The sequence below is a fragment of the Schistocerca gregaria genome, chromosome X (genome assembly GCF_023897955.1).
Source record: "Schistocerca gregaria isolate iqSchGreg1 chromosome X, iqSchGreg1.2, whole genome shotgun sequence".
Classification (NCBI taxonomy): Eukaryota; Metazoa; Arthropoda; class Insecta; order Orthoptera; family Acrididae; genus Schistocerca; species Schistocerca gregaria.
The window spans coordinates 857,415,827-858,569,259 of record NC_064931.1 but is presented as its reverse complement, the minus strand read 5'-3'; the positions used below and the strand labels follow the sequence as shown (position 1 = coordinate 858,569,259).

Below are 1,153,433 nucleotides of genomic sequence, written 5' to 3'. Positions count from 1 at the left end.
ATAGCACATATGGCGAGATTCGATCCCGCAACCGCTCGGTATCCAAACCCTACTCATCCTCCTTTCAGATCTTTTCCCCCTTGCCTCCTGTTGGCCAATATATACAGTTAGGTTATATGGCAGGAGGTCCATTAGGTTGGAGGTAGCTGAATTTCAGCTCAATTACATGCTATACCCTTAAGCAATTGCCGAAAGGGTTTGACTCGTGTGTGCTTACAGTACCACTATCACAAGCAATAAACTGATCAATTGGGAATTTGATGTTTTGATTGGATTTTCAAAGCACTATAAGAATCCTAAATTCTTCTGTCAGGGACACCAGGACGAGGAATGAGGAGGTAAAGGTGTACCACGTAGTAGGATAGTAACAACAACAAATACCACTACAAGAAACAGTTCAGTGCAATGTATCGAGAAGCAGTATACCACAATCTTAGTAGTTGTCACGACTGGATGTTGGAAATCGTTGAAAACATTCGTACATAGGATCCACTCAACTCCTGATGTCCTCATGCAGCGCCCCATGCCAGAGGTCTTGTTTCACTTGTTGATTCCTTCCGATCACACATACTCTGGTGATCGTGAAGCACCTGCCGCCCGTGGACTGCAGGGTAGCCGCATCCGCACGGGCCGGGAGAGACCGTCACCCCCGTTCGAATCCTGCCTCGGGCATGGATGTGTGTGATGTCCTTAGGTTAGTTAGGTTTTAGTAGTTCTACGTTCTAGGGGACTGATGACCGCAGATGTTAAGTCCCATAGTGCTCAGAGCCATTTGAACCGTCACCCACACCTGCTATGCTGGCAGCTGCACGCCCATCCCCCAGCATCCACACACTTGCCATACCAAACGCTCAGAGACTGTCACCAAGTAATAAACCGGTCAATTTACATGGGGGGAACAATCGCCCTGTGCAAACACTTGTTACTTTGAAAAAAATGGTTCAAATGGCTCTGAGCACTATGGACTCAACAGCTGAGGTCATCAGTCCTCTAGAACTACTTTAACCTAACTAACCTAGGGACATCACATACATCCATGCCCGAGGTAGGATTCGAACCTGCGACCGTAGCGGTCACGCGGTTCCAGACTGAAGCGCCTAGAACTGCTCGGCCACACTGGCCGGCTGCTACTTTGAATCTTCTCACGCAACATACATGTCCATTTCTGCCGCTGCTCACTTAGAATACTGGTTACTTCACTAGTCCCTGAGGCCGTGGGCAAGGGCAGACAGGTCGGTGCATTATTTGTACAAGAACTAGTCCATGACTTCCGGTCGTAGTCAGCCACGGCACACTGCCAGTTAAGCAGCAGCAGCTTGAATTTATACAGTAGCTCCAACCAATATCATTCCGCGATAGACACCCCCCCCCCCCACCACAGTTTAAAAAAATCCACTTTACCCAACCCAAGACAGGAATGTTTTTTGACCATACACCTCGAATTTCTCACAATGCAGAAGCAAAATCCTCTTCCTTCTTCCAGTTCCCATATGATATGAAGTCTTTCTAATTTTGCCAATAAGAGACATCACTGTAACTACTTATATAGTCTTTTCTACTACCATGTGTTGCAGAAGTAATCTTCGTTTGATGCTGGCCTTATACATTGTACATAGAAGACGGACTAGCGTAGTGTAGGCACTCTCTTTAGTAGCTTTATTACATCTTCATGCAGTCATTAGTTCGCCTTCTTCACAAACTTTTATATGTGTTCTTTTCAATTTGAGTTTTTCGTAGCTGTAATTCCTAAGTATTTCGTTGAATTTACGACCTTTAGTTTTGATTGATTTATCGTTTAACAGAAGTTTAACGGATTCCTTTTAGCAGTGATGTGGATGACCTCACACTTTTCATTATTTAGGGTTAATGGTTCAAATGGCTCTGAGCACTATTTGACTTAACTTCTGAGGTCATCAGTCCCCTAGAACTTAGAACTACTTAAACCTAACGAACCTAAGGACATCACACACATCCTTGCCCGAGGCAGGATTCGAACTTGCGACCGTAGCGGTCTCGCAGTTCCAGACTGTAGCGCCTAGAATTACACGGCCACTCCGGCCGGCATTTAGGGTTAATTACCAATTTTGGCACCATACAAATATCTTTTATAAATCGTTTTGAAATTAGTTTTTATCTTCTGATTACTTTACTAGACGATAAAGAACCTAAGACGGCTGCTCAGATTATCTCCTACACCGTTTATATAGAAAAGGAACAACCCAGCTCCTATAACACTACCTTGGGGAAAGCAGAAATCACTTCCGTTTTGCTCGATGACTTTCCGTCAATTGCTACGAACTGTAATCTGTCAGAAAGGAAATGAGGAATCCAGTCGCTAAGCACGCAATCTGGTTACAAGCCGCTTCTGAGGTATGATGTCAAAAGCCTGTCTAAAAATGCTCTGCGCTTGTAGGTAGCACACCGCACCTTATACACGGCTACCGCGGCGCTCGGGGGTCACAGCACCAAGTCAAGACACCTGAAGATGGGCGTATGAGAGCCAGAAGCCGGTCACATGATAAGATAAGAACTTTATAACTGAAGTGGTACTTTCAACCTCTGGTATAATGCTCCGTTGCGGATGTTCCTCCAACAGAATTGTTTGTAGAAATACGGAATCAATTCGAAATTCTTTGTCAATAGCACTCAACACTTAGTCTGAGTAAAGGGTTAGTTGTGTTGTACAACAACGATGTTTTCTAAATCTGTGTTTACTGTGTCAATAGACCATTCTGTTACAGGTAATTCATAACGTTCGTACACAACAAATGTTCCAAAATCCTGCTGCATATCGGCTTTAACGATATGGGTCTGTAATTTTGTGGCTTACTCCTATTGCCTTTCTTGTATATTGGTGTGACCTTGAAAGATCTCTGTTGGATTCCTTTCATGTTAATTTCTTAAATCTGTTGTCATTTACGGCATAAATTCCTCTTCTAAATTTACTGTGGTGTTTCTGACTATCTGGGAGGAGACTGGGCAGTGAAACGTGTTACTTTTACAAATCAACAAGAACGATCTGTCACACTACTACACTTTAAAACACAGTTTATATGTAATTCATGTCACACAGTCTCATACGGAACCTACATCCGCTTTCTTTTATATATTGTATATGATAAGATACTGTCATCCCCCTTCCCTTCTGTGTGAGAGGATGAATGAGCAAATGTATTTCAAGTTGCATGCTTGAGGGTAGCAGACCAGCCTGTCTGCTAGAGAACAGTAGGACCAACGCCGGAACAGGTAGCTAAGCTTTCTAGAAGCAAAGAGATTTCTATTCTTAGTATGGTCCTGCCCGTCCCTTGTCATGTTGGTATAGGGAGCTGCCTCACTGGTCACTTCCGTTTTGTATTTGGAAAGCACGCTCGGTAGGAGCCCCGCAGGTCAGTCTGTCCGCGGCGAGCGTCTGAAGTGGTAAGATCTCCGGCTAAGCGCGTGTGTGCTAAGTCCGCAGGACAATGGATTTCATAAGTTCAGCCTAACTGAAAATTTAATCACCTTTATTTCAGGTTTTAGCTCTAAAATATCTAATGTCATCTTAAATTGCAACCCAGTGTATTTCGACTGTCAACTTCAGAATATCTTCCAGTAATTGCTTTGTCACTACTTTGTGAGTAAAGTGGAACCACGTGTTGATCAGTAAATCTAACTAAGATCATGAATCTTAAATGCGAATGTGCGTGACATTATGACGTCTCGTCTTGACAATATTTTTCAATATAGCAACTTTTCTTTATCTTCAACCCACGTGGGGTGTACTTTGTGAGGCCAGTACCACGTGTTTATACAATTGTTTGACCCATCAGGTTAATAGTAAGACGATAGTAACCAGTTCGAGGTTTTTGTTTTGTAAATTGCTTTTCGATCTAATTTACTTTAATTATAAAAATTATTTTGGAGTTACACTCTTTGTGTAAACCAAGTTGACCACGTGAAGCATGTGGTGTAATCATCAGCCCTCAGCTATTCTTTTCGGGAAGGTTTCTCAGAGAGTTAGTATGGATTTAGTATACCAGTGTGTGGTAATTACATGACGGACAGGATTGCGCTACAAACGTAACTTCTTTGGGTGAAAATTGAATCGGTTGGGTGTGGTTATTTTTCTCTTGCATATGTTTCAACGTTCTTCGTGTGTTATTCTATGAATGCAGTGTTGTATGCAGTCTCCCAATCTTGGCCCCGTATTTGATGTGTTCTGTAAGATGACAAACTCACATTTTCACAATCCTAAATAAGGCACCAGTTTAGTTATGACTCAAGTTTAATATGCTGAAATTTCAATGATCAATGTTAAAATAAATTTTCAAATATAAACTGATTTATTTCTTTTTATTTAAATTCTCTTATATATATATATATATATATATATATATATATATATATATATATATATATATATAATCTATCGCCGGTTTTCGTATGACTATTAAAATATTATAATTAATGTTAGTCTGGCTGGGAATTTGGTAAGCTAGATTGGATACCTGGTGAAACAGTTGCGCAGTAATGCAAGGTTAACTTCCTCAGATAGCTCACAGCTTTCAAACCACTCTTATGGTGAAGAATAGCAGCACCGCTTACACCTCAAATTAAAGCAGCAATGTTACACATGGCGACCCTGTTCTGTGATTCCGCTAGACTCTGGAATCTCTGAAACGTTAGACTGCGAGCGTTGTATAATCTTAATTTTTTTTCCCTGCAGCGCTCAAACAACTTCTGCGTTGTTTTTGAGAACTTTCAATAGATGCACAGCGTTGTTGAGCGGCGTTGTGTTGTTTGTCTTGTTTTGTTTTCTATATTTGTGTGGTTTTTTTCTCGCTTGTAAATTTCTTTGTTTCGATCAAAGATATAAATTTGTTTTGCGTGTGAAAAAGTGCGAACTAGGTTGGGTACCTTTTGTGTGACTGTCGTGCTTTTTGGGGGATACATTTATTCTGGTTAGTGTGTTGCGTACCGGGTATAATAAATTGCACTAATGCTGACACGTAACGAAACTAAAAGTAGGCTGTCCAAACAACTTAAGCAACATGGACCAAGGGGATAATCTGATTTCGAATATTAACGCGTCGGACGGTTCCGAAAATGTAATGGGGAATACTTCAGAGGAAATGCAAAACAGGACGAACGGGCTCACATCAGAGCCAGAAATTAATTTGCCTCCAACTAACCAAATTGATTTGACAGAACTCATGAAAGCCTTATTGCAACAAACCAAAGAAAACGCAGAGAAATCTGAAAAATCGATCCGAGAGCTAGGCGGACAAATGACGCAACAATCTGAAAAATCGTTCCGAGAACAAAAAGAATCATCTGAAAAATCGATCCGCGAGCTAGGCGAACAAATAGACGAAAAACTAATCAAGCAGGCAAATAAAGTCGATAAGTCGATGCAGAGAGTGTCCGATGATATCTCACAAAGAATAAACAATATGGCAAGTGAAATAAAAAGTGATATTATGAAAGAATTAGGCCGTACATTTGAACAAATCGATGACCGTCTGCAAGCCCTAGAACAGGGCAAGCGGAGTCGCGATGCAGAATCGAAAGAGAGCGAACAGCTACTTAGGAATTTCCAAGCGCTGAGAGAACAATGCCAAAGAGAACACTAGCAGGTACTCTCGATGGTCCAGGAGGCGGAAACGCATTGTCCCGCGTCCGTTGGCAACATAGTAGCGGACAACAGTCAAGCGATTCACGCACTCGAACAGCAAGTAGAACAATTGAAGCAGACTGGGGCGTCGGACAACAGACAAATACATGATAAGATTGCGGCATTAGCGGACATTGTAGGCATGATGAAGGTGACGGAAAGCGATAACAATACTACACCGGTAGCGGTCGCAGAGACTGAAGAAGTGCGTTCGCTTCTTAGATTTCAAAGGAACAGTTCGAAGTGAACAGGCGGCACAAAGCTGTAACAGGCGAATTACAAGAACGCGTGGCGCATCTGGAAAACCGCATTGGGTGTGATTCCTAACTCGCCAATAGCACCAAAAATAGCCGTACGAACAGTGCTGAGAGAGAATCCGGCCACGAGGGAGATTTTGACGACAGGGAAGAATGTATTTTGAGGGACAGACATGAGAAAAATAGAAACATTCAAGGGCCTCGCCGGAAGGAAATGCGGGGATTTGATTTCAAACGTTTCCTTACGGTGAGAAAGTTTGAGATATTTCGAAATTCGCAAAAAGGAATACATCCACGAGCATGGCTCGAGCAATTTGAGTTCTGTCTCCCCACTGACTGGGCAAGTTCACATAAGATAACATATATGTGTGGTTATTTGGAAGGCGAACCGGCGATTCGCATGAGGTCGGCAGCGCGTCACTGCAACTCCACTCGGGAGTTTCGACAAACCTTTCTGTCCACCTATTGGTCGGAAGGGGCACAAGATAGGGTCAAGCATGGCATAATTATGCTGCCAAATTTGAACCAGTCTGGTTTCGGCAGACCAGCACGCCTATTCGACCACATGTTGCAGGCAAATCAATTTCTATACGACCCATACGGGCCTGCGGAACTAATTAGAATATGCATCACCAAATTGCCGATGCACTTGCGCCACGTCATTCTTGCGGGACGATGCAAAGAGGACGTGGAAACGTTTAAGACACTTCTCCAAGAGTTGGAATATAATGCAGGAGAATGCCCGCCTAATCAGACACATAGTTATTACGGGGCACAGCAGCGCGATCGCAGTCGCGGCCGTAGTACTAATCAACGGCGTGACTGGTCGCCGCGACGCGAACGGAGCAATAATCGGAAACGACCGTATAAAAACTGGGGTAGCAGTCGCGAACACAGGTGGAACAACGGAAATGATCGACGACGTGGACAAGATCGTGAACGCTACAGGTACGGCAACCAGAATCGATACTACGATGAATACGGCGGGAATAGGACTGAAGGCGGAGCACCTCATGATGCTGAAATTCGGCCGCCTAACCGTAGACATAATCCAGCAAATGGAAATGAACAAAACCGGCAATGACAAACGATCAGCGCACAAGGCGCCCAATCGGAACAAATGAGCGACCTGGCAAATGAGTAGAAAGGACAGTGAGAAGTAGAGAGGACGGTGAGGAGAAAGAATTGATTACTTTAAATTTGTGACGTATGCATTTTGAATAATATGTTGGTAAAAATAATGATAAAGATGTTTCTATGTGATTGATTGAAGTGATGTTTTTAGTTTTTTTTCTTTTCTTGTGCAATTAGGATTTAGGTTGGTTCAAATGTGAAGATAAAAGGTTTCTTTGTGAACGCGTGAAATTGTCGCGTCCCAAGCGTGGGTTTTGCGAGGGATTGAGCGACACGGTTCGTAAACGGGAATTAGCCGGTTGACCTAATTGAGAGGGAGACTTTTGATCTGGCTAAGATGTTAAATTCCCTGGTGTGAAGGTACAAGGCTAGGATGTTGGTAGAAGTAAACTCGTATGGACGTTATAAAAGTTCTAATTTATTCATAAAGAATACAGATCACCCTAACTGCGTACTGATTGTACCTACAGAATAGCCAAGCCCATTACAGAGACGGTGACTGACTTCCACCGTTCTGGCTGCCTGATAGAACTTTCCAGCACTTTGCTGCCCACACTAGCACCCTACGTCAGAGTCCCGCGGTCGCTGCCTAAACGCTCATCGGCGACTATCTCCAACTGTCTGCCTGCAGCCCGCCCTCAGCCCAAGTCGGCTGCTACTCACGCTGACTACCGTCGCTGCCTAAACCCGAGAGAGAGAGATCTCCGGAGCGGCGTGCCTCCGAGTTTTGTTAGCTCTTCCCCTTCGACCCCGCCAGCGCTTGGCATGACGTAGCGTCGAGTGCAACTTTTCCTTATTAGGGATTGTTTTAGTATTAACTTCAGTACTTTTCTTCAGAAGGTGGGTGGAGGGGTAGAGGGGCCTCTCCCTATATGGTCACGCACTGCGTCCTGAGCCCTTCATTGGCTCCTCATGACGTAGTGCGGTCCCCACCTAGGGCCCTCTTTCTTTCTCTCTCCGCTCCCAGACTTCTCCCTCTAGCCAAGAGTGTTGATACTGCAAGTTATTGTTTATTAAGGGACCTGCCCAGAGCGCCCTGTTTATCTTAATAGCTGAGTCTGCTTCCTTGCTTATCACGGGCAGCTGCCTGGCCGCTTGGACCGCCGCCTCGGCTATCTGGCTGCGTCGTTATCTTTTGTGACCCCTCTGACACGCCTGGCGTCCCCTGTTAACTCTATCTCCCCGTATGATTTCTGGTGTATCGTCTGAGAACAACTGCATTTAGACTTGGCTTTTCTGCGGTTACAACACCTCCCCCGCCAGGGAAATTGGCGTTACTCCTCAGAGTAGCGTCAATTGTGACTCTTTTATTATTTTTTTTTCCATCACATGCTTTACAGATTTGTTTATTACATTAGCATCTGATATGTTATATTTTTCATTTTCATTTAGTAAAGTCAAATTCATTGAACACACAATAATACAATTACATTATACATGCCTAACATTCAGTTATGTCAAAAGCATTTGCATTAAAATCAAAAGACACTTTCATTGATACATACATTCACATTTCAATTAGAATTACATTTCAAATACAGTTACATTTCAATTACATATTTCAAATACAGTTACATTTCAATTACACATTTCAAATACAGTTATTTAACGTCTGTTTCTGAAAGCGACCGTATCACCTTGGTCTTTTCCACATCTTTCATAAATTACTATCTCTTCAGTTTCTTTATTACTGTGTCTTCTAGCTGAACTAGTCTCTGGGTATTGGTTCACTATGGTATTTCTTATACATACTTTTCCACAACAATCACTGTCTTCAAAATATTTCCATATACTTTTAAAACAGTCTTTACAACATTTACAGTTTTTACGACAGCATGTTATTATGATTAGAATAACTATTGATATGGCTACATACGTAGTTATGGAGTAATGTGTGAAGTACCTGGAGTACTTCATTTCCTCCTCTTGTCTCTCTACCATCTTCTGGACATCATCCAGTCTTTTTCCTGCGACTTTCAAGTCGTCTAACTGTGTTATTACCTGGTCCAATGGCAAATCTAATGCTAACGTTGAGACATTCCTTTTTTCCTTGTTTACCACGCAACAATCGAATTCTAGATTGATCTGCGGAACTATGTCTTTTTTCGTCACATTACTCTGGATCACTCTATCTGTTTGTATGAACACTCTAGTGCCATACCCCTTACATTTACTGTAAAAACTAATTTTTCCTACCCCTTTTATTACTAGGTCCTTTGGTGGTTCCCTTCCACACAATACTGTTAAGCCTTCTTCCTTCGGTGCTACATATAGCCATTCGTTACTGTTTAGATGAGTCCAAAGGCTCTGATTCAGTGCGACTATTTTTCGCACACAATCTTCCGGAATTTCTCTTACCGGTTGCAACAATTTGGCTTCGCACTCTTCGTGGTCGAATGTTGACAGCAAGGCGAATGCTTGTTTGCACAGTCTCCTATTTTTACTTAGCTCCTTGCATTTTAGTTCCTCCGCAGAAAGTTTCGCGTACTGCCTTCTGGATTCATCTATTAGTAAGAATTCTTTCTCTGGCTGTATGTACACATATTTACCTTTCATGTTTGGAATTTCTTTTGGTAGTGGGAGTACTCTATACAAATTGAAATTGTTATTATTTATTAATGGAATATTAATTACATATCCTAGTATGCTACCCGAGATGAAAACATCTAAATCAATTATTCTTAACAATAGATAACCTGAGGACTCCGTAAGAGGAACAGGAAACTTTACATCTTTTAGTTCTTCCCGTATTAAACTTAGGTATTTTACAATTTGGACTGGATTAATTATATGAGGCTGTAGTATTCCCTTCTGAGCATTTACAATGGCATTTATCATTTGTTCGTATTCCTCTTCGATCTGACCAAACACTGCCGATAGTTGTAATACTTGCTCTGTTACTGTGGCGAAGGACGCTACACGTTTAAACCCTATATCGGTTTCCTTCACGTATTCCTTCATGAATCGTTCTAGTCTTTGCATACCTGTCTTCAGAACGTGCTCATTTGACTCTAGTGTATATACCGTCCTGTTTACTCCCGCCAATGTGGCTCTTACCACTGCCACCTGTTCCTTTGTTAGCCTCAACAACCCTTCTGAGTTTTTCTCCATAGCGTCTATTCTTTCCTTATAGTATGCTGCATCTGCTTCGTCCAACGTCCCGAACAGTATTTTACTTACCTGCCCGACGAAGTTGAATACTCCTCTCTTCCTTCTGGTCTCGTGTTTCGTTAGCTGCTGTACTAAAAGTTGCAATCCTGTGATTTTTTCCACATGATGGGTTACTTGTTGGTCTAGTACCCTGCATTCTATTAATCCTACATTTAATTGTGTTAGTGTTTCTCGGCACCTTTGTACCGCTGCCCTACCATACCTCTCTGCATTCTGAAACCTTTCTGTTATTATATCTAGATTTACGTATGTGACTATTCTCCATGTGGTACTGTATATTTCTACCTGTCCTCTATTATCGTAATATAGTCCTGATGAACTCGGAAATGGCGTCACTTGGTACTCATTTGTTGCATGCTCTGATGCAGTGATGTAGTATGCTGTTATCACTATGACGAATTTCACGACCTGCCACTTGAGTGCCATACCTGAAATTTAAAAGAATTGTTTCAGCCTGTTGGCATGTACTTTTGTTTCCTTATTTCTTTTAACTTTTATTACTACGTTAGGACCTTCCACTTTTACTACTTCAAATGGACCTCTCCATTGTGAATCTAATTTCCGAGATCTACCCCGTCTCACCGACTCATCGTGCAGTAATACTTTATCTCCTACCTTGAAGTTTTTTGGATTTTGTTTCATGTCATACTGTTCCTTACTGATTTTCTTACTTCTTATAATCGAGTCTCTGGCCACTCTGTGGGCTTCCTGCATTCTCGCTCTTAGTTTATTTACATACATTTCATAATTGTAACTTACCTGCTGTGTTTCTTGCTGCAGTACTCCTGGTATGTTAACCTTTCTTCCGTATAGTCATTCAAATGGTGTGTATCCTGTGCTGCTGTGTGGTGTAGTGTTGAACACAAAAATTGCATACGGTACCCATTTGTCCCAAGAACTTTGATCTCCTGTTACAAAGTGTCTGAGATACTCTACAATAGTTCTATGACTTCTTTCTAGTGCACCATTTGCTTCAGGGTGGTACGCTGTAGTATTTATACGCTTTACCTTCAACAATTTACATACACTTTTAAATACATCACTCAGAAAGTTAGACCCTTGATCTGTTAATAATACTGATGGAATTCCATACCTTAATACTACGTTTTCCACAAATGCCTCAGCTACTGTTTCGGCATCTTGTTTGTCAATTGGGATTGCTAAGGTAAATTTACTCAGATCGTCTTGGAATGTTAACATGTACCTTTTTCCTGTATTAGATACATCTAGTGGACCCACTATATCCATCGCACACTTTCCGAATACTGTTTCTGCTGTGTCTGTAATTTCTAAGGGCATCCTAGTTTTCATTTGCGTGTTTTTATTCTTTCGACACGATGGGCATTTCCTAATGTAATTTTCAATGTCACGCTTCATTCCGCGCCACTGCTTGTATGCTTTAATTCTTTCGAGTGTCCTGTGCATTCCTTGGTGACCTCCCAAGGGATTGTCATGCATTTCCTTTAGTATATTTTCTTTTTCTTCGGGACTAATTTCCTCACCACTATCCGTTTCCTGTTCTATTTCACTCGACACTTGTGCTTGCCGCACGTTTACGGAACTTTCTTCCCCATTTGCTTTTGCTGCCGAGATCTCTGTCTCCACTTTCTGCTTCGCATCTATCTCTTTCTTCCCTTCATGCCTTATTCTACTCAGCGCATCCGCATTACTATTTAACTTTCCTGGCTTGTATATTACTTCATAATCATACTCCTCGAGTTTCAGTCTCCACTTCAGGAGTCTCGAACTCGGATCTTTGACACTAAATATCCACGTTAGTGGCTTATGGTCTGTCACTACAGTGAACTTTCTGCCATATACATATGGTCTGAACTGTTTTACTGCGTAAACTATAGCCAACAACACTTTTTCCGTTGTGCTATAATTTAGTTCGGCTTTGTTCAATGCTCTGGATGCATATGCGATGGGCAAGTCTTCGCCAATCTTCTTACCTTGCGATAACACTGCACCCAAGGCTGCGTTACTCGCATCCGTTGTAATGATGAACGGTTTCGTAAAGTCAGGGTACTGAAGTAACGGAGGGTTTATTAATTTCTCTTTTAGTTCTTCGAACGCATTGTTCTGACGTTCGCTCCATCGGTACTCCACTCCCTTTTTTAAGAGCTCATGGAGAGGTTTCGCAATCTTGCTGAAGTTAGCAATGAAACGGCGGTAGTAACCTATCAATCCGAGAAACCCTTTTAGTTCCTTAGTTGTCTTTGGCTGTGGGAAGAACTTCACCTTCTCCACCTTCGCCATATCTGGTGATATTCCTTTGTCAGTGATGCAATGACCTAGGAAGATTACTTCCTTCCTCAGGAATTCACACTTGTCTGGTTGCAGCTTCAAATTGTGCTCTCGCAACCTGTCAAATATTTCCCGGAGCTTTTCGTTATGCTCCTGCAGGTTTTTCCCATAGCATACTATGTCGTCTAGATATACAAAGCATTTCACTCCTTGTAAACCTGCCAAGACTGTATTCATCAGTCTCTGAAAACATCCTGGGGCTCCCTTCAGTCCCATCGGCATTCGTTTGTATTCGTAATGCTGATAGTTTGAGCTAAATGCCGTTTTCTCTCTGTCCTTCTCGTCCGTCAATATTTGATGGTACCCGCTTGCGAGGTCAAGCGTCGAGAAGTACTTATCTTGCCCTAACTGATCCAGTATCTCGGAGATATTCGGTAGTGGAAATGCATCGCCTACAGTGATATCATTTAATCGTCTGTAGTCCACTACGATTCTCCATTTCTGTTTGCCACTAGCGTCTAGCTTCTTTGGAACTAACAGTAACGGTGCGTTCCAAGCGCTCTTACTCTCGACAATTATGTCATCTCTTAGCATCTGCTCTATTTGCTCCCTTAGCACTTCCTTTTGCGCTTCCGGGATCCTGTACGGTCTAGCGTTTACTACCTTTCCCGCGTGTTCCGGTGCAATCGGTATTCTGTGCTTCACTGCGGAAGTATAGGACAGGTTGTCCCCTGGTAGATGAAATACATCTCCGTATTCCGCGCAAACCTCTGCTAGAGCGCTTTTCTCTTCAGCGTTCAAATGATCCATTCTTAATTGCCTTCGCAACACACTAGTACGACTTTCTGTCTTTCCTATGACATTAGTACAACATTTTACTTCGCGTATTTTCCCTACTTTTTCTAATTCTTCCGTCATTAACCTGACGTTTCCTAACTGCACTCTGTCTTCTGACAAGTTTAATGCACTTACTATGCATTTCCCATTTCGCACTTTTACTAACGCTTCAGGTACATGTACCCCTTGTGCAATCTCCTGCCTAGGAATAATCATTTCCTTTTCGATTCCCCTTTTTACATTTCCTTCCACCTTTAATAACATTATTTTTTCCTCTCGGGGCCCTATTTCCCCGCCTACTTCTGAATCTTGTTCGTTCTCATGTCCCTTTGGCTCTTCCTCTACTACTAAGGGTATATCTCGCCCTTTTAGTCTCACTATTTTACCTGCATAGTCTAACTTAACTCTATGCTCTGTCAAGAAATTTCTGCCTATCAGTCCGTCGTACGGAATATCTAATCCTCTCCCGTACACGTGAAATTTTTGCCCTACTTGCTCAGAACCGTCCACACTTAAGTGTACCTGTACCGTACCTATTGTGCTGACGGCCTCACTGGTTACACCTTTTAGCCGAAGCCTTTCCGCTTCATTAATTGCAAGTGTACTATTTATCGGAATACTCGTTCTCTTGAGCAGACACAACTGTGCTCCAGTGTCTATTAGCAACTTCAAATATCTTTTTAATTCTATGCAGTATAAAACCAAAACGTCATTTTCTGTTGCACAGTCGATTACCCTAACTGAAGGTTTACCTATCGCAACAAGGCCCGACTGTGCGGCCTTGCCGCCTCTTAGTTTCCCTGCACCACTTTACCGGTTTTGCTCGATACAGGCACCCTGCCTTTTCTCCATGCGTGCCAGGGCCCTGCGTGACAATCTTTCGCGTAATGTCCCGGCCGCTTACACTTGAAACAAGCAACGTCTTTTACCCTCGTACACGGAACTCCACAGTTCCCTGGTAGATTACATTGTGGGCACCTCCACTCTCGTAACCCTCCATCAGCTTCCCTATGATTTCCTCTAAAGTCTCTTGTATCTATCGGCTGAATTTTTCTTAATCTTACCCGTCATTCCGCGTCTGTATGTCCTGGCTTGTCGCACCCGTAACAAAAATTCGTAAACTCTTTGCCCGTCATTATCCGTACTCTTCCCTCTGGCCTATTCTTTCTACACTTGATTGCCATGTGCCCTCTCAATCCACAATTGAAACATTTCAAATCTCTAATATCTCTGGCATTCTTCACCGTTTCCTTTCCCCGGTTGAAAGTTACTCTTGGGGCTAGTCCCCGCTCTTTCATTGACAGTATTGCACTTTCTTCTTGCAATGCTAGTTCCACGGCCGCTGCTAGCGTGATTTCATCGCCTCTACTTCTTACTATCGTCTGTATTCTATCATTGCTTAACCCTTGTATAAAGCATGCTCTTCCTAGTGAATCAACCGGTTCTATTGCGCCCTTTAAGTTCTCCCTAGCCGTAACTCTGCTTACTGCTTCCCTGAAATCCCTTTGCATTTCATCTATTCGGCTTGCCCATGTCGCAATTGGCTCTCCTTGTCCCTGTCTCGATTGAAATATCTTGCACGCGTAGTAGTCAATGGTACGCTTACTCGCATAATTTTCCTCTAGAACATGTTTTACTTCCTGCCATGTCCCCGTGCGTTCCCTTTCTTGCAGCCTCGATCTGGCCTCTCCGGTTATTTTGGCTTTAACAAACTTCAGTAACGTTTCGTGTTCCTCCGGTTTCACAAGTTCAAATGCAGCGTCTACATTTTCAATAAACTCCCTAGGATCTCTCTTATTTCCTTCGAACACTTTTGGAACTATACACAAGGCTTCTTTCACTGATATCTTACCGCTACTGGAGGATGACGGAACTTCGTTAGTTTGGGCCATCTTACCAACTTAGCTATGTTAGCACTTTACAATACAAGATACAAAATTCTTAATATAATTTTATATGTACCGCTTCTCTTGTGGTGCGCCGTCTGTTCCGCTGATCCGCGTTGTCCCGCGTTGTGCCGCGCTGCTCCGCGCTGTCTCTGTGCTCTCTATGCCCGCGCTGTTCCGCGCTGCCGCGATGCGTCGGCCGCCGCTCTGCTGGGCTGTGCCGACCCCGTCGCTCGCCTCGGCTGCCGCTGCTACGGCTGCTGCCGCTGCTCGGCCCGGACCCCCGGTCTCGAACGCTGGCTGCTTAGGCACCTCTGTGCCTCGTCGCTCCGCGTCGTGCTGCCGCTATCCTGCGTTGCCCTGCACCCGCGAGGACTACTTCTCTGGACTCTGTCGTAGTGGGGCTACTAATGCTGAAAGTTGCGAGTCGCCACAACTTCCTGCTAATTGCCACAGTCGCTGTAGCAAAATCTACTGGCTCCTATCTCCTTTTTGCCTATATGCCTTTGTGGTACCCCACACCTGGCACCAAAACTTTTATTTATGTCGAGTCCCAAGCGTGGGTTTTGCGAGGGATTGAGCGACACGGTTCGTAAACGGGAATTAGCCGGTTGACCTAATTGAGAGGGAGACTTTTGATCTGGCTAAGATGTTAAATTCCCTGGTGTGAAGGTACAAGGCTAGGATGTTGGTAGAAGTAAACTCGTATGGACGTTATAAAAGTTCTAATTTATTCATAAAGAATACAGATAACCCTAACTGCGTACTGATTGTACCTACAGAATAGCCAAGCCCATTACAGAGACGGTGACTGACTTCCACCGTTCTGGCTGCCTGATAGAACTTTCCAGCACTTTGCTGCCCACACTAGCACCCTACGTCAGAGTCCCGCGGTCGCTGCCTAAACGCTCATCGGCGACTATCTCCAACTGTCTGCCTGCAGCCCGCCCTCAGCCCAAGTCGGCTGCTACTCACGCTGACTACCGTCGCTGCCTAAACCCGAGAGAGAGAGATCTCCGGAGCGGCGTGCCTCCGAGTTTTGTTAGCTCTTCCCCTTCGACCCCGCCAGCGCTTGGCATGACGTAGCGTCGAGTGCAACTTTTCCTTATTAGGGATTGTTTTAGTATTAACTTCAGTACTTTTCTTCAGAAGGTGGGTGGAGGGGTAGAGGGGCCTCTCCCTATATGGTCACGCACTGCGTCCTGAGCCCTTCATTGGCTCCTCATGACGTAGTGCGGTCCCCACCTAGGGCCCTCTTTCTTTCTCTCTCCGCTCCCAGACTTCTCCCTCTAGCCAAGAGTGTTGATACTGCAAGTTATTGTTTATTAAGGGACCTGCCCAGAGCGCCCTGTTTATCTTAATAGCTGAGTCTGCTTCCTTGCTTATCACGCGCAGCTGCCTGGCCGCTTGGACCGCCGCCTCGGCTATCTGGCTGCGTCGTTATCTTTTGTGACCCCTCTGACACGCCTGGCGTCCCCTGTTAACTCTATCTCCCCGTATGATTTCTGGTGTATCGTCTGAGAACAACTGCATTTAGACTTGGCTTTTCTGCGGTTACAACAAAATGCTGTTTCTGTTTTTTTGGTGTAAATTGAAAAGAGGCGCTCCTGAGAGAAGCAAGATCTATGTTGAATTAGTGCAAAACTCAGGGGAATATCCGATCTGTGGGTATTATGGGTCTGGCAAACCCAGGGCCCCAGCTGTTAGTAGCCTTGTTTCCGATTTTCTGCTTTCAGTGCTACTATCTATCTATTACTATTCTATATCTGTCAGTATAAATGAGGATCTCTTACTATAGTATGCGTGCTGTATGAATATTTTAAGACAGGAGAACTCTGAGAAAGGAATGAGTAAGTTTGGAATCTTGAAAACACGATGCGATAATACGATTGTTTAACCATTGGCTTCCCAATATGCGATGATATGTTAATATTGATGATAAATGTCTTTTTTGTTCTTTATAGCTAAGTATGTAAAGCGCTGTCTGTGGATTTCGTCAGTATATTGATTCCCTTCAAGGTGAAAGAAGAATTGTGGTTTGTGTAATTTACGTGGCCCTGAAATAGTATTATGGCAGTCAAATGACGAGCAGTTTTCCAGCAAATGGAGAATGGAACGGAAATATGGATCCTTTCTGTAGTCTTGATTGATGTTGAGCCAGAGCCTGAAAAATTATTCTGCGTTAATACTTGTCCTAGAAAAGCGACGTTTATGTGTCTTGCTGATGCTGTGAGCATTACAGCTTACTGTAATAAGGATGAAGCAAAACATTTTTCATTTAAACTACAGGAGGATTCGGATCTTTTGTGTCTGTTGTAAGTTCGATATGTTAAGATGAAACTGTTTTACAGAATAGAGGAGACCACAATTTTGCCATTCATGAGAAATGAATCCAGAATAACCACCACAGGCGAAATAACTAATTTGGAAGCGAAAGGTAACTTAAAGAATGAACGAAATGGGAGCAAAATGGGTAAGAAAATGTAGTATAACCTGTATAATGAAAATATCTTTACCCTTTTCAGAGTCATCTGTGTGATTAATTCTTGTGATAACGTAATTTTAGATGAAATTGTCTTACTGCTTTAGGTATGAACATATGAGTATGAAAATGTATAATTGCGAGTCTCTTATCCGGTGTGTCAACTGGTATAAATGTTTTGGCGTGCAAATAACCACTGTTCTTTTTACTATGTATGTTTAAGGAAAGTTTCTCCATATTTTTCATGTGACAAGACATATGCCGCGAGCGTCAAGAAGAGGACGAATTATAAAAATGTTGTAGTGGTATAAACACGGTGTTGAAGTAGCATTGAAGTAGCTTGTTGGATTAACTAGTAGTGGATTGAAGTAAAATTTTGAGTAATGCATGTTTGTGGGTAGTTAGTTTGTAGAATAGACAACAGGTGTGCGTGTGTGTGTGTGTAAATAACATGTGAACCCTATGCTGTCCTGACCTGTACTTGCACAAGGCATAATCCTATTCATTTTAGTGAATTAATAAGTAGCATTTGATTTATTAAAACGTAAGTGAACCACATTAGTGATGTGGATTTAGATTTTATATTGTCAGTTCATTTAATTTTTATACTGTCAAGTCTTTAACTTTTATTTTTTATATTGTCAAGTCATTTAACTTATCTTTTTATATCGTCGATTCATCTAAATTTTTTTATTTAAAAAAATTAAGTCTCACTTTTGTTCTAAAAAAAATACAATACTAAGTGGTATTATTTACGACATTTTGTAGTCACATAACTATGATGAACAATTTCTGTGAATGCAGTTGAGAATCTGAAAGCGAACCGGCTAAACTCTTACTGGACAGCAGGAACAGCGAGGAGGAGGACTAGTTGCAAACCGGTGGGTTTCCCAGCAGGACACACTGTCAGCCGGGCCACTTCGGGAGCGCGGTCGACAACAAAAGAAGGGTACGCGGCAAACACTTTCCCTTGCACCCGGAGCTAATGGCCGGTCGCACCAGTGCGACCCTCCGTGGAGGCGATGGCCTGAGATGGGCGAGCGCTCCACCGTGCGGAAATCCATCTGCTGGCAACGCACCACACGCACGCGACCGTGGCTAGACGGGCGCGGTGAAACGACAGAAGACAGGGGATAAAGGGGCGTCGAGCCTTTTGACACATACCGTCCACAGAAACTGGCAGACTTCAACAACGCCTATCAACACTTCCTGACGGATGCCCACTGTCAAGCGACAGTAAATCATGGTTCGATGTTCTCTGGCAGCTAAGGGTGGCACAAAGAAGAGCCATTAAGTGTCATCCTTGCCCAGGAATATCAACCTTGCGTGTCAAACGAGGATACCGCTCGAATTTGACAACACACACATGGAAACAAATCGAGATGTAGGTGACACGGGCCACCAAGAGAAACTTCATGAGAGGGCAGAGAAGGCGGGATTGCACGCAACAGATGAACAAAAATCCCTACTGACAGCTGCGGCGACGAACCCCCCCCCCCCCCCCCCTTATTTTGTGCCTCGGAACAGTGGAACTACTAAGTGTGCCAGTGAAAGTGATTATACGGTTTTTAGTCCAATGCATATACGTGAGTTCTGTCAGAGAAAAAAGACTCGTGTGCTTTGCTGGGGTTCGATTTATTGGTGTTTATTAGACTGACTCTTGTATTTTGCAGGTGTTCTATTTATTGTTTTTTTTGTAGACTTTGACTCTTGTATTTTCCAGGTGCTGTATTTATTGGTGATTTTTTTTTTTTAGTCGTTGACTATTGTACTTTCAGAGCTGTTTTATTGATCAGTGTTTGTTCTTGTGTGATGTATTATATTTGTGATATCTTGTTTCGTAAATTCATTCCTGTGGCATTGCTTCGTTTATCAGTCAGATAGCTATTCATTCTCATTGGACTGTGATCGATTAGCCTTTGCATGGGGCATATATATAGTGAGGAATCCCATAAGGGTAACAATCACATAATTAATTGTAGTTTCAGTATAATGACACAGTGATCACTGTTTGATAACTAACTGAAATATAGTAGAGTGATTAAATTAGTGCCACAAAGTTATTTTAATTCTACAAATTATTAGTTTTATAAGATATAGACGGCCTTCCTGTGCTGGTACTGCGAACGGCTGAAAGCAAGGGGAAACTACGGCCGTAATTTTTCCCGAGGGCATGCAGCTTCACTGTATGATTAAATGATGATGGCGTCCTCTTAAGTAAAATATTCCGTAGGTAAAATAGTCCCCCATTCGCATCTCCGGGCGGGGACTACTCAAGAGGATGTCGTTATCAGCAAAAAGAAAACTGGCGTTCTACGGATCGGAGCGTGGAATGTCAGATCCCTTAATCGGGCAGGTAGGTTAGAAAATTTAAAAAGGGAAATGGATAGGTTGAAGTTAGATATAGTGGGAATTAGTGAAGTTCGGTGGCAGGAGGAACAAAACTTCTGGTTAGGTGACTACAGGGTTATAAACACAAAATCAAATAGGGGTAATGCAGGAGTAGGTTTAATAATGAATAGGAAAATAGGAATGCGGGTAAGCTACTACAAACAGCATAGTGAACGCATTATTGTGGCCAAGATAGATACAAAGCCCACACCTACTACAGTAGTACAAGTTTATATGCCAACTACCTCTGCAGATGACGAAGAAATTGAAGAAATGTATGATGAAATAAAAGAAATTATTCAGATAGTGAAGGGAGACGAAAATTTAATAGTCATGGGTGACTGGAATTCGTCGGTAGGACAAGGGAGAGAAGGGAACATAGTAGGTGATTATGGATTGGGGCTAAGAAATGAAAGAGGAAGCCGTCTGGTAGAATTTTGCACAGAGCATAACTTAATCATAGCTAACACTTGGTTCAAGAATCATAAAAGAAGGTTGTATACATGGAAGAATCCTGGAGATACTAAAAGGTATCAGATAGATTATACACTCCTGGAAATTGAAATAAGAACACCGTGAATTCATTGTCCCAGGAAGGGGAAACTTTATTGACACATTCCTGGGGTCAGATACATCACATGATCACACTGACAGAACCACAGGCACATAGACACAGGCAACAGAGCATGCACAATGTCGGCCCTAGTACAGTGTATATCCACCTTTCGCAGCAATGCACGCTGCTATTCTCCCATGGAGACGATCGTAGAGATGCTGGATGTAGTCCTGTGGAACGGCTTGCCATGCCATTTCCACCTGGCGCCTCAGTTGGACCAGCGTTCGTGCTGGACGTGCAGACCGCGTGAGACGACGCTTCATCCAGTCCCAAACATGCTCAATGGGGGACAGATCCGGAGATCTTGCTGGCCAGGGTAGTTGACTCACACCTTCTAGAGCACGTTGGGTGGCACGGGATACATGCGGACGTGCATTGTCCTGTTGGAACAGCAAGTTCCCTTGCCGGTCTAGGAATGGTAGAACGATGGGTTCGATGACGGTTTGGATGTACCGTGCACTATTCAGTGTACCCTCGACGATCACCAGAGGTGTACGTCCAGTGTAGGAGATCGCTCCCCACACCATGATGCCGGGTATTGGCCCTGTGTGCCTCGGTCGTATGCAATCCTGATTGTGGCGCTCACCTGCACGGCGCCAAACACGCATACGACCATCATTGGCACCAAGGCAGAAGCGACTCTCATCGCTGAAGACGACACGTCTCCATTCGTCCCTCCATTCACGCCTGTCGCGACACCACTGGAGGCGGGCTGCACGATTTTGGGGCGTGAGCGGAACACGGCCTAACGGTGTGCGGGACCGTAGGCCAGCTTCATGGAGACGGTTGCGAATGGTCCTCGCCGATACCCCAGGAGCAACAGTGTCCCTAATTTGCTGGGAAGTGGCGGTGCGGTCCCCTACGGCACTGCGTAGGATCCTACGGTCTTGGCGTGCATCCGTGCGTCGCTGCGGTCCGGTCCCAGGTCGACGGGCACGTGCACCTTCCGCCGACCACTGGCGACAACATCGATGTACTGTGGAGACCTCACGCCCCACGTGTTGAGCAATTCGGCGATACGTCCACCCGGCCTCCCGCATGCCCACTATACGCCCTCGCTCAAAGTCCGCCAACTGCACATACGGTTCACGTCCACGCTGTCGCGGCATGCTACCAGTGTTAAAGACTTCGATGGAGCTCCGTATGCCACGGCAAACTGGCTGACACTGACGGCAGCGGTGCACAAATGCTGCGCAGCTAGCGCCATTCGACGGCCAACACCGCGGTTCCTGGTGTGTCCGCTGTGCCGTGCGTGTGATCATTGCTGGTACAGCCCTCTGGCAGTGTCCGGAGCAAGTATGGTGGGTCTGACACACCGGTGTCAATGTGTTCTTTTTTCCATTTCCAGGAGTGTATAATGGTAAGACAGAGATTTAGGAACCAGGTTTTAAATTGTAAGACATTTACAGGTGCAGATGTGGACACTGACCACAATCTATTGGTTATGACCTGTAGATTAAAGCTGAAGAAACTGCAAAAAGGAGGGAACTTAAGGAGATATGACCTGGATAAACTAAAAGAACCAGAGGTTGTACAGAGTTTCAGGGAGAGCGTAAGGGAACAATTGACAGGAATGGGGGAAACAAATACAGTAGAAGAAGAATGGGTAGCTTTGAGGGATGAAGTAGTGAAGGCAGCAGATAATCAAGTAGGTAAAAAGACGAGGGCTAGTAGAAATCCTTGGGTAACAGAAGAAATATTGAATTTAATTGATGAAAGGAGAAAATATAAAAATGCAGTAAATGAAGCAGGCAAAAGGGAATACAAACGTCTCAAAAATAAGATCGACAATAAGTGCAAAATGGCTACTCAGGGATGGATAGAGGACAAATGTAACGATGTAGAGGCTTATCTCACTAGGGGTAAGATAGATACTGCCTACAGGAAAATTAAAGAGACCTTTGGAGAAAAGAGAACCACTTGTATGAACATCAAGAGTTCAGATGGAAACCCAGTTCTAAGCAAAGAAGGGAAAGCAGAAAGGTGGAAGGAGTATATAGAGGTTCTATACAAGGGCGATATAGTTGAGGACAATATTATGGAAATGGAAGAGGATGTGGATGAAGATGAAATGGGAGATACGATACTGTGTGAAGAGTTTGACAGAGCACTGAAAGACCTGAGCCGAAACAGGGCCCCTGGAGTAGACAACATTCCATTGGAACTACTGACGGCCTTGGGAGAGCCAGTCCTGACAAAACTCTACCATCTGGTGAACAAGATGTATGAAACAGGCGAAATACCCTCAGACTTCAAGAAGAATATAATAATTCCAATCCCAAAGAAAGCAGGTGTTGACAGATGTGAAAATTACCGAACAATCAGTTTCATAAGTCACAGCTTCAAAATACTAACACGAATTCTTTACAGAGGAATGGAAAAACTAGTAGAAGCCGACCTTGGGGAAGATCAGTTTGGATTCCGTAGAAATGTTGGAAGACGTGAGGCAATACTGACCTTACGACTTATCTTCGAAGAAAGATTAAGGAAAGGCAAACCTACGTTTCTAGCATTCGTAGACTTAGAGAAAGCTTTTGACAATGTTGACTGGAATACTCTCTTTCAAATTCTAAAGGTGGCAGGGGTAAAATACAGGAAGCGAAAGGCTATTTACAATTTGTACAGAAACCAGATGGCAGTTGTAAGAGTCGAGGGACATGAAAGGGGAGCAGTTGTTGGGAAGGGAGTAAGACAGGGTTGTAGCCTCTCCCCGATGTTATTGAATCTCCATATAGAGCAAGCAGTAATGGAAACAAAAGAAAAATTGGGAGTAGGCATTAAAATCCATGGACAAGAAGTAAAAACTTTGAGGTTCGCCGATGACATTGTAATTCTATGAGAGACAGCAAAGGACTTGAAGAGCAGTTGAATGGAGTGGATAGTGTCTTGAAAGGAGGATATAAGATGAATATCAACAAAAGCAAAACGAGGATAATGGAATGTAGTCGAATTAAGTCGGGTGCTTCTGAGGCAATTAGATTAGGACATGAGACACTTAAAGTAGTAAAGGCGTTTTGCTATTTGGGGAGCAAAATAACTGTTGATGGTCGAAGTAGAGAGGATATAAAATGTAGACTGCAATGGGAAGGAAAGCGTTTCTGAAGAAGAGAAATTTGTTAACATCGAGTATAGATTTAAGTGTCAGAAAGTCATTTCTGAAAGTATTTGTATGGAGTGTAGCCATGTATGGAAGTGAAACATGGACGATAAATAGTTTTGACAAGAAGAAAATAGAAGCTTTCGAAATGTGGTGCTACAGAAGAATGCTGAAGATTAGATGGGTAGATCACATAACTAATGAGGAAGTATTGAATAGGATTGGGGAGAAGAGAAGTTTGTGGCACAATTTGACTAGAAGAAGGGATCGGTTGGTAGGACATATTCTGAGTCATCAAGGGATCACCAATTTAGTATTGGAGGGCAGCGTGGAGGGTAAAAATCGTAGAGGGAGACCAAGAGATGAATACACTAAGCAGATTCAGAAGGATGTAGGCTGCTGTAGGTACTGGGAGATGAAGAAGCTTGCACAGGATAGAGTAGCATGTAGAGCTGCATCAAACCAGTCTCAGGACTGAAGACCACAACAACAACATAAGATATAGAATTATTTTGCGATAACCACTTTGTAAAACATGTTTTTTTCTCTTATCATTTTTTTGCTTTTGCGGATTGTGCATTGTAATGTTCTGCTTTATAATACTGATGTTATTTTCTTGTTTTTTTTTAATTGCTGTGGCACCTTTGCTATTTTCATAAATTTTCCTGTGATCAATTGGCTCTTGCAAGGAGCAAATACTGGTGAACTCCATAAGGGTAACAACCAGAAATTGTTTTCATGTTAATGACACAGGGAGCATTGTTTTTACTTGCTGACCGAATTAGGTCTACACTATCTTTTAAATAGGTGGCACAGATTGTTTTATTCGCTTTGAAATTGGAGATTCAAAAGATGTGTTGAAATTATTGTGTTTTAGCAAGTAGCTGGTGACCTTTTGCCTTTTCTTTATATTTTTGGTTTAAGTTCGGTGTGAGAAACCTGTTTGGGAATGCCCTAGCATGGCCAAAAAATTCCCTGCACAGTCTTTTCCCGTAGCGTTGGGGTTATGAAAGATCTCTGTTGGATCCCTTTCAAGTTAATTTCTTAAATCTGTTGTCATTTACGGCATAAATTCCTCTTCTAAATTTACCGTGGTGTTTCTGACTATCTGGGAGGAGACTGAGCAGTGAAACGTGTTACTTTTACAAATCAACAAGAACGATCTGTCACACTACTACACTTTAAAACACAGTTTATATGTAATTCATGTCACACAGTCTCATACGGAACCTACATCCGCTTTCTTTTATATATTGTATATTTTAAGATACTGTCATCTCCCTTCCCTTCTGTGTGAGAGGATGAATGAGCATGAGGATGAATGACGGAACAGGTAGCTAAGCTTTCTAGAAGCAAAGAGATTTCTATTCTTAGTATGGTCCTGCCCATCCCTTGTCATGTTGGTATAGGGGACTGCCTCTCTGGTCACTTCCGTTTTGTACACTCCTGGAAATTGAAATTAGAACACCGTGAATTCATTGTCCCAGGAATGGGAAACTTCATTGACACATTCCTGGGGTCAGATACATCACATGATCACACTGACAGAACCACAGGCACATAGACACAGGCAACAGAGCATGCACAATGTCGGCCCTAGTACAGTGTATATCCACCTTTCGCAGCAATGCAGGATGCTATTCTCCCATGAAGACGATCGTAGAGATGCTGGATGTAGTCCTGTGGAATGGCTTGCCATGCCATTTCCACCTGGCGCCTCAGTTGGACCAGCGTTCGTGCTGGACGTGCAGACCGCGTGAGACGACGCTTCATCCAGTCCCAAACATGCTCAATGGGGGACAGATCTAGAGATCTAGCTGGCCAGGGTAGTTGACTTACACCTTCTAGAGCACGTTGGGTGGCACGGGATACATGCGGACGTGCATTGTCCTGTTGGAACAGCAAGTTCCCTTGCCGGTATAGGAATGGTAGAACTATGGGTTCGATGACGGTTTGGATGTACCGTGCACTATTCAGTGTCCCCTCGACAATCACCAGAGGTGTACGTCCAGTGTAGGAGATCGCTCCCCACACCATGATGCCGGGTGTTGGCCGTGTGTGCCTCGGTCGTATGCAGTCCTGATTGTGGCGCTCACCTGCACGGCGCCAAACACGCATACGACCATCATTGGCACCAAGGCAGAAGCGACTCTCATCGCTGAAGACGACACGTCTCCATTCGTCCCTCAATTCACGCCTGTCGCGACACCACTGGAGACGGGCTGCACGATGTTGGGGCGTGAGCGGAAGACGGCCTAACGGTGTGCGGGACCGTAGGCCAGCTTCATGGAGGCGGTTGCGAAGGTTCCTCGCCGATACCCCAGGAGCAACAGTGTCCCTAATTTGCTGGGAAGTGGCGGTGCGGTCCCCTACGGCACTGCGTAGGATCCTACGGTCTTGGCGTGCATCCGTGCGTCGCTGCGGTCCGGTCCCAGGTCGACGGGCACGTGCACCTTGCGCCGACCACTGGCGACAACATCGATGTACTGTGGAGACCTCACGCCCCACGTGTTGAGCAATTCGGCGGTACGTCCACCAGGCCTCCCGCATGCCCACTATACGCCCTCGCTCAAAGTCCGTCAACTGCACATATGGTTCACGTCCACGCTGTCGCGGCATGCTACCAGTGTTAAAGACTGCGATGGAGCTCCGTATGCCACGGCAAACTGGCTGACACTGACGGCAGCGGTGCACAAATGCTGCGCAGCTAGCGCCATTTGGCGGCCAACACCGCGGTTCCTGGTGTGTCCGCTGTGCCGTGCGTGTGATCATTGCTTGTACAGCCCCCTCGCAGTGTCCGGAGCAAGTATGGTGGGTCTGACACACCGGTGTCAATGTGTTCTTTTTTCCATTTCCAGGAGTGTATTTGGAAAGCACGCTCGGTAGGACCCCCGCAGGTCAGTCTGTCTGCTGCGAGCGTCTGAAGTGGTAAGATTTCCGGCTAAGCGCATGTGTGCTAAGTCCGCAGGACAATGGATTTCAGGTTTTAGCTCTAAAATATCTAATGTTATCTTAAATTGCAACGCAGTGTGTTTCGACTGTCAGCTTCAGAATATCTTCCAGTAATTGCTTTGTCACTACTTTGTGAGTAAAGTGGAACCACGTGTTGATCAGTAAATCTAACTAAGATCATCAATCTTAAATGCGAATGTGCGTGAGATTATAACGTCTCGTCGTAACAATATTTTTCAATATAACAACTTTTCTTTATGTTCAACCCACGTGGGGTGTACTTTGTGAGGCCAGTACCACGTGATTATACAATTGTTTGACCCATCAGGTTAGTAGTAAGACGATAGTAACCAGTTCGAGGTTTATCTTTTGGAAATTGCTTTTCGATCTAATTTATTTTAATTATAAAAATTATTTTGGAGTTACACTCTTTGTGTAAACCAAGTTGACCACGTGAAGCATGTGGTGTAATCATCAGCCCTCAGCTATTCTTTTCGGGAAGGTTTCTCAGAGAGTTAGTATGGATTTAGTATACCAGTGTGTGGTAATTACATGACGGACAGGATTGCGCTACAAACGTAACTTCTTTGGGTGAAAATTGAATCGGTTGGTTGTGGTTATTTTCCTCTTGCATATGTTTCAACGTTCTTCGTGTGTTATTTTATGAATGCAGTGTTGTATGCAGTCTCCCAATCTTGGCCCCGTATTTGATGTGTTCTGTAAGATGACAAACTCACATTTTCACAATCCTAAATAAGGCACCAGTTTAGTTATGACTCAAGTTTAATATGCTGAAATTTCAATGATCAATGTTAAAATAAATTTTCAAATATAAACTGATTTATTTCTTTTTATTTAAATTCTCCTCCCCCCATGAACCATGGACCTTGCCGTTGGTGGGGAGGCTTGCGTGCCTCAGCGATACAGATGGCCGTATCGTAGGTACAACCACAACGGAGGGGTATCTGTTGAGAGGCCAGACAAACGTGTGGTTCCTGAAGAGGGGCAGCAGCCTTTTCAGTAGTTGCAGGGGCAACAGTCTGGATGATTGACTGATCTGGCCTTGCAACATTAACCAAAACGGCCTTGCTGTGCTGGTACTGCGAACGGCTGAAAGCAAGGGGAAACTACAGCCGTAATTTTTCCCGAGGACATGCAGCTTTACTGTATGATTAAATGATGATGGCATCCTCTTGGGTAAAATATTCCGGAGGTAAAATAGTCCCCCATTCGGATCTCCGGGCGGGGACTACTCAGGAGGATGTCGTTATCAGGAGAAAGAAAACTGGCGTTCTACGGATCTGAGCGTGGAATGTCAGATCCCTTAATCGGGCAGGTAGATTAGAAAATTTAAAAAGGGAAATGGATAGGTTAAAGTTAGATATAGTGGGAATTAGTGAAGTTCGGTGGCAGGAGGAACAAGACTTCTGGTCAGGTGACTACAGGGTTATAAACACAAAATCAAATAGGGGTAATGCAGGAGTAGGTGTAATTATGAATAGGAAAATAGGAATGCGGGTAAGCTACTACAAACAGCATAGTGAACGCATTATTGTGGCCAAGATAGATACGAAGCCCACACCTACTACAGTAGTACAAGTTTATATGTCAACTAGCTCTGCAGATGATGAAGAAATTGAAGAAATGTACGATGAAATAAAAGAAATTATTCAGATAGTGAAGGGAGACGAAAATTTAATAGTAATGGGTGACTGGAATTCGAGTGTAGGAAAAGGGAGAGAAGGAAACATAGTAGGTGAATATGGATTGGGGCTAAGAAATGAAAGAGGAAGCCGCCTAATAGAATTTTGCACAGAGCACAACTTAATCATAGCTAACACTTGGTTTAAGAATCATGAAAGAAGGTTGTATACGTGGAAGAACCCTGGAGATACTAAAAGGTATCAGATAGATTATATAATGGTAAGACAGAGATTTAGGAACCAGGTTTTAAGTTGTAAGACATTTCCAGGGGCAGATGTGGACTCTGACCACAATCTATTGGTTATGACCTGTAGATTAAATTTGAAGAAACTGCAAAAAGGTGGGAAATTAAGGAGATGGGACCTGGATAAACTGAAAGAACCAGAGGTTGTACAGAGTTTCAGAGAGAGCATAAGGGAACAATTGACAGGAATAGGGGAAAGAAATACAGTAGAAGAAGAATGGGTAGCTTTGAGGGATGAAGTAGTGAAGGCAGCAGATAATCAAGTAGGTACAAAGACGAGGGCTGCTAGAAATCCTTGGGTAACAGAAGAAATATTGAATTTAATTGATGAAAGGAGAAAATATAAAAATGCAGTAAATGAAGCAGGCAAAAAGGAATACAAACGTCTCAAAAATGAGATCGACAGGAAGTGCAAAATGGCTAAACAGGGATGGCTAGAGGACAAATGTAAGGATGTAGAAGCTTATCTCACTAGGGGTAAGATAGATACTGCCTACAGGAAAATTAAAGAGACCTTTGGAGAGAAGAGAACCACGTGTATGAATATCAAGAGCTCAGATGGCAGCCCAGTTCTAAGCAAAGAAGGGAAGGCAGAAAGGTGGAAGGAGTATATAGAAGGTTTATATAAGGGCGATGTTCTTGAGGACAATATTATGGAAATAGAAGAGGATGTAGATGAAGACGAAATGGGAGATACGATACTGCGTGAAGAGTTTGACAGAGCACTGAAAGACCTGAGTCGAAACAAGGCCCCCGGAGTAGACAACATTCCATTAGAACTACTGACGGCCTTGGGAGAGCCAGTCATGACAAAACTCTACCAGCTGGTGAGCAAGATGTATGAGACAGGCGAAATACCCTCAGACTTCAAGAAGAATATAATAATTCCAATCCCAAAGAAAGCAGGTGCTGACAGATGTGAAAATTACCGAACTATCAGTTTAATAAGCCACGGCTGCAAAATACTAACGCGAATTCTTTACAGACGAATGGAAAAGCTGGTAGATGCAGACCTCGGGGAGGATCAGTTTGGATTTCGTAGAAATGTTGGAACACGTGAGGCAATACTGACCTTACGACTTATCTTAGAAGAAAGATTAAGAAAAGGCAAACCTACGTTTCTAGCATTTGTAGACTTAGAGAAAGCTTTTGACAATGTTGACTGGAATACTCTCTTTCAAATACTAAAGGTGGCAGGGGTAAAATACAGGGAGCGAAAGGCTATTTATAATTTGTACAGAAACCAGATGGCAGTAATAAGAGTCGAGGGGCATGAAAGGGAAGCAGTGGTTGGGAAAGGAGTGAGACAGGGTTGTAGCCTCTCCCCGATGTTATTCAATCTGTATATTGAGCAAGCAGTAAAGGAAACAAAAGAAAAATTTGGAGTAGGTATTAAAATTCATGGAGACGAAGTAAAAACCTTGAGGTTCGCCGATGACATTGTAATTCTGTCAGAGACGGCAAAGGACTTGGAAGAGCAGTTGAACGGAATGGACAGTGTCTTGAAAGGAGGATATAAGATGAACATTAACAAAAGCAAAACGAGGATAATGGAATGTAGTGAAATTAAATCGGGTGATGCTGAGGGAATTAGATTAGGAAATGAGACACTTAAAGTAGTAAAGGAGTTTTGCTATTTAGGAAGTAAAATAACTGATGATGGTCGAAGTAGAGAGGATATAAAATGTAGACTGGCAATGGCAAGGAAAGCGTTTCTGAAGAAGAGAAATTTGTTAACATCGAATATAGATTTATGTATCAGGAAGTCGTTTCTGAAAGTATTTGTATGGAGTGTAGCCATGTATGGAAGTGAAACATGGACGATAACTAGTTTGGACAAGAAGAGAATAGAAGCTTTCGAAATGTGGTGCTACAGAAGAATACTGAAGATAAGGTGGATAGATCACGTAACTAATGAGGAGGTATTGAATAGGATTGGGGAGAAGAGAAGTTTGTGGCACAACTTGACTAGAAGAAGGGATCGGTTGGTAGGACATCTTTTGAGGCATCAAGGGATCACAAATTTAGCATTGGAGGGCAGCGTGGAGGGTAAAAATCGTAGAGGGAGACCGAGAGATGAGTACACTAAGCAGATTCAGAAGGATGTAGGTTGCAGTAGGTACTGGGGGATGAAGCAGCTTGCACAGGATAGAGTAGCATGGAGAGCTGCATCAAACCAGTCTCAGGACTGAAGACAACAACAACATTTAAATTCTCTTATATATATATATATATATATATATATATATATATATTCTATCGCCGGTTTTCGTATGACTATTAAAATATTATAATTAATGTTAGTCTGGCTGGGAATTTGGTAAACTAGATTGGATACCTGGTGAAACAGTTGCGCAATAATGCAAGGTTAACTTCCTCAGAGAGCTCACAGCTTTTAAACCGCTCTTATGGTGAAGAATAGCAGCACCGCTTAAACCTCAAATTTAAGCAGCAAATTTTACAACCTGTGCAACTATCCAGTCTTTGGGTACGGATCTTTCATCGAGGGAGCGGTTGTGTATGATTGTTAAGTCTGGAGATATTCCATCAGCATATTCTGAAAGGAACCTAATTGGTATACCATCTGGACCAGAAGACGTGCTCTTATTAAGTGACTGAAGTTGCTTCACTAGTCCGAGGATATTTATGGATTTTTACTTCTAAATTACTCATGTTGACAGCTGTTCTTGATTCGAATTCTGGAATATTTACTTCGTCTTCTTTGGTGAAGTAATTTCGGAAGGCTGGGTATAGTGACCCTGCCTTAGCAGCATTGTCATCCATAGCATTTCCATTGCTATCGCGCAGAGAACGCATTGACTGTGTTGCCAGGTTTCGAGCCAAAATTTCGTTGTGGAAACTTTTATAAGCATTTCGCACCGAAGTCCGCGCTTAATATCGACCTTCTGTAAAAGATCGCCAATCTTTGGGGTTTTGCGTTAGTTTATTAATTCATTTGGTAAAAATCTCTCAACTGCTCTCGGCACTATTTCCCTGAGTTCAAGCCACATGTGCTCTACATTCAAATTTTTAATTTGGAAGGAGTGGAGATAGTCTCTCAGAAAGGCGTTTGTTTTTGGTGGATTTGGGAATTACGGTATTCACTCTCGCAACAACCACCTCGTGTTCACTAATCCCTTATGTGTTTTGGTGCTCTTTGTTAGCTCGTGATTATTTGTTACTAAGAGGTCTAGCTTCTTTTCACAACCGTTTACCATCCTAGTGGGCTCATAAACTAGAAATAAATTTCAGCGAATGTGTTTAGCACAGTTTTGGAAGACGTTTTATGCGTACCTCCGAATTTAAACACGTATTTTCGCCAATATATGGAGGGTAAACGGAAGTCACCGCAAGCTGTAATTGTATGAGTCGGGTATGTGTCTGAAATTAGGTTTGCAATGAGCCTTTCAGCAATTGTATCATCTTAGTTTGGGGGAGGGGGGGGGGGGGGTGAAAGGATCGAATTGTTATTTTAGTCCGGATGCCAAGAGTGACCTCTGGCCATAATAACTCACACGAACTATCTACTTCAATTTCGATACAAGATTAACTACTTCTAACAGCAGCAAAAACGCCACCGCCAACTGTTTTTAACCTATTTTTTCTAAACACCGTTAGGTCCTTCTCAAAAATTTCGGCTGAACTAATCACCGATTTAAGTCAGTTTTCATGCCTATAACGTTTCGAGAATCAGTGCTTGCTATTAGAGCTTGGATCTCAGATACTTTCGCAACACAGCTATGACAATTTAAAACTATTATACCGATGATTCCTAGATCTACGTTCTTCCTGTGTTCGACTTGTGTGTTTCCCCGAGACCCCCTAACCCAAAAAAAAGTCTAGTCCCTGCTACGTGAGCAGCCGGCTCCTGAACACCTGGACTGTATAGCGGAACCCGAAACACCACCACCCAATGGAGCTATTGAAGTAATCTGCAGACTACACAGTTGAAGGACCATCTGAGCCTCTGATTCGGACCCTCCAGTCGGCTTTGCACCAGAAGTTCGCAACAGATCTTGTCGACAGGGTGCAAATTGTTTGCTCTGCTTTCATCCCACAAGAGAGACTGCCAGCCTTTAACACTTCTGATACCCGCTCGAAACCAGAGAGAATCTCTTCTGAACCAAAGGGACACACATCTCTGGTACTGACATGAACCACCACCTGCAAGTAGCTGCACCCTGTGCCCTTCATGTCATTCACAAGGACCCATTCCTCGTCTGAATGACTCCACCTGGTATGCACACAGAGTGCACATTGGCTTTCTTCCTCTCCTTGGTAGCCGGGTCCCTGAAGGGCCCCAGAACGCGCCTAACATTGGAGCTCCCAGCTACCAATAATCGCACCCTCTATGAGTGCCCAGATCCTGCAGGCTGAGAGGTTTCCTCTGAAACAGGACAAGTGACTGCATCTGGCTGAGGGACATTGTCATCCACAGACAACACATGGAACCTTTTCGTCAGACTAACCTTGTAGGCCTTTGTTTGGCCCCCTGGGAAGACCTTCGCCGCCTGCCACGCCTTGAGGCGGCGTCCCACTCGATCACAGGTGAAGGGTAAACCTCGATGCGAGCAGCAGCTGTGCTGGCCTCTGGTACGGACCGATCGGCGGACTCGGGTGTCGTGCTGGACGTCCGTTGGATCCCCACAGCCGGTCCACAACAGTGACGCCCATCCACTGCAGTGTCAAGCTGTGTAGCCGAAGCAACACAGCCTGGAGCTGAGAGTGAAGTGTCACCAACTCACCAACTCAGCTCGCATCCTCATATAGCGATCAGAGTCCCTATCCATAGTAAAGAGGTGGAAAACTACACTGCACAGAACACAGACGAACAAACGACGATCGAGACAAACAACAGAACTCTGTAGACACTGACGAAAACGCAAGAACTGTGTCTAGTGAATTAGATTAACACACAGACAAGTACCAAAGCACACAAGTGAGAGCAGATAATTCGCTCCTGGTGAGAAACTTTTAAGGTTAACAAAATCTGTTTACTTTCCGACTCAAACGAAAACGTGAGAACCGTGTATTAAATATTAAATTAACTATCTGAAGTCCAAAAATTAAACTGCCAAAGCACAAAGATGAAACGACATAATTCTCTCCTGGTTAGGAATTCGTAAAATGTCACAAAAACAGTTACTTCCCTGTTGCTGCTTTGTCTTGGCAAGTGGTTGCTGGCTGACAGATTGATTTTATTTGCGTTTTTGCATGTAAATAGTACTTGCATTAAAAGTAACTGTTTTGGTGACATAAAAGCACGGAAGGAATACCAGCAGCTAATTTTTGTTACTTATAAAATGCAATTAATATTCTGTAAGGATATAAAGTACACAATGGACTGATTCTGAAAGACGTGAGAAACATACAAAGAAAAAAACAAAGACAAGTCGTCGGCTCTCAGTTCCTCTTCCACACATTCTTTTATGTTTTTTTTCCGTACCAATGCTACTAATACTACCGGTAATGCTACCATTCAGTATGTTGTACCAAAACTACGGAACCATAGTTTTGGTAGAGTGCAGCTCTGGTTACATGTAAACGTCAACGCACTAATCGTGTTTCTTACAAGGGAAAGTCCCCATCGCACCTCCCTCAGATTTAGTGGTTAGGGAGCTATGTGGACAGCCCATCAAAAACAGGAAAGTGGTGTATCGAATTATGCAAAAAAGCAAAACGGTCCAGTATAACAACCCAAAACAGGAAGGGCAGCGTGGTTAAGCGGTTACGATGTTTGTGTACAAAACGAGCGAGCCGTTTGGAAATCTCCCACGTGCCAACTTTTTTTTTTTCTTCGCTGTATTCAAATTTGTGTCAGTGTCGTGGTATTTCGTCCGATAGCAACAACGAGGTTTAAGAAAGGGCCCTACAATGACAGTTGATTCTGCACAACTACTCTATTAGCAGTTGAAAGTAAGTGGCTCTCAAATGGGAACCGCAAAAGTTTGACGACAACGCGACAAGTCAGTCGAATCCTCCACTGGAAAACACGTCTAGTGTGTCATACACGGCATTAGTGACAGTAAGTGTGTCATATGACGGGAATCTCTAACCGACGTACGTAATTTGTACGACTGGTAAGTGAGATATGCCTCCTTGCCCGATTGAGGTATTCGTATTAATGTGAATGTGATCACTCCAAAGGTAATGATGAAAACATAATAGTGTGTCACGTAAGCTGCAATAAATAAACGCAACTGTTTCTCTGTGCTCTGTCAAAATATGTTTTTAACGAGTTTGAAGTTGCGTTCCGATTAAGAAGTTTTGACTTTTGAAATTCTATGTTGTAACATAGTTCACACCCGTTTTTTTTCTCATTCCTGTGAGACGTCTATGTGGTATATCTCCATCTCTCATTGTTCATCACGTTTACTTGCGACGGTAACGTATTCTTACCATATGACTCACATTCTATACCGTAACTAATGTGTAGTATGACAACTGGCAAGACTACAGAAAGAGAACATACACATCAAAGACCAGACGAAAGGTTCATAATGTTCTGAAAATAACTGCCACGAAGGAGTTTTGAACATGACTTGAAAGTCCAACACCGTAACTACTTTTTTCTTTTATTATCAGAATGACTTGGTACTATCATGACACTTCAGTAGACCATAGTCAAATCATATGAAATATAAACTGCAAATGTGAGAAAAACTAATTATGCTATCAGAATAATAAATAAGTGGAGAAAGGAAAAAAAATCCGAGAACGTAGTAGACAAACCACAACCAAACTCACATGATATGTATCAACAATTATTTTCATATGGTTTTTCGTAATTTTTTATTTTTTGTTTTGTGTTTTTAATAGTTTGTAATAGAATCTAAAAGTAGAAGGAAAAGTAAACAAGATTATATTCGAAATAGCAAACTTAGAAAAATCCCAATTTGAGTGCAAGCATTGTAGACGCTCATGTGAATCTGTATTTCATATGTAGAAATTTTACCATTGAAGTGGAGCGATGCTGACTCAAAACACAAAATAAAGCGAGCAGGGAAACCAGGAGAGACAAGCCGAAGCAAATCAGATGGCAACTTACATAACGAAGAAAAACACTTATAATCAGAAAAATTAAATTAACCAACACCTTGTCGACCGAAAACAAGATTCATCGTGTTGGCGAAGAGGTCTCCATCTCGAGGCATTCGCAGGCATGACCAATAGGCAGTAATCATGTAGTGCATGAAGTTCACGTGAACTTTCCCCTCGCCTCCTACAACATAATGAATGAAGTGTCCCAGCAACCACATAACGGTATGGTTTTCCGATCGTGGAAAGAAAGAAGAATGTGGGCGCAATATGATGTCAGTAGTGTACGCAGTCTCAGAAGATCGAGTAAGGAAGGCCAACTGTGTCCTGATTCAAGACCAGTTTGCCATTTGACCTCCACAGGTAAAGCGATGTCGTATCGTATCTGGTGACGTCCAACGACTACATAAATCCGTGTCACTAAGCCCAATACGGAAAAGTCGCTCTTTCGTTGGAATCAAGTTACTTCAGCCATGAGTACGCTACGCGCATCGGCGAATTCGGAAGACTGATATTGAACCGAACTGTCGTGCAGGTTGTTTGCGGCGAATCTCTTTCAATGAGGTTCGGGCAAGGGACTGCTTCCCTACGATACTTTAGGAATTTCATTGTGAGAATAGGTCTCCATAAGATGTCAGCTAATAATGTATATGATCCCACATATGACTCCAATGTTAATGTATAGGAGCAGGGGAAGGGGGGAGGGGGGAGGGGGGAGAAGGTTGTTACATATGCCTCGCGACGACAGTGTGCAGAAGGTCGAGCGGTCAGGATTTGAGAGTGGCATCCAGGGCTGCCGTTAAACAGGAAGTTAGGTACAATAAAGACGATATATTTTAATGTACTGTGTACAGGGGGCGCGCCTAGGGTCGGAAGTTACCCGGTTTAGGCCAGTCTAGGAGGTCGGACAATTAATTCAAATGGGCAACGGAAGGGAAAGCTGTTCGTGTTAGCTTAAGTTGGTGGCCGGTCGTGAAAAGCGGAGCCAGAGGCTCTGCCTTCCGAAAATACGTCTGTTCTGCTCGAGGTCTGGAATACAAGAGAGAGAGGCAACTGTGTTCCGCACCGCAGAACATTCCAGCGTCCACACACGTGACCTGTATCCCACGTACGCTGTTGGCTAAAACCAGTGGCGTGAATTCACTAGTAGTTTCATCAGAGGGCTCAGGGCGTCTCTTGTCAGCAGCTTTAACTGGACAAAACTGCCTCGCTATTGCAAGACAGGCGACTTGTGTCACGTAGGTACAGCATAAGATACTCTGGGAGAAAACTTGTAAAGATTTCACTGGACCTTTGAAACACAATTTTTGAAACCAATTCCCTAAAATATTCCTTCGCTGGCTGCCACCATGTACACAGCCTCTAAATAGCTCACCGCAAGATAGAAGGCACGAGTGTGTTTTCACTAATATTTTATGCGACCAACATCGATAGACTAGTAGGACGGACACAAATAAATAAATGAGACGAGAATGTGTGAGTTCCTTGAGTCATCGTCATAACAGTAGGACGCACATATAGCATCTGCGTCTTCCTTCGTGTATCAGTCAGGTCCAGCCCTCCAAACGGAGGAGGCTTTGTGATCACCTCATACCATAAGCGAAATATGTATCTTTTTCCATAAGAAACGGCTAACAATTGTTGTAGTTTCTTCGCCGTCATAGAGGGAAGCGGATAAACTTGGGCCACGTAACAAGCTTTGCACAAGACACATGTATCCAGTATTCGGACTTTCTGGAGCAGAGCAAGAGAACGCCTTTCATGCTCTGGTATTGTTCCCTGATTTTTTTTCCGTAACGGACTTCAAGTTGAGCGCCGCCATTTTGAGTGGACAACGATCAATGATGATACCGAGAGACGTATTCCGATGCATCGCAGCAGTCATGGAACAACCGCGTCATCAAAACCTTCCAAGGGAAGAAGCTTTACCTTCATTAAGTTTTGCACCTGAACTCCGACGAAAATCATCGATTCATCCTTCAGTCGAGATATATGAGCATGATTGCGATGTAGAACTATCACGTCATCCGCGTATGCACGAACAGCTATAGTCTCGCCGGAAAGCGTCCAACCTGTCAGCTGGGCTCCAGAGACAACACAAACAAAGCCACAGACAGTGGGCTTCCTTGAGGCTCTCCCCGATGGATATTCGTTGGGGGCGACAGTTGACCATTAACAACCACCGAAGCCGAAATACCCGTAAACAGATTTGATAGCACTCACCCTGTGTCAACAGTGAAACCAACTACCTCCAGAATCCTAAACAGAAAGTCGTGATTAACACGATCAAATGCCTTATCGAAGTCTAGAAAAGCAAGTGCGCAAGGAACGGACATTACAGCACCAACCGAAAGCACGCCACGATACTCGACTATAGGGGTAAGAGTGGTACAACCAGGAATGAAGCTCTGATGTTTTGTACCAATCAGAGCCGACATCCTACTATTAACTGCCCTCGCCACAGTCTCATAAGCAAAGTTTAACAAAGTAAGTGGGCGAAAGCTATCAGGGGCAGCCGGTCCAGCGCGTTTCTGGAGTAAAACAATTTCCCCACTTTGAACGAGGCCGATACTACTCTACCTTGTAACACTTCATTCAAATGGGAAATAAAGATATCACCCAACAGCCGGCTGGAATGGCCGAGCGGTTCTAGGCGCTACAGTCTGGAACCGCGTAACCGCTACGGTCGCAGGTTCGAATCCTGCCTCGAGCATGGATGTTTGTGATGTCCTTAGGTTAGTTAGGTTTAAGTAGTTACAAGTTATAGGGGACTGATGACCTCAGAAGTTAAGTCCCATAGTGCTCAGAGCCATTTAGCATCCAACAATGGCCAAAATCGCACGTAAAATTCCTTGGGTAGTCCACCTAGATACGAGGACTTTCGAGAAGGCGATCCCACAATAAGTCTGTAAACTTCCGTAGGCTCAAAGGCAGCCAAGAGCGTGAATTATGTTTAGGTGTAATTGTCGTATACAAGATACTGACAACTGGGTCGTAAAAGGTTCCACTGGATTCATCGATGTCGTAGATGTCTACATAGTACTGGTTTAAGATACACATTATATCAGCTTGCACCATTACGACACGTCCATCATTTGTCGTAAGAGAATGAATACAAGCGCGTCGGCGACGGGTCTGATGTCGAAACAAATGATACAAGGAAGGACTCGTTCCATGACCAGTTAGCTTAGGTTCCCACGGTCCAATGATATCAGATAAATAATTAATGTATCAGTGCTTTATTTAATTTCGAATGCCATGAGTTTAAATACCTGCAGCGCGTTCTCTAAACATGCGCCAGTCGTCTCCCCATACATGGATACAACACCGAAAAGAGAGGTGCAGACCTCAGTCAGCTCAAATACTACAGCAAACGTCCTGAATCCGTTGGAGAGTCCTCTACGGTTAGTCACCTTCATTTTAATATACGGCGAGGTGCCAAAAGCACATATACAGACGGAGGTTGTATACGTACAAAACGGACGAGTACAAATTGGGAGTACATAGGCGGAGAGCTGTCATTGTACTCAGGTGATTCATGTGGACTTTGTTTATGGGATGTGGACTGAGTCCTCTGGTCCAACTGAACCGATCATTAACTGGAGTAGATTATTTGCAGCTCTTCATGGACTTAATGGACTTCATGTTCCCAAACAACGACGAAATCTTTGTGGATGACAATGAGCCATGTCACGGCGATTGGTTTGAAGGACATTATGGACAATTCGAGCGAATGACTAGATAACCGAGATGCCAGACATGAATCCCATAGAACATATGAAACAGAATGGAAAGGTCAGTTCGTGCACAAAACCCTGCTCCGGCAACACTTTCGCAATTATGGACAGCTAGTTAGCATAGCTCAGTATTTCCTCAGGGGGCTTCTAACGTCTTGTGTAGTCCATGCCACATAGAATTGCTGCACTAAGGCGGGCAAAAGATCTGACACGATATTGCGAGGTATCCCATAGCTTTTGTCACCTCAGTGTACATATGCCTTGCAATCGTCGCGTAAGTTTGAGTTTGGTGATCTTTGTGGCTCACCCCATCAACCCAAACCATGATTACTATTATTTCTTTTACTGTCTTTGAAGTGGATCATAATTCATGTAAAAGTTATAGCCTATGAAGAGGCCTGGGATATGGTGACCTCTCTGGTGAGTGTTAGAGGGGCTATTCGGTTTGTCACGGTGGTGTTCGGTTCTCAACGTGAGCGTTGTGGGTTTAAGGGTCTGGTGGGGACTATAGGTGTCTGTCGGAGGTGACAGAGGTTGCACGAAGACAGACATTGTTCACGAAAACTCTTTATTGTTCCAAATAGCTGTAGCATAAATAGTGTGTACTCTCGTCAGGGGACGCAGCCTGGAGTCGACCTACTTATCTCCGTATTGGTGTAGCAGCGGTGGACATCCCTGAAGATTACGTACGCTGATTGGAGCCAGCGTGCTGACACGGCACTTAGTGGCACCGACAGCGAGCTTTCAAGTCGACTACTGTTTTAGGAGATTGGACTACCAGTGCGAGTAATATATCTAAACCATGATTTTGTCAAATTTTGTTTTGTTATAAATAAATTTATGACTCAATAAACAATTTCATAACACAGCCTGACTTGGAAATTATAGCTCAACCCAAAAAATTAGAAAAAGTCGCGCAACTAATAAGCTAATAACTGATCATCAACCACTATGAAAATCACTCATAAAATTTTAGGGGAAATACAAGAGTGTAATAGCGACCAAGTTATACTTCAACACTGAACACTTGATTACTGCAGTCAGAGAGGGATATTTATTAGGTTAGTCAGGTTACAGACAGAGAGTATTGAAAGAGATTAAAATAGAACAATGTCTGCAGCAGTATCCAAAGAAATAAAATTTGTGTGTTTCATCAGAACATTAGAGGACTGAAAAATAAAATAGACGAGCTTCTTGTATGCCTAGAAAATGGGGTAAATTCTGAAATTATAGATCTTTTGTGTCTCTCTGAACACGATGTAACCGCAGGGATGGAGAAGTTAAATTTAAGGGATTAAAGACTAGTATCATATTCATGTAGAGTCAACATGGAAAAAGGAGGAGTTGCTACTTATATAAAAACTGGATAAAAAGTCAAAAATATTGAAACAAATGGTTTTTGTGTAGATCAGATCCTTGAAGCATATGCTTGTGAGTTGCTACTGCAATATGCTTCTATAGTAATTGTAACAATGTACAGATCCCCTCAAGGTAACATTCAGCTATTCATGAAAAATCTGGAGACATTATTGAGTTACTTGTCAGACAAAAAGAAGCAGTTAGTGGTTTGTCGTCATTTTAATGTAGATTTCTTAAAATATACGGATAGAAAAAATGAGCTGGAATCTTTGTTTAGTTGTTTCAGTCCACTATCTGTTGTAAATTTTCCAACTCGTGTGCAAACAGTACTCAGGCAGAAACAATTAATGTGTTCCCAGTTTTTAATGGGCTATCTGATCATGATGCACAGTTAATGGAAATAACACATATTTCACCTTAAGGATTCAGGCAGGTTCATACAAGGCAGGGAGGCTTACTAATGCGAACACGATACAGAGCTTTAAGTCCAGCCTAGAAGAGGTAGAATGGGATGAAGTATACACGCAAAATCATGCTGATGACAAATTCAATTTATTCCTCCGTACACCTGTCTCAATATTTGAGAATTGCTTTCCTGAAACGTTATCCAAAAAAGCCATTAAAAAGTCAAGTATGCCATGAATTACTAAGGGAATTAAGATATCGTGTAAGAGGAAGAGGGAAATATATGAACAGGCCAGAATAAGTCAGGATCCGACGTTACCTACTTACTACAAAAGATACTGTAATATTTTAAGGAAAGTCGTTAAGAAGTCGAGAGGCTTACGTGTTCTGACAGAAATTAATAATGCGGTTAATAAGATTAAAACGATAAGGAGTATTGTCAAACGGGAGATGGGGCAGCCTGACAGTGCACAGCATACTGTAGCAATAAACCTAAATGATGGTGTTGAGAGTGATAATTCGCAAGTTGCAAGTATTTTTAACAATCACTTTCTGAATGTATCAGCAAAAATAGGGTTAAAGGGTTCACTGAAGAAGCAAAAAAATATGTTATAAATGTCATTCCCCATGACTTTAGGCCTTTAGAAATAGCTCCAACAATTAATTATTAATTATTAATAAACTGAAAAACAAGAGCTCATGTGGAGTTGGTGGAGTCTCTAACAGAATTTTGAATAGTTGTTCTAATTTAATAAGTGGAGTCCTTAGCGATAAATGTAATGCTTCGCTGGCACAGGGAATTTTTCCTGACAGATTGAAATACGCAACTGTCAAACCTCTTCATAAGAAAGGGGACAAGAGTGACTTAAATAATTATAGACCAATCTCATTGCTGACTTCATGTTATAAAATATTCGAAAAAGTTATGTATTCAAGAGTAGTCCCACATTTAAGTGAAAATAATTTACTCAGCATGTCACAATTCGGATTCCGGAAGGGTTACTCGACTGAGTATGCTATCTACCCGTTTACCCATCAAATAGTACAAGCCCTAAATAACAAATTATCGCCAGTTGGCATTTTTTGTGACCTCTCCAAGGCATTTGACTGTGTGGATGATATCACACTCTCAGAAAAACTCAGGTTTTATGGAATTGAAGGCTATACACACAGCTGGTATGAAGTATACTTAATGAGCAGAAAGCAAAAAGTTGTGCTGAATAGCACAAATAATGATGGGAGGATGGTAAATTCTAGTGAATGGGGAGTTATCACAAAGGGAGTCCCACAGGGTTCAGTTTTAGGTCCTCTGCGGTTCCTTATTCATGTGAATGACCACCCACTTAACGTTCAGCAAGTGGAACTAGTACTTTTTGCCGATGACACGAGTGTTATAATAAATCCCATTCCAGAAAAAGCAGCTGAAGATACTGTTAAGGATGTCTTTCAGTTATTAAGTGGTTCTCAGAAAATGGACTCTCCCTTAACTTTGAAAGAACTGTATCCAGTTCTGTACACCGAATAGTCATACCGACAATTGATGTAGCATATGAACGGGACTCAGTTAACAGGGTATGTTTCCCCAAATTTTTGGGTGCTCACACTGATGAAACTTGAACTGGAAGAAGCATATTACTGAGCTTCTCAAACAACTAAGTTCAGCTTCATACAGTTTTCGTATAATTGCTATTCTTGGTAATAAACACATCGGGCTCTTAACGTACTTTGCATATTTCCACTCAATAATGTCTTATAGAATAGTTTTCTGGGGTAACTCCCCACTTAGACATATAGTATTGATTGCACAAAAGAGAGCAGTGAGAATAATAATTAGTGGTGTTCACCGAAGGACGTCATGTAGACACCTTTTCAAGGAGTTAGGTATTTTAACTGCACCATCAGAGTACATATATTCAGTAATGAAATTCGTTACAAATAATTCATCTCAATTCGTGAAGAACAGTGATGTTCATACGTACAACACTAGTGGAAAAATGAAGCTGTCAGTTGCTCTAAGAGCAGTACATTATTCAGCTACTAAAAATCTTTGAACATTTTTCCCAACAACAAAAAGTGTCTCGCAGGTAGCAGATCAAGTTTTAAATCTAGCTTAAAATCATTTCTTTTGGACAACTGCTACTCCATAGACGAGTTTCGGTTTCAGAAATGGTAAAAAGAACCTCTAAATGTAGTTGCATGTGTAGAACTAAAAATTTCAGTAATATTAATATTAGAACTATTCTTGTGTGTTTGTGTGTGTTTGTGTGTGTGTGTGTGTATATCTTGTGATGAGACTTGTTCCACATCATATCGATAAAATAATCAGGAAAACGATCTACGGAACATGACATAACTAAAAATAAAACTAAACTAAAACTGTGCAATGGAAATCTTGGCCTCTGTTTGTAGTCACTAAACTTGGACGTAGAAATGACTATTTGCTGATAATACTTCTATACGTTATTTGCATAATGACGTGGTTCGAAGGTACTGAATCCAAAAGAAGTATTGCGGAGTACTGAAAACATGAATGAAATGGCTGTGCAATGGGAACAACCGAGGAAAATTTGCCACAACAATTGTGCATTCAACAATCGCCGACAAAACTTACTTCCACACTTTAAAACTTTCGTGCAGAGAAGGGGGTATTTATAACTATCATTCAGGGAAAAATTTTGTGAAATCCCAGTTGCTTCATCATCGGCAGTATTTGCAGTCATTACTAAACAAACGGTGGTGCAACTATGTCACATAAATATTTATGCATTTAACGCAATCTGCTTTCTGATATTGCGAGGGGCGTTCAACAGGTAATTTTTCTGAAAGCGGGTTGGTTTTATACTGAACTCCAAGACAAAATACCATTCCCCACTCTTTTGGCTACTGAACCCTATTTTTCAACATAATCTCCGTTCAATGCGACGGTCTGTGTGTCCGTATGGTACCACTCTACTGTCCGCTCCCGGTAGCTGAGTCATCAGCGCGACATAATTTCAATCTTAAGAGCCCGGTTCGATTTCCGGCTATGTCGGAGATATTCTCCGCTCAGGGACTGGGTGTTGTGTTGCCCCAATCATCATCGTTTCATCCCCACAGACGAGCAAGTCACCGAAGTGGCGTCAAATCGAAAGGCTTTCAGCCGACGAACGGTCTACCTGGCGGGAGGCCCTAATCACACGACCACTCTACTGGACGACGTCGGACCCAACAACTTGCTGCATCAGGAACCTAACCATCATCCACGTACAGATTCCCGCGGAGTGTCCAGACAGATGGAAGTTTGAAGATGCGAGGTCCTTGCTGGAGGGTGGATAAGAGAAAACGGTCAAATGAAGTTCTACGAGCTCCTGTGTGGTGGGCAGACACTTGTGCTGCCTTGCGTTGACATGAAGAAAGAGAAGTTGGTTTGCATTTGTGTGACGACAAATCGCTGAAATCGTTTCCTCAGTTTCCTGCAGCACACTGCAGGTTGATCGTTGCACCATGAGGAAGGACATAAAAGAGAATAGCTCCTCCTGAGTCCCTGAACAACGTCATCGTGACTTTTGCGGCTAAGGCTACAGCTCTGAACGATCTCTGTGGAGGAGAGGTGGTGTGGCGCCACTATATGGATTGCCGTTTTATTTCCGGTTCGAAGTGATGATCCAATGTTTCATAACGTTTGACAAAAAAATGTTACGATCAGCCTCCTAACGCGGAAGCCAATCCTCACAGATGGACCTTCGTTGCACTTTATGGTCTTCTGTTAGGCGACGAGGAACCCAGCAGGCTCATGTCTTTAAGTACCCTAACTGTTGGACGAATGTGTTAGCACCACCAACAGAGACGTCACATTGTGAGGCGAGGTGTTTGATTGTGACCTCGATCACCTCGAATGTGAATACCCTCAAGTTCCAACATTCCAGGAGTCACACCTGTATGCAGGTGCATGGTACACATGAGATCGGATATGTCTGCGCAACCTTGTTGCGATGATGACACGCGCCTCACACAGCGACTCACTGTGCTTTTGTTCCCTGTCAGATCTCCGTAGACATTCTGCAAGCTCCAATAAATATCTGTGATACCGTGCTTTTTGCCAAAAGAAACTGAATGATTGCTCTCTGCTTGGAACAGACGTCATTTTGAAGGCTACGTGTAGTGCCATCAAAGATGGGAAGTTCATGAAACTATGTGAGCTGAAGCGAAAATATTCCACGACGTCCCACAACACATTCTGCATTTTTCAACTGACGTTGGCTGTGAAAAAAGGTGTTGCATTTCATGCTGAATGCCACTAGTCGTTTAGTTTACGGGACCAGTTTCGGGTGTTCGCCCATCATCGGCGCCCCCTGTATTGCAAAAGTCAAGTATTTCTTATAGTACACTTGTCCCAACGACGAATTAGTATTTTTTTCTTTGTCTTGTCGTTCGCCACTGCCCTACAAATTCTTTTACCTCCTCGTTGTTGCTGGAAATTTTTCCATGTGATGCCCCATTAAGTTGATCAAACATCAGAAAATCCTTGGGAGCCAAATCTGTACTGCAGGGAGGATGAGGTAGCATCTCGTAACCCTTTTTTTCAATCGTTTCTTGGGCCAGGTGGAAGGTATGCGGGCGAGCATTGTCCTGTAGCAATTTCCGCCTTTCTTTGAGATCTGCTACGATTTTTCTCTCATGGGTGTCTTTACATTGTTCGTCGTACTTCTGACACCGAATATAACAGCAACGCCGGCCGTGGTGGACGAGCGGTTCTAGGCGCTACAGTCTGGAACCGCGCGACCGCTACGATCGCAGGTTCGAATTCTGCCTCGGGCATGGAAGTGTGTGATGTTCTTAGGTTGGTTAGGTTTAAGTAGTTCTAAGTTCTAGGGGACTGATAACCTCTGAATTTAAGTCCCATCGTGCTCAGAGCCATTTGAACCATTTGTAACATCAACACCAAATGTAGCGGGAAAAAGTAGAAGCCACTGTATTAAAACTCGGCCGTGTTTCCAAAGTGATTTATTATTTCCAGCTACAGTTCCCCGTTCCTCTCAGTCTGCATCACCGGGTCCCGCAATGCTGAGGACATCACTTTGCTGTCTGCAAAACGGTTGGCGCGGAATAGCTGCCTCAGCAACCCGTGCAATGCTCCACTGTGTGTCGGCCCTGTACGACCGCGGAGTTGCGTCGATGTCAGGATGTGCTGGTAGCCGACTCCAGGGGGCCTCCCCAGTTTGTCTGACAAATAGGTTCCAGGCGCTGTTTGTGGCTGACACTGTCGCTGAGCCAGATGCTGTCGCCTGTCCTGTTCCAGAGGAAACCACTGGTTTCTGAATCAGAGACTCAGACGGTTCTGCGACCGTGCTTGCGCCAAAGGGAGGTTGGGTTTTGGGTTACGCTGAATAGGTCAGGTGTCCACTATACACAGGAGGCGGATACACGGGTAGCAGGGGCTGTGTGGCGTGGACTGGACGGTTTTTTAGGTTAGAGGGTCTCGGGAAAACACAAGAAGGGCTTCAGTCACAAAGGGCGCAGGCCGAACACAGGAAGAACGTAGATACAGGAACCATTGGTATAACAATTGTAAATTGTCGTAGCTGTGTTCGGAAAGTACCAGAGCTCCAAGCGCTAATAGAAAGCACTGATGCTAGAATCGTTATGGGCAATGAAAGCTCCCTAAAGCCGGATATAAGTAACGGTGTTCCGAAAGGCGGTTGGCGGTGGCGTGTTCGTTGCTGTCAGGAGTAGTCTATCTTGTCGCAAATTGAAGTAGATACTTCCTGTGAGTTAGTATGTGCAAAGGTCATTGTTGGCAACCGGAATAAAATAATAATTGGATCCTCTTGCCGACCTCACAAATCAGGTGATACAGTTGCTGAAATGTTCAAAGAAAACTTGAGTTTGATTTCAAACACTTACCCGACTCATACGATAATAATTGAGGGTGACTTTAAATTACCCGCGATATGTTTGTGAAAATACATGTTTAATTACAAAGGCGCACATGAAATATCATCCGAAATTGTGCTAAATGCTTTCTCTGAAAATTATTTCGAGCAGTTAGTTCATGAGCCCACGCGAATAGTAAAAGGTTGTGAAAACACACTTGACCTCTTAGAGACAAAAAATTCTGAGTTCATAACGAGCATCAAAAAGATTCAGGGAATAATGAACACAGGGTTGTCGTAACGAGATTGAATATTGTAATCCACAAATCCTCGAAAAATATACCCATTCAAAAAAGCAGATAAAAATTCACTTAACGCCTTCCTAAGAGACCATCTCCACTCATTAAAATTAATAATATAAATGTAGACCAGATGTCCGCCCCATGAACCATGGACCTTGCCGTTGGTAGGGAGACTTGCGTGCCTCAGCGATACAGATGGCCGTACTGTAGGTGCAACCACAATGGAGGGGTATCTGTTGAGAGGCCAGACAAATGTGTGGTTCCTCAAGAGGGGCAGCAGCCTTTACAGTAGTTGCAGGGGCAACGGTCTGGATGATTGACTGATTTGGCCTTGTAACATTAACCAAAACGGCGTTGCTGTGCTGGTACTGCGAACGGCTGAAAGCAAGGGGAAACTACAGCCGTAATTTTTCCCGAGGGTATGCAGCTTTACTGTATGATTAAATGATGATGGCGTCCTCTTGGGTAAAATATTCCGGACGTAAAATAGTCCACCATTCGGAACTCCGGGCGGGGACTACTCAAGAGGACGTCGTTATCAGGAGAAAGAAAACTGGCGTTCTACGGATTGGAGCGTGGAATGTCAGATCCCTTAATCGGGCAGGTAGGTTAGAGAATTTAAAAAGGGAAATGGATGGGTTAAAGTTAGATATAGTGGGAATTAGTGAAGTTCGGTGGCAGGAGGAACAAGACTTTTGGTCAGGTGAATACAGGGTTATAGATACAAAATCAAATAGGAGTAATGCAGGAGTAGGTTTAATAATGAATAAAAAAATAGAAGTGCGGGTAAGCTACTACAAACAGCATAGTGAACGCATTATTGTGGCCAAGATAGACACGAAACCCAGGTCTACCACAGCAGAACAACTAACTCCGCAGTTGATGAAGCGATTGAAGAAATGTATGATGTGATAAAAGAAATTATTCAGATAGTTAAGGGAGACGATAATTAAATAATCATGGGGGACTGGAATTCGATAGTAGGGAAAGGGGGAGATGGGAAAAGTAGTAGGTGAATGTGGACTGGGGTAAGGGATGAAAGAGGAAGCCGTCTGGTAGAATTTTGCACAGAGCATAACTTAATCATAGCTAACACTTGGTTCAAGAATCATAAAAGAAGGTTGTATGCATGGGAGAATCCTGGAGATGCTAAAAGGTATCAGATAAATTAGACCTGAGTCGAAACAAGCCCCCCCGGAGTAGACAACATTCCATTAGAACTACTGACGGCCTTAGGAGAGCCAGTCATGACAAAACTCTACCAGCTGGTGAGCAAGATGTATGAGGCAGGTGAAATACCCTCAGACTTCAAGAAGAATATAATAATTCCAATCCCAAAGAAAGCAGGTGCTGACAGATGTGAAAATTACCGAACTATCAGTTTAATAAGTCACAGCAGCAAAATACTAACGCGAATTCTTTACAGACGAATAGAAAAACTGGTAGACGCGGACCTCGGGGAGGATCAGTTTGGATTCCGTATAAATGTTGGAACACGTGAGGCAATACTGACCTTACGACTTATCTTAGAAGAAAGAGTAAGAAAAGGCAAACCTACGTTTCTAGCATTTGTAGACTTGAAGAAAGCTTTTGACAATGTTGACTGGAATACTCTCTTTCAAATTCTAAAGATGGCAGGGGTAAAATACAGGGAGCGAAAGGCTATTTACAATTTGTACAGAAACCAGATGGCAGTCATAAGAGTCGAGGGGCATGAAAGGGAAGCAGTGGTTGGGAAAGGAGTGAGACAGGGTTGTAGCCTCTCCCCGATGTTATTCAATCTGTATATTGAGCAACCAGTAAAGGAAACAAAAGAAAAATTGGGAGTAGGTATTAAAATTCCTGGAGAAGAAGTAAAAACTTTGAGGTTCACCGAAGACATTGTAACTCTGTCAGAGACGGCAAAGGACTTGGAAGAGCAGTTGAACGGAATGGACAGTGTCTTGAAAGGAGGATATAAGATGAACATCAACAAAAGCAAAAAAATTGACAAAAAGAAGGGACCGGTTGGTAGGACATGTTTAGAGGCATCAAGGGATCACCAATTTAGCATTGGAGGGCAGCGTGGAGGGTAAAAATCGTAGAGGGAGACCAAGAGATGAATACACTAAGCAGATTCAGAAGGATGTAGGTTGCAGTAAGTACTGGGAGATGAAGAAGTTTGCACAGGATAGAGTAGCATGGAGAGCTGCATCAAGCCATTCTCAGGACTGAAGACCACAACAACAACAGACCAGATGTGGCTTAAATTCAAAGAAATAGTATCGGCAGAAATTGAGAGTTTTATACCCAATAAACTGACAAACGACGGAACTGATTCTCCTTGGTACACAAAACTGGTTAGAGCACTGTTCCAGAAACAACGAAACAAACATGCCAAATTCAAACAGACGCAAAATCTCCAAGGTTGGCGATCTTTTACAGAACCTCGAAATGTAGCGCAGACTTCAATTCGAGATGCCTATAACAGTTTCTACAACGAAAGTTTGTCTCGAGACCTGGCAGAAAATCCAAAGAGATTCTGCTCGTATGTGAAGTATGTTAGCGGCAAGAAACAATCAATGCCTTTTCTGCGCGATAACAATGGAGATACCATCGAAGACAGTGCTGCCAAAGCCGATTTACTAAACACAGCCTTCCGAAATGCCTTCACAAAAGAAGACGAAGTAAGTACTCCAGAATTCGAATCAAGAACAGCTGCCATCATAAGTAACGTAGAATTAAATATCCTCGGAGTAGTGAAGGAACTTAAATCACTTAATAAAACAAGTCTCTGGTCCAGTCTGTATACCAGTTAGGTTCCTTTCGGAGTATGCAGATGCATTAGCTCCATACTTAACAATCACATAAACCGTTCGCTCGACGAAAGGTCCGTATCCAAAGACTGAAAGTTGCACAGGTCACACCAATATTCAAGAAAGGTAGTAGGAGTAATCCACTAAATTACAGGCTCATATGGTTAACGTCGATATGCAGCAAGATTTTGGAACATATAATCTGTTCGCATATTATGAATTACCTCGAAGAAAACGGTCTATTGACACCCAGTCAACATGGGTTTAGAAAACATCGTTCTTGTGAAACACACATGAAGTGTTGACTGCTATTGACAAGGGATTTCAGATCGATTCCGTGTTTCTGCATTTCCGGAAGGCTTTTGACACTGTACCACACAAGCGGCTTGTAGTGAAATTGCGTGCGTATAGAATATCGTCTCAGTTATTTGACTGGATTTGTGATTTCCTGTCAGAGGTCACAGTTCGCAGTAACTGAGGGAAAGTTATGGAGTAAAACAGAAGGTATTTCTGGCGTTCCCCAAGGTAGTGTTATAGGCCTGTTGCTGTTCCTTACCTATGTAAACGATTTTGGAGACAATCTGAGCAGCCGTCTTTGGTTGTTTGAGATGACGCTGTCGTTTATCGACTAATAAACTCATCAGAAGATCAACACAAACTGAAAAACGATTTAGAAGAGATATCTGAATGGTGCGAATGTGGCAGTTGACCCTAAATAACGAAAAGTGTGAGGTCATTCACATGAGTGCTAAAAGGACTCGTTAAACTTCTGTTACACGATAAATCAGTCTAATCTAAGAGCTGTAAATTCAACCCAAATTCCTAGGTATTACAATTACAAACAACTTAAATTGGAAGAAAATATTGTGGGGAAAGCCGGCCGCGGTGGCCATGCGGTTGTAGGCGCTTCAGTCGGGAACCGCGCTGCTGCTACGGTCGCAGGTTCGAATCCTGCCTCGGACATGGATGTGTGTGATGTCCTTGCGTTAGTTAGGGTTAAGTAGTTCTAAGTTCTAGGGGACTGATGACCTCAGATGTCAAGTCCTATAGTGCTCAGAGCCATTTGCACCATTTTTTTGTTGTGGGGAAGGCTAATCAAAGACTGCGTTTTATTGGCAGGATACCTAGAAAATGTAACAGACCTACTAAGGAGGCTGCCTGCACAACACATGTCTTTCCTCTTTTAGATTACTGCTATGTGGGATGGGATACTTACCAGGTAGGACTGATAGAGTACATCGAAAAAGTTCAAAGAAAGGCAGCATGTTTCGTATTAATGCGAAATACGGGAGAGAGTGTCACCGAAATGATACAGGATTGCGGCTGGAAATCATTAAAATAAAGGCGTTTTTCGTGGCGACGGAATCATCGCACGAAGTTCCAATCACCAACTTTCTCCTCCGAATGCGAAAATATTTTGTTGACACCGACCTACATAGAGAGGAACGATCACCACGATAAAACAAGGGAAATTAGAGCTTGTATGGAAAGATATAGGTGTTCATTCTTTGCACGCGCTATACGAGATTGGAATAATAGAGAAGTGTGAAGGTGGTTCGATGAACCCTCTGCCAATCACTTGAATGTGATTTACAGAGTATCCATGTAGATGTAGATGTAGACTAATCATCCTTCACCTTTGTCACCTCAGTGCCGCCCGCTGCAAGGTAACCGATGCTGAGCGTCCAAGCCGGCAAGGCTCGGGTTGCGGCGACATCAAGCGCCCACGATCTGGCAGGTGAATCTTCGGCCCTCGCCCGGAATGTCTCTGGCGTGTGTTTGGAGCCAACAAGACTACCCGAAGTAGCGAGCCGTGTCGTGGCCCGCCACTGACTGGCTGTTGACCCCGCATTGACCTCAGAGGGTCGAAGCAGCGACCCGCCGTGGACTGGAATGCTGGCACCCCATATGCTGCTGTGTGTAGCCAGTGGTGTGACACTCCCCACCGTCTAGCAAAGCAGTCGCACTTGAATGCCTTGTTAGTGAACAGGCACCTATTTATATGCGGCTCTGTGCCTCTGTTTTGCTAAACGCGCTGCTCTGCATCAGGTACTCGTAACACTTAGGTTGGCCAATGGGCCCCTTTTGCCTGTGACTTGCGCCATTAAAACCGCTGTGTGTACTTTGTCCGGTTCTATGCCTCTGTGGCCTTTATTTTACTTCACAATTGCTGGTGAGCATAACTCACTGTTAACAGGCCCGCTCCTGGATGAATCTTGCACACTCAGAAATATTGTACCAAAACTTACTTTTCCTATCCCAAACTGTAGTGCCGCTACACCTTCAAGAGTTTAAAACCACAGAAGCACCTTAAGCAGGAATTCGCATCCGTTCTCAGGAAGGGGATTTGCCGCCTGTCATGTGGCAGTTCGGCGTCTCTCTTCCATGTGGTACCAAAAGAGAACAATGGGTGGCGTCGCAGTGGACACTATTGACAGTTAAATGTAACAAACAATTGCAGACCCATATCCCATACCACACTTTAAGGATTTCACGTCCAACGTCTACGGTAAGAGCATATTCACTACGATGAACTTCGTTAGAGCTTTTTACCAGATACACAGGACATCAGGCGACATTTCCAAGACAGCTGTAAGCAAGTCTATCGGGTCGCTTGAGGTTACTCGCATGCCTTTCGGGCTACATAAAGTTGTTCAGATCTTCTGGAGACTTATGGACGGGATTACACTCGACTTGGATAATTGCTGTGCGTATATAGACAATATTGTGTTCAGGTCACGCTCAGAAGCTGACCATCTGTCACATCTATGATAACTTTTTAGCCGTCTGCGTGAGCATAGCTTCATTATTAATCCATCCAAACGCGTCTTGGGGTAGCACGTGTTCAATTTCTTGGTTATACCATTAATGCTCAAGAAATTCGGCCATCAAAAGAGTAGCTAGATGCAACACTTGGTTATCCAAGACCTACAACAGTGAAGGAACTACGACGCTTCCCCAATGTCAGGAACTTTTAACCGTTGAACAAATTCGTACAAGGCAAACCAAGTGCAAAGGATAAACTTGCGTGGAATCTTTGAAGACTGCCTCTGATGAAGCAGCTCTCCTGGCACACCCAGTACTGCAGGCGCCACTTGCACTAACGGCTGATGCGTTTGCTTCCACAATCGATGCTGCACTACAACAACGCGTAGATGGACACTGGGAACAACGAGGCTTCTTCAGAAAATTTTTCCACCTTCACAGCAAAATTGGTCGACATACGCCAATAAGCTGTATTCTGCCTATGCACTCATCAAGATGTTCCGACACTTGGAAGAGGGACAGTAGTTTGTTTTGGTAACGGATGACAAGCCACTAACATACATTTTCCGACAGCGCCTAGAGAAAGATTTTTAACGGCAGCTTCGACATCTTGATATCATCGGTAAATTTACTGTTGAAGGCGAACTGAACGTGACAGCTAACGTGCTCTCGCGCATAGACTCTATTTCTGAAGTAATTGACTTTGAATCTCTCACAATCGGCCTATGAATTATGATTTGTTAACGCAAACGTGAGGCATCCAACTGCCCGTATCGCGCTACCATCGTCAGCTTTCGAGCCATATTGTGACGTTTCCAATGCCAGGTCACCGCTGGGAAGCTTCATCCCTTCAAATCTACGATTTAAACATGTCCATATAGATGTCATAGGATCTGTCCGGCTGTCGGAACGATACACTTACTGTCTCACAGCTGCAGACCGCTATACACTCTGGCCTGAAGTGTTCCTGATAACTGAAACTGTCGCCACCTCAATCTTTTTTGGGTGGATTGCCTGTATCGGAGTACCCCTGAGGACCACAACTGAACAGGGGAGACTACAGCGTACTATCCAACGGCTAATAGTTTATTTAAGCGTATGAACCTTAGCTCAAAGCGTCGCTGCGATGCCACGATTCGCAACGGTGGGCAGACACGCTCCCTATCGTTCTGTTAGGTCTACGCGCGTCCCTGAAAGAAGACCTCCAAGCAACTGCAGCGGAGCTCGTGTATGGTCAACTTATACACCTCCCTGGTGAGCTGGTGAGTTCTTCGCCATTGTACAACATGAATCCCTTGACCCGTCAGAGTTAGTGAATACCTTGAACACACAGATACGACAACTACCTCCGTTCGTGTTCGACGAGCTACATGACTGTCACTTCATTTTTATCCGACACGATGCGGTGGCCAACGAGTTTTAGCCACCCTGTGATTGACCATACCGTGTAATTAGTAGGCACGACAAAACATTTACCGTCGACGGTATGGACACACCGATGGCTATCAACGTCGACATACTTAAGGCAGCCTTCCGTGTAACCAGCACAGATGATAACCCACCTGCACTTACCACGGACACGACAAACACCTCTGCCGCTCCACTATCACGTGCCGCGGAGCAGCTGCAACGGTCGTCAGATCCCAAAACCATGAAACGAGAAGTATCGGTGACTCTAATGTGGAAGGGGGGGGGGGACGGAGTAGTGAAATGTACGCAAGCTAGTGTACAGTGTGTTTGAATGGTGTAGTGGTGTAGTGTTACGCGCAACTGAAGGCTCCGTGGAATATCATCTTTGGGTCAGACTATGATTTATGTTTACTCTTTGTTTTCCCTGATATATTATTCTGTTGTTTTGTTCGCTGTATCACTTGAATGTCATTTTGTATTACGCGTTATTTTAAAGCTAATAAAGTAAGTTTTGCTAACCCGCAACATATGCTTTTGACAGGTCATCACACTAATGTGACTGAACAGTGTATAGCAACCTGTAAGTACGCAAGTGTCTCCACACGATTAATTTGGTCTCTAGGGGTTCTTTAAGAACAACATTATAAACACCTGGCACCGCATTGCTCGAAGATGGCGGGCAAGAGGCAACTGGAATTAAATGTGTATTAATGGCCTTGGGTTCTATTCATCCACGAGAGAAGGATTTATGATCGTCATAGAAAACTGAAGAGATGGTCAGACGCCAACACACGTCTTGGCCATGTAGTCACATAGGTGCAGCAGGAAGGTAGCCAGTCAGGCTTTGAGCCAATATACCTACCAGTTACGTTTGTCAAATGCTTCTCATCATTGTCGAGAATAATCGGAGAAGTGTGTGTATCGGGACATTGTCATTCGTACGAATGCGTGGTGTGTCTGTTCTTTCGGGATATGTCCGAAAGACCAGACACCACGCGGAATCCGCAGCTGTGACACTTGTTATGCAATTGAAGGTAGGAGGGGAAGAAAGAAAAGAAAAGGGAAAGAACTAATATCAGCTGCTTCGGGACTGTATGTGGAATAAGAGCGACGAGTGAAAATGTGTGCCTAGCCGGGACTCAAACCCGGTATCTCCTGATTACATCTACATCTACATGACTACTCTGCAATTCACATTTAAGCGCTTGGCAGAGGGTTCATCGAACCATAATCAATCTATCTCCCTACCATTCCACTCCCTAACAGCGCGCGGGAAAAACGAACACCTAAACCTTTCTGTTCGAGCTCTGATTTCTCTTATTTTATTTTGATGATCATTCCTACCTATATAGGTTGGGCTCAGCAAAATATTTTCACATTCGGAAGAGAAAGTTGGCGACTGAAATTTCGTAAAAAGATCTTGCCGCGACGAAAAACGTCTTTGCTGTAATGACTTCCATCCCCACTCTCTCCCCTATTACGTGATAATACAAAACGAGCTGCCATTTTTGCACCCTTTCGATGTCCTCCGTCAATCCCACCTGGTAAGGATCCCACACCGCGCAGCAATTTTCTAACAGAGGACGAACGAGTGTAGTGTAAGCTGTCTCTTTAGTGGACTTGTTGCATCTTCTAAGTGTCCTGCCAATGAAACGCAACCTTTGGCTCGCCTTCCCCACAATATTATCTATGTGGTTTTTCCAACTGAAGTTGTTCGTAATTTTAACACCCAGGTACTTAGTTGAATTGACAGCCTTGAGAATTGTACTATTTATCGAGTAATCGAATTCCAACGGATTTCTTTTGGAACTCATGTGGATCATCTCACACTTTTCGTTATTTAGCGTCAACTGCCACCTGCCACACCATACAGCAATCTTTTCTAAATCGCTTTGCAACTGATACTGGTCTTCGGATGACCTTACTAGACGGTAAATTACAGCATCATCTGCGAACAACCTAAGAGAACTGCTCAGATTGTCACCCAGGTCATTTATATAGATCAGGAACAGCAGAGGTCCCAGGACGCTTCCCTGGGGAACACCTGATATCACTTCAGTTTTACTCGATGATTTGCCGCCTATTACTACTAAGTAGTTGAGTTTACCACTGCGCCACGGGGACTCAGTGTCTATCGCAAATGCGCGGACTATCTCGGTACACTCCCTGGCTGACCCACGCTCCCACACAGCGCCACCTACCCGCAGTCCTGGTCCATGTTTTTCCATGCTCGCTAATTTTAGATTCCCGCTGGAAGTCGAACATGTTCGAAAGAACAGACACCACATATATAACTAGAGCGACTATGGTCAATGATCACTTAAGTGCAGACGCACATCACGCTCGAACTCTTACGAGAACCGGCGAAATGCCACGAGTAATGAGGACAGTGGGCAAGTGGCGCTACATCATTAGTATGTAGATAAGTTGAGCATTTAGGTCTGACTGGAGATAGTCCGTGCACTTCCGATGACCACTGTGACCAGATGGCGCAGCGTTCGGCGCACCTACCTAGTAAGCAGGAGACCCAGGTTCGAATCCAGGTCTGGCACAAATTTTCAATCTTTCCCATTGATTTAAATCCAATTGACAGATCAGCTGTTGCGGAACATGCTTTACAGCCAAGAAGCCACCAAATTCATTTTGATAGGACTCAAGTACTGGCAGCCACAAGCGGATACCACGGAAGGATATACAGAGAGGCCATAGAGATTGTGAAACATCACAGGAATTTCAATAGGGAGGAAGAGGACGTGAAATTGAATGAAATTTGGTTTCCGGTGCTGAAGAAGATGTATACCAGTCTTCCCCCAAGGGATTATAGTAACATCGGACGAGGGCAGTTGACAACGGGCAACTGCGCTAGCGTATTCAAAACAGGTGACGTCACACCACTGCACTGGAGCTCGCGAAATCGGAATATTGCTGTAGTCCGTAGCGAATCAGGGTGTGAATGGGACATTCAACAAAGCTACGATCCCCCTTGAAAATGTCTTCCGCAGATGGGGACGAAATGACGGGTTTTAACGTGAAATCCCTTCGACCACGGCATAATAGCTCGGAATATTTTATTAATTCTGACAAGTGTAATGTGCTGCGAATATATAGAAAGATAGATCCCTTGTCATTTAGCTGGAAAGTAGCAGGTCAGCAACTGGAAGCAGTCAATTCCATAAATTATCTGGGAGTACGCATTAGGAGTGATTTAAAATGGAATGATCATACAAAGTTTATCGTTGGTAAAGCAGATGCCAGATTGATATTCATTGGAAGAATCCTAAGGAAATGCAATCCGAAAACAAAGGAAGTAGGTTACAGTACGCTTGTTCGCCCACTGGTTGAATACTGCTCAGCAGTGTGGGATCCGTACCAGATAGGGTTGACAGAAGAGATAGAGAAGATCCAACGGAGAGCAGCGCGCTTCGTTACAGAATTATTTAGTAATCGCGAAAGCGTTACGGAGATGATAGATAAACTCCAGTGGAAGACTCTGCAGGAGAGACGCTCAGTAGCTCGGTACGGGCTTTTGTTAAAGTTCCGAGAACATACCTTCACCGAAGAGTCAAGCAGTATATTGCTCCCTCTTACGTATATGTCGCGAAGAGACCATGAGGATAAAACCAGAGAGTTTAGAGCCCACACAGAAGCATACCGACAATCCTTCTTTCCACGAACAATACGAGACTGGAATAGAAATCCTGCCTCGGGCATGGATGTGTGTGATGTACTTAGGTTATTTAGATTTAAGTAGTTCTACGTTCTAGAGGACTGATGACCTCAGGTGATAAGTCCCATACTGCTCAGAGCCAGGTTTTGTGCTCAAAGCCATTTTTTTCCAGCCGTAAAGTTTTACATTTTAAAAGTAACTATTATATCCACTCGTTACTTGAAGTTCCTGGTATATATCTTTTTATGATTTTAATGTTTTTAATTGTATGTCTATGTTGGTTTTTCAATCCGATTTTATTTCATATCTAGATTTTTTTCTTTTTTTTACGGATATCTGATGATGCCAGACATCGAAACGAATAATACTGGATTAATTATCTCGTTTTGCATTCATTCAGTGACGTATTCAGCATTTTGCAAACTGCACAAAGATATCCTGCACCTGTAAACCACAGCCTAGTTTTTGTAAATCCATTAGAGGCCACGATAACTGTTACTGCTCTTCCATAAGTTACTGTGCAAAATAACGGCATATATATAAAGTATTACCACTCGTCCTCGTTGTGCCTTTAAGCACTTCATAATCTCAAGATGATTTTTTCGTAGATCCACAGCCCGGAGCGATTCAGGGAAATCACGGAAAACCTACACTCCTGGAAATTGAAATAAGAACACCGTGAATTCATTGTCCCAGGAAGGGGAAACTTTATTGACACATTCCTGGGGTCAGATATATCACATGATCACACTGACAGAACCACAGGCACATAGACACAGGCAACAGAGCATGCACAATGTCGGCACTAGTACAGTGTATATCCACCTTTCGCAGCAATGCAGGCTGCTATTCTCCCATGGAGACGATCGTAGAGATGCTGGATGTAGTCCTGTGGAACGGCTTGCCATGCCATTTCCACCTGGCGCCTCAGTTGGACTAGCGTTCGTGCTGGACGTGCAGACCGCGTGAGACGACGCTTCATCCAGTCCCAAACATGCTCAATGGGGGACACATCCGGAGATCTTGCTGGCCAGGGTAGTTGACTTACACCTTCTAGAGCACGTTGGGTGGCACGGGATACATGCGGACGTGCATTGTCCTGTTGGAACAGCAAGTTCCCTTGCCGGTCTAGGAATGGTAGAACGATGGGTTCGATGACGGTTTGGATGCACCGTGCACTATTCAGTGTACCCTCGACGATCACCAGAGGTGTACGGCCAGTGTAGGAGATCGCTCCCCACACCATGATGCCGGGTGTTGGCCCTGTGTGCCTCGGTCGTATGCAGTCCTGATTGTGGCGCTCACCTGCACGGCGCCAAACACGCATACGACCATCATTGGCACCAAGGCAGAAGCGACTCTCATCGCTGAAGACGACACGTCTCCATTCGTCCCTCCATTCACGCCTGTCGCGACACCACTGGAGGCGGACTGCACGATGTTGGGGCGTGAGCGGAAGACGGCCTAACGGTGTGCGGGACCGTAGCCCAGCTTCATGGAGACGGTTGCGAATGGTCCTCGCCCATACCCCAGGAGCAACAGTGTCCCTAATTTGCTGGGAAGTGGCGGTGCGGTCCCCTACGGCACTGCGTAGGATCCTACGGTCTTGGCGTGCATCCGTGCGTCGCTGCGGTCCGGTCCAGGTCGACGGGCACGTGCACCTTCCGCCGACCACTGGCGACAACATCGATGTACTGTGGAGACGTCGCACCCCACGTGTTGAGCAATTCGGCGGTACGTCCACCCGGCCTCCCGCATGCCCACTATACGCCCTCGCTCAAAGTCCGTCAACTGCACATACGGTTCACGTCCACGCTGTCGCGGCATGCTACCAGTGTTAAAGACTGCGATGGAGCTCCGTATGCCACAGCAAACTGGCTGACACTGACGGCGGCGGTGCACAAATGCTGCGCAGCTAGCGCCATTAGACGGCCAACACCGCGGTTCCTGGCGTGTCCGCTGTGCCGTGCGTGTGGTCATTGCTTGTACAGCCCTCTCGCAGTGTCCGGAGCAAGTATGGTGGGTCTGACACACCGGTGTCAATGTGTTCTTTTTTGCATTTCCAGGAGTGTATATCAGGATGGCCGGACGCGGGATTGAACCATCGTCCACCCGAATGCGGGTCCAGTGTGCTAGCCACTAGGCCACCTCGCTCTCTCAGCATGTGAACTCAAGAAGTCCCATCTGAGTGCTGCACGGAGGCAGACATATTGTATTAACGTCACTATCTTTTCAAATTTCAGTACATCAGGACTTTAATGGCTTGGGCGACCATCAACTATGGGTAAGGTCAGGCTCTCACTGGTGGGACTGCAAACTGTTGCAAAATGTTTGAGCCATTTCAAAAAGACGTCTCTGGCGATCCAGTATCCAACGTCTACTGGAGTTCCAACAGGCAGCTCATATTTCTAATCATTAGGAGAAAAAACGAAAACTGATGGAAGAAACTTACCTGTGATGCCCATACAATACAATTCATTTTTTTCCTTGTCAAAAGGTGCTTTCAACTTATCAAGATCCTTGGAAATGTCGTTTACTGTCTTCTTAGCACACAGAGCTTTTTCCCGTTGAACAGCACTTGAAGCAACATGTAGTTTTGCCTCTCAGAGCCAACCCCTTTTCACTCTTTTGTACAGTCTCAGTCGCACGTCGTACTGACGTCTCCTCCTAGGACTTACGAAGTGTTTTGCGTTTCATTTTCCCTACAATCTGAAAGTAAGTGCTCCATTACTTTTGTTTTCACTACTTCTAATCCAAAATACCACTGGAAAAGAAATTTAAGTAATTTTTAGCTCTGTTCTTCGATGATAATTTTATGGTGCAAAACAGCATCTGTTATACGACGAAATCATAGTAAGACTAAGTGTAAAAATTCTGTAATGAAAGTCTGTAAAATATCTTCCCCCATCAGGAACAACGCAGCTAACTGCATATGGGAAGAGAGAAACCAAATCTTAATCGTCGAGTCGAAAAATTCCCCAGCCTTTGGCAGAGCATGCAGTGTTCGCTAGAATCCAAATCGTATTTTTACCTTTCTAGAAATGGAAGTTGTGAATTAGGATTTATAAAGGAGCTAAAATTGACATGAATCACTGGAGAGAATAGTTTCGGTCGGAATTATAGCATGCACCTGATGCAAGACTTTAAAGCAACACTTGCTTACTCCGACCGAGATTACAAACCGATCAATAGATGCCTGCTAACGTGGGGAACAAGGCTATAAGGCATCTGATTATAGCAGCAGACTTCCCACAGAAGCTTTCACGTATCCACTTTCATCGCACTTCTTGCAAATCAATATACTGTGTCACTTTAGGACAACTTCCTCAAACCTCTTGTTCACGGATGTGGTAACCTGCAGACTATTGTGATCCTGTTCGTCTCTGGTATTCGCATCTTTCGCATGCTAAATTCGGTTGAAAACCAGCTTCATGTCAGTTACTGATATTCGTCACATTACCGTCTGGTGGTGAAAGAATTTGAACGCTTGAATTCAGTGATCGATCTACACCTCTGGTCTCTTCCAGCAGTTGTAACTTCAAGAAGAAACTTGTTCCTCTTTACCTAGCGTTACTTATCTTTTATGCTATTCTGTAACTTGGAGAAGAGATGTCGCTGTTTAGTGGCGAAGTAGCGACGTATTCTCTTCAATATTTCTTTTTAAGCAATAAGTTCTACAGCTTTGTTATGAGAGTATTTTACTTGATTTATAATTTGAGGATTCATCTTAACGCTGGGCTCAAAACTCGTTATATTATCTACAGAAATCTGTAAGTAGCAAAACATACTTCATACATTAATTGAAAAGATTATGGTCTGTTCCAGAAATAAGAACTGTACAAATAAGGAAAATTTAATTAAAAATTCAAATTTACCAATAGCCGCCGATAACCCCATTGATGCAGCCAGTAAATAATTGGTTACATACAACAAAATATGCCTAAGTTATTCAGATGAATAGGTATGCTGTACATATATTCAGAAAACATCACATTTTCTATCTTTTTTGTCGTATTGCAGACAGGAACAGATACTGAGAGAAGCAAAGCAAAAGCAGAAATGTTTAGCTCCAACTTCAAATGTTAGATTAGAAAGGAAAAACCAGGAGTACTGCCCCATTTTAATTCTCTGAAAAATGTATGAAATAGATATTACTGTCAGCTGTGTCGAGGAACAGCTGCAGTCATTAAAACTGAACAAAGCTCCAGGATCCGACCAAATTCCTATCAGATTACATACTGAATCCGCAGTTGAATTAGTCCGTCTTTTAGCTACAACCTACCGCAGATCCCTCGAACAACAGTCGCACCCAGTAGCTGACAGAAAGCACGAGCCACACCCGTGTCCGAGAAGGGTGGCAGAAACGATCCACAAGGTTATCGTCCAATATCCATTTGTTGTAGAATCATAATTTTCGTCATCAGCATTTTCTGTGGGCTTTTGTTCCTCTTCAACGCGGGGTCGGCCTTTTAAATCGAATTTGGCGGTGTTAGTGTCAGAGGGTGGCCGGGTGCTCTTCCCGCCGCCACCCTGAATCCCCGGGACGTAATTAGCGTGCCCCAGCTCTCTGCGTCTAGTGTGAGACACGAAATATTGCGAAAGGCTTCAAATGTCTGCGAGTCGTGTAACTGAAGTGGAACGTGGGGACCACATCACCTAGTGGGATGTGGAAAACCGCCTAGAAACCACATCCAGGCTGGCCAGCATACCGGCCCTCGTCGTTAATCCGCCGCGGGGCCGGCATGCCTACCCGAGTCCAGCAAGCACAGCATCAGCGCTCTCGACTGCCCTGGAGGGCCTGTTGTAAAATCTTAGAACATAGTTAAGCTCAAATGTACTAAGGTATCTGGATCAAACTGACCTCCATGCCAACCAGCATGTATTCCGGAAACATAGATCATATGAGGCGTCCACAAGCAAAATACAGTGAGTGCACTAGAAGATTTTTTTTAGGAAATGCAAAAAACTTCTTACTTACTTCATATGGCAGATATTCGAAATTCCGTTTCATCATACATTTATGCTTACCTAAGGAGTATATTTCTGACAATCTCTGAAATATTTGGCTTTTATTTTGCTAGTTATTACCTAAAATAATTTCGATTCACCGAGTTTTGCTTCTGTTCCCAGGGATCTACAGAGTTATGCTTCTGTAGAGATCGATGTGCATATCTTATCAGTACACAGTCCGCCCCCCGTAGCTGAGTGGTCAGCGCGACAGAATGTCAATCCGAAGCGCCCGGGTTCGACTCCCGGCTGGGTCGGAGGTTTTCTCCGCTCAGGGACTGGGTGTTGTGTTGTCCTAATCATCAACATCATTTCATCCCCATCGACGCACAAGTCACCGAAGTGGCGTCACATCGAAAGACTTGCACCAGGCGAACGGTCTACCCGACGGGATGCCCTCGTCACACGACATTTATTATCATTGCACAAAAATAAAAAAAAAAAACATCTTTATACTTTTACAAAAGATTTAATGACTAAAACTGAATGTGATTAGAAAGTATGTAACATTAAACAATAGTTTGAAAGTAGTTAATACGTCACAAGCTTTCAAGTCCTGTCCCGTCCCCTCTAAATTACACTGGTAACTCATTGTCCTCTAGATGAATTTCAAAGTCTGAATCTTCATCTGCATTGTTCCCAACTGTCTGACAATGGATTACCTTCTTGTAGAAAGCAAGATTTTCGTTTTCTTCCCAAGTGTGCCTGAAACGCTTTTTGAGCAGGAAATCAGTATCCCTCAGTTCAGCTTCCTTTAAGGCTCTTTCGATTGTGATAACGTTTGGATCCATGGACGAGTAAGCTTTGCCTCATCTGCATATCCCTCTTCCTTTACTAGCGTCCATTCTATAAGCCACTTCACCTTTTACTAGTGCGTTTCTTTGTTTACTTTTGGTGATCACAACTCATTTTACGGGGCAAATCTGAAGTGTCATTGACGAGGTGGCTTAATGACATCACAACTGCATCCTCCCATCACAGATTGTTGACATCTATTCCTAAATGAAAAAATATTCCGTGATCCTCAAACACCTCATTGTTCAAATGGTTCAGATGGCTCTGAGCACTATGGGACTTTACATCGGAGGTCATCAGTCCCCTAGTACTTAGTACTACTTAAACCTAACTAACTTAAGGACATCACACACATCCATGTCCGAGGCAGGATTAGAACCTGCGACCGTAGCGGTCTCGCGGTTCCAAACTGAAGCGCCTAGAACCGCACGGCCACACCGGCCGGCCACCTCATTGTACTCACTCGGTGAGGTAACTGCGACTTTAGCCCTGAGAACCTTTTCTATTCGGCCAAAAATTCTGTCAGGTGGTAGAAACGAATGTCCAACCATTGGATAGAATATCTTCACTCGTTTCACGTTGACAGGAGCTTCTTGTGTTAGCCAATAGCACAGTAAACCCAACATCGTCTGGGTTTTGTTTTGCCCTCCACAACTGTCTGACATCAGTTGGATGGTATGGATGTCAGTTAGCTCTGTAGATGTTAACCTGTGATGTACACAAGACACAATTTCATAATTTCATTGGATCCCTTTGCGAAGTCTGTTTCTTTCCATGTGTATATAAATGTGTTCTCCTTGTTTTGCAGTCAACCAGATGGCCCTTGACAGATTGTAAAATTATGCACGTACATTTGAAGTGTACAATAAGCACTTTTACCTTGCAGTTTAGGCAGTGGAAGGTTTTTCTGGCAGTCAAATGTCAGGGTTATTTCACCATTGTCCTCAACTTTCAGTGTATTATAAAAAAGCATTTGCCTTAGCTTTGTGTAAAGCAAGTTGTGTTGTCAATTCTTGTTTCTTCACCTCATCTGCAGTTGTTCGGGTTAATTGCTTTATTTATTGTTCTAAAGTGATGCACACTGGGCAACAGTCGGTTGCTGGGGAAGCGAAACTGATATTGTAATCAGATACAAAAATAGATTTCAAAAACTCGTACGTATGTTATTTATAATTTTCTCTGGATCCACATTAAACATTTTCCAAAGCTTTGCAATTGATAATTCACTGGACATAAAGAGTCTGCTGTTGTTTTTTCCACGGCAGTACTGTGACTGCACTGGTTTCAGTTCCTCAATAAACTCCTCAACCGCACCTCATTTTCCTTGATAAATATTCGCCATTCGCTCTCCACCTCGTCTTTCAATTGTAGCTTCTTCTGTCTGTACGTACCGTCTACAGACTCTTTGTATTCTCGCTGTTGATATGCCAAGAACACTAGTAAACATCTTTTGACACACATACAATTGCTGAATTTGGTTTACCGCTTTTAGATGGGGCAAATAGTATCTGACTGAAGTATTTATGTTTTTCCTGGAATCTGCTGCTTCAGTCCGACGCCTCCTCGGATATCCGGCTGGTGTGTGTATAATTATAAACTGGTCCTGTTTAATTTTGTCTGCAACTTTACAAAAGGATTGATGTGCTCTCGTTATATCCTGCATTGATACTCTTGCGCACTGGTATACTGATGAAGCTGCATGCTTGCAATGGGGACGAACTGGAAACCAAATTGCGCAATATCTACCAAAGGACAGTACTAATAAGGAGAAAGCTACAATAATACACAAAAAAGACATATACTGTCCTACGTTTTCCTAAACAAATGATTATAAAATGAATCATGCACTGTTCATTGAAGGAAATCGTTTTGACTGCATCCATATGAAATGACCATAATTTATATTAACATAAGCCTAAAACATCACAGTGTAACTTACTGTTTACAGAAATGTTGGTAATGAAGTTCTTATTATTTCCATGCAGTGGAATAGCACAAAATACTGGGGCTGAGGACTAAATCTTACCTCATGCGTTTTACTTTGTTCCTCTTCCAGTCAGAAGGATTGGCCGATTTTTAAGGCCTTTTCCTTTTGGAACTGATTGTACAGGTCTTCCATCAGTAACATCCATGATTATGGAAGAAATGATAAAGCACTCTTCGTATTTTATCCAACAACAAAACCGCAAACGCTCCCCATGCACTCACAAACAAGCAAAGCCAAGAAAAACGCGCCAATATGGCTACGTAACAGTTGACGTGCTACTGTTTTTGTTTGCCGGCCGTGTTGGCTGAGCGGTTCTAGGCGCTTCAGTTCGGAACTGTGCAACTGCTACGGTCGCAGGTTCGAATCCTGCCTCGTGCACGGATGTGGGTGATGTCCTTAGGTTAGTTCGGTTTGAGTAGTTCTATGTTCTAGGGGACTGATGACCTCAGATGTTAAGTCCCATAGTGCTCAGAGCCATTTGAACCATTTGTTTTTGTTTCACATTAGTTTGCAGTAGGGACAACTTGACAGATTGCCACCCATAGGCTGAAAAGTAAAGTTTATGAAGTAATAAGCTGGGAAGGCTGTATTATTCGGACAAAATACATAATGTGCACAAAGCACTAGTTTTGCATCTTCAAACCTTTTTAATAATGGCGCATGCTAAGAATACACCAAGTTCTGCCTCTTCATCATACAATGGATTCACTCAGTTTTGCTTTGCAACCAGAAGTGGAAAGACAGAGTTTTGCATCTGTAAACAGTTTTCGAGGTACATTTTAGGGCAGAAAAAAGCTGTTTTGTTCGTGTTTTAAGAACGTAGTCGATAGATGGCAGCACAGAGAACAAAATGGTGGCACCAACTCATTTTCGATAAAAAGTGGATTTATAGCAGTTTGCATCTGGACGCCTCATATAAAATCCTACTCGCACTATTGTTGCATGACGTACCGAAAGCCATTGATCGAGGCTGGCAGGTATCTGCAGTATTTCTCGGTTTACGAAAACCATTTAATTAAATACCACGTCTACGCATATAACAAAAAGTGCGATCGTATGGAGTCAAATGAAATTTGTGACTAGATTGGAGGTTTCTAGGTAGGGAGAAGGCAGCAATTTACCACTGATGGAGACTCACCGACGGATGTAGAAGTATCTTCGGATGAGCCCCAGGGAAGTGAGCTGGGACCCTCGCTGTTCAGACCTGGAATGTATTCGCATTTGCGAATGTGGACAACCATCAGCTGTATAAGGGAATGACGACAACGAAAATTAGTGCCGGACTGGGTCTCGAACCTGGATTTCCCACTTATCGCGAGCTGTCGCCTTCCCATTAGACTACCCAAGCACGCTACACGGCCACACCCAAACTTCCTTTTGTCGTCAACTATATGTCTACCACCTGAACTCGTACATTATGTATATTCTCGACCAGGGGAAACGTTTTAATTGAAAGCCACTTTCTGGTGTCGGCGAATAAATATAATATTGCAGTGCCTTCGGACACACATGCATGTCAACTAAAATGTGTCACCTGTACGGAAATATCGTATGAGTGCAGGTTGTAGACACATGGTTGATGACATATGGAAGTTTGGGTCTAACTGTGGAGCGTGGTCAGATGGTTTAATGGCAGTGGCTCTCAATTAAAACGTCATCCGGCACGGTAGCTCAGCGTGTTAGCCGGCGGACGACGTGGAGGTAGGACGTAGTTTGGTGTGCGCTGCACCGTCTGTACTTTCGCGTGGTAAGTGTTGCGCTTACTGCAGCTTAAAGCGCTGTATATAGAACACTTCGAGAAGTAATGAGTAGTTTGCAGTGATGGCCCAACTAAGCGGATCCTCGGTATGCTCGACCCAAGTCATTTGAAGTAGAGAATTGGTTAGAAAAAAGATGTGAAGCTCTCCCTTAATGATATAATAGGGATCCACCTGTCTATTGTAGCATGTGTTGTGTTTGTAAAATTGCGTAGTGCCGAGTTGTGCGAGAAAACAGTTGAATCTTCCGGAGGTAGTTTCTGATGGAAACATTGCTAAGTCACCGTTGCACATGCTGGTTTCGGCATTAGCACAGTTCGAATATTCGAGTTGCCTTTTGAGATTACAACAGAACAAGTTAATGCCGTAATTTCACCCTTCGGCAAAGTGTTCAGCAACTTTGCCGAGAAATGGTCAAGCGCGCATAAATTTCCAGCACTAAACAGCGTACGGCAGCTTCGAGTAGAGTTACAAAAGCACATCCCGTCGCACATCAATGTCTGCGGATATAGAGGGATTGTAATTTATGACGACCAACCGCGAACCTGTGCCGCCTGTAACAAGCCTGGGCACGTTCGCGCAGAATGTATACAGCGGCGCGTTGCACAGCTGCCGGCCGGCGAGGCCGACAGCCCACCTATGATGACAACACTGCCTGCAACTTACGCCGCCGTGGCACGCACACAGCCGACTGCTTCCTCAGCCCCTGAATCGTGTGAAAACACAAGTATGCCAGACACCGAAACGCCGATGTACGTCAGTGCCATCATAGCTGACGACCTGCAAGAGTCCCGCCAATCTAAACAAAAAAAAAGTTAAGTTCCACCGAAACAGGCACCTGCAACTGCAATGGAAGCAGATCCGCCGGAAGACCGACACACCTTGCAGGAAAGGGAAACTAACTGGGTTACTGAAGAAAGTGCGTCGAGAGGCGATTCTCCAAAGAAAATTAAGAACGCCGTCTGGCTTGCAAAGGTGCAGAGGAGACAGCTCCCATACTGCGACAAAAAGCGAAGAAAATAGGTAGTAACTTAAGCCAACAGATCTATAACAACACGAAAGCAACACCAGTTTCAGAGGAGCGTTCCCCTTCAGCGCAGAAAAAACGAGACGTCTAAGGAAAGCTAACAAAGAAAGTATCCACGCACCTCCAAGAAACGAGCCACTCTCCTGAAGATGCACTCGTCCCACCCACGCACCTTCAAGAAACGAGCCACTCTCCTGAAGATGCACTCGTCCCACCCACGACCTCCAAGAAACGAGCCACTCTCCTGAAGATGCACTCGTCCCACCCACGCACCTCCAAGAAACGAGCCACTCTCCTGAAGATGCACTCGTCCCACCCACGCACCTACAAGAAACGAGCCACTCTCCTGAAGATGCACTCGTCCCACCCACGCACCTCCAAGAAACAAGCCACTCTCATGAAGATGCACTCGTCCCACCCACGCACCTCCAAGAAACGAGCCACTCTCCTGAACATGCACTCGTCCCACCCACGCACCTCCAAGAAACGAGCCACTCTCCTAAAGCTGCACTCGTCACACCCACGCACCTCCAAGAAACGAGCCAAGCTCCTGAAGATGCACTCGTCCCACCCACGCACCTCCAAGAAACGAGCCACTCTCCTGAAGATTCACTCGTCCCACCCACGACGACAACGTCAACCAGCAGGGCAGACGAAAGCGACCATAACAATGCGGATCAAGAAATGGCAGAAGTTTCAGAAACTAAAACAGACTGTCCGCCAGCCCCAACGGTGGACGATTCCTTCAACGAAGACGTCTCCGTGAACAAACTTTCTAAAGAACAAGGACACACCACTGAAAGGTTTGCTACCGGTGAATATTATTAAAATGCGTTTTAAAGCTGACGCTTGCGAGCCAAAACGGAAGAATGTTTCTTAAAGTTCGATCAAGCAGAACGAACAATGTCCGACATACAAGCGTACAAGATCGCTACAGTAGACCTTAATAAGATTCATAGTTCCTTTAAATTAGAGAACTTAAAAGATTTTGTATATGGTTCTGACAGTGACATTATCCTTTTACAAGAAGTGACAGACATTGAGCTTGGTAACGTACCTGACTTCAACGCCATTACAAACCCATGGTATGGAGGGCATAGTAGTCCAAGATGTGGTAAAACTACCAAACAGTAAAGGCATAGTGGCCACAATAAACAAAATACGACTCATTAACGTGCATGCCCCTTCACGATCCAGCAACAGGCACCGCAGAGTGGAGTTCTGTAAAGAAGAAGTTGACCCTCTATTTGGAACTCGATATGAAGACCTTATACTTTGCCGGCCGGGGTGGCCGAGCGGTTCTAGGCGCTACAGTCTGGAACAGCGCGACCGCTATGGTCGCAGGTCCGAATCCTGCCTCGGGCATTAATGTGTGTGATGTCCTTAGGTTAGTTAGGTTTAAGTAGTTCTAAGTTCTAGAGGACTGATGATCTCAGAAGTTAAGTCCAATAGTTCTCAGAGCCATTTGAACCATTTGAACCTTATCCTGGGAGGAGATTTTAACTGTGGTTTACATGCCAAAGACCAAACTCCCAATTTCAACAAGTGTGCTGAACTGGAACATATAGTTAATGACCTAAGACTAATAGACTCATGGGAACATACGGACGGTGCAGCCCCTGGCTTCACCCACACCACAAGTCACTCGGCGAGCCGTCTAGGCAGGATATACGTAACGCACAATTTGAAACACATCATTTTGCAGTCCGAAGTATGGCCTACCGTTTTTTCGGATCATGCTGCGTACATATGCACAATCAATCTGATGAAACAAGGGACCTACCGAGGTAGAGGCACGTGAAAGCTCAACTTGACACATCTGGAAGACCATGCTTGTCACGAGGCATTTTGCAAGGTATGGAGAGAGTGTGAAAGCAAATTTAGCTCGTACAACTCTGGCATTGACTGGTGGCTGAAACATACCAAACCTAAAATACGGATGTTTTTCATAAATTACTGAAAAGACAAAAACGTTTGGTACAAATCAACTATAGAATTCTACTTTCAGTGTCTAAGGGATTTGTATAAGTCTGATGCAACAGTTGTGGACAACTACGGAAGAATTAACAAACTTAAAGGAAAAATTTTGGCATTTCGGCGTAAACAACTGGAAGGCTACCAAATAAGGTCGCGTGCCCAGAATGTAGCACAGCACGAGATACGCTTCCATTTATCATGTAATTCGTGAAAGCAAAAAGGCGTCTCGCAAGATATTATCTGAAATAACAACTTATGATGGAAGGACACTGACGAAGCAGAGAGAGATTAAAGAGACAATCGTACAGCATTTTGAATCCTTAATGTCTAGTCAACCAGTTGACGAACAGCTTCAAGACGAGTTAATGATCAACCTCCAAGGCAAAGTATGCCACGCAGAAGCACAAACTCTCATCTCGGAAGTGACAAGAAGATGTCGAAGAAGCTATATATGGAAGCATTCAGTGGCCTCGTAAAAGCCAAGTTTACTCTCATTTGCAACGAACTATTAAACCCTGAAAATGACATCCCGAAAGAATTTTGTGAGGAACTATTAGTGTTAGTTCCAAAAACTACCAACACGAAAACTGTAAGCGCTCTGAGGCCAATTACGCTTTTAAACAGCGATTACAAAATCTTTGGTCGCATCCTCGCTCGAAGGCTGAAAACCACAATGACCAGCGTCATTGGCCCTTATCAAACAAGTGTGGGCAAAGCCAGGAAAATTCGCCAGACCCTCTGTGATTACAGGGACCTAATATCAACGGCCGACGTGTGCGAAATAAAATGTGCACTCATCACACTCGACTTTGAAAAAGCATTCGATAGGGTTAATCATCGTTTTCTCCTTGGGTCCATGGGCGTTATGGGCTTCATTGCAGTAGTAAGAAATACATTAACAAACAACACAGCCAGATTTGTGATCAATGGACACGTTAGCCACCCGACTGACTTCATCAGTTTCCATTAGGCAATGTCAATGACACTCTTCGAAACATCTACAAGGACTACAAATACATGGAGAAAGATCGTGTGCAAGGCGTACGCTGGTGATGTTGGCTTCCTAGTCGTGAATGGCACTGAAGTAGAGAGCGCACTACAAACAGTAACAAAATATGAACAGGCATCTGGTGCAAAACTTAATAGATCAAAGTTGGGGATTTTCAACATCGACCGTGATTTGGGACGCAAACGCAGGGTCTGTTAGGCGAGATTGTAACCATGAAATATCTCTGCACAGATTTTAAAAGAAATATCAAGCACACTATTGATGTAAACTATCGAAAGTTACTTAACAGCGTGCGTGCCTCTGTTCAAGTACAGGGTGATCAAAAAGACAGTATAAATTTCATAACTGAATAAATCACGGAATCATGTAGATAGAGAGGTACAAATTGACACACATGCTTCAAATGACATAGGGTTTTATTAGAACCAAAAAAATACAAAAGTTCTAAAATATGTCCGACAGATGGCGCTTCATCTACTCAGAATAGCAATAATTAGCATAACAGAGCAAAGATGATATTCTTTACAGGAAATGCTCAATATGTCCACCATCATTCCTCAACAATAGCTGTAGTCGACGAATAATTTTGTGAACAGCACGGACTGAGGTCTGGGGACCTGGGAGGCCAAGCATGACGAAAGTGGCGGCTGAGCACACGATCATCACCAAACGACGCGCGCAAGAGACCTTTCACGCGTCTAGCAATACTTTGCTTTTTTTGGTTCTAATAAAACCCCATGTCATTACAAGCATGTGTGCCAATTCTTACCTCTCTATCTACATCATTCCGTGGTTTTTTAAGTTCTCAAATTTTTACTGATTTTTTGATCACCCGGTACATAGTATTAGGAAATTCGATGAACTTCAGAAAGTAACAATGGCAAATGTATACATCACTTCCAAAGTTAATTACGTAGCACAAGTTCTGCCACCACCTGCGACTTTGTCTAAAAGCATCGCATCTGCACTATGACATTTTGTGAGTCACGGACGTATTTTCAAAGTCAAATATGACATTCTGATGCTCCCTACGAAATGTGGTGGGTTAAATCTCACGGATGTGAGTAAAAAAGCGCAAGCCTTATACCTTTCTACCACATATTAGCAATGGAAAGAACCAAGTGGTACCCTTGCTGCACATCTGTTAAACGAAATAGCTCCTGCTGACTACAGTGCACCTATAAATGTCCGACACATATCCAACGGACTATACCACTTGAAATAGTGTTTAGTGGAATATAGCTACGTACAGGCAAGGGCCCCTGAAAAAGACACCATGAAAGTGAAAGAACTTTACAATAACTTGATGAAAGACAAACCCAGAAACAATGTAGAACAAAAGTATCCTTGTTATAAGTGGGAAACAATATGGGAAAATATTCACTGCCGCAACCTGCCAACGTGTGTCAGATCGACCTGGTACTTTGCTGTCAACAGGAAAATTACGACGAACTCGAAACTTCACTTTATTCGATTGGCCAAGTCACCGCTGTGTGCATTATGTAATATACTAGATACCGAAGAGCATAGATTGTTGTGTGACAAGGTAAGACATATGGCTCTACCTAAGACAAAAGATAGCGAGCGTCAGCAGAACCACGCCCAACGCCGTTACGAGTGCTGAATTTTTAAACCCTGACAGTATACCTTACCCTAAGACAAAACGAAACGCAATCAACTGGTTGAAAGCCAAACGGTGCATTACACCCTAACAAAAGAATCAAGCAATAGGGAGGACTTCTGGATATACCTTACAACTGAGCACCACGAGTTGGTATGTACTAAAAAATACAAAGAAAATTACGCAATTTTTTTAACTAAAACAATACCCTAAACAATAGAAGTAATTTACATTATACAACCAAACATTTCGTATATTAGACGAATGATTTTTGGTTAAAGTTCCTACTTCACGTAGCAGGAGAAGGTTTTCCGATAGCAAGTAAAAAGAGGTCATCAGTATAGACCAGTTAACCCTATGTGTATATATGACTTTGTTTTGAGGTAAGCAACAACACAGTGATGAAACTGGCAAATACCCTTTATTTAGTTTTTTTCCTTCTTTCCTTTTCTTCTCACAAGAAGACATATTTGTATTAATTTTGTGTAAAATCAAGCAGCAGAAGCCTTTCTGAAGAAGAAAATTTTACATGTCAGCAATGAGTTTGCCTCTTTCCGTTTTTCCACGCACTGAGAAAGAAACTTACAGATGCAGTTACGTTTCCATACCATTTACGTGAATGCCTTCTCAATGGAATTTACTTTTATTTTTATTGAAGCCATGTTGTAAATAAAACGCAACAGAAGGGGCAGGTGGGAGGGATAGCTGCCCTCTGAAACAAAAAAACGGAGTGAATGGATGAACGACAAACACGAACAAGTTTCATGCCACGTCCGCCCCGAACAAATGTAACGACCAAAAACGAACAAAATAAGATTAAAAATAATGGTAAGGCGACCGTTCGCGATAACCAGCAAATCGGGGTCGAGTCCTGGTCCGGCACAAATTTTGATTGTTGTTATTCTATTATACAGCTGATGGTTGTCCGTATTCGTAACTGCGAATACATTTTATGTATCTCATAACGGCTGTAGTCGTCGCTTTGTCTGTTCCTTCGCACATACATGCGTGGCCAAAGACACAGTGCATCGTAATTCTGAAGAACACAAGCAATGCTGTTCATGTTGTACATTAATGACGTCGAGGTCAGTATTAATAGTAACTTCAGACTTTTCGCAGATGACATAATGAAATATTCCCTGAAAATGTCTGTACAAATCTTCCGTCAAATCTTCATAAAATTTCAAAGTGATGCAAAATTCGGCAACTTTTTTCATATGTACAGAAATGTAGAGTTCTGCACAAAACGAAAAAATACAGTACTCTATAATGTCAATGATTCACAGTTGGAATCGGTAAACTCATGTGATTACCAGGCTGTAACAGTTTGTAGGGGTGTGAAATGGAAGGTTCAATAGACTCAGTCGTATATAAAACAGATGGTAAACAGCGGTTCATTGGTAGAATTCAAGTAAAGAGCAATAATTTGTTTACAAAACAGATTGCGAACTAAACACTCGTGCGATCCATCCTAGAATGCTGATCAAGTGCGTGGGATCCTCACCATGGAGGACTGACAGCAGATATTGAACGGATTCAAAGGACAGCGTGAATGACACAGGTTTCTTCGACCAAAGGGGAAGTGTCACGAAGAGGCTGAAAGAATTTAACTGACAGATACTTCAGGATAGATACAAATTATTACGTGAAAATCAACGGTATTTTCTAGAACCAGTTTTAAGTTATGAATCTAGCATTATATTAGAATCCCCTACGTATCGATCCCACAAGAATTGAGAAAGCAAGACTAGAGTAATTACAGCCCGCACAGAGGCATTTAAGCAACCACTCTTCTCGCACTCCGTACGTGAATGCAACGGCCAAATGCCCGGAAAATCCCCTACACCCTGCCATACACTTCACTGATTTGACGAGTATAGCTGTAGGTGTATATATAGACGCAGATGTAAATGTAGATATTCGCCGTGCGGGATTAGCCGAGCGCTTTTGGACGCTGCAGTCATGGACTGTGCTGCTGGTCCCGGCGGAGGTTCGAGTCCTCCCTCGGGCATGGGTGTGTGTGTTTGTCCTTAGGATAATTTAGGTTAAGTAGTGAGTAAGCTTAGGAACTGATGCCCTTACTAGTTAAGTCCCATAAGATTTCACACAAATTTTTTGTAGATGCTCGTACACAGATTTCTTGAAAATGTAAGAGGTCGAGATGGGGCGTTCATGGCTGACTACTCTGTAGCCATTCAGCTTCTGGGCACGATGAAAAACTTGCTGTAGAATATTATTCCTCTAGACCCACATTATACTGTTGTAGCTGGTATACTTCCGAGGAGATATGGCTATGTAACACGCATCCAGTCTACGATTTGCAGAGGCGACGGAATGCCTTACGTCTATATTGTGTTTGGGATGAGCCTGGTGAATGGTGTTAACACTTCCAGCCCAATTGGTTATTAATTACTTTCGTTATTTTTATATTTTTTTATTATTTTATTGTTGTAATAATTGAAATTTAAAAGAACAGGACTCCTTTTTAAAAAAGAAACCGCAAATCTTTTCTTAAGTTAAAGAAACGGAGGTAATTGCCTGCGCCAGAGGAAGCCACAAACTCACCCTTCTCAAAGGAATTTAGCAGGCGCATGGCAAAATAACTCATTAGGAAAACAGAGAAGAAACACGGAGAGATAATGAGGCAAAAAGAGAAAGTTTTGAGGGCAGTATGAATCACTGTGAGACGGGAATTTATTGTTTGTAGCACAGAAGGATACCTCCAGAGTTCCGCTTTCAGCAAATAACAGGGAGGTGGCACTGGATTTTCCTTATCTGTGGGACGAATGCGCGGGCACGAACGACGAGGATTAAATGAAACTACCAGAAGGATTTGTCGCTGCGGGCTTTCAGATGTGAAGATTTGAGCATAAAATTCTCACTGCATTTGACGACGGTGGGAAAACGTCGGTCTCATGTGCAGTGAACAAGGAGCAAGGGAAGAGTAACGTCTAACGTCCCGAACACGTGGAAGTCAATAAATATGGAACAAAAGCTCAGGTAGGACAAGGATAAGGTCTAGGACAAGGACAAGGACAAGGACTAGGACTAGAAGTAGGACAAGGACAAGGACAAGGACAAGGACAAGGACAAGGACAAGGACAAGGACAAGGACAAGGACAAGGACAAGGACTAGGACTAGGACTAGGACAAGGACAAGGACAAGGACAAGGACAAGGACAAGGACAAGGACAAGGACTAGGACTAGGACAAGGACTAGGACAAGGACTAGGACTAGGACTAGGACAAGGGCAAGGACAAGGACAAGGACTAGGACTAGGACTAGGACAAGGGCAAGGACAAGGACAAGGACAAGGACAAGGACTAGGACTAGGACTAGGACAAGGGCAAGGACAAGGACAAGGACTAGGACTAGGACTAGAATGAGGACAAGAACAAGGACCAGTACTAGAACAAGAACAAGGATAAGGACAGGGACAAGGACTAGGACAAGGTTAAGGACAAGGACTAGGACTAGGACAAAGACAAGGACAAAGACAAGGACAAGGACTCAGACAAGGACAAGGACTGGGACTAGGACTAGAACAAGGACAAGGACTAGGACAAGGACAAGGACAACGACTACCACAAGGACAAGGACAACGACTACCACAAGGACAAGGACAAGGACAAGGACTAGGACAAGGACAATAAATAGGACTTGGAATAGGACAAGGACACGGAGAAGGACAATGAAGAGGACTAGGACTAGGACAAGAACAAGGACAAGGACAAGGACAAGGACTAGGACAAGGACTAGGACAAGACAATGACTAGGACAAGGACTAGGACTAGGACTAGGACTAGGACTAGGACTAGGACTAGGACTAGGACTAGGACAAGGACAAGGACAAGGACAAGGACTAGGACTAGGACAAGGACTAGGACTAGGACAAGGACAAGGACAAAGACAAGGACAAGGACTCAGACAAGGACAACAACAAGGAAAAGGACAAGGACAAGGACAAGGACAACGACTATGACAAAGACAAGGACAAGGACAAGGACTAGGACAAGGACAAGGAATAGGACTAGGACTAGGACAAGGACAAGGACACGGAGAAGGACAATGAAGAGGACTAGGACTAGGACAAGGACAAGGACAAGGACTAGGAGAAGGACAAGACAATGACTAGGACAAGGACAAGGACTAGGACAAGGACAAGGACCAGGACAAGGTCAAGGACAAGGACAAGGACTAGGACTAGGACTAGGACTAGGACAAGGACAAGGACCAGGACCAGGGAAAAAGACAAGGACAAGGACAAGGTTAAGGACTAGGACTTGGACTAGGACAAGGACTAGGATTAGGACGCCAAAGAGCAGCGGCGGTTTTAAAGGAACCATCCTGGTATTATTACAACTTGAATTGGGGCAATCCATGGATGAAATCCAACATTAGATGTTTGCTGGAGATTTAAAATCCGTATCTCCTAAATGGGATCCAATTGTTCTAATCGCCGCAAACAATCTACACACCGCGTTTCACGTTTAACGTATTTGTCTCTTGTACGATAGCAGCCCAGTCGACAGAAATGACATAAAATAGGTCATCCGCTTTACTCGCAGTGATAATTTTCATTTGGAAAGGATGCGTGCCGGAAAATCGCATCAAATTTAAGGCAAAAATTTGTCCGTCCTTTATCCAGCCTAAAGCTTAGTATCGTAAAGTAGTTGAACACGGTACAAATTATAAAAACTCCAGACGGATCGAGCTAGCCATCAAAGCTTGAGTGAGATGTGTGTGTAACATCATTATTTTTATATTATTGGTCGCTTCTGTGTTGAGTTTTGCAGGATCTGATCCGATTTCCACACGCTGGTTTCTTCGACGGTATCTTAGTCACTCGTGTCCATAATATCTCTCTGCGCATCTAAAGTACCTATCATTCCACATCGTTTTGGCTCCAACGATGCACAACACTAAATGTTTTTCCACTCCCTTCTCCCATTCAGCCATAATACGGATTGCTTTGGAACAAAGTGCTTAGGAGCATATGACTTGCCCTTAACAAAGCTGCGTTCATGAAAAGATTAAAGCTTACCTGATGTTGTCGGCGTAACTCCCTTCTCCGCAAATTCCAGTTCTCTTCCTTCTATCCAATAACGACCCAGTACTTATGTCACATGGTCAACATTATGCATGATTTTCTCGTCTTTGGATTTTTCTGTTTTCTTTTTACCATCTCAGCTGCTAAGTTTACTTCTCGTTCCTCCTCATACCAGCCAACTTCTCCAAATTTGATTCCTTTTGTTGTCTGTCATACGGCTCTGTTATTATGTCATTACTCACATGCGACAGGAACGTAAAGAGGAAATTACTGGACACAGTGTCAATAAAACTGACATTTCCAAAATGCCATGTGTGTATTAATATAACTATTATTATAGTTAATTCTAACATAATCATATACAGTTAATGTATTGCGCATACTGTAATGTTAACTTACTACAGGTACCTGATTAGAACTAAATGCACAATCGTAATAAAATACGTTGTGTGCATGTTTACGTGAAGGTCTGCTGGACTCAAGCCAAAAATCTGAAGCAATATACGGGGCAAGACAGAAAATGCTAACAATCAAGCAGCATCCAAGAAACAAGGACAAGGCAAAGTATTATAAAAAATTGTGACTAAAGTACACAAACGTCTGTCAATCTTCGTCTCTAAGAGTAAAATTTTAATGTTATGTTTAATCTCTGCGATTGCGGATTAATTTATTCACCACTGTAAGGTAACGGCATTGCAGGATCAGCTTGGGGCATACACAGCCAGTTACAGGGTGTTTCAAAAATGACCGGTATATTTGAAACGGCAATAAAAACTAAACGAGCAGCGATAGAAATACTCCGTTTGTTGCAATATGCTTGGGACAACAGTACATTTTCAGGCGGACAAACTTTCGAAATTACAGTAGTTACAATTTTCAACAATAGATGGCGCTGCAAGTGATGTTAAAGATATAGAAGACAACGCAGTCTGTGGGTGCGCCATTCTGTACGTCGTCTTTCTGCTGAAAGCATGTGCTGTTCACAACGTGCAAGTGTGCTGTGGACAACATGGTTTATTCCTTAGAACAGAGGATTTTTCTGGTGTTGGAATTCCACGGCATAGAACACAGTGTTGTTGCAACAAGATGAAGTTTTCAACGGAGTTTTAATGTAACCAAAGGACCGAAAAGCGATACAATAAATGATCTGTTTGAAAAATTTCAACGGACTGGGAACGTGACGGATGAACGTGCTGGAAAGGTAGGGCGACCGCGTACGGCAACCACAGAGGGCAACGCGCAGCTAGTGCAGCAGGTAATCCAACAGAGGCCTCGAGTTTCCGTTCGCCGTGTTGCAGCTGCGGTCCAAATGACGCCAACGTCCACGTATAGTATCATGCGCCAGAGTTTACACCTCTATCCATACAAAATTCAAAGCGGCAACCCCTCAGCGCCGCTACCATTGCTGCACGAGAGACATTCGCTAACGATATAGTGCACAGGATTGATGACGGCGATATGCATGTGGGCAGCATTTGGTTTACTGACGAAGCATATTTTTACGTGGACGGCTTCGTCAATAAACAGAACTGGCTCATATGGGGAACCGAACAGCCCCATGTTGCACTCCCATCGTCCCTGCATCCTCAAAAAGTACTGGTCTGGGCCGCCATTTCTTCCAAAGGAATCATTGGCCCATTTTTCAGATCCGAAACGATTACTGCATCACGCTATCTGGACATTCTTCGTGAATTTGTGGCGTTACAAACTGCCTTAGACGACACTGCGAACACCTCGTGGTTTATGCAAGATGGTGCCCGGCCACATCGCACGGCCGACGTCTTTAATTTCCTGAATGAATATTTCGATGATCGTGTGATTGCTTTGGGCTATCCGAAACGTACAGGAGGCGGCGTGGGTTGGCCTCCCTATTCGCCAGACATGAACCCCTGTGACTTCTTTCTGTGGGGACACTTGAAAGACCAGGTGTACCGCCAGAATCCAGAAACAATTGAACAGCTGAAGCAGTACATCTCATCTGCATGTGAAGCCATTCCGCCAGACACGTTGTCAAAGGTTTCGGGTAATTTCATTCAGAGACTACGCCATATTATTGCTACGCATGGTGGATATGTGGAAAACGTCGTACTATAGAGTTTCCCAGAGCGCAGCGCCATTTGTTGTTGACAATTGTAACTACTGTAATTTCGAAAGTTTGTCCGCCTGAAAATGTACTGTTGTCTCAAGCATATTGCAACAAACGGTGTATTTCTATCGCTGCTCGTTTAGTTTGTATTGCCGTTTCAAATATACCGGTCATTTTTGAAACACCCTGTATGACGACAATGTGACGGGAACAAACTCAGGGGCCGACACAAGAGCAACGCATTCCAGAGGCCCTTCTTAAAAAGCGGTTGCGAAAGACTGACAATTTCTCCTACTTTCACCATTCGAGAGGCAGAGGTTTTCAAACGGACATTGTAACCGTGGGACTGGAAAGTGACATGAAATCGCGACTCAAAAAGCTATAAGTAATTAGCACGGTGATAGATTTAGTTTAATAAATAAAAAAGACAAAGAAGGACTCCTACTGAAGGGAGATGTATATTTAGAGTTTAAAATAATAAAATATTAATGTATTGCAACAAAGGAAAAATGCCTGCCTTATGGTGGAGGATATGCTCTAGGGCTGCACAGCTAAGTAATATGTTCCATGGAAGTGTGGTAGCACATATGGATGAGTAACTACGCTTAGCTGTATATACACTGCCACACTGACTGCCTGTCAGAAACCTGAATAAGTAGTACCTTTTGCTGCGCGGACCGCTGTGAGACGTTCAGAACACACTCATTGAGATTCTGGCAGGTATCGACAGGGATGTGGAGCCTTGCCGACTGCGGTGCATATTCACACATGAATAGTGCTAATATTAATATTACTGAAATTTTTAGTTCTACACATGCAACTACATTTAGAGGTACTTTTTTGGCATTTCTGAAACAGAAACTAAGAAGCGAACAGCCCGACCGAAGCGGTCCCACAGATTCTTGATTAGATTTAAATCCTGGGAGTCTGGTAGGCACGGGAATACGATAAACTCATCCTGATGCTCTTCGAACCATGCACGTACTCTGTGACGTGGCATTTTCCTGCTGGGAAAAGCCATCGTGCCGAGGACAAAGGAACTGCATGTAGGGATGGACGTGGTCGCCGAGGGTGGATGCATACGTGTGCTGATTTATTATGCCTTCAGAATGACGACATCACTCAGGGAACTTCACGAAAACATTCCATAAATCATAACGCTCCTTCCTTATTTGCTTTCGGACGGTTCGCGCCGTACACACCAACGGCCATCTGTCCGACGGAGCATAAAACGTGATTCATCCGTAAAGGCCACCCGTGGCCACTCATTGGACGTCAAGTTGCGGTATTGGTGTGTAAATTCCAGTCTTCGTCGCTGATGAGTAGTAGTCAGCATAAGTGAATGGAGCCGACGCCTGCTGCATAGGTTCATACGTAGCAACAATCGCTGAATGGTCGTTGAGGAGACACTGTTGGTACCCCCTGGTCAGGGGCATAGATAATTTTTTTCTTCTGGGGGGGGAGGGGGCTACAGTTCCGTTCAAGTATAAATGTTCATTCAGATTAGCGTCGCAAAATCTCAGCACCTGAACTGTCTCAAACTGTTTCAGCGTTGTCAAGTGGACCACAGGTTGCGTCTACTGAAAATTTTGTTACTGTGATGGTGAGTGGTTGTACCGGGTTGAGAGGTGTGCAACAACATCATACAGTAACCTATTAAACTGAATACTCACAGTGGCCAGTTGCCAATGCCACAATTAAAATACCCTAAAAATCTTATGTGTGGCACCATTTGCATTTTCCTTTTAGAACAGTTATATAACGTGAATTTTAATTTCAAATCCAGTTAGATTCTTACCCAACAAAGACCTCACACACTTATCTCCAGAGCTTTTAAGAAATATTATACCCAAAATAGGGCCACCCAACATTCTTAAGACTCAGAAATCTAGAAATTATGATGGCTACCAATTATCACAGACTGGCTTGGAAAAAAACCGGCTACTGCCGTTCGAATGGCAACGTAAGTTCACATGGAACAGTTTGGAAGTTTTCGTTAAGTTCCTGTGGGACCAAACTGCAGAGGTCATCGGTCCCTAGGCTTACACACTACTTAATCTAACTTACGCTAAGGACAACACACACATACATGCTCGAGGGAGGACTCGAACCTCCGACGTGGGGATAACATGGAACACTCATTATGTCAATAATGAATATGAAACATTGGTACATATAAAGAACACAAGCTCCTTTAGACTTGTCAAAAGCAGGTTTATAGGATGTCCTTAACCGAGTGCCCCTGACACCCAACAAGCTTCTAGCGAGTTGAAAGAAACAGCGGAGAAATTCTCCTGTTGGAGCACAAGAAAAGGGAACGTGTTCCTCTTTAAAAGACTGACAGGAAAGGGAGGATCCAATCTTCTCAATCCTCATTTCGCTTCCTCGGCAAAAATTTTGGCCTGCAAACATATTGGAGCTCTATAAAGTACATTCTAAATCCTTTTACCCAGTCTCTCTTTGTGATTAAGTAATCATATTCAGCATCTCATTGATTTACAATGTATCCCATTGCCTACTTATTTTCCCCCTATAAAACCAAGGTAAAAATTTCCGTTCAAAATGAGTCCTCTCCTACACCTACGTGTTACAGTTCGCCAGTCTGGGAGGGTCGAGACCCGGTAAGCCAATGTGTGGTATCCACTCATCTGCATTTTTCATTTCCACTGTCTGCTCTCTCTTTTGCTCCCACTGCTTTTATCTCCATCCATCTCTCTCTTATACCGCTACTGTGTCTCAATGACCATCAATATATCCTCGGTCTTTGGCACCCACTGCTATTGTCTTCATTCACCTCTGTTTCTCTTCCATTACCACTTTCTGTCATTCACCATCAGTAGCTCCTCTCTCTTCCTTTCCGAGTGGCACTGTCTCCTCTCTCTCCCACCGTCACTGTCTCTCTGCTACTCTCTTTCAGTAGAAGAAAGCGCAAATACATTCGCACGCCAAAATTTTTGGTGAGAAAATCGGATTGTGCATTCAGGCAGCTGGTTCCCCACTTTTCTCTCAGTTCTTTAAAGAGGAACATACTCGCATTTTTTGCGCTCCAACAGGAGCGTTTTTCCGCTGGTTCCCTTCTTACAAAGTCTGCTGTTTATATAAAACGAGTTCTACAGGTCACTAAAATTTTGACAATTTATGTATTTCGTCACATTTATATACTTTGATACATACAAACAATAAACAAGCATGTATAATATAAGGTCAACACAAAATCATTTGGTTCACTTTTTTTCTGGATGCTTTGCTCATCGATAGCAATTAATCGAAATACCCGACTTATGATTTGTGTATTACATCTACATCTACGTGGTTACTCTGCTACTAACGGCATGCGGGAAAAACGAACACTAAAATTTTTCTGTGCGAGCCCTGATTTCTCTCATTTTATCGTGATGATTATTTCTCCCTATGTAGGTGGGTGCCAACAGAACGTTTTCGCAATCGGAGGAGAAAACTGGTGATTGAAATTTCATGAGAAGATCCCGTCGCAACGAAAAACGCCTTTGTTTTAATGATTGCCACTCCAATTCACGTATCATGCCTGTGACAGTATCTTCCCTATTTCGCGGTAATACAAAGCAAACTGCCCTTCATTGTACTTTTTCGATGTCATCCGTCCGTCCCACCTGACGTGGATTCCACACCGCACAGCAATACTCCAGAATAGAGCGGACAAGCGTGGTGTAAGCAGTCTGTTTAGTAGACCTGCTGCACCTTCTAAGTGTTCTGCCAACGAATCGCAGTCTTTCTTTTGCTCTACCCACAATATTATCTATGTGATCGTTCGAGTTTAGGTTATTTGTAATTGTAATCCCTAAGTATTTAGCTGAATCTACAGCCTTCAGATTTGTGTGACCTATCGTGTAATCGAAATTTAGCTGATTTCTTTTAGTACTCATGTGAATAACTTCACACTTTTTTTATTTAGGGTCACTTGCCACTTTTCGCACTTCAAAGGAGAAAAAAGTTATTAGAAATATTGAACTGAATTTACTGTCTTTCCAGGCTTACATAATTTTCGGCAGTCACTTTAAGTTTCTTTTAGGTACGTTAAGACTTTTTCAACAATTTTTTGTTACTGAATATCAACTTGGACATATCTGCACAGGCGTGAAGTGCCCATTATCGTGACAGTGCGTCATAAAGTTTTTGGTGACCTCAGAACCGTTGCGATGACCCTGGAACACTTGTTATGTGTTCAACGCGTCAGTTAAACTACATTTACCACCCAGGCCGGATATTGTGCAAAATTTACTTGCAGACGTACGCTGTCTTTGAACCTCTGGATCCCCGTAACAGATGATTTGGAAAAAAGTTTAAGGTTTCCTCGAGAACGACAAAAATTTCGACCATTTGCCGTGAATAGAAATTGTAGAAGTGGTACCCAAAAATGATAGTTTTTCTGATACACCATGATAGCGGATACAGGTTTTCGAAAACGGGAAAATGGCGCTTCTAGATGATGTCTAAATTCTGGACAGTTAAAGCCTGAACCATTTCCTATTGTTATTTATTTAGGTAATTGCGGCCCACTGCGCAAAAACGGCTTAAACCGGTTTTTGCTGTTCTCTACATGAGAATGGTAACTTTGAAACTCTGGATCTCGGTAACGGATAGTAATACCGAAAACAGATTTTAAGGTCTCTGTGATTTTAATCATAAGAACTTGTAGTAAATATTTCGATATCTGACATGAACGGCAATCATAGAAGTGACCATTTCCATAATTGATCCTTTTCGTAAACAAACATCATGATTTTTCGGTATTTTTTCAGGAACCGCGTATGAACAAATGGTGCTTTCATTAGCTGCCTAAAGTCCACCCTAGACGACACCTAATGCAAAAGGCAAAAGAACCACCCGATCTGCTCAATTTGCGTGGTCTCTGCCCATTCTTATTTACTAGCCCAACTGCTATTCAAAACACTTGATCCCTTATCTCTGTAATCAATGGAACCCGAAATATGACACCCCGAAAAATCGCATTTTGCGTGCCGCCTTTCGGAAGATATTGGTACCGTGCACGACGCACGTGACACATTCTGTTAGGCGTGAACTCAAGCGCCATCACGCCAGTCGGGAACGATTGAGAAGAGATGGCTGTGAGAAGATGTCAGCCAATCGCAGGCTGACCGACCCCTCTCCAGGACGACAACGCGACAGTAGTGGAAGAGGTCATAAGCGCTGTGATCGACTGGCGACGCCTAGTCGAAGAGTAGCTTTAAGATTAGCGAGTTTTATAGCAGCTTCGAGCTTGGGCCCTTGTATAGAAGGGACTTACGGTTGTTTATACACTCCTGGAAATTGAAATAAGAACACCGTGAATTCATTGTCCAAGGAAGGGGAAACTTTATTGACACATTCCTGGGGTCAGATACATCACATGATCACACTGACAGAACCACAGGCACATAGACACAGGCAACAGAGCATGCACAATGTCGGCACTAGTACAGTGTATATCCACTTTTCGCAGCAATGCTGGCTGCTATTCTCCCATGGAGACGATCGTAGAGATGCTGGATGTAGTCCTGTGGAACGGCTTGCCATACCATTTCCACCTGGCGCCTCAGTTGGACCAGCGTTCGTGCTGGACGTGCAGACCGCGTGAGACGACGCTTCATCCATTCCCAAACATGCTCAATAGGGGACAGATCCGGAGATCTTGCTGGCCAGTGTAGTTGACTTACACCTTCTAGAGCACGTTGGGTGGCACGGGATACATGCGGACGTGCATTGTCCTGTTGGAACAGCAAGTTCCCTTGCCGGTCTAGGAATGGTAGAACGATGGGTTCGATGACGGTTTGGATGTACCGTGCACTATTCAGTGTCCCCTCGACGATCACCAGAGGTGTACGGCCAGTGTAGGAGATCGCTCCCCACACCATGATGCCGGGTGTTGGCCCTGTGTGCCTCGGTCGTATGCAGTCCTGATTGTGGCGCTCACCTGCACGGCGCCAAACACGCATACGACCATCATTGGCACCAAGGCAGAAGCGACTCTCATCGCTGAAGACGACACGTCTCCATTCGTCCCTCCATTCACGCCTGTCGCGACACCACTGGAGGCGGGCTGCACGATGTTGGGGCGTGAGCGGAAGACGGCCTAACGGTGTGCGGGACCGTAGCCCAGCTTCATGGAGACGGTTGCGAATGGTCCTCGCCGATACCCCAGGAGCAACAGTGTCCCTAATTTGCTGGGAAGTGGCGGTGCGGTCCCCTACGGCACTGCGTAGGATCCTACGGTCTTGGCGTGCATCCGTGCGTCGCTGCGGTCCGGTCCCAGGTCGACGGGCACGTGCACCTTCCACCGACCACTGGCGACAACATCGATGTACTGTGGAGACCTCACGCCCCACGTGTTGAGCAATTCGGCGGTACGTCCACCCGGCCTCCCGCATGCCCACTATACGCCCTCGCTCAAAGTCCGTCAAGTGCACATACGGTTCACGTCCACGCTGTCGTGGCATGCTACCAGTGTTAAAGAGTGCGATGGAGCTCCGTATGCCACGGCAAACTGGCTGACACTGACGGCGGCGGTGCACAAATGCTGCGCAGCTAGCGCCATTCGACGGCCAACACCGCGGTTCCTGGTGTGTCCACTGTGCCGTGCGTATGATCATTGCTTGTACAGCCCTCTCGCAGTGTCCGGAGCAAGTATGGTGGGTCTGACACACCGGTGTCAATGTGTTCTTTTTTCCATTTCCAGGAGTGTACTAAAGAACATTGATTATGTTGAATGTCACCCTTCGCTTGTGACACTTCTGTGTAATAGTCAGAGTTAAGTATTATAATCTTTTCCTTTTGTAATAAAACTCATTAATACGATTTGGCTGAATTGTTTGTCTAGAGAATCGATAAGGCAGGCTTCCTAGACCCCAAATATTTGACGATCAGGTTGGATTGAACACATTCCATTCCTGGTCCTCCGATCTAATGCCTGACGATTTTAAAGCTCGATAGGGGAGACCAGGCTCGGAAAGCCGCGTCCCGAAGCACCCCTACAATAGTTGCGGTGGGCGTGTGTTCTTTGCGGCAGCTCGCGTCTGAGCCGTTCGGCAGGAAGTGTAGGGAGTCGGCGACGTGACGGAATTGAACCGTCACACGTAAAATTGAATGAAGATGCTAGCACTGGACTAGAAAAATTCCGACACGTGTTGACTATTTAACCTCTATGAATTACATGTTATGCGACTATCAGCTTCAAATGATATCTTTCTCAGCGTAGTTGATCTGGTAAAAAGGCGCGTTAAAAAACATGGCGTGAATCTTAAAACAGAGGCAAATAATTAATCATCCAGAGGATTAGTGCTTCTCAAAAATGTTTTAGTACTGAATAAAACAAGCATTATACTAAGTACTGACGACATCCATACCAAGTATATTGTTCTAAAGATGATAAGTAAATAAATTCAGGCTTAAAAAATTAAAAGTAAAACAAAGGTACCAGGAAATAAGAAGCATCTTCCTCAAAATGACATATCCAGTTTCTTTTTTACCTTGGCGACGCTGTCTGCCATCTCTAATAGTGTAGTAGACACTGAACGATGAATGGATAGCCGGCCGCGGTGGTCTAGCGGTTCTAGGCGCGCAGTCCGGAACCACGCGACTGCTACGGTCGCAGGTTCGAATCCTGCCTCGGGCATGGATGTGCGTGATGTCCTTAGGTTAGTTAGGTTTAAGTATTTCTAAGTTCTAGGGGACTGTTGACCACAGTAGTTAAGTCCGATAGTACTCAGAGCCATTTGAACCATTTCGATGAATGGATAAAAGGGTTACTCCATTTATTCTTCTTCGAAAACGTAAAACACAATTCACAATTGAATTAAACCGAATCAGTAGCACACATTTTTATAGAACTTGTAAATTAATAGATGATACTGAATTCAATCGATTAGTAGCATACAGTATTTATTTTTAGAACATGTAAATATTAATAAATGATAATGTAATGAGCGTTATATAACTTAATGTTGTAAACACCCCTCACTTATCGACCTTAATGACAGTGAAAAATTAAACCGCTTGTATCTAATGGAAATTTGGGAAAATCAATCGTCACCGAAGTTAATCTGTCGGTAAAGAGGGAGGAAAGGGTTACATCTAAATGAAAGGAAAAATGCAAATGAAACTGGTGGAAATTAATTTTGAAAAGGGGTAAAGTTAATAAAGAAAGTAAATGTGCGGCCGTTACATTAACAATTAGCTAGCGGTAATTATATATTTGAGATTTGGGGGAAATTACGTTCGCCAGTCCTATGGACAACTACTACAGTAACTGAAAAAGAAAGGTTATTACACATATAATTAGCACTAGAAGCGTGGCAACTGAAGGTTGACACGTGTAGTGTGAAAACTGAAAGTATGTTAGAATTAATAAATTTCGCTACACTCTGACTTAATTTAGCAAAAGAATTAATAAAACCGGAAAATTGAAAGTTAATTTAGTGACTGAAAGTAATAGTGAGCTTTCTTTCTGAAGCACATCGAAATTCAGTCAAATACAGTTAGTCTTGGGCTACCTCAACAATCATTTCAAAAGCTACTTGAATCTACGCAATTTAGAAATAAGAGATTTAACTTTGAACTTGAATTAAATGATTCTGAAAATTGACAATAGTAAAATTTAGCACGTACCAAGCTGAGCTGTAGTCACAGGTAAGCTAAAATATGGTAACATAACTCGCACTCACAATTTGTGCTTGCATAATCTAAATATTGTAGCCAGCTATGAATACTTTAACTGAACTTTGAAATTAAAGAAGTGAAATAGAATAATATTACTTTAATGCTGGTGTTTGGATTTCAACGACACTCGGGTTCACTCCGGAAAAGGAAGGGACCCTGCTTGGTAATGCAATTGGGACAATGAGCAACAAATGTTCATGCTAACTTGCTGTAATTATAGTTACGAAAATGGAACAGTTTGAAAAGCTGAGGTCTGCCATACAGTTCTAAATCTTTACGTGCTTCCAGTTTTCCTTGTTGGTTGATTGAAGGTTTGAAGCCGTCGATCGAGGAGGTGGCGACAGTCACTCATTGTCGGCCGTCCCTGTTGCAGAAGCTGGATGTTGGCGCGCTTTCTTCTCGACACGGTCACCAGGCGTAACGGGCTCTTGATGTGCACCAGCTAATGCTTCCTGTCCGCGACACCGTGTCAGAAACTATCATAGCAAGTCGAGCGCAATTACATGCTGCCAAACCCCGAACGTGCGGCAACTCGCGGGAGCGTCACACAACACCCCTGCTCCACTGCCCTCCTCCAGCCACACTCCCTCTGCCCGCGCTCCATGCGGCAGTGTTAACACTACCAAAGATCCTAGAAACTTTGGTTCTGTACACGACCTATCGATGTGTTCGTTCGATAGCGTAGTTTTCCCTAGCCAAGACCCAGCGTAAAATACAAATAATTTTTACAAAACATATATATATATATATATATATATATATATATATATATATATATATATATATATATAGTAACCCCCCATGAACCATGGACCTTGCCGTTGGTGGGGAGGCTTGCGTGCCTCAGCGATACAGATGGCCGTACCGTAGGTGCAACCACAACGGACGGGTATCTGTTGAGAGGCCAGACAAACGTGTGGTTCCTGAAGAGGGGCAGCAGCCTTTTCAGTAGTTGCAGGGGCAACAGTCTGGATGATTGACTGATCTGGCCTTGCAACATTAACCAAAACGGCCTTGCTGTGCTGGTACTGCGAGCGGCTGAAAGCAAGGGGAAACTACAGCCGTAATTTTTCCCGAGGACATGCAGCTTTACTGTATGATTAAATGATGATGGCATCCTCTTGGGTAAAATATTCCGGAGGTAAAATAGTCCCCCATTCGGATCTCCGGGCGGGGACTACTCAGGAGGATGTCGTTATCAGGAGAAAGAAAACTGGCATTCTACGGATCGGAGCATGGAATGTCAGATCCCTTAATCGGGCAGGTAGGTTAGAAAATTTAAAAAGGGAAATGGATAGGTTAAAGTTAGATATAGTGGGAATTAGTGAAGTTCGGTGGCAGGAGGAACAAGACTTTTGGTCAGGTGACTACAGGGTTATAAACACAAAATCAAATAGGGGTAATGCAGGAGTAGGTTTAATAATGAATAGGAAAATAGGAATGCGGGTAAGCTACTACAAACAGCATAGTGAACGCATTATTGTGGCCAAGATAGATACGAAGCCCACACCTACTACAGTAGTACAAGTTTATATGCCAACTAGCTCTGCAGATGATGAAGAAATTGAAGAAATGTACGATGAAATAAAAGAAATTATTCAGATAGTAAAGGGAGACGAAAATTTAATAGTAATGGGTGACTGGAATTCGAGTGTAGGAAAAGGGAGAGAAGGAAACATAGTAGGTGAATATGGATTGGGGCTAAGAAATGAAAGAGGAAGCCGCCTAGTAGAATTTTGCACAGAGCACAACTTAATCATAGCTAACACTTGGTTTAAGAATCATGAAAGAAGGTTGTATACGTGGAAGAACCCTGGAGATACTAAAAGGTATCAGATACATTATATAACGGTAAGACAGAGATTTAGGAGCCAGGTTTTAAGTTGTAAGACATTTCCAGGGGCAGATGTGGTCTCTGACCACAATCTATTGGTTATGACCTGTAGATTAAAACTGAAGAAACTGCAAAAATGTGGGAAATTAAGGAGATGGGACCTGGATAAACTGAAAGAACCAGAGGTTGTACAGAGTTTCAGAGAGAGCATAAGGGAACAATTGACAGGAATAGGGGAAAGAAATACAGTAGAAGAAGAATGGGTAGCTCTGAGGGATGTAGTAGTGAAGGCAGCAGAGGATAAAGTAGGTACAAAGACGAGGGCTGCTAGAAATCCTTGGGTAACAGAAGAAATATTGAATTTAATTGATGAAAGGGGAAAATATAAAAATGCAGTAAATGAAGCAGGCAAAAATGAATACAAACGTCTCAAAAATGAGATCGACAGGAAGTGCAAAATGGCTAAACAGGGATGGCTAGAGGACAAATGTAACGATGTAGAAGCTTATCTCACTAGGGGTAAGATAGATACTGCCTACAGGAAAATTAAAGAGACCTTTGGAGAGAAGAGAACCACGTGTATGAATATCAAGAGCTCAGATGGCAGCCCAGTTCTAAGCAAAGAAGGGAAGGCAGAAAGGTGGAAGGAGTATATAGAAGGTTTATACAAGGGCGATGTACTTGAGGACAATATTATGGAAATGGAAGAGGATGTAGATGAAGACGAAATGGGAGATACGATACTGCGTGAAGAGATTGACAGAGCACTGAAAGACCTGAGTCGAAACAAGGCCCCCGGAGTAGACAACATTCCATTAGAACTACTGACGGCCTTGGGACAACCAGTCCTGACAAAACTCTACCAGCTGGTGAGCAAGATGTATGAGACAGGCGAAATACCCTCAGACTTCAAGAAGAATATAATAATTCCAATCCCAAAGAAAGCAGGTGCTGACAGATGTGAAAATTACCGAACTATCAGTTTAATAAGCCACGGCTGCAAAATACTAACGCGAATTCTTTACAGACGAATGGAAAAACTGGTAGATGCAGACCTCGGGGAGGATCAGTTTGGATTCCGTAGAAATGTTGGAACACGTGAGGCAATACTGACCTTACGACTTATCTTAGAAGAAAGATTAAGAAAAGGCAAACCTACGTTTCTAACATTTGTAGACTTAGAGAAAGCTTTTGACAATGTTGACTGGAATACTCTTTTTCAAATTCTAAAGGTGGCAGGGGTAAAATACAGGGAGCGAAAGGCTATTTATAATTTGTACAGAAACCAGATGGCAGTCATAAGAGTCGAGGGGCATGAAAGGGAAGCAGTGGTTGGGAAAGGAGTGAGACAGGGTTGTAGCCTCTCCCCGATGTTATTCAATCTGTATATTGAGCAAGCAGTAAAGGAAACAAAAGAAAAATTTGGAGTAGGTATTAAAATTCATGGAGACGAAGTAAAAACTTTGAGGTTCGCCGATGACATTGTAATTCTGTCAGAGACAGCAAAGGACTTGGAAGAGAAGTTGAACGGAATGGACAGTGTCTTGAAAGGAGGATATAAGATGAACATTAACAAAAGCAAAACGAGGATAATGGAATGTAGTCAAATTAAATCGGGTGATGCTGAGGGAATTAGATTAGGAAATGAGACACTTAAAGTAGTAAAGGAGTTTTGCTATTTAAGAAGTAAAATAACTGATGATTGTCGAAGTAGAGAGGATATAAAATGTAGACTGGCAATGGCAAGGAAAGCGTTTCTGAAGAAGAGAAATTTGTTAACATCGAATATAGATTTATGTATCAGGAAGTCGTTTCTGAAAGTATTTGTTTGGAGTGTAGCCATGTATGGAAGTGAAACATGGACGATAACTAGTTTGGACAAGAAGAGAATAGAAGCTTTCGAAATGTGGTGCTACAGAAGAATACTGAAGATAAGGTGGATAGATCACGTAACTAATGAGGAGGTATTGAATAGGATTGGGGAGAAGAGAAGTTTGTGGCACAACTTGACTAGAAGAAGGGATCGGTTGGTAGGACATGTTTTGAGGCATCAAGGGATCACAAATTTAGCATTGGAGGGCAGCGTGGAGGGTAAAAATCGTAGAGGGAGACCTAGAGATGAGTACACTAAGCAGATTCAGAAGGATGTAGGTTGCAGTAGGTACTGGGAGATGAAGCAGCTTGCACCGGATAGAGTAGCATGGAGAGCTGCATCAAACCAGTCTCAGGACTGAAGACAACAACAACAACAACATATATAGTAAAACAATTACAATATATAAAGACACAGAAATGTCATATCTTGAGGTAACAAAACAAGGAAAAAATATTACAATAGATGGAAATAGGAGGGTATGCATTTCCGGCGTTACACGTGCCCCACATTGTCTGAAGATGTTCGTGTAACCTAAACAGACTCAGAAAATGCCCCAAAAAGGTAAAAAAGCAACGGAAATGCATATGCTCAAAAATGAAGAAAATTTAGCATTAGGCGACTTAACCATAAACCAATTTTTAGACCATAATAATTGAGTGGAGACACTCATAACCTTATTCCACTATGTCATCTGACACAAAAGAAAACAGGTTGACAACATATTAACATTCATAGAAAACATAGAAAATGGTTTAGCTATTCAAAAAATCAAAATTCCTAAAAGTATCAAGAAATGGAATACTATTTACAAAATTAATCAGAGTACATGGTCATAAAAACAGGTAGGTGAAAATACACAAATTAATAGTTAATTACATAGAATACACATTTTATATAACCTTTTCATAATTAATATTCTCGTCATGAGAGTCCACTTAACGCTAAACAAGAAAATAATATACATTAATAAACATTAATATTGACAGCAGAATTCTTTCACATCAGCTGTACGGGAAGAAAAACAACGCCTTCCGTACCCGCAAGTACAAAGAATGCCGACAGCGGCACAAGAGTCGACAGCAGCACAAGAGCCGACAGCGGCTCAGCCTCGCCAGTATTGCTGCGCCCGCCTGTGCGGCACGCTTGATCTCACTCGCCTGTGTAACGGCGTTTCCAGAACGTCCGTTCCACTGAATTCTTTTGGAAAAACTCACTCCCGAGTAATCTCAAGTACTCCATTAATACTATCACAGTGGATAACTCAACGCTGTCCATCATCACACGCATGTACTAGCCTGAAACTTAAAACAGCGTCTAAGTTCATTGGCAGTTACTAGTGAATCACATATTTATGAAATCTTACAGCTAGTTACAAAATCATATTTACATTCCTTAATCTACTGTGACTCAGCTGAAAACTTCAACTAGCAGCTTGGACTTTTCAATTGATTATTAATCAATTCCTCTTAAATCATTTAGCCAAAATTAATTACTTATTAATTACAACTTCTTTAATGTCCTCTTGGTCAGGCAAAAGCATGGCAATCTAACAAATCGTTAAATCTTACACTCTATATTTACATACTGTACAAATTACCCATTGTGTGGTATTAATCGATCCTAGGTTGGTACAATTTCAAGTCTACAATGTTCCGTATAGCTAATAGTTTTCCAGAGCTTGGATACTCTAAGCAATAAGCATTTGTGTGAGGTATACCAATGACTTTATATGGTCCATTATAAACAAACTTAAATTTAGAGATTTCATTGTCTATCTCGCTCGATTTCTCATGAGCTTTTACAAGTACTAAGTCTCCGATTGCAAACTTAGCAAAACGAGCTTTAGCTCATGACGACGTATGCGAGCATCGACTTTTAGCTTCATTATTTCTCGCAAACGATCTTCTTTCACACCAGTACTAATGTCAATCCATGGAGGGAATATGATTATCTCTTCCACAAGTCCCGGTTTGTCTGAAAACACACTCTTATACCTCATTACCACTTCATACAGGCCTCGTCTTTGATCGTGTGTTACGTTTGACACACCGTCTACAATACTTTCCAATTCAATTTCTACACTATTGTCATTGCCGAGATTCCTCACATTACAGTAGTTCAAATTCATACCTACATCAATACCATCGGGCCAGTTAACAATGTGTATAGGCTGGTATTGCCTATGCACACCGTCTCCTGCCTCGTCAAAACTAACTACTATTGTTTTATCTTGTGACGTACATGTCAAAGTTTTGATTTCGCAATTAATCACTGCACGGTACTTTAATAGCCAATCTAAGCCGATAATTACTTCCGTAGTTAAGTCTGGCACGACGACAAACTCTTGTTCAAATCGTGCCCCACATATCTCGAAGTTGACAAAAATCTGTATTGTGGCCGGTTTACTGGCCTTCCCAGTAGCACCGATAATTTTCGCTCCTGTTAGTGGCATAACTACAATGCCAGGTGTGCCTTTCAGTAACTCAACCATTTTCCCAGATACAGCACTCAATTCTGCACCGGTGTCAATCAACACGTTTAGTTGTAGGTAGTGCATATTAACAGACACTACTATCTGTCTACACTTGTTCTCGACTGTTTCTTTATTTTCCCACAGTAAATCCTCGTCTATATCCAGGTCATTTCAGAAAAAAATCATCCGGCTTTGATCCTAAATCCGGCTTATCTGGCGGCTTTTTCAGCGTCTGTTCACATACAGTTTTAATTTCAACACGTTTGTCCTGAGGCTTAGTCTGTAGTTTCGCCTCCAATACCGAAACCTTTCCCTGTAACTCGTCAACTAGTGAGTGTTGCTTTGCTATCAATTCACTAATTGTTACCTTCGTTGATTCCTCTTTGGTCAGACTGATCTGATCTGCCAATCTACCTGGAGGAATGTGCCCAGTAGTATCTGCAATTACTTCCTCTGGATCTGCGCAACCCACACTGCTGCCGTCTGACAGTATAACGTCAGCTCTAACCTCATACACGCTATAATCTACGTGCTTTTCTACCAATCGTGTCCGGTTATCACTAAAATCCTCGTAATCTTTCTTCTTAGTACTTTCGCAATGTTTAAACTGGAGTTTTGAGTCGGATGGGGCGGCTACTTCTACCACTATGTCTTTCGGTAAGGTCTGGCGGTTAGGGCCAGAACTTTCTATCACTTCACAAACACTACCTTCCTGCGGGACGAGACGCGGCAAATCCTGCTCGCGCTCTCCATAAACACTTCTCCCGTACAGGCCCCTATAATCTCTTAGTTCGTCGTATAAGCGACCGAACTGCCTTAACCAGACCTCATCCCTCTCTGCATCCCCTCGCTCGATGACGGACGTGTTATCCGACATATGATCTTCTCTCAATAATTGCGAATCATTCTTAAACTAAATCTCCAGTTCCGCTGTGGGTATTACAGCTGCCACTTTACAATCGATTTCCGGAACACTACTTAAATTGTTCTCACTGACAGTGAATGTATTTTCTGCTGCCGTGTCTACAGCTGATCTACTACTTGTGGGCGCTCTCCTTTCTCCTAACACTGGCACACTTTCCCGCCGTTGATTATTCCATACGGAATTTTCATAACGACGACACTGAAGCAAAGCAAGCGCTGTATCATGTATAAGATACAGAGGCGAGCGAGTGCACGGGACTTACCCTAGTTCACTGCTAGTAGCGTCACGTCATCGTAACGCGCCTGCATATAGTATTGCACCACATTTAACATAAAAGTAAAAATTAAGATTTGTGTGTAAAACTTTGTTAAAGTATAGTTCTATGTAATAATGTTTCAGGTAACAAATCTTAATGTTATAAAATTAGTAGTTTACGTAAAATTCACGTTTTGAAAGAAAAATAGGAGGCGCTAAATAATGACGCTAGGAAGCCAAAATTTGGTGAGAAGGTGCAGTAAGAAGTCATTAATGAGTGGTGCTGGTTTCCAAAACCATAAAACTAAAATTGACTCCAGAATCCGCGTTTTTCGGAAAAATCAGAGGCGCGAAATAATAGAGCTACAATATTGAAAATTGGTAGGATGCTTCAGTTCACCCTAATAATAATAATGGAAATACCACAATCAGTTACCTCTTCTAGTTTTTTTAGTAATTTAGTAAAAACTACTTTTGTGAGTAAAATGTACATAAGCATTATAGATTAAGTACTTTAAATTTTAATGATAAAACAAATTCTTTAAGACCAATGATCAGATAGGACAATTAACAAAGCTAAACCAAGTTTTAGTCTTGTAGCATAATTAACAGCTGATACAAGTCTTGATAAAGCTATGGTTCAGAGGTAACAATCTACCGTTAGTTCCATTGTAAAAATTCTAGAGAGTAAAGTTTTAATTTTAGCGGGCTGAGATTTTCTACGTGCTTCTGTACTGCTCAGATGTATGTATACAAAAATTGAGAAGTTTGTAAAGCTATTATTAAATGTGATATTTAAGATTATGTGCCTGAGATAGCGATCATTTGGAGGCTGCAGGCATCTGCATAGGAACGGAAAGAACAGATGCTCTCTTGGCGGTACGCGCCGGAGCTATATAAAAAGAGCGGCAGAGGCAGTAGTAAGCTCACTCCGCATTAGACCAACGCCTATTCCACGCGAGCTTAACGTCCGATCGCGCCTCGCCTCGGGTGACGTCATAGCGGGCTGTGACATGCGCGTACTTAGCAATGTAAACGGACATTGAAAATCGCGAGGACTGTACACCGTCCTGGATCGTTTAGACTTCGGTAACAAACTGTTATTGTGCCGTCCGTGTGAAGTATAATTCCGCGTGGCAAGTGGTGACTAACTCCACTTTTAAGGCGAGCATTAATCTTTTTTTTAACATTATTGCGAACTATTAATAGAGCACCGTTAGTTAGAGTAATGAACTATTCGGGAGGAACTTGCTGTAGAAGTCGCCTCTGAACTATTAAACGATTGGCTGAATTAACAATATTTAATGTCTTTAGCATTTTCAGAAGTTTCGAGTAATTTGTGTGAGCCTTTAAGATAATAAAATCTTGTTTGGAACTTTAAATTTTATTGAAGCAGCCCTAATCCCTGAAGAACTATGGATATTTTTCGTTTAGCTGGGCTGTACAGGAATGTGGCCGTGCAGACTGGGAACTAAGGTCAGTAAGTTTCCCTTCGCTTTCTGACTGGCCACCAAATTAGTTGCCAGGCTCGCGTGATTTAAGGTGGCAATGTTCAACTTTCATTCAACATTAAACAACGACTTCTTCGCCGTCCCACATATGTTGCATCGGCAATAGTCTGTTACGTGAAATGAACATTCAAACAACTCATTCGACAACTTCTTCGCCGCCCCACATATGGTGCTTATCGGCCGGGAAAACTGAATTAAAAGCAAATAAAAGTGCTCGATGTGTGAAAGCGATTGGTATAAATTAACGAACTCGGTAGGCAATAACAGGACACTGAATTGAACTAGTGTGGGAACAGTGTTACCAGTAAAGGCGGGTGTAGTGTATAAACAATAAGTGTCTACCGCTGTACGTTGGTTAGTGACGATGGTGAGGAAGGCGACGATGCTGGATCGCGGCTGCCGACGGCGCTGAGACTAAAGGAAGACGGTGCGTCATCGCGGAGCTGCGCTGATCTGCGAGACAGCTGCCGGCTGCGCCGAGCGGTCAACGGTGCCTTGCTGCCCCCCCCTCCCCCTGGAGCTATTGCAGTAGGCTCGCTCGCTCGCTCGCTGTAAAACGCTGGCTTCATATGCCAGGTGTAGGGGCAGGTTAAGCAGCGGTGCTGCTGTTCCTGCAGTGACATCTTCAGGGAGCTTTTATTCCTAACAGAGTGAGCTGTCCTCACTAGGCGTCAGTCATTGCGACGCCATATTTGTTACCAACATCGTGCTGCGAGAGAAATTACTCTCGCAGTAGATCTGGCCATCGAGTCGTTGGCCTGTGGTGGACCTGGCGGCCCAGACCACGAATCAGGCGACTGCCAGAGTGTTCTGCATCGCTGTAGAACACCCTGGCGATTTGCCGGAAGCGATCCCGTAGGAAAGGGATGCCCGCTTCCTCATGGAGCAGCCTTGCTGGGTAGCGAGGCGGCTTGTGGAGCGCAAGTCGCAGCGCCCTATTTTGCACGCGTTGGAGCGTCGCAATGTGCGTCGCTGCCGCGTTACCCCACACCACGGCCGCATATTCCGGTACCGGTCGGACGAGGGACAGATACATGGTGAGGCCGTGGCGTGGAGGAAGCGTCGATGAGGGATTGAGGAATGGGTAAAGCGCACGAAGGCGCCCCACTGCCCGCCCTCTGATGTCGCGGATGTGTGGCAGCCACGTCAGGTGTCTGTCCAATGTTACCCCGAGATATTTGCCGGTCCGCAACCATGGAATGGGGCCCCCCATGATCGTGACCGGCGGTAGGTCCGGTGGCATCATCCTTCTGCTAAAGATGACAGCCTGGCTCTTCGCAGCGTTAAACTTAAGGCGCCATTTCGTGGACCAGGCACCCAGGACGTCACATCCGAGCTGGAGGCGGCGGCGCATCTCGGCCGCGTTCATGCTGCGGGTGAACAGCGCCGTGTCGTCAGCATAAAGCGCCAACTCCACGCGTGCCACCCGCGGGGCGTCGGCGGTGTACAGGGAGTACAGCAGGGGACCGAGGACCGACCCCTGCGGCACTCCCGCCCGAATCTGCCGGTCGGTGGATGTGCCCTCATCAGCTCGGACGTGGAAAGTGCGCCCCGAGAGATACGAGCGCAGCAGGACCACGTGCGACGTCGGTACCCCCGTGCACAAAAAGTTTGTACACGAGGCCGTCGTGCCACACGCAGTCGAAGGCTATTGCAGTAGGCGATTCCTGTGGCGGTACTCGACGCTACAGCTGCTGCTGCTGCCTTCAATACGTCGCGACGCGTCGCATCACGATTGCTGGTACACCGCGACGACATCATTCGTCGAAATCAAGCATTTAAGTTAAGTCAAAGACTTTTAAAATATTTATTAACTGCTGCTAACAAACTAAAAGATATGGAAAGTAGTGTACATTTCAGAAGGGAACCGGTCTCTGACCAAGAATCCTCAGGATCAGGAATTGAGTTTAATGAGGATGGTTCCATTAATCCCTCAAATATTGAACTAGAACGTAATTTGTCACCAGTAAATTATGACTTTAATTTAAATGAGAGTGCAGGGATGCAATCAATAAGTGAAATAGAAGTCAAAAGGGAGCCAGTAGAGTTGCTAACTTTGTCAGGTAGTGAAACTGAGCTCAATATATCTCCAGCTCAGTCAAGTCAAGAGATACAAAGTATCAAGGTAGAAGCTCCGGATTGGATGCAAATACTGTTTGCCAAACTCGAATCAAACCAAAATAAAATTGAGGCTAAAATTGAGGATAGTAATAAAGAACTAAAAGAAGAACTGCAATCAAAATGGAATAGTTTGAATTATAAGATAGATGCTATTCATCATGACATTCAAGTAAAAGTAGGGCAACAGTTAACTAAAATGCATAGTACTTTCAAATGTGAAATAGATCAAATTCAAAAAAATTATCAAGAGGCAGATGAACTTTTGGAAGTGAGGTTGTCCGAAAGATTGAGCAACGAGTCCAAACTTTGCTCTGACAAAGTTAAAGAGGTACAAATTAAAGTAGATACTTGTCAGAAAAACATTGAGAAAGTAAAAGAAACCTGTACCGAAATTCGTGGTGCAGTGGAACAAAGATGTTCTGCCAGGATAGAAGCAGTAGAGTCACAAGTAGAGGAATTAAATACTAACATTGCTAACCTAGAAAATAGAGTAACCTCTGTTAATTCTAGTCATTCTACTGTACAGCATGTGACTTCAGTTGACGCCGCTTTTATAGGGTGTCGACAGTTTTTGCGCTTTGATCCTGATAAGTACATTCACCCTCTTGAATTTTGGAATGACTTTGAGGATGTTCTCCCCAACACTTGGTCAGAAAGAGAAAAAATTTCATTTATAAGAAGTCATTTGTCAGGTGATGCTTTGCGATGGTCAGCGGATGTAATGATCAAATGTAAAACTTTATCTGAATTTAAGTCTGCATTTCTCAACGAATACTGGTCACATAACAAACAAAATGATGTGTTAAGGGAATTCTGGAGTGGTAAGAAGTTTTTCCCAGGGCGTGAATCAGTAAAGGATTTCGCTAGGAAGTGGGTTTCAAGACTGTCACATTTGACAGAAAAGATGAAGCCAGATATGATCATTATGGGTTTAGAAGGTAAGCTGCCGTGGTACTGGCAGAAGAGGATCATTTCCGCCCCTAGAGATAATATAGACAAATTTATTGAATATCTGGAAAGAGTGGAAAGAGTAGCTGCTGCTGAGGAGCAGGTGCAGCAGAATAACAAATCTTCTAACAATCACATACAAAATAATGGAAACGTGAACGTTAGAAATATGGAAGTTAGGCACACCAAAACAAACTATCGAAACCAAAGCCGTGGCAGAGGAAGAGGGGGTAGATACTCACCACGCTTTCGTAACAACTACTATGACGAAAGTGGAGAAGTAAATACTATGCCATTAAGACAAGAAGGGAGTCATGATGCTACTATATCTAGTGGTGTCACAGATGAACACAACAGGCCGCGTGTGGGAAACTAAATCCCGTCTATGAGGAAACTGGCGCTCACCAGGCGGTAACAGTAACACAGCCAGTAACGGAAACACAGACAATCAGCCAACATACACAGACAGACAACATGGATGACGAAATAAATACAGATAATACCAGTGATGTGTTAAGCCACTCTCACAAAATAGTGGATAGTATTTTGGATACACTAGAAAAATGGGTCAAGGAAGAACAGGAACTCAAGGTAGATAATGGGGAAGAAATAGATAATGGGTTTGAGTCTGATGGGAATAATGATGAAGTAAAAGCTTACATCTTCGATGAAAATGGCAATCTAAAAGCTGAAGTAGAAGTAGCAGAAGTAGAATCAGTACTGCAAAACTTTAGAGAGGAGGAAATGATGAATGAAGGGGGTAGAAATAGTAACGAGGTGAAAGAATCTAGTAGCTGTGTAAACGTGCCACAAATGGTTGAAGGTGACGACATTCTTATGAACAGCAATATTGCGCAGGGACGCAGTTGCTCAGAGGTAGAGGATAGTTTGGCTGATGTGCAGCAAACAAAAATAGAAAAAGTCGTCAGATGCTTCGATTTAAAGTTAGTGGACAGATTAGAGAAAGCAGCTAAGATTATAGAGCATGATGAGCCCCAGGATGTAAATGTAAATGTAATTGCAACTGATCAGAATTACTTTAGCTGGAAGAACATAGAACGAGATTTATTAGACGAGGTGTGTGAGCAACCTGTTCAATGTAAAATAACTCACCCTGTTATCAAAGTAAACATATCAGGAGTCACTGTGCGTTGTCTGCTTGACAGTGGCAGTGAAGCAAGTGCTTTATCACAAACATTTTTTGACACCATACCCAATAAAGAGAAGTTAACAGTTATGAAAGTAAGTGGCTTAAAGATTATAGGTGCTACTGAAAAAGTCTCTAGACCAGTTCAACACGAAGCTTTGATACCCATTGGTATAAATGACGTAGTAATAGATCATCCTTGTTTGATTGTGCTAGGCTTAAGTGTTGATATGTTGATTGGTACTGATTTCTTATCAAAGTACCAGGGAAAGATCAATTTTGATCAGAACAACTTAATTTTAACTTTACCTGACTCTAAAGTGATAAGAGAGTCTTTTATAGGAAGTCATATAGGCGGTAGTAATGAAACTTGGGAACTGCCTATTAGAGTAATAAAGAATAAAGGATACTTGCAGGAAAATTTGGTTTTCAGTGAGAATGAGGAAAGTGCTAAGGTTGAAGAGAGACACATCCTAAAGGAAATAGAGGAAAAGGTACAATCAACAAAGCAAATTGCTGACGAACAAAGATACAGAGGTGAGCTAGTGCTGGTCAAAACAAAAGAAAAATCAAAGAAAATTTCTGCAGAAACTAAAAAGTTTGTGCATGTATATCATGGACCATTTAGAATAGTAAGTAAACCTCATGCAAATGCCTATCGTTTGGAATATCCAAAGAGTAAGAGAGAACTAGGTCTAAGAAATATTGTGGATCTAAAGGAATTTAAAATTAACAGTAATTAATTACTGTAGGGAGTCTGCCACTCTTTGGCGGATACACGGTTTGGCGTACCGTGCAGTCCCAGCTGGGTGAAACTTTATTTCCTTTTCAAGTTTCATTCCCTTCTTCTGGTCTATCATAACAGGTAAGAATCACATATGTCTTCATGTTGTATATATGCTATTAGGTTTTAAGTATTCTTAGTAAGGATCTACCTAGTGAATGGCAAAACAAAAGTCTGAGTACCAATAAGAGGCAAACATGGCTAAAATAAATAAATTAAAATATTTCATGTAATTGTAAAGGGTTAGAAACTACAACTAAGAGAGACACTTTGCAGTATACGAAGTACGGTATGAATATGAATAATCCATGAGATTATGCAGAAGGTAGTATGTTGCTAGAAATAAGGTTGTCTGAAGGAAAACAGCGTAAGAAGGTAGTGCTCATAGAGGCAAGCAATGGCGTTTTAGAATTAAATAAATGGAGATGTGTGGAAGTGGTGTGAGGATCGCACCAAATATATAGAAACAGGACGTCAATAGGCTGACAAAAGGAAAAGGGAGAAAGAAGTGGAGAAATGAAGTATTTTGAATCTGGAAGAAAAGGGAGAAAATGAATAAGGTGAAGAAGTGAAGTAAGTAAATTGAAGTAAATGATGTAGGATTAAAGAATAATTCCCTCACGTCTCGTGAAATGGTGAAAAACGCTAAATCTTGCTTGAGGCAAATAAATAGTTAAACAGACAACAGAAACACACAAATATTGGAAAATGCAGAAATTTGGAATCGGTATACTGAAAATAACTAATTTCTTTAGTAATTCATACAATAAAGCAAAGTGCTGGTCAGCAAATGACTTCTTTGATGAACTAATCCATACGATAATTAAGCCAGAGTACATTAAAACTAAAAGGTTACTCAATTTTCTAAGTTGAAGCAAGATCTTAATATATTAATTTGCTAAAAGAATTTTCACTATTTAGGAACCTAAAAGATTATTTATGAAAGAAGAAAGTAGGAGCTATTGTATCAGATACGACTTAGTGCTAAATGTCTTTCTGACAACTTCACAATTAGTAAAATAGTGCCAGAATATAAACTATAAAATGTACTTTGTCCTACCTTAGATATAAGTTGAAAACAGAAACTTAGACTGTATTGTCTGTTTCTCAGGGACATGCAGGCTGCATGAATGACTGACAACAAGCGGTAGGGAGATTGGAAGTAGAGACGCAAACCACAGTGAATACAATTTCCTCCCACAATTTTGTCAATCAGTGAAATTAAATGAGTGTTACAATAGGACACCCACCACAGTGCCGAGTATTATAGTAAAAGAAAAATGTGAGTGCGTTGCAGTGATAAAAGTCGTGTGTATTTTCTTTTTCAGGAAGAGACTGATTTAAAAAAAAAAAATAACTATTTTGTAACCATTGAAAAATTTATATTTCCATGTAAATGTATGTAAATAATTTGTGAATGTCTTCTGTACTAGGTTTTCTATGTGTATATGAGTATGGTTATTTTGTGTATGTAGTAATAAGGAATTTCCTAAGAAGAAGCAACTTAAGTTGAAAGAGGTATACTAAAGTAATCCATCACTTGTTTGTTCTTTTAGAAATTTAATTTTGTTCAAAAATAGATTTTCACGAAAATTAAAAAGGGGGTGATGAAGCAAAGCAAGCGCTGTATCATGTATAAGATACAGAGGCGAGCGAGTGCACGGGACTTACCCTAGTTCACTGCTAGTAGCGTCACGTCATCGTAACGCGCCTGCATATAGTATTGCACCACATTTAACATAAAAGTAAAAATTAAGATTTGTGTGTAAAACTTTGTTAAAGTATAGTTCTATGTAATAATGTTTCAGGTAACAAATCTTAATGTTATAAAATTAGTAGTTTACGTAAAATTCACGTTTTGAAAGAAAAATAGGAGGCGCTAAATAATGACGCTAGGAAGCCAAAATTTGGTGAGAAGGTGCAGTAAGAAGTCATTAATGAGTGGTGCTGGTTTCCAAAACCATAAAACTAAAATTGACTCCAGAATCCGCGTTTTTCGGAAAAATCAGAGGCGCGAAATAATAGAGCTACAATATCGAAAATTGGTAGGATGCTTCAGTTCACCCTAATAATAATAATGGAAATACCACAATCAGTTACCTCTTCTAGTTTTTTTAGTAATTTAGTAAAAACTACTTTTGTGAGTAAAATGTACATAAGCATTATAGATTAAGTACTTTAAATTTTAATGATAAAACAAATTCTTTAAGACCAATGATCAGATAGGACAATTAACAAAGCTAAACCAAGTTTTAGTCTTGTAGCATAATTAACAGCTGATACAAGTCTTGATAAAGCTATGGTTCAGAGGTAACAATCTACCGTTAGTTCCATTGTAAAAATTCTAGAGAGTAAAGTTTTAATTTTAGCGGGCTGAGATTTTCTACGTGCTTCTGTACTGCTCAGATGTATGTATACAAAAATTGAGAAGTTTGTAAAGCTATTATTAAATGTGATATTTAAGATTATGTGCCTGAGATAGCGATCATTTGGAGGCTGCAGGCATCTGCATAGGAACGGAAAGAACAGATGCTCTCTTGGCGGTACGCGCCGGAGCTATATAAAAAGAGCGGCAGAGGCAGTAGTAAGCTCACTCCGCATTAGACCAACGCCTATTCCACGCGAGCTTAACGTCCGATCGCGCCTCGCCTCGGGTGACGTCATAGCGGGCTGTGACATGCGCGTACTTAGCAATGTAAACGGACATTGAAAATCGCGAGGACTGTACACCGTCCTGGATCGTTTAGACTTCGGTAACAAACTGTTATTGTGCCGTCCGTGTGAAGTATAATTCCGCGTGGCAAGTGGTGACTAACTCCACTTTTAAGGCGAGCATTAATCTTTTTTTTAACATTATTGCGAACTATTAATAGAGCACCGTTAGTTAGAGTAATGAACTATTCGGGAGGAACTTGCTGTAGAAGTCGCCTCTGAACTATTAAACGGTTGGCTGAATTAACAATATTTAATGTCTTTAGCATTTTCAGAAGTTTCGAGTAATTTGTGTGAGCCTTTAAGATAATAAAATCTTGTTTGGAACTTTAAATTTTATTGAAGCAGCCCTAATCCCGTGAAGAACTATGGATATTTTTCGTTTAGCTGGGCTGTACAGGAATGTGGCCGTGCAGACTGGGAACTAAGGTCAGTAAGTTTCCCTTCGCTTTCTGACTGGCCACCAAATTAGTTGCCAGGCTCGCGTGATTTAAGGTGGCAATGTTCTTCGCCGCCCCACAACACCTCGGTTTTCTACTGTTATTGGGCCGCCAAAATTTCTCCACGCCCGGTCGGCCCCTCACCGGCGCGGCTAATGGTTTCCCTGTCTCGTCCCAGCAGATACGCTCCCCGGATGCTGCTGAGGCGGCTGATCACACCCTCTGGCGTTATTACTATTCTGCGAAGCCCATATCACGCTAGTATGATACTGGTTTCCGTCATTCCTGTTATTATTTGCATTGTACCGATTGTCATTACGGCCCGAACCACTATTGTTATTGCTGCCAAGATTGCGGTATGCATTATTCCCATAGTTATCATTGTTGTGGTTGCTGTGGTACCCGTTGTTGTTACCACGGCCTCTACCACTGTCGCGATTATTGCGCCAATTGTCCTCGTCCTCAACTCTTTCCAGGAAATCATTGATTGTCCTGTAATTGCTTCCTACGTAGCGTTTTGTATCATCTGGAAGCTTCTTGTAGAGTTCCCAGACTATTTCGGAATCCGTGCGGCGATCACGCAAATATTCCAACTTTCGGATCCAGCCCTCACAAAACTCCTTCATCGAGCCGCGCGAATTCGCATCGAAAGGCCTCGATACGACAAATTCGCGCCAGACACTTTGCTGTTTTTGCTCTGACCAGTATTCAGCCAGAAACAAATTTTTAAACTCGTCAAAAGTCAGGTTCGTGATGTTGAGGTTTAAGCCCCAACGCTTGGCATCACCAGCCAACACGTCAATAACCTCATTAATTTTTCTCTCATTAGTCCATGATCTGGGTAGGACTCTTTCACAACTTTCAATGAAATTCGTCGCGTGCATACCGCCTTTTTTCAAGGGGTCGAACCGCTCCTCTTTCATCAAAAGTTCCGAACTGTGTGCTCAGATTGGCACATAGCTCTATTTTTCGTCAGGTTTCTTTTCTAATTCCAAAACTTTCGTAATTATTTGGCAAGTGGTTGTTTCAAGCGTTTCCACTTCCCTCTTTTTCTCTTCGCAGGTATTAGCCTGCTACCTCACTTTAGTATCTACTTCGGACACTAAAGCCTTTAAAGTTTCCACCTTCTTTTGATCCTCTTTTTTCACTAATTGAATTTGTTCCTTCACCTTATTCTCGATGATCGGAGCAACTGCTTCTCCCACACTTTTCTCGATTCTGCTAATTTCGGAGTAGAAACGGGTATTTATACTCGCAATTTCCGCCTGAACGCCTATCATTTCCTGTTTAAATTACCGATTTCGGTATTAATCACAACAATATCTTCTTTGATTTTATCAACTTTTGTGTTAACAACTTCAACATTGTTGTTAACAACATTAATAGCTTTGTTCTGATTGTCTAGCTTCCTGTAAATTTTTTCAGACTGAGCTTCTTGCTTGGCAGACAGAGCTTTAATTTCTGCCGACTGACTCTTGATTTCATTAATCAAAACATTCAATAATTCAGTTAAATTCCCGGAAACTACCGGTTTTACTTCCATAGCTGGTTCCTCTTTAATTGTCCCCCCGTATTCGTCATCAAGGGATTCAGATTTGATTTTCACTTCCGATTCCGAAACATTTCCTAATGTTTGGAATTCCATTTCTGCTCTTTGTTGCGTTTCGGCGGTCGCGTCTTTCATGCTAGCCGCCTGCCCCTGAACAATGGGTACTGCGGTGCGCGCTTCCCACTGTTCGACCGATTGTTCCCTATCCAAGTCTACTCAATTTTGGTAATTGTTGCCTTCACTCATTTTAATAATCATCAATATAAATGAAAAATCTCAAATCTAATTACGATTCCTCACACAAATTTTCTCACTGAAGTATCGAACATTTCGTAACCAGTACTTTGTTACGAGATTTGCACAAAGCAAAATTCGTGTCCAGAACAACCTCAAATCCGAAGATTGTCCTGTCACCAGGTCGCCACGTGTAACCTCCCCCTCACTTATCGACCTTAATGACAGTGAAAAATTAAACCGCTTGTACGTAATGGAAATTTGGGAAAAGCAATCGTCACCGAAGTTAATCTGTCGGTAAAGAGGGAGGAAAGGGTTACATCTAAATGAAAGGAAAAATGCAAATGAAACTGGTGGAAATTAATAAAGAAAGTAAATGTGCGGCCGTTACGTTAACAATTAGCTAGCCGTAATTAGATATTTGAGATTTGGGGGAAATTACGGTCGCCAGTCCTATGGACAACTACTACAGTAACTGAAAAAGAAAGGTTATTACACATATAATTAGCACTAGAAGCGTGGCAACTGAAGGTTGACACGTGTAGTGTGAAAACTGAAAGTATGTTAGAAGTAATAAATTTCGCTACACTCTGACTTAAATTAGCAAAAGATTTAATAAAACCGGAAAATTGAAAGTTAATTTAGTGACTGAAATTAATAGTGAGCTTTGTTTCTGAAGCACATCGAAATTCAGTCAAATACGGTTAGTCTTGGGCTACCTCAACAATCATTTCAAAAGCTACTTGAATCTACGCAATTTAGAAATAAGAGATTTAACTTTGAACTTGAATTAAATGATGCTGAACAATTGACAATAGTAAAATTTAGCACGTACCAAGCTGAGCTGTAGTCACAGGTAAGCTAAAATATGGTAACAAAACTCGCACTCATAATTTGTGCTTGCGTAATCTAAATATTGTAGCCAGCTATGAATACTTTAACTGAACTTTGAAATTAAAGCAGTGAAATGGAATAATATTACTTTAATGCTGGCGTTTGAATTTCAACGACACTCGGGTTCACTCCGGAAAAGGAAGGGACCCTGCTTGGTAATGCAATTGGGACAATGAGCAACAAATGTTCATGCTAAGTTGCTGTAATTATAGTTACGAAAATGGAACAGTTTGAAGAGCTGAGGCCTGCCATACAGTTCTAAAACTTTACGTGCTTCCAGTTTTCCTTGTTGGTTGATTGAAGGTTTGAAGCCGTCGATCGAGGAGGTGGCGACAGTCACTCATTGTCGGCCGTCGCTGTTGCAGAAGCTGGATGTTGGCGCGCTTTCTTCTCGTCATGGTCACCAGGCGTAACGGGCTCTCGATGTGCGCCAGCTAATGCTTCCCGTCCGCGACACCGTGTCAGAAACTATCATAGCAAGTCGAGCGCAATTACATGCTGCCCAACCCCGAACGTGCGGTAACTCGCGGGAGCGTCACACAACTCACCTGCTTCACCGCCCTACTCCCACCAGACTCCCCCTGCCCGCGCTCCACGCGACAGAGTTTCCACTACCGAAGATCCTAAACACTTTGGTTCTCCACACGACCTATCGATGTATTCGGTCGATAGCGTAGTTTTCCCTAGGCAAGACCCAGCGTAAAATACAAATAATATATATATATATATATATATATATATATATATATATATATATATATATATATACAAAGAGAACCAAAACATATCTGCGGAAAACAACATGCCAGGCAAATTTTGAAGTTTATTGTATCACATTCTAACGCCGGAAATGCATATCCTCCTATTTCCATCTATTGTACTATTTTTTCCTTGTTTTGTTACCTCAAGATATGACATTTCTGTGTCTTTATATATTGTAATTGTTTTACTATATATATATATATATATATATATATATATATAGACTGAAGCGCCTATAACCGTTCGGCCACTCCGGCCGGCCCGTGTCGAGTTGACACAGAACAGTGCAGCCGTTATCGTAATGCAGAAACGGAGTGATTCATCTGACGTCCAAAAAGGTATGATAACTGGCTTTTGGGTCAAGGACGGAAACATTTCCGAAATGGTCAAGTTTATAAACTGTTCACTTACCGCTGTGGTTAAAGTACACCGACGCGCAGGCAACTGTGGTGCACCACTGGCCATAGGTGAACGACGGCTGCGGAGGTGTGTGCGGTCGAACAGACTTTCATCTGCTGAGCAACTGACCGCCCACCTGACCCAAGGGCAGTGGTGTAGATACTGGGGACCGACAGGGAGGGTTTCCAGCATCCCTCTACCACCACAGGCCATGATCGTTTTTTGTTTTTAGCAGTGGGCTTAAGATCGCTCACGTTAAATGATGGCACTTATTAGTTGTAATGAATATGTGGTTAAATTTTTATTGGTGAACAATTACAGCGACTGATAAATTGCGAAGTTTTGCAACAGCGAGAAGTGAGACAATGTTTATGAGTTGTCAATGCTAAGTTGAGTTCTGGTTTCATACTTGTTATCGGTACACGTCGGCACACTTCGTGTCGACTTCTTATGTTAACGACTGCTGCCAACTTCTATATCTACATCTGCGTGATTACTCTGCTATTCACAATCAAGTGCCTGGCAGAGGGTTCAATGAACCACCTTCGTGCTGTCTCTACCTTTCCACTCTCGAACGGCACGCGGGAAAAACGAACACTAAAATTTTTTCGTGCGAGCCCTGATTTCTCTTATTTTATCGTGATGATCATTTCTCCCTATGTACGTGAGTGCTAACAGAATGTTTTCTCAATCGGAGGAGAAAACTGGTGATTGAAATTTCATGAGAAGATTCCGTCGCAACGAGAAACGCCTTTGTTTTAGTGTTTTCAGTGATCTAACAGCTGTAGCACTATAGTAGCGCAGAGAACTCGTATGGTATGTCAGCTGGAAAATAAATAGCGTAACGAGTGTGTTTGAACATGAACAACTCTGCGGCATGCTTTCACATCACCTTATTACTTCCGTGTGTAATTTATACCATAGCTGCTTATTTCCTGCGCGCACGCATAGCTGAAGTTGAATCATTTTATAGAAGACAGACAACGTTCCCCCTCCTACGTCTCTCCTCAACGCGTCGACAAGGTTCTCCTTCCTGCTTTCTCTGCCCCTCATACTCCACTGAGGTCAAAACTTAACTTAGCACCGATAACTTACAAGTATACATCTATAGAGTGGAACTATTGTGTCTGAGATCACTAAAACTTGAAATTAGAGAAACATAGCTTAAACAACATAATGATTTACATAAACTTGAAGACTTCTAATGCTTTAGACTTAAGAGCGTCTCGAGAGTTTTATTCGTTGCCATGTAACAATGAGATACCTAATTCCAAAGTGAGACATATTTCCAGTGCCGTAACAACACCCGGTAGCTATGTCCTAAGGTCGTTGACCAATCACTGAGCATGTGTTTGTTTACATGAGGGTCAAAGGATGAATAGAGTGTGTGAACGTTTTAAAACATTTCGTCCCACTAACAGCAAGAAGCGAGTTACCAGTATTTACCGTGTGTGTGTATGTGTATTGAACGACAGAGAGGCTTCGCCTCGCCGTAGCGGCCAGTCATTCACAAACCCAAAACAGGCCACAGCAGTCCACCCACCCCACACCAAACCCAGGGTTATTGTGCAGTGTGTAACCCCAAACGTTTGCGTGGTAGAGTAACTATAGTGTACTCGTACGTGGAGACGGTGTTTGCGCAGCAATCGCCGACATAGTGTAACCGAGGTGGAATAAGGGGAACCGGCCCGCATTCGCCGAGGCAGATGGAAAACCGCGTTAAAACCATCCACAGGCTGGCCCGGGGACCGGCACGGCTTCCCGCTCGTGAAGCAGCGCGTTACACCGCACGGTAGCCCGGCGGGCTTGCCTACCGTGACTGAGATTCTGTCGAGATCATGCTATTTTGTATCTGAAGTGATATTTCAGAGTAAGTTTTTTTATTTATATTTTGGAATAATGAAGTGTTATTAAGTAATTGTGTTAAATTAATCACGCTAAACTTGCATGACAATAAATGTAACTTTTTTATGATCCATTCAATAATTTGGCTATTGGGCTATCATTTAAAATAAACTTTAAATAGTTTGTTTCTAGTGGCCTTTTAAACACATTAAAAATCAGGGTAATGCTCAATAAGACAGACCCGTTAGGGAAAAAGACTTTAAGAGTGAAAATGTCACTTGAGAAACCAACGCTGTGTTTGAGAGAAACCATGGAAATAGCTTAAGACACTACAGAAAAAATGGAAATTCTGAGGTGTGATGCTGTAAAATTTTTCCGAAATGTTTCTGAGACTGGAATATTTCAACAGCCTGGCATATGGTTCAAATGGCTCTAAGCACTATGGGAATTTACATCTGAGGTCATCAGTCCGCTAGACTTAGAACTAATTAAACCTAAATAACCGAAGGGCATCACACACTTCCATGCCCGAGGCAGGATTAGAACCAGCGACATTAGCGCACGCGCAGTTCCAGACTGAAGCGCCTAGAACCGCTCGGCCACAGCGGCCGGCAACAGCCTGACATCTCAGTCTTAGAATGAGAATTTCACTCTGCAGAGGAGTGTGCGCTGGTATGAAATGTCCTGGCAGATTAAAACTGTATGCCGAACCGAGACTCAAACTCGGGACCTTTGCCTTTCGCGGGCAAGTGCTCTACCAACTGTGCTACCCAAGAACGACTCACGCCCCGTCCTCACAGCTTCACTTCTGCCAGTAGGCAAAGGTCCCGAGTTCGAGTCTCGGTCTGGCAAACAGTTTTAATCTGCCAGGAAGTTTCATCTCAGGCTTAGTTTCCAGGGTGGTTAAGACCTACTACTTGATGTGTGACCCTGAACAGTACTAACGAGGGACGGTTTTTATTTCTCTTTCAAGTTGTTTTATAACAGAGTTAAAGTATCAGAACATGAGAAAGTGCTGTTTGGATTTGCACTCACTGAAGTACTCTTAAATAGACAAGAACGAGAGAAGTTCAAAGCCTTAATTGAATTCTGCATTGAGGATATGGAATGTGGAATTGAAGATCTTCTTCATGAATCACATTTATGGCGAAAGAACTCTGTGAAAGGAGATTCCAGACCTTCATCTGCCATGGAAGCACTGAAATTTTACAACAAAGACATGGAGCCCGATATCAACAAAATTCTGAATATATCGGTCACACTTCCTGTAACTACAGCCACAGCAGAGAGTTCATCACCAGCCACAGCCTTACCACAGCTTCAGTCTGAAACCGGGCGACCGCTACGCTGGCAGGTTCGAATCCTGCCTCGGGCATGGATGTGTGTGATGTCCTTAGACTAGTTAGGTTTGAGTAGTTCTAAGTTCTAGGGGACTGATGACCTCAGTCTGCATGAGGATATTGCTCGTTGACGTCGAATACAGGCAGTGGTCACATTAGTGTGACTGGATCGTGTATGTTACAGAGTAGTGTGGCATCACGCATGGATGGAGAACTCGGTTTAGCGATGTATGTATCCATCAGAACGTTTTTGCCAGGTCAAATATATAGTTGCAAGAGTAGCAGATGAGTTAATGTGCACATATTAGGATAATCGTAGCACGAAACATTTTTGATGTATTGTGCTCTCAATAAAAATGCAATTTTGGTGGCAGGAAACGAATGCTGTACTGTGGCTCACAATACAACGTTCACCATAACACGTTTGTAGATGTAGAGTTTTGCTCTTCTGACATTAATACGAAGGTCGATCGAACTTTCTTTCAGTCTTCTCTCCCCGGTAAAGCCTAGTGGCCGCCTTCTTATTCAACAGTTCATTTGTTTATATTATATTCAAGAATCATCAGTTGCCTTGCAACAGGGCATTAGTTAAACATCAATATGCACAAGCTGTGGAACAATGTGAAAATGAAAGGGAGGTACTAAGGTAATAAAGGAGCTGTGCAGGAGAATATCTGCCACGACCGCTCAGGAAACCCTGTAACCACACACCGTGCAACATGGTTGAGAACGCTAGTTTCCGTCAGCTGGACTCCGAATGGTAATAATCAAACTATTCCTATAAATTCTTAGATAAGCTAAGTCACAGTTGAAACCTCAGAACGAAACGGAAGGAGAAATTCATAATCCATGTACGAGCAAACCGGGTTATTGTATGCCATGTTATAACACAAAACATGACATTATGCGAAACAGACACACGCAGCTTGCTCGTGACAATGTAGCGGGAAAAGACAATCTACATTAACTGAGGCAGCTCGTAATGTTAATAGAAAATGTTTACACGAAAAAAGATCGTCATTTTGGTTGTATCGTGTTTTTATGATACTTTTCCTTGGGCACATGGAGTGCATAAAATTTGACCGGATCGTGCATCGATAATGTTTGCTTCAATTCGAGGTTCCAAAAAATTTCTCTGTTGAGCTCCCTTGGCTATTTATTTATGGGAATAGTTTAATTATACATCTTACCATACCTGAAGGTGGAACATAAGCTCTTGAAAGATATAGCTTGGCGGATAAATTAATTTAAGCTGGTAGAAATTGAACATTACATTTATCATTGCTTACATGTTAATAGGGTTACAGAAACGATCACAATCGATTTCGAGAATGCAGGACAGTAAGACGTCCTCACTTGCTGTAATAAGAGCATACGAACTTCGTCACAAGAAATACATACGGTTTGGAAGTGTTTGTGGGAGACCTGAATCCTCGCCGCTCGCATTCATGTGTACTAAAAAAAATTAGAGACAACAGTTGTTGCTCTAAGACTGGTCGCTGGTGAGCATCGATGTACAACCTTTTAGGAGACTCTACAGACGAGAGAACCATCAATACCTACTGTCCTTGGAAGAAGGCTTGCAAACTGCTTTCCCTATTTGGCAGGGATTATTGTGTTGCAATAGTGAATGTGGAATTTCTGAAGCGCAATATCTATTGCTCTACAGCTTAATTAATTGACTAGAACTGATGCTAGTAAAAGATGGAGTTCTAAAACATTAAAACAGTTTTTGCAATAAGAACATCTTTAGGTTAAGGACGAGAAGAAACCGTGTGTTTCTTAGACTGTCCATTTTTATTGCCAGCACAGAAGATGACACTTGGCCACCACATTGCCAACAGGATACGTCTAGCTCATGGCCGCTCGTAAACTATTTGATTGATCAGCTTGCCCTGGTGTTAAATATTGACCAAATGTTTACTTATAACCACGCTGCCTCGTAGTCAACACTATGGGAGCGCATCAAACTCCCCATACTGGTTCTATGTTGCAACAACTAGTTTCAGTTTCAGGCCGTGGCAACGTGTTATGTCTCCTATTACTAGTAAGAGGATCACACGCCTGTTTGAGGGGCCTCCCACATAGAAAAAATAATTGAGATTTGATAAACCCACGCTGAGGCTTGAATTTATATAATTAATTAATTCTTTTGAATTAGTTCTCATGTAAGAAGTTAAATTAATTTAGTGATTTGGCCGCGAGGCTAGTTAGTACACGACCGGATGGCATATCTAATGGTAAGCCTTTCGAGATGTGAGGTCGTGGTCCCAGAAACTCTTCTGTCCTTGACGTTCCGTCCAGGTCTGCGCTGGAGATCCTCAGGGACGCTCCTATTCTTGGCAAGCTACTAAACAAAATGTCCATGTGACGATTCATATGATACATAAGCAATAACTCCCGTACCAACTGACTTTTAACAAAGACGACATTCTTTACAACAAATGCTCAGCATGTCGGCCGTTATTCATCTAGAATACCTGTAGTCGTGGGAGAATATGGTGAACAGCACTTAACAGCGTATCAATAGGTATTGTGAGAAATTTCCTTCAGATGTTATCTTTTAGCATTCCTAATGAAGTGAGACGATCGCAGTAAGTTGCGACTTCAGATAATCACACAGACTGAGGTGTGGGGACCTCAAGCATGACGGAAGTGGCGGCCGCGCACGTGATCCTCACCAAATGATTTGTGCAAGAGATTTTTCACACATATAGCAATATGAGCTGGAGCACCATTCTCCATAAGTCATATTTTCCAGCAGGTGTTTATCAGCCAGGCTAGAGATGATGCGATTCTCTATCACATCGGCATACCTCGCAATCTCATGGGGCGTCATTGAAGTATTGCTGTCCAGAAACGCTTCATGGGAGGTTTATGGACTCGTTTCTGGTTTCAAAAAACCCCATATCATCTAAGACAAGTATATCAAGTTTTATCTTTCTGCTTCAATTATTTTATAATTAATGCAGTGTCAAATGTTAACTAACTTTTGGGTCACTTGTGTATTTAAGTATAGGAACTAAGAGTAAACAGCATCATGATATCTTTCGACTTACAACTGACCGAGATGAAAGAAAGATTGTCTGACAACTCCATCACACTGCACGTTGCTGCCATTGCCCCACATCGTCCCAGTGACACTCCATTGCCAGTAATTCCTCCTGTTCCCAGCTTCGTTTGACCCACAATGTACACTCCAGCCACCAACATATTTCCAGCCCCCCCCCCCACCCCCTCTGCTCCCAACATCACTACATGGAGCGATTCCTCTGGCCCACTACCACATGTACACCCCCAATCTCCCTGCAGTTTCTTCCACATACGCAGTCACATCTGCCACCTACCCTCTCCAACACCTTCCCTGCCCTCCACCTTTACATTTACCTATCCTCCACTCTCTTTCCCACACCCACCTCTGCACCACCTGCACGAGTTACATCCTGCCATGCCACTGTCGCTACACCAGATGCTATAACACTATCCATCAGCAGCCACACTGACTACAGCCCATTTGAGGGACTTGCCCAGTGCCATATCCCACCCTCCCCAACTCCTCAATCGTCACCCCATCCCATCATCACCAAAAAAACCCAGAAGCGACCAATGCAGACACCACAGTTAGGCCGGCCGCGGTGGTCTCGCGGTTCTAGGCGCGCAGTCCGGAACCGTGCGACTGCTACGGTCGCAGGTTCGAATCCTGCCTCGGGCATGGATGTGTGTGATGTCCTTAGGTTAGTTAGGTTTACGTAGTTCTAAGTTCTAGGGGACTAATGACCACAGCAGTTGAGTCCCATAGTGCTCAGAGCCATTTGAACCATTTTTGAACCACAGTCAGCACTACCACCAAAAAACCTCAGACCAACCCAGAACACACTAAAAAGATAGATACTGCTCCCTCCCCTGCACTCTCTCCCCTAGTTGTCCACTCCTTCCTCACCCTCAATTCTTCTCACATTTCTATCACCCAGATTATCCCCCACAAAAACTCTGTCCTCAACAAAGGCATCAATCCCAACATGCACATAGACCTGCTCCTCAAACTTCCCCATGTTACCTATGGTCCTCATGCCATAGTCATTCCCTCCAACACCCCAACTCCCGCCATCCAAACAACCTCAGTCTCCTAGCTGTGTCCCCACCCTCACTACCATGATCACAAAGCTTGGCTCCCAATATCACAGCAGAGGAGGTAATTGGAAAAACTAAGTTCCCATCCTTCAATAGAGATCAGCATTGCTTGCCTTAATGACAGTGACTATGGTGCCACATTCCTCATGCGAATATTCACAGAGCATGCTGCCACCATCAATCGTCGCCTTACAGAGGGAGTTCTCATCTACAACTGCTGTCGCAATGTTCAAACCTCCAAATCCACCCTCCTCAATTCCACAATGTCAAAAATGCCTCATATAAAATGACCACCTTATTGCCAATAGCAAGAATCCTCCCACCTGCCCACACTGTAGACAATTCCACTTCTTCAAGCAATGTCCCTACCTAGATTCCCCCCCCCCTCCCCCCAACTGCTACACATGCGATGATGTTCACCCTACTTACTCTGCCAAGTGCAAGGCCAGAGCCCCACCCATCAAACGCCCACCAGTCAAATCCTCACCTGTCAAACCTGAATTAACTATGCCTGCCCACCCTATTCACCATCCTATCTATGATACCAACCCCCTCCCCCACCCTCCACTGTTGAGAAAATCATGCATTACCTTACCATAGTCCTCCAAAGTATCCACCCCTTCCAATGACCCCACACCCTTCAGCAAATCTCCATTGCATACAACTTTGCACTCCCAAACCCCTGCCGCCTGATTACTAGCCTCTCACCATGTTGTGCAGCACTACTGCACCCTGCATAGCAACATCTGCTCCCTACCCACCAAAAATGCCCTTTTTATGCATATCCTGTCCCACCAAAACATCGATACCACCATCCTTAATGAAACATTCCTACAACCACACTACACAATCTGTACCTCTCCCTGTATCCGCTACTGAACTGATAACCTTCTCCCATTCCCCATGATTTTGTCGCCCACTTTGACCATACCTTTTTCACCTATATTATTGCTGATGACATCAACATCTATTGTAGATTCCCTACCAAACTCCAACAGTGTCATCAGTTAACCAAATTGCTCCATGGTAACATTATCCCCACCCCACAGCACATCTGTTCTGAAAGCAACAACATCCCCAATCTCATACCAGCATCTCCAACCCCCTAGGACCTCACTGCAGAAGTACTTGATCCCATTGGAAGTAACCAACTTCCTGTCCTCACCATATCATACAAACTACCCAACCCCCATGCATCCTATCCCATTCTCCATCCATGGATATTCCCACACCAACTGGAATGCCTATTGGGAATCCATAAATACTCAGATTGGAAGCCACACCTAACCGTCCAGCAACCCAATGGTATCCCCCATGCCAGAGCCTTCCTGCAACAGACCGTGTTAGATGCTATGTCCACGCATATGCCTGCTACTGCCATATATCCTCTTTGCCCCAGTCTCCCACCACAAACCGCACTCCTTCCCCATTGAATCCTGTCATTTACATCGCGCCTTCGTGCCTGGGATACACTCACACGCCACTGTCAAATACAGCGACACATTATAAATTCACTTAATGCCAAAAAATCTAGGACCGGCGTCAGACATGCACCAGACTCAGTGCTATACTCCCAGTTAACACTTGCATGTATTGGAACGCATTGCACAGAATTACTGGCATAGATCCTATCCCTCACTACCCAATCCTTCGCAATAACCTTTCCTTACCTGCTATTACTTTGCATCCTATGATTACAACATCTTTTCCATACCTGACAACCCTCACTTTGACTACTCCCAATTCACTACTGTCCATAAACACACAGATACTATAATCCCACCCCTAGCTCCTAGCTTCTGGTACTTGAAAAATATATCAGAAACAGAATTAAACACCCCAATCACGGCACAGGAACTAAAACAAATACTTCACAGAATACGCAACACCAGTACTGGTCACGACCATACTACCTATCGCCACCTCAAATCTCCTTTTTCGTAACCCTTGATACTCTGCACCACTAAGCTCTCCACAGGTTACTATCCTCACCTGTGGAAAACTTCCAGAATCCTACTTGTCTTCAAACCAAACAAATCCCCCACTGATACTTCCTCATACCACTCCATCTGCCTCATCTCAGTGTTTAACAAGTTTTTGAATTCATTCTCTCTCAATGCATTCATTGCCATGTGTACCAACAACACTGTTCCATATTACCCATTGCACCTACTGTCCCTCCTCTTCTGGTGATCAACTGCTGAACCTCACTGATATCCCATCCCAACAATTCAACAACCATAAATCCATCACCTTTGCCTCCCATGACCTAGAGAAAGTACACAACTACATATGGAGTTCCAGTCTCCTTTCCAAAGTTCAGATTTATGAACTTACAATCAACAATGTCTGCTTGCTGCATTCTTCTTCTCCAGTCGCCCATCCTATGTTATTGTTAACACCACCAATTCCAATACCTCCACCCCACTGCAAGAGTGCCCCAAGGTTCCATTCTTCCCTTCCCCTTTACCTTTTATACACTGCCAATATCCAAACCACATCCTCTCATCTACCTCCTCTAGTATGCTAATGACACCATCTTCTTCGCCCTCTATCCCACTCTCCAGAAGTCCCAATGATCCCTCAATCGGTTTACCTCCCAGTGTAACCAATGGGTTCTTAAGATTAACCCGTCCAAAACCAAGACAATAATTATGGGATGCACTACCTGCACGTTACATGACTTCTACCTTGCCATTTACGAGCGTCCCATACAGCTAACTAACACACTAAATTATCTTGGACTAACCTTCAACCAACAACTAACATGGAAATCTCACCTACTAATCATCTAATAAAAAGCTGAAAATAGAGTAAAGCTACTAACTGGCCAAACATGGGAACTACACCCCTCCACTATGCTTCAAATGTAAAAGTCTCTGATCCACCCCATCCTTTGCTATATAAACATTGCATGATCTCTGCTGCTCCTGAGAACTTTAAGCCCCTCTATATCCTCAAACGCCATGCTCTCCACATTGCCTTCATCATCTGCTTACTTTTCCCCACAGGAATCCTTTACCAGCACATCAAATTCCCACCTCTCCTCACTCACCTGGAACACCTACAAATAAACTACACTATCTGTAAAATCAGCTCCAACAATCTTATTGTGTCCCCTCTCCTTTCCAATCCTAGTAAAATGCCGCGCCTCTACCACCGCACCTGCGCACCCTCCACATCCTCTCCCAGAGAAATTTCTAATATCTTCTTCTCCCAGATCATGAACTCTGCCCTGACATATATCCGTCCTACCAACTCTAAATGCATCCTACCCTAACCACCTCTTCCTGAGCTCCCTCCTCCACCTCTTCCACTATCACACCTCGTCCTCAGGGGCTGCTCTAACCTCACTGGCTGAGAGGGGTTTTATGCCACATGACGACTACAGAGTTACGCCATGATCTTGAATATAAGTAGCACAATTGCCTGGGTGATCTTGATCAATTCCCGGAGATTTCTCACAGGAGAGGGAGTGGGGGAAGCAAGGGGGCATCAGATGTCCTTATCAGCTAATTGGATACTGAATGTCAAGGTCAGTTCGTACTCTCCTTGACATACTACTTACGTAGAAATCACGAATATAATCACCTAGCAAAACGTACTTCCTTTGATTCAGAACATCATGGCATTCCATTGAAATATCAAATTACAACAATAACCCCTCGTATTCCGTTAATATTAACACAGTTCAGTTATGAAAAAATCATCAGCATCAAATTAAATAGAGCAATAATAGATCAGTAGGGTACATCATTAGTTGTGTTAACGCAGCAGAAAACAAAATAAAAGAAGGAGAATATGAAAACTGTACACTGCAGCAAAATTATAAATTAACTAATTACAAAACGCACTATAAAAAAGGGAAGTTAGACAGTCACAACGGAAGAGATATCTACAGTAGATGGTAGTGCATCACAGCCGGTCTCTAACTTCATCATCGCCCGCTGTCAGCTGCATTTGTTTAAAGATTACTGGTACTCGATCCTTCCATCGCTTCCTTGGGCATCCCCTTGGGCGTTCTGCAGCAGGCTGAGAATAGGGGGTTCGACCATGGAGGGATCTACCAGCTCGGAAGATGTGACAAAACCACTGGAGCCAGCCGGCCGAAGTGGCCGAGCGGTTCTGGGCGCTGCAGTCTGGAGCCGAGCGACCGCTGCGGTCGTAGGTTCGAATCCTGCCTCGGGCATGGATGTGTGTGATGTCCTTAGTTTAGTTAGATTTAATTAGTTCTAAGTTCTAGGCGACTGATGACCTCAGAAGTTAAGTCGCATAGTGCTCAGAGCCATTTGAACCATTTGAACCACGGAAGCCACTTGAGCCCTAATATTAGGCTAGTCCATGGCCTTCCAAATCGCTGACCCGTGTCTTCTTTCGTTCCCTGTTCCCATTTACCTTCCGTGTCATTGCAGACGGGTCCATAGATGTATCGAAGTACTTTCCTCTCGAAAGCACACGTTGCTTCTCCCTGGTTACACAAACATAGAAAAGTACCGGCCCTACTAGTGTGAAATAAGGAAACACCAAGAAGACAACAAATTTCCATGCCTAATTCGGTGTAGGAAAACCGTTGCCAGTCAAAATAGTTTCCAGTCGTCTCCAAACGGATAAATGCAATCCTGTATGGTTTCCAGGGGAAACTTCCATCATTCTTCCACCAAGATAGTGGCTAGTTCGGGTAACAATTGTGGACTTGGATAGAGATCACGTACCATTCTCTTCACAGAAGGCAATAAAGGCTCAATAGCATTGGGACCTGGTGACTGTGATGGCCATGTCAGATCCGAAAATTCGCCCTCACATAATCAGTCCTGGACGACGCGAACTGTACGAACAGGCATCCTGTCGTCTTTGAAACCAGCACCACCATTGGGAAACAAATATTGTACTGTGGGATGAAACCGATCAGCCAAAACGGCCAGGTAATCCTTGGCAGTAATGTGAGCACGTGATGTTACCATGGGCCCCATGGATTACCGAGAGATGGCTCCCCAAATCATCACAGAACCCACGCAATGTTCTATTCCCGAGATGCCAACTTTCCCAGGAGTTGGAAACAGTGTGCAACAAGACTCAGCTGACCAAATGGCTTCCTTCCATCGCTATGTAGTCCAGAATTTATGGCTTCGGCACCATGACTCCCTGTTACGGTATTTGCAACATTGATTAGATGTTTTGGATTCCAATTCGCCCTGAAATTCGCTGCTTATGGAGCTGCATCCGTGTTGTTTGGATGTTAACAGGAATCGCGAGGACGACACTGAGTTCTGCAGCTGTCGTCCCCTTATTTTTTGTCACAAAGATGAGCGTCTGTCACGATAATTCAACTCACACTCTCGTCCACGTTGTGACTTAAAGGATGATGGTCTTCCTCTTTACCTTTATGCGTTATAGATCTTCGGTGATATGCCTATTGAAACACCGAACATTTCGACTATCTTCGTTACGGAAGCGCCTGCCATACGAGCACAAACAATTCGCCCACGTTCGAATTAGATCCGACGTAATGCCTTCACAAATACACTGGACACTGTTTTGGCGACGACTGACACTTGCAATGTATTGAGGACATTGCGTAGGTGCCGTACGTGATCAAATACAACAACGACACCTGCAGGCTTGGCCAGCATCTGCCTTCACGTTCAAGTATGGATTTCTCGCGATGCTACCCTATCTTTGTCAAAACCCTGTTTACAATTGGGTAAGTAAATCCATATGACGAAATAACTACTGAAATTTAAATAAATTCTATGCTTCCGTGGCAGAAAAGTTTATATGAATCATTCGAAGCAGGAGTTAAGTGATTTAATATGCAGGTGATCCTATTTGCTTATGATATGATTCCACTCTGTGCGGTTCATTCTACAACAGCAGTTCTTCCGAAAGGAAGGAATGCCGCTAACGAAATAAGCTGTCTTTCAGGAAGCAACCCAGTAGCTGTTTGTCGACAGATGTCTTACCATAGCGTGTCACAGCCGACACCGGATACATCGCTCTATGGGAAACGAGGGCGGCAGGGAGAAAAAATGCACTAGAAGTGTCTTAAAAATCGCTGCCTGTCTTATTAGGAACTTGCCCAGAGCGTATGTCAGGTAAATATTTACATTTCCTATGACATCGTATTTCCTGAGGAATTTGTTTGATGGATAACTAAAGTTTGCACCATTATCTGGAACTGCTAATTAATAAAACACACAAAAATATAAAATGAAAATAAATGAGTAATTTAATAATTAGGCTTCTATTCTAACGTCTGTAGTTGATGTAGACGACAGAGAATTATGTTGAATAATGTCTATTCATGAAAGGACATCTCAAACAAACGGAAAGTGGTCCTACGATAGTCATGTTTAGTACAGACAGAAACATTCTTCTAAAATTCAGTAAAGTTACGAAGAGAGCTTAACGAGAAAGGTAGCAAGATCCCCAAACTAAATAGTCATCATAGATACGCGGAAACTAAGTCCATTTTGTAAACACAAGACACGAAATATTCACCAGCTCAAAACAGTTCAGAGTTCAGTTTGGTGATTCACAAATTAACACACGCGATACAAACAATAATAACTCTTACTCTGTCTATCCTTAGTTCTGTAATACAAGTTGAAAAAGTTACCCTACTCTAGTGAACATTCACATCTCTCGAAGTATAAAGTTCCTTGAGACATTAAAGTATGGTAGCGGCCGTTCACCATCTAGAATCTGTTACCTACTCTACCAGAAACCACACGATCCACGGAAAAGTCTGTCTTCTTCCAGCATAAACATCCAAGTGCCCCCTTCAAGATCTTACCGAAAAGTGTCCCCAAAAGTTAAAGTCTCATAGAGGCTTGGAAGGAAGCAGCCTACTCACGCCATATAAAATTCATATGCTTTCCATTGTGTACCAGCCTAGTCCGCTGTAACTAGCTATGACGTCAAGAATGTTGCGCAATACCTTAAAAGTAAAGTAAATAATGTAAAAAGTTTATAGCATGTCAGGAATGATGCTAAAATAATAATGTGTTAAGTTTCAGTTTAGTAACTTTAGCAGTTTTCGAAATTTGGACGTCTTACGTAAAAATCATCGGTGCAACAGGAAGGAACTAGAAACTTCAAAATTTATATTCGGATGCCTTTTTCATTGTAATTTAATGAAAACAGCATGCTGGATCTCACAATGTAATATTTTGGTTTAAATTCATGATTTTCTGTTTTTACGGAAGCAAGATAGATTAAGTAGGTGATTGGATAAAGCTAGGATGTTTAGATTTAGGTAGAATGGAGATACGCTATAATAACGAAGATGTGAGAAGTTTAAAAAGGTAGGTATAAAACTATAGCTGTAGCGTCTCCCAAAGGGACAAGTTCAGTGATCATCTGTTGCGTGCAGTACAACTAAAATATTTCTCTCGCCAAAAGTGTTTAAGCTAGCCACATTAGAATTTTATTATAGATACTTACCTGTGCGATGATTGCACAATTAAATTGAGAGCTTCATTGCTCTTGAACGAATGAAGGAGTTAATTATTTAATAACTTGAAGTGGTGTTCTGCTAGCCCAGGGGGTAGTCAGTAAGGCAAATGTTGTCGGCTGCGCCATCGCGGGTCCGCACCACGGCTATATACAGGTGTTCCAAGAATGACCGGTATATTTGAAACGGCAATAAAAACTAAACGAGCAGCGATAGAAATACACCGTTTGTTGCAATATGCTTGGGACAACAGTACATTTTCAGGCGGACAATCTTTCGAAATTACAGTAGTTACAATTTTCAACAACAGATGGCGCTGCAAGTGTTGTGAAAGATATAGAAGACAACGCAGTCTGTGGGTGCGCCATTCTGTACGTCGTCTTTCTGCTGTAAGCGTGTGCTGTTCACAACGCGCAAGTGTGCTGTAAACAACAGGGTTTATTCCTTAGAACAGAGGATTTTTCTGGTGTTGGAATTCCACCGCCTAGAACACAGTGTTGTTGCAACAAGACGAAGTTTTCAACGGAGCTTTAATGTAACCAAAGGACCGAAAAACGATACAATAAATGATCTGTTTGAAAAATTTCAACGGACTGGGAACGTGACGGATGAACGTGCTGGAAAGGAAGGGCGACCGCGTACGGCAACCACAGAGGGCAACGCGCAGCTAGTGCAGCAGGTGATCCAACAGCGGCCTCGGGTTTCCGTTCGCCGTGTTGCAGCTGCGGTCCAAATGACGCCAACGTCCACGTATCGTCTCATGCTCCAGAGTTTACACCTCTATCCATACAAAATTCAAACGCGCCAACCCCTCAGCGCTGCTACCATTGCTGCACGAGAGACATTCGCTAACGATATAGTGCACAGGATTGATGACGGCGATATGCATGTGGGCAGCATTTGGTTTACTGACGAAGCATATTTTTACCTGGACGGCTTCGTCAATAAACAGAACTGGCGCATATGGGGAACCGAACAGCCCCATGTTGCACTCCCATCGTCCCTGCATCCTCAAAAAGTACTGGTCTGGGCCGCCATTTCTTCCAAAGGAATCATTGGCCCATTTTTCAGATCCGAAACGATTACTGCATCACGCTATCTGGACATTCTTCGTGAATTTGTGGCGTTACAAACTGCCTTAGACGACACTGCGAACACCTCGTGGTTTATGCAAGATGGTGCCCGGCCACATCGCACGGCCGACGTCTTTAATTTCCTGGATGAATATTTCGATGATCGTGTGATTGCTTTGGGCTATCCGAAACATACAGGAGGCGCCGTGGATTGGCCTCCCTATTCGCCAGACATGAACCCCTGTGACTTCTTTCTGTGGGGACACTTGAAAGACCAGGTGTACCGCCAGAATCCAGAAACAATTGAACAGCTGAAGCAGTACATCTCATCTGCATGTGAAGCCATTCCGCCAGACACGTTGTCGAAGGTTTCGGGTAATTAAATTCAGAGACTACGCCATATTAGTGCTACGCATGGTGGATATGTGGAAAATATCTTACTATAGTTTCCCAGAGGCAGCGCCATCTGTTGTTGACAATTGTAACTACTGTAATTTCGAAAGTTTGTCGCCTGAAAATGTACTGTTGTCCCAAGCATATTGCAACAAACGGTGTATTTCTATCGCTGCTCGTTTAGTTTGTATTGCCGTTTCAAATATACTGGTCATTTTTGAAACGCCCTGTAAATAAGAGCGTGCGAGCTAGAGTAAGGCCCCAGTTCTCTTCTAGATTCGTATCAGCGCACATTCTGTGTTGAAAGCCGCGTCGCGTTTGTCCAGTGCAAGGAACAGCTTTGGATGCCGTATTACGTAACTCGATATGCACGTAACTAGGAGTTCGCGTTGTGGTAAAAGGTTAATTACGGAACGACTCCATTGATTTATTCTCAGTTTGTGTATGTCGTATTATCATGTGTCGCTGCAGGACAGACTTTCTACCATTAATAGCGTGGCGTTTGATGAGTATTAACGTCAAATTTTGGTGAGCATTCACTTTGAACATTTTCGTTATCTAGGGATAATAGGAGCCACGCAATAGACTCCGAACAGCTCTGATAGTACAATAGCTGATATGGGCAATTACTTGTCTGGAATTTTACGCTCTATCGTTTTCAGAATATAGTGAAAATCGTTGTAGTAAACTGCATTTTCTATGAATCCCAGACACCATCCTAAATCCTCAGAGTAATGAGCTTCAATACTCACTAACTCTAATTCTCCATCAGAGTGGGCACAGTGAACTCTAACTACAAGCATCACGGTTTTGCTAATCACTTTCAGGTTACCAACACGGTAGTTAGAGAGCCTGTGTGGAGAACGGCAATACAAAAGAAATAATATAATTCCAAATTTTCCACCTGACACCCAACATATGGTTGTAATCGGCCGGGAAAAACATTGTTAAACTGAGTAAAAGTGATTTTAATTATTCGGATTCGGGAGTGAAATGCGACACGCAACTGAACAATAGAACAGTGATAAACAGTGTTAGGTGTGCACATTGACGACGCAACTGGATTAATGACGCCTTGGATTCCAACGCATTTGGACTAACGAAGCTGGCTCTGAATCTAGCTGCGCCGCCGGTATCGCAAAAAGCCAGTCTCGCCCCACTGCAGTCGGCCGGAGCCGCGCCCGCTGTTGCGGGCCACATACTCACAGTGATGGGATGGCGAGGCGCGGCGACTCGAGCTCACCGAGAATTCCTCGAGCCTCTAGTTCTCAAGCAATTCTCGAGAAGCTCACCAGAAACGGCTCGGCGGCGTGTGCCGTTGCGCGACAGTTGCCTGCGACAACGTACGCCGCGCCACTGTTCTTTTATGAATTGAATGCCGCCGCTAGACAAACACGCTCGCTGCTCGCTGTGCTCGTAACTGGTATGTCTCTGGTTTCATTCGAGTAAAGTTGTTATTCAAATCAATATGGACACTCGAAAGCGAACATCGTGGTGCTGGCAATATTTTACGGAGGATGGAGATAACGTTACTCGCAACATTTGTCGTAAAAATCTCTGTAATGTATCAAAAAATACAACGGGCATGATTAGACATCTTAAACTGCACAATTTATCGAGCAATAAAACAGCGACGTCCGTGTATACAGAGGCTCATTCTTCCAATAGTGCGAGGCAGACAAAATATCCAGGTACGTGTGGTACAAAAGGTGACTTACGTGCAAAAGTTCGGATAGTGTCCGAAGCGGTCTGACACGCTTAAAAAACGTTGATTTTTTAATCGTACTCCTATAACATTCAACATACCCCAAAATCAAACCTATACTATCCTAGCTTTTGCACGGTTCGATACGTAATTTTATTGGACTAGTTGTCGAGCATAACGTATTCCCTTGCGGGAGCACTGATCTAAATCTTACGTTTCTCTTCATAGAGGGAAGTAAACGGCAACAACAGCTAGATGCAGCACTAGTGGCCATAATAACAGACGATTTTCAACCGCTTTCAATCGTCGACCGAGCGAGGTGGCGCAGTGGCCAGCACTCTGGACTCGCATTCGGGAGGACGACGGTTCAATCCCGCGTCCGGCGATCCTGATTTGGGTTTTCCGTGATTTCCCTGAATCGCTCCAGGCAAATGCCGGGATGGTTCCTGTGAAAGGGCACGGCCGACTTCCTTCCTCGTCCTTCCTTAATCCGATGAGGCCGATGACCTCACTGTCTGGTCTCCTTCCCCAAACAAACAACCAACCAACCAATCAGTCGTCGAGGACACTGGTTTTCGACGTTTTGTTTCACTGTTGGACCCACAATACTCGATACCAAATCGAAAAAAATTGCGCCTCGTGACTGAGAACGATTACCATAATCATTGCTGTAACTGGTCATTTCATTTACACTAATTGGTGCCTGAAAGCTTTAGCTCTCGAGACATTCCGTTTCCCGGAAAAGCATACAGCGCTAAATATTACTGAGGCGTTATATGACGTGATTTCAAAATGGAACATTGAAAACAAAGTTGTAAGCATCACAACTGACAACGCCAGTAACATGACGGCAGCCGTACAACTTATTCACAGTGGCAACATGGATATGCAACATGTGCCTATTTAGCACACACCATCAATTTAGTTGTGAAAAAGTTCTTTGAACAGCAACAGTGAGCTCTGCATAATGCGGAAATAGGCCAGAAAAATTGTTAGCTATTTTAAAACGAGTTGCAACGCTAATAAAAAACTCCATGAGATCCAGGATCCAATGAAAAAACTCGTTCATAAATTGATTCATGGAACAGAGACCCGATGGAACAGTACCCTTTATATGCTACAACGTCTAGTGGAGCAAAAGGAATGCATTGCAGCCTGTTTATCATCTTTGAATTCAGGCGTAGAGAACCCCACAGCTGACGAGTGGCGAATTTTGAGCGAATGTTTATGTGTACTGGAGCCATTTGAAGTGGTAACAACTGAAATCTCAACTGAAAACTATATCTCTCTTTCGAAAGCTATTCCAATAATCAGACAGCTAATCCTAACCGTATGCAATGGGAAGTGGGCTACCACGACAGCGCAAGAGCTACAGCAACATTTGCACAACTCACTAATAGCCTGGCTAGGATTAATAGATACAAACAAAGTACATGCCGTTGCCACAGTTCTCGACCCAAGATTCAAAACGTTACCATTTACGAATCCCATTCATTCAAAATATGCCGTTGCAAGCCTAATTACAGAGTGCACAAACGTGGTAGAGACCGTACGATCTACTCATTCCGCTGCTAACGACACTAGCCACCAGTACCATTTCGTATAAAACGCCATTAGTTCCTTATGGGCTTCTTTCGATGAAGAGGTTTCCAATAAAAATCCAATGAAAAGCGGTTGTGATAGCATAGACCTGGAGGTACAACGATTTTTGGAAGAACTGTACCTACAACGCACGGGTAAACCTTTACACTACTGGGAAAAAATGAAAACAATTACCCAGGTCTAGCAAAAAAATATCTTGCAATACCTGCAACTTCTGTTCCCAGTGAAAGAATATTTTCGAAAACAGTACTACTTATAAACAAACAAAAAAGCAGACTAAAAGGCCAATTGATTAATAAAATCATACTTCTAAACAAAAATCGACGACAGTGCAGCAATGGGATGTAAAAATGCCTTCTGCTGAACAACTTTTGTTTCCTTTCTTTCTTCAGTAAGTAAACGCATGTACGCAGTTTCTGTATATAAAAAGGCTATATATAGCACTTCTCTTTTACGTTTAAGCATGCATGCATGCATACAGAATGTACAAGGTAATTTATTTTGTAAGAATAAAGCTTCTGTTTCATGCGAATTCTGTGCTTTGTTTTAAACAACAATTCTATGATTTTTGTCTTATGAGATATGTACTAATACTTCAGTACACATGAATAACGGCATTACAGTTGATATCAATCACAGAATTTCAAAGTTTTCCGTGCAAGCACGTACGACGAGTACGACCGCTGCGGCTCAGTGCTTCGTGTACTGAAGGTTTGCGCAGTTTCTCAGAGAGCGCAGCACTGTCAACTTCTCGAGCGTACACGAGATATTCTCGAGAAATTGTCTTCGAGTCGCGCGTTTCTCGAGTGCGATCATAGCCCATCCCTACACACAAACACCCACCCACACACAAACACACACACACAGCAGCTGTCGAGGTGTCGTCTGCAGTTCACCGCGTCGCGACGCATCATTAATCCTGGTACGCCGCGCCGGTATTGCCATACGTCGTGCAGAAGGAACTAAGTTAAGTCAAAAGCTGTCGGCGATGGAGCCGCGAAAAGAATATGAGGTTAAAATTAAATCAGAACCTATGTCTGATGAAGAAAGTGCAAATCCAGACAACGGTTCAAATGTAAATCTGCTTGAAAATATTGATGTTAAAGCGAAGTACGAAGCATTGCCTCCCGCCAATAATGTCAAAAGAGGCAATGATTCAATAACAGAAACCTCTGCAGTAAAGCAGAAATCAGAGATTGTTAATTTACTGGATGATAGTTTCTCTGATTTAAAAATGAAACAATCATCAGAGGTGGTAATGTTTAAAAAGGAGAAGTTGAATATAACAGGTCAATCAGATGTTTCATTTAGTTTTGATGATTCTGGTATTGGGTTTAGTTTTTCGTCGCCTGAGTGTGATAAGAAAGCAGCTAATGAGCAACCCAAAGATACTGGGGCAATTGATTTAAATGTAATATTGCAGGCAATATCAGCCAGTAACACTAAAATGACAACCAGTAATGCTAAAATGATGGCTGGATTAAAATCTGATATAACTGAGTTAAATAACAAAATTTTGGCCAGCCAAACTAATTTTAATAAAAGGTTTGAAGTAATGGACAATACGTTCAAGGCTGGCTGCAATAAGTTGAAAGAGGATTTAAAAGCTGAACTAAAAGCGGATCTGGACAGTTTAAATTATAAGATTGATTCCAACCATGCTGACATTAAGGGAAAGATTGCTCAACAATTATCTGAGATGCATAAAATGGTAAAGTGCGAAGTGGCCGAGGTTCACAAAGACTTCCAAAAGGAAGATGCGAAACTAGAGCAAAAGTTAACAGAAAAGATAGAGGAGGAATCTGAATTGTGCTCAGATAGATTTAAAGACGTTAATGTAAAAGTGAAAATATGTCAATCAGAGATAGAAGCAATTAAGACTCATACTACTTATGTTGTGCAAAGAGTAGGTATTGTTGAAATGAAAGTAGAAACTACTAGCACTAACATTGCTAAAATTGAGAGTAAAGTAGCTTCTGTAGCTTCTGGTAACGGTAGTGTACAACAAGTTGTAGCTGCAAACGCCGCTTTTATCGGGTGTCGGCAGTTCTTACGGTTCGATCCAGACAAAAATATCCATCCGCTAGATTTCTGGAACGATTTTGAAGATGTGTTTCCATCAGTTTCATCTGAACGCGAGAAAAATTTCATTTATTAGAAGTCATATGGGAGAGCTATTAGTGTAAATCTAAATTGGTATGAATTACAGGCATGTAAGTTGAATAGTACATGAGTTATTGGAGGTCAAAGTGGCCGATCACTATCTATCGCATCAGGCCATAAGTACTCCACAGTTACACGAAAAAACGGCCCCTAGAGACAATCTTGGCCGTTTCAATGAGTATTTGTGACGTGTAGCTGCCAATGAGGAGCAGGCATGTAATAATAGAAATAGTAATAGCATTATTAGTAATTTTAAGAATGAGCAGAATGGCAATGTAAACATCGGAACAGTAGGTGTTTGCCATCCTAAGAAAGGTGGGAAATCGAGGAATAATAACCGTAACCTACAATGGCATCCTGATGATAGTAATTTTGTTCGTAACGAAAATGTGTAGGTAAACAACAATGTTGGAAGCAATGCTGTTCCAGTTAACCATAATGGCAATAAGGGAAACTATAGTTGGCAGAGGCAGGAAAACTAGTTCCCGTCTATGAAGACACTGGCGCTCACCAGGCGGTTACTTTCCTAAGCCAGTAATTACAGTGATTGGTAAGACAGATCAAAATACTCAAACCGAGCATTCGGATGATGACTCGGTAGCCTCCAATGATACAGAAGAAATATTAAACCACTCACAGTATTTAGTTGATACCGTGTTAGAGACGCTTTCTAAGTGGGAGAACTACAAAATATTGAATCAGAAGAAATTCATGCTTATATTTGCGATGAGAATGATGTGGTCTTATCTAAAGTGCCTGAGCAGGATGTTGATACTGTGCTGATACATTTAGGGCAGGAGGTAAGTGAAAATGTAGAGGGTAGCCTGTTGTGGTTCGATGAACCCAGTGGCTGTGACCAGTTGTTACTTGAGAAGGAACCCGACGATAATAATGAAAGTGGTTTAGCTGTAACCAGTGTTATGCCCCTCTTGGAGGCGCAGAGTCGCTCCGACCAGAATAATTTGGGTCACCTTCAGCATACTAAATGTAATGAAGTCATGCGGTGTTCTGATTTGAAATTAGTAGACCGACTGGAAAAGGCAGCTGAAAATGTGGTTCAGGAAACCCCTACACACCTTGACCTAAATGTAATGAAGACATATGTCGATCACTTCAGCTGGAGACAAATCCAAATAGAACTGTTGGATGAATTTGAGAAACCACCTGTACAACCTAGAAAAAGCTACCCTATAATACTAGTAAATATATTAGGTATCAATGTACGTTATCTCTTAGACAGTGGAAGTGAGATGACTGCGTTGTCTCAGTCCATCTTTGATGCATTACCTGGTAAAGACAAGCTTACAGCAATGAGGGTGTCAGGACTGAGAATAATTGGTGCTACTGGCAAGGAGTCAGAAACGGTAAAGCCAGAAGCTTTGCTGTCCTTTAATATTAATGGTAATATAATTGATCATCCATGCTTAATAGTAACCAGTCTCAGTATCGAGGTTATAATTGGCATAGATTTCTTGTCAAAGTATCAGAGTATTGCTGACTTTGAAAGAAGCCAGTTAAAAATGGTCTTGCCAATAATCGGAGGAACTGCGGTACCATTTATTGACAAACACATTGTAACTCATGATGAGACTTGGGAGCTGCCTACACGAGTTCTGAAAATTAGAAGGTATTGGGACGAAGATGTTGATCATAGTGAAGGTAGGTTGAACACAGCAGAAGCAGAAACAAAGAAATTCATGTTCATATGCCAAGGACCTTTCAGGATTATAGGAAAACCACATGCAAATGCGTATAGACTGGGGTACCCAAAGAGTAAAAAAGTGTTAGGTCTCAGAAACGTGATCGACCTAAAGAAATTCAGAGGTAGTAAATGAATTCTGTAGCGAGGAGGTTGTTCTGTAACCTCTACAGTGTGGCAGTTGTGCAGTTCCAGTTGTGTGAGATCTTCTTTCCCCATTTCAGGTCTCACTCATTCTTCATTTTTCCTATCCCCAAGATTTCGATTTTTGCTTCCCATAACAAACTCTGCAAATATTTCCAGTAACAAACCATTAATTCTGTAACCATTGCATCCACCGATTAGTGAAGAAACTACTGGATGTGACAAACCTAACAGTGACAAGTAAACAATAGAGAGGTATGAAGTAAAGAAGACGTAAATGTATCTGAGTAACAAGTATGTACATAGGTTTTAGGAAGAACCTTGCTAATATTATAAGTACAAAGGGTTTTATTGGAAATGGTTCCACAGTAATATTAATAAGATATACAAATTCGGTTGTAAGCAGAAGCTGAAGTGGCAGTAAGACCTATTGTCTGCATTAGGGCTAACTAGTAAATAGTATAAGAGATTTCTTAGTGTTATGGAATATATGCAGATAAGTTGTAATGACTAACTCACCTTGTATAGCAAGGAATGGCAATAATAATGAAATTGCAGAGTGTTTGTGGTTGAACGTGAAGGACACGTCCTTGAAGTATTTGAGATTGCAGCTGGCCATTATTTTGGTGTAGTGTGTGCGAGGACGTGCCTACACGTATTAATGTTATGAGTTGGAAGCGTGAATGCGACCGTAGGTACTCTAACGTTAGATGAGACAAAGCAGCTCATGGTGTCCTATAGGTTTAAGGAATTTAGCATAACGCATATCCATGATTACTTAATGCACTTTACTGGTAGTCGAGAGAGACTACCTGTGGGTTCAGCATCCGATCGAGTGGAAATGTAGTGCCACGTGAGCAAACTGATCAGCTGCAATACACCATAGAAATGAAATCAATGTGCTATACTGCGCTTTAAATTGTTAACATAGTGAGTATTGCACACGTACATACACTAGCAACGTAACTGAATAACGTAACTGCAGACGTGAAACGTTATTAATAACTCAGCATAATTAAACTTCAATGAAATGTGGAACTGACACAGCAGCGAAAGACCAATAAGTTGATTTAGTAATCGACTAACCATAGTGTGTTTTGAACACTCAAAGATTCTACTCCTATTACCACAAGTTACTCAAATGTACAGAGAAGCTAAGTATGACAACTAATAATTAAGTATACTCATACCTTCTCTAAGAACGAGATAGTGGACGATGGGTCAGCCTGTAAATAAATACAGACGTGTCAGGAATGTACCGAGCATTGGTTCAGTGTTGCGGCCCAGAAATAATAATTTGAGATTTAAAAGTTTCATGATTGTATGCCTGGGTCATTTGATTACCTTCAATTACGGTAAAGTAACCATAAAATTGAAATAGAAAACCGTTCTGTTAACTTGTTTCAGTAACTAGTTCAGAGATAAAATGTATATATCCCCGTTTCATTGTGACCATCCCTTAGTTATTAAGTGAACGGAGTCTGAGGCACTCTTTTTGTTTGTTCTACAGGACAAACTAGTTAATGACAGCCTGGAAGCTACGTGAAAGTGTGGAGTGACTTGGACACAACTCAGTGACCCCTCCCCTTTCCCTGTTGTAGTATCGAGTGGACGTGAAGGACGCACACCCTAGTAACTCCCCCCTCTACCCTTGTGAATCAAAATATAGAACGCCAGCCAATGCGTCTACAACAACGCATGTAAAAGTAGAGGTGTTATGTTTTGTGAAATTCTCTTTCAGGTGTAGAAAAGACTGCTAAGATTTCGTTATTTATTTATATAACAAGAATAAGTATGTCATTTTCTTTGTACTGATGTATGTAAAAATATCTACAGACAATTTAATAGGTGTAAGATTTTCACCTAATTAAGTGGAACTTGAGCCAGATATGTTTATATGTTTATGTTTTTTTAGGCAGTATCATGACGTCCGTTTAATGTATGTTCAATGAATAATTTAATATGTAAGCCGTTAGTGCCATGAATTTTGCGGACATGCAGTTTACGTATTTTATAAATGTTCTTATCGGTTTTGCAGTTTTACTTAAGAGGCAGTGAATATGCCAGCAATCTAGATAATTGAAGTAGATTTTATTATCTTGTGTGCTGATTGCACAATTAAATCGAGAGCTTCATTGGCCTTCAGCGAATGAAGCAATTAATTATTTAGTAGCTGCAAGTGGTGTTTTGCTAGCCCAGCGGCTAGTTCAAAAAAAATGTTCAAATGTGTGTGAAATCTTATGGGACTTAACTGCTAAGGTCATCAGACCCTAAGCTTACACACTACTTATCCTAAGGACAAATACACACACCCATGCGCGAGGGAGGACTCGAACCTCCGCCGGGACCAGGCGCACAGTCCATGACTACTGCGCCCAAGAACGCTCGGCTAATCCCGTGCGGCAAGCGGCTAGTCAGTAAGGCAAATGTTGTCAGCTGCACCCTCGGCGGTCCGCACCGCGGCTATATAAATAAGAGCGTGCGAGCTAGAGTAAGGCCCCAGTTCTCTTCTGGATTCGTATCAGCGCGCACTCCGTGTCGGAAGCCGCATCGCGTTTGTGCAGTTGCCAGGAACAGCCTTGGATGCCGTATTACGTAACTCAATATGCGCTTAACAATGAGTCCGCGTTGTGGTAAAGAGTTAATAGCGGAACGACTCTAGTGATTAATTCTCAGTTTGCGTATGTCGTATTTTCACGTTTCGCCGCAGGACAGACTTTCTACCATTACTATCGTGGCGTTTGATGAGTATTAACATCAAATTTTGGTGAGCATTCACGTTGAACATTTACATCGAGAACGATTATTGAACAATTTCGTTATCTATGGATAATAGGATCCACGCAATAGACTCTGAACAGCTATGATAGTACAATAGCTGATATGGGTAATCATTTGTCTGGAATTTAACGCTTTATCGTTTTCAGAATAGAGTGAAAATTGTTATAGTAAACTGCATTTTCTATGAATCTCAGACATCATCCTAAGTCCTCAGAGTAATGAACTTCAGTAATGAATAACTCTAATTCTCCAGCAGAGTGGGCACAGTGAACTCTGATTACAGGCATCACGTTTTTGCTAATCATTTTCTGGTTGCCAACACAGTAGTTAGAGAACCTGTGTTGAGAACGTCAATAGAAATATATATATTACAAAAATTTTCCACCCGCCGCCCCACAGGCTGCTCGCCGCCCAGAATCTACCACGTGTATGTTTGAGTCACGTACAGTACCACAGACAGGTCTCTCTTCTTCCAGCACAAAAGTAAAAGTCTCCAGAATCGCTCTCTATCGCTCTCTTCAGCTCTTCACTCGAAAAGTCCCAGTCTCGACTTGACTCTTGTAGTATTCCCCTACTGTCCACTTTTCTCTTGGCTGAATGCCGTCCACACCAAAAATGCATTGTCCTTAAGCTCTACAGACATGATTTAACTCAACATGACCACTTTACCATATTAAACTAATATACACACATAAAAAGAAGTTTTGCATCACCTTGGTTCCGAGAGTTCCGGAACCTGTACAGAAAATTGGAACAGAGATCAACAGAAACATCATTTCCGCCCTTTCTATTGTTCATGAAAACCTCACATTGCATGTTGTACCACCATACAGCGAGACCTTCAGAGGTGGTGGTCCAGATTGTTGTACCCACCGGTAGCTCTAATACCCAGTAGCACGTCGTATTGCATTGATACGTGCCTGTATTCGTTGTGACATACTATCTGCAAGTTCATCAAGGCACTGTTGGTCCAGATTGTCCCACTCCGTAACGACGATTCGGCGTATTCCACAGAGTAGTTGGTGGGTCACGTCGTCCATAAACAGTCCTTTTCAATCTATCCCAGGCATGTGCGATAGGGTTCATGTATGGAGGACATGCTGGCCACTCTAGTTGAGGGATGTCGTTATCCTGAAGGAAGCCACTCACAAGATATGCACGAAGGGGACGCGAATTGTCGTCGATGAAGACGAATGCCTCGCCAGTATGCTGACGACATGGTTGCACTTTCGGTCGAAGGATGGCATTCACGTATCGTTACGGCATCTTCAATGACCACCAGCTGGGTACGTTGGCCCCACATAATGCCACCGCAAAACAGCAGGGAACTCCAGCCTTCGTGCACTCTCTGGACAGTGTGTCTAAGGCGTTCAGCCTGACCGGATGGCCTCTGATTGGAGGCATATGCGGCCCTCATCGGTGAAAAGAACGTGACGCCAATCCTGAGCGGTCTATTCGGCATGTTGTTGGGCCCGTTTGTACCGCGGTGCATGGTGTCGTGGTTGCAAGGATGGACCCCGCCATGGACGTCGGGAGTGACGTTGCACCTCATGCAGCCTATTGCGCACAATTTGAGTCGTAACACGAAGTCCTGTGGCTGCACGTAAAGCATTATTCAACATGGTGGAGTTGCTGTCATGGTTCCTCCGAGCCACAATCCGTAGGTAGCGATTATCCGCTGCAGTAGTAGCCCTCGGGCTGCCTGAGCGTGGCATGTCGTCGACAGTTCCTGTCTTTCTGTGTCTCACCCATGTCCGAACAACGTCGCTTTGGTTCACTTCGAAACGCCTGGACTCTTCCCTTGCCGAGAGCCCTTTCTGGCACAAAGATACAATGCAGACGCGATCGAACCGCGTATTGACCGTCTAGGCGTGGTTGAACTACAGGCAACACGAGCCGTGTACCTCCTTCCTGGTGGAATAACTGGAACTGATCGGCTGTCGGGCCCTCTCGCTCTAATAGGCGCTGCTCATACATGGTTGTTTAGATCCTAGGGCGGGTTTACTGATATTTCTGAACACTAAAATGATACAATATCCACTCTGTGATACAATATCCACAGTCAACGTCTATCTTCAGGAGTCCTGGGAACCGGGGTGATGCAATACTTTTTTAAGTGTGTATTACAGCAAAATTCAAATGAAACAAATGTTATGAACATTCAATCACATTCAGAAAATGTACAGTTACTACAAATAAAGGTATTTTTATAAATAAATAAGCGTTTTTTGTGCAAGTGCTGTGGGGCGGCGAAGAAGTTGTCGAATGAGTTGTTTGAATGTTCATTTCACGTAACAGACTATTGCCGATGCAACATATGTGGGACGGCGAAGAAGTCGTTGTTTAATGTTGAATGAAAGTTGAACATTGCCACCTTAAATCACGCGAGCCTGGCAACTAATTTGGTGGCCAGTCAGAAAGCGAAGGGAAACTTACTGACCTTAGTTCCCAGTCTGCACGGCCACATTCCTGTACAGCCCAGCTAAACGAAAAATATCCATAGTTCTTCACGGGATTAGGGCTGCTTCAATAAAATTTAAAGTTCCAAACAAGATTTTATTATCTTAAAGGCTCACACAAATTACTCGAAACTTCTGAAAATGCTAAAGACATTAAATATTGTTAATTCAGCCAATCGTTTAATAGTTCAGAGGCGACTTCTACAGCAAGTTCCTCCCGAATAGTTCATTACTCTAACTAACGGTGCTCTATTAATAGTTCGCAATAATGTTAAAAAAAAAGATTAATGCTCGCCTTAAAAGTGGAGTTAGTCACCACTTGCCACGCGGAATTATACTTCACACGGACGGCACAATAACAGTTTGTTACCGAAGTCTAAACGATCCAGGACGGTGTACAGTCCTCGCGATTTTCAATGTCCGTTTACATTGCTAAGTACGCGCATGTCACAGCCCGCTATGACGTCACCCGAGGCGAGGCGCGATCGGACGTTAAGCTCGCGTGGACTAGGCGTTGGTCTAATGCGGAGTAAGCTTACTACTGCCTCTGCCGCTCTTTTTATATAGCTCCGGCGCGTACCGCCAAGAGAGCATCTGTTCTTTCCGTTCCTATGCAGATGCCTGCAGCCTCCAAATGATCGCTATCTCAGGCACATAATCTTAAATATCACATTTAATAATAGCTTTACAAACTTCTCAATTTTTGTATACATACATCTGAGCAGTACAGAAGCACGTAGAAAATCTCAGCCCGCTAAAATTAAAACTTTACTCTCTAGAATTTTTACAATGGAACTAACGGTAGATTGTTACCTCTGAACCATAGCTTTATCAAGACTTGTATCAGCTGTTAATTATGCTACAAGACTAAAACTTGGTGTAGCTTTGTTAATTGTCCTATCTGATCATTGGTCTTAAAGAATTTGTTTTATCATTAAAATTTAAAGTACTTAATCTATAATGCTTATGTACATTTTACTCACAAAAGTAGTTTTTACTAAATTACTAAAAAAACTAGAAGAGGTAACTGATTGTGGTATTTCCATTATTATTATTAGGGTGAACTGAAGCATCCTACCAATTTTCAATATTGTAGCTCTATTATTTCGCGCCTCTGATTTTTCCGAAAAACGCGGATTCTGGAGTCAATTTTAGTTTTATGGTTTTGGAAACCAGCACCACTCATTAATGACTTCTTACTGCACCTTCTCACCAAATTTTGGCTTCCTAGCGTCATTATTTAGCGCCTCCTATTTTTCTTTCAAAACGTGAATTTTACGTAAACTACTAATTTTATAACATTAAGATTTGTTACCTGAAACATTATTACATAGAACTATACTTTAACAAAGTTTTACACACAAATCTTAATTTTTACTTTTATGTTAAATGTGGTGCAATACTATATGCAGGCGCGTTACGATGACGTGACGCTACTAGCAGTGAACTAGGGTAAGTCCCGTGCACTCGCTCGCCTCTGTATCTTATACATGATACAGCGCTTGCTTTGCTTCAGTGCGCTCACGGTAAATGACAACGAATTGTTGTCAAATTTTGTTTTAACAGTTGCTTACGCCGTCTTTACATAAGCGTCCTTTGGTTCTCTTTTCAGTTGTGGTGTCCGCTAACATATGCGTCTGATCACTTTTAAATTAGCACAGTTTTTTAATAGCACATGCAATCGACATTTGAATAAAGTTACTAACAGAACAGTAAACTTTTCCTTAAATAAAAACAGAAGTCTGACAAAGTATGAGGTATTTATGCTGTGTCCATTTGCTGAATAAATGTGGAGAATACGATTTTGTGACAAACATTAGTGTAGTAAAAATATATAAAAGACGTAACAAATCAAGAAATATAACAGATACAGATACATAGCTTTCAGAGATGATAGTTATAGTGCATTGCTATCATCTGAAATTTCGCATTTTGATATCGCATGAAGCGTTTAGAAGTTTTCAATTCGAAGATTCCTTGTGTATATGTTTATTCGCTGTGAAGTATTAACTTCTGTAATTTTAAAAATATCTAAATGCTCTTGTGTTATTGGATGCACCTCATTTTAATGAGATTGCAGGTGTATTCAGATTTAGCAAAAGCAGGCATTGCTTGCAATGAGAGTGACTGTTGAAATTAATTTTTTGAAAAATAAAAAGTCCGAATTGTCTACGTTTTAAAAACCTTAGTATTCAGATTTGCTTTTATACTTGACTGTGACTCATTATAGATGCTTAAAGAGCTGAAAAAAGCCATCTTTCAGCTTGTCTGACACTCCGGCATTTCTTGGAGCATTGTCCGCCCTCTTAAGCAACCGCACAGCGGCAAAATTCACTGTACTGGGATTTCCGCCACTTCACGCGTTTGTACCTGGACTCGACCTGCCGCGCCACACCTTGAGACTCGGCTCCACTAGGATTCAGCTGTAAAATCCTGCCTCGTACCAGTACCGCGCGGACGATTAGCTCCCCTAATTACGTGTCTCGCTACGGAGTTTAAGGGCCAAACACTCCCCTCCCCACTCGCCTTCCTCTCTGGACCAATCAGAAATATTCTCCCGCTTTTCCCACTAACCATTATTTTTTTTTAAAACAGCGTGGGTGGGTTCTTTTTCAGCCAGGCATCCTCATAGGTCGAATGAACACATATAACAAAGTAAGCCCTACAAGTATATGCTACATTGCTATAAGACTCGTTAATACACTGGTGTCCAAAATTAAAGCAAAAAACGGAAATTTTGCAAGGTTGTTTTTATTTTGCCACAGAATAGTACACACAGGTAATAGTAAAGTAGAAACAATGTAAAGACTACAGAACGTTAACAACTGCAACATGCGTATCGGTAGGCAGAAATGTTCTTCGTTTTTTGCAACTTAACGGATTTGGACACACATTCTGACAACTAGTAAATGTGCTCAGTAAGGGTTGTGATGACCTCTGGCACCAATACAGGCAAGACAACGGCGGGGCACGCTGTGAATGATGTCACCGACCTCATGTTGAGCCAATAACGCCCGTTCCTCCTGTAGCGCTGTTAGCAAGTCTTGGAGAGTGGTCGGTGAAGCTGACGTAATGCAACCGGTCTCTCCGTGCATCCCAGACATATTCTATGGGATTCTAATCGGGAGAGCGAGCACGCCACGCCATGGGCGCAATATCTTCCGTTTCGTAGAAAACATCAGTCACCTGTACTCTACGACGTGGTGCATTATCGTCCGTCAATACGAAGTCTTGACCCACAGCATCTCGCAACAACCGCACATGAGGTCTCAAGATCTTATCACGATACATGACAGTAGTTAAAACTTGCCGATTCACCGTACAGTTTCGTGAAGAGGTGTTCGTGTGGTTAACACAATCCCTGCCTACACCATTAGGGATCCTCCTCGATGCAGGTCTCGTTCCATAGGATTTGGGTCCGGAAATCGAGTTCTACGTTCCCTCCAGATGCGAGTCCGTCGAGAATCACTCTCCAGACCAAATCGGGACTCCTCTGTGAAAAGAACATTAGCCCACTGTTGTACCGTCCAGGTGATGTACTGACCACTGAATTCTGGGTGTTCCCTTCTGTGAAGACGCGTCAGAGGTACACATACAGCAGGTCTCTGACAGTAAAGGCTACTCTACCGAAGCCTTCCGTACACCGTTTGCCTCCATTCAGCACATCTAGTGGATGTTGCGGGGTCAGATACTGTGCAGTACTAAGGCAGCACCACCGTGCTCTTACAAACAAATAACGGTCCCCAGCTTCCGATGTCACAAATGGTCGGCCCTGCCCTGGTCCCAGTTCGGTCTCTATGAACTGTCGGAACATCCGAGAAAGAACAACACGATTCACATTAAGCCACCGGGCCACATCAATCTGCGACTGTCCTGCTTCCATTCGTCCTGTGGCCCTCCACCGCAGAGAGTCTGGTACATGTCTTCTCTGTGCCATACTGCACTGTCTGTGACTGAGTACATAGCAACTGTGGATGAGGGACTACCCGCCGAACACTACCCCGTTTGATAGATGACCCGGCGTCACCGTTGGCGTGCTTGTGCATTAACAGAAGTGCCTATTTACTTGCAGAACACGATCGTTCGGACATCTGTTGACAGTTTGTACGATTGTATCGTGAATTAGACACAGAACGGGGAAACAGCGGTATGTTGCTCTAATGTTGGACAAGAGTGTACAATCTTTCAAGAACACTGACTGTTGACGGGATCAGTCAGGACCCACAAGCAGAATAAAAAGACGTGGAACTCACGGAATATTAATGGGCGACGTCGCTATATGAAGCGTAAATAGATGCGGAGAAAATTCGAAGTATAAACGTCATCACCACACACAAACGAGAATGAGCAATGGCTGTTGTTGTTGTTGTTGTTGTCTTCAGTCCTGAGACTGGTATGATGCAGCTCTCCATGCTACTCTATCCTGTGCAAGCTGCTTCATCTCCCAGTACCTACTGCAACCTACATCCTCCTGAATCTGCTTAGTGTATTCATCTCTTGGTCTCCCTCTACGATTTTTACCCTCCACGCTGCCCTCCAATGCTAAATTTGTGATCCCTTGATGCCTCAAAACATGTCCTACCAACCGATTCCTTCTTCTAGTCAAGTTGTGCCACAAACTTCTCTTCTCCCCAATCTTATTCAATACCTCCTCATTAGTTACGTGATCTACCCATCTAATCTTCAGCATTCTTCTATAGCACCACATTTCGAAAGCTTCGATTCTCTTCTTGTCCAAACTAGTTATCGTCCATGTTTCACTTCCATACATGGCTACACTCCAAACAAATACTTTCATAAACGACTTCCTGATACATAAATCTATATTCGATGTTAACAAATTTCTCTCCTTGAGAAACGCTTTCCTTGCCATTGCCAGTCTACATTTTATATCCTCTCTACTTCGACAATCATCAGTTATTTTACTTTCTAAATAGCAAAACTCCTTTAGTACTTTAAGTGTCTCATTTCCTAATCTAATTCCCTCTGCAGCACCCGATTTAATTTGACTACATTCCATTATCCTCGTTTTGCTTTTGTTGATGTCCATCTTATATCCTCTTTTCAAGACACTGTCCATTCCGTTCAACTGCTCTTCCAAGTCCTTTGCCGTCTCTGACAGAATTACAATGTCATCGGCGAACATCAAAGTTTTTATTTCTTCTCCATGAATTTTAATACCTACTCCAAATTTTTCTTTTGTTTCCTTTACTGCTTGCTCAATATACAGATTGAATAACATCGGGGAGAGGCTACAACCCTGTCTCACTCCTTTCCCAACCACTGCTCCCCTTTCATGCCCCTCGACTCTTATGACTGCCATCTGGTTTCTGTACCAATTGTAAATAGGCTTTCGCTCCCTGTATTTTACCCCCGCCACCTTCAGAATTTGAAAGAGAGTATTCCAGTCAACGTCGTCAGAAGCTTTCTCTAAGTCTACAAATGCTAGGAACGTAGGTTTGCCTTTTCTTAATCTTTCTTCTAAGATAAGTCGTAAGGTCAGTATTGCCTCACGTGTTCCAACATTCCTACGGAATCCAAACTGATCCTCCCCGAGGTCCGCATCTACCAGTTTTTCCATTCGTCTGTAAAGAATTCGGGTTAGTATTTTGCAGCTGTGACTTATTAAACTGATAGTTCGGTAATTTTCACATCTGTCAGCACCTGCTTTCTTTGGGATTGGAATTATTATATTCTTCTTGAATTCTGAGGGTATTTCACCTGTCTCATACATCTTGCTGACCAGCTGGTAGAGTTTTGTCATAACTGGCTCTCCCAAGGCCGTCAGTAGTTCTAATGGAATGTTGTCTACTCCGGGGGCCTTGTTTCGACTCAGGTCTTTCAGTGCTCTGTCCAACTCTTCACGCAGTATCTTATCTCCCATTTCGTCTTCATCTACATCCTCTTCCATTTCCGTAATATTGTCCACAAGTCCATCGCCCTTGTATAAACCTTCTATATACTCCTTCCACCTTTCTGCCTTCCCTTCTTTGCTTAGAACTGGATTGCCATCTGAGCTCTTGATATTCATACACGTGGTTCTCTTCTCTCCAAAGGCCTCTTTAATTTTCCTGTAGGCAGTATCTATCTTACCCTTAGTGAGATAAGCTTCTACATCCTTACATTTGTCCTCTAGCCATCCCTGCTTAGCCATTTTGCACTTCCTGTCGATCTCATTTTTGCCTGCTTCATTTACTGCATTTTTATATTTTCTCCTTTCATCAATTAAATTCAGTATTTCTTCTGTTACCCAAGGATTTCTAGCAGCCCTCGTCTTTTTACCTACTTTATCCTCTGCTGCCTTCACTACTTCATCCCTCAGAGCTACCCATTCTTCTTCAACTGTGTTTCTTTCCCCCATTGCTGCCAATTGTTCCCTTATGCTCTCCTTGAAACTCTGTACAACCTCTGGTTCTTTCAACTTATCCAGATCCTATGTCCTTAAATTCCCACCTTTTTGCAGTTTCCTCAGTTTTAACCTACAGGTCATAACCAATAGATTGGGGTCAGAGTCCACATCTGCCCCTGGAAATGTCCTACAATTTAAAACCTGATTCCTAAATCTCTGTCTTACCATTATATAATCTATCTGATACCTTTTAGTATCTCCAGGATTCTTCCAAGTATACAACCTCTTTTTATGATTCTTGAACCAAGTGTTAGCTATGATTAAGTTATGCTCTGTGCAAAATTCTACCAGCGGCTTCCTCTTTCATTTCTTTGCCCCGGTCCATATTCACCTACTACGTTTCCTTCTCTCCCTTGTCCTACTGACGAATTCCAGTCACCCATGACTATTAAATTTTTGTCTCCCTTCACTACCTGAATAATTTCTTTTATCTCATCATACATTTCATCAATTTCTTCATCATCTGCAGAACTAGTTGGCATTTAAACTTGTACCCTTTTTAAATTTTCTAACCTACCTGCCCGATTAAGGGATCTGACATTCCATGCTCCGATCCGTAGAATGCCAGTTTTCTTTCTACTGATAACGACGTCCTCCTGAGTAGTCCCCGCCCGGAGATCCGAATGGGGGACTATTTTACCTCTGGAATATTGTACCCAAGAGGACGTCATCATCATTTAATCATACAGTAAAGCTGCATGTCCTCGGGATAAATTACGGCTGTAGTTTCCCCTTGCTTTCAGCCGTTCGCAGTACCAGAACAGCAAGGCCGTTTTGGTTAATGTTGCACGGCCAGATCAGTCAATCATCCAGACTGTTGCCCCTGCAACTACTGAAAAGGCTGCTGCCCCTCTTCAGGAACCACATGTTTGTCTGGCCTCTCAACAGATACCCCTCCGTTGTGGTTGCACCTACGGTACGGCCATCTGTATCGCTGAGGCACGCAAGCCTCCCCACCAACGGCAAGGTCCATGGTTCATGGAGGGGGGGTGGGTGGGGAGGGGGGGGGGGTGGGGGGAGCAATGGCTATAGCGCAACAAAAGTAAACTCTTCTTATATACAGAGTCAACGAATCACAGAGGTCATGATATCGATCCCGCTATGCGATAAAAAATAATACCTTAGAGATCGATCACCGTCTGTCAATAAGTATATTCTCTAAAGAGCAATTACCAACGTGATCCAAAATTCTGCCAATCCACGCAAAATGACGTGTGTAGAAAACGGGAAGTACTTACCTGGTAACAGTACACGACCAAATTTATGAAGAGAGGATGAGCGTCTCTGTCGGAGCTGCCGCAGCAGCGTCCCGGTGGGCGTCGACGCACCAGCAGCCCCGCCTGCGCTGCCGCCGCCTACACCGACGACACCGACGTCCGCTTCCGCCTCTGACTCCGACGCCTTACGCCTCCGCCACGACTATCATCGGCCACTCCCTGGAACTCATCGCTTCCGGTCAGATCTGGGAGACGCCCAACACATTTATCCACGGAAACGTCCTACGCAAACTGAGAGTTGGGAGTAATCACCAATTTGTGTGTGTCTCCAGCAGCAACGGTTAGAAACACGTGCGAATATCTTCATCTGATAACTTGTGCAGCCTCTTAAGACGGATGCTCCAGCAACCTTTGAAAAGAAATTGTAGCCAAGGAGACACCCCGTGCTCCCGCTATCAAAGGAAGCTGGCCATTGGTAACGCCGACTGTGTGACACCTTGCGGAGACCAGTGACAGCCGGAGGAACAAAAAGTTATATTATTTTTATCATAAATCTACGAACTACTGCAAACGGTCTTATTAGCAAAAACATTATTTAGTAGCAAAAATACACACTACCTGTGCTCGTAATAACAACGATATCAGATGTTGAATATTACGATTTAACCACGAATCCACTCCTCATATATCATCACATCTCCGAAAACGTCCCTTTAAGACAATGTCGTCAATGACGGATCGCAAATTAGGTAATATCTGAGACAAGTTCAGGTCTGGTACTTCTGGGGAGGGGGAACAGTAGTAGAGTCTATCTGCACAGCGGGATTTTTATTGATCCGACTGTACTAGGAAAAATACATTTTGCGACAATATTCACTAACTTGTCACATATTTACCGTCGTGATGATTTATTAAAAAAAAAACATACTGGCAATTACTTAGTGCTGAACTACGATCAGTGTTTCACAAGACATACTCAGAAACTGCTTCCTTTGACGAAGACGATCAACCCATGTGTTTTGTAAGCTTGTTGGCCACACTTCCCAGCAGTGAATTTTGGGATGCTTGCGAAGATGCTATGATACAACCCTTACCAAACAAGCGAATATCCAAAAAGCGATAATGTAAAGGACTTGTTATTTGTAGGATCAATCAACACGCTAGTATTACGTGAACTCATATTTGGCCAACGCTATTTTTTCTCATGAAAACAATGTTGCGAACTGACATTCACAGTCAACGTAGCATAAGAGAAAAGAGATTGTGTACACACAGGCCCTTTCTTCTCTCTAGCATTAGTTTTGTGAGTGGCACATGACACAGTAGGGAATGAGTGTGTGTGTGTGTGTGTGTGTGTGTGTGTGTGTGTGTGTGTGTGTGTATACACTCCTGGAAATTGAAATAAGAACACCGTGAATTCATTGTCCCAGGAAGGGGAAACTTTATTGACACACTCCTGGGGTCAGATACATCACATGATCACACTGACAGAACCACAGGCACATAGACACAGGCAACAGAGCATGCACAATGTCGGCACTAGTACAGTGTATATCCACATTTCGCAGCAATGCTCGCTGCTATTCTCCCATGAAGACGATCGTAGAGATGCTGGATGTAGTCCTGTGGAATGGCTTGCCATGACATTTCCATCTGGCGCCTCAGTTGGACCAGCGTTCGTGCTGGACGTACAGACCGCGTCAGAAGACGCTTCATCCAGTCCCAAACATGCTCAATGGGGGACAGATCCGGAGATCTTGCTGGCCAGGATAGTTGACTTACACCTTCTAGAGCACGTTGGGTGGCACGGGATACATGCGGACGTGCATTGTCCTGTTGGAACAGCAAGTTCCCTTGCCGGTCTAGGAATGGTAGAACGATGGGTTCGATGACGGTTTGGATGTACCGTGCACTATTCAGTGTCCCCTCGACGATCACCAGAGGCGTACGGCCAGTGTAGGAGATCGCTCCCCACACCATGATGCCGGGTGTTGCCCCTGTGTGCCTCGGTCGTATGCAGTCCTGACTGTGGCGCTCACCTGCACGGCGCCAAACACGCATATGACCATCATTGGCACCAAGGCAGAAGCGACTCTCATCGCTGAAGACGACACGTCTCCATTCGTCCCTCCATTCACGCCTGTCGCGACACCACTGGAGGCGGGCTGCACGATGTTGGGGCATGAGCGGAAGACGGCCTAACCGTAGCCCAGCTTCATGGAGACGATTGCGAATGGTCCTCGCCGATACCCCAGGAGCAACAGTGTCCCTAATTTGCTGGGAAGTTGCGGTGCGGTCCCCTACAGCACTGCGTAGGATCCTACGGTCTTGGCGTGCATCCGTGCGTCGCTGCGGTCTGGTCCCAGGTCGACGGGCACGTGCACCTTCCGCCAAGCACTGGCGACAACATCGATGTACTGTGGAGACCTCACATCCCAGGTGTTGAGCAATTCGGCGGTACGTCCACCCGGCCTCCCGCATGCCCACTATACGCCCTCGCTCAAAGTCCGTCAACTGCACATACGGTTCACGTCCATGCTGTCGCGGTATGCTACCAGTGTTAAAGACTGCGATGGAGCTCCGTATGCCGCGGCAAACTGGCTGACACTGACGGCGGCGGTGCACAAATGCTGTGCAGCTAGTGCCATTCGATGGCCAACACCGCGTTTCCTGGTGTGTCCGCTGTGCCGTGCGTGTGATCATTGCTTGTACAGCCCTCTCGCAGTGTCCGGAGCAAGTATGGTGGGTCTGACACACCGGTGTCAATGTGTTCTTTTTTCTATTTCCAGGAGTGTATAAACGCTTTAGAGTTCCATCAGCCATTAAAAAAACACGATCCGAACACATCAGGGAAAAGTATCTTTCTGTCATCCATAGCTGCGAAGACATAATGGACCATGCCTGCCAGTCCTGGGTATATAGGAAGTAAAGGAGCAGACTAAATCATCTGGCAGAGTAACTTTGAATTCCGCCATGAGATCGGCTGCCAGTATTGCTGCTTTGCGTAATCGATTTCCACGTTCACACGATAGGCACACAGCACATTGTTTTATTAAACATTATAAGCCCCCACTGTCTTTCCTTTAAGTACAGTATCGAGATATTGCAGCCTGTCGCTACCGAATAATCCATTGAAACTACAGTCTTCCACACCATGTACACATCTATCTGAAATGTTACAGCTCCATATGTACTATAATTTTAGGGGTCATGACAGTGAAAAGACGTCATAATCAACACTGTCTAATGCAGTATTACTCCACCTAGTAGACTAACTGCCGAACGATCTTTGGGATACAAATACGAAAGCTTTAGTAGGTAATGGGTACTTGTCCTTTACGTACCAGGAGGATATATTTTGCTCTATATCGTTGCCAGGATGACAGCCAGGCCCTCTACAGATGCGTAGTTGCTCTTTACATTCTCATTCACACTGTCACTAGAATTTTCCGCACTGATTTGCTCGCGATGGATAGACAATCAACCGGAATTGAAATATAGAAGACTACCAAGGTGTTGATCATAATACTGCTACCGTCAGAACCCCAGTGTTTGTATTTTGTGTGCCTCTTTATCGATCAGTATTGGTTGCGTTGGACGTTCTTCCACCCAGGTCAGTCATATCTATTTTAATTTTCAGGATAATTGTGGACTGGGCCCACGTAAGTCTATCTTGGTAATTTTGTTTCTCTGCTACTTCGCTATTAGTGAGTAGGCCAATCAATGGATGTATAATTCCACGTTAAAAAATTAAAACTCTTGTGATACAGTACTATAACTCATTACTGTACCTGATAGCAAGGAATAGTTGTGACTATTCACAAGTCATCCATATCTACTTTAATTTCCAGGAATATTGTTTTAGATCTCACACTGTCTTAGAATTTGTCACTTTTCTTTCTCATGTATTCTTCTTTCTATGCGTATGGTAAACACAGGATGACGATTATTCGTACCGGTGGCAGAAAAAAACATTTGAGTAAAGATGAAGGGCAATTGCAATCATATGTTCGAAAAGGAGTTCGCTATGCTTTTAACCACCTTATATATGTCTTCTCGACACATTACCTCAGTTAGACGTCTAAATGGCCACTAGGATGACTGACCACTACTTTGCATTATCAGAAATACTCTCACTAGATTGTTTTCAACATTCTTAACACACTAGCAAAAACCTCTGAAAAAGTTGACGCTTTTTGATGGACTCAGTAACCATAAATAACAGCCTTGTCTCACAGTCTTGATTGTATAGCATGTACCAAAGCCCCAACTCTAACGTGCCTAACGGACAGTCACTCCATCCCTTCCGCACTGAGAGAGAGAAATTCGTATGCTGTTTCAAATGCATACTAATTTACTTACTAGGAATAGCCTGCAAGGTAAATTAATCAGATATGTATGTCTGTAACGTGGTTGACAATACCTTTATATAGTTCTGTATTGCGTCTCACAATTAGCAAAATACGTGACTTGAAATAATCATGTAACTTAGCCCTGGTCGAATCAGCAATAAAATGTTGTCTTTGTTGTTGAAGTATGTGTCGACAAAGATCGACATCAGCACACCTATCAGTCCTGTTGTGTACATGCATGAGCTCGTACACCTCGCACCGAATTGTGAAAATGTGATTTTCTTATGCGGAATACATAGCACTGCTTGGAAAAAACAAATCTCGTTTGTCAGCAATAATTTTACAGCATTAGGGCTGTAAGGGGAGAAGCTCACAGCATGGCAGATACAGCTGTCGTCAACCCTGATCGATTCAGCAGTGACGGACCTGACCTACCACACACAGTAGCAAATGAAGTGAGGACTGGTGGGTAGTCCCTGCTGAGCCAGCTATAGCAGCATCCGTCACCTACTGGGCAGATCTACTATTACGGACGTTGTGATGTAACCATCAGCGATCAGTTACGAAATTGTATCTACAATGCAAGGCAGAATAAGTAAAAATGCAACGATCCGTATTCTATAACCACAATGTTTGAAAATCCATGTGAAAACTAATGTGCATGTAGAAAATGGTTGAAAATAAGGATGCCCGAGTTATCATTAGGTAAACGCTGCGCGGTTTTAAGTCACTGAAACGAATGTATTCAGAATTCGTGTAATCATTACAACTTAAATCTTTGAGCATTCGAAGCTACTACCTCAAAACATCATTTTATTTAGAAGTATCATTACCTTTCACACGAAGCCGCAGGTGCTGATGCAAGACGAAAACATCTAGTGGTACAGTGAGGTACTTCGCAAAACTGAGTGATTTCGAAGTGTAGTAGAGAGTATATTTGCAGTGCCCACTGTTTTACCTTATCTCAGGTTGAGTAGATATCTGAAAGGGGTATGCTTATTGACATAATCTCTCATTAACGCGAGTTCGTAGCCATTCCAATAAGGGAAAGCACCTCCTTTCTTAACATGGAAGTAGGTATCTTCTATCGTATCTCAGGTGGTGTTGCATCATTTCATTCTTAGGTGCTAAATAAAAAGCTACGTTCAAATCATACACACTGAAGTTCTAAAGAAAATGCCACACCTGCCTAATATCGTGTTACGCCCTAGCGAACACGCAGAAGTGCCGCAACACGACGTGGCATGGGCTACACTTATATCTAAAGGAGCGCTGTCACATCGCCTCTTACGTGGACTATGTTTCAATAGTAGGAGCCTCTTGCAAACAACATAATCTTATCCTCAACAGTGTGTTACGTATTTTTGCAGAATCTGGAATCACAGTTAACTTGAAAAAGTCTGAATTTGGTAGGACAAAGGTGAAGTTTTTGGGACACATTATTTCTTTTGAAGGCATTCAGCCGGATCCTGAAAAGTTAGAAGCAATCGGAGCCATTCCCGTTCCATTTACAAAAAGAAAACAAGTCCGCAGTTTTCTAGGTCTTGTGAATTTTTACCGTATTTTTCTGAATATGCAAATTCTAGTAGCACCAAAACTTTGTTCTCTCACTGGGAAAAATACTATTTGCAACTGGGACGAACGGGAACAGCTGGAATTCAATTCTTTGAAAGAAGCGCTACTTAACGCACCAATCTTAGCTCACCCATATCTGTCACAAGATTTATGCCTTAGCATGGATTCCTCTAAAGTTGGTCTTGGTGACTATTTATTTCAAGAAGCCTCAGAAAACGACACTTTTGTTCAGAAAACCATCGCTTTTGCTAGCCGCGTGCTAACAAAATCTGAAAAAAATTCTTTCGTCACTGAATTAGAAGCTTTAGCTATCGTTTGGACATTTAAGGAATTTCGTTTCTTTCTTTCCGGGAAACACGTAAAAGCTTATAGTGATCATCGTGCATTACTATTTCTTATGTTGTCACAATTAAATCATGATAGGCTGAAACGTCGGGCATTATTTCTGCAAGAATTCCGCTTCACAATAGTCTACATTCCTGGCAAGGAAAACATTGTTGCGGACGCACTGTCACGTACACCGACTGGCCTTGAGAAAAGCAACGGAGGAGCTAACATTGAGAAAAGTTTCAGCATTCTTTACATTCAAAAAGTAGCCTTCAAACTTCAGCACTGCATCTTTAAAGAACATTGCTTATGAACAAGATAAAGATCCGTTGGAATGGAAAGACGCACACGCAGATTCGTCATTATTATCTGGTTAGAAACAACATACTCTTCAAACGTTGCACTGTTGATGACAAGCTATGAGTACTTTGTATTCCTGATGATTTTGTTAATAAGCTCATCTGGTACATTCATTTCAGCTACGCCTGCTTTGGTCCACGAAAATGTTATCATATTCTCCGAACTACTTGTTATTTTAACAATATGGAAAACAGAATTCGGAGACTCTTGTCTGTTTGTAGACTTTGTCAAAAAGCTAAGGCATGTACCTTCTCGCATCGTACTCCATTGTATCCTATCATTCCTACCAGATTAAAAGAATTTGCTGCTGCTGATTTTCTGGGACCCTTGTCAAAGCATCGAATGGATTTTCGTACGTACTAGTCGCTGTTGAAATTACTTAAAATTTGTTTCTTTCACACTGTTACGCAAAACCACTCGACGGTCTGTATCCAACACATTTGTTAAAAATTTCTTACATGAAGTTGGACACGTTGCTTCCGTTATTTCAGATAACGGACCACAATTCAGATCATCTGGTTTGTCATGCATACTTCGGAATACTAAAATCAAACCTGTTTTTATTTCATTGTACTCACCATATTGTAACCCGTATGAACGGATTATGAAAGAAACCAATAAGCTTTGCAGACTTTATTGTCACAGGAAGCATCAGTATTGGGACAGATATTTACATTTATTTCAAAACCTGCTGAATGAAATGTCTCATGACTCCATTGCTTTAACACCTATTCTTGTACTGAAGAATGAGGAACCACCGAACAGAATCAGAGGGCTTGTACCTTTTCCGAATACACGTAAACTTCGACATCAAGACATAATTGATTTGGCTATTAAAAATATAAATTTTGCTGCAGACTAAAGGAGAAAACTACACAGTAAGACAAATGCAAAGAAACTGCATATTGGTCAGAAAGTTCTCATTAAAGCCCATTCATTGTCACATAAGAAGAAACACTTGAGTCACAAATTCTTCCTGATTTACAATGGACCCTATAGGATCCGACGTATACCGCATGATAATTGTGTTGAAGTTGAAACTCTGCGTACTAAGGAAAGTAAAGGACTAAACCACATTTCTCATGTAAAACCGTTTATTGAGAGATAATTTGCTTCCTAACTTTGCTATAAAATTGTTTACTTCACATTACTATTATGCTTTGTCACACTTAGAAACTGTTAACATGCAACAATGTTTTGAAGTCAGATATCCAGTCAAGAACCTATGGAACTTATTAAGACAGTAATTTTACGAGCGCATTTTTATAGGGAACAGACGACACAGTCTCAGTGTGTGTACACTCTGCTTGTCAGTTGCACGATTACGTCACGATTATAGTGTCCACATTCTTGGATCATACACTGATACTGAGGTTTTACTGCAACATTATGGCTTACTTGAAAAGACATTTTGTATTTAAAGTACTTTCGGAGAGGTTACAGTCGACACAGTATTTGGTTTGTTTGATGGCTACACGATCATACTACGACGCTACTAATGAGCGATACAGTTTTCATTATTATTTTTGAGCTGTATTTGTTTTATGTTGGCACAGTTTTTCTGCGTTCTTCTGAAAAGTAAAACATATTTTGGTAATGACTCTTGTGACATAGCTACAATGAGCTAGGTATTTTTCGTAAGGCAACAATATGTTGCAGTACAGTACTTTCTTGGTCATGGTAATGTACGTAATAGCTATGACATCTATACGAATAGCATTTTTACTTTTGTATATGACAAGGTAAGTACATTGACTTCTGGAGAACTTTGCTTATGAACGACGATAACTACGACACTTGGCACATTTTCACCGTTAACCAATGACAGAAATTATCTTACAGCAAGACGCACAGTTTAGCGCTACATGACATGCATTTTATAAATATTTTAGAACTACTATGATACAGAGAAGATTTTTGGAGATAAATTTCATTCTATTATTGTTATCTGTAACATCTAAGGGTATAATGACATTAACCCTCAGGGGGGTACATTCTTACTTTGTGTACCATGCGTGTGGCAAGGGCAAGGAGCCCTAGCTAATGTGGTATTTGCCTATACAGCTTTAGACATTGGTACCATACTTCTCAACACAGAATTACACAGCTATCTGGTCATTTAACTAAGAGAGGCAAACTTTTTTTTTACTATGTCAGTGACACATATTTACGTAATTACACAGGTGGATTACTTCACACTTATAAAATTGTACTTCGTGTGCATTTTGGGAACTTTTCACATTGAGTCTAGGAACCACTGTGATACTATAAAAGATTTGAGTGATGTATTTTGTATGGGATCATGATTTTTGAAGTACTTTTGAGGTAGATGACTGTACTGAAGTGAGCAGAGAGAATTTGTTTAGAGGTATTGAGATTACTGAAGGATGCTATGATGATTCTGAGATGTGATTGATCTGTTATGAGATGTTGTTATAGAATCGTACGTGAAGAGTTATGAGATGTGAATATACATGTGAATGTGAGTACCACAACGCTGACGGAAATTTTTCGACACTTTTATTCGTAAGATTTCGTTTCTATACCCTTCTAACGTAAATTTCCAACCTGTGAAATTTTTTATTGGTATCAACCTGTCATTGTAACGGAGACTGCTGTCATAAATATTTCGGTAAAGTGTGTATGTGACCTTGACGTAATGCTGTGCTGGGCTGCACGCTACTTGCATTGAAATATACTTATTGTTGTGTGGACTTTTAACTTTACTTGTGCTGCCTAAGCCGCTTTGAAGCTAGCCACACTTTCGCAAGCGCTCGTATGGTTGTAGAAAAGACAGGCTGTTGACCTCGTTATTGACATTTCTTTGCAGAATGCATCACAAACACGACACGCTATTACTTGGAAACATATGATTACACTGTAGAGCTCTTACTTTGTGCTACTTACTGAAATGTTTATGAAGTGATGATAAATATTTCGACATCTACTACACATATGATTATGGCAAGTATCTTTCTACGAGAGTTGAGAGAATTTTTACTGTCTTATGAAACGCCATATGCCTAGTGGACGATTTTTTTTGCTTTACTTTGTACATATTTGTTAATTTTATTTGATATCTAGTTTCTAGTTGCGCTGTAGCATTGGTTTAAAAAATATAATTTAATACATATACTAATGCACGCAGTGTTTTGGGAAGGAATTTGGATGAAGAGGCCAACTAGACAGATTTACAAAGACGTAGGAACAATAACAGACACCATTAGAAAGAGAAGGATGAAATTTTATGTATATATCAGCAGGGTGAATAAAAGCAGGCTCACAAGACAAATCTTTGAGATAGTAAAAAAGAGCAAAAAAAAAGACAAAGTGGATCACTGAAGCAGAAGAAGACATTAAAGAACTGATGATCACACAAGACAACATAAACAATAGAGAACAGTTTAGAAACATCATACAGAAACATACACTTAAACAAGAACATACAGAGAACAGAACAGGAAAAATATGGTCAGAAGAACGCAAGAGAGAACACAGTGAAGGTATGAAGAGAATTTGGGAAAAATGAAGAATAATTCATGACTACTCCAGTTCAATCGCTCTCTCAAAAGAGAGTAATCGAAAATAATAATAATGTACACACTTTCTGTCTGCAGATCTATTAAATAATAATTTTAAGATATACCTTCTTAAAAAAAGAAGCTGTAGGAAACGAAAGAAGCATAAGAATGAGAATTGATTGATAACAGGAACTGTATACATGATTTCCTTTTCAAGGACTTGGTAATTTTTTGGCGGAATAGGTTGTTGTGGTGGATCACTTTAGTGTTAAGATGTAACATAGGCATTAAGATGTAAATAGACATTCCCTTATGTGCCTTGCTATCTTTACTGTAATATTTTTTCTGCTTGCGCTTTGTCATGTTTAGGTATAAGTTATTGCAGTTGCTGCTGCTATTTGCCAGACATTGTCTCCTGCTGAATTTTATTTTGTATTACTCCTATATGCCAGTTTTACCACTGATGTTTTTTCTTGTTTGCTGCATATTGCCTTATATTAGTTGTAATGTTGCATTTGCTTTGCTAATTTAGATATACTACTGCTTGCTTTGCGAATTTCCATTTTTTGTCATTGCTGTTTCTGTTAACTGTTTTGTGCTGCTGCATTGCCTCATTCTCTAGTTTATGTATCTGAGCTGAGTAGATTTAAGTTAGCTTCATGAGGGGTAGGCTATATAAGAGAATGGGTTGTGATGAATTGGGAAGAAATGTATTCTGAAGCTAAAAAAAAGTTTGGCCAAAGAGTATTGTATATTGAGGAATAGTTATTTTGGAAGAGGAAATGAAATGATAAGTAAGATTTAGGGACAACAGGTTTAGGTGGGATTTTCTTGGAGACAAATGATGAGGTAAGATAATGGAAAATAAATGATGAGTTAAGAAATACGTGAAAGTAAATACAGAAAGCATGCTTAGATAGGATTCTTCTTTGTGGGAACAAATATTGAAAAAAGAAGAAAAGCTCTGTGGGAAAACGAAGTTTTGACTGGAAATGAAGTATCACAAGTATTGCAATACCAAACGTCACACGGAAATCAAACCCTGTCCACGCCTTTTGTGCTATTCCGCTATGTGTACCGTTGTGTATCTGTGTTCTTCCTGTCTCTGTGTATTTACCTGATAAGATTAATTGAATTTTTTTCTCTTCTAGTACTAAGCTGCATTTACTATGATGAAGAGTACTGTTATCCTCAAATCTAAAATATTCTTTACTTTGGAAAGATGTTTAGACATTATTAATTCTGTTCTCTTTTCTTTTAGTGCTCATGTGTCAAGTTAATATTTCAATCGATATTCACATTTTTCATTTGTTTACTTATGTCACAATTCCTGAAATACTCATGTACATGCTTATTATATGAAGATAGTAACTACTCCTGAAAGAACAGATACCACCAATGACTTTGCAGTTTCTCTAGAATAAATGATAATTAATTGAAACCTCAGCTGCCGACAGGTGCTTATTTCTAGTCCTTTGTAAAGCCTGTGTTACTATAAATGTTATCTGTATTATCATGTTCTTTAATGATGTTTCTGTACCTTTGTAATTGTATTCTTATGCTGTAAAGTTGTAAATTGTATAGACACGCGTTCTTCAAATTTAGTAAATAGTAGGGTTTCATTTTACTGCACACTTTTCTGTTGGTCATAGTGTATGTGTAAACTCTCAGAGGCTAAATGATTGTGTTAGTGTTTGGAGGTGTGTTGATAATTCAGTAAGGGACTGGTTAACTGCATTGCTGGTTCTAAGGACATTACAAAGGAAATTAGTGAGTGCACAAGTGGTGGCTTATGGACTTGCTTTATTATCGGCAAGACTCTTCAATTGTGATTGTGCACCCACACAATCGCAATGGGTGGCTGCTGGCCATCTTTACAAGGACTACAGTGGATCTGCACCCTTGGTGGCCCGCTACTACCATAATTCCTACAAGAAATACTGTGGGTCTTCTCTGTGGTGACTTATTAATTCTACCAATATTCTTCAAGACTTCGACTGACTCAGATGTATGTTTGCTCTGTTGTGGCCCGTTACCTATCTCCACGTCAAGATTCAGCACTAAGTTTCCGTTGGAAGGATAACCCTTCTTCAAGATTGCATGGTGACCCGCTACTTGCGTGTGCATTTTGTTTTACTGCTCATACTTTGTGCATAAAACTGTCATAGACGACTACGGAGATGTATGATTAGGATTGTCTTCAGGGACTCTGAGGACAATATTTACTTTTTACCAACAGTGCATTAATAATTTTGAATATTTGATCTATTTGATATTGTCAATATAAAAAATTAACAAATTGACCCTGTCCACAGCACAAAATAATTAGTATTTTTTTTTGGGGGGGGGGGGGGGGAGGGGGGGCAGGAGACCTGTGTAAATGGGCTGCTTCTATGTTGGCAGCACTGTGTAGCGCTTTGGATTGGATCTCTTAAGAGACTCTGTGACTGGTTGGACTCATTGTTGGAAGTTAATCGCCAGTACTGTTGGGCAGTTGGAAGTTAGTCGCTGGCAGTGATGGAAGAACTGTTGGGCAGTTGGAGGTGAACAGCCATCAGTGACGGATGTTAAATGTGAGAAGTTAGCATTGATGGAGGGTAGAGGTCTGAAGTTTTAGCGTAGGATAACGATCTGTATTTGTTCGACTTGAAGATTGAATATTATTCATGATTATATACCTTTGTGCTAGATCTCATTGACGATGTATATTCGTGTTTGAACTGGGTGTCACACTATTAAGGTAAAAAGTACATTATTTGTTTTGCAACAAAATCTTTCCTCTGCTAACCACATGCCTATTAGTAGTTAGTGGGTTCAGTAGTTAGCATCTTTTATTTAGCTGGCAGCATTGATGCTCGCTGTATTGCAGTAGTTCGCATAATGAAGATTTTTGTGAGCTAAGGGCTTAAAGAAATGCATAGCTTATTGTTAAGATTTCTTTTTCGTCAGGGCCATTCTTTTGAATTAATTATTTGAAGTCAGGTTGTAATTTTTTTGAGCTGTCAGATTGTGTTGCACTAGAATATTGTGGGTCAGTGTTGACATGATAAGAAAAAGTAAAGAGAAAGTAGGCTCAGAACGTTCAGTTTCACTAAGCTGTTTCAGAATCAAATAACGTCGAAATATATATATTACTTCCAACGTGTTTCTTTCTTCCCTCTCTCCCACTTTCTGTCTCTTTGTTTGTCTCTCTCCCACTTTCTCTCTGTCTCTGTCTCTGTATCTGTCTCTCATTCAGCAACTATTATAACGTCAATTAATAAGAACAATTCAGTACAGTAGCAGCATCCACATGATGTGTGTGTGTGAATCATATTCCTCAAATATCTGCAACAGCAGCATTGACAGTGTGTGTAATTATAATCATAACTATTATAAAGAAGTTTCAGTAATGTGTTATAGCAGCAGCATCAACAGACTGCGGTGCCAACTATCAAAGCTAAAATTCTTTGGCAGCAGCAGCAATTTCTGTACGCTCTAACGCCGCGACCATCCTCCCATATGTGTGGAGTGTGAGTTGTAATGTGAGAACACGTATTAATAAACCACGTAATACTTTTTTACGATTAATTCCGACTATCCATCTGTTCTCAGAAAGGGGTGTAAGTGTCAAGTTTAAGTTCATGACAAAAAATAGTCTTCTAAGTCAAAGTGAGCATTAAAGACATTGTCATTTATGACTCAATTTTTATTTAAAATTTGCAAACACACTCATTACACCCTACATATGAACTATCTATATACATAATTGATTAATGTGAATCTTCAGGTTTTGGCGGCGCAAAGGCTGTTCCATTAAGTTTGTACAGAACCCTTAGAGCTAAATTAGTTTTGTGAAGTCTAAGACATAGTCATTATCATGTACTTACAGCTTAGCATGCTCCCTCTTGAATCATCATCAACATCGTAATTTAAGGAATCATCCATATCCTGGTCTTGCAACAGATAAACAACGTTAAATCATATTCAATAAACATTTGAGCTACGAATTGAGTATGGTGAGAGTTATACATTCTATTGGTTTTAATTTACTTAATCCGTGTATACTCCACAGTATCAGTACTATAAATGGAGTGCGTTTCAACCACGTCCGCGATCATGATCGTTAAATATCAATTGAATTTCACTATATCGTCATTATCCTCAACGATGATGGTTCGCCATTCTGTAATAATGAAGGTAGTTATATTACTTCGAGAGTGACGTTGTAGTTGATTTTTTGATTCAGGTATAAACGTGTTCAAATACACTCACAGCCTACATAAAACATGATAGGAAACATGATGGCAAAATATAATTTATGACGCTAAGAACTGACAGTATTCATTCCTGTATAGTTTCTGTGAGCACTAGAATGAATGAGCATTTTGGAGCAGCAAGTAAATAAAAAATGAACCACAAAATACATAAAAAACATGTTAGCAAATTGTAATCCTTGAATCTAAGAATTGACACACTTTGTCCTAATACGATTACTGTGAGCACCACAGTAGGAGGTCACTAATCAACGACAAATAAATAATGAACTGCAATACGTGTGGCCGTGGCCTCTTTCGCCAACTCTCCGCGAGCGGCTGAGGAAGAGGAGGGCCGGACACCCTGGGGCGAGCCCCCGAAGACAGGACACTGCAGGCATTCTACAAACACTCAGCGGGAAGCCGAGCAGACATCCTCGCCTCGCTCAATGAAGGACATGCTGCGAAGGGCCTGCCTAGCAGTCATAAGAGTGCCAAGAACTGATGCACAACTGCAGCTATTAGGACGGAATGGCAAGAAAGTAAGTGCGAAAGCATCTGAGTTCTTCTGGCGCGGTGGCAGTCATTTTACCTGCCTTAGACAGTAGGGATGTGCCGACAATTCTAGCACCCCACGGGAACAGGGAGGAGCGTACAAAAAGCGAGGGGAATTGGCACAGGGAGGCGTGTGAAAGAAGCCAGCATTTTTAAGAACATGTCTTTCTCGACAGAGAGGACATTCCTTATAAATCAGTGGCACCAGCAGATTTTGAGACGGAGCCCAAACATGAGTCTGTCCAGGGTTCACGCAGAGGGGGCGGTTATAAGGAAATGTTGTGTAGCTGCTCTCCGAACAGTCTCGGAATGCAGGAAAACATCTTAAGAATGTGAAATCATGAGAAAGATGCCTATTCACGAGCCACACGGCAGTCCGCGGCAGATAGGAAATTTTCACCCTGCACGCAGAGGCACGGCCATGAAACGGCGATCTGACATTGGCATGCATTGAAAATTTCGTCTGCCAATGACAAATCCGAAATGAAGAATATTTCTAAGAAGAGTAGAGCTGAGAGATGGAGGAGAAGCGAGAGGTGATTCGTGTAGACACTGCGGAAGCGAGAGGACATATAACGAAGAATGGTGAGACAATTCGTTCCCTCCTCCTTCCCCTTGATAACTGAGTCGTATCCACGCCCAGTTAAATCGGCCCTGAGACTTATAATTTTCTTTTGGTTTCTGCAAACAGTACGAAGATACATTTGTTTCATGTTTTGACCATATAAGCAATCTTTTACATTCATACATGAACACCTTAATTAAGAACCATTTCTGTTTTATTTCATTTACTTATTGATATCAATTAACTGTTGGCTCCTAACATGGGGCAATCTCGTCATTCATCTGCTCGTCGTTTCACGTCCGAAGCAGAGAGAAAAAATTCACAGTTCGCTAGATATTGGGCACCCCGCGTGGGGCGACCTGATCGGTAATTTTGATTTCACAAAATAATTTCTAGAGATCACTACATTTTGGCGCCCAACGTGGGCCTTCGATTTGACTTTATTCTCACGTTGTTGTTAGCGTGAGAACTCCGAGACACGACTCAAGAAGGATCCCAATTCCATTATTAGCATCTGTTAACCTCATTTTAAGAGATGTCAGGCGGACAGATGGCGTGTTTGTGTGTGCTAAGTGCGTTGTAAATGAGCATATAAAGTAGATGTAGCAGTAGCCAATGCAGTCAGTCTTAGTTCCCACAAACTCTTCGTACATTTTTGATGAAGTTTTACAATCTGTAGTTCGTTGATGTGTACTTTCTGTTCCACCATTTACGTTGTTCTGTTCGCTGTTACCATCGTTCCCATCAGCGTTGTACTGTCTCTGTTCGTTCTGTGGAATGGTTTCAGTTTTATCACTCTATGCGAGTGATGTATGGCAGACTGAAAAACACGGAAACTGTCAAGCCAGTTGAGAGAAGTTTGGGGGCGAACGAAGAAACACAAGCACGTTTATGGGGGATACGCAAAGTCAGAGTCCACTAGATCGAATCCTCGCGATATTAGAAAATCACACATCACAGTTAACAGCCATAAGGAAGGAGAATAAAACACGGTTTGAAAGAGAGGGGGGGGGGGGGGCGTTGTGTGCGGGAGGACACCAGACAGCGAGGTCATCGGGTTGGGGAAGGAAGTCGGCCGTGCCCTTTCAAAGGAACCATCCCGGCATTTACCTGGAGTGATTTAGGGAAATCACGGAAAACTTAAATCAGGATGGCCGGACGCGGGATTGAACCGTCGTCCTCCCGAATGCGAGTCCAGTGTGCTAGCGGTTTGAAAGACTCGAATCTGTGCTAAAACTTTGCAATCAAAAGCTTGATCGGCATATCGCTGAAGTCAGGCATGAATTGGAGACTGAAACCGAAAAGATACTGACGGAGGTCACCAAAAACCTAAAAGAGGTGAGTAAAGAATGCGGAACGAAGGTTGGCAGCTTAGAAACACGGGTAAATGCGGAGATGACTGATGTCCTTGTGCGCATTGATGAGGAAAGTAAATCATCCAAGGAAACACAAACGCAAGTGACAGTCCTCGAGCAAGAAGTGTCTGCAATGCTACAAGAGAATGTCCATGTAACACAGGTCACACCAACGAATTTGCAGACCGCATTCCCGATATACGGGGTGGCCATACCACTGCCTAAGTTCGGCCGAACGCGCAGTACTCACCCGAAGGCATACCGAAAGAATTTATACGCGTATCTGCGTTCGAAAGGAGTGTCGGAATGTAATGCTTTACTCGTTGCACTGCAGACGCTCTATCAGGTGGATGCTGTCTGATTTGACGTTACAATTTGCGAGAACAGTAGTTACAATGATTTCTGCACTAAGTTTCTGGCAACGTACGGGAACCTGGCAGCACAGACGAGTGCAAAGACGAGTATATATTGAGGACAGAATGCGCCACAGTCACGCCAATCCATGGCAACCTTCGCTGCTCACTGTGTCCTCCTGGGGGGATATATGGATGACAAAACGTCTGACGAGGAACGGTGGAGCGCGATGCGCTCATATTTTCCAGCTCATGCACAACTGCACTTGTCGGGGCATTGTCCATGGAACAGTTCCTCGAGATTTTAAGGTCCTTGGACGAAATCGAATAAATGGAAATGGACACGCTGTTATTACAGATAACGGGGCGCTGCAAGGGTTTGTGCACTACAATGACAGACAGAATTGGCGCAATAACGGACGAAGGAGAGAAGAGGGGAATAGGCGTGAGCGAGATAGACATCATGGTCCACACCGTGGAGAACAAGGCAGGAACGAAGTGCCAAACCAAAGACGCCACATGAACTGCGTGCAAGCGTCGCATTAGGGAAGAGACCGTGACAACGATGGAGGTTCACCATCTCTGACCCCACCTCAGGCAGAGAAGCGTGAGATCACACGAATGAATGATCAGAGAAAATGAGATATTGCAGGGGACGCCGCGGTAGAGAAGGGCCATCATATACCCAGTGTGCGGAACTGGCAATCAAAAGCGCAAGAGACATTGACGAATACTGTGATGGCCCGGAAAAAACGGACAATCGGTGTCTCCTCATTGAAATAACTTTGGAAGGAATTAAGATGAGAGCATGTGTGGATTCTGGGTCGGCAGTGACGGCACTTTCAACGCCTTTTTACTCAAAGCTGGTAGAAAGTGGTAGTAAATTAGCTGAGATACCCGTAAAAGGAATCTCACTAATTCCCGCTTTTGGGGCGAAAAGAAAGAAGGTAGAGAAACAGGCCTTGGTGTCGCTAAGCGACGGAAGAAGTACCTCCCAGATGAATGCAATTGCCATCTGTTGGTTGTCGCTCGATTTTAAAGTCGGGAATGGCTCTGAGCACTATGGGACACAACTGCTGTGGTCATTAGTCCACTAGAACTTAGAACTACTTAAACCTAACTAACCTAAGGACATCACACACATCCATGCCCGAGGCAGGATTCGAACCTGCGACCGTAGCAGTCGCACGGTTCCGGACTGCGCGCCTAGAACCGCGAGACCACCGCGGCCGGCCAAAGTCGGGAATGACATACTCTAGGGTAGAGCGGTGGTCATGGATTGGACCACTAAAAGCATGGTCAGTTTGTCCGAAGATCCAATCACATGGGCTGCAGAGGGCACAAAGGACACAGTTAATTTAGTAAAATGTAGGGAGAACGACGAAATTTTCATAGTGGGCAACGGGAGCTAAAAGATGATTTCTTAGGGGGAACAGGTGTTCCAGATAAAGTCAGTTTGCCGTCCGCAAGTCGTTATGAGAATTCCAGGCACACAGCCGACGAAAGTGAATCTGACGGACATGATGCGACTGGTCGTGGGTTAGAGGCCCTCTCACATGTACTATTCCCGTTTAGAGAGTCAGAGGCATTAAATGAGTACGCTCCCGTAATATAAATTCTAAGACCGGTGAATTTGAGATCTAAAACAAAACATTCCTGGAAATTAAAGTAGATATGGATGACTTGTTAAAAGTCTCACCTATTCCTTGCTATCAGGTACAATAATAAATTATAGTACTGTATCATAAGAGTTTTAATTTTCAACGTGGAAATATACATTCGAGTGGTTTTTCCGACACAATAATAGCAAAGTGGCAGAGATACAAGATAGACTAATGTGGGATCAACGCACCGTATTCCGGATAGTTTATGTAGAAATGAATGACCTGGGTGGAAGTACGTCCATCTCAGCCAGTTCGGACTGCTAAGAGTTACACAAAATACACTCCTGGAAATGGAAAAAAGAACACATTGACACCAGTGTGTCAGACCCACCATACTTGCTCCGGACATTGCGAGAGGGCTGTACAAGCAATGATCACACGCACGGCACAGCGGACACACCAGGAACCGCGGTGTTGGCCGTCGAATGGCGCTAGCTGCGCAGCATTTGTGCACCGCCGCCGTCAGTGTCAGCCAGTTTGCCGTGGCATACGGAGCTCCATCGCAGTCTTTAACACTGGTAGCATGCCGCGACAGCGTGGACGTGAACCGTATGTGCAGTTGACGGACTTTGAGCGAGGGCGTATAGTGGGCATGCGGGAGGCCGGGTGGACGTACCGCCGAATTGCTCAACACGTGAGGAGTGAGGTCTCCACAGTACATCGATGTTGTCGCCAGTGGTCGGCAGAAGGTGCACGTGCCCGTCGACCTGGGACCGGACCGCAGTGACGCACGGTTGCACGCCAAGACCGTAGGAACCTACGCAGTGCCGTAGGGGACCGCACCGCCATTTCCCAGCAAATTAGGGACACTGTTGCTCCTGGGGTATCGGCGAGGACCATTCGCAACCGTCTCCATGGGCTACGGTCCCGCATACCGTTAGGCCGTCTTCCGCTCACGCCCCAACATCGTGCAGCCCGCCTCCAGTGGTGTCGCGACAGGCGTGAATTGAGGGACGAATGGAGACGTGTCGTCTTCAGCGATGAGAGTCGCTTCTGCCTTGGTGCCAATGATGGTCGTATGCGTGTTTGGCGCCGTGCAGGTGAGCGCCACAATCAGGACTGCATACGACCGAGGCACACAGGGCCAACAGCCGGCATCATGGTGTGGGGAGCGATCTCCTACACTGGCCGTACACCTCTGGTGATCGTCGAGGGGACACTGAATAGTGCACGGTACATCCAAACCGTCATCGAACCCATCGTTCTACCATTCCTAGACCGGCAAGGGAACTTGCTGTTCCAACAGGACAATGCACGTTCGCATGTATCCCGTGCCACCCAACGTGCTCTAGAAGGTGTAAGTCAACTACCCTGGCCAGCAAGATCTCCGGATCTGTCCCCCATTGAGCATGTTTGGAACTGGATGAAGCGTCGTCTCACGCGGTCTGCACGTCCAGCACGAACGCTGGTCCAACTGAGGCGCCACGTGGAAATGGCATGGCAAGCCGTTCCACAGGACTACATCCAGCATCTCTACGATCGTCTCCATGGGAGAATAGCAGCGTGCATTGCTGCGAAAGGTGGATATACACTGTACTAGTGCCGACATTGTGCATGCTCTGTTGCCTGTGTCTATGTGCCTGTGGTTCTGTCAGTGTGATCATGTGATGTATCTGACCCCAGGAATGTGTCAATAAAGTTTCCCCTTCCTGGGACAATGAATTCACGGTGTTCTTATTTCAGTTTCCAGGAGTGTACAAACACGGGGATACTGGCGGTAGTAGTGTTATGGTCTACACCTTGGTAGTCTTCTATATTTCAAATCTGGATGGCTGTGTATCCATCGTGTGCAAACCAGTAGTGAAAATTATAGTGAGAGTATAAATGAGAATGTAAAGAACAATTACGCATCTCTATTGGATTTGGCTATCTTGCAGGCAACGATATAGAGAAAATGATACCTTCCTCATCTTTTTGCTCTTATGACCCCTAAAATTATAGTACGTAAGTGTTACATTTTAACTGGATGTGTACATCGTGTGGAAGACTGTAATTTCAATGGATTATTCGGTAATGGCAAGCTGCAATACCTCGATACTATACTCAAAAGAAAGGCAGTCGCGACCTCAATGGTTAATAAAACTATGTGCTGTATGCCTACCGTAAGAACGTGGAAATCGCTTACACAAAACAGCTATACAGGCAGTCGAGCTAAAGGTGGAATTCAAAGTTACTCTGCCAGACGATTGAAAATGATTTCGTCTGCTCCTTTACTTCCTATATACCCACGACTGGAAGACACGCTTCATTATGCCGTCGCAGCGCTTAGTGGCGGCGCGATTTGAGGCGCTATGTCAAGGATTGCGCGGACCCTCCTATTGAAGGTTCGATTCCTCTCTCGGGCACGGGTGTGTGTGTTGTTCTTAGCATAAGTTCGTTTAGGTAGTGTGTAAGTCTAGGGACGGATGGCCTTAGCAGTTTGGTCCCTTAGAAATTCACACACATTTGAACATTATGCAGTCGCAGCTATGGATAACAGAAAGCCGGCCGGTTCTAGGCGCTACAGTCTGGAACCGCGCGACCGTTACGGTCGCAGATTCGAATCCTGCCTCAGGCATGAATTTGTGTGATGTCCTTAGGTTAGTTAGGTTTAATTAGTTCTACGTTCTAGGCGACTGATGACCACAGATGTTAAGTCGCATAGTGCTCAGAGCCATTTGAACCACACACACACACACACACACACACACAAACACACAGGCGCTCGAGAGCGCGTGCACACGCACACTCACTTACTCATTCCGCATCGTTTCATGACCCACTCAAAAAAACAGAGCTAAAGAGAAGACAGGGTCGGTCTGTATAAAATCTCTTTTCTCTTATTTTCCGTTGCCTGTGAATGTCGGTACTCGATCCTAGTTGATCGAAAAAAAAGAAAAGGACAACGTTAGCCAATCTGAGTTTACGTAATACTATCGTGTTGACTGATCCCAAAAATAACAAGTCCAGTATTACGTTATTGGTTTTTTGAGAATTCGCCACATATAATTTTCTGAGAAGTGTTGTTTGGTCACCGGTCGGCTCAATTTCTCCCTGGGCTGGCCAGAGGCGGTGGGTGGCGGGGGTGGCCGGTGGAAGGAGCTACAGAGGAGGAGGAGGCGGAAAGCGGCAGGGCAGGACCAGTAGGGAGGTGGACATCCGAGTCGTCGGTGGCATCGCTGGCGGGGTGGTCAGCTTCGACGCCCACGGCCCCTCCCGTGGGTCCCTCATCTCGTCATAAACATGGTTGTACACCGTTACCACGTAAGTACTTCCCACTTTCTACACCAGTCATTGCGCGTGGGTTGGCTGCAATTTGAAACACTATAGTAATTGTTACTTGGAGATTATACTTATCGACAGACGGTCCTAGATCTCTCGGATCACATTTTTAATCCCACGGCAGGGCTGACGTTGTGTCCTCTGTGATGCCCTGACTTTGTATGAAGGAATCGTTTGCTTTTGCTGCACTGTGGCCATTGCTCAGTCCCATTAGTGTGTGGTGATGACGCAAATACTTCGAATTATTTCCAGAGCTATTTACGAGTCTCATAGTGACGTCGCACACTGATATTCCATGAGTTATATGTATTTTTATTCTGCCTGGGAATCCTGATGGATCTCGTCAACAGTCACTATTCTTGCACTAGTGTATTTACAAGTTTTGTAACAATGTCACGTCTACTTTCCGGCGTTTATTTTGTTACGTGTCTTCATTCCTCCTGGAATGCTGACTGGTCGAAAAACAGGACTCACCCACGCTAGTTTAAAAAGAATGACTATTGGGGGGGGGGGGGGGGAGGCGAGAGGTAGGAGAATGTTTCTGATTGGTCCAGAGAGAAAGAGTGGCCGCGGTAGGGGGGAGGGGGCGAGGGGGGGGGGGGGGAGCGCTTGGCGCTTAAATTGTTAGCAAAGGCGAGTTACAACAGGTTTTGCTTGTTGGGATGCCCTCTTCCTGAATGATTGAGCATCATTTGTGCCAACTGTCATAACGGAGGTGATTACATGTACATAGCATTTCTTTTCCAGTGTGTTAGGAAGACATGTGGACCACCCCTGGTCGTGACCTGGTGGCCACGATCGTACTATGCCTTGAATATCTTATAGAAATTATCTGGCGAAGAGAGGGGAGGAGATACTCATAATCTAAGTGCGTATTGGTACCAGTCTTTGATATTTCCACCTACTTCGCGAGATCTGCTTGACATTACCACGGATGGGAGATACCTCGTCCGTGTAATAGCAATGTCATCAATAGGTTGGAGAGGATTATACCGCAACTTTCTGGGTAACTGCTGGTAGGTTTGTTCTCAAGCATTGGCGATTACAGCTACACACCCACACGTGGGAGTCTGAGGGGTGATCTACCATCCAGACGACATGATTTTGCGCTTTGGTTGTTCCAGATAGTGTTAGCCTCTTTACATTAATATTTTGTAGTGCTGTGCTACACATACAGTATACTTAGTTGGAAACATGAGAATTTTACTACGACGTTACACAGTCAACTAATATAGTGTGGTACTTCTTATACAATATCTTTGGTTAGAGATCGGTATTGATTATAGAATTCTTTATGACGTCATCGACATGACGTACTATTGTAACGAATGTGTTCGTTTCTAACACGATCTGTTACGTCACACACACACTAGTAATGGAGTTTGGCTTAGCAATGATGCATGAATCGGGACAGTCCTGCGAGCGGCATAAAATTTGGGATGAGTGAGACTACTTACTTCTCTCTCTCGGTGTGATCTCTGCTGGTGCCCCGACTGATGTAGCGTTAAATTGATATTAACAAACAGAACTCAAGTGCCGTAAAATTTGTTATAAACAAATAGACATAACCTACAACCTCTCCCCATGCTGCCAGACTCCTGACTGAACTGCACCGACGCACAGTTGAGGTAGTTGTAAAAGATACGGTGGCTGAGGAGGTGCTGCTTCAACCTCATTGGCTAGAGTGGTCCCCGCCAGTTTTATGTCACATGACGACTATAGAGTTACGTCGTGACCTTGAGTATAAGTAGCACAACTGCTTGGTGATTCCCCTGGGTGACTTTGATCAATTACCGGTCGTTTTTCAAGGAAGAGGGCGTGGGGGAAACAAGGAACCCAAGCGTGTGACCTGACACCGGATGTCGTTGTCAGTGCAATCTGATGCTCAGGGTCACTGTCGGCTCATAATCTCCTTGATATCCTACTTACGTACACTGCAGACTGAAAGTGTGTCTGGACGAAATACAACAGAGAACATACACTCTCAAAAACTTGAATCATCCTCGCAGTATTTGAACTGGGGTAATGATAATTACAATCACTTCACTGCTGGAATGTTGAAAACATTTGAAGATACATGTTTTTTCTGAATCTTGAAGACTCCTACCAGTAATTCTGATTAGCCGTAGTGTGTTTCCTGCTGGACTGAACTAAACGGAAGGAACTAGATAATGCCGCCGATGACGTAGATGTATTACCACTTGGTCTGTTCTTACACTTTGGTGCAGCGTGGAGTGGATCACACAATTGAGATGTAGTCGAATATTCATTTCTCCTCTCGTTTCACCTCCAGCAGAGATTTCGTACAAGTGGACAATTGCTAGAACTTCATCTGACGTAGGATTCTTCTTCTTCCTCTTCTTCTACGTGATCACGCCCAGTGGACCGCACGCTGTTAATGCTTGCACTCTAACCTCACTGTAGGTGGACAGGATCAGCAGTAATCCGCTGCTCTTTGTTGGTGATTCGGGGGTGTATGGGAAGGGTTAGACGATTAGTGGCTGTAGGAAGATACAAAATGACTGAGACCAAATTCTGTTTGTCTGATAAAGGGCAGCTTTCTATAAAGGTAGAAAAATGTATGTTAGTACAGGTGAGAAGTAAAAGCAATCCTTTAATGTTCCAATATAGCATTTGCAGTGTGCTGCTTGACACAGTCTCGTATATTATACATTTAGGTGTAAAGCTACAAAGTGGTATGAAACGGAACAAACATATAAGAGTGGTAATACCGGTGGTGAATCGTCGACTTCGATGTTTTGGGAGAATTTTAGGGAAGTGTGGTACTTCTGTTAAGGGGACATAGTAGGGAACACAAGTGCGTCCTATTCTTGAGTATTGATCGAGTGTTTGCGATCGCCATCAGGTCGGATTAAATCAGAGGCTGCTAGATTCGTTACCACTAGGTTCGTTTAACACCCGAGTATTACGGAGATGCTCTTTGAACTCAAGTGGGAATTCCTTGAAGGAAGACGTTGTTCATTTTGAGGAATGCTATTGAAAAAATTTAGAGAACTGGCAAAATAAGCTGACTGAAGACGGATCACTGCAGCAAACGTACATTTCGCGTAAGGAAATCAAGGATAAAATAACAGAAAAGAGGTCACGTACGGAGGCGTATAGGTAGTCGTTTTTCCCTCACTCTAATTGCGAGTGGAACAGGAAAGGAAATGACTGATAGTGGTATAGGACATCCTCCACCACGTACTGTAAGACGGATTTCGGGGTATGTATTTAGATGTAGATGTAAATATGTGACTCTCTTCTACGAAATTCTGCTGGACATTTACTATTCGCACTTGTTTACTAAACTGAATAGGCAATAGAACACAAAATTCTACTGAGAGATTACTTGCGTTTGTAAGGGGACAACTATTGCTAATTCAGTCAGAAATCTCAACATTCTAAGACCTTTTTAGATCTTTTAGGCACATTTTAAATTGGGAACAATGACTTCACTGTATTGTAACGAAGATACTCTATACTGGAAAGTTTCCTTCAAACCTCGAAACAGTGACGATTCTGGGACGTGAATAACTGCTGCTCTTTACTGAGCTGGCAAAGTTATTGCTCTTACTGGACTGTGTTGTAGTTAATCTTCTACTTTTCACTGTCAATCTCCGATTAATTTCAGTTATTCTTGCTCCGCGCTGCTAGTTTTCAGAAAAGTTTCAGTTGACGTGACAGCCACTATGCACCTATAGTAAACCTCGGCGCCGTATTAGTGTTAGTGGTGACACACATTTTATATCACGATTTTACAATTAACTTATTGAGTGACTACAGAAAAACTACGAGCGTAAATATGAATTATTTTGTTTCTTTTTCACTAGCTGTGCCCGGAATGCGTTGCAATGTCTCTTTTTCTTTCTGAGTAGGTACACAATACAATTCACACATTTAAGTGTACAACATGAATAAAAGACAATGATCCTTTGGGCATTAACTTAAATTTTAAAAATTTTATTTAAGTGCTTTGTGATATGTAATATTTTCGGTCTTCCTGTTTTCTGCAAAAACAAATAAATTTCTCGACTGTTCCACTCGTGGGCATGCAAAATGTAACTGACCACGTGAAAACGTTGTCGTCCGCGTACGCATGTCACATGTATTTCACACACACTATATGTCCTTAACGTCGTCAGGAGCATGTTATCTGGTGTATCCACACATATTTGCAGTTTCGCTTTTCCAATGTGGAGCTGCAGACAGCCCAAATGTGCAGCTTATAAGCGGGGTAGCCGCGCGGTCTAGGGCGTCGTGCCACGGTCCGAGCGGCTCCTCCGTCGGAGGTTCGAGTCCTCCCTCGGGCATGCCTGTGTGTGTTGTCCTTAGCGTAAGTTAGTTTAAGTAAGATTAATTAGTGTGTAGGCTTAGGGACCGATGACCTAAGTAGTTTGGTTCCTTAAGACCTTACCACAATATTTCCAATTTACAGCTCATAAGGCCTTTTATATGACATCCAATCTCGACGGAAAGCGTTGATTTGCTTCCCGCTACAAACGAAATGATATTTAAAGCGCAATTTTACGTGTCAAATTAGTCTAGTCCGATATTTGTTTTGTCGATATGAATTAATAGGGACAGTAAGGGAGAAAGAACAATCAGTACTTTGGGAGCGACTGAGCATGGCGGCAGCATTCAGCTTTGGTGAAGGAGTTTCTGTAACTGATAGAGTACTAGTAATTCTTCGTATTTGACTGTCTCTGTTAGCAAACATAGATAAAACGACTACCGATATAGACTAATTTTGCTAGCGCTCTATCGAATGAGTACGCAAAATGCCGCTTTAAAAATCATTTTGTTTCTAAAGGGAAACATACCGTCGCTTCCCACGACACTTGCCTTCGGATGAATCAAGTCGTGAGCAGTATTTGTTTGGGCTGACTCCAGCTACACACTGCAGAAACTAAATTACAAATATCTGCCGAAACACTAGAAAAATGTGCCTGACGATCCTTAGGAGAGAGATCCTGTACATACACTTCCGGAAAAAGTAAATCAATACACTTGGAAAGTCAGATCCTCTGCCCCTTTCTATGTCTGGCAGGAGGTACTGTATTTCGCAGTTCATATTGTGTTGTAAGGCGACAGGTAAAAGACTCCAGCACGAGTTGATTTTCATCTTATTGTAAAGAGAACTCCAAAGAAGGAATATTCGTATGGAACGGAACATAATTCCTAAAAAGTAGTGGTACTACAAGACAGTCTCTGATTACGATCAGAAACTGTTGGGGTATTACAAAATTTCATAACAATGGATCCCTGTCACCTTCATAGTGACTATGTCACCCTTCATCGTAATTTCCACAGTTTTTACCTTAAGACGTATGTGGCAAGTGTATGTACACACATAAACTTCTTGTTGTATAAAATATGACTAAGTCTGTGAACTGCTTTTCTGCGATATGGACTAGGGCTTCCTTTTAGTGTCACAATTTTGCGTACACCACTGCAACATTTGCTCCTTCACTATACACACCATTCATAAATTGCACAAGTCTTATTTTTACAACCTGAGACGAATAACAATCCCTTTTTCCCAAGCAATGGTCAAGAGTGGAGTGTGTGTGTGTGTTTTGCAAACATCGTTGTACGACTCCATAGCTGAGGTCACGATCTGTCGTCCTCGAGGGATGCCATTTCGAATCCTGGTGGCAGAACAAATTTTCACAGCCTGTATTTGGCCAGCGCGTGGAGGAGAGATGATGGCATAAGATTCCAGATCACCCGTCCTTGGCCAATATCCTGGATTAAATTCTAAAACTGTCTGCACTGTTTCATGATGTAAGGGCATGTGACGCTGTTGATCGTGATCCATCCGCCGGATGGGAACATTAAGGCTCTCGGCCCCGTGTTGCTGTTTGCGAGGAGTAGTCTATGTACCGGCATTGGGTTTCTTCCGCTCCCTTGTCACACTATCATACCACATAAACGTGACACCACACTACACACACCCATTACAAACGTAGAATGTTAGACTTTGTTGTGGGAGCCACAACCTCAGCTCTACTTGCACCGTTTCATTGCTATCAAAGTGAAGTCTTCGGAGGTGTTCTTTACGCTTTGGATAAAAATGAAAATTGGATGGAACCAAGTCGGGCCGGTATGGAGGATGATCGACAGCAGTGAAAGCAAGGTGTCGAATTGCTGCAGATATTGCAGCGCCCATGTTTGCTCTGGCTTTGTCAGAACGAACGAGAGGGTGCTCCGTGTGTGGATGAACTCTTTAGAATTCTAAACTCGTTTATAGTGACCTGTTTCATATGCACCGATATCGTTATGTTACACACCGTCGTGTTACTGGCTACAATTCGGGACCCTCTCGCGGCAGAATTACAAATATACCGATGAGTCGAAACGTTACGACCACCTGCTTAATAGCTTGTTTGTCCGTCTTTGGAACGAAATACATCACTAATTCTGCACATCAGAGATCCAAAAGTTTGTAGTAGGTTTGTGGAGGTATATGGCATTAGGTATCTATGCACAGGTCATGTAATTCGTGTAAATAACAGTATTGGAACAACCTGCATCCCATTCCAAAGTACCGTTATCCAAGTTGGCGGCGATGACGTCATTCAATATGGCGACTGTGTCGTCATTCAAGATGGCGGATTATGGCAGGAAGTTTGAATTTTGGAGGGAAAGTGTCACGCCAACCTTCTTCAGAAAAATGGCTCGAAGTTCAAATTCCAACAGGATAATGCACCACACCACACTTATCTCTAATAAGCATAGAAAATGGCGGGAAATAAGGACTTGTCTTTATTATTTAACCAATTTCAAGCAGGTATGTTCACCAATGGGTCTGGACTCCAAGTGGCTTAGTTCATATCGGTGCCACCTTTCCACTTGCGCCGGACATAGTCTTCTGTAAATACGCTAACGACTTTAACTGAACACATGTGCCACCAATAGAAGTTTATTCCATTTCAATTTTAATCATCTTCAATAAATGAAATTACAATTTGAATATTCAATGATCAAATGAGAAGTTCCGCATTTTCCCAATATGAGCGCACTGTTCATTCATGACCTAGCACCCTCCACCCCCAATATGCACTCTTATTGGCTACTGCATTAGTCACTTGATTCGACTTCATAGACCCTAGGACAGGGAATCAATTTTCCTGAATGCCACACCAGCCTAGATTTGCAATCAAATAGTTAAAGTCTCCGGCACGATCCTCAACTGACCGACACATTCCCCTACCAACCCAAGTTGTCGGGCTAACGTCCAGTAACGTGCACTAACATGAATAGTGCATGACGTAATCCAAGATAGTGGGGCGAAATGGCGTAAAAACCACTCTCTCTATTATGGACATAAGTTTTTATTTTGCTATCAATGTCTCCACCACGAGATCTAGACTCCATTTGACCTAGTACACATTATTGCCACCACAGGGTACTGTCATCCCTCCTGTGACCTAATCGCAGGTGGTGGTCTGTAGGGGGGAAATGGCGCGAAAATGACTGAGATTCAAAAAGGGCTGCTGTGGAGAATAAGGAAGGACTGCACTCTATTTGTTTTCGGACATTTTATTTACGGAACGAATACGTTTATCAAACTGACGCAAAACACTCGCCTTCTTATGCTTTGGGTTACAGTACGCAGTCTGCAGACATGCAAACAACGCCTAATTTACGCAAATAATTTAAGTACAGACATTCAGACTCCTTCTAGATAATTCAGCACAGTTATGTCTAGACACGATCAGTACTCGTAAACTGTCCAAGTAACTCATAGCACAGCCTACAGACCTGCTCGCAAAATAATTCAATGAACGTTCGCAAGCACCCTCCGCCAACCCCTGTGCAGTTGAGCACACAGGCAACCCCAACGACGTTGCGCCATCGTCAGCTGTCAAACAGCTACTGCCAACAGCAAACCACGCTCCCCCCCCCTCCCCCCTGTGGTCTCTGACGTCAGCAGTGCGCTTTAAGGGCAATGTTAGAATGGGATTCAGACGAATCTGATGACATTATTACATATTCAGATGAGGAATCAAATAGAACTACCTCTGACTTACAAATAGAAGAATGTTTGAAAAATATTTCCTTTAAATGCCGGAAAGATATACCAAGTGTAAAAACCAATGAACTACAGAACTACATCTCGACCTGATGTATTTTCTTTTGAATTAACCTGGCCTAAGTCAGTTTTTAATTCACACATTCGTCAAGTTATTGGAAAAACAACTTATGATATATTTCCTAACGATAATAAATTTCAGTGGTCTTTTGATTGGAAATTAAAAGAATTTAGAACTGATTATCATTTTATGCGGTATTTGGCTATAATACCTGATATATGTTGTATAAAATGGTCACGACCGAATCAGTATAAGTTTGCGATTACAGAAATTATTTTGGCCAATTGTATTTACCAAGTATGTAATATTGGAAAACTACATGTTTTTTGTAATTTACATAAGATAAATGTTTATAAACCACAATTATTTTCAGCATTATGCCCTGAATGCCACATTAATGAAATTGTTAATAAGAAAGATATTGAAGCACTGAAAGAATTAACTAATGTACATGCAAATGTTGGTAGCAGACCTTATATCTATGCAATTCTATTCTCCAAGTCAAGATCATTATGCTTTTCAGACAATGGAAATTAGGTGTAAAAGTGTTACCAATATGTTTGAAACAATATTGCAAATGAGTTCAATTTTTTTGCAATGTATGTTTAAAACAACATTTACAGAAAGAATATATACAAAATTTGTTCATAAATATATTTATCATGATATGTCACGACATGGCTTCTTTTTGATTTGGACGAAAATGATATATGTCTTCCATTCCTTTTTTCAGTAAGCTGAAACATTTCAAAATTACTCTTTAGTATGTATTTGAGACATATCATGATAAATATTTTTATCAACGAATTTTTTTATGTGAAACTTCCTGGCAGATTAAAACTGTGTGCCCGACCGAGACTCGAACTCGGGGCCTTTGCCATTCGCGGGCAAGTGCTCTGCCATCTGAGCTACCGAAGCACGACTCACTCCCGGTACTCACAGATTCACTTCTGCCAGTAACCAGCCTCCTACCTTCCAAACTTTACAGAAGCTCTCCTGCGAAAGGTTCGCAAGAGAGCTTCTGTCAAGTTTGGAAGGTAGGAGGCGAGGCACTGGCAGAAGTACAACTGTGAGGAGCGCTTGAGTCGTGCTTCGGTAGCTCAGATGGTAGAGCACTTGCCCACGAAAAGCAAAGGTCCCGAGTTCGAGTCTCGGTCGGCCACACAGTTTTAATCTGCCAGGAAGTTTCGTATCAGCGCACACTCCGCTGCTGAGTGAAAATCTCATTCTGGAAATTTTATATGTGTCCTTTTGGAACGGTTGCAATTCTCTTGTATAGAATTCGCTACTTGGAATAGTGATGCTCGTATATGTTTTGATGAAGTGGTTATATAACCAGACAAAGAATCTGTACATTCTTGTTATGAGTAATACAACTTAACAATTAGGGAGAAGAAGTTCTACTGTTCGACCGCGGCCTCTCAGCCCGGAAGTTTTAACTACTGACGATGCCGGCCGTGAAAGCCTACACGCTATGATTAACAATTTTAATTAGTAGAGTTATAGTTTCTAAATATGGTACTTAATCAGTACTGTCAATACCCTGACCAGGTCCTGTAAGCATGAGGCAGCGACATCGCATTCATACTTCATTTCTGAGAAATTCCTATCCAAAAACGTGTTCACCTAAACACCCTGACGTAATCGGGCGGGACCACAGCCGCGAGCTGACGCCGAACTCAGGCGAAAGTTGTACGTAGGTGCCATTATGACGCGATCAGGCAGGGGCGAAGGCTTATTTACAGAGTGCACACACCAAGCAGGGCCGTGAGCATGGGGGGCTACTCCCTATACTCACTCTAACTGCAGTCCGGAAAAGACACTGCAGAAATCTATTCCAGATTAGCAGAACCTGCTTTCTCTTTAGCCATTCTAATGGACTATATGAGGCGTTTGACTGACGCTTCGCCTCACGTAGCTACTTACAATCGCAAGCGCAGCTAACAATATTCTCAATCTTATACTGAAGCCACATTGCTATCTAAAATAACAACCGAGTCGAACTCTATTAAATTCCATAGTCCCACAGAAATACTTAACATGAGCTTTCGTAGTGGTTTTCATCTTCTCTCAACCTGTAGACATGGAAATTCGCCCCCACCCCCAATGAAAACAACGAGCAATAACGTCAAATGCAGTCTTCCTCATGGACGTAATGTGATACCCACTCCATCACATGATACCCATCCTGCTCTGAACATACAAAAATGTTTGCACAGCTATGTAGTGGCTCCCATATCCCAGCACAAAGAATGTGAATGAATCCAACATTATGATTTGCTATTATCGAATTTACTCGCCGAATTACTGATCCCGCCGTTATCCAAGCACCATCCACCTCTTCTTTCTGGGACCTTCAGCGGTAAAACTATTTTGCACAGATCGCTAAAGTGCATTGCAATTAAACACTTAAACGTGTCTATAGATCATACCATACTCACAACGATGTTGGAAGCCAGGAACATATCTACTACTCTAACTACAATTAAATATAACCATTGGTTCTACATTCTCACACCCATCGTTGTACAGTTAATGTCTCCTCTTCACGGATGTGCTTCTGGAACCAATTTTAATATCTATAGCGCACATAATTCTCAACATAAGAAATCTCTCTCCATTATCCATGTGCTCAATCTATATGTCCCTCACGATAGCACACACAGTCATCCTCTCTAGTCATGCCACAACATGATGCTGTTGTTGTGGTCTTCAGTCCAGAGACTGGTTTGATGCAGCTCTCCATGCTACTCTATCCTGTGCAAGCTTATTCATCTCCCAGTACCTACTGTAACCTACATCCTTCTCAATCTGTTAAGAGTATTCATCTCTTGGTCTTCCTCTAGGATTATTACCCTCCACGCTGCCCTCCAATACTAAATTGGTGATCCCTTGATGCCTCAGAATATGCCCTACCAGCCGACCCCTTCTTCTAGTCAAGTAGTGCCACAAATTTCTCTTCTCTCCAATTCTATTCAATACCTCCTCATTAGTTATGTGATCTACCCATCTAATCTTCAGCATTCTTCTGTAGCACCACATTTCGAAAACTTCTATTCTCTTCTTGTCTTAACTATTTATCGTCGACGTTTCACTTCCATACATGGATACGTTCCATACAAATACTTTCAGAAACGACTTCCTGACAATCTATTTCCTAAGATAAGTCGTAAGGTCAGTATTGCCTCACGTGTTCCAATACTTCTACGGAATCCAAACTGATCTTCCCCGATGTCGGCTAATATCAGTTTTTCCATTCGTCTGTAAATAATTCGTGTTAGTATTTTGCAGCCGTGGCTTATTAAACTGATAGTTCGGTAATTTTCACGTCTCTTAGCCCCTGCTTTCTTTGGGATTGGAATTATTATATTCTTCTTAAAGTCTGAGGGTATTTCTCCTGTCTCATATATATTGATCACTAGATGGTAAAGTTTTGTTAGGCATGGCTCTCCAAAGGCTCTCAATAGTTCTAATGGAATGTTGTCTACACCCGTGGCCTTGTGTCGACTGAGGTCTGTCAGTGCTCTGTCAAACTCGTCACACAGTATCATATCTCCTATTATATCTGCATCTACATTCTCTTCCATTTCTATAATATTGTCCTCAAGAACATCGCCCTTGTATAGACCCTCTATATACTCCTTCCACCTTTCTGCTTTCCCTTCTTTGCTTAGTACTGGGTTTCCATCTGAGCTCTTGATATTCATACAAGTGGTTCTCTTATCTCCAAAGGTCTCTTTAATTCTCCTGTAGGCAGTATCTACCTTACCCCTAGTGGTACGCGCCTCTAAATCCTTACATTTGTCCTCCAGCCATCCCTGCTTAGACTTTTGCACTTCCTGTCAATCTCATTTTTGAGACGTTTGTATTCCTTTTTGCCTGCTTCATTTACTGAATTTTTCTATTTTCTCCTTTCGTGAATTAAATTCAATATCTCTTCTGTTACCCAAGGATTTCTATTAGCTCTCGTCTTTTTACCTATTTGATCCTCTGCTACCTTCACTATTTCGTCTCTCAAAGCTACCCATACTTCTTCTACTGTATTTCTTTCTCCCATTCTTGTCAATTTTTCCCTAACGCTCTCCCTGAAGCTCTCTACAACCTCTGGTTCTTCCAGTTTATCCAGGTCCCATTACCTCAATTTCCCACCTTTTTGCAGTTTCTTCAGTTTTAATCTACATTTCATAACCAATAGATTGTGGTCCGAGTCCACATCTGCCCCTGGAAATGTCTTACAATTTAAAACCTGGTTCCTGAATCTCTGTCTCACCATTATGTAATCTATCTGACACCTTCCAGTATCTCCAGGCTTCTTCCATGTGTACAACCTCCTTTCATGATTCTTGAACCAAGTGTTAGTTATGATTAAGTTATGCTGTGTGCAAAATTCTATCAGCCGGCTACCTCTTTCATTCTGTACTCCCATTCCATATTCACCTACTACGTTTCCTTCTCTTCCTTTTCCTACTGTCCAGTTCCAGTCACCCATGACTATTAAATTTTCGTCTCCCTTCTCTACCTGAATAATTTCTTTTATCTCATCATACATTTCATCAATCTCTTCATAATCTGCAGAGCTAGTTGGTATATAAACTTGTACTACTGTGGTAGTCGTGGGCTTCGTATCTATCTTGGCCACAATAATGCGTCCTATATGCTGTTTGTAGTAGCTTACCCGCATTCCTATTTTCCTATTCGTTATTGAAACTACTCCTGCATTACCCCTATTTAATTTTGTACTTATAACTCTGTATTCACCTGACCAGAAGTCTTGTTCGTCCTGCCACCGAATTGCTCTAATTCCCACTATATATAACTTTAACCTATCCTTTCCCTTTTTAAATTTTCTAGCCTTCCTGCACGATTAAGGGATCTGACATTCCACGCTCCGATCCGAAGAACGCCAGTTTTCTTTCACCTGATAACAAAGTTCTCCTGAGTAGTCCCCACCATGGGGGACTATTTTACCTCAGGAATATTATACCCAAGAGGACGTCATCATCATTTATCCATACAGTAAGGCTGCATAAACAACACTAACTTTACAATCCAATATATACAGATTTTAGACAACATAATCCACATTAACTTTACAATCCAACATATAAACATCTTACAAAAGGAGTGCAGTTATCTTCTATATCTCTACAATAATCGAAAAAATTATCTTATACCTACACTCACACCCACCATATCTCATTCTGCTCCTCAGCCCTAGGGAAGCACTCACCACCTTTTCTTTCTTTCTACAGAAATGACATTCAGCCGCAGTAAACGATTTTACACTCATTGCCATATTGGACCGACAGCTAAACCTCACAAAGTGCCATACATATCGTCAAATACGTAAAGACACCTACTCATTTACACTCTCCTCCCACTGGGGCCAGGATCTTGAATATTAGTGTGTGAAACCGATCTCCAACTCAGCAATATATCAATGCGTACCGTATCGATGTAGTAAACATACAGTTCGTATCCTACGCCATACAAAAGCTATACCCGCTTTACGAATCGAGGTACGACATTACCTCTGAATGAGGTGTTTATTTCTTTCAGGACAAATACCCTGAAGATGATCGTAGGAATGAACATTACCAGCCCATGATACAACCTCATGATAAAATTACCCCTTTTTGAAAGTGATTCTGCTAAGTGATGTCGTATGTAAGCTGTATTTGCGACTCTCTCACATCACCCCAACTAGATAATTCTACAGTAGTTCTAGATTGTGGTGTGTGCATGTGGCATGAGGAAGACACGTTTGCCTGTTCTCTAGACATGGGAAAGATCTTAGTTGGCTTGTAAATTATAGAGATGATTTGGAATATGTTAAATTAGTGAGATCGGTATTCGCAGGTGGATATATCACTTTTCATCTGCTTGTTTCTTGTTACTCAATGGTCTAGAGGACGCTCCACATAGCTAAAGTTTCGGATTAGTAGAGAAATAATTTCGAGTCTATATCTTGGGAATTACATCACGGGAGCGATCCGGAGGCTACTACTGTGTGATGGATATTGAGAAGAACCGCGATAATCATATAATGATATGGCTGACGATGCGGAAATACTTGTGTTGGTGTAATCCCAGAGTCTGGAGATGGTTGTAGAAAGGCAAGCAAGCAGACAGGTCCGGACTAGAAACAGAAGTTCGTTTGTATCGACCTGGAAAGGAGCCTGTCATTGCATATCAGTTCTGAGAGTGACTTCGATTAAGTGAGGGCGGTCTGATGTAAAATGGGTGATTTTGTATGGCATAGGATACGAATTGTATGTTTACTACAACGATAAGGTACGCGTTCATATATATTGCTGAGTTGGAGATCGGCTTCACACACTAATATTCAAGCTCCTGGCCCCAGTGGGAGGAGAGTGTAAATGAGTAGGTGTGTTTACGTATTTCGCGGTATGTATGGTACTTCGTGAGGTTTGGCTGTCGGTACAATATGTCAGTGAGTGTAAAATAGTTTATTGCGGCTGAATGTCACGTCTGTAGAAAGAAAGAAAAGGTAGAGAGTGCTTCACTAGTACTGAGGAGCGTAATGAGATATGGTAGGTATCACGTGATGGAGTGGGTATCACATTAGACCCGCGAGGAAGACTTCATTAGAGGTTATTGTGCGTTATTTTTGCAAAGAAGTTCTTTTAGAGGAACAATTTCCGTACATACAGGCTGAGAGAAGATGAAAACTACTTGAAAATCACATGCAATTTAATAGAATTCGACTTGGTTAATATTTTAGATAGCGGTGTAGCTTGTGTATAAGATTGAGAACATTGCTAGATGCACTTGCGATGGTAAGTAGCTAAGTGCGGCGTAGCGTCAGTCAAACGTCACGTATGGTCCGTTAGAATGGCTAAGGAGAAAGCAGGTTCTGCTGTTCTGAAATGGATTTCTGGAGCATCTTCACCGGACCGCAGTTACAGTGAGTATAGCGAGGAATCCCCAATGCACACAGCTCTGTTTGGAGTGCGTGCTCTGTAAAGAAGCCTTCACCCCTGCACTATCGCGTCATCAATGGCGCCTACCTACAACTTTCGCCTACGTTCGGCGGCAGCTCGCGGCTGCGCTCCCACCTGTTCACGTCAGCACGTGTATCTAGGTGAACACGTATTTGGATTGGAATTTCTCAGAAATGAAGTATGAATGAGATGTCCCCGCCTCATGCTTATGGGACCTGGGTGGGGGCCTGTCTATGGTTTGACAGCTGACGACCGCGCCACGTCACTGGAGTTGCCTATGGACTCTACTCTACAGGGGTTGGTGGAGGGTGCTTGCGAGCGCTGACTGAATTATTTTGCGAGCAGGTTTGTAGGCTGTGCTGTGAGTTATTTTAACAGGTTATGAGTACTCTGCGTGTGTAGACATAACTGTGCTGAATTACTTAGGAGGAGTCTGACTACTGTACTTAAATCATTTGTGTATTTAGGAGATGTTTGCATGTCTGCAGACTGTGTATTCTGACTCCAAGCATAAGATGGCGAGTGTTTTGCGTCAGTGTGACAAATATACTCTATCTGTACATAAAATGTTCGAAACTAGATAGAGTGCACTCCTTCCTTACTCTCCCCAGCAGTCCAGTGGAGTCTGAGTCATTTTCTTCCTACAGACCACCATCTGGGATTAGGTCACAGGAGGGTTGACAGTACCCTGTGATGGCAGTAATGTGTACTAGGTCAGTTCGAGTCTAGATCTCGTGGTGGAGACATTGATCGCAAAATTAAAACTTATGTGCATAATAGAGAGAGTGGTTTTTACGCCATTTCGCCCCACTATCTTTGATTACGTCATGCACTCTACACGTTAGTACACATCAGTTGAGGATAGTGGTGGAGACTTTAACTGTTTGGTTCCAAGTCCAGGTGGAGTGGCATTCGTGAAAATTGATTCCAAGTCCTAGGTTCTGTGAAGTCGTATCAAGTGACTAATGCAGTAGTCAATAGGAGTGCAACATTCTAGGGGTGGGGGGTGCTAGGTCATGAGTGAACAATGCGCTCGTAGTGGGAAAATGTGGAACTTCTCATTTGATCATTGAATATTGAAACTGTAAATTCAGTTATTGAAGATGATTAAAATTGAATTGGAATTAAGTACTTAGGTAACTGATAGGTTAGATGCACGATAGTGGTGTCACATGTGTTCAGCTAAATTCGTTAGCATTTTTACAGAAGACTATGTCCAGTGCGAGTATAAAGGTCTAGGCTGGAGGCTGTGATGTCGGCAGCCACTCGCTCGCCGGCCGCTGATGCAATCAGTTCGGCCACCTACAGACTTGCTAAACACCTGGCAGGAATATTAGCACTATAATTGGGACATTGCGAACACCTTGTTGTCAACTCGCAGAAATTTGTTGAGATCCTCAAGAGAATGAAGATAGGCCCAAACGACGTAATGGTTAGCCTGGATGCTGTGTCACTTTTTACGAGGGTGCCAATGCAAGATACGCTGGATCTTTTGGCACAAAATTTTCCATCTGGAATCATTAAGTTGTTCCGTTACGTCCAAGCGACAACGTACTTTTTGTACTACGATGAATATTATGAGATGACTCACGGTACCGCCATGGGATCACCACTGTCTCCAGCAGTCGCAAATTTCTTCATGGAGCACTTTGAGGAGCAGGCTCTGCAAACTGCGACATTACGGCCATCTTGCTTTCTACGATTCGTTGATGACACCTTCCTGACGTGGCCTCATGGTGAAGATATACTACAGCAGTTCGTCGATCATATGAATGGTGTCCATCCCAACATTAAATTTACTGTCGAGATGGAGAAGCACGGCAAGCTACCATTCTTGGACGTTTTGGGTGAGCGGAAGGCAGGCCAACTTGGTCATTCAGTGTGCCGGAAACCAACACACACTGATCGATACTTGAACGCCAATAGTTTGCACCACCCTGTACACAATAAAGCTATCCTGAACACGTTGGTTCATAGAGCCAAGATTATGTCTGACGACGACCACCTACAGTTTGAATTGCAGAACTTAAAACGTGTTTTCGGGGAAAATGGATACAGCAAAAGAGACATCGCAAGCGCTTTCAAGGGCCGCCGGCGAAAGACACCTGGTGAATCAGTAGAAGAGGCCAAACGGACTTTATTCCTGCCATACTGTGGAGCAACTAACAATAAGTTAGGACGTCTGCTGCAGAAACATGAGCTAAGACCAGTGTTCCGGCCCGCCTCCAAGATACGAGATATGTTGCGCCCTGTTAAAGACGACATTGCTCTTCGAGTGTCCGATGTGTATGGTGTACCCTGTGAATGTAGCAGCATGTACATTGGACAGACAATTCGCACCGTTGCGGAGCGTTGTGCTGAGCACAAGCGCCATATAAAACAAAGGGAGCTTGACAAGTCAGCCATAGCGGAGCACTGCCTAGAAAACGGACATAAAATACAGTTCGAAAATACAAAAGTGTTGGCTCATGCGTCTACATATTGGGACTCCGTTATAAAGGAAGCGGCCGAGATTCACTTTAAAAACAACAATTTCAACAAAGACCAGAGATAAAGTCTCAGCAGGGCTTGGGGACGAGCGTTGGACATCAAAAGAAAGCAGAGACAGATGTGCGACGCAGGAGCGGCAGTTTCAAACGTGGCGCCTGCCCTTGGCGCCACCTGACGTCACCGGTGCTGCCACGGGCAATAGCTCCGCTAGCTGCCCGGGTCGTCCGGCCGAAGTGTCCGAGCGGTTCTAGGCGCTACAGTATGGAACCGCGCCACCGCTACGGTCGCAGGTTCGAATCCTCCCTCAGGCATGTATGTGTGTGATGTCCTCAGGACTGATGACCTCAGAAGTTAAGTCCCATAGTGCTCAGAGTATTTTCTTTTTTTTTTTTTTTTTTTTTTTTTTGCCCGGGTCGACTTACGTGCGCGTGCCACATTGAATCGATCTGATTGGTTGCTGATGATGTCACCATGCCTATATAAGCGAGAGGCCGTAACAGCCCCGGCCGTCAGTGAACTCCTGACGACGATGCCGGAGATGGCTATCGAAAGCTCGAGGATTTTATTTGAATTGACGCGGCTGGCAAACCGAGAACTTTTTTTCATGTATGCCGTCGCGAAAGACTCCGAGGACACAAGACCTTATTTCCCACCATTTTCTTTGCTTAGTAGAGATAAGAGTGGCGTGGTGCATTATCCTGTTGGAATTTGAAATTTGCGCCATTTTTCTGGGGGAGGGGTGCATGGCGGGGGCTGTGACACTTTCCCGCCAAAATTCAAACTTCCTGCCAAAATCCGCCTTCTTGATTGACGTCACGGCCGCGATACTGGATGACGTCATTGCCGTCATCTTGGATGCCGTCATCGCCGCCATCTTGGATAACGGTAGTTTGGAATGTTTCACAGGTTGTTCCAATACTAATAACAGGCCACAGATTTGCGTACTCGGTAATGGCGCCCAATAGCGACCCCGATGGTGCCCATAGGATTTACATCAGGCTAATTTGGTGGCCGAGACATGAACGTGAGTTCACTATAATGCTCGTCAAGCGACTGCAGCACGGTTCTGGCTCCAAGACACACACAGCTATACTTCAGAAAGATGACATCGCTGTCGGGGAAGACAACAACCACAAAGGGATTCATGTGGTTCGCAGCTCTTAGCGTGTCCTCTCTTACTACAACAGGTCCCATGCAAACACAGGAGAATGCCTCATTTAGCATAGTACTGCCCCCACCAGCCTGCTTCCGTGGCGCGCTGCATGTTTCGAGCGCCTATTCATCTCGGTGACGGCGTTTGTTTAGACCATCAGCGACCTAGTGCAGCCAAAACGTCATTCACCCGAATAACCGACGCGTTTCCATTGACCGATGGTTGAATCCCTGTGGTCCCGTGCCCAGTGCATTCGCAATTGACGATGTCCTCGGAGAAAATATGAACACGTAGCTGCAGTCTGCTGTGGAGTTCCATATTCAATAATGTACGACGAACGGTGTGCTCCGAAACATTTGTGAGTACACCGGCATTGTGCTCTGTCGGCAGAGATGCCACACATCACCATCTATCCTCCTTAAGAGAGCAGACAAGCCTCCGAACCCTACGTTCTGTAAAGAGTAGTGGACGTCCAGCCATTTAGCAGCTAGTGGTAGTTTCACTGTCCTTCTACCTCTTTCCCGTAGATGCCTATGATAGTAGCACGTGAACATTCGTCCAGCTTTACTGTTTTCGAGATATTCATTCAAAGTCTCTGCGTAACAATAGTCTGCCCTTTGTCAAAGTCGCTTTCCCCATTTGCACGCTACACCACCAGGCGGCATCCAACGACGCGGCGGGCAGTGGTCATAATGTTTTGGCCTATTAGTGTATGTGGACATGAAGAATAAATATGTAGAATATTAATATCGTTTGTGTTTCGAAAAACACCGTTCAGCGCACGTTTCTGAACATTGAACTCCGCAGCTGACGATCCGTACGTGAACCAACTTTGATGCAACATAATCGTCAATTCCGATTGCAGTGGGCGCGGAAGTATCGAAATTTCACAGTGGATCTATGTAAATGTATTGCCTAGTCTGATGAACCACTTTGCTTGTTACACCAGCTCAATGGTCGTGTGCGGATAGGTCGTCATCGAAGCGGAAGGCTGCTCGAAATGCGCACCGCCCCGCGGACACAGGCCCGTGGGAGCACTATATAGAGCGGCCCTTACACTAACGCGGCACAACTGCTTTTTGTAACACGTGGTGCATAACGGAGCCGCCACACTGAGGCGGTTGACTGCCCCGCGGTGCCACAGCGGTGCAGTGTTTCCTGCCGCACTGTTGCGCTACCGCGCCATTACAGAATGCACTTGTTTTCGCCGTGCACACAGGAACTGCACATTTCCCACACGATCTTGATGAAACTGTTCGGTTAAAAAAATGTCATAACTGTACGTGTTAGAGTCCGACATCGCTACCTGACTATTGACTAGCAATATTTTCATTATAGAGCATAATTTTAAGATATTTGGTATTTACGTAAGCCATTCGTCGAGTCTGCACTGAAAAATGTAGATACTGAGTACTTTAGGTCTAGTGCACATAGGGTACACACTGTTGCATACGAATTGTAGCAAATGTACCGAAGATACTTTTAAGGCAGAAATAAGCGACACATCTACCTCCAGTCTAAACAAAATACGTTTTAAATAGTGTAGATATGTTGCACTGCACTGTAATTGTGCCGCAGACACATATTTCATGTGGTATACACTTATAAGTCAAAACATTATGACCAGCTGCTTAATAGTCTCTCTGTCGGTCTCTGGAACGAAATACATCATTGATTGTGCGTAGCGCTGATCCTACATTATGTTCACAGGTTTGTGGAGATATGTGGCATTATATATCTACGCACAGGTCATGTAATTCTCGTAATTAACGGGCCGCTGATTTGCGTACGCGATTATGGCTCCCCATATCGACCCAGATGCGTGCCATAGGATTTACTCGTACATCAGGTAAATTTGATCCCCGAGACATCAACGCGAGTTCACTAAAATGCTCTTCAGACCAATGTAGCACGGTTCTGGCTCCGAGACACGGACAATCATACATCGGCGCCGGGGAAGGCGTCGAGCATAAAGGATTACTACCACAGGTCCTATACAAGCGCAGGAGAACGTCTCCCATAGCATAACACTGCTTCCACCAGCCTGCGTCCGTGGTGCGCTGCACGTTTCGAGCCGCCGCTTACCACGTTTACGGAGTTTGTGGACATTACCATCGACTAAGTGTAGCAAAAGATACCTTTCCATTGGTCAACGGTCGAACCCCTACGGTCCCGTGCCCACTGGATTGTAATTGACGATGTCGTTGGATCAACACATCAACACATGTGCGTGGTCTGCTGTGGAGCTATATGACGCCGGCCGCGGTGGTCTCGCGGCTCTAGGCGCGCAGTCCGGAACCGTGCAACTGCTACGGTCGCAGGTTCGAATCCTGCCTCGGGCATGGATGTGTGTGACGTCCTTAGGTTAGTTAGGTTTAAGGAGTTCAAAGATCTAGGGGACTAATGACCACATCAGTTGAGTCCCATAGTGCTCAGAGCCATTTGAACCATTTTTTTTTTTTTTGAGCTACATGTTCAACAACTTACGATAAACGTTGGGCTCCGAAACACTTGTGCCTGCACCAGCATTGTGCTCTTGCAGCAGAGATACCACTGTCCTACTTCACAAAGCCAACAAGCCTCCGAACACCACATTCTGGGAAGAGTCGTGGACGTCCAACCATTTAGCGCCTAGAACCGGACGGCCACTCGGACAACGGTCATAATGTTCTCGCTTATAAGTATATTTTTCTATACGACAGGCATTTCGTCTTACTGTCTGTAGTATGAAAGCCTTATTCGCAAAAAGATATTTAATAACAGTTACTGGCAACGATGTATTAACAGAAATTTACAGAAAGACTTTAACAGTGTTCGGTACATGGAATGTATAATTTGAAAGGAAAATTTAAACTTAAAAGATATTAATATGGAAAACCGCTTCTTCCTTTTATTGGTGTCATTTACGAAGAATCAATTTAGTTTTCGAGAACTGACGAAACAGAAATTTAATATGACTCAATGTAATGGCTAGTCAATTTTTTAGCTCCTACCGAGTCACACTAATTAGTATTCTTTTCACTCTAATGCGCGATTAAAAAGTTTCTGTTCGAGGTGACACTAACTCCTTGATTACATGTCGGTGTCTACATACCCGCATGGGAGTCGCTTTAGGCTGCATACACACTGCAGCAATGCTCTCAAAACAGAAACTTTTTGATCGCTCCTTGTATGTTTCTAACGAGATTCCAAGATGAATTAAAATAATCGCTCGTCGTTCTGAAATAAATATGAAAACGTTTCTCGCCTTGATAAGGCGTTTCCCACACAAACGCGGTAGAAAAAGCGCTGCAGCCGCCGCGGCACGCCTGAGACATTTGTGTAGTGGGCTGTCCGACGTGATTGTAGGAATCCTCTCGACGTGTGCATGGGAACTTAGTGAAACACGGAAGCATTTTATTGTTCTAGTCGATATGCGAGACCATAAAATATCAGGAAAAATTACGACGTATCGTATACCGTAGCGAAAGAACTGGAGATCGATAGCATTTAATGCAAGATATGACTGCAATAAGAGGGAAAAAAAGGTTCAGTCATTCAACAAACAGTCTGAAACGTTTGACAGGTAACAAAGAAAATTTTACGGCCGAACAGTATCGTTTCTTCTTAGCAAGTCCTATTATGTACACAAATTTTTAAATTAAAACCATTGTTATTTGTAATACTTCGGTAGCTAAATTTTAAAATGTTACGCTATGTGACAAAAGTATCTGGGCACTTCAGAAAAATACGTTTTCCAAATTAGGTGTATTGTGCTGCCACCTACTCTCAGATACTCCGTATCAGTAGTCATTAGACATCGGGAGAGAGCAGAATGGGGCGCTCTGCAGAAATCACGGACTTCGAATGTGGTCAGGTGATTGGGTGTCACTTGTTTCATACGTCTGTACGCGTGATTTCCACAACCCTAAACATTCCTAGGTCTATTTTTTCCGATGTGTTAGTGAAGTGGAAACGTGAAGAGACACGTGCAGCACAAAAGCGTACAGGCCGACCTCGTTCGTTGACCGACAGAGACCGCCGATAGTTGAAGAGAGTCGTAATGTGTAATAGGCAGACATCTATCCAGACCATCACAGAGGAATTCCAAACTGCATCAGGATCCACTGTAACTACTATGGCAGTTAGAAGGGGGGTGATAAAACTTGGATCACGCCGGTAAATGCCAAACGACGCTTCGCTTGGTGTAATAAACGTAAACATTGCACGATTGAACAGTGGAAACGCGTTGTGTGGAGTGACAAATCACGGTACACAATGTGGCGATCTGATGGCAGGGTGTGAGTGTGGCGAATGCCCCGTGAACGTCATCTGCCAGCGTGTGTAGTGCCAACAATAAAATTCGGAGGCGGTGGTGTTATGGTTCCAATGGGTCTGAGCACTATGAGACTTAAGATCTGAGGTCAGCAGTCCCCTAGACTCAGAGGTACTTAATCCTAAGTAACCTAAGGACATGACACACATCCATGCCCGAGGCAGGATTCGAACCTGCGACAGTAGCAGCAGCGCGGTTCTGGACTGAAGCGCCTAGAACCGCTCGACCTCAAGGGGCCGGCTGGTGGTGATATGGTGGGGTCGTCTTTTTCATGGAGGGGGCTTGAAACCCTTGTTGTTTTGCTTGGGGCTATCACAGCACAGGCCTACATTGATATTTTAAGTACCTTCCTGTTTCCCACTGTTGAAGAGCAATTCGGGGACGGTGATAGCAACTTTCAACACGATCGAGCACCTGTTCGTAATGCACGAACTATGACGGAGTGGTTACACTACAATAACATCCCTGTAATTGATTGACCTGCACAGAGTCCTGACCTGTATCCAATAGAACACCTTTGGGATGTTTTCGGACGCCGACTTCGTGGCAGGCCTCACCGACCGACATCAATACCTCTCCTCAGTACAGCACTCCGTGAATAATGGACTGTCATTCCCCAAAATACTTTCCAGTACCTGCCTGAACGTATGACTGCGAGAATAGAAGCTGTCATCAAGGCTAAGGGTGAATTCCAGCATTATCCATGGAGGGCTCCAAGAACTTGTAAGTCATTTTCAGCCAGGTGTCCGGATACTTTTATCCGCATAGTGTATACAATTGCTACGTGTAACACGAAAACAGGGGGGTGTTATAATAATAACAGGGTGATAGTGCGGATGACTAATTTCACTTTAATTAAAAAGATTCAGGCATGTAACTCTTGCCTGTAATTTCCCCTATTTGACATCATTCTAGAATGGGTAGTGGAAAGAATTTATTTTACGTGGAATTTACTGAGATCAAAAAAAATTTTCGCTGCTACAAACTAAGGGTTATAATTGTAAAATATATATAATAGAAAACTAATTCAAATAGTATATGAAAACAGAAAGACAGGAATAAATAAAGTATATACACTACTGGCCATTAAAATTGCTACACCACGAAGATGACGTGCTACAGACTTTAAATTTAACCGTCAGGAAGAAGACGCTGTGATATGCAAATGATTAGCTTCTCAGAGCATTCACACAAGATTGGTGCCGGTGGCGACACCTACAACGTGCTAACATGAGGGAAGTTTACAACCGATTTCTCATACACAAACAGCAGTTGACCGGGGTTGCCTGGTGAAACGATGTTGTGATGCCTGGTGTAAGGAGGAGAAATGAGTACCATCACGTTTCCGACTTTGGTAAATGTCTGATTGTAGCCTGTCGCGATTGCGGTTTATCGTATCGCGACATCGCTGCTCGCGTTGGTCGAGATGCAATGACTGTTAGCAGAATATGGAATCGGTGTATTCAGGAGGGTAATATGGAACGACGTGCTGGATCCCAACGGCTTCGTATCACTAACAGTCAAGATGACAGGCATCTTATCCGCATGGCTGTAACGGATCGTGCAGCCACGTCTCGATGCCTGAGTCAACAGATGGGGACGTTTGCAAGATGACAACCATCTGCAAGAGCAGTTCGACGACGTTTGCAGCAACATGGACTATCAGCTCGGAGATCATGGCTGCAGTTACCTTGACGCTGCATCACAGACAGGAGCGCCTGCGATGGTGCACTCAGTCCGGAACCGCGCAACTGCTACGGTCGCAGGTTCGAATCCTGCTTCGGGCATGGATGTTTGTGATGTCCTTATGTTAGTTAGGTTTAAGTAGTTTTAAGTTGTAGGGGACTGATGACCACAGATGTTAAGTCCCGTAGTGCTCAGAGCCATTTGAACCATTTTTGATGGTGCACTCAACGACGAACGTGGGTGCACAAATGGCAAAACGTCGTTTTTTCGGATGAATTCAGGATCTGTTTACAGCATCATGATGGTCGCATCCGTGTCTGGCGACATCGCGCTGAACGCACAGTGGAAGCGTGTATTCGTTATCGTCATACTGGCGTATCACCCGGCGTGATGGTACGGGGTGCCATTGGTTACACGTCTCGGTCACCTCTTGTTCGCATTGTCGGCACTTTGAACAGTGGACGTTACATTTCAGATGTGTTACGACCCGTGGCTCTACCCTTCAAATAAATGGCTCTGACCACTATGGGACTTAACAGCTGAGGTCATCAGTCCCCTAGAACTTAGAACTACTTACACCTAACTAACCTAAGGGCATCACACACAGCCATGCCCGAGGCAAGATTCGAACCTGCAACCGTAGCGGTCGCGCGGTTCCAGACTGAAGCGCCTAGAACCGCTCGGCCACTCTGGCCGGCCTCTACCCTTCATTCGATCCCTACGAAACCCTACATTTCTGCAGGATAATGCACGACCGCATGTTGCAGGTCCTGTACGGGCCTTTCTGGATACAGAAAATGTTGGACTGCTGCCCTGGCCAGCACATTCTCCAGACCTCTCACCAATTGAAAACGTCTGGTCAATGTTGGACGAGCAACTGGCTCGTCACAATACGCCAGTCACTACTCTTGATGAACTGTGGTATCGTGTTGAAGCTGCATGGGCAGCTGTACCTGTACACGCCATCCAAGCTCTGTTTGACTCAACGCCCAGGCTTATCAAGGCCGTCATTACGGCCAGAGGTAGTTGTTCTGGATACTGATTTCTCAGGATCTATGCACCCAAATTGCATGAAAATGTAATGACATGTCAGTTCTAGTATAATATATTTGTCCAATGAATACCCATTTATCATTTGCATTTCTTCTTGGTGTAGGAATTTTAATGGCTAGTAGTGTATATAATTTTCAAGAATTTAATATTTTTAACAATAAGTACCTATTGGTTAAATAATTAACAAAATTTTGTCTAACGGCAAAACCTGTTGTCGTAGCAAGTTGCCTGACGTTTTATGAACTGCTGAAGAATTGTTTTTCTCATTATGGAGGGTCTACAAATTAGGTAAAGGCTTCATTGTAGATTTTCCACCTTACAAAATTTGGTAAGATACATAAACTATTTATAAATTAAATTGCGGTACGTACCGTTGTTTCCATTGGTCGACATAACATTCTCCACTTATGAACCAGCATGCCACAGCCATTTTCAACCATTCTTCCAGTAACGCTCAGCGTCGTATTGTAATTCCCTTTTGTAAGATCGTTTTTAGAAAAAGTCTCTGTGAAAAGGGCGAGTAAGGTATCCCTTATGAGCGACACCCTCGGCACCAACCAATGCACGAGGGCAACGTGTACTCTGTTAGGGAAGATTCTTGGAATATGGCACAGTCATAGAGTTCTCTTCAGATCTCTGACCCATGGTAAATGCCTCAAAAATTCCACCGTCGCTATTTTTTCCATAACCAACTATATCTACACATACAAATTTGTAATGTGACCCAACAATTTCTATGCCCACCAAAGAAAATTTTTTCAAGTAGTATCAACAATTCGCTCCACTTTTACGTGGACATTTGATAGTAACGTGCTTCCTGTCAGTACTACCGATAACAGGCGGAAATTCCCGTGAACCTAAATCCTTCAGCACACTTTTTCCAGATTTCGACATTGCGTTATGGCAAATATATGTGCCCTATTTTCTTTTTTTTTTTTATAGTAGCGTTACAGACTTGGACTGCAATTGTACACACAGTTGGAAGATCCACTCGAAAAGTGTACCCTGTGTTAAAAAAAATGTCCCCGCTAACGAGATAACTAGAACAAAACATTAATAGAAATGGACATTAGTATTGTGTATTACTGATATCATACCTCATAGTAATTAATATACTGAATACCACTAACAATGGCTCTGAGCACTATGGGACTTACCATCTGAGCTCATCAGTCCCCTAGAACTTAGAACTACTTAAACCTAACTAAGCTAAGGACATCACACAAAACCATGCCCGAGGCAGGATTCGAACCTGTGACCGTAGCAGTCGCGCGGTTCAGGACTGAAGCGCCTAGAACCGCTCGGACACCGCGGCCGCAATACCAGTAAAATTAATTGCATGTGTGAAAGAGTAATATTTCGTAATACATGCCTCGTATTTATTTACAGGGGAAGAACTTAATAAAAAGATGGAAAAATGTGACACCTATTATAAGCTTTTAAGAAGCTGTAAAACAAAAAAATGGCAGTCTGTTCATAATAATAAATGGTATCTGCTAAAAAATGGAGACATTTCCGTCTCATTTTGTCACTTTCGTTAACCACTATTAATGTATCGGTCGCTCTGCAGACTGGAAAGACACTGTACCTGCAACTGCACCTTTCTTACTATAAAGGACTAACAAATTCTCTGCACAGGGAATTAATAGTCTGTGACACGGAAGACGGCATACTGTGCCAGCACGAGCAACGCCCAGAGAGTCATCCCTGTAGCAATAAAATGGCAGAGGTTGCGTGCCACATATAGCTAAGAAAATAACTTTCAGCGTCTCAACAGAATCGTCCTCTTCTATAGAACACCTCTTATTTCTTTGGCTCATGCCAAAACAATGAACACATATTTACTGAAAAAACGAGCCTTGGTAAAACTAAAAGTCGCACAGTAACACCTGAGCAAGAGCTCTGACATCTGGAGGACTCCGCGCAAACGAACGTCCAAATAGCATTCAGCTTCAAGTAATTATTCAAAGGATGTGCAAGGGAATGCTCTCAACTTTGACCATGGAGGAAATGAAACCATACAATTGAGCATCGCAGCGTCTGCTGCAAAGCATACGCAGTCATTCACCATAAATCAATAACAGTCCAAAGTATATCTGTTATTTAAAATATCATTTTGTTATTTTTGTGTTCTGTACAGTTCCTTTGTAACTATACAAATAAAAAAGTGTTTCTACCAACATACGGTCGTAATATTTCTTGTCGTAAAGTGATAACCAACCATGTTTCGGGGGTCAATTGATTCATGAAAAGATGTATCCTGTTTCCCTAAATCGTCAATAATTAGTTTTAAAATATCATCCAAAAAGTGAATGGTAATTCTACAGTAAATGCCACGGGTGGACTAAAGTCTAACTGACAGACGTTGATACTTAAGAATGCATCACTCCCTATATTGTGACATACTGTACGATGAGACACGATGTACCCATGTTACTACCGGCCATTGCCATTACTTGCTACGGCTGATCATCCGGTACGTTTAGAGTTTTGCGCATGATTTGAAGGTCAAGTTAAATGAGCGCTAAGTTTTCATGACACAACATTGTTTCCGGCGATGAAGCCTTTACAAGACAAGGTGTCTTCAACGTCAACAACGAACATCTATGGAAATCCGACTTCCGACGTACGCTCGATCCATAGTTCTGCTTAGGCATGATCGGTGGAATGCCTCTTGCCATGTACCCGATTTCAAATTCCATTGCAATGTTCACTAGCTGAGATTTAACTGCATTCACTGATAGCAACAGTTTCTGTCAGGCTGAGGTCATCTACATCTTCGTCATACACCGCAAGCCACGTAACGGTGCGTGGAGGAGGGTACTTCTGGTACAACGAACTGATTCTGAATTTCCTCTTCCATTCGCGAATAGCGCGTGGGAAGAATGATGGTCGGCATCCCTCTATATTAGCATTAATTTCTCGAATTTTATAGCAATGGTCATTTCGCAAGATGTATGTGGGAGGCAGTGATATGTTGTCCGTCTCTTTCCGGAAAGTTCTCTCTCGAAAATTGAATATACTATAACTCTTCTCCTTGATGCACAACGCCTCTCTTGTAACAAGTGCCAGTGGAGTTCGCTGAGCATCTCTGTAACTGATTCACTTCGATCGGTGATGAATCGACCACTTTCAGTGCGCACTTACTACTACTTTCTACCTCGTACGGGAATCTGAAAGTGGTGAACAGGGACTGTCGAACGGTGGCGGTAGGTGGTAATGTGGATCGGCCGATAGGAATGCCGAGTTTCGTCCGGGCAATTGTAATAAACACTGTGTCCGGATGGCGCAGTGGCTAACGCGACTACCTACTTGGAGGAGATACCCATTTCGGATCCTGGTCCAGCACAATTTTTCACTCGTCACCGCTAATTCCACAAAAAGTACCGGAGCAGCTTACATCAATAGCTCCTTGCTTATCTTTTCCTTTCTTTTCTTCCCCCTCCACCTTCAATTTGCATAACATGAAGACATGAAGCATGTAAATGAATCCCCAATGATGTTATGGCACTTTTTCATAAGGTCCGTCTTCTTTACTAAAATTGCACATTTAACAATTACCGGTTTCGGCCATTGCCATAGTTAGATCTGTTACAAACACAAAAACAGTGGTGTAACGAAGTAAGTTAAATTAGCTTAAGTTAAATGTACAAAGGTCTAATGATAATTAGAACACTAAAAATACTGACATGGATTAACATCCATGTATACCAGCCATACACACATAAAATATTCTGATGTAGGTATCTACGTCAAAATCTATATATCTAGGTACATTGGTGCTCAAAAGTATCCGAAAGACCTGCATTGCATTTCGCCTGATTCGCAAGCAACCCGCATAACGCAGCTGTCTAGCAAGTCCTCTAATCGCTCCTCGGTATAGTCGTTTGATTATTAAAAATGATTCCAACAAGTCACCACTAGAAAACACTCCACTGAATAGCAATAACTCAAGATGTAAAATAATACCACGATACTACAAATATCAGGAAATACCTTATCACAGATAAGACTGTCCTTAAGGCTTGTAAGCTCACATTTATTACAATAAATGACATACCTGAAATGTTACCACTCTCATTATTACGTCTGATAGGTAAGCGTTACGGAGATGATAGATAAACTCCAATGGAAGATTCTGCAGGAGAGACGCTCAGTAGCTCGGTATGGGCTTTTGTTAAAGTTTCAAGAACATACCTTCACCGAAGAGTAAAGCAGTATATTGATCCCTCCTACGTATATCTCACGAAGAGACCATGAGGATAAAATCAGAGAGATTAGAGCCAACACAGAAGCATACCGACAATCCTTCTTTCCATGAACAATACAAGACTGGAATAGAAGGGAGAACCCATAGAGGGACTCAGGGTACCCTCCGCCACACACCGTCAGGTGGCTTGCGGAGTATGGATTAGATGTAGATGTAGAAGACGAATTAATGTGTTCCTGGGAAGTGACCATAGCTCAAAGATGCGGCTGCCACGGTCTGGAATACGTACTGTGCCTTATTCGAATTTCTGTAACTAGGTTTAGAGACTGGGGCGTAATTACTAATAACACTCATAACTGACTGCAAACCAAGCATCATAAATCAGTAACTCTCATAGTTGTTTTTACATTTATTTCATAAGTATACTCAAAACTAAGAAATTCATTCACGGACGTATTCGTAACGGGCCGATATTCGAGCGCAACAAACAGATAAAAATAAAAAATGAATATGAGTGTGTGTGTGTGTGTGTGTGTGTGTGTGTGAGAGAGAGAGAGAGAGAGAGAGAGAGAGAGAGAGGAGATAAATATAAAAAAGAATGAGAGAGAGAGAGTAAAAAATTGTTGTATAGAAATTGTATCATGGTATGTAAAAATATCTTTCATTAAAATGACACGTTCTACATCATTACGAAATGTCATATTCATGGTCTATGAAAATTTTTGCAATAATCCGGGACTCGTATTGAGACTCTTTCGTCCTAGTTAACTATCCACTAAAGATGTTTGATTTACCTCCATTCAGAAGTAACAAAGTGTGAATGCATTTAAAGATGAAGCGCATGATGTGAAGTTCTGTGACGGTGATACGAACCCAACAAGTAATCGGATTGTTAACCAAGTAAAATCAAATTTTACGTATCGGTTTTTCCATTGCTTTTCAATAATTTTTTACTCTCTCATTCTTTCTTATCTCTCTCTCTCTCTCTCTCACACACACACACACACACACACACACAAACACACACACACGTTCTTTATTTATGTTTATTTGTTTGTTGTGCTCGACTATCGGCCAGGTACGAAAACTTCCGTGAATGAGTTTCTTAGTTTTGAGTATACTTATGAGATAAATATGAAAACAACTATGAGAGTTACTGATTTATGATGTTTAGTTTGCAGTCAGTTCTGAGTATTATCAGTAACTACACTCAAGTCCCTAAACCTAGTTTCAGAAGTGGGAATCAGACGCAGTACGTATTCCGGGCCGTGGCAGCCGTGTCTTTGAGACACGAGCTATGGTCACTTCCCAGCCCACTGTAGGAACACATCGGTTCGTCTTCTTCCTGCTGATACAGTAACTGATATTTGGCAACAAGGTAAGGTATGTTCGGCAACTATGTGATCGACGAGTTACTACCAGGTTGTGCACAGAATGAAGCCTGAAAGTTCACTTGATTTTTCCTGTCATTTCCATTGAATAATCTGAGTTATTATCGCTTGAGGTGTAACAAAAGACTATAAATTTATCGTTTTTCAGCCCACGAAAGTCGTTGCACTTAGAAATCACAACTAATCTAGAAACTGTTGGCCTCGTAAGAGGAAGCCAAAACGCATACCTTTTCGCTAGCTCTGTGGTAACGTGCTGACCTGTGAAAAAGCGTCTGTTATGGTTAGCCGGCACGGTAACTCAGAGTGTTCGGTTAGAGAGGTAGCCCTCTGTAATAAAAAAAAGTGAGTAAAGGAATCAACGATCAACTTGAACGGATTTCATGTGACGTCCGGCCAGACCACACGAAAAAAAAAAAAAATGCTGGCACGGTAGCTCAGCGTGATCCGCGAGAGGATCAGGTACCCTCTGTAATAAAAAAACTGAGTGAACGGATCAACAAAGAACTTGAATGAGTGTCATCGGACGTCCGCCACGAACAAATTCAAGGAACAATTTAGAACAAACGAAGATCTAAAAAAAAGTATCGCTGGGTTTGACGTTCTTATCCCTTCTGTGAAAGAGCTACAAGTAGCCAGAGCAAACAACGATAACGAAATCACAAGAAAATACTTTTGGCTCATAGTGCAATGGTGAAAAACTTGCAATGCTGCACAAAAGGTAACGCATCTTTCAGCTGCTGGCAAGCAAATTTTGGGTTTCTAGGAATACATAACTTTATTTATGAAATGCCACATTTGCATACCTGTTGAGTATGACACATCACACCAATTAAACACAGACCCGATCGAAATCTAAGTGAGTAGTATTTTACTAATTCCTGCCGATAGAGAAACGCTTGTGTACAGATACCCAGTTTTATTAAAACACACTTTCGTCGTAAGGTTATTGTGGGTAGTTTTATACCATTTCTTATGATACAGTGCACAGTTCTCGTAAGGTTTCTCTTAGTGTTGTTAAAACATCAGAGAGAAATTAATCATGAACGATATATGCGAATTCTCTGATGTTATCTAAAACTGTCTTACAATGCACATGCAGTTTATTGATTACATGCATGTAGAAAACTTGTTCTGAGTTAAAGCTGTCAAGCAAGGTTTTAAAAAGAATAAAATGCCACTACCACACGACAGCTAATGAAGAAAATACTTTCCTGCCGTATTTTGGCATCATACGCTCTGTCCATACATAATGGAAAAGTTGCTGCTGCCTGGCCGTCTATTAAACCTGAACAGCACAAAATGTCGCAGAACTTAGCCCTTTTTCCACATGCGACTATTTGGGGTTGAGAAGTGAAGGGAATTATGTTCAAAGTTCCATTAGATTGATAAGTTCAGCAGACAACACAATTGCGTTTTAAAAAGTGTAGATGTGAATGTACTCTAACTCCCGATGTCTTACCTACAGTGCGCGACGCTTACCGTTACGCTACTAGCTACCACGTAACTACAGCATCTCCAGAAATCAACAATTCCTCCAGAATTTCCTCATTCCACAGTGCTGTGATATAATGCATATGGCCGGATCTAGACTTCTGAGAGACAGACAATTACGGCGTTTCTTTTTCACTGCACGACGTTTTCAACAAAGAGATAGCGCAATGGAGTAGCTGAAGTGGAAAGGAACACTTCCTATTTAAATTTCTGCATCCTACACTGTTGGAACTCCTGTGTAGGTGGCAGTTACGTGATTTTATTTCTGTGATTACAAAATAGAGTCGAATGTATTCACTGCGTAGCCGAGGCAGCTAGTTCATGGCGATTTGGTCAACCAAGTAAATGAATGTACTTAACATGCTGCAAACCACTACAGGGAGACTGTGTGTCAGAATTCTCATCCAGTGTGGCGCAACGGCGTTATGATAGAAAAATGAGTCACAGAGAAGAGGATTTGGTGGTCTGTTGGTTCAACCACAATGAAGTCAGGAGTGGTGACATGCAGAAACTCTATTACCAGTAACAGTTCTTATACTAGTTATTTATTTCTAGTAACGAAAAAAACGCTATGTAGGGTCACAGGACACTTATTCCATCTTTTATTTGAGCTTGTGTATGTCGATAAAATTGTTTCTGAACTGGAATGCAACTCTTAACGCGGAATTTGATCCCTTCGTGACAATACAGCTGGACTACAATTTGCTGTTTGCTCAAAACTGCAGATTCCTCAACATCTTCACATATTGCGCTTGAATGGGTCCGAATCCTGGCCCGGCACTAAAGTTTTGATTATGTACTATTAAGCTCTAGCACGAGAACACCAATCTGCTGGTGGATAAAAATTTTGATTTTTAATATATTTTCATTCATTGTCAACAGTAACGATGTCTAACGTTTTTGACTCCCAGTGGGACACTATTTGCGAGATCACAGTTAAGTTCAAGGATGTTATTCCGAACTGCTGGTGGAGAAAAATTCGGTAGCTGACGTCTCTTTGCGTGTAGTCAATAACGATATGTGTGGGCTCGATTCCTAGTCATTATTTCTAGTTCTGACATGCTCACATGTCGCTGCTGGTTTAACAAACCCTTATTTAACGTTCCTTTTCTCTAGAATATAACAGCGATAGGTACCAGGTTGGAGTCCTGGTAAGGAAAAAATTAATGTTTGGTCTCGTCATTTCAGTTAAAACATTTAGCTACTGCCGAGAAAATCCGATATGTCTCAGTTGATTGTGCTTCGATAACAATCCGATTAGGTTCTGGGTTCGAATCCCTGTCCAACACAAAGCTTTACCTCACGGCATTTCAAGTAATTTACTTGGCAAGAAGCAATATTTAACATCTCTCGTAGTTCGTTAGCAGGGACAACAGATGCTGGGTAGGAATTCGCGACCATTAAAAAGGTTTACGTTATGTAATTCGAAGTTGATATTTGCTAACTGATGCTGTCTAAAATCGAGATATATTACTCTCTGTATGCCTAGTCAGGAATGACTGTTAGTTTCCGTCAGTTACGAAATCTTTGCTTGGTCTGCATGACCTGTGTTTGAAGCCATGTGCAGAACGAGACGGTCCGTCGTGTCATTTGAAGTTCATACATATTCCCAACTAGCTGCTTGTGAGTAACTTAAATTTTTAATGTGATTTTGTGTTAAATTATAAGTACGGTATGTTACTTTGAAGAGGAAATCATGAATACGACAAACTTAATACGTGCATTACCTATCAGACGTAATAATGAGAGTGGTAACATTTCAGGTATGTCATTTATTGTAATAAATGTGAGCTTACAAGCCTTAAGGACAGCCTTATCTGTGATAAGGTGTTCCCTGATACTTGTAGTGTCGTGGTATTATTTTACATCTTGAGTTATTGCTATTCAGTGGAGTGTTTTATAGTGGTGACTTGCTGGAACCATTTTTAATAGTCAAACGACTACACCGAGGAGCGATTAGAGAACCTGCTAGACAGCTGCGTTATGCGGGTTGCATGCGAATCAGGCGAAATGCAATTCAGGTCGTTCGGATACTTTTGAGCATGACTGTACATAGCAAGTGCTGGTGATAGCCTGGATACGTCCGTATTTATGCGAATAGTTGATGGCAGCAGAGCTTGTGTTTGCATTTAATTATTTTAACTTTAACTATAAGATTTTTTACCTAAAGGACAGACTCCCAATGGGCAACAGTTTCTCATGTGCTTTAGCTGAAATATTTATAAACGAGCTTCGAAACGAATTTTTTTTTACTAAAATCCTGATGTATGTGAAAAAATTGTAGGTCAGAAGTGTTATGTAGACAAGCCCATTCTACTGTAGAAAGACGACTAAATGAAATACTTGAGGTAGCCAAAGAATGAGTGGGATACACGAAAAAATTTAGTTGACCGTGGATCTTAGGCTGACTAAAATAGATGAAAGATGTAAGATTAGCATACTTAGGAAAGCGACGGGTACTGACACTATTATAATTGCTCCCTAAGAAACATAAATGGGCTAACTTCAGAACCATGATCAACAGGATGCTAAAAATACTTCTCAAACATAACAACCAAGTGGAGGAATTGAATGTGATTAAACGGTCGGCCAGGGCAAACAGATATTAGGACCGTTGTGTAATGAACCTTCATAACAAACCAAAGAGAAAAATACGTGACAAGAACGAGACGATATTTCCAGAGGGCAAGACGTAATTGGTTGCTACGTCATACAATGGTACAGATTCCGTCAGTGTTGCACAGGACTTCAGAAAAAAAGCAAAATTTGGATTCCAAACGAAAAGTACAGTTGGTTCTAGGCTACGCCACAATGCTGGCAACAGCAGCAACAAATATGAATCCGGTGTCTAAAAGATCAACTGTCGAAACTGAAAACTTTTACATTAGTGAGACGGGAAGAAATTTCAGGACTAATTTTAAAGAGCGTCCGTATAGCCAAAAAAGAGTGCATTCGGTACACATTTCGATAAATAAAAACATGTGGCAGGAGATATATAGGATAATATGAAAGTGTTGCATAAGGCACCGAAGGGACAATTATTGAACCTAATAGAAGGCATGGAAATTTACGTTCACAGAAACCGAAAACCAGTACTACTGCTGAATGAACAGAACGAGTTTAACCTGAACGCTTATTCTGATGTATTCAGAAAGCTATTAGTCTGAGCAGCTTCGAGCGCCGCTGCAGGTTGGCGGGCGTTGGTATAAGCCGGCCAGCATCGGCGAGGAGACAGGGCTTTCTTTCGCAAGTTGCGCCAGAGCAAAACAAAAACAAACTTCTTACAGGGAAATTACGAAGCGGCGCCATTGAGACTCCGCTCCGAATGTGTCATCGATTATCGAGATTTCAGTTAGTAGTAACTCACTTGTTAATTGTCTTTTACTTACGGTTATGTTCAATTGTTTTTTCATGCTGGAAGGTTCCGATCTATAGATTTGACGTTACTTTTAAACTTTTTATTCTGCTTTTACACATTCACGTGTTATTTACTTTGCCAGACGAGTAGCTTTTTATTATTACTCGTTACACTTCTATGTGGTTTTTAAGTATGGATTTTATTTCCACATATTTTACTTCAATTGATGTTTTATTGTCTGACGCTGTTGTTGCCGTATGAAGTAGTTTTTAATACGGACTACCCATTCTGAATTTTTACTTTTGATGATACGATACTGGTTAGCCATGTACCTGGGAATTAGTGCTTTCTTGGGGCCTCAGTTATTAATACAAATCCGCGCAGGATTAGCCGAGCGGGCTAAGGCGCTGCAGTCATAGACTGTGCGGCTGGTCCCGGCGGAGGTTCAAGTCCTCCCTCGGGCATGGGTGTGTATATGTCTGTCCTTAGGATAATTGAAGTTAAGTAGTGTGTAAGCTTATGGACTGATGACCTTAGCAGTTAAGTCCCATAAGATTTCACACACATTTGAACATTTTATTAATACAAATACGAATGTATCCAGGCGATCACCAGCACTTACTAGGTACCTAGATATACAAATTTTGACGTTGATATTTTAGGGTATGTATGACAGGTACGCATGGATTTTAATGATGTCAATATTTTTATTATTATCATGTATCACTAGATCTGTATAGATTTTACTTGAGCTTACTGAACTTTTTGGTTACACCACTATTTTTCTGTTCGTAACAGATGTGAAGATAGCAATGGCTGAAATCGATAATTGTGAAATGTGCAGATTTTGTGGTCAAGACGGTCATTTACAAACAAAGTGAAGAACAATACTGAAGAATCGGTCGAACAAGCGCCTTGTAAGCCACTTCCTTCGTGGATGAGATAAATTTACTTAAGAATATTCTTGTGAATCTCAGACAGGCATCTGCTTTTCCTACTATTTGTTATAACGCTTATCCTACTTTAGGTCGCTCTGGATAGTTTCTCCTAGATAATTTGCGGTAGATACTGTTCCCAGCAGTTCGTCAGCAATAGTTTAGTTTTACAGAGTGGATTTCTTTCCGTATACATACGCAATATGTTACATTTATTAACGTTCAGTGTCAACTGCCAGAGCCTGCACCATTCATCAATTATCTGCAGGTCAGTCTGCAAATCTATACTGGCTTCTTGGGGTTTCTACTTTCTTTTTGACAACTGCATCATCTGTGAACGGTCTAAAGAGCTTCCGATACTTTTTGCTAGATCATTTATACACATTGTAAACAGTAACAGCCTTATCAGACTTCCTTCGAGTACTCCGGAAATTACCTTTACATCTGTCGACTTTGTTTAGTTAAGAGCGACCTTTCGAGTCCTATCTGCAAGGAAGTTCTCGATCAAGTTGAAAGTCTGGTCCGATACTCGGTAAGCTCGTATTTTTCACTAAACGACAGTGCGGGACTGTGTTACGGAACACGGCATCAAACCTGAACGCCCGCTTACAGCGTACTCGTGGTGAGCGCTGTCTTCAACATCGCATTCGTCCGAAACAGGCTGATGTCCAAGGAGGGCTTATGGTCTGGAGTGCAGTGAGCTGCAACTGTAGTTCACATTTGGTGTTTGTAGAGGGAACACTGACCACCGTTCGATTGGTGCAGAATGCTGTTGGAGTCAGCTCTTCTACTTTTCTTGCTACAGGAAAGTGACACGCTCTTCCAACAGCATAATGCTCGCCCCGCCCACACACTATCCGTGAAACTCGACGTGCTTTGAAACACCTGCCGTAGCATCCCTGTCTAGCACGATCGCCAGACTTGTCTCCAGTCAGCCCCGTGTGGGTCACGGTGGGATGGTCGTGATCCGAGAATCTTTTCCATTCCTAACATTAGGAACTACGACCACACTACCGTGGAAGAAAGGATGTTGCAGAGTCATGACTTTGCCACAGCCTGGGGGATGTTTTCAGAACGAAATTCTCACTCTGCACCGGAGTGTGCGCTGTTACGAAACTTCCTGCTAGATTAAAACTGTGTGGCGGACCGAGACTCGAACTCGGTCCTTTGCCTTTCACGCGCAAGTGCTCTACCAGATTTTTTTCTCCGTGATTGTTCGTTGTATTTGGTTGTAGCGAGCGTCACGTGAAGTTCACCGCTGATCCCTTCCCTCAGTTTTTTTTTATTACAGAGAGCAGGCAGCTCTCTGACCGAACACGCTGAGCTACCGTGACAGCAAGCAGCTGAACTGCCCCAGCACGACTAACTATCCGTCATCACAGCTTTGCTTCCGCCAGTACCTCGTCTTCTACCTTCCAAACTTCACATAAGCTCTCCTGCGAATCTTGCGGAAGTAGCACTCCTGGAAGAAAGAATATTAGGGCGACATGGCTTTGCCACAGCGCACACTCCGCTGCAGTGTGAAGATTTCATGCTGGAAACACCCGCCAGGCTGTGGCAAAGTCATGTCTCCGCAATATTCTTTCTCCCAGGAGTGCTAGTTCCGCAGGATTCGCAGGAGAGCTTATGTGAAGTTTGGAACGCAGGAGACGATGTACTGCCGGAAGTAAAGCTCTGGGGAGGGGTTCTGCGTCGTGCTTGGGTAGCTGAGTTGGTAGAGCTCTTCCCCGCAAAAGACAAAGGTTCCGAGTTCGAGTCTTCGTTCGATGCACAGTTTTAATCTTCCAAAAAGTTTCAGTTGTTATACTGGTATTTCTGCTTTGGAGCTGACGAAAACCATTGTTGTCAACATTATACTGTACTGTGTCAGTTGTGATGCAGAAGATGTCGTGAGCGGACACAGCTATGCTATCGAGGAGCAACGGGTAGTGGCAAACAATGTTATACACTGAGGTGACAAAAGCCATGAGATACCTCCTAGTATCCTTTTGCCCGGGATAGTGCAGCAGCTCGATGTGGCGTAGACTCAACAAGTCGTCGGAAGTCTGTCGCAGCAATATTGAGCCGTGTTGCCTCTATAGACGTCCATAACTGCGAAAGAATTGTCTGTGCTAGATGTTGCGAACTAACTGACATAGCGATTGTGTCAAATAAACGACCAATGGGATCCGTGTCGGGCGATATGGGTGGCAAAACCATTTGCTCGATTTGTCCAGAATGTTCTTCAAACCAATCACGAACAACTGTAGCCCGGCGACATGACACGGTTGTTTGGGATCATGAAGTCCACGAATGGCTGCAAATGGCCTCCAAGCAGCCGTTCATAACACTTTCCAGTCAATGATCGGGTCAGATGGACCAGTGGACCTAGTCAATTCCATGTAAACACAGCCCACATAATTATGGACTTACCACTAGCGTGCATACTGCCTTGTTGACAACTAGGGTCCATATCTTCCTGGGGTCTGCGCCACACTCGAAACCTACCATCAGCCCTTACCAATTGAAAACGGGACTCATCTGACCAGGTCACGGTTTTACAGTCGTCTGGGGTCACGAGCCCAGGAGAGGCGCTGCAGACGAAGGTGTGCTGGTAGCAAAGGCAACGCGTCGGTCGTTTGCCGGCATAGCTCATCGACACCAAATATCCCCCACGTCGTAAAGGATTCGTTCTTCGTACGCCCCTCTTAGATTTCTACTGTTATTTCACGTAGTGTTGATTGTCTGTTACCACTATGAACTGAAGTGCCGCTGCTCTCAGTCGTTACGCGAAGGTCATCGGCCACTGAACTGTCTGTGGGTAGAGGTAATGCCTGAAATTTGGTATTGTCGACGCACTGTTGACACTGTGGATCTCGGAGTATTGAATTCCATAACGATTTCGGAAAGGGAATGTCCTAAGCGTCTAGCTGCAAATACCATTCCGCGTCCAGTGTATGTTAATCCCCGTCGTACGGCCACAATCATGTCGGAAACGTTTGCACTTGGTTCACCTGATTACAAATGACTGCTCCACCAATGCACTGAACTTTTATTCTTTGTGTAAGCGCTACCGACGCCATACGTAAATGCGCATATCGCTACCCCAAGACATTTTTTTGACCTCGTTCTGTAAGATGTATAGATTTAGAGATCGCTTTCTCAGGGCCTTATACCGTAAAACAAGCCCCCTTGATTGGGCGATCTTTTTTTGTTTTGGCAGTGTGAAAGACAGGCCGCTTAGGGGTCGTAAGAAGATGCGAGAGGAAAGTGTCCCGCAATCGCTCAATGAATTGAGCATTCGTCAATGAAATCCTGTAGAAGAAAAAAAAAAAAAAAAGGTTCAAATGGCTCTGAGCGCTATGGGACTTAACATCTGTGGTCATCACTCCCCTAGAACTTAGAACTACTTAAACCTAACTAACCTAGGGACATCACACACATCCATGCCCGAGGCAGGATTCGAACCTGCGACCGTATCAGTCGCGTGGTTCCGGACTGCAGCGCCTAGAACCGCTAGACCACCGCGGCCGGCGCCAAAAAAACAGTTTGATTTCAAGTATCACGGTGAATAATGCATGACCATTTTAATAAAGATGTGAGAAATTGAAGGATTTTGACCGATGTTTGTGAATGCTCTGTCTAGCAACGACATGGAGCAGTAAGTTGCAGCCTGGCTTGCTTCGTTGGTATGAATGAAAATGTTGTCTCTCACTCAGGAGGATTATTTTTTATATGAATGTGCGATGTCTCGCAGTGCACACAAGGGGATGTGGATTTCTGGTCTAAGGGAAACCGTCATTATGTGCAAGAATTGGATAGGAACCAGCCTCGTGTTATGGTGCTGGTAGAGATGATGTGACGATTCCTGTTTTTCACATTTCTTTTTGAAGGGTACGTGAACCGAAATTCTTATTCGAACGTGGTGTAGACGTGACTAATATCATAACTCTAACACAGGGGAGTCATTACACAACATATGTGATTACAGCAGGATGGTACCCCAGCACACATGAGGTCCTTGATGAATGATTTCGATGTCTGTGGACTGGACGTGATTCAGCAACTTCTTCAACTCCACTGAGATGCACGAAGCCCGGTACTTATTATGCCAGATAGCCCATCATAAAAAGTAATAAATTCCCGTGTGATTCATCCTCGGTATCAAGCTTATTAAGAATTTCTCAGAAGTGTCGAGGTAGCCTTCCGAAAATAGTTTCTGAAATGCATCGCGAGATGTCAGGAAGGAAACGGTAGCATAGATATCTGAAAAGGCCACCCGTCGCCACTCAGTCGACGTCCATTTGCGGTATTGTCATACAAATTCCAGGCTTCGTTGTTGACGAACAGCAGTCATGGAGAGTATATGAACTAGGACACTGCTGCAGAGCCCCATACGCAGCAACGTTCGCTGGACGGTCGATCAGAAGACACTGTCGGTAGCCCTTTAGTTCATCTGGGCAGTCAGTTGCTCAACGGTTGTCCGTCTATTAGCCGGTGCACATATCCACAGCCGTCGCTCACCTCTGTCATCTAAGTCCCGTGGTACGCCAGAGTTACCTTGGCACCGGTTATGGATAGTGCCATTTTGGCATGCATGGCATACTTCACCCAGGCGGACGAGAACAATTTACAAATTTCGCCGTTTCGAAAATGCTTGTACCCTTGGCCTGAAAACCAATGGTCATGCCCTTCTGGACGTCAGATAAATCGCTCCCTTTAAGTTAACGACTGCACTGTTTCCCGCGTCCCAACGACACGCTTTATGTACCCTCCATGGCTACTGCTGCCACCTGTCGTCAGTGAGTGGTTGTTCACGTCTAACATAGACGGTGGTCACATTAATGTGACTGGAATGTGCATAAAATCTACTGGCTAGTGCGGTCCTTTCCCAGTTTATGAAATGGATCAGGTCTGCCTCAATAGCTACATATAGCACACTTTGGTAAGTGGAGGTAAGAAATTTCTTCATTGCTGACATTAAAGGAAATTCTCACCTCCTTCCTGGAAGCCTGCATCCTGACTCGTGGAAGGCGTTATGTGGATGTACCGCTCCGTTGTCTGGGGTATCTGCTGTAGCATTACTTTCAAGGGACCCTTGACAATTTGCGGACACTAACTCATGTTTCCCAAAATCCTCCTTGTTGATTTCCATACTAAGTTGGTGGAAGTAAGTGCACCAGGCCCTTTAATTGCTTTCCTCTTTCCTTAATGGCTAGTTCAGCATTTGTCCTCGCTGGATGACAAGGTGCACGATCTTGTGCCGATGGACGGCTCTTGAATCTTACCAGTACTGCCTACCCGTTGTGGGGCAGCGAGTAAGGTTACTTCACTGGTTTAAAGTTTTGATGCCGCCGTTAATCACGTGAGCCTGGCAAAAAATTTGGTGGTCGGCCAGAAAACGAAGGCAAACATACAGACCTTAGCTTCCAGTCTGCACGGCCACATTCCGGTCCAGCCCATTGAAAGAAAAGTGTCTATTTCCCATTTCTTTGTGGGGTCAGGACTTTGACTTAGTAAAAGTTTAAAGTTCCAGTCAAGATTAATTTAATTAAAGTTTCTCACAAACAAAACTTAAAATTGCATTATTTTCAATTGAAAACAAGTTTTTCTAATCTAACAGCACCTTTAGCAGTTCAGAGGCGACCTCTACGGTAACTTCCTACCAGATTGTTTTTCGCCCAGACTAACATCACTCAATTGAAAGTTCGCAATAAATGTTCAAAAATTAATGCCCCCATAAAAATGGAAATAAATTCACCACTTGCCACGCGGAATTGAATTTCACACGGACGGCACACTAACAGTTATTTTACCGAATTTTAAACGACCCAGGACGGTGTACAGTCCTCGCGAGTTCACTATCCGATTTCACTGCCAAATACGCGCTTGTCACAGCTCGGCTCTGACGTCATCCGAGGCAGAGCGCGACCAGACGTTCAACTGACGCGGACCTCACAGTGTCTGAGAGCGAAGTGAACCTTCCTACTGCTTCAGGGGCTGTATTTAGAAGGTGCCGGTGCGGATTGCCGAGAAAATATCTGTTGTCTCTATCTATTTGCATACGGCGGCAGTCTACAAACGACCGCTATTTCGGGCACACAATCTTTAATAATATAGTTACAAATTACTTCAGAAACTTCTTAATTTTTGCTGGTATGTAGATAAGCAGTTTGAAAGCACATAGAAAGTTTCAGCTCTCTAGAATGAAAACTTTCCTGAATAGAATTTATTTAGTGGAACTAACGGTAGATTGTTGCCTCTGAACCATACCTTTTCTAAGACTTATATCAGTTGCTATTTACGTTACAAGTCTTAAACTTGATGTAGCTCTATTATTTGATATATTTGATCATCTGGTTTAACCAAAATCCTCGATCATTAAAATTTCAAGTCCATAATCTACAACACTTAGGTACATTTTAGTTACAAAATTAGTTTTTATTTAATTACTCAAAAACTATAAGAGGTAGATTAACGTCGACTCTCTGTTATTATTTTTGTGGTGTACTGAAGCATAAAAACAATTTTTCAAGTTTCTAAGTCCATTATTTAGCGCCTCTGATATTTCCGAAAAACGTGGATTCTGACGTTAATTTTTGTTTTATGGTTTTGGAAACCAGTATCACTTATTTAAAACTTCTAACTGCAACTTCTGACCAAATTCTAGCTTCCTAGTGTCATTATTTAGCGCCTCTGATTTTTCTCTTAAAACGGCATTTTTCCGTAAATTATTAAGTTTAGAACATCAAGACTTGGTATTTGGAAGATTATTACACTAAACTATAATTTAACTAAGGTTTGAACATAAATTTTGATTTTTAATTTCATACTAAATTGTGGTGCAATACTTGTACGCTATATGCAGACGCGTTAAGGTGACGTGGTGCTACTAGCAGTGAACTGGGGTAAGTCCAGGCGCATTCGCTGGCCTCTGTATCTCACACATGATACAGCGCTTGGTTTGCTTCACCGTCCTTTACAACAGAGCGACTCTGGAGGGAGGACTATGCCACAGTCGCTGGGTGATCCACTAGTGATGTGATGCACCAAATGCTAAACGCTGTCTTGACGTTCAGCTAAACCTCGTTGGTTCTGTTGAACACTCATTTTGGTCGTTTCCTTTCTAGATACGTTCTTTATATATGAGGCGACCAAAAAGTTTCCGTGTGAGTGCATTGCTGCAGAGTATATGCGACGTAGGGCGACTGCGATGCGGGTATATAAGAACCGATCTGTAGATAAGGGACTAGTGTGGCATTCGTGTGTTTAGGACATTCTTGCGGTAAATTCGGAAACGTGAACTATGGTGACATTATTACCAAATGCGTCCAAACAGGATCAACATACTATTACTCTTTTCTTGGCTGCCGAAGGATAAATACCGATAGACATCCACCGAAAAATGAAGAATGTGTTTGAGGCAACATGTCTGCCGAAAGCAGCCATTGTGGAGTGGTGCACCAATTTCCGTGCTGGCCGTGATTCGTCCCCATATCGCAAATGTAACGCAAAAGTTACGTCAACTCAAGTGGAAACACTGAAGCACTCTCCCTGTGGTCCTAATTTCTTCCCTATGCAATTGCTGCGTCTTCGGTCCCTTAAAAAACGATTTAAAGGGTTGACGGATCCTGTCTGACGAGGATGTGCAGTAGGCAGTTACGTACTTGTTTTCGCAGCAGGGCATGGTGTTTTACCAAATGGGTGTATTCAAACTGGGGCGTCGGTGGGGTGACAGCTTCAGTGCCCACGGAGATTTTCCCTGTTTCGCATAATGATTCTGGACTTTACGGTCTTCGAACAGAAATTTTTTGTTCGCCCCTTATATGTGATCGACAGATTTTGGAATGTGATCACTGGCAGAAACAAATAAAAGAAAAGGAAGAAACATGTAAACTTCAAACTAAAATCTCCTAATACTTAAGGTAATTGAGACGCAACGCAGAAGAAAGGAAGTCATGCGTAATAGGACAGATTCTTGCATGGAAGTACGTCAGAGCTACATTACAATATTCATATCTGGGAGGATTACACGTATGCTATATAATACGCTTCATAATTGGAGAGGAGATAGAGATCTACACAGATACAAGTAACATCCGTAACGAACAAACAATACTTAGAAAATAAAAATAAATATTGAGGTGTTTGACAAAATTCTTCTCAGTTCATAGTCGTAGATAATTCAGAAGAAAAGAAAACGCTAAATCTTACTTTCAATAAAAAATCCATTTTCAACTAAATAATGAAATGTAATAACAGACTACGTATGTGACATAAAAACAAATGCAGAATCGGAAGAGATACTGGCAGAAGTGAATCTACGAGGGGAGGTCCTGAGTTGTGCTTGTGCCTGACGCAGCACGAGCCTGCGATGGACAAAGATCCCAGGTTCGGATAGTGGTGCGGCACACAGTTTAAATCTGAGATAAAGTTTTGTGAAAATAGATCGGCAATATGACATTTGAGCAGTTACATTATGAATATGATAAAAAAAGTCATTGTTCATCAATAGTATTAAAGACACCGTAAATGCAAGTAAATAGTGTCCATATAACGACCAAATTTAAGCGATTATAATGGCTTCACTTTTTTGTAGCTGCCGCTTGAAATGAAACCACGCTCGAAACTAGCAGCAGGAAAATAAAATAAACTAATACGAAGATCACTTATCTGCTGCAATATATTAAAATGCATTTCGTAGTATCTGAAAATAGTTTATTAAATAAACAGTGATACACTGATCAGCCAGAACATTGTGACCATCGACCTACTATCGATACAAACACGTCAAAGAGATAGCAGCGTCACCTGACGAGGAATGAATGCAAGTCAGACATACGGACGGTGCATGCAGTATCAGTGTGCTTACTGTCAGAGCGTAGAATGGAGAATGCGCGCGATCTATCTGAGTTTGACCGCGGCAGACTTTGATGTCCCGAAGGCCCGACACCAGGATTTTGGAAACACCATGACGTTTCGGGTGTTAGAGGACTGCTGCGGTGAGCGGCTTCAACACGTGGCGAAATCGAGGTGAAACTACGTCCATACGTCGCGGGGTTGGGCGGCCACCCCTCATTACAAATGTCGGACGCTGTACGATGGGCAGACTGGTAAGAACTAGCATCAGACTTTAATGCTGGGCAGAGTACAAGTGTGTCTGACCACGCAGTGCACCGAACATTCCTAACGATAAGCCTCCGCAGCTGACGACACATGCATGTGCCAATGTTAACAACACGACATCGGCCACTACGACTGACATGGGCACGTCAGAGTCGGCACTCGACAATGGCGCAGTGGCAGGGCATTGCAAGGCCTAATAAATCCCGATACCTTCTTCATCATGCCGATTGGAGGGCACGAATCCTTCAGGTCCTTGACACTTGTACTGCGGGACGGAGACAAGGTGGTGGTGGCTTCATAATGCTCTGGGGAACATTCACATGGGCATCCGTGAGTCCAGTGGAGATCGTGCAAAGCACTATGACGGCCAAGGAGTATCGCACACTGGTTGCAGACAACGTAAACCCCTTCGTGACCATCGTGCATGCGATGGCAACGGTATTTTTTAACACGATAATGCGCCATGTCACAAGCCCAGGTGTGTAATACGTTGTCCTCGTTGGTGAGTGATCATCGGAGGGTATCATCTGGAGTGCCCCAGGGAAGTGTGGTAGGTCCGCTGTTGTTTTCTATCTACATAAATGATCTTTTGGATAGGGTGGATAGTAATGTGCGGCTGTTTGCTGATGATGCTGTGGTGTACGGGAAGGTGTCGTCGTTGAGTGGCTGTACGAGGACACAAGATGACTTGGACAGGATTAGTGATTGGTGTAAAGAATGACAGCTAACTCTAAATATAGATAAATGTAAATTAATGCAGATGAATAGGAAAAAGAATCCTGTAATGTCTGAATATTCCATTATTAGTGTAGCGCTTCACTCAGTCACGTCGATTAAATATTTGGGCGTAACATTGAAGAGCGATATGAAGTGGGACAAGTATGTAATGGCAGTTGTGGGGAAGGCGGATAGTCGTCTTCGGTTCATTGGTAGAATTTTGGGAAGATGTGGTTCATCCGTAAAGGAGACCGCTTACAAAACACTAATACGACCTATTCTTGAGTATTGCTCGGGCGTTTGGGATCCCTATCAGGTCGGATTGAGGGAGGACATAGAAGCAATTCAGAGGCGGACTGCTAGGTTTGTTACTGGTAGGTTTGATCATCATGCGAGTGTTACGGAAATGCTTCAGGAACTCGGGTGGGAGTCTCTAGAGGAAAGGAGGCGTTATTGTCGTGAATCGCTACTCAGGAAATTTAGAGAACCAGCACCTGAGGCTGACTGCAGTACAATTTTACTGCCGCCAACTTACATTTCGCGGAAAGACCACAAAGATAAGAAAAGAGAGGTTAGGGCTCGTTCAGAGGCATATAGGCAGTCATTTTTCCCTCGTTGTGTTTGTGAGTGGAACAGGGAGAAAAGATGCTAGTTGTGGTACGAGATACCCTCCGCCACGCACCGTATGGTGGATTGCGGAGTATGTATGTAGATGTAGATGTGTGATGGGATGGGTCGAGGAACACAGCGGCGAGTTCCAATTGAAGTGCTGGCCTTCCAACTAGCCAGAGATGAAACCGATCGAAGACACATGGGATGTGACTGAACGTGGCGTCAAGAGCTGATCGCCTCCCTCCCCGGAATTTATGAGAGTTAGGTGACTTGTTGTGGTGCCAACTCTCTCCAGCGACCTACCACGGTCTCACTGCCTCCGTGCCACGAAGCGCCGCAGCTGCTACCCGTGCCAAATAAGGACATAGCTGCCATTAGGTAGGTTTTATTTATTTATGTATTGTTCCGTGGTACCAAATTAAGGAGAAGTGTCCATGGTCATGGAACGAGTCAATACATGAAATTATAACACGATAGTAGAAACAGATAAAATGAAATATAAGAAACATATTCAGGCGACAATTCGTAAGTTTAAATAAAGAAAATCAACAATGTATCACCGGAATTTGGTTAATTTTTCAGCTCTTCCAGGAGCTCCTCGACAGAATAGGAGTGAGACACGAGGAAACTCTGCAGTTTAGACTGAAAAGCGTTTGGGCTACTGCTAAGATTTTTGAGTTCTTGTGGTAACTTATTGAAAACGGATGCAGCAGAATAGTGCACACCTTTCTGCCCAAGAGTCAAGGAAGTGCATTCCACATGCAGATTTGATTTCTGCCTAGTATTAACTGAATGAAAGCTGCTAACTCTTGGGAATAAGCTAATATTGCTAACAACATACGACATTAAAGAAAATATATACTGTGAGGGCAATTTCAGAATTCCCAGACTATTGAATAGGGGTCGACAAGAGGTTCTCGAACTTACACCACACATAGCTCGAACAGCCCGTTTTTGAGCCAAAAATACCCTTTTTGTATCAGAAGAATTACCCCAAAAAATCATACCATATGACATAAGCCTATGAAAATATGAGAAGTAGACTACGTTTCATGTTGAATTGTCACTTATTTCAGATACTGAACATGGGCTTTCCACACAGCTTACTATCTATCCGAACGTCTAGGAACTTGAACTGTTCCGTCTCGCTTATAATATGCCTATTCTGTCTGATCAAAATATCAGTTCTTGTTGAATTGTGAGTTAGAAACTGTAAAAACTGAGTCTTACTGTGATTTCGCATCAAATTATTTTCCACAAGCCACGAACTTATTTCATGAACTACATTATTTGATAATGTTTCAATACTACACAGAAGATCCTTCACTACCAAGCTGGTGTCAGTAGCAAAAACAGAAACATTTTTGAATCACCTGTAATACTAGAAGGCATATCATTTATATAAATAAGAAACAGCAGTGGCCCCAGCACCGACCCTTGGGGAACGCCCCACTTAACAGTGCCCAATTGCGACTGAAGATCACTACCACTCTGAATATTGCGGAGGGTTACCTTATGCTTTCTGTTCTTAAAGCAAGAGGCGAACCAACTGCAAGGTACTCCCCTTACTCCATAGTGGTCCAACTTCTGCATAATGTTGTGGCTGATCAGTGTATTAAACAAACGTGAATAGATAACCAGTAACAATGTTTATAGCTATAGTCCCGTCCTTTCGACAGAAGAAGTTTCCATAAAAGCAAAGTGTTGTTACAGAAAACGTCGGCGTCATTCCGCCGGTCATCGGGAGTGCGTCCGAGGCATCACTACTTACTGTATCGATATTTCGATTGTGGAGCTTTCTACCACTGACGAGGCAAGTCACAGAGTGCGGACTGTACACCGTCGCAAACACCTGCCCTACTAAATATATCCGCCGTCTTGTAGGCGTCGCACTAGGGAATCGAACGCGGACCCGGCCGAAGGGGCGCGCGGCCCTCGGCGGCGCGGTGTGCGCCTGCGCACGGCTATTGACGGCGGCGGCGGCGGCGGCGGCGGCGGCGGCGCGGGCAGCAGAACGGCGGCGGCGTCGTCGGCGGCGCCACTGCGTGCCATGGGGCCCGCGTCGAGCCGCGAGGCCGAACTCGCCGACAGCGGCCTCGACCTCGCCGTGCCGCCGCACGTGAGTACCCGCGGCCATTTTACAGGCCGGCCGACTCGCCGCGCTCTGCTTGCATCCTCGCCCTAATCTAATTCCTAATCGGGACACTGTCCTTTAGTGCTCCCTACTCTCTCGGAAGCGACTGCTTTGTTTTGAAAGTGAAACTGGATGTCGACTTCGAGGTAGCGATTGGTGAGGAACAAGCCGGAAGCAACAATAGCTGCATTCGTAATATGCCGCGTATTACAAAACACCGGCATCGAGAAACAGACGTGCTATAAACACTTCGCGACGATAAAGGCAACCTGCAAAATATTGAATACTGTTTGACTAGCAGCCTTTTCGACGATTTCATTTTTTCTTTACTTCTATAGCAAATAGTCTACATGTCAGAATTCGATGAATGAATAATAACCAGAGACAATTCTTCGTTTTACTGACACAGCTTTAATGTCATAAAGATTTGTTACTTGCTCGAACACTTATCGTTTTAACACTATTCTTTCTAAACTTTGTGTCGATATTGAACGACCTATGCTCCATCTGCAGTAAAATGCATTTAACTTTCAAATAATGTATCTCCTCGTTCGTGGAGGGAACTATATTGCTTACAGGTCCCTTTACAGGTTATATATTATTTATCTGCCCTTTGTTCCAGATTGTGGTTTGCGACATAGTTATTGCGACTTATAGCACGCCTCGTGATGTCTTGTAAAGACTACAGTAGTTGCTGTCGGTAGTCAACAAAGAAACGGCGCGTTTGCGGGTGTCTAACCTTGTAATTCTAACGCCTGTTTCACTGTTGTGGGTCGTGCTATCTATAAACATCAGATCATTTGTGAATTATATTTCGATCGGTTCGAAGGAATATTTGAAATCCGGACTCCCTGATTTCACAATTTCCAACAAAAGGGTGGCTTATAAAGCACTTATTTCTGTCATTCTGGGTGTTATCATTTATTGCAACTATAAGTGCGCAAAGCATATACATACTAAAGCACAATACCCGTCCCAGGTGTTTTCTACAGCTGCTAACCCTTCATTGTGATTTTTTAATTTTACTGGGAGAAGAAAACCCCAGATATAATGTTTCGAGAAAATTGTTGACGTTTCGTATGGATTTCGTTGCGTATTTTCGGGCAGCAAGCGTTACAGGAAGGTTTTTAGTATTCTAACACTTTTTAAGGATCATAACAGAATAAACGTAACATTACGTCTGTGACAAAGTAAAAATAACAATATGATGTGTATACTGTAAGGAAAGCATTTTATTCAACCAGTCCATATTGGTTGTCGCTCTGCTTGACGATATTTCCTTTACGTTGATCATTCGGATAGGGTCCTGCCAGTCCTAATCAATAGAACGGTTTTTCACTGCAAACATAATTTCATGCCAGATCCGTACTATTACTATGAGACTAATATGGGCAAAAGTTCCCTTAAAGTTCAAAATGAGGTTTTGGGACAACAGATGTAATCTATGCATAATCACTTCATCGTGAGACTTAAATTTGCGTCTTCCGTAATTAAGTACTAGCACGTCTGGTTTCCACTTCGTAAACATTAACGTCGGCAGTAACAAAATTCATTCACAAACGTGATGCGGAAGGAAGTGATATAAAAAGTCTCGGGAAAAATAGGTAGACTTGTAACTTTCGCGTGACAGTGAATTAGTTCCTTGCTTGCTAACTGGCCGTACGAACAGACTCAATAATGCCAAAGTTAGGTGTTATCTGCTGCGGAGAGCCACATAACCGCGCTGGTACGTCTTGCAATGAATGGACTCCCACGCTCGCAAGTATGCCGGCCGCCACATTTGCCATCAATGGAACCTAACTACGTCCCTACCGCTTAAAACGGATATCTCACTCTCCGTTTTAAAGCCACCATCGCCTCGACGTATTCGTGCCGTCTCTCAAGCAGTATCGTCGTATTCTCGGATATGTTCAGAAACTCAAGCTTTTGATACGTTTTATAATCGGCAGCAAACTTTAACGCTTATTACAAAACTTTGAATGTATTGTAGCGATCGTAAAACAAATCACAGATCTCAGTTACATTATGAATTTCTTAATGGTATTCATTAATCAAGTTGAATAGAACAATACAGAGCCCCATACTTTCTCGTGATTAATTACAAAAAGGGGAACTACTGAAAAAGAGAAACAAAAAATCTTCTATTTTAGTCGTGTTACTCGCTTGATTATGAAAGTGTTTGTTACGGTGTCGTTATGTACGTAACGAATAACGAGTTTTTATAGTTTATGATACGAATTCAGCATTAAATACAGATAAAAGGGCTTTAAGTATTAGTGAAGTAAGTTCCACGACTTACAGGCTGCTACCATTCTTTATCGTTCGTTGTAGTGTAGGCAATACTTTTTCAACCAATTTACGGGAACTTTCTTCCCCCTGAGCAGAACTGTTTACTACTAAATGATAGCTTGTAACTGTCGAGGCTGTTCCAGAGCATAGCGTGACGATGGGTAACTCAATCTGATATGCTAGCCAAGCAAAGAGGCAGGAAGACTGTTTTCGTGCTGCGAATGCGGATGGCAAAGCGAGACAGCAAACCTGCATACACTGCGCAACAAAATTAAAGGCTCACGTCTTCGAAACCCCTTAACTGCCTCCCATTCCAACCCATAAGTTTGAAATTTGGCTCAAAGATGCCTACAAACTTCCTCTGTTACGATGCAAAGCTTGGTGCCCTGCGACGTCACCCTCTGGCTCGAAGCTTCAAACAGCGAGATGTCGGCACATGCGAGAAAAAGGCCACAACTTAGAATTTCGTATGACGTTTAAGGTGGATTCGTGATGTCACACTGGTACCAAATTTCAACACAACTCTGGCCAACGCCACGATGCGCGTGTAACACCATGGGAATGTCGTTATGCTCCCTCTTACCCGCATTTATCTCATGCCTTGACCTCAACGGTGGAGATCCGCGAAACCCAACATTGAAACCACGCGGTTTTCTTATAGGTGGCCACAGAAAAACATTTCAGACCCAAAAATTCAGAGATTGGCATAAAGGGCGTCAATGAAACCACACCTTCGCTTGGGGCGTTGATTTCCACACATTTCGCGGTTCGAAACGACGGTTCGCGGTGCGAGGAGCAACACGACGACGTTGTTCGCAACGTTCGACACTACTGCCACCCGATGGGCGTTTCAGCCCCGCTGTGTGGACATCCACATCGAACGTGGTCTGTCGTCTTTGGAGTATAGTTACAACTGCAATTTTTCCTGCAGTATACAGAGTGGAAACACTCTGAGGCCGCTGTAAACCATTCCACGAAATCGGAACGTGATCTCAAGCAGGAATACGTTTTTACGCTTTCTCTTCCCTCCTTTTTCGTGCTCTACTATGATCGAAGGGGGGGGGGGGGGGGATGGGGGAGGGAATCTGCAACCTATCCAGTCCAGTTCTGCAACATCCTATACACTCGGTGCCACCTATGCATTTTAGTTGAGCACGTTATGTGTTTACCTGTCGGGAACTTGGACATGTCAAGATGCATTCTGCCGTGCAGGTGCTCTAGTAGCGCCGGACGTCAGGTAAACACCACCTGAGGGGTATCGAATGGGTTGCCTAACCCTTAGGCGCTCGAGTGTTCTTTATGCCACCACCTGAGGTGTTTTCGTATCGATTGTCAGCGGCGGTGCCTCTGAAATGTTTTCCGCGGCCACCCATACAAAAAAGGCGTAATTTCAGCGCTGGGTGTCGCGGTTCTGACCTCCATTGTAGAGACCTTCCCATCACTGATACATGCGCGGTGGGGTTGGGCAGAGTTGCGGTGAAATTTGATGCCGATACGACATCATTAACCCGCCTTATACGTCACGTAAACGTCTGAGCTGTGGTCTTTTTTTCGAGTGTATCGACGCCTTGCTGTTTCAAGTGTCACCGAATCCGAGGTTGATGTCGCAAGGCACTACGCTTTTGCACCATTATGGAAGTAGCATATGGGCATCTTTGACGAAACTTCAAACTTATACTTCGGAATGGGAGACAGTTACGGATTTTTAAAAAAATGATCCTTAAATTTTGTTGTGTGTTGCATAAGGTGCGTCTGGAAAGTTCGGTGAATGGTCTCGAAAAATAATCGAAACTAGACTTATAAACAAAATACCTTTACTGATCTTCGAGGTAATCACCTTTAGCTACTATATATTTCTGACATCGGTTGTAAAACTGTTAGATACTGGCAGCAAAAGCTTCCCTTGGAATCGCTGGAAGCAGCGCACCACGTTGGGTGCCCACTGTCACGGGAGATGAAACCTGGTGCTACCCGGAAACTAATCAACACTCAATGGCATCGTGTTCATCTCCGTTCCCGCCTCCCTTGTTTAGAAATTCGTGATGGATCACGCCCTTGCTGTCGAAAGTAGCGATTAAAATCCTCTGTCTTTGATTTTGCCAACGGACTTTTACTGGTAGCACCTGGTTTCATCTCCTGTAATGATGCGAGTATCCAACAACGCTTGACAGGTGTGCTTTGAGCAATTCCACACTATGTGTATGGAGACAGTTTCTAACAGCTTTACAAGCGATGTCAGAAGTGTGTTATAGCCAATGGTGATTACTTTGAGTTCGGAACCGCGCTGCTGTTACGGTCGGAAGTTCGAATCCTGCCTAGGGCATGGATGTGTGTGATGTCCTTAGGTTAGTTAGGTTCAAGTAGTTCTAAGTCTAGGGGACTGATGACCTCAGATGTTAAGTCTCATAGCGCTTAGAGCGATTTCAACCATTTGATTACTTTGAAGGTCAGTAAAGTTATCTTGTTTTTAACTCTTCTTTCCTTTATTTTCTGAGCCCATTCACTGAATTTTTTGAGGAACACTCTCTAGAATACTCAACGAAAGGATATGAGATATCGAGTAAGTGTCTTAAAAAAAAGTTGTAAATGGTAGTCCTAATAAAACTAGGGAGCAGAAAAGAATCAGACTGTCCTTCTTGTCCAGTTTTATTCAGTTATAACAAAACCTCAGCTACTGTTCACATTCATTCCTGCAGACAACTTTCACTCCGTCTTCTTCCCCAATCACACGAGAAATAATGTATTGCTTCAGTATCACTCGAGAAACTTTATACAGAGCGAACAAAGGGAAACGACTTGCAGGATTTGTTTGTGATCTTTTGCTTTGTAGATAGGTTCTATTACGAAGTTTTTTGCGCAAGAAGAAACAGATAACACATACTTTTGGGCGTTAAGAACACTCGTTGCAGCTGACGCATGTAACGCACACGTACCACAGTATTTGTATGGCAGACCGCTAATTATGGTGGTTGTCGTCGTAGGTATAACGTGCATGCTATTCAGAACTACTACTGGTTTATATTTTGAGAAATATGGAAGTCGTGAAGGTTGACTCTTAGAAGGAGTTAGTGTCCTAGCTAGCAGCTAGTGGCGTAGCTTCCACGCCGGGTTCTATTCAATGAAGAAAGTGGTCTGCTGTTTGTCCTTAAGCAGCTTACGGTTCACTGCTCGCCAGCGCTACAGCCCATAATTGCTCCGTAACTAGAAAGAGACTCCATTACGAGGGTGATCACTTTGCGAAAGGAGCTTACTCACCCTATAATGTGGGGTTTAACCTCGGTACCTCATTCTTTCTTCTCAAATTAACTTAGTAGGTCCAGACCTTTCTCACCTTTCCCTCCATATAACCAGCAAAAGCGTAGCTAGCTCGAAAATATGCCATTACTAAATTCTTAATAGCTTGTGAGGTAACATTTTTGTATGATTTATGTTTGCTTTTTCAGTGTCTAAGCTCCATTTAAATAAATGCTTTTCATGTGCTTTAAGTACTGCGAAACTTCTGGAAAATCTATTAAGCATGAGTAGAATCTCAAGTATTTTAGTTTTATATAACGGGAGCGTGTGGGAGGAGGGGGGGGGGGGGGAAGGCGGAGGGTATCTAGATATTACCAAAGACCTAATGGAAGAATAATTGGCAAGACAGTTTTAAATGCTGTTTTAGAGAAAACTGTGAACTACAAAGAAAATAAAGACAGCAATGTAGTATGTTCTTCACATTAAGTATAAAACTGTTTCTACAAGCCAGGCACGAGACTTTCTAAACAGAAACCGAAAGGCCATACGAGTGATCGTACTAGGAACGCAGAACAGGCGGTTTAGGAAAGAAGTGGAGAATTTCATACTGATTTCCAGACTAAAAAAACTAACCACTTAATTGTTAGTCTCAGCTAATAAATGGCAAGAACAATTTGGAGAGTTTGATAAGAAAATCTTGCAGTGTTTGGCAGATACCATCGATGTCTCTAGTGTAAAGGACAGAGACAATACTCCAAAACAGGTGAATACGTCAACAAAAATAAAACACAGTCTAATAACATAACAGAGTAATTGACGACTGTGCTGTTATACAAGGGAAATTGGACAATATCGCTGCGTATTATGCTCTCAAACGCTCGCAAACGGTTGATTGAAGCACATAATCTATTTTCACGAACAGGAATATTTTTAAATTCATTAAAAAGTGTTTCTCCAACAATTTGGTACTTCTGGAGTGTGATATATCATAGAACTATTTATTAACTAAAAAGCGTCGTGTGTCGTATTCATAACTTTCTTGAGTATTTTTTAACATTATCGAGCAATGCTTACTAAAACAAGATCATGTGTCAAGGCTGGTTAAATTGAATCGATAAAATCGTATATTATGTTTTGACAGAAAGTAGCAAAGAACACAATAAATTACAATCTTATAGATGATTTTACGAATCCAGACGAAAACAAATACGTTTCATACCGCTAGAAACCGCAATACATGTCTAAAATCTGCAGTAAAATTTTGCTGTTGAGACGATTATTCCATCTCCCAACACGATTATTGTTTGGTATTTCAGAATAGCTATGAGTCACTTATAATTTCTAACAGGCCGAAACAATTTTCCTGGTGTCAGTTATTTCGTGTCTTTCATACTTTCCGGCCAAAACACCCGACTCGGCCTTTTCAATTAGTTTGACGAGTAACTACTACAGACAAACTCGAACTGACTAATATCTCGTACAGCGGACGACTCGTGTAGCCACTGTGCATCCACTGTCAGAAAACGTAGAAACCTTACAAGACAGAAGTGAATAACTCAGGGCAAGTCCGACGGAGTAATGGCGACGCAAACCGTGATGGCAAAGTCGAATGAGAGCCCTGACTGATGGGGAGCGCTTTACAAGACTCCTAGCAAACACTGGTAGCCAGGAAGACGGAGGGTGCCATTTTAAAAGCAATGAGTCACAAAATCTCAGCTGAAGGAACTAATTTCTGTGTAAAGTAAATTTCTTCTTGCTGTGTTTTCAAAGAGAGTGGATGGAGAATAATCTCGGAACCATGTTGATATTCATGCGCAAAGGCGAGACCATCAGCCTAAAACTTCACACAGCTGACAAAGATGACTTCTGAGAAACCACCAGAAATGGGCGTCGTATCCCGGGATTGTCCTGTCTGTGTGGGAAAAGATTACTCTGTTCTTCGAGCAGGCATGTGATGTAAAGGTAACGAAACAAATTTTTAGACACGTAACAACTCGGTCGTGTTCGTTCCTTCGTTATGAGCGGTGTGTCGTCTCTTGGTCTAATTTACAATGAAATGCTATGAAATGCTACAAAGATGCAATTTGGATCTCACTTTAGGTTAAATATCCGGAAGTCATGAAACAGGTTAGAAGCAGCCTACAGACTACGGGGCGCAAAGCATATGACGGAGACTGAGAACAGACCCTTACGCTACACGTGCCACGCTCACGTAGCGCAACGACGGACCCCCTTATTCTGGAATCATCACCATCTGCTCCCTGCAAATCTTTATACAGTGTCAGGTGGCATGGTACTTTTCAGTCTATAGTATACTAAGGTTTCTTCCTGTGACATTCACGAATAGAGCATGGGACGAACACCGAGCGAGGAGGACGGCAGTTCAAATTTATTTATTCTGTGGTTTCCATCAGACAATGTGACCGAATGTCAGTTTAGTTCTTGTGAAATGGCACAGTCCGGTTTCCCACCTCATCCTTCCGCAATCTGAGATGGTGCGCCGTATCTAATGACCTGTTGCCGGCGTGACGTTAAGGCATAACCTTACCCTGTACCATCGTGGTCAAACGATTGTGTTTTCTTCTCTGTGTGAACAGTTATTTTTTTACCTTTTTCTTCACAGTCTCTATATGAGGGATGTGTAATGGACTGAAGAAAGTCCGCCCAAAAGTAGGATACGGAACTTTCCGTCTAGATTGACAAAGAAATACAATATTTTGACGATTTATGTGGATTTAATATGCAGCCAGTCGTATTTTCCTGAATTTTGGTACAATTTCTCTTCTTTCCATTAACTAGTTTTCAAGCCAGTGCACACTCATCAGATGGCTGTGTTAAGGTACATTGTCTGGACCATGTCGGGGAACTGCACTACTTCGTGTTATCCATGACAAATTCATTCCGATTATAGCGATTAGATGTTTTTATAACTTGTTTCTAACGGTGTGTTACAGTGATCGTGGCTTCTTCACGTCAGTGGCAACAGATAATAAAAGAATTATGAATGACCTAACACACTTTTCCTATCAGACAGCCAGAGAGTCATTAAGCTGCTGATGTTCTGTCCCTAATCAGGGGATTATTGCTTAGTCAATGATATAATTAAGTAAAGGGGTAGGAGAAACCTACAATAAGCAAAAGGCCTCCAGTGAAGTTAAACATGAAAGTACATTGAAAATCAAAACGGAGGTAGCCCTGCCACACAACGTGCCCACTTGCAATTACCTGTGATTTGGTGAACTGCCTTCCTGCTGTAGCCCAGGTGATAAACGTGTCAAGGACTCCAAGAAAGACAAGGAAACCGACAGCCAGTTCCGAGAGATAGAGAACGCGAGAGCTGATTGCTGCGGCTGAACCTAGAAAATGAGAAATGCAAGCCACGGGAATTGTGATGCGTTAGCAGAAACAGGGGCGGCAAGTTGAAGATTTCAGCACTAATGCTGAGGGACACGCGGTGCTGAATGCGAGGAAAGCGTGACTGTGACTGCGTGAGTGCAACTACGGCAGTCGCTGAAAGCTCCCAGTCACCAGTCGTGTTACTCGACAGGTGTCGGGTCTGTACCCGATGCTACGTTACCCAAGCTCTACGATAGCGGTGGTCTCCACGTTGCGGTTACTCACGAAGCGACACATCTAACATCTTCAAGCAACCGCATACGACTGCCGTCCGGAAATCGTCTTTCAGCGCTTTCGGTGCCTATTACTTTTACTCTTAATCATTCTTGAGCTTAATTACTCAATTGGTACGTCCATTCTACGTCCCAATAAACTCGTCGCCTGGGCAGCAATATGAATCTGTAATCCCATTTTCTCGATTAGTTTTATTTCACTCTCTGTTTTTTGGCACAAGAAAGGGCAGTCTCGGTGGCTTTGCCACGCTCTGTGTTTGCCCTCGAAAAGCCTGTGGGTTGCACGATAACGTATATTTTGCAGGTTATACACACACATACATAGTATTTAGATGCATTTAGTTTCACATTGGTTCACAGAAAAAGTAAACAATGTTCACTTATTGTGAATGAATGTGAAACCAAGATTTCGGCTTACCTTTCGCTGCCTTTTATTTCTGCATCAGACTAGCCGTGGAGTGACTGAATAGACGCTTGTCGATTTAAAGCAAGATCAAGTTTTTCTAGAATTCTCTGGAAAATCTTTTGCAAACCTTTGACTGTGCATATTTCAAGTTCACCGGGCGTAGCGCTCCTTGTGAAGGCACGACATACTATGAACTTTTGCCTGTCCTTGATTCTGCACAATTTTATAAAACGATAATGTAACAATGATTGTTTCCTCTGTTTCTTTCTGAATGTTACTGTTAAACCAGTGTGAGTCGTAGCGTGCTATTTCTGTTAGAGTTAAATAGTTACTATCCTTTATGTAGATAGATTGTTAACGAGGGCTCTGCTGATCATAACAGTGTGTCGAGGAGAACACGACAAGCGCCATAACCTCATTTCTCAGAAACTTCGCTCAGTGGAAGAGGAGTGAAAATAAGGGAACAATTGTCTCGGCTTATTCGTAGATACTTGACCGTTTCTCAGAAAATGATGGTCAGTGTTTCCGACGTTATTTAGATTCTGTTTGGCGTCCGAAATCGTGGCGTATTGACTAGCGTTGTGGCCTATTAATTTTGCTCCCCCCCGTTCTAAACACGATTCTTTTTTTATTTATTTCATTTTTTACTTTATCTATCAATTTCCGTAGGAAGTTACTACACAAATGTTCCTAATCAAGTTAGGAGACGCAAAGGCGTTATATTAATTGTAAAATTACACCTAGGTTTCACATTAAGTGTCTTACGTTTATCATATTATAAATGTGTGTATAGAATTTTCAGGGGCTACAATCTGTTTAAACTCTCACATTCTTACATCAATTCTTATATTATTTGTTGTATTTTATTTTTATGTTTGTTCATCAGGAACATTTGGTGTATTCCCTTGGATTATGCTGACCGTAGAGACATTCGAAACATAGAAATTCCAAACACAATGAGAATCGTGCGAAGGCAGGTTCGCCACAACGACAATTTTTCGTATGAATCTAACTCGGGAAAGAAACGTCGTTAACATTACTGAACATTTCAAGCGTTGGCAGTAATGTCGCGGCAAACCACGTACAACGGATCACTTTATCGAAACCTGGCGCTTACAACTGATTATGAATCAAAATACTCTGCAGTTTCAAATAATTTTCACATTCCTTTATATTATTTTACTATTATTTTTTTTCATCAAACATACAGTTAGTAGACGAACAACGACAACGTTATTTCAGTATACATGGGAAAACAGTTGTGTAGTAACCTTCTGCGAACATGCACAGATAACAGAAAAACTAAAATAAAAATAAAAGCTGGGTTTAGAACACGGCGCGCCTAAGTGTGAAGGGGCGGCACTAGCCATTGTGTCATCGCTTTAGCTGAATTGCGTCATCGCGAAAAGGAACATAAAGTACCTCGAAAACTTTGACCGTTGTATTCTCACAAGCGGTCGAGTTTTTACGGATTAGCCGAGACACGTGTTCACTTATTTTGACTTCTCTTCCACCGATCGAAGTTTCTGGGATCGAAGTTTCTGGGAAGTCGGGTTATGGCATGTGTCTTTTCTCCTCATGTGGCTACACGTCAGGTGAAAGCACTGAATGTGAAGTCGGTCGTCGGCTGTCAAATCCTCGAATTTCGCGTCTATTCGCACCATATGCCGCATCTAGCAGCAACATTTGAGCCTCAGACAAGGCACATCTGCAAAAGCACAGCACTTCCGATGACTTCTGTCCATTCAGCTCAACTTCCCTAACGTTTCCGATGGATTTATTGACTATAGCAGCCACTAAAATAGCGAATTAAAAGGAATAAAAACAAGAAAAAGAAGTCTACTCTGGTGTCTGGTAATAGTGAAGTAGTCCTCAAATGCAAATATGCATACTACTGGTAAGCACCGCCACTAGGTACTTCAACACAGCACAGCACAAACGGAGCTGAATCCGACATTTAGTATACACTAACATATTTTAGATTGTGACTGGGCAAAGATCGCTAAAAGTAGCTGTAATCACGTTAACATATACCGCAGTTATGGGAAAACGATTTCACAAAACATGATACTATTACAGATATATGTCTTACACAAATGTTGATCACAACTGTCAGTGGTGTACAGTTCGCGTGATTCGCAACATTCGGAAATTTTCGGAAATTCCTGAAGTCACACGTGTCCTAAGAAAGGATGACAAAGCCTTGGAACCATTTTCTTGCTTCCAATACGTTCACTGACAACTAAACTAATGTGCCATAGAATAAAACTGTAATATCGACACATGTTACTCGAAAAGACGAAAAACGAGGAGCCGTTGGTAATATGTACGCCCCTCCGTAGGCGGGAACTCCGCGACTGAATTTATTTATTTCATTATGCGTCGAAATGCCATCTAGAACCTTTAGGAGGTGGTATGTGGCTCTTACAAATGTACAGCAACCCTCCTTCATAAAAAAATTAAGCTTATGATAAAGAACAAGGAAAAGCAAAAGCAAAGCTACGCGTTCTGATCAAGATGGGTCAGTCACTATCGACCAGCCGCCATGTCCTCTGCTGCCAGTATCGTTATTTGGATGCCGTATGGAGAGGAATGGGGTCATCACACCGTCCTGCCCGTCACTGTCAATTTTCTGGACTTTGGAGGCGCTACTTCTCAATCCAGTAGCTCCTCAGTTGGCGTCACAAGGCGAAGCGCACCGCATTCCAGTCTTCCCACCAAGGAAATATCCCTGGTAGTGTCATGAGTCTAATCCGGGTTCTCCACATTGCAGCCAGACACGCTGTCCACTTATCTGCCGAAGAGGACAAGAATAATCAAAGATAACTACAAACTATAATTTAATTCTAATTTATTCTCCCCACGAATCTTACTTATAGTAAAACTAAACTCCAGTAAGCAATAAGATTCGACGAATGAACCGCTCTCTTTACATATGAATCCAGCCAGCTTCAGTTTACAGAATGATTCTCGCCGTACTTAAAGATGAAGCGGGAATGGACGCAGGTAAAACGACATGGCGGTGTTGCAAGTAACCAGCATAATGGCGACTAGGACCGCAGTTGAAAAGGAAGGAGAATTATGTAATTAAAGATGGAGCACAAACTTGGATTGGGGAACGAAGTTGATAGTGTCCTTTTCAAAGGAACCAATACGGCACCTGTTGTAAGTGAAGCCAATTAGGGAAATCGCAGTAAATCCAAATCTGGACGGCTGGTCGGAGACTTTAGCCGTCGTGTTCCGGATTACGACCCCAGTGTCTTAACCACTGCACCACGCCTGGAAGCTTTGGCTGTGTAGCTTTCGCTGTGTCCCACGCCGCACTGACTCATGAAATCCATGGCTCCAGCCTAACGGCTAGATGCAGTACACTCAGTACCATATTAACACTCGCTAAAAAAGAAGAAAAAAAGTGAACACTCATCAGCAGATGAATAAATAACTTCATGCGTGCCCCAGCGAAATGCGCTACTCGGTCCTGTATACTTAACTCCTTGTCATACCCATTTTTGTTAACACGAACATTTAAAATCCTACTCGTCATGGAAAGAAAGAGGACCCTTTTATACGAACATGTGTTGTATTGTATGGAACTGGGAACCTAGAAACGACACAGAGGTCTCGTCCCAACCGTAGCCTTCAGTGGTACACAACCCCACAACAGGCTACAGCAGTCCACTCACCCCACCGCCGCCCCTCGCCGAACCCGGGGTTACTGTGCTGTTCGGCCCCAAGTTGACCCCCCTCCCCTGGAACGTCTCACATCAGACGAGTGTAACCCCCATGTTAGCGTGCTAGAGTGTACTCGTAGGTGGAGAAAGTATTTGCTCAGCAATAACCGACATAGTGTAACTGAGGCGGAATAAGGGGAGCCAGCCCGCATTCGCCGAGGCATATGGAAAACCGCCTTAAAAACCATCCACAGACTGGCCGGCACATCTGATCTCGACAGTAATCACTTGGACGGATTCGTGCCGGGGACCGGCACGCCTTCCCGCCGGAAAGCAGTGCGTTAGATAGCACAGCTAACCAGGCGGGCTATATGAACATGAGTCACAGAAGTGTTATGCATAATTGCGATTGCGTCCGCCGTCGTTGATTTACGATAAACACCAAAACTGTGGGAAACCTTACCGTTAGTAGTTTCCAGATTCAAAAAGTTAATTATGTGTCATTTTCTAACTCCATTGTAAAGTTAATATTAGGATGTAAACTGTTGTGTAGGTATGCAGTCTCTTTCTTTCTTGGTACCATAAAATAAAACCAGTGTATCATCGACATACGACTTGTATTATACCAATTTAATAGTAGTACTTTTAAAATTATAAAAAAATTGGTTTTCAATACTGTCAACAAATTTGTTTCCTCAAGTCCCTGCAATACAATTGCCCATTGCCAGACTATCATACTGAGAGTACACTGAGTCACGAAAACTAAAGTAACTGAATGAATGAATGAGCCTAAAAAGAATTGTGATCTCATATGTTTACACTTATTTAGTTGTACTTTAAGATCTTTTTTTAGTAATTTGATTATCTCCAATATTGGCACATTTGTGGATGTATTTTGTATTTCAAACGAGACAGATTTTCCCCCGGCAGAGACTTGTACACTTTTAATTAGTTCAGTGACACCAATCGCAGTTTTTACTTTACATCTGGTGTCATACGTGTAATATTCTTTGATTAAGCAATCAAGCTTATTGTTAACCATATATGCTGGACAATTAATGAAATTAACTATAGAACGTAATGGGAAATTAATGTTATGTAACTTAGGTTAGGCTCTAAGGTTAGGAGTTACTGGGTTCATATTGATGCGCTGGTTAACATTTCTTTGTGACGATTGAAGCTACATTGTTTTACTGCCCACTTGGTTGACGCGTTGAATTTAGTTCTTGGGTCATTGGGAAGTTTAATTATCCGATTTTGTGCAAAAAATTCCTCTATCTTAAAGTCATAATCTTGTTTGCTCATTGTAACTTCCTTCAACTGTTTTAGCTTTACCCTCTTTTAACTTATTTATTTTCTGTACTGTTCTAGTTTCACAGTGTCACTCCCCCTACTGTGTTTCTCATTTAAACTGTTACGGATTTTCCCTCTTTTAACTCATCCATTTACTGTATTGTTCTACTTTCAGCAGTGTCTCGACACCTGCTCTGTTTCTCGTTTGTAACTACAAATGAGAAACGGAATAGATATCGCGTCACTGCTGTAACTAGAACAGTACAGGAAATAAATAAGTTATTTGTAATTATAAGTGAGAAACAGAGTAGGTATCACGACACCGCTGAAATTAGAATGGTAAGAAGTAAATAAGTTAAAAGAGGGCAAAGCCACAACAGTCAAAGGCAAAGACGACATTTGATAATGACAATTAATTCAAAACAGGCCTGTTGCGTAAAATATTAAATACATTACCTTACTGCAGCAAGTTTTTGAGCTCTCATTTTCATTATGTCTAAAATTATTGCAAACATATGAGATAATAAATTTTCTGAGGCTCACTCTTTCATAAAGTTACTTTTACTTTTCAGAAATCAGCATACTCTCAACCAAATGGTCTGGCTATGGGCAGTCGTATTGCAGGGACTTTAGCTGACATGTTTGTTAACAATACTGAAAACCAATTTTTTGAGAGATACTAAAGTAGAATAATACAGTCATATGTCGACGATACCGTGGTTTTATTTAATGGTACTAAGAACAGAACAGACTGCATAGCTAAGCAACTAAACAATTTACATCCTAATATTAACTTTACTGTGGAGCTAGAAAAAGAACACATGATTAACTTTTTTGAATTTGAAAATTACTAACGATACGGGCTCCTACACCATAGGTGTTTATCGTGAACGAAAGACGACGGAAGCAGTTATCCATAACAACTCTTATCACCCACCTTCGTATAAAAAAAGTCTTCTTTGATTCGACGACGACAGGGATTTTAAATATTTCTCTTAACAAAAATTAGTATGATAATGAGTTAAGTATACAGGAACAAGTAGCGTTTAGGAAAGGGTACTAAAAAGGAATAATCAAGACAAAGTACGGTAGAAAACAGAACAAAAATGGGAGACCTGATGTTCTAATTCCACTAACAAAAGAACAACCAGAGAACAAAGCTAAATATGTTGTATTGCTCTACTGTCGACATAAATCAGAATAAATAGTAAAAGAATTTCGTGACACTAAAGTGAAAATAGGCTTTCGCACTCTTAATGAGTTGAATAAAATCCTCCAACATGATACACACACAACAAAATGCAATCTTTTAAACAGTCAGGCATTTATCAAGTTAAATGTGACGATTGCAGTACGTTCTACGTATGGGAAACGGGTAGGAACTTCGGTACGAGACTGAGAGAACACTTGAATACCAGTGCAAATAATAGATCTTGTTTCAGTAGTCACCTACGTAAAAGTAAACATACAGCTAATAAACATAATACATTAGAAGCATTACACATACTTGACAAGGGCAGACTTGTGAGCATTTACGAAGAAATTGAAAGTTACACTGCCTTGAACAAACAGGCAGAATATACGCTCAACTAACAGATTGATTTAAAAATCAAAAATTTCTTAGAAAACTTCAATCAGGTAATATGTTAAGAACTATAACGTAGTTAATGGATATACGCTAGATATGTCCCATGTGTTTGACCCAATTTTCCCCCTTTGTACGTTTATCCTCTACCATATACAAATGTACATATAAGTAACTGTCTACATCTATACATATATGGAAACGGTACTGTTAGTATGCTCCATTAAAGCCTTGCTGCCTAATATCACGAGAGGATCACTCTGTTGATCATAGGAGTGTAACGTAGCACAAGGAGAAGCTACTCGACCTAATTTTCATGTACCATGGCCATTTGATCTGCGAATGCTCACAATTGTATTTTAATTTCATTTGCCATGCTCCCTACATCGCCTCTTTACCCCTCCATGGTAGTATGAGTGAATAAAGTGTGATTGTTTGGGTAACAGAAGCATAGGATTAACTAGAGATTGGTAGAAGGTGGTGGTTTTGCTAAAAGAAATCTCTGGGCAAGGCTAAGCAAAGAGATGTGCAGAGATTTTCACAAGGTATCGATGGTATAGAGGGTATCAGGTGGTCCAGCCAATAGGAGACTTGCTCTCCCCCCCCCCCTACCCAAACCCCCACCAGCAGTTCGGACTGGGAGGTGCGCCATGTTTAGACATTGTTTGGCAGGAGGACCTGGAGTGAAGATGTCGCTTGAGAGTTGTGCCAGGATGGTAAGAATATCGGGTACAAAATGAAGTATATTATCGTGGATCTTGCTCTGAATGTGTTGTTTAATGTCAGTATAGATAGGAAAACGTTAGAAGATGTGGTACTTCCTGTGATTTTGACAAATTAAGTGATTGTAGTAACAGTGGTCACAACTGTTAGAACATTTTGTTAGACATCAGCTTAGCTTCTCTATCTGTGAATTTGAATAACTGAAATCTGCTCAGTTGAGAGAAAGGGCTTTATAATGAATTTCCATGTACGGTTTTTGTGAATTTTATTTAATTTTAATGGTCATTTCTTTGTGTCTTGGTGCTGAGGACATGTTTAAGCTAAGGGTATAAGTGAGCCTTCAGCAAATGAAATTCAGCGTTTCGTGAGTGTTTATCGATGTTTAGTGATTGCCATAAAGAGCTGAAAGTAAGTTAGGATGTTTTTGTGAGATCATTTTCGGAACTTTTTGGTATTCTTTGTGATTTTTTGATGGACATAAGTTCACGCCAATTCTGTAAGTGAAGGTCAACCTTCATAAATCCATGATATTACGCGTGTTTATCATTCCTAAGTATTTTCTATAGAGCGTATAACTGGAGTAAAGTAATTTTTTGTGATATTTTGTGTATTTAATGTCGTTTTGTTTATGCTTTATCTGTCACCATACATTTCTCGCCAATTTTTGAAAGCACCACATGGCGATTATTAATCTTTGTTTGCTGTGTGTTTCTTTTTTATCTTTAAGCAATTACCATGGGAAATAAATAATCAGTGAGCGTGACTTCATTGATTTATAATGAATATTTTAGTTGATTTCTTTATGGTTGATGGTGAAGCCACATGACCTACTACACGCGAATATGATATCTTTGTACATTCCTGAGAGGTTTTAGAATGTGATAAATTGACTCAATGAGTTTTAGAACTGCTATAGTTGGCTGTGAAGTAATTTTTGTGTGAGGAATTTTCCTTCATTTTAATTGGTCTGGATGTCAGTAAAATCTTGATGACATAATGGCACTTCATCTATTTAAACTGAAACACTATTTTGTGCTAATTAATTTTTCAGAGCGCCACAGTAAATTCTTAACGGCCATCAGCCAAATCAGACATAATAATTTTAATAGGTTCAGTTAATAGTAATAAGCAAATAAATGTACTCCATGAGACTTATCTTATACTCATCATCGTTATTTAAATGGCTTGATTCACGTGTTTCCTGGGGGCTAAATTCATTCAGGTACCCGTTAATCCCCATATGTAAAGTTTTCTATTTACTGACATCCCCCATCCTATCTTTGTATGAATTATAACTTATAGAGCAGATGTTTTATATGATAAAGATTTCGTTTGATACCAGTCAGTACATAGTTTGTACAAACCTTGCTTATCTCTATTAGGCTTTGCTATACTACCATATGCTACAGTACATTCACATAATGCAGTAGTTATGACGATCATTGTGTATCTTGGCATGCCAGTGTGAATGCGATGTTGTTTGTTGATATGAAATTACTTGCAATAAAACCATTCCACTAACTTATAGTAAGACACAATTTTATTGTATCTTTCAGAAACCAAAAGTAATCGCAACTGGGAATCAGTACTGGTGATTGTACATGTTTATATGCATCATCACAAAGTGTAAATGAACCTGATACAGAAATTATTAATTGTGCAACAAAATTTTGTGTGGTTTAAGAATCAAGTTTTGCTGTTGAAATGGTAGAATAATGTCCCCCTCTTCCAAGTCAGTGCATAAATTTTTAGTAATCACTAATAGCTGACAGATGTGAATTAATTAACAGCTTAAAGAAACCTGGTAATAATGGGACATGAATTATTAATGCTTAGCTTGTGGACATGAACAAACTCCTACCCATTCCTTACCAATTGCACTGCTCCATAATAACTTCAGGGGGTGTTTTTTCTGTTGCATAATTAATTGATTGAGATTATGAAAATCATTTTGTATTGATAATTAAGCCAATTTCAATTAAATACACTAGTGTTAAGAGCCCCATCAAGTAGTAAGAGGCTATCTTGAATAACATAAGTTAACAATAATCAAAAATTAGAAGCAAACTTGCTCAGAATGTGATGTACCCATTCATGCACCACAGCCCCAACCAAAGAAACGACCAAGAGATAGGGTTGCAATGTGTAGTGGCTTTACTTTCTTCAATTAATTGCTAACCCCACAAATAATTTTGTAGGATGAAATGGAGATGGGGATTTCACATTATATAGGATATATTGGACCACAACTTTGTTTTACAAATAAGGAAAGATTAATTTTACATCCATAACTGCGGTATCTGTGTGTTATGTCTGTTACTTACTTCAATTATATTATCAGTGAACCTGAATTTATATGATTTATGTTCTGCTGATGGCTTAATCATGGTTACGCTTTGTATCACTTATAATATAGCTACAATGCATGGCAAGTCCCATGGTATACTAGACTGATAACAGCAGTGGTTTCATACATTTACCTATGATTTATTTAATTCTTAATTACAGACCGCTCAATTTTTGACATGTATGTCTTAGTTACTTGATGCAATGTTATGTTTTATACGGTACGCCGATGTGTAACAACAATATTTACAGGTTTGTAGACCACTGAGAGTTGTATACCAATGATTAGAAAAACGTGTTTTGTAAATGCTATTTAATGTAAAAGTACTGTATGCCTTACACAGTCATATTTTATGAATGCATGTATGATATGTTTACATGTCATCTGTACCTAAATTTTCTTGCCCAGTTATGTCTCTCACTTTCTTCATAAATAAGAAATGTACATTACTTTAATTCATTTATCTCTTGACGTGACCAAAGTCATGGGATAGTGATATTCACATATGTATACAGATGGTAATAGTACTGCGTTGACATGGTATAAAAGGACAATGCGCTGCCGGAGCTATCATTTGTACTTAGGGAATTCCATATTAAGAGAACCACAGCATCAAGAGTGTGCCGAGAATACCAAATGTCAGGCGTTATCTCTCACCACAGACAACTCAGTGACCGACTGCCTTCACTTAACGACCAAGAGCAGCGGAGTTTGCGTTGAGTTGTCAGTGCTAACTGAAAAGCAACACTACGTAAAATAACCGCAGAAATCAATGTGGGACGTACTACGAACGAATCTGTTAAGACAATGCGGCGAAATTAGGCGTTAATGGGCTACAGCATCAGATGACCTAAGCGAGTGCGATTGCTAACAGCACGGCATCTCCTGCAGCACCTCTTCGGGGCTCGTGACCGTATCAGTTGGACTCCAGACGACTGTAAAATCGTGGTCGGTTCGGATGAGGCCATATTTCATTTGGTAAGAGCTACTGGTAGTACTCAGGTTTAGCACAGACTCCACGAAGCACTGTACAAGCTGATGGTAGCTCTATAATGGTGTGACGGTGTTAGTGTGAAATGGACTGAGTCCTCTGGTCAAACAGAATCTATCATTGACCATTTTCAGCCATTCATGCACTTCATGCTCCCAAACAACGATGGAACTTTTCTGGATGGAAATGCGCCATGTCACTAGGCAACAGGAGTTCGCGATTGGATTGGCGACTGATCTAGCCGCCGAGGGCTCTACATGACACCCATCGAACGTTTATAAGACGTAGCTGAAAGGTCAGTTGGTGCATAGAAGTCTGCACCGCGAACACTTTTGCAATTATGGGCGGCTATAGAGGCTGCTTGGCTCACTTTTTATGCAGGGGACTTCCAACGACATGTTGAGTCCAAGCCACGTCAAACTGCCACCCAACGCTGGGCAAAAGGAGGTCCGACACGGTAGTAGGAGGCATAGCATGACTTTTGTCACCTCAGTATGTGCTCCTCCTACAGTTATACTACACCGAAAAATAAGAGGAAAGTGCATAAATCTGAAAAAAGACATTGTATATTTCAGTATAGTTTATTGAGCTGATGTATGCCTATACCACCGACTTATGCATTGCATTTTAGATAAAGAATATGACGATATCCATCCCTCCGTAATCTGTATTGTCCTTCACAAAACTATGATGATGTGCGTTATGTTATCGCCATGCCATGTCGTTTTTGTAACCATTCTTAATGTTTGTCACTTAAATTGCGTAGTTGGATTTCTACCTTCAGTATGTTTAAATACCGTTTTATAAAGCGTATTTTATGCATCCAAGATTAAGTGGCACATAGTGGCACGCAAGCAAACCTTGCAATGTACACTGAAGTACATTATCGGTAGTCATCTATCTTATCTTTGAGTGTAGTCTGTGCAAGAAATTAGAACAGCTTATTTATGCCACAGATTGAATGTGGAAGTGTTTGGCTTTACGCACAAGATGAAGTAGTTATTTGCTTCTGGTACGATGTTTTCGATCTCAGATTGCAATGCAGATGTATTATGGTTGAATATATGGAATTGTTTGCTTTTTTTCTATTGTATGCCACAACATGTAGGGCATATAGAGCACTGCTTATTAATAAGTGCTGGAAGGTGGTTTAGAGTTGAAATTGGTCAACCTCACAACAAATAAAAAATAACTAAAGGCCTACCACGGATAGTACTTTCTTTCACAAAATATCAAAGCGAGACTTTTAGTCTCCACAAATAACCAATCGTAATTTCTCTCGAAGTTGAAACGGCATATGACAAAGCCTGGCAAGCAAACCCATAAAACGTGGCTAGCAAGCAATCATAACAATCTGCCACATAAAACAAATTAGAAGCTTCCTAGGAAACAGAAACACGACTGTAAAAATGGAACTAAAAAGATCAGAAACGAAACAGATGAAAACAGGTCTTCTACGAAGTTCAGTGCTTCCACGACTGCTGTACAAAATCTATGTAAAGTCATGCAGTCCAGCAACAGTATGATATTGGTACAATTTGCAGATGACGCGGCACACATACATAACGGTCAACACCATAGTGCAAACATTAGAAGACTGCAAGTCCAACTATACGTCACAGCTCAGTGGTGTCTCAGCAGCAAGATAATAAAGACGACAACATCAGCGTACTTCAGCAATTAGAGGCCAAAATTAGAGACAGTACTTACGTTACCCCCACCCCACCTTGCCATTCCTGGGCAGGCTAGCGCCAACAGCGTTACAGATGGCCGTACCGTAGGTGCAACCACAACAGAGGGGCATCTGTTGAGAGACCAGAAAAACGTGTGGTTCCTGGAGAGGCGCAGCAGCCTTTTCAGTAGTTGCAGGGGCAACAGTCTAGATGATTGATGGAACTGACCTTGTACCATCAACAAAACAGCTCTGCTGAAAGCAAGGGGAAACTACAGCCGTAATTTTTCCTGAAGGAATTCAGCTTTGCTGTATTGTTAAATGATGATGGCGTCCTCTTAGATAAAATACTCCGGAGGTAAGGCCGTACCGTAGGTGCAACCACAACAGAGGGGCATCTGTTGAGAGACCAGAAAAACGTGTGGTTCCTGGAGAGGCGCAGCAGCCTTTTCAGTGGTTGCAGGGGCAACAGTCTAGATGATTGATGGAACTGACCTTGTACCATCAACAAAACAGCTGTGCTGAAAGCAAGGGGAAACTACAGCCGTAACTTTTCCTGAAGGAATTCAGCTTTGCTGTATTGTTAAATGATGATGGCGTCCTCTTAGATAAAATACTCCGGAGGTAAGATATTCCCCCATTGGGATCTCCGGGCAGGGACCGCTCAGGAAGACATCGTTATCAGGAGATACAAACCTGGCGTTCTACAGATTGGAGCATGGAATATTAGATCCCTTAATCGAGCAGGTAGGTTAGAAAATTTAAAAAGGGATATGCATAGGTTAAAGTTAGATAAAGTGTGAATTAGTGAAGTTCGGTGGCTGGAGGAGCAAGACTTGTGGGCAGGTGACTCCAGGTTTGTAAATACAGAATTAAATATAAGTAATGCAGAAGTATGTTTAATAATGAATAAGAAATTGGAAGGTATTACGAACAGTATAGTGAAAGCATTATTGCAGCCTAGATAGATACGAAGCCCACAGTCACCACAGCAGTACAAGTTTATTGCCAACTAGTTCTGCAGATGATGAAGAGGTTGAAGAAATATATGACACGATAAGGGAAATTATTCAGATAGTTCAGGGAGACGAAAATGTAATAGTCTTGGGGGACTGGAATTCGATAGTAGGAAAAGAAAGAGAAGGAAAGGTAGGAGGTGAATATGGAGTGGGGGGAAGGATTGAGAGAGGAAGCCGCCTGATGGAATTTTGCACAGAGCACAACTTAGTCACAGGTAACACTTAATTTAAGAATCATGAAAGAAGGTCGTATACATGGGATGGTTTCTTTGGAAGGGTACGGCCGACTTCCTTCCCTCCCCTCCCTAATCCGATGAGACCGATATCTTCGCTGTTTGGTCTCTTCCCTCGAACAATCCAATCCAAGAATGGGTAGCTTTGAGAGATGAAATTGTGAAGGCAGCAGATGATCAAGCAGATAATAAGACGAGGGCTAGTAGAAATCCATGTGTAACAGAAGAGATATTGAATTTAATTGATAAAAGTAGAAAATGTAAAAATAAAATAAATTGAAAACAGCGTTTGGCGTCATTGGCCAGGAGGCCCCTTACAGCCTTACAGGGCAGATCCGGCCGCCTTGGTGCAGGTGTTATTACATTCGACGCCACATTGGGTGACCTGCGCGCCGGATGGGGATGAAATGATGATGAATGCAACACAACACCCAGTCCCTGAGGGGAGAAAAATCCCCGACCCAGCCGGGAATCGAACTCGGGCCCTTTTGACGGCAATCCGTCACGCTGACCATTTTTTATTTTATTTTAATTTTTATTATTTTTTTTGTTTTTACTTTATAGAAAGTCGTCGTGCGACTTGTAGTTAAAGTCCAGTTCTTACAGGAGCGCCTGTAATGTCTCCGCCTACAGTAGGCCAGCTCGTCCAAACCTGTCTTCTCATTGCGTTGGCGTGGGTTCTGGGTAGCAAATCTATTCAGTTCGGTTCGGTTAATACAGTTTTCAGATTCTCAGGGCTTGGACGTTCCAGCTACGAGGTGGGTCATCGAAGGTGCTCCGTAAGAAATTGGAAAAATATTGCTTGTAGCGTGGGTTACGGATCAGGACGCAGTGTCGTTCGTTGAGATAAGTCCAATATCCTAGCGTAGACTTGTTGCCAGAAGTAAAAAAAAAACGGATCGTGTGGCCACAGATCCAATTCACAGAGTGAGTTTTGGCAGAGGGGTAGAAAGTCTTATCGGGGTACAAAATCACGTGGACGTCGGTCTGAGCTGGTGTCTGTCGAGTAAGAAACTCCAAAATTCGCCGCGCAAGTGTCCAGACATCGAACGCTGTGCCACAGTGGAACCGGTGGACATCCGTGTCATCCACTCCACAGTGGGTGCAGAGGGATGAATCGGCGAGATGGATGCGGTGTAGACGATCTCGGTTAACGTGTTTGCCATTCAAGGTGATGTACAACGCTGATTGAACGTCTGATTCGAGAAAACGCGCATGGATCGCCTTCCATATGTGTCGCCACAGGTGTTGTGGATACTTACGTTCGAAGGGGTTGGACGGGCGGCACTGTTGCAACAATTCGGAGACTGTTTTCGTGAGGTACAAACGTGTAAATGGCAAGGACCGGTAGACATAGCTGAACTCCAGGAAAAATCGTTGGATGTAAAAAAGGGGGTTGGAATGGTCGATACCAGTACTGGGGCGGACAAGGAGGCCGGCGCAAAGGTGTGAAACAGGGGCCTAGTAAGGTTCTGCGAGCAACGATGCCAAAGTTTTAGTTGGGAGCTGACGTAAAGTGCCTTGACACGAGTCGTCACGTGGATGAGTCCCACCCCTCCACGATCTCGTGGCAGTGCGAGGTATTCATACTGCACCTTGAATAGCATCCCCGAGCTGATGAAGGAGCCGAAAGCCAACAACAGTCGTCGGGCCAGGAGATTTGGGACTGGTAGTACTTGGACCACGTGTGGCATACGGGACGCATGATACATGTTCACGTATTGCGCGCGTTGGATAAAGTCGAGAGCTCGTAGCCGGTGATCTGCGAGATTTGCTCTGATTGTCTGTAGCAAGCGTCTACCATTGATACTCGCTGAGCGGCGCAGATCTGCTGCAAAATCAAGTCCAAGACATCGTATGGTGGCGGCGACACTAAGGGGGGCAACGCATCTCTCCGGCAAGCCCTCACAAATGAGCAGGATCTTGGATTTTGACACGTTGAGGCAGCTCCCCGACGCTTCGCCGTAAGTCGCCACCCATGTCAGTGCTGCTCGTACTTCATCTTCACTGCGCAGATATAGTACTATGTCGTCTGCGTAGGCTGTACAACAAAATCGGTGGCCGTGCACAGCCATACCTTCCAAACGTTGGCGCATGCCCTGGAGCAGGGGTTCCAAGGCGAAAGCATACAAAATCGTGGAAAGGGGGCAGCCTTGTACAGATCGAGCGATGACCAGGGGCGGTGTGAGGCGACCATTGTACATGATTTTAGAGGTTGCACTACTCAACAGGTGCATAACCACTGTGACAATACCGCCAGGAAATCCCATATGCTCAAGAACTGTCCGTAAATAGAAGTGATCAACACGGTCGAAAGCCTGGCTAATGTCCAGTGAAGGCAAGGCGCCAGGGAGACGTTGATAATGCGCCAATGCTATCATGTCTCTGTAACGGCAAAGGACCGTACGGATGTTGTTGTCCCCTCCTAGGGAAGTCTGGTCGCAGGATGTGACGTAACGTGCGACCTTCTTGAGTCGCGATGCCAATAGCCGTGTGAATATTTTCATGTCGCTGTTGAGCATAGTAATTGGTCCATAGTCCTGGACCCTCGATAACCCGTGCGGTTTATGTACGGAGATAATAATGCCATCTAGAAAGGCGCTCGGGACCAATGTCATCGGTGACATCAGCTCTTGTGCGATTGCCATCCGCGTGGAAGCCAACAAATAGTGAAAACTTTTATAAAATTCTATGGGTATAACGTCAGGTCCAGGAGATCTGTTATTGGTACCTGCCTTGATAGCATCTACCACTTCATCTGTGGTTACGTCGTCTTGGAGGTCATGCACTGCATCCTCCGGAAGTGTGTTCGTAGTAAGCTGAGCAACTTCTGTGATCAGTGCTGCAGAATGTGGTACGGCTGCGTAGAGCCTGGCAAAATGAGCATGGAGGGCACGACCGATGCTTTGTTGGGTGTCGTGCCGGCGCCCTTCCACACCAGTGAGTACTCGGATCAGAGCTCGTCGTCGTCGTTGTCGTTCCTGAAGGAGGTGGTACATCGACGGACGTTCTTGAGGGATACCATTAGAAGCACAAGAACGGACTACGGTTCCTTCCAAGTTACGCCACATGATCAAGGAGATATGCGCCTTCGTGCGATGGACCATCGACTGCCGGGCTGGCGAGAAAGGCATCGTCGCACAATCACGTAGTATGGTGTAGTAGAAGTGCAGGGTATTAGTTTGCCACGCCTTAAATTCCTTCCCATAACTCATCAGTGTCTTCCTGAGGGTCGGCTTTGCGCAGGAGAGCCACCATGATAAGGTGGAGTCATAGGTTGCTCGACGATGGCGGCAGCGTGCCCACGCTTCTTCGACCATACGGCGACAGTCTGAGGAGGTCAGGTGAGCGACATTGAGTTTCCACAGACCACGACTATGCCACACTCGCTGTCGGGCGAGAGTGACGTCACAGAGGTACGCATCATGGTCTGAAAAGGCCAAGGGCCAGACTTCCGCATGACATGTGCCATCAGCAAGGGAGCGGGTAACGTAGATGTGATCTATGCGGCTTGACGAGTGAGAGGTTTAGAACGTATAGCCCGGTTGAGTTCCGTGGAGCTTCTTCCAAGTGTCAACAAGTCGTTGACGGTCGATGACCACTGAGAGAGATGCACAAGGTGAATGTCGCGGGAGTTGGTCCGCGGGCTCTTGTGTCGAGTTAAAATCTCCACCGAGTACCAAATCGTCTTGCTGACCTGTGAAGAGGGGTGTGACGCTTTCGGGAAAAAAAGTTTGTCGGTCATGACGGTTGCCAGTTCCGGACGGAGCGTAGACGCACGCCGAACAGTGTGAAGGCCATACCTCGCGCAGTGGGGAGGTAGATGACGTCCTCTGCAGGGAGTCCGTCGCGTGGCAGGATGGCGACGCCGCTACCGGTGTCGGATGCGGGGGAAACATGGGCGTTGTATCCGGTGGGAACTAGGAAGTCAGCCACAAACACCTCTTGTAGAGTGCTATATAAACACCTGCAGAGTAAATATTGTCTCGGAACATGGCCAGTTTGGGGGGGGGGGGGGGGGCACGAATGGTGGCAAGATTCATCGTGGCGATACCCTATTGCTGTGTACGGCCATCCTCAGTATTTACCGAACGTGCGGTAGAAGTAGCCGGCAGGTGGAGACCCAGCGGTGGTCCCGCAGTGGTGATAATTACTGGCGGGGCGCCAGCCCCACTGACGCCGTGATGGACTCCTGTGCAGACACGCTGGCAGTCTGTTCCACTTCTTCTTCAACGTCATCGGCCCAGGAAGCTGACGACGTGGACATGAGACGGTCACGTACTTCTGGAATGGGGGTTGTGGATTCCGCATCGTGAGTGGCAGGGGGACCGCCGTCATCATTCGTCGACAACGGCGAGGACACGTCCCAGGCTGGCAGAGGAGGCGTCACAGGAGGGGTGCCTGTTACTGCCACATCGCGAGATTGGACGCAATGTGGGAGATCACCGTCAGACATCGGGTCGACATCTCGCGGGGCCGTCTGAGAAAGGGCGTCATCGGAAGGCGTTCGTCGTCGTTTCCTGTGTTTGCGAGGCGACCGCTGTTTTCTGATGTGGCCTTCTGAATCAGAATGTGGTCGCCCGTCGTCTGACGCCGAACCCGTCTGGACAAAGGCAGACGTCGGCACGACACCGAGGGCGACGTCCACGGTTCCAACAGGAACATCGGTTTCGGTCTGCGACCCGGACGGTCCTGAAGCGAGCGCTGGAGGCGACGCCGTGTTTGTGCCGTCGGCGCGTTGTGCTGCGGCGGGTGGCGTTGACGATGCTGCTGGCGCAGTCGGGAGTGGCACGGCGGGGTCCTGTGCAACCTTGGAGTAGGTGATGGGTCAGGACGTGACCGTCGAAGCCTGGGTCTCTTCACGCAACGGCGTCTGCATTAAACGGCGGTGTAAGCATTCGGAACGTACATGTCCCTCCTGGCCACATCCTGCGCACGTTCGTGGCTGTCCATCGTACATGACGATGGCCCTCACACCGCCAATCAGCAGGTACGATGGGACATGTTTTGTCAGCTTAGTATTTATTTGCCGGACGCCATTTAGTACGGCGTAGGTGGTAAATGTTTGCCACTTCTCCGCGACGTGACCCAAGACGGTGCTATATGGTTGGAAAGCGACAATGACCACATCCTGGGGCACCTCAACACCCGCAATGTCCCGAGACCGAATCACAGCACCCATGTGTCCATCAGAGTGTTTAAATTTTAGTCCGGTGGCATGACGGTGAATTATGTCAGTGCAAATTTCCTCCGTCGACATCTTGATGTCGACAACACTTCCAGTGATGGAAAACTGTATGCCGATTACGTCCTGGGAGTTCAAACGTAGATCCTCTCGGATGAACTGTTCGACTTAAAAAGCTCTGGGTCGTGGATGTTCGGCCTGAAACGTTACTTTGATGGTTGCATGGCGGTACGAGTGCGCCATGGAGTAGTTAGTACTGGACTCGATAGACACAAACACCGCGACGCGGAAGTAAACACCGCCGAGAGCGGAGCGTCGGACGGCGCGCGGAGCAGCTCCGCACGCTAACACGGCTGTGAGCCGACTCACCACTCAGCTATCGGGGTGGATATGCGATAAATAAAACAGGTGAAAGGGAATATAAACGTCTAAGAAATGAGCTCGACAGCAACTGCAAAATGGCTAAGGAGGAATGTCTCGTGGACAAGTGTAAGGATGTAGAGGCATATACCACCGTATGAATATCAAGAGCTCAAACGGAAAACCAGTCCTAAGCAATGAAAGGAAAGCAGAAAGATGGAAGGAGTATATAGAGGTTCTATACAAGGGTGATGTACTTAAGGGCAATATTATGGAAATGGAAGAGGTCGTAGATTAAGATGAACTAGGAGATGTGATACTGCGTGAAGAATTTGACAGAGCACTGAAAGACCTAAGTCGAAAAGAGGTGAACCAGCCATGACAAAACTTTTCCATTCCATGAGCCAGATATATGAGGCAAATTTTGGAACACGGGAGGCAATACTGACCCTACGACTTATCTTAGAAGAGAGGTAGATTTGGAGGAAGCTTTTTAGAATGTCGACTGGAATATTCTTCTGCAAATTCTGAAGGTGGCAGGAGTAAAATACAAATTTACAATTTGTACAGAAACCAAATGGCAGGTACAAGAGTCGAGGGGCATGAAATGGAAGCAGTGGTTGAGAAGGGAATGAGGTAGGATTGTAGCCTATTCCCGATTATTTCAATCTGCATACTGAGCAAACAGTAAAGGAAACAAAACAAACATTTGGAGTAGAAATTAAAGATCAGGGATAAGAAAGAAAAACCTTAAGGATTGCCGATGACATTGTAATTCTGTCAGAGACAGCAAAGGACCCGGAAGAGCTGTTGAACGGAATGGACAGTGTCTTGAACGGAGGATATATGATGAACATCAACAAAAGCAAAACGGGGACAATGGAATTAAATCAGGTGATGCCGAGGGAATTAGATTAGGAAATGAGACGCTTAAAGTAAGTAGATGAGTTTTGCTATCTGGGAAGCAAAATAACTGATGATGGTCGAAGTAGAGAGGGTAGAAAATGTAGACTGGTGATGGGAAGGAAAGCGTTTGTGAAGAACAGAAATTTGATAATATCGAGTATAGAATCAAGCGTCAGGAAGTTGTCTCTGGAAGTATTTGTATGGAGTGTAGCTATGTATGCAAGTGAAACACGGACAACAAATAGTTTAGACTGGAAGAGAATAGAAGCTTTCGAAACGTGGTACTACAGAAGAATGCTGAAGATTACATGGGTAGATCACGTAACTAATGAGGAGGTACTGGATAGAAATGGGGAGAAGAGAAATTAGTTGCACAACTTGACTAGAAGAAGGGATCGGTTGGTAGAACACGTTCTGAGGCATCAAGGGATCACCAATTTAGTACTGAAAGGAAGCGTGCAGGGGAAAAGTGGTAGAAGGAGACCAAGAGATGAATACACTACCCACATTCAGAAGGATGTAGGTTGCAGTAGCTACTCGGAGAAGATGAGGCTTGCTGCATCAAACCAGTCTGTGGACTGAAGACTACAACAACATTAAGCACTGTGCTCATTTATTTACTTTTTAATGGCGCGGCATCGGAATGTTAATATTTTCACTTCGGTGTTGCTAAAATTATCAGCAATTAAGACATAGGGAACTGACATATTCTACATCTTTAACGCGAGCCCTCAAATTGCCCATCAGTCCCTTTATGACAATCGTATCAATAAGAAAAGCGTCTCTGGCTGAACATTGACTTCTGACGTGACCCAAAATGTACGTAGGTATCTCTAAAAATCTCCCGCGAAAACTAGTTACTCAGTCTCAGTAGACGATACCTCAGATATCACTTCGGAACCAGAAACTACGAGCTTAGACAGCGTGCCCCTTGTGGAACGGTCAATATATGACATAAACGACCATTAGAAGCCGAAAGCTTAGTATGGATATGTGCCCAATTGGAACAGTTTGGGAGAAAGAACACATTAAATGTACATTGTTATTTATTTGCAGTATTATTCAACACACTGCCAAGCTTAAGGATTTGCAACAGTCAGTAAACATTACAATACGTGTTTTACGCCGCATCAATCGAAAAATACGTATTTTTAACACATTCACCTCTAAGCATTATCGCACACGTCAGAAAACAGCTGTTGTACAGCTCACAATAAATTTTCAAACTTCGCACCGTCAACTTCAGCACATATGTGCAATATTGGAAGAACATGTTGTGTTGCTTGTTTGCGTACCTCTTCACGTTCACTAATGAGGGCAATAGCGTCCTTGATGCGACCAAGCAGTCCATCTCAAGTATTCACATTTCGGTTTGTACACATCAGACTTTATCCAACCCCATAAACAAAATTCTAGTGGCGTAAGGTATGGTGATTTTGGTGGCCAGTTAATTATACTACAGCGACCATTCCAACGATTAGGGTAAGTGTGGTTTCGGATGTTCACTAACAGATCTTGTAAAATGTGGAGGGGCTCCGTCATGCTGGAAGTACATTGCAGTCCGTGCGGACAAACGAGCAAAATGGCTCTGAGCAACATGGTTCAAATGGCTCTGAGCACTATGGGACTCAATATCTGAGGTCATCAGTCCCCTAGAACGTAGAACTACTTAAATCTAACTAACCTAAGGACATCACACACATCCATGCCCGAGGCAGGATTCGAACCTGCAACCGTAGCGGTCACGCGATTCCTGACTGGAGCGCCTAGAACCGCACGGCCACACCGAGCGGCCCAAACGAGCATTCTGTAGGTGTTCAACAAACCAATTTTCCTAAAGATGTAAATAATTCGGTCCCGTCATCGTGCTTCTAAAATTATTGGACCTATAAACATGTCAGCGATCGTGCCGCAACAAACATTGATCGTAAAACAAACTTGGAAATCGTTTCCACTCCAGCTTGTGGATCTTCCCGCGACCATCGATGGATATTACGTGTGTTGTTGGTTTCATTTCGTGTAAACGTGGCTTCCCGCTCACTAGTTTTAATGGAAGCAATCGACAATTGTCATGTAACCAGAAAAAAAAATTCAAGTCGTATGGTATTGTTGCCTACATGAAGATTATGGACTCACTGTACGTGAAATGGGTAAACGTTTTCCGAGTATAGTCTTCGCCATACACGTGTTCGTGGATTTTTGAAATGGGTGGTGATCACATTCCTTGTGTGCCGTGGAATACCACATTTGTAATGACCAGCGTCTTCGACGCTTGGCGGTGGCTGGAGAACAGAGTCGCGGTCAGTGCGAGTTGCCACGAGAGCTCAGTACGGATTGCGTTCGAATTTGTCTAGTGCAAGACACTCGGCGGACCTTGGAAGGGGTCAGTGTTTATCCAGATTTCACGGACGAATATGCATATGGAGATGTAGTGCAATTGTAGCCTGAAGCGAAGATTGTTGGGTTCTGTACGACAGTAGTACGCTGGGTAACCTATGAACAGCAATTGATTCAGGCGGTGAGTCTAATCGTGTGTCCTCCGCCGTATGACGCGTGGCTACGTTTCTGGTTACGCAGCCTATTGTTGATGCTAGCGGTGGTAACTCAGTATACTGTTAACATTTTTCTCCTAACGGCTGGGCTCACATCACATAATTGACTTTCTTACGAGCTGTTGTAATTCGTATGTTGCCGTATTTTACGGACTATAAGACGCTCTTTTTCCGTCGGAAAATTGCCTGCAAATTTCAGATGCGTCTTGTACTCGAAATTAATATAAAAATGTCCAGTGTTTGAATTCATATTCCCGCCAGTCTTCAAAATGGCCATATATTCGTTGCCGCAGGAATCCTATCTCTATCTGGCAACAATGGCAGCTGCACCGATGCCACGAACGTGAGTTGCGGGGATTCACAAGCTAGCAAAAACGGTCTCCCTCACGCCATATCATCGCAAACCCAGAACACTGTCTAGTCTATGATGTGTCACTGCAGTCTACGGTGCCAGTGAACTTTAACTGAAAGTGATCTGTGTTATCAGTAACAATGCAATATTCTTGTTAGTAGATAGTTTCCAAACGGAAAAATAAGGTATTCACATGATGCGGGTTATAAATTGAAAGTAATAGCATATGCATAAGAACATGGAAATACAGCAGCTGAGAGGCATTTCGGTCCTCCATAAAGAGAAAGAAACCATTCGCGATTGGCGGATTAGTAAAGTAGAACTGAAAAAATGAGGAAGACTAAATGTGTAAATAGTGGACTGAATGCAAAATGACCAAAACTAGAAGATAACATATTTAAGAACATCGTCAAAATGGCATTGGAATTAACATTGATTCAAATACACGCTTGTAAACTAGCGCTACAGGGGAACTAAGACTGTAAGGTTGGAGCTGGTTGGTGCTACAGGTTTATGAAGCACGGACTTATCATGAGAGCTAAAACTAAAATATCTCAGCAAGTGCCACAAGACTATGAAGAGAAAGGATTATCTTTCCATCGCTTTATTGTTCAACATCGAAAGAAAACCAGTGTGGAATTAAGCCAAAAAGCGAATATGGATAAAACTCCTCTGACATTTGATGTGCCGAGTAACAGAACTGTTGTCACGAAATGAGCCAAATTTGCAACAATAAAAACAAGTGGGCACGAAAAGCGCACTACCCTGTTGTCCTTTCATGTTGCTGACGGTACTAAACTTAATCAAATGACTAATGATAATTTTCAAGCGCAAAACAATGCCAAAACTTTCTGAAATACCGCCAGGTGTTGTTGTTCACATACATGACAATGGTTGGATGGACAGGGCTGCTATGAAATTATGGCTTAACAGAGTGTGGAGAAAAGGAAAGGTGCTTTATTGACGAAGAGTTCTCTTCTTGTGTTAGATCAGTTTAGAAGTCATTTGAAAAATTCTGTGAAACAGAAACTGAACGTGGATATACGTAGCTTACCGGTAGTCCACGAGTACTTACTTCATAATTGCAAGCTCTTGATGTGTAGATAAATAAAGCATTTGAAGTGGATATCAGAGTACACTGGAACAAATGGTTAATGGATGAAACCCAGCATGAATTCACACCGAAGGGAGCTTTAAAACGACCTATAATCAAAAAAATGTGTCAGTTTATAAAACAGCCGTGGTCTGGAGTAAGAGACGATGATATTGTTAAATCTTTCACTCGTTATATAGATGAAGACGTGTCAGCGTAGCAAAAATGGCCTTAATAAGTGATAGAACTTAGTTTCGAATGTCACCAGGGACTAAATCAGGCCGAACATTTATGAAACATCAGCCTACTTTCTAATTTACATCAACAGTTGTAGACTGCTGCCATCAAACTTGCAACGACATGAAGGTGGCGTGCAACAAACGTCAAATTGGCCCGAAGTGGCATGAAGGGGCAGGATCAGAGCCTGCCCAAAATGCCATTTACCGTTCAACAATAGTACTGTTTATGTGGTCTATCCGTGACTACGATGCAAATATGGAATAGAGTGCTTCAGAAGGACCATACTCAATTACATTCAGGATTTCTACGACCTCGCGCGGCTAGAACCTGAGGGGACCGACACACTGCTCGCACCACTATGCAGGATCGCAGAGCGACGTCTCGAATCTTGGGTTAAGAAATGGCCTTGTTTGCAACAAGACAAGTATCTGCGCAGATGGTGTGCTGACATCTGCAGCACTGCAGATTGTCAGCACGGCTACAATTGCGACAGGGCGGAAAATAAGTGCGGTTGAAGAGTTCACACGAATGTGCATATACAAATGTTCGTTACAAACGGTTAGTGCAAATTTTGGCCCTCACGTAAGTCTCACAGGATGATTTCCACACTTGGTGTATTAGTACACTGTTCCACACCCACGCATTAATTATACTTTCTCAAAAAATATTCACTGAGACATGAGTTCAGTTTATGCTAGGGAAACAAAAATTAGGCGATTATTATAGCAAAATCATTTTTCACGACACAGATCAATTACGTTTGTATCATCACTGTTTATTAGTGTCGTCCTTTTCTTTCACACAATGAAATTAGCACTGGTGAGACGTTTTACAGATTTACTTTAATATAATCGGAAGTTAATCAACTCGAACAGAACCACAAGTCCGACTGTCCTCTTTGTTCTAGCTGTTTTGGCGCGAAATCACAGATAGCCACATGTTCACATACGCCGATGTATGCCTCGTAATTCGTACTGATACAAATAATCGTAGCACTTCCAGTTGGCTAGCCGGGGTGACCGAGCCGGTCTAGGCGCTACAGTCTGGAACCGCGCGACCGCTGCGGTCACACGTTCCAATCCTCCCACGGGCAAGGATGTGTGTGGTGTCCTTAGGTTAGTTAGCTTGGGACTTAACATCTATGGGACTCAAAAACATCTGAGGTCATCAGTCCCCTAGAACGTAGAACTACGTAAACCTAACTAACCTAAGGACACACATCCATGCCTGAGACAGGTTTCAAACTTGCGACTGTAGCGGCCACGCGGTTCCAGACTGAAGCGCCTAGAACCGCTCGGCCACTGCGGCCGGCAACCACGCTAAAAAGTACATCTTATTTACTATGTTACATTAATTTATAGGTCTATTCTATTACCCGTAAATCAAGTTTTAGTTTTTTGCAAAATTTCGCCAATTAGCGCAAATTTGTTTCTTTACATCTGTGCTGCAAACTTTTAACACAGAACTGCATATAGCACTGTTTTTATACATAATCTATAGCGATCTACACATTTCGCTGCTCAAAATCTTCATATCTATAATAATTAATTAATTATGGGTGACAAATGTTAATAATAATTTGCAAACAATGAAACCAATTGCAAGTTAAGTGTATAGTATAACGTAACTAGTCTACATTAGTGTGATGCCACCCAAAATATTATATAGTGCCATCCTTTTCGTCATGAATTTTCTGTTGAATTTTATAAACAGTTTCCCATTAAACTTTGTTTATTGCTCTTTACGAGCTCAATTGTTTATGAATCTTAACATATGAGTACGGCACTCGATCCGCTATGACGAGACGTTTTAATGAACGCTCTCTCATGTCTGTAAGTTGTTATTTACTATTTTTATTAATTTTTCAGTATTCGTGATACTAAGCAACTTTTAAGTTACTATAACTTTTGCGTCTCGTCACTTAAAATAAAGATCGATATTTCAGATGGTGAATATTGCTGACCACAATCCACTGCCGCATCGCTCTTCACTGTAAGTTACATGGATTTCGCGTAATGCGCGAATAACCAAACAATGCGCCAAGCTGCGGGCCACGTGGCAGAGGCGTCCCACCGACCGCTGCAAATCTCGCGCGGGCGCGCCACGCGCTTCCGCGAATGGCGCTATGCCGCGCGCTCGCTCTCCAGAAAGCAATCCTTTCATACTAGACCTATTCATCTAGTAACGGGGATTTGTACCGTCACACCATTCTTGCGGTTTTCCTTGATGTAGCAGCAGAGAGGTGGACCCATAGTGGTGCATCCAACGATAACATTGGACTCAGGAGAGACGCCGTGTTGTCTTTCCGGGTTAGTCGTTATACTGCAGACAGTATCACTGAGGACCTAGTCATGTGTCCATCACCTTGGGCCCAGCACCTGGCGTAATAGCACGGGATGCCATTGGGTATACAACGTAACCACGTGTTGTTCGCCTAGCCGGTAATTTGGAGAGCAGGATTGCAGTTCTGTCACGTTCAGACCGGCGGCTCTCAACGGGGTCACCGTGACGTTATCTTTCAAAAAGGTAAAGCGAGACCTCATATTTCTCGTTCTAACCCGACCAGCGCTTGCTAGCACGAGCTCCATACCAAATGAAATCATCTGGTCGTGGGTTCTCGAGAGACTGGCACTCCGATACTCGCCAGCCTCTGCGATTGATGATACGAAGGAGTATGGATGGCTTAGCTGCACCTGTCGTCCAAAACCAGTTCGACTCAATGAGCAACTGAGTCAGAGCTATTGTTGCTTCTAGAGCTGGTAGCTCTGTGTACTAGATTTCGCACCCTGTACAAGCCCAAATCACCTACATTGTTCCTACTATACAGGGTGTTTATAAAGTCCGTTTTCATTTATGACTTAGCTTTAAAATTGTTGACTTCTTTTAGGAGAGTTTAAAAGAATATACATAGCAGAGGAAAGAACAGCCGTTGTCCTGTGTCCAGGACTATCTGGAAGCCACTTTTTGTGGGAGATGCATTGGTCGTGCACCGCTCAGTCTCTGGGCTCCCCGCTCGCTCGATTTAACCTCACTGGACTTTTTGATCTGGGGGTTTATCAAGTTCGAGGTGTATCAAGTGAAAAACAAAAAACTCGAACAAATGAAAAACCAGTTTTTCAGATGTGGAAGAAATAACGGCAGCTACGTTGCTAAGGGTATTTTGGGCTACACAGGAACGATGGGACTTGGGCTTACACCTGCTGAGACATCACATTAAAATGGAATGTATCAAGGACTGTCTCTATGTAAGTTCATGTTATTTATAGCCCATAATAAAGTGTTCAAGTGGAAAATAGTGAGCGATTTTATAAACACCCTGTACTGTACGTGCACAATAATCAATATTTTCTATCCATACTAGTGTTGCAGTTTTAATGTCTGCTACCACAGAACGTCTGATTTGAAGGAAGTACAACACAGTTCTTATCAGTGCTTTACAAAACCAGTCCTTAAGCAGCCGTCGCTAACAGAGTAACGAGTTGAGTCAGATGAAAAACCAAGCACAAGTCGACAGTTAACGCGGCGCAGTAGGTCCGTTGGTAAAAGTAGCTACACTGCACAGGGGACACAACAGGTCGGTGCGCTCCGTGCTTGGCCTTCAGCCGGCCGGGAGACGAGTGAACTGGGCCATGTGACCGCCCCCTGGAGAGGCGTGGCGCCGCCCGTCGTTAAACACGAACAGGGCCTCGACGCTATCGATCTCAACCTCGCTGCTGGATATTACAACCAAATTCGAGCAGTTCTGCTCCATATTGGTTTTCTTTACTGGATAACTTTATCATTTCTCGTCAGCTTGGTGGTGTGGGTTGAAAATGTCAATGACGGCGCTAGATATTTAACTTGCAAATATGTCACCTGTAACATGCAAGTATGGACAGGTATACTTAGGGATTGCAATTATGGATAATGCAAGTTGAAACAATCATATAGATAATGTTGTGGGTAAAGAAAACCAATAACCAAAATTTAATGGCAGATCACTGAGAAAATGCAACAGGTGTACTAAAGAGACTGCCTACAGTACGCTTATACGTCGTCTTCTGGAGTATTGCTACGCGGTGTGGGATCCGCATAAGATAGGATCGACGGAGGACATCGGGAAAGTTCAAAGAAGGGCAGCTCGTTTCGTGCTGTCGCGAAATAGGGACAGAGCGCCACGAATATGATACGTGAACTGGTGTGGCAGTCATTAAAAGAAAGGCGTTATTCCTTGCAGCAGGATATTCTGATGAAATTTAAAACACAAACTTTCTCCTTAGAGTGGGAAAACATTTTGTTGGTGCCCACCTACATAGGGAGAAATGATCATTATCATAAAATAAGAGAAATTAGAGCTCGTTCAGAAAGATTTAAGTGTTCGTGGTTGGCTAACGCTGCTCGAGAGTAGAACGGTAGAGAAATAGCTGAATGTGGTTCGATGTACACTCTCTCGGTCCGCATGACGGGCGACAGCCAGGTTGGTACGTCTCCAAACACGCCTTCGGTATGGAATCTCATTGACTGGAGTAGAAGTTTCTTCAGTGATAAATCCCGCTTCGAACTGAGCCTCGATGTACAGCGAGGGTGTCCGGACGGCGGTGGTATACCAACTTGAATGTCACCCTCCATACGAATCGACAACAAGGAGTGGTACTCTTGCAACACGACAGTACATCAACGATATTCTAAGCCCCGCTCTGTTGCCTTCGCGGCGACCCATCCTGGATAAACATTTCAGTAAGATAACGCCCACCGGCACACTGTGAGAGTTTCTATTGGTTGTCTTCGTTCTTGCCAAATCCTCCCTTGGCCAGCTAGGTCGCCGGAACTCTCCCCGACTGAAAACGTTTTGAGAATTATGGGAAGGGCCCTCCCACCAGCTCAGGATTTTGAGGATTGCTCCAACTGGACAGAATTTGACACGATATCCCTCACCAGGACATCCAACAACCCTGTCAGTCAACGCGAATCCGAATAACTGACAATGCGTTATCGACTTGCTGGCTTTGGGAAACTCTTTCTCTCGAATAAATCATCCAATTTTTCTGAAATTGCAATCATTTGTTTTTCTGTACATATACTTCACATTTACCGATTTCAGCCCCGTTCGTATAATTCCTGCGTGGTGTGCCTTTTTTTATTTTCTTAGAGTGTACATCATGTTGCTGCACAGCAGAAAAAGCTTTTATTGCAGAAGATTATAAGAAACAGATTCAGATGGCATGTACCAGTAGCTACAAGGTGAACCCGTAGTCTACCGATAAAAATTTCTGTGAGTACTTCGGTACACGGTTTTCGTGGTCTCTGGTGGCTCATTACGCAGTAACTGCATTTTATTTAATTTATTATCCCCGCTTACCTCTGTATCTGTACTGAACTGGAAATATCTGCCAAACCGTGAGAATTTCGACGGTGTGCTTTCCGTGTTCTGTTTGGAAACAATAATTCCACTCACTCATTGCATTTTCTGTTGACAACTGTGATTCCCACTTTACATTTCTCCCTCAAGCTTGCATTCGGTAGCGCTCGATTCTATCTCTGTTTTTTTTCCGGCAGAGTCAGTCGTGCAATAACAGTTGCTATACACTTCGTGGTGATCATATGCTCAATATTTTAAACAACACTTGTAAGGAAACAGTTTTTCACTTCTTACGTACGGCAACGTACACTGACATAACAGATTGCACACACTGTGTTTTGTCCGAGGGTTGTTGCATTATTTTGTGTTTTGTCTCGTGCGTTTTGGTGATAGCATAGTAAGGCTTTTCCAGTGCTGTGAACGTATTTTTACAGAAACAAATGTAATAACAAACCGAATAAATCTTAATTGCAGTGTTATTCTGCAAAGAGTAACAGGATGCGAAGGCTCCGTGATGACAAAATACATAGAAAATTTCCCTACACAAAATCAGCAATTTTGTCGGTGTAGTGCAGGAACACACTGTGTACGAAGCATAATAAAATTTTTCCAAACACTGTCCCGTACATCGTCCCGCTGCCATTGCCATTGATCTCAGGTAGTGTTATTGCGAGCGGTCATTACCTATGTCGCTAGTTATAGTATACATTTTCCATGGTAAGCTGCTTGAATTCCACGTCAGACATCCCAACTGTAGAAAATAGCCTTACCAACCTCAGTAAAACAATGTGTACTTTCCTATATGTGGATTTCTCGGCGGTTTCATGAGTTATTCTTGCGATGCAGACTTGTGTGGACCTGTGAGGTCTGAAACATTTGTTGGTGTAGAGACAATACCGGCTGACTAGTTTATTACATAACAGGTCGCCAACCTGACACAGACATTTGATGTGTGTCTAGTTTACCCCCTCTCTCCCTCCCTATCTTTCTCTCTCTCTCCCTCTCTCTCTCTCTCGCTCGCTCTCTCTCAAAGCAATGCTCAGAGCGCATCGGTTTAGGAGAAGACTGCAAAAATTCTTAATATTTTTTTTTCAGCTGCCCCTACTGATGTCATTTTATGCAATCTGTAATGTTATATCTGACCTCCAAAAACCACGTGCGAGATTTTCATATTGTCTCGCTCGCTACGCGCTAAGTGTTAGTTCTAAAGAAAAGAATGAATAGCACCTCTTTGTAGGAAATTTAGCGTAGTTAATTTTTATTTTGGGATATGTTTTCGCTAGAGGCCGTACTTAGTGAGTTATTCAAGGAAAACATACAAAAGTTAGCGTCAAACGCCCCCCCCCCCCTCCTCCCACACACAGCCACCACCGACCAGGATTTCTAATATGTTGTTCATGGCACTTCCTCCTACCAGTGTATAAAAATTTCTGATTGCACGAATTATTTTCCACATTCATTAACTGATCTTCGTCGCCAGCATAGTTGAACACTTGCAAATTGTAAAATTGACGTTTGTGCGAGTATTACCCAATTTTTTTTTATTTTAACAGCATAAAATAAACAACTGCCTAATTGTATTCGTCAGGGCTTCTCACTACTCAACTACTGTACTTGTAAGGGCTAAGTTTGGATCGCACTGTCAACGCAATTAGTTTTACCATAGCGTTCACAAAGGTCGTTTCACTTTCATTTCCCTCATGGACACGTTTAAATTAATAATGTTAACGAAATACGCGACTGTCCTGGTGACGTAATAGCCCAGTCAATGGAGAACAAGAAAGGTCGAATGTTGGGAATAGTTCGTGTAGGCGGAATTTTTTTTACAGTGGTAGGAGGGAACGAACAACATACTAGAAATCCTGACTAGTGAGGGATAAGTGCGGTGGAGGTGCGTTTGAAGCTCTCCTTTGTTCCTTTTTCTTGAATAACTCGAAAACCGTGACCTCCAGAGAAAACGTATTCCAGCCCAATTAAACTACATTAAATGTCCTACAAAAAGGTCCTGTTCATTTCTGCTGTATGACTTAGTTTGCATGTGATAAGCGATAGAATATGAAAACCTTTTTGAAGGCTGGAAATATAATTACGGGTTGCATAAAACACCATCGGTAGGGGCAGCTGAATCAGCCATTAGTTTGATGGGCTTACACCGCGCTGTGATAACGTTGGATGAGTGGTTGTCAGACTGGGCCGGATGAGACCCGAATCAACTATTCATGCGCCCCGCTGTTCTAAGCCGTGTTTTACAGTAATATGCAGTTAGCAACTAAGAGCCGGATTCGAAAACGTCAACCGAAGTTAAGAGCTTCTTAAGAATATAGTTTTCCTGCTCAGTAACAAACAAAAATTCTTTGAGAGAGAGTGTTCATTTAAGATGTACTTAATTTTAATTGACTGTGAGTAAACGTATCGTGGCCACTGTGGGGTTACAGGATTTTGTCTTCCCGTACTTCTCAAGGGCGTGCGCGCCTCATACCGATCAGCTGCTGTGCTATAAATTTTGACGCGTAAGTAACATGGATGTGTGAATTATCGTGGCGGAGGACAGTCATCTTCAAATGTGGCGCTTATTTGTAGCAAGGAATATGGTATTATATTAAGGCCGTGGTCAGGCAAGTAGGAGAAAAATGACGTTCAATACATTTAGTAAAAATTTCTGATTGTGTCTCGTACTGCATAATGAATTTACATGTTAGTATAGTTACTGTTATTAATCAATTAATAATCTGCTCACACAGACAACACAAATACATTCCCTCAGGCAACCACAGCGTCACAACTATTGTGTTGCTGAGATAGGCAGCAGTCTGAAGCAGAGAATCGGTGGGTTTGTGCTTTAACTTTGCTTCACACGAATTATAGCCTTGTGCGTGTTACATAATTCATAAGTCAGTTTTCTACAAAGTTACCAGTACATAAGAACCGTCTAGCAGTAAATACGAAAGCCACATATCACAATACTAAACGCAAAAATTTTGAATACCCCGTTTTTATTCATGACTCTAGGAATTTCCTGATGCCTCACAAGGTCTTTCTGCAGAGAAAGTGAAAACAAGCTTAGATTAATATCAGCACGATGGAGGGGTAGTATTAAAATACAAGTTAGTCCTACATGCCATCTGTCAATGTTCTCAGTTTGTTGCAACAAGTATCTGGAAGCTTTAGGTTAGCTTATACGTTGAGCGAAGTAAGCGGGGGTGCAGTGTAGGGGTGGTATCGACCGCACAAGCGCTGCGCTAAGACCGCAGGCAAATGCGGATGAATTCTGATCCGTCTTGATGCAAAATAGTAGTTTTCAGTATCTTAAAACTCGTACATACTGATTCAGTTATTTCGACAACTGACTACCAATGACATTGCTGATTTTGATTCGTTTGTAATATAACGCAAATAGATTCTCTCGCGCTAAACAATACCCTTGTTTCAGTCATAAAGTTTTTCCATTGTAAAATCACATAAATTTCTTCCGCTGTATCTAAAAATTACTGAAAGAATGATAATACCATCAGATTAACAATATTCTGTATCAGTTATACGGCAAACGCAATATGAAAAAATCCTGATACACCGAAAATACTTATTCCGTTCTTCCACGAAGTGCTCTATTTCTGGCTATGTGTACCATATCAGAACATAAATTATCATAACCATCACGCAAAAATAGACAGCTTCATGTGTTTTACAAGGACAAAAGTAAGAGCTGACTGGATGATACACTGCACAGCTCTATTCTGCAGTGAAATCACACGTTGCTAAGTAATACAGATCTCATTCCGGAGGTTTACATACGTAGCTTGTTTTGCAGCTTTCTGAACGAAACTTACAGGGAGTGTTGCACGTGACGAAGTACACATTCCAAAATGCCTGGTTTGGTGCACTTTTATATGTTACCTATGTCCTCTCTAGGACACAGTGATGTGCATGAAAAGGGCTATTTTTCACCATATTAAGTTGTAAATTGAATTATCATTTCCCTTCTTGGCGGTACTGGAGAAAGCGTTTTGTAATATGTTTGCAAATGTTCTGTGACAAGTCTGAACTTCTATTCACAGTAAATATATGACTTTGGTAGCAGAATATTTTTCTTACTAAGTAACTCAGTATTTCTTTTAAAATTTTTCAGTGCTTCTTCTAGAGCCTATTAGTGCTAGCCCTGTAACTTGCTACAATTAACATTTAATTCGCATTCTTCATGTCCGAGTGCTATCAATCAGATTTGAATTTCCCTTAGTTTCCTGTAACCGATTAAGGTAAGCGCCGAGATAGTTTATTTCAAAAAGACACGTTTAGCTTCCTTTCCTATCACTATCGAACTCGAGTTTGCGCTCTGTCTCTAAAGACTTCGTACTCGAAAATCTGAACATACGCTGCAGATGAATTTGTCAGTTCTAAACTGCTAACGGTGATATTTTTTAACAAATCGAATATTTAACAGTTACTTTTACTTTCAGCAGTAATCCACCTGTATAATTTTATAATTAATGAAGTATATGGTTCTTGGAATTTTCCTGGTGTGTAGATTATTCCATGAAATTTCGGGATTGCAGCCCGATAACGTCGACTTCTTGCCACAATACTTCGGCTGCCAGCCACTGAACCATTTTCAGATGAGTGTTTTGCATTGGAGACTGCTAGTTCACATTGCCAACCTTATGCCAGAAATTGGGGTGGAGACGCATGCGTAAAGGCAGCCGCTACTTGAGCGACCCCTGTCGAGTTTTACGCCCTCTTCGAAAAGTACTCCACCTACAGCCCGCAGGCGCGTGAGTACCACAAGCGCGCTGTCTGTCGGAGTGGACGGAGCTATCTTCGAAGAGAGAAAGACACTCGGCAGAGGTTGCAAAGTAGCGGCTGCTTTTCTGCATGCGTCTCCACGCCAGTTTCTAGTATGAAATTACCGATGTGAACAACAATCTCCAGGGCAAAACACTCACCTGAAGGTGGCGGAGTGGTTGTCACGTGAAATCTTGTGGCAGCAAGTCGACACGACCCGGGTCCTATCCCGAGGCTCCACGGAATTATGTATATGACTGCAAAAGAAATTTAATAAGTAGGCCTGAAAATGTGTTGCTTTTTTCTGCAAAAACGATGTGACTGTCACGTACAAACGATCGAACTTGTAAATCGATTATCGGTGACATCCGAAAAACATGTGAATTCGGAACTGCTCTCTTATCTACACATGGAATACAATATTTCAGTGCCTATGTTGTTCAAAAGTAAGATGAAATGTTCCCTCTGAATAACACAGGCGATGCAGTATTGTATTATTTGCTGACATCGGGCAAGAGACTTTCAGTTAAAATGTCTCCCCTGTACCGGAATACACATAATTGGTGTACGAGTGCAGGTTATAGAAACATGGTTGTCGACAGATGGAAGTTTTGGTCTGTCGCGAGTCGTGCTCATATAGTCTATCGGTAAGGCAACCGCTCGCGATAATCAGCCACGCGGGGTTCGAGTCCCGCTCTGGTACTTATTTTCATTGCCGTCAATCCGTTATACAGGCCATGATTGTCCATATTCGCAACTTCGAATCCATTGCATGCTCCTTTTTTCTGACTTACATGAACTCTGCCTACGGTAGTCTGATGGTCAGCACAACTCATACGAGTGATCCGTGCCACGTGACAGGGCGGCTGGTTGGGCGCGTTAAGCTGAATTAACCCCGCATCAGAACAAACGTTTATTTCTCACTCTTGTATCGGGTTCGACAGAAGAACTGCTAGTGCAGTGGATTTCAGAATGTTCCTAAACACTGAAGTAGGAAAGGACTGCACAAATTCCTTGCGGAGCAGCGGACGGTAACTGCAAGCGAAAAATTCGCAAAATGAAGCGACAAACAAATTATAACCATGATACTAAAGAAGAAGTCATAATTTAGCAAAGAGTCAGGAAATAAGTGCACTGCTAGTCATTCAAACTGCAACATAAAGAAGGCGGCACGCACTAAGCGTACTACGTGCTTGTATATGCAGATTACTAGTATTTCGGGGCAACCACACAAAGTGGGTATGGATAACGGTATCTACATTCTGAGTACAAAAAGAGAGTCACGCCGACAGTGGTGCTGGCTCTGAGCACTATGCGACTTAACTTCTGAGGTCATCAGTCCCCTAGAACTTAGAACTACTTAAACCTAACTAACCTAAGGACATCACACACATCCATGCCCGAGGCAGGATTGGAACCTGCGACCGTAGCGGTCGCTCGGCTCCAGACTGTAGCGCCTAGAACCGCTCGGCCACTCCGGCGGGCGACAGTGGTGCGCCCAGCGATAACAATGGAGACGGAAGTTGCACCACCACGTCGTGTTTTCTTAACAGTTCCGGTTAGGCGTACAACATTATGATGAACGTACTTGTTTTTGGAGACTCCGGAGAGAATGAACGTTGCGAGATTGCATTCATCACTGGCGCAGCACCTGGCGTGATTGTATAGGGTGCCAACGGGTACACAATACGATCACTTTGGTACCCATATCCGGTATTTGGACATCAAGTGTTAAATGTCTGATACTTTAAGACCGGTTGATGTGCCTATCTGCGAGATCTCCGTGACGTTATCTTCCAACAAGATAACTCAAGACCTCGTGTTGCCTCTGCTTTACCGACCTATCTCGATAAAGACGGTGTTCTACTAATGCCCTAGCTAGCACGTTCTTAATGCTCTCTCTCGGTGAAAATATTTCTCACGTGTAGCCGGTTCATATACAACATTGTAGTGAGTCTCACAGCGCATCCTTCGTAACGCGGTCGTCGATTCACAGGCGTAACAGCGTGTGAAAGCCATCGACTCGGAGACTAGTAGCGTCTCTGCCGTCTCCACTATCGTACAATGTTGTAAAGTCAGCTTTAGACACCTTGTAGTTTTCGTAAATTTGAAAAATAGTAAAACAGTTTACGGAAAATTTAAAATATTTGATGATATACACATTTCACTTTCTTCGTTTGATGGCACAGATTACTAAAGTGATATCTCGCACGTTACATTACCGGTTTGTTATCTTTTACGCTGAAGGTAACATTTCACTAGCACAGTTGAGCAGAGCTTCCGTTGTTGTGTGAGAAACTTTACGTTGTACGATTAAGCGGGATGGCTTCATTTGCTAAAGTGGCACAGTAACTACGAACTGGGTGTCATATTCGCGTGAAGAGAGATGCACATAGTTCATTGTCCGACCCAACTCGACCTCACTGACTGCTAATTGGAGGTAAAAAGCTACGCAGCCACATATCATCTACAAGCCAACGCCGTATGCACAGGCCCTCAAATGCCAAGAAAGGCAGAGTTGTGCAGAGTTCGCGAGTTCCAGCGAAAAGACGAGATCCAGCGACTGCCGTCACGAATGAGTGCGCCTACTGCAGATGCTGGCATAATGAGCAGCTGGACTTAATTAACTTTGTGACAGAGAAGGTATTGTAATGCTCACCTTTGTGTACCTCTGAGCAAGAGTCATTGGTTTCCCTCGAACATTTGTCTTCATGTACCTACGCCTATATATCACTTACATTGCAATGAATTCTAGATAGGTTCCAGTACTCGTTACAACGTAAAGGGTTCGATTAGAACAGTATAGGGTTGGGTTGTTGTGAGGGAAGAGACCAAACTGCTAGGTCATCGGTCTCACCGGATTAGGTGAGGATGGGGAAGGAAGTCGGCAGTGCCCTTTCAAAGGAACCATCCCGGCAATTGCCTAGAGCGATTTAGGGAAATCACGGAAAACCTAAATCAGGATGGCCGGACGCTAGAACAGTAGAATATGGTATCTCCATGGTTCGCGATCTGTAGTGCCATACATTACTGTGAATATCCAAATCTTAGTAAACTTATATGTGTAGGGTTGTCATTTGTCCTGGTAATTGATTGGAGAATCTAGTAAACCTCGTCGATATTTTTATAAACCAATGTCTGTGCTCTTCTCCTTCTTCCTTGCTAACACGTGAAGAAGCAATAAAAAACAGACCAGTAAGCCAACCCAGAGTCTCATTTCCCCTATCATCAACATATCTACATCCTTAGCCTAACATCCGAGTCCTTTTGTATTGCGACCTGAAAAATATCAACTTAATCCCGCCTCTGTTTCATCCCCGTACGTAGCCGCTCGTGTACCAAGAAACGGATGGCCTCAGAATATCGCGTCGCCTCTGATCTGAGAATGAGATTCTAAAGTAAGTATGTCGCGAGCCACGTCAGGGTAAGACATATAAATCTGGTATCAGGTGTGGGTCCCTGGCTGAGCACCTTTACAAAGAAGTATAGTGCCTTAGAGTACGGAAGATAAGGTATTCCCTTGGCAAGCTTCGTCTTGAGCTTTCGAGGTCGATTAGGTAGGATGTTCCAGGACAGCAGTCCTGTTTAGTATAAAACAGGAGCGAGGCAAGGCGAAGAAGTCAAGGAGAAGTCACCGGCCCGTGTCGAAGAATGACGAGAACGCAGCGAGAAGCCCGCAGCAACAAACAAGTCAGAACGCCCTCACAGCAGCTACGACAGCCGAGGTCGGGGACACCGACACCGATGTGAAGCGAATTCTGTTGGAGAACTATGAGTCAAAATGGACTCTGGATTACTGTGCTTGTTTATTATGAACCAACGGCACGTGTATCTGATCGCACTGACTTCCAACCTCACGCCTGCAGGAGACGCGAACATAGCACCGCCGCCGGCCGCGGTGGTCTCGTGGTTCTAGGCGCGCAGTCCGGAACCGTGCGACTGCTGCGGTCGCAGGTTCCAGTCCTGCCTCGGGCATGGATGTGTGTGATGTCCTTAGGTTAGTTAGGTTTAATTAGTTCTAAGTTCTAGGGGACTGATGACCACAGCAGTTGAGTCCCATAGTGCTCAGAGCCATTTGAACCATAGCAGCGCCACCTGTCCGAGAAAAACGGGGAGTGTATCATAACATAGTATGGAAACGGGGTGTACATCTACAAAAGGTGACTGATGACCTCAGAAGTTAAGTTGCATAGTGCTCAGAGCCATTTTCTACATCTACAAAGAAGAATGAAAAACATCTAACATAAATCTGGAAGGCAGTGAAGCCGGCATGAGAATAAAGTCTTGTCTAAAACATTTAAGTTAATTCCGGAGAGCTTTTGATGGCAATAAGAATGGAATTGGAGAATTCGTGGACAACTGTAACCCAGCATTCTAACTAACGTGAAGCCATTGTCACACTGTGCTATTTGAACTTTGTTAATAGTAGGACTGTCGGTGCAGCTCGCACCAAACTGCTCCCACGCCATTTGACAGTAGCTTCGGAAGATGTGAAGCGAACTCTGTTGGAGAACTATGAGTCAAAACGGACTCTGGATTACCGTGCTTGTTTATTATACTCTAGTAGACAGAAATGGGCCGAAAGTATGGCCGAGCCGGCTAGTCGCGTTGATACATTGCAACACCAATTTCGAGAAGCCGTCCAAGAAGTGATGAGGGAATTAGACGTTCCAGGTACGTATGTTCGAATCGGGAAGCTGGCGCGAGCAGTGTTCATACAGGGAATCGAAGATGGATTAAAACAGTAGTGAGAGCAAGAGGGAAGGATTTAACCTTAGCACAAGCAGTGGATCTAGCATTAACAGAAGAAGCATTCATCACCTCTTGTAAAGAAAAGTTCGATGAATCCAGTCACCTGGGAGATTACTGATTTAGGTGTAAGAGAGGAGGCCGTCATGCAAGAAATTGCACTATGGAAAAACACGTCTGGAAAATAGACGCCATGATGGTGTGTTGTAGTGGAGCAGAGAAACGGGCACACGATCCTCCGTCACTGCCGAGAAGGATAGAGGAAGCACTAAGTAGGGGTCATCACAGGGAATTTCGACGTAAGCGACGGACTCTGTGTCGTCGATGTGATCTTCAAGGGCATCCAGAGCCGTGTGATCAGGCGAGATCCGTGATATGTTACACTTGGCCGGTCGAAGGCTAGTGAACATGAAGATTCAGAAACCGGGAAATGAAGGGAAGATATCATTACTCTGAGCACAAGTGTGTACCTCGAAGCAATTAGAGCTTTCTAGGGATCCCGACATTTTATAATCGCTTTATCAAGGACTTCAGTCGGATAGTGAAAGTGTAATTTCTACTGCTGAAGAAACAGAGTGTTCGATTCAGCAGGAAGCAGCTTTCCATGAATTGAAAGAGAAAACAATTAGCCACCCCCCAATCATACAAAATCATGATTCCACGAAATAGTTGATCATTACAACGGACGCTAGAGAGCTGTCGATCGGTTCCTTATTGAGTCAAGTAGCATCTGGACAGGAGCTGTCAGTAGCCTTTGCATCCAGAACGCTTAACCACGTCGACAGAGGATAGTACGATCGAGCGAATGCTCTTAGCCATAGTGTGTGGCCAGTGAAGGACTACCGACCTTAGGTGTATAGAAGAAGATTCATTGTTTTTACTGATAAGAAATTCTTGAAATGGTTGGAGTATGTAAGTGATCCATCAAGATTATTGACATTTAGGATTAAACTGGTAGAATACGACTTAGAGATAATATACAAAAAATGATCGCAAACACAGTAGCTGATGGATCGTCATGGATACCAGAAGACGCAGCTGCAATGTGGAAAATATCGACAAGGAAGAACAAGACAACCAGCATCCAGTAATCATGATGAGGAGAAACGAACTAGTCTGAAGGAATTTCACGATTCATCAGTAGGTGGACACCAGCATATACAGAGTGACAATTATTGAGCTGCGTGAAAAATAAAGGTAAATTAGTTACAAAGTACGGCGTGCACACAGTTTATTCAAGATGTAAACACCACTACAGATATTCGGATTTAGGTTATGACAAGTTCGATATGCCTGCCATCATTGGCGATGACGTGGCGCACACGAATTGCAAAATTCTGCATGACCTGCTAAAGTGCCAGAAAATCTTTGTTGTCGATGACCTCATGAATGGCGGTTATTGCTGGACACCTTGTCTTTAATATAGCCGCAGAAGAAGCAGTAACATGTGTTCAGGTCTGGAGAATATGGTGGCCAATAGAGGCCCATGCCAATGGCCTCTGGGTAGCCCAGAGCCAGAATCTGGTCACCAAAGTGCTCCTTCAGGACATAAAACACTCTCCTGCTTTGACGGGGTTGAGCTCCGTCTTGCATGAACCACATCTTGTCGAAATCAGGGCCGCTTTGGATAACGGGGATGAAATCATCTTCCAAAACCTTCACATACCGTTCGGTGGCCACCGCACATTCAAGGAATATGGCTCCGATTATTCGGTGACTGGATATCGCACACCAAACAGTCACTCGTTGAGGGTGAAGAGACTTCTCGATCGCGAAATACGGATTCTCAGTCCGCCAAATGCGCCAATTTTGCTTATTAACGAACCCATCCTAATGAGAGTGGGCTTCGTCACTAAACCAAATCATATTCACATCGATGTCCTGTTCGTCATTTCTGTGGACAATAGTGTTGACGAAACACAACTGCTGCTCCATGGCGCTTGGGCGTAATGGCTGATGGGTTTGAATTTTGTATGGGAAGAGATGCAGGTCTTCAACAACAATTTGTCGCAGTGTCTTCTGGTTGAGTCCCACATGTTGTGCAGCTCATCTGATCGATTTCCTGGGGCTGGTTTGAAACACAGCAAGAGTCTTCTCGATGTTTCCAGGACTTTTCACCGTTTTTGGACGACCGACACTGCCAACACTGCCATCACGAACTCTACCCGTTCTCTCAAACTTTCGAATCAAATTCTTGATTGTTAGCACACTTGGACTGGTTGTCTTCAGCTTGAACTCGGTCGCAAACTTCCTTTGAGCCGCCGTTGGGCTGTTATTGCTCGCACAGTAGGCCTTCACAGGCGCTATGCGCTAAGGCAAGCTGTACCGTGACATTTTCACGTTCAAATGGCCGACAACAACAAGGTGCTTGCGTATGCGCATACTAATTCCCATCATGCCCCAGTTTGAACGTCCTAACGCAAACCGTTCAGAAGTTAGAACGATTTTACTTCATGCAGTTCAACTGTCACCCTGTATGACCATATTAAAAGATATAGATCATGGAGAGGTATGAGGAAAGACATAGAAGAATGCATTAGAAGTTGGGAGAGTTGCAAGAAGAACAAGATTATGAATAATGAGATGAAGATTTCCTTAGTGCAGACCGAAATACCAGGAATTCACTTGTTGTGATATTGATATTGTCGGACCACTTCAGATAACAGAGAAAGGGAACAGATACATCCTAATGTTTCACGGTGACCCTATGAAATTCGTTTTAGCGGAGCCTATAGCACAACAGGATGCTGACACAATAGTTACAATAGAGCGAGTCATAGAACAGAATAATTTTCAATTACAAAATACCGTCAGTACTACTGAGTGAAGAAGAAACAAACTTCTTAAGTGACGTCTTAAAAAGTGGTTGTCATTTACTGAAGATCTAGAAGATTCAATATTGTGCATACCATCCTCAAAGGAATGAAACGCTCGAAAGGACGCATCAAACGCTAACACAATACTTTTGCCATCATGTGGGAACGAAGCAGAAAACTGGGACTAATGGATGCATTTTTCCACTTTTGTATATAACACTACAGTGTATTCGTCAACAGGGTTCACTCCATGTGAGTTATTTTTCTGCAGAATATGCACCATACTCGGGATCCTACAGCATGATCCAACCAAAGCCGATACAATTGCTATGATGACGTAACGGAACTACAGAAAGGGATGCGCCAGACGCGGGTTTTAACAACGAATTTAAAGAGAAAAATAAGGAGTATAATGATCGCTCTGAAAACTCCAAGGAATTCAAGACAGGAGACAAGGTATTATTACATGACGAAAGTATGAGAAGAGGACAGTCAAAGAAGTTACCAAGCCCATGAAGAGGTCCTTTTCATATTGTAAGGACTCGTGGACATAATGTAGTGCTCCAACCAACGAATAAAAAGTTCATAACAGTACACGCGAACAGATTAAAGCAGTTAATTTAACTTTAGACTCGTGAAGCTGTGATAAAGTCGAATTGGTTTGCTCTGAAATAGGAAGGAGAGACAATAGACTAAATTCTGTCTTAAAATTGGTGAAGGAGGGATTTACGTATAGGAATTCCGGAGATACAGAAGTGGAAAGAAGACAAGTGTTACCACCATGTGCGTGTAATTTGTGATCCACTACTTGCAACATTTCGGCCGAGAAACAAAAATGCAGATCAAGTATGGTTTACAAAATGTCTCGATTAACAGACATATCTTCTTGTCTGAATACAAACGTAAGTGAATAGACAATATTTATGTTTTCAGATACACGCGGACACCTTCGAAGGAGCATGTCTTAGAAAGTGTGTAGGAGAGAGTGTTCTACCTTAGAACACTTTTCACACTTTCTCCTCTAACCAGTTCTGTAAAAGAAGTTTATGATTTTTTATTAAGTTTATAAATGACAGAATTCACGTTTCTGTTCTGTAGTCATGTGCATAGAAACAAATATTCTATTAAAATTTAAAAGCGTTGCGGTCGAGAAATACTTGTCAGTACTGTATTTAATAGCCTGTTGCATTATTACTCTACAACACATCAATAATCAAAACACGAAATTAGATTAATTAGAAATGTAATCAAAAACTAACTCCCAATTAGTACATTGTTGGAAACTAACACAACTTTACATTTTTAAGAAAGATAAAATTGTTAATAGGATAAAGGAATTCAGTTAATTTCCAAAATACACTCATCTTCAGAAAAAAAAGAACACCTTGAACGACTAGAGAAAGGACGTTCACGTTCTCAGGACTTGTACGTTAGTGCGTTCTGCACAAAGGATTAGGATCTGAACCATGTTGGCCCTATGATTAGCATCTGAACCATGTTGGCCCGCGGGGCAATACCACCTACGGGTAAAAACGTGCCTGTCTTTCAGAAATGTGTTAGACGGCAATGGTGTATGGAATCACGTTAGTGGGACAGGATTGGGGTCAGATGTTGTTTTCGGACAAATCCAGGTTCTGTTTGTTTGAAAATTATGGCCGCATTTTGGTTCGACGCATACAGGGGGAGCGGCATCACAGTGGCTGCATTCGCACAAGACATGCAGTCCCAACTCATGACCTTACGGTGTGGGGTGCTATTGATTACAACCACAAATCACAGTTGGTGCGTGTTCAGAGCACTGTGACCTGCGTGAATGACATCCTACGCCCGTAGCCATACCATTTCTGCACAATACCCCGGACGCCATATTTCAGCAAGACAACGCACGACCACTGTTACTGCACGAACACGTGCCTTCTTGGTGTCGCAAGATGTCAGCCTTTTGCCCTCGTCTGCATGATCAGCAGATTTGTCACCAATCGAAAATGTGTGGGATATAGTGAAACGACGGCTGCAAAGCTGTGACCCAATGCCAACCACCATAGATGAACTTGGGAACCAGGTGAACGCAGCATGGATGGCTACACCACAAGTCGCCTTTCGCGCCTGATACTCGTCGATTCCATCAGGGCCTATGGCGAACTACTAGGCAATAGGACACATGCTGAACCGAGGTGACTGAAATGCTAATCATATCTGCGGAACATGCTAATATATACATTCTTTGAATATGGAGGTCCTATCAATAGTCGTTCAAGATGTTCTGCTTTTTCTGAACATCAGTGTATCTCGTGTTCCATTGTGGATGATTGTCTTCCGTTTCAAGGTAAAATATTGATACGTGACGGATGAAATATGGCTTAACCACCCATATATTATATGGTTAGTTTCAAAAAATAACGTTTTACTTACCTAAGGATTTTGCAGGTGAAGAATTAACAATACTGTACAGCACTGAAGTGTGTAGAATTCAAAACATTTACAAATGCTCCCAAAACGCAACTCATATTTCACAACACCAATCGCAGTGGAAAATGATGGAAACTAATTATGGCGGTCTGTAGTACGCATTCCCTCATGTGATTCTAAAATCGACCACTAGACTGAAACATCGACCAGGAAGCGTTATATGTTCCTAAGTTGACTATTATCAAGTAAAATACTCCCCTCTACTGAAAATATACGTTATTACGGGGACATCTCCTTCAAAATTAAACCTCTCGACATACCGCACAAAATTATTCCACTACTAATATATATTGCCATGCATTCATTAATAAAACATGCGTCCAGAATTTCTGTCGGGCATCTGATTATGGATCAGTCTCGTGTTGTCTTAAAAAAGAAGTACAGTTAGTGGTAGGATCGTGACGTTTACGTTCACAGAAAACCCTTTCTCGCAACTAAGGGAGTAACAAAGTGTTCACTAATTTTGCTTACTTTCTAGAATTTTGCTCCACTGAAACGGGTTCTGAGAAAGACTGTCCCAGTGGCATACAGAAAGAAGAAACTGGTAACTCACGTCAGTAGAAATTAACAGTATCATTTGGACAATGATAGTGCATCATCACTCCCACAACGCTTCTTCCCACTTTCACAACTGGCAGTCATGCACTTTCCGACTAATATTTATCCTTTTTCGGCTTCGATATACACGGTGAATCACCTAAAACTTGCAAAGCAAACATTGCGGAAATGGTAACTCCTACTGATATCGGTTTTCACAGAATGGTTTGGTAGTCAAAGCTCGTATTGTTAGCCAATCGACATATTGTAATAATACGAAGTCTGTTCAAAAATTCCGGAACTTTGACACAAAAATTTTCTACGATTACCTTTTACTTATTGTGTAAGGTCTGCTTCGAAATATTCTCCTCCGCGATTGATACACCTCTCCAAACGCCGTTTCCACTTCCGGAATCAGTATTGCTGTATCGCGCGTAGCGTCGTCTGCGATTTTTCCTTTATCTTATCTATCGTTGGAAATCTTCGCCCTTTAAACGAGGTTTCTAACTTTGGAAATAAAAAATGTCCTCAGGCGCCCTGTCCGGATATTACGGAGGATGAGGCAGCACAGCGAATTCGTTTTTTGTGCAGTAGTGACACGCCAACTGGGATGAATGTGCGGATACGTAATCGTGATGCAAGAGCCACGAATTGTCCCGCCACACTTCAGGCCGTTTCTTTTCCACAAAATCCAACTGAAATGTTACAATTTTCTGCAGTCTCTGGGACAGTCAGCCTTCGATCAGCACACACAATTCCGTTGACGTTCGCGGTATGAGAGTCGTCGGTAGACGTCGAAGAGTGTCCTGAACGAGGGCCATCTTGAACTTCCGTCCGACCATTTTTAAACCGTGAGAACCATTCGTAACACCGAGTATTCCTTAAGCACTCGTGACTGTAGGCTTCCTGCATCATCTGTGTGTATCTATATAGGCGTTCTTGAGTTTGAAGCAAAATTTAATGCAGACTCGTTGCACCTGTAATTCTGCCGTCTCGAATTGCGCAAACCGTGCCACACAACGTTCAACTTAATACAGAACCGAACAATAACTAGCAGCTATACAACAATAAAACTCCCAGCAGTTATACATTAAACACAGGCGTGTTCGGGGATTCCAAATCCATTTCGTTCCAAAACACCATTGGCCCAAAATTACGAATATTCCGGAAATTTTTGAACAGACCTAGAGCTTAGAAAGTGTATTTTTTGTGCGAACATATACTTTTTTCAGTAGAACAGTGCCTATTGACATTAAGAAAGTAGAAGTAGGGTACATTAGAAGGTCAGTGGCGTGTGTTGAAGGATTTTAATGCGTGTTGTTTACGAGATATTGTTGTATTTTTTAAAGTTTCCACACTGTCACTTGTGCAATACCTGTGATAGCGCAGACTAAAGAGCAACACAAGTGCTATCACTAGTTATGTGGATTCTGACCAGTAACGAAACAACTGACCTTCACAGGTTGTATTCAACATGATCATGGACAGCAGCAATACACCCTTCCAGTCTGGTATGTGACAGCTAGTGCACACGCACTAGTGTTTCAGCGGAGGTGTCAGAACAGGCTACAGTAATCTGTCGTTGCATGTCATTGGGTGTAGTTGGTATGTCATTGTAGACACCATCCGCAGAACAAAGTCTACAGGCATCAAATCCGGGGAACACGCCGGCCAAGGTACACGTCCTAAGGGTCCAATCCAGCGATTTGGGAACAATTCGTGAAGACACGCTGTAGTACTTCGGGCACCATGGGCTGGACAGCCATCATGATGGTACCACAGGTTCCTCCTAGTCTGCAGAGGAACGTTTTTTAGCAGCCTGCAATACTTGTGCGCATTCAGCGTTCCGTCTATAAGAAACGATCCTGTGAACTGATGGTTCACTAGCCCACACTACACGTTTACACTCCATGGACGCTGACGATCCACATGACGAAGCCCACGGGGATTGTCTACAGACCGATAGTGCACTTTTCGGCGGTTTACCTGGCTATAACTGGTAAATGTGGCTTCATCACTAAATAAGATACATGATACATCTGGAGTATCCCGTCTCAATGCCCACGTACATAAGTTAACTCGATATTCATAATCATTTCCATGCAGCTCTTGATGGAAAGAAATGTGATTGGGATGGAACCTATGTCGATTGAGAATGCGTAGGAGACTTTGTAATCAGGCTGTTTAGGTTTTTATGTCGGTAACGTCACCTAGTGCTCTGTATGAAAATCACTGGCTGTGCTGTCTGCAGTCTGTGGCTGGTTGGCATTGTTGGAATGTTCCCTATTGTAGTGTTGGGCAGTTTGATGTGAACAGCGCGTAGCGTTGCGCAGTTGGATGTGGGCCGCCAGCAGTGGTGAATGTGGGGAGAGAGATGGCAGAATTTTCAGAGCGGACGATCTGAGAGTAAATTTGTAATACTGGATATCATGAAAATCTTTCATTTGCTAACTATGCCTATCAGTAGATAGAATCTTTTATTCAGCTGGCAGTATTGGCGCTCGCTGTATTGCAGTACTTCGAGTAACTAACATTTTTGTAAGATAAGTGATTCATGAAAGGTATAAGTTATTGTTAGCCAGGGCCATTCTTTTGTAGGGATTATTGAAAGTCAGGCTGCGTTGAGCTAAAAATATTGTGTGTCAGTTTAGTATTGATCAGAATAAGTAAAGAGAGAAGTGTCTGGGTACATTCAGTTTTGCTCAGCTGTTTGAAAATCAAATAACGTAAGAGGTTTATCAGCACACTCATTTATAATTTTTTCAAGGGGATGTTACAACTTGCTTGACTCATGCCACTTCCTCGTATAAATGCGGGAAATCGAACCTACGAATGAACTGCAACAGCAGCAAGAATATTACTTTTCTCCTCTTCTGTCGTCACTTGTTTGCTTTTGTTACGTTATCTAGGTGCTATACTGCCACTTTCACGGAACTAGTTGAAGACGTTCATAAATAATTACCGAGTGGTTTGCCACTATTGGAATATATTGCCGCATACACCGTACAAGAACGAACTGCATTCTTCCTACACTCTCTGTACACCATGAGTATGTCGGCTTTTCATGCATTGGTGAATCCCATCGCCCACTCACGACCTGCTGATTGGACAGTCACACACTAACTGACTAGCAAGCTGCAGTGCTCTCAGAGAACACACAAGTAGACTGTTAGCAAACATAAATACATAGTACCGAGTAACTTCGCAGGTTGAATGGCACAAACAAGCGTCGGTATGGAAACTCCTCAAAATACGATATCTCGTAAACGACTCGCACTAGAATCCTGCAAAAAACACCAGTGACATTCTAATTTACTCTACTTTTGCTTTGTTAATGTCAGCAAGTATTGTCTATGGAAGCAGTTCATTTGTTTCCCATTACTAACTAAATTATTTTTAAAGAGCAATTTTACGCGCCGTGTGGATAGAGCGCTCCCAAATTAGTACAGTGGTGTACTAGTTTCATCGATATTCGTTTACAGGGATAGTAAATAACGAAAATTAACCAGTACTGCGCCAGCGACTGAGCAGCATTTCTGCACGGCCGTAGCAGGCAGCGATGCTGTCGCTTCTGGACTAATAGTTCCTCTTCGTGTTTAATGTCGCTGTTAACGTATATCGATAAAACGAATATCGCGCTAGACTAATTTACGACCGTTCTATAAAGTGGGCACGTAAAATTCGGCTTTAAAAAAATTTTGTTTGTAACGGGAAACAAACCGACGTTTTCCGTCGAAACTGAGTGTCGCATGAAAGACGTGATGAGCAGTATTTGTCTGGTTTGGGTTCAGCTACACATTGCAAGAACAAAATTGCAAATGTCCGCTGAAACACCAGAGAAAATCCGCCTTGTGATTCTTAAGAGAGACGCACTGGATAGGCCACAGACGGCTTCTGATTGGTCGGTAATTACGCAATGCTATCGCAGATGTGTCAACGTCTGTGTCGGTGACGCCACCACTGCAGCAGCAGCGTAAACGTTGCGACGAATATCTCTGCCTCTTTTCTGTATAGAGAGCTGGCTTCCGTGCACTGCTAAGATTATATCCGATGTCACGGTTGAAGTTCTTCTCGCACATTCTTATTTCTGCAGCCTCTTTAACTACAGCGTGCCAATGTGTAGGAGCCTGGGAAAATATCATAAAATACTGGTTGACGAAGCAAATGGTTTGTCCCAGGCATACTTGGATTCTGTAATTAAAGAGGCTTTAGACTTAATAATGTGTGAGAAGAACTTCAGCCGTGTCAGCGGATGCAATCTTAGCGGTGCATGGAAGCGAACTCTTGATGCAGAAACTAGGCAGGGATATTCGTCGCAATACTTACGCAACTACAGAAGCGGTGGCACCACCGGCGCAGACTTTGACACCATCTGCGACAACATTATGTAATCATCTCCCAATCAAAAGTCGTCTATGGACTATATAAGGCTACCGAAGCAGCAATTTTGACAGTCAGTTGCTCCTGACAAAGACATTGGAGGTAATCTTCGAAAGCTCGTGGTTTTACTGTGAACTGTCGCGATAAGAAGTCAGAGATGTTTCGTTCGTGCAGTTTATTAAATTTTTGGGATTAAGTTTTGCACATATTACATGCCACCTAGTTATATTAAAGACAGATAATGCTCTCTGAACGTGGAATACTGGAACTTAAGAGACATTTTAAGAGGAAGCTATACACAGCTTTGCAGTAAACAGAATAAGTCTCGACAAGTACATCATTAAAAGATCTTCGGAATCGGATGTTAGAAGCTGTTTTCGCTAAACCGATTCGCATGTCCAGTGTCCGAGACGTCACTGTCTTTAATGTTTGTTCCTGCCAGTTTCGCATGCCCATTCTCACAGATTATGAATTTGTACCTTTGTCACACCTGCATCCCACAAGCGGCAGAAGATACTTGGCCTACCACTGTCAGTCGCACCCTCACGAATGCTGCAACTGTTGGTAAGCCTCTGTGTCTGCTCGAATATGTCTAATTTTACTTCGATAGTCTTCTCCTCCCCCCTTTTTTCCCCTCATCTGTCCAGGTCGCCCCCCCCCCCCCATCTGCCTTTGGCTGTGGTGTGTCATCTTCGTGCCGACTTTTCAGTGCAGTGTTCCCAGTGATTGTTAAGCGTTGTGAGTCTTTTGCAAAGTGTTGCGAATGGCCACCATACTGTCGATGGGTGTGACTTTTATCTCATGTGAACAGAAACCAGACTGTCGCCGTGTTTTTTAATTGTCTGTCTACTATTTTACCTATCTGCTTCCTGTGTATTTTATTAGCATCGCCGACCCTTTATTTTATGTTTTAACTTTCCACCATTTTCCGCGGTTTTGCAATTTAAGTCACCGTTTTATCGCCTGATTTTATTGTTTCTTATCTTCTTCTTCCAGCGTACTAAGCTGCTACCAGCCCGCCCCCTTGGGGGGGAATCAAAATTCAATACAGAAAAGAAGTCTAGGAGGATTTCTAGACACAACAGCATATTTTCCAGCAAATGTACAGTTCGGCTTTAGAAGTCGTTTAACAACTTAAACTGCTATATTCTATTTTCTATGTGAGGTACTGGATGGGTTAAACAAAAGATTTAGAGCGCTAGGCATATTTTTTGGTTTAACTAAAGTGTTTGATTGAGTTGATCAAAAAATGTTGCTCCAGAAGTTGGACCATTACAGAACACAAGGAGTAGCTCACAACTGGTTCATCTCTTACTTTAGCAACAGACAGCAAAAGGTCATTGTTCACAATGCTGAAAATGGCTGTGATGTGGGGTCTGAGTGGGGTGCAGTCAAATGGGGGGTGCCCCAGGGATCAGTGTTGGGGCAACTCCTGTTCCTGATTTATATAAATGATATGCTCTCTAGTATTACAGATAACTCTAAAATATTTCTGTTTGCTGATGATACTAGCTTGGAAGTAAAGGATGTTGTGTGCTACATTAGCTTGGTTTCAAATAGTGCAGTTCATGACATAAGTTCATAGCTTGTAGAAAATAAACTAACGCTAAATCAGAGTAAGACTCAGTTTTTGCAGTTTCTAACACACAGTTCAACAAAATCCGACGTTTTATTTTCACAGAATGGGCATATGATTAGTGAAACCGAACAGTGTCAATTTCTCGGTGTTCAGATGGACAGTAAACTATCGTGGAAAGCCCATTTTCAGGATCTTGTTCAAAGACTTAATGCTCCCATTTTTCTATTCGAACGGTATCCGAAGTAAGTGATCGTTCGACACGAAAATTAGTCTACTTTGCTGATTTTCATTCGTTTATGTCATATGGTATTATATTTGGGGTAACTCTTCCCATTCTAAAAGGATATTTTTGGATCCGAAACGGGAGATTCGGAAAATAAGTGGTGTAAGTTCGCGAACCTCTTGTAGGCTCCTGTTCACTAGTCTGGGTATTTTGACATTAGCCTCTCTTTCTCTCTCTCTCTCTCTCTCTCTCTCTCTCTCTCTCTCTCTCTCTCTCTCTCTATATATATATATATATATATATATATATATATATATATATATATATATTCTTTACTGTCGTTTCTTGTTAACAATATCAGCTTATTTCCAAGAATAAACAGATTTCATTCAGTTAATACTTGCCAGAAATCCAACCTGCATATGGATCGGAGTTCCTTAACTCTTGTGCAGAAAGGTGTGCAGTATACTGCTGCATCCATTTTCCGTAAGCTACCTCAAGAATTCAAAAATCTTTGCAGTAATCCACGCGCTTTCAAATCGAAGCTACAGAGTTCCGTTATGGGTCGCTCCATCTATTCTCTTGAGGAGTTCCTTCAAAAATAAAGCTCATTATTATTTATATAGTTGATTGCATTTACTTAAACTTATGGCTTCAGTTTTTCGAGTTCATAAACATTTTATTTTTATCTGTTATTACTTTTGTTTTGTAATTTCATGTAATGACTCGTTGTATGACCTCGGACATTTGCTCCTCAGCTATTTGGTCCTACGAAACTTGACGCGTAAATAAAATAAATAAACCATTTGCAGCCATTCACGGAGATGATGCTCCCAACCAAAGATGGAATTTTATCGATGACAATGCGCCATGTAACCGGGCCACAAAGGCCAGTTCGTGTACAAAATCCTTAGTTAAGGACGGCTACAGAGGAAGCGTTTCTGCAGGGGACTTCCAACGAGTTTTGGAGTCCATGTCGGTAGGAAGGAGATCCGACGCGATATTAGGAGGTATCCCGTGACTTTCTCACCTACTGGACCCGGCCTTACACGTCCCCAACATGTGGTGTTTTAAAGTCTGGCGCGTTCTTAATTTTCTTTCCCTACCTAAACGGTGACAGCCGGCTGGCCTAGAACTTATCCCTTCTAATTGAGGAAAACGTTGCTAGTGCTCAGCCGTGTTGATGGCGACTACCGCGTTCTGTGCTCTACATCTACGCATATACTGTCGAGCACAACTTAACGAGGAAAGTGGCTTTCACGTGATGTGTCGCTGACAGGTAACATAGTTCGATGAAACTTGAACCATACATTGAAAGATATGCTATAGTGTACTGCAAAATATAACTCAAAAAAATACTCAATAAGACGAGCAGAAATGACACTTTTATTCAAGGACGAAATTACATTGAAGTCACCGCGATTTATGATCGTCCCCTGGACAGCACGAAAGCGCTGAAGATGGTGTTTAATAGGGTGTGTCATCACCACGAACGGCAATGCATGTTCTGCAACGCGTTAGAATGCTGGCCGCAAGCTTTCTTCCGGCTGGGCGTTCCACTCCTCTCCATCCCCGCTGGTGGTCGTCGGCGGGTTGCAGTGTGTCTCCACAACGCAGTTCACACGTGCTGCACTGGCAGGGCCGTCTATTCGGCGAACAGCCTCTCGTTCCCATAGGTCCTCCATCTACGCAGATAGATGCGGTTGAGCACTGTCGTTCATAAAAATGAAGTCAGGGCTGAATGTGCTTCTGAAACGACGCACATGGGAAGGGGTAGTGTGGCACGATAACGCTGAACTTCGAGTATACCGTGCTCAAACAATTGGACGTGTGTCTCCTCACATCATAATACCAGGTCCACCAAAGCGACCGTGTTCGATAATGTTCCTGGATGCATGCAGTGCTCCCACCTCTCGTCCAGAGTCATCAGACTGAGTATTCTCTTATCCGTTGCTCCAGTCCTTGTGGTCTTGGAACCATCGCATACGGTGCCGCCGATGTGCTGGTGTCGACGGAACGCAGGACAGAGAGACCACCCGCATGAAGTTGCTGTGCCGCTGTGTTGCTTGATAAAGCAGGCCTTGCAGTCCTGTTAAACTGCGCACCTCCTCGGTGCTGCACAATGTAGCGGTCATCTGCAGCTACAGTTACCGTGGTCCAACACTTCCTCTCCTTCGGCCAGCAGGGCTTGTGGTTCGGAACCGTCCCCATGTGCGAGAAACAATGCTGTCAGCAATAACAAACTACTGTGCTACACTCGTCACACTTCGTCCTTCTTCCAGTTTCCAGATGATTCTTCCCCGTGTGAAGTCATGTAGGTGTCGTCTCCGGGACATGTAATCACCGCTAACTCAGTGCATCTTAACTGCTCGCTGATTGTCGCACACACACACACACACATGCTCGACACAAGCCAACACACATTATACACTTTCTGTGCCCATTTCTTGAACTTCCTCTTTTGTGGGGCCAGGCACATTTGGTGCTACAGCCACGCTGTCCTCACGCCCTGCGACGGCAGGGTTTCTGCGCACGACTCGGTGGACTAAGGGAACATGCTGCAGCAGTTTCATTCATTTTCATCGACTAATTAATGTCTTATGTTATCTTATCTAGGCGGTCCTGCAGTTTTACAGAGCAGTGTTTATCTATTCCCCACTAGCCAACGCGCAGTGTTTAACGGCTGCTACTTCTGCTACCACTATTACTTCTCTCGATTGGTTTTACATTAGTGGACTGTACCAGGGGAGCGACTGTAGGTGAGCCTCAGTTCTCCCGCCGCAGTCATTTCGTGAAATACGTGTGAGAGACAGTAAAGTCTTCCCAGATTTTTCTTGGAATGTAAGCTCTCGGAATTTTCACAGTAAGGCGTTCTGCTTTTGCAGCGTCTAACACTGGAGATTGATCGGTATATCCATATCGTGCTTTCAAAACTAACCTCTGACGAAACACGCCGCTCTTCTTTGTAGTTTCTCTATCTCTTTCACACTGTCCAATCACATTCATGTGACTACCTGTCAAAAGCCGAATCACAAACGTTTTGCAGCAGAAACGACTGTAAGACGTGCTGGAAGAGAGACAGTGGTGTTATGGAAGGTACCGTGACGGATGTGGTGCCATGCCTTGGCCAACAGCGCTAGGTTTCTCGGTAGAGGAGTCATAGCACCAATAACACGATCGAGGTGGTTCAACAGACTCGATCGGGTTTACATCCGCGTTGTTTGGTAGCCAGGGGAGTACGGCAAACTGATCCTGGTGCTCTTCGAACCACGCACGTACGCTGGCAGCTGCATTGTTCTGCTGGTAGATGTCACAGTGCCGAGGGAAAACAAACCGCACATAGGGGTGGCCATGGCCCCCAAGACAAGATGCCTGCTTGTATTGATCCATTGTGCCTTCGTAGCCACTTGGATCATCTGGATGGCCAGTTGCTCAACAATTGCACTTCTATTCGCCCGTAGGCACCTCCTCAGTCGTCGTTCTCCCCTGTCATCTATGGCCCGTGATGAGCCACATTTGCCTCTCCACCGGTTTTCAACAGTACCATTTCTGTGCACGATACACTTTAATAAAGGCGGCAGGAGAACAGTTCACATATTTAGCCGTTTCGTAACTGTTTCCACCCTTGGCCCGAAAGCCAATGATCATGACCTTCTGAGATCCGATAAATCGCTCCGTTTCTGCAGTTCGACAATTATTGCACAATTTTCCGACTCCCCCGGACACTCTCCACTGCTAGTTCTGTCACCTGACGTCTTTGAGGGGTTATTCTACGCCAACGTCGATAACAGGCTTTGACCACATTAGTGTCACTCGACCTAACTACTAAGAGTGGCAGACTTACTAAAAACGCGTAAGACTCGATCAAAGGAGTATTTTGCGAGCCATTACCTTCATGGAGGAAATGTAATTCTTCCACTATATCTTAGCCTGGCATCTGTTTCTCCTGCTACATTTTTATGTGACCATTCCATCTTAGATCGTTCACCGGGTTATTCCTAGGTATTTTACGGTTGTTACTGTTTCAAGTGACTTATCCCCTTTAATGTAATCGATCAGTAATGGATCTATTCGATTATTTATGAATAATATATTACGTATTTTAACGTTCAAGGCTAACTGCTGCCTCCTACAGCAATCGTCGATCCCCTATACGTCTCCTTGCTCTTCTTTAAAATTCCCCTGGCGTTGATATCTTTATATAGTCAACAGCATCGTCCATAAACAGCCTCACGAAGCATCCGATGATATCCGCTAGATAATTTAGGTATATTGTGAACGGTTACTTCCACATCGCCCCGTAAAAAAACGATGTATCGAGTGCTGTCTGGCGGAAAGTCCTTGTTCCAGTAAGGAATTTGACCCGACATTCTACTAGACAATATTTTATTTACTAAAAGACAATACGGAATCGTATCCAGCACCTTTCGCATTTCAAAGAACACGTCATTAACCTGGACGCCGTTGTCTATGGTGGTCTGCACTTATAGAACGAAGAGAGTGTAGGTACTTTCATTAGATCTCTGCGGAATCCATGTTGATTTTCATAGAAGAAAGTTTCGTTGTTCACAAGGGTTGAGAATAAAACGTATACTGTAATTCTACAAGAGAATGGCGTCAGTATTATAGGTCCTTTTTCCAATCTCTTCTTACCCTTCGTTGCTATAGTGATCTATGATAAACTGAAGTTAGATCGAGAGAAAGTTGTTTCACGTAGCCTGTATATAATGTTGTAGGTTGATGCACTGCCTTGAAGCTACCAAGAAACGGAAAGTGACTGTCTGCAAGTTCCACATAACAATCACAGCAGTTCATCTGTTTGACGGTGTATGTTAACCTCCACACGAGGCAACTTTATCTGCGCTGTTCGAGGGCAGACTGGCGTGATTCATTAATAATAATGAACGCTGACGGCTGCGTGCCGCCATGACCCGGCAATGCACGAATAGGAAGAGCTTTAGCAGCGACGTAGTCACGGTGAGAGTTACTTTTGTCAAATTTTGGAATCAGAGGCACTCAGAAGTTTCCAATCTCTAGGAAAGACTTAAGTGCGTACACAACGAGGTAGCGTGTTCGTTATGACTGGAAGTGGATGCAGAGCTGGTTCTCCAATGTGCTAACGCATCGAGTGTTGTGGACAAGAGGCAGTGTCGTGTAACCTTCCTTCCTTTGTCACATTCACCCTACTGTTGTAGAAGAACAGACATTGAGATATGTGCTTGTTCGTACGTAAAAATCCTTCGCTGATTATATGGTAATAAGAGTAACGTCGCAGAACACGTCGCATTATTTCTTATCTACGTCAGATATAAAGATTCAAATGGTTCAAATGGCTCTGAGCACTATGGGACTTAACTTCTAAGGTCATCCGGCCCTTAGAATTTAGAACTACTTAAACCTAACTAACCTAAGGACATCACACACATCCATGCCCGAGGCAGGATTCGAACCTGCCACCGGTTCCAGACTATAGCGCCTAGAACCACTCGGCCACCCCGGCCGGCAGGTGTAAAGAGATGATATCAAATTGGAACTCTGTAGATTCTTCAAAAGAATTTGATAATGTATACACGAAAATAATGGTGTCGCAGAGGAACATATAACAACTGTCTCATTCTCCGAAATGTTAGAAAGCCTAAATAATTCAGGTCCTCCATAAATATGGATCAATGGGGGAAAACATAACGTGAATACTCCAAGTGCCCATTAATCAGTCCATTGCGTTAGAAAATGGGCAAAGTGAGAAAGAGGCATCAAAGTGATTACCCTGTCAGCCGTTTCTTAGGAAATGCTTTCGGAAATCTAATTCGAAACACTTGATACGCACGTAAACCATCTAACGTGGGGATATCATACAGGGCTCGGGAAAGACATTTAATGTACAGAACATTTTCTAAACATTAAGACCGTTGTATAAACAAGGCAGATAGATTATAGTGACATTTCTTTACTTTCTATGCGCACGTGATTCAATAAACAAATATGAGCATACAAAATTCTTGCTAAACGCATTTCCTATAATCGTACTGCTCTGTACCACGCTACGAAAGTGTGGATCATTCTGTGTTACCTTTCTACAAACTATGCTGCCCTTTTGAAACAGCTATTTGACTGCCTGATAAAGAACGCGTTTTGGTTATTCTCTTATCAATTATATCGTTCAGATACAAGAGGCACGCCTAAAGAACGGAGCTCTTCGGTTTTCTGTCCCCGTTGCCACTAGATGTCGCAGCACATCATCCAGTACATTCACACAGTTTCAAGTGATACGCTGGATAACTATTATGCATGCCCGTATGCTACATACTCTTCATGACATGCGTTTGCCTTTTCTGCCTAATAGCGTGGTAAGACCATTTATTATGTAGCGTAGCGTTATTGTGTGCTGACCACGTGTAATTATAATTGACTTGAGTCCACTTTTACAGTATACTACTCCAACCTCCCGCGATTGTGTTGTTCCACTTATAACTTGATAAGTTCTTGGACTACGATCCAAATATACCTATTCCCATTCACCTGTATGTACTCTTTTGTAGTTTCTTACGATTGTATTAAATGTGGTTGTTTTATATTTTAACGATGTTACAGTGATATGCATTCCTAGCATACAGTAATGCTAACAACAGAAATTTTACTGTATCTAGTGACAGCAGATTTAATTCGTTTCATATACACAGCTTGTGAAAGGGTTAGCAAAGGTTCACCATCTACGGTCTATTTAAAGGTCATGACGATGAAGATCGACCCTCACTCATACAGGAGATGGTGTTTTATGTGCACTTTGGATTACGATTCACTCAAAAAATACTACTGATAAGGATTTTTGCAAACTAGAAAACTCTCAAAATTTTCAAAATAATATCGAAAAAATGAATAACATTGTTTTAGGAAGCCTACACCCTCTCTATGGCACCCAAATGGTACTATTTCCCACACACGAGAGAGTTTTTTTTATCCAGAGGATAGTGTGCATAGGAACACACGATGTTTTTGGTCGGTAATTCAGTTTGATTTTGGAATCACATAAACTAATACGCAGTAGAGACCACCATAAGCAGTTCGCGCCACTTCCTACAAATTTTTCTGTTGTTAGATATGAGGTTGTGTTTTGCGCAGCATTTGTAAATATTTCGATTTCTACTCATATCGTTCATTTTTCAGTTACAGATTTCTATATAAAGTAAAATGCATATATTTTTAAAACTAAATATGTAACATATGGACTGTTAAGCCATTCTTCGTTGGCCGTGCGCAGTCTTGTACCTTGAAACAGAGGAAGGTCTTTTACTATGGAACATGAGATATTTGCAAATTAACTGAATTTCATTAAAGTATTAACAGTTCTGCCTGTCTTGAAAATGCAAATTCGTGTTAGTTTCCAGTAGTTCAACTTCAAAATGTGTTTAACTATTAGCTGGTTTATGTTAATACTTTTCCTTGATTTGATTTCACTTATGATTGTTGGTGTGTAGTTCAGCAATAATTTAATAAATAGACTGTTAAATAGAATATTGGCAAGGTTTTATACGTTGCCTTTTTTACCATGGAACGTGTTTTCTCATTTGGAAAAACCTTAATTTTGGTAGTACTTGTCATTTCAGAGAAAGACTGCAGCGCATAACAAGTGAATGCCAAATTTTAAAAATGGAATAAGAAAATATATTAAACTTCTAAATTTAAGTCTGAAAAATGTTTCAGAATACAACACTCTCCCCTACTCTGAGCAGAACCCTTGGATGCAGTATTAAAAAGCCATAGGGGTCAACATGAAATACTATTAACGTTTCAGCTAGGCCTGAGGGAGTGCTCAAATTACGCAGGTGAGCGCTCGTTGAAAGCAGGAAATTCTGGTCAGGTATAGGTTTTCAAACTCCGTGGCATATTCACAAGAAAACAACTGAATTCCTTTCTGCTCTTCACTGCTGCCACAATTGGCGTTTCTGCTCTTTTCGCCAGGACAGTGAGATTGTCACGTGACTTCATCGTCCTTTGAGGCTTCTATAGATGATTTTTTTCCCTGAATGTCATGATCGTATTGCGTTAGAAAGTGATAAATGGTGCCTTCGTAAAAAGGAACTTTGCGATGAAGTTTCACCGGCATAATTGACATCATTGTGAGCGAAGAACTTTGAACTTCCGGCAGGTGTTCGATATAGTTCTGCACTCTCGCCTAATGAACAAAATAGGATCATATGGGCTATCAGACAAGACTTCCGACTGAGATGAAGAGAGCCTACAAATATATTACATCGAGCCATTCTTAACGGAGAGATATCTGTATATATAAAACTAGCTTCGGGCGTATACCAAGGAAGTGCTGTAAGATCATTACCGTTCACAGTACAGATAAATAGCCGCGTGGAAAACATCGGAAACTCCATGAGGAGTGTTCGTGGATGATACTGATGTATAAAGGGTGTCCCAAAAAAACACCGACAAACTTTATGGGCCGGTTCCTTACGCCAAAACAAGAAAATACGTCTAGTAAACAAGGGTTCTACAGCACCTTAAGAAGGAAGAGCGCCGGTTCATCTTCATACTATGAAACACATCTCTTCTACTGCAAACTCTTTGCTTTCATTATTTTGGCACGGTCTGAGACGCCTTGCCACGTTCGCGCGGCTCGCTCCATCGGAGGTCCGAGTCCTCCCTCGGGCAAGGGTACGTGTGTTGTCCTTAGCGTAAGTTAGTTTAATTTAGATTAAGTAGTGTCCAAGCCTTGGGACCGATGACCTCATCAGTTTCATCCCGTAGGAACTTACCACAGATTTAAAGTTCCAGATTTAATATTTTGGGAGAACAAGAAAAAATATCTAGTAAACAAGGGCTGTAAAACGCACAATGTAAGAACTATAAGCACTTGTCCAGTAGAAGATATGTGTTTGACACTTCGAAGATGAACGAGTGCTCATAACTCTTAAATCGTTTATTTTAGTCCCCATGTTTACGCGGTTTTTTTCTTGTTTTTGTCAATACTTCCTGTTCCTAAATATAGAATGTAAAGACTTTGCAATAGAAGAGATCTGTTTCATAGTATCGAAGACGAACAAGTGCTCATACATCTTAAGGCATGCCCATGTTTACTAGATTTTTTTACTTAATTTCTGTATAAGAAACCTGTCCATAATGTTTTTAGTTCTTTTTCTTTTTTGGGACACACTTTATACAGAGTGAACCAGAACTCTATCGACAAACTTTTGGAATTTATTCAGGAACAAGTTTTCAGGATTTTGGTATAAGGGACCCTAGGTCTCCGGTGGCTCGTTACACAGCAATTGCATTTTGTCTGATATCTGATCCCGGTTTCTCTTTGTATCTGTATTGCAGTTAAAGTACCTCCAAGGTAGTGCAAAGGTCTACGTTATGCAATGTATGTCTTATTTGGAAGCAAACTTGTTCAGTTCATTCATGTTACTTGCTGGTGGTAACAGTAATTCCTCTACTCTTCACCCTTAAGGATCCATTCTCCTCAGTCAGCTTCAAAAATTATATTTGCCGTTTTTATTATTTTTTTGAAGCTATAAGGGTGCAGAATATCATCTCAAAACCAGAGGTAGATATCTCAGGTAGAAACAAAGTTACGCGTCATTTAGTTCGTGCGCGCAGAGGCTCCCAACGGCGCAGATGCAAACGCGGGCGCGCTTGGCACTGTCGATGAAACATTTGATGGTAAACATGCGCCGGCCGTGTGGCCGAGCGGTTCTAGGCGCTTCAGTCTGGAACCGCGCCCCCGCTACGGTCGCAGGTTCAAATCCTGCCTCGGGCACGGATGTGTGTGATGTCCTTAGGCTAGTTAGGTTTAAGTAGTGCTAAGTTCTAAGGGACTGATGACCTCAGATGTTAAGTCCCATAGTACTCAGAGCCATTTGAACCATTTGGTAAACATGCATGCCAGACGGTATGGATCATCTGGCGGTTTGCTCTAAATCATATCAGCTGCGGCTCGAGAACCATTGAAATGTCGTACTTTATGGAAGCTTCGGTTTTCAACGAAGGTTTCATACCCATTTTGGAAGTACTGAAAATCGTGGGAACTGAAGCTGGATACCACGCATTAATATTTTCCATCGATTTCGACAATGATCGCTCGCAGAACGCCACCGCGCGATTCCCACGAAGCACGTGCCGCCAGCAAACATGCGTAAACTGTGGAGCAGCAGGATTTTGAGGTGTACGGCATTGGGATAGCATACTGGCTGAGAGTATGAAAATTTTAACCCAAATTCATTTTTAATCTGATAGAAATCATACTGCTCTCTTTAAACGCGTATTTATGAATATAGAGTTTTTCAAGCTGACGGAATGGATTGCTGACACACTAATAAAGATATATTTCTGAAATTTAGCTGAATTACACCTCGGGCATGTTCGCGAGCAGCATTAGACCAATTATTTTGTATTTTAATTTATTCGTGTTACTACAAAAACGCGACCAAACAATCATGACAAAACTAGACTTCTGTTTCAAACGTCTATCATCTTACTATTTTTTTTTAAATTTTACAAAGCTATGCAATTACTCAATCCACAATAAACCTATAGATTAAGAATTTTTTTTATTTCAGATAAGATTTGCAGTCTGCAGGACATCATTCATCGTCACAATCCATAAATAATTATGAGGAACGATGTGCAAAAAGATTTACGCTGATTGCTTCATTAGCTTTATAAAAAAATCGTTTAATAGGCCGACTGAGAAAAACAGACCCTAACTTTTTATTCAGTACTTCTCTGTTCTGCCTCTGGGTTGTTTTTCTGGTGGTGTTAGTTTTGGGTTAACAGTGATACACAGTAGCAAGGATACGTTTATTGATGAAAAGTTGGCCGATCTGAACCTCGTGCGTAGGTTCACCGAATGCGGTGCAAGAGTGGTACAATGACGCTATGCTCTGCGGCTCCCGCAATGACGGTAGCCATGTCACATCTTTAGAATGTTGCATTACACTGTGTTGTTTGTGTATTTTTTAGTGATTCATATTAATGGCTTTTTCGCTGTTGTGAAGGTATTTGCACATTAAGAAAGGTCCCTGTTGGTAAGAAACTGAGTAACTCGTAATTAAATTATTACTCCGTAACCAGCCACCGAAGATCGCGGGTACTTTATACCAAAATACTCAAAAGTAATCCCCGAACAACCCCTGGAAGTTTGTCGGTGGAGTTCTGGTTCATCCTGTAGAGAAGACGCAACGCTAGAAAAATGAAGGAATAGCTGCAGAGAATCAAAGTTTGGTTCTACGGGTTGGCAGTTGACCCTCAACACAAACAAATATAGCTTACTGTGCGTACATGAGGAAAAAAGACGCGTTTGTTTTTAAATTACATACATGGTGAACAGTCTCTGTAAACAGTCACATCTATTAAATATTTGGAAGTATGGGTGCTGAGCGACTTAAAGTGAAACGAGCACAAGAAACTTACCGTAGGAAAGACAGACGCCACACAGATTAATTGGAAGAATCGTCAGGAAGTGTAGCCCACCCAAGAAGAAGGATCTTACGAAGCTCTTATCAAACCGACACTTGAGAACAGGGCCCTTGCGTTGGACTCTTACCAATTAGGAGTGACAGAGTTAACAGAAAAAATCCAAATAAGTACAACCCGTTTCGTCGCAGGTTCGCTTAGTATGAACGAAAGCGTCACTGAATTGCGGACGCTACAACGAAGGCATTGTGCATAGTGATGTAGTTTAATGTATCCTCAGTTCGAGGTGCCTATGTGCACCAGTCAGCACGGTTTTAAAAAGCGTCGCCTATGCGAAACGCAGCTTGCCTTATTCTCACATGATATACTCCGAACTATGGATGAAGGGCAACAGGCAGATTCCATATTTGTAGCTTACCGGAAACCATTTGACACGGTTCCTCACTGCAAACTGTTGACGAATGTTTGAGCACATGGAACAGCTTCCCAGATATATGAGTAACTCGAAGCCTTCTTACGTAATAAAGTTCAGCATGTTGTTCTCGACGGCGAGTGTCCATCGGAGACAAGGGTACAGTCAGGAGTGCCCCATGGAAGGGTGGTCCCACTGCTAGTATTTTCTATATACATAAATGATCTGGCGGGCGGGGTGGGAAACGTAGGAGGATACAAAATGATTCTAGTTGGTGTGATGAACGGCAACTAGCTCTAAATGTAGAAAAATGTAAGTTAATGCGGATGAGTACGAAAAACAAACCTCTAATGTTCGTATAGAGTGCGTATGCTTGACAGAATCACGTTGTTTAAATATCTGGGCGAAACGTTGGGAAGCGATATGGAATGGAACGAGCACATAAGGACGATAGTATGGAAGGCGATTGGTCGACTTCGGTTTGTTTGGAGAATGTGTTTCATCTGTAAATGAGGCCTCGTACAGAACACCAGTGCGACGTGTTCCAATATTGCTGGAGTGTTTGGGCTCCCCAACACGTCGGACGAAAGGAAGACATCGGAGCAGTTCATAGGTGAGTTGCTACAGTTGTTACCGGTATGTTCGGACAACAGGCAAGTGTTACGGAGATGCTCCGGCAACTCAAATTGGAATCCCTAGAGGAAAGACGACGTTATTTTCGAGAAACACTGTTGAGAAAATTTAGAGAACCCGCATTAGAAGCTGACTGCAGAACGATTCTGCTGCTGCCAACATGCATACCGATTAACGGCCACGGATATAAGATACGAGAAATTAGGGCTCATACGGAGGCATATATACAGTCGTTTGTCCGTCGCTGTATTTGCGTGTGGAACAGGAAAGGGAATGACTAGTACTGGTAAAGAGTACTCTCCACCACGCACCGTACAGTGGCTTGCGGTATATGCATGTAGATGTAGTTTGCAGTTAAAATTCAGAGAGTTTACCATCCTAGAAGAGTCAACCACTATACTGCATCCTCTTATTTATGTCTGGCGAAAAGGTCATGAGGGTAAAATTAGAGAAAATCAAATTCCCTCGAGGGCTTGTGAACAATAATTCTTCCCACGCTTCATTCTTGAGTGGGGGCAGAAAAGAGGGAATTGACATTTGTATATGAATACTTTCCGTCACAAACTGTAAAGTAGCCTGCGGAGCATAGACGTAGATTAACTGATATTGGAAGATGTTGCATGATGGCCGCTCTGGCTGGATGTCACTATTTAGTAAGCGTCCTCACACCCGTCCCGATTGATGCTGGGTCCCACAGCACGGAGAAATGTACTCAGGGGCGATGTATTATACACAGCCAAGAAAAATCGATGGGGCCTAGCGTGACAGGCAGCACGAACTGCCGAACCTACGAGCGTCTGACGTCATGCCAGTGGCTCGCACCGTGCACGTAAGCTAAGGGCAGTCTTTGTGTTACTCACGTTGTGGTACCAAACAGTCGATAGTTCTCCTGTGTTCAGAAACGCCTCGTCAAATGCATTGGAGTAATAATAAAAAGGTTTCGTGTTGTATATTAACGACCTGGCACACAATAACAATATTGCATTCGGACTGCATGTGGTGAAAATGAAACACAATCCTAATGAAATCCCGATAAATTTTGAAATGGTGTAGAGGTAGGAAAATTGTTCTGAATTTTCAGAAATGTTAAACTGTGAACGTAACCCGTTATGACTACAGTATCAGTACAACTATCTGAATGTGACAATTTGTGAGAATATGAAACGGAATCATCGCAAGGCCTCAATGGGACGCAAAGCATATGGAAGGTTACAGCTTTTTGGTAGACTCTGGGGAAATACAGTCAGTGTACTAAGGAAACTGGTTACAAAAATGCGATAAGATGTGCGGGACCCATACCAAAAAGGTTTGACGTGGGTACGGAGCGTGTACAAAGGGCAACATGGATGGTCACAGGTTTGTTTTATTCAAGGGAAAATGTTACGGAAAGGAGAATAATCTAAACTTGTGGGTGCTTGTAAAAAGACGGAAATATCCCGTGAAATCTTATGTACAAAGTTCCAAGAAGTAGTTTTAAGCGAGGAGTTTAGGGATATGCTAGCCTTCCGTAATAGGGCGAATCGCCTAAAACTTGCACTGGAAATATTGCAGAAATTGGAAGTGCAACTGATGTGTGGTTTCCACAGGATGGATTGGTAGTTAGGGACTCGTATTGTTACCCAATAAATAGATTACAATAATAATTAGAAAGCGTATTTTTGAGCAAACATACACAGTTTTTAAACTGAACAGTGCCCATGGTCGATGTTATTATGTATTGTTTACAGTGCGCTCGCGTGTTCCTCGAGTGCACTGCAACTTGCTAATCAGTCAGTGTGTGACAGTCCAAGCAGGAGGTCATGAGTGGACGATAGGCTTTACCGACGCAGAAAAAGGCGACACGCTCATGGTGCATGGAGAGTTTAGGATGGATGCAGTTCGTCCTCGTACGGTGTATGCGACAAAATATCCCAATTGATGTCAACCACTTCGGGAGTTATTTGTGAACCTGTCCAACCAGTTGGGAAAAAGTGGTAGTGTAACACCTAGATATCGTTAACAGAAGGAAATAAGTGACGACAGAAGAGGGGGAAATTAATCATATTTCTGGTGTTGCAGATGATCTGCACATTATCTCCCGTGCAATTGTACGAGGAAGAGATTTGGCATGAGTCAGGTAAGTGTCCTACGTATTCTCCAACGACGTAGGTTCCATCCCTATCACACCTCTCACCATCAAGAGGTGCATGGAAACGATTATGAGAGTCGAGTTTACTTCTGTACATGGGCATTAAGACAAGGTACTACAGATGTATCACGTATCTTGTTGAGTGACGAAGCCACACTTACCAATCATAACCAGGTAAACCGCCGAAACATGCAATATTGTTCTATTGACAATCCCCGTTAGCTTCTCCAGGTGAAACGTCACCGTCCGTGGAGTGTAAACGTGTGGTGCAAGATAGTTAACCGTCAACTCATAGGCCCGTTTTTCGTAGACGAAATACGGAAAGCGCATTACTATCGCAGCCTCCTAACAAATTATCTTCCACGGATGCTGAAAGACGTTCCTCTGCAGACTATGAGGAACGTTTAGTACCAACATGATGGCTGTTCAGAATGGCTCTGAGCACTGTGGGACTTAACATCTTAGGTCATCAGTCCCCTAGAACTTAGAACTACTTAAACCTAACTAACCTAAGGACATCACACACAACCATGCCCGAGGCAGGATTCGAACCTGCGACCGTAGTGGTCACGCGGTTCCGGACTGCAGCGCCTAGAACCGCACGGCCACCACGGCCGGCTGATGGTTGTTCAGCTCATAGCGCACGAGGTACTACAGCATGTCTTCACGAATTGTTTCCAAATCGCTAGATTGGACGCTGAGGAACTGTACCTTGGCAGGCCCGTTCCCCGGGTGTGACGCCTGTAAGCTTTTTTCTGTGGGGAAAACTGAAAGACACTGTCTACAGTAGATTTCAACTAAACCCGATCGTATGCAACGACGTATTGCTGCAGCCTGCTCGGACATCTCCGCTGAAATGCTAGCGCGTGTGCAGCAGGCATTCCGTACCAGACTGGAAGCGTGTTTTGCCGCTGCCGGTGGTCATTTTGAACACAACCTGTGATGGTCAACTGTCTCATTACTGCATAATTAGTATATGTACCTGTATTGCGCAGGTATTGTACAAATGTCGGTGTAGAAACCTTTCAAAATATGGCATCTCCTGCAGAAAACACCACTGACATTCTAATGTACCCTACCTTAAGTTTCTTACAGTCATTAGGCATTGTTTCATTTAGAAAAGTGTATGTTTGCACAAGAGATACACATTCTAAGTACTATTACAATCTGTAGATTAGCTAAAAATACGATCCCCTGACTACCAATCTATTCTGTCAAAACGACACATCAATATCGCTTTCAATTCAACAATATTTGTGGTGTAAGTTATCGGTGATTCATCCTGTATAGGGACCCCGTATGACTGAGAAGTAGACACAGAGGCATTTAAGCAGTTGACATTCCAGAATTTCATTCGCGAATGAAACGGTGGGAAACGCCTAATATTTGGACAATGGGATGTGCCGTCGGCATGCATCACGCAATGGTTTGCACCGTATGAATACAGATGTAGAAGGTCGAATGAACAGTGTGGTCCACTATTCGGCAAATGGCGTCTTTCCAGAGGACACGGGAGGCTTACAAATAACGCCAATCCTGTCTGAGTTCCTAATCTATTCCTGCTTCTATCGGATTCACGACTGGAGACATGAGTAAGAATTGGGAAATTAATATTTCTGTGTACTATGTAAATAATTCCATTTTAATAGCAGCTGACAAAATTTGTGCTACAAAATTTGTGTTTCGGAATGCTGTTCCGGTTGAAGCACTCGACGACGATGATCGACCTTCAGTAAAATAATATTTCATATTTTATGTGTCCTTAGATTATTATCTTCTCATAAGATGCAACTGATTAACATTTTGTCAAACAGATAATTTTAATTCTTTTAACATTTGCGAAATTATGTAGAAAATTTAGCATATCCATACCTTCCCGAGAGTTCATCACCAGATAAACGCGCTGTGAATCTTCCAGCAAACAGAGAGTGATATGCAAAAAATCACGTATTCATTGTAGAACTTCTCATCGAGTTGCCACAGATATCCATTAATCTGTTAGCCTGTATTGTTTTACCTGAGATACTAAATAATGTCAATGTTTCCAACAGGTCACACAAGGTTCATAGTTGCGGATGGAATCAGTGTCTCTCTCCAGAAGATTACTAGAATGGAGGAACAAAGTGTTGCGAAATAAATCGTCTGAAAAAATAGTAAAATACTGAAAGATAAATTTAGCATTCACTGCAGCGTCCGTGCAAACTGAATGAAAGTGCTCCGTGGCACTGAAACATCGAAATCTGGAATAAGGTGACGTATCGAGCTGAGAACTGGCGAGTATCGTCGTCTGCGGCCTAAACTTTTCACAACAGAGCGGGAGTCCACAGGACCTGAAATCTGAAGCGTCATCCGGTCCAGCGCGCCAGTTGACCTGGCACTTAGCGATCTCCGGGAATAAGCTGAAGTGGGATCCATAAAGAGCTGAGAGGAAGCCGGCTCCACTGGTCACGTCAACAACAACAACAACAAGTGTCAGCGTGATTGTGGAATCACGAAGAACGCTCATAAATGCGTAGCACTGGTGTTCTAATCTGTGCCACCTGACAATGAAGACTTATACAACCAAATACAAACAGTAACATGACGCGAACGCAATCTCTTTAAAAGTGTAAACACTGATAGCTGTTCCGTTGAGCGCCCCTAACCTACACGCTTTAGAAGTGTAAGTCAGTAAATAAAGCCACAGTCTCTCGGTTTCTTTGAGGAAAACACAACATTACAACATTTGTAATGTTCATTAGCCTTACCCACTTACTCCTATACCACTGATTTGAGTCCTGTGGCAGTCTGATTACATTCAGAAGCACCCGTGATCCGACTGTCATACCATAAATTATACACTACCAGTACTCTACTTTTAACCTTGAAACAGTTTCTTTGTAACGTCCTCGGAGCTCAGAAAAAAACAAAACACGTAATAAAAACAACAACTGACCAGTGTCAAATTACCACCCAGAAACTAACACATCAGTTTTAATGGAAACGATTAAGCTTATGTTTTCAGTACTACACTTACGCTGGTGATTGACACACAATGACTTTTACCGTTCCTTCATCTGCCTCGTGTTGTGACTTCAGCCCCAGTTGGGGCTATAGTCACGCTGACCTCGCGCCATGTACGTCCAGCTTTCTGTACTCTACTGGGAGACCTCTGGGAACATGCTCAGACACTTTCACTCATTTCCACCGAGTTGTTAATATGTAACTATAATTTAACTGTTTCGTCCTTAAGTTTGAGCACTGCACATTCAAATCTCCATAAAAGTTCTCCTGCATACCTTCCTGGACTAACACTTTTGGGAGAAAGGATGTTGTGGAGAAATGGCTTAGCCGCAGCCTAGGGAATCGTTTCAGAATGAATTTTCACTCTGCAGTGGAGTGTGCGCTGATTTGAAACATCCAGGATGATTAAAAATGTGCGGACCGGGACTCGAATCTGGGATCTTTACATGAACCGTTTGTTAAAATTTGGAACACTGAAGAAATACCTTCAGTTTTAAGGTATAATCTTATAGTTCCCATTTTTAAGAACGACTGCCTTAACTACTGGGGTGTATCTAGGGTTACGCGGGAGAACTTCTATGAAGTTTGGAAGATGGGACAGATGTATTAGACGAAGTGTAGTGGCGAGGGGGTTTCGCAAGTTGCTCTTGGATATCTCAGTCGGTAGAGCACTTGTCTGCAAAAGACAAACGTACGGTGTTCTAGTCCCGTTCAGGTACACAGTTTTAATCTGACAGCGAGTTTCAAATACAGCGCATACATTGCTCCGCATTAAAACTTTCATTCTAGTCAAGACAGTTTTTATACGAACTGATCTCTAACACAATATTGGATAGGCTGCAGATTCTGTCGAAAAGACGGCCGGAGTTGCTCACCCATCTAAACAGCAAGCTACCACCTAGGCTAAGATTCACCAAACAAGCGTTACCTTCAAGTGTAAAGAATGCCTCTCACTCAATGATACACAGCCTGATGGGTGATGGGTGTCCTAGTGGCTATATCCATGCCAGTTGGATTTTTTCCAGCATTTCGGAAAAGATAACCATCTTGCTACCGGGTGGCAGTATATGGTCTCCTTCCACGTACTGCTTTTTAAATTCCCCTCTGTCGTGGGATACTCCCCACATGTACAATATCATGCCACTGAGCATGACATTCAAATCCCAGCCCATCCCGCGCCGATTGTGGGACGGTCTCCACTCTACCAATGATATGCCCACGTATAATGTCCTCCAGATGTGACTACTCTGTCTACATGAAGTTTCCACCCTCTTGACTTCAACCTCATCATTTACCAACATCACATCGAATCTACTAACTTATCAAAATACATCGAGCTAACCCCCCTGCCGCCAACGTACATGAAAATTCCACCTGCCAAACTCACAACAAATCGACCACAGTAAACCAAAACTACTAAAACTACTGATCACCCAAACACGGGGACTGCATCTCTGCACCATACTCCATACTTGTTGTTGTTGTTGTTGTTGTTGTGGTCTTCAGTCCTGAGACTGATTTGATGCTACTCTATCTTGTGCAAGCTTCTTCATCTCCCAGTACGAACTGCAACCTACATCCTTCTGAATCTGCTTAGTGTATTCATCTCTTCGTCTCCCTCTACGATTTTTACCCTCCACGCTGCCCTCCAATACTAAATTGGTGATCCCTAGATTCCTCAGAACATGTCCTACCAACCGATCCCTTCTTCTGGTCAAGTTGTGCCACAAACTTCTCTTCTCCCCAATCCTGTTCAATACTTCCTCATTAGTTATGTGATCTACCCCTCTAATCTTCAGCATTCTTCTGTAGCACCACATTTCGAAAGCTTCTATTCTCTTCTTGTCCAAACCATTTATCGTCCATGTTTCACTTCCATACATGGCTACACTCCAAACAAATACTTCCAGAAATGACTTCCTGACACTTAAATCTATACTCGATGTTAACAAATTTCTCTTCTTCAGAAACGCTTTCCTTGCCATTACCAGTCTACATTTTATATCCTCTCTACTTCGACAATCATCAGTTATTTTACTCTCCAAATAGCAAAACTCCTTTAGTACTTTAAGTGTCTCATTTCCTAATCTAATTCCCTCAGCATCACCCGACTTAATTCGACTACATTCCATTATCCTCGTTTTGCTTTTGTTGATGTTCATCTTATATCCTCCTTTCAAGACACTATCCATTCCGTTCAACTGCTCTTCCAAGTCCTTTGCTGTCTCTGACAGTATTACGATGTCATCGGCGAACCTCAACATTTTGATTTCTTCTCCATGGATTTTAATACCTACTCCCAATTTTTCTTTTGTTTCCTTCACTGCTTGCTCAATATACAGATTGAATAACATCGGGGAGAGACTACAACCCTGTCTCACTCCCTTCCCAACCACTGCTTCCCTTTCATGTCCCTCGACTCTAATAACTGCCACCTGGTTTCTGTACAAATTGTAAATAGCCTTTCGCTCCCTGTATTTTACCCCTGCTACCTTCAGAATTTGAAAGAGAGTATTCCAATCAACATTGTCAAAAGCTTTCTCTAAGTCTACAAATGCTAGAAACGTAGGTTTGCCCTTCCTTAATCTAGCTTCTAAGATAAGTCGTAGGGTCAGTATTGCCTCACGTGTTCCAACATTTCTACGGAATCCAAACTGATCCTCCCCGAGGTCTGCTTCTACTAGTTTTTCCATTCGTCTGTAAAGAATTCGCGTTAGAATTTTGCAGCTGTGACTTATTAAACTGATAGTTCGGTAATTTTCACATCTGTCAACCCCTGCTTTCTTTGGGATTGGAATTATTATATTCTTCTTGAAGTCTGAGGGTATTTCGCCTGTCTCATACATCTTGCTCACCACAATGGTACAGTTTTGTCAGGACTAGCTCTCCCAAGGCCGTCAGTAGTTCCAATGGAATGTTGTCTACTCCGGGGGCCTTCTTTCGACTTAGGTCTTTCAGTGCTCTGTCAAACTCTTCACGCAGTATCGTATCTCCCACTTCATCGTCATCTACATCCTCTTCCATTTCTATAATATTGTCCTCAAGTACATCGGCCTTGTATAGACCCTCTATATACTCCTTCCACCTTTCTGCTTCCCCTTCTTTGCTTAGAACTGGGTTTCCATCTGAGCCCTTGATGTTCATACAAGTGGTTCTCTTATCTGCAAAGGTCTCTTTAATTTTCCTGTAGGCAGTATCTACTTTACCCCTAGTGAGATAAGCCTCTACATCCTTACATTTGTCCTCTAGCCATCCCTGCTTAGGCAACTCCATACTTACAAACCCTTAATCCAGCCTACCCTGTATTATGCCAGTGCCGTCAGGATTTCCGTTTCATCAAACTCTATCATTCCCTCAAAGTTCTCGAACTCAGTTCACTCGCTTGGGCTTTCATATCAGTCTACATTCCCCACACGAATCCTATATGAATTTCGTCTCTGTTATCTTCCTCATTGAACAGCTTCGCATACGCTTCATTAATTATCCTATCGTGTCATTCCTGACTGCTCTGCAGGAGCGATATGATGTCTGTTGGTCAAACACTTTCGATAGCCCTACGCAACATTTTACGTGTACAAAACCATTGTCTCTGCGATACTAAAGCTATATCCTAGACACAGTTGACTTATTGTGAAAAAATCCGATATGCTATGACCCGTACAACTTGTTCCGATTAAAATCACACGTTAAAAGTCGGTTGACTTGCGATTCGCTGCCATGTTGACTACACACCTGTCTGTAAAACTGCTCAGATCTTATGTCCGTATGCCGCATCTACCCGCGACATTCAGGCTTCATACACGCCACTTCTCACAATGGGATGACCCTTCCCATGACTCTTGGTGACTCATTTTATGTCAAAGATGGAAACGTAGGTAGATTTCTGAGCAGATTTCGTTGTCAAGTAAGGGGAGCTGGTTGACGTTACTTTGTTGCGAGGTGTGGAGAGCCTGGAGGCGTAAGGATGGTGTGATTTCTTGCTAGAAGAGCGACAAACTAAAAGGTTGAGGGTCAGGAATGATATAGGATAACTGATGACGAGTTTGCCAAAAGGCGAAGCGAGTGGACTGGGTTCGTGAAATATGAGGGAATGATAGAATTTGATGAAATTGAAATCCTGGTGGCACTGGCATTATACAGGGTAGGTTGGATTAAGGGTTTTTAAGTGTGGAGTGTGGTGGAGAGATGCAGTTCCCATGTTTGGGTGATCAGTAGTTTTAGCAGTTCTGGTTTGTTTTGGTCGTTTTGCTGTGAGTTTACAAGATGTAATTGTCATGTACTTTTGCAGCCGGTGTAAGTTCGATGTTAATTTTAATTTTAATAATCAACAGCTTCAGTTGCACCGCTTACCTAGAATTTACCTAGGTTTCAGTCGGTTCTTCAGAATAACACCGAGCGAGGTGGCGCAGTGGTTAGACACTGGACTATCATTCGGGAGGACGACGGTTCAACCCCGCGCCCGGCCATCCTGCACCGCTTACCTAGAATTTACCTAGGTTTCAGTCGGTTCTTCAGAATAAGACCGCGAGGTGGCGCAGTGGTTAGACACTGGACTCGCATTCGGGATGACGACGGTTCAACCCCGCGTCCGGCCATCATGATTTAGGTTTTCCGTGATTTCCCTAAATCAATCCAGGCAAATGGCGGGATGGTTCCTCTGAAAAGGCACGGCCGACTTCCTTCCCCATCCTTCCCTAATCCGATGAGACCGATGACCACGCTCTCTGGTCTCCTTCCCTTCCGCAAACCAACCAACCAACCAATCAGAATAACAGTAACTACCGTTTGTCCATATTGGACAGCGTCAAGCTAAAACTACAGATACATAAATTATCGTCAGACTGTAAAAACTTATCTGAAACTGACTCGGCCTCACTTCACGACCGCGATACGGCAGCTACGAGTGCTGTACACACTAGCCCTGGCCTTATGATATGGGAGCGGTATGCGACAAGCCTCGTTCACCTTTGATGTTCATGGAGCAGCCTTCGGTACGTGCGAATGTTGTTATACCTATTATTTTACCATTCTCGCGACAGGAAAGTGATGTATTGTTCCAACAGGATAATGCTCGACCACGCACTGCCCGTAAAACTGAATGCGCTTTGCAATACGTCCAGCAATTTCCCTGGCCAACGAGATCTCTGGATTTGTCTCCAATGATAGGACGAAAAGTGACTCGTGCGACTTATCAACCAATAATTCACACGGAACTACGTGAATAGTTAGAGCAGGCGTGGCATGACATATCCCAGGACGGCATTCGCCAACCGTACGATCAACTGGATGCCAGGGTCAGTTCCTGCATTGCCGCCTGCGGAGTCTACACAACGTACCAACATGGGTGTTTCAGCATGGATCTTCAGGCAAATGCCAGGATGGTTCCTTCGAAAGGGCGGCCGACTTCCTTCCCCATGCTCCCCTAATCCGATGGGACCGATGGCCTCGCTGTTTGGTTCCCTCTCCCCAACCAACCAACCGGCAGAGATCGATACCTTGTAACTCAGAGCCGCTTTCCAGGCAGTGTACAAGATGTATCAAAAAGAATCATCCGATTTAAGAAAATCGTAACTGTTACCCTATTTGAGATACGTGCATGAACAACGCACTGTGGGAAAGAGCAAACTCTCAAGTTTTACATGGTTCTCCCTAGGTAGCAGCAGTGTGTGTCCACTTCAGTTCTAGTAAAAAGGTTTTATGTTCCACGTTTTGCGCAGTGCGGGTTAGAAATAACGTACCAGGAATGGTGTGAATCTTCCTACAGCACGCATGATTAGACGATTGCGTGAACAGTTCCGAGAAACAGGTCGTTTGTGTAAAGGCAAATCGCCGGGCTGTCCCCGAGTGTCTGACAGACGTCGAAAAAAATGGTTCAAATGGCTCTGAGCACTATGGGACTCAACATCTTAGGTCATAAGTCCCCTAGAACTTAGAACTACTTAAACCTAACTAACCTAAGGACATCACACACACCCATGCCCGAGGCAGGATTCGAACCTGCGACCGTAGCAGCCCAGCGGTTCCGGACTGCAGCGCCAGAACCGCACGGCCACCGCGGCCGGGACAGACGTCGAACGCATCGGCCATAGTTTCACAAGGAGTCCGCAGAAATCCTTTCGCCGTGCAGCTCGACAGCTTAACATGCCCCCGATGTCCGCTTGGTGTACGTTGCGTCGACGTTTACACATGAAACCATACAGAATTCAGCTACTGAAATCTTTTCGTGAAGGTGAAAAACAGCTCCGTGTAGAGTTACGTAATTTCGTTCTAGGCAAGATGGAGGGTGAGAGTTTTCTTCCACGCTTAATGTTTAGTGACGAGTCAACATTCTATTTAAATGGAAAGGTCAACCGTCATAATTTGAGAGTATGAGGTACGAAACAAAACATGAAGTCGTACAAATTGAGAGGGGCTTTCCAAAATTTAATGTGTTTTGTGCAGTTTCGCTGGAAAAGGTCTATGGCCCATTTTTCTTTGCCAAGAACACTGTTACAGGAAGCACATATCTCGATATGCGTGAGAACTTTCTTTTCCTATAGTTCGAGACTGATTCGAACGATTTCATTTGCCAAGAGGATAGAGCACCGCCACAGTGGCACCTGGAATTGCGGGAATTTTTAAATCAAAGGATTACTGAACGATGGATTGGGTCGCACTGGCCCAAATGATTCAGTCTTACATTACCGACCAAGGTCACCGGACCTGACTGTATGTGATCATTTCTTGTGGAGGTTTATGAAAGATTCTGTTTACGTGTCCCTTTTACTAAGAGCAATGAATGTACTGAGACATCGCATAACAACAGCTGTGGAAGCTGTAACTCAAGACATGCTTGCTACAGTGTGGGAACAATTTGAATACCGTATTGACATATGCCGCTCACCTCAAGGGGAGCATATTCAACACCAGTGAAAAGGTATGAAAACCGTTATTTGAGTTTCCCACACATAAAAAAAATTCATTGTATATTTTTATTAGTTTCAGAAATATAGACGTGCCAGATCGGATGATTCTTTCTGTTAGACGCTGTACTTTGGACATTTAATTCAGTCTTGCAAACCGTTAAGCTTTCCTTTCAAGTCCTTCATGAAGTTATAATTTTTTGACTAGTAGTATATTTGACTAGTATATAGAAGGTTTATACAAGGGCGATGTACTTGAGGACAATATTATGGAAATGGAAGAGGATTTAGATGAAGACGAAATGGGAGGTAAGATACTGCGTGAAGAGTTTGACAGAGCACTGAAAGACCTGAGTCGAAACAAGGCCCCCGGAGTAGACAACATTCCATTAGAACTACTGACGGCCTTGGGAGAGCCAGTCCTGACAAAACTCTACCATCTGGTGAGCAAGATGTATGAGACAGGTGAAATACCCTCAGACTTCAAGAAGAATATAATAATTCCAATCCCAAAGAAAGCAGGGGTTGACAGATGTGAAAATACCGAACTATCAGTTTAATAAGTCATAGCTGCAAAATACTAACGCGAATTCTTTACAGACGAATGGAAAAACTGGTAGAAGTCGAACTCGGGGAAGATCAGTTTGGATTCCATAGAAATGTTGGAACACGTGAGGCAATACTGACCCTACGACTTATCTTAGAAGCTAGATTAAGGAAGGGCAAACCTACGTTTCTAGCATTTGTAGACTTAGAGAAAGCTTTTGACAATGTTGATTGGAATACTCTCTTTCAAATTCTGAAGGTAGCAGGGGTAAAATACAGGGAGCGAAAGGCTATTTACAATTTGTACAGAAACCAGGTGGCAGTTATTAGAGTCGAGGGACATGAAAGGGAAGCAGTGGTTGGGAAGGGAGTGAGACAGGGTTGTAGTCTCTCCCCGATGTTATTCAATCTGTATATTGAGCAAGCAGTAAAGGAAACAAAAGAAAAATTGGGAGTAGGTATTAAAATCCATGGAGAAGAAATCAAAATGTTGAGGTTCGCCGATGACATTGTAATTCTGTCAGAGACGGCAAAGGACTTGGAAGAGCAGTTGAACGGAATGGAGGATAATGGAATGTAGTCAAATTAAATCGGGTGATGCAGAGGGAATTAGATTAGGAAATGAGACACTTAAAGTACTAAAGGAGTTTTGCTATTTAGGAAATAAAATAACTGATGATGGTCGAAGTAGAGAGGATATAAAATGTAGACTGGTAATGGCAAGGAAAGCGTTTCTGAAGAAGAGAAATTTGTTAACATCGAATATAGATTTATGTATCAGGAAGTCATTTCTGAAAGTATTTGTTTGGAGTGTAGCCATGTATGGAAGTGAAACATGGACGATAACTAGTTTGGACAAGAAGAGAATAGAAGCTTTCGAAATGTGGTGCTACAGAAGAATGCTGAAGATTAGATGGGTAGATCACGTAACTAATGAGGAGGTATTGAATAGGATTGGGGAGAAGGACATATTTTGAGGCATCAAGGGATCACAAATTTAGCATTGGAGGGCAGCGTGGAGGGTAAAAATCGTAGAGGGGGACCAAAAGATGAATACACTAAGCAGATTCAGAAGGATGTAGGTTGCAGTAGGTACTGGGAGATGAAGCAGCTTGCACAGGATAGAGTAGCATGGAGAGCTGCATCAAACCAGTCTCAGGACTGAAGACAAAAACAACAATATATTTCTGCGTTTTTGCAGGACACCTTAAATTTTATAAAGCTCTAGTCCCAGGGCACAGATGATTACGAAGTAAGAAATCAGGCGAGCGCAGAGAAGCCGTTATTTTAGCTCCAGCACCGCGCAGCCTCTGTGCGTTACGCAACGAGAATTCCTAATGACGCCGATGTCAGCTGGATGCTACACTCGTGACAAAAGAAGTAATAATTACGTAACCTTCTGAGCTATCAATCTTTTACGATGCAGCTGTTGTGCGAGGACGCCATGTGTTCCATCATATGGGCTACGGTCGCCTTTCGTCAAAACCGGAACAGCCATTACAGGTGTACCGCAGAGATCGATATTGTGTTCGCTCTTGTTCGTAACATATCTACCATCGTATATTCAAGAAGAAGAAATAGTTCTGTTTACTGACGATGCAATTATTATAATCATGCGAAATAGCGAAATTTAAACGTAAATAAAATTTTCTAGAAATTAATAACTTCATAAATAATGAATGAGAAAAAATCAACAAATTAAACAGAAAATAATAAATTACTAGCCTCATCAGATTCTGAACTAGAAGTCAGATGTAACAAATCTTGAACCTCTAATCTCTGAAACTTTTTTCATTACGATAATAGCAAACTTGGTAGATGAAAATGTCATAATGTTGACTTCGCTTTCTAAACGTGTAACAAAGATATATGTTGTTCGTTTTAGAATATTTTGTAGACTGCACTTTAAACAGACAGGCATACTGATAACAGTCTCAAGGTGCATTCACTCCTTTACGAAACTGTTTCCAACAGCCAGTCACAATTTGAAAAAAGAATGCCAACAAAGGTCTAATACTAAAAATAGAAATGACTTATACCATACATCACTCATTCTTTGTTTAGCACAGAAAGGAAAGAGGTGTTCAGCCATAAGAACCTTTGACCACTTATCCAAGGATGTGCAGAATGTAATAGAAAACAAAATTAACTTCAAACACAAACTAAAATAATGGCTGCTTGACAACTCCTTTTAATCCAAGAAACAATCTATCAGTGTCTAAAGTGTATAAGAATTTGTGTGTTTGGGTCTGTGTCATTATTGTTCGCGTCAGATTAATGTAAAAAACAATCATATAAATGGTCGGTAAGATGTTGTATTTTTCGCTGAGATGCGGCAGAGTCTATTACATTTAACATCACATTAAAGATAAAAGTGCCAACTCTGTAACAGGGACAGATATTTGCTAAATGAATAACACCGTAACCTTTAACTCAGATTAAAATACATTGTACATACCATGGATGAACTAGATGCCAGTGGTGGTTGTACCTTTTCCATAGAGAGATAATTTGCTATTTATAACTTTTAATTCATTTGTTTTGCTTGACAATGTAGCCGATTTGATCGGTAACCCTTTATTACCGGTAGTAAAGTGTTCGTCATAATAATCATTCCTGAAACATAGGTACAATCAAATAATTTTCAAATTGGCCTTAGTATAATTATCTCCATAAAAAAGTGTTTTACTACACTTTTATTGGCTGTGTTTCACAGGAATCCACTGTAAAACAGGCAAGTGAATTTCTTGGGAAGAACGCCGCAAGTGATGAGGGTCCCTTGACCGAAGCAATAGAGTAAATAAAACTGTTAGGTGCTGTCACAGTACTGAATACCGTTTTCAACGCTTTGTCCTGTATTCTTTTACAAATCTTATGTTAATGTTAGGACAGACTTCAGTTCGAGATGCTTTTAATAGATTCCACATCGAAACCCTGTCTCGAAAGGTGGCACAAAATCCGAAGAGATTCTAGTCATATGTAAAGTACACTAGTGGAAAAATACAACCCATAGCTTCACTGTGTGATACCAGTGGTAATATTACACATGGTAGTGAAACTAAAGCGGTAATACTAAATACAGTATTCCAGAATTCCTTCACCAAAGAAGACGAAGTAAATATTCCAGAATTTGAATAAAGAACAGCTACCAACATAACTAATTTAGAAGTAGATATCTTCGGCTGTGAGATGCATCTTTAATTACTTAATCAAGGAAAGTCTCCCGGTCTAGGCTGTATAAGAATTAGGTTCCTTTGGTTCAAATGGCTCTGAGCACTATGAGACTTAACTTCTGAAGTCATCAGTCCCCTAGAGCCTAGAACTACTTAAACGTAACTAACCTAAGGACATCGCACACATCCATGCCCGAGGCAGGATTCGAACCTGCGGCAGTAGCGGTCGTGCGGTTCCAGACTGTAGTGCCTAGCACCGCTCGGCCATCCCGGCCGGCTCTCCTTTCAGAGTGTGCTGATACAATAACTCCATAATTTGCCACCATAAACAAAAACCCGCTCGACGAAAGATCCATATCTAAAGACTAGAAAGTTGGACAGGTGACACCAATACTCAAAAAAGGAAATAAGATTAATGCGATGAATTATAGACCCATATCACTGACATCGATTTGCAGCAGAAGTTTGGAACATATACTGTGTTCGAAGATTATTAATTATATCGAAGAAAACAGTTTATTGACTCATAGTCAGCACGGGTCCAGAAAACATCGTTCTTGTGAAATGTAACTGGCTCTTTATTCGCACAAAGTATTCGGTGCTATCGACAAGGAACCTCAAATTGATTCCATATCTCTAGATTTCCAGAGGGCTTTTGACATCGTTCCTCACAAGATACGTCTAATCAAACTGTGTGCCTATGAAGTACCGTCTCAATTGCGCGACTGGGTTCGTGGTTTCCTGTCAGACAGGTCACAGTTCGTAGTAGTAATCGATGTAATGTCGTTGAATAAAACAGAAGTGGTACCTGGCGTTCCCCAAGGAAGTCTTATTGGCCTTCTGCTTTTCCTAGCGTACACTCTAAGAAAAAAAAAGGTAGATTTGATGATGTACATATACAGACAAATAAATGATTACAATTCCAGAAAAATTGGATGATTCTTTCAAGAGATCGTGCTTCACAAATTGAGCAAGTCAATAAGGCGTTGGTCCACCTCTCGCTCTTATGCAATCACGTATTTGGCTTGGCATGGATTGACACGGTTGTTGGATGTCCTGCTGAGGGATATCGTGCCAGATCCTGTCCTTTGGCGCTTTAGATCGTCAAAATGCCGAGATGGTAGGAAGGCCCAGCCCATAATCCTCCAAACGTTCTCGGGTGGGGAGAGATCCGGAGATCTTGCTGGCCTAGATGAAGTTTGGTAAGCACGCAGACAGGCAGTAGAAGCTCTCGATGTGTGCAGGTGGTCATTCTCTTGCCTAAATGTAAATACAGCGTGGCTTGCCATGAAGACAACAAAATGGGGCATATAATACCGTCAACGTACCGGTGTGCTGCAGCGGTGCCGCGGATGACAACCAAAGAGGTCCTGTTGTGACACCGCAGGCGGTCACTCATGTATGTCGGGCGACATTCCGGCTGGTATCCCAGACACGTATTCGGCCTTAAATCTCATTGACTGGGGTACAACTCCGAGTTCTGCTCCGAAATGAGTCCCGAAGGCGCGGCTGGAGGCGCCACGCACAGCGGTGGGATACCAACCAGAATGTCGCCCGACGTACAAGCATATTGGTTTGTGGTGCATTTTCTCAGCAGGACCTCTTAGGTTGTCATCCGCGGCACAGTTACAGCAAAGCAGTACGTCGACGAGATTCTACGACCCGTTTAATTGTCTTCGTGACAAACCATCCTGGGCTTACATTTCAGCAAGAGAATGTCCACCTATTACAGGATTATGTGGAATTACTCAAAAAAATTTCGATGATCACGAACTCATTCCGGGGATGTACTGCCTTTATTAGTTACGCTAACAAAGTTAAAGGACCACTTTTTGAAACATAGTCATTTTCTACCACTGAGGCTCGATCTTGCCTGGTGTCGCCACGAGCCACTGTGGACGTTTCAGACCACGGGGAAATCGTAACATCTCCCCTTGCCCACACGTCAGCCCGTCTTTACTCTCTCACACATGGCTCAGAACTGCGACGCCCAGCGCTGAAATCAAACTGTTTTCTCGTCGTGGCCGAGGAAAATATTTCGGTCACGCCGCGCTGGTCAAAGTGGATAAGAGAAGGACTCAGGATGTCTCATCAACTGCGTTAATGGAACCATCCTTCCCTTTGGGGCGTTAATTTTCACCTATTTGGCGTTCGAAGATGAAGTTTCAGTGCGGTGTACAACAGGACGATCTTCTTGACAACCTTTGACCTTGGCGACACCCTCTCCCTCTGTGTACCATCCAGTTCTTCTTTAAAGACATCACGGGACTGCAACCCCACTGTACGTGGTCTCACCGCTTTGGAGTGTAGCCTGACCACAAGAGTGGAACCATTACGGATCTTTCAAAACCATTCGTCAACCATTCGTCGAAAACTGAATGTGACCCGAAGCAAAAGGTGTGTTTACCTCGGTGTCACGTGAGAACCGCTGCCAAGCTCTTTTAAGAAGTCTCTGTACAGAGACACCCATTTACACCCTGGCGTGATAGACAATCCCTTCGATACACCTCAGATTTTGCATGTGGCAAGCAGGACATAGTGTCAAAATGGTTGACTGTCCTCCCGGCGTGCAGGGATCTGTCGATAGCTGTCTACACAGAGATTTTTTTAACGTGCTAAATATAGGTACAAAGGTGGCACCGATGGTGATGTCGAATTTGGGTAAAAGGGGACGTCTTAAAGGACCATTTTACTGTTTTACTCACGTGCGTACCAGTGTCCAATGTCACACCTTGGTTTTGAAAGATCCCTTATGATTCCACCGTGCATACCAGAGCAAAACATGCGATCACGTTACACTTATAGACGGAGACATCACGTTCAATGGGGTTGCAGGCTTGCGATATCCTTAGAGAAATATTGAGGGGGGAGTGTACGGGGGGAGGAGAGGAAGGTGAGCAGTGTCAGAGGTAGTCAAGATGGTCGTCCTGTTGCACATCGCACTGTCAATTGTCGTTTTCCACAGCGAATTCCTAGAAATGAACGTACCGAGGGAAGGAACGGTTTTATTGGCGCAGTTAATAAGACATCCTGACTCATTTTTGTGTCGATTCTGAGTACTAGTGTGTCCAAAACGTTTTCTTCGGCCAGACGTAAGGAAACTGCGTAATTTCAGAACTGGGTGCCGCGGTTCTGACCTACGTTGCAGAGGCGTCAAGAGAAGGGTTGACATGTGGGCACGAAGAGGTGTGACGACGTTCACATGCTGTGAAACATACACGATGGCGCTGGGCGGGTTTGTTGTTATATTTGGTGCCAGTTTGATGTCATTAATCCAAGACTTCAGTTTCTCTCAGAGTATACAATGTTCAAATAACTTACGGGAAAGTTTCTGGGTGATGTTGTCGACAACCTCCGATATTTCGATAGGACCACACCCTGATATTTTCAAGGGAAAAGTGCAGCAAGTAAGTGTTTAACAAGTGAATTTAAAATATTGGTTTCCAGAGAGACTCTGGAAAGATAACACTCACATACACCGTAAATACTAGCACCATCACAAACCACAGATGAACGTCGTCAAAAGTTGTCGATAGTGAAATCAATAATCAACGAGAGAGGTGTCATAAACTCTGTAACTCTGTTTTCGGCAAGGAAGAGAGCAGGATTCCACGTCCATTTTAGAAAAAAAAACACCATCTCTCGTTATGAAGTTACTTCCTAATGTAATTTCAACAGCGTCCTTAAAAACACTATCCCAATAGCTGCAAGCGCATGCCAGAATCTGTGCTGTTGTACAGGGTGAGTTACTAACTATTGCCACCAAGAATAACTCCGAAAGTATGATAGGTGCTGAAAAGTTTGTGAGACAAAAGTTGCATGGGACAACTGGCGCCATAATATGTTGTTGGTTTTTTGTTGCTAGGTGGGGTCGCTTCAGAGATATGAAAGTCAATTTTTTTTTAAATTGGATGCTGTAGTTTGGTACTTATTTTCGGATAGCAGCTATCGAGACGAATCCAATGATGTGCAACAGTAAAGTCCTTGAATGTCAGCGAAGGTCAAAAAGGTGGCATGAACGTCCATTTACAGAAAGTATGTGAATTGATGACCACTGGTATCAATGAACTGCTGCAATCTTCTTTTCATGGACTCAGTGGTATTCTTCATCACATCTTCACTTATCGAGGCACGTGCCCTGACAATTCTCTCTCGCATATCTTCAGGTGTAGCTGGAACGTCTTCATAAACAATGTCTCACATCTCCTCCGCATCCAATCCAACGATTTGGGAATTGTCTCTGCAACTCATTTCTAGCGATGAACGAAAAATGTGCAGGACACTCATCATATTGCTACCACATTCTGTTCCTTGTTTCTAAAGGTGTTTCTTACAATAAAAGACCCAATGTTTCTTGCAAGAATGTGGCGTACTTCCTACCCTTAAGATTTCCTTCGATGAAATAGGGGCCTATAATTCTGTCCTACAGAATCCCACACCATACATTCACTGACCACAGTTTGTGGTGTGCAACTTGACGCAGCCAACATCGATTTTCAGTTGCCCAATAATGCGTGTTATGCAGATTAACATTCCCATGGTTCGTGAATGTAGCATCGTCTGTAAACAAAATCAAATTAATGAATGTGTCATCCCTCTGAATCTGAAGTTAGCCCATCGGCAGAATTCAATGCGACGCTTACAACCCGTACCAGTTAATTCTTGGTTGAGACTGTTATGGTAAGGATGATATTTATGGCGATGCAGAACACGAAAAACACTGCTCTGGCTCGTGCCAGATTCCCTTGCGATTTGACGCGAACTAACACAAGGCTCTCGAACCACAATGGCAAGAGTACCAATTTCCGTTTCCTCGTTACTAACTTTCCATTGCCGGATATGTTTCCGATGCGTGAAAGATCCAGTTGTTCTCAATTTATCATACACATATTCAAATGTACGACGTGCAGGGTGAGTACGTTAGGGAAATCTTTCAGCGTATAAGTCTCTAACTCTCACTGAATTTCGTTGGCATTCTCCGTAAATGCGACGCAAATCGACTTGTTCTTCGAAGGAATAGATTATTCACATTCGCTTGATTCGACGATAGTATTCTTACCGTTGCTATTAGCGCTGTACTGCGAAACCGTAAAATGATGTTTACATGTCAATGGCACGTTAGATGGATACGCCGTATTCGGCGAATATTTACTACTTGCACGATATACGAGAGAGAATTGTCAGAGCATGTGCTTCGATAAGTGCTAAAGTGATAAGGAATACCACTCAGTCCATGAAAAGAAGATTGCAGCACTGCATTGATACCAATGGTCACCACTTCGAACATCTTCTGTAAATGGACGTTCATGCTATCTTTGTGACCTACGTTGACCTTCAAAGGCCTTACTGTTACATATCACTGGATTCGTCTCGATAGCCGCTATTAGAAAATAAGTACCAAATTATAGCATTCCATTAAAAAAAGTTGACTTTCATATCCCTGACGCGACCCCACCTAGCAGCAAAAAACCAACGTCGTATTATGGCCGCCGTTGTCCCATGCATCATTTGTACCACAAACTTTTCAGCTACTATCATAATTCCGGAGTTATTCTGGGTGGCAGTAGTTAGTGACTCAGGCTGTATTCCACAGGACGACCGGTGCCAAGACAACGTTCTACGAGTACAATGGTGCATTTGCTCGGCTGTTGTAAGTATGTCTGCCGCTTATGCTCAGAACACCGGTCCTCCGCAGTCCTCATAGTCTGACCAAAATATGACGTGCCACAACTCCAAGGAACACGGCAGACACCCGCCTTACGAAAAGCAGTATCATACTTTACGAAACCTAAAAGGACCCTGACATTGTATGGTGGGCGAAAGATTCACTTCACATCACATTTCCGAAAGATACGACCAGTACTATGTTGCTACCTAGGTATTTTCATCACACCCGGAGCACAGTTGGGCGATAGCGCAACGCACGTCTGATCTGTCTTTCACAGTAACCGTTATGACGACAGGTGACTTTGCGATGGGCTGACTCAGCTGACAAACTACCAGGGTCTGAGATGACATAGGCCCTGCGAACGTTGTGCTCTATGGTGGCAGCTTGATAGTCACAGATACAAGTGTATGTGATTAAGCTTTCTATAAATGGCATGTCTCGACGTACCTTCCTCCTGACCAAGACATCATGGAACGAAGGACAGCTATCCTTTTCCACCTCCATTGTGATACAAATACTTGAGTGGATTGAATCCAGTTTTTCTAAAAAGTCGTTCAAATTCTCACTGCCATGAGGCCAAATAACAAAAGAATCGTCAATTTGAAGCGTCAGCGAGTCCGAGGATGACGTCGCAGGGCGCCACGCTTTTGCATCATTACACAGGAAGGTTTTGGTCACGTTCGAAACAAACTTCGAACTTTTGGGTAGCTATGGGAGAAAATAGAAGGATTTAGAAAAATGTCGCTTTAAAATTTTGTGCTTTGTAGTTGCAGACAACTGTTATTGTTAAAGTTGGAACGTTGTGGTAAATATCACAGATGCGTGCTGTAATTTACAATCAATTCCATCTTCTGTTAAGCAATTTAATGCCTCATAAACATGAAAAACATACTCTCCTCCAGTTGAGTAATATTCGAACGAACCCTCTATTGATTGAGCTGAAATTAATTTGATACACTTTCGTCGCTACTTTTTCGGACAGCCTTAGCACTCCAGTATCCCCCCCAACCCATGTCTCCGTAATATCCTTTCTTCCAGGAGTGCTGCAGGGAGAACTTCTGTGAAGTTTGGGAGGTAGGAGGGGTTGCGCTTGGATAGCGCCGTCGGTAGAACAGAACACTTGCCCGCAAAAGGCAAACGTCCCAGTTTCGAGTCCCGGTCCGACACGCCGTTTTAATCTGAGAGAAAGTTTCAAACAAGCACATACCCCTACGCAGAGTGAAAATTAATTCTGAAAACAATTAGTCCTTTTTTGCAGACTGCTCGAACATTGTTGCCAAACAAAGAAAAGAAGTATCAACAAGGAATATAACAAATAATGATTTTGTTAAAGCGATACTCCGATTTTGCACAAACCGACTAGCTTTGAACTTTTGAAAGAAAAAATTCATCAAGTTTTGTCCTGCCAACACATCCCTTCTGCTATTAATGTAGTGTACAAGCATAAGATAAAATACTATAAAGAGTCTAAGTTCTTCGGTGTGGACCTTGACGCATACGCATACTGGAAAAACGTATAGTATACCTGCTTTTTCCACCAGGATGACTGCTATTTTTGTGAACATAGATTTAGTAATTTAACTTATTGTGCATATTTTCATTCACTGATGCCTTACGCAGAAATATTCAGTTCAAATGGTAGTAATTACAATTAAGTGTTGTTCAAACAAGTCCATGTTGTAGAATCTGTCTCTGCAGTCTTTTGTAAAATTGATGCACTGTTATGACTGTAAAGTGTTCCCCTTCCGACTGTGCTTCTCTTCTGTTTACAATTTACTTTTCTAAACTAGTGTAAATGGCAGTAGTATACACTTATCTCACAACTTGCTCGTATTTGTAGTCAGACCTAACACGATGTTGACAGCCCCTCCTCATACTTTGTGTCGTTCTGAATGTCCCCGTACAGCCATACCAACACTGGAAATCATATAAAATGGTTCAAATGGCTCTAAGCACTACGGGACTTAACATCTGAGGTCACCAGTCCCCTAGACTTAAACTACTTAAACCTAACTAATCTAAGGACACCACACACATCCATGCCCGAGGCGGGATTCGAACCCGCTACCGTAGCAGCAGCGCGGTTCGGGACTGAAGCGCCTAGAACCGCTCGGCCACAACGGCCGGTGGAAATGATATACGTCAGTTTGTTTTGACAATTCAGAGAATACATTAGCTTCAGTCTTAACCTGGCACGAAGTTATAGACTTTAAGGACAGATTGCGTCATGAAACAAGACGAAAATATAACACAGGGTACACGGAGGCAGTATGCTATAAAAATACTACTGGTAACACAATAAGAAATGATCAATCGCCATTGATACACATTTGGGATGTTTCAAAGAAATGTTCAAATGCGTGTGAATTCTTAAGGGACCAAACTGCTGAGGCCATCGGTCCCTAGACTTACCCACCACTTAAACTAACTTACGCTAAACAACACCCACACCCATGCCACGATTCGTGACATGCCGCCTATAAACGCGCGGTCACTCCGCGCGGCGGGATATTCCCAGTTCAGTCCTTAACAGTGGCTATGAATCTAAACTCATAAAACGCTCTTTTGTATGTCTTTAAACCAGTATTCAGACAGTTACATATGGGAATTATGTAATGACATACATTAATTTGTTGAACATTCTGTATTCTGTTGAGTAGCACGTGGGAATATGCACTGATCAGACACAACTTATGACCGCCTACCTAACAGCCAGTATGTCCACCATTGGCACGGATAACAGAGGCAACGCGTTGTGGCATGGGATAAATGAGGCCTGGAAAGTCACTGGAGGGAGTTGGCGTCACATTTGCACACACAAGTCAAATTTCTGTACATTCCGGGGAGAGTGAGGGTGACGATGAGCTCTGACCCCCACATCCGAGCAATGTTGGATCGGATTTAGATCTGGCAAGTTGGGGGGCTAACGCATCAATTCGAACTTGCCACTGCGTTCCTCTAACCACTCCGTTACACTCCTGGCCTTGTGACATGGCGCATTATCTTGCTGAAAAATGCCACAGCCGTCGGAAACATGATCTTCATGGGAGTGGTGTATGTGGTCTGCAACCCATGTACGATACTCCTTGTCCGTCATGGGGCCTTGGACGAGCACTATCGGGCCCATGGATGCCCACGTGCATGTTCCCCAGAGCATAATGGAGCCGCCGCCAGCTCGCCTCCGCCCGCACCTGTAGGTGTTAAGGAGCTGACCTGTTCTTCTAGAAGACGACGAATCCTCGCCCTTTCATCGTCACGATCAAGAAGGTATCGGAATTTGTATGAGCTTGCAGCGCTCTGCCACTGCGCCAACGTCCCATGTCGATGATCCCTGCCCATTTCTTTCGTAGTTACCTATGTCGTGGTATTAACTTTGGCACATGTTTGGGTCATCAGCTGCGGAGGCCCATCGTTAGCAGTGTTTTGTGTTCAGACACACTTGTACTCTGCCCAGCATTAAAGTCTGATGTTAGTTCCGCCACAGTTCGCCGCCTGTCCTGTTGTACCAGTCTGGCCAGCCTTCGACGTCCGACAAATGAAATAATGGGTGGCTGCCCATCCCCAAATCTGGACATGGTTTTACATTGGTTTCGCCACATGTTGAAGACACCCACCACAGCACTCCTTGAACACGCGACAAGTCGTGCAGCTTCCGAAACACTAGATTAGTAACGCAGGGAGCTGTATCTGGATATTGGCAGTGTTGACGAACTCGTACAGCATTTTATACATTGCTATATCGTTGGATGTTAACAAAGTTTGGACGCCGCTTTGAGACTGATAACAAGTACCCGAAGATTATTTGAAAGAAAGGTGATGCTATACATGTTCCGAGGACATTCTACGAATATATGATTTCGACATCTTCCTCTCCGCCAGCACATAGGGGGGTGGTGCTCAGATTGAGCCGATGGAAGTGTGTTTTGAACTTCCAGTGATTAAATTTGAGCCACGCTCTAACTGTCGTGAAGCTCCTTCACATTTGAACCTTATTAAATCACGATACTCTTGGAATCGTGACATGATGCTTGCCTTGCTGTGACAGCTACTTCTTTGACCTCTACTTAGTGTCCCTAACGTCACCAACCAATTTAATTTTTGCACACTCTCCTTGGTCTTTAAACCATACAGCGACGGACTCACTCTCTTTTTCCGGGTATCCCAGAGTAGCGATTCACCCATACAATCGCGATGTTGCAAAGGCTCCTTTGCACCCTATACGCAACGTTGATAACTGCTGCAACAATACGGTTCTAGGAGCTTCAGAACGGAACCGCACTGCTGCTACGGTCGCAGGTTCGAATCCTGCCTCGGGCATGGATGTGTATGATGTCCTTAGGTTACTTAGGTTTAAGCAGTTCTAAGTCTAGGTGACTGATGACCTCAGATGTTAGGTCCAGTAGTGATTAGAGCCATTTTTTGAACTGTTTTTATGGATCCTAATCAGTTGTAAGCTCCTCATACTTCACTGAGAAGTGGTACTTAGAACCGGAATACAAACAGTGACTCTAGATAAACGATTCTCTTCTCGTGTACACAGGTTTCGAGTGAATACGGAACAATTACAGCCAAGCATAGTATACCCCGAAGAACATATAGCAACTAAATAAAATTCATCAGATTCACAGCTGGTTTTTAGCACTGCAATTAGCATTTCATTACATTTACGCAGACCTCCTATCACCTGTACGCTAGAGCGCCCTCTTTCAACTTAATTAACAAGGTAAGTGTGAGGAGTGAGCAGTTGAAGAGGTGTAGCTTCTGTTGGATCTGCCTCGTGGTAATTACGTTAACGCGCAGTCTCTACTGTGATGTGCTGTGGAAAATATGGTACTTTGATGGCAACATCGTTTGTAATATCTCACATTCAAAGTCAATTCGGGTTTTGGAAAACAGATGCTAAGAGTTAGATTGTGGACCATGCATATTTGATTTACTGTACTCAAGCTTTATGTAGTAGTAATAGACAGTACCCAGATCGTAGCTATGAATGTTGCCAATCAACACATTTGTCTTCTTTTGTAATGAAGTATTTCAATTACCGTTTACTAACATAGCAAATACTACAAGCACGATATTAAACAAACATTTGAATGAGCATCACAGCAAACCTATGAAACAAAGCTTCTTAAAATAAACTAAAAGAATTAAATCTTATATTAAGATTTTCAGCACCTAAGAAAAAAAAATTCCACGTTTTGCCACTATTAATAAGTAAGGAGGAAAACTGAGCTTTAACAACCCGTCGACATCGAGGTAATTAGAACCGGATGTTGGCAGTTTTGCATGTAATATAAAAGAAGAAACTAACAATATTGAAATGAACACTTCAGGAAGTCAACCTAAGGACTTGAATATTATTATAAATTCACTGTTGCACGAAGACAAGCTATAGGGCTCAGTATGTGGTTTAAATGATGTCCCTCAAAGCGAAACATTTTATCAGAACTGACTCTACCAGTTAGACACAGTATAGAAACAGCAATTAAATTTTCTTTTCCTCTGACTGAGATTTGTTACAAATTGCTTGACTGGAAACTTATTCCATCAGCCTGTAAGATGAACAGCTCGCTACTCTGTACAACGCACTATGTTGCTGAATTCACGGTGGGAATGGGTAGTGAAAGATTAGAGAGAGATAGTGAGAGGGGAAGGGAGCTGGGGAAGGGGAGGTTGTGGAAAACTGTAACGAATTCTTTCCCAGTCAAATGAGATTTAAACCAATATTCTACTTTTTCTTTTTCTTGTGCCTTTGTCCAGCATCGTTGAAGTGGTGGCATGATTATTAAAGGACGTGGCATGGTTATTGTAAGTGGTGGCCGGATGCTCTCCGTGTCTGCGACTAATGTTTTTCATGTAAAAGTGAGCGGAGGTTTCCAAAATCTTTGCGAATCATGTAACCGAGGCGGGACTTGGGTACAACCCCGCTATTCACCTAGCAGGATGTGGGAAACCGCCTAATAACCACATCCAAGCTTGCCAGAACACCGGCCCTTGCCGTACCTCCCGCTGGCGGAAGTGGCGCTTTAACACGCACTGCTGTCCTTTTTTTTTTTACTTTATTTTAAGATGATGTTGGTGTTGCATGCATTTCGGTGAAAACGACATGTTTTGAATATTGGAAAACGAGTCGAACAGAACGAAAAAAAGACTGATTAAATTCGTGAAGGGACCGTCACATATCATGCTGAAAGACAAAAGATATTCGGAAAGTAAGGTCCGATAGATCGCGAAATGGAAACCAGAGTGAAAATCAGCTGAAACTCAGCATAGACGTATTGGACAGTGACTCTGGTAAGTCCGTCGATGGCATCACGTCGCTCTTTTCAGTTCTGAGCGCACAGTGAGCACATAAACATGCCTATGTGACTAAAAAGTATGAAAACAATGAACTTTGTAATCATAATTCCCAGTGGAAGATATATGACGACTATGAAATTATATACTGAGTAAGACATTAGTTCAAAAGACAGAGTATGCTTCTCGAATAACTTAATGAATATCAAACAATTTTCTAACGAGGAAATCTCAAAAGATTTTTCATAGCAGGACGTAATCTACACCATAAAAGAAGAAAAAGTAGAATTTAAACGTGAAGCCAAAGAGAACCAGTGCAATATGGGTATGTAAGAAGGCATACCATAGAACATTATGTGGATTAACTGTGGTTCTCTTCTTCCGGCAACAGGATGTTTAAGTTGCTTGTGATTTGCATGAAGGCGTCGACGCGGCTCAGACAGGGTGGCAGAGTACTTCACTGCTGGCATACGGAGCGTTTCAGGTGGGCGAGGACTCTCTGAGTGCGTGTTGACCATGACCTAGAAAGTCGGCTGTTTCCAAGAATACTGGAAGCAAATTTCACAGATTTTTGTATGGGAAAAAATTTCACTGGGTGCAGTTTTAATACATCCGAGCTTTCGACTGTCTCAAAAGTTGTAGCGATCCAACAAAAGGTGTCTTGCAGGATAAGGGGTGGTTTCTACGTCAGGCGCCCAGCAATGTAGGATACGTTCACGGCTACGCAGAAACAGCATCGTTTATCAAGAAGTCTATCACTTAGAGATTGTACCACGAATTAATCGAAGAATTAAACCAGCTTCAATTTGCAGAATGATTCCCTTCGACTGTTAGTTTGAAATGCAATTAATGGCCGATCAAATTACAACAGCAACATGAGCAATGACAGATTTGGTAGTACAGGGGCCCAGGTTTTGCGAGGCATCGTGCTTGATGGCATAACGAAGCGCCACTTCTTCGTGTCCCAGTAGCCCAGGGCTGTGGACTTTTCAGAGGTACGCTTGGTCCTGGTCTCCTTTTCAATTTTGACAACATATTTTATTGAAAATATAAGATGCCATCACCTCCATTTGGCTGGATAAGCAAGAAGGCCAGGATACAGTGGCTTTAACACAACAGATCCAACCAGAAATGTAAAGCCCTGCAATATTTATCTCGTAAATATTTTAAATCTGGATTCTAGTAGAAATTTACCCGTTGCAAAATCGAAATCATTTCCGTCTGCGTGAACTTCTTACATCTCAGCACGGGCTTGCGGCAGCAAATTCTTTTGCATATTTGAGAATTTATATTGATGATTTTTCGTATGGCTGGACCACATAATCCCCAGTCAATAACATTATCAGTACCACATTTCATACTTCTGAAAGCACACTCGAGACTGTTTTCTCGTTTCAGCTGTAGTCCCTGATATACTTTTCTAAAGGACTGGATCCTCCTTGCACCGAACTTGCATCCCACGGTACCTCACACATCCAGAACAGCACTTTTCCATGCCATTATCGACGAAACCTTACATGAATATATTTGGATCTACCATGATCATAATTACCATCGTCAGTAGAGTTTGGCAACTGCAGTGTGCAACACACTTACAGGATACCTTTTTCTAAACCCAGCAGTTGTCTCCCATTGTGACGCATAAATTTCAGATTTGGCTTGAAAGTACCTACAAACTTCTTATGTAATGGCGCAAAGGCGTGGCGATGGTGCGGGGTAGCAGCTAGGAGCTCGGTCTAGGGCGCCATGTCGCGGCCCGCGCGTTGTCTATGGCGTAAGTTAGTTTAAGTAGTGTGTAACCTTAGGGACCGATGACCTAAGCATTTTGGTCCCATAAGATCTTACCACAAATTTACAATTTTTTTTCATGACGCTCTCTAACATCGCCCTCGGGCTCAGTGACGCTTCAGAGAGCAAGAGATCGACACACTCGAAAAAAAGGTCACAGCTCGGAAGTTCATGTGCAGTGAGTTAATGATGTCGCATTGGCACCAATTTTCAACACTTCTGGCCGAGCGGTTCTAGGCGCGAGAGTCTCCAACCGCGCGACCGCTACGATCGCAGGTTCGAATCCTGCCTCGGGCATGGATGTGTGTGATGTCCTTAGGTTAGTCAGGTTTAAGTAGTTCTAAGTTCTAGGGGACATAGTGCTCAGAGCCATTTGAATAATTTTTTTTTCAACACAACTCTGACCATCGCGACCGTGAACGTCTCACACGATGGGAAAATCACCACATCTCCCCTTACACACGTTTCTGCCCTTCTTTTGCCGCCTCTGTGTTTCCTTGTGGGTGGACGAGTAAAATATTTCGGACGCACCATTTCTCAAAATCGACACGGAAAAGTCTGAGGGGTTGTCATGAAGGCCGTCAATGGAATCCCCTCCCCCCCCCCTTCATTTGTGGTGTTTATTACAAGACATTTCGCCGTCAAAAACGACAATTCGCAGTGCTATAGAGCTACAAGACGACGTTGTTGAAAACCTCTGCTGACACCTCTGCCATATAGGTCAGAACTGCGACGCCCAGCGTTGAAATCACGCGGTTTTCGCATGGGTGGCCGAGGAAAACATTCCACGCACATCACCGCTCAAAATCGACAGGGAATGGCCTGAGGGGGTAGCATAAAGGTCGTCAGTGAAACCACCTCTTCATTTGACCAGTCTGTTCCCACACATTTTGCGGCTGAAAACTAAAGTTCGCAGTACTATGTGAAACAGGACAACGTTCTTGACTACCTCTGCATTGCTGACCCCCTCAGACGTTTCAGCCTTTGTGTAAGGGTATTGTAGATCTGGGAAACACGGTCGCACTATTCTGGGGTGTTGTGCGACCCCAATTTTTGCTCTCGTGCACGGGTTGGATCCGCTAGGGACGGATTAAAAGCTTTCGATGAAATTTGAACGACGCCGTCTCGTGTGTTCCCGCGGGGAACGCTGTTTACGGACGCGTCTTTCAGTATCCGAATGCTGGTGGATGTCTTCAGCTGCTCCGGTGTCTGGAAGAAAGGCCGTTGTCGGCACAACCCGTGGGTCGATGTCCATCCTGGCATCCGTGCTTTCGGTGAGTCTCCTCAGGAGAGGCCGGATCCGGTACTGCAGAATCCATCATGGCCTCACTATCGGGGGCGGCTATCGGACGAATATGGTCAACATCGGAAAGGGTTGCCACCAAAGCAACCTCTGCATAATTGAGCGGAACGGTCGTCACCATAGGAGGAGGCATAGATTCACCTTTTGGGATTTAAGTAAGCCGTCGTCGGAGACAATCCGACCTGACGTGCCCTTCTTGGCACAACCGGAGCAAGTGCGTGGCTGACCGTCATACATAATGATCGCCCTACATACGCCGATGACCAGATAGGATGGTACATGTTCGGTCAGTTCAATTTTGATCTGTCGTAAACCGTTAAGAGCCGAGTACGTTGTAAAGGTGGCGCTGCAGTCTGGAACCGAGCGGCCGCTACGGTCGCAGGTTCGAATCCTGCCTCGGGTATGGATGTGTGTGATGTCCTTAGGTTAGTTCGGCTTAATTAGTTCTAAGTTCTAAGGGACTGATGACCTCAGAAGTTAAGTCCCATAGTGCTCAGAGCCATTCGAACCATTTTGAACCGGAAACGGTGGTCATGGCAGTTAATGGGTTATGAACATATCTTTGTGAATGAGGCTGTTGTCCAGCTTTCAACTGTAAGTTGTTGTGGTTCTAGGCGGCTGACGACCTCAGAAGTTAAGTCGCATAGTTCTCAGAGCCATTTGAACCATTTTGTAAAGGTGGTCCATTTTTCGGCCATGTGGCTGACCACTCTGCAGTAAGGTGGGAAAGCCGCGGTGGCTACGTACAATGGTACGTCGAAAGGGAGTTCGAAGACTCGTACGTAGGCCAAGCCCCTCGTGATCGATAGAGACCGCCCCAATATGGCCATCAGAATGTTTGAATTTAAGATCGTTCGCATGTCACTTACTAACTTGACGTAGATAACATTGCTCGTAATAGAGAGATGGATACCAATTATGTCCTGCGGTTCAATTTTAACGTCGCCACGTAGAAAACGTAGCACTTCAAAAGCTCGCGGTCGTGCAAGATCGGGTTGAAAACTGATCTTGATGGTGGTTTGTTTGTATGGATGTCCCATATTGCGTCGGTAGTGATGGACTCTGAACTAGCGGCGACGAAATCGTAAACAACTACGGGCACTTGCGACCGCGCGGACGGGACGTAAACAAGGCGTCCTCGCCGCAGCGCTGCGGAAAGCAGATTACCTCGGGGCTACCGGAAAGGTGCGGCGTCTGTGAGTCATTTACTGGCACAGTAGCCGCAACATAAGAGACGAGAGTGTTTGTATTTCCCGTGTGGAACGACTTTCGTGGACTCAAAAACATTAACTGATATCTTTATATCACTTTTCAAGAGAAAATCACTTACATTATTTGACTGAAATAACCTCATAATATCAAGTACATTTAGCAGGATAGTTCTGTGCCATCAAGGAAGCAACTCGTCGGTCACAGAGTTGCCAAATATATTTTGCGTTGTTGCCAAGTTTCAGTTACACTGCCAGGAAGGATACCAGCTGATGTATTCTGTGAGTGACATCGGAAATGACTACAGCTTCGTCTCGAAGTTGTGGCTGGCAAGGGCTAGAATATCCTCATTATATTTCAATGAGTCTTATTCGCATTTCTGCAGCTAGGTTTAGGGGCTAGAGTGTAATTATTTGTAATACTTCGATGCACTGAGTGCTAACGGAACGTCATAAATTACTAAATGCGACGATTTGCATAAAAACACTCCATATAAATGTGTCCACTTTTTATTGAGTACAGAGGCACAGCTGATAGTACGTAACCCTAACAAACTCAAAGCAATGGCAAATGAGGACGTTCAAAGTAGATTTTTAAAAATTTCCCCTCCAACTTTAATCCACTTTTGACTTTTCTTGATAACACCACGTGTAGCTTTTCGTACGTCATCTTTGCGTTCTTTTATGAGGGTTGCACTATTCAAAACCTGAGCGATCAAATCGGCGCTTGAGTTTGCTTTTTCTTTGTAGATTTCGCCTTTCAACTATCCCCACAGGCAAAAATCCACAGAGATAAGGTCCGGGGACCTCGGTGGCCAAGAATGTGAAATGTTATGTTTGGACGATGTGTCACCAGACGACTAGAATGTGCAGGATCCCCGTCATGCTGGAGGAGCATGCTTATTCTTGTAACAAAAGGAACCTCTTCCAATAATGCTGGAATCTCATTTTCAAGGAAATGTAGGCAACGGGGACCAACAAACGAAACGAAAATGCATTGAACCCAGCTGTATGTACTCCATAAATGTTGGACACAGGTTATATGACATTTTTCTGTAATTTATATGTACTGCCACCCCCTGCACTATTCTCCTGAAACATCGTGTATAATTATTCAGGTCTCGACGGGTGATCGAAAGTTTTCAGTGCTAGACACTTCATCGTCCGAACTCTCGCCGGAATACAGTGTGACTGTGAGCGAGTGGAAAAATTGCGGGGGGGGGGGGGGGGGTTCCGCGTATGTGGTATGCGGCAAAGATGGGAATTTTCGTCTGATAAGGAGCGTGTATAGATAGGTCCTGCAGGCAGCTTGGACGTTTGTTCCAATAGTACAATGGTCAGCGCATCTGCCTAGTCAGCAGGAGGTCCAGGTTCGAACCCCGGGCGATCACGAATTTTCATCTCCCATCGTTCCTGTATTTCAACGCCCTGTGACAGTGTGGACGTCTGTCCTTCGATATTTAAGATGCAATTGTTGTTTGAGGCAGTACAGGTGATTTGCGAACATTTGTCTTGCCATCAATGTAAGGGGACTTCAACGGCATCCATTCCTTAGTCATTGCTTTGTGATGCCACTAAGCCATGACATATACATGCGAATCAGATTGTAGCGCATATTTAGTCAAGTAATGAATGGTCAGTATACAAGCATTTACCAACAGTAGAAGCAGGAAGCAGCTGATCACTTAACCAAGTGCAACATAGAGTACCTATGTAGTGAGTCATTTCAGCTGCATAGTTGATGGTAATATTTATAGAGCAATTCACAGTAGAAATAATATAATACCTGCACGACTATATCTGTAGTCATACTGTATCATTAGCAGCTCTGAATGGAGTACTATGTTCGTTAAATCAGATTACTCAAGCTGATGCCAAATAAAGAGAAACGACGACGCAACCTCACTATCTTTATTTACGTAGGTAGTCAGCGCTAGATAATGTGCGCCACCATTAACGTTACTGTAAGCAGTTTGACAACATAACACCCCTACAACTACTGACAACCTGTACCATTATCCTCACACAGTTGTAACTCGCAGTGACTACAAGTTGCTGATGTTTGTCAAGAATAGCGGAAAGCGCCTCATGAATGTGAAGCTCCATTTGCATTACGCGTAAGACAGAGAGAATCCTAAATAACAGAAAGAGGTTACCCAGAGAAGGGGAGAGTCCACATATTGCCTCAAGTTGTTGCAGTTTGATATATTAATGCAGTTCCCGATGGTTTCACAGTAACCGGTTCTTTTGGTTATCGGAATACTCATATGGGAATTATCAAAGTGTAATTCCTAGAACGCTCAACTACCTTAATAGCACCTCATTTTGGATTGAATACGAATGGGAAAGCGACGTGAATTTGACATTTCTGTACGTCTCCTGAATTCTGTAAAGTATTGAGGCAGCTAGCAGTCATTGCTGAATACAGACATGTGCAAATATCTTCACTGCTCTAGAGGAACTGGTCTTCGTTGCATTTTTTTCCATACCGTAATTAGCACAGTAACATAAGGCTCATTCTGTTGAAGAACTTGATGCCCGCAAGTCCTTGTATAAGAATCTGCGAGCGGTAGTAATGCATGAAAGTAACCAGACTGTTGGACAAAAGAATGGAGAACTCCCTGCTTTTTGCGTTTCCGATAGGGCCTACGATAAGAATTTCGTATCATATTATGCTTCAGAACCCTTCATACTAAAACAGAAGCTATGATATGAGAAGAGGAAATGACTTGTAAGCTTTTCAGTAAGTTTAGCTTTTTGTGTATATTTTCTCACTTCACACTAAAACAAGGGCGTCGATATGGGAGGAGGAAATGAAATATACGCTTCCAAGACATAATATTTCCTTGTGTGCTACTACTGCGTGCATGAACACTATAGGATTATATGCAGAACAAGATCGTTTATTTACATGTGAGACGATGTGCTGGCACCATTGTAAAACATGTAAATCTAGTTTAAATTACGTAGGTGTTTTGGAATGAGTCAGGTGAGACAGGAAGTATAGACAAGCGGTGTAGCCAAGTAACAGATAGGAAAGCGTACGGATATATAGGCCATGGCGGGCCGTCGCTTGCAGAACACTCGACGCTCACAGTAAACACGCCGCCCGTGGCCAATATTAATGTTTTCTTTAGTGCTCGCGGTACAGCCCAGCGCCCATTCCCGCACTAACTTTCCCATAGCTTTTATGGGGCCTCGGAAAGACCACAGAGATGCAGCACTGTGCGCCAGCCTTTACGATTCCGCTTTTTTTATTGATAAGCTTTGGCAAAGGTCACAGAGTGTCGATGGAGAGTTTAGCACCAAAGCGAACGAGCGTAAAATCCTTGCTATAGAAGAAAGCTATCACGTACATAATTAGCTGCTTCATCTTGCTTATTTTGTTCGGTAGTGCTCATATTGTCCAGTGTACGGTTCTCGCCCTTTTGCTCATGTTAGCTAATGAAAAAATGAAGCGTGTAGCTACAACACATTGTTATTAGCAACGGAGAAACTTTTATGCTTTGCCAGTTTACTGAAACAATCCGCTGCTAACTCGTCCAGTGTGAGCTGTAGCGGCAGCTTCATCTGAATATTTAGAGGGAAAATAAATTTCTGTGCTGGAATCGACCGAATCCGCACTTATAGCGTCCTTTTGCCAGTGCTATACGTCAGAGCTATGAGAACGCATTTCACAAGCCATCCCACAGTTATAATTCTTCATGCTCTGTTCCCAACACAGCACAAGTATACATTTGCAGTGGAATAAGTAGAATTATCTAACTACAATTTAGAATAGGAGAGACAGGAAGTCAACGATTGGAAACGTGAGTAGGTTCATTTACAGTGCATATTATGAAATAAATGTTTCCATTGCACAACATTTCAATTATTTCCCTTTTAAGACATACGTTTGATTTTAAGAGATTTAACAACACACTAACCTGTCAGAATTGAAACACAACTCTTTCAGACATCTGGTGATGGAGAAACTTTTATTTGCTGATTCACTGACTTCTTAAAGGCCTAAGACGTTCCTGTCAGGGCCAGTTTTCTACGATGTACAGATAGTAATGAAACGGTAGCTCAAACAGTAGACCTGCATTTAAAATCACCAAGTTCACATAACCGTCTGACAATTCTGACTTTCCCTGTTTTCCCTAAACCTCATATGAATGGTACGACGCTTCCTGAAAAAAAGCAGAATCTTGTTTTCTCTTTCCGCTTACCTTCAGTTCAGCTACTATTCTTCTTAAAATGACAACCGTGTTGACAGGACTTTATAATGAAACGCATCTTCTTCTGTGCCATATAGGGTATAAAAAACTAAGTAAACATAATTTTAGAGTGTTTAAAAGAGATAAAAAGAAGCACTTTTTTATATGACAAATCCATAGAAGTGAGGTTGGGAAAACATGGTGACCACGGTGTTGGTCCCCCCTTCCAATCCAACAACTGGAAAAAATAGTTGCCTGAATGTTCCCTGACATCAACGGTCAAGCGTGGTGGAGACACGTCGTGCTGGGACCTTAATCGTTGTCTGACTGTTACCGATACGTTCATCTACATTTCTGGCAGCATCTCTCGGAGAAAGGAACAGTAATTTCTTACAATGAGCTTGTGAGGCAGAACATACGGTCCAGTCAGGTAGCGAATAGGTTGGTGTACGAGACACCGAGACAAATTTCAGAAGAGCTCGTAGTTAGTCTCGCTGAAGCTGCAGCCATTTTTTGTCGAACACCTAGTTGTTTTGTGCGTGTTAGTCAGTCATTAGCAAGCAAATGAAAGTCTTGCACTAATGTAAACAGATGAAATTTTCAGCACCGTGTCTAAAACAACATTCATCTCTAGAGAGTCTGAATACCGTCACTAGCGTCAAAACCTTCATGGACCCCTGATAAATTTTTTTACGCAAAAAAGTGTCTCGTAAATAATAAATGTATTATTAGACACGGTAAAATACGTACAATTCGCGTAGCGTTTGCGAACTACAGATGAATGTAGTACAATCGAATATATGGGGAATAGAGTAAAAGATATAGTCACATAGACAACGTTATAATCATCGATATCTCCTAGACCTAAAGACGACTGAAATCACTAAATCAGCGCCCATATTCAGCTTACACATCAACCATTCAGTAGTTGTAGGAGCTAAATTTTGAAAACAGTACAAAGAAAGTGGCATTTGTTGAAATAAATATGTAACTCCATAACCGTTTGTAGGGCGCAGAGGTCTGCTGAATTTGGTGTAGGGGCATCATTACGGAAGTCCCTTGTTTCTGGACTTAAAGATGCAGGGAGCGCTATCTCCACTCCCTTCGGCACACTGCTGTGTCTATATTTCAACACAACGTTCTCTCACGTATTATCCAAAACTCTGCAACTTTTTTTCCTAATGCATAACGCTTCCTGCTTCACTTTTAACCTTACTTGTTTCCGGTAATAAACCTACGGGGATGGCATATGCAAACTAGACCAGCTACATCCTTCAGAAAGAAGTGCTAATGACTTTTGCAAGCGCCACCACATAAAGATGACTAACATTGGATGTTATCGATAGTGAAATTAAGGGTAACTCTACACCTCTGATGTTTGTCCAGAGAGTGAGAACGATTCTAGGCAGAATTTGAGCACATTTCTCCGTCTCAATTTATAAATCCACTTGCAGCTTTAATCCCAACAGCTTATTTAATAATATTATTTCTCCTGAGGATACCTAGAAGAAGTAATATAAGTTAAATGTTTCATGGAAATGATGCTTTCAACATTCGAGACCTGCAATACTCCAAAGAGACATAAAAATTTCTCTACGAAAGAAATGTGCAGAATCACTCATCGACACATTGCCCAGTAACTGAACAGATGAAAAAGCGGATTTTCTGTCTAGTGCAACCTCCACCTGAATGCTCAACGCCGACAGTTCCTGTGCACCAAGAGCTACGTTATATTGTACGCCAGGTTGTACAAACTGTCCTTAATACTTTTGCCCCATCATCGTGATGCAAAAAAATCGCGCACTGACTTCATGAGAGCTACTGGGCGGACTGTGTTGCCCCCGACAGCATCTAACTGGCCCAACACAACCACGAAGATGGAGGAATGGGATCTGGATGAATGGCAATAAGTTCTCTTCACTGACATGTGCAGGGCTTGTCTGACTCCAGGTGATCGTGTGAAGGCAGCAAAGTACCAAGACACGTCATACAGCCCTGCTTGTTCAGCAGGGAGGTGGGTCAGTCATATTTTGGGCCAGTATCATGCAAAGATATTGGACGTCTCTCATCGATGTTGTTGTTGTTGTGGTCTTCAGTCCTGAGACTGGTTTGATGCAGCTCTCCATGCCACTCTATCCTGTGCAAGCCTCTTCATCTCCCACTACCTACTGCAGCCTACATCCTTCTGAATCTGCTTAGTGTATTCATCTCTTGGTCTCCCTCTACGATTTTTACCCTCCACGCTACCCTCCAAAACTAAATTGGTGATCCCTTGATGCCTCAGAACATGTCCTACCAACCGATCCCTTCTTCTAGTCATGTTGTGCTACAGACTCCTCTTCTCCCCAATTCTATTCAATACCTCCTCATTAGTTATGTGATCTAATCTTCCTCATCGATATTAAGTATTATTTGACCACTGTACAATACTGAGTAAAGTATACTCCAACCAAATGACAAGTCCTGCAGTTACCATTTCAACGATTGGTCTGTCTTTCCACACGATAGCAGACGAGTGCTGTGGTGCCGTTCTCTTGGAACACTTTCTCCAGGAGACAGCAATCAATCGAATGGAATCTGTGTTCATACAGTTTTCGTATCTGCACATCAAAATATCCTTCAGATATGCATGCATGTCTGAAGGACATTATAAAGTGCAGATAAAGACACTTTATAAACATAGACATGTTGTTGTTGTTGTCTTCAGTCCTGAGACTGTTTTGATGCAGCTCTCCATGCTACTCTATCCTGTGCAAGCTGCTTCATCTCCCAGTACCTATTGCAACCTACATCCTTCTGAATCTGCTTAGTGTACTCATCCCTCGGTCTCCCTCTACGATTTTTACCCTCCACGCTGCCCTCCAATGCTAAATTTGTGATCCCTTGATGCCTCAAAACATGTCCTACCAACCGATCCCTTCTTCTAGTCAAGTTGTGCCACAAACTTCTCTTCTCCCCAATCCTATTCAATACCTCCTCATTAGTTACGTGATCTATCCACCTTATCTTCAGTATTCTTCTGTAGCACCACATTTCGAAAGCTTCTATTCTCTTCTTGTCCAAACTAGTTATCGTCCATGTTTCACTTCCATACATGGCTACACTCCAAACAAATACTTTCAGAAATGACTTCCTGATACATAAATCTATATTCGATGTTAACAAATTTCTCTTCTTCAGAAACGCTTTCCTTGCCATTGCCAGTCTACATTTTATATCCTCTCTACTTCGACCATCATCAGTTATTTTACTTCCTAAATAGCAAAACTCCTTTACTATTTTAAGTGTCTCATTTCCTAATCTAATTCCCTCAGCATCACCCGATTTAATTTGACTACATTCCATTATCCTCGTTTTGCTTTTGTTAATGTTCATCTTATATCCTCCTTTCAAGACACTGTCCATTCCGTTCAACTGCTCTTCCAAGTCCTTTGCTGTCTCTGACAGAATTACAATGTCATCGGCGAACCTCAAAGTTTTTACTTCGTCTCCATGAATTTTAATACCTACTCCAAATTTTTCTTTTGTTTCCTTTACTGCTTGCTCAATATACAGATTGAATAACATCGGGGAGAGGCTACAACCCTGTCTCACTTCTTTCCCAACCACTGCTTCCCTTTCATGCCCCTCGACTCTTATGACTGCCATCTGGTTTCTGTACAAATTGTAAATAGCCTTTCGCTCCCTGTATTTTACCCCTGCCACCTTTAGAATTTGAAAAAGAGTATTCCAGTCAACATTGTCAAAAGCTTTCTCTAAGTCTACAAATGCTAGAAACGTAGGTTTGCCTTTTCTTAATCTTTCTTCTAAGATAAGTCGTAAGGTCAGTATTGCCTCACGTGTTCCAACATTTCGACGGAATCCAAACTGATCCTCCCCGAGGTCTGCATCTACTAGTTTTTCCATTCGTCTGTAAAGAATTCGCGTTAGTATTTTGCAGCCGTGGCTTATTAAACTGATAGTTCGGTAATTTTCACATCTGTCAGCACCTGCTTTCTTTGGGATTGGAATTATTATATTCTTCTTGAAGTCTGAGGGTATTTCGCCTGTCTCATACATCTTGCTCACCAGCTGGTAGAGTTTTGTCAGGACTGGTTGTCCCAAGGCCGTCAGTAGTTCTAATGGAATGTTGTCTACTCCGGGGGCCTTGTTTCGACTCAGGTCTTTCAGTGCTCTGTCAAACTCTTCACGCAGTATCGTATCTCCCATTTCGTCTTCATCTACATCCTCTTCCATTTCCATAATATTGTCCTCAAGTACATCACCCTTGTATAAACCTTCTATATACTCCTTCCACCTTTCTGCCTTCCCTTCTTTGCTTAGAACTGGGCTGCCATCTGAGCTCTTGATATTCATACACATGGTTCTCTTCTCTCCAAAGGTCTCTTTAATTTTCCTGTAGGCAGTATCTATCTTACCCCTAGTGAGATAAGCTTCTACATCCTTACATTTTTCCTCTAGCCATCCCTGTTTAGCCATTTTGCACTTCCTGTCGATCTCATTTTTGAGACGTTTGTATTCCTTTTTGCCTGCTTCATTTACTGCATTTTTATATTTTCTCCTTTCATCAATTAAATTCAATATTTCTTCTGTTACCCAAGGATTTCTAGCAGCCCTCGTCTTTGTACCTACTTTATCCTCTGCTGCCTTCACTACTACATCCCTCAGAGCTACCCATTTTTCTTCTACTGTATTTCTTTCCCCTATTCCTGTCAATTGTTCCCTTATGCTCTCTCTGAAACTCTGTACAACCTCTGGTTCTTTCAGTTTATCCAGGTCCCATCTCCTTAATTTCCCACATTTTTGCAGTTTCTTCAGTTTTAATCTACAGGTCATAACCAATAGATTGTGGTCAGAGTCCACATCTGCCCCTGGAAATGTCTTACAACTTAAAACCTGGTTCCTAAATCTCTGTCTTACCATTATATAATCTATCTGATACCTTTTAGTATCTCCAGGGTTCTTCCACGTATACAACCTTCTTTCATGATTCTTAAACCAAGTGTTAGCTATGATTAAGTTGTGCTCTGTACAAAATTCTACTAGGCGGCTTCCTCTTTCATTTCTTAGCCCCAATCCATATTCACCTACTATGTTTCCTTCTCTCCCTTTTCCTACATTCGAATTCCAGTCACCCATTACTATTAAATTTTCGTCTCCCTTCACTATCTGAATAATTTCTTTTATTTCATCGTACATTTCTTCAATTTCTTCATCATCTGCAGAGCTAGTTGGCATATAAACTTGTACTACTGTAGTAGGTGTGGGCTTCGTATCTATCTTGGCCACAATAATGCGTTCACTATGCTGTTTGTAGTAGCTTACCCGCATTCCTATTTTCCTATTCATTATTAAACCTACTCCTGCATTACCCCTATTTGATTTTGTGTTTATAACCCTGTAGTCACCTGACCAAAAGTCTTGTTCCTCCTGCCACCGAACTTCACTAATTCCCACTACATCTAACTTTAACCTATCCATTTCCCTTTTTAAATTTTCTAACCTACCTGCCCGATTAAGGGATCTGACATTCCACGCTCCGATCCGTAGAACGCCAGTTTGCTTTCTCCTGATAACGACATCCTCCTGAGTAGTCCCCGCCCGGAGATCCGAATGGGGGACTATTTTACCTCCGGAATATTTTACCCAAGAGGATGCCATCATCATTTAATCATACAGTAAAGCTGCATGTCCTCGGGAAAAATTACGGCTGTAGTTTCCCCTTGCTTTCAGCCGTTCGCAGTACCAGCACAGCAAGGCCGTTTTGGTTAATGTTGCAAGGCCAGATCAGTCAATCATCCAGACTGTTGCCCCTGCAACTACTGAAAAGGCTGCTGCCCCTCTTCAGGAACCACACGTTTGTCTGGCCTCTCAACAGATACCCCTCCGTTGTGGTTGCACCTACGGTACGGCCATCTGTATCGCTGAGGCACGCAAGCCTCCCCACCAACGGCAAGGTCCATGGTTCATGGGGGGGGAACATAGACATAGTAACCATCAATTATGTATCCATGCCTTGACGGGCTAAAACGAGGATAAAAATATTTTTCTCTACCTGCGCGGGAATCACGAAATCTGCGAGTGTGAGGTTTATCGACTCCCTACCATACGGAAGTTTGGGTTGGGCCTGGATGTGTGCTCGGATAGTCGAAGTTAAGGCGACCGCTTGCGATAAGCGGGAACTCCAGATTCGAGTTCCTGTCCGGCACAAATTTTCCCTGGCGCCAGCAGCTGAAGTCAATCTAGATTAGCATATTGCAAACTTGTTTCGAACGGAATGAGCTGTGGTACGTGATTACATGGAACAGTTAGAGTATGCTTGGTATCAGTAAGTGGTCACAGCAAGCCTTTTTACACACTGGAAGACCTAAGAAGTGCCGTCTACATCTACCTCAAAACTTTGCAAACTACTGTGAAATACGTGAGTAGGGTACGTCACATTGTACCTCTTATAAGGGTTCGCTCCAGTCACGTATGAAGCGTGGGAAGAATGACTGTTTAAATGCCTCTATACGTCCTTAAATTAGTCTAATCTAGTCCTCACGTTCCCTATGGGAGCGATATATATGGAATTGTAGTATATTCGTAGAGTCATCACTTACAGGCGCTTTTTGGAACTTTGTAAGTAGGCTTTCTCGGAATAGTTTACGTCTATCTTAAGGTGTGTGCCAAGTCATTTCGTTCAACATCTCTATGACACTCTCCCGTGGGTCAAACAAACCATGACCATTCTTGCTGCTCTTCTTTTTATACGTTCAACATTCCTTGTTCGTCCTATCTGCTACGGATACCGCACACTTGAGCAATATTCTAGGATGTGTCGTATGAGTGATTTGCAAGCGATCTCCTTTGTAGATTGACTGCATTTTCGTAATATTCTACCAATAAACGTGAGCCTGCTACCTGCTTGACCCATCACTGAGCCTATGTGATCGTTCTTGATCCTACAAATGTTACATTCAGGTATTCGTATGTGTTTACCTAGTCCAGCTGTAACTCTTTCATACTGTGGCATGTTTTGTTTTTTGGAAGTTCATAATCTTCCATTTCTGAACATTTAAATGAAGTTGTCAATCTGTGTACCACTTTTAAATCTTATCAGGATCTATCTGGATACCTTTGCAGCTTCTTTTAGATTGTGCTTCATTGCAAAAAATGCATCACCTGTGAAAAGTCTGCAAGACCATTAATATACTGTGCAACATGAACAGCAAGGCACCTAACACACTTCCCTGGGATATATACCCGAAGTTATTTATACAGCTGCCGACCACTTTCCATCCAACATAACTTGATGAGTCTTCCTTACAAAAAAATTCTCAATTCAGTCACAAATTTCGCTGGATACCCCATCCGACCGTACTTTTGATAATAAACGTAGGTTGTGGTACTGAGTTAAAATGCTTTTATGAAATCGAGAAACACTGCATCTACCCGACCACCTTGATTCATGGGTTGCCTCACTATGACTGCACTCAGAATGTGTTCTAAGATTCTACAACAAGGATATTGGACGGTAGTTTTGCGGATCACTTCCGCATCCCTTCTCGTAAATGGATGTGAACTGCCCTTTTTTCCAACTACAGGGCAGGGCTTTTTGTTCGAGGGCTCTTCGACAGATTATAGTAAACAGAGGAGCTGATTCAGTAGAAAAGGTGATATAGAATCTGGCAGGAAATACGACGCTAGAGATCTACTTATGATTTTATTATTAAATTTTGTTGTGGTGAATAGTAGTTCAAAGCATAAAGAAAATATCTAACGTTCAATATGCTGGGAGAGATTTTATCTGAGTATTAGCAACAGCCTTTTATTCTTGTATAAATAGGCACATAAAATTTTATGAAACTAGTAACTTTCCTGCACCAAGCTTTTTTATTTGAATCAAAAAGTTAATTTCATTGTCTATCATCAAATCCCCCCCCCCCCCCACCCACCGGCATTGTCAACCAGCACCACACAGAAATTACGTAACAAGCATCCACTTGTCAGCATTTTGTGGTCCACACAGCAGTATAAAAGGATCAACATATATTGGCGTCCTAAATTCTCGTCGAATAAAGTTTCATAGTGCAATGACAAATGTGAGTTCCTAGTCACCGTATCAGCATTCACAGCACATTAAAATGGGATAACATATTTCTTTTTAAAAAAAACACACATATAACTTTGTAAAAGTCTTAATTTTTGTTTTATTTTAGAAAACTAAAAGAATCGAATCTCATTATTTACAAGAAGAGCTATGTTATCTACAGTAGACTTTTAAGAAAAATAGTTATTCTAATTAAGAGGTGGAGCGAGCACTCCGGCTAAAAAGAAGCGTTTCATGGGGTTATAGGGAACAAAAATCACCAAGAGGCAAGTTTTCCTCATCTATATTAAGAAGACTACTGTCCGCACTAGAAAAAGTTTTAGTCATGCACCTCGTTGTACTGTGGGCGTATGGTGATATCTTCGCCACTAGCAATACTTTCCTAAAAGTGAATTGTTTGATCGCAAAGTAAATGCATTTATCCTCTATAGTCTATTTATTAGACTAAGATTAATGTGAAGCTATTAGTAATACACTATCAAAACAACTGCTTCAATATGTTTTTGCTAACGCTATTTTCGTATTTCGTATAAAACTTTTAAAAATGTATGACCTTTCCGGGACTCGGAAATATGACCCTCTCGCCCACAATGAGCTGCGCATCTGAGCACCTCGTCAGAGAAACAGCTGCTGACTGTCTTCTATATTGGAAATCAGCACTAATATTGTCCAAGAATAATATTGTTGTGCTTTGGACGTAGCTCATGACTGATAGCCGACAATCTAGTTATAATATACTGATCCATTTGCAAAAGTTCCAGAGTTCCTTAGTTTTAAGCGGATTTAATGATATTGCAGGGAGCAGGGAAACGATTGTCGATCGTTGCACATACGGCAGCTATACATGGGTGGAGCATAAACGCATCAACTTTCGGAAGATTTCCACTATCAGCGTTCAAAAAATTTCTTTCTATTGTACATCAAAATTGTAATTGAATTTTCCATCACTAAATAGCTAAACTGGTCACAGAAAAAATACGTGAAAACCTCGTAACTTCGTCTAGTACCCCTACAACACATGTATAGCTTCGTCTTGCTTCTAGTCTGTGACGTCACCAGAGTATAAGCCAATAAAAAAGCGTGTTCGATCGTGCGACCAAATCTTGATATTTAATGATTTTTTTAAGCTTTAATTATATAAAATAATATATATTTTGCGAGAATATTGGCCGTAAATACTATCTGAATGTTATAATCAATCAGAATAACAAGAGTTCGAATCATATTTTTAACACAGGAAAATAGCCTATCGTTTCTAACAAGGGAACCTCCCCATCGCACCCCCCCTCAGATTTAGTTACAAGTGGGCACAGTGGATAGGCCTTGAAAAACTGAAGACAGATCAATAGAGAAAACAGGAAGAAGTTGTGTGGAACTGTTAAAAAAGTAAGCAAAATATACAAACTGAGTAGTCCAACCGCAAGATAGGCAACATGAAGGAGAGTGTGAGCTCAGGAGCGCCGTGGTCCCGCGGTTAGCGTGAGTGGCTGGGGAACGAGAGGTCCTCGGTTTAAGTCTTCCCTCGATTGAAAAGTTTACTTTCTTTATCTTCGCAAAGTTATGATCTGTCCGTTCGTTCATTGACGTCTCTGTTCACTCTAAGAAGTTTAGTGTCTGTGTTTTACGACCGCACCGCAAATTCGTGCGATTAGGAGACGAAAGGATGTGCCTCTCCAATGGGAACCGAAAACATTTGATCGCAAGGTCATAGGTCAACCGATTCCTCCACAGGCAAACACGTCTGATATATTCTACACGACACTGGTGACGGCATGTGTGTCACATGACCCACCTAACTTGTACACTTAGCGAATGGGTAAAAAGATTCTTCTACCTTGCCCGATTTAGGTTTTCTTGTGGATGTGATAATCACTCTCAAAAAAGTGATCGCATCAGACGGACGGACGGACAGACAATAATTGTCTGAAAATAAAAATTAAACTTCTTTCTAGAGGGAAGACTTGAACCAAGGACCTTTCGTTCCACAGCTGCTCACGCTAACCACGGAACCACGGCGCTCCTGAGCTCGCACTCTCCTTGATGTTGCATATGTTGCGCATGGACTACTCAGTTTGTATATTTTGCTTATTTTTTCATAGTTCCATCCAACTTCTTCCTGTTTTCTCGATTGATCTGTGTTCAGTTTTTCAAGGCATATCCACTGTGCCAACTTATAACTAAATCTGAGGGGGGTGCGATGGGGAGGTTTCCTTGTAAGTGCATATTCGAAAGGTAAAATGTGAATAGGCTTCTAGTGTGACTGCAGGTAGAGTACAACCTTTAGTTCGCCGCAGCGCTACTAGGGTGAGGGCGTCGAGCCCGTAAGTCCGGCCGCCTTTTATCCCCGGGAGTGATCCTCGGTTCTCAGTTTAATAGTAGGCTTAGTGGACTTGGGGCCCTCCTGGAGGGACCAGAACAAGGAAAACCCCCCCTCTCCCACACGGGGTTGAACCCAGGACCGCAAGCCCCGGAGCCTAGCACCCTACCAACTAGACCACCACGATCACCAAGTACATACGCTGTTCGACCAAAGTATTCGGACATCTATTGATCCACATTAAGAAGAGGTGTCTGCACCCTTCGCCTTTATGACGGCTCGACACTGCTGGAGACACTTTCAATGAGATGTCTGAATGCCTGTGGACGAATTGTATCCCAATCCTCCTCAAGAGTCGAACCAGAGAAAGCACTGACGGACACTGGGATCTGGAGCAAAGTCGACCTTCTAATTCATCCTGTCGGCAAGCTGACCGTATTGGCAGAGCGGTTCTAGGCACTTCAGACTTCAGTCCAGAACCGCGCAACTGCTACGGTAGCAGGTTCGAATCCTGTCTCTGGCATGGATGTATATGATGTCCTTAGGTTAGTTAGGTTTAAGTAGTTCTAAGTACTAGGGGATTGATGACCTCAGATGTTAAGTCCCATAATGTTCAGAGCCATTTGAGAGTACTCTCTGCAGCGATGGCTGTTAGGCCTAGAAAATCGGTAAAGACGTAGCGATAGTATACACCAATAAAGGCGCCTCAAGAACAGAACGGTACAATTTCGTAAAACCGGTTGAACAGCTATCAATTGCTTGTGAAAATTTTAACGTCTGCAGCCATGCCAGGGATATGACTATCGTGACAGTTATGTAACAGCTTTACCCGAAATTATTGATGAATTTGGTCACTGTGTTTGGAATGATGGAAAGCTGAAACTGATCCGTAAACTGGAAAGAGAGGTTTCATCTGGTGACACCGCTATTCTCGCTAAACAGTGGTGTGGTCTGCCGGCTGTGAGGTAACCTGCTAAAAGGTACGAGAGGTGGGCGTGCCTCTGGCCGTGGCAGCTGTCAAGCCCAGCGTGGCTGCTATTGTCATCCACGGACGAGCGAACAGACCGGCCTCCGACGAATGGACAGCCTTCGGTAGCGGCCACGGAAATTACATTTTTGTACGTGGGCAGAGGTAGACTTGCGGTGAAGACGAGAGGGGAACGCTAGAAAACAAATATTGTACGAATAATTAAATTCGTAGTAACAAATGTGACTAGTAGTTTCCTTTTGAGTACTGAGTTTGATTCACACAACTAGAAGTGTAAACGTTGGTCAAAAAAGGCTAACAAACGACAGGAAGGATAAATGAGGCATGGCATGTTCGAAGGCATTACACGTCCACGTAACGATTACATATCGCAAATACGTCGACAAGCACAATTGTACTTAGTCCCAAACGAGAAAAGGGGTACTTTACCTCGGTATACAGGATGTTTCACTAGTATAGATGCGAACGAAAAGGGCCTCCCCGGTCACTAGACTGGAACATGTAGGATTTTTTTTGTATGGGGATATTCGAAAGCTTTAATGTATTCCAGCCATGTTGACAATGTCAAGGAACTCCGAGAAAGTATACCATGGATGGTTGTCAATGTATGAAGCGCACGCTATAGAGTTTTGATCGTGTGCGGGCAGTGACGAGGAGCTGTGCCGAAGTCTGCCACCTCATGATCGGTGGCGTTGTGGAACACTTGTTGTAATGTGTTTGTCCTCAAGTGCACAACCGCTGTTTGGATCCTTGGCGACTCCGTTATGTGTTCGTGTACTCAGTCGAAATACGTCTATCAGATCTATACAGGGTGTATCATAACTAATGCCACAAACGTATACAGTTTAATGTACACCATACTAGAAGCAAGTAAGTCTAATAAACATGGGCTCTAAACTGCATACCTGAAGAACTATGGGCACTTCCTCATATTCGATACTCCGAAATAAATTTCTTCTAGTGCCCGCTCTTTGTATTCTACATTTTTGGAGGAGGTAGGATGGACTAAAACAAGAAAAATTTGCCCGGTAAATATGGGCTCTGAAATGCACACATTAAGAGCTACGTGCACGTGTTCAGTAAAATAGATGTGTTTCACGCTAGCGAAAATATATAAGTGCTCATTGTGCTCTTTAGAACTGACGTTTAATGAACATTTTCTTGTTTTTTTTCCTATACTACTACCTCTCAAAATATGGGAAGTAAAGAGCTTGCAGTAGAAGAGATTTATTTCAAGGTATCGAAGGTGAAGATGTGCTGACTGCTCTTCAAGTATGCGCGGTTTAGATCCCAGGTTCACTAGACGTTTTAGCTTCTACTATCGTGTACTTTCAACTGTATACATTTACGCCATTAATTATGATTCAGCATTTATTTGTTGGGACAACATGCTTGTTTCATTGTCCTCTTCTCGCCCCCTAGCGTTTGTACAAACATCCTGTATTTATTATTATTTATTAATTCCTTTAACTCCTTATGTGGAGCATAGGGCTGCAACAAAGGATCGCCATCTCGTTCTGTCTTGTGCTAGTATCTTCATTTCTTCCCATCGTATTCCTTGTTGATGGCCTTCTGCTTCAAGGGACCGTCTCCATGTCATTTTGAGCCTGCCTCGTCTCCGTCGTCCTTGCGGGATCCAGTCAAATGCTTCTCTCGCAATATGTTCACTTGGTCTTCTACGATATGTCCTCACCATCTCCACTTCTTGCTTCTGATTTGCAGCTCAGTTGCCTTCTAGTTTGTTCTTCCCCAAATAGTTTCGTTAGAGATGACATTTAGCCACTGTATCCCCAGAATGTCCGTCAGGCATCTGTTGTTGAATGTCTGCAGCTTGTGGATTAACTGTTTTGTGACTTCCCATGTTTCACATCCATAAAGGAGCACAGATTTTACATTACTTTCAAATATCCGCAGTTTGGTCCTCAGTGATATTTCCTTCGATCTCCAGGTAGAGCGTAGAGTTGTAAAAGCTCCTCTTGCTTTGCTGATGCGGCTGTTAATGTCCTCTGTTGCAACACCATCTGGTGTAATCATGCTTCCAAGGTAGCAAAACTTATCCACCTTTTCAATTATCTGGCTCCCAAGCTCTGCAGTGGTGTTATTATTTGCCCTCCTGTCTTTAGTTTTTTGGGCGTTAATTTTCAAGCCAACTTCCTTCGCTGCAGATTTAAGGTCTTCTAACTTCTCTTTCATGTCATTGAGGCTGTGGGATAGAAGGCAAAGGTCATCTACAAAATCTAGGTCTTCTAGATGTGTCCCATTGCTCCATTTTATTCCTCTCACTTTATCTATTGCTTGCGCCATTGCAAGATAAGTACTATATTAAAAAGTATCGGTGAGAGCATGCAGCCTTGCCTAACTCCTGTTTTCACTGCTATTGGATCTGAAAACAGACCTTGATGTTGAATCTGGGATGTGTAGTTTTCATACATGCACTTGACGAGAGCTATTATTTTCATTCGCGATTCCAAAAGTTCGCAGTGAACTCGAAATTTTTGTTCTAGTTTTACTGTCAGATGCCTTTTCAAAGTCTACAAACAGCATGTAAAGTGGTGACTGGTATTCATATGAATCTTCTGCTATTATTGTAAAGGTGTTTATCTGGTCAATGCAAGAGCGACCTTCCCTGAATCCTGCTTCTGGGAAGAAGATGTTATTTTTCTTGTCTACATGCGATTTTATCCTATTTAGGATTATTCGTGAAAGGATCTTACTTGGGATTGACAGCAGGGTGATGTCTCTCCAATGATCACAAACGGATAGGTCTCCTTTCTTGGGGAGCTTGATGAACAAGCCTCTGTTCCATTCAATTAGTACTTGTTCATTCATCCATATGGTTGTCAGGAGTGGATGTAAAATTTCTACTGTTATACAGGGATCTGCTTTAAGTAACTCTGGGCTGATGTTGTCCAGGCCTGGAGCTTTCCCGTTTTTCATTTGTTGGACAGCTTTGGCGATTTCTTCTCTGGATGCCGCCTCTATGTTAATTGGCATATCTTGTAGGAGTCCTATCCCATCCGCATTCAGCTGAGTTACACTGTCATCTGTAGTTTCGCGGTGCAGAACGTTCTCAAAATGTTCTCTCCATCTCTGCACTTGGTCTTCTCGATTGGTGAGTAGTTTTCCTTGCTTGTCCTTGATTGGCAAATCACCCCCAAATTTCTTATTTGACAGTTTTCTTGTGTTGTTGTGTCTTGTTATCGCCTCTGTTAGCTGCAGCCTCTGCCTTAGCCGCAAGATTATTGATGAAGGTTCTCTTATCTCTACTGAAAATCCTTATCACCATCTTGTTAAATATTCCGAGCTCCTGTTGGATATCTTCTTTTGCCTCCCCTATCTATGCGCAATTTAGCTGAAGTTTTGTCTTTCTCCTCTGCTGTATTGCATCCAAAGTACGGTCAGAGATCCAGTCATGTCTATTGTGGTCCTTTGTTCCAAGAATTTCATCAGCAGTCTGTGCACAGGTCATTTTCACTGCATCCCATTGGTCCTCGATGTTATTCTCTCCGATTCCTCTGCTAAGCACTTCAACACGATTTCTCAATTGGGTCAAGAACTCTTTACGGACATTTGTATTGTCCAACTTTCTGCAATTAAACTTAATCCTCTTTGGCCCACAATGTCTTTCGTGTGCAGCTATTTTTAGTCGGACTGTTGCTAGCATAAGGTGGTGGTCGCTTCCGACATATGCTCGTCTTTTATTCCTCACATCTAGGAGTGATTTTCGCCAGGTCCTGCTAATTCCAAAGTGGTCTGTCTGGCTCTCTGTGTTGCCGTCAGGTGAGACCCACGACACGTTGTGGCACCGTTTGTGTGGGTAAATCGAGCCACCTATAATCAAGTTAAACATGCCGCATAGGAGCCGGCCGCGGTGGCCGTGCGGTTCTGGCGCTGCAGTCCGGAACCGCGGGACTGCTACGCTCGCACGTTCGAATTCTGCCTCGAGCATGGGTGTGTGTGATGTCCTTAGGTTAGTTAGGTTTAAGTAGTTCTAAGTTCTAGGGGATTTATGACCTAAGATGTTGAGTACCATAGTGCTCAGAGTCATTTGAACCGTTTTGCCGCATAGGTCTCTGAGACGTTCTCCGTTGTCATTGCGGGTTCCCAGCCCATGTTGACCGATAATACGTTCTATCCCATCATTGTCGCTCCCAGTTTTCGCGTTAAAGTCACCCATCAGTAGGAGGATATCTCTTTTTCGACACTTATGTAATGTTTCTCGAAGTTTGCTACAAAACTTGTCTTTCTCTTCATCCTCAGACACTTCTGTTGGTCCGTAACACTGTACAATGGTGACTGGTCTCACTCTCGTTGCAAAACGAGCGACTATGGTTCTCTCTGTAAATGGGTGCCACTCTATCAAAGAGTGCTTTGCTCTCCGGTCTATTAGTAATGCCATCCCTTCACTATGTGTTTCATCCTTTCTTCAGCAGAATACGCCCTTCCTTTATTCTTCTTTCTCCAAATCCAGTTACTCTTGTTTCACTTAATCCCAAAATTTCTACGCTGTGTCGATCAATTTCTTGCACCACTTCCATTTGTTTACCAGTTTGCCACATTGTACTCACGTTCCAGAACCCTATACGTGTCACCTTTTTCATTACCAAGGTTATCATCTATAAATCTGTCTGATTGTTGATGTTCTCTGTTGCAGTTTGTGTGATATGTTAGTTTCTGGTTCAAGGGTTATCGGCCCATGAACCCTAGCTTGATGGGAGGGCTACTCTCTTGACTGCAATCAAGCTCACAGGAGTATTTTGTCGAGGTTCTCTCCCTTAGCCTTTGAGGGTCCTCTCTCTCTCTGCAAGGCAGCAGCTACTGGTTTTGGTCCGCCCCGCGTATTTTATTTCCCCGGTATCCACCAAATCTGGTGAGCGTTCCCCTATCCGCCAACTAAAGGGCGCCGAATGGGGGACCAGTAACCCCTCACGGGAGACTCCCTGTACAGCCATACCTAAAGAGGAAAGATACAAGTCATTAGCCTCAAAGCTCCATAATACAAGTAGGTTTCGGATGTGGATGTTACTCCAATCAATTATATAAAATTAATGTCTTAGGCCCCCAAATGTGCGGTTGTTGCAATGAAGGAGAATCGAATTTCAATCACTTTTTGTTGTCATCCATTATATACCGAAAACATGAAATTAATTTATACTTGAATTTAAATCAATTAACTGTTCATTACTGCCCTCGTAAGTACGGACGATGTAAGTATCTACAACATCATTGGGAACTATTTAAAACACATAGACATCAAGATATGAGCAAGTTTTGTATATTATTTTTTGTATGTGTTTCATCATGATCGTCATCCATCGTCATCATCATCATCATCATCATATTCATGGATATCATTATCGTCATCGATATCATAATCATGGTAATCGTCATCATTATAATTGAAACTACATGTTTTCTAATTTGAGTGCGTATAAAATTTGTGTCTTGCGTAAAATGAAAAAAGAAACTGCATTAAGTAGATGTATAAACACAGCACAGGTTGTGATGTGATGTTTATAAAAAAAATCGGATTAAGGAAAAGGCTGACTCTCACCAACAACAGCAAAGCAGTTAAGAAGGTCTCTAGCAGATTTACTCGGGACACACATCCGCTCGTTAACTACGCTTTCAGTTGTGTTGCATATGACTTGAAGACCCAACGAATATTACCCTGCTACATACTCATTTTTATCTATTAACGCACTCGTTATTTAATATCAGTCGAATGAGTGGATGTGGTCTCGGAAAATTATTCCTATTTAAGACATTTTATGAACGTGATTTTCCTTGCCTGTCTCCGCGGAGATGGACTTACTGATGCTTCAGAGAGGTCTCTTGCAATTTACTTTGTTTACATTTATGATTTAATATCATTGCCTATTGAGAAGTCAATGATGCATTGTTACTCAACATTTTTCATCTTAACGCCTTGGATCTGTGAACAGTCAAAGAGATTGGACTATACCACTACACAGCTTCAATGTGTGCTTTGCGACTGTAGAAAAAAGCGGAACGAGAATAAATATTTCCGTCTAATGGTTAGAAATTAATATTTCATCTCTCTATAACAATATTTAGTAGAAAGAAAGATACGTCCGTACTAGGTGGTCTGAAAATAAAAGAAAAAGTGAAAAATTAATAGTCGAAAAAGTGAAAAATTAATAGTCGAAAAACTTTGCTAATCGCACGAGATATTTGGTACAGAAGTGGAGAAAAAGATGCGGATTTTTTTAATAACAAAAACAATTACTTTTTGAATATTTGCATGTTTTTGAAGCACGTGACTGTGTAGCAGCAGCTGCTCCCATTCTCTATTGAAAAACAGATCTACCGGCCAGTAAATGTGGAAAATAGTACTGACTGACACTTTTTACTTGGCAGATGTGTCGATGCATGCAACTTTGAACTCTGTTACGGATTTACACAACTACTGACTTATTTGCCGTGCAAGTGGGCGAGAAGCACAATTATTTCGTAAAAAGCTTTTAGATTTCCAGCTGGGTGGCAGTGTTGAAACGCGGCAATGATTCAAGGACGACCATACCACCATCTTCTGGCAAAGATATTGCGGATTTCAGCCTATTTATACGCATGGGAAGGTTTAGGTCAGAAAACAGCGTTCGAAATCTATGTTTGGACACTCTAGATCAGCATGACCGCCACAACTGTGCGCTCTCACGGCATATAGCCGATACCGATAACACGGGGTTTCTCTACGACAGAGGTGACCGAGAACTGGGCTCGTTGAGCGTAGCTGGCACGAGTGCGAATCCACCGCCTTTCAGTAGCAACTCAGTCGCACTTTGTAGGACTTGGTTTTACATTTCACGTTTCCCAAAAACATAGATTAAAAAAACAGATTGTCAGTATTATTTAATCATGTTTGGTGTGCTGAAGACACATAATTTTTTTTATCTGGTACAAACTATTGGCATACGGACAGTCGCCACGGAATCGCCTCTCATTTAGTTTCATAGTGAAAAAAATGTCTTTCACACACATATGTTGGCCGAAATATACAATAGCAGCACTTTTGCAAACTCATTACTCTGCCTGAGGAAAGAAATGTGGACGTCCTGGACAGTTTTAATGTTAAAGGGATTTGTCTTTAAAAAGGGACTTACCTTCCAGACCAGTTATATCTGCACATGCATAGGGGCGCTTTCAGCTAAAACTGCGAACGGTCTCGCAAACAGCTCGAAGATAAATGTTAGATTGGCAGTGTCCTCAAAACGTTTAGGAAACTATCCTTGTAATATTTTTAAGTCAACAAAGATTTCTCGATACCTCGCGTTTTCTTTAACGCCAGTGAGCTTACGGAACTGGACTGTATTCATCAGAATGAGTCCCTTCTACAGCGTGATCTTTCCTATTAAGTGCGTCCCCATGAAAAAAGTTGTTTTCCACCTTTCAGTGTCTTACTGTGGGCAGTGTGCAGTCACGTCCACTTAAAATGCCAGGTTGTAATTCACTTCGGGTGTTCTAATTTTCGCTCCCGAACTCCTTTTTCCTTCATAAATTCAACAATAGTGGATTTTAAATCGAAAAATCGTTCCACATGTCCCCTTGACTTAACCAAAGTTCTTTGCACTAATATACAAAGTCTCCATACTCTTCCTTCAGGTCCATCGAAAACTGTAGCAACTGACAGCGTAATAATGTGTGCCACGTCAGAAATTTCGCTATTAGTACCACAGATTTCTTCACATGTTCCATGCCTGCAAATTTAGCACAAAAAGCTGCTTGAAATACAGAGCAACGAGGCCCGTCTGTCGACGGCTGTAATTGTTTGCTATTTCATTACTAACCTTTAAATTCTTTCTGCATTGTATTGTAATGTCGTTTCATAGCAAATTTCCGGTACCCATAGCTTATGGGACTGCATGATATACATCGAGAATTCTCATCCCTCTCTTCTGTCATTCCCATTCATTTTCAAAAGCTTGCGACGATAGCTCGCTTGCTGAATGTTTCTGTGCAAACAACCACCATACCACGAACAAACAGCAAAATGAACTGAAGAGAGCTTTGTCGACCAAACATGCTACGCCGTATGGGTCGCGCTGTACCGGCTACTTCCGAGGAGGGCCGAGCAAAGCCGAGGGAGGCCGAGCCTTGGCCCGCATGCTCTGCATGCGTCAAGTTTGGAACGCCGTGACCGACCCTGCTCTAAAACCCTCTTCACGACATTCTCGTGGACCCTTGTTCATATTGATTCCTGTTTTGTGCTATCGGCACAGCTGCTTGGTGTTCTCAAAATGCTCATCTATGAGGGGCAGTCATGAAGTTTTAATTATCACATGAAAAGAGACAAATTACGGTCATGAAACCTGGTGATTCTGTGCCTCACACGGTTCTCCCAAAGATGCACGACTTCGTGGAGACATTGACTGCCGAAGAAGGCTACATTTTTGCCGTTCATTCCAACTTTGAACTTCGAAAAGTAACCAGTCGCCAATCTGGAAATGCGTACGACGCAACGGTTTCTTCGTCCGAGGAAAGAGAAAGAAGACATTGGGGGATATATCAGGAGAATACGGAAAGGGGGGAGGGGCGGGAGAGTCCAAAATTGGTAGTCCAGAGAAGCACCATTTGTGACTACGTCCTCTGCAAAAAACTCAGAATCGTCCACTTCAGTGATTCCCAGTCCACAGCAGAGAGTTGGTCTGCCCCTTCGTTCTTCGTCATTCATCCTTGTTTGTTTCATGACACTGGAGGTGTGTGCGTGCTCTAACCGCTGTGTCATGTGACGGTACATTGTTACCATTGACTTGTGTCCCAGACATTAACACCTAACGTGTTCCTCGCAGTGCAGCGAGGTATAGCGCTCCAGTTATGAGGTGTCTTGGTGGCCTCGTTGGCTTGGGATGCTAAATTCAATGGCACCCGTAATTTCATGGTCTTTCACAGAACACAGAAACGCTTTGTCTTCCGCCGTGTCTCACTTTCCAACCAACGCCCCGATTTTGGAGGAGGGTGGCCTGATATTGGGAGAAAACCGATTCTCCTGTCTCCTCCTCATCTTCTTCGTGGTTGACTGAGTCTTGACTTTCTCTGAACGCACTTACCACCTAGGTTTCACTGAACAATTTTGACGAAAGGAGGGGCCACCTCCCGCGTATAAAAAGAAGGACCTCCGCTGTATGTCGACACTTGGCCAGAAGAGGCTGTATGCGACACTCGCTGACACGTTGCTGTACATCAAAACCGTCACCCTGCTAGTAATTCGAAGCCTTCTCATTAGCAGTACATGCCGAGAAAGTCTACATTCACAAAAATTATTTGTGTGAAAAACCGTGGCGATCACTTTTGCAGAAGTACAGTTATTGAAGGGTGGCAGCATAACTTCATTTTCCTTTGAGAATGAGCCTTTGAAGATAGAAATCGGCATTTTGGCTTTTTTTCCTGTTTCGATAACCGCCTCACCCATAAGGGAATACAATTTTTGTGGCCCACTGCCTGGTTTAACATATGAATAAAAATTCTTTGAGTATTGGTACAAGTCGTGCAATAATATGTGGCTACGGTATTTTTCGAAAGTTTGCGCATCACCCTACTGGTATCCGCCCATGTTTCGTTTAATATCTGCTTATTTGTGGATTTATACATTGCTCTGTAATTCAATATCTGTTCTTACTTAGAGACTCACTTAAGTGTACAACACAGGCTGCACGTACAAGGTGTCCGTAATTAATGTTCCAGTTTCAGAACGCTGTAGAAACAGAACCACTGCTCGGGATGGCGTCAAAATTGAACTGAATGTTATTGACGCAGGGGGGAAACGTCATGGAACAAAAAAAAATTAACGAAAATTCTAGCAACAGATGGCGCTGTAAGCGTCTTAACGTAAATGGGGTCAGCTGCAAATGATAGATGAATAGCAATACGATGGCTATGATTTGAGTTTGCACATTACTCCACCCGTACTTTTCAATGACTCCTCAAGTATAGCAGTCAGCAGTTGTGGCACTATTAGTTAGTTAAGCCCATCCACCACCGAAAGATCATACAGCATCGAATGGAAAAAATCGTTTTTTAACGCCTTAATGCCTGGATAAATTTCTAGCTGAAAGATCAAAATTAAAAATCGTGGTGCTTTAGAGATATCCGAAACATTCAGGAGAATGCAGCACTTGTCAAAAGCGTTGGTAGCTTCATGAGGAATCAGTAACTGTCGGCACTGGCGAATTCGCGACACCCGCCATTAAGGGGTTAATTGTCCTGAGCCCAAAAACAGCATGAAAAAGCAAAATGACATCAGTGTTAATTGGCCTGGGGCCGAAAACCGCATAAACTGCAAAATGACATCTGTTTACATTAGCCATGATACTGGCGCAAGACATGTTCATTATGCTCTCAACCGTTTTATGGCACAATTTCAGATTGAGAAATAGCATGTTTCGGAGTGTCTCAGGGTTTACGTTCAGATGCCTTGCGCAATACATGCCTTCATTTCAGCTACGTTCGTAATTGGGGCACTGAACACAACATCCTCCAGATAACCCCACAGCCAGAAGTCACGTGGATTAAGATCAAGCGATATAGACGGTCAGGCTGTAGGGAAATGACAGCTGATTATTTTAGCATTTCCGAAATGCCGCTGCAGCATCCCCTTCACTGGTTGGGCCGTGTGTGGGGGAGCGCCACCTTGCATAAAAACGATCCTACCGACGCATCATCGATGTTGAAGGGGTGTGCGCAAGAGTCTCATAGCGTTTACCAATGACAGTACAGGTCACAGGATCCTCAGGACTCATCTCCTCGAAAAAATGGGGTCTTACGATAAACTACACTGTCAACTCGCACCACACAGTCACCTTTTGCAGAATGAAGTGGCATCGGTTGATGTGAGTGCGGATTTTCCGTTGCCCATATTCTCCAATTCTGCATATTGACTTGTCCTTGTAAATGGAATTCGTCTGTCCACAGAATGTTCCATGACGCTCATTGTCCAGTTCCATGCGAACAAGATGTTCCGGAGCGAATGTTCGTCTTGCCGGCAGGTCAGCGGAAAGAAACTACTGGACATGTGTTATTTTTTATGGATAGCAATACAAGACGTTCCGTAGCATTTAGCTCTCAGACAAGTCCAACGTTCTAACAATTCCCCATGTACTGCATGTTTGCACACCACCGCTCTATCCCTCCTGCGCCCGCATCTTGTGATCGTGCGGTAGCGTTCTCGCTTTCCACGCCCGGGTTCCCGGGTTCGATTCCCGGCGGGGTCAGGGATTTTCTCTGCCTCGTGATGGCTGGGTGTTGTGTGATGTCCTTTGGTTTGTTAGGTTTAAGGAGTTCTAAGTTCTCGGGGACTAATGACCTAAGATGTTAAGTACCATAGTGCTCAGAGCCATTTGATCCCTCCTGCAACGCTGTAGCCAAATCTTCGACAGACGTCGGGTCACATTGCACTTCAAAAGAACCTGTCTTTTGTAATAATTTTCTCCAACACATAGCAGACATCGTACCAGTACCATTTTTCATATCGCTGAGCGCCCGGAACTTCTGCAGAGCTTTCTTGTAAACGAGCTTCACCAGCAGCGCGAGGCAGCCACGTTGGGCGTCTCGGAGGCAGCCGTGTGCCGCGCCTCATCCTGACACTTACAGCGCCAGCTGTTCGTCAAAATTTCGTTAAATTTTCTTGTTCCATGACGTTTCACCCGGTATTAATAATATGTTGTTCAAGTTTTACGTAATTCTGAACGTTTTTGCTCTTTCTACAGCGTTCTGAAACTATACCTTTAACTATGGACACCTTGAATATTTGTAATCATGTGTTTGGCTATTGCAACAGCTTTCTTCCTTTTATCTCGAGCACTGAAACGCGAGTTAATTAGTGATTTAGTCAATTTATGTCATAGTTAAACGAGCTTCAAAACGAATTAAAAATGGTTCAAATGGCTCTGAGCACTATGGGACTTAACATCTGAGGTCATCAGTCCTCTAGAACTTAGAACTACCTAAACCTAACTAACCTAAGAGCATCACACATATCCATGCCTGAGGCAGGATTCGAACCTGCGAGCGTAACGGTCGCGCGTTTCCGGACTAAAGCGCCACACCGGCCGGCCACGAGTTAAAAATTTAAAAAATAATACACGTGCAGTTCTCTTTAAATCGTGATTATAATAGGGTGCCACACGTATAGAAACTTCAACCTGTTGATGACTCTAGTAATACCAAAGTGCGCGTGCTCGAACGTGGGCCTTCACATTTTCCTGAGACGTTTTTAATTTCGTTTTGGCGGTAGGACAAAAAACTCGAACGAAAGCTTCTCTAGAAGCTATTTTATCTCAGAATTCCCTTAATATCGGAATCTTCTACGCCATACTGTCGATCTTAATCGTTAGTACTCCCAACACTTGTACTGTCAGCTACTCGGTGGACAGCGAATACCGCGTAATAATTGAACAACAAACCCTAGAAAATGAGAGCGCCTCCACTTTTCGTATTTCAGGCATCTCAGTGCTAACTAAAACAAAACTTTGAGAAAGACAAAAAATATATCTTGACTCCAAAGAAATAATGCAATATCGTACAACAACAGGGAAAAATACAATACATGGTTCAAATGGCTCTGAGCACTATGGGACTTAACTTCTGAGGTCATCAGTCCCCTAGAACTTAGAACTCCTTAAACGTAACTAACCTAAGGACATCACACACATCCATGCCCGAGGCAGGATTCGAACCTGCTAGCGTAGCGGTCGCGCGGTTTAGAATACATGAATCTACCGTTAAAATGACATAAGAGCCATAAGAATCATACTCAGCTAAAGTTGAAATACTGAGTGAGGTAAGCGAAAAAACTGAAATTACAAAAATTAGTCTTCTATACTTATCTGCAACATTTATTTTTGAAATGCATTCCTTTCCGTCTTTGATAATACCGGACGTTTCTGCTGATGTAGTAGCAAGTCATCCGAGTAGTGCTATGATCAGCACATACGTAACAAACTACAGTATTACCCTGGACCGGTAGGTTAGAGTGGTCCCCTATATTTGATTATGAAAGTTGTAAGATTTATAATGTTAAGACACTATAAATAGAATACCTCAATATCCCACTGAATTCATTAGAAATATCAGAAAACTAAATCTTTATATTACTTCTCTACATAATCTACCATTCAGCATTCATCATACCTCTTGATGTTGTGACAAATCCCCACTGCATAAAATTTTGCCATCTGAGATGCAGTGATCCTGTGATAGGATCTTCAAGTTATTTTCAGAGTCATAGAGTACTTTTTCATATATATGTACATTTACATTAAGAGGTGTAAATCACTTAGCCTCAAGGTAAACTACTGCAATAAGTTCTTAAGATTTGCAGTAAAAAATAGGGGTCGCTATGAAATTGAATTTGGTGTGTGTCACGTCATATGTTGCTGTGTATGACATTTAGATAACCTATTGAATTATTCGTTAAATTTGAAAGGATATCACTATCTGTCTCCAACGTCGATGAAATTTAATGTATGTGAAGCGTTCCATCACGAAGGCACCCGCGCTAGTGAAAAAGCAGGATTAAATATTCATAAATCCCACGTATCTCATAAACAACCTGAAATATCGAAACAAGAATTTGTAAATTATCGAACATAAAGAGGAGAGTACTTTCCCATATAATTAATATGCGAAACTTCAGTATCTACCGTGATATTCAAGCAACTACAGATAGTTGTAAATGAAATAACGTAACTTTTAAGGACCATCAATAGCCAGTGAAACGAGAATTTCTGTGGGTTTTGCAACATTTATTTTTATACTGAGAATGGCCTTTCCCAAATACTGACCTGTCTCGTCCTCATTTATCAGTTTAGTAACACAGTGAGTTAGGATTCTGGCACAATTCCAGATGCATTAGAAAGTGAGTGAAATAAATATTTGTAAACCGTGCTATGTTTAGGCAAAGGAAGCAGACGTTAAAATAGCAAAAAGAGAAGTAACCTAATACTCATAGCTCAACACAGTCCTTCATGAATCCATATGTCCTGTGACGTAACATCTGCATTGACTTCATTGACTTGATTTGCCAGCATTCCAACTTCAATGAGCGTATATTTATTGTTGTATTATACCACATTACTTTCCACGTAGGCCCATATATTCTCAGTCGGATTTAAATGAGCATGATAGGGAGGAGGTATAATTAAATTATGCCCTTTAGCGTTAGCCGGTTCGTCGACCCGGTAACGTGCAGTTTTTGGCTTGTGCAGTACTACAAGTTCCATTAATTTCGCCTCACACAAGCTACGTTCAACTTTATCCAGTCGAACATTTCTTTGTACCCAGAGAAAAATAGGCGCTTTCCTCCGCCGCGCTGTTGGAGCTTTATCCATCAAAAACCGAGTGGTGTGGAGCATTATCCGTTACTGTTGCCGAATTCGGAAGATTATTTTGCAGCAGAACATTATCTTCACAGGCGATGAACGCTTTCTTGGAAGACCACTTTTGTTGCGAATCTCATGTTCAGACGTGCTGCACTGTCATTATTAATGCAGCGCCGACACGAAATACACGTTGACAATACCTGACGACTTTAAAACACTTCAACGCCAGAAAATATCTCTTAACAACGAGAGCTAATGAACGAAGGTGCATCTAATACGCGACACCACGTGGTACTGTTTATCCACGGCGTGGCAACAGGAACGCCTTACCAACCGAACTGCTGGCGTCATGGTAGGGAAAGTCGGTCCGCTATTGGTATTACCTGGGCAACGGCGTCCTGCACCCTTCCGTGAGACGAACGTCAAAAGTCGCAAATATTTTTAAGCGCACTATAGTAAGCAGTAGATTCCAGGTTCGAAACCCGGTCCGACGCACGTTTGCACTCGTCGCCTCTGATTCCAAGTAATTTCCCGATGCAGCTGACATCAACAGTCCCTTTCCGTTCTTCCCCCTCCATTTTTTTTTTCGTCCCAGTTCGTTGCTAACTATATGTGGCAGCCAGAACTCTCCTCACCATGTAAAATTGTCCTTCCACTCTTAAACAAACGACTCCATTCATAACACCCGGGGCCACCACATTTCGTATGTATACAGCACAAATTGCATAACGAATGCAAGAAAGTATGAGAATTATTTTGCTACCAAATCCCGTACCACAGAACAGATTTCACATCTGGCTGGGTCTTCTTGCTTCGCTCATTTTGGATAACTATTGCCGAAGAACGAGATGCAATGTGACTTTCTCGTTACCGCAGCTCTAAGCACGCTGACCTACTGAGTGATTCAGTGTAGCCATTGTTCCATTTCCGCCACTGCTTCCCATACTAAATGAAAACAGTTGATTTATGGATAGCCCTGGTACTTTCTGCTTTGTTCCCTGGTTTTCTTGTTGATGGCAAACAGTTCTGTAACCAGTAACTGCTTATTGATTCGACTGAAGAAGACGAGTATGAATGGAGAGAAAGTGAGCTGCTGAGTAATCTCGTGGGAAAGGCCGGTGCCTGGCGCCCCCCGAGACGGGAAGAATCGATCGCTCGCGGTAACAGTTGGCCGAGGTATTCAGAACGTGTCGGTCCCAAACACCGCCACTCCGTCACAAACGTATTTGCGCTCTCGCAACAGTTAGTGCAACATGTAGCACAGACGCTCTTTCTTATAGCGACCAGAGGCTGACTTGGCTATGGAATTTGAACTAAAATGAGCTATTTCTTATCCTGGTTGTGGAAAGTGTTGTCAATGGTCAGGAACAATTTTGCAGTTTTGCTGAGAGGATGCGACGCTGTTGTAAAATTAGAGATGTGTGCACAGTTTCCCAGATTCATTACCGTTCCTATTCTCAGTTGCTAAAGTTACGTCCACAGGTGTCCACTTTCACATTCTTGAGAAGAACGCCACGTGAAATAAAGCCAGAACCCTAAACATCTGAAGCTACTGTGACGATACACTGTGCGGCTACTCTTTTAGTAGGGTGCGTGTAGTGAACTTTGTGCGGTGGTTGTTCCGATGTCGTAGCGCAAAGGCGTTGTGTTTGTGTCAGCAAAGGCAATTATGTGTGAGGAAGTAAGGGAAGCTTGTTCACTTTCCCAACTAAGCAGAAGTTACGTTAGAAGTGGACACGCTCATGTATAGAAAATGTCATAGTTTTTAAACAAATTCATAACACAAAACTTCCAAGAGCTGATGCCAAAATAATTCTATATTTACTACCAGTTTCGATCAATGGAAATGTTCAGTATTTCGATACTTACAAACTAGTCTAGTAGCCTCTACACATTGGGATTGCATCGTAATAGTGGGAAAGTTTTCGAAAATTTTACTACTTTCATAATTAATATGATTTCCACAGCTCTCGCAATACGTCTACTAGTTACCTACTAGTTCGTGAGTTTGATTTCCAGTAGTAATAACTGTTTCGTAACACATATGAATTTCATGAGTGCTTCATTAATTATGTTTAGCACCAGCATTATACACAAAGCTCTGTGTAAGTCTAAGCAATGTTGTTGTTCTTGTTTAGCCCTCTAGGTAGCGTAGCTTGGGATATTCTCAGCATAACCACTTTGTCACCTAACCTCAGTGTCAGACAGAATAACAAGAAAAAAATCACACCTGTTGCATATGTAGTATTACTAAATAATGTCTATTTAACACATGGACACTTGATGATGACAGAAAACTGCCGAATTTGTCGTGGTAAATCAAACTTGTTCTTAAAAGTGACTGAAGCGGGGAAGTGAGTCTTTTTATAAAATATATGGTGGAAGTAAAGCTGTGAGGACTGGTCGTGAGTTGCGCTTGGATACCTCGATCAGTAGAGCACTTGACCGCCAAAGGCAAAGGTCTCGATTTCGAGTCTCGCCCCGGCACACAGTTTTAATCTGCCAGGATGTTTCAAATCAGTGCACACTCCGCTGCAAACGAAAAATTTCATCCTGGTCATTTTGTTCTGGTAAATTGCCACCTGTGCACTGTTCTGTACGAACAAGAATTAAGATGTCAACAATGTTCCACCATAGGCCATTGAACGACAACTGTCCTTAAACTGAGAAATTATACGAACAAAAATTAATGACTTGATTAAATAATTAAAGATTCGTTACTGGAACCAGATGGTTAATGCAGGTTTACTGCTCTTTTTTTAAACAGTTTTGGCATTTTCGAGAAGAGAGAACTTATGAAACGGTAGTCATATCTTTATTTCTTACACAGCTGTTTTTATAGATTTCATATATATTAAACTAAATAACAAACAAAATTGTGTGTACACGATGACAACATGAAAGAAAATTGAGTTAATCAACGGCCATAGAACTGTCAAGAGATGTCAAATACTGTTAATTGGCCTGATTATAACGAATGAAAAGCTGTTTTCAGAATTAACATAATCTGTTGACAGTGATTTATTCACAATTTTTAGAACCTAGGACATGCCAGTCACGAAAAAAAAAATGTGAGACCATCTACTACATCTACATCTACATCTACATGGATACTCTGCTAATCATATTTAAATGCCTTGCAGAGGGTTCATCGAACCACCTTCACAGTTCTCTATTATTCCAATCTCGTATAGCGCGCGCCAAGAACGAATATCTTTCCGTGCGAGCTCTGATTTCCCTTATTTTATCGTGGTGATCGTCTCTCTCTATGTAGGTCAGTGTCAACAAAATATCTTCGCATTCAGAAGAGAAGGTTTGTGACTGGGATTTCGTGAGAACATTCCGTCGCAACGAAACATGACTTTCTTTTATTGATGTCCAGTCCAAATCCTGTATCATTTCAGTGACTCTCTCTCCCATATTTCGCGATAATACAAAACGTGCTGCCCTTCTTTGAACATTTTCGGTGCACTCCGTCAGTCCTATCTGGTAAGGATCCCAACTCTATCAGAAGTAGTCTAGAACAAGAATAATTTGACCGTAGCATGCGCGAAGGCAAGTAAGCAACCTTTCTCCCATATTAACAGTGAACATAGCTAAACGTGCTAATACACGAATAATTACCATCTACAGTACTCATTGTAAATCCTTCCAGCTTACATACAAGCTGATCGTTATTCGACGATGTCTTATTATTTCAGCTCACCATTTATCTTCTTAAACATTGTAATGGTCCGGTCTAGAGCTCCCCATTAGGAGTTAGAGCCCTTCAATCTACAAGCGTTTGTGCAATGTGAAACCGCATTTCCAGCTGAGTGGCTTGTAAACGAGCTGCCACTACCTTACTCTCTGCCCTGAGCGTGCATACACCGTCGAATTCATCTCCTACTGCAGCAGTGATTTGACCGTGCCTTAACAATTACAATAGATAGATTAAGGACAGAAAGGGATACGACAACACAGTTCAAGTAACAGTTAACCACAAACTCAATTATACATGTACTTTTCCACGTAGATCCACAAACAAATTAAAAATGAAACTCACACATTAGCCTGATCTGCCTGGCAAAAAGGCACTGAAATACGTTGTAAATGTGCATGGATGCCATCAAGTTGTTACTGGGCCAGTGGGAAACACTCGATCAGTCAACAAAAGTTACCCATAATTAATCAGAGGACACAAACTGAAGAAATAGAACACGTAACTGAGGACGAGCGTGGGAGATGTTGCCCAATGATGAGACGTGTCAGTAGAATGTGGCAGATTACCTCAGCGGTGGCATGGAAGTATAGGCGTTCTGGACACAATCGTAATTTCAAGTTGCCATCGTATTTCTGGATGGCCTGAATGCCGCATCTAGCGAACACCAAGACCATTAACTGTTTCTCCTACTAACCGGCAGTCTCGTATCGACCCTTACGGTGCCTGTAGCATTAATGTAAACAGTCATGGCACACAAACGATAGTACCATGTGGTTTCAAGACTAACTTTACCAGTCAAGGACACGCGTTTTGACGGCACAAGAACTTGGGAAACCGGTGCTTCTCTGTTGTATTAATGCGCGAAGGACCATTCAAACAGCCCAGATGATTCCCTTACAAAGGAAAACGCCATCTTCGCGAAAATTACCAACTTCAGAGTTTGTTGCAGTTAAGACCAGCAAAAGTTATAGACAATACCTACATACCGGGGCACCATTGCTGCTTACTTGGTATCTCTCGTTCGCCCACGCGACATACACAAAATCACGAGCCAGATTACAGGCAAAATTAATTAATATCACGGCTAGCCTGAAGGGCCTATTAACCTTTAAGTACCCTAATTCTGAGAATAGTTTGGCATCCCTGGAGAGTGTGGCATCACACACGTTTCTTAATTTTTTACTCTCATTTTAAGTGTGCCTTCCGTTTGTGAGCCTTTTCCCGTATATTGCTTTAACTGAGACTGGGTGTCATTCTTACCCAATACACTGCTGCCAGTTAAGACTGCAACAGCATGAAGCGTACTACATGCTTACGCATGAACATTATTAGCATTTTATCGCAACCATTCAAGGTAGGTAGCAAGACCGTCATCTACTATCTGTCTATAAGGAAAGATTAGGCGACTGGTTTCACATTCAGAAATGGAATTTGAATGGTAGTTGCCTATGAAAAGTGTTATGCCTCGTGTAACAAGGAGAAGCTGTTACCAGTACGTGTTGGAATCCGACGGCGGCAGAATCGTGGGCTGCTGCGAGTGCAGTGTATCGTTTTGCGCTACCACTGAGCGCGTTGGTCGGGATCCGACGAATATCACGCTAACAAAGAATAGATGAATTTAGGACGGCTATATTCAACGCCATGAGGGTTCTCAGTGGCCCCACACGGCTAGCGCCCAAGAGGGTAGATAAAATGTTCATTCTACCGTGCGGGGTCATAAAACCATATCACTTACCTTGCTAGAAAATGGACTTGTTTGAAATAAGACAAGTATCCACACCGATAGCACGACGAGGGCTGCGAGAACGGGGTGCTGACCTCAGGTCTCACAACACTGCCGCAAAGATTGAGACTCCACTGTCCACAGCACCGTCGTGAGCATTTTCCGTATACCATTCACAGATTATCGTAATCCTAACTCCTTTCCCTCCTGCCTTGTTTCGTCGTAACGTCATCCGTGGCATGTAGGACCAGTGCATCTGACTCTGGAGAGTCCTCAAGGCAGTGCTTCTTCTTCTGTTAAATGCACGAAAAATAGGTTGCCTGATCCACGAATTTCGTAGTACTGGGGTCACCACTGCTGTTAAGGACTTAACAAAACCCAAAATAGTCAGCCGTTCATTCTACGAACGAACGTCGCCTCCCTAGTTGCCGACAATCCTTTGTTACCCTGAATGTTAAAATACAAGCTGTATCTGACGTCGAACTAAAGTCAAAACTAGACAAAGCAGCTCATTAGGGATGACAGATCAGCATATGTTAACGACAGAAGGAGTAACGTATCTGAAGCTATGGAAAGATGAAGACGTAGAATTCCCAGTATGGAAGAGTCTAAGGAAGAGCGGTGAGAAAATATAGAGCAACAGGAGAAAAATGTTTGTAAGTCCCACTGTCAGCATGAGGAAGGGTGCTACGTTCTCTCGGCACATTACAGCAGAATGGTGATTCCGGTGAGTCTAATGTGGATACAGTCTTGGATGCTGTCGCTGCGTCATTCTGAGAATGTGTACCACTGATGAGATACGTAGTAAAATATTCTGATGACATGGTCGTCATCTCACACTGAAAGAAAAAAACTATTCTGTATATGAAAGATTTCAGTCGGACTGGACAATGTAACGAGGGGCAGAGTAATTTAACAGTAGTCTCGTTCAATTAATACAGCCATACTTTGTTAGTTTTTAATAGTCAAGTATAGACTGAGTGCAGGAGAACCAGTAGCTCCAAAAGACAGTGGCCTTGTAAAATGACACACCTGCTTAAAGTTACATTATATGAAACTGATATTTAGTTTCAAAGTGTTAGGTGGTGGTTTCTTACGATAGATTATTCTAGCTATTCTATTCAAAACTGTGTTCAGATTTTTGTGAGTGTAGTGCTTGAGCTTTTGTCACAATTTCAGTTTGTGTTATACAACCTGTGTTGGGTAAAACGTCCGCAGGTTTAGTTTGCGACAACAATATGTAAATAAACACTTCGTTGTCTTCGCCTCCTAACAACCAGCAACCGAATGAAACTAGTCTTCCCTGGTACAGTAGTCTGGTTTGGTGGGTACTAAGCTCTCCTCCCCTCCCCTTCCCCCCCCCCCCCCAAGCCACACGCTCTACCTTTCCCCACAACGTCAATGTGTGAGAGCTCTGGCAAAGACATACAAGTTATATTTCACAATGTCATATTAAAACTGCTTCTTATGCAAAGGACTACATCTTGTTGTCATCGCCAAAATAATAAAGCAAGAATAAACGGCGTTCAGATGAGGTTCTTACATTCCATGAGTGACATAACTTCGTGGTGCAGAGAAGAAAGTAAAAATGTATGAAAACAACGGCATGTATAAGAAAAGAAACATTATGTACAGACCCACCAATTCAAATGGCACCAGTATTTTATTAGGATAGGAGATAATGGATTGCCACACAAAGTGATTCAACATTAACTACCAGAAAGGTTATGTTTAACAAGAACATATCGTCGAGGATTCAACAAGTTTTATTTAGTCACTGAGTGGTAGATACCAAATGCTATTTTATGATTTATCATTACGATGACGCTGATCTCATTTCCAATGAATATTGGAACGAAGTGTTATACGAAAACATAGATAAAATTTCTTTTGTGTGCGCTATATTGCGTTCCTCCTGATTCCTATATCAATATTCTTCTCGTATTTCCAGCAAGACAGATCAATCGTCATCAAAACCAGACGGTCCAATTAAACGTGTTGTTTTGAATTGGGGACTCCGCCGAGATACCGTCTCACTTCCGCGACTCAAGCGCTCACTCCGCTCTCGTGGTGATGTAATCCACCGAGATTTCGTAGCGGTCTGCGGCAGTCAGTTCGTGACGCCAGAGTCGGTTGATCCGATTAACGACGCGACCGCAGCGCTGATAATTCTAGCCCTCCCTAGGGTCAGCTCTCCAAAAAGTTCTCTCTCCCTTCCAGTCGGAGATATATTTCACACTCGGTCTCTCAACAGCGCACTCGAGTTCCAGTCTAGTCATTCGCTTAATTACACGTCAGGCATTTTCGTTCACTATGGCGTTACCCTTCTTTGAAATCAGGTGGGTGTGAACTGCACGTAAAAAATGGATTTAGCATTTAACATCCTTCTGACATGATCGGTAGCTGCTACGCTGTAGCCAGGACTGGAGAAAGGAAATATTGTGCAGCTTAGTAGAAACTATTTAGAGAAACCGCGCAATACTTAAATTGGTACCAACACGTGGATATTTGTAGGAAAGAAGACGAGGTCATAATAACAGAGCACGATCTCTGGGTAGCGGAAGAAGTTGTAAGGAAAACGTCCATCTCTTTATCGTAGGAACCGTCATAGATTTTTTGTTTGTGACTTAGGTAATGACATAAAAACTAAATCTGAAAGACCGGACAGACATTTCAACGACTTTCTCCTGGAAACGAGTCTAGTTGTATAAGGAGCGATCAGAAAGTTTTAGTTTGAGGGCGGTTTTGTAGCGATGAGATGCGGTTGTGTGAGTACCGACATACATTAGTGTGGCATTCGTGTCTTTCCGACGTACGTGCGGGAACCTGAACTATGGCCAAGTTATTACGAAATGCGTCCAAACAGGACAAACGTAAAGTAACTTTTGTCTTGGATGCCGAAGGGCAAACACGGGTAGACACCCATCGGAGGTCGGAGAATGAAGATTGAGTCTGGGGCAGCATGTCTTTCGTAAACCTCTGCGCCCGGTCCCATTCTGGTCACGATTAGACACGAAACGCAAGACTCAAATGCCGTAACGCAAAAGTTACGCGAACTCAAGTGGGAGACACTCTCCGCCCTATAGTCCTCATTTCTACTCGTGTGATTATCACACCTTCGGTTTCTTAAAAAAGGCCTTGAAAGGTTGACGATTCCTATCGGACAAAGATGTGCAGCTGGCAGTTACGGACTTGTTCACGCAGCAGGGCACTGCTATCTTCAACTTGGTGCGTTGGTGGGATGATTGCCTCAACGCTCAGGGTGATTTGCCTGATTGGTATACCGATTCCTGACTGTACGGCCTTTGAACTAAAGTTTTTCATCACCCCTTATATTAGTATATCCTCGGAATATCATAATCAAACAAGCGACATCCAATATCCGCAGACCATTAATTCGGCCTGTTTGATGGTACAAACGAAATTAACATTATCTCATCAAGTAGTAACTCTTAATACTTTAGATCAAATTTTAACCATGTTATACTTAAAGGGCACGGAAGGAAACTAATGACATGAAGTACGAAAGAACAGGATTACAATCTGCTACATTTTGAAAACCAATGTTACTATTACATATAGTTTGCAAGACAACCTCACCGGACAGTATGCTAGTTACCCCCTTAAAAGAGCCACTGGTCTCTTTGGAGCGCCGCAGAACTGGTACCAGGCAACCATATGATGTCACTGCAGTGGAGTAGGAAGTACGCGACACTCTGTTGTATGAAATTAGCGGAGTAAGATGGGCACATGTGTACCCATGACAGAATGACAAAAACGAGCTATTGTGTTTGGTTGTACCCATTGACCACACCATGAATGAAGTTACTCGAATTGCTGGTGTATCAGTGCTGAATGTCCAACGTCTCTACAACGAATGGTGCGACGGGGTAATATCAGTGGTTTTGAAAAGATTTTAACTCACAGGGACAGGAAAACAGTGTCTCGCCTTGGTAATGACATTCGGTTTCAAAACTGACAGGAACTGACCGAGCTAGAAAATGCACATCCATCTTAACCACCAACTACAGGTCCATATCAGCATTGTGAATGGAACTGCATGCAAGGGACAGCTGGATATGGCATAGCTGAAGAAACTTATGGACTCTCTCCGTCCTAGAAATGAGTTCATTATCAAGGCTATGACGGTGTTACATGGTATTCGCATGTTTTGCCCTGGGACTGACTAATTTTTCTTCGGTAGGCTTTATCACAAATAGTATTCGTATTAGAAATAGAAGAAACGTGAACACAGCTGTAAGAATTTGAACAGGTGTGGCGGACGCAATCAAGAGTCGGATAGCTGGATCGGTAACCATCAAAGTTGGGACTGTAGCATCTGTACACGTTGAAGAATGCAACGGTGCCCTGCCGCAAAGTGCTTCGGGCTGGTAGCGCTCTATGCCAACCTGTTAGAATGATATTGCTCTCTTAACGAAATCGAGTCTTTTATAAGGTCTTGCAAGGGAGACCACGCTCTTATTCGCCTTGGGTCCTTAGCAGAAAAGCCGGCCGCGGTGGTCTCGCGGTTAAGTCGCACAGTCCGGAACCGCGTCACTGCTACGGTCGCAGGTTCGAATCCTGCCTCGGGCATGGATGTGTGAGATGTCCTTAGGATAGTTAGGTTTAAGTAGTTCTAAGTTCTAGGGGACTGATGACCACAGATGTTAAATCCCGTAGTGCTCAGAGCCTTTTGAACCATTTGAACCTTAGCAGAAATAATCGCTTTGTCGTTTCCAGTCTTATCTACAACGTTCGTATTACTTCACTATGAACTACGACGATCTTCAGTGAATAACTCAAGTAACGTAGCTTTCAGGTAATTCACCGCGATAAAAAGACCAGGTTGATATACAAATGTTTCGGATATTGTCTAGCGCGGTGGTGAACAGAAGATAGCGATTAACTAACGAGGAGGACACGGAGAGTACCGTCACCTAATTTCATAGTAACTTCGCTCAGTGGGAGAGGAATCAAAATAAGCGAACAAGTTTCTCGGTTTATCTGTAGACACTGGACAGTTTCTGAGAAAGAGATGGTTAAAGTTTTCGCCGTAATTTATATGCCGTTCAGCAAGCGGGAAGTGAAACCGAGGCAGTGGCACAATGTCACTGTGGTAAACCTGTCTTGTGCGATACTCATAGTGGCTTCACTGTTTTGTCCTCAGTGTTCGAAATGTGATTTTTTAAAATTTTATTTTGTTTTATTTCATTCATTTACCCATGTTCGTGGAAGGTTACTAAACAAATATTTTATATCAAATTACGAGACAAAATGCCATTATTTTAACTGCAAAATTACAACTAGGTTCTACGACAAGTGTCATACATTTATTGTATAACATCTGTATATGTGGCATTTTCAGGGATTACAATCTTTTTTAAATTACCATACTCTCATATTTCATTCTTATATCAATTCTTATATTAAGTCTTATATTTTATTCTTACGTTTAGTCTTCAGGAAGATTTTCTGCATTGCCTTCGACGATACCGATCATAAAAGCATTTTAAACATAGATGTTCAGTATACTATGAGTATCGCGCAAGGCAGGTTTACCACAGTGACATTTCTTAGTATGACTCTCACTTGGGAAAGAAACGTCGTTAGTTTCGTGGCAGACTACGCATAAAAAAAAGTTTTCCGAAACCTGGCGCATGCCGTTGATTATGAATCAAGATGGGCTTCAGGTATTTCATTGAAAACAATTTTAACTAATTTTCTCATTCCTTTTTTTTAAATTCATCCACCAGACAAACAGTTAGAAGACGAATAAGGACAACGTTATTTAAACATACGTTGGAAAACATTCGTGTAGGAATCTTCTACGGACTTGGCTAGCTGCTGAAAAGGAAAAACAAAAATATAAACAACAATCGGTTTTAGAACACGGAGAGCAAAACTGTGAAGCTGTGACCCTAGCCATTATGCCACCGCTTCAATCGAACTTAAGATACGTAAAAAGCACGTACAGTGCCTCGAAAACTTTGACCGTCGTTTTCTCTGAAACGGTTAAGAATCTACGGATGAACGGAGATACGTTTTCACTTATTTTGACCCCACTTTCACGGAGCAGGTTACAGCACTTGCCGTTTTCTCCTCGTCGGCGTGCAATAGTGACTCACATGCAACACACTGTAAGCAGAAGTATTTACAGCAGGGAGGTAAGGTCGTGGGTGTGACGGTAGTCTCATTTGTAACATGAATCAGAATCTGTTATTATTGGTGCGTCATCACGTTTCACCTGTTAATTCGCCCGAAAGCACTCTATATTCTCATTTGGTCTCAAAATTATCGCATTTGTCGTCTTATGGATAGCAAAAAGCTGCGAAGGGAATCTTACATTGGTCTCTGGGTACATCATTAAATAATCTGTTATTACAGTCTATTACTCCCCAATATGCACTGTTTCAGTAGTCGAACAAATTAAGCAATTTAGTTAAGCCTGACCGTAAGAACGAATCTGATTCAACTTTTGCTAGCGCAGATAATTTATATCTTGCGGTAATATACATACAGGTGTGCAAAATGTAAGGATGAAAGTAACTTCCATTTAATGTGTTACAGCCAAGTAATATAGTTCGATAAACCTTCAACCACTCATAGAAAGAACTGCTACAGTATAACACAGAAAGTAATGGAAAGGAATACCCAATAAGACGAACATAAATGACACCTATACGCAAAGACGTTAATTAGGCTGAAGTGTGTGAAGTTTATGATACACCGAACTGCGCAGGTGGAGGAGTTCTAGCCACAGCTCGTGGTCGTGCGGTAGCGTTCTCGCTTCCCGCGCACGGGTTCCCGGGTTCGATTCCCGGCGGGGTCAGGGATTTTCTCTGTCTTGTGATGCCTGGATGTTGTGTGGTGCAGTTAGGTTTAAGTAGTTCTAAGTTCAAGGGGACTGATGACCATAGCTGTTAAGTCCCATAGTGCTCAGAGCCACTTGTTTTGGAGGAGCTCTTGGAAAGAGAGGATATTCGGCGAATTGACCGGCCTGCCTGTTCCTCCGATCGAGCACGTGTCTCGGTGAGGCAACAAGCATCCGGCACCTCACCACATGAACTCCGTACCAACTTGTGGCCAGCGATCAGGCACTGCCGGCCGTGGTGAGCACACACCGTGTCCCGCCACAGGGCCATCATAAATCGCGGTGACTTTAATGTATTCATTATACAAACTGACAGTTGTTACTAACAGGTATAAATCGTGGTTGACTGTAGACCAATAAATAAAATAAGATTTAATAAAAACTGTGGCATTTAATAAGATGTTGATCAGTGGAAGGTGAGGAGCATATAAGACGAATCGTGTTATTCTTGCATTCGCTTTAGGTCAGTCACTTCAAATAGACGATCACATTTCGGACTAATGCCAGCTTCCTCTGAACCAATGAGCCAGCATTTCTCCAATGGTTCGCCTTACTATGTCAGTAGCAACTGTCTTTGTCAATGCACATTTTCTACTGAAAAACTTCCAAAAACAAATATGACTGTTTCTGAATTGTAGATTCAGAGAGGATGAACCATTTTCAAAATTTCTTGAAACACGAAGAAAAGAATTTAACATTCCATCGGCAGTGAGGTAATTATAGACGGTGCACAAGCTCGGATTACAAAATGATAAGGAAGTAAATCGCCATGACCTTTTCAAAGAAACCATACGGGATTTTTACTGAAGCGATTTAGGGAAATCATGGAAAATCTAAATCTGAATGGCCAGACGAAGATTTAAACCGTCGTTCAACCGAATGGGAGTCCAGTGTGCTGCAAATGCACCACTTCGCTCGGTTTGAAGCAAATGTTACTGTCAAAAAAAATGGTTCAAATGGCTCTGAGCACTATGGGACTTAACATCTATGGTCATCAGTCCCCTAGAACTTAGAACTACTTAAACCTAACTAACCTAAGGACATCACACAACACCCAGCCATCACGAGGCAGAGAAAATCCCTGACCCCGCCGGGAATAGAACCCGGGAACCCGGGCGTGGGGAGCGAGAACGCTACCGCACGACCACGAGATGCGGGCGTGTTAGTGTCGTAAGAGGTACAATGTTAACATTATTTCAGATGGAATCTGTATTTCTGACAGTCTAGCGAATATTTCCGTTTTCTACATCTACATACATACTCCGCAATCCATCATACGGTGCATGGCGGAGGGTACCTCGTACCACAACTAGCATCTTCTCTTCCTGTTGCACTCCCAAACAGAAAGAGGGAAATATGACTTCCTATATGCCTCTGTACGAAATACTGAAATAATGATTATATCAAGATATAACAGCAGACTTACGTCAGTGGTGCCTCGGTACAGCTGTATCGCGTGGATCCAGGTGTGTTGTGATCACAGACATGATGCACGCTAAATATTCTGGAAAAGAATGAATTTATAAAACTGATATATAACACCCTTTTTAAACATGATTCTTTCTTCAGTTTAAGGCAATGGAACTAGATCCGGGAACAGCGGAGTTTAAATCCCAGTCTGGCAGTTAGATATAATTCTTGTTGCTTTCCATAAACTGGTTAAGGCAAATGTCAGTAGTGCTCCTTGGTAAGGCTACATCCAATGCCCTGTCCACCCCCTGACCAGTCCATTTGTAATGACATCATCATCGAAGGGATGTTAAACAAAAATCATCCCTTCTTCTCTCGTCTTACTGTGAACAGAAATATAAAACGGTGAACGCAGTTACCGCCTAATTTGCTTCGAATGTAATCTGGCTGACCACAGGGTAACGCAATTATTTAGTGAAACGATATGTGTTTTTTAAACTGAAAGTGGAAAGCGGGAGCTCTTTTTTTTTCTTTATTGTAATTTCATTCCCCTGCCCCGGGAGGGCTGGCAGCGGTACAGTCCACCAACCTTCAGCCAAACGGTTTTACGCTGACAGAAGAAGGGGGTGATAAAAGGGGGACAAAAAAGCACAACAAATGGAGCCAATGTGAGTTAAGATACACACTAAAACGGAGAAGTTAAAAAGTTGATATACCGTTAAAATTACACAGTCGGTGAGTTGTGGGGCACTTAAAAGATACCGTAGTCACACATTAGTTAAAAGTTTCAACTTTCATAAGTTTTTTTTCTTTGTTGTAAATTCATTCCCCTGCTGGCAGCGGCACAGTCCACTGCTCTTCAGCCAATTGGCTTTACAAAAATACAGAAGGGTTATTACATAAAAAAGGGGTGATAAAAAGGGTGACATAAAAAGAAAGTAGGAGCGGAGTACGAGAAAGGGAAGTAACTACTGATGTCAGCTGCATCTGGACTTTATGAGAAATTAGCTGCAACAAGTGAATATGTGTGCCACATCAAAATTCGAAATCGGGATCTCCCGCTTAATAGGCCATTGCGTTAACCAATGCGCCACCCAGACACGGTGTTTACCGATAACGTCCCATTAGAAAAACTAATGAATTACTGTGCTGATAAATCTCTTACATTATTTGATTTTCAAACAGCTGAGCAGAACTGAGCGTACTCAGACATTTAGCTCTTTTCCTATTCTGATCAACACTAAGCTGACACACAATATTTTTAGCGTGACGCAATCTGACTTTCAATAATCCCTACAAAAGAATGGCCCTGACTCACATTAACCTATACGTTTCACAAATCACTTACCTCACAAAAATCTTCGTTAGAGGCATAGTTAGCAAATGAAAGATTTTGATAAAGAACAAACAATGTATTTACCTTAATAGTGTTCAAAAGTCATAATATATATAGCAGTTCATGACATCCAGTCTTACAAATTTACTGTCTCCGATGGACACACGTCCAGATCATCCTCTCTCAAAACTCCGCCATTTCTCTCCTCACATCCACCACTGCTGTCGGCTCACCTCCAATTGCGCAACGCTACGCGCTATTAACAGCCAACTGCCCAACACTACAATAGCATATACTACAACAATGCAAACCAACCACAGCCTTCACACAGCACAGTCAGTGATTTTCATATAGAGCGCTGCATGGCGTTACCAACATAAAAACCTAAACAACGTACTTACAATAGCAAATGCACGGCCCACGCATTCTGGTCGACCCAAATTCTTACCCAGCTCCACCAATCAGTAATCCCCGTCCATGTCATTCATGCTCGTTACTTTGAGATTCCCGCAGGTAACGAGAGTAATTGGACTCATATAAGCACTATGTTTTTCATGAGAAGAGCAGTATAGCCCTAACAATGTCATTTAAGGTTCTTGTTGTTCTTTTATCGCTTCAGAGAACTAGGAATAACATCAAAACAAAGTAGCAATTGCAATAATACTTATAACTAAACGATTTTTCTCTCCCACTTTTCCAACTGTTGATGATGTCTGAAATTGGCGTTAACATGCTTTTACATATATGAACATTTTATGCTTATATTTAGCAAGCATTTTCTCGTTTTCAGCGAAACAGTTTTGAACAGACATCGTCACGGAAATGTATTTGCTCGTATTGTGTTGCCAGAAAAGCTCAATATTATTGACAACATTTTTCCTTTGTTTGGTCGCAGTTATTACACAAACGTCTGTATTTCTAGCAACTTTATCTGGGATATGCCTCCACAGCCATTGGCAGGTGGACCATACGTTCGTTATCTGTGCGTACTATTCACTCGATAATGTTCATAGAGACCCAAATCAGATAACTGTATTTCACGCACGGTGTCTAACATCTGTAAGCAGTGAATGGGAAAATGATGTCACTTAATAATTTCATAAGGGCTTTTGGCCCCAGTTAGAAGGAATTACTAAAAGCTGTACAGACTCTTACATAAATCTATCCTAACAATAAAGTTGACAATTTGAGCTGTATGGTTGTCGCAATGGTTTGAAGGGTTGCTATATATTCCCCCGTGCCGACCAGCGGGGCACGGAGCCGGTGCAAGACGCTCGCTGAGCGCTCTTTGTTTCGAGGAGAATGACGCGAGACAGCGAGTGGGTGTACGAGCTCCACCGGCAATTCATTTCCGCCGCTGAGTGCACGCCGCTGCCGCTTCGTCGTGCTGCGCCGCGCTCTGTTGTGAGAGGTTTTTCTATTGCATTAGCTCTTCGCGAATATCATTCCCTCGCCTTCTGACAATAATTTACAGTGAAGCGCACCATTTTATGGCCCAGGCGAGCTAGATTATACTCTTGACAAAGTTTACGGTCAAAGTGCCAAACGCTGGCACCGTTTTAAGAAGGATGTGACGCGGCTGAACGTTCGTTTAACGGATGCTGAATCTGAATGGTCGTATTAGTATTCGAACCAACATCCTTTCGGTTCGAGCCCGTTCCTTACTTGTCTGCGCTGTCTCACATGAGTTAAGGGGCCTATTCTATGCGTTACCTGTCTCAAAGACATGTCCATGCCGTTCAACCAATGCAAGAGGAAGAATCCAGCCACCGATAATTTGTATTCACAGAGTTAATCCTACTATCCATTAGCTACCTATCTCTAAAGTTGATCTCCATAAAATGTACTACGACTGACACACTATTACCATTTGAAGAGTGGAAATGGAGAACGTTCTAAGTTCTGATATTTTACGAAAGGTATTTTCAGTTCTGTTGTGTTATATGTACTCCGTTGCATGTCCCTCTACTTAGGTGCCAAATCACGGAAGAAGTGTTTCGAACATACATTATTAAATGGCACATGGTCTTTTCGCCATGCAAGGGTTCTCCCGGGAGTTCCAAAATTTGAAAGATATGATTAACGGTTCAGGCGACAGTTCCACTAGTTATAAACTTACTGCTGTATTTCTGCGCTTGTATTGTAGTGCTTCTGTGCTAGTGGCTCTTGGAACAAAACTTTTTTTACTGGAACTTAGACCTAGTCGGTTTCCAGGAATAGCACTCAGTATGTTCTTAGTAAAATATTTATTTTCTGATCTCTCTCTCTCTCTCTCTTTCGTGACTGATGATGCAATGTTCATCATAATTATGTGTTGTCAGAATACCTTCTCAAGTTTCTGGATACAAATCAGTTATATACCAACAAACATCGTTTTCTTCATTCTTCTGTCAAATATGAGTTCTGACACTTAGAAAGTTTTCCATTTCCATTCTCCAGTTATTAACACCCTTAGATAAGAGTATTATTTCACTTAATTAAGAAAGTTGTTGTAGTGATCGTGACTGAGGGGAACAACACGCTACAGCTGATGTCCCCAAGTAACCAATGACAACGAGATTTTTGTAGCGCTAAGTAAACAAATACAGTAACAGTTTCTTGGAATATGAATCTTTACTACTTGATTCATTCTGATGGTTAATCACTGAAAAACTGCGATGTCATAGCAGGTAATCACTGGCTTTGCACAGGAATGTCCTAGTGGGTAATCATTGACACTGGACAGGGATGTTTATATGTGGGCGAGGTCCATTGACATAGTTTCCCTTGGGGCAATGAGGGTGGAGGCGAGTCATAAATAAAATCCCGAGCAACTGCGTGCTGCGGTGGACTCTGATGAATGGACTACTTGGTGCAGCCAGTGTTGAGCAAAGGAACTCCGACTGATCGACCGCTAGGTGAGGCCAGCGTAGAGGACACTTGGCAAGATAGTTCCGGTCGAGGGACCACTAGCCGTGGTCGGCGTGAAGCCTGGAAAGTGACCTGTCTGCGGAGTGATCGGGTAGCGACCTAAATACTCGTTCGCCGAAAGGACATCTGCGGAGGCACGTGACTCGTGGAAGCAGCGTAATACCGCAATGGCAGCGCTGTTTGCAGCGATACTTTTATTTCTGGTGGCCAGGCTGGATTCATACGGTACCATGGTGGCTGCAGAGAAAGTGACACTATTGGGCCAGAGCTCCGGAAATCCTTGGTACATAACTGTATTTTTGGTAGATGTTTCGTCATGGGATGCAGCATCCATCTTCCCCTGAGGGAAGTGACGACGTAGGCATCTTGCAGAAGACATGGCTGCCAAAGCGTGGAGACGCTCCAGAGTTGGTAAGGCCGTCCTTGTGATGGGTGACCGTGACAGTGGAGGGCTGGGCTCAGGAAGCATTGGCCAGAGGCAGGTGGCTTGAACATGGTGACAGATGGCTCTGGCTCCAACGAGAACTGATAATACCAAATCTGAAAAAGAGAGATGCCCTCATAGAACGAGCAGCTGCCTGCTTGAGGCTGGGAAGGAGATGCTACAGTGTCATCATGGAAGGTCGATCTGGCCGCCATAGGTGGCGAAGGAGGTGAGACCTAGCATGGCCCTGGTTTGAGTTGAAATTTCCAGTAGTTCACAACTGTAGGCTCAGGGAAGTCCTGCTTATGGCCTGAATGGAGTGCCCAGATGAGGAACAGTTGCAGGCCTGTGCAGTGCAATGAGACCCGTGTGGCCGCAAGAGTTGCCACTAGCATGAGGGATCTTGCACAGACGACAAAGCAGGAGCAGCACAGGGCGTGGACTGACAGAAGGCGTGTTGAGTCTTGCAGTATTGCTTGTATGGAAACAGTGCAAATGCATGAGGAGCATGACCCGTCTAGGAGGAAGAATTATAGGAGAAGCATGTAGATCTTGTGGAATAGAGGCAAGAATGGGTCATGAACCGGATGTAACCAAAAGCATATGGCCAGTTGGGGTCAGACCAGAAGAATGGAGAACGTGATGCCAAAGGTGAAGGTGCTGCTTGAAGCGATGGTGCCACTGGAGGCAATGGTGCCACTTGAGGTGATGGCACCATTGGAGGCGATAGTAACACTGGAGGCGATAGTGCCACTGTAGGGTATAGCGCTATTTGAGATGACGATGACGATGACGATGCCATTGCAGACGAAAGTGCCTCGTGGAGACGACAGTGCTGCATGGAGACGACAATGACGCTGGAGGCGACGTTGTCACTGGGGGTGATGGTGTCCTGCTGGAGGCGACGGAGCCCTGCTGGAGGTGACAATGCCCCATTGGAAACAACAGTGCCACTGGAGGCGAGGTACCACTGGTGGCGATGTGCCATTGGAGGCGACGATGCCTCTGGACGCAATTGTGCTGTTGGAGGCGATTGTACTAGCATCACTGCAGATGGTTATCATGAGACATCCCTGTAAATGGCTAGTACCATGAAAAGGTGTTACCAGGGGAACAGAAAGGGGAAGGAAATGGCATGAGAGCGTAGATTAATGGGAAGTTGGAAAGATGCTGTGCCTGGAGTGCAGGGAGAGGTGGTGATGTGACAGGAGCACCGTAGGCTTGGTGTTTGTAGATAAGAATGGAGGACCGTAAGATGTCAATTAGCGACGTGGAGAACAACGCGAAATGTGTGATGTGTAGAGGAGTGGCATGGAGGATGCCGTGGAATGTGTAAGATGTTGAAGAGTGTCGTCGAGGATGTCGTTCAAAAATGGTACAAATGGCTCTAAGCACTATGGGACTTAACATCTGAGGTCATCACTCCGGCCGGCCCATATACAGACATTCTGGGATGATAATGGCATTGGGACAGAGGATGACACGCGTAAAGCTCAAATACTAAACACCTTTTTCCAAAGCTGTTTCACAGAGGAACACCGCACTGCAGTTCCTTCTCTAAATCCTTGCACGAACGAAAAAATGGCTCATATCGAAATAAGTGTCCAATGAATAGAAAAGCAACTGAAATCACTCAAAAAAAGAAAGCCCAATGGACCTGACGGGATACCAATTCGATTCTACACACAGTACGTGAAAGAACTTGCCCCCCCCCCCCCCCCTTCTAACAGCCGTGTACCGCAAGTGTCTAGAGGAACAGAAGGTTCCAAATGACTGGAAAAGAGCACATGTAGTTCCAGTTTTCAAGAAGGGTCGTCGAGCAGATGCGCAAAACTATAGTCCTATATCTCTGACATCGATCTGTTGTATAATTTTAGAACATGTTTTTTGCTCGCGTATCATGTCGTTTCTGGAAACCCAGAATCTACTCTGTAGGAATCAACATGGATTCCGGAAACAGCAATCGTGTTAGGCCCAACTAGCTTTATTTGTCATTGAGACCCAGAAAATATTAGATACAGGCTCCTAGGTAGATGCCATTTTCCTTGACTTCCGGAAGGTGTTCGATACAGTTCCGCACTGTCGCCTAATAAACAAAGTAATAGCCTACGGAATATCAGACCAGCTGTGTATCTGGATTGAATAGTTTATAGCAAATAGAACACAGCAAGTTGTTCTCAATGGAGAGACGCCTACAGACGTTAAAGTAACCTCTGGCGAGCCACAGGGGAGTGTTATGGGACCATTGCTTTTCACAGTATATATAAATGACCTAGTAGATAGTGTCGGCTTTTCGCAGATGATGCTGTAGTACACAGATAAGTTGTAGCATTAGAAAATTGCAGCGAAATGCAGTAAGATCTGCAGCGGATAGGCACTTGGTGCAGGGAGTGGCAACTGACCCTTAACATACACAAATGTAATGTATTGCGAGTACATAGAAAGAAGGATCCCTTATTGTATGATTATATGATAGCGGAACAAACAGTGGTAGCAGTTACTTCTGTAAAATATCTGGGAGTATGCGTCCGGAACAATCTGAAGTGGAATGATCATACAAAATTAATTGTTGGTGAGGCGGGTGCCAGGTTGAGATTCATTGGGGGTGTCCTTAGAAAATGAAGTCCATCAACAAAGGAGGTGGCTTACAAAACACTTGTTCGACCTATACTTATTGCTCATCAGTGTGGGATCCGTACTAGATCGGGTTGACAGAGTAGATAGCGAAGAGCCAAAGAAGAGTGGCGCGTTTCGTCACAGGGTTACTTGGTAAGCGAGATAGCGTTACGGAGATGTTTAGCAAACTCAAGTGGCAGACTGCAAGAGAGGCGCTCTGCGTCGCGGTGTAGCTTGCTGTCCAGGTTTCGAGAGGGCGCGTTTCTGGATGAGGTATCGAATATATCGCTTCCCCTATTTATACCTCCCAAGGAGATCACGAGTGTAAAATCAGAAAGATTTGAGCGCGCACTGAGGCTTTCCGGCAATCTTTCTTCCCGCGAATCATACGCGACTGGAACAGGAAAGGAAGGTAATGACAGTGGCAGGTAAAGTGCCCTCCACCACACACCGTTGGGTAGCTTGCGGAGTATAAATGTAGATGTAGATGTAGCTAAACGTTGAAAATTGCAAATATCTGCCAAAATACCAGAGAAAACACGCCTGGTGACCCATAGGAGAAACACCTGGTAAATACAGATGTAGACGCAGATTTTAAAAGAATAAGCAGTGTGCGTGAACCAAGTTTCTTCCTGCCCTTATCTCATCCTCTCATCATCATCATCATCATCATCATTGGCATCCACTTATTAGTCACGCACACGAGATTGTTAAACTCAAGATATCTACATGTAAGCTACCGAAGACGCATCGATTAGAAAAGGCTTGCAGCGGGCCCACGAGCTCATTCGTCATTAGATTCTCCTTTCTGCAGAATTGCGACTGGGGGCATTCTGGGGTCATTCCATGTTCAGTAGCTACAGCGAATACATATTATGTGAGCACACGCGTATTTATTTATCGAGTACAAACTTCGTGGCCGATAGTGTGAAATGAGTTCCGCGGAAAAATCTGTCACTCACGGGTAACGCTGAGATAAAACGCGTGTTTTATCTCGATAGGCGGCGCATTAATCCGGAGAGAAGCCATGTTCCACGGCGGAAGCCCTACATCTGTCGCGAATGCAGACCTCTTTGCCCACGCGCAGCTAGTTGCCAGTTGCACTGTGCTACTCACAATCGTGGACAAAGCAGCCAGATTTTCAAGACCTGCTGCGGAATGTCAAGCACATGGCGTGACACAAACGAAGCAGAGGATAAAAATCGCTTCCGTCAACATTCCAGTGGGCTGTTCGATCAGTGTTGTACACACAAACACGTAACACCTATTTAAGCACCTCTGACAGTACACAAAATCACTTTTTATGTTTGCATCTACAGCTATATACTAAACATCACAGTTAATTTTCCGCTGTATGCAGATTTTAATGGCAGCTTATCAGTCACAGACAAAACCTGAATGTTTCACGGAGAAAATGACTTCCGAAAAGATTTTAAATCAGTACCACACGAACGCTTATTAAAAAAAAGGATAACACAGAATTGGAAGCGAAATTTGTGACTGGATGGAGGATTCCTTGAGAGGGAGGAAAAAGCATATTATCTTGCGTAGAGAGTCATCGAAAGATATAGAAGAAACTTCAGGGAAGCCCCACAGTACTGCAGTAGGACGCATATGATGATGCTGTGTGCGAGTGATCTGGCGGACAGTATTAATACTATGAGACCTGAGTTTCTCCAGGCGTACACAATCTTCAAATGACTTATAGGAATGTGGCCGAGTGGCGTCGCCGACACTTCTACAGGAGCACACCCTGCCGTTTTCGATGCAAAACTTGCCCGTCTTTGCGTGTGTGGGCTCCTGTAGAAATATCGGCCGTTGTCGACGGCCTCACTCTCCTGCATACCCCTAAGTTATTTGCAGATTATTAAAACTACTCTGAGACTTTTATGTTGATAATATAGTCACCTACAGTAAAGTACTATCTATAAGAAGCTGTACAAATATCTAATCATGACTTGATAAATTTTCAAAATGGTTCAAAGGCTGACGACTTACTTTAAATTTTCATAATGTAATACTGTATACTTCATAAAATGGAAAAACGTAGGTTTTGTGGCCACTGTATCAATGAGTCACACTTGGAGTCAGTCAACTCATACAAATATCTGGGTGTGACAAATTGCAGGTACATGAAATGACATAACCACACAGGCCTAGTCGTAGGTAAAGCAGATGGCAGTCTTCGATTAAATGGTAGGATAGTGGGATGATGTAATCAATCTACAAAGAAGATTGTGTACAAAACACTCGTAAAACCCATCCCATCACCTCTGCAAAAATTGTAATTATATCCCAATTCTAAGTGGAGTAATTTGTGGCAGGGTGGTGAATATCACAATGATTCAAAAAAATTCAAATGTGTGCGAATTCCAAAGGGACCAAACTGTTGGGGTCATCGGTCCCTAGACTTAGACACTACTTAAACTAACTTATGCTAAGAACGGCACACATTCATTCATGACCGAGGGAGGACTCGAATCTCTGGTTAGAGGCTCACAATGATTCCTCACTGAATCATGTAATCCGGTCTCTTCTCCGCTGTTGCTCGGCCGTGCTGAACATTTATCGGAAAGACAGATTAGACTCTCAAGAGGAGTGTTTGAACAACGATCGGAAACGAGGTCCAAAGCGAATCCGACTGCAAACGAGTCTGGTCTAGAGTAAAATGGATTGGTGGACTTGGGTAAATAATCCAATGGTCTACCGGCCACAAGATTCACGCACATCGGTCGTATAGACATGCAAAGAGAGCGTAAACCTGACAGCATGGAGCATCGGTGGTAAGGACAAACAGTCTTGCGAAGTAACACAGAATACGTTGTTTGACAGCTGTTTTGAACAAGTAATTGGACAACTCATGTTAGAAAGAAATATTTTTAGACCACCTGGCTACAGAGAGACCATATCTTTTCTAGTATGTCACAAGTCAGAGAGAAATCATTGATCAAGACGCTATTACAGGATCGACGGACAACAAACACAAAAATGTCACCAAGAAAGCTATAAAGTGTTGATTTATGGTCGACGTGAGAACATTTAGGTCAGATCTGGCAAACTCAGAATATATGTGGTTCAAGATGAATGGCGTTAGTATTGGGGCAAAGTTCTTTTCTACCCCACTTTCCGTTGTTGATAGATGTATCCAACATGGCAGCGATGGCGTCATCCAAGATGGCGGCGTGTAGACTTGGCAACAACCCATGACATCGTCCAAGATGGCGGCTGTGACGTCATCCAAGATGGCGGATTTTGGAGGGATTTTTGAATTTTCCCAGGAAGAAGGTCAATTGGGCTACCTCCAGTAACCTAATGCCCTCACCCTCCTGGTGGGAAGTTCAAATTCCAATTGGATAATCCATCACACCTCTACTAACCAAAGAAAATCGGTGGAAGATAGGTCTCTTGGGCTACCTCCACTAACGTAAGTCATCTGACCACCACCTCTTCCTAGGAACTGGCGCCAAGTTTGAATTATGGTGGTAAAGAAAGGTCAATTGGGCTATCTCTACTAACCTAAGAAAATGGCGGGAAAGAAGGGGCATTTGGACTAACCTAAGTCACCCAACCGCCATCTCTTCCTAGGGACTGGTGGGAAAAGGACTAAACCTGCACTCGGCTGCTGGAGAGAGGAAGGAGTGTACTTCATTTATTTTGGAACAATTTGTTTAGGGATGGAGTATCTTCAATTAAACAATTAGAGGCAGCCCCACCATCCAGTGTGTTCGCCACAAGGTCCGCACTCCAACTGGCCTAGTACAGAATACCACCACCAGAGAGGGCTGTAGTCCATTCTGTGATGTAATCCAAGATGGTGGAAGGGGGGGGGGGGTGGTGGTGGTGAGAAAACGACTCTGTCTGTGCTGGGCATAAGTTTTTGTTTTGCATGCAGTGTCTCCACCACGAGATGTAGATTCCAACTGACTACACAATACTGCCACCAGAGGGTACTGCCATCCCTCCTGTCATGTAATCCGAGGTGATGGTTTGGAAAGGGAATATGGCACGAAAATGACTCAACCTGTGCTGGGCTGCTGGAGAGAGTAAGGAAGGAGTGTATTTTATTTATTTTGGAACAGTTTACTTAAGGATGGAGTATATTTATCACACTTATACAAAACAGATATTTGGGGTCATGCCACGTAGTCCAAAGACCTGTAACCTACTCCTAAATAACGCTCTGCAGACACGCAAACAACTCCTAATTTACTGAAAGAATTTCAGTACAGACATGCAGACTCCTCCTAAATAATGCAGTACACTGATGTGTACACATGCTCAGTACTCTTAAAATGTCCAAATAACGCATAGCGCAGCCTACAGACATGCTCGCAAAATAATGCAACAGACACGCAAACAATGTATGCAGACACCATCTGCCACCCCCTGTCCAGTCGACCACACAGGAGGCTACCTACAGCCCCACAAAGTGATGTGGCTGTCAGCTGTCATATCACGCACAGATGCCCTCAAGCACGAGGTGGCGACATCCCTTTCATACTTGGTACCTGAGAAATTCCTCTTGAAATACATGTTCACCTAGGCACCATTGGTGACGCGACCGGATGGGAGCGCAGATACTCCAGGGGCATGTGAGCAATCACCACTGCGAGCCACCACTGGACACAAACAAGTGCGACGCATCGGTCTCACACCGCTATAAGTGAAACTTGTTTCTATTTTCGAGTATACTGTCAGTGTTATACTGATATCACAGAACTCTAAGGCACTCTAATGCCTGTCTCATTTGTGAGACGCCTCTGGGCAGCATGTGTCTTTACCATTGATGACAGAGTAGCACAAGGTGTATTGTTAATAGCATGACATGATAGATGCAGCTAACTGTGCTTAACTACTCAGCATAACTGACGCAATGCCACAAAGTGTGCATTCTAGAGAAGGAGAAGCTGCTGCAGAGCAATGTTTCCACTGTTCTGTCCGGATGCATCAGCCACGTGACATAGGATTCGTTCTACTAGTATACAGCCACGTGTTCCATATGTGGTTTAACGCACTGTCTACTTGCGATCTTTAATGGTAAAACTGCCAGTCATTGGAGGACTTCTAGCTCATGTGTGATGAATCCTGACACCTCCCTCTAACCCAACTTTGATTTATGCAATGTACTCCATCCCCCTTGTCGCACCTTGGGTATCGATACTTCAGCGTCATAACTAAGTTAGCGATAGGTGCTTGTGAGGCGCTGTGTACACATTCGCCTGTCAGATGTGCTGTTTACAGAGTTAGTGATGGAAAGACTTGTAATTTTCACATGTCGAACGCTTTTGCTATGCGTTTATCTGTTTACTTGTAGGAGGTATATCCTGCTACTAACGATCATTTTATATGGGCCTGATGCACACATCGTATAATTTATGGACCATGATCGGATGTGAACAGTGGACAGTATACGTCTCCGGGAAGCTCTATTGTGCAGAGCAAATGTTTTACCTAAGTACTTTTTCGGTTTTACGGTTCCATACCATAGTTTATCGTAGAGAAACCGGGAAGAAGGATGTATGTCATGGACTTGACATATATTTCTTACATTGGAATATTAAGAGCGCTACATTCCATACAACTGATAGGTCGGAAATACTGGCGATCTAACATTATAGCCCATTTTAAGTGCAGAACATTGTGGCCTTAGGAGTGGGTATGTTTATTTTCTCTCGTATTTAGTACCTTCCAGGTACCGGTTCTAGACGCTAGAACAATACGTTAGAGTTGATAGCTTGGTTAATTTACTTAAAAATGCGTCGAACTCCATCCATTTGGAACTCCATTATGCATAAAAATCAATTGTTTCTTCTTCTTCTTAACACTTGGAAATCTGTTACTATACATCGATAAGGAGTGCTAAGCTCCTCGACTTGGGCGCATCTCGAGAAATCTCATGCACTTGGATGGGTGAGAACTCGGAAAGAGCTCCATTCATTCTCGAGACGTGGAGTGTAGCAGTCTTCTTCTGGTCGTTTGTAGGTTAATTCGGTGATGGTGCTGCACAGCGGGTTGGTCAATGACAGTGTGAGGAGGGTCTTTCACTCTCTAAATTTACCCTAAGACAGCGACAATACGCAGAGAGATAGATTGTAAATTAAGCACTATGCTCGAGGTGTTAGAAATATGTGTAGTGCTGTCTGGTATACTTTGATGATTTATGTGTTCGAGAATTAACAATGAATGGATGTACTGCACAGTCATCTGTCCACATTCACAATTATACTCGCAAAGTGGAGAAGGGGCGTTTTAGCTATGATACTGAAACTGAGAAACGTGCTGTAACATCATTGTTCGGTGTTGAAATTATTGTGATGCTTATTATTAGAGTATATCGATGGTGTCTTTTCCTTGCCATCCCTGCACAGGCACGCTGTTGATTACCACATAATAATTGACTGATATCGCTTGTTTGAGTTGGGGAAAAAGTTTTGGTGGATGGACAGCACCTTCTGGGGTGGATAGCACCGAAACACTGATCGCTTACATGACTGCAGTGTGATGACTCAGTCGAAATGGAACGTAGAGCCATCAGTTATTCCGTGACTATGAAAGACAAGTTTAAGTGTACGCCAATGCCATCAATCTCTTCCAGTTTGCTTATGTTGTATCTCTCTTTTATTTAAAATCATCCAGTGTTTGTGGCGTATTATGGTAGCCACAGAACAATATGATTTACATTGTGCGATGTCTAGTTTTCTGTGGGAGACCATGGATCAGAGCGTCTTAATGTCAGTTTAGGACCTGACATAGACATCGAAGTCTTGGCAGAAAAACAAAATGTATGACAGTGTACAAAGCGTGTTAGAAAGCAATGTTTCAAACAATGACATACGGTCACAGGGAGCGTCTCTTGTACAGTACAGTCTGTGGGATACAGCCATCCTCCTATAGTATGGGTGATGAAACCTTAAACTGCCCTCTGCAATGGATCAAAAGCTGTATAATTATTAGGATCGTCCTGCATTGGCAACAGCGACAGTTTGGCAGGTAAATTCGATGATGGATGGGGTGTCCCGTAAGGAATGCTATTCTGGGCAGCATCGCAACAACTCTCTCTCTGCAGCGGACCCATATCGCAGCTATGCATCGTCACGTTGGCAACGACGCCAAGGTGAGTTCTATATTGTATAAACTTAGTGGAGCTTTTATGGTTCGTAATTTTTCTCCGTTGGATGGTACAGAATAACGATGGTAGCATGTTGGGGAGATAGATGTGAATGGATGTGAATCTGCTTAGGATTGTAGTATCTGTATCTAGTTTGGCGGTGCACCGCAATGCCTGAATTTCCACCGAATGGTTAAAACACGCTCCTGTTGCACTAACTTAGGTCGTTCTGTTTCTACACGGGTTGCAGCAGGTAGCGGATATGTCTTTCTTCTACTTTTGCTCAGTTCCGACATCATTTGGAATGATCACATGCGCAAAGCTGTAGAAATGGGAGCAGTTGCAAGATGCGTAGAGGGCTGACTAAACCATGTCGGAATTTTAGTGTAGCAGACAGGACCGAGAAAGGTGACCCTTTTCGAAATATGAGAGTGCCACAAATATGATTCACTTGTGGGTGTGGTCTGAAGCAGGTATGTGGTTGAATAGAAAGACTTGATTCCAAATAATGGACATCATTTCTAGCAGATAGTGTAACACTAGAGATCTGAAAAGCTAGTGCACATTTTCTTATGACCTCAATCAGCACATCATCTACTACTGTTAGTGTTCCTTCACAATCAGTCATCGCCTATAGTTCAGTGGATGTATCGCAGAACCTCTGATATGGTATCGAGTCAGAATACGTTACAAGTACTATAGAAATATCTAGATGGGGCGGTGTGAAGGAGTCGCAAATACCGCTTACATACCACTTCCCTTAGCCGAATCCCTCAAAATTTAGCAGTTTTATAACGAGGTTGCATCGTGGGCTACGTGTAACTGGAGTGCTGGTCTGATAATACACAGTCCTACGATCACCGTCATGGTATTTGTCCGGAGAAACCACCTCATTCAGAGGTAATGACGTACCTCAATTTATAAATCCAATATAGCTTTTACTATGGGTACTTGTGTGCACCTGTAGAACCAAGTTCACTTTTGACAGTAACATGCACTAGTTGTTGCGATCGGGTTTTTTAACATCTGGCCGGTTACGTCTCTCTTTCGAGGACGCGGTGGTGGCACTCGCAAGAAAAACTTATGAGACATGTCCACCCATGGTTGACTTTCTCTCAGTATTATTTCATATCATAGGCAATCAGTTAATGACGAAGAATTATGCTTAGTAGAAGGGGGTTCGTGATATGTTCGCATTTTGCATCAGGCTTATAAAGTATGTGTATTTGTTCCAACATGTACAAAGGAAATGACTATGTCCAGTCGTAAGGAAGGTATGGATTTGACGTGGAGAACTGTGATAGAATAGGAATGGTACTGATATTTCTATTTCCAGAGCCACAGCCGTCAACAGAGTGTATTTCAGATACTTCGCTCATTGTCGAATGTCATTCAACTGAGACCGCGAGCGTAACATTTAGTTGTAAGTACAGTGATGAAATATATATGTGACCGATTTCTTAGGATAAACATTCTACCTGTGCGTGTTCAGCCTGTTGTGTTGGTGACCTGTGCGGGGGTGATTCACACTTCCCGTTAATGGTAGGAGCTGTCAGACTGGAGATGCCTGTTGGAGTGTAGGAATGTAGATGAATTAACCGTGTAGTCCTATAGACGACCGAATAGCGAACTAATATTTAGTATGTTTTGGCTAGCTTTCGTGATTGCGTGGAAATGTGAGAAGATTGAACAGGAAGGTGCGTTCGCAATGGATCATTATTCCCTCCCATGTAATTTGTTTGATTGACTGCTTCTGCACATTTCGCACGTTTATTTAGTTGAGAGTAGATGGATTGTGGTGTGTGCGTCTAGCGTGTGGAAGACACGTTTGCCGGTTCTCTAGACATGAGAAACACTTTAGTTGACCTTGTAAATACCGAGAGTGGAAATATCAGTTTCCTCTATTTGTTTCGAGTTGCTGAGTAAATGTCTTCGCAGACGTGACAAGTTTCTAGTTGAAACTTCCTGGCAGATTAAAACTGTGGGCCGGACCGAGACTCGAGCTCGGGACCTTTACCTTTCGGGGGCAAAGAGCACTTGCCCGCGAAAGTCAAAGGTCCCGAGTTCGAGTCTCGGTCTGGCACACAGTTTTAATCTGCCAGGAAGTTTCATATCAGAGCACACTCCACTCCAGAGTGAAAATCTCATTCTGGAAACATCCCCCAGGCTGTTGCTAAGCCATGCCTCTGTAATATCCTTTCTTTCAGGAGTGCTAGTTCTGCAAGGTTCGCAGGAGAGCTTCTGTAAAGTTTGGAAGGTAGGAGGCGAGGCACTGGCAGAAGTAAAGCTGTGAGGACGGCGCGTCAGTCGTGCTTGGGTAGCTCAGTTAGAGTCGGCTTTCGGCCGTGGTCGCGTGCGGACCGGCTCCGCGCGCCGGACAGCGCATCGTAGTTTGTTTACTTCCGCGTCGCGGTATTTCGTGTTGTGTAGCGTCCATTTCTATTGCACCTCATGGCGCACTGTTACCGCCGAGCGACAGTTAAAGTAACATTCCAAGCCGAACATGCTAGACCACGCGCTTTTGAAATTGAGCAATTCATTCGCGAAGAGCTACGTCTGGACCCTCAGGAAGTGATAGGTATTCATTTCTCTATCACTAGCAGCATCGTCTATATTAAGATGACGACGGAGGAAGCGTGTGCTAACGTAGTTCGACAACACGCACGCGGACTCAAGTTCAAACATTCTGACGGGCATATTGGAGAGGTGACGGTCGATCACGCTGGTTTCGGACTTCGAACAATCCGGGTTTTTGAGCTCCCTTTCGAAGTGCCGCAAGATGTGGTCGTCGAAGCTTTCCGACCCTATGGCAATGTTGTGGGGCACATCGCGGAGAAATGGCAGACATTCACGACATACAACGTGTTGAATGGTGTCCGCCAAATCAAAATCGAACTCTCCAAACATGTACCATCCTATCTGCTGATAGGTGGCGTGCGAGCCATCGTTATGTATGATGGCCAGCCGCGGACGTGTGCCGGTTGCGGACAGGAGGGCCATGTTCGGTCAGAATGTCTCCGCCGACGTTTGCTCCAGGTCCCGACCAGTGACTCAGCTCCCAAAGTGACGGCCGCTTCTTTACCAGATAGCTACGCCACAGCCGTACGCAGCCCCGATGCGTCACTTCAGGAAGCACCTCTTCTCCACCCGGCACTCCCCACTGGAAATGACGGTGCTGCCATGGCCTCACCGGCACCATCTCCTCTGACGGCTACGACACCACCAACTCTCCAGAGCTCGATGGACATCGACGCGAATGCGGTGCCTACCTCTGCCTTTCTTCAGACTGGCGCGACCTCGGACATCGAACATCCACATTCTGATTCAGAACAGCACCTCCGAAAGCAACGGTCGCCCAGAAAACGGAAGAAGAGGAGTCAAACGCCATCTGACGACACACTTCTTCATGTGGCATCACAGGCAGTGGAGCTGATACACGACAGTGATCTCCCTTCGAGCGTTCTGACGACAGGAGAGGCTGCTCCTGATGTCCCATCTGAAGAACGATCTCACACGAATATGACGGATTCCAAGGAGGGTGCCTCCCTGGACCCCACTACAGCAGCGTCGCTACAACTCGCCCTCGAGGAGTGTGACAGTCGCTCACCGTCTGTTCCAGTCTCCTGGGCTGATGATATCGACGAAGGAGCAGTTCGAGATGGTGGTCCTCCCATCAGGCAGTGCCCCATGGAGGTGCCTGACCCACCTTCCAGCCAGTGATTACGACAACGGTGACTACGTCAGATGTTACACGCCAGCCAGACATCTCTGCCGGAACATCTGTGCCAATGGTGGGAGCACGCCCCCAACATTACCGCATAGCGACGATGAATCTGGCCACCATTCGGGCCCCCCATAAACTGGCAATGTTCCGTGAGACCATTTATGCTGCTGATGTCGACATTGCCCTCCTCCAGGAAGTGTTTGTCGCCGATTTCCATGCCCCCACTGGCTACGTGGCACACATCTCCCATGCTTCTGACAACGGTAGTGGAGTTGCCATCCTCCTCCGTTCTGGACTCCCTGCTGAAGATGTAGTGTACCTTGCTAATGCTAGGGGTATGGCTCTCACGCTGTTCGGCGTCCGTATCCTCAATGTATATGCGCCGTCCGGCTCCAGTCGACGTCGTGATCGACACACTTTCTTTGCTGACGAGGTAACGCCGCTGTTTGAGGGTCCCCTAGATGATATGGTCCTCGGTGGCGATTTCAACTCCACGCAAAGGCCTGAAGATCAATTACCGCATCATTCCCCTTGTGCGGCCCTCTCCGTCATCATCGACAGACTCCAGCTTGTTGACACATGGACAAAGGTGCATGGCACCCGTGCAGGTTTCACATATTATACGGCGCATTCATCTAGTCGTCTCGATCGTATATACCTCACACGTTCCCTTGCTGCCGACACTCGACATGCCGAAGTATGGCCTCTGGCTTTCTCTGACCATGACGCCTACATCTGCGATGTCGTCCTCGCCCGCCAACAAGTGTGGCACAGCCGCGGCTTGTGGAAATTCAACGTTTCCCACCTGACTGTCCCTGACTGCCGACGAATCGTTGAGGATGCGTGGGCCCTCTGTCATCGTCGTCGCCCCGCCTACGCATCCACCTTATCGTGGTGGGTATCATGCGCGAAACCAGCTCTGCGCAGGGCGCTGATAGGATATGGCAAAGACTTCAAAGCCTGGCAAGCGAGCACCATGGACTTTTATTATGCAGTCCTTCGTGACTGCACTTCGATGGCCTTCTCTCCTGATCGTCAGATGATGGTGCATCGTGCTAAAGCGCAGATCACTTCCCTCACGCGACGGCGCTTAGAAGGGACTCTTGTCAGATCCTGCACCCGTGACCATATGCCTCATGAAACGCCATCGATGTACCACCTTCTCAGGGAACGCCGACGTCGTCGTCGAACCCTCATCCACGATCTCACAGATGCGGAAGGACGACGACACACTACGCAATGCGACATTGGTCACGCTTTCTATTCTCATTTCCGTCAACTGTTCGCTGCCGTCCCTCATCCCCCGACCTTAATTGAGGAGGTGGCAGCAATGACTGTCAACACCATGCCAGAGGATGTGGCTCAAGAACTTCAGGAACAAGTGACCTCTGATGAAGTCCTAGATGCAATCAAGGTGGGGGCTGCCAACAAGTCCCCTGGACCTGACGGCCTCCCCCTCGACTTTTACAAGTATTTTAGCTACCTTTTGTTACCTGCTTGGACGTCCATCTGTCGTGAATTGATGTCACCCACAACGATGATCCCAGCCACCTTCCTTGATGGGGTCATCATCCTGGTCCCTAAGCCACATGGGCGATCACGGATCTGTGATTACCGGCCCATCACTCTACTCAACAGTGACATGAAAATTTTCACCCGTTTGTTGGCCTCACGCCTCAAGAAGGCAGCAAGATCCGTCACCTCCCTTGATCAGACTTCGTTGGGCGGTAACAACAACATCCATACGGCCCTTTGCCGTTATAGGGACATGATTGCGCTCGCGCGCTCGCGACATTTACCTGGCGCATTGGCATCGCTTGACTTCCGTCAAGCTTTCGACCGTGTCGACCATACTTTTCTGAAATCGGTCCTCCAACACATGGGTTTTCCGGTTCGTACAATCACCGTGGTAATGCGGCTCTTGAGCGGCGCAACTTCAAGAATACTCTGTAATGGTCGCCTCACCGCGCCTCTAGCGATCGAGCGCTCTGTCCGACAGGGATGCCCACTTTCCACGATACTGTATGCTTTGGCATTAGAGCCCCTCCTACAGGGGCTTCGCCAACGCCTGGTGGGCCTGACATTGCATGGGCACCGCTTCTGTTGTACAGCCTATGCTGACGATCTAGTCCTCTACCTCCGCAATGAAGACGATGTTCGCGCTGCTCTGACTTGGGTGACGACTTATGGGGAGGCATCGGGCAGTTCTCTTAACATTTCCAAATCGAAGGTTCTGCTCATTGGTGAGGGTCTACCAGAAAGATCTGTCGCTCCTCTAAGTGTGGCCACCAGTGTCCGCTGTTTGGGCATTGATTTTATGAATGACCTCCGTCGCTCAGCGGCAACCAACGGTCGACGTCTCCTACAAACGATCAGGGCTGGCCTTGTGGACCACCGGCTTCGATCCCTCGACATTATACAGCGCGCGCAATACGTGAATGTTTATCACGCCTCACGCATCCCCCATGTGGCACAAGTGTTCCCGGTTCCGATTACCCTCGCACGTCGTATGTTGATGGCGATGGGATCCTTTGTCTGTGCCGGGATGTTATTTAAAGTTCAATATTCCTCCCTTGCCCTCCCGCGGGAGCGTGGTGGAGTGGGCTTATTCCATGTGCCAGACAGAGTTACCGCACTTTTTGTTAGCTCCCAACTGAAAGTCTGGCGTCGCTGCCCGACGAGCCTGACCGGACTGCTTTTGCGTGAATACGCACCAGTCTCCATGTCAGCCCCGGTCATGTTATCCGACATTCCACCCCCCTTTTATCACTTTCGGTACTTCTTCTTTGAAATCAGTTACATTCTGCACTCCTTACCCCTTCTCCGTATACTCCAGACAAAGACTGTATACGACACCTTACAAATGTGTCAAACCCCCAACCCCATTGAACAGAAGTTTCCCCAGATCATATGGCGCCGTGTGTGGAAAGCAGTGCATGCTGGTTACCTCGACACCAGCGTTCAGTCCACCTGGTATATCATCGTCAATGGCAAACAGGTCAACCAGTCTCGTTTGCACCGCATCCGCCTTGCTGACACACCACTCTGTGTTCACTGTGGTGTAGAGGACACGGACGCTCATCGGTTCTCATGTGGTCCGTCTGCTGACGTCTGGAGGCTCGCGCAGCGTATCCTGGCTTTCCTCACCCGACAGCCGCCTGCTCAGATTATTTTCCTGACGCTTCTATTCCCGGATGTGATTCATTACCCCACAACAAAAACTAATGCCGTGAATTGGATACGCGGTCATACAGTCCGCTACCTTTTTGGGCCCGATGAGAAATCAGAACTAGGTTATTGGACGTACCTTAACGATCGACATTGTGCACTTGTTCGCAACCCCAGATACAAGCAGTTCTTTTCCAATTTTCTACGGAGCGCCTTTCATGACCCGCCTTCCAGCTGGAACGTCCAAGCCATGAGATGCTGATGCTTTTTTGCCGATATGATGTTCTGAACGTACTACACACGGAATCCCCACTAAAATTTCGAGAAGACACGTTTGGATGTTCCGCCAATCAGACGGCGCAAGCGACTCCTAGAATTCTGGTGCAACGAAAAAAAAAAAAAAAAAAAAAAAAAAAAAAAAAAAAAAAAAAGTTAGTACAGCACTTGCCCGGGAAAGGCAAAGGTCCCGAGTTCGAGTCTCGGTCCGGCATACAGTTTTAATCTGCCAGGAAGTTTCATATCAGCGCACACTTCGCTGCAGAGTGAAAATCTCATTCTGGAAGTTTCTAGTTAGTCAGTGGTTTACAGCACACCCCACCTACCTGAAGTTTTGAGTTTGTAGAGAAATAATTTCCAGTCTATATCTTGGGAATTAAGTTGGGCTAGCGATCGATACGATGATGGCTAGTGCTTCATATCGAGAAGAACCGCGAAAATGGTATAATATTATGGCGAACCATGCAAAAATACACGTGTTGTTGTAATTCCCGAGTCTGGAGGTGTGTGTAGAAAAGCTAGCAAGCAAGGAAGCAGGTTTGGAGCTGAAACAGTAACGTGTAAGTGCTGTCGGGAAACGAGCTCGAATTTGTATAACAGTTCTAAGAGCGAATTCGGTCTGCTGAGGCTGCTCTGGACGCGCGTTGGGAATCGATGACGAGATCATCAGCTGTGGGAAAATATCTAGTGCTGTGACATGTATATACAGTACTGTCTGTCTTTGTGGTATATGTACAAATGATGTAAAAGGGATGATTTTGCTTGGCGCAGGATCCGAATTTAATGTTTACTACATCGACATGGTATGTGGTGATATATTGCTGAGCTGGAGATCAGTTTCGCACACTAAAATTCAAGCTCCTGTCCTCAGTGGGAGAGCAGTGTAATTGAGTTGAAGTCTTTCCGTATTTGACGTTATGTAGGGTACACGGTGATATATCGATGGATTGCAGGTCAGTTTCACATTCTAATATTCAAGCTCCTGTCCTTGGTGGGAGGGCAGTGTAAATGAGTAAGAGTCTTTCCATATTTCACGATATGTACAGTAGTTTGTAAGATTTAATTGCCGGTGCAATATGGCGATATGTGTAAAATAACCGCTGAAAGTCTTGTCTGCAGAAGGAAAAAAGGCGGACGGTGGTTTGATACCGGTGGCGCCGACCTTAGTGGCCGTGCGGTTCTAGGCGCTGAAGTCTGGAACCGAGCGACCGCTGCGGTCGCAGGTTCTAATCCTGCCTCGGGCATGGATGTGTGTGCTGTCCTTAGGTTAGTTAGGTTTAATTAGTTCTAAGTTCTAGGCGACTGATGACCTCAGAAGTTAAGTCGCGTAGTGCTCAGAGCCATTTGAACCATTTTTGATACCGATGGCATCAGTAATTCGGAGGGTAAGTTCGATAAGAGCGGATCATAATGCTCGATTCATTCATGTATTTTGTGCTGGGATATAGGAGTCTCTACATAGCGGTGGGAACGTTTGTGTATTTGTTGAAAGCAGAAAGGGTAAGCTGTGATGGATGGGGTATCTTGTTAGGCCTGCTAGGAAGGGTGCATTCGATGTTATTCTGCTCTATTTTCGTAAACAGGTTCTGTTAGGAGAAGAATATCCTTGCACAGAAGCTGAGACATCAAGAAAGCGAGCTTTAACTATTTCTGGGACACTATACAGTTTCCGCGTGGTCGACTCAGTTGTTATTTTTTACATAGTCATGTGACATCGGTATAAGATTTAGAATCGTGTTACATCCACTTGTGATGGTTTGTAGCTATGCGCACGCACCTTGCAGCACTGCATCAGTGACGCTGGGCATTAAGCACAGTTAGACACATCTCTCATGTCGTGCGCCCTGTGCTACTCTGTCATAAACGTTAAACATGCGTGCTTCCCAGAGATGTCTCGCATATGAGACCGCCGTGAGAATGCCTTGGAGTTCTGTGACATTAGTATAACACTGACTGTATACTTCAAAAAAGAAACAACTTCCACCTACAGTGGCGTGAGGGCAATGGGTCATGCTTCCTTGTGTCTGGCGGTGGCTTGTAGCTGTGTCGGCGCACGCACCCCTGGAGTGTCTTCGCTCCCATCCCGTCGTGTCAGCAATGGTGACTAGGTGAACATGTATTTCGAAAGGAATTTCTCAGGTACCAAGTATGAAAGGCATGTCGCTGCCTCATGCTTGAGGGCTTCTGTGTGTGGTTTGACAGCTGACAGTCGCATCACTTCGTGTGGCTGCAGGAGGCCTTCTGTGTGGTCTACTGGACAGGGCGTGGCAGACGGTGTCTGCGTACATTGCTTGCGTGCCTGTTGCATTATTTTGCAAGCATGTCTGTAGGCTGCGCTATGCGTTATTTCGACAATTTATGACTGCTGAGTGTGTCTACATATCAGTGTACTGCATTATTAAGGAGTCTGCATGTCTGTGCTGAAATTATTACGGTAATTTAGGAATTGTTTGCGAGTCTGCAGAGCGTTATTTAGGATAGTTTACAGGTCTTTGGACTGTGTGTCGTGACCCCAAGCATGTGTTTTGAATCAGTGTGATAAATATACTCCATCCCTAAGTAAACTGTTCCAAAATAAATAAAGTACACTCCTTCCTTACTCTCTCCAGCAGCCCAGAACAGGCTGAGTCATTTTCGTGCCATATTCCCCCTCCAGACCACCACCTTAGATTACATAACAGGATGGATGACAGCAAAAATAAATGGTTCAAAAGGCTCTGAGCACTATGGGACTTAACATCTTAGGTCATCAGTCCCCTAGAACTTAGAACTACTTAAACCTAACTAACCTAAGGACATCACACAACACGCAGCCATCACGAGGCAGATAAAATCCCTGATCCTGCCAGGAATCGAACCAGGGAATGGATGACAGCACGTGGCAGTATTGTGTACTTGTTCACTTGGAATCTACATCTCGTGGTGGAGACACTGCATGCAAAACAAAAACTTATGTCCAGCACAGACAGAGTCGTTTTCGCACCATTTCCCGCCGCCATCTTGCATTACAGGTCAGTTGGAGTGTGGGCCTTGTGGCGAACACACTGGATAGTGGTGCTGCCTCTAATTGTTTAAATAAAGACTGGTGTGTGATTTTGACAGCTGACGCTTCGGAAGCATGTTTGCAGAGTCTTTCATTATTATTTTTACAATTTACGAGCTGTTTGGCTCTCTGGACGTAAATGTATTGCATTATTTACGAGTGGTTTGCATGTCTATAGGCTGTGCAATGCGTTATTTTGACAATTTACAATTAGCAGGCGCGTGTGTAGCGCATTATACATGAGACATTTAGGAGCAGTTTGCAGGTCTGTATGCTGTCCTGCATGTCAGAGCGTGTATTCTGTATCACTGTGATAAATATACTCCACCCCTAAACAAATTGTTCCAAAATAAATAAAGTACACTCTTTCCTCTCTCCATTAGCCCAGTGCAGGTTTACTTCTTTTCCCACCAGTCCCTAGGGAGAGATGGCGGTTGGGTGACTTAGGTTAGTACAAATGCCCCTTCTTTCCCGCCATTTTCTTAGGTTAGTAGAGATAGCCCAATTGACCTTTCTTTACCACCAAAATTCAAACTTAGTGCCAGTTCCTAGGAAGAGGTGGTGGTCAGATGACTTAGGTTAGTGGAGGTAGCCCAAGTGACCTATCTTTCCGGGATTTTCTTAGGGCTTTAGAGGTGTGGTGAATTATCCTGTTAGAATTTGAACTTCCCGCCAATTTATGGGGGAGAGGAGGGTGGGCACGTTAGGTTATTGGAGGTAGCCCAATTGACCTTCTTGCCACAAAAATTCTAAAATCCCTCCAAAATGCGCCATCTTGGATGACGTCACGGCCGCCATCTGGGATGATGTCATGAGCTATTGCCAAGTCTACACGCTGCCATCTTGGATACGTCTGGCAACAATGGAAAGTGGGGTAGAATAAACTTTGCCCCAATACTGGCATTATAGACTGATGTTTAGATAAATACATACCATGATTACCTGACAAGTGAGTCTTGTAGGGGGTGATCTGTAATTCTAAATGTTGAAATTTTCTCATATGAACACTTTATTTGACACGATAGCAATTATTTGTACAGTGATGGCTGGTTTCGGAAATTTTCAATTGCCATTTTGAAATCTGAAAATGCATAAGATGTAAGCTACAGGTGAGACCACAATGGGACAGAACCAGTGGATCTTGCCTCCTTTACCAAATGGCTACATGAGGATATCTAAATACTCCTCCTGGATTAAATGGTAATCTCACGCTACTGACTACATAATGTTTATAGTTTACCAAAATGTGATCTATGAAAAGTTGTAATTACGGTATCGAGTACTCTGAATGTGCAGTTCTCTTACATAATGACTTTACATTTTACAGTCTTCTGTTTCAAATATTACACCGTTTTTAATTTTGTAGAACACTGTATACTGTTACAACTGTTATACTGTATACTGTTAGCAGCTTTTATGGTATATGCATGCTTGTATGCTAATTACTTTATGTAAGAAAATATGCTGAGTGTAAATCGACCTGGTGGCAGACTGAAGCGTCTTGAGCTATGTTTGCAAGGTGTATGCCAGTCCTCTCCCAAGTATTACATGGGCATATTGGCTAACATGGTACTGGTGAGGTGTACTTGCTGTCAACAACTTGTAACATTTCATGTTCATCTCATTTCTCTAATTGCCGTGGAGCTTTATATAGTATTACCTTTACTGTGAGGTACATCGATTACGAACACGCTTTGTATTATTTTATTTTTGACTGTGGATATTTTTCTACGTAGTCACCTATCTTTTGTCTTACAGGAACATTATTGTGGTGTGCGTACTGTAAGACCTTCGATACACACACCATCAGATTATTTGACTTATTGCTCTAACGAAGTAGGCGAGTGTCAGCAATATGTCTCGTGGTCTTATCGTGGCCTGTTTATCTTCTGCCGTTAGGTCAGGCGATAGAAATGCCACTTGCACGCTTAGAGTAACAGATTGACCAACTTTAAACAGAACTTGATTAATTTTCACACACATTTATTAAAATAATAACAAGCATAAAAATAATTAACTTGGTTCTGGATGCTATTTACAATTGACAGTCTGAAGTTCCTTTGGTCTTGGTACATTAATCTTATTCTCACATATCTCTGATACTTGACAGAGTGTCTATACATTTCTCTTCATGGCTATGTACAGGAGTATGATAATCTTATTAGGCACAGACTGAAACTTGACTACAGACTAATGCAGACTGACTAATCGGAGGTCTGTACACTCGTTATAATACCTCGAGCATTCAGGTATCACTGCGCGAGTGTGATCCGCGAGGAGAAAAGGTTCTACGTTAGCAGCAATCTCATTGGCTGCGTTACATATTAATACGCGGATCGGCGGAAGCAGAATTTGGTCCGTCTCTAAGACAGCACCATCTCGTAGTGCGGAGACGGACGAGCGCTGCGCCTGCGCTGTTGTGCTTAGCGGGGCGCGCTCTAGTGGGAAAGTTGTGTACCCGCTGACTACGCGGAACTATATACACAACAATTATTATCGATTATAAATGAGTGTCTACATATAAAAGTCGTTGCAGACGCCACAGATTGTACTAACGTGGTATGTAATTCTTTCCTTATTTCTTTGTTGTTTTATAGTACACACGATGTTACACAATTCATGTTACACACATTTCGATGTTACAGAGGGGACCTATTAGATCAAGTTTTACAACGGAACCCATGTCCTGGAACGTTATCCAATGACGCTATAGACTATAGAGCATCAAAGTTATAGGCACTCGTGCCTGTAAATGTATGTATATACAGTATGATTCCGTGATGATGTTACAAACTTTCAAGGATGATGGGAACTATGAACTTGTATCAATTTGAAGTAAGAGCCCTGCACAGGAGACCTACGAGTCGAACGTTATATGTGAAAACCGTAGTGGTACCTCTGACAGTGGAATATATGTACTGGTACTGTTGTTGTTAAGATAGTAGCATAGGCAATTTTCATAGGTGGTAGTATGGACACAAATAAGAAAAAAAGTCCAGTGAACATGGACTCCAAAATGCCTACCTTAATAGCTGTGAGCATTTATTCAATAGACATGTGCTAGACACTAGCGGAGACAAGCAAGTGGTGCGTCCGGCTCCCCCAGGCGGAGCTTCGAGTCTTCCCTTGAGCATAGATGTGTGTGTTGTCCTTAGTGTAAGTTAGTTAAGTTACATTAATTAGTGTGTGAGCCTAAGTACCAATGACCTCAGCAGTTTGGTTGCAACAAACAAGTGCTCGTAGCTCCTCAGGTACTCATTTTAGAGCCCATGTTATCGTATGTTGTTCCGTATTATCTCTTCTGAAAGTTGAGTATCCTACATTCCTAGCAGCAACAGTACCGGTACATGTATTCCACTGTTAGAAGTTTCATAATGATTTTCGCATGTATCTTTCGAGTCGTTCGTTTCCGAACCAAGGCACCCTCACCTCAAATTGACACATTTATCCGTCTCCATCACCCTTAAAAGTGTAACATCATCACAAATCACCCTGTATGTAGATACATTTACACGCGCCTGCGCCTATAACTTGACATTCTCTAGCGTCGCTGGATGACGTTTCTAGACATAGTGTCCTATGTAGAACTTCCGGTACCTAGCCCCTTCTACACCCACTAGAAGTGTCTAACATGAACTGTGAAACACCCTCTACTTTCCACCTGGAGCTTACGTTTTAAGCATCTTCAGATTAGAAAATGGCAATTTAAATTTTCCGCAATTCGTCATAGCTGTAGTAATAATTGCTATCTTGTAAATAAAGTGTTGTATAAGAAGACGTCGACATTTAACAAATTCATATCAAGCAAAGGAATAAAGGACGGCAAAGAGCAGAAATGGTATAATAATATCATTAGGAGAATGTTGCGGAATGAGAGACTGCTGCACTCGTGCTTCAAAAGAGTCTGCAGTAAAACTCATAGAGAAATGTTAGTAGCAACTCATACACCTGTAAGAAGGGATATGCGTGAAACATAAATTTTCTCGGTCAAATCTTGATAAAAGACCTGTTGAAAAATCCTAGGAGTTTCTGGTCATACGTAATATCAATGAAAGTGTCCAAACCTTCCATCTGATCCTTCGTGGACCCGCCTGGAAACACGAATATTGAATTCCCAATTTAGAAATGTGTTTGCACATTAGAATACTGCCGTATCACCGACGTGCAGACTCACAAATGAGAGCTACCGATTTTAGCATCCCTGGTTTTAAGAACAGTTAAGACTGTTTAAAGGAAAAGATGCACCGTGCCATGACAGAATTTCAATCAGATTTTGCAGTGAATAGGCCGCGGAATTAGCTTATTTCCTAGCTCACATCGAGACGCACTTGCGGAGCAAACAGTCCCGTGCGACTGGTAAGGGCACAGCTCACTCTGTTTACAAAAAGATTAAAAGATCGGACAGGCAGAATTACAGTCCAAAATTTCTGAAGTTTGTCTCTTGCAGAACCTTAGAGGATATTCTAAGCTCAAACATTATAGAGTTTCTCGAGAAAAACAAGATACTCTCAGAGAATCAACAAGAATTCAAGAAATATTACTCGTGTCAGACACACTTTGCTTTATTCATACGCACCTTGCAAACACTAGGTGTAGGTGTACACTCAATTCAGTCTTGCTAGATTTGCGGAAGGCGTTCGAGACTGTACCACATCGTCGATTACTAAGGAGGATACGATTATACAGAGTAGCTTCCCGGATATGTCACTCGAGCGATCAATATTTGACTAACTCAAAACAATACATTATACTGGAAGGACACTTTTCTACAGAAACGACAGTAGTATGGAGTGCGTTGCAAGGAAGCGTAATACGTCCTCTAATGTCCTCGACAAACGTAAACGATTTGTCACATATGATCAGCAGCGCTACAAAATTGTTTGCTGATGATCCCGTTGCCTGCAGGAATGTATCATCGTTTGCCTATTGTAAGTGTAGCGTCGCTGCCCAGTCTTGGGTGGAATTTTTAGTTACGTTGGCTACCGCGGTGTGGCGGCATGTGTGTTACAGCAACATTTGAGACTCTCTGCGGGGTGGACGGCGTCACCACACCACAACTAGAGCCGTATTATGAGCAACGAAACCCGGTGCTGGGCAACTGTGCAACAAGTGAGCCCCGAAGCAGTATACGTAACTGTGAATTTTGAGAGAGATTCATTCGGCCCCCAGCAGTACGACTACAACGTCAGACGACGAGAGGACCGCGCGTCACGAGCTGCGGCCGTGGGTTCGAGGCCGGGTTGGAGTAGCAGCATCCCCGGCCGGTGCCAGACTCCTGCCAGTCTTCCCTCGCCACTGCAGCAGATGCGAGCCGCGCCCGAGTCGCTCGGATACGAGAGTTCAACAGCTGAAGGCAGATGCGGCGAGAAGAAGATGCTCACTGCTGACGTCAGCACCTTGACCTACTGGCGGACCGCCGGCTTGCTGCCCGGCCTGACGTCAGCATCGCAGGTCGCTGACGCTTGTACCTTCCCACTGAGCGGAGATGAGCTGTCCGTTGACCATCACCAGCCCGCCACGCCGGAGTGGAGCGTGTCCGGAGAAATGTATAATTCAAAAGTAATAAAGTGTTTTCTCGACCACCAGTTTATCTCTGGACCCCACCCAGTCGCCACTCAGTCCACTCGCTCCACGGCCCGCTACAAAATGGTGACTCGCCACACCACCGCCAACACAGGTAAATACTGAAAGACGGGCACAAAATTTCAGCCGGGTGTAACGGATGTCAGCTTTTCTTAAATTCATGATACCATTGTGAGCAACTTCGGGAAGTAACCAAATTTCGCTATCTTGGAGGATATCAACAGATGTCTCGAGGAAATCGAGAGAAAAATAACCTTGAGCAAGGGCGCATTCCAAAATAAGAAGAACCTTCTATTGAACGAAAAAATCATACTCCACACAAAAAAGTACACTGATGAGCTAAAACATCGCGATGCCGGATGCCGCCTCGTGGCGTTGGGGGAAATTGACGCCGTAAGAGTAGTATGTAAACTGCGCAGAGACGAACGGACTATCACTCTAACGACGATACGGGCCGCAAACGGAGAAACACACTGGCATAAGCAACTCTGACAAGGGTAAATTATTATTACTCAGAACCTATGAACGAGCTGGTCGAATGTTCACGTGATACTCTCGTGAGCGTCTACGAAAAGTGGTAGAAGGGCTGTGAAACTACCACTAGGCCCTAAATCATTGGATGTCCACGAGTCTTCACAGAAAGTGAGGTTTGAAAGCTTGCCTGCTCTGGAAAGTCGGATGGATGGCGATCTGTTGCACCTCTGGCGAAAGTTAATACTTGTATTAAGGTAAGGTATACTTCCCAGTGAGGTAAAGCTCTTTGAGTGATGCTATAGGATAACGAGCATTATAGTGCAGCTTTACGCTCGTATGATTCAAAGAAGGGAACTGCAAGTTGAAATGACCCCTGTGTAATTTCTTCTTGAAAGCTAAGAGGGAAACGATTGATGACACGAACTATCTGAAAGCACGTGGAAGGTGCAGGAGACACGAAACAACTATTAAAGTAGCGCACGAGGTTCAAATACATGCGGCAGCTTTCTCAAATGGCGAACGCACCGCGAATTTTAAAATTAGAGAAATATCGTGTTGGTCACCGCACATCCTTAGGAAATCCAAAATATACTGGACCTGAACCAATGTGAGACGTCACACATTTGACATGTAGATATTTCTACAGATTTAAATAATGTGTAATACTCGAAGTTACACGTACAAGGGGACCATAATACCTGTTAATCACGGATTTTGATGAGTCTTCGGTCCTGAGTACCAGGTTAGCAGCTTTTCAGGCGACGACCTCTTGTGTCCAAGAAAGTCGATGCTCAATTTTAATGCTTACTTTCTGTATCCGCAACGTCAGCCCTATTTCGACCAACCGAGCGTCGCGAATCGACTAAGACTCACTGCTACTACCCCAATGGTACGAGTTCAGGTCCTTCCTGCGTACTTTTTTCAGTTTCGTCGTACAGGATATATTCAAAGATAATATGCCAGTCACAGTTATGCAGAATAGTCATTTTGTCGTAGCAATTTCATTAGTAAATCAATCATTACAACAAACCTCCCTTCAACTGTGTACTCCGTTCGTGGTTCATAGCTAAAATTCTAAATATTTATACAAAGTTCCCTTCCAGAGCATCCTAAACGTGACCTGACCTCTTCTTGCTCTCTCCCTTACGGACCCCTGTGAAATTCCCAGGCATTGAAAACCACCAGCTGGCATTTGTTAATGATATTACGGCGGCGAAATTGACTATTTTGATTAATAGTGTATGATACATATTATTTAATTATATTCTTTAGGATGAAATTGAAAAAAATAATTAAGTATGACGGCAAGAATTGAACCTGTAACCGCCAACGACGTAGCCATAAACCTCAGCCGCTGATCTACTCTCTCTTGGTCAAAACATTGCCAATGTTATGGTTATAAAACGTACCGTACGTATAAAACTTCAGTACCGATTGTTTTCTCGCAAACTACGGGTCGTCGGATGAAAAGCCACTAGCCAGGTACTCAGGACAGGTGCCTCTACAACACACGAGAGGAGACATCAAGCTAATACCCCCTGTAGCCTTAATAGTGGCAATTAGGCGAGGAGGGGAGTAGATACATTTCTTCGGGTTATAAGATCCCTAATTTGTGATGTTACTGATTGCTTCGTTTCAGCCGCTGTTCCATATAGTCACAGGCATTTTCTATGGGATTAGACAGGGTTACTTACGGATAGGATCTCTGAGTGTTCGTCAGTCCAGGAACGTAATCCTCCAGCCTTGTGATCATGACTGTTGTTATCTTGACAGGAATATTCTCAGTAAGATGTCGAAGAAACAGCAACACTTGATCGCAGAAAATGCCGAAATAAACATCCTGGTTTCTGTTTACATTGTCCTGGATTGGTGAGTCGAAGTCATGATAAGAAAACGCCCCCAAAACATCACAGGACAACCTTACCTTCCATACACGACAGGTTAAACGCCTCACGCGGCCATCTGTGCACTCGTTCCTTGTGTCGTTTGAAAAGAGTCAGTATGCGCTCAGAAAATGTGAATGGCGCATCAAGTCATAGTGGCTAAGGCTCTAGAGCCACACTGTGGATGTAGGCTATAAAACAACATAGACACCACTGTTAAAACAGAGGGTTCCAGGGTCTGCCGGTACGAATAACGCATGCAAACTCCAATTAGCTCTTCCTCCAATTAATGACCAAAAACCATGTCTTTTTTTATTCCTTTCCCACTCCTCCGATATTGAAGACATTTAATTTTTCGTGGACACTTGAAGAACGTGAAGTTAAAGCTCCCTGTTTGCATTTACATTTGTGTGACGCAAGCCAACGAACCACGTGTAGCGAAGGGTACATATTATTTATTTACCATTTCTATTCTATTCGGGTAAGGTAGGTACAATGAAATGCTCGTCTGACTAATTCAGAATGTCTCTAATTTTATTATCATGTTGATTGCGTCAGATGTATGTCAAGGGAAGTAATATGTGACGGGGCTCCTGGAATTTTGCCCTAGCAATTCACAAGTGCCATCCGTGGGAATTTTAGTATTTTCCCGACATTCTCCGTTTTAAAACTTTACTAAGAATCCATAATTACAAAAATACACTGTTAGCCATTAAAATTGTAGCTCTAGGATGGATAGCAAAACAGGAGATTTTCCTTGTTTTCATTTTATCCATGGCTGTCAGTGTTGCTTTGGTGTCTCTGTTACTTCCGTAATATAAAAAAAACCTGCTTTCACTCCATACAGTATTTCAAAACTATGTAAACACTACTGGAAACACTAAGTACGAGGGCGTGCTGAAGAGAAATGCTTCCGAATTATTTATGTGAAAACTCTAACTGCTTTTTAAATAAAACAAACGTTACTGACAATCTACATCTTTATTCTTCTTGTCTTCATCTCACCCTGCCAATTAGCATTTCTCCCAACGAGAGACCAGTATGTTGATATCGTGACTGTAGAATGTCTGACTTTGTTGACGGTACCACAATCGCGACTCTGCTTGAACCGCTTCAACTCTATCAAAATGAATTCCTCTTGTGCAACGCAGCTAGCTCTTTATTCGCACGAAGTAATGGCCGCTATCGACAGGGGATCTCAAGTTGATTCCGTATTTCTAGATTTCCGGAAAGCTTTTGACACCGTTCCTCACAAGCGACTTCTAATCAAGCTGAGGAGCTATGGGGTATCGTCTCAGTTGTGCGACTGGATTCGTGATTTCCTGTCAGGAAGGTCGCAGTTCGTAGTAATAGACGGCAAATCATCGAGTAAAACTGAAGTGATATCAGGTGTTCCCCAGGGAAGCGTCCTGGGACCTCTACTGTTCCTGATCTATATAAATGACCTGGGTGACAATCTGAGCAGTTCTCTTAGGTTGTTCGCAGATGATGCTGTAATTTACCGTCTAGTAAGGTCATCCGAAGACCAGTATCAGCTGCAAAGCGATTTAGAAAAGATTGCTGTATGGTGTGTCAGGTGGCAGTTGACGCTAAATAACGAAAAGTGTGAGATGATCCACATGAGTTCCAAAAGAAATCCGTTGGAATTCGATTACTCGATAAATAGTACAATTCTCAAGGCTGTCAATTCAACTAAGTACCTGGGTGTTAAAATTACAAACAACTTCAGTTGGAAGGACCACATAGATAATATTGTGGGGAAGGCGAGCCAAAGGTTGCGTTTCATTGGCAGGACACTTAGAAGATGCAACAAGTCCACTAAAGAGACAGCTTACACTACACTCGTTCGTCCTCTGTTAGAATATTGCTGCGCGGTGTGGGATCCTTACCAGGTGGGATTGACGGAGGACATCGAGAGGGTGCAAAGAAGGGCAGCTCGTTTTGTATTATCGCGTTATAGGGGAGAGAGTGTGGCAGATATGATACACGAGTTGGGATGGAAGTCATTACAGCATAGACGTTTTTCGTCGCGGCGAGACCTTTTTACGAAATTTCAGTCACCAACTTTCTCTTCCGAATGCGAAAATATTTTGTTGAGCCCAACCTACATAGGTAGGAATGATCATCAAAATAAAATAAGAGAAATCAGAGCTCGAACAGAAAGGTTTAGGTGTTCGTTTTTCCCGCTCGCTGTTCGGGAGTGGAATAGTAGAGAGATAGTATGATTGTGGTTCGATGAACCCTCTGCCAAGCACTTAAATGTGAATTGCAGAGTAGTCATGTAGATGTAGATGTAGATGTAGAAAGGCGTTCTTTAATTTTTGAAAACGTATGGGTGGGGCCAAGTCGTAACTGTGGGCACAATGATCGATGACAGTGAGCCCAAGGAGTCCGATTGTTGCAGACTTCTTAGGCGCTCGTGTCTGGTCTGGCATTGTCGCGCTGGAGGAGAGGATGCTCCATGTGTGGACGAACTCTTCGAATTCGAAACTCGATAACAGGACGCTGTTTCTCACTGACAGACAAAGTTACGTTACACACCCGAATGTTACACTCCACAATTAGGAACCCTCTAACGGCAGAGGTGCAAATACCTAGACATGAAGAATAAAGATGTAGAATGTTAATAACGTAGGTTTTATTTAAAATACTTTAAGAGTTTTTCATATAAAAAGATCGAAGGCAATACTGTTCAGCATGCAGTCGTGATTATTGGGAGTCTTAGTTTCTAAAGAACTTTTGTTCACAAGGTGTCACTTTGTAATGTAACCGTAACAGGACGAGTACTAACCTAATTTGAAAAATGACGCAGACTGATTAAGCAACTGAATCCAAAGGGCTCGAAATGCATTGCGCATTCAGCTAAATCACGATTTGTGACAGGAGGCGGTTTGCTTTAAATTTTACTTACTTCTTGTATATAGCAGGCCAAACAAAATTACTAAGTTTTTATGCGATTTGGGGTATACGCGTTGCAAAATTCAGTACATAGAATTGCCATATCTGGTAGCAAGCCGGCCGGAGTGGCCGAGCGATTCTAGGCGCTACATTCCGCAACCGCGCGACCGCTACGGTCGCAGGTTCGAATCCTGCCTCGGGCATGGATGTGTGTGATGTCCTTAGGTTAGTTAGGTTTAAGTAGTTCTAAGTCTAGGGGACTGATGACGTCAGATGTTAAGTCCCATAGTGCTCAGAGCCATTTGAGCCATCTGGTGGTAACAACGGCTCCAACTCGACTGTGCATCGAATAGAAGTGAGCTTCCGAGACAGATATGACAGGATGTGAAACACCACTGTCTGTTCTCCTCTCCCTGCTGCCGCGTCGGAGGAACTCCCAGCAATGGTTGCCGTGCCGAGAGATCGTAGTGCTGCACACGTCACACCGTCCGTGTGGCTTCTTATCTTGCTGCAAGCAAGCTCATTTTCGGACTCAAGATACATGACGGGTCTAGTCAGGTTGCGCCATGTAGATTCTGCATGACCTTGAATATTGGCTTTCTGAACCTACCGATTCCATAGTCCTACGACAATCGTGGGATCCCGACCAACTCTAGCAGCAATACCGCGTAACTGTAAACCAGTCTTAATGGGCCCCGATCCCGCCAATTTCAATTTAAGACGCAAGATGATAGACGTTTCTCCTTCTTGCACGAGGCGTATACTATCTTCTTACATACAACCAACGCTGAAATGTGATTTCTGAGTGAGAAATCCTCTGCGTTATCTTTACTTACGTACAGAACGTAGCCAGCCTCACTCCTATCTACTTTGTGCTCGTAGTTATGCGGAAATGCCAATCTTATGTCTATCAAATATTGTAGAAGTTTTAGGTCCAGAAGTGTAAGTTATATAGAATAAGATACTGTGGGCGCCGCAAAGAGAGAGCTGTTTGTACGAGGAAAAAATGTAGGTAAAGTTCCAAGTTATGTCTGAAGACGCGCCAATCGGGCCCACCCGACCACCGTGTCGTCCTCTGACAATAGCGTGATGGATGCGGTGGGGGGGGGGGGGGGGGTGGCATGTGGTAAGCACACCGCTCTCCCGCTCGTTGTCTAGTTTCTTCACCTTGCAAACGGTTCCAGTCCTCCCACCACGGTACAGTACCAGGAATCGAACCCGGCTTCTTTAATTGTCAGTCAGCCGAACTGGTCACTCAGCTGCGGAGGCGGACAGCAGTCGGTATGAGAGGCAAATATTCGTAGCACCGACTGGTTATGTAATTCGTAATTAACGTTGTTTGCCCTATTTTAGAACCTTGCAACAGAGAGCAATATCAATAGGCTGAAAGAGAGTGCACGTTCATATGTACGTTAGGACGACATAGCTAGATCGTTAAATAACTACCGTCTATTACATTGGAACATTTCCTACATTCCAAAAAGAATTTTACACTCCTGGGAAAACGCGTGTATCAATTGTGTGTCATTGTTTGTCTGACATATTGCCAGCATGAAGGTTTGAAGGGAAACAACTTGAAGGAAATGAAGGTTGGACTGTCGTTGCAACGAGGTCAATTGAGACGGATAACCGTGAAGTATAAGCCACATCACCTGTATATACTAGCAACGCTAGTGCTCTGTGTGGTACAGCCAGCTTCCTCAAGAGGTTGGCGTTGGTTTACGACACCGACGTGCCCGACCAAATAACTGCCACTGTACTGTAATAGCTTCAAGAAAAGTAAACAGGATATAATAGCCGACGATTTGAAGCAAATTTCATAACATGTTCTTTACCCTAGGTTGCTAAACCCTCGTCAAATATACGATTGCAGTATTGTACAAAAAAGGACATTTTTTTACTTAATGTGGTACGCAACATACCATTGGATGCATAACCTCTAAATTAAGACATCCATTGAATAAACTGTGGAGTAGTAAACTTTACGATGGTTTAATAGCAGTGCAACATTTTCCCCCATTTAGTGTTTTAGGGATAATACTAGTAAGCGAGTTCAATCACTGGCAATAAACCAATATTATCTGCCTGTAATATTTCTTGGAAATCTTCTGATTTAGGTTAATAGAAACCCATTAACCTAAAAAATAAAATAAACTATGCAATACAAATTACTGCACACTTTCACGGGCATTGTTTGCTAGCTGATGGTGAAAGGATGCACTACTGAAGACACGCAAACGCAGCATCTAACAATTATAAGCGCCTTACACGATTTTTTTTCGCCCAGCATCGCCGCGGCAAAAGCTCCCTTTTTACCCTACAGCATCACAAAGGACTCTGAATAACAGGCTTCCAACGTTCCAATAAACCGCAAATTCCTCACCTCATCAAAATTTTACAGGTTGTATAAATATACAGATATCTAAAGGAAAAATTAATTACATAAAGAGTGCTGTATTTTTTCACTTTTCATCTCCGTTACTCGCAAGAAGTGGTGTATTTACTTAGCAATTTTAATTAATATCCCTTCAGCTAAATAAAGCCTTCACAACTCACTTCACTTGGTAGCAGATTTTGTTGGTTTTGTTATCTTAATGTTTCCAACATAGTAGTGATAGAAGCAGCAAAATCTTTGTTACGACTTTTTGTCTTTTTCCGGCAGATCACATTGTCTCTTTCACAACGTTTATACCGTTGAACGTGGCCTGCTACTTTTATTACTTGACAAATTATTTTCTTTTAACTTCGTTGCCTAATATCCCTTCTGACGATACATTCGTCACTTAATTGAGGAAATGAAGGCGTGTGCACCATCTGTTTGTGAATGGAGTTAACTTTGTTGTTTGTTTTATCGTATTTACGACGGCGTTCAGGAAAGTAGTTCCCTCCGAATTTATGTGAAAACTCTTAAAGCTTTTTAAATAAAACACACATTATTAAGATTTTACGTCTTTATTCTTCATATCTACACATTTTCAGCCTTCCGGCGTCAGAGGGCTCCGAATTGTTGCGTGTAGCATGGCGTTGTGTATCGTAACTATGTCGGTGCATTAGAAACTTGGCGCTGTAATCAAGTTTCGAATTCGAAGGGTTGGTTCACACATGGAGCACACACGAGCGCTGCGACATCTGCAACAATCCTCCACATTTGTTTGCTCGAGGTCAGGCACTGACATAGTAAGGAGACGCCTCGGGCTGCATATGCACCGATCGTATTACTACTACGACACTGCAGTGCCTGTGTTACTCCGAATTATGATACAGTGTTCCTTCGGACACACATATCGGAAGGAATAGCCACTGTCTCGACTACAGGCGTTATGAAACACATGAGTGTTTTCGCAGTTGCTAGTATGAACAATCACAACTGTATAATGGAATGACGACAATGAAAACATGTGCCGGACCGGGAAGCGGACACAATTATCCCGCCTTTCGTGAGTAGTCGCCTTATCATTAAGCTATCCGCCCACGACTCACAGCCAAGCTTCTCTATGTGGTCAACCATGTATCTATAATCTGTACTCATACTTCCGTTATGTACATCCCGTACAGGAGATTCATTTTGCTTAAAAGTCGCTTGCCCGGTGTAGGCGGATAAATGCGATGTTGCAGTGGCTGTGTTATTCCGTGCTGGCCGAGCGGTTCTAGGCACTACAGTCTGGAACCGCGCGACCGCTACGGTCGCAGGTTCGAATCCTGCCTCGGGCATGGCTGTGTGTGATGTTCTTAGGTTAGTTAGGTTTAAGTAGTTCTAAGTTCTAGAGGACTTATGACCTGAGAAGTTAAGTCCCATAGTGTTCAGAGCCATTTGAACCATTTTTTAAAAATTTTTTTGTGTTATTCCGAAGGAACATTGCACTGCAGTTCGGAATAACACAGACACTGCAATATCAAATTTATCCACTGACACCTAACAAGCGACTTTCAAGAAAAATGTCTCACCTGTACGAGATATAAGTAATGGATGTAGAGTACAGATTGTAGACACATGTTTGACGACATATGGAAGTTTGGGTCTATCCGTCAGTCGCCCTTGGATAGCGTAATGGTTAGGCAACCGCTCGCAAAAAGCGGGAAAAGCGTGTTCGGCTTCCGGTCAGGCACCAATTTTCATCGTCGTCAGTCCTTTACGCAACTGTGGTTGTTGATATTCGCAGCTGTGAATACATTTCATTTGTTACTAATAATTGGTAACCTGCATAAATTAGTGTGTTGCGAGCAATATATTGACTGGCTGCCGGCTCCCCCCCCCCCCCCCCCCCCCCCAGTACTCATTGTTTAAAGTCGGCACCATTCGAAACACTTCGTGTCAACTATTCTCCATTTCAAATTACTGCCACACTCAGCTAACAAACGTTGTGACACTGTAATTGTCTGACGAAATGTCATTGTGTTGTCTGTGTGAGCAAATGATTACAGGATTAATAACAAGTAATTGTACATACATTTATCACGTTTACGCCGGTAGCGATAAATGTTTTTCTCGCCATGGGGCGATGCGCGTATTCATATTTTACTTCATCTGGTGACCCTGCTTTTCCTAACAATTTCCAGCACGCTGGAATAATTGTAGGTCAGCATCTTTGGTTAATCAGTGCAACGAAAACCCAACCAAAGTATCGGGCAGGGACCCATTTTAAAATCATCCTACAGAATAGATAACCAAATTTAGAATCATGTACAATGCAGATAACACCAATTTTTAAGCACACGCCAAAAATACAGAACAGATCGTTTCAGGGTTTACGTACGAGATAATCAAAACGGCATTTTGAAAACTGCAAAAACCCTGTCAGAAATATATACATATTATGAAGTGCAAATTAACAGTTACAGCGGATAAAGCTAACTGGCAGTCTACTCCTCCCACTACCGTAAGGAAATCTCTGGAAGGGGCTCCGTATTTATTGATTTTGACGTGCCAACATGGCGTACAACTTTGTCATACTCGCAGCATGCGGCTCTGCTGTGCTTTACTGTCCAGTGATTTTAAGTATCTGACTGTTTTGGTAAAGAATTTTAAAATATTTACTTTATTGTTGAGTCGTAGTGTTATTGTAGTAATTGTAGTACCTTTGATGGTTGGCGAGTCCTGTAATAAACACATGAGGTTTGCTGTATCCTAAGAGGGCGCACCCTTCCTGAGGTTTCCTTAGGGGAGGGGCAGGAGTAGACTGCCAGTTATGTGTATGCGCTGTAACTCTTCGTTTTCACTTCATAATATGTATACATTGTTGACATGTTTTTTGTATATTTGATAATGCCATTTTGATTATCTGGTACGTAAATCTTGAAACGATACATTCTCTATTTTTGACAGCTGGCTACAAAATTGGTAGTATCTGTATTTTACGTGACTGCAGATTTAGTTTTCAATCCTCCACGATGATACGCGGCCCGGGTATAATCATCAAGTAAATAAAAAGAAGTGAAACCCGCAACTTGGGCTGCTTTTCCGCTGTGCTGCTTTTCGTGCCTCTCACCGTGGGGCGTTTCGTATTGAAACGCCCGAGGCTACTGTTTCGATACATTAACCTTCACTAAAATTACCTATTCACAAATTACACGCTATCTCATTTGCTCAGAAAGCTCGCTCTTTGAAGGGTCACAGAAAAAATTGTATTCACAGCTGTTCGTTGCGCCTGGCTGATAGGTAAATACATTATACGCTGCTGTTCCGCCGGTAGCATAATTGGGAGGCAATTAAGGCTGAGCCGCCTGTCGCTCAATCTCATTTGCCGTTCGCGGAGAATCATGCTAGCGGCGGGCACGCACCAAATGGACTCACATCACCTTCAAAGAAAAGGGTCCACTATGAGTCTGTGCTTCATTACGTGAATGTGTTGGTTTTTCAAAACAAGTGGTGTGAAGAGTTTCAGAGATAATGTACAGATACCTGGACCTAAACTGGTTGCATAATGAACAATATTTATCAGCAGCTCTTGGGGGTAAAACATCACGTTTTTCAAACTGTGGCGAGTGCTGCGTTCGTGTCTATTTTAGCTACGATAATACGTTCAGTATACAGTTCATAGTATCCTAACCGCAAGCCTCTTTTCCTATTCACTTTTAGACCTATTGCCGCTCAAATTACTCCTGTCGCTTCCAGACTTCAGATGCTTGTGCGAATTACTGATTTGTTTCGCCACATGTAATACAATCTTTGCATGTTCGACTCAGTTAAACGGTCATTGAGCATGTAATGATAGTCATGGAAGGCGGTACACCTGATTTGAACTTATTCGAACATGTTTTTCTAATACAATCTACATCTACATACATACTCCGCAATCCACCATACGGTGCGTGACGGAGGGTACCTCGTGCCACAACTAGCATCTTCTATATCTGTTCCACTCCCAAACAGAACTAGGGGAAAATGACTGCCTATATGCCTCTGTACGAGCCCTAATCTCTCTTATCTTTGTGGTCTTTCCGCGAAATCTAAGTTGGCGGCAGTAAAATTGTACTGCAGTCAGCCTCAAATGCTGGTTCTCTAAATTTCCTCAATAGCGATTCACGAAAAGAACGCCTCCTTTCCTTTAGAGACTCCCACCCGAGTTCCTGAAGCATTTCCGTAACACTCGCGTGATGATCAAACCTACCAGTAACAAGTCTAGCAGCCCGCCTCTGAATTGCTTCTATGTCCTCCCTCAATCCGACCTGATAGGGATCCCAAATGCTCGAGCAGCACTCAAGAATAGGTCGTATTAGTGTTTTATAAGCGGTCTCCTTTACAGATGAACCACATCTTCCCAAAATTCTATTAATGAACCGAAGACGACTATCCGCCTTCCCCACAACTGCCATTACATGCTTGTCCCACTTCATATCGCTCTTCAATGTTACTCCCAAATAGTTAATCGACGTGACTGTGTCAAGCGCTACACTACTAATGGAGTATTCAAACATTACAGGATTCTTTTTCCTATTCATCTGCATTAATTTGCATTTATCTATATTTAGAGTTAGCTGCCATTCTTTAAACCAATCACAAATCCTGTGCAACTCATCTTGTATCCTCCTACAGTCACTCATCTACATCTACATCTACATCCGTACTCCGCAAGCCACCTGACGGTGTGTGGCGGAGGGTACCCTGAGTACCTCTATCGGTTCTCCCTTCTATTCCAGTCTCGTATTGTACGTGGAAAGAAGGATTGTCGGTATGCTTCTGTGTGGGCTCTAATCTCTCTGATTTTATCCTCATGGTCTCTTCGCGAGATATACGTAGGAGGGAGAAATATACTGCTTGACTCTTCGGTGAAGGTATGTTCTCGAAACTTCAACAAAAGCCCGTACCGAGCTACTGAGCGTCTCTCCTGCAGAGTCTTCCACTGGAGTTTATCTATCATCTCCGTAACGCTTTCGCAATTACTAAATGATCCTGTAACGAAGCGCGCTGCTCTCCGTTGGATCTTCTCTATCTCTTCTATCAACCCTACCTGGTGCGGATCCCACACTGCTGAGCAGTATTCAAGCATTGGGCGAACAAGCGTACTGTAACCTACTTCCTTTGTTGTCGGATTGCATTTCCTTAGGATTCTTCCAATGAATCTCAGTCTGGCATCTGCTTTACCGACGATCAACTTTATATGATCATTCCATTTTAAATCACTCCTAATGCGTACTCCCAGATAATTTATGGAATTAACTGCTTCCAGTTGCTGACCTGCTATTTTGTAGCTAAATGATAAGGGACCTATCTTTCTATGTATTCGCATCACATTACACTTCGCTACATTGAGATTCAATTGCCATTCCGTGCACCATGCGTCAATTCGCTGCAGATCCTCCTGCATTTCAGTACAATTTTCCATTGTTGCAACCTCTCGATACACCACAGCATCATCTGCAAAAAGCCTCAGTGAACTTCCGATGTCATCCACCAGGTCATTTATGTATATTGTGAATAGCAACGGTCCTATGACACTCCCCTGCGGCACACCTGAAATCACTTTACTTCGGAAGACTTCTCTCCATTGAGAATGACGTGCTGCGTTCTGTTATCTAGGAACTCCTCAATCCAATCACACAATTGATCTGATAGTCCGTATGCTCTTACTTTGTTCATTAAACGACTATGGGGAACTGTGTCAAACGCCTTGCGGAAGTCAAGAAACACGGCATCTACCTGTGAACCCGTGTCTAAGGCCCTCTGAGTCTCGTGGACGAATAGCGCGAGCTGGGTTTCACACGATCGTCTTTTTCGAAACCCATGCTGATTCCTACAGAGTAGATTTCTAGTCTCCAGAAAAGACATTATACTCGAACATAATACGTGTTCCAAAATTCTACAACTGATCGACGTTAGAGATATAGGTCTATAGTTCTGCACATCTGTTCGACGTCCCTTCTTGAGAACGGGGATGACCTGTGCCCTTTTCCAATCCTTTGGAACGCTTCGCTCTTCTAGAGACCTACGGTACACCGCTGCAAGAAGGGGGGCAAGTTCCTTCGCGTACTCTGTGTAAAATCGAACTGGTATCCCATCAGGACCAGCGGCCTTTCCTCTTTTGAGCGATTTTAATTGTTTCTCTATCCCTCTGTCGTCTACTTCGATATCTACCATTTTGTCAACTGTGCGACAATCTAGAGAAGGAAGCACAGTGCAGTCTTCCTCTGTGAAACAGCTTTGGAAGAAGACATTTAGTAATTCGGCCTTTAGTCTGTCATCCTCTGTTTCAGTACCATTTTGGTCACAGAGTGTCTGGACATTTTGTTTTGATCCACCTACCGCTTTGACATAGGACCAAAATTTCTTAGGATTTTCTGCCAAGTCAGTACATAGAACGTTACTTTCGAATTCATTGAAAGCCTCTCGCATAGCCCTCATCACACTACATTTCGCTTCGCGTAATTTTTGTTTGTCTGCAAGGCTTTGGCTATGTTTATGTTTGCTGTGAAGTTCCCTTTGCTTCCGCAGCAGTTTTCTAACTCGGTTGTTGTACCACGGTGGCTCTTTTCCATCTCTTACGATCTTGCTTGGCACATACTCATCTAACGCATATTGTACCATGGTTTTGAACTTTGTCCACTGATCCTCAACACTATCTGCACTTGAGACAAAACTTTTGTGTTGAGCCGTCAGGTACTCTGTAATCTGCTTTTTGTCACTTTTGCTAAACAGAAAAATCTTCCTACCTTTTTTAATATTTCTATTTACGGCTGAAATCATCGACGCAGTAACTGCTTTATGATCGCTGATTCCCTGTTCTGCATTAACTGATTCAAATAGTTCGGGTCTGTTTGTCACCAGAAGGTCTAATATATTATCGCCACGAGTCGGTTTTCTGTTTAACTGCTCAAGGTAGTTTTCAGATAAAGCACTTAAAAATATTTCACTGGATTCTTTGTCCCTGCCACCCGTTATGAACGTTTGAGTCTCCCAGTCTATATCCGGCAAATTAAAATCTCCACCCAGAACTATAACATGGTGGGGAAATCTACTCGAAATATTTTCCAAATTATTCTTCAGGTGCTGAGCCACAACAGCTGCTGAGCCCGGGGGCCTATAGAGACATCCAATTACCATGTCTGAGCCTGCTTTAACCGTGACCTTCACCCAAATCATTTCACAATTCGAATCTCCGTCAATTTCCTTCGATACTATTGCACTTCTTATCGCAATAAACACGCCTCCCCCTTCACTGTCCAGCCTATCTCTGCGGTATACATTCCAATCAGAGTTTAGGATTTCATTACTGTTTACGTCTGGTTTCAGCCAACTTTCTGTTCCTAGTACTATATGGGCGTTGTGACCGTTTATTAATGAGAGCAGTTCTGGGACCTTTCTATAGACGCTTCTGCAGTTTACTATTAGCACATTAATATTGTTATTCCTTGTTGCATTTTGCCTACTCCTGCCTTGCCGCGTCTCAGGAGGCGTCTTGTCGGGCCTAGGGAGGGAATTCTCTAACCTAAAAAAACCCCATGTGCACTCCACACGTACTCCGCTACCCTCGTAGCCGCTTCCGGCGTGTAGTGCACGCCTGACCTATTCAGGGGGACCCTACATTTCTCCACCCGATAGCGGAGGTCGAGAAATTTGCACCCCAGCTCTCCGCAGAATCGTCTGAGCCTCTGGTTTAAGCCTTCCACTCGGCTCCAAACCAGAGGACCGCGATCGGTTCTCGGAACGATACTACAAATAGTTAGCTCTGATTCCACCCCGCGAGCGAGGCTTTCCACCTTCACCAACTCCGCCAACCGCCTGTACGAACTGAGGATGACCTCTGAACCCAGACGGCAAGAGTCATTGGTGCCGACATGAGCAACAATTTGCAGTCGGGTGCACCCAGTGCTCTCTATCGCCGCCGGTAGGGCCTCCTCCACATCTCGGATGAGACCCCCCGGCAAGCAGACAGAGTGAACACTGGCCTTCTTCCCCGACCTTTCCGCTATTTCCCTAAGGGGCTCCATCACCCGCCTAACGTTGGAGCTCCCAATAACTAATAAACCTCTCCCCCCGTGTGCCTGCTCGGACCTTGCTGAAGGAGCAGCCACATGTCCACTCACAGGCAGAGCGGGCGATGCCACACGGCCAGCCTCCACATTGACCCTCCGCCTCGTGCGCCGCGAACGCCGCTGAACCCGCCACTCCCCTTGGGGAGAGGGTGGCCCAACCGCGCCCGGTACCCGCGAAGATGTCTCGACAGCAGGGACAGTGGGTGAAGCATCTAACACCTGGGGTGCACCATGCGACGCACCAGACTCCCCACTGCCGCTACACTCCGAGGCAGCAGCCTGAAGACGGCTGACCGCGGCCATCAACACGCTCAGCTGTTCGCGAAGAGTGGCCAGCTCCTCCTGCGTCCGTACACAGCAGCCACACATCCTAGCCATCCTAAGAAATCAATTTACTATAGAGTGTTAATCAGCTTTTAACTAGACTGCTAATTCACTAAAGGCGGTTGATTATTGACTAAACTGTGATTGCTAACCACTTCTTGTAGAAACAAGGAAAATAGCACTACCTGTCTCTGGACGGTATTGAAAACAAACACTAGCACTACGAGCACTATGGCTGACTAAAGGGACTCTCTGACTGTATTCGAAACACACACGAGATCTATGGAACACTTAATAGCACTCTACTATTAAAGCTTCCTAAAAGCAAAAACACGCAGAAGAAGAAGTGACAAGTAAGAAAAATACAGACAATACTTAAATTAAGGTAGCTCGCTGCACAGGAGACGTGAAGCAGACGGCGGTTAGGGCGACACTGACACTACTAGCACTATGGCTGACTAAAGGGACTCTCTCTGACTGTATTCAAAACAAACACGAGATCTATGGAACACTTAATAGCACTCTACTATTAAAGCTTCCTAAAAGCAAAAACACGCAGAAGAAGAAGTGACAAGTAAGAAAAATACAGATAATACTTAAATTAAGGTAGCTCGCTGCACAGCAGACGTGAAGCAGACGGCGGTTAGGGCGACACTCAACGACGATACCTTCCCGTACACCACAGCATCATCAGCAAACAGGTGCACATTGCTACCCACCCTGTCCAAAAGATCATTTATGTACATAGAAAACAACAGCGGACCTACCACACTTCCCTGGGGCACTCCAGATGATACCCTCACCTCCGATGAACACTCACCATCGAGGACAACGTACTGGGTTCTATTACTTAAGAAGTCTTCGAGCCACTCACATATTTGGGAACCAATCCCATATGCTCGTACCTTAGTTAGGAGTCTGCAGTGGGGCACCGAGTCAAACGCTTTCCGGAAGTCAAGGAATGTGGCATCCGAATGATACCCTTAATCCATGGTTCGCAAGGTATCATGTGAAAAAAGGGCGAGTTGCGTTTCGCAGGTGCGATGTTTCTAAAGCCGTGCTGATGTATGAACAGAAACTTCTCTGTCTCAAGGAAATTCATTATATTCGAACTGAGAAAATGTTCGAGAATCCTGCAACAAACCGATGTTAGGGATATTGGTCTGTAATTTTGAGGATCCGTCCTTCTACTCTTCTTATATACAGGGCGTTACCTGCGCTTTTTTCCGGTCGCTCGGGACTTTACGTTGCGCAAGAGATTAGCGATAAATGCAAGCTAAGTAAGGAGCCAATGCAGTAGAGTACTCTCTGTAAAACCGAATTGGAATCCCATCTGGACCTGGCGATTTATTTATTTTCAACCCATTCAGCTGCTTCACAACCCCAGGGATGTCTATCACTATGTCCTCCATACGGGAATCTGTACGAGACTCAAACGGCGGTATGTTTGTACGATCCTCCTGCGTGTAGGAGGATAAAATAATTTTTATTTCATTGTTATTTATTGACACATGAAGTTCTGAGAATTCAAACAATCCACTTCTTCGCCTCTTGTGCTATTTCGTCTGTGAATCGTCCATCCATGTTCAGACTGAACCATACGACATACTGCACAGGTATTTTTACTATATTTATATTTATCAAAAAGAATTTTCACTGTGCAGCGGAGTGTATGTTGATTTAAGCTTCTTGATATATTAAGACCACGTGATGGTTCTGGGCAGAGATGAGGATGGACAGCATAACTCTTTTGTAGTCGTATAAGATGCTGGGTGGATGTAATTCATATGTACAGTCTGTTAGAAGGTTTAGTAACTTTTGTGTTGAGATTAGGGGATGCTGGAGGCCGAAGTGCAGGCTGTGCTTGACCCGTGCATCTTGGACCGTATTCGCACGTTTGACGTCGTCTTAAATCAGCAGCAAAATGCGCCGGTTTCTCATCAAGTATGTCACAACAGTCGTCCAACTCTTTTACTCAAGAGCCGATACTGACATTGTAGAGTGGCAGGAGGTATACGTAAGTCTAAACATCGGCTACAGACTTGTAAAGTCGTGAAAATTTACTTTGGGTAAACAGAAGTCCATGACGTTAATTTTGCTATGAAACTAATCACGCAAACGTTCTAGCCTTAGCAGGATCTTCACACTGTCAACATAACCCGAAAATCAATGAAACTGCGGAAACTTTTACAACCTAAAAAGCGATATGATGAATTGATCTAACTGTAGATTCATTCGTTGAGTGTTCTTTCTGAAAATAAAAATGTATTTTCATAATGAAAAGGTCGGGAAAATTATTGACACGTTTGTTTATCTGCTCCCGTATGATGAATACATTAGTCGGTTACATTGTTTAAAAGCGGAGTTATTTTTTCTTCTTGCTTTTAATTTCTGCACTTCGGCATCTGGCTGTTAACCTTCCAAGTATCCATAATCTTCTGGATAGAAATCTATTGTAATATTGCTGTAAACTGAATTTTTCGATGTGTTCAAAGTTTTGAAGCACATTAATATAACACTAAACGTATCAAGACACCATCGCATGCAATAAAAAGACTAAGCATCCTGCGTTGATACGTAGACGTTGATGTGTCTGACTTCTTTGAAGTACCTAAACCGAACATCGTACTACTTTTCATCCCTTTCAAAACAGCTACTATCCATTTTATAACTTCATTTTTTTCAAAAAACGTTTAACGGCTATTTCACTTCTTTGAAGTGTTTACTCTTAGATCCCAGAACGGTTTGGTTGTATTCGAATTACAAGAACGCCTAAGAAATGTTTGAAAAACTGACTGCGTAAGGGGCTGCAGAACACCAAAAGATGCCAAAGATAATTTTTGATGTCTATCACCATCGAACAGAACGATTTTTACTCCTACCTTGGGATTAACTCAAACTGGGAAAAACAAGTTGCAAGATTTCCAGGGAAACTGAAGCGAAACAGTTGGCAGCCAGTCGTTGAAAATCAATTACTTTGCCAGTTGACTGTGTAAATACAAATTTATGGAATACACTGATTTCCTGTTCAGTACAATCAACAAGCTCCAAGGAAACAGACACTGGCTTACAATCAGATATCCCTACCACTGCACCTCCAAAAGAAGACTGAGCAGATTTTTATTCAGAAAATTCAAGATAAAGGCTACCCTGATCTTGAAATTACAATAATAAGCTACATACAAGCAGAAAGAGAAAACGTTATGCTGCCGGTGAAATGTAATGGGTATATGTCTTTTAGAAACATTCATTATTTGAAAAAATTTTAAATTCATTTTAACATAAGTTTATTTTTCTAAGCTGAGTGTCAATTTTTTATGACTAACATTAACCAACCTGGATCACATTTTTGCAGCAAGTAATCTCGATGTGTTTACATACTTCTATGCTTTAATATGATCGAAAATGTAATTTGTTTATTCAGTCATCACAATTACGTATCGATGACTAAAGAAACTTTAAGGCTGAAATTCTAAGTAAACACTGAAAACAAATTATTATTATTTTACGCAAAACGAATGCACAGAACCGTTGAACTATGTCTTGTGAATCTACATGCAAAATCTTCATCTACATCTACATCTACATGGATAATCTGAAAATCACATTTAAGTACCTGATAGCGCGTGAAAAGAGCGAACACCTATATGTTTCCGTACGAGCTCTGATTTCTCTTACTTTATCGTGTGATCGTTTCTCCCTGTGTAGCTCGGTGTCAACAAAATATTTTCGCATTCGGAGAAGATAGTTGGTGATTGGAATTTCGTGAGAAGAATCCGTCGAAACGAAAAACGCCTTTCTTTTAATGTTGTCCAGCCCAAATCCTGTATCATTTCAGTGATACTCTTTCCCATATTTCGCGATAATACAAAACGTGCTGCCCTTCTTTGAACTTTTTCAATGTACTCTGCGCAGCAGAATTCTGAAGAGGACGGACAAGCGTAGTGTAGGCAGTCTCCTTAGTTGATCTGTTACATTTTCTAGGTGTCCTGCCAATAAAACGCAGTCTTTGGTTAGCCTTCCCCAAAACATTTTCTATGTGTTCCTTGCAATCTAGCATGTCAAAAATTTTGGTGTGAGTACCAAAGGTTGGTTTTGAAGAACACCATTAAAGTCATATTAAAAATTCAAAACTCGAAAAGCAATGAAGCTATGGACTTCAAAACTTGGACACTGCTACATCTTTACATAATACACACGCTTTTAAAATTTGGTTCCTGTCGGCAAAGTAAAACAAAAGTTAAATTTTTGGGTGGCTTCTCCTCTTAAGCTCTGAAGTCAATATGTTACTAAAAATTAGTTTTAACATATGCTGAAAGGTTGCTAAACTGTGACCCGTTACTTCTTCATGAGAATTTATTTTGTCTTTACCAGTTTCGTGCTGGTTTGCTCATCTTCTAACCGAGGGAGAGAGAATGGATTTAATTGCTTGTCATTTGCCCGCGTACCCGTTGCAAAGATTTTGTATTCGGTGTCCGTCCATACAGATTTTGATTCTAAGAACCTATCAAGGCGAATGCTGCACTTAATCCGTAGGAAACGCTTGGTGATTGAGATAGTCTTGTCAGACTTCATTAAACAATATTTTACAAATTTCAAAACACATTTAGCCCACTTTGTGTCGTTTCCAGGGAACACCACGATTAAATTTATATACAATATTTACAAGATTCACAATGATTACTGTAATCTACTTTACAATATTTCGAAATTTTTCATTGATTGTGACGTTTTAGTCGTCATTGTAACTTCTGTGTGCATGCTACACAATTTGGAAGTAATTTTAAGGCCCCATGTGTTCGAATTTTCTTGTAATCCTTTTCAATCGTTTCGTCAGTTTTCATTGCGGACTTCTTTTTTTCTTTTCCCATCAAAGTTTAAAATTAGTTGTTCAATCTGGTGTCCGTGCTACTCTGCATTTTCTCTAAGATTTTCCTCTAATGAGTAAACATTGAAACTAACTTTTGATATTAACGTATTTATTCTTCTGGTCTATCCTTCTGAGACGTTATTTTTGCGATGGCGCTTTCCACTGCGATTCCATATTTCTCCGGCCATGTCTTCGTTACCGAGCTACTGGTCCGCCAAATAGTCATTAAAGTCCTCAAGCTTATGGTTTTCAAGTGTACTGTCCTGAAAACACAGCCAGCACCATCCAACATTTCCAGGAGGAGGAGAAGGTGGAGGAGATTTAACGTCCCGTCGACAACGAGGTCATTAGAGACGGAGCACAAGCTCGGATCAGGGAAGGAAATCTGCAGTGCCCTTTGAAAGGAACCATTCCGGCATTTGCCCGAGTTGATTTAGGGAACTCACGGAAAACCCAAATCAGGATGGCCAGACGCGGGTTTGAACCGTCGTCCTCCCGAATGCGAGTCCAGAGTGTTAACTCGCTCGGTAAGATTTCCACGGGAAGACGTGCCAGAGTATAACACATTCTTATGTGACTGCATATTCCCTTGCGGACCAGAAAGACGCCGCAACACTGACATTGTTTCCACAAACATTTATTAAAATGATAACTGCAACCAGTAGCCTCTTTTCCAGGAAACAAACTGTTAGATGCTTGGACAATGTCAATTTCGAAGTACCTCATCAGAGATGTAGTTCCATCTAGGCACATTGTTTGAATAGCTTAAAAAAATGTTCATATGTTTCTCACTTTTTATTTGGCAGCAAATCGTTGACAACTGGAATGGTTTTCGTTTTCTCCCAAAATCTATAGAGGTCAGTGTGAGGTGTAAACAACTGTCCAAACTGTTTGCTCGAACTCTTGAACATTCCAACCACAAAAAAATTAATTGTAGTTTGATAAATAGGGTTTTCCCTTTTCTCTGGCTAACTCCAGTATTCTGTCATTCTGTCCCTCTTGGAAGAATACTCCTCCAGAAAGGGGGATCTTCAGTAGTTCCCATATACTATCGCCTAATACAGTGTAACGATTGTTTCTCAAATCTGTGTGTTGGTAATGATGCCACTAAGTCGTGGCCTCGATTGAAGAGCTGCCCTACTTCTTCAACGTAAACCGTACTCCGTCAATACAATGTGGTAAGTGATAATTAATTGAAGCCCTCAGCTGCCGACAGGTGTTGTTGACATACCTTTATGGGGACAGCTGAAAATGCGTGCCCCACGGGACTCGAACCCTGGATCTCCTGGTTACATGACAGACGCTCCATCCATCTGGGCCGCCGAGGATACAGATGAATAGCGCGACTGCAGGGACTTATCCCTTGCATGCTTCCCGTGAGACCCACGTTCCCAACTGTCCACAATCTACATACGTAATGTTCCTAATTGATACTATCTGGTAAGGATCCCACACCGCACAGCAGTATTCTAAAAGAGGACGGACAAGCATAGCGTAGGCAGTCTCTTTAGTAGATCTATTACATTTTCTAAGTGTCCTGCCAATAAAACGCAGTCTTTGGTTAGCCTTCCCCAAAACAATTTCTGTGTGTTCTTCCCAATTTAAGTTGTTTTCAATTCTAATTACGAGGTATTTAGTCCAATTTACGACCTCGCACTTTTAGTTATTTAGGGTCAACTGCCAATTTTCTCAACATACAGATACCTTTTCTATATCGTTTTTCAATTTGTTTTGGTCTCCTGATTACTTTACTAGTCGATAAACGACAGCATTATCTGCAAACAACCTAAGACGACTGATCAGGTTGTCTCCCAAATCATTTATATAGATAAGGAACAGCAAAGGTCCTGTAACACTACTTTGGGGAACCCCAGAAATCACTCCTGTTTTACTTGATGACTTTCTGTCAATTACTACGAACTGTGACCTCTCTGACAGGAAATCACGAATCCAGTCGCGTAACTGAGACTATATTCCATAAGCAAACAAATCCACTTCAATCCACTTGTGTGGTACGATGTCCAAAGCCTTCTGGAAATACGACATGAATTTAAAATATCTAGTCAATAGCACTCAACACTTCGTATCAGTAAACAGCTAGTTGTGTTTCACAACAACGATGTTTTCTAAATCCGTGTTGACAGTTTGTCAATAGACCGGTTTCTTCGAGGTAATTCGTAATATTCAAACATAACATATGATCCAAAATCCTGCTGCATATGGATGTGAATGATATGGGCCTGTAATTTAGTGGATTAATCCTGCTGCCTTTTTGAATACTGGTACGACCCGTGCAAACCTTCCAGTCTTTCGTCGAGCGAACGGCTGTATATGATAGTTAAGTATGGAGCTATTGTATTAGCATACTCTGAAAGGAACGTAACTGGTACACAATCTATACCGGAAGACTAGGTTTCTTTAAGTGATTTACGTGTCTTAACTACTCCGAGGAGTCTCTTCTACATTTCCCATTATGGCAGCCGTTCTAGATTCGAATTCTGGAACATCTGCTTCGTCTTGTTTGGTGAAAGCATTTCGGAAGGCTGTGTTTAGTAACTCTCCTTACGGCTAGCGATTGCATCGAAATTGCGATTTTCCACATCAAATCCGTTCCTCCCTTAGGCCAGGCATAGCGCCACTCACGGAATTTTTCTTTCGGAAAACCAACCACAGTAACTTTACGCGCCTACAGCATAACATTTCTGATTATCATTTATATGTGTATAGCATCTAAAAAGTTATGGTATGTGGGCACTCGCACACATCGGCTAAGTCTCTCGATCCTCGTCAGTTCTAGGAAAGTATTTCACATTTAGGTCTTCCAGCCAATCAGATTAGAGCACGGGCTGCAAATATTTTCAGTTAGCGCTTCCGGAAGGTACTGCATCCGCCAAGTCTCCCACAAATAAAGACACTGTCATTCATATGCGTATTCAAATACAGAGATATGTAAACAGGCAGAATACGGTGCCGTTGTCGGCAACGCCTATACAGGGTGGTCCATTGATAGTGATCGGGCCAAATACCTCACGAAATAAGCATCAAACGAAAAAAACTACAAAGAACGAAACTCGTCTAGCTGGAAGGGCGAAATCAGGTGGCGCTATGGTTGGCCCGCCAGATGGCGCTGCCATAGCTCAAACGGACATCAGCTGCGTTTCTTTTAAATAGGAACCCCCATTTTTTTATTGCGTATTCGTGTAGTACGAAAAGAAATACGAATTTTTGAGTTTGACCACTTTTTTCACTTTGTGACAGATGGCGCTGCAAAAGTCACAAACGTACAAGTACGTGGTATCACGTAACATTCCGCCAGTGCGGATGGTGTTTGCTTCGTGACACATTACCCGTGTTAAAATGCACCGTTTACCAATTAAGGGAAAGGTCGATGTCGTGTTGATGTATGGCTATTGTGATCAAAATGCCCAACGGGCGTGTGCTATGTATGCTACTCGGTATCCTGGACGACATCATCCAAGTGTCCGGACCGTTCGCCGAATAGTTACGTTATTGAAGGAAACAGGAATTGTTCAGCCACAGGTGAAACGTCAACCACAACCCGCAACAAATGATGATGCCCAAGTAGGTGTTTTATCTGCTGTCGCGGCTAATAGGCATATCAGTAGCGGGCAAATTGCGCGAGAATCGAAATCTCAAAAACGTCGGTGTTGACAATGCTGCATCAACATCGATTGCACCCGTACCATATTTCTATGCACCAGAAATTACATGGCGACGACTTTGAACGTCGTGTACAAAAATGGGTCTGAGCACTATGGGACTCAACATCTGTGGTCATCAGTCCCCTAGAACTTAAAACGACTTAAACGTAACTAACCTAAGGACATCACATACATCCATGCCCAAGGCAGGATTCGAACCTGCGACCGTAGCGGTCACGCGGTTCCAGACTGAAGCGCCTAGAACCGCACGTCCACACCGGCCGGCGTCGTGTACAGTTCTGCCTCTGCCACTGGGCACAAGAGAATTTACGGGACGATGACTTTTTTTTTTTGCTTGCGTTCTATTTAGCGACGAAGCGTCAACCACCAATAGCAGTAACGTAAACCGGCATAATATGCACTACTGGGCAACGGAAAATCCACGAGGGTTGCGACAAGTGGAACATCAGCGACCTTGGCGTGCTAATATATGATGCGGCATTATGGGAGGAAGGATAATTGGCCCCCATTTTATCGATGGCAATCTAAATGGTGCAATGTATGATGATTTTCTACGTTATGTTCTACCGATGTTACTACAAGATGTTTCACTGTATGACAGACTGGCAATATACTTCCAACATGATGGACGTCCTGCACATAGCTCGCGTGGGGTTAAAGCGGTAATGAATAGCACATTTAATGACTGGTGGATTGGTCGCCGAAGCACCTTACCATGGCCCGCACGTTCACCGGATCTGACGTCCCCGGATTTCTTTCTGTGGGGAAAGTTGAAGGATATTTGCTATCGTGATCCACCAACAACACCTGACAACATGCGTTAGCGCATTGTCAATGCATGTGCAAACATTACGGAAGGCGAACTACTCGCTGTTGGGAGGAATGTCATTACACGTATTGCCAAATGCACTGAGGTTGATGGACATCATTTTGAGCATTTATTTACAGGTAATCACGCTGTAACAGCATACGTTCTCAGAAATGACACGTTCACAAAGGTTCATCTATCACATTGGAAAAACCGAAATTAAATGTTCAAACGTACCTACGTTTTGTATTTTAATTTAAAAACCTACCTGTTGCCAACTGTTCGTCTAAAATTGTGAGCCATATGTTTGTGACTATTACAGCGCCATCTATCAAAAAGCGAAAAAAGTGGTCCAACTAAAACATTCATATTTCTTTACGTACTACACGAATATGTTATAAAAATGGGGGTTCCTGTTTAAAAAAACGCAGTTGATATCAATTTGACCTATGGCAGCGCCATCTAGCGGGCCAACCATAGCGCCATTTGGTTTCCCCCTTCAAGCTAGTCAAGTTTCGTTCTTTGTAGTTTTTTCGTTTGACGCTTATTTCGTGAGATATTTGGCGCGGTCACGATCAATGGACCACCTTGTATAGGCGTTGCCAACAACGGCACCGTATTCTGCCTGTTTACATATCTCTGTATTTGAATACACATGCCTATGACAGTTTCTTTGACGCTTCGGTGTATATTCCCTTACAGCGCAGACGATCTACTTGTAAGTCGTTTGACGGCTGTTATCAGTAAATACGATATTGCAGTTCGCGTGTTATTCTGATTACGATGCAAATGTCATTGTCGTCAATCCTTTCTACAGCTGACGGTAGTCAGCCATAGGAGCATGCGTTTGTGTTTTACTATTATTTCTCTCTTCCCAGTACCTTCTTGGTATAGAATCCAAAAACTCCAAGAGTAGTACAGAATTGATAGCGCAAGTGATTTATCTCAAGCGTCCCAAATTCTCCCCATCCGGAGCTCCATCTTCTTCTTCTTCTTCTTTTTCATCACCACAACGCTCTCAAATGTGTCAGGTTCGTATCTAATATACACCAAGAAGGGGGGCTAACCTGAGCATGCATGCATCTAGAGAGATCGTGTATGATGACGCAGTAATGGAGAAATCTGGAGACGGAAGGGGTAGCTCGTTACGAAATAGAGGGCGGAGTGCTGCTATGGACATGATTCGGTTTTGAACGTAGTAATCATCAGCGCTGTTGGTGAGATCTTTCAGTCTCCAACTTTGGCCCACTAATAACGGAGTACTTTGTGACTGCCATTCCTGTAGGGGGAGATGACAGATCTTAACAAAATCTTACCGAACATATAAATTGTCTAGGCGAAGGATAGTAGTTTTTGCATCTCCTCTCTGCTGGAGGCTGTTTCCTACACAAAAAATAGTATTGGTGTAATTCGATGTAAACAGTGTAACAAGCTTCGCGTTATGTCCACATGTGTATGGCCCTCTCAAAGTAATTGGGAGGGGGGAAGGAAGTGGTCTGACAATGATACAGAAATTGAAAATGTTCAAATCTGTGTGATTCCCAAAGGGACCAAACGGCAGAGGTGATCGGTCCCAGACTTACACACTGCTTAAACTAACGTATTCTAGGGACAACACACACACACACACACACACACACACACACACACACACACACACACACCCTTGCTCGAGGGAGGACTGTAACCTACGGCTCGAACGGGCCGCGCAGTCCGTGAAATGACGCTTCAAGCCCCGTGGGCACTCCGCGTGGCATAGAAATTGAGAAACATGCTGCGATGTCATCGGTTGATTGACGCGAAGCGATGAGACGTTTTGTTACCGTGACAACTCCTCGAGAGTGGTGGTTTTTACCTTGAATAATTAGGTAAAATGCATTGAAATGACGGAAAGCCTGGTAAAACGTGTGGAGAATACGAAAAGCTGATGAAAATACGACAAAAATGTATAGGGATGAGGGTACTTACATGCTCGCTTAAGTGTATGAAAATCATTCCATTCTTCCACCGGTGGATTTGACAACTGATGGTGCACATCATCCGTGCTCTATGGGTTTAAGTCTTGCAAAATACTCCCTTGTTCGTTATGTGGTTATGTGTCTTAAGCCAAAAATGAAAGACGCACTATCCAAATATTTGGAGGTCAGGATAACTAACACCTAGGACACCAAAACAGCGGTCATATACCTGGATGCAGTATACACCGCCAATATGGGAAATCAATGCTCTGGGTCTTTTCGAAAACCGAACATCGAGACATCTGCTACCCCATCACTGTGGAAGAAGGGTTCGATTCCCGGCGGGGTCAGGGATTTTCTCTGCCTCGTGATGGCTGGGTGTTGTGTGATGTCTTTAGGTTAGTTAGGTTTAAGTAGTTCTAAGTTATAGGGGACTGATGACCATAGATGTTAAGTCCCATAGTGCTCAGAGCCATTTGAACCATCTACTGGGCTCAGTAAAAGATGACCTAGGCCTTCGAAAACCAGCCGTGTATCAAATTACCAGTCAGTGCGGAAAATCATACATTGGGGAGACAGTCGGCACTGTAGGAGAGAGGTGCCTCGAACACAAGCGCCATACCGAATTACACCAGGCCACTAAATCAGCCGTGGCTGACCACTGTATAAAGACTGGCGATAGAGTGGACTATGAAAGGACAAAAATACGCTGTCAGTCCCCCTACTTCTGGGGCTGCGTCGCTAAAGAGGCCATCGAAATTCGACAACAGGACGATCTAATTAATAAAGAGAGCGCCCTTCAACTTAGTCAGGCTTGGAACCCTGCACTCAGCCTGGAGAGAAAGATGCGGTCCCAGAGATCGAGGACCGCAGCAGGGAGACTGCAGACCCCAGTTCACCTCCAGTAGCCGCCGCGCCGGCAGCACCGAAGGCACCAGGAGAGGAACGGTGGAGGGGGTAACGGCGCCCAGAGGAACAGCACAGCGTTCGTCAGGAACCACCTGAAGATGGCAGCGTGTACGTCTGCCGAAATATTGTGGAGAAATTACGACGCTACCCGGTCGGATACCCGAGAACTGTTCAAAATAAAGTTTAGCTGTCGAACTTCGGATTTAAAAAAAAAAAAAAAACAGTTATGGACTCACAAAGATAATTAAACTCTAAACTTCGTCTAAACAGGCCTCGCAAGGCGCAACGGTAGCGACAGACGACCGTGTCATCCTCAGCTGACAAGCGTCCATCGATGCGGATCGCGTGGTCAGCACACCGCTCTCCCAGCCGTAGTCAGTTTCCATTACCTCCCGAGAGCTGCCTGTGTGCACCACGTTTTCCAACAGCGATAGGCAGGCCCAGACGGTCACCCACCCGCCCCCAAGAGCACTTGACGGCGGTCATCTGACGGTAGCCAGTGTTATCACTGCGGCAAGGCTGTTAGCCCAGAAACATAATTATCCTTCTAAGTAACAGAGTAGGGAATGAAATATTCGTAGAAGACCTGGGTAGCCTTGGAATCCACTTATTTCGCCAAAGGCGGAAAATAGACTATCAGTCTCGAGGAAATGTTCTTTGATGTTTCCTTTCATTTTCGGTTTTACTGTACACGAAGTAACGGTTTTGACTGTATTTACATCCAAATAACTGCTTCTCCGAGTTAATAATTGTGTCTAAACCATGCCGGAGTATATACTACTATCCCTATGTTCCACTTATTTACATCCTACGAAGACGTTACAGATACCTCCAAAAGTCTGAAGCAATACCATACGAAAAGGCCAAGCGATCCCTGTATTCTCTTCAAGTCTTTCGTCTAAGGAGACTGGTGCTGTAGAACCTGTTTGTCAATGTTACCCTAAGATTCTTCTCAGTTTTCCTACCAGCATTACCACTATCAGATTGTGTCTAATTATACAGATTTTCTGCACTGTCGATGGGGGAACTCTGCTTTGAAGTATGATGCCTTACTTGACAACTTCATTTCGTTTATGATACACCTTTAAATCGAGGAAACTTTGTAAGGAAGCAAGGTCGTATGACAGGCAATTTTTGCCGTAGAAATGTGGAACTTCCGAATCGTATTCGTGCTATGCAGAGTGGCAGTTTTATCTCTTCGTGAGAACGTAAGAGGACGATACTTTACTGTAAAGTTAACAAGATTCATTATGACAACCCACGGCTTCTTTTACGAAGGAACGAAGTTTTATGTGAACCATATTATCAGAATGAGAAATAATGTTTATTGTTCTTCTAATAATTTCCGGGTATGCAGCCGGATCCCGTCGACATTCTGCCACGATATTTCGGCCCAGAGACGTCCGGCCATCATCAGGTGAGTACACAACTACTGAAGAGCCCAGGTGCAGTCGCGGTATTTATACCGATTCTCGCGCACGTGTTGACATGCGCGGCATAGCCGAGTTGTACGTGCTGCCCTCGGTGGTGAAAGTAAAAGATCATCTAGTCATTGAGTATCGAATGACGCTGTCTATTCCGCTGTGAATGTATAATTTTAATAACAGGATTCCAAGTTTTATCCAGTTGAAAGCCGTTGTCACGATTTATAAGATTATCGGCAAGACGTATTTCCACTGATTCCTTGATTACGGAATCCCAAAATCCGGAAACCGGAGCTAAAATTTTTGTTCCATTGTATTCCATTGAATGTCCCAATGAAATACAGTGCTCTGCTACTGCCGATTTTGACGGTTGCCGCAGACGGGAGGGAGTGTGGGCGGAGGCATGGGAGGAATGCAGGCTGAGGGAAATAAATGAACTGCGCACAATGTAGGACACAAAAACGAAGTTTAAAATTAAATCTACGACTTCATTACAACAGTCGGTAAAATGCTCTCGATTGCTAGAAAATTCGCGAGGTAGAAAAGGCACATAAGTTAAATTGGAACTTCAGTGCTTTTTGCTTTCATACGACAGGCGAGACAGATTTCTGGTAAGGACGAGTGTGGATCTCTAAAGCATAATGGGTGTATTTTTTAACGACTGCTTCAATAAATGATTGACTTTTGCTACTCATATCCGAACACAAAGTTCGTCATGGAACAGTTGCAAAGCTTTATGACCTTAATTCTATTCGAAAACGAATAATTTTCCATCTTTCACGAGGCAGAATGTTCGGTGTGGCTTCGACATTGTGAAAAGAAATACCTCAGTGGTTGCCAGGTGTGAGACAGCAACGGAACGTAAAGCATGATGGGCGGACGGAAGTGTCTTGCCAGATGATGACGACTATACGCCCACACTTTACAGCACCTCCCTCATTTCCAAGAGAAACTAAGCGCAGCTAAACAAATGCTTATCGTGATTGCATTCCTGATTTATATCTAAACGTAAGGGAAAAAATAATGTTCTCAAAGGAGAGAGTTGCGTGTTAAATTCACGTTCGTCGACAACGACGGTAATCGTTGCAGCAGTTCAAGGGCGGGGGGGGGGGGGGAGGGGAGGGGAGGGGGGGGTCATACTAGTCTCAGGAAACAAGGACTTGAGACAACACACAGCACTTCTTATTAAATAAAACAGTAAACCAGTGAAAAACTGCTTTTAGTAAACATTTTAAATACAAGAATGCACTTGTACAATACGAGAAAACATGCAGCATTTCTTATTAAATAAAACAGTACAGTAGTGAAAAGCTGCGAATATCTTCTCCCCCCTGCCGCTCACTGGGTACGTCCATGCAGCAGTTACTTTCAACACGACATCGCAGTGCGTGCTGTTCTAATGTCGACATGCATTGCACTCGGAGTTGAGCACTCAGAATTTTTTTTACCAGTTTTTTAGTTTTTTAATGTATCAAACATGCAGAACATAAGAATTATATACCTACGTTTCTTTGTTTAATCTTGCAAACAGCTCATTGCGACTGACAAATATGATTCAGAATGACAACCACGGGTATATCGTATGATCACTCCCACGATAGCCATCCTTGTTATATAACAAGAAGCTGCACTGATGGCTTGACTATTGTACTCTGTCAATTGTGACTCACTACTTTCCTTCTTCATTGCATTTATCTTTTTCTAATTGACAGAATGTATCACTTACTGAGAAAATAAGATGGGACACAATTGCTAGAAGTAAGATATATGGCCTGGCAAGAAAGTCAATATCCAAAAGACATCGTAGGATGTTAGTGTAACTTGATACACGAACACGCAATAGACATATATGTAAATGATTAAAGCCGCAGTTCTCTGTGGAAGCTGGAACTGTCGCCAGGAGTGCATTAGTGTTTCTCGTGCTTAGAGTTTTTACCAGGTCTGGTAAGGGGGGCGTGAGATATTGAGTGATGACAGTGAAGGACACGGATTCGTGTGAGACAGTGTTGTCACGTCCTGACTAAGTTTGGGTCACGATTTGGTCGTCTGGTCGAATCTTGTAATATCCAGATTTGTGGAGGATTAGGATGTGACAGTGGGCCAATGTGGAATGCAAGGGTACGTGAGGGCAGATATATATACTCGATACTCGACTTCAAGGTTCCGTTTGACCGCGTCGGACCAAAAAGAGGAAGGAGCCCCGTACTGTGCACAAAGCGCATCTCAACCCGTTCACATCTGCGCCTGCCATGCGAAAACAAGCAATGAGCTCACTGTGTGATCCCGCAGCGTTGGTCGGAGACTAGCAGCGGAGGAATTAAGGGATTATCGTCCTGTGTATAGGCTGCCGTAAACACCACAACGAAAACTACTGCGTTTGGTCTGGTGCCGCGACCGGGAAGCATGGACTGTTGACGAATGGCTTCGCACTGTTTTCAACTAGGAATCGTGGTTCTAAACTACCCTGGATGACCATCGCTGGAGAGTATGGTGGTGACCTAGGGAGAGGTCCCATTGTTCCAGTGCTTTGGACAGGCACAGTGGTTGTACTCCTAGCTACAGTTCCATTCTGAGAGCTTTTCCCAGCAGGGGAGAGCATTTCGAAAGATAGATTAGTCATGGTGATTATGCTTTTCACAACAGGTCAACATTTTAGAAAACGAAGGACGCAGAAAGAGATGTATAAACTGGAGAGTGAAACCGGGAAAAGATCTGTCACTTTCTACACATACGTCTATGTTGATACTCTGCTGACGACTGTGAATTGCACAGCAGAGGGCACTTCCGATTGCACCCCGTATCAATATTTCCTTCCTGTTCCATTCACTTATGGAGCATGCGAAAGAATGACTTCTTTAAATGCCTCTGCACAAGTTGTAATCAGCCTAATATTGTCTCCGGGTAACGAATGGGGCTGTAGCATTTTCTTAGATTCCTCATTTAATAATGGTTCTTGAAACTTCGTAAGTAGGTGTTAGCGGGACAGTTTACTCTTATTTTCAGTTGCCTGTCAGTTCGTGTTTTTCAGCATTTTCCTGAGGATCGCCCATGCATCAAACAGACCTGACACCGTTCGTGCTACTCTTCTTTGTATACTTTAGGTATACGATTATAAACCTATTTCGCCGGGTTGCATGAGTTTTGTAAGCTGACTGGGTTTCCCCCTGAATCCTACCAATGAACCTGTTTTGCCTATGAAACCTATGTGATCACTCCATTTCGTACTCCCACAAATGCCGTGCGGGATTAGCCGCTGCAGTCAGGGACTGTGCGGCTGGTCCCGGCGGAGGTTCAAGTCCTCCCTCGGGTATGGGTGGGTGTGTTTGTCCTTAGGATACTTTAGGTTAAGTAGTGTGTAAGCTTAGGGACTGAAGACCTTAGCAGTTAAGTTCCATAAGATTTCACACACATTTGAACATTTGAACTCCCACAAATTGTTACAATCCTAGATTTGTATCAGTTCACTGGCTGTCTCAGGAAACAAGGACTTGAGACAACACACAGCACTTCTTATTAAATAAAACAGTAAACCAGTGAAAAACTGCTTTTAGTAAACATTTTAAATACAAGAATGCACTTGTACAATACGAGAAAACATGCAGCATTTCTTATTAAATAAAACAGTACAGTAGTGAAAAGCTGCGAATATCTTCTCCCCCCTGCCGCTCACTGGGTACGTCCATGCAGCAGTTACTTTCAACACGACATCGCAGTGCGTGCTGTTCTAATGTCGACATGCATTGCACTCGGAGTTGAGCACTCAGAATTTTTTTACCAGTTTTTTAGTTTTTTAATGTATCAAACATGCAGAACATAAGAATTATATACCTACGTTTCTTTGTTTAATCTTGCAAACAGCTCATTGCGACTGACAAATATGATTCAGAATGACAACCACGGGTATATCGTATGATCACTCCCACGATAGCCATCCTTGTTATATAACAAGAAGCTGCACTGATGGCTTGACTATTGTACTCTGTCAATTGTGACTCACTACTTTCCTTCTTCATTGCATTTATCTTTTTCTAATTGACAGAATGTATCACTTACTGAGAAAATAAGATGGGACACAATTGCTAGAAGTAAGATATATGGCCTGGCAAGAAAGTCAATATCCAAAAGACATCGTAGGATGTTAGTGTAACTTGATACACGAACACGCAATAGACAGATATGTAAATGATTAAAGCCGCAGTTCTCTGTGGAAGCTGGAACTGTCGCCAGGAGTGCATTAGTGTTTCTCGTGCTTAGAGTTTTTACCAGGTCTGGTAAGGGGGGCGTGAGATATTGAGTGATGACAGTGAAGGACACGGATTCGTGTGAGACAGTGTTGTCACGTCCTGACTAAGTTTGGGTCACGATTTGGTCGTCTGGTCGAATCTTGTAATATCCAGATTTGTGGAGGATTAGGATGTGACAGTGGGCCAATGTGGAATGCAAGGGTACGTGAGGGCAGATATATATACTCGATACTCGACTTCAAGGTTCCGTTTGACCGCGTCGGACCAAAAAGAGGAAGGAGCCCCGTACTGTGCACAAAGCGCATCTCAACCCGTTCACATCTGCGCCTGCCATGCGAAAACAAGCAATGAGCTCACTGTGTGATCCCGCAGCGTTGGTCGGAGACTAGCAGCGGAGGAATTAAGGGATTATCGTCCTGTGTATAGGCTGCCGTAAACACCACAACGAAAACTACTGCGTTTGGTCTGGTGCCGCGACCGGGAAGCATGGACTGTTGACGAATGGCTTCGCACTGTTTTCAACTAGGAATCGTGGTTCTAAACTACCCTGGATGACCATCGCTGGAGAGTATGGTGGTGACCTAGGGAGAGGTCCCATTGTTCCAGTGCTTTGGACAGGCACAGTGGTTGTACTCCTAGCTACAGTTCCATTCTGAGAGCTTTTCCCAGCAGGGGAGAGCATTTCGAAAGATAGATTAGTCATGGTGATTATGCTTTTCACAACAGGTCAACATTTTAGAAAACGAAGGACGCAGAAAGAGATGTATAAACTGGAGAGTGAAACCGGGAAAAGATCTGTCACTTTCTACACATACGTCTATGTTGATACTCTGCTGACGACTGTGAATTGCACAGCAGAGGGCACTTCCGATTGCACCCCGTATCAATATTTCCTTCCTGTTCCATTCACTTATGGAGCATGCGAAAGAATGACTTCTTTAAATGCCTCTGCACAAGTTGTAATCAGCCTAATATTGTCTCCGGGTAACGAATGGGGCTGTAGCATTTTCTTAGATTCCTCATTTAATAATGGTTCTTGAAACTTCGTAAGTAGGTGTTAGCGGGACAGTTTACTCTTATTTTCAGTTGCCTGTCAGTTCGTGTTTTTCAGCATTTTCCTGAGGATCGCCCATGCATCAAACAGACCTGACACCGTTCGTGCTACTCTTCTTTGTATACTTTAGGTATACGATTATAAACCTATTTCGCCGGGTTGCATGAGTTTTGTAAGCTGACTGGGTTTCCCCCTGAATCCTACCAATGAACCTGTTTTGCCTATGAAACCTATGTGATCACTCCATTTCGTACTCCCACAAATGCCGTGCGGGATTAGCCGCTGCAGTCAGGGACTGTGCGGCTGGTCCCGGCGGAGGTTCAAGTCCTCCCTCGGGTATGGGTGGGTGTGTTTGTCCTTAGGATACTTTAGGTTAAGTAGTGTGTAAGCTTAGGGACTGAAGACCTTAGCAGTTAAGTTCCATAAGATTTCACACACATTTGAACATTTGAACTCCCACAAATTGTTACAATCCTAGATTTGTATCAGTTCACTGGCTGTAATTGTGTCTCGGTGATTTTGGTGCCATTTGCTTTTTAGCATATAGGTCAGTCAGCATAAGGTGAGGTCTGTATGTAATTATAACACCATCCGAAATATGATGCACTGTGTTCGTTCCTGTTGTGTGGTCACTTACAGGCAAAACTGACCATTGAAAGGATAGCACAGTCACCAGATCGCTGGTGGCCCAGCAACCGACAGCCGTTGCGTTGGGTGGGGTTGACTGTTGTGCACATGTGACCCGCTGGATACAGTTTCTTTTTATTTATTGGCTTTCGGGGCGCGCCCATACAGTCATCTCACCAATGGAATGTCAATCACGACGGTATGAACGGAAGGGCAACACAACGCCCAATCCCCGAGATGAGAAAAATTTCCAACCCAGCTAGGAGTCGAACCCGGACCCTTGCGATTAGCTACCGAGGCGGACTTGCAGACAGTTGTTAGCGTACTGCTCAGTACGCTTCTTCCTAGCCTGCTGACAGTAAAGATTTTGTCGCGTAGGCTGATAGCAGCTCTGCCGCAAATTGTGACACTATGTATTCTCACGTTGTTCACGCCTCCATTCCGCTTGCTGCAATGCATATCGCTTTCAGTTTCCACCATCCGCGTTGACATGCTCCTTTCTTGGTCTATGTATTACCACGAAATCAGTATCACTACGATACAATATCCACCTTGTTAGTTTACGTGTCGGGTCCTTGAGACCAGGAGCCCATAGTAAGGCCGAATGTATGCTAATTGCCTTCAGGAGCCTGCCATAAAGGTATTATGTTTATTACGCTTTACAATTCCTTCTCTGTTATCCCATAATTCGTTTCCATTCTGTTCCACTGTTAGGGCCGCACTCGCCCAGTCGCAAAATTGCCTGTGTGGCACAACAGGATGTCGTGCTTTTCAAAAACAGTATATGCAAGCAGATTAGTTGTCAGAAAACCATGAACCGCGGAAAAGCTTCTTCACATCGCGCAATCCAGTGGAACTTGGCGTGCTTTTCAAATAGTTGTGTGACGAACCTAGAAACTTATGCATAGTGGGGGACGACTTTCTGATAGTGATTCGATAGTATCAGAATGGACTTGCCATGTTGTAAGTATTGAGATGTTGTGCGCAGCTTGAAAAACCAGTGAGTGGATTCCAATTCCTGTCTGGGTGGTGATATAACCCAAACAGTGTACCTTTTGGAGGACAGAGTGACGCTTTTCTTGTTTCATGGTGAGACACAAAGTCAAGAGCCAGCTTAGGAGATTCCACAATCTCTAGTGTGTGTGTGTGTGTGTGTGTGTGTGTGTGTGTGTGTGTGTGTGTGTGTGTGTTTTACCTTTTCCCATTTGAGACTTTCTTTTGTCTTTGCTTCCTTCATGACTGAAATATCTTTTTATGGTTGCATGAGTTCATTAAATAAATACAGACCTCATGTATATTACTATAATCTCCACTTTCTATGATACAGAACCTGTTGCTTAATTTCTCATGTTTGACTACTTCCATAAAATCTCATTCAGTGGTTCTGACTCTGTGCCTGTCAAGTGTATTTTTTTATACTTTTCTATCTATTTTTATCGTGCATTTTATTAGTCTATGATCAAAAGAAATTTGAAACAGATTTAGACTGACATTCTGGACAATTTGTTTATTATTTGATAAAATTTGGGCAGTTTAATTTTTATTTTCATCTAGTCCTTGCATAATCAATTTTCTGTTTGTTTTCTTCTGGAAGAATGGGTGAAGTTATATACATTACCATTTTCTACAATTGTTACTCAGGTACGAACTCTGTGACTGTTGGTATCATACCCAAAGTCTTATCCCAATGAATCATTCTTGGTTTTACAGCCACATTTTCTCCACAATTTCTTGTTACCATATGACGCAAGTATTTATCATTTATCCATTTCTGTAACTTGTTGTACAGCTACTGTCTTACAACAGTGTGAGCATTTCAGTTCATAGACATGAATGATTCCCATAGAATATTAAAAATATCATGTATTCCTATTCTGACTGAGATTCCTTTAGTATCTGTATTTTGATTTTAAATTTACAGTAAAGTGTATTTCTGAATTGTCTCTCTGTTTTATACACCCACAGTTAAAAATATGTACCGATTTCAATCTCATCTCATCTTTTTAATTTTTTCCTCTCTTCTGATAAGCCTACTAAATTCCATTTGATTTTATTCAACTTCTTTTTTAACTTCACTAACCTATTTTCGAATCCTAAACTTCTGCAACTTATTCTTTCTAATAAAAAATAGTAGAACTGGTTGGATTTTTAAGATCTGTGTTACAATTTATTTAACTAAACTTCATGCAGCAAAATGTGGGTGCAGAAGCGATTGACTATGACCCATGGTCTATGGCCACTGACTGAATTCCTTCAATCCCCTATCCCCAACATACTTTCATCTGGGTCAGAAATATGACATCCCAACAATGTTTAAGTATATTTTCTTTGAGAACCCTAGCCTTGTTACTTTATCCTGCCAGGGCTTGAAGGATTGCTAAACAGTATTAAACTTTGACACAGCTATGTAAACAGCAGTTTCAGTCCAGGGCTCATTGCTTCTAAATCAGGGTCAGGGATCTTCAGCTTTTGTGTGACCCATTATACATTTAGACCAGAAGGCAGAAGACACATCAGCAGTTTGTGTTGGTAAGCACTATCAAGATTGTTATGCGCACTAATAGCTGCATAGCATGTATTTCTTTCTGGAAATAACTTTTCCACAGCTATATGTTAGCTCTTTATTTATTTGACCAAAACTAGTTTCAAGACTGAATTCCCATTATGAAATGCTCATGCTTGTTGAAGCCCAACACAAGTTATCATATTTCCCAGCTTGCTCATGAGCTGTCATCATACTATCTCACACATAAATGAGTCAAAACACAACTAACATGTGTGTGAGAACTTGAACATGAGTGCTTCATAATGAGGCTTCACCTTTAGAAGTGATTGCAGCCAAATAAGTAGCTGTGAAACACTTATTTCTTTGAACTATATCAGCTACTGGCCAACATCAAAATTCTTGCTGAAAAAATGGCGCAGATTAAAAAACACCAGTTTCTGATTGGCATCCTTAATCTTCACTATGACTGGAATTAAGGTGGTTCCCTCAGAACTCTCAGTACAGCCATCTGTTACATGATTTATTACATAGGATTAACTCATCATCATTTAAGTGCACAATAAAATTTAAATTATGGGCTACTGAGTGCTGTAAAGCTTGTGCCACAGGACAGTACAGTCATACAGGCTTATAAAGACAGACAAAAATGATTAACAACATTAGGAAAAGGATGGATAGGTACTCACTGTAAAGATGATCCGTTGAAATGCAGGCAGGCACAACAAAATGACTCCTAAATATTACAGCCTTTGGCAAAAGCCTTTCTCAGTAAAGAAAACACACACATTCACACAGGCAACCACATCTCATGCAAATATTACTGCTACCACTGGCAGCTCTGACCAGAATCCCAGTCATGCATGCATGAGGTGTGCTTGCTTGTGTGAATGTGTATGAGTGTTTTCTGTGCTGAAGAAGGCTTTAGATAAAAGCTACAATGTGCAAATGTTATTTTGTTGTGCTTGTCTGCAATTCAGTGGTGTCGTTTATGATGAGTGGAAATCTATCATTTTCCTAACACCGTTGCTATTCCAACCTGGAGTTTCCATTGTCAGACAAAAATTGCCAACACATTTGAACAAATGGAGCATAGAATTGGTGAAAAACTAAAGAATTCAAATACTTAGCATGACCATTCTAAATGGCATTTAGTAGAAAAGTCACATAAATATAACAATGAATCTTGATTATGAAGGCAAAGTTCAGATTACATTTATCATCAGAATATTGGGAAATGCAACTTCCCTATGAAAGATGTAGACTTTGTGGTACTTGTGTGAATAATTTACATTATTGTTTGTTTATTCCATAGGGTAACCACCCATGTATAATGGGAGAAATTGTTGTCGTTGTTGTTGTTGTTGTTGTTGTTGTTGTTGCTGCTGCTGCTGCTGCTGCTGTTGCTGTTGTGGACTTCAATCCAAACACTGTTTTGATGCAGCTCTCTATGCTAGTCTATCCTGTGCAAGCCTTTTCATCTCTGCATAGCTACTGCAACATAATTATTATGAAAGTTATAAATTATGAAAGTCAAAAGAATAGGTTTGTCAATACTAACAGATTTATTTCATTAGTGTAAAAGTATTACATTTTCAGTTAAATGTGAGCAGAGGCTTTTATGGACATTATCAGCTGCAATGAAACTTTTGTTGTTATTCTGCCCAATTTTTAGCCATTGCTTCAAGTTGCAAGTGTAACACACAATTCCATCGAGGGTTACTTGTTAAGTATAGTTGAAATACTGGTTGACATGACATGGAAACACAGTTACTTATCTGGAAAAGATTTGTTGAAGCCTCTGTTAAAATCCAGTTAAAAACTACAAAACAACATAGCATCTCAAGTGAAAAGCTACTTCGAAATTTCTGAAAAATCTGAATTAACAGGATATTCTATGCATGTGTTTGTTCTCCAAACGTTTGCACTGTATAAATTCCAAAGAAATAACACCAGAAAAATTAAGACTAGTGCAAGAAGGTATGGACAGTATCTATGAATTGAGTCAGAATAATGGTATACATAACAGAACTGCTCATGATATATGAATGCAGACACAAATTTAGTCACAGCAGAGCAAATGAAATTTGTGTGTCTTCTCCATTCTAGTGCTGCAAAAAGTAACAGAACTTATACTAAAGCAAAGCCTTTACCTCTTCTTGAATGCAAGAATCCTTCTGACATTTACATCAGTCTATAATTACATAGTGATCTTTAAATGAAGACAAACTTTTGGTAAACTGAAAAATGAAATGAAATCTCATGGTGGTGAGTGATTATTACACAATCCAATTTAGAGGGTTATTGATCAATGACAGAACTCTAGTGGGTACTAATCTGACACATAGTTCTAATCTGTATTAGGTAAATAATGTATCAAAGAGAAAGCAAAAACCTAATGCTGCACTCTAACCTTGTCACTCATTATAATATTATTTTCTGATCACTGTGAGTGTGCAGGTTAAAAGCAGTTCTTGGCATAGACTAGAACCAACATGAGGAAAGGCATTGGAATGCAAAATTCATGATGTAATTCAGACCTGTTCACCTGCTTCGTAGTCTGAGCTGGCTCATGCTTGTGCCAAAAAGGAAACACTGCAGTTTGTCTACAGCAAGTTGGGGATGGCATGGACGAGAATTTAATGAGTATAAGTCTAATTTTCCACCAGTGCAACATCTCAGTCAGGTGAGGGAAAGGGAGGTAAAGGTGAACTGCAAGTGAAAGTACTTAAGTTACTTTCTTTTCTCAGGTCACTGATATAACATAGTGAGATGATGTTTGCAACAAAGTGACAATGTTGATCAAATTTTATTTCCATGCTGAAATGAATATTTTCTTTTCACACTAAGTTTGTGCTGACATTCACTTGCATTTATTTGTACAGACATACCTTAACAGAAATGGTTAATGAATTAACTGAATTTCACTTTCTTGAAGCCTTCAGTGGCTGATACCACTTTCTGCTACTACAAGTTCAAAAACATAATTTAAATTCAAGCACATTAATGAGGTTATGTGGGAAGATTTACTTATCTTCATGGTGGGATCTCTATGTGTAAGTATTGTTGCAAGTTATGAACTCAAATTTATGCAAGCCAAACACTTTCTGTAATATAATTATTCATTTCCTTAATTCTACATTGTTTAGTTAAGCTGAGGGAACTAAACCTCTAAATTATTACTAGTTCCTTAGACCATATCTATTCAGCCACATTTCCTTAACATACTTTTACACATTTTCCACCGAGTGAGGTGGTGCAGTGGTTAGCACACTGGACCCGCATTCGGGAGGACGACGGTTCAGTCCCGTCTCCGGCCATCCTGATTTAGGTTTTCCGTGATTTCCCTAAATCGTTTCAGGCAAATGTCGGGATGATTCCTTTGAAAGGGCATGGCCGATTTCCTTCCACATCCTTTCCTAACCCAAGCTTGCGCTCCGTCTCTAATGACCTTGTTGTCGACGGGACGTTAAACACAAATCGCCGCCACACATTTTCCTTCTGTGAAATTACATGTTTTAATAATACGAAAAAGCACAATGTTTGCTTGTTGGAAATGTGAAAGTGTCCTTGATATGAATAATATATATTGACATAGTGAAAATATTTAGAGAAACAAAGATAAAATGTTTTCCTCTGTTTGCAGATGATTAACATGTAGATCAGTTAAACTGCACAAAAAAGTTTTCTTTAAAATTTGCATTACAACTATTCACTCATGACATGCTAAGAGTGCACAATTATTTCTATAATAGACACTGTAATGCCACCAAATGTATATAATTGTTATTACATTTAAAATTTGGAAAAAAATTAGCATTTTCAAACCCGTATAGAGCCACTTATCTGTGTGAACTACATATCTTCTCTTGTCTTGAACAGATTCTTCACTATTCTTTGAATGGACTAAAGGGTGACACTGTCCATTTGTTTAGAAGAGCAGCACATGTAGTTACAGGCTTGTTTGCCTTACAGAAGAGTATGATAATGCTAACGAAATCTGAGCTGGTACATATTTAGGAAAGAACAACATTTATTTCCCAAAACATCTTCACATAAAATTTCAATTACCACTTTTCACTGAAGAGTCAACTAATATTTTATAACTACATGTAACTCCAACTGCAATTGCAAAGATAGGATTTGATAAATCATAACTTTTGCATAGGTACATGAGCAGTCATTATTCTCGTGTTTCTTTTGTGACTGTAATGGAATTAAACATTTAAATATGGTGAAATTGAAATTATCATGTGGATTCATGCTTCAGTGTTTTGCAGGCTGTAGATAAATAGGAATAGCAGTATATCTCAAATGATACTAAATCTTTATTAACTGGAAAGATAATCTACACTTCTTGGAAATGATTTGACATGTAAGGATACAAGCAAATTTCCTATAAACCATTACCTTAAAATCTTTAAGGGTAGAGAGAGCATACAGGTGATGGAATGACCTCTGACATTATTTGTATATGCTACTGACTGTTTCAAAAACGTCAAATTTACTTTTGTGCTGCACCCAGATTCTGTTCTAGAATTTGGTGGAATTTTTATTCCCTACCTAATTAATGTTTTCTTCACAAGTATTTGAGTTTTGTTGTGACTGATAGCAAATTAAAAGAATTTACTTCTCATGCCATTATGTATTATTTTACCATCCCATTTTATCTAAACTGCTGCCCATTACAATTACAGCACTATAAATGAGATATGAAAAAATATCAAATAGGCATGAAGTGTACCACATGCATGGGTATGCAGATGATTAATATTTTGGGGCAATCACACAAAGTGGGTAGATGTAACATTATCTACCTTTTGTATACACAAAAAGATTACACAGTGTTTTTCTCCTTCAGAAATCACTTTCAAATGTCAGTTGCTTGCAAGAAGATCATGTTATGCATAATGTAAGAGTTCAAAAGTGACAGGGTTGTGGCCTACTGAGATTACAGTTTGTTATTCCACAATACTGCTGTTCCAGTTGGTTGGGATCTTATTGATTGCTGATGCATTCAGGAGGGGCATACCTGAGGACAAGTATCCAAATAGACAGTCAGACAACATCTGAAGCTATGTAGGCTGCCTGCATGGTGGCCAATGGTGCAGCTAAAAAGCAGAGGACACAGAAGTGGTACCATGTCATCTCCTTAAATGACTTTTTGTCTTGTGTTCATCACCTGTGTGTAGAAGCTCTGTGGAGAGGAAACATTGCAAGATTGCATCTGCCCTGTATTTGAGATCTACATAAAGTTATCTTTCAATATGTTTTAGCAAAGACTGCATCTTCCTTGTGCTGTCCTGACAACTTGATAGAGAGAGTGTTCAACTGTTGTCCTGGCCAGCATGTTTTCCAGATCTCTCCCCCACTAAAAATATTTGGATATTGATTGCTGATAGACTTGCAAGCTACCATTTACTAACTACTAGATTAATGAACTCCAGTACTAAGCTCAAGTTATCAGAGTACAAATCAACTTTTTGTGCAGCCAGGTTAGATCCATTGTTGCTGCCAGAGGTGGCAGCTTTGTGTACTAAATTTCACAGCCTGTATTTCTCCAAATCACCTACAAATTTAAAAATAAATTTTTCCTACTATACTGTGTACACTTGATGTAATCGACTGATGCAGTAACACTTAACAGAAACCTGCATTCATTCTAGCTCCCCTTTAGCAGTGATACATTGACATACATAGCCACACAGACACCCAAACACACACTCCTGTTGTCACAACAAGAGTGATGGGAACATGTGAGAGTGTGTTTTAGTGTGTGTGTGTGTGTGTGTGTGTGTGTGTGTGTGTGTGTGTGTGTGTGTGTGTGAATGTGTGTACTTTTGCTAGAAAAGAGCTAGTGCTCCAAATCTACTGTGAATGTTGTTTTCTGTTAAGTGTTACTGTGCTCCATGCATTGATTCACTATATAGAACAGTTGCCTTTTCCTTATTTGACATACTGCTCCATCCAGGAATATCAATTATCATTGTAAATACAATTTTGTTATTGAATATTCTCCTTTCTATTGCAATCTTAATGGCCAGCAGAGTAGGTAAAAATCTTTGCAGCAAACAGAAAATGGTAGAATTTTCCAAAAATCTGCTTTTGGCCACACAATATGTATTTTCATGTGTTATTTTTGAGGTATGTATCTCTGTTTTAAATATCTCCTGGAAACCAAATCAGTGTTTGATGTATTAAATTATCCTATTAAACATGATTAATTATTACACATGTATTTTACATATGTTTTCAATGAGAAACCACATATTACTTTATCTGCAATACTGGTATCATCTTCAGCTGTGAGTGTTAGTGCCAATTATATTATGTTACTGGGAACCAACCATAGGATACTGCTAAGCCATTCTCTGCCATGTTCCTTTTCTCCAAGGATATTCGCTCAACAAAATATGGAGGAGAACCTCTTTGCAGCTGGACAGTAGGAAAGAGGTACTTGTAGGCTGAAGTTTTTAGTTAAATCATGAAGAGTGTTTATGTAGCTCAGTCGAGGCATTGCTTACAAAAGATGAAAGTCTGGGTTTGTTTCCCTAGTGTGACACAGGCATTTGAGTAATCATGCTGGTTTACTACCTTCCTTTTTACTGTGTAATTGTTTCCTAATTGTCTGTAGTCCAACATACTAGCTTAAAAATACATAGGATGTGCATTATTAGTTTCTACATTTTTCACTCTATTCTCACTAGTTTGGAAACACTCATATCTTAAAATATTAGTTGGTGAGTTTAATGTACCAAATATAGACTGGGATATCTATCGATTCACTGCAGGTTCTACAGGCAGGCTGTCTTGTGAAGTAATCTGAACATTAATTCCAAAAACTCTAGCATTAACTCAACAGCTTACACTCATTGAAAATATTTTACAACTTGTAGCTTCAAGAATGCCTGATCTTATTGAAGGAATTGGTACAGAGACCAGGGTAGTGACAATGGATGCTAAAGTTAATAAATCCATCCAGAAGGCTAGGGAAGTCTCTTTTCTTGAAAGAGCCAATAAGTAGTTGTTAGCGTCCCATTTTGAAAATGAATGGACATCATTTAATTCCAGTGTTATGGATGAGGAGGAATTATTGTCAACATTCAAACAGATTGTAAATTGTGCCCTGGAGAAGTATGTGCTGACTAAATGGACTGAATATGGAGAAGACCCACTGTTACTTGCTCTAAATGTAGAAAAATGTAAGCAGAATTAGTAGTGTACTGCTTTATTCAGTTACATCAATTAAATACTTAGGTGTAATGATGCAAAGCAATATGAAATCGAGGTGGCGCAGTGGTTAGACACTGGACTCGCATTCGGAAGGACGACGGTTCAATCCCGCGTCCGGCCATCCTGATTTAGGTTTTCCGTGATTTCCGTAAATCACTCTAGGCAAATGCCGGGATGGTTCCTTTGAAAGGGCACGGCCGACTTCCTTCCCCATCCTTCCCTAATCCGATGAGACCGATGACCACGCTGTCTGGTCTCCTTCCCCAAACCAGCCAACCAACCAACCAATATGAAATGGAACATGCAGGTAAGGAAAGTAGTAGGGAAAGCAGATTGTTGACTTCAGTTTACTTGGAAAATTTTAGGAAAGTGTGGTTCATCTGTAAAAGATACCATGTATATAACCCTAGTGGGCCCTGTTCTTGAATACTGTTCAAGTGTTTGGGATCCCCACCAGGTCAGAGTAAAGGAAGACACTAAAGCAATTCAGAGGCAAGCTACTAAATTTGTTACCAGTAGGTTCAGTAGGTTTACATGGACATGCTTCAGGAACTCAAGTGGAAGTCCCTCATTGGAAGACTACATTCTTTTTGTGGAACACTACTGAGAAAAATTAGAGAACCAGCATTTGGATGTGATAGTAGAATGATTCTACAGCCACCAACATGCATTTTCCATAAGGATCATGTAGGTATGGTAAGAGAAATTTGGGCTTATACAAAGACACACAACAGTTATTTTTGCCTTGCACTATTTGCAAATGGAAGTGGAAGAGAAATTACTAGTAGTGGGGCAAGGTACCCTTTGCCACACACGGTGCAGTGGCTTTCGTTGTATGTGTGTAGATGTAGATGTCCAGACTGGTTACAGACAGATAACTAGTATATTTTATTCTTCTGTGTTACATTACACTCGTGTTTCCAAAACTCATTCACTCATCCAGCTGAAAGAGTAAAATATTAGTTTTCATATTTGAAAGGCTTATTTCAATAGTGGCACAAGTCCATTACTTCCACTTTTCTGCCTATAATGCTTCTCAAATTAATGATCCAAACAAACAGAAAGAAAGGTTCATTCCTAGCAAGAAGCCATATGCTTGAATATTTCTGGTATCTTAACTGCAAATTTTTCAGTGCTCATTTAACTTTAGGACTCTGTATCTCAAAATGAACAAAAATGGACTTGTACCACTATTGAAATAAGCCCTTCATTTATTTTCAGGATGCAGGAGGAACTTTAAGTAATTGTGAACACCAAAGAGAGAGAACAATCTGATCTTCATAAAAAATATTGTCAACATTTTCAAAGAGCTGGAGGCATTCCTGCGGGAATGTTACACTAGGACAGCAATGTAGGTAGCAGGAATCTCTTTCTTATATCTCTGATGGACTGATTAGAGATAAATCTTCAATAAATGACAATTGTGAATGATACTTAGTGGCACCTCAGTTGTTACAATGCTTACTGGACAACAGCTGCTCTATTTGTGAATGCAGTTGCTCTTCACTATCAAATCATACTACTACTGATATGAGCAAAAGTGAAAGGTTTTTTTCATTGCAGTGAGAGGCTCTGCTACTTAGTTCCAAATGCAATTATGTTTTGACATAGCCCTCTCATATATATTTTTTTTTACAATGAACAGATTCCCTGAAATACAATTCTGATAAGTCTGCAAAATAGCCATCAACAACTGCCATTAACTCTTTATTGAACTCAAAATGTTTTGCAGCCATGAATTTCTTTCATTGTGAGAATATCTGGGAGTCAATGTGAATCAGGTCTATTTTTCAACTATGTACTTCACATTCCTGAGTTTTCCCTTTACCAAAGAAGGTAGGCCCTACATTGACCTTATGAAATATAATTATTTTAATATTTCCTAAAACAAGCATCTTCTTACTTTCTTTTAATTAAAATGAGCTTTAAGACTTAATATGACATTTTCCAGTTGCTTCTGCACTGTTTGCAATCAATCAGAATAACCAACTTTTCATCGAGTGAACTGACATCACTTGTAAATACTCTAATGTGCTTTGTAAACAAACCACCAGTATTAAATGCCCTCAGATTTGCAGACACACTACAGCCCTGGTCTCCTACATGTGGTTCTTTTGCACACTTCGAAACTCAGGTCCCAGTTTGAGACTCTCCTTGTAAGATAAATATGAGTATGTCATAAAAGTGTATATGCTAAAGGTAAGTCAGTATAATAAGCCATTATTAAATACCATCTACTGTCTATGAAACAAAGCACTAACACAAAATCAACATATTAATATATATATAGAAGCAACTGTGTGGTTGTTTAATACTCTATTCCCTCAAAAATGGTTAATAAGCAATGAATGAACAACAAAAAGGAATTGGTAATTATTGCCAGGAAAAGAGGGCAGTGTCTTAGTTCCACTGTCAATATAATGTCACAACAGATATACACTCTCGCTATGAAACAAACAAAATTGTTCCACAAAGTAAGTAAATAGATGAAAAATTCCAAAATGATACATACATAAAAAAATACAACAAAAGTAACTACTATGTGGGCTATCATAAAGGAGCAAAATTGGCAAAAACAGGAAAGACTGAGAATATTATCTTGTTACACAATTTAAAAAAGTAAATGAAACAGCAAATATATTCAACAGGAACTCAACTTAAATACCTGCAAAATTAATGCAAAGTAATTTTGACACAAATCATTTGCCAAGTGGAAACACAATCAGTACCTGCAAATTACCAAATTACCAATGGCAGCAGGCAAATGACAAATGCTGTCAATGATCTAAAAACACAATCAGCAGGAATTGATGGTATACCAAACTGAATCTTACTATTCTTACTCCAAAATACAGTGTGAATCAGTAACTATTGCCACCTAGAATAACTCCTAAAGTATGATAATAGCTGAAAAGTTTTATGGGACAAATGTTTCATGGGACAACAGGGGCCACAATATGACATTTATTTTTTGTTGCTAGGTGGGGCCACATCAGAGATATGAAGGTCAAGACAAATCTAATGATGTGTAACAGTAAGGTCTTTGAGGATCAATGAAGGTCACAAAGGTGGTATGAACCTCCATTTACAGAAGGTGTTCAAGGTGATGACAATTGGTATCAATGCAGTGCTGCAATCTTCTCATCATGGATTGAGTGGTATTCCATATCACTTCAGCACTTATCAAAGCACATGCTCTGATAATTCTCTCTTGTATTCACCCAATATGGTGTATTCATCTAATGTGCCACTGACATGTAAACACCACTGGGTTTTGCAATACAACACTAAAAGGAATGGTAAGGTTAGTATTGTCAAATCAAGCGAACAGTCACTACTCAAATCCTTAGGCCCATCCCAGAACCCCTCCCCAGAGTCTATCTCCCTGCTTACCCCTACCACTCCCCACACCCCCACCTTCTACATGCTTCCTGAAATCCATAAACCCAACCATCCAGGACGACCCATTATAGCTGGTTACTTTGACCCAACTGAGAGAATCTTTTCTCTCATAGACCAACACCTTCAACCTATTACCCAGAACCTATCCTCCTATATAAAAAATACCAACCATTTCCTTCACCGACTCTCCACAGTTCCTGCCCCTTTACCACACCTTGAACTGCTCGTCACTGTTGATGCCACCTTCTTGTACACTAACAATCCTAATGCCTTACTGCTATTGAACACTAACTTTCCAGACTCCCTATCGATTCCAAACCAACAACCACCTTCCTAGTCACAATGACCAACTATATCTTCACCCAAAATTACTTCTCCTTTGAAGGCATTACCTACAAACAAATACAGGGTACGGCTATAAGCACCCACATGGCCCCATCCTATGCCAACCTATTCATGGGCCATCTAGAGGAATCCTTCCTAAAAATCCAGAATCTGAAACCCCTCACCTGGTTTAGATTCGTTGATGACATCTTAGCTTTATGGACTGAAGGTGAGGACACCCTATCCACATTTCTCCAGAACCTCAACAACTTCTCCCCCATTTGCTTCACCTGGTCCTACTCAACCCAACAAGCCACCTCCGTAGACGTTGACCTCCTCCTCAGAGATGGCTACATCTGTACCTCCGTCCACATCAAACCTACTAACCACCAGCAATCCCTCCACTTCGACAGCTGCCACCTATTCCATACCAAGAAGTCCCTTCCATACAACCTAGCCACCTGTGGACATCGCATCTGCTGTGACAAGCAGTCCCTCTCAAAATATACCGAGGATGTCACTGAAGCCTTCACTGACCGTAATTATCCTCCCAATCTCGTAAGAAAACAAATCTCCCTTGCTTTATCTTTCCAGTCTCCCACCACTTCCCAAAGTCCCACAGTCTGGCCACAGAGGGATATTCCCCTCATAGCTCAGTAACATTTGGGACTGGAGCAACTGAATTACATTCTCCACCAGGGTTTTGATTACCTCTCGTCATGCCCTGAAATGAGAAATGTCCTGCCCACTATCCTTCCCAACCCTCCTACAGTGGTATTCCTCTATCCACTGAACCTTCACAATATACTCATCCATCCTTACACAGCCCCTGCTCCCAATCCCTTACCTCATGGCTCATACCCCTGTAATAGATCTAGAGGCAGCACATGTCCCATACATCCCCCTCCCACCACCTACTCCAGGCCAATCACTAACATCACCTACTCCAGGCCAATCACTAACATCACCTACTCCATCAAAGGCAGGGCTTCCTGTAAAACCAGTCATGTGATTTACTAGCTAAGCTGCAACCACTGTGCTGCATTCTATGTAGGCATGACAACCAACAAGATGTCTGTCCGCATAAATAGCCACTGACAAACTGTGGCCAAAAAACAAGTGACCACCCTGTTGCTGAACATGCTGCCAAACATGATATCCCTCATCTCAATGACTGCTTCACAGCCTGTCCCATATCGATCCTTCCCACCAACATCACCTTTTCTGAATTGTGCAGGTGGGAATTTTCCCTGCAATATATCCTACATTCCAGTAACCCTCCTGGTCTCAACCTTTGTTAGTCACTGTCCTCAACCATCCAGCCCCATCTCTGTTCCAATTCCAGCACTACACAGCTGTCATTTCACTGCCACACACAGTCTTTTAATTTCTTTTTATTTCTCTCTTTTCCACTACTTCCTCCTCCCCCCCCTCCCCACCTTCTCTCCTGCCCTCCATCCAAACTGCAGCACTTCACTGTGCACCACCCCCACCATACTATCCCTACCCTCCCCACCCCAGCCTCCTCCTTACCCCCAACCAGTCACAACTCCCATCATGAACTACTGTTGCTGCTGCTCACAGTGTGGTTTCAGTTATCTGAGACTGCAGACGTGTGTGCAAGTTGTTTGTTTGTGTGTGTGTGTGTGTGTGTCTATATATATTGCTGACAAAGGCCTTAATGGCCGAAAGCTATTGTGCGATGCAGCATCCGCTATATTGTGAGTAGCAACTTTCCTTCTCTAACATTGTTACATTCCATCCTGGATTTTCCAACATTTAAATATATGTATGATAAATTGAGAACAACTGGATCTTCAATGCATTGAAAACATATCCATCAAATGAAAGTTACTAATGAGGAAATGGAAATTAATACTCTTGCCACTGTGGTTCGAGATCTTTGTGTTAGTTCGTGTCAAATTGCAAGGGAATCTGGCATGAGCCAGAGTTGTGTTGTTCATGTTCTGCATCACCATAAATATCATCCTTACCATATCAGTCTCCACCAAGAATTAACTGGTACAGATCGTACACATTGCATTTAATTCTGCCAATGGGCTCAACTTCAGGGTCAGAGGGATGACACATTTAATAATTTGATTTTATTTACTGACAAGGCTACATTCATGAACCAGGTAAATGTTAATTTGCATAGCACACACTATTGGGCAACTGAAAATCCAGGTTGGTTGCAACAAGTTGCACACCAAAAACTGGTTGGTGGATGTATGGTGTAGGATTCTGGAGAACAGAATTACAGGCCCCTATTTCATTGAAAGATATCTTGATGGTAGGAAGTACACTACATTCCTGCAAGAAACATTAGGTCTGTTATTGGAAGAGGTACCTTTAGGAACAAGGAACAGAATGTGGTAGCAACACGATGAGTGAGTGGCACATTTTTCACTGATGGCTAGAAATGAGTTGCAGAGACAATTGCCAAATCATTGATTTGGATGCAGAGGAGATGTGTCATGGCTGGCTTGTTTGCCTGACTTGACGCCTATGGATTTTTTCTTATGGGGATTCATAAAAGACATCATTTATGAAGATGTTCTGTTTACACCTGAAGATGTGTGAGAGAGAATTGTCAGAGCATGTGCTTCGATAAGTGCCAATGTGATGAGGAATACCACTCAATCCATGATAAGAAGATTACAGCACTTTGTTGATACCAGTGGTTATCACTTCAAACACCTTCTGTAAATGGAAGTTCATGCCACCTTTTTGACCTTCGTTGACATTCAAAGACTTTACTGTTACACATCATTGGATTTGTCTCGATAGCTGCTATAAGAAAATAAGTACCAAACTATAGCATCCCAATAAATAAATAAATAAATAAATAAAAATTTAAAAAGTTTGACCTTCATATCTCTGAAGCGACCCCACCTAACAAAAAAAAAAAACCAATGACATATTATGGCCCCTGTTGCCCCATGCAACTTTTGTCCCACAAACTTTTCAGCTCCTATCATACTTTCGGAGCTATTCTAGGTGGGAATAGTTAGTGACTCACCCTGTATGTTTGCACCTATGTAATTGCTTACCAAAATCAGGCATCTCATTAGAAATATTAAAACTGTCAAAAGTAATATATGTTTACAATGCTGGTGAGAAAGATAAAGCAGTGATCTTTGGTCTCATCCCTTTAAGCTCCTTATTGTCTGAAGTGTTGGGAATAAGTAATTTACAACAAGTTAATAATTTAAAAACAACTTAAATATTAACTTATTTCCAACCAGGTTCCAGTACCCAGAAATCAACATAGACAGCTATGTTTGAATGCATGCACACTGTCTTGAAAACAACTGGTGAAAAACAACAAACAGCAGATGCATTTTCTGGTTTAACGAAATTGTTTGACACAGTAAATCATGATAGTCTCCTAAATAAGTTTGAATGTTATGGCATCTTTATAGGCCTGTCAATTTTTTTTCCTGTTCTAAGTAATCAGGAGTAAATAGTAAGCATATAGAGAAGGATCCAGAAAAATGTAGATACTCTTTGATAGCCAGTATTTTTGGAAGAAAATGACTTACCATTGAAATTTTGCACAGTAGTGTAGTCAGTGGTGTTTTCAACAGGTCTTGGCATGTGTTTTCCACCAGATGACAGTGCAGAAATTAATGATGTAAGATTGTCATTTTAGAAACTCAAGGCCATACTGAAATTGTACTGGAGGTACAAAAACATGGAGATACAACGGCAATGGCAGATTGTACATGAAACTCAGCTACCAACACGTACAACAATTTCTCATGTTCGGGATAGATTTGAAGCTGGCGGTATTCTTCAGGACATGCGTAATGAAAGGTCTGTCCAACCAAAAACAACAGTTCCTGCTTCCAATGCTGCTGTGTTGGAACATTTTACTAGGTCACCTCAGAAATCTATTGAGCAGGGTGCATGCAAAAAAAGGGTAATCCAGTCAAATGTACAATGAATTCTAAAGGCTGGAAAGTGGAAAGTGTATATTACAAGATCACTGCATGCTATGAATCAGGATGACCTGGATTGAAGGCTGGAGTTCTGTGAGTGCTTTGAAGACACGCTTCATAAAGATGAATGGTTTCCAGGGATGGTTATCTGGTCTGACTAGGCATAATTCAAACTGAACAGTACTGTAAACCACCATTACTGTGTGTAGAGCACTCCTCAAATTCACTTGGACAAACATGTTAATCTACTGGGTGTGAATATGTGGTGTAGTCAGTCATCGAGCAGTTTGATTGGCTCACCCTTCTCTGTAGGTGCATCTTCATACGCTGCAAACATCGATTTCATTTGCCATCCAAGAGGTGTTTGGAAATGAAAGATTTTACCTACAACAGAATGGCGCTCTGCCTCACTACCCATGAGATGTCTGAGCCAACTTGGATAAAAATATACTTGGATGATGGATAGATCAAAGAGGAGCCATTGAGTACCCATCACAGTCTCCAGACCTTAAACCTCTTGACTTATACCTATGGAGGACCTCAGAAATTGAATTTTATCAACAGAAGGCAGCTACACTGAACAAAGTATGAAAAATGATCAAGGTGTCCTGTGCAGCTATCACACTAACAACACTAATAGCCATAGTTCGGTCAACAGTTCAGTAGCACTGACCCTTATAGGCTGTTGGCTCCTAATGTGGGTCAGTCTGAACACATAAAATAACCTTACCCCCATGCAAGAATTGTAAAGGTATGTCATTTTGTTCCATTAATACTGACTATCAAAGAGTGTCTACATTTATCTGGACCCCACTGTATAAACATTCATGTGCATAAAACAATTCCATTTGGTGATGAGACAACAGAATTGGTGAAATCAGGAAAATAATACATTCAATATTTAGTAAACGTTGTTTCAATTTGGCTCAGTAGATGGTCAACAAAAAAAAATCACCTGGTTATGAACAGCAGCAAAACAGCAACCAAATGTCACCAGAAACAGCCAGTACAGGGGAAATAGACTGGCAACAACTGGAAACAGAATATTTAGAAAGGGCAAACAAGTTGATTAAATTTATACCAAGCTGAGTATAGACTTATCCCTTAAGAATCCTGAAAACTATGCAAATAAGCTAACATGATTTAGTACTTACTGTACATATATTGATACATATCTGAAATGTGGCTGCATATACTCCAGCAACTTGCTTAGAGGGCCTTCAGATTTCAAGAGGAAGGTGTTAGCATTATTACAGGAAGCACAGCTAGACAGCCATGTAAACCATTCTTTAAAACACCCAAAGTGCTACCATTGCATCTTGTCTGACAAAAAATGCTGGCCTAAAGGGAAACTTCCATGTTACATTAGCTGATACAGCTTTATGTCCAATAAGTGAATAAGTGAACTTGTTATATATATATATATATATATATATATATATATATATATATATATATATATATATATATTCCTTTCAAAACACTAGATTAAAATTATATGTACGTCATCTAGTACAGTCTTTAGTTCTGTGTGAAAAGAAGTGAAATATTTTCTAACTCTTACAAAGTAACCTACTTCACTCTCTTAAAACATTCAACAATTGTCAAAATCTTCATATAATAAATACATTTCCTTGAAATTTTATTTTGCCAAAATATTCTTCCATGGAAAATATCCCAAAAGTGCAAACTGAATTACTGCACTGCCAATAGGACCCTCACACCTGACAGAAATGAAAACCAAGCACTAACCACATTCCACAATGTGATTTTCCTAACTATCAGAAATATTTAGAATTACACACTAAATATCAAGATTTTAAGATCAAATGATCCCTGTCATTAGACCTTTAGAGAAAAACAATGGAAAATTATTTGAAAATTGGAGAGAGACGAGCAGTTCTTACCCATGGAAGTATTTTGTGGAGTAAACTTATCGTTCCCACCTTCCATATATTAATAATAATAATAATAATAAAAATAATAATAATAAAAATAATAATAATAATAATAAATGCTGACTTTGCAAACAACAAATAGAAACAGTAGATCACATCACAAGTGGATGTACAATACTTGCAAATACAGAATACCCCAGAAGACATGACAACGAAGCAGAAATAATACATCAACAACTTGCCATACAACATAAACTAATAGAACAACACATTCCGAAATACAAGTATGCACCACAAAATGTACTGGAGAGTGATGAATACAAATTATACTGGAACAGAACCATTATAACAGATAAAACAACACTACATAACAAACATGACATCATACTCACCAATAAAAAGAAGAAATTAACAGAACTAATTGAAATATCCATACCCAATACAACAAATAAATAGAAGAAAACAGGAGAAAAAATTGAAAAATACATCCAACTGGCTGAGGAAGTCAAAGACATGTGGCATCAGGATAAAGTTGACACCATACCAATTATACTATCAACTACAGGAGTCATACCACACAATATCCACAAGTACATCAACGCAATACATCTACATCCAAACGTATATATACAACTACCGAAAGCTGAAGTTATTGATACATGTTCAATTACCTGAAAGTTCCTAAAGGCAATGTAACATATACCGTACAGTTAAAAGGAAGTCACACTTGATCAAGGTCCACGTCACTTTCCATTTTTAACCAGACATAATGTCTGAGACAGGAAAGAAAAATGATAATAATAATTACAGAAATTATTAATGTTCATAATATGGAATTTAGTTCTGAGTGTGTGATCTGACATCCTTGACTCCCATGCATGTACAGCTTCTTATAGAATTGCTACTCTCACTTCCAGTTTAATACTTAACATAGGTTTATACATTAATCAGGTGCCTTAAGTACAAAATTTAGTTCTAAGATTTAAAAAATTGATATTCAAGCATTTGTCTTGGCAGTGTTAATAGATACTCAGTTAAGCAATAATTTATGCTTACCACTGAAGAGTAAACAACTTCAACATGAAAATGGTAATTACTTTGCATTTTCATAATTGGCTTCCTTTTTTTTATAATTCAGCTTAACTGTCCCCACAATCAACCATGGCAAATTAATACATGCAAAATTTGTGTTAAAAGCTTTCAATAGTCTTAAAACCCAATTTTCCTTATGATACTTTTTTAAAAGTTGAAAACAACTCAATACTAGTGTATGTTATTAGGTGTAGAATGATGTGTAGCAATAGTAGGAGACTACTCTGACCAAAATGGAAGGTGGAAATAAGACACTAACATACTCAAATGTAACCAGAGATCATTGAAGTTTTGCAAAAAGTTGCCAACACATTTTTAGCAACTTTAAAGACTAAATACAAAAGAAAAGTGTGAACATACATAATAAAGAACTGAACAAGATCTACGTAGCTATGAACTAACTTCCACATCAATCTACAGAGAAGTAACTTCAGGTGAGTGCCATGGAACAATTTTGCAGTTCTAGCTATTCATGTTGTATATTAATGGCCTTGCAGACTATATTAACAATACCACAGACTTTTTTCAGATGATGTATTTACCTATAATGAAGTACTGTCTGAAAAAAGCTCCAAAAATAATCATTCAAATATTGGTAAGATATCAAAGCAGTGCATAGCTTGGTAACTTGCTTTAAAAGTTTTAAAATTTAAAACTGCTCACTTCGCAATATATTATCCAATGACTAGGGTCTCAACAAGTTACAATTGGAATTGGTCAAGTTATACAAATACCTAGGTGTAATAATTTGTAAGGATACAAAATGGGTTGATCATGTAGGCTTAGTCATAGGCAAAGCAGGTGGGAGGTTTTCGTTCAGTCATAGACTACTAGGGGAATGCAATCTGTCTACTAAGGAGATTGCTTACAGATCACTCATCAAGTGTGTGGGAGCTGTACCCAATAGGACTAGCAGGGGATACTGAACGAATACAGAGTGGCAGAATGAATAACCACAGGTTTGTTTGACCCAAGAGAGTGTGTCACAGAGACACAGTAGAAACTGAACTGAAGACAGTTGAAGACAGACACAAACTATCTCAAGATAGGTTACTTACAAAGTTATTTAATAATAGGTACAAGAGTGGTTTTCACTGTAAGGGTGCAGATGTAGATGTGGATGTACAAATACATCACAGATATTAACCAGAAAGCTGGACAGAAACATTAGAAAATGAAAGGCAATCCAATGATATAGGTAGGACTACAGTTTGATATGTTCTGTAATAATGAACAATAGGAGAAAATACAATGTAAATGTGTACACATCAAGCTAAAAAAAATGTAAAATGGATGGTGAGGAGAAAACCTCTCACAATATGAACAAAATAAATCAACGTTCGTAACTGGCATTAAAATATAACATGAGGAGATGACATTCAATAGCTTTATAATGTTTGTCACAGTACACTCTTTGAAGACTGACTGTCTATTTGTGGATAAACAGCTGAAAATAACAGAAAGAAGTAAACTGCTACGGAGTATGGAAATGAGTAAAAATAGTGTATGGTATTGTGTATAATGTTTACATATAACGTAAAGGGTAGAAATTACAATTTTCAAAGGTGGCAGAAACTATATTATGAGAATTTAAGAATAAACTGGAACCCTCAGCTACTTTATTTTCCAGTTTCAGAGGAAAAGGAAGTTGCATCAGTATGAAGTAATATTACAAGGATTGCAATAATCTAGTGCCATAAACACAAGCACCCAGAAATTTATGGAAATTTAACACAGGGACACCTACTGGAAATCAATCTCTTCAGTTCCATAAAAAAATCCTAGCTACCTTTATACCCAGCAACATAAACAACAGTGCTGTTTTGGGAGAGAAAAGAAGGTCCTGGAGATTATCAGTTTCTAACAAGTTCATCTGTTTTCCCATATGATCTACTGACCAATGTATCTTAAATAAATTTACAGTTACAAAATGTACAACAAACTACCACGTCACACAGTACAGATTTGTGGTCTCTGTCTTTACTTGTAGCTGTAATCAGAAATATTCACAGTTCTATGCATTATTTGCTACAATGGTGGATTGTGATTTCATGGACTGATATACATTTGATACATATGACATTATTTTCAATCAATGCTTACACTAGTTATAAAGTGAATAACAACAACTAAAGAGTATTGTTATTTAATTTTCAAAGACATCTGAAGCTTTGATCTGGTTCTGAAGCAGAAAATCACCCTCTTATCTATGGAATATTTCTCAAATTATTCTCACAAAATCTAGAAGAGTAGGGTGGTGTATTGTGGTCTGAAAATACAGCTTGCTGCAGGATGGTGTAGTTAAATATATTACTGCAAGTGCTTCAACAGCAGATTACTGTATTATTCACAGTTGGAGACAATGGCAGATGTATCATGAGTCCTCGTCAAATCTATATAAACTTCCATCATGTGAGAATACCTCCACCACTTGCCAGAGTGATGACCCATTGGCAATATGATGGATCAGCTCATGTGGTTATAACCACACTTTTAATCTGCCATCTGTGTGTACCTATGTGTATCACAAGCCACCAATGACCTTCTCCCATTCTTAAGCAACCACAAGTGATGGCTCGCACCTATGCCAGTCTCTATGCTCTGATCTACAGTGATCAGAGCACATGCACTTTTATGCTCCAAAACAAGAACATGATCCTTAATGGTAAAGTTATTCATTGGTTTCTTCCACCCATCATTGAATTAATGAGTTATTTTCTGTGCCGTAGCCTCTCTGCCCACTGTAAAAATCTGTGATACTTGATGGCACCCTATCACAACATATTATTGACCATATCAATTGACTCATGGCAGCAGTTTTCCTGAAATTTATGAAGTAATGGTACAAATGTGACACAATGGTACACTAAATTCCTTATGTCTCTATAACCTCAGAGATAATATCTGTGAAGCAATTAAAAGCATTGATATTGTATGTCTTGTCTGTTCTATCTCATCTGTCAAGCTAACAGCCAGCACAAGAACTAATAACATCCTACTCACATGTCATTAAGAACTATTCCATACACCATGGCAATAAGTGTGCTCACCTCACAACACAGCAATCTATAATTCAGCTTTTCATGAGAGCATACATAGGACCCAACCTGAAAGGAGTATTATGTGACATCACATGACACTGATATGCTTTAAGATGCTGAAAATTAAATACTCAGTTAACATGGAACCAGAGTACATATTGGAGTACAAATGTAAAGAAATGTACTTCCACAGAGCCAAAACTGAACTGTATGATATAAAGCAGATTGTGGTGATAATTATATGTTTTGAATCTAATGTGAAAGCACTTGATTGCACTTATGCCTGCAAGGGAAATGTAGAGTAGAGTTCATACTGCTATGAGCAACAGACAAAACAAGCTGGACATAATGTTCAAGCAGAACTTTTGGTTTGCAGATTGTATCTGATAACTATAGGGTAAAACATATAGCAAATTTTGAGGGACTGGTTTTGCATATAATGAATTAAATGTCAAGCTAGATGACTCTTTGCTGATGATGAAATACCCTGAAGTTATGTCAGAAGCTTGTATTGGTTTGCATCTGACATATTGGGGAAGTTCAGAAGAACAACAGAACTTTTCACAGTTGGTAGTTATATTGATTTCTGGTAAAAGGCATCACCATTGACTCATTATAAAGAAAGGTGCACTGCTAATTGTGGCAGTGAAATCAAACATTTATGTATATCTTCTAGGACTATATTACACTCCTGGAAATTGAAATAAGAACACCGTGAATTCATTGTCCCAGGAAGGGGAAACTTTATTGACACATTCCTGGGGTCAGATACATCACATGATCACACTGACAGAACCACAGGCACATAGCCACAGGCAACAGAGCATGCACAATGTCGGCACTAGTACAGTGTATATCCACCCTTCGCAGCAATGCAGGCTGCTATTCTCCCATGGAGACGATCGTAGAGATGCTGGATGTAGTCCTGTGGAACGGCTTACCATGCCATTTCCACCTGGCGCCTCAGTTGGACCAGCGTTAGTGCTGGACGTGCAGACCGCGTGAGACGGCGCTTCATCCAGTCCCAAACATGCTCAATGGGGGACAGATCCGGAGATCTTGCTGGCCAGGGTAGTTGACTTACACCTTCTAGAGCACGTTGGGTGGCACGGGATACATGCGGACGTGCATTGTCCTGTTGGAACAGCAAGTTCCCTTGCCGGTCTAGGAATGGTAGAACGATGGGTTCGATGACGGTTTGGATGTACAGTGCACTATTCAGTGTCCCCTCGACGATCACCAGAGGTGTACGGCCAGTGTAGGAGATCGCTCCCCACACCATGATGCCGGGTGTTGGCCCTGTGTGTCTCGGTCGTATGCAGTCCTGATTGTGGCGCTCACCTGCACGGCGCCAAACACGCATACGACCATCATTGGCACCAAGTAGGAAGCGACTCTCATCGCTGAAGATGACACGTCTCCATTCGTCCCTCCATTCACGCCTGTCGCGACACCACTGGAGGCGGGCTGCACGATGTTGGGGCGTGAGCGGAAGACGGCCTAACGGTGTGCGGGACCGTAGCCCAGCTTCATGGAGACGGTTGCGAATGGTCCTCGCCGATACCCCAGGAGCAACAGTGTCCCTAATTTGCTGGGAAGTGGCGGTGCGGTCCCCTACGGCACTGCGTAGGATCCTACGGTCTTCGCGTGCATCCGTGCGTCGCTGCGGTCCGGTCCCAGGTCGACGGGCACGTGCACCTTCCGCCGACCACCGGCGACAACATCGATGTACTGTGGAGAACTCACGCACCATGTGTTGAGCAATTCGGCGGTACGTCCACCCGGCCTCCCGTATGCCTACTATACGCCCTCGCTCAAAGTCCGTCAACTGCACATACGGTTCACATCCACGCTGTCGCGGCATGCTACCAGTGTTAAAGACTGCGATGGAGCTCCGTATGCCACGGCAAACTGGCTGACACTGACGGCGGCGGTGCACAAATGCTGCGCAGGTAGCGCCATTCGACGGCCAACACCGCGGTTCCTGGTGTGTCCGCTGTGCCGTGCGTGTGATCATTGCTTGTACAGCCCTCTCGCAGTGTCCGGAGCAAGTATGGTGGGTCTGACACACCGGTGTCAATGTGTTCTTTTTTCCATTTCCAGGAGTGTAGTTTTATTCCATGGATCTAGTAAGATGCCCTTCATCTGTCTCTGCTGCCACTGAAGCCTTCCAATAGATTTTCCAATTCTGATAGCATTAGTCTACAATCCCCAACTACTCCTCCAATTCAGAGTAAGATACGAGATAATGTTGAGGACACAGATGATCTAAGTGCCAGGCAGTAGCCGCAAGAGAGTAATATCAGAAGTAACACAAACCCTCTGGGTAATTATAGTCAGGGTAATTATTTTTAAGTCGCATATAGGGGCCACCAACATAATCCTTTTTTGGAGAAGAATCTAGGTAAAGGAGATCATGCAACCTTTTTCTTATAGGGGTTGCAGGCAACAATATGAACTACATCTTCAGTTACTCACTTGAGAATGCCATCACTAACAGTGCTAAGAAAGAAGAAAGATAAGGTTTTAACATTACCATCTCAGACTGGGGAAAGAGAGAGGCGGCGCCCTTCACCTTGAGCTATTTTGGGAAAATGCCGAAAACTTTAATCTGAATGGCTGGGTGGGGATTTAACCTCCCCTTCTTCTGAATATAAGTCCAGTGTCTTCTTACCACTGAGCTACTTCAAAAAATGCTGCTCACGTTACTCCAAAGAATGTGTCACTTTTTATTGCCCTGAATAATTGTGGGAAATGTGTTAATGCTAGGAAAGAGTGACATGTGACCAATACACTAGTGTTGTGTCCAGCAATTCGTCAGTCGTATAGCCTTTTGGGGCAACACCACTGACCAGCAAGTACTCTTGCTCCAGCACTGCAGGTGCTTCTCCAATGGAGACAGCACACATGCCAAGCAATGCAAGTACATCACATGTCTACCAACATTACAGACAATGAACGTATGCACGTCTGTCAACAAGCTAACCTCAAGCTGGCGCCACCAGGGCACTGGTCTCACCATCGCACACCGGCACTGCAATCGTAGGCAATATTTTTCATTTCCAGGTTATGTGCTCACTGAGCATTCTGCAGACATCTTTCTGCCAGACAGATATTTAAAGCTTCACTCAACCACTAGTAGTCAGCTTACAGTCACACTCCGGGTTATTGCTGGCCGTGCCCAGTCGCCATCCGGCAGAGCACTTGCCAGATGCACTCGGCAGTTCCATCTCTCCGAGCTCCTCTGCTCCGTCCAGCTAAGCCTTCCTTCTGGATGTACACTGTACCACTATTCCACTACAGCCACACCAAGCATGCCATACCAGATCACCAGCCATCACTCTCGAAGCCATTAACTCCTCCAATGCTGGCCTCCCTCGGTCTCAGTATCCCAGAACTTATATCCTCCTTTGGAAGTTAGATTGTCAACTTTTAGGTAGGGTGACCGTCATGACCTGTGTCACGAAGGACTTTGACTTCATCATATTCCTATCACACCAGAGGTATCTTTTACTTTGTGTCCGTCAGAATCTAAATTATGTTAAACCTTGTTCTTTATGCGTTGTGCTCATAAAGTACGACCTATGCACAACCTCAGAATCATTAATCATTTTGTGTGTTCCTACAACCGCAGGTCACAAAACTTGACCACGAAAAACAAGTCATAATTCCCAGTGAAGTCATCTGTAATCACAACAACGGTCTGGGCCGCCAGTATGACCTGCTCGGATGCTGCCCTCCCTGATTGAGATCAGTGCTGTCTCCTCTGCTTCACACTTTCTTCAAGAAAATGCAGCCGAGGCCAGCTTCCTCATGAGGGTTGCGAAGAGCTTTGTGTCCTTCTCATGACTGGGTTCCACGTGACACCAGTGCTTCCAATTCTCCTCTCTTCCGAATATCCTCTAGCGTTTTCAGCATACAAATGGATGGCTCTTTTGCCAGCACAGTCCCACATAGATGCTGCCCTCCTCTCGCCAAGCCCGACACTGTGTCTGCTGTGTCGTGCCTTCACCAGGATGGTTCAAATGGCTCTGAGCACTATGGGACTTAACATCTGTGGTCATCAGTCCCCTAGAACTTAGAACTACTTAAACCTAACTACCCTAAGGACATCACACACATCCATGCCCGAGGCAGGATTCGAACCTGCGACCGTAGCAGTAGCGCGCCTTCACCAGGAAGTTGCAGCCAAGGTCAGCCTTCCTCACGAAGCCAGCAGCAGTGAATATCTTTGATGTCATTAAGCCTTTAGAGATGATTTTAAAGGTTTATAGAATTTTAGGTGGAGTCTAATAGTTTGTGGGGAGTGAAATGCTGCTTTCTCTGTAAGACAGTAACTGATGTCCACTATCTAATAGAAAGTATACAGATACTCCTATTAGTACGGAATTGACACCTAGGCGTCAAGGAAGACAGAGCCACCAGTAGGAAAGGAGGCGGGGAGAATTGTGTTGTCAGTAGACAAGCAGTAAGAGCAGGATCGGTTGGTCAGGAAAGCTCAATGACTTCGAAAGTGGTCTAATCGTTGGTTGTCACCTGAGTAACAAATCCAGAAGGGGCATTTCAGCCCTTCTAAAGCTCCCCGAGTCGAATGTTAGTGATGCGATTGAAGTGGAATCTCGAAGAAACAGTTGTAACTAAACCAATACCGGGTAGACTCATGGACAGATGGACAGGGAGCGTCGACATTGTGGAGGGTAGTCGAAAAAATTGCAGGAAATCAGCGGAAGGAATAACTCGCGAGACTCAAAATGTTACAAGCAGCCGACCTAGCACAATGATTGGGCGTAGGGAGTCAAAAAGAATGGGAGGCAGTGGTCGAGCAGCTCCTCATAGGCCACACATTTCTGCAGTCAGTGATAAGCGACGCCCGAGGGAGCGTAATGAGCGTCGCCACTGGACAGTGGGTGGCTGCGTACAGTAAGGGAACAGCTTGGAGACAATGATTGATTGTATCAGCATGACAATGCTCTCTAACATAATAAAGCAACATTTGTGTGGAAATGGTTTGTGGACAATATCATACCTGAACCCAGTTGAGAACTTTCGGACGAATTAGAACGTCGCCATCGCACCAAACCGTAGCATCCAACAACACTGCCTTCTCTTGTTTCGGCTCTTGATCAAGAATGGATTGTCATTCCTCCACAGACTTCAGACATCTCGTTCAGTGTCCCCAGCAGAGTTCAAGCTGTCATAAGGTGGAGGGTGGACGCACCCCGTATTAATGTGCCCAGATATCTGATCAGATGGTATATTTACCACAGTAAAGTTTCCAACAAGGACTGCAGGTCGTGGTGCAACGGCCGTTGCTAACTTGTTATATGAGGTACCGGGTGATCTTAAAAGTCAGTATAAATTTGAAAACTGTATAAATCACGGAATAATGTAGATAGAGAGGTACAAATTGACACACATGGTTGAAATGACATGGGGTTTTATTATAACCAAAACAATACAAGCGTTCAAATAATGTCCCACAGATGACGTTTCTTCTGATCAGAATAGCAATAATTAGCATAACAAAGTAAGACAAAGCAAAGATGATGTTATTAACAGGAAATGCTCAATATGTCAATCATCATTCCTCAACAATAGCTGTAGTCGAGGAATTATGTCGTGAACAGCACTGTAAAGCATGTCCGGAGCTATGGTGAGGCATTGGCGTCGGATGTTGTCTTTCAGCATCCCAAGAGATGTCGGTCGATCACGATACACTTGCGACTTCAGGTAACCCCAAAGCCAATAATCGCACGGACTGAGGTCTGGGGACCTGGGAGGCCAAGCATGACGAAAGTGCCGGCTGAGCACACGATCATCAATAAAAGTCGCGCGCACGAGATCTTTCACGCGTCTAGCAACATATTGCTACACATATTCTAGCAACACTTTTTAAACTTGTTTCCCTATCAAGCAAATGAAGATAAACTCTAACAGAAGTAGGGACTATTCGTGCAAACAAAGCTGACTGGCGGCAGGAGCTGTGAAGGCATTTGCCATTTACGGCCACTTCCGTCAGTGTCAGCTTGGATTGCGCGAAGTTTAAAGGACTGGAAGTCCTACTTGCTTGCTGATACTGGCTCCTACAGCAGCTAGGTGGTCGTAACATTCCAGTTGCTTGGTGGAGTTTCTAGAGAAGACTGCGCAGCGAGCTTGCCTGCAGTTTGCTACCTAAATACCGGTAACAGTTGTGGCCTGCCTCTGCCTTTATGTGACTTTCACTCTCCCTGCACTAACTTCAAACAACGTCATAAAAATCGGCAAAAAATGCTTACACGACATGCACGATTCACAGGCGACTATATTCCTCTAGCGTAAGTTTCCTGTTCCTGATTAAGAGGCGATAATTTCTTCACAATGCCAGCAAACATTGCGCCCACTAGTAAACAGCCAAATAGAAATGCATTAGAGTTATCTCGACAGATACTGCAAACACAACCAACAGACATTTTCAAAAATACAATCCCTAAGGAGGTTACGAAATTAATCAACACACTGAAAAGTAGTGTATGGTGTAGGGCCTACGAGAGTGGTCCCATTAGTACCCGACTCAACAAAGAAAACACAAAAATTTTGGAAGAAAATTTTTCAAAATAATCTCCTTTCCGCTCTACACACTTTTCCCAGCGATATTCAATAAGCTCTATAATACCCTTTTTATAATGAGAACTGTCTAACTCGTCAAAATAGCCATTAACTGCCGACATCACGTCTTCAATTGTTGAAAAACATGGCCCACATAGCCATTTTTTCAAGTTTTGGAACAGAAAATAATCCGAGGGGCCTAAATCTGGCGAATAGGGTGCATGAGGTAGCAAATCAAACATTAATTCTGGCCACTGCAATAACGTACATATGAGCTGGTGCATTGTCCTGAAGAAACAACACTTTCTTCATGGGCAAATACGGCCGTTTTTGCTTGATTTCTTCGTCCAAACGTTGCAGTAAGTTCGCATAATACTCGCCGTAGATAGTTATTCCTTTTTCAAGGTAGTCAATGAAAATTATCCCACGCGAAACCCAAAAAACCGACGCCATGACTTTTCCTGCACATGAAACGGTCTTCGCCTTCTTTGGAGTTGGTTCTCCAATTTGTTTCCATTGTTTTGATTTTTCTTTTGTCTCGGAAGTGAAATGGTGAACCCATGTTTTATCCACGGTTATGAAACGGCGCAAAAGGGCAGCTTTTTTGCTGCGAAACTTCGCTAAACACTCAACTGAAACATCTTCACGACACTGTTTTGGTCGAGTGTGAGCAAACGCGGCACAAACCTTGCACACAGTTTTCTCATGTCCAAATTTTCAGATAATATGCGATGTACCGCACTTTTGAAATGCCTGCTATATCTGCTAGCTCGCGGACTATCAGTCGACGATCGTCCAGTACCGATTTGTGGAATTTCTTCACCATTTCTGGAGTCCTCATCTCATCTGGTCGTCTTGGCAGCTCGTACGACCTCGTTTAAACACAGCTGCTCAATATTTTACTGTTGTCAACGAAGGAGCAGACACTCCCTGAGTACTACCTAGCCCAGCCTTAAAAAAAGTATTGTTAGACATAACGATGACCAGTTGTATCCATTTTCACAAGTTCACTAGCAACATTTACTATTGATGGTTGCCAAACACATACTAAACAATGCGGCGTCTTCGAACTTGAAACATGTGTTTCATAGATCGTATGCTTTCTAATCCAGAGATATTTTTCAACAACGACTGCCATCTCTCGGTCAGGCCGGGTAGTTATGGGATCACCCTCGTATAAAGGTGTTTACAGCTGAATATTAAAATTGTTCTGATATGAAGAGACAACTCTTCATAATCAGTCAATGACTCAGGACATATTTCCCGAGAGACTTAAACATGCTATAGTAGCATCTATCTACAAGACTGATGCACACCAACTCTAACTGCACATTTATGTCACTCCTCCCACGCTTTTCAAAAGCTTTGGAGAAAGTCGTCTATTATAGACTACAGACTGATTTTTCGTATAAATAATTAGTTAATTACTTCTCAGTTTGGTTTTTGTAAGAGATTCACCACGGAGAAAGACACCAATGAACTCCTGTCAAAGCCGCTAAAAAACAGTTATCCTGATGGTATATTCGTATATTCTATAATCTTGCCACTGCATTTGGTTGCTTGGACATCAAATTCTACTTAGCAGACTAATATGTTGTGGCATTAATGACATCTCTCTCGCATAAATAGTATTATTTTCTAACAGAAGGAAATTGAATATCGATAGACTGTGTGACAGGAATGAAACTAACCTCAGAATGTGGGAACAAAGGCGGCCGGAGTGGCCGAGCGGTTCTAGGCGCTACAGTCTGGAGCCGCGAGACCGCTACGGTCGCAGGTTCGAATCCTGCCTCGGGCATGGATGTGTGTGATGTCCTTAGGTTGGTTAGGTTTAAGTAGTTCTAAGTTCTAGGGGAATGATGACCTCAGAAGTTAAGTCCCATAGTGCTCAGAGCCTTTTTTTGGGAACAAAGCATGTGACGCCCTGCAGGGATTTTTACAGGGTCCGTTCCTGTTCTTCACCTCCTACATAAGTGATGGTCCAGTAATTTTAAAGACCAGTTTAAAATGGCTATGGGTGCTGATGACACATACATATAAATCAAGGATCCAACCTCAATCCAACCGGACACAGTTCAGTCGATTCCTGAAAAGGCCTGCAACTATTTCACAACAAATAATTTAAGGCTATTGGCCTCACAGACTCTTATCGTGTATAACATCAGAGGTAAACATTAACATACACTAAATTCGTTGTGGTCGATACTGGATGAAAAGTTACGGTCGAGTCAACACAATCAGTTCAGGCAAATCCCGTGATGGTTCCATCGAAAGCTCACGGCCAACTTCCTTCCCTAATCTGACGGGACTGAATCTCGCTGTTCTAATATTAAGCAGTATAGAGTACATTTCTATGATTTGCTTGTCATTCGTTAGTGTATGACTGACTCGTTCCATATCCCCGAAGGTTCTCCTTTTTTATGACAACAAAAGATCACGATGAATGAACGAAAAGTCTGGAACAGTAGTAGAAAACAGGAAACACGAAACTAGAATACGCAACCCACGTAGATTCTCATGAGATGGTTGATGGCAGTACCTGAATTGATAGAACTCGAATATATTTATTGACATTGACGGATTTCCGATTGCTACCAGCATTAGTTAGGACTCATCACTGCGTTTAACGGGTCTGACGTGTTAATAAAGAATATAACCTCAAATTCAGTCACACGTAACACAACAAGAATAGATAACTCCACCCGTCACTCCTGCCTTCATAGACGTAAAGGTACTAAATACAATTTTCCTGCTATCTAAAGTTGGCAGTGACCAGAAAGAAGTCAACACCTGTTGGTGTCAGTCGGTTGCTATAGGTTCAGCGGCTCTTATCAGCCTCCTGGCCGAGAAACTTTTTACAGTATAGTAAAGGTCTTCTCCAACAGACAAGTAAAAAATGATGAACTTATACACAGAGTGGGTTAGAAGAAAATGTACATGCTATGGGGGGCGATAGTATTGGTGATTCTGATCAAAAAAGTACAAATGAACAACTCATTTTCTTAGCAGTATCCGGCATATTGCTGTTTTAAAATCCCTGGCATCAGTCGCATACAACCAAAGTGGCATTAGACTACGTCCTTACTAACCATTTCAATGCACACTTCATCTGCGTATGGCGAGGTGACGAGTTCTGAAAGTGTATACGTTGTTTACCTCACGTTTCCAGTGGTTACACCAGTGTTGTTACGTGTACAGTCAAAATAGTACGGGTCAGTGTAGTTAAAATGCCACAGGTCCTCACACATGGGGAGTATGGGGGCATGATATTTGTCTACGGGTTTTGGAACTGGATTTCCAGAGCCGCTGTTCGCGAATACGAAGAACGATCTCTTAATCGCAGCGTTCCAGAAGGCAGGGTATTTAGCAGGATGTTCGACAGACTGTATCATTGTGGTATGCTTCGCAGCGTACATGTTCTATTTGAACGTTCCGTCAAACAAGATGATCTAACTAAATTTGAAAACTTTCTTGAAACGGTAGAACACAACCCACCAACCGTCTCTAGAAGAACTGCTGAACAGCTTGGTATTCCACAAATACGGATGACGCTCACAGTATATGAACAGGATTTGCATCCGTATCATCGGCAGAGTTTGCAACATCTGCATGTAGGAGATGACGCCAAATGAAAGGAGTTCTGCCAATGGATCACTGACAATGAACGCTGTACTCAACGTATTCTGTTCGCTGAAGAGTCAACATTTATCGGCAACGGCATCAGTAGCTCGCGCGACCCTCACGTATGAGCAGATGAATATCTTGAATGTGAGGTGCAGTGTTGATGACCAGCTCTTCGGTCCAGTTGTTTTAGATAACTGTCTTAATAAAGCACGGTATCTTCATTTCCTTCAAAATGTGTTGCCAGAATACTTGGAGGATATTCCTGTGCAACGCGAAGTCGTATATACTTTCAGCACGACGGAGCTCCTACACATTCCGTACGGCCAGTGACACAGTACCTCAGTCACAAGGGAAGCTCTCCATTGCACCCCTCCTCAAATTTAGTGGTAAGATGGCCCTGTGGATACCCCTTCAAACACTGAACACAAATCAAGCATGAAAACATGAAGGTGTACTGAACTGCGAAAAAAGAAGCATAAAAGAAACAGTGTACGGTCCATGCTCAAGATGTGCAACAGTGAACGTATTAACGAGACTCACGACGTCGTAGCTACGTGATCATGGTGTTGAACTAGGAAGGAGGAGATTCGTGTTGGAATCTCCCTCGTGCCGCATTTCTTTTTTCCTCGCAAAATTATGGTATGTTAGTAAGATCGTTGACGTGCCTGCTCGCTGTATTCACATTTGTGTCTGTGTCGTGGTGTAACGTCTGTCTGCAACAGCGAAGAGTAAGGAAGGGATCTCCACACGTACATACGTCCTCTGTTCTACGCAAGTCCAGGTGTTATGATTCTCGAGTTCCGTATTGGAAATTCTGACTGTTTAATTACTTATGTTTTGGAAATTCTGACTGTTTAATTACTTATGTTGTAACGTAGTTCACAACCATGTATTTGTTGTTTTTATTTCTGTGAGCGGCCCATGTGACATCTCGCCTTCTCTCATTATTCATCACACTCACTTGCGACAGTAATATACACCATGTGATCAAAACTATCCAGACACCCCCAAAAACCTACGTTTTTCGTATAAAGTGCATTGTGCTGCCACCTACTGCCAGGTACTCCACATCAGTGACCTAAGTAGTCATTAGACATCGTGAGAGCAGAATGGAGCGCTCCGAGGAAGTCACGGAGTTCGAACGTGGTCAGGTTCACTGCTTCCTATGCGATAGTGAAGTGGAAACGTGAAAGGACACGTACAGCAAAAAAGCGTACTGGCCGTCCTCGTCTTTGATTGATAGAGGCCGCCGACAGTTGAAGAGGGTCGTAATGTGTAATAGACAGACATCCATCCACATCGTCACACAGGAATTCCATACTGCATCAGGATCCACTGCAAGTAATATCACAGTTAGACGGGAGGTGAGAAAACTTGGATTTCATGGTCGAGCGGCTGCTCATAAGCCACACATCACGCCGGTAAATGCCAAACGACGCCTCGCTTGGTGTAAGGAGCCTAAGCGCTGGACGACTGAACAGTGGTAAAACGTTGTGTGGAGTGACGAATCCCCGTACACAATGTGGCGATCTGATGGCGGGGTGTGGGTATGGCAAATGCCGATGAACATCATCTGCCAGCGTGTGTAGTACCAGTAGTAAAATTTTCATTCTTGCTTCCCACTGTTGAAGAGCAATTCGGGGACAGCGACTGCCTTCTTCAACACGATCGAGCACCTGTTCATAATGCACGGCCTGTGGCGGAATGGTTACACAATAACGACATTCCTGTAATGGACTGGCCCGCACAGAGTTCTGATCTGAATCCTACACAACATCTTTGGGATGTTTTGGAACGCCGACTTCATGCCAGGCTTCACCGACCTACATCGATACCTGTCCTCAGTGCAGCGCTCCGTGAGGAATGGGCTGCCATTCTCCAAGAAACATTCCAGAACCTGATTGGACGTGTGCCTGCAAGAGTGGAAGCTATCATCAAGGCTAAGGGTAGACCAAAATCATATTGAATTCCAGCATTACCGATGGAGGGCACCACAAACTTTTACGTCATTTTCAGCGATGTGTTCGGATATTTTTGATGACATAGTGTATTCTTTGCACATGAAGCATATTCTTTAACCAATTCACAGTATGATAATTGCCAAGACTACAGAAGAACAGACACGTCAGTGACCAGATCGACAGTATACAGTTTTTTGGAAAAAATTGGGGTGCGAGGGAGACTTGAACACGGATCTCCTGCTTTGCACTCCAACACTGTGACCACACAGCCACGACGCCGTGGTTCCTGAAATTTGTTCGTTGAGGCACATTTTGAACTCGGAGCTTACACTGTTCCTATTTTGCTTCTTTTTCACAGTTCAGTATACCTTCATGCTTGAACTGTGTCAGGTCATGGCAGGGTATCCACTGGGCCATCTTACCACTATGTCTGAGGGAGGTGCGGTGAGGAGTTTCCCTCGTGAGACGTATCCTGGGCTTTGGTCGGTATCCGCGGAGTCATTTCTTGTCCACCGAGATCAGCCGATCTTACTCCATTAGATTACTGTTTGTAGTTTTGATACTTCCTGCTTAGTTTTTGCAATATGTAACTGGAGTCAGGCCAAACAAATACTGCTCATCAGGCCTTCGTGCGATCCCCAGTGTTGACGGAAAGCGTCTGTTTGTTTTGTGTTACAACCAAAATTATTTCTAAAGCTGAATTTTACGTAATCGTTATATAGAGTGACGCCAAATTAGTCAAGTGCAATGTTTGCCCGCATCTCGTGGTCGTGCGGTAGCGTTCTCGCTTCCCCCGCCCGGGCTCCCGGGTTCGATTCCCGGCGGGGTCAGGGATTTTCTCTGCCTCGTGATGGCTGGGTGTTGTGTGATGTCCTTAGGTTAGTTAGGTTTAAGTAGTTCTGAGTTCTAGGGGACTGATGACCATAGATGTTAAGTCCCATAGCGCTCAGAGCCATTTTTTGCAATGTTTGTGTTATAGATATGTATTATCAGGAAGAGTAGAACACGAAAAGTAAGCAGTACGCCAGCAGCGGCCGAGCAGCGCTGCTGTCAGCGGAGGCAAGGCGGTCCTGTCGCTAATGTAGAACAGGTCACGCTTCGTGTTTTGCTTTCTCTGTTGGTTGGGTGATTTGGCAGGGAGGACCAAATAGCGAGATCATAAGAAGGATGAGGATGGAAATCGGCCATGTCCTTTCAAAGGAACCATCCTGGGATTTGCCTCAAGCGATGCAGGGAAATCACGGAATACCTAAATCAGGATGGCCGGACACGGTTTTCAACCGTCGTCCTCCTGAATACCGATCCAGTGTGCTAACCATTGGCCTTTCTCTGTTGATACATACTGGAAAACCACATGCCCAGCGAGGTGGCGCAGTGGCTAACGCACTGGACTCTCATTCGGGAGATTCCAGTGATTTCCTTAAATCGCTTTAGGCAAATGCCGGAATGGTTCCTTTGAAAGGACACAGCTGACTACCTTCTCCATCCTTCCGTAATGCGATAGGACCAAAGACCTCGCTGTTTGGTCCCCTCCCTCCAATCAAACAACAAAACAACTTTAGTATTATACTAATTTGGAACCGCCCAGTCGAATGGGCACGTAAAATTCCGCTTAAAAAATATTTTGTTTTTAAAGGAAAACCAACTGATGCTTTCCGTCGGCAGTGGGCGTCGCATGAAAGATGTAATGAGCACCATTTTTTTTTCGACTAAGTCCAGCTACACATTGCAAAAATGAATTTGTAAATATCCGCCGAAACACCAGAGAAAATGTGCCCGACAACTTTTTGGAGGGGCACCCTGTATGTACTACAACAAGATGAATGTGAAATAGGAATAAAACGTCACGTTCCACGATACCAAACAGTCCTACGAGCAACTGCGAATTTTCGTGAGTATGGCGAGAAACTACAATTCGCATATGTTTTAAGACCATACGTAACAGTAAGTGAGTGACTATTTTCGGAAACGCATTTCATGTTCTCTATTTTCTGTGATGAGGCCATGTCCTACACAGCAACAAAAATCTCGGTCTGAAGTACAAAACACAAACACACACACACACACACACACACACACACACACTCACACACACACATTCATTTAGATATTACATGTTTAGAAAATGACCTTTAACACATAACACAATTTTTGTTCTATTTTTGAACGTAGTTCACGCTACTATTTACCTAATGTCTCGAATTTCCACAGTTCATCTCAAGTCGGTTCTAGTTCTTTTTGCGATACATAACGTGACTTTCTCCTCTGACAAAGCCTGTTTTAAGTGAAACGTATCAAATTACAGATGGTTCAGATTCCATGTTACAATGGATGAATTAAGTCACATGTGTTCCTTTCTGGGAGTAAATGATTTATTCTAACGACAACGCTTTATGCATCTCTCTCAGCGAATATAATTAATTTGCTGTTTCACACATCAGCGAAATGTCTCCGACTGGAGTGCTATGGTCAACCACAATGTTGTAAGTCCTACGCAACAGCGCAACAAACCGTTTGGAACCAGTGTCATAATGCGTCCAGGGTCTGCGCTAAAATAAGCAATTAGCGTGTGCTTAAGAAAGGTATGAGTGCTAGCACTAAGGTGTTAATGGTAAGAGCAGCAGTACGTTTGTCTACTTTCCTACGGCACAGATTATTCATCTGCAAATAACAAGAAAACGTACACGATTATTGAGAATATGTGCTTCACATTTGGTTAAAATCGCAATGTGGAGTGACACAGACAAGTCAGACACCAAACGGAGACCCAGTTAGGTTATTATAACGCCAAGGTAGGCTATCAGCTTCACTCTGTTATTACATAATGTATAGCCAGCTGAAAGGCGTCCCAAATTTTTAGGCTCAGAATTGTACTACCACTAGATAATTACAAACTGAAAATTTAAGTACGAGAAATCAACGATCGTGAATGAACGTTTGAGGCCTTACAAGGTCTTGTATGTGAGACGTGTGTCTGCAGACAGTTTATGTGTCTGGCGCTACCGTGAAAATACAGTAGAAAACTGAAGTGCCCACATTGGATGTCTCCTATAAGGTTACACGAAATCGTTGACGAATGATACATTAGTATAGATTGAAGAGAAACATTGGTGGGGCTGTAGCACTCTGCATCATTCTGCAATAGACAGCAGAGATTTTTGAAGAAGTGTAGCAAAGTTTTATGACAGATGGATTAAATTTATTAATTTCATCCTCATTATCTCCGTTCACTTCATTCCACTGAAGATGCAATGGCATGAAACGATATCACAGTGAATTGCTCAGAAATGTTGAACCTGCTTTGTAATGAGTATGTTGTGACAGACGCCACATAGAAGCTCTGCTAGCAGTGTTTAGAAACAGGAGGAAACATCAATAAGTGTGATTATTTGAGTCAGGCTTGAACGTATGAACGTATGTATTGTAATGGATAAGGCAGCGCCTTCTAATAAGTCGAAGATCCGAATTCGAGTTACGGTCTGAGACAAATTTTTAGTTATGCAGCATGCTGATAAAATTGCAGAGCTATTTGTTTTACACCGGTTTTGAATATGGTCTTGACTTACTTTCACTTGTGGCGTTATGCATCTGATCCTCATACTGTGATACTATTTTTATTTTATTTTTTTATTTTAATTTATTTTTATTTTATTAGGGAATTATGCTATGAATTAAAACTTAACGAAACCTGCCTCTCGATCTTCTGTGTGTCCCGGAAAGTAAGACGGAAATTAATCAACATTATTTCCTTCGTACAAGAGTAATTATGAGCCAGGTTAATTTTATTGCAACATCTTTTAAACTATAATTTTTGGTGGTCACTAAGATGACGGTGACAGACAAGCTCCTTGGTTTGAATAAGGCCGCCAGGAAGGCAGCTATACGTTTCTGGGAGGAAGCTGGCTGTTAGGAGTAGCCAGGCAATGGCAACCTAACAGATCTAGAGAGTTTTCTCAGACAGAGAACGGCCGTTTAGAGTGGCTACAGAAAACGGTGCCTGCCCTGACAGTCTGCTGTTTTCTTGCTGGGACCGAATTTTTGAAGCAGGATCACTCAGCCTCACTTTTGTTGGTGTCCTGGAGAAGTCAGCACACTGCGTCCGTGTCCATCACAGAGGATATTGTGGACAACCGCACGGTACAACACGACTAGATGCTACTACCTACAGGTTAGGTAACATCATCATGCTCCGCCGATGCTTCTCATTGCTAGCACTTCTATCGGTCACTTGTGTCATTCTTATATGGGTTTCACTGATTACACACTTTCCTTCGAATTTCAGTGCGTAATATTCGTTTTCTGTTTCTTTGTAAATCTTGACTGCAAAATACATTGCAATTAACGGGGCGAATTTGGGTATTTCCCGTTGTTATAATTGTGGTGCTGTCCTTCCTGTACATCAATATCTTCATGGAAGTTAAGCAATGTTAAAAATGACTGTATGATTCACACCTGTTAGTAGAACCGAATCAAATGCTTCTAAACCACACGGTATGGCACTGAGTTCCATTTGTTAGCGGAAGTGGTGAAAAGACGGGGTTTAACGCTACAGTCCCCCCGGCCTCCACCTCCAGTGAAAGAAATGCTTTGATTATGTAAAGTTCTCACCCACCTCATCAGCCCAATCCTCTACGACAGAAGAATTATTACTAGTTAATTAATTACCTTAAAAATAAAATTACACACAGACTTCGACTTAAATATATTTGTATTTATGTGAATTGCTTAAAAATTTCATCACTTCAACATAGCACCATTGCATCCCAAATCTTAGGTCTGCTTCCAACAGGCAAACATTCAATACCTGAGCTATTTTTCGCTCAAGATATCGAAGGTTTTAGTCGTCCACACGTGTGTCTTTCCAAATGAAAACGGTTTTCATCCTTAATACCACCTTACTTGCTGCTAGTGTTTCCCCTCAGATTTATGGACCTAAGATCGCTATCAGACCGTTTCGCTGTTTTACTTGCCAAAGCATCTCATCAGTTCTATGCATAGCACCTCATGCTGGAAGTCTGAACCCCAACAGATGATATTTTCAAATACTTCACGTCCTTCACTGAGAAGCGGTATGTTTTCAATTATTAAATTAAGTTAATTACAAGGCGTAAGAGCTGTAGCTGAACCTGGTTATAGTATCGACCATAATACTGTAAGTAAGTGGTGGCAGTAACTTCCTCTCCAAAGTAGTTGGGTAACTGGGGTGTGCGCAAATTTTTATATCAAATTAATTATACAAATTAATTAATTGCCCCTTGTCTCCTGATGACGTCATTGGTTTTCCCCATTCAGCACGTGTCCCTCCTACCTCCCCACCAACCTCTCTGGAAATGGCGGGAAATTGAAATTTTAATGGGAAATTCAAAAAATTGTGGTAAATTCCTATTTATTGGTGGGAATACCAAATTTTGTGTTTTCACCTTGACGTTTGGAGACCAGCTAACCTGGTTCACGACACCACCACTAGAGGGCACTTTTGGCGCCCCCCCCCCCCCTCAGTCTCCTCCCCTAACCGATCTGGAAACTGGTGGGAAAAAGACTCAGTCTGGGCTCGGATGGTGAATATGACAGACGTAAGTCTTTATTTCACATGAAGTGTTGTATATTGTTTATTTAAGCAATTTGAGTTGCCATTGGTCAAGCACTAGACAGTAGCTCCATCCATTTTCGTCAATAACTGCTAGATGTGGAGTGGACATTTTCGCTGTTAGTCTAGCACTGTAGAGTTGCTCCAGCCAATAGCCCTATATGGGAAGGATGGATAACAGTGATAGGACAGCAAGCTATCATTGAGGTACAGGAAAGTAGCCTCCTGCCGATCTTCAAGCGAATAGCTACTGCTGGGAGGGACATAAAGACAAGTAATAATAAGTAATTATAATACTGCCCCCCACTTCCCCATGAAAAATGGACCTTGCCATTAGCGGGACAGGTGCAGCCACAATGGAGGGGTTTCTGTTGAGAGACCAGACAAATGTGTGGTTCCTGAAGAGGGGCTGCAGCCTTTCCAGTGGATGCTAAGGCAACATTCTGGATGAGTGAGTGATCTGGCCTTGTAACATCAACTAAAAGGCCTCGAGGGGTCACGAATTTAGCAATGGAAGGAAGCATGAAGATGGGGTGGGGGTAAGAATCGTAGAGGCAGACCAAGAAATGGATACAGAAGCAGATTCAGAGGGATGTAGGTTGCAGTAGTTACTCAGAGATGAAGGAGCTCGCGCAGCATAGAATAGCATGGAGAGCTGCATCAAACTTGTCTTCAGACTGAAAACCACCACAACCACAACAATATTTAAACAACAATCCACTGCCCCACTGTCCTTTTTTGTTTTTCCTTTATTGTAATTTCCATTCCCCATCAGGGGTGGGCTGGCAGCAGCATAAGTGCTGCTCTTCAGCTGAGAGACGTAAGTAGACAAGAACACATTTAAAACAATATAAAGAAGAAAACATGGCGGAATAGGGACACAAAAGGCGGAAACATAAGAAAAGAAAGCATATAAAGTGGTGACTGTAAAACAGACGTAAAAATATAAAAAAAGTATTTTAAACAAAACACACAGATTAAAATGTACCAGGCTAAGTATGGCTGGAGCATAAAAAGTCGCAGGACGATTAAAACAGCCACGTGACTGATGGTGTAGCACAGAACATTCATAGACGATAAACAGGTCAAGCACACAATGAAAACCACATCACTAGATGACAATGTACAATGGCACTTAAACAACACTAACACAGCACACTGATAATGAACAAAAATCTGGGAGGATCTGCCGGGGGGGGGGGGGGGGGGGCAAGGGAGAAGAGAAAATGAGTTGAGGAGGGGGGGAGAGAAAGGGGGATGAGGTGGGGGGTACGCCGAAAGGGGGCAGGGGAGGGAAGGGACTCAGGGAGGGAAGGAGGAAATCTGCTCTGGAGGAAGGGGGGAGAGGAAGAAGGGGGTTCTGGGGAGGGGGGGGGAGCGAACAAGGCCAGGTTACAGTTGGAAGGAAAAGTAGATGTCACGGCAAAGTTCAACATCTGGGAGGGGGAGTTGCTGGAAATAGCCCTGATGAAGAAGATGGAGGGTGAGCAGGTGGATAGAGGGAGGGATACAGCGATAGAGGCGCAGGAATAGGTGGATTGTGAAGTGAAAGAAGGAAAGCAGGTGGTGGGGGGATCAGGCCTGCAGACAGTGTAAAGCATGGGAAGATATTGGAGGAAAAGAAGGTGGGGGACGGGGATGAGGTCATACAGGAGTCGTGTGGGGGAAGGAAGGCAGTTACAGAAGGCAAGGCAGAGAGCACAGCATTCGAGGATTCGGAGGGCCTTGGAAAAGAAGGGGGGCAGAGGATAGGAAGGATGACAGATTTGTAGGTGCGGAGGACAGTGGATGTTTGTCTGACCAGGCAGGAGTTTCAGGAGGTGGAGGCGGGAATGGGCTTTCTGCTGGATGGTCAGGAGATGAGGGGTTCAGGTGAGGTGACGATCGAGGGTGAGGCCAAGGTATCTCAGGGTGGGGTTGAGTTGGGTGGGGCGACCATAAATGGTGAGGTAGAAATATTGGAGACTGAAGGAGTGGGTGGTGTGGCCTACGATGATTGCCTGGGTTTTGGAGGGGTTGATACGAAGGAACCACTAGTTACACCAAGTGGTGAACAGGTCAAGGTGGGTTTCGAGGGTGCGTTGGGACCATTGAAAGTTAGGATAGATTGCCAGATAGGTGGTTTCATCAGCATATTGGAGGAGGCGAACAGGAGGGGGGTGGCTTGGCCATATCGGCAGTGTAAAGGCGATAGAGGAGAGGGGAGAGGATGGAGCCCTGCAGCACATCAGCAGTGGCGTAAAAGATATGGGAACTAGTGTCATGGAGGGCTACACAGGAAGGACAGCGTGAGAGGATGGAAGTGACCAGATGGACAAAATTGGTAGGCAGGGCGTAGGTTTGGAGTTTAAAGAGGAGACTGCAATGCCATATGCAGTCATAGGCATTTTGGAGGTCGAGGGAAACAAAAATGGTGGAGTGAAGGGAGTTAAGCTGGAGGGAGTGAAGGTGGAAAAGGTTGAGGAGTTGGTCTTCAGAGGAGAAGGAGAGTCGGCAGCCACACTGAGTAAGGGGGAGGAGGTGGTGGTGATTAAAGTGCTGATGGATACGACGGGAGAGGATGGATTCGAAGACCTTACTAAAGATGGAGGTGAGGCAGATGGGATGATAGGAAGAGGCATTGGAAGGGGTTTGTTGGGTTTGAGGAATAAGTGGATGTGGGAAGTCTTCCACAGGTCAGGGTAGAAGCCGGTAGAGAGGACAGGACAGTCAGGAAGGAGAAGGGGCATTCTCTAAGATGGCCGTAGTGACACAGTTGTGACCAGGGGCCGTGTTGCATTTCGACTGGAGGATAAGTTTAATGTATTGTGCTATGATTGGAGTGTTGACATCAGAATGGGGCAACTGCCCCAAGTACTGGAGACTAGTAGCAAGTGGAGTGACCGAGGCATCGTGTTCCATGACGGTGGGGAAAAGAGCATACACAAAGTGGGGATCATCAGGGATGGAGAACACCTCAGGAAGGTGGGAAGCGAAGTGGTTGGCCTTATTGAAGTAGTTGGGAAGGGGGCAGTGGTTATGGAGAAGGGGGTAATGTGGTGTGGAGTGGGAACCAGTAAGGCGATGGAAGGTGGACCAGTACTTGGAGGAATTGATAGGGAGGGTGGCGTTGAGTTGTGTACAGGTCTGGCGCCAGTCCCGGCGTTTCTTTGTTGTAATAAGGTTCTGTACATGTCGCTGTATTTGCCGGTAGCATTGGAGTGTATCCCTGTCACGACTGTGCAGGAAGGAGCGATAGAGGTGGCGGGATTCGCGGAGGAGGGAATGTGGAACGGTAGGGGTGGATGGTTTTAGCAGGAGCATGGGCCTCCACAGCGTCAGTAACGGCCTTCTGAAGGAAGGATGAAGCGTGGGTAATGTCAGGATGGCGATAGGTAAGAGGTTGGCTTTCGGCCTGGGTGCCACTGTCCCTCTTTTTCCTTTATTTCATTTCGTGAGCTGGCAGCAGCGTAATAGGCCGCTCTACAGTCTACAGAAAAGTTGTAAAACATAATGACAATATAAATAATAAAAACAGGTGATAAAACGGTGAAATTGTAAAAAACTGTAAAATGATGGAAAGTTGTGGAAGTTAAAATATAAAAAAAGGTGTTGACGATGCAGATGAAGACACACAGTAATTATACAGGCACAATTAAAAAAATAGCGACAGTCTGGTTTCTGTTCGCACGAGATAAAAATACAACTAGTGACAGTATGGTAGCTGTTCGCAACACTGACATGGGACACACAACACTGAACATTCATTTTAAACAGCACTATAGAGGCGACACGGTGGTGGATGGGGGTGGGGGAGGACCCAGACTGATGAGGGGGAAAAGGGGTGTAGGCGAGGAAAAGTAAGAAAAGAAGGGGGGAGCCGATGGAGGGAGAGGACACAGAAAAAGGGGGGGGGCAGGTCAGACATGTGAAGGAGTTGAGAAAACAGTGGAGGGGAAAGCAAAGGGACCTTGGGGAGAGAAGGGAGTCAGAGAGAGGGTAGGCAGGGTAAAACAGGATGGAAGGGGGGCAGAGGGAGCCTGGGAAAAGGACAGAGAGGGAGGGAGGGGGAGGTGGATCAGAGTTGGTAGGAGTAATAAATGGAGGGAGAGATGGAATCATGCCAGAGGGGGAGTTTATGGAAGCCATCTTGGGAAAGGAGATGAAGGGTGTAGAGGTGGAGGGTAGGGGGGACACAACAGTGAAGGTGTGGGAGAGGACAGGAGTTTGGGAGGAGAGGAGCAACCAGGGGTTGAGGGGGATCAAGTCGGGTGGTGTAGAGGAAGCAGATATGTTCAAGTAGGTAACGTGGTTGGCCAGGAGCAGTGTTTCGTTTAGTGTGGAGGGTAAGGCTGAAGTCCTGTGTAGTGATGGGAGCATTAAGTTCAGATAGTGATGTGTGGCCCAAGTACTGAAAGCTATGAGCAAGGGGAGGAGTGGAGGTATCCCTATGTTCGATGACATCAGGGAAGAGGGAACAATCAAATTGGGGATCGTAGGGAATGGAAAAGACATCAGATATGTGGGAGGCAAAGTGGTTGGCCTTACTGAGGTTGTCACGAAAGGGATGGTCATCGAGGAGGAGAGGGTACTGCGGGGTGGGACAGTTTCCAGTAAGGCAGTGGAAAGCAAACCAGTACTTGGAAGAGTTTATTGGGAGCGTGGCATTGAGTTGTGTGCACGTCTGCCGCCAGGCATGGCGTTTCTTCGCAGTAAGCATATTGCAGATGTGTCTTAAATGCCGGTGGTGGGTGAGTGTTCCGGTCATGAGTGTGGAGGAAGGATTGGTAGAGGTGTCGGGATTCACAAAGGAGAAGAACAGCCTGTGGGGGCAGGGCTGGGTGGTGAGGGTGGATGGCTTTGGTAGGGATATGGGTGGCTACGGCGACGGAGTGGTATGACCTACAATGATTGCCTGGGTCTTTGAAGGATTCATTTTTAGGAGCCACTGGTTACACCATGTGGCAAAAAGGTCAAGGTGATTCTGGAGAAGGAGTTGGGACCGTTGAAGGGTAGGATTGAGGGCAAGGAAGGCGGTGTCATCGGCATACAGCAGGAGGTGGACTGGATGAAACACCCGGTATATTCCTTAACAACATTTGTGTTTAATAACAAGAGTGAGCCGGCCGCGGTGGTCTCGTGGTTCTAGGCTCTCAGTCCGGAACCGCGCGACTGCTACAGTCGCAGGTTCGAATCCTGCCTTGGGCATGGATGTGTGTGATGTCCTTAGGTTAGTTAGGTTTAAGTAGTTCTAAGTTCTAGGGGACTGATGACCACAGATGTTAAGTCCCATAGTGCTCAGAGCCATTTGAACTATTTGAACAAGAGTGAATTAATGATTAAATGTGCAGTTCACAACCACAACATTAGATGCAGAACTAATTCACATACAGGTACAGATCTGTATAAAGAATTCGTAATGAAGTTTTATACGTTGGTGCTAAACCTCATGACAGGTTGGAAGCAGAGATTGGGCAGGAAATCGAAGTTTCTCAGATATTTTATGCAAACGTTAGGCAAAATTATTTCTGCTTTGGTTATCACAGCGCCACTGATGTATTGTAAATATTATCGAGTGCCCTGAAGAGCTGGCCCGTGATTTGAGTATAAAATGTGTCATGAATAGTCACCTCACTGATGCTTTGTTCGAAACACATGTAGCAATGTACTCTTTATGTCACTATGTCACTCTAGCCTCTCCACCACTGTAGAATCAACAGTGGGAGTTCAGAAAAGTCCAATTTGTTTCCTGGATGCACTGACGAGAATATTTTCCCAGATATTCGCGAGTCTTTGTGTCGCATTAAACATTAAGTTCAATTAGGTAGCAGCTCCATTTGCATAACAACATATTTAGGGTCATACCTGGTCTAGGACCAAATCTGATTGTGACTATAAATATATTTTTAAGCAGCTAGAGCTGCTATTTAATCAAATTTGAAACGGTTTTCTGTAGCAACTTGTCTTACGTCTTTTTTGTTGTCTTCAGAAGCATATACTGCTACGGTTGTAAGTTTTTCTCCAGTTGTTTTTAAATTTAGTATTAAAATTCTTTCATTAACGTACTTACAACTGCTTATTAAGCTCATGAAGTTTTTCATCTATCAGAGTTCAGATACCAGCCTCAGCCATGTCCTTTTGTGTGACTCCACTCCAAATTAACAACTGATTATCAAAGTGAATTGTCGTCTTGAGCTTTTTCTTATTGTCTGTAACAGTAAGTATGTTGACTATCTTGTAATTATTTTCGCCACAAATATGCTTAGATGACACATACCGCTAACAAATATACCTTTAGTATCCTAAGTTGCAATATCATAGATGGATACGAGCGATACATCGACAGAAAGTCGCCTAGTATGTCACCGACGTGCTCCACAAATAGGAGAACGCTTTCGAAAAACTCCCGTGCAGAAAGCTATGTGAAATTCAAGACAAAGGCAGTCGCAACCCTTCCGTGTGGCAGTGAAGTATATATCACGAAGACCAGTCACTGGAATCGAATTCAAACCACAGAAACTAAGTTACTGAGAGGAATTACAAGTTGTTGCAGCTTGGATCACATCTACAACGAAGATATCAGATGATATTTGAGGATGTGAAAATTGAACTTCTCCGGCATACCGAATGATCTAATAACTAAAACCGAACAAGGGTGCTATTAAAAAATGGGACATAGGACGGTAGCAAGAATCGAACCCGAGCCAAAGGCTGGACAGTGTCTTGCACTGCCATCTATGCTATGAGAACAACGAACACTAATTTTATCCAACGGGTTGTTTGAATTTGCCCGCACAACGGCCTGATTTAAAACGTCATGACAATTTACTACTAAACGGCGCAACGTATCAAACCTTTTTCTTAACAATTATTCCTTAGCGCAGCCTACCCTGGAATAACTTACAAGAATTTCAGATTGCTTCTGACCAATCTGTATTGTTTGAAATTTCGCCATGAGAGTTTATTATCAATATTTTCAGTACAAAAAAAATCCGTCTCTACAGATCAGAATAGTATGATTACATGATGGCTACTAGATGCGTATAATGCTACTGAATCTTTTCAGGTGGATGTCACAACACAGCATGTCCAAAGGAAGTAGACGTGCACCTTATCTCCATTTACTGGGCTTCGAGAAAGATCGAATCAGTGGCATGAGGGACAGGGAAGATCGCGCTGGCAGTTGGCTATTGTAGGATGACAATAGAACAAGCAGTAACGAGATGGACTCAGGATAACATACGGGCAGCGGCAAGAAAAACAGTCACGGCTCCATCCTGAAGGAATACAGCAAGAGAAGATCATACAATCGTTCGGCTGGTTCTGACGAATACAAGAATTACAAAAGCTAAAATCCAGACAGAGGTTATAGGCAGAGTGTCACCACGAACCGCCGGGAGTAGATTACTGGGAGCCAGGTCTAGCTCACGAGTTCCCATGCGTTGTTTACCGCAGACATCATACCAAAGAGAACAGAGACTTGCATGTTGTAGAACCAGAGTCAGCTGGAAAACTGCGTGGCTTTGTGTGGTTATCACTAACGAGTCTTCCTTCTGTTTGTGGCTGACGTATCGACGCCAGCGTGTCCTAAATTACATGTTAAAAGGTGGCCGAAAGCAGCTATTCTCAAGCATCATACCTGTCCAACTCAGAAATCATGGTATGGGGAGCTACTGAGTATAATAATAAGATTGTTTTGGCAATTTTTGATGAAAGTCTGTATGTAAGCAAATTTGCGGCAAGAAAGTAAGCCCTGTCATCATCCCCTTCATGGCCAGTATACCAAATGACGAATTCCAGCAGCATAATGCAAGTTCCCACACTGCGATTCGTAGTACAGACGGCAGAGGCGGATCCTTGACAGTCCTGCCCGGTACCTGTTTTCTTGTAAAGCGTGTATGGGACGCAGCGGGAAGGTGCATACTTTCTTTCCAGGCTAATCGGGGCTCTTCGTGAACTGACACAGCATATTTTTCGAAAATGGTACGCCATTCCTCAAGATTATGTTAGAAGCCTGTTTGGTTCCATGACAACGAATACGACACTATTTGTGCTCTGGCGTATAGAAACAACTGAAAGAGTTGAAAACAAATAAGTCACCAGGTCTGGATGAGACACCAATTCGGTTTTACAAACAGTACTTTACGGCAATCGCCGCGTATTTAGCTTGCATTTATCGCGAATCTCTCGTCTGGAGCAAAGTCCCAAGCAACTGCAGAAAAGCGCAAGTGACTCCTGTATAAAAGAAGGGTAAAAGAACGGCGTCACAAAATTACAGACCAATATCCTTAAAATCGGTTTGCTGCAGAATTCGTGAACAGATTTTCAGCGTGACTATAATAAAGAACTTTGAGATGGAATAGCTTTTGTCCGAGAATCAACAAGGTTTTAGATGGCAACGTTCGTGTGAAACTTGGCTTGCCCTTATATCACATGATATCCTGCGAACTATGGATGATGGACCACAGGAAAATTCCAAAATCCTGGATTTCCGTAAAGCGTTTGACACAGTGCCCCACAGCAGACTTAACGAAGGTACGAGGATAAGGGATAGGTCCTCAGATATGAGAGTCGGCTGAAGACTTCTTAAGTAATAGAACTCAGTGCGTTGTCCTAGACAGCGACTGTTCATCGGAGACAAGGGTATAGTCAGGCGTGTCCCAGGGAAGTGTGACAGGACCGCTATTCCTTTCCATAATAATATAAATAATGGTGAAATACAATCTGTAGCTGTGTGCTGATGATGCTGTGGTGTACTGGAAGGTGTCGTCCTTGAGTGACTGTAGGAGGATACGAGATCACTTAGATAATACCACCACTTGCAAAGTAGGTTAGAAATCAGGTTAAAAATGTTGCTTCCGCAGGATATGTTCGCTTTATAGAGCAACAACTAAGTTATTTACTGTGGATGGTATCGTCAGAATGGAAATAATGAAGCCACTGTAAAAACGTCATTAATTTTGGCACTTATCTTGAATGGATTCCCACGTAGATTTCGTCGAAGTTGTTATGGCTCATCTTGTTGATTCTAGGATGATTCCACTTTGACTGCCAGAAGGTCCAAATCTGCATTTTAGCAATATTTGAAGACCTAACAACTGCGTTTATCAGGAAATTCTTAATGATCAAACAATCCCAGACCAGAACAATAGTATGGTAGAAATAATTTTTGACTTGGTGTTCACGATTCACATATACTTCTTAATTGTCACACCATCAAGAAAACAGTTTTGTATCAATCTTCACATATTTAATTTCCACTTTAACCAACCAACACTTGACTGTTCTTTTACAAAGCGAAATAACTTAACTTCTGCAAAATGAAACAAAGGCTGCTCTGCGCGCATTCGCGCCAAACGGTTACAAGTAAGCCAAAGATAATGACAGTCTCACAGAAATGAATACACACAAGAACCATATCACTGTAATATATCGATACATTGGAGTACCTATACATTAATAAATCCAAATGTGAATATTGTCACAAAAACATGTCTGTTACTTCGCAGAAAAGTAGTACGATATAACTAGTATCGAGAACAGGGTAAATAAAGAACCATTACACTCTGAACATCGAAAAATGAAAAATATAAGTTAACGCAAATGAGTAGGAAAAGTAATGTCGTAAGATTTGAGTACCGCATTAGTGGTGTGCAGCTTGACACAGTCATGACGACTAAATATCTACGCCTAATGTGCGAACCGATATTAAATAGAACGAACATTTAAGGATTGTAGTAGGAAGGCGAATAATCGACTTCACTTAGTTGTTAGACTTTCATTTATAAACAAGACCGCGTATGGGACACAAGTGTCTAGTGTAGTCTAGAGTACTGCTCGAGTGTCTTGGATCCCCACCAGGTCGGACTGAAGGAAGACATCGAAGCAGTTCAGAGGCGGGCTCCTAGATTCGTTACCCTAGGTTCGAGCAACATGCAAGTATTACAGTGAGCTCCGCGAACTCAAATGGGTATCCCAGGAGGGAGGGTGACGTTCTTTTCGAGGAACGCTGTTCAGAAAATTTAGATAACCAGTATTTTTAGCTGACTGCAGAACGATTCTATTGCCACCAACATGCATTTCGCAATAATAACTACGAAGAGAAGAGGAATTAAGGCTGGTACGGAAGCACATAGCTGTTTTCCCCTCGCTCTGTTTGTGAATCAAACAGGAAAGGAAATGACTAATAATGGTAAAAAGCACCCTCCGCCATGCATCATACGAGGGCTTGCGGAGTGTATGTAGATGTGGATTACGCCACATATTGACGTTGATGATGGACATCAGTTCTGAACGGGATATCAGTTATATGAAAATCATCTCCGAAAAGTTTGTTAAATGTCGGACTGGTGCTTGATTGTGTCTTACACGGCAGTGTAAGACAACACACTATAGTGTCGCCAGGGATTGGAGGAAGAAATTTTCTTTAATGTAGTTGTCTGCCCGATAGTAATTACGAACTTCAACAGCACGTCGATTATGCATATGCGCCATCAGGAATGGAGTCACATTACTTAACAACGACACTACGAAGTGGTGACCTCAATAGTTTCACACGAGAAGCCGACAGCGAATGAAAACGGCGTCGGCGTCAGCGTCGGGAAGCGAGAAGAGGCAGAGACGCGGGCAGGGGAACGGCGGGCTATCGCATTACGCGAGGCCGCAGCCGGAAACGCTGCTCGCTTCTGTTTCTGCGGGCTTCCTGCGAGCTACGGAGGACCCCTTTCGCACTGCGAACATCACCACAGTCGGTTTGAAGCAGTGAGACTGACAATCAGCGTTGTGTGCGTGTTTGCTAAACATGCGAAACGTCATGTGTGCAATCAATAAGTTTAAGCCCATTCAAAATATTACATCCCAGAAGAGCCAAATACTTGCAAATGAACCTCTAACCCTATCACCACAATACTGCTAATGTTTCTGACGGAATATGCAAGTTGAAAAGACGTTCCGATTTTAGATTCATCAGTGTATCGCCGATCGTTTGTTTTTATTCTTAGGTTCGAAAGGTGGTTCAGTATGTTCGACTTTTGCTGGTCTTCGTTGAATCGTGACTTTCGTTTACTAGGCGGTATCAGAGGTCACTCGGATCTTGATTGCCGAAAATAAAACTATTTTTGGTTGTATATTCAGTATTTGTACCATTTGTCAATCATTTCTGCACTACTGCATTTGATCAATTAAAGAATTTTCACAGGAAGTCGTTACATTGAAAAGAGTCACATTTTTAGACCCAACAGAATAGAGAGCTCACAACTGTTCCAACAACATGCGCACTTGTAGCAAAGAAGCTTAATTCGAGCGCATTTGTACCGAAAATAACGCATGCGACCTGCGAACTACGAGGAGCCTTCAATAATTAACGCAACACGTTTGTTAGTCTTGGCCAGTTTCGGTTGACCAAAAGCAGAATTTGTTGTGGGACACGGTGGAATATTTCTGCTTCAGTCCCAAGGTTTCATAAAGTTCCGGAAGGTGGCGGCGCTACACGTATCCTTCAAAATAGCGTCCGTAACGGAGGTGGCGGAGGTGCGTTCCAGGCACAGAATTGTTATTGAGTTTCTTTTGTCACAAAACCAGAACATCGCAGATATTCATGTGTGTTTGCAGAATGTCTACAGAGACCTTACAGTTAAGAAAAGCAGGGTAAGTCGTTGGGCGAGGCGTGTGTCATCGTGCCGGCCGGCTGCACATAACTGTGCTACCCTCAGGAAATTGAGGGAATGACTTCAGCATATTCGTCGCCGCAAAAATGCAAACGAACTTCTCCTTCTCCGTGACACCGCAAGGCTTCACACAAGTCTGCGCACCCGAGAGGAGCTCACAAAGCTTCACCGGACTGTTCTTCCTCATCCACCTACAGCCCGGATCTACCACCGAAGTTATGCGCTGTCGGGCTGGGCTAGCACTTTGAATGGGTGACCATCTGGTCTGCCGAAAGCTGTTGGCAAGCGGGGTGCACTCAGCCCCTGTGAGGTAAACAGGAGCTAATCGATTGAGAAGTAGTGGCTCCGATCTCGTAAACTGGCATACGGCCGGTAGAGCGGTGTGCTGTCAACATCTCTCTCCATATCAACATCCAGTGACACCTGTGGGCTGAGGATGACACAGCGGCCGGTCGGTAACGTTCGGGCACAGCTTAGTTTAGTTGAATAAAGAATGAACTCCGCGGGAAGCAGTACGTGAATGATGGAGAGGTTTTGACGCAACAAGACGTTGGCTCTGATGTCGACCAGTGGAGGGGTATGTGGGTATAGAGGCCCTCCCACTGAAATGGCGTAAGGCCGTCGCATTGAGTGGAGGTTATGTTAAAGAATAGGGTTTTGTAGCCAAAAGAGTGGGGAACGATTGGTGTATTGGAATCCTCAAAACCAACTTGCTTTCAAAAAAAACAAGTGTTGCATTAATTATTGAACGCCTCTCGCACATGCAGAGACATGTCGACTGTGACGTGTCTCAGTATAATGCCAAATACGAACTGATATTTATAACTTGGGTTTGCCGTCTGAATATTCTGGCAATTTCATTCTCAAATTGATGTTGATAACATCCGGTTTCAATGTCAGTGAAAATGTGTATAAATTTGTGAATTATTGTGAGTGGCAAAATCTGAAAATCAAAATAGCTATACTTTATATTTTACGTAGTTCTGAACTAAAAATCTCTATTCCCAAAATATTTTACGCCAAAAGGTTTGTTTACGTTTGAAAATATTGTATTTTTGTGTCAAGTGAAAAAGACTGTGCACCATCAATTAGGGCGGTTCACAAAAAACTCAGGTACATATCTTATTCCAAACAGTTATCGTGGAAGTAGGGGCCAAGAAGTGCTGGTGAAACAACACACACTGCTAAAGATACCTTTTTGTTTCAAAAGACTTTCTCAATAATAAATTATTAAGTCTGCCTTTTTTTAAAAAACAATTTCAAAAACAATTTCCAATAGGTGACAAATTTTCTTTATGAAAAGGAGATTGCAAGGTAGGACGTTAACAACTCTCCAATAATATGATTTTTAACTTTATATATATATATATATATATATATATATATATATATATATATATATATATATATATTGTCTCTTGCCAATTAAGTAACTTATACTACACCTGTCAGATGCTGCAAGATAAATGTGAATAATCCAGAACACAAACCTTCACATTAAAGGCAGTTCCCCCAAAAAAATTCCTTAGCTTGGTAAGGGAGTCACGTCTAAAGGGGCCCAGATCACAATAGTCGGAAAAGTTATTAGTGATCTACAGGGCCACAGAAGATCAGCCCCAAAATTTGCATTACGAGCCACCATCGCCTCGAGTTATCAAAAACCAGAAAATGTAGCAAGGGCGGTGCCTGTACAGACTCAAACGTAGAAACACACTATACCGACCGTAAATCACCCAATCAAGGTGTGAATGAGACGGCCTGACCAAGAAGCAATTACCACTTTCCCGCGGACAGGCAAACGAAAACTGGTGGGCAGACCCCAACCGGGAACACGTTGCACTTCCTTATGCTCGTCAGAGCCAACCGCTGCCAGTGTTTTCAACGGCCGATAACAAGACACACGGTCCCACGCGCTGATCTCCTGCAGCACGGCTTATAAGCTCCACGAGCCACGTACATTCGTGTAAGGCACACTTAGCCCCTGACAGCCAAGAGGCCGACCAAAGCACGTGGCGAGCAGTTGACGACCCCCAACAACAACGGGGACCCGCTTTGCGCCACCACCTCTCTCGGTCACCGTCCAGTACGTACTCCTCGATCCTCACGCGACCCTACACTTTCTCCACCTCCCGCCAGAGGGCGGTAGCGATCCAAACAGCGCGCCAAACCGAAAGCGCCACCGCAAACACTAGACGCGAAGCGAAAGCACTCCGTCTGGCACGCTTTTCGAAGAGCAGGACACAACTACGGCTCAGTCTGTTGTGAAATTAACTATATTTTGGCAATACAATGATGGCTATTTAGCTAGTGAATAATACATTACAGTTTGATTCAATTTATATAAAATTTGGAGATTTGGTGAGCAGACGTCGCATTTTTTTTATTTATTGTATGGCTGAGGTAAGGCATAGTAAATCTTTTACAGATGCAAATTGTCCTCTAAATTACATTTCTGCGTACTTATCATGTGAAATCTGTAGGATGACCATCTTCTCACAGTTCTATATTTACACATTATAACCCAGTAAAACGTTCTCTTAATTCGTGAACAAATGCGAAAAATTTATAACTCGAAAGTACTCCAGGATATCTCAAACTTACATAGGGACATTGCGAATGAGATGGGGTCAAATTCTTTAAAAGTGAAAGTGGTATCGTAAGATTCTACTGGTTTAGCGACCCCTAATCGTAGTCCGTTGCAAAGTCTACATGAAGAAATGCAAATGACTGTATTTGCGAGAAGATTGACGACTTAATTCATGCATTTCGGGAAGCTGGGCGTCTGTCATCTAAGATCACACTAATTTCATTGATTCTTCTCCGAAGATGAACATTTAAAATTCATGCAACGTGTGTCAGACTTTCAAACTGAAAAACAGTGTCACTAGTTTTCAGAATACAACAAAGTGTCTTTAATCATCTACATCTACATGGATAATCTGCAAATCACGCTTAATCGACTGGCAGAGATTCATCGAACCACCTTCACACTAAATCTCTATTATTCCACTCTCGAACAGCCCCCGGAGTAAACGAGCTCCTATATTTTTCCAGATGGACTCTGTTTTCCCTTATTTTATTATGACTATCGATCCTCTCTATGCAAGTCGGCGTCAGCAAAATATATTCTCATCCAGAAGTGAATGTCTGTGGGTGAAATTTCGTGAGAAGATCCCGCCGCAACGAAACACGCCTTTGCTTTGATGATGTCCACCCCAAATCCTGTCCGTGACACTCTCTCCCCTATTTCTCGATAATATGAAGCGTGCTGCTCTTCTTTGAACTTTCTCGATGTACTCCGTTAATCCGCGCAACTGTACTCCAAAAGAGGAGGAGCAAGCGTAGTGTCCCTTTAGTAGATCTGTTGCACCTTTTAAGCGTTCCGCCAATAAAACACAGATTTTGCTTCTCCTTTGACACATTTTCTGTGTGTTCTTTCCAATTTAAATTATTCCTAATTCCTCATGAATTGTGTACACCTTGGAAAATTTCTACGTTTGTGACCGCATTATTATGTTATTATCTTTATTTCTAGTATTATTGTATGTAATAATTTATTACAAATTCGGCCGCTGTAGTTGAGTCACAGTTTATAGAGTCAAAATTCACTGTACTTCACGGTGTATGCCGGAGGGCATCGCGTGTGTTATGAGAAGGGGTAGGCAGAATAAGGAACACGTATTTTCAAAGATTTCAAACTCGGCTGAATAATTTGACTCGAGAAAGGCTTAGAAGTTTATCTGTTTCAGGGAATCGAAGTGGGATTGTTACTTGTAATACACATTGACCTTACAGACGCTACAAGAAGGAAAAACAATCGATAATATGGTTTGCTATATTGTGGAAAATCTCCCTGTTACAAAAGAAAACAACAGTTGGTATAGATGTGGCCCGAAACCTTTTGTGCATAAAACTCCTCATGTTTCAAAACTCGATGCATCTGGCGGGAGAAGGACGCGGATGTCACAGCAGCGCCGAGCAAACTTGTCCTTCCGCATTGATTTTCCTCCGCGCCATGATCTCATCACGACACTGCCAAATTCTGTTTCCAGATGCGCGGGCTTGCAAATAGCATTAGCATTTAAAACGATCCTGCCACGGACGTCCCATGCGGCACTCAGCGCCACGTGCGCTGCTGTATCGAAATTCGATTTCCGCTGTGTATGTTGGATACTGTTGCTCTTTCACTCTTTTTCTCTCTTTCTCTCTCTCTATATATATCTATCTATCTCTATCTCCCTCTCTCTCCTTCAGATTCCTCTCCATGCCATTTTGTGCTTTTTATTTAGATCAAATAGGACCCGTCTAAAGATTTTAGTGACAGATTTCACGCGTCTTATACATTACAGGGAATATATGCGTGTATTATGTCTTCATGTTCCTCAAGCCACCTCACAGTGCGTTGCTGAAATTACTTTGGTATCACCATCATTTCCCACATTCCCAGTCACAATTGCAAATTATGCGTAGGAAGAATAGTTGCCGATATTTCTCAGTGGGTGTGCAAATTACTCTGATTTTCCCTTCTTTTTTTATCGAATATACTATAGAAGCTTTCAAAATGTGGTGCTACAGAAGAATGCTGAAGATTAGATTGGTAGACCACATAACTAATGAGGAGGTGTTGAATAGGATTGGGGAGAAGAGAAGTTTGTGCCACAACTTGACTAGAAGAAGGGATCAGTTGATAAGACATGTTCTGAGGCATCAAGGGATCACCAATTTAGTATTGGAGGGCAGCGTGGAGGGTAAAAATCGTAGAGCGAGACCAAGAGATGAATACACCAAGCAGATTCAGAAGGACGTAGGTTGCAGTAGGTACTGGGAGATGAAGAAGCTTGCACAGGATAGAGTAGCATGGAGAGCTGCATCAAACCAGTCTCAGGACTGAAGACCACAACAACAACAACAACTTTATGCCGGGAAATTATTATACTGATTGACTCTTCCTGGAGCGAATTTTACCAGTAGCCTTCTCCATGATGTACAACGCCTCTCTTTTAATGTCTGCGACTAGCGGGTTTCGAAAAAGACGATCGTGTGAAACCCAGCTCGCGCTATTCGTCCACGAGACTCAGAGGGCCATTAACACGGGTTCCCAGGTAGATGCCGTGTTTCTTGACTTCCTCAAGGCGTTCGATACAGTTCCCCACAGTCGTTTAATGAACAAAGTAAGAGCATATGGACTATCAGACCAATTTTGCGATTGGATTGAAGAGTTCCTAGATAACAGAACGCAGCATGTCATTCTCAATGGAGAGAAGTCTTCCGAAGTAAGAATGATTTTAGGTGTGCCGCAGGGGAGTGCCGTAGGACCGTTGCTATTCACAATATACATAAATGACCTTGTGGATGACATCGGAAGTTTACTGAGGCTTTTTGCGGATGATGCTGTGGTATTTGAAGCATGGTGCAGGGAATGGCAATTGAATCTCAATGTAGACAAGTGTAATGTGCTGCGAATGCATAGAAAGAAAGATCCCTTATCATTTAGCTACAATATAGCAGGTCAGCAACTGGAAGTAGTTAATTCCATAAATTATCTGGGAGTACGCATTAAGAGTGATTTAAAATGGAATGATCATATAAAGTTGATCGTCGGTAAAGCAGATGCCAGACTGAGATTCATTGGAAGAATCCTAAGGAAATGCAATCCTAAAACAAAGGAAGTAGGTTACAGTACGCTTGTTCGCCCACTGCTTGAATACTGCTGAACAGTGTGGGATCCGTACCAGATAGGGTTGATAGAAGAGATAGAGAAGATCCAACGGAAAGCAGCGCGCTTCGTTACAGGATCATTTAGTAATCGCGAAAGCGCTACGGAGATGATAGATAAACTCCAGTCGCAGACTTTGCAGGAGAGACGCTCAGTAGCTCGGTACGGGCTTTTGTTGAAGTTTCGAGAACATACCTTCACCGAGGAGTGAAGCAGTATATTGCTCCCTCCTACGTATATCTCGCGAAGAAAGCATGAGGATAAAATCAGAGAGATTAAAGTCCACACAGAGACATACCGACAATCCTTCTTTCCACGAACAATACGAGACTGGAATAGAAGGGAGAACCGATAGAGGTACTCAAGGTACCCTCCGCCACACACCTTCAGGTGGCTTGGGGATTATGGATGTAGATGTAGATGTAGATGTGGATGTTCTGCGTCTCCGTATCGCCCTCGCGCTTACTAACCGAACCCGTAACGAAACGCGTTGCTCTTTACTGGATCTTCCCTGCCTCCTTCATTAATCACACATGAAACGTATCCAGGACTGAGTACGATGATAGGAAGTGGACTTTCAAAATTGTTCAAATGTGTGTAAAATCTTATGGGACTTAACTGCTAAGGTCATCAGTCCCTAATCTTACACACTACTTAACATAAATTATCCTAAGGACAAACACACCTACCCATGCCGGAGGGAGGACTCGAACCTCCGCCGGGACCAGCCGCACAGTCCCTGAATGCAGCGCCTAAGGCCGCTCGGCTAATCCCGCGCGGCAAGTGGACTTTGTAAGCTCCCTCCTCCGTCGGTGCATTGCAGTTTCGTAAAACCGTTCCAATTTATCTCAACTGGCGTCAGCTTTCCCTACAACTAGTCTTATGTTGTCGTCCTTCTTTCGCTCATTCGAGACACCTACACCTTCATGTTTGTATTTTTTACGGTGTCTCTAATGGTTTACCGTGTCTCTTTTTATTTATGCTTAATATGTTATATTGATTGGCAATGGACAGAAAATCCTAAAACGTTTTAGTTTTATTTTGAGTCAGTTAACGGGTCACAGCCATATTTCCAGACTCTCGGTGGCCACAATGCCATTAAAAAAGATGAGAGAAAGATTCCCGACATGATGACTCCTTGTTTTTTGAAATAGTTTCAGCATGTAAAATTGTTCTGATATACCTCACTTTACTCAACCGACTCACCACGAATAATTTTCCAAACCGGACGATAATCTGTACATGTGATCTACAAGTACAAAGTTGCTGGATGCCTTCCTACTTGATATCGTACCAAACTCTTTCCAGTTGGCGAGTTACGTCGTCAAAATCCCGAGCTGGTCGGAGGGCAGTGCCCGTAATGATCCAAACTTTCTCGAGTGGTGGGAGATCCAGTGACCATGCTGGTCAAGGTAGCGTTAGGTAAGCACAACGACAAGCGATAGAAATTATCGTCGTGTGCGTGCGGGCATTATCTTGCTGAAATGTAAGCCCCTGGTGGCTTGGCATGACAGGCAACAAAACGGGGTGTATACTGTAGTCGACGTACGGCTGTGCCGCAGATGGCAACCAATGAGGTCCTGCTATAAAATGAAATGACGCCCCAAGTTGGTTGTCGGACCGTATGGCGAAAACCCAGCGCTGTCCGGAGCGTCTCCAGATACGTCTTACGTTAACTGGAATAGGATTGTCTTCAGGGATGAAGTGACGCTTCGAACTGAATGTCGCTGACCAACAAAGACGTGCATGGGGACGCACTAGACGGTGGTGGGTTACAACAGGCGTGATAGTCTGGGATGCCATTTCTTTTCAAAGCAGGATTCCTTTGGTTATAATCATCCGCGGCAAACTTGCAGCACAGCGATACGCCGACACTATTCTATGCCGCGTTTTGTTGCCCTTCGTGGCAAGCCATCGTGGGCCTACATTTCGACAAGATAATGCCCACCCGCACGCTACAGGAGTTTCTACTGTATGTCTTCGCGCTTGCGAAACCTATCTTGTCCATGAAGATCGCCGGATCTCTCCCCAGTTGAGAACGTTTGGATCATTATGGACATGGGCCTCCAACCAGCTCGGGATTTTGACGAACTGACGGTCAAACTTGTCAGAATTTGGCACGATATCCCTTAGAAGGAAATTCGACAACTCTGTCAATCAATACTTAGCCGAATAAACGCTTGCATAAGGGCTAGAGGTGGACCAACGTATTTTTGACTTGCTCTTTCTCTCGAATAAATCATCCAATTTTTCTAAAACTGTAATCATTTGTTTGGCTGCACATCTGCATCACATTTACGGATTTCTGTCCCACCCAAATAATTTTTTCCTGGTGTGTAGTTTTTTTTTTTTTTTGTTGCAGAGTGTATACGTTCGGAGGCATTTGAAGTGGAAAGACCACCTGAAATTAATCGCAAGTAAGGCATATGGCAGACTGAGATTCATTGGAAAAATCCTCACGAAATTTAGTCCATCAACGAAGGAAACAGTGTACAAAACTCTCATTCGACCAATATTTGAACATTGGTAATTAGTATGGGATCGTACCAGATAGAGCTGATATAGGAAATAGAGAGGAGCCAAAGAACAACTGCACATATCGTTACAGGTTCATTAAGCAAAGGCAAAAGCGTCACTGAGATGCTCAGCCAACTTCGGTTGCGGACACAGCAACAGACGCATCCTGCATCAGGGTATAGTGTACTGATGAAATCCCGAGAGTGTGCGTTCCTAGAAGAACCAACCATTATATTGATTCCTCGTACGTATCTCTCGTGAAAAGACCACAAATATAAATGAGAGGGATTCGAGTCCACAGGGAGACTTATCAGCAATCGTTCTTCCTGCGAATGATAAGCAAGTGGGACAAGGCATGAGGGAAGTGACAATGGTACGCAAAGTATCCTCCGCCACATGCCACAACGTGGCTTGCGGCGTATTGACGTAGATGTAGACTGTAAAAACAAGTAACATCGCGCAACAGAGGAAAGTCGACTGGACCTGATGGGATACCTATAGACTTCTCCATAGACACTGCGAAAGAACTTACTCTTCCACTAGCAGCAGTCTACGTGTTTTAAACTCGCCTATTACGAACATTTTGGAGGCCAAAAATCTCCTCTCTAGGAATCAACATGGATTCTGAAAATAACGATCGTTTAAAACCCACCTCTCTGTGCTCATCCTTGAGATCCAGAAGGTTTAGATGCCGGCCTACAGGTTTATACGGTGTTTCCTGGCTGCTGAAGGTGTTGGCATACAGTTCCGCACTGTCACCTAATGAACGAAATAGGTGCTAAGCGAATATCAGACAAGATTTGTGAATGGACAGAAGAGTTCCTAGTAAACAGGACATAGCACATCGTTCTTAATGGACAGATAACTTGAGACGTAAAAGTAACTTCGGGCGTAATCCAAGAGGTTTTATAGGATCATTACCATTGATTACATTTGCAAATGAGACAGCGGATGAAGTCTAAAGATCCTGTAGGCTGTTCGCGGACGATGCTGTTGTATACAGAGATGTTGCAACGCTACTAAATTGTAGTGAAATGCAGGAAGACATGTAGGGGATCAGTGCTTGGTGCAGATATTGGTAGCGACGATCAACGTAAATAAATATAGCATAGTGCCCAGAAAAAAATGTAAAAGCCCGATTATTACATGACAATACAATTCCCTAACAAGATTCGTTAAACATATGACAATATGCGCACGGAGCGATTTAATGTGGACCATATAGGAAAGGCAGACGCCAGACAGGTTCATTATGAGGATCATCAGGAAGTGCAATCCACCAACGAAGGGTGTGGCTTACAAAACCATTGTTTGACGGGTACTCCAATACTGGTTGGCAGCCTGGGATCTGGTAGAGAAAATAGAGAAGATCTAAAGAAGATCTGCGCGTTTCGCCACAGGTTCGCTTAGCAACCGGGAAAGCGGTGCGCAAATATTTGTCCAATTCCAGTGTCAGACGTTTCAGGAAAGACTTTTGAAATACCATACTGTTAAACTCAAGTAAACTTATTCTCCCAGAAGATTTAACTAATAAATAGCTTAGTCCTGTCTATAGATATCTCGTGAAAACACCATGAAGGTTACAGAGATTCGAACTGACTCGGAGACACACAGTTCTCAGCACGCGCAATTCATTACACACTTGCTGGGCAAAAATATTTCCCTGCTTTTATTAAGGTTTCTTTTAATACTTATAGCGCTCCTGCTACAACAGCCTTATTCCCTCCGACACATTAAGCGTTTAGAAACGTTCGGGCCTGTATGTTACTAGGAGGTACAAGATATTTTCCTAACGAGTCGGTTCTGTAACTAACGGTTAACGTAATTTTCTGTAAAGAAGTGCTCAGAATAAACTAAAAAAAATCGCTGTGGTTGACACAAGTTTTAATTGCGCGACTCGCCAATTCTACAGTAATAAAAACCTCAAAGTTTTCTCTGAAACATTCCACCACTCTTCAGGGAGGTGGTCTCTATAACAATCCGAATACCACGTTTAGCTTTAACAATAATAAATGAATAAAGGCTACAGTCTGCACATCAACAGCTACCAACAAGTACCATTTAAGATACAAAATTTATATTTCGTATTGGAGAATTGACCAGCTGTCATGAATAAATACGTATCTTCCGATTTAGGCAGCTACAGCCTAATGTGATATAGCAGCCAGCAATCATAAATGAGCAAGTATGTCTCTATCCTGAAGAACTTCAGCGTTAGGACTTGCAAGGCTTCCATGTGACTGAGGAATGTATTAGAGTTCCGGATACTGAAATCGAAGATACCACCACATAGCGTCGAGCTCTTCTGATGAAGGATATACGTTAATGAATTTCAGCCACCAATGCGTGTTTTCTTTAATTCCTTTTCGTGCAATAGCGAGGAAAAACAAAGACATTTTCGTTGATTCTTGTTTACTGAACAATTACATGCATTTGTGAATATTCAGCACAAATGCAGACTGTCATCCCAATGCTAGCATTATACTGATTTATCTGTAAACGATACTAATCTATCAGCTGCTCTAAGAAATCAGTTATTTAAATTAATAATCTTTAAAGCATTTGCTGTTTTCTTTCTACGCGAAACGTACACTATGTTTTCCGTAGCATTTTGTACAATAGGAGAAACTGTTCTGAGAGCCTTTACGGATACGTCTAAAAACAGAACTACCATAGAGTACGTTTTCGAAATTAGTAGGGTCAGATGTGGTATACTTTCACCTTTTTACCTCGAAATCTAGTAGCCTGCTTTTCAGTCTTATTGACGTTAGCTGATAATGAAATTCTCCAAACGGTTCGTAATTATGAAAACGAATGTTCTCTGAGTGGAACGAGGTACTTTTGCTCCTCGAGTTATTCCCCTTTTGATGCTAACCTCACTGCTAAGGAATGTTTTAATGTTCATTTCACGTAATGACAATGACAGCTCAATTCGGCGGACGACCTTCGCCAACGCGCTGCCGAGGGCAAACTCGTTCATCTTTGGGAACTAGTTCATTATCACTCTTTCACGATTCCTCTTTTATCTAATTGTGTGTGCTTTGTTGTATACATGGAAGAACCCTGGAGATACTAAAAGGTATCAGGTAGATTATATAATGGTAAGACAGAGATTTAGGAACCAGGTTTCAAACTGTAGGACATTTCCAGGAGCAGATGTGGACTCTGACCACACTCTATTGGTTATGAACTGTAGATTGAAACTGAAGAAACTGCAAAAAGGTGGGAACTTAGGGAGATGGGACCTGGATAAACTGAAAGAACCAGAGGTTGTACAGAGTTTCAGGGATAGAATAAGGCAACAATTGACAGGAATGGAGGAAAGAAATACAGTAAAAGAGGAATGGGTAGCACTGAGGGATGAAGTAGTGAATGCGGCAGAGGATCAAGTAGGTAAAAAGACGAGGGCTAGTAGAAATCCTTGGGTAACAGAAGAAATATTGAATTTAATTGATGAAAGGAGAAAATATAAAAATGCAGTAAATGAAGCAGGCAAAAAGGAATATAGACGTCTCAAAAATGAGATCGATAGGAAGCGCAAAATGCCTAAGCAGGGATGGCTAGAGGACAAATGTAAGGATGTAGAGGCTTATCTCACTAGGGATAAGATAGATACTGCCTACAGGAAAATTAAAGAGACCTTTGGAGATAAGAGAATCACTTGTATGAACATCAAGAGCTCAGATGGAAACCCAGCTCTAAGCAAAGAAGGAAAAGCAGAAAGGTGAACGGATTATGTAGAGGGTCTATACAAGGGCGATGTACTTGAGGACAATATTATGGAAATGGAAGAGGATGTAGATGAAGATGAAACGGGAGATCCGATACTGCGTGAAGAGTTTGACAGAGCACTGAAAGACCTGAGTCGAAACAAGGCCCTCGGAGTAGACAACATTCCATTAGAACTACTGACGGCCTTGGGAGAGCCAGTCCTGACAAAACTGTACCATCTGGTGAGCAAGATGTATGAAACAGGCGAAATACCCTCAGACTTCAAGAGGAATACAATAATTCCAATCCCAAAGAGAGCAGGTGTTGACAGATGTGAAAATTACCGAACAATTAGTTTAATAAGCCACAGCTGCAAAATACTAACGCAAATTCTTTACAGACGAATGGAAAAACTAGTAGAAGCCGAACTCGGGGAAGATCTCTACTAGCTGTAGATGTAGGAAGTATGCAGCAGACCTCAGCAGTTACGGTGGCTGGGACAGTTGCAAAGAAGCAGGTTCTGCTGTTAGGTAGTTCTCATGGTAGAGGTGTAGGCCAGCAGTTGCAGGAAGTTTTGGGGGGTGAGTACCAGGTCACCAGCATTGTGAAGCCTAACGCAGGATTGGCTCAGGTGACTGTTAACATAGGGGGGTTATGTAGGGATTTTACTAAAGAGGATCAGGTAGTGGTTGTGGTTGGAGCTGGTAGTAGTATTGATAGGGATGAGGAGTATGACATAGATGGTGACCTGGAAAAGATAGCCAGTCACACTGGCAACACGAATGTGAATTTCGTGGAACTGTTTCAGCATCACGATCGGCCTCATCTTAATAGAGCCGTCAGGCGTAATAACATGAGACTTGGGGGTGCGCTGATGACAGAAGGCATGAGTCACATTTCAGTGGTGTCGGTGGAGTCTATCAGCAGGACGGGTTTCACTAGACATGGCCTGCATCTCAACAGGTATGGAAAGGGGAGGTTGGCGAAGCTTGTAGGTGACAGCATAGGTGGGGGTGGTGGAATCACTTATGGGAAAAGTCCGGTAGTTGTGGGTGTTAGAGCTGTACCTTTTTTTAGATTGAAGTCAGCTGATAGGTATTCCTGCTTAAGGGAAGTCTAACAAAGAAACCACTTTCGACAAAGCTTAGGTATCCGATTAATGAGGGAATTAGTATATTTCATCAAAATATACAGGGTATTAGAGGTAAAGTCAGTGAACTGCTTATAGATGTTGACTCTGAAATTATTGGTATATCTGAACACTTCTTAAATAAGGAGATAATTCAGAGGCTTCCTTTACCAGGATACAGGTTGGCTGGCAGCTTTTCTAGGAGCTCCTTGCGGTGTGGGGGAGTAGCCATGTATGTGAAAAACGGTATCCCATTTTAGTCAATTGATGTTTCGAAGTACTGCACTGAAAAGGTGTTTGAATGTTGTGCAGGTGTGGTTAAATTTAGTGGGGTTAAACTTCTTACTTTTGTTATTTATACATCCCCAGACTCTGAGTTCACAACATTTTTGCTAAAGCTAGAGGAGGTTCTTGGTTCACGTTATAGGAAATACAGAAAGTTAGTTATATGTGGTGTCTTCAATATTAAATGTATAAGTGATTGTGCAAGGAAAAGGATGCTGGTAGAACTCCTTAATTCATATAATCTTATGCAAACCGTATTCTTTCCAACGAGAGTGCAAGGGAACAGTAGAACAACCATAGACAATATTTTTGTTCATTCCTCATTACTAGAAGGGCATTCTGTTAGCAAAAAGGTGAATGGCCTTTCAGATCATGATGCACAAATTTTAACTCTAAAAGATTTTTGTGCTGCTTCACGTGTTAAATATAGTCATCAGCTGTTTAGGAAAGCAGATTCAGTTGCTGTAGAGACATTTGTAAACCTCATCAAGGAACAAGAGTGGCAAGATGTTTATAGCGCTGATAGAGTAGACGATAAATATAATGCTGTTCTCAAGATTTTTCTCATGCTCTTTGAAAGTTGCTTTCCGTTAGAACGTTCAAAACAGGGTACTAGCACAAACAGGCAGCCTGGGTGGCTGACTAGAGGGATAAGAATATCTTGTAGAACAAAGTGGCAGTTATATCAAAACGTTAGAAACAGTCACAATCTAAATGCAGCAGCCCATTACAAACAGTATTGTAAGGTGCTTAAAAAAGTTATTACGAAGGCAAAAAGTATGTGGTATGCAGATAGAATAGCTAAGTCTCAGGATAAAATTAAAACCATATGGTCAGTCGTAAAGGAAGTGGCAGGTCTGCAGAGACAGGTAGAGGATATAGAATCAGTACGTAGTGGGAATGTCCGTGTTACTGATAAATCGCATATATGTACAGTATTTAATAATCACTTTCTGAATATAGCAGGTGAACTATATAGAAACCTAGTCCCAACAGGGAATCATATAGCGCTTGTAGAAAAAAGTGTTCCGAGACTGTTACCTGAAATGCTCCTCCATGATACTGACAAGAGGGAGATTGAGTTGATAATTAAATCATTAAAGACCAAGAACTCTCATGGATATGACGGGGTATCTAGCAGAATACTGAAGTACTGTTCAAAGTATGTTAGTCCAGTACTTAGCCAGATCTGTAACTATTCCTTTAGGAGTGGTCGGTTTCCTGACCGATTAAAGTACTCGGTAGTGAAGCCACTTTATAAAAAGGGAGACAGGGATAATATTGACAATTATAGACCTATTTCTATGCCATCGGTGTTTGCTAAAGTTATCGAGAAGGTTGTATATACAAGGTTACTGGAGCATTTAAGTTCACATAATTTGCTGTCAAATGTACAGTTTGGTTTTAGAAATGGCTTAACAACTGAAAATGCTATATTCTCTTTTCTCTGTGAGGTTTTGGACGGATTAAATAAAAGGTTGCAAACGTTAGGCGTTTTCATTGATCTAACAAAGGGTTTTGACTGTGCTGACCACAAAATATTACTGCAGAAGTTGGACCATTATGGAGTAAGGGGAGTAGCTTACAATTGGTTCGCCTCTTGCTTTAAGAACGGAAAGCAGAAGGTAATTCTCCACAATATTGAGAGTGGTAGTGATGTTCAGTCCCAATGGGGCACTGTTAAGTGGGGCGTTCCCCAAGGGTCGGTGCTGGAGCCACTGCTGTTTCTTATTTATATAAATGATATGCCTTCCAGTATTACAGGTGATTCAAAAATATTTAATAAGTTCATGGCTTGTGGAAAATAATTTGATGCTAAATCACAGTAAGACTCAGTTTTTACAGTTTCTAACTCACAGTTCAACAAGAACTGATATTTTAATCAGACAGAATGGGCATATTATAAGCGAGACGGAACAGTTCAAGTTCCTAGGCGTTCGGATAGATAGTAAGATGTGGAAAGCTCATGGTCAGGATCTTGTTGAGAAACTAAATGCCGCTTTATTTACCATTAGAACAGTATCTGAAATAAGTGACATTTCAACACGAAAAGTAGTCTACTTCACATATTTTTATTCTCTTATGTCATATGGTATTATTTTTTGGGGTAATTCATCTGATCAAAAAGGGTATTTTTGGCTCAAAAACCGGCTGTTCGAGCTATGTGAGGTGTAAGTTCGAAAACCTCTTGTCGACCCCTGTTCAATAGTCTGGGAATTTTGACATTGCCCTCACAGTATATGTTTTCTTTAATGTCGTTTGTTGTTAGCAACATTAGCTTATTCCCAAGAGTTAGCAGCTTTCACTCAGTTAATACTAGGCAGAAATCAAATCTGCATGTGGAATGCACTTCCTTGACTCTTGTGCAGAAAGGAGTGCAGTATTCTGCTGCAACTATTTTCAATAAGCTACCACAAGAACTGAAAAATCTTAGCAGTAGCCCAAACACTTTTAAGTCTAATCTAAAGAGTTTCCTCATGGCTCACTCCTTATATTCTGTAGAGGAGCTCCTGGAAGAGCTAAAAAATTGAGCAAATTCCAGTGTTACATTCTTGATTTTCTTTATTTAAACTAACGACTCGTCGCCTGAATATGTTTCTTATATTTCATTTTATCTGTTTCAATAATCGTGATATAATTTCATGTATTGACTCGTTCCATGACCATGGAGACTTCTCCTTAATGTGGTCCCACGGAACAATAAATAAATAAATCAGTTAGAATTCCGTAGAAATACTGGAACACGTGAGGCAATACTGACCTGACGACTTATCTTAGAAGAAAGATTAAGGAAAGGCAAACCTACGTTTCTAGCATTTGTAGACTTAGAGAAAGCTTTTGACAATGTTGATTGGAATACTCTCTTTCAAATTCTGAAGGTAGCAGGGTAAAATACAGGGCGCGAAAGGCTATTTACAATTTGTACAGAAACCAGATGGCAGTTATAAGAGTCGAACGACATGAAAGGGAAGCAGTGGTTGGGAAGGGAGTGAGACAGAGTTGTAGCCTCTCCCCGATGTTATTCAATCTGTATATTGAGCAAGCAGTAAAGGAAACAAAAGAAAAATTCGGAATAGGTATTCAAATCCATGGAGAAGAAATAAAAACTTTGAGGTTCGCCGATGACATTGTAATTCTGTCAGAGACAGCAAAGGACTTAGAGGAACAGTTGAATGAAATAGACAGTGTCTTGAAAGGAGGATATAAGATGAACATCAACAAAAGCAAAACGAGGATAATGGAATGTAGTCAAATTAAATTGGGTGATGCTGAGGGAATTAGATTAGGAAATGAGACACTCAAAGTAGTAAAGGAGTTTTGCTAATTAGGAAGTAAAATAACTGATGATGGTCGAAGTAGAGAGGATATAAAATGTAGACTGGCAATGGCCAGGAAAGCGTTTCTGAAGAAGAGAAATTTGTTAACATCGAATATAGATTTATGTATCAGGAAGTCGTTTCTGAAAGTATTTGTTTGGAGTGTAGCCATGTATGGAAGTGAAACATGGACGATAAATTGTTTGGACAAAAAGAGAATAGAAGTTTTGAAATGTGGTGCTACAGAAGAATGCTGAAGATTAGATGGGTAGATCACATAACTAATGAGGAAGTATTGAATAGGATTGGGGAGAAGAGAAGTTTGTGGCACAACTTGACCAGAAGAAGGGATCGGTTAGTAGGACATGTTTTGAGGCATCAAGGGATCACCAATTTAGTATTGCAGGGCAGCATGGAGGGTAAAAATCGTAGAGGGAGACCAAGAGATGAATACACTAAGCAGATTCAGAAGGATGTAGGTTGCAGTAGGTACTGGGAGATGAAGAAGCTTGCACACGATAGGGTAGCATGGAGAGCTGCATCAAACCAGTCTCTGGACTGAAGACCACAACAAAAACAACAACATATGGATTTTAGATAAACTTCCAGAAAAATTATCAAGTACACAATAGTATTATTTCTGCGTGATAAATTCATTGATTACGCAATATACACTCCTGGAAATAGAAAAAAGAACACATTGACACCGGTGTGTCAGACCCACCGTACTTGCTCTGGACACTGCGAGAGGGCTGTACATGCAATGATCACACGCACGGCACAGCGGACACACCAGGAACCGCGGTGTTGGCCGTCGAATGGCGCTAGCTGCGCAGCATTTGTGCACCGCCCTCGTCAGTGTCAGTCAGTTTGCCGTGGCATACGGAGCTCCATCGCAGTCTTTAACACTGGTAGCATGCCGCGACAGCGTGGACGTGAACCGTATGTGCAGTTGACGGACTTTGAACGAAGGCGTATAGTGGGCATGCGGGAGGCCGGGTGGACGTACCGCCAAATTGCTCAACACGTGGGGCGTGAGGTCTCCACAGTACATCGATGTTGTCGCCAGTGGTCGGCGGAAGGTGCACGTACCCGTCGACCTGGGGCCCGACCGCGGCGACGCACGGATGCACGCCAAGACCGTAGGATCCTACGCAGTGCCGTAGGGGACCGCACCGCCACTTCCTAGCAAATTAGGGACACTGTTGCTCCTGGGGTATCGGCGAGGACCATTCGCAACCGTCTGCATGAAGCTGGGCTACGGTCCCGCACACCGTTAGGCCGTCTTCCGCTCACGCCCCAACATCCTGCAGCCCGCCTCCAGTGGTGTCGCGACAGGCGTGAATGGAGGGACGAATGGAGACGTGTCATCTTCAGCGATGAGAGTCGCTTCTGCCTTGGTGCCAATGATGGTCATATGCGTGTTTGGCGCCGCGCAGGTGAGCGCCACAATCAGGACTGCATACGACCGAGGCACACAGGGCTAACACCCGGCATCATGGTGTGGGGAGCGATCTCCTATACTGGCCGTACACCTCTGGTGATCGTCGAGGGGACACTGAATAGTGCACGGTACATCCAAACCGTCATCGAACCCATCGTTCTACCATTCCTAGACCGGCAAGGGAACTTGCTGTTCCAACAGGACAATGCACGTCCGCATGTATCCCGTGCCACCCAACGTGCTCTACAAGGTGTAAGTCAACTACCCTAGCCAGCAAGATCTCCGGATCTGTCCCCCATTGAGCATGTTTGGGACTGGATGAAGCGTCGTCTCACGCTGTCTGGACGTCCAGCACTAACGCTGGTCCAACTGAGGCGCCAGGTGGAAATGGCATAGCAAGCCGTTCCACAGGACTACATCCAGCATCTCTACGATCGTCTCCATGGGAGAATAGCAGCCTGCATTGCTGCGAAAGGTGGATATACACTGTACTAGTGCCGACATTGTGCATGCTCTGTTGCCTGTGTCTATGTGACTGTGGTTCTGTCAGTGTGATCATGTGATGTATCTGACCCCAGGAATGTGTCAATAAAGTTTCCCCTTCCTGGGACAATGAATTCACGGTGTTCTTATTTCAATTTCCAGGAGTGTAGGAAGATTGTTTACTGCTATTCGTTAGCTGAATGTGTTCTCAGAAAAAATCACGTTATTCAGAGGGAGGGGGGCTGGCAGCAGCTTAATATGCCGCTCTTCAGCCTGCAGAAAGGTTCAAAACAGAATGAGAAGATAACAAACAATAAAATCAGGCGATAAAACCGTGACTTTGTAAAAACTGTAAAATGGCGGAAACTTGTGGAAGTCAAAATATAAAAACACCAGGTTGGTGATGCTAATTGAGACACACAATAAGTTGTCGACCACAGTCTGGCTTCTGTTTGCAACACTTAAAAAGGAGGATCACAACACTGAACAATCATATAAACACTGCACTATAGAGTAGACATGAAGTTAGATGAGGGGGGGGGGGGGGGTGCGGGCGGCAGACAGTTGAGGGGGAAGGGGGGGAAGGAGAGGAAAAAGTAAAAGGGGGAGCCGATGGAGGGAGAGGAAACAGAAAAGGGGGGAGTAAAAGGACTTGGGGGAGAGAATGGGGAGGGAGCCTGGGAAAAGGACAGAGGTAGGGAGGTGGAGGTGAGGATCAGAGTTGATAGGAGGGATAAATGGAGGGAGAGAGGTCATCATATGGGAGGGGGAGTTGACAGAAGCCACCCTGGGAAAGGAAATGGAGGATGTAGAGGTGGAGGGTGGGTGGGACACAACGGTGAAGGTGCGGCAGTGGGTGGGGGTGGGAGAAGAGAGGAGCAATCAGGGGATGGGGGTGGATCAAGTCTGCAGGAGGTGTAGACGACTCGGATATATTAGAGGAAAAGGAACAGATCGAGGAACGGAATCAGATCATACAGGATCCGCGTGGGGGACGGGAGGCATATATGGAAGGCGAGGTGGAGTACATGGCGCTCAAGCAATTGGTAGGACTTACAGAATTTTGAGGGAGGGGGGCGGAGGGTGGATATCCAGGCAGAATAGAGGATGTGACAGATCAAGAATTTGTAGATGTGGAGGATGGTAGAGGGGTTCAACCCCCAGATGGGCCAGTGACAGGAAACTACGTAGAGAGAGGCCAGAGAAGACTAAACGGAAGTACAGATTATGATACAGTATTCGACTCAGTGCAGACCACCCCATTCGTCACTCAGTTTTAAAAGAAGCCAGTAGAGTTAGCAATTACAAAGTATTCGTTTTCGGTTAATTTTCAGAAAATAATTTACAGGGTGAACATTAACAAAACGGATAAACTTCAGGGACGGTTTCCTGACTGGAAATGGAGGGAAAATGGACTGTGACCCTGTGTCTAGAAATGCACCGTTGCCACATTAGATGATGCTGACGAATAACAGCTCCTCTGACCAAGTGCCGTGTGTTCCTTGTCCGTTGCAGGTAACAGGGATAGTAGCTGTTATCATGTAGGATACACATAATCGTATTTTAGCTGCATCATGTTGGTGGGGCTTGCACTAATCTGCGGGTGTGTAAATTAACTACACATCGAAGTGCCATATTGTGTAGGAAGTAAAGATTTAATTGGAAAAACTAAAAATTTCTACACGGAAGCTGAGAAACTGCATTACAAGTTTGGTACCAGCAATGGCCGAAACAACATAAATACTCTGTAAGATCGCAGAACTTAATAAGTGAAAGAAAACAAGATTTTTTTTCCAAAACGTTGGTGACATAGCACGAGGTATTGCTTTGATGATATTTACAACCGAAAAAGTAACCAGTTTTTGCTCAGTCAATGGTTGAAAGGGGCCCCAAGATGCATGCATTGAATCAATCATCAGTTATTTGAGAAAGAGAGCTGCTCAACAACTAAAGGCAACCATTAACAGACGAGAGTGAAACGAATATGAAATTCAACAATTCAGTAAATGAAATATTAATGTAGTTAAGATAATAAATTTTACACACAAATGTATTCGAAAATAAGAGAAGAGCTTGAGTTCAATGCTGATAATTTTACACATATTTCGGTCATATAACATACTACGGAAAAGCGCAGGAAAAAGTTGTCCATGAAACTTGCGCTGAATGATTTTTTAGTTAAATCATTAGTTTGTTCTTTGGACCCGTTCGTACGTGAACGACACACGTTTATTGTTATTATTATTATTATTATTGCAAGCTAATTGACTCCTAGGGTCACGCTACAACTTTAATTCTAAGACTGGGGTTCCTCTGTCTCCAGTACTTCTACATGTGGAGGCTGACCTGTATCATTTGTTCGTCTTTTCAAGTTCGTTCACTTCATTTAGATATTCCTTCAGCTTGAAATATTTCCATATTTTGCATTTTGATGCTAATGTATTTTTGTCTAGTATCCGGAACTCTGTGACGCTCCACTTTTGTAAATCTTTTCCAGCTTCCTTACCCTAGATTGTAGTGCTATTTTTTTTACCGTCCAGACATAACAAAATTTCTGTTTGTTTGATCTATTTTTGTTCATTTCATGCAGGTGACTAAGGAACATCAGGTTCTTTACCCGCATGATCTCGGAAATTCTTTCCACATTTTGGTATATTTCTCTTTTGATTCACATATTCCATATGCCCTCAGTTCCAACTGAGCCCATGATATTTTTTAGAATTTTCATTCCCAAGAAATGTAACTTCACCACTGATCTACGACTATGTTGTTTTGGGCTTCTTATTATATGCGTAGATATTCTTCGTCAACCCGTATGCTCTTTCCATCTTCAGCGTTCGATCTTCAACAGCTGCTTTTCCTAATCCACTCCCTTCTATAGTCGCACAAGACACTCCAAGTCCTTCACCCATGCGATCTGTTCTAAATATATTTCAAGCAATTTGAGTCCATGAACATTTGCCCACTGTAGCATTTGTGTCCCCCAGCCTATTTTCAATCCCAAAAAATAGTGGATGGTTTTTTCTTCATAAGTATGCCTTTTGAAAGTGTGTTACATTAACAACAACATTAACAAAGCGTGATCCCAAGAGAAGTAAAGACTGCTGCGCTCACTAACACCAGTTTCGCAGTACACTTTTACTGAAACTCCTAGTAGGAATGTATATTAAAGCAACTAATGCGATCAGAGCTCCATGTCTGCCATAATACGGATCACAATGTCTCCTTGTTCCTAACATACTCTTACCGCTGGTAACGCCACCAGACGATCGAAACCTATTGCAAAACATTTAGACAATAGAGTATATGTAATTTCTTAGACTTCCCCGGCGATTTGATGACATCTCGTGGAAATCGGGTTTTCTGCCGGATATCAGCGTCCATGAACCATGGACCTTGCCGTTGGTGGGGAGGCTTCCGTGCCTCAATGATACAGATAGCCGTACCGTAGGTGCAACCACAACGGAGGGGTATCTATTGAGAGGCCAGACAAACGTGTGGTTCCTGAAGAGGGGCAGCAGCCTTTTCAGTAGTTGCAGGGGCAACAGTCTGGATGATTGACTGATCTGGCCTTGCAACATTAACCAAAATGGCCTTGCTGTTCCGGTACTGCGAACGGCTGAAAGCAAGGGGAAACTACAGCCGTAATTTTTCCCGAGGGCATGCAGCTTTACTGTCATGGAGAGCTGCATCAAACCAGTCTCAGGACTGAAGACCGAAACAACAACAACAACATCAGCGTCTTCCAAACACGATATTTCGACGTCTTCATCGGGTGTTCCCTGAGACTGGCTGCTTGCTGGACCGGGTCGCATATTTATGCCTGCCCGGCGCCTGATGCCCTAGTCGGTCCGCGCCCGCGAGTGGCGCTACCCTGCCGCTCTAGGTGTTCCCTATTCCGTCCGCGCCCACTCTGGCCGCCTCCAACTGCGGTCGTGGCCTCCTGGTGTTGCCTTCTCGGTCCGCGCCCGTGAGTGGCGCTCCCCTGCCACTCTGGACGTCCGCTAAGTCAAGTAATGACGTCGAAATATCGTGTTTGGAAGACGCTGATATCCGGCAGAAAACCCGATTTCCACGAGATGTCAATAGACTATTCATCAAAAGTATCCGGCCACCGCCAAAAACATGCGTTTTTCACATTCGGTGCATTGTGCTGCCACCTATTGCCACAGCGACCTCATTAGTTATTAGACATCTTGACAGCAGAATGGAGCGCTCGATGGAAGTCACGGAGTTCGAATTCGGTCAGGTGATTGGATGTCACTTGTTTAATACGTCTGTCCTCGAGATTTCCACACTCCTAAACAGGCCTAGGTCCACTGTTTCCGATGTGACAGTGAAGTGGAAACGTGAAGGCAAACGTACAGCACAAAAGCCTACAGGCCGACCTCGTCTTTGACTGACAGAGAACGCCGACAGTAGAATTAATGTGTAATAGGCAGACATCTATCTAGACCGTCACACAGGTACTACACACTGCATCAGGATCCACTGCTAGTAATATGACAGTCCGTAGGGAGGTGAGAAAACTTGGACTTCATGGTCGAGCGGCTACTCATATGCTACATATCACGCCGGTAAATGCCAAACGACGCCTTGCTTGGTGTAACGAGCCTAAACTTTGGACAATTGAACAGTGGAAAAACGTATGGAATAACGAATCCTGGTACGTAATGTGGCGATTCGATGGCAGGTTGTTGGTTAGGCGAATGCCCGTGAACATTATCTGCCAGCGTGTGTAGTGCCAACAGTAAAATTCGGAAGCGATGGTGTTATGGTGTGATCGTGCTTTTCATGGAGGGGGCTTGCACCCCTTGTTGTTTTGCGTGACACTATCACAGCAGAGGCCTACATTGATGTTTTAAGCACCTTCTTGCTTCCCATTGTTGAAGAGCAATTCTTGGCGACTGCATCTTTCAGTACGATCGAGTACCTGTTCATAATGCACGGCCTGTGGCGGAGTGGTTAGACGACAACAACATCCCTGTAATAGACTGACTTGCACAGAGTCTTGGCGTGAACCCTATAGAACACCTTTGAGGTGTTTTGGAACGCCGACTTCGTGCCAGGCCTCACCGATCGACATCGATACCTCTCCTCAGTGCAGCACTCCGTGAAGAATGGGCTGCAGTTCGCCAAGAAACCTTCCAGCACCTCATTGAACGTATGCCTGCCAGAGTGGAAGCTGTCATCAAGGCTAAGGGTGGGCCAACACCATATTGAATTCCAGAGTTACCGATGGAGGGCGCCACGAACTTGTAAGTCCTTATCAGCCAAGTGTCCGGATACTTTTGATCACATAGTGTATGTTTAACGTCTGTATGGTACAAAAAGTATCAGTTGGCTCTAAACAGTAAAAAGTGTGAGGTTAAATTTCGATTACACGATAATTTACAGAAATATAAAGGCTCTCAATTCAACTACGTTTCTAGGGATTATATTTACGATCAACTTACATTGAAACGTTCACAGCAGTATATGTGCGGGGCCTCTGATCCACAGTTCAAGTTTCCTCCACAACTCAGCGTTGCCAAAAAAATCCACGATGGCGCTGGCAGGAAATCTAAACTGCAAGAGGGTGCTGGTGGGAAACTGAAAAAGGCAAGATGGCTTTGTATCCCTCTCCCCTGCATCTCCTACTTTCCCTTCTCCCCTTCCTCTCTCCAGCCAATCACAGTGTAGTGTTTTAGCAGGCACTCAAATGGAACAACCAATGACATCTACATCTACATCCACATCCATACTCCGCAAGCCACCTGACGGTGTGTAGTGGAGGATACTTTGAGTACCTCTATCGGTTCTCCCTTCTATTCCAGTCTCGTTTTGTTCGTGGAAAGAAAGATTATCGGTATGCAACGCAGTATTTCAGCGAGGGTTAAAACGAGACAGCCAATAGGAATGTAGCTATCAAATTATGTGAACTTTACTTGAATTGTGTAAATATGGCGCCAAGTTCTAATAAATTTGCCTCTGGATTCCATATATATATGTACGCACACCTTTGTGTTTCATCTCTCTCTATTTTCATATGCCAAAGAATACTGTATTCACACATGTGATCACTCTCTCTCTCTCTCTCTCTCTCCATCTATCTATCTATCCAAACATCTATCTTGCAAAGCAGTCCAGGAATTGTGTATTTTTATGAAAGCTTCGTTTCCTTTTCTTCATCCATCCAGACACACCCACTCACAATGCATAACGTTCCGAATCTGTGAATACTTACTGTCTCATCCTTAAATTTTATCTCACATGTGTGCACACAACATTAAAAATTATGTAAAATATTTCCACATATGCTTCCTTTATGTCATCGGCTTATTTAATATAGTGCAAAGAGGGTTAAAGAGAAAAAATGCTATAGGCATTAATAATATTTGTTTTTAAATTTTCATATGACAAATTACGGTTAACTTCGAGTCCTCGCATAAATAATTTATCATTTCATTCTGTCACACAGTGAAAACATAGATATTTAATAATCTTCATCAACACCTTTTAAACTATCTCCTGCTGCAGACACTAGGTTATTACAATTTTAGTAAATATGTGTAATATCTCCATTAGACAATAAAGTTCCAGCAGATGAAGAGTCCTCATGGAAGAATCACGTTATAGATCTGGTGTAGAAACTGAATGCACCTGTTTTCATCATAAGAATGACAAACGCGCAGGCTTGTTTACTTTTCAACTTTTTGTGCACTCACCAAGAACATTCTTAGCCCCCTAAAGGGCGGTCATGCAGTTCTATGGCGTCAGTTCACGATCTTCGTGTAAGCTGTTCTTCAGGTGTCTCGGAATCCTATGTCCGTCATTCTTGTACACATACTCCATCGTTGGATTTGTTGTTGACAATATCGATTCACTGATAAAAACTGTAACATTTATCAAACGAATACTAGATGCAAAAACATGTTCATGGCACACGCCTTTTTTTTACAGTCTTCTTGCAGGAGTTTAGAACTTTTCACTGTAATGTGTTTCAATAACTTCTTAGTACCTTTTGTTTATAAATTTTGTGAACAGCATTCTATAAACTAAGTAACTATCCATAAAATGAACAAGTAGTTTTGGCACGTATACTGCCATGGAAGCTGATAAATACATAAATGAGGATCTATAGCTGCTGTGTGGGTATGTATGTCTAATTCTTCACCAAAATGATGAAACCGGTATAAACAGTGCACAGATGAACTTTTTACGCTCACATATTTGAAAAACAAAGTGAGAAATATATGAGTGCAGGCTTTCTTGGCTAGTTTCATATATGAAGGCCTGAAGATGATAGAGACGCATTACATCGAAAAGTTGCTACGAGACGACGACGCCACTCGGCTGACAACCCGTGAAGAATTAATACATAAAAAAAGTGAGAAATGAAAAGATGAGTAAACAAAGAAATGTAGAAAAAATGCTACATTGATGTAGAAAGGAACCAATCGAAATGGCACAGACATGTTATTAGGATATCAGAAACTAGGTTGCCACCTAAAGTGCTCAAATATCAACCTCAAGGAAGGAGGATTTAGGGAGATTAGATTATCGTTGGACTGAACAGAACGGGAGCGAGATGGCGCAGTGGTTACCAGACTGCACTCGCATTCGGGAGGACGATGGTTCAAACGCGCGTCCGGTCAACCAGCTTTAGGTTTTACGTGGTTTCCCTCAGTCGCTTCAGGAAAATGCCGGGACAGTTTCTTTGAAAGGGCACGGCCCATTTCCTTCCCCATCCGACCCTAACCCGAGCTTGTGCTCCGTCTCTAATGATCTCGTTGTCGACGGGACGTTAAGCACTAACCTTCTCCATACCCATTACTGTTGTTGAATGATGAGGATGATGATGATGTGGGGAGTGTAAGCTTCGAACACTAGGTTTGAGAAACGCTCTCCGATTCGCTGCCCTTTACTTACCCATCTTGCGTGTAATTATCAACAGTTATTTAATAAACAGGTCATTCACAAATTAATTACACCGGAAATCTTTTTAAGGCCTTCATTCCCAGCAAATATTGTGTTCCGTGACATTTCACATTCGCACTTGGGTCACACGTCTGTCCAAAACAAAGAACCAAGCTGTTACATATCTTCTTAAAATAACGTTTTGTGAAAGCACTGCTTACAGACTTGGTGTGTCCCAGCTACACGAGCAGAAAACAAATGCAGGCAAGCAGCCAAATAGGTTCACTGAAACGCGTGGCAGCGACGCGGGACGCAAACAGGAAAATTACAGGCCACTTACTGCCAATTAGACTGTTCACAAAACACTAGCGCACCGTCTTTCCGCTTCTCGCCGGTTGCCCGTTTACCATAAGCAATTGTGTCGGTAAACATCCAGTTGATATCGTATTCTGGAAATGGAATATCTCAGAACAAGACTACCGAGCGAAGTAAAATATTTTTGGACGACGATGTTTTTCGGTATCATGAGATTTAACTAGGTCAGGTGGCTTGAAGAGGTGTCTGTCTGCACCAAAACTGCGAAATCTATATCGGAAACCATCGACGGACACTTGGAGTCCGTCGGTGTCTTACGATGGAGAGTTCTTTGTTTACCTACATTTATGACGTCTGCTGCACGATAGTCATAAATTAAGAAATAGAGTAAATCATTCATTAAGTAGAATGTTCTCAAAGTGAGTTTTCACTCTGCAGCGGGGTGTAGGCTGATTTGAAAATTTCCTGGTCCGTTAAAGCTATGTGCCAGACCGAGACACGATCCCGGAACCTTTGTCTTTCGTGGGCAAATGCTCTGCGAATTTAACTATTCAAGCGTGGATAGCTTAGTCGATAGATTATCCGGCACTAAAGGCAAAAGTTTTTGTCCCTGCCCGGCACAGACAATTGTAATCTACCACGAAGATTCAATTGAACGTTTGTTAGAGCATCACAGTACGTTACGTAGCATAAATCTGCAGGACGTGGTATTCTCCCCATCTTCCTGCAGCCCGTGAATTGACTCATACCTACATTTACGAGGGGACCTACACTACAATATAAAATCCAAGTCACTGAACCATTTGTCATTTCTCACGTACGCACTGAACTCCTGGAGATGGAGCTATGTTTAGCACAAAAAACTAACTAGGGATTCCGGGTTATACTACAAAGAATCTTTTGTTCTAAGCTACACAATCATGATCTCACACTGTTCAGAATTCCCCATTCATTATATTTTAAAGCTTTTTCAAAGGCAAGCATATACTAATCTGGTATACCCATCCGACCACACCCCCATAGACGTTAAAGTGCTTCTAATTGACGAGAGGTCTCCCGAAACTGAGGCAAGGAATTGTCTCACGTAAATACCTCTCTGCAGGGTGCAGACTGTGAACCGTTATGTACGAGGAATTTGCGACATGCCTCCTATTTAGGAGAAAGAGAGGTTCAGCCACCCATGTTAGTTTGGTTTTTCGTACAGTGTCATGTTCAGAAAGTAGTAGGCGAAAACGTGACTTACTCGCTTTGAAGAGACTCCAGAGCAGTGTAGGCTGGCTATAAGAAATGTAGCTACACTAGACTGAAATGAAGTCAATGTTCGTCTTCTCTGGTGGTTGCAAGATGCATGTTTTTGGGAGTTTGTCACAAAACTGTCAAGTCACCCTGCACATCATGTGCCAACAGACATGACTTCTATTCCTTTTTAATTTTATTCCATCTTGTCAAGCGTTGTCGGAAAATTATACAGGAAACACGTCTGACATAATATTCGATTTCAGTGCTCAAAGTCGTGATAAGAAAACAAACCAAATATTAGGAATTCACGTAGACTAATTACCTACATAGGAAAATTAATTGTCAAACTATCACGTGTAATCTCTCAGCGGGAGGAACTCAGGATCTGGCAGTAGAGAATTATTGTCTTCGCAGTTTGTTACTGCCACACGAGATATGGAATATTGCCATGGGGTTGTTTTGTAGACTCAAATTTAATGTTTAAAGAAAAAAAAGTGATCAGATGCTTTGCAGGACAGCTCACACAAATCATATGTGGACTGTTTCAAAGAACTGAATATAATGATAGTGCCCAGCATATTGATCTACACTGAAGAGCCAAAGAAACTGGTGCCCCTGCCTAATATTGTGTAGGGCCGCGCGAGCACGCACAAGTGCTGCAACACGACGTGCCTAGGAATCGACTAACGTCTGAAGCCGTGCTGGAGGAAACTGACACCATGAACCCTGCACGGCTTTCCGTTAATCCATAAGAGTACGAGGAGGTGGAGGTCTCTTCTGAACAGCACTTTGCAAGGCATCCCAGATATGTTCAAAAAAGTTCACGTCTCACGTCTGGGGAGTTTGGTGGCCAGCGGAAGTGTTTAAACTCAGAAGAGTGTTCCTGGAGCCACTCTGTAGCAATTCTGGACGTGTGGGGTGTCGCATTGTCCTGCTGGAATTGCCCAAGTCCGTCGGAATACACAATGGACATGAATGGATGCAGGTGATCAGACAGGATGCTTACGTACGTGTCACCTGTTAGAGGCGTATCTAGGCGTATTAAGGTCTTCCATATCACGCCAACTGCACGCGTCCTACAACATTACAGTGGCTCCACCAGCTTGAATATTCCCCTGCTAACATGCAGGGTAATGTTGAAACATGTGAGGCAATACTGACCTTACGACTTATCTTAAGAAAGATTAAGAAAAGGCAAACCTATGTTTCTAGCATTTGTAGACTTAGAGAAAGCTTTTGACAATGTTGACTGGAACACTCTCTTTCAAATTCTGAAAGTGGCAGGGGTAAAATACAGGGAGCGAAAGGCTATTTACAATTTGTACAGAAACCAGATGGCAGTTATAAGAGTCGAGGGGCATGAAAGGGAAGGAGTGGTTGGGAAAGGAGTGAGACAGGGTTGTAGCCTCTCCCCGATGTTATTCAATCTGTATATTGAGCAAGCAGTAAAGGAAACAAAAGAAAAATTTGGAGTAGGTATTAAAATTCATGGAGAAGAAGTAAAAACTTTGAGGTTCGCCGATGACATTGTAATTCTGTCAGAGACGACAAAGGACTTGGAAGAGCAGTTGAACGGAATGGACAGTGTCTTGAAAGGAGGATATGAGATGAACATCAACAAAAGCAAAACGAGGATAATGGAATGTAGTCAAATTAAATCGGGTGATGCTGAGGGAATTAGATTAGGAAATGAGACACGCAAAGTAGTAAAGGAGTTTTGCTATTTAGGAAGTAAAATAACTGATGATGGTCGAAGTAGAGAGGGTATAAAATGTAGACTGGCAATGGCCAGGAAAGCGTTTCTGAATAAGAGAAATTTGTTAACATCGAATATAGATTTATGTATCAGGAAGTCGTTTCTGAAAGTACACTCCTGGAAATTGAAATAAGAACACCGTGAATTCATTGTCCCAGGAAGGGGAAACTTTATTGACACATTCCTGGGGTCAGATACATCACATGATCACACTGACAGAACCACAGGCACATAGACACAGGCAACAGAGCATGCACAATGTCGGCACTAGTACAGTGTATATCCACCTTTCGCCGCAATGCAAGCTGCTGTTCTCCCATGGAGACGATCGTAGAGATGCTGGATGTAGTCCTGTGGAACGGCTTGCCATGCCATTTCCACCTGGCGCCTCAGTTGGACCAGCGTTCGTGCTGGACGTGCAGACCGCGTGAGACGACGCTTCATCCAGTCCCAAACATGCTCAATGGGGGACAGATCAGGAGATCTTGCTGGCCAGGGTACTTGACTTACACCTTCTAGAGCACGTTGGGTGGCACGGGATACATGCGGACGTGCATTGTCCTGTTGGAACAGCAAGTTCCCTTGCCGGTCTAGGAATGGTAGAACGATGGGTTCGATGACGGTTTGGATGTACCGTGCACTATTCAGTGTCCCCTCGACGATCACCAGAGGTGTACGGCCAGTGTAGGAGATCACTCCCCACACCATGATGCCGAGTGTTGGCCCTGTGTGCCTCGGTCGTATGCAGTCCTGATTGTGGCGCTCACCTGCACGGCGCCAAACACGCATACGACCATCATTGGCACCAAGGCAGAAGCGACTCTCATCGCTGAAGACGACACTTCTCCATTCGCCCTCCATTCCCGCCTGTCACGACACCACTGGAGGCGGGCTGCACGATGTTGGGGCGTGAGCGGAAGACGGCCTAACGGTGTGCGGGACCGTAGCCCAGCTTCATGGAGACGGTTGCGAATGGTCCTCGCCGATACCCCAGGAGCAACAGTGTCCCTAATTTGCTGGGAAGTGGCGGTGCGGTCCCCTACGGCACTGCGTAGGATCCTACGGACTTGGCGTGCATCCGTGCGTCGCTGCGGTCCGGTCCCAGGTTGACGGGCACGTGCACCTTCCGCCGACCACTGGCGACAACATCGATGTACTGTGGAGACCTCACGCCCCACGTGTTGAGCAATTTGGCGGTACGTCCACCCGGCCTCCCGCATGCCCACTATACGCCCTCGATCAAAGTCCGTCAACTGCACATACGGTTCACGTCCACGCTGTCGCGGCATGCTACCAGTGTTAAAGTCTGCGATGGAGCTCCGTATGCCACGGCAAACTGGCTGACACTGACGGCGGCGGTGCACAAATGCTGCGCAGCTAGCGCCGTTCGACGGCCAACACCGCGGTTCCTGGTGTGTCCGCTGTGCCGTGCGTGTGATCATTGCTTGTACAGCCCTCTCGCAGTGTCCGGAGCAAGTCTGGTGGGTCTGACACACCGGTGTCAATGTGTTCTTTTTTCCATTTCCAGGAGTGTATTTGTTTGGAGTGTAGCCATGTATGGAAGTGAAACATGGACGATAACTAGTTCGGACAAGAAGAGAATAGAAGCTTTCGAAATGCGGTGCAACAGAAGAATGCTGAAGATAAGGTAGATAGATCACGTAACTAATGAGGAGGTATTGAATAGGATTGGGGAGAAGCGAAGTTTGTGGCACAACTTGACTAGAAGAAGGGATCGGTTAGTAGGACAAGTTTTGAGGCATCAAGGGATCACAAATTTAGCATTGGAGGGCAGCGTGGAGGGTAAAAATCGTAGAGGGAGACCAAGAGATGAATACACTAAGCAGATTCAGAAGGATGTAGGTTGCAGTAGGTACTGGGAGATGAAGAAGCTTGCACAGGATAGAGTAGCATGGAGAGCTGCATCAAACCAGTCTCAGGACTGAAGACAACAACAACAACAACATGCAGGGTCCATGGATTCGTGAGATTGTCTCCATACCCGTACATGTCCATCCACTCGATACAATTTGAAATAAGACTCGTCCGACCAGGAAAAATGTTTCCAATAATCAACAGTCCAGTGTCGGTGTTGACGGGACCAGGCGAGGCGTAAAGCTTTGTCTCGTACAGTCATCAAGGGTACACGAGTGGGCCTTCAGTCCCGAAAGCCCATGTCAATGATTTTTCGTTGAATGCTTCGCACGCTGAGACTTGTTGATGTCCTAGCACTGAAATCTGCAGCAATTTGCGGATGGGTTGAACTTCTGTCACATTGAACAATTGTCTTCAGTCGTCGTTGGTCCTGTTCTTGCAGGATCTTTTTCCGGCCGCAGTGATGTTGTAGATTTGAAGTTTTACGGGATTCCTTATATCCACGGCACACTCGTGAAATAGTCGTATGGGAAAATCCTCACTTCATAGCTACCTCGGAGATGCTCTGACGAATCGCTCATGCGCCGACTGTAACATCACGTTAAAACTCCCATAAATCCTTATAACCTGCGTTGTAGCAGCAGTAACCGATTTAACAACTGCGTCAGACACTTGTTGTCTTATAAAGGCACTGCCGACCGCGGCGCCGTATTCTGCCTGTTTACATATCTCTGTATTTTAATACGCAAGCGTATTCCAGTTCCTTTAGCGCTTCAGTGTATAACTATTTTCATGTAAAGAAATGTGTGGTGTCACCGCCAGACACCACACTTGCTAGGTGGTAGCCTTTAAATCGGCCGCGGTCCGGTAGTATACGTCGGACCCGCTTGTCGCCACTATCAGTGATTGCAGACCGAGCGCCGCCACACGGCAGGTCTAGAGAGACTTCCTAGCACTCGCCCCAGTTGTACAGTCGAATTTGCTAGCGATGGTTCACTGACTTCTACGCTCTCATTTGCCGAGACGATAGTTAGCACAGCCCTCAGCTACGTTATTTGCTACGACCTAGCAAGGCGCCAGTATTCGTACTATTGATATTGTGAATCATGTACCATAAAGAGCGACGTTCTCCATTAATGGATTAAAGTTAAGTATTCCACCAGCTACGTCCGTTTTTCTCAATTCTAATTCCCTTGTCATGTTCCAGACCTCACGCCAGCCTGCGTGAGCTGAGACGCGTGCATTTCGGCCTCCTTTAGAAAAACACGGCTGGCTCTCCTGCCAACCACAACAAAATGTATTCTACTATGCCCTGACGAAGTCACTTTGTGGCCACAACATGAGAACTAGAAATAAAATTAACACGCGATAAGCTAAACTTGGCAAAGACCCATGACAGCTACAAATCTCATGATATTGTCTACTTCAACGAATTACACGCACATGCCTATATATTACCAACACATACATTTAAAATTATCATTGAAAAATGGATAAGGAGTAAAGCATTTTGCTCCGATCAAGAGATCCAGGAATTTGTGACGAATGACTAGTACTTTTAATGTTAATGAACTGTTAATAAACAACACACTGTATTATGTAACCGTAACTCATATTATACGTAGTATCATTTACCTAATTATTTAACTACTGAGGCATTTTAACCGGCATTTACACTGTCTCGAATTTCGAGAAAATTGGCTGCAGCACGTCAACGGCTTCAAAACCTTCATTGAAAAATTCAGTTATTTATTAGAAAACACAGAATGCATGTAATACACTGAGGTGACAAATTCATGGAATAGCGTTATGCACACATTCAGATGGCGTTAGTATCGCGTACACAAGGTACAAACAGGCAATGCATTGGCAATGCTGTCATTCGTACTCATGTATACTCATGTGAAAAGGTGTCCGGTGTGATTATGGCAGGATCAGGAATTAACAGACTTTGAAGGCGGAATGGTAGTTGGAGCTAGACGCATGGGACATTACATTTCGGAAATCGTTAGTGAGTTCAGTATTCTGTGATCGACAATGTCAAGAGCGCACCGAAAATATCTAATTTCAGGCATTACCTCTCACCATGGACAACGCAGTGACCGACGGCTTTCACTTAACGATCGAGAGCAGCGGCATTTGCGTAGAGTTGTCAAATGTTCAAATGTGTGTGAAATCGTATGGGACTTAACTGCTAAGGTCACCAGTCCCTTTGCTTACACGCTACTTAACCTAAATTATCCTAAGGACAAACACACACACACCCGTGCCCGAGGGAGGACTCGAATCTCCCCGGCACCAGCCGCACAGTCCATGACTGTAGCGCCTTAGATCGCTCGGCTAATCCCGCACGGCGTAGAGTTGTCAGTGCAAACATACAAGCAACTCCGCGTGAAATAACCATAAACATCAGTGTTGGACGTACTACGAACGTATCCGTTAGGACAATGCGGCGAAATATGGCGTTACTGGGCTATGGCAGCAGTGCCTTTTCTAACAGCACTACATCTCTTGCAAGCTCCTCTCCTGGACTTGTGACCTTATCGGTTGGACGCTAGGCGGGATCAGATGGTAGGGTTGGAAAGTGGCGCAGGCCCCACGAAGCCATGGCTCACGTTGTGTGCAAGCCACTATGCTAGCTGGTGGTGGCACTATAACGGTGTGGGCTGTGTTTATACATGGAGACCATTTTCTGCCATTCGTGGACTTCATCTTCCCAAACGTGTAACCGGACCACGATTGTTCGAGACAGATTTGGAGAACGTAGTGGACCATTCGAGTGAAAGATTTGGGCACGCAGATCGCCCGACATGAATCTCATTGAATATTCATTGGACATAATCGAGAGATCAATTAGCGTGTAAAATCCTGCACCGGCAACAATTTCGCAATTATGGAAGGCTACAGAGGCAGCAATGCTAAATATTTCTGCACGGAACTTCCAATGACTTGTTGAGTCGATTCCACGTCTAGCTGCTGCACTGCGCCGGGCAAATGGGGTCCGACACGATATTAGGAGGCATCCCATGAATTTTGTCTCCTCAGTGTCATCATCATCATTTGTCATCATCATCATTTGATATTTGAAGTATGTAATACAAGGTAGATGAGGTGAGACCACATCGCATGTGCTATATTATAATAGTCAACACGAAAAGGCAACAGGTATCTCACAGCCCATAGTGACATGTTAGTACTGAGCGATCCAACATAATTGTGTCAGTCCCAAAATTACTGCCCACGCAAGTGAGGCGAAGTGTCACAGGTATATTGAAGGGTCCTCACGGGACATAGTCATACATCTTTCTATAATCTCACGAAACCTGTTTTTCTTAATTCTAGTCGACTTCTGGAGGAAGATAATGCATATCAAATATGAAGAACAGTAATAGGATGGTCCTTTCGGCAGCAAAATCTGCGAATACTTTCGTCGATGTAGATATCATTCGTGATAAATATCTCGAAACGAACAGACCTGAACATAAGGTTGTTAGGCCGGTACGCTTATTACGAACGACGAGATGGCGGCAGCTAGTGAATCGTCAATTAAATTTGCTCACCAGAACGACTCTTTCGCTATGCAGCGGAGTGTGCACTTTTGCACTTTTGCACACTCCCTGACGGATTAAAACTGTATGCCAGGCACAGATTTTATCTGCCAGGAAATTTCCCAACGGCCACTACTCCGCTACAGGCGGAATAGGCATCCTGTTAACAGGTCCAAGGGAGTGGTAATGTCATTTCTCCCACCGTCCTGCAATACTCTCGAGCAGAATATGCAGGAATCTCTCTGTGTAGCTTGGAAACAAGGAAAGAGGCATCGACGGAATTCGAGCAGTGTGGTACGGGGGTGCGTTAGGTCAGTCATGTACCTGGATATCTCAGGCGGAAGAATCATTCATCTTTAAAGGCGCAGCATTTTGATGTCAGGAAGTTTGAAAATGATTCACATTAGCTGAATGACTCATGGGGAGACAAGCCCTTTGAAAAAAACGTTCTGTAACAACCATGTCTCAGGTTATTCCAGTCACAGCTATGTGTCACAATTTTCTTAATTTATTGTACGAGTGCAATATGTTTCAAGATATGACATCAGCAGGCAAAAATGTCAATTAAAAAGTTTATCTTAAATCCACATAGATTAATTTACTAGTTTGTTGTCTCGACCTGCATTGTGTACAGCCTGGTGAGAAAAGTAATTGTAACACTTTTCAGAGAGAATTTACTTTGTTTGTTTACCTGTTGTTAACTCGAAAATGTGAACAGTCAGTCACTCGGTGTCTCAGAGTTAGCTGTTCACTTTTGGCGTAGTCTCCTTCTTCCATCTCGGTGGCTGAAGTTTAGTTTTCCATTGTTCGTAATCTCGTGAAGTACGCTAGTAACACGCTGTCAAATGTATATGAGACCACAGTTCACTGAAATCGAGATGGCACTAGTAAAGTCGAGCCAAGCTTTGTTTCGATCGCTTTCTTGGTTCTAGTGAGAAGTGGCGGTGCACAAGACTAACAGTGTTGTTTATGTGATGCACAGAATCCCAAAGATTGTCCACCAACATTACAGGGAGTCACTGAGATGGATCTGAAAGAAATTGCTAAAAAATGACAGATAATTTGAGTGAACACAGTCGATGACGTCCCTACGAACCCGCGCGCCCGAAGTCATTTACTCGCATTCGTTAGAAGCAGCTCGGGTCGGAGTTAAATGTAACATTTGACTCCTGCTTATGGGATAAACTGTAGTCAGTTTAATTTGCTAGACAAAGGAAGGGCTGGATCTATTTCCCAGTCCTTCCGCCGTGGCCCGTGCAGCGAAACGATGCTTGAAATTCGCCAACCTTAGCCAGCGCTTACCACATAGGGTAGACTCACTCTCGTTGGTAAGGACCACTACTTCACTACATGAGTCCGTATGCGAGTGAAAAGATCACTGTTTCGTCAGTGGTTAGTACTGCTTATTAATTTCTTTTTTCTATCTGTGTATTCAGTGAACCACGTTTTAAGTAGGGTAGCAATAGCGAGAGTATTTTAGTCGTTCCTTGCCTCCTATAGATCTGTGTGTTTACAAGAGTGCAATGTTGTTCGGTGCTAGTGGTACTGTCGAGCTCCTTACAATTGTGGGTAGTGGAATAGCTGCTGATCAACATTAGGTGCTCTGGCCTACAACATCAAAGGGAAACAAATGTACCGTTCAAATGGTTGGAAAACATCTCGGAAACAATTAAGATTCAACAGAATTTTTATCTATTAGTGGTCCATTTGCGTTATAACTGCGCAAGGCTGAAATAATTCATTGGTGAAATGAAACTAGTTCTAAGCATATCAGACTTTCCTGCACAGTTGTGATATGCGTATTAATGCGAGCGTGAATCTCATGAATAAAGTTACCTGTTCCTGAAAGGATAGGATAGTGTCTCTCACAGGCTGCAAGCTAAATATACAAGCATATACATAACTCTCAGAGCTAGGTAGCTCTCCAAGGAAACTTCCGAATCACAGAACTGTCGTCCGAAACTGAAATAACGTAATCCTACTGAGCCAACTGGAACCCACTAACTCCCTCTCGGCACTTCTCGTTAGGCCATCACATGTACTCCTCGTTAAGCCATCACATGTACTGAACAACAACCCAATTTTATGCCATGAAGAGTGTAACTGATTGATATAGCCTTTTAGTTAGAATAATCGTTCATATTCAAACGTATGGTCCTAACTGGCTCATCGAGCAATGACGCGCGTCCAGTCATAAATGCATGGCAGCGGACATCGACACATGGCCACGGAGACTAGCCCGGCTTCAGAATACCGAAACCCCATTGAGAGGTCATCTGGTCCCGCTTCCTTCGTAGGTTAGTTAGTGAGTTTCACGATACGTGGATAATTAGCACGATAAATCGTAAAGATATTGAACGAGCCATTTTACGTTCATATAACAAACTTATTGATAAATATGGCTGTATGCTGACCATTTACAAGACTTTTTAATGAAATAGATTTGAGGTAGCACTTTCTACTTACCATCTTCCACACGTTACAATATTATAAAACGTTCTGCGGAATAGAAGGAGCTGTCAAGCAGAAATTTTTTCAGTTTGTTTTCAAATTTTACTTTGCTGTGTGTCAGACATTTTATATCACTGGGTAAGGGATCAAAAATTTTGGTTGCAGCATTGTGCACACCTTTTCGTGCTAAAACAACTTCACCGTAGGATAATTAAGGAATAAATATAATGTGAAGCAATACTCAAAAAGCCTAACTCTGTAAACACATGTCTACGAAATTATTGTGGATGACCACCACAGACTACTCTTAGAGCACTTTTCTGAGCAATGAAGACTTCTTTCTTAAAGAGAGTTACGCCACAACATTATTCCATGTGATATTATTGAATGCATGTGTGCAAAATGTGCCAGCTTAAATTCAGGTTACTGAACAGCACAGTGGTTTCTGTTTAATAAGAATGGGTGTAATAGCGTATATTATAATTCATGACACTAGTGATAAATTTGTGTCTTTATCTATAAATGTTACCAGTTTGTAATAAGTCTTAATCTGCAGCATAGAAGAGGTATCCCAGAATAAATGATTTTAGACAAGATTTAAAATCTGTTTTGATACCTATAAGAACTTTTATGACATTTTGGTGGAAAGGGTTATCCTCGCTCATGGGGTGGAAGTACAGATCGCTGTTTTCAGAAGCAAGGTTAGGGCTTAATGTTCTGTCGACGTCGAGTCAATCAGACACGGAGCACAAGCTAATTTAGTTGGTTTGTGGGGTTGAAGGGACCAGAGTACAAAGGTCATCGGTCCCCAGAAGCTCGGACTGGGGAATGAAATCAGCCTTGTCGTTTCAAGGGAATCATGCTAGCTTTTGCCTTTAGCGATGCTGAAGGAACTTGTAACAATTAAGTCTTGATGGATGCAATTCACAGATTATCCCCAGAACTGACCTCAGTCTTCTGGTCTGTAGATGAGTGGAAGCATTAAATCAGAGGCTACGTTGATTTAGTATTGACTTGGGGTTTAAATTTCTTGATTGTGCTATTGGGCTGAGTTCTGTAGGATTCCATAGACAATTACAAGCGTGCGCTATGTTCAGGAAGCAACGACACAAATAGCCGATGTTTCATATTGGATAAACACTGGGCGTAGCATTTCACCTGTACTTTTTCTTTTGGAGGGGAGTCCACTTCCTTGCAGGGCAGTAACAGGATATATAAGTTATTTACTCTAGGATCGATCAGGGTAAATTTCCAAAATTACTTTCACATTTAAACGGTAGTAATGCCCATTTAAAAATGGAACAGAAGACTGACTAAAATTAAAAAATAAATAGGAATGAAATCTTGAATTCCGAATGAAATGAATGTTGAAAACGTGGAGGGAGACCAGTAGTAGTAGCATATTTACAGTGCGGTGACAAAAGTTATGGGATACCTTCTAATATCATTTCGAATATCCTTTTGTCCAGCGTAGTGCAGAAGCTAGACGTGGCGTGGACTCGAAAAGTCGTTGGAAGCCCCCTTCAGAAATGCTAAGCCATGCTGCCTCTATAGCAGTCCATAATCACGAAGATGTAGCCGGAGGATTCTGTGCACGAACTGACCTCTCGACTATGTCCCTTAATTGATCAGTGGGATTCACGTCGGGCGATTTGGGTGGCCAAATCATTCTCTCGAGCTGTACAGAATGTCCTCAAACCAATCGCGAACAAATGTGGCCTGGTAACATAGCGCATTGTCATCCATAAAAATGAAGTTCATAAATGGCTGTAAATGGTCTCCAAGTAGCCGAATATGACCATTTCCAGTTAATGATCGGTGCAAATGGACCAGATAACCCAGTCCATTCCCTGTAAAACAGACCAAACCATTATGAAGCCACCACCAGCTTGCATAGTGCGTTTTTAACAACGCGGATCCATGGCTTCGAGGAGTCTGCGTCTCACTCGAACCCTACCATCAGCTCTTACCAACTGAAACTGGGACTCATCTGACCAAGCGACGGTTTTGTAGTCTAGCGTCCAACCGATACGGACACGAGCAGAGGCGCTTGCAGGCGACGTCATGCTGTTAGCAAAGACACTCGCATTGGTCGTATGCTGCTATAGCCCATTGAAGCCAAATTTCGCCACACTGTCCTAACGGATACGTTCCTCGTACGTCCCACATTGATTTCTACGGTTATTTCACGCAGTATTGCTTGTCTCTTAACACTGACAACTCTACGCAAACGCCGCTGCTCCCGGTCGTTCAGTGAAAGCCGTCGGCCCCTGCGTTGTCCGTGGTGAGAGGTAACGCCTGCTATTTGGTATACTTGGCACACTGTTGACACTATGGATCTCGGAATATTGGATTCCCTCACGATTTCCGAAATGGAATGTCTCATGCGTCTAGCTGCCACTACCATTCCGCATTCAAAGTGTGTTAATTCCCGTCGTACGGCCATGATCACGTCGGAAACCTTTTCACATGAATCACCTGAGTTGCAAATGACAGCCCTATTTTACCTTGTGTACACTATACTGCCACAATCTGTATATGTGCATAAAGCTGTCCCATGACTTTTATCGCCTCAGTGTCTTTTCGGACTAAGACAAGTAATGCCTGATAATATAAATAGTCAGAATACGAGGAGATGTGGGTGAAGATAAACTTTAATGCTGGGCTAAATACAGTCATCATACATTTATATTAGCTACCTACATTAAATACGTAAGTGGACTGGAATATATACACGTAAATTTCACGACTATCATTATGAAACTGATGAAGATTTCTTCTGGTCAGTTATCAACTTGGGATTTGCATGCATAGAATGGGTATTTAGGATGAGTGCTCATGTGCCTTTGTACTAAAGGTTTCTCTCGAAAAATACGTTGAGCTTTTGGGATACAACCTATTAGCGAGGAGAACGTCTTAGGTCTGCTGGCTACAAAAAGACGTGAACTTATCGACCCAGTTAACACAGAGACAGAAAGCAATAACAGCATGAATGGGCTCTGGCTAGAAACAGAGGTGTGAGTTGGGGCGAAACATTTATACTTGACAAATTCGCCAAGAAAGTGAATACAACATAAGCGAAAACCCAAAAAGCAACATTCAGTTCTTGCCAGGAAATTGTAAAAGATCTATAGGAAAAAATCAGAAGTAGACTACGGGTCAAGGGAATCTATGAGGGATGGAAAGGACTGACAGTGTTTCAAAACATTATTTGGTAAGTACAAAGCACTTCAAGGTACATTTAAATAAATTTTTGATGGACGCTTTGTAGTTTTTCATCTTCAAGAACAGAATCAGTTGTATAAATCAGCAGAAATAATATAAATCATCAGCAGTCTATACGTTACTTTTAATAACACAAAATCTATAAACTGTATATTTAACGAAAAGATAGCTAGTGGATACACTAGAATTCACAGTACTTTCAAGAATATTTGGACCATAGAATCTTATCCACTGTAAGCTTCTGTTTAAAGTGTAATTTTATGTTATGTTTGCAACTAAGTAGTTGTCCGGTAGCTGAGTTGTCATCGCGACAGAATGTCAATCCTAAGGGCCCGGGTCGATTCCCCGCTTGGTCGGAAATTTGCTCCGATCAAGGACTGGTGTTGTGTTGTCCTAATCATCATCATTTCATCCCCATCGACGCGCAAGTCACCGCAGTGGCGTCAAATCGGAAGACTTGCACCCGGCGAACGGTCTACCCGACGCGAGGCCCTAGTCACACGGCGTTTACATTTTTAACTAAGTAGTTCATGTGAATAACGTAGCCACACATTAGTTTGTTGTGACGATATGGAAATAATGAAGTTCAAACTACATATAGGAATTTCAGGACTATTAGGAAAAGGGATTCAATATTCACATATTTTATAGGGCTGTGAATTATTTTTCACTAAAACTCGTGTGTGTTTTGCGTTTAATTCACAATATAACTCACCAAAGTTGCGACTGCTCCGTGAAGCTGTGACGAACAGTTTCGACTAAAACTTGAGAACCTTGAAGATGGATTGGTGGTGGTGGTGGTTAGTGTTTAACGTCTCGTCGACAACGAGGTCATTAGAGACGGAGCGCAAGCTCGGGTTAGGGAAGGATTGGGAAGGAAATCGGCCGTGCCCTTTCAAAGGAACCATCCCGGCATTTGCCTGAAACGATTTAGGGAAATCACGGAAAACCTAAATCAGGATGGTCGGAGACGGGATTGAACCGTCGTCCTCCCGAATGTGAGTCCAGTGTGCTAACCACTGCGCCACCTCGCTCGGTTTGAAGATGGAGTTATCACCCCAAAATAGGTTTAGGTAAATAAGAAACCGAAATACGGACAGTTGACAGACTTTTATACAAATACCATATGAGTGCTCGGTGTTGCTCGGGTATGTTTTTATTCCAGTTCTGTTGGTCCATCTCCTCCTTTCCTCTCTGTCACTTACGCAGTAAGCTAATTGGTAAAGCAAACAGTAAAACAAAGACTTTATTGTTTGATTCGAAATGTTTCACAAATTTTCAATCAGCAGCTTCCTACTCCAAATGTGAAACTACACTCCTGGAAATTGAAATAAGAACACCGTGAATTCATTGTCCCAGGAAGGGGAAACTTTATTGACACATTCCTGGGGTCAGTTACATCACATGATCACACTGACAGAACCACAGGCACATAGACACAGGCAACAGAGCATGCACAATGTCGGCACTAGTACAGTGTATATCCACCTTTCACAGCAATGCAGGCTGCTATTCTCCCATGGAGACGATCGTAGAGATGCTGGATGTAGTCCTGTGGAACGCCTTGCCATGCCATTTCCACCTGGCGCCTCAGTTGGACCAGCGTTCGTGCTGGACGTGCAGACCGCTTCATCCAGTCCCAAACATGCTCAATGGGGGACAGATCCGGAGATCTTGCTGGCCAGGGTAGTTGACTTACACCTTCTAGATCACGTTGGGTGGCACGGGATACATGCGGACGTGCATTGTCCTGTTGGAACAGCAAGTTCCCTTGCCGGTCTAGGAATGGTAGAACGATGGGTTCGATGACGGTTTGGATGTACCGTGCACTATTCAGTTTCCCCTCGACGATCACCAGAGGTGTACGGCCAGTGTAGGAGATCGCTCCCCACACCATGATGCCGGGTGTTGGCCCTGTGTGCCTCGGTCGTATGCAGTCCTGATTGTGGCGCTCACCTGCACGGCGCCAAACACGCATACGACCATCATTGGCACCAAGGCAGAAGCGACTCTCATCGCTGAAGATGACACGTCTCCATACGTCCCTCCATTCACGCCTGTCGCGACACCACTGGAGGCGGGCTGCACGATGTTGGGGCGTGAGCGGAAGACGGCTTAACGGCGTGCGGGACCGTAGCCCAGCTTCATGGAGACGGTTGCGAATGGTCCTCGCCGATACCCCAGGAGCAACAGTGTCCCTAATTTGCTGGGAAGTGGCGGTGCGGTCCCCTACGGCAGTGCGTAGGATCCTACGGTCTTGGCGTGCATCCGTGCGTCGCTGCGGTCCGGTCCCAGGTCGACGGGCACGTGCACCTTCCGCCGACCACTGGCGACAACATCGATGTACTGTGGAGACCTCACGCCCCACGTGTTGAGCAATTCGGCGGTACGTCCACCCGGCCTCCCGCATGCCCGCTATACGCCCTCGCTCAAAGTCCGTCAACCGCACATACGGTTCACGTCCACGCTGTCGCGGCATGCTACCAGTGTTAAAGACTGCTATGGAGCTCCGTATGCCACGGCAAACTGGCTGACACTGACGGCGGCGATGCACAAATGCTGCGCAGCTAGCGCCATTCGACGGCCAACACCGCGGTTCCTGGTGTGTCCGCTGTGCCGTGCGTGTGATCATTGCTTGTACAGCCCTCTCGCAGTGTCCGGAGCAAGTATGGTGGGTCTGACACACCGGTGTCAATGTGTTCTTTTTTCCATTTCCAGGAGTGTATTATGCTGACTCTCCCCTACGAAGTCAGCAATGACGATCATAATAATATAAAACAAATTAGAGCTCGCACGGAAAGATTTAGGTGCTCATTTTTCCCACGTGGTCTTGGATAGTGGAACGGTCGATAAGTAGTCCGAAAGTAGTTATATGGACCCTGTGACAAACACTACAGCGTAAATTGCAGAGTAGTCAAGTATATGTAGACCAGATTGTCTTTTAGTAAGCACAGCATCTCTTTAACCTTCTTGGTTCGACAGAAGTATGTCACACACATTGTTTGTCTAGGACCATGTCTATTTCACTAGTGTCCCAGCAGACTAACGGTCTTACAGTGTATGAACGTTTTCTCGTTATGGTGTTTATGAAACTGCTGACGTAATATGTCGCACGCCTCAGGCTTTTCCTAGCGAAAATAGTCTTCAAATGTCTAATGTCAGAATTCAGGAGGTCGTCATTGTTACCTATTGTGTCAAAAATTGGAATATTAGGTCTAAAAATTTGTTTCCACCGTTTTGGAATTGATGACATTAGCGAGAAGTGGTGATGCAGGTGGCAGGTCGTAAGTGTCGCACAATAAGCTCAGTCATTTGTAAACATAATGACATCCAAATATTAGTGGATCTGTAATTGCATTACAAAGTTATTCTGGACTGAATATGTCAAATTAAGTGCCCAGTTCTCATTATTACAGGGAAGTTTTAATTTTCTGCTTTAATATGAAGAAATGTACGGCTGAGGCTCATAAAATGCTGGAGAAGACCTAAGGTGAGCCACCTATTAGCGAACGAACGTGCAGACAACGGTTTCCCCGTTTCCAGAACGGTGATTTTGACGGCGGAGACCGGCATGGCTATGGAAAAGGGAAGGTTTACGAAGCTACTAAATCCGACGGAAACAATCATACGACATCGTTTTCGAAAACAATTTATACATTTGAGCCGAGCACTGAAAGACATACATCCACAATACAACGATAAAAATGAAAAGATGATTTTGCAGAATGTCGTAAGGCCCGTCAAACGTAACTGGAAACTTTGAAGTGGAAAGCCTTACCCCACCCGCTGTGTTCTTCATACATCGCCCAATTCTTCCGCCGCGAGATCCGTATGCTGCCCGAAAGATGAGATAAAGTGCTGGCCAGCGAGAGCCAATAGTTTGAATCGTAATTTACTCTTAAGTTTTTTACTATAAACTTCGATTGAAAAAAGGCGGAAGCAAATCCGTGGACCTAATATTTCGATCACGGGTCGCAGGACAAGAAAAATTTTCATGATATGCTACCGATTTTCATTTCCAATGAAATCGACATTTGTTTCTCATCTCGTGCGATTCTGTTCACGTCGCGCATAATTCGGTGATTTTGAATACAGAGGACACGTGCTTACATCCTATGTGGATCTGAATTTTTTATAAGGTGTTAGTTTATATTTGCTCGTACATTCATTTTACAAGTGAAATGGACCAATAGGGGGGGCTAAAAACTTGATGGGAGATTGCTAGTTGTGCAGATTCACGTCCAGCAATAGAAGCTGTGAATTTTCAATGCGTATCGCGATCCTTGCGTTCTGCTGGCCGCCCCTTGGCCCAGATACAGTCAGCACTGAATAAAGCTCGCCAGCTCTTCTCACCAAACACTTCCGCGAACAGCGCGCTTGCTGCCGAACGCTGTTGCCTCTTCGTAGTATAGCGTTTGGCGCATCCACTTCTGGCTGCAGATGACTGCCTCGAGGCAGAAATTCTAGTGTCCGACCACGCGAGTAAGAACAGTAGCGTTTTCCGCATACATCTGGACTAAACTAGTAAAAATCATAGCGATCTGTGCATGCATCTGACGCTTTAGTCCAGTGTCTTACTATTGTGCCACCGCTCTCGGTATTCATTCTATTCGTAATACTGGGAACAGTTTTGATGCACGTTTGCCTCAAACGCCTGGGGTTGATAGATCGTACAGCTTCGTTATAGGCAGACTCCTTGGGGACAGGTCCTGGCGATGCTAGACATCTTTCAGTGTTACAGGCAGACTCCTTGGGGACAGGTCCTGGCGATGCTAGACATCTTTCAGTGTTACAGGCAGACTCCTTGGGGACAGGTCCTGGCGATGCTAGACATCTTTCAGTGTTACAGGCAGACTCCTTGGGGACAGGTCCTGGCGATGCTAGACATCTTTCAGTGTTACAGGCAGACTCCTTGGGGACAGGTCCTGGCGATGCTAGACATCTTTCAGTGTTACAGGCAGACTCCTTGGGGACAGGTCCTGGCGATGCTAGACATCTTTCAGTGTTACAGGCAGACTCCTTGGGGACAGGTCCTGGCGATGCTAGACATCTTTCAGTGTTACAGGCAGACTCCTTGGGGACAGGTCCTGGCGATGCTAGACATCTTTCAGTGTTACAGGCAGACTCCTTGGGGACAGGTCCTGGCGATGCTAGACATCTTTCAGTGTTACAGGCAGACTCCTTGGGGACAGGTCCTGGCGATGCTAGACATCTTTCAGTGTTACAGGCAGACTCCTTGGGGACAGGTCCTGGCGATGCTAGACATCTTTCAGTGTTACAGGCAGACTCCTTGGGGACAGGTCCTGGCGATGCTAGACATCTTTCAGTGTTACAGGCAGACTCCTTGGGGACAGGTCCTGGCGATGCTAGACATCTTTCAGTGTTACAGGCAGACTCCTTGGGGACAGGTCCTGGCGATGCTAGACATCTTTCAGTGTTACAGGCAGACTCCTTGGGGACAGGTCCTGGCGATGCTAGACATCTTTCAGTGTTACAGGCAGACTCCTTGGGGACAGGTCCTGGCGATGCTAGACATCTTTCAGTGTTACAGGCAGACTCCTTGGGGACAGGTCCTGGCGATGCTAGACATCTTTCAGTGTTACAGGCAGACTCCTTGGGGACAGGTCCTGGCGATGCTAGACATCTTTCAGTGTTACAGGCAGACTCCTTGGGGACAGGTCCTGGCGATGCTAGACATCTTTCAGTGTTACAGGCAGACTCCTTGGGGACAGGTCCTGGCGATGCTAGACATCTTTCAGTGTTACAGGCAGACTCCTTGGGGACAGGTCCTGGCGATGCTAGACATCTTTCAGTGTTACAGGCAGACTCCTTGGGGACAGGTCCTGGCGATGCTAGACATCTTTCAGTGTTACAGGCAGACTCCTTGGGGACAGGTCCTGGCGATGCTAGACATCTTTCAGTGTTACAGGCAGACTCCTTGGGGACAGGTCCTGGCGATGCTAGACATCTTTCAGTGTTACAGGCAGACTCCTTGGGGACAGGCCCTGGCGATGCTAGACATCTTTCAGTGTTACAGGCAGACTCCTTGGGGACAGGCCCTGGCGATGCTAGACATCTTTCAGTGTTACAGGGAGACTCCTTGGGGACAGGCCCTGGCGATGCTAGACATCTTTCAGTGTTACAGGCAGACTCCTTGGGGACAGGCCCTGGCGATGCTAGACATCTTTCAGTGTTTGCCGGCTCTGGGACGCCGAGGTTTCCCTGCACTAGCAGATTCCACTGACCAGGTGTGCTGCTTAGTACCAACCACAGTGAGTGATTTTCACAAGAACTTCTGAATAGTACCTCTGAGCGAGAAAAGAAGTTTTAAAAAGATGTTTTAGAAGCGCATCAGTAACTTTAATTTGGCTCGGCCTATTCGATTTCGCGCTGAACAGATGCCTACATCATAGGCAACACACATTGCGTACGCACGCTGCAGAACGCCTACGCGCTGCCCCCACTCAGGGTCATAAACAATGTAAAAGGATCGCAGGAAGTGTTAGCGAACATTTTGTCTCTGACAAGAGATACTCCGCGTGCCGAGATTTATCAGCCCAAGACGTTCGACCTTGAAACACACTGTAAATCTACTTCTACAGTTACATCCATAATTGCAAACTACCTTGCTATATGTGGCAGAGGGTACTTTGGAGATCATTATCATATTCTCACTTCCACGTTCCATTCACAAATGATGTGTGGGAAGAACGATTTCACGAGATTTACGAGGGAGGAACTAATATTTTACCCGACATTATTTGCGAAGTATCATCGCGGAATTTGAATAGCAAATCTGTTCGGGTTGCACAACGCATATCTCGTTGCATTTTCCATGGAGTTGGTTGAGCATCTGCATAACGTTACCAAATGATCCCATGAAGAAACGTGCTGCTCTCCGCTGCATCGTGTCTGTCTCTTCTGTTAAACTTACTTGATGAGGGTCCCCACCTACTCAATATTCAAGAACCAGTCAAACGTGTATTTTGTAAACAGCTTTTATCGTGGATGAGTTGCATTTCCTTAAGGTACTTTCAATGCATTTCAGCCTGTTATCTGTCCCTCTCGGTGATAGCTTTACGTTATCTTTACTTTTTAGATCCACCCGTACTGTTACTGCTACGTATTGCACGGTTGTTATTGTTTCCTCTGGTGTATTGCCGAAAGTGTAATCGAACAGCAGTAGATGTCTTGGCATCTTGATGCGCACTATGTGATGTTTATTTACACCGCACCAGTCGTCGATCCTCTGCAAGCCTTCCTGCATTTCTCTGTAGTCTCCTGTTATTGCAGCTTCCTGAAGACAACAACATCGGCCGTGAACAGCTTCGCGGACCTTCCTATGTTATCCACTAAACAGTAAAGGTCTTATCACCCTAGCTTAAGGTAGTTCAGAACTCACATTTACAGCCATCGATTTCGTCCCATTAAGAGCGACATATCAGCAAGGAATCGACTCACAAATCTGCCCGATACTCGGTATACTTGTATTTTCTTCACCGGAGGATAGCATGAAACTTAGAACACCTTCCGGAAGTCATGGAACATCACATTAACCTGGGCGTCGGCGCTGTGGCTCTCATGGATGGACATAGCGAGCAGGGTTTCACAAGATGTGTGTTTTTGGAATACATTTTTATTTCTGCAAAGGAAATTCTCCAAATACATATGATTGGGTAGAAAATATGTCAAATGATTCTACAACCGACTGACTTTGGCAATAAAGGTCTTTAATTACGTGCATCTATCCGAAGACCCTCCTTAAAAAACCGAAATGACCTGCGTTTTTACCAATCGTTTGGTACCCTTCGATCCTCCAGTTACGTACGATTAACTGATGTTGGAAGGGGAGCAAGTACTTTCGCGTAATCTCACAGGCATCTCATCCGGTCCAGGCGCGTTTCTGCTGCTGACTGAGTTTGGTTGTATTTTTGTCTACAATAAGGCGCGATCAAAAAGTCTCCGTTCGAAGACCGTAAAGTCCAGAATCGGTGTGCCAATCAGGTAAAATCACCGTGAGCATTGAGGCAAACATCCCACCTACGTACCAGGTCGAAGATACCCAGTTGTGGCCTAGCAGTTCTAGGTGCTTCAGTCCGGAATCGCGCTGTTGCTACGATTGCAGGTTCGCATCCTGCCTCGGGCATGGAATTGTGTGTTGTCATTAGGTTAGTTAGGATTAAATACTTCTAAGTCTAGGAGACTGATGACCACAGATGTTAAGTTCCATAGTGCTTAGAGCCATTTGAACCATTTTGAAGACACCCATTTGGAAAACACAGTGTCCTACTGTGTGCAGAAGTCTGTAACTGCCTGCGGCACATCATCGTCCGCCAGGAATCGTCGCTCCTTGAAGGCCTATTTTATGCGCAGGGTAACGGCGCGGTCTAAGGGCGCTTTGCCACGGTCCGCCCGGCTCCCCAGATCGAAGGTTCGAGTCCTCCTTCCGACATGGGTGTGTGTTTTGTCCTTAGCGTAAGTTAGTTGAAGTTAGATTAAGTAGTGTGTAAGGCTAGGGACCGATAACCTCAACTGTTTGGTCCCACAGGAATTTACGACAAATTTCCAAAAATTTTTAAGGGGCTAAAATCGTGATAATCGCATGGAAAGAGATTAGGTCTAAGGGTCGGGTGCTAGAGTGCCTCCCACTCCAGTTGGTGTAACTTGTGCATTGCGACATGTTCTAGGCGCTACAGTCTGTAGCCGAAGACTGCTACGGTCGCAGGTTCGAATCCTGCCTCGGGCATGGATGTGTGTGATGTCCTTAGGTTAATTAGGTTTAATTAGTACTAAGTTCTAGGCGACTGATGACCTCAGAAGTTAAGTCGCATAGTGCTTAGAGCCATTTTTGATATAGGAAAATGGTGGTGGTGGTGGTGGTTAGTGTTTAACGTCCCGTCGACAACGAGGTCATTAGAGACGGAGCAGAAGCTCGGGTTAGGGAAGGATTGGGAAGGAAATCGGCCGTGCCCTTTCAAACTAACCATCCCGGCATTTGCCTGAAGCGATTTAGGAAGATCACGGAAAACCTAAATCAGGATGGCTGGAGACGGGATTGAATCGTCGTCCTCCCGAATGCGAGTCCAGTGTGATAACCACTGCGCCACCTCGCTCGGTATAGGAAAATGCGTTATCATGGAACAGCAGTACTCCTTGTAGCACAATTCCACGACCGTGGTTTCCGATAGACATGCTGCCCCATATAAGTTGGTCATGTTTGTACGCATTTGCTGGTAAGTCGACATAGTTCACGTATCCGCATCTACAGCACGCAAGTTCGGAAGGCACGAACGCCACACAAATTCCTTACCTATATATCGGTGTTAAGTAGTCTGTCTGCTTTCCAGAAGGTTCGCGTTCAATGCCGAGTAGTGCTAGGGATTTTTCCTCGGTGAGAGGACTGGAAAGGGGTCCACTCAGCCTTGTGGTGCCAGCTGAGGAGTTTGCTGACAAAACAGCAGCGGCTCGAATGTCTAGAAAATTTACAACGGCTGCGAGAGCGGCGTGCTGACCCCACGCCCCTCCATACCGCCTCCGAATGGCGCCACTGACAGAGGACGACATGGTGGCCAAGGGGTGCTGAATGCCCATCAGGACAGTACGAGGAGATGGATTATGTAGCTGTGCTGTTGTTTACAGAAGTCTCGTATTCGCATTGTTATGGGTCATTGAGCAGATGAAAGCTACGGGGTAAGCCGGTAGAAACACAGAGCTTTGTCACCTCAGATAACATTTCATTTCAGCGTCCCATCACACGAACGGATCACCGCCACTGTGTCAGATTCTCTCTATGAAAGAACCACTACGGATAGGACTGCTACTTTAATTAGGACACTGGAGTACCGCGTAGCGATCGGAAACAGTACAGCACCTCTCCTAGATTGCCTTTCAAACGATAGAGGTAACAGCCATAATATACTGACGGAAATGGAAACTGGTACACCATCAATACTTTGACTGCATGCTACCAAACTGATAATCCAGAATTTGCATGCCTGTGTCATGTGTTGATTAAAATCTCATCCTGGTGCGATCTTACACACAGTACTTTTAGTACGTAAATGAGCTATTCCTACAGATTAAGAATGGTGGGAAAACGTGACGGCTGTTGGATGTGTCTAAAGGTAGTGGAACTTTCCAGATGTAGATCGCAGCCCACAATGGCCGGAGGACGGGCACGAGCAGCTCAAGACGGCTCTGAAATCCTGAGAAAGGACGTAGTCTTAGTATCAGGGACCTAGGATCGTCGTACCGACAGATCACGTGGACAACAAGCCGTAGTATAGTGCCGTAGGACGAGTGGTGACGAGATGGACCCGACAAAACAGTGCGGCAAGAAGAATAAGAAAGGGTGCTTCCAGAAAAACCTCATCACGATAAGACCATAGGATTCTTCGACTCTCTCTGAAGAAAAAACATATAACAACAGCTGAAGTTCGGGCAAGGTTACGGTCACCACAGACATTCGGGAATAGATTCTAGAAGCTGTGTTAAGCTCTCGAGGTCCCTAGCATCGTTTACCGCTTACGCTATACCGCAGATAACAGAGAATTACATAGTGTGGAGCCAGAGTCAACTAGGACATTGAGGGGCATTCTTTGGTGTTGAGCGAAGAGTCCCGCTTCCTTTGTGGCGATCACAACGACGACCTGTATGCGACCTAGTGAAAGGTCCCTGGAACAAGCTGTTCTTACCACACCAACTCCTGGAATCATGACGCGGGAAGCTATTGGATGTGACAATAGGACTGATTTAGCAATAGTTGCAGGGTGGTCGTATGCTCCCCAGAATGTGGCTGGTCATCGGAGCTCAGTTCGAAGCGGGACTCATCACTGAAGGCAATTCTACGGTGGTGGGATATCAATCAGACTGTCGCCCACCATAAAACCCGACAAACAGGAGTTGTGGTCTCCGTTGCCGTTTCATTTCAAAGGAGGGCCCGTTTGGTTGTCACCCTTACAACACGGCGGTACTTCGATGGTATTGTACGCTCATCCTAGTCTTACATTTCCGCACAATAATGCCTGCCCGCACACGGCGGGAGTTTCTCCAGCTTGTCGTCGTGCTTGAAAAACCCAACTTTGGCCAGGAAAGACGCTAAATTTCTCCCCAGTTGAGAAAGTTTGGAGCACGGTCCAGCAACCAGCTGGGGATTTCGATGATCTAACGCCCCAGTTGGACAAAATTTGACACTATATCCGTCAGGAGGACATCCCATAACTTTCAATCAATGCCAAATCGAATAACTGCTTGCATTAGGGCCAGAGGTGAACCAACGCGTTGTTAGCTTGCTCTGTTTGGAAACTCTTTCTGTTAAATAAATCATCCAATTTTTCTGATACTGTAATCATTTGTTAGTCGGTGTCTGTACACCACATCTACTGATTTCCGTCCTATTCTGATATTTCCTTCGTGACCTAGTAGAAGACGTCGGAAGTCCCATAAGGTTTTTCGAGGATGAGAAGTCGAAACGCTAGAAAATTGTAGCAAAAAGCAGGAAGACTTGCAGAGAATCATCGCTTGTTGCATGGAGTGGCAATTGACCTTCAACATAAACAAATATAACGTATTACGAATGCATAAACAGGATTACTCTTTATTGTACCTCTACGCGATTGCACAACAATCATTAGAAGCAGTTGCTTCCATAAAACATCGAGGAGTATGCGCACGGATCGTTCTGAAGTGTAGCGGCCACATAAAATTAATCGGGGGTAAGACAGATGCGAGACTGCGACTCGTTGGAAGAATGCTCAGGAAAAGTAGTCCGTCGACGAAGGATGTGGCTTACAAAATATTGGTTCGACCAATAATTGAGTATTGCTAGTCAGTCTGGGATCCGTACCAGATAGGATTGGTAGAGGAAATAGAGAAGAAAAGCGTGTTTCCTTACAGATTCATTTAGAAAAGTCGAAAACTTCACGGAGATGGTCAGCCAAGATAGGCGTTCTGCTTTACGGTATATTCTACTGTTAAAGTTCGGAGAGCGCGTAGAGTCAGCCAGCTGCTACGCGTATCTCGCGAAAAGATCACGAAGATAAATTCGGAGAGATTCGAGCACACACGGAGGATTACCAGCAAAGGCTCTTCCCGCGAGCCATACGTGACTGGAACAGGAAACGGAAGAAGTGACACTGATACACAAAGTACCCACCGCCACACATCGTATGGTGGCTTTCGGGTTATAGGTGTAGATGTAAAAACTTAATTAGGGATTTGTGGGATATGGACAAACGAATTATCGCATTGACCAGCGTGAGATCTACTTTTACAAAGAAGGCTTAATTTCACTAATGTAACCAGGGTAATTTACAAAATCTTAAGTTGTGATTTGAGGGAAAATTGAAATATCTCACGAACATCTGCTGTTAACTAAGTAAATCAAGTACCAAAAAACATCCAGTCAGTATAAACTGAAATTTGTTTGTTTTTTTCTTGATCTACATGCTCATTCTGATAATAGAATACACACCTGTAGTTAAAAAAATTTAAATTACACGCTTTCTGAACAAAACCTGAAAATAAAAAAATTGTAAAAAATGATGAAATATTCTGTGAAATTATTTGTCTGAAAGTAAGAAGTAAAATACACTAGAGAAACATTTGACGCATCTTTGGCCGGCCTAGGCGCCCGAGCGGTTCTAGGCGCTACAGTCTGGAGTCGCGCGAGCGCTACGCTCGCAGGTTCGAATCCTGTCTCGGCATGGATGTGTGTGATGTCCTTAGGTTAGTTAGGTTTAAGTAGTTCTAAGTTCTTGGGGCTGATAATCTCAGAAGTTAAGTCCCATAGTACTCAGACCCATTTGAACCAATCTTTGAACGATGCTCAATATCGTGAGCACGAACTGAGTTACTCATATGTTAGTGATGTAAGGAGACGACTAATTGAAATTCTACCCGTCAAATATCCTCAAGTACTCTTCAAATCCTAAGATCAGCAGTGTAGTTTAAATTCAAAATGGCCAGCTCATTTGCTGTACACGATTTCGATCACAACTGAAAGGCGCGGTCAAATCTTTCTGTAACTTATTTTGTTCTTAATTTTAGACAAATCCTTTCACAAAACATTTGACAGTTCTTTTTCAAAGATTTTTTATTCAACCGTCTATATTTCTCTTTGACTGCTTCATTTTACGGATTTCTGTATTTTTCCCCCTCGTCATTTACGTTCATTATCTTGTAAATTATCCGAGGGCTTCTACTAGGCGTCGTCTTTTTACTAACAGATACTATTTTGCCTTCATAAGTTCATCTCTCAACTCTTCCCATTGGTCTTCGATTGAATTCTTTCCGCTCTGTTTCCTCACGCTCTACCGCCAGCAGGATTCGAGCTGGCTACCTCCGTGTCGAGTGCCACCGCACAGGCGTGCGTTAACGGCAGCGACTACGTGTCCCTCGTGTCCCTTACGAAAGCGGTGTGGGGGGGGAGAAGTGACAGTGGTACACAGAGCCCCCTCCGCCACGCAGAGTAAGGCAGGCGCCGTGCCCCCACCCGGTGCCCCTGGCGGGCGGCGCGACGCGGCTGCGCTCTGGCGGCGCGGGCCGGCGCTGCCTCACGCCAGTGTGCTGCCGCTGGCGGAATGCGCGACAGCCCGCAGCAGCCAGCATGTCGCGAGTCAGCATCGGCAGGCCCGCGGCGCGCACCCCCAACAGCGCGCGGGTGCGCAAGATCAGCCGGGTACGTCCCGCCGTCGCCTACTAACACAGCGCCGCCTAACCCTCGGGACAACTCGCCCCACCAGTTGTTTCAAAGCGCTATGTCACGACGACATTGTTTTACAGCCTTTTGTTTTAGCCTATCAACTTCCTGAATCGTAACCAGATTCACTCTCTATCGTACATGACAGTTACGCAAACGTAGCCACATATTTATGAGCGTAACGTGTCCCATATCGTAACTATTTTTTTTTTTTTCAATATGAAGTTCAGTCGTCAGCTGCGTAATTGGAATATTTTCTTACATTTAATTGATTTAGACACATTCATCTGTCATCTTCGGAATTTCGGAACACGGATAAATGCTAATGAAAGAATGATATGACGTATCGCAAAATCTAAATTGTGAATGCAAAAATTATGACCACAGATTTTGTGGAGCTGACGACTGAATTTTGTTTTGAAAAAAAAAAAGTATATCGCAGTTACTGAAAAAAATAAGACCTACGAATAAAATCATAATTTACGTGTTGTATTGGACATATGAACATATTAGTACACGTTTCGGACTTTCGTCTTTCATCTGAGGCCTTTAACCCACAAAAACCACCTTCTGTACGCTATATATATATATATATATATATATATATATATATATATATATATATATATATATATATATACTTAACGCTATTCATTTTGAGATTGAAACTCACTCTTTTGTATGTGTACGTTTCTAAATAAAACATTTTTAGATCGGTACCATCTTGAGTACACATACTTTTTTCTTACTTTTGCCCAGACATGTGTTATTGAGGTTACATCATAATCAGTGGGTTTTTCATTTTCTTTCTGTTGAATAACAGGAAAATTGCTCTTTACTGTCTGCACAAATACAAATTTTAGTCTTAAGAAATGTATTCACAAATTTGATAGCAGACAAACGTGTTATGATTTATGTAGTACTCTGTATTTTGTATTACAGTTGTTTATCTAACACAGTTGGTCACCTGCAACCTGGAGCAATTAATTTTGAAAATTATTTAAATCGAAATTTTACGCTTGAGAATAATGTGGTCAGCATTATTTTATTCTACGTACTAACAAAATACCCAATCGTATATGTTCGGCGTACATAATTTTCTACATTCTCTGGATGGCAGATGACAAACAGTGAAAGAAAATCGACTTAAGTACAAAGTATAGAAAACTTTAAAAACCTAAGCATTTGGTAATAATGTATATATAAGACTGAAATTTCTGTGTACTAATAGTAAAGAGCAGTTTTCGTATTATTTAACTGAAAGGGATTAAAAAAAGACCCACTGATGATGCTGTAACTTCAGTGGAAAATGTCTACTTAAAAAAGAGAAAAGAACTGTTTGCTCAAGGTGGAATCGATACAAAAACAAATTTTATTTACACATAATCTGGCTTAACCTATTTTAGTCGCCTGCTTGCTGTTTCTGATGTCTGACTTCTGTTTATGAGCAGTTTAAATGCGCCCAACTGATGTTTCAAGTTCGGTATCTTTTTACTATAGTCATATTTTACAGTTGCGTCAGTAAATGTCGTCAGTAAAAGTGCAAGTTGTCAGAGGTTGTGACATTTTACAGACGCTGTTTATCGCCTTGTGGCATTAGATTGTCGCACTTTCTTTCTAATCACTGCTCTGTTCTAAGCTTATGGAAACAGTGAAGGAATTACAAAAAAAGTGTGCTTTGTGCTACGGCCTCACGCTATAAGATGATAAACAAAGCGTCCACAGAACGCCAGAGGTTGCTTGCTCGCGGCCTGTGGTAAGCTGCACTTTTACTGACAACGTTTGTAGACATTTCTGGAACATATGATTAATGTCGTTATATTTGGTTCCAGCATCAGTTAGAGCTACTCAGATTCTGGTAGACAAATGACAGACGTTAGCAGTAGCAAACAAACAACAACAATGATTAAGTTAGAATACGTTTCATCTTATAGCATATGTTTTGCGTTGAGGTTAACCATACTAAGGCATCAGATGATGTGCGAAAGTCCTGAATGGATAGTTCTATCCTCCTTAACCAATAAAGATATATAAATTAATAATTTCATGAGATTCGTCGAGTCCATAAACATACAGTTACCGCAAATTTCATTCTGTTGGAATCTGCCTACATTTGTCTAACCTGTGATACTGAATTTTTACTCGTTTTGAAACACACGAAGAGCTTTATCCTTAGGAAGTCTCACTAACACGTTTGCGCGGACATTACATATATTTTGAGGATTCCCCCTTGAGTAGAACTCAGTTTCTTGTTTTTCCCTCTTTAATAATATACATTTCGGTGGCAGTGTGCTTGTCTTTATTTTATTGTCAAAGAATAAGTACACGTTAGATGAAAATGCTTACAAGTTATACTAATGGTCATCATGTTTACAAAAGTTGTTGCAGCACAAACATAAATCTTAATAACACACGTTGTTGTTAATTTTACTGCCTGTGGTTCCCACTACACCTGGTGTTTCAATAAAATTTGTCGTCTGTAACTAATAGTATTTCCTTTCTGTGAACCGAAAATTTAGTCCTAAAGTGGAGTCACTGGTGTTTGAACTATGTTTTTGAAGTACGGTACTTTTCTTAACAAAGTGAAAAATGGTCCTAAGATCTGCAGTTTCATCCTATGCCTGAATGTTAGCTTCACGGAAAGTACAGTGATTTAAAGAAGCCCATAGCTGGATTAAAACGTCAACTCATGAACAACAAAATGTGTTTGTGCTAAAACACATTTTGTGAATGTGATGACCATATTTTCAAATTGTATGTAGTCTCGCCCAACATTTATTTACTATTTGACAGTAAAATAAAGGGAAACCAACTGATGATGGTGTAACATACCGGAAATTTGTATGGATAAAGAAACAGGAACAAGAAATTATGTTTTGTTCAAATCAGAATCCTCATAATATATTTATTTTAGAACACTGCTCTTATGCAAAATTTTCTCGAGTTTTCTTCTAGCCAGCAAATTTCGGCTTACTTTGAATTAGTTCATTGAGTTTAGCAGGTAATATTGATAGGTAATACTGCCGTATACCCGACTTGACTGACTCTAACGGTTTTATTCCCGAGTCGTAACTTGCATTTGCTAACGTCGTTTTAGAGGTAAGCTCTCCAGACATCACAGAAAAATATTAGACTATTTCATTTCTTAGCCGTTTATCATTCATTGCTGAATAAACGTCCCGAGTACCGACACTTAAAGTCCATTACACCTATCTGAAAAACGGCTTCTGAATATTCTTCGCACGGTGTAGTTCGCTTTGCATGCCGCGCTGCACATTCGTGACTCGTGTTGAGACACCGAGAGGGTAACTCTTGGCCGAGCAACGAAAAATATTCGTGCTTAGCCAAGTTGTTCCATTGAGCAGTCCATGTCATGATAAAGATAATCGTGCTTGATAGAAGAGGTTGCAGATGTTCCCGGAGGCTGCTAGCAAGCCCGATAGCATTGCGGATAAAGACAGTTGACTCGCGTTCCAGAGAATGATGGTTGACATCCCTCGTCAGGCCAATCAAATTTAGCTTTCCCCAGGATTACATAAAACGCTTAAGGCAAATTCCGGGACAGTTCCTTTCAAAGGACGAGGTCGATTTCCGTCCGTATCCTTGCCCAATACGATGCAGTGCTCCGTCGCTGATCAACAGATCGACGGAATGTGAAAACTCACTATTCCTTTCTTCATACTCGGTATTGACCGGTGTAGTGAAAGGCTAGTGGCATCACGAGTTTCCTTTTCGCTATGGGTGCATTTGGCGCCTGAGACGTAGTGACACTGTACACGTGGGAAGTCCGCCCGACTTCGGCAGGAAGGCAGCTGACGGCGATAAAGCAGCGCAGTTCTTTGTTCTCAGTGCGTAAACAAGCGCGAAGAGTCTCCACACGCACTTCTAGTAGCTGCACCGCTCCCCACGTTCCCCTTGCGGAAGAGTTCCTTTTCTTCCAGTGCAGCGTGTACACGTTACATGCTATGGCGCGCATATGGTCTGTACGTAGATCTGCCAGGCACAACCTTCGTCCTTTTCCAATGAAGTACTTGACACATGTTCAGGCTTCTTCCACGATCTGGTGGAATGCGATGGGTTCGGAGCTGCGATATTCATATATTCATTGCGTATCGGAAAAAAACTTTCCACCGTGTAGCCACTACATTTTTTTCTATAAAGATTACAGAACATTGTGGCTAAATTTGCAATGCAAACAGTTGATTTAATTAATTTAGAAAACATGCCTCATTTGCTAAAGAGTCATATGTTGGACTGTGCAGTCCCAAACTGAAATGAAGGACACATTGGCTGTTACGCCATTTAACAATATCAGAAGAAAGATTTCGCACCTAATTACGGCGCGACAAACAATAAGAGCAAGACCCTGGCCAGCCACCAAAGCCAATACAAAATGTTTTAAACGCTTTTCGAGAAATCGAAGATTTGTATCTTTTTGTCTTAGTTCATGAACGTAAATTAAGCTATACGGAACCACGTTCCACTATGGTAGCCAACAGGACACTGGAAAGTTAAAATCGCTGATATGAGCTCTATTTTCAAAAATATCTGGAATTGATCATCCTGTGTTTCGTCTTTGTGATGTCGTTCTTTTATGAATTTCGATTAATATGTGCCATTTTTGAAGTTCTTGAACCCTTTTTTATTTGCCATATCACTGTCATAGCGTTTGTACTCTTACTTTAAATCCCCAAATGAATTAAATGAATTGTATCCATTGAAAATGGAGCTATAATGCTGTGAAACCTGTAGGGTAAATAAACAAGTTTGGTAGCTGCACAGTAAAATTTTTTTGCCTCAAACTAAACTCATCGTCAAATTGCACACCGCACGTAGCAGCCTTCAAAACAGGTATCACGTGTTTACACCGTTTTCTTCCACGCGAAGATACACTTTTCAAAAGCGGTTTATTTTCCTCTAACTTGTAAAACTCCTGTTTTTACGAGCCAACAAGTCCCAGAATATTTTTGGCAGTAGTCGCGTAGTGCTGTTTGCTACGGCAGTAAAGTAGGAGCCACCTTTGCTACTCCTCTGTGAGTTGGTAAGGACGGCGTCGGATTTTAACTAACGTTCTGCATAATATTTGTACAGTTATCGCAAGACTAGCCTGGCCGATAACGACTTCCCATTAGTGCCGCATCCTGATAATCTCCAGCTGCTGATAAGAAATGCTAATACATTTAAAATAGCTGTGATACGCTGAACGTTAGGCCGGCAGTGAGAAATTAATCTGAGCAAGAGTTTCACTTCCATTCAGATCTTTTTTTGTCCACGTAGTTTAATATGAATACCAAACATTCAACATACCTCTGCCCGGGAACTTGATGTCAACAGCCTGTGTCTCACCTAATGCAGCCACTGTTCTGTATTTTACACGTCCCAGAAATAAAATTTCCGGTGTTGAAAAAATTTGGCTTACTCTATTCATACTTCTTGGACCAGCATACAGCTAGCTATGTACGTAATAGAGAGCACAGTTAAATAGCGTAGTGCAATAATTTATTTGTTTGACAATAAAAACTATTGTACTTTCAACATTCAAGGTGTCTGTGATTCATCCTTTTCAGTACGAAACACGTGGGTACCTTGGTAGTTGGGATGTAAGAAACGTGTGGGTATCTTGGAAGCGGACAGAGTACTTTTATTTGCCAGTTTTCTTATTGGCTTGTTATGAATTGCATTGGCTCTACACATCTTTCAGTTTGGTTCTGCTATCTTGTTCCTTTCTACTCTTCAGCCATAGTCGGAAACGGATGGGTAACGAGCGAGGTACAGAAAGCAGAAGTTATGGAACCAAATGGGAAGAAAGTTATTTATTACGTACAAAATAAAAAGAAAGAGATAAAGCTCTTTTCTTGGGTGGTCCTATTAAGGAGAAGCACCACTTGAGCCTTCAGAAACTATCAAAGAAATCATGACCACATTTACCTTAATTAATTAGATTAACTAAAAAAGACAAGAACAGTATTCAAATGAAGTGTTATAGCGGATTGCTTCCAGTTTCCTGTATTTACTATTATTAGCACATTTCGTTGTACGCACAACACATAAACTTACCTGAAGTCGATACGTAATACTTCCTGTAGAAACTACCAGTCTCATCAACAGAATTAGTCAGTTCTCTGTGAAACTATTTTTTTTTTCAAAATCTGTCAATTTTCATGTACACTCATGAAACAGAATTCACTATTTTTGTAGAAACTTGATGAGAGTGGATTGGTACAGGAACATTCTTTTCATTTTATATAAGGAGAATCGAATATGACACCATGATCGTATCGATCACAATAAAAATACACCGTAGGATTGGGAGCTTTATACATCTACGTATGCACTCCCTTGTACAGAGCGTGGAGAAGGGCACCCTGTATCAATAAAAGCCCTTTCCCAGACCCCTTCCAACAATTCTAGGTTTCCATCCGCTTTCCCTATAGTTGATTTTACGTGTTCATCACATTTCATACCGCCTTTCAGTACAATCTCAACATAGTGTTGTGTGATGTGCTCCAGATGTTCAACACTAATTTTGTAATCGGGCACCAACAGGGTCTTTTTCTTCGTTATGGACTTTATCTTGCAGTTATCCACATGTACATAGAGGTACCATTTATTAGTTCAAGAAAAAAATTTGTCCACGCAGATGTATGGGTTGATATCAATTAGAGTACAGCACGTCGCTAATAACGGAAAAATCTTCAAGTAGCGTCCTATGTACTTAAAGGAAATATCACGGGAACATTACTGTTCACAGCATAAATAGATGGCGTAATGAATACCTTCAGATGTCCGATGAGGTCGGTCACGAATGATGCTGTTTACAGAAGTCGTAGTTCTGGAAAATTGTAATTAAATGCAGGAAGACCTGGAGAGGATCGATGATTGGTGCAGAAACTGGCAGTTGACACTCAGTGCAAACAAATTTGGCAGTTTGGACACAAACACCTGCAAAGAATCGTTGTTGTTAGGTCACACCATTGCTGAACAACCATGGGAAACAGTCACATTCATTAGATATTCGAAACTATGAAGTTATTTAAAATGGTAAGAACTCATAATGTTATTCGTGGGAAAGTCAGATATAAGACTGAGATTTACCGGAAGTGTAGTCCACCTACGAAGGACGCAACCTATGAAACCCTCGTCGGATCAGTAACCGAGTACTGCTCTTTATTCTGGAACCCTTACCAGGTAGGATTGAAAGGAGAAATACAGGACATCCAAAGAAGTGCAGTGCGTTTTTTCACGACTTACTTAAATAAGGGCAAAAATGTTATGGAAATGCTCAGACAGCTCCAGTGCAGAAGCAAAAAGTGTGGTGTGGTGCATCTCGGTGTGGTTTGCTATTAAAATTCTGAGAGCATACGATCTCACAAGATTCGCGCAAAATGTTGCCTCCTTCTGCACATATTTCATTAAAAGATCATGAAAGTGATGGTGGTACTACCCTCCGCCACATAAAGTAAGATGAATTGTGGAGTGTAGGTTTGGATGGCTTTTCACAGTTTTTCGTTTCCCGAGGCGCACGTTCTCCGCCTTACTTAAAGACCCTTCACGGTTTGCATTTATAATCAGTCTGGCCAAGTACAAGTCGATCGCCGCTAATTAACTCTTTCATGATCAGTGGGCCATATGCGACACACCAACATCTTTGCTCACCTGTGCCCACAGCGACAGGAATGCCTCACTTCTGTGTGGAACTGTGCTACTTTGTTGGGTTTACGAACAACATTGGTGTGTAAAACTTAAGGACGAAAGTAACTTTCGCACGATATGCAGCTGCCAAGTAACATAGCTCTATGAAACCTGGACAATACGTAGACAAAAAACTCCTACAGTATAGCAAAGAGGGTAACAGAGAAGTACGCAATGAGACGAACAGGAACGACATTTTTATTCAGAAACAATAATTACACTGAAATCATTCGATTTATGATGGTCCCCTGGACATTACAAAACGCTGGACGTGGTTATGACAGGGCAACGCATGCTCTACAACGAGCTCCCATCCTGAGCTGTTCTTGTGGCAGGGCGTTTCATTCCTCGCGGCTGACAGCAGCTAGATGGTCGTTGGTGAATGTGAACGTCCTGAAAAACGTCTGCCCAACGCATACCAAACGTGCTCCATGGAATCCAAGCCGGGTGAACGGACAGACCAGTCCATTCGCCGAATATTCTCTCGTTCCAAGAGCTCTTCCTGCTGCACTGTTCGAAGCGGTCGCACACTCGGTTCCAATTCATAAAAATTCCCGATAACAACAATATATTTGAAAAATTCTGATATTAGCTCACTGGCAATCAAAATCTGTGTTTAAACAAGTATAAGTTCAAATGGTTCAAATGTCTCTGAGCACTATGGGACTTAACTGCTGTGGTCATCAGTCCCATAGAACTTAGAACTACTTAAACCTAACTAACCTAAGGACATCACACACATCCATGCCCGAGGCAGGAGTCGAACCTGCGACCGTGGCGGTCGCGTAGTGCTCAGCGCCATTTGAATAATTTTTTGACTAAATCAAATGGTTCAAATGGCTCTGAGCACTATGGGACTTACATGTGAGGTCATCAGTCCCCTAGAACTTAGAACTAATTAAACCTAACTAACCTAAGAACATCACACACATCCATGCCCGAGGCAGGATTCGAACCTGCGATTGTAGCAGTCGCGCGGTCTCGGACTGAAGTGCCTAGAACCGCTCGGCCACAGCGGCCGGCTCAGCGAATAAATAATCTGAAACACTTTGATAATATTTGACTCAGTCTTTAGTGCTCTCTTTGTTATACGACAAGCTTGATTTTGTAAGACGTAATTAATTTGAGTCTTTCATGGCTATGGATATGCGATAATCAAACCGAGCGAGGTGGCATAGTGGTTAACACGCTGGAGCCCACTGCACTCAGATTTTTGGAAAGCTCAAGTGTCGACACACTATGGTGTGGGCGGTGCCCACGCTAATACCCAGTATCCGATGGATCTCGTCCACGGTGATTCTGCGATTGTCCAAGCCTAAAGCATTCGCTTCCGCCACCATGTCCGGTGTGATGACACGTTGAGCCCGTCCAGGACGAGCATCGTCTTTCACGGACTCAGCCCCACAAAGAATCGTTTGCGCCATTCCACAACACTTGAACGACTCAGACTGCACTCACCGTACACAGCCTTCATCCGTCGATACATTTGGCGGCCTCCAACTCCCTCCGCCGTCAAACAGCGAATCACTCCTAGTTGTCCCTGCTTACTCGCCTGCATGTTCGGTAGTGGACGATAACTTGTGTGACCACTTTCTCTTTAGTGTAAAACCACACTGGAGCTATGCAACATCAAACGTTGCTCACGCGTTAGTCTCTCTACCAATAGATGGAGCCACCATACCCGCAGTTACGTGGTTGCACGTTACGTGTAAGGAAAAGGTAGACGCACTGACCAGGTTTCATTTGAATGAACCTCATACAACAGCGCAACCTGCAGGCTTTGCTAGTATTTGCATTTATGTTCAAGCATGTACTTCTCGCGGTTTTTCCATATTTTTGTCCGACCCCTTTTTCTATTGCTTGTAATATGTTGGGCACATTTTCCTGTTTTGTAAGAAATAGCGAACCACATTACTCACAAATTTGTGCAAACACCCATATATCATCCGAAACGAACAGACAGATTTACGGACGAAAATATATTGCCAGAAATTCGACAGCAATTTTTTCGGTGCATAGACCAAAAAACACAACCTCAAATTAGGAAAAACTCAAGAAAAGTCACTAAAAAAATTGTAGCAGTATGTATGAATACATATCACACAACAAAAAAGGAAGGAGGATTGATTACTTCTCACCAGATATCATAGCGATAAAACTGCTGACGACACAGCCGATCATAACGCTGACAAATAATAACTTCTTAAGTCAACACTAATTATTCGCTTGTTAACGCTGTAAAGCCGACTTAAAATATTGTAGTTAGGCAAACAACTCAATATTTGACCTATTTATATACTTCTAACTGTTTGATTTTGTAGAGGCTCCACTTCAGAATGACCACAGCTCGTATCTTGTAGCGAAGACAAAACAACTATAATTCTCAATTAATTATATTATTAATATGACGAAGATCAGACAGAGCCTTCTCGTGTGTCGAGAATGATACTTCAGTAATGTCTTTATACACAGCTGTGTCTCTTATTAGTAAATGTTCTTCAGTTTGGAAAGGAACATTAACGTTAACGACTAACTGTTGCACAGCTGTGTCCCTTGTAGGTTGCAGCGGAAAAATTATGTAGTTTTTGAAGGAAATATAACTAGTTAACTTTTGTTTCATAAACAATGAGTGAGAGAGACATCATAAGTATTTGAAACGAGAAAGTAAGTGGAATAAGTGAAATACTTGAAAAACTGCAGTGGGTCACACATCTCGTACTTGCAATGAAGCCCAAACTGCCTTAGAAGCTAAGCATGCGACTTATCAAAGGTAAACGGCATCCGTCATGCGTCACGTTATCACATCATTGTCATTTCCCATAACGAGTCATCCCTGCGGTTGCTGGAGTTAGTTTAAGCTCCTAAATTCATGATGCCAAAGTCGAAGTTTAAAATTATTTCAAATATATTGTTGTTCTATACCGACGTCAGATACCTGTTGTATTTCGAGGAAGCGGGTTGCTGTGAAGAGCTCTTACGTTTGCTTGCTCAGCTGTGGGACACCACATGTTTCATTGAAAATATTGCTCGGAATATCTTAGAACTGTTCATAGCTCTCTGCCATCTATAGATCACTCCTTGTAGGCAGTATTAGCCGTCAGATCAGTTACAAATCCGTTTTTGTAATGCATTTTTCTAGGTACGGCACTTAATTTACCCACAGCGTCCATTCATGATGTTGCAGTGTTTGAACGTTGAGTTCTACGCTGAGGAGCCAAAGAAACTGACACACCTGCCTAATATCATGTAAGGCCCCGGTGAGCACGCAGAAGTGCCGCAACACGACGTGTCTTGGACTCGACTAATGTCTGAAGTAGTGCTGGAGGGACTGACACTATGAATCCTGCAGGGCTGTCCATAAATCCTTAAGAGTATGAGGGAGTGGAGATCTCTTCTGCACATCACATTGCAAGGTATCCCAGATATACTTAATAATGTTCATGTCTGGGGTGTTTGGTGGCCAGCGGAAGTGTTTAAACTCAGAAGAGTGTCCCTGGAGCCACTCTGTAGCAGTTCTGGACGTGTGAGGTGTCGCATTGTCTTGCTTCAATTGCCCAAGTCCGTCGGAATACACAATAGACATGAATGGATGCAGGTGATCAGACAGAATGCTTACGTACGCGTCACCTGTCAGAGTCGTATCTAGACGCATCAAGGTTTTCCATATCACACCAACTGCACGCGCCCCACAACATTACAGAGGCTCCACCAGCTTGAACAGTCCCCTGCTGACATGCAGGGTCCATGGATTCATGAGGTTGTCTCCATACCCGTACGCGTCCATCCGCTCATTACAATTTGAAACAAGACTCGTCCGACCAGGGATCATGTTTCCAGTAATCAACAGTCCAATGTCGGTGTTGACAGGCCCAGGCGAGGCGTAGAGATTTGTGTCGTTCAGTCATCAAAGGTACACGAGTGGACCTTCGGCTCCGAAAGCCCATGTCACTGATGTTTCGTTGAATGCTTCGCATGCTGACATTTGTTGATGTCCCGGCACTGAAATCTGCAGCAATTTGCGGAAGGGTTGAACTTCTGTCACGTTGAACGATTCTCTTCAGTCGCCGATGGTCCCGTTCTTGCAGGATCTTTTCCCGGCCGCAGCGATGTCGGAGATTTGATGTTTTACCGGATTCCTGATATTCACGATACGCTCATTAAATAGTCGTATGCGAAAGTCCCCACTTCATCTCTTCACGAGAGATGCTGTGCTCTCGTGGTCCGACTATAACACCACACTGAAAGTTATTTAAATGTTGATAACATGCCGTCGTGGCAGCAGTAACCGATCTAACAACTGCGCCAGACACTTGTTGTCTTATATAGGGGTTGCCGACCGCTGCAGCGTATTCTGTCTGTTTACAAATCTCTGTATTTGAATACGCATGCCTATACCAGTTTCCTTTGCGCTTGAGTGTAATTCCGCTTTCCCTCTTGGAAAAGTAATTAGAAGTAATAGAATAAAAAACCTGACTAGCGTATGAAACTGTAGGAAAACAAAATCTGTTTCAAACTTTTGTTCTTATGGACTAGGTATCCCAGAAATGAACTATTGCAGTATATGAAAGCTGTGATGCACGAATATCTCATGTGATGAGTAATTATTTTATCCTTCAGGTACGCAACTAGTTTGCCGTCACCCACATAAAGTTATCGATGCACCGCTCGTAGTGGGCACAGTAGAGTGTTCTGCATATGCAGAGGTTCAAATGGCTCTGAGCACTATGGGACTTAACATCTATGGTCACCAGTCCCCTAGAACTTAGAACTACTTAAACCTAACTACCCTAAGGACAGCCCAGTCATCACGAGGCAGAGACAATCCCTGACCCCGCCGGGAATCGAACCCGGGGACCCGGGCGTGGGAAGCGAGAACGCTACCGCACTACCACAAGCTGCGGACGCATATGAAGACTATGAGAGAGAGATTTGCATATCTTGTTCTCATACAGACTCGTGTCATTTCCAGTATGGCGTTTCATTGTTGGGCAAGTGCAGTCAATAGTGTCGCCCCTGTTTCCAAACAGTGATACATTTCTCAATACGACAATACACCTAATTATTGTACAGGCTCAGTGGATGAACAGTTTAGAGTAGATATGTAGAATGGCCTGCACATTCGCTATATCACTGTCCTATGAAGCAACTCTCACACGCAATGGACTTACACGTTTGGCCAATCGATTTATTCCTTGCCCTGATGTAAAAACACTGTGCTGTACATAGCCTCTTTGATTATACCAGAGTCAGGAATCTCATTAAAACTATATTACGTCGTGCCACAACTGTACATAACGTGAAGGGAGCGCCCATACAATATCAATTAATTCAGTCATCATATAATGAATATACTGCGAAAATAATTACTTAAATAAAAATGAGACTTTGATATACCATACTTTTAAATCGAACTAATACGTTTAAAATAATTTCTCCTAACCACATACAGATTCCTAACCCCAGACAGGTAGTTCTTAAAATTTTTAATTGTGAAATTTTAATAGCTATGAAAATACTTGTAAGATCGAAACGAGAAACGTGATATGCATGCATGGCAAGGAGGCGAACTATCAAGCGTCAGTAAGCAGTGTGATGGCGAGGAAGTGAACTACTAATGCATCACTTATGTATTGCTTGCACCCTAAGGTTTTCGTTTTAGATATTACAACTATATTCATAGCTGTTAAGAATTAACAATCACAGATTTTTAGGATTATCTATATGAGGTTAGGAATCTGTGTGGAGCTGGAAAAAATTATTTAATACTTTTTAGTCCAATTTAAAATCATAGTGTACTAAAAATCCATTTTCATTTATATAACTATTTTCTTCTTCTTGGTCTTGTGGTCTTGTGGCTGTGAAATTTTTCAATCGATTTCAAACATTTTTATGAGATTGGAACAGAGGTATGTGGTTAATTTCAGGTTCATTTCAGCTTCTCTTCACCTCACTCTCTCTGGGAAATAGACCGTGAAGGCAAAGGCATACCAACAATCATTCTTCCCACGAACCATTCGCGACTGAAACAGGAAAAGAGAGAAATGACAGTGGTACACGAAGTAACCTCCGAGACACACCAGAAAGATAGCGATTTAATATTGCATTATCATCCAGTTCTGAGCTATGTTGAGAATTTCAAGCCTCTAGATCACTGAGAAATTAGTTTAAAATCAATTACAAAATTTCTATCGAATGGACAGACAGGCAAGAAAGCTTTAACAATCCCCTCCTCCTCCCTTCTCTGTCTCTGCCCATCCTCTCGCATACCGCCTGGAACGCATTCCTGTTAGCTCTACCCGCGCTACACGTCAGTCTTGCGGGCCAGCCAAAATGTCAAATGTCAGGCATTACCAAACATTTTCATCCCCCGCCCTCCACCGAAAAGCCCGACAAAAAAGGGAGTTAATATTGCATGTCGTCCTGTTCTGAGCTTTGTTTAAGGTTTGTCATGTCTCTAGTTCATTGGGAAGCTGATTCAAAATCAATAGTAAATGTTATTTAATTAAACTGACGGACAGACAAGAGAGTGACCTAATAAAGATGTGGAAAAATTCAAATTGTGAAGATGTACACTGAAGTGACACGGTGGGGTTTAATTAATGTGAAGTGTATGATAAAAAAAGAGTGTAATTATTTATGATGTCAAGCAGATGCAAAAGTTGCATCAAGATCCATGTCCTAAATCAGGTTCGACCTATAAAATTTTGAAGGAGTTCGGATCTGTGCTACATGGTCTTAGGTTAGTATGGGATCAAGAAGGGATTAACACTTGCGTATTAATGGTCTGAAGAGGAAGATGTAGATTATTACAATCTCCGTTTCAGAGATCGGCATTTCAGGTCAATACGTGTCTGGAATTAGTACGAAATACCACTGAGCCTTGAAAGGAAATAGGTTCACTGTACTTGAAGAACTAGTTATCGCGTCGAAAGAATCTTCAAGGAGGTGGGCTCAGCGAATGTATCGCACATAGTGTTCTGTGGGTTTATACTTAATTTGAATCAGTCAAATAACTTGAAATAATCTGCCTGATGGTACTACGTTTTCCTTGTCTGGCGGCAGGTGCACTATTTGTAATTGAAAAGTTAGCAGCTGAGGTGCTTCATTTGCATTCAAATTAGTGGTCGTTTGATGAAAGGAGTAAAGAACAGTGTTTGTTCTCTTCTTTGCAAATTCCTGTTACGTGAGGCCGGTCTTGTGTTCTTATAGCGCATCTCAAACGACGAGTCCTGCTTCCGCACGTTCGCCTCATCAGTGACCAGATTCTTCTTTCTATTTCCTTTTCCTGAAGTGATGAAGAAACGTTCGTCCATTAGGACCTGTCCTACGAGGACTGGATTTGACGTCATCATCGTAATATGCTCGTCTCCTTCAGAGTGACGTATCCGTTCACGTAGTTTCTCTGCCACGGCTATACCATCGACCGGGATGGTCCGGTTTAAGATGGCTCGGGTGAGATGGCTTCCAATACTCGTTTGTATGGTTTCCTTAAATATTTTCACAGTGAATACTGGGATAGTTCCTTAAACAATGCCACGTCTCACATCTCTTTCCAAACATATCCAACTGAACTAGTGCTGCGCTCCTGGTTATCTCGACATCGATGGGGTGTGACAATTCTTGTCCTTTATTTCATTGGAATTCATTTTGCGGGGCTCGTGGGTGGTGTTCTTACTGCTCGTTCTGTAATGGGATGGGATTCCACATTTTTGACAGCTTGCGGTATTTATTTCACTATGTTGTTACTGGAATCTACCCATAAGATTATCATCTAATATTCCTGCCTCCAGATATTGGAATATGCTAATTCTTGGTGCTTTGGTTCTATAAAACCTAATATCCCTTAACAGGTATTGGCCAGTGAAATCGAGGTTGTAGAGCGTGATTTCGGTTTTAGTTCAGCCATCGGGCGGGGAAGCTCACTATTTGGCACACTGGACTCGCATTCGGGCGGACGACGTTTTAAATCCCGGTCCGGCCATCCGGTTTTCCGTGATTTCCCCACATCGCTTAAGGCAAATTCTGGGATGCTTCCTTTGAAAGGGCACAGCTGATTTCTTTCCCCATCCTTTCTTGATCCGATCTTGTACAGCATCTACAATGACCACGTTGTCGAAAGGAAGTTAAACACTAATCTTCCTTCCTTTTAGTTCTGCTGAAACACAGACCGGTACTTCATAAGACCTCTACAAGTTTAACTTGATTTTACTGACTGTTTTATGACATCAGCGCCACGTCGTCGAATGTTATGACGTAGGACAACTAACATATTTTCTAGGCAGGTTGATGATTGGTCAGTATCTTCGTCACGCAAAGCTTTGTAGTGCAGTTACTAGTGTGCTTTCGTAACTGACATAGGAATACTCAGTTCTCCTTCGATCTGCTCTCCGTGGCCAACCGCCGATGGGCACAGGATGAGTCCTCGATATCGCGACTACAACAGGGCGGCTTCCATGCAGCCTTTTAACGACAATCGGGACGCTGATAATGACAGAAATAATGGATTCAGTTTAGAGAATCGAAATTAACGGCGTTCAAAGAGTATATTTTAACAATTTTGTCTTCCTGGAAAGCTACACTGTGACGCCTGCATTATCTACACTTTATGCTGATGGAGACAATATATAACAAGACGTGACACAGCCGTAAGGAGATGTTGTTCATGTCATTTTCACTTGTAGATTTTACCATTATTTCAGTTATAGCTCAGTCATTGTATCTTACGCTCAATACAGCCCCTTCGAGATTCAGGTTTGCAATAATCCTTCTATAACATTTTGACCGAAATACGAGCTCTGTTATGGAAAGTACCTGTAGGAAATTTGAAGGGTGATTAATCACTGATGTTCAAAATACTTAACATTTATTTCTTCACAGTATTTTCTGAATGGAAAAATATTAATGCCCACCTGCTCCTTCTTTCAGTGGAATTTTTGGTCATTTGAACAGTGTGCAACGGTGTATAATGACACATTTTGACCGATGAAGCGTTATCGAGGCCGTAGACATTTGAAGTCAGAGTTTTGAAAGACATGGCTTGTAAAAAATAAATGAGGTTAGGATTTGACGCCGTGCTGAGGACGAGGTGCATCCCTGCTTCTCGAAGATTCTGAGCCATCGTCAGGCCGCATACTAAACATATTATCTATTCTGCATCATTCCAGCCAATGGCGTGGCGCTAATATCATAAAACAATGAGTACAATCAAGTTAAACTTGTAGAGGTTTTGTATAGCACCAGTTTGTGTATCAGCAGAAGGAATATCAAAATCACGCTTTGCAACCTTGATTCCAAGCTAAAAATTACGAGCACACTTAATAATCAAGGAATTATTTCTATCATTCTTATTTACCAATGGTTCACGTCAAATTAATATAATTTGGATATCTCTCTCTTGGATGGTGCGTTAGCTCTGATTCTTGACGCTTTGACAACATGCTCTTGTGCCTGGAAGAGGGAAGAGAAAGAGGGGCGTAACAGCTCTGCATTGTGATAGATAACTTATCAACGCCCAGCTGTTCCAGAAGAGAACATATGTAGCTCGTATTTCGCATCCCACGTACAGCTCATTGAAACAAAAGCAGGCGCCTACCGTTATCACCAGGCTGGGCAGATTTTGGAAAGCTAGAGTGGAGCTCTCACTACTGCACCCAACGGCTTGCTTGTACTCAGTCCGTGAACTGAAAGATGTGATACTGTTTTTGTCATACAGTTTGCAACTCAGTAACAACCTAATCAGGTTTCTACGTGTGCACAATTTTAATGCATTAGATTAATTTTTTGTTAATCATCTTGTACTAGGAAGAATCTATCTATGTAATTCGCATATAGTCAACATCATATTAACGTTCCTTACTGCCTCCACTTTCTGCGATCGACTGCTTTCTCCTGCAGGTTGTTATTATTATATCCTTTAAGCAGATCGTCGAGAATCTGAATTCACTTCTTTCCTTGCCTTCTCTTCCCCTTCACATACCCTTTTTATAATTCTATCATGCTTCTCCATTGCATGCCCAGTCTAATTTCTATTCCTGCGTTCAGTGAAATTAGTAACTGCCTGTATTCCTGCACTCTCTGCGCCACCTGTTTGTCTGTTACTCCGTCTGTCCATGGTGTGGTTTCAATTCTCCGCCACGTTCACATTTCAAAACCCTCCCAACTCTCAGTCAATCTTCCAAACGGTCCAAGTTCCGGCATAGTGTTTTAGGTCAGTCGAAACACTTCGTAAAACTTTTCCTTAATCGCATTTACGGAATGCTGCGCAAAATCGCCCCGGTCTAAGCGAATGCCACCTTTGCAACTGCTGTGCACGATTCGATATCTGTACAGTGCACCCAGCTGCTTTCTATTCTACTTCTTAAGTATTTAAAATATTCCGTATATTCTAATTTCTCTCCATTAAGGATTATTTTTACCGTTTCATACTCCCCTAAAGACATTATTTACTTTTACTTGCATTTATTTCCATTCTACAAGATTTACCATCATTCATTAAATGCGTTGTAAGAGCTTTTACTTCATTTTCATCATCAGGTAATAGAGCATATACGAGAATATTAAGTTGCTTGTCAGTTGTAATCGTTATGCAAATTGTTGCGTACTGATGAAAAGGTTTCTGGTGCTAAAGTTCCGTGCTGATGAATAAACAGCTTGTACAGTATTCGAGGTGCAGCACATGTTTCGAAGACAACCAGACAACACGTACACTGAGCTCCTCTAATGCGCCAGCTTTCATCGCGGATCATGTCAAAAACTTCGGCATGTCACCAATCACCAAGCATTCTGCAAATAAAGAAAGTGTCGTAAGACATTGCTAGCTGGGCGACCCCGATGGATAGTTTCAGTTGCCTGCAAAATGGTCCCCTTCTTCGTGGTAAGTGATAGTTGTGTCGTTAGTGTATTTGTTGAGTGTATGTGATAGTGACAGATGTGTGTAACTACGATCACTTGACCCAACGAAGAGCGGCACGTTTCGTCACGGTATCGCTTAGTCGGCACGAGAGCTTTGCGGAGTTGCTCAGCAAACTCCACTGGCAGACGTTACAAGAGAGGCCTTGTGTATCACGGAGATATTTACTATTTAAATTTCCGGTAAGAGTCGGACAAGATACTAATTCCCCCCCCCCCCCCATACGTCTTGCGTAATGACCACGAGAAAAAAATTCGATAAATTAGAGCCAATACAGAGACTTATCGAAAACTATTCTTCTGACTCGCTATTCGCGAGCGGAACAGGGTTGGAGGGCTCAATTAGTGGTTCAGAAATGATGGATGTAATGTGCGATCTTCAAGTAGTGCACAAGCTGTGTCACGTCAGCTGAACATTCCATGTCCCCGTTCGAAAAGTGCTCCGAACAACTGTGAAACGATATGTCCAGTGCGGCTCCGGGCTGTCGTCGGTGCAGACCGTACTCACAATTAGCAACGTCTGTAGCCTCGAACATAAACATGGTACACAATTCCGCATGGCTTTGCAAACGTTCCCACAAAGTTTCATTGAGCTACGGTAACTCGTTTTTGATGGGGACCCTCTCAAGTAGCAAACTTTTAGTTACAACCACCCTGTAAATGTTAGATGTTACGCTTGTCGAGTAACGTCTGCGACTCAGTGGTTTATATGTTGTCAAATTCATAATTTGTTCTCTGACGTGGAAGTTAATTTTTCACTAAAACGTGTTGAATTGTAATCCATGTAGTTCCATTTCTCGGATTCCTACCAAAATAAATTTTCATACAATCACTTGTAGAAAACAACTTAACATCCTACCAGTTACACATTTTATAATGTGTAAATGGAATGCAAGTTCAGTTAGCTTTGGTTGTGAAATTTGTCTGAAGGTTTATTTTTAGTGCTGCACGTTCACAGCTGAAAAAATACCGAAGATATATGATTCAAAAGGCATTTTACCAACCGACTGCAATTTAAAATATTGGCAGTAATCATATTGTTACATTTTATCCTTTTAACGTTGGTGTGGCAAAGAGCTAATTGTTGTACCAAAATTATGTGACGTACAAAGCCACGTTGTTGCAACAGAAACTCGACAGTAGCTAACTGGAGGCGTGTAATGTGCTCCGAAGGGTCGCTATTTTGCCTCTTTTCAAGTAATGCGCAGCCAATGGAGCGTTTAACCTGCAGTTCATGTGGAGAGTGTGGTTCAGGCCAGAGGTGGTTCATTCATTTGGAGTGTTTTACGAACCATGACTTGGGTCCACCGATTCAGGGTTGAACCAGGATGCTTATTGCATCATCCTCGATTACTGGGTGTTGTCCTATCTTCTGTATCTTCATTATGAGTTTGCTGTGAGCCACCTCCGTAGCCGAACTGCCAACGTTGCCGCCCTTGGCGTGGAAGGACCTGCGTTAGATTCCCTTTTACCCCTCAGATTTTTTTCGGGGGCAGAGAGGCGTGGTATGGGGTCCTCTCAGTTCTTGAGAGGATTGAATAAAGAAGCAGCAGCATCTTCAGGATTCATCTACTGGCAATAACGGCTGGAAAGGATGGCGACACGCTGATCACGTGTCCCACGATCATAGGCCGCAAGCTCCTTGTACCGCGTTGTCGGCAGCAGTCGGCCACTCAGAGCACGCCTAAGGGCTAATCTGTGGGTGGTGTTAACGGTTACGTGTCTGCAGCAGGTACCTGCGTCTTAGAAACTGGCAACAGACGTGTTCACAGGGCTGCACACGTGCGTTTGTGGTTGTGAGAAACACTCAGGCGCTTCGATTGGCCCCGAAAATTACCCGGTTTTAATCCCTTCAGTACTGTCTCAGACTTCAGTGACTGCCACCCCAACTCACGTATCATATCAGTGACACTCTCACCCCTATTGGGCGATAACACAAAACGAGCTGCCCTTCTTTGCACTTTTTCGATGTCCTCCGTCAATCCTACCTGGTAAGGACCCCATACTGCGCAGCAATATTCCAGCAGAGGACGGACAAGTGTAATGGAGGCTGTCTCTTTAGTGAGTTTGTCGCATGTTCTAAGTGTTCTGCCAACAAAGTACAGTCTTTGTTTCGCCTTCCCCACAATATTATCTATGTGGTCTTTGCAAATTAAGTTGCTCGTAATTGTAATTCCTAGGTATTTAGTCGAATTGACAGCCCTTAGATTTGTGTGATTTATCGTATACCCAACATTTATCGGATTACTTTTAGTACCCATGTGGATGACCCCGCACTTTTCTTTCTTTAGTGCCAATTGCCACTTTTCGCACCGTCTGATGATTTTACTAGACGGTAAGTTACAGCGTCATCTGCAACGAATCTAAGGGGGCTGCTCAGATTATCACCTAAATGATTTATCTAAATCAGGAACAGCAGAGAGCCTCTGACACTACCTTCCGGAACACCAGATAAATACCTTCGCGATGTTATCCAGTCCTTTTGAATACGACGACTGTAACCGTCTCTCAAGCCACGGGAAGGAAGCTTCCCACTGACTCCAGGATTTTACTCCGTAAGTCTATCTTTATACAGATCGTTGAAGGACCTCTGCTGTTCAGTATAAAATGTCGAATTAAAACACTTTCAGCCATCTAAATTTCCACTTGTTATTTTATTTGAGCAACCAGTTTCTGCGTTACATTACGCCATCTTCAGGCCCCATGACCGACGTGTTGAAAGAATCCCACCTCTGATCCAGTCAATATGAGGGCCAGATTTCAGAGACTGGTATCGGTAGATTTCCGTTCAAAACAAATAAGAAGTAGGAAATATCAAAATTGCTACGTCTTACGTTTCTCCTTTCGTTAGACACTTCCTACATCTTATTCGTTTTGATCAGAAATTTACGGATACCAGACTACACCAGAGGTAGGATTCTTCCTAAACGTCTGTCAGGGGGCCAGAAGATTGCGTAATGTAGCCCTGAAACAGGTTGCTTAAATAAAAGAACTAGAAATTTAGACGGATGGACGTATTTGGATTCAATATTTAATAATTTTACTATTTTCACAGTACTTATTCATAGCACTCCTGATCTCACCTGACATCCAGTAGAAGATGTCATAACTTTTTGCAGGAAAAGCATTTATCAGTACTCAATAGACAATATACCTCTAGAGGAACGACTTGTTCTTAGCCTTACTCAAGATTCACAGCCCACGGACAGTCTGGTAGTAAGTAAAACTGTTTCTTGACACTCAGTCTAATGAAACTGATACCGAAAAGTCTGATCTATTTTGCCGGTACAGTGAGACCCACTTGCTCTTATAGGATTGCCGTCGTAATGTGGTATGCTGCCGTGGCGTCACAAACACATCACCCCGTCTCTAAACCCACACACACTCCATGTCCTATCCCAACGCAGCTTCAGTCAACTCCTTCTCCCAGGCAATGAGATCTGCCGTGATATTTATCACTCCTACCAACTTTCGTTCTTCCCTATCTATCCCACTCCACATCAGAACTTCTCTCTCCTTTTCCCTCTGCACCCACGCCTATCCGTTTCTTCCTGTACCACTACCCTCTCAACACACCATTACTCCTCCTCCATCTCTGTCCTCCCAATCGTCAGTATTTCCACTATCTGCTTCATCTCCTATCTATACCCTCCATAGTTTCCCAACATAACAGACTCCTGCCCCTTTACCCACATCCGCCGAACCTCTGTGGAATATATCCTCTCCTCTGCTTTTTCACCCAGTGCAGGTGGTTCAGATTTTCAGTAGTTGCTCAGTGCTCCAGTGTCCTTTTATAGATGAATTTCACTTCATTTCAACTATGTTTCTAAACTGCATATATTCTTCGTCCTTTTAGCTGAGCATCATTAATCTTTCCAACTTAAAACATAAACAGTCCTCATATTTTTATATTTCTATCGTCTTTTCTGAATAGTCTTGTCCGAAGAGCGGAGTATTGTAGCGCTCATAGACTACAACCCTCCCCCCCCCCCCCCCACCCCCGTCCATATCGGACCCGGAGGATTAAATAACAATAAAGAAAAAAGTGAGACAACCCTAAACCACTAAAACAGTCTTCATAAAAATTAAGTAAGAAACTAAAACGATATTGAGCTTTCGGTGTATTGTTGACAGATACAACAAGAACGTTGAAGACGTTGATTATTTCGATCAACTAAAAGAGCGGTTTCCTATCGGTCGGCGTTACTGCATATGGTGACAAAGGACTTTTTTTTACTTTTCGATCGATTTTCAATGAGTCGTTGACGCTTTCACAATGTTTGTGCAAGCTGAGTGAAGAGCATCAAGGTCGCCAAGATCTACACTGGTTTCAGCTTCTACTTGCTAGACAGGTGATATATCGGCTCTCATCGCTGCAAATTTTTTTCTAGAGATAGAAAATTTTTTTGAAAGGTGGTATCTTCATGACTTTAAATATCTTGATATCGACGAAATCCCAAACATGTAATTTTCGTCCTTCCTTCTACATAAAATGGATCTCATCGAGATGTTAATAAAATTATCGGCTTTCTACTACGAAATTCGATAGATTCCAGCGCACAAACGTTTAGGGACGTCCTAATACCGGATTCGATACAGTGCTTGATATCGATATGAGCACCTAAATGTCCGCGCGGCTACCCCCGTCGGAGGTTCGACTCCTCCCTCGGGCATGGGTGTGTGTGTTGTCCATAGCGTAAGTTAGTTTAAGTTAGATTAAGTAGTGTGTAAGCTTAGGGACCGATGACCTAAGCAGTTTGGTCCCATAAGATCTTACCACTAACTTACAAATTTTAGCACCTAAATTATATCGATGCCTCCATGGTAGCGGAACAAATGTGTCGATACCTACAGTGTAGTAAATTATTTTTTTAATGTATTTCTAACATTTTCATTAACACAAAAACTTATTCAATGCAAAATAATGAAATTATGCTATGTTTGCACGAACTGAATGGAGAATAAAATCAACTGACAACGAAAGAAGTAAATGAAAAATACTATAAACACAAATAAAAAATATAGGTCTCCGTTACACTTCACGTTATACATGGATGCCATAATTATAAGCAATATTCAGAGGCACTGAACAAAAACGAATTCGCATCTGTTAGTCCCGTGTCTTCAACTTGCTAGAATTTCGAAATGGCAGTACCCCCTTTGAACTGAGCTGCCCTATGACCGATGGTGAAGAAGGAAGTTGTCTGCTGCATATACAAAGGCGGTGCCCAAATACCCACTCTTAGTAGGAAAACTTTCTTGAAAAATACAAAGCTAATAAATTATTAACGCCTTCACATTTTAATACTCGAGGCACTGTCAAGGCAGTGAGGAAAAGACTCAGTACTACTCGTATATGTTGGCGGAAACTGATGTGTTCATTATAAACTGCGCGTGACACGTAATTTGTATTTTTACACCTGTGTTTCTTTGTTACATAGATACTGCATACATTTAATATCTCATTAAACTAGTTGTGATAGGCTCTTATTTGCTCCCACATAATTCGATGCTTCTGATACTGATCTTCTAATATTTATTGCTGTGTAAGGAAGTATTGAATACTTGGTGTCGTTGCTGATATTACAGATATCGGAACGAGTATCGACACTTTAGCTTGTCAGCACTATCGGAATGTACCTATGCATGTGAGGCAGCGAACGAGAACGAGAAGAGGCCTGGATCGCAGCTCCTGGGGTAAACATAGAAACCGTCCTGACGATCCGATTCACGACCGTACGCTAATCGTGTGACCGAAGGCTAAGATAGTTGTCCGCGAGCTGCCTGCTGCCAGTGAACAAGTTCACCTTAACTGAGCTCATACAGTTTCGGAGTCACACGGCAACAATTAACTAAAACTTGCACACACTCCAGGTCAAGTGATATTTCAGTTTCCCCTTGCCACTGGGGTCGGGGCACCGTGATGACATGTAAAGAAGCAGCAGCAATATGGTTGCATATGGCTGATGATAGTAATGTGTGGAGAAGTCTGTAGCGTATGCCAGATTTCGAATGATGCTGACGATTATGATCATGTACGAAGATTGTTCATAAACAGAATTTCTTATACAGAGTGATTTTTTCCACCGTGTACAAATTCAATACGGAACAAAAAAGATCCAACGAACGTATGCCCAAAAATGCATGGTTTCCACGATAGTGACCATTTATTCAATCATACTTTGTTACAAAGACTGCGATCTAATACGCGCTGTACCGTGCAGCAAGTAAGTATGGTTTCCTCTTCAATGTTGATAGTGTTCCTCATACGTCATGCCCTAGCGCCCTCTCCTGCCGTAGTAATTGGTAATTTTGTGTCCGATTTACTTCTCTTGCTCACCCACCTTGTAGTGGATGTGATACAGCGTTGTACACAATGCTTCCGTATTCGAATCGAGAGCTTGGCAACATGGTGTTTACTTACGGAAAGGCAAATGGTAACTGGCGATGGGCAGCAAGGTTGTATCAGGAGACCTATCCCCGCCGACAACAACCACAGCAATGTTTGCAACAGTGTTTCGCCCGCATCTTGTGGTCGTGCGGTAGCGTTCTCGCTTCCCACGCCCGGGTTCCCGGGTTCGATTCCCGGCGGGGTCAGGGATTTTCTCTGCCTCGTGATGGCTGGGTGTTGTCTGATGTCCTTAGGTTAGTTAGGTTTAAGTAGTTCTAAGTTCTGGGGGACTGATGACCATAGATGTTAAGTCCCATAGTGATCAGAGCCATTTGAACCATTTGAACCAAGAGTGTTTCGCCGTTTGTCTGAGACGGGGCCGTTTCAGGAAGCAGGAAACCACGAAGCACGTACCCGAAATGTTCGGACGCCAAGAAAATGTGATAATGTAAAAGGCTATCGCCGTGTCAGTTCCAAGCAGGTGGCCTGCCAGTACAAGGTAAGCCAGACGAGCGTGCGGAACATTCTCCATGGCAAGTGTTGCTACCCTTATCACTTGCAGCGTGTGAAGGGCTTGCTAGCGACAGACTTTGCACATCCGGAGCAGTTTTGTCACTGGTTTCTTCACCAGGAAACCACGATTCCGGGATTTGTGATATCCATCCTATTCACAGATGAGGCCGCCTTTACGCGGAGTGGTATCTTCAACTTTCATAACAGTCATCTGTGGGATAGTATGCAGAACCCCCACGGTATGGTTAGAGCGAATCATCGGCGTCGCTGCAACCGTAATGTGTGGGCCGGGATAACTGGTGTCAAGTATTCCTTCCCCGTCGCCTAACAGGCCGGAACTATCGGCGTTTCTTGGAAGAACTGGCATTGATGATTCGAAGGGTTATGTGGCTGCTACATGATGGTGCTCCAGCCCACTTCGTCGTTGACGTACAGACACATCTCAGTCGTGTCTTCCCTGATCAGTGGATGGGACGAGGGAGTCCAGTCGCATGACCTGCTCGTTCACCGGATCTCAACCCGTGCGATTTCTGGTTACGCGGCCATCTCAAAAGTATTTGAGTGCAGAGCCCATTCCAGATGTGGAGACACTGGAGCAGCGTATTCATGCTGCCTTTGACACTGTTCAGATGCAGCCTGGCCGATGGTAACGTGTTAGACAGAACATACTACGGCGCAGAGAAACATGCGTTGAGGCACACGGAAACCGTTTTCAGCACATACTGTAACTGTGGCTGCATAGTACAGTGCGTATTAGAACGCCGTCTCTGTAACAATGTATGATTGAATAAATGGTCTCTATCGTAGAAACCATGCATTTCTGGACATAAGTTCGTTACACCCTTTTTGTTCCGTATCCTCTCATCGATGAATCCCTAGAGTTTGTACACGGTGGAAAAAATCACCCTGTATTTTAGTAGGTTAACGAATAAATATACGCTTGACATTATTCCACGCTGGGGACAGTCTAGATTGATATGAAAATAGAAGTAACGAACTTCAAAATGTCACGATCGCTTTAGTAGGCATTTATTCAAATTATGGGTTCCAGCAAACAATTTTCACATCTTCGAATCTTATGTACTACACTTCAAATAATGTCATCCATAAGTACAATAATTTCTGTCTCGTAATAAATAAATATTACAATAACATGCATGACATACTATATCGGCATGTCAAAAGTAAAACAATCATATAAAATATCATACACAGTGCACCGAATACACAGGCTCTGCTCGTTTAAAAGCTGCATACAGAATCTGCCGAAACCGGTAATCTGTATAAATGCTCTACTAAAGCGCTGGTGGCATTTTAAAGTTTGTTATTTCCATTTTTATAACAAATAAATGTAGTAATGTGTTTTTATTTCACTAAAATTACTTTAATTGTTGACACAATGAAGTAAGTCATGTTGGAAGCACCACGTGTGGGGCAGTCTGGTGTAACATAGCCAGTCTCTCATGTTCGATACAACTCGCTCTTCACAGAACCGACATTTTGTCTGTCCGATGAAATAAACACCTAGGGCTCTCCAACTTTGCGGAGACGATTAAGACAAAAAAGGAAGTTTTATTACAGCAATTGATGTATAGAGAGTGACTGTGTTACTGGTGTGCTATTAGTCAGTACGTTGACCGAAGGATAGTTGCTACTGGTGACAGACATGGATTGTTAGTCGAACACTCTGTCGATTGGGACTCATCTTAGCAGTCATGACAATACGAGCGGCAGTCTAGAGCGGACTTTCAGTTACCGCAGTGACAGCAGTGGCATCACTGGGAAAATAACAAATTTCTAAACCATTGCAAGAGTTTATTTATTTATTGCATAGAATAAAGATTATTGCAACAAATAGTAGACTTCCTTCAGTGACCCACGCAGGCAGCAGCTGCAAACAGTCGCGGTAAGTTAGGACAGTACTGCTGTTTCCACTCGCGTGCTGTGCAGCAGATACATAAATATGTACGTCTGACGTTTACTTGACTCGCTGTGGGATGGATGCAATCCTGATGCTAGTGAAGCAGCTCTAAGTGCGTTCCACGTGCAGATATTGAAAAAAGCGATCGCGGAATTGAAAAGCAGCAACAATCGCTTAGTAGTGGAAAGGCTTCAGGATCAGATGAGATACCTATCAGATTCTATAAAGGTTATGAGAAAGAACTTGCTCCCCTTCTAGCACTAATTTATCGTAGATCGCTTGAGCAACGAAAGGTGCCTAACGACTGGAAAAAGCGCAGGTCATTCTCGTTTTTAAGAAAGGCAGTAAGACACATCCACACAATATCGTTGACGTCAGTCTGTTGTAGAATTTTGGAACATGCTTTATGCTGAAAAATTATGACGCTCTTGGAAAACGAACAGCTCCCCTACAAAAATCAACATGGATTCCGCAAACAGAGATCCTGCGAAACTTAGCTCGCTCTGTTCCTCCATGAGATCCACAGCGCAGTGGACAACAGCGCTCAGGCTTATGCCGTGTTCCTTGATTTCAGCAAGGCATTTGACAGCGTCCCGCATTGCCATTTAATGAAAAAAATACGATCTTACGTAGTATCTGAGCAGACCATGGATTGTATTCAAGACTTTCTTGCAGATAGAACTCAACACGTCGCTCTGAAGGGAACTAAATCTACAGATGTGAAGTAATATCCGGGGTACCAAAGAGAAGTGTGATAGGACCGTTGCTGTTCACAGTATATGTAAATGATCGAGTAGAAAGCGTCGGATGCTCTTTATTCGCAGATGATGCAGTTGTTTATTACAAAGTATAAACGCCAGAAGATAGTAGGAATTTGCAGAGCGACCTGCAGAGAATTGATGAATGGTGCAGACTGTGGCAGTTGACCCTGAACGTAAATAAACGTAACACATTGCGCATACATAGGAAAAGAAATCCACTACTGTACAGCTACACTATTGATGACAAACAGCTGGAGACAGAGTCTGCCGCAAAATATCTACGCGTAACTATCCAGAGCGGCCTTAAGTGGAATGGCCATATAAAACAGATAGTGGAAAAGCACACACAAGACTCAGATTCATCGGAAGAATCTGAAGGGGAGGTTTACTAACTTTTGGTTCAAAAACTCGATTTTTTAAAATTTCGTTTTTGGATCCATAAAAGTGTTTAGAATCCACCCCTGAAACAGTTTTTCCGAATACGGAACGGAAATGTTTGTTATTCGTGGTTGAACAAAAACATGCACCTGCCTGAAATCGGCCTTTTTCAAGCACCAGTTTTTTTATTTCGGAGGACGAGTTATTGTACCGGGGCTTGGGAGGTAACACACAAAATTCAAATGAAAGTTTGAACGCGTGTGTTTGGAATTTAGCCCCTAAGCATTTGCATTCCGGTGCGAAGACTGTGGAGATTGCGACTTTCCTGGTAGTGAGCAGCTTCAACGAAAGGTATTCAGCAATTCTGAAGACCATGACAATGCTGGACGTCACCTTGGAACTCTGTTCGACGCAGTTCGCGAAGCATTCGGACGCCCACAGGATTCAAGCGGCCGGAAACCGCTTGTCACCGGCCATACGAGCGGCTCTGGAGCAGTGCAGGATGGCCGAGATCGAGCAGAACGCCCTCTGTGAGGAAAAGGAAGGACTAGTTTATGGACCCAGAATAACAGATTGAACGTACGTTGTAGAATAATGCATTTATATGTAGTCAAAACCTCAAACGCGTTTTTCTCGAAATGACCATTTTTATCGCGCGATATGGTAACTTGAAATCTACTGAACCGATTGGCATGATTCTTTGTTTCCGACGAAGCTAACTAAATTGTCTAGGAGTTGTACCACCTATTTTCCCATCCATCAGCTACAAATACTTTTACTTGGCCGACGAAGTCGAAAAATCGATGAAAAAACTCTAGTTTTTTTAAATGGCCGCCATTTTGTTTCCTATGGTCCAAATAACTTAAGTGAGGTACAACTCTTAAATAATCTTATATACTTCGCTAACGTCAACTTAATTTTGATTTCAGACGAGCCGGCTGACCTGTGACATACCGCGCGTGGAGGTTTACATCCATATTTTTTTTCGTTCCGACGGCACTTCCGTCTTTGCTCTTCGACATTTCCGGTCAAAAATATTTCACAACGTAGAGGTAATATCAATAAACATGTTGACCAAATTTGACATTGATATCTACAGCACATACCGAGTAAAAAATTCTCAAAAACATACTTTTTTCGGGCCAAAGATAGTAAACCTCCCCTTAAAGAAATGTAACACATCCCCGAAAGAAGCGGCTTATAAGGCGCTTGTTCGCTCGATTCTTGAGTATGGCTCATCTATCTGTGTCCCTATCAGGTAGGACTGATAGAGGAGATAGAGAAGATCCAACGAAGAGCGGCGCGTTACGTCACGGAATCGTTTAGCTGGCGAGAGAGCGTTACGGAGATGCTAAACAAACTGCACTGGCAGAGAGGAGGAGGCAGACCACATATTACTTCCCCCGCCCCCCCCCCCTCCCACGTACATTTCGCGTATTGTCCACGAGGAGAAAAGCCGAGAAATCAGTGCCAGTACAGAGGCTTACCGAGAATCATTCTTCCCAGGCTCTATTCGCGAGTGGAACAGGGTGGGATCGATCAGATAGCGGTACCGAAAGTACCCTCCGCCACACACCATTAGGTGGCTTGCGGAGTATGATGTAGATGCAGATGTAGGTTATAAATAAATTTGAGAATTTCGAAAAAGACAGTGTTGGCTCATCGAGGACACAGCACATAACATCAAGAAAAGGTTATAAGTTATTTCCGGTAACTTCGCCTCCTATGGACAAAGGTAAGAGGACAGTAAGAGAAATGAGGCCTAAGGAAACAATGTTCTTGTCGTGATCGAGTTGTTTCCATTTTTGTAGAATATTTCGATGACGGATCCAGTCGTCTTCTTCAGGCGTTGCACCACAACAGCTCGACTGTACACCCAGAAATAAACCATCAACGTTCTCCTCGTTTCATATTAGGGTGTGGCTCGATGACTACCATTTTCCATACCTACTACTAAGACTACGTTAAATTCTGAAGCAGATAAGGTAATCAGGACTGAAACTTGGTATTCGAAACTTTCTCCTTAGCTAGAATTTACTGGACACAAGAGACCACATCAGCATCTACATCTACATCTACATGACTACTCTGCAATTCACATTTAACTGCTTGGCAGAGGGTTCATCGAACCACAATCATACTATCTCTCTACTATTCCACTCCCGAACAGCGAGAGGGAAAAACGAACACCTAAACCTTTCTGTTCGAGCTCTGATTTCTCTTATTTTATTTTGATGATCATTCCTACCTATGTAGGGTTGGGCTCAACAAAATATTTTCGCATTCGGAAGAGAAAGTTAGTGACTGAAATTTCGTAAAAAGGTCTCGCCGCGACGAAAAACGTCTATGCTGTAATGACTTCCATCCCAACTCGTGTATCATATCTGCCACACTCTCTCCCCTATAACGTGATAATACAAAACGAGCTGCCCTTTTTTGCACCCTTTCAATGTCCTCCGTCAATCCCACCTGGTAAGGATCCCACACCGCGCAGCAATATTCTAACAGAGGACGAACGAGTGTAGTGTAAGCTGTCTCTTTAGTGGACTTGTTGCATCTTCTAAGTGTCCTGCCAATGAAACGCAACCTTTGGCTCGCCTTCCCGACAATATTATCTATGTGGTCCTTCCAACTGAAGTTGTTCGTAATTTTAACACCCAGGTACTTAGTTGAATTGACAGCCTTGAGAATTCTACTATTTATCGAGTAATCGAATTCCAACGGATTTCTTTTGGAACTCATGTGGATCATCTCACACTTTTCGTTATTTAGCGTCAACTGCCACCTGACACACCATACAGCAATCTTTTCTAAATCGCTTTGCAACTGATACTGGTCTTCGGATGACCTTACTAGAACAGAATGGACAATTAGGGCCTGGATACGCATGAGAAGGACGCGATAAAACGCCAGATAATATCTGCCGGAGCAGGCCTGAAGGGTCCAACGGTGCCTATCGACCGCCATGTCACCCTCACCCATAGGCATCTCTGGACGCAGATACGGACGGGCATAAGGTCAGCACAGCGCTCTCCCGGCCGTCGTCAGTTTTCGTGGCAGGAGCGCTACTTCCAATTAATTAGTTGCTCATTTGGCCTCACATGTGCTGAGTGCACCCCGCTTTTCAAAAGTGCTCAGGAGACCCGGACGGTCACCCAGCCAACTGCTGGCCAAGCCCTACAGCGCTTAACTTCATTGATCTGAGAGGAACCGATGTTACCACTACAGCAACGCCGTTAGTCAATCAAACTAACTCCATTTAAATTATTTTCCGCGTGTAATTTGTGAATATTGTATATAAGTCACTCAGTAAATGCTGTAATTATCAACTGTAATTAGCAATAATTTATATCCATATTTCAACTTAAGCAACGTAGTTTATGGTTACTATATTATGGAAAAAGTTATTATTAATGTTAAGCACTTATTCAATTGTACGAAAATGAGATTAACTCGTACTAAAGACTTGAATAAATAAAAAGGAATTAGAAAAAAATACTTCAGTCGATAAGTACCAAACTATAAATCGAAAGGTCTGGAGTTTCATTCTTGATCAGCCATAGGATTATTATTCTGTTACATATCGCTTTTTTTTCTCTGGAAATGCTTTGTTAATGTGAATAATGCCAAGCTGTTCGTATCAACGTTGAACTCTAGTCTCCCTATGATTTACTGCAGAAGTCAGATCATAAGTTAGAGGAACAAAAAGGCATTCCACTTCAATTAGCACCACTCCCAACAAAGCATAGCGGAGTTCAAACGAACCTTCGGGTTGAGGACCGTTTTACTTTACTATAGTCACTTACGGTGTGGTTTCTATAGCAGGAATGATTACGATATGTACGGGAAGGCGGCCTGCAGCTTACGGAGATGGCGCCAGCAGATCTGCAAAGTTCCGTCGAAAAATGGCGAAAATGTTGTAGTAACTGGTCTCTCTTTGGCATGTAGAACAATTTCAGATTCTTGGAGCAACCTCACTCAACTGTTCCTTGAAACTCAATCATGGTGCTTTATTCCTGGAAGGAGAGCTGTGGTTGCAAGTGTTGCGCAGTTTGATTCCGAGAACAATACTGGAAGTGACGTGACGTCGTCTCCGAGCTAAGGCAACGTATTAAAACTCCAGTCTGCAGGCACAAATAAAATCGTGTTTGGAAGAGAGACCAGAATACAAGAGGTAGTACTATTGCTCATTGTCACAGACGTGGACTCCCATAAACAAACAATAACTGTGGGGCCTCGAGCTTGCTAACCGTTGGTTTCGTGGTACTGACCGGAACTACGGATAAGAGGCAAGAGACTGTCTGGAGGGCTTCTTCGATTATCCTTGGATTATCTTCACTGACGAGTATGACGCAGATTAAGAGATGATGATCTCGTTTCCGACGCTGCAATGGAAATGGAAATGAGCGTTTGGCGTCATTGGCCGGGAGGCCCCTTGCGGGGCAGACGCTGCAATAAAACACATAAATTGAAATAGAAAAAGATACTCAGGCTCTACTTAATTAGTTTCTTAAGATTTCAAGTTAGCAGGAAATCGAAAACTGGGGAGCAGGCTTCAGGCTGTTATCGTGTTTTCTACATCCCGCCTTGTACGGAGATAAAGACTGCAGACAGATGCCATTGCTAACGCAGCTGGTGTTACCATCATGTGCATCCATCTGCTAGATGACGCTGAAAGAAACGTGACACTGACAGGTAACTTTGGTTTTGTCAGCCATTTCTGTAAATTGTGCTACGTGGGTTTTGAGGAGATGGAAAAAGTGAAGTATCGTTCAGTAATACTCGTTTTTGTTCCTGGATGGGAAAGTGTGCACGAGATAAATGCGAAATTGGACGTTGTTTTTGCTTATTGTTCGCCGTCAGTGACCCTAGTTAGATATTCGTTCAGTGAATTTAAACGCAGCCGAATTTCTTTGTGGTGAGGTTCGTCTCGGACGACCAGCAGACAGAAAGCAGGAAGATGACTCGTCAACGACAAGGTCATAAGAGACACAGCACAAGCTCGGATAATTAAGGATGAAAATAAAAATTGGGCATGCCCTTTTAAAGGAACAATCCCGGAATTAGCCTTAAGCGATGTAGGAAAATCACGGAAATCCTAAATCTGGGTGGCTGGGTGGAGATGTAAAAAAGAAAAAAAATAGTAAATTTGTGGTAAGATCTTAAGGGACCAAACTGCTCAGGTCATTGGTCCCTAAGCTTACTCACTACTTAATCTAACTTAAAGTAACTTACGCTATGGACAATGGACAACACACACACCCGTGCCCGACGGGGGGAGGGGGGGGGATGTGAACCACCGTTTTCAGTAATATACAGTGTTTTACAACACTTCCAGTAGATGTGGATACCGAAGAAATCATTGGGGAAGTTCACGATACGATCCTCGCTCATCGTCGAACGAAAGTGAGTGAAATAGCAGAGGCCATAAGCGTGTCGACAGAAAAAACTGTTAATGTTTACTTGATACATTGGCGATGAAAAAACAGTCTGCCCAATGGATGCTGGCAGTCGGCAACAAGAGGGTGCGCCTTTCAGCTTCGAAGTTGTTTTTGGATCCATTTAGCGAGTTCTGAAATATTTTTTGCATCGTGTTGTTCCCGTCGATGAGACTTGGACTCATCAATACACCCCAGTACTCAGGCAACAGTCGAAACAATGTGTTTTTTCCGGTGAATCTGCTTCAAAGAATACGAAATCCCACTGGCAGGACGCTATTTTTAATGCAACGAGCCTCAATGACTTCTTAGAAATTTGAAGAGTAATCACTTTACAATACTACAGTGAGGTATTGGACATCTTCGACAAGAAACTCAAGAAAATGAAGTACTCTTTCATCATGACAATGCCCGAGCACGTTTAGCGTGAGATGTCGCTACAGAACTGGATGTGTTATGTTATTAATTGCTGCCGCACTTCCCATGTTTTCCCTTCAAGACTTCCTGCGATTTCTTCACCTTCCGGTACAAGAGGTTAAAGCATGTGCTTGAAAGAAGAGGCTATAATTGACACAGATGTGTATTTTAAATGGCTTGATAATTGCTATTTTGGAAGGATAAGAAAATTGTCAGAACGTTGGGAAACTTACATATCCTTAAAAGCGGACTTTGCTGAAAAAAAAAGACTTGTTTTCGAAAAAAGAATTAGGACCGCTGAAGAAGCGTACAAGTATCGATGGTGTTAAGAAACTGCAAAGTAAGAGAAGAAACCTTACCTGAGGGATGACTTTGCAGCAAATAATAACACCAGTTGCACATAAAGGCACTGTGGCCATCAAAATCGCTTATGAAGTGCTGCGGCTACATTCTGCAAAAAGTTATACTCCAAAATACCCGCTGACGGCCAGCGAAAAGTAACAGTTTTCCTCAAACAGCCAGAAATCTGATAACATGAACGAGCTCCTGATGAGGGTCTTGTAATCATGAGAACTTCTAAGTGCACTGATTGCCGTTTCGTACGGTTCAATTATGAATATGATTTAACATACTCTCTGCCTTCTCATCTTGATGAGTAAGTAGTTTACGCTTACATGATGAGAATTTTTGCTATAAAGCAAACGATTATTGAAACAGAAAACATTCTCAGAGTATTTATGGGGTATGGTAATTTTTACAAAGAAGGTAATTCAAGTTGAAAGGTTGTCTCTGAACACAGGCTTTATCTGCTACAGAAATTGCAAAAACGCAAGAAGTACTGCATAATTGCGCCCTTTAACATTTTCAATTTGAGCAAGTAACAACAAGAACTTTTGAAAAAACATTACTTGAATGAATGTCTCAACAAACACCTATAGAAACTCGGCCAGTTTCGGGTAAAATGTATTGAGTACCACAGACAATGTTTCTTTTCAGCACAAGTGAGATACGAAAATTATTTTTCTGAGATAACAATAAACACTTGTGATTCGTGATAGGTAGCTAGTTTTTAATAATGCTAATTAGTTTACAGTATATGTGGGCATATTAAATACATTTTCATACTTCCGTCTTTGTGGATAATGAGGAAAACTGCGTTTAAGTTTTCTAGCGAAAAATGGAAAACAGGAAAGAGTTTAACATTCTGATAACATCAACGCCACTGGAGACTGAAGGCTACTCATACGGACATATACTGGGAAAGGAACTTTGCTGTGACTTTATTGAAATGAAATCTTGGTTTCGTCTAAAGCTATTTAGAGAAACCACATGAAACCAGGTCTGAGATTTCAACCCCGCTGTCCACAAGCGCGAGACTAGTGCCTAAACCCATTCGCCGTCTCAGCCGATAAAAATATCTGGTACGACGGAAGTAATGACAGAACTCTACTCTCACAGGGCCAGTGTTTTGTGTGTTCGCAGTAGCTCCTGGATTCAGTTAGCAGGACCATTTGGTTGACGCAGTTATTAAGTTGTTTACTGGACTCCACTGCGCGGTATCCATGAAAACCTGAGAAGGGCCAACGAGTTCCCTGGAATCGCGGATGCTTCGCATTCTTCACTTGTAGCAGCTGCAGCTGCAGAATCCACACTCACATTTGCTATTTGTAAGGCAGAGATAAAACATTTACATACATGTCCCTCAGAAGAAAGAAAATATACCAAATATTCATTCGTGTTACCATAGGTGAGACGGAGTTGTGGACTCAAGACTTCGTAGTAACTTCGTTCCCGTAGGAATGTGAGTCTATCTGTACGGCATTAACACACAATTTATTCTGATGTTCAACTTACGTGCAATCGATTTTATAACCGTACAGTCTTATCGTCAGGCACTTATAGGGAACAAATCTGATACATAATCATAGTCATTAAAGCACCTATAATGTGAAATACAAATAGTAATTAATAAGGAAAGATGTAAATAACTTACGGAATAAAGGAAACACGGAACATTCACGGCATTATGACAGTTTCATGGTGCCCTATCGCTGGTAAAGCCATCTGTGATGGCATCTACACTGAAATATTATAGAAACGCACATGTAGATCTACTATAATCACAAATAATTGAAAGGATGCCATATATATGTCGTACCAAATTAACGGTATGTCCAGTTTGGCACGGATAACAGAGGCGATTTTTCTTCGCATGGAAGCATTGAGGCCTTGGTAGGTCGCTGAAGGGAGTTGGCACCACATCTGCACACACACACACACACACACACACACACACACACACACACACACGTCACCTAATTCCCGTAAATTCCGGGGAGAGGGCGATGAGCTCTGACGCCCCGTTCAGTCACATCCCAGATGTGTACGATCGAGTTCAGATCTGGCAAGTTGGCAGCAAATCAATTGGAACTCGCCACTGAGTTCCTCGAACCACTCTGTCATTTTCGTGGTCTTGTGACACGGCACATTATCTTGTTGAAAAATGCCACTGCCTTCAGGAAACATGATCGTCATGAAGGATGTAAGTGGTCTGCAACCAGCGTACGATATTTCTTGACCGTCATGGTACTTTGCACGAGCTGCACTGGACCCACGGATGCCCACGTGAATATTCCCCAGATCATAATTTATTTATTTATTTATTTATTTATTGTTCTGTGGGACCAAATTAAGGAGAAGTCTCCATGGTCATGGAACGAGTCAATACATGAAATTATAACACGATATTAGAAACAGATAAAATGAAATACAAAAAAAAAAAAAAAAAAACAATTCAGGTGACAAGTCGTAAGTTTAAAGAAAGAAAATCAACCATGTAACACTGGAATTTGCTTAATTTTTTAGCTCTTCCAGGAGCTTCTCGACAGAATAGAAGGAGTGAGCCATGAGGAAACTCTTCAGTTTAGACTTAAAAGAGTTTGGGCTACTGCTAAGATTTTTGAGTTCTTGTGGCAGCTTATTGAAAATGGATGCAGCAGAATACTGCACTCCTTTCTCCACAAGAGTCAAGGAAGTGCATTCCACATGCTGATTGGATTCTTACCTAGTATTAACTGAGTGAAAGCTGCTAACTCTTGGGAACAGGCTAATATTGCTAACAACAAACGACATTAAAGAAAATATATACTGTGAGGGCAATGTCAGAATCCCCAGACTATTGAATAGGGGTCGACAAGAGGTTCTCGAACTTACACCACACATAGCTCGAACAGCCCGTTTTTGAACCAAAAATACCCTTTTTGAATCAGAAGATTTACCCCAGAAAATAATACCATACGACATAAGCGTATGAAAATATGCGAAGTAGACTACTTTTCGTGTTGAAGTGTCACTTATTTCAGATACTGTTCTAATGGTAAATAAAGCAGCACTTAGTTTCTGAACAAGACCCTGGACATGGGCTTTCCAGAACAGCTTACTATCTGTCCGAACGCCTAGGAACTTGAACTGTTCCGTCTCGCTTATAATATGCCCATTTTATCTGATCAAAATATCGGTTCTTGTTGATTTGTGAGTTAGAAACCTTAAAAACTGAGCCTTACTGTGATTTAGCATCAAATTATTTTCCACAAGCCACGAACTTATTTCATGAACTACATTATTTGATACTGTTTCAATATTGCACACAAGATCCTTCACTGCCAAGCTGGTGTCATCAGCAAACAGAAATATTTTTGAATCACCTGTAATATCATAATGGAGCCGCCGCCAGCTTGTGTCCGTCCCGCAGTACAGGTATCGAGGAGCTGTTCCCCGGGAAGACGATGGGTTCGCGCCCTCCCATCAGCACGGTGAAGAAGGTATCGGGGTTCATCAGATCATGCAACGCCCTATCACTGCACCAGCGTCCGGTGCCGATGGTCACGTGCCCACTTCAGTCGTAGTTGCCGTGGTGGCTCGTCGCTTGTGGAGACCCATCGTTAGGAGTGTTCGGTGCACTGTGAGTTCAGACGCACTTTTACTCTGCCCAGAATTAAAGTCTGATGTTAGTTCCGCCTCAGTTCGCCGCCCGTCCTGTTTTTCCAGTCTATCCACTCTACTTCGTCCGACATCTGTAATGAGGAGCGGCCCCCTCACCCCACGACATCTGGATGTGGTTTCACCTTGGCTTCGCCACTTGTTGAAGACACTCACCAGAGCACTCCTAGAATGCCTGAGAAGTCATGCAAAGGTTAGTACCGGGCCTCTGGAGCCTCGGCAACCTCAGGCGCCTTCCCCATTCGAGACACGGCCAGGACGCTCACTGATCTGCATGCACTGTGCGTGTGTCATTCCTCGTTAGGTGGCGCTACTATCGGTGGTGATCAGTGTATGTGGTAACGCACCGATATGAATGACACCCCTTTCCCAACACACCGTGCCAGCGAAATACCTCTCAAAACATGCGTTTTTGAGAGTACATTCATTTCATGTTCACAACATCTTGAGATGTTTACATTTACTTACGCGTCGTGAATTTTGTTTCTTGCATTACGACATTTTATAATAGCTTGCTGGGAAACTTAAAAGGTTCCCTTGCAAAATTCTGTGACGCCATTAGTACAGAAATAATCTTCACGAGATGTAAACAAATGTAAACATCTGAAGATGGAATGCGAGGCATACAGAGCAGCACGGCCCTGTATACATTTAGAAGTAGGATTTTTGCTTTTAAAGTTTTGTCTCATATATTTACATTGACTAATGCAATATGGCAACTTAAACCATTTTTACCCTTCATTGTTGAAGACGGTCCAAGACCGAAACAGCCGACGGTTCAAATATGCAGCTTACATATTATAAATTACTTTCAGTTTCAACAGTTGCATTGTTGTAATACATCCATAATAGGTAGAATTATTTATTAATGCTAACACGAGAAACAACACAAAAACAAAATACGGAAATGAGATAGGCAATCCGAGACGGCAATTAATTGGAAGTAACTTTGCGATTTTTGGCCACCGACACATTATTCGACTGCTGGAAATTTAGTGTTTACACAGCCACAAATACTATTATCAACCAGTTCTTAAACTATTATTGTCCAAAAATAGTTTTGTAATTGTTGTTGATGCGGTCTTCAGTCCAGAGACTGGTTTGATGCAGCTCTCCATGCTACCCTATCCTGTGCAAGCTTCTTCATCTCCCAGTACTTACTGCAACCTACATCCTTCTGAATCTGCTTGGTGTATTCATCTCTTGGTCTCACTCTACCATTTTTACTCTCCACGCTGCCCTACAATGCTAAATTTCTGATCCCTTGATGCCTCTCAACATGTCCTACCAACCGGTCCCTTCTTCTTGTCAAGTTGTGCCACAAAATTCTCTTCTCCCGAATCCTATTCAATACTTCCTCATTTGTTATGTGATCTACCCATCTCCTCTTCAGCATTCTTCTGTAGCACCACATTTCGAAAGATTCTATTCTCTTCTTGTCCAAACTACACTCCTGCAAATGGAAAAAAGAACACATTGACACCGGTGTGTCAGACCCACCGTACTTGCTCCGGACACTGCGAGAGGGCTGTACATGCAATGATCACACGCACGGCACAGCGGACACACCAGGAACCGCGGTGTTGGCCGTCGAATGGCGCTAGCTGCGCAGCATTTGTGCACCGCCCTCGTCAGTGTCAGCCAGTTTGCCGTGGCATACGGAGCTCCATCGCAGTCTTTAACACTGGTAGCATGCCGCGACAGCGTGGACGTGAACCGTATGTGCAGTTGACGGACTTTGAGCGAGGGCGTATAGTGGGCATGCGGGAGGCCGGGTGGACGTACCGCCGAATTGCTCAACACGTGGGGCGTGAGGTCTCCACAGTACATCGATGTTGTCGCCAGTGGTCGGCGGAAGGTGCACGTGCCCGTCGACCTGGGACCGGACCGCAGCGACGCACGGATGCTCGCCAAGACCGTAGGATCCTACGCAGTGCCGTAGGGGACCGCACCGCCACTTTCCAGCAAATTAGGTACACTGTTGCTGTTGCTCCTGGGGTATCGGCGAGGACCATTCGCAACCGTCTCCATGCAGCTGGGCTACGGTCCCGCACACCGTTAGGCCGTCTTCCGCTCACGCCCCAACATTGTGCAGCCCGCCTCCAGTGGTGTCGCGACAGGCGTGAATGGAGGGACGAATGGAGACGTGTCGTTTTCAGCGATGAGAGTCGCTTCTGCCTTGGTGCCAATGATGGTCGTATGCGTGTTTGGCGCCGTGCAGGTGAGCGCCACAATCAGGACTGCATACGACCGAGGCACACAGGGCCAACACCCGGCATCATGGTGTGGGGAGCGATCTCCTACACTGGCCGTACACCTTTGGTGATCGTCTAGGGGACACTGAATAGTGCACGGTACATCCAACCCGTCATCGAACCCATCGTTCTACCATTCCTAGACCGGCAAGGGAACTTGCTGTTCCAACAGGACAATGCACGTCCGCATGTATCCCGTGGCACCCAACGTGCTCTAGAAGGTGTAAGTCAACTATCCTGGCCAGCAAGATCTCCTGATCTGTCCCCCATTGAGCATGTTTGGGACTGTATGAAGCGTCGTCTCACGCGGTCTGCACGTCCAGCACGAACGCTGGTCCAACTGAGGCGCCAGGTGGAAATTGCATGGCAAGCCGTTCCACAGGACTACATCCAGCATCTCTACGATCGTCTCCATGGGAGAATAGCAGCCTACATTGCTGCGAAAGGTGGATATACACTGTACTAGTGCCGACATTGTGCATGCTCTGTTGCCTGTGTCTATGTGCCTGTGGTTCTGTCAGTGTGATCATGTGATGTATCTGACCCCAGGAATGTGTCAATAAAGTTTCCCCTTCCTGGGACAATGAATTCACGGTGTTCTTATTTCAATTTCCAGGAGTGTATTTATCGTCCATGTTTCACTTCCATACATGGCTACACTCCACGCAAATACTTTCAGAAATGACTTCCTGACACTTAAATTTATACTCGATGTCAACAAATTTCTCTTCTTCAGAAACGATTTTCCTTGCCATTGCCAGTCTACATTTTATATCCTCTCTACTTCGACCATCATCAGTTATTTTGCTCCCCAAATAGCAAAACTCCTTTACTACTTTAAGTGTCTCATTTCCTAATCTAATTCCCTCATCATCACACGACTTAATTCGACTACATTCCATTATCCTCGTTTTGCTTTTGTTGATGTTCATTTTATATCCTTCTTTCAAGACACTATCCATTCCGTTCAACTGCTCTTCCAAGTCCTTTGCTGTCTTTGACAGAATTACAATGTCATCGGCGAATCTCAAAGTTTTTATTTCTTCTCCATGGATTTTAATAGCTACTCCGAATTTTTCTTTTATTTCCTTCACTGCTTGCTCAATATACAGACTGAATACCATCGGGGAGAGACTACAACCCTGTCTCACTCCCTTCCCAACCACTGCTTCCCTTTCCTGTCCCTCTACTCTTATAACTGCTATCTGGTTTCTGTACAAATTGTAAATAGCCTTTCGCTCCCTGTATTTTACCCCTGCCACCTTCAGAATTTGAAAGAGAGTACTCCAGTCAACGTTGTCAAAAGCTTTCTCTAAGTCTACAAATGCTAGAAACGTAGGTTTGCCCTTCCTTAATCTAGCTTCTAAGATAAGTCGTAGGGACAGTATTGCCTCACGTGTTCCAACATTTCTACGGAATCCAAACTGATCTTCCCCGAGGTCGGCTTCTACTAGCTTTTCTATTCGTCTGTAAAGAATTCCTGTTAGTATTTTGCAGCTGTGACTTATTAAAATGATAGTTCACATCTGTCAACACCTGTTTTCTCTGGGACTGGAATTATTATATTTTTAATAACTTTTGTAATAAATATTAAAATGCTCATTAAATAATTACCATGCAAAATAACAATAACAATGTTCAATTATACGATGAAATATAGCGAACCAACTACATAGGTGTATTCTGGTGGCCACGAGCTGCTGCGCAGTGCTATACTGAGCTACTGATTTTTTCGTAGTGATGCCCAACAGTTGGCAGCACTTGCGCATGATGAAAAGGCTGAACATTTACAAATGTGTACCTCAGGTTTCCACTGGGAAAAATACTTCTGTTGCCGCTAAGATACAGTGAAAGTTAACGTACACAACTATAGCTAGACGGTCTCGAAGGGATAATGTATAGCTAAGTACTTACCAATCGCTGCAAAACAATATTAAGAAAATGGATTTATGTTACAGTTATAAATATGACGTTCACTGTGCTAAAGTGTAGAATTTATGAAAACGATGTGATCCCAAACAATACTATTGAATGACTCATATCACTTGGTATGAAAGTGCTGCCTTGAGCAACTGTGGGAAAAGAAAGTTTTGCAATCACATGCTTCGTAGTATGTCGTGAAGGCCAAAACATGGAATCAGGTTTTATAATGGCTGCTCCCTCTTGAGTGTATTTGCCTCTGATATAAATTTCTAATATTATTTAATGTTGTCTACTCATACTTATTTGTCACACTGAACGATTGAGGTGTCGTAGAACGTTGCAAACGGAAATAGTTTTTCGTAAGACGTTGCTCTGTACAGAACAACAGTTAAGAGATCTACCACTCGAAGGGCTATTAGTCCCTTACATGGTCCCAAGAAGAATTTACTGCAAATACAGTGGTCAGAAGGAGAAAACAAAACCGTACAAGGTACAAAAAATCCTTTGTGAGTTACACAGTAAGCATAAAATGTGCTTCAATAATAATATGCAATCATTAAAAGTATTCTTTCATATTTTAGCGTGCAGAAAAAAAAAGGGAATGATAAACGTTTGGACATACAAACAATCTGCAGTTAGTACCCAGTCACTACTACACTGAATTCCAAGTAATTGTAAACTCCCCCTCTCCGGTTTTGAAAATTTCAGCCGAGCAGGAGAGTGATTGCGGCCTGATAACAAATTCGTACCAACCATGGCTCAGTACCTTCACACCTACAGCGGATAGGCATCGAAGATAACCCGTTCTGTACTGTCGAAGAAACCAAAAGTATATGTTTTCATGCAGTTCCTTCAAAGCATAGCACAGTCGCCTATTGCCTGAATTTGCGAACCTGAAGGTGCCCCTCCCAACAAGTGCTCCTGTTTTATAGCGTCGAGAAGATGCTCAAATATACAAAGACCTCTTTGATTTTGTACGAGATAGTAACATGTTCTATGAATTTTTCTGTACTATGATTTGTTATATAAACAGTTTAAACGCCAAGCGTATCTTCACCATCTCTGTTGAGTTATTTTTTACGTTCTATTTTTTCTGTAGTTGATATCATTTCAGGATTCCTTACCTATAGATATTCTTTCTACATAGATACTATAAAATAATCTTAAATCTCCCTTAAACACTTCATGGAGGTTTTCATATTTGTATCAAGCTACTCACAATATGGGCGAATAAACACAAGCCAAACAGACAAAGATAATACCCAAATTAGTGACTTTACCGTGTGGGCAACGTTCCGATATGTTGGTGTCTTTGTTTTAAGTATGTTTTTTCATTACTTTACAGGAGGAAAAAGCGAACATACGACACAAAGGAGGTGACGCTTCTTGGACTCGAGTCAGACGTGCGCTTTGAATACCGCAGCCAAGTTCCCCCACGAATTTACCATCACTGCCAGGCCCTGAAACAGACTTTTCTCACTGAGTTCGCGCCGGAAGCAAAACTCGCTTCTCGGTCCCAGGCTTTGTGCCCTTCCGACAATCGTTTTCGACTGACGAGGTTTCTAGAAATACGAACGCTGAAATTAGACTTTGGCCACGTTTCAGGATTTACGCAAAGTGGGACCTGAAGTTTTACGGGAAGGCGATCGTTACCCTCTCTGCGGAAGCTGCTGCCGTCTGTGGCCGACCAGGCAGGTGCCACTCGGCACTCCATAAAGCCGTCTGATCTCTGCTGGGCCCATTTCAATTTGCAGTTTCTTATTTTTGAGTTACTCAATTAGCAATAAAGTCTCAGTCGTAAATTCTGGAGAAAGTAAGTTTTGCACTTTCCCTGGTCTTGTTAGTTGAGAAACGTCTTTTCATCGCGTGTCCGCAAATGAGCTAGCTTTTTATGGAAAAGTGATTTGCCCAGCTCTTTTCTTTCTGAGAAACGCAAGCACCCACCCGCACGCACACACACACACACACACACACACACACACACACACACACACACACACAATAAATTTAATTTGCTTTACTTTTCACATTTTACTGCACCCGTTCGTAAGTTCAAAGCAAGTAGTCCATCCCTGCCATTGATACTCAGCGTGACGAATAATGATGTACGCACGACATTAACGACGACCATGCTAATCATAGGTACGACTTTACTAAGCGCACGTAGAGACACGGCTGACGGGATGTGTCACCCGTTTAGCAAACAAGCCCTGTATGAGTACTAGTTGCGAGACACGTTAATATGTTGCCTAACTCATTTTTCAAGATCAGACATACTACTTCCCTCATTATACATGTCCCGTAACTACTACGACAATAAAATCAGAACACATCGATTCATACAGGAAGTAAAGTCGACCTTTGTTGCTGGGCACCAGCCGCTTATGGAACTGTAAGGGGGGAAAACACACTATGTACCCTCCTCCACACACAGCAGTGAGGCTTATAGAGTTCGGATTCGGGTATAGAAACGCTGCCTCAAGAGAAAATGCATGCGGTGAGAATAACGAAGATATGAACTGTTATCGTTCTCTCGTACTTTGCTTCGATTTGGTCGACCTCTGACTTGTACAGAAAGGGCATAATAATCCTGACATGGAAAATATTTATGAGTGACGCACAATTAATCCTTGTTAAGGGATATCAGAACTACCCATCACAGAGCATGCTGCAAACGGTAATTTCGAAATACCAATCGGTTGCTGCCACGTAAGAGCTCACGCGCACCCCTCGCATGCTCCGTCCCGAGAGCTTCACTGTGCCGTGACGTCTGAGTGAGTGAGAGGAGCGTATTTAGTGGCCAGCTGAATGCAACCGCGTGAGTGCGTCGTCGCGTGTGTTGCGAAGAACAGTTCGTGGAAAACGTGTGCGGAACTCATTGCGAAAGAGTTGGAAGTGTTTGGCGAAATCGCAAGAGAAGTTAGCAGTTTTGTTGGCCAAACTATGTCCTCTTCGAGAGGAGACCACATTGCCCGCCGGCTACAGACGGAAACAACTGCCGAGAGCGATGACTCTACCTCTGTGGACTTTGATTACAAGAGTCATCAACTTCCTCTGCGCCAAATCTCTGGAACACGAATGTCACCTGTCTGTATGCCTGCAAATCAGCAGATACATAACCAAATGAGAACCCTGCCCTCCTGATTATCTGTAAGAAGACCAGGACTATACCTACGGATTACTTTTAAAATTTAACTTATTTTCCGTGGGTGGTTCCCGACATTTAATATGGGTATTAATCGGAACTCAAGTTGTACCACCAGCGAACGTTACGAAAAACCTTCGTTATTGCTAATAGTTTCGATTGTACAAGTTAGCATTAAAACGGGCAGTTTTTCAATCACAGTATTTGTGTGACTACATATATGTCTTTCAGTGACACTCTGCATTACGTGAAAAGTTGTCAATAATAAAACAGTATAACTTACTTAACTTCTGAATGTATACATTGACATCCACGCACTGCAAACCACTGTAAAATGCATGGTAGAGAGTACTTCCCCTTCTACCACACATTAGGGTTTCTTCCTGTTTTATTCGCATATGGAGCGCCAGAAGAATAACTGCCTAAATATCTCAGCTAGTCTTGTAACTAGTCGAATATCATCTTTACTATCACTACATGAGTGAAACGTAATAGGCTTCAGCATATTCCAAGACTCCTCACTTAATATTGACTCTGGGAACTCTGTAATTAGACTTTCGCGGCGCATTGAGATTTACAAGACGTATTTATTATTATAACGTCTGTTCCTTCAGACATGCATGCACGTAACAATAAATATTACAGCCGAGACGAGTAAAACGATGATTATACTAAAGTTGAACACGGTTGTCCCATTAACCCTGTTGCGGGAATCCAGGTAAGCTGCGAGAAATGAGTGGTAGAATCCGTGGCATAAGGATGTTTGGATCAGTCCTGGAAGTGTGCACGAGCGGGATTAGCCGAGCGGTCTGGGGCGCTGCAGTCACGGGCTGTGCGGCTGGTCCCGACGGAGGTTCGAGTCCTGTGTGTGTGTGTGTGTGTGTGTGTGTGTGTGTGTGTGTGTGTTTGTCCTTAGGATAATTTAGGTTACGTAGTGTGTAAGCTTAGGGACTGATGACCTTAGCAGTTAAGTCCCATAAAATTTCACACACATTTGAACATTTTTTTTTGAAGTGTGCACGGATAGGCGATTGGTTAAGGCGACCGCTCGCGATAAGCGGGAAATTGGGGTTCAAGTCCAGGCCCGGCACAAATTTTCATGTGTTACCAAGTGATATGATTTCCACGCTTAATGTCAAAAGTGTTCGGAACTGCAATAAAATTTCGTAACTTGTAAGACGTTCAAACTTCTACCTATTAAGATTTTTCATCATATCCATGAAGCTCTTCAGTGGGTGAAATAAACCTGTGACTAGTCATGCTGCCCTTCCATTTCGTACGAGTTCTAAACACTCGAGCAATATTCTACGTCGGGTAGCATGTGTGTTTAGTAAGAAATCTTCTTTGTAAACAGACAGCATTCCTCCAGTTTCTTACCAATGAAGCGACGTCAGCAATCAGCTTTAACTACGTTCCAGCCCTTGTGATCATTCCATTACATATCCCCACAAACTGTCACACCCAACTTATAAAGCGTTCGAACACATGGCTTTCAGATGTGCGAACGACTCAGTCTTAGTTCAGTCATCTAATAGATACGTTTTCTGACACTTTACAAATATTCAGAACTTGGTGAAGATGTAATGTATTATTGTTGACAATGGATCTTCTGAACAATGTTTAGATTTTATGTATCAGTTTATAGCTTTCGGTTCACGTTTTGATGTCATGTAGAATGTTGCTGAAAGTCAAAATATTATGTGTGTATCCTCCATGCCCCCAGCCAACACTGCAAATTAAGAACCTCCTGTTCTTGATAATAATTTCTGGTATTCGAATCTGTCAGCAATGACAAACTTTTTTTCATAGCAGCTGATGTTGGTAAAATACTATTATCTATAAGAACAAAAAATTTCTAAACAATGATGGAACTTAGAAGCATGAAATCTAAATGAGTTGATATCTTGCGATATAAGAAACTGCGACAGAATGAGTGTTGCCTTTATTTATGTAATTAGTGTGACATAGTGTTGTGAAACTGGAAAAAGATTTAGGGAGTGAGCAAAGTGTTACAAACTTGCTGGCGGCAATTTGTTTGCTTATCGTGATTTGCGGCGTGAGATAAGACGCATCATAGGTGGCTATACGCTTCCGCGTAAAAGTATTGACCTACGTCGCCTCAGTTGTTTCGCTTGAACCTTGAGGCTGCACGGTAAACAAACACGCAACGTCAGACGCAAACGTGGACGGAAGCAGAAAAGGCCTGGACGTCTGCCATGCTCTGTCGCATAGGAACCATTCTGCTTGCAATACACGCGCCACGTGGAGGGAATAGAGTCGTAGACCATCGGCATCCATCTATCTCCGAGCAGCAAACTAAGCGTGGCAAACGTGTACGTCTAATCAGTTGGAGGTATGGAAGAATTATCGTCGTGTACAGTGGGCATCACCGAGTGAGGTGGCGCAGTGGTTAGCACACTGGACTCTCATTCGGGAGGACGACGGTTCAATCCCGTCTCCGGCCATCCGGATTTAGGTTTTCCGTGATTTCCCTAAATCGCTTCAGACGAATGCCGGGATGGTTCCTTTGAAAGGGCACGGCCGATTTCCTTCCCCATCCTTCCCTCACCCGAGCTTGCGCTCCGTCTCTAATGACCTCGTTGTCGACGGGACGTTAAACACTAATCTCCTCCTCCTCCTCCTCCTCCTCGTGGGCATCCCTGGCTGGCAATTGCACTGCAGATTTCCTATCGTGTACCTCACTCATCCGAATTTAATAATATGGTAGTTCAAGAAATCTTCTGGCGCTTCCATCTGGATGGCTGCGTCGAAATTCCGCAACGTTTCGATGAATGTCACCTTCAATGCAGCAGCTCGAATGGAAGCCCGAGAAGATTACGTCAGTATTATACGCCGCGAAAGTCAACACGCTCATATAAAGTCACATATTTTTACTGAATCTCAGGGGCCATCCTTTCTCCTGCAAAAATATAAAAGCATTACTTCGTTCTTGACTGAGAAATTCACTAGAAGTTCAGTAGGATAAGTCGAGAAGGTATTCTTTGTTTACAGCCACTGGACAACTTTGCGGACAACGAATGGTGTGTCTTAGCTGTAATTTTCCATTTTATGACAGAGTGTTGTGGTCGTGTGACAATGAAAGAGAGAAATTAATCTCGATGCCGCACATACACTGCTCCTCTTGAACGGTACCAACAGAGCATCAACAAAAGTGTTGCAAGCTCTCAGCACTTTGGACATTACAGAGAGTTTTGTGATTTAATTTAAGGCATTACCGCATAATACGACTATATGGAATTTTTCTAGCTGAGCTGAATTCACTGACCTGAAATGAAGAGAGATAAAGGAGATGATATCATTGAAGATGCAACGACATGACACGATATCAGTGATGCAGCGCTCAAAATTACCGAAATCTAATGTGATGAATAAGTTGTGAACGATGAAAACCTGTGGGACACCACGGATTTCCTGCAGTTTGCAAGCAGTAGCCTTAACAGTTGGACTCTACGAATATCTCTCCAGGCTCCATCCGAATTTCCATTGCCAGTGTTCCTTCCTATTATTTTCGAGAAACGAACATAGAAAGTTCTCTGTACTGGAGTAGGACCACGAGGAAAACGCATATGATGGGCGCTCCCAGCTTACGCTACCTAAAGAAGTATACAGACACCCCTCTGTAATGCACGATTGACCACTGTATGTTACGAAAGGTGGACCCACAAGTATAAAAGGAGGCCGGGGGGGGGGGGGGGGGGGGGGTATTACGTTGCGTTGTAGGCAGTATCAGCAGAATGGCTCGGTCATGGGAGCTGAGTGACTTCTAATGTGGACTCGTCATTTTTGGCACCAGAAAATAAATCTATCAGGGACGTTTGAGCTTTTCTAAAGATTTCCAAGTCGACTCCTTGTGATATGACTGTGGAGTGAACTAGGCACACGTCATGTACTGACCGACAGGGACCGTCGAGCATAGCTGAGGGCGGTTGTAAAAATACCGCGGAATTAATCAACTGCTCCTAATCATAATAGTTATTTAAGATAGCATAGCCAAGATTGACATATACCGTAGAATCGTTTCATTTGCACAGACAGGTAAGACGCAATTCTTATTGTACGCATGTAGCGAAAGACATTTCAGCAGACTGTGTGCAGGTGAATTTCCTGTTGAGCGTACAATCTTTTTTTTGCATGTTATTAATGGAAGTCTCAAATAATGCAATTCAATATAGTCACATTCGCAACTGAATGGGGAACCTCACAAATATAAATACGGTTTCGTATCACTAAAATAAGTTTGATGCTTGCTCGTTATGTCGATGTTCGAAAGCAATCTGTTGTGGCTATACATACTGCTTGAAAGGCATAATCCCGCTCAGTTTGTGTAGCAGAATTACATCAGCACGTCACAATGGTGTCAGGATAAGCCAGTGACAAGACGAGCTGAGCAGCCGTCGCTCGATTCAGCCTATGAGCATAGTTTTTACAGCATCCGTGGCGGCAAGCGCTGAGAAAATAACGTTACGGTCGCCATGTTCTTCCCCTGCTCCAGCTTGCACACTTCTTGGGAAAACATTGTCTGATTTCAAGGGACAGCTGCTATACCCGCTTAGCCTGTAACAATGGGGTAGGCGATAGAATAGGCAAAATAAGCCAGCAGGATAACCAACACGTTCACTAAAATGGTAAAAGGGATGGTTGTCTCATTTCTCAGACGAAGATAAAATCATTTGATTTGTGTAGTGGACATGTAGAGTAAGTACGGTTCACGTCCAAACTAATAACCGACCAAACTCCTGAAGAATATGTACTTAGCAGTATAATTAAAGCTGGAATGATCCTCCTTGGTATACAGCCAATATCGGTAAACGCTTTAACAAGTAGCAACTACTGCACAGTATGTATGCGCCTGTTCGAAACAGTCTTTCCGACGCCTTTAGAGTGGATCGCTGTTGTATGCAAAACTCAGGTCTGGCTGTTGATAATACAAGATGCACGCGTCGCTACGTCCCGAATTGTCACGCTGAATTTCCTTGTCTGTTACTCACAGGAAAACTCACTAAAACAACTTGACGAAACTTGCGAAATTTACTAAAAGAGTCAATCTAATGATTATAGCTTTCATGGTCCTCTTTCGTAGGAAAACACCAATAGGAGGCAGAAATTTCCAAATGCGTCTATCGCAAAAGGCAAAATACAATTTATCAACAAGAGACACTTAATATATACGTTTTACAGCCACACAATGGGCTTCTTTTCCAGGGGAGAGGCAAGGACTAATCAACAATCAAGAGTGTCTCATTTTCCAAATTGTCTTTGCACATAATATGTACACAACAACATTCACACTGGTCATGTTCCACAAATCCGAGCACGTAGGAGGTACATCCACTGTTGCGATTCCGGCCAGATACTTTTTATCATGATTGTACAAGCAGTCATTCATTCCACTTTCCATCAGTGAATGAAACAAGAGATAGTAATCTCTGCCACACTCTTCATAATGATTCGTAGAGTGTGGATATAGATACAGAAAGGAAGCAGCTCAGATTTTTTGTTGTTGCAATCATACTATCAGCTACTGAAATTCAGATTTGCAACTTTCATTGTCTCTGGTTCACATATTTAACAATGAACTAACTATCCATCTACTTTTGTAGGTCTGTGGTCGCTTGTTTTCCTTTAGCACATAACCTCGGAAGTGTCCGACTACACATTTTTACTTACTGTATTCCAGAAAGAATAGAGTTGAGAACCACTTTGATGTCGATAACCATAGAAGACGGAACACTGATTAAATTCAAAATGGGATCCGAAAGGAATTCACTGTGTTTTCATCACTTTAGGCAAATAGTTCCTGGAAACATATGAGTATATGTCTGAGGCGATGCAATGAAATTAAAGAAAACCCGTCTCTGGACTCCAGCAGAAAACGTATTCTAACGATAACACTGAGTTACTCAGTGGTTTCCTAAGTATCCTTTTTCCTTAATCTATTTCTATTAAAGGTCACTTTTATGAACGTAACTGTTGATGTTAACACAAAAATCTATATATTTGTTGTAAATGGTACTTCGCAAAGCTTCCGAATCTTAGTTATCACACATGTGCTCAGTTGTGCCTGTATTGATGCCTGCCTTGTTTAGTAGCAGGTTGGTAAAAAAATTTTTCTTCTTACCGTCGGCTTTTAATTCATGTATTGAACATGTTATTTTGCTTGTTTTCAATTTTACGCAGTATACTTTTAAAACATTAAGATAGTGTAATCATCCTACCAAGTAATGAGTAGCATTATTACTCATTTTTCCCTTTAGTTTATAGTAAATGCTTTTTCAATTATGTTGCCTGTTCTTAGGTGTTTGTTACATGGAAGATATACTTCGCTTCTCTAAACATTTGTTCATTAAATGAATTTATCAATACTTACAATCGTTCGCACGATCTCTCACTTTTTTCTGATCTGTTAGCGTTTATTACCTTTTTACAGTGTCAAAAAAGTAGGTTGTTGAAAGAAATTAGTATTTAAGAAACAAGATGGTGACAGTCACTGAGGGAATTTGTTATCGGTTTGTGCGTGAATAGTCCTGTTTCGTATCTTACAAGCCTTTTATAAACTATTCCACATATAAGCCATTTTGACTGCTCGAAGAAACTAACAACTATAGATATGAGAAAATGATGTGTACAGATGTTGTGAAATATAGACTGATCGTCTTAATTTTCCATAAAACTCAACGACTTGCAAGAATGCACAGAAATTTCTTTTATCCCCGCCCCTACGTCTCTCCTCCCTGCATGTTCTAGCGTTATACACTATGTGATCAAAAGTATCCGGAAAATGGCTAACAAGTTCGTGGCGCCCTCCATCGGTACTGCTGGAATTGAATATGATGTTGGCCCACCCTTAAGCTTGATGACAGCTTCCACTCTCGCATGCATACGTTCAATCAAATGCTGGGTTCCTTGGGGAATTGCAGCCCATTCTTCACGGAATGCTGCACTGAGGAGAGGTATCGACGTCGGTCGGTGAGGCCTGGCACGAAGTCAGCGTTCCAAAACATCCCAAAGGTGTTCTATAGGATTCAGGTTACGACTCTGTGCAGCCAGTCCATTACAGGGATGTTATCGTCGTGTAACCACTCCGCCACAGACCGTGCATTACGAACAGGTGCTCGATCGTGTTAAAAGATGCAGTCGCCATCCCCGAATTGCTCTTCAACAGTGGGGAGCAAGAAGGTGCTTAAAACATCAGTGTAGGCCTGTGCTGTGACAGTACCACGCAAAACAATAAGGGGTCCCCTCCATGAAAAACACGACCACATCATAACACCACGACCTCCGAATTTTAGTGTTGGCACTACACACGCTGGCAGATGACGTTCGCCGGGCAGTCACCATACCCACACCCTGCCATCGTATCACCACATTGTGTACCGTGATTCGTTACTCCACACAACGTTTTTCACTGTTCAATCATCCCATGTTTACGCTCCTTACACCAAGCGAGGCGTCGTTTGGCATTTACCGGCGTGATGTGTGGCTTATGAGTAGGCGCTCGACCATGAAATCCAAGTTTTCTCATCTCCCGCCTAACTATCATATTACTTGCCGTGGATCGTGATGCAGATTGGAATTCCTGTGTGATGGTCTGGATAGACGTCTGCCTATTACACATTACTACCCTCTTCAACTGTCGGCGGCCTCTGTCAATCAACAAACGATGTCAGCCTTTACACTTTTGTGCTGTACGTGTCCCTTCACGTTTCCACTTCACTATCACGTCGGAAACAGTGGACCTTGAGATGTTTATTAGTGTGGAAATCTCGAGTACAGACGTATGACACAAGTGACACCCAATCACCTGACCACGTTCGAAGTCCGTGGGTTCCGCTGAGCGCCCCATGCTGCTCTCTCACGATGTCTAATGACTACTGAGGTCGCTGATATGGAGAACCCGGCAGCAGGTGGCAGCACAATGCACCTAATATGAAAAACGTATGTTTTTGGGGGTATCTGGATACTTCTGGTCACATAGTGTACGTCCAGTGAATGTAGGTTCTTGGTAAAGCAATGACTAACAAGGTCATTAGGGCCGAAATATTTCCTCTGGACAGTGAAACCGGAAAGAGACAAGAAATAGAACAACACCGGTTTTTCCTCTTTTAGTAAGATGTGTTTCTAATAGCGGAATTTTCTCAGATGCAAATTAAGAACTCTGAGACGTGTAATGGGATGATGGCGCAGTGTGAAGCTAATGAATCCTGACCGAAGCTGAAATGTTTGACACTGCTTTACGACAAGGACACCACAGTCACATACGGTGGTCTCGAGTGGAAGACAATGAACAAAATACGAGCGTTCGAGATATCAGACCAACTGCGTCACTGGATTGAACAGTTTCTAGCAAACAGAACACAGCACCTCATTCTGAAGGGAGAGAAGTATTCAGATACCAAAGTGACTTCGAGCGAACCCGAGGAGAGTATTATTGGACAAATACTTTTCACAATATATTCGTACATAAATGACCTAGTACAAAACGTCGTAATTTCTATGCCGCTTTTCGCAGATGATGCTGTTGTATTCAGAGAAGTTGCAGAAAATTGTGGTGAAATGCAGGAAAACTTGTAGAGGATCGACGCTTGGTCCCAGTGGATCCTCAGCATAAAAAATGCTACGTATTGTGCATACGTAGACAAAAAGTCCCTGCAGAACACTGACAGCAGTCATTTCCATAAAACATCTAGGAGTATGCGTACGAAGCGATTTCAAATGGAATCATCACATAAAATTCAATGTGGGTGAGGTAGATGCCAGACTCACATTCTTTGGAAGAATTCTCAGGAAATGTAGTTCATCAACAAAGTAAATGGCTTACAAAAGACTAGTTCGACCAGTACTTGAATACTACTCGTCGGTATGGAATCCGTACCAGATAGAATTGATAAAGAAAATAGAGAAGATCCAAAGAAGAGTACCGCGTTTCGTTATTTGTTCATTTCGTCATAGGTTCATTGTAAGCACGAAAGCATCGCTCAGATGATCAACGAACTCCAGTGGCACACGCTGCAGAAGAGGCGTTCTGCATCACGCTGCGGTTTGTTGTTAAAGTTCTGAGAGCGTGCGTTCCTAAAAGAGACAACAAATATTCATTTGCTCCTTCTACGTATATCTCGAGAAAAGACCATGAAGATAAAATTAGAGAGATTCAAACCCACACGGAGGCTTACAGACGATCATTCTGCCCGCGAACTATTCGCGGCTGGAACAGGAGTGCAGGAAAGTGACAGTGGTGCATAAAGTATCCTCCGCCATACACAGCAATGTCACTTGGGGAGTATAGACGTAGATGTAGATATAGGCAGAGACATACGAAGAAAGATAATTCGCAAAATTTGTGGAGTACTTTCAAGGGATTGCAAGCAATGCCCTTCCAACGCTTTATCCACGATGAATACGAAATAAAAATTTCAAACTATTGGAACAATATATGTTTTTATAGACACTTCAAGATTATATAGCCAAATCGGAAAGCATACTCTTTCTTGTACAAGCTCATACCTCGTATAAAGATCGTATCGAAAAGACAGGAAATGTAGTATCGCTGCAGACATTCCACGAGAGTGGAGAGAACTAATCCGAATTCATGTATTTGATGTCGTAGTGCGGTGAAAATTTATAGTTGTGGTTACAGAATGACGGAGCAGGTCTTTGGCTCTAAATTCGGGTGAGTGCTTCTCCGTTACATTTCTCCGACTCGTGTCACTCCAAATACCTGGGAGTAGCAACTCATACAATTATAATGTTGGACTGAGGCGTAAGCTCAGTCGTACGTAAATCAACCGGCAAACTGCAGTTAATTCTTTGACTAATTGGAAATTGAGGTTTCTTGTAAGAGACTATCTACATTCTCTGTCAGATTGGCCTAGCAGGGATGTTGAGTTTACAAATATACGTCGTAGTGGATAGCCCCAGAACTTATTTGACTCGCCAGTGAGTGCAGCAGAAATTTAGGGAAATCATGATTGACAGACACTCGAGAAAGATACCTAATATATCGCAAAGACCTACTTAGAAAATTCCAAGAATCTGTTTTCAGATCGTATCGTTCGAATATTTTTCAGTCACATGTGTATCGCCTTCCTAGGATTCACTCTAACCAGAAACAAGGAGACATTTGACCATCTATTCTCCTCACTCTTCAATGGAAAGTCCTCTTAAAATGTGATGAAATAAAAATTTAACCCTGTCACGAACTCACAGAGTATAGATGTAGCTTTAACTAGCAGCGAAAGTGTCGCATGTGTGTTAGATTTTTACCCGCCTTCCTGTATTAGTTGTTAACGAATTCCGCTTTTAGCCTCGCAGGTGTGAGCTCCGAGGTGACACACGTACGTATGTGATCAGTACACCACCCTCCCTGCCCTTCTGCTGACCTTTCATACCGTGAAGCCGCTACTACTGGGTTAGCTCCTCAACTGGCGTCACGAAGTTGAGTGCACCCCGTACCAGTCGTTCCACCAAGTCAAAATCCATCGAAATACTACGTCCTCGGCGTGGTAGCCACCTACGCTGACACTCAACTATAAAGGCTGAGATCGAATAAGGTGTTCTACAGTTACGGATTTGCTTGGGTCGAGGCGGGGAAACATGTTGGCTCGATGTCCACTTAACAGCGGCGAGTGTTTAGCTTTATTATGGATCAGTCGGCAATGCCCGTTTGCCGGTACTGGTAGAGGTCATCAACCTTCTTCCAAATCATAACCGTGTACGCTTTACGATAACACTCACATTAGATACCCTTCCAGCTGCTCAACAAAACGTTTGTCCCACGGAAAACCGTATTTGCGTCTGTTATACGTCAAAGACACCTACGTATTCGCTGACATATCCAGCATTACTTTCCATACCTTTCGAAGAATTCGAGAAGGGTATATGTTAAAGCTGAAACTTTCATAGATTAACTTGAGTGAAAAGGGATCTATTATGATTTGCAACTTTGACGTGATGAGGTGAGCCGAGAAACGTTGAGCGATTCCAATGGGGACTTGTTAATGTTGTAGCCATAGGATACTACGTTTTCTCGTTTTTTTTTTTTTTTTTTTTTTGAAGCATGCAATATTGACAGTAGCCTAAGAGTTGTTGCTATCTTCCTAAAACTCACTGCACAGAAGTCTTATCAGATCTTGATAAGATTTCGGAGTGGTGCTAAGATTGGAAATTTGGGGAGAAATGTGAAAGTTCACACTTCAAAAAAGGTAAAACATCGTATCTTGTCACTATATCAATGAATTACTATAAGAGCAAGTCAACTCATAAAATTCCTGTGTGTAACTATTCGTGCCGAAATGATGTGGGTCAATAATAGAGGACCAATCGTGGGTAACCAATCCTATAATATCTCTCAGCAGTGTGGAGCCCATTCCGAACCAACCTAACAATGGATACTGAAAGTATGAGACAAGCGCTCACAGGTTTATTGTCGCTGGAGAGCGTCATAGAAATGCTGTAAAATGCGAATTAACAGACGCTTGACGGAAGATACTAACTGTCCAGCGTAAGCCCACTTACAGAATCAACGTTAAGTGAGAAATTTAGGACTCCTCTAGAGCGCTCTACACATTGCTCCCATAGGGACCTCGAAGACAACTAATCCTAGTGCGTACAGTGATATTTATGGAGTAATTCTCCCGTGCATATCCGTGAATGAAGTGGGAAGAATCCCTAATATGCGTTAAAGTGCGAACTACCGTCTGGTTTCCGGAGTATGGCTGCAGATGTAGAAGAAACGCGAAGACTCATTTATAATCGGTTTAAGATACGAAAATAATCTTCCCATAAAATGACAATACACATTTCATTATACTCTATAGTTAATTAAAGATATCAGGGAGTTTTTGATAACACGAGTGTAGTGATAAGGCTGCGAACCCTTTTGCAAATTGAGATGAGGAATGTGCTAAGTTCGAGAGGCAAGACCGCCAGCATTGATCTGTATCAGGTACCTGAACAGGGTACCAGCCTTGTTAGTCCACGATACGAGGGAGCCCTGTATTGCATTGTAACCGGGAGACCGTTTCAGAAGAGCAGTTTGTAAGATGAGCTAATTAGCTTCATTGTCGACGTTGCAGTAATCCGTCCACGTTCTTCCTCGCCGCTACTCCGATGAAAATATTTTGCTGGAATATTCGTCACTGGTGTAATCTTACCCTCCCACCGATCACCATTAAAGTTCTCATTCTTTGCACAAATTTTGAAAGCTTCGAGAGGAGTAAGATTACAAAAGAAGAACGTTTGTACTTACCTTGATTATCTCGTTGTTGTTGCTGCCTCAAAATCTTATTGTGACTAGGGGTTCATTCTTATTGCTGAAAATTTTGTTTTAACGTTACGGGTTCTTGAAGACGAAATAACTGCTGAAGAGTTGCCTGTTGCTATGAATATCTTTTATTTTATCCCATTCTTCTAAAGCACACCAACTTTATAATTTCCACACTCAAAAAACCAATAAGTACATTGTTGGTGTCAAACTTATAAAAACGTCTACTTCCATCTGAGGCTACCTGCATTCTGCGGTACTCACAATTTTCAAAGAGTTTACAGAGCAAAAGAGTTTACAAACTTTCTCGACAGGAGAAGACTCTTTACCAAATTATATCATTATTTCACAAATAAATTCAGAAACAAATTTAATAATTAGCGTTTGATTGCGCAATTAATAATAAGAATTTTAAGTATGCTCGAAATTTCGTAATTTCAAATATTTTTAAAAGAATAATAATTTTAACTTTTAGTACATATCGATTGTAAGGCATTAATTTCTTTTTATACATTTTAGCCTGAAATATAATACATCGTATACAAAATCATATGAATTCTTTTAGTGAAGCAGTTTAGATAATTTTAACCTATGCAAGAATCGATAGTATACATAGTATCGGTTATCTCTATAAAAAAAATTAATGTTAGAAGAGGATGATTCATTATACTGGGTAATAAAACTCGTGTTGGTGGCGGTCCTCTTACACTACTGAATAGTCTTCTTATGCTGTTTAATTCGATATTGAGTACATATTAACACTTCATCTGAGCTACTGATTAAGAATTTGAAGAGACTACACATCTAAGGTAATCCGTTTATGATTCACCCTCTAGGGCGGAATACGTGTAGCCTATCTGTCTGTGCAAGTGTGAGAACGTGTTCTAACTGTCTGCGTTACGAGTAACCGAAGCGGGACCTGGCTATCAGTCCGGTATTCGCCTAACGGGATGTGGGAAACCGTCTAAAAACCACATCCAGGCTGTCCGGCTCTTTAGCCCTCGTCAGTAACCCGCGAGCTGGATTGTAACCGAGTCAGGCTAGCAGCCTCCCCGTGTCCCGGAAGCGACGCGTCAACACGCCCCGCTAACCAGGCTGGTACTTTCACTGATGTGGAATGGACATTCAGCTCAACAAAGTTGCATAAATAGTCCTGGTGCTCTCGCCGCGTCAGCTTAGCACAAAAACTCTAGCTTTCGACTATGACCTCGACCGCCTTCGTCAGCAACAACTGAGTGTCAGTGTCTGTAATGCTAGTTGCTCCTGCTGGATCGTAAATAGCTAGGCAAATTTTCACGTAGCCTCTCAAACTCGAAGGCACCCTTCTATGCACCACTAACATTAAGGCCACTGTCCCGGTTGAAGTTATTGTTGCACCTTCTGGTCTCTGCGGCCTCTTATTTGACAGAAGTGGCTGTGAGTATCGGGACAATAAGTTAGAGATCTTCGAGAAAAGGGAATGGGAAGATATTCCATAATCCGGATCCGCTAATTTCACTCCCTCATTTCTGCGGTACTACACCTAAAAAAAAATACGCTCTCTGTGATTTTAATGGAGCACACCAGGTAGACAGTTCTGCTATATCATTTTAGAACTCGGTTGCTATCCAGACACTGACGGGCTGACCTATTCCGCTTTGCTCTCACTTACGCTTTACTTATTCAGTCAATTATCGTACAAATCAACGCCATGAGATGCAGCAGAGATCGCAAACTAAGATACTATATTAGCCAAACCTTAAAGTACGTGTAATTCGTAAAGTCGAGGAAGAGAGGAAGAAGGATTTGGAGTTTGTCTCATCGACAACGAGGTCATTCAGAGACGGAGCGCAAGCTCTGAGTAGGGAAGGATGGAGAAGGAAATAGACCGTGCCCTTTACAAAGGAATCGTAAAGTCAAATACTCAAACAATGCAGGTAACTCTTGAATAAAATTGTCATCTGCTGCTCAGATGTGTCACTACTAAAGATAAAAAAAAACATTAATGAATTATGCAAAGTACTTCTTAAGTAAAAACTGGTATTCACATATGAAAGGGGAATTACTTCTCAAACAAAAGCGATATTCTTACATTATTGGTATTTGAACTCGTGCGTTTCCAGCCAGCACTTATGTTGATAATGTTTCGGGAGTGCAGCCAAACTTTTTTTTTATCATGCAAAATATTTCATATGCGCACCGACCAGGTATCTTCAGCTGAGATGTCGAAGATGTGTGACTGGTACGCGGATGAAATGTCGGGCACAGTAGAAAAAGACGACCTGCTGCACACCCGAAACATCATCGAGAATATAGTGCACCGGGAAATTTTAAGATTCACAGCGTTAATGTTGTCACTTGGTGTTGTGGGTAAACGTACTACAAACGTAACAATGTATATACCTCTCTTTCCTACTTTCTCTTTACAAAAAATAAAAATGAAAAGAACTGAAATGTGGGTATGGCATTATTGACTGAGAGCCTCCGTCTGGGATGTTCGGCCTCCTGAGGGAGGTCTTTTTATCTGACGCCACACCGGTGCTCCGCGCGTCTATGATGATGAAATGATGATGAGGGCAACACACACACATTTCCGAGCGGAGAAAATCTCCAGCCCGGCCGGGAATCGAGGTTTAGCAGTAGTAACCAGCAGATTAGGAGTTTCTGACTTCTCTCAACAGAACGCTGATGTCAAATTTTAAAAGGATAATCTGCATTTCTGGGTACTACGTGTGGTCTCATTTGACAACAGTGATACACACACGGAGTGACAGGTTATGGAGGTCGGGAATAGTGTTGCAAATGCTTATCGGTTTCCTGCTTTTCAAAGATTTAATTTAATAGGTTAGCCATTTTTTACTGGTACTATCCGCAGTACCAAAATCAGAAGGGAGGTTGTATTCTTAACATACGCGAACGAAGGAACTATTCCGATTTCGTTGAGTCATCTAATAAAGTATTACAATCTTGTGCTCCTCAGACAGTTCCCTAGTTCACATACTGTTGCAGTGTCATATGGCTCATAACCAGAAATAAGTAATAAATTCCTTAGTCACGTACAGAACGATCGAAACCTCTTACGTGTCTGGAGTGTGGTGGACGAAGGGGAATCTGAAGGCACGAGGAAGTTGTTAGTTCCAAGGCAAGAATCCTTCACAGAAACATAGGCAGAGTTTGTTTTGCCCAGTGTGAGCGGCGGGCGAGAACTCACGTGGTCTCAGCGAGCTGACCTCGGCCAATGTCCTCTCCGATAACTGATGCGGCCTGGAAAGCTACGCCCAAGGACGCCCGCTGTGTTTGTGAAATCGCTTCTTCTGGGCCTGGCGTTTCTCACAGCAACATGCACTGAGGCCGCTATGGCTGCTGACGTACAGCCGCGGGACAAAAAAGTGCCGTTACGCATTCCCCAGTGCTGCTAGTTAGTTTCATGGTTGAAGACAGCGCTGTTCTTTTATTTTCTTTTGTAGATCGGACAGAATATGGAGAACATACCGGTCGCCAACTCCTTCAATAAATCATCATTTTATGTATCTTCTGCCGTTCCTTAGTCGCTAAATTATGTATATTATAAATGAAAGTCCCCAGGCTGTTTTTCTGTCTGTATGTGAAGGCTAGTCTCAGAAACTTCTGTAAAGATTTCGATACGGTTTCCAGTAATAAATAGAGTGATTCACGATGATGGTTTGTGTATACAATTACAGTAATGATGAGTAATTATATATTATAATCAGTATGAAACGACATCGCGTGGCAATGTTGGGAGGTACGAGCTGGTCAGTTACAGAGAGGCGGTATGTAGCAGGAAAAGCAGTAAACAGCGACCGCAATTCCATAGAGCAGCGAAGCTTGACCAGACTCTATATATAACTTTCCATATTATAAATCAAAGTTCACAGGCGCGTTTTTCCATGCATGAAAACTAATCCCAGGAACTGCAGTGGGGATTTTGATATGGTTTACACTAATAGACAGACTGATCCACAAGGCAGGTTTGTGTATATAATTTAATACCGGTACGCCAGACAAGTCGCCGGGCCCTGGAAACAGTTCTTCTAGTACGAAGCCCGGGCAGGTCGCTAGCTGATTAATAAATGATCAAAAACAGTTCACTGATCACATTAGCCAGCGAACAATAAGAAACTGAGATATAGAACTAAGTCATGCTAATGGAGCCTCCCTCATCACTTTCACAATAATGTTTAAAAAAGCTCACGATAAAAAACAATATTACTACCTGTACGTACACCCCCCCCCCCCTTCTCCCGCCAGCGCCGTCAAACGCACAACAAAGAAACGATCGAACAGCAACCACAGCACAAACAAAAGCCGACAGAAGAATGCACCGTGAAAGTTGACAATACTAGCCGCAGTCAATACACGTTTTAACAAACATACGTACGTATGAAAAACTGAGGAGTACGTATTATAATATTTGCGTAAATGTTGAAAATAGAGCATTCTGAATTATAACGTTCATTATGATCTTCCTCCCTACTTCCTTCGTGAGTAATAAACTAAGGTTTAGCGTCTGTTTTGTGTTTTAACAACAGACATTGCGTCGAAATTGTGAGGAGTGAGTGGAATCTATTATACGGGTTAGCGTCTGAATCAGTCGACACGAGATCGGTAATACTCACGCCGGAATAGGGACGTGCCGATATCATTGATACGAGTAATCATTGGTCCTTTTTTTCGATATCTGTGGCATTGGTGTCGATGTCACGCATTTGATAATTTCGTAATAGTGAAAGAAATATCACAGTATCTTTATCAGAAGTATCGAATGGTGTCGAAAATAATAACCTTACGGTACTAATTCAGCGAGGATTAAAATGTCTGCACAATCTATACAGCACAAGAGAAACCCAAGCACAGAAAAAAAATTAGATAGTATGCGCATTCTATTGAAAAAAATGTATTATATTTAAGTAACATAGTCTATAACAGACAGTTATACAGACAGGTTATACTCGAGTTGTTCGTCCGAATTTAGTACGATTCTCATATTTTGCTTTATTTTCGAAATAAGTGATTTTGTCTAAGAAAGTTTATTGTAAATGAGTACATGTCTTAGTAAAAATAGTCACGATGCAGTGTAGTAATGACACGTGTGGGAAGCGTAAACTTTATTTCAGGGTCTGTATTTTGTTTGTGAAAATGAATATTTGTCCTCTAATAATTACTCTTTATATTCTATTTTACACTCAAACCGTTACATTAAAACATATCACAATTTTCAAATAAGTCCTTTCGTATCAATGCGATGCGACAGCGCTGGTATCGATACTGTAGTGTTCATATTATCGAGGCGATACGCTATCGAATGCGGTATTGGCAAGCGTGCGCGGCCGGAGGCAGCTCGCTGAGCGGGCACGCTGCAGCCAGCTGGCGACTGCGGTCGGCCGCTGAAAGCGAGGATGACGCTGGGGTGGGAGCGCAGGTTGGCACGTTGCGCGCGGCGTTGCCACGTCACTCTGGCCGCCGTCGATAGCCCACCGCGGAAGCACAACACACTAGTGCGATCGACCCCGGCCGCGGGCTTCCTAGTGCTTCTGCGCTCGCCACTGTCTTCCCTCCTGTTCGTCCACACTGCGACAGCCAGCGCCGCTGCCGCTGCTGCATTGCACAAACCACACTCGAGTTGTTCGGCTCTCGTTAAATGTACTACAATGCTTCATTAATCGGGTTTGTCTCACGAGCTACCAGATATACTGTCGACCCACATTATTGCCATCCCATGCCATTATCCAGAGTAATAGACGATGGCAGCATGTTTACGAACTGGAAGTGACTGGGGAGCGAACACGAAATAGAGGCACAGGCTTCAAATTATGATTTGCTCCTGTTCCACTGTACAAAGTGTATTGTAACTAATAGTGAAAACTGACACTTGTGAAAGTATACGATAGTAAAAACAATAACATTCAAGTTAACACGGATCCGTATTGCGAACGTGTGGTTACAAGCCGCCACTGCCTTCAAAATGAAATACTGTCCTGTTCAGAACAAAGTACCTTAAATGTAAACCTTTCGATTAAGGCTCCATCTAATTGGGGCTCACATGTCACCCGTGCTCTGTAACCGGGGAATGTGGTTTCGTGCGTGATTGGAAACCAGCACATTTTGTTGCTGATGTAAGACTTAAGCCCCAATATGGTCCAAAATGTGTTGGGCTGTTACTTGGCCTCCGAGATCACCTAACCTCAATCCACTGGACTTCCTTTCTTTCTTTTGTATTGGGTTATCTCAAAAGAGAAGTACTAGAACCAGAACAGCGGATTTCACAATCTTGTCAAGATTTACGAGATAAGCTGGGAATTTTTGAAAGAATTCCACACTCAGTTCAGAGACGACTGTAGTAGAGGAAAGGTGCCTATTATGCGATAGTTCCCTGATGCTCATGTTAGGGGTTGCACTCTGGTGGAGATTTTCGTAAACACGTCTATTGTGTGCCAGACGACGACACAGCGAGTAGCAAGGCCATAGTTGAGCCGGACACAGTACGTAGAGGTTGATATAAAATTTTTTTTGTTTGGAGTTTTTGCGACATCGGTGTTGAGACAATACTTCAGCTTAGAGGTGATTGGATATTACTGCAATATTTTATTGTTGTTATTTGTAACGGTATTACCTATAATTATTGGCAATAGGTTCATTTTCCAACGAACGTTGTTAGCAAGTACGTGATTCTTTGTGTAAGATGGCGAAATTCCTAACATGCGATAGTATGGGGATCCAAATACGCGACAGCGTCGCATATTACGATACCTATCGCATATTGGTGGAACTCGTTCTCTCACGATTTTTTATATGTAATTTACGCAATACTATCATGAGATAACAATATTTCGTCATTTATTGTAGTAAAATTTTGGCAAATGCGTTTATTTTAATTCGATTAAATTACAACAGGGATTACCTTGACTAGTCTTATGATCAGAAACTGGAATGTTCTCTGGAACTTGATGGATGGTGCACCTGCAGGATCAGTATCAGCTTGTCATCCAAGGGGCTGGATACAAACTCATATTTTTACTCAGTGATTTGATCATTTTGTGAGTCATGTAAAGCCATCTTCAAATGACCCTGTCATTTTGATTCTTGATGGGCATTATTCCCACACAAAGAATCTCGATGTGTTAGATAAAGCACGTGAAAACAATGTTCATGTTGTATGTTTTCCGCGTCACTCAACGCATAAAGTGCAGGCACTTGACGTCGGATTTATGGGGCCTTTGAAACCTACTATGCCCAAGAGATAGAAACGTGGTTGGCAAGTAACCCAGGTCGTGTTATCACCCCATCATTAATAGCCAGGTTATTTGGGGCAGCTTACAACCGAGCAGCCACAACGGAAGCATCTGTGAATGCCTTCAGAAAAACAGGTCTCATCCCATGCAACAGAAACATCTATAGGGAACATGAATTTTCAGTTCATCGCCATGCTAACGCTCTTCAAGAAATTGATGCCAAAAACGAAAATGAAACTACTGATGGTGATGGTCAAGCTGTCAGCCCGGCAGACGTCACACCTCTCCCACACATCGCAAAACCACCTAGACTTAGTCAAATAGGTCAAACATCGCGTTCGTGCTCTGCTGCGTTACTAACTTCAGCTCCTTATGTGAAGCAATTGCAAGAATGTAAACAGGAGAAATCAGTGGCTGAAGCTAAGAAAGCAGCGAAAAAGTTATTTGGGGAGAAGATTGGAAAACCTTCCAATCGTTGACCTAAAGCTTAAGAATCGTCTAGTGACTCGGCATCCGATGTCCATCTTGATGACAGTGGGGATTCAGACAGCAGTGATGACGATGATGCAGAGTGATTGTTCGGTACTGGGCGCTTTTCTGAAAGCAAACACGGGGAGAAATGGGCACAGTGCACGAAATGTTATCGCTGGGCTCACGAAGATTGCAGTATCACAGAAGACAATTTTGTTTGCCCTGGATGCCGTAAATATAAACCTAAGTAGAGTGAAATGAGTAAAGGATAACAGAAATGAATGAACATCTAAAAATTTTATTTTCATATGTCATTATTATGTAATAAAGTAATTACAGAAAAATGTTATTACTGTCTCATAATAGGAAATCTTGATCTCATTTCTACAAAATGCCTTGTTTGTGAAGATTTAATAACTACTCTGAAAGGTTGTTTATTATTGCAAATACGATAATTGTATGACAAAATTAAATAATGGAAGATCTTATTACCATCATAAAAATTACAATTGCATTTACTTTTAGGTCTTTCAGATGGGTTTACAAAAGTGTTTCTCATATTAGGCACCTTTCCTCTATTGGAAATAAATATGAGTCCCTCACGTGGAACACGTCCTTTAGCAGCTACGAGTAAATAGTAAATACACGGTCCAGTGACATTAAGGTGACAACCGCCTATGTTCGATGTCAACATGCAATCACCTCTTACAGATGGCACGTGGCAGCATCAGCAGTGGAGGGTGCATGAAGTCTATCGAGGAGAAGCGGAAAAAAAATGCAGTCGTTGTCGTAATGTACAAACAGTGCCATTCATCTGAAGTCGGAAAGGGCGTCAGCATTGGTTTTCGGGCGAAGTGTGGAAGCATTTCTTTGTACGCTTCGTTGCCCAATCTCTAGTGCAGATGCGTGTTGTCATACGGAGCGGCAAGGTCCCCTCTAGATGAAAACTCGAGCAGCTGAAACGTTCTCTGGGGTACGTTCCGCACTAGCGGCACCTCAAGGCTTCTTTTCCAAACTGAACCAGTTTGTCGAAAGTTACGCTCCCGCGTTGTAATTTTATGAGCAGATGGAACACGTCCACGGAGTCTTAGCTGCCTAAATAATCTTTGCGCAATGGTCACAGTATTACCCAGCTTGTAAAATGCTCTCACAGCGACAGCACGTTCCGCATCACAGCAGAGCTGCGTGATTACTAAATTGCAACGCGTTCACAAGTCGTACGCATCGGTTCCTAAAGCAGGCCATGAGTAAAATGTAAGCCCAATAAGAAGGGGACTTAATCGTTATTTTACATGTCAAATACATCTCTTCTAACTAGGACATGTTTTGTAGTGACGTTAGAGACTCCTCGTAGCGGCGCGTCCCATTTATCTCTCAAATGGCTTGTCTGCGGATCACATTTTGATGGAACATTTTTTAATTCCATTACTTTATAGTTTCAACCATGTTTTTTAGTTATGCTACACCTATCTGTGAGAATGACATCAAAATACATCATGCGAACGACCCAAGCGTTATAATTAATCCTATTAGACATAAAGCAATTGGATATATTTTAACAATGTTTTTCAAAGAAATATGATGCGACTCTCTGAAGAAGGACACTCCCCTATTTTTTAATAAAAAAGTTTATTCATTTCAGTACAAAAGATAGAATGACTGAAACAATTAATGTTCACTCTAAGAAAAAAAAGGAAAAAAGGGACGCACCACGGAGTTACGCAAATCTGTTACAAACTGATATTAATACAGGTATCGACGAAAAATGCGAAATAGCAAACTTTGGCGGCCGATCGATGAATGTGTGACGCTGCAGCGCAATTTGACCTCGTAGCTCGCAAGGATGGTAAACAGGGGACATGTCAACACGTGGGCATAAAGTCTTAGCAAATTTCATTCATTTTCCTTAGTTGGACAGTAACTATGCCTCGCTGACAGGCGCGTGAACTCAATATGCAGATATCAGCATTCAAGAAATGACGTGTAATTGGGCTCAAAGAAGCCAGCTGGGGAAATCGGCGAATCGCTCGATATTTGAATAGGACTGATGCGACTGTTCGAAGACGTTGGTAGGAATGGGTGAACGTCTGCCGAACATAGAGTCAGGAAGGAAGCGTCTATCTGGAGAGACGACAGAACGTGAGGACCCGGACACCAGAGAGGCACTCAGAGCCCCGTATTCATCATTATCGCTGATCCGACGTGCAACTGGTTCTTCAGGGCCCATAAGGACCAATTGATAGGCAGCTACCATTGACCTCTGCACACCATTAATCCCATATGGAGTGCTGTCGGGCACAATCGGCCTGGAATCTGATTGGCTGGAGTAGAATTGTCTTCAGTGATGAGTCCCACTTCGAACGGAGCCTCGATGGCCAGCGAAGAGAGGGTTGGAAACCAACCAGACTGTCTCCCGACAACCAGAAGTGTTGATCTGGGGTGCCATTTCATTGTCTTTGCCTGTCATCTGTGGCACGGTAGTGAGTCGACGATTTTCTACGCCCCATTTTGTTGCCATTTATGGCAAGTCATCACGGGCTTGCAGATACTGCCCGGCTGCAAATGGCGAGAGTTACTGCTGCTTGTCTGGGTGTTTGCCAAACCTTACCTTGGCCAGCAACGTCGCCGGACCCCTTCCCAGTTCAGAACATTTGGAGCATTATGGGCATGGCCCTCCAATCAGCTCGCGTTTTTTTTATGAAAACGCGCCAATTGGACAGAATTTGATACGATATCCACGAGAGGAAATCCAATAACTCTTATCAACCAATGTCAAATCGAATAACAACTTGCATAAGAGTCAGAGGTGGACCAACGCTTTATTGACTGTCTGTAAAGCTTTCTCTAGAATAAATCTTCCAGTTTTTTTCTGAAATTGTAATAATTTGTTTGTCTGTACATGCATATCACATCTACCGATTTCCGTTCCATTCGGATAATTCCTTCATAGTGCGTCGGGTTTTTCTCTCTACTCTTCTTCTTTCTTTTGTTTTCGAACGTACATTACTGGCCATTAAAACTGCTACACCACGAAGATGACGTGCTACAGACGCGAAATTTAACCGACACGAAGAAGATGCTGTGATTTGCAAATGATTAGCTTTTCAGAACATTCGCACAGGGTTGGCGCCGGTGGCGACACCTACAACGTGCTGACATGAGGAAAATTTCCAACTGATTTCTCATACACAAACCGCAGTTGACCGGCGTTGTCTGGTCAAACGTTGTTGTGATGCCTCGTGTAAGGAGGAGAAATGCGTACCATCACGTTTCCGACTTTGATAAAGGTCAGATTGTAGCCTACCGCGATTGCGGATTATCGTATCGCGACATTGCTGCTCGCGTTGGTCGAGATCCAATGACTGTTAGCAGAATATGGAATCGGTAGGTTCAGGAGGATAATATGGAACGCCATGCTGGGTCCCAACAACCTATCACTAGCAGTCGAGATGACAGGCATCTTATCCGCGTGGCTGTAACGGATCGTGCAGCCACGTCTCGATCCCTGAGTCAACAGATGGGGACGTTTCCAAGACAACAACCTTCTGCACGAAAAGTTCGACGACGTTTGCAGCAGCATGGACTATCAGTTCGGAGAACATGGCTACGGTTACCCTTGACGCTGCATCACAGACAGGAGCGCCTGCGATGATGTACTCAACGACGAACCTGGGTGCCGAATGGCAAAACGTCATTTTTCGGATGAATCCAGGTTCTGTTTACAGCATCATGATGGTCGCATCCGTGTTTGGCGACATCGCGGTGAACGTACATTGGAAGCGTGTATTCGTCGTCGCCATACTGGCGTATCACCCGGCGTGATGGTACGGGGTGCCATTCGTTACACGTTTCGGTCACCTCTTGTTCGCATTGACGGCACTTTGAACAGTGGACGTTACATTTCAGATGTGTTACGACCCGTGGCTCTACCCTTCATTCGATCCCTGTGAAACCCTACATTTGAGCAGGATAATGCACGCCTGCATGTTCCAGGTCTTGTACGGGCCTTTCTGGATACAGAAAATGTTCGACTGCTGCCCTGGCCAGCATATTCTCCAGATCTCTCACCAATTGTAAACGTCAGGTCATGGTGGCCGAGCAACTGGCACGTCACAATACGCCAGTCACTATTCTTGATGAACTGTGGTATCGTGTTGAAGCTGCATGGGCAGCTGTACCTGTACACGCCATCCAAGCTCTGTTTGACTCAATGCCAAGGCGTATCAAGGCCGTTATTACGGCCAGAGGTGGTTGTTCTGGGTACTGATTTCTCAGGATCTATGCACCAAAATTACGTGAAAATGTAATCACATGTCAGTTCTAGTATAATATATTTGTCCAATGAATACCCGTTTACCATCTGCATTTCTTCTTGGTGTAGCAATTTTAATGGCCAGTAGTGTAGTACATGAACAATGTGCACAACATTCTAAATTTTTGAACTGGAAGAAGTATGTTAATGAGCTGTTCAAACAAATAAGATCAGCGACCTTCCCTATTCGAGTTAAGTGCTAATTTTGGAAACAAACCAGTAAATATCTTAAAATATTTTCCTTCTATATTCGTTACTGTCCTATCGCTTAAATTTTTGCTGTAACTCATCACTCAGAAAGGAAATAGTGATTGCACGAAAGCGAACAGTGGAAATAATATGTCGTGTTCACCTATATTGGTTTCCTAAACGCCTCTTAGACGAATTAGTCAGTTTAACCGCACCTTTATAGTACATACGTTCGTTAATGTAGTCACCACATTTGAAAAGGAAAGTGATTTATACAGCTGAAACAATATAAGAAGAGAAGCCATTATTTCCAGTTACTACGCCATAAAAACTTTGATCGTTTACTTAATCTGCTTTCATATTGTCTTTTATGACTGTAGTCTATGTGAGGCCCTTACACTCTGTAAATTTTTCTCGTTACGACGGTTATAAAGGTTTAGAATTAATTTTCTTTGTTTCTGAGAGAACATTCGCATTCTGTTACGCTTGTCATTCCCTCTCACAATCGTATTGTGTTTCAAATACAATATGAATAAATTAATCGAAACATCACATTCTTTCAGGAGTGCTAGTTCTGCAAGGTTCGCAGGAGAGCTTCTGTAAAGTTTGGAAGGTGGGAGACGAGATACTGACAGAAGTAAAGCTTTGAGTACCGGGCGTGAGTCGTACTTCGGTAGCTCAGATGGTAGAGCACTTGCCCGCGAAAGGCAAAGGTCCCGAGTTCGAGTCTTGGTCGGGCACACAGTTTTAATCTGCCAGGAAGTTTCATATCAGCGCACACTCCGTTGCAGAGTGAAAATCTCATTCTGGAATCATTCCTCAGGCTGTGGCTAAGCCATGTCTCCGCAATATCCTTTCTTTAAGGAGTGCTAGTTCTGCAAGGTTCGCAGGAGAGCTTCTGTAAAGTTTGGAAGGTGGGAGACGAGATACTGCCAAAAGTAAAGCTGTGAGTACCGGGCGTGAGTCGTGCTTCGGTAGCTCAGATGGTAGTTGGCCTTTGGCTGTGCTGCGGTGAGGACGCGCTGTTTGTGTTCCTGCCGCGGAGCGAGCGCTCGTGTTTGTTTACATCGTACTCAGCCGTTTCGCGCGTGCCGTACTCAGCATATAGATCACTATGGCGCACCAATACAGAAAATCGACGCTGAAATTTACGTTCCGCAACGAACTTGCACTGCCCAAAGCACTCGAAGTCGAACGATTTCTACGAGAAGAAGTTAAAATCCCGGCGACCGACATTCTCGGCATTCTCTTGTCCATTGTGAGTAGTATTGTATATGTCAAGGTTATCAACGATGCAACATGTGAACGGATCCTTCGGGACACGAAACAGGGCCTCCGTTTCTGCCATGCTGATGGCAATGTGGAGACTGTGCAGGTCGATTGTTCTGGCATGGGATTTCGCACGATCAGAATTTTCGAACTTCCTTTCGAACTACCGGTGGAGGACGTCGTGAAAGCGCTGCACCCCTACGGCACGGTCCTTGATCATGTTGCGGAAAAATGGACGCAATTCCAGACATATCCTGTGCTGAACGAGTCCGCCAGGTCCGAATAGAACTTAAAAGACATGTACCTTCATATCTGAATATCGGTGGCTGCCGTGCCATCGTCATCTACGATGGGCAACCGAAGACCTGCTCTGGTTGTGGGAAGGAGGGACACCTCAGATCAGAATGTATCCAACGCCGAATCACTCAACTGCCGCCGGCTGACGCGGACCCGCCATCGCAACCGACGCTGCTTCCCGTGACCTATGCAGAAGCCCTCACGACAGCTACCACTTCACCACGACAGCCGACATCCACTGTTGGGTCGCTGCTCCATGCTCCAGTACAGGGCGATGATGACACACCCGTTCCACAAGCTACGGATTCAACTCCGATGCCGCCTCCCCCGTCGACGGATAACAACATACATGACGATAGCATGGCCGTCGACTCGCTTATTGTGCCTACGGCTGCCTTTGTGCCCGAACGTCGTGAATCTTTGCCATCGTCTGACATAGAAGGACACGCCAGGAAGCAACGCTCTCCGAAGCGACGGAAGCGGAGGCGTAGAGCAACTTCCGAACGGGATTCGACACAGCCACCAGAGGACGACGACTCCACCTTCAATGACGACGCTACCACAGAGGCAGCCGCCATTTGCTGCAGTGTGACACCACCGAACGTAACTGAGGACAAACCACATATATCTACAGTGGCAAAATCGGATGCCGATATGCAGGACAGATGCTGCCCACCGCCTTCTGGAGTGCAAGCACCCATGCCGTGTCCTGAGGAAGCTAGGGAGGCCGATCTTGCTTTGAGTTCCCCGACGTGGGCGAATGACCACGACGACGACAGCACCATGCAAGTCACGCCAACGGGTGGGCCCACGCCATTGGCGCCGGCTCTCTAGAAAGGACTGCAGGTGAGGTTTGGGGGGCTGCGGAGGTGTCAATACAGTCAGAAGCGTCATAGGTAATTCCAGTCTTAATGGATAACTTAACTCCTGCGGTTCGGCAACAAGCTTATCGTATCGCCACGCTGAACCTAAACAGGATACGAAAGGCAGTGAAGATCCAGTTGCTGCGTGAGATGCTTCGTTCTTCGGATGTTGACATTGCCCTGTTGCAAGAAGTGTATATAGCGGTCCTCCCCGTTTTCTACGGTTATGTGACATATGTGTCACCGGCGGACCGGAATGGCAGCGGTACGGCAATACTAGTTCGCGACGGAATTGCCATCGAAGAAGTGACTTACCTTCCGTCAGGAAGGGGGCTGGCGATCACAGCACTGGGCACGCGCATCATTAACATTTACGCGCCATCAGGAACTGACCAACGCCGCGAACGATCGCTGTTCTACTCGGAGGACATCGCGCCCCTTTTTATCAGCCGCTTCGATCAATATATCTTCCTCGGCGACTTTAACTGTGTGCTGCACCCCAAAGTCCAAGTCCCACATTTCTCGACTTGTCAAGAACTTCGGCTTCTGGTTCGAGATCTGCTTCTCACCCACACGTGGGAGACAGTGCACGGTGACCGTCGCGGGCCGACATACCTTACTAGTCACTCATCCAGTCGCCTAGAACGCATTTATGTCTCACGAGCTCTAGCGCCGGGAGTATTGGACGCCGAACGTTGGCCGCTTGCCTTCTCCGATCATAGCGCTTTCATATGCACACTCACTCTACAACAGCAGCGGATATGGCGCAGCCGAGGACCCTGGAAGCTGAATGTGGCACATCTTCAAGCTCCGGAATGCCGTCAGATTATCGCCAACACATGGCTGGATTGCGAACGTCGTCTTCCCCGATACCCATCGACTCTAGCATGGTGGGTGGACTGTGCAAAACCAGCGTTCCGGCGTGTGCTAACACAATACGGAAAAGATATCGCAGCTTGGCATCGTCACACATTGGACTTTTATTACACGATGCTTCGCGAACTCGACAGCCAACCACCATCTCCAAACCGACAAATGGAAACCAGCCTGTATCAAAGATAAAATATTGTCTCTTACGAGGAAACGTTTGGAGGGGGTCGTAGTGCGAACGCGACGTAAAGACCGAGCGGAAGGAGAAAACCCGTCTATGCATCACATCGTGCTCGACAGCCGCCGACGCTGACAGCAGCTGAACACGGACCTCGTATTGCCAGGTGGTAGGGTTGTAATGACTCAGGCGGCGGTTACAAAAGCCTACGCAGATCACTATCACCGGTTTTACGACGAGGTGAATACAGAGGACGAGGAAGCGGACGATCACGACATACTGCAGCACGTGTCGCACACCCTCGACAATGCAGCAGCGGCGACGCTGTTAGGTGGAATTACAAGGGACGACATCGAGGACTCGCTTAACAAGGGAGCACTCAACAAATCTCCCGGGCCAGACGGACTGCCGCTCCAGTTTTATCGGACTTTCCGCGATTTAATGATGCCCCGATGGATCATCATGTACCAAGAACTGATGACCCCTGGGACCCACGTGCCACCTGTATTCGTGGGAGGTCTCCTTATACCGATACACAAGCCTTCCAGAGGTCGGACGGTCGAGGACTACAGGCCAGTTACAATGCTCAACTCGGACTATAAAATCTTCGCCCGACTACTCGCCAGCCGCATAAAGAAGGTTCTGCCCTACTCCTCTCATTGGAGCAAACGACACAGGGCGGAGTGACCAACATGCAAACTGCAACCAGTGAATGCAGGAATTTAATAGCCATCGCCACATCCTGTCGCCTTCGAGCTGCTCTGATCTCCATTGATTTCGACCACGCCTTCGACAGAGTTCACCACAAGTTCCTTCTGTCCGTTATGGCCCGTATGGGCTTCCCGCCTGACTTTCTCGACATCTTTCAGCGCCTTTTCCGTGGAGCTGCATCCCGTGTACTGGTAAATGGACGGATTGCGGGTCTCTTTCCGATCCGATGGTCAGTTCGCCAAGGATGCCCACTCTCCATGATCCTTTACGCGATCGCACAAGAACCATTTGTCAGAGGGTTGAAAACCAGGCTCTCGAGCATGTCATTGAGGGATCACACCTTTCACTGCAGGATCTATGCTAATGACCTTCTATTACTTGTCCGACCTGGTGACGAGGTACGCTCGGTGATACAATGGATCAATCGCTATGGATTGGCAGCGGGCAACCTCATGCATGTGGCCAAGTCGGCAGCGATGGCCATTGGGAGAGGTCTACAGGAGGACGCCTTGGCCCTACTCCCACTCGTTAACAAGATCCTGTTCTTGGGCGTAACATTTACACAGGATGTTCGCCGCACGGCTGCCATGAACTAAGCACGATTACTACAGGCAATACGCACAGAAATTCGCCAGAACTTACTTCGACGGATGGACCTCCTACAGCGTGTGGAATACCTCAACCTTCACGTGGCGACTAAGATGATCCACATGGCCCAGGTCCTACCGATATCGACAGCGATGGCACACAGACTGCAAGCAGCGTTTGGATATTACCTTACCGCCGGACAACTATTCAAAGTCCGCTACGAAACACTCATCTTCCCTCCGCTTGATAGCGGACTGGGACTTATAAATGTACGAGCGAGGGCTACAGCTTTATGATTGTGCACAGTGATGAAATTGTGGACCCACACAGATGCTTCCCTTACGGGACGTCTGTTAGAGGAATTGCTGCCGGCGTCTCTTCTGCCACCTGTCACTGTTGCGCACATTACACCCTCACTCTCGCACCTCTCGGCATTTATTCTTGAGTATAGTTACGTGCACCCAGACCTTCCCAACACTCGCACTCCCAAGGCGAGAGACGTTTACAGACTGCTGCTAAGGTCCATCCCTCGCAATGTGATTGAGAGGAAGAGCCCTACGACCCTATGGCCTGCAGTGTGGAGAGCGGCCCAGAAGCCGTTCCTCCCCACGCGGGTACGAGCTGCGTGGTACCAGGTGGTGAACGGGAAGGTTGTAACACGACAAAGGCTGCACGCTATTGGGATGACGGATTGCCCTCTTTGCCCAAGTTGCCACCTCGTGGATACTGACGAACATTGTTTAACATGTGGATCGGCGTTAGAGGGTATGGCTGCTAGTGCAGAAGATCCTCACCTGCTACCTACGTATCGCGCCTCGTACAATTGAGCCACAGCTCCTCCTTTGTCCAGAGGATACTTATTTCCCACCTGCGAAGATTCACGCTCTCACATGGTTTAAAGGCATGTCCATATACTACCTCTTTCGAGATGATGAGAAGATGGTGCTTGATTACTGGCAATTTCTCCAGGACAGTCATAGCACACTTGAGTGTACACCCCGATACCGACAACTATTTGCGAACTATTTGCGCAATGTCTTCGATGTCTTATATATATATATAAGAATTGCAGAGGAAATAATTTACAATTTAAAAAAAATTTTAAAAAATTTGGTAGAGCACTTGCCCGCGAAAGGCAAAGGTCCCGAGTTCGAGTCTCGATCGGGCACACAGTTGTAATCTGCCAGGAAGTTTCATATCAGCGCACACTCCGCTGCAGAGTGAAAATCTCATTCCGTAATCGAAACATGTTTAATAGATCATGCTTTAAAGTAAATTATAATTCTACACCCACCATCGATCAAAGTTTTTTATTTCGAATTCTGAAAAGAATGGAGTAAAATAATCCAGTATTATCTGAACTGACAAAGGAGAAACTAAGGGAACACTTGCCTTGGATTGTTGTACGTTGGCAGTGCAGACCTCACAGGAAACTTTGAACTGTATAGTAACCTGCAGTAGCTCCAAGTCCCATAGTGCTCAGATCCATTTTTGAACTTTTCACATCCACTGAGTGCTTCCTTTTCTTTTTCTATTTTCAAGAATTAGTACGTCTCTGACAGGAAATAAGTTGCAGCTTATTCGCGCTTTCTGCTTTATTAATTACCGATCTGTATACAAATTTTAAGGCGCATAGTAGTTAGCTCGTTTTGATGTTGTCACTCTTAAGTTGCGCTCTATTCTGCCCGCTGACGTGTCCCTGAAGTTTCTGCAACTGTCTGTGTAGTGTCAGGTTCAGAAACCGCAGAGAGCTATTGTGACGAGTCGTAACTTAATAGTGCACCGCCAACAAGCGGGATTAACATTACAAATGACGTATCGTTTCTCACTCTCATGTGGCCTTATAACTGTGTTTCGCAATACATTGACTAGGTAGTTTCATAAATAAGACTATATTCTAAAAGAAAATCAAAATGTGTAATGACTGAGACTTTCGCAGTCACTTCTTGACATGTTGCTTAGAGAAGTTTCCTTCAGACCTTCCGGCCATCGGATGTTCGGTTAACAGTGTAACATTTCCCCAACACGAGTAGATGGTATTTTCAAACATTTATCCTCTACTGTTCATGCAATGCATTCCGTCGGTGCCGACCGGAGTGGTCGGGCAGTTCTAGGCGCTACAGTCTGGAACCGTGCAACTGCTGCGGTCGCAGGTTCGAATCCTGCCTCTGGCATGGATGTGTGTGATGTCCTTAGGTTAGTTAGGTTTAAGTAGTTCTAATTTCTAGGGGACTGATGACCTCAGAATTTAAGTCCCATAGTGCTCAGAGAAATTTTAACCATCCGTCGGTAGAAAAATTTGTAACAGGCGCCTCCAGGTTGTGTGAAAAAAAATATATTAATAGAATCCATCACTGCTGTTCACATACACATTTATTAAGTCACGACCGATTTCTTTCACAGGAACGTCGTCAGGTTACACTTCCAACAGCCTTCATAAGAAATTCTCCAGAAGATGTGTCAGTATTATGACTGAAGACTTCTAGTTATCTTATGCAACGTTCAGGCGAATTTTGGAACATGACGATAAAGTAAACACTCCGTCGACTCCCTGGCACAGATTTAATGCGAGTAGTGCGTGCAAAAAACCAAAATGTCTTACTACGAATCCTAAACGTTTATCCTTGGACGACTTCCAGAACACATGAAATCTTCTTTCTTTCTTAAGGGTTGTAAAACGTTCCTGTCACGATTTGTATGTAAGTACAGGAGAGACGAAGCCGCCAACATTCATAGTAACTAATTACTGCTATGTCCCAGGAGCCTTCATTTAGACTTACGATATTGTGAATAAGTCGTGTGAGTTAGGTTTTACAACGTTTGAAGAAATGTATTTCATTCCACAGCACCTCCAAATTAGTTTAGATTTCCGCAACTAATTTCGAGCGGTCTTCCTCGCCTGGCTGTCACCGTAGTGTAACATAAGCATTTCAATTTAGTGCGGTGAACTGCAGCTTGCAGCGGCTACTTCTCATTCAAAAAGCTCCTCAGCTGGCTACAAGAGACTGAGTCAACCCTATTCCAGTCCTCCACAAGGAAAAGTCCTTGGAAGTATCGGGATTCAACCTGCGTCCTCCGTAGCTAGATGAGTTGTTCACTCTGCTACGGACGTGGCCTAGCTTGTTTAAATGCGGATAAATGTAACTAATGTGGCTGGACAGGAGGAGCATTCCCGTCATGTTCTATTGTAGCATTGATGGGGTACCACTTGACTCGGTCATTGGAAAACAAATATTTACATGTAACGTTGCGAACCGAGCGTACAGAGTTAGTTGTAAGGAAGGCGAATGGCCTGGTACGCATTTTGGAGAGAGCTCTGAAAAGGTTTAGTTCCCCACTCCAGGAAACAGAGTACAGACCAAATGTGTGACCCATTCTTGAGTATTTCTGAATTGTTTGCGATCCCCACCAGTTCGGATTAAAGGAAGGCATTAAAGCAATTCAGAGGTGTGCTGCTAGATGTATTACCAGTAGGTTAGGCCTCTACGAGATTGTCACAGAAATGTTCCGTGAGCTTACGTGAGATCTTTGGAACGAAGATGATCTTTTCATGAAAAGCTTTTGAGGAAGTTTCAAAACAAATAGTCGCGACAGTCTGTAGTACGACTCCAGACCCTCCACCGTTCATCTCGTGTTCGGACCGCACGGACAAAATAGGGGAAATTAGGGCTCGCACAACTGCCAACTGGCAATCATTTCCGTTCCTTCCATTTACAAGTGGACCAGGAAAGGGAATGACTAACAATGGCGTAAAGTACTCTTAGCCACGCACTGTACAGTGGCACACGGAATATGAAGGTAGATATAAATCAGTCTATGCAACTTACTAAATTAAACTACCATGTCGCACTTATCTCTCTGTGTGAAGGCTAATCTCATAAACTACTGTAGGGATTTTGATACAATTTGCACTAATGAATAGACTGATTCACGATGAGGGTTTGTGTAATTTAATACCGCTGACCCAGTCTAGACATCCGGGCCCAGATACTTAGTGCTACCCGTGCGAAGCCGGGGATGGTCGCTTTACTAATCTAATATTTGCCACTTTACCACCTACTTGTTTATCTGCATGTATTCTCAAGAAGTGACTGCATATCGTAACTGGACCTCCTGCACTAGTTACTAGTAAAGTTTCTGTTTCCCTCGATATTCTCTCAGTTTTGTAACATGAAATTTGGTCTTTAAAAAATTTCGTTTAGTTCGAAAATGTCTTTTCTCCCTTTTCCAAGGAACACGTAACTGCTAACATAAGATGATATCACATGGTTAATTTCTTTGAAAACTACGAAACGGAAATGATGATAACAGCATCGAATATTAGGTAAACGATTCTAAGAATCGAACCTTTTTTATTTTTTATTTTATTTTTATTTTTTAAAAATAATGGTAATACTTTTATTTTTTATCAGCCGAGATACAGAGGCAAATATGGCGTTTTAAGGCAACTGATTTATCTGTTTTAACGGAATTCTAAACTATTTGCAAAGAGGTAGTTGTTGATATGATGTTTATTTGAAGAAAATTTATAGTAAAAGTAGTCAGATAATTTTCTAGATGTGAGTGTCAAGACAGACTGCAATAAGCTCTTACTCCTCTGCTGAAGACATAAACATCCCTGTACAGGGCTCGGCAAGGTATTATAGAACAGCGCCTTTACGGAGGTGATACGGCTTCTTCCTACTTGCTTTGGCACTTGCGCTAAGAAACTCTACTCCCTATTTTTTTCTCTAAAATTTCACTAGGAACCTTAACAAGCGTTAGACTGGCCACTACTCTTTCCATGAGGTCTTCAATGCCGAGAAAGAAAGTCTACTATCTGATTAATAGTACCTGGACACCGCTATGTGATGCGTAACTGACCGCCATCTATCACGAGAGACGGCCCCTCCAGTATACAAGGAGGCGAGAAGTATTCTGTTGTCAGTGCAGTCGGTCAGCAGAGCTCAGGAACGGCGACCGCCCACCAGTCACTCGATGTCATACGCATAACATTTCCACCTGGGAAATTACTACCCTTCTAAAGCTGCCCAAGTCGACTCCTGGTCATGTAATTAGGAAGCGGAAACGTGAAGGAATAACCACAAATAAAACAATACTAGGTGGGCCTGGTAGCACAATGACTGTGCATAGGAAGTTAAAAAGCCGGCCGGAGTGGCCGAGCGGTTCTAGGCGCTTCAGTCTGGAACCGCGCGATTGCTACGGACGCAGGTTCGAATCCTGCCTCGGGCATGGATGTGTGTAATGTCCTTAGGTTAGTTAGGTTTAAGTAGTTCTAAGTTCTAGGGGACTGATGACCTGAGCTGTTAAGTCCCATAGTGCTCAGTGCCATTTGAACCATTTTTGAAGTTAAAAACAATGGGGTATAGTGGTCGAGAAGCTCTTCATATGCCACACCACACATTTCTGTAGCCAGTAGTCAGTAGTCAGCAGCACTCGAGGTGGTGTAAAGAGGGACGCCACAGACAGGGGATGCCTGGAAAAGAGTGATTTTGAGTGATGAATCACGCTATATCATGTCGCCATCCGATGGAAGGGTTTTCATTTGAACAATGTCTGGAGAAAGTTATCTGACATCTCGTGTAGTGCCAGAAGTGAAGTACTGAGAAGGTAGTGTTATGGCATGGGAGTGTTTTTCGTGTCTAGAGTGTAGTTCCCTTAATCTGCTTAAGAAAACGTTAAAAGCGGAAGGATATCAACACTTCTTCACAGCATTGTGTAGGGTAACAGGGCTAAGACGATGATTACTTGTATCAGCATGATAATGCACCCAATCACAAAGCTGTATCAGTGAGGCAATGATTTGTGGACAACAATTTTCCTGAGATGGTTTAATCCGCTCAGAGTCCCGACCTGAAGCCAACAGAACAGCTTTGGGGTGAGTTAGGATGCCGACCTTGCTACAGATTTTCTCTGATTTCTGCTCTTGAGGAAAAATGGGTTAACATTCCTCCACTGACACTCAGACACTTCACTGAAGGTTCCTCAGCAGAGATCAAGCAGTCACTAGCGCGAAGTGTGGGCACCCCACTGATTAATGTTCGCTACAAGTGTGCGGAAACCCTCCCGAGTTGCAAAGCGTGTTAAAGCGGCGCCTCCGAGACGGGAACGTTCACCGGTCCCTGATCGTATCTGCCAGGGGGATTGACGATGAGGACCGGTATTCTAGCCTACCTGGATGAGGTTTTTACGCCGTTTCCCACATTCTACCGAAGTCCCGCCTCAGATACACGTTTCGTAAACATTTAGAAAACTTTTAACAGAAATAACACTGCACGCATATAGTTGGGGTACACATATTGTCCTGGTGGGCAACGGGATGGCGGCAGGAGGGGCATCCGGCCACCACTTAAACTAACGATGTCAAATCCATTAATAATCATTCCAACCCTGAGCCGTTGCGGGACAAAAGCACAAGCAAGGGAAGTAAGAACAGGTGTCCGGATACATTTGAAAGACAGATCCGCGCAGGGTAGCCGTGCGGTCTCGGGCGCCTTGCCACGATTCGCGCGGCTACCCTCGTCGGAGGTTCAATTCCTCCCTCGGACATGGGTGTGTGTGTTGTCCTTAACGTAAGTTAGTTTAAAATTAGATTAAGTAGTGTGTAAGATTAGGGACTCATGACCTTAGCAGTTTGGTCCCATAGGAACTTACCACAGAAAAAGACAGTGTATATAGTTCTGCTGAATAGTACCATGGTTGCTTCAATAATTCCGTAGATAAAATAACACATGTGTTACCAATGAAACAAATTACTTTCCCGTTGGCACACAATCATTTGCCTGAACTCTATTTCTATACTTAGAACTGTTTACGAAATATATGGGGTGTCGATTTTACGTGTTTCACCCCGCATATAGTTTTATGTCATACTCTCCCTGTTTTACCATCTATGTTATTTTATGCGGAGGAAACCAGTAAAAATTTTATTGCAATAACACGCCGCGAAAACTTTCGCAGACACATCTTTATTGTTATCGTCCGCAGCTCGTGGTCGTGCGGTAGCGTTCTCTCTTCCCGCGCCCGGGTTCCCGGGTTCGATTCCCGGCGGAGTCAGGTATTTTCTCTGCCTCGTGATGACTGGGTGTTGTGTGATGTCCTTAGGTTAGTTAGGATTAAGTAGTTCTAAGTTCTAGGGGACTGATGACCATAGATGTTAAGTCCCATAGTGCTCAGAGCCATTTGAACCATTTTTTATTGTTATCCCAGTTTTTTTTTTTAAATACTGAATGCCCCCCCACCTCCTCCCACCCAACATGAGTTGTATTCTTTTCATTGTCACACAGAACTGATAAGATTGTGAGCATTTAGCTGAGTAATGCCCAGCAGCATATAGATTTTCTTTCAAAGACACCGATACCAAAATTTATTGTGCAGGATGGTAATGTACATTCCAGAGGCAGACCACTTTTTTCCTGTTTTCATATGAACGACTGAAAGCGCTGAGTTTGTGAAACAGAGAGACAGACGAGCGACCAGAGCAGCTCCACCTGTACTTTCAGGGGCCGAGCGCTGGTTATAAATAGCTACCGTTGCCAACACACTGCACGTTGCGTCTTACCTACATGGCTCCACGTGTCGAACAAATTTTCGATACGAAATATCTTTCGCTTAGTGAACCGGGCAACTCCGATAGCAAACAGCATTCGACTGATAAATGTATCGGCCGAAGCATCCCTCCGCCTCCAGCGAGGAGGCATTATTACATCTTCTCCTTCTTTACTTCTTTCCTACACAGCACTCATGGCACTAGTCAAGTTCAAGGGCCGGAAGAATGAATGGTAGGATATAAAAACGATAGAACTTCGAAACAAGCTATTACGTTTATTGAACGAAACATCGAAAATGAAGCAAAATATATGCCACAACATATCGTATACCGTTACTTCACAGCCATCAAGATCATACGGACCAATGATAGCGAACAAAGCCACGCCGCTCCACGCGTTACGTGACGCCCAGTACCTTCGGTTCCGCTTGCTTACACCACTGTGTAGAATAATGAAAATGGGCCTTAACCAACATCAGTATGTCGTTTCGTATTTTCAGGTCAGCTGCTAAAAGTTCCAGGAAGTACAAGATGAAGCTTCGTTGGGCAAATTTATCTTGTTCGTTACTTTCTGTACGAAATTCAATGATGGATGATGCGCCACAGGGAACGATCTGACTTTGTTATCGCCAATGCACGTCCGGCAGCAGAACGGTGTGGACTTCGGATGCTTGCGCGACGAACCTCTTCACTCTCTCTGATGTCCTCTATGTCCGTTGACCGAACTTTTCTTCTTTGCACAAGAAGCAACAGATGTCAGCTGTAGCACTCAACGTACAATCGTCCTATTATCCTGGAGTTTATCATGTCGATTCAGCTCGAAATGGCGGTGGAAGCGTCGCTGAATTGTGAGGGAACACTAGTTATTTTTCAAATACACCTCGACAGCGAATGCACGATGCTCTGGACTCCACAGTGCCATAATTACAAATGGCAGTCCTCCCTCAGTGCAGCACGCGCATACTTATTTTACGCAGGAGCAGCAGAAATGCTGTACTGCGTGACTCTAATTCTAATATTCATTCTGCCGTAAGCCGTACAACGTTCCCCTAGCAGACACTAATGTTTATTAAATAAAGGTACGGCGGCAAAGCCAGAAGACAGTATCGATTTGCAAAATAACCAACAGAAGATTGATGAGTGGTGTCGTCCCTGGCAGCTGACCTTGAACGTAGGAAAAGAAATCCGCTACTGCACAACACTTTGGGCAAAAAATTGCTGGAAACAGTATCTCGCGTAAAATATGTAGTAGTAACTATCCAGCGCTACCTTAAGTGGAATGACCACGTGAAACAAATCGTAGGAAAGGCAGATACCAATTTGAGATTCATAAGAAGGCTCTTAAGGAAATATAACTCGGTCACGAAAGAAGTGGCTCAAAAGGCGTTTGTGCGACCGATACTTGAGTATTTTTCATCACTCTGGGACTCTTACGTGGTAGGTCTGATAGAAGAGATAGAGAAAATCTAACGAAGAACGGCGCGTTTCGTCGCGGGATCATTTGGTAGGCGCGAGAGAAGTACAGATATGCTCAACAACTTCCAGTGACAGATGCTACAAGAGAGACGTTGTGCATCACGGTGAGAGTAATTTCCGGAAAGAGTCGGAAAGTATATTAGTCCCCACCTCACACATCTCGGAAAAAGGCCATGACGAGAAAATTCGAAAAATTAGAGCTGATACACAGACTTACAGACAATCATGCTTCCCACGCTCCATTCGAGAATTAAACAGGGAAAGAGGCAGGGATTGGGGAGGGGGGGTCAGTTAGTGACAGTACAAGTACCCTCTATCAAAAACCGTCAGATGACTTACCCAGTATTGATATAGGAAAGGAAGCAAGGCTTCAAGGGAAAAAAGAACGTCATGTCGACAATGAGATCGTTAGAGACGAGGCAGAAGCTCGGAGCAAGAAAGGATGGGGAACAAATCGATTGTGCCCTTATCAAATGAACTATCCTGGCATTGACTTTAATCGATTTAGAAATAGCATGAAAAGCCTAACTATGGATTGCCGGACGAGTATCTGAACCGCAGTCTTCCGGAATGTGAGTTCAGTCGCTAACCACGGCACCAGCTCACTCGGTAAGGCAGAGGAAGCTGCTATGTAACGCAATGCCGAAATCGAATGCTCCATCTCTGTGAAGTGAAGTTGTCGACTGTGAGGAATACCGGAAGACTATAGAGATGAATGTATTCGATGTGATGCACGTTCTTAGGCTAATGTTAAGCAGAATCCTAGTTTTGGGAATGCTGGTATGTATGAAATTCTCACATTTACAAAACTCGGATTCTACCTAATATTCGCCTAAGAACTTGATTCACACCAGATACAGTGTTTAAGAATAACAAAGTTGTGATCACACAAGCTTCGCCGACCACCTGTGCCAAATGTAAATTACAGCAGCGTCAGTCGACATCTGTGCACACACACAATGTCCTCAGGATTTTTGTGATGCTTACAAACATTTATGCTACAATTAACGGTGTTGTACTAATATGTGTCATTTTTTGTATAGCGTGTCTTCTCTGTTAACAATGTGCGAGTGTTCATAGACGTCTTCTGGTGTACGGCATTATGAGCCTCATACGGACCTTAGTGACAGAAACTCCGCAGTACTTACATCGTAGATTCGTCTGTGAAGGAGCCATTTCACCTGCTGCACCCCAGTTTTCCATCACACACGTTTCGATAAGTACGGCAAATGTAACACTGGCTCTGAACTCCAGATGAAGTAAATTCGTTGTTAGTATTTTTTTGTCTACTATTTGGAAAAGTGTGATCACCGCAGATAAGATTTTCAGACGGGTCTCAAAGACGTGGACGTTCATTTCACACACATAGAACTGTTCACATTCCAATACGGTTCACACATTTCACAAGTGTACAGCGCTTCACTGTTTCTTATTTGAAAAGTAAATTAACTTGTGGGGAACGTAAAGAAATCTGAAAGTAGTTTGGATCCGCATATACTACTGCCAAGTCTATCGAAAAACAGTAGTTCTAAAGTGGATACAACTGGAAAACTTGAGTGAAACTACATTGCGCTTTCTACTGCGAGGAAATGACTCACTATTCTTAAGTAGATTACAAGCTGAAACATCCTGTACCTTTCGATGCTGTTAAATTCACTTTAGGCGCTACAGTCTGGAACCGCTCAACCGCTACCGTCGCAGGTACGAATCCTGCGTCGGGCATGGATGTGTGTGATGTCCTTAGGTTAGTTAGATTTAAGTAGTTCTAAGTTCTAGGGGACTGATGACTTCAGCAGTTAAGTCCCATAGTGCTCAGAGCCAATTTTTTTTCACTTTAAATACACATGTAGATGCATTTCAACAATTTTTCATGACAGTGAAATTATATAAGCAGTAACGAAAAAGTAGTGCTACAAAATAGATATTGGCGGTTTATAAAAACGCTACAATTAAGACAATCGACGGATCATTAAACATTCTTCTGGTTATCTAAATCTGCGAACGAATGCCACTGAGGCTGTTATGGAATAACATAATAGTGATTGGTATTTGACGAAAATTCCTAGTGCACGTACATGAGCGGACGGTTAAGACATCGGTCCAGTGTTGGGAAGGAGCGGAGTGCCTTCCCTGTCCGCCTAACCCCAGTTCTGTTTCCTTTATTCACCACAGACGAATGATATGATCATTTTACATGTTACTTTGGCCTTGTGTCACTGTGTTGAACATATAATCGAATAAAATTAAAGGCCAGCAACACTGTTTTATAAATGTATACTTCTTTTTTTCAAGACATAACTCGTTTTATCCATATATCCCCATCTTCAGACGATTGCATTCGCATATTTAGCACTGCATGTTGTTAGCACTATGTTGTCTCCTAATGTTACAATGTGTGAGAAATAAGTACTTTGAAACCTAGAAGTAAAAATTTAAGCAGCCAAGATCGCACAAGACTGCACAAGCTTGTGTTCACACAACAGGTGAAAGGAGTCTACTTTCATCTGTTATGTGAACATGACCTTGTGCAGTCGATGGGATACGCATGATATTTTATGTAAATCTTGTCTTATTAGTGACGTGCCGTTGGACCACTTTCTACATGTTCCTGGAATGACATGTCACAACTTGACACGATATAGTGTACATATGACGGAGATGTTTTTCCATAAAATCACTTGAGGACAACCTAGATTTTCTGAAACCGGTCATCAAAAATAAAATTATACCTTGGCTATTGAAGTTTTTTTTCTATATTCCACATTACTCTAGATTGCCCCCACATTCAGCGATGTCAAGCATATATAATAATTAATTCGGCCGGCCGCGGTGGTCTCGCGGTTCTAGGCGCGCAGTCCGGAACTGTGTGACTGCTACGGTCGCAGGTTGGAATCCTGCCTCGGGCATGGATGTGCGTGATGTCCTTAGGTTAGTTAGGTTTAAGTAGTTCTAAGTTCTAGGGGACTGATGACCACAGCTGTTAAGTCCCATAGTGCTCAGAGCCATTTTTTAATTATTTCGTCATTCTGGCAACGGTTGTTTAATTGGAGGCGATATAGGATATTTACTTTCTCTACTTGTTAGCAGCAAGCAATAGAAGTTGCTGGTGAATGCCTACTTAGATATATTCCGGTTTATGACTCGAAAATATTCATTGAGTTGCGCGATATTTAATGTGATGAATTGGTTGTGTTCATTAAAACTGAAAGTGAATAAAAAATGAAAGTTACATTTTTCCTCATAGGCTATAATATTTATTAAGCTCCCTTCGTAATTCCACAACTATTTTCGGTTTACATAGTCATTTTAAAATGTTTGACCGAATCCAGCTGTCACAGTCAGGAAAAGTTCAGAGAACTTGCAAGATGTACTACCTTTCTTGATGGGTTACCATTTACGTTAGGTATTCTACGAGTCGTGATGGGATACAAACGGTTGCAGTATTTCTACAATAATTTGTGCACTATATTGTACGTATGATGGAGCTGTGTTGGCATTTTCATGTTTGGGATAATTTGCTTTGAGTAAACATTCAAAAATGGCTATTTAACTCCAAACATAAAAATTACAGCCTCAGTGGAAATATCTCGCCGTCTTTCCCCAAATTTGTAGCTGAGGTGCGCACCATAAAGAAGATGCAAGTGAATAATTATAAAGTGCAACCAATGTACGTGAATTCAATCATTATATGCTAATGGATGGTCAAGCACTTCTATTACCTTAAATACAACGTACGAAAAGAGGATTTCCAAGTCAAAATCAATCGGAATACTCGTACGTAAGAATTCATCAGTAACTTCTCCTGCATGCTACCGATAACTAGGGCATACTTTTGCCACTCCTAAATAAATACGTCGATTCCATTTAAACGAACATGCCCTTAACGACGAAATAATTGTTTCGGAAACGGCTTAACAGCAGACGACATAATGCTGACAACGTGCAGTTCTTATTGTGTGAATGTAGAAAAGATGCTCCAGAGTCTTTGCATGAAACGTCTATCGGTGATAGATCACGTCATTGGAAGCACATTTTGTTGGAGACTAAATGTTCGTCGATGATTCCCGGCGACAGCAGTCGTCATTTTATTGAATTCACCGGTTCTGCGAAAACGAGATTTCACTGAACTAGCAGCGCATATAAACAGATGTGCTGCAGGTTCACACTACCTAAGCCAGTAAATTTATAAAGGGATTTTCAACAAAAACAACCGTAAGAATGAGTGTATCTGAGAGGAGAAAGATCTTTTAGAAGCGAACCAGGAACTTTAATTTTGCCTTTCATTCTAGGCAAATGACTAGATATAGGCAACACACATTGCATACGTACATCGCAGATCGCCTACGCCCTACTGTCTCTCAGGGGCGTAACCAATGATAAAACACAACTATTGTCGCCAGGAAGCGTCAGCGAACATTTTGTCTCAAACAAAAGTTGTTCCCCATGACCCGTATATGTTTTAAACTGGTTATAACACGAGTAAAGAGGTATTATCTTTATAAAATACTGACAGCTGGGTTTTAATTTTCATCAGACAAATCGCGAAACAGTCCCTTAAACTCCACGGACTCTTCGATGCTTCATCTTACTCCAGCTGAGCTATCTTTGCGTTCCTAACAACATCGTCAGCAACGAAGCCTTAATTAAATGTTAACCTTCCTTCCTTTTATATGTAGGTCTTTCTGAGTCTGACTGCAGTTTTGCGGTCTCTGAAACGTAATATATCTGTAAATAGGGCACGCATTTTGCTGCTTTCTGCACTGAACTCTGACAAGTGTGCCTCTATGACGCAGTGGTGCGAGAACGAGCACGAGATCTTTTCAAAAAAATGTGACCCAGAAAGTGGTGGTGGTTGTGTAATGTAATACGTGACACAATGTTTGATGTAGGTCGTCGGACGGTAAGAGAGGGGGTAAGGAGCGGCACACTTTCACGCAGCGGCAGAACTCGTCCCGGCAAGAAGGCGTGCCCGCGGTCAGGAGCCGGGCTGTTCGGTTTCTCTTCTGCGCACTAGCTGCTGGAGGTGATGTCGACGTTACTAGGAACGCAGTGCTAGCTCAGTCGCAGTAGGATGGCATTTAGGGAACTGTTTCGTCATTCATCAGGTGACAATTAAAATCCAGTTGTCAGTGCTTTACGGAGGCCAACTTCTTTATTTTTACCACAACCGATTTCAAGCAAATACAAAAACAGTCTGGAAAGATTTTAAGGGTGCTGCGGAGTAGGTTGAGTTGAGATAATAGCTAAGAAAATATTCGATACGTTGCGCAGTTTCCTAGTTAATTAGCATCGGAGTTAACCAATCGCGCCGTTGTGCTCGCAAATTCAAACGGCCCGCCAGAGACGGTGTCGTCAAACATGTTCTTCGTTTGATTTCCTAAAACCGAAAAAGAGAGCGACACAAAAACCGTACACGGGACGGTATTAAGTATCGAACCAGAGCCAAAGGCTGAGCAGAGTCGTGCACTGTCATCTACGCTATGAGAACAGCTCACACTAACTGTATCGGGCGCATGAATTTGCGTGCGCAGTGGTCTGCTTGTCTAACTTTAATGCCAGTTAACTCGAAAATGGTGCAATTTCTTAAGAGTTATTTCTCAGCACGACGTACCCTGCAACATGCTTACAAGCTTTTCAGACTGTTTCTGACCAGACTGTACTGAGTGTTTCAAAGCCTTTGCATAAAACGTGTGGGGGTATTAGATCACATCATTGAGAACAACTTTTGTTAGAGACTTAATGTTCGCCGATACTTTCCGGCGACACTAGATGTGTTTTACTGTTGGTTATGCCTCTGAGAGGCGCCAGGTCGTGGGGACTCTGCGGCGCACGTATGCAGTGTATGTTGCCTGTAATTCAGTCATAAAAGGCAAAAAATAAAGGCCCTGGTTCGCTTCTAAAGTATCTTTCTCAGCTTAGACACACTCATTCTTTAACTTTTTTTTTAATTTTTAAATCACTCTACCTATTTACTGGGATATGTAGTATGCAGACTCAGCTCACCTGATTAGAAAACCCTGCTGTTTCTGTGAAATTTCTTTGTCCCAGGCTGTTGAATTCAACAAAATGACGACTACCGTCATCGGGAAGTGTCAAAGAAGATGTTGTCTCCAACAATATTGGCTCACCATGACGTGATCGATCACCCGTAGACGTTTCATGCAAAGATTTTAAATATCTTGTGTACACTCACACAATAAGAAAAGCATGCTGTCAGTATTATGTCTGCCGTTACGCTGTCTTTGAAACAAGTATTTCGTCATCAAGGGCATATAAATTCATATTCTGCAAACCGCTATTAAGTGCGTGGAAGAGGGTACTTCCCGTTATACGACAGTTTCTTCTCCGCCCCATTCGCGGAAGAGCGTCTCTACTGCTGTAATTTTGTCTTTGAAGTCCCTACTACAGCAATATGTAGAGGGCTCTAATACATACCTAAATTCGTCGGTTTATAGTGGCTCTAAAAACGTTTTGAACAGACTTTCTTCAGTAACCTGTTAGTTCAGTTTATACAATACTTTAGTGATATGAGGAACTTAAATCTGTGTCCTTTTGTGTTGCCCTTCTCTGTCTACGTTCATTGTCCCCTGTTATTCCTATTTCGTAAGGGATACGGGTGCCTGACCAATGTTCTAGGATGAGCCACAAGAGTGTCTTGTAACCATTCTCCTTTGTAGACGAAATACACTTTCCAAGTGTCATACAAATGAACTGATGTCTCCAAACTGCGTTAGCTGCAACTGAACCTATGACATCATTCCGGTTTATATCCCCCCCCCCCCCCCCCCCTCAAATTTTTAAACCAAGGTATTTGCATTAGTCACCGATACCAACTGTGATATACGCACATAGTACTCATAATATACTCCAATAACGTGTTGTGAAGGCTGAGTTTGAAATTTCTGAATCTTTAAAGCGAGTTGCTAATTTTTGCACAACTTACAAATATCGAGATCTTGTTGGATATCTGTGCATCTGTTTTTCTGTCTACGAAGTAGCGACGGGCAGAAACGTAAACTTGAAGGAATCATGATCTCTGTTACCGAGATCCAAAAGGATTCGAATACACAGGCGAGGACCTACAGGTTTTAGGAGTGCAGCCTAGATGCTAGGGGTACTGTGCGCTCCAGTCCCACAGCACGCTCTACTCCGTTGCGTTTCTACTTACTGAGCGTTTCATGTCAGCTGCTGCGTCTCCAATGAAGGTATTCATATCTGAATGAAGCTGCATGCGTTGCTCAAGTTAGTTTTTCGGATTACGTTTAACTTTGTGTCCCCCAAAAACACTGTTTTTGAGTAGAGATTTTTTCTGCACTGCAGTGTTTCTCGTGAGATTTTAAGGAGACTATTAGGAAAGAAAATGATTATTTCGCTAATTATAGTTTTCTATCCGCAAAGTGAAATGCGAGGACTTGTTCTTGAATGTCGTATTCCAATACTCGACGCCAGTTATCGAGATCACATTCGGATCGACAACTTCCCGGTTGTCCCATTGTCCAACACTACTAAGAGGATTTGCTTGACGCAACAGCTGCAATTTCCTGACAGAATGCCAAAAGAGAGAGTGCTGACCGACTAACGCGTGTCCCAGGCAAAAGAATATGACGTGGCGTAGGTAGGGTACGGCTTGACGCTACGAAAGGAACGAGTAGAAAGTTTGAATAGATAACGGGGTGTCCAGTACATAACCTATCACACGCGTAGCGAAACGCGAAATATTGCAGTTCACCGTCGACTTGCTTTCGGCTCCACGACCGAGCGGGGTGCCGTAGAGATACACCTGGGCTCGTATTCACTAGAATGACGGCTCAAATCCCCGTCGGCCATGCAGAAATAAATTCACGTGATTTAGCAAAATGCTAGGATTCTTCTTTTGAGCGAGAGTGAGTGATTTCGTTCCCTGTCGTTGCCCAATCCGAGTTTGTGGTGAGTCTCTAATGAGTTCGCTGCCGTTCGGAAGTTAAACTCTAATTTTTCTTTCCTTCTTTTGGATCACCGAGGAGCAAATTGGATTTGGACTACAGAGATTACATACAATTATGTAATATGTTCAACGTAATTGCCGCTCTCACCATGTCTTTGAGTAATAATGAGAAATATTTTTCTAGTTTTTTTCGTCTGTCTTTATTTTTTTATACCATCTCTTTGTCTCACTTTTTATTATTACTAGTCGTCTCTTATTATAATGTTTTATTATTAGCGCTTTCATTTATAATATTCAGTTGAAAGTAATTTTAAGTGGTAAATCAATAATTGTCAAATAAGTGGCAGAAGAAACAAGTGCAGATTAACGTACACTTTCAGGCACTTAATTGTGAATTGCAGAGCAGTCATGTAGATGTAGAATGGTCGTCTACTGAAAGGAAATAGGATCAAAACAAGATAATGGGTACTTTAAGAGATAACAAGAAAAATTCATGTAAAAATTTTACAGTTTGTTTAAAAGATACTAACGTACAAAATTGCGTTACATATTAGTTACCTACGTGATAATACACAAGTAAAGATAAATAACAACAGTATGGCATTATAGGTCCACCTTGATGCAAAACACTTTTATTTTTTGTTTATTAATTCCCCAAACTACTTCAAGCGACAATATCGTCATTATCAGTGTGTTCCTTAAATCTAAAATATGCAAAAAATAGCATAGTTATAAACATTATTAAATTGCACTGTTTGGTTCTAAATATTGTGTATTGTGAATACTTTCATAATACCTCATTTACTTTAAGGTGCAGCTTAATTTTTAAATTGGTTGCCGTTATTTCCGGTATATTTTCTATGCTTCTGTTGTCGTTTCTTCGGCATACAGTATGTCATCTGTCTTCGCAATACAGCACATTATCTGCAACTTTAAGAGTGGCTATTAGTAAAAAATATGAAAAAGTGAACTTTTTTACTAACAGCCACTCATGCAGTTGCAGATAATGTGTTGTATTGCGAAGAAACAGCAACAAAAACACAAAAACTAAAGTAAATAAGGTATTATGAAACTATTCGCAGATCACAATAATTGAAACCAAACAGTTCACGTGTAATTAAGTTTATAACATTGCTATTTTTGGCATGTTTTAGAATTAAAGAACCCACTGATTACCGTATATTGTTCCTGAAACTAGTTGTGGGAATAAATAAGTAAAAAACAAACGTGTTTTGGATCAAGGCGGACCCGCAATGCCATGTTGTTGTTTTTATGGAAACACGGACCACGGAAGAGCTTCAAGCCAGAATGAAAGAGAAATTAGTAACTTCATAACAAGAATACTACATACTGCTAGAATAGATTTATTAAATGAAGAGCTTTCATTATATTTTTAGTGATAAGCACACTGATTTTTGGAGTGAAAATTTATTCTTACTACTAAAGCAGAGCGATGAAAATGTTTGATGTGATTTTATGCTAATTCAGTATAATTTAACTCATACCGTTCCATGAGATCACACACGCCAAAGCTACCGTGCCCATGGAGTGCATTACTACAAAATTCACAGAAAGCTAGCAAGAAGATTTAGAAATCAGATGATCTGATGATCTGCTGAGACAATGTTCACAGGTAGGTGCAGGTTCGTCGTAAAGGGAAGGAAAGAACCGTGCCGCCGCAACTGATGACAGTGCCACTAAAGCAGAGTTATTAAACACTGTTTTCCGAAACTCCTTCACTAAAGAAGACGGCGTAAATATTCCTGAATTCCAATCCAGAACAACTGCCAAGATGCGAAAGATAGAAGTAGATATCCTCAGTGTAACAACGCAGCTTAAATCACTCAATAAAGGCAAGGCCTCCAGTCCAGATCGTATACCAATCAGGTTCCTCTAAGAGTGTTCTGATAAAATAGCTCCATATTTAGCAATTATATTCAACCACTCGCTCACAGAAAGATCCATACCTAAAGACTGGAAAATTGCTCAAGTCACGCCAATACCCAAAAAGGGAAGTAGGAGTAATCCGCTGAATTACAGACCTATATGGTTTTGGAACATATACTGTATTCGAACATTATGAAGTACCTCGAAGAAAACGATTTATTGACACATAGTGAGCACGGATTCAGAAAATATCGTTCTTGTGAAAAACTAACTCTTTATATTGATGAAGTAATGAGTGCTATCGACAGGGGATGTCAAATTGATTCCATCTTTTTAGATTTCCAGAAGGCTTTCGACACTGTTCCTCACAAGCGTCTTCTAACCAAACTGCGTGCCTACAGAGTATAGCCTCTGTTGTGCGACTGGATGCGCGATTTCCTGTCAGAAAGGTCACAGTTCGTAGTAACAGACGGAAAGTCAACGAGTAAAACAGAAGTAATATCCGGCGCTCTATTGTTCCTGATCTATATTAACGACATAGGTGACAATCTGAGTAGCCGTCTTAGATTGTTTGCAGATGATGCTGTCATTTACCGTCTTGTAAAGTCATCAGATGATCAAAACGACTTGCAAAATGATTTAGATAAGATATCTGAAAGTGGCAATTGGCCCTCAATAAAGAAAAGTGTGGAGTTATTCACATGAGTACTAAAAGAAATCAGCTAAATTTCGATTACGCGGTAAGTCACACAAATCTGAGCGCTGTAAATTCAGCTAAATACTTAGGGATTACAATTACAAATAACTTAAATTGGAGCGATCACATAGAGCATATTGTGGGTAGAGCAAACCAAAGACTGCGATTCATTGGAAGAACACTTAGAAAGTGCAACAGGTCTACTAAAGAGACTGCTTACACCACGCTTGTCCGCCTTATTCTGGAGTATTGCTGTGCGGTGTGGGATCCGCATCAGATGGGACTGACCGATGACATCGAAAAAGTGCAAAGAAGGGCAGCTTGTTTTGTATTATCGCAAGTAGGGGAGATAGTGTCACAGACATGATACATGAATTGGAGTGGCAATCATTTTTTAAAAAAAAAGGAGTTTTTCGTTGCGACGGTATCGTCTCATGAAATTTCAACCACCAGTTTTCGCCTCCGATTGTGAAAACATTCTGTAGCCACCCACCTACATAGGGAGAAATGCTCATCACGATAAAATAAGAGAAATCAGGGCTCGCAGCTCGATTTTCCTGCGTGCCGTTCGAGAGTGGAACGGTAGAGAGACAGCTTGAAGGTGGTTCATTGAACCCTCTGCCAGGCACTTTATTGTGAATAGCAGAGTAATCACGTAGATGTAGATGTCATTTCTGTTCCTCTCATTGCGCATTTCTTTCGGTTACTTTCTGTACTACACTGTAACATTTCTTTCTGTGTATGGACAAAGGTTCATCGAGCTTTGTTACGTGGCAGAAGCGCATCATGCGAAAGTTACTTTCGCCTTAAGTTTTGCACACAAGTGTATTTACAACACAAAGGCACAAACTCACTGATGTTGTTCGCGGACGATTCCGTTACCTAGAGGAGGACTGCAGCCATAAAACTCCATAACAAAATGATAGAAGACCCGCAGGGTTCCTACGAATGTTGCTTGTCGGCCCTCCACCTAAATAAATGTAACTTATTACGCATAAATGGCGAAGAGATACATTATTGTTTGGTTAAAATATTAGAGGATAACTAGTGACAGTAACAATTGTAAAATATGTAGGAGTGACCTTCTGAAGTGATCTAAAGCTTAACGAACAGATTAAACTAGCTGTAAGAAATGCAATGCGTGGCTCAGGTTCATCGGATGATAGCAAAGGAAATGTATTTCACCACGAAAGAACTGCCTTACAAAACAATCGAGAGACCGATTTTTAAGTACTGGTCGTCAATCTGATGCTCTTAACATGTAGGATTAAGAGAAGAGATAGAGAAAATCCTAAGTAAAACGGCTTATTTCGTTCCGTTTTATTTTAATAAACGCTAGAGTGTTGTGAAGAGGCCGATCAAAGTTCAGTGACACACTATGCCATAGGGACACGTTGTGCTAAACGGAGAGTTTACTGTATAAATTCTGAGAGTATGCATTACAAGTAGAATCAGCTAATTCCTTAATTTCTCCTACGTACATCACTCGAAAATTAAGGAAACTACAGCTCATACGGGGGATAACCGACAGTCGTTCTTTCCAATTACGATTCGTAAATCGAAAACGAAAAGAGAGAAGTGATAGTGTTTCCAGTAGTACACTCCGCTAGACAATGTATAATGGCTTGCGGAGTACATATGTATATGTAGGTGCAGATGCAGATTTTCTATTTTGTTTCTTCTAGTAGAACGTAAGAACTGTTTTGTTCCGACCAAGAGTGAGTATTGTTGTTAACCGTTTCTGTGAAGAATGTGAAACGGTCTCGGCTGCTCTTGCACGCTTCTGACCAGCAAACGCTTAGACGCTCTCCGCTTGATTCAGCACTGTATTCACGTTACGCGTGCTGGAAGTGACGTCGTATCTCGGCTACGGGTGTCGCAGGCGAGCGCGCGTCTTCTTGTACACAGGATACCAATTGAGCCCTGTAAACTGCTGTCTTCCGTGACTTCTGCCAATGGCAATGTACTTCTGATAAGCGTTACTCGAAAAATCTTGTCGATAGGACACTCCCTCTCAATAAGATATCGTAAAAAGCTTCCGCTATCACTCGAATTATTATTTCCATATTAAATTATTTGTAAAATGGGGTACTATTATTTGAAGGATAAAGGAGAATTAGCGTTTTCACTCTATTCATAATACAAGGGTCTCCCGGAAAATAAAGTCTGCTTGGTTACACAAATTGAATACACATTATTATTTGAAAAAGAAGAAAAAAAAAAGGAAAGAAAATCTATTACAAGTAAGAGGCACTCAAACGAAAACGAGACAGATGGAAAAAAGTAAGTAAACTGTTTGTTATTTCGGACAAAATGGTGCACACCTGGGAAAAGTCATGTCTACGTAGGTAACCTCAAATATTTTTCAATGAAGGCATTGACCACCCTGGCCGACAGTGGGATAAATGCATTAATAGTTATTGCGATTACTTTTGAAATAATAAACAGTTTACTTAGTTTTTTCATCTGTCTAGTTTTCATTTGACTGCCACTTATACATGAAGCTTCCTTAACTTCTCCATATAATCATCTATTGCATTTAAACATTTGTCTTATCTGACCGCGAGCTTGGGAAGTCGCATATTCTACGACGGCGTGTCGAAAAGTAATGCCTCCAATATTTTATGTGAAAGCTCTTAAAGCTTTTTAAATAATACAAACGTTAGTAAAATTCTACATCTTTATTTTTCATGGCTACGTATTTACTTCTCAACATAGTTATCCCGGTGATGAACACATTTCTGCCAACGAGTTTGTTGATACCGTCACTGTAGATTGTCTGACTTCGTTGACGGAGCCAAAACCTCACTTCTGATTGCACAGCTTCACCACTGTCAAATATAAGTCCTCGGAGGGGCTCTTTAAGTTTTGGAAACAAATGAAAATCGGATGGGGCCCAGTAGGGTCTGTACGGAAAATGATCGATGACTGTGAACTAAAGGCGTCGGATTGCTGCAAATATCGCAGAGATCATGAGTGGTTTGGCACTGGCGTGCTGAAGGAGAGGGTGCCCCATGTGTGGACGAAATCTTCGAATTCGAAACTCGATTACAGCACACTATTCTCAGGCACAGACGTAGTTACATTACGCACCACCATGATACACGTTACAGCGGCAGAAGACTGCAGATATGTAGATATGAAGAAAAAGATGAAATATATTAGTAAAGTTTGTTTCGATTTCACATAAAAATTCGGAGTCATTACTTTTCAGCACGCACTCGTTCTCTACTGCCTTCGGTTCATGAAACCAGGTTGTCACTGCATTCAAACAAAACTCCGCTTAGCATTGATATTCTTGACCCGACATCACACAGATGGAGATATGATCTGACAGGATTGTGGTTGTTGATGTGTACCTGTGTGTCTCACATCATCCGAGTGCCAGCATTCTTCATCACTGACCTTTCACGCATCTTTCTGCTAGCGATTTCCACCTTTTCCCTAAGCTGAAAGAGTGTCTGGGCGATAAACGTTTTGGAAGTGATGAAGGGTTGTACAGTGAACTGGTGGCAGAATAATATAGCATTTGACTTCTGAAGCTCTTGACGAGATACGACAAATGTTTAAATCTAGGAGGTATATGAAGCTCTTGACCAGATACGACAAACGTTTAAACCCTGGAGGTAATTATGTAGAGAAGTGAAGGAACCCTCCCGTTTGTAACAGAATTATTTTTTAAATAAATATGGTGTTTTTTATTTAGTATAACTATACAGCCTTTGTTTTTTGAATGACTCTCATATTAAAAAGTGATCTTAGACGGGTTAGATTCATATCAAATACCCGATATCTCAACGAGCGTGGCCGGTCTGTGAAGAATCGAGACAGTCTAGGAGGTGCGCTCGCATAACATTAATTGGTAGCGCACTGTCCTCGAAATGCAATGAACCAGGTTCGAGTTCCAGTCCTGTTCGCAGTTTTACCTTGGCACAAATTTCCAGTCTTATTTGTTGTTTGTGAAGATTTCAGTCAACTCACTTGTAATCTAGGTCCAGTGCTTTTAGGATCACTTTCTAACTCCAGTAATATTTTTGGAGGCGTGACAAGACGAGATACACGTCAATTGTTATTATACTACGTACCTCGGTGAGATTGTGGGCAATCCAGATATTCATAATCGGGCTCCTCCAACTACTGATCGACTAGATAGTTCAGTATGGCTGACAGCCTTTTAATTTTCTTTTATCCATTTTAAATGGTTGACGACAGCCTGCGATTGCTTACGAAACAATTTTTCTCTGCCGCCAGTCAGGAGTTTCTTTTAGTTTATCGCGCACCACGCGTTTTGGGAAATGGTGCTCATTTTCGAGTGCATTTCTCCTGTGATACAGTATTTCAATCCGTACACTGCCGATATATCACAAAAACAGCAAATATCTTCATAAAGCGCAAGGTAAAAACTGGTTTGTCTATCTACAATACACTAGGGGGGGGAGGGAGGTTGGGGTTGTTTTGTGGGGGAGGAGACCAGACAGCGAGGTCATCAGTCTCGTCGCATTAGGGAAGGACGGGGAAGGAAGTCGGCCGTGCCCTTTCAAAGGAACCATCCCGCCATTTGCCTGCAATTAGGGAAATCACAGAAAACCTAAATCAGGATGACAGGACGCGGGATTGAACCGTCGTCCTCCCGAATACACTAGGCGTGCAAGGGAAACTGATACATAATATAAAAGTGTACTCATGACCCATATTCCGATTCTGGAAAATAGAAATCAACGTACCAGGAATGCTCCAAGTTCTACCTAAGACAAACAGGCCGAGATTTCAAAACCAGGTATACGGAGAACATTAGAGCTTACACACGCAACAGATGCACAACATTTGCAGTAGCTACACACATACGGAATGCAGAACCCATTTGGAACCAAAATGTCGAAGTATTTCGTCGACTAAATTAAGATCACGGGTCTGTTGGAAAAACTGGAGGTATATTCACATCACAAAAATAAAAAACAAATTAAGACAAAATATTAAACGAAAAACTGGAAACTGACTCTGTGAATTTCTTTAGATGTTTCGATACCATCCTTTAATAAAAGAGTACAATAACGATAAATAGAAGTAAGCATTTTCGTTAATATGTACGATATCGTAAAAGCAAATAATGATTCAAATAACATAACAAAAATAATCTTTCCTCGGAAGACATCTACATCTACATCTACATGATTACTCTGCAATTCACATTTAAGTGCTTGACAGAGGGTTCATCGAACCACAATCATACTATCTCTCTACCATTCCACTCCTGAACAGCGCGCGGGAAAAATGAACACCTAAACATGTCTGTTCGAGCTCTGATTTCTCTTATTTTATTTTGATGATCATTCCTACCTATGTAGGTTGGGCTCAACAAAATATTTTCGCATTCGGAAGAGAAAGTTGGTGACTGAAATTTCGTAAATAGATCTCGCCCCGACGAAAAACGTCTTTGCTTTAATGACTTCCATCCCAACTCGCGCATCATATCTGCTACACTCTCTCCCCTATTACGTGATAATACAAAACGAGCTGCCCTTTTTTGCACCATTTCGATGTCCTCCGTCAATCCCACCTGGTAAGGATCCCACACCGCGCAGCAATATTCTAACAGAGGACGAACGAGTGTAGTGTAAGCTGTCTCTTTAGTGGACTTGTTGTATCTTCTAAGTGTCCTGCCAATGAAACGCAACCTTTGGCTCGCCTTCCCCACAATATTATCTATGTGGTTTTTGCAACTGAAGTTGTTCGTAATTTTAACACCCAGGTACTTAGTTGAATTGACAGCCTTGAGAATTGTACTATTTATCGAGTAATCGAATTCCAACGGATTTCTTTTGGAACTCACGTGGATCACCTCACACTTTTCGTTATTTAGCGTCAACTGCCACCTGCCACACCATACAGCAATCTTTTCTAAATCTCTTTGCAACTGATACTGGTCTTCGGATGACCTTACTAGACGGTAAATTACAGCATCATCTGCGAACAACCTAAGAGAACTGCTCAGATTGCCACCCAGGTCATTTATATAGATCAGGAACAGCAGAGGTCCCAGGACGCTTCCCTGGGGAACACCTGATATCTCTTCAGAATGTTGTATCATACTCTGTGGACGATGTATAGCGTTATCTCTGTTGACTATGTGTGGCAATAGCTTTGTCATTGTTTTGTGTTTATACATTTGTTGTTTACGAGATGTACTATGCAATGAAAATTGTCTGAGTGATATTTAACATATGTGAGTTTCTGCACAAGTGGACTAAAGAAACCTGTAAGTATAAGTTTTTTCCAAAATTACCATTAACTTCTAAGATCGATCAGAAATTACGAAATTTCTTATCTTTATAATTTACAGTAAATGTAGCAGAAATAAAAAGAAAATAGTGACTGGCAACAGAGAAAGTTATTTTCTAAGATAACCATTGATTCAGTTTTTTTGCGATTTATGTACGAGTAGGTGATGTCACACGTAAACAGTATACCGCGAGGACAAAAAGTACATATTCAAAGACAGTTCAAGGGATTGATGGCTGGATGACTCTACGAGGAAACGACGTAAATGGAAAGGGATTTCTTACATCGTGCACAATGGCTCCTTTCCTCGCGGTGTATGAGAGATGCCACGAACGTATCTGTTGACTGTCCGTGGGTGTAATGGATGTGTGTATAGTGTGGTGGAGTGTTAGTGTTGTATGACGAGAGAAAGGACTGAACTGTAACCAAGACCGCGCAGACGTGAGTGGAAGTTCAGATCGTGCACCATGCGATTTCCATGTGTTCATCAAACCGTAAGAACATCTGGGGAAGGAGATTTTCCAACGATGAGGGCGTTGACACAGTGATTCTCGAATGGCTGGGTGATCAAGAAGCGAACTTATGTTGTCAAGGAACTGAACTTTTGGTAGAACGTTCCGACCGTTGTTTACTGACACTTGGTGTCTATGCTGAGAAATAGTGTCTTGCATCAGCGTCTCTTTGTCGTGTAGTGCAGTATTCAATAAAAGTTATTTGGCCTGCCATAATAATAACTGTCCTTTGGAAGTGCCCTCGTATTAGGTACATTGGTTAGATAAATTTAACCAAAAATCCCTGACGGCATTTGACGCATAGCATGTATTCATGAATCTATAGTCTTAGGCTCTGAAAAATATCAACGGGCTTATCATTACCGTAAGGCATTCGATAAATGTTTGCACACATGCAAAGAGTGTAGTATGAGCTACAGAGGGTGATGAAGTGTGTCTGATGTCTAATTGTAACTTCGCAGCCTTACTTCTGCCAGTATCTCCCTCCTACCTTCCAGACTTCACAGCAGCTCTCCTGCGTATGTTGCATGACGAGCACTCCTGGAGAAAAGGGTACTGTTGAGAAATGGCCTGCTTACAGTTCAGAGGATTAAAATTGGTTCATACAGGTCTGAGCTGAGTCGGCGAGAGCATTGCCCATGGAATACATAGTTCCGGCTTCGAGTCCTTGTCGAGCATTCAGCCTTATCTATAAGGAAGTTTCAAGAGTGAAAAAATCCCTCTGGATTACAAATATATGGGGCAGTCAACCTACCGTAGACTACCATAAGTAAGAGTATACAATGGTAGTTTTAATACGAGGGTTGCCCAGAAAGTAATGAGCTGCATTTTTTTACTTCAACAATTCTTTATTGAACGTTATGAGGATTACACACACGAAATAATGGTGTTTTATCTGCACACCCTATTTTTCCACGTAATCTCCATCCGATTGTATGGCCTTCCTCCAGCGCGAAACAAGGGCGTGTATGCCCTATCAGTACAAATCCTTGTCCTAGTGGCGGAGCCAGTGATTCGCTGTGTTAATCACCTCCCCATCGTCCTCCAAATGTCTTCCATGAATGACATCGTTTAATGGCCCAAACAAGTGGAAGTCCGATGGGGCTATGTCAGAAGTATGAGGTGTGACAACCGTGGATGGTCTCTCCGATCGCTGCAAATCGTGGAGCTCCGCCGAACCGCCTTCTGACGACCTCACCCTCTCATCCTCCGTGCCCAGCGACTTACTGTACATCTGTCGACAGCAGGTGCTCCATAGACATTGCACAGGCGTTTGTGAATATTCCTCACGGTTTCTTTCTCTGCAGTGAGAAATTCAGTGACGGAACGTTGCTTGTAACGTACATCACCTACAGACTCCATTTTGAAACTGTTCTGCAGCTATGAGATCTGTCGAAAGTGATTGAAACTTGGCGCACTCACCCAGGAGACTTCAAATAATACATGCGAAATGTTTCGGATTCATAGCATTGTTTTCGGCGGAGAAAAAATGCCGTGCATTACTTTCTGGGGAACCCTCATAGTATATGAAGATGGTATCTGTTCTTTCGGACATGTCCGAAAGAACAGATACTATCTTCGTATAGATAAGGCTTACTGGCCAACGATCATCTTCAGTGTGGATGCACTCACTTTGCCCAAATTCTTACGGGAATCGGTAGACTGCCTGCCGCGAGTAATGAATATAATGGGCAGGGGCACTACAAATGTAGTGTGTATCAGTAACTTGGAAATGTGGGTCTCACGGGGAGCGTGCCGGAGATATGTCCCTGCAGTCTCACTATCCTCTGTGTCCTCGGTGGCTCAGACGGATAGCGCGTATGCCATGTAAGCAGGAAATCCCGGGTTCGAGTCCCGCTCGGGACACACATATTCAACTGTCCCCGTTGATATTTATCAACGCCTGTAAGCAGCTAAAGGTCTGGATTTCATTGTAATTTCACCCACGTCGTAGGTTTGCTCAATTAAGGTTATACCAGCTTAACTTGCACGTCGGGAGTGTAGCATACACATCGGGCGTTACCTCATATCAATCGCTTTCTTTACATATGCGGTAAGTGTCTTACTACATTCCCCTAAAAATCGGAAGCGATGAATCGCTTAGGAACTGAATGACTATATACAGGGTGAACAGTAATAAAACCGACATACTTAGGGAGAGATTCCTTACTGGAAATGGAAGAAAAAGGCCCCATGAACATGGGTCCGTAAATGCATCATTGCCACGGTAGAGGGCACAGACGAATGACAGATCCTCTGTCCACGTCCCGTGTATTTATTGTATGTTGCAGGCTGTGTGATTGACGCAACGTACCGTAAGCAGCAGAATGGTCCTGTATTCGTGTCGGGAACAAGCCGAGATGGTGTTTTTGTACCGCCAAGCAGATGGATATGGTCGAGAGGAAGGGAGGCTATACCAAAACAAGACACCAACCACATCACACATTTCAAGCGCTTTTTGAGCGTTTGATTGATCACGGTTCCTCTCACGCAGATGAAAGTGAAGGGAGGCATCGCACAGCAGATTTGCAGCACCAGGTTGTACAGGATATTGAGACGAATCCTAGTACAAGCTTCAGACAGGTGGCTCACCAACATAGTGTAAGCCAAAGTAGAATAACAGCGCGGGGTAGCCGCCCGGTCTAGGCGCCTTGCCACGGTCCGTGCGGCTCCCCCGTCGGAGGTTCGAGTCCTCCCTCGGGCATGGTTGTGTGTGTCGTCCATAAGTTAGTTTAAGTTAGATTAAGTAGTGTGTAGGCTTAGGTACCGATGACCTCAGCAGTTTGGTCCCTTAAGACCTTACCACAAATTTCCAAACAAAATTTCCAAAGTACAGTTATGTGTACCCTGCACGACAACCGCTTCTATCTCTATCTCCCGCACCGAGTGCAAGGATTATCAGCAGTAGATTTCCCTCTATGGGAAGAAATTTGTCGATGGATTTTGCACCAGACCGTCACAATTATGGTATTTTTGCCATCAGTGCTCTTTACAATACACAAGGAACACACGGCACGTGGTCAGAGGAAGTCATTCGTCAGCGCCATCTACCGTGACGATACATTTCCGGGTACATGTTCATAGGACCTTTTTTTCTCTATTTCCAGCCAGGGATCGGTCCCTGTAGTTTGCCGGTTTAATTAATGTTCACCCTGTATAAAGGGCTGGGTAGCCTACAAAATATATTAGTTTTACGTACTTATCCTGTTCTGTGTTACTCATGAATAATTAATGTTTATAGATAAACTGAAATTGTCGAACCTTAATTAAGGTTGTATTCAAAAATTGTTGATTTGTAACATGAAGCAGAGAGTCGTTATAGTAAAAATATAGAAGACAATACAGATTTATCATTGCGCTATAAAACACAATTTCCTCAACATAAAGGTAAAGTTCGTAAAAAAAACGCAAAATAAAAATACATCAAACATCAGTTCAATACTTCGTCGAACTTACCGTTTCTTCTGCAGCGGAGTCAGCACTGGTATGAAACTTCCTGGCAAACTAAAACTGTGTGTCGGGCCAAGACTCGAACTCTGGACCTTTGTCTTTCGCATGCAATGACACCAACTGAGGTAGGCAACCACAACTCACTACCCCTCCTCACAGCTCTACTTTCACCAGCAGCTCGCCTCCAACATTACACATTTTACAGAAGCTCTCCTGCGAAACTTGCGGCAATAGCACTCCTGGAAGAAAGGAATTACGGAAACATGGGTTAGCCACGGCCTGGAGTATGTTTTAGAATGAAAGTGACGAGGTACTAGCAGAAGTACAGCTGCGAAAAGGGATTGTGAGTCGCGCTCGGGTAGCTCAGTTGGTGAGCTCTTGCCCGCAGAAGGCAAGGGTCCCAAGTTCGAGTCTGCGTTAGGCACCCAGTTTTAATCTGGCAGGAAGTTTCATGTTTCTGTTATTCATATCAACTTTCGCATTTATGAATAATAACAGAAAACTCTTGCCTTTGATAATAATGAAGAACGTTCTATTGAATGCAAGGTAACAACACTAATTAGACATATTTTTTATGTTTTTGCATCTAGACAGTACTTGCATTAAAAGTAATTGCTTTGGTAAGCAGAAATTTCACGATCAACTAGCGTTCTTTACTTACAAATTGCAATTTACATTCTTTAAGGATATAATATGCACAATGAACTAACACTGAATGACGTACGACCCCAATTATGTGCAAAAATAAAAAAGAAAGGGAAGTAGTCGGCTCCCATTTTTTGTCTTACACATTCCTTTATGTTTCTTTTCCCTACCAATTCCACCAATACTATCGGTAATCCTACCGTTTACTAGGTTGTCCATATAGTGTACCAAAATTACAGAACCGTAGCTTTGGTAGAGCGCAACTCTACAACTAACTTTAACGAATCAGCAAGTATCTCAGTTGGAAAAGCTGGAAGCCTCGCCATGTATGCCGTGTAAGCTTTACGATGTGATACATAGGTTTCGGAGCAAAAGGGTGACGCAAGAGGGTTTCAATAAGAGCGTGCAAAACTTGCTAACAAACTGCTTGCGGTTTTCAGATATGGCCTCAACTTTTGCTGGTTTCAGTGTGGGCGATGGCGAATACGCGATAAGCAGGGCTCGGGGCGAGCAGCAGGCCATTACGCGCTCCTCCAGCACTGCAGGCGCCGGCGGCTATTTTTACCGGCGCTCCGGGTGCGACACCCTACCGCGGGCTGCTGGCCTTTGTCGGCCGCTCAAAGCATCCCACACCGAGACCAACATATCGCCACACACACCAACATTGATCAGCTCGTTTCCGCGCTAACTGCCATCCTTAAAACATCGGCATTTACGTGCTTCGGGTCCCGTGCGAAACAGTTTGTTCGACGGAACCGAGAGTAACATAGGAAGCGTCGAAAGAAACCGTAATATGACCTATTAAGTTGGTGCATAAGTTTTTAGCGCGTTTGTTTTGCATATTGGTATTCCGGTCGCAATGGTTTTATTTATCGATTGTCATTTTTTTATTTTTGGTTCACCGTTGCTATTTCAGTTTTCGTATTGTCAGTTTGTCGTTTGGAGATAGGGAGTAGAGCAGTAGACGCTAGAAGACGGAGTGCCAAGTAGAGAAATCGAAACATTTCCGACATATTCTTCTGTTTGAGTTCATGACAGAAGGAGAGGCAGCCAGAAACATTTGCGCCGTGTGCGGCGATAATGCCATTGGATGGAGCACGGTACGAAAACGGTTTTTGCGTTTCAAAGAGGATCGTTTTGACTTTCGTGACCCCCCACGTTCGGGAAGAATTTCAGGGTTCGATGAAGATCGTTTAAACGCGTTAATCTAGTATGATCCACCCTGTATCGTTACTGGTGACGAGAAAAGGTGTCTTTATGCTAACATAAGGAAAAGAAGGAACGGTTGAGCCCAAACGAAGTAGAAACTCCCCGTACAAAGACATGTGCGCATCCACAAAAATAATGTTATGCATCTCTTGGAACACCGACGTGTCGTGTACTACCAATTGCTTCCCCGAGGTGTAACCATCATTGCTGACATGTATTGTCAACAACTGAGTCACCTTGCTGACGCAGTTCAAGAACGACACAAGGAAGACGGTGTAAGGCGATGCTAGTGCACGATAACGCCCGCCCGCATTATGCTAGACTGATAGAAAAACACTATACAGGAGTTGGGTTGGGAAGTCATTTCGCACCAGTATTATTCACCTAAGCTGGAGATTTTCACAGTTTTCGTTCTCTGTCGAACAACCTCAAGGAACGTACTTCCCGGATGAAAATGCGCTCCAAACAAGGCTCGACGAGTTCTTCGCCTCAAAACTATGCGATTTCTACAGTCGCGGAGTTGGAAAGTTACCCCAACGTTGGCAGACCGTTGTAAGTAGTGAAGGAGAACGTAGTTTTGATGACCGAAGTCTCTGTTATATGTACCTGTTGCGTTTATTAAACTTGTGGAAAAACGCTACGAAATAATGCACTAATGCAATAGATACCCAAACGATTTATAGTAACTGTTCAAAAATCTCCTGAAATATCCAGACACCCCTATGTGATGCATAAGTGACCACTAGATGACACGAGAAGCGGACTCGGTAATATGAAAGGGGAAGGGGAGTACTGTGTTATTAGTAGAGAAGCGATAACAGCAGCAAGGAACGTGAACTGGCCATTGTATGTCAAGTAATCCATCAAGAATGTTTGAACGTTTCTAAAGCTTCCTATGTCGACTGTTGTTGATATGCTTGTGAAGTGTAAACGCGGAGGAAGAAACACAGCTACACCGAGACCACGCAAACTTGGTGTACTGACGGACAAGAACCGTCGAACATTGCGGGGATGGTTGTTAAAAACTCGCATAAGGAACCATCCGTGACTTACAAAGTGCCACCAGCAGTCCAGATAGCACACGGAGCAGAAGAGAATGAGGTACAATGATCGAGCAGCCACACAGTGTAAAGAGAGACGCCACTGGACAGTGGATGACTCTTAACGAGTGTTTAGGAGTGATTGGTCAGCTTATGTCCCATTACAATACTATGGTATCGTTTGAGTTTGCTGAATGCCTGGAGAATGTTGCATCACACGTAGTGCCAACGGTGAAGTATCGAGTTAATGGAGTTAGGAGGTTTTCTGGTTAGAATATGGTCCCCCCTTATGACGCTTAAGAACACGAATAATTCGGAGTACGACAGTGCAACCCGTCATAAAGCAGCAATTCTGAGGCAATGGTTTGTGAACAATAAGGTTCCTGAAATGGACTTGTCTGTATCGAGTCCCAACCTGAACCAAACAGATTTCCTTCGGAATGAGGTACAGCGTCGATTTTGCTCTTAATCACAGAGTCTACCATCACCTCCCTCTGTGGTTTCGGCTCGTGAGGAAGGATGGACTGCATTCCTTCCACAGACGTTCTGACACCTCACTAAAAGTCACCCCAGTTAGGTTCATGCCATCATAAAGGTTCATGCCATCATATGGGCATAACCCATATTCGTGTCAGCTCGTCGGGATAATTCTCATCAGATAGTGTGTCAGATAAAGTCAGCACCACTATCAGACTATGTCGTGGTCTAAATAAAAGTATAGCCATTGGACAGGTAGTACGGAAGTGCTGAAAGCCTTGGGCAAAATTTCGACTTTGTGGAACGAATGGCAGTTCTCTTTAAATTTGAACACATCCGAGATATTTTCCATAATAAATGAGGAAAAACCTTATACTATAAGATCACAAGATTAGTGGTGGGCATCCGGAACACGTCTCATCGCTCATATATTTAGGGGTAAAGCTAAGAAGCGATATGAATTGGGACGAACACATAAAACGGCGTTAGTAGTAGTAGTAGAAGAAGGGTTTTGGGCGCACGACAGCAAGGTCTTCAGCGCCCGTTCAGTAACTTAGTGAGACGGGTGTCAAGAAAAATCCCAGAACAGGAATATAAAACGGAACAGAAAACATGGGTAACAATCGTCGAAAAACATGTTCTCACTCACACCAAAGCGTGGGATGAAGCAGAGCGTCAGCAGTAAAACATGGACAACACAGGAAGAAAATGATAGAGGAAGCTAAAACAATGTAGCAGATGGAAGTGGCTGGCTGACCGCAAGGAAAAAAAGGGGAGGAGTCAGCCACTCTGCAATACACTAAAACCTACAGCCTAAAATTTTAGGCCAGAGTCCAGACACATCACAAAACTTAAAAACCCTAGACACACACGTCTCATCATTAGCTAAAACAGAAGGCAGATCCCCATCAACTTGTGCTTCTGCCCGTGCATCACGGTATAAAATGCAGTCTGTTAAAATGTGCCGGACAGAGATGTGCACACCACAAGCATCACAAAACGGTGGATCCTCCCGCCATAATAAAAAGCTATGTGTGAAAGGACAGTGCCCGATCCGAAGACGTGTGAGGGCCACCTCCTCCCGCCTGAGCAACCGGCATGAGCAACGCCACGGCCGAGTGGTTGACTTAATCAACCGCAGTTTATTGGCCGACACCGCCAGCCATTCGTCCTCCCACAACTCCATGCACTTCCTGTGGAGTGCAGCGATGACTGACTGCAAGGGAATAGGGCACTGGACCACATCCTGCTCTCTGCAGGCCTCCTTGGCAGCCCGATCGGCCTGTTCATTGCCCCAGATGTCGACATGACCAGGCATCCAGCAGAAGGATACTTCTGTACCCCGCCGTTGGAGCAAGTACAGTTGGTTATGTATCAGCTGGACCACCGCTTCAGTCGGGTACAGGTTCTGCAGTGGTTGCAAGGCACTAAGAGAATCGGAGCAGAGAAGAAATCGATCGCCCCGAACACGATTCATCTGCTCCAGTGCCTTCAGGATCGCGTGGAGCTCCGCTGCGAAAACGGTATATTCAGCAGGGAGGCGATTCCGGGTAACTTGATCAGGGAACACTACAGAACAGCCAAGGAAATTCTCCTGTTTGGAGCCTTCAGTGTACACGACAGTGAAACCGTGATGCACGTCTAAAATGTTAAAAAACAGAGATTGGAACGTAAAATCTGGTGTGCGATCTTTCTTAAAATTAGTCAAATCTAAAATAAGTTTGGGTCTCCGGAGGAGCCAAGGTGGGGATCTGCTCCAACCGCGACGCAAAACACGAAGACCAGCCATAGACATCGCTGCGAGGCAATCCTGTGCGCGAATCCCATAGGGCTGCGTCGCACGTTGCCGGTTATGAAATAACTGTGCCAGAGGAGACTGAGCAATGGCAGGGTATGCAGGGGTGTATGGTGTGGACAAAGTTTTATACGCCTGGCGCACTGTAAGTAGCCGTCGCCGCATATGAAGTGGCGGTTCACCAGCCTCTGCACAGAGGCTTGGTATGGGGCTAGTTCGGAATGCCCCAGTGGCCAATCGAAGCCCTTCATGGTGCACAACGTCCAACATCTTTAAGTAAGAAGGCCTCGCAGACCCATACACCGTGCACCTATAATCGAGCCGAGATCGCACAAACGCCCTGTAAAACTGGAGCAGACAAGTCCTGTCAGCTCCCCATGTACTGTGGCCAAGACATTTTAAAATACTTAAAGAATTAAGTGACCGTCGTTTCAGGTCTTTAAGATGAGGTAACCACGTGAGCTTCGAGTCAAAAATGAGTCCCAGAAACCTCACCGTGTCCTTAAAAGTAAGAATAGTGTCCCTCATCCGCAACTCAGGAAAGGTAAAAATCGAACGAGAACGGTTAAAAAGAACACATAAAGACTTCTCGGTGGAAAATTTGAAACCACTCTTCCGCGCCCAGTCATCCAAACGTCTAATCGTAAGTTGCAACTGACGAGTTGTCATTGCAAGGCTTGAAGAAGAGCAAAACAAAGAGAAATCATCCACAAACAAAGAACACTGGACAGGACTTTTCACTATGGACGTAATGCTATTAATAGCGATGGCAAAGAGAGTCACACTTAAAACGCTACCCTGAGGGACACGTTCTCCTGCTCAAAGCGATCAGACAGGACATCACCAATTCGGTATCTAAAATATCGTGGCGAGAGGAAAGACTGAATAAAAAGAGGAAGACAACCCCGAAAACCACATTCGTAAAGTTGCTCCAGGATGAGACGCCTCCAAGTGGTATCGCAGGCCTTCTCAATGTCGAAAAATACACCTAGAAGGTGATGACGGCGTAGGAAAGCTTGTGGTATAAACGCCTCCAGGAGGGCAAGGTTATCGAAAGTGGAACGAAACCTCCTGAACCCACACTGAAAGCGACTGAGGAGTTGCTGGGATTCTAACACCCAGACAAGGCGGCGGTTGACCATCCGCTCCAAGGTCTTCCCTATGCAACTAGTGAGGGCAACACTACGGTAGCTACTTGGGCTCGTGCGGTCTTTCCCAGGTTTTTAAAAAAAGGGATTAAAACTGCCTCACGCCACGCGTCAGGAAAGTGACCCGACGCCCAAATTGCATTAAAAGGTGCGAGGAGGATTTCTTTGTTGCGCATTGTGAGGTGCCATAGCTTAGTGTAATGGATCCTGTCGTGACCAGGGGATGTGTCACGAGCTCCAGACAATGCAGAATCCAGCTCCCACATAGAAAATGGGCAGTTGTAAACTTCATGAGAGGTAGACTGGAAGTCCAGACTACATCTCTCAGCAACGGCCCTATGGCGCTGGAAACCTGGATCCTGACTGGTTGTTGCAGTAACTGTGGCAAAATACGCTGCCATAGACTGGGCAATGTCTCGCGGATCCGTGTAGAGAGTGCCGTTATTCATTACAGCAGCCATGGGGCATCTCCCTCCTCTGCCAGAAATTCTCCTGATGGTCTCCCACACAATGGAACTTTTGGTGGAACGATTAATGGTGTTCAGGAACTGTTGCCATGACCTCTTCTTGCTCTCACGAATAATGCGGCGACACCTTGCCCTCGCTACCCGAAATACTGCAAGATTCTCAGCAGTCGGCCGAGACTTGAACTGACGCAGAGCCGCACGCCTGGTCCTGATTGCAGAGCGGTATTCGGCACTCCACCAAGGCACAGGTGGCCTCTTCCGGGGGCCCGTGGACTGTGGAATGGATGCTGCAGAGGCGTGGTGGACCGTTTCGATAATATGATCCACCCACACCTCAACAGTCGCACAGTGTTCGAATTGGGCCAACTGGCTATAAAGTGTCCAGTCAGCTCCACTAGGCACCCATCGTGGTGGTCTCCTTTCGGGGCCCACGCCATCTGGCAGGTGAATCCAGATGGGGAAATGATCACTGCCATGCAAGTCAGCGACCACTTCCCAGTGAGCACTGGCGGAAAGAGCTGGAGAGCAGACCGAGAGATCAACGGCCCAGAACGACCCAGTCGCTGTGCAGAAATGAGTACTCTGTCCTCCATTGAGCAAGTAGGCACAGGATGACAGGAGAAGCCTCTCAATTGCTCTACCCCTGGGGCAGGTAATTGCAGAGCCCCAAAGCACATTGTGGGCATTAAAATCACCACAAATAATGAATGATTGGGGGAGCTGTGTAAGAAGGTCGGTGAGGGCCACTTCATCAAGTGCGTCATGTGGGGGAAAGTAAAGTGAACAGACAGTCAATGGATGACGTACTTGTACAGACACAGCGACAGCCTGTAAAGTCGTCATAAGCGAGAGAAGCGAGGAGTGGTAGTCCGTCCTGACGAAAATACCTACACCTCCTCTAGCTCTCTCTCCACGCAGGTCGTCCTTTTTGTAGAGTGTATAGCCTCGCAGCTCAGGGGAGTATGAGGGATGGAAGTAAGTCTCCTGGAGACAGAGACACAGTGGTCTACCCTGAGAGAGGAGACGAAGTTCCTCCACATGTGTCCTGAACCCTTGCAAGTTCCACTGAAGTATGGGAGCCATCTATGTTGGGGGTAGCACCTTCATCCTGTCTCTCCGACGGGGCGGGGAGACCGCAGCAGGTGGAGGGGCAGGTGTGGGGCGAGATGATTGCCCCACACATACGTTGTATTCCATCAACTCTGGGGAAGAGTCAGATGAAGCCTCACGTAAAACAACAGCCGCATGGTCAGACGGCTTACCACGGAATTTGACCCGGTGTTGCTGCTGTACAGGAGCTTCCTGTGGTTTGGTGGGCTTTGGGGGAGCTGATGTGGGAGTGTTAATTGGCGCACTGGGCTTGGGAACAGCCTCAGCTGTTGGAGGCGACAGGGGCTGGCCCAAGTTCGCCACTGCACCCTTGTCTGCCGTTCGAGTAGAGGCTACCGGCTCTGAAACACTGGCTGCGTTGCAAGTGCACTGACAGCTGCAGGTGTTAGCGCCAACACTCACCACCTCGGTCTGCGTTGAGGCATCGACTTTTGGAGTAGGTTTCTGAACCAGGGATGCGAAAGATGTAGCAAATGTGGGAGGTTGCATCGACTTATAGATCTTCTTGGCCTCACCGTAGGGGATACGCTTGGTTGTTTTAATTTCCTGGACTTTGCGTTCCTCTAAAAATATTCGGCAGTCCCTACTCCAAACAGGGTGGTTCCCAGAGCTATTAATACATCTGGCTGGAGACGAGCAACCAGCTCCTTCATGAGCAGCCTTACCACAGTTGCCACAAGTCGCTTCACCTTTACACCCTAAGGTGGTATGCCCAAAACGCTGGCATTTAAAACAGCGATTGGTGACGGGAAATAAGGGCGCACACTATGGCGAAGGAAGCCAGCTTTAATATGTTCTGGAAGTTTCGTGCTACTGAAGGTCAAAATAAAAGAGTCGGATTTCACAAGATTGCCATCAACCCTCTTCATGATATGTTGAACATCAACGATACCTTCCGGAGCCCACTCACGTTGCAGTTCGTCTTTGGGGATGTCGACTAGATCCCGGCATGTCACAACACCTTTGCTATAATTCAAGGTGCTGTGCAGTTCAGTGTCTATGGCATACTCCCCAAGGCATTTAGCAGCTTGCAGGTTAGTGGCTTGCTGGGAAGTGTAAGTTTCCACGAGCAAGGTCCCATTACGCAAAGGCTTCACTGATTTTAAGGAGCCAAAGATGCCCTCCAGACCCTTCTGTATATAGAAGGGCGAAACCTTCTCAAAACTACCGCCCTTCCGTTTCACAATGAGAAACACATTCTGAGTACCAGAATGCATTCTCTTACTTAAAAGACTTCACTTGTCAAAGATGTGCTGCAGTCAGGGGGACTGACTGCACGAGCCCTCTTCAGAGACTGGGTGTTAGAACCTTCCAGCGGCCCACCCTTTCGGCTGGAAGGAGGAAAAGAGGATTTTGAAGGATCCATCTCGGTCCCACGAGCAGCTAGGGAACTAGAAGTCCACCTAGACAGAGCCCTAAGTGCCTAGGTAAGCCTTATACAACTGAGGTGCGGCAGGTTCCCCAGAGGTTGTCCGCTAATGACTGTTCCACCTCAACAGCCATGCATCTCATCGGCGCGCAGCACACCTTGAGATTGAGAGGTTGTTTAGAGAGGTTTATTCCATCCTCGCGATCCGGGCGGCCAAGCCAAGATCCCCACTCCCTGAGACACACAACATTCCACCGCCGCGCCGCACGGTGGTCGTTGAAGCATGCCCAGAGCTTACGGTGACAGGGGACTGGCGGCGCTTACCAGCCCCCAGCTCAGGAACCCCGGGGTCACCAAGCCCGTACCCAGCAAATTAATGCTGAGCCCCTGGGGGCAAAACGGCGTTAGAAAAAGTGAATAGAGAAATATACTTGTTGAAAAGCACAATTCATCGGTAAAGAAAATCGCATACAAGATGCTGACGCATCCATTTCTGGAGAGTTACTCCAGTGGTTGGAGCCATTATTAAGCAAGAATTACACCAAAAATCGATCGAAATTATAGATGCGTTGCTAGAATCGTAACTGTCTACGATAGCCCATACGTAACAGATGTACTGAGATAACTTAACTGGCAATCGTTGGAAGCAAGACAATGTCGTTCCTGCTTAACTCTGTTGGGTAAAATCAGAGAACCGCTACTGAAGGAAAACTGGGCTACAATCTCGCGTAGGGAGCATGAGAATAAGATAAGAGAGATTAATCCGGATAGACAATCACTTTTCCCTCGCCAATACCTGAATGGAGTAAGAAAGAAAACCATCCTTCCATCGTACTGCCACAGGGTACAGCGTCATTGAACACTCTAAATCATTCGTTTACAGTCATCGACTCTCCAAAGGCGTCGCTCCTTGCACGACCTCAAGCGTCTTTTATCACTGACTGCTTGACCATTCTTTTCTACTCCATGCGTACAGTCACTGTTCTAGATGGACTGCTGGCACCACTTTGCAACTCACAAGTGATTCCTTCCGCTAATTTCATGCCCGTTTTTACAGCCATGCCCGACGGTCCCTGTCCATCAGTACACTAAGTTTTCCAGGTATCGGTTTAGCTGTTGTTGTTCTTTCGCATTTCCACTCCACAGCCGTATCCCCAACAATCGAGCTGTACATCTTTATAATGATTGAAATGTGTGTCAAGGATATGTTAATCAGGTGAAATCCAATGGCTAGTGTACGTTCGAAGTCACTGAGTTCTCCTAAGCGAACCATTCTGTTATTACTGCTACTGTACTGACAACAAATGGTCAGTTCCTAAGTGCATAGGATGTCCAGATGCTTACAAACAGTTAGTGTACATGCGAACCTCTCAGATGCTACAGGCCCCTAGTAGGCGCAAGAGCAGCAGCGTAGCACCACTCAGCTGAAGGGTTTCGAAGGGCTGCCTCCCCACGTGCGCCTAGGAATCGGTCAAGGTTTGTCTCTGAACAAGAAGGGTTGAATCGTCTGGGGGGTGTCAACAGAGTCAAAGGTTGTCAAGGACGTCGTTCTGTTGCATATCGCATTTTAAAATGTTACTGATAGCGGGATGTACAAAAATGAACGCCCCCAAGGGACGGCGTGGTTTCATTGACGACTTTCATGACATCTCCTGATGGTATTGATTCTGAGCGGCAGTGTGTCTGAAATGTTTTCCTCAGCCACCCACAACAAAACCACGTGATTTAAACGCTGTTCGTCTCTCTTCTGACCTCCATCGCAGAGGCGTCAGGAGAAGGGGTTAGACGTAGGTAAATAGAGGTGGGCTGTGCCGACCTTCCCATCGTGTGACACGTTCACGGTGACGTTGGACAGAACTATGGTGATATTGTGCCAAACTGATGTCAGCAACCCATCTTACACTTCACATGCACTTCTGGGTTCTGGGCTGTTTTTCGCATGTGTCGACAACACCTTACTGTTTGAAGCGACACCGACCTCGAGGACGACGTTGTAGGGTGCCATGCTTCTGCATCGTTCCAGAGGAATGTTGTGGGCACCTTTGAGTTAAATTTAACACTGCTGTGTTGCATTAAGGGAAAGTGACTGGGTTTCAAAACCGTTACCCTTTAATTCCTTGGTACAGTGTAAGTATTTTGCAAATGTAAAATGTGAGCTGTTGCTTTCTAGCTCTCTGAGGTATTAAGAATGTGTTATTCTGAACTTTTGTGTATCTGATCTATATCGGGTGTTTAAAATTTTCCATGTTCTTGTGGAAGGAACTACTGCTCGAAACTAGAAAAAAGCCCCATAAACTTACGTCCAGAAACCAGTGTTTGTTGAGATATAGGCTATTATGTTCTGTGATATCGACGGGTACGTTGAATCACGAAATCGTGCGAGGCCTTCTGGCTGCGTTTTGGTTACGTGCACTAAACACACACTCCGGGAGCATGTAGGCGTTATTGATGTAGGAAGAATACACCATTGTATTTAAATGGTCCCATGGTCCGAAAACTAAGGAACTGCGCTAAGGGGAAAAGGGAGCCCGTGCTACAGGGTATCCTCGATCATTCTATCCATCATTAAACACAAAATGAAATGGTGTACGGTACTGCATAAACCACTTCCTGTTGTCTGCCTACAAGGGTAAAATTCTCAAGTAGCGCAAAATATATGTAAACCCCATTACACGCGGATTCGTTATCTGCGTTTTCGCGCATTACGTGATTTTAGTTTTAAGACCGGTATTGCCATTTGTTAACAGTACGTGGAAGCAGTAATGAGTTCGCTCATCTTCTGACGTGTTTTTCGAAATGTGAATCGTCAGTTCAGATCAGCAGAGGTGTGAAATTGCAGTTGACACGGTCTGTATCTAAAAACTCAAATAAAAGGAAAGAAAGCGTGCCTGTCGAGGGAAATAAGAGTGTACGGATGTCGTATTTGTTAGAATTTTTTTATCACGATGAGAAAGTTGAGAGTATTGTTGACGTTCAGCTTGATTTGGGACTTAGAGTGTTAAATGCTTAACTGACTTAAGTGGGCCTAGAGCAGAAGCTATGGAAAGAATAAAAGAAATGCTACGTCACTGGATTGAGCATCAGGACCAACAGCTCATGCCTCTCTCTGAAGCTGCCATTCAAGCTAAAGCCAAGAGCTTATATGGGGATTTAAAGGAAGAAGAGTACGATCCAGCACCTTTCTCACCAGCTCAGGTTCATTTGATCTTTTGAGGCATCGTTTCGGCTTTCACAACATTCAAATGACAGGAGAGGCAGCTGCGGCATATGAATGTGATAGGAAAAGTTTATACTGCGAAGTTGGTTTTCAATGTCGATGAAACGGACTTATTTTGTAAACGAATGCCTAGTCACGCGATGATTTCTATTAAAGAAGAAACAGCACCTCGGTTTCAAGCTGCCATGGACTGTTGCAGCCTATTTTTCGGAGGATATGCCGCAATGGATTGTAAATTAGTACCCGTTATGATCTACCACTCTCACAATCCTAGGGCACTTAAGGGTTGAGGTAAGAGCAGACTGCGAGTTCATTGCGGATGGCATACAAAAATAGGTTGACTTCAGCTATTTTCAGAGACTATTACGTAGACTGGTAGAGAATTGAATGACTACTGTGAGAAAGAAAATACCTTTCAGAATTCTTCTGGGCCTTGATAATGCTCCCAGCGACACACTTTCCATTACTGGTTCAAGTAAAAACACTGAAGTCCTGTTTCTGACACGGAGCACTACATCTATCCTGTAGCCCAAGGACCAGATAGATATTTCTACATTCAAGGTGTAATATCCGCACAAAACTTTCTCGAATCTCAGAGAAGAATGTGATTTGGATGACGAACTTACCATCAAAATTTTCTGGCTACAATTTCCAATTAACATGGCGACTGATGTTATCAGAGACACATGGACTGATAAGACTCCAAAATGTGTGAATGGTACATGGAGGAAACTGTGTTCAAATGCTGTGTCAGTGCTAAAAGATGTAGTGATATTACCATTCCAACGAGAGAAATTGCGGACGTGGCACGACAGATTTGATTCACTGATGTCGATGAAGATAATGTGTGTGACCTCCTATACTCTCATTCCGCAGATCTGAGCAACGAAGATTTGATGTAAGGAAATCCGTTACGGAAACTGAACTGACTGTAGCGCCATCAGATTACTCTGATGTAGATGATCCAGAGGCTATTTAGGTCGTACATGGATTTAGTGAAAATGATTTTAGTGTGTTATTCTGTGTTTCAGCGATAAATTTTAAGTTTGTTAATTTTGCATTAAAATTCGTTTCATAAAGATATTGGCTATTTTTGGAAAAGATACAAAGAGACTCCGCTATTTTAAACTTAATATGTGAGTAAATGAGAACATAACCCCACTTTTAAACGTAAAATGTCGCTCAATTTAGGCGAATTCGGTATACGTGGCGATTTCGCGGAACGTAGCTCTCACGTATAACGAGGTTTCCTGTGGGTGAGAAACAGCACCCGACAATTTGCCTGGTAACAAGCATGGCACTACGAGTTTGTCACCCACAATTACTGAACACACATCGATACTAAAGCGAATCTGATGCCTCGCTTCCACGCCCGTTCGAGAATTTATACATGCCCACGCGCAGCTACTGTGGTAATTGGATATGCCAACCCGCCTGAACTCCACCTCGTAAAACAAAATTCCAATTTAACTATGGACTTCCAGGGCTCCGTCTTACAGCCCATTGCAACAATTGCAATTTGGTATGATGTCCTTGCCCCCAGAGAACTCGTACAAGCTGTAAGTGATACGAATAAAGCACCGGCTCCAGCAGAGTTGGTGTTTTATGCCATCATCAGCACCTCCTGCGCATACGTGTTTCGGGATCATCATCTACTGGTCGCAGATCTCTCTCTGCATATCCGGCATGCGAACTGAGTAAGATCAACCGCAATATCATAATCTAGTTGCAAATAATCGTTGTCTGTTAGACCCTGCAACAACTTGCTGAACTTTTTTTTTTTTTTTAGATGTAATGCGTCGCGTCTGTCGTTCAGCGTACATGAAATGCGCTTGTGGACAAAGGCCTTTGTTTAAGAGACAGCAGACTCTTCTGTTTTCTCCTTGTCGCCTTTCACTGCTTAATTTATTCAAACCCACGGAAGCACAAATATTTTCCTCAAAACGATACGTGCGGAGTGGCTAGCGTACGAGACAGGACACGAGTGGAAAAGCATGCTTGAACACAAATACAAATGCCAGCCCAGCTTACAGGTTGCACTGCTGTGTTTGACCACGAAACGTTGCAAGTGTCCGTCGCGGTCAGAGCAGTCTTCTGTATAGTAGTGAGAGTATTATGACTGGGCGAAGTGGGCAAATTGTTGGTGCTCATACGGCGTGTGCTTCCGTAACCAGCGTATCCGAAATGTTTGGTGTTTCAAGAGGCACAGTATCGAAGATTTATACCGCATACAAAGAAAGCAGAAAAACATCATCCGCCTTAGTCACAACGCGGACGAAACTGTGTGTTGTGTGATCGAGACGGCGGTCATTAAAGAGGATTGTGACGAAAAATAAGACGACAGCTGCAAAAGTCACTGCACACCGGAATATCGACAACACGAAGGGAACTCCAAAAACAGAGAACTAAAGGGCGAGCTGGAATTCCAAGAAGAGTCATCAGTGATGTAACAGGAAAACGCCAAGGCCATAAAACCTGCTCTGTGGAGCAGTAGTCATTTGGCCGGATGCGTCTTTTCCAACATCAGGCTGAGTTTATATCTCAAGAGTGAAACATGAAGGAGGTTCTGTGATGACTGGGGCAGCCATACGGTGGCCCCACAGCTGCTCTTTCAAGGATGGTGTGACCATTGTGGTTGATCAGGCCCATCCAGAGGTACATTGTTTGTCCCACAATGGTGATTCTGCGTTCCAAGACGGCAGAGCCGCTGTTCACACAGGCTGGTCTTGTGAACACCAGGATCAATTGTCGCATCTCCCCTGGCCATTACAGCCACCAGATCTTATTATTACTGAGCCACTGTTGTCTGCTTTGCAGAGGGGCGCGTGATCGCTATCCACCTTCAACGTCGTTACCTCAAACTACCACTGTTTTGCAGGGAGAATGGCGTAAGATACCCTTCAAAGCCATACAGTACTTGTATTTACCCATTCGTAGAAAAGTGAGAGCTGTTTTGAATGCCAATGGTTTTCCTCCACTATTTTAGGTATGATGACGTGTTGTTTTCATATTTTTGTCCAACCCCATTATCTCTATGTTTAACAACAGCATCACAGAGGACTAAGTGCAGAGACAAACACAAGCAACAAAAATGAGAAACGACTTTCAAAAAAAAAAAAAAGACTACCTACACGCCTGAGTACAGACCATTCTCGACACAAGTAAATGTTCTACGTCTCAGTAAATAGGTCTATTTATTGCCGGACACACGTTTATAGGGCTTTTCCTCTAGTTTCAACCAACACTATAGTTTGCGAAAAATGTAGGACACTGTCATAACACCATGTAGATTGATTGAGAAGATTTGCACGTCCACCTCGCAGCACTGCCTCTCTTCAGTCGTTTCGCAATGCTACGCTTCGCAATTTTCAGGTTTTGCCAATCGAAATGAGGCTGCGTTGTGCAGCTTGAAGTAAGGTCGCCAGTGTTGCAGTCATCTGGCCAGATGGCAGGCGGCCTTGGCGATGTGGCTGCTGTTATCTCGGTCACGCTTCCCCACGCAGATTGCCGTCAACACGCCGCGCAAAGCGTCCAGCACGCACTCGCGCAAGCCCGCTAATCGATTAAGGCACGTATAACATTTCCGCGTTCCGCGAAGTAACTACTATGACTAGCAAGAACAATTTTAAAAAGACAGAAATAAATAAAAAGCAATTCACAACGTTTTTGTTGTTGTTATCGTTGTTTTTGTTGTGGTCTTCAGTTCTAATTTTTCTTTTTATGCAACTCGACACACTGATATATCCGATTCAGGTTTGTTTCTCGTTGCATTATTACTGCAGCCTCGATCTACTTGTACCTGTGAGCTGTTGACAAGCCTTGGTCTCCCTCAGATTGTTACCACCCACAATCTTTTCATTACCGCATTACGCATTCGTTAATTCGTTTAGTCGAGTTACGACAAGAACTACTTTTCTTCTCGATTCACTTTAGTACCCCTTCATCTGCCAGTCTAGTTTCAAGCAGCTTCAATTCTCTTCTTGTACTATTCATCGCTCACCTCTCAGTTGCATATAAGGTTACACTCCATACAAACACTAAACACTATAATTCATTCTAAGTATCAACATGTCTTTTTTTCATGAAAGTTCATCATTAAGGGGTTTCAAAATTCTACATCAGACGGACGTTGATAATACAGTCTCCAGTCACATTTCAGTGACCACGTGTCAAGAGCCTGAATAATCACCTCTTCAGTACACACATCTGAGAGCCGCGCAGGAAGAGAGCAAACGAGGTACGGACAGGGATGTGGCTCCAGTTCCGCGGTCGGCCACACTACGTTTCTCGGTTGTGGATCCACGGCGCGAACAGCCCGATGGAGGTGGTCCCTGGGCTTAAATCCAGGGAGTTTGGTGACCAAGGGGGTGTGGTAAACTCATCGTGCTGCTCTTCGAAACACACGCGTATAGTGCGAGCTGTATGACACCTTGCATTGTCCTGCTGGTAGATGCCATCGTGCCGACAAAAAAACAAACTGCACTTAATGGTAGATATGGTCTCGGGGGATAGGTGCATTCTTGTGTTGATCTATTGTGCTTTCCAGAAAGAATAAATCATCCAAGGAATGCTACGATCACATTCCCCAGACCATAACGCTCCCTCCTCCAGCCTGAACTCTTTACGTTCAGACGCTTCATGCCTTACACGCCAGCGGTCATCTGTACGAGGGAGCATAAAACGTGATTCATCTGAGAAAGCTACCTGTTTCCTCTCAGTGGACGTCCAGTTTCGGTTCTGGCCATCAAATTCTAGCCTTCGTTGCCAGTGAACAGCGGTCAGCTTGGGTGCACGAACCAGCAGCGGTCGCTGAATGTTCGTTGAGGAGACACTGTTGGTAGCCCCTTGGTTCATCTGGACGATCAGTTGCTCAACAGTTGTACTTCTATTCGCCCATAGACGTCATTCACACCTGTCATCTGTGGCCAGTAGTGCACCATATTTTTCGGAAGATCGACAGTTCAAACCCGCGTTCTGCCATCCACATTTAGGTTTTCCGTGATTTCCATAAATCGCTCCAGACAAATGCCGGGATGGTTCATTTGAAAGGGCACGGCCGATTTCGTTCACTATCCTTGACACAATCCGAGCTTGTAACCCGTCTCTAATCACCTCGAGGTCGCAAAATGGCACCGAGGAAAATGTGGTGCAAAAAGAAAGGAAGATTAGGTTTAACGTCCCCTACGTTAAACCTAATCTTCCTTTCTTTTTGCACCACCTTTTCCTCGGCGCCATTTTGCCACTCGCGGTATTCCTTAACCACAGCGGCAAGCGAACAGTTTACAAATTTAGCCGTTTCGGAAATGCTTGCAACCTTGGCCCGAAAGCCAATGATCATGCCTTTTCGTACGTCAGGTAAATCGCTATTACATTCCAATGCCACTGCTGCAACCTGCCGTTTGTGAGTAGTTATTGTTGCATGTTGACGTCGAGCATTAGCGGTGGTCACATTAATGTATCTGGACCATGTGTATGGTTACAGTTCTGCTCATTTTTTTTCGAAAGCCCTCTTTGAAAACGGGAATGGCCCACAGTAGTAATTATTTTTATAAAATGAGTATATTTTCCAATTTTAACGTATAACGAGTGTATGCATTTCCAGATCCAGATTTTATTGGTGGTATAACATGTGCATAATCTAGTCCTAAACGGCTGAAAGTTCAGAAAACTAGAGCTCTTGAAACCATTACACTGTATGTACTTTACGGTAATCTAGTTTGTAAACAGCTGCGTTAAGTCCCATAGTGCTCAGACTCATTTGTAAACAGCTGAATGTGTGTCCGATATAATTCTACGACGTCTTATGCACCTTCAGACAACCGTGTAAAAAGATTCAGGATACGTGTGTCACTGTAACACTTGTCATCCAGCACAAGTTGAAATTATTTGGTCACATTGTCAGAAGGAAGAGGCAATGGAAAGAACAACGATAGAGGGAGAATTCGACGGCCGGACACGTTGAGGATGCGCACCATCTCGGTGGCTACGCCAGGTTAAGAGCTTGACCTGCGTGAGCTGCTCCAAGCAAGTCGCCAGGCCAAATACAGAGCTTCGTGGAGACAGAGCGTCAAGGAGCTTACCGCGTGATGCCGCTACACTTCTGGGTACAGTTGGACCAGAGAGAGAAAGGCTGTGTAACTATAGGATGCCTGACAAAACTCATTTCACACGCTGTTCTGAATCTGTGTTATGGAAGGGCGCTGCCCTCGCTTTACATGTAGCACGGGAGGAGATAGTTTTCGAGGAAATGAGATTGTCACGGCTAGAGATGTATCAAGAACACGTCCTTGTGGTGGTGAAACATACCTGCAATATCTGTTGTGTCCTACAGTTTCATTATTAGAAGATTTTATCGCGCTAGACCACCTCTTCCGTAAACAACTAACAAAAAGTAGAACAAGACTAGAAAACTTGAGCAGAAATAAACTGGTAATTATGGAATACATGACAACTTGCAGTGGTTTCACCGTTTTCAAGTTTCAGTCTGTTTAAGTAGAAGGTGTGAAACTCTTTTTAAAGTGTAATTCAAAATCAAAGTGATAATATGAAGCAAATGTACTGTGTCATGCACTCATATGCGCTCGAGAAATATCTTTAAGGCGCATTTACAACGCGTTTTGTGGCCGTTACAAGAAAGAATTATTTGAACACTATTATCAGTCTGCGTTATTGGGTTATTTACTAACTGATGCTTATGGTTCAAATGGCTCTGAGCACTATGGCACTTAAGTTCTAAGGTCATCAGTCCCCTAGAACTTAGAACTAACCTAAGCACATCACACAACACCCAGTCATCACGAGGCAGAGAAAATCCCTGACCCCGCCGGGGATCGAGCCCGGGAACCCGGGCGCGGGACATCAAGTGAGAGATTTGGTAACAGATCTGCAGTATTGCTTCCTGAAAAACGACGATATCGCAACTTCTATTAATATTTTAAATTTAGTTCCTAGATTTCAACTACATATGCTGGATTAGGTGAATGAAACTCCTTCAAAATCAATTATAAATGGAAAGCAAAAAGTTAAGGATAATTTACACTATTAACTTATTACGTTGACAGGTTTTCCGCTTATGACCTTTATATGGCATACTGGCAGTGCTGAGCATATGTGTTACATATTTCCCACGAGATCTCTGCACTTGCGTTACACATACTCACTGTTCACAAAGTGTTCCAAAGATGTTACAGGTATCTTACATCTTCTTAGAGAGATTGTATAGGGTTTGTTTGTAAGGGGGGGGGGGGGGGAGTCAGGGGTGGCTTAATGGTGTGCAGAGATGATTACAGCACTTTTGAACATCAGTGTAAGTCATTTTTGCATAGTTCTTCAAAATATTTTCGTAAATAACGTATTTGATTTGTTTGTTTTACAAATACAGGGCTGGCAGGAGGAATGATCAGTATTTAAGGACATGACAGGAATGATCATTCCAAGCAAACATGGGCTCTAAAAGCAATGTGTTAAAATCTATGAGTACTTCGTTATTGTGAAACAGACCTCTTCTACTGCTTTCCTTATTTTTGGAGGAGAGAGTATGGACCAAAACAAGAATAAATTGCCTAGTAAACTTGGGCTCCAATACGCAGGGGTTATGAGCAGTTGTGTGGTAGAAGAGATGTGTTTCACTGCAGCGAAGATGAGCAAGTACTCATAGCCTTAAGGTATGTTCATTAAAGCGCATGGTTACTGGACATTTTTTTCTTGTTTTGATCAGTACTGCCACCACTCCAAATAGGCAAAGCAAAGATCCTGCAGTAGAAGTATTTGTTTCATAGTACTGAAGAGGAAGAAGAGATGATGGCTCTTAAGGTATGCCTTTTAGAGTCCATATTTACGAGACCTTTTTGCTTCGATGGTCGTTCCTGCCATTGATCACCCTGTATACCATCAATAGAATTTAAAAATAATTTCTAAACAAAATTTAGATACTGAATTTCGTTATATAAACTAAATTCGGATCTTATATCCTTCTTCTTCTTTTTCTTCTCCCCAACTATACTAGTACATGTAAATCAATTGAATCTTTCACTTATCTGAAAACTGGGGAAGCCACTATGTGTTTCTCTATATCCAGTACAGACAAACGCAACAACACGTCCACCAAAAAGTGTTATCGCATGTTTGTTACACCAAACTAAGCATAGTGAGTGTTAAGATATTTATCTCTCTAGGAAAAAAGACGTTTAATTCCCTAGTCCAATGACGTAATCACAATCTTATGCAGACCCACCTGCCCATTTTCGCTCTGAAATGATGTGCGTGGACGTTACCCTCATTCAGATATTCAAGAAAATGAAATTCAACAGCGAAAGGCATGTACCTAGGACGGGAGCTGAATCCGAAGTACCTTGTAATGCTGTTCTCATCTCCTACAATGAAACATTGCTCGTATTTCGAAATTGCCGAGATACATTCCTCGTGTGTTTGTCTGAGACTTACTTCAACTTCCGTGCTGCATTCCAGATATTTCTAAGTGTCTCTTAACTTATACTTCGACCCGATGAAAGATATAAACATCATTTCACAACAGCATAGTGGTGTGAAACTAGTTTTCTTCTGCGTTTCAAATACTTTTGCGAAAATGGGGTCCATACGGAAACAGCTATTTTACTTCATAGATAGTATACAACGCTAATTTGTGAAGGACACTTTTACTAAATTAAACTTAAGTCTGTGCCCGCCTAAATGTGACGCCATCAGCAAATATTAGTAAATAACTGACAGACTAAATAGGGCCTACTGCATTTGTTAGTTATGTTCGATACAAGATACTTAGTGGAATTACGCTGCTTAAGAACGATACTAGATCTAAAATATTACGATAGTATACTAAGGACTGAACTCGTATTTACGTTTCTTACACCGTTGGCAAACAAGTATCATGAAGAAAATAAGATAGGAAACTCAAAGTACAATCTCTTGTCGAAAACGGAAATCAGTGGAGACGGAGCAGTGGGTTGTAGCCTGTTTCAGGTACCGTCCCGCTACCTGACTCAAACTACAGAACTGCAATGTCTACATGGGCTTTAAAACCGCGTGTTCGCAATACCTCCTCTGGTTGGTCATGTTAACACATTATTGTTGGTTTTGCGTTTGGCTGCCGGATTTCAGTTCCCAAAATCGACTGTCTCTCTATATAACCGCTCTACAGCATGTGGGTTGCGATTGTATTGTCGAGTTTCTAATTTTCCTTTTTTTTTCATGTTTGTTAACTTGAACGAGGAGATTTCATGTGGAATGAAAGAGAAGTATTGAACTGACCTTTAAATTAATCATATCTTCTTCGTTTCTTTGGTGTGCTTCTGCCCCACATCCGCGCAGGATCGGCATGGTTAGTAACGGATTTGTCTTGGTTAATTTAAGGGGTAGCCAGATGCCATTCCTGTTGCCACCCCGTTACCCCTGGGGACGGAATGTGTATACCCAACTGTCTGCGTGTTGTGTTATTCGTGTGAAACGGTGCGAAAGCTTTCGAATCGTTTAACTGAGGCGGGACTTGGGTACTAGCCCGGTATTCACTTAGCCGGATGTAGAAAACCGCCTAAATACCACATCGAAGCTGGCCGGCACACCGACTCTGCTCATTAATCCGCCGAGCATATTCGATCCGGGGCCGCCCACTTCTCACCGTCACAGCAGCTGCGCTTTAACATGCACAGACATCCTGGCGGGTAACCATTAAACTAGGCACTTCCTTTATTTAATTGTATAGATGTATATTTTCCTTTCATTACACTGATAGAGACACTTAAATGCTATTATGTTCACTGAATTAGCAAAATCATTTGGCAACAACCCTATATCTAATTTGTAAACTGCTGTATGTAGTCTCCCTTTTAGTAGCAAACGCTCTCGTATACATTCAATGCCTGGTGACAAAATAGTCGCTAAATCTGTGCGTGCCTGCACTCAGTCGAAATTATCTAGCCGTTACATCCGGAACCACGCGACAGCTACGATCTCAGGTCGAATCCTACCTCGGGCATGGATGTGTGTGATGTCCTTAGGTTAGTTAGGTTTAAGTAGTTCTAAGTTCTAGGGGACTGATGACCACAGATGTTAAGTCCCATAGTGCTCAGAGCCATTTGAACCATTTGAACCATCTAGCCGTTACAAGTGTCCAAAATATTTAAGTACAATGATGTTCCACCAACGATAACTTCGCACTTTTTCCACAAGCACGTCATATAGAAGAATGTAATAAACCAGTTTCGCATACCTTAATTTGTGTGTAGAAGTCTTTTAAACACTACTTCTAGAACAGGCTCCGCCTTCACCTCCGCTTCATTAGGAGTGTCGTCCTAACCGCCATCTGCTTCACGTCTGCTGTGCAGCGAGCTACCGTAATTTAAGTATTAACTGTATTTTTCTTACTTGTCACTTCTTCTTCCGCGTGTTTTTGCTTTTAGGAAGCTTTAATTGTCGAGTGCTATTAAGTGTTCCATAGATTTCGTGTTTGTTTTGAATACAGTCAGAGAGAGTCCCTTTAGTCAAACATAGTGCCAGTAGTGCTAGTGTTTGTTTTCAATACAGTCCAGAGACAGGTAGTGCTATTTTCATTGTTTTCTACACGAAGTGGCTAGCAATCACAGTTTAGTCAATAATCAGCCGCCTTTAGTGAATTAGCAGTCTAGTTAAAAGTTGATTAACTCTCTTCAGTAAATTGATTCCTTAGGATGGATAGGATGTGTGACTGCTGTGTACGGACGCAGGAGGAGCTGTCCACTGTTCGCGAACAGCTGAACGTGTTGATGGCCGCGGTCAGCCGTCTTCAGGCTGCTGCCTCGGAGTGTAGCGGCAGTGGGGAGTCTGGTGCGTCGTATGGTACACCCCAGGTGTTACATGCTTCACCCACTGTCCATGCTGTCGAGACATCTTCGCGGGTAGCGGGCGCGATTGGGGCACCCTCTCCCCAAGGGGAGTGGCGGGTTCAGCGGCATTCGCGGCGCACGAGGCTGAGGCTAAATGTGGAGGCTGGCCGTGTGGCATCGCCCGCTATGCCTGTGAATGGACATGTGGCTGCTCCTTCAGCAAGGTCCGAGCAGGCACACGGGGGGAGGGGTTTATTAGTTATCGGGAACTCCAACGTTAGGCGGGTGATGGAGCCCCTTAGGGAAATAGCAGAAAGGTCGGGGAAGAAGGCCAGTGTTCATCCGAGATGTGGAGGAGGCCTTACCGGCGGCGATAGAGAGCACTGGGTGCACCCGACTGCAAATTGTTGCTCATGTCGGCACCAATGACTCCTACCGTTTGGGTTCAGAGGTCATCCTCAGTTCTTACAGGCGGCTGGCGGATTTGGTGAAGGCGGAAAGCCTTGCTCGCGGGGTGGAATCAGAGTTAACTATTTGTAGTATCGTTCTCAGAACCGATCGCGGTCCTCTGGTTTGGAGCCGAGTGGAAGGCTTAAACAAGAGGCTCAGACGATTCTGCGGAGATCTGGGGTGCAAATTTCTCGACCTCCGCTATCGGGTGAAGAATTATAGGGTCCCCCTGAATAGGTCAGGCGTGCACTACACGCCGGAAGCGGCTACAAGGGTAGCGGAGTACGTGTGGAGTGCACATGGGGGTTTTTTAAGTTAGAGAATTCCCTCCCTAGGCCCGACAAGACGCCTCCTGAGACGCGGCAAGGTAGGAGTAGGCAAAATGCAGCAGGGAATAACAATATTAATGTGCTAATAGTAAACTGCAGGAGCGTCTATAGAAAGGTCCCAGAACTGCTCTCATTAATAAACGGTCACAACGCCCGTATAGTAATGGGGACAGAAAGTTGGCTGAAACCAGACGTAAACAGTAATGAAATCCTAAACTCTGATTGGAATGTATCCCGCAGAGACAGGTTGGACAGTGAAGGGGGAGGCGTGTTTATAGCGATAAGAAGTGCAACAGTATCGGAAAAAATTGACGGAAATCCGAAATGTGAAATGATTTGGGTGAAGGTCACGGTTAAAGCAGGCTCAGACTGGTAATTGAATGTCTCTATAGGCCCCGGGGCTCAGCAGTAGTTGTGGCTGAGCACCTGAAGGATAATTTGGAAAATATTTCGAGTAGATTTCCCCACCATGTTATAGTTCTGGGTGGAGATTTTAATTTGCCGTATATAGACTGGGAGACTCAAACGTTCATAACGGGTGGCAGGGACAAAGAATCCAGTGAAATTTTTTTAAAGTGCTTTATCTGAAAACTACCTTGAGCAGTTAAACAGAGAACCGACTCGTGGCGATAACATATTAGACCTTCTGGTGACAAACAGACCCGAACTATTTGAAACAGTTAACGTAGAACAGGGAATCAGCGATCATAAAGCGGTTACGGCATTGATAATTTCAGCCGTAAATAGAAATATTAAAAAAGGTAGAAAGATTTTTCTGTTTAGCAAAAGTGACAGAAAGCAGATTACACAGTACCTGACGGTTCAACACAAAATTTTTGTCTCAAGTACAAATAGTGTTGAGGATCAGCGGACAAAGTTCAAAACCATCGCACAATATGCGTTAGATGAGTATGTGTCAAGCAAGATCGTAAGAGATGGAAAAGAGCCACCGTGGTACAACAACCGAGTTAGAAAACTGCTGCGGAAGCAAAGGGAACTTCACAGCAAACATAAACATAGCCAAAGCCTTGTAGACAAACAAAAATTACGCGAATCGAAATGTAGTGTGAGGACGGCTATGCGAGAGGCGTTCAATGAATTCGAAAGTAAAGTTCTATGTACTGACTTGGCAGAAAATCCTAAGAAATTTTGGTCTTATGTCAAAGCGGTAGGTGAATCAAAACAAAATGTCCAGACACTCTGCGACCAAAATGGTACTGAGACAGAGGATGAAAGACTAAAGGCCGAAATACTAAATGTCTTTATCCAAAGCTGTTTCACAAAGGAAGACTCCACTGTAGTTCCTTCTCTAGATTGTCGCACAGATGACAAAATGGTAGATATCGAAATAGACGACAGAGAGATAGAGAAACAATTAAAATCGCTCAAGAGACGAAAGGCCGCTGGACCTGGTGGGATACCAGTTCGATTTTACACAGAGAACGCGAAGGAACTTGCCCCTCTTCTTGCAGCGGTGTACCGTAGGTTTCTAGAAGCGCGTAGCCTTCCAAAGGATTAGAAAAGGCACAGGTCATCCCCGTTTTCAAGAAGGGACGTCGAACAGATGGGCAGAACTATAGACCTATATCTCTAACGTCGATCAGTTGTAGAATTTTGGAACACGTATTATGTTCGAGTATAATGACTTTTCTGGAGACTAGAAATCTACTCTGTAGGAATCAGCATGGGTTTCGAAAAAGACGGTCGTGTGAAACCCAGGTCGCCCTATTCGTCCACGAGACTCAGAGGGCCATAGACACGGGTTCACAGGTAGATGCCGTGTTTCTTGACTTCCGCAAGGCGTTCGATACAGTTCGCCACAGTCGTTTAATGAACAAAGTAAGAGCATATGGACTATCAGACCAATTGTGTGATTGGATTGAGGAGTTCCTAGATAACAGAACGCAGCATGTCATTCTCAATGGAGAAAAGTCCTCCGAACTAAGAGTGATTTCAGGTGTGCCGCAGTGGAGTGTCATAGGACCGTTTCTATTCACAATATACATAAATGACCTGGTGGATGACATCGGTAGTTCACTGAGGCTTTTTGCAGAGGATGCTGTGAGTATCGAGAGGTTGTAACAATGGAAAATTGTAGTGAAATGCAGGAGGATCTGCAGCGAATTGACGCATCGTGCAGGGAACGGCAATTGAATCTCAATGTAGACAAGTGTAATGTGATGCGAATACATAGAAAGATAGATCCCTTATCATTTAGCTACAAAATAGCAGGTCAGCAACTGGAAGCAGTTAATTTCATAAATTATCTGGGAGTACGAATTTGGAGTGATATAAAATGGAATGATCATAAAAAGTTGATCGTCGGTAAAGCAGATGCCAGACTGAGATTCATTGGAAGAATCCTAAGGAAATGCAATCCGAAAACAAAGGAAGTAGGTTACAGTACGCGTGTTCGCCCACTGCTTGAGTACTGCTCGGCAGTGTGGGATCCGTACCAGATAGGATTGATAGAAGAGATAGAGAAGATCCAACGGAGAGCAGCGCGCTTCGTTACAGGATCATTTAGTAATCTCGAAAGCGTTACGGAGATGATAGATAAACTCCAGTGGAAGACTCTGTAGGAGAGACGCTCAGTAGCACGGTACGGGCTTTTGTTAAAGTTTCGAGAACATACCTTCACCGAAGAGTCAAGCAGTTTATTGCTCCCTCCTACGTATACCTCGCGAAGAGACCATGAGGATAAAATCAGAGAGATTAGAGCCCACGCAGAGGCATACCGACAATCCTTCTTTCCACGAACAATACGAGACTGGAATAGAAGGGAGAACCGATAGAGGTACTCAGGGTACCCTCCGCCCCACACCGTCAGGTGGCTTGCGGAGTATGGATGTAGATGTAGTTGTAGATTAGGAGCTCGCTGACACCCATAAGAAAACGTCACTCTTTTTTTTCTTTATGAAACAACTGCGAAATTTCTAATAACATCATTTGACTGTGCTTAATATATCGAAATAGCCGGTTTAGAGACACCATTCGCGTAAAACAAGTGACCCTCGGAAAAACGAAATTGGCTTTGGTTATTAAAATCGGTTCAGTCCTACCAAATTAGTTTGAAATCGAAACCTCAGCGCGATGAGTAATCGAACCCTTTTTCCTCTTTCCTCTAGGTCCAACCACACAGATCACAAAATAGGTTCTTGTTACAGTGTCAGTTGTTGTGTAGAACTCTGTTTTCTGTTATACGTGTATCGTTTTTCGCTGCACAAATTGCTTCATCGAGTGCAGGTGTGCGCGCGCTCTATTAGAAGTCCGGCAACGCCAGTCTGTCTGATAAACAAAACTATTGAGGCAGTGAAAGGACAAAAGAGCGGCCGCAGAAATAGCTGGCGGCTGGGCAGACGGCCCGCCCGTCTCTGCGTTGTGCACCAAACGCACACTGTTTATTCACTTACAGCGAACTTCGTACTATCGATTCGTTAAGTATCCGAAAGATCAACATTAAACAGATTCGAACCAGCACAAGTTCATGTTGCACTAAAGCGCTGTCACATTATAAAACAAAACAAAAAACAAAAAAACAAAAAACGAACACGTGGAAATAGTATTCGCGCTCTGAGGGTTGCGTACTAACTTAATTATGGAAACAGGTAGTTCATCTATAGGATTTGTTGAGTGATTTTGTGAGTATCAAAAAGTGACATCAATTGCCGTATTTTTTGACTGCATTAACTTAGAAACTTAAACTCTTTACGGACGGACAAATAGACGGACAATGAAGTGAGTCCATAAAGGCCCCCTAAAAACGTCTATTGTATATTGGATTTCTAGACAACGTACTAGTACATAATCCTGCATCAAAACCAAATTGCTTGTTCAATAATTCACAGCCGGCCGGAGTGGCCCAGCGGTTCTAGGCGCTACAGTCTGGAGCCGCGCGACCGCTACGGTCGCAGGTTCGAATCCAGCCTCGGGCATGGATGTGTGTGAAGTCCTTAGGTTGGTTAGGTTTAAGTAGTTCTTAGTTCTAGGGGACTGATGACCTCAGAAGTTAAGTCCCATAGTGCTCAGAGCCATTTGAACCATTTGAATAATTCACATATGTTTGGCAGACAACGATATTAGTTTTTATGTTCAGTTACCACCTGTAACAATAACAGATGATATTATTATTTTTCTCACGGAATGTTTAAATAAAATTTGTTGCATGTTTAAGTTTTAATCGTCCAATCATCGAAAAAATGAAATATCCATTCGACGCTCAATGTTCTTCTTCACTTGTAGTCTTGTAATCGAAATCCGGGCATGTACATCAAAGTGTCTAAGAAACACGAGAAGAATCATTTGCTTTCCGTTTACTTGTACCCCACAGTCCTGCAATTTTTTTTGGAAAGAATTGTTATTAAATGTATTTATTCACGATGATCGCAATTTCGGTCAGTTATGCCATTATCAAGCGACAACTGTAACAACACAAATTGCTGAAAGACAAGTCAGCTTTAAGAATACTAGTGCAGCATGTTCTCAATTTTTTTTTTTTTGTAAAAACAAAACTGTCAAAAAATATATAGCTCTTCCTACCTCACTGCAATGTTCACCAATGTAGGCCGCTTCATTCAAGAGGACATTGTCGTCGTGTCACCAATAATTAGATATGCTGTCCGTTTAATAAGGCAGGAGTCTTCGTCATTTATAATAATATAGAATATCGTCACACATCAGTAACACGAGAATATTATATCAAAATGAAGCTATGCTTCAAAATGTCCTGCGGAGAAAATAATACACTACTGAGAAAAGATATAGACGGACTTAATTAGTGAGCTCTTAAGTAACGTCACAAGCTAAACCTAAATCTTTCAGTTATAGCCCTGTAAAACAGAACCGACCAATACTTTTCTTAGCAGGGTTGGCAGTTTGAATTCTAGCTTTGAATTCGCCGAAAGGTAATAACGAATAGAACTTTCTTTTATACAGTGTGAACCAGAGCTCCACTGACAAACTTTCACAGGTTGTTCAAGGATACCTTCTGAGTACTTTGGTTGAGTATCCCACGGTTTCCGGTGACTCTTTAGAGTAATAATGTAATTATGATTTATTCTGTTTGTTGCCACAGTCATCTGTGTTACTGTGAAAATAGCTTTACAACAGTGAAGAAGCAATAACCAAAACGTACAACACACAACACAGAGTAATACAACAACCGCTAGACGGAACGCTGTCCTCCGCTGTGGTTCCCGTCGCTGCAGAAACAGATCAGCACAGAGTCGTTGCGCCGCTCCTCCACTGCGTACAGTGAACCCATACGGCTGGTGTATATTGGCCAACTGTGTACCATTAAACCTATCGGCAAGGCTGGGTACCACTGTTAAAGTACAACTAAGACGCTGGGGGAAAAAACCAAGACAGAGCAGGGCAGTACTGAATGCAGGCTTGAAGACGAAGAGTGAAATGGGTACTACTGGTGTCAACAAAAGGTACCGGGAGCGAATGGAAACAAGACACACAGCGTGAGGTGATCCACATGAGTGCTAAAAGGAATCCGTTAAACTTCGGTTACACGATAAATCAGTCAAATCTAAAGGCTGTAAATTCAACAAAATACCAAATAAAATGTAACAGATCTACTAAACAGACTGCCTACACTACGCTTGTCCGTCCTCTTTTAGAATACTCCTGCTCAGTGTGGGATCCTTACCATATAGGACTGACGGAGTACTTCGAAAAAGTTCAACGAAGGGCAGTACGTTTTGTATTATCACGAAATATTGGAAAGAGTGTCACTGAAATGATACCGGATTTGGGCTAGACACCGTTAAAAGAAAGGCGTTTTTCGTTGCGACGGAATCTTCTTACGAAATTCCAATCATCAACTTTCTCCTTCGAATGCGAAAGTATTTTGTCGCCAGGCACTTAAATGTGATTTGCAGAGTATCTATGTAGATGTAGATGTAGCGCATACCGACGACATTTGCACTGTTGTGCACTATTTCCAGTGCAGTACAGATACAAAGCTAATTGGATTAGGAAAACAAACGAAATGCAATAATTCTGTAACGAGCCATCGCACACCGTGGGTTCCTTATTCCAAAATACTCAGGAGATATCCCTGAACTGATTAAGCTTATCCGTTACGGATATTTTAGAACCCGTGACTGTTAATTGAATAGAAATACACAATACTGCAACCGGTTGCTGTTTTGAAAAGTTATTTATAATTCCATGAACTTTCAGATTCATCTTCAGATGGTTTTCTGGAAGTTAAATCACTATTTCTAGCATAATGCTGGTTGCTGGCTTGCGACAGTATGAGCGGCTTTTTTCGTTAGTGTCCATCTTTCTGCTTCCATTTTGATGGCCAATTGGTACATCACATCACACAATTTTACCCAATCTGTATTTGTTTACACTGTGGCAGCGACACTTTGCCAGCATACAGCATGTGCTATATAACTAAACCATCTGAAGATGAATCTGAAAAGGTTCGAAATCCGGTTCGTGGAATAATAAATAACTATTCAAAAAAGTGACTGGTTGTAGTTTTGGGCATTTATATACCTAAACTACCTCTGAAAGTTTGTCGGTAGTGTTCTGGTTCACCCCGAAAAACATCCGGTTTAGGATGGAAATTTGTAGTAAGTTCCTATGGGACCAAACTGCTGAGGTCATCGGCCTCTAGGCTTATACACTACTTAATCTAACTTAAATTAACTTACACTTAGGACAACACACTCACCAATGGGAAGACTCGAACCTCCGGCGGGAGGAGCCGCGAGAACCGTGGCAAGGCGCCTAGACCGCGCACCGGGTTAGGATTGGCCATCAGTCTGGCGAGGAGCCATCCACATCAGGAGAAGCTTCTTTTTAGCACTGAAATATGGCATACACTTGAAGTTGCTTTCTTAAGCTACCATTTGCTTTATTAGATAAATAAAGTAGCGCTCACGGGCAAATCTTTTCCGAGGCAGCAATTGAGGAATTTACAGGCATCAATCAACAATCAGTCCCTTGCATGCTACCGTGTTTATATTCTAACAGAAGTTCTGGAATGATTTCAAAGAACGTAGCAAGCCGCCGTTACGAGTAGTGTTGATAGTGTGTATCTCATCTTTTAATTTTTGGGCACATGGGTCACAAAACATGTGGTAGTCCGGCAAACAGACACGAAATGAATTTACTTTTGCATTCATGACGTATTTTCGGTGAAGAGTACATCTATCATCGCCAACGTTCATGTCTTATGTCCAGCAAAAGGACGTAACTCAAATCTGGTCGGCGTACGGATCTTACAACGCAGCCGCACCTACTCGTCATCACCGATTTCGTCAAAATTTATGGTATATGCAGAGATGGCCCAGCAATAAAATTGAGAGAAGTGGCAACTCCAGATATCCAAGCATTTTGACAAAAAGATTAACATTCGTGGCGCGGGCCGGGCGAGATATGAGCCATTTACGGTAGTGTAGATACAATGTAGCGGTCGGCGTAGCGGGAAGAGCGCAGAACGGTAAACCGAGGGGTGTCAGGTCGAGTCGCCAAAGAAATACTTTTTTATTCTCAATATTTTCGTTACTTATATTGCAAATAAACCGAAATTATTCTCAATATATAGTATTTATTGATATTTTCACAAAAGGCATTGAAAGGAAAGGCGAAGAAAAACTTGGGATTGTAAACAGAATTGCACGATGGAATTGTAAGGAGTACACGAGAACTTCTTACAAAAATTAGATACTTATTTGTTTTAGAGTCGATGATTTACACTTGCTGTGATAATATTCATCGTAAAAACAGGGGAGGCTGCATTTTCGCCCTGTTGTACGCGTTATAAACGTCGCATTTTTACAATTACATAGTTGTTTTAAAGTTTATATAGGGTGTTACAAAAAGGAACAGCCAAACTTACAGGAAACATTCCTCACACACAAATAAAGAAAAGATGTTATGTGGACATGTGTCCGGAAACGCTTAATTTCCATGTTACAGCTCATTTTAGTTTCGTCAGTATGTACTGTACTTCCTCGGTTCACCGCCAGTTGGCCCAATTGAAGGAAGGTAATGTTGACTTCGGTGCTTGTGTTGACATGCGACTCATTTCTCGACAGTACTAACATCAACCACATCAGTACGAAGCATCAACAGGTTAGTGTTCATCACGAACGTGGTTCTGCAGTCAGTGCAATGTTTACAAATGCGGAGTTGGCAGATGCCCGTTTGATGTATGGATTAGCACGGGGCAATAGCCGTGGCGCGGTACGTTTGTATCGAGACAGATTTCCAGAACGAAGGTGTCCCGACAGGAAGACGTTCGAAGCAATTGATCGGCGTCGTAGGAAGCACGGAACATTCCAGCCTATGACTCGCGACTGGGGAAGACCTAGAACGACGAGGACACCTGCAATAGACGAGGCAATTCTTCGTGCAGTTGACGATAACCCTAATGTCAGCGACAGAGAAGTTGCTGCTGTACAAGGTAACGTTGACCACGTCACTGTATGGAGAGTGCTACGGGAGAACCAGTTGTTTCCGTACAATGTACAGCGTATGCAGGCACTATCAGCAGCTGATTGGCCTCCACGGGTACACTTTTGCGAATGGTTCGTCCAACAATGTGTCAATCCTCATTTCAGTGCAAATGTTCTCTTTACGGATGAGGCTTCATTCCAACGTGATCAAATTGTAAATTTTCACAATCAACATGTGTGGGCTGACGAGAATCCGCACGCAATTGTGCAATCACGTCAGCAACACAGATTTTCTGTGAACGTTTGGGCAGGCGTTGTTGGTGATGTCTTGATTGGGCCCCATGTTCTTCCACCTACGCTCAATGGAGAACGTTATCATGATTTCATACGGGATACTCTACCAGTGTTGCTAGAACATGTGCCTTTACAAGCACGACACAACATGTGGTTCATGCACGATGGGGCTCCTGCACATTTCAGTCGAAGTGTTCGTACGCTTCTCAGCAACAGATTCGGTGACCGATGGATTGGTAGAGGCGGACCAATTCCATGGCCTCCACGCTCTCCTGACCTCAACCCTCTTGACTTTCATTTATGGGGGTATTTGTAAGCTCTTGTCTACGCAACCCCGGTACCAAATGTAGAGACTCTTCGTGCTCGTATTGTGGACGGCTGCGATACAATACGTTATTCTATGCATGTATCCTCGCTAACGTAGGACATTTTGAACATTTTCTGTAACAAGTGTTTGAAGTCACGCTGGTACGTTCTGTTTCTGTGTGTTTCCATTCCATGATTAATGTGATTTGAAGAGAAATAATAAAATGAGATCTAACATGGAAAGTAAGCGTTTCCGGACACATGTCCACATAACATATTTTCTTTCTTTGCGTGTGAGGAATGTTTACTGAAAGTTTGGCCGTACTTCTTTGTAACACACTGTATACAAAAGCAAGTTTGGTTTACTTTCATAAAAAGTTTTCACTAATTTTACAGTTTGGCAGCAAAATATTGGCGAAGATAGTTGGTGATGAACAACAGAATACTTTTTAATGCAATACTCTCGGGATGTGATTTTTTTCTCTCTCTTTGCAGAGTCCTCATGGATGTTGTAAGTACATACCTTTCTTGGAAGTTTATTTACAGTCCCAAATTTTCCCTTGTTTTTCTTTTGATAGTTTAGTTAAAGTATAAATTAAAACGATGTATTGAGCATCATTTCGGTTTATTTTCAGCGTAAGTGAAGTAAAAATTGAAAATAAAAGTTTCCGAACAAAGATTCGACCCCATCACCTTCGGAATAGCGTTCCATAGTCTTTACACTGAGCCACCTACTTCCTCGCAGTCACTTTCAAACAAATGGGTCATATCTCCTCCTACCCGCGTCAAAAATGTGATTTTTTTGTAAAACGATTGGCCATCTGGAGCTCCCGCTTTTGCGATTTACATTTCTGGCCAAGCTGTGCATATACCATAAATGAGTACGAATTCAGTAATGACGTGTAGGAGCGGTCGCCGCGTGAGACAAAAGCAAAGATAGAAACAGGAATTTGAACTTATGCGGAAGGTCAGTACTGTAGATAGCAGACAGAACACATATCAAGGAAGTGCCGCTCACGATAAGAAAGTCGTGACGGCCAGACTGAAGGCACCCGCGGAAATAGGAAGCATTCTGTTCAAAACCAAGGTTTAGGAACTGCTTTCGTTTTTTTTAAGCTTTAAAGAGATTTCAATAGACAATAGATCTTACAAATAACTGTTCTTCGAAGTAAAATGCATTATTTCTCCTATCATTTTAAATTGATAGTAAATTTCAGTAAATATAAATGGGAACAAAGTATTACCTCACTGAGATCTGGTACATACTATCTGGGACAGTTCCTCAGTGGAACGTCCTAATTGTTCTTCTCGTTGCAGTAGAGTGGATTCCATTTCCTTATTCTGATATGAAGATGATGAGTCGCTTTTGCCTGTGTACCAAGTGGGTAATTATAATGACCGCTGTGCAGTGCAGCTTTATGTTTCCGTTGTTAAGGATGAAAATGGAAGCAAGAGTGTTAGAGGAGTCTGTTTCTGACACATTGCGTACTCATCCGCGTTACCGGCAGTAGGACTTGACGTCCACATTTGGTCGCCATCAACATTGTCACATGCCTGCACTGAATGAGACACTGTGGAAATGTTTAAGCTTTAAGGAAAGAGGGTGGAACATTAGTGTTTAATACTCCGTCGACGACGAGATCATTGTGGACGCCGGGACAAGCCGAACTGGGAAATTATCTGGAGATAAATCGACTATGTCCTTATCAGAGTAACTATCCCAACATTATCTAACATAAATAACAGAAAAAATAGGTCTGGATGGTCCCACAAAAGTGCATTCCGGCCATCCTGAAAGAGAGTCCAGAGTGTTAACCACTGCTCCTAAGGAAGGATGCGAGTAAGAAATACCAGTTGCCAATATCTGTGCCACCATTATTAGCAACCATAGACCTCGCAGTGTATAAAGAACTTTACGCCTTCCTAAGGAAACGAAGAAAGGAGAGAGATACAACATAACTCACGTAAACCAAATGACTATGTGCAATCTCAGTTTGTTATTTCAAGTTGTTTTATACTTATGTTTAATGTTTGTTTTACCAATTTGTTATTCATATCTGTACCATTTCTATGCAATTCCGATTTTATTACGTGTGTGGATGCATCGGGTATACTCAGAAGATAATAAGTAAGAAAACAAAACTACTGCACCACCTCGATCGGTTTGATGTTTAACCCGGGACATTTGGCCATAATGATTAGAAGACGTACGCACTCACTTCTCCTTAGCTTATCGTCCAAACGTAGCTGTCGGTAAGTTGTTCCACCAACAGAATTCATACCGCTGTCTTAAGGATAAAAGGTCCCTCACTGGCAAGCGTCAGCGAGAGTGTCTTTAGAGGTAGTCCGTTGCTATAACTGCATTTTTTATTTTATTTTTGCAGATGATGCAAGTATACGATTAGAAAGCATGAGTAGTCTTCTTCCTGAAAATGCAACAACGAAGCATTTCAAAATATCTACAGGTGTATAAAAGCAAATAGATTATCATTAAATTTTGACGGCCCAGTACATCTCATAGAAGGGAACAAACATAGGTAACAAATACAAAAAATAGACAGTGTTAAGTTTTCGAAATCTCATATATAGATCACAACCTTAATGGAAAATCCTTGCCCTCCTAGAATTAATGAGGTATATTAGTTCATCTACACATACACTACCTGGTATGTATGAAGAAACTAGTTTATTCTGCAATTTCCATTCACTAATAAATTATTTATGGAAGCTCAGCTTACAGGAATAACGTTTTTAGAATACAGAAATGTGTTATAAGAATTACCCCATGTATCTCATTTTAATTTTAAAACATCTTACAGAGCTCTCTTACAAAATATCTGGAATTGTGACAACTACTTCACAATACATATATTGGTTAACTTCAGTTACTCTTACCAATATTTATCTTTTCTCGAAAACAGTGCAATGTATGACTGCAACACCAGGAAGAAAGAAAACCTCTCATAACTCGAAGGGGTTAACTTCAGTACAGGAAGGAGTCTGTTCTGTACACACGTATTCAACTACTTGCTCGAGCATATTAAAGTTTTGTGAGTAATGTGGCGGAGTTTAAGTTTAAATTAAGAAAATTTCTGTGGGCAATTTCTTCTACTGCATGAAGAGTATGTTCTCTTAAAACTTAAATTTTTATGATTTTATATAATTAGTAATAAAATTTACCAAATTATGTAATAAACTGCAAAAAACCGCCGTAGTTGCAAAATAGACACGAAGCCTATGCCTACTACAGTAGTACAAGTTTATATGCCACCTAGCTCTGCAGATGACGAAGAAATTGAAGAAATGTATGATGAGATAAAAGAAATTATTCAGGTAGTGAAGAAAGACGAAAATTTGATTGTCATGGGTGACTGGAATTCGAGTGTAGGAAAATGGAGAGAAGGAAACATAGTAGGTGAATATGAATTGGGGCTAAGAAATGAAAGAGGAAGCCGTCTGGTAGAATTTTTCACAGAGCATATCTTAATTATAGCTAACACTTGGTTCAAGAAACATAAATGAAGGTTGTGTACATGGAAGAATCCTGGAGATACTAAAAGGTATCAGATAGATTGTATAATGGTAAGACAGAGATTTAGGAACCAGGTTTTAAATTGTAAGACATTTCCAGGCGCAGATGTGGACTCTGACCACAATCTATTGCTTATGACCTGTAGATTAAAACTGAAGAAACTGCAAAAAGATGGGAATTTAAGGAGATGGGACATGGATAAACTAAAAGAACCAGAGGTTGTACAGAGTTTCAGGGAGAGCGTAAGGGAGCAATTGACAGGAATGGGGGAAAGAAATACAGTAGAAGAAGAATCGGTAGCTTTGAGGGATGAAGTAGTGAAGGCAGCAGAGGATCAAGTAGGTAAAAAGACAAGGGATAGCAGAAATCCTTGGGTAACAGAAGAAATATTGAATTCAATTGATGAAAGGAGAAAACATAAAAATGCAGTAAATGAAGCAGGCATAAAGGAATACAAACGTCTCAAAAATGAGATCGACAGGAAGTGCAAAATGGCTAAGCAGGCATGGCTAGAGGACAAATGTAAGGATGTAGAGGCTTATCTCACTAGGGGTAAGATAGATACAGCCTACAGGAAAATTAAAGAGACCTTTGGAGAAAAGAGAGCCACTTGTATGAATATCAAGAGCTCAGATGGAAACCCAGTTCTAAGCAAAGAGGGAAAAGCAGAAAGGTGGAAGGAGTATATAGAGGGTCTATACAAGGGCGATGTACTTGAGGACAATATTATGGAAATGGAAGAGGATGTAGATGAAGATGAAATGGGAGATACGATACTGCGTGAAGAGTTTGACAGAGCACTGAAAGACCTGAGTCGAAACAAGGCCCCAGGAGTAGACAACATCCCATTAGAACTACTAACGGCCTTGGGAGAGCCAGTCCTGACAAAACTCTACCGTCTGGTGAGCAAGATGTACGAGACAGGCGAAATACCCTCAGACTTCAAGAAGAATATAATAATTCCAATCCCAAAGAAAGCAGGTGTTGACAGAAGTGAAAATTATCGAACTATCAGTTTAATGAGCCACAGCTGCAAAATACTAACGCGAATTATTTACAGACGAATAGAAAAACTGGTAGAAGCCGACCTCGGGGAAGATCTCTGCTAGCTGTATATGTAGGAAGTATGCAGCAGACCTCAGCAGTTACGGTGGCTGGGACAGTTGCAAATGTTGGAACACGTGAGGCAATACTGACCTTGCGACTTATGTTAGAAGAAAGATTAAGGAAAGGCGAACCTACGTTTCTAGCATTTGTTGACTTAGAGAAAGCTTTTGACAATGTTGACTGGAATGCTCTCTTTCAAATTCTAAAGGAGGCAGGGGTAAAATACAGGGAGCGAAAGGCTATTTACAATTTGTACAGAAACCAGATGGCAGTTATAAGAGTTGAGGGGCATGAAAGGGAAGCAGTGGTGGGGAAGGGAGTGAGTAGCCTCTCCCCGATGTTATTCAATCTGTATATTGAGCAAGCAGTAAAGGATACAAAAGTAAAATTTGGAGTAGGTATTAAAATCCAGGGAGAAGAAATAAAAACTTTGAGGTTCGCCGATGACATTGTAATTCTGTCAGAGACGGCAAAGGACTTGGAAGAGCACTTGAACGGAATGGACAGTGTCTTGAAAGGAGGATATAAGATGAACATCAACAAAAGCAAAACAAAGATAATGGAATGTAGTCAAATTAAGTCGGGTGATGCTGAGGGAATTAGATTAGGAAATGAGACCCTTAAAGTAGTAAATGAGTTTTGCTATTTGGGGAGCAAAATGACTGATGATGGTCGAAGTAGAGAGGATATAAAATGTAGACTGGCAATGGCAAGGAAAGCGTTTCTGAAGAAGAGAAATTTGTTAACATCGGGTATAGATTTAAGTGTCAGGAAGTTGTTTCTGAAAGTATTTGTATGGAGTGTAGCCGTGTATGGAAGTGAAACATGGACAATAAATAGTTTGGACAAGAAGAGAATAGAAGCTTTTGAAATGTGGTGCTACAGAATGTTGAAGATTAGTTGAGTAGATCACGTAACTAATGAGGAGGTATTGAATAGGATTCGGGAGAAGAGAAGTTTGTGGCACAACGTAACTAGAAGAAGGGATCGGTTGGTAGGACATGTCCTGAGGCATCAAGGGATCACAAATTTAGCATTGGAGGGCAGTGTGGAGGGTAAAAATCGTAGAGGGAGACCAAGAAATGAATATACTAAGCAGATTCTGAAGGATGTAGGTTGCAGTAGGTACTGGGAGATGAAGGAGCTTGCACAGGATAGATTAGCATGGAGAGCTGCATCAAACCAGTCTTAGGACTGAATACCACAACAACAAAGATGGGGTTCAGTGACCTCAGCAGTTTGGTCCCATAGAAACGTATCACAAAAAATTTCCTTATTGAAGATTAGTTTCAAGCCCTAAACGCATTATCAAATCATCCTATAAAACAAAAAACCAAATAGTAAGTACCCTGTACATTGCAAAACAGTAAAAAAAGAGGGAAAAAAGGAAATATGTAAAATAAAGTTATTGGTAGACGGTGTAGTTCCGACAAGCGCCACCTATCCTAGTTTTGCTAATACCTTTCACACCGTTTTAGCCCCGCACTACCTTACAATGGTATGTTTAACTAAAACAGTCATGTGGCTGTCGTAATGGATGGTACTGCATATCTTAGTAATATGTACCACTTATCATCAGTTACTTTTGTTATGTGCCACCATGTTTTAATGTACAGAGTACTTGATATTTGGTTTCTGTTTTATAGTACGATTTGATAATTAGCTTAGGACTCGAACTTAATAATCAGTAAAGAAAATAAATATTGCTGCTTCAGTGATTTGTTTTTTTGAAATTTATTGCGTAATTTGGTAAACCATATAATTGCTGACATTATGCTTTCCACAATTCTTGAAGTTAGTAAATAACAACACTATATATAATACAATGATATTTCATAATGCTACGTCATTTCAGTCGGTTTACTATAAATAAAACGCGTATCTTCGACTTGTTTACACATCCCAGAGACCCCTTTCTGTGGATCCGTGAATTATGACAAATGTAATGTAATGTACTCCAAAGTCAAATCCACTCGTTGCTTTTCATTTTGGAACTACGAGCTAGTTTGTTGAGTACTGCTCCTTGTGACTCAACAAACGTGTCTAGGTTAACTACAAATTAACAACGCTCAGCCGGCCGGATTGGCCGAGCGGTTCTGTACGCTTCAGTCTGGAACCGTGCGACAGCTACGGTCGCAGGTTCGAATCCTGCCTCAGGCATGGATGTGTGTGATGTCATTAGGTTAGTTAGGTTTAAGTAGTTCTAAGTTCTAGGGGGCTGATGACCTCAGATTTCAAGTCCCATAGTGCTCCGAGCCATCTGAACAATACTCATTTTATTGTGAATAGTAGTTGCATTGGTATAAAAATGATCCTGACGTAAAATATAAGAGGTGTGTATCGAGTGTACCGATTCTGTCTAGGTAACTTTAATGGATGCCTGTAGTGTGGTGTCAGATTGGTGTTGCAGGATGAGAAGGGAGAAGCAGTATACAGTCTACTCCTCTCGAAGAGCATCGATATGGTCACCGTGTTTAACATTGCTATCAGACGGACGAATCACCATCAACAGTGACGCATGCCCTCACTTCATGAGACACGACACACTCCCTCACTTCATGAGACGCCTTGGAGGGCTTTGGAATTTAATCCAGAACATTTGCGCAAAATCTATTGGTCAGGAAATTTATGCCATCACCTGTCCTCCCCTCATTTTTCCACCACCTGGGTTCGAACCGCATTATCTCCGTGTCGATTGCTGCCGCACAGGAGGCGTGCAAATTTTTTTTTTTTTTTTTTTTTTTTTTTTTTTTTGTAGCTGTATAACCCGAGTTTATGCTGCCAAATGAGCGATCTTCTGCTGGCTTCTATGCCATTCTTTTAAAGCTCCTTTTCGAAAATCGAGAAAAATTAATACTTTTTTTAGAAAAGAATGAAACTCTTTCTTAAAAAAATCAAGCTCTTCTTCGTAAAAATTAAGGCTCTCCATCGAATAACATTAAAACTATTCTTCAGAAAAAGTAGCCTTTCTCGGGAAAGAAAAATTGACGACTTATTCAGAGAAAACGAAAACTGCACTGCGCGTAAAAAATTACGTCTTCTTCCGAACCTCGGCTACGGAGGCAGGTTTACACGGGGCTGTCTATCCACAAACAGGGATCGTATTGGCAACTGTCGGCCAGACAGTGACACTCCCGCACGGACTTCGGAACGATGGAGTGCCGGGAACGCTTACTGGCGGCGGCGAGTGAGAATTTCGTCAGAGTTGGCCCCCAGGTGGTTCTCGAACAAGGTCGCGGCAGGTCGGCGTTGCTCAATGGGCGCGCACTGCGCCCGTTCGGAGCCTCGTTGGCTGAGGCGCCCGCGTCGAATCCAGGCCACGCCACGGCGCGGCGCGGAGCTGCGCGCTTGTTGCTAGGCGGGACCAGTTCGCGGCAGTTCCAACTGGCTAACGCGGCGCCACACTGCGCCGGCCGGCCAGCCGAAGGCTAACTCCCAGCCTACGGCGCATCCGCGCTCCCTATACTGCGCCTTCTTCGGCGGCTGCGTTCGGATCGCTCTGCGGTTTTCAGCCTAGGAGTAGCTCGCAGGAGCAACTTTCATTTACAGAAAGGTGCTGTTCCGATGCAACTTGTGAAACTTGTTGGAAATCAATACGCAGTGAAGTGATGCATGGCGGGCACGTACTATAGAAGTGACTTGCATACCACCGAGAGTCGGGCCCAGTGATGCAGTGCAAAGCCAGTACCTGCAAAGCGAAAGGTTACGGTATTATATCCCAATGGGATGTTCCAAAACGCCGAGGATAAAAGAGGGACATTCCGGAGCTCACACCTCGGGTTGTATTGGCGATATAAAGGTAGCCTTTGGGCTAGGGATCCTTTGTATATCCAACACAAGGATAGTCTTACTGCAAGTGTCCTACAGTAAAGGGCAAAGTCTGAATGTTATACAGTTCCTCCAGTATAGGCAGATGGAGAAAATCGGTTGGCTATTTTTGCATTTGATGTAGTTTACGGTGCACCGGAAAGAGCTTATGGAGGCGCCAATTAGTTCGTGGGCGGTTCCTCGGAAAACCCGAAAAACATTGTTTTTGGCTATCAAAACATTCACGGATTTCAAGATGTCTACGCACAGTTACTGGCTGAAATTTTTATGATATGGTCCTAAGATCCCGATCTCGGATAAACGAAAAATTACTTGAAACCTTTACCCATTTCCGAGATATAGAGGTTCAAACATACCCTATTTGAAGACGTAAAATACGCACGTAAAATCCGCTCTGAGCCGAAAACGTAGTTTATAAAGTGACGTAGCACCTAGAAATATGCTGTAAAGTGTCCCCGTCATCATCAGAAGGGTTCTGGGAAAATCATGTTGTTGTAGTGCTGAAGCACATGCAACATTTTTGTGGACTTAAAATCCGGTCTGAGGTTTAAAATTATATAGTTCTGCGCTATTTCAGTTTCTCGTTAGTAAACTATCAAAATTTTATTGACCTATAAAGTTCTTTTCATACGAGTGACATGCCCTGATATGGCGGGGAAAAGAAGGGAACCAGCGAAAAAATTCTCCTATCGGTGCACAATAAAGGCTAGTATCCTCCGGTTTCAAAAGACTCTGTCTGAAGAGGACACCTTTCGCAATTTTCCCAAACATTTTGGCACGTGAACACATTCGTGTTCTTTTTATGCTGAGAGAGAAGGAGACAGTGGCGGTTTGAGAGGAAGAAAGAGAAAAAGAAAGTGGAAGTGGATGAGAGACAGAGTCTGTGACAATGAAAACGAGGAAGAGAGAGATAGTAACAGTTGAAGAGACAGCAGTAGTGGAAAGCAATCAGTGACACAGTAAGAGTAAGAGAGAGCAAGGGGGAGAAAGTGACAGTGAGCGGAGACTAAGGAGACGGTGGCTGTGAGACAGTGGACAGCGATGGACGCAGAGAGATAATGACATTGAGTTGTACTGGTTGAGTGAGCGAGAATGGACAGTTGGGAGTGGATGACTACGAGCGACTCACAGCGATGGACTTCTGAGTGTGCACGAGCAGTTAGGGGAGCTTGTGGCAGAGAGAGGTCACTTTCATGTTAAAAAAAAGCGCGAATATGTTTGCATCCCAAAATTTTGGGAAAATTTTTAACATGCTGTGGAAGGCGGAATGAGGCATCTGGTATCCCACTTATGAGTCACACTCGTGTAATAAACTGGAACATATTCGCATGTTTTGTGCTCCGAAAGGAACATTTTTCTGCTGGTTTTAGTCTACTTTTAATCTAGCCTTCACATCGCCACAATGTGAATATTCGGCGGGAATGGCTTGTGGTTCGGATTCTACGTTAAACAGTATATCCCCTTTTCCCGGCAGCGTTACTGGTGTAGGTTATGGACACCCGCGTCGCCAAAGTGGCGTCCACAAGGAAGACTTACACCAGGTCAATGAGCCAAACGTGATTATTTTTAGCCCACAAAGTTGTTGTTTACGATCGTCAAACGTTTGGTTTGACGCACCTCAGCATTTTTATGGCTTGCCATGTGATCTCTTAAGAACCAAAATAACGGCTGCATCCCTTCTCATGTCTTCATGTCTAGGATGCGCCTGCGATCCTTTTCTTCAAGTATCCCTTCAACTGCTGTTTTGAGCAAAGACTCGAGTCGTAATTTTTGTTCCCAAGGATACTATCTCTTCCTTTTATTGTTTTTTTTCATCAGACTTTTTTTCTCATTAACTCGTTTCAGGGCATCTTTGTTCCTTACTCTAACAATTCATCAGATCTCGAACAGTCCCCTATAACACCACATTTCAATGGTTTCTAATTGTTTCATTACTGTTTTCCCTGTTGTCCACCTATCGCATCCACATAGTGCTGCCGGCCGCTGTGGCCGAGCGGTCTTCAGTCTGGAACCGCGCTGCTGCTACGGTCACTGGTTCGAATCCTGCCTCGGCCATGGATGTGTGTGATGTTCTTAGGTTCAAGTAGTTCTAAGTCTAGGGGACTGATGACCTCAGATGTTCAGTCCCATAATGCTTAGAGCCATTTGATCCATTTTGAACCGCATAGTGCTGAGCTCCAGACGTAGCTTTTCCTGAACCTTGGCCTGGTTTTATCGTTTCTATTTTTGTATATTAGTAAATGTTTCTTTCGATAGCTGCTCGTGAACGTAACGCGTTGCACGCTGGATGGAATCTGTGCGAGGTATTAACAACCATGGCTGGCGCACCGGCCAGACTGAATGCGATTTCATGTCGGCTTCCAACGCTCGTTTAGGCAAGTTCTGGGTGGTTCCGCACCTTTGCCTCAGAATATACGATACGCAAACAGTTAAAATGCGATCACATATTGAACACAGTTTACACAGTTCATAGATAGGTGGGGCACAAGATTTTCCTCCGTTAGATAACTGAGGCAATGCGAAGGGCATCCAGCTTGAAAGTTAAGTGAAATGTACAGCGCAGCCAATACCAGATAGGGTACGCGCTAGCGAAAACAACAATTAGGTGTTTCTTTTGACAGAAAGCTCTTGCTATTATGTATTTCTAGTATCATCCTATTATGACAGCACAAAATCGTTGGCTGCTAACTTACAGCAAACAAATTGGTGGGATCATCCAACGGAAAATAAGATGAAACTACTGATTGAATGCTATTTTGGGGTGGCTAAACTCAATATTGCCATTCGGTTAGTAAAGTCATGGTAGATGCACGTAATAAAAAGGAAATGAAGATTAGCGTTGAGCGTCCCGTCAACTGCGTGGACTTTCGAGGCGGGCGTTCAAGCTGGCGTTGGGGAAGGAAATAATTCGTGTGCTTTTGAAAGGAACCATCCCGGAATTCACATAAAGCTACTTACAGAATACTCAAAAATCATAATCAGGGCCGCGCAGTGTGGCCTCGCGGTTTGAGGCGTCATGTCACGGACTGCGCGACCCCTAACGCCGGAGGTTCGAGCCCTCCCTCGGGCATGGGTGTGTGTGTTTAAGTAGTGAGTAAGTCTAGGCACCGATGACCTAAGCAGTTTGGTCCCTCAGGAATTCACACACATCAGGATGATCGGACCGGGATTTGAATCGTTGTCCTACTGAGTACAAGGCGTGTGGTCACTCGGTGGAGAGACACTTTACTCGCGAAAACGTATTTCACAGGACACTCTTTTCACGCATTCTAGAGTACTGTTGATTGTTATGAGGTTCTTACCACGCGTGCATGATAGATTAAGAATGAAAGATTAGGGCTTCGACAACGAAGGCATGAGAGATGAAGCACAAGCTCGGATTAGAGAAGGATGTGGAAGGAAATCGGCCGTGTCGTTTCGAGGAAACCATCTCAATCAGTGTGGCCGGAATGGGATTTGAATCGTTGTCCTTCCGAATGAGAATCTAGTGTGCCAAGTGATAAGAGAGAAAGAAATATTTCAAAGGAAGAATAGAGTAAATAGCAGCTGCACAATGGTGCCATTAACACTTTGAACCAATCATCGGGACCGTCTAGCTGTACTACCTCGTTAGTCGGGGCAACACATTAACAGTCGAACTCATTATGGGCAGAGGTGTCCTCGTGTGATATAAGTAAGCTACTGGTGTTATTGCCGCTAATTAAAACAGAAAAAAGTAACGAATTTCGCTATGCCTTCACAGTAATCCCTCTTTTAATTGAATCGGCATGTTCTTGCCTGAAGTGCCAATCACCAGTAACCTGAATTTAATTTCAAATGGTTCAAATGTCTCCAAAACCTATGGGACTTAACATCTGAGGTCATCAGTCCCCTAGACTTAGAACTACTTAAACCTAACTAACCTAAGGACGCCACACACATCCACGCTCGAGACAGGATTCGAACGTGCGACCGAAGCAGTCGCGTGGTTCCGGACTGAAGCGCCTAGAACCGCTCGGCCACCGCGTCCGGCTCTAGGCCAGCAACGTTGATGCGTCTCTCCTCAGTTGAGGAGCAGGAGCATTATGGACATGGACCTCCAACCATTAGGTATTTAGACGATCTAACTCGCCAGCTGGACAGAATCTGTCATGATATCTCTCAGGAGGACATCCAAAAATTATCAATCCATGCCAAGCTGAATAACTGCTTGCATAAACTTCAGAGACGGACTAACGCGTTATTGACTTGCTCAGTTTGTGAAACTCTTTCTCTTGAATAAATCATCTAAATGTTTCGAACTTTTAACCTATTGTTTGTCTGTATATCTACGTCATCGCAGTTACTCATCTACTGATTTCCGTCCCATTCGGATAATTTCTTCTTGGTGCCTCGGTTTTTTTTTTTTTTTTTTTGTCATATCATATCGGAAAAATTAACTTATTCTGGCGCCAACTCTAGAACAGCACTCACAGATTCATCATTAAAACCTCGAGACTGTTATAAATTCTGAAGACAGTAATCAAAACGAAACGTTAAATCACTTACAAGTAATTTACAACTTATGATTTATTTCATTTAATCGTACTATACAGCTTGGTGATTTCTGAAGCTGGACATGTATTCGTGAGAATGGTGGTTCAATTTCATGTCCGATCAACCATCTCTAGATTTTCCATACTTCCCCAACTAGACTAAAACAAATACCTGGATGGTTTCCTTCGAAAAGGAAACAACTAATTTTCCTCCCCTGTCCTAGCATGTGTTCGGCCTGTAATGACCTTGTCATCGGCGGACGATGAAGGCAGAACTTCTGCAACGGTTGCGGCAAACGACGAACTCGTTACTACATTTCGACGAAACTAATACTACTGGGGATTGAGTTTGGATCACACCCTTTTCTTTCCTATGGATGTGTCAGCTACTTCTCCAGTTTCAAAGAAAGGTACGGTTGCTTCACCTGAAATCACCTGGAAGAAGTAATTCGAATTCTGAACAACACAATCTGTCTTCCGTCTGAGGCTCTGGACATCATTTTCCTTTTTCCGCTCATATCCATACGAAGACCAAATAACTGCAGCCATCACTTAACCTGTGGTAGAAATGCCTTGAATGTAATAACAATGACTCAGGCATATAAGCCATGATTGCTCAGTGATGGCTGATCATTCTTAGAACGTGACTCATAAATTCAATCGACAAATGCTCAGTGTCGTTCTGATGTACGTGCAACACAAGATGTTGACGTTAAACGGGGTATTTCGATTAAGACAAGAAAAACAAACTATTAGATAAAGTGCTATCTGATACAGAGCACACACGTGGAAGTACCTGCCTCAAACGATACGATTTCATGTGCCTTGCTTTGCTGGGGTCGTATATTCGCAAAAAAGGACATGTGACAAGGTGAGGGCAGACACATCTACAGCCACAAAAGGGCTTATACGGAACAGTCTTCTGCGCCGGCATGGATTGAGAAATCAGACTACCTCTTTGGCAGACATTTGATGATTATGACCTTCATTGAGGCAGCTGTCTTGCTGTGACATTGTTCGAGTTAATCGGCAGTACTTGAGATAGCGAGTACCACCTCCTTTAGTTGTCGGCCTCGTCTATGAACTTCAGATAAGTAAATAAGTAACACAATCTAAATCGAGACATGTCAAAAATTAGGAGTGTAGATTATTTGGAAATCATCGCGAATTTATGTCTGACATTGAAAGAAGTGATAACATCTGACAGCTTCGCTTTGCAGAACTGTGAAAATGTAGGCCAGATCAGTTTATAGCATTCGCAAATGTTATAATTTCGCAATAATGACACTTCTTCTGCAAAGTAATACTACTGAGGAGAATTCGTAAAATGCGCATAGGAAATAAGCGCCGACAGACTACCGAAGCAAGACACTGGCGTTTATCAGTAGCATATTCAGGCATAAAAATGTCATCAAAACTGAGCTCCTAGTGAAAAGAAACATTTCAGTAGCGTAAGTAATCAGGATGGCTATCCTCGAACATCCTTAAAAGAACTCACCAGAACGCCACTATTTTTAAATGCTCGTACACTGCCAGTTTGTGTTACTTGTCAAAATAGGCTAAGGTGACGAAAAAAATGGGATAGCAATATTCTCATGTACAGATGACGGTAGTATTGTGTCCACAATGAAAGGGCAGTGCATTAGCGGAGCTGTCGTTTGTACTCGGGTGATTCATGTAGAAATGTTTCGGACGTGATTATGGCCACACGACGAAAATTAAAAGACTTCGAAAACGGAACGGTAATTGGAGCTAGACTCATGGGACATTCCATTTTGGAAATCGGTAGGGAATTCAATATTCTGCGATCCATAATGTCACGAGTGTGCCAGGAATACCAAATTTCAGATATCACCTCTCACCATGGACAACGCAGTGGCCGACGGCCTTCACTTAACGACCGAGAGAAGCAGCATTTGCGTAGACTTGTCAGTGCTAACAGACGAACAACACCGCGTGAAATAATTGCAGAAATCAATGTGGAACGTATGACGAACGTACCCGTTAGGACAGTGTAGCGAAATTTGGCGTTAATGGGTTACGGCACCAGACGACCGACGCGAAGCCTTTGCTAACAGCACGACATCGTCTGCAACGCTTCTCCTGGGCTCGTGATCGTATTTGTTCGGCCCTAAATGACTGAAAAACCGTGGCCTGGTCGGATGAGTTCAAAAATGGCTCTGATCACTATGGGACTTAACATCTGAGGTCATCAGTCCCCTAGAACTTAGAACTACTTAAACCTAACTAACCTAAGAACATCGCATACATCCATGCCCGAGGCAGGATTCGAATCTGTGACCGTAGCAGTCGCGCGGTTTCAGACTGAAGCGCCTAGAACCGCTCCGCCACACCGGCCGGCGGTTGGATGAGTCCTTATTTCAGTTGGTAAGAGCTGACGTAACGGTTCCAGTGCGGCACAGACTCCACGAACCCATGGACGCAAGTTGTCAACAAAGCACTATGCAAGCTGGTGGTGACTCCATAATGGTGTGTACTGGGCCCTCTGATCCAACCGAACCGATTATTGACTGAAAATGGCCGTGGTCGGCTACTTGGAGACCATTTGCAACCATTCATGGACTTCACGTTCCCAAATAACGTTGGAAATTTTATGGATGACAATACGTCATGTGACTGGATCACATATGTTCGCGATTGATTCTAAGAACATTCTGGATAATTCAGTCGAATGATCTGGCCACCTAGATGACCCAACATGAATCCCATCGAACATTTATGGGACGTAATCGAGAGGTCGGTTCGTGCACAACATCCTGCACCGGCAACACTTTCGGAATTACGGGCGGCTATAAAGGCAACATGGCTCAGTATTTCCGCAGGGACTTCAGCCACTTGTTGAGGTCTGCCACGTCGGGTTGTGGACTACGGCGGGCAAAAAGACGTCCAACACGATATTAGGAGGTATCCCATGACTTCTTTCACCTTAGTATACGCCAGAGCATGACTGAAGTGTAATACCACTTGCGCTTTCGAGATAGTTATGGCTGTAAGAGTACTGCCAGCGTAATGCAGCCTACCGAGTTCGAGTCGTGGTCCATAACACAGTGAAATTACTTATTCACCCTTGCACAAGGGGTGATCAAAATGTTTCAGTTTGAGGGCTTGCTGCATCGTGTAAGTAACTTAGCGCGACTCCGATGCGGGCATATAAGCACCGACATGTAAACAAGGGATTAGTGTAGCATACGTGCCTTTCCGACGTGCGTCCAGTAAATGTGGAAACATGAACTACGGCGACGTTATTACCAAATGCATCCAGACGGGACCGACGTGCTGTTATACTTTTCTTGGCTGCCTAAGGACAAACACAGACAGATACCCTTCGCAGCATGAAGAATGCGTTTGGGGGAGCACGTCTGTCTGTGGAATGGTGTTCCCAATTCCGCGCTTGTCGCGATTCGACAGAAGACGTTTCCATATCGCAAATGTCGTAACGGACAAGTAACGCCAAGAGAAGCAGAGCACCACCCCTATGGACCTGGTCTGTCCCCGTGCGATTTTCGCGCCTTCGCTCCCTTAAAAAAGACATTGAATTGTCGACGATTCCTGTGGGACGAGGATGTGAAGCAGGCAGTGACGAAGCAGGACATAGTGGTTATCTTCAACCTGTTGCGCCGGTGAGATGATTGTGTCAGAACTCACGGTCATTCTGCCTGATTGGCATACCGATTCTGGACAATGCGGCCTTCAAACGCAAAGTCTTAGATCGCTCCTTACGATGTTTTAAATGTTCTGTGACGAAAACTGTAATTACTATCTTCCGTATTAGTATCAAATTTCATTGCCTACAATCTATGATGAACTTGCTGTGTGAATTTAGAAAAATGACACACGCTGTTTTCCATTGCCCGCAAATTATTTTTCTGTTGACCGCTGACGAAACTACATTGGCGCTGCAATCGAAAAGATAAATGAGACGTAAAAGCCTATTTACAAGTAATTAACGTTACAAATGCCTTTGATGTCCTGTTTGTTCCTTACACAAGTTGTTGTTACCTTTTGTAAATGATTATCTGGTTTACCGCTGCCGATAACATGTGGTCGAGAGATAAGGCCACAAGAGCGGGACAGCGTAGCTGGCAAACAACAGGCGCGGGCTCTGTGCTGCCCGTTCCCACGGACTGTCCGATGACCTGGTCTGTAGGCTACTCGTAGCGAACTGCAGCTCTAAGACGTGGCAGAAAAAGCCGTGCTTAACCTAACTTTATTCGTTATTTTTATCTTTCGTTACTGTATCAACTTAGAAGACAACAGTCACTTGGAAATTGGAAATTTGTGGTAAGGTCTTATGGGACCAAACTGCTGAGGTCATCGGTCCATAAGCTGACACACTATTTAATCTAACTTAAACTAACTTACGCTAAGGACTCGCTGAAGCGAGGACTCGAACCTCCGACGGGGGAAGCCCCGCGGGCGATGGCAAGACGCCTGAGACCGAGCGGCAGTCACTGTTCTACGAAAGTATACTTCTTTACCGAAGCCACACTCACTTGGCCGACATATGCCCATCTTAAGATGACAGTATTAACATATTAAGCACTGCATGTTGTTGGCACCATTTCGTCTGCTGCTGCAGTGTATGAGAAAGAATTATTTCACTGTTAACGCAACATTTTTTTTCTTCGAATCGATGTATTCAGTTAGACACAATTCAATGTATGTTCTACTTACAGAATTGTAGGTAGCAGGCAGGAGAGCTTTGGCGAATGCGTCCTTACCTGTATTAGGCTTAGGTTTGGAAATTCTCGTTACACCGAAAAATATTTAATGTGAAGAATTGGGTGAGTGTCAAACAGCGTATAATGACTCATTTCGTATACAATGTTTGCTACGGCTCGAATAAAGAACTGAAATGTTTATGAAACAGTGACTGTCGGATTTTGATTCTTTCCCAATTCAAGTGATTAGTATTCACATTCCCCAACGTTTACCATACAATCGACCTTATGGGAAAGGGGGAAATAATAGTAATACTACTCTACTCTATACTACATAAAGTAAGTTGAGGAGTACAGGTGAAGATGTAGAATTAATCTCACACTTTTAGCTAAGGCGTGGCCGGCCGGTGTGGCCGAGCGGTTCTAGGCTCTTCAGTCTGGAACCGAGCGACCGCTTTCGTGGTTTTCGCAAATTCTTTGTATGTTTTCAAGCTCTCTTTCGATAATAAAACATTCTTACACAATATCTGCCAATTACGAGAGGGGCCGTAGCATTTCTTTGGCGACAGAATCGTATGTATTGATGAATCGGTGCAAAGCTGGAAGGCAACCTATACTGTAAGAGGAGATAAGTGTATGAAACTGGGTTTCAGTTATTAAAAAATTAATTACCTTTTCACATAGACTCCTTGTTCCTCTACAACGATGGATGAATTGCAAAGCAGATGCACAAATAACACAGATACAACAGGAATCAAAATCTATTAAATGTAGAACAACCAGTCTACAAGCATATAACATCTAATGAACACCATATAGCCAGTAGAAGTGACTGAAGGAGAGCTGTTTACGATGCGAAATATTCAGGCGCATCTACACGAACAACTTTCGTCTTCCACAGTTCTGGTACTAACCGCTTTGAATAGGTGACCTTTCTAATGATCCTATTTGCTGCTTTCGCTTTCTACTGTTAAGTCCCATTACTATTCGTGGATGTATATATCAAGTTGCTCATTGTATTTGTTTTCTGAATGAATTTTATTGCATCTAAGAATGGGTTCATTTATATTAGGTCGTTCAACAGTGGATATTTTGCTTCTCTGTTTTCACTGCTTCCGACTTTATGGGAATCTGGGCTTCACGGAAAACTTGTTTTGTAAATAAAACTGCCTTTTCCCGCTGCTACTTAATTTATTTATTCCATACGAGTTTCGCCTTATCATGTTCTAAGGCATTATCAGTGGGATCTATGAGGACACAGTTTTGTTAGTTTAGATTATGAAACAGTTCAGGTCGCGATTTTTTTGTAAAAAAGTAATTGCTTACGATTTTCCGATCTGCGTTTCTTCATATCTGGTATGGAGTTCGCACTACCACTTTTATTACTGCCATAGAAGCACACATTTGCGTTCTGTCCTTTTTCACGCTGTTCACCATGTTTCTCAGTCTTTCCTGTAGTGTACTATGTTCTTTTGCCACTCGATATAACTATTTCGCCTGACACTGCTTTTCAGAACGTAAATATTGCGACTCAGTTATGTGTTTACTCCTCTTTGGCATGTTTGAGTCGCAATGTTTACGTTGTGAAAAGCAGTGTCCGGCGAAATAGTTATACCGAGTGGCAAAAGAACATAGTACACTACAGGAAAGACTGAGAAACATGGTGAACAGTGCGAAGAAGGTCAGAACGCAAAGTTATGCTTATATGGCAGTAATAAAAGTGGTAGTGCGACCTCCTCATAAATCCCTCTGATGACGCCTTAGAACAAGATAAGACGAACCGTGTACGGGATAAATAAATCAACTAACAGAAGTAAAAGGTAGTTGTATTTACAAAACAAGTATTTATATGCTTCCTGCGAAGGATGGCCAAGCAAACAATCTTGTTACTCACAGAAAACGTTTGACACAATGCCCCACTAGGGACTGCTGACGAAAGTCCGAGCATACGATTTAGGTTCCCAGATATGTGAATGGTTTGAAGATTTCTTAAGTAATAGAACCCAGTACGTTATCCTTAATGGCGACCGCTCTTATTATGGACATATGTAAATGATCAGACAGACAGGGTGAACAACAATCTGCAGCTGTTTGCTGATGACGCTGTAATGTACGGAAAGGTCTCGTTGTTGAGTGACCGTAGGAGTATATAAGATGACTTACAAATAATTTCTAGTTGATGCGCTGAATGACAGCTTGCTCTAAAAGTATAAAAAATCTAAGTTAATGCGGATCAGTGGGAAACACAATACTGTACGTTCGAAAACAGCATTAGTTAGGTGCTACTTGACACAGTCGGGCGATTAAATATCTAGGAATAACGTTGCAAAGCGATATGAAACGGAATGTGCACGTCACGTTAGTAGGAAAGAAGGTGAATGCTCGACTTTATTTTATTAGGAGAGCTGTGGGGAAGTTTAGCTCATCTCTAAAGGAGACGGCGTATAGACTGCTAGTGCGGCCCATTCTTGAGTACTGTTCGAGTGACTGGGATCCCAAACAGGTCGGATTCAAGGATGATATTGAAGCAGTTCAGAGGCCTGCTGACAGAGTTGTTACCGGTGAGTTCGATCAGTACGCAAGTATTAAGGAGGTGCTTCGTGATCTCAAATGGGTAGACGATCCTCTTTTCGTGAGGCACTACTGTGGAGACTTACACGACTGGCGTTTGAGACAGACTGCAGAACAATTCTACTGCTTCCGAGGTATATTTCGCGTAAGGACCCCGAAGAAGAGATGCGAGAAATCAGAGTTCGTACGGAGGCTTTTCGACAGGCGCTTTTCCCTCGCTGTATTTGTGAGTTGGACAGGAAAGGAAATGACTAGTAGTGGTATGTAGTACCCTCTACCATACACCCTGTACTTGTTTGCGGGATATGAATGTAACTGCAGATGTAGCGTGTGGTGTGTTTTTGCACCTTTGAATTGTCATCAAACAGCACTTCCGCTTGGGAACCACAACTTCTTTACTGCTTCGTATGAACACGTCCTTTCATCGCTCTCAACAGTGGCAGTGTGTCAGGATTACCATCAGCGAAACGTTTGTTACTGGGGCTGCCATAAAAATGCCGCCTCCCCCTTTCCTCTTGCATCTCTGCTGCAACTAGAGTAACATTTATCGCCCCTATGTTGATGCTTACTTCTTTGTTACGTAACTGGCTCCGTGAACAGATACTTCCTCATCAGATGAGAGCATAAAATGGAGGGGTTATAAACACGTAAAATATAAAACACATGTCTATTACAAAGACAATTCTGAGGAGCATATATTCTTCTTAGTGGAAAAAGAAACTTAATTTTGCCAATACCCAGAAATGATAATCTACAGTCAGCTTGATGCGGCTACGTACTGGTCAGCGAAATGCCCGCAATATCTCAAGTCTTGGTGTAAATTTTCCTTGAACAGCCGCTGGACTACCTTAAAAATCATAACATTTAAAGAAATTATTGTTTAGGCTCACAAAACCATCGTAGCACAGGAGTTACATTAATTTTAGTGACTGTGGATACAAACATGGCGTAGACGGGCGCAAAGCGATCATTTTAACACTGCTAGATACTGGCTCGACACCTATTTTTAAAACAGGGTAAACGAGTCCTCTGTGGTAGACGACTGATCTTGAGAAGAGGTGTTCTCGGGATACCCCCAATTTAGAGTTCGTAGTCTAATTTTTCCCTCCAGTACACCAGTAATAGTGCAAGTGTGTTAATTTTTGTAACTATTATTTATATGCTGACGACATACAGCAAGACGTAAGAACGTTACTTCTGCCATATCAAATATGTATACGGTCGTTGCTCAGTGTCACGATGAACAAAACAGCTGCGTCTATAAATGTAACCCCGAAGAAGTAACAGGTAACCCAGATTTGGTGCTGCAAATGAATCGTCGAACATTTTCACTGTACTGTCCCTCTTATGCTCCTTGATGGCTTACAGTTACCATATCATAAAATAGCAAATGGTACCGAGTCTTGGAAACATATCTATCCTGAGAAAAGCAGCTTGCTTCATCTTGGTACACACATGACATAGTACCAGAAGACAATTACCTTTGCGGCAACACATTCCTTGCACCAATACTTATTGGGATATGTGTGTGAGAGTGGTGATTTGTAACCGTAGACTGTAATTCTGGACGCCTGGAGCTATTTCAACCCAACGCACCTATAGGTATGGCTTACTATCTGGAAGAAAAATTTATTGTTCCGTTAAGACACCACTAGCTCTCTTAGGGGTGTCGTGCGAGTGTGAAGGTGATGACATGTAAGAATAATCGAAAAGTAATCACATTAATGTAGAATGCATAGTTTTCGGGGTTTCTTAAATGGCTGGTAACGTCTATGGATTGGAGGGGGCTGTAGGGTACCACGTAAAGAATAACTCTGAAACGCTAGCAGCGATTTAAACTAAACTTGGTACACAGATGACTAATTTCTGGAAAAATATGTTATAGGGTTAGGACTGCTCACTCCTACGAACTGGGATGAGGGTAGGGGAGAAAATGGATAATATATAACCATAATTCTGAAACGTTTGGAAACATTTCAATCAAACTCAGAAAACATGTGATTTACTATCTAGAAGCAAGTATTGTGACACCTCTAGTAACGTTAGGAGCGTTTGAATGAATGGAAAGGAGGTGACATGGAAAAATGATAAAAAAAGATCAGTATTCGTGTCGAATCAATAGATGAATTTGACAGTCCCGATGAGGTTTCACCCTTGGGACTGAGAGTAGGGGAGAAAATGAAATAACATGTAAAAATAATAATATCGTCAAATAACATTTAAAAATTTCCACTCTCGGTGGTCTGTTGCGTCTTGTCACAGAGATTCCCAACAAACCATAAACTCACGGGGAGGAAAATAAAAAATACGAAGAAACGTCAACAGACGGTGAAGATAAAATCTCAAAATCGGTTACGACGTACATAAACACATACATGTTAAGGTGAGTGTTAACCATTACATTAACTATTGAACAATAATGTAAACGACATACGGAGGTTACTTAATTCTGATGTCATACACGAAAGAAATCAGCAAAATTCGCAGAATCGTTTCTAGCTTGTTGACATCGCAATGAAAGTCCTTACTCAACAACTGAAGCCTTGATGATGAAGCCGTGACTTCGAAATGCACATTGGCGTAATAGAAACCCTATTGAGAAGACAGTAAATGGATGTTATTTTTAAGCTTTCCATTTATTTCACTGCCTCGATTTGACAGGTAACAGTCACTACGGCTACCATCAAATAATCGCAAAAATCTGGCAGGATGGTATGGCTGAATGATACAGACAGCAGTATTACAGACGGTCAGACTGTAGTGTGAAGTAAAGCGGAACGCAAAGTTACAATACGCTATAAAGAGGTACAAGGAAAACCCGAAACAACCCTTTTTGTGTTGCGCTGTGGTAAAGACACTAGACTGCGATCCAAGAAGAACGGAGCTTTGGTTATCCCGATACACAGTCTCCGCTTTTCCCTACATTACTTCAGACAAATGTTGCGATGGTTCCACCCCCACTTTATAAAGTAGATACTAGCTCTGCATCTTCTCTCTAAAGGGAATGTTTTTTACTGCGTACTAAAATCCAGCTTCTCTTCCTTGTTTTGCGTCATGTTGTACACTAATGCAAAAAAGAAACGGATGGATTTGTTTGGCATTGCGGTAGAGAGCAGGAGCAAGGCGAGCGCACCGAACAGGTGGGGCTTCGCTAGCACAAGTGTACGGTTTCAACATGCAGCTCGCCATCTGCATCGCCTATCCTTTTACAACCGTTGTATACATAGAACCGACATCGTCATCTGTTTAAAATCTCAGGCGCACCGTATGACTCCATATCCTCGCAAGAATGAAAGCGTTGCACGTGGGACGCAGTTCTCAAAACGTTCACCTCTTTTTGCGCGGAAATAACGTTTCCACACCTACACTTTTTTTTAAATTTTACATTCCTTTGTTCGCTATTATTTTATAGGTTTCAGTCCCATTCACAAGCAATCCTACATAAACATAACATTGGAAGTGTGAGTGTCAATATAAAAATAGAAACTTTGATGAACTACGTTAAGCCGCCATTAATTTACGTCGTGCATAATAGAACATTAATCCCTACAAAGTGTTAAATGTAGTTTGGCTTACATGCAGATACGTAATCTGCGGGCATTAAAACTGTCAAAAAGGCATAATGAAAGTAAACTATACAAACTAAATAAAATGTGTAAGCAACGTATGTTGTTCAGAGCAGTGCCTACCTCACAGGCATATATTTGAAACAACTGTAAAGATCATAAGAGGGCGTCTTATATCCAAGCTTAACATAAAGCACAGGACAGGACAGCATGAAAAGCGACACAGTTAACACGTTATGAAGTGTAACATCCTGGTGTAAATTGCCACCCAGAATACTATGTTCTTTGCGGAACAACACTGCCAAATATAGATTGAAATAGGCGCAAAGTCATTCGATCAAGCAGAACAAAGGAAGAAAACACTTCCAATTCGTGTTAACTTAAATAGGATCTAGATGCATTTTTTACAGAGGACCGCTTGAGAGTGTTTCTAAGATCTTAAAACTAGCAGCGAACAGAGAAATACAAAAATGTAAAAAAAAAAAATGTGATACTGTTATTTCCAAGGAGAAAAATACTTTATCAGCTACAGACACAGTCAAAAATTATCCTTACAAAATGATGGCGAAGATTATTAAAATCTCACGCTGTCGCTTCCTGGCATTGAATTTAGAATAACAGATCTTTAAAGCTGTTAAAGAGGGAAGAAGAAATAGCATTCATAAAGAGATATAGACTTCGTATCTGGAACTTGAAGTAACCATTCGCTAAAAACGATCAATGTTGTATTTACCGGAAGGAAAACATGTGTCATAAGAGCCAGACATGTGGTATTCCTGTAAGCGGACTTAACGAAATTGTTAGACTGTGTCGTATATACGGTGTAGGAGAAGCAAGGGAGGTGCAGCATTAGCGCGTCTTGCGCGAGCTGCAGCCGTCCACGTTGGAACTCGCCGTTCTGCTGCACAGTTATGACAGCTGTGGCTAAGATAGGAAATAACAGGTTTCTTCATTGTAATACAGACACTTCTCTGAAATTAATTTGCGCTTGATAGGCACACAAATACTTCATAATGCACGAAACTGCGTAATACGATTTGCTTAATTGTGAGGTAAACACTTCAGCCGTTACCCGGGATACATCTAGGATGCACAAATTAAAAAGTATTGTCATTTTAGTTGCGTAAATAGGAAAGTGTAATTAATATATCAGTTCATTTGCTATGACAGTAAAATTTTATTTCTTTATGGCGTTGTTAGATGGATAATCCTTGTAAAAATAAGCACTTGTTACGATTTATTCTTTCACGGTACTCATTTTCTGTGAACTAATTTCCATTATCAGGAGGCTCATCGTCAGAAGGTGTTATTTGCAATCTACTATAACGCAAACTATGCTCTGATATTTGTCTAAATTATACTTGTGGGTTATTATGTACAAAATGATGTAGAACTGTTTTGAGGTTAGGTATTGGGAAAATACAAATTTTAAAAAATATGACTAGCTGGGGTTAATGCTAGGATCTTCCATAATTTTTAGCACAATAAAAACTTCAATAAACCAGTGAATGACATAAATTTAATGTGCTTAATGTACTCCTCACGCAACTGGTGATATCCTAGGAGCTAGATTATTCTAAATATTATCAGACTACATGTTCTGCAAAATAAGCTATTTTCTTGTGGCAGTACACGCCTACTAATTCTCATTCTTTTATTGATTTCTTTTCCTCTTACTGTGTTTCCTGAATTCACTACTAACAATTGTACGTTTGTTCTGCCTGGCTTTTCATAGCTTTAGCGTTTCTGTTCATAGTTGACAGAGGCCTTCGTTGTTTAGATAACCCAGAGGCAGTATAAAAGTGCTGCCTTATGCCTCAAACAAGGTGTGTTTGAAAAAGACTTCGTGTGCATTTTCTCTCTCACTTTGATTCTGGTGTTATAGTTTTTTTTTCTTTTTCATTTTAAAAAATGATTTTTTCCGGGGAAATTGGTGACCCTACCTAGCTCACTTCGGTAAGGAGAGGAGAGGGGGGAGGGGGGGAGGAGAGAAATCAACGAGTGGAAAGGTGGTCATGTATAGATTCGGATCACTGAACCGTCCGCTGATATTCCGCTTGTTGGCTGCAATCTTATTACCGTGTGGTTTAAAGCGCGAGCCTGTGACGTTGTTACTTGTAATCCGCCGCCAGAGAGAAGGTTGGAGACCTATACGGTTCTGTTGTAGAGGAGATGGACCATTTTTGACACTGCCCCTTCCCCCAGCTTCATAGCTATTCTTACATATAATAAAGTGACTAACACAAGCATCATCGCACGGTGTGAATACGCACTTGCTACTCTACGCTGAGGAAATAAAATGGACCATACCTCAATAGAGAAAGAAAGAGGGAAATAGCATCGATGGCTGGGAGAACCCGACGGGTTATTCAGTTGTCTAATCGGAAACAGTTTTCTTCTTCTGCACACAAATGCCCGTTCCAGATGGTGTACAAGGGTTGTATCTTAGTTGTATCTATTGAGAACAGGCGCTCTGTAATAGAAGCATGTAGAGTGTGGTGTCGTATAATGATGAGAGAAGGGGAGGCTGAAACCCAGAGATCGCTTATAACCCAATGCTCCCGAATAGCGTGAAACTGATCGCCGGGCTTAACGTCCCGATCCGACATATGAATCACCCTTAAGGGTGCTACATACCCCCACTTCATGAAAAACGGCGGGGAGCTTTGCAATTTATGCCATCACTTCACCTCCTCTTTCTGGCCAAATCATATCTAAATATTCCACGAACACCCACGAAGATGGGTCACAATCTCCGGATCTGGGCTAACATCGTCAACTAGACGAACTTGCCTCTGTCAGGAAGAAAATACACCGTATGTCCAAAATATTCCGAGACTCACTTTATTCCTGGCTATAAGCAACGTCGGCGCAGTAACTTCGGTGGCAGCGCGAACTGACAACTGTAAACAAAAGATGTGCATTCGGCCAGTCAGTTGTCAGCAGGCAGTGTTAAGTAGTGGACACATGGTCGTAGTGTGTCAACGTTGTTGTGCCGCAAATCTCAATGGAGCAAAATCTCTAAATAAATTGTTGAAGATATTATCCAGAATGTTTTGAAGGAGAGAAAACTGTGTGCGAAGTTGTCGACTTCTGAACAAAAACAACGATGGATGGACGCTTACTGCGACGTGACTGAAATTCAAAACGCCGACAATTATTTTCTGGGAAAAATCATACAGGTGACGACACTTGGTGTTATCAATAGGAACATATCACAAAACATCAATGTACCGAAATTCATCTGAATGGTTCGCGCTTTGTCGACATAGCCGACATTCACGACAATGTGACATGCGAGACGATCAAAGTCTGAAAGAAGGAGTTTTCTGGCAATGTGCGTTGTACGCGGCTGGAGGGAGACTACGCGGAACACCTGAAGCACTGAAACCACCATCTTAACTTTTATCTGTATTTTATTAATCTGGTCTTTAAACGTATTGAATTGACAGAGTAGGTCTCCCGTTAATCATTAATTTACTTGCAACCTATCGTGTGGGACCCACCAGATAAACAATAAGTTAAATTAAGATTCACAATTCTCTTCGCAAACATTTTATCAATAAACAGTATACTTGGTCTGTTTCTAGGTGTGAGTGCTCGCAGCATTTGTTGCTACTGATGCATGAACACTTGCTAACATATTTCATTCGTCACTCGAACTATACGTCTTCTGTTTGTGTTGTTTATTGGCTACAGCCTTCAGAATCGACGCACGAAGAAAAAGTGAGAAGTTATAAGGCCTCACTGCATACCGGTTTAACCATTATGCTCTATTTAATTGGCAAATTTCTGATTCAGTAACGAAATCGAAACGCGCGAAAGATGTAAGACTTCAGCTTTGGCCAAGGACTCTGAAAATACCATCGGCGCTTTAACTTGTACTGAAGTTCAATCGTTCGGATTCCCTAGAAATCAGAGCCACAGGTTTTAGACGGTCGACTGGAAGCAACGCGATAACTCTTTTTTCAGAAACTCGGTTTCATTTGGACTACACGAGACCTACATCACATAAGCTATGGACAAGCGACATGACGCACGCTGCCTTCAGTGGAGTAAATAAAAAAAATTGGAAATTTGTGGTAAGGTCTTACGAGACCAAACTGATGAGGTAATCGGTCACTAAGCTTACGCACTACGTAAGCTAACTTCAAACTAACTTACGCTAAGAACAACACACACATACATGCCCAAGGGAGGACTCGAACCTCCAACGGGAGGATCCGGAAGTAAATCAGCGGAGGAGTCTAGAACGATGCAAAAATATCGTCTGATAAGTGCCCCATTGAAATCCGCGGAATGTACGTGGATCTAACAGACGGTGATTAACCATTACTTATCGAGTGTAATAAGAAACTTAATGAAAGTGACATCGCAGTACAGACATGTTGGTCTTAACACACTGCTTCTAATTCTTTCAACAGTTGCTTTCCATCTACGTTTTACGATCCATTGTGAAGCAACATACACTGATCAGCCAGAACACAGTGACCACCGACTTACTATCGATATAACCCCGTCCAGGCGATAGTAGCGTCACCTAACGAGGAGTGACCGCTAATTAGTCACACGTACTGCGCGTGTAGATTCAGTGAGCGTACTACCCCTGTGTAGAATGGGGAAACGCGCGGTCTGTCTAAGGTTGACCGATGGCAGATTGTGATGGCCCGGAGGCTCGGCACGAGCATTACCGAAACTGCACGACTCGTTGGGTTTTCGAGGATTGCTGTGGTGAGTGTCTTCACTAGACGTCGCGGGGCCGGGCGCCTCCTTTCATTACAGTTGTCGGACGTCGTAGGCCGGGCAGACTGGTAAAACAGGACATGGCAGCGAACTGTGGCGTAAGATCAGACTTTAATGTTGGGCAGAGTACAAGTTTATCTGAACACACACAGCACCGAAAACTCCTCACAGTGGACCTCTGCAGCCGATGACCCATGCGTGTGCCAGTGTTAACACCACGACATTGTCAACTACGACTGAAATAGACACGTGACCATTGACACTGGACGTTCGTGCAGTGGCAAAGCGTTGGATGATCTCATGAGTCCCGATACCTTCTTCATCATGCCGATGACAGGAAGCGAATCCGTCGTCTTCCAGTGGAACAGCTCCTTTGCACCAGTACTACGGGGCAGAGACAAGCTTGCGGCGGCTCCTTTATGCTCTGAAGAACATTCACGAGTACATCCATGGGTCCAGGTGAGTTTGCGCAAGGCACCATGACGGCCATGGAGTATCGTGCACTGGTTGCAGACCTCGTACTCTCCTTCATGACGATGATATTTCCCGTCGGCGGTGGTATTTTTCAACAAGATAATGCGCCATGTCACAGGGCCATGAGTGTGATATAGTTGTTCGAGAAACACACTGGCTCGTTCCAGTTGGTTTGGTGGTCCCCCAACTTGCCAGATCTGAACCCGATCGAACATGTCCAGAATGTGATCGAACGTGGCGTCAGACCTCATCGCTCCTGTCCCCAGAATATACTGGAATTAGGAAACTTGTGTGTGCAGATGTGGTGCCAACCCTCTCCAGTGACCTACCATAGCCTCATTACTTCCATGCCAAGACGCGTTGCCGCTGCTATTCGTGCCAAAGGTGAGCATCCGGGTATTAGGTAGGTGGTCATAGTTCTGTCTGATCAGTGTATCGGATAGAGCATGGAGAAAGGTTGCTTGTACACCTCTGTGTGAGACGTTATTTACCTAGCCTTATCTGCTCGATATCTACGGAATAGATACGTAGGGGGTTGGGGGGAGGAGGGCGGAGAATAGTTTTATTTCCTGTCCGGAGAGATGGTTCTTTAGTTTTCTGAACAGGTACTTGAGAGAGGTACTACTTCTTCCTTGGAGTGTTGCGATTCTAACAACCCTCAGCCTGTTTGCACCTTTCTCATCGGTAAAGTATTGATTTGTTTTGTTTGCAGTTCCTTTCGCAGACAAACTGAACTTTCTCAGTAGAGTGGCTAGAGTGGCTAATGATGTCGGACCCTGGGATCTGGAGCGTACTCAACGTTTTAACATATTCCAGAAATGCTCCAATGAGTTCAGGTTGCCGCGCGGGATTAGCCGAGTGGTCTAGGGCGCTGCAGTCATGGACTATGCGACTGGTCCAGTCGGAGGTTCGAGTCCTCCCGCGGACATGGTTGTGTGTGTTTGTCCTTAGGATAATTTAGGCTAAGAAGTGTGTAAGCTTAGGGACTGATGACCTTAGCAGTTAAGTCCCATAAGATTTCACACACATTTGAACATTTTTTTTTTTAAGTTCAGGTTGATACTCTGGGCAGGCCAGTAAATTTAAGGAATGTTATTGTGGATAAACCACAGCCACGCAGATGCTGCTTTATGACAGGGTACATTGTCATGCTCATACAATCATCCTGTTAGAAGTGTTCCTCTATTGTACGCAGTGCGGAATACTGTAAAATGAGTTCGTATTCTTCCACATTTAGCGTTTTCTTAAACACGATAATGGTACTACGCCCTGACCACGAGAAACGCCCCCATACCGTATCACCTCAATGTTGGCACTGCACGTGATGGCAGGTAATGCCCCCCAGGCGTTCGCTGAACCTAAACCTTCCATCGGATTGCCACAAGGTTTAGCGCGATTCATCGCCCTGAACTACTCGTTACCAGTCATCCACTGTCCAGTGTCGTCGCTCTTGACACCATCTCAGGCGCCGCTTATATTGACTGCAGAAATGTGTGGCTTATGTGCTGCTGGATCCAGTCATTGTGATCGCTGATTTTATGCTGACACCCTAGGCAACGCTGTCAGTACATGAGGTGTGCCTGGACTTGTTCACTTCACAATCACATCACTAACAGTCCAACTGTCCATCTTTAGAACGGGTGGAATGTCCCTGATGGATTTGTTTCTCAATTAATATCCAATGACTAGTCCACGTTCGAAGTAGCTGAGATCTCCAAACCGGCCCATTCTGTTGTGATTTGCCTCTCTCTCCTGATAACACAAGACTCCTCGCGTCGTTTTATAGTGGTGGTTCCGCCTCTCGTGATACCTAGGGGTCAGTTCCACAAATCCGGATCATTTTGATCAGCAATACGTCCATTACACTCCCACGGCGCCCGTCAGAAAATTTTCCATACAATCGCAAAAGAGAAGACTTCACGTCGTTCTGAATCAAAATCCTTTCTGCACTTTGGAAACAGCGAATCAGTCTGGTTATGTCTAGTCATAGCACTGAAAATGTCATGTGTGAACAGCGTGAGTTAAGTTCGGCTTGATCTATGTTCTTGGAACCCATACTGTTAATCATCGTGGAGCTAGAATGAGATTTTCACTCTGCAGCGGAGTGTGCGCTGATATGAAACTTCCTGGCAGATTAAAACTGTGTGCCCGACCGAGACTCGAACTCGGGACCTTTGCCTTTTGCGGGCAAGTGCTCTACCATCTGAGCTACCGAAGCAGGAGACGGATACTGGCAGAAGTAAAGCTGTGAGTACCGGCCGTGAGTCGTGCTTCGGTAGCTCAGATGGTAGAGCACTTGCCCGCGAATGGCAAAGGTCCCGAGTTCGAGTCTCGGTCGGGCACACAGTTTTAATCTGCCAGGAAGTTTCATATCAGCGCACACTCCGCTGCAGAGTGAAAATCTCATTCTGGAAACATCCCCCAGGCTGTGACTAAGCCATGTCTCCGCAATATCCTTTCTTTCAGGAGTGCTAGTTCTGCATGTTTCGCAGGAGAGCTTCTGTAAAGTTTGGAAGGTAGGAGACGGATACTGGCAGAAGTAAAGCTGTGAGTATCGGCCGTGAGTCGTGCTTCGGTAGCTCAGATGGTAGAGCACTTGCCCGCGAAAGGCAAAGGTCCCGAGTTCGAGTCTCGGTCGGGCACACAGTTTTAATCTGCCAGGAAGTTTCATCGTGGAGCTAGTTTTGATCCACTTCTGCGTTCTTTTCCAGTGACGGGAAATATATCTCTGCTCAAGGGGAAGGCAACAGATTATGGTCAAGAACAGAGCTAAATCACTCGCAAATTATGTGTATAGCTGCACATGGACACTATCGTTTCGTTGAGTTTTACCGAGTGAAGGTGCTTTTCAACGGCATTTGAATCAATACCGAACGTTTCGAGCAATATTAGGCCATGAGTTATTCGGCGCAATACAACAGCAAACTTGATTTGTCGTTACATGTTTAAAATTTTGTCAGCGTGTAGCCCCAATTTCAAAATCACTTTTTCTGATTCGGATAACATCAACGGCCGCTAGCTGCTGTGTAGCTGTTCGTCATGCCGAAAGAACGAAACAGTGTACAGACATCCGCTCCACCTTAGCAGAAATGTGAAGTTTGACAAAACCAAAGAGCGGTCAGACGATGTAACGACCAGATGAACAACATCCTACCCGTGATATACATCTAGATCTACTTCTACGTCTACATTCTCCAAACCACCATGGAGCGCATTGTATCACGCATTAGGGTTTCGTTCCCGTCCCACTAACATATGCAGCAGTGGAAGAATGATTGCTCCTATGGCCCTGTGCTTGTTGCAGTTAGCGTAATCTTCACCGTTCCTGCGAGAGTGATACGAAGAGGATTGTAATACTTTCCTTGATTCCTTACTTAAGACTCGTTCGTAAAACTATGTAAAAGGGCTGGATTTTGTCGCCTATCTTTAAACATTTGTCAGTTCATTTTGTCATCATTTCCACGACGCTGTCCCATGGATCAAAAATGCATGTGACCCTTCTTTCGTATGTTCAACATACCCTGTTCGTCCTATTTGGTATGGATCCCACATACTTGACCAACATTCTAGGGCGGAAAGCACGAGTGTTCTGCAAGCAATCTTCTTTACAAACTAATTGCACTTTCCCGTATTCTACAACTGAAACTAAGTCTGCCACTTCCTTTACCTACGATAACATGACAATATAACATACGAAACATTATCCACATACCGTTCGGTCTGTTGTGCGTTGTCTAATGAAACTGTGGGGCTGCTCTTTGGGATGGGGGGGGGGGGGGGGGGAGGGGGCAACTAACTGGCATCACATAATGTAACTGCGGGGTTTCCATGGAATGGTACACTGTTCCAATTGTAAGAGAAAAGTGTCACTGGTGGGAAAGTTTATTGCTCACAATTTTCGCAAGACGCAAGCACGGGCGGGTGGATGCGTAACAGCTGGCTCGTACCCAGTGGCTTAGGCTTGCACCTTCAAAACGGGCGCGCCTAGTGATGCAGCGTGCCAACTGTTAGACAAAGCCTGTATGCGGTAACCTTCTAAACGTCTGCACCACCACACACTCAAGCAAATTTACACCTGTCACAGTTCTATTCTCTCCGTCTCGTGACACAAGTAAAAAATATAGACTTGCTTTGCACAATGAAACACACCTAACGCAAAATACAAAAAGCCTCAGGGCTGTACTGTGACCATCATAGTACCAACCTCTAAAGCAACAGCGGTTCGTGTTTAATTTGCACAAGAAGGACCGCAGCCATTTGTGCCTTTTTGTTAATAAAATAGGCGTGTTTTCCGTTTTGAAACCTTAGAGAAACTTTATTGAAAATAATGATAATATGCAATCCAGTCACATTATTATGACCGCTGCCTTTGTTCGACGTCATAGTGCAATAACCACTGACAGATGGAAGGTAGCACCACTACCAGAGAGCGGGATGGATATACCGGGTGATCAAAAAGTCAGTATAAATTTGAAAAATTAATAAACCACGGAATAATGTAGGTAGAGACATGCTTGGAATGACATGGGGTTTAATTAGAACAAAAAAAAAACTAAGTTCACAAAATGTCCGACGGATGGCGCTGGACAGCAAAACTGTACCGTGACTGGTGAGAGGTACGCCGATGTGTTACAGAATCGCATCAACCCCAGCCTGGCTGATAAACACTTGCAACTTACGATGTTTATGCAGGATGGCGTTCCACTCCATATTGCTAGACACGTGAAAGATCTCTTGCGCTCGTCGTTTGGTGATGATCGTGTTCTCAGCCGCCACTTTCGCCATGCCTGGCCTCCCAGGTTCCCAGACCTCAGTCCGTGCGATTATTGGCTTTGGGGTTACCTGAAGTCGCAAGTGTATCGTGATTGACCCACATCTCTAGGGATGCTGAAAGACAACATCCGACGCCAATGCCTCACCATAACTCCGGACATGCTTTACAGTGCTGTTCACAACATTATTCCTCGACTATAGTAATTGTTGAGGAGTGATAGTGGACATATGGACCATTTCCTGTAAAGAACATCATCTTTGCTTTGTCTTACTTTGTTATGCTAATTATTGCTATTCTGATCAGATGGAGCGCCATCTGTCGGACATATTTTTGAACTTTTGTATTTTTTTGGTTCTAACATGTGTATCAATATGTACCTCTCTATCTACATTATTCCGTTTTTTATTCAGTGTTCAAATATATACTGAATTTTTGATCACTCGGTATAAAGAGTATCGCGGGGGACGCGGAAAACAGTGCAGCCGCTCTCCTAATGGGGGAACAGAGCTGTTTATCTGATGTCCAAAAGTTCATGATCATTAGTTCTTGAACCAAGGGTTGAAGCATTTCGGAAAGTGCCAAGTTTGTAAACTGGTCGCTTCCCTTGGATGTTGAAGTATACCGTGCAGGGCAAAATGGAGCTATCCAAAACCAGCATCAAGGCAACCGTGGTGTATAGCGTGCCATTGATAACAGGGGTGGATGATTGCTGCGGAGATGTGTACGGGCGAATAGACGCGCATCTGTTGAACAATTCACCGCCAAGATGAACCACGGAGCTACCAGCAATGTCTCCTCAACGATCGTTCAGCGAATGATGCTGCGTACGGACCTCCGCAGTAGGTATCAGGTCCATGCGTACGTTCTGACTGCTGCTCATCGGCGACGAAGGCTGGAATTTGCACGCCAGTACTGCAACTGGAAGTCCACTGAGTGGCGACAGATGGCCTTTCCAGACTCAGGTTAATGCTCCACTGACGTTCGTGATTTGAAGACCACTAGAATGAGTTAACCGTACTCCCCCAGCCCCCAAACTCCCCGGATTTAAACCCAATCGAGAATCTGTGGGACCATCTCGACCGGGCTGTTGGCAGCCCAGAAACCTAGGGCAGCTGTCCACGCACTGGAGTCACGGAGGCCCCGCTTTCCGGAACCTCATTGACTCTCTACCTGCACGTCTGCGGACACTCGGGCTTTAGACACAACGTTTCATATTCCTCAACAGTGATGATCAGTTGTAGAATTTTGGAACACGTACTATGTTGGAGTATAATGACTTTTCTGGAGACTAGAAATCTACTCTGTAGGAATCAGCATGGGTTTCGAAAAAGACGGTCGTGTGAAACCCAGCTCGCGCTATTCGACCACGAGACTCAGAGGGCCATTAACACGGGTTCCCAGGTAGGTGCCGTGTTTCTTGACTTCCGCAAGGCGTTCGATACTGTTCCCCACAGTCGTTTAATGAACAAAGTAAGAGCATATGGACTATCAGACCAATTGTGTAATTGAATTGAAGAGCTCCTTGCTAACAGAACGCAGCATGTCATTCTCAATGGAAAGAGATCTTCCGAAGTAGGAGTGATTTCAGGCGTGCCGCAGGGGACTGTCGTAGGACCGTTGCTATTCACAATATACATAAATGACCTGGTGGATGACATCGGAAGTTCACTGAGGCTTTTTGCAGATGATGCTGTGGTATATCGAGAGGTTGTAACAATGGAAAATTGTACTGAAATGCAGGAGGATTTGCACCGAATTGACGCATGGTGCAGGGAATGGCAATTGAATCTCAATGTAGACAAGTGTAACGTGCTGCGAACACATAGAAAGATAGATCCCTTATCATTTAGCTACAATATAGCAGGTCAGCAACTGGAAGTAGTTAACTCCATAAATTATCTGGTAGTTCGCATTTGGAGTGATTTAAAATGGAATGATCGTATAAAGTTGATCGTCGGTAAAGCAGATGCCAGACTGAGATTCATTGGAAGAATCCTAAGGAAATCCAATCCGAAAACAAAGGAAGTAGGTTACAGTACGCTTGTTCGCCCACTGCTTGAATACTGCTCAGCAGTGTGGGATCCGTACCAGATAGGGTTGATAGAAGAGATAGAGAAGATCCAACGGAGAGCAGCGCGCTTCGTTACAGGATCATTTAGTAATCGCGAAAGCGTTACGGAGATGATAGATAAACTCCAGTGGAAGACTCTGCAGGAGAGACGCTCAGTAGCTCGGTACGGGCTTTTGTTAAAGTTTCGTGAACATACCTTCACCGAAGAGTCAAGCAGTATATTGCTCCCTCCTAGGTATATCACGCGAAGAGACCATGAGGATAAAATCAGAGAGATTAGAGCCCACACAGAAGCATACATACAATCCTTCTTTCCACGAACAATACGAGACTGGAGTAGAAGGGAGAACCGATAGAGGTACTCAAGGTACCCTACGCCACACACCGTCACGTGGCTTGCGGAGTTTGGATGTAGATGTAGATGTACGTGTAGAGATGAGAGTAGAATTCATTCGTAGTATCATATTTCATGTAGTTTACTTGATACATGTGTTAGGAAAGCATTTGGATTAAATTTTTTATGTCTTCAATTTTTATAATAGGACTGGTGCATCTTGAAACGTCTTCTATGCAAACGAAAATGCTCTGAGTGACCAAAAGTGATGGGAAAGGAAAGAGACACGTGGCGGTCGCCGGCTGCTCAGGAGTTGGCCGTGCATTTGCCTGAGTGCAGTTCTGCTACTGACGCCTCGGCTTTCTGACTCACAGGAGATAATCGATCGCACCGTACAGCTCTGCGGAGGCGACTTCACAGCTGTTCGTCAAATTCTTGTGTTCGTCCTGTGCGCCGGCTTTCACGTATGAAAACATTGTCTCTGTAATGTTAAAGACAACACTAATCACAGTGTGAACCACAATTCATCTGGGTTGTGCGATATGCTAGCACCCATACGTCTTGCATTGATTATCATTCCACGTTCGAAGTCGATTAACTCGTATCGTGCTAGTATGTTCACCAGACACCTGTCTCTAATAGGTATCTCAGATATGAAGTCCACAGTCGCACCATACGCCGAAATATTTGGCGTTATATACGGTACATCTTCGAATTGGACAACCCTTCTCGTGATTTTGGCCACCCATTTTCTTTTGGTTCAGTAAATTACTAGCATACGTAATTCGTATAGGTTTTCTGTATGCATAACGGGCTAAATCAAGTCAGTATTCTGGTTTGCTTATTACTACAAGCTAATTACTACAAGCCAATTACAGTCCGAAAAGAGAAAATATCGGGAAAGTGAAATGAAAATGTGTGTGATCAGATACTGAAACGCTAACTTTGACAAATACATGTAATGAACCTTTGGAAATAAGTGTGACAAAATCTTTCACCGTGCAACTGACTGGCAAGAAACAAATATTGAGAAGCTGTGCAGAAAGAAAAATGCTCCCAGCGCTTGGTGCCTGAGTAGCACTAGACACACACGTTGTACAAGATCACAAGCTCTGGTCTGCAGCGAGCTACGTCCAGATACTGTTGGACAGCGTTTTGTACAGACACAGGTAGCGCGGCCAGGCCAGCCCATGTTCCTCGCGCCCTCGGCCTGTTGCGGTGAAACTCACAAAAGGACCGCGCGTGCCCATCATCTCCGACTCCGTCCGTATCTACACTGCAGCGCCAAAGAAACTGGTATAGGCATGCGTATTCAAACACAGAGATATGTAAACAGGCAGAATATGGCGCTGTGGGCGGCAACGCCTAATGAGACAAGTGTCTGGCGCAGTTGTTAGATCGGTTACTGCTGCTTCAGTGGCAGGTTATCAAGATTTAAATGAGTTTGAATGTTGTGTTATAGTCGGCGCACGAGCTATAGGACACAGCATCTCCGAGGTACCGATGAAGTGGGGATTTTCCCGTGCGACCATTTCAGAAGAGTACCACGAATATCAGGATCTGGCAAAACATCAAATCTCCGACGTCTCTACTGCCGGAAAAAGATCGTTCAAGAACGGGACCAACAATGACTGAAGAGAATCGTTCAACGTGACAGAAATGCAGCCGTTTCGCAGACTGCTGCAGATTTCAATGCTGGACCGTCAAAGAGGGTCAGCGTGCGAACCATTCAACGGAACATCACCGATACGGGCTTTCGGAGCCGAAGGCCCACTCGTGTGCCTTGATGGCTGCACGACGCAAAGCTCTACGCCTATCCTGGACCCATCAACACCGACAGTGGACTGCTGATGACTGGAAACATGTTGCCTGGTCTGATGAGCCTCTTTTAAGGTTGTATCGAGCGGGTGGACGTGCACAGGTATGAATCCATGGACCCTGCATGTCAACAGGGGACTGTTCAAGCTCGTGCAGGCTCTGTAGTGGTGTGGAGCGTATGCAGTTGGAATGATATGCGACCCCTGATATGTCTAGATACGATTCTGACAGATGACACGTACGCAAGGATTCTGTCTCATCACCTGCATCCATTCATACCCATTGTGCATTCCGAAGGACGTGGGCAATTCCAGCAGGAAAACGCGACACCCCACACGTCCAGGATTGCTACAGAGCGGCTCCAGGAAAACTCTTTTAGATTAAACACTTCAGCTGGCTACCAAACTCCCCAGACATGGACAATATTGAGCATTTCTGGGATGCCTTGCAACGTGCTGTTCAGAAGAGATCTCCACGCCCTCGTACGTTTACTGATTTATGGACAGCCCTGCAGGATTCATGATGTCAATTCCCTCCAGCACTACCTCAGACGTTAGTGGAGTCCATGCCATGCACTTCTGCGTGCTCACAGGGGACCTACACGATATTTAGGCAGGTGTACCAGTTTCTTTGGCTCTTCAGTGTATGATATACGGAGGGACTGGCTAGAAGTGAAAGTGGCAGAAAAGGGAGCCCCAGACGGCCAAGCTTTAGTACTTCTGGCGCGTGTCGGGCATGACACGGGCCATCTATGCTGCCGAATTTTGCAGGCAGCAAATAGCGCAGCGGAAAGCGTACAGAATGGTAATCCGAGGGCCGTTATGTTGAGTCACAGTGTGGAAATATCTCTTATTTTCAATTATTACACTACTTCCACTGTAAGTAAATCTGAATAATGCTCAGTATATTGCATTTATTAATATTTTCGTAAGATCCACGAAAAGGAAAAGAGAAGGATAATTTGGAATTGCAAGTAAATTTCCAAAAAAAGATTGTACTGACATCGTCCACGAGAACTCTGTAAATAATTTGCCAAAAAGTGACTGTAATAGCATACAGCACTCCGCATTCCGTTACTTTGATTTTGACTTCCGAGCATCCCTCAATAGCTGCAGGCAAACAACAGGTTACCAGAGCAGATGCCGAGAAAATGACTGTTTGTCTCGCTTTTACGTTGAATATCGCACCAGCACACGTAAATTGTCAATTCTAAAATAATAAAAATATATAATTTTATGTACGATGTTCTCATGTACGCCTTACAATTTATTCCTTGTAATTTACTTAGAGTCCCATACTTTCGTTTGTCTTTTCTTTTCATGCATTTTATGAAAATATTAATCAGTACAGTATCTTGAGCATTATTTAAGTTTATTTTCAGTGTGAGTAATGAAAAACTGGAAGTGAAAAATGTTACCACGTAGGGACTCGGTGCCACGACCCTCGGGTTGCCTTACGTTTTGCTTCCGCTACGCCAACCACTGTATGGGAACACAGCTAACACAAGTGGATCACGTCCCTCCAGGCCCACGCCGAAAATGTTATTTTTTCTAAACGCTTGGCTATCTGGAGCTTTCACAGCTGTCACTTCCATTTCTGGCTGAGCCCTGTATATACCTTAAATTTGCGCGAAATTAGTGGTGACGAGTAGGCGCGATCCCCTTGTTAGACTGTCGGGATGGTAAACCGTGAGGTCATCAGCAGCAGTGTGTGGACAAGGTGGCTGTAGCAGGCACTGACAAAGCTACCATCACAAAGCACCAGCAGACAGATAGGCATCTCGAGCACAACAGCATAGCACTCTAAGATCTTGTCCTGCCCTTGCCTTTCTTTGTCTCATGGGCTATTCGCATAGCTTCGTTCATTGTACGCTCTCTAGCTAATGTGCTTTAGTGTTTCAAAATTGTTGCTTGTGCTAGGTCTTCTTGGTGCCAACTTTGTTCCTCCGCCAAACTAATTCCCCAGAAAGACACTGCGATCTGATATATTCATGTTTGCTTGAATGTGATTCTAGCCTTGCGGAATCTCGTAGTAGGGTTACCTTTTACCCATTATTTTCTAGTTGCACCACTTGGTGCATTTGTTCTCCCGTGCCGCAGCAATGAGAAACTGAGGAAGAAGAGAAGGAAGGAGAACTAGAAACAAAGATACGTGCAATAAAGTTTACTTAACCGAAATTCGTAAACGTCTCCTTAATTCCATAATTACCAGCTTCCGATCCTATCTGGACAAATTACTCGTGCTTTATGATCCATAGGCCCTGGCCTATTGTATTACCGACAGCTGTTCTACCTAAGTTGTTTGATCCTTAGTAATGAACATATTTTAAATATAACAGCTCATGCATACGAAGAGCAGTTCATTTGCTCCAGTAGATAGTTTATTGTTGTTTTTGTCGTTTTTGCCTGTATAATCACAGCCATCACATCATCCATTTTCATGTTATTGCCGAACGTTTGTACCCTCAGCGACCTTTCCATCCCCGACAATTTTCCCAAGTAGGTTTCGTGCTGATAACGTAGGGTACATGAGAGCCGATCACTGTTTTAATTAGTTTGAGGCGACATCAAACTGACGTCTAAATGTCTTTAGTGATCAAAAATCGAGCTATAACCACAATTACCGTCATGTGAGGCAGGACACTCTTCAGCCTGATGCAGTTTACAGCTAAGGCTTCTGAGATGTGTTCCTGCCTCTCTCTTACGATGCCGCAAGTGCTAGGACGAGTTTGTGGCGCCAGTCTCGACAAAGCTCACATATAACTTCTCTTTATGTTGGTAAAATACTTCTGTCGTCTGCCCCTCGTGTAATAGATACTCTCTCCGCTTATTCTAAATTTTAAATGCTCGTATGTATATCTGATTTGAAATTAGCTTTATTAAGATTCGGATTCTCGAATTCTCTAACACACTTTCGATGGACTTGGTTGATATTTAATGTTCAAATTTTCAATAACGTTATATAAATGTCTAGTACAACATACATTACCAAAACAATTTCACATCAAACAGGGAATTCGTCAGAATAAACGCATGAAACTGGCCACCCAATGTAGACTAATCCATTTTTGAATAGTAGGTCTACTCCACAACGCCCCTACAGTTCTATCTGGGTTTGTCTCCGTTGATCGCAGGTATCCCACATCGTGCCCAAGTTCGTTTTGACATTTTAGCCTGTCGAACATGTTCAGATACACAGAGATTTGCAGCTGCAAAGGAACTATCACACATTTTGTTTTATATTTTGTTTATTATGCTGCTCTAAAAGACTATATGTAGAGGTCTGCGAGGATGCGGATATCCGCGGATATATCCGCGGATATCCGCTGTATTTGTTACTTGGCGGATAAAATCGTGACCGTTGCGGATATCCGCGGGTTATCTGCGGATAATGAGCAAGGCATCTGCCCAGTACGTATGTTGCAATGTTGGTTGAAAACTTCAAGTCCGCTGACATTCTTGGAATCTTGCAGGGCCGGGTAGAGCGGATGTCTGTTCTCCTCAGGCCCTGGCTACGACCGACTTAGCTGTACCCAAGAGACCTGCGCCTAATCGTTTCCGCGACCATGTCTTTTGTGTGGTCTGTGAAGCGCTCTCTGGGTGGCAAACTTGCCCACTGTCTATCAGACAGGTGCCCGTTGCAATTTTGCGCTGCGTTCAGTTAGCATTTTGTAGTGACAACGTGCATCGTAGCAAATATCAGTGAGAGTTCTTTCTTCAAATGAACACTATATCGATGGATACAATTTCGTGTAGGGTGAAAAAAGGTGATTTTACATTAGTGAATGAAAACAAATTGAAATCGCCAATCTGGAAAAAATTCGGATACGTATTTTATGGCAGCGAAAAGATAAAGGATATAGTGGCTTGTTTCGCATGTAAAAAAAGTATATTCCTACACTGGACACAAAATTGGAACTTCAAATTTGCTACAACATTCGTGTGAGGCTGGCCAAAGTAGCATAATTACTTATTTAAACACGAAGAGAGACGTGAAAGTTCCGGCAAATTTGAAGACAGCCGCGACAGAAGAACTTATCAATCTTGTCAGCAAAGACATTTTACCATTCGAAGTTGCGTGTGGATCTGGGCTTCTCGAGACGGCACAGTTTCTTATTGATGTGGGGGCCAAGTACGGTGCAGTGAATGCTAAGGAACTGCTATCTCATTCAACCACCATATCCAGAAATTTGAAGGAAACGGCCGATCGTCTGCGTGAAAGCGTCTCCGCAGAAGTGAAGAATATATTCAGAGATATAGGTGGAGCACTAACTGTCGATTTATGGACTGATTCGTACCGTAAAATAAACTATATGGGAGTGACTGCACATTATGTTAATTATGAAGAAGTGAAACTTGAGGATCGAGTGTTGTGCACCAGAAATTTTGAGAGTGAGATTAAAACAAAAAAACTGGAGAAAACATTAAACTTGAATTAATTAAGATACTACGGTCGTTTGATTTATTCAGTGCTGTGAATAACATCGTGTTCGTTACGGATAGAGGTCCAAATATTATGGCAGCACTTCGCCAATACAAGAGGCTCTCGTGCTCAGCACACATTCTTAATACTCGAGGAGACGCCAATGATGAGAAGAGTGACGTGCAGCGACTAATAAATTTCTGTCGAGCTATCACAACTTTCTTTAAGAGATCTGCTCTTCAGAATCGTCTTCAGAAGTCATTGAAAGGAGATATAGACACACGACGGAACAGTAAATTGGATATGTTTGAGTCTATTAATTTACAATGGTTTGAAGTTCTGTCGATTTTGTCAGAGAAAAATCAAGATAATTTGATTGATTCTATAGACAAGAGGATGTTGGGAGATATAATAACCATTTAAAATAGCTTCTTGTGATCTCGAAGCCTCAAAAACGCCTACGCTTTATTTATGTATGTTGTTGAAATTAAAACTTCTCTCCTTCCTTGAAAAAAATGATGGCAACAGCCCATTTGTGATAGATTTAAAGACTACAGCCAAAACTATTTTAATCAGCAAATGTGACATAACAGTAACCCATAAACTGGCAACGTTTTTGAATCAAAAATATAAAAACCTAAAATTTCCTTGCAGTGCCGAAAAAGATGAAGTTGTAAAGGAAGCGAAAAATTACGTTGCCGGAAAAGGAGGAAACAATATCTGGAATTCCTGCAAAAAACAGAACTCTGACGTACTTTTTAATGAATTTGAAGATTCCTCAGAAGATGAATCGACGAGAGATCTTGACTTTGCGCCAGATGAAATTCTCAGATATACGAATGGTTAAGTCCAATTTTCGGAAGGCATCGACCTGATAGCTTGGTGGCATGGACGTGAAAACGTCTATCCGCGTCTTTCCAAACTCGCATACTTCGTGCAATGCATTCCAGCGTCCAGCGCGCCATCTGAGAGAAGCTTCTCTACTGCGGGACAAATAATGCAGGACCGACGCACGTCTTTGAAGCCACAGACGATTGATGACATCATGTTCCCGCATAGTAACCTTCCAAAGTAAAAAAGTACTTGTACAGCTTCTCTGTATTTTTTGGGCTTATCTGAATTAGTTTCATTTTTTTCCATCTGATTCTTTCTTTTACAGAATTTGAATCAGAAGCAAGCAGAAGATGAAAATATTTAATGTGAAGCCTGTGAGTTTTTATTGTAATATTTATAGTAAAGAATTTCCTCGACATATTGTTAGTATTTTTACTATTCCCAACAAGAACATTTAAGTAGAATTAGGTAAAAGAAGGAAATATGTAACAAGCGATTTGTTTTATTGTAATATTCATATTAAAGAGCTCAATTTTAAGTTTTTACTCTTCGCAACAAGAACATTCAACAGCTAACACGTCAATATTATTAAACTAGGTAATGATGATCTCATAAGCGCCTACCTAAATTTTAGTGTGCACTACAGTAACATTTGCAGCCGCCGAGCATTGTCGCTCTTTGTGAACAGTGAAACAGCCCGGCCGGAGCGGTGGCACGGCGGGCTTTGTAATTAATTGCAAGTGGGACTTCAAACTTCGGCTCACGACCACCAACAAGCTGTTACTGCGATAGCCCGTGAAATATTAGTGTGATAAAATTGAAAACTTACAAAATATTCAAATCATCCAAAATAATAATGTGTCTTTTAATGTACCAGCCAATTAGTAAAGATAAGGGCTGAAATTCGTAACAAAATTGACTCCTAATTTCTATAAGCACTGATTTTGTTGTCACTCTTCGGAAGATGAGTTATTTTTTCCAGACAACGTCAATTATTGCTGGCAGTTTAACTTTTTCACAGGTGCGCCAGCGATTTGCAGTGTAGGCCTAATACTGTAAATATTTTCACCTGGAAATGACGATGAATGAACGCGTAAGCTGTAATATAATCATCAGCTGACATGAATGGCTTCAAAATTTGACACAATCAAGCAGTGAGTACAAAAAAACTGTCGGTAAATGATGCAATGTGCTAGTAACAGTTTAAAACCATCGTCATTTTCAGCTGTCTTGGCACATAATTGTTTCTATACACGTATTTTCATCATTTAATGCTATTACAGTGAATTTTAGTTTTCTTAAATAGCGTTTCCAATCTCACGAGATCCGAGCCGCTACTGTGTGTGCTCCGGAGCGCCAATGCTTTCCTGTTTGGAATGGTCTGCTTTAGAGTAGGTATGGAGCATTCCCTGTGACTTAAGAAGTGAAAAGTAGTTAAGTTGTCGCAGAAATGGCACCTTAACACTATCTATGTCATTAATACCATAGTTCTAAGTACTGCTGCCTATTACTATTAATTACTCATTCAAAACTTAAATATATGCGGTGCGGGTGCGGATTGCACTTTTCTTATCCGCTCAGACCTCTAACTATATGTATGTGTACAGAATCTGTCATCTTTATTCGAATGGAATGGCAGGAATTTCTCAGCACCGGCAAATGCGGGAGAAGAAAGAACAGAGAGATACACTCGGAGCAAAGAAGAACTGTCCTTAGTGCGTGTACTCCAGAATCAGGTGGGGATGTGCAGCGTTGTGCGGCATATATCAACTTGGCACACTCCCCGCGACATTGTTCAGAAGTTTTGTAGTTATGTTGTGCCTTTCGTGCATCACTGGAGTTTACCGGTCCCGAACGATCTGAAGTACTGGTAACAACTTTCCTGAGGGCATACGATGCATACTCTATTCGAGTCATCTCCAGAAAACTCACACGCCACTCCACTAGTACAACATTCGCTGCTCCACGGCAACGAAGGTACGGACATTTTTGTGACTGACGTTTTTCGTAGCAGTACACTTTAGAAAGACACTATCACGAATAGCGACATATGATACGTAAATGTGAGAGTAATGGAATATGTCTCTGCTAGCCACTGCACGGTGCACGGCAGAGGTTACCTTGTACCACTTCTACCATTCCCCGCCCTGTTCTGCTACTATCTACATGCCTCCGTACGAGCCCTAATTTCTTATACCTTGTCTTCGTGAAATGTGCGTTGGAGGTAGTAGAATCGTTCTGCAGAATGGTGCAAATGTTTTCTCATTAGCTTTCTGTGGAAAAAACGTCGTCTTCCCATCAGGGACTCCCATTTCAGTTCACGAAGCATTTCCGTAATACTCCCGTGTTGATCGAACCTACCTGTAACAAATCTAGCAGCACCCCTCAGAATTCCTTCAGTGTCTTCCTTGAATCGCTTGAGTGCTCGCCTATTTTTCGGCATAATTAGAGCTGGAACATCATTCCGAGGATAGAAATTACTAATTTAATTGAGATGGTGAGGGAAAATTACATAACTAATCTCCTTTGTGTATTGTTGTAAGGATACAATGGTCGACATAACGATTGCCGTGTGGGAGTATCAGGGAGCGGTAACCTCCAAATGCTTACCTCTCTTTGTAGAACCACTGCCGCCCTAGAGACGAATTTCTCTGCTACCCGTTTTACCGTCCTCTGTGAAAAATAGTACCTTACTTCGCTGGCTTTTCTTTAGGGCCCAAGCCCGAGCTTATTTGACTGGCTAGGATGGTGACCGTGCTCTTAGATATTCACGCGCCCTAAGATCCTCGACGAGCTGCAGAGGCCAGCCTTCACCTATGCTGGCGTTCGGCCTCAGGACGGAACCAGGTAATTTCTACGAAATGTGTCTCGCCTCAGCCAGTTCAAGTTTAATCCAGTTTATCGTTCACTCTCATACGATTACACACTCCAGTGTTTAACTCATTGTTCTTTGTGTAGAACTTTTAATCATTATCTAGAAGCTGCTCTCGTCCACTGACAAAGTGCCAAAATATTAAGGTAATGAATTATTACTCCCATATGGGTTTTATTCTAATACTGAATATTTTTTACACGTTTTACCGTCCTTATCGCACGAGTTAATGTTGTAAAGTTGTTCTTTAACTGTAAATTGTATTGCCGGGAATGTAGCGTTATGTAGTGAGTTTATATACGGCTCTGTGTCATTCTTAGGTTTGTAATACTACCTTCTCTCACGACATATTACATCGAATTTAAATTGAATCCTATGAATAAGAGTGACTAATTTACTCTGCAAGTAAGGACGAAGTACGAAACTCCAAGTTGCGACCAGAGAATTATCCTTTGCCACACCAGTAAGTTAAGATGAACAGGTGACATTATTAGACGTTGACGTCCATTAAAATGAAGTAAAAACACACAACACTATAGAGCAGTTGAACAAACGAGAGGTGATTAGACATTAAGGTTACAAATCCTGCAGTCGAATGTGTACACTTTATTTCATACAACCAATACAACCAACTGATAGTACTCATACATACATTACGTTATTTTGTCGCTTCGTCGGGTGAGTTTGAAACTACTCTCCCGGTAATAACCCTGGGCTTGCGTGTTCGGCCACGTTGTCCCGAAGTGTTTCATCTCCTCGTCTGAAGCGGATCGTTGGCCTCCTACCTAGTCCATCAAGTGAGGAAAAAGGCGAAAGTCGCTTGGAGCGAGGTCCGGGCTGTAGGGAGGGTGGCCGATGACACCCCAGCGTGGTGGTCGTCTTGGCTATATGAGATCACACGTTGTCCTCAAGGAAGATGCAGTCCTGCCCGTTTCCTCCTGATTGTTTCACGCAATCGGTCAGGGTTTCGCAGCATCGGTTAGCGGTCTCCGTCTTTCCAAAAACTCCACGAGTATGATACTCTCGCTGTCCCAAAACTTGCCGGCAAAAGGCGTCACCTTCAACTTCTCTATCTCTGGAGAGGAGGGGTGTTTCCACTTCATTGACGACCGCTTCCTGTGGGGGCTTAGAGGCAGATCCGTGATTCGTCACCCGTGACAATGTGGTGGAGAAGTGTTCCGTTCCGTGGGGGACCATTGCAAAAACTGCAGACCTGCCCCCATACGCTTCTCCTTGTGTTTGTCGTTCCGATTTCTTGGAATCCATCGGGAGAAACTTCTCGCTACTGCGGAATATCGTGAACAATTTGACAAACGCTTCCAAAGACATTACCATATGCCGTAACGTAATCCCCTCTCAATCGTATTCTCCAAGCAAACTGTGTTCAAATCCATTGATAACGTGCTGGGTCTGCCACTGCGATCCTCGTCAGTGACGCTTTCTCTGCCGTCCGCAAACGTTTGACTTCATTATGCGATTTTCTGACGGGACATTACGGTCTCTCCAGCCCGCATCTCGTGGTCGTGCGGTAGCGTTCTCGCTTCCCGTGCCCGGGTTCCCGGGTTCGATTCCCGGCGGTACTCCCTCTTTCAGTAATGGATTCCACATTAACATCTACATGTATACTTCGCAACCCAACATACTCTGCATGGGTTCAAATGGCTATGAGCACTATGGGACTTAACTTCTGAGGTCATCAGTCCCCTAGAACGTAGAACTACTTAAACCTAACTAACCTAAGGACATCACACACATCCATTCCCGAGGCAGGACTCGAACCTGCGACCGTAGCAGTCACGCGGTTGCAGACTGAGGCGCCTAGAACCGCTCGGCCACATCGGCCGGCGCAAAAAGAGGTCCAACACGATATTAGGAGGTATCCCATGACTCCCGAGTGGGTCGCACTAGTGTTCTATACGCGGTCTCCCTTATAGACAATCTACCCTTTCCTAGAATTTTTCTAGTAAACTGGGGTCGACCATTAGCGTTCTGTATTACAGTCCTTACATGCTCGTAACATTTAATCTGGCTTTGCAGTGTTACGCGCAGATATTTAATGGAGGTGATTGTGTGAAGCAGCACATGACCAATGCTGAATCCGAACATTAGAATTATTTTTCTTACTCATCTGCAGTAACTTATATTTTTTACATTTCGTGGAAGCTGTGATTCGTCCTACCAAATGGAAAGTGTGTCTATGTCATCCTGTATCCTTATACAGTCATTAAACACTTCCCCGTACACCGAACTAACCTAAGGACATCACACACATCCATTCCCGAGGCAGGACTCGAACCTGCGACCGTAGCGGTTACGCGGTTGCAGACTAAGGCGCCTAGAACCGCTCGGCCACGTCGGCCGGCGCAAAAAGAGGTCCAACACGATATTAGGAGGTATCCCATGACTCCCGAGTGGGTCGCACTAGTGTTCTATACGCGATCTCCCTTATAGACAATCTACCCTTTCCTAGAATTTTTCTAGTAAACTGGGGTCGACCATTAGCGTTTTGTATTACAGTCCTTACATGCTCGTAACATTTAATCTGGCTTTGCAGTGTTACGCGCAGATATTTAATGGAGGTGATTGTGTGAAGCAGCACATGACCAATGCTGAATCCGAACATTAGAATTATTTTTCTTACTCATCTGCAATAACTTATATTTTTTACATTTTGTGGTAGCTGTGATTCGTCCTACCAAATGGAAAGTGTGTCTATGTCCTCCTGTATCCTTATACAGTCATTAAACACTTCCCCGTACACTACTGTATCGAGACGGAGGTTACTGCTTACCCTATCCCACAGATTAGAACAAGGGCTGTTCTCTCACATTTCCCTTTGGCTCTCTCACTCTGGTGAACACTCGCCGTCGGAGAGCCGCTCACATCTGAGAACCTATTCCGTTAACAGTCTGCCGTGGGTCACTGTGTCCAACGCTTTCTGGTAACGTAGGAATATGGAATCTGCCTGATGTCCTTCATCTATGGTGCTAGAAAAGTACAAATTCAGTTTCGCACGAGCGATACCTTCTAAATCCGTGCTGATTTGTGGAATTGATGTTTTATATTGGAACTTAGAATACGCTCAAGAATTTTGAAGCAAACCGATATTAAGTATATTGGTCTATAATTTTGTGGATCTGTTATTTTACACTACTTATTTACAGGACTCATCCGCGCCTTTTTTTCAGTCGCTTATGACTTTGCGCTGGGCGAGAGATTTGCGTTGAAGGCGAGCTAAGTAAGGGGCAATGCCAAAGAATATTCTCTGTAAAACATAATTGAGATTCCGTCCTCACCTGGCGACTTTTTTTGTTCGGGAGTTTGCGCGAAGGCATCCGCTTAGTGATTTTACGTATGACCAAAGAACTGGAGAAAGATAATATTGCTACGAAGTTTCTCCCGCCACATACTGCCAGAGTGATGTAGATGTGCCTATTGTAACCTTCCGCGACGTCTCGACATCTGTTCTTTTTGCAAATGCAGCTGTTTCCAGTAATGGCAGCGAAGTTTTTTCCACGCTCGTCCTGCTCGGTATCACCGTGATATTTCGACCCACTCAAGCTGAACTATTACCCTGTTACGGGCATGACCGTTTAGCGGACGACCAATAGAATTTTGCAGTCGAATCATTGACAGCGCACAGTAACTGGGGAATTCTTCGGTCACCGAAAGACAGTTGATATGTCGTGTACCTTTGTACCGATACATCGCTGCAGCTCAGTACTTTCTGCGCTAATCCCGTAGAAAATATCTGTAAATCTCATTATTTTTCTCTTGTTTCCTCGCATCAAAACTTTTATTTCCTTTTTCCATACATCTACTGGTATCAAGAACGAAAGTAATACTCGGTTTACATTATATTAAGAAAAACAACGGCATTATAACTAAGGAAAAAATGAATGGATACGATCTTTCTGTTTTAAACTTGTGCAGCAATCATAGAGCCGCGTTTGTTGATGCGAAGCACTGTAAAGCTCTAAACGAAACCTGTTATCTTGGAAGGTCAGCAACAGTCAGAGGAGAATTTGGAACCACACGCTTTGTACTCAAGTGCTGTAGACATTAGCTAGAATCCGGTATTCTGCCGAAATCCGGCAGCAACACTTAATTCCACGCCAGCTTGTCGCTAGGTCGGGACGCCAGCATAGCAACTGTGTCGCCCGCGCTCAGCCTTTGTTCGTTCGGGTTTCCTATGTACCAGCTCGTGTTATTTACCAGTTGAATTATGTACAGTTGTACAGTTAAGACGCTCACGTAAGGTAAACATTATTAGTAATTCTGTAGTAGTTTCACTGAATTACTAAAAGAACTGCTGTCGCACATTCAGCTGTTCCGATTTCTGCAAATGAAAATAAAAGACCTTTGATTTATTCAGACAGAAAATTACTGTTAATGTTGGCTGGAAATAAAGCAGCAAGAAGAGAGCTGTTTCATTTACAAAAGGAAATGGAGCGCTGCTAATAAAGTCCAAAAGGATATTTCACGGACACAGCTGTGCTTCTAAGGCATAAGCACATACGTGAAGACTACTGGTTGCACTAATTCGGTGATACTATTAACACCGCAACTATGATGGCTTCACAGCGTATTTAATTTTAAACAATAATAATTTTACTATAGTGAGTATGCCTCTTATTGAGTTGCATATGTGTTTTCCTTGCTTACCGATGTAAGGTGAATTATCTTGTTCCTGAACTCGTACTGCGCTCCATAATGCAAAAAATAGCACTAGATTGCTCGTCACAATAACCTAAGAACCGAAATATAGAAGTAGTACCCCAACAGACTAGCATTCCGGAGAAAAAGCGCTCAAAGAAGCAACCAGATATTCTGATTTGATCTTCAGTGAAGTTTGGAAAGTAGGAAATGAGATACTCCCGCAAGTAAAGGTGTGATGTGGAGTCGTGAGTCGTGCTTGGATGACTCAGTCTGTCGAGCACAAGTGCCAGGTGAGAGTCCCGGTGTGGCACATAGTTGTAATTTGCCACGAAGTTTCAGTTCAGCGCACGCAGAGAGGTAAGGCATTCTGCAGCCATCCTAATCTACACTCATGCTCATAAATTAAGGATAATTACAAAATGTGGTGCCACACAACGTGGTACTACACAAAATTGGTTCTAATAGCATAGGCACACACACGACACAGATCTGTACGTCCACAGTATTGGCGATAAATTGAGAAAACCGCTCCGAAACACATGTGCTACAAAACGCCACTGTTTACTGCGCATGTACCCAGACATCAGTATGGAGTATGATCACCATGCACACGTACACAAGCCGCACAACAGGTTGGCATACTCTGGATCAGGTGGTCGCGCAGCTGCTGGGGTATAGCCTCCCATTCTTGCACCACTGCCTGTCGGAGCCCCTGAAATGTCCTAGGGGTTTGAAGACGTGCAGCGATACGTCGACCGAGAGCATCCCAGACGTGCTCGATGGGGTTATGTCTGGAGAACAGGCAGGCACTCCATTCGCCTGATATCTTCTGTTTCAAGGTACTCCTCCACAATGGAAGCTTGGTAGGGCCGTGCGTTATCATCCATCAGGAGGACGGTGTGGCCCACTGCACCCCTGAAAAGGCGGACATACTGGTGCAAAAGGACGTCCCTATACACCTGACCTGTTACAGTTCCTCTGTCAAAGACTTGCAGGGGTGTACGTGCACCAATCACAATCCCACACCACACCATGAAACCACGACCTCCACACAGGTCCCTTTCAAGGACATTAACGGGTTAGTATCTGGTTCCTGGTTAACGCCAGATGAAAACTCGGCGATAATCACTGTTCAGACTATACCTGGAATCGTCCGCCGGCCGGGAGTGGCCGAGTGGTTCTAGGCGCTACAGTCTCGAACTGCACGACCGCAACGGTCGCAGGTTCGAATCCTGCCTCGGTCATGGATGTGTGTGATGTCCTTAGGTTAGTTAGGTTTCATTAGTTCTAAGTTCTAGGGGACTGATAATCTCAGAAGGTAAGGCCCAATGGTGCTCAGAGCCATTTGAAACTTTTTTTTTTTGTATCGTCCATGGACATAACCTCGGGCCACCGTTCCAATGACAAGGCTTTACGGGCTCTCCTCTGACAAGGGGTCAGTGGAATGCACCTTGCACGTCTCCGTGCGAATAAACCATGCCTGTTCAGTCGTCTGTAGATTGTGTGTCTGGAGACAACTGTTCCAGTGGCTGCGGTAAGGTCCCGAGCAAGGCTACCTGCAGTACTCCGTGGCCGTCTGCGTCACTGGTGGTGAGATATCGGTCTTCTTGTGGTGTTGTACACTGGGGACGTCCAGTACTGTAGCACCAAGACGTGTTTACTGTCTGATGGACAATCTTGAGATCACACTTTGTGGCACACGGAGGGCCCGTGCTACGACCTGGTGTGTTTGACCAGGCTCCAGTCGCCTTAGTATTCTACGCCTCATAACGTCATTAGTATGTGTTCTTTGAGACATTTTCAACACACAGTCACCATTAGGACGTCTGAAAACGTCTGCACACTTACTCGCACCGAACTCTGACGTGCACCAACACACCTCTGCGTATGTGGACTGCTGTAAGCGCCACCGTGCGACGACCGCAGGTCAAATGAACCGCATGGTCATACCCCGAGGTGATTTAAACCCGCAAACCGTCCACCAGAGCGTTGTTTCACCGTGTATCAGCATTATCCTTAATTTATAAGCACGAGTGTATGTTGGACACACTTTCGATAAATCCCTTCAGTCGATGTCAGTAAGTTATGCATTTCGTCCTGCATCTTAGCCCAGTTTCGCTCTTGCCCGTTCTCTTTATACCAATGTTGAGGAGGCGCTCAACTCCAACTTCCCATCCTTCCCGTTTTTCCTTCTGGAATATCTGAATCACAAATTCCAGTTCTCTTTTTTTCCAATTTTCAAAAGCCATGCCTCAGACTTTATTTCACACACATCTTGCTGATATTTCGAGGTGTTAATCACTCTAAGCTGTATTATTTCCGTTCGAAAACAATAGGTTTCTATTGATATCCTACAATGTCGAGGCAAAACGAATATCACTGAGAGTTTGCGATGCGCAAAGTAGTGCAACGTTTCAGCGCTCACTCATCGGGTTTGTTACTGATGGTTCAAAACAGAGCACACTCCGCTGCAAAGTGGAAGATTCAATCTGGTCCACAGGTTGAATCGAAATAGATTAAGGCCCCTCAATCGATTCGAACCACCAGCATTGCTCTGGGACAGCTAAATCCTTCGACTGTTTCTCATGGAGAAGTAAAGTATACCTTAATCCTGTTTTAGTGGAAGGCCTATTTTTACAGATTTATTTTACGGGAGATATAATATAGAAAATGTAGCTTCTGTTTATTTCCATTTTGTATCTGTACCATTGTAAGGCACATGGACCCTAGCGCTGGATTACTGCAATTCCAAGTCTGAAACACGCCAGAAAAGAGATTTTACATTTCCGGTGAAATAAATTCTATAAATTACTGGCGAGAATACCCTCACCAACTTAATGAAATTAGTGGCTTATCCAAATCATAAAAAGTTTTATATAAATATTCATTATCCTCTGCCTGAGGTATTTGCACGGAAGGAGTTCCATTTGGACGAATCAGCTGCTGGCCAACAGAGCAGGGTAATTTCATGCTTATAACACGTCCCTTTCGAAACAGTGCAGATTTATCGTAAATACACACTAAAACAAGGAACATTTTTAATGAAAAATTATTAAGAATGGAGTCATATTTTCCTCTAAAAAGTTGAGCTTCAGTTGAGTTGTTAGTTGAGCAGTAAAGTTCACAGCTGTGTGCGTTTTCTCCACCATTAAGTGAAAATGAGCGTCGGTTTTGAGCATGGCGTTTAACTGGCAGTCAGCATTTTTTTTTTCTTTCCAAGTCCGCTCACTTCATTTAGGCGTTCCTTAAGCTTGAAATCATTCCAAATGTTGCACTATGATTCTAACATACTTCTGTATAACATTTGGGACTCTGTGAAGTTCGACTTTTCTAAATCTTTTCTAACTTCCTTTTCCCATATCGTGGTGGTATTTTTTATCTTCCAGAGATAATTAAATGTCTGTTTGGTTAATAGGTGGCTAAGGAATATCAGCTTCTTCACCCGCGTCGTCTCGGAAAGTCTTTCCACGTTCTGGTACACTTGTCTTTCGCTTCGAATATTCCATCTGCTTTCAGTTCGAAATGAGCCCATATATATATATATATATATATATATATATATATATATATATATATATATATATATATATATATATATATATATATATATATACCTGTCGGTTCGCAACCGGTAACGGCGCTATTTATATAAGTAAATAGCATTATAAAAAGTGGAAAAGTGGCTGGTTGCTGTTATCTTCTCTGCTGTATTTTGTACACAACCTCGGGCTAAGAACGTCAGTTTTGGACAAAATAGCATATGCGCAGATATTTTCGTCAACCCGTATATTCTTCCATCTTCAGTATTCAGACTTCAAAAGCTACTTTTTCCAATCCATTCACCTGTACAGTCGCACGAGATACTCGGAATTCTACACCCTTGCTATCCGTTCATATACATGTTTCAAGGAATTAGACTCCATGAACATTAACTAAGAAAGACAAAAGAATACAGTCGGTTGAAACGAAATGTTCTAGGAAAGTTGAATGCTCTGTCCTGATATCAAATACAAAATAATATTATAAGAGAAGAACTTGATACCGGATGACTTTGCTAAATGGGGACAAGATGCATCAAACGATTTCTGAGAGGGTAAGAATAGACATCGCCGGAAATGCATTCGAAGGGAGGTACACCCACATGAACGTGGAAATAAAAGATGTTTGTCATGATTGAAAGCACGCATGAGGACACACCAGGGGAGCGATTATGTTCTGTATATGTGCTAGAGTTATATCTCCACACTCAAGAGGGAAGCCATCCAGATTCACGTTTTCCGTAACTTTCCTAAGTCGTTCCAGGAAAATGCCGGGATCTTCCATCTTCACCTTCAAGTTGGTGCGCCTCCCCTGGAACGCATTTCGGGCCATATGTACGTGGTAGCATGTTTGCTCTTAATGCTCTCAGGGATCTTTTCCTGCAGTTTGTCCCCATTTAGTAAAATCGCCCTGTATACCGTGTAAATGAATAAATAAATAAATAAAACGAATGTGCCTAAAATAGAGACAACATATCAACAGAATGGGGCCAGACTGATTGGCGGCACACGTAACCAATTATATATCAGCAGGAAAGATAGGTGCAGGACGACCGAGGAACAGGTGGCTTCAATGAAGGGACAGACTGTAAACCTGCTCCACGAAGAGGAGAACAAGTAGAAGAGTAATTTATTTATTTAGCGTATGGCTAGCATCACGTCACACAAGAAAATATTTTTTCTTTAACAATACATATGCAGTATTTAACACATAGAAAACAAGATCGTGATTATAAATTAATTAAAGTTACTAGCTAAGAAAGTATCGTGTTGTCCACGTACGTATGATGTACTGAACAATTGGCATTCGGACATTTGCTATGGCACAGTTGTTTCCCTTCAAAATATAGCTTTATTTTCTTATTTACAAGCTTGTTGTGAAGGTGGAAGCTGGAGGCTTCTGCTTTGGTAGCAGTTAGCCGTGATCACCAGTAACATAAGGCTTTGCCAGCAATTTGTATGTATTCAGTCTAAACAGATTCACTAACGCCCGGGCCTTTGTGCGTCGCCGTAAGAGCGCAATCGTCAGCATATCCAAATTTAATTGATGTTGTCTTAGGCACGTCTGTTATATTCAAGGAAAACAGAAGAGAGACTAGCACTGATCCTTGCAGAAGGCCATTATTAAGCTTCGTTAGAGGGTTCATCTTATTAGCCATTAGAACGTGGAAACTTCTTTCGCTTAACATAGCATTAACGAAGTTTCCAATTTTAAGACTTGGTATGACTCTTGACAAGAAGAAGAAGATTTTCACAAATTTAGTTTTTTGAACGTAGCTACTGTGTCCTGTTTGGCTGAAGATCTTTTCCGTTCTCAGCGCATGGTCAGAAAGCAGGCAGTAAGTATAAAGTACGTAATTTTCCCCTGTGTTTATCCCACTTGGAAAATATACTGCCATTGGTACTGTGGCGCAGCGTGGAACGGCGCCTACACCGATGGACGGGACGATTGTGTCTGTTTGCCCCGCAAGCTGAACCTTCAGCCTATATTGTACACAAACACGCTGAAGCGGCGAAGCATGTACCACAAAATGTAGCCGAAGAGAAGCGGCGCTTCTGAATCGACCACTGAGTACACGACAGAGCATCCCAAACAGATCTACGCAGCTGATTAGTTCAGTACAAACAGAGATACATGAAGTGATTCATTCTGTCCTGTTTCCCAACTCGTAAACATCTTTGTGCTGCTGAAGGAGGTCAAGGCTCGACATAAGCATCAGAGTATACCGTATGTGCTGGTCCGCGGACGGCGGCTTCTTCCCGCAGTATTTGGACCGCTGAGATCAAGGGATCTGCGAGAGAAATGGGAACTTTTCGGAAGTGGTCTAGGAAGTCTGTACCGGCGAGTAGCAATGCAGAAGAACTGTAGTGCGAGCGGGTCGCGATTCTCTTCTTCTGCGTTGGAACCGCGCCAGGCCGCACTCGTAGCACGTGTTTCATCTGATTCAGCCGCTAAATGAAATGAGCCCAAAAACGTACGATTCCGGTGTCTTCATTCACAAAATCAATTCTCCGACGAATATATTTTCGAACAATGTAAATTAAGACTTATAGACTTCCTCCTAATTATTCCAGCCGAATAAAGGTATAATGAAGTCACATTGAATTAATTGTCCTATGGGAGATCAGTCAAAATACACATTGCTTCAAATTATGCCGTGGTGTTTCTATAACATTTCGTTACCCAAATCTTCTTTAATAATCAACGACAAAGCTGTATTTTTAAATCAAAAATCGCATGTGATTGAGCGATTTCATAATCAAGCTGATATACATTACTTTATCCCTCCTCGCCTTGCTTAAAGTAGTTCAAATGGCCATTAAAATGTAGTGCCCTATAATAGCACATTTTTAATCGGTGTTACATAGAACTATAATGCCTGAGGTTTTTTAATATCTGACTCTCCTTAGTTTACAAAGCATTCAGTTTATCCAGCCGTAAAACTACATTCCTGTTTCTTTCGCAGTTAATTTTTCCTAATAGTAGCAGAGTACCTTTCTGCATGGAATACCGCTATACAATGTGCATTGCATTTTCTTCGAACCATTTACGTAACCGAGCTCAGCTCTTCATGGATACTTTAATTAGTATCCCTCACGAATTGTTGGTTGTACTGTCTAAATCCCCTCCTCCATCGACACCAGTTCTTTTCAAGTTAGTGCAAAGTACAAGTCAAAACACTAGTTTTATCTTGCAATATAGCCACTACACATGATATTCCAGCACTGTCCACGTGGATATTGTAGAGAAAAACGATTCACTACACGTCGTCGTACGCAGTACAACTATCTGTTCTCAACGAATCTCGGAGTGGTCTCTATATTTATTTACGGAAATATGCCATTAGATCTCTGACGACTCTGGCAGATCCTAGTGCTGGGTCGTGATAATGCAATCGAAATGTAAGAGCATGCTACGCCATTTTAAGCACGCAACAGGTTTTTGTTGCAATCCTCAGTCCGGAGACGCCAGTCTATCTTGTGCAAGTCTTTTTATATGTGCATACCAGCTGCATCACTTAAGCTTCCTTGTTTGCTCTAACGAAACAATTTATATCAGGCCTATTTCCCCTCCATTGCCAAACTAATATTCTTTCGTGCCTCAGTAATAGCCCTATCAAACTTTTCCAACAGTTTCTCATATTGTGCAGTTAAAGTCTTTACTCGCCAGCTTGATGTGGCACCTGTTTGTCAGTTTATCGATCTACCCATTCCTCTACTAGTCACTGTTTATCCTACTATCGTCGTCCCCTTTTCACTTTAGTACAGGGTGCATACACATATGTTAGAAATTTTAGGGGTTATTCTTGACACCAAAACGTTACAAAAAGTTCATAGAAACAAAGGCCCGAAAACACTTCGTTAGGGAGGTATCAAAGAATTTATTGTTCATGGAACAAAAATGAGACACCTAAGAAACAAATTTTCGTGTTTGAAAGGATTTATTGTTCATGGCACAAAAATGGTACACTTACCCAACACATTTACATTTACAAGAACTGCTGGAAGTGACCATCTCCTCTTTCCATGCATCCACAGAGCTTACGTTCCATACTTTACCGGACGCTGTGGTTAATTCCTGATGTGTTCCGCATTTGGTCAAATCCATTTTGGATACACTCCCTCAGAACATCGACATTGGATGCCACGTATTTTAAACCTCTCCAAAGCGAAAAAAAACATTGGGTTCAAATTTGGCGATAGAGAAGCCCATGCAATGGATTCGCATTTATAAGTCCACTTGTTCGGAGATTGGCTAGCGCGATACTGCTGAACTGCCCGTATGAAGTGAGGTAGAGCACCACCGTATATATAGGACCGTTGCTATTCACAATATACATAAATTACATGGTGGATGACATCGGAAGTTCACTGAGGCTTTGGTGTATCGAGAGGTTGCAACAATGAAAAATTGTACTGAAATGCAGGAGGATTTGCAGCGAATTGACGCATGGTGCAGGGAATGGCAATTGAATCTCAATGTAGACAAGTGTAATGTGCTGCGACTACATAGAAAGATAGATCCCTTATCATTTAGCTACAAAATAGCAGGTCAGCAACTGGAAGCAGTTAATTCCATAAATGATCTGGGAGTACGCATTAGGAGTGATTTAAAATGGAATGATCATATAAAGTTGATTGTCGGTAAAGCAGATGCCAGACTGAGATTCATTGGAAGAATCCTAAGGAAATCCAATCCGAAAACAAAGGAAGTAGGTTACAGTACGCTTGTTCGCCCACTGCTTGAATACTGCTCAACAGTGTGGGATCCGTACCAGATAGGGTTGATAGAAGAGATAGAGAAGATCCAACGGAGAGCAGCGCGGTTCGTTGCAGGATCATTTAGTAATCGCGAAAGCGTTACCGAGATGATAGATAAACTCCAGTGGAAGACTCTGCAGGAGAGACGCTCAGTAGCTCGGTACGGGCTTTTGTTAAAGTTTCGAGAACATACCTTCACCGAAGAGTCAAGCAGTATATTGCTCCCTCCTACGTATATCTCGCGAAGAGACCATGAGGATAAAATCTGAGAGATTAGAGCCCACACAGAAGCATACCGACAATCCTTCTTTCCACGAACAATACGAGACTGGAATAGAAGGGAGAACCGATAGAGGTACTCAGGGTACCCTCCACCACACACCGTCAGGTAGCTTGCGGAGTATGGATGTAGATGTAGATATAGATTGAATGACGTCTAGAGGTACGTCATCAAGTAAATGAAGCAACTCGCCTCTGATAAGGTGTAGATAGATTTGTCGGGTAAGACGTTGCAGAAAGAAGTGTGGGCCAGTGAAATGAGCACGAATGATTTCACCCAGAACATTGATGTCTGTCCTGTCACACTCTATAAGGGTTTTCATTAGATCAGAAGTGATTGTTATATTAATTTAACTTCCGCCTCATCGGCGAATATGGCAAATGCTAAGAACTGCATAAACACAGCACTGTCCTAACACGCGTTCAGAGGAAGTTATTCTTGGCTGAAAGTCTGCCTCATTTCATTATGGCACCAGTTAAAGCTAAGATTTCCATGTAGAACGTTCCAGATCGTCGTGTGATTAACACCTGCCCCTCTCTCCTTGTACTAGTTGATGGAGTTCCATTCACAGTACGAAGAAACCGTCCTTCAAGCTCAGGCTTGGGTACATCACGTGGTCTGTAACTCTTTTCTCTTTAAGGAAATCTGTAATTTCTTCCTTGAAAAACAGTTCTTGTAGGTTTCGAAGTAGGTTCTCGAAAGATTCACTGAGTCGTTCTCTGAGTGCTGCCAGTAAAGACTTGTCAACATTTCTGTTACACTCTTTCGCCTGCCAAACAAGCATGTTACAGTTCGCATCATCCCTCTTTGTATACAGTCTGTGTCCCCGTTATTCCAACCTCGTATGTTCCACACGCACTTAACCTGTTTTCAAGTATGGCATACAAAAGTCTGTCCTGTAGATAAACTGTAATTTCTCAATATCCTCCCAGTGAATCGCAGCCTGTCACTTGCTTTGAATGCAGCTGAGCCATCACGGTCGTCTCACTTCATTTCGCTACGTATTGTTACGCCGAAAATTCTTGCATGACATGGCTAATTGTTGCGACTCACTAATACTGTAGACAGTATGACTCTTCCACAGGGAGCGGACAAAAATTGGAAACACTAACGGCATAACACATTACCATGCCTAATACGACGTAAGAAAACGTGTTACATTCAAAACTACTTCCAGTCATATCGGAACGGATACTTACGGGTCCCGTGTGGTTTTCAAGAGAATCGTCTACCATTCTTGCTGCAAAAGACCCTCACGTTCAGAAAACGATGATGGAGTTGGATAGCGGTCGCGAACCCTTCTCTCCCAAGTAGACAACAAAGTTTCAGTACGACTGAGATCTGATGAATTTGGTGGCCAGAGGAGATGTGTCAATTCACGCTCGTTCTTACAAAACCATTCTTGGACGATGGTGTGAGCTGTGTGAACAGGGACCCTGTGTCCTGGAACACAGTATCCCCGCTGAGTAACGAGCATTGTACAATGGGTGGACCTGATCAGCCAGACTGGTCACATAATCCTTCGCAGTAATGCGACCTTGCAGAGTAATCGTGGGGCCCTTGGGATACCTCGATATCGCTCTCCAAGTCGTCACTGAACTGCCCCTCGCCCCCTCCTCCATGTTCCGTTTATGGGACGTAAAGTCGACCAAAGGCTGGAAATAATGTGAAATAAGACTCATCCGACAAAATGACTTTCTTCCATTGCTACGTAGCCCAGGTTTTACGGCTTCGGCCCCAAATTGTCCTATTACGGGGATTTTCGTCACTGATGAGTTGTTCTGGAATTCCCAGCTCGCCTTGCGACTCCGTGGTTATGTATTGGTGCTGACAGCGCTCACGAGTATGACAAACAGTCTGTAGTGACTTTTACAGCTGTCGTCCTCTTTTTTTTCTTCAAAATTCCACTGAATGACCGTCTATCACGAACACTCAATACACATTTTCCGCTTTCTCTGTATACGGCATAAATCTTGAAACACCAAACACTTCGGCTCCCATGACACGAGCACCAACATTAGAATTCACTTAGCTCCGACGTACCGCAATCACAACAGTATTCTGACGACGACAGACACTAGCCACGTATTAAGGATATAGCACGGGTTCCGTCCAGCAGCGCAACCTGCACGCTTGGCTAGCATCTGCAGCTAGCTTCAAGCATGCATTTCTCCCGATGTTTCCATATTACGGTCCATTTATTTATTTAGCGTATGGCAAGTACAAACCACATTTATAGAGAAATAAGCTGCTACAATAACTTTATAACTTCGACACTAAAAACAAGACATAAAGAATTAAATACAGTTATGTCACGAACAACATATATGTAATTACTAATTAACATTTATTTTTTTAATATATTGAACTGCACTTCGAGTCGCATCCTGGAAGTCCGTTGTTTGACCTGAGTAGGCTCTCAGTGGGCACTCTGCAATGATGTGCCGGATCGTCTGCTTCTCAGCGCCGCAGTCGCACTTTGGGGATGGTGCTCTTCCCCATTTGTGTAGAGAGTCCGCACATCGACCGTGGCCCGTCCTGATCCTGTTGAGGATGGTCCAGGTTTTACGTGGTAAGCCAAAGCCTGGAGGTCTGTTCGACGGTTTCTGTAAGGCGTTTACCTGTGGTGGTGCTCATTCTTCCCATTCCACTTTCCAGCGTTCTTCAAGACAGAAACCGTTTTCCTCCAGATCTTTGGCCCTTATAAGAGGTGGATGTCTAGAGCGCAATCTATCTCTGTCAATGCCATTGCTCAAAGCGTGAATCGGAAGCTGCGGGTTGTCTTGTATTTTCTTAAATTCTCTGAGAAGCGCATGTTTCCTTCGTAAGTGAGGTGGCGGTATGTGGCTCAGTACAGATAGCCAGTGAATGGGGGTTGCTTTTATTGTACCTGAAATAATCCTCATAGTTTGGTTCAGTACTGTGTCCACCATCTTGGTACGAGCGCTCTTTAGCCAAACAGGGAACAGTACTCTGCCGCAGAGTAGACAAGTCCCAAAGCAGAGCATCGCAAGGTAGAGGCGGAGGAGCCCCCGCTGGTACCACATAGTTTCTGAATGATATTGTTCCTAGTACGGATTTTTGCAGCAGTGTTGATGAGGTGTTGTTTGTAGCTCAGGGTTCTATCTAATGTCACTACCAGGTATTTTGGATTTTTATTATAACGCAGAATATTGTTATCAAAATATATCTTAAGGCGTCTGTTAGCCAATTTATTATTCAGGTGGAAACACATAGCCTCAGTTTTAGATGGACTATGTTGTAGTCTCCATTCACGAAAGTACTTTTGTTAGTATTATGGTCCAAACCCTGTAGTTCTCTTTTTCTGGAAAGAATTTCTTGCTATTGCCAGTCCACACTTCGCATCTCCTATACTTTCCGCCGCCGCCAGTTAGTCTGACGTCCTAGTGATAAATCTCTTTTGGTACTTTCAACATCTCATTTCCTAATTTAATTCATGCGACATCATCTGATGTAGTTCGACCTCACTATATTCCTCTAGTTTGACTTGTATTCGAGTTCTCGTTATAAGACACTACCCATTCCGTCACCGAGCCTTCCGTGTTGACGGAGTTACGATCTCATCGGAAAACCTTTTCGCGCTTCCCTCTGAGCTTTCCCCCGAGTCAGACAGCGGCCGTAATATGCTCCTGCATTCAGCACGTGGCAGCGCCGGCCGCATTGTCGCGAGCCCGCCCGCTGTAAATATAGCATCTCATTGGCCTCATTCCAGGCGGATCATTGCCCATTCTGCGGACACACGACACACGCTCACGACTTTCCACCGCCCTGGGCCAACACCAGGTGCAATTATCCCGCCCTGGCAGACATGGACACGACTTTTGTTAGTAGTATCTTCACTGCCCTCCGTCACTATACTTAGCAACGGAATATAACTAACACAGCTGCCAGATTGCCTGCTTTTGCACAAACCGTTGAGTTCGACACAAAGTTTCTTCGGTATCTATGCGAATCGCTGTGAATGTACACGTGTATATTCCCCCGTCTTCAACTTACAGTGATATACTTCTTCTTTTAGTTGTGCACTTGTTCCGACGGGCGCAGAGTCGGCACGGTTGGCTATTAACTGACCTGGGATGAGTCACTCTAGAAAACTAAAGGGGGGAGGGGGAAGTTACATTGTCACTAAACCATCGTAAATTTTACTATTCCATATATTATTCAAAAGAAATCACAATTTACAGTCCTCCCTCGGGCATGGGTGTGTGTGTTGTCCTTAGCGTAAGTTAGTTTAAGTTAGATTAAGCAGTGTGTAAGCCTAGGGACCGATGACCTGAGCAGTTTGGTCCCACAGGAACTTACTACCACGGCCGTTCCCACACCCTCCCCCTGAGTTCGCCGGCCGGAGTGGCCGAGCGTTTCTAGGCGCTACAGTCTGGAACCGCGCAACCGCTACGGTCGCAAGTTCGAATCCTGCCTCGGGCATGGGTGTGTGTGATGTTCTTAGGTTAATTAGGTTTAAGTAGTGCTAAGTTCTAGGGGACTTATGACCACAGCAGTTAAGTCCCATAGTGCTCAGAGCCATTTGAACCAACCCCGTGGGTTCGAATATGTGTATCCCAGTGACTGCGTGCAGTGTTATTCGTGTGAAAGTTAGTAGATGTTTGCGAATTTTCTAATTCGGGCGGGACATGTGTATTATCCCGCTATTCACCTAGTGGGATAGGGGAAACCGCCTAAAATCCACACTGAAACTGACCATATCACCGACCCCTCATCGTTAATCCTCCGGGTGTATTCCATCTAGAGCCAGCGCTCCTCCCCATTCCGGAAATTGGGCTTTATCTCGCACGCCTTTCCGGGTGGATCAACTTAAGAAGATAAACGTATTGATTTTACATCCAGTGGTGCAGGTCCACAGCCTCTATTGATGTCTAATGTTATTATAATGTTAAATTACCAGCATAAAAAAATCTTTGAGTAATGTTTCTGAATTTTGCACTTTAAGATAATACAAACAATAATTTGATACAGACGTTGGTGAAAATTCAAAGATGGCTGACGTCAGTTTTGCCTCCATAAAATAGTCAGCAACTTTATAAGATTAATATTTTATTCCTTCTGCATATTCTGTCAAAGATATTATACTTCAAAAGCATGAGTGTAAACTGGAACGTTTTTCGAAAACTTCGCTTTCTTTCATTTGATTTTATCTTCTACACTAGCAGAATTACAGTTTACTGATATTCGTTACGTTCAGTAAACGACAGTCCTGTGCTGTTACAAGGGACGTCAAATAAGTAATACGATACATTTGCTTTCCTCTGCCATCGTTAGTTGAAAAAAATTCGAAATTTGTTGTGCGTCATCGTGGAATATTCCCGCTTCAGCCCCTATAGTTTCATGAAGTTCCGGTAGGTGGCAGCGCTATACTTAGCCTTCAGAACGGCGTCTAAAACGGAGGTCCGTTCTGAGCAAAGAGCTGCCACTGAGTTTCTTTTGGCGGAAACCACAGCGACGCAGATATTCATAGGCGTTTGCAGAATGTCCAAGGAGACCTGTCAGTGAACAAAAGCACGGTGAGTCGTTGGGCGAGGCGTCTGTCATTATCGCAGCAAGGTCGTGCAAACCTGTCCGATCTCCCGCTTGCCGGGCAGCAGGACACTGCTGTGACATCTCAAAAATGTTCAAATGTGTGTGAAATCTTATGAGACTTAACTGCTAAGGTCATCAGTCCCTAAGCTTAACACTACTTAACCTAAATTATCCTAAGGACAAACAAACACACACACATGCCCGAAGCAGGACTCGAACCTCCGCCGGCACCAGGCGCAGCTGTGACATCTGCAGTGGTGCTGGAATGTATGCATATTGTCGCTGCAATACTGGCCGTCTCTGTTGGTAGAGCTGACACATTCGTCTACTTGTTGGGTTTCTCAAGGATGAGTTCCCGCTGGGTTCCTTGCCGCCTAACAGAAGACTATAAACGAGAAACGAAGAACCATCTGTGCAGAATTGCTTTCGTGTTAGAAGGATGACGGGGTGGTTATTGATGCAGCAAGACGTTGGCTTCGACGTCAGCCAGTGGAGTGGTACCATGTGGGCACACCCAGTAAGGTGCCGTAAGGCCTTTGTATTGAACAGAGATGATATTGAAAAATAGGGTTTTGTAGCCAAAAGAGTAGGGAATAATTTGGTGTATTGGAATCCTGAACAAAACCAAACTGCTTTCAGAAAGAAATGTGTTGCATTACTTATTGAACGTTTCTCACAGAATCTGCTCGTCTCCGTTCGTCATCTGGGTGTGAGATTGAATTTTTTTGGGGATAGGGGAGGGTGACATCAGTCCTCTGTCTGGTTTGATGCTGAACACCTGAACACAATCTGGTCATCTCAGAATAACACTTACACAAAACATTCTCAATTATTTTTGGGGTACATTCGAATCGCTGTCTTCTCTAAAACTCCCTCTAGTAGACCCTACCATGGAAGTTATTCAGTGATGTCTTTACACATGTCCAGTCATTCTGTCCCTTCTTCTTGTCAGTGTTTTTCACATAATTTTTTCGTCATAGATTCTTCAGAGAACTTCCTACACCTAATTATTAACATCATTCTGTAGCATCACATCCAAAATGTCTCAATTCCCTCTTTTTCGGCTATCCCGCAGTCGAAGGTTCACTTCTATACAATGTAGTGCTCCAGATGTTCATTCTGAGAACTTCCTTCCTCAAATTAAGGCCAATGTTTGATACCAGTATACTTCTTTTGGCCTGGTTTGAAACATCGAAACTAAAGCTACTCGTACAGTGCTAGCCGCTCCGAATCTGCACTACTGGCCGTTTAAATTGCTACACCAGGAAGACGACGTGCAACATACGCGAAATGTAACCGACAGGAAGAAGATGCTGTGACATGCAAATGATTAGCTTTTCAGAGCATTCACACAGGTTTGGCGCCGGTGGCGACACCTACAACGTGCTGACATGAGGAAAGTTTCCAAACGATTTCTCATACACAAACAGCAGTTGACCGGCGTTGCCTGGTGAAACGTTGTTATGATGCCTCGTGTAAGGGCGAGAAATGCGTACCATCACGTTTCCGACTTTGGATCGGATTGTAGTCTATCGCGATTGCGGTTAATCGTATCGCGACATTGCTGCTCGCGTTGGTCGAGATCCAATGACTGTTAGCAGAATATGGAATCGGTGGGTTCAGGAGGGTAATACGGAACTCCGTGCTGAATCGCAACGGCCTCGTATCACTAGCAGTCGAGATGACAGGCTTCTTATCCGCATGGCTGTAACGGATCGTGCTGCTACGTCTCGATCCCTGAGTCAACAGATGGGGATGTTTGCAAGACAACAGCCATCTGCACGAACAGTTCGACGACGTTTGCAGCAGCAAGGACTATCAGCTCGGAGACCATGGCTGCGGTTACCCTTGACGCTGCATCACAGGCAGTGTGCCTGTGGTATCGTGTTGAAGCTGCATGGGCAGCTGTACCTGTACACGCCATCCACGCTCTGTTTGACTCAATGCCCAGGCGTATCAATGCCGTTATTACGGCCAGAGGTGGTTGTTCTGGGTACTGATTTCTCAGGATCTATGCACCCAAACTACGTGAAAATGTAATAACATGTCAGTTCTAGTATAATATTTTTGTCCAATGAATACCCGTTTATCATCTGCATTTCTTCTTGGTGTAGCAATTTTAATGGCCAGTAGTGTAGGTAGTGGAAGTTTTTATCATAAACACTATTTGATCTAACGAATCACCTCACGTAATTTCGTAACTAGGAACTTCAATAAGTCAGCAAAAACGTTTTTCGTAATTAATCAGTAATTTGTCTATCATCATAACACCTGATGTTATAAAAGAGAGAAAATGAGAACGATATTAATCGTTTTCGATCTGATGTACAGATCATTTGAAATACAAAATTGGGAACAAAAAACACATGTGTGTGATATTAGAGGGAGTCGTTGAGTATAGATAGTTACGTGGCCAGCTACAGGACATAACGTGTACGCACCATAGTAGTATTTGCATATTTTCTGCAGTTTACTGTTGCCTGCTCACACGTTTACTCGATTGCAAAAACTGTGCTTTGCAGCACTATGTATGGCTAACTTCATGATGAATAACTTTCTGAGCTCCACTGGCAGTATTCTTTAATATCACAATACTATAGTTTTTGTATTATCGCAGCCATTCCTTTCTTTCTCCCAGTTTTGGATCTGAAAATGATCTGTGCACCTAGTCGGAAGCGGTTAGCGTAATACAAAAAATATATTGAGTGATACAGTGTTTTTTTCGAATATACAGATGAAAAACTTTGTTTGCACTGATCCGAGCTATGGAGGCTTTGCCCGCGGTTTACTTAACTATTCGATCCGTCTTTTGTCTTTTAAGAAGATTCAGTCCGACGGCACTTCAAGTTCATTAACACTGAAATACACTTAGAATCAAGATTGTTTCCTCACTTACTGAATGAATAGTTTCATATTTAAGTGTTAAAAGCAAGTAAACTGCATTGTTTTCACCAATATTTGTTTATTAGTAACCGGTTTTTGGCTTCAGGTAATACCCGATGATAACCTAATTGTAATAACCAAATACTGGTGGAATGAAAGGCAGTTTGTCTGATTTACATCTGAAATGCAGAAGCAGGAATATACCTAAGAATGTTCTTGGAGAAATGGCATAAAAACATCCACCGAAAGATACTACTCGCCACTTCCAGTCCTTATGAAAGAAAAAATTGCCATTAGTATGAGATGTGGAAGCGTAACTTTGCTAATCACTAGACAGTATTTCCTCCGTAGAGTTGAATTCATATGTCACTGTAACCCCTTTCCATACTTTGTGTGGGAATGATAAGCAGGGTTCAATACAGCGAAAAACAGATGCAACATACCTGATCACTCTCGTACTGGTTTTGCATACTCTAGGAGTTTACATAACCTTGAGTTAAATTGTCTCTGCGTTGGTTGCAATTCTAATGTGCGAGAGAATAACTTTCTTAAAAATCGTACTACTCTTCTATACAAATAGAAATGGATTTCTGAAACAGTGATGATCGACATGCTTCCCCATACACAACGTTTGATGCGCTGTAGAAGTCGGTACTAAACTATATGTTTTGATTCGTAACCTTTCTGTTGTGACATCAACACAAAATATTCAAGACCGAGGGTTTCCTGGGAAATATGTTCAGAACTGATTAAGTTTTAAAACCCTTTTATTCTTCTAGAAGACGCAAGATTATTGATGATAACGCGTCGAGACTCTTGGTGACCGCCTTTGTTGATTATCATACCGATTACAGTAGGAACATACCATAGTTCTGAAAGAACCTACCTAAAATCACCAGCAGATGTACTGACTTAGACGGCCGGGGTGGCCAAGCGGTTAAAGGCGCTACAGTCTGGAACCGCGCGACCGCTACGGTCGGAGGTTCCAATCCTGCCTCGGGCATGGATGTGTGTGATGCCCTTAGGTTAGTTAGGTTTAAGTAGTTTTAAGTTCTTGGGGACTAATGACCTTCGAAGTTAAGTCCCATAGTGCTCAGAGCCATTTTTGTACTGACTTAACAGTGTGTAAGAAACTGGGATCCCGGTAACTGTTCACGAATCGAACAGGATCCGTGTGCCGGAAGGTTCTCATACTGCAACAGTGTGACACGTGAATAGGCTCTTTAGCTAGCACGACAACATCCCGCAGATGTTCAATGAATTGAGGCGACATCTACATCTACATGTACATGGCTACTCTGCAATTCACACTTAAGTGCCTGGTAGAGAGTTCATCGAGCCATTTTCGTACTACTTCTCTACCATTCCACTCTCGAATGGCGCTTGGGAAAAAGGAACACCTAAATCTTTCCGTTCGAGCTCTGATTTCTATTATTTTATTATGATGATCATTTCTCCTTTCGTAGGTGGGTGTCAACAAAATATTTCCACATTCGGAAGAGAAAGTTGGTGATTGAAATTTCGAAAATAGATCTCGCTGCAAAGAAAACCGCCTTTGCTTCAGTAACTGCCACCCCAACTTGCGTACCATATCAGTGACACTGTCACCCCTATTGCGCGATAACATGAACCAGCTGCCCTTCTTTGTACTTTTTCGATGTCGTCCGTCAATGCTACCTGGTAAGGATCCCACACCGTGCAGCAATATTCCAGCCGTGGACGGACAAGTGTAATGTAGGCTGTCTCTTTAGTGGGTTTGTCGCATCTTCTAAGTGTTCTGTCAACAAAGCGCAGTCTTTGTTTCGCCTTCCCCACAATATTATCAATGAGGTCTTTCCAATCTAAGTTGCTCGTAATTGTAATTACTTGGTATTTAGTCGAATTGACAGCTCTTAGATTTGTGCAATTTATCGTATACTCAAAATTTGTCGGATTTCGTTTAGTTCCCATGTGGATGATCTCGCACTTTTCTTTGTTTAGTGTCAATTACCACATTTCGCACCATACAGAAATTCTCTCTAGATCATTTTGTAATTGGAATTGATCGTCTGATGATTTTATTAGACGGTAAATTACAGCGTCATCTGCAAACAATCTATGGGGTCTGCTCAGATCATCTGCTAGGAACAGCAGAGGGCCTATTACACTAGCTTGCGGAAATCCAGATATCACTTGTGTTCTACTCGATGATTTACCGTCTATCACTACGAACTGTGACCTCCCTGAGAGGAAATCACGAATCCAGTCACACAACTGAGACGATACTCCACATGCATGCAATTTCATTAATAGTCGCTTGCGAGGAACGGTATCAAAAGCCTTCTGAAAATCTAGGAATATGGAATAGATCTGAGATCCCTTGTCGACAGTACTCATTACTTCATGGGAATAAAGAGCTAGCTGTGTTGCACAAGAACGATATTTTCTGAATCCGTGTTGGTTGTGTATCAATAAGTCACTTTCTTCAAGGTGATTCATAATGTTCGAGTACAGTATATGTTCCAAAATCCTGCTGCAAATTGAGGTCAGTGAGACGGGTCTGTAACTTAATGGGTTACTCCTACTTCCTTTCTTGAATATTGGTGTGACCTGTGCTACATTCCAGTCTTTAGGAACAGACTTTTTGTCAAGTGACCGGTTGTATATGATTGCTAAGAAAGACGCTATTGTGTCTGCATACTCTGAAAGGAACCTGATTGGTATGCCATCTGGACCCGAAGACTTGCCTTACTTAAGTGATTATATCTACTTTTAGGTCACTCATGCTAACAGCTGTTCTGGTTTCGAATTCTGGAATATTTACTTCGCCTTCTTTCGTGAAGGAATTACGGAAAACTATAGTAACTCCGCCTCAGTGGCTCATCGGTAACATTTCCATCGCTATCGCGCAGTGACGCAGATATTATAGTAACGAGTGTTGTACTATCTAAATAACACTTTTGTGAGGAGTTACTGCTTTCTCAAAAGTGCAATAAGTATTTTGACTTTCCAAGTAGTCCAAATATGAATCGTTGCTATAATGGACACACGGTCTTAAAATTCCAGACTCGTTCCCGCCGTTTGCTACGCGGTACACAGAAATATTAAAAACAAAACTTACGTGGATAATAATCCATTTCTGAGATGTGCTACGACACGTCTGTTAGTTTTTTTAAACTTTATTGTTCTGATGCTGACAAGAAGAAATAGCTAGCATAGAAGAATACTGAAGATAAGGTGGATAGATCACGTAACTAATGAGGAGGTATTGAATAGGATTGGGGAGAAGAGAAGTTTGTGGCACAACTTGACTAGAAGAAGGGATCGGTTGGTAGGACATGTTTTGAGGCATCAAGGGATCACAAATTTAGCATTGGAGGGCAGCGTGGAGAGTAAAAATCGTAGAGGGAGACCGAGAGATGAGTACACTAAGCAGATTCAGAAGGATGTAGGTTGCAGTAGGTACTGGGAGATGAAGCAGCTTGCACAGGATAGAGTAGCATGGAGAGCTGCATCAAACCAGTCTCAGGACTGAAGACAACAACAACAACAACATCATTAAGTAAAGGTGGACACACACAAACAACAGACGTTCCGACTGTCTTTTGGCTTAAAAGGGCATATACTCGTAGGTTACAACTATAGGCCTGAAATACACATGTAGGGAAAGACATAAATATTTTATTATGTATATTAATTTATGAATATAAGCAAAAGTAAATTATTAAAAATATATACGTAAGGTTCATCAGAAAAATGACGAGAGAACTATCGTTTATGTCTCGCGGAGTCACAAACAGGGCGCGCAAAATCTCGGACACCCCTGTGTTATGTCACTTGGCGGAAACACCGGCCAGTGCCCCTCGCGGCAGGTAGTGCCTAACAAAGGGACAAACCAGTCTGCCACCCTACTCCAGGCTGCTCAGCGGAACGCGTCAGAGCTTTTAGCAGCTCACTGCAACATCCCGTCTTTACCTGCGCATTACGAAGAACTTAGCCTCCTCTTCAACCAACTAAACTTCCACGTAATCCTCTTATCCGAAACGTGGTTGAAACCACACATATCCTCTGCATCTATTCATCTCCCAGGGTACATATTTCTTAGGGCAGACAGATCAAAAAAGCGAGGTGGCGGGGTCGGCGCATGTATACGAACAGATCTCAAAGCGAAAGTCTTATGTACGTCAAATCCTGCTGAAGAAAAAGAAGCTGAATTCATGTTCATTGAAATAAATATACAAAGTCGGAAATTCTTGACTGGCGTCGTGTACAAGCCGCCAAAAATAAGCTCAATGAGTTCCTTCCAGTCGGAATTACATTCACTTCAGTGTCAATACGAACATGTCATCGTAATGGGTGACTTGAACATAGACCTGCTAAGAGACACTCCCTCCACAATAAACCTAAGAAGATTGTTTAGTTGCAATAGCATGAACATTCTTCCATTACAACCTACACACCATACGACGCACAGTCATACTCTTATAGACGTGATCGCAACGAAACAGACTGACAGAGTAAGAGATGTTGGTCAATCATCGGCCCCTGGCCTCTCAGCACATGATGTAATATTCCTGGCCTACTCTGTGCAGCCCCCAAGGATCAAATCGCGTTACATAACTTGTAGGAACATGAAACGTATTGACCTTGACGCTCTAACAGCTGATTGCTCAGAAATCTCATGGCATCAAATAATCAGAGAACCTACAATCGACGGCAAAATTAATGAACTTGGTGATAAACTCACTGCCCTCTATGACAAACATGCACCTGTGCGCACATTCCGTGTAAGAAAATCTCCTGCTCCATGGCTGACAGCTGAATTACGTCAAATGATGACTAATAGGGATGCTGCCCACAGGCATTTCAAGGCAGATCCGAAACCCGAGCGTTTCGAAGAATATAGAAAGCTACGGAACAGAGTGAAACAATGCATTCGTAATGCCAAAATCAGGCACGCTCGCTCCCTTGTATGCAGCGATCTGACACCCACGACTCTATGGAAGAATCTCCGTACCTTGGGGGTCGGAAAGGCAAAATCGGAAACTACTTTTCATGTGTCAGCTAACGAATTAAATGAATTCTTCTCTGCACCTCTGAATACCAGCACGGCTGATAATTACCGTCCACAAGAATCCCCAAACAGGATAACTAACAACGATACCTTCCATCTAAAACATGTAACAACAAATACGGCAAGAAAAGCAATAATGAGAATCTCTTCTGATGCAATAGGCAACGACAGTATCGGTATAACCATGATTAAGAATGTTTCCGATATCTTAGTACCTGTCTTAACTGACATATTTAATTTTTCCCTCGTGAACGGAATATACCCCACTGCATGGAAAAGAAGCATAATTCGACCCATCCCTAAGATCGAAAACCCGCAACTGCCTAGTGATTACCGACCAATTAGCATACTGCCTGCTGTTTCCAAAGCACTTGAATATATTGTTCATGACCAAATCACTGAACACTTGCATGAATTCAGTCTATATGACAAATTTCAATCCGGTTTCCGTAAACATCACAGCACAAACACTGCTCTAATTAAAGTAACTGATGACCTGGAATATGCCATCGACAATCGAAAGGCAACAATATTGACGCTACTGGACTTCAGCAAAGCTTTTGACACTGTTAACTTTGACATATTACTCAGAAAAATGCAACAGCTTAATTTCTCTGATAGTGCAATGAGATGGTTTGAAAGCTACTTAAAAGACAGACAGCAATGTGTTGTCTGCACAAATGAAAAATCTTCCTGGAAACATGTTTCTTCGGGAGTGCCACAAGGATCAGTTTTAGGACCACTTTTGTTTTCTTTATATGTCAACGATATTTCGTCGGTTTTGTCTTCCTGTAAACATCATTTCTATGCCGACGACCTCCAGCTCTACCTAAGCGTCAGACCTGAAGACGTAAACACTGCAATCGCTCTGATGAATGATGATCTGTCTTCAGTAGTGACATGGGCGAAAAACCTGGGGCTTAAATTAAATGCAAAAAAGACGCAAGTAATCTTAATAGCTCATCAGAAATTAATAAGTTCAGATTTCCGCGAACGGCTACCTCCTATTCTGCTCGAAGATACTCCAATACCATATCAGAAAACAGTGAAGAACTTGGGTGTAACTTTGGACGAGCATCTCAACTGGGCGGAGAACACAGTCGCAGTGTGCCGAAAGACGTCTGCTTGTCTCTATGCTCTCAAAAAGTTTCGGAACATATTCCCACAGGACTTGAAACGCCAGCTCGTGCAAGCACTCGTTCTACCGAACCTCCACTATTGTGATGTGATTCAACAAGGCATAAGTAGTGAAAACAAAAGACGGCTAGAGCTAACCATGAATGCCTGTGTGCATTAAACCTGCAACATTCGCCGATATGATCATGTTAGTGCTTCATACTCCGAGCTAGGGTGGCTGCGGCCGGACAAACTGCGTGACTACCACACTATATGTCTACTTCAACGACTCCTCGTCGCGCAAGCACCCCAGTACCTAGCTCCAGAGATTAAAAACCTGTCATGCCATCATAATCGAAACACGAGGTCACTCTTATCTGGTATCCTAACTGTGCCCACTCACAAAACAAAAACTTTTGCAAACTCCTTCTCAGCTGCCGCTGTCCGCCTCTGGAACAAACTGCCCCTTACCTTGAGGAAAATTCAATCTCCTGTTGCTTTTAAGAAGAAGTTGAAGCATTTCCTACTATCATCCGCATAAAATTCTCCACAAAATTAATGTGCAAGGCCAATCCTCTCATCTGTCAAATAGCAAAGCTAGCGTCTCCTATCTTGCTCCTGAGATGCCTTCCTCTTCATCTATTCACTATTAGCCACGCAGTCTCCTTTTCCTTTATATTTTCCTTAATTATGTTTCACCATGTCTCTCTATTCTTCTCCTCCCTTCACCATGAGTCTCCCTCGTACTCCCTGCTGCCAGCACTCCTATCTAAAATCTTTCTCTTCAATAATGTATTTTTCGAGGTGTACCTTTCTAATTGTTTATCTCACTTTTTGTATTAGATGTAGTTTAACATGCCTACTAAAACATATGACTGTAAAATAAGTAGAATGCCTGGTTAGATGTAAGAGAGGGCCTGATGGCCCTAATCTTGCCAGGTTAAATAAATAAATAAATAAAAATAAATAAAAATATATGGAGTAATACAAGCGGAAATTGAGAACTTCGATGAAACTGTACTAAATTCCTAAAATTTAATAACACGTCGCTTACCTGCCGTCAATGATTTTAGACATAACATCAACGCATCTACATCTTTCATAAACGTTTGAGTGCCTTCTTCCCCGTATTTTGGTACTGAAATATGAACGTGTATGATACGAGATTCTAGAATACACAGCAAATTCTTATATGGATTTAAATCAAAAGATCGTGAATATTTTAATAGTGTTTGAGCTATAGTTTCAGCCATTGACTGGTTTCGTAATTGTCTTCTCCCAATGTCATGCTGATAAAAGCAACTTTTCTTCCCAAACTTAGTTTTTTTTTCAACTTATTGCACTTTTTTGGGACATGAATTTGTTATTCTTGAAAACTATTCGTTCATTAAAATGCAGGAAGTTGTGCAAGCAACCGTAAGTTTTGTGAAATGATTTTATTGTGGCACTACCAGTTTCGGGCCTGAATTCATCGCCAGATGGCAGTGCTGTTTTCTTTGTAAGTTTTACATTTGTCTCTTCATGAAAAGGCTCCTTTACATATTATAAGACAGAGATTTGATTTTCTTTTACAATACATACTGATCAGTGAACTGTTCAATGATCACTGTGGATTGTAAATGAAAATCAAACCTCTCTCTTACAAATACAAAGGAGAGCTTCTCATCACGACACAAGTGTAAAACTTGCAAAGAAGTCATCTCTGCCATCTGACGATGGGCTCAAACCTGAAACTAGTAATGGCAGAATAAAATCATTTCAGAAAACCTGCAGTATTTTCTGCAGTGTAATTTTCGGAAACAGCTACGGTGTTCTCTAATCAAATTGGATAAAATAATATTTGCTCAGTGAAGACAGATTTTCGATTCCGAGTACGATGGATATGTCCCGAGACAAGTACAAACAATGTCCACCCTTTAATTGTCAGTTAAATGTTAATCCTGTAACTCTGCGTTATCTTCACATCCGATTCCAATTCACTCAGTTACTGTGTCTGTTACGTAGGAAGTGGATTTAGTGCCCCTGGTGGACTTCAGTACTTTTTTCCCCTTGAATTCAGCCCTTCCTTCCTAGCTTCATGTATGTTTAGTATTCTTCAGATGCGTATGTACGTCTCCCTGTCATCATTATCCGCCCCGATGGCTGAGTGGTCAGCGTGACGGATTGCCCTCCTACGGGCCCGGGTTCGTTTCCCGGCAGGGTCGGGGATTTTCTCCGCGCAGGGACTGGGTGTTGTGCTGTTTTCATCCCCATCCGGTGCGCAGGTCGCCCAATGTGGCGTCTAATGTAATAAGTCGTGCACCAAAGGCGACCGGACCTGCCCCGCAAGGGGCCAATAACGCCAAACGCTCATTTCCATTTCTGTCATTATTCCAAAAACATGTTAAGTGTCAATATTTCTACAAACGCTTTTGGAGGGACTGTTTTGGACCTTTGTTTGATGAATTGCAAAAAATTTCCCTGAGGAGGGTTGTTTTTCTTCATCTATCTGCTGTGCCAGTATCTTCTCTTTTATCGCGCATGAAGTGGTTTCTAAATGTCTTAATACACCATTGTAATAGTTCTGAATTCATTACGAAGTTAGAGAATAATTTGTCGCGTAAGTAAGGTATCAACGCACCTTTACGGATATTTGTAGATTTTTGTACGCTCTTCCTTAAATTATGACGAAAATAAGAAAAGGAGGAAGTTTAGAGATTAACGTCCCTTCAGCGACGAAGTCATCATAGACAAGGCACAAATTCGGATTGTGGAAGGATGGACGAGAAAACTGACTGATTATTTTGGAAGGGAACATCCCGTAAGCTGCCTTAATGGATTCAAAGAAACCACGGTGTGTCTGAACATATCTCGTCAATCTAAGAACTTTTGAGATTGGATTTATGAAAAATACAGAAAAATTAGGCTTGCGGTTTTAATGCGCCGTGTGTTTTATATAGCTTCCCCCATTCGATTACAACGCACAGAACGTTCATATAACCACACGAAATTGTGTTTGGAATGTTGTTCAACTCGATTGTCGCATTGTCTTGAATGTCAAAGCGTTATCCCATCATGTGAATTTCTGCACTTGTCGTTTTGTGGTAGGTTCGTATTGATAACACAAAGTGATGATATTTTCCAGAAAAGATTTTTCCTTGTTTTGCATTTCAGTCAAGTCGTGGCCGGCGTTCACGCGTCGTTGTTTTTGTTTAGGAGTCAAGGTGTGCGGGACAAACTTCGCACACACTTTTTGCTTCTTCGAAACGTTCTCGAGAATGTCTTGAACTCTCGACTTAGAGATGTTGCTCAATATTGATTCGAGACACAACAACGTTAAATCACTATGGCCGAAAGTTCACTGCTTCACGCTGACTGGTCAAACGCTCATCTGCTGCTTACAGTTGTGTGTGCAACCTGCCATTGTAGTAACTGTACTGATTTCGAATATACGTCAGGCAGAAAATCAGTCTCGGATCATTTTTGATGGACAGAATATAAGGCCGGACGGGTATTTGGAACGCCGTCTTCAATTTCGGATTTAGTGTCTTACCACTGCGTCACCTTAGCCGGTTTAAATCGTAACAAACTGAGCATGTAGGCACTATAGGAGAATAGGCTAAGTATATGTTGTTGTTGTTGTTGTTGTTATGGTCTTCAGTCCTGAGACTGGTTTGATGCAGCTCTCCATGCTACTCTATCCTGTGCAAGCTTCTTCATCTCCCAGTACCTACTGCAACCTACATCCTTCTGAATCTGTTTAGTGTATTCATCTCTTGGTCTCCCTCTGCCATTTTTTCCCTCCACGCAGCCCTCCAGTACTAAATTGGTGATCCCTTGATGCCTCTAAACATGTCCTACTAACCGATCCCTTCTTCTAGCCAAGTTGTGCCACAAACTTCACTTCTCCCCAACACTTTCAATACCTCCTCATTAGTTATGTGATCTACCCATCTAATCTTCAGCATTCTTATGTAGTTTTCGGCTTCAATTCTCTTCTTGTACAAACTATTTATCGTCCATGTTTCACTTCCATACATGGCTACACTCCATACAAATACTTTCAGAAACGACTTCCTGACACTTAAATCTATACTCGATGTTAACAAATTTCTCTTCTTCAGAAACGCTTTCCTTGCCATTGCCAGTCTTATTTTATATCCTCTCTGCTTCGACCATCATCAGATATTTTGCTCCCCAAATAGCAAAACTCCTTTACTACTTTAAGTGTCTCATTTCCTAATCTTATTCCCTCAGCATCACCCTACTTAATTTGTTAGTGTTCATCTTATATCCTCCTTTCATACGAGGGTTAATCAGAAAGTTAGGTCCGATCGGGTTTGAAATAGAAACCACTGTGAAAATCCGATGAAGCTTTACATAGATGTGTGGGACAGTGTCTCTAGTGCGCCACTCGATCGCGTCACATTTCGGAGGGCAGAGTCAGCACGTAAACACGCCTATGGATCAGTGTCTACCACCAGTAGGAGAGCAGGCTCCGAGATTTCGCCTGATGTCCTGCAGTCCACATAACATAACTGTCATGCGTTTCCTCCTCCACGACAAAAGTTCTCGCCGCAGTCTGCAGGGGCAACGAAGATGCTCCTGATCGTTGGGAAGTGTTTTATCACCCACAAAGAGCTCGTAATTGCCCCCCCCCCCTGAGTTTTATCTCTGCTCAAACGAATTGCTGACTGTGAAGACAACATTTTGGCACAGAAAACGAGCTGCAACCAACGTAGAGAATTTGTGAAAAGCATAGGCGGCTATCTTCTACGACGAGGGTAGTGGAAAGTCGATACAACGCTACGACAGATATCTAGGCCGGAGCGGTGACTATTCAGAGAAGTAGCTGGAAGGTGCAACTAATTGCTGCAAATAAAACTTTTTTTGATTTTCACAGTGGTTTCCATTTAGTGACCGGTTGTATCTTAATTTCTGAATATTCTTCGTAAGGGCAGCGCGAAACTGAGTATTATTCAGCAGTTTACCAGCAGATACGTTACATGACGTCTGTATAGGGAATGGGTGATTTTGAAATATTGCTTTGATTTCCGAAATTTGTGATTAGCGAATTATTTGTTTACTACCACAAGTTAAAAAGCATCTTAGAACACTTACAATCTCTACATTTCCTTACTCACTGCTTCAGCGCAAGTACAAGCTTCAAGTGTGCAACTGCTGAGTGGTATAATAATCTTTACACGAACACTGAATAACTGACAGCCATTGGGCCACGTATGAAGGGAGGCAGACTTCATGTTTCACACAATTGGTCTGTCAACGGAAGCGGAAGATAGTTAATTGATGTCAGTGCATGCTTTCTTTTTGTGTAAGTAGTACTGTGGTTTTCTGAGAGAGAGAGAGAGAGAGAGCCGGTTTCTATAACTGGTTAGCTGTGAAATCACGCCAGAAGGACGGACCTGATATACAGTAGTTTGGACCTAAATTTAGTTTCCTCTAATGACTTAATCTTGTAAAGGGTGTTACTGTAAACAAGGTAATCAGTTACCAGTTAAGGGCTCACACCAGCGCCTGGTCTCTACAAACCGCATTTGGTGGGTAGAAGCTGTGGCGTGGGTTGCACAAGTATCCGGTACCTGCGTGAGTGAAACCCACACTGAAACAACGGTCAGCCCTGTGTTTACCAACTGGTCACCGACAGCTGGCGTGTACTAGTGAAGGGCACGGAGTGCTAAAGCTGCCTTAGCCTTCGAGCTTAAGGTTAACGCTGAATGTCCACTGGGGCTGTACATCGCTGCCTGCAGAGTGCGAACGTTGTATTCGTCTCCTTGGCGATAGCTACACCACTTCAGTTTTGCCCTAACAGAAATGGAACTAGCGTTGGAACACACGCAAGGCCATACCAGGACAATGATACAGATGCGAACGAGACGGTCTCACGATATTGCTCGAACTAATGGTTAGCTTCCTCAGTCGAAGAGCTATTTTCAGACAAAAACAGCAAATGTAGTGGTTGCTTCTGTCATCGATCCCAAGGTTTGGTTGATGTTTTTCATTTTGCCTGACAAAACATTTGTTCGACCGATTCTTGAGTACTGCTCATTAGTTAGGGACACTTACCGGATTGGATTAATCGGAGAGAGAGAGAGACAGAAAATCCAAGAAAGAGCGTCGCATTTTGTCATAGGATAGTTTAGTCGGCGCTAGGGCATTACAGAATGCTCAACAAACTACAGTGGCAGACGCTGCGAGAAAGGCGTTGTGCATCCCGAAGATATTTGCTATTTATTTGACGAGAGAGTAGCTCCCGAGTCGGGTTATAGGTTCATATTTTTGGTTATTAGCACACTTTTTTTAATCGAAAGCATCCTAGCTACTAAGTTCTTTGTTGCATTTTTCTTCTTTATCCATTTCTTTGCAAGCAACACTCGCCCACTATTCAAGAGTTAGAAAACTGCTGCGGAAGCAAAGGGAACTTCACAGCAAACATAAACATAGCCAAAGCCTTGCAGACAAACAAAAATTACGCGAAGCGAAATGTAGTGTGAGGAGGGCTATGCGAGAGGCTTTCAATGAATTCGAAAGTAAAGTTCTATGTTCCGACTTGGCAGAAAATCCTAAGAAATTTTGGTCCTATGTCAAAGCGGGAGGTGGATCAAAACAAAATGTCCAGACACTCTGTGACCAAAATGGTACTGAAACAGAGGATGACAGACTAAAGGCCGAAATACTAAATGTCTTCTTCCAAAGCAGTTTCACAGAGGAAGACTGCACTGTGCTTCCTTCTCTAGATTGTCGCACAGTTGACAAAATGGTAGATATCGAAATAGACGACAGAGGGATAGAGAAACAATTAAAATCGCTCAAAAGAAGAAAGGCCGCTGGTCCTGATGGGATAACAGTTCGATTTTACACAGAGTACGCGAAGGAACTTGCCCCCCTTCTTGCAGCGGTGTACCGTAGGTCTCTAGAAGAGCGAAGCGTTCCAAAGGATTGGAAAAGGGCACAGGTCATCCCCGTTTTCAAGAAGGGACGTCGAACAGATGTGCAAAACTATAGACCTATATCTCTAACGTCGATCAGTTGTAGAATTTTGGAATACGTATTATGTTCGAGTATAATGTCTTTTCTGGAGACTAGAAATCTACTCTGTAGGAATCAGCATGGGTTTCGAAAAAGACGGTCGTGTGAAACCCAGCTCGCGCTATTCGTCCACGAGGCTCAGAGGGCCTTAGACACGGGTTCACAGGTAGATGCCGTGTTTCTTGACTTCCGCAAGGCGTTTGACACAGTTCCCCACAGTCGTTTAATGAACAAAGTAAGAGCATACGGACCATCCGATCAATTGTGTGATTGGATTGAGGAGTACCTAGATAACAGAACGCAGCATGTCATTCTCAATGGAGAGAAGTCTTCCGAAGTAAGAGTGATTTCAGGTGTGCCGCAGGGGAGTGTCATAGGACCGTTGGGAGTGTCATAGGACCGTTGCTATTCACAATATACATAAATGACCTGGTGGATGACATCGGAAGTTCACTGAGGCTTTTTGCAGATGATGCTGTGGTGTATCGAGAGGTTGCAACAATGGAAAATTGTACTAAAATGCAGGAGGATCTGCAGCGAATTGACGCATGGTGCACGGAATGGCAATTGAATCTCAATGTAGACAAGTGTAATGTGATGCGAATACATAGAAAGATAGGTCCCTTATCATTTAGCTACAAAATAGCAGGTCAGCAACTGGAAGCAGTTAATTCCATAAATGATCTGGGAGTACGCATTAGGAGTGATTTAAAATGGAATGATCATATAAAGTTGATCGTCGGTAAAGCAGATGCCAGACTAGGATTCATTGGAAGAATCCTAAGGAAATGCAATCCGACAACAAAGGAAGTAGGTTACAGTACGCTTGTTCGCCCACTGCTTGAATACTGCTCAGCAGTGTGGGATCCGCACCAGATAGGGTTGATAGAAGAGATAGAGAAGATCCAACGGAGAGCAGCGCGCTTCGTTACAGGATCATTTAGTAATCGCGAAAGCGTTACGGAGATGATAGATAAACTCCAGTGGAAGACTCTGCAGGAGAGACGCTCAGTAGCTCGGTACGGGCTTTGGTTAAAGTTTCGAGAACATACCTTCACCGAAGAGTCAAGCAGTATATTGCTCCCTCCTACGTATATCTCGCGAAGACACCATGAGGATAAAATCAGAGAGATTAGAGCCCACACAGAAGCATACCGACAATCCTTGTTTCCACGTACAATACGAGACTGGAATACAAGGGAGAACCGATAGAGGTACTCAGGGTACCCTCCGCCACACACCGTCAGGTGGCTTGCGGAGAATGGATGTAGATGTAGATGAAGAGTCTCTTAGGCAATTTGTTGCTTGCGGGTCCTCAACCACTATGAGTTTTCCATACGGAAATGTAGTTGGCGCGTGACACAATTTGTGACTTTTACCTGCGTTATTGCAGTTTCGGCAGTGAGGCCATTTTAAAACACTCGAATGGAAGCAAATTACGTCAACAAATAGGTTTGTGCAAATTACACAGCGACAGAAATGATATCATGTACAGTCATTTTGAAAAACTATTTCCATCATTTGCGCACAGCGTTGTCTTAATATTTCTTTTTGCTAATGCGCATATCATAGCTATCAGCTAGTAGTACTCGCTCCACTTCATAAAGCACCCAACTGAATGCCCGTTTCTTCCAGTGATTGTTGTCTGTGAAACTATCATGCTTATTTTATGTCCGTGGTAGACTCCCAAATCGAGATTGTCCTTTACTTCCTTGCTTCTTCAATACGCAAATTAAATATCAGAAGCAATAATGAGTAACCCAGCTTTACGCCTTATTAATTTTGGCGCCGCGTATTACACCGTCAATGGCGACTACTCCAGTCTTTTCTAATAGACATAATGGACTGTCCTGCTCTCCCTGAATTTGTCATCACGCCGCCTATGAAAAAAAAAATATTTTATTCCATTCCATCTTATAAAACCTTCCTCCAAAACTACGAATGCAAGGTATGTTTGCTTGTTTTCCTAAATCTGCCTTCTGTTATTAACTACAGTGGTGAAATTGCTTCTCGGCGACCTCTATTTCACCTAAAACCATACTCTCCTCATCTGCTTTCAATTTTCACTTCCTTCTTTCGACAAAGAACTATTCTGGGTAATGTTCTCGCTTGTGATACCAGACACATTGTGCAGTAATTTTCGCAACAATCCTCTGTTTTTTCTTCTGAAGCGTAATAATAGCATTCTTTCCAGAATCTAATCGATTTTCCTCAGTTACATGAATTTTATTCACGAGATTGAATAGTTCTTACTACACCCTTTGATCTAACACTGATTAGAGTTCTGCTGGTATTCCATGAATATCTCGACATTTGTTCCTTCCAAGTACCTGCATACAGCAGCTTCCCTGAATTCATAAATAAATACTGACTCTCTCGTACCATCTTCTTCCATTGTGCTCTCGTTTCCATTTGGCTAAATATCTTCTGGGTATTTGTAAAGTTTCCCCAAGTATTGTTTCAATCTTTTCGCCTTATTCTCTGCTTCCAAATAAATGACGAAATTACCCATTTCACAAAGTCGTGGTTGATTACTTTCTGGTCACTGTTATAACACAGCAATTTTTTCTGATAGCCTTGCTGGCCGTGGTTCGTTTAGCTCCGTCATCAAGCGTTGCGATTAGCGTTGTCTGCTCCACGTATACATGCCATGGACAGTGAACGCTGGTATAAGAGCAACATTTTGGAAGCTTTTTTCTCATTTAACTGCAATACAGTGACGTTATCTTTCATTTCTTCCTGTACTAAAACATCTCTGAAAGTCCTTTTAAATTCGATTTCTGTCCAGTTCCCAACAGCAGCACGGATTTACGAATCGAGAGTGCTAGTGGAAGCGTGCAATCGAGACAGTTTTCTTCCAATTGTCAAGTATGACAGATGTCGCATAATGGTTTAGGCAGCTTCTCGGGGATAGCAATGGGTTCTATGGCAACCCATGATGAGTAACTCTTACACCATTTTACATGAAAATGTGCATTTCGTGCCACTGCCACATTTTTAAAATGAGGATTTCATTATGTATTCACACGGCTGGTTTCATCAGCACAAGAATATAATAACACGTCTTCCGCAATAGCTCCATTTGAATACTATAAAATCACTGTGGCTTGTGAATACCCATTCCCTGTCTCTAGTGCCCTTCAAAGAATAGAACTGAATCATTTGAGAGCAACAGTATAAAGCCTTATTGACTACCATTCATATCCCTATGAGCACAAAGCTAGTTTGGGTAGCAAAGATGATCCTACCTTATATTAAGAAGTGTTCGCAGTATTTTGTTCAACTGTTAGGAATCAGACAGTGTTTTTCAACACTTAATCCGGGAGAGAGTGCAATCTGACTTAGTTTTTTAAACTTAGAGGAAATGTGTAAGAGACCCGAGAAAACTGATGAGCCTCTCGACACAAGGCAATTAGATTTCCTGCCGAGATGACAAAACATCCCTGCGCGCTGTAGTCGAGCTATATTAAGATAAGAGTGAACAACGTGTCAACATCTCAGTTCACGGGAGCACCTTGTTATTCCTGCCACTGCCACTGCGACTCTAACGTTCTAGGATGTATTCGAGAATATTTTCCTCAGGAAATAAGTAGACCTACACGCCTGATACCCAGTTGTATTCAGACGTCGTCATTTATAGTTCAATCAGTCGTTTTACATCGTCCGGTCCGTACAACCACACTTCTTTGAGATACAAACAGTTACGTAAATTCCAATATGTAAGTTGCAAATAGATTTCATTCGAAAAATTTTATTATTTACTTACTAAAACAAATGGTATCAGAGGTCTAAGCACTGAGTTACTTTTATATAGCAAAAGATCAGTAATGCTCGGAGGGAATGACACTCTGAGCTTCCTCGGTTCTGCAAGATTAATTGATGACGAGAGCGTGCTGAAAAGTATGGCTCCGAATTTTTTATTCTGTTCTCAATACCGGTTGAGGTGTTACATGTCGTGCTAATTACTCGGTCGACTTACTCGCTTTGCAGACGCAAGTCGCAGCCCTCTGCCGCTCCAGTGAACTACGGCACGGTAGTACGGTAGGTGGCAGAACCACCGTTAGTATTGGTAGCACTGATAGGGAAACAGGCATAAATGAATCTTAAATGCGTAAATGTGAGGGAGGGAACTGGCAGTCGACGGCTTCTCCTTCTTCTCTGTTTGTCTGATGTTTGTTTTTCCCAGAATTACAACTGAACATCGTTCAGAGTAAGTTCATTGTGAATTTTATATACTTTCAATACATAAATTGCATTTTATAAGTAATAAAAGTTAGCTACTCGTGAAACATCTACGTTTTTACGTACCCAAGCCACCTACTGTTAATGCAAGTAGAGTGTACATGCACAAATACAAAAATATCTGTATGATTATTGCTGTTATTTTGCACTCAATAGAACGTTCATCATGAACAAAGGCAAGCGTTTCCTGTTATTATTGATAAGTACGAAAATTGTTTAGCAATAGCAGAAGCTCGACGACGTATTGAAGCGATGTTCGATACTTTTTGTTTTTTTAATAATGTTATCCTATTTTTTAAGAAATTGCGTTTTATAGTGCTATATGGTAAAAGTGTATTTCTTAAATTTTTACTAAAGGTCCCTCTGTTTCATGTTATAAATTAACAATTTTCGAATAAAACCTTAATTAAACATTAACAGTTTCAATTTTGCTATAAATACTATTAATTTTTAGTAACAGACATTAGGATGACTATCTAGACCAAAAAATCTTCGTAGGTTATGCGCTCTTTATATGTACTCACGCAGTTTCCTGGCGCATACCGCTTCTGATTTCTAGGGAAATCTTGTGGAACAGTGATCGAATATGCAAACAAAGCGAGCGAAATAAAGAAACGGTCGACAGGTATGCAACACGCGTAAAGTGCGGCTAATGCGGATACGATCTAAGCTGCTAGGAAAACTACCGTAGTTACGTTTACTTAGGATGTTCCACGGTAGTTTTACGACTCTATTAGCGTGAAACGTGGCCATATGTAATGTATCTATATTGGTGCATGAGAAACGGCGTGCTGTAACTGAGTTTCTAACCACAGGAAACGTAAACACGTGGAGCACACTCTCCTTCGGCATGATAATGCCAGATCGTCTGCACCAATCCGATCTCTTGGGTTCACTGTCACCGATCATCCTCCATATAGTCGTGACCTGGCCCCATACGATTTTCTTCTATTTCCAGAACTTAAACAACGCCTTCGAGGAGTTTACTGTGATAGTGCTGAAGCGGCAAGCGGCAAGCGGTGCCTCCATCAACAAACACCGAGAAACCAGTTCGTTGATACTGTCACTATAACAGTATCAACGGACTGGTTTCTCGGTGGGTGAAATGTGTTAGTCGCCATGATGACTACGTTGAGAAATACACTAATGGCCATTAAAATTGCTACACCACGAAGACGACGTGCTACAGACGCGAAATTTAACCGACAGGAAGAAGACTCTGTGATATGCAAATGATTAGCTTTTCAGAGCATTCACACAAGGTTGCCGCCGATGGCGACACTTACAACGTGCTGACATGAGGAAAGTTTCCAAACGATTTCTCATACACAAACAGCAGTTGACCGGCGTTGGCTGGTGAAACGTTGTTATGATGCCTCGTTTAAGGAGGAGGAATGCGTACCATCACGTTTCAGACTATGATAAAGGTCGGATTGTAGCCTATCGCGATTGCGATTTATCATGTCGCGACATTGCTGCTCCCGTCCGTCGAGATCCAATGACTACTAGCAGAATATGGAATCGGTGGGTTCAGGAGGGTAATACGGAACTCCGTGCTGAATCGCAACGGCCTCGTATCACTAGCAGTCGAGATGACAGGCATCTTATCCGCATGGCTGTAACGGATCGTGCAGCCAAGTCTCGATCCCTGAGTCAACAGATGGGGTCGTTTGCAAGACAACAATCATCTGCACGAACAGTTCGACGGCGTTTGCAGCAGCATGGACTATCAGCTCGGAGACCATGGCTGCGGTTACCCTTGACGTTGCATCACAGACAGGAGCGCCAACGATGAACCTGGGTGCACGAATGGCAAAACGTCATTTTTTCCGATGAATTCAGGTTCTGTTTACAGCATCATGATGGTCGCATCCATGTTTGGCGACATCGCGGTGAACGCACATTGGAAGCGTGCATTCGTCATCGCCATACTGACGTATCACCCGGCGTGATGGTATCGGGTGCCATTGGTTACACGTTTCGGTCACCTCTTGTTCACATTGACGGCACTTTGAACAGTGGACGTTACATTTCAGATGTGTTACGATCCGTGGCTCTACCCTTCATTATATCCCTGCAAAACCCTACATTTCAGCAGGATAATGCACGACCGCATGTCCCAGGTCCTGTACGGGCCTTTCTGGATACAGAAAATGTTCGACTGCTGCCCTGGCCAGCACATTCTCCAGATCTCTCACCAATTGAAAACGTCTGGTCAATGGAGCAACTGGCTCGTTACAATACGCCAGTCACTACTCTTGATTAACTGTGGTATCGTGTAGAAGCTGCATGGGCAGCTGTACCTGTACACGGCATCCAAACTCTGTCTGACTGAATGCCCAGGCGTATCAAGGCCGTTATTACGGCCAGAGGTGGTTGTTCTGGATACTGATTTCTCAGGGTCTATGCTCCCAAACTGCGTGAAAATGTAATCACATGTCAGTTCTAGTATAATATATTTGTCCAATGAATACCCGTTTATCATCTGCATTTCTTCTTGGTGTAGCAATTTTAATGGCCAATGGTGTAAATATGTATAGTCGTGGACAAAACTAGCGCGACGCCTTTTCGTTATGCTGATCCGTACAGCTTTAAAGTCTGCTACACAGCATAACAGGCAAGGCGACGAAGTGCTACCAACATACTATGCAAGTTCGCTCTGCTGGTGTGCTGAGTTAGCAAGCACTGGCGAAACTCGAGCTTCGAAGACGCCACAGCATCGTCTGCCACCACCTCGTGGGAAACGAAATACCTGAAGTATAAGCCAATGTCTTGTATTCGCTTATCTGTGACTATGACTTGGATCTGAAGTGTGGTTATGGATAGTACGTATGCTCAGATTGAGAATCTTACATCATGAACGAAGACAAGGGGAAATGAATTAGGCGTCCTTCCTCTTCCGTAACATCAAATGGATTTTAGTTATTCATTCTTAAATGAACTGCGCAGAAAATCGTTCACCAGAAGTGAATAACCTTTTAGTAACACCAGATGATATTATCAGCTTGCCGGCGCGTGTTATCCGTGCGGATACCGGGGACCGCGCGGCTCCTCGCGCCGTCAGCTCGAATCCTTCCCCAGCCATGGATGTGTGTTAGGTTAGGTAGGCTGAAGCAGCTCTAGATCTAGGGGACTGATGACCTAAGCAGTTTGGTGGCATAATTCTTACAGCCAGTTTTTGACCTTTCGCGTAAATGTTCTTTACATAAACGGCCGTATCTTTAGATCGCGTTCACATGGCTCACTTTTTTACATCGCCAAGGGACCGAATACCGCAGGAAGTGCGATACATTTCCTCTTATTATGTCCACCCTTACTCGAGGAAAACGGGCTTTAAGGGTTGGGTAGACAGACAGACGGTCAAGAAAATGAGACTAGTAGGGTTCCATTTTTACCGATTTACGTGACGAAATCCTAACAACGAAAATAGCTACCACAGGTACAGAAGATGAGGGCCGCATAATAATTTCCCCCACTCTTTATTCGAAATGTTTCAGTTTCAGTCGATACATGAGCATATTAATCGTAGCAAATCACGTTTACAGGCATGCAAATAAAATCCATTTGCCTATACACGTGGTAATTCACATCCCACTATTAATGCCACCGCGTTTTAGATGTGCGACCATTCCCATTGCTAGCTACCTTAAGGAACACTTCGGCTAATGAACGTTTCCTGGCTGTGGCACGTCTAATGGAGAATTCGAAACATTGTAGAATACTTTCGGCAGCTACGTCGCCGTTTATTTCCTGGGGTGGTGCAAAACTATCCTACTAAATTTACTCGCTAATAACAGTTTTTTGTTATTTCGATAAACATCCCGAACGATTGTCACATAAGCGGTGACATGAAGATGGACAATTCATGTTTTTGAATCCAGAAAGCTCTATTTAACAGAAACTGCAGATCATTTTGCCATTTTCATTGCGAAATTTCCGGCTTATTCATGTCTGGGGTAATAATAGAGGACTGTTTGCCTGGGTTGTCTGCTAGCGTAGTGAAAGGTGTTTGCTACTGCAAGGGAGGTCTGGTTCGTTTTCGGTTCTAATCTCGATGGAGGCAGATAGACTATCAGTAAAGGAATTTTAAGAAATTCTCGCGCCTCCGATACATTTTATTGCTACCTTTATTCTGTCTCAGCGATCTGTGGATGTCGATATGAAACTCTTGTAGAATTTCATGCTTTTTACTGCCTACTTTTTCCACTTCTGTCAATAATTGAATTGACTTAAGTGTGGCGCTGAATGATTTTTAACTGAATTTCGTTATGAATCTTCACGCATTGCTAAATTTGCGCACTTTCATGGTAGTTCAGCAACGGTAATCCAATATGACTGGTCTGAACGTAGACACAGACCATTTCGCGGCCGAATGCGCATAATATTTTGCTAATTCGTAGCGATCTGGGGTACTTTGTCTTACTAAAACAGTTATGTTATCTCGATAAGCTGAAATTCATTTTTATTAGTACAGTTCATACTAAGTAGCGTTTCTTCTTTCATTTATATCTTATATTTACGTGTTGTGTTTAACACACTAATCAGCATTAATATAGTCTTACACATGATTGGAAACAGTCTGACAAATTTCGGATAGTTTTTCAATTTCACGCCTGTTTACAGTATGTTGGTAGCACTTCGTCGCCTTGCCTGTTATGCTGTGTAGCAGACTTTAAAGCTGTGCGGATCAGCATAACGAAAAGGCGAGGGGTCTCGCTCGTCTTGTCCACGACTGTAGACACGAAAAATATAGAATGTTAATAGCGTTCGTTTTATTCAAAAAGCTTTAATAGATTTCACATAAAAAATTGTGAGGCGTTTATTTCCAGCACGTCCTCGTAATATCTCCGACTTCCGAATTATCGCAATAGCGAGTGTACGATTTTCTTAGCTTGTCTCTGTACCTGACAGTATCCTCGCGTTCGCAGTAGGGCCTTGTCGACAAATGGGAAGTGCTGCAGCAATCGCGAGATGAAGGGTGTGACGTGTGCCGGCGGTTAGGTGTTGGAGGGAGAGGAGACGCGCTTATCGCGAGATAGGCGGCCGGGCCGGGCCAGCGAGGGCAGTCCTCGCAGCGCGTCGCTCGCGCCACCACGCCTCAGCGCAGCAGCCGCAGCCGCAGCCGCAGCCACGCAATGGTCAGTGCCCGCCGCCGTCACACGTCTGCCGCCCTCCGCCCGGGGCCCTTCTTCCCGTCACACGAACGCCTACATTTCACGTCCAGTATCTACATCCGCACTCCATAAACCACTGTGAAGTGCATGACAGAGAGCAATTTTCATTATACCACACATAAAGGATCCTTCCCGTTCGGCTCGCGCGCGGAGCGTGGGAAGAATGACTGCATAAAAGCAGCTGCGCGCACTGTGATTAGTCAACTCTTGTTTTCACAGTCCCCTAGGGAGCAATGCGTATGGAGATGTAGTACGTTCCTCGAGCCGTCATTTAGTACCGGCTCTCAAAAATTTCTAAGTTGGCATTCGCGGGAACCTTCCAGCGTTTGCCAATTAATGTTTTTCGGTGTTTTCGGGACGCTCTCTAGTGAGCCAAACAATCCTGTCGAGATTCGTACGGTTCTTATTTGTAAAGGTTCCGTGTCCTCTGTTAGTTCTATTTTGTAAGCGTTGCACACTCTTGAGCATTATTCAAGTTTTGGTCACACGAGAAATTTGTAAGTAACTTCCTTTCTAGATTGACTGCATTTTCTAGGTGTCCTACCAATGAATCTATGCTTTTCACCTACTTTACTTACGACTGAGCCTGCGTGAGTATACCATTTTATATTTCTAAAACACATTTCTACAACTGACTCCGTATATGACTCTTCCATGCTGTAGTCTTAGAATACTACATTTTTGCGGTTTTTGAATTGAGCGTTTTATGTTTACTTTTTATTTTTTTTTTACATTTTTAGTCAGTTTCCAATCTTTGTACGCTTTTAATCAGGGTCTGACTAGCAGGATACAAGTTGTTTTTAACGTATTGTCAATAATAAATGTTCAAATGTGTGTGAAATCTTATGGGACTTTATTGATAAGGTCATCAGTCCCTAAGCTTACACACTACTTAACCTAAATTATCATAAGGACAAACACACACACCCGTGCCCGAGGGAGGACTCGAACCTCCGCCGGGACCAGCCGCACAGTCCAGGACTGCAGCGCCTGAGACAGCTCGGGTAATCCCGCGCGGCTTATTGTGAACAAGTAAACGTGCTTTACAGAGTACGTAAACATAGATTCGGTTCAGTTTTTATTAAATTCTTGTTTATGTGCACTACTGGGCATTTTAATTTATTGCGAATACTGGAGAAATGATGCGTAATTGGCTTTAAAAATGAATGTAGGTGAGGTTAGGCTTGACACCAGAGACATCTAAATAAATCGCTAGTTTCTCGGAGATTTGACTGGATGCTGTATCCAACGGGGACACAGAGTGTTCCAACCGTCATGGATAAAATATTAACCGCCAATTTTTCTTCTATGCCGTAAGATGTTCCCCCTACTTGTCACAAACAACTAGCAACAACAGTCAGAAATATAGATAAAGGAAGCAGGATTTTTATAATCATCTGATGAAGTATTTAATTGCTGACAACATATGAAGGGGCGTTCGAAAAGGTTGATGAAGCTTCCATTACTACTCGAAACTTGATCTACATACAACTAATAAGAAAAATCTGAAATTATATTTTCTACTTATCCATTCTTATTGAACTTCGGGATATTTGGTACAATATGCGTCGAAATTATGCTGTCCATGCCAGGTTAACTTCGCAGCGTACTGCAGGTAACAACAGTTACGTCGGTTTAACCTTTTTTCCATTAGTGAGACTCTTTAATTCAAATAAACTTCGGATACAAATTTTAACTGCTACATAAAACAAAGGACCAACTATCACGGTATAAAAAGGTTTTACAGCTTCCTATTTAAAATATTCCATAAAGTAATTATTTACATTATTAGCTGAGCTTATTTTAATAAGCATATTTCCATAGGGTAGATAATCCATCGCCACACTTGTTCTGCAAGTATATAGATGAATATCATGTAAGTTCAACAGCAGATTAAAACAATGTTACTTCTTCTTGTTTCTTCACATAGCTGGATTTCATTTTTCCTACAAATTGTATAGTTTTGATACATAAATGGAGTTGAACTGGTACCATTGTCAAAAAGAAAAGTATGCTTCCGTGTAGTCCTACACGTGCGTATTTCAGGTATTTGTTGATGGCTTTTATAAGTAATAAGTCCAAGATAGAGGAAAAATTTGTTGATTGGTTGTGGAACAAACTGACATGTCCACTACGAAGGGGGTATCGTATCAGGAAATGAGCAGAACGTCGGCCAAATATCCTAAACGTGGAACTTGCTACATGGGTTCAAAAAATTCACTGGAGCGCCAACGCTGTAATCTAACAGGTGATATCAAATATCCTCCTGGATGGCTCTATTGAGGGATGATTGACGGTGTGGTAAGAGAGATTTCGTCAGAAAGCGGATAACCTCTAGCTAAGTGCGACCGGCCTGCTGGCACTGAAGTCTGCCTAAACGGTGTCAGACTGGATATTATCGGGATAAAATGGTTATCAGTCTGACCGAAATATCAGACCATTATCACCTGATATTTTTACCGGAAGGTCCAGACAGTAAACGTAACTAAAAGAGTATCTTACGTGTAAGTTATTGCTATGCCATAGCAACAGCCGTCTTAGGCGAATAGTGTGAAATGTCCACGGGAAGTAAAAGAAGTGGTAAACAATTCTAGTGGAGAGAGAATACAAATTTCCATCTGGAGAAGTGAGTCACTTGCAAACTTCAGGTTTCTTCCTTTTAGGTTATTATCTGCTTCACGTGCTGTCTATATCTACAGGTACATCTACATATATACTCCACAAGCCATCTGATGATATGTGGCGGAGGGTACTTCGCGTACCTCGTCATGTTCCCCCTCGCCCTTCCCCCGCCCCCTCCCTCCAATCCTGTTACAGTTGCGAAGGTGAGCGGGTAGAAGCCGCCATGTTGGCCCGAATCTCTCTAATTTTACCTTCATTGCACTTTCGCGAGATATACGTTGAAGGATGCAATAGTCGTGAGATTAGGGTCTCCCGTCGGGTATCCTGTTCGTCGGGTGCAAGTCTTTCGATTTGACGCCACTTTGGCGACTTGCTCGTCGACGGGCATGAAATGATGATGATTGGGGCAACACAACACCCAGTCCCTGAGCAGAGAAAATCTCCGACCCAGTCGGGAATCGAACCCGGGCCTTTAGGATTGACATTCTGTCGCGCTGACCGCTCACCTGCCGGGGGCGGACAGGGTGCCGTAGTGTGGTTGACTCTTCTAGCAACATATGCTCTCGGAATGTCAACAGTAAACTTCTTCAACGTATGCCACCGGTGGTGCACGAACATCTGCGTGACACTTTCGTTGTTACTAAAGATCATATAACGAAACGCGCTGCTTCTCTTTGAATATATTCTGCAACCCCTATCATTCCTTTTTCGTGTGAATCGTAGACCGACGAAGCAGTTTTAAGTACTGTCAAATAGGGTAAATCAAAATGTTGCACATTCATGTTTATGCGTAGTCCGCTACCGTAGCTGCGTGGACAGTTCGCTGGCTTGTCCGGCCGGGAAGCCCGGGTTCGATTCCCTGCTGGATTGGATTTTTGTCCACTCAGGGACTAGGTGTTCGTATCCATCATTTCATCCTCATCGACGCTCAAGTCGCCGAATTTGCGTCACCTCATAAGACCTGCACCAGGCGACCAGGCCACACGACATTTCATGTTTATGCATGGAGACTGCCACGAATTTCGTGTCATAAAACGCTTCTCACTGCCGTGTGTATTAACAGTTCTCCCCTTGTAACCAAGGATGAAGTTGGGGAAGAACCACATGGTTACACTCCTCTATGTAGGCTGTTGCTTTTCTGATGTTCTCGTCACGGGGACCAGTGAATCGGCGTGTAGGCAACTGACGATATTTGCAGACTACTTGCCGACAGCCGGTTATTTCAAGTAGGTGTTCGTTGTTCAAATGAAATTCGGGTTTTTTTTTGCCTTCCATTTCAATTTCAAAGTAATGGCTGGACATATGAGAACATGACGCATTTCATAAGAACTTCAGTCGATGTCAAAGCATTACTCACTAGCTATATAGTCTTCTAGACTCTCCACGGCAAGCTAAATTTCTAAAGGTTTCCAAATTATGTTAACTACACTGACGAGTCTCTTACATAAAGATACCTTTATAAGGGAGGCGTGCCAAGTACTAACGGCTAAAGTAAATGACCTTCGACTGCAGTTAATAGAAGTAAGTGTCTACTTAAAGTAACGGGTAAAGTAAACGAAACCTTCTAAAATTCTCAGACTCATCCAATAAGTAAGTGCGTACGCTAGATTACATATCCAGTGGTTGTATGGGGGGAAAAGACGTTTCTGACGTAGAATGGCACAATCGATTTTTCACTGGAATCTTTAGATTCTGTATTATTTGTCGTTTTGAACCTTACTCACTGTTCTCTTCCTGAATCATCGCATCCAGTACCCAGTTGCTCCTGCTTCCACACAACATCTGTACTTATCATTTTAAATTACATTCCCCCTCACCGCGTCTTTCTGTCTATGTATTATGACTAATATCAGGAAGTACTGTGAGAGTTTTGATATGTTTTTCACTAATAGATAAAGTGATTCGTGAGGAAGTTTTGTGTGTATAATTTACAACGGCAATGCCATACAAGGTGCCCGGCCGTACGTACTTCAGTCGGGACAGGTTGCTAGTAACGTTATAAAGCGTTCTTTTTGTCGTGCCTTTGTCCCGCATCGATGCACGGTCGGCACGGTTATTAGCTGATTTGCAATGGTTAATTTTAAGGGGTGGCCGGATGCCCTCCCTGTCGCCACCCCGTTACCCCTCGGGACGGAATATGCGTACGCCATGCTGCGTTATTCATGCGGAAATGAGCGAAAGTTTGCTAAATGCTTGTGAATCACAGGACTCAGGTACCAGAGAGGTAGTCACGTAGTCGGATGCGGGAAAACGCCTAAAAACCACATCCAGGCTGTGTGACACACCAACCGTCGTCGGTAATACGCCTGGCGGATTCGATTCGGGGTCAGCGCAACTCTTTCAGAGAAAAAAGATATATTAGCATATAGCTGGATGCTAACCTGCTTACTTGTCTTTTTTTAAGTTTGCTGAGGATTTTGGGGGCAGGAAGGGCAGGGGGTCGGATGTTTAGGCCTGACCATGGTGTCCCCCGTACGCCGAACTGCCGGAACTGACGTGCGAGCGAAGGAAGGGTAAAGCATAACCGTATTGAAAATACAGAGAAATAAATTTTTTAACGGTGGAAAGCTACGAAAGTCGAGAATGGAAAAAAATCAAAGCCTCTTAAGGGGCAAGGGCGGAGGGGGGGGGGGGGGGCGAGAAAGACTGTGTCCGTCTCTGGGCGCTCGGCCTGGCGGGTAAGTCTTCACGGAAAGTTGCATTACTTCAACAGAGTGTTATTCTGCATAGTCGGAGTCTTCGGTTCATGTACGGGTGTCGTATCCTACCTAGCAGGTTGCAGCTGCACGGAGGATTCCGGAAAGCACTGCCTAGGTAACTGAGAAGTACTGCTGATACTTCAGATTCCGAACAATTTTGGTATGCCTTTCTTGCAAGTAGTTCCAGAATTCCAAGATGTCTTTGATATCATTCCGAAATAGGTAATGACACGCGACCGAGCGGGGTAGCGCAGTAGTTGGCACAGTGAATTCGCATTTGGAAGGACCATGGTTCAAATACGCGTCGGGCCATCCTGATTTATTTTTTTTCCGTGGTTTCACTACATCTCTTAAGGTAAATGCCGGGATGAATCCTTCGAAAGGGCACACACGCTTTCCTTCTCCGTCCTCCCCTAATCCGAGCTTGTGCTCTGCCTCTAATGCCCTCGTTGTCGACGGGACGTTAAACACTAATCTCCTCCTCCTCCACGAATCGCATGTCCTTTGATCCAATCGACTGCGTACGAGCGTAGTGGGTTTATCGGGGCGCATTTCGGCGTTGCCGGAACGGCGCTCTAACACGTACTGCTATCCGGGCGGCTTTGTAGCGTTATATAAAGTACCGCCAGACAAACCATGTTTGCAATGAGGTAGCTATCGCGTAATGGAATTATACTCAGTTTTCCTGCTTTACTGCTCAAATAGTCGACAGAGTTAAGTGTCGGCTGTTTCTCGGAAAACTGAACGCTTTTAAAGCCTTCGTAATGAATAACCTTCGAGCGGCCGTGTTCTCCGATATACTGGCTCCTCAGGACAGGAGAGGAATAACAATCTCTGTTACATCAGCTGCATAACACTATAGTACTGCAGCAAATCTTCCTATATGTTATCTGTCATCTAGCAGCCGAAACACCAGTAAACCCCACGGATATTTCTTAGTAACGTGAATTAATTCTGCAGAAGTTTTCATACGTCGTGTCACTCGTGCATCTCAGGAAAGCGTTACGTGAATGTGAGAGTCAAGCAGTGGCTCTGTAAAGGGCTGCAGACATTGAACCGTTTACATAATAACGCCAAGATAAATTACATTTTCGCTAATTCGTAGCAAAATAGTCTCGTACGTAGCTAGTTAAAATTTAAAAGTTAACTCTCGGTGACAAGAGTTCCAGCCTGAGAAGTAAGGTATGGTGGGCGACAGGCGCTACATCTATTTTCTCAGCCTCATGTTCAGATAGTGCCGGCCAGGGTGGCCGAGCGGTTCTAGGCGCTTCAGTCTGGAACCGCGTGACCGCTACGGTCGCAGGTTCGAATCCTGCCTCGGGCATGGATGTGTGTGATGTCCTTAGGTTAGTTAGGTTTAAGTAGTTCTAAGTTCTAGGGGACTGATAACCATAGATGACCTCAGAAGGCAAGTCCCAGTGCTGAGAGCCATTTGAACCATTTTTTTCAAACAGCGGCGCTGCAGCCCGAGTCACGAGACGGCCCTCGCCTTCGGTCACAACTTCTCCTGACGAGGGCAGGCGTGCTGCCTTACTATTGCTCATTGAGTGCTGTTAATCGTATAGTTAACAATAATTATTACGTATCATTTAAGCAGATTCAGCTGTCGCTAGAAAATGAAAAATAATTAATTACTTGTTTAGCCCTATATATTTTGTTTTCAGATACGTTGTGTTTCATACCAGCTCTTTACAGCTACCAAATATTCACAGTACTTACAAATGACGAGTATAGATTGAGCCCTTACCTTTAGGTGTTCTGTGTAATGTGTATCTCCATTAGTTCTTCTTTAGACACATCTCGAGTACTAAGTGGTCTACGTACAACCAAGGCGTGTTAAGCACGGACATTCCTCTTGTTGAAATATGTATATAGAGGGACAGTAGTCGGGTTCTAAGACCAGATGATATAGCGTCTCCCATTCATACTATCCTTCGTACCTAGGAGTCTAGATGGCTTGGGAATTCCAAACGTTCAAAAAAAAATAGCTCCAAGCACTATGGAACTTAACATCTGAGGTCATCAGTCCCCGAGACTTAGAACTACTTAAACCTAATCAAGGTAAGGACATCACACACATCCATGCCCGAGGCAGGATTCGAACCTGCGGCGATTCCCGAATGAAGCGCCTAGAACCGCTCGGCCACAACGGCTAAACAAATGTTCAAACATCAAGTTCGATCGATATACAACTTCCCAGTCTGCGGCCTAAGACGTGTGCGGCGATCACTTAATAACAAAAATAACAAACTGAGTAAGAAGTTCTAACTTTTCAAGTGTGCTCATTGGTTAAAAAGTAAACTGTAAAAACTACGGAGTGCCGGCCGGAGTGGCCGTGCGGTTATAGGTGCTACAGTCTGGAACCGAGCGACCGCTACGGTCGCAGGTTCGAATCCTACCACGGGCGTGTATGTGTGTGCCGTCCTTAGGTTAGTTAGGTTTAATTAGTTCTAAGTTCTAGGCGACTGATGACCTCAGAAGTTAAGTCGCATATTGCTCAGAGCCATTTGAACCATTTTAAACTATGGAGTAGACTTACGACGAAATTTAGGTTCAACTACTTTCGTCATAAGAAGAGTGGGAATATTGAACATGTTGATGTCAGTAGTATGCTTTAACCAGTTACGTCTTCAAACTGGAGGACATGAACCACTTTTCAAAATTCAATATGTATACATTACGGGCCGTAAGAAGAATCACAGTTATTGTCATGACATAACATTTTAACGGAATCTTCTGTCGGTTCTTTGTAGAACAACATTATAATAAATGAAAAACACCAGTTTGCTTTTGTTCTACAATATTATGTCTCAAGGTGGCCTTGTAAACCGAAAATCGGTTAACAATAAAAGTAATATTGTAGAACAAAAGCAAACTGGTGACATAGCATTTGTTACCTTCGCCAGATCACTACTGACTCCAACCTTTCAGTGTAGCACAGACCTCGGGCTACGCTACGGAGCACTCGCTCATCACAAGCTACAAAAGTACAGAAACTAAACAAATATTATCAGTGTTCTATTGAATCCCCCTATGAGGGCTTATGGCGTCACGTGTCGTGGAATCATTACGTAACGAATCAAAACTGACTTCCGGTATCAGTAGGTTCAGTCCATCCCACGGTGCTAATAAACATCAGGCCATCAGTCATCAGAGAGGACCTCAGCAGCTGAAGTGCCCCAGCGGTTTCGTGTTCTGCTCACACCCGACGATGTAGAATTCGCTCGTCGCTGCTTATCATCCTCTTTGACCTCCTCTGTAAGAATCAAAGTGGACTCAGCGAACGGAGATCTAATCTCGTGAAATTCAGGTAGCTCTGTTCGTCCCGAAGGTTCACAGCGCCGTATACAACTGCACACAAGTCCTATCCCGTATTCTGTGACTTCATGGAGGCATTCGATACAGTTTCACAATATGTGTTACTTCAGGAAATAGACCCGCCCTGATAGCCACGAGCACTAGCAGGCTGTTCCCGGGTTTCGAGCGTCGACCCTGGATCAACGACAAGGCACGTCCAACCTGGTTGTGGCTTTTAATCAGTTTGGCACGCCCGACTAGGTGAAGTCTGGCTCACTTACACCTCGAAGACGTTCTCACACTTTCACAAGGAATTACACGAGATGCGTATAGTTGTGGTACACAAATACCGTCCTGGGAGGGAAAGGGTGGAAACAGGAAAGGCATCAGATAGTCAAGGAATCCGACCACCCTTTACCACTAACATTGCCATATCCAACCTAACATGCCGACCCCGACAAGGTACGGAATAAGGCTATTAAAAGGATGAAGAAGAAGAATTAGCTCACAGATTACGAGCCTACCGAGTATCGTACCAGATTCGTGACTGGGCAGAGAACTTTTGAGGAGATATACTGTCCAATGACATTAATGTGACTACCTGTGAAAAGTAGACCGCTGCGAGACGTGCACTGCGAGAGTCAGTGAGGATCTGCAGGCACCGGCACGGATGTGAAGCCGTGGCGACTCCAGTGTCCCGGCTGCCGCGCTACGTTTCTCTGCTGGGGATCCGTGGCGTGAAGAGCCCGATCGAGGCCGTCCCATACATTTCCGATTCGGTTTCAATATGAGGAGTTTAGTGTCCAGGGGAAACTTACCCTGGTGCTCTTTGAACCACGCACGTACACTTGGAGCTGCGTGACACATTGCATTTTCCTGCTGGTAGATGCCATGGTGCCGACGAAAAATGAGTTGCATGTAGGGATAGACATGGACTCCGAGGGTAGATGCATACTTGTGATGAAATATTTATTCGAACGACTGTTGAAAATTGCTCGCCACTGTGGGACCTTTGTAAGGTAGGATTAGTAGAGAGAAGGTCGAAACAAACCCACTGCGTTTCGCCACAGATTTGTTTAGTAAGCGTCAGAGCGTTAAAAGAGATACACATTTGACTGTAGTGGCAGACGTTAGAAGAGAAGCGTTGTATAGCACGGAGCACTTTCCCTTTCAAATTCCGGGAATATAATTCTGTGAAGCGTCGGGAAACATATTCCTTCATCCCATTTAAATCCCACGAAAAGACCACTAGAGGAAAATAAGAGAAACTGGCGCTCTAACGCAGTCTTCCCGACAGTCGTTCTTCCTATGCAATATTTGCGTGTGGAACAGGGGAGGGAGCTAATAATAGTGGTACTAGTTTTATCCTCCGCCCGTCTCCGTAGATTAGTGGTCAGCGTAGACGACTGCGATGCGGAGGTCCAGGTTTCGATCCTCGATACAGTAAAGTATTTCTCTTTGGTGGGAGGACTGGCACTGCACTGCCAATTGCAGAGCCACTTGACTGAGAAGCAACGGCTCCAATGTCTGGAAAATCGGCATCACGATCGGAACAGCGGTATGCTGACCACATGCCCGTTAATATCGCATCCGCTTGATGCTCCGTAGTAGAGGATGACACGGTGGTCTGCCCACTTACCGTGGGCCTTAAAGGTCTGCACGACGAGTTCGTAGTAGTCTCCTCCACCACTTGAAAACTACACATGTAAATGCAGTAATTGTTCTCACACTATCACCATTATCGTAACAACGTATCTCGAACGAGCCGAAATGTTGTGGGGCGGCAAATCCATTTCCAGTGATAGGTGATTCTGCAGCGTAGCTATAAGTTCTTTTGAGGTAGGAGAGATACACTGGACCTTGATTTCACGTTTTCTCTTCGTCTGAGGTCTCTTTACTACATGAGCTCGGCATAGCACTTACTTTTATGATTACATAAGCGAAAGAAACTATGACCCTTTGTGTGTATCATTTCTTTGCGGTCTGAACCATTTCTACTGACACTGCTCTGTACATCTCTCGATTTCCCATTCATTCTGGCAATTCTTTCCTCACAAACGTTAGTAATATCGGTCGAAACTACAGCTTCATACTATCACCTGCCTCACCACATATTCCCTCGGACTTTTCGTTTTTGCGATTTGATCAAAGAACGAGACGGTCGCTCACTGTAGGCATCACGCCTTTGTAGAGGGCAAACATGTCTTACACAGATGTGCTGTTTCCTTAAATTCTCTCAAGATCTGGTGATATGTATCGAAATCCGTGTTATCTTATCTTCATTGTTCGTCGACCGTCTGTCTCCACGTGGAAGATAGCTGTGTTTGCCGGTCGTTCCGTTCGTGCATTGTGGCGACCTGGCGACTAGTATATTTTAGCTTCGCATAAAATGTCGCAACAAAATATGTACTGTTTCCGATGAAATTCATTTCTGCTGACTGACTGCAGCTTTTCTTCCAAAAAATACGTTTTTTTTCTATTTCATTAAATCATCTCACCCTTTAGGGCAGCCGATAGTGTCACTATAAAAGACAGATGAACAGTTTCCATCTCGAGGACTTTCTAATTTAACGGAACTAACCGTCGGTGGTTTTGCACGCCGGGCTCTTTATTTGTGATTATTTTATGCCACTCTCAGTTACCGTTACAGAACACCTTGCACGGATATGAACGACACGAAGACGTAGTATTTCACATAGGACGGCGCACGAAGTAGATGATTATAACAGCGCTTGAATTAACTATCGCAGTTTGTAGGCCTTATGCTGAAAAAGTTACGACAAACAAAAGAGAAAATGATACGGGGAAAATGTAAGCGTAATTTTCTGCAAGTTGTTCAAATAGAGTCCATTTAGTGGCCTTACCATTCGCAGTGGTCTCATAACTATACGCCATTTGCCAACAAGTGAAAATTAACAATGTATGTTCAAGACAGAATAATATTTTTTCTCAAAAGCAACACGTTTATTTTGCACTCGAAATGCACCACAATTTATTTGCGTTGTTTTGTCTTCGATTCATAATTGTAACCAGTTAATGGGTCTGTCAAAGTGCTTACCAACATACTACATGTGTCAGCTCACTTGAAGCATAAGTCATATGGTGTTCGTTCGTCCTCGGTCGTCTATCGAGTGAAATATACGCAATTTAAAAAACTAAGTTGTAGTTAATGTGCACTTTGAAAATCTATTCTTAAAACAGATGCGTTACACATTCGTGAAACTGTGTGGTAATTCCGATCGTAATTCAGTGCTTGGTAGTCTCGAGGTGGCATTCTATATCAAAATTACAGAATGATAAGAGTAATCTGGTGATTATTCACTGGATTTCGTTGTCTGTAACGTTTGATGTATACAGAAAAGATTCCCCTTACCATGTGACTTAAGAAGTGTTAAGTATAGCCCCGGGAGTGGCCGCGCGGTTTGAGGCTTCATGTCACGGTCTCCGTCGGGCATGGGTGTGTGTGTTACTCTTAGCATAGGTTAGTTTAAGTTAGTTTAACTAGTGTGTAAGCCTAGGGAGCGATGACCTAAGCATTTGGTCCCTTAGGAATTCACACACATTTCAACATTTGGCAAGTATGTCATCTTTCACTCGCAATACCCATGTTTGTTATAATTATGGAGAGTACATTTGTCTATGAAATTCCCAAGCAATTACAGAATATGTTCACATCTTCACAACGAACGTAATGATTCTCTTCATGTTTTGGTGCTCATATGTGGTCAAAATCTATATTTCAGGCAAACTTAAAACTCGCACGCACGGTCACTGTAATGGACAAGTACAGATAATTCCACTCAATTTGTAATCTTGACAGACTTTTTTTGGCTGTTTATTGAAGCTGAGGTTTTGTTCTGTTGTAGAACTGTTTCTGGATATTTTTCAAACACCGCGATAAATTGTAGCTCTAAGATACAGATGCAGTAATTGCGACCACTAAAAGCTCTCATTCAGTTCTACGTACTGCTTCCAAATATTGGCTCTCCCGACCCAATACTGACGTTGAAGAGGAAGGTGATACTGTAAATACTTAAGTACTCTAATTTCTCTTTAGCATTTATCAAAACATGCCACCTCTGTCTCCCGCCTTTTGACAGATTTACTGTCTGAGTCAATTACTACGCACATTCCTAGCTGTTACCCCACACGTAATAATAGCCTCCATATTACTTGCATTAGCCATCTGAGAATCGATACGCAAACAATAGTCGTAAATACATGAAATGTACTGGCAGCTGCGAACATGAGCAACCCTCAGCTGAGTAATGGAATGACGACAATGAAAATTTGTGCTGAGTCGGGACTCAAAACACGAATTCGCACTTACCGCGAGCGGTCGTCTTACAATGTGGCTATCTGAGCACGACTCATGGCCAGTGCCAACCTTCCATATGTCGTGTCTACAACCTGTACTGTCACATCTATAATGTATATTCCTGTACAGGGGAGACATTTTACTTGGAAGTCGCTTGGCCGGTGTCGGCGGATAAATATGATGTTACAGTGCCTGCAGCTCGTTTATCGCCCATACTCTCATTCGCACACGTGACATGGCACCGATGCACATCACGATCACGTGACTACGCTCATTCGTTGTATATGAGTCATCTGCTAACATACATCATCACTAGAGACGAGGTCCAACCCTGGTACATAGTCCTCCTCTCGAAGGTTGACGAAATTCTTTAGATGTAATTTAATTATATGAAAAAGTCTTTGTTACAATTGTAAATATCACTTTTTACTCTATTCCTTTGCAAGCACTACGTGAAGTGAAATAGTTTTTCGCTTATCGATCGGATATAATACAGTGTTCGTTAATGACATTAATTTCTGTTTCCTACCTCAATCATTTATTTTAACGTTATGTATGCGCACTACATATGTCTTGAATAGTCCTTCCTTATTTAAACGCTGCGAGACAAGTGTTTGAAATTTCCACTCACGTTTCACATATCACGAAATTGCTAAATTGATCGATTTCCTTCACAAATCCGATTTTGTACTCCGCCTCTATGGATCTTATCTACGAAGAGACGTTACACCCTAATACTCCTCCTCTTCGACGGAGAGTATGGATGTGTAACTTAGAGAAACACTTAACTTTCAGCGTGCCCCTTGGCGGATGAATTGTAGAACACACTGCTCAAAACAAATATGTATCTGCTATCTACAGTAGCCTTCTCTACTAATCCATCTTCATGGAGATCTTCTGTCTAGGATAGCATAGCTGACACGTTATTCTAGGATCACGTTCTGAAACTCCACTGGAAAGTTAGCTCCTAAATCCTGGAGAAAGTGGTTCTCTGAGAAAATACAACGGCATAAACAAAGTGCATCTCACTTAACACTTCACCAACCATGTTATAACGCATGATCTAGTCCAGCGCAAAAAAGTAGCCAAGCTGTACGGCAAGACCTCAGCGATATGCTGAAAATCTGACATTAAGTCTGTGCGGGTCAAAGGACACAGCACTTAGCTGACAATACGACTGATCTCAGGGATAGAGTTAACTCGACTGACAGTTGTAGATTGGTTACAATGTCGTTCATGCTGCAAGTCGATCCTGTACTCAGCTTCAGCTCTGGAACGTACTGTTGTACCTATCAAGCTGCAGACGATTCTATTGCTACAGACAGGCCTAATGCATTTTTAAAGTGTGGGCTTGAATATTAATATTGACGAACTTTTTACAGTGTCTAGTGGAGGGTACCCCGAAGCATTATTGACGGCTATAAATAGCAACGACATATTACTAGCTGTATACTTACGTATGCATCTTATTGTCACTTGGCTCAACCATATGGTCCTTGCGTGATATTTGAACTGGCTATCTAACGTCTATTACCGTCTTCTCAACAGATCTCTGAACTCCGTCGATCTCTTCTGGTGCAGTTGTAAGAATTCCGTACATTTGAGGGCTGCTCGGGAATACGTCCCACTAGAACTTTGTAAGCTCTTTCCTCTACTTAAGCGTAGTGCTGTTCTGGAAGTCGCGAGTGGGCCCCCGCTACACCCCCCCCCCCTTTCCCTTTCCACCACCACGCTCATGCGCTCTCTCTCTCTCTCTCTCTCTCTCTCTCTCTCTCTCTCCTCTCTCTCACTTTCTTCTTTAAGATATTTTCGGTGCTCATTCCGCTTCTTGCAACTTCGTAACGTTTCCTCCTGGTATTTGATCGATGAGTATGGATCCAAAGTCTTACTATTAACAGTGTAATTGTATAATAAGTCTTTTACTCTTCTTTGTATGTATAGCTTAGTTACGTTTGAATGAAACTGACCTTCGCAGTACTAAACGGAAACACTGACAAGATGTAACTTTTCTGCAGTGAACATCATTACCAGAATATAATCTAAGAATGCAGCCCTAGAAATCACCTAGAAATATTTTTCTATGTGATGAACACGCTCAGTCCAAGCGCATTCTACTGAGTTCCATCCGACAAGATAGCTTAGAGCCAATAAGATAGTTAACGTGCACTGTTGTTTCTCAGTGAAACTTGGGCTTCATTATCAGGCACGAAGTGAAGCTCCAAGGCCACGTAACAACGGTCGCACCTTTGATGCTGCCCATACAGACACTGCGACTTTTCCCTACGTGAAACACAAACACAGGGACTGCCCTGCAGCGCTGAATCTGATTTAAATTTCCCGTCCTCCCGGCTAAATAACAACAGGTAGATGACGTAATAGATCCTTCGTGGACAGCAAAACGAAACAGAAAACGAAAGGATTGCCTTGACCGGCAAGCGCGAAGGTCAGCGCTAACCTCGCACCAGGGCCAAACAACTGCTTTGTGTTCCAGTTTGCGGACAATCGTTAGTCAAACCCAGCTTAGAATGACTTTGTGTCATTATTGTTTTTCCGTAAGATTCAATATATCATCTAGATACTTTGACGCGCGTCTGTTTTGCTTCTTTGTGCGTCATGTTTATGAGAGCAAGAGACTTGGCAGTCTAAACGCTTGCTGATACTAGGCTGCTTTGTCAAGTGCTGTGAGCAGCAGTTACCAGCATACCAGCAGGCCGCCAACAGCGGTGCGGTAGGTCTTGTCTGGTCCTCTCATATGACTGCAGGATGTGCTGCTCATTTTTGTTAGTCTTTTTATTTTAAAAGGCTTGTAAGTGCGCAATGCACAAATAGTTTCGTCACACAAATCTCTGTTTATTATAAAGTATGTCATTTAGATAAACGACACTTGGAGGGCAGAGAACTCGCACGTTATACGAGTAGATGCAAGAGGATGCAGAGCCTACACCGCATTCCGTAATTTTCTGTAGCGATATACAATTTCTCATATATTGTAACACGTAACGTATTATAAATGATTACAACAGAGGTATACAGGGCGCTCAGAAATACCCTGAAAAGCTTGCAAAGGGCGTTGCAGGGTAGATTGTGCTGAGAAATGACTGCCAGGAAAAATATTCGATACGCTGCGCCGTTTCCGATTTGATAGTCATTGAAGTTAGCCAATCAGGCCGTTGAGCACTCAGATTGAAGCTACCCGCTAAATACAATCAGTGACAGCTTTTCTCAGAGATAGATGATAGATGATAGTGCACAAGACTGCTCAACCTATGGTTCAGATTCGACCCTTACTACCGTCTCATGTCCAGTTTTTGTCCAGCTTTAGGAAACCAAACGAACCATACGTTTGGTAACACTGCATTTTGCGGGATGCTTGAATCTGCACGTGCAAGGGCCTCATTGGCTTCAATTCTAATTAACTTAACAATATTTCTCAGCACAGCCTATCCTGCCATATCCTTACAAGCTTTCCAGACCATTTGTGGCCATCGTGTAGATACAACAGACCGGTAAGGACATAACACAACTTACCTTACTTTTTGTTATAAAGTGTGTCGATCATAGCATTAAATTCGAAGTCGGCACAATAGAAACTACATCTGAATCCACTAAACTATATAGCGTCATTATGTGTCGTAGAATGTTCTTTACTCTGTCCGGTATTTCAAAAGATATTTCAGCCGCTGCGACAGATAGCGGCTGCGAATAAACTATTCTTAGAGCAGCGCAGACCTTCGGGAAAATGTTGTTCAGTTTGTGCTCCAAAACCGTGTTTAGGGGTGAAGCGAATTCAGTCATAAAAGTAGACAATTATGAATTACTTTCAGATTATTGATTTCTTCCAGTATATCGTCTAATGCGCCACTGCTATACATCTTACGATTAAACTGGCATATAACCACAAGAAACTGCATTTGTTAAGTTCATGCACATCCTTGTAGTGATTGGTGAGGCTGACTGTACCACAAAAGAAAAAATATGAGAACTTAATGTCCAGTTGACAACGAGGTCGTTAGAGACGAAGGACAACCTCGGGTTAGGGAAGGATAGAAAAGGAAATCCACTGTGCCCTTTTCAAAGGAAGTATCTCGCCATTTGCCTTAAACGATTTAGGGGGATCAATGAAAACCTAAACCTGGATTACCGGACGTGAATTTGAACTGCCATCCTCCCCAGTACTAGACCAATGTGCTAACCACCGCGCGACCTCGCTCGATGACTAAAACACAGTCCAAAACAAGGAAGAACAACGTTTGTTTGAGTATCTCTTCAGGATGATTAACGTCACTCTCGTCTGTTAGCCGTTTCACTGGAAAGGTTGAAACTATGTCCAGATCGCTACTCACAGACCTACATTCTTGCAAAATCTCTACTCACTTTCCTCGACATACTCTCAAGTCTTCTGACCGTCAGTTAGTTTTTAACAGTCCAACATTCAAGGTAATTCTCTTGCGTTTAAAATTATGCTTTGACAGATTATGACAGTGAGTATTTCACACGGGACTTATAATGAGGACACATTCGAAAGTATTCAGTTAGTCCACAGTCCTCTTTGTGTCAGTCCGATTTTCAGCGCTTAGACGCTGTTGTTGTACGTTACTCAATCCCAGATAAATTAGTGTTGAATAAAGGTGTCCAAGTTGCCCCTTACGTGATATCCGTATCCCGTACCTTAGTCCGGGCCTTGGGGACAGAATCCCCTACCGCCTATGTACTCGCCTGCATATCAGTTCTTAATGTCAAGTCATGCACTGTTCTAATCGCTATATTCCTACGAGGTGTGTGCCGTTTTATAAATGAGATGATATCGTCTTAAAGGTATTCAGTCTTTTGCATGTGCGTGTCTACAGGAGTTCCTCCTCAAAGTTAATGCTTATAGATCTTTCGGGTGTGCCAAAGCACGTGACAGCAACTCATCTCTGAAGACAAATTACAAAGGAAGTTCTACAAATGGAGTCTCAGTGGATTTATGCAGGCAGGACAAGGCATAGGTTAAGTCTGATGATGATGAGGTCCCATACTCCGAGGAGCGCAGGGAAGGATGCGGGAGATTCGCACCGCCGACTAGGCAAGGTCGTAGCGGAGGTGGTTTGCCATTGCCTTCCTCCGACCGTAATGGGAATGAATGATTATGATGAAGACAACGCAACACCCGGTCATCTCGAGGCAGGGAAAATCCCTGAACCCGCCGGGAATCGAACCCGGGACCCCGTGCTCAGGAAGCGAGAACACTAGCGCAAGACCACGAGCTGCGGACTTCCTAAGCCTGTACTATGAAAAAAATTGGGTAGATATCTTACAAAATGCTAAAGACTCACAATAGAAGAATTTTTCCTCCCCTAAAACTTTTCTGGGTAAGTGACTGCGACGTCATGTTTTATGGTTTTTCGTTTCAGCCAGTTTCGACCGCAGTCGAAGCGTTTACTGAAGATTTACTGAAGATAACAATGCCAACGGAAGCCTGCGCCCGCAAAAAATTGTTAACAAAATAACTTGCTTATCGAAATGCTGCTTCTCTTTCTGCATGAGATGAGCGAACACTCAAATGTCACTTGTTACTGTGACCAAATGCATTTGTTGATGTTGCAAGTCCCCTTAATCAAGGAGGAGCCCTTGCACAGTACGTCTGCGAAAGCGTAAAAAAATACAATTCAAGCAAGATTCAACGTTCTATTAACATATGGCCCATCTTTTAGCATGACTTCTTCTCAGAATAGGACATTTTATGAGCTTCATAGCCAATTTAATGTTAAGAGTGTGTCGAAAACGTACTGAATCGATTCCCTCCTGAAGTAACATGTATCTCAAGTCTTGGATTTTTTTCGAGGACTAATCAGCTAATTTGACTTCCACATTATACAACAAATTTTAAGCAATAGATAGAAAAGAATGCAAAATAAGTTACAGTTGAAGGCAACTGTCTAACAAATACTACGTATATTGCAATAGACAACAACAAAAGTTTGAAAATGAATAATTATTTTGTAGTAAACAGTCTCATCATTACCCAGAGACATAAACAAGAGTAATTCTCATACCTCACAGACTGAAATATTAATCATTTTGAGCACCGTTCGTACAGTATTTTTGGAGTTCAATCCATCTTTCGGGTGCAATTTTTGCCCGCAACATGATGTTTATGCAGTACTACAGACGTATTTTCTGTTAGTCGCCGAATCTTGTGACATCTGTGTAAAACGAATTTACTGTAAATGGAAGCCAATAAGATTAGTTGATTTGGGAGAGGGGACCAAACAGCGAGGCCATCGGTCCCATCTGATTAGAGAAGGATGGGGAAAGAAATCAGCCGAGCCCTTTCAAGGAAACCATCCCGGCATTTATCTGAAGCGATTTTAGGGAAATCACGGACGACAGGACGCGGATTTGAAAGGTCGTCTTCCAGAATGCGAGTTCAGTGCGCTAACCACCGCACCATCTCGCTCGGTGGAGATCTCGAATAAATGCGTAACTAAACATTTACAGATTCACACGAGTCAGTATTTTGTTCATTTAAAGTGGACTAGTCTGGTAGAGTTTGGAAATCATAAACTATTATTTGTTGCGTGAAATAGGCAGGTGAAAATACGACAAAGAACGCCGAATGACAAGAAAAGACGTAGTATCTCCGTAGGTATATGTGGCATTCTTTAGTGTAGCAACGGAGTAGGGCATCTGAGCACAGGTAGCCAACGCTAGTCCGTTTATCCATGAGCGTGCCATTCCTGCGCTATCTCGTCCGGGGCACATGCTATAACGTCACGCACGCGTCTTCGCAGTAGCTGGACACGAACGATACGTCTCGTCTGGACGGGGTGCATATCATAGGCGGCCAACACCGTCCACCCTTCATCTACGTGCACGAGTATCAGTTCTGTCTATTGTTGGAAAGCTGCTATTTTCCACCATTTTTCAGATAGTATATCACAGTCTTTCCATTATTCTAGTGTAAAACGTTATTGTTCGTGGTTCCTCGAACAGCTCATTGCGTCTATTTTACGAATAACTTGGGTTTTATATTACTTCTCATTCTCAGAAATATAAATGTTGAGACGAATTCCTGTTTCCGACGGCTCCGTCCCAGTCGCGGACGCCACAGCCAGACATTTCTTTTATATATTTCACTAACAATGAAGATATTATTTCCATCTTTACATCAATAAGTCTGTCAACGAGACCACAGAAACTTCTGAAGGACTCCGAGGCACGATACTTAGTAGCCCTGTGAAGCGCCCAGCGAGGTCTAGTGCAGGGTAAACACCAGGTCACAACGGACAGCAGCGCGAAGGCATCCGACAGGGCAACATTCGAGATCCCAAATCCACGACATAGGAGATGGTAGGGATTCATTGCAAGGTGTTGCTATTTTTTTCAGCTACGCTTCGAGGAGGAGTAGGAGGAGGAGATTATCGTCCCGTCGACAACGAGGTCATTAGAGACGGAGCACAAGCTCGGATTAAGGAATGATGCAGGAGGAAAGCCACCGTGCCCTGTCGAAGGCACCATCCCGACATTTGCCTTAAGCAATTAGGTAAATGACGAGAAACGTTAATCGAACGCGGGTTTGAACCGTCGTCCCCCCAAATGCAAGTCCAGTGCGTTAACCAACGCGCTACCCCTCTCGGTAACTACCTTTCGCTCCGCGCCAACTGTGATAACGTAAGGAAGCCGTTGTCCTCTTAATTTCCGGTCTGAGAGAAATGCCTCGATCGTTCTATTCTTTTGTGACGGACATCGTGACGTCCGACGCTACGGATACTTTTCACTTATTTTTGTTGGGCTTTGGGAACACGCCATACGATAACCCTCACCGATAAAACAGGCATTTGTAATACTAGTAAACATTTGCAAAATTTGATGTAATGTGATAAAATTAGCCAGTTACCTCAACTTAAACCTGTAAGGAATGTAACAGCCATTCAGTTGATGAAACAGACACACGCGCTGGGTATATCGAAAACAAGAACCAAAAATCTTCAAACAACGTACTGGAAGTAGATAAAATTCTTTGATTTACATCTCTGAAGTCATATATCACCTTTCGCTTCCGTCATAAAGGAGTAAAGTTATTTGTATATTACAAAGTGTGTGGTTACTCATAGTGAAGACACAAATGTGGGTAAATAGTATTTCTTACTCATAACGTTCCTTAGCAACTTTGATACCTGATCCCAAAGGTTGCCGCGCCTAAAACATGTGTCATTTTTGTCTTTCACTTCGCCAAAGTTCTAAAGCTGTTGCTTTTTTTTAAAAAGCGGTGTGCGTTTTGCCAAGCAGAAACAGTTGAACTTCATCAGTGATACGGAACAGGAGTTCGGGACTCCAAGGGCTGGTTAGTATTATTGACGTTATTTGTGTATACTGTTTTCTTCTATGTATCTTCGAGGCTTGCTATTTTTTGTCCCATTCATTTCGAATTTTCTTTTTGGTAAACGAATCCCCAATGGAACACGTGTACCTGAGATCACTGTTTCTGTAGCAGGAGTATCGGTGATATAATTTCCCACTATGTTGTTGTGGACTTTGACCTAGTACAGGAATACACAAAAGCCCTAATTTCCAATCTGCTTTGTCCTGGATAGTTGACTGATCTCATAGTTTCGACATCAGAGAAAAGAGATAGAGAGCGAGAGAGAGGGAGCGACAACCTGCAGATCACATGTGACCCTACTGACATAGACAGAGATTCTTTCAGAGTCAGAAAGTAACATAGGAAGAAAGGTGAAGTTGTGACAGACCGTGAAGACTTGTGTGGTATTTTAAACTCAGTGACGCGACACAACTTGTGAACTGGAATCTGTTGTTCGGGTAACCAGGGATTAATTTCTCTTGCACTCAGGGTGGTCACTGAACCTTTGAACGAGAAAGCTTGTGGTCAAATTCACAACGCATAAAATGTAAATTATCTTCTACCCTAGCAACCAAAGGGTCCAAACTAAAAAAATTGTATAAATAGATAATAATGTGGACTGTGTTCACTGCATTTGATATAGGTAAATCGGACAATTAACGAAATATCGTACAGAATGTAACCTATAACTGGATAGACGAAAGGTATCCATCGACTACAGGCTCCACGAAGGCTTAAAAATATATGATTTCTTGAACAACTGTAAATGTACCACAGTTTTAACGAAAGAACGAATTTCGTTGCAGAGGCACGTATGAAAGAAGTTGTAGATACAGCATGGCAGTGTTCAATACCGAGTCAACATATTCCAGCTCACGCAAGGACAGGACTGAATGTTTATCGTTGCTTTGCTTTAAAGGATTAAAAAACGTCGAGCCAAATACGGAAGGTTGTATCACAACTCCAAAGCGCCGGTAGCGAACAATGAAACGTTTGCTGAATGATACTGGATATTCATGAAAGGAACGTAATGCCAGCTTCTTTTATAAGTAACTGTTATCAGTGTGGCCTGCCAACACTCGCCTGGTAATTGCCCGTGAACGCCGCTACCGCCGCGCTAACTTGCTTAGCAATCAAAACGTGACTGCAGCCAACAATTATCTTGCTTGTGACACCATGTGCAAACAATTAACAGCTTCCGCCCTCGCCTGTTCGGTTGCAAATACACTAAGCTTTTCCCAAAGAAAGGATGAAACCATAGAGAAAACTCTGTTCTTAATACGGAAATGCTGACTCGTGGTCAAGTTCTTTGCCACAGTGGTGACAACAGTACATAGAAATAATTTGCAACACTGAAAAATCCATAAATCGGTCTATGGGTAACAGTACGTGCTGTTTTATGAAGCTGAAAATGACAAAAGATTGTTGATAAGGGAAATAAGTATCAGACTAAAAAGGGGTCTGCATGTGGCTCATCCATTTCCATAAAGTTTTGCAAAGAAGTCCTGTATTGTATATTGTATTGTGTGTATTGTGTATGAAACCGGGGACATAGAAACAACGGAGAGGCTTCGCCCCGACGTAGCCCTCAGTGGTTCACAACCCCACAACAGGCCATAGCAGTTCACCCATATCACCGCCACCCCACATCGAACCTAAGTTCTATATTGAGAAAAGAGAGACACGTATTTCAGCTTTCTGCTAGACACCCACAAGGTTCTTGAAAAAATCGAGGTCAAAAGTGATGGCGGAAAATTATATATTCAACGCTGTAAACCGAAAGATCGTCCAAAAACAAACATTTTTGTTGATATAATATGTGGTCCAAAGTTAATAATGTTCGAGTTGCTAACGTTTGTTTGTTCTCATGCTGGTGCTTGACTTGTAGAATGGTGTGTACCATTCTACAAGTCTAACACAGCGAGATCGGCGCTCGGCCGGTTATCCCTACTTGGGGAGCGCCAGCCTCAGTCTGATGTTCCACGCAGCATCACCTGAAGACAGAAAGTCCTGAAATATGAGCAGTGAGAAAGAAAAGAGACTGGATGATTCGTGGAAAGCTGCATTCACTGGGCCGGCCGCGGTGGTCTCGCGGTTCTAGGCGCGCAGTCCGGAACCGTGCGACTGCTACGGTCGCAGGTTCTAATCCTGCCTCGGGCATGGATGTGTGTGATGTCCTTAGGTTAGTTAGGTTTAAGTAGTTCTAAGTTCTAGGGGACTGATGACCACAGCAGTTGAGTCCCATAGTGCTCAGAGCCATTTGAACCTTTTTTTTTTTTTGCATTCACTGGGGCATTAGCAAAGCAGAATGAGTCTGTTTTAAACATTTTTACGCGGCATTGTTGGAGATAGAAAATGCCGATGTCTGTCGACAAGAAACATCCGCACAATTTCTAGACGGAAGGATTTTTTAGTTGAAGATATATAAATATTTAGCTGAAAATATATACATATAATACAGGGTTCATTTTCTTATTTTGAAGAAATACATAGTTAGACAAGTAGAAAATTTGCCGTAAAAATAGAAAAAGAAGTCAAGAAATTAAACTATCAAACCACTGGTCTGTGTTCGATTTTTAGTCGTCGGTTTTTTTTTTCCTTCGATATTTTTATCGGTGCTTATGATATTCTGATAATCAGAATACTTTTCTTTACCTTTTTTTGGAATAAAATATCAGTAAGTATGATTAATAGTCAAATGAGTATATATAACGTATTGATACTTGATGCGCTACATTAGAACTTTTGTAGATGGCGCTGCTCAACCGACCTCCACCGTGAAAGTCATACTACCGGGATGTATCTGTCTTTGTCAACTGTATGACGTTTACGTTTTCCGACAGGTAAGGAATTTCATCGCACGATTTCATTATGATATGATATCAGAGCAAAGCAGAGAATTACAACATAGGACAGATGCTACCAAAATTCTTGCGTTGGCCCATAATCGGTTGTCCGCGCATGTCTCTCATGATATGCTCTTATTCGCTTGGTGCGCTTGCAGACTGATACCTGACTGATCTGTTTTTAGCAACATTAGTGTGCTCCACGAACAGTGTACTAGAAAACATGTCAATGTTGAGAGATGTCGTTCGTCTGTTGCGCAGGATGGGAGAAGTATTTCTGTTTGGCCTGTTAACCCACTGATTCAGAGAACGCTCACCAACAGACGATCAATTAGGATTACGGAAAAATATATTTTAGGTGTATTTTTATACTAAGATGAAAATAGCTGTCAACATGTTATATACATTTATTTGAGTATTAATCACACCTCCCAATGTTTTACTTTAAAAAAGGCAAAGAAAAGTATTCTGATTATCAAAATGTAATCAGATACACGAAAAAAACACCGAATGAAAAAAAGTGACGTTCAAGAATCGAATACCAGCGGTTTGGCAGTTTAACATCTTGACCGCTCGACAACTGACTTTTCTCTGCTAGAGATGTAAAATGAGGGTACCCAAGCTACAGCATGAAAACACAAAAACGTTAATAACTCGAACATTATTAACTTTGGGCTTCATATTATATTAATAAAAATATTTGTTTTCAGGCAATCTTTCGATGTATAAAATTCAAAATACGATTTTCCACCATCATCTTTGACCTCAATTTTTTAAATCAGCGATCTACATGTCAGGCTCCCCCCCACCCTCCTTGTAAGTTACTCGATAAAGACATCTGCAGCACCTAAGTAAAGCTGCCCTCGTCTCGAAGGTTTATTTAAACACTAAGAGAGCTTTACTATGCATGGTCGTGTTGGAGGTGGTATGCTCTCAACTTCCTCTGACCATCGAAGATACTTACCCAGTAAGTTATGAGGGAACGCGCAGTTTAAAGCGGAAACCGAACCACGATTGCGACTGCTACGGTCGCAGGCTCGAATCCTGCCTCGGGCATGGATTTGTGTGATGTCTTTAGGTTAGTTAGGTTTAAGTAGTTCTAAGTTGTAGGGGACTAATGACCTCAAATGTTAAGTCCCATAATGCTCAGAGCCATTTTTTGAACCACGATTCACATTGGTATTTTTAAAATTAACAAATCACTGCAAGAAGTGAATGAAGTGTCAAGAGGAAATAATTCTCGGATCCACCGAGTCAACAAATCACACCTGTTATGCCTTCTCAAAAGTGGAAGTGAACCTCGGGACAATGTGGAAAGTCCTCACTGTTGTCCTACAGATGGCGGTTTCCAATTGCCTTCATTCAGTTTGTCGAGATGCAAGATTAACAAAGTATGTATCTGTCTCGTGTGAATGGCTGTGTTGTACTTGTGTTTGTATGGATGAGTATGGAGTAAAAGAAGGGAGAAAATGTCAACGCCCCGTCATACCCCTTTTATTGTCAACAAGAGTATCACTGAGCTTAACGCTCTCTACCATCCACAACGTTAAATGTTCGCCTTCCATGAAACAATGCAGACAGGTGTGGATTTTAATCCAGACGCTACACTTATTCTGCTGGACGTTTCCAATTAGGGGGTGTTTGAAAAAACATGCCGACCCTACACCTGCATACATACTCCGAAAGGCACCATACGGTGCGTAGCGGACGGTACCCTGTACCACTCTCAGTTATTCGCTTTTCTATTCCACGCGTAAATGGAACGGGGAGAAAACGGCCATCTATTTGCTTCCGTACGAGCCATAATTTATCTTATCATATCCTCGCGGTTCTTTGGCGAAATGTACTTTGTCGGCAGAAGAATCGTTCTGCAATCAGTCGAAAATGCCGGTTCACTAAGTTTTCTCCATAGCGTTTCGTGAAAAGTACGTTGTCTTCCCTCCAGGAATTCCTATTTGATTTTATGGAGCATCTCCGTAATACGCGCGTGTTGATGGAACCGATCGGAAACATATCTAGCAGCACGCATCTGAATCGTTTGACTGTCACTCTTTAATCTGCCGTGGTGGGGATCCCAAACACTCGAGTACTACTCAAGAATGGGCCCCAGAGAATTCTGTACGTGCTTCCCTTTTAGAGAAGAGCTACACTTCCCTAGAATTCTTTCAATAAACCGAAGACGACCATTAGCCTTCCCTACTACCGAAGTTACGAGCTCGTTCCGTTCATATCGCTTTGCTACGTTACGCCTAGGTATTTAATCGAAGTGACGGAGTCACCACTATAGCTGTATTCGAACATTACAGGATTGTTTTTACCACTCATTTGCATCAACTTACATTTATCTACATTTCAAACAGGTTTCCATTAATCACACCAAATAGTTCTGTTGAAATCAGCCTATATCGTCCTATAGTCACTCAACGACGACACTTTCCCGCACACTACAGCGTCATCAACAAACAATCTCACACTGCTGCTCATCTATTCTTCACACGATTTATGTTTACACAGAAAAAGACCAATCGTGACACACTTCCCTAGCAACCCCTGCCTCATGAAAAGCTAACTACGCCATTTTAATAACAACTTTTTACGGAAAGGCCTTGGAAGACAGCGTTTCTTTTTCGAATTAAAAAGCAATATTGTCTTCATCTGAATAAAATTGTGTATTATATTTCACCCCTAAAGTGCTATTTTTTCGTTTAGCAATCGTGTGCACAGAAATATCGCTTTCAAATTTTTATCAGTGACGTTCACGCACAGTCGTCGATTTGTAAACGCAGTGGTGGCTTCAGTTAACCCTTCAACGGTCGAACGACGTCGCATCGCGACAGCTTCCATCTTCTCATAAATCTAAAGCCACTTCTGTAGCGAATTTTGCTGCTCGAACTGTTCCAGGAAGTACTTTGCTTCGCGGTAGGTTTGAAGGGCGCCCTTGACGAACAAGATAAGCAAACTGCTGTATCAGAAACTCCTACGACGGTTCTCCCACACAGGTCATTCGATACCACGCGGTGCGAAGCTAATGTGTTGCGAAGCGGCAGCTTTTGAGGAGCGTTCCTCTCCTCCACGCTACCGAATGCCGTAGCGCGCTCCTCGAGGATCGGGGTTCGAATACACGTTTCCCTAAATCGATGAAGGCAACGCCGAAATGGTCCCTTAGGAGAACCTGGCTGATTTATTTTCCCGCTTTAGCTTTATCGGAACTTCAACTCTGTCTCTAACGTCTCTGCCGTCGTCGGGACATTAGTTCGTTACCTTCCTCGCTTGTAATTTTCGTGACTCTACTGACAAGAATCGTTTGTCCTTAGGTTTTCAATTTATTTGTGAACAGTGTCTTTTAAAGATATTTGAATACAGAAGTCCTATGCAGAGTTATTATTTAATTCCTTCACGATGATTTTCTGAACTGATTATTTCCGATGGCGTAGAGATGTAGACAAAGACGGTATAAGGCACTCCAATAGCAACTGGAGCTCGTCACGTGGAAGTGTTTCCGTACTCACTTTGTGAGATGATAACTTCACAAGACTGAATATTTATGAGGTTCTCTTTGTTGAAAGATGAGCTGGTCTTACGGTTTACCGCGCAGTGAGCGAAACAGGGAGGTCAGCTAGACTCGGATCGAACTCTCCGGGCGGATTTCATCCATTGGAAAAAAGGATTTGTAGAGGGAAATGTTATTCCGTGTGGTTAAAGGGTAAGGACAGTACTTATAGAGATGACGGTTACTGTTGGCTCGAATAGTGGGAAGAGAGAAGGGGGCGCTCTGATCTGGAGTGGGATAGGTAAGGAAGAGTACCGTATAACTTGGTATAACGTAGAAATACCTGGGATCATTTCATCTACGTCTACATCTACATCCATACTTCGCAAGCCACCTGACGGTGTGTGGCGGAGGTTACCTTGAGTACCTCTATTCCAGTCTAGTATTGTTCGTGGAAAGAAGGATTGTCGGTATGCCTCTGTGTGGGCTCCAATCTCTCTGATTTTATTCTCATGTTCTCTTCGCGAGATATACGTAGGAGGGAGCAATATACTTCAACAAAAGCCCGTACCGAGCTACTGAGCGTCTGTCCTGCAGAGTCTTCCACTGGAGTTTATCTATCATCTCCGTAACGCTTTCGCGATAACTAAATGATCCTGTAACGAAGTGCGCTGCTCTCCGTTGGATCTTCTCTATCTCTTCTAGCAACTCTATCTGGTACGGATCCCACACTGGTGACCAATAGTCAAGCAGTGGACGAACAAGCGTACTGTAACCCACTTCCTTTGTTTTGGTATTGCATTTCCTTAGGATTCTTCCAATGAATCTCAGTCTGGCATGTGCTTTACCTATGATCGACTTTATATGATCATACCATTTTAAATCACTCCTAATGCGTACTCCCAGGTAATTTATGGAATTAGCTGCTTCCAATTGCTGACCTGCTATATTGTAGCTAAATGGTAAGGGATCTTTCTTTCTATGTACCGTCTGGGACAGCGATTCCGATGAAGTTGCGTTGGGGTAGAATATGGAGTGTGTGAAGCTGTAGGAATGGCTGGATAAGTTGGTATAAATGCAGCAGCCCACCAGGATTCACTATCAAAGGGGACGCAGTGGGGTTATTGGAATCTAGTTTTCGGATAGTGTAGAACATGCGGAGTTTTTTTTTTTTTTTGTAGGTGACGAGTGGTAAGAATTTGATAAGTCAGTAGAGGATCCACGTGGGAGGAAGTAAACAGACGCGGAACGCAAGACTGGGTACACTGCGCTCGAAGATTTGGTGAGAATGACAGCGCTCAGGTGGAGCGGATATCGAGGCGAGGCGATGGAGAGGATCGAAGTTCTGTAGGCGTGGGGTACAGTGGAGTTTGCAATCCCACGTTAGTAGCTCGATTCTATTGTGTGTTTTCTGTTGTGTTGATAGTAGTATACGGATCGCGTTCTTTTAATTTTCTCCAAGTATACGGAAAATGTATAAAATTCGGCGAGTTTGTCTCGTCGCGATGTTTTTACGTGGCTGTAGGAAAGCGGACTGAAGATAGGTGTGTTTGTCGCAGACGGAGAGCCAGTGCTCGTGCTCGGAGCGCGCGCAGGAGAGCGCCCGCCTGACGGCGCAGGACGACGACGGCTCGCCCGGCGACGAGGACGCGCTCAGCTTCTGCGAGTACCACGACGTGCCGCCGCCGCCCGACGGCGGCTACGGCTGGGTCATCGTCTTCGCCTCCTTCATGTGCAACATGATCGTCGACGGCATCGCCTACACGTTCGGCATCTTCCTGGGCGAGTTCGTCAACTACTACGGGGAGGGCAAGGGCAAGACGGCGTGGGTCGGCTCGCTGCTCTCCGGCATGTACCTCAGCGCCGGTAAGTCGGCCGCCTGCAGCCGTCGCAGCGCGTTTTCGTACGATGTCGTTGTCTGCGGGATGCTTCAACGTCAGAAGCCGAGCTAAGTCAAACTCTTCAGGAGTTGCGAACAGATTGTTTTGGGCAAGGTCCTAAGTTACTTAGCAGTGGATATCTTCAATCTAAAGAAGCACCTAAAAGCACTTAATAAATTAAGTCTTCCGTCCAGATAGCGTATCAATTACAACTTGTGATCAAAAGTATCCGGATACCCCCAAAAACATACGTTTTTCATATTAGGTGCATCGTGCTGCCACCTGCTGCCAGGTACTCCGTATCAGCGACCTCAGTAGTCATTAGACATCCCGAGAGAGCATAATGGGGCGCTCCGCGGAACTCACGGACTTCGAACGTGGTCAGGTTATTGGGTGTTACTTGCGTCATACGTCTGTACGCGAGATTTCCACACTCCTAAACATCACTAGGTCCACCGTTTCCGATGTGATAATGAAATGGAAACGTGAAGGGACACGTACAGCACAAAAGCGTATAGGCCGACCTCGTCTTTGACTGACAGAGACCGCCGACAGTTGAAGAGAATAGTAATGCGCTCCGGTCGAATGTTCGAATCCTCCCTCGGGCATGGATGTGTGTGATGTCCTCAGGTTAGGGTAGGTTTAAGTAGTTCTAAGTTCTAGGAGACTGATGACCTCAGATGTTAAGTCCCATAGTGCTCAGAGCCATTTGAACCAATTTTTAGAATAGTAATGGGTAATAGGCAGACATCTATCCAGACCACCACACAGGCATTCCAAACTGCATCACGATTCACTTCAAGTAATATGACAGTTAGGTGGGATGTGAGAAAACTTGGATTTCATGGTCGAGTGGCTTTTCATAAGCCACACATCACGCTGGTAAATGCCAAACGACGCCTGGCTTGGTGTAAGGAGCGTAAACATTGGACGACTGAGCAGTGGAAAAACGTTGTGTGGAGCGACGAATCACGGTACACAGTGTGGCGATTCGATAGTAGGTTGTGGGTATGACGAATGCCCGGTTAACGTCATCTGCCAGCGTGTGTAGTGCCAACAGTAGAATTCGGAAGTGGTGGTGTTATGGTGTGGTCGTGTTTTTCAAGGAGGGGGCTTGCTCCCCATGTTTTTTTGCGTGGCACTATCACAGCACAGGCCTACACTGATGTTTTAAGCACCTACTTGCTTCCCACTGTTGAAGAGCCATTCGGGGATGGCGACTGCATCTCTCAACACGATCGAGACTGTTCATAATGCACGGCCTGTGGCGGAGGGTTACACGACAATAACGTCCCTGTAATGGTCTGACTTGCATAGAGCCCTGACTTGAATTCAATAGAAAACCACTAGGATGTTTTGGAACGCCGACTTCGTGCCAGGCCTCACCGACCGACATAAATATCTCTCCTCAGTGCCGCACTCCGTGAAGAATGGGCTGCCATTCTCCAAGAAACCTTCCAACACTAGATTGAACGTATGCCTGCGAGAGTGGAAGCCGTCGCCGAGGCTAAGAATGGGTCAACACCATCTTGCATTCCAGCATTGCCGATGGAGGGCGCCACGAACTTGCAAGTCATTTTCAGCCAGGTGTCCGGATACTTTTCATCACATAGTGTAGGTTGCCTTCAGAGTATGCTGATACTATATCCCCATATTAGGCTATCATATATAACCGCTCACTCGACGAACGATCCGTGCCAGAAGAGTGGGAAGTTACATATGACACACCAATGTTCAAGAGACGAAGTAGGAGTAATCCACTGTATTACAGACTCATATCACTGACGTCGATTTGCAGTAGAATTTTGGAACATATAATGTGTTTTAACGTTACGAATTACCTCGATAGTAACAATCTGTTGATAGACAGTCAGCGCGGATTCAGAAAATATCGTTCTTTTGGAACACAACTAGCGCTATATTCGTACGAAGTAATGAGTATTATCGACAAGGAATCTCAAATGGATTCCATATTTCTAGATATCCAAAAGGCTTTTGACACCATTCCTCACTAGAGACTTCTAATCGAACTGCGTGCGTATGAGTATTATCGACAAGGAATCTAAAATTGATTCCATATTTCTAGATTTCCAAAAGGCTTTTGACACCATTCCTCACTAGAGAGTTCTGATCGAACTGCGGGCCTATGAAGTATCGCTTCCGTTGTGCGACTTGATTCGTTATTTCTTGTTAGAAAGACACAGTACACAGTAATCCACGGAAAATCATCGAGTAAAACAGAAGTGATATCTGGGGTTCTCCAATTAAGTGTTACAGGGTCTCTGCTGTATCTAAATTATATAAAAGATTTAGGAGACACTCTGAACAGCTATGTTACCTTTTTCGCAGATGATGCTGTCATTTACCGTCTAGTAAATTCCCCACAAGACCAAACTCAGTTGCAAAATTACTTAGACACGATATTTGTATGTTGTGAAAAGTGGCAACTTAATGAACAAGTGTGAGGTCATCCACATGAGTAGCAAAAGAAGTCCGTTACAATTCGTTTGCACGATAAGCACCACAGTTTGACTAAATATCTAGGAATTACAATTACGGACAACTTAATCCGGGACTATCACACAGATAATGTTGTGGGAAAGGCAAACCGAAGACTACGTTTTATTGACAGGACACTTAGAAGATGCATACAGGTCTACTAAAGAGACTGCCTACGCTACACTCGTTCATCCTCTGTCAGAGTATTGCTTTGATTACCAGACAGGGTTCACGGAGGACATCGAGAAAGGTTAAAGAAGGGCAGTTCGTTTTATGTTATCGCGAAATAGAGGGTAGACTGTCACGGATTTAATAAGCCAGCTGGGGTGGCAATACTTTAAAACAATTACGTCTTTCGTAATCTTTTCACGAAATTTTAATCACCAACTCTCTCCGCTGAAACTAAAAATATTTTATTGTCGCCAACCTACATAGGGAGAAATTATCATCATAAAAATAAAAGAAATAGGAGCGCGTACAGAAAAAATTACGTGTTCAATTTTCCCATTCGCCCTTAGAGAGTGGAACGATAGAGAAGCAGTCTGAAGTTAGTTCAAAGAACTATTCCAGGCATTTACGAGTGAACTGTAGAGTACTGATGTCCCAGCCGAAGAGGTTTGCCGTTGCCTTCCTGTGACTTGCTAAGAACCGACACGGATACATCTATTGGTGACTGCACTGAGTGCTTGTACAATGTAGCGTTGTATTTGTGATTTTGTGAATGAAGAGAGGAGATAGAATGAAACCCGGTGCTGGTACATAGCCTACTCCTCTGAAACAGTAAAAAGGGGAGTGCCGAGCTAATGTCCCGAGTCATCATCACACTCCCGCACTCAACGAGACATTACGTAGAGGTTTGAAACTAAACCGGGACATAGGCAATTCGTCCTTGGGCAAGAACTGACAGTTGACCGTCGACGGAAATAAATGTAACGTATTCTGCACAAACATGCGAAGAGACACACCATTCTTCGATTGTAAGTATTTGAAACTGCTACAAGCGTAAAATACGTAGGAATACATGTCTGGGGCCACCTACAGTGGAATCACCTCATACGGATATCTGATGCCAGGTTCAGATCCGCTGGAAGAATCCTAAAGAAATATAATTCAACCACGAAAGAAATTCCTTTCAAAATATATGTTCGACAGATACATGAGAATTGCTCGGCAGTCTTGGACCCTTACCAGGTCGTATAAATACATTACTTTGTGTGAAAATTGTAACATCCGAAAGGAATGGTATGAATCATTCCACAGTCGAAGAAAGTGTAGAATAGTGGACCCATATTAAGTGCTCAAGACTGCACAGAGATGGCATCCACTCCGGTCCTCTAGTGCCCTCTTTTGTGTGATCAGACAGGTCAGTGTTAAGCCCCGCTCTATCGGTGTAGAGCTGTTAAGCTAAGTGGAAACGTGAAAGCTAGTGCCACCATGGCTCAGGGACGACGAAGGGAACAATATAAGTATGTGAATGAGTTCAGATGGGCAGAGCGATTGGTCTTCGTGAAATAGGTGTGTCCTACAGTGATACTGAGGTTCGTAATGGCACGCTACTACGACAGTAATACGTGTTTGAAACAGTATATAGGATAGAATGGTACACAGCCACTAGCGGGTACTGGATCGCACTATGTGACGACAGCGCGGAATGACCGCTAAGGTACTGTGCTGAAGCACTGCAACGGGTGTGGACGCCTTCACTGGCGTGCTGAGCGGCAAAATGTAGTGTTTTCCGACGATTCTCGCTTCAATTTGCCCTAAAGCAGCGGCCGCGTGCGCCTTAGACGCTACCGTAATTAAAGCAATCGCGTACACTGCATTTTTGAGCGGCGTGGTGTCTCAATTACGGAGGCGTCTGTGTGTATTTGTTTCTGGCAACAAAGTTTCCGTGTGAAAACAATGACAAAACGTACTTTCTGAACGTTCAGCGTAGAAGAGATGCACAAGATGAACAAAGTGTGCACGTTTCGCCACAGGTTAGTGTAGCAAGCGTGAGAGCGTTAGAGGAGTGCTTACAAAACCCTAGACTCTAGACAGAGGCGTTGTGCAGCACGGAGAAGTTTACTGTTAAATGTCCGAGAGCCTACTCTCCAAGAAGTGTCGTGTAATACATCACTCTTCCTCGTAAAATGACAACGACGAGCGAAGAAAACAAATTAGAGCTCATAGGAAGATTTACCGATAGTCGTTCTCCCCGCTCATCATTCCCAGATGAGATGGGGAAGGGGGGAGGTGTGGGAGGGATGAGTATAGGTTGCTGGTGTACGACCTCAACTCTACATACGATGCACTCAACCAAACGTTTCTCTTCCAGAAACTCAGTAACGAACTATGAGACTACCACTTTGTCAGGATCGTTGAGACTCTCTTACGTAACAGACAATTTTACGTCGTTCTCATTGAAAAAAAAAAGAGCCGATGGTGATACGAAAGAAATGAACTGGCCCAGGGTGCTTTTGGCTCCCTCCCTTTATAACCTATACATTAATGACCAGCATACACCTAATCATAGTTGGCATTTTCTATGCGCAGATGACCTGCCAATCACAGCTCAGAGGACAACATAAAGCAGAAGTAGGAGAAAGCACTCAAAGACACGTCATAATATTGTCAAAGTAACTTCCTTACACCGAATACTTCAAAGACTCAAGTAAGCGCTTTCCACCTTCGGTCTCTGCAAACAAACCGAAAGCTCAATGTTTCCTAGAACAATACCACATTGGAGAAAACAAACAAACCAACCCATCTGAGAGTGACGTTGGATACGTCTCCGACAGACCATTGTGAGAAGATTCGTCAGGTGGTCTCCAGAAATAATTGTTTGCGAAAATTAGTAACCAGCAAACGGGGAGCAAAACCTACTATCCTGAGAACGACAGCGCAAGCACTATGCTGCTCTGAGGCTGAATAACCCTCTCCAGTACGGACCAGATTAACCCACGTGAAGAACGTCAACATAAGCCGTAATGAAACATGTCGAATAACAACGGGGTGTATGAAACCGACGCCCCCAACCACACGTTTACAGAGCTACTTGTCTTGCGAGTTCCAGCTTAGGATTTCACATAGAGGCTCAGACAAACCATCGAGGATCGACATTCTCTCTTCGGCACTGAACGCCAGCCTGAGCTATTGAGATCCCTTAAAAGATTCTTAAACACGGTCGTTGAAGAATCTCCACCTAACTATCCACCAGTTCCGGTTATGCTTGGTGGCTCCACAGCTAACTGAAGAAAATGGAGGACACTGAACCACATCATAACAGGGATGGCCCCAATAAAAGCAAACATGATCAAGTGGGGTCATCGTAACGTGGATGGCGACAAGTGTGATTGTGATACTGTGCCGGACATGGGACACCTAAGTGTAGGACGCTGGTGTAGCAGCGGCCGACCTACAGGCAGACGGCCCGTCTCTCAGTGATGGAAGAACTTGTGTCCCATTCTCCTGCTCACTCGTCTCTGGAAAGTCTTGGGTTCCTTTAAGGCAGATGCTGTCTTACGGAAAAGCTGAAGGAGGTGCATATTACCTCTACTGCCACTCTCCGTCTTCTATACTTGATTTACCAGTCTAGCTTTACTTATTTTTTCTTGTCTGGAAACCAAATCACATTCTTTCAGCCCAATATTGGGGTCCACATTTAATCAAAGTACATAGTCAGTTATCTCTCAACTATGGATTTATGTTTTCTCGTTATTGCACTGAAATGTCCAAGTTCATGTGCACACAAACATTTCAACAAAAAAAAACTATCACTAATTCAGTGTTGCGCCAGAAATGGTGAAGTACAATCAGTGGTTAACGTATTAATTATCAGCCCTGATTTTAAAAAAGATCAAAGTTCCGCTCTTCATAAGCATAAATTGACGCTCCTAAATGTTTAAAAGTACTGGCAAGTTTTCTAAGTACCGCTACCTTGTGCAGGTCCAGAAAAAAGTTGAAGGCCCACGGCCTGCTTGCCTCCCCGAACTGAGTATTCAAACGAAAGTGCGTTCAAGTAGCTAGGTATTGCAGTGTTCAAGAGTTCAACTGTACCAGTGCCCACGATTGCAGCTTCTGTTGTATTTATACGCACGCTGTCCCCTCTTCTCGTACAGCAGTAATTGTGACTTTTCAAAATGTGAAATGAGCAGGATCGAGTGTTGGTGCTATAAATTATACGTGGATGGATTTGCAGTTTCACGTCGGTGATTTTGGATCTTGCAAATTATTACACATCTATCGACTCTCATTAAAGCAATAAAAAACAAATTAAACTAATGCGTGCGAAACAAAAAGGCAATTAAAAGTGTCAGAACTATAGTACCTGCAAATGAGACATTTTTATTTGGCGCAGCTTTTTATTCTCTACACATTAGTGCTCTCAGAACCTACATAACATGCACGAATTTCGAATGACATCTTCTTTATCCTTTTTATTATACATAAGCACTATTTTATAACTACGTCTATATTTTGGGCTAGTAGGATAATACGGATCACTTGTGGGTGTATCATGATACGTGTACATCATGTAATATGTGTGTACTGTCTTAATTTATGATTTGTGCACTATTAATTTCTACATCCGTAGTCAAACTACTTCTTTGATAGGATCAAGAAATTTACATGACATAATGTATAAGGATATCTTTCCTTTCAAACAGTATCTCTTGCCTCTGTGGATTTGACTGTTTCAGTGAATTAGTGTATTTTATCGAAATTATGCATTCCGAAAACAGCTGTAACTTTCGTACTTTTTATCGTTAACGGCTGGGTGAAAAGTTTATCTTCTTCATCTCAACAATATGCTAAGTTTGATGTATTACAGAATATGAGTTGGGATATTTTTTTTCAATTTAACCCAAAGCGTTGGCGTAAGCTTATTAGATCGTTTAGGCAAAACTTTCGCCAGTTCCTAAAAACATTGCGTGCCTTACGCCAACCTTTTACTTGCCTGAGCGTATCCCTGCCTTCAGTCTTCGCTTTAGGCCACGCTTCTTGTTGCCACACACAGCTACCACCAGTACAAACAAGAAGAGAATGAAAGCATTTGAAACGTGATGCAACGGAAGAATGTTACGATTACATGGGTAGCTTGAGTAACTGATGAAGAGGTACTGAATGGAATCATAGGCAAAACAAATTTATGGTCATTTTAACTAAAATAAGGAGTAGGTTGATAGGGTACATCATTTTAAGGTACGAAGGTATTGTTAATTTGGTAATGGAGAGAAGAGTGAGGCATAAAAATTATAGAGGAAATCCATAGCTTGACAAAACTAGGCTATTTCAGATGAATGTGGATTGCTGCAGCTATGGAGAGATGACTAATGAAAGCCACAACACTGCAACAACGTCCATCGTTACGACCGAGAACGATTTCTTTTTTTTAAATTTATTTATGCGTTTATTTCCCTTGGCAGGATTAGGGCCTTCAAGTCATGTGTTACATCTTACTAGACATCCATAGTGTGTCAAGATTACAATTTGTATAGTACATGAGTAATACGACTATATAATGATAGTAATAATAGTAATGTTAATGAGCATATGGAATTTAAGAAATGTTAGTCTTATTGATATTGTATTAAGCAAGTTCCTCATTACATTCTTGTCAAATTTGAGTAATGGCATTAGAAGGAGTCAATGTGGAGAAAAAGTCGAAGATCGAGGAATAATAGGGTAAAATTAGCAGATGAGATTGAAGAGAAGAAAACAGAAATATGAAGGGCTGAGAAAAATACAGACAGTTCACAGTAAGAAAAAGATTCTGGTTCCCCGTTGGGCAATAAGAAAACAATTTGGATCTACCAAGAGGGAAATTGCACCAACAAAGATAGATAATCTCCCTTTGAATGTATCGTCTTACTGGATAAGGCGCTGGTTACAAGATGATTTCTTCAGAATTCGTATGGCTGAAAGGGAAAAGAAAATGGAGAAATATTTAGTGTTATGCAAAGGTACAATCAAGACGAACGACATACCAGATCTGGTATTACATTTATAGAATGATGATATGCGAGGAGACGTATTTAGGACACCAGCGACGAAGACGTCGATGAAGTAAACATAGCGTGTAGTGACCACTTTGCCTATCCGGTCGCATCCACCCTAACTGAGAATAGGAAGCAATGATATCATCATACAACCGAATCTTAAATATCTTCGTCAAACATTCATAACTACTCGTAGTTCGGATCATCTCTGGTTTTCACTTTTTGCAGCGTGTTGATCAACATCACAGTAATAAACATATGACAAAACAAAAATTGGACTAAATTTTGTTTAATTTGTGGTAATTTTTCTGGATTTTTTGAAGGATCAGCAGGATGTCTAGAAATTCACGGAAGCACTAACTTACCCTGTATCGACTGTAAAATTCATGCGAGGAATTGGAAATCAGAACTATCTGTGATACTCCGTCGTTGTTTCAAATGGTTTCCAACCGAAACGTCTTTCTTAAATTAAAATTTTATCCTGCGCCCTTTTTGCAACGCAAAATTTTTAATACATTCGTCAGTGTCAATTTATACCACTTGTTCGGTTGCCAAAATAACGGGATCTGTTAATCTCAACGTGGACATTGTAGATCTTAAATAATTTTAGCCAGTTTCAATTTAGGGAAACTTCTCTCGCAACTAACATTACTTACGGCAGCTGTGAGGAATACTGTCAGCGTTATAAGTGTATTAGTTAAACCTTCTTCAGATTTTGACTCTAAATAAACTTTAGTAAACCCAGTGGGCCAAAATTAATATTCTTCCTAACAGTTTGTTGTAGCAACAAAAAATCGCAGACGCGCGCACTCGAACTTAAACTCTTCTCTGTCAGTGTGTTGAGAAGTTTGGTTGAGGTTGTATTCCTCGTCACAAATGCCCAGTATTATTACTGGCCATAATGAAGGCATATTTTTCGGCCAAATGTATGTACTGTTGGAATCTTTCTTGGATTTCGGCAGTTTCTCTATCTAATGAAAAAACATTTTTCGTTTCAAATCGTCTTCATGCTATAGGCCCGCACGTCTAATTCCATCGCCAGAAATGTGCTTCCTCGTAATTCGTCTTCGAGATGCAATACAAATGCAAAGTTCTTGACGCAGATTTTTGGTAACTTCAGGCCTCGTCTACGAGTTCCAATTGCCTCTCTTCCATCACCGTCTGCAAGGCGCTTATTTTCTGCGCACACTGTTCTCCCGTTTGCAAATAATTTTGGGCACCATTCACTGCACCTGTTGCCAGAGACTCTAGAAACACAGAAACAAAAATGATTGCATCCCGATTAACAAATTTTCTGCCTCTGTTCGTGTGTTCAAACTTTCTGTTAGGTTCTCTAGCGTTCTGAATTTCTTTGTAATGATTTTGTGTCTTGTTTATTATATAGCCTCTTGCGTTCCAGGGTGTGTCCTGAATCCCCTCCAACCTTGGTGTGGAAGCCAGTCAGACTGTTACCGTAGCACTTACTGGCTGGAATATTTAATCTAATATGAATGTCATCCACACTAGAGATTTAGAGGACCTAATAGCAAACCCCTGCGTAGTTTATAGCACACGTAGGTATTCTGCAGGGTATGGAGAACAAGTAGAGTATTTTTTCCTCCAGCTCTGATTTTTGAGGGTGAGAGATTACGTGGAGAACAAGTATGGTATTTTTTCGTCCAGCTCTAATTTTCGAGGGTGAGAGATTACGTATAACTTAAATTTGAGGAAATTTGGCGTAAAAAAGATCAAGGTGTTACTGAACTTGACGAACCTACACTTCTGCGTCAGCAAAAAGTTCCAAAATGACTCGATCAAGGAAATAAAGAAAACACAGTTCAAAACGATTCAAGAATTTTTCAGGAAATCATATTGTGAACCATTCAAGCAGTTCACTGCATCACTCAGGAGTAGATCCGTTAAACAATCTGCAAAATTGTTTAAATCTTTGGAAAAATTCACTCTTGGATATACTACAGGCGTCGATAATACTGTAAAACTGTAAAATTTTACAAAAACGATTTTGATCGAAAGACGCTGATAAGCGACTTAGGAAGAGACAGAATGAGCAGGGAAAGACCTTGAGGGAAGTTGTGGCCAAGAGGATTAATTCCAAGTTTTTATGCAGTTTGTTGGCTTACTTATTACAATTCCTTGATTATCCAGTTCTAATGAACGGAGTTTTTCTTTTTTACTTCCATTCAAATCTTACTTAGGATCAATAATGCTACGTGATTGACTCAATGCTATTGTTATTTTACGTATTTACTTAGGTATTACTAATTTACTTAGCAAATTTAGATGATTTGTTAACTACTTTTTTTTTTGGCTCGCAAAGCACAGTACACATTTTACATTGTGCAGGTGCCTTTTTCTAATGAATAGCATTTAAGAAAGTAAATAATATTTTATGAATCATTTTGCAATATATTTACAAGGGGAGACCCTGTTTTGGACACCCACTCACAAAAAAACATAAAGTGCCATGCTTGATATGTTGTGTTTCGAAGTGTCTGCAAAAAGAAATTTTTCAAAATTTTCGGAGATTTTATTTTTCCAACAGCGTCTTCTCATTTGTAAGAGCAAAATATCCTTCGATGTTGACCATTTACAGACCTTATTGATGAGCATCATGCACTCCATTAGAGCACCTTCCTCTTCTATTTGGTAATTACTCGAAAACCATTGAATAAACTACATTTTACAAAGAGAGTCGAGTTTTGAAAATGAATGTCTTTTATGGGTAACTTGAGCCCACAGTTATTTCACATTTGATGGTTATAAATGTGATTCAGGGTCACTTGAGCCCAACTCATGCGACAAAACAATGGATTTGAGTAGTCCACTTTTGCATCTTATGTTGGCAACTTTCTAAATCAACGAGTTTATACGGTTTTACGAAAACAATAAAATGAGTGTGGGTAAAGTTCTAAAAGGTATGAAATTTTATTTTAAAAATCGCTTACCATCGGTCTAAATCCTTTGATACTCGTGGAGGCGAAAGTTGAGGAGTAGACGAAACAATAATTTTTCGTTGTTACAAATGAACCAGAACAAAGCCTCTGGTGGCCAATATATGAACTAACAAAGCTATGTGTACTAAAGACACTGCTGCTACCTCTCGGAAAATCATAATTTTAATACTCTCAGCAGTAACTGATGCCTCTGACAACAGACCCAAACTATTTTTCTTTTTGGGCTGAAGATAACACCGAGGGCTCAAGTGACCTTAGTTTACGGTACAATTGTCAAGGCCAAAGCGCATTTCGAGCCACTTCCATTTGTCCGCTCGCCTTGAAATTCTACGTAAATACCTAGGTAGTCCCGATGTCGAAACATTAACTGATGTAATGACTGTGAAGATAGGTTTATCCAGTTCGGTTGCTATTTGCTCCCCTCCCCCCTGCCGCCCCCCTCCCCCCCATCCATTTGTGCTGCCCGGGGACATGGCCCCACCGGCATCCCACAGACTACGCCACTGATCACACACTCTATTAAGAACAATGTCCCACATTCTGTAATGTCCAAAGGACCATCATCAGTCGCGGTGACTTCAGTGGAATTATTGTCTTTGAGGGAAAGTGTCATTTCTGTTTATGTGATTGCGTATTTCTTTCAGTTACCTTCTGTACTATACTGTATCTGTTCTTTGTATGTATGGTCCAAGTTTCATCGACCTATGTTACCTGTCAGTGACACATCATGCGAAAGCTACTTTTGTTCTTAAGTTTTGCACACCAGTGTATATCGAAAACAGTATCAGAAGCTTTGATGATGTTCGATATCGTAACTCACTTTGATCAATGCAGTTTTGTGTTACAGTGTTTCAGAAGACTGAATGATATTTACCGTGGGCGTTGTGAGTTTTAATGCGATGCACCAGCTGTTTGCGAACAATTTACTCCAACGCTTTAGATATTGCGGATAATTTGCTGATATATTTATAGCCACATGGTGATTTTGGGTTATCATTCTTGATTATAGGTTGACCTGAGCTTGGCTTCCACTCTGTAGTATATGTCCCACTAACATGAGAGAGCTTGAAAACGTGTTTAACAAGCAGCTACTACGTCGATACATTCTCTAACAGCAACCGCATTATTCCGATGTCAAGCAGCGTGCTAACCTCGTGCTCTGCCAGTTGACTGAATATCCGGTTTACTGCGTGTTTCACAGATGGAAGGCACAGACTTGGTTTCAGCTAAGCCTTGCATAAGCTTCGACACTGCGTAAGTGTTTTGTTATCGGAAAGGATTTTCTTCAAAGTGTTTCACAATCTAAATGTGTAATACTAATGGTTTCAAAACACTTCCTATTCAGCACTACTGAGATTTTTCCTAAGAAAAATAGGATTCTATGGTATATCTGTCCAGTTCTACGACTAGACTGAAAATTTCCTGACAGCCAGGACGCAGCATGATATCCTGGAAGAAGAGACATGAAGTAACATTTGGTGCGTCACAGAGCAGTGTAATAAAGAGCAAATAGGAAGCTTAGCGTTAAACGTCCCGTCGACAATGAGGTCATTAGAGTCGTAGCGCTAGCTCGGATTGTTTTAAGGGAGGGGAAGGAAATCGGCCGTGCCTTTTCAACGGAAACATTCGGAGTTTTGCCTAGAGCGGTTTAGGGAAATCACAAAAAACCTAAATCTGGATCGCCGGGCGCGAATTTGAACCCTTGTTCTCCGAAATACGAGTCCAATATGCTCACCACGGTGCCACCTCGTTCGGTCGTTATTTATGGTTTACATTATTAACTTTCTGGGCAGTATTACAGACAATCGCAAACTATTCGTACATGATTCAGTTATATCTGTTAGTGAACTTTTTCTGGGAATATTCAATAGAACTCGACAAGATGTCAGCCTGGTGCAAAGACTGGTAACGTGCTCGTATTGGAGAGAAATTCAAAATCGTGTAATTCACAATACCTACGGAAATTGGACAGAAATTGGAAACATCACGAGAAATGCATACGTGATCATAAATGCAGGTGCTAGCCAAGCCTGCAGATTGTGCTGTTGATTTTGACCATCAACGGCACCCCAATACGTTGCAAGTGCTGTCCTTGCCAGAACAGTGTTCTGTGCTGTTGTGAGTGCATTATGTGGGACTTACGTGAATTCCGACGTGTGCCAACTGCCGGCGCACGTACGGCGGGTGCTTCCGTCACCAAGGAAGCCAGAGTGTTTGGTGTTTTAAGAGGCACAGTATCGAAGATATACAGGAAAAGTGAAGAAACGTCATCCGCTAAGTCGCATTTTGGACGAAAGTTTGTATTGAATGATCGTGATAGATGGTCACTGAAGTGGATTTTCAAGAAAAATAAGAGGATGAAAGCTATAAAAGTCACTACAGAACTGAATGTCACACTCGTGAACCCTATCAGCACCAAAACAACAGGAAGGGAGCTCCATAAGCATGGAGTGGCAGGGTGAACTGGAATTTCAAAGTCACTCGTCAGTGATGCAAATTCCCATAATAGGAAACTTTGATGCGGAAGCCATAAATCATGGGCTACGTAGCATTGGAAGAAAGTCGTTTAGTCGGATGAGTCTTGCTTCACAATTTTTCCGGCTTCTGGCCGAATTTGCATCATAAAATTAAACATGGGGGAGGGGGGAGGTTGGTGATGACTTGGCAGTATAATGGTATTCCAGTCCACATGGTTACTCTGCCAGGTCGCATTACTGCGAAGGATTATGTGACCATTTTGGCTGATCAGCTCCATCCCACTGTACAGAGTTTGAAACTTCCCGGCAGATTAAAACTGTGTGCCTGACCGAGACTCTAACTAGGGATCTTTGCCTTTCGGGGGCGTTATGGAAACAACTCCCAGGCTGTGCTAAGCCATGTCTTCGCAATTTCCTTTCTTCCAGGAGTGCTAGTTCTGCAGCATCGTAGAAGAGCTCCTGTGAAATTTGGAAGGTAGGAGACGAGGTACTGGCGGAAGTAAAGCTGTGAGGAGGGGGCGTGAGTCGTGCTTGGGTAGCTCATATGGTAGAGCACTTGCCCCGAAAGGCAAAGGTCCCGAGTTCGAGTCTCGGTCTGGCACACGGTTTTAATCTGCCAGGAAGTTTCATATCAGCGCACCCTCCACTGCAGAGTGAAAATTTCTTTCTGCACAGAGTTTGTTCCCCAGTGGAGATGCTGTGTTTCAAGACGACAGGGTCCCTGTCCACACAGCTCACATCATCGTCCAAGACTGGTTTTGTAAGAACGAACGTGAAATGAAGCATCTCCTCTCGCCACCAAATTCACCAGGTCTCAGTCTTATTGAACCTTTGTTGTCTACTTTGGAGAAAAGGATGCGTAATCGCTATCCACCTTCGTCATCGTTTCCTGAACACGAGGGTATTGCCGGCCAGGGTGGCCGAGCGGGACTAGGCGCTACAGTCTGGAACTGCGCGATCGCTCCGGTCGCCGGTTCGAATCCGGCCTCGGGCATGGATGTGTGTGGTGTCCTTAGGTTAGTTAGGTTTAAGTAGATCTAAGTTCTAGGGGACTGATGACTTCAGAAGTTAAGTCCCGTAGTGCTCAGAGCCATTTAAGGGTATTTTTCAGGAAGAATCCAACACAATTCTCTTGAAAACCATGCAGGACCTGTATTTATCATTTCCGAGATGACTGAAAGTTGTTTTGAATGCAATACGTTTTCTTATGCCGTATTAGGAATGGTAATATGTTGTGCTGTTAGTGATTCCATATATTTTTCCATTCCATGTAGGAGTCTCAAACTGTCTACAGTATTAGTGGGTCACAACTATTCGTCATGCCATACAAGAATTTCGGCGTAACAGTGTGTAGAGCAATGAAGTGAGACGATCATATTGTCTCCTTTGTAGTCAAAGAAAACGAGATGCTGCGATTTACTGGTAGAATGCTGAGAAATTATAGTTTATCTACAGAATAAATTGCACACAATAGACTTGTATAGTCCACACTAATGATTAAGTGTTTTGGGACCATACCAGATCGGAATGACTGGGACATCGAGTGTATACAAAGAAGGAGGGAGGGAATTGTAACATGCTTGTTTGTCAGGCCAGAGGATGTAACAGAAATGCTGAAAAAAGTTCGCTGACAGAACAACGCCATGAATCTCTCGAGAACCTGTTTAGGAAACTACAAGAACTCTCTTTCTTGGAAGAAATTATAGACATGCTTCAACCCTCTACGTATCGGTCCCATAGGCATCATCCAGGTAAAATTTCTCCCACGCTCCATCAGTGAATTGGATGCAAATTAATCTTAACATATGGTAGTCTCTGATTAACAGACTATAGATGTACATTATGCCTGCTGAAGCCAGGGATGTAGTTTTACACGGCAATCACAACGAATTCATATGATTCAGAAGAAGAGTTTATTTGTGCTAGTATTTCGTCCAGCACTTCAGCAAACTTAGCGCATTGCGCTCTTCCGAAATTATGTTTTAATCTGACTGAAGTAGGTACGAGGTCCTACAGACACAGTCTTCTTGCCTATGATGGGCCTATGTTTGATATCGTTGGATTAATGAGATAGTGTGATTAAAAATCAGTCTCCTAAGTAAACATCACGTCAGAATTATTACCACTTTTCTAGAGTCCGCTGATAAAAGATAAGAATGCGGGTAGCGTTCATTCGCTGTCGTATGTTGTAAATAAGGTGTCAAATTTATCCTACTGCACAGCTATTGCTCCATTTTCGGCACAGCCTTCATACACCTAGACGCTATTACGGTCTATAACGACCTATTTTTTTCTGATTGCGTGTATTACTGAGAGTGTTAAACGAGGGCTACAGTCGGATGGTTTATATACTGAAGGGACTAGCCAGTTGATAAGCTGAACAGACAAATTGTCAGTGACGTTGTGCGGTGTGTTAAAAAAAATGGCTCTTAGCACTATGGGACTTAACATCTGAGGTCATCAGTCACCTAGAACTTAGAACTACTTAAACCTAACTAACCTAGGGACGACACACACATCAATGCCTGAGGCAGGATTCGAACCTGCGACAGTAGCGGTCGCGCGGTTCCAGACTGAAGCGCCTAGAACCGCTCAGCCAACTCGGCAGGCTGTGCGGTATGTGCGCTGGTAAAAAGCACTGCCAAGCCAATATACGTGACACAGATACACACTTGGCACATTACCTCGAAGAAGAAAGAAATACACAATCTCATAGTCCTAATATTTCCCACCAAAATCTATCAAAAGATAGTCACAGTGTGAAATGGAGGGAATGAATAAGCAAGTATGTATAATAAGCCATACGCTTTTCACCTGAATATACACTCCTGGAAATGGAAAAAAAACACATTGACACCGGTGTGTCAGACCCACCATACTTGCTCCGAACACTGCGAGAGGGCTGTACAAGCAATGATCACACGCACGGCACAGCGGACACACCAGGAACCGCGGTGTTGGCCGTCGAATGGCGCTAGCTGCGCAGCATTTGTGCACCGCCGCCGTCAGTGTCAGCCAGTTTGCCGTGGCATACGGAGCTCCATCGTAGTCTTTAACACTGGTAGCATGCCGCGACAGCGTGGACGTGAACCGTATGTGCAGCTGACGGACTTTGAGCGAGGGCGTATAGTGGGCATGCGGGAGGCCGGGTGGACGTACCGCCGAATTGCTCAACACGTGGGGCTTGAGGTCTCCACAGTACATCGATGTTGTCGCCAGTGGTCGGCGGAAGGTGGACGTGGCCGTCGACCTGGGACCGGACCGCAGCGACGCACGGATGCACGCCAAGACCGTAGGATCCTACGCAGTGCCGTAGGGGACCGCACCGCCACTTCCCAGCAAATTAGGGACACTGTTGCTCCTGGGGTATCGGCGAAGACCATTCGCAACCGTCTCCTTGAAGCTGGGCTACGGTCCCGCACACAGTTAGGCCGTCTTCCGCTCACACCCCAACATCGTGCAGCCCGCCTCCAGTGGTGTCGCGACAGGCGTGAATGGAGGGACGAATGGAGACGTGTCGTCTTCAGCGATGAGAGTCGCTTCTGCCTTGGTGGCAATGATGGTCGTATGCGTGTTTGGCGCTGTGCAGGTGAGCGCCACAATCAGGAGTGCATACGACCGAGGCACACAGGGCCAACACCTGGCATCATGGTGTGGGGAGCGATCTCCTACACTGGCCGTACACCTCTGTTGATCGTCGAGGGGACACTGAATAGTGCACGGTACATCCAAACCGTCATCGAACCCATCGTTCTACCATTCCTAGACCGGCAAGGGAACTTGCTGTTCCAACAGGACAATGCACGTCCGCATGTATCCCGTGCCACGCAACGTGCTCTAGAAGGTGTAAGTCAACTACCCTGGCCAGCAAGATCTCCGGATCTGTCCCCCATTCAGCATGTTTGGGACTGGATGAAGCGTCGTCTCACGCGGTCTGCACGTCCAGCACGAACGCTGGTCCAACTGAGGCGCCAGGTGGAAATGGCATGGCAAGCCATTCCACAGGACTACATCCAGCATCTCTACGATCGTCTCCATGGGAGAATAGCAGCCTGCATTGCTGCGAAAGGTGGATATACACTGTACTAGTGCCGACATTGTGCATGCTCTGTTGCCTGTGTCTATGTGCCTGTGGTTCTGTCAGTGTGATCATGTGATGTATCTGATCCCAGGAATGTGTCAATAAAGTTTGCCCTTCCTGGGACAATGAATTCACGGTGTTCTTATTTCAATTTCCAGGAGTGTATTTAAAATAACCTTAATGACAGCAGCTGTCAGTTAATCTAGGTTGAGATTACCACAACAGTCACAGATTCTCAAGAAATTAATAATAATTTGGATAGAAGCTCTGTATGTAATTACTCACATAGCAACCAGTGGATGACAGAATCGAAGGCTTCACATTTGAAACGCTTCAGGTGAATCACAAAGTTAATACAACTTGAGAAATACTTAGGTCACATGCTGAGAAAGGTTAAAGGCAGAAAAATATTTTAAATCATTCGCTCGAGAGTGAGCTGACTGCACAGTATTGTCTTATCTTATTTCGCTTCGGATTTCATTTCACAATTGTAAATTATTTACTACAGGTACACTTGGATGAATAGCACAAGCATTTCATCGATTCAAAACAGTTTTGTTACTTAACGTCATAAAAATAAAAATTGCTTTTTCCAGTCCAAAAATGTATGAAGTAAATGTTGTTCTAAAGCGTTTAGAGCTCTGGGTAAACTTCTTGTACACTCGATCAACTCTTTGTACAGTGTACCTTTTCCTACATCTGTATTGGCTCTGAGCACTATGGGACTCAACTGCTGTGGTCATCAGTCCCCTAGAACTTAGAACTACTTAAACCTAACTAACCTAAGGACATCACCCACATCCATGCCCGAGGCAGGATTCGAACCTGCGACCGTAGCAGTCGCACGGTTCCGGACTGCGCGCCTAGGACCGCGAGACCACCGCGGCCGGCTACATCTGTATTTATCACGAAATGTTGTTGTTCTAAATTCTAATCGTAAATTGTTGTATAAGTATTCCGAAGCAACAGTACAGACATCTGAGACAGGCAATACATTAATCAGCCAAACATTATGACCTGCCATCTATGATGTTGACAGCCCTCAAGCTGCAAAGGATTGTTTTGTATTCCTTTGTGAATGCTTTTGAAACCTATCTTTCGGAATGTTTACACCAAAAAAGGTTAATATACGGGGCTAATCACCTAACACTTGCACCGCATATATTTAAGACATGGAAGGCGCTATCAAAACATGGTTTTCACAGAAATGAATTGCAGGCAAGGGCGCATGTTTGCTGTCAAAACACAGATATTCAGACATTGACGAAAGTTAAGCTTTTTACAACAGCTATAAATTTTTAAATGGGACAATGCCGATTGACAATAAAATCCTAAAGGTAGCGTAAATGAGACTGTCGGTGGGGTTTGTTACAGGAAGGTTGCCCAAGTGGGTTACAAGTTATCGTTTTGTGAACGTTGTAAACGCCGACAGCTATTTGTTCTATACTATAGCGTGGATGCTAAGAGACGATGCTATGTTTGTTTACATTGTGTTGTGTGGATACTGCGATTGTATTGCGAAGGTCTTGTCACTTATTGTATAATAGTTGACGCAGTAGGACGTGCTTGGATGATGGTATGTCCCAGCTCGAAAAAAGCAGATGTACTCAAGGTTTATGGCGAATGTAGTAAGTATGCCATTCGCTTGTGTATCGTGTGGGCCGAAAGATACCCCAATAGACGTCAACCTATTCACACCTTCAAACAATTATAGACAATATGAAACGGCGTATTACTGCTGCCTGCGCTGAAGTGCTAGAACGTGTGCAGCAACCATTGCATGGCAGACTGCAGGTTTGTCCTGACGCAGGTGGTGGTCATTTTGAGCACAGGCTTTGAGGGTGCATTGGTTCTTTAAGTGTTAGATCCCACAGAGGTACTGCATTCATCTTCGTTTGTCTTTTGTTCTTCCCAGGCAATATCCCGTTTAACAATATGACATATCTGAAGACTTATTAACATCTGTGTAGAGCTTTACATAAGTAAATACGTGAAATTCGCATTCGTTTGTGCTACAACATGGAGCAAACAACTCTCGGTGTTTACAGTATTCAAAATCCGATATCTTGTAAATTACTTGCACTACACTACTACAACCAACACCACTGACACACTAACTTAGTGTAATCTGATTGGGGTACTGTCATTGGCCATTGTTCCATTAAAATATTTGAACCTTTTTTAAATAAATACACATATGAATCTCATAAAACCTTTTGTATTGGCTGCATAAGCGGGACCCTACCTACCGTTCCAATCTGTGATATCTGCATATTAATGACGCGTTCCATTATCGAAGTATTTGTGGTGCAAGTTTTAAGTGATTTCCCATGTATAAGATTTAATTCACTGCAATTGCAACAGACAAAATACTTTGGTGGTTAACAGCGAAGAAACCTCTTAGTTGATGCTTTCATAATTCAGTGGCGTGTTTGATTATTTTAATATTTGCCTGCCTCGCGGCATCCTATGAATCATTTCCACGTGAGTCGTCTTATTCAACTTCCGAGATAAGTGTCTTAAGTGTAACTCTTTCAGTGTATGCGACTGTAAGAAATATATGGAGTGTAGGATCATGTCTGTCTTTTGTCGTCACATAGTCTACTCCTCTCAACTACGAGGAGAATTAAAGTTTTTAATCTAAACAAACAGAAGGGCACTTCCACAACAGTTTTGTTGTTACATGAAAGATTATACCTTACTCTACATTCAGAATTAATTTCCACCCATATTAAGGCACATATCATGTCGAAGAATCAATTTCTGAATTGGATCCTCATACAAATCTGCAAACTGATTTGCCAACGAATACTGAAGAGCCGTATTGATGGCATCGTCTTTGTCTTCGCACTTACCGTTTAAATGTTTTTTTCCCACTGAACTCGAGGATATTCATTAGAAATGAAAAAAATCATAAAGCGTCTGTAGTACGGTTATCCTTAAAAGCTTTGAACCATTTTGTTATTATTCCATAGCGCATAGTGTTTTCGTCGTCATTCCACTAATATGCCGATGAATTATGACAGCTCTCGCGTTTTTAGTGCTAAAAAACCGATTGCTGCGCATATTTCACAATCGTCAGCATGTTCATCTAACAAAATCATTTATATAAGCACAAAAAAAGAAAAACACGGAATATTGATTTCGCTATCCCATAAATAGATGGCTAGTAGATACAAGTAGTCAGCGCACATACCCCGATCGCCGACCACAGCACCGTAACTGCCACTGGGGAGAAAAAACACGCCTCCTAGTATCAATGGACAGCCACGTCTGATGGAGACATCACCGGTAAAGGTGGCACATGCAGATACCACATGAAATGTTTCGAAGAGAATGGGATTTAACTAGAGTTGGGCTATCCTAGATTATCTTAAGCGAGCAAAGATTACTTTAGTTTTCCTAGTTGCCTTGGTCAGCTAAGATCGTAACCGCGTTACTTTTACATTAGGTGTGTTGACTATCTATCAGGTGTTGCCTCATTTCGAATGCTTCATTGGCGTATTCGATCAGTGTCTTACTCGATTCGCCTAGAAACAGGAAGTGGCGACCCATCTACAAACTGAGTGAGGATTATATAAAGGGCCACGTAACCTACAGAAAATTTTTGTTCTTCATAGCTATGCTCCTGTCTGTTACTTAAAAATAAACGGTATTTGTAGTAAAATTGACACTATCAATGTCTAGTTCAACCTGTATTTGAAACCCGCTGATTTGTAACGCGAAACACAAGGATGTTGTAGTAAAAATTTAAAAACAATGCAGATTTATCATATAACTCTATAAAACGCAATTTCCTCAATAAAACAGTAAAATTAAGAAAAAAGTAAAACTAAACATATCATACATCGCATCAGTAATTCATTGAGCTTATATAAAAAATATTTCTGTTATTCATAAGCCGCTGTCGCACTTATCAATAATAACAGGAAACTCTTTCCTCTTATCACGATGAAGAACGTTCTATTGAGATCAAAATAACAACAATAATTACACAGATTTTTTACGGTTGTGCATGTAAACTATACCTTCATCAAAAATAATTGATTTGTGGTTACATAAAAATCGCAGAATTTACGCGATCAACTAATTCTTATTACTTACAGAATGCAATTTATGTTTTGTGGGATATAAAATATACAATAAACTAATGCTGAACGATGCCCGGTTCTAATTATGTGCAAAACAAACAAAGAAACTAACATAGAGTGTCGGCTAGCAGTTTCTCTCTGACACATTCATTTATGTTTCTTTCCCTACCGGTAACCCTACCACTTACTGCACCATTTACCAAAACTACTCAACTGTAGTTTTTGTTGAGCGCCTCTCTAGATTTAATCCAGAAAATTAGAGTAATATCTGCTGGTCAGGAAGTACAAGCTACCTTCTATGTTCATCTTTATAGGCAATACCGTTAATGAAAATTTCCGCCCTCACAGTATTCTGACACAACCTCGGCATGCATTATTAGCCTCCTCTATATGTTTAATGGGGAAATTCTGGTATATCGACATGGTCTTCGCATCAGAATAACGAGCATTTCCATGTATGTTTTTTTTGTGTTGCTGTTGTCATCAGTTTGAAAAATCGTTTGATGAAGTTTCCCACCCTATGCTAGTTTCTTCATCTCTGTATAACTGCTGCAAACTAAATCCATTTGTAACTGTTTACTGCATTTGAGCTTTTGTTTCCCTCTTCATTTTTACGTCCTACACTTCCCTCCACTATCAAATCAACTTTTCCTTGTGCCGCTGGATGTGTTCAAACAACCAATCCCCTCTTTTAGTCAGGTTGCGTCGTATTTTTTTCCGTATTCGGTTCAGTATCTTCTCATTAGTTAATCAGACTACCCATTCAATCTTCCGTATCATCACATTTCAAAAGCTTCTATTCTATTCCTGTCTGAACACTCTATCGCCCACCTTTCATTTTCGTACAAGACTACGCTTCAGACTAATACCTCCAGAAAAGACTTCCTAACACAAATTTATTTTCAGAGTTATCGAATTTGTCTTTTATGTCTTTTCTATTTCGGCCACAATCACCTATTATGATGTCCAAATTGCACACCTCCTCTTCCATTTTTAGTTTCTCATTTTCTAACATAATTCCTGCAATACCACCTGCCTGAATTCAACTAAAATTCATGTCTTATCTTTGCCGGTGATTATTTTATAACCTCTTTTCAAGACCCTACCCACTGCTTTCTAATGATCTCACAAGTCCTTCGCCATCTGCGGCGAAATCACAATGTTGCAAACAAGCGTTAATTTTTTTAAAAATTCATTTCTTCTCACTGAATGAATTCAGTTTAGAAATTACTTCCTCATTTTATTTAATGTTTTCTGATTGAATAACACCGCTTTGTGAAGCACAGTCTCTTTTTCATGTCCTTCGAATCTTATAACTACAGTCTGGTTTCTGAACAAGTTCCAGATAAATTTTTACTATCTGCACTTTACCCCTGATAACTTCAGACTTATAAAGACTTATTCCAGTCCAGTATCATCTAACCATATTAACTTAGTATAACGTAATGATTTATTACCGCAGAGCAGGATTATCTATGGAGTTAGCAGTCAGGTCTGCAGAACAGGATTTTCGCTGTCAACATACGGTGCCTCCCTACCCACGAGGCTTTGGTGGGGTGTTAGGTTTCCCCGTAAGCTTCCCTCTTTCCCTCTTTTATCAAAGTTCAGTATTCGTCTGCAGCAGCAGCAGCAGCATTTATTCACCATTGCTGTTACTAATAAATATATGTATAAAACAGGGAGGACACGTCTAACATATACATATTTCATTTCATTTGTCATAATCGACATTTTTAGAAAGCCTACAACTGTTCCATTGATGATGTAAGTAACAAAACACAGCACAATGGTGGAGGCACATTACCTGTTAATAGACAGGCAAATATACTATTTTCTGATATCAGCACGTAAAAGAAATTTCTAGTAGTAGTAAAACCACAAAAAGACGACTCAAAGGCAAGAATGACAGAACAACACACACGTGTACATCACATAGGATACCAATGGAACTACTTGTGCTCCACAATGAGAATAAATTCACGAAATGCAGCTTCCCACGCATGAAAAACACTTAACTGATGCAGTGTTTTATAACTTAAATTAATTGTAATATTAACGACTCGTTCTAGCGTGAAATGCAAACAGCAATGTTTTACCAAAGTCTTGTGAAAATTCCCGTTTTATATTGGCAACATGAGCAGAACATTCTGCTCATTGCATAGATATTTCTACGCTAAAAATTTTACACTACTGGCCATTAAAATTGCTAGGCCACGAAAATGACGTGCTACAGACTCGAAATTTAACCGACAAGAAGAGGATGCTGTGATATGCAAATGATTAGCTTTCCAGAGCATTCACACAAGGTGACGACACCTACAACGTGCTGACATGAGGAAAGTTTCCAACCGATTTCTCATACACAAACAGCAGGTGACCGGCGTTGCCTGGTGAAACGTTGTTGTGATACCTCCTGTAAGGAGGAGAAATGCGTACCATCATGTTTCCGACTTTGAAAAAGGTCGGATTGTAGCCTATCGCGATTGCGGTTTGTCGTATCGCGACACTGCTGCTCGCATTGGTCGAGATCCAATGACTGTTAGCAAAATATGGAATCTGTGGGTTCAGGAGGGTAATACGGAACTCCGTGCTGAATCGCAACGGCCTCGTATCACTAGCAGTCGAGATGACAGGCATCTTATCCGCATGGCTGTAACGGATCGTGCAGACACGTCTCGATCCCTGAGTCAACCGATGGGGTCGTTTGCAAGACAACAATCATCTGCACGAACAGTTCGACGGCGTTTGCAGCAGCATGGACTATCAGCTCGGAGACCATGGCTGCGGTTACCCTTGACGCTGCATCACAGCAGGTGCGTCTGCGATGGTGTACTCAACGACGAACCTACGTGCACGAATGGCAAAACGTCATTTTTTCGGATGAATTCAGGTTCTGTTTACAGCATCATGATGGTCGCATCCGTGTTTGGCGACATCGCGGTGAACGCACATTGGAAGCGTGTATTCGTCATCGCCATACTGGCGTATCACCCGGCGTGATGGTATCGGGTGCCATTGGTTACACGTTTCGGTCACCTCTTGTTCGCATTGACCGCACTTTGAACAGTGGACGTTACATTTCAGATGTGTTACGATCCGTGGCTCTACCCTTCATTAGATTCCTGCAAAACCCTACATTTCAGCATGATAATGTACGACCGCATGTTGCAGGTCCTGTACGGGCCTTTCTGGATACAGAAAATGTTCGACTGCTGCCCTGGCCAGCACATTCTCCAGATCTCTCACCAATTGAAAACGTCTGGTCAATGGTGGCCGAGCAACTGGCTCGTCACAATACGCCAGCCACTGAACTGTGGTATCGTGTTGAAGCTGCATGGGCAGCTGTACCTGTACACGCCATCCAAGATCTGTCTGACTCAATGCCCATGCGTATCAAGGCCGTTATTACGGCCAGAGGTGGTTGTTCTGGGTACTGATTTCTCAGGATCTATGCACCCAAAATGCGTGAAAATGTAATCACATGTCAGTTCTAGTGTAATATATTTGTCCAATAAACGCCCGTTTATCGTCTGCATTTTTTCTTGGTGTACCAATTTTAATGGCCAGTAGTGTACATAAAATAAGGAATGTTCGTTGATGACAGCGCTGTATCTGCAGTTAGCATTTCAGACAACGTACCGTTTACTGATACTTTGAAATGAAGATATGGAGTCTCCTATCCACCGCATCCCAGCAGTGCAGAGATGCTAAACTGTAGCCGGCCGCGGTGGTCTCGCGGTTCTAGGTGCGCAGTCCGGAACCGTGCGACTGCTACGGTCGCAGGTTCGGATCCTGCCTCGGGCATGGATGTGTGTGTAGTCCTTAGGTTGGTTAGGTTTAAGTAGTTCTAAGTTCTAGGGGACTAATGACCACAGCAGTTGAGTCCCATAGTGCTCAGAGCCATTTGAACCATTTGCTAAACTGCCTGGCGCTATGGTGCGGCCTACACGACTCGTCAGCGTGTCCTGCCTCCACTGCAGGAGGCATGCGAGCCCCGCGGAGCAACGTTGTTCCGGGAAGGACAAGATGCGTGAGTAGAACGGGTCTTCGTCACACGGAGTGCCAACCGCCTTATATGAGCTGCTACGGTTCTACAGAGTTCTGTCAGTCCAAAATAGCCTCAGCTCCTCTTCTTACGTCTGACCATAAAAAGGTTCATAAATAGAGAATGAAACTTTCACTGGGCAGCTGAGTTCACTGCTCTCGAAAGGCGAAGTTTCGTCTTCGTATCACGATGTGGTACACAGTTTTAGTCTACAACGAACGTTCAGCTTCTAAAAATATAAAAGTTTGTCATATTAATGTAATCGCCATTTATGGCTTTTTTACGGCTTTGATTTTGTTCTTACCATATTACAGAGGACATCCATACATACAATCAAAAAAGTTTTGCATCACCCTGGTTCCCAGAACTCATGAAGATAGACGTTGACTGTGGATATTTATCGTAGACACAGTCCCTTTGACTGTTCAGAGATGTCACTAAACCCTCCCAAAGATGTTCAAAAATGGTTCAAATGGCTCTGAGCACTGTGGGACTCAACTGCTGATGTCATAAGTCCCCTAGAACTTAGAACTACTTAAACCTAACTAACCTAAGGACATCACACACATCCATGCTCGAGGCAGGATTCGAACCTGCAACCGTAGCAGTCGCGCGGTTCCGGACTGTGCGCCTAGAACCGCTAGACCACCGCGGGCGGCCCCAAAGATGTAAACAACCATACGTGAGCAGCGCTTATTTAGACGGAGGGGGTCCGACAGCCGATCAGTTCCAATCATTGCACCAGGAAGGAGGCACACGGCTCGTGTTGCCTGTAGTTCAACCGTGCCTAAACGGTCAATACCGTGGTTCGATCGCCTCCGCACTGCTACTTTGTGCCTGGAAGTGCTCCCAACAAGGGAAGTGTCCAGGCGTCTCGGAGTCAATCAGAGCGACGTGGTTCGGACACGAAGGAGATACGAGAGGCAGGAACTGCCGATGACGTGCCTCGCTCAGGCCGCCCATGGGCTACTATTGCAGTGGATGACCGCTGCCTACGGACTATGGCTCGGGGGAACCCTGACAGTAACGCCACCATGTTGAATAATGCTTTTCGTGCAGACACAGGACGTAGTGTTACGACTCAAATTGTGCGCAATAGCCTGCATGATCTACAACTTCACTCCCGACGTCCATGGCGAGCTCCATCTTTGCAACCATGACACCATGCGTCGCGCTACAGATGGGTCCAAAAACATGCAGAATGTACCGCTCAGGATTGGCATCACGTTCTTTTCGCCGATGAGTGTCGCATATGCCTTCAACCAGACAATCGTAGGAGACGTGTTTGGAGGTAACATGGTCAGGCTGAGCGCCTTAGACACACTGTCCAGAGAACGCAGCAAGGTGGAGGTTCCCTCCTATTTTGGGTGGCATTATGCGGGACCGACGTACGCCGCTGGTGTCATGGAAGGCGCCCTAACGGCTGTAAGATACGTGAATGCCATCTTCCGACCGATAGTGCAACCATATCGGCAGCATATTGGCAAGGCATTTGTCTTCATGGACGACAATTCGCGCCCCCATCTTGCACATCTTGTGAATGACTTCCTTCAGGATAACGACATCGCTCGACTAGAGTGGCCAGCATGTTCTCCAGACGTGAACCCTATCAACCTACGCCAAACCGCCATCGAGGAGTGGGACAATCTGGACCAACAGTGCCTTGATGAACTTGTGGATAGTATTCCACGACGAATACAGGCATGCATCAATGCAAGAGGACGCGTTACTGGGTATTAGATTTACCGGTGTGTACAGGAGTCTGGACCACCACCTCTGAAGGTCTCGCTGTATGGTGGTACAACATGCAATGTGTGGTTTTCATGAGCAATAAAAGCGACGGAAATGATGTTTATGTTGATCTGTGTTCCAAGTTTCTGTTCAGGTTCAGGAACTCTCGGAACCGAGGTGATGCAAAACTTTTTTTGATGTGTCTATATAGAGTTGGACCACGGGACTTTGTTGCTGTTCTTGCGTGAAACAGTGGCTAGCCGTTTAGAATTTTAGGGAACTCTTCACGAAAACTAGCGTCTCTGAGGCAAGCGTTATGTGATGTTACTGCCCCTCTCGACAGAGAGATCTGAGTGGAGTAAACGTTTCTGCGATGTGCAATTCAAGCGGCCGCAAGAACAGCACAAAACTCCAGACATTCAGTGTACTAATACTACGTAGTTTCTTGTCAGGTCTACAAAGAAGTGTAAATTTCATTGTGTATGTCGTCTTACAATTGAACCATTCTGGCCTGTTGGTAAAACTTTGTTAAGGTCTCTACGGGTTCATCTAATTCGACGAGTGCGTTAATCTAGCACAGAGGCGTTTTATGGTTTTTTGAAACGTCGTAAAAGGAAAATTTTAAGATAAGATGAAGATGCCGCACGAAGGCGAAACGGATCGTTAATAATACAATAAGTTGCTATCAAGACTGTTTTTAATTCAGATAGTCTACATACGGTTTCCGTATCAGACGGCCTAATGGAGTGGAAGAAATTTTACGAAAAAATCATGTAGTCACAAATTTTTGTATGCTTGTAGGAAGGAGTGTAATGAACAGCGTACTGGAAATAATCCTCACCGGTGGAGTGTGAGCATGGTGGCGGGGATGGGACAGGGGCGTTTAAAGGTCACTTTTAATGTTTTCTGGAATAACTCGAACATCGTAGCTGATAGTGAAAATGCTGCGTGGTATAAAATTAAACTACGTTCAAATTTATATAAAAATGTTCCTATTCATTTTTTGTCTGAAATCAATAGTTTTTGCATTTCAGTGGATGGCAAAACCACAGATTATTAAAAATTATATTTTAATGGTGTAAAATCACTGCTTATTGTTAAGAGCCGTATTATGCGCTAAATTTTGTCTGGGGTTTAACGGGGGGAGGGGGGGGGGACGAAGGGTAGAAGTGTGAGGGAAGGAGGGAAGGTAGGTCGCCAGATTCGGGTCATGGACGTCCCTCCTTCATAGGTCTGCAGATTTAGCAGTGAGCAGGTGATTCCCCACTTTATGTACCTCACTACGTCCCAAGAAGTAACTAGAGAGTGTTTCACAACGTGTACGATTCTCCGAAGTGCGCCATGAATCACTGGCGACCCAGTGTGCAGACGAACTCCGAGGATGTCTATTTTCCACAAAGAGCATGAACACTGCGTGGAATATAGATACGAGGTGCTAATGATACTAACGCAAGGAACGCATGTGGAGAAAATCTATTTAAATTCTGCACACTGCTCTACACTGCTAGAGAGGAAATTGAGTAATGTGTGTAAAATTGGAAATTTGTGGTAAGATCGTATGGGACCAAACTGCTAAGGTCATCGGTCCCTAAGCTTGTTGTTGTTGTTGTTGTTGTTGTTGTGGTGTTCAGCCCAGAGACTGGTTTGATGCAGCTCTCCATGCTACTCTATCCTGTGCAAGCTTCTTCGTCTCCCAGTGCCTACTGCAACCTACATCCTTCTGAATCTGTTTAGTGTATTCATCTCTTGGTATCCCTCTACGATTTTTACCCTCCACGCTGCCCTCCAATACTAAATTGGTGATACCTTGATGCCTCAGTAAATGTCCTACTTACCGATGCCTTCTTATAGTCAAGTTGTGCCACAAATTTCTCTTCTCCCCAATTCTGTTCAGTACCTCCTCATTAGTTACGTGATCTACCCATCTAATCTTCAACGTTCTTCTGTGCACTACATTTCGAAAGCTTCTATTCTCTTCTTGTCTAAATTATTTAACGTCCACGTTTCACTTCCATACATGGCTACACTCCATACAAATACATTCAGAAACGATTTCCTTACACTTAAATCTATACTCTATTAGATTAGATTAGATTAATACTTGTTCCATGAATCATGAATACGACACTTCGTAATGATCTGGAACGTGTCAGGTTAATGAAAGATGTCTGTACAAGATATTACATTACACAAAATATTGCATGACACTAATGTTTAAGTTAGTTTTTTCCCTCCCTTAATTTATATCTAAAAATTCAGCCAATGAGTAGAAGGAGTTGTCATCTAGAAATTCTTTTAATTTATTTTTAAATGTTGGTCGAATATCAGTCAGGCTTTTGATGCTGTTTGGTAGGTGACCAAAGACTTTTGTGGCAGCATAATTTACCCCTTTCTGTGCCAAAGTCAGATTTAACCCTGCATAGTGAAGATCATCCTTTCTCCTGGTGTTATAGCTATGCACACTGCTATTACTTTTGAACTGGGTTGGATTATTAACAACAAATTTCATAAGTGAATATATATACTGTGAGGATCCCTAGATCCTTAAACAGATGTTTGCAGGATGACCGTGGGTGGATGCATGTTAACAAACATCTCTTCTTCAGAAACGATTTCCTTGTCATTGCCAGTCTCCATTTTATATCCTCTCTACTTTGACCGTAATCATTTATTTTGATCCCCAAATAGCAAAACTCATTTACTATTTTAAGTATCTCATTTCCTAATCTGATACCCTCAGCATCGCCCGATTTAATTCGACTACATTCCATTATCCTCATTTTGCTTTTGTTGTTCATCTCATATCCTGACACTGTCCATTCCGTTCAGCTGCTCGTCCTGGTCCTTTGCTGTCTCTGAGACAATTACAGTGTCATCGGCGAACCTCAAAGTTTTTATTTCATCTCCATGGATTCTAATTCCTAAACTTACACACTACTTAATCTAATTTAAACTAACTTAGACTAAGGACAACACATACACCCATGCCCGAGGGAAGACTCGAACCTCCGCCGGAGGGAGCCGCCGTAGTGTGTGTCTGTAAACTAAAAAATGAGCAGTGCACGTTGTGGCGAAAGTCGCGTTTCTCAGAACATTACATCTGAGGTACAAGGTGACTTAAGAATCGATAACCCCTCTTGAATGTAGAACAGTGTGCAGAGATTTGCAAAGATTCTGTCCATACGTGTTTGTTGCGTTAGTATTATTAGCTCCTCGTATCTGTATTCCATGTCCTGTTAATGAACTTTGTGGATTATAAACTAACCGTGTACGTCTGCTCACAGCGTCGCTAGTGATGGATAAGGTGGGGTGTGGAAGGTCGGTACAGGTTTGTGAAAACTCCCATTGTTGCTTGATGTGACGTAGTGGGGTAAACAGAGTGGAATATCACCTGCTCGCTCTTCAATTTACAAACCTATGAAGGTAGGAAGTGAATGATCATAATCGCTGACGTAACTTCCCTGTCGTCCGCCCTGTTACACCCCCAGTACACAATTTAGTCTTTAATACGGATCTAAGGCACGTTGACATGGTACACATATTTAATAATTTTGCCACTTCATTTAACAATAACCAGTAATTTTATAAAACTGAAATATTATTTTTAATAATCTGTGAATTTTGCACTTCGCCGAGCGGTTCTAGGAGCTTCAGTCTGGAACCGCGCGACCGCTACGGTCGCAGGTTCGAATCCTGCCTCAGGTATGGATGTGTTTGCTGGCCTTAGGTTAGTTAGGTTTATGTAGTTATAAGTTGTAGGGGACTGATGACCTCCGATGTTAAGTCCCATAGGGCTCAGAGCCATTTGAACCAATTTCCACTTCGTGCAACTCGGGACTTTTAAATTTAGGGAAAGAAATTAATACGGAATTATTGAAGGAAAAGTAATGTACTTTAATTTTGTACCAGGCAATATTTTCGCTAGACGCCACGGTTTTAGAATTATTCGAGAAAAAACATAAAAAACGGCCTTAAAAGCATCAACCTTCCGCCCGGCCCTCACCGTCGCACCCCACCGGCGAGGATTTTTAGTACGTTGTTCATGACACCCCTTCCTACCACTATGCAAAAGTTTGCGACTGCACTATTTTCCCCTAATTTTCCATTACTGACTGGGCTCATGAAGAGTGGATGTTGGACGCCTTGTGGTTCCGCAGTCTTTCAAGCACTCGCGACAGCAGCACGCGAACAGCTTCGCCGTTTCCGAAATGCTCGTTCCCAGGCGCCGGGCTACGACAATGAACCCTTTGTGAAAGTCGCTTAGATCAGTGCATTTCCCCACCTGCGGCCCGTGTCATCGCTAGAAAGATTCCCCATTCGTCTCTGCTCCCCTCTTTATATTTTCCATAGCGTGTCACGTGCCGGCAACACATCTTGGCGGCATTCAGTCTTGCGGTGGGCAGCAATCGCTCATAAGCCTGCAGACGCCAGAGTTATGTAGGATACACTGTATCTGTATGTGAATAACGGTATCTTCCATGGGGCTTTTTACGGGTAATGCTATTGCCTAAAGAACAGTTTCAGTGCTAGCACTAGCGTCTACATCTACGTGAATGCTCTGCAATTTGGCAGAGTGTTCATCGAATCATTTTCACACTACCTCTCTACCGTTCCACTCACGAACAGCGCGCAGGAGAAACGAGTAATTACATCTTTCCGTGCGGACTCCGGTTGTAAAACACGAAACACAGTCACTTGTTTATCTTGTTTAGATTCCTTTCAGAATTTGCTGACGTAATAACTCCGTTTTTAGCAATAACGCAACCGCTCGCTCGACAGAAGTTCCGTTATTTATGACTTGAAAAGTTAACACAGATGATACCAGGGGCTCCCTTAAAGGGCTGCCTATGGGGTCAGCTGCCACGAGTGAGATTTCACTTAGTTGACATATATGGAAAGTACCTGTAACGGCAGCGTTCATAATCTTATGAGCTAAAATACTTGGGAAATTATTACTAAAATGATCTAAAGATATCGATAATATGACGAAAAATGATGTAAATCATACGTAAAATGAGCTATATAATCTAATATAGTAACGGAAAACCTTATAGGACGTTGTAACTGAAATTACAGAAAGCCGGCCGGAGTGAGCGAGCGGCTCTGCCGGCAGGACAGCTCAGCGTGTTCGGTCAGAGGGCTGCGGGCTCTCTGTAACAAAAAAGCCCAGTCAAGGAATCAACGATCAACTTGGACGGATGTCTTGTGACGTCCGCCGAGACCAAACGCACTTCGATATTATCCTATAGTTTCAAAAATGAATCTAAAAAATCGACAACGATAACTAGTATTCTACAAAAGACATTATTTTTTATGTAATATCATCATTTTTCTATCAGTAGCATTATCTGGTATAAGTTAACATTAGTAAGTGGCACGATAAGGTCAGTAAGCAAATAAAACATCACTTTGTTTTTAACATAGAAATGCTTTCTTCAGCAAAATTGTTGCTTTTTTCTTAGAAGTATGTGTTCTGTTCGTTCTTGTCAGCATTTAAACAACGAAAACACAAAAATGTAGAAAGGAAATAATATCTTGTAAAAACTAAAAACCAAAGTCGAGGACCCCACGCGATGTCGACCGTCCGCCGTGTCATCCTTTGACACCTAGCGTCATCCGGATGCGGTATTGAGGGCTATGGGGTCAGCACACCGCTCTACGGGCCGTTGTCGACTTCTCAGAACTTGGAGCCTCTACTTCTTACTCAAGTAGCTCCTCATTTGGCATTACGAGGCTGATTGCACCCTATTCCCGTCCTCCCACCAAGGAAAAATTCGTAGCAGTACCGGCAAATGAACCCGCTTCATCCTCATGAGAGTGAGACGCGGTAGCCAGTCGGCTACGGAGTCACACCAATAGTGACACTTTCCTTGGAAAATTAAATACTGTGTGGTACCTATATGCTGAACAATGCAAAATAAAATGTACATTCCTATAGCCAGAGGGACACACTTCCGCAGCCGAGGTGGCTTATGCACACCTACGCGGTGGAACTCGACTCGGAGGTAAGCCGGCTCGAGTCCCGGTGTTGGAAAATGTTCACTGCTAGTATTCGGCAGGCAGGGGGAGACGTGGCGGTGTGAGGTTTCTGACCACCAAACTTTGCGCTAATCCTTGGTCAAATTTCAAAACTCCATAGAGTCTCATAAAGCGAGCGTATGTCACACTGGTGATGGTGATCCGTCCGTCGGATGGAGACGTTACGGTCAGCGACCCCCTTGGTACCATTCATGTGCCGGCACTGGATTTCGCCCTCTACCTTCCTTCCATCCGTAACACTTCAAAGCCAAGACTAAAATATACAAGCATTCATCAATACCTGCATCTCCTCCCCTATGCTCATTCCTGAGTATGGGCTGCTTTGGCTCCGATAGTAAGAATATTAGGGATTTTAGTACTTGTAAACAATGCGTACCTCATAAAGAAAGAAAGATTACATGTCAAAAAAGTCCGAGCATTACCAATAAGCTACACTAAATTGAAATAAAGCTGTCAGGTGACTGAGTGGCGAAACTACTACATGTATGTGCACTTGCATTAAGAAGTATTTTCGTGATGACGGTTCCGTCTCTGAAATGTTGCCTTCCTAGCGACCGAAAAAGTCACCCTCCCTGTTACCAAGTCAGTACATACTCAATCTCTTTACACCTCAAATGGTTACTGGTGTAACAAAACAGTTGCTCCAGAAAACACCCTCGACGAAACCTTACTCCTTCAAAATTCAAAAAAGGTTAACAACTTTGAGGGCTAATTGAAAGTACATTACGTATTGTGTTAGATTTGTTTTCTTTTGCTGAACGGGTGTGGCCACTGATCAGTACTTGTCGGTACTGGAACTACTCAGTCCGGAACCGTGCGACTGCTACGGTCGCAGGTTCGAATCCTGCCTTGGGCATGGATGTGTGTGATGTCCTTAGGTTAGTTAGGTTTAAGTAGTTCTAAGTTCTAGGGGACTAATGACCACAGCAGTTGAGTCCCATAGTGCTCAGAGCCATTTGAACCATTTTGAACTGGAACTACTGATAACCGATCTAATAGTGGAAGGCCCTCACTCAGTGACTGCTGTACAACAGCCTCCATTGAATTAATTTCATAACAACTACTGCAAATAAGCTGCACGTATGAGCACGAACTTCTCTATAACGCGCTGTCAGGTGATTGGTACGATGCGAGAGTGGTGTCGACAGTGAATGTAGTCATAGCTTAATTTTTCCATAGTTAACAACGAGTTGCAAGATAGCAGTGATGCATGAATGTGGTTTACATTGAATTGTGTGCATTGTGAGGTGTAAAATAATACCGAATGAAGTGAAAAAATATCCGATTTTAGCAAAGTTATTTGTACCCCATAAACGAATGAAAACCGAAATTAGGGAATCGAAATTAATAAAATACAATACTTGCGACGAAATATCAGAAGAAAAGAACGGGTCAAACTGAAATATCTCTATTAAAAGAAAATAATAAGTGCACTAATCGAGAAAATATAGAGGCAGAGAGCACTTCTGCTAGTTTCAAGTGCTTTGACGAGAAGAATAGATATCAGCTGGTTAGTATTTCCGATGTCGGAAATTACGGCGTGAAACTGGAGAATGACTGTTCCCTAAGGAATAAGATTTTGTTGAAACCATGGCAACCTGATAAAAATAATAATTGCAGGAATGAGACAGATGACGTTAAGAGAACATTTCCGTTGGACTCATTGTCATTATATTTAACGTTGGTTTTTCTAAAGCACTTAAAGGTGCACTTTGTAAGCTTTGTGGTTCTCCGGCCATGGCACACCATGGTGCATTCATAAGCCATCCATTCACCAATTTCAAGAAGTTCCACGAATCTGCAGAAATGTCTATGAATTCCGAATAGCATGAAGATACAGGTACAATTGAAAAGTCAAGTAATTTTGTTAATGTCCTGCCAAACATGGCTGAGAGTGTATAGCAACTCATCTATGACAATTCTGCATAGTTAGTACAGTTTTAACACACTAAGTTGAAATCAGTTGTTTCTTCTGTATCGCTTTGTGCATTACATGACTTGCGTTTAAGAGTATAAACAAATTCAGATGCCGTTTTTGATGGTTTTTTGCAGCTTAGAGTAGTCAGGTGACGAAACATTTTTTATAGACCCCAAAATGATTTCTATTTTGAAATAAACTGTACAGTTTTACGTTACGCATAATCTTAAGGTGTGTTCAGATGGGCCAGATTTTATGGACAATATTTGGCCATAATATCGTTGCCTCCAACACTGCTGTGATTTGCGGTATGGCTGGGCAATATTGCTGATTTTGCCGGTTGGTGCAGGTAGCTGCCCACGTGTTAGCGGGGGACTGCCAATCTTGTCCAGCGAGGGTGGAGATTATTTCGTATTGCACGGTAATATCTATCTCTGTCGTCGTCTGTAAATGCGTCCCTCTCGCTCTCACACTTATTTCCCACATCTGTCCCCGTCAGCGCCGCACTCGTATGTCTGTGTCTGAGCGTAAACAATGTCGCTTGGATTTTGTTCGAATGTATACAGGCGTATATGAAGCCACATGTTTTGTAGTTGTTGTTGTGTACAGCAGTGGAGAGGTGGACGAGAGAACTATGACTTACAAATGCGATTTATCTACGATCAAAGCTATAGGACGTCGAAAGTACTGCATACGAAGAACGCAATCTGACAACAACAAAAAAATGTTGGTAAGCTTTTTCCGATGAGCTCGCGACCACTCTAGATAAATTATGCAAAAAATTAAAAAGTCTTGAAACCTATGCCAAATGTGAAACAAAAAAGTTGAACAGGAAGCGTGGAAGTGCAAGTGGCTATTCATCCACATGGTATGCATTTGACGCTATGAATTTCATACAGTCTCGAGACGTACATGAAACAGAAATTGATAGTTAAACAATGATGTGTTCTGGTGAACACATATAAAAAATTTCATTTTCATTCTTATTTCAAATTTCTATTAATGAAGTCTTTCAGCCCTTTTATCACAGCATTGCACAGTCGTGGTACCATAAAGCTTATAAATGAGTAGTGAACTTTAAAGAGGCACATTAAACTTTGTACAAATCACCAGTAGCTACAAACCGAAAGATGATCGCCAGTCAGATTTTAACTGGTATACACTTTGTCATTTTTGTGTCAATCTTAGCAGTTTTCTGACCAAATGCTTGTACGAGATACATCAAATCGTGTTTCGACAGCCCGGTGAAATTTTTGTGCAGGTATGTACCCAGCATCAGTTCACTAGTTAAACTTTCTAAAGCATTCCGCTTACTTAAAACAGAACGCATCAAAAATTCAGATTTCTCTAGTGCCTTATAACTTTATTCCTTGTGTGATGTAACAGCAATAGAGCCGCACTCACTTGCACTCTCATTCGTCCGTTTTGTGGCAATAGTGTGGCCCTTGTAACACTTCTGGCCCGGAGATGTATTGCCCCAAACAATTCCAGGCAATAGTAGCTAGTAGCGCTTCAGTACATATGGCAACAATTAATGTGCTCGAAATATTTCCCGTAAGACTTTGTTGTGATGTATTGTCGGCCGTACGCAATTACTATTCCCGATGTAAACGTACCTTCAGTTTTTGCGTGAGCAGGAACAGATTTAGCTTACTCATAAAACGATTTGAAAAACGATGTTGAAGCATGTACTAGGGGTTCAAAACCGCAAAATAAGAGAAATGTTATCCATCCGAATATTTTAATGGAAAACAATTATTTGAGAGAATAGGGCTTATGATGATACCAACAGAAAATGACGTAAATGGCAGGATATCATAAAATCTTGAAATGTAAAAACAGGTTTTACTACAATACTGAAACTATATTGTTAATATGTTTACAAAATTGAGCAAGTAGTACACTGCCCAGTCACATTAACGAGGTCAACTGTCAAAAACACCTTTTGTAGCGCGGACCGCTGAGACAGCGGCAGGAAGAGAGTCAACGAGGTTCTGGAAAGTGCCGGCCGGTGTGGCCGTGCGGTTCTAGGCGCTTCAGTCTGGAACCGCGTGACCGCTACCGTCGCAGGTTCGAATCCTGCCTCAGGCATGGATGTGTGTGACGTCCTTAGGTTAGTTAGGTTTAAGTAGTTCTACGTTCTAGGGTACTAATGACCACAGATATTAAGTCCCATAGTGCTCAGAGCCATTTGATCCTTTTCTTTCTTTTACGGGAAACTACGGAAAGCATGTGATGCCAGTGCCGTGGTCATCTGCGCTACGTTTCTTGGTTGAGGATCCAAGGTGCGAAAACCCCGCTCGAGATGATCCCACAGATTCTCGATTGGGTTGAAATCCTGCTAGTTTGGTGGCCAGGGGACTACATTAAACACATCCTCGTGCTCTTCGACCCACATACGAACAGGGAAAACTGTGTGACACGTTGCATTGCTCTCCTGGTAGACGCCATCGTACAAACTACACATACATGTGGACACGGACCGCAAGGGTAGATGCATACTTTTGTTAATCCATTGTGTCTTCCAGAATGACGAGACCACCCAGGGAATGCCACAAAAATATCCCCAGACCTTAACGCTCCCTCCTTGTTTTAGTGTAGGCAAATTAAGCTTTTGATAGTCAATAAATATTCAGAAAACAAACGAAGACCGCCCTAACAGGCCTTGAGGGCCCATCGGTGTCGACCAGCCGCCGTGTCATCCTCAGCCCTTAGGCGACACCGGATGCGGATATGAAGGGGTATGTGGTCAACACACCGGTCTCCCGGCCATTGTCAGCTTTCGTGGCCGGTGCCGCTGCTTCTCCTCAACTGGCCTCACAAGAGCTAAGTGCAGCCTGTTTGCCAACAGCACGCGGCAGACCAGGATGGCGGTCGATCCAAGTCCCAGCCAAACCCGTCAGCGCTAAACTTCGGTGATGTGACGGGAACCGGTGTTACAACTGCGGTAAGGCCGTTGGCATCATTGGAGATAATTTTAATCGATGTTAGGCGTCACAAATAAGAGTTAAAGGAGTTTGCGGCGGTTTCTCGATTTCGCTAAAGTTTTGAGAGGCGAAAAACAACGCTATTTATGGACGTTCTGCAGTGTTTCGCTTCTAAGTCGAAAATTCCTAAATGAAAGAGCGTAAAATTTCAAGTAGACTGCCGTACTTAAAATTTAGAATCGGTTCAGCCGTTTGCCTCAACGATCTTCAAAGATTTGCAATTTCTACCTGCTTGGTGGGGGAGTAACGCTCATGTTCCAACGCCTGTAACTCAAAACGGCTACTCCGAATGTAACAAAACTTGGAAAGTCTCCAGAGCTGCGTAAAAAACCTCCTAAATTTTAAAATTTATTCACTCGCTTACAAAGATACAAATAGAAACGTGAAAGTATTCGTAGCGCTAAATACCTCTGAACACGTTTTTGTGATGTCCAATTACTTCTGAAGGCCGAATCGTTTACATTAGTCCAAATATTCAACTCTAAAGCATATTTAGTTAGTTACCTATCTACCTTGATAGCTAGCTCTATGTGTTAATCTACTGTCATACCAATCCCAGATGATAATAGATGGTTTAAAAATGAAAAAAAAATCAAATGAGAAGTTTTATTAATTGGAAAAATACCTCAATTACAATCTAGAATAGACGAGAGAGAAAAATTTTATACACATTCTTTAATCAATTATTCTTCTGTGTTAACATACATTTAAAATTTATATTTTTGATGTTTTTCTGCGTATCTAGGAAGCTGGCACTGCGGAGGAAACGTCGTCGCCCAATTCTTCGTCCTCTTGTGGCATGGGATCTAGATCCATTTCCTCCTTGACGACGTCAATCTTATCGTCGATTTGCGACGAATCAAGGAAGATGTCTTCTTCTATTAGAGAGTTAAGGCGTGAAAGCCGCTTAGCCAAGCACTTTACAGACGCTTTCCTGCAGAAACAAGCTGCCTGCATCCTTTGTTGATATTGTGTTGGGCGCTACTAGTGAGTGGCTGGCTGTTTGCAGATCGTTTCTTGTAGTCTTCTATTCTAATTTCAGTGGATTCATCTGGTTGTTCCTCCATATCTCAACGTGCAAGTAGACCATGAAGAAATGCTGGCGAGCGGTGCCTTCGGTAGGAGGTATCCGTGCCAAATTGAAATTATTTTTCGATAAAGCACTCTGATATCGTTGCAGACGAATTTCGTTCAAAGGTCTGGAGCTGCCACCCATGTACAAACACACAATGAGCTTCAGTCCTGCCGCAACGACCTTATCAGGAGTGACGTTGGGACTCGTGAAGACTGAGGCGATGAGTTAGGGGTTCGCGTTCTTTTGAAATGTTTTGATAAATTTTATTTTGCCCTATCGAAAAGATGTAGTGATGGTGTGGGAGCCACTGAAGGCGCGAAGAAATATCACATGTCTTTTGGCTTCTTCAAACAGCTTAGAACTGTTGGGAATCTAAATGAACGTGTTTTGGTTGTCTTTTGCAGGTTTTGTAAGGAAAATATTAGTAACAGGTTATTCCTGCTCACTTTTATCAACTACGTGGGCAGTCAGTAGGACCAACAAATCAGTATCTTCCCCGATAATGAAGACGTTGCTCCCCTGTCTCGACTTCTCTATGGCTGTGCCCACAATCAAACGGTCTGTGTCCTCAATGGCCTATATGACTGACACCCTTTAAAATACAATTCTGTCAACACTGAGATAAGACGTTCCTTATTAAGTTCATTTAGTAACAAACGTTCTTTTGGCATAGTTTTTGACGTTGGCTCATCAAATAAAAATTAAAAATTAAACTGCGTGATATGGAAATTTTGGAAAACTAATCGTCACCGAAATTAATCTGTCGGCAAAAAGGGAGGAATGGGTTACATCTAAATGAAAGGAAAAATGCAAATGAAACTGGTAGAAATTAATATGAAAAGGGGCAAAGTTATTGAATTAAGTAAATGTGCGGTCGTTACGTTAACAATTAACTGGCGTTAATTAGATATTTGAGATTTGGAGAAAATTACGATCGCCAGTCCTATGGACAACTACTACAATAACTTAAAATGAAAGATTAATGCACATATAATTAGCACTAAAAGCGTGGCATCTGAAGGTTGACACGTATTATGTGAAAGCTGAATGTTTGTCAGAAGTAATAAATTTCGCTACACTCTGACTTAATTTAGCAAAAGAATTAATAAAATCGGAAAATTGAAAGTTAATTTAGTGACTGAAATTAATAGGCAACTTTGTTTCTGAAGCAATACGAAATTCAATAAAATAAGGTTAGTCTTGGGTTACCTCAACAATCATTTCAAAAGATACTTAAATCTACACAATTTAGAAATAAGAGGTTTAACTTTGAACTTGGATTAAATGATTCTGAACAATTAACAATAGTACAATTTTGTACATACCAAGCTCAGCTGCAGTCGCAGGTAATCTAAAATATGGTAACAAAACTCGCACTCTTAATTTGTGCTTGTGTAATCTAAATGCTGTAGCCAGCTATGAATACTTCAACTGAACTTTCAAATTAAAGCAGTTAAATGGAATGATATTACTTTAATGGTGGCGTTTTAATTTCAACGACACTCGGGTTCATTCCGGAAAAGGAATGGTTCAAATGGTTCAAATGGCTCTGAGCACTATGGGACTCAACTGCTGTGGTCATCAGTACCCATGAACTTAGAACTACTTAAACCTAACTAACTTAAGGACATCACACACATACATGCCCGAGGCAGGATTCGAACCTGCGACCGTAGCAAAAAGGAAGGGACCCTACTTGGTAATGCAACTGGGACAATGAGCAACAAAGGTTCATTTGTGAGACAAATTGAACAGTTTGAAAAGCTGAGGTCTGCCATACAGTTCTAAAACTTTTACGTGCTTCCAGTCTTCCTTGTTGGTTGACTGAAGGTTTGAAGTCGTCGATCGAGGAGGTGACGACAGTCACTCATTGTCGGCCGTCGCTGTTGCAGAAGCTGGACGTTGGCGCGCCTTCTTCTCGACACGGTCACCAGGCGAAACGGACTCTTGATGTGCGCTAGCTAATGCTTCCCTTCCGCGACACCGTGTCAGAAACTATCATAGCAAGTAGAGCGCAATTACATGCTGCCAAACCCCGAAATCGCGGCAACTCGCGGGAGCGTCACACAACACACCTGCTCCACCGCCCTACTTCAGCCAGACTCCCTCTGCCTGCGCTCCATGCGGCAGAGGTAACACTACCAAAGATCCTAACCACTTTGGTTCTCCACACGACCTATAGATGTAATCGTTCGAGAGCATAGTTTTCTCTAGGCCGGACCCAGCGTAAAAATACAAATAATATTTACAAAACAAACCAATTATACATAAATGCATAAAGACACAGAAATGTCATATCTTCAGGTAACAAAATAAGGAACAAAATTTATAGTACAATAGATGGAAATAGGAGGATATGCATTTCTGGCGTTACAAGGGTGTCCATCAAACATTATAATGCAATTGGACCCGAAGTGTTTTTTGCCGTAGTTCACGTATTCTTCAAAGATGGAGGAAAAAATTTCATCAATATGCCACACAACTTGTAAAAGAAACCCACTCTTCAAGGATGGTGCCTCAACTGAGAGGCATGATAATTAATTTAGAGAGATCCGCTTCAGTTGTACTAATTATTTATTCATACCTCTACCGTTTTCGGTATTTTAAAATGCCATCTTCAGGTGTATGGAATTCTTGTATTTGATAACACGTAACATGCTGTCTGGCCAGTCAGTACAAGACATCCAGTGACTGCATACTGGCGCCGCATGAGTTGGCGTTCCAGCCGTGAGGTGGACAGTTGCCGAGCAAATTTGCAGTGACGGGAGCTTTTCCACTGACTGGCCCGACCGTATGTTACGTGTTACCAAATTCAATAATTTCATATGCCTGAAGATGGCATTTTAAAATCCTAAAACCGATGGTCGTTTGAATAAATAATTAGTACAACTGAAGCGGATTGCTATAAATTAATTATTTTTAAGAACAGTGTTATTTGTGATTTTAATATTGACTTGATTGAACAGTTTAATGAGGACTGATTTTCTTGTCCTGAGCATTATCCCATACTCACCAAAAACAGTTAATGGATATGGAGCTAACTCAAACGCGAAGAATGCCTAGGGCTATTGTTCTGACTTCCTATGAAAACGAATTCGACAGAAAACTGTATCAGAACTGACAGGAACTGGTTCACCATTCATCTCTACTGTACGCTTCTCGGCTCAGTGGCACTACTCGGTTCATCCTCAAAACTGCGCTTCCTTAATGTTTTTCTCCCCTTCTTAGATACTCCCTGTATGATTACCATGTTGTTGTTGTTGTCTTCAGTCCTGAGACTGGTTTGATGCACCTCTCCATGCTACTCTATCCTGTGCAAGCGGCTTCATCTCCCAGTACCTACTGCAACCTACATCTTTCTGAACCTGCTTAGTGTATTCATCTCTTGGTCTCCCTCTACGATTTTTACCCTCCACGCTGCCCTCCAATGCTAAATTTGTGATCCCTTGATGCCTCAAAACATGTCCTACCAACCGATCCCTTCTTCTAGTTAAGTTGTGCCACAAGCTTCTCTTCTCCCCAATCCTATTCAATACCTCCTCATTAGTTACGTGATCTACCCATCTAATCTTCAGCACTCTTCTGTAGCACCACATTTCGAAAGCTTCTATTCTCTTCTTGTCCAAACTATTTATCGTCCATGTTTCACTTCCATACATGGCTACACTACAAAAAAATACTTTCAGAAACGACTTCCTGATATATAAATCTATATTCGATGTTAACAAATTTCTCTTCTTCAGAAACGCTTTCCTTGCCATTGCCAGTCTACATTTTATATCCTCTCTACTTCGACCATCATCAGTTATTTTACTTCCTAAATAGCAAAACTCCTTTACTACTTTAAGTGTCTCATTTCCTAATCTAATTCCCTCAGCATCACCCGATTTAATTTAACTACATTCCATTATCCTCGTTTTGCTTTTGTTGATGTTCATCTTATATCCTCTTTTCAAGACACTGTCCATTCCGTTCAACTGCTCTTCCAAATCCTTTGCTGTCTCTGACAGAATTACGATATCATCGGCGAACCTCAAAGTTTTTACTTCTTCTCCATGAATTTTAATACATACTCCAAATTTTTCTTTTGTTTCCTTTACTGCTTGCTCAGTATACAGATTGAATAACATCGGGGAGAGGCTACAACCCTGTCTCACTCCTTTCCCAACCACTGCTTCCCTTTCATGCCCCTCGACTCTAATAACTGCCATCTGGCTTCTGTACAAATTGTAAATAGCCCTTCGCTCCCTGTATTTTACCCCTGCCACCTTCAGAATTTGAAAGAGAGTATTCCAGTCAACATTGTCAAAAGCTTTCTCATTCTGGAAACATCCCCCAGGCTATGGCTAAGCCATGTCTCCGCAGTATCCTTTCTTTCAGGAGTGCTAGTTCTGCAAGGTTCGCAGAAGAGCTTCTGTAAAGTTTGGAAGGTAGGAGACGGATACTGGCAGAAGTAAAGTTGGTAGAGCACTTGCCCGCGAAAGGCAAAGGTCCCGAGTTCGAGTCTCGGTCGGGCACACAGTTTTAATCTGCCAGGAAGTTTCATTTTTTAGACGTTTGTATTCCTTTTTGCCTGCTTCATTTACTGCATTTTTATATTTTCTCCTTTCATCAATTAAATTCAATATTTCTTCTGTTACCCAAGGATTTCTAGCAGCCCTCGTCTTTCTACCTACTTTATCCTCTGCTGCCTTCACTACTTCATCCCTCAGTGCTACCCATTCTTCTTCTACTGTGTTTCTTTCCCCCATTGCTGTCAATTGTTCCCTTATGCTCTCCTTGAAACTCTGAACAACCTCTGGTTCTTTCAGCTTATCCAGATCCCATGTCCTTAAGTTCCCACCTTTTTGCAGTTTCTTCAGTTTTAACCTACAGGTCATAACCAATAGATTGTGGACAGAGTCCACATCTGCCCCTGGAAATGTCCTAGAATTTAAAACCTGATTCCTAAATCTCTGTCTTACCATTATATAATCTATCTGATACCTTTTAGTATCTCAAGGATTCTTCCATGTGTACAACCTTCTTTTATGATTCTTGAACCAAGTGTTAGCAATTAATTGACACAGGACACTACGAATTATCTACTTCAATAATGAAATTAATAAATAGAGATAACTACCTAGGATGGGAGGAACCGATCTAAATTACCCTTAAATTTCAATATTTAGACGAATGTGGATGATTTGGCCTTCAAACTTAATTCTACTTCAGAAAAAAGTCGTAGCAGGAATTTAGCGCTACTAATCCTATCACGTTTTTATTTCTATCTTTTTCGAAGGAATGAGTCAATTTTAAAACTTAGGAGCTCTTTTTTTGCAGAATTTGCCGCTTTGCAACTTTCATAACTGGCACTTTTTATTTGTAGTAGCTGTTTTTATGTTGCAGAAATCAGAGTAAAAGCATAACTCACGTTTACGCCAAGTTGGTAAATATTACCAATTTTTGACGATCGATTGTGGTAAACGGGTGAACCGATTTTGACTTGAAAGTAGGGCATGCTATGCGAAATTTTACGCTATTTCATTTAGAAATTTCCTGTAAAAGGCGGCTGAACCGATTTTGACTTGTAACTAGGGCATCCGATGTGAAATTATACGCTATTTAATTTAGAAATTTTCTGTAACATGCATCGTTTTCGAGTTACAAGCGAAAAAATTGAAAAAGGCTAAAAATTCTTGGTTTTTCTGTCATCAGCTGTTTAGAGCAAGTCAGTAACCTCGCAAACTCTAACACTTGTTTTGAGTGACTAACGTCGATTAAAAATATTTCCAGTTTGCACATATTTACTGACTGGCGCGGCCTTTTCTCGTGCTAATTTACGTAGACTATTTGCCGTTCACGCCAACGCCCATCTGTCCAGTGGAGCATAAAACGTGATTCTTCTGGAAAGACCTCCTGTCCCACTCAGTAGATATCCAGTAACTTTTTTTTATTTTTTATTTATTTTATTTATTTATTTATTTAACCTGGCAAGATTAGGGCCATCAGACCCTCTCTTACATCTAACCAGGCATTCTACTTATTTTACAGTCATATGTTTTAGTAGGCATGTTAAACTACATCTAATACAAAAAGTGAGATAAACAATTAGAAAGGTACACCTCGAAAAATACATTATTGAAGAGAAAGATTTTAGATAGGAGTACTGGCAGCAGGGAGTATGAGGGAGACTCATGGTGAAGGGAGGAGAAGAATAGAGAGACATGATGAAACATGATTAAGGAAAATATAAAGGAAAAGAAGACTGCGTGGCTAATAGAGATAGATGAAGTGGAAGGCATCTCAGGAGCAAGATAGGAGACGCTAGCTTTGCTATTTGACAGATGAGAGGATTGGCCTTGCACATTAATTTTGTGGAGAATTTTATGCGGATGATAGTAGGAAATGCTTCAGCTTCTTCTTAAAAGCAACAGTAGATTGAATTTTCCTCAAGGTAAGGGGCAGTTTGTTCCAGAGGCGGACAGCGGCAACTGAGAAGGAGTTTGCAAAAGTTTTTGTTTTGTGAGTGGGCACAGTTAGGATACCAGATAAGAGTGACCTCGTGTTTCGATTATGATGGCATGACAGGTTTTTAATCTCTGGAGCTAGGTACTGGGGTGCTTGCGCGACGAGGAGTCGTTGAAGTAGACATATAGTGTGGTAGTCACGCAGTTTGTCCGGCCGCAGCCACCCTAGCTCGGAGTATGAAGCACTAACATGATCATATCGGCGAATGTTGCAGGTTTAATGCACACAGGCATTCATGGTTAGCTCTAGCCGTCTTTTGTTTTCACTACTTATGCCTTGTTGAATCACATCACAATAGTGGAGGTTCGGTAGAACGAGTGCTTGCACGAGCTGGCGTTTCAAGTCCTGTGGGAATATGTTCCGAAACTTTTTGAGAGCATAGAGACAAGCAGACGTCTTTCGGCACACTGCGACTGTGTTCTCCGCTCAGTTGAGATGCTCGTCCAAAGTTACACCCAAGTTCTTCACTGTTTTCTGATATGGTATTGGAGTACCTTCGAGCAGAATAGGAGGTAGCCGTTCGCGGAAATCTGAACTTATTAATTTCTGATGGGCTATTAAGATTACTTGCGTCTTTTTTGCATTTAATTTAAGCCCCAGGTTTTTCGCCCATGTCACTACTGAAGACAGATCATCATTCATCAGAGCGATTGCAGTGTTTACGTCTTCAGGTCTGACGCTTAGGTAGAGCTGGAGGTCGTCGGCATAGAAATGATGTTTACAGGAGGACAAAACCGACGAAATATTGTTGACATATAAAGAAAACAAAACTGGTCCTAAGACTGATCCTTGTGGCACTCCCGAAGAAACATGTTTCCAGGAACATTTTTCATTTGCGCAGACACAGTAACGGTACTGGCGTGCAAATTCCAGCATTCACTGTGGGTGTACGAGCCTGGCGCCTGCTGTGGGGCCCACTTGCTGAACTGAGCCACTGTGTTCCTATAGGTGGTGAGCTACCCAACAGTTGCACCTCTTTTCGCTCGTCCACATCTCCGCAGCCGTCAGCCACCCACGCAATCTATGGCTCGTCGTGCACCACAGTTGCTTCAGCGCCGGTTTCAAACAGTGCCATTTTACTTTATGGCACACTTCTAACACGGCGACACGCAAAGAATTTACAAACTTCGCTGTTTCGGAAATGTTTGCCCTCTTGGACCAAAAAACATTGACCACGCCCTCTTAGATGTCAGATAAATGGCTCCGTTTCCACATTACGACGAAGACTACAATTTCGTCCGCATTCCATCGACACGCTTTATATACCCTCCACTGCTGGTGCTGCACCCTGCCGTCTGTGAGTGGTTACTGCGCGATAACATCCAACGCAGGTGGTGGTCACATTAATGTGACTGTAACGTGTAAAAGTACACTGCAGATACCAAAAGGAGAAAACGGAGAAAAGGTGCAGTACCCTGATAATTCCTAATTCACACGTACAATAATCATCCAGAACATTATGTCCACCTTTGGCACGGAAACAGCTGCGACGTATCGTGGCATGAAACAATGAGGCCACGGTAGGTCGCTCGACTGACTTGGCACCACGTCTGCACACACACACACACACACACACACACACACACACACACACACACACACACATACATACACGTTATCTGATTCCCGTAAATTGCGGGGAGGGGGCGATGAGCTGATATTCTCACTGAGTTGGACATGTAACTTTCCGTTTTGTCTTATTATATGTTCACAGATGCTGATGTGTTTATTTATGTTTGCTACAGACAGCACAACGTGACTAACACACGGCTACGTGCATTTTAATAGAGCTGACGTAGGAATTTTACGTGCGTCCATCGTCCATTTTCTTGAACAAACTGTTTTGTTTGCGAGCCAAATAAAGCCGATAAGAGCCGCTGTAGAGCGCTGGGAGCGCAAAATCACGTTACCCAGATCGTCCCTTGTGCCGACGGCGGTCTTTCGTGCATGTCAATGTTACCTGCCTTGTCCCATGTCCGATGGCTTAATTATAAAAACAGGGTGTATCACTAAGAATCATCCGGTTTGGCACGTCTGTATACCTGAAACTAATAAAGATAAACAGTGCATTTTATTTTTTGATGAACGGGAAACTCAAAAAGTTTTTTCGTACCTTTTCATAGATGTTCAGTATCCCCCCTTGAGATGCACGTCATATGTCAATGCGGTATTCAAATTGTTCCCACACTGCAGCGAGCATGTTTTGAGTTACAGCTTCCACAGCTGCTGTTATGCAATGTCTCAGTTCATTCGCTGTTGTTGGTAATAGAGGCACATAAACAGCGTCTTTTGTAAATCCCCACAAGAAATAATCACATACAGTCAGGTCCGGTGATCTTGGAGGCCAGTAATGTAAGGCTGAATCATTTGGTTCAGTGAAACCGATCCATCATCCAGTAATCTGTCGAGCTGCACGGCGAACGAATTTCTGCGGGCTCCTTGTGAAATTACGATGAATGCGTTCGACGTCTGTGTCAGACACTTGGGGACGGCCCGGCGAGTTACTTTTACACAAACAACCTGTTTCCCGGAATTGTTCATGCCATTGTCTAATGCTCTGTGCTATAGGAGGATCCGTACCTTACCTATTACGAAAGTCACGCTGAACAGTTGTTACTGACCCGCACTGCGCAAAACATACAACACAAAACGCTTTCTGTTGTCCCGACAACATTTTCACAAGAAATGAGGTGGGCGCACACTGCTCATACCTAGCGGGAACCATGTAAAACGCGAGAGTTTGCTCTTTCCAACAGTACGTTGTTCACGCACATATCACAAGTAAGGCAATAGTTCTCATTTTTTTTTTAAGTCGGGTGACTTTTTTGATACACCCTGTATTTAGGGGTCATTTAAATTAGCGCACACCACGGCCTGATTGGCTAACTTAAATGCTAATTAATTCGGAAATGGTGCAACGTACTGATTTTTTTGTAGCAATTATTTCTCAGCGTAGCCTACTCTGCAACACCCTTACAAGCTTTTGAATGTTTCTGGCCACGCTGTATATCGATTTAGACAAATATCTAAATGGTAAAAAAGATGCCATATGACCCTGAACAATAAAAAGTGTGACACATTTGTGCAACATGTCCTGGAGTATTTCTGCATAGATACGACTGCCGAAATACGTCTGAAAATTTTAAAGTTACAAGACTCGTTTTGTGTTACTATGAAGTAATTCGTTTTTTCATTGCAGTGAAACACACTCATGAACTAGTACAGTATAACCACCTGTTTAATATCTTGTTGATTCAGGGTCGGAACATTACAGACCAGCGATTCTGCGTTGCATGGATTCGACAAGTCCTAGGTAGGTCGCCAGAGGCATGCACCACCAGATACCTGTGCACAACTCTCGCTTCTCTCCTCCTTCTTTTTCCCTGGCCTTTATCTTTTATCTGCAAGGGGTGTAGGTGTTAATTTTCAGATTTGGCGATGTTAGTGGTAAAGGGTGGCCAAAATACCCTTTCTGTCACCATCCCTTTCTCCCAAGGATAAAATTTGTGTTCCCTAACTGTTGTGTCTAGTGTTATCTCACTTCAAAGTGTGTTAACGATTTCTAAAACATTTTGAATTGAGTAGCTGAGGTAGGACATGCTTTCCAGACTAGTGTTTGCTTAGTCGGTTGTGGAAAACCGCCTAAAAACCATACGCAGGCTGGCCCGCCCATACACCGGCTCTCGTAGTTAATCTGTGCACCATCTGCCTTTCGTTCTTGTATCCCACTGCAACTATTTGTAGAAAAAAATGTGATAGTTCTTTCTCACACAGGTTTTGTACGTCAAAGTGACAAATTTCTTCTTACTTTTAACATTCTTACTTTTATCGCTTAAATTGGTAATTTTTTTTTACTTTTATTAAACATACACGTGACGCTTGCGTCCTGTATCCATTTGGTGTTTCTCCTAGTTGGATGACTCCTAATTCCCTTTGTAGCTCGTCGCCCACGAGTAGCAGCCCGAGGACTCTGTTACACGATTATCCAATGGGAAGAACAGAAGTTACATTTTTGAAAGTTCCTTAAAAGTTATTTAGGTTTCTCTTCAACAATAATTTGTCTGTAAGCTGACAAATCCTCATTAATGTTTTGTGTATAATAGCTTGGAATGTTTTATGTGTGAAGTAGAGTTGTAAAACTACCTTAGGTTACACTAGACTACCCTAAGTAAGCATGGACTACAGTAATTTTCCAAGTAGCGCTGGGCAGTTAAGGTCGTGCCTGTGTTACCTGTACATTGGATGTGTTCCATACCTATCGGCAGCTACCCCAGAACGATCGTTTTCCTCGCATATGTGATCAGTGTCTCACTAGACTCCCCTAAAAACTGGAAGCAGTGAAATGTTTAGAAACAGAGTGACGATATATAAAGGGCCAGGTAGTCTATGGAACTTTTTTTCTCTACATATTATCCTCTTGCCTGTTCCTTAGTAATAAACAGTATTCATAGCAAAGATGAAATTGTCAATGTTCAATTGAGGTTTTGTTCGGAAACTTTTGTAACGTGAAACAGAAGGCTGCTGTAGTAAAAAAAATTAAACATACAGATTAATCACATCGCACTAGAAAATGCAATTTCCTCAGGAAAAACGTAAAATAATAAAAAAAACACAAAACAAAAACTTATCAAATATAGCTTCAATATTTTGTCGAAGCTACATAAAAGATGTTTCTGTTATTAAAAAAACAAGTTTAGCATTTATCAATAATAAATTTAAACTCTTGCCTTTGATCATGATGAAGAAACGTCTACTGAGAACAAAATAACAACAATAAATATATATTTTTTTCTGCTTGTTATGTAAAATGTACTTGCATCAAAAGTAATTACTTTGGTTACATAAAGGTGCAGATTTAAGCGGCAAACTAAATTTTATTACTTATAAAATGCAATTCATATTCTGTAAGAATATAAAATACACAATGAACTAACACGGAAAGATATGCTTCTAATTATGTGAAAAACAAACAACAAAACAAACAAAGAGAAGTGGTCGGCTGGCAGTTTATCTCTTACACATTCACTTATGTCTTTCACCCATACCAGTTCCACCAGTACTACCGGCAATCTTACCGTTTATTACGTCATTTACGTAGTGTACCAAAACTTCGCGAGGTTAATATGTTCTCATCAATGTTTAATGTATAATACATAGGATGTGTTATATATGAATTGTTTCAGCACTGTACCTTAAGTCAATTAGTACGGATACAGAACACTTCAACGCTGCAGGCATTGGCACCAATCGAACTCTTCTTAGAAATTTTAATTTAAAAAGACAGCATGCAAGTACGGTTTTAGTATATGACAGTGAAATGATACTGTCATTAGAACACACTGTCATTAGAACACGTTGCTCTGTAACTGCGACATGTGGTATATTGTACAACTTCCGTATTGAAATTATACTACAAAAAAAGTTTAACCTTTTGAAACATGGGATTAAACAAAATTGTAATTTATTTTGCTATTTAACAGATTTGAAGATGGGGAACATTTCTTGAAACTAGCCATTTTGAAATAAAAAGCAATCGACTGGTAGAAAATAAGACTATTTTGTGTCAGAATACTTACCACGTTCTCACACTTTTTATATCTCTTTCTAATGACTCGCTTTTTTCCTAACAGTTACTTCCCAGTTTCACACAATTTGTGTTTCTTCATGAAGTCTTTTGTTTTGTAAATCGATAGAACTACATGTTATGTGAGTTCTTATTCTTAACTTTTTTATTGCTGCCGGTGCTTTTCCTTGGTCAACATCGATTTTGTCACCTATGGCAGACATATCTTTCTATTCTGAACATCGTGGAATAGGTATATAAGTTTTACTCCCACATAACCATCATTACGCCAGGTGTTTGCATTCTCGGCAAACTAACTCATCACCCTCCTACTTCTTTTAACTGAACTCTTATTCGCTCTCTCCGCTCAGACACTCATCGTCGTTCTTTCTGTGATTTTTCACTTTAGAAGATCCGAGAATCGATTGCTCGGCTGCTATTTCCAACCACGGACTTCATAAATTTCTACATAAGAGGAAACAAAACAAACTAGGAAAACAATACCTTCGACTTCGTCGTTTTCTTGTATACAGATGTGTACATAGGTGCAAAGTTAGAGTGAACATACACTCCTCCGCGTGGGAGCATACGTCATTACAAAAGTCTCCAGCAAGTGTTCATTTTTTAATTTATTTATCTGTTATTTACATTACATTTTCTAGGGCGGGCCACGTTGCTGCTATTCAGATCTAATCATTTAAAATACGTCGATAGGAATAAAAACGACACTCAGAAGCCTAATGTGATGTGGAAAGTGTGAGTAGTTTTAAACCTTCTGTTAGGGCGTTGGTTGCAGCCGGTATTTGAAATAGTTGTGGTTGGATAGGATGTAGTTGAAAGAGGAGGAGGAGGAGGAGATTAGTGTTACAAGTCCCGTTAACAGCGAGGTCATTAGAGACGGAGCATGAGCTCGGATTCGGGAAGGATGGAGAAGGAGATCAGCTGGGCTCTTTCAAAGGAACCATCCCGGCATTTCCCTTAAGCGAGTTAGAAAAATCACGGAAAACCTAAATCACAAATTCTGGACCGTCCTCATCACGAATGCGATTCCACTGCGCTACCCCGCTCGTTGGCTGTAGTTGATAGGGTGGATAAACCACAGAAATCGCAAAAATGAAGGCGTGGGAGGGGATAACGCTTGGAAAGGACATGGTAGAGATGGAAGGAAGGCGGAACATCGTTGCAGAGGCTCCGAAGCAGGCAATGTTCTCCATGGCGTAGCATACAGTCAGGTGTTGAGATTCCATTTTGCGGGAGACATTGAATTCCCCGAGCTACTGGCAAACATGTTTTGGAGGTCTGCCTTGAAAAAAACTCAGTTTCTTGTATTTCTCTTCAGCTATACTTGTATTGGTGACAAAATAAAATGAATAGTATTGATGATAGTATAATGTATCTGAAACATGTATAGCTGCAGAAAGACAATCGCCCTATAAGCAAACTCTCAGATATTTAATAGGTGTGACTGTTACGAGTGATCGTCGGCTTTCATATGACACTGGTTAACACCTCCGTTGGTGCCAAGAATCTGAGAATGATTTTATGGTCACTTTGCCGCACTGAACACAGATATGGCATCAGTTTTTCTAGCTTGGCTCAATTTGTTAAGTTCTTTTGTTCGCCCGACAACAAAAGCGTGTAAAAACATAAAAGTTATAAAACTACACAGAAACAGAATGAAAAAAATACTAAATCATTATAAAGTAAACACATGAAATACCAATGATACTGGAGTTCGTCCTTAACAGAAACAACATAGACTTCAATTTTGCATGAAAAACTCGGGTAGCATGATGGTCTCCTTTGTGATTGATGAGAACAATCACGTTGGAGATCACAGCGGTAGTATGCCCTCCTGTGACTGTTCCACTTCCCTTTATACCTTTTCTCCACCATTTGGATGTCTCGATGGCACGTTTCCACCTGTTCCTCACTGAAATCAATGAGACTGACAGGGCATTTATCTAAGTGGCTAGGGAGGAAGTCCACCTTTATGCTCAAATTAGCTCCCAAATTATTAAAGTTTGTGAGCATGTTATGGAACAATTGTTCGTAGTTCTCTCCTTTATGGTTGCCCAAGAAGTTCCTTATACCAGAGTCAAAACTACACCAAGCAGACGCTTCAGTGTCAGTCATCACTTCACTGAAACCCGAATCATCGATGAGCTTAGGAATCTGAAGACTATCGAAGATTGTAGCTTTAAGTTTTTCACAACTGAGTGCCGGGAAGAAACTGCATATGTACTTGAAGCAATTAGAATTTTTCTCCAAGGCCTTAACAAATTTCCTCATGAAGCCTAGCATGATATGGAGCGGAGGGTGAATAATTTTGTTCCTATCAATCAAATTCTCATGTATGATGTTCGCTGCACCAACTGTCATACGTTCTCTTGAAGGCCATGCCACATTTTTATAATGGGCTCGCTTAGCTGTACTATTCCACATGCAGATGAAGCATGGGTACTTTGTGTAGCCGCTTTGCTGCCCAAGTAAGATGTTGGCGATCTTCAAATGAACACAGATAAGCCACCCTTGCTGAAAACAACGAAGTTTCTGCGAAACCATCTTCCTATTGTTACATTCTTTATCAAGTTTCATGTGGAGTGGGCAAATAGAACAGATGCTTAGCGATTCCCATTGTGTAACAAAACATATATTTAGCTTTTTATGGATTTGTCGATACAAAATCGCATCTTCTGGTCGATGCTAAGGAAGACTCATTGCTGCATTAAACAATGTTATCACCTTCACTGAAATAAGGAAGAAACCCCTTTCCTCTACTCTCATAAAACTGTAGTATTAGTTTTATCCTTTAGGCAGTTCATTTCTTCAAGACGGGATGTCAACACTTCAGAAGCTAGCTTAGACAGCCTGAGGTCTCGAATAAGATCACTGAATTGTCCCTGGGAGAACTGTTGAGGTGTAGAGACACTGGCTTCATATTCATTGTTGGCTGTGCTGCTTTTCAGAACCTGCAATTCTTCGATGTGTGACAACGAAAGTTCAGGACGTGTGGTAAATACTGACAGTGGAAAATCTTTGCTATGGGGCACAGGTCGCCTTGTTGACTCCAAATCAGGATATTCTCACTTCCGTTCATTGTATTTATTGAAGAATTTCATACACACAACACAAAAATAACAGTCGTCGTCCACACCACTGACACTCCAAAGTTTAAACTTCTCTTTATCCTTTTTGTCCACTTTCGAAGACCCTCCACACAGGATTTACAAACACTGTGGCGAGCACCCAAAACGAATACCGAAATGTGTCAAATATGTTTGCTTCACAAAGTTAGTGATGTTATTCCTACTTTTCAATGAATTGTGTTCACCGTACACATAACACAGCTCATCAGGGAATATCAGCCAACCTCGTCGCGAAGAACTCATATTTCACTGCAACAAAACATAGAAAATTCGAACTTAACTTTTAAATTGACACTGTACAATGTTACATGACAATAAATAATTAAATAAAAATTTGAAATAATAAAATATTTCGCCGTATAAGTAAGTGGAAGGAAGTCAAGACAGACTACTAGGTTCATTTGATGAACACCCTGTACCTTAAAAAATAGAGCCAATTTGGAAAAACCAGTGAGAGATTCGAACTCAGCGACATCAAAATACTTAATATTCGTTGCAACTTCGGCGGCAATTCGACCTTTTTTTTTGTTTTGGTGACCAAACAATAACGGGTCTTGCTGAAGATTAGCTGTCAATCCCAACACCTAGTAAAGATCTTCTACATTAACATCCAGCAACTCACTACAATTTTATATAGCATTGTGACTTCTCTATACAGGGTGTTTCAAAGTCTTTGGATCAAATCATATCTTTGCATCAAATCACGTCATGGCGAACAACTTTTGTTGAAAACTTAATGTTCACTGACGCTTTCCGACACGCTAGGTATCTGATTATTTGTTATGGGACTGAAAGGCAGCGGGGCGTAGGCACTATGCATCGCGCCTATGCAGTGTGTGTTGCCTATGACAAAGTCATCTTCTCTGTGTGAAAGGGCTAAATTTAAGTTCCTGAATCGCTTCAAAATATCTTTCTCCGCTTATAGACATTCATTCTGAAGGTTTTCTTGTGAAGCTCACTCTATCACTTTACTGGAGTAGGCAGTATGCAGATGCAACACACCAGGTTAGTAGACCCTGTAAGTTCAATGAAATCTTGTCTTCCCGCGCCCGGGTTCCCGGGTTCGATTTCCGGCGGGGCCAGGGATTTTCTCTGCCTCGTGATGAATGGGTGTTGTGTGATGTCCTTAGGTAAGTTAGGTTTAAGTAGTTCTAAGTTCTAGGGGACTGATGACCATAGATGTTAAGTCCCATAGTGCTCAGAGCCAGAGCCTTTGCTGTTCCAGTCGCAAATGGTACACAGGAAGAACGATTAATGGTAAGGCTTCGTGTAGGCTCGAGTCTGTCTAAATTTAGCTTCAGGGTCTTTTCGCGAGATACGCTTACCAATGTACTGGTACGCTCATGGAAAATCACATTGTGCTGTGCAACGCCTCTCTTCTAGTGTCTGCCCGCAGAGTTGAGTGAACATTTCCGTGCCGCTTTTCTGCTTACATAGCGAACCTGAGATGACATTCGCTGATTTTCTTTGGATCTTCTCTGTTCCTTCTATCAATCCTTTCTGGTCCGGATCGCAGACTGACGAACGATATTCAAGTATCGGTCGAAGAATGTTTTGTAAGCTATCTCCTTCTTGAGTGGACACCACTTCCTTAGTATTCTTCCAGTTAACCTCTATATGATATCTGCCTCTCCTACAGTTATTTTTATGCTGTCGTTCTACTTCAAATCACTCTGTACACCAACTCACAGATATTTAATGGATATGAATATTTCCGCTACTGGTTCAGCAATCGTATGTTTATAGAAGAGTGGATCTTTCTGCCTTTTTATGCGCATACCTTTGTATATGGTGAGGGTCAAATGTCAAAACACTGCATCAGGTATCGATTCTCAGCATGTCTCCCTACATTTCGCTGCACAAAAATGGTGCGATATTCCCTAGGCTCGTATTTTGTTCTTTAGGCAACAATCGAAACTGTACAGACCGCATGACGAAAGTCAAGGAACACGGTATTAACCTGAGTGCAGTTTCTACTGCGTTCTGAAGCTCGTGGGCGGACGGAACGCACTGAGTTTCACAAGATCGTTGTATGCGGAATCGGTGTGAAGTCCTCCACAGGACAGTTATGATCTCTTGTAGGATCATACTATGCGAGCATGAAACGTGTTTGTTCCAAAATGCCACCACAGATTAGCGTCAGCGATTTAAGTTTATATTTGTGTGCATCTGTTCTATGATCCAAGTGGTAAACGGGAATGGCTGCCTTCTGAGGCTCGTGGACGAACAGAGCAAGTTGAGTTTCACAAGATCATTTTATGCGAAATCGATGTTAAATCCTGCAGAGGTAAATTTTGTATTTGGTCTCTAGAAAGGTCATAATATACGAGCATGAAACGTGTTCCAAAACTCCACAACAGACTGACATCAGCAATATCCTGTAGTAGTGTGCATCTGTTCGATAACCCCAGGGCTATACGAGGAAAACTTCCACTTTCTTCCAGTCTGTTGGAATAGTGCTATTTCTAATGTTGTGGTCACGCCACTGGTACGACATAAGCTTCCGTGGCTTCCTCAACTGCTGTCGAGACGGTATACTCATTCGCTCCTCTGCTTGCAGGTGCATATCAGGGTGCAAATGACCACTAAAACGAGGGAAATGTCTCTGGCCCTATTCACAGACCTGTCGGAGGGCTTCCGCACACAGTGAGCAGTGATGGAGTGTCAGTAGGGTCGGCTGGAGGCTGCGTTAGAAAGTACCGGGTGGTTATAATTAAACTATGTTCTTAGTGCTGCATTTCGGGATGTAAATATTGCAGGACGCTTGTCCTTTAATCGACGCACTAGCCGAGTATCCTAAAAAATAATAGTTCAACTTTCTGCCACCCGGTGAATACGTGGCGCTGTTAACAGAGTGTGAAATGTTTCCTGTTGACGGGTCCTGGCGACGGGTGTTCATTTCTTTTGTGAAGTAATTGTTGGTACAAGGAGGTACGAAGGTTGAAGTTTTCCATATGAAACGCAACGGCTATTGAGAAGTGTGCTCTGCTGGTAAAGCTGTTTTATCAGGACGGCAGCAGTAGCAGTGCTGCATTGCGGGAATATCGTAAGCAGACACAGCTGTGAAGAGGCCTCATTTCAATAAATGGGCTAAGGAATATGATGAAGAAACTTGAAGAAATAGGTGAATTGTAGAATGAGAGGTACTGGCAGAAGTAAAGCTGTGAGGAGGGCCCGTGAGTCGTGCTCGGGTAGCTCAGATGGTAGAGCACTTGCCCGCTAAGGGCAGAGGTCCCCTGTTCGAGTCTCGGTCCGACACACAGTTTTAATCTGCCAGGAAGTTTCAGGTGAATTATATGTTGCAGCAGGTGAGGCAGGCGGCCGATTCCCATAGCACTCGATGGTGAAACTGCTGTAGCTATAGCCGACCGCACAGCACATGCCTCGAATTCTGCAGCCAGTGCTCGAGCTGTTTCACGAGAATTTTCTCTCCCCCTGGTCAACAGTTCAAAAGATTTTGCGGTGCATTTTACGCTGGTACCCCTTCAAGATTCAGAATGTGCACCAAATGAAGCCGGTAGAGGGGCTACAACGTCGTGACTCTTTGGACGGACGAGACACATTTTACTCTGCATGGTGCCCAGAATTGTTGCGTGTGAGGTTGTACCCTGGCACATGTTATGCAGGAACGTCTACTGTACTTAGCTTATGTGGCTCTGTAGTGCGGTTTTACAAGCTCCTTCATTCTCGATCTGTTTTTTTTTTTTTGTGATACCTCGTGGGCCTGTTATGTGTACAGTGACACCTACACGTTACCTATATAAACGATTTGGGAGACAATCTGAGCAGCCGTCTTCGTTTGTTTGCAGATGACGCTGTCGTTTACCGACTAATAAAGTCATCAGAAGATCAAAACAAACTGAAAAACTATATAGAAAAGACATCTGAAGGGTGCGAAAAGTGGCTGTTGACCCTAAATAACGAAAATTGTGAGGTCATCCACATGAGTTCCAAAAGGAACTCATTAAACTTCGTTTTCACGATAAATCAGTCTAATGTAAAAGCCGTAAATTCAACTATATACATAGGTATTACAATTACGGACAACTTAAATTGGAAGGAACACATAGAAAATGTTGTGGGGAAGGCTAACCAAAAACTGCGTTTTACTGGCAAGACACATAGAAAATGTAACAGACCTACTAAGGAGACTGCCTACACTACGCTTGTCCTTCCTCTTTTAGGCTACTGCTGCGCAGTGTGTGATCCTTACCAGATAGGACTGACGGAATACATCGAAAAAGTTCAAAGAAAGGCAGCACGTTTTGTATTATTGCGAAATATGAGAGAGAGTGTCATAAAATGATACAGGATTTGGGGTGGACATCATTAAAAGAAAGGCGTTTTTCGTTGCGACGGAATCATCTCACGAAATTCCAATCACCAACTTTCTACTCTGAATGCGAAAATATTTTTTTGACACCGAGTTACATAGGGAGGAACGATCACCACACTAAAATAAGGGAAATCAGAGCTCGTACGCAAAGATATAGGTGTTCATTCTTTTCGCGCGCTATACGAGATTGGAATAATAGAGAATTGTGAAGGTGGTTCGATGAACCCTCTGCCAGGCACTTAAATGCGCGTTGCGGAGTATCCACGTAGATGTAGAGGTAGATGAACACTCCTAACGGTGCACCTCCGCAGCCGACGACCCATGCATGTGTCAATGTTACCACCACGACATCGGCAACTACGACCGAAATGGGCACGTGGCCATCGGCACTGGATGCTGGCACAGTGGCAGAGCGTTGCACGGTCTGATGAATTCTAATACTTTCTTCATCATACCGATGGAAGGGCGGGAATCCTTCGTCTTCCAGGGCAACAGCTCCTTGATACCTGTGCTTCGAGACAGAGACAAACTGATGGAGTTTCCATTATGCCTTAGGGAGTATTCACGTGGGCATCCATGGGTCCAGTGGAGCTCGTGAAAGCCAAGAAGTATCGTTCACTGGTTGCAGACTACGTAGACCCCTTCATGATGATCATGTTTCCTGACGGCAGTGGCATTTTTCAAGATAATGCGCCATGTAACAAGGCCAGGAGCGTGACGCAGTGGTTCAAGGAGCACAGTGGCCAGTTCTAGTTGAAGTGCTGGCCCCTCAGATCGCCAGATCTGAAGACGATCGGACGTGTCTGGGAAGTGACTGAACGTGGCGTCAGAGGTCATCGTCCCCATCCCCGGAATTTATGGGAATTAGGTGACTTATGTGTGCAGATATAGTGCAAACCCTCCAGCGACCTACTGAGGCCTCGTGGCTTCCATGTCACGACACGTCGCCGCTCTTATCCGTGCCAAAGGTTGACATACCGGCTTTTAGATAGGTAGTCATAATGTTCCGGCTGATCAATGTAAATTATGATGTAATAACTCATGATTTTATCACGTGAAGATAATGATTTTATATTTCCTAACACGACACTGTGAACTCTTTTATGAACCCGATGATGATCAGGCGACTGAACCAGGTTGTGTAAATAAAGAATTTTACCAGCAGCTCAAGGCGGTAATATGACATTTTTCAAATAATCAACATTAATCGTGGGGGCACGGGTAAACAGTAAGTGCCATACCACAATCATAATTCAGGGGTGAAAGAAAATTTGACTCTTCAACTGATACGTATTTTACGATAGATATTCATATGTTTTTAAGAAAATAAATATCTTGTACTGAATTTGGGATAAAAAAGTCTTTATCACATTTCTCAGGTTAACAAAAGTATCGGCAAAGAAAGTTTACGATATTAATATAAGCCGATATTTAGAAAGACATTATAGCATCGGGATGCTCGAGAAAGAGAAATGTGAGAAATGCGAAGCAGCAGTGTAACATGACTGTGTGTTATCTAGCCTACAGCCGCTAACAAGTGCACGTGCGTCTCAGTACTGTAGGTCAGCGGTTCATCATCCAACCACGTAACTCACGAAGGTGAATGACGCCTCTTTAACGGAAAATGTTACCATCTGAATTAGGACTTCTTACTCACGAGTGCATGAGCTCTCGGCTTAAGACGTTAACTAGCATAGAGTCTAACGCGACATCCATTGATTTTGACAGTGAGCAAACGACGCAGACATTTAGGTGCTGGTTGCCCCAAAAGTTAGACTGCAGGTTCCAATTGCGTGGTGTCTAAAGAATCGGTCCAAGCAAGAAAACTTCATACTGTAGAGCTTGTTACTACATTTTACTGAATGAGTACTCCTACAGAAAAATGTCAGGTTGTTAAAATCGGGATGGTCCTAACCGCCAACTACATCTCAGGAGAGGTATCCTTCATACCATAACGTTCTTTGTTGTAAAATGGTCACACCCATTATGATGAAAATTAATAATCGTGCAGTGAGGAGATCTTCCACAGAATTCAAATGATCCCAAAATACTTCCTTACAGAATAATCTAAGCGCTGTCTTCCTCTCGGGTCGAAGATACATAAAAAATTTTATGGACCTTTTTGAACACAATTAATTAATAGCTTACTTTCAAAACACAAAACAATTCTTCAGTTCAGCTGACTGTCTCTAGTCTTCGACCACACAATTATATTAATATCTGTACCCCTTTGGGCATCTCACTAACGTTTTGCTGTTTTCCTTATGGTTGGTTCGTAGTGTACCAATACTTCTGGAACGTCTTATAATCTAGTAGCAAAAGCTTTGTACGTCTCAGGCATTCGTAATAATTAATCTGATACTCTAATGCCTTGCAGCAGACTTTCAGAGCCAGTGAGGCTCAGATCACAGCAGCCCTACTTACGCGGTCTTCATAAGGTAATTGGCAATTGTGGCAGTTACAATTGTACTTACGACACGAGTACTCTGGCTTTGCATTACTCATTTTCAGACTGGCTGTTAAGCCATGCATTTGATTGTTAAATTGCGAACAGTTAACACATTTCACTAGATGCTAACGACAGTGGGTCCTTCCTTTAATAGTGCTGCCTTTCATAGCAGATGGCAAGGAAAGAGTCAACCAACGTTAATTTTACTAGAAGAAACATAAAGAGATCAGGAAAAAAGGTCAAGAGTTAACATTCCGTCGACCATAAGATCAATAGGGATGCGGCGCAAGCAGGGATAGGACCGAGATGGGGAAGGTAATCCACATGTCTTTTTCCGGGGAAGTCATCGATCTAGGGCAACCTTGGAAGACCTAAATCTGAATATCCGGCTGGTTACTTGACCTCCGATCCTCCCGAATGCGAGTCCAGTGTCGTAAGCAATGTGCCTCCTAGCTTTGTACAGACGCACACGGCACAGTAGTAAACAGAGACCACATACGCATACACGGTCCAGTCACTTTAACGTGACCACTGCCTATGTTCGACTTCAACATGCAATAAGCACTCACAGACTGAGGTGGCAGTACTAGCAGTGTAGGGGGTGTAAAGCGTATCGGGGGAACGCGGAAAGCAGGGCAGAGGTTGATGTAAAGTGGAAACGGAGCGATTTGTCTGACGTCCAAAAGAGCATGATCATTGGCTGTCGGGCCAAGGTTGGAAACATTTCTGAAACATATACGTTTGCAAACTGTTCGCGTGCCGCCGTAACTAGAGTATACCGTGAATGGCAATCTGCTGCTATCCAAAACCGGTGCCGGCCGCGGTGGTCTAGCGGTTAAGGCGCTCAGTCCGGAACCGCGCGACTGCTGCGGTCGCAGGTTCGAATCCTGCCTCGGGCATGGATGTGTGTGATGTCCTTAGGTTAGTTAGGTTTAAGTAGTTCTAAGTTCTAGGGGACTGATGACCACAGCAGTTAAGTCCCATAGTGCTCAGAGCCATTTGACCCATTTGAACCAAAACCGGTGCCGAGACAACAATGGTGTACCATGGGGATGAACGTCGGGCTTAGAGGTGTGTCTGGACGAATAGACGTGCACTTGTTGAACAATTCACTGTCCTGATGAGCAAAGGGGCTACCAACAGTGTCTCATCAACAACCGCCCAATGAACGGTCCTCCGTAAGGATCTCTGTAGCAGCGCCTGGGCCATGCACGCATGCTGACTGCTGCTCAGCGGGGACGAAGGCTGGAATTTTCACCGCAGTATCGCAACTGGACGTCACCTGAGTGGCGATAGGTGGAATTTTCAGATGAATCACGTTTTATGCTCCGGCGGACAGACGGCCATTGGCGTGTGTGGCGCGAAAAGTCTGAAAGCAAAAACCCTGCAAATATCCAGGCCGGAGGAGGGAGCGTTATGGTCTGGGGATTGTTTTCGTCATTCTGAAAGACACAATGGATCCAGAAGTGTGCATCTTTCTTTGGGGACCATGTCCACCCCGACATACAGTTTTTCCTCGACACAATGGCATTTACCAGCAGGACAATGCAACGTGTCACACAGCTCGCAGTGTACGTGCGTGGTTCGGAGAGCACGACGATGACTTTACCGTACACCCGTGCCCACCAAACTCACCGCATTTAATCCCAATCTTGAATCTGTTGAACCACTTCAATCACTCTGTATCCGCCGGAGATCCGTGCAGCTGGCCACGGTACTGGAGTCGGCTTGACTCCAGATTCCTGTCGGTTCCTTCCAGACCCTCACTGACTCTGTATCTGCACGCCTCGCAGCCGTTCGCGTTACAAAAGGTGGCTACTCAGGCTTTTGACAGATGGTCACATTTATGTGATTGGGTAGTGTACATCACTCGAGTCTCTTTCCGACGTTCGATCTCGGGATTTGAACAGCAAATCTCTCCGTCCTGCACATTGTACCTCCTGCTGAAGTCTGAGCATCTCCGTAACACCCTCTAGTTTACTAAACGAACCTGTGACGAAACGAAACGGTCTTCTTTGAATCTTCCCTATCTCTTCTATTAATGCCACTCTGTAATGGTTCCAGACTGAAAAACAATACTCAAGAGTCGGTCAAACGAGTGTTTTGTGAGCAACCTGTTTCATGGATGAATGACATTTCCTTAAGATTTTCCTAATGAATCTCTGTCTGACATCTGCTTTTCCTACAGTTTGTCGTATGGGGTCATTCCACTTAGGGTCACCCTGGATGGTTACTTCTAGGTATTTGCAGTAGTTACTGTTTTCAAATACTTGACACCAAAAGTGTAATCGAACAGTATTGGATCTATTAATGCGCAGCACGTTTTATTTATTTACGTTCAGGGTCAGCTGCCAGTCCCTGCGCCAGTCATCGATCATCTGCAGGTTTTCCTATCCTTCGCTACAGTCTTCTAGCGTTTGCATGCTGACAACAGCTCAGTCCACAACTAGTTTCTCGGAGCCTTCCACGTTGCCCACTACGTCATTAGTATAAACTATAAATAGTAACGGTCCTATAACACTTTCCTGGCGTACTCTCACAATTACCTTTACATTTGTCGACTTCGTTCCGTTACGAACGACGTGCTGAGTTTGATCTGCAAGCGCGTATTTTGTTCATTAAACTACAGGGCGGAATATTACCGAATGCCTTCCGAAAATTGAGGGACACGGTGTCAACCCGAGCGCCTTTGTCTACGGCGCTGTGTATCACATGGACGAACAGAGCCAACCAGATTTGTCAATATCTCTGTTTTCGGAATCCATGCTGATTTTTATAGAAGAGATTTTCGTTCACTCCTGAGCAGTTTCAGTTTCTCTATTCTGCGATCTCTTCTCTTAATATCTGCAATTTCGGCATTCGTGCGATGACTGAAGGAATGAACCGTATTACAGTCTTCCGCAGTGAAACAATGTCGGAAGACCGAATTTAGTATTAAGGCCTTCTTTCTGCTTCACTGCCTGTACGGTCACTGAGCAACTGAACAGATGATTTCGACCTCCTTACTGACTCTACATTAGACAAGAACTTCTTAGGATTTTTAGACAATTAGTTTGGTAAAATTTTTAAAAAAATGACGACGCTTTTTTGTTATTTACGATGCTTTTCGCACCGTTCTCCTCATCCTCATTTTCGCTTCATTCAGCTTCTGTTTGTCTACCACACTCTGACTTCAGAGATGAAGCTCTCTTTCCTTTAGTAACAATTTTCTAACACAGTTATTGAAAAATGGTAGGTCTTTTACGTCTCTCGAAACACTTCTCAGTACGTAATTGAACCAAAGCTTATTGTACAATGCAACTGTTTTTTACTCATTTGCGCTCCACGTCTTCGTCCTCAGAGCTGAATATTTTATGATAGCAACTTAAGAACCCTGCAATTTGTCTCCTGTCGCTGTTGCTAACCAAAATAATTTTCCTATCTTTTTTTGACATTCCCTGTAATACCCGTAGTCACTGATAACATCGCAGCCATGCGATCACCAATTCCCTCTGCGGGCTTTCAAAATAACTACGCACCCTCCGACTCTGAGTTGCAATATTAAACGTTTTGACTGGTTTCGTTGTCTAGGGGTTGAGATACGTAGTTGCCGCATTACAAGCCAAATACTGCTGAGTCTACAGTATACAATATGAATATACTCATAAATCTAATGGTCTAAGGTTCCTATCACTCGGCGAATTAATATAGAAATGTATAAATGAAAGATTACAATTAAATAAAATCTGCAGGTACTACCTTTACGACTTTAAATGATGAGTACTATAGTAGAAGTACTTTTGAGAATATTTCTGCAAAACACTTATTGGTGTCGATCGTCTAGCAATTAAATAAAATAAACGTTGAATAACAGGTAAACAATAGATTCCTACAGCACGTAATTAGTTGTGTACAACAACACAGCTCGCGAGATATTCACTTCTAAACGCATATTACGTCTTCACTGGAGAAGCCACGGAAATCTCACAAGTGCACAAGTCGGCATTCCGAAGCATTTCTATCTCCACACTCTCCAAGTCTCTCTCCCGCGACTCCCCGTCCGTCCCCACCAGCACTTGCCGTGTCGTGTCCCGTACTCCCCGTTCAGGAGCGCTGTGATTGGCTAGAGCGCTCGCGCCATGTCTTCAAACCCACGCACCCACACACATATTTAAGCACATACGAAACACTGGATTTACATATAACTACTTGAAATTAAATAAATATTCCTACGGCTGGACCATAAACATGCTCTAACACACATTATTAAATACATAAGCAATTACATATACATATATCAAAAGACAAAAAGAAAAAGGGTAGGCCAGGAGCCTAATGTCTCTGTGCTTTTTAAAACACAGTAAATAATTGACCAGTTTCTTCATTAAAAGCACATATCTGATACACTATTAGCCATTAAAATTGCTACGCCAAGAAGAAATGCAGATGATAAACGGGTATTCATTGGACAAATATATTATACTAGAACTGACATGTGATTACATTTTCACACAATTTGGGTGCATAGATCCTGAGAAATCAGTACCCAGGACAACCACCTCTGGCCGTAATAACGGCCTTGATGCGCCTAGGCATTGAGTCAAACAGAGCTTGGATGGCGTGTACAGGTACAGCTGCCCATGCAGCTTCAATACGATATCACAGTTCATCAAGAGTAGTGACTGGCGTATTGTGACGAGCCAGTTGCTCGCCCACCATTGACCAGACGTTTTCAGTTGGCGAGAGATCTGGAGAATGTGCTGGCCAGGGCAGCAGTCGAATATTTTCTGTATGCAGAAAGGCCCGTACAGGACCTGCCACATGCGGTCGTGCATTATCCCGCTCAAATGTAGGATTTCGCAGGGATCGAATGAAGGGTAGAGCCACAGATCGTAACCCATCTGAAATGTAACGTCCACTGTTCAAAGTGCCGTCAGTGCGAACAAGAGGTGACCGGGACGGGTAACCAATGGCACCCCATACCATTACGCCGGGTGATACGCCAGTATGGCGATGACGAAAACACGCTTCCAATGTGCATCCACCGCGATGTCGCCAAACACGGATGCGAAGATCATGATGCTGTAAAGAGAACCTGGATTCATCCGAAAAATGACGTTTCGCTATTCGTGCAGCCAGGTTCGTCGTTGAGTACACCATCGCAGGCGCTCCTGTCTGTGATGCAGCGTCAAGGGTAACCGCAGCCATGGTCTCCGAGCTGATAGTCCATGCTGCTGCAAACGTCGTCGAACTGTTCGTGCAGATGGTTGTTATCTTGCAAACGTCCCCATCTGTTGACTCATTGATCGAAACGTGGCTGCACGATCTGCTACAGCCATGAGGATAAGATGCCTGTCATCTCGACTGCTAGTGATACGAGGCCGTTGGGATCCAGCACGGCGTTCCGAGTTACCCTCCTGGATCCACCGATTCCATATTTTGCTAACAGTCATTGGATCTCGACCAACGTGAGCAGCAGTGTCACGATACGATAAACCGCAATTGCGATAGGCCATAACCCGACTTTTTTCAAAGTCAGAAACATGATGGTACGCATTTCTCCTCCTTACAGGAGGTATCACGTTTCACCAGGCAACGCCGGTCAACTGCTGTTTGTGTATGAGAAATCGGTTGCAAATTTTCCTCATGTCAGCACGTTGTAGGTGTCACCACCGGCACTAACATTGTGTGAATGCTCTGAAAAGCTAATCATTTGCATATCAGAGCATATTCTTCCTGTCGGTTAAATTTCGAGTCTTTAGCACGTTATCTTCGTGGTGTAGCAGTTTTAATGGCCGGTAGTGTATTAACAAAGACATAGAGGAATCAATATTTATAAGCATGCTGCTACCGTTTTTTTGTGTAACTGTGGAGTACTTATGGCCTGACGCGATCGATAGTAATCGGCCACTTTGACCTCCAATAACTCATGTACTATTTAAATTACATGCCTGTAATTCATACCAATTTAGGTTTATACTAATAGCTTTCTAAAGGAACAGCGATTGACAAAATCGGATGGAGCGTTTATATTTTGAAAATTCGTTGCTGGGTGTTACTTGTATAATTTACCATAAGATACTTAATTTTAAATTAATAAAGATATTGAAAATCTGATTACACCATCAATACCGTCGTGAAAATAATGGTGATATACATTTTTCTTTTTGAGGTATCATGATTCATCTAGCTACTATTAATTTCTATACGAAGTGTGAAAGTTTTCTTAAAGTCCGCCAACTTTGGCACTCCCCGGCACAGAGGCCTCCTTCATCGACACAAAGCACCGTCCTCGCCACAGCGGAATTCCCAGCCGCGCGGCCGATGGACCACGTGCTGGGCTCCCCTCTCATGCGGCTACGTTTGCCACCACGTATCTGCTGCCGGGCCCCGGCTCTGACGAGCGTCCAATGCGGCCACGCCCACTTAGAATATTTTCAGGGCCCCACAATTCGCCCGTTACCTCACACCTCACACCTCCTGCCCTCACGTGTTGGTTCGTTAACTATCGGCTCGAAGTAATTTTAAGACAAAACATCCAGAACAATCTCACACGAATCCCTTTCTCTGGTATCAGTTTTAACTGCGTGATTCTCCCATACTACAAACCATAAGATGAAGTCTCCGCCTATTACAGAAACACGATCTGGAAACTTGCATGTGTTAATCTCCAGATTGTCTCTGAAGCGTTCTGCCACTACAAATCCTGACAGAGGTGGTTTATAAAAGCATGCAATTACCTTGTTTAACCCACTTTTGAAACTTACCTTTACCCTGCCTGTTTCATATTCAGAATAATAGCCTCACAACACGCATAAAATATTCTCGGACGTCTTGTCGGGTCAGTTCTGTCTACAAACTCAAACTTTCGATGATTACCACCATTGTCTTCTTTTGGGGCAAATAACTGTCGTGTGGGCTTTTGTTTTTTCACTCCCACCTGTGCGGGGAAATGTGCGCCTGGTTTCTTTCGTGACCTTACATAGCTCATGGACGGTTTCTGATTCGCTGTCGTACGTCGCCATTACGTCATGTTGCAACAGATGGTGTAAACGTCTGATCTGGTGCCCCCACCGCTCCTGTAGGAACGAAAAAACGAGGCCAATTTCTCTGTTTCTTCTAGGCGTCAGTAGCATAGCGCGCTCCAACCCACCATAAGCACTGAAACTATTCTTGCATATTCTAATTTATGCAGCCTCTTTAATGATAGTACCTCATTATGTAGAAACCTGGGACAAATATTTTGCTTTATAAAACAGTGTTTTTTGCTCTTTATGAGGCAGTGCTCAGCAACTGCTAATTTCTGGTTCTGTACGAGTTTAAATAGCCTTTCGCTCTCTTTATTTTACTCCAGTTAACTTGAGAATTTCAAAAACTCTATTCCAGTCAGCATTGTCAAAAGCTTTCTCTAAACCTACAAATGCTATAAATATAAGTTTGCCTTTCCTTAAATTATCTTCTAAGAGAAGTCACAGCGTTAGAATTGCCTCGCATGTTCCTATAATTCGGAATCCAATCTGATCTTCCCCGATGTCGGCTTTGACCAATTTTCCCATTCTTCTGTAAACAATTATTGCTTTCATTTTGCTACCATGACTTATTAAACCAGTAATTCGGAATATTCAAACCTGTCAGCCGCTGCTTTCTTTGAAGTTGGAATTATTACATACTTCTTGAAGTCTGAGGGTATTTCATCTGTGGGATTTATTGACTTTACTAAAACTTTCTAATTCTAGGCCCTCAACATGGATTCGGCTGCAGTTAGCTGATATATTAACCTTTTACATTTCCGATATGCAAGGACGAACGTTCTCTATGAATAATGTGACTGATTTTTCTTCGATTTTGGTAGACAATTCATCACTGATCCCACGAAGGGGTTCTCTTGAACTTAAACAATAAAAATTAAAAACTCCAACTCTGTGTTTCAAAAATGAAAATGGCAGAAGTGCGTTAAGCAATATAGAAAAATGTGAAATACCAGAATGATATCTTCATCACCTTCTGAACTGTCCTGAACCAAGTCATAAATTGGAATTCTCAGGTAATAATGAAAATTTTGAAGAAGATTTGCCTCCAACTATATAAGAAAGTAAAGAAGTAGTTGAAGCCCTCAGAAACAACAAAGCTAGTAGAGAATGCTCTATTACAGTTGAACTTTTGAGTGGTCCTTGCCACATATAATAAATGAGCTAATTTTACTCTTTGAAGAAATTTCGAAAACAGAAAAAATCCCAGAGGAATGGAAAGTTGCCTTGATACATCCACTCCACAAAAAAGGTAATGGACAGGATATAAACAACTAGATAGGAATCTCTTTGATATCAGTACTACACTCCTGGAAATTGAAATAAGAACACCGTGAATTCATTGTCCCAGGAAGGGGAAACTTTATTGACACATTCCTGGGGTCAGATACATCACATGATCACACTGACAGAACCACAGGCACATAGACACAGGCAACAGAGCATGCACAATGTCGGCACTTGTACAGTGTATATCCAACTTTCGCAGCAATGCAGGCTGCTATTCTCCCATGGAGACGATCGTAGAGATGCTGGATGTGGTCCTGTGGAACGGCTTGCCATGCCATTTCCACCTGGCACCTCAGTTGGACCAGCGTTCGTGCTGGACGTGCAGACCGCGTGAGACGACGCTTCATCCAGTCCCAAACATGCTCAATGGGGGACAGATCCGGAGATCTTGTTGGCCAGGGTAGTTGTTTTACACCTTCTAGAGCACATTGGGTGGCACGGGATACATGCGGACGTGCATTGTCCTGTTGGAACAGCAAGTTCCCTTTCCGGTCTGCGAATGGTAGAACGATGGGTTCGATGACGGCTTGGATGTACCGTGCACTATTCAGTGTCCCCTCGACGATCACCAGAGGTGTATGGCCAGTGTAGGAGATCGCTCCCCACACAATGATGCCGGGTGTTGGCCCTGTGTGCCTCGGTCGTATGCAGTCCTGATTGTGGCGCTCACCTGCACGGCGCCAAACACGCATACGACCATCATTGGCACCAAGGCAGAAGCGACTCTCATCGCTGAAGACGACACGTCTCCATTCGTCCCTCCATTCACGCCTGTCGCAACACCACTGGAGGCGGGTTGCACGATGTTGGGGCGTGAGCGGAAGACGGCCTAACGGTGTGCGGGACCGTAGCCCAGCTTCATGGAGACGGCTGCGAATGGTCCTCGCCGATACCCCAGGAGCAACAGTGTCCCTAATTTGGTGGGAAGTGGAGGTGCGGTCCCCTACGGCATTGCGTAGGATACTACGGTCTTGGCGTGCATCCATGCGTCGCTGCGGTCCGGTCCCAGGTCGACGGGCACGTGCACCTTCCGCCGACCACTGGCGACAACATCGATGTACTGTGGAGACCTCACGCCCCACGTGTTGAGCAATTCGGTGGTACGTCCACCCGGCCTCCCGCATGCCCACTATACGCCCTCGCTCAAAGTTCGTGAACTGCACATACGGTTCATGTCCACGCTGTCGCGGCATGCTACCAGTGTTAAAGACTGCGATGGAGCTCCGTATGCCACGGCAAACTGACTGACACTGACGGCAGCGGTGCACAAATGCTGCGCAGCTAGCGCCATTCGACGGCCAACACCGCGGTTCCTGGTGTGTCCGCTGTGCCGTGCGTGTGATCATTGCTTGTACAGCCCTCTCGCAGTGTCCGGAGCAAGTATGGTGGATCTGACACACCGGTGTCAATGTGTTCCTTTTTCCATTTCCAGGAGTGTATATTAAGTGTTTTCTAAGATTTTATTAAGCAGGATAAAACAACACTAAACAGTTATTTAGGGTGATATCAAGATGGTTTTAGGAAGGGAAAGTCATGCTCAGATCAAATATTTAACCTCATGTTAGTAATTCGCCACAAATTACTTAATTCAAAGGACATTGTAGTTATGTTTGTGGATTTCTAAAAGGCTTTTGATTCTATTGACAGCGGAACCATAGATAAAATAATTCGAGAATTTGGCGTAAAGTCTAAATTAGCAAACCTAATCCGTGAAACAGTTATAGTCTGTAAGGTAATATTTATGGGAGAAATTTCGCCGCCTTTCAAAATAAAAACAGTTGTACTACCAAGTACCTATCAGCAACTGTTTTTAACAGTGGGTTAGAGAAAATCGTGGGAATTTGGAAAGAAAACTTATTGAACTCAACATTTCGCCGATAAGGTTTGGAAGAGGAAGCAAAAAGATTCAAATCAAATGTCTCCATTTGCAGATGATTTCGCTGTACCTTCCGAAGATGTGGTATCTGCGGTAACTTAAACAATTCTCCTGGAAGAAATAGCCAGGACATTGGCTAAAGAATTTCTGCAGAAAAACCAAAATTTTTAACAAACGTTAAGGATGCTCCAAAATTCCTGAAAATAGATACTGGCCAAATAGAGAGGGTAAAAAGTTTAAATACCTAAGGGAGATAAATCTGCAATAGAGAAATGGTTGCATAAAATGGGGAGAGCATATGGTATCACCAAAGATCTCTATAGTAAAATTTACTTATCCAAAAATGAAAAAATAGGGCATTACAATACAGAAGTGAAGCCAGAATGCATATATGCAAGCGAATTCCTGACATTAAACTATAATTCAGATAAATTGGAAGTACTAGAAAGGCGAATTATAAAGAAAATATTAGGACCACAAAACTCATCAGAAGGTTGGAAATTACGAAGTAATGTTGAAATATAGCAAAATATAGAAAATATTTCAAAATTAATGAGAAAAGAAGACTCGTGTTTTTTGGACATTTATTTCGAAAGCAAGACAGTGGATTAACTAATAAGGTTTGAAATATTTGTGGGGTAAGAAGCCCACAACAAGTTGGGTCAACGAAGTAAAAAAAGAGTTTGAAAGAAACAAAATAAAAACAGAAGATATAAGAATAGTAATGTCTTTCGGGAAAAATTATTGAAAATGGAAGGATTCCAAGGCAGGGTAGTTAAAAAGACTGCTTCAAAGTAGTCTGAAGACCGAAAGAAGAAACCTACAAACGTACCGAGTGTATAGTGGCTTTGTTTCCCAGCCTGCCTCCTATTTTCCTAAGGGACTCTATTACCCGACTAACGTTACAGCTTCCAAGGAGAAAAACCTGTCCTGCTGTGATTGTTCTAACATGGGACGAAACTCGGCCTCTGGCATCGAGGCATCCCGTTCCGGCTGAGATATGTTGCAATCACTGGGCTGCACATCTTACCTGTTGCTATGGCTTCAGTGTTGCAGCCGTGCGGCCAGTTCCTGCTTTCGCTTTCCGCTCAAACAGGAGAACGCACCGTAGTACGCCACTTATTCTCGAATGAGGACAATGCGCATCGGAAGACAATGTACCGAAAGGGTAGCGGGGATATTCCAGTGGCATCAGAGGTGTCTCAACTTCCGCCAGTTGTGTCCCATAATTGCAGTAGCTTAGGACAACAGGGTGGCCAACGCTGCTTATAAATGTCTCCAGACAGCAGTAGATTCTCATTGCATCCGCACACCACAAATACAGTTTCTGAAAAGTGTCTTCACAGCTCTGCGCATTGATTGTGGTTCTACACCCGAGGAACTCGACGAGCTGAGAAACATGCTGTTGCACGATAACGCCCGCCCCAACACTGACAATCGGACGAAGGCTACGCTTCGGCAATTTGGTTGGGAAATACAGCAAAATCCTTCGCATAGCTCGGATCTTTCACCGCGTGATCTTCACATCATTGTTGACCTGAAGAAATACATGCGTGGACGTCGGTTTCAGACGTACAAGGTAGTGCAAGAGTGGGTGCAGTTGTGGATCCGTCAGAGGATGATCGCGTTCTACGAAACAGGAATTGATCGTTTTGTCTCCCAGTGAGAAAAATCTCTTAACGCTTGTGGTGGTTACATTCCATGGTCCCGTTGTGGCGAGTGTTTGGTTTTCATTTGACTGTCCCTTGTATATTGAAGGCCAATAGCTCGTCCTAGCGCCTTTGTGGGTTTTCCTGCATTTTTTTTAGTCTTGTAGCGTTGCAACATTCACATAGGTAACAAAATAGTTCGCGAACAGCTTCACTCCTCTTCCGACATTATCTATTAGATCATTTACAGATACCATGTACAGTAACGCCCTTATATAACTCTCTTGGCGTGCTGCCGTATTTACTTTGGAATCAGTTGATTTCATCGCGTTAAAAAATGATATGTAGAATTCTGAGATTAGACAAGCTCACGTTTTGTTCCCTAAGTAAGAGTATGAACTGCACTAAATGTCTTCCAGAAGTCGGAGGCCACGGCACCAATCTGCTTACGGCGCTCTAGATCTCGTGGACGAACAGAGTGGGAGGAGTTTCACAAAATATCTGTTTGCAGAGTCAATCTTTATTACTGTAGATATAATTACATGCATCTCTCCAACTATCCGCCTTTCAGATGGAAGTGGCGTGCGCCGTTTCCGAGATACTTGGTGCCCTTCGTTGGTACAGCGACCTATGATAAATTTCGAATAAAATGGCGGCGAGTACCTTTGTAGAATCTGCCTATAATCATACAGATACCTTATGATGTACCGATGTCACTACTCTACTGAGAAAGCTTAGTTTATTATCTATTTCACTACCAGTTATCTGAACATCTTCAATTTCGGCGCTCGTGTGGTTATTGAAAGGAGAGGCCGGCCGGAGTGGCTGAGCGGTTCTAGGCGCTTCAGTCTGGAACTGCGCGATCGCTACGATTGCAGGTTCGAATCCTGCCTCGGGCATGGATGTGTGTGATGTCCTTAGGTTAGTTAGGTTTAAGTAGTTCTAAGTTCTGGGGGACTGATGACCTCAGATGTTAAGTCCCATAGTACTCAGAGCCATTCGTATTGAAAGGAGAAACCGTCTTACGACCTCCCACATGGAAACAATTTCGGAAGACCGAATTCTGTATATTTCGGCCTTCTTTCATGTTCCGGTGCCAGTATGGTCACTGAGTGACTGAACACGTCGGAGAACAAGCTGTGAGACCGAATGAGGCAGATCATCTGAACTAGAGGGAATTTGAAATATATTTCCCATATGGGGGTCATCGGCGGTGTTCTTGGAGACAGAGCATGCAGTTGTAGCCCAACACCTGTATGAAACCGCCGTCTTTGAGCTCAAACTGGCTTTTTCAATTTTTGCTGGGCTGGTAGAATTTACAGTTGCCCAATAAATGGAAATCACGTATTGATTACACACTATCTTTGCAAACGTATGATTAGCAAGATGGATTTTTGATTAACAGAATCCAATAAGCTATACTGGTGGGCGAATGTTCAACACAAACAGAAGTTGCATCGAGTATATCCTAAGGAAGCGTAATTGTAATTTTGTCAATATATATAAACGATTTATTAGATTGGATCAACAACATTATTGGTTTCTTCTGTCACGAAGCTGCTGTCTATAAAAAAGTGCCGTACAGACTCTCGACATGTGGGCAGATGCAGACAATTTCACAGAGTTCCACACTCAAGTTGCCATGCAATCGTGACTTACTTAGATTCATAATCCAAAAACGGCCTTTCACACAAATATGTCGATCGAAATATTGTAGCAGTATTGCAACCTCATTATGGAGGCATGAAAACTGTACCTGAAGAAAGCAATGTAGACTTCTTGTACAGTTTTAAAGTAAAAAGATGTTTCATTAAAACTGGAATTACCTTGCAGGTCAGTCACTTACATCTGCAGACGCAGAGGGGCGCTTTCAACTGAAACGACAGACGGTTTCGAAAAAGTTGTAAGATCGACAGTGTGTATAAAACCTTTATGGATTCTTCAAACCTCGCGTTTTCTTTAAAGCCAGTGAGATTAGGGAACTGGACTATTTTGTCAGAATGTGCCCCTTCTACAACGCGGTTTTCTTTTTAAGTGCATCCCCATAAAATATGAAAGAAGTTACCTTGCAGTATTTTAATGTGGACAGTGTGCAGTCCAGTCCACTTAAAATGCGAGGTCAGCAATCCGTTCCGGATGTTCCAATTTTCGTTCTTGCAATTCCTTTTCCTTCATAAATTCAACAATAGCGAGCTTTAAATCGAAAAATCATGTCAGGCTCCCCCCGTAATTTAACCAACGTACTTGTCGGTAATATACGAAGTCTCCATACTCTTCGTTCAGTTCCATTGAAAAGTGTTGCAAGTAACAATGGAATAATGCGTCCGACATCAGAAATTTTGTAATTTTTTACTCTTTGATCATCAACTAGATCTTTAAATTGTTTCCGCGTGGTATTGTAATGTCGTTTCATGTCAAATACGCGGTACTCGTCGCTTATGTGAACTGAGAATTCTCATCCCTCTTTTCTGTCATTCCCAATCATTTTAAAGGATTGTGACTGTAGATTGCTAGACTGCCTCCTCTATGCAAACAACCACTGGGCCTGTAAACGAAACGTTCTTCATATCACGAAAAAATAGCGAAAGGTAAACAGCGCTGACACCGCGAATCGGCGAAAATTTTGCAGACCGAACAATGCCGGACCGCATTGCTAAATGAAATGTCGCGCTGTTCGGGTACTTCCGAGAAGTAACGAGGAAATCCGATTGACAGGCCGGGCCTGTCATAAATGGTAAGAAGGATTACAGTGAACACGGAAAAATTATCATTTTGTGCGAATTATAGCTCCCGGGTCTGGGTAGAGGTTAAGCCTGGATGGGGCCGAAATGACGAATATATTTTAGTTGACAAAATATGTAAAAGAAAAAGCAGTTAGTCGAATAAGTGAGATTTAAGCAACGCTCATTTGGCAAGTATATGAGTTCATATGAATGTACATATCCGTTGGCTGCAAAATTCGAGGGACCTGGACTCGAATCGCGTCGCCGCATGCATGCTCGAACTGTTCATGTGGTGAATGTGGCCGCTTTGTGCTGCGCAGGGCCGGTGGTGAGCGCGCTGACCAACAAGTACGGCTGCCGCGCCGTCTGCATCGCGGGCAGCATCATCGGCTGCGCCGCCTTCGTGCTCAGCATCTTCTCGCCCAACGTCAACGTCCTCATGCTGACGTACGGAGTCATGGGTGGTAAGTGCATCTCTAACCGGACGCATAGCTCCAGCCTTCCCCGCATTTCCTTCCACTTCTTACTCACGTGGCGTTACACAAAAAAAGATACTAACATATTCCGCCATCATGAAAAATAAAAGTACTGTACATCACAAACGTGGGCTTCATTTTACTGAACGTATTGCAATATTTCATATTCACCGTTTATATAAGGTCATAATAAATTAATACATTCTTCCATATCGTAGGTCATTCACAATACTCCACCGCCAATGTCTCTATAGTAAAAAGATGGGAGAACTGCATATTAATGAACATTATTTACAAGTGGAGAAGAAATACTCGCCATATACTGCGTAGCTCTGCTAAGTGGTGGCAAGCCGATTTTTTCTGGTGTTTCGATAGATACTAGCAATTTCGCTTTTGTGTTGTGTAGATGGAGTCATTCCAAATAAATACTAATCATCACTTGTTTCGTGTGACGCCCAGTGGATGTTATGTGCCACTCGATAAAGAGGTCCCAAATCAGTCTGCTGCGATATATGTTTCAATAATATGACCTCTAGCACTTATCATATCAGTAACCAGCTGTTCACAACGCCTAACTTGACCCTCCTCGTATGCCAGCTCGCGCCGCGCTGTCTGTCTGCAGCCTCCAAGTTTGCATCCTCGTTCTTTCACATCGTTAACGCGAATATCGCAATAGACTAATTTAGACCGATCTATCGAATGAGCGTATAAAACGCCATTAAATATAGAACATTTTCTTTGTAACGGAAACAAATCGTAGTGTTCCGTTCGGAGTGAGTGCCGTATGAAACACGGGGTGACCAGTATTTATTTTTTCCGACTTGGTCAACGCTTGGAAAAGCGAAACTGCAATTATCTGCCGAAAAACCAGAGAAAATGCGTCTGACGACCTTTGGGAGAGACACCTGGTATGTGTCTTGGTTATAGTTTGTCGCACCGTCTACAACCAGGTCAGGGAAACAAAGTTTGTTTACTGGTACATGAGTCCGCAACGGATATCGTGCGGTCTTGTTGAGGCCAATAAGCCGAACTCTGTTTGAAGTATTTAGTGAACTCGTGATCACCCCAGATCTAAGTGACGGAACGTAAATCAGAATCCATTCATCCTGGTTATCCGTTTCTTTTTAGATACATCACATGTTTCCTAAACATGGCATCTCATTTGTAGATGAGCGAACCCACAAACTATTCATCACTGCGGTACATCTTTTCAGTTTCCAGTTTCACACCTTTGTTGTCTATACTTTTCATAAGTGTAACATAAACGTATACTTTTAGACTGAAGTTAAGGTCAGGGTATATTGTGCTTTCGATATTGAAAACGTAAGGGACAGTGTATTAGTCAAGTTTATACTGTTTCTTCACCGTGGAAAGGAAATTGATGAAGTTTATAAATAATTTGCTCTAAGTCGTGCAGTAGTACTCCGTCTACCAAAGCTGTGTCTACAATGCGAACAGGAACGCGTTGCGTTGCGTTTGCGACTAAGAACTGCCTAATAAGTGATAAGAAAATAGTGTACTCGACAAATTATAATGTAACTCCCACATCGTTTCCGACGTGTACACACACACACACACACACACACACACACACACACACAGTACCCAGGACTATCATCTTCAGAATGATGTTTCAAAAATCTTACGATCCAACAAGATCTTTCCACAAGTACTCCATAAGAAGAAGTTTGGTGACATGGCTGGTGAACCCACTCCTCATATACGTGGTGAATACACTTCTTGTTTGTAGACGGTCATTGCCATCTTCAAGCACGATTTCTCTTGCTCACTCTTGCTTGAATCAACTAACGTAGCAATGCGAGATGTCGTCCTAAAATCTCTCGGCAGTCGTGGTGGTACAGGGGTCGGGAAGAGTGCCACTCGAAAAGTGCACAACTGCTGTACAGTATATGTTTTTCATGGTTTCTGGATGAATAAGAGCGTATTCTAGAATAAACGTGGTTCAACTATCCAGAGTAGCTCAGGGGTACAATTTATGTACAAGTAGGCTACTTCGTTCCGTCTTTTCTCTAATATGCAGATAAAAGGGCCAAAGGTTGCACAGTTTAATTCGTGATTACCGTCTTTATTCGTCAAAAACAAGCATCATCAGATAATCGTTGTCCTGGTGACAACGCATTAGGGAGTTCAGTGTTAAAAGCACCCCCCGGTACCTAGCAGCGCTTTTAAGCCCCTAACGTGTTGCTACCATAGCAGTGTTATCTGATGATGCTCGAACGAAACCGGTAACAATGAATCGAACTGTCCGAGATTTGTGATTATTTTAACTGAAAGTTAATTACAACGGTCGCTGTGTGCCCGGCAGGTGAAGGCTGCGTTTGTTCTGTCATTTCTCTGTTAGCGCCCGTCTCCCTGCGTTATCGGACAAATGTCCTGCTCTAGCAGTTGACGTTTTGGCTCATTCGCGATCTGTTTAAGTACTCTGACCCAAATGAACAATTAGACCGGGTGGAGTGTGTAAAGTGGAAATTTGACTTGGCAGTACAGTCTCCGGTGCTATGTCACAGTAGCTTGTCATTCCTCACTTGATACAATACCTCACATTAGGTTGTCTAACTAACTTTACATGTTTAGAGGCTCTTCAACAGTATCGGCTAATCACAGTGGAGTGTCGTATTTATCTTTGCTTATTCGTCTAGCTAATAGTGCCAAATTACAAACTGTAATATCATATTTAACTGCTTTGTAAAGAAATATAAAAGATCGATCAGCTCGGTGGCAGTAGACGAGCAGTTTACTACAGACATGGCTTAGCACTTAGCAGAAACGACCGAACTCTTGCGTAGGCATGCGGAAAACGACATGCTGATACATTTTCAGCAATTGAAGGTACGAATGTAGACGTGAGTGTGGACTCAAATGGCTCCTGCTGTGAAGACAGCCATCATAAATTGGGCTTATTTGGCACGCACAAAGATTTGCAGCTTGGCATTGTCCGGAGGAGCATAAGTTATCAGTAAATGACACGCACTGTGATGTTTTCAGTGTTAATTTTCCGGCCGTTTACCACTAATCTTCATCTGACAAATAGTGCCTTAGTATGGCGAACAGTCTTTGACCGTACTTCTCTCTTCTTTCAGACCTCTCATACTTTAGGAGACATGGAGTGAGGGTAAGGGTGGCTAAAAAAGGAAGGAACTCTGTAGTAAACCCTCTCACTTTTTCATTTGTAAGTCATCAAGCTGTTGGAGAGCAACTTCGAGGGCGGAGGCCATCAGCAAGTTTCCTTATTTGCTGTTTTGTCTCTACCGAAAGATCGGACCCTCATTTACCACATATCACAACAAATATGTTGAATTAATTTCCTTTTAAATGGTGGAGGAATTTCTGTAGACAGAGCGATTAAAGGAACTGCCCTTTAACTGGAGCTCACAAATATAAAACAATTGTACTTACGGAATCAGTAGCAAAAAACTCATAAGTCTAAAACGAAATATTTCTGTCATTGGTTTCCTGCATTTAATGTAAGAGCTATTTAAAGGCAATTAAAACAACGTAAATAATAACATTCAGAAAATAAATATTATGAATATACAAACACAATATAGAAAAAAATTAAATATCAGCTTACTTCATTTCTCAAAACCTTTAACCAGTTGTTGAGATAAGTTAAGACTCAAGTTAAATCTCCTTGAATGACTGATTTTAAAGATTGAACTTAAAAAATGGATTGGCATCTTTATTCTGGTTATGAGCGTAAACTACTACTGAGAAATATTTAAGCAACGGGTAACTCCTAAAGAGGTATTATTTTTTTGTTTTCGTACATTTGTTCAATAAGTTGAGAAAGGAAAATTTAGATGCCTAGCACCTATATAATTCAGTTTCTACCCTGAAAAACAGAACACCTCAATTACCAAACAGAAATAAAGTATTTAGAAGACCAATCTGTACGAGCGCGTAGTTAAGCTAATAGCTTCAGAAACTAGACGTGGCCATAAAGGGAAGGAACTTTACTTGAGAATTTATGAGCCTTGAAGTCTTAAGAAATGGAAATAATAGCATATAAAAATGAGTGGGAGTTTGGATATACTGTTTGGACCTATTCCTATTCACTCGAAGAGTGAGGATGTATATTTCGTTCTTGGCATATCCTCAACTCTCACAAATACTGACATAAGTAATAAGCAAGGTATATCAGTGAGTTGCATCTCGGAAAAGTCTGAGCGAAATCGAATTTTTCTGTAGTGGAATTATCATTAAGGCGTGACCTTAATGTTCTACTTTTCGTTGTCATCAGAAGGTCGTAGAAACAATGGAAACTGTTTTACTTATTTATCTCTACAAATATCTCAGTATCGTGACCAGTAAAGTTACTGTCAAATAATGTCATTCAGATGTATAAAACTTCCAGTTTAGTAGAATTTGTAAGATTATTTACCGTGATTCGTAATACTCACGGAAAAAAACTATAATTTTTAATTCATGTTACCATGTTTAAAACTAGTTTCATTTCTCCCTAATTTACTTATAATAGATGTAGTTGTTCCAACTGAAGTTGTTCAGTCAGGCTACAAGCCGTAAACTTCACAAATTACTTCATTCAGCTTTCATGAAAGCGCTTTGTAGCTTAAAAAGTGGTCTCTGCACTCACATCGTAATGATGATTAATGTCAAAATTATTCCACCTCTGGACGTAAAAACTCTTTTCTGACACCGTACTGTCAACATAACTCCTCAGACGGGGCTTCCTTTTCACGTTTGTTTATAGGCATTCCAAAAATTTCCTTGGGTAAACCTCCAGTTTTCCTTGTATTCTGTTCCGTAACTCAGATCACATTTTTCCGAGTCAGGAGCCCTTCTTCGTATCGTATGTAATGAATAGCCTCAAATTTTAGGAAATGAGAACTTTGAAGGAGAAGGAACAAAATACGTTTCTTATTTTTTTGCTGTCAAATGTTCAGGTATTTCAGAAAATTTACATCAGAGTCTTTTTCCGTGTCAGTGCTGAAATCCTTGACTCTTACAGCCAGGGATGATGGACAGCCCATCAGTTACTCGCCCATGCGCCTCAGCCGTGGCGCTGTTTCCTGTAGACGTCTTACACGTCGCATCTGTGAAGTGGCTCTTCAGCTATGAACGGACAGAATTACGGGACAACATTTAGTGAAAACAGTTTACATTTTGCGATGAGACCGTGAACAGTTTTCTGTGAATAATAGTATCGAAATCAGAAGATTGTTATCTCCTCTTAAACGGGCAAACACTCTAGTCTCGCCTACACGAACATACAAGATACTAGCGACCAACCCCGGTTTTGCACGTGTGGTACTAAGTACGTACCGGCGAACTACTTGTCTAGTGTCTATCGGTTAGTGACAATCGTATCAAAATCCGTTCAGTAGTTTCTGAGATTAGCTTTCACATACAGACAGAGAAACGCGGTGGTGTAAGATGTATAGATGTTTCACCTCCAATTTGACGACGAACTGAGCTCCTAAAACTTAGGGCACTTACATACAGCATTATTTTGAAGCCCCCAAGGCACAAAATTGTACTCTGGTGTGCACAAACCTGTGTTCGCCACAGAATAATGATTGTACAATCTCTCACAACACTACAGTCAAAATCTAAGACAGTGAACTACATGGTATCGACACTTCAGGCCTTAAAACCGTCTTCAAGAACATCTATCAAACAAATAATAGTGAAACGAGAACAAGACCAATAGTAAAACAACAAGGAAGGGGTAAGCAGGCGACAGTAATTTGGAGAAATGAGAGACAGCTTGATCAAGCCATGGGGATGATTTGTATTTCCATTCTAGCAGCAGCACGTTATGCCTGTCCTATAGAATGTCCACTATGACTGTAAACACACCTGCAGCACAACTTGGAACGGGAAGGACGGCATTCCTGTTGCATTTGTAGTGATGCTTTCATTCTTAGCCCCACAATGGGTTCAAAAATGGCTCTGAGCACTATGGGACTCAACTGCTGTGGTCATTAGTCCCCTAGAACTTAGAACTACTTAAACCTAACTAACCTAAGGACATCACACACATCCATGCCCGAGGCAGGATTCGAATCTGCGACCGTAGCAGTCGCACGGTTCCGGACTGCGCGCCTAGAACCGCGAGACCACCGCGGCCGGCCCCACAATGGGAGCACCGTTTTATACCGTGGTTCTTTCAGTTAGTTAGCCCCCTGCTGGGTGATGTTTCTTGTTTGGTGTGGTACATCTATTATCTTTCTTTAGGAGAAATGATGAATCTATTATACAGTGAGCTTGAGAGTCTAATTTACACTAACTACATTTGTTGTTGTTGTTGTCTTCAGTCCTGAGACTGGTTTGATGCAGCTCTCCATGCTACTCTATCCTGTGCAAGCTGCTTCATCTCCCAGTACCTACTGCAACTTACATCCTTCTGAATCTGCTTAGTGTACTCATCTCTCGGTCTCCCTCTACGATTTTTACCCTCCACGCTGCCCTCCAATGCTAAATTTGTGATCCCTTGATGCCTCAAAACATGTCCTACCAACCGATCCCTTCTTCTAGTCAAGTTGTGCCACAAACTTCTCTTCTCCCCAATCCTATTCAATACCTCCTCATTAGTTACGTGATCTATCCACCTTATCTTCAGTATTCTTCTGTAGCACCACATTTCGAAAGCTTCTATTCTCTTCTTGTCCAAACTAGTAATCGTCCATGTTTCACTTCCATACATGGCTACACTCCAAACAAATACTTTCAGAAACGACTTCCTGATACATAAATCTATATTCGATGTTAACAAATTTCTCTTCTTCAGAAACGCTTTCCTTGCCATTGCCAGTCTACATTTTATATCCTCTCTACTTCGACCATCATCAGTTATTTTACTTCCTAAATAGCAAAACTCCTTTACTACTTTAAGTGTCTCATTTCCTAATCTAATTCCCTCAGCATCACCAGATTTAATTTGACTACATTCCATTATCCTCGTTTTGCTTTTGTTAATGTTCATCTTATATCCTCCTTTCAAGACACTGTCCATTCCGTTCAACTGCTCTTCCAAGTCCTTTGCCGTCTCTGACAGAATTACAATGTCACCCATTACTATAAAATTTTCGTCTCCCTTCACTATCTGAATAATTTCTTTTATTTCAACGTACATTTCTTCAATTTCTTCGTCATCTGCAGAGCTAGTTGGCATATAAACTTGTACTACCGTAGTAGGTGTGGGCTTCGTATCTATCTTGGCCACAATAATGCGTTCACTATGCTGTTTGTAGTAGCTTACCCGCATTCCTATTTTCCTTTTCATTATTAAACCTACTCCTGCATTATCCCTATTTGATTTTGTGTTTATAACCCTGCAGTCACCTGACCAGAAGTCTTGTTCCTCCTGCCACCGAACTTCACTAATTCCCACTATATCTAACTTTAACCTACCCATTTCCCTTTTTAAATTTTCTAACCTACCTGCCCGATTAAGGGATCTGACATTCCACGCTCCGATCCGTAGAACTACATTTATTAAACTACATTTATTAAACATAAAACTACATTCTTACAAATCATTTTCAGTACGAATCAAAACATTAGGTGGGTGAACCGCAGGAATGTAATTTAGTTGTATTATGTGCCATCTTAAGCTTTCCCAGCGAATCGATTGTTTGTACTATACTCAAGCGTCCAGCCAGGTTCAGTCGTCTTTGAAACACGATATTTCGACAGCCTACCAGTAGTATAGCCGGTGGGGGGGATCCCCACTGACATAATCCAAGATGGCGGCCGAGACGTTAGCTGATGAGGCGATTGACGTCATCCAATATGGCGGCCGTGACGTCAGCTGATGATGCGATTACGTCATTCAAGATGGCTGCCTTGACGCGAGTACCATTACCCAAGATGATGGGAAAGTGCCACGACCCGCCTGATGGGAAGTTTGAATTTTGGAGGGAAATTGAATTTTGGGGGCAAGATAGGTCAATTGGGCTACCTCTACTAACCTAAGAAAATGGTGGAAAAAAGGGCACTTGGGTTACCTCCACCAACCTAAGTCACCCGACCGCCACCTCTTCCTAGGAAAGGGCGGGGGGGGGGGGAGGGGGAAGGACTCTGTCTGTGCTCGACATAAGTCTTTATTTTCAGTCTTTATTTAAACAATTAGAGGCAGTACCACCATCTAGTGTGTTCGCCATGGGGTCCTCACACGTCATCCTCTTGTAAAATGGGGGGGTGGGGGGAATTTTGAATTTTGAAGGGAAATTTGCTCTAAGAGCTTACTCCTGCAGCTGAGGGAAGTTAGTATTGTGTTGCCTCCACTAGAGGCTGCTCATGATGCCGTTCACTTCAAATGTAATTTGTTTAAATTTGTATTAATTTGTTTCAATTCGTATAAATTTGCTTACATTTGTTTAAATTTATTATCTACCTACAGCATTAGTGTCGTGTTACCACCAGAAGAGGCTGAGATATCAGTGCTTGTTGAGCTGTCGGTGTTCAATTAGCGAAATGTTCGTGCCAGACAGGGGGGTGTTTTAATAGATGTATTACATACACACATTGAGCCGAGAGTGCATCCACAGCTCACTGCATGAAGAATCGAAGCGAGCATTGATGCTTGAACATATGAAGAGGAAGAATACGGTCCTGCAAATAAATACTTTGCATTAAAGATGCATTACACAACAAATGGAAACATCTGTCTCTACTGGAACTACCTGTGATTTCTGAAACCTACATATAATGTCCCACCACACGAGAGACAACTGCCTCTCATCCACCAGACCAAAGAACTGACCATGTTCACCAGTTCAGTGCTAGAGGTCGCCACGATAGGTCACGTGATCATACAGTTCAGTCCATAGAAGCACACGTGTTTTTTTCAACTGCACGTTTGCCCCAGCCTCCTCATCCCCCCGCAAATCTGAGGTGGAAAACTGGTGGGATATGGAATCAGCCTGTTCTAGGATACTGGAGAGAGGAATGAGTGTACTTCATTATTTTGGAACAATTTATTTAGCGACAGATTTCACCTATTTTATTTATTACACTCATACAAAACAGTCAACCTGCCGGTTCTCTGGAGGGGAAAACTGGGGGAAATGGAATCAGCCCGTTCTCGGCTGCTGGAGAGAGGAATGAGTGTACTTTATTTCTTGAACAATTTATTTAGGGGCGGATTTCACCCATTTTATTTATTACACTGATACAAAGCACTCACCCTGACTTGCTAGGGGTCACAATATATAGTTTACAGACCTGGAAACCACTCGAAAATAATGCATTACACTGATTTGCAGAGACGCAAATAAGTCATAAATTATCGAAATAATTCAGTACACAGTATACAGACCTGCAAACTACTCGTACATTACCAAGATAATCCATGCAAACATGCTCACAACACTTAAACACCTGAAAATAATTCAGTGTACAAAAACTCAGTGCACATAAAAAACGCGACTCATCGGTGACTCAAACCCTGATTCTACTGGATGGAAATCCTAAGTACACCCCCCTAACACAAGGAAACTGTCCAGATGCGGGTGAGGAAGGTTAGGTTCGTGTACTTTATTTATTTTACTTGGGAAACTGATGCAAATATCCATCCTAATTAATGAATCACACAGATCGGCCCTGATTTCACAACTATATGCATAGCGCTGCACAAGAACGGCTTAAAATCGCAAAAAACTGAGAATACCATACGACTGGTTTTATCCTGCTGGGAAAATATTTCTCAATACCACTCGAAACAGCGAAAGAAACACCCGAACTCTACCTTACACCTACAAGCTGGGGGGGGGGGGGGGGGGGGGGGAGAAGTCTGGGGTGTAAGATGCTATCTTTATTCTTTTCGGTGGGAAATACGTTCAACTGACTAGATGCTGGTATTGAACAAAGAAACTGTATTACCTGCAAGCATATAACATCTATCCCTGTTTGACATCAGAGTTCACTACACACGGCCTAGTAAAAATCATCTTACAGCTCAACTAACAAAAGCCGATACACACTATCACAGCTGATGGCAAAAAATTTGTCACAGTTATAATTACACTTCGAAATTGTCGCGAAAGAAACAGCCATCGTATTGTATGGGCCACAATTCATCGCATGTACTGGGGAAAATCTTTGTCCTAGAAGACTGCAGTTGAACGTGCATCCTCCTCCATGCACAATCACAAACTACGGTATGGAGCTACTCCGCCGGCAGCCTCGTGCTGGCAGCTGCCGGCATTGATACGAATGCCCTCTGCCAACACAAAAGCAGGTGGAGTTAACTAGGAGCAAAAGGGCGACTTTACCAAATGCATCTTGGTCGTGTAATGTACAGTGGCGCACCGCCCCTAATGGCTAGGAGGCGCCGCTGTCAGAGACTAGACAGGTCCCCAACTCCTCTCGTTCTGGGGTGGAAAACACTTTCGTTTAACGTCACGTACCGCGCTTCAGCAGGGGCCGCACTCTCGTCGGAGACTCACCAGCCGTTCCGCGCTCAATTATTTAACATCTGCTATACTCCTATAGCAAAGCAAGTATTGATAAAACATTTGCGGCGATAATAAATCTCCTGTTTCCACGAAAGTTTTCATTTGGTTTTATGAACAAAATCGGTATAGTTCTTCGCGTCCGCAGCTCGTGGTCGTGCGGTAGCGTTCTCGATTCCCGGCGGGGTCAGGGATTTTCTCTGCCTCGTGATGACTGGGTGTTGTGTGATGTCCTTAGGATAGTTAGGTTTAAGTAGTTCTAAGTTGTAGGGGACTGATGACCATAGATGTTAAGTACCATAGTGCTCAGAGCCATTTGAACCATTTTGAGTTCTTCGCGTGCGACTGCACTCGCTTCTCATTATTTTCTGATGTCCAGCGAAGTGTACCGCCACCAATCACAAATGATCACCAGAGAGAAACTTATCCCATCTGCAAAGACATTTACGTGGAAACTCGAAAAAACGAAATAGAGGAAACAGATATTTCCACTGACGTCATGGGAGCCACCTTGGATGACGTCAATGGCGTTATCAGCTGACATCGTGGACGCCATCTTGGATGATGCCAGTGTTGTAGCACTCCACCGGCTATAGTACTGGTACCTTGCCATCATATTCGAGTGATACCTGCAGAATGAGTGTCTCCGCTTCATCCCGCCTGTTGTATACTGTGGTCTCTCCCCATGCCTTCCGTTCACTATCCTTTCGCACGACACCTCAGGTGCTGTGGTGAACGCACGGCATCGCCAAATGCTGGGCGCGAATCTCGGTCCTCAGTGCTTCTGTACCTCCAGTCAGATGCGGAAATGGCTCTAGGCTGAGGATGTGATTTTAATTGGCTGAGCGCTTGGTCTTAAGCTTTGCTTAGGGTAGAGCACCAGCCTGCGTTGGTCAGCCTCCTCCAGAGCATAGTCCCAAAACGATGAAATCTGCCTTAACATCTCCGTTTTTTTCATATTTCATTGAGTCCCCTGTAGTTTTGCAATGTTCTGCAACCCGAAGATTTTGTTGATTGCGTATGTTCAGTGCGTCTTTTGTACTCCTTGCATCTGTCTTTAATTGTTCGAACAGTCTGCTCGATATATGCCTTCGTGCATTTACATGTAATACGACAAAGAGCCGGTTTACAGAGCTCCTAGTCGTTTTCCACCGTACCTAGTACTCCTTGCGTTTTCGGAGGTGGGCGGAAAATGCATTTAATGTTACGTTGAGCCAGGATTTTGCCGATTTTATTCGATTCTTTGCCGGAGTACAGCAGAAGCGCCGTTGTCTTATCCTCTTCGCCGTGTTCCATTTGCTCGGTGGGAGACAAATCAGACGTGCTGCTAGGTAGAAGGAACAGACCCAGCCAACAGAACACGACGAGGAGGATAAGACAATGGCTTATCTCCTGTACGTCGGCAAAGAATCGAATAAAATAGGCAAAATCCTGTCTCGACGTAACATTCAATGCATTTTCCGCCGGCCTCCGAAAACGCGAGCAGTACTAGGTACGGTGAAAGATGACTTGGGGTATTGTAAACCGGGTCTTTGTCGTATTCCAAGTAAATGCATGAAGACATACATCGAACAGACTGTTCGAACAATCGAAGAAAGATGCAAGGAATACAGAAGACGCACTGGACGTACGCAGCCAACAAAATCTTCGGGTTGCAGAACACTGCAAAACTACAGGGGACTCAATGAAACATGAAAAAACGGAGATGTTAAGGCAGATTTCATCGTTTTGGGACTGTGTTCTGAAGAAAGCTATTGAAACTGGAATGGACTGTAGGCTGATCAACGGAGACGATGACTATATCCTAAGCAAAGCTCGGGACTCATCGGAGAAATACCTATTCTGACCAAAAGCTACCTTTCACAAAAAAACATCGTGAAACCATTGACATATTTCCATCAAACACTAAGTTTAAAAAGAAAACATTAACATGCCAGTTACTTCAATGAAGATTTCAGGGCCACTTTTCTAAGTATTGTTAATTTCTTTGTGACAAACGGATCTTTGGTAGGTAGTCTTTCACAGAAGTGCTGCAATCCTTTTCATTACCAGGTAGTTCCCCGCTGGTGTGTTGATGGCTGCGCAGCTGTGACGTCAGGTGTATTCAGGAACTGACTGCACTTGTGCGCAGTTTGCCGCTGTGCTGGCTCGGTGTTCGTGATTACGACTCCTGTTGATGTTCATCCGTTATACTCCTCATCAAAGTCTCTAGCGACCTCCCAGCAGTCCTCAGCATACCATTAGGGAGAGAGAAGGCGCAGTAGTTACCACAGTGGACTCACATTGAGGACGACGGCGGTTTAAATCGACCCCCGACCATCCTCACTTAGGTTTCTTGGACGCCTGCCTGGAGAATATTGTCAGTCAAGTTGCTTTCTCCTATGTCGGCTTGAAGTTCCCCGTGGAAATACGTCACCTGTCTCCCAGCTTGCATCGTGCAAAATTAAGGGCATTAAAATTTTCTTGTAATTCTCTGTGGCCCACAAACAAGATCCTATATTGACTTTTAGTTTCCCCCACACATTGTCTTCACTCTCCTATTTCACACCTTGTCTGTCTCAAAGTGATAAGAGGCTACAAGCAACATAAATATTGGTCCGTATTTTCCTAATTTTGGCATTTTTCTAATATGTTTGTTACCGTACCCCACGTTTCCGTGCGCACCAAAATATGAATGAAACCTTGGTAATGAAACAGAATGATAAACCTAGGAGTACAGGCAAGAAACCTTGACTGAGACTATACACAGGTGGCAAATATCTACAAAAAATGTGATGAGAGCTACGTGTAATAGTTTTCTGTGGCAGAGAATCCACATATACATATGGGTATCCCTCGCCACGCAACGTCAAGTGGCTTGCGGAATGTTGATGCAGATACACATGTAGATAATTATCATGAAATATTATTTATTTATATTCATTCGACAAAGATATTTTGTACGCTGGGAGAAAACGTATCCCTGAGCGAAGGAAATAAAAGGACAGTAATACATACAAAATCAGGTAAGATATGTAATTGTTCGTGCCAATCTCTGTACAAAATAAACCTCGTGATGCAGTCCTTTCACTGCTTTCAGCATGTAAAAATGTCTCTGTGCATCCAAAGTGTGGTTTCGGTTCATATACTCATTTTAAATATTTGTCAGTCATATTGTCTGTCACAAAAGATTGCAGCTTTCGCTTTGAACAGTTGTTCTTTGTTCGCACGGCCCTTTACATATTTCAATCTGCGGATCTGAAACATTCCTAGTTTCGTACTAATAAATATACCACATTCATACTATTAAATTACGAATTGGAATTCGTTGAAATGCTGTTTCATCAGTACATAAAAAAATTCCATTAGTAGATAATTCCGTACTTGCGAGAAATAGTCCCTCAATATGTTTCACGCTGAAGACTGAAACTTCTCTCGTACCATTCACCAACTCATGTGCAATCAATACGACAGCCTTTTCGATAAAATATACCCTTCGTTCAAATACTAGGACAACGAAATTTCTTCTTTTGCTGCGTCAAACAGTTCATGCTTTTAATAAGAACTTATTAGCTTATCTCATTCTGAAAATTTTTGTTTTACCTTGCATTTTGGAACTTCCTGTAAAATTTGTCTCCAGTCATGTACTCATTAAGTGTCTCCCAACGCCGCACACTTTATCTCTTTCATGTTCAGCAGTTTTGCTGGGATACGAAACAGAAATAATAATATTTCCATGTCTAAATTAGACATGATTCGTAACTATCATTTGATTTTTTACAAGTATTAGTTCATACAATATCCCATTTAGATAGAATGTGCGCTATGAATTTGTGTGTTTCATGCTCTTATTTGTCATATAGAGATACCATCAATATGGTGGGTAACAGAATTATGCTGTATATTAAAATAGACGGTTGAGTGTCATACACTACTTAAAATTGTAAAGTGGCCAAAAACTATAGAAAAGGTCAAAACTTCATCCGGTGTGGCATATTATCCCTAATATTCTCTTCGTTTTCTGAGGAAATTAATATTGGTCCGTAGCTCTTGCTAATAATTCAGGAAATAAATCTTGCAGAGCTACAACAGGCTTCTATGTTTATAAATTCTCTGATAACTCATTTGGGGCTAAAGCCTCATTATGAAATGCACATAATCACCGTCATTGTAATCATAATAAAAAAATTAACGTATGAAAGTTAATTCCGGTGGAAATTTATGTTATGGTTTCAAAGAGAATATGTAATTTTGGGTCTTCAATTCCATTATTTGTGTCTTATATAGGCGTTGCCGACCGCATCACCGTATTCTACCTGTTTACATATCTATGCATTTGAATACCCATACCTATACCAGTTTCTTTGGTGCTTCAGTGTATAAGTGTCAGTTCCGAAGTTCTACAAGTGTGGAAAAGATTTTCAAAAATGTAAATTAGTAATTTGAAAAGTTATTGCTATACAACAATGCGATTTATACATAAGTCTGCAAAGATAAACGAAATATTTTTAACAATGAAAATCGCTGTTGCAAGAGAAGTGGTCCTTAAATTTAGTCAGTAGTTCAAAAAAATGGTTCAAATGGCTCTAAGCACTATGGGACTTAACATCTGAGGTCATCAGTCCCCTATAACTTTGAACTACTTAAACCCAACTAACCTAAGGACATCACACACATCCATACCCGAGACAGGATTCGAACCTGCGACGGTAGCGGTCGTGCGGTTCCAGACTGTAGCGCCTAGAACCGCTCGGCCACACCGGCCGCCTCAGTCGTTCACATAGCTGCATTGTGAAGTTCGTAGTTCTACGCATTTATATAAAATGAAGTGAAAAGTGAGTCGTCTATCCTCAGGAAATGTTTTAGTAGCTTACGAATGTTATTTTCTGTATGCGCCAGCCACAAAATCTACGACGATTCGTAGCTCCATTGTCGTCACCGATTGAGTTGCCGTAGTCGTTACGGCTTTCGGAAGGGGCTTATATCAATTCTCCGTCCTGCCATCCAGATCTAGGTTTCGAGAGGTTCCTCTAAACCGCTTCAGGCAATTATTGGGATGGTTCCTTTGCAAAGAACACGGCCGATTTTGTTTCCAATCCTAATCCAGTTTCAGCCTGAGTTCCATCAGTTACTTATTTATCACCCTGAATTCAAATTACAGCGCAGTACTGTCTTACTGAAAGATCATTGTCGGAATGTCGTTTCTGATGCAACGTTGCATGCCTCTGATGTGTTTGTAACCGAATTTCTATTGTGGAATAGCAGTTGCTAAGGTGGCATTTCAAACGACTTCGTGTTTTTGTTAACCCAGAGGTATCAATGTTGTGCTACAAAATGATCAGAGCAAAACACATAATTTCGCGAGCCCACAAGGTCCACACATGCATGCACAGATTTTGTCACTTTAACGAATGTGTCGTAAAAATTGAAAATTTGTGCCACATCGGAACTCTAACGTAGGGTTCCTGTGTTTTCGCGAGTAGTCGTCTCACCCATTAGGCTATCAGAGAACGCCTTCAGGTCGGACTTGAACTTTCATTGTGACAGATGTTTCCACCTACATTTTCCGAACACTATTGTGCCAAGAGGACTCCCATGGGGTTTGTGGGAATAGCACCGCCGGGGGGAACGGAATTTTTTCCGTTGGTGCTAGCGACCCGTGCCGGGTTCGTACGGGTACACAGAAACATTTTTGAAGTGTGGCGGTTTATGGCAGAAGAATGTTGAAGATTAGATGAGTAGATCGAATAACTGACAAGGAGGTACTAAATTGAACTGGATAAAAAGAAATTTATGGCATACTTTGACTAAAAGAAGGGTCACATTGATAAGTCACATCCTGCGGTATTAAGGAATCTACAATGTTATAACACAGGGAGGCGTGGGAGAATGGAGGGTGGTGCGAAGGTTATAGAGGGAGGCCAAGCACTGGATAAAGTTAGCAGGTGCAGATGGTTATAGGTTTCAGTTCTTATGCAAAGATGAAGAGGTTTAGCGCAGGACTCACTAGCGTGGAGAACTGCATCAAACCAGTCATTAGAGTGAATACCACAAAAGCAACTTTCGCTAAATTGTTGGTTCAGCATATCTGAAAGGTTTATACTGATATAATTTTATGTCATTGCAGTTTCTTTGGTTACATCCCAATCGGCCCATTCGTTTAATTACGTGCATTTGATTCATTGTATTACTGCCAAACGTCCTCCGATGTGTTATGGAAGAAGAGCAACAATGGGAGAAATGACTGACGCTTCTATTGAAGCTGCTTAGAAATGACCTCCCGTTTCTACCACACTTTTATCCTCTATCGTAGATTACATCTGAATAATATACTCTAAGGTAACTTGTCACTTAATTACTCTATCACTGAAGTTATTTGAAATGTGTATGTCTATCCTGTTTTCGAGTCAGCACATGTATGAAAAATAGGTTACAATGATTGCCATCCGCAGCTGTTCATTTTTCGTTTGATCAGAGAGCAGGAATCCTCAAAGTCTGAAAGAGGCCGTTTTCCTAAGAGGACCCTGTGCTTCAGAGGGGTTGCTGAAAAGTAACGCCTCCGATTTTTTAATATGAAAGCTCTCAAACCATTTCAAATAAAACAAACTTCATTAATATTCTGAATCTTTATTCTTGATGCCTACATACTTATTTCTCAACATAGTCGCCCTGATGACTAACACATCTCTCCCAACAAGAGATCAGTTTGTTGATACCGTCACTGTAAAATTTTCGAATTTATTTACGGAGCCACACTTCACTTCTGCTTACATCGCTTGATCACTGTCAAAGTGAATTCCTCGAACGTGTTCTTTAAATTTTGGAAACAGATGAAAATCAGATGGAGCTATGTCGGAACTGAATGGGGGATGATCGATGCCACTTAACCCAAGGCGTCGGATAGTTAAAGACGCCGCAATGCTCGTGTACGGTCTGCATTGTCATGCTGAAGACGAGGGTGCTCCATGTATAGAAGAACTATTCTAAATCGTACTTTCAGTTTTCTGAGAGCCTCGCGGCACCTTGCAGAGTTAATGGTGGTGCCTTGAGGCGCGAATTTCAAATGCACCACACCTTGAACACTGTGAGCATGACTTTGCTGATGGTGTGCTTCATGAACTTTTTTGGCATCGGTGATCCTTTTTGGCGCAACTCCACTGATGTTCTCTTTTTCTCGGCGTCAAAATGGTGAAGCTAGCTTTCATCACCTGGCACAGTGTTGTTAAGGAACCCATCACCCACACGCTCAAAACGCAAAAGAAACAGTTAACAGATGTTCAGTCTTCTCTGTTTCATGTCAGGAGCGAGCGTTTTAGGCGCCCACTGAGCGCACAGTTTTCTGTACCGCGGTTCTCCAGTGATGACCTGTACATGCTCCGCGATATGCCAACTGTGTTTGTGTTTTCCAACGATTTTCTCTGATGAGTTCGTCAGCTCCATTCCGGCGGTCGTCCACTCCGATCTCTGCCCCAGAAGTTGGAGTTGGCACCACCGTTTCGTTCATTACGGGCACGAGCAACCCAACGTCGCACATCACTAGTTTCGATACAATAACCACCGCACACACCTTTCTTTGTTGTGTAGGTTTCAATTAGATACACGTTTTCTGTGGTTAAAAACTCGATTACAGCACGCACCGACATAGTTTCGTTACACACCGCCATGTTACACGCTACAATTCGGAGTCCTCTAGCGGCAGAGGGCTGCAATTTGTGTCAACGAAGCGCGAAAGCCGACCGAGTAATACGCATGACATGTATTACCTCAAGCGATATTGACAACAAAATAAAACAATCGGAAGCATTCTTTTCAGCAGTCCCTTGTGTATCTCAACCTTTATATCGAGCCGTTCAGTGATATCTGTGGATCATGGCCTGTCCCAGGATGTCATCAAAGCAGCACAAATCTAGAATCTGCGTCTAGAAAAAAAAACGATGCATGTCTGTGAAGCTGACCAACTGTCAATCTTTGCAGCTACCGTTATATATGGGTAAATACGAACTCTACCGAGAAAACTTCCGTTGCTATTTAGGGATGTTTGCTGTGCCAGTTGATATTAGGAAACCACAGTGATTAGTCATTCATTGTGAAAAATTTTTATGGCCGTTTGCTCGACGCGTAGTGCCTCAGGGACCGTAACAAGTGAATTGTTATGTTAAATTAACCAAGCGAATAAATACTAATTACGTTCTGTGGACATAAGCAGATAACCAAAAGTAACAAAGTGAAATACATTATTAATGCAAAATCCCTCAGAAAGAAATGCACTCTTATCATGTAACTGTTCCTTTGAGGTGATGGTAAGTTCGTATGGGACCAAACTGCTGAGGTCATCGGTCCCTAGGCTTACACACTACTTAATCTAAGTTAAACTAACTTACGTTAAGGACAACAATACACCCATGCCCGAGGGAGGACTCGAACCTCTGACGGGGGAAGCCGTGCGAACCGTGAGAAGGGGCTCACGACCGCACAGCTACCCCGCGCGGCTGTTTCTTTGAATCACTACAGACCACATTTCATTAATTGCCTAACTTCTGGATCACTCTCCTTTTTTTACATGTAGTTAACAAGTTGTAGTGCCACAAAGATATCCAAATTTTGGCAGTTGGCGTATGAAATCATTAAAGTCCTCCAGGAGTAGTGGTAAAACCCACGTGTGCTGTATTTGAAGGTAGCTGTTCTGGTCACTGCGCTGACCTCGTAATAAATGCTACAAAACACGTTCTCTTGAGGAGAATCTCTTTCGTGCTCAAACATTTCATGAGGGTTCTAGGTCTCCATATGTTCACCTTACGCTGGTCAACATTAACGCTAACATGAAAAGTTCATCAACACAGACAATTAACTGTGACATTTCCTGTAAGAGAGTATTACTGGCGCTAACGCGTTTCCTTTGTATCACCAGCGCGAAGAACTTGCTCTGACGTTATGGTTTCTAAGCCATATAACCCTAACATACTGTATGGGGAATTGCGAATTCTCTGTTTTCGCGACGAGACTTTCGTCGGATCAGCTCAAAATCTTGCCGAAAACTCTCGACTCTTTCATTAGCACAGCTACGGTCGCAGGTTCGAATCCTGCCTCGGGCATGGATGTGTGTGATGTCCTTAGGTTAGTTAGGTTTAAGAAGAGTTACATAGGTTGAAGTAGTTCTAAGTTCTAGGGGACCGATGACCAGAGATGTTACGTCCCATAGTGCTTAGAGCCATTTGAACCTTTTTTTTTCTTTAGCACAGACGCCTTGTCTCTGCAAATTGGCGATATCACTGTCGTATCTAGGAAAAAACGGCATTTTGTCTGTGGAGTGCGTGATTGATTCTTTTGTAATTTTTTTTTGTTTACTTATAGACACAACCATATGTTTATGACACAGTCATTACTGGTTTCGGCCATACAGTGACCCTCTTGAGATGCTAAAAGCGGCACACACTGAACACAGGTTCATGCGTTGTCAAACTCATGACAATGCATGAACCTGTGCTCAGTGTATGCTGCCTTTGCATCTGAAGATGGTCATTGCATAGCCGAAACCGGTTATGACTGTGTCATAAACATGTGATTGTGTCTATAAATACACAAAAAATTTTACAATAACTTATCTTTTAGCTACAGGTAAAATAATCCGCAAACGCCAACGAAAAGCACGCTGAATTGCAGTTATTTGTTCACTGCAGCAAGCAAAAGATCTGTTGAGCAGAAGCCCTCGTGCCTCAGACTGAGAATATAAACTTGGTTGCTGCATGTAGCGGCATTTCTCTGAAATTCTGGGCCACATCCGTTCTGTCAACACACACATCCTTCCCAGAATGCCTGTCCGCGTTGTAATTTAGAACGTTCAGACCACTGTTCAGTTGTGATGACATAGCAAAACGACGTAGCGTCAAACTTTTGTAACGATTTTGCAGTTTGTCCCTGTTTTGTAGCGTATGACATTACTCACATATAAATATTTAAAACTGAGTCGTTATTTTTAAACACATTGTAGAAGATCGCTCACCAACAAATCTACATGTTCCCCTACATTATTATAGACTATACGGAGATGCCACACTCCCAGAGCGATCCAGCGGCTGGGACAAAAGTAGCTATCAGATATGTGTGGGTGGCTCTGTACATGACTCCGTCATCCAAATGTCTGACACCTAGCTAATCACAGAGAAATATCGCGTGCAAAGGGTATCGGATAGTAGATATGCTGAACTACATGAACCTACGACTCGCTACTGCGACGTTTTTCAGATAGTGTGAGAGGACGTGTTGATTGAACATTCTCAATCTTATGGTAAATATATTGACTATGGAAGGAGTCACTAAAGACCGTGGGTTTTTTATATTAAAAAATATTACATTAGAGGGCCTATATGGACAGAGTCTGACCAATGAAGGTATTGTGTCTGATTGACTGAGAACTCAGGACGCCATGTTATTACCGATATTGTGTTTGCTTCGCCTAGTGTAATGCATTCGGTACTGTTGTAGGTTCTTTCAACGTACTATATAGCGTTTCAGTGGCATTTTATTTCTACTTCTAGTTGGACTGTTTGCCTGCCGTTTGTCATTTCATTTTAGGGAATTTAACATCAATAAGCACGTATGCTATAAGTCTTGTCCGTTATGATAGTTTGCGAATGAGGTTTTCACACGGTGATTTACTGGTTATAACTGGTATGAAGCACGTGAATATAAATGCCAATTTAGAGACATACCAAATTGTAACAACGCTCGCTGTAAAGGAAGAAGTGCAGTTGTCTTTATTGTACCAGTATTTCAATCAAATGGAGGTCGAAACAAAGTCCTTTCGAACAACCAATAATATTTAGTAATAGCTGCTGTTCATGAACTTGTTACGGTTGCAGTGTACAATTTTTGTGGTTGCTAACAGAGCAACGAAGCACTCCGTGTTTTTACTGCCAAACAGTCGTCATACTGTAAGCTTTTTAGCACATAGATCGATAAAATCGTTTATCATTTACTGTAGAAAGCATTGCAGCTCATAGACACTAATTCTACACTACAGAAAAAGTCTTGCCAAACAGATCTCTCTTACTGTTTCCAAGGGCGTAATGACAAATTTTGTTACACTTGTGGCCCTTGTGTATTTCTGTCAGTCATTTTTGCCTTTTACAGTGCAGTCATAGAAGACAGAATTCCATAAACATTTATCGTTTTCATCTTGAGGTTGAAGCTCACTCTTGTGGCCGAGTTCACTTACAAATAAATTTGCTTTTAGGTAGATTCCTCCTTGTGCCAACACCATTTTTTCTTCCTTTGACCCAGGCATGTTTCGCTGAAGTTACAGCATGATCAATGGGTTTTTCATTTTCATTAAGTTGCAGCAGCAAGAAAGCATGTGGTAACAAGAAAGAAAGTAAAAAAGACACTAATGATTTTATAACTTCAGCGAAACATATCTGGGTAAATTTTTTTTTTTCTCAAGGCGAAACCTACCCGTTTTAGTGATTCGTTTTTTGAAGTATCCCAGTGAAACAGAAGCTTCTAGAGCCACAATGATTCATCAAAAATACATTTTACGTTGAAAGAAAATTTTCGAACCTAAATGATTAATAACTTCTACTATGAATATTTCAGCAGAAATCTCTTCTATCCCTCTTAACTAAAATACGTAAAACTTATTTTTTCAGATAGTCATCATTATTTTCAGAACATTGAATTATGTGACTCGATTGTAGGACTAACATACAGCTTCGCGCCGGATTGTATCTTTTACTGCCACATTTTAATATCAGCTGTGTAGGAACTGTGTTTGCTTTAATTTGCTATTCGCTAATATATTAGAAGTACTGCTTTAGTATCACTTACCATATCCACATCTTGTTAGAGTCAGTACGTGTCTGCATTTCACTTTGCGATGCTACGTAATTGTACATCCCGCTAGCGGCTTGGTAGAAACATGGCGGCCGCTGGAGAATTAGTCACTTAATATTATATAGGCTCTTTATCCTAGAAAAGGTATCAGAGTTTGTTGGTTTCTCTGACGACACTGCCTTCTTGGCATCGGCTGAGTTCACGCCTGGTATACTGTCCGACTCTTTGGTGATGCATGTTGCAAGTGGCAATTCGCTAAACAAACTTTATCTACATACGTGCAATTCATATTGTATAGAAATATTACTTAGGTAGAGGGTCGGCATAAAGGCCACCCCAAGGTTTGCCGATTTTTTAAGTTAAGTTGCAACCGATTTAGGATCTCCAAAATCTCAGGGTGTCCATTGAGACTAGCTTCTAACCCGCCTGATTTTTTCATTCTCTCTGGTCAAAAGGAAAGTACCTGAATAACCAAGAATCTGAGAAATACCCGAGTGATTATAGTGCTCAAAGGGCTTCAGTATAATGGTCACATAGATAAAAAGAGCTACATAAAGTATGAATATTATATTTAGAGGAAATATAACTTATTTACACTACAAACTGTGTGTGGAGAGGATAAAATGGATTATATAATATAATTATAATTTATTTTTTCAAGAAAAAGTCATTATTATTAGAAAAAATGAAATAATGCTAAAAAATTTTAGGGCCAGTTTTCGCACAAGTAGTCACTTTTGTCCTCATAACTAGCCGCGGACTGTCAGCGGCGTTTGATCACAACCTCAGTATTGGGAAGCAGCAATCCACCGCTTTCCAACATTTCTGGTCTTATTAAAATTACGTGTAAGTTTATTTCTCTCGATCATTTCAAATACTTCGCTTCACATATCCTTAACTACCATACCGAGAAATATTATCTGTAATAAAAGGAGATTGTAGTAAATTTCCTTTTCTTGTTTTGAGGTAAAAATGACTGAAACCCTCCAGATACCTTCTTGTTCTCAGTATTTAATATTTGTTCAGGTAGATAACAGTTACAACAGAAGAAAGTGTTTTGATTCTAGGCAGGCACATTGGCCACCGGCTGGCCGTTGTGCCCACTTCGACGCCATTTTACAATAGTTGGTTTTAGTTGGCCATTGTCTCTGATGAAGCAATCTTCGACGTGACGATTTGTCGCCAAGTAGCCACTCTAAAACCTCGATTATGTTAGAGAAACCTAAGTTGTTATGTAAATTTGTAATAATTACATGAAGTGAGAACTTACCTTAGATTAGAGGGTCTCAAACACTACACAGAACGTGACTGCGAGATAACACAACGTTCTGGCCCCTTCAAATGACTATGCCTAACTGGTGTGTTTCGAGTGACATCTTTATGCAGTTTCTGTAAGACAACAGCACTGTACGGACTCACAAACAGAAGTGTCTGCTATGAGCCGATTGGCCATGGTGCCCGCCCCCCCCTCCCCCCCTGCTTAACAACTGTTATGAAACCCAATGTTTTTCATTGTACTATGCAGGCCTGTGAGGCCGGTGTTTATGTCCTTGGTGAGGCCTATATTATGAGCATTTGTCTTGGCAAAACGCATGTTCCTGTGGCCAACGTTCCTTCTCAAACTCCTGGACTCAGGCTCATAGTTTATGAAGATGTAGTTAGCTAAACTGTGCGGCTGGTCCCGGCGGAGGCTCGAGTCCTCCCTCGGACAAGTGTGCGTGTTTGTCCTTAGGATATTTTAGGTTAAGTAGTGTGTAAGCTTAGGGACTGATGACCTTAGCAATTAAGTCCCATAAGATTTCACACACATTTGAACACATTTTGAATCTCTTCCGCAGTAGGGTTTGAAAGGTTCGAGAGTGACAAATGCCCCAGAGCGCGGTCTATTGTCACCACCCCCCACAAAAAAAAGATAACATGTCACCGATGATAGAAATGTTTTTCCTCATTGTGAACATGTAGCCATATTTAATTGTGGATTACGTTAAGCACTCTAGACTGACTCGTTCCACGCCATTTAGATATGTTGTAAAGAGGACCTGGGACCATGCCACTGAATTAAACTCATGATGTTGCAGGAATATTGCCTGAATTTGCACCTTCATTTTAGAGTACCTACACGGATGTAGCTCACTGAAAATGAAGATATCACATTCAGTCGAGCTCCAGCATGATTCTTAGTTTGACTTAGCATTAACTGGAGCTTCCACAGCCTAAAGGCAGCCGAAATTTGAACTTTGAGGCCCTAATTAAGTTCGTCCTTCCCCCGACTTCCAACATTCAAGTTTCATCCCACCGGAAAATACTGCTTGCTAACCATTTGATTGTTTACAGTCTGCAACGCGCGTAACAAACGCTCTGTACAACAGCCTCGCTTTTCTCCACATTACTTGCAATTGTAACGTCGCAGGCACTCCAACGCGTTCTTCACTTCTAACTGTGTATAAGCAGTTACATTCGTTAACTTTTTACCGAAGCCTCACGATGTTGGGAAAAATGTTTCTCTTTAACCTTTTATGCACAGTGTATTAAATTAGGACCAAGGATACTTAGAATACTCGGTATTTTAGGCCCAACTATACTTGCATCGGGCCTAGCATATCAAAAATTGCCTCTGGTTTTAACAAAACGCCGTCATCTAGAGTACCACTTCACAGATCACTACAGATACTCCTCGTGCGGAAAGTGGGCCATTCGCGAAGTTATTTGTGTTAAAGGGTATTTTTTTACATTAAAATTGTAAGAACATTTGACAAAACACCATCTTTTTCTTTGGCGAAAGCGTTAGAATTTTCAGCAAAGGATGTGAAATCAGAGGGCTCCATAACGGAGCTATCCTAGTCCAGACATCGACATTCCTCATAAACTGCGAATATTGCTCTGTAATTAAAGGTCATCTCACTTTCCATTTTCTTGAGGATGCTACAACCTTTAAGAATAGTGTTGTTATTAATATGTGTGTATCCGCGAATGAATGGTTCGACCTAAATAATAATAATAATAATAATAATAATAATAATACACTCCTGGAAATTGAAATAAGAACACCGTAAATTCATTGTCCCAGGAAGGGGAAACTTTATTGGCACATTCCTGGGGTCAGATACATCACATGATCACACTGACAGAACCACAGGCACATAGACACAGGCAACAGAGCATGCACAATGTCGGCACTAGTACAGTGTATATCCACCTTTCGCAGCAATGCAGGCTGCTATTCTCCCATGGAGACGATCGTAGAGATGCTGGATGTAGTCCTGTGGAACTGCTTGTCATGCCATTTCCACCTGGCGCCTCAGTTGGACCAGCGTTCGTGCTGGACGTGCAGACCGCGTGAGACGACGCTTCATCCAGTCCCAAACATGCTCAATGGGGGACAGATCCGGAGATCTTGCTGGCCAGGGTAGTTGACTTACACCTTGTAGAGCACGTTGGGTGGCACGGGATACATGCGGACGTGCATTGTCCTGTTGGAACAGCAAGTTGCCTTGCCGGTCTAGGAATGGTAGAACGATGGGTTCGATGACGGTTTGGATGTACCGTGCACTATTCAGTGTCCCCTCGACGATCACCAGAGGTGTACGGCCAGTGTAGGAGATCGCTCCCCACACCATGATGCCGGGTGTTGGCCCTGTGTGCCTCGGTCGTATGCAGTCCTGATTGTGGCGCTCACCTGCACGGCGCCAAACGCGCATACGACCATCATTGGCACCAAGGCAGAAGCGACTATCATCGCTGAAGACGACACGTCTCCATTCGTCCCTCCATTCACGTTTGTCGCGACACCACTGGAGGCGGGCTGCGCGATGTTGGGGCGTGAGCGGAAGACGGCCTAACGGTGTGCGGGACCGTAGCCCAGCTTCATGGAGACGGTTGCGAATGGTCCTCGCCGATGCCCCAGGAGCAACAGTGTCCCTAATTTGCTGGGAAGTGGCGGTGCGGTCCCCTACGGCACTGCGTAGGATCCTACGGTCTTGGCGTGCATCCGTGCGTCGCTGCGGTCCGGTCCCAGGTCGACGGGCACGTGCACCTTCCGCCGACCACTGGCGACAACATCGATGTAGTGTGGAGACCTCACGCCCCACGTGTTGAGCAATTCGGCGGTACGTCCACCCGGCCTCCCGCATGCCCACTATACGCCCTCGCTCAAAGTCCGTCAACTGCACATACGGTTCACGTCCACGCTGTCGCGGCATGCTACCAGTGTTAAAGACTGCGATGGAGCTCCGTATGCCACGGCAAACTGGCTGACAGTGACGGCGGCGGTGCACAAATGCTGCGCAGCTAGCGCCATTCGACGGCCAACACCGCGGTTCCTGGTGTGTCCGCTGTGCCGTGCGTGTGATCATTGCTTGTACAGCCCTCTGGCAGTGTCCGGAGCAAGTATGGTGGGTCTGACACACCGGTGTCAATGTGTTCTTTTTTCCATTTCCAGGAGTGTAATAATAATAATAATAATGAGTCCAGTTAATGAAGAGAGTGATAAAAATTAGATCTAATAAAACTGCATGTGACTATCAGTGACAATAAAAGGCTTTTAAGAGGCAGTTCTACCGCAAGCAGTGTTCAACGGTTCAAAGATACAGTTACACGAATTCTGGATGTAACTGCGAACCTGCGTGAGGCAGAGGCAGCGATATACCGGGAGCTGCATGCTACGTCTCACAAGTTTGTGTTAAATTCTTTGGCTGTAACACAGTGCTGAGACAAGACTTCTCTGTCTTGTAAAGAAACAAATGTTCAGTGCTCAAGGTCACCAGGAGGGAACTCTATGCCTTCAGTTCAGCTCGGTAGGTAAACTTTTCCAAGCAGATGAGGTGACTTGTTCTACATTCGAAAAGAAGGAAGGAAGATTAAGGTTTTACGTCCTGTAGAAGATTTTGTCATTAGAGACGGTATTAACTCGGATTGGGGAAGGATGGGGGAAGGAAATCGGCCGTCGCTTTCAAAGGAACCATCCCGACATTGGTCTTACTCGATTTAGGGAAATCAGAGAACGCCTAAAACCGTAAGGCCGGACGGAATTTGAACAGCCATCCGCACGAATACGAGTCCAGTCTCCTAACACTGTGCCACCTCGTTCGCTGTCTGAATTCACTACAAGCGGAGATTAAAGTGCAGATAATTTTTATAAAACGTTTCTAGCTATTCGTGTAGTGGGGACGAAATGACTCCGTGTTATTAAAAAGGAAAGTCCGTGCCGCAAGCTCGTGAGAGGTCTATTGGACGGACTGTGGGTAGAGAAGAGCTTTCTTCGCCACGGCACTAGAAGGGGTAGGCTGACTAGCCTTCCGTCCCGGCCGGGTTTTATCCCCGATAAATATCCCTAGTACTCATTTAACAGCAGGATGAGTGGAGGTGGGACTGTCCTAGAGGGACTGGAATGAGGAAAACTTCCTCCCTCTATCCGGGCTTGAACTCAGGACCTATCAAAAATTATCAGAAGGTTTCTGACGAGAGATGAAACGTATGCATTTACTTGATAAATCGTGACCTTTGGATTATTCCTTTTGAAAATGTCTCAAACAATACAAAATTATAATTCTGGTACTGGAAACACTATCATTAGCTGCAGGGGTGAAGAATTCTTCATACTTTCGGTTCAGTAATGATGATTTTTACATCTACCTCTACATCCAAGTTGACTATTACACTGGCTCCTCACTCAGCTTTTAATCACGATCCCATCCATTCACTTATATTATGACAGCTAAAACAAACGTTAACGTAATCACTTCCAGTCTCCCAACTTATCATTCCAGCTTTCATATGCTGGCCTTGTTGTGGAGATTATTGCAACGATCTTCCCAACTCTGTCATCGTATTCTTTGACGTCACAACGACTTCCTAGGACATTTGGAAACAGATGATTGGATACTTGCCTCATTGGCGCTTCTGGGGACGTCTCTTTCCTCTTCACATTCGATATACACCTAAATCTACATTCGGCAAGCCTCACGGTGTGTTGCGGAATTCCCATAAACTATTTCTCTCTTCCGTTAGCAGATTTTGTGCTGGAAGAAAGATCCTCGATACCCTACTATACGTGCCATCGTTCCTCTAATTTCCCCTCGCGTGTTTCAACGCGGCAACGAAATTTATTGTCACGCCGAGACCGTTGCCACAGTGTCCGCAACACAGATCAGAATCTCATTGTCCACCTAATAACTCAGCTGTCACGTCTGTTGCTACTGAGACCACTATCACTACACTTTTACTCTCATTAGTTCATTCATTACAGCCAGTGTTGTTGTTGTTGTGGTCTTCACTCCTGAAACTGGTTTGATGCAGCTCTCCATGCTACTCTATCCTGTGCAAGCTTCTTCATCTCCCAGTACCTACTGCAACCTACATCCTTCTGAATCTGTTTAGTGTAGTCATCTCTTGGTCTCCCTCTACGATTTTTACCCTCCACTCTACCCTCCAATACTAAATTGGTGATCCCTTGATGCCTCAGAACATGTCCTACCAACCGATCCCTTCTTCTGGTCAAGTTTTGCCACAAACTTCTCTTCTCCCCAATCCGATTCAATACTTCCTCATTAGTTATGTGATCTACCCATCTAATCTTCAGCATTCTTCTGTAGCACCACATTTCGAAAGCTTCTATTCTCTTCTTGTCCAAACTATTTATCGCCCATGATTCACTTCCATACGTGGCTACACTCCATACAAATATTTTCAGAAATGACTTCCTGACACTTAAATCTATACTCGATGCTAACAAACTTCTCTTCTTCAGAAACGCTTTCCTTGCCATTGCCAGTCTACATTTTATATCCTCTCTACTTCGACCATCATCAGTTATTTTGCTCCCCAAATAGCAAAACTCCTTTACTACTTTAAGTGTCTCACTTCTTAACCTAATTCCCTCAGCATCACCCGACTTTATTTTATATATTTAAATTACTTAATGCGGTTTTTAGCTGCAGGAGCCGTCCTGAACTGCTCCGGTAGGTAGCTATTGTCTACTGGATTACTTGGGCGTAGCTCGGCATGTCAGGAGAATTTCTGTTGTAGCAGTCGATACAAAAGTGCCAAAAAACGTTTTCTACCACACTCATATTAGCACAGTTAGCTTTTTTCCCTGGAAATCTCTTTCTTAATATCTCTTTTGAACATAAGGGAACACTACGTATCTGTGTCTCTAGTACAGTTCTGTGTGGTCAACCAGGCACGGAACAGTGCGGCTTATGTACAGTGTCAGTCTGTCAATATGCCTCGAAAGGTTATTTTAAGCTTATCATGAGATACGAAACAATGAAGAGTTGCCTCTTAGTGGTAGCCCCCGATCAACACCAGTTGCTGGTTGCTACCTGCGTATTATGGCTCGGCTCGTACGAGGAGAATGCAGCAGACCTGCGCACCACCTTTTTCGAAGCAGCCGTGAAAATTGTGTCGACACGCAGTATGCAGTCATATCCCCACCATCAATTTCGTGTCTAGGCGTCCGTTACGTACAGTATCACTCAGTACCTTGGCGAGTAAGAAAAGGTTGGCAAGAGAACACCTGAAACTGAACCTAGATCAATGGCGTTCGATTCTCTTCACCTACGAGTGTAGGATTTATCTGACACTTCATAAGCGTCATAGGACAGTGTACAATCGGGCAAGTACCACTTCGCGTCTCAGGGGTTCAGCAGGGAGGCGGGTCAGACATGTCTTGGACCGGTCTCGTGCATGAATGTCTGGCCTCCTTTCATCGCTCATCGCTATCGAGGGAATTTGAGGACTGTGTAGTATCGGGACAGGATTCACCAACCTATTGACCAGCCCTGCAATCAATTTCTCGACCGTGGCTTCTTCGTTCAAAACGATATTACAGAGACACGCCGCGCCCAACTTGTCAACACTTTTCACCAGGAGACAGGAATCAACCGAATGGAATGCCCTGCGGCATCTGCTGACATGATCCGGATTGGCCATGGTTGGGAACAGCTGGAACTCATAGTGCGTCGTCGCAAGAACTCTCCTCGCACATTCAATGACTTCGGGAGGGTCACAGACGAAGATCTGAACAGGTTCGAGCATTAACATCTCGACCAACTTGTGAAAAGTATGCTAAGCACAATCAAAGCACGTTAAAGTACTCAGTATAGAGTATTTCCTAGTAGAAGATATTAATTTCAGAGTTGTGGAAAGTTGCGAACTTCCGAATCGATATCTTTTATTTTGGTTATCGGTATGTTCTTCTTTCTCAGTTGAGCTACTTTTTAATTCGTAAGTCTTACTGCTTCATTCGATGCTCCGCTTGAATCTAGCTCCACACACATTCGCCGATTTGTGGGTGGTACAAAACTTGTTTTGAATGGTTTATTACTCTGTGTGACATGAAACCACTCGCACTAACGTGGCAGAGAACTTCGTGAACTGTTTGTATTTCTTTCGGTGATGGCCGACCTAATCCGCAACTGGCAGGAAAGAAGAGATTCTGTCTGGTGATTGAATCGCTCTCTGAACTTCTTTTATAGTCCGGATTCAATACAGTCGAAGATGCGTCAACTCGACCCATTCTTCAACGCTGTTTTCGGGTTCAGCGTCCTCTGTATACACAGATATTCTAGTCTCTAGAAATACCAGCCACTCACCCACTGTATTGACTAGCACGTTTTATATTGTAATTTACGATACGTCATCGCTGCGTAAATAAGTGAATGGATTAACGACTCGTCATACAAGACTTTAACAGTGTATGTGTTAACTGAAGGACATATGTAGTTTATGTAGACAAAGTTCGCATTCAAATGCCAGAAAACGTTACATCTTTTTTATGAAGTCTGATTAGATTCTTCGCTAATAACCTCGAAGGCCAACGTGCTGAATACAACATACAAACAAAGATAAGATTTAAATCTCTCCTCGTACTCACGGAGTAAAAAACGCACGCAAAAATCACCCTCGAAACCTGCCACTTCTCACAGGAATGGTATGTCATAGATTTATCGACAGTTATTCTGCGTCGTTTTTATCTGTGTTAAATGTTAATGTTTTGCGACTTTCCATACATCTGTGTTATTCATTTTGTTCAATTCTTTCCTTTCGATTTTGTACCTTATCATTGTTTCAATAAATTTCAACCACACTCGTCTCCATTTTATGTGAAGGCACTAATGACTCGTCATTACTGCCATACCTGACTATGACTTTTATTGCAAAAGCTACTGTGATAACACTTCTGAATCATATAGGCAATAGTATTCCGTACGAGAATGATGCATAGTGCGACTGGTTTATTTTGACCAGTGCTTGGAGGGTGGATCTCCAACGTGTTGCAATGCGCATTTTACTTGATTTTACACTTTGGTCTAGTATGGTCGAGCGACCTACGTCGTTCACAGACGCATTTCACTGATCGACCATGCAGCTATCAACAGGCCACTGAGGTCAAAATGAATGATACAGTGCCTTCTGGAGAAGAGACTAAAGCGTTGTAACTTAGATTTGGACTGTGAGTTCAGAAAATTCCTGAACGTTGTCGGAACACCGAGTTCATAAATCTCCACCAGTTCGTACCTCATGGCTCAAATACATGACTTGATATTCTGAACCACAAACCCTATTATATTTTCCTGTTTTAATATACTGAATATGATTCATTGAGACGATAAGACGCATTGAGAAGTGATTTAGTAAGAGAGTATTCCTTACATAACATTTGTAGAAATTCATTTTTAAAAATTTTTCAGGCAATCTCTGACATTTTAAATCATCAGAAGTCGATGCACAAATTTTTAATTCTAAACCAAAGCATGACACTGAATAATAACCTCGTCACTACTGTCTTCAAACTCAACTAAAACCACATGCAGAAATAGTTATATTTCTATCCTTTAGAGTCCTTTTGTTTTAATGGCAGCGTATTTCGTGTTCTGCCCCATTTTGTGTCGTGCTTTATTATAGGAAGTGTCTTCTTAAGTGGTCATATACAAATTATTTAATTGTTTTCTTGGTGCACACCTGTAAAACCGTCAGTAAACAATTATTTTAGTCCTTCATCACTTGTTTTAGCGTCCACAGTTATAACATGTATTATATCTTGTTAAGACTAATGAATACACATACGTAAGACGTGAGGTACCTTTCAATTTTGCTGGATGTACAACAGCACTAGAGACGGCATAGGAGACTTCTACACTTAGAGCTTCTGAACAAATATACTTCATATCATCTTTCTCTACGTTTATTTCTTTCTTCGCTACGGTCTATCAATCTGACTTGTGATTAGGAAGCGTCCTCTTAACCATTTGCGCAGAATTCTTTTTTTCACTATGAATACATTATAAATGTAGAGTGTGATCCATTGATAGTGACCGGGCCAAATATCTCAAGAAATAAGCATCAAACGAAAAAACTACAAAGAACAAAACTCGTATAGCTTGAAGGAGGAAACCAGATGGCTCTATGGTTGGCCTGTTAGATGGCGCTGCCGTAGGTCAAACGGATATCAACTGCGTTTTTTAAAAATAGGAACCCTCAATTTTATTACAGATTCATGAAGTACGTAAAGAAATATGAATGTTTTAGTAGGACCACTTTTTTCGCATTGTGACATATGGCGCTGTAATAGTCACAAACCGTATAAGTACGTTGTATCACTTAACATTCCGCCAGTGTGGACGGTATTTGCTTCGTGGTACATTACCCGTGTTAAAATGGATCGTTTACCAATTGCGGAAAAGGTTGATATCGTGTTGATGTATGGCTATTGTGATCAAAATACCCAATGGGCGTGTGCTGTGTATGCTGCTCGGTATCCTGGACATCATCCAAGTGTCCGGACCGTTCGCCGGATAGTTGCGTTATTTAAGGAAACAGGAAGAGTTCAGCCACATGTGAAATGTCAACCATGACCTGTAACAAATGATGATGCCCAAGTACATGTTTTAGCTGCTGTCGCGGCTAATCCGCACGTCAGTAGCAGACAAATTGCGCGAGAATCGGGAATCTCAAAAACGTGGGTGTTGAGAACGCTACATCAATATCGATTGCACCCGTACCATATTTCTATGCACCAGGAATTGCATGGCGACGACTTTGAACGTCGTGTACAGTTCTGCCACAGGGCACAAGAGAAATTACGGGACGATGACAGATTTTTTGCACGTGTTCTATTTAGCGACGAAGCGCCATTCACCAACTGCGGTAACGTTAACCGGCATAATATGCACTATTGGGCAACGGAAAATCCACGATGGCTGCGACAAGTGGAACATCAGCCAACTTGGCGGGTTAATGTATGGTGCGGCATTATGGTAGGAAGGATAATTGCCCCCATTTTATCGATGGCAATCTAAATGGTGCAATGTGTGCTGATTTCCTACGTAATGTTCCACCGATGTTACTACAAGATGTTTCACTGCATGTCAGAATGGCGATGTACTTCCAACATGATGGATGTCCGGCACATAGCCCGCGTGCGGTTGAAGCGGTCTTGAGTAGCATGTTTCGTGTTTTGTGACAATGGCCCGCACGTTCACCGGATCTGACGTCCCTAGATTTCTATCTGTGGGGAAAGTTTAAGGTTATTTGCTATCATGATCCACCGACAACGCCTGACAACATGGGTCAGCGCATTGTCAATGCATGTGAGAACATTACGGAGGGCAAACTTCTCGCTGTTGAGAGTAATGTATTTACACGTATTGCCAAATGGATTGAGGTTACGGACATCATTCTGGGCATGTGTTACATTAATGTGGTATTTACAGGTAATCACGCTGTAACAGCAGCTCAAAAATGAAAAGTTCACAAAGGTACATGTATCACACTGGAACAACCGAAATAAAATGTTCAAACGTACCTACGTTCTATATTTTAATTTAAAAAACCTACCTGTTGTCAACTGTTCGTTTAAAATTGTGAGCCATATGTTTGTGACTATTACAGCGCCATCTGTCACAAACCAAAAAAAGTGGTCCAACTAAAACATTCATATTTCATTACGTACTACACGAATATCTAATAAAAAATGAAGGTTTCTATTTAAAAAACGCAGTTGATATCCGTTTGACCTATGACAGCGCCATCTAGCGGGTCAACCATAGCGCCATCTGGTTTCCCCCTTCAAGCTAGACAAGTTTCGTTCTTTGTAGTTTTTTTTGTTTGACGTTTTTTTCGTGAGATATTTGGCCCGGGCACGATCAATGGACCACCCTGTATATAACAAGTGACTGTCGTTCGTAAATACTGTCATAGGGTGTTGTTTCAGGTAATCAGTAACATTGCAGATTACATTTGCCTCATTTTTTAGTATACTGTACTTAATACGAATTTTAGGTACAGCAGCGAAAAGAACCCAATTGAAATTCGCTGCTGTATGCAACCGTCCTGAAATCTGCTCTGACGCTGTTTCATAGTCTGACGGAACAAACAGTTCATTCTTCTTTTTTAATTTCCCATATCTCCAGATTACCGTACATGTAAATAGATGCTATATTGTTGAATTATTCTTAAACTGATACCAACTAAAGAAATTTCTTAAGGAACCTATACGTAAAAGCTACAGAGAATGTGTAACGTTTCATCCTTTCTCTCTTCCTTTTCACTTTATTTCAGAAAAAAGTACAGTTTGCCTTAGAAGCGAAATGTACACAATTATTATTTACATTATCATTTTCGTAGCAAAAACAAGAAAGGATCACGACTTGAAGGTACATAGTCCCATATGAGCTCAGCCTACGAGTTCCAACTCTTTGTGATGTGTTATACTTTTTGGACAACGATATTTGCATGGAAACATTATTTTTGTCCACAATCGGCTGCTCTTTACATAAATATACATTTACAGTCAACAGACGAAGAAACAAACAGAAAAATTCATTTCAGCATGTTTAGGCCTCTTTAAACTTCATTGTCCCGACCAACACACTTACTCTGCATTAGTTAGCTCCACATAATTAATAATATACTCTCTTCTTTTACTTCCCGCTTGAGATAATTCGGTGAAAAACTGGTTAATAAATATCATTACATTTTGCAAACACCTACTGTAGTACTTCATAAAGTTAATTGTCAGCTAATGTGTTACTGTTTGTTTACGTTCAACTTGCGTTTAAATAGAACGCATGTTAAACGTGAAGATATTGAAGCTTACTGCTTCGAGCTGACCGAATATTACCGCAATTCGACAAAACATGCTCCTGCTTCCTTTCTTCTTCTTCGCCTTTTGTTTTGTTCTTACTTTAGTCAGTGCTGATTGCTCTCCTGTTGCAGGCATTGGATTTGGACTGATCTACCTGCCAGCGGTAGTATGCGTCGGATACTACTTTGAGACCAAACGGTCGCTGGCTACTGGAATTGCAGTGTGCGGCTCTGGTTTCGGCACATTTGCATTTGCGCCAGTTGCTACGATACTGCTAGAAACCTTCGGCTGGAAAGGTTCTAACCTCGTACTCGCTGGAGTTATTCTTAATTGTGCCGTAAGTTGGATTTATTCTACTGCAACATTATATCCGATTTGCGTTGAAGATTTGCACGTTCCGTTCAGTTGACTCAGTAATTAATTACTACATTAATTAAGAAAATGAAACTGAATGCATTACTAAATTAACTATCATTTCACTGAAATTAATGAATATATATGGCGCATTAAATGGATCTGCTTAAATATTATCTTCTGAATTATTTGCAACGTTATAATTTTGTTTCTGTTTTAAGTTTTTCTTCCAGCCAATACTTGAGGTCTTTCACTGATCTTGACAGTGCACATAAGTAATAACAATACGGCATTATAGCCGCTTATCTAATACCGAATAGTTGCTCATTTCGGCTTCAGCACTGCAGTCATCCGACATGACAGCAATGTAATAGAATACTGACACTGATCTTGTGGTATAGCCTTCAATATTCATGCAGAAGTTCATGTGTCGAGTTACTAGATCAGTTAGTCCACGAAACCGAACAAATGCTGAATTGTATTCAGGTTTAGTCGGTTTGGTGTGCAAATGAGCTGTTAAAATCAGAGCTGCATTCGCCAAACTATTCATACACATAATAGATGCAGTGGCTAGGTACGTTGCCATCTTGAAAAAGAAACGTTACCGAATGCATTCATCCCCCAAAAAGGCGGCGATACTGTAAAGGATCCCTGGCTCGCCGGAGGCCACCAAACGCCTTAATCATCGCCTGCAAACACGCCCCACACCTTAAAAACGCTCCCATTCGCCAGAAATTTGGATACAGGCACGTTCAGTGGACCATTTGATACTCGCGGAGTGGTATGGAAAATGTCAGTCATCTAATCAGTTGACCTGTTTTCGATCAGCAACCCAGTAGGCCTGTTCTTCCCAGGTAAGTCCATTTTACAGATAAATCAGAAAACGTAAATATTAAATTCAGCATTTAAAAAACTATTCGCACGTGAAGATACTTCCATAGTAATGTTCGACTGTCGCACAGACCCACAAATGAGATGCTTTGACTCAATTATTGAAAAACTGTTAAGACAACTCAAAGGGAAAGAAATGCATCAAGCCCTGACGAAATTAGAATAGAATTTTACAGCGAGGACATAAGGAACCAGTTTCTTTCCTCGCTCACACTTAGCGCTAATCTCTTGCGCAGGTCGCTGCAAGTAAAAGAACAGATGCACATAATTACAGACCAATATGGCTGTCACCCGTCTGTTGCAAGATCCTAGATCCTATTCTAAGCTTTGCTGGAGGGGGGGGAAGAAACTTCTCTGAAGGAATCGCTACGGAAAGACCACTTGCGTCAAACACAGACTGCTTTATTCGTATACAATGCTGTGAAACCAAAAGATACAGGCAAACATGTAGATTTTCTTTTGTAGGATTTCCGAAAGGCCTTAGACACTATACCGCGTGGTCGACTAATGACAGAGATACCGACCCCCAGGTACCGACCAACCGCCGTGTCACCCTCAGACCATAGGTGTCACTGCATCCAGATTTGGAGGGGTATGTGGTTAGCATACCGCTCTCGCGGCCGTTGCTCACGAGGGCTGAGTGCACGCCACTTGCCAACAGCGCTCGGCAGATGAGAAACTATCCAAGAACTAGTCAAGTCCGATAACGTTTAACTACGGTGATCTAACGGGAACAGGTACAGGGTGTTTCAAAAATGACCGATATATTTGAAACGGCAATAAAAACTAAACGAGCAGCGATAGAAATACACCGTTTGTTGCAATATGCTTGGGACAACAGTACATTTTCAGGCGACAAACTTTCGAAATTACAGTAGTTACAATTTTCAACAACAGATGGCGCTGCAAGTGCTGTGAAAGATATAGAAGACAACGCAGTCTGTGGGTGCGCCATTCTGTACGTCGTCTTTCTGCTGTAAGGGTGTGCTGTTCACAACGTGCAAGTGTGCTGTGGACAACATGGTTTATTCCTTAGAACAGAAGATTTTTCTGGTGTTGGAATTCCACCGCCTAGAACACAGTGTTGTTGCAACAAGACGAAGTTTTCGACGGAGGTTTAATGTAACCAAAGGACCGAAAAGCGATACAATAAAGGATCTGTTTGAAAAATTTCAACGGACTGGGAACGTGACGGATGAACGTGCTGGAAAGGTAGGGCGACTGCGTACGGCAACCACAGAGGGCAACGCGCAGCTAGTGCAGCAGGTGATCCAACAGCGGCCTCGGGTTTCCGTTCGCCGTGTTGCCCATTTTTCAGATCCGAAACGATTACTGCGTCACGCTATCTGGACATGCTTCGTGAATTTGTGGCGGTACAAACTGCCTTAGACGACACTGCGAACACCTCGTGGTTTATGCAAGATGGTGCCCGGCCACATCGCACGGCCGACGTCTTTAATTTCCTGAATGAATATTTCGATGATCGTGTGATTGCTTTGGGCTATCCGAAACATACAGGAGGTGGCGTGTATTGGCCTCCCTATTCGCCAGACATGAACCCCTGTGACTTCTTGCTGTGGGGACACTTGAAAGACCAGGTGTACCGCCAGAATCCAGAAACAATTGAACAGCTGAAGCACTACATCTCATCTGCATGTGAAGCCATTCCGCCAGACACGTTGTCAAAGGTTTCGGGTAATTTCATTCAGAGACTACGCCATATTATTGCTACGCATGGTGGATATGTGGAAAACATCGTACTATAGAGTTTCCCAGACCGCAGCGCCATCTGTTGCTGACAATTGTAACTACTGTAATTTCGAAAGTTTGTCTGCCTGAAAATGTACTGTTGTCCCAAGCATATTGCAACAAACGGTGTATTTCTATCGCTGCTCGTTTAGTTTGTATTGCCGTTTCAAATATACCGGTCATTTTTTAAACACCCTGTATTATCACTGCGGCAAGGCCGTTGGTTAATGACAAAGATACTATCATATGAATATGCTACTGTCTCGATGAATTTTAGACTGACAAAACCCAGTACGTCATACTGGATGACGAATGTTCAACTGAAGCAAAATTAAAGACCTTGATAACAAGAACTTATTTTTCACTCTGGCGCTTCTACAGCAACATTTCAAGTTCGTCACTATGTTTCCTTTCATTCACAGATTTCTTCCGTTCTCTCTTCATTTTCCTTCTTTCACCATTATCTTTCCATTATCTCCTTTTCTCTCAGCTTCCTGTATCCCCCTGATACACTGTCTAATAACTACGTCCAACATTTTCAACAACCCGTTTGGATTCTGTCTCGCAGTGGCACTTTTCCACTGTAAAATCGTGCCCGTAACGCTTATTCCTGTGAAGAATACTGCATGTACGTTTCTTTTATCCCTTTCGGTGCATGATTAATAATACAACATACGGTGACTGTACAGAGATTACGAAAAATAATCCCATCTCCGAAAGGTGTACAATACTTTCACTGTTGTCTCGTAGAGTGATATCCTGAGACCTATGCATGATTATACTCTTATCCAGTCTATTAAGTCAGTATTTGTGCCATAAATTAGTACTGTCCTTAGATAATTGTCGTAATACTGTTCATTAATGATCAAGCAAATAGTAGCGTCTGGTCTCGTCCCTTCCCGGTGAAATGTAAATGAAAAAATTAAAAAATAATATTTTTATTCTCATGATGCGTTTGGAGGTTTCAGAGCCTAATATTCAAATTATCACAAGTTCTTTAGCATGTGTGTTTTCTTTTCTTGTGGTTTTTTTGTCTTTAGGATGACATAACAGTGTTCTCCACATCTTTAAATCCTCGCTATCAATCTGTCACATCCCTGCAAGCATGCACGTGGCAGTTGCATTGATCACACCTGCCTCTAAATAGTGGGCCTTCTGTATGTTTGTGTGGATGTTTTCGTGCGTGCACTAGATGCTATGAACAGAATCGTTCTACAGGCAGAAGTATATAAGATAAAATTAATATCAAAAATATTAATCGGAAAATGGGGTACAAAAACTTCCAAGCACTGCGAATTTAAATTTAAAAATGTAATGAATGTAATTTAATTATGTATTCCTAATAACTATTGCTAATCATTCCAGACCTAATAAAAAAATTATATGTAAAGTCAGAGTTTAATGAATTAGGACATCTAAACTTACTAGAGAGATGTTGTAATTGAATGGTTTGATATAGCTTTATTTTCGTTGCGACCGAAGAACAATACATTATATCATCACACTCTGAAAGGGAAGTTTGAAGTTACTACAGCGATATTACCCTCACGTATCTATCCACACATGCACCTATATGATTATTCAGAATATGCAAGACATCGCTTTTAAACCATCTGTCTACCATTCCTCTCTCGAATAACGCTAGGGAAACATGACATTTACAGCTTTATGTGTGAGCTCTGATCTATCTTACACTGCTCGCTGTTAAAACTGTAACTTCATGAAGGCGGTAAACAACAAACGTCTAAAGGACATGAATTTTCACGAAGTAGATAGGAGTAACGCCATATTCATTCTGTGCATAAAGAAAACTTACACAGTGGGTTTCTCATTCAAAAATTTCATTTGAATGTTGTTTCTTTGTGGGAGGATCGTGCTATGGCTTGTCTACGAAGGAGAAACTTCTATCAGCGTGTGTCGGAATTCGAAAACGGCATGATCTTGGTCTATCAGACTGCGGTTTGTCGCTCCTCCAGTCGGCCTGTGTCCCACGACTGTCATGCGAATACGGAATCAATGGGTCCAGAAGGACCATACTTCACGCCGTGCTGCATCTTAACGACCTTCAGCGACTAGCGCCCGAGAGGACTGACATGTTCTTCCTCAGGAAGAAATGCACTCTTGTCACGTAACTGCTTCTTTGAGGTGGCGGTAAGGTCTTATGTGACCAAACTGCTGAGGTCATCGGTCCCTAAGCTGACGCACTACTTAATCTAACTTCAACTAACTTACTCCAAGGACAACACACACACCCATGCCCGAGGGAGGACTCGAACCTCCGACGGGGTTAGCCGCGCGGACCGTGACAAGCGCCCGAGACCGCACGGCAATCCCGCGCTGCACTGACATGTTCATTCACCTGTACATGATCGTAGAGCCACGTTACGCATCTTGAGTCACGAAAAGCTCTTGTTTGCAGCAAGACGAGTGTACGGAGGTACAATGAGACTACGCCTGCAGCAACAGCGACCACTGTTGCGGCCTCCCTTGAGGCGACAGTAAAGAGGGGCGCACCTAACGACAATTCTGGACACAGGAGAGGCACCACTTCATCTTTTGAAACGAGTCCCAATCCTGCATACAGCACCAACAAGGATGAATCCGTCTAGGAGATCGAACGTTGACAGATTCCATCGTCATCACCATACAGGCCAGGCATCTGGCGTGATGGTATGATGTGCCACTGGGTATTCAAAACTATCATTTCTGCTTCGACAGCCGTTAATTTGTACAACATCTATTAAATTTCTGCTGTGTTAAGGTAGATGGATGTGCTCTGTAGCCGGCTCCTTTGGCCAAGCGGTTCTAGGCGTTTCAGTCCGGAAGCACGCGACTGCTACGAACGCAGGTTCGAATCCTGCCTCGGGCAGGATGTGTGTGATGTTCTTAGGTTAGCTAGATTTCCGTATTTCTAAGTTCTAGGGGACTGATGACCTCAGATGTTAAGTCCCATAGTGCTCAGAGCCATTTGAACCATTTAGTGCTCTGTATTAGAAGTCTTCGTGATATTTTCTTTCAACAAGCTAATGCAAGACCGTATCATGACCTTACTGTCCCCCATACAGAGGATGTTCGACTTCTGACTTCGTCAGAACGTTCTGCAGATCTCTTACCCACTGAAACATATGGTTATGGTTTACTGAGAGACTGACACGTCACCGCTCGCCAGGCACTGCTAGTGATGTCCGTCGGATGGAGAACATAAAGTAGCGTGGAATGACATACTCTTATCTTTCTTTCTAGCTCAGTTCGAATCGATAACCAGTGGACTTAGAGCCAATGTTTTTGCTGGACGCGATAGCTGTGTGTACTGAATTGTGTAACCTGTATACCCCAAATCACATACAAACTTAATCATGTATTCATCTTGGAATACAGAGTGTATCATAATTAACGTCATAAGCGCATACAGACCTTCGCCCGCGAAAGACAAAGGTCCCGATTTCGAGGCTCGGTTCGGAACACAGTTTTAATCTGCCAGGAAGTTTCATACCAGCTCACACTCCGCTGCAGAGTGAAAATCTCATTCTCGTTTACGAGATAATTGCGACTTCCCCTAACAGCTGAAGTGATTCTATATAATCACCGCATGACGATCCGTGATGTGGTCTCTGTTTACATTTTCGAGATGTGGAGATATAAACAGGTAAACAGAATGGATACAACAGTACAGTAGACAGTCAGAGTACCTCTCACATCAGTTGTCTGCGGAGCGTCAGTTGCATTGTTCAAGTGGTGGTAGTAACATGGAACATTACAGTAACGAGGAGTATGCACATATGCATTACATGTGTGGTAATGCCAAAGGAAGTAAATGGTAAACTGCACCCTTATATCAGGAAGCATACCCTTCCCGAATGTACCCAGAGGGTGTCAACTGGGAGCTTTGTACATATTGTGGAAGCATGCAGGCCTGCGCAAATTATAGTCCTGCTGGAAATAGTCGAGACTAATTGCCTTGCCGCAGTGGTAACACCGGTTCCTGTCAGATCACCGAAGTTAACCACTGTTGGGCTTGGCTAGCACTTGGACAGGTCAATGTCCGGGTCTCCTGAGTGCTGTTGGCAATCGGAATATACTCACCCCTTGTGAGGCCAATTGAGGAGCCACTTGACTGAGAAGTAGCGGCACTGGTCACAAAAACTGACAACGCCTGGGAGAGCTGTGTGCCGACCTGCTGACCACATACCCCTACATATCTGCATCCAGTGACGCCTAAGGGCTGAAGATAACACGGCGGCCGGTCTGCAACGTTGGGCCTTCAAGGCCCGTTCAGACGACGGTTATCATTATTATTATTATTATTATTATTATTATCATTATTATTTTATTATTGGAAACAGTCGAACACTTTCTGGAAATCTCGACAAGGAGACCTGTCACTCAGATTTCCGGAATGACCCACAGAAGTGTTTGAAAAACAATGCAACGCAATGCGATGTACCAACCCCATAGAGTTCAGTGCCCTAGTGAGGCGGAGTTTGGTCCTAGAGTAACGTTGTGGATGCAGCAACAATCTGTAGCCAAGCCTATGTTTGAGAATAACATTTTATTTACAGATGAAGCAAAATTCACTCGCGGAAGTGTGTTTAGTTACCACAATTCTCACGGTGCGAGTCATCTAGGCTTCAATCCACTTGCACTGCAAACGGAATTAGCCTTCGGTTTCAGCGGCATCGCATTGCATGATTGCTCGAGAAAGTGGTTCATGCATGATGGGGCACTGGCACATTTTGATGCAATGGTGATTGGTTAGTTGGCTGGTTCGTTGGTTGGTTGGTTGGAGGGAGGGGACCAAACAGCGAGGTGATCGACCCCATCGGAATAGGGAAGGATGGGGAAGGAAGTCGGCAATGCCCTTCCAAGGAACCATCCCGGCTTTTGCCTGAAGCGATTTAGGGAATTCACGGAAAACCTAAATTAGGATCGTCGGACGTGGGTTTGAATCGTTGTCCTCCCGAATGCGAGTCCAGTGTGGTAATCACTGCGCTATGTCGCTCGGTGCTGCTATTATGAGACGAAATGTAACGCGATGATGTGTTCAAAGAGGGACTGGGCGGGGAGTATCGGTACTGTGTCCTTCAGTATCACCTGCTCTGACTGTGATGTTGGATTTGTGCGTCGCTCAACTGCCTGGTCATCAGCGCTCGTACGAAGTCCCATTTTTTTTACACAATCCATTTTTTTACAGTCCAATCTAGCCACTGTCACGAATGATGATGATGATGATGATGATGATGATGATGAAATGATGAGGACAACACAAACACCCAATCCCCCGGCAGAGAAAATCCCCAACCCGGTCGGGAATTGAACCAAGGGACACCGTGATAGAGGGGCAGCAACACTAGTCACTAGACCACGAGTTACGGACATCACTTGATCTGTATCCCTTGTATTTCTATGCGTAAATATTTCTCGGTTCACTAGCCACGTAAAATTCGGATTAAATTTGAAGCTTTCGATGGTATCCACCCTCACCTTCGTCAGGGACTGAACCCGACTCGCGTGAGCCGGCAAGGTTCTCTCTTTTGCACGTCCAGAACGGCCTCCGACTGCCTGGATTACGTAATGATGACGCGTACAGAGGTGGCTCGCTCTATGTCCATAAGTTTTGTTTGCGCTTTCTCTGTAGCGTCGCCTACAGCGCCATCCATCGCATCAGACAGTGAACTACGGGAAGTTTTCCTCTGTGTTATTTTCCTTGTCAAGTGCACGCTTCCACGCATTGCTAAGTTCATAGCCAGTGTCTCTATTGAAGTTGTTTTCACAGTGTCTGATTTCAACAGCTTCTCTGAAGACAGAGAGAAGCGTCAACCAGTATTCTCGTTTGTTCAAACAAGGTCTTGTGCTTACGTAACATGCTGTACTCTGTCACTGCTGACCCATGTTCCTACCAAACCAGTCCACCCCCACTGTCCTTGTCCTACCCTTCCTCCACACTCGTGACCAGGACACACTCCGCCACCACCACCACCACCACCACCACCACCAACTACAGACACACATGCAAAACCTCGTTCGCCTTCCACAGCCTTACCGGTAGTCATCCTGCCCCACATTACCCACTCCTCCATGACAACCGCCCCTCCCCTGAAACCCTCAGTACAGCTAATGCAGCATACCTCTCTGAAGTCTTCTCAATACCCAATCACCCTCAGTTTAATTACTCCTTCTTCCCCAATGTCCTTGACCGCAAAGATACGACTGCCCTGCCACTTGCTACCAGCTCCTGGTACTTAGACCAGTTACCACCCTCAGAATTTAACTCTCCTATCACAGCACAAGGCATCAAACACACCCCTGAATCACCTACCACCACTTCAAAAAATGCCCTCTCTCCTTCCTCACTGTCCTTATCACCCTGTACAACACAATCCTCTCCTTTGGCTTTTACCCTGACTGTGGTTAACGTCCTGCATCCTGTTGTTCCTTAAATCCAACAAACCCCCTTCTGACACCTCCTCCTAATGCCTCACTTCCATGTTCAGTAAGGTCTTCGAGTCCATTCTCTCCTGCCGTATCTGTCACTTCCTAACTCAGCACCAGTTCCTCACTCGTATCCAGTGTGATTTCCAGCCGTCCTTCTCTGCCAATGACCAGCTCCTTAATCTTACCCATCTCCTCTCCCTGCAACTTAACTCCTGTCACTCAGCTATTTTTGTTTCCCTTGACCTCCAGAACGCCTATCACCATGCATGGCATTCCAGGCTCCTTTCAAACTCTAGACCTATGCCCTTCCTATCAACTCCAGCCATCTCATTGCCACCTTCCTCTCTCACTGGCCTTCCGATGTTATCATTCATAATACCAATTCCCGTACATTCCACCATATTGTAGGTGTGTCCCAGGTCTCCGTCCTTTCTCCTCTCCCTCTTGTACACCGCTGATATGCCCAAACAAACCCCACTCGTCCATCTCCTTGAATATGCCGATGACACCTCTTTCATTGCCCTCAATTCTACCCTTCAACGGTCCCAACACTCCCTCCAAACCCAGCTAAATCAGTGTACCACTTGGTGCAACCAGTGGCCATTTCAAATCAATTCTTTCAAAACCCAGGCAGTCATTATAGGACCTACCACCCCCTCCTTCCAGCTCCATGATTTCTACCTTACCATCTATGAATTTCGTGTGACTTCTGAAATTTTCCCGCCGTATTTGTTCTTAGTACCTTAATACATCGAGCGCATGTAATATCGGACGATGAAAACCTCCACGCAGAATTAGAACACTTGGAGAAGGTTTTTAAATAGAATGGCTACACTTCACGCCAAATAAGAAAGGCCATGCGCAACTGTCATAACGAGAAGCAGCGCGCTGAGGACGCTGATGACGACTTTAAATCAACTGCGTTTCTTCCATACGCCGGGAATGTGTCGTCGAAAATAGGCCGATTACTGAAGAAGAATAAAATCGAGGTTATCTTCCGCCCACCAGCAAAGAACCGGGCCCTGGTTGGATCCGTTAAAGACGATTTGCAACTGAAGAAAGCAGGCGTCTACAAAATTCCCTGTGAATGTGGCTCTGCATATATTGGCCAGACGACAAGAACTGTCCATGAACGATGTACAGAACATGAAAGATACACCCGTCTGCGGCAACCGTCAAAATCGGCAGTAGCAGAGCACTGTATTTCATTGGGACATTCAATGGAATACAATGGAACAAAAATTTTAGCTCCGGTTTCCGGATTTTGGGATTCAGTAATCAAGGAATCAGTGGAAATACGTCTTGCCGATAATCTTATAAATCGTGTCAACGGCTTTCAACTGGATAAAAATTGGAATCCTGTTATTAAAATTATACATTCACAGCGGAATAGACAGCGTCATTCGATACTCAATGACTAGATGATATTTTACATTCACCATCGAGGGCAGCACGTACAACTCGGCTATGCCGTGCATGTCAACACGTGCGCGAGAATCGGCATAAATACCGCGACTGCACCTGGGCTCTTCAGTAGTTGTGTACTCAACTGATGATGGCCGGACGTCTCTGGGCCGAAATATCGTGGCAGAATGTCGACGAGATCCGGCTGCATACCCGGAAATTATTAGAAGTATGAGTTTCGTATCCAACTTACACCCACTTTGAAATACCTTGGCCTCACCCTTGACTGTTACCTCACCTGGACTCCCCATCTCCTTACCATTCAATGTAAAACCCACAATAGACTTGGTCTCCTGAAACTCCTTTCTGGCTGGACATTGGTATTGCATTCTTCCACCATCCTTCATACCTAAAAATCTTTGATCCCCTCCATTCTCTGTTATGTCAGTGTCACCCGTACCTGCAACCCTCCTAAATCCTATAATGCCATCCAAATCCTTGAACGCCATGTGCTCCGCCTCACTATCTGTATCCATCTCCTGTCCCCCACAAATATCGTCTATGACCTCATCCCCTTCCCACATCTACTTCTTTTTCTTCAACACATCTATATCCTCTACACCAACTGCCACCTTGATCCCCCTCACCCCCTGGTGTCTCCTTTCCTTTACACTCCCTGCCTGCTGCTGCGCCTCTACCGATGTGTCCCACCCTCTCTCCATCTCCACATCCTCCACCTCCTCTCCCAAAGAAACTTCCAGTGTGTCCCCATCCCAGATGATGTGCTTTACCCCGATATTTATCCTTCCTTCCATCGCTGACCCTCCTCTTCCCCTCCCTTTCTCCCCAGGGCTCTCTCTTCTTTCCTCTCCCCTCTGTTATTTTCTCCCTCCTACCACGCTGTCCTTCTCACTTCTCCTTTCTCAGTCCTTGCACTGCCTCCTAGGCTGCTCTGTCCCCACACTTCCTATTTCCTGCCCCTTGGTGTCTTACCAGTTCCTTCCTTCAGCCCCTTCCTACCCCCCCCTCCTCTGCTGATCCCCCTTCTATATTTTCTCTCTCCTTCCTCTCTGACCAACACCCCCTCCCTCCTCCTTCCCCCCACCTTCCTCCCCCCCCCCTCCGTGGCAGGTCCTTCCACTTTTAATCCCGTTACTTTGTCGTGTTTTGGTTCTCGCCATGTATGTAATATAAGTGTTCAGTGTCGTCATCCCATATGGCTATCATTACTGTGAACGCCGTTTTTAATTGTGTTCTTCGTGCTGCCAGTGTTTATGTGCTATGTCTTCACTGAGCGTCATTTTAATTATACACTCCTGGAAATTGAAATAAGAACACCGTGAATTCATTGTCCCAGGAAGGGGAAACTTTATTGACACATTCCTGGGGTCAGATACATCACATGATCACACTGACAGAACCACAGGCACATAGACACAGGCAACAGAGCATGCACAATGTCGGCACTAGTACAGTGTATATCCACCTTTCACAGCAATGCAGGCTGCTATTATTCCATGGAGACGATCGTAGAAATGCTGGATGTTGTCCTGTGGAACGGCTTGCCATGCCATTTCCACCTGGCGCCTCAGTTGGACCAGCTGGACGTGCAGACCGCGTGAGACGACGCTTCATCCAGTCCCAAACATGCTCAATGCGGGACAGATCCGGACATCTTGCTGGCCAGGGTAGTTGACTTACACCTTGTAGAGCACGTTGGGTGGCACGGGATACATGTGGACGTGCATTGTCCTGTTGGAACAGCAAGTTCCCTTGCCGGTCTAGGAATGGTAGAACGATGGGTTCGATGACGGTTTGGATGTACCGTGCACTATTCAGTGTCCCCTCGACGATCACCAGAGGTGTACGGCCAGTGTAGGAGATCGCTCCCCACACCATGATGCCGGGTGTTGGCCCTGTGTGCCTCGGTCGTATGCAGTCCTGATTGTGGCGCTCACCTTCACGGCGACAAACACGCATACGACCATCATTGGCACCAAGGCAGAAGCGACTCTCATCGCTGAAGACGACACGTCTCCATTCGTCCCTCCATTCACGCCTGTCGCGACACCACTGGAGGCGGGCTGCACGATGTTGGGGCGTGAGCGGAAGACGGCCTAACGGTGTGCGGGACCGTAGCCCAGCTTCATGGAGACGGTTGCGAGTGGTCCTCGCCGATACCCCAGGAGCAACAGTGTGCCTAATTTGCTGGGAAGTGGCGGTGCTGTCCCCTACGGCACTGCGTAGGATCCTACGGTCTTGGCATGCATCCGTGCGTCGCTGCGGTCCGGTCCCAGGTCGACGGGCACGTGCACCTTCCGCCGACCACTGGCGACAACATCGATGTACTGTGCAGACCTCACGCCCCACGTGTTGAGCAATTCGGCGGTACGTCCACCCGGCCTCCCGCATGCCCACTATACGCCCTCGCTCAAAGTCCGTCAACTGCACATACGGTTCACGTCCACGCTGTCGCGGCATGCTACCAGTGTTAAAGACTGCGATGGAGCTCCGTATGCCACGGCAAACTGGCTGACACTGACGGCGACGGTGCACAAATGCTGCGCAGCTAGCGCTATTCGACGGCAAACACCGCGGTTCCTGGTGTGTCCGCTGTGCCGTGCGTGTTATCATTGCTTTTACAGCCCTCTGGCAGTGTCCGGAGCAAGTATGGTGGGTCTGACACACCGGTGTCAATGTGTTCTTTTTTCCGTTTCCAGGAGTGTGTATGGATTTTAGGTAAACGTGCCTTGTGAAACTACCCCTTTTTGGTATGTTGCAACTCCCATTGTTTCCCCTTGTCATGTTTACACTTCCTCGTTTTTATATTTTATGTGTTTCACGTTTTATTTTATACAGTCACTCGGTTGAAGAGCGGTGAATTGTGCCACTGCCAGCCCACCCACTGACCCCACACACCATTACTCCTCACCCACTGTCCTTCCTAATGTCTGTATTCCCACTATCTACTTCACCTCCTACCTATCTTCTCCATAGTTTCCCCACCTAATAACCCCTCTCTCCTTACCCACCTCCCTTCCTCCCCCCCCCCCCCCCCCCCAATCCCCGAATTTATCTGAATTTGAGGCGGCAAGTGAACCGAGAAATTTTTATGCAGGGACTCTGCTGCGAAAAAGTTCGTACCCATGTATTTCTATGTTCGGGGCCACCTTAAAGCTGTAGTGTACGCCGCTCCTGTTAACACGGTTGAAGGATTGGAGCAGAGACTTGTCAGGAATTTCGATATGATTCAGCGTTTCTGAAAGGATTCGAAACTCGTTGTGGTGACGGGTGCAGACCTCCGTCTGGGTACAAAGACGGCACTTTGTACACCTCCTATAACTACGAGTACAGTCACGTAGCAGTTGTGTTCATTCGAAACACCTGCACTTCTACCAAAGTATCTTTAACAAATTTTTCAATGTTGTACAGTATTGTTACCTTTTCCTAGCTGGACTGATATTTACACGGAATCGAGGCTAGGAACCATAATGTCGGTTCGTTTGCAGACGTATATTTACTGAGACTTCCTTGTTTTTAGAATCGTGTACTTTCAACAGCTTATGTTCACGCCATCAATTATGAAACATCATGTATGTACAATAAGTAAAATTTCTTTATTTGCAATCCTTCCTGGTATTGCAATTTGGATGACCAGCAGTGTATTTTATCGCAATGATAATTCTCCTTCTTTAAATGGCAGAAAACACATTTGGGCAGTAGCAGGAGAACTTCGTCCACTGAGATTTCGGAGAAAGATTTCACCTCAATGAAAAAAAAGTTTTGTTTCAGTGATTGTGGCTCCAGTTCTTTTATCACAACTGCGACACTCTCTCCCCTATTTCGAGATATTTAAAATCGAATATTCATTCTTTGAACTTTTCGAAATGTTGTGTAAGGATTCCATACTGCGCAGAAATATTCCAGGAGAGGACAAACAAACGTAATATAGTCATTTTCAATTAGTTAATCATTGAACTTTCTAAGTGGTCTACCAACATACTGTTTTCTTCGAGGTATCTGAAAACCTATGAACACAATATACAGGGTGACTGAAAATCCACGCACTCGGACGCCACAGAGCGATTCCTTGTATAGTAACAGTACAAAAATGACTAACCAAATTTCGTTCCTGGCATATTTTCAGTAGAAAAAGGAATGAAGTTACGCTGCGAAGAGTTTCGTTTATTAAGTGACCAAAGCTGCTTGCCGCCTAACATGACAGGTGGTAAATAAGGCAGAAGCCAAACCAACACGAACACAGCTTTTACGATGCTGTCTATGGCTACGGTTTCTACCACCGCCACTGGGAGAATCAATTAACTGAGATGTGGGCCGGCACAAGTCATAACGTATCTGTGAACAGCACACCGTCCTGGCTAGCTGTCTTGTCAGAGAAATATGGACCAGAGACACGTCTTTAACAAATGGTACAAAACACGTCTGCTTTCGCGCTATGATCCTTTTCCTGAGAATGCTTTATTTCTCGGGCTCGCATACCCGGACACTGTCCTTATTGGCTATTCCCGATTGCTGAAAGGTCTACTTATTACTCGTAATTCTTCGTTCTGGCAAGCTTACGTCTTACACCGTAACAGTCTTAAAACGTCATACACATGCACACCAGAGGGCTACCGTTCCTGTAGCAACTGCACTGCCTCCTGTGTCCTCACTGTTTACATAAGCAACTGAAACATCAGACAAATCCTTTGCGTTCATTTATGCACGCTTCCTTTTTCACAGATACATCTCCTGTTGGTCCTACCATCTTCGGATTGGTAAGGTTTTTGCGAAAACCTTAGCGTATGTTGAAAGGGTAGGCTAATGGGAAATGGGGGGTAGTGTTTCGTCGTAAGACACAATAAACAGAAATCCAGCGACATAGAAAGTGAAGCTACATGAAAGATCTTTTAAATAATACTCATTATAAAGGGCTGGTAAAATATATCGCAGGTTCCGTGTATCCGTCACCAGACTCACTCAAAGATCTAACTGAAAACTCTAGAGGAAGCCTTAGCTTGCTACTACATATGTTCCCGAACCATACCGTCATCACTGGAAGAGACTTTATCATCCACCAGTCGACTAGGAGGATTGTGGTGGACGTGACAAGCCATCATGTGCTAAATGCCTTCTCTGGAAAGTATTTGGAACAGATCGTACGGAAACCCACACGTGATCTGAATATACACTACTGGCCATTAAAATTTCTACACCACGAAGATGACGTGCTACATACGCGAAATTTAACCGACAGGAAGAAGATGCTGTGATAGGCAAATGATTAGCTTTTCAGAGCATTCACACAATGTTGGCGCCCGTGGCGACACCTACAACGTGCTCACATGAGGAAAGTTTCCAACCAGCAGTTGACCGGCGTTGCCTGGTGAAACGTTGTTGTGATACCTCCTGTACGGAGGAGAAATGCGTACCATCATGTTTATGACTTTGAAAAAGGTCGGGTTGTAACCTATAGCGATTGCGGTTTATCGTATCGCGACACTGCTGCTCGCGTTGGTCGAGATCCAATGACTGTTAGCAAAATATGGAATCGGTGGATCCAGGAGGGTAATACGGAACGCCGTGCTGGATCCCAACGGCCTCGTATCACTAGCAGTCTAGATGACAGGCATTTTATCCTCATGGCTGTAGCAGATCGTGCAGCCACGTTTCGATCAATGAGTCAACAGATGGGGACGTTTGCAAGTTAACAACCATCTGCACGAACAGTTCGACGACGTTTGTAGCAGCATGGACTACCAGCTCGGAGACCATGGCTGCGGTTACCCTTGACGCTGCATCACAGACAGGAGCGCCTGCGATGGTGTACTCAACGACGAACCTGGGTGCAAGAATGGCAAAACGTCATTTTTTCGGATGAATCCAGGTTCTCTTTACAGCATAATGATCGTCGCATCCGTGTTTGGCGACATCGCGGTGGATGCACATTGGCGTATCACCCGGCGTAATGGTATGGGGTGCCATTGGTTACCCGTACCGGTCACCTCTTGTTCGCACTGACGGCACTTTGAACAGTGGACGTTACATTTCAGATGTGTTACGACCCGTGGCTCTACCGTTCATTCGATCCCTGCGAAACCCTACAGTTCAGCAGGATAATGCACGACCTCATGTTCCAGGTCTTGTACGGGCCTTTCTGGATACAGAAAATGTTCGACTGCTGCCCTGGCCAGCACATTCTCCAGATCTCTCACCAACTGAAAACGTCTGCTCAATGGTGGCCGAGAAACTGGCTATTCACAATACGCCAGTCACTGCTCTTGATGAACTGTGGTATCATGTTGAAGCTGCATGCGCAGCTGTGCCTGTACACGCCATCCAAGCTCTGTTTGACTCAAAGCCCAGGCGTATCAAGTCCGTTATTACGGCCAGAGATGGTTGTTCTGAGTACTGATTTCTCAGGATCTATGCACCCAAGTTGAGTGACAATGTAATCACATGTCAGTTCTAGTGTAATATATTTGTCCAATGAATACCCGTTTATCATCTGCATTTCTTCTTGCTGTAGCAATTCTAATGGCCAGTAGTGTATTATAACTAATGGCAGTCGAATCATATCGCAAGGTGGACCTCGACTCGAAGCATATTGAATGTATCCAACGAAGAGCAGCAACGTTTGCAAGGTTTGTTTGACTCACGGCAGAGAGTCACGGAAATAATAAAAAACCCGAACTGTGAGACACGAAGATAGATGCCCACTGACACAGAAAACCTTGTTACAAACTTGCAGGAACCAAGATATACTGAGGAATCTAGGAATATGCTAGTGCTCCCTACATATGTCTCCCGTAGTGACCGTGTAGAAAAGATTAGACGAATTACAGCTGGCACAGAGGTATCTAACTAGTGATTATTCCCGCACTTTGTTCGCGACTGGGATGCGAAGAAACTCTAATATGGGGGACAATTGGAACTACCCTCTACCATCTACTTCATAGTGGTTTGCAGGCTATGGATAATGGCGTACATGTCCAAATTATCGTGTAATTTCTCATCAAACTGCAACAAAACTGCGTCTTCGCTAGCATTTAAGCACACGCCATCACATTCTTCAACAATATCACATATTTGCCACTATACGGCATGTACAGTCCTTTCGAAATTTGTGAAACCGCAGAGACCTCTTTGAAATCGTACAGACGTCACACATTATGGCGTAGTTGAAAGTGTAACGTTACAGAATTATCGAATACCATTATGTCCAAAAGTGAAGCATAATCGGGAAAAGAGGGAAATATAAAGAGAAAAAGTGAAGCCACAGAATTTCCCCAAAAACTAAAATTCTGCCATCTACAGAGGGGTCCGAAAAAATGTATCCACTATTTAAAAGTCCATAACTGGCAAAATAACTGACGGAGTTGTCTCAGCTTTGGTAGTGTAATAGTTTGTAGTTCCGGCAATCGCCACACAAGCGTTGTATTGCGTTGTTTTTTTTGTCAGATGACAGTCGCCAGATAGTCAGTATTTTGTTCTTAGTTGCACTTAGTTACTCGAGTAAACATGGCTGGCGCAAGTCTTACATTCGATGAAAGGAAGTTAGTTTTGAGGTAGTATTTTAAGTACGAAAACATAAATGAGGTTCAACGGCAATGGCGAAATGAGTATCAAACAGAGCCACCGACACGTTTAACGATTCGTCGTATTCGAGACAAATCTGAAGCCGAAGGCTGTGTTAAAGATGTACACAAACAACGATCTGGACGACCTGTAACAGTAACAAGTCCAGCTAATTCCCGTCGTGTGTCACAACAATTCACTCGCTCACCACAGAAGTCTGTAAGACAGTGTGCCCGTGAAACTGGAGTGAGTCGCTCAAGTGTTCTGCAAAGTTTGAAGACAGCAAAGTGGAAGTGCTACATCCCACGATTGCTACACGCAATGGATGAAGACGACCCAGATCTTAGAATGGAGTACTGCTAGTGGTTTACTAATATGGTGCGCAACGATGAAGAGTTTGCAGACATAATTGTGTGGTCTGATTAGGCACTGTTCAAACTCATTGATACAGTAAATCGCCACAATTGCATCTACTGGGCCGCCGAAAATCCGAACGCCCATATAGACAAAGCCGTGAATTTGCCAGGAGTAAATGTGTGGTGTGGGTTGTCTTACCAGGGCTTGATTGGGCCATTCTTCTTTGACGGCACAGTTACCGGTGGGGTGTACCTTCAGAAGCTTCACACATCCATTTTACCTGCCATCCGAGACTTGTATGGAGACGGAAGAGTTAACTTTCAACAAGATGGTGCCCCAGTCCACTACCAAAACCGTGTTAGGGCGCATCTCGTCGAAAATCTACCAGGAAGATGGATAGGCCGTAGAGGTGCTGTGGAGTATCTACCACGTTCCCCAGACCTAACTCCTCTAGACTTTTACCTGTGGGGAACACTAAAGGCCATCGTTTATCGACAAAACCCACGCACATTGGATGAACTTCGAGAATCCATCGTACATTCATGTGCAAATATCCAACTGAACACATTGCAGTCAGTAGTTCGTGCTGCAGTTCGGCGGCATCGTTTGTGTGTGATTGTTAATGGTGACTATTTCGATCACCTACAGTGATATCTTTAAATTGGACTTTAAGCTACACTTTCACCAAAAATGAGACAACTCCGTCGATTAGTTTGCAAGTTATGGACTTTTAAACAGAGGATACATATTTTGGACCCCTCTGTATTTAGAAAAGGAGTATTCTGTGCTTCACATGAGCAGGGGATTTAAGTACAGTGACAAACAGTGGCCTGCATCCGTTAGATAACAGTCGCGACTCCTGTCGTTGTGAGCAGAGCGCAGTCTCTTCGCTAAGCTTACAACACGATTGCACAAATGTACCATTTGAGCTCTTCTCCAGTGTGGAATCTTGGAACCAGGCGAAGTACATAACACAATTTCTTCACGCGATATGCCACAACGCTTCATTTGAAGGCTTTGACAACACTCCCGAGCATAAGAAAATTTGCATCCAAGCGCCCTACAAGGTCGACAGAAAGTAACAGCTTCGAAACAATGTTTGCAATGTTTGCTCTTAACTATGCAGCGAAATCTCGAAATCCAACGACGTCTGCAAGACAATTGTCTTCAGAGCTTACACCTGCAGGCTCGGGAGTAGCAATCCTCTGACACGCTGTGTACCGAAGGCTAACATGATTTGCCCGTATAACAAACAGATGGCACCGTCGTCAGGGCAGACACGGGTTCGCTTGTTGTGGAGTCACAAACATTGAGAGTGGAATATGAACGAACGCAGGGCAGAAAAGTGCTTTTCACAGATGAATCCCACTTCAGTTTGTGAAATGATTCTCGTCGCACTTTCTTATGGAGGTAATGTAGCAACGGTAAGACACCAGCTGGATGGGTATAATACTCTCCGCCACACACAGTAAAATGCTCTATGAGATATAGACGTATAGTGAGTGACGTGCTTACTGGTAATGGCAATATGCATTGCATTCTAAACTCGGCGCCCATATAATTTCTTGGTGTTGGTCTTCAACCATAAAAAATCTGAAATCAATGTACAACATGCACATTTTTAATTGTTCGCCTGATTTTGAAAAAAGCGAGAAAATACCGCATTGCCTGGAAGCAGTGAGGCCACGGGACTGATTTCCCAGCACAGCAACAATCAAATACCAAAATATTTATCTAAACGTTGTCGCAAGCTCTGTACCTGTCATTTGTCGTAACAAGCGGAAGAAAATAACTGTAGTTAGAAATAGTGTGTGTCGTGTATTCGTGAGTGAGTGAGCCAATTAGTCGTAAATGAGACAGAAAAGGACCCTTTTCAAAATGTTAGAGAGGGCAGTCTTATGGGTCGCTGAAATTAAGTCTAAAAAAAGAGACTATCAGTTTAATAGGTGCGACGACAATAACAGTACTTTCGAAAGCTTGTTTTAGTTTAGTTTTGGTTACGTCATGTTGCGTAGATCACTTTCCCAATTATTTTATCGATATGATGTGGAACAAGTCAGATTACAAGATATACATGGTGTTACAAAAAGGTACGACCAAACTTTCAGGAAACATTCCTCACACACAAAGGAAGAAAATATGTTATGTGGACATGTGTCCGGAAAAGCTTACTTTCCATGTCAGAGCTCATTTTATTACTTCTCTTCAAATCACATTAATCGTGGAATGGAAACACACAGCAACAGAACGTACCAGCGTGACTTCAAACACTTTGTTACAGGAAATGTTCAAAATGTCCTCCGTTCGCGAGGATACATGCATCTACCCTCCGTCGCATGGAATCCCTGATGCGCTGATGCAGCCCTGGAGAATGGCGTATTGTATCACAGCCGTCCACAATACGAGCACGAAGAGTCTCTACTTTTGGTACCGGGGTTGCGTAGACAAGAGCTTTCAAATTCCCCCATAAATGAAAGTCAAGAGGGTTGGGGTCAGGAGAGCGTGGAGGCCATGGAATTGGTCCGCCTCTACCAATCCATCGGTCACCGAATCTGTTGTTGAGAAGTGTACGAACAATTCGACTGAAATGTGCAGGAGCTCCATCGCGCATGAAGCACATGTTGTGTCGTACTTGTAAAGGCACATGTTCTAGTAGCACAGGTAGAGTATCCCGTATGAAATCATGATAACGTGCTCCATTGAGCGTAGGTGGACGAAACTAAAATGAGCTCTAACATGGAAATTAAGCGTTTCCGGACACATGCCCACATAACATCTTTGCTTTATTTGTGTGTGAGGAATGTTCCCTGAAAGTTTGGCCGTACCTTTTTGTAACACCGTGTGTATACGCACATGAATAGCGCTAATGTTAATATTACTGAAATTTTTAGTTCTACACATGCAACTACATTTAGAGGTCCAATATTTTTTTAAGATTTCTGAAAGAGAAATTCGTCCATGGAGTGGAAGGAGTTGTCCAAAAGAAATGATTTTAAGCTAGATTTAAAACCTGATCTGCTACCTACCAGACACTTTATGTTGCTGGGCAAATGATCAAAGATTTTTGTTGCTAGATAATGTACTCCTTTTTGAGCAACTGACAGCTTTAATAACGGATAGGAAAGGTCATTTTTCCCTCTAGTGTTGTACGTATAAACAGCACTGTTCTTCGCTAATTGAAATGGATTATTTGTAACGAATTTCATTAGTGAATATATGTACTCTGATGGTGCAGTTGAAATGCCTAACTCTTTGAAAAGGTGCCTACATGACGTCCTTGGGTGAACACCAGTAATTACTCTCAGTGCCCTCTTTTGTGCGATCAATACTTTATGTCCAATTGGTGAGTTACGCTAGAAAACTATTCAATAAGACATTATTGAGTGGAAATATGCAAAGTACGTTAGGAGGCAGATCTGTTTATTACCAAGACTAGCGATTATATGAAGAGCGAAAAAGATGAACTTTGTTGTTTAAGAAGCTGAGTAATATAATTCTTTCAGTTCAAGTTGTCATCAATATGGACACCCAAATTTTGGAGAATTCTACACTGTTAACTGAGCCGATATAATGAGTTCTTTCAAAATTAAGGGAGAGTCCATTTTCTGAGAACCACTTAATAATTCTTTGAAAGACATCCTTAACAATATCTTCAGCTGCTTTTTCTAGAATGGGATTTATTATAACACTCGTGTCATCTGCAAAAAGTACTAGTTCCGCTTGCTGAACTTTAACTGAGAGGTCATTCACATGAGTAAGGAACAGCAGAGGACCCAAAATTGAACCCTATGGGACTCCATTTGTGATAACTTCCCATTCACTAGAATTTACCACCCTCCCAACATTATTTGTGCTATTCAGCACAACGTTTTGCTTTCTATTCAATAAGTAAGATTCAAACCAGTTGTGTGTATAGCCTTCAATTCCATAAAACCTGAGTTCTTCTAAAAGTGTGACATGATCCACACAGTCAAATGCCTTGGAGAGATCACAAACAATACCAACTGGCGCTAATTTGTTATTTAGGGCTTTTACTGTTTGATGTGTAGATAGCATTCTCAGTCGAGTAACCCTTCCCGAATCTGAACTATGACATGCTGAGTAAATTATTTTTACTTAAATCTGAGACTAGTATGTACGGTCTGATCCACTCAGTCATTCAGAACAGCCCATAACCGAGAGCACGGAAACACACCGATCACGTGGTGGTAGGAGGGGGTGTTTATAGTGATTTTACTAGTATCGAATGGGAAAATTATGCGTACACTACAGGCTAAACAATTTTGAAAACGTTATCAGTCAGGTGTAGCCAACAACTAGCCCGAAAACCCACACACAAGAATATTTCAGACCTCCTAGGTACAAACATATCTGACCTTACCGACAGTGTCTCCATTCTAGTCACCATGATGCTATTTTAATGACCAGTACTACGAAAGGTGGAAATAATCATCAAAAAGCGAAGTAAAGTATTTGGTAGTGCATATGAGTTTTACGATGAAAACAATCGTCATGGCGCTCGAAGTAATTATGCAATTCGTCAAGTAATAAAATATGATAAAGACCCACCATGATTTTAATGTATCATTCACAGAATGGTGAGAAGACAGAGTGATACAATCTCGCTTCAAAAGCAAATGTCGGCGGCCTGACGGCAAAACTACAAAACCAATTTGTGCATCTTCATGACGGGCTGTGCGTGGAACCTACGAGTTATCAATGTCAGGCTGCCTATAAGTACCTGTCGTGAAATATAGGAGATTTTGGTTCTACGTAAAGTCTGTCGATGAACTGATAGAAACTTCCCTGTCTCGCCTAAGTCAGTCAAGTGTCACAACAGAAGACAGCGAACAGAAAGACACACTGTTAAATTTATCTGTATGACGAGAAAAGTAGCAATTGACCCTAAATAACGAAAAGTGTCTGGTCATCCACATCAGCACTAAGGAAATCCATTAAATTTCGGTTGTACGATAAATCACACAAATCTTAAGGCTGTCAGTTCAACTACATACCTAGGTATTACAATTGCGAACAACTTAATTTGGACTCATACATAGATAATATTGTGGCGAAGGCTGACAATGGACTGCGTTTTCTCGACATGCTTAGAAAACGCAACACATCCATTAAAGAGACTGCCTACACTACGCTTGTACGTCTTCTGCTAGAATATTACTGCGCGCTGTGGGATACTTAGCAGATAGATACCCGAGTTGGGATGTCAACAACTCAAAAACGGCAATTTTCTTTGCGAAGAGATCTTATTACGAAATGTCAAGCACTAGTTTGCTCGTCCGAAAGCGAAATTAATTTGTTGACATCCCTCTATATAGCGAGAAATGATCATCGTAATAAAAGAAGAGAAATCAGAGTTAGCACGGAGAGATTAAGATGTTCGTTTCCCTTCGCTCTGTTCGAGAGTGGATCGGTAGAGAAATTGTGAGAAAGTGGTTCGATGAACCCTCTGAAAGACCCTCCAGAGTGAATTGCAGAATAGTCAGGTAGTTGTAGATACATCATTCACACACGAGGATGTTACTACTAAACCTCAGTTTGATAGTCGTAAAAACTTACAAAATACACTCTAAGACAAAAAAAGGCTCACAAAGAAGGAATTATCCCAATGGGACGGCACTGAGTAGATGTAATGTACATGTAGAGACAAACAAATGATTACAATTTCAGAAAACATTTATCATTTATTGAAGAGAAAGGGCTTCAGAAGTTTAGCAAGTAAATAACGCGGTGGTTCATCTCTGGCCCTTGTGTAAGTAGTTATTCTGCTTGGCACTGATTGACAGAGTTGTTGGATGTCTCCTGAGGGATATCATGTCCAAATCTATCCAGTTGGCGTGTCAGATCGTCAAAATCCCGTTGTGGTTGCAGGGCTTTTCCCATAACGCTTAAAGCATTCTCAGTTAGGGAGAGATCCGACGATCCTTCTGGCCGAGGTAGGGTATGACAAGGACAAAGACAAGTAGTAGAAACACTGGCCATGTGCCGGGCGGGCATTATCTTGCTGAAATGTAAGTCTGAGATAGTTTGCCATGAAGGGCAACAAAACGGGTGAGAGAATATCGTCGACGTACCGCTGTGCTGTAAGGGTGCCGTATATGACAACCGCAACGGTCTTACTGTGAAAATAAATGGCACCCTTGACCATCATTTCTAGTTGTCGGGCCATATGGTGGACGACAGTCACGTCAGTATCCCACCACTCTCTGGGGTGTCTCCAGAGTCGTCCACAGCCTGGAATCTCATTGGCTGGAGTAGAATTGTCTTCAGTGATGAGTCCCACTTCGAACTGAGCCCCTACGTCCAGCGAAGACATGTCTGGAGACGCCCCGGACAGCGATGGGATACCAACTTGACTGGCGCCCGACAACCAGGAGTGATGGTCTGGGGTGCCATTTCATTTCACACCAGGATCCATTTGATTGTCATGCGCTGTACCCTTACAACACAGCGTTACGTCGACTGTATTCTACGCTCTATTTTGTTGCTCTTCATGGCAAGCCACTTTAGACCAACAGTTCAGCAAGAGAATGCCAACCTGAACACGGCGAGTGTTTCTCTGCTTGTCTTCGTGCTTGTCAAACCCTACCTTGACCAGCAAGGTCGCTGGCTGGATCTCTCCCTAATTGAGAAGATTTTGAGCGTTATGGGCAGGGCCCTCCAGCAATCTCGGTAGTTTGACGATCTAACGCGAGGACATTTATCTTTCAACCAGTGCGAAGACGAATAACTGTTTTATAAGGGCCAGACGTGGAACAACGCGTTATTAACTCAATTTGTGAAGCTCATCCAGTTTTTATGAAATTATAATGATTTGTTTGTTTGTACCGCGTGGTTAGAATTAAAGTATAGCTTCTCATACATGTCCAATGTGGGCTATAATTATCGTACGGCAAAGAAACATGGTAGATATGCTAATACATTAATGAGGATCCGAATTATGCAGAAAAACGTAGTTCCAATTTTGCCCACTGGGCGCAAGTCTGGCGTTGACAGTCCAGGGAAGACGTATAGAAATGTTTCTATATGTAATGGATTAGGAACTGTACGGTGGGCAGAAAAGGTCAAACAAGGAAAAAAGCATAATGTTTATTTTATTATTAATCACCGCTTACAAAATGGCTTTGAGCACTATGGGACTTAACTTCTGAGGTCATCAGTCCCCTAGAATGTAGAACTAATTAAACCCAACTAACCTAAGGACATCACACACATCCATGCCCGAGGTAGGATTCGAACCTGCGACCGTAGCGGTCGCGCTGTTCCAGACTGTAGCGCCTAGAACCGCTCGGCCTCTCAGGCCGGCCACCGCTTGCACAATTTGTTAAATTTGAGCTTCGGAGATGTCGAAGAGATGACGCATTCGTAAAAGAACATGGTCAACAGTGGCTCACAGCAGTTCTGGCGGAATCTGAGCAACGTGTCCCTTTGTATTGGCCTTCAGATCAGATAGAGACCGAACGCATCCCTGGTAAACGGGTTCTTTTAGATACACCCAGTGCCATAAGTCACATGGATTGAGATCAGGTCATCTTGCAGGCCATGCATCTGGAAAACCTCTGGAGATAACACGTTCGTGAAAGGTAGCACTAAGCAGATCTTTCATTAGGGGACCGACATGATATGTTGCGCCATCTTGCATGAAAACAGAGGTTTCCACAAGTTGTGCTCTTCCACAGCAGGAATCACATGCTGTACAAGGAGGTCTCGGTAATGTGCAGATGTCACAGTGCGCCTGACAGAGTCTCTAGGTGTATTCTCTTCAAAGAAGAACAGGCAGAGCGTAAAGGTGCTTGTGAATCCACAAACTCATATATGGCGAGTCCAAGTGCTTTTCGTGCACAACATGCTGTTGAACAGTACGCCAAATTCGGCTGTTCTATGTATTCACTGCACCCTGTAGTGTAAAATGTGCCTCGACACTCCATAGAATATTGCCTGAGCACATGTCATCAACTTCAATCCATACCAGAAACAGAGAAGCAAATTCAGAACGTTTTATTGACAGAAACTAGTATAGACGATGACGAACGACCAACAGAAACGAATGTAGCATCGGATTTACCCAAAGAAGCAAAATAGAGTCGTTTATGTTCTCAGTATACACTGGTGTGCAAGACTTAAGGACCAAAATAACTCTTTCATGATGTGTCACTGCCAAATAACATAGTTCGGTGAAACGGAGGATCATACATAGAAGGAAGTGTCGCACATTAGTACAGAAGGTAACTGTAAGAAATACCAAAGGAGATGAACAGAAACGACACTTTTAGTCGATGACAATAACTGCGCTGAAGTCACCGTGATTGATGATGGTCACCTGGACATTGAAAAGACGGGAAGGGGTTTTAATTGTGTGTGTGGTCACAACGGACGGCACTGCACTCCCGTGCTGGCCACGAGGTTGACAAGACGTTCCTGTGGCGTTCCTCCACAAGCGCGGGTGGCGACTGCTGGATGGTCTTTGGTGAATGTGGACTTCTCCCCAACGCATCCCACAACTGCTCAGTGGAAGCAACGGTCAGGCCAGTTCATTCTAAGAGCTGCTCCACCTACCTCTTCGATACGGTCGCGCACTGTCATCCATAATTGTGAAGTTAAGGCCGGTGCACTCCTGAAAGGAGCGCAGGGGGAAGGAGTAGTGTCACAATAACGTTCTCCGGTGAGTGTACGCAACATTATGCCTTTCCACACCATAACACCTGGACCACGTAAACAGTCGTGTTCGTCAATATTCCTGGTTGCATTACGTGTTCCCGTCTCTCGTCATGTGAGGGTGAGTCCATCGTTTTGGTAGTTCAGGTATTACGCCGTGGGGAAGCATAATGTTGCTGGAGTACTGAGCTGCAAATCTTTGAACACGGTACGCTCACCGGTAAACGTTATTGTGACTCTGCACTATTTTAGTGAGCGAGTCTTTTCAGAGATTCGTTCGGCCCTGGCTTGATTTGTATGGATGACAAGGCTCGACCGCATCGAACAGTGTAGGTGGAGGAGCTCCTGGAACGAAAGAGTATTGGGTGAATGGCCTGGCCTGCCCGTTTGTATTGAGTACGTGTGGGAGACATAGGGCAGCACGTCCAAAAAAATGGTTCAAATGGCTCTGAGCACTATGGGACTTAACTTCTAAGGTCATCAGTCCCCTACAACTTAGAATAACTTAAACCTAACTAACCTAAGGACATCACACACATCTATGCCGAAGGCAGAATTGGAACCTGCGACCGTAGCGGTCGCGCGGTTCCAGACTGTAGCGCCTAGAACCACTCGGCCATCCCGGCCGGCCAACACGTCCACATGCACCAAGAAACTTCCAGCGATTGTCAACCTCGCTGGTGGAGGAATGGATCGCCCTACCATAAGAACTCTTTACCGACCTTGTGGCCAACTATAAGCATATTGAAGAGCATGTCCTGTCGTCTATGGTGAGCACACACCCTGTTAAGAACCACGTCCCGCCTTTTTAATGTCCAGGAGACCATTATGAATCGCAGTGACTTCAATTTAATGATTGTCTTTAAATAAAAGCGTCATTACTGTTCGTCTCATTGCCCATTTCTTTTAGTTGCCTTCTGTACTATACTGCAGCATTTCTTTCTATGTTTTCTCTAAGTTTCATAGAGCTATGTTACTTGGCAGTGACACGCCATGTGGAAGTTACTTTCGTCCTTATGTTTTGCACATCAGTGCATATCCTCGCTCGTTGCAAATGACGCATTTATCAATAGCGAAGTGCAATCCCAAGAAATCTGGAAAAATATCGGTTGGGACATTGAGACGATTCCAATAGCGGCCGAAAATGATTCTAAGTGTAGAAACTTGTGAAACTGTCCACTTTAATAAGATGTCTTGAAGTAGGATTCTACTATACAGCCGTTAGTCCACTACAATCAGGCGTACTTAGGAGCAATAACATGTGACGATACTGGCTCAGTCGTGAATGAAGCAAGTCGAAAAATATTAAACTCTCCTATCATTCTGTGAAAAACGTTACTAATGAAACATTTATACACATAGTATGGTATGTTCATCAGCTATACAGGATACATACGAGGTATACAAGAGAACATCGAACTCGTCCAAAGAAAGGCAGCAAGGGTGGTCAAAGCTTTGTCTCACAGGAATCTGTCCACATCTACATCCATACTCTGCAAGCCATTGTAAAGTGCACATATTACGGTTACGTTTCCTTCCATTGGCGTAATGAGTGAATGAACAATGTCTCCTTAAATTCCTCTGTCACGCTGCATTTAGTCTAATCTTATCTACACGATCCTTACGGGTACGATGCCTGGGAAGAAGTAGTACGCACCCAGATTTGTCACTTACTACTGGTCCTTAAAACTCTGTAATTGGGTTTCAACTACGACATCTTCATGAGTATGGAAGATCAGGTTTTATACTTTTCCCGAGACAGTTTCCCGCTAGTCAAGTAAACCTATGACGATTCCTGCTGCTCCTTTGTATACCTTCAATATCTTATCCTAGACCTATTTGGTATCTATCCTACGCACTTCAGCAATATTCTAGGACGGGTCGCATGAGTATTTTGTATGCAGTTTCCTTCATAGACTTAGTATTCTACCAATGAACCGCAGTCTGTCACCTGCTTTGCCTACTAATGAGATTATGTGATCGTTTCATTTCATACCCTCGTAAACTGTTACAACCAGCTAACTGCATAAATTGACCGACTGTATTTGTGACTCACTGATATTGCAGTCATACCACACGTGTTCTTTTACATACTGTGAGATGCATAGTTTTACATTTCGGAACGTGTAAGGCAAGCTGTCAATGTTTGCCCGACTTTGAAATCTTATCAACATCTGACTGGATATTTGAGCAGCTTTTTTCAGATAGGGCTTCATTACAGATAACTGGATAATCTGCAAAAAGTCAGAGTTATCACGATAATTTAATGAAACCTGAGCTGACGGGCATTTTATTATGTCGCAAAAACGTAGCTATTTACAAGAACCGTATATCTACGAATTAGAAGTTTCTGTACATATTGTCGTTCACGTATCACGACTATTACATTCACTGCAGCACGTGCAATAGTGTATAAACAGTCACTCGTACCTCTTGAATGTCAGATGAGTGTTTTAGTACGCAGCAATAAAAAAGTTTGATCATTTACTCAATAACATAACACTCTCACATGTACCTAAACAAGTTTTAAATCAAATTTAAAATCAGTTGTTCTGGACAACTTCTTCTATTTCATTGTCGAATTTCTACTTAAAAACTGATAGTCAGTAAGTTTTTAAGTTTAGTTGCATGAATAGGAATAAAGTAATAATGTGTTCGTTAATACTAACTCCAACCATTTACACACATCCTGTAAACTGACTCGTTCCACATCACTTCGATAAAAGAATCGTTTAAATGATTTATGGAACATGTAACTAATTACCTAACTAGCTAACTAACTGCCACACGTTACACCAGTCGGCAAATACAACAAAAAATTGTTCAAATGGCTCTGAGCACTATGGGACTTAACATCTGTGGTCATCAGTCCCCTAGAACTTAGAACTACTTAAACCTAACTAACCTAAGGACATCACACACATTCATGCCCGAGGCAGGATTCGAACCAGCGACCGTAGCGGTCACGCGGTTCCAGACTGAAGCACCTAGAACCACACGGCCACACCGGCCGGCCAAATATAACAATCAAAGAGTTCGTTATATGGACATCGCTGTTAGACCGAGCTCATACATACAACTTTTAAGTCGACCAACTGTTTATTATTGTGTAATGGGACACTGCGGAGGTGCGCATGCTCCTGAGGCGATAGTTCCGAGACACAAAAGTCGTGTACTTCAACAGAAAAATCATAAAACCCCATCGACAGTCTTTTGACTGAAGTGCGACCAAACAGCAGTACAGCAATCGGTCGACAACGGCACGTATACGTTCGGCATCGATTGGCGCAAACAAACGACTAAAAATAGTCGAGATTCGCGATCTTTCAAACAATTACACAATTCGAACGGAGCGTATTTTCTTTATTAAAGAATCACGGGAATTGCCATTACCGTCATCTTGTCCTATCCTTACTATCATGTTCTAAATAAAAGCAAAATACAAGCTAGTGCTTTTCTCTCAATTTTTTGGTAGTAAATAGTGCGACTCGGAAGTACACAAAAGAACGCACGTCAGCACATCTCTTCGGCTACTTATTTTGGGTACACACCTTTCCAACTAAACAGTTTAGAGGAGCAGAAATCACAAAGCTCATCGAGTTTGACTCAGTACTTTAATCAGAGGAGTAATTGACTGTATGTGTCCTGCCTTCCTCGTAATGTAAAAACGGCGTGAAGTGAGAACTTGATACGAGGATCTGCCTGAGAACACAGTATGTTAAACACAATCTAGATGATTCACATTTCTAGGACATGGCTCAGGGAGAGGTGATAGAGACAGCTCCCGCCCCTCCCCAGCGTGTGGGGAATACGTGCCGCACAACATATACATCTACTTGGGATATACAGGAAGTAAGTTACACATGCCGTCCCACGGTAACACTATTATGCAGCAAGAGTGGCTAATTGTCAGAAGAGAGAACATCTTCAGCGTGTCTTGCCGACACTGCTCTACTTTTGTACGGATAACAGCTGCATCACCATGTGCTAGTGAAGTCGCGCCTCAACTGGAAACGTACTCCAAGGCTGAAGTAGGCGGGACACTACGATTCTTGTGGACAAAACGTCGAAATTGCACACAGTTTCACCTTGAAATTCTGAAGATGTATGGACTAAATACAGTGTCCGTCCAGCCGTAATGAAATGGTGTCAACAATTTGACCAAGGACGCACAGGCGTGGGTTATGTTAATCCGCCATACAGTCCAGATCTTGTACCGTGTAACTGCCATAATTTCGGCAAGCTGAAAGAACATCTGAGGGAAAGAGAATTTCCAACAATGAGGGCGTTCACACAGCGTTTCTCTGACTACTCGAGGAGCAGAGCTTTCTATCGTCGAGAAACTGGACGAATGGTAGAACGTTCCGACCATTGTTTAGTGGCTCGGCTACGACGCTGTTGAAAAGAGTGTCGTTTATGTATCTCGCTTTGACGTGTAGGGCAGCATTCAATAAAAGTTACGTAGCCTTACATGATAATGTGTAACTTACTTTCTGAAGTTCCCTCGCACATATATGAAGTACATGGCAGAGGATAATTAACATCTTATCGCATGTTAAAGCTTTTTTGTATACCTTCAATATTCCCTGATAGTATTATTTTCTGTGAATCACAGACACTTCCGTATTTATATGAGCTAACTGATTCCAAATTATACTCACTGATATGGTAGTTATAGCATACTACTTTTCTGCGTTCTGGCAAATACACAGTTTTACTTTTCCGTACATTTAAACGAAGTTGCCGATCTTCGCAGCACTTTAAAATTTTATAAAGAACTTTAGTTACGCTTTCATTTAATGACCACACCGTGCATCAAATGTAACTGAACACACCGGACAAAAAGTTATTCACACACAGGAGACAATATCTACATCTAAAAAGATATTCCGTAATCCAGCTTACGGCGCGTGGTGGAGGGTACTCCGTACCACTACTAGTCATTTTCTTTCTTATTCCCTACGGTCGCAGGTTCGAATCCTGCCTCGGGCATGGATGTGTGTGATGTCCTTCGGTTAGTTAGGTTTAAGTAGTTCTAAGTTCTAGGGGACTGATGACCACAGATGTTAAGTCCCATAGTGCTCAGAGCCATTTGAACCATTTTTTTTCTTATTCCACTCGCAAAGAGAGAGGGAAAAATGACTGTCTATTTGCCTTGACTGTCAATTTGCATCCGTATGAGCCCTAATTTCTCATATCTTCTCTCCGTGGTTCTTAGTGCAATGTATGTTGGAAGCAGTAGAATCGTTTATCAATCAGCTTCAACTACCGGTTCTCTAAATTTTCTCACTTGCGATCCTGGAAAGGAAGACGTCTTCTCTCCAGGGATTCCCATTTGAGTTCCCGAAGCATGTCTGTAACACCTTCGTGTTATTCGAACGTACCAGTAACAAATCTAACAGCCCTCCTCTGAATTGCTTCGATGTCTTCCTTTAATCCGACCTAGTGCTGATCCCAAAAACTCGAGCAGTGCTCAAGAACAGATTGCTCTACCTTCCTACATGCGGTCTCCTTTGCAGATGAGACACACTTTCCTAGAATTCTCCTAATAAACCAAAGTCGACCATTCGCCTTACCTAGCACAGTCCTCACATCCTCTTTCAATTTCATATCGCTTTGCAACGTTACGCCCAGATATTTAAACGACAGGACTGTGTCAAGCAGGACACTACTAATGCTGTATCCGAACGTTACAGGTTTGTTTTTCCTACTCATCCCCATTAACTTACTTTTTTTTTTTTACATTTAGAGTTAGCTGCCACACATCACACCAAATTGAATTTTTGTCTAAGTCATCTTGTATCCTCCTACAGTCACTCAACTTCGCCACCTTACCACACACCACAACATCATCAGCAACCAACAGGTGATAGCTGTCCACCCTGTCCGCCAAATCATTTATGTTTATAGAGAATAATAGCGGACGTCTCAAACTTCCCTTGGGCACACCTGACGATATCCTTGTCTCTGCCGTCGGGGTCAACATACTGGGTTCTGTATATTAAGAACAGACATCCCTCTAATACTGTGGAATACCTCATCCAGGTTTGGTAATGGCTTCAATTCGGTGACAAATATTTTTATAGGTGACGTCTCCTGCTAAAGTCACTCATTGATGGCTACATTCCGTAGAGCTACAAAATTAAGGGAGTGTCGATTGTTACGACTCAGTCACTGTTTCAAAAAGTACCAGACATGTTCTATGGGATTAAGATCGGTTGATTTAGCCTGCCAGTTGAGATATTAAAGGGTGCCTCAGTTTTCGTGAAACGAGTACCGTATGTGAACGGCCCTGATAACGCGGCTATTGTCATCTAGAAAGACAGGAGTGTTCGTAACATACTAGCCGTGAAGATGTAGAAGAAAGGGCGACACTAGGTTATCGAGAATGCCGAAATAAACATCATGATCGACGTTCAAGTATTCTTACTGATTGGGCCCAAGTCACAGTAAGAAACAACCTCAAAACATCACATAACTACCTCCAGCCTGAACTACAAACCTCACATTTTGTTGGTTAAACGCCTTATTGCGGTGTGGGTGCCCTCGACGCCTTGCATCATTTGAAAACAGAGAAAATCGTGACTCGTAAGGCTATACTACACGCCTCTAGTCAGCAGTTATCAAGTGTCTGTGCTTTTTGGCCCACTGGGGACGTTTTTTCGCCCATGTGAGCAATGGCCTTTTGAGAGGTACTCGACTGCAAATGTACGTTTGATGCAGTTCCCTCCGCAACAGTCATTGGACCTTGTAATCTCCCCCCTTGTTCCTAATTCAATCTATTGACCACATTAGCCTTTTATGGAGATTTGAGCGGAGCGAAGATAACAATAAACTCTCTAATTTACTTAGCTTTCCCATGTGAGTTGGCTCCAGTTCTTCTTGTCTAGGAATCTGATTCTTGAAGCTGAAAATGTCGCATTTTAGGTCCTCATAGTTGGATTGATCTAAATAAATCTGAAGATTGTTGTTGCAGAGTTTTTGTTTTTACGTAAATCTATTTTCTCATATTTTAGTATATCATGCAGTCTTTTGACTTTTCACATTAACAAAGCCGAAATTACATTGTTCGCACAAAATACAAAAATACTTCCGATCACATCAGAGGCACGCTTACCACTCTCACACTCTGCTGAAATAACCGTATGCCAAAGGGTTTACAATTTTTCTTAACAAATTAATTTCTTCTAGTTTCTGTTACATTATTATTTTCGATTATTATTTCATAAATGAATCCAGAAATAAATATAGTAACCAGTACAGTATTGCGTAATTAATAAAAGTATGTCAATAGTTCGTAATTTCAAATGTTTCTAAAATAATAATTTTAACTGTACATTCAGAACTAGTACTTATCGATTATAACATCGAGACTAAAACATTTTATAAAGTAAATCATGTTCGTAAATTTTAACTTGAAAAAATAAAATACGGTGCATAAAATTATATGAAAGTTTTCAGAAAAGCAATAGAGATAATACTGACTTGTCCAAAATTAGAAAAATAATACCGGTCTCTGAAACTACTGTTGAGGAAAAGTAATACTAGAGGAGGATGTCCCGTTACAACCCGTAGTCACTGATAACAGCAATACTTCTTTGGTGTCATGACAAAAATTCGTACCTAATCCCTCTCGGTAAGGATCTTATCGCATGTTACATGGCGGCGGGTGGTGCACACACGCTTTCTTTTTCTTCTTTTTTTTACACTTCATTTTGTTCACTTTTGTTCGTAGCATCTGCACGGGGCGGACGTCATAAGACATCCGTTTAAGTTCGTTGTTGATCGATTAGCTCAGTTTTTTATTACAGAGAGCTGCTAACCCTCTGACCGAACACGCTGAGCTACCGTGCCGGCAGATTTGTACCAGTCAGGACTGTAACCCAGGCACGCTGGACAGTCCGCATTGACACTGTGGTCATGGAAGCGACCATTCTGTCATGTCTCCAAGTGAAGCGGCCTTATTGCGCTTATCAACACAACCAACTGGCTCGCGCGTTCGTTAACCCAGGCTAACATGGGCGCCGTACACAGGAGCAATATTACCTAATACAACGTTCACCGAAAAAAATGTCAGATGTTTTTCACAAATATTTTCTGAGAATTTTGGTATAAGTGAAACGCGGTCGCGGGCGGGCTCGTCACAGAATAATTGCATATAGTTTGGTTTCTTACTCTCATTTTTGTTTGCATTTATATTGTACTGAAAATATCTGAACAAGAGAGCAGATGACTATCTGCTCTGTGTGTCTTGTTTCGAAATAAACTTGTTCAGTTCATTCACAGTACTTGCTGCCCAGTAACGTCTACTTTACTCTTCAACCTCAAGCTTGCCTTCAGTACTTCTCGGTTCTGTCTCGGATTTGTTTTCGCAGAAGCGTTAGTGATACACAGCAGTACGGCTAGATTAACTGATGAAAAGTTGGCAGATATCCACTTCATGCAGTGGAAGAGCGGCACAACAACGCTATGCTGAATACTCTTGCATCTGAAGGTTGCAGCATTACTCTGTATTTTGTATTGTACGTTTTGGCGATTGCGTGTTATAGGCTTTTTCTCCGCTGTCAAGGCAGTTTCACAGAAATAAAAGTAACTGAGGAAACAAACCGGATAAATCACAAATGCGTTATTACTCTGTCACGTGTCACCGGGAACCACGAATCTATTATATACCAAAAATACTCAGATAATATCCCCGAGCAACCTCTAAAATTTGTCGATGGAGTTCGGATTCACCCCATATGAGATAGCAGGGACGTTTAATAAGTACCGCATCACATTTTTCTGAAAGTAGGTTGGTTTTGTTCTGTATTCCAGTAAATCATACCATTCCCCACTCTTTTGTCTACAAAAGCCTATCTTTCAATATAATCCCCGTTCCTGTAAAGGCTTGTCTGCCCCCACGGTATCACTCTACCGGAGACAACATCCTGCTGCGTCAATAACCTTCCCATCATCCACATACTGCCTCTAGTGGAGTGCAAACAGATGAAAGTCGGAAGGTGTGAGATCCGGGCTGTATGGTGGATGAAGAAGGACAGTCCAATGAAGTTTTGTGAGCACATTTCAGAAGTGTCAGCACTACCAACAGAGATGCTCAGCTGAGCAGCGAGGTGTTTGATTATTATCTGTCGACCACCTCGAATGAGAGTGTCTTCATGTTCCAACATTACAGGAGACTCAGCTGTGCGTGATCGGACGCGACGTGGAAGATCAGACAGGATTACGCCACCTAAGCGATTATGACAGAGGTCTCGACCAACGACTCACCGTGCTTTTGTTCACTGCTAGGTTGCGTAGAAATTCTAAAAGCGCCTGACAGCTCTCTGCCTGGAACGCACTTCCCTGACAGACACCATTTTGAAGGCTACGTATAGCACCGCCACCTATCAGAACTTCGTGAAACTACAGGGGCTGAAGAGGTAGTACTCCACGATGTCCCTAAGCAAATTCCGGATTTTTCAGCCGAAACTGTTCCAGAAAAAATATGTTACGTTGTTTATTGAGCACCCCTCGTATATCGGCTTGTAAGCAATAACATTCATAGAATTAAGGTTTCCCAGTACCCTACCCTTCCAGTGATTATGGGTGACACTTACCTTACTCACAGCTGAACCTGTGGGTAACCAGTTCTTGTACTCTTGCAGCACCGTCTTCTAAGATACTGTATGTATACATAATCATTGTAATAGCTCTTCCTTCAGGGGCAGTGCTTCATCCCTAATAGTATTATTATATTGCTGTCTCGATGTCGCATGAGCTCAACACGTCCTTGGAAGTCCACTGCAGAAATATTGGGCCATGCTGCCTCTGCAGCCGTCCATAATCGCGAAACTTTTATTGGTGCAAGATTTTGTGCACTAACTGACCTCTTCATTAAGTCCCACTACTGTTCGATGGGATTCGTGTCCAGCGATCTTAGTGGCCATATCATTCGCAAAAATTGTTCAGAATGTTCTTCAAATCGCGAAGAGTTGTGACCCGGTGACAGGCCGTTTTGTCAGCCATAAAAATTCCATCTTGTTTTGAGAACATGAAGTCCACGAATGGCTGCAAATGGTCTCCAAGTAGCCGAACATAACCATTTCCAGTCACTGATCGGTTCAGTTGGACCAGAGGACCCAATCCATTCCATGCAAACACAACCTACACCATTATGGAGCCACCATCAGCTTGCAAAGCGCCTCTTTGGCAACCTGGGTCCATGACGTCGTGAGATCTGCACCACACTCTAACCCTACCATCAGCTCTTACCAACTGAAACAGAGACACATTTGAACAGGATGCGGTTTTCCACTCGTCTAGGGTCTAAACGATATAGTCATGAGCTCAGGAGAGGTGTTGTAGGCGATGTCGTGCTGTTAACGAAGGCACTCACGTCTGCCGTCTGCTGCTGTCCTATCCCCTTAGCGCCAAATTTCGCCACACTGTCCCAACCGATACGTTCGTTTTTTCTCTGTTGTGATTTCATTCCCCTGCCCCATATGGGCAGATGAGGGCTGTCAGCGGCACAATCCGCCGCTCTTCAGCCGAGTGACAGGACAACTTAAAATAAGAATAAAATGTTACATACATAAGGCGACAAAGGGGAACTTAAAACAGAATAACGGGGGAAAATGGGGGTAACAAATATAGACTAACCTGGAGACGGTCATGGAGGACAGTTAAGAAAAAATCACCAGAAAGTTAAAAAAACACAGTTGACGATTGTGTGTCTCACATTGATTTCTGGGGTTATTTCACGCAGTGTTGCTTGTCTGTTAGGACTGAGAACTCTACTCAAAGGCCGCTTCTATCGGTTGTTAAGTGAAGGCCATCGGGCATCACGTTTCCTGTGCTGAGAGGTAAGTCTGAAACTTGGTACTGTCGGCACACTCTGACACTGTGGATCTCGGAATACTGAATTCTCTAACGATTCCCGAAATGGCCCTTTTATACCTTATGTGCGCGACACTAACGCCATCTGTATATGGGCATACGCCTGTTCCGTGACCTCTGTTGCCTCAGAATAGGCCTACAGTATTTATTTATCAGTCCAGATCACAGCTGCAGTTGCAATTATGACTGTTTCCCACCAGATGAGATCTCCTTTAGATTGGAGCAGCATTAATAATGGATTCCTACTGGATAAATCTTAAGAAGAGTTGTTCTCATACGCCTCGCTATGCAATGTTTCGTGCTCATAGATGCATACAAACCTACGTTCATGAGTCCATGGAAGATACTGATGATGCCTTAAGATTAGCAACACTGGTCTAAACCGGTCACAGTCCCAACTGGAATCACGAACTGGAAAGATCAACAAATACTACACTTTTACATCTATACCCTGAAAGCCACTTTACAGAGTGTGGTGGAGGATACTTCGTCTACCACTGTCACTCCTCCCTCCCCCCTCCACCCCACCCCCCAATAACCTGTAACAGTTGCGAACCATCTGAGGAAAGAACGACTGTTGCTAAGTCTCTGTATGAACTCGAAGCTCTCTAATTTTAGCTTCACGGTCTTTTCACGAGATACACTCCTGTAAATGGAAAAAGGAACACATTGACACCGGTGTGTCAGACCCACCATACTTGCTCCGGACACTGCGAGAGGGCTGTACAAGCAATGATCACACGCACGGCACAGCGGACACACCAGGAACCGCAGTGTTGGCCGTCGAATGGCGCTAGCTGCGCAGCATTTGTGCACCGCCGCCGTCAGTGTCAGCCAGTTTGCCGTGCCATACGGAGCTCCATCGCAGTCTTTAACACTGGTAGCATGCCGCGACAGCGTGGACGTGAACCGTATGTGCAGTTGACGGACTTTGAGCGAGGGCGTATAGTGGGCATGCGGGAGGCCGGGTGGACGTACCGCCGAATTGCTCAACACGTGTGGCGTGAGGTCTCCACAGTACATCGATGTTGTCGCCAGTGGTCGGCGGAAGGTGCACGTGCCCGTCGACCTGGGACCGGACCGCAGCGACGCACGGATGCACGCCAAGACCGTAGGATCCTACGCAGTGCCGTAGGGGACCGCACCGCCACTTCCCAGCAAATTAGGGACACTGTTGCTCCTGGGGTATCGGCGAGGACCACTCGCAACCGTCTCCATGAAGCTGGGCTACGGTCCCGCACACCGTTAGGCCGTCTTCCGCTCACGCCTCAACATCGTGCAGCCCGCCTCCAGTGGTGTCGCGACAGGCGTGAATGGAGGGACGAATGGAGACGTGTCGTCTTCAGCGATGAGAGTCGCTTCTGCCTTGGTGCCAATGATGGTCGTATGCGTGTTTGGCGCCGTGCAGGTGAGCGCCACAATCAGGAGTGCATACGACCGAGGCACACAGGGCCAACACCCGGCATCATGGTGTGGGGAGCGATCTCCTACACTGGCCGTACACCTCTGGTGATCGTCGAGGGGACACTGAATAGTGCACGGTACATCCAAACCGTCATCGAACCCATCGTTCTACCATTCCTAGACCGGCAAGGGAACTTGCTGTTCCAGCAGGACAATGCACGTCCGCATGTATCCCGTGCCACCCAACGTGCTCTAGAAGGTGTAAGTCATCTACCCTGGCCAGCAAGATGTCCGGATCTGTCCCCCATTGAGCATGTTTGGGACTGGATGAAGCGTCGTCTCACGCGGTCTGCACGTCCAGCACGAACGCTGGTCCAACTGAGGCGCCAGGTGGAAATGGCATGGCAAGCCGTTCCACAGGAGTACATCCAGCATCTGTACGATCGTCTCCATGGGAGAATAGCAGCCTGCATTGCTGCGAAAGGTGGATATACACTGTACTAGTGCCAACATTGTGCATGCTCTGTTGCCTGTGTCTATGTGCCTGTGGTTGTGTCAGTGTGATCATGTGATGTATCTGACCCCAGGAATGTCTCAATAAAATTTCCCCTTCCTGGGACAATGAATTCACGGTGTTCTTATTTCAATTTCCAGGAGTGTATATCACTCTTCTTTTCACGAGATCCATGACTGATCTTAGAACATATGCTCCAGTAATTTTGACAATAAACCACACTGTGGTGCAGAATGTCCCTCTTGCAGTGTCTCCCATCAGAGTTCGATGAATTTTTCCATAACGCTTTCACATTTATTACACGGACACGTGACAAAGAAAGTGTGAATTCCAATGGGACCAAACTGCTCTTCGTCTTACACAGTAGTCTTACACAGTACCTTACCTAACTAATGCTAAGAAGAACACAGACGCCCATGCCCGAGGCAGGACTCGAACCTCCGGCGGGAGGGGCCGCGCAATCAGCGACATGGCGCCTCCAACCGCGCAGCCACTCCGCGCGGCAACCTGTGACAAAAAGCATCAGTTACACACTGAGGATCACTAGTCAGGAATCGGTAGAAAGAGATTTGTACGCTACCTGTTTCGTGGAAGGACTTCACATCCTCAGGATTCTTCCAACGAATTTCAGTCTTATGTCGGCCTTTGCTGCGATTTGCATCGTGTGTCCTTTCCGTCTGAAATTGCTCCATACGCATACTCTCGGATATTTAACGGATGTGACTGTTTCCAGTATTTTTTTAACATCGTGTAATCAAACGACAACGGATCTTTCCGCATTCTCACCGGCCGGGGTGGCCGAGCGGTTCTAGGCGCTAAAGCCTGGAGCCGCGTGACCGTTACGGTCGCAGGTTCGACTCCTGCCTCGGGCATGGATGTGAGTGGTGTCCTTAGGTTAGTTAGGTTTAAGTAGTTCTAAGTTCTAGGGGACTGATGACCTCAGAACTTAAGTCCCATAGTGCTCAGAACCTACTACTACTTTCCGCATTCTTAAGGGAAATACATTATTTTTGTTTCTAGCAATTTCTAAATTGCCAGTCCCTGCACCAAGCGTCAATACTCCGTATGCGTTGCTGCATTTCGTTACAATTGCCAAGCGTTGCGACTTCTCTATGTATAACTTCATCACCCGCCTACAGTCTCATGGAGTTTGTGACACTAGCCAGTAGGTCGTTTATATCAGTACGTAATCGAGCTGAGCGTGCATCAACTAACTGCCCCATAAAACTCAGGTGTACAGTTTCACGCGTCTTAGTGCAGAGCTTACAAATAAGAAAATATATAGTACGTTGCATTCAATAGTATAGTGTAATGATAATATTGATATGAATGACTATTACGAGGGTTGCCCAGAAAATAATGCACCGCATTTTTTCTGATCTGAAAACAATGCTGCGAGTGCGAAACGTTACGTGTATATTATTTGAAGTCTCCTGCGTGAGCGCGTCAAGTTTCCGTCACTTCCGGTAGATAACGTAGCTCCAGGACAGATTCAAAATGGCGTCTGTAGAAGATGTAAGTTACAAGCAACGTGCCGTCAATGAATTTCTCACTGCATAGAAAGAAACTGTGAGCAAAATTCACAAACGCTTGTGCAAAGTCTGTTGAGCATCTGCTGTCGACACTAGTACAGTTAGTCGCTGGGCACGGAGGGTGAGGTCATCAGAAGGCGGTTCGGCGGAGCTCCACGATTTGCACGGTCGGGAGACCATCCACGGTGGTCACACCTGACATGTTGCAGCGAACTGACGTCATTCGCGAGGACACACACCGTTGGGTGGCTTGCGGAGTACAAATGTAGATGTAGACAGACGCATTACGATTCGGCAGTTGGCACTGCATCTGCCAATCAGCAAAGGATGTGTGGATGCAATTACGCGCACTCTTGGATATTCAAAAGTGTGTGCAAGATGAGTCCCGCGGTGTCTAACGGTGATTCACAAATCGCACAGAAAAAACATTTGTCTGGATTTGTTGCAACGTTTTGAAGCTGAGGAGGAGGCCTTCTTGTCCCAGATTGTGACAGGTGGTGAAACCTGTTTCATCGCGTTGAGCCCCAAACAAAACGACAGCCGATAGAATGCCGCCATTCCCGCTCCCCGCATAAGAAAAACATTCAAAGCAACTGCTTGCGCCAGAAAGGTCATAATCACTGTGTTCTGGGACTGTGAAGGTGGTACCGTTAGTTCAGAAGCATATGCCAACACATGTTAAAAAACTCAAGACAAATTTCCGGCGACCTCGGCGCCACAACAACCCAGGAGATGTTTTGCTGAAGCACGGTAACGCTCGGCCCCACACAAGTCTGAAGGCTGCTGAACACATCTCAAAACAGGGTTGGACAGTGCTATCCCATCCCTCCATCCACCCTACAGCACACTGGACTCGCATTCGGGAGGACGACGGTTCAATCCCGCGTCCGGCCATCCTGATATAGGTTTTCCGTGATTTCCCTAAATCGTTCCAGGCAAATGCCGGCATGGTTCCTTTGAAAGGGCACGGCCGACTTCCTTCCGCGTGCTTCCCTAATCCAATGAGATCGATGACCTCGCTGTCTGGTATCCTTCCCCAAACAACCCAACCGACCCTACAGCCCTGGCGTAGTCCCCCCCTCCGTCCTGGACGCCCACTTATTAGGGTCATTAAAGGATGCCATTCGTGGGAGACATTTTGAGGATGATGAGAAGGTGAGTCACACAATGAAGCACTGGCTCCGTCGCCAGGACAAGTATTGGTACAGGCAGGGCATACACGCCCGTGCTTCGCACTGGAGGGAGGCCATAGGACGGGATGGAGATTACGTGGAAAAATAGGGTGTGTAGATAAAACACCATTCTTTCATATGTGTAATTCTCATTATGTTCGATAAAAAATTTGTTCAAGAAAAAAAATGCGGTGCATTACTTTCTGGGTAACCTTCGTACTAAGAAACTTCGTCAGTGTCAGCTCGGGATACGCTCTTGCCAGTAGCAGTATTTTTACCGTTTTTACACTTTCTGTAATTAATAACAGAGCAGATGCACAGCAGAGGTCATTACTACAAAGTGGTAGTGTTTTATTTGTGGTAGCCACATCGGGTGGGAGAGCTTACCACTGTGGTCCTTTGCTGATAGTCAAGAAACGGATACCACATTTCACTCTGTCTCTTCCTTTTATCCTTACCATAACAAACACGACGCTACACTAGTACTGGAGTTTTTCAGGTAGGCAAACATACATACAATTTTTTACGCTGTTCAACCCGCGTCACGTTTAGTTAAAACTCGAGCTATCGAAAGTATTCACCATCTTCATCATCTCGAGGTGACCAAGTACAGAGACTGATGGATGTATCTTACAAGCGCTGAACGAAAACTCCACTGAAAAACTTTCAGAGGTTGTTCAGGGATACCTTCTGAGTATTTTGATGCTCGTAAGAGACCCACTCCTCTTTGGCTGATCGTTACAGAGTAATAATGTAATTATGATTTGTTCGGTTTGTTGCCGCAGTCACCCTTGTTTCTGCGAAAATAGCTTCACAACAGTGAATAAGCTTTTAATTTGCGATAACTAAACCGTAAAACCCAAAACACACCACACAGAGAACATGTGTAATTTTCGCCATTAACTCTTGGCACGTTGTGAACACTGTTTGTCTCAAAACAAGGCAGTTGTTTTACTGAGGCTGCATTTCTTTAATTTCCCGCGGCGTACGGAACGCTGGTATGATATCATGTTTATCTAGTTTATGTCCTATATTAGTTGAGTTTGCACCAACGAACAGAAGGCATTTCGTTGGCTTAGCTTTAACCCTTAGTTGAAGAGGTTTGAGCCTTTTTTTCCGGTAAATGCAGGTGTAATTTAGTGCTGTTTGTTTAGGTTCTTTTGTGAGTACGAGCTTCAAATGTTTTAGTTCGGATTACAAATTATTGTGATCTGAAATGGTTTGGGCTATGTGTAATGAAGTACTCTGAACGGAATTCATCCGGGTAGGCTGATGGAAACTTCGTCCATTTTAATAAATAGTAGTATGTGTTGAGTTTCTGTATACGAGAGTATAGTCCAGCGTCCAGTTCATCTTTTTTTCAACATCAGATCTCCTTTAAAGATGCGAAGATCTTATCTCATGTTTCGTCTTACTGGGATTCCAATAAAAGAAGCAGCAGGAATTCGGATGTACACTAGTAAATTCTAAGAGGTAGTGGCTATAATCTTCCTGCATTTCAGCATCCAAGTCTCGCAGTAGGTGATTTCACTCCACCAATACAAGCCATACCACTTCTCACTAGTAATCAAGTGAAATATATCGGTCCCTGCAGTTACTCATTTTCTGACGAAGGAGATGGTGAATATCTTCGACCTCCGAAACCTCGAGTATCGAGTCCAAATGGTGCGGCTCGAACACAGAGAACATTTTATGCACATTACACTGAACACTGAGGGAAAAAAATTGCACACAACACATTTGACACCATGACGCAGAAAGCGGAGGAATCCTAACTCAACATTTCATCGTGTTGCAGGAACACTTAAGAGAATAATTCATTAAGTTCGATTTCGGACTAGTTATTAAGCGGCTGGACTAGGTGGCGCTACGTTTCTGCGTATGTCAGTAGATAGAGAAGGTTTAATTCTCAGTCGGTCCCAGTATCCTTTCCTAGCGCATAACGTTAAGTTTCTCCTTTGTCAATGCTCGCGTCGTACAGATGTACTACTGGAAAGTGCCAAGTTTCACGATGATTTGTAATACACGTTATAATTATTCGATGAGTGCACCTAGTGAAAGACAAAACAATAACCGACTCCAAGAAAACCAGTTTAATAAAATACTGTGATGTTCGAGCAAGCTTTCGGACTGAAGACAGTTTTACAGCTACGTCTGTACTCCACAAGATTACTTATGGTACATATTGGAGGGTATATCTGATAACATTTTCCTTTCCCCTTTCCCTGGACCATTCACGAACAGTACGCGGGAAGAACTACTGTCGGTAAGCCTCCGTATGAGCTCTAATTTCTCATATTATTCATTAAGCATGAAATAATGTCTTACCTGGCTCATCTTGGAACGGGCGCTCTCGGAATTTTAACAGCCTACATCTTCGTGTTGCACAACATCTCTCTTAGAGCGTCAAGCCACTGGAGTTCAGTGAGCATTTCCGTAATGCTCTTGTGCTTACTAAAGGAACCCGTGACAAAACGCCCTGCTCTTTTTTGGAACATCTCTATCTCTTTAATTATATCTACCTGGCAAGGTTCCTTAACTACCGATCAGTATTCAGGAAATGGTCGAATGAGTGTTTAAGAAGCTACTTCTTTCGAGTATGTATTACATGTCCTTAGTATTCTTCCACCTTATCTCTGTCTGGCTTCTGCTGCACCCATTTCCAGTTTTATGTAGACATTCCACGTTAGGCCGTTCCGGACTTTTAGTCATCGATATCTTACGGCAGTTATTGTCCCCATTGATTTATTTGTAATAGTGAAGTCAAACGAAAATGAGTATCTCCGCCAGTTTACATACAGCACATGACATATCTTTGCTTTGATGGTCAACTGTTGGTCCCTGCACCAGTTGGCGATCCTCCACAGGTCTTCCTGCATTTAGCTTCAGTCTAACGGCGTTACATTTTTCCTAAAGGCAACAGCATCGCCCTCGAATAGTCTCACGAACCCTCCGACACCATTCACTCGGGTCATTTACATTGTCCAGTCATATTAATGTGTCCACCTGTCAAAGGCCTGAATAACCGCCTTTTGCAGCGCGAGACGTGCAGGAAGAGAGTCACTGGGGCTGTGGCAGGCACCGACAGGGATTTGGAGCCATGACAACCTCACTGCCGTGGTTCTGAGCACTATGGCACTTAACATGTGAGGTCATCAGTCCCCTAGAACTTAGAACTACTTAAACCTAACTAACCTAACGATATCACACACATCCATGCCCGAGGCAGGATTCGAACCTGCGACCGTAGCGGTCGCGCTGTTCCAGACTGCAGCGCCTAGAACCACTCGGCCAGCCCGGCCGGCTGGACAGCTGCGCTGGCTTTCTCGGTTCAGGATCCACGGTGATAACAGCCCGACCGCGGTGGTCCCACAGATTCTCCATTGGGTTTCAATTCTGGGCGTTTGGTGGCCGTGGTACGGTAAACTCATCCTGGTGCTCTTCAAAGCACATACGTCTGTGCGATGGAGAATAAATTGCGATTCATCACCTGTCGCCGCTCTGTGGACGTTCAGTTGCGCTACTGGCGTGGAAACTCCAGCCTTAGTCGCAGATGATCGGCAGTCATCACGGACACACGAACCAGCCACCTGCAGCGATGTTCGCTAAACGATTGTTGAGACACTGTTGGCAGCCCCTTGGTTCGTTTGGGCGGTCAGTTGCTCAGCAGTTGCACGTATTTTCGCTCTTACATCTCTCCGCAGCCGTCGTTCACTCCTCTCATCTATAGCCCACGGCGCACCACACTTGCCAAGGTGCCGGTTTTGGATATCGTCAGTTAGCCATGAACGGTGTACTTTAAGCACGGAGGCATGCGAACAGATCACGAACTTAACCGTTTCGGAACTGCTTCCACCCTCTGACCGAAAGCCAACGATCATGACCTTTTGGATGCGAGATAAATCACTCCGTTCCCGTATTACGAAATAACGATGATGGCCTTTAAAACGGAGAACTTCTTTCATTAAAAACATGGAAGACTTGCACAGGCGAAAAATGTTTTCCGAAAGAGAAGCACTGTTGCGTGTTCTGTAGGGGAGAGAAATGTGGGTGTAAATATACAGGCCGTTGGTTGGGAACTATGGAAATGAAGCTAGGTGTTTGGGTAGATAGTGTGAAGACGGAAGGGGAGGAAGAGTTTGGTAGGTAGGCATGACCGTGGGGAAGGGCTACAGTTGGTGCGATGGATTTCATTGTCTGAAAGAGGGAGTCGGTTGAAGCTACGTTGGGATAGGATATGGCGTGGGTGGTTTAGGAACGGTGGGATGTGTTTGCAAAGTCGCGGCAGCAGAAAGCGATGTGTGGTGGCCTTCATAACGAGTTTAGCACAACCATCATAGTACGGCGCAATCGTCCCATTTGTGAAGTCCATATGTAAAACGTGGAAAAATACACTCCTGGAAATTGAAATAAGAACACCGTGAATTCATTGTCTCAGGAAGGGGAAACTTTATTGACACATTCCTGGGGTCAGATACATCACATGATCACACTGACACAACCACAGGCACATAGACACAGGCAACAGAGCATGCACAATGTCGGCACTAGTACAGTGTATATCCACCTTTCGCAGCAATGCAGGCTGCTATCCTCCCATGGAGACGATCGTAGAGGTGCTGGATGTAGTCCTGTGGAACGGCTTGCCATGCCATTTCCACCTGGCGCCTCAGTTGGACCAGCGTTCGTGCTGGACGTGCAGACCGCGTGAGACGACGCTTCATCCAGTCCCAAACATGCTCAATGGGGGACAGATCCGGAGATCTTGCTGGCCAGGGTAGTTGACTTACACCTTCTAGAGCACGTTGGGTGGCACGGGATACATGCGGACTCGCATTGTCCTGTTGGAACAGCAAATTCCCTCGTCGGTCTAGGAATGGTAGAACGATGGGTTCGATGACGGTTTGGATGTACCGTGCACTATTCAGTGTCCCCTCGACGATCACCAGAGGTGTACGGCCAGTGTAGGAGATCGCTCCCCACACCATGATGCCAGGTGTTGGCCCTGTGTGCCTCGGTCGTATGCAGTCCTGATTGTGGCGCTCACCTGCACGGCGCCAAACACGCATACGACCATCATTGGCACCAAGGCAGAAGCGACTCTCATCGCTGAAGACGACACGTCTCCATTCGTCCCTCCATTCACGCCTGTCGCGACACCACTGGAGGGGGGCTGCACGATGTTGGGGCGTGAGCGGAAGACGGCCTAACGGTGTGCGGGACCGTAGCCCAGCTTCATGTAGACGGTTGCGAATGGTTCTCGCAGATACCCCAGGAGCAACAGTGTCCCTAATTTGCTGGAAAGTGGCGGTGCGGTCCCCTACGGCACTGCGTAGGATCCTACGGTCTTGGCGTGCATCCGTGCGTCGCTGCGGTCCGGTCCCAGGTCGACGGGCACGTGCACCTTCCGCCGACCACTGGCGACAACATCGATGTACTGTGGAGACCTCACGCCCCACGTGTTGAGCAATTCGGCGGTACGTCCACCCGGCCTCCCGCATGCCCACTATACGCCCTCGCTCAAAGTCCGTCAACTGCACATACGGTTTACGTCCACACTTTCGCGGCATGCTACCAGTGTTAAAGACTGCGATGGAGCTCCGTATGCCACGGCAAACTGGCTGACACTGACGGCGGCGGTGCACAAATGCTGCGCAGCTAGCGCCATTCGACGGCCAACACCGCGGTTCCTGGTGTGTCCTCTGTGCCATGCGTGTGATCGTTGCTTGTACAGCCCTCTCGCAGTGTCCGGAGCAAGTATGGTGGGTCTGACACACCGGTGTCAATGTGTTCTTTTTTCCATTTCCAGGAGTGTACAATCCATATGCCAGTTCTGTCACTGTGCCAGCGTACATAACACATGAAAACACATTGAAGTGACGGAAGCCATGGGACACTTCCTAATATCGTATCGGACCTCTTTCTGCTCAGCGTAGTATACCTACACGGCGTGCCGTGCACTCAACAATTCGTTGGAAGTTCGCTGCAGAAATGTGGAGCCATGTAGCCTTTATAGTCGTCCATAATGGCGAAAGTGTTGGCGATACAGGATTCTGTGCACGAACTGACCTCTCGATTATTTCCCCTAAATGTTCGGTGGGATTCATGTCGGGTACTCTGGGTGGCCAAATCATTCGCTCAAACTGTCCAGAATGTTCTCCAAAGCAATTGTGAACAGCTGTGGCCCAGTGACATGGAACACTGTCATCCATAAAAATGAAACCCACGAATGGCTGCAAATGGTCTCCAAGTTGCCGAAGATAGACATTTACAGTCAGTGGTCCATTCCATTCTGTTCCATGGAAACACAGGCCACACCATTATGGAGCCATCACCAATTTGTGCAGTGGCTTGCCAACAACTTGGGTCCGTGGCTTCGTGGGGTCTGCACCACATTCAGTGCCCACCATCGGCTCTTAAACTGAAATCGGGACTCATTTCACCAGGCGGCGGTTTTGCACTCATTTCGGGTCCAACCTATACGGTCACGAGCTTAGGACAAGCGCTGCAACTGGTGTTACGCTGTTAGCAAAAGCACTCGCGTCGGTCGTCTGCTGACACAGCCCATTAACACAAAACTTCGCCTCACTGTCCTAAAGGATACGTTCGTCGTACGTCCCACATTTATTTCTGTGGTTGTTTCACGTAGTGTTGCTTGTCTGTTAGCACTGACAACTCTTCGCAAACGCCGCTGCTCTCGGTCGTTAAGTGAAGGCCGTCGGCCATTTCCCTGTCCATGGTGAGAGGTAATGACTGAAATTTCGTGTTTTCGGCACACTCTTGACAGTGTGAAGCCCGAAATATTGAATTCCCTAACGATTTCCGAAATGGAATGTCCCACGTGTCTAGCTCCAACTACCATTCAGCATCCACAGTCTGTTAATTTCCGGTTGGCCGGTGTAGCCGAGCAGTTGTAGGCGCTTCAGTCTGGAACCGCGCGAGCGCTACGGTCGCAGGTTCGAATCCTGCCTCATGGACGGATGTGTGTGATGTCCTTAGGTTAGTTAGGTTTAAGTAGTTCTAAGTTCTAGGGGACTGATGACCTCCCATAGCGTTCAGACCCATTTTACCCATTTTTTCTTAATTCCAGTCGTGCGGCCATAATCGCGTCGGAAACCTTTTCAAAGAATTACTTGAATACAAATGACAGCTTCGCCAATCCACTGTCCTTTTATACCCCATGTACACGACACTATCGCCATCTGCATATGTGCATATCGCTACTGTGGTGTCCGTACTGTAAGACCCTCGGTACACACCATCAGCTTATTTGACTTGTCGCTCTAACGAAGTAGGCGAGTGTCAGCAATATGTCATGTGGTCTTATCGTGGCGTGTTTATCTTCTGCCGTTAGGTCAGACGATAGAAATGCCACTTGCACGCCTAGAGTAGCAGATTGACGGTGACCAACTTTAAACAGAACCTGATTAATTTTCACACATATTTTTTAAAATAGTAACAAGCATAAACCTTACATAACTTGATTCTGGAAGCTATTCACAATTGACAATCTGAAGCTCCTTCGGTCTTGGTACGTTAATCTTATTCTCACATATCTCTGATACTTGACAACGTGTCTATACATTTCTCTTCATGGCTATGTACAGGAATATGATAATCTTATTAGGTGCAGACTGAAACTTGGCTATAGACTGGTACAGACAGTTGCAAATAAATGCAGGATAATGCAGACTGACTAATCAGAAGTCTGTACACTCGTTATAATACCTCTCGCGTTCAGGTATCACTGCGTGCGTGTGATCTGCGAGGAGAAAAGGTTCTACGTTAGCAGCAATCTCATTGGCTGCATTACATATTAATACGCGGATCGGGGGAAGCAGAATTTGGTCCGTCTCTAAGGCAGCGCCGTCTCGTAGTGGGGAGACGGACGAGCACTGCGCCTGCGCTGTTGCGCTTAGAGGGGCGCGCTCTAGTGGGAAAGTTGTGTACGCGCTGACTGTGCGGAACTACGTACACAACAGCTACCCCGTGACTCTCCTCACCTCAGTGTGCAGTGACTAATTATTTAAGTGTAAACACATATGCCATCAGCAACATCTTGAAATCAAATAGAATGCACGTCAACGAACTTACCTCGCGATTAAACTATAAGTTATAGCTCGAAGATAATAAATGTGTCCTATCGATTCTGCTAGGTACGGGCGGCCGGTGTGGCTGTGCGGTTCTAGGCGCTTCAGTCTGGAACCGCGTGACCGCTACGGTCGCAGGTTCGAACACTGCCTCAAGCACGGATGTGTGTGATGTCCTTAGGTTAGTTAAGTTTAAGTAGTTCTAAGTTCTAGGGGACTGATGACCTCAGATGTTAAGTGCCATAGTGCTGAGAGCCATTTGAACCAATATTATTATTATTATTATTTTTGCTAGTTGCGGAGTCAACAAAACATTGTCTTTTAGTCTAGTCTTAAGCGACAATATACAAAGTACCTGTAACGGACACGTCTCGACCGCAGGTGTTCGGTGCTATGATGAGGCCTCTGGAATACCAGAAGGTGCCGAGCTGCAAGCCGCTGCTGCAGCGGATGGCCGAAGAGAAGCGGTTCCAGATGGAGCGCGGCTCGATCGGAGGCTCGTACTTCATGGTGATGCTGCCGGACGGCACGATGGAGCGCCGTCTCAAGATGCCCATCAACATCGACCCCGGCGTGCACTCCAGCTTCAACCTGGACCAGCTGGCGGCGGCGGCGGCGGCGGGCGGCGGCGTGGTGGCGGGCGGCGCGACGCCACTGACGCCGGTGCCCACCGTGCCGACGCTGCCCACCATCTCGGAGGTGAAGGCGCCCGAGCAGAGCGGCTCGAGCGGCGCGTCTAGCGCGGGCAGCGGCGAGCTGCGGCGCCGCCAGGCCGACGAGGCGTCGCCCGAGCGCGACCAGAAGGCGCTGCGCGACGACGCGCGCCCCGCCATCCCGCGCAACGCGTCGCAGCCCGCCTTCACCACGCACGTCCAGGGGCTGCCCAAAAACGGCTCCGTGCCCTTCTTCGACCGCATCCGCAAGACGAGCGCCGGCGAGCGGTACAGGCCCACCCTGGGCGCCATCAAGGTCTCCAGAGGAAACGTCAGCTCCAACGGGGACATACGAAAGTCTTTACATCTCCGCCTCTCCAACTCGTCCGTCGTGGCTGGCTCTCGCAACAACAACTGCGAGGAAATGTGGTCCAAGACAGACGTAAGTAAATCATAGTTTTATTACGTATATATTTTCAGTCGCTGTTTTGTACGTATTACGTGCACTCTATGGGGTGTTAAAAAAAGGTACAGCCAAACTTTCAGGAAACATTCCTCACACACAAAGAAAGAAAATATCTTATATGGACATGTGTCTGGAAACGCTTACTTTCCACGTTAGAGCTCAATTTATTACTTCTCTTCAAATCACATTAATCGTGGAATGGAAACACACAGCAACAGAACGTACCAGCGTGACTTCAAACACTTTGTAACAGGAAATGTTCAAAATGTCCTCCGTTAGCGAGGATACGTGCATCCACCCTCCGTCGCATGGAATCCCTGATTCGCTGATGCAGCCCTGGAGAATGGAGTATTGTATCACAGCCGACCACAATACGAGCACGAAGAGTCTCTACATTTGGTACCGGGGTTGCGTAGACATGAGCTTTCAAATGTCCCCATAAATGAAAGTCGAGAGGGTTGAGGTCAGGAGAGCGTGGAAGCCATGGAATTGGTCCGCCTCTACCGATCCATCGGTCACCGAATCTGTTGTTGAGAAGTGTACGAACAATTCGACTGAAATGTGCAGGAGCTCCATCGTGCATGAACCACATGTTGTGTCGTACTTGTAAAGGCACATTTTCTAGCAGCACAGGTAGAGTATCCCGTATGAAATTGTGATAACGTGCTCCATCGAGCGTAGGTGGAAGAACATAATGCCTGCTCAAACGTTCACAGAAAATCTGTGTTGATGACGTGATTGCACAATTGCGTGCAGATTCTCGTCAGCCCACACATGTTGATTGTGAAAATTTACAATTTGATCACGTTGCAATGAAGCCTCATCCGTAATGAGAACATTTGCACTCAAATGAGGATTGACACATTGTTGGATGAACCATTCGCAGAAGTGTACCCGTGGAGGCCAATCAGCTCCTGATAGTGCCTGCACACGCTGTACATGGTACGGAAACAACTGGTTTTCCCGTTGCACTCTCCATACAGTGACGTGGTCAACGTTACCTTGCACAGCAGCAACTTCTCTGACGCTGACATTAGGGTTATCGTCAACTGCACGAAGAATTGCCTCGTCCATTGCAGGTGTCCTCGTCGTTCTAGGTCTTCCCCAGTCGCGAGTCATAGGCTGGAATGTTCCGTGCTCCCTTAGACGCCGAGTAATTGCTTCGAACGTCTTCCTGTCGGGACACCTTCGTTCTGGAAATCTGTCTCGATACAAACGTACCGCGCCACGGCTATTGCCCCGTGCTAATCCATGCATCAAATGGGCATCTGCCAACTCCGCATTTGTAAACATTGCACTGACTGCAAAACCACGTTCGTGATGAACACTATCCTGTTGATGCTACGTATTGACGTGCTTGATGCTAGTACTGTAGAGCAATAAGTCGCATGTCAACACAAGCACCGAAGTCAACATTACCTTCCTTCAATTGGGCCAACTGGCGATGAATCGAGGAAGTACAGGACATACTGACGAAACTAAAATGAGCTCTAACATGGAAATTAAGCGTTTCCGGACACATGTCCACATAACATCTTTTCTTTATTTGTGTGTGAGGAACGTTTCCTGAAAGTCTGGCCGTACCTTTTTGTAACACTCTATACAAGCAACTCCAGTCGTCTTTACAGTTTGGCGCATTAATGAAGTTGTTTCATTAGTTTTTAAATATTTTTCTGTATAGCTCCGAAACCAAAAACACATTGTTATCTAACTTCTTAAAAAGAAGAAAAAGAAATTGCGAAACTGAGGTAATGCAAAGAAAGAGAAAAGATAGCTGGAAGGAAAGAAGAAGACTGAGAAGAGAAAGATACTCTCTGCCTACATGCAATCTTTAAAAGTAATCAAAACACGTATGCAGTAATGACAAGGAAAAGAAAATTAGTAACATAATGCTAGGCATACGTTCTGTCGTCGCTTTATCTGCACTCGACGGGAGGAAATCCACCGATCGCAGTCCGTGACTAGGTATCTTGAGCACTGCATCATCTCTGTCACTCAGTGTCAGACTCGGAAAATGTGGTCTCCTTCACTCCGACGTGTGTAGGTTCATATTGATCTTCGTGTTTCTGACACGTATTGTGTCATGCACCAGATGTAACTGAGGTCTTCTTCTCTGTCCAACACCGCAGATCCAGTTGACGTGACATACTTTCTACCGCTCGTGTGCTGGGGTCCACAACGGGCCAAGCTAAATAGTGAGGGGTCAGGTCAGGCGTGTACTTATTGAATTGAAGTCGGGTTGACTACCCATAGTATTTGTAATTTACTGGTAAATTAATCTTGTTTTAGGACTTACACAAAAACGTGTTCTGTAGAATCTTCAGCGATTATCACACACACTCGTTATTCTTTTTCTTGAGTCTTTGCCCCACATCAGCACAGGGTCAGCACGGTTATGTACGCATGTGACACAGTTCATTTTAGGAGTGGCCAGATGCTCTTCCTGCCACCATCCCATTAACACCTAGGTCGAAATATATATACTCCAACAGTCTGCATGCTGAAGTGAGCAAAAGTTTTCTAAATAATTACAAAGGCAGGACTTGGGTACCAGCCTGGTATTCACATAGGTGGATGTGGTAAGCTACATAAAAACCACACCCAGACTGGGCGGCACACCAACCACTCACCATCAATCTGCCGGGCAGATTTGATCTGGGTCCAGGACATCTCCCCATCCTGGTATCGTGTTTTAAGACATACGACTACCTGGATGGATATCACACACACTCAGACAACACTAAAAACAGTTGAGCAAGCAGTAATAGAAACAAAAGACAAATATGGATTAGGAATTAAAGTCAAAGGAGGAGAAATAGAAACTTTGAGGTTTGCCGAAGACATTGTACGTCCATCAGAGACAGCAAAGGACTTGAAAGAGCAGTTGAACAGAATGGACAGTGTCGTGAAAGGAGGGTATAAGATGATCGTCAACAAAAGCAAAACAAGGACACTGGAATGTTGTCAAGTTAAATCAGGCGATGCTGAGGGAATTAGATAGGAAATGAAACACAGTAGAAGATGAGTTTTGCTACTTGGGCAGCAAAATAACTGACGATGCTCGAAGTACAGTGGATGTAAAAGGTACACTGATGATGGCAAGACAAGCGTCTCTGAAGAAGAGAAACTTGTTAACATTGAGTATAGATTTAATTGTCAGGAAGTCTTGTCTGAAATTATTTGTATGGCGTGTAACCTTGTATGGAAGTGAAACATGGATGAAACACAGTGTAGACAAGAAGAGAATAGAAGCCTTAGAAATGTGGTGCTACAGTAGAATTCTGAAGATTACATGGCTATATGATGTAACTAATGAGGAGGTACTGAACAGAATTGGGGAGAAAAGAAATTTGTCACACAATCTGACTAGCAGAAGGGATTGGTTGGCAGGACATATTCTGGGACATCAAGGCCAATTTAATAGTGGAGGGAAGTGTGTGTGCAGGAGGGGGGATAAAAATCGTAGAGGGCGACCAAGAGATGAATGAGCAAGCACAATCAGAAGCAGCTGTTACTCATACATGTGGAGGCTTGCACAGGATAGAGTAACATTGAGAGCTGATCAGATCAGTCTTCAGACTGAATACAACAACAAATACTGTTATTTAAATTTAAAATTAGGATAAATATTCACAGTATATCTGCTTTCTGGGCTTCAATACTCGTAAATTCCTTGAAAATGGTACTATTGTCAAATCAGCTCCAAGCGTGGCCTAATTACACATCTGAGTCAAGTGTCCAGAATCCTGTTAACCATATGAAACAAATCTGTCACCCATGTTTACCTGAAAAATAAAATTAGTGACATAGTAGCTTTGAGAACAAATTAATGATTGACTCAATGGCAGATAATCCGCTCAGCCTTCAGTGTCCCCTGGAGCTGATGGAGATGATGACTCACTGGCAGATAATCCGCTCAGCCTTCAGCGTCCCCTGGAGCTGATGCCAGGGTGTGGGCTATCGTTTGCAGCTCTCGTAAGCCCGCCTTTGTGTATGTCAAGTTAAAATTGGAGACACAGACCAAAATTTTATTACTCTGGTCTTTCAAGTATACAAGTATAATCAATGAACAGACCCAACACAGTTACAATTGATAATTTGTGCCAAATTAAAACTCAAATCAGATTTTCTGTTTCTCACTCTTAGTCACCTAACCATTAGTCGTATTTTTTTTCTGGCAGTGTTTTATTGTGCTGTAATATAATGTGCTAGTCTGTTGAACAAATATTGATACAAAGCTTACCATCATCCTTCAGATATATTACATTAAATAGATAAAATAAGTGATGATATAAGTGTACAATTTTGTATCCAGAAGGGAACAGATTTTTTTAAAAAACAAAATAAATTAATTTTACGTTCTTGTTGCACAACATTTTCACTATGCTATGTTGGTGCACTATTTCAACGAGTTTTAGATACAAGTTTGGGAAATTAAATAGTAGAAGTGCAACAACTAACACAGAATATATGTTATTCTTAAAGTTATCTGTACTACAAGAAATGAACAAGTGTTATTTATGTTGATGACATGAGTGGCTTGTTCACAAGTGTTGTAGATAATAGTGATTTGTCCATACTTTTAACAGTGTGTGCATACTTCCAGGCCTGTCTTAAACTTTTTTTGTCACTGATGCTCCCATCTATGATTTCTGAACACTACTGCCAGAGGTCCTTCCACAGGGTATGTGGGAATCTGTGTTCAAATCCCAGCCTGGCACAAATTTTCTGTTGTTGCTACATGTTCACTGTAACACAAGTTCAGTACTATCCAAGTGGCTTACACTGATATCACTTTATGTCAATGCATCTTTATTCATTGTACTCATTCAGTCAATTCATTTCATGTCAGTGCATTTAATTCATTGCATTTCATAATCAGCTCTAGTGAAGAAAATTCAATATCTGAATGGTAAATAAAATTTTTACTGAAAATTTTCTGTAGGTTTCCATACTACTCATTTGTCTTTGTGGTGCTTTTTGCTTTATAGTATTGGTAAAATCACTGAAGGAAATATTTTGAAAATAATATTTTGATTGGGAAATATGAATGAACTTAGGGTAAAAATAAGATAAAAATACTGTTCTTTCCCATTATAGAATAGATATTGCAATTGGTAAAATGTTCTTTGTCTCAAACTTCCATTTCGTTTTCAGATAGGAGAAAATGAGAGCATATGCTTTACAACATCGAAATCAAGCATTCCCCGAGAAAAACGTGAAATAGTGAGGCCACTGTCTCGAAAGGATATATTCTACTCAGGTTCTGTAATAAATCTTCCTGAATACAAGAGTCAGAAATCATTAACAAGCTACAGGCAAAGTGTAATTTCACTGCCCAAATATCCTCAGGATCAAATCGACATCGAGGGAGAGGGAGGAGGAAGTAAGTATTGCTATTTTCTGTTTCTGTGTCAATATATGTAAAACAGCCTTTCCTTCTCATCCTGTCCAGTAAGTCCCCCTGACCCAGGGTTCTGGGTGATTTTTCTGAACCGTACACCTTTCCCTTAACCTCTCCAGTCCTTTTCCTTCACCCCTCTTCCTTCCCCTTGAACTCTTCTGCCAGAAGAAGGAGCCACTGGCTCCGAACGCTTGTAAACATTGACTATTTTTGTGTATGTGTTCCCCTGACACTCTTTGGTGAGCAGATTTTTTATCTGTCCATTTACATTATATTATCAATAATTTATTATTTTTGTTGTTATAATATATGTAAATTGTTTTTAATTTTGAGACTACCTGTTGGCATGCCACAAGTGGTACCATAGGTTTCACTAAAAACTGTAGATCAGAATTGTTACTTAATACACTTATTTAAACTCACATTCACAAACACCAGCTATATACAAAGTAGAAACGTAACTTTAGAGATTTCTTAGATGATCATGTTTTAGTGAAGTTGGAAAGTTCAGTTACTTGTTTATCTTACCTGATATCAAACATCCAAAATAAAGCTTGAACTGTTGCAGCCATTGTGAAACTACTTCTTGACAACACCTTGCACACTTAAGCTCTTGGGATAAGAATCAAATGATGGTAAACCCGATACCTCATCTGTCAGAAAGTACACAGACTTACTTAGAGGCTCGGTAAGCTAGTAGAGGAACTAGGAATTTCTGTGTTAATTTACACTCTTGGAAAAGAATTGCAACACCAAGAAGAAGTTGTGCAACATAAATAAGAGCTGGTAGGTGTGATTCTACATTTGACAGACAATGTCTGTGGCACTTGTAGTGCCACTGTGAAGACGCAAATCAGCTTTGCTTTAAATACACACTGTAACAGTCCTGAGCGTTAGTTACCTTTCACTTAGGATGTGGCTTCAGACAGCCACATGGCACGACTGAGAGGGAAGGCCATTGAGTTTCACATATGGCTCTGGTGCATTGTACTGCATCTGCAGTTGCAATTCGAGCAGCAGTTGCCACCACAGTGTCACAGTGAACTGTTGAAAATTGGTTACTTCAAAGAAACCTCTGAGCCAGATGCATGCATTCCACTGACCCCAAACGACCACCATTTGTGACTTCAGCGGTGTCAAGTGGGAGCTCATTGGAGGGCATAGTGGAGATCTGTTATGTTTTATTATGAAAGCTGGTTCTGCTTCAGTGCTAGTAATGGCCATGTGTTGTTAGTAGGAGCCCAGCTGAGAGTCTGCAACCAACCTGTCTGATTGCTCAATACGAGTACATTGGACCTACACCAAGAGTTACAGTCTGGGATGTATTTTTTTTATAAATGTTTATTCCGTGACTCCTGACTGCAAATTTATATGTCAGTCTGGTGATTTGACCTGTTGTGCTGCCATTCATGAACTGCATTCCAGGGAGCATTTTCTAACAGGATAACGTTTGCCTACATACTGGTGTTGTAACTCATCATTGTCTACAAAATGTCAATACGGCCTGCACGATCACCAGATTTGTCTCCAATTGAGCACATGTGGGCATCATTGGAGAACAACTCCAGCATCATCCATAACCAGCATTAAGTGTACGTGTATTGACCGACCAAGTGCAATAGGCATGGATCTCCATCTCACAAGCTGACATCCAGCACCCATAAAACACAATACATGCATATCTCCAGGTTTGCATTCGACATGCTGGTGGTTAAACTAGTTATTAATGCACAAGCATTTCACAGTTGCAAAGGTTTACCTCACACTACATTAACCTGAGATCTTGCAATGGTAGTCACTTAAATATGTTACCTAGACAAATGCGTTCCTGAAATTTCATTACTCTACATTAATTACTTTTTGATGTTTCGATCTTTTCCATCAGTGTATTAATGAAACTGAGTCTAGTGGCAACCAATAGAATTCATGAAATGATTTTCATTTACCTGTCAGGTTCTTGAACAACCACACTCACTGACAGAAATCATTTATAGCATCTTCTTTCCTTCTTTACATAAGAATACAAACGTAAATGTGCATTTGGATTACATGGACTTTATTGAGGGATTTAAAAAAAGGAACAAAGGAATGGTAGTTTAATGTATTTTAAAGACTAAAACACCCAGTGAATCATTTATTTATTTGTTTAGTTCAGGGACTACTGTTCCTTTTAGAGTGTAAGAACTAGCAGATAAACTGTTGCAGAGTGGTGTATGTATGTGATCCATTGTTTTTAAGGAAACTGAGAATACTCAGGGAACAGTATGAGTTCATGACACAGACTTGGCTGCTGTTTTACGGTATACTAAATTTCACTTAGTAGTCTCCTTCTGGGAATAAAAGCTCTAACCATGAGAAACATTGTTACCATAGTGTTTACCTAATTTCTCTTCTAATAATTTTCAAACTGTGTTGGCATACTACCAAATACATATGTACCTGCACTGTCATGTAATTATGGACACATAAGTACAAGAGAACTGCATATCAGCTGTAACTAACGAAAAAAAAATTAAATGAAATAATATCGGGATCATTCTATAGTGTAGGTAGTCATGCTAAAAGTCATATATCCATAAGTTTTCAGTACAGTTTGTGTATTTTTTTGCCTGAAAATATTTAATAATATGTACCTTATGGTTAATTCAATTTTTTTCACATTGACCTTGCACATGTTTTCATTTGATTTTTCACTAAAATAATTACACAAACTGAAAAGCCATCAGAGAGTGAATCAAAAAGAGATTGAGGAATTAAGAATGAAATTGAACATAGACAGGAAGGATTTGGTGTAAAGGAAAAGATAGCATATTCTAGAGGATAGTCATTAGCTATTTTCAACTGATTTTTATTTGCTTATTGTATTTTATTTACACAATGCTCGTACATGAGAGAAAGGATATGTTAAAACAAAGAAGTGATGGTGAAGCACTATTAATATTGAAAACTGCAGTTTTAACAGTCAAGGGGAAAATTTGGAAAGTACATTTTGGAAGAATATAAAACTTATTTGACTCATAATATGTATGATTTTATTTTATTAGAACTCAAATAAGGTTTATGTAGGAGCTGATATTATAATAGTAGCAGGTTTATTCCCCATTGAATCATATTTTACAATGATATTAGACATGTCAGTATTAGCAGACTTGTGTAAAATATGGAAATAGTTCTACAGATAAATGATAAACCAAAAATTAAAAAAGAGCAAATTTTAGCAAATAAAAATTACTATTTTTGTACACACCAGAATTAATATTCAGTATAAAAAATGTATATGCCATCACACTGGCATTGCCAAAAATTGCATGAAATATTTGTAAGCAGGGTGTAACACATAATAACAGAACATAATTTGTTTCAACAAAAAAATTACACTGTTGACAATCAAGGTTACAATATTAGGATGGGTAGATAATCTTACTTAATGTGCATACACTGTATGGTAGGAAAGAACACATGATTAAATTTTTAAGGGATGTGCGAGAGTACAAGCTGCAAAATTTAGTACACAGATCTTCTCCCCCTGTCATTAACAATGTCTCTAAACCAGCTGTGCATATAGTTCAACTCAGCTGGGATGACAGATGTGAGATAATATACAACACTGTTTCGACTCTATACTAGAGTTCATCAATTTTTGTGACTGGTCAGTAGTGACATGCCAGTCTCTTGGCAACCCATGGTTAAATATTTATATTGTATCAAAGATCTGGAGAATATGCTTGTCAGGCTAACAGTTGAACACTCTATGTGTGGGAGTAGCTCAAGACAGCATGGGCAACCTACTATCTTGAGCTATCTTATTAGAATGTGACATCACAGCAGATATAAATGATACACACCAGCCATCACATCTTAGAAATGTAACATGTATGACCCAAATTACCCCCGCAGATGGTCCTGTAGTGAACCTAATGACTTTCATCATGCCAGGTACTGGGTCTATATGACAATGTTGAATGCAGACAGACAACATTCATTCCCAGAGCTTCCACAAACATATACATCTATAGTAGTGCTGGAGGAGCTCATATGAAAAGGCAATATATGACACTCCTGTGTCTTGTGCTGCCATTCAGCACGTCAGTGTCAGTTTGACTATCTCTAGTGCCAAGGCAAGTAAAACTGTCCCAATGGTTGCCATGTTGTTAATGTGTGGTGCTCCAGACATTGTCACACTGCCCCTGTGGTAGATACTTGTCTTGCTGCAGAAAGCCCATTTCCTGACTATAGTTATGCGACATGGCTCAATGAACCTACAAAGCTGAGCAAATGACATGTCTGATTAGATCAGTTTTACTTTCATTCCAATTGATCCGTAGTGAGGAGGTCCTCCAGGATGTGGAACATGTCAGAAAAACAACAATACATGACAAATATTTACAACTAAAACAAATAAGCTAATGTACGATTCCACAGGTCCCAAGTGGAATGATCATCATTTTTTAATGAACACTATATAAAAGAGTCATTTTACCAATACTAATGCACTGAATTTAAAATAAAAAATTTTATTTATTTATTTATAAGGTAATAAACATGTAATACAACTACTATAATACTTATTTATAATGAACACATTGCTCCACTGAAATGGTGCAGAAGTTAGATTGTACTTACACACACACACACACACACACACACACACACACACACACACACACACACACACACACACACACACATATTTACAATGAACACATTACTGCACAGAAATTGGGCAGAAGTTATATTTTATTGAGAAATTCGTCAATGGAGTAGAAGGAGTTGGCCACCAATAAATCCTTTAGGCTTCTCTTAAAGTGAAATTCATTGGTTGTTAAGCTTTTTATGGCTGCTGGCAAGTTATTGAAAATGTGTGTTCCTGAATAATGCACACCTTTTTGTACAAGACTAAGTGACTTTAAATCCTTGTGAAGATTATTCTTATTTCTAGTATTTATTCCATGAATTGAGCTGTTGGTTTGAAAAAGTGACCTATTTTTAATGACAAATTTCATTAAGGGATAAATATATTGGGAAGCAGTAGTTAGTATCCCTAATTCCCTAAACAGGCTTCTGCAGGATGTTCTTGAGTTCACAGCACATATAACTCTTACTGCACATTTTTGTGCCCAGAAAACTTAAGCTTGGCTTGATGAATTACCCCAAAAAATAATCCCATATGACATTATGGAATGAAAGTAAGCGTAGTATGCCAGCTTTTTCATTTTTATATCCCCTATGTCTGACAAAATTCGCATTGCAAACAGAGATTTGTTAAGACAATTGAGCAGTTCTGTGGTGTGCTCCTCCCAATTGAATTTGTTATCAAGCTGTAACCCCAATAATTTAACACTGTCCACTTTCCCAGTTGGATGATGCCTGATAGCTTGATACATGTCTCTTTCCTAATAACACCCTTTGTTTCCTGCCAGAGATATAAAATTTGAACCATTTTGCAGCATTTTCTGTTACACTATAATATTCTAATTTACTTAAAAGGATATTGTGATTTACACAGCCAAATGCCTTTGACAGATCACAAAATATACCAGTTGCCTGCCATTTTTTGTCTACTGAACTAAGCACATTTTCACTGTAAGTGTAGATAGCCTTCTCAATATCAGAACCTTTTAGAAATCCAAACTGTGACTTTGACAGTATGTTATTTGAGATAAGATGGTTATAAAGCTGACTGTACTTTACTTTTTCTAAAAATTTTGGAGAATGCTGGCAACAGTGAAACTGGACAGAAATTTGTTGCTCTTTCTTTATTTCCCTTCTTAAACAGTGGCTTAACTTCAACATATTTCAACCATTGAGGAAATATTCCACTGGTAAATGACTGGCTACACAGATAGCTTAATATGTTACTTAGCTCAGAATCACATTCTTTAATGAACTTTGTTGATATTTCATCATACCCACTAGATGTTTTTGATTTTAAAGATTTTATGATGAACATTATTTCTGTTGGGGTAGTGAGGTTCAAATTCATGTTATGGAAGTTACTTGAATTGTCTGGTCTGGAATGATCATATAAAGTTGATCGTCGGTAAAGCAGATGCCAGACTGAGATTCATTGGAAGAATCCTAAGGAAATGGAATCCGACAACAAAGGAAGTAGGTTACAGTACGCTTGTTCGCCCACTGCTTGAGTACTGCTCAGAAGTGTGGGATCCACACCAGACAGGGTTGATAGAAGAGATAGAGAAGACCCAACGGAGAGCAGCGCACTTCGTTACAGGATCATTTAGTAATCGCGAAAGCATTACGGAGATGATAGATAAACTCCAGTGGAAGACTCTGCAGGAGAGACACTCAGTAGCTCGGTACGGGCTTTTGTTAAAGCTCTGAGAACATACCTTCACCGAAGAGTCAAGCAGTATATTGCTCCCTCCTACGTATATCTCGCGAAGAGACCATGAGGATAAAATCAGAGATATTAGAGCCCACACAGAAGCATACCAACAATCCTTCTTTCCACGTACAATACGAGACTGGAATAGAAGGGAGAACCGATAGAGGTACTCAGGGTACCCTCCGCCACACACCGTCAGGTGGTTTGCGGAGTATGTATGTAGATGTACATGTAGATGTAGATGTAGATGTCTGAGGTATTCCATAGCAGCATCTACCAAACCTGACAACCCCATCTTTTCAGTAACAGTTATAAAATGTTTGTTAAAAATTGTGCAACACTATACACATCTGTCACCAATGTATCATTTACTCATAATGGTATTTGTGCCTCTTCATGTCTGGTTCTACAGGCCTCCTCCTTCACTATATCCCATATTGTCTTTATTTTGTTATCTCATATGACTATCTTTTCCTTGTAATATATTTGCTTTGACGTCTGTATTACAGTCTTTAATATTTTTCATTGTTTCTTGTAATGTGCTATAGCATCAACATCAGAACTGTTTCAGATTGACAGATAGAGTTTTCTTTTTGTTTTACAAGATACCCCTATTCCTTGAGTAATACATGGCTTCTTTGTAGACTTTGCTCTAACCTCGGTAAGTTTTGGGGGAATACAGTGTTCGAATAAGGTAAGCACTTTAGTAGGAAAAGTGTTATATTTTTCATTCATGCCATGAGCACTGTAAACATCAGTCCAGTGAATGTCTCTGAGGAGTGTCCTAAAATAATCAATTTTTGGCTTATCGAACACCCTCTTGAGCTCAGATTTAACAGATTTTATATCCTATTCAGTATTAACATTTAACAGAAGGAACTGCATGTCATGGTCTGAGAGGCCATTGACTATTGGTTTTGCAGCATACTGCTGCGAGGGCTGGGACTGGGGGCGGGAGGGGGTTGGTGTCTGCAAATGGCGCAGGGTCCGCGGCTGTCGCCCATGAATGAGCTCTGCCAGACTGCATCCACCAATTTCGATAGGTGCTCAAAAGGTGAGGGCTGACATGGTTCGAAACGTGTTGACCACCTTCGTCATCTGGTGTTTAAAAGTGCAGACGAGTCTCTCTGCCGTGCCATTGGATGAATGGTGGAAAGGGGGACTACGGATATGTTTGATACCGTTCGCCTGACAGAAGTCATGCAAGGAGAATGCTGTGAATTGGGGACCATTATCAGAGACCAACGTGTGTGGCAGGCTCTCATTGGCGAGAACGTGAGTGTATCCTCTGTGGTGGTGGATGCCATGTGGACCACATATGGGTATGTGAAGTAGGCATCAACGACGAGTAACCACTGGACCCCAAAAACAGGCCTGCAAAATTAATACGGATGCAATCCCAGGGCTGGCGAGGCACAGGCCAGGGTGCAAATGACTGAGGGGGAGCTTGCCTGGTGACGCGCACAGACAGTGCACCCACGAAACTGGTGCTCGATATCGCCATCGATGCCAGGCCAATACACGTGCTGGCAAACCAAAACTTTCATACGGGACATACCCCAGTGCCCAAGGTGTAACAAAACAAGAACCCAAAGCTGCAATTCCGGAGGGATGACCACCCGATGGGCATCCGACTCCGCGGCCAACAAAAGGACATCATCGACAACAGAGAGCCTATTGAATAGGTGGTGCCAGGGGCTGAAATCTGACAGCATCCAATGAGTAACATAGGAGGGCCACCCGTGGAACACGTAGTTGATAACCCGCTACAAGACAGGGTCACGGCAGGTAGCTGCAGCAATGTAAGCAGCCATAAGAGGTAGACCGTCCAGCGCATCCCAGTGGACGGAATCAATGTGAATGCAGAGGACCTCCTGTTGCTCAAAGACAGGATCGGGGCCTGCTGGGAGACGTGACAAAGTGTCCGCGTTAGCATGGTGAGTTGTGGACTTATACCGGATGGTGTAAGCGTAATTACGTAAAAGCAATGCCCAGTGCTGGAGACGTTGAGCCGTCCGCTATGGAAGGTGATAGTGGGGTCCGAAAAGTGTAGCCAATGGTTTATGGTCCATCAGGAGGGTGAACTTTGCTCCAAAGAGATAGGTGTGAAATTTTTGGACAGTTAACACGATCACCAGGGCCTCCTTTCCAGTCTGGGAGTAGTTCCGTTGTGCTGGGGTCAACGTATTAGAGGCTTAAGCGATGGGCTGTTCAGAGCCATTGGCATCCCGGCGCTAAAGGACGGCCCCAATGCTGTATATCAATGCATCAGCCACCACAACCGAGGGGCGGTCCGGAGAGAAGGGAGTAAGGCAAGGGGTGGAGTTCAGCATTGCCTTTAAATGGAGAAAAACCTGGTCACAGTCAGGAGTCCAATCAAAAGGTACCCCTTTGCAATGCAAGTGATTGAGGGGTTGAGCAATGGAGGCAGCCTGGGACAAGAACTTTAAGTAATAAGTAACCTTGCCCAAAAACACCTGGAGTTCAGATAAGTGCTTGGGACAAGGAAGGGCCTCAATAGCCGCAACATTATGACCCAAAGGGCAGATTCCATCTTTGCTAAACCAATGGCCTAAGTATTCCACTTCCCATTGATAAAAACAACACGTGTCCAGCTGACAGCATAAACCAGCAGACTGCAGAGTGTGAAATAAGGCGCTGAGGTTTTGCAAATGTTCCTGATGGGAACGCCCTGTGACCAAGATGTCATCCAGATAATTCACACGGGTGAGGATAGGCTGTGTAAGCTGCTCCAGGAATCGCTGGTAAATGTCCGGCACTGAAGAGGCACCAAAGGGAAGGTGCTAGTACTTATACAATCCGAAAGGCATGTTGATAACCATGACATTCTGAGATTTAGCATCCAAGGGCAACTGGCAGTATGCCTCAGCCAGGTTGATCTTTGAAAAATACTCTCTCCCGGCAAGCTTGGCGAGAAGGTCTTCCTGTCGGGGAATGGGGTAAGTATCAACAAGGGACTGAGTATTGACTGTAGCGCCGAAGTCCCAACACAGCCAAAGGGACCCATCCGTATGACCACCAGTGGCGACGCCCAGACACTGTAAGTTACAGGCTCCAGAATGCCAGCTGCCTGGAGCCTTGATCAGTTCCTGCTTGATCGTCAACCGTAAGGCCACCGGAAGGGGCATCCGGCCATAGAGTGATGTGCGCCTGAAAGCTGGAAGCACATCTGAGATCCGTTGCAAACAATGACGTAAAAGTGGAGCACAGATCATCCAAGTCCTGAAAAGGAACAGCCATGGAAACAACCTTAACTGGGTCAGAAATTGAAAAGCCAAACAGTTGAAATGCATCCAGACCAAAAATATTCGAAGCCGATGGATGGTTTCCTTTCAGGTAGGAAGTGAATGTGGACATAGTATTAGATGACACATCGAAATTTAAATAAACTACTCTATATTTCTTTCTGCAAGTGATAGATGAAACTGAACGTTTCGTCAATACAGTTTCTGGTTATTGCACCTATTGGAAACCAAGATCAGAGCATATACCTCAGAATTATTCTCTTGTTGGTCATTCTGTTGTCTTACTTTTGAAGCATTTGTATGTATCTCACTTCTTTCCAGACTTCAGTGATTTATCTCCATAGAATCACAGGAACCTAATTTTTATGTGTGTTCCACTGATTGATTGTTGGACAGTGTGATACATCCTACTACTTACTTATTAATACTGATTTCCATGTGGCAGTATCCTTAACCATAATTAATTTATAACTTTGTAATTGATTGAAATTATTACAGTATTGTGAAAACACGTGTAAGAAAAAGGAATCATTTCATGTTAACTATCATACATGCTGTTTCATTCATTTTCATCCTTAGATCAACTTCATAGGGTCTATGTAATCACATGTCATAGCCAGGAGTCTTTGCAGCATTCTTTTGCTATGTTAAATGCACTGTAATTAATCCAAAGAGAGATAAGCTCATTAAAAATACAACTATTACCATATAGTTTCTAATTCTTGAATCACACCTTGAGGTGCAAATAATGAAATATGAAGGTATTGATTCTAAACACTACTTCTCTCTTTTTTTGCAGCATGCTCACAGTGTTGTCCTGAATCATTCAGAACAATTTTGGGGACGATGATGGACATGTCTTTGCTCAAAGATCCCGTGTTTATGCTCATTAGCGTCAGCAATTTGTTTGGCATGATGGGACTGTATGTACCATTTGTGTACCTGGTTGATGCTGCAATTCTTGATGTAAGAACATCTTTTTATTATTATCTTTATTACCTAGTTTAATCATTTAAAAGTCATGACTGGACAGACTGTAACATTCTTACAACACTTTAATACACATAATTAGGAATATACATACAATAAAACAGAAATACATAAATGAAACTTATTTGGTTCTTGTGTAGCTTAATAACTGGAAAGACAGGTATTTAACGGTTCACTTTCTTTATGATCTACCAAATTCAATGATAAGAATTTCTTTTAAAAATAACCAAAATGTGTATCAGTGTGGTTACATTTTCATATAAAATAAAGCATCAGAAGTGAAGTCTGTGTTTAGTAAGTATGTTAATATTGTATTAATCTGAATGCTCACGGGCTGAGCATGAACTAGGTAACGGTAGACAGTTATGAAAAGAAATTAAGTTTGACTTAAGTTTTGTCTGAAGATTTTCATGAAACTTGGGTGTAATGTGGTGGCACAAAACTTTACAACAGTCACAGTCATCTTGTTCATTTCACTACCAATATTCTGATAGACACTATATAATATTCTATATTAATTGGCCAAAAGTCATGCAGAGGCAAAAAGACTTGAGTCAATGGTGAGCTATTACGCTTTTTCTGTGTGTTTTCATGTATATTTAATTTCTTTGGTTTTGAATGGCCAGTGACAATTGGTTGCAGCTTAGTCAGGCTCTAGCATCCATTGGTGACATACCAAGAGAGTAGAAAGTTTCATATTTAGCTTTCTCTATAGTGTAGCTTTACTAGTAATAGAATGGATAAAGTGTTTGCATACTGACTGCAGATGCAGGAGGAGGTGGCTGCAGTTTATGAACAACTTGTGGCCATTGTCAGCCACTTGCAGGCTACTGCCTTAGGATGTGGAGGTAGTGGAGAAACTGACCCATCACATGGGATACCTCAGGTGTTGCTTCTTTCACCCGAGCGCTCTAGGCACTGAGAATTATACCCAGTGTGGGGAATCTACCTTCACCATAGGGGGACCAGTAAGTTGTAACATGTTTGCCTCATTCAAGGCAGAGGGTAAATGTTGAGGCTGGAGTGGACAGGTGCCTTCTCCTTCAGCAGGGTCCACGTAGTCAGACGGGGACAGGAGTCTGCTAGTTAATGTGAGTTCCATTGTTAGGCACATTAGGGAACCCCCTAGGGAAGTAACCTTTAGAGCTGGAAATAAGTCGAATGAGTGCTTTGCATTTCTGCCAGGGGGCCTCATCCAAAATGAGTCATCTGCAAGTTGTGGCTCACATAGGCACAAATGATGTCTGTTGTTTGGGTTCTGATGATGTCCTCAGTTCACGGAAGTACACTGGCCTCACTTTCAAAGTGCAAGCAGAGCTCAAAATTTGCAATTTCAGACTCAGAGTTGATCAGAATCCTTTGGTTTTGATCCAAATGGAGGGTCTCAACCAAAGGCTCCATTGATTCTCTGTTGGTCTTGCCTGCAGACTTCAGGACCTGTATTATTAGATGGAGAACTGTAGCACTACCCTTGATATGTCAGGGGTGCAAAACATAAAGAACACAGCTACTTGGGTAGCAGAGCACTTTTGAAGTGCACAGGAGAGTTACTCTGTATGGCCAGTTGTTGAGGCCCTCTGATGAACACTTGCCAGTTAACATGCAGGGAGTAAAATCAGACCGTGTGCAAAGTAAAGATACTCTAAAATATTTATTGAAGCGTGAAACATATATAAAAAAGACAGAGTCTACAAAATTACAGACCAGTATCCTTTTTGCCTTGGAGGTATTGAACATATTCTGAATTCCAGTATAATAAATTTGCTTGAGCTGGAAAAGCTTCTGTCCACAAATCAGCAGGGATTTAGAAAGCATTACTCATGCAAAACTCATTTCATCATTTTCTCACATAATTTCCTGTGAGCTGTGGACTAAGGGCAACTCATCAATTTCTGGAAAGCATTTGACATGGTGACCCACTACAGACTGTTAAAAAAGAATCTGAGAATAAAGTTAGGTTCCCATATATGTGATTGGCTCAAAGACGTCATAAGTAATAGGACTCAGTGAGTTATCCTGTATTATGATTTTTTTTTTGTTAATGTGCTATGTGACACACTCACATTAATTAAATAACTCCTCAAGAGTTCAGACTTATTCTGCACCTGTACTGATAGTATCAGTTTTTTCTGTCAGGTGTATATATATTGGTCTATGTGCAGTGTCTCTTCTTTGGAACTTTAAATTCAGAATATGACTCAAGACAGAATGTCCCTGAAAAAGAAGTTTTCCTTTGAGTGTAATTTATGCAGGACTTTGAGCAAACTCATTTATTGAGCTGTTGGAACAGAAGAGGAAACATATAAATTTGCAGGTGAAACCTTAATATTTCAATGACCATGGAGTGGTTTGTTAAGGGGTCTGTTTGTGTTGGATGGAAAGCATGCTCAGATAGTGAAAGCAGTTAAGTTGATTGTTCGTGTAAAGTGGGATATCTCAGTTTGAGTCCTGGTCTGGCACAAATTTTCACATGCCTCCAATGAACTAACTACAATGCCTAGTTGTGACTGAGGTCTGAGTTAATCTTGTCATGTGCAAACATGGCTGCTGAATCGAAAAATGGTGTCTGTTCCATCTTATACGTCCAAGGACAATGGACATGTCCAAAAACATGCCGCCACTCACATAATAATATCTATACACCTGATGGCGAATACGGATACCTTCAGCGCAGAAGCACACTATGTATGAACACTTGTGGGAATCAGGTGAAGCTATGAGCAATGAGAATAATGGACAATGGACACTACATGTATAGTGTGCAGCAATATGAGAATTGGGGTTGGGTGGGTATTTTATTGATTTTATTTTATTTTGTGTTCCATAGGTCCAACTGTGTTTTGTTCACAAGGATGTGGAACGAGTCACTTTTTTTCAAATACAATATGATAATCTTATAGTATATACAGACATTTGAGTACATAATTATATAAAAATTTATACAGTAAATTCTTTGAGCAGCAATACAGAAAAAAGAAGATACATATTTCCTTAGAATCGTTCAAGCACTACAGAAAACAGGTACAGAGAACACACAGAAACAGAGCTCAAGTTAAATAACATTCTTAGTAGCATTATGTCAGCTTGTATTATATAATATTAAAATTTTACAATTTATTTAGTTAAAAATTCATATAGACTGTAAAAAGCTTTTTCTAGCAGAAATATTTTTAATGCTTTCCTAAACTTACTCTTGTTATGAATCTCTGTCTTTATTTCAGGAGTAAGAGCATTAAAGAGTTTTGTTCCAGTGTAGTGGACACCCTTTTGCGCCAAGCTAAAATTTCTAATGCTCATGATAATTACTGTTTGGTTGAAATATTTCTATATTTTTACAGACAAAACACATGAGAGAAAAATATATTGGCATGTAGTTGTGTATATTTTAAGTTTTTGAAAGCTATTTTTATACAAGTCTCTTGGACACAATCCACATATAATTCTTAAAGTTCGCTTCTGTGCAATGAACACTTTCCTTGCTAATGGCTGGTTGCCCTAAAAAATAATGCCGTATTCAACGTATATGTAACAGAGCTAAACCTCTTACAGAGATCTATAATATGTGAAGACCAGTTCATTTTCTTGTCAATGTGCACTCCAAAAATGTTGTTGCTTCCATTCTTTCTATTGGCTGATTACCACATGAATAAAGCTGGTCTTACTGGAATTTAATGAGAGACCATTCACCTTGAAACAAGTAACCACATCTGAAAGTAGGTGATTACTGAGTTCCTCAAGATTACTATCTGTTCTATTGCTAATAAAAATTGTGGTGTCATCTGCAAATAATGTAAACTTACATGTCAGGCTTGTACATGATGCTAGATCATTTATAAAAATCAGGAGTAATAGTGGCCCTGAGGCACTCCACATGTAATGGAACTCCATTCAGAATGTGAGGAAACATCACATACTCCACCTGACCTATTCAAGACAACTTTTTGTTTTCTGTCTTGGAGGTATGACTGTAGCCAATTGCCTGCAACACCACTTATTCCTACTAATTTTGCTTTTTTCAAGAGAATCTGGTGATCAACACAATCAAATGCTTTGGATAAATTACAGAAGATACCAAGTGCTAGCATTTTTTCATTAATGGTTTCTAGGACTTCATTTGCAAGTGCATAGACTGCGTCTTCTGTTGAACGGCCCTTTTGAAAGCCAAATTGACTCTTGCTGAGAACCCCATTATTCATGAGATGATCGGTAATTCTTACATGTATTAGCATTTCAAAAATTTTGGAGAAAGCTGTCAGCAAATAGATAGGTCGATACTTAGTTAGTTCAGCTTTATCACCCTTTTTGTACTGGGGCTTCACAATGGCATACTTAAGTCTACTGGGAACAACACCTTTCTGAAGGGAAGCATTGAAAATATGACAGAGAATGTCCCATATCCACACACAAGAATATTTCAGTAAATTGCTATATATATTATCAACCCCTGCACAGTCCTTACTTTTTAGAGAAATAATGATTTTTTGAATTTCTTATACAGTGACAGGATTAAGGTGCATTTCTGAAATTGTGTTTGAATATACTGCTTGACAAAGAGTTACAGCTTCATCAACATTGCGCTTCCAACCAATCTGTTGAGTTACTGATAGGAAGTGTTTATTAAAAATCTCAGCCACACTTTTGGGTTTATCTACTAGGGTACCTTCATATCTGATTTTATTTACATCTTCTTTGCTTGTTGTATCTCATCCTGTTTCGTTTTTTTACAATGTTCCAAATTCTTTTTATTTTATTATTACACTTATCTATTTTCTTCTCATAATAAAGGGCTTTTGATCTCTGTATTAGTTTCTCTAAAATTTTACAGTATAATCTATAGTGGTCCCATTTTTCTACATCTTTACATAATCTTATTGCAGCATAAGTTCCCCTTTTGGTTTTACATTACTGTTTTATACCTTTTGTAATCCAAGGCTTACTTACAGAATTGGAAGCACTGTTTCTGATCCATTTCTTGGGGAATATTTCTTCAAAAAGAGCACAGAATTCATTTATAAAACAGTTAAATTTAGTATCAACATTATCATGACTACATACTAAAGACCAATCCATTTGCTGCGACCTATGATTGAAAGTTTCTTTTGTCTCTTCATTCATTACTCTTATGAATTTCAATTGAGGAAATTGTTTTTTTGAACAGATTAACATAATAAAGAATGAGAATTTGTTCGTCATGATTTGAAAGCCCATTTATAACCTGCCTGAGAGTATAATCCTGATGTCTGCTCACATCTAAAGAAATGTTGTCTATCAGAGTTTGGGACTCAGATGTAATTCTTGTTGGAAAGTTCATTACTGTTATCAGATTATGTAAGGTCATAACAATCTCAAAGTAAATTTTATTGTTATTTTCTCTCATAAAGTTTATATTGAAATCACCGAAAACTACAATAACCTTTGATTTTGAAACTATCCCTGACAGAAGGAGTTCCATTAAATGTAGAAAAGTTTTTATGTCACCTGAAGGAGCTCTGTAGACAGCCAACACTATTATTGTGTAGAATTTAGTTATTATTTCTGTTGCACATGCCTCAAATTGTTGTTCCACACAATATTTCTTGATATCTATAGCTTTGTATGTTACACTATCCTTAACATAAATTGCTACTCCACCTTTGTCTTTATTTTTCCTACAGTAGTATGTTACTAAACTATAACTTACTATAGATGACAAGTAACATGGTGCTCAGTTAAGCACAAAACCTGAGCATTATTTATACTATCCTTTTCATTAATGTTAATAAGAAGTTGATCTGTTTTGTTTAAGAGACCCATACATTTTGATGAAAGAAAGAGAAGCCTTCCTCCGGCTTTTTCATTCTATTACTGCTGTTACATGACTGAGAATCCACTGGAGTCTGTCTTGAGACAGGAGGGAGGAGACACTTGACACTACCTACTGTTGTCCCTTCTTTTTCTTCAGGCCCACACGAGTGTGTTCCCATTGCAGTGGCAGTTAAGACAAAAGGTCTCATAAATTGGGATATCTGGGATTGAGATCCAGTCCAGGACACATTTTTTGTTGTCACTATTTGATTTATTTCAATGTCAAATTGTGGCTGAGGCCTGATGTGCTCTTACTTTATTAGTAATATTTATTCTTCAGATACTTAAAGTGGCCTTACATGACAGCTCATTCATTATAGAAAACAAAAAAGGGCAAATCTGTCTAAATGTAAATTACTACCCACCAAAGAAAAATATTTCTCAAATTCATTATTTTGTTTATAATTCCTATTTTAGCTGTAAAACTCCTATGCAAAACTTAACTGCAAACTCAATATTACCAACTGTTTCATATTCACGTATTCCTTTTTCTTCTTTTTCCAGGGAACTGATTCCAACTCAGCATCATTTCTCTTGTCAATTATTGGTATTACTAACACCGTGGGGAGAGTGGCATGTGGCTATCTAGCTGATTTTCCTTGGATGGACTCTTTGCTGCTGAATAATATTTGCCTTGTTGTATGCACATTTGCTGTTGCTGCCACGCCTTTCTGTCATACCTATGCAGCATATGTTGCAATGGCAATATTTTTTGGTCTTGCTGTCTGTAAGTATTAGCACTGAAAGACTACTAAAATGATTATTACTGCTATTGTTAATTATAAAAAGATATTTATCTTGTTATATTTAATACAGATACAGGCAAACTGTAACACTCAAAATGCATCATTTACATGAAACAAACCCTGGAAGGTGAAGCTAAGGAAATACAGTGAAAAATACCATGAACCATATAAGTGTTGTAACTGAGGAAAAAGGAAAGAAATATTCATGACATAATCTATATTCAAAAATGTAAAAATAAAAGAAAAATGAATGCTTCACACATAAATATTGACAGTCAGAAATATAATTGTAAAAAATTGTTAAAAATGAAAAAGTGTCTGACACACAGAAAGATACTGAAATAAAAAGACAGCAGTAATGGGGTGAAAGCAAAGCAAGCATGACAAAGTGCAAGACAAAGTTTGGAAAAAGTTTGTGAAAGTTGGAGAGGATAGAGAAAGATTAAGGTAAAAATAAATTCATGACAAAATGTAGACATGTGAGAAAAGAGTATGAAATGATAAGAAAGTCAAGCATCATTTGAACAAACATTTGTCACACAGAAAATAATGAAAACAGCAAAAAAATATTCTTACTGTATCAGTGGGATACATTTAATGAGTCACACAGATATCCTGACCTACTTCAATAATGAGGGTGTCTGACTATTGATCTGGCCAGCAGATTCTCAAGATGTCTTATCTATTGATAACATATTGTGCTTGGTTGCCAAGAGACAGACTAGCCACCCAATATAATTGATGAACACTGGCAGTGATTTAAAACAGCATGGAGTAACATACCCGTATTTCACTTTGACACAGTGCCCATGATGCTCACCTGGATCAGATTCATTGTTGTTGGCAATGGTGTCAGATCTGTGCACTAAATTTTTGATCCTTTATACTCCCAGATCACCTACACATTTAATCATGTATTTTTTCTAATATTCTGTTTATAAACAATAAGTAAAATTTTGTTATACACTATCCTTCTCAGTGTTGCACTTTTAATAACTAGCAGCTTAGTGTTAACAACTCTCCATCAGACATGTTTATATGCAGATCATGCTCAGTTTTCTCTGCCATAGCATAATGGATCTTTTCTATAATTTATCATTATGACACCACTTGGGCAGCTTGATGCATATGGAGGATTTATTTGCCAAGAGTGTGTATTGTGTAGTGTCAGTTCATGTTGCTGCTCTTGGTGCTGTTTCAGCTGCTGCTGCCACTGCTTCTGATGCTGCTACTAATTCTGCTGCTGATAATTGCACATTCAATGTTTTATTGTTGAGAAAAGTATTTTTTTCCAAGGGCCCTGCACTTGTGTATATTGGTGCTGAAACAGGCTAAAATGAAAAAAAAAAAAAAAAAAAAAGTTTATCCTATTGTCTGTCCTATGGAAAAACAATTCATACAAGCTTGATGATCATCTGAAACACACTTCTTAAGTCTGTGACAATGACACCCATCTGCTAAGTGTAGGTGCATGGAAGAACTAATAACGTAAAACTAAAACTGCCAAAGAAACATCAAAGAAGATGACATAGTTGGAGACGCAGGATTCAGATGGTTCAAATAACCATGAGTGATCCAGATTTATGTTTTTCAGTCTTTCCCTGTGAAATATATAACTCACTGTGCTGTGCTGTTACAGTTCCACATAAATAAATAGATAAATAAATATGAACTTTGATGAAGGTGTTTGATAAGAAACATTAAGAAATTATGAAAAAAAGTTACAAAAGTTGCAACAGTAGTTTTGCTGTAGCATCACACTGATTTACCTAGAGTATTAAGAACTGTATAAATAACTCCTGCTCAATAAGAAGAAAAACCATCCAACAGAGATATTACATATGTGTCCTGTTAGTAACAATCAACCTACTCAACTATATAGGGTGTTTCACAATTCCTCTCACCAGCTTTTAGCGGTTGTAGAGGGGACTTATTAGATAAAGTTTGGATGGGGATCCCATCTCCTTAAATGTACAGGTTGAATATAAGATAAATTTAAAGTTAATATTATTTCAACACTCCTACTTACACAGTACACACACAAACTGAGAAAAGGATACTGCCATCAGTCCCTGTTGTAATTATGACATCTCTCAACATTTTCATCTGACTGTAATGGTAGCTGGTATGTTTGCAGCTAGGAAGGTTGTCTGCAGTGCTCCACAGATGTGCTGCACTCTCAAATTTTCAAGGATGTCATTCATCAGCCAAAAACAGATCTAATGATGAGGATTCAAAACATTACCTACACCACAGGCTCATTGTGTCTGCTGTGTGTGTACTGTGAAATGGGAGATTTGAATGTTAACTGAATTTCAAACTTATTATACATCAAAACAGCGCATTTCTGGAAATGAATTCCTTATCAAAACTTTCTCTACTGCTTCCCCTCTACAACTCATAGAAGTGACAAGTAGGCTTGTGAAACACCCTGTATATTTTATGTAATACCAGAAAATCATACCAGGTTAGTTGATGTCACTACTTAATTAACGCATTACAAAAATTAGACATAGAAAACACACCCCACATAAAAGACAAAAGGAACTGTTTGACTCTCACAAAAGTGTGAATGACAAAGCAAGCTCATTTTTATTTCTGAACAAAAAATGCAGTATCCCAGGAAACCTAAGTAGACAGTATTACATAAAATTCTGACTAATGAAAAGTAACAAAATAAAAAATGTTTATTTTATATGTCTGGTTATCATATCATTTTACTTTCTTTAATGCTACAACTAGTCTGGCCAGTTGCCTTCTGCTGGGTCCAAATCAACATTTCTGTTCTTTTTTTTTTTTCAAATACTGAAGGAAAATAACAAGTAAGATGCTGTGTCTTAATTGACCTAAAGTGAGATTAACAGGACTCTTAAGTCAAAATGGTAATAATACTAATAATGATAATAATAATAATAAATGGTAAAAATATAATAATGATTGTAAACCTACATGTGTCACATTTTACTACTAAGAATTAAATACATAATGGTATCTGCAGAACCTTCGTGTGATTAATGAGTAGACAAACAACTGTCAGTTCCTGTTCAGCCTATGTGATTTAATTTTATCTAATCTTACACAGAATGTTTGGTGCTGCTTGTCACCATATCATATTAGAATTTGTTTTGTTACAAATCTAATTTGATTCTCTTAAAAATGAGAGATACACATACTAATAATGTGTGGAAAACGCTAGTCAGATGTATTTAGATAAGCTCTCTCATGAAAGCTGATAGTGATAAAGACATTTTTCAAAAATTTCTCATATGTATATTATAGATTAACTTAACAACTTTTTTCTTTATTTCCAGCTGGCTACATATCTCTCACATCCATCATCCTTGTTGATCTTCTTGGGCTTGATAAGCTCACAAACGCTTTTGGCCTTTTGATTTTGTTCAGAGGTGGTGCAGCAATTGTAGGGTCACCACTAGCAGGAGCTGTATATGATGCAACCAAGAGCTATGCCATACCTTTCTACATGGCCGCTGCATTCTTCCTTGTCTCAGCAGTGACCAGCTTCCTGGCACCATCACTGAAACGCTGCCTAGCATCACCTGCTGCTCCACCTATCCCTGATGCACTTACTCCAATTAATGAGGATGTGGAAGAAGAAAATGAGCCAGATGTTGTGCCAGAAATTATTGAGACTGCTCCTTCTCCATCAGAAATAAAACAAATTGAGTCAGTATTGTGAAAAGACATTTAGTTTCCAATGTCACCAAAGATAATATTCACCTTAGTGAACAATTTATATGCACAACTTATAATATTTGTTGACTGACTGGACAGCACTCAAAAGAGGTCATAAAGTGAAAGTTTTACATGTATATCAAATAGGCTATTACAGTATTTAACGAACACCACATATAGCGGGTCTTTATACATTTTTATCCTATTTTTCAAAAAGTTGCCAAATTGAACAAGCATATTATTTTCTGTAGTGTGCTGTGGTGCTCTGTGATTTTATAGTTGCTTAACAGTGAATAAACACACTAGTACAGCTTTTAGCTAAACATATGAACCACAATGTTCTCTTTTGTATAACTTCAACTGTGCTGTCTTAGCTCATTATTGTGCCTCTACAACAAGATATGCAATCACACTAAGATTGCTGGATTTGTGCTTCTGTTTTCTGAATAAAGTTTTGAAGTGATGCAATAATTTTGCACAAGACCGAAGTTTAATGTTACTAAATAATGTTGAGATAGAAGTAAAATATGCTTTATAGGAAGGACATATAACTATTTGTAGAAATGACTGTTTCCGTTGTTACTGTTCATGAAACATAAACATATATATATAATGAAAATCCAGTGTTTTATTTTGATGCTTGTGGCAGAGCATATGTTATTGTTAAATGCTAACCACTGAGCTATGCATTTATATCAACAGAGGATGAAGTGCATGAGTTTGATATGTACAGTACAAAAAACTGTTATGCACTGTATGTTTCTTGTGAACAATTACAATTTGTGGATCTTTAAAAAAGTAGATATTCACTGCAAATCATAATTCATTAGCAAGTAGTTCAAACTGTTTATCACTAAACAGTCATTGTCAGTTTAGCATGAATGAAAGTAAACATAAAAGGTATATTTACTTAACACAAGATGACAAGTAGTTAACTGCAGCCATTAATGTTGCATTCCTCATGAGCACATGATTTTCTTTGCATTGTTTGGATGGAGGTGTTGAAAGGTTCATTAGAAATATGTAAACTACAACCAGTCTCATATGTATTTTACTCAATAACTGTGATATGATTATGCATATGTTAATGCATGTGCATGTACATGGAAATATATGAATCAAAGAATAAGGTACATGTATAATAATTAAACATGTTTTACTGTGATGGAATAAAGTTCATTAATTATTTTCCAGTCAGCAATATAATGTGAATCGACAGAGTCTGTTAGATATAAGAAATACTTCTAGCTAAACTTCCTGAGTTACCATGCTAGAAGATTCAAACAATGGATAAGCCTGGTTTCAGTCTGTCTTAGAAGCTGAGAAGTATATTCCACAATGTTCTATCCCTTCTCAGTATTCAGTCACTTAGAAATTTGCAGCTTGCTCTGAGAAGGTAAAGGCTAAAATGTGAGCTGCACTAATTATCATGTCTATTTTCTTCGATAACTGTGATACAAGGATGTGTAAAATAAGAAATGCTTAGTAAAGTTGCACAGCTCTGAAGTTTCAAGTGAAGAAAGAAAAAATGTTGTACTAAAATATTTTGTTACTTATAAGATTGGAGTTATACTAAAATGGACTATATAATTAAAGTGTTAACTCTAGAAATGTACATCACTGACTCAGAGTCACATTTCTGAATTAAAGTTATAAAATGTGTTTTATATCATGAAATCATATAGGTGTGTGGATGAGTATGACTGTACAGCAAAGTGTGTGTTTTTAAGAAAAATGTATGAAAATGTATGTTGTATTTAAGTATGAGCCAAATGTTAATGAGGTGCTTGATGCTGTCCGTTTTGTTTACTCGTATGTTACCTGTGTACATTGCATTAAATCCTGTTTTGAGGAACTCTTAACGCTGCTCATTCATTGTATAAAGATTATTTTAGTACAAGATCATATTTTCATGAAACTGAAACTTAAAACATTTTTCAAGTATCCATCAGTTACATAATATCATGCACGGTATTGCCAACAGAGAAATAAAAAAATTTTATTTTATTTTAATTGCTATGGTATGATAGAGTACCTGTAACTGTCAGAAAATATCCTTTTATTCATACTTGAACTCAAAAACATACATTATTTTGAAAGTAGTTTATATTCTTGCCAGAAATAAATTATGTTTCAAGATATTAACTCACACAAAATGAAGTAAACAGAGCTGGTTAGTGATTTCTGTCTTATATAAAACTACTTCCTGACTAAAATGAGCTCAATTACATTAAGGCATAGTCTGTAGTAATAATTTTACTATTACATTAAACACTAATTTGCCATATATACTTTTCATTAATTCATAATCACAATTTGCAAATGTTAATACTGGTACACCAAATTATAAACAGTTTCTACTATTTTCTTGTATTTTAAACATTGCAACTTAAGTAACAGGTACAGTTCACACTGTTTCATATTTCAAGATATCACATCTCCTGCTCAGAGATTATTTAAAACTCAATATTATTTGTGTGACTATCCACACATATTTGTAAGCAAAAAAAAGTTTCCAGTATGTACTTGGTTTCCTCTACTTCTAAATCCTTCAAGGATTTGTTATGCCAGAGATCATATAAAGTAGGCTGAATAAGACTATAAACATTATCGCACTTTCTGTTAACAAAAATTCTTACTGTATATATTTTTAACTTAACCAGAACAGTATAAATATTAAGGTTCAATGCTGCTGTGTCCATTGCAAGACTTTCATATCGGAATTTGTAAAGGGGAATCCACTTAAATATGTCTTCCATCTAAACTGAAAAAGACATGTCATCATCTTTTTTCTGGTTAAAAAAGTAATATATTAATAAGATGCAACCATCAAGAAATAAGATATATATATATTCATCTTTTACTATACCTCCTCTGACATTCTGGAATAATTCGGAAGTAATGGTTAAATTTTTGCATTAGTCTACCTGTCCCTCATTCCCAGCTCCAAATGGAATGAATTTGGCAGTTCATTTTAATTAATTTTGATCCTCCAAGCATTGTTCATCTTACATAAAGTTCCAATGAGGTGAGCTCAATGAATGGGTATATTTTGACAAGTGTCATTTTCACAACCTCCTGAGGAAATGTCAAGGTAGTATCTGTATAGTATGTATATGGGTGCTGCTGGAGTGCTCTTCTTCCCACCAGTGCCACTGGATGGGTTTAAGGGAGATACTAGGCTCAAGCACCATCTCTATCTGTCTGGTTCTACATCACGAAGATGTGAATGATGCTCATTTAAATGTTGTACTTTTTATGTGAGGTGACCCAGCTACAAACTGAAGATTTTTATATAAGTTACACTCACTGGGATAGATGAGATTATATATTTTCAATCTGATCATTTTCACCTTTTTAAAAATATTTGTAACTTTTGTTCATCCTGAACATGCTAGGGAGAATAATGTAATACATTACAGCATCATACTAGATAAAAATCTGTAAATGCTACATAAATAATTTGTAACATATATCTTATTACAGAATTACAGAGTTTATGGAATGCTGAAGATTATTAAGGTCATGAAAAGTTAATTTATGATAACTTACTTCATATATAATTAACCAATCATGAACAATATCCATTCATATTCATTATCACAAGTAACAATTCATAGATCCAAATACTTTCACTTAGAAATTTCATTTCATAATTATATAAGACAATGAGTAGACATACAGGGGGTGAACAGATATATGGAAATACCAAGATCACAACATATTGCCATGCCTAATGCAGTGTGGGAATACAGTTGGCATTGAGAACAGCTTCTAGTCATCTCAAAATGGATCAGTATAGACCCTGTATGGATTTCAAAGCAATATTATGTATTCCTTCTGCAAAACAGAGACAAGATCAGGTAACAATTATGCACCTTTCTCTCCAAAGTAGACCATGAAGGCTTAGTGGTATTGAGATGTGGTGGTTGTGGTGACAAGGCGAAATGCAACAGTTCATCCACCTGCCCACAAAAGCAGGCCTGGATGATGTGAGCTGTGTGAACAGGGGCCCTGTCATCTTGGAACATGGCATCACCAATGGGGAACAAACACTCTACCTTGGGATGGACCTCCTTGGCAGTAATGCAACATAGCAATGTAACCATGGTGCCCATGGAATACCATCATATGGCTGATCAAATCATCACTGAACTGATACCATGCTTCCCTCATGGGATGTAAACTCAGCCAGAAGTTGGAAACAATCTGCAACAAGCCTCATCTGACCAAATGACTTTCTTCCATTATTCTATAGTCCATGTTTTGTGACTTCGGCACCACATTTTCCTGTTATGCAAATTTTTAATCACTGATGTGTGGTTTTGGAATTCCAACTCAACCTGCATCTCTCTGCTTATGGACCTCCCTCCATGTTCTTCCAGTGCTGACAGGGTTCATGTTTGTGGCATTCAGTTCTGCAGTGACTTTTGCAGCAATCACACCCTTATTTTTCATCAAAATCCTCTTCACAGACTATCTGTCATGATTGCACAACACACACTTTTCTCCTCATTTTGACTTATTCATGATGATTTTCTGATTTCTCTGTGTGTGGTATAAACCCTTTAATATGGTGCGTCTTTAAACATCAAATACTTCTGTTACCTCAGTTAAGGAAGCAACCACCATAGGATCACCAACAATTTTCCCATGTTTTAAGTCACTTAAATCTTACATAATGCACTCGTAACCGCACAGAACACTGTTGTGATCATGACAGACACTTGCAACATATTGAAGACAGCTGATCTTCATGACAACAGTGCAACCAGCAGGCTTGGGTAGCATCTGTGTTTATGTTCCAGTATTCATTTCACACAGTGTTTTCATATTTTTTGCAAACCCCTGCAGTTTGAACCATCATTTTTTAAGCCACAAGAGATTTACTTTAAAGTGCAAGGTCGTTTAATAAGTTTTGCAAACTGTCTTAGTATTATTAATTGCTTGTGAGGTTACATATATAAGTAATTCTGTCAGTGTGTAGAATTAACTAATTCATTTTGCTCATTATAATAAGAAGTTAAAGCATAATAGCATTTCCAGTAGCAGTAACAATAAATATAATCAGGTCTGAGCAATGGCACCTTTTATTTGAGAAAGTAATTTATTCATTCACAAATTAATTACAGAATGACATTTGACATGTCACATTAATACAAAGAGATGAACAGCTAAGAAAATCTCGTGAAGATTTATTTTAAACAAATGAAATGCCTACAACATGAACATATTGTAGGATCTTAGTATTGTATAAAGAATTGGTAAAGACAATAATATAAATATTTACCATTTGCTGATAATGGCATAAATTACTTGCCAGCTGAAAAATTATCTGAATGTGCCAAAACATTATATTTTCTTTATTAAATTTCAGTAATGAATACATGGTAAGACAGTGGCAAAAACAAATAAACAAATCTTAAATGGTGAGAGTTGCATATGCATCATTACTTCTCAAGTAACAAGAATACAAAGCATACTACACCTCCAAAATAAAAAATTAAAAAAAAAGATTTTGATAAATTATTGTAACATTGTTCTCCTTTTTAATGTATACTGAACTTTGTTTCATGATTTTATGCTTACATCAAAGACAAAGACTGAGAGAAACTGTTGAGCTGTTCTTAAGTTATACTTAAGTGTAAATTCCAGAAACAGTTGCTGTTGGTGCACTCGAAATGCCATATAGCTGGATAAATACAATCACAGTTAATAAATTGGATCACCAAGTCCAACAGATACATCAGAAATACATATAATACTTTCATTTTTAATAATCTAAAATTCCTTTTTCCTTTCTTCTTTCAAGAGTAAGGAGTGGCAGTTGGGAGAGAGGGAAGAGGTGTGTATGGGGAGAGGTTAAGGTGTAGGGGGCTAGAAAAAGGAACCTTGATTTTCCAGATACACATGCTAAGAGAGACATTTCATTACAGATATACACACAATATGGTGGCTGTAAGAAAACATGCTAAGTTCAATTTGCTAATTAGTATCAAAATTCAGGATATTTTCTCATATGCTATTTTTTAGTGGTAGTGGAACGTTTGTATCAGAAGAATTATTTGCAGCAACACTATGTTTTCTGTGCTCCATAACCATTTGTAGTCAAAAAAATGACAAACTGGAAAGCTAACTGTAGCACATCCAGTGGCTGGACTCTTGGTGGAAGGTAAGGCTACAATTCCAGATATAGCAGATGTGGTCTCCTCTGAGGTAAGATCCATACTCCAACTGAAAAATATTCCAAAATAATTATCTGTTTTATAGAATTCGGTGCTTTAAAAATGTCCATGTCTTACTATGGAAAGCTGATGTGAGAGTTGGAAGGATAAATTGTCTGTCATGACTGACAAACTAGAACAATATCATAAATGAAATAGCACGCATTTGTAGAGCACAGCAGTAAATGAGGAGGAAGACACTGACAACCTGCACATATAGGCTGTGCATTGCGTACTAGGGGTGAAAGTAAGCATGGTGAACATTGACAGAAACCATCAAGTGGGATAAAGAGCACCAGATGCAATCAATAATTACAAAATTCATCTCATATTGAAAGAAGGCAGAGTTTTTACCAGAAGTAGCAAAGATAGGGTTAATGATGAGAGAACATGTGAAATGATCAGCTGAAGGTTTTAAGAATACCAGATCCCATTTCGACCTCCAGAGCATATAGAAACCGAATTGTTGAATAGTTATAAAGACCACAGATGGAAGAAAGACAATTAAAAACTTGATTGAACTGAATAACATGAAAACTAGTTGAGCCAAACTGTAAACTTAACATTATTTGCCTTGGTTTGCTAACAAACAAAGATAACTTCCCATATTATATTAAATGATATTTTGCATTTATTTAAGTCTATAATTTTTATGTACTTGCACCTTCTTGTTTTGTTTTTATTATATTATACTTAATTGCATTTACTTAATTTCAGTTACTACTAATGCCACTAACATTTTTTGCATTATAATACTCTATCTCTTTGTAATAGTATCACTTTCATTATCACTCTCTTCCTTACTCACAGGTCATCTAGGTTATCCTTGTTCATTATAAAAATTACAACCATTGTCATTATAGTGATTTATAACTGTATTGTAGCTTCCTATGCTGGTCTCACAAGTATCAGGTTTATTTTTCTCCAATGGCAGCATCACTCCTTTAAATCATCCCTGTTTTCCTTTCTGCTTTGAACTGTAAATCTACTAATTACATAAATTTCTTTCTATTCCTTCAATATTACTGCTTCATGGTCAAGAGTTAATTGTTTCACACTCATCATTATCTCAGCAATATCTCCTCAGAATGAGTGTTCCTCTTCTATTCCTGATCCTCTGTAATTTCAGAGAACCATAACTGTGATCTCCCTTCCTTCAGTGGCTGTAAGTAAGAATCTCATTAGTCACATGAACCTCTGGTATCCCCAAAGTATGCCTTTTCTCAGGAATGTGAGTCATTGTCCCTTGCCACAGGTAGGTGAAGACTTGTAAAATGGATTCCAAACAGCTGCCCAGAAGCATTCATCAGGGATGATAGTAGTGAACTGTAATGTCCAATCCTTCCCTGCACATTCTGAAGAATTCAGCTTTATTTTCCATCAACTCAACTTTCATGTGATCTTGTCTGAAGAATGACAAAAGTCACACATATCCTCTGTATCAGTCCATCTCGAGAGACATATGTGTATTAGAAATGCTGACAGGCCAGACAAGTATGGTGGAGATGTTAATGCATCTATGTAATTGAACTATAGAACTCAAAGTCTTACACATATTTAACCCTAATGAAGAAAGATAACCAGAATTCATGTTCCTGTAAATGAGTTTACAGAGCCAGAAGTGCTTACTTGGTGTCATTCCCTGTTGGTACAATGTTCACTTCAGTGTCACTAGAAGCACATAATTGTAATGGGAGAAATGGACATAGATTTGCTGAGAGACATTCCCTCCACAGTAAACCTAAGAAGACTGTTTAGTTGCACCAAAATGAATATTGTTCCATTATGACCTACACACACACACATACACCACACTGTGCCACGAGGCTTGTAATACTCTTATAGATGTCATTGAAATAAAAAGAGTGAGGGAGGGGCTATAATATTGACACTACTAAACTTGAGCTAAGCATTTGATAGTGTCAGCTTTAATGTAATGCTCAGAAATATGTGACAGTAACACATCTGTTTGTAAGTAATGAGGAAGCATCCTCTCCCAGGAGTGTCACAGGGATAAGTCGTGCATTCAGGGACTGAAAGTAAATGCAAAAAGTACCAAATAACTTGAGCATCTGATCAGAAATTAATTAGTTCTGAATTCCAGCAGTGTCCCAATTCCATATCAGAAATCAGTGATCATTAGAGTAACATGGGGCAGTAAATACAGTTGTCACATTCACGAAGGCTTCTCCTTATCTGTGTGCATTCAGGAGTTTTGGAACAGAATGTGAAATGCGAATTTTGCAATCATTCATTCTAACTGACCTCTACAATTGTGTTGTAATCCAAGACTGTATGGGTGGTAAAAACTCTAGATGGTTAGAAGTAACCATGAATGTTTGTCTATGTTAAATCTGCAATGTCAAAATGGTGGACCATGTTAGTGTTTCATACATCCAATTAAGGTGGTGTTAACTAGGCAAGTTGTGTGATGATCATATACTGTATAATACCTACTTCATTAGCTCTTCAGTGCTCATGCATCCCAGGACCTCAAATCAGAGCTAAGTACCTGTTATCATAATTGCAACACAAAATGTCACTTATCCTACATGTCCTTATCCATAAAACAAAAGGCAAAACAAAGAACATCAGATATTCCTTCTCTGTTGCTTCTGCCTACCTCTAGAACAAGCTGCCCTGCACTCTGTGCACAATTCAGTATTATGTTGCATTTAACGAAAAGCTGAAGCATTCCTTCCAATGACTTCACAGCTTTTTTCCAAATAAATTTACATAAATTGTAAGTAAAGGAAATGCACCCATGTTCTCTTCTCGTTTCTTATTCAGTCATTCCACTTTTTTTCCACTGTCTTCATTACTTGCTTATATTAGATTACATTCAGTTTTTGTTCCATAGACCCAAAAATGAGATGATTCTTGTGGGTGTAGAACATGTCAGAAAGTATAACATAAAAAAACATAGGACTTTTGAATATAGTACTCACTTCCTTGATCATCTGTCAGGAGATTGTCAAAATATGTGAATACATTACAGTAATTAGGCACTGCTACCCTAATATTTACAGAATGAATACATTCTCAGGATGAAACACAGTTATGCACTTTTAATAAATTTATCATACAAAAAATACCTAGTCTTGGCTGTTGCGACAAAGTGATGTGAAAACAGAATTGTAATAGAGATTTTTACTTAAACTGGTCTAACAGTCCATGTTAAGATACGGACCTATAGAGTGGAAGGAGTTGCCTGTCAAAAAGTCTTTCAAACTTTGTTTCAACGGTGCTTTATCTGAAAACAAGATTTTAATGGTTGCTGGCAATTTACTGAAAATGTAAGTTTTTTTGCATTGTAGGCCCCTTGTCATACCAAGGTTAGTGATTTCAGGCCTTTATGTAGCTTGTTCTTATTTCTAGTATTTGCTATTATGTATTGAACTATTGGATGAAAATGGAGACATATTATTTACAACCAATTTCACTAAGAAATAAGTACACTGAGAAAAAAGTGGTTAGAATACCCAATTTCTTAAACAGGTTGCTACATGATGTTTTGAATTTATGGCACAAATGATTCTTATTACATGCTTTTGCACTCTAAAAACTTTTGCTTCGTTTGATGAGTTACCCCAAAATATGATCCCAATATGACACAACAGAATTAAGTTAAATAAAATATACAGTTTTTTGATATTTATATCTCCTATATCTGACATTTGCATATCAAATGCAGACTTGTTTAGGCACTTCAGCAGTTCTGCAGCATGCCCATCCCAACTGAATTTATTAACAACTTGTAATCCCAGAAAGTTAGCAGTGTCAACCTCTTCTACCTGCATGTCTTCATATGTTGTACACATGCTGGAAGGAAATTGTTTGGTTCTGAATTGCATATAGAAGGTCTCTTCAAAGTTTAATGACATCAAATTAGCCTCAAATCATAACCATTTATTAATGTCAGTGAAAATTTGATTAGCAGCTATTTCTAAATCAGTACTTGATATTTATTGACCTGTTTGTAACATCTGCAAATGAAACAAACTTAACTCTGCTGTTCTGTTCACTTTCACTATACAAAAGTACTGTTTGAGTCAATCTGATCTGACATAAGAAAATGCTGAAAAACCTTTTACTCACATGTATTTCTAGTACAGTCAATATTGTTGTTGTATTACAGTATGTTGTTAATTATCATAATGATAATAACACTAATAATTAATAATAATAATAAGAGTACATATATCTTTACTAAAAAAATCATTATTTTAATATTTATGCAGGGTGTATTAGGAACAACAGACATTTCCACCAAAAAGTCATTCTCAACAACCATCTGTCCATATCTCTTTCTTGCTTTCTTATCCACTGCGGTGTGTTTCGTATACAGATTTATTGCACTTCCCACACGACATGTTTATCTTATTGCCATTGCTTGAAGGACAGATCTTACTGCATGTACGTTTACTAAAGTTTCTTGTTATTACTGATTTAGCCACACCTGCAAGTCCTTCAGGGACTTGGATGCTCCTTACCATACTCAAAGAATCTTCTGTTCTTGGAAAATGATTCTTTGATTTAATGTGCTCTGCAACCAGTGACTTTCCAAGTTCCTCCAAAACTATTCTCCTTCTAATCAATTTTCTTGCATTTCAGTTAGGGTCAGTCGAAGTTCACAAGACATAAGCATTATAAGCAGTAACATCAAGAATATTGTAGGAGACTACCATGGGCCATTTATTTCCCCACCATGCTGAAGAGTGCTCATTAGTATAACATTCTTATTTATCTTAGGAATATAATTGAGCATTGTAGTGAGATTTGTGAAGGAAAACGAAGAGCTATGAATCTCCTTGCTGGTCATATTTTGTGGAAGCTATGGCTTATTTTTATGTATGGCTCCTAACATTGTCAGTTTCCTTTTCAAGAGCAGCTGCTCCAAATTGTATGATGTAAAAAAAAAAAAAAAAATTGTCACATGTAACATTCTGACCTCACAAATCAGAGATAAGATCAGCAAGTACTCTCATTCCCTGATTTCTTTCTGGTGTCACTCCATTCTCCTTTCCTGTATGAATTTGAATTTTCAGTGCCTATGAAGACTTGTCACACAGAGTCCATATCTTGATCCCATATTTTGATGGATTGCTTGGGATATACTGCTTGAATGGACAGCTGCTCATCAATGGTCACATTTTCCCCTGGATTATACCGCTTAGGAATTGTAAATTGTGAATTGTGTTTTATTCATTTCATGAGGTGCATTTGTAATCCATTTCATTTGCGTACAGGAGACATGTTGAAGATGTATAAAACAATTACAATGATTTTTAGATTAATAAATAATAGCACTATAATAAATAACAACACTATAAGGATATTTCTTGGAATGTGTAACACATTGTACCCAGCTCAAATTTCCAGTTTATCCCGCATGACTTCATCCACTGAGTAATAATGCTTCAGTGTCAGTAGCTCATATAGCTTTCTTTTAAGTGAACCTAAATTCATCTGCATCAACTTGTTCCCTTTTAATTTATTACAAAGTTTCATTCCCATGTATTGAGGTCCCTGGGCATACAGTCTGAGGTGGTGGGTGGGAAGCATAAAATTTTCTTTGTTTCTGGTATCACGTGAATGGACAAAATGGTTTCCCTCAAATAATCACTTCTCCTAGATACTGTGAATTGTGGAAAATCTATCAGTATGTCGTCTTTCCTCTCTTGTCGATTTCTTATCACATCACAAGATGTGTGGTATTTTACAGAATGTTTCTGGGGACATGACTGCATGAAATATGTTCTGCCCAGTATCCTTATTCCACAAACATTTTGTAGATTACCCATATGAGTGATATACACCCACAAGGAATAGTCCTAAGTACGGGTGAAAAAGAGAATTATCTATGTTTGTCCATTCTTTACCATTAACACATTACCCCTCAATATTTGAAATCTCTGTTATTTCATCCTGAAGTGCTGTAGAAAATAATACTTCAAATAATCTTTTTACATCACCTATTCTGCTGCTTGCATACCTGGTAACTCCCAGGGTACTCCTGATGACTTACGAAGCAGTTGGGTAGCCATGTGGTGATTGCAACTGCCATTCTGTGTTCCTGCATTTAGGAATAGAAGTCTGTACAATTCTTTGAACGGGCTGTGGACAGGTGACCAAGTACTTTCGCCCAAAGCGCGTATCGCCGTGTTCCCGACATACCACCAGCATGCGACCGTGTTTGCAGCAGCCGCGATGCCCACGCCTACCGCGTTTGCTCCCACGCCGTGTGTGTCATGTGGTCAGAGGCCTAACAGTACAGACACTCGACACTATACCAGTTTCCGGGCCTCCGCTGCCCTCCCCCCCCCCCCCCCCTCCCATCGCCATCTTCCCACAACGCCACAGCAGCCACCTATAGGGCGGTTTCTGAAGCTGCCACAAATACAGAAGGATAACACTATATCATGGTTTGTGTTAGTGGACAATATTCTGGACATTCACGGAGTGTGGGGAGACGACGAACTTTTCATTTGTTTAATTACCCACCTCCACAACGAACCGGGTCAGTGACCTATTGCTCTCACCACAAAGCCAGCACAAATATGCCATCGCAAGAGCTCGCATCATCGAGTGCTTATCGCACCCTCCAGCAGAAGCCGTCCACTACATAATTCGTGACATACCAATATGGGACCGTACCCCTTCACAACTTTGGCTCCATTTAAGGGCCCAGGTGGGCAAGAAGCAACTCCCCGACCTCGCACTCTGGGCACTGTGGCTTGTGAAATTACCGCCAGACCTGCAACTACACCTGTTGGCTTACCAAAATGCCACTCTGGAGGAAAAACTACGACTTGCGGACCAGGCATATTCCATCATCAAACATTGCCAGGTCACGTCCTCCTGTTGTTCCGACACTCCGAATGTTGGTGACACTGCCATCAGATCTACTACATTTCACCGGCCGGCCGGCAGAGGCTGGGCGCGCAGGTCGCAGCAACAGCCGATGGAGCCACCTGGTGGCCAGACGGCTGTACTTGTTACGGTTCCTCGACCGGTTGCCCCTTCTACCTCCACACGGGCGCAACAGAACACGCTACGTGACGTTGCCATCTCGCCGGCTCAGGCGCAACACCCAACATACCCACTATGCTGGTATCATATCACGTTCTGCGATGCTGCGCGTTCTTGTCGCGCACCCTGCAACTACCCAAACGGGAACACAAGTCAGGATAGGCGCCACGGTTCACACCAGCAGTTTAGTGCGCCAAAAACATTATCGACTGACCACCCCCTCTGCCCACCGTGCCGGCAGACTGTACATCCACGACAGGACGAGCACACTCTATTTCCTCGTGGACACGGGTGCTGATGCTAGTGTCATTCCTAAGTCGAGCGGGCCATCTTCGACACTGATGCCCTCCGTGCCACTGCGAGCAGCCAACAATACCGCAATTTGCGTCCACCGTTCAGCCAAACTCCAACTAAATCTCTAGCCTGATTTACGCTGCACCTGGACATTTTGCGTCGCTGATGTCGACTGCCCCGTTGTCGGTATGGATTTCCTGCATATCTTCGGGCTCTCGCCAGACCTCTAGGCAGCAGCCCCCTGCCACACACTGTGATACCATGCCTACCGTGACAGCGGAATGCGCCCATACAGCTCTCCGCCGCCCGGGCGCGCCACACAGAAAACGCCCGCCTCCAACAGCTGATCACCGCCACATCAGCCGAACTGTCAGCGCACGGGACGCACCAGGGGACGCTTCCGCACCACGGAATACACCCACGAGAACTCCACCGAGGCGCAGATACCTCCACAACCATGCATTCTCCCGCAGGTCAGTGACATTCGTACCTGTCATGTAGTGCCTGTTACCCCACCTAGTCCCAGTGTGGTTCCCCAGGGTGTCCCGCAGGTGATAGGCGCGATTACTAATGGTACCTGACACCGCTTGAACACCAAGGAAGGCTCCCCAGTACGCAACAAGGCTCGACGCCTTAATGCCACCAAATTACAGCATGCAAAAACCGCTGTACAGGATTTGGTGATTCAGGTATTGTCCATCCATCCAACAGCAATTGGTCCTCGCCTATCCGTCTAGTGCCCAAGGAGGACGGTTCATTTCGTTTGTGTGGCTACTACCGACAGCTGAACGCCAGAACGATTTTAGACAACTGGCCTATACCGAACAACTCCATGGTGCGCGCGTTTACAGTGTACTTGATTGCCGAAAAGCGTACCATCAGATCCCCATGTACCAGTACGACATCCCTAAAACAGCAATTATCACCCCTTTCGGACTGTACATATACTGTTACATGCCGTACAGCCTCAAAAACGCCGCACAGACTTGGCAACGGTTTATCGACTCCATCCTTTTCTCACTCCCATACTGTTTCGCGTATTTCGACGACACCCTCATTTCATCAACTATCCTCGAGGAACACGAACAGCACCTCTCAACAGTTCATAGTATTCTCGTAGAGAATGGAGTGCAAATCGACGACGATAAATCTCAGTTGCGGTCCGCTAGTGTGACATTTTTGGGCTTTACTGTTTCCGCGGAAGGGACTCGCCCCACATAAGACAGAGTCGCCTTTATACACGACCTCCCACTGCGCGAGACTTACCGCCACCTACGTATTTTTTCCGGCGGCACATCCCGCACGCCGCATCCCTACAAGCTCCGATGACCGCCGCACTCATTGGAAAGAATACTTCAGGGCTCCGCAAAGTACCGTGGGGCGACGACATGCGACGTGCGTTCGACGCACTAAAAACGGCACTAGCGAACGCTGTCACGCTCGCGCACCCGGTATCTGCCGCCCCAATATCAACCACAGCTGACGCCAGCGACGCTGCTGTCGGCGCTGTGCTCCTGCAGCAGGTGGCACGCCCCGCACAACCACTACGTTTCTTCTCTCGGAAGTTGTCAGCTTCCCGGTGTAAGTGGTCCACTTTCGACCGAGAACTCTTTGCTATTGACGAGGCAGTTCGGCATTTCCGAGAGGACATCGAGGGTAGGTCAGTGACCGTATATACAGACCACAAACCGTTGGCGGACGCTGTGCGTAATCCCACAACCGACCTTCCCCCCGACCTAATATGTCAATTCACAACAGACGTCCGCTATATCGAGGTTGCAGACAACGTCGTTGCTGACATGTCACGGGTCAGTACAATCTCGTTTTCTTGGGACTTCGACGACCTAGCTGCCCAGCGACAAGCGGGTGACGACATTCAACAGTTACTCCATCTCGCTATCAATTGAGCGACTTCCAAGTTCGGCCTTACCAGTCCTCTGTGACGTCTCCACAGGTACTGCCCGCCCCCTAGTACCGGCCGCCTTGCGCCGTAAGTTATTAGCTGCTATCCGTGACCTAGCACGTCCCAGTATTCAGGCTACCACACGCCTCATAACAGAGCGATTTGTATGGACTGGGGTTAGAGCAGACTGCAAAAACTGGCCACGGGCACGCATATCTTGCCAACGCACTAAGGTCAGCCGTCACGCATACCCACCGTTGGGCTCGTTTGAGGTACCGAAAGGCAGGTTCCGTCACACGGGCCTACATCGCCTCCTGGAACGCGCGCTTCAGTTGCCTACCTTCGGTCATGATGGACCGAGGACGACAATTTGAAGCTGTGCTCTTTGGCAAATTATGCGATCCATGCGGTGCAAACAAATTACGTACAGCCGCCTACCACCCGCAAAGGAACGGGTCGGTCGAGCGCTGGCACCGCACATTAAAAGCAGCGCTGATGTGCCACAACAGATCTCGGTCCGAATCCTTCCCCTGGGCACTACTAGGTGTCCGTTCGGCTTACAAAGACGATTTGCAAGCCTCCCTAGAGGAATTGTTGTACGGAGAACCCCTCATCTTCCCAGCACAATTCGTCGAGGATTCTGATCCTCCCCTGCAGTCAGAACTTCTGACGCTTATAGAACGCATCCGACACTTTGCGGCGAATGTACGCCCCCCGCCCCCACTAGCACACACAGTTCCTCGTGTCTTCGTGCACAAAGACCTACACGTTGCAATTACATGATTCCGTGTGATGATACGGTATGACCCACACTGCACCCGCCCTACTCGGGCCCACACAAAGTGATTCTGTGCAACGGTAGAATACAGTGTCCATGTCACCAGCTTGGCGCCTCAATGACGAGGCAACTTCAGAATACCACCCTAAGCACACTCCCGTGCCACCTTCCATCTCTAATACCTCAAACGCGCCAAACCCCTCTCCGGTACCCGTGATGCGTGTGACGGTGCGTGTGATGGTGCGTGTGACACCAGCGGTTCGTGTTCTCCCCCCAGCTCAGAGGCTGCAGGAAAGTTCTCGCGTGAAGGTTTCACCCCTCCCTCCCCTCGCCATAGTGTTTCCGTCGACCGGCCGACGCAGACCGACGACGCCAGTATCGCCGTTTTCCACGTCGACGTGTCAGCTTTTCAGGTTGAGGAGGACCTGTCTCTCCAGCTACGAGATGGGACACTGTTCATGCACGTCCACCCCCCCCCCCCCTCTCCCGGTCATTGGACGATTCAGCCGCCCAGGTTACACTCCTACACACGTTTGCTGTACCGACAAATGCGGACGAGGCAGCAATCACCGCTTCGATCGATGAGGTCGGCCACCTCTGCATTCGTGTGCCACTCACGGCACACCACACCCCCGCATCACCGGGCCGCTTGATCCCAGTTTCCCGTTTCGGCCGCCCGATAAGCCCACCGGCGTGGCACGGCAAGTTCATCACAGCGGACCGATCACAATGCCAATCTACATCACTTCCTCTCACCGTGCCCTGTACTGGAAGGGGGGGGGGGGGGGGTTCTGTGGTGGTCATCGACCACCGGAATAGAGAGCATAGTGCTATCTCTGCGCACTGACACGCTCTTAGGATGGGGTCTTGGCGCGCGCCTTTGTGCAGTGTGTGTTTACGTTTGACCGGTGACGCACACGAGGCTTGTTTATGCGTGTATATGTGTAATTGTACAGTTAGAATAAATACGAGTTTCATACAAGTGGTGTTCAGGTTATTACGGCAGGTAAGCGACCTGATTCCCACAGGTCATTAATGTAGACAAGAAATAGCAGTGGACCAAAATATAACATTTTGCGTACACTGTATGTAATTAATTCCCAATTGTGGTAACAGTCTTTGTTTTCTGTTAGTTAGGTAAGACTTGAAACATTTTGCAGCACTGCCAATAACATCAAAATATTCTAATTCACTTAAGAAAATGCTGTGATTCATACAGCCAAAAGCTTTTGGCAGGTTACAGAAAATGCCACTAGCCTCTAATTTATTATCTAAAGAACTAAGTGCATTCTCACTGTATGTGTAAATAGCCTTATCTATATCAGAACCCTTAAGGAATAAAAACTCTTACTTGGACAATATATTATTTGTAGTCAAATGCCTAAGAAGATGTTTGAACCCAACCTTTTTCAAATATTTCAGAAAAAGCCAGAAAAAGTGAACTTGGTCAATAGTTTAATTGTTATTGATTTATTTATTTATCCATGCATACACAGCAATACAAGTTTTTTTATACATGTATACTAACAGTATTGTAACTGCATAGTCTGTTTGCCCTAAAGTTTTACCTTTGTCTTCCCTAAACACGAATCCCTTATATTCACTACAATAATTTAGTAAGGATTTTACCACACTCGACAGCTGTCCATCAGATTTAAAAAAAATAACGGAAACTTTACAGAATGAAAGATAGTGTTTTCAGTTTTGCCTTAATATAACCATTATCAGAATTATTTATTGGCCTAAATAGTCATTTACTGAGTAAAAACATTGTTCAAGTAGGTATTATTTAAATTCTACTCTAAATCTGTTTTCATCTTCTAAATTTCTGATGTTGGTTGGCAGTATGTTGTAGAGTTTTGTACCCATATGCTCAAATGCCTTTGTTCATAGTAATGCAAGTTGGTATTTGTCTGAAAATCTGCAAGGTGGGCCCTAACATATAAAACACATTTGTATATATACACTCCTGGAAATTGAAATAAGAACACCGTGAATTCATTGTCCCAGGAACGGGAAACTTTATTGACACATTCCTGGAGTCAGATACGTCACATGATCACACTGACAGAACCACAGGCACATAGACACAGGCAACAGAGCATGCACAATGTCGGCACTAGTACAGAGTATATCCACCTTTCGCAGCAATGCAGGCTGCTATTCTCCAATGGAGACGATCGTAGAGATGCTGGATGTAGTCCTGTGGAACGGCTTGCCATGCCATTTCCACCTGGCGCCTCAGTTGGACCAGCGTTCGTGCTGGACGTGCAGACCGCGTGAGACGACGCTTCATCCAGTCCCAAACATGCTCAATGGGGGACAGATCCGGAGATCTTGCTGGCCAGGGCAGTTGACTTACACCTTCTAGAGCACATTGGGTGGCACGGGATACATGCGGACGTGCATTGTCCTGTTGGAACAGCAAGTTCCCTTGCCGGTCTAGGAATGGTAGAACGATGGGTTCGATGACGGTTTGGATGTACCGTGCACTATTCAGTGTCCCCTCGACGATCACCAGAGGTGTACGGCCAGTGTAGGAGATCGCTCCCCACACCATGATGCCGGGTGTTGGCCCTGTGTGCCTCGGTCGTATGCAGTCCTGATTGTGGCGCTCACCTGCACGGCGCCAAACACGCATACGACCATCATTGGCACCAAGGTAGAAGCGACTCTCATCGCTGAAGACGACATGTCTCCATTCGTCCCTCCATTCACGCCTGTCGCGACACCACTGGAGGCGGGCTGCACGATGTTGGGGCGTGAGCGGAAGACGGCCTAACGGTGTGCGGGACCGTAGCCCAGTTTCATGGAGACGGTTGCGAATGGTCCTCGCCGATACCCCAGGAGCAACAGTGTCCCTAATTTGCTGGGAAGTGGCGGTGCGGTCCCCTACGGCACTGCATAGGATCCTACGGTCTTGGCGTGCATCCGTGCGTCGCTGCGGTCCGGTCCCAGGTCGACGGGCACGTGCACCTTCCGCCGACCACTGGCGGCAACATCGATGTACTGTGGAGACCTCATGCCCCACGTGTTGAGCAATTCGGCTGTACGTCCACCCGGCCTCCCGCATGCCCACTATACGCCCTCGCTCAAAGTCCGTCAACTGCACATACGGTTCACGTCCACGCTGTCGCGGCATGCTACCAGTGTTAAAGACTGCGATGGAGCTCCGTATGCCACAGCAAACTGGCTGACACTGACGGCGGCGGTGCACAAATGCTGCGCAGCTAGCGCCATTCGACGGCCAACACCGCGGTTCCTGGTGTGTCCGCTATGCCGTGCGTGTGATCATTGCTTGTACAGCCCTCTCGCAATGTCCGGAGCAAGTATGGTGGGTCTGACACACCGATGTCAATGTGTTCTTTTTTCCATTTCCAGGAGTGTATAATGAAGGTATTGTCAGAACTTTAAGCTTCTTGAATAAGTGTTTGCATCGTGTCTGTGGATCATTGTGTGTTATTATTCGGATAGCCCTCTTCTACATCTACATCTACATACACACTCCGCAATGCACCATATGGTGCGTGGCGGAGGGTATCTTGTACCACAACTACCATTTTCTCTCCCTGTTCCACTCCCAAACAGAACGAGGAAAAAATGACTGCCCATGTGCCCCTGTACGAGCCCTAATCTCTCTTATTTTATCTTCGTGGTCTCTCCACGAAATCAAACCTATCAGTAACAAATCTAGCAGCCCGCCTCTGAATTGCTTTTATGTTCTCCCTCAATTCGACCTGGGGACCCCAAACGCTCGAGCAGTACTCAAGAATAGGTCATATTAGTGTTTTATAAGTGGTCTCCTTTACAGATGAACCACATCTTCCAAAATTCTAACAGTGAACCGAAGACGACTATCCTCCTTCGCCACAACTGCCATCACATGCTTGTCCCACTTCATATCGCTCTGCAATGCTACGCCGAAATATTTAATTGACATGACTGTGTCAAGCGCTACACTACTAATGGAGTATTCAAACATTATGGGATTCTTTCTCCTATTCATCTGCATTAATTTACATTTATCTATATTTAGAGTTAGCTGCCATTCTTAACACCAGTCACCAATCCTGTCCAAGTCATCTTGTATCCTCCTAGAGTCACTCAACGACGACACCTTCCGGTACACCACAGTATCATCAGCAAACAGCCGCACATTGCTATCCACCTTATCCAAAAGATCATTTATGTAGACAGAAAACAACAGCGGACCTATCGAACTTCCGTGGGGCACTACAGGTGATACCCTCACCTCCGATAAACACTCACCATCGAGGACAACGTACTGGGTTCTATTACTTAAGATGTCTTCGAGTCACTCACATATTTGGGAACCAATCCCATGTGCTCGTAATTTAGTTAGGAGTCTGCAGTGGGGCACTGAGTCAAACGCTTTCCGGAAGTCAAGGAATATGGCATCCGTCTGGTACCCTTCATCCATGGTTCGCAAGATATCATGTGAAAAAAGGGCGAGTTGCATTTCGCAGGAGTGACGCTTTCTAAAGCCGCACTGATTCATGGACAGCAACTTCTCTGTATCAAGAAAATTCATTATATTCTTCTGTAACATAAAGATTTGTTTTAGACAGCAAGTGGCGGAACCCCATAATATTACTCCATATGTTGCAAGAGACTGAAAATAGCCAAAATCTGCCATCCTGACACCCTCTGCAGTACAAACATTGGCAATGATTATTAAAATTAAGAGTTTCATCTATAGGAATATCTACCAATTTCATTGATACCACTCTGTCGAAGGCCTTGTTACCCAACAACACATCAAGATTTACATTTTGATATATTTTCCCAAACAGCATATAATTTGTTTTATTTGCATCTAATGTCAACTAGTTTGCATTGAACCAAGTGTGGACATTCTTTATTACGTGATCAGTAGTTGTTTCCAGCATTTTCTTTGGTGTATCTATTATTACACTAGTGTCATATGCGAATAGTATGGCCTTTGCTCCTCCATCTGAGGTGTCAAAGTCATTTATGTAGACATGATCAGCAGCTGTCATTATTATGATATAAACAGATACCTCATCTACTTCTCCTGACATTTTAGGTTTCAAGCTTTCTATTACTTTGGGCACTTCATGTTCATCTGTTGGAGACATCCTCTTGCTACAAGCAGCTTTTGGAAATTCAGGCTTTTCTCGGTTTGTAAATTTCGAGCTTAATAACGTCATTGCACTTATGAAGTAAATGCTGATATAATTTGGCAAATATTGTTTTTTAATATTGACATTTTCTGTGTTTTTGAGAATGATATCCTGGTCTTTGCATCTCATTCCTGTTTCAGTCCTCACAATACCACATATGGCTTTTGATCTGTTATCAGACTGCCTTATTAAGTTCTCAGTACTCATAAATGTTGCCTTGGCAATTACTTTTCGATATACCCTCTTGTAGTTGCTAACATAGTCTATGAACTGGGGATCTGTAGATCTCTTCAATTTGGAATTTATTTAGAGTTCCACAAGAACTTTTGATGTAAACTGTGATCCAAGAACTTGGCTTTGTATTGTGAAGTGATGTGATTCTTGACAGATTCTTTGGAAAGCACATTTCAAAATATCCCATGAAAATTGAAGAAAAATTGTTATATGCATCATTCGTATTTGTTAGAGACAGCACTTCTGCCCATGGCTCACTAGTTAGGATATTTGTAAATTCTACACAATTTTCAGAGGAAAATTTTCTTTTGTAGATGAAGTACACTTTTTTACCTTGCAGTGGCATTCAAGGAATTTTGAGGACAAGAGCATTAGGATCTGATAATCTCAAATCAGTATTTGTTACTTCTACTTCTGTAGATTCTACATTTGAAAATATGTTATCTATAAGACTGTTGGTATTATATGTTATTCTTGTGGGTTCGTGTATGTGTGGGAACAGATTGAAACTACATAATACACTACTGGCCATTAAAATTGCTACACCAAGAAGAAATGCAGATGATAAACAGGTATTCATTGGACAAATATATTATACAAGAACTGACATGTGATTACATTTTCAAGCAGTTTGGGTACATAGATCCTGAGAAATTAGTACCCAGAACAACCACCTCTGGCTGTAGTAACGGCCTTGATACGCCTGGGCATTGAGTCAAACAGAGCTTGGATGGCGTATACAGGTACAGCTGCCCATGCAGCTTCAACACGATACCACAGTTCATCAAGAGTAGTAACTTGCGTATTGTGACGAGCCAGTTGCTCGACAACCATTGACCAGACATTTTCAATTTGTGAGAGATCTGGAGAATTTGCTGTCCAGGGCAGCAGTCGAACATTTTCTGTATCCAGCAAGGCCCGTACAGGACCTACAACATGCGGTCATGCATTATCCTGTTGAAATGTAGGGTTTTGCAGGTATCGAATGAAGGGTAGAGCCACGGGTCATAACACATCTGAATTGTAACGTCCATTGTTCAAAGTGCTGTAAATGAGGTGAGCAAGACGTGTAACCAATGGCACCCCATACTATCACGCAGGGTGATACACCAGAATGGCGATGGCGAATACATGCTTCCAATGTGCGTTCACCACGATGTCGCCAAACACGGATGCGACCATCATGATGCTTAAACAGAACCTGGATTCATACGAAAAAATGACGTTTTGCCATTCGAGCACCCAGGTTCCTCGTTGAGTACACCATCGCAGGCGCTCCTGTCTGTGATGCAGTGTCAAGGGTAACCGTAGCCATGGTCTCCGAGCTGATAGTCCATGCTGTTGCAAATGTCGTCGAACTGTTCGTGCAGATGGTTGTTGTCTTGCAAACGTCTCCATCTGTTGACTCAGGGATCGAGACGTGACTGCACGATCTGTTACCCTCCTGAACCCACCGATTCCATATTCTGCTAACACTCATTGGATCTCGACCAACGCGAGCAGCAATGTCGCGATACAATAAACAGCAATCGCGATAATCTACAATCCGACCTTTATCAAAGTCGGAAACGTGATGGTACGCATTTCTCCTCCTTACACGAGGCATCACAACAACGTTTCACCAGTCAAAGCCGGTCAACTGCTGTTTGTGCATGAGAAATCGGTTGGGAACTTTCCTCATGTCAGCATGTTGTAGGTGTCGCCACCGGCGCCAGCCTTGTGTGAATGCTCTGGAAAGCTAATCATTTGCATATCATAGCATCTTCCTGTCTGTTAAATTTCGCATCTGTAGCACGTTACCTTCGTGGTGGAGCAATTTTAATGGGGAGTAGCTTAGATTTAGCAATTGAGTTTTTATCCTACTTTCATTCATAAGATTTATGCTGAAATCCCAACAGACGACTATAGTGGCTCTAGCAGTAAAAAGAATACTGATTTATTAATGAATATGACTGTCCCCCAAGTACGTGGTCTTTATATTGTTGTTACTATGACTTTTCCCTGTATTTCATACAACTGTATAGCTGCTGCTTTAAAATGATTTTCCACACTCAATAATTCAGCTTCACACCTTATTTTGTAGCTGATATTTGATTTAGTAAACAAACGTACACTTTCATTTTTCGCATTTTTTTTCTACAATACTGACTTGCCAACTTATGTGAATGAATATTGACGATACTTAGCCCAAAAATTCTTCACCAATGCTCCATGATGCACATGCAGTTAATGTTTCTCCCAATCATTGCTATCTCAAGCTCTAGTGACTTATTTCTAAGGCACTGAATATTTAGACTTACGATCTGCAAGTGACTAGGCTGAGAACTGATTACAGTTTTATTTACGTTTTTTACTGTCATATTCGTTCCCGTGTTCTAATGAGATACCAGAAATCCTTGATAAGGACAGGTTTCCTGCACCTCTTGGGACATACTTGTACACTGGACTGCGGTGAGCTGCTTGTTGCTGCAATCAGTGCTGCTGCTAATGTACTTAATACTGCTATTACTGTTGTTGTTGATGATGGTGATGCTGTTTCAGACACTTCAAACGTTGCTTCTGCCACAAGTGTTGTGTTTTCTTGTGAGCTTGGAGTCTTCTCATCTTTCTTGTTTTCATCTAAAATAATGTATGGATGATGAGGAACTGTAGTTCTCTTGTCGTTGAAATCGCTGTCCATTGTTCTTTCTGTTAACACTTCGTCTTTTTTTACATGCTTTGCTGGTGCTGATGATGATTCTAATGTTTCCTTTTTTTAAGTGTTTTCGTTAATGAGTTTGGCGATGGGGATGGAATTATCATTTTGATTTCGAATTTATTTTGGTGGGTTTTTATTTCCTTTGTTACCAGGTTTGCCAGATACTGTTTCCCCAAGCCATTCAGGTGTAGCTTGTGTTGTGTGTGGAATCTACATCCAATATTGCTTATATCAACACATTTCACGTTTTGAAAATGTCTGCAGATTTTTCCAAACTGATTGTTGGCACTTTCTATTTCCGTATTAAAACATGACCATCTTACAAGATCATAGTGAGTGAGGTTTCTGTTTAAGATCGCGCGTCGCACTCGCTGTTTCATTTTTGTAGACGTCGTTTGCGCCTCCCAGACGTACAACAAAGTCTTTATGGTATGAAATTTTTTACCTCCGCGGTTGCAGTCATTTTTTTTAATTTCGCCAAGCTCAGATTTAAACACTCTAAAAAATATAGTTAAAGATACCCTTGCTCAGAGTTCATTATGGTTTAGAGAGCGGTTTTCTACTAAATGAAAGTAAGACCCAGGCAATTTCCTTTAGCTTAAGAGAGAATCATGACTTAGAAGGTATACAATTTTTGGTTGTTATACTAGACAACAAGTTGACATGGGAACCACACGTCAAACATTTATCTGCCAGACTCTCAAGAATTATCTATTTAATTAGAAACGTAAAAAGACACGTCCCTAATAGTTACATAAGATCAGCATATTTTGGCTGTGAGCACTATGGGACTCAACTGCTGTGGTTATCAGTCCCCTAGAACTTAGAACTACTTAAACCTAACTAACCTAAGGACATCACACACATCCATGCCCGAGGCAGGATTCGAACCTGCGACCGTAGCAGTCGCACGGTTCCGGACTGCGCGCCTAGAACCGCGAGACCACCGCGGCCGGCCATAATTTGCTTTCTTTCAAAGTACCATATCATATGGAATCTTGGTGTGGGACAATAGCAGTCACGTAAAGGGCATTCTTCTTTTACAAAAAAATTAGTAGGAATAATGACCGACCCAGATAAGTTAAACACTGTAAACCCTTGTTTGTTATATTGCAAAGCCTGATGGTAATAAACTTGTACATCTCTAATGTTCTATTGTATGTTAGGAACAATATTTCAAATATATCATTAAGAAGGGATGTACATAGCCATAACACCAGGAACAAATTATGTCTAGATGAACCATATCAAAGACTATCCAAGTCATATAATTCATATTTAGTTCTTGGACTTAAGTTGTAAAATAAGTTAAGTATAGATTTAAAAGAGTTACCTGTCAATATCTTCAAAGCTAAGTTGTACAGAATACTAGTAAATAATCCTTTCTACACAGTAGACGAATTTTTTGAAACTGAAAATACTGTCTTTCAACACTGTATCTAGTGGGTGGCCTTATGTAATCCAAACTAAATTGTATTTAGTAATTAATGTTAAAAAATGTAAGTCATCTTGACGTTGTCTATTGCTTTATGACCTGAACGACTATAACAGTTGATTGATTGATTGATACATTGACCCAACTCACAGTTGTTTGCGACAACAATTTTTCTTCTCCTATAGACCTATCTTATTCACAGTACCTTTTGTGCCTTTTTGCTTTTCCCATCGTTCATGCTAGTTGTATGTTGCATGTTCACTCTCGGCGGTTGAAAGTACTTGACATGTGTTTTCGTGCACAAAGCTTGCGTAGCTTTCACAGGTTTTCCGATTTTGCACTTTGGTCCTGCTGTTATTGCACTTCACATTTGAGCACTTTTCCATAATGGACGAACTACCTCGCTCAAGTTTTAGCGTGTTAATTTCACTATTGTCTTGTTGTATTTTCGAAATATCCGTTTTCAAACTACCGATTATGAACTGTAAGCTCGTTATACGTTCATTCAGTTTCGTAATTTCGTCCTTACAATTTTCACACGATTTCTTTTTTACGGCAAAATTTACGTTTTTCTGGAAGGACACTTGCTTAACTTTTACTCTAGCCGCCATCTTGCATGGTATCGCTTTATCCCCCTTCTTAACTTGAACATGTTTTAACCAGTCTGGAAATATTTCGCTGATAAGAGATTGCTTACACAAATAACTTTAGATAGAACTCCGCTCATGTGTGTAGGGTCTACTCCTTGATTAACTTAATTGATATGTTACTTTGACTTTAAGGGTTTTGTGATGGGTGCTACTTCTTTGGGAGAAGTGAGTCTCATTTCCATTTTACTGCAGTTATTCATAGAGATTTCTCTCAGATGTTCCATTGCACTGTTTACTGAACCTTATTACCCAAAGGTGCCAGTAACAAACACAAAGTACTTCTTTCAGAGGCTTGCAGCACTACATGCACTTGTTACCAGCCATTGGCTCCTCTTTCTTTCTGGCCTCACCTGTCTCTATCTTTACTATATCCCATACCACTTTAATTTTGTTAGCTGATGTAATTATATTTTTCTTGTAATAAAGATGCATAGGATTCTGGATTACTTGCTTCAATATTTTGCAGCTTTCTTTGTAATGCATTACAATGCTAACACCAGAGCATTTCCTAGAGTGCAGATCACAATGCACTTATCCTTAAATTTCCCATAGCCACTGTGACCAAAAATAGTTCATACCAAATGTACAAAAGAACCTTCTCCACAAATAGTTGCAGTCACTTCATAAATACACTGACTAACCAATCATGGGCAGAAGTACTGTTACAAACTAGCACAAACACTGCATGTAATGTTTTTTCTTCCCTGTTTATGTTGAATTTTGAAATGTGTTTTCCTAAGAAACTTGTCAAAACAAACACATATGGGTGTACACATGCTAACTCCTGGATCACAACAGGTATTAGAAATTCCTCCAGTACCATGAAAATGCTTAACTATAGACTGTAAAGTTGGACTGACCCCAGGTTTACAGAATATGTAACAAATTACAAAAAAATATATATATATAGAAAAGTAATTACAAAAGCAAAATTACTAAGTAATGATAAATTAATAAGAAAATCAGGCAATAAATCAAAAACTATTTGGGAAATTGTGAAAAGGGAAACAGGTAAGGGTCTCAAGGATCAGGAAATACTACTCAAAAATAGTGAAAATATTGAATTAAAAGATGAAACTCTGGCAAATTACATTAATAGTTACTTTTTAAGTGTACCCTTGTCATTAAGCAAAAACTTTACTAAACATGAGTAATTAACAGCCTCAAAAGTAGACAGTAGTATGTTGTTAACTCCCACAAATGATAATGAAATATTAAAGGTGATAAAGAGTCTAAAATCAAAAATGTCTGCAGGTGTGGATGAAGTGCCTGTGTCAATAATAAAAAAAAAGGTTGCCCAACAAATTATAAAGCCCCTGGTACATATCGCCAATTTGTCTTTCAGCGAAGGTGTGTTTCCTGAGAGGTTGAAAATCTCTAAGGTTGGACCTCTGTTTAAAAAAGGAGATCCATACAAGGTAGAAAATTATAGACCAATATCCCTTCTCCACTCATTTTCAAAAATTCTAGAGAAATTAATGAAAACCAGACTCATAAATTACTTAGATGCTCACAAACTTCTAAACTGCAATCAACATGGCTTTCGCTCGGGCCACAGCACAAAATCAGCTATCCATGCCTATACCAAAGAGATTGTCAGTAGTCTTGACAGTAAGAAATGTGTAGTGGGAATTAACTTAGATTTATCTAAAGCTTTTGATAAAGTAAATCACAAAATTCTGTTAAACAAGATGGAGACCATGGGTGTAAGGGGAGTTGTGAAGCAGTGGTTTGAATCTTAACTTCAAGATAGAGCTCAGGTGGTAGAAATCATAGCAGAACATAAAAATCAGAAAATCAAGTGGGTCTCAGATGCAAAGAAATTGGAAATAGGTGTCCCACAGGGCAGTGTACTTAATCCCTTATTATTCTTGCTTTATATAAATGACATAAAAAATCCTAATATTTCTACCATAATCATGTTGTTCGCAGATGACACTAGCATAATTATAAGTGATGATAAAAAATCATTAACCACCACAACTGACATAGTCTTGAAATATATTCAACACTGGTTTAATGCTAATGAGTTAACACTTAATCTAAGTAAAACAAATTATATACAGTATGGGAAAGCAACTCAAGATATGGACCTCCAGTTAAAACTTATGGATAAGAAGATAGATAGTGTACAATTCACAAAGTTTTTGGGCATGCATATTGATCAATACTTAAGCTGGAAAGACCATCTCAAGTACTTATACCACAGGCTCAATTCGGCATGTTTTGCATTGAGGATATTATCTAGAGTATGCCGCACAGACTGTACTAGACTAGTGTATTTTGCTTACTTTCAGTCCATCGTGTCTTACGGCATAGTGTTCTGGGGTAAAACTAAATCAAGCTTAACAGATATCTTCAAATTTTAGAAAAGAGCTATACGAATCATAACACATAACTCTCTAAGAACTCACTGTAGGCCCCTTTTCAATGAACTGCAAATACTCACAATGCCATCACTGTATATTTTTAAAAGCATTCTGTGTACAAGAGCACATATGAAAAATCTACATACAAATGAGGACTGCCATAATTATAATACTAGAACTCGTTAGAATTTGTATGTAGAAAGGGTAAGGACAACACAAATCCAAAAAAATGTAAGTTATTTTGAAATAAAACTCTACAATGCTCTGCCAGTGTACATGAAGGCAATAATAGGTGAAATGAAATTTAAGATTGAACTTAAAAATTACCTTTTAAGCAAAACTTTCCAAGATGTAGATTAGTACTTTAATTGTGTGTAAATTTATTGCCAAAAATTTTAATTTATATGTCTAAATTTGTACTTTTAAAAATGCCTTGAAAGTGATATTCCATTATTATGTCTGTAGTACTTGTACTAGTATGATAACTTTGTTGTGACAATTCCTACATCATATAAATGATATACAGGAAGATAATAAAATGAAATGAAATGAAATACAGTATCCTTTTTGCCTCACATGAAATCTTTATTTTTTGTGTAATCCAAGGTTTATTTTTAGACCTCTCTTTGATCTGAGTTACCTTTAGGAGAAAACAATTTTCAAATGAAGAATTAACTTTATTAATGAATGCTTTGTGTTTCCCATTTGAGTTGAAGTATTGTAAACATATATCTTGCTCATGTCTTTGAGCAGTGTCATAAAATTCTCAATTTGTGACTGATTTATTACGCTCTTGTACTCTGATTTAATAGAATTTGTATCCTAACAATTTTCAACATTTAACATAAGATGCTGCATGTCATGATCAGATAGCTCATTTTCTATGGGTTTTGTGATATGACTTCTTTCTCTGTAGCAGTCTCAGAGCATTTACATACCCCAGCTGCAAAGTTCACAGTAGGAATTAAATTGAATGACGATGTTAATGACTGCAGTAATTGTTCATTAACAGAGCTTTTCAATAAATCCACATTAAAATCACCAGAAACCACAATTTTCTGGTTTACTTACTGTGAGATGGGACAACAAAGCTTCTAGGTTTTTTTAATAACGAGGTTAAAGTTTCTGAAAGGTGCTGTGTACATATGCACTATTATAAAGAACTTATTGTGAAATACAACCTCCGTTGCACAAGCTTAAAGTGGTGATCTGTACATTAAAATTTGTCTTCTGGCTGTCTATTTTATCAGTGTAAATGTCATTTTCAACCCATCTCTGAAAATCTTGTGTATCTACACTCCCTACTTTAAAAACCTGCTGTTCTCTCACTTGTAACCACTCGTGTGTATTATGTATTGAGCTAGGAAACTAGAAGCGATGGAGAGGCTTCGTCCTGCTGTAGCCCTCAGTGGTCCCAAACCCCATTCACTACAGACCTCAGCAGTCCACCCACCCCAATTCCAGCCCACACCGAACCCAGACTTATTGTGCGGTTTGGCTCCCAATGGAACCCCCACCCCCTTTGGGAACGTCTCATAGAAGACAAGTGTAAACCCAAATGTTTGCGTGGTAGAGTAATTATGGTGTACTCATGACTTCTTTGTGTTTCCGCAACTGACACGGAAGATTGCATAACGGACTTGGTTACCTCTGGATGATACTACCAATTCCATCCCCCACTACTGCTTTCTGTACAGTTCTCAATACACTGCTTCAGTTCTGTATGAAGCTGTTCATACTGCTGCTTATTTTTCGAGATGATGTTTACAATTCGTGTATCGAATATTTTTAATGTGGCTTGTGTGACACGTTTTCTGACATTGAGTTCTTCCACAATTTGTTGTACCTTATCACATCTACATCTATATCTACATGACTACTCTGCAATTCACATTTAAGTGCTTGGCAGAGGGTTCATCGAACCACAATCATACTATCTCTCTACGATTCCACTCCCTGAGAGCGCGGGGAAAACAAACACCTAAACCTTTTTGTTCGATCAAATATGATCGAAGCAGACTAAATCAATTAAAATTTGTGCTGCAGCCGGGACTCGAACCCGTGTCTTCTTGCTTACTAGGCAGATATGCTACCACTACACCACCGAGGCACTAGGGCAGACATAGCTGCACGAACTGCCTAGGTCGAGTTCCCTCCCCAACACAAACTTTAATTCATTTTCCCTTAATATCGTCACTATTGCCAGGGCTCGCCGGTATTGGCGAGCTACCCAGCATTGTACGTAGCGGGACGTCTGCTTATTTACTAGGCAGATATGCTACCACTACACCACCGAGGCACTATGGCAGACATAGCTGCACGAACTACCTAGGTCGAGTTCCCTCCCCAACACAAACTTTAATTCATTTTCCCTTAATATCGTCACTATTGCCAGGGCTCGCCGGTATTGGCTACGTACAATGCTGGGTAGCTCGCCAATACCGGCGAGCCCTGGCAATAGTGACGATATTAAGGGAAAATGAATTAAAGTTTGTGTTGGGGAGGGAACTCGACCTAGGTAGTTCGTGCAGCTATGTCTGCCATAGTGGCTCGGTGGTGTAGTGGTAGCATATCTGCCTAGTAAGCAAGAAGACCGGGGTTCGAGTCCCGGCCGCAACACAAATTTTAATTGATTTAGTCTGCTTCGATCATATTTGATCATTATCGTGAGATCATAACTTTTTGTTCGAGCTCTGATTTCTCTTATTTTATTTTGATGATCATTCCTACTTATGTAGGTTGGGCTCAACAAAATATTTTCGCATTCGGAAGAGAAAGTTGGTGACTGAAATTTCGTTAAAAGATCTCGCCGCGACGAAAAACGTCTTTGCTGTAATGACTTCTATCCCAATTCGCGTATAATATCTGCCATACTCTCTCCCCTATTACGTGATAATACAAAACGAGCTGCCCATTTTTGCACCCTTTCGAAGTCCTCCGTCAATCCCACCTGGTAAGGATCCCACACCGCACAGCAATATTCTAACAGAGGATGAACGAGTGTACTGTAAGCTGTCTCTTTAGTGGACTTGTTGCATCTTCTAAGTGTCCTGCCAATGAAACGCGACCTTTGGCTCGCCTTCCCCACAATATTATCTACGTATGTGGTCTTTCCAACTGAAGTTGTTCGTAATTTTAACACCCAGGTACTTGGTTGAATTGACAGCCTTGAGAATTGTACTATTTATCGAGTAATCGAATTCCAACGGATTTCGTTTGGAACTCATGTGGATCACCTAGCACTTTTCGTTATTTAGCGTCAACTGCCACCTGCCACACCATACAGCAATCTTTTCTAAATCGCTTTGCAACTGATACTGGTCTTCGGATGACCTTACTAGACGCTAAATTACAGCATCATCTGCGAACAACCTAAGAGAATTGCTCAGCTTGTCACCCAGGTCATTTATATAGATCAGGAACAACAGAGATCCCAGGACGCGTCCCTGGGGAACACCTGATATCACTTCAGTTTTACTCGATGATTTGCCGTCTATTACTACCGTCTATTTACTACTTTCCTGAACACAGTCTGACGCTCTAAATTATCAACTGTTTGGTTGATAGTAGATACGGCATCCTGCACCTGGTCAATGTCACTCCGCATCTTTTTCTGATCGACCATAAGCGATTGAATTAGTTCGCATAAGTCTCTCGCCTTTTTCCGGATTTCAGTAAATTGTTCATTAACTTCCGTTTGCATGTTTTGCTGATCTTCGCGGACTTTTTCGAACCCCACATTGGTTTCAAATTTGAAACCATTTAAAGCTTTATTTGTTTCGGTTTTTAAATTCGCCGTTTCGGTTTATAAATCTGCTAACCCTGCTCTCATCGTTTCACTTGTTTGCTTGACAAAAAGAGTGAGTTGCTTCAACGTTGCAGACACACTATCACATACTTCGCCATCGTCATTTGTCAGCATTTGGTGTAAATTTTGTCGTTCGCGTCTTTCATGTGACGTCTCACCGACTTCTGTCCATAGTTCTGATGCACTTACACACATTCTTTCTGTAGGAAATTGCAACGTCTGATTCAGAATTACAACATTAGGTTCAACGAACTGAAGTTGCACGTCCTCTGATTCTGTATGTGAACCACTAGATCTGTCATCTGTTCTGTTTTGTGCGGTCTCAGCGTGAGTACTGATGGCGAGATTGTCACCATTCCCTCTGCATTGTCACTTCGTTCGATTTCGTGACTTGCATCTGAAACATTTTGTTGTACGTCATTTCCTGTCCTATCAACATCTTCAGTTTGCCCTATATGCTATGATCTATGTCTGTCCGCCATCTCATACCATCTAACCAACCTCTACCTTTCACGATTTGAGCGAGCCTGAGCTCTAGTCAACATGAAGTTATATGACCCGACATGTGTCCAAAATATCATTGAAAGTCTCTTATGCCACTAACACATCATTATCAACGCCGTTCACAAGTTGTGGGTACTGAAACCAACTCAACAATGCCACGAATAACTTTGTGCGTGCCAGAAAGGTCATGACCAAGCTTCTTTTACCCAAAACACAAAACTTTTTCCTTACTCGGTAATACAACCTTTATTATTCTGTGGATCACACATTTACAGTAATCTGATCACTATTCAGACACATAAATTGAGTAACCTTGTCACACTTTGTTTTTCATAAAGAAAAAAGTTCTTAATACCAAATTTTAATTACTCTTTCTATGGTTCAAATGGCTCTGTGCACTATGGGACTTAACTTCTGAGGTCATCAGTCCCCTAGAACTTAGAACTACTTAAACCTAACTAACCTAAGGACATCACACACATCCATGCCTGAGGCAGGATTCGAACCTGCGACCGGAGCGGTCTCGCGGTTCCAGACTGTAGCGCCTAGAACCGCTCGGCCACTCTGGCTCTCTTACTCTTTCTAATTTGACTAATTGCCACCATGGGAGACCAACTGCCATCCTGGCCGGGTCGCCATTTTCTGACATTCCATTCCTTTTCACATTCATCAGACGTCAGCAAAAACACCCTGTGAGTGTGTTAGCTCCACTAGAATAACTTTTTTGGGTTAGGAGTGGAGTTTTATTCTATGACAGAGGACAACGGTGTTTAGCTATAAAATTGGTTTATTCCTATATTCTTGTTAAAGAAGAACACTAGTTTACATACAAAAGGAGTTCAAAAACTTTTGCACAGGTTTCTAATTCTTTTTATTTTTTGCAGGAGGAGAATGAAATTTTTTGTGAACATTCTTGAAACATTTAGCTCTACATTCAGCCTACTCAATGTAGCCTCCATCAGCTGTGATGCATCTGGCCTAACGTTCTTTCCATGATGTAAATGCACTTTGGTAAAATTCTGGGGCTTGACTTTTACACCATCGCTTGACACAGGACATAAGGTCTTTCACACTACCGAATGTTTTACATCACAGGTGGGTCTTCAGACGACCAAAGAGGTAAAAATCAGATGGAGCCAAGTCTGGACTGTAGAGAGGATGTGGAATTATTTTCTGACCCATCTTCCTGGTTTTCTCCTGCATCATAAAGGCTGTATGTTGTTTGGAATTGTCATGGTGTAGTCTGATGAGGTGACCCAAAGGCTGTGGTCTGTAAGTCTTGATGGCATGTCGTAGCTTGTCCAGTGACACAAAGTAATGTTCCCAGTTAATTGTGGAGCCAGGTTCCAAAACGTCAATGAAAATGACACCACACTGATCCCAGAAGAAGGAGGCCATCACCTGTCAGCCTGCTGTTTGTGAGTCTTGGTTTCTTCTTCTAATTGGAACCTGGATGAAGCCATTCCATGAATTGGGTTTTCTCTCAGGTTTGGACAAAAACAACCATGTTTCATCCTGGCTAATGATGCCATCAAAACACTGTTTCCACTCTTCAGTAAAGGTCTTCACGAGACCCTTGCCCACATTCTTCCTCATCGTTTTCATTTCTCTTGTCAATAATCTAGGCATCGAACATGCACAGATTTTTCTGTGCCCTAGTGACTGTACCAGTGATACCACTCCACCCCATGACAAACGAGTCATTTCAACAAGCTGCTACGTCGTCACACATCTGTATTTTGGATTATTTGATCAATGGTCACCTTATTCATATGACTCACTGCCGTCGATGGTGTACTGCATCGTGGAACTCCCCTTCTTTAAATCACTGCAACTATGGCTGGATACTACTGCAATCCACTGTGTCCTCTCCATAAACAGGGAGCAACTTCCTGTGAATCGATGTACCAGAGTCATTACCGGTCTTGAAGAGGAACTCCATCACTGACCATTGTTGTAACCTGACATCTGCTTCACGGTCCATTATAGCTTACCTGTAAATAAAAGAAAATACTTTTATATACCAACTTTTAGCTAAATGTTTATGCTCACAAAAAAATAATAAAATTAGAGACGACTGTGCAAAACTTTTTGAACACCCTTTGTAGATTGTAACATGACAATTTCAGGACAGTTGTCAAGATAACGCATTATGACCTGTTTAGCAGAAATAACACTGAAAACACCAATATCAAACTGAAATAGAAGGCTCTCTACAAGATTTTCTTATTTACAGACAGAGAAGTTGGACAATATTACAAGAAATCATCCGATTCCTGTTCTAAATTTGGTACTATTTAGGACGACAACCAAGTCTATGGAGGATGGTGAGGTTTTGTAACAAGATTAGCAAAAGATTACTGAAGGTTGCTCAAGTTCACAGTGGACGCAAGTTGGTGAGCCAACAAGTTTATGCCTCTGTCAGCGGCATTTTCCTTTAGCTGCGACGTGCTGTAGGCTGCATGGCTACTCTCACCTTATGAAAATCCTATGAAAGGCTAATCAAAATCTTTACTGTTTTTATCAGCTGAAACTGTCCTATGTTTCTCGTTAGGCGATAAAACATGCACTTATCCCTAGTCTGGAAAATATTGCGATATACACGTGCATAGGTGGTGCAGTGTGTATACTTCAATGCCCTCTCAGTTCTTGCAAGAACAACTAACTACGTGGCTGTTGTGTTTCTGTGCTATCAGAGCTCAACGGCTCTTCAGTTAATTTCTAGTTGTATGTCAGCCAAAGTGAATACACCGTTCACACAAAATTCCTCTTTTGGCGTCTTACAGAGCGTGATGCGCCCTGTTCTACACTTGACGCTGGTTCAGAGGAGAGTCCCCGAAGTTTTCGGTCTTTTATCTTCCGTAGCGAACTGTCCCCCCCCCCCCCCCCCCGCCCCCCCACCTGTGTCCTTTTGTGCTTCATGTCATGGTTTTTTTCATACCAATGGGGGCTTTTCTTTCATCTTGTGGAAACTACCTCTGCCAATCGCAAAGGGCCTACCTTTAAACTGCGTCGAAATATCGACCCTTTTTCCTCCTTCCGAGTTTATTTCAGACAATCAGACATTTTGTGCCCGCTCCTGATGCCTAAAAGTTACACGCGTTTATCACAGGTGTAATACAGGCATTTCACGTGATTGACTGCATTGCATGTCTGTTTATATCCATCTGGAAATTCCCCAACGCAGTTTTCTAAATAATTTCTCTGTTGCTAGCAGCGCTGAGCCGCTACTTGCTCCCCTCGATGAATCACCCAGTCCTTCTCACTGTGGGTCACCAACCGCTGGTAGAAGCCCTAAGTTGTACGCGGATTGTGACGGCACAACTCGCTTCTGCCCCCAAAATAAAACGTTTCTTGCAGCAGCTTTTTCCACCTTTTGCTCATTGAATGCAGGATTTGGGTTCAGTGTGTTAATACTATCGAATCGAGTGTCATCCCTCAGCATTACATACTGTACATTTTGATAGGCCAGTCAGCTCATTATCGCCAAAGTATGCCAGGTGACATATCCTTCTACTTGCTAATCCATGTAAAATATCATATAAGGTGCGAAATTGACATTCATTCAAGCTGCCACCTTACAGCAGATACATCAGTCATGACGATGTCATTGAGATAGTTGATGCATCCTGCCTGGGTTGGACACAATCAGCTGTCCCAAAAAATGCTAAAAATCACCATGCACTAGCCGCACAGAATGGGTGGCGCTGATATTGGTGCAATCTGATGGGAATGTTAATCACAAGAAGCTGTTTAGAATCCTTTAAACAGGCTTCAGATAAATCAATTTTGGAGAATATTTGTCCCCCTGTAAGTTTTTCCAATAACTCACCTGGAAGGGGCAGAAGATAGGTGTCACTGATGGATTGGGTACTAACTGAAGCTTAAAAGTTGTTGTTGAGATGACGCTGACCAGTCTACTTTTTAACAGTCACGAGAGGGTAGTCCACTCACTCAGTGTAATAAGCTCTATGACCCACAGTGACGTCACCCTGTGCAAATCTGATTTCTGTTCATCTACATCTACAACTTACTCTGCAAGCCACCTAATGCTGTATAGTGGAGAGTACTTTTTGTACTACAAACTGAGCCGTCCAACCCTGTTCCACTCGTGAATAATTGCAGTAAGCCTCTGTATTGGCCCTAATTTCTCGAATTTTTTCCTCATTGTCATTACGCGAGATGTATGTGGGGGGAAGTAATATATTGTTTGACTCTTCCCGGAAAGTTCAGTCTCGAAATGTCGATAATAAATCTTTCCATGATGCACAACGCCTCTCTTATAACGTCTGCAAATGGAGTTTGTTGAGCATCTCCATAACGCTCCCATGCCGGCTAAACAATCCCGTAACGAAACGTGCCACTGTTCATTGGATCTTCTCTATCTCTCCTATCCGTCCTATCAAGTGGGGAAACCAGATACATGAACAATAATCAAGAATGGCTCTAACAAGCACCTTATAAACAACTTCCTTCACGGATGAGTTACATTTCCACAAGATTCTTTCTATGAATCTTTGTCTGGCAACAGCTTTTCCCACTATTTACTTTATTGGTCATTCCACTTGAGTTCGCTTCAGATAGTTACTCGTAGATATTTTACAGCAGATACTGTTTCCAGCGGTTTGTCACCAACAATGTCGCTATACAGTATTGGATTTCTTTTCCTGTGTGTGCACAGTAAGTACATTTATTTACGTTGCCTGGCCTACACCATTCATTAATTCCCTGAAGGTCATTATGCATGGCATCAGTCTGAGTGACATTGTCTACGGCACTGTGGATCTCATGGAGGAACAGAGCTAGTTGAGTTTCCCAGGATCTCTGTTTGAGAAATCCATGTTGATTTTTATAGATGAGGTTTCCCTTCTGCAACAACGTCATAATTCTTGAGCATAAAATATGTTACATACTTCTACAACAGACTAACGTCCATAGGCCTAATTGTGTGCATCTGTCCTGTGATCTTTTCTTAAAAACGGGAATGATCTGCGCTTTCTTCCAGTCGCTTGGTACCCTTCGTTGCTCAAGTGATCTGATACATTACTGTTAGGAGGGGAGCAAATTCTTTCAGATAATCTTTGTAGAATCTTGTGGGTGTATCATCTGGTCCTAAGCGATTGTAGTTGTTTTTCTATTCCGTATTCGGTTATTTCAGTATCTGCCATTTTGGCGTTTGGACGACGATTGAAGGGAGCGACCGTGTTACGATCTTCTGCGGTGAAAACATTTAGGAAGACCGAATTCCGCATTTCGGCCTTCTGTCTGTCATCTTCCGTTAGGTGCCAGTATGGTTACTGAGTGAATGGATAGATGATTTTGACCCACTTACTGACTTTACTTACGACTAAAACCTCTTACAGTTTTTACTCAGATCGTTTGACAGAGTTCTATTTCGAAAGACGTTGAACGCCTCTCTCACTGCTCTCCTTAAAATCATTTTCGCTTTGTTCAGCTTCTTTTTGTCAGCTAGGATTTTACTACTCTAGAATCTGAGGTGAGGTTCTCTTTGTTTACAAAGCAGTTTTCTAACACGCCTATTATACCATGGTGGGTCTTTTCCATTCCTTCAGACCTTACACAGGACATATTTGTCTAGGGCATATTGCACGATGTTTGACTTTTTCATTTGTTTCCCACATCTTCGTTCTCGTCACCGAATATTTGATGCTGTCTGCTCAGATACTCTAAAGTTTGTATGCTATGACTGTTGCTAAACAAAAATATCTTCCTACCTTTCTTAACGTTCTTTGTCAGATCCCGTGTGATAGACTCCATTATAGTCTTTTGATCATTGATACCTTCCTCTGTTCAACTGATTTGACAAGTTCAGGTCTGTTTGTTTCCAAGAGATTTCACGAGTTGGTTCTCTAACTATCCACCCAAAGCAATTTTTGGACAAGATATCCTGAACAATATCACACGAATATCTCTGGCGCAAGTTTTGATAGTATGACATTCCCAATCTATACATGGCCTGTTGAAGTCACACCCTATTTCAACGACATGATCAGGAAAATTATCAACGATATTCTGCAAGTTCTGTCTGAAGCACTCTACCACTAGAGCTGCTGGCCCAGGCGGTCTATTAAAGCATCTGATTACCATTTTTGACAGATTTTTGATAATTCAAAATCGGAATCCATGCTAAACTCCCTAAATTTTATCGAATTCTTTATTGCAATAAACCCTTGGCAACTAACCTGCCCTTTCGATGAATATTCCAATCTGAACGTAGGATTTCGTTGCCATTACCGCCCGGTTTCAACCATCGTTCTGTTCCTAATACTATCTGCGCTTTATAACCTTCAGTAAGTAAAATGGAAATGCCGTGTGGCTAGGGTCTCCTGTCGGATAGATTAGTCGCCTGGTGCAAGTCTTTTCAGTTGACGCCACTTCGGTGACTTGCGTGTCAATGGGGATGAAATCACGATGAGTGGGACAACACAATACCCAGTCCCTGAGCTGAGAAAATCTCCGACCCAGCCGGGCATCGAACCTGGGACGTTAGGTATGACATTCCGTCGCACTGACCACTCATTCACCACGGGCGGACACCTTCAGTAAGTGGTACTAATTTTGGTACCTTTCCTTGGATGCTCCAGCAGTTTACTAAAATCATATTAACCTTTTGTATCTCTGATATGCTACGACGAACGTTTCCTGAGGACATTCTGGCTAATTTATCAGGTTTATCGTCCTTTATCCAAAGAGAGATTTTCTCTAACCAAAAAAAGACCCATGTGAACGTCACACGTATTCTTCTACCCTAGCAGTTGCTTCCTGCATGTGGTGCACCACTGACCTATTGAGGGGAACCCTACAGTACTGTACCTTATAGTGGAGGTCAAGAAATTTGCATCCAATGCCATTGCACAGTCATCTAAGCCTCTGATTTAGACCTTCCACTCTGCTCCAAACCAGAGGACCATGATCAGCCCTGGGAATGATGCTACAAATAGACAGCTTAGGCTGCGCCCTGAGTGTGATACTAGTTGCCTTCACGAAGTGAACCATCCGCTGAAAGGAGCCGAGCATGCTCTCAGAACCCAAGCGGCAGGCATCATTCCTGCCAACATGTGCCACTATATGCAGCTGGTTGTACCCAGTGTTTTTGATAGCTGCTGGCATGGCCTCTTCCACACTACAGATGAGACACCCAGCAAACATACCGAGTGCCCATTGGTGTTCTTTCGCGCCTTGCCAGAACGTAGAACTACTTAAACCTAACTAACCTAAGGACACCACACACATCCATGCCCGAGGCAGGATTCGAACCTGTGACTGTAGCAGTCACGCGGTTCCAGACTGAAGCGCCTAGAACCATAAGGCCACACCGGCCTGCCTGTGGTTGTTGTTTAGCATGTTGCTGTCCAGTGCTGTATGGAGGTCACATTTGTACAGTTGCTGCATTACCCTTCTCTTGAGAACTGATCAATGGCTGAAGAACAGGAACCACTCTAGCAATGTGAACCAAGCCTCAATTTGATCACCAGCAGCACACAACACCTTGAAATACGGAGGAATATCTAACATGTCAGCAGAAGATGGATTCTCACACTATAGTGGATATTGAAACACTTCCTTGTCAGATACCAACTGAATGATTGCATTACAGAGCACAGAATTATCATAGGAATCATGATGAGCACCAGTTACCAACTGACATTTGTGACTGAGGCCATGGAATTCAGTCACTCAAGGTCAGTAGGCAGGTGTGGCTGTTTATTACAACAATAGAATTCTACACATGCTGCAACGATATGTTTATTTGTCCATATAAATCTCCTTTTAAGTACATATATTGTACACAGGATATTGGACAGAAAACCTTTTTACCTATTGGATTTTCAAATGTCAAACATACATTTTATAAATTTTTATGACAAATTGGATCTATACAGTTAATAATTACAAATTTTTGAAATACTGTATATTTAGAACTTATTTCTACAATTAAAGATACAAATTACATTTTTTCTTGCATAAGATACTATGAGATTGAATAGTAGCAGTATTCATGTGTTTACAGTGGTAGTTTGACAACTTACACATTTTGTAAAACAAAAGTGATGTAGGTCCCTGGAGTGGGACTAAGTGGCACAACTGGAAGAGCTGAGGAGAAATCCAAGAAAGGAACAAAGCCTTACACATGTTTGGATCAGTGACAGCAAAAGTGAGGAAGTATTTCTGAAGCTGCTTTTTGTTAGCCTTCCAGTGCAAACAAATAGTTGCACCGAGAAGAGATTGGAGTACTGCCTCCGTGGACAGTGAAACTGAATGAACAGCGAAATAGACTGAGCATGTAGAAGTGAACACCACACTAGTTGTCAACTGCATCATACTGTAGAGACAAACAACAGCATGGCCACAGTGAACCAAAGTTTATTCTTCTTCCACATTCAAGCCAATAAGAGTGGAGAACATAGGCACAAATGTAGAAACAATCCAGATACTGATACAAGCAGTTGCTGACAATAAGCATGAACACCATACCAGGTCGTCGTCATTCACCAGCCATGGCTTTACAGACTGTGTAAATGTTACAATCAAGGGATTTACAATATAATGAATTACAGAATAACATCTAAACTTTATACAGGTATTGTATATAGACTATATCATGTTCACTGTGTCCATTCGCTTCCTTCACAGTCAAAGAATTCTTGGACTGAGTATAGTGGAGTTGTTTTAGGCGTTCACCAATTTGTTTCTTGAAGTTGTCCAGTGGCAGGGTCTGCAATTCAACAGGTAGCTTGTTGAACATCCTCTGAGCGATCACTGGAAAACTGTCTCTTGCTTTGGACAGTCAGCTGGTTGGTAGATTTATGTCTTCTTTGCTGTGGGTATTATGTTTATGGATGTTATGCCTCTTGCTGTAGGTGTATTGTTTTTTTTGGATGAGGCATAATAACACAAAGTGGCTATGAACACTCATTATTACCAATGTTCTGAATAACGGTCTGCAGTGTTCCTGTTGCTGCTCGATATAATAATTCTTATTTGCCTTCTTTTGCAGTAGCAGCACAGCCTTGCAGCCTGCCAAATGACCCCAAACTTGTAATCCATACAAAACGTGGCTATGGAACAAAGCATGGTAGACAATTATCAGGAACTGGTCTGTAATCACTTTTTTTTTAAATCTTCGTAGGAGGTATATTACATGAGATAGTTTCTTGCATACGTGCACAATGTGTCCATTCCATGAGCGTTTGGGGTCTATGGTGAAGCCAAACAGTTTCACAGATTCTATATGATCAGAATATGCGTTTTTTCCAAGTCTGCATACCATATGCTGGGCTTTTTCTTCGTTTACTTTCATCTTGTTGGCGATGAACGATTTTTTAGCGTTTTTGAACTGTACATCAGACTTCATGACTGCTTAGGCAGAATTTTCCCCTTTGGCAATAAGAGTGGTGTCGTCCAAAAATTGTAGTGTCTTACCAACTTCACTTAGATCATTGACAAAAATGAGGAAGAGTAGTGGGGCTATGACTGAACCTTGTGGCATTCTATATTTTAACTTCTGCTCCTGGCATGTTGCTCCTTGGATCGAAACAATTTGCCTTCTGTTTTCAAAGTAAGACTGAAGTGTAGATAGGGCTGTACCTCCCACACCATAGCATTTTAGTATTTTGAGCAAGATCTTGTGGAGGATGCAGTCGAAAGCTTTGCTTAGATCGCACAGTGTGAGTGCCACAAACTCTCTCTCCTCGAATGCCTGCATTACTTCTCTTATTTAAGTCTAATTCTGCAGTGGTACGGGAATTTCCCTTCTGGAACCCGTGTTGAGCATCTTTGAAGAGATTGTTTTCTTCGAAATAAGTTAGGATCTGATCTTTCACAATGGATTCAATCACTTTTGCTAGTATAGGAATGATTGATATTGACCTCAAAGTTTACACATTATCTGGGATTCAATCACTTTTGCTAGTATAGGAATGACTGATATTGGCCTAAAACTTGACACATTATCTGGGTTTCCTTTTTTGTAAACTGGTACTGTCCTTGCAAGTTTCAATAAATATGGAAAAACACCTGGAGATAAGCAGTTGGTTATAGCCGTTGCTAATGGCCGTGCTATTTCTCCAATAATTTTCTTTGGGATAGTACAGAACATCCCGTAGATATCTTGACTCTCTGAAGTTTTGTAAGATTTTGCTATTTTCACTATGTCATTTGCATGCACTTTTTTCCATGTTTCAAATTTGGTGCAAGTTTTATTTGGTAAGTAAACAGCAGGATCTGTAACCGAGTTTGGGATTCCAGCAACAGTGTTTTCTATAACTTTGATAAAGTAGTCACTGAAGTCATCACGACTGCAGGCATTAGAAGAGGAAGTAAGCTTCTTCCTATGTTCATATACTAGAATCCAGGCTGCTTTGCACAGTTTATAGGCTCCTCTTATGAATCTACCATTCCCCCTCTTTTTAACTTATTCTACTTTTTTCTGTAAAATCTCTTGGCCTCTAAGTAATAGGTGTGTAACAGTTGTTTACTATTTGGATATGTGGCTGCTTTGGCACAGTCAATTTACATTAGAGCAATGTGTTTTACATTTTGTGACGTCCCTTCCTTCCTTCTTCACTCGCCGGGAGTAGACACGTCTCTTAACGACGTTCGTCCCCATCGGTGTGACGTGGAACAGCATCTGTAACTCTAGTAAGAACACAACTCCTCCCGCACTATAGGTGTCAAGGAGCAGTTCTCCTGGAAGACAATTGATCTGTGCCATTCCATCAGCATGACGAAGAAGGTATCAGGATTCATCAGACCACTTAATGCTCTGACATTGCGCCAACATTCAGGGCCAATGGTCAAATACGCATTTTAGTTGTAGTTTCTGATGTTGTGGTGTTAACATTGTCACACTGTTAGAAGTGTTCAGTGTACTGTGTGTTCAGGCACATTTGTACTCCGCCCAGCGTTAAAGTCTGAGGTTAGTTCCACCATAGTTTGCCACCTGTCACATTTTACGTCTTCCCAACCTGCAACGACAGACATCATAATGAGGCATAGCTGCCCAACCCCATGATGTGTGGACATGGTTTCACTATGTTTGTGTCACTTGTTGAATACACTCTACATAGCACTCCTTGAACACCTGGCAAATTGTGTCGTTTCTGAAACACTTCGGTCAAGCATCTGGGCCATGTCAGTCTTCCCTTAGTCAAACTCAGATAGACTGCATTCCTTCCCCATTCTCAAATAAGCATGCTGATTGGCTTACATAAAATCAACTGACAAATAAGAAATGATGTATGATTAGGTTGCAAATAACCATGCTGAGCAGCTTATGTCTGATAACTGACACCTAAAAATAGTGTGTGATTATTGAACTCTATAATCCTACCTTTAACAGTGCATTCTAGTACATAAAATATTTTACTATAATTTAAACTTACTAATGACACTTATCCAGTACTAGACATTTGTAAGGGCATACTGAAAAGTAATGACTTCAATTTTTTGTGTGGAAACTCTTAAGGCTTTTTAAATACAACAAACTTTATTAATATTCTACATCTTTATTCTTCTTGTGTTCATATTTATTTCCCAACTTAGTCACCGTGGTGACAGATGCATTTCTCTCTATGAGAGACCAGTTTGTTGATACCGTCACTGTAAAATGTTTGACTCTGTTGATGGAGCCACAACCTCACCTCTGCTTGCACCGATTCATCAGTACTGAAGTAAAGTCCTTGAGCCGACTTGGATGGCTGAGCGGTTCTAGGCTCTATAGTATGGAACCGCACGACCTCTACGGTCGCAGGTTCGAATCCTACCTCGGGCATGGATGTGTGTGCTGTCCTTAGGTTAGTTAGGCTTAATTAGTTCTAAGTTCTAGGGGACTGATGACCTTAGAAGCTAAGTCCCATAGTGCTTAGAGCCATTTGAACCATTTTTTGAAGTCCTCTAAGGTGTTCTGTAAGCTTTGAAAACAGATAAAAATTGGATGGGGCTAACTTGGGACTGCATGGAGGATGATCAATGACACTGAACCCAAGGCAATGGATCATTTGCTAATGTCACAATGCTCATGTGCGGTATATCAGTCTCATGCTGATGGAGAGGGTGCTCCATGTGTGGACATTTTTTGCAGTTAGAAACACAATTACACCACACTATTTCTCACACACTGACACAGTTGCATTACACACCATCATGTTAGATGCTATAATTCACAGTCCTCTAGTGGCAGAGGGTTGCAACTTTTGTCAGCAAACCAGGTGAGTTATCCAAGTAATATGCATGACATGTAATACCTCAACTGGTATTGAGAACAGAATACAAAATTTGAAGGCATTACTTTTCAGCTCGCCCTCATAAATTTTAGTCCATTTGCCACATTGCAAAAAAGTTGTTAGAGTTGTATTAGAATGCAGACTTTATCGGCTACTTCACTTCATATACTCCAAGCAACATACTATGCTGCTTGAGAAGAAGGATTTGTCCATTGTGCCTGAATTGCTTGAATGATGTTATGTTTTTATGACGTTTTGCTGCTATAATGGGTTTTAAGACAGGGTTATTGTTACATGATTTTATTAGCATTATTTGATTATACGATGTGCATTGAAGTTTTAAGGCCTCCGATTTTTTTTCTAATTAAGTGCTCACCAGAAATCGATGAACCTGGCGTTACTTCTCGACGTAATCGCCCTGCAGACGTACACATTTTTCACAACGCTGACGCCATGATTCCATGACAGCGGAGAAGGTTTCTTTAGGAGCCTCTTTTGACCACTGGAAAATCGCTGAGGCAATAGCTGCACGGCTGGTGAATGTGCGGCCATGGAGAGTGTTTTTCATTGTTGGAAAAAGCCAAAAGTCACTAGGAGCCAGGTCCGGTGAGTAGGGAGCATGAGGAATCACTTCAAAGTTGTTATCACGGAGAAACTGTTGCGTAACGTTAGCTCGATGTGCGGGTGTGTTGTCTTGCTGAAACAGCACACGCGCAGCCCTTCCCAGATGTTTTTGTTGCAGTGCAGGAAGGAATTTGTTCTTCAAAACATTTTCGTAGGATGCATCTGTTACAGTAGTGTGCTTTGGAATGCAATGGGTAAGGGTTACGCCCTCGCTGCCCCAGAACATGGACACCATCATTTTTTCAGCACTGGCGGTGACTCGAAATTTTTTTGTGGCTGTGAATCTGTGTGCTTCCATTGAGCTGACTGGCGCTTTGTTTCTGGATTGAAAAATGGCATCCACATCTCATCCATTGTCACAACCAACGAAAAGAAAGTCCCATTCATGCTGTTGTTGTGCGTCAACATTGCTTGGTAACATACCACATGGGCAGCCATGTGGTTGTCCGTCAGCATTCATGGCACCAACCTGGATAACACTTTTCTCATTTTCAGGTCGTTATGCAGGATTGTGTGCACAGAACCCACAGAAACGCCAACTCTAGAGGCGATCTGTTCAACAGTCATTCGGCAATCCCCCAAAACAATTCTCTCCACTTTCTCGATCATGTCATCAGACTGGCTTGTACGAGCCCGTGGTTGTTTCGGTTTGTTGTCACACGATGTTCTGCCTTCATTAAACTGTCGCACCCACGAACGCACTTTTGACACGTCCATAACTCCATCACCACATGTCTCCTTCAACTGTCGATGAATTTCAATTGGTTTCACACCACACAAATTCAGAAAACGAATAATTGCACGCTGTTCAAGTAAGGAAAACGACGCCATTTTAAGTATTTAAAACAGCTGGCGGTAAAATTCCATCTGTCGTATGGTGCTGCCATCTCTGGGACGTATTGACAATGAACACAGCCTCATTTTAAAACAATGCGGATGTTTCTATCTCTTTCCAGTCTGGAGAAAAGAAATCGGAGGCCTTAGAACTTGAATGCACCTCGTAGTAAAATGTTTTATGTACTAGACTTCACTATTAAAGGTAGGCTTATATTGTTTGATAATCACATGCTACTTTTAGATGCACTTTTTTACATGTCAGTTGACATTATTCAAGCCACTCAGCATGCTAATTTGTGCATTTCTTATGCACACATATATTGTGCCCCCTATATGTAACTTACCTTAACTTAAGAGCATAGTATATTAGGCAGTTGACAAGCTTTATTCATGATGTTCATACCAATGTTATCTGATTACCATGACTTGTTATTTTATTGTTTTTGAGATGAATTTTTACTTGACAAGAATGAGACAGCTATATTCTAATGTACCTTTACAATACAACAGTGTAACAAGTAAGTTTGTTCTCGTGGCTTATAGTAGTATATTATCGTTTGGTCATTGTGTTTTACTTGAAAATTTTGTAAGCAATGTGTAATTTTTAGGCATTACAATCTTTCTTTGAAGAAGATAATTTTCTAATTGTCAAAACCTAGGTCAAAAGCTCTCGTAACATTTATTATGCAACAGGTGGGCTGATCTTTCATCCTTCCAAGACTGTTACTTAAATAAGAACAAAACTTGGGAACTAATAACTACACCAATGAATGTAAATGTTCTTGATATAAAATGTGATTTTACAGGAAAATCAGAAATACTTTTAAAGCAAGATTACTTGTAAGGGATTTCAATGAAAAGGAATTGTGGCTGATATTTATCTTGTGCTGGCAAATTAATTTCCATTAGTGTACTGTACAACAATGAATGTTGAATGAGATAATTCTTACCTAGAGATTTAATATAGCTATTTAATATAGCTATGACACAAACATTGAAATTTTAGTTGTCAGACTCTTGTCAAATAAAATTAATTATAGAACAAATAGATTTACTGACTGCATTTCTAAATGGTACAGTTTTCTCATAAATTTATGTAAGGCAACCTGCAGGGTGGAAGGATGAAGCAGGCAGAGTTTGTAGGTTATTTAAGGCATTGTATGCCCTGAGAAAAGGCCTAAAGTCTAGATTTTAAAGGCAGTAAATATGATTATTACCTTTATGTATTTATAACTGCAAATTATTTTATGTATATCATTGCATTCGTTGAGTATTTCTTAATTTGTGGTTATAATGAAGGGAAAATACATGAAATCAAGAATCTGTTATCCAAGAGATTTCAACTGAAAAACGTAGGTAAATTAAAGAATTATCTGGGATAAATAGTGACTATAATTACACACAGAATGTAGTGCCTCTTAGTTGGAAAGCTATATTAAATCTCTAGGTAAGAATTATCTCATTCAACATTCATTGTTGTACAGTACACTAATGGAAATTAATTTGCCAGCACAAGATGCAACTCATAATATTAAGTACAGAAACTTGGAAGATGCTCTTCTGCATGTTATCTCAGGAACATGGCCAGATATAAGACACATTGTTAACTGTTTGTGTAGATTTCAAAATTGTTGCAAAAGTAATCAGTTTCATAGTGTGATGATTAAAACTATTACTGTTGGGACTATTAAAATGATAGTGATTAACTGCAGAATTATTCTGAAAAAAAGTGTCACTGTTTGAAGCACTCCAAGAAATCAGTGGAGCTGACATAATAGTGGGTGCAGAAAGCTGATTAAAAATTGATAGCAGTGAGGTTTTTACAGTTAATTTAAGTTGTGTCAAAATGATAGGGTTATGGGAATGGAGGTGATGTAGTAGACTCAAAAATTGAAATCCACAGAGATGGAAATTGAAGCTTCATGTGAGGTTACTTGGGCAAGACTGAATATCAAGTGAGGGCATAAATTTATAATAGGACCCTTCTATCAGTCACCTGACTCACAAACACAGGTAATCAAAATCATCCGAATGAACCTGAGCGCACCAGTACATATAATCCTCAATCATACTGCTGTCATTGGAGAAGACTTTAATTATTCAACAACAGACTGGGAAAACTACACTTCTATAAGTGGTGGATATGACAAGAGATCATGAAAATCAAAACTAAAACCTTCTTTGAAATCTACCTAGAACACATAGTTTGGAAGCCTACTAACATTTGGAATATATATTAGATCAAATGGCAACAAATAGACCTCACCTATATAAAGATGTCAATATTGAAATGAGGTTCAGTGACCATGAACCAACTTTAGCAGTAGTGATTACTAAAAGATGAAGAACAGCTAAAACAAGTATAATGATGTACATGCTAATCTATTAAAGAGGCATTTGTGCCATATCTCAAAGAAGAGCACAAAACTTTTACCTGTAGACAGGAGCAGGAGAAAACTGTTAGCTAAATTGCAAGAGAACAATTGACTATGCAATGGATAGATATGAACCTATAGTAATATTTTGAAGTGTAGCAAGGTGTAACTGCTCAGCTTGCTATAGCTACACTCTGACATTATTAATGACATCGACATTGTGTTTCATGATAAGGTTTGCTGCATCATACAAAAATTTGATAAAGTTGTTGATTGAGTAGTCAAGTTTTAATACAGTTCACCATGTCTGATAACATCATAGAAAGGATTTATGTATATTTTATGATTTAATTATTAAATCACAATTTACATAACAATTTTAACTGACATGCCAGTATTACCCCTGTTAAAATAAGAATAGCAGAATATGTAAGAATTCTTTGCTGCTTACACCCCAAGCTCTAAGTGCATACCTCTTTTTCATTGAACAATTAGAATTTTAAAATTTGCTAAAATGTAAGAATACTATAATTGAATTTTAAGAAATTGTCGCCTTCAGCTGCCCAGAGTGGCAATAGCCATCCCCAGCTCCCTTGCAAGATTTATACTTGCATGAAAATTGAGGACTCTCTGCAGATAATGAGGCTGTTAGTTATCTTATTTTAATGATTAAAAGTATTGTAAGAGGTTTTTCATTGTTGTGCCATTGGATATCAGTTGTGTGAAAAGGGAGGGGGGGGGGAAGAGGGTAATCAGGGAGACCAGTGGTAGTAAACAAGTGGGGGATGTCATTTTTAACTTCTCACCTAGGACAGCAAAACACCTAGCAACAGCCCTGATGGAAGATAGATAGAGATGCATCAGATGGGATAATTTGTGAATCATCATGTTGAACTCTGGACTGTTTTGAGCAGGTAAATAATTTTTCATGTACTGTGACTACAAAATGGACTAAGTTTTTGTGTTGCTTTGATGACAGTTTAGTTTGGGGATTTTGCTACCATTCTCATAATGTAGTAGTTTGTGCATCCAGCGACAATGTACATTGTATGGATTTCGTCAAAGAACATAGATATAAAAATAAAATAAGGGTGTACAGTTTCCTACGTAATACAATGGTTCATTGTACCCTTGACAATAGTTTTAGGTAATAACACTTTTATTACTGTAATAATACAAAAGTATGAGAAGGATCTTTTTCATGAAATACATTACAAGTAAATAATTGATTTAACACTTTTGTTCGGGACCGTTTACGTGAAATACATTATAAGTGAATAATTGATGTAACACTTTTGTTCAAAAAATTAACATTTAGGCTCTGTCAAGCATTTTATTTATGGTACTATTAACATATAGCAAATGAATGTAGTTACTTACAACAAGGTTACTGCAGATATTCATTTATACTATAATTGCAGTTTGTCATTAGAATTTAAATATTGCTTCCTTGAATGTAGACAATGTTTTTATTTCTTTTAGCTGAGTTGGAAGTTTGTTATACAAAATAGTACCCTGAATGTTGGTTTGTTTTTGTGTTAAAGCCTTGTTTCCTCTTTTTATGTCAATGTCATTGCACTTTTTTCTATTGTACAAGTGAAGATCTGTGTTGGTTTTATAATTATCAATGTGCATTTTTATATTAACAACACTTTTTTATCTAGAGGCGTGCTAAGGGTACAATATTTAGGTGTTGAAAGAACTGTTTGGACGGTGTTAGCATTTTACTGTTTGAAATTATTCTAACAGCTCGCTTTTATAAGGTGAAGATGGTTTTCATCTTTCCGTTATTATGAACCCATAGGGTTAGGCCATAGGTGACAGCAGAATGGATATAAGCAAAGTAGAGAATTCTGCTACACTCTGTACTACACACAGTACTAATTATGTGTAAGGCAAAGCAAGCAGAGCTTAACTTCTTAGTGAGGTAGAGAATGTGGGCTTTTCAGTCTAAATTTTCATCAATTTGCACACCTAAGAATTTTGTGGCAGCTACCCTTTCAATTTGTTTATTTTCTATTTTCAGGTTCACATCACGATGAGACTTTGTTTTCCTGAAATGTATACAGGGTGGTCCATTGATAGTGACTGGGCAAAACATCTCATGGCGCTATGGTTGGTCTGCTAGATGCCACTGCCATAGGTCAAACGGATATCGGCTGTGTTTTTTCAAAGAGGAACCCCCATTTTTATTGCATATTCATGTAGTACATAAGGAAATATAAATGTTTTAGTTGGACCACTTTTTTTGATTTGTCATAGATGGTGCTGTAATAGTCACAAAGTATAAGCATGTGGTATCACGTAACGTTCCGCCACTGCCGATGGTATTTGCTTCATGATACATTACCCATGTTAAAGTGGACCATTTAACAAGTGTTGAAAAGGTCGATATCATGTTGGTGTATGGCTATTATGATCAAAATGCCCAATGGGCGTGTGCCATCTGTGCTGCTCAGTATCCTGGATGAAATCATCCAAGTGTCCGGACCGTTTGCCGGATAGTTACATTATTAAAGGAAACAGGAAGAGTTCATTCAACCACGACCTGCAACAAATGATGATGCCCAAGTAGGTGTTTTAGATACTGTCACAGTTAATCCACACATCATTAGCAGACAAATTGCGCGAGAATCGGAAATCTCAAAAACGTCAGTGTTGAGAATGCTACATCAGCATCGATTGCACCCATACCATATTTATGTGGACCAGGAATAGCATGGCGATGACTTTGAATGCCATGTACAGTTCTCCCAGTGTGTGCAAGAGCAGTTATGAGACAATGACAGATTTTTTGAACGCGTTCTATTTAGTGACGAAGCGTCATTCACCAACAGCGGTAATGTAAACTGGCATAATATGCACTATTGGGCAATGGAAAATCCATGATGGGTGCAACATGTGGAACATCAGCGAACTTGGCAGGTTAATGTATGGTGTGACATTATGGGAGGAAGGATAATTGGCCCCCATTTTATCAATGGCAATCTAATGGTGCAATTTATGCTGATTTCCTACGTAATGTTCTCCCGATGTTGCTACAAGATGTTTCACAGCATGACAGAATGGAGGTGTACTTCCAACATGATGGATGTCCAGCACATAGCTCGTGTGCGGTTGAAGCAGAATTGAACAGCATATTTAAGACAACATGTGTCAGCGCATTGTCAATGCATGTGCAAACATTACAGAAGGTGAACTACTCGCTGTTGAGAGGAATGTAGTTACACCTATTGGCAAATGCATAGAGGTTGACAGGCATCATTCTGGGCATTTGTTGCATTAATGTGGTATTTACAGGTAATCACACTGTAACAGCATACATTCTCAGAAATGATAAGTTTACAAAGGTACATGTATCACATTGGAATAACTGAAATAAAATGTTCAAACGTACCTACGTTCTGTATTTTAACTTAAAAAAACCTACCTGTTTCCAACTGTTCATCTAAAATTGTGAGCCAAATGGTTGTGACTATAACAGCGCCATCTATCACAGAACGAAGAAAGTGGTCCAACTAAAACATTAATATTTTGTTACGTACTACACTAATAAAAAATAAAAAATGGGGGTTCCTATTTTAAAAAACACAGTTGATATCCGTTTGACCTATAGCAGCACTATCTAGTGGGCCAACCACAGTGTCATCTGGTCTCCCCCTTCAAGCTAGACAAGTTTTGTTCTCTGTAGTTTTTGCGTCGATGCTTATTTCGTGAGATATTTGGCCCAGTGACGATCAATGGACCACCCTGTATAAATAGTTTTTGAAATATTTAAGGTTAGCCTGTTCTGTTCAAATAAGTTTTGTGCATATTCCAAAACTCTGTTTGCAGATGTTGGCAATACCCCATTTATGTCTGTTACAACAATATTTGTCTCATCAGTAAACAAAGTTACATGCGTACCACTGATTGGGATCTTTATTTATTTATTTATTTTTGTCCCGTAGATCAAATCAGTACAATGGCCTGTACAACTGATATGGGATAAGTCAATACAAATATACAGTTTACAGGAATCTAAAACAGTAAACAAGAAGACAGAAGAATGATTATTTTACATTACCTACAAAATTATGTTACTTAAAGTTACAGCTTTACAGAGAATTGTTACATGATGTGACAAAATTGACTTAACAACATTCAGCTTTGATACATTATCATGCACTAAGACAATTTTGATTCCAAATATTCCTGGATGGTATAAAAGCAGTCTTTTATTAAAAGAGACTTCACTGTCTGTTTGAATTTATTTATTTTTTGGATTTCTTGTATAAAAGTTGGAAGATGATTATATAATTTTATTCCCATACAATTGACACCATCACTGTACAGTTTTGTTGAGTGGGTAAGTATTCTTAGAGAGGTTTTTAATCTTGTGTCATAATCATGGTAATCCATATTTTTGCTAATTTTGTTGATACTTTTTTTGGTAAAGAATAATAATTCTAATATGTATTGGCATGGGAGGGGCAAAATATTTAGTTTCTTAAATAATGGTTTACAAGTTTCTCTTTTTTTTTTTTTTGAACATAATTGTTCTGACTATCTTCTTCTGCAGTTTGAATATCTTAATTGATTCAGAATTTTGGCCCCAGAATATGATTCTGTAGTTAAGTAAAGAGTGAAAGAATGCATGGTACATTGTGGTTAGGGTACTTGTGTTAGTGACATTCCTTATTGATATAATGATGAAGCATACTTTACTGAGTTTTGTGCTGGTAACATCAATGTGCCTTTTCCATGTGAGCGTATCTGTAATAGTGACCCCCCAAAAATTTTATTTCATTTTCAAGTTTAACATTATTTTTTTCCAGTGATATAGTTGGTAGTAATGGATTTATGTTTTGGGCTGTGTAGAAGGTTACTCCAATTGTCATTTTTGCATTAAGCAGCAGCCTGTTACTGTGAAGCCATCGACTTATTTCATCTGTGATCCTATCTATTTTAGATTGGAGAATTTGTTCGGGCGCAGATATGAGTATAGAGGTGTCATCAGCAAACAAAAGGGTTTTTGCGTCTGGTAGGCTGTGCCGAAGGTCATTTATGTAAATTAAGAACAGCAAGGGGCCCAGGACAGAGCCTTGGGGAACGCCTTGCTTTGTGGTATGTATGAAGGAATTGTACAGTGCTAGCTGTACCTGAGAGCTTAGTTTCATTTAATTCGACATACTGGTGTCGATCTTCCAGATAGCTTTTGATATCATTAATACGTATAAGAAATGATAGAGGTCCTGGAATGCTCCCCTGAGGTACTCTGATTGGTACAGTCTGCATGTCTGATCTGTACACAATGCATTGGTTTTTATTGTTTGCTGAAGTAATTACTACTACCTGTTTTCTATTGCAAAGATATGACTGAAACCATTTTGATGCAACTCCTCATATACCTGTAGCTTCTAGTTTGTCTTGAAAGATATCATGATCAACTGTATCAAAATGCCTTCGATAAGTCCAAGTTTATTCGTACTGTACTGTTATTACTGTCAAGCCCTGTTACAATGTTTTTGATGAATTGTATTTTAAGTGAATATCATAGGCCTACTTCCCATTTATTTGTGTTGTCCTTTCTTGAATAAACATTATTCTACATAATTCTCTGTCAGCTACATCAATTATAGATATTAGAACATAACCCTTGTTATTGAATTATTCATTTAACTTTTATTTGCATTCCTGTATATTTCATTAACTCAACTTTCTAGGCAATGCATAGAGTGTATGACTACAGGATCACAGCTACTGGTTATTATTTGCAGGAAATTAGCTGTGGGGCATAAAAGGAAATCTGAGCAGCTCAACCCCATGACTAAATTGAGCTATCCTTTTCAAATAGAGATGTGCATAGTCCATGTACCTAAAATACAAATAGCCGCGGGTGAAGATGCAACTGCACTGCTCATATGAGAGGCTGTTTAAAAGAGCAGCTCAGCAGCAGGAAACCATTAGGTTTGTTTTTCTGCATATTTTTTTTAACTTGCAATTCTAGCCAATGCATAGACTACTTGACTAAAGGATCACAGGTATAGATTATTATTTGCAGTGAATTATCTGAGTGGTGTGAAAGCAGACATGCAACTTCACCCTACGAGTACACTAACCTAGTATTTTTAAACAGAATCATGCATAGCCCAAGCACCTAAATTACAAGTAACCACTGGTAAATATGTAACTGGTTTGCTCTTATAGGATGCGATTTAGAATGGCAATACAGCAGCAGAAAACTGATAGGTACCATTACAAATGGGGTTTTCTTGTCTGATATATGAATTTAATCCCTTTAGAATTACAGCAGTAATTCTAACACTTTACAATATTCTTTGATCCAGGTCCCAAATCTACTGCATAATAGGAAGTTTGCTTGGGAGCTCGGAACGTAAGATTTTGCAATAGATACATGCATCAGAATCAGTAGTAAAAGTTAGTTGTGGGGAAGCTAGGCACAGAACTTCAAGAAAGAAGAAGAAGGTGACACAGAGGCATGCTGAGTTTAAGTCTGATGTGGCCAGCAGCAGGGGAGACTGAAGGCACTAATGGCAGCTCAGGTCACCAGCAGCGAGTTTTTTCATCAGTGGCAGCACAAGCAGCATTTACACATTAGCCAGCAGCAGTACAGCTTAAGGCAGCCAGAATGACCAATAAGTTAAGTTCTTGCACTGCATGAAATGACAGAGTTATCTTCAGTGATGGAGCTTCCAGAGATTAAGTAATTACCCTGCATGTATGGTTCAGATAATGTTAGTGCAAAATCTGAACACAGTAGAATTGGTAGGAACAGTATGACTGATGGGGCAGATAGTTCCAAGTCAGAGAGGGGAAGCAAGCTTTCAGATGATAAATCATCACAACTAATGGAAATTTTGCTAGAAATGCAATATGGCAAGGGTGCAACACAGTCTAATATGGGGGCTTTGGTAACAGAAGAACTTAGCATATTTCATCAAAATATAAGAGGTATTAGAGATAGTGAACTGGTTATACATGTTGACTGTTCATTATTGGTATGTTGGAGCACCACTTAAATAATTTGACAGTTCAGAGGCTTCCTATACCAGGATGCAGATTTACTGGCTGTTTTTCAGGGAATTCTTTCTGGAATGGAGTAGTACATACAGACATACATACAGTAATTCTTGTTCCATAGATCGTGAATATGACATTTCGTAATGATGTGGAATGTTCCACTTAACATAAGATTTCTCTACACAAAATAATTAATTTTTTTTAATGTACTGCTTATATCTAAGAATTCATCTACTGAGTAGAAGGAGTTGTCATTCAGAAATTCTTTTAATTTGCTTTTACATGTTGGTTGGCTATCTGTCAGACTTTTGAAACTGTTTGGCAAATAACCAAGGATTTTTGTGGCAGCATAATTAACCCCTTTCTGTGCCAAAGTGAGATTTAATCCAGAATAATGAATATCATTCTTCCTTCTAGTGCTGTAGCTATACACTTCACTGTTATTTTTGAATTGGGGTGGGTTTAAAATGACAGCTTTCATAAGTGAATGTATGTATTGTGAAGGTACTGTGAATATCCCGAGTTCCTTAAATAAATGTCTGCTAGGTGATCTTGGGTGGGCTCCAGCTGATTACACACTTTTGTCCAATGAATACTCTCTCTTTTAATGATGAATTGCCCCAAAATATGATGCCATATGAAAGCAGTGAATGAAAATGGGCATAGTAGGCTAATTTACTGATATGTTTATCACTAAATTTGCAATAACCCTAATAGCATAAGTAGCTGATCCTAACGGTTTCAGCAGATCATCAATGTGTTTCTTCCAATTCAATTTCTCATCAATGCACACACCTAAATATTATGAGTATTCTGCCTTAGCAACAAACTTCCAGTCATAGTCTATATTTATCATGGTGTTATGCCATTTACTGTACAGAACTGTATAAACTGTGTTTCTTCAAAATTTAGTGGGAGTTCGTTTGCAGAGAACCACTAAATAATTTTATTTGCAATTTCCTCAGCTAATTCTTGCTTCTTAGGTGTGATTACTGTACTTGTATTATCAGCAAAAAGAACTAGCTTTCCATCTTCATGAATACAGAGTGGCAATTTTTTCATACATATCAAGAACAATAATTGACCCAAGACTGAATCCTGTGGGACATCTCGCCAGTCAGAGGACTCTGCTGGTTTTTGCAGACTATCTGTACTGTTAATTTCAACCTTTTGAATTCTTCCAGTTAAGTGCGAATTAAACCATTTGTGTACCGTCCCATTCATACCACAATATTTAAGCTTAATTAGAAGAATTTCATCATTCACACAATTAAAAGCCTTTGAGAGATCATGAAATATCCCAATGGGAGAAGCTTGGTTATTCAGTGCATTTAATATTTCATTAGTGAAAGTGTATATACCATTTTCTGTTTAAAAGCCTTTCTGAAAACCAAATTAACATTTTGTTAGTACTTCATTTTTATAATTATGTGATGCTACTTTTGAATACATTACTTTTCAAGAATTTTGGATAAAGCTGTCAGAAGTGAGACTGGATGGTAGTTGTTAGCAATAGACCTATCCCCTTGCTTATGCAATGGTTTAACAATAACATATTTCACCCTATCTGGAAAAATGCCCTGTTTCAGTGAGCTACCACATATGTGGCTGAGAATACTACTTATTTGTTGAGAACAAGCTTTTAGTACTCTGTTGGAAATGTCACCAATTTCATCTGAGCTTTTACTTTTGAGTGAATTTATTATTTCCCTAATTTCTGTAGGAGAAGTGGGTTGAAGTTCAATTTTATCAAATTGCATAGGTACTGTTTCTTCCACATACTGCTTTGCATTTTCTAATGTATAGCTGGATCCTATGTTCTCTAAAACACTTAAAAATTATTATTAATAATTGTTTTCTGTTTCTGACTTCCTATTAACAAACTTTACATTGTGTTTGATAGAAATACAGTCTTCCTGTGCTTTCGGTTTCCCTGTTTCCCTTTTCACAATATTCCAAATTGTTTTAATTTTATTATCAGGTGTGCTAATCTCAGACATAATGCACATACTTCTGGACTTTTTAATACCTTTTCTTAATACAGTGCAGTAGTTTTATAATGTTTCACTGTTTCTGGACCATTACTCCTTCTAGCCATAAGATACATTTCCCTTTACTGTTTATATGATATTTTTATCCCTTTAGTAAGCCATGGCTTTTAGATGGTTTCTTACAATTATATTTCACTGTCTTCTTAAGGAAACTGTTTTAAAACATGCTCACAAAGGTATCATGAAATAGGTTAAATTTTAAATTAGCATCAGGTTCCTGCACACCTCATCCCAGTCTAACTGTTGCAAGCTTTCCCTAAAATGTTCAATTGTTAAATCGTTAATTGAATGCACTATTTTGGAGAACTTTTTTGCATTATTGTTTGGAGCTATGTCAAATACTGCAACTAGCTGTGCATCATGATCAGACACACCATTCTTAACCGGAAAATATTTTATTTGATTAAATTTATCTTGATCTATCAAAACATACTGGTATCTATTAGTGTATTGCTTTCCTGTACCACCCCAGTATGAAAATCAATAACTGGTGTTATATTGAAAGAACCAAGTAATACTTCAAGGTCAAGCTTTCTGCCAGACTTTCAGAAAATCTACGTTGAAATCCCCACAAACAATAATTTGCTTTCCTTTGTCTGACAGGTATCACAACAAAAAATTCAAATTTTTCAAAAAATATACACAGCTATAATTATAAAAGTTATATTTAGTTTAAGCTCACATGCAAATTCTTCTATGTGTTGCTCTATGCAAGCTTTTTTAGTTTCCAAATTTTTCACTCTATGACTGATTTTAATGTATATGGCAACTCCTCCTCTCTCCACAGTGTCTTTACTTACATGTGCTGAAAGCTTATATCCACCTACATTTACCATTTCCATACCTGTGACTATATGATGTTCAGACATCTATTCCACCCTCAGTTTCTAAATCCTCTAAACAAAAAGAACCACATCTACTTTGTTTTTTAACTTCCTGGTATGTTGTTGTTGTTGTGGTCTTCAGTCCCGAGAATGATTTGATGCAGCTCTCCATCCTACCCTATCCTGTGCAAGCTTCTTCATCTCCCAGTACTTACTGCAACCCACATCCTTCTGAATCTGCTTAGTGAATTCATCTCTTGGTCTCCCTCTACGATTTTTACCCTCCACGCTGCCCTCCAATTCTAAATTTGTGAACATGTCCTACTAACTGGTCCCTTCTTTTGTCAAGTTGTGTCACATACTCCTCTTCTCCCAAATCCTATTCAATACCTCCTCATTAGTTGTGTGATCTACCCATCTAATCTTCAGCATTCTTCTGTAGCACCACATTTCGAAAGTTTCTATTCTCTTCTTATCCAAACTATTTATCGTCCATGTTTCACTTCCATACATGTCTACACTCCATACAAATACTTTCAGAAACGTCTTCCTGACATTTAAATCTATACTTGATGTTAACAAATTTCTCTTCTTCAGAAACGCTTTCCTTGCCATTGCCAGTCTACCTTAAATATCCTCTCTACTTCAACCATAATCAGTTATTTTGCTCCCCAAATAGAAAAACTCCTTTACTACATTAAGTGTATCATTTCCTAATTTAATTCTCTCAGTATCACCCGACTTAATTTGACCACATTCCATTATCCTCGTTTTGCTTTTGTTGATGTTCATGTTATATCCTCCTTTCAAGACACTGTCCATTCTGTTCAACTGCTCTTCCAAGTCCTTTGCTGTCTCTGATAAAATTACAATGCCATTTCTTCTCCATGGATTTTATTACCTACTCTGAATTTTTCTTTTGTTTCCTTTACTGCTTGCTCAATATACAGATTGAATAACATCGGGGAGAGGCTACAACCCTGTCTCACTCCCTACCCAACCACTGCTTCCCTTTCATATCCCTCGACTCTTATGACTGCCATCTGGTTTCTGTACAAATTGTAAATAGCCATTCACTCCCTGTATTTTAACCCTGCCACCTTTAGAATTTGAAAGAGAGTATTCCAGTCAACATTGCTAAAAGTTTTCTCTAAGTCTACAAATGCTAGAAACATAGGTTTGCCTTTCCTTAATCTTTCTTCTAAGATAAGTCGTAAGGTCAGTATTGCCTCACGTGTTCTAACATTTCTATGGAATCCAAACTGATCTTCACCGAGGTCGGCTTCTACCAGTTTTACCATTTGTCTGTAAAGAACTGGCGTTAGTATTTTGCAGCTGTGAATTATTAAACTGATGTTCGGTCATTTTCACATCTGTCAACACCTGCTTTTTTGGGATTGGAATTATTATATTCTTCTTGAAGTCTGGGGGTATTTCGCCTGTCTCATACATCTTGCTCACCAGATGCTAGAGTTTTGTCAGGACTGGCTCTCCCAAGGCCGTCAGTAGTTCTAATGGAATGTTGTCTACTCCCGGGGCCTTGTTTCGACTCAGGTCTTTCAGTGCTCTGTCAAGCTCTTCACGCAGTATCGTATCTCCCATTTCATCTTCATCTACATTATCTTGCATTTCCATAATATTGTCCTCAAGTATGTTGCCCTTGTATAGACCCTCTATATACTCCTTCCACCTTTCTGCTTTCCCTTCTTTGCTTAGAACTGGGTTTCCATCTGAGCTCTTGATATTCATACAAGTGGTTCTCTTTTCTCCAAAGGTATCTTTAATTTTCCTGTAGGCAGTATCTATCTTACCCCTAGTGAGATACGCCTCTACATCTTTACATTTGTTCTCTAGCCATCCCTGCTTAGCCATTTTGCACTCATTTTTGAGACGTCTGTATTCCTTTTTGCCTGCTTCATTTACTGCATTTTTATATTTTCTCCTTTCATCAATTAAATTCAATATTTCTTCTGTTACCCAAGGAGTTCTACTAGCCCTCGTCTCTTTACCTGCTTGATCCTCTGCTGCCTTCACTACTTCATACCGCAGAGCTACCCATTGTTCTTCTACTGTATTTCTTTCCCCTATTCCTGTCAATTGTTCCCTTATGCTCTCCCTGAAACTCTGTACAACCTCCGGTTCTTTCAGTTTATCCAGGTCCCATCTCCTTAAATTCCCACCTTTCTGCAGTTTCTTCAGTTTTAATCTACAGTTCATAACCAATAGATTGTGGTCAGAGACCACATCTGCCCCTGGAAACGTCTTACAATTTAAAACCTGGTTCCTAAATCTCTGTCTTACAATTATATAATCTATCTGATACCTTCTAGTATCTCCAGGATTCTTCCATGTATACAACCTTCTTTCATGATTTTTGAACCAAGTGATCTACATGACTACTCTGCAATTCACATTTAAGTGCTTGGCAGAGGGTTCATCGAACCACAATCATACTATCTCTCTACTATTCCACTCCCGAACAGCGAGCGGGAAAAACGAACACCTAAACCTTTCTGTTCGAGCTCTGATTTCTCTTATTTTATTTTGATGATCATTCCTACCTATGTAGGTTGGGCTCAAAAAAATATTTTTGCATTCGGAAGAGAAAGTTGGTGACTGAAATTTCGTAAAAAGGTCTCGCTGCGACGAGTTATGATTAAGTTATGCTCTGTGCAAAACTCTACCAAGCGGCTTCCTCTGTCATTTCTTAGTCCCAATCCATATTCATCTACTATGCTTCCTTCTCTCCCTTTTCCTACTCTCGAATTCCAGTCACCCATGACTATTAAATTTTCATCTCTCTCCACTACCTGAATAATTTCTTTTATCTCATCATACATTTCTTCAATTTCTTCATCATCTGCAGAGCTAGTTGGCATATAAACTTGTACTAGTGTAGTAGGCATGGGATTCGTGTCTATCTTGGCCACAATAATGCATTCACTATGCTGTTTGTAGTAGCTTACCCGCACTCCTATTTCTTTATTCATTATTAAACCTACTCCTGCATTACCCCTATTTGATTTTGTGTTTGTAACCCTCTATTCACCTGAGCAAAAGTCTTGCTCTTCCTACCACCGAACTTCACTAATTCCCACTATATCTAACTTTAACCTATCAATTTCCCTTTTTAAATTTTCTAATCTACTTGCCCGGTTAAGGGATCTGACATTACACATTCCGATCCGTAGAACGATAGTTTCCTTTTTCCTGATAACGACGTTCTTTTGAGTAGCCCCTCCCGCAGATCCGAATGGGGGGGCTATTTTACCTCTGGAATATTTTACCCAAGAGGACGCCATCATCATTCCACCATACAGTAAAGCTGCATGCCCTCGGAAAAATTACAGCCGTAGTTTCCCCTTGCTTTCAGCCGTTCGCAGTACCAGCACAGCAAGGCCGTTTTGGTTCATGTTGCAAGGCCAGGTCAGTCAATCAACCCGACTGTTGCCCCTGCAACTACTGAAAAGGCTGCTGTCCCTCTTCAGGAACCACACGTTTGTCTGGCCTCTCAATAGATACCCCTGCGTTGTGGTTGCACCTATTGTACGGCCATCTGTATGGCTGAGGCACGCAAGCCTCCCCACCAACGGCAAGGTCCATGGTTCATGAGGAAGTTCCTGGTATACTGATGCAATATATTTACATTATTTTTCACTGTGTTTTAAAAGTGAATCTTGTGACATACTACTATTATTTTTCACTGTACTGTTATGAGAGTCTTGTGATATTTTCACATCTCTAGTAGCTGCCTGTCTGATTTTATCATTAAGCTTGATTTCAATCAATGTAGAATGATTGGGCACTGATTTTAGCCTAAAAAAAGTACTCCATTAGTTTCAGTGTCCCCTGCCCTTAAAGATTTTGCTATCATCTATCATCCCAGCCAGTTTATCCTTCCCTTTCCTACTGAGATGCTGGCCATGTCTTGTGACCATCAACAGGAACCAATCCTATGCCTAGCAAAGTATTCGCCCAAAGCAGCTGATCTAGCTTCATATTGACCCTCCTGACAGAGCTGTTCAGTTGGGGCCAGTCATACCACATGAATGCAGGAACCAAGCTAAAATTTGTATGGTTCATTGCAGATTCTATTTTTACCAGGTCACCCTCAATATTGTAGCACTGATCCCTATCAATGCTGTTTCCTACACCAACCACTACCACAACATGATCCTGGTTTGTAAAACTCTTGCACGAAGATTCTACATCCTCTACCACTTGGCTAAGACATGCACTGGGGTTGAAAATACTTGCAACCTGGTACCTGTCTCCTAATTTTTTCCGCAAGATCTGGCTCACACCTCTTCCATGGCTACTACCTAACAACAGAACTTTCCTCCTGCCGTTTTTTTCTTTTTTTTTCAACGGTTGCTTTCCTGGTGAAAGTGCTGCCTACACTTATGTCCACTTGAGCCTGTTCCTTAGCTGAATGAGGTAGCAAGGCAACTCTGCTGTTTGTGCCAATGATGAAACTGTCTCTTTCTGTGGCCCCTGTCCCTTGAACATAATCTGCAATACCGTGGAAGAGACCCATTTACTTCCCCGAGATCCATTTATTTTCCAAATGTGGCCATGTATGAAAAAAAAGAAAAAAGAAAAAGAAAGCAGCAGCTAGAGAGGGTTCATGGTTCCTTTTATAAGAAGTACAAAAATTAGTTATATGTGGTGACTTCAGCATTAATTTTGAATGTGATTGTGCAAGAAAAAAGATGACACAAGATCTCCTAAACTAAAATGATTTTTTATTCATTCTTCATTACTAGATGGGCATTGTGTTAGAAAAAAAGGTGAATGGTCTTTCATACCATCATGCATGAATTTTAAGAAGAAAATGACACAAGATCTCATAAACTAATATAATCTGATGAAGACTGTGTTTTTCCTAACCAAGGTGCAGGAGAACAGTAGCACAGTCATAGACAACATTTTTATTCATTCTTCATTACTAGTTCGGCATTCTGTTAGAAAAAGGGCAAATGGTCTTTCAGACATTGATGCACAACTTTTAACACTAAAAGACATTTGTAATCAAACAAATGTTACATATAATTACAAAATATGTAGGAAAGTTAATCTGGTGGCAATAGAGAGTGTTTTAAAACTCATCAAGGAACAAGAGTGGCAGGGTGTTTATAGTGATGGCAACATAGATAACAAATACAATGCTTTCCTTAAAACATTTCTCATGCTCTTTGAAAGTTGCTTTCCATTACAATGTTCTAAATAGGGTGCTAGCAGTAAAAGACATCCCAATTTGCTGATAACTGTGATAATGATATCATGTAGAACAAAGTGTGAATGTATGAAAATGGTGGTAGTCACAATCAAGCTGCAGTAGCCCAATACAAACATTATTGTAAGGTGCTTAAAAATGTTATTATGAAGGCAAAACATATGTGGTACACAAATAGAATAGCTACTTTACAGGATAAATTCACAGGATAAAATTTAAACCATATGGTCAGTTGTGAAGGAAGTGTCTGGTAAACAGCACAAAGTCAATGATATAAAGTCAGTTCATAGTAAAAGTATTTCTGTTACTGATAAGTCAGATATATTATAAAGTATTTAACAATCATTTTCTGGGCATTGCTGGTGAATTAAATAAAACTGGAGTTTCTACAGGGAATTGTATAACTCTTTTGGATAATGCCGTTCTGAGACTGATGTCAAAGTACACCTCTGTGATACTGACAAGGAGGAAATTGTATCAGTAACTAAATCACTGTAGAAAAAGGATTCTCATGGATATGATGGAGTGCCTAGCAGAATATTAAAGTACTGTGCTGCACATTTTAGCCCTGTACTTACCCATATTTGTAATTTTACCTTTAAGAACGGTCAGTTTCCTGAATGATTAAATTACTCAGTAGTAAAGCCATTTTATAAAAAGGGAGAAAGAGCTAATTTCGACAATTTTAGACCTATTTCTATGCCATCTGTGTTAGCTACAGTTATTGAAAAGGCTGTGTATGTAAGGATAATTGAGCATCTTATTTCACATAAAATGTACAGTTTGGTTTTAGAAATGGTTTAACAACCGAAAATGCTATGTTCTCTTTCTTCTGTGATGTACTGGATGGATCAGGGGGGATCCGCATCAGGTGAGACTGATGTGTGACATCAAAAAAGTTCAAAGAAAGGTGCCTCGTTTTATACTATCACGAAATACAGGAGATGGTGCCACAGACATGGTACGTGAATTGGAGTGTCAATCGTTAAAACAAAGGCATTTTTTGTTGCAATGGGATCTTCTTATGAAATTTCAATCACCAGTTTTCTCCTCCAATTGTGAAAACATTCTGATGGCACTCATCTACATAGGGAGAAATGATCTTCAAAAATAAAATAAGAGAAATCAGTACTCGCACAGAAAAATTGAAATGCTCATTTTTCCCGCATGCTGTTTAAGAGTGGAATGGTAGAGAGACAGCTTGAAGGTGGTCCATTGAACCCTCTGCGGGCACTTTATTGTTAATGGCATAGTAACCACGCAGATGTAGATGTAGATGGATTAAACAAAAGGTTTCAAATTCTAGGCATCTTTTTTGATTCAAGTAAGGTGTTTGATTGTGTTGATCACAAAATATTGCTCCAGAACTTGGACCATTATGGAATATGTGGAGTAGCTCACAACTGACTCACCCCTTACTTTAACAACAGAATGGCTACGATGTGCGCTCTGAGTGGGGCACGATCAAATGAGGGGTGCTCCAGGGATCAGTGCAGGGACCACTCCTGTTCCTTATTTACATAGATGAGATACCCTCTAGTATTACAGGTAATTCTAAAATATTTCTGTTTGCTGATGACAGTAGCTTGGTAGTAAAGGATGTTGTGTGTACATTGGCTCTGTTTCAAATAGGGCAGTTCATGACATAATTTCATAGCTTGTAGAAAATAAATCAATGCTAAATCATATTAAGACTCAGGTTTTGCAATTTCTAAGACACAATTCTACAAGACCAGACATTTTAATTTCACAGAATGTGCATATGATTAGTGATACTGAACAGTTCAAATTCTGTGTTCAGATAGATAGTAAACAGCTGTGGAGAGCCCAAATTCAGGACCTTGTTCAAAGACTTAATGCTGTCATTTTTACTATTCGAACAGTAACTGAAGTAAGAGATTGTTCAACATGAAAATTAGACTGTTTTGCTTATTTTCATTCACCTGTGTCATATGGTACCAGTATTATATTTTGTGGTAACTCTTTCCATTCTCAGAGGATATTTTTGGCTCAGAAATGGGCAGTTCAGGCAATAAGTGGTGTAAGTTCACTAACCCCTTGTCTACCCCTGTCTACAAGTCTGCGTACTCCAACATAGGCATCTCATTATGTTTAGTTAGTTAGTTATATTACTTGTTCCATGGATCATGAACACGATTCTTTCGTAATGATGTGGAACGTGTCAAAGTACAAAAGATTCATTTATCCCAAATAATCTTTGTTAGTCTTATATACGGTACAATTGTTAATACTTACTGTATTTCTTTAGCCTATGTCTAAAAATTCATCTATGGAGTAGAAGGAGTTGTCATTCAGGAATTCCCTTAACTTACTTTTGAATGCCGATTGGTTGTCTGTCAGGCTTTTGATATTGTTTGGCAAGTGACCAAAAATCTTTGTGGCAGTATAATTCACCCCCTTTTGTGCCAATGTCAAATTCAATGAACGGTAGTGAAGGTCACCCTGTCTCCTAGTATTGTAGCTGTGGACTGTGCTATTAATTCTGAAGTGATCTGGGTTACTAACAACAAATTTCATTAGGCTGTATATATATTGTGAAGCTACTGGCAACATCCCTAATTCTTTAAATAATTGTCTACAAGATGATCTTGGATGAGTCCCAGACATTATTCTGATAACACGTTTTTGTGCAATAAATACGTTCTTTCTTAGTGATGAATTGCCCCAAAAGATGATTCTGTAAGAAAGCAACGAATGAAAATATGCATGGTAAGGTAACTTACTGATATGCTTGTCTCCAAAATTTGCAATGACACTAATAGCATAGGTAGCTGAGCTCAATCGTTTCAGTAGATTGTCAATGTGTGTCTTCCAGTTTAAATTCTGATCAATACAGACACCCAGAAATTTTGAACAATCTGCTTTAGCTAAAGATTTTCCCCCACACTCTATATTTATTTCCGGTGTTATGCTTTCCCTGTACTGAACTGTATGTACAGTGTTTTTTCAAAGTTCAATTAAAGTCCATTTGCGGAAAACCACCTAATAACTCTTTGAAAAACATTATTTGCATTTTCCTCAGCTGATTCTTGCTTTTTAGGCTTGATTACAATACTTGTGTCATCTGCAAAGAGAAACAAGTTTGCATCTTCATGAATATAATTAGGCAAGTCATTAACATATATTAAAAACAATAAAGGCCCCAAGACAGAACCCTGTGGTACCCCATTCTTGATACATCCCCAGTCTGAATAATCTGATGCCCTTTGTGTACTATGTGGGTTTACTGTTTCAACCTTCTGCATTCTACCAGTTAAATATGAGGTGAACCATCTGTGTACTGAACCATTCATTCCATAGTACTTCAGCTTATCTAAGAGGATTTCATGATCCACACAATCAAAAGCCTTAGAGAGATCACAGAAAATCCCAATTGGTGATGTTCTACTATCCAGAGTATTTAAAATTTGATCAGTGAAAGCATGTATAGCACTATCTGTTGAAACACCTTTCTGAAAACCGAACTGACATTTTGTTAAAACATTATACCCACTGATGTGTAAAGTTACTCTTGAGTACATTACTTTTTCAAACACTTTTGAGAAGGATGCCAGAAGTGAAATAGGACGATAATTGTTGACGTCTGTCTTGTCACCTTCTTTATACAAGGGTTTAACTATGGCATATTTCAATCTGTCAGGAAATATTCCCTGATTCAATGAGCTATTACATATGTGGCTAAGAACTCGACTTATCAGGTGTGGACAAGATTTTAGTATTCTATTGGAGATACCATCAGTTCCATGTGAGTTTTTATTCTTAAGTGAATTTATTATTTTCTTAATTTCAGACGGTGAGGTGGGTAGGATATCAATTTCATTTGTTTTCACCGGGAATGCCTCTTTCATATAGAGTTCTGCCCCATCTGGTGAGCAGCTAGTGCCTATATTTTCCACTACATTTATAAAATGATTATTAAAAATATTTTCAACCTGTGATTTTTCATTTATAAGCTTTTCATTGTGCTTAACAGTAATACTGTTGTCCTGTGACCTTGGTTGCCCTGTTTCCCTTTTAATGATATTTCATATTGTTTTAACTTTGTCATCAGAGGTGCTAATCTCAGACTTGATACACATACTTCTGGATTTTTTTATAACTTTCCTTAGTATATTACAATATTTCTTATAATGGTTGAGCTTTTCTTCATCTCGACTTATTCTAGTGTCTTGGTATAGTTCCCATTTCTGGCTACAAGAAATTTTAATCCCTTTAGTCAGCCATGGTTTTTTATCAAGTTTATTTGAATTATGATTCACTAATTTCTTAGGAAAACTGCTTTCAAATATACCCACAAGTTTATCATGGAATAAGTTAAATTTAACATTTGCTTCAGGTTCCCGATAAACATCCTCCCAGTCTACCCATTTCAAGCTTTCCTTAAATTGTTGTATTGTTATATGGTTAATTAGGCATATTATTTTGTTTGTTTTTTTCACATTACTGTATGGAGCAAAGTCATGAATTGAAAGTAGCTGTGCATCGTGATCAGAAAGCCCGTTCTTAATAGGATAGCTGCTTACTTCTTTTAATTTATCTTGGTCTATGAAAATGTTATCTATCAGGGTGCTACTGTCTTGTACAATACGAGTAGGAAAATCAATGACTGATGTCAGATTGTAAGAGCAAAGTAATAGTTCAAGGTCGTTCTTCTTGCTTGAGTGTTTAAGAAAATCTACATTAAAATCTCCACAAGTGATAATGTGTTTTCCTTTTTCTGACAGATAACGCAGCAAGAGATCAAGGTTTTTAAGAAACATTTGAAAATTTCCGACTGGGGACCTATACACAGTCACAATTATGAATTTACTACTGTCCAATTCAAGCTCACAAGTGCATACTTCAATGTGCTGTTCTACACAGAATTTTACGGTTTCTATGTTTTTAAAACCATGTTCCCCCGTAACATAAATGGCAGCTCCTCCTTTCTCCATATTGTCTCTACAAAAATAAGTTGCTAGTTTATACCTATTAATATTTACATTTTCTATTTGTGTAGTTATATGATGTTCAGACAGGCACAGTACATCAACTTCTGTTGTATTTTTAATATTCTCAAAACAAATTATTAGTTCGTCTATTTTGTTCCTTAATCCCCTGATATTTTGGTGAAATATATTAACACAACTGTTTCCTCTACCTTTATTTGAACCATTTATTTTTTTACCTTTAAGAGCTGCCTGTCTGGACATCTTGTTCAACCTAAAAAAGGTGCCCCTATGCCCTTTCGGGTCACAGGGGTTTTGCCTTGAGTGCTAGTGGCCCCCTTTAGATGACCTACAATTAAATCAGCTAATCTATCCTTCCCTAGACTATTTAGGTGCAGGCCATGTCGAGTGTATCCTCATCTCCCAATGCTACCAACAGGCACTGTAAAAATGTGTTTTTTGCACAGTCCAGCAGCTGCTCGCTCAACTCTCTGTTAACTCGCCACACAGAAGGGTTAAGCGAAGGCTGATCGTAACGCTGCAATACCTCAACAAAACCCACATTCGTACATCCTGTTGCAGCTCCTATTTTATCCAGGTCACTCTTAATACCATAATTCCTATCCTTAGCCAGGCTGTTTCCTGCCCCACCTATTACTATCACCTCATCATTCTTGTCAAAGTCCCTACAGAGTGGTCCTATGTCTTCTATCACCTGGCTAAGCCTAGCACTTGGCTTAAACAAACTCATAACCTGGTAATCTGCTCCTAATTTCTCCTGCACTAGTTGGCCTACACCCCTCCCATGACTGCTACCTAGCAGCAAGACTTTTCTTTTCCTGTTACTAGATTTTCCTGACCTGATGCTGTTACCAATTTTAGTAGTCTGCTGCACCCTACTTTCAACTACTTCTGTATTTGGCTCCTCCCTTCCTACTTCAGGTAACAAGGAGAATTTATTCATAACTGGAACTTCGACAACATCTACATGGCTGGTCCCTTTTCGCGATTTCCTTGTTACCAATTCCCATTTCCCGCAGTCTTTATTCTTTACTGTAGCTTGTAGTTAACAATACCAGCTCATATTCCAGAGTTACCAGCTTTCTCTCAGTTAATACTAGGTGGAAATCCAATCTGCATTTGGATCGCACTTCCTTTACTCTTATGCAGAAAGGTGTGCAGTATACTGCTGCATCCATTTTCAATAAGCTATCATAACTATCATAAAAATTCAAAAATCTTAGCAATAATCCCCAAGCTTTCAAATTGAAACTGAAGAGTTTTCTCATGGAACACTCCTTCTCTTCTGTCAAGGAGTTCCTTGAAAAATTAAGCTGATTCCTATGTTTATTGTTGACTGCATTTATATAAACTTTTGGCTTGTCTTTTTTCAGATTCATGAACATTTTATTTTATCTGTTATTACTTTTACTTGAACTTGGAATTTTGCTCCTCAATATGGTCCTATGGAACTAGACGTGTTAAATAAATAAAAAATACAAAGCATTTCATAGTTTTACAAAGAGTACCGTCAGAATTATATATAACAGAAATGTTAAAATTCTGTTTAATATGAACCTTAGAGTTAACTGGCAGATGCATCCTCGAGTTCAAACCTTATGCTTAATTATAATTAGTTATAGAAGGAGAGTCTAATAAAATAACCATTTACTTTGTATATTTTTAATACCTTGGGATTTTCAGTTTTCAGCCTGATTTTTAGCAGCAACTTATCAAAGACTTTTGTATCCAAATTTAAAATTCCATTTTCACAAGTAAAGGAAAGGTGAGTAGGCATGGGTTGGGGAAGAAATAAGCTAAATAGAAAATTAAGTGGTGAGAGTGAGAAGATTATATCACAACATGAAGATAAGATTGTCATAATGCATAACTGAAAATTTTATAGCAATGTGTTATACAAATTAATAGCAACCCACGTTCCACTTTCATATGGTGATTTGTATAGATAGCCAATACATACATTAGATAATATTGGGAGAATGCAAGCATTATAAACAGTCTCATGCTTGGCTGAATATGCAAACATGTACAACATTTTAGTGATACTCCATGAAGATAAAAAATAAGTCATTAATTATACAGAACAGTAAACAATATCCAAACATGAGGAGAAGGAAGAAAGCCTTTACCTGATTGTAAAACCATGAACCAGACCGATTTCACAAAGACCATGTTACTGTATCCAGTACTTAATGACTGTCAATACCAGTCATTATAAGATGACATCTACATTTACCTGTTAGTGTTGATATTCACAGTCACCAGTACTAGGAACAGTAAAATGCTGCCTATCTGGCCTGTGGTTCCACAATCAGACAAAGGTACCATTCCCTTTTGTCCATCTTTCATATGTGTCCCTGCCCCCCACCCCTCCCTCCCCCTACAGCTTCAGTCTATTTTCTTTTACATCTTCCTTTGACCCTGCATGGTCACTTTCCATTTAATCATGCACAATCAACTCCACCTTTTTTTTTTTCTTGCTTCGCTCCCCTCATTTGTGCATCTCACAAGTAATCATTTTAAAAATAAACTGATAGCCTATGTTTTTTAACAGGGTGAGTGATTTGTGTTTAACTGATAAATAGATGATTTCTTATCAGATATGAAAAACAGTAATTTAATTTTAATACTATTCATAGCTTATTCAATTGCATTACATTTTCCTATGTTTAATGTTGTAGTACACGATCTATTCTAAGGCCTGATGAACACTGTTGCTACTCTTCATTGCTTTTTTGCTGTTTGTAAATTTTAAGATATTTTATTATACTATGACTTTGTTAGTGCATGGCATTATAAGTCTATAAAGATAAATTTTTTGTTCCTCCACAATCCTCTCGTACCCATTCTGGTGCATATTTACCCAAGCTTATTCCTATCCTGACTTATTCATCTATTGTAAATAACATTATAATGAATACATTATGTGTTGATGTATATACAGCTGTGATAATGGAAGAAATTTCACTTTTACCTTGTTATGTGTTTTTGCAGCACCTAAGAGACTTACAGTAGGTCTCTCTTCCATATTTTAAGTTTGCTAATCCTAGAAATTGCTGGCTGTCAATTTTATAAGGTGAGATTATTTTGTAATCCTCCCGCTGTGTCCCTGTTGTCTACTTTTCCTTCCCTTTCTATTCCATCATACCTTGCTCATATCACATGCATTAACAATGAACTTTTGTTTGAATGTAATCTTTCACACTTTTATGATTCTTATTTTTCACAGGGGGAAAAAACCCTTCACCAAGGTGCATAGTTATTTTATGGTTTTATACTTCATTTTGGTAACAACTGTGAACCAAAACTTGACATAATATTCGAGCACTCCTACAATCGCACTACCTAGTGGTATGTTATGATAGCTAATTTTGTAATGGCATAGCACGGTCAATTGAGCACAACTCTTACAATACAAAATACTTGACATGATATTCTAAAGTAAGGTGTTTTGTGGCATGGAAATGTGTTTGCTGCTGAGCTGATATGTTTGCTCTTAATGTGTCATACACAATATGTGCTTGTACATCAGCTGTGGTGCTTTTTGAGAAATATTTGGAAGATGGGAATTGCTTGAAATGCCCTCAGAAGAAAGTTTCAATAACAATTGGGCTCTTGTTATTAGCAACTTAAAGTGGTAATAAGAACACACTCAGTTACTCATATAACTGTTGCAGGCCTCTTGCATGACTTCAATTTGAAAATTTAACAAAACAAGGCCTAGAAACTGCAATAACTTATCAGTATTAGTAAATATCTTGCATCTGAAAAGAGCTGCTGTTCTCCAGTTACAATATTTAGCTATATTTACTTGTTATTGGTTATTTAACATTAAGTCAAGTATCTACGCCAATAATGGTGATTTGTCCATTAAAATTTTATGTTCCACCACATTTCCTTATGTATTTATGAAAAAAAAGAAATAATTAAAAATACTCCCAACTCAGAAATAATGGTACCTCATTGTTGACAAGCCCATCTTTACTTGTTCTGTTTCACGGTCCTGCCATTGTTCCAGTATTTACTTTTTTTTAATTGAATTATTTTACAATTTCTTGTTGTTCTGAGCATTTAAAAATAAGTAGCAGATGATTCATACAAGCTACTGAAATACTAAGAGGAGTTTAGTCACAGCACTTCCAAAAATTCTATGGAATGAGTTGATACTGTAGTTAAGATTGCTTTATAGAGAACTTTAAAGACAATCATTTAAACTCCCCCCTCTACAAGACTCTGGCATCCACAACATTTTTATTGAAAATGAATGTACAATATTGTGCCCATGTTTATTTAGGCAAATATATTATTGACTTAACTTGAAAGTTCAGTGATTTCTAGAATACACGAGATTTGAAAATATGTCTGATTTCCAAGTACATCTTTACTTCAATTATACTCACTCTTTAATTTCACTTGCTTCTTTTATTTCACTTCCCAGTTAACTTCCTTGAGATTTGTTGTTTTGACAAAAAACCAAGTCATCAGAGCTAACCTATTTAACCTGAAACTAGTAGGGTGGGGTCCTGTGGGCTGCAGGGAATTTTGCTTTCTGTTTGTAGCACTATGGCACTACAGTGTCAGTTCCTTTCAGCTCATCGTCTCTGAATCATCAAACAGATTGGTTGTGTTTACAGCAAGGAAGTTTGTGACTACACGAAATTGGGTTTTAGTTGGGGTGAGACTGACACCATCCCATTACTTCAGAGATTTCTGTCCTGGACTGAAGTGGTGTTACATTCTGAAAAAGAAATTAAAGTAAGTGAACAGATATTTTAATGTATGATGATAAAAAAGTACACATTAAGCTGTTGGACCAGGAAGCTTGCTGCTAGTAATGTTTTTACATATATGAGCAGTGATATGTGTGTGTCCACATAGCATGAAACTGGTTACAGATTGTGACACAAGCATCACCATCATTATACATTTGAAACTGGCAAAAAACCAAAACTGGTCAGTAATGCAATAAAGGCATCTTGCATAATAAAACAGGCAACCTACAGAGATTTTTCAAAATGATTCCATCATTTAGAAACATGGCGGTGGATACCTGGTTCTCTTCAATAATAGTAATGACACTAAAAATAATAATGACAAGAACTTTGTTCAACACTACACAATACAAGGATCATTTTACAACAAATTGTGATACAATAAGGCACAGATATACAAGTAATTTACTTATAGGTGAGGCTTGATTTGAAGGACAAGAGCATTTCACTTTAGCAGCTAAGATCTGTATCAACAATATAAGGAAAAGATAAATTACTAGTCACTGTAAATATGACATGTTGAGTTACAGAGTTACAGACAGGACATGCACAATGAAAAGACACTTTAAATCAAAGTCTTAAAAAAAAAAAAAAAAAAGTGTGAATGGACAAGAGTGAGCGTGTGTGTGTGTGTGTGTGTGTGTGTGTGTTTTTTCATTTTCTGAAGAAGGGTTTGACAGAAAGGTAATATTTAGTGTCTTTTTGTTGTGCCTGTCTGCAACTCAATGTGTCATCTTTATGGAGAGCAGCAATCTATCTTTTCCTTACATTGTTGATATTCAAACCTGGAGTTTCCAGTGTTTGATTTCAACTAAGACCTATTTTTGATTAGTTATTTAATAAATAACTTAAAACTAAAACTGGATGATAAAGCATTTATATTGAATGATGCTAAGCATACATAATGAAGCCTATACAAAATTCTTTGCAAAACAGAGATACTCATCTAGTGGTTAATGTGGGTTCACTATCAATATTCTTTCTAGTTTGGCTTTAAATTTTGCAGTGGGGTGTTATGTGACTGAACTTTATAGTGAATTGACAAGCCCCAGTCCTGTGTTGTGGTTGGCAGGAGAGCCAACCGTATGGTTAAAGGAGGCTGAAATGCACGTGTTTTAGCTGACACAGACTGGCGTGAGGTCTGGAACATGACAAGGGAATTAGAATTGAGAAAAACGGACAAAGCTGGTGGAATACTTAACTTTAATCCATTCATGGAGAACGTCGCTCTTTATGGTACATGATCCACAATATCAATAGTACGAATACTGGCGCCTTGCTAGGTCGTAGCAAATAATGTAGCTGAAGGCTATGCTAACTATCGTCTCAGCAAATGAGAGCATAGATGTCAGTGAACCATCACTAGCAAAGTCGGCTGAACCACTGGGGTGAGTGCTAGGAAGTCTCTCTCTAGACCTGCCGTGTGGCGGCGCTTGGTCTGCAATCACTGATAGTGGCGACACACGGGTCCGATGTATACTAACGGACCGTGGCCGATTTAAAGGCTACCACCTAGCAAGTGTGGTGTCTGGCGGTGACACCACATCCTGCATATAGTATATTTCTCTGATAAAGTGCATTTCAGTGACTTATGAGACAAAACTGATTTATGTTTCTGGTATTGTCTTTGTTCAGGCCATAGTTTACATTTAGATTAAGTGCTTGGGGCAACATAATCAGTTTAAAAATATACATTGATCAGCCAGAATATTATAATCTCTGACCTACCATGAATATAAACACACCCAGGCAATAGTCTGGTGAGGAATGACTGCTAGTCAGACACACGCACAGTACATTGTAGTACCAGTGAGCATTCTGTCTGTGTATAGCAGAAGGAAAGCACACAATGTGTCTGAGTTTGCCTAAGGGCAGATTGTGATGGCCTGGAGGCTCAACATGAACATTTGAGAAACTGCATGACTTGTTGGGCGTTTGAGAATTGGTGTGGTAAGAGTCTTCGACTCGTGACAAAACGAAGTCCATACACCATGGGGTTGGGCAGCCACCCATCAGTGCAGATGTTGGACATCATAGGCTTGGCAGACTGGTAAAACAGGACAGGTGATGGAACAAATATCAGACTTTAAAGCTGGGCAGAGTGTGAGTGTGTCTGAACACACAGTGCACTGAACACTCCTAACAATGGGCCTCCGCAGCCGATGACCCTTGCATATGTTGGCAACCGTGGCTGCAATGGACATGTGACCATTGGCACCGGACATTAGTGCACTGGCAGAGCGTTGCATGCTCTGATGAATCCCGACACTTTCTTCATTATGCCAATGGGAGGGTGCAAATCTGCCATCCTCCTTCTGTTGTGGCATCCCACATTTCTATTATATAGTTTATCCTAGAATACATTGATATATGATAGGCAGACAACAGTACATGGGTATTGTTTCAGTATATGCTCTGCATATTTATCACAGATATATTTTAAGCCAGTTTTCTTGCCAGAGAGTGAACATACATATCCCAGTATTGTTATTTGCAGGATTTTTAAATAACTTTCTTTGATGGCAATATCAGTTCCAGAGCGCAACTGAATTTTAAAATCTGTCTTGTGAGGTTAAAATCCATTACTGCTGTTGTTTTGTACTGACATGGAGTTGACTTCCACTGAAATATTGAATTATTTCATTTGTAATACAGTTTCATAGTATTTCTTGTTGCTCATGATCTTTAGACTTGCACACAATAGATGTAGCATCAGCATACAGAACTATCTTTGAATTTTGGGAGCAGTATGCTATGTCATTTACATAAATCAACAAAAGAAGACATTCCAGTACAGAGCCCTGGGTACCCTGTGTTACATACCAGTAATGTTAGATCTGTGTGTTTATTAGACCTTGAACAATTATCACCATAATTAACCAGCCATTTTCCCAGAGAATTTACTATCTCTCTCTACAAGCAATTGATAGAGATTAGCTAAAACAATATTTTTACTTGCAGATGGAGGTCTGTCTATGCCCAGAATTGTATGTTTCTTTTCCCACCCATAGTTTATCACAGAAAGTTCAGTGACACCTTCAACATTTAATGAATTTAATCTTTGGGGCACTAATTGTTACTACTTTTTGTAAATATTGAAACATCACCATAAGGCTTGATCTCCTTACTGAAAGATGAGCAGATATTCTTTGTTAATGGGTGCATAAGATTCTTCTTTGGTTTATCAGTGCTCAGTAATAACTGAAACATCTAGTTTATTAACTCATGTTACTGTGCTTATTTCCTAGGCTTGTAAAGTTTTGGTGGACAATCTTGAAACTGTATTTGAATTGGTGGATCATATCTGCAGATTTAACTCCAACCTGTGCATTAAACAAGTTTGCAGGCTTCATGGGCACCATTTTTTTTTTAAGCCGCATATATCCTCATTAAGCTAAGCAGATGTACTTGTCACACTGGTAAAAGGCCACATAAAGGCCACACATGTAAAAAATAATAATAAAAAGGAAGAAGATTCCAAATGAGTTCCTGACAGCTAAATGTAAAACTTATTTGTCTTTGGAGATATTACTTACTTTCATCTTTCATGCAAAGACTTAAGATGGCTGTTAGTTTAGAGTCTTCAAGGCATAATGGTGCTTCATTGAGCATGGTAACAACCAAGCCTAAGATAATAGAGTACTGTTATACTACCTATGAAGAAATTGATGCATTGTATATCAAGTGCACAATTTACTCTACCAGCATGTGTTCCAGAAGATGGCATCACGAATATTTCTGTGGTGAATATATTAGTGACATATTCATCACTGACGGGAAATTGAAAAGTCACATTTTTGCTTCAAGACCCTATAATGGCAAATGGTGAGACAGCTATAAACCCACACTTTCCACAGGAGGTAGGACTACCAATTACCAGAATTCTGTAATGTGGATCTTATAAACCTAGAGTTGATCTAAAAAAGCATGTAAGGTGTGACTATCCCAGATCAAAGATGTGAAAACAGAAGGTTGCTGTATTAGTTAGAGAACACAAATATGCAGTGACTAAGAAATGTGTGTGATGACTGTGCTCAGAGCTATGTAGATTTGTTTAGGGCCTGATTTAAGTAATTTACATTATTTCATTGCTATGGTTCCCACTGATACCCATTAATATCCGAATGTCAACAACTACTTTGCTACCTACACCTAATGCTTAAATAACCTAGTGTGCCATTCAGATGGGTTTACTTGTGTCAATACAATTGTCAGGTTTGATTCTGGAGGGTTCCTTGAACAATATTCTCGCATCAGTTTTTAAGTATCTGTTCTCAGTTGAAAGTATATTATTTGCCATCAGTGCCATTTCAGTGTAAACATTTTAAACCATGTTATCATACTGATAACATGGTTCCAGCATACCTACAAAATTTGATTTTAGTTGCTTCAACCAAAGAGACCCAGGGACAAAGTCTTACACAGCCCTCTCTTGTGTGTTAACTCATTGGCTGGTATGAAGGTGCTGGTGGCAGCAGCAGATTGCTCTCCTGAGGCTGGCAGTGGTTTCATGGTAGTCAGCTTCGTAACAAACAGATATCAGCATTTTTAACACTTTAATCTTACTGAGCAAAAATATTTATTGATACCTGATATAGCTTACCATTTCTAGAAGAGTTTTGGGTGTGCAATATTTTTATTTCAATGCCTTACAAAACCAAATAATGAAGTGACTAGAAAGTTGTTCATGAATTCAGTTTTAGATACATGTTTAAAATAGGACAATTGACTGTGTAAAGGATGATCCATCAAACAGTAGTTAGCATTCTAGCTGCACCTTTTTAACCAAGACTATTATAGATGTACATACTTCATGTTCAAGGTTCCTAAGAGCCTGCTTAACACAATGACTGCCATGCTGCTGCCATCAGCAATAGTGGAACCACACACCTGATGCCACAGCAGAGCAACATTCTTAATGCTGTATACTTGACCTGGCAGTGAAACATCTGTCACTAACTGTGTCAGCAAACTTGTTAAATATAGAAAAACTATGGTCAAGAAAACCACCAAGATAAACTCTTGGGGAATATTGTAGTCTAAAAACATAAAATTACAACTAAAAGGGCAATATCCAGTTATATCTACCTAGCAAATTACGTGTTTTCTTTTGCCACAACTGACTAGTAAACATGCATACTGGAGGACTGGTGAATATTCACACTTTACCTGTGAAAAGCAGTAAAGCCATTAGAAACAACTGCGCACATAGTCTTAATTATGTTGAAATTATCAACTGGGTATTTCAATTAAATTTTGTCAACTATAGGCAACATGATAAAGGAATCAAAATAAACAGACTAACACTGAATTAATTTCTTTATTAACAATGCTTGGGTTTCCCCATCTCCACAGAGGTACCAATCTTGATTTTTTTTTTTTTTTTTTTTTTTTTTTTTGCATGGTGTGTTTCCCCAGTAGGCCTATAAACCATGAAACACACAAAAAGCTACTTCTCACTGTCTTATGTTCTTTGGACTTCCACTTCCAAAGCTCTGAAACATCCATTACAAACACATTACACTACTCACAAATCTGGACTCTCACTGCAGTTCATAAGTACTTTACTGTAAAAATTACTGAGTATGGGCAGTGATGTAATTTTGAACATTAAAAAGTTTTCATGTTTGCACAAACATATTACTGAATGCAAATATTTGATTGGTACCAAAGTTAGAATACAGTTACTACACAATTTCTAACCAACAAAAAGCTATGATGTTTGCAACTTACATACCAAAGCCAATTCTTACAAGAATTCAGTTACCATAAATAATCCACATAGATGCACTGAAAGAAAATTTGTAGTGAAACATTGCATCAGAATACTGTACACATAAAGTCTGAAATTCTATACATTTAGCAGACACTTTACTTTTCTTGTGAATCATAAAATTATTATACGAAGTTACTTACCATCAATTGTCTGAATTCAGTCTGGAACCACACTGCTGCTATGGTTGCAGGTTCAAATCCTGCCTCAGGCATGGATGTGTGTGATGTCCTTAGTTTGGTTACGTTTAAGTAGTTGTAAGTCTAGGGGACAGATGACCTCAGATGTTAAGTCCCATAGTGCTTAGAGCCATTTGAACTATTGTCTGGCATATAAGCTTTCCTTTCTCTGTTGCAACAATGTGCTTTTACTGCATATGTGTTCTCAAATTAGCCAAATGTTGAATGAAAACCACAAATCTTGATACCAACAGGCAAACCACAAATTAAAAAACCACAAAATTCATACATTTACATTTGTGAGTACAAAACACCACCAAAACCAAAACCCCAAAACTCAAGAACACCTCGCCATAGTGACATCACATCACTGCACCATTATGTCATGCACCAAAGCATATGGGTGGAATCGGACACTTATAATGACCCGATAGGTCAAGTGAAATGTACAACTACATTTTTTGAAGTTGTAGGTGTTGGTTTTTTGGTGTCAAGGCTCCATTTGCATTACATAGGTCAAGGGCAATGTCCGGCTCTACTTTTTGAAATTGCAGATGTTGGTTTTTTGGTTTTGTAAGCTTTGTCTGAGCTCCCTATTGCCCCAGGTTGTCCCATTAGTTTCATTGTATTGCTTGTGAGACGTTCTAGTGTGTGTGTGTGTGTGTGTGTGTGTGTGTGGTTTTTTTCACATTTGTTGGCATGTATATGTAGCGACAATATCGTCACCATTTTGTATACACTGGAAGTAGGCATTTCTGCCATATTGATGACGTCATAAGTCAAAGCAGATGGGTAAAATTGAACGCTTCCCTAATGCCAAGTTATCTATTTATTAGCAATAATAGAGCATGGAGTATTTCGTTATTTAAGCTTTTATTGTAGTTATGTAATAATAATAGATGCTGCTGACAATGAGAATGGATTTATTGTAACACATTTAAATAGCATTTCATTATGATATGACAATAAATGACTGTAATACATAACTGTCAATACCAGGTAAAAAAATATTCCACTTTCATTGCACTTTTTTGTATTAGACTTTGGTTTATAGTCCTATATTATCTATTCATCTGCAAAAATAATATAGTGAACAGGTTTGTCACAGCATATTTAAAATTATTCATATTTACTTTGCCTAAAACTTATAAGCATAGACTGCTTCTGCATTTAGCATTACTATGTACATCACTTCTCTGCCATATAGACTCAGATTCTGTTAATATTCCTGATGGCTTTTTTCTGCCACAGAAATGGAATAAACGTCACTTGGATTCATCAACTTGTCTGGTAGTGTTCTGCTTCTAAGAACAGCAGAATTTTGGTGCTCGTATGCCTACTTTGTAATTCTGTTCATTCATGTAATAATTCTCTGAATTTTCACACATGTTGAATTGTTTTAGTATACAAATATGGGTATCATTAGAACTGCCACAGCTATAAACCAAACTCTCATCAAAATAATTTACATGAAGAGAACACTTTTTTTATCAAAATATTATTGCAAGTGATTTTGTAGTTCCTGTATTCCATAGTTTACAGTGGAAGTTGAGATAGAAGCTGTGGAAAGTACAACCAATTAATGAATTAGGCCCAATTCATAAAAATGCTAATGCTCCTCTATAATAAAGCTACAATAGCCTGCCAGAATGTTCATTTTGTAAAGATTACAGCATCTGATTGTACTGCATAAAGGACTGAAATAAACCTCCATTTTTCTCAATAATGTTTAAAACTGCACTTTTTACTCATCTTGTCTTCATACTGTTGTCTCAACAGTTCTGGATAAGCTATGTTTTTAAATTTTAAAAATATGTAATGAGGAGGAGTGTGCATGAAGTGGAATATTTAGTTCTATAAATACAAAAGAACTGATCTGAAGCTTAGCAAATATGTAGAGCACTGTACACTTTTACCCAACAAACTAAATATAGTCGTTATTCCTAAAGGCCACTAGGTAGCAATTTTACTTTATTCACAGAGGTTGGAGTATGTGTACTTCCAAAGGAAATAATTTATTTTTTGTGGAAATAGGAATGAAAAATTGGCCAGTGCAGTTCACAATTCAATAGATAGCCTATGAACAATCCAATGGTTACATTAAATGTGGAAAGTGTTTTCTGGGACTCCACTGGAATAACAGCCCTACTCAGTAGCTCTTGTGTAATCAAGAGAAGATTTTATGTGGAAAATAAAGAATTATGCTCATACCACTCTTCAAAAAATTTTTTTCAAGCCAGAGTGGCAAGTGAAACTTTCAATAAATATATTTCAAAGCTTACAGCTAATCTGTTATCACTTAACCAGCCTTGTCTACATACATGATCAGCAACATCAATTCTTGTACCATTAGTAAGGCTAGAAGATGCACTGATAGTTATCGAGATAAGTAAAATGTCATTTTCAACTGGCATTGGTTTGTTTGTCATTTGATTAAGTATACTGCTATAGAAATCAGCCACTTTCATATGTAATAAACAATTTTCAAAGCGCAATTTAATGCCAAAATTATTCAGCATTATTGTTAAGTGAATGGAAATTCTGGGATGGTTGGGTATCTAAGTATTAGAAAGAGCACAGCCTTAACAATTGTTACATTTATTGCAGTCTTCTCATATTAGTTTCTGCAGGGAGTGTCTTTCTTTCTCTGATTTTTTTTATTCTGCAGTTTTCTTTACTTTTGTTACACTGACAATTAAAATTACTATGTTATCTCACTATTAGGAAAAGGAACACAGGCACTAAATAGCTATCTGCCATGTCAATAAACCATGGTACACTATTACTCAAAGTGCTCCCTCGATGCCTGGGTCCATCAGAGTGTCTTTTTGACATTATTTACTGACCAGTTTGTAAGTAGATTTAGTAAGCAGTTTGTTTCTGGCAACTTAATAAATCCTATCAAGGCCTATGACTTAAATAATTCGGTTCCATGACACAAACTAGTGTTAGTCTTGGCTACAATTTTTGTTAGACATAAAAACTGACTGCCGGCTGGCCGCCACAGAGACTAGGTCCGAGTCATTCACTTAGGAAGTGTTGCCTACTTCCGAGATCTTGTGTGGGCCCGTGGTCTAGTGCTTAGCCGGAACGGTAACTCAGCGTGTTCGGTCTGGGGGTTCGCTCCCCTCTGTAATAAGTAAAACTGAGTTAATGGATCAACGACGAACTGAAGTGGGTGTTAAGCGACGTCCGCCCCGAGCAGATACAACGAACAAAATGAGATTTAAAAAAAAAAAAGAAGTGGTTCGGTCAGAGGGTTAGCTGCCCTCTGTAATAAAAGAACTGGGTTAATGGATCAACGACGAACTGAAACGGGTGTCCAACGACTATCTCCACGAGCAGATGCAACGAACGAAAACGAAGAAAATGATATTAAAAAAAAAAAAAAAGGTATCGTCGTGCATTCTAAACTTATAGTCGCCTGTTCGCGTCCAAGTGTATTTTTTTTTTTTTTTTTTACCACATTTCGGCCCTCGTCTAAAGTTATGGGCCTGATTGTACATCGAAGATAATTCGCTTCACATTCTACCCACCAGCAATAACAAATACTTCCAGAAACAATTCCTCAGGATAGCTGGTGGCTGCGTCGCGATCATAACAGCTCACGCTCGAGCGTTTCCTCGCTCCACTGCGGCTACCGGCCACCGGCCAGACGCCACCCGCCGCCTGAAATTCGGCGCCGCCCATATGAACGCGGCGCGACGCTGTCAGTGTATGTATCAGCTGTCATTTACGAATTTGAAGTTCTAGTTATCATCTTGCAGTTAAGCATTGGATTTTGCATACTTGAAAATCATGAACTACGGTTAAGCATTGTAAAATTGAGTCGCAAGTGGAAATAGGTGTAACATGTGCAACACAATATTTACTTTTGGTATAACAGAGGGGTGAATGCAGAGAAGGCAGCTAGAAAGATTTGAACTGTGTGTGGAGCTAGTGCTTTTGGGAAAACTACGCAAGAAAAAGATATTCATGTTGCAACAAAGATCGTTCTGGCATGAATGATTTTCTACATCTTAGGAAGTCTCGACTACTGATATATGTGATGGATTAGCATTTAACCATCATGCGACATTCGCATTCAACAGGCAAAGTTCAAAAATCTGGTGTAGGAGTACTGCATGCTCTAATTCGAATCAACAAAAATCAACGGAGTGACTATTATTGAACGTCATCAGGCCGCTCATTGAGCATTCCTGTGCAGTACTGTTACTGGTGACTTGTTATGATGCCTTTATCGTTAACTTCCCAAGAAGAAAATAAAGGCTGAGCCCTACCAAAAGACGTAAACTCGTGAAAAGAGTAGTGTGAACATAATATTTTACATCTAATAGCTCCAAAAGTGTGTTTTGGGCTACGAATTCTGGCCCAAGGGGTGTGTGCATCACAGCTGGATTTTGTAGCCAACAACTGAGACACCTTTCGGTCGCAGTGTAAGAAAATCGAGCAACAAAACTACATCATCTATGCTACTGCATGATAACGCAGTCTGTTGATTTGAGAAACAAAACTATCCAGGAGATTGATAAGAAAGTCGTCTTTCGGGCACTTGTATTGATAGGGAAGTCCTCTTTGAAGCACTTGTCCCTCTCGTCATATACTCGTAAAATTTTACCTTTCCCGCTCTTGATCGACCAACCGTCAAGGAAATTCATTTCGAGAGGAAAACACTCTTAAAACTACACTGGTTTAATGACATCGTTAGAACCAGTAGGTTTCTACAGGCATAGTATTTGTAAACTACTTTTGCATTCTCAGATTGTTTTAGATACGTGAAAGAAAATTCTGCTGATGATTAATTTCTCTTTGATGAATACTGTTGTGTTCTGTAAACTAATGGAAAACGCAATTAAAAATTTCATCATACTAATACAAATTAAATTCAGCTTACTACATAAACATCACGACGGCAGTCTATCTTAATAAGACATTAAGTATCTGTAAGACGATTCAGCTTATTTTAAAACGAATTAGTAGGATATTACTGACTTTTACTTCGAAAAGAAATTACATATTCACAACAACAAAAAATATGTCGGCAGAAAACAAAAGCGGCATTATGAATTTCGCAGTACTGTAAGGCTTCGCTTCAACACTAAGGGTTACTGAAAGTAGCAAGACTGAATTTTGCTCGAGCGTTGTCTTACGATTCCCTTACTGAGTTTGTATCTGCCTGCTTGAAGCTCTGCTACAAAAGAATTAAAATTCTGGCTTTCAGCGAGTTTCGAAAGGCGAACAAAGGCAGCGTGCACCTGACACGGAAGAACGCAACCTAGGACTTAATGAATACATGCGGCGTGTTTAACGTACTTATTGGCTCAGTACCCACTATGGCAGATAAATCGCAACATAAGAGACGAGAGTAGTTATATTTCCCGCGTGGAACCACTTTCGTTGACTCAAAAGCATTAACTGATATCCTTATGTCACATCTCAAGAGAAAATCACTCGCAGTATTCAACTGAAATGACACGATAATATCAAGTGTATTTAAGTAACCAAGGAAGTAACTCGTCGGTCACAGAGTTGCCAAACATATTCTGCGCTGTTGCCAAGTTTCAGTTATACTGCCAGGAAGGATACCAGCTGATGTGTTCTGTGAGTGACCTCGGAAGTGACTATAGCTTCGTCTCAAAAGTTGCGGGTGGCGAGGGCTGCAAGATCCTTATTATATGTCAATCAGTCTTATTCGATGCACTGAAGGCAAACTAAATGTTATAAATAAATAACTGCGACAATTATTTGTGTTTCACTGTCTTAATCGGACCGAAACCTTGAAAACGTATTCACCAGACGCGATTCACAATTTTGGAGCTTCTCCAGTGGTTGAGTTGGCAATGTATCTTTGCTGTACAATATTGTTATTGAGATCACTGTCATTGGCACATCCGCCAGAAGACAGGCATGGCCTGGCTTATTGTTGTCAGCTTTTCTGGCAGATATTCTGCTTTTGCTCGAAACGTGAAGACTTAAGGTGAATTCGAACATTCCATATGGCGAAAATTTGATGTTTCTATTCTTCCAGCTCTCACATTCCAAAACCAGTTACAATAAGCGGCAGAAAAGCGCCTGTGAACCAACAATTAATATAGCAGTCATAATTAGTGGAATCTGCCAAATTCCATCTGTCATCTGATAATTGTGAAAAACGACTTTTTTCATCTGAACAGCACCGCAGTATGAACTCAAGGGCTTGATAGGATTCCTATACTTTATTTCGTTGTGATCGTTTTCAATGACAGTACGGGAGGAGCAAAACCGTCTGACTTGAAACATACTTTTCCAGCGGAATTTGAATCTTTGGCTATAGTTGCAGTAGCACGTCCAGTGAGGTATCAAGAACGTGAGCAATCAATCATTGCTGTAGTCTAGGATAGGGCAGAAAGAAGCAGGTTTCCGACAAAGTAAACGATGAGAGACACTGTCGCTGTCACTTATTAAACAGGAATTGTTCAGAAAATTACAAATATATCTATTGAAATGGGTAGGTTGATGCAGCTCCAGTCCGGCACTATCACTGAGTTGCCAAACATTTTCCGAATGGCACTTACGATAAAAATGTGTGTGTGTGTGTGTGTGTGTGTGTGTGTGTGTGTGTGTGTGTGTGTGAGCGTGTGAGTGTGTGTGTTTGTTCTTTCGGACATTTCCGAAAGAACAGACTCTAGTAATCTTGTTAATCAATTAAATATCGAAGGACAGATGTCCAGACTGTCTTGGGCGCTAAAACAGAACAACGGCGTCAGATGAAAATTTATGCCTGACCAGGTTCGAACCCGGATTTGTAGTGTCTTTTCTTTCTGACATGTCCGAAAGAACAGACTCCACACATATATCCATATTGAGAGTGTTTCAGGAGGAATAGTAGATATTTTAGCAGGTGGTAGTACAGACGAATTTCATAAAAAAATTCCATATAAATGCGTCCACTTTTTATTGAGTAAAGAGATTCAGCTGTTAGTACGTAACCCTAACAAACTCAAAGCAAAGGCAAATGAGGACGTTCAAAGTTGGTTTTCAAAAATTCCCCCACCAACTTCAATGGACATTTGACTTCTCTTGATAACACCACGTGTAGCTCTTCTGAGGTCGTCTTTGCGTTCTTTTATGAGGGCTGCACTATTCATAATCCGAACGATGAAATCGGCTCTTGGGTTTACTTTTTCTTTGTAGACTTCGTCTTTAACCATCCCCGCAGGCAAAAATCCAAAGAGATAAGGTCCAGGGGCCTTGAGGGCCAAGAAAAGTGCCCATATCTACTGATCCATGTTCCGGGAAATGTTTGGTTTGGATAATGTGTCACCTGACGACTAGAATGTGCAGGAGCCCCGTCATCCTGGAGGAACATCGCATTCTTGTAGCCAAATGAACCTCTTCCAATAACGCTGGAAGCTCATTTTCAAGGACGAGTAGACAACTGGGTCCTGTAAGGACCAACATACGAAACGAAAATCCTTTGAACCGAGCTATATGTTCGCAATAAAAATTGGACACACGTTATATGGCATTTTTTCTGCAATTTGTCTATACTACCACCTCCTACAATATTTACTATTCTTCCTGAAACATCCCGTATAATTACTCGGGTATCGACGGGTCATCGAAAGCTTTCAGTGCTAGACGCACGTCATCATCCGAACCCTCGCGGGAATACAGTGTGGCCGCAAGCGAGTGGAATAATTGACGGGGGGGGGGGGGGGGGGGGGAGGTACCGCCCATGTGGTATGTGGCAAAGGTGGGGATTCGCGTCTGACGAGGAGCGTGTGTTGATAGGTGCTGCAGGGAGGTTGGCTGCTGTGTCCCGACAGTGCCCACCGTCGGAGGAGGAAAATGAAATTGAGATCATCTTCATGCTGTGACGACTGTCGGCTTGTAGAAATTGTAGAACACATCTTCTTATGTGAAAATAGAATCAGAATCTGGAACTGGACTAGGGAGAAATTAGCACTATCAACAGAACCGCAGAAAGTCATATACCGATAACTGAAGCTTTACAACCCGACTGGAAATGTTAACCGTTCGCAAAGAATAACAGGTATTCGTGGCTTCTGGGACAGTTTGTGTTTTACGTCTTAACAAACGAAACTTCGAACTTAGAAGAGTACATGCTTTATATTGCAGAAGAACATTTTAAGCTGAATAAGAATAACAAATATAAGGAATAGTTTCAATTTTTTATCTACTGCTTTATGTGGGCTACAAAGAGGTGGAGAGTTTATTGATTAGAAGCAGAATACTATTCATTCACTTTTTTTTATTCCTGGAATCTTCTTTTATGTTGGTTCTAAAAGCAGAACTGTTCTAATTTAGCAAAACCCCTCCGGCTCCGAAATTTCTTTCATTTGTTGAAAAATATATGGCTCCCTTACAGACCTCATATGCATCAAGTGCATGATATCTTAAATTGTGAATATATTTCTGAATGAATGTTTGTTATGTATTTTTCCGTCACCCTTTTCACTGTTGTAAGTTATGTTCTACAAGGAACGTACGCCATTGGAGGCGGCAATCTGTAATTTATTTTACCTTAATTACTACTTCAATTTTGTTCTGCAGTTTAAGGCATATATGGGAACAAACATGGAATACATGGGAATAATGCAGCTTCTCAGTGAAAGGTATGGGGGAGGCATTGTGGCCAGGCCCCGGATCTTCGACCCCTGGCCTCTTTGCTTCCTCCTAGCTGGTGCTGAAAGTCTTCTCAAACTTTAAAAAAAAAATAGTGCAGTGGTCAGCACGTCTGTCTAGTAAGCAAAGGTCCAGGTTCGAAGTCCAGTCGGTCACAAATTTTCATCTGCCGTCGCTGCTGTATTTCAACGTGCTGTGACAGTGTGGACGTCGGTCCTTCGATATTTAAGATGCAATTGTTTTTTGAAGCAATTGAGGTGATTTGCGAACATTTGTCTTGCCATCAATGTAACTGGACTTCAACGGCATCCAACCCTTAGTCATTTCTTTGTGACGGCGTTAACCCATGTCATACACATGCGAACCAGATTGATCAGATTGCAGTGCATATTTAGTCAAATAACGAATCGTCGGTATACAAGTATTTACGAACAGCAGGATTGCAGCGAACTGATCTCTTAACCAAGTGCAACATAGAGTACCTGTGTAATGGCTCATTCCAGCTGCATAGCTGAGGGTAATATTTGTTAAGCAATTCACTGCAGAATTAATGTAATACCCGCACGATGATCTCTGTAGTCATACTGTATCATTAGCACCTCGCGAATGGAGTACTACGTTCGTTAAATTGGATTACTGAAGCTGATGCCAAATAAAGAGAAGCGACGACGCCACAACACTATCGCCGGCCGCGGTGGTCTCGCGGTTCTAGGTGCACAGTCCGGAACCGTGCGACTGCTACGGTCGCAGGTTCGAATCCTGCCTCGGGCATGGATGTGTGTGATGTCCTTAGGTTAGTTAGGTTTAAGTAGTTCTAAGTTCTAGGGGACTAATGACCACAGCAGTTGAGTCCCATAGTGCTCAGAGCCATTTGAACCATCTTTTTAACTCGCAGTGATTACAAGTTGCTGATGTTTGTCAAGAAAGCGCCTCATGTATGTGAAGTTCCATTTGCATTACGCCTAGGACGGAGAGAATCCTACATAACAGTAATAGTTCACCCAGCGAAGAGAAGAGTCCACGTATTGTCTCAAGTTCTTGCAGTTCGATATTAATGCAGTTCCCGATGGCTTCACACTTACGGGTTCTTTTGGCTATCGGAATACTCATTTGGGAATTATCAAAGTTTAATTGCTCGAACGCTCAACTACCTTAATAACACCTGGCTCTGGATTGAATACGACTCGGAAAGCGACGTTAATTTGACGTTTCCGTCCATCTCCTGACGTCGTACTGAATGAAGTCTGAAATACACGCACACTTGCGTTGCCTGCCGCATGGATTCTGTGAAGTGTTGTGGCAGCTGGCAGTCATTGCTGAATCCAGACATGTGCAAATATCCTCACTGCTCTAGGGGAACTCGTCTTTGTTGTATTTTTTCCATACCGTAATTAGCACAATAACATAAGGCTTTTTCTGCTAAAGAACTTGATGCCCACAAGTCCTTAAATAAGAATCTTTGAGCGGGAGTAATGCATGAAAGGAAACAGACTGTTGGACAAAAGAATGGATAGCTCCCTGCTTTTTGCGTTTCCAATAACGCCTACGATAAGAATCTGGTGTCATATTATGCTTCAGAACCCTAAACTGTTTATTTTTTTACTTCGTACTAAAACAAAAGCTATGATATGAGAAGAGGAAATGACTTATATGCTTCTCAGGAACTTTAGTTTTTCATTTTTATTTTCTCACTTCATACTAAAACAAGGGCGTTGATATGAGAAAAGGAAATGAAATATACGCTTCCAAGACATAATATTTCCTTGCGTGCTACTACTGCATACATCAAAGCCGTGCAGTTAATTTTTGTATGTTGGATAAATTCTGATAACACCTCACATTCCTTTGTGAGAAGGTTCCTATTTTCTTGAGATTCAAATAGAGTGGACATTTCATCACTGGTTAATATTCTGATGACTAATGACATGATACCCGTTCCAGCTGCTCCATGGCGTCTGTGAGTAGAGTCTCACGTTTATTATTATAAGAACTTGCAGGCAGTGAAGTCCCGCTATTGCAGTCAGAGCCAAGGTGATTTATTTCTGTTTATGGCGAAGCGTCTGCTGCAGTGTCCACGCTAAGCCTACATAAACAAATCGCGGCGACATTGGGCACTGCTAATCGCTGCACTTGTCGCGAGCCTCGACAAGAGCGCACTGTCTCTGCTATCGATACTATGGAGTCAATACATCTTACTTACTTAACGTGATATGCAGGACGTGAGTTGAGTAAAAGGGTGGGTTGAGTAAAAATTCAGTTTGTAACTTCCTATCGCATGGAAATACTTTGCAGTCATATTTGATGCAATATTTATTGTTGGTTGTCTCTCTAATGTTAATAGTATTGATTTTGATTTTGCGTGAACACGAAAACACACATACACACACACACACACGTACACAAACATTCGTTGATTCCAATGAGGGTGACGACTACTGTGTGCTGAACAACACATGCACCAATCAATTCCTCAGTTGGCGTCGAGTGGGTGAGATTTTTCGATTACCTTGCACTTCAAGAATTGTAGGGAGGACACTGAAAGTAAATGGACTTGTATGCTAAAGAGCTGCGACAAAGCAAAGCTTGACCGATTATCAGATAATTGCCCACATGGGTTTTGTGGACGAGTATACTTTTAGTAACCAACCCACCCACGATCACTACGTAAGATTTCTCGAAGGCGTAGGGGCATTGATTTCATTAAGTCGTCGATAGTGTAGCGTGATGGTTTACTTCCCACCATACGTTTTCTATATTCGTCCAAAGGTCGCTTGCATTTGTAGGTCCACATGGCAATGACCTTGTTACCTCTGCCCACATATTCTCTATCTGGTTGATGTTCGGTGATCGTGGAACAACGGCAACAGCTTTATCCTCTCTTGGTCCTGAAACCAACCTTGCACTGCTGTGCTATGATGGATGGGGCTCTGCTCCTGTAAATAAACTGTTATCTCGTGACTTCATATATTTATATTTAAATAACGTATTTGTAATAACCACATTGTATTATTATTTTACATAGTGTTTAAGAATTCAGGTCCTGTCATAGTTAAGTGATCTAGATTCAACAGTCCGATTAAGAATGTGGTTTACCCAGTCTATCATATGATGAGACCCGTAGTCTGATATCCACATTAAGACTGACTGGCTGAACCCGGTTAGAACGATCTTATATCGAAATGAAATTACAGAAATCGGATAATTAGGACGTCTGTATTGCAACAATGCTGCGCACATAAATTCCTTTCATGGAGTAACAGGTAGCAGCAATGTAACGTAATTATAAACCATATTTATGTGACGGAAATACTGAATCGAACACTACACATCTATTTCAGTGGTGGGAAGATACACCATAACGAATTTGCTGATGACATAATAATAATAATAATAATAATCCCGTGTGTCCAGCCGCTGTGACCGAGCGGCTCTAGGCACTTCAGTCTTGAACCGCGCGACTGCTACGGTCACAGGTTCGAATCCTGCCTCGGGCGTGGATGTGTGTGATGTCCTTAGGTTACTTAGGTTTAAGTAGTCCAAAGTTCTAGGGGACTGATGACCTCAGAAGTTAAGTCCCATAGTGCTCAGAGACATTTGAACCATAGAAAGAGTAATTAAAATTTGGTATTAAGAATTTTTTTCTTTTTGAAAAACAAAGTGTGACATGGTTACTCAATTTATGTGTCTGAATAGTGATCAGATTACTGTAAATGTGTGATCCACAGAATAATAAAGGTTGTATTACCGAGTAAGGAAAAAGTTTTGTGTTTTGGGTAAAAGAAGCTTGGTCACGACCTTTCTGGCACGCACAAAGTTATTAGTGGCATTGTTGAGTTGGTTTCAGTACCCACAACTTGTGAACGGCGTTGATAATGATGTGTTAATGGCATAAGAGACTTTCAATGATATTTTGGACACATGTCGGGTCATATAACTTCATGTTGATTAGAGCTCAGGCTCGCTCAAATCGTGAAAGGTAGAGGTTGGTTAGATGGTCTGAGATGGCGGACAGACATAGATCATAGCATATAGGGCAAACTGCACGGCAGAAAATATCGAAGATCTCTGGTAAATTTCCCTACAAGCAGAAAACACGCATTTGAAAATTAAACATCGATACATTGATCCAAACATGAAAACTAAATAATCTCACATAAGAAATCGACCGACAAAAAAATTCTCATCCTTGCTCTTCAACAACCACGACTAACTGACAACGAAACCTTGCGTTGCGGAAACCGTTGCATCTTCAAGAGCAAAATACTACAAAAGGTAGTGAAAGGCGCACCAATCTTCGGCATGGCATGATCTACCATCAATTATGTCAAAGAAATCACAACCATCAACAGTCGACTTCTGACTATGCTCATTCAGAGCCCTAGTAAAAAATATACACTCATGCCTCCACCAACATCGAAAATGAAACATCGAAAATGTCGAAAAATTCTGGAACACACTCGGAAAACTATGAGCAAAATTCACCAAGATGACGTGAAAATACTAATGGAAGACTTCAACTCTCTATTTGGGACAAAAAAACCTGTAGAAAAATCATTGGTACAAATTCAACACACCGAAACATTTACATCAACGGCACACGTATGACTGACATTTGCCAACAATTCAATCTCAAAAGGATGTCTACCCACTTTAGGAAACAAACAGTTCCCAGGTAACATGCTTGGGTACCCGGTGCAAGCGGCTTTCGTTCGCCTTTCGAGACTCGCTGAAAGCTAGATTTTTAATTCTCTTGTAGCACAGCTACAAGCAGGCAGATACAAACTCAATAAGGGAATCGTAAGACAACGCTCGAAAAATAAGTCTTGCTACTTTCAGCAACCCTTAGTGTCAGAGCGAAAACCTGACGGTACTGCCAAATTCATAATGCCACTTTTGTTTTCTGCCGACATATTTGTTGCTGTTGTGAATACATAATATTATCTATGAACTGCCACACTTTCATAATACTTGCGAATGACACAGGAAATGAAGTGAGGATCAAGGCGCTAGTCTGGAGTCGTGCGACAGCTGCGGTCGCAGGTTCGAATCCCGCCTCGGGCATGGATGTGTGTGATGTCCTTAGGTTAGTTAAGTTGAAGTAATTCTAAGTTCTAGGGGACTGATGACGTAAGAACTTAAGTCACATAGTGCTCCGAGCCATTTGAGCCGATTTGAAGTCAAAAGTCGGTAATATCCTACTAATTCGTGTTGAAATAGGCTCAATCGTTTTACAGATACTTAATGCTTTATTAAGATAGACTGATAGAATTTAATTTTTATTAGTATAGTGAAAATTTTAATTGCGTTTCCCATTAGTTTACTGAACGCAACAGTAATCATCAAAGAGAAATTAATCATCAGCAGAATTTTCTTTCACGTATCTAAAACAATCTGAGAATGCAAAAGTAGTTTACAAATACTATGCCTGTAGAAACCTACTGGTTCTAACGATGTCATTAAACCAGTGTAGTTTTAAGAGTGTTTTCCTCTCGAAATGAATTTCCTTGACGGTTGGTCGATCAAGAGCGGGAAAAGTAAAATTTTACGAGTATATGACGAGAGAGACAAGTGCTCGAGACACGATTTTCCTATCAATCTCCTGGACAGTTTTGTTTCTCAAATCAACAGAGTGTAAAATATTATGTTCAGACTACTCTTTGCTCGAGTTTACGTCTTTTGGTGGGGCTCAGCCTTTCTTTTCTTCTGAGGAAGTTAACGATAAAGGCATCACAACACGTCACCAGTAACAGTACTGCATAGGAATGCTCAATGAGCGACCTGATGACGTTCAATAATAGTCACTCCGTTGATTTTTGTTGTTTCAAATTAGAGCATGCAGTAATCCTACACCAAATTTCTGAACTTTACCTGTTGAATGCAAATGTCACATGATGGTTAAATGCTAATCCATCACATATATCAGTAGTCGAGACTTCCTAAGATGTGGAAAATCATTCATGCCAGAACGATCTGTGTTGCAACAAGAATATCTTTTTCTTGCATATTTTCCCCAAAAGCACTTGCTCCACACACAGTTCAAATCTTTCTAGCTGCCTCCTCTGCATTCACCCCTCTGTTATACCAAATGTAAATATTGTGTCGCAGATGTTACACCTATTTCCACTTGCGACTCAATTTCACAATACTTAACCGTAGTTCATGATTTTCAAGTATGAAAAATCCAATGCTTAACTGCAAGATGATAACTAGAACTTCAAATTCGAAAATGACAGTTGACACATACACTGACAGCGTCGCGCGGGTGGCGTCTGGCCGGTGGCCGGTAGCCGCAGTGGCGCGAGGAAACGCTCGAGCGTGAGCTGCTATGATAGGGACGCACCCAGCAGCTGTCCTGCGGAATTGTTTCTACAAGTATTTGTTATTGCTGGTGGTTAGAATGTGAAGCGAATTATCTTCGATGTTCAATCAGACCCATAACTTTAGACGAGGGCCGAAATGTGAAAAAAATAGTAAATTTTACGCGAACAGGCGACTGAAAGTTCAGAACGCATGACGATTACCACTAGACCACGGGCTCACACAATCTGACATGGTCTCGGAAGTAGAGAACACTGCCTCCTAACACTTCCGCATCTTACAGTGTTGCCAGATTGTGCAGATGGCCGGACTTAGAGTTGTCAGGGGCGGTCAGTTTTATTGGCCAGCGTAAGTGAACGACTCGGACTTAGTCTCTGTGACGGCCGGTCGGCGGTCAGTTTTTATGTCTAAAACTGTACACGACTGCCGGTGAAATGCACAGTAAACGTATTGCTCGATGTGAGATCTCAAAACTTTTTTTTTTTTAATTCGTGTCAGAAGCGCCATGGATACAGGAATATAAAAAAATGAATAGCACACAGAAAAAAATTAATTACAGGCATATGACAATATATATAAATATATCTTGGGTCTTTTGAGTGTGCTATCTCTGTGAGTTTCTTGTAGACACAGGACGTCACATTTCTCTTTCTGACAGAGGTCTTGTAGTAGACGTTCTTTGCATGCAACTAAAAAGCTGTTAATATTACTCAAATAGATGTTCCTTGTAAGTAGTGTATGTTTTGAGACACCAAGAAATTAATTTCCTATTCTTGATATACTGTTTTGCCACGAATCTTCATGAGTTCTACAGCTCTTGGAGTAATATTAGCTACCTTCTACTTTTGAGGTGTTTGAAGCCATTGATTACACGTGCCTATCACATCACATGACAATTCTATTGTGCATTGCACTGTTAGTAATGTACATTGGAACAGGACACAATTTGTAATTTAATCTTAAGTTGCATCAGCTTGTGTTGTGGAAAGGACTGATATAGTTATGTAATAGACTGTCCATAACGCACACTGAACGTTACTCATGTTGACATGAGAAATGTGGGCAATGCTCTAAACGAAACCATATTGCCTAAGTCCAAGAGCACCAGTTCTCTTTGTAATAAAATGAATGCCACCACTTATACATCATTTTACTCAGCTGAGGAGCACTTGGGGGCTGACTTCCATTAACTGCAAGGTGTAAAACTTTGCTTCCACCGTTTTTTCCCAACATTTGAGGCTTTAATTAAACAAATTGGTTACACATGTATCATTCAAAGTATTTTCCATCGCTGGCCATTACTTTCTCCCATCCTTCGGGCAGTGTACGAATTCAGCGTCGAAAAAACGGTCCATCTTTTGAAGCGATCCAATTTGAGACTTCTTCATGAGATCAAAAGTGTTGGTCAGCCAGGCCATGCACCTTTGATCTATACAGGCGACAGTCACAGGGAGCAATGTATGGAGAATATGGCGGGTGGGGTAGGACGTCCCATTAAACGTTTCAAATTACGTTTTGACCTTTTTTGCAGCGTGGTTTCGAGCGTTGTCATGCTGCAAAATCACTTTATCGTGTCTCTCGCTGTATTGCGACCGTTTGTCTCTTAATCACCTGCTAAAACGCATTAATTGCGTTCGATAACGAGCACATGTGATTGTTTCACTTGGTATTACACCTCATAGTACACGACGCCGAGCTGTTCCCACCAAATACAGAGCATGATCTTGGATCCATGAATATTCGCTTTGGTCGTCGACGTTGTTAGGTAACGGGCGAATTGTGGCGCCCTGAAAATGATCTAATTTCGTCATCGTCCGTGTAGTGCCGAACGTCGGCTGGATCAGAGTGATAGCCCCAGCGCGTGGTCCAGCCCGACAAGGCGGCTGGGAATTCCATGTTGATGCGGTGTCGAGGACTGTGCTTTGTGTCGATGAAGGAGATGTGTATGCCAGGAGTGCCAAAGATGGCGGACTTTGTGAAACCATAATAGCAGACATGTCACAGCTCATGTAGAAATTAATAATAGCCAGAGGAATCATGATACGTTTAAAAGAAACATGTACGTTACCATTATTTGCACTACGATTCTGATGGTGTAATCAGATTTTAAGTATCTCTATTAGTTTAAAATTTAGTATCTGACTAAATTATACAAGTAACACCCACCAACGAATTTCCAAAATCTAAACGGTTCATCCGGTTTAGTCGATCGACGTGTCTTTAGAAAGCTATTAGTGTAAACCTAAATTGGTATGATTTACAGGCATGTAGCTTGAATAGTACATGAGTTATTGGAGGTCAAAGTGACCGATTACTATTGATCGTTTCAGTTACACGAAAAAACGGTAGCAGCATGGGTATAAAATACTTATTCACCTATGTCTTCATTTATATCCGATATATACTATTCATGAAGAAATTGGTCAAATATTTACTGTGTTTTAGAAAGCACAGAGACATTAGGCTACTGGGTTGCTATTCTTTCTATTCCTTTGATGAATGTTTATTTGATTTGTTTGTGGATTTAATAATGTGTGTTAGAGCGTGTTTATGGTCCAGCCATAGGAATACTTATTTAATTTCAAGTTATTTAAATGTAAATCCAATATTTTGTATGTGTTTCAATATGTTTGTGAGTGTGCCTTAGCTTGGAGAATCGGCGGGAGCGCTGCAGCCAACCACAGCGCTCGTTAATGGGGAGACTGGATGGAAGTGGGGGAGGGGTACTGGACAGGGGAGAAGAGTGCTGGACGGGGATCAGTGACAGACGGTCGCAGGAAAGACTTGGAGAGTGGGGGAGGAGTACTGGAAAGGGGAGAAGAGTGCTGGACTGGGATCAGTGACAAACGGTCGCAGGAAAGACTTGCAGAGTGGGGGAGAAGTACTGGACAGGGGAGAAGAGTGCTGGACGGGGATCAGTGACAGGCGGTCGCAGGAAAGACTTGGAGAGTGGGGGAGGAGTACTGGAAAGGGGAGAAGAGTGCTGGACGGGGATCAGTGACAGATGGTCGCAGGAAAGACTTGGAGACTGGGGGAGGAGTAATGGACAGGGGAGAAGAGTGCTGGACGGGGATCAGTGACAGAGGGTCACAGGAAAGTCTTGGAGAGTGGGGGAGGAGTACTGGACAGGGGAGAAGAGTGCTGGACGGGGATCAGTGACAGACGGTCGCAGGAACGACTTGGAGAGTGGGGGAGGAGTACTGGACAGGGGAGAAGAGTGCTGGACGGGGATCAGTGACAGACGGTCGCAGGAACGACTTGGAGAGTGGGGGAGGAGTACTGGACAGGGGAGAAGAGTGCTGGACGGGGATCAGTGACAGACGGTCGCAGGAAAGACTTGGAGAGTGGGGGAGGAGTACTGGACAGGGGAGAAGAGTGCTGGACGGGGATCAGTGACAGACGGTCGCAGGAAAGACTTGGAGAGTGGGGGAGGAGTACTGGACAGGGGAGAAGAGTGCTGGACGGGGATCAGTGACAGACGGTCGCAGGAAAGACTTGGAGAGTGGGGGAGGAGTACTGGACAGGGGAGAAGAGTGCTGGACGGGGATCAGTGACAGGCGGTCGCAGGAAAGACTTGGAGAGTGGGGGAGGATTACTGGACAGGGGAGAAGAGTGCTGGACGGGGATCAGTGACAGATGGTCGCAGGAAAGACTTGAAGACTGGGGGAGGAGTAATGGACAGGGGAGAAGAGTGCTGGACGGGGATCAGTGACAGAGGGTCACAGGAAAGTCTTGGAGAGTGGGGGAGGAGTACTGGACAGGGGAGAAGAGTGCTGGACGGGGATCAGTGACAGACGGTCGCAGGAACGACTTGGAGAGTGGGGGAGGAGTACTGGACAGGGGAGAAGGCTGCTGGACGGGGATCAGTGACAGACGGTCGCAGGAAAGACTTGGAGAGTGGGGGAGGAGTACTGGACAGGGGAGAAGAGTGCTGGACGGGGATCAGTGACAGACGGTCGCAGGAAAGACTTGGAGAGTGGGGGAGGAGTACTGGACAGGGGAGAAGAGTGCTGGACGGGGACCAGTGACAGAGGGTCACAGGAAAGACTTGGAGAGTGGGGGAGGAGTACTGGACAGGGGAGAAGAGTGCTGGACGGGGATCAGTGACAGGCGGTCGCAGGAAAGACTTGGAGAGTGGGGGAGGAGTACTGGAAAGGGGAGAAGAGTGCTGGACGGGGATCAGTGACAGATGGTCGCAGGAAAGACTTGGAGACTGGGGGAGGAGTAATGGACAGGGGAGAAGAGTGCTGGACGGGGATCAGTGACAGAGGGTCACAGGAAAGTCTTGGAGAGTGGGGGAGGAGTACTGGACAGGGGAGAAGAGTGCTGGACGGGGATCAGTGACAGACGGTCGCAGGAACGACTTGGAGAGTGGGGGAGGAGTACTGGACAGGGGAGAAGAGTGCTGGACGGGGATCAGTGACAGACGGTCGCAGGAAAGACTTGGAGAGTGGGGGAGGAGTACTGGACAGGGGAGAAGAGTGCTGGACGGGGATCAGTGACAGACGGTCGCAGGAAAGACTTGGAGAGTGGGGGAGGAGTACTGGACAGGGGAGAAGAGTGCTGGACGGGGATCAGTGACAGATGGTCGCAGGAAAGACTTGGAGAGTGGGGGAGGAGTACTGGACAGGGGAGAAGAGTGCTGGACGGGGATCAGTGACAGGCGGTCGCAGGAAAGACTTGTAGAGTGGGGGAGGAGTACTGGAAAGGGGAGAAGAGTGCTGGACGGGGATCAGTGACAGATGGTCGCAGGAAAGACTTGGAGACTGGGGGAGGAGTAATGGACAGGGGAGAAGAGTGCTGGACGGGGATCAGTGACAGAGGGTCACAGGAAAGTCTTGGAGAGTGTGGGAGGAGTACTGGACAGGGGAGAAGAGTGCTGGACGGGGATCAGTGACAGACGGTCGCAGGAACGACTTGGAGAGTGGGGGAGGAGTACTGGACAGGGGAGAAGAGTGCTGGACGGGGATCAGTGACAGACGGTCGCAGGAAAGACTTGGAGAGTGGGGGAGGAGTACTGGACAGGGGAGAAGAGTGCTGGACGGGGATCAGTGACAGACGGTCGCAGGAAAGACTTGGAGAGTGGGGGAGGAGTACTGGACAAGGGAGAAGAGTGCTGGACGGGGACCAGTGACAGAGGGTCACAGGAAAGACTTGGAGTGTGGGGGAGGAATACTGGACAGGGGGAGAAGAGTGCTGGACGGGGATCAGTGACAGAGGGTCACAGGAAAGACTTGGAGAGTGGGGGAGGAGTACTGGACAGGGGAGAAGAGTGCTCGACGGGGATCAGTGACAGACGGTCGCAGGAAAGACTTGGAGAGTGGGGGAGGAGTACTGGACAGGGGAGAAGAGTGCTGGACGGGGATCAGTGACAGACGGTCGCAGGAAAGACTTGGAGAGTGGGGGAGGAGTACTGGAAAGGGGAGAAGAGTGCTGGACGGGGATCAGTGACAGACGGTCGCAGGAAAGACTTGGAGAGTGGGGGAGAAGTACTGGACAGGGGAGAAGAGTGCTGGACGGGGATCAGTGACAGACGGTCGCAGGAAAGACTTGGAGAGTGGGGGAGGAGTACTGGAAAGGGGAGAAGAGTGCTGGACGGGGATCAGTGACAGATGGTCGCAGGAAAGACTTGGAGACTGGGGGAGGAGTACTAGACAGACGAGAAGAGTGCTGGACGCGGATCAGTGACAGAGGGTCGCAGGAAAGACTTGGAGAGTGGGGGAGGAATACTGGACAGGGGAGAAGAGTGCTGGACGGGGATCAGTGACAGATGGTTGCAGGAAAGACTTGGAGAGTGGGGGAGGAGTACTGGACAGGGGAGAAGAGTGCTGGACGGGGATCAGTGACAGACGGTCGCAGGAAAGACTTGGAGAGTGGGGGAGGAGTACTGGACAGGGGAGAAGAGTGCTGGACGGGGATCAGTGACAGACGGTCGCAGGAAAGACTTGGAGAGTGGGGGAGGAGTACTGGACAGGGGAGAAGAGTGCTGGACGGGGATCAGTGACAGACGGTCGCAGGAAAGACTTGGAGAGTGGGGGAGGAGTACTGGACAGGGGAGAAGAGTGCTGGACGGGGATCTGTGACAGACGGTGGCAGGAAAGACTTGGAGAGTGGGGGAGGTGTACTGGACAGGGGAGAAGAGTGCTGCACGGGGATCAGTGACAGAGGGTCACAGGAAAGACTTGGAGAGTGGGGGAGGTGTACTGGACAGGGGAGAAGAGTGCTGGACGGGGATCAGTGACAGACGGTCGCAGGAAAGACTTGGAGAGTGGGGGAGGAGTACTGGACAGGGGAGAAGAGTGCTGGACGGGGATCAGTGACAGACGGTTGCAGGAAAGACTTGGAGAGTGGGGGAGGAGTACTGGACAGGGGAGAAGAGTGCTGGACGGGGTTCAGTGACAGACGGTCGCAGGAAAGACTTGGAGAGAGGGGGAGGTGTACTGGACAGGGGAGAAGAGTGCTGGACGGGGATCAGTGACAGAGGGTCACAGGAAAGACTTGGAGAGTGGGGGAGGTGTACTGGACAGGGGAGAAGAGTGCTGGACGGGGATCAGTGACAGACGGTCGCAGGAAAGACTTGGAGAGTGGGGGAGGAGTACTGGACAGGGGAGAAGAGTGCTGGACGGGGATCAGTGACAGACGGTCGCAGGAAAGACTTGGAGAGTAGGGGAGGAGTACTGGACAGGGGAGAAGAGTGCTGGACGCGGATCAGTGACAGAGGGTCACAGGAAAGACTTGGAGAGTGGGGGAGGAGTACTGGACAGGGGAGAAGAGTGCTGGACGGGGATCAGTGACAGACGGTCGCAGGAAAGACTTGGAGACTGGGGGAGGAGTACTGGACAGGGGAGAAGAGTGCTGGACGGGGATCAGTGACAGACGGTCGCAGGAAAGACTTGGAGAGTGGGGGAGGAGTACTGGACAAGGGAGAAGAGTGCTGGACGGGGATCAGTGACAGACGGTCGCAGGAAACACTTGGAGAGTGGGGGAGGAGTACTGGACAGGGGAGAAGAGTGCTGGACGGGGATCAGTGACAGACGGTCGCAGGAAAGACTTGGAGAGTGGGGGAGGAGTACTGGACAGGGGAGAAGAGTGCTGGACGGAGATCAGTGACAGATGGTCGCAGGAAAGACTTGGAGAGTGGGGGAGGAGTACTGGACAGGGGAGAAGAGTGCTGGACGGGGATCAGTGACAGACGGTCGCAGGAAAGACTTGGAGAGTGGGGGAGGAGTACTGGACAGGGGACAAGAGTGCTGGACGCGGATCAGTGACAGAGGGTCGCAGAAAAGACTTGGAGAGTGGGGGAGGAGTACTGGACAGGGGAGAACAGTGCTGGACGGGGATCAGTGACAGACGGTCGCAGGAAAGACTTGGAGAGTGGGGGAGGAGTACTGGACAGGGGACAATAGTGCTGGACGCGGATCAGTGACAGAGGGTCGCAGGAAAGACTTGGAGATTGGGGGAGGAGTACTGGACAGGGGAGAAGAGTGCTGGACGGGGATCAGTGACAGACGGTCGCAGGAAAAACTTGGAGAGTGGGGGAGGAGTACTGGACAGGGGAGAAGAGTGCTGGACGGGGATCAGTGACAGACGGTCGCAGGAAAGACTTGGTGAGTGGGGGAGGAGTACTGGACAGGGGAGAAGAGTGCTGGACGGGGATCAGTGACAGACGGTCGCAGGAAAGACTTGGAGAGTGGGGGAGGAGTACTGGACAGGGGAGAAGAGTGCTGGACGGGGATCAGTGACAGACGGTCGCAGGAAAGACTTGGAGAGTGGGGGAGGAGTACTGGACAGGGGAGAAGAGTGCTGGACGGGGATCAGTGACAGATGGTCGCAGGAAAGACTTGGAGAGTGGGGGAGGAGTACTGGACAGGGGAGAAGAGTGCTGGACGGGGATCAGTGACAGACGGTCGCAGAAAAGACTTGGAGAGTGGGGGAGGAGTACTGGACAGGGGACAAGAGTGCTGGACGGGGATCAGTAACAGACGGTCGCAGGAAGACTTGGAGAGTGGGGGAGGATTACTGGACAGGGGAGAAGAGTGCTGGACGGGGATCAGTGACAGACGGTCGCAGGAAAGACTTGGAGAGTGGGGGAGGAGTACTGGACAGGGGAGAAGAGTGCTGGACGGGGATCAGTGACAGACGGTCGCAGGAAAGACTTGGAGGGTGGGGGAGGAGTACTGGACAGGGGAGAAGAGTGCTGGAAGGGGATCAGTGACAGATGGTCGCAGGAAAGACTTGGAGAGTGGGGGAGGCGTACTGGACAGGGGAGAAGAGTGCTGGACGGGGATCAGTGACAGACGGTCGCAGGAAAGACTTGGAGAGTGGGGGAGGAGTACTGGACAGGGACAAGAGTGCTGGACGCGGATCAGTGACAGAGGGTCGCAGGAAAGACTTGGAGAGTGGGGGAGGAGTACTGGACAGGGGAGAAGAGTGCTGGACGGGGATCAGTGACAGACGGTCGCAGGAAACACTTGGATAGTGGGGGAGGAGTACTGGACAGGGGAGAATAGTGCTGGACGGGGATCAGTGACAGACGGTCGCAGGAAAGACTTGGAGATTGGGGGAGGAGTACTGGACAGGGGAGAAGAGTGCTGGACGGGGATCAGTGACAGACGGTCGCAGGAAAGACTTGGAGAGTGGGGGAGGAGTACTGGACAGGGGACAAGAGTGCTGGACGCGGATCAGTGACAGAGGGTCGCAGGAAAGACTTGTAGAGTGGGGGAGGAGTACTGGACAGGGGAGAAGAGTGCTGGACGGGGATCAGTGACAGACGGTCGCAGGAAAGACTTGGAGAGTGGGGGAGGAGTACTGGACAGGGGAGAAGAGTGCTGGACGGGGATCAGTGACAGACGGTCGCAGGAAAGACTTGGAGATTGGGGGAGGAGTACTGGACAGGGGAGAAGAGTGCTGGACGGGGATCAGTGACAGATGGTCGCAGGAAAGACTTGGAGAGTGGGGGAGGAGTACTGCACAGTGGAGGAGAGTGCTGGTCGGGGATCAGTGACAGACGGTCGCAGGAAAGACTTGGAGAGTGGGGGAGGAGTACTGGAATGTGGAGAAGAGTGCTGGTCGGGGATCAGTGACAGACGGTCGCAGAAAAGACTTGGAGAGTGGGGGAGGAGTACTGGACAGGGGAGAAGAGTGCTGGTCGGGGATCAGTGACAGACGGTCGCAGGAAAGACTTGGAGAGTGGGGGAGGAGTACTGGACAGGAGAGAAGTGTGCTGGACGGGGGTCAGTGACAGACGGTCGCAGGAAAGACTTGGAGAGTGGGGGAGGAGTACTGGACAGTGGAGAAGAGTGCTGGACCGGGATCAGTGACAGACGGTCGCAGGAAAGACTTGGAGAGTGGGGGAGGAGTACTGGACAGGGGAGAAGAGTGCTGGACGGGGATCAGTGACAGACGGTCGCAGGAAAGACTTGGAGAGTGGGGGAGGAGTACTGGACAGGAGAGAGGAGAGCTGGACGGGGGTCAGTGACAGACGGTCGCAGGAAAGACTTGGAGAGTGGGGGAGGAGTACTGGACAGGGGAGAAGAGTGCTGGACGGGGATCAGTGACAGACGGTCGCAGGAAATACTTGGAGAGTGGGGGAGGAGTACTGGACAGGAGAGAAGAGTGCTGGACGGGGTTGTGGGGCGGCGAAGAAGTTGTCGAATGAGTTGTTTGAATGTTCATTTCACGTAACAGACTATTGCCGATGCAACATATGTGGGATGGCGAAGAAGTCGTTGTTTAATGTTGAATGAAAGTTGAACATTGCCACCTTAAATCACGCGAGCCTGGCAACTAATTTGGTGGCCAGTCAGAAAGCGAACGGAAACTTACTGACCTTAGTTCCCAGTCTGCACGGCCACATTCCTGTACAGCCCAGCTAAACGAAAAATATCCATAGTTCTTCACGGGATTAGGGCTGCTTCAATAAAATTTAAAGTTCCAAACAAGATTTTATTATCTTAAAGGCTCACACAAATTACTCGAAACTTCTGAAAATGCTAAAGACATTAAATATTGTTAATTCAGCCAATCGTTTAATAGTTCAGAGGCGACTTCTACAGCAAGTTCCTCCCGAATAGTTCATTACTCTAACTAACGCTGCTCTATTAATAGTTCACAATAATGTTAAAAAAAAATATTAATGCTCGCCTTAAAAGTGGAGTTAGTCACCACTTGCCACGCGGAATTATACTTCACACGGACGGCACAATAACAGTTTGTTACCGAAGTCTAAACGATCCAGGACGGTGTACAGTCCTCGCGATTTTCAATGTCCATTTACATTGCTAAGTACGCGCATGTCACAGCCCGCTGTGACGTCACCCGAGGCGAGGCGCGATCGGACGTTAAGCTCGCGTGGACTAGGCGTTGGTCTAATGCGGAGTGAGGTTACTACTGCCTCTGCCGCTCTTTTTATATAGCTCCGGCGCGTACCGCCAAGAGAGCATCTGTTCTTTCCGTTCCTATGCAGATGCCTGCAGCCTCCAAATGATCGCTATCTCAGGCACATAATCTTAAATATCACATTTAATAATAGCTTTACAAACTTCTCAATTTTTGTATACATACATCTGAGCAGTACAGAAGCACGTAGAAAATCTCAGCCCTCTAAAATTAAAACTTTACTCTCTAGAATTTTTACAATGGAACTAACGGTAGATTGTTACCTCTGAACCATAGCTTTATCAAGACTTGTATCAGCTGTTAATTATGCTACAAGACTAAAACTTGGTGTAGCTTTGTTAATTGTCCTATCTGATCATTGGTCTTAAAGAATTTGTTTTATCATTAAAATTTAAAGTACTTAATCTATAATGCTTATGTACATTTTACTCACAAAAGTAGTTTTTACTAAATTACTAAAAAACTAGAAGAGGTAACTGATTGTGGTATTTCCATTATTATTATTAGGGTGAACTGAAGCATCCTACCAATTTTCAATATTGTAGCTCTATTATTTCGCGCCTCTGATTTTTCCGAAAAACGCGGATTCTGGAGTCAATTTTAGTTTTATGGTTTTGGAAACCAGCACCACTCATTAATGACTTCTTACTGCACCTTCTCACCAAATTTTGGCTTCCTAGCGTCATTATTTAGCGCTTCCTATTTTTCTTTCAAAACGTGAATTTTACGTAAACTACTAATTTTATAACATTAAGATTTGTTACCTGAAACATTATTACATAGAACTATACTTTAACAAAGTTTTACACACAAATCTTAATTTTTACTTTTATGTTGAATGTGGTGCAATACTATATGCAGGCGCGTTACGATGACGTGACGCTACTAGCAGTGAACTAGGGTAAGTCCCGTGCACTCGCTCGCCTCTGTATCTTATACATGATACAGCGCTTGCTTTGCTTCATCACCCCCTTTTTAATTTTCGTGAAAATCTATTTTTGAACAAAATTAAATTTCTAAAAGAACAAACAAGCGATGGATTACTTTAGTATACCTCTTTCAACTTAAGTTGCTTCTTCTTAGGAAATTCCTTATTACTACATACACAAAATAACCATACTCATATACACATAGAAAACCTAGTACAGAAGACATTCACAAATTATTTACATACATTTACATGGAAATATAAATTTTTCAATGGTTACAAAATAGTTATTTTTTTTTTTGTTTAAAATCAGTCTCTTCCTGAAAAAGAAAATACACACGACTTTTATCACTGCAACGCACTCACATTTTTCTTTTACTATAATACTCGGCACTGTGGTGGGTGTCCTATTGTAACACTCATTTAATTTCACTGATTGACAAAATTGTGGGAGGAAATTGTATTCACTGTGGTTTGCGTCTCTACTTCCAATCTCCCATGCAGCCTGCATGTCCCTGAGAAACAGACAATACAGTCTAAGTTTCTGTTTTCAACTTATATCTAAGGTAGGACAAAGTACATTTTATAGTTTATATTCTGGCACTACTTTACTAATTGTGAAGTTGTCAGAAAGACATTTAGCACTAAGTCGTATCTGATACAATAGCTCCTACTTTCTTCTTTCATAAATAATCTTTTAGGTTCCTAAATAGTGAAAATTCTTTTAGCAAATTAATATATTAAGATCTTGCTTCAACTTAGAAAATTGAGTAACCTTTTAGTTTTAATGTACTCTGGCTTAATTATCGTATGGATTAGTTCATCAAAGAAGTCATTTGCTGACCAGCACTTTGCTTTATTGTATGAATTACTAAAGAAATTAGTTATTTTCAGTATACCGATTCCAAATTTCTGCATTTTCCAATATTTGTGTGTTTCTGTTGTCTGTTTAACTATTTATTTGCCTCAAGCAAGATTTAGCGTTTTTCACCATTTCACGAGACGTGAGGGAATTATTCTTTAATCCTACATCATTTACTTCAATTTACTTACTTCACTTCTTCACCTTATTCATTTTCTCCCTTTTCTTCCAGATTCAAAATACTTCATTTCTCCACTTCTTTCTCCCTTTTCCTTTTGTCAGCCTATTGACGTCCTGTTTCTATATATTTGGTGCGATCCTCACACCACTTCCACACATCTCCATTTATTTAATTCTAAAACGCCATTGCTTGCCTCTATGAGCATTACCTTCTTACGCTGTTTTCCTTCAGACAACCTTATTTCTAGCAACATACTACCTTCTGCATAATCTCATGGATTATTCATATTCATACCGTACTTCGTATACTGCAAAGTGTCTCTCTTAGTTGTAGTTTCTAACCCTTTACAATTACATGAAATATTTTAATTTATTTATTTTAGCCATGTTTGCCTCTTATTGGTACTCAGACTTTTGTTTTGCCATTCACTAGGTAGATCCTTACTAAGAATACTTAAAACCTAATAGCATATATACAACATGAAGACATATGTGATTCTTACCTGTTATGATAGACCAGAAGAAGGGAATGAAACTTGAAAAGGAAATAAAGTTTCACCCAGCTGGGACTGCACGGTACGCCAAACCGTGTATCCGCCAAAGAGTGGCAGACTCCCTACAGTAATTAATTACTGTTAATTTTAAATTCCTTTAGATCCACAATATTTCTTAGACCTAGTTCTCTCTTACTCTTTGGATATTCCAAACGATAGGCATTTGCATGAGGTTTACTTACTATTCTAAATGGTCCATGATATACATGCATAAACTTTTTAGTTTCTGTAGAAATTTTCTTTGATTTTTCTTTTGTTTTGACCAGCACTAGCTCACCAATTTTAAAACTAGTGGGGGAAGCCCTTGCATCATGCCTCTTTTTCCTATCTAAAGCTCTTTTGCGTATATTTGCCCTGGCCTGTGCTTTCTTCTCATCCTCACTGAAAACCAAATTTTCCTGCAAGTATCCTTTATTCTTTATTACTCTAATAGGCAGTTCCCAAGTTTCATTACTACCGCCTATATGACTTCCTATAAAAGACTCTCTTATCACTTTAGAGTCAGGTAAAGTTAAAATTAAGTTGTTCTGATCAAAATTGATCTTTCCCTGGTACTTTGATAAGAAATCAGTACCAATCAACATATCAACACTTAAGCCTAGCACAATCAAACAAGGATGATCTATTACTACGTCATTTATACCAATGGGTATCAAAGCTTCGTGTTGAACTGGTCTAGAGACTTTTCCAGTAGCACCTATAATCTTTAAGCCACTTACTTTCATAACTGTTAACTTCTCTTTATTGGGTATGGTGTCAAAAAATGTTTGTAATAAAGCACTTGCTTCACTGCCACTGTCAAGCAGACAACGCACAGTGACTCCTGATATGTTTACTTTGATAACAGGGTGAGTTATTTTACATTGAACAGGTTGCTCACGCACCTCGTCTAATAAATCTCGTTCTATGTTCTTCCAGCTAAAGTAATTCTGATCAGTTGCAATTACATTTACATTTACATCCTGGGGCTCATCATGCTCTATAATCTTAGCTGCTTTCTCTAATCTGTCCACTAACTTTAAATCGAAGCATCTGACGACTTTTTCTACTTTTGTTTGCTGCACATCAGCCAAACTATCCTCTACCTCTGAGCAACTGCGTCCCTGCGCAATATTGCTGTTCATAAGAATGTCGTCACCTTCAACCATTTGTGGCACGTTTACACGGCTACTAGATTCTTTCACCTCGTTACTATTTCTACCCCCTTCATTCATCATTTCCTCCTCTCTAAAGTTTTGCAGTACTGATTCTACTTCTGCTACTTCTACTTCAGCTTTTAGATTGCCATTTTCATCGAAGATGTAAGCTTTTACTTCATCATTATTCCCATCAGACTCAAACCCATTATCTATTTCTTCCCCATTATCTACCTTGAGTTCCTGTTCTTCCTTGACCCATTTTTCTAGTGTATCCAAAATACTATCCACTATTTTGTGAGAGTGGCTTAACACATCACTGGTATTATCTGTATTTATTTCGTCATCCATGTTGTCTGTCTGTGTATGTTGGCTGATTGTCTGTGTTTCCGTTACTGGCTGTGTTACTGTTACCGCCTGGTGAGCGCCAGTTTCCTCATAGACGGGATTTAGTTTCCCACACGCGGCCTGTTGTGTTCATCTGTGACACCACTAGATATAGTAGCATCATGACTCCCTTCTTGTCTTAATGGCATAGTATTTACTTCTCCACTTTCGTCATAGTAGTTGTTACGAAAGCGTGGTGAGTATCTACCCCCTCTTCCTCTGCCACGGCTTTGGTTTCGATAGTTTGTTTTGGTGTGCCTAACTTCCATATTTCTAACGTTCACGTTTCCATTATTTTGTACGTGATTGTTAGAAGATTTGTTATTCTGCTGCACCTGCTCCTCAGCAGCAGCTACTCTTTCCACTCTTTCCAGATATTCAATAAATTTGTCTATATTATCTCTAGGGGCGGAAATGATCCTCTTCTGCCAGTACCACGGCAGCTTACCTTCTAAACCCATAATGATCATATCTGGCTTCATCTTTTCTGTCAAATGTGACAGTCTTGAAACCCACTTCCTAGCGAAATCCTTTACTGATTCACGCCCTGGGAAAAACTTCTTACCACTCCAGAATTCCCTTAACACATCATTTTGTTTGTTATGTGACCAGTATTCGTTGAGAAATGCAGACTTAAATTCAGATAAAGTTTTACATTTGATCATTACACCCGCTGACCATCGCAAAGCATCACCTGACAAATGACTTCTTATAAATGAAATTTTTTCTCTTTCTGACCAAGTGTTGGGGAGAACATCCTCAAAGTCATTCCAAAATTCAAGAGGGTGAATGTACTTATCAGGATCAAAGCGCAAAAACTGTCGACACCCTATAAAAGCGGCGTCAACTGAAGTCACATGCTGTACAGTAGAATGACTAGAATTAACAGAGGTTACTCTATTTTCTAGGTTAGCAATGTTAGTATTTAATTCCTCTACTTGTGACTCTACTGCTTCTATCCTGGCAGAACATCTTTGTTCCACTGCACCACGAATTTCGGTACAGGTTTCTTTTACTTTCTCAATGTTTTTCTGACAAGTATCTACTTTAATTTGTACCTCTTTAACTCTGTCAGAGCAAAGTTTGGACTCGTTGCTCAATCTTTCGGACAACCTCACTTCCAAAAGTTCATCTGCCTCTTGATAATTTTTTTGAATTTGATCTATTTCACATTTGAAAGTACTATGCATTTTAGTTAACTGTTGCCCTACTTTTACTTGAATGTCATGATGAATAGCATCTATCTTATAATTCAAACTATTCCATTTTGATTGCAGTTCTTCTTTTAGTTCTTTATTACTATCCTCAATTTTAGCCTCAATTTTATTTTGGTTTGATTCGAGTTTGGCAAACAGTATTTGCATCCAATCCGGAGCTTCTACCTTGATACTTTGTATCTCTTGACTTGACTGAGCTGGAGATATATTGAGCTCAGTTTCACTACCTGACAAAGTTAGCAACTCTACTGGCTCCCTTTTGACTTCTATTTCACTTATTGATTGCATCCCTGCACTCTCATTTAAATTAAAGTCATAATTTACTGGTGACAAATTACGTTCTAGTTCAATATTTGAGGGATTAATGGAACCATCCTCATTAAACTCAATTCCTGATCCTGAGGATTCTTGGTCAGAGACCGGTTCCCTTCTGAAATGTACACTACTTTCCATATCTTTTAGTTTGTTAGCAGCAGTTAATAACTATTTTAAAAGTCTTTGACTTAACTTAAATGCTTGATTTCGACGAATGATGTCGTCGCGGTGTACCAGCAATCGTGATGCGACGCGTCGCGACGTATTGAAGGCAGCAGCAGCAGCTGTAGCGTCGAGTACCGCCACAGGAATCGCCTACTGCCATAGCTCCAGGGGGGGGGGGGGGGTGGCAGCAAGGCACCGTTGACCGCTCGGCGCAGCCGGCAGCTGTCTCGCAGATCAGCGCAGCTCCGCGATGACGCACCGTCTTCCTTTAGTCTCAGCGCCGTCGGCAGCCGCGATCCAGCATCGTCGCCTTCCTCACCATCGTCACTAACCAACGTACAGCGGTAGACACTTATTGTTTATACACTACACCCGCCTTTACTGGTAACACTGTTCCCACACTAGTTCAATTCAGTGTCCTGTTATTGCCTACCGAGTTCGTTAATTTATACCAATCGCTTTCACACATCGAGCACTTTTATTTGCTTTTAATTCAGTTTTCCCGGCCGATAAGCACCATATGTGGGGCGGCGAAGAAGTTGTCGAATGAGTTGTTTGAATGTTCATTTCACGTAACAGACTATTGCCGATGCAACATATGTGGGACGGCGAAGAAGTCGTTGTTTAATGTTGAATGAAAGTTGAACATTGCCACCTTAAATCACGCGAGCCTGGCAACTAATTTGGTGGCCAGTCAGAAAGCGAACGGAAACTTACTGACCTTAGTTCCCAGTCTGCACGGCCACATTCCTGTACAGCCCAGCTAAACGAAAAATATCCATAGTTCTTCACGGGATTAGGGCTGCTTCAATAAAATTTAAAGTTCCAAACAAGATTTTATTATCTTAAAGGCTCACACAAATTACTCGAAACTTCTGAAAATGCTAAAGACATTAAATATTGTTAATTCAGCCAATCGTTTAATAGTTCAGAGGCGACTTCTACAGCAAGTTCCTCCCGAATAGTTCATTACTCTAACTAACGCTGCTCTATTAATAGTTCACAATAATGTTAAAAAAAAATATTAATGCTCGCCTTAAAAGTGGAGTTAGTCACCACTTGCCACGCGGAATTATACTTCACACGGACGGCACAATAACAGTTTGTTACCGAAGTCTAAACGATCCAGGACGGTGTACAGTCCTCGCGATTTTCAATGTCCATTTACATTGCTAAGTACGCGCATGTCACAGCCCGCTGTGACGTCACCCGAGGCGAGGCGCGATCGGACGTTAAGCTCGCGTGGACTAGGCGTTGGTCTAATGCGGAGTGAGGTTACTACTGCCTCTGCCGCTCTTTTTATATAGCTCCGGCGCGTACCGCCAAGAGAGCATCTGTTCTTTCCGTTCCTATGCAGATGCCTGCAGCCTCCAAATGATCGCTATCTCAGGCACATAATCTTAAATATCACATTTAATAATAGCTTTACAAACTTCTCAATTTTTGTATACATACATCTGAGCAGTACAGAAGCACGTAGAAAATCTCAGCCCTCTAAAATTAAAACTTTACTCTCTAGAATTTTTACAATGGAACTAACGGTAGATTGTTACCTCTGAACCATAGCTTTATCAAGACTTGTATCAGCTGTTAATTATGCTACAAGACTAAAACTTGGTGTAGCTTTGTTAATTGTCCTATCTGATCATTGGTCTTAAAGAATTTGTTTTATCATTAAAATTTAAAGTTCTTAATCTATAATGCTTATGTACATTTTACTCACAAAAGTAGTTTTTACTAAATTACTAAAAAACTAGAAGAGGTAACTGATTGTGGTATTTCCATTATTATTATTAGGGTGAACTGAAGCATCCTACCAATTTTCAATATTGTAGCTCTATTATTTCGCGCCTCTGATTTTTCCGAAAAACGCGGATTCTGGAGTCAATTTTAGTTTTATGGTTTTGGAAACCAGCACCACTCATTAATGACTTCTTACTGCACCTTCTCACCAAATTTTGGCTTCCTAGCGTCATTATTTAGCGCTTCCTATTTTTCTTTCAAAACGTGAATTTTACGTAAACTACTAATTTTATAACATTAAGATTTGTTACCTGAAACATTATTACATAGAACTATACTTTAACAAAGTTTTACACACAAATCTTAATTTTTACTTTTATGTTGAATGTGGTGCAATACTATATGCAGGCGCGTTACGATGACGTGACGCTACTAGCAGTGAACTAGGGTAAGTCCCGTGCACTCGCTCGCCTCTGTATCTTATACATGATACAGCGCTTGCTTTGCTTCAGGGGGTCAGTGACAGACGGTCGCAGGAAAGACTTGGAGAGTGGGGGAGGAGTACTGCACAGTGGAGGAGAGTGCTGGTCGGGGATCAGTGACAGACGGTCGCAGGAAAGACTTGGAGAGTGGGGGAGGAGTACTGGAATGTGGAGAAGAGTGCTGGTCGGGGATCAGTGACAGACGGTCGCAGAAAAGACTTGGAGAGTGGGGGAGGAGTACTGCACAGTGGAGGAGAGTGCTGGTCGGGGATCAGTGACAGACGGTCGCAGGAAAGACTTGGAGAGTGGGGGAGGAGTACTGGAATGTGGAGAAGAGTGCTGGTCGGGGGTCAGTGACAGACGGTCGCAGAAAAGACTTGGAGAGTGGGGGAGGAGTACTGGACAGGGGAGAAGAGTGCTGGACGGGGATCAGTGACAGACGGTCGCAGGAAAGACTTGGAGAGTGGGGGAGGAGTACTGGAAAGGGGAGAAGAGTGCTGGACGGGGATCAGTGACAGACGGTCGCAGGAAAGACTTGGAAAGTGGGGGAGGAGTACTGGACAGGGGAGAAGAGTGCTGGACGGGGGTCAGTGACAGACGGTCGCAGGAAAGAATTGGAGAGTGGGGGAGGAGTACTGGACAGGGTAGAAGAGTGCTGGACGGGGATCAGTGACAGACGGTCGCAGGAAAGACTTGGGGAGTGGGGGAGGAGTACTGGACAGGGGAGAAGAGTGCTGGACGGGGATCAGTGACAGACGGTCGCAGGAAAGACTTGGAGAGTGGGGGAGGAATACTGGACAGTGGAGAAGAGTGCTGGACGGGGATCAGTGACAGACGGTCGCAGGAAAGACTTGGAGAGTGGGGGAGGAGTACTGGACAGGGGAGAAGAGTGCTGGTCGGTGATCAGTGACAGACGGTCACAGGAAAGACTTGGAGAGTGAGGGAGGAGTACTCGAAAGGGGAGAAGAGTGCTGGACGGGGATCAGTGACAGACGGTCGCAGGAAAGACTTGGAGACTGGGGGAGGAGTACTGGACAGGGGAGAAGAGTGCTGGACGCGGATCAGTGACAGAGGGTCGCAGTTAAGACTTGGAGAGTGGGGGAGGAGTACTGGACAGGGGAGAAGAGTTCTGGACGGGGATCAGTGACAGACGGTCGCAGGAAAGACTTGGAGAGTGGGGGAGGAGTACTGGACACTGGAGAAGAGTTCTGGTCGGGGATCAGTGACAGACGGTGGCAGGAAAGACTTTGAGAGTGGGGAAGGAGTACTGGACAGTGGAGAAGAGTGCTGGTCGGGGATCAGTGACAGACGGTCGCAGGAAAGACTTGGAGAGTGGGGGAGGAGTACTGGAAAGGGGAGTAGAGTGCTGGACGGGGATCAGTGACAGACGGTCGCAGGTAAGACTTGGAGACTGGGGGAGGAGTACTGGACAGGGGAGAAGAGTGCTGGACGCGGATCAGTGACAGAGGGTCGCAGTTAAGACTTGGAGAGTGGGGGAGGAGTACTGGACAGGGGAGAAGAGTGCAGGACGAGGATCAGTGACAGACGGTCGCAGGAAAGACTTGGAGAGTGGGGGAGGAGGAATGGACAGTGGAGAAGAGTGCTGGTCGGGGATCAGTGACAAACGGTCGCAGGAAAGACTTGGAGAGTGGGGGAGGAGTACTGGACAGCGGAGAAGAGTGCTGGACGGGGATCAGTGACAGACGGTCGCAGGAAAGACTAGGGGAGTGGGGGAGGTGTACTGGACAGGGGAGAAGAGTGCTGGACGGGGATCAGTGACAGACGGTCGCAGGAAAGACTTGGAGATTGGGGGAGGAGTACTGGACAGGGGAGAAGAGTGCTGGACGGGGGTCAGTGACAGACGGTCGCAGGAAAGACTTGGAGAGTGGGGGAGGAGTACTGGACAGTGGAGAAGAGTGCTGGTCGGGGATCAGTGACAGACGGTCGCAGGAATGACTTGGAGAGTGGGGGAGGAGTACTGGACAGGGGAGAAGAGTGCTGGTCGGGGATCAGTGACAGACGGTCGCAGGAAAGACTTGGAGAGTGGGGGAGGGGTACTGGACAGTGGAGAAGAGTGCTGGACCGGGATCAGTGACAGACGGTCGCAGGAAAGACTTGGAGAGTGGGTGAGAAGTACTGGACAGGGAGAAGAGTGCTGGACGGGGATCAGTGACAGACGGTCGCAGGAAAGTCTTGGAGAGTGGGGAAGGAGTACTGGACAGGGGAGAAGAGTGCTGGTCGGGGATCAGTGACAGACGGTCGCAGGAAAGACTTGGAGAGTGGCTGAGGAGTAATGGACAGGGGAGAAGAGTGCTGGACGGGGATCAGTGACAGACGGTCGCAGGAAAGACTTGGAGAGTGGGGGAGGAGTATTGGACAGTGGAGAAGAGTCCTGGTCGGGGATCAGTGACAGACGGTCGCAGGAAAGACTTGGAGAGTGGGGGAGGAGTACTGGACAGTGGAGAAGAGTGCTGGACGGGGATCAGTGACAGACGGTCACAGGAAAGACTTGGTGAGTGGGGGAGGAGTACTGGACAGGGGACAAGAGTGCTGGTTGGTGATCAGTGACAGACGGTCACATTAAAGACTTGGAGAGTGGGGGAGGAGTACTGGACAGGAGAGAAGAGTGCTGGACTGGGGTCAGTGACAGACGGTCGCAGGAAAGACTTGGAGAGTGGGGGAGGAGTATTGGACAGGGGAGAAGAGTGCTGGACGGGGATCAGTGACAGACGGTCGCAGGAAAGACTTGGAGAGTGGGGGAGGAGTACTGGACAGGGGAGAAGAGTGCTGGACGGGGATCAGTGACAGACGGTCGCAGGAAAGACTTGGAGAGTGGGGAGGAGTACTGGACAGGAGAGAAGAGTGCTGGACGGGGGTCAGTGACAGACGGTGGCAGGAAAGACTTGGAGAGTGGGGGAGGAGTACTGGACAGGGGAGAAGAGAGCTGGACGGGGATCAGTGACAGACGGTCGCAGGAAAGACTTGGGGAGTGGGGGAGGAGTACTGGACAGGGGAGGAGAGTGCTGGACGGGGATCAGTGACAGACGGTCGCAGGAAAGACTTGGAGAGTGGGGGAGGAGTACTGGACAGTGGAGAAGAGTGCTGGACGGGGATCAGTGACAGACGGTCGCAGGAAAGACTTGGAGAGTGGGGGAGGAGTACTGGACAGGGGAGAAGAGTGCTGGTCGGTGATCAGTGACAGACGGTCACAGGAAAGACTTGGAGAGTGGGGGAGGAGTACTCGAAAGGGGAGAAGAGTGCTGGACGGGGATCAGTGACAGACGGTCGCAGGTAAGACTTGGAGACTGGAGGAGGAGTACTGGACAGGGGAGAAGAGTGCTGGACGCGGATCAGTGACAGAGGGTCGCAGTTAAGACTTGGAGAGTGGGGGAGGAGTACTGGACAGGGGAGATGAGTGCTGGATGGGGATCAGTGACAGACGGTCGCAGGAATGACTTGGAGAGTGGTTGAGGAGTACTGGACAGTGGAGAAGAGTGCTGGTCGGGGATCAGTGACAGACGGTGGCAGGAAAGACTTTGAGAGTGGGGGAGGAGTACTGGACAGTGGAGAAGAGTGCTGGTCGGGGATCAGTGACAGACGGTCGCAGGAAAGACTTGGAGAGTGGGGGAGGAGTACTGGAAAGGGGAGAAGAGTGCTGGACGGGGATCAATGACAGAAGGTCGCAGGTAAGACTTGGAGACTGTGGGAGGAGTACTGGACAGGGGAGAAGAGTGCTGGACGCGGATCAGTGAAAGACGGTCGCAGGAAAGACTTGGGGAGTGGGGGAGGAGTACTGGACAGGGGAGAAGAGTGCTGGACGGGGATCAGTGACAGACGGTCGCAGGAAAGACTTGGAGAGTGGGGGAGGAGTACTGGACAGTGAAGAAGAGTGCTGGACGGGGATCAGTGACAGACGGTCGCAGGAAAGACTTGGAGAGTGGGGGAGGAGTACTGGACAGGGGAGAAGAGTGCTGGTCGGTGATCAGTGACAGACGGTCGCAGGAAAGACTTGGAGAGTGGGGGAGGAGTACTGGACAGGAGAGAAGAGTGCTGGACGGGAATCAGTGACAGACGGTCGCAGGAAAGACTTGGAGTGTGGGGGAGGAGTACTGGACAGGGGAGAAGAGTGCTGGACGGGGATCAGTGACAGACGGTCGCAGGAAAGACGTGGAGAGTGGGGGAGGAGTACTGGACAGGAGAGAAGAGTGCTGGACGGGGGTCAGTGACAGACGGTCGCAGGAAAGACTTGGAGAGTGGGGGAGGAGTACTGGACAGGGGAGAAGAGTGCTGGACGGGGATCTGTGACAGACGGTCGCAGGAAAGACTTGGAGAGTGGGGGAGGAGTACTGGAAAGGGGAGAAGAGTGCTGGACGGGGATCAGTGACAGACGGTCGCAGGAAAGACTTGGAAAGTGGGGGAGGAGTACTGGACAGGGGAGAAGAGTGCTGGACGGGGGTCAGTGACAGACGGTCGCAGGAAAGAATTGGAGAGTGGGGGAGGAGTACTGGACAGGGTAGAAGAGTGCTGGACGGGAATCAGTGACAGAAGGTCGCAGGAAAGACTTGGGGAGTTGGGGAGGAGTACTGGACAGGGGAGAAGAGTGCTGGACGGCGATCAGTGACAGACGGTCGCAGGAAATACTTGGAGAGTGGGGGAGGAGTACTGGACAGGAGAGAAGAGTGCTGGACGGGGGTCAGTGACAGACGGTCGCAGGAAAGACTTGGAGAGTGGGGGAGGAGTACTGGACAGGGGAGAAGAGAGCTGGACGGGGATCAGTGACAGACGGTCACAGGAAAGACTTGGGGAGTGGGGGAGGAGTACTGGACAGGGGAGATGAGTGCTGGATGGGGATCAGTGACAGACGGTCGCAGGAAAGACTTGGAGAGTGGGGGAGGAGTACTGGACAGTGGTGAAGAGTGCTGGACGGGGATCAGTGACAGACGGTCGCAGGAAAGACTTGGAGAGTGGGGGAGGAGTACTGGACAGGGGAGAAGAGTGCTGGTCGGTGATCAGTGACAGACGGTCACAGGAAAGACTTGGAGAGTGAGGGAGGAGTACTCGAAAGGGGAGAAGTGTGCTGGACGGGGATCAGTGACAGACGGTCGCAGGTAAGACTTGGAGACTGGGGGAGGAGTACTGGACAGGGGAGAAGAGTGCTGGACGCGGATCAGTGACAGAGGGTCGCAGTTAAGACTTGGAGAATGGGGGAGGAGTACTGGACAGGGGAGAAGAGTGCTGGACGGGGATCAGTGACAGACGGTCGCAGGAAAGACTTGGAGAGTGGGGGAGAAGTACTGGACAGTGGAGAAGAGTTCTGGTCGGGGATCAGTGACAGACGGTGGCAGGAAAGACTTTGAGAGTGGGGAAGGAGTACTGGACAGTGGAGAAGAGTGCTGGTCGGGGATCAGTGACAGACGGTCGCAGGAAAGACTTGGAGAGTGGGGGAGGAGTACTGGAAAGGGGAGTAGAGTGTTGGACGGGGATCAGTGACAGACGGTCGCAGGTAAGACTTGGAGACTAGGGGAGGAGTACTGGACAGGGGAGAAGAGTGCTGGACGCGGATCAGTGACAGAGGGTCGCAGTTAAGACTTGGAGAGTGGGGGAGGAGTACTGGACAGGGGAGAAGAGTGCTGGACGGGGATCAGTGACAGACGGTCGCAGGAAAGACTTGGAGAGTGGGGGAGGAGGAATGGACAGTGGAGAAGAGTGCTGGTCGGGGATCAGTGACAAACGGTCGCAGGAAAGACTTGGAGAGTGGGGGAGGAGTACTGGACAGCGGAGAAGAGTGCTGGACGGGGATCAGTGACAGACGGTCGCAGGAAAGACTAGGGGAGTGGGGGAGGAGTACTGGACAGGGGAGAAGAGTGCTGGACGGGGATCAGTGACAGACGGTCGCAGGAAAGACTTGGAGATTGGGGGAGGAGTACTGGACAGGGGAGAAGAGTGCTGGACAGGGATCAGTGACAGACGGTCGCAGGAAAGACTTGGAGAGTGGGGGAGGAGTACTAGACAGTGGAGAAGAGTGCTGGTCGGGGATCAGTGACAGACGGTCGCAGGAATGACTTGGAGAGTGGGGGAGGAGTACTGGACAGGGGAGAAGAGTGCTGGTCGGGGATCAGTGACAGACGGTCGCAGGATAGACTTGGAGAGTAGGGGAGGAGTACTGGACAGGAGAGAAGAGTGCAGGACGGGGGTCAGTGACAGACGGTCGCAGGAAAGACTTGGAGAGTGGGGGAGGAGTACTGGACAGTGGAGAAGAGTGCTGGACCGGGATCAGTGACAGACGGTCGCAGGAAAGACTTGGAGAGTGGGGGAGAAGTACTGGACAGGGAGAAGAGTGCTGGACGGGGATCAGTGACAGACGGTCGCAGGAAAGTCTTGGCGAGTGGGGAAGGAGTACTGGACAGTGGAGAAGAGTGCTGGTCGGGGATCAGTGACAGACGGTCGCAGGAAAGACTTGGAGAGTGGGGGAGGAGTACTGGACAGTGGAGAAGAGTGCTGGACGGGGATCAGTGACAGACGGTCACAGGAAAGACTTGGTGAGTGGGGGAGGAGTACTGGACAGGGGACAAGAGTGCTGGTCGGTGATCAGTGACAGACGGTCACATTAAAGACTTGGAGAGTGGGGGAGGAGTACTGGACAGGAGAGAAGAGTGCTGGACTGGGGTCAGTGACAGACTGTCGCAGGGAAGACTTGGAGAGTGGGGGAGGAGTACTGGACAGGGGAGAAGAGTGCTGGACGGGGGTCAGTGACAGACGGTCGCAGGAAAGACTTGGAGAGTGGGGGAGGAGTACTGGACAGGGGAGAAGAGTGCTGGACGGGGATCAGTGACAGACGGTCGCAGGAAAGACTTGGAGAGTTGGGAGGAGTACTGGACAGGGGAGAAGAGTGCTGGTCGGTGATCAGTGACAGACGGTCACAGGAAAGACTTGGAGAGTGGGGGAGGAGTACTCGAAAGGGGAGAAGAGTGCTGGACGGGGATCAGTGACAGACGGTCGCAGGTAAGACTTGGAGACTGGAGGAGGAGTACTGGACAGGGGAGAAGAGTGCTGGACGCGGATCAGTGACAGAGGGTCGCAGTTAAGACTTGGAGAGTGGGGGAGGAGTACTGGACAGGGGAGATGAGTGCTGGATGGGGATCAGTGACAGACGGTCGCAGGAATGACTTGGAGAGTGGTTGAGGAGTACTGGACAGTGGAGAAGAGTGCTGGTCGGGGATCAGTGACAGACGGTGGCAGGAAAGACTTTGAGAGTGGGGGAGGAGTACTGGACAGTGGAGAAGAGTGCTGGTCGGGGATCAGTGACAGACGGTCGCAGGAAAGACTTGGAGAGTGGGGGAGGAGTACTGGAAAGGGGAGAAGAGTGCTGGACGGGGATCAATGACAGAAGGTCGCAGGTAAGACTTGGAGACTGTGGGAGGAGTACTGGACAGGGGAGAAGAGTGCTGGACGCGGATCAGTGAAAGACGGTCGCAGGAAAGACTTGGGGAGTGGGGGAGGAGTACTGGACAGGGGAGAAGAGTGCTGGACGGGGATCAGTGACAGACGGTCGCAGGAAAGAATTGGAGAGTGGGGGAGGAGTACTGGACAGTGAAGAAGAGTGCTGGACGGGGATCAGTGACAGACGGTCGCAGGAAAGACTTGGAGAGTGGGGGAGGAGTACTGGACAGGGGAGAAGAGTGCTGGTCGGTGATCAGTGACAGACGGTCGCAGGAAAGACTTGGAGAGTGGGGGAGGAGTACTGGACAGGAGAGAAGAGTGCTGGACGGGAATCAGTGACAGACGGTCGCAGGAAAGACTTGGAGTGTGGGGGAGGAGTACTGGACAGGGGAGAAGAGTGCTGGACGGGGATCAGTGACAGACGGTCGCAGGAAAGACGTGGAGAGTGGGGGAGGAGTACTGGACAGGAGAGAAGAGTGCTGGACGGGGGTCAGTGACAGACGGTCGCAGGAAAGACTTGGAGAGTGGGGGAGGAGTACTGGACAGGGGAGAAGAGTGCTGGACGGGGATCTGTGACAGACGGTCGCAGGAAAGACTTGGAGAGTGGGGGAGGAGTACTGGAAAGGGGAGAAGAGTGCTGGACGGGGATCAGTGACAGACGGTCGCAGGAAAGACTTGGAAAGTGGGGGAGGAGTACTGGACAGGGGAGAAGAGTGCTGGACGGGGGTCAGTGACAGACGGTCGCAGGAAAGAATTGGAGAGTGGGGGAGGAGTACTGGACAGGGTAGAAGAGTGCTGGACGGGGATCAGTGACAGAAGGTCGCAGGAAAGACTTGGGGAGTTGGGGAGGAGTACTGGACAGGGGAGAAGAGTGCTGGACGGCGATCAGTGACAGACGGTCGCAGGAAATACTTGGAGAGTGGGGGAGGAGTACTGGACAGGAGAGAAGAGTGCTGGACGGGGGTCAGTGACAGACGGTCGCAGGAAAAACTTGGAGAGTGGGGGAGGAGTACTGGACAGGGGAGAAGAGAGCTGGACGGGGATCAGTGACAGACGGTCACAGGAAAGACTTGGGGAGTGGGGGAGGAGTACTGGACAGGGGAGATGAGTGCTGGATGGGGATCAGTGACAGACGGTCGCAGGAAAGACTTGGAGAGTGGGGGAGGAGTACTGGACAGTGGTGAAGAGTGCTGGACGGGGATCAGTGACAGACGGTCGCAGGAAAGACTTGGAGAGTGGGGGAGGAGTACTGGACAGGGGAGAAGAGTGCTGGTCGGTGATCAGTGACAGACGGTCACAGGAAAGACTTGGAGAGTGAGGGAGGAGTACTCGAAAGGGGAGAAGTGTGCTGGACGGGGATCAGTGACAGACGGTCGCAGGTAAGACTTGGAGACTGGGGGAGGAGTACTGGACAGGGGAGAAGAGTGCTGGACGCGGATCAGTGACAGAGGGTCGCAGTTAAGACTTGGAGAGTGGGGGAGGAGTACTGGACAGGGGAGAAGAGTGCTGGACGGGGATCAGTGACAGACGGTCGCAGGAAAGACTTGGAGAGTGGGGGAGAAGTACTGGACAGTGGAGAAGAGTTCTGGTCGGGGATCAGTGACAGACGGTGGCAGGAAAGACTTTGAGAGTGGGGAAGGAGTACTGGACAGTGGAGAAGAGTGCTGGTCGGGGATCAGTGACAGACGGTCGCAGGAAAGACTTGGAGAGTGGGGGAGGAGTACTGGAAAGGGGAGTAGAGTGCTGGACGGGGATCAGTGACAGACGGTCGCAGGTAAGACTTGGAGACTGGGGGAGGAGTACTGGACAGGGGAGAAGAGTGCTGGACGCGGATCAGTGACAGAGGGTCGCAGTTAAGACTTGGAGAGTGGGGGAGGAGTACTGGACAGGGGAGAAGAGTGCTGGACGGGGATCAGTGACAGACGGTCGCAGGAAAGACTTGGAGAGTGGGGGAGGAGGAATGGACAGTGGAGAAGAGTGCTGGTCGGGGATCAGTGACAAACGGTCGCAGGAAAGACTTGGAGAGTGGGGGAGGAGTACTGGACAGCGGAGAAGAGTGCTGGACGGGGATCAGTGACAGACGGTCGCAGGAAAGACTAGGGGAGTGGGCGAGGAGTACTGGACAAGGGAGAAGAGTGCTGGACGGGGATCAGTGACAGACGGTCGCAGGATAGACTTGGAGAGTAGGGGAGGAGTACTGGACAGGAGAGAAGAGTGCAGGACGGGGGTCAGTGACAGACGGTCGCAGGAAAGACTTGGAGAGTGGGGGAGGAGTACTGGACAGTGGAGAAGAGTGCTGGACCGGGATCAGTGACAGACGGTCGCAGGAAAGACTTGGAGAGTGGGGGAGAAGTACTGGACAGGGAGAAGAGTGCTGGACGGGGATCAGTGACAGACGGTCGCAGGAAAGTCTTGGAGAGTGGGGAAGGAGTACTGGACAGTGGAGAAGAGTGCTGGTCGGGGATCAGTGACAGACGGTCGCAGGAAAGACTTGGAGAGTGGGGGAGGAGTACTGGACAGTGGAGAAGAGTGCTGGACGGGGATCAGTGACAGACGGTCACAGGAAAGACTTGGTGAGTGGGGGAGGAGTACTGGACAGGGGACAAGAGTGCTGGTCGGTGATCAGTGACAGACGGTCACATTAAAGACTTGGAGAGTGGGGGAGGAGTACTGGACAGGAGAGAAGAGTGCTGGACTGGGGTCAGTGACAGACTGTCGCAGGGAAGACTTGGAGAGTGGGGGAGGAGTACTGGACAGGGGAGAAGAGTGCTGGACGGGGGTCAGTGACAGACGGTCGCAGGAAAGACTTGGAGAGTGGGGGAGGAGTACTGGACAGGGGAGAAGAGTGCTGGACGGGGATCAGTGACAGACGGTCGCAGGAAAGACTTGGAGAGTGGGGAGGAGTACTGGACAGGAGAGAAGAGTGCTGGACGGGGTTCAGTGACAGACGGTCGAAGGAAAGACTTGGAGAGTGGGGGAGGAGTACTGGACAGGGGAGAAGAGAGCTGGACGGGGATCAGTGACAGACGGTCGCAGGAAAGACTTGGGGAGTGGGGGAGGAGTACTGGACAGGGGAGGAGAGTGCTGGACGGGGATCAGTGACAGACGGTCACAGGAAAGACTTGGAGAGTGGGGGAGGAGTACTGGACAGGGGACAAGAGTGCTGGTCGGTGATCAGTGACAGACGGTCACATTAAAGACTTGGAGCGTGGGGGAGGAGTACTGGAACGGAGAGAAGAGTGCTGGACTGGGGTGAGTGACAGACGGTCGCAGGAAAGACTTGGAGAGTGGGGGAGGAGTACTGGACAGGGGAGAAGAGTGCTGGACGGGGGTCAGTGACAGACGGTCGCAGGAAAGACTTGGAGAGTGGGGGAGGAGTACTGGACATGGGAGAAGAGTGCTGGACGGGGATCAGTGACAGACGGTCGCAGGAAAGACTTGGAGAGTGGGGGAGGAGTACTGGACAGGAGAGAAGAGATCTGGACGGGGGTCAGTGACAGACGGTCGCAGGAAAGACTTGGAGAGTGGGGGAGGAGTACTGGACAGGGGAGAAGAGTGTTGGACGGGGATCAGTGACAGACGGTCGCAGGAAAGACTTGGAGAGTGGGGGAGGAGTACTGGAAAGGGGAGAAGAGTGCTGGATGGGGATCAGTGACAGACGGTCGCAGGAAAGACTTGGAGAGTGGGGGAGGTGTACTGGACAGGGGAGAAGAGTGCTGGACGGGGACCAGTGACAGACGGTCGCAGGAAAGAATTGGAGAGTGGGGGAGGAGTACTGGTCAGGGGAGAAGAGTGCTGGACGGGGATCAGTGACAGACGGTCGCAGGAAAGACTTGGGGAGTTGGGGAGGAGTACTGGACAGGGGAGAAGTGTGCTGGACGGGGATCAGTGAAAGACGGTCGCAGGAGAGACTTGGAGAGTGGGGGAGGAATACTGGACAGGAGAGAAGAGTGCTGGACGGGGGTCAGTGACAGACGGTCGCAGGAAAGACTTGGAGAGTAGGGGAGGAGTACTGGACAGGGCAGAAGAGAGCTGGACAGGGATCAGTGAAAGACGGTCGCAGGAAAGACTTGGGGAGTGGGGGAGGAGTACTGGACAGGGGAGAAGAGTGCTGGACGGGGATCAGTGACAGACGGTCGCAGGAAAGACTTGGAGAGTGGGGGAGGAGTACTGGACAGTGAAGAAGAGTGCTGGACGGGGATCAGTGACAGACGGTCGCAGGAAAGACTTGGAGAGTGGGGGAGGAGTACTGGACAGGGGAGAAGAGTGCTGGTCGGTGATCAGTGACAGACGGTCGCAGGAAAGACTTGGAGAGTGGGGGAGGAGTACTGGACAGGGGAGCAGAGTGCTGGACGGGGAGGGGTGACAGACGGTCGCAGGAATGACTTGGAGAGTGGGGGAGGTGTACTGGACAGGGGAGAAGAGTGCTGGACGGGGATCAGTGACAGATGGTCGCAGGAAAGACTTGGGGAGTGGGGGAGGAGTACTGGACAGGGGAGAAGAGTGCTGGACGGGGATCAGTGACAGAAGGTCGCAGGAAACACTAGGGGAGTGGGGGAGGAGTACTGGACAGTGGAGAAGAGTGCTGGTCGGGGATCAGTGACAGACGGTCGCAGGAAAGACTTGGGGAGTGGGGGAGGAGTACTGGACAGGGGAGAAGAGTGCTGGACGGGGATCAGTGACAGACGGTCGCAGGAAAGACTAGGGGAGTGGGGGAGGAGTACTGGACAGGGGAGAAGAGTGCTGGACGGGGATCAGTGACAGACGGTCGCAGGAAAGACTTGGAGATTGGGGGAGGAGTACTGGACAGGGGAGAAGAGTGCTGGACAGGGATCAGTGACAGACGGTCGCAGGAAAGACTTGGAGAGTGGGGGAGGAGTACTGGATAGGAGAGGAGAGTGCTAGACGGGGGTCAGTGACAGACGGTCGAAGGAAAGACCTGGAGAGTGGGGGAGGAGTACTGGACAGGAGAGAAGAGTGCTGGACGGGGGTAAGTGACAGACGGTCGCACGAAAGAGTTGGGGAGTGGGGGAGGAGTACTGGACAGGGGAGAAGAGTGCTCGACGGGGATCAGTGACAGACGGTCGCAGGAAAGACTTGGAGAGTGGGGGAGGAGTACTGGAAAGGGGAGAAGAGTGCTGGACGGGGATCAGTGACAGACAGTCGCAGGAAAGACTTGGAGACTGGGGGAGGACTACTGGACAGGGGAGAAGAGTGCTGGACGGGGATCAGTGACAGACAGTCGCAGGAAAGACTTGGAGAGTGGGGGAGTAGTACTGGACAGGGGAGAAGAGTGCTGGACGGGGATCAGTGACAGACAGTCGCAGGAAAGACTTGGAGATTGGGGGAGGAGTACTGGACAGGGGAGAAGAGTGCTGGATGGGGATCAGTGACAGACGGTCGCAGAAAAGACTTGGAGAGTGGGGGAGGAGTACTGGACAGGGGAGAAGAGTGCTGGACGGGGACCAGTGACAGACGGTAGCAGGAAGGACTTGGAGAGTGGGGGAGGAGTACTGGACAGGGGAGAAGAGTGCTGGACGGGGATCAGTGACAGACGGTCGCAGGAAAGACTTGGGGAGTGGGGGAGGAGTACTGGACAGGGGAGAAGAGTGCTGGACGGGGATCAGTGACAGACGGTCGCAGGAAACACTTGGGGAGTGGGGGAGGAGTACTGGACAGGGGAGAAGAGTGCTGGACAGGGATCAGTGACAGACGGTCGCAGGAAAGACTTGGAAAGTGGGGGAATAGTACTGGACAGGGGAGGAGAGTGCTGGACGGGGATCAGTGACAGACGGTCGCAGGAAAGACTTTGAGAGTGGGGAAGGAGTACTGGACAGTGGAGAAGAGTGCTGGTCGGGGATCAGTGACAGACGGTCGCAGGAAAGACTTGGAGAGTGGGGGAGGAGTACTGGACAGGGGAGAAGAGTGCTGGACGGGGATCAGTGACAGACGGTCGCAGGAAAGACTTGGGGAGTGGGGGAGGGGTACTGGACAGGGGAGAAGAGTGCTGCACGGGGATCAGTGACAGACGGTCGCAGGAAAGACTTGGAGAGTGGGGGAGGAGTACTGGGCAGGGGAGAAGAGTGCTTGACGGGGATCAGTGACAGACGGTCGCAGGAAAGACTTGGAGAGTGGGGGAGGAGTACTGGACAGGAGAGAAGAGAGCTGGACGGGGGTCAGTGACAGACGGTCGCAGGAAAGACTTGGAGAGAGGGGGAGGAGTACTGGAAAGGGGAGAAGAGTGCTGGATGGGGATCAGTGACAGACGGTCGCAGGAAAGACTTGGAAAGTGGGGGAGGACTACTGGACAGGGGAGAAGAGTGCTGGACGGGGACCAGTGACAGACGGTCGCAGGAAAGAATTGGAGAGTGGGGAGGAGTACTGGACAGGAGAGAAGAGTGCTGGACGGGGTTCAGTGACAGACGGTCGAAGGAAAGACTTGGAGAGTGGGGGAGGAGTACTGGACAGGGGAGAAGAGAGCTGGACGGGGATCAGTGACAGACGGTCGCAGGAAAGACTTGGGGAGTGGGGGAGGAGTACTGGACAGGGGAGGAGAGTGCTGGACGGGGATCAGTGACAGACGGTCGCAGGAAAGACTTGGAGAGTGGGGGAGGAGAACTGGACAGTGGAGAAGAGTGCTGGACGGGGATCAGTGACAGACGGTCGCAGGAAAGACTTGGAGAGTGGGGGAGGAGTACTGGACAGGGGAGAAGAGTGCTGGTCGGTGATCAGTGACAGACGGTCACAGGAAAGACTTGGAGAGTGGGGGAGGAGTACTCGAAAGGGGAGAAGAGTGCTGGACGGGGATCAGTGACAGACGGTCGCAGGTAAGACTTGGAGATTGGAGGAGGAGTACTGGACAGGGGAGAAGAGTGCTGGACGCGGATCAGTGACAGAGGGTCGCAGTTAAGACTTGGAGAGTGGGGGAGGAGTACTGGACAGGGGAGAAGAGTGCTGGATGGGGATCAGTGACAGACGGTCGCAGGAATGACTTGGAGAGTGGTTGAGGAGTACTGGACAGTGGAGAAGAGTGCTGGTCGGGGATCAGTGACAGACGGTCGCAGGAAAGACTTGGAGAGTGGGGGAGGAGGACTGGACAGTGGAGAAGAGTGCTGGTCGGGGATCAGTGACAGACGGTCGCAGGAAAGACTTGGAGAGTGGGGGAGGAGTACTGGACAGGGGAGAAGAGTGCTGGACGGGGATCAGTGACTGACGGTCGCAGGAAAGACTTGGAGAGTGGGGGAGGAGTACTGGACAGTGGAGGAGAGTGCTGGTCGGGGATCAGTGACAGACGGTCGCAGGAAAGACTTGGAGAGTGGGGGAGGAGTACTTTACAGTGGAGAAGAGTGCTGGACGGGGATCAGTGACAGACGGTCACAGGAAAGACTTGGAGAGTGGGGGAGGAGTACTGGACAGGGGACAAGAGTGCTGGTCGGTGATCAGTGACAGACGGTCACATTAAAGACTTGGAGAGTGGGGGAGGAGTACTGGACAGGAGAGAAGAGTGCTGGACTGGGGTGAGTGACAGACGGTCGCAGGAAAGACTTGGAGAGTGGGGGAGGAGTACTGGACAGGGGAGAAGAGTGCTGGACGGGGGTTAGTGACAGACGGTCGCAGGAAAGACTTGGAGAGTGGGGGAGGAGTACTGGACATGGGAGAAGAGTGCTGGACGGGGATCAGTGACAGACGGTCGCAGGAAAGACTTGGAGAGTGGGGGAGGAGTACTGGACAGGAGAGAAGGGAGCTGGACGGGGGTCAGTGACAGACGGTCGCAGGAAAGACTTGGAGAGTGGGGGAGGAGTACTGGACAGGGGAGAAGAGTGTTGGACGGGGATCAGTGACAGACGGTCGCAGGAAAGACTTGGAGAGTGGGGGAGGAGTACTGGAAAGGGGAGAAGAGTGCTGGATGGGGATCAGTGACAGACGGTCGCAGGAAAGACTTGGAAAGCGGGGGAGGACTACTGGACAGGGGAGAAGAGTGCTGGACGGGGACCAGTGACAGACGGTCGCAGGAAAGAATTGGAGAGTGGGGGAGGAGTACTGGTCAGGGGAGAAGAGTGCTGGACGGGGATCAGTGACAGACGGTCGCAGGAAAGACTTGGGGAGTTGGGGAGGAGTACTGGACAGGGGAGAAGTGTGCTGGACGGGGATCAGTGAAAGACGGTCGCAGGAAAGACTTGGAGAGTGGGGGAGGAATACTGGACAGGAGAGAAGAGTGCTGGACGGGGGTCAGTGACAGACGGTCGCAGGAAAGACTTGGAGAGTAGGGGAGGAGTACTGGACAGGGCAGAAGAGAGCTGGACAGGGATCAGTGAAAGACGGTCGCAGGAAAGACTTGGGGAGTGGGGGAGGAGTACTGGACAGGGGAGAAGAGTGCTGGACGGGGATCAGTGACAGACGGTCGCAGGAAAGACTTGGAGAGTGGGGGAGGAGTACTGGACAGTGAAGAAGAGTGCTGGACGGGGATCAGTGACAGACGGTCGCAGGAAAGACTTGGAGAGTGGGGGAGGAGTACTGGACAGGGGAGAAGAGTGCTGGTCGGTGATCAGTGACAGACGGTCGCAGGAAAGACTTGGAGAGTGGGGGAGGAGTACTGGACAGGGGAGCAGAGTGCTGGACGGGGAGGGGTGACAGACGGTCGCAGGAAAGACTTGGAGAGTGGGGGAGGTGTACTGGACAGGGGAGAAGAGTGCTGGACGGGGATCAGTGACAGATGGTCGCAGGAAAGACTTGGGGAGTGGGGGAGGAGTACTGGACAGGGGAGAAGAGTGCTGGACGGGGATCAGTGACAGAAGGTCGCAGTAAACACTAGGGGAGTGGGGGAGGAGTACTGGACAGTGGAGAAGAGTGCTGGTCGGGGATCAGTGACAGACGGTCGCAGGAAAGACTTGGGGAGTGGGGGAGGAGTACTGGACAGGGGAGAAGAGTGCTGGACGGGGATCAGTGACAGACGGTCGCAGGAAAGACTAGGGGAGTGGGGGAGGAGTACTGGACAGGGGAGAAGAGTGCTGGACGGGGATCAGTGACAGACGGTCGCAGGAAAGACTTGGAGATTGGGGGAGGAGTACTGGACAGGGGAGAAGAGTGCTGGACAGGGATCAGTGACAGACGGTCGCAGGAAAGACTTGGAGAGTGGGGGAGGAGTACTGGACAGGAGAGGAGAGTGCTAGACGGGGGTCAGTGACAGACGGTCGAAGGAAAGACCTGGAGAGTGGGGGAGGAGTACTGGACAGGAGAGAAGAGTGCTGGACGGGGGTAAGTGACAGACGGTCGCAGGAAAGAGTTGGGGAGTGGGGGAGGAGTACTGGACAGGGGAGAAGAGTGCTCGACGGGGATCAGTGACAGACGGTCGCAGGAAAGACTTGGAGAGTGGGGGAGGAGTACTGGAAAGGGGAGAAGAGTGCTGGACGGGGATCAGTGACAGACAGTCGCAGGAAAGACTTGGAGACTGGGGGAGGACTACTAGACAGGGGAGAAGAGTGCTGGACGGGGATCAGTGACAGACAGTCGCAGGAAAGACTTGGAGAGTGGGGGAGTAGTACTGGACAGGGGAGAAGAGTGCTGGACGGGGATCAGTGACAGACAGTCGCAGGAAAGACTTGGAGATTGGGGGAGGAGTACTGGACAGGGGAGAAGAGTGCTGGACGGGGATCAGTGACAGACGGTCGCAGAAAAGACTTGGAGAGTGGGGGAGGAGTACTGGACAGGGGAGAAGAGTGCTCGTTGGGGACCAGTGACAGACGGTTGCAGGAAGGACTTGGAGAGTGGGGGAGGAGTACTGGACAGGGGAGAAGAGTGCTGGACGGGGATCAGTGACAGACGGTCGCAGGAAAGACTTGGGGAGTGGGCGAGGAGTACTGGACAAGGGAGAAGAGTGCTGGACGGGGATCAGTGACAGACGGTCGCAGGAAAGACTTGGAGAGTGGGGTAGGAGTACTGGACAGGGGAGAAGAGTGCTGGACGGGGATCAGTGACAGACGGTCGCAGGAAAGACTTGGGGAGTGGGGGAGGAGTACTGGACAGGGGAGAAGAGTGCTGGACGGGGATCAGTGACAGACGGTCGCAGGAAACACTTGGGGAGTGGGGGAGGAGTACTGGACAGGGGAGAAGAGTGCTGGACGGGGATCAGTGACAGACGGTCGCAGGAAAGACTTGGAAAGTGGGGGAATAGTACTGGACAGGGGAGGAGAGTGCTGGACGGGGATCAGTGACAGACGGTCGCAGGAAAGACTTTGAGAGTGGGGAAGGAGTACTGGACAGTGGAGAAGAGTGCTGGTCGGGGATCAGTGACAGACGGTCGCAGGAAAGACTTGGAGATTGGGGGAGGAGTACTGGACAGGGGAGAAGAGTGCTGGACGGGGATCAGTGACAGACGGTCGCAGGAAAGACTTGGGGAGTGGGGGAGGGGTACTGGACAGGGGAGAAGAGTGCTGCACGGGGATCAGTGACAGACGGTCGCAGGAAAGACTTGGAGAGTGGGGGAGGAGTACTGGGCAGGGGAGAAGAGTGCTTGACGGGGATCAGTGACAGATGGTCGCAGGAAAGACTTGGAGAGTGGGGGAGGAGTACTGGACAGGAGAGAAGAGAGCTGGACGGGGGTCAGTGACAGACGGTCGCAGGAAAGACTTGGAGAGTGGGGGAGGAGTACTGGACAGGGGAGAAGAGTGTTGGACGGGGATCAGTGACAGACGGTCGCAGGAAAGACTTGGAGAGAGGGGGAGGAGTACTGGAAAGGGGAGAAGAGTGCTGGATGGGGATCAGTGACAGACGGTCGCAGGAAAGACTTGGAAAGTGGGGGAGGACTACTGGACAGGGGAGAAGAGTGCTGGACGGGGACCAGTGACAGACGGTCGCAGGAAAGAATTGGAGAGTGGGGGAGGAGTACTGGACAGGGGAGAAGAGTGCTGGACGGGGATCAGTGACAGACGGTCGCAGGAAAGACTTGGGGAGTTGGGGAGGAGTACTGGACAGGGAGAAGTGTGCTGGACGGGGATCAGTGAAAGACGGTCGCAGGAAAGACTTGGAGAGTGGGGGAGGAATACTGGACAGGAGAGAAGAGTGCTGGACGGGGGTCAGTGACAGACGGTCGCAGGAAAGACTTGGAGAGTAGGGGAGGAGTACTTGACAGGGGAGAAGAGAGCTGGACAGGGATCAGTGAAAGACGGTCGCAGGAAAGACTTGGGGAGTGGGGGAGGAGTACTGGACAGGGGAGAAGAGTGCTGGACGGGGATCAGTGACAGACGGTCGCAGGAAAGACTTGGAGAGTGGGGGAGGAGTACTGGACAGTGAAGAAGAGTGCTGGACGGGGATCAGTGACAGACGGTCGCAGGAAAGACTTGGAGAGTGGGGGAGGAGTAGTGGACAGGGGAGAAGAGTGCTGGTCGGTGATCAGTGACAGACGGTCGCAGGAAAGACTTGGAGAGTGGAGGAGGAGTACTTTACAGTGGAGAAGAGTGCTGGACGGGAATCAGTGACAGACGGTCGCAGGAAAGACTTGGAGAGTGGGGGAGGAGTACTGGACAGGGGAGAAGAGTGCTGGACGGGGATCAGTGACAGACGGTCGCAGGAATGACGTGGAGAGTGGGGGAGGAGTACTGGACAGGAGAGAAGAGTGCTGGACGGGGACAGTGACAGACGGTCGCAGGAAAGACTTGGAGAGTGGGGGAGGAGTACTGGACAGGGGAGAAGAGTGCTCGACGGGGATCAGTGACAGACGGTCGCAGGAAAGACTTGGAGAGTGGGGGAGGAGTACTGGAAAGGGGAGAAGAGTGCTGCACGGGGATCAGTGACAGACGGTCGCAGGAAAGACTTGGAAAGTGGGGGAGGTGTACTGGACAGGGGAGAAGAGTGCTGGACGGGGATCAGTGACAGACGGTCGCAGGAAAGACTAGGGGAGTGGGGGAGGAGTACTGGACAGGGGAGAAGAGTGCAGGACGGGGATCAGTGACAGACGGTCGCAGGAAAGACTTGGAGATTGGGGGAGGAGTACTGGACAGGGGAGAAGAGTGCTGGACAGGGATCAGTGACAGACGGTCGCAGGAAACACTAGGGGAGTGGGGGAGGAGTACTGGACAGTGGAGAAGAGTGCTGGTCGGGGATCAGTGACAGACGGTCGCAGGAAAGACTTGGGGATTGGGGGAGGAGTACTGGACAGGGGAGAAGAGTGCTGGACGGGGATCAGTGACAGACGGTCGCAGGAAAGACTAGGGGAGTGGGGGAGGAGTACTGGACAGGGGAGAAGAGTGCTGGACGGGGATCAGTGACAGACGGTCGCAGGAAACACTTGGGGAGTGGGGGAGGAGTACTGGACAGGGGAGAAGAGTGCTCGTTGGGGACCAGTGACAGACGGTTGCAGGAAGGACTTGGAGAGTGGGGGAGGAGTACTGGACAGGGGAGAAGAGTGCTGGACGGGGATCAGTGACAGACGGTCGCAGGAAAGACTTGGGGAGTAGGCGAGGAGTACTGGACAAGGGAGAAGAGTGCTGGACGGGGACCAGTGACAGACGGTCGCAGGAAAGACTTGGAGAGTGGGGTAGGAGTACTGGACAGGGGAGAAGAGTGCTGGACGGGGATCAGTGACAGACGGTCGCAGAAAAGACTTGGGGAGTGGGGGAGGAGTACTGGACAGGGTAGAAGAGTGCTGGACGGGGATCAGTGACAGACGGTCGCAGGAAAGACTTGGGGAGTGGGGGAGGGGTACTGGACAGGGGAGAAGAGAGCTGCACGGGGATCAGTGACAGACGGTCGCAGGAAAGACTTGGAGAGTGGGGGAGGAGTACTGGGTAGGGGAGAAGAGTGCTTGACGGGGATCAGTGACAGACGGTCGCAGGAAAGACTTGGAGAGTGGGGGAGGAGTACTGGACAGGAGAGAAGAGAGCTGGACGGGGGTCAGTGACAGACGGTCGCAGGAAAGACTTGGAGAGTGGGGGAGGAGTACTGGACAGGGGAGAAGAGTGTTGGACGGGGATCAGTGACAGACGGTCGCAGGAAAGACTTGGAAAGTGGGGGAGGACTACTGGACAGGGGAGAAGAGTGCTGGACGGGGACCAGTGACAGACGGTCGCAGGAAAGAATTGGAGAGTGGGGGAGGAGTACTGGACAGGGGAGAAGAGTGCTGGACGGGGATCAGTGACAGACGGTCGCAGGAAAGACTTGGGGAGTTGGGGAGGAGTACTGGACAGGGAGAAGTGTGCTGGACGGGGATCAGTGAAAGACGGTCGCAGGAAAGACTTGGAGAGTGGGGGAGGAATACTGGACAGGAGAGAAGAGTGCTGGACGGGGGTCAGTGACAGACGGTCGCAGGAAAGACTTGGAGAGTAGGGGAGGAGTACTGGACAGGGGAGAAGAGAGCTGGACAGGGATCAGTGAAAGACGGTCGCAGGAAAGACTTGGGGGTGTGGGGGAGGAGTACTGGACAGGGGAGAAGAGTGCTGGACGGGGATCAGTGACAGACGGTCGCAGGAAAGACTTGGAGAGTGGGGGAGGAGTACTGGACAGTGAAGAAGAGTGCTGGACGGGGATCAGTGACAGACGGTCGCAGGAAAGACTTGGAGAGTGGGGGAGGAGTACTGGACAGGGGAGAAGAGTGCTGGTCGGTGATCAGTGACAGACGGTCGCAGGAAAGACTTGGAGAGTGGGGGAGGAGTACTTTACAGTGGAGAAGAGTGCTGGACGGGAATCAGTGACAGACGGTCGCAGGAAAGACTTGGAGAGTGGGGGAGGAGTACTGGACAGGGGAGAAGAGTGCTGGACGGGGATCAGTGACAGACGGTCGCAGGAAAGACGTGGAGAGTGGGGGAGGAGTGTTGGACAGGAGAGAAGAGTGCTGGACGGGGGTCAGTGACAGACGGTCGCAGGAAAGACTTGGTGAGTGGGGGAGGAGTACTGGACAGGGGGAAGAGTGCTGGACGGGGATCAGTGACAGACGGTCGCAGGAAAGACTTGGAGAGTGGGGGAGGAGTACTGGAAAGGGGAGAAGAGTGCTGGACGGGGATCAGTGACAGACGGTCGCAGGAAAGACTTGGAAAGTGGGTTAGGTGTACTGGACAGGGGAGAAGAGTGCTGGACGGGGTGGGGTGACAGACGGTCGCAGGAAAGACTTGGAGAGTGGGGGAGGTGTACTGGACAGGGGAGAAGAGTGCTGGACGGGGATCAGTGACAGATGGTCGCAGGAAAGGCTTGGGGAGTGGGGGAGGAGTACTGGACAGGGGAGAAGAGTGCTGGACGGGGATCAGTGACAGACGGTCGCAGGAAACACTAGGGGAGTGGGGGAGGAGTACTGGACAGTGGAGAAGAGTGCTGGTCGGGGATCAGTGACAGACGGTCGCAGGAAAGACTTGGGGAGTGGGGGAGGAGTACTGGACAGGGGAGAAGAGTGCTGGACGGGGATCAGGGACAGACGGTCGCAGGAAAGACTAGGGGAGTGGGGAAGGAGTACTGGACAGGGGAGAAGAGTGCTGGACGGGGATCAGTGACAGACGGTCGCTTGAAACACTTGGGGAGTGGGGGAGGAGTACTGGACAGGGGAGAAGAGTGCTCGTTGGGGACCAGTGACAGACGGTTGCAGGAAGGACTTGGAGATTGGGGGAGGAGTACTGGACAGGGGAGAAGAGTGCTGGACGGGGATCAGTGAAAGACGGTCGCAGGAAAGACTTGGGGAGTAGGCGAGGAGTACTGGACAAGGGAGAAGAGTGCTGGACGGGGATCAGTGACAGACGGTCGCAGGAAAGACTTGGAGAGTGGGGTAGGAGTACTGGACAGGGGAGAAGAGTGCTGGACGGGATCAGTGACAGACGGTCGCAGAAAAGACTTGGGGAGTGGGGTAGGAGTACTGGACAGGGGAGAAGAGTGCTGGACGGGGATCAGTGACAGACGGTCGCAGGAAACACTTGGGGAGTGGGGGAGGAGTACTGGACAGGGGAGAAGAGTGCTGGACGGGGATCAGTGACAGACGGTCGCAGGAAAGACTTGGAAAGTGGGGGAATAGTACTGGACAGGGGAGGAGAGTGCTGGACGGGGATCAGTGACAGACGGTCGCAGGAAAGACTTTGAGAGTGGGGAAGGAGTACTGGACAGTGGAGAAGAGTGCTGGTCGGGGATCAGTGACAGACGGTCGCAGGAAAGACTTGGAGAGTGGGGGAGGACTACTGGACAGGGGAGAAGAGTGCTGGACGGGGATCAGTGACAGACGGTCGCAGGAAAGACTTGGGGAGTGGGGGAGGGGTACTGGACAGGGGAGAAGAGTGCTGCACAAGGATCAGTGACAGACGGTCGCAGGAAAGACTTGGAGAGTGGGGGAGGAGTACTGGACAGTGGAGAAGAGTGTTGGTTGGGGATCATTGACAGACGGTCGCAGGAAAGTCTTGGAGAGTGGGGGAGGAGTACTGGACAGTGGAGAAGAGTGCTGGTCGGGGATCAGTGACAGACGGTCGCAGGAAAGACTTGGAGAGTGGGGGAGGAATACTGGACAGGGGAGAAGAGTGCTGGACGGGGATCAGTGACAGACGGTCGCAGGAAAGACTTGGGGAGTTGTGGAGGAGTACTGGACAGGGGAGAAGTGTGCTGGACGGGGATCAGTGAAAGACGGTCGCAGGAAAGACTTGGAGAGTGGGGGAGGAATACTGGACAGGAGAGAAGAGTGCTGGACGGGGGTCAGTGACAGACGGTCGCAGGAAAGACTTGGAGAGTAGGGGAGGAGTACTGGACAGGGGAGAAGAGAGCTGGACAGGGATCAGTGAATGACAGTCGCAGGAAAGACTTGGGGAGTGGGGGAGGAGAACTGGACAGGGGAGAAGAGTGCTGGACGGGGATCAGTGACAGACGGTCGCAGGAAAGACTTGGAGAGTGGGGGAGGAGTACTGGACAGTGAAGAAGAGTGCTGGACGGGGATCAGTGACAGACAGTCGCAGGAAAGACTTGGAGAGTGGGGGAGGAGTACTGGACAGGAGAGAAGAGTGCTGGACGGGGGTCAGTGACAGACGGTCGCAGGAAACACTTGGAGAGTGGGGGAGGAGTACTGGACAGGGGAGAAGAGTGCTGGACGGGGATCAGTGACCGACGGTCGCAGGAAAGACTTGGAGAGTGGGGGAGGAGTACTGGAAAGGGGAGAAGAGTGCTGGACGGGGATCAGTGACAGACGGTCGCAGGAAAGACTTGGAAAGTGGGGGAGGAGTACTGGACAGGGGAGAAGAGTGCTGGACGGGGAGGGGTGACAGACGGTCGCAGGAAAGACTTGGAGAGTGGGGGAGGTGTACTGGACAGGGGAGAAGAGTGCTGGACGGGGATCAGTGACAGATGGTCGCAGGAAAGACTTGGGGAGTGGGGGAGGAGTACTGGACAGGGGAGAAGAGTGCTGGACGGGGATCAGTGACAGACGGTCGCAGGAAACACTAGGGGAGTGGGGGAGGAGTAATGGACAGTGGAGAAGAGTGCTGGTCGGGGATCAGTGACAGACGGTCGCAGGAAAGACTTGGGGAGTGGGGGAGGAGTACTGGACAGGGGAGAAGAGTGCTGGACGGGGATCAGTGACAGACGGTCGCAGGAAAGACTAGGGGAGTGGGGGAGGAGTACTGGACAGGGGAGAAGAGTGCTGGTCGGGGATCAGTGACAGACGGTTGCAGGAAAGACTTGGAGAGTGGGGGAGGAGTACTGGACAGTGGAGAAGGGTGTTGGTTGGGGATCAGTGACAGACGGTCGCAGGAAAGTCTTGGAGAGTGGGGGAGGAGTACTGGACAGTGGAGAAGAGTGCTGGTCGGGGATCAGTGACAGACGGTCGCAGGAAAGACTTGGAGAGTGGGGGAGGAGTACTGGACAGGGGAGAAGAGTGCTGGACGGGAATCAGTGACAGACGGTCGCAAAAAAGACTTGGGGAGTTGGGGAGGAGTACTGGACAGGGGAGAAGTGTGCTGGACGGGGATCAGTGAAAGACGGTCGCAGGAAAGACTTGGAGAGTGGGGGAGGAATACTGGACAGGAGAGAAGAGTGCTGGACGGGGGTCAGTGACAGACGGTAGCAGGAAAGACTTGGAGAGTAGGGGAGGAGTACTGGACAGGGGAGAAGAGAGCTGGACAGGGATCAGTGAAAGACAGTCGCAGGAAAGACTTGGGGAGTGGGGGAGGAGTACTGGACAGGGGAGAAGAGTGCTGGACGGGGATCAGTGACAGACGGTCGCAGGAAAGACTTGGAGAGTGGGGGAGGAGTACTGGACAGTGAAGAAGAGTGCTGGACGGGGATCAGTGACAGACGGTCGCAGGAAAGACTTGGAGAGTGGGGGAGGAGTACTGGAAAGGGGAGAAGAGAGCTGGACAGGGATCAGTGAAAGACAGTCGCAGGAAAGACTTGGAGAGTGGGGGAGGAGTACTGGACAGGGGAGAAGAGTGCTGGTCGGTGATCAGTGACAGACGGTCGCAGGAAAGACTTGGAGAGTGGGGGAGGAGTACTGGACAGGAGAGAAGAGTGCTGGACAGGAATCAGTGACAGACGGTCGCAGGAAAGACTTGGAGAGTGGGGGAGGAGTACTGGACAGGGGAGGAGAGTGCTGGACGGGGATCAGTGACAGACGGTCGCAGGAAAGACGTGGAGAGTGGGGGAGGAGTACTGGACAGGAGAGAAGAGTGCTGGACGGGGGTCAGTGACAGACGGTCGCAGGAAAGACTTGGAGAGTGGGGGAGGAGTACTGGACAGGGGAGAAGAGTGCTGGACGGGGATCAGTGACAGACGGTCGCAGGAAAGACTTGGAGAGTGGGGGAGGAGTACTGGAAAGGGGAGAAGAGTGCTGGACGGGGATCAGTGACAGATGGTCGCAGGAAAGACTTGGAAAGTGGTTGAGGAGTACTGGACAGGGGAGTAGAGTGCTGGACGGGGAGGGGTGACAGACGGTCGCAGGAAAGACTTGGAGAGTGGGGGAGGTGTCCTGGACAGGGGAGAAGAGTGCTGGACGGGGATCAGTGACAGATGGTCGCAGGAAAGACTTGGGGAGTGGGGGAGGAGTACTGGACAGGGGAGAAGAGTGCTGGACGGGGATCAGTGACAGACGGTCGCAGGAAACACTAGGGGAGTGGGGGAGGAGTACTGGACAGTGGAGAAGAGTGCTGGTCGGGGATCAGTGACAGACGGTCGCAGGAAAGACTTGGGGAGTGGGGGAGGAGTACTGGACAGGGGAGAAGAGTGCTGGACGAGGATCATTGACAGACGGTCGCAGGAAAGACCAGGGGATTGGGGGAGGACTACTGGACAGGAGAGAAGAGTGCTGGACGGGGATCAGTGACAGACGGTCGCAGGAAAGACTTGGAGATTGGGGGAGGGGTACTGGACAGGGGAGAAGAGTGCTGGACGGGGATCAGTGACAGACGGTCGCAGGAAAGACTTGGAGAGTGGTGGAGGAGTACTGGACAGGAGAGGAGAGTGCTGGACGGGGGTCAGTGACAGACGGTCGCAGGAAAGACTTGGAGAGTGGGGGAGGAGTACTGGACAGGAGAGAAGAGTGCTGGACGGGGGTAAGTGACAGACGGTCGCAGGAAAGAGTTGGGGAGTGGGGGAGGAGTACTGGACAGGGGAGAAGAGTGCTCGACGGGCATCAGTGACAGACGGTCGCAGGAAAGACTTGGAGAGTGGGGGAGGAGTACTGGAAAGGGGAGAAGAGTGCTGGACGGGGATCAGTGACAGACAGTCGCAGGAAAGACTTGGAGACTGGGGGAGGACTACTGGACAGGTGAGAAGAGTGCTGGACGGGGATCAGTGACAGACAGTCGCAGGAAAGACTTGCAGAGTGGGGGAGTAGTACTGGACAGGGGAGAAGAGTGCTGGACGGGGATCAGTGACAGACAGTCGCAGGAAAGACTTGGAGATTGGGGGAGGAGTACTGGACAGGGGAGAAGAGTGCTGGACGGGGATCAGTGACAGACGGTCGCAGTAAAGACTTGGAGAGTGGGGGAGGAGTACTGGACAGGGGAGAAGAGTGCTCGTTGGGGACCAGTGACAGACGGTTGCAGGAAGGACTTGGAGAGTGGGGGAGGAGTACTGGACAGGGGAGAAGAGTGCTGGACGGGGATCAGTGACAGACGGTCGCAGGAAAGACTTGGGGAGTGGGCGAGGAGTACTGGACAAGGGAGAAGAGTGCTGGACGGGGATCTGTGACAGACGGTCGCAGGAAAGACTTGGAGAGTGGGGTAGGAGTACTGGACAGGGGAGAAGAGTGCTGGACGGGGATCAGTGACAGACGGTCGCAGGAAACACTTGGGGAGTGGGGGAGGAGTACTGGACAGGGGAGAAGAGTGCTGGACGGGGATCAGTGACAGACGGTCACAGGAAACACTTGGGGAGTGGGGGAGGAGTACTGGACAGGGGAGAAGAGTGCTGGACGGGGATCAGTGACAGACGGTCGCAGGAAAGACTTGGAGAGTGGGGGAGGAGTACTGGACAGGGGAGGAGAGTGCTGGACGGGGATCAGTGACAGACGGTCGCAGGAAAGACTTGGAGAGTGGGGGAGGAGTAATTGACAGGGGAGAAGAGTGCTGGATGGTGATCAGTGACAGACGGTCGCAGGAAAGACTTGGAGAGTGGGGGAGGAGTACTGGACAGGGGAGAAGAGTGCTGGACGGGGATCAGTGACAGACGGTCGCAGGAAAGACTTGGGGAGTGGGGGAGGAGTACTGGACAGGGGAGAAGAGTGCTGCACGGGGATCAGTGACAGACGATCGTAGGAAAGACTTGGAGAGTGGGGGAGGAGTACTGGACAGGGGAGAAGAGTGCTTGACGGGGATCAGTGACAGACGGTCGCAGGAAAGACTTGGAGAGTGGGGAAGGAGTACTGGACAGGGGAGAAGAGAGCTGGACGGGGGTCAGTGACAGACGGTCGCAGGAAAGACTTGGAGAGTGGGGGAGGAGTACTGGACAGGGGAGAAGAGTGCTGGTCGGGGATCAGTGACAGACGGTTGCAGGAAAGACTTGGAGAGTGGGGGAGGAGGACTGGACAGTGGAGAAGAGTGTTGGTTGTGGATCAGTGACAGACGGTCGAAGGAAAGTCTTGGAGAGTGGGGGAGGAGTACTGGACAGTGGAGAAGAGTGCTGGTCGGGGATCAGTGACAGACGGTCGCAGGAAAGACTTGGAGAGTGGGGGAGGAGTACTGGAAAGGGGAGAAGAGTGCTGGACGGGGATCAGTGACAGACGGTCGCAGGAAAGACTTGGAGAGTGGGGGAGGAATACTGGACAATGGAGAAGAGTGCTGGTCGGGGATCTGTGACAGACGGTCGCAGGAAAGACTTGGAGAGTGGGGGAGGAGTACTGGAAAGGGGAGAAGAGTGCTGGACGGGGACCAGTGACAGACGGTCGCAGGAAAGACTTGGAGAGTGGGGGAGGAGTACTGGAAAGGGGAGAAGAGTGCTGGACGGGGATCAGTGACAGACCGTCGCAGGAAAGACTTGGAGACTGGGGGAGGAGTACTGGACAGGGGAGAAGAGTGCTAGACGGGGATCAGTGACAGACGGTCGCAGGAAAGACTTGGAGAGTGGGTGAGGAGTACTGGACAGGGGAGAAGATTGCTGGACGGGGATCAATGACAGACGGTCGCAGGAAAGACTTGGAGAGTGGGGGAGGAGTACTGGACAGGGGAGAAGAGTGCTGGACGGGGATCAGTGACAGACGGTAGCAGGAAAGACTTGGAGAGTGGGGGAGGAGTACTGGACAGTGGAGAAGAGTGCTGGTCGGGGATCAGTGACAGACGGTCGCAGGAAAGACTTGGAGATTGGCGGAGGAGTACTGGACAGGGGAGAAGAGTGCTGGACGGGGATCAGTGACAGACGGTCGCAGAAAAGACTTGGAGAGTGGGGGAGGAGTACTGGACAGGGGAGAAGAGTGCTGGTTGGGGACCAGTGACAGACGGTTGCAGGAAAGACTTGGAGAGTGGGGGAGGAGTACTGGACAGTGGAGAAGAGTGCTGGTCGGGGATCAGTGACAGACGGTCGCAGGAAATACTTGGAGAGTGGGGGAGGAGTACTGGAAAGGGGAGAAGAGTGCTGGACGGGGATCAGTGACAGACGGTCGCAGGAAAGACTTGGAGAGTGGGGGAGGAATACTGGACAATGGAGAAGAGTGCTGGTCGGGGATCTGTGACAGACGGTCGCAGGAAAGACTTGGAGAGTGGGGGAGGAGTACTGGGAAGGGGAGAAGAGTGCTGGAGGGGGACCAGTGACAGGCGGTCGCAGGAAAGACTTGGTGAGTGGGGGAGGAGTACTGGAAAGGGGAGAAGAGTGCTGGACGGGGATCAGTGACAGACGGTCGCAGGAAAGACTTGGAGACTGGGGGAGGAGTACTGGACAGGGGAGAAGATTGCTGGACGGGTATCAGTGACAGACGGTCGCAGGAAAGACTTGGAGACTGGGGTAGTAGTACTGGACAGGGCAGTAGAGTGCTGGACGGGGATCAGTGATAGACGGTCGCAGGAAAGACTTGGAGATTGGGGGAGGTGTACTGGACAGGGGAGGAGAGTGCTGGACGGGGATCAGTGACAGACGGTCGCAGAAAAGACTTGGAGATTGGGGGAGGAGTACTGGACAGGGGAGAAGAGTGCTGGACGGGGATCAGTGACAGACGGTCGCTGGAAAGACTTGGGGAGTAAGGGAGGAGTACTGGACAGGGAGAAGGGTGCTGGACGGGGATCAGTGACAGACGGTCGCAGGAAAGACTTGGAGAGTGGGGGAGGAGTACTGGACAGGAGAGAAGAGTGCTAGACGGGGGTCAGTGACAGACGGTCGCAGGAAAGACTTGGAGAGTGGGGGAGGAGTACTGGACAGGAGAGAAGAGTGCTGGACGGGGGTCAGTGACAGACGGTCGCAGGAAAGAGTTGCGGAGTGGGGGAGGAGTACTGGACAGTGGAGAAGAGTGCTCGACGGGGATCAGTGATAGACGGTCGCAGGAAAGACGTGGAGAGTGGGGGAGGAGTACTGGAAAGGGGAGAAGAGTGCTGGATGGGGATCAGTGACAGACAGTCGCAGGAAAGACTTGGAGACTGGGGGAGGACTACTGGACAGGGGAGAAGAGTGCTGGACGGGGATCAGTGACAGACAGTCGCAGGAAAGACTTGGAGAGTGGGGGAGTAGTACTGGACAGGGCAGTAGAGTGCTGGACGGGAATCAGTGATAGACGGTCACATGAAAGACTTGGAGATTGGTGGAGGTGTACTGGACAGGGGAGGAGAGTGCTGGACGGGGATCAGTGACAGACGGTCGCAGAAAAGACTTGGAGAGTGGGGGAGGAGTACTGGACAGGGGAGGAGAGTGCTGGTTGGGGACCAGTGACAGACGGTCGCAGGAAAGACTTGGAGAGTGGGGGAGGAGTAATTGACAGGGGAGAAGAGTGCTGGATGGTGATCAGTGACAGACGGTCGCAGGAAAGACTTGGAGAGTGGGGGAGGAGTACTGGACAGGGGAGAAGAGTGCTGGACGAGGATCAGTGACAGACGGTCGCAGGAAAGACTTGGGGAGTGGGGGAGGAGTACTGGACAGGGGAGAAGAGTGCTGCACGGGGATCAGTGACAGACGATCGTAGGAAAGACTTGGAGAGTGGGGGAGGAGTACTGGACAGGGGAGAAGAGTGCTTGACGGGGATCAGTGACAGACGGTCGCAGGAAAGACTTGGAGAGTGGGGGAGGAGTACTGGACAGGGGAGAAGAGAGCTGGACGGGGGTCAGTGACAGACGGTCGCAGGAAAGACTTGGAGAGTGGGGGAGGAGTACTGGACAGGGGAGAAGAGTGCTGGTCGGGGATCAGTGACAGACGGTTGCAGGAAAGACTTGGAGAGTGGGGGAGGAGGACTGGACAGTGGAGAAGAGTGTTGGTTGGGGATCAGTGACAGACGGTCGAAGGAAAGTCTTGGAGAGTGGGGGAGGAGTACTGGACAGTGGAGAAGAGTGCTGGTCGGGGATCAGTGACAGACGGTCGCAGGAAAGACTTGGAGAGTGGGGGAGGAGTACTGGAAAGGGGAGAAGAGTGCTGGACGGGGATCAGTGACAGACGGTCGCAGGAAAGACTTGGAGAGTGGGGGAGGAATACTGGACAATGGAGAAGAGTGCTGGTCGGGGATCTGTGACAGACGGTCGCAGGAAAGACTTGGAGAGTGGGGGAGGAGTACTGGAAAGGGGAGAAGAGTGCTGGACGGGGACCAGTGACAGACGGTCGCAGGCAAGACTTGGAGAGTGGGGGAGGAGTACTGGAAAGGGGAGAAGAGTGCTGGACGGGGATCAGTGACAGACGGTCGCAGGAAAGACTTGGAGACTGGGGGAGGAGTACTGGACAGGGGAGAAGAGTGCTAGACGGGGATCAGTGACAGACGGTCGCAGGAAAGACTTGGAGAGTGGGTGAGGAGTACTGGACAGGGGAGAAGATTGCTGGACGGGAATCAGTGACAGACGGTCGCAGGAAAGACTTGGAGAGTGGGGGAGGAGTACTGGACAGGGGAGAAGAGTGCTGGACGGGGATCAGTGACAGACGGTCGCAGGAAAGACTTGGAGAGTGGGGGAGGAGTACTGGACGGTGGAGAAGAGTGCTGGTCGGGGATCAGTGACAGACGGTCGCAGGAAAGACTTGGAGATTGGCGGAGGAGTACTGGACAGGGGAGAAGAGTGCTGGACGGGGATCAGTGACAGACGGTCGCAGAAAAGACTTGGAGAGTGGGGGAGGAGTACTGGACAGGGGAGAAGAGTGCTGGTTGGGGACCAGTGACATACGGTTGCAGGAAAGACTTGGAGAGTGGGGGAGGAGTACTGGACTGTGGAGAAGAGTGCTGGTCGGGGATCAGTGACAGACGGTCGCAGGTAATACTTGGAGAGTGGGGGAGGAGTACTGGAAAGGGGAGAAGAGTGCTGGACGGGGATCAGTGACAGACGGTCGCAGGAAAGACTTGGAGAGTGGGGGAGGAATACTGGACAATGGAGAAGAGTGCTGGTTGGGGATCTGTGACAGACGGTCGCAGGAAAGACTTGGAGAGTGGGGGAGGAGTACTGGGAAGGGGAGAAGAGTGCTGGAGGGGGACCAGTGACAGGCGGTCGCAGGAAAGACTTGGAGAGTGGGGGAGGAGTACTGGAAAGGGGAGAAGAGTGCTGGACGGGGATCAGTGACAGACGGTCGCAGGAAAGACTTGGAGACTGGGGGAGGAGTACTTGACAGGGGAGAAGATTGCTGGACGGGTATCAGTGACAGACGGTCGCAGGAAAGACTTGGAGACTGGGGTAGTAGTACTGGACAGGGCAGTAGAGTGCTGGACGGGGATCAGTGATAGACGGTCGCAGGAAAGACTTGGAGATTGGGGGAGGTGTACTGGACAGGGGAGGAGAGTGCTGGACGGGGATCAGTGACAGACGGTCGCAGAAAAGACTTGGAGAGTGGGGGAGGAGTACTGGACAGGGGAGAAGAGTGCTGGTTGGGGACCAGTGACAGACGGTTGCAGGAAAGACTTGGAGAGTAGGGGAGGAGTACTGGACAGGGGAGAAGAGTGCTGGACGGGGATCAGTGACAGACGGTCGCAGAAAAGACTTGGGGAGTGGGCGAGGAGTACTGGACAAGGGAGAAGAGTGCTGGACGGTGATCACTGACAGACGGTCGCAGGAAAGACTTGGAGAGTGGGGTAGGAGTACTGGACAGGGGAGAAGAGTGCTGGACGGGGATCAGTGACAGACGGTCGCGGGAAAGACTTGGGGAGTGGGGGAGGAGTACTGGACAGGGGAGAAGAGTGCTGGACGGGGATCAGTGACAGACGGTCGCAGGAAACACTTGGGGAGTGGGGGAGGAGTACTGGACAGGGGAGAAGAGTGCTGGACGGGGATCAGTGACAGACGGTCGCAGGAAAGACTTGGAGAGTGGGGGAGGAGTACTGGACAGGGGAGGAGAGTGCTGGACGGGGATCAGTGACAGACGGTCGCAGGAAAGACTTGGAGAGTGGGGGAGGAGTAATTGACAGGGGAGAAGAGTGCTGGATGGTGATCAGTGACAGACGGTCGCAGGAAAGACTTGGAGAGTGGGGGAGGAGTACTGGACAGGGGAGAAGAGTGCTGGACGGGGATCAGTGACAGACGGTCGCAGGAAAGACTTGGGGAGTGGGGGAGGAGTACTGGACAGGGGAGAAGAGTGCTGCACGGGGATCAGTGACAGACGATCGCAGGAAAGACTTAAAGAGTGGGGGAGGAGTACTGGACAGGGGAGAAGAGTGCTTGACGGGGATCAGTGACAGACGGTCGCAGGAAAGACTTGGAGAGTGGGGGAGGAGTACTGGACAGGGGAGAAGAGAGCTGGACGGGGGTCAGTGACAGACGGTCGCAGGAAAGACTTGGAGAGTGGGGGAGGAGTACTGGACAGGGGAGAAGAGTGCTGGTTGGGGATCAGTGACAGACGGTTGCAGGAAAGACTTGGAGAGTGGGGGAGGAGGACTGGACAGTGGAGAAGAGTGTTGGTTGGGGATCAGTGACAGACGGTCGCAGGAAAGTCTTGGAGAGTGGGGGAGGAGTACTGGACAGTGGAGAAGAGTGCTGGTCGGGGATCAGTGACAGACGGTCGCAGGAAAGACTTGGAGAGTGGGGGAGGAGTACTGGAAAGGGGAGAAGAGTGCTGGACGGGGATCAGTGACAGACGGTCGCAGGAAAGACTTGGAGAGTGGTGGAGGAATACTGGACAATGGAGAAGAGTGCTGGTCGGGGATCTGTGACAGACGGTCGCAGGAAAGACTTGGAGAGTGGGGGAGGAGTACTGGAAAGGGGAGAAGAGTGCTGGACGGGGACCAGTGACAGACGGTCGCAGGAAAGACTTGGAGAGTGGGGGAGGAGTACTGGAAAGGGGAGAAGAGTGCTGGACGGGGATCAGTGACAGACGGTCGCAGGAAAGACTTGGAGACTGGGGGAGGAGTACTGGACAGGGGAGAAGAGTGCTAGACGGGGATCAGTGACAGACGGTCGCAGGAAAGACTTGGAGAGTGGGGGAGGAGTACTGGACAGGGGAGAAGAGTGCTGGACGGGGATCAGTGACAGACGGTCGCAGGAAAGACTTGGAGAGTGGGGGAGGAGTACTGGACAGGGGAGAAGAGTGCTGGACGGGGATCAGTGACAGACGGTCGCAGGAAAGACTTGGAGAGTGGGGGAGGAGTACTGGACGGTGGAGAAGAGTGCTGGTCGGGGATCAGTGACAGACGGTCGCAGGAAAGACTTGGAGATTGGCGGAGGAGTACTGGACAGGGGAGAAGAGTGCTGGACGGGGATCAGTGACAGACGGTCGCAGAAAAGACTTGGAGAGCGGGGGAGGAGTACTGGACAGGGGAGAAGAGTGCTGGTTGGGGACCAGTGACAGACGGTTGCAGGAAAGACTTGGAGAGTGGGGGAGGAGTACTGGACAGTGGAGAAGAGTGCTGGTCGGGGATCAGTGACAGACGTTCGCAGGAAAGACTTGGAGAGTGGGGGAGGAGTACTGGAAAGGGGAGAAGAGTGCTGGACGGGGATCAGTGACAGACGGTCGCAGGAAAGACTTGGAGAGTGGGGGAGGAATACTGGACAATGGAGAAGAGTGCTGGTCGGGGATCTGTGACAGACGGTCGCAGGAAAGACTTGGAGAGTGGGGGAGGAGTACTGGGAAGGAGAGAAGAGTGCTGGACGGGGACCAGTGAAAGGCGGTCGCAGGAAAGACTTGGAGAGTGGGGGAGGTGTACTGGACAGGGTAGAAGAGTGCTGGACGGGGATCAGTGACAGACGGTCGCAGGAAAGTCTTGGAGAGTGGGGGAGGAGTACTGGACAGGGGAGAAGAGTGCTGGAAGGGGATCAGTGACAGACGGTCGCAGAAAAGACTTGGAGAGTGGGGGAGGAGTACTGGACAGTGGAGAAGAGTGCTGGTGGGGGATCAGTGACAGACGGTCGCAGGAAAGACTTGGAGAGTGGGGGAGGAGTACTGGACAGGGGAGAAGAGTGCTGGACGGGGATCAGTGACAGACGGTCGCAGGAAAGACTTGGAGAGTGGCGGAGGAGTACTGGACAGGGGAGAAGAGTGCTGGTCGGAGATCAGTGACAGACGGTCGCAGGAAAGACTCGGAGAGTGGGGGAGGAGTACTGGACAGTGGAGAAGAGTGCTGGTCGGGTATCAGTGACAGACGGTCGCAGGAAAGACTTGGAGAGAGGGGCAGGAGTACTGGAAAGGGGAGAAGAGTGCTGGACGGGGATCAGTGACAGACGGTCGCAGGAAAGACTTGGAGACTGGGGGAGGAGTACTGGACAGGGGAGAAGAGTGCTGGATGCGGATCAGTGACAGAGGGTCGCAGGAAATACTTGGAGAGTGGGGGAGGAGTACTGGACACAGGAGAAGAGTGCTGGACGGGGATAAGTGACAGACGGTCGCAGGAAAGACTTGGAGACTGGGGGACGAGTACTGGACAGGGGAGAAGAGTGCTGGACGGGGATCAGTGACAGACGGTCGCAGGAAAGACTTGGAGAGTGGGGGAGGAGTAGTGGACAGTGGAGAAGAGTGCTGGTCGGGGATCAGTGACAGACGGTCGCAGGAAAGACTTGGGGAGTGGGGGAGGGGTACTGGACAGGGGAGAAGAGTGCTGGACGGGGATCAGTGACAGACGGTCGCAGGAAATACTTGGAGAGTGGGGGAGGAGTACTGGACAGTGGAGAAGAGTGTTGGTCGGGGATCAGTGACAGACGGTCGCAGTAAAAACTTGGAGAGTGGGGGAGGAGTAATGGACAGAGGAGAAGAGTGCTGGACGGTGATCAGTGACAGACGGTCGCAGGAAAGACTTGGAGACTGGGGGAGGAGTACTGGACAGGGGAGAAGAGTGCTGGTGCGGATCAGTGACAGAGGGTCACAGGAAAGACTTGGAGAGTGGGGGAGGTGTACTGGACAGGGTAGAAGAGTGCTGGACGGGGATCAGTGACAGACGGTCGCAGGAAAGTCTTGGAGAGTGGGGGAGGAGTACTGGACAGGGGAGAAGAGTGCTGGAAGGGGATCAGTGACAGACGGTCGCAGAAAAGACTTGGAGAGTGGGGGAGGAGTACTGGACAGTGGAGAAGAGTGCTGGTGGGGGATCAGTGACAGACGGTCGCAGGAAAGACTTGGAGAGTGGGGGAGGAGTACTGGACAGGGGAGAAGAGTGCTGGACGGGGATCAGTGACAGACGGTCGCAGGAAAGACTTGGAGAGTGGCGGAGGAGTACTGGACAGGGGAGAAGAGTGCTGGTCGGAGATCAGTGACAGACGGTCGCAGGAAAGACTCGGAGAGTGGGGGAGGAGTACTGGACAGTGGAGAAGAGTGCTGGTCGGGTATCAGTGACAGACGGTCGCAGGAAATACTTGGAGAGAGGGGCAGGAGTACTGGAAAGGGGAGAAGAGTGCTGGACGGGGATCAGTGACAGACGGTCGCAGGAAAGACTTGGAGACTGGGGGAGGAGTACTGGACAGGGGAGAAGAGTGCTGGATGCGGATCAGTGACAGAGGGTCGCAGGAAAGACTTGGAGAGTGGGGGAGGAGTACTGGACACAGGAGAAGAGTGCTGGACGGGGATAAGTGACAGACGGTCGCAGGAAAGACTTGGAGACTGGGGGACGAGTACTGGACAGGGGAGAAGAGTGCTGGACGGGGATCAGTGACAGACGGTCGCAGGAAAGACTTGGAGAGTGGGGGAGGAGTAGTGGACAGTGGAGAAGAGTGCTGGTCGGGGATCAGTGACAGACGGTCGCAGGAAAGTCTTGGAGATTGGGGGAGGAGTTCTGGAGAGGGGAGAAGAGTGCTGGTCGGGGATCAGTGACAGACGGTCGCAGGAAAGACTTGGAGAGTGGGGGAGGAGTACTGGACAGGGGAGAAGAGTGCTGGACGGGGATCATTGACATACGGTCGCAGGAAAGACTTGGAGAGTGGGGGAGGAGTACTGGACAGGGGAGAAGAGTGCTGGAAGGGGATCAGTGACAGACGGTCGCAGGAAAGACTTGGAGAGTGGGGGAAGAGTACTGGAAAGGGGAGAAGAGTGCTGGGCGGGGAACAGTGACAGACGGTCGCAGGAAAGACTTGGAGAGTGGGGGAGGAGTACTGGACGGTGGAGAAGAGTGCTGGTCGGGGATCAGTGACAGACGGTCGCAGGAAAGACTTGGAGAGTGGGGGAGGAGTAATGGACAGGGGAGAAGAGTGCTGGACGGTGATCAGTGACAGACGGTCGCAGGAATGACTTGGAGACTGGGGGAGGAGTACTGGACAGGGGAGAAGAGTGCTGGCGCGGATCAGTGACAGAGGGTGGCAGGAAAGACTTGGGGAGTGGGGGAGGAGTACTGGACAGGGTAGAAGAGTGCTGGACGGGGATCAGTGACAGACGTTCGCAGGAGAGACTTGGAGACTGGGGGAGGTGTACTGGACAGTGGAGAAGAGTGCTGGTCGGGGATCAGTAACAGACGGTCGCAGGACAGACTTGGAGATAGGAGGAGGAGTACTGGAAAGGGGAGAAGAGTGCTGGACGGGGAACAGTAACAGACGGTCGCAGGAAAGACTTGGAGAGAGGGGGAGGAGTACTGGAAAGGCGAGAAGAGATCTGGACGGGGATCAGTGACATACGGTCGCAGGAAATATTTGGAGAGTGGGGGAGGAGTACTGGACAGGGGAGAAGAGTGCTGGACGGGGATCAGAGACAGACGGTCGCAGGAAAGACTTGGAGAGTGGGGGAGGAGTACTGGACAGGGGAGAAGAGTGCTGGACGGGGATCAGTGACAGACGGTCGCAGGAAATACTTGGAGAGTGGGGGAGGAGTACTGGACAGTGGAGAAGAGTGTTGGTCGGGGATCAGTGACAGACGGTCGCAGGAAAGACTTGGAGAGTGGGGGAGGAGTAATGGACAGGGGAGAAGAGTGCAGGACGGTGATCAGTGACAGACGGTCGCAGGAAAGACTTGGAGACTGGGGGAGGAGTACTGGACAGGGGAGAAGAGTGCTGGCGCGGATCAGTGACAGAGGGTCACAGGAAAGACTTGGAGAGTGGGGGAGGTGTACTGGACAGGGTAGAAGAGTGCTGGACGGGGATCAGTGACAGACGGTCGCAGGAATGTCTTGGAGAGTGGGGGAGGAGTACTGGACAGGGGAGAAGAGTGCTGGACGGGGATCAGTGACAGACGGTCGCAGGAAAGACTTGGAGAGTGGGGGAGGAGTACTGGACAGTGTAGAAGAGTGCTGGTGGGGGATCAGTGACAGACGGTCGCAGGAAAGACTTGGAGATTGGGGGAGGAGTACTGGACAGGGGAGAAGAGTGCTGGTCGGAGATCAGTGACAGACGGTCGCAGGAAAGACTTGGAGAGTGGGGGAGGAGTACTGGACAGTGGAGAAGAGTGCTGGTCTGGGATCAGTGACAGACGGTCGCAGGAAAGACTTGGAGAGAGGGGCAGGAGTACTGGAAAGGGGAGAAGAGTGCTGGACGGGGATCAGTGACAGACGGTCGCAGGAGAGACTTGGAGAATGGGGGAGGAGTACTGGACAGGGGAGAAGAGTGCTGGACGCGGATCAGTGACAGATGGTCGCAGGAAAGACTTGGAGAGTGGGGGAGGAGTACTGGACACAGGAGAAGAGTGCTGGACGGGGATAAGTGACAGACGGTCGCAGGAAAGACTTGGAGAGTGGGGGAGGAGTACTGGAAAGGGGAGAAGAGTGCTGGACGGGGATCAGTGACAGACGGTCGCAGGAAAGACTTGGAGAGTGGGGGAGGAGTACTGGACAGTGGAGAAGAGTGCTGGTCGGGGATCAGTGACAGACGGTCGCAGGAAAGTCTTGGAGAGTGGGGGAGGAGTTCTGGAGAGGGGAGAAGAGTGCTGGTCGGGGATCAGTGACAGACGGTCGCAGGAAAGACTTGGAGACTGGGGGAGGAGTACTGGACAGGGGAGAAGAGTGCTGGACGGGGATCAATGACATACGGTCGCAGGAAAGACTTGGAGAGTGGGGGAGGAGTACTGGACAGGGGAGAAGAGTGCTGGATGGGGATCAGTGACAGACGGTCGCAGGAAAGACTTGGAGAGTGGGGGAGGAGTACTGGAAAGGGGAGAAGAGTGCTGGGCGGGGATCAGTGACAGACGGTCGCAGGAAATACTTGGAGAGTGGGGGAGGAGTACTGGACAGGGGAGAAGAGTGCTGGACGGGGATCAGTGACAGACGGTCGCAGGAAAGACTTGGAGAGTGGGGGAGGAGTACTGGACAGGGGAGAAGAGTGCTGGACGGGGATCAGTGACAGACGTTCGCAGGAAATACTTGGAGAGTGGGGGAGGAGTACTGGACAGGGGAGAAGAGTGCTGGCGCGGATCAGTGATAGAGGGTCGCAGGAAAGACTTGGAGAGAGGGGGAGGAGTACTGGACAGGGGAGAAGAGTGCTGGACGGGGATCAGTGACAGACGGTCGCAGGAAAGACTTGGAGAGTGGGGGAGGTGTACTGGACAGGGGAGAAGAGTGCTGGACGGGGATCAGTGACAGACGGTCGCAGGAAATACTTGGAGAGTGGGGGAGGAGTACTGGACAGGGGAGAAGAGTGCTGGTCGGAGATTAGTGACAGACGGTCGCAGGAAAGACTTGGAGAGTGGGGGAGGAGTACTGGACAGAGGAGAAGAGTGCTGGTCGGGGATCAGTGGCAGACGGTCGCAGGAAAGACTTGGAGAGAGGGGCAGGAGTACTGAAAAGGGGAGAAGAGTGCTGGACGGGGATCAGTGACAGACGGTCGCAGGAAAGACTTGGAGACTGGGGGAGGAGTACTGGACAGGGGAGAAGAGTGCTGGACGCTGATCAGTGACAGTGGGTCGCAGGAAAGACTTGGAGAGTGGGGGAGGAGTACTGGACACGAGAGAAGAGTGCTGGACGGGGATAAGTGACAGACGGTCGCAGGAAAGACTTGGAGAGTGGGGGAGGAGTACTGGACAGGGGAGAAGAGTGCTGGAAGGGGATCAGTGACAGACGGTCGCAGGAAAGACTTGGAGAGTGGGGGAGGAGTACTGGAAAGGGGAGAAGAGTGCTGGACGGGGATCAGTGGCAGACGGTCGCAGGAAAGACTTGGAAAGTGGGGGAGGAGTACTGGACAGGGGAGAAGAGTGCTGGACGGGGAGGGGTGACAGACGGTCGCAGGAAAGACTTGGAGAGTGGGGGAGGAGTACTGGACAGGGGAGAAGAGTGCTGGACGGGGATCAGTGACAGACGGTCGCAGGAAAGACTTGGAGAGTGGGGGAGGAGTACTGGACAGGGGAGAAGAGTGCTGGACGGTGATCAGTGACAGACGGTCGCAGGAAAGACTTGGAGAGTGGGGGAGGAGTACTGGACAGGGGAGAAGAGTGCTGGACGGGGATCAGTGACAGACGGTCGCAGGAAAGACTTGGAGAGTTGGGGAGGAGTACTGGACAGGGGAGAAGAGTGCTGGACGGGGATCAGTGACAGACGGTCGCAGGAAAGACTTGGAGAGTGGGGGAGGAGTACTGGACAGGGGAGAAAAGTGCTGGACGGGGATCAGTGACAGACGGTCGCAGGAAAGACTTGGAGAGTGGGGGAGGAGTAATGGACAGGGGAGAAGAGTGCTGGACGGTGATCAGTGACAGACGGTCGCAGGAAAGTCTTGGAGACTGGGGGAGGAGTACTGTACAGGGGAGAAGAGTGCTGGCGCGGATCAGTGACAGAGGGTCGCAGGAAAGACTTGGAGAGTGGGGGAGGAGTACTGGACATGGGAGAAGAGTGCTGGACGGGGATCAGTGACAGACGGTCGCAGGAAAGACTTGGAGAGTGTGGGAGGAGTACTGGACAGTGGAGAAGAGTGCTGGTCGGGGATCAGTAACAGACGGTCGCAGGAAAGACTTGGAGAGTGGAGGAGGAGTACTGGACAGGGGAGAAGAGTGCTGGACGGGGATCAGTAACAGACGGTCGCAGGAAAGACTTGGAGAGTGGGGGAGGAGTACTGGACAGGGGAGAAGAGTGCTGGACGGGGATCAGTGACAGACGGTCGCAGGAAAGACTTGGAGAGTATGGGAGGAGTACTGGAAAGGGGAGAAGAGTGTTGGACGGGGATCAGTGACATACGGTCTTAGGAAAGACTTGGAGAGTGGGGGAGGAGTACTGGACAGGGGAGAAGAGTGCTGGACGGGGATCAGTGACAGACGGTCGCAGGAAAGACTTGGAGAGTGGGGGAGGAGTACTGGAAAGGGGAGAAGAGTGCTGGACGGGGATCAGTGACAGACGGTCGCAGGAAAGACTTGGAGACTGGGGGAGGAGTACTGGACAGGGGAGAAGAAAGCTGGACGGGGATCAGTGACAGAGGGTCGCAGGAAAGACTTGGAGAGTGGGATAGGAATACTGGACAGGGGAGAAGAGTGCTGGACGGGGATCAGTGACAGACGGTCGCAGGAACGACTTGGAGAGTGGGAGAGGAGTACTGGACAGGGGAGAAGAGTGCTGGTCGGGGATCAGTGACAGACGGTCGCAGGAAATACTTGGAGAGTGGGGGAGGAGTACTGGACGGTGGAGAAGAGTGCTGGTCGGGGATCAGTGACAGACGGTCGCAGGAAAGACTTGGAGAGTGGGGGAGGAGTAATGGACAGGGGAGAAGAGTGCTGGACGGTGATCAGTGACAGACGGTAGCAGGAAAGACTTGGAGAGTGTGGGAGGAGTACTGGACAGGGAGAAGAGTGCTGGCGCGGATGAGTGACAGAGGGTCGCAGGAAAGACTTGGAGAGTGGGGGAGGAGTACTGGACAGGGGAGAAGAGTGCTGGACGGGGATCAGTGACAGACGGTCGCAGGAAAGACTTGGAGAGTGGGGGAGGCGTACTGGACAGGGGAGAAGAGTGCTGGACGGGGATCAGTGACAGACGGTCGAAGGAAAGACTTGGAGAGTGGGGGAGGAGTACTGGAAAGGGGTGAAGAGTGCTGGTCGGGGATCAGTGACAGACGGTCGCAGGAAAGACTTGGAAAGTGGGGGAGGTGAACTGGACAGGGGAGAAGAGTGCTGGACGGGGATCAGTGACAGACGGTCGCAGGAAAGACTTGGAGACTGGGGGAGGAGTACTGGACAGGGGAGAAGAGTGCTGGTCGGAGATCAGTGACAGACGGTCGCAGGAAAGACTTGGAGAGTGGGGGAGGAGTACTGGACAGTGGAGAAGAGTGCTGGTCGGGGATCAGTGGCAGACGGTCGCAGGAAAGACTTTTAGAGAGGGGCAGGAGTACTGGAAAGGGGAGAAGAGTGCTGGACGGGGATCAGTGACAGACGGTCGCAGGAAAGACTTGGAGACTGGGGGAGGAGTACTGGACAGGGGAGAAGAGTGCTGGACGCTGATCAGTGACAGAGGGTCGCAGGAAAGACTTGGAGAGTGGGGGAGGAGTACTGGACAGGGGAGAAGAGTGCTGGACGAGGATAAGTGACAGACGGTCGCAGGAAAGACTTGGAGAGTGGGGGAGGAGTACTGGACAGGGGAGAAAAGTGCTGGACGGGGATCAGTGACAGACGGTCGCAGGAAAGACTTGGAGAGTGGGGGAGGAGTACTGGACAGTGGAGAAGAGTGCTGGTCGGGGATCAGTGACAGACGGTCGCAGGAAAGACTTGGAGAGTGGGGGAGGAGTAATGGACAGGGGAGAAGAGTGCTGGACGGTGATCAGTGACAGACGGTCGCAGGAAAGTCTTGGAGACTGGGGGAGGAGTACTGTACAGGGGAGAAGAGTGCTGGCGCGGATCAGTGACAGAGGGTCGCAGGAAAGACTTGGAGAGTGGGGGAGGAGTACTGGACAGGGGAGAAGAGTGCTGGACGGGGATCAGTGACAGACGGTCGCAGGAAAGACTTGGAGAGTGGGGGAGGAGTACTGGACAGTGGAGGAGAGTGCTGGTCGGGGATCAGTAACAGACGGTCGCAAGAAAGACTTGGAGAGTGGAGGAGGAGTACTGGACAGGAGAGAAGAGTGCTGGACGGGGATCAGTAAAAGACGGTCACAGGAAAGACTTGGAGAGTTGGGGAGGAGTACTGGACAGGGGAGAAGAGTGCTGGACGGGGATCAGTGACAGACGGTCGCAGGAAAGACTTGGAGAGTGGGGGAGGAGTACTGGAAAGGGGAGAAGAGTGCTGGACGGGGATCAGTGACATACGGTCTTAGGAAAGACTTGGAGAGTGGGGGAGGAGTACTGGACAGGGGAGAAGAGTGCTGGACGGGGATCAGTGACAGACGGTCGCAGGAAAGACTTGGAGAGTGGGGGAGGAGTACTGGAAAGGGCAGAAGAGTGCTGGATGGGGATCAGTGACAGACGGTCGCAGGAAAGACTTGGAGACTGGGGGAGGAGTACTGGACAGGGGAGAAGAGTGCTGGGCGGGGATCAGTGACAGACGGTGGCAGGAAAGACTTGGAGAGTGGGGTAGGAGTACTGGACAGGGGAGAAGAGTGCTGGACGGGGATCAGTGACAGACGGTCGCAGGAACGACTTGGAGAGAGGGGGAGGAGTACTGGACAGGGGAGAAGAGTGCTGGACGGTGATCAGTGACAGACGGCCGCAGGAAAGACTTGGAGAGTGGGGGAGGAGTACTGGACAGGGGAGAAGAGTGCTGGACGGGGATCAGTGACAGACGGTCGCAGGAAAGACTTGGGGAGTGGGGGAGGAGTACTGGACAGGGGAGAAGAGTGCTGGACGGGGATCAGTGACAGACGGTCGCAGGAAAGACTTGGAGCGTGGGGGAGGAGTACGGGACAGGGGAGAAAAGTGCTGGATGGGGATCAGTGACAGACGGTTGCAGGAAAGACTTGGAGAGTGGGGGAGGAGTACTGGAAAGGGGAGAAGAGTGCTGGACGGGGATCAGTGACAGACGGTCGCAGGAAAGACTTGGAGACTGGGGGAGGAGTACTGGACAGGGGAGAAGAGTGCTGGGCGGGGATCAGTGACAGACGGTCGCAGGAAAGACTTGGAGAGTGGTGTAGGAGTACTGGACAGGGGAGAAGAGTGCTGGACGGGGATCAGTGACAGACGGTCGCAGGAACGACTTGGAGAGTGGGGGAGGAGTACTGGACAGGGGAGAAGAGTGCTGGACGGTGATCAGTGACAGACGGTCGCAGGAAATACTTGGAGAGTGGGGGAGGAGTACTGGACGGTGGAGAAGAGTGCTGGTCGGGGATCAGTGACAGACGGTCGCAGGAAAGACTTGGAGAGTGGGGGAGGAGTACTGGACAGGGGAGAACAGTGCTGGTCGGAGATTAGTGACAGACGGTCGCAGGAAAGACTTGGAGAGTGGGGGAGGAGTACTGGACAGAGGAGAAGAGTGCTGGTCGGGGATCAGTGGCAGACGGTCGCAGGAAAGACTTGGAGAGAGGGGCAGGAGTACTGAAAAGGGGAGAAGAGTGCTGGACTGGGATCAGTGACAGACGGTCGCAGGAAAGACTTGGAGACTGGGGGAGGAGTACTGGCCAGGGGAGAAGAGTGCTGGACGCTGATCAGTGACAGTGGGTCGCAGGAAAGACTTGGAGAGTGGGGGAGGAGTACTGGACACGAGAGAAGAGTGCTGGACGGGGATAAGTGACAGACGGTCGCAGGAAAGACTTGGAGAGTGGGGGAGGAGTACTAGACAGGGGAGAAGAGTGCTGGACGGGGATCAGTGACAGACGGTCGCAGGAAAGACTTGGAGAGTGGGGGAGGAGTACTGGACAGTGGAGAAGAGTGCTGGTCGGGGATCAGTGACAGACGGTCGCAGGAAATACTTGGAGAGTGGGGGAGGAGTACTGGAAAGGGGAGAAGAGTGCTGGACGGGGATCAGTGACAGACGGTCGCAGGAAAGACTTGGAAAGTGGGGGAGGAGTACTGGACAGGGGAGAAGAGTGCTGGACGGGGAGGGGTGACAGACGGTCGCAGGAAAGACTTGGAGAGTGGGGGAGGAGTACTGGACAGGGGAGAAGAGTGCTGGAGGGGGATCAGTGACAGACGGTCGCAGGAAAGACTTGGAGAGTGGGGGAGGAGTACTGGACAGGGGAGAAGAGTGCTGGACGGTAATCAGTGACAGAGGGTCGCAGGAAAGACTTGGAGAGTGGGGGAGGAGTACTGGACAGGGGAGAAGAGTGCTGGACGGGGACCAGTGACAGACGGTCGCAGGAAAGACTTGGAGAGTGGGGGAGGAGTACTGGACAGGGGAGATAAGTGCTGGACGGGGATCAGTAACAGACGGTCGCAGGAAAGACTTGGAGAGTGGGGGAGGAGTAATGGACAGGGGAGAAGAGTGCTGGACGGTGATCAGTGACAGACGGTCGCAGGAAAGTCTTGGAGACTGGGGGAGGAGTACTGTACAGGGGAGAAGAGTGCTGGCGCGGATCAGTGACAGAGGGTCGCAGGAAAGACTTGGAGAGTGGGGGAGGAGTACTGGACAGGGGAGAAGAGTGCTGGACGGGGATCAGTGACAGACGGTCGCAGGAAAGCCTTGGAGAGTGTGGGAGGAGTACTGGAAAGTGGAGAAGAGTGCTGGTCGGGGATCAGTAACAGACGGTCACAGGAAAGACTTGGAGAGTGGAGGAGGAGTACTGGACAGGGGAGAAGAGTGCTGGACGGGGATCAGTAACAGACGGTCGCAGGAAAGACTTGGAGAGTGGGGGAGGAGTACTGGACAGGGGAGAAGAGTGCTGGACGGGGATCAGTGACAGACGGTCGCAGGAAAGACTTGGAGAGTGGGGGAGGAGTACTGGAAAGGGGAGAAGAGTGTTGGACGGGGATCAGTGACATACGGTCTTAGGAAAGACTTGGAGAGTGGGGGAGGAGTACTGGACAGGGGAGAAGAGTGCTGGACGGGGATCAGTGACAGACGGTCGCAGGAAAGACTTGCAGGGTGGGGGAGGAGTACTGGAAAGGGGAGAAGAGTGCTGGACGGGGATCAGTGACAGACGGTCGCAGGAAAGACTTGGAGACTGGGGGAGGAGTACTGGACAGGGGAGAAGAGTGCTGGGCGGGGATCAGTGACAGACGGTCGCAGGAAAGACTTGGAGAGTGGGATAGGAATACTGGACAGGGGAGAAGAGTGCTGGACGGGGATTAGTGACAGACGGTCGCAGGAACGACTTGGAGAGTGGGGGAGGAGTACTGGACAGGGGAGAAGAGTGCTGGACGGGGATCAGTGACAGACGGTCGCAGGAAAGACTTGGAGAGTGGGGGAGGAGTACTGGACTGGGGAGAAGAGTGCTGGACGGGGATCAGTGACAGACGGTCGAAGGAAAGACTTGGAGAGTGGGGGAGGAGTACTGGAAAGGGGTGAAGAGTGCTGGTCGGGGATCAGTGACAGACGGTCGCAGGAAAGACTTGGAAAGTGGGGGAGGTGAACTGGACAGGGGAGAAGAGTGCTGGACGGGGATCAGTGACAGACGGTCGCAGGAAAGACTTGGAGAGTGGGGGAGGAGTACTGGACAGGGGAGAAGAGTGCTGGTCGGAGATCAGTGACAGACGGTCGCAGGAAAGACTTGGAGAGTGGGGGAGGAGTACTGGACAGTGGAGAAGAGTGCTGGTCGGGGATCAGTGGCAGACGGTCGCAGCAAAGACTTGGAGAGAGGGGCAGGAGTACTGGAAAGAGGAGAAGAGTGCTGGACGGGGATCAATGACAGACGGTCGCAGGAAAGACTTGGTGACTGGGGGAGGAGTACTGGACAGGGGAGAAGAGTGCTGGACGCTGATCAGTGACAGAGGGTCGCAGGAAAGACTTGGAGAGTGGGGGAGGAGTACTGGACACGGGAGAAGAGTGCTGGACGGGGATAAGTGACAGACGGTCGCAGGAAAGACTTGGAGAGTGGGGGAGGAGTACTGGACAGGGGAGAAAAGTGCTGGACGGGGATCAGTGACAGACGGTCGCAGGAAAGACTTGGAGAGTGGGGGAGGAGTACTGGACAGTGGAGAAGAGTGCTGGTCAGGGATCAGTGACAGACGGTCGCAGGATAGACTTGGAGAGTGGGGGAGGAGTAATGGACAGGGGAGAAGAGTGCTGGACGGTGATCAGTGACAGACGGTCGCAGGAAAGTCTTGGAGACTGGGGGAGGAGTACTGTACAGGGGAGAAGAGTGCTGGCGCGGATCAGTGACAGAGGGTCGCAGGAAAGACTTGGAGAGTGGGGGAGGAGTACTGGACAGGGGAGAAGAGTGCTGGACGGGGATCAGTGACAGACGGTCGCAGGAAAGACTTGTAGAGTGGGGGAGGAGTACTGGACAGTGGAGAAGAGTGCTGGTCGGGGATCAGTAACAGACGGTCGCAGGAAAGACTTGGAGAGTGGGGGAGGAGTACTGGACAGGGGAGAAGAGTGCTGGACGGGGATCAGTGACAGACGGTCGCAGGAAAGACTTGGAGAGTGGGGGAGGAGTACTGGACAGGGGAGAAAAGTGCTGGACGGGGATCAGTGACAGACGGTCGCAGGAAAGACTTGGAGAGTGGGGGAGGAGTACTGGAAAGGGGAGAAGAGTGCTGGACGGGGATCAGTGACATACGGTCATAGGAAAGACTTGGAGAGTGGGGGAGGAGTACTGGACAGGGGAGAAAGGTGCTGGACGGGGATCAGTGACAGACGGTCGCAGGAAATACTTGGAGAGTGGGGGAGGAGTACTGGAAAGGGCAGAAGAGTGCTGGACGGGGATCAGTGACAGACGGTCGCAGGAAAGACTTGGAGAGTGGGGGAGGAGTACTGGACAGGGGAGAAGAGTGCTGGGTGGGGATCAGTGACAGACGGTGGCAGGAAAGACTTGGAGAGTGGGGTAGGAGTACTGGACAGGGGAGAAGAGTGCTGGATGGGGATCAGTGACAGACGGTCGCAGGAACGACTTGGAGAGTGGGGGAGGAGTACTGGACAGGGGAGAAGAGTGCTGGACGGTGATCAGTGACAGACGGTCGCAGGAAATACTTGGAGAGTGGGGGAGGAGTACTGGACGTTGGAGAAGAGTGCTGGTCGGGGATCAGTGACAGACGGTCGCAGGAAAGACTTGGAGAGTGGGGGAGGAGTAATGGACAGGGGAGAAGAGTGCTGGACGGGGATCAGTGACAGACGGTCGCAGGAAAGACTTGGAGAGTGGGGGAGGAGTACTGGACAGGGGAGAAGAGTGCTGGCGCGGATCAGTGACAGAGGGTCGCAGGAAAGACTTGGAGAGAGGGGGAGGAGTACTGGACAGGGGAGAAGAGTGCTGGATGGGGATCAGTGACAGACGGTCGCAGGAAAGACTTGGAGAGTGGGGGAGGTGTACTGGACAGGGGAGAAGAGTGCTGGACGGGGATCAGTGACAGACGGTCGCAGGAAAGACTTGGAGAGTGGGGGAGGAGTACTGGACAGGGGAGAAGAGTGCTGGTCGGAGATCAGTGACAGACGGTCGCAGGAAAGACTTGGAGAGTGGGGGAGGAGTACTGGACAGAGGAGAAGAGTGCTTGTCGGGGATCAGTGGCAGACGGTCGCAGGAAAGACTTGGAGAGAGGGGCAGGAGTACTGGAAAGGGGAGAAGAGTGCTGGACGGGGATCAGTGACAGACGGTCGCAGGAAAGACTTGGAGACTGGGGGAGGAGTACTGGACATGGGAGAAGAGTGCTGGACGCTGATCAGTGACAGAGGGTCGCAGGTAAGACTTGGAGAGTGGGGGAGGAGTACTGGACACGGAAGAAGAGTGCTGGACGGGGATAAGTGACAGACGGTCGCAGGAAAGACTTGGAGAGTGGGGGAGGAGTACTGGACAGGGGAGAAGAGTGCTGGACGGGGATCAGTGACAGACGGTCGCAGGAAAGACTTGGAGAGTGGGGGAGGAGTACTGGACAGTGGAGAAGAGTGCTGGTCGGGGATCAGTGACAGACGGTCGCAGGAAAGACTTGGAGAGTGGGGGAGGAGTACTGGACAGGGGAGAAGAGTGCTGGACGGGGATCAGTGACAGACGGTCGCAGGAAAGACTTGGAAAGTGGGGGAGGAGTACTGGACAGGGGAGAAGAGTGCTGGACGGGGAGGGGTGACAGACGGTCGCAGGAAAGACTTGGAGAGTGGGGGAGGAGTACTGGACAGGGGAGAAGGCTGCTGGACGGGGATCAGTGACAGACGGTCGCAGGAAAGACTTGGAGAGTGTGGGAGGAGTACTGGACAGGGGAGAAGAGTGCTGGACGGTGATCAGTGACAGACGGTCGCAGGAAAGACTTGGAGAGTGGGGGAGGAGTACTGGACAGGGGAGAAGAGTGCTGGACGGGGATCAGTGACAGATGGTCGCAGGAAAGACTTGGGGAGTGGGGGAGGAGTACTGGACAGGGGAGAAGAGTGCTGGACGGGGATCACTGACAGACGGTCGCAGGAAAGACTTGGAGAGTGGGGGAGGAGTACTGGACAGGGGAGAAGAGTGCTGGACGGGGATCAGTGACAGACGGTTGCAGGAAAGACTTGGAGAGTGGGGGAGGAGTACTGGACAGGGGAGAAGAGAGCTGGACGGGGGTCAGTGACAGACGGTCGCAGGAAATACTTGGAGAGTGGGGGTGGAGTACTGGACAGGGGAGAAGAGTGCTGGTTGGGGATCAGTGACAGACTGTCGCAGGAAAGACTTGGAGAGTGGGGGAGGAGTACTGGACAGTGGAGAAGAGTGTTGGTCGGGGATCAGTGACAGACGGTCGCAGGAAAGTCTTGGAGAGTGGGGGAGGAGTACTGGACAGTGGAGAAGAGTGCTGGTCGGGGATCAGTGACAGACGGTCGCAGGAAAGACTTGGAGAGTGGGGGAGGAGTACTGGAAAGGGGAGAAGAGTGCTGGACGGGGATCAGTGACAGACGGTCGCAGGAAAGACTTGGAGACTGGGGAAGGAGTACTGGACAGGGGAGAAGAGTGCTGGACGGGGATCAGTGACAGACGGTCGCAGGAAAGACTTGGAGAGTGTGGGAGGAGTACTGGACAGTGGAGAAGAGTGCTGGTCGGGGATCAGTAACAGACGGTCGCAGGAAAGACTTGGAGAATGGAGGAGGAGTACTGGACAGGGGAGAAGAGTGCTGGACGGGGATCAGTAACAGACGGTCGCAGGAAAGACTTGGAGAGTGGGGGAGGAGTACTGGACAGGGGAGAAGCGTGCTGGACGGGGATCAGTGACAGACGGTCGCAGGAAAGACTTGGAGAGTGGGGGAGGAGTACTGGAAAGGGGAGAAGAGTGTTGGAGGGGGATCAGTGACATACGATCTTAGGAAAGACTTGGAGAGTGGGGGAGGAGTACTGGACAGGGGAGAAGAGTGCTGGACGGGGATCAGTGACAGACGGTCGCGGAAAGACTTGGAGAGTGGGGGAGGAGTACTGGACACGGGAGAAGAGTGCTGGACGGGGATCAGTGACAGACGGTCGCAGGAAAGACTTGGAGACTGGGGTAGGAATACTGGACAGGGGAGAAGAGTTCTGGACGGGGATCAGTGACAGACGGTCGCAGGAAAGACTTGGAGAGTGGGGGAGGAGTACTGGAAAGGGGAGAAGAGTGCTGGACGGGGATCAGTGACAGACGGTCGCAGGAAAGACTTGGAGACTGGGGAAGGAGTACTGGACAGGGGAGAAGAGTGCTGGACGGGGATCAGTGACAGACGGACGCTGGAAAGACTTGCAGAGTGGGGGAGGAGTACTGGACGGGGGAGAAGAGTGCTGGACGGGGATCAGTGACAGACGGTCGCAGGAAAGACTTGGAGAGTGGGGGAGGAGTACTGGACAGGGGAGAAAAGTGCTGGACGGGGATCAGTGACAGACGGTCGCAGGAAAGACTTGGAGAGTGGGGGAGGAGTACTGGACAGTGGAGAAGAGTGCTGGTCGGGGATCAGTGACAGACGGTCGCAGGAAAGACTTGGAGAGTGGGGGAGGAGTAATGGACAGGGGAGAAGAGTGCTGGACGGTGATCAGTGACAGACGGTCGCAGGAAAGTCTTGGAGACTGGGGGAGGAGTACTGGACAGTGGAGAAGAGTGCTGGTCGGGGATCAGTGACAGACGGTCGCAGGAGAGACTTGGAGAGTGGGGGAGGAGTACTGGAAAGGGGAGAAGAGTGCTGGACGGGGATCAGTGACAGACGGTCGCAGGAAAGACTTGGAGACTGGGGAAGGAGTACTGGACAGGGGAGAAGAGTGCTGGACGGGGATCAGTGACAGACGGTCGCTGGAAAAACTTGCAGAGTGGGGGAGGAGTACTGGACGGGGGAGAAAAATGCTGGACGGGGATCAGTGACAGACGGTCGCAGGAAAGACTTGGAGAGTGGGGGAGGAGTACTGGACAGGGGAGAAAAGTGCTGGACGGGGATCAGTGACAGACGGTCGCAGGAAAGACTTGGAGAGTGGGGGAGGAGTACTGGACAGTGGAGAAGAGTGCTGGTCGGGGATCAGTGACAGACGGTCGCAGGAAAGACTTGGAGAGTGGGGGAGGAGTAATGGACAGGGGAGAAGAGTGCTGGACGGTGATCAGTGACAGACGGTCGCAGGAAAGTCTTGGAGACTGGGGGAGGAGTACTGTACAGGGGAGAAGAGTGCAGGCGCGGATCAGTGACAGAGGGTCGCAGGAAAGACTTGGAGAGTGGGGGAGGAGTACTGGACAGGGGAGAAGAGTGCTGGACGGGGATCAGTGACAGACGGTCGCAGGAAAGACTTGGAGAGTGTGGGAGGAGTACTGGACAGTGGAGAAGAGTGCTGGTCGGGGATCAGTAACAGACGGTCGCAGGAAAGACTTGGAGAATGGAGGAGGAGTACTGGACAGGGGAGAAGAGTGCTGGACGGGGATCAGTAACAGACGGTCGCAGGAAAGACTTGGAGAGTGGGGGAGGAGTACTGGACAGGGGAGAAGCGTGCTGGACGGGGATCAGTGACAGACGGTCGCAGGAAAGACTTGGAGAGTGGGGGAGGAGTACTGGAAAGGGGAGAAGAGTGTTGGAGGGGGATCAGTGACATACGGTCTTAGGAAAGACTTGGAGAGTGGGGGAGGAGTACTGGACAGGGGAGAAGAGTGCTGGACGGTGATCAGTGACAGACGGTCGCAGGAAATACTTGGAGAGTGGGGGAGGAGTACTGGACGGTGGAGAAGAGTGCTGGTCGGGGATCAGTGACAGACGGTCGCAGGAAAGACTTGGAGAGTGGGGGAGGAGTAATGGACAG

General features: G+C 43.4%; 1 protein-coding gene across 3 annotated transcripts; it reads left to right on the top strand.

Annotated features, from left to right (window-relative positions):
• Positions 1-218,005: 218,005 nt before the first annotated feature.
• On the top strand, positions 218,006-990,485 carry LOC126297533 (monocarboxylate transporter 3). 3 transcript variants are annotated; one of them, XM_049988443.1, is made up of 9 exons: positions 218,006-218,110; positions 797,630-797,936; positions 874,701-874,844; positions 910,319-910,524; positions 961,597-962,310; positions 967,492-967,720; positions 978,150-978,316; positions 984,689-984,911; positions 988,242-990,485. In XM_049988443.1, the coding sequence occupies exons 1-9, from the start codon at positions 218,042-218,044 to the stop codon at positions 988,625-988,627; spliced, it is 2,445 nt and encodes an 814-aa protein (XP_049844400.1). In that variant the 5' UTR covers positions 218,006-218,041; the 3' UTR covers positions 988,628-990,485. The 3 variants fall into 3 exon arrangements, with proteins under 3 accessions (XP_049844400.1, XP_049844399.1, XP_049844401.1); XM_049988442.1 differs by lacking the exon at positions 218,006-218,110 and adding an exon at positions 539,929-540,137; XM_049988444.1 differs by lacking the exon at positions 218,006-218,110 and adding an exon at positions 768,347-768,418.
• The last annotated feature ends 162,948 nt before the right edge of the window (positions 990,486-1,153,433 follow it).

What these genes read in the sequence shown, in the direction of transcription:
- LOC126297533 (XM_049988442.1), top strand. Translation starts at nt 540,066, where the DNA reads ATGTCGCGAGTCAGCATCGGCAGGCCCGCGGCGCGCACCCCCAACAGC. An exon ending in GGGTGCGCAAGATCAGCCGG is followed by an intron (nt 540,138 to 797,629) that starts GTACGTCCCGCC and finishes TGTTTGTCGCAG; the next exon opens with ACGGAGAGCCAGTGCTCGTG. An exon ending in ATTTTTTGGTCTTGCTGTCT is followed by an intron (nt 984,912 to 988,241) that starts GTAAGTATTAGC and finishes CTTTATTTCCAG; the next exon opens with CTGGCTACATATCTCTCACA.